This window comes from Canis lupus, chromosome 20 (assembly GCF_011100685.1).
Source record: "Canis lupus familiaris isolate Mischka breed German Shepherd chromosome 20, alternate assembly UU_Cfam_GSD_1.0, whole genome shotgun sequence".
Taxonomy (NCBI): domain Eukaryota; kingdom Metazoa; phylum Chordata; class Mammalia; order Carnivora; family Canidae; genus Canis; species Canis lupus.
In genome coordinates, this window is record NC_049241.1 from 22,889,851 (window position 1) to 24,024,719 (window position 1,134,869).

The 1,134,869-nt window shown below is 38.2% G+C and overlaps 3 protein-coding genes, 2 long non-coding RNA genes and 1 pseudogene across 7 annotated transcripts; 3 read left to right on the forward strand and 3 right to left on the reverse strand.

The window, feature by feature from the left end:
• Nucleotides 1–40,634: 40,634 nt before the first annotated feature.
• TAFA4 (TAFA chemokine like family member 4) lies at nt 40,635–205,739 on the forward strand. 2 transcript variants are annotated; one of them, XM_038565883.1, is made up of 6 exons: nt 40,635–40,878; nt 86,688–86,824; nt 90,519–90,634; nt 186,051–186,206; nt 195,729–195,812; nt 204,347–205,739. In XM_038565883.1, the coding sequence occupies exons 2-6, from the start codon at nt 86,811–86,813 to the stop codon at nt 204,484–204,486; spliced, it is 510 nt and encodes a 169-aa protein (XP_038421811.1). In that variant the 5' UTR covers nt 40,635–40,878; nt 86,688–86,810; the 3' UTR covers nt 204,487–205,739. The 2 variants fall into 2 exon arrangements, with proteins under 2 accessions (XP_038421811.1, XP_038421812.1); XM_038565884.1 differs by having other exon boundaries at nt 40,639–40,878; nt 195,729–195,853.
• On the forward strand, nt 153,524–154,525 carry LOC119877314 (glyceraldehyde-3-phosphate dehydrogenase-like). Its single transcript, XM_038565882.1, has one exon. It carries the CDS (start codon nt 153,524–153,526, stop codon nt 154,523–154,525), a length of 1,002 nt encoding a protein of 333 aa, XP_038421810.1.
• Nucleotides 205,740–364,444: 158,705 nt separating the features above from the next.
• TAFA1 (TAFA chemokine like family member 1) lies at nt 364,445–860,168 on the reverse strand. Its single transcript, XM_038565885.1, has 5 exons — nt 859,731–860,168; nt 857,665–857,785; nt 479,680–479,820; nt 372,691–372,815; nt 364,445–367,113 (listed from the first exon to the last, which is right to left on the reverse strand). Exons 2-5 carry the CDS (start codon nt 857,780–857,782, stop codon nt 367,096–367,098), a joined length of 402 nt encoding a protein of 133 aa, XP_038421813.1. The 5' UTR covers nt 857,783–857,785; nt 859,731–860,168; the 3' UTR covers nt 364,445–367,095.
• Nucleotides 860,169–889,909: 29,741 nt separating this feature from the next.
• Nucleotides 889,910–900,435, forward strand: LOC119864579. Its single transcript, XR_005374428.1, has 3 exons — nt 889,910–889,953; nt 893,365–893,439; nt 900,315–900,435. It is a non-coding gene; the product is annotated as an uncharacterized LOC119864579 (long non-coding RNA).
• Nucleotides 900,436–1,027,977: 127,542 nt separating this feature from the next.
• On the reverse strand, nt 1,027,978–1,028,801 carry LOC111091435 (annotated as a pseudogene).
• Nucleotides 1,028,802–1,039,468: 10,667 nt separating this feature from the next.
• Nucleotides 1,039,469–1,114,234, reverse strand: LOC111091280. 2 transcript variants are annotated; one of them, XR_005374769.1, is made up of 8 exons: nt 1,114,118–1,114,234; nt 1,113,964–1,114,032; nt 1,113,001–1,113,098; nt 1,095,567–1,095,799; nt 1,093,512–1,093,625; nt 1,082,732–1,082,880; nt 1,041,669–1,041,873; nt 1,039,469–1,040,289 (listed from the first exon to the last, which is right to left on the reverse strand). It is a non-coding gene; the product is annotated as an uncharacterized LOC111091280 (long non-coding RNA). The 2 variants fall into 2 exon arrangements; XR_005374770.1 differs by lacking the exons at nt 1,113,964–1,114,032; nt 1,114,118–1,114,234 and adding an exon at nt 1,113,177–1,113,455.
• Nucleotides 1,114,235–1,134,869: the final 20,635 nt, after the last annotated feature.

Below are 1,134,869 nucleotides of genomic sequence, written 5' to 3' on the forward strand. Positions count from 1 at the left end.
CTATTTTTGCACTGAAAACTACTCTTTATAGTTCAAAAATAAGGCATAGGCTCACTTAGTACATTTGAGCTTCTTAGATATACCAAAATTTTCACCTTTCTTGGCTTTAGAATTTGTAAATGCTTTTGTACGATACCATGGGATTATAATTCTAGAGGCTTCCAACTTGTTTGTGTTATATTTGAGTAAATTCACAGAAGCTTTTTTATTTGCCAAAATCTGTTCATAACAGTGTATGTGGTAGGAAAGGAAAATATATAACACATACACGCACACAGTGTTATGATTCTCAGTACCAAGCTATAGGTAGCCTACTCCATGTTAGAGATCAAACAATATTATAAACATCTGTTTTACCCTCTCAGAGTCCAAACTAACTTCCACAGAATTCTCTGCTGTATCTGCTTAGAGAACTCCAGGTTATATGCACCAAGAATCTGTATAAACCATGCTGCTGCATTAATTTATACTAACATATTTCATATGCAAATAGTGTTTTCCGAAAATGTAGCAACCACATATGATAAAAGCAAATCAGAACATCCGTTAGGACTTCTTTGGATACCTTCTAGCTGGTTTCCACTCATTCCGTCTTTGTCCTGGAGAGCATTTATGTTGAACTGATGTACCAAAGGGTCGTTTCCAGTGTGCATGGATACACCTATGTGTATATGCATCTACCTCTTTTAGCATGGAAGTATTCCCCTTTGAGTTTCCCCTTTGAGTTTGCAGGCTTCAAATTAGCTACATGAAGAGAGTTTTCCCCTGTCAAAAATAAAGACCGGAAAAAAAAAAAAAAAAGTAAAGACACCTGTGAATTATCCATTTCAAAATGAAAAAGAAGCCATGAGAAAGTGCCATTGATTACAAAGGATATCTGAAATGCAGACCGACTCTTTAGGATTAATTTCTCACTGTTTATGAACTTTCAATGCAGGGGTCAGAAACCATGGATTTCATTTGCTGCAAAATGTGGAGTTTACATTTTATTAACACTTGAGAAATCTAATTTAGAGATGAATGACTTCTGTTTTTTCAAGTACAGGATTAGCAGAGCTGAGAATTTGAAAAAGAAAAAAACCATTTTAGCATTGCAAGAGAAAGAGAGAGGGAGTGTGTGCAACAGAGAAGGAACCGGAGAAACCTGATCGATTTGTTTTTTGGACTTTTACAGAACAAGTTCACTGACTCCTGCTTTAAAGGATTATGAACAGTCCTCAGAGTTTAGGAATATTTATTAAAATCTCTGTAAAGAAAGTAGTGAATCACTGTAGTAATAGCTTTGATTTGGGTGTTAAAATTGCATAAAAAGAATTACAACATATGAATTTTTAAATGACTGATATGGCTGCTCTTTGTACAAAGTAGTGAGTAACCACTGGGAAACGATTTCACTTGAAAAGCATTGCAAAGGCAGCATTGCACTTTTCGTCAGAGAGGTATAAACATCCCAGGAAAGTATCTGAAAAAACTATTAATGTCTATATTCTTACCTCATCTTAAGAAGTATGTAGAAATGCAATTCTGTAGACAGGAAGAATTTCAGAAATTGAGGACAATTTCATAATACACCTGTTATATTTAAATATTTTGCATTTATAGAAAGAATGCTTTTTATATAAACAAGAGTACATTTGACACTTTGGAATTAACTTTTATCAGACTTTTTATATGGGAGGAAAAGATCTTTAAATGGTTATAAAATTTAAATGTAACGAGTTTTTTTTTATTAAGTCTTGAGATGCATTTCATTGTTTGTACATTTTGGGTATGGCTTTGGAATAAATCTTTTTATATTTTATTTGAATACCAGAACAATTTTTAAGGTTTTTTTTTTTTTTTTGTGTGTGTGTGTGTGTGTGTGTGTGTGTGTCTGATGGTTACATACTTTTTGGCAATCTGGTAGATTTATTTTATTGTTAAGATTTTATTTATTCATGAGAGACACAAAGAGGCAGAGACATAGGCAGAGGAAGAAGCAGGCTCCCTGTGGGGGGCCTGATGCAGGACTTGATCCCAGGACCTCAGAATCACAGCCTTAGCCGAAGGCAGATGCTCAACCACTGAGCCACCCAGATGCCCCTATAGATGATAAAAATGGAGTAGCTCACTGATGAATTTATTTTCAGCAAAAATTATGCCTTGCATTTATTTAGCAGCTTATTATATGGTGCTTTCACATGTAATAGTGTATAATTTTTATAAATGACATAAAAATTATTCTCCTTTTTCATATAAAAAAATCAGATGCTGTTTAAGGGACTTCCTTAAAGGTCACAGTCCTTCTGGTTCCACATCCATAGTCTTCCATTGTGTTACTCACTTGTTCCATAAATATCGAGTAACTACTGTGTACCAGCTACTGTTTCAGGATCTGGGAATACAGCAGTGAAAAGAACAGAAAAATGTTCTTGCCCTCATGGAGCTTGCTTTCTGGAGGAAGAGACAGACACAAAACAATATAAATAAGTAAAATATACTATGTTCCAGGTGCTGGTACATGCTATAGAGACAATGAAAGCAGGAGCAAGGGATGTGGATTCCTGGGGTGAGGTGGAGTCAAGTGCACCTAAGCAGAGGTTGAAGGAATTCCTCCATGATGTAACATTTGAGTTAAGTTTTGGAGTAGGCAACCGAGGAAACAGTGGCAGATAATTGGGCAAAGAACATTCCAAGAAAATAAAACAGTACATGCAAGGCCCTGAGGCAGGAGCATGCCTAACATATTTGAGGAAAAGCAAGGAATTTTTGAACTTTATAGTTTATATAAAGTTCAGTTTATTTTGAACTTTATAGTTTTTATTTTGAACTTTATAGTTCAGTACAGCTGGAGTGATCCAGGGATGGAGGAGTAGGAGATGACAGGATCTGGGAGGGGTGCGGGTGGCAAGACTCTGGCCTTTTGGTTCTGATAAAATGGGAATTGTTGAATTGCAGGAAGGAGTAATGATCTGACATTAAACAGGGGAACTCTAGCTATTGAACAGACCACAGAGGGATCCCTGAAGTGTTCTCTGGGAAACAGACTCTGGGATGGAGAGGTGTATACAGGGTACTTCGTATTGTCAAAGGCTATGTGGACCTTATGTGATCTTTTATTTGTTGGTCCCCACTCAAGCTTTAAAAAATGGAAAAACCATTCTTTAGATGTTTAAACAGAGAGCAAAGAGGTTAAGCAACTTACTCAGAGCTACACGGCTAGGAAGTAACAGATTGGGTACAGGACTTTCTCTGTGAAGGAGTTTATTTTTAAAAAAGATTTTATTTATTCATGAGAGACAGAGAGAGAGAGGCAGAGACACAGGCAGAGGGAGAAGCAGGCTCCCTGCCAGGCGCCCCACATGGGACTCCATCCTGGGACCCCAGGATCAGGCCCTGGGCTGAAGGCGGCGCTAAACTGCTGAGCCACCAGGGCTGCCCCTGTGAAGGAATTTAAACAAGAAAGTTTGCAGGTAATGAAGAAAGGAAGAGAGGGAGGGAGGAAAGGAAGGAGAAGGGAAGAAAAAGAAGAGAAAAAGATTAGTTGGGAAATAGAGAATAGAGAAAACACTCCTGAAGTTAGGCCCCTTCTTGTGGTTACAAAATAGTTTTCTTCAAAACATAGTCCATGGAGAGAGAATTTGGAAAATACGTGCTTTTTCGAAACTAGGAGCATTTAAGCAAATCAACTCAGGTATGGTTGCCTTAGGTTTCAAATAACCTATTCCCAACCAAGGACCATTGCCAGACACTCTAATACCTTTCTTCTCCTTTAGCTTATTGGGGCATGTCAGAAGATGTCGTAAGCATTCTTGTCATAGAAGAAGAGGCTTAGACCAGTGCACAGGTTGCGTGGGCCTCGCCTTGGACGGCGATGCACACTTTGCCCACGAGGTGGCAGTCAAGCCCTTCCAAAGTGGCCTCTTTGTGGCCTGAGGCCCCCTGTCTCCGTCTCTTTGTAGATTCCAGACACCTGAGGGCCAGGAGTTAAGACCTTGCTTCTGCGTAGTGATGGATCTTTGCTCCATTCCTGATTGAGGGAAGTGGGAAAATTTTCACTGCAGTTTCACATGTCAGTGTGAAATTTCTTAGTTGCAGCCAACACCTGAATCCTGTGTGATAACTCCCGATCATCTTGTACAAAAAGCATTTGGCCCCGTGAAGATGATGTCTAGTGACAGAAGCTGTTAGTGGAATGTGTTCTCAATGATGTGCACAGGAGTGTACTTGGGACATGAGCTCTATTTTAGGGTCTAGCACATTAGCTTGTCAATTCTTTTCAGGGGCTAATTTCTTTCTTGTATAGGTTTTATGGGTTATCATATATGTAATTGCTGTTATTTGAGTAGAGCCAGACTGTAAGCAAAGGAGTCCCTTGAAGGCTACACCTAGAAAGCTAGTGGGACATTGATTACACGGGGCTTTCAGCATAAACGAAAAGAGTCTCGACAGTCGTGTCTTGGTGTGGGTGTGACTTAATGGCGATTCTCAAAGTATTGAGTATCCTTTATTTTTTGCAACTTTGGGTTGCAGGTTTCGGGGGGTGCTTTGCCGAGAGGGACCTTGGAGGTCCTTCATGGCATTTGTTCATTCCACAGTGGTCTGTTGACTGCCCACCAGTAAAAAAAGCAGTAGTAGCAGACCTAGAAAGGTGGGTTCCTCAAAGAGGCAAGTTGTGTGCACTGAAGGACTCAGACATAGAAGTCAGAGACACTGACTTCTCAGCCTTGCAACACATAAGCTCCGTGATCATGTCGCCTAGCCACATGGAACTTCAATTTTCTTACTTATGAATTGGTAGTCGTATCTATCAAGCCGAGTAGATTTAAGGATAACATTTTTAATTTATTTATTTATTTATTTTTAAAGATTTTATTTATTTATTTATTCATGAGAGACAGAGAGAGAGAGAGGCAGAGACACAGGCAGAGGGAGAAGCAGGCTCCATGCAGGGAGCCTGACGTGGGACTAGATCCTGGGTCTCCAGGATCAGGCCCTGGGCTGAAGGCAGGTGCTAAACCACTGGGCCACCCGGGCTGCCCAAGGATAACATTTTAAAAATGCAGCCACACTTGTTTAGTCTCTGGCACCATAGGATAAGTTCATTAAATGTGATTATTGTACTATGACATATAAAACTATTATTATTTAGAGCTCTAGCATCTAGGGAAACTTTATATTCTGATCTCCAAGCCTTTCCCCAGACCTAGTATATTGGAATCTGTGGAGGTACAGTTAACTGACCCTATGCAGTCAAATGTCCCCAGGGGGTTTCAATGCACAGATTTGGGGGCTGCAAGTTTAGGCGACAGTGAAAAAGGCTGGTGGCACTATACAGTTCATGAGGTCTAGGCCAGCACTTGTCCAAATGTGTTGCAGTGGGTATCAATAAGATGTTACATAAAAAATAGTCTTCTTGGAAAATGTTGCCACAAGCCACATTAACTAGAATTATTTATTGTGGGGCTACTCCAAACTTTTGATACAGTAATGTGCCTTGTGAATCTCTAAACAGGAAGATATAATACTGCTTCAAATTTATTTGATCACTAGATCTTTTTCTCAGGGAGCATGAAGACCAGCGTTGCAACAATCCCTCTCCAGGCACATGTAAATATTTGCTGTGGCCACAGCTCCCTTCTGGAGAAAGGGTACCAGGCAGTGCTTTGGGGATGAAGTTGCTTTGGTCAGTTGCACCTTGCAGTTGAGTTAAGTCAATGGTGCTACCAGGTCGCAGTTGATTTGACCAGGGATCACTAGCTGAGCAAATCAGCCTGGCCCATGGTGGGGCCTTGGCAAACAGGGACAGGGCAGGTTCCAGAAATCATCTGGAAAGCGAATTGCAAGGACACAATTCTGTTGAAGCATCTACAGCTTTGGGTGGATATCTAAACTGGGCTGAGCCTTAAATCAAGGAAAAACTAAGGAAACAAGCACATATCACAACTTTCAACTCTCCAGGCAGGTGGAAAATGGGAAGAAAAGCAAGGAGGGACTGATGCATGGTAGGAGCAATTCTACGCTGATAGAAAAATGTAAATCCTCTAGAGGAATGTCTTTGTCCACACATATCATTTTTCCAAAGTGCAGGGGGTTATAGGCAACTTCAGGGAGAGAGAATTTGCAGGCAAGTTGCTTTCAGAAGTGTTTATGGTTCACCTTGTGGAAATGGGACCAGTTTTTCCTCTTCTGGTTTACAAGGATGTCACCACATCTTGCTTTTTTTTGTAAAATAAAAGCAAGATGTGGTGATGGAGCATCTCATAGCACCATCCCCAAAGCAAGGCACGCAGCGGAGATGGACACCGCTGCTTCTCCCTGTCAGGTATCTCTGGGCAAATAAATCGCCTTTCGGAAATCGCTTTGTAATACTATCATTTTACTTTTTACTGGATTATATGTTCTTGGATAGTCTTGCTTTTGCAATTCAAACAGCGGTCTATTGAAAAGAAGAGTTTTATGGTGGCGGCGACTGGTGCATGCAATAAATCTGGAGGACAGGGGAGTGAAGATTACTTGGTTACTAGCGAGCAGAAGAGCAAGCAGCCTGTTCCAAGTGCTCACCCGCCAGGGTAAGACAGGTTTTGGACTTACTCGGAGATGGGCCCTGGCCATCTCTTGGAAGAGAACCCAAGGGAGCCTGTGGATAACGTTTATATTACCCAATGTGACTTCCTGGACCCCACGGAGGGTCTCAGCCTCCGTCCTGCCATCTGCAAATGGGAACCCACCCCAAGGCTACTGGGGCGGCATTTCTCCATGGAAGACACTGTGCTGGGCAAGCAAGGGGGAAGGAGAAGGGCAGGCTGGTGTCAATCCGATAGGCACACAGGGGAGCCAATTTAAATGACACTGAGGTTAGGGCCCTCTGGGGCAGGGCCTTGTTCTAACCCAGGGAAATGCTGCAGGTGAAGGGGGATTGGAGGCCGGGAAGGTGACCCCCTGCGAAATGTAAGATTGCAGGGTGCCTGGCCCACAGTGGGGCCTCGTCTGGCAAATAGGGAGAGAGCGGGGAGATGGGGAGGAGGAGGAGGAGGAGGAGGAGGCAGGTGAGGGGGGGACCACACAGAATGCACAGGAAGCCGGGGCCATGGCCCGGGAGCACCAGAGCATTCCTCGTGGGGTGCACCTGGCACCCGAATTGCCCCAGAACAGCAGCCAAGGACCCTGAGGGCCGCAGCCCATCCAGGGAGACAGTGTCAGGGAGGAGGCCAGGGGGGAACCAGACGGCAAAAGAGGTCCCTGGGCATCACAGGGGCTGCGGGCCTCGAACTTGGCTCCCACCGAGCGCCAGCCTGGCCCCACTCCTCGGGCCTCTGCACGTCCAGCTGGAAGTGAGGGGCCTGGGCCCTGGTCGCCCACTTCCTCTGCAGGGTCTGATACCACGGCACGGGGCACGTGGAAATATGCAAATACATGCACAGATGTAAAGCCACAGTTCAGTTCTGGAAGGCGGCCTCATGGGGCCCTGAGAGGAGGGCCTCGTCCTAAAGGCTGGTTTCTGAATGCCTGAGTTTTTCATGGGGGGGGACAGGGACGGGGGGGGGGGGGGGGGGAGGTTGTCATTCACTTGCTGATGTGTTTAGGGATGCGCTGAGACTTCAGGAAATCCTGCTGTGGCTCAGGGTTTTCCAGTATTAGCAGGCACATGACTACCAGGAAGGGGGGAGACCTAAAGCTGTCTTGTTGGGGAAGGGGTGCAGTCGGGGTAAAATAAATAAAATGGATTGCTGTTCAGTGGAGGAGGAGGGAGCGCTTGAAACACCCAATAAGGTGTTCTTATTGATGCTCCTTGCTCAGAGCCTGTGGTAGAGGAGACCACCGACTGGAAGCTAGAGATTTGTCTCAATGAAGGTCCAAGCCTGTTTAAAAAAAGAATACAGGGAAGTGATTTCTTTACGCAAATGGCAAGTGCCTAACTCCATCAGTGCTGCTGTGGTTGGTGATCTTTGGTCAGCATTCAGCATTTTGTTCATCAGGCCCTCAGGAGCCCCTGGCAGGTCTGCTGGGTAGATCTAGGCACCCTAGAGATGCAGTGGTGGCCGAGGGTATCTTAGGGGCAGAATGAACTTGGGAATATGTACACAACCCGTCCTAAAGGACAACCTCTCCGTGCCTTTTGTCTGGGAGCCTTCTATTTTTTTTTTTTTTTTGGAGCCTTCTATTTTTTAAAACAAAATTTATTTGAGTATAGTTGATGCAATGTTACATTAGTTTCAGGTGTGCAACATAGTGATTCAACCTCTCTATACTTACGCTACGCTTGCTCCAGGTGTAGCTACCATCTGTCATCAGACCAGGCTATTACAACATCACTGACTAGAGTCCCTGTGCCCTGCTCTTTATCCTCCTGACTTATTCATTCCATCCCTGGAAGCCTGGGCCTGGAAGCCTGGGCCTCCCTCCTCCCTTCACCCATTTTGCCCCTTCCCCGCCCCCTCCCCTCTGGCAACTGTGAGTTCTCTGTATTTATGGACAGGTCTCTGCTTTTTGTTTGTTTATTCATTTGTTTTGTTTTCCAGATTCCACCTCTGAGTGAAATCATATTCTTTTTTGCCTTTCGTGTCTCTGAGTCAGAGGAGTTGAGTTTCTGAGTTGAATGCAGTAGCCGCAAATAGCTTCCGAGTCACAGAAAGAAAAAAAAAAAAAACACACCCCTCCCAAGCAAGAAAGCAGAACAGTTGGAAGGTGGTGTTTTACTGCGATTGTGTCAAAATGTGCCCTCATTTATATTCTTTGTGGTGAAGTGTGTGACATGTCCCACAGTCATGGAGGACCTTTATAGGACCCCTGACCCTCACCCCATTCTTAGCCCCAACCCCTTTTTCAGCAAGTACCTGTACCTGACCTCACCCTCCTAGTTTTACACACCAGGGAAAGAGCAGCAGCGTTATTCATCACCCTGAAAAATGCTGCACGGAGCCCAAGGGTTGTGTGAGATGGTGATGTCAATGGGAACAATTCATTATTCCATCAAGCCCTTGGCATGTCAGTCAATGAAAAAATATGTGCTTTAGAACTGACAGCTCAAAATAGTCTTTTCAGCAATTGGCATGCCAAGATCTTGATAGTATAATGAATTATCCTTTAAACCTATCATTTCATCCCATCAATTTGGCCATATAGACTTCTTGGAGGGGGGGGAGGGGCAGGACTAAATTATAGAAGTTATCTAAAATAGCAAGCAAAACAACTTTGCAATCTGGGGAGGAAAGACCAGAGCTTTGAGGAGGAGAATTAAAAAGAGTGTTCCTCAGGGAAGATATTGCAATAAGGATACGATTACAATTCACAAAAGTGTAAGAAAAGTTCCCTGATTGTATGTGACTCTCAAGCAGGAAAAATACTTTATTCTCATTGGCCACCTGTAGAACGACACTGAAATTTCATCCTTATTTTCCATTACAATGCACCGGGAAAATAGGAGATAATTTATTATTCTGTTTGTATTGTGATGCAAGCTTGCTGAGCAATATGCTTCCTGATTATTTAGGACACACGGGTGTTTAGAGCAGTCTTGGACTGGCCTTTGAGGCTAGTTGGAAGATCAATTTTTCCCAGTTTATCTCCATATGTAGATTACTTTTCCCACACTCCAAGTATGATTTTTCTTATACTCATGTGGCTAATTAATTCTGTTCATTCTGAAGTCCATCCTCTTCAAAGATCTGTACCCAACTCTTCTCCGAGTGTTTGAAACCAGGGTGAGAAATTGCACAGCTCGCTGGCTTTATGGAGGGTGTGTAGCATGTTGGCATGCATTTTGGGTGACTTCTGAACATGGCACAAAGCATGTTTAGGTTTCAGCTGGTCAAATTGCTTTCATCCTAAAATGTCAGCTTTATTTCTAGGAACAGCAGCTGCCACATACTTTTTTTTTCTCTCTTGAATATCTCCACTGAATCGCTTGATGCAAATGCTTATTTTCTGTTCTGTTAAATAATGCCTTGTTGCTACAGCAATGGTCATTTTAAATACCATCACAAAATAACAGCAACACCAATTTGTTCCCAGGATTGGGTCTTAATTGTCTACCCATTGTTTGAAAGTGGAGAACAGCCTCATTAATCCACTGCAGAATATTACGCATTTCATTAAAATATTGCCTGGAAAGGAGAGTTACTTCAAATCCCCTTCATGTGTCCTTCACGGCCAGCAATATGATCTATTCTGCATTTTAACTATCAACCTGAAGAAAAATCTAGGCATCCGTGACCTTTTAATTTGTGCTTCAAAGAAAACATTTCTTAATGTTATGTAATAAATCAATCATTACTTGCTTAATAATCTTAATGCATGTCTTTGAAGTTAGCAATTCACATGAGAGGCTGGGATTTTTAAAAATTGACAACTCTCTGGTCATTTGATGTAAACTGTGTTTTATTGATCAGCCATAAAACAGTGCTTGATATTAGCTGAATTTAAAGGCATGAGATCATGGGGAACAATGAAAAATAAAGACTGTTTTCTATATGTGTGTATTTATATATAGGCTCTGAAGTCCATAGGAGATAGGACTTTTTAGTACTTTCCTATTTGAAATTTGTGAGATAATACTAAATTCCTTTTAACTCTATCTCATCTTTGCATGTGAACATACTAACATACACAATACTTATATATCTTATAGTTTGTTTAACCTTGATCTTTGCAACTATATTTTCTCTGTATTCTATGGATCCATCATTTAAAATGCAGATTTACCTCTGTTGTCTCTTTGCCCTGATTTCTTTTGTTGTCTGATGAATTTTTCAATTTAGACATTCTCCAACTTAAAAACACTATCCCGGTTACGTATTATTAATGCTCTGTTTATCATACCGAAAAAAAAAAAAAAAGACAATCGCAATCCTGGATTTTTGTGTTATTTTCTAGATGAGCTTCAGATAACAGTTGCAGATTCGCTGCTACTTTAATGACTAACTGCTGAATTATAGGGTTCCTGATTTGTAGCGTATTTAGAAAAAGCAACAAAATGCCATTAATCTGATAGTAATAGGAACGGAAGTTAATATTGGCCTGAAGCTAAGCTGCTCATTGTAAACATCTAGTCTGAATAATTTACAGTCACAAAGGCTCACTTCTGGTTCCTAAAGGAGTCCTCTCTAGTTGCTGCCTTTACAGCTCAGCTTGACCCCATTCCTCTTCAGAGAATTCTCCCCAGACATTACTAAGGTCCTACCCTAGTCTCTAACACTATAGAGACAATGTCTGTCTCTTCATTTTTGAGCGCCCCTCTTCTGGTAATGGAGAGTTCCTGAAGCTTAGTGGTGAAGAACACATCCAAGCCCTAACCTCAGCTCAAGGCTCCAGCTCTGACCTCGGGCAAGGCACTGAACTCCCGGGGCCACCCTCTAGGAAGACATAGCTTGAAGGGTGGCTGTAAGGGTCAGAGAATAATGCCTGGCACAAGAAAGGAATTCCAGAAAGCTCTGGCACTCCAGGAAAGAGAGTATTTCACTGGTTTGGGGAGCCACAGCTCAGAGCTCCCAGCTTCAAGTTGGGACATCGCTACCAATTGCAGATGGACTCTGACCTTCTCTCTGCTCCTTTGCTCTTTACCTTTTCCATCATTTCTATTCAATAATTAATACGGAAAAGCTTTTCTTTATTGAAACAATGCTCCCAAAAGGTTTTTTTTTCTTTTTACGTCTTCCCCAGGTTTTTCCATTTTCCTTTTATCTCAATGCTTGAAACACATTTAGACAAGATAGGTTTTGTCGGTTATTTCTGTTTCTTCTAAAATCTCTTATGTAGGTAAGACATTCACTGGAGAAATACAGAGAGGGGAAAAGAAAGCACTCAAAGGAAACCATAGTATTTATCAAACCAGACATAGGTTGTGCACAAACCCTCAACACTCCCTCCAACATAAACACACAGATTTTTACATACACGCACATATGTATATAGATAAAATTTTTTTCCTGCTAGGCCTTATATATATTCATACTATGCATATTTCTGGGTAACTATTGCTATTTGCTATGAGGACTTAATGGTACCTCCTCATTACCAGAAAAATATTTACACCATATTTGCAATGTTTGTGGGTAATTCCATAAGCCAATCTCATACTGTTGGATAGTTAAACTTTTTGTATCTACTTAGCATTGTTTTTTTTTTTTTTTAATTTTTTTTTATTTATTTTTATTTATTTATGAATAGTCACAGAGAGAGAGAGAGAGAGAGGCAGAGACACAGGCAGAGGGAGAAGCAGGCTCCATGCACCGGGAGCCCGACGTGGGATTCGATCCCGGGTCTCCAGGATCGCGCCCTGGGCCAAAGGCAGGCGCCAAACCGCTGCGCCACCCAGGGATCCCTCTGCTTAGCATTGTTAAAGAAATAATGTCATGCCTTGAAAATCCTTACATACACATCTTTGTGCATCTGTCCAATTAATTCCTTAGGATAAATTCCTCAATATGGCACTACTGGATTCCAGGGCATACACATTTGCAGAGATTTGATTACATACTGATAAACTTTTATCCAGAAATGTGGTACTTTCCACCCAACCCTTTGGAAGATATGTGAGAATCCAGCCGCACCACATACCCACAACCTTGGACATTGTAAGTTGTCAGAAGAGTTTTAAAGTAGAGTTCAGAATACCTTGTGCACAGAAACACCGAGAAAAGAGGACATATTGGATCAAGCTGTGTTTCATATATTGAAACAATTCTAATCAGTCTGGTTAGCAAGACAGGTTGCAGGATTGGTGTCTGTGACAAGGACTGGAGTAGAATAGAAAGTATCATCAGGTCTGCAGAGCTGGACCATACACAGGAAACTATTGTTTTGATTGAAAAGACCCAATAAAGGTGCAGCAGTGAACATTATTTAGACAGCCCAAGTGGCTGTCACTTTTCAAACTAGGTTAAGTAAAAAGGCTACACAGGTTAATTAAAAGATAACACTATGCAGTTGGACACAGTGCCCAGGTAATTGTTTCTTCCATTAAGACAAGTATGCAGTGCATACTACCAGGGTCTAGGAAAAAAATAAACTTGTGTGGCAAAGATGAGACATTTGTATCTAAAACTGGAGTGCTCACCCTGTATCCCCACATTAGGTATTTATAAGCCTGGCTGCATAATGGAACATTTTATAATTATCCATAAACACTGAAAGGCTGTGATGATGCTCAGGAGGCTTGGGCTATTTGTAATTGCCTGTAAAAGATGACATTAAAAAACCCCACTTTTTTATTTGGTAAGTTTCAAACATATACAAAAATAGAATGAATAGTACAATGAACACCTGTGCACTCATAATCCACTTATAAAAATAATCAATTCATGGAGACTTTTGTGTCGTCCACACCCCACCTCCTCCTGCCTCTGGATTATTTTGAAGCAAATTTTGACATCATATCATTTGAGTCAAGATTATTGTAGTGTATAAATAATGATTTTGAGTGATTGATCCTAATCAATTTAAATTTTTGATTCAGCATTATGTGAATATCTTTGTAAAATATAGATTAATTCTATGACCTTAGCAAAATTACTTGACTTCTCTGGGCCTCAGTTTCCTGGTCCGTAGAAGAAATACTAACACTACTTAGGTATTGTAGTGGTACTGTGAGGATTTGAGGAGATAATTCAATCTTAGTACATGTGCTGCCAAAGCGAACACAGGAGATAGTTCAAGATAACATCCAAATGACACAAAAAAAAGTTAACTAATCACTTGCCATTATCATCACTGAAATTTGGATTTTATAAGAAAATGATATATTGGCGCATTGGAGAGCTTAGTGATTAGATATAGGGGCTTAAGAGGCTACTGGGGAAGAAGAAGATAGGAATTGTGACAGGTGTGTCCGAATAAAATGAGTAAAGCAGTTGATATTTGAAGAAGGAGCATCAGCAGAAATATCCAGGAGCCCAGGCACATGGGTGAGTGAGACTGTGAGTGTTTTGGTGGCGGCAGCCACTTGCCAATGTCCATTTCTCAGCAACAGGATAGGAACTTGGAGAAGCAGGATGTCAGTGGAAGATGGACAAGGAGGAGACAGAGAACTTGAGGTTCAAAAATGTTAAAGTCTATTAAAGGTCAATAAATAGTATTACAATGCAGAAGTTGAGCTAAATATGGAAACAATTTTTGAGTTGTTTCCAGAAATGATTGATACTACAAATTCATATGTGACCAATGCATGTAAGCCATCCCTTGGCATTTATTTTTTTGGGGGGGTTGATTGGTTTCCAGCTAGAGTAACCTTATCCAATGAGGACAGTTAACTGATTCACCAGATGATTTTGAAAATTTGGATCTGAAGTGTCTGTCTCCACCATTCCATTCATTGGTCACCTTCTTGCTTTCTTCTTCTTCTTCTTCTTCTTCTTCTTCTTCTTCTTCTTCTTCTTCTTCTTCTTCTTCACTAATATCAATCTTTATCTAATTTTTTAAATATAAAAATGGCATGCAGGATAATTTCACAGTACAGAATATCTCCAGACCCTTGAATATTTTATGGAGTCAGTAAAAGATTTTAATTGTTATGCATCAGAAATGTCTCCAGGCACCTACTTAGACAACCCTTGCTTTTCTTCCCCCAAGACTTATCTATCCTATGACCCAGCCCCAGAAGATCAAGTAGTCACAGTGATACTTTGATGAATGAACACCAGCAAAGAAGTTCATAGCTGATAAGGTGTTAATTGTGGCTATTCCTCCTAGTATCTATTTACAATTAACAGAGACTTCTGATGCCATGACTGAAAGGAATGGATAATATAAATGTTTTATTAGCAATGCCAGAGAAAGAAATCTGTGGAGGCAGGAGGGCATTTATGTCTTCAAATCAAATCACACAAGAAGAAAATTTGTAGATCACATTAAAGAATTTGGGTTTTATTCTCAACAGTGTGCCTCCCAATACAATGGAAAGTGACATAATCATATCTGGAGTTTAGAAATGTCAATCTGGATTGTGTGGAAGCAGGGCAGGAGGCAGAGAAAGTAGGAGAAGAGTGTAGAAGTCCATGAACAAGGATAGTGGGTAGTGAGGATGGAGTGATACAGGTGGATATTAGGAATTAGATTCTATAGGCCCTGATTATCAATTTAATGCAGAATGTGAGGGTGAAGGAGAAGTCAAGGATAATGCTTAGGATGCAGTAGAGGGCTACATCACAGCAACACGAAGGCAGGGAGAGAGTCAGGCTTTAGAGGAAAGGTGGTAAGTTCCATTTTGTGCTAGGATCAAGGTGACTGGGAGGTATCCATGTAGAGGTACCTGGTGGTTGCAGGAATCTGGGAACATAGGAAAATAGTTGCTGCTGACATAGAATGATGGTTGAAGCCCTGGGAATGGATAGAATGAGACAGTGGCCAGTCAACAAAGACTACAGGTGAACACATGGGAGATGAGCCCTTCTTATATCAGCCCTCTCAGGTTTGCAGTTATACCTGATAGAATTAATTTCTTTTTTTTTCTAAAGATTTTATTTATTTATTTATTTGAGAGAGAGAGAGAGAGAGTGAGCAGGAAGAGAGGCAGAAGGAGAGGGAGAGTCTTAAGCAGACTCCACGCTGAGCATGAAGCCCCACATAGGGCTGAAGTGGGGCTCCAACTCATGACCTAGAGATACAACATGAGCCAAAACCAAGAGTTCATCGCTTAAGCAACTGCATCATCCAGGTGTCTCTAGAATTAGTTTCTTTGAGGAGAATAGCTCCTGCTATCAGGGAAGGTGTCAGAGTCATTGAGCCATCTTTAAACATTTAAGTTGGAAGAGATTCTCAAGATCTTATGCAGATTAAAGATGGCCACAGATTTTTTTTTTTTAAATTCTTCCCTTCTAGAGATGGGATTTATTACTCCCTTGTACTCCCCTCACATTGTAAGTCTAGGTGGTCTTTGTGACTGCTTTGAACAATTGATTATGGTGGAAGTAACCTTGCGCCGGTATCTGGGCCCACACACTGCTAGGTACTCTCAGAATACTTGCTCTTGGCCGCCACTAAGAAGTCTGACTATCCTGCTGGAGAGATCACTGGGAGAGGTTCTGAGATTGCATGGAGGAGAGGGACCCAGCTGAGCCCAGCCTTCCAGCTGGCCCCCACCAAGGCACTTGTGAGTGAAACAGTTCTGGATGCTTCAAACCAGCCAGCAGCTCAATACCACAGAGTGACTTCTATGATCTCAGTCAACATTATGGGGAGGAGAAGTTCTCAGCTAAGCTCTGCCTGAATTCCTGTCCCACTAAATTGTGAGATCCAGTGAAATGTTTGTTGTTTTAAGTCACTGCATTTTGGGGTTATCTATTCAGCACTAAAAAACGGAAACAGTTGTCTCTGCTGTATTCCCTCCTAATAGAACTTTGTAAAACATGATATCATCAGGTGAGTGTTCTTTTAAGCCAGAGACCTATATGTTAGACCAAAACCTGTATTTTCATCTGTAAATTGAGCATGAGAAAATCCGCTCTTCCTTCTTTTCAGAGTTATTTTAGAGCTCAAGAAAGATAATATATATGAATGCGTTTCACAAATTATAAAGCACTCTATAAATACAGATGAATTTAAACAGAATCTACAGATACAGTTTAAATATCATTTTATTGTAAAAGAAAAAAAAGTTTTAGGGGCACCTGGCTGGCTCAGTGAGAGGAGCATGCAGCTCTTGATCTCAGGGTTTTGAGTTCGAGCCCCATGTTGGGTGTACAGAACACTTAAATAAATAAATATAAGAAACATTTTAAAATAAAAGAGTTTTAAACTGATATTACAAGTTTTAAGAGTGTTAAATATAAAATGTTAATGAAATGAATGTACTTACAATTTTAAGTTACATTAGATCAATCAGAATTACTTTGACTCTTCATAAATTGATTTGAAAGCTTTTTATCAGTTCTCACTGCTTATTTAGTATTTTGATTCTTTACAAAAAGATGGAAGTTCATTTTTACCTCTTCTTTCACCATGTGTTGCTCTAAAAAGGGCCTTATTTACTTGAAGAAATTGAACAGATTCATTTTGGTTGAGAACAAGGAGTAGAATTGGATCCAAATTGATACACAGCAGGTACTGACTTCCTTGGATGGCTTGGTGCTAGCTACAGATGACTAGCTTTTAAACATTTGTCACATTACCTCTTTAGTAAATTGAATTACCAAATTAGCATCAGTTGCTCAGCAATCTGGTGATCTGGTACCAGTTTTCTTCAGGGTAATTGAATTAATTTGTGTAATTTAAATGAACACCAATCTTGCAATTTTTCCATCACGATGCTTTTGAAAAAGTAGATGGATGTAGAGTTCAAATCAAATTGTGTCCTTTTTTTTTTTAAAGATTTTATTTATTCATTCATGAGAGACAGAAAGAGAGAGAGAGAGAGAGGCAGAGGGAGAAGCAGGCTCCATGCAGGGAGCCCGACATGGGACTCGATCCGGGGACTCCAGGATCACGCCCTGGGCCGAAGGCAGGTGCTAAACTGCTGAGGCACCCAGGGATCCCTGAATTGTGTCCTTAATAGAAACATAGGAAGAGATGCTTTCCAGTGTTTATATTTAGTTTATACACACACCTATAGTGTCCAATGCAAAGCAAAAGCAAGATAAAGTCAGCTGTTAGGTGGGGGGTTAGTTAGGGTTTGGTCCTATATACTAGGCTTTCTCATTCTTGACACTGTTGACCATTTAAGGACAGATAATCCTTTGTTGTATCAGGCTGTGCCGTACATTGTAGAATAGTTAGGAGCATCTCTGGCCTCTACTCACTAGATGCCAGTAGCAAGTCTCAGGCCTCAACTCAGTTGTGACAACCAAAAATGCCTATGGCCATCGCCAGATGTCTCCTCTGGGGCCCAGATTGGCCCCTGCTGGGCATCATTGTTGTAGACAATTCAGTTTGTTTCTCATACTAGAGAGCAAACAAATTTTGCCCCAAACTCCTCCCCACTTGACATCCGAACCTCCCCAACCAACTGCTTTAATGCATCACATACATTTCTATTTAATTAGCTCATCCCTGGTAGCGTTTTCTGGGGCAATGAGCTCGTGTTTATCCCCTTTGATATTTGACAATGGACTGCTCTTCATGAGACTCATTCGGAGGCTGACGTCCATATTTGGAGGTGATTTTTTTTAAAAGAAGTCATCCTTTAAAAGGTCATAAAACACTTGGCATTAGGTTCTTAGAGTGTGTGATGAATATTTTAATAGTTAAAAATGTAGCCAGGCAGCAAGGAAATGATTTAATGTTGTAAATAAATCTCTTTGTGGGATTTAATGTGCAAAAATGGACAGCAATGGCTTTAAAAAATCATTCCCCAAATGATGGGATCTATACAATGGTGCACTCTGTATGTCGGATCCATATCTGGAGTAAATGTTCACTATGTCTTTTTTAGATATTGGAGGAAGACACTAAGATCATTTTCTCTCTGAGGACCTCTATCTTTTTTTCTCAAAACTAGAAGCCCATAAAGTCAACTTTCTGGGAAATAGTACTAATACCAGAACCCTGAAGAGAACAGCATTCATTATCTTCTACTAGATATTATGAATACTTCGTAACATGGATGTGGTGCTTATGATGTGTCAAACACTGATCTAAAAGCCTTACATATGTTGATACTTAACACCATGAGCTAATTTAGTTTATCAACTATGGCCTGTGGGCCAAATTTGACCACTGCCTATTTTTGTACAGCCTGTGAACTACAAATGTCGTTTATAGTTTTTAAGAATTGAAACATAAAATCAAAAGAAGAAAAATATTTCTTGACAACTGAAAATTATATGAGATTCAGCAAAAGACATCTAATAAAGGACTGTTATCCAACATATACAAAGAACTTAAAAAATGGGCCAATGGCCTTAACAGAATGGTCACCAAAGATGTACAGATGGCAAACAAAGCTATGAAAAGATGCTCCACATCAGAGGTCATCAGAAGAATGCAAATTAAGACAGCAGTGAGACCTACCACACACGTTAGATTGGCCAAATCTAGGACACTGACAACACCAAATACTGACAAAGATGTGGATCAAGAGAACTCTCATACTTTGCTGGGGAGAATGCACTTTGGAAGACAGCTGGGGTGCTTCTTACAAAACTAGCCATACTCTTACCGTAAGTTCCAGCAAGTGTGCTACTTGGTATTTACCCAAAGGACTTAGAAACCTATGTCTGCACAAAAAGCTGCAAAAAGATATTTAGACCAGCTTTATGGTTAATTGCCAAAACTTGGAAGCAACCAAGATGTTCTTCAGTAAGTGAGTAGATAAACAAACTGTGGAAGATCTAGACAATGAAATATTATTTGGTGCTAAAATCATTAGCTATCAAGCCACGAAAAGACGTAGAGAAACCTTAAATACATAGTACTAAGAAACCAAGCCGAAAAGCCATGGACTATATGAATCCAACTATATGACATTCTGGAAAAGGTAAAACTATGAAGACAGTAAAAAGATCAGTCATTGCATATTGTTGGAGATGAATAGGTGGAGCACAGAGGATTTTTAGGGCAGTAAAGATACTCAGTATGATATTATAACGATGGGTATATATCATGATATATTTGTCCAAACCCATAGAATGTACACTACCAAGAGTGAGCCTTAAGGTAAATTATGGACTCTGCATGATTATGATGTGCTAATGTAGGTTCATCTTTGGTTAAAAGAAATATTCTGGTGAGTAGTGTTGATAATGGAGGAGGCTATTCATGTGTGGGGGCAGAGGTATATGGGAACTCTCTGTACCTCCCTCTTAATTTTGTTTCAAATGTAAAACTGCTCTAAAAAATGTAAAATTGTTCTTAAAAAAGTCACATGCTCAGTCTTATTTGTTTGATAGTGAGAGCCAGAGAGAGAAAGAGAGCACTAGTGTGGGGAGGAGCGGAGGAAGAAGCAGAATCCTCACTGAGCAGGGAGGCTGATGTGGGACTGGATCCCAGGACTCTGGGATCATGACCTGAGCAGAAGGCAGATACGTAACTGACTGAGCCACCCAAGCAGCCCCCAAAGTAAAATCTTTTAAAAGAGAAAGTCTTTTTTTTTTTTTTTAAGATTTTTAAATTTTTATTTATTTATGAGAGACAGAGAGAGAGAGGCGGAGGGAGAAGCAGGCTCCCTACGGAGAACCCAAAGCGGGACATGATCCCAGGACCCTAGGATCACACTCTGAGCCAAAGGCAGACACTCAACCTCTGAACTACTGAGCCCCTTAAAGGGAAAGACTTACCAAAAAAAAGTCCTATTAAAAAATTATGTGTGATTCAAATCCCAGTGTCCATAAATAAAGTTTTATTGGGACATAGCCACACCCACTATTTTACATAGTGCCTAGGCTGCTTTCATTCTACAACAAAAGCAGAACAGTTGTAACAATGCTTGGACCATGAAGTCTAAAGTATTTAGTATCTGGTTTTTAGAAAAAGTTGGTTGACCCTGAGCAGGGTTTTTTCACTGTCCCCATTTTATAGAGGTGAAGACGGAAGGTACAGAGAGGTAAATGGTTTGTTCAAGTCACACATCAAATATATGGCAGAGTCAGGATCTGAACTTGGATAGACTGACCTCAGAATTTCTTTACTCTTCCGTGGTACCAAAATATGATGACAATAAAACTTGCCAGTACGAACTCCTTGTTTAAAAAACAAACCAACAGAAACAACTCCCCACAACTGAGCTCTTTTTATTATACTATACAGTCCATTCATCCTTTACTTTTGTTCTTAGGTCCCTAAGCAGCAATTACTGAATGAAACGGAGAGCATTTTGCACTCCTTAGGCTGTGTATATATTCCCTTCAAGATCTCCAAGGATGAACGTTTGCAATTCTCCTTTTATTCTGCAGGATTCTCGCTGTACAAGGAATCACCCCTGAGGTGCAGGGTCCCACAGGCTGGGAATACAGGTAGGTAACTGTTTTCCTGCTACATGGGAACAGGTAAGGAAGGAGGAAATGTCAAGGATAGAAGGACAGTTTCTGAGTCTGCTGTAATTGAAATTTTAATGTCTATGTAGAACAGTTAGGATCTTAAAAAAAAAAAAAAAAAAAAAAAAAAGAAAAGAAAAAACAACCCAGAATCTCATCCAACAGTCTGGCCCAGAATTGGCCGTGCTTCATTCAATTTATCCATTTCAGAAGATGAAAGGCTGTGTCGTCTGCCAGGATTTAGCGTCCAGTCCCAGGGAATCATTGTGCTTCTAATCTGATGTTTGGGCCATGACGCCATCCCCCTCTGCCTGCTGGTCAAGATCAGCTCCTTTTTTTGTGATGTTGTTAAAAGGCCCTTGCCATGGACTGGTTTCAAACAGCATTTGGCTCCATAGGGAACCCAGCTAACAGGTCTTCTGTTTTATTTTATTCCTTTTAGAATTTAGAGGGGTATTCATTCCTAGTAGCAGAGGGCTATAATAATTTTCATTTTATTAAAAACAGCCACACCAAAAGAAATTAAGAGTATGGAATGTTGTAGATCTTGATTGGAGTGATGGTTCTATGAGTAGATTGCACTTGTCAAAGCTTATCCAAACAGTATGCTTAAGAACTGAGCACTTTTACCTCAGTTTAAAGGGCATTAGAGGGGGAAAAGTATGGAAACCAGATTTCTTTTTTTTTTTTTTTTAAGAGTAAGAACAGTTAATTATAGCACCTCTCTAAGGCTGGTTAAAGCCAGAATCACTCTCTAGTAATCACTTCTAATTCTTTAGATTTCTTGAATCCCAGATCAAGGTATCTCCTTGCGGGAGGCTTAAATTCATTCCCTCTAATTTGTGTTCTGCATTCCTTTGAAAGCAGTCATTCTAAGGCCACATAAGGATAACTGATATTTATCCCTATAAATAGTCAGTGTCAGAAAGGTAATCTTTATCTTTGAGTCTCTTTATTATGCCACGTTGGATTTACAATTAAATAAAGATAGAAAATCTACCTGGGATAGGGGGCAGTGAATGTATTTAGTGCTTATTTCCTGCAGCATGTGAGGAGAGTGAAGTGTGGAGATAAGAAATATGACTTTAAAATAAAAAATCTTTGGTTGCAATCGTTCATCATGCCTCCGATACAGATTTCCAGTCTTAGATATAAATATTTCAGGATCAAGATGCTTTCATCTTTCTCTGCCTTGCAAGAAGGGAAGATTGGAAACAATCTTCCTTAAAGTAAGCAGCTTTAATCATTGTTTCTAAATCAACTGAACTGTGTTGGAAAAAAAGAAGATGTAAGAATCCTATAATCCCTGGTTTAGTGGTAATGAAATTGTCCAGGCTGAGAAGGGAACAGATGGATTTTGATTAATTTCCACTAAGACCAGCAAGTATCAACCTCAATATTCTTTATAAACTTGTCAGGGTAAATGTTTTATGGTCATAAGAGGATGAAGAAAAAAAAAAGATGTAGAATAAACATGATTTATAACTGGGTTATGAATAGTTAAGGGGGATATACTTAAAAACAAACACTGCCCTCATCAACATGTCAAAATTCAGATTCACTGGATCGGGGCAATTTTTTTCAGAGACCTTTTCAGATTTAATGTCTTAAAGAATGAAAGAGGTTGTTTTTGTTGTTGTTTTTCAGAGAGGATCCGTTGCCCCAGGTATCCTGTAAACAGGGCCATCCCCTATCGGGGGCTTAATGATAAGAATACAAGCAAGACTCAGAGCTGAGAAGCTGTACCTCAGATTCGACATTTATGATTCCAGGATGATAATTGGAAACAAAGATGAACTTTACGAAGACATAATCTGGAATGAACTTAGACGATTCAGTTGCCACAGTTCATTAGTTTTATGGTTGATACTCAGGGTGCTGAGGGGTAGATTCTCAGCTTCTCCTGTCCTTTTAGGGACCTCCCTCCTCCTCCAGTCCGTCAAAGAATTGACCGGCCAAGGGGATCAAGGGATCCAGGGGCTTAGCACTTTAAATTTGGCATTACCTTGAAATTACAACTGAAGATTTGAAAAAGGCAAAGAAGGAATCTGAAGAGCCTTCCGTCCCACGTTGCGGGGCATGAGGCGTGAAACTCCAAAAGAAAATCAATAACTTTGTTTTCGATTTAAAAATACTTTTGCTGCCTCGCCTTTTTCCCCAGCACAGGTTCACATCGTCCACTTCCTTCCTGCCTGGTCCCTGAGAGCTGGCTGAGCCAGGAGAAGCCCAAATATAACCTTTAAGATCATCAATAGTTAACAGATTGCCAATTAAAGGCAGTATTTTAGTCAAAACATTCTCGGTTCTCATTTGAAAACCAGACAAAAAACACCAACTTGCTTTTCTGATACTTGGAGTGAAACTGTGACCCGAGAACAGATAGAAAGTGTTCTCTCCTTTCCAGCTATGGAGTGATATAGTCACATGGGGAAAGTGAGGATTATTCATGAAGTATGTGACTGTTGCACCATCAGCCTCTGGAACGTGGTTGCGTCGTAAAGGAATTAGGCATTAACTCAACACTAGATACTCCAGTTTTCTTCCTTTATTATCTTGGCTTCATCGCTGTGACTTGGAAACAGGATCTGCTGAAGGACAAGGAGGCTGGGTCCACTGTAATGGAAACAGGCTCTTTGGGAAATCTGACCCCAGGATCATGATCTTCAGTTGATAGTAGCCCACCTTCCTGGAAGCTTCTATTTTTTGTCTGTTAGGTATGTAGGTAGAAGGGTTAGCATCTGTCAGAGTCCTGGCAGGAGACAAGCGGGCCTGACTTCTCTATTATGCATAACAGGCACAGTGCCTAGGGCCCAGGACACTTCTAGGAACCCATGAAAATATTCTCCTTTCTTCTAAAATCAGAAGAGAAAAGTAGATGTAATCCAACTGGGATTACATTCATCTTTTTACCAAAGTAGTCACAAAATATCTCTTAATAGTTTTTTTTTTTTAGATTTTATTTATTTATTCATGAGAGACACAGAGAGAGAGAGAGAGAGAGGCAGAGACACAGGCAGAGGGAGAAGCAGGCTCCATGCAGGGAGCCCTGATGTAGGACTCGATCCTGGAGTCCCAGGCAGGTGCTAAACCGCTGAGCCACCCAGGGATCCCCAGTCCCTCTCTTAATAGTTTTTTAGTGGAGGAAGGCGTTCATGAAAATAGAAATGCCATGTAGACCTATGTATAGACTGGTGACAATTTCAAAGATTTTAACCAAAAAGAATGAAGCACAGGGGCCCTTGGTAAAGGTGTTGTTTGGATTTGGTAAATCAGCAAGGGGGTGGTGAAGCACCCAGGGACTAGCAACCATGGGAATTACCACCACCTTTGGGCCTGAATTCACAAGGGTGGGTGACCAGTGGCCAAACCCAACTAGAAGCCAGAGGGAAAGGGGCTCAGAGGTTCGGTTCATGTGGGTCAGCTTTGTAGGGCATGGAGCAGGGAACAGGGCAGGCAGGAGCAGAAAATGTGTTGGGGATGGGACGTGGGGTTGTCAACAAAGGATAATCAGTGCTAGGATCATACTCCAACCATTGCATGTCTCTAGATATTTTAGGTGAGTGTAGCTCCTGCCCTGTGTAGGATTAATAGGATCTATGCCTGGATTATAGAAGGAGGAAGTTTCTTTTTTTCTTCCAAAGATTTATTTATTTGAGAGAGTGTGTGTGAGTGGGGGGTGGGAGAAAGAGAAAGAGAGGAATTAAGCAGACTCTGCACTGAGCAAGGAGCCCAAAACCAGGATTAGATCTCAAGATCCTGAGATCAAAACCTGAGTTGAAACCAAGAGTTGGACACTTAACCGACTGAGCCACTCAGGGGCCCCAGGAACTTATTTTCTGCTTCAGAAGAAAATACACAGATTCTGAAGGATAGTACTCCATCGTGTGACAAGTGACCCAACCTTTCATGCTCCTTTGCTTTATTTCGGAAGCGTCTGTCTTTTAGCTTTTAGGTTTTCTAAATCCCTTCACAATCAGGGCTCAACCTCCTGTTCAAGCCTAATGAGGAGACAGTCGAGAGAAGTGGCCAAGGAAAGCCTTTTGAATCAGACTGCCTGGCCAGCTGGGATATATATCGAATAGCTGTACAACCTCTCTGTGCCTCAGTTTCTTTATCTGTAAAAGTAGGATAATAGAGTACCTGTTTCATAGGATGGGGGGGATTAAATGAAATAATGGTAGCAAAATGTATGTTGTGTTTATTGTGAGATGAGCACTATTCTAAGTGCTTTATGTATATTAGTTAATATACCACATACAGAAAAGCAGAGATTTCAACATGAAGAGAGATGAATTTGGGATGGTATTATTTGGATATCTGCACGCAGCTGTGCTCGAAAGTAAAACTGCCACGGAAGTTTTCATATATGTGAATCAATAAATGTTTCCTAATTTTTGGGGGGTGTTCTAAGACAGCCAAATTGAATTTCTGTCACTTGCAACCAGGACAGTTCCAATAAAGTGGATGCTCTATAGATACGTACGTATGTATATGCACCTATGTATATTGTATGTATTTGTATATACACAAATATATCTTCATTAGCTAAATAAATCAAGGGGAAGGGGCACCTGGGTGGCTCAGAGGTTGAGCATCTGCCTTTAGCTCAGGTCATGATCTGGGGTCCTGGGATTGAGTCCCGCATCAGGCTCCCCGCAGGGAGCCTGCTTCTCCCTCTGCCTATGTCTCTGCCTCTCTCTCTGTGTCTCTCATGAATAAATAAATAAAATCTTTAAAAATAAATCAATCAAGAGGAAGATGGAAGAATGCATAGATAATGTTTCTAAACTTTGAAGAATGCTGCTCTAGAGAGCCTTCCATTAAGGGAACTGGTGAAAATGACCTCGAATTTGTTCAGGACTTACAGCCCAGGTGATTGTGTGTATCTGATTTGGAACAGTCCTCACAACCACCCTGTGAGGGCAGTCAGTACTAATGTTATGCCCACTTTATCGAGGAGGATAGAGGAGCCTCAGAAAGCTAGCATAACTTTCCCAAAGTCAATTAGCTGATGAGTTTGTTGAGCTAGAATTGAACCCAAAGCCCATGCTCTTTTTCTTATAATAGGCTTCCTCCTCCTGTTGCCCTCAAAGTGCAAGGATGGATGGACCATGGCTTTGAGCCGGTGTGGTTTTTGCCATCGTCTTTTGTTGCTCAGAGAAGGCTCGCATAACCGCAAGAGCAAGGCAAAGGATGATGGGGTCAGAATTGTGGCGATGAGCACAGTTCATAATAATAAATGAACTGCATGCATCAGCTTTGAACAGGCAACCATCTCTCCCGCAGAGTGACTGAATGGACAGAGACTTTCCTCTACCTGTTGCCACACACTGTGTGTGCATTAATAGCAAAGCTCTCCGTGTTTACTTCTGCCGCAAACCCAGAGAGCAACTGTCTTATTGTGTTATATGCTTTGGCAACTACAGAAGAGTCTGCAATGGCACCTGCTGGCCCACATCCAGAAGCAAATTCCTTCCTAATGATTCCTATCTGTTGACAATAGTGCTGCCCTCTTTGGAACAAAAGGCAGGTCCTACTGGTGAGTGGAGGTGGGCAGGTAGTGGGGGAGCATTTCTTGGGCTCAGAGCTCCAGCGCTTCAGTTCTCCCAGAGGGCGCCTGAGGTCGAGGTGGGGAGCTGGTGAGTCAGGAGGCTTACTCCAGCGTGGCTGAAGCACTCAGCCTTTACCATATCCTTCAACTCAGGAATGAAGAATGGAAGAAATCCGTAGACCTTTACAAGGTCAAGAGTCCCATCTCTTGGGGCTAATATCAAATGATTGTTAAAGTTCCTGTGATCTCCCTGCCACTCAACTCCTCCTGCTTCCTCTGTGCTTCCAGAGCTTTCTACAGCATTCACTATTTTTCTCCAATGCCCTTTCCTTTTTTAAAAAAAAATTCATTTCCCTCTCTGTCATAAAAAGTCATTATATTATAGAGCACTGGAAAAAGAAATCTCGTAATTCCATACCTGAAAAGAATTATTCTAAACATTTGCACTCTCTTTCTTGTTTTATTTGTTTATTTATTTTTAAAGATTTTAAGTAATCTCTAGACCCAACATGGGGCCCGAACTTACGACTCTGAGATCAAGAGTCACATGCTCTACTGACTGAGTCAGCTGGGACTCTCTTCCTTTACTTTAGAAGATATTTTATTTTCTAGTTAAAAGCTTGTGACTCCAAGAGGGCAGCAATCTCTTTATATTTTAGGTGGCTAGCACGTAGAGGGTATTTGGGAAATGTTTGCTAATCTACTTGGTTGAGGTGAGCACATATGCAGTATTGATTTTCTCTTGCTTGAAAAATTTTGGGGGGGACGCCTGGGTGGCTCAGTGGTTGAGCGTCTGCCTTCTGCTCAGGGCGTGATCTCAGGGTCCTGGGATGGAGTCCTGCATCAGGCTCCCTGTGAGGAGTCTGCTTCTCCCTCTGCCTATGTCTCTGCCTCTCTCTCTGTGTCTCTTATGAATAAATAAATTCTTAGAAAAATTTTTTTCAATTAGTTATATCAAAGTTGCCTAGAAACTTCATCAGTCAATTTACACCAAAGACGAAAGATGTTTCCCTTAGTAACTAAACCTCCTGTACCTCAGGCTCCTGGTTCCTTTCTTCTGACTCCTATCTGTCTCTGCCTATTTTTTAAAGCCTTTTTGAGATGTAATTCACATCCCATAAAATTAACCTATTTAGAGTGCACAGTTCAGTGTTTTTAGTATACTGACAGAGTTGTGCAATCAGCACCACTACCATATTAGACCGTTTTCATCTCCCCAAAAGAAACCCTATACCCATTTAGCAGTCAATCCCTGTTTCCTCCTCCGCAGCCTGTGGCTACTAGTCTACTTTCTCTCTTTATGGATTTGCTCATTCTGGACATTTCAGATAAATGTAATCATGCAGTATGAAGTCTTCTGTGCCTGGATTATTTCATTTAATAATGAAATGAAGCATAATGTTCTCAGAGTTCATCCATATTGTAACAAGTATTCCTTTTTATTGTTGCTCTGTTTTACTGTCTATTGCTTCTTCACATTCTTTGAGAGCTTTTAGTGGCATATTTGTTCAGATGTCTCCTGCTATTCAATATTTGCCTCCTTTACCCAACTGTGTTACATCTAACATATCCCTTCACTCGGGGCCCCAAGGATTAAGTAAACAACCATCTCAGAATTTGCAGATTCTAAGAAACGGTTCTATGTAACGTACATTTACCCAATTGGATATTCAACTATTAGAAAGCAAGTATGTTTGAAGGTAATATTCTTATATACAGAGAAAGACGTGCACATAGAGAATGGCTCCAAAGGTTAGGCAGACAATCAGGAGAAGTATAATAAAATTTCTAGATGAATCTGTCAAATACTTTATTAAGAAAAAGTACTAACCTGCAAAAGAATTTCAGTTAACTGAAGGAGGGATTGGCATCAACTGGGTTCTAGGAAATAGAAAAGTTATATGATGTTCTAAATTGGCTCATTTTTTGGGTATTATTAGAACCAAGTGAAATTGGTTCAAGTTTATCTGGAGCTTTGAAGTCTAGCCCTCAAATCAGTGAGTGTCAATTACCTCAATGTATGCTGCCAAGAAGATCACTTATTATTAATGGATCGTGAAATGGGATGTTAGGATAATTCTTTGTTATGAGTTCTGTCTCTGAGTACAATTGAGTTGTTTTCCTAACTGTATTTCAGAGGTCTAGGATATTTCTGTATCTAATCAACTCATCGCTTTTTCCCCTGCATATTATTAAGGCATTCATTAGCTTTCAGCAGTACTGCAGAAGTTGGCTTTGGTTTAAAATTGTGCCCATGGTAGAGGGAATGCTTCTACAAACCACTTAAAACATTATTAAGCTGTACTCTTTTCCCCCTCAGAATTTATTTAATCTCATTAAACCTAAAAAATGGCTAAGCAGAGGGTAGCATTTTCATTTTTTCTTGGTGAATCAAAACATGAAAAAGAATGCAAACATTAAGAGGTAATGAACATTGGATGCACTCTCTATTCTAACTTTTCAGACTTGAAGCAATATAAAATACTTAGATGTCATTATCTAAAATACTTATGATGGGGTTGTTTTTCCTCGATAAGAAATTAATTGGTAATAAATCTGTGTTAGAGTGTAACTGGAAGTAAAAACAGACTGTACCAACTTAATTTGGCTTCAGGGATAAGATGGAAGCAGATGTTGGAATTAGCATTTTAAAATATTATCCCTCTAAGTCAGCATTTGGAGAGGAGATTGGTTGTGGAATTTTGCACGGGAAGCAGTAGGTTCACTCATCCAAGGTCTCATAGCCTTGAACTATGTTCTGGGGCCTCTGGAATACTCACAAAATAGTACTTAGAGACATAACTCATAACCAAGAATTATCCTAACATCCTCATGCCCACAAATTCACACATCAACCATGAGCATGGGACATACTCGTCTTCTCTGAATTATTTCAATTTTGGCAGCATGTATGCTACCAGTGTGAGCACTATCAGCCAAAAGCCCAGGTGACTCAGATAAGATGGGTTTTAGTCCTCTGTTGCTAGATAATTGTGTTGCCATGGGCAGGTCATTTAACTTCTGGGAACACCTGTTTTCTTATCGATAAAAAAGGACAATTAATAGCTGCCCTACATACTTGACAAAGTGGGAAAGTAAAAAACACTAGAGAAATAGAGGGTATATTTTATTTTATTGTTAGTTTTAAAGATTTTATTTATTTATTTGACAGAGAAAGAGAGAGAGAGAGAGAACAAGCAGGGAGAGCAGCAGTCAGAGGGAGAGGGAGAAGGAGGCTCTCCGCTGAGCAGGGAACCCCATGTGGGGCTCAATCTCAGGACCCTGAGATCATGACCTGAGCCAAAAGCAAATATTTAACTGACTGAGCCACCCAGGTGCCCTTAGAAGGTATATTATAAATCAGCAAACTATGACTTAAACTAATGAAATAGCAAATGTTATAGACACAATTCCCAAATACCCGTTTTCTCTAAGAACATTCCTTTGGAATTCACGCTAAGAAAACAATCAAAGGAATATATGAAGATATTCATCGGAGTATTATTAATACTGGTGAGATATTGGGAGTAACCTAGACTTCCTGCAATAGGGGACTGGCTGATTAAATTATGTTATGGCTATTTCAAGGAATGCCATACCTCTATGAAAATCCAAAACAGGGCAGCCCCAGTGGCTCAGAGGTTTAGCACCGCCTTCAGCCCAGGGTGTGATCCTGGAGACCCAGGATCGAGTCCCACGTCTGGCTCCCTGCATGGAGCCTGCTTTTCCCTCTGCCTGTGTCTCTGTCTTTCTCTCTCTGTGTCTCTCATGAATAAGTAAATAAATAATCTTAAAAAAAAAAGAAAAAAAGAAAATTCACAACATGATGTGAAGTGGGAAAGTTGCAGGTAACAAAACAGTATAACCTGCGGTTACATGGCTCTACTCTTTGGTTTTGTGGAAATAAAAAATATATATAGGAAAAGTTGTGTGTAGGTAAAACTAACAATGATTATTTCTGAGTGAGTAGAGTATGGATTATTTTCTTTTTTTTTGTAGGAGGGTGATGTGTGTTCTTAAGGTTTTCTGTGTAAAGAGCATACAACTTTTTTATAAGAAAGATATGTGTGTGTGTAATCTCTCTTTCAGTCTTTCTCTCCTCCCATGTTATTGATCCTCAACCTGGTCATTTTCTCTCCACCTTCCACCCTCGTGACTATTTGGCAATGTCTGACGTTATTTTGGCTGTCACAACTTGGAGGTACTACTGGCATGGAGTAGGTTGAGGCCACGGATCCTGCTAAGCATTCTGCAATGCCCAGGGTAGCCTCCCCAACAAAGAATTACCTGGCCAAAGTATCAATAGCACCCAGCTTGAGAAGCCCTGTGCACATCCATCCTTTGTCAGACTTCTGTTGGTGGTCTCACAACAACTAAGGAGAGCTGTCCATGGTGGTCTCTGTAGATAAAGCTCACTCTCTTCTTACTTTCTTCTTTTCACTGGATCTTGTCTTCCGTCCAGCCTATGGAATCTTGCCTTGTCTGAAAGTTAGAGGGGAGGCTATTTTTTCCCAATCTATTGTTCAAGATATGCTGTGGCTTTTTGATATTCAAAAACTTGGCTTCTGGGGCTCAGAAGCCCTTTCAAAACTATTATCTCCAGCATGGGTTTCAGCGGCCTATTTTGAAACTCATAAGCCATGGCTTTGTGTCTTTGTTCTCAGAGTTTTGCTTTGGTACATTTTTCCCTAGGGTTGTAAGCATACTGTCTAGCTGCTTGAATTTGTTACAGGCGAGAATGGAAAGTAGGGTCATGGACTAAAAGGAAGTACAAGGGAATATTTTAAAAATCATCTCAGCACATGTATTTACTCCTTAAAATTTATGACAGTGGTGTGCTAATAATCTTTACAAAATAAGGTGCTGACATGATGAATCATACTTTACTTTTTATTTGTGCCTCTTAAAAATCTTATTAAAATGTTGGAATGTTCTGAATTCACCAGGGGCAAAACCAACTCAGTGTGGAACCTAGTTTATCATGACTGGGTGGAAGTGTCGCCTTGGGGATCGCCGTATTCAACCTGACACCCACTCCTTGATATTCTCTATCTCATTCTCTTCTGCCTGGCCCTATATGCCTGTGCCAATTTGCAAGATTTATTTAGAAATTCATGTGTAAAAGGGAGATTCTCTTGAATTTTCCAGGCTGGGTACAATGTGAGGATATGCAGCATAATCGTGGCAGGAAAATTACTAAGTCCTACAAAACAAACTATTTGAAGTTTCTTTCATCTTGTGGCATGTAGAAGCATGATCACTGTTATCTTCACAAATTCTAACTCAACTTCCCCTTTTGCTGAGAGAGTATGTAATGTGTGGAACCTTGCTGAGAGCGAGCACCAATAGGTGAGGCTGTCACAGCTATTCCCTACCTATGATCCTTCACTTGGTAGCCCCCACTCTCTCTTGTGGCTTTAGTGAATACCTCTAGGAGTCCAAGTAGATAGATGATTTCCAAATCTACATTTCCAGCCCAGATATTTTTATACTACTCAAGGTTCTGAGGCATCTCGTAGTAGGTGGAAACACATTTTTTATTTATAGACTTTGTAGCTTGAAAAATCACATTAAGAAAGATCAGATAGGCTCTCTGAACCTCAGTTTATCATCTGTAAAGTGGAGAGAATAAAGGTTCTCTAAGGGAGTTATTACAATAAGGAAAGGAGATAATGTGGATAAAAACATCAAATGCGTTAGCCATGCCCCACTCAGATCACAAAATTTCCAGAGACTGGAACTCCCAGGAAACTGAGTCAGGGACTCCCTGAACCTTTCTTTCAGAGGTGTTATGGTCTCAGAGTCAATGTTTCTCTTTGGTCTCTAGTTCTGTGGGTTGGCTTCTTTGTAACTTCAGTTGCACATTGCCTATAATTATCTGTCACATAATTATCATGTCAATAAATAAAATAAATAAATAAATGGCTCAGTCTCTTGGGCTCCCATTTTTTTAGGGAGGGGAATCTCCTTTTCAAATTCCAGGGGGAAAAGTGTGATTGGTTCATGCTACTTTTCTAACAAGACCACACAAGTCAGAAATATTGGATGGATGCATAGTTCTAGGCTTAGGAGCCCAAACTAATCTAATTAGCTATTGTCATATGAGTTGGTCAATCAGGGCATTGCATAAGGCAGACTCCCGGAATGGACATTAGTTCTTTTTGGAGGAATTCATAACTGTATGATTATAGTGGCGTTGCTATTCACCTCCTACACCCTGCCTGGGCATGGGGATGGGCTTGTAAAACAAGCTGGCCTAGACTACTTTAACTTGAAGCCAGCATTTCTGTTCAATTTAGGGTCATATTGCTGGATATGGCTTGGAGCTGTTGAAGGACATCTTTCCTGCCTTACCTTCTCTTGGTAAGGGAGAATGAAGCCAATCCACACAAAAGAACAGTCAAGAGATGAGGAAGAAATATTTACACAGTCATGCCCTCCCTCAAATACCAATATCTAGTTACATTTCTAGAGCATCTCAATTATGTAAACAGCCTCTTTTTTGCCTCTGTCCATTTGTGTTGAGTTTCTGTCACTTGCAATCAAGGATTCTGGCAAGGATGCTTTCTTAGAAGGGCATGTTTGGCAGGCAGGAAAATGTCTAGTATTGCAACTTGCTTGAAATCCATGGGATTTGAGGCCTACTGATAGATTTGGCCTCCCTGCTGGATAAGTCCCTGATCAAGAGTATTTCAAATGTCAGACGTCCAAGTGAAGCCTCTTAAATCCTACTTTAACATTTATGACCTTTGACTAAATAATGTTGTTTCAAGGTAGAGGCAAAATATTCAAGTCCAAAAATAAAAGTTGAATGGCATGTGGATTTTGTTGTCTGTATTAAAATAGAGCAAATGGAAAGAAAGTTGGAATAAAACCGGTGTTTTTATTTCTGCTTTCTCCAAAACTTTCTTCTAGAAGTCTAGAAGAGTAAATAGGACAGGTAAGGACTGGAAATACTAATATTTTCACCATAAGATTGCCATATTATTAACTTGCATGATATAAGCTCAGCATCCTTGGAATCCAAGTTCCAAAGATACTTGATGACACTCCCCTCTTTGCCATCATCCTCATCTAGACTGAGTCTTTTCAAAGGAAGCTGAGTTGATGAACAGGGCAGGAAGAGATTCCTAGTACATGTCATCACTCAGCACGATGTGGAGGCTGCCCCTGAGAGTGCAGAGTTAGAAAGGAAAGAACAATAGTGGAGCCAAGGGTAGACCCATGGTGGGATAACAAATGTGACTCTAAACTCTGTGTTTCCTCAGAATAGCATTCTTATCAGCTTATCATTGGTCAAGCATTTCTGCATTTCTGCCAATAGTCTCTCCTATGTTTAAAAATTTCAGCCTCCTTCCTGGGCACCTGGGTGGCTCAGTGGTTGAGCATATGCCTTTGGCTCAGGTCATGATCCCGGAGCCCTGGGATCGAGTCCCACATCAGGTTCCCTGCATGGATTCTGCTTCTCCCTCTGCCTATGTCCCTGCCTCTCTGTGTGTATCTCTCATGAATAAATAAAATCTTTTAAAAAATAAAAATAAAATAAATAAAAATTTCAGCCTCCTTCCTGATTTTGTTGGGTCTCACCTCAATTTTGCTATATGCCCAAATTATTATTACTATTATTGTCATGTTTATCTTTAATTGGTGTTACCTTTTAATTTAATCTCATTCTAAATAACAGTATCCATAAAGTCACAAGTTTGGTGTTTTCATTTAGCTTTTCCCTCCCCAATATCCATCACAATAAATTAAATAAATTAAATTATCTATTAAGATAATTCTTCTGTGTATCACTCAAAATAGTTTTGTAAGAAAACTGTGAGATGTAAAGCACATTTTGGGAAAAAAAAAACAACTCTAGGTTAATATACTGTTTCTTGTGTTACTGCATTTACACGTTACAAATACAGGAGAGATCACAGTTAGAAGCTTTATTTCTGGACATCAGTAGTAGACTGCAGAAGGTTATGTTAGAGTCTAGGAGGTGAGAACCAGTAAATTTTGATGGAGCAGAGGGGTTAGAGAAACAATAATTTCTTGCTTACTTTCTTTCTCCCCTGTTAGACTGGCAGCCCTGAGAGGAGTGGCTTTATGGTTATCTTGTGATCAGCGTATCCTAGTAAGAAGTAGAGAGCCTGGCATATAGTAGGGAGTCAATATGTGTTGGAGGAAGAAAGTGTAAACTGAATAAGGATTCCATCTAGGTCATTATGGTATGCTTCTGTTAAGTTCTTTGGGGTCAGGGATTATGAATGCCTTTTACAGCGGAATCTCAAGTGCCTAGTATCATGTCTAGCACAAACGAAATTTAAATATTTTTTTGTTTACATGAAAATATGTTTAGTCTAAGTTTGGTTAACTCTGATACAAATTGAATTACACCTCATCTTTAAAGCTTTACAATTTTGCCATTTTTGATTGATTGATTGTTCAATTTATTTTTTATCCCCCCCCCCCCCAATTTTTGATTGATTTAGAAGAATTTGTTAGTTAAACTATTTTTAGGTTGTGGTAAAATACACATAACAGAAGATTTACCATCTTAACCATTTTTAAGGGTACAGTTCAGAGGCGTTAAGTACATTCATGTTGTGCAACCATCACTACTGTCCATCTCCAGGCCCCTATTCACCTAGCAAAACTGAAACTCTATACCCATTAAACACAAACTGCCATTCTCCCCAATCCATCTACTCTGCAACTACCATTCTACTTTCTGTGTGTACAAATTTGACTACTTTAGGTACCCCCTATAAGAGGGATTATACACTAGATCTCCTTTCTGACTGGCTTATTCCACTTAGCATAATGTCTTCTGTGTTCACCCTTCTAGGAGCATGTATCAGAATATCCTCCCTTTTAAAGGCTAGATAATACTATATTGTATGTGTATACCACATTTTGTTTATCCATTCAAGGACACTTGGGTTGCTTCTCTCTTTTGGCTATGTGTATAACACTGCAATGAACATAGATGCGAAAATCTGTCAAAAATTTTAAATAAATTCATAAAAGAATCAATGAAAACATACATTAATGAATGACAACAGCAGTCTTCTGTGTAGCTGGGGGCAATATGACCACATTGGGAGATGGAGGGGTGGAGGGGACAGAGAAAAAGAGAATACCAAAGGGGTATTGTTTCTCTGATGATTCTACCTGAGGTTGGTCCTGCTTCAAACTAGCTCACATTGCTCCGTGCAACAGCTTTTGTGTGATCTCTAAAAATGCCTTCCCACCGTGGTTTCATAAATCCTTCTTATGCTAATTGGCCCTGAAGTGCTGTTCTTTTGCAAGGCATAAATTATTGAAGCGGTTGTGGTCAGTGAAGGAAAGGATAGTGAAACCCACCTGAGCCTTCCAAAGCGAACGGCCAGATGCCTTGTCTGGGTTCCAGAAGTTTAAAGCAAGCCTGACCACGCCATCCCAGGCAGGAAGTCATTTAACAGCTAAAACTGCTGCCCACTTCCTAAGTGAGGCGCAGGGAATCCGGGATCCGATGAGAGATATCTCACATCTTTTCACCATTGCAAGTTTCCCGGGCTTTTTCCCCCTGAACAAGACTGTAGGGAAGCCACTAGAATAGAAAGTGATTCACAAAGACCGACTGAAGCCATTTTTAGATGTTCATTCTCAGGCAGGAGGACCTATTAGGATCCACGTAAAGAGGGCCAGAGCTGGCTTTGCACATTGTGCTGGGCATCTGGTTTGGCAGGGGGTGTATTTGAGTGAGGGGAGGGACCCCCTTTGTGTTGGGGGAGTGTCAATGTACAAGATACGGATGTCTGACAAGGCAGGGTGAGCTCAGAAGCTTGACTCACATTTCCTCAGAGGATGCTGGAAAAACAAGCTGAAAACAAAAAAAATACATCAGTCATTTCATTTATCAAAGTTCTTGCAGTTCCCAGTTTGAAGTAAGGGGAAGCAAAGCAAATATCTGCCTAGAAAAGTGAACTTGAAAGCTAGAGGGCTGGGGTAAATAAAAAAAAAAAAAGTCAGAAAACAGTGCTTTGAAAATTTCAAAGACAAATGCAAAGGGATATACAAATGCTTTTTGCTTTCTGCTCGCCTGCCCCAGCCTGAGCCTCCAAGCTCAAGAGACTGGCTCAAGGCCCCGGTCTGGCATCAAATAGCAGTTTCAACTGTAGGCATACTACTTTACCTTTTTTCAGCTCCAGTTTTCCCATCTGTGAAATGGATGTTACAAATACAAGAACTTCCATCCCAGGATTGTGAGGATAATACCCCACATGAAGCACTTGGCATAAGGAGCCACACATAAGCCCCCCATTCATGGTAGTTAGTATTCTTGTGAGTCTCCCAAGTAAAAATTATGTTCAAAGTGCAAATTTTAAAACCGAATCTTCGCTTGATCATATAAGGATTTTACAAACGGGCCTCATAGAGTTAGAATGTTAGCTATCAGTGGATTGATTAATCACCAGGACGTGCCCAACAGATGCTACAAATCAGGAAAATAAACACAATGTCTAAGCCATGTGGTATCACCATCTACAAACACAGAGGCGAGTCAGAGGGTGTTTTGTGAGTGTGCGTGTGCATGCAAAACCCTGTTGGCACAACCTTTACTGGTTCTTACGTAAGAAGGTAAATAATTGGACCCCATTTTTATGAAGCAGACATTAATTGATTTTGCACTATCTCAAAGAATGCAAAAGGCAAAATGGATGTTAAAGACAGAAAGGAAGGGTGTTATGGAATGAATGGCAGGGATTTTTTTTTTTTTTTCTTTAAAGAGGGATTGTTTTCTTTGCCTACAACAGTTTTTACCAGCTCTTTGCTTGGATGGCTTTCTGTCACTGAGGTCTTGGCTCATATGTCACTACCTCATGGGGACCTTCCCTGGGCAGCCAACCTAAATTAAACCCATCTAAACCCATCCCCCATTCTTTTAATCCTCTAGCCTTGCTTTCTTTTCTTTTAAGCCCTTACTCTGGTCTGAAATTACCTTGTTCATATAGTTGTTGATTTGCTCACTGTCCAATTCTTCCTGTAACAAGACACACAGGTCACATGAAAGCAATGGCCACATCTGCCTTGTTTTTAACAGTAATCCATTGCCTGGTGCATAGCAGGCATTCAATAAATAGATGATGAAGAAATGGAATAATTGGGGCTTATTTGGCTTAATTTAATTTAATTTAATTTAATTAATTTACTTAGAGAGTGAGTCGGAGTGGGGAGGGGGAGAGGGTGAACGAGAGAGAATCCCAAGTAGACTCCAAACTGAGCAATTTGCTGATGTGGGGCTCAATCTCATGACCCTGAGATCATGACCTAAGTTGAAATCAAGAGTTAGTCACTTTAATGGACTGAGTCACCCAGGTGCCCTTCATTTGGCTTTTCTTTTTAGAAAACATAATTTGCTGGGGCACCTGAATGGCTCAGTTGGTTGGGCATCTGCCTTCGGCTTGGGTCATAACCCTGGGGTTCTAGGATCCAGCCCTGCATTGTGCTTCCTGCTCAGTGGGGTAGCCTGTTTCTCCCTCTCCCCACCCCCTTTGTGCTCTTTCTTGCTTTCTCTCAAAAAAATAAATTCTTGAAAAAAACCATCATAATTTGCTCTTGTGGTGATTTGGTTAGTAAATCTCAATTCATCAGATCCCTTTGGCTTCTTGCCATTGCACAAAAGACACTGGAAAATTATAGATGGGATTTAACTATGTCATCTTCCCTCAGAGTCATATACTTTTATTAGTTTTCTAGGGCTGCTTTAATTAGGGGGCCTAACACCAGAAATTTATCCGGTACTCTGTTCTAGAGGTTAGACATCTGAGAGCAAGAAGTTGGTAAGGTCGGTTCCTTCTGAGGGCTGAGAGACAGTCTCTTCGGTGGCTCTCTCCCCTTCTGGTGGTCTGTCTGTAATCTTCGGTGTTCCTAGCCTTACAGATGCATCACCCCTATCTCTGTCTTCATCTTCACATGATGTTCTCCCGATGTCTTTGTTTTCAAATTTCCTCTTTTTGTAAGGATGCTAGTTACATAGAATGAAGCCCACCCTAAAGACCTTATTTTAACCTGATTACCTCTGTAAAGACCCCATCTCCAAATAAGGTCACATTCCAAGATACTAGGGGTTAAGACATCAATTTATGAATTTGGAGGATACAGTTAAACCCCTAACAATACTGAACACCCAGGATGGGAGAATATGGTATTAGGTAGAGCCACAGAATTGCTTACATTCCCCTCCCTGCCCCTCTCAACACCCCCATAAGTCCAGGGAAACCTGGATTTAGAAAAACCGCAGTGCTTAAGTGAATACTCAGACCTGTGGCAGGACCATGCTTGATACAAAGTGTCCAGTCAAGAAATATTTGGTGAATGAATGAATGTGGAGTTCTAAATGACTTGCTCCCTCCACTCTTCTAAGTCTTTGTTCCAAAGGTCAGGTGACAACTAGCCTGACCACTATATTTAAAATCACCCCCACCCCAGCACTAATCCCTTTACACATTTAATTTCTCCCTACAACACACCTTCTCCTCAACTGTATTTTACTTATTTGTCACGTTATTGCCAGTTTTTGTTCACTAGAGGGTAAGCTCCATAGGAGCAGGAGTTTTTTCTGTTGTGTTTACTTCTGTAGATACTAGCACCTATTTTCAGTGCCTGACCCTCGATTTTTTCGAGTGAATGAATGAATGAATGGTCTCAGGAGAGAGGTCTGACATCTCCTGGCCTGTAGTTTCAGGTTTTCCTTGTTCCTGTCCTTGTTCTCCCCAGAATCTCAGCACAAAGGGACATCTCAAAGATCAAGCCCCTGCTCTGATGCTTGAATTCCGCCTAAGACTGGGGACTAGTTGGTAGCGGTTGTCTGGCTCAGAGCCCCAATTTTGATAATTAGAGAGCAAAGGATAGAAAGTGTTACATGATACACAAGATAATATGGTATGGGATACGTGTGTGCAGAGGATAAAGGTATGGGGAAGAGAGACAGAAAGGCTTCCATACCTTCGTTCCAGCAGCAGGCTCAGAGAAGGGCAAATATACTTTGGAGTGCAGCTGGGGCAGGATGACGCATTATTTCATGTCGCTGCAGAGTAAAAGGATCAGAAGCTTGTGAGGCAAACCGTCCACAGGGAACAGCATAGTGCTGTAGAGCAACGCTCCTCAAACTGTTTGCATAAACTAACCACCTGGGGATCTTGTTCAAATGAAGTTTCCGATTCCAGGGTGGGGTCTCAAAGTCTGCATTTCTAACAAAGTCTCCAGGGGGGCCTCTTCTGGACTACACTGCGAATAGCAAAGAAAGTGGATTCTGCAACCAGCCTTCCCGGGTTCAAATTACACACAGTCGCCCCTGATGAGCTGTGATCTTCAGTAAATTAGCCTCTTTGTGCCTCAGTTTTCCTATCTATAGAATGGACATCAACACGAAGTATTCTCGTGTAAAATGAATACTATTTATATGTCACAGATGAGGGCAGCCCGGGTGGCTCAGCGGTTCAGCGTCAGCCTTCGGCCCAGGGCATGACCCTGGAGACCCGGGATCGAATCCTGCGTCGGGCTCCCTGCGTGGAGCCTGCTTCTCCGTCTGCCTGTGTCTCCGCCTCTCTCAGTGTGTGTGTCTCTCATCAATAAATAAAATCTTAAAAAAAAAAAAAACCGTCACGGATGATTAGCGTCACTTCACTTGGAGAAGGGTTAGCACAGAGTGCGACTCAAACAAGTCTGAGCTGTACTTCCAGAATTTTTAAAATAAGAAAGGATTCCGGTGTTGACGTTGCGCGTGGATTCTCCTCCTCTCCCATGCAGGCAAGTTACGTAAGGGGCCAGGTTAGTGAAGCCCCAGGGCGGCTAAGGACGCCTTGTTTGCAAACTGTTTGGGGCCCTCGGATGGGGACGCCCTGCGTGGGGGTCGCTTCTGGTTGGGAGCCGAGCTCTGAATTCCGCCGGGCTCCCGCGGCTCTCAGGTGTTCCGGGAGGGTACCTTTGCGCAGCACCTGCCGGGCGGCGACCACGGCGGGGCGCTCGGGAGAGGCGCCGGGAGCCGAGCGGGGGCGCGGGGCGGGGCCGGGGGCCGGCCCACGTGGACCTCCGGGGCTCCGGGGCAGGGGCAGGCGCGCCCGGCCAATCAGCGCGGCCCGCGGGGCGCCCGGCCCCTCCCGGCCCCTCCCGGCCCCTCCGGGCCCCTCCCCGCCCGAGCGCCCCAGCGCCCGCCGGCTCCACCGCGCACCGCTCGCCACCCCGCGCGCGCCCGGCTGCGCCCGACCCGGGGCCCGGAGTCCTACCTGCGCTGCTGCGGCCAGCTTCGGAGAGACCTGGGAACTCGCGCCGAGAGCCTGCGGGGGGCGATGGGCCACTCCCGGGGCGCCCGCGGGGAGGTGGCGCGGTGAGCATCCTCCGGCTTCGGAGCGGAGGTCCGTGCCTGCACCTGCGCGCGCCGGCTCCGAGTCCCGGACGCTGCGGCTCTCTCCGGTAAGGAGGGTTGGCAGGGCAGAGGAGGGAGGGGGGCGGGAAGACGGGGTGCGCTTGGCTGAACCCCCCCCCCCAGTGCTCAGGCTGTCTCCAGGGCGCGGCAGCCGCCTCTCAGGCTGATCCCGACTTGGCTCGGGGCAGCCCCCCTCATTCCGACGCTCCGCTGCGGTGGGTGGCTTGCGCCCCGAAGTTGGGAGCGGCGCTCCTAAGTGCAGCTGGGGCGGCTGCCAACTTTGGGGTTTGTGTCTGCCTCTCAGAGATCCCCGGGGTGCCCCTTGGAGGCGCGAGGGGCCGCTTGATGCATCGCTGTGGGGAGGGGGCGCGCCGGCCCGGAGTGAGCAGTGGCTTCGCAGCCTGGGGTTCAGCCCGTGGGTCTGAGCCGGGACCCGCTGGGAGCCCGCTTAGCCTGCGCCTGGGGTCCGGGCTGCGGGGCTCCCGCTGGAAGGACGCTGCGCGCCCCCGGGGCACAGCTTTCGGCCGAAGCGCTAAGCTTCCCGCCCAAGTGGGAAACTCCAGGGGGTCTCGAAGTGCAGCACCTCGCGATTGCCCGCCAGGCCGGAGGGTCTCCGTCGCTTCTTCCCCTCTTTTTCAAACCTTCTGGTGCCTCATTTGCCTTGGCAACCGGCTCCTGCAAGGGAGGGCACCTTTAACCCCCCACTCCTGGCTTGGGAAGGATGGGACGCGGAGAGGGACTGATACCCTCCCGCGCCTGGGGAGGCAGCCCGAGCCAGGTGCGGTGCCGCCGGTGCGTTTTTCTCCTGAATCGGTATCACTGAACGTTTTGGGGGTTCCACGGCTGCCGCTGAGAGCCTCAGCCAAGCTATGATTCAACTCCCAGGAAGGTGTACATGCGCAGGTTCATGCTGGGAAGTACCCAGGTGTCCACATCCCTGCACCCCAACCGGGATTTAAGCCCCCTTGGGGAAGCACTTGCTGAAGCATCTGCATCCCTGTACTCTTTCCCAGTTAACTTTTCTATGGCCGTCCCTCCAAGACTAGCAAGGTTGATGTGATGTGACAGGCGATCCCGGTGTGTGGGGATGGGCGTGTTCAAAGCCCTTAGTCGGCTTCTTTCTCTAATATCCTTGATGTAGGGATTATCCACACCAACCCGAAAATTCCACCTGCAACACCCAGACACCCACACTTGCCCAATCACAATATAATCAGTGTTTTCCACTTGGTCATTCTTGAACAGATGTATGACTTAAAAAATTCTTCAACAGCTCGCTGTGGGTTTTACAGTGACAAGCACTTCTGCTAAGTTTGTAGTCATAAATCTAGTGCATAAGCCTAACACTTGCTTTGGATTGGAAATACAGATCTTAATAAGGCAGCAAGAGAATGGTTTTTCAGAATCATCGTGACTAATGATGACTTAACGTCCTCCCAAACTGACCGCGCCAGTTGGCATTGCTCAGTTGTGCAAAAAGCTTTCTTCATATGTGTGGACATTTCTTGACCAGTAATCTCATAAAGCTGTATTTCAAGGTTTCCTCCGTCAGTTCTGCTCATTGTTCTGCTTTGTGTGACTTTTCTGCCTTCCCTCTGTGCCATTTTAACTACCTTTGACACTTTAAAATTTATTACAAGGTTTTAAGTCACGATTTGACTTGGCCAATTTTCCCTGTTAAAGATAAGAAAGTTGCTATTCCCAGAAAAGCAAGAGCTGCTAGTTCACTTATTTTTCAAGGACTTTAATTTTTTTTTAAACTTGTCTCCCAAACACACACAAAAACCTCACAAATATCTCTACTTAATTACCGAATATTTTTCATTGGAGGCAACATTTCCATATTTCTAGTACTAGAATGTTCTAGGTCACTTGAATTTCAATATTCATTTTTTGCTTTTTTTAGAGATGTGTATTGTTTGATGACCTAGTTCCATTTAGTCTAAAAAAAAAGTCTTTGTCCCCCTAACTCCTTTTCAGTGGCACATAGCCTTTCTCTAATAGCTGCTTTTATCTGCACAGCTCATTTATTGTTACACTTAATATAATACTTTGTTATGTAAATGACATGTTGATGCATATGATATTAAAACTGCATTCACTGGGGATTAACCCATGGGGATGACATCATCACCAGCCAATCCTCTATCTGATTTGAACATGCATTGACAAGAGTCACATTATCATATTGAGCAAGGGTTTCTATATTGCCTGTGATGAATGAGAGAAAGAGGGAAATCATTTTGGCTCTTTCTTACTCTCAATTAGCTTCCCAGTTGGAGAGTTTTGGGGATTTCTATACTAAGAAGCTTAGTTTAATAAATTCTCTGATTGCAATTTATAGATCTCTTTAGAATTTGCAGAAGTATGTTTACCCCCTTATGCCTTCCTCTTCTTAGGGAACTTATACATTTTGGTTCTATTTCTTTACAAATATGGATAGACATCATAGTAAATGGACTAGTCCTTTGACTTTTTTTTTTAATCTCAATATAAATGGAGCATCTAGATGATGGATTCATTTGTGTACATATGTGCATTTCATCAGGTGTTGGATAAATAAATCTGCTAGAATTAGCAAAATGACTTCAAGTCTTGAAGCCAATTGTGGATGACTGGGAGATCATACAGTGTTCTTAATCCTAATTTGTTAGGGAGATACAGGATTGAGGTGAGGGACAGGCATTGGGAAAGAGACATCCACAAACTGGTGAATTGATCTTGGCCACATTAATCACTTCATAAACTATTTGTTTTGAAAATATGACCAAAAAAAGCTCACGTCCTTCCTAGTAGTCCTTACAGACATAGGCTTGAATTACACTTTGTAATAATACCCCACTCAGTTCATGATCTCTGGCAACCCACCTCTCACAAGATAAAATGAGCTTTGATATCTTTTAGAAAAATAAAAGTAACTCTTCGTGTTTTACAGTTGCTAATTCAAGCTAATCCACTTTCTTTCCTAAAGTCTGTGAAAAAGGGCTCCTGTGTGTTTTTTTAAACATAAATTTAATTGCATAATCTGGTTTAAAGAAAGACTCAAAGGCTCACAGAATTTTAAAGCTGGAGAGTACCTCAAGAGTTCAGTATTCTAAAAGATCAAGGGTAGAAGGTGTTAGGACTTAAGTCTTCTGCAGCGTAAAGAGAACGGGGATCCTAACTTCTAGCCCAGTCTCCTTTCCTGACTTTTCCAATAAAGGCCTGCAAGGTCGTGTTGGGATGGTGGAAGGACCCCTCATTTCAGCTGTCCCTGTAGAGGAGGACTGCGTCCACCTCTTTCACTATCAAGGATCAGTTTGTTAGAACATTATGCTGGTTGAACCCAGCTCAGGGATTTGACACCTGTATGTACCAGCTAGCTTGGGCCACTACCTAGTAGTTGTCGTAATATCTGCAGTTACGAAAGGAACATTTAAAGGGGGGGTGGTGGCGGGCACCTGGGTGTCTCAGTTGGTTAAGTCTGCCTTTGGCTCAGGTCAGAATCCCAGGGTCCTGGGTTGAGTCCTGCATCAGACTCCCTGCTCCATGGGGAGCCAGCTTCTCCCTCTGCCTCTGTCTCTCTCTCTGTCTCTCATGAATAAATAAATAAAATCTCTAAAAAAAATAAAGGGTGGTGGCAGTGGAAGAGGATTGGGGTAGGGTAATTTAATTTGGACCTATTTGAGCACGTGAAAAGACACAAATATTAAAATGAAGATGAGGCATGTTACAAGGTTTGAGAGCTCAGAATATTAATTTATCGTGTGATAGCCTCCTCTTTCATACTTTGTACTTTGTAGTTGCTGTAAAACCAAACTGGTAATTTGGAAAAAAACCCTCTATTTTCTGGTATGGTTGTAAGTAATGATAATGGTGCCCTGCATTTGTTGAACACGTAGTGTGTGGCAGGTGTAGAATGTTGATGTTAATGAAACATCCTGGTTAATAAATGGTTTTCTGTATATGGGTGAACTACTGATTTTCAAAGAGTCATGAATCTAAAACCGTATTGAATCCTTTTTTGTCACTCTTTTTAATTCAAAAGATGTCAGGATCTTACAGTAGCAAGTCATTAGCATGAACATAGATAATTTTAATTCAAAAGTATGGTAGTGTCAGATATTAGGGAGTTCTTGTTAATAAAATGGCAAATAAAAATAAGACACTATATTTAGAAAGATAGATAGTAAAGATGTGGCTAATTTGTCTTTCATAAGATTGGTTGTAGTATTGTTAGTGCAGAAGAATAAAATACCTCTTTTAGAAAAATTTCCTTGTATTTCTTATGAAGAGAAAACACTAGGCTTTTTTTTTTAAAATAAAAATGTGGCATTGCCAAAAAAAAAACTATGTGTTTTTTTTTTTCTGTAAGTTGATTTCAAACTAGAAAGCAATTGAACATATCTGCAGCATTTCATTTGTCTTAACTAAAGGTGGAACTGTCCAAAGCCAGTTATTATTAGTTTTTAAATGACGATTGTATCTACTTGAATTTTCTGTTTCATATCTGTGTCACATATCCCAAAGTTTTCTCTGAAAATTCAGTTTATTTTATTCATTGACTTTCATCTTTTGCTTAATGAATAATGAAAATACTGATGAGACTTGGGTATGCCATAGGTGCTTCCCTCTGCATTACTGGACCTAAAACTCAGACTTGAGGCACAGTGTCTAAAATAATCAAAGAAGGTTTCCAGCAAGCAAGATATTTAAAGACCATCTAGGGCAGTGGTTCTCTCTTTTTCTTTATTTTTTTGTGTATTTTTTTATTGGAGATCAATTTGCCAACATATAGCATGACACCCAGTGCTCATCCCGTCAAGTGCACCCCTCAGTGCCCATCATCTAGGCACCCCATCCCCCCCGCCCACCTTAGGGTAGTGGTTCTCAACTGGGGGCAGTTTTGCTCTGTAGGGGACCTTTGCCAACATCTGGAGACAGTTTTGCTTGTTATAACGTGGGATGGAGTTAGGTAGGTCTGTAGTGGGTAGAGGCAAGTGGTGCTGCTAAACTTCCAATAAGGCATAGGGCAGCCCCCAAAACAAAGAACCCCGGAGCCTGAAATATGAATAGTGGGGAGGTGGAGAAACACCGATCCAGAGCAACTTGGGGCCCAGACCAGTGAAATGGCTTATCCAGTGTCCTCAGCTCCCTATTTCTGGCAGAGAGCCTGAGGTCTCTAATGTATAAGCTAAGATTCTTGTCATCACTCCAGGCTTCTGTTTTGAAGATGTCTTTTCTTTTTGATTTAATTTATAAAGATAATACAGGTATGTGGTAGAAAATTCAAAACACTGTAAAACGGTTTGAAAAGGAAAGTGAAAAATGAATCCAGTTCTGCCATTGAGATAATACCTTTCTGTGTTTCAATACGTATATTTCCAATTTCCCCCTTCTGCCTTTATCTTCATGTAGATGGTTAGACCAAATCATTTTAGATAAATGGGGTCACCAATCATATAATCGGTACTGCTTTGTTTACTCGGCAAAGGGCCATGAGAAGCCCTTTGGTGTACTCATGGCTGGGGAAGGAGTCTGACATCCATGGGGTCAGATGAAATCCCCTTGATTGTGAAGACTTTCTCTTCAGTGGTGGCCATTTACCTGCATATATATGAGACTCGGATGCACTGTGGAGCCATTCTGGGAAGGATGATAGTTCAGTGGAAAGAGCTCTAGGTCATTCTTTTTCATGGCTGTATGTTTTTTCTCTTTAAAAATGCATCTTCCTACTGGCCATGAAACACCTGAACTTAAAAAGCAATTTTGAGTTTCTTTATAATGCATTCCCCTCTGCCAAAGACAGCAAGTTTCATAATGTCAGTGCTGGAATACGTCCTTCAGTTCATTTTTTTATTGTTGGTGTCCGGTTTAAGATTTTAAGTAGTTTGAAAGCCAGACGTATTTTATACAGTGGGGCATTTAGTTAAGGCCATCTCAAAATACATAGTTGGGGTGAATTCTCTGTATATGTCAGAAGGGGCAAGAATTCACTGGGGCCTGCAATCTCCGTTACTATTTAAATCATTTGGCAGCTCTTCCAGAAGCAGCCAGATTGTAATGTAAACATCTGTTACCTTTTCTCTGCTTTCAGAACTGATTATGCAACCCGGCTTCACATCCGAGACACAGCTTTCTTCATCTATATTTTTGGATTAATTCCTTCTCAACACACACACACACGCGCACACACACATGCACACATCCACGGACAGAAATCAAAAGAGCCATAAAATTGGTTACCATGGGTCCAGTCCTCCCAGGATAAAACTCGTGTCTTCACACTTTGTTCTGCTCTTTGCAGACCGTTGGATCTGCTCAGGAGCATGGAGTTCCATTAAGCAAGCTGGGCGATGGCTAGGAGTCTGTCCCCTGGTACCAGTCTGGTTCTCCCTGTGTGCTGAATTTTCACTCACCTCAGCTGAGGGGATTTGGGGAATGAACTGGTTAACATTTAAACATCCCCAGTAAGGGCTTGTACTACCAGTGGGGGCTGGAGTGGGCAGGAGTGGGCAAGGAGGCATTTAAATGGAATTGGACATTAGATAGCAAATGTCTCTTTCACTGAAGTTTTCTGCAGGTATTTGCCATTTTCACATTAGGGAATGCTTGTTAAATATTTGCTCTTGGCCTTTCAAAAAATTATAATAGCTATAATAGCTATCATTTATTGAATCACTGTGCTAAGTGTTTTATTTTTTTATTTTTATTTTTTATTTTTTTAAAGATTTTATTTATTTATTCATGATAGTCACACAGAGAGAGAGAGAGAGAGGCAGAGACACAGGCAGAGGGAGAAGCAGGCTCCATGCAGGGAGCCCGATCCTGGGTCTCCAGGATCCCGCCCCGGGGCCAAAGGCAGGCGCCAAACCCCTGAGCCACCCAGGGATCCCTATTTTTTTATTTTTAGAGATTTATTTATTTGATAGAGAAAGTGAGAGAGAGAGAGAGATTGTGGTAGGGGGAGGGGCAGAGGGAGAGAGAGAGAGAAAGTCTCAAGCAGGCTCTGTACTGAGCACAGAGCCCGACATGGGGCTCTATCTCACGGCCCTGAGATCACAACGTGAACAAAAACCAAGAATTGGTTCCCCAACTGACTGTGCCACCCAGGCGTCCCTCCACTAAGTGTTTTAAAACATTGCACTTAAAAAAATTGCACTTAAATACAAATAACATAAGTTTACCTCCTTATTAGCCTTTTTTATTTTTAAAAATTTTTTATTAAGATTTTATTTTTAAGTCATCTCTGCACAACATGGGACTTGAACTCACAACCTCAAGATCAAGAGTCATGTACTCTACTGATTGAGCCAGCTAGGCACCCCACTACTTAACCATTTATAGGTCCGTTTTTAGGTGTGTAATCCAGGGGCTTTAAGTGTTCACAGTGTTGGGACGTCTGGGTGGCTCAGAGGTTTAGTGCCTGCCTTCAGCCCAGAGTGTGATCCTGGGGTCCTGGGATCGAGTCCCACATTGGGCTCCCTGTGTGGAACCTGCTTCTCTCTCTGCCTCTCTCTCTCGGTGTCCCTCATGAATAAATAAATAAAATCTTTAAAAAAAAAAAGTGTTCACATCGTTGTGTAGCCATTACCACTGTCCATCCTCAGAACGCTGTTCATCCTATAAAACTGAAGCTCTGTGCCCATTAAACAGCAGCTCCTCTACTCCCTCCTCTCAGCTCCTAGCAGTGAATTCTTCTTTCTATCTCTAAGAATTTAACTGCTCCAGGTACCTCATTGAAGGAGAATCATATAGTATTTCTCCTTTTGTGACTGGCTTATTTCACTTTGGATAGTGTCTTCAAGGTTCATCCATGTTGCAATGTTCCCTTTTAAGGCTGGGAGCACGTGGGTTGCTGCTACCTTTTTGGCTACAGCAAATAATGCTCCCATGCACATGGGTGTACAGATACCTCTTTGAGTCTCTGCTTTCAATTCTTTTGGGTATGTACTCAGAAATGGAATTGCTGGATCATATGGTAATTCCATTCTTAATTTTTTGAGAACCTGTCATACTGTTTTCCATAGAGGCTATATCGTTTTACCACACTATCATTTAATCCTCCCTTACTAAGTTCCATAAGGTGAAGAGAGTCATCATCTCCTTCCTGTACATCAGGAAAGTGAAGGACATTGGATGGGGCCACAGGTAGCTTGTGGCAGGAGCCACAGTTTGAACCCAGGCAGTGTGATAGAGCCAAAGCTCTTACTTGATCGCTCATTCTTCCAGTTTAAGAAAGATTAACCGAATGCCTCATGTGCACAGCCCAGGTGTGGTGGGGGATAAGAGATAAATAACAAATGTGTTTATTGTGAGGAAAAGCTCTGAAAGTCCTCATCCCGCCACACTAAGGAATTTGATTGAGATGTGGAGCTCCTGTGGGCCCCATCATTGTGAAATTGGTATTTGATCAAAATAATAAGAGACCAATAAATATACACTGTGGTTATTCTGGCTGTTAATTTTAGTGCTGCCTCAAATCCTCTGGCGATTAATAACCATGCAGCTCATGGTTTTTAGAATGCCATGCCAATGTTTGCTTTTCGTTGGAGGTGGGGGGTAGTGGTGGGTGTAGACAGTACAAGGAAATAATAGAGATCAAGATAAGCTTTAGGTAGGATCTGAATGATGATTGTGTTTCTATTTTACAGAGACGGTAGGCAGAGGACGTGGGCATCTTTCCCTCCAAAAACACAGCTTAATGGAGTTATCGCAAAAGAAGGCACGTTTAGTCACTTTATAGAATTAACAATTGATCAGTTTTGTGGTTCCCGAGTCCTTTATAAGCACCCCATGTTTATTCATTATTGTGATTACACAGTGGAAGCGGCTCTGCTTGATGTGATGAGCAAAAGCAAGACGCCAAGGCATTTAAATACACTTGAAATTAACGTTTGCACAAATAGGTGTCTGATGGGGTATTCTAATTTGATTCTAAAGGCCTAGAAATAAGCCCGTAGCTAAGGGTGTCCTCCTGGGAATCCTAAGTCAGATGTGTGTAGTTCATTTGCAAGGATTCTGTGTTATTTAAAATGAAAACTGCAGCGTTTGGAACACATCAGCCCCACGTCCTTCGTGGGCGAGCCGGGGAAGCAGAGGACCAGTAAGCTTGGCTGTTGATACTGGCCTGTATTGGGTCCCCCTCTGGGTGGAGGAGCAAGCGCCGGTGCTCCTGATCGCAGAGGAAAAGTCAGCCTGTCCTGATACATATACTCGAACAAAGTACACTAATCATCCTATGGAAGTATTAATCAGAGAAAGAAAATACTCCTCAAGTCTGAAAGTTAAGGTCACCCTGAGAAAAAGGACTGGCAACAGTCCTAGAAAACTCTTGTTTCTTCAAGACATTTGATTCCAAATTTACTCCCTTCACATTTACAAAAGACTCATGATCCCAAGTGTAAACTCAGTTTCTGGTTTGATGTGCAAATATTTCTGAACCATAGCATAAATAGACATGAACTTACAAGCAGTTGACTACATCCATATACAAGTTTCAAAGTCCTCATTTACTTAGAAGTGAGTAACGAGGAGAGATGAATATAGGGTTTATGCTGATTGCAGATTTTCTTTTGTCCTCTGAACAGTCTGGATTTAAAAAAATCTATTTCATGTTATCAATTCTGTTTGGTATGCCCGTATCCCAATTGTAATTCCTTTTATTGAAGTATAGCTGGCAGACAATGTTACATTGGTGTCAGGCGTGCAACACAGCGATTTGACAAGCCTGCACATGATGCTGTGCTCACCCCAAGTGTAGCTACCCTCTCTTCCTACACAGCACTACTAAAGTAGCATTGACACTATTCCCTATGCTGTATCTTTTATCTTCCTAACTTACTCACTACACAACTGGAAGCCTGTATCATCCATTCCCCTTCACCCACATTGCGCAATCCCCAAGGTGCCACCCCCCCTGCCCGCAATTTTGTTTGTTCTCTGTATTTATGGATCTGTTTCTGCTTTAGGGTAGTTTGTTTCTTTGTTTGTTTTTCAGGTTCCACGTATAAGTGAAATCATATGGTATTTGTCTTTTTCTGTATGATTTGCTTCACTTAGCATAACACCCTCCAGGTCCATCCATGTTGTCACAAATGGCAAAGTCTCATTTTTTTTTTTAAGATTTTATTTATTTATTCATGAGAGACACGCACAGAGAGAGACGCAGAGACATAGGCAGAAGTAGAAGCAGGTGAGCCTGATACGGTGAGCCTGATGTGGGACCTGATCTGCGGGCCCCAGGATCACAACCTGAGCCAAGGGCAGACGCTCGACCAATGAGCAACCCAGGCGTCCCAAGGTCTCATTCTTTTTTATGGCTGAGTAATATTCTACTGTGTGTGTGTATGTACATGCCACATCTTCTTTATTCATCTATTGATGGGCAGTTGGGTTGTTTCATATCTTGTCCACTATAAATAATGTTTCAATAAACATAAAACATAAGGGTGCCTATATATATTTGAATTAGTGCTTTTGTTTTCTTTGGGTAAATACTGCTGTGGAATTACTGGACTGTATGGTATTTATATTTTTAATTTTTTGAGGACTGTTTTCCATAGTAGCTGTACCAGTTTGTATTACTACCATCATCGTGCATTCTTCTCCAATTCTTTTTTTTTTTAAGACTTTATTTATTTATTCATGAGAGACAGAGAGAGAGAGGCAGAGACAGAAGCAGAGACTGGAGCAGGCTCCATGCAGGGAGCCCAGCGTGGGACTCGATCCTGGAACTCCAGGATCACACCCTGGACTGAAGACCGCTGAGCCACACCCTTCTCCAGTTCTTAATATTTTCACTTAGACTGGTGCATAAGAACTTTCTGGAGGATTTTGTTGGAATACAGATTCCCAGGGGTCACCCTCAGAGCTACTGTTTCTATAAGTCTAGGACAGAGCCTAGGAATCTACATTTTTGACAAACTTCCCCTGAGCACTGATGCTGCCAAGCCTGTGCTTCACACTTCTTTTTACAGTTCCGTCTTTCAGTTAAAAAAATTGTAATATGGACATTTTCATACAATGAGGTTGTTTTTTGATTAAGTCGTGAGTTTCTCATTTTGTAATATGCTGGTTGAGTTTGTCTAAATTGTATAATTCTGAAAATCAATTATTTTTTTGTAAAAGATTATATTCATTTGAGAGAGTGGGAGAGAAAGCACAAGCAGGGAGAGGAGCTTCTGGGAGGGAGGGGGAGAAGCAGGCTCCCTGCTGAGCAAGGAGCCTGATGCAAGGCTCTCCCAGAACCCTGAAATCATGACCTGAGAGCTGAAGGCAGACGCTTAACCGACTAAGCTAGCCAGGTGCCCCTGAAGATCAATTTAAATTACTGAGCCCAAAATACAAATTAGATGTTCTTTGGATCAGTGTTATATATGAGAAACTGATTTTGGTAATGTCTGTAAGTTTATTACAGAGTGTAAGGTGTATTTTCTGCAGTTGAGGACTTTTAGAATAAGAATCATATAGTTTAAATGGATATCGAGGCAGTTTTGCTATACATAGCACATAACCAGCATAGCACCTTCTGGCTGATGTCTATATGGATCAGGAAAAAAAATGTGGCTTCTATTTTCCTATAGTCTGAGTCTGATTTAAATTGTAATCCTATCGGCAGGTGACACACAGGAATTTCGTTTTGGTTCCTGTATAGTTAAGACTCAGCAGATGTTAAAAGCTGATGTGGATTTAAGATTTCATCCGTTCTGGGAATAATTGGAGATTTAGTTAGGACCAGAAGATGGAGTTGCAGATAGAGTTATAGGACTTGAGGGGGTATGGGAAGTTTTTTGCGCAGATGCCTGGCTTGTTGCATTCTCTTACCACTTGGAGGAATAAATTATCATCTGTGTTTGCTTAAATGAAAAGCTTGCAGTGGATTTTACTTTGTCTTGCGCTATTAACAAGAACTTGAAGTTTGCAAACCAAGGTCTCTTCTGAATGAAAAACAAATGTCGAAGAACTTGAGTTTTTAAATCATCATTCATTTTTTTAAAAAAATTGCGGTTTTGTGAGAATTTTTAGAGACAGGCCGACTTACAGAAATATGTGGGTGCCCGCAGGAAGGTGACGATTGGCAGCCACCAAGAAGAGTGGATGGGCTGGGTCAGAGCCACTTAACCTCCTCTGTCTCCAGAGCTGTGTTTTAATTACGTGGCTGGTTTGCAGAGCTGTGGTGCTCTCTCGAAGGCTGCGGCGTGTTGCGTATGACTAGGTTTGCGCTAACATTTCCTCGGGACCCATCAGTCACTGCTGTCCCTTTGGCAGGTTTCACTCTGGTCATCTATGCCCGACTGTCAAAATGCTATAGCTCTCCTCCCTGGCTGCTTGCCATTTTGCCCTTTCCCCCCGTCCAGTGCTCAACTCCAGACAGTAAGAAGATGAGGCTTCCAGGCCGAGTGGCGGACTAGGGCACTGCAGAAGCTGTTTACATGGAAGATAAAACAGAAGGATCCAAACAACAAATTTGCCCTAATCTTTTTTTTTTTTTTTTTTTAGAACAAATATGCACTTAAAAAGAAAAAAGTATGGCATTTTATTTACTGTAAAGCCCAGAGCATGGGATGGAATGCTCTGCTGGCGGGGAATGGCTGGTCAGTGTTACTACAGCTCCTATTGTATCAAATGGACAGGGATGCCCGCAGAGATAATAGAGGAGCACAGCAACCAGTGACCTTGTGGAAGCCCCACTGGTAACATGCAAGTTGTAAAAAAATAAAAGTAAAATTGCAGCAAGATTACAAGTAAAGAGCACCCCTAATGACCCCTCCAGCCCATTTCTAAACCTCTCTCCCCAAATCCTATTAAGAGTATGGCTGGTATCTTTCTGCACATATTGAAAATACATTATATCTCAAAGAAATCCCAACATGAGGGGCGAGATTGGCCTTGATGATGTGCTAGTAGACTCTCTAACCATTTGAAGTTCATTTGTCGGTGCTCACTGACCAACAGAAGTAGGAAGCAGATCTGGCATTTTACATTTATTTAAAGGTAACATGTGGAAATATCACAGTCTATTGAACTTTTCTATTTATGTTATTTAAATTGTGTATGTTTCCTAAATATGCAGTACCGTCTGACTTTTCTCACTTAAATAGTAATTTACTACACATCTGGTTCAATGATTTGAATTGTTTGCTTACCTTTGTCTTGGAGATCAGTCCATATCGATACATACATAGCTCTCGTCTGTTTCTTTAGCTGTCTCACTTTCATTAGGAATGTACTACGTTTGATTTAGTTGTTCCCAACAGGTGGGCATTCAGATTTGTCCATTTTTTTTCTATTATAGAGAATATTGTGAGAATTTTTTTTTTGAACGTATAGTTGACATACGATATTATATTAGTTTTGAGTGTACAACATAGTGGTTTAAGAGTTATATACATTATAAAATTAAGTGTAGTTAGCATCTGTTAATACAAAGTTATTATTATTTTTTAAAAAGATTTTATGTATTTATTCATGAGAGACCCAGAGAGTGAGAGAGGCAGAGACACAGGCAGAGGGAGAAGCAGGCTCCACGCAGGGAGCCTGATGCAGGACTCCATCCTGGGACTCCAGGATCACGCCCTGGGCTGAAGGCGGTGCTAACCGCTGAGCCACCTGGGCTGCCCTCAATACAAAGTTATTACAGTCTTATTGACTGTATTCCTATACTGTGCTTTTCATCCCTGTCAATTTTTTGTTTTGTAATTGGAAGTTTGCACCTCTTTTATTTTTAATTTATTTATTTATGATAGAGAGAGAGAGAGAGAGAGAGAGAGAGGCAGAGACATAGGCAGAGGGAGAAGCAGGCTCCATGCACCGGGAGCCCGATATGGGATTCGATCCTGAGTCTCCAGGATCGCGCCCTGGGCCAAAGTCAGGCGCCAAACCGCTGCACCACCCAGGGATCCCGGAAGTTTACACTTCGTAATCCACTTCATCTATTTTGCCCGTACTGTTTTCCATAGTAGTTGCACCAATTTACATTCCTACCAACAGTCCATGAGGATACCCTTTTTTTAAAAAAAGATCGATCCATCTATGTATCTATGTATCTATGTATCTATGTATGTATCTATCTATCTATCTATGAAAGAGAAAGACCATGCATGCAAGAGTGGGGGATGGGGGTGAGAAGGAGGAGGAAGAGGAACAGACTCCACACTGAGCTAGGGCCACTGTGGGCTTGATCCCAGGACCCAGAGGTCATGACCTGAGCTGAAATCAAGAGTCAGACACCTAACTGACTGAGCCACAGGTGCCGCGAGGATTCCCTTTTCTAGAGAATATTCTTGAACAAATTTAAATCTCACACTGAGATGCAGTGTTTACCAGTTAAAGTCCTCTAATAATAACATGTAACTTTGTAGCCATTTGTAGTTTTTTTTTTTTTTTTTTAAGTAGACCTGAAATAGCCTCCTCAGAAGGATGTGTTTTATAGTATCAGGTTGCTTAAGAATGCATCTGGAAGGGGCGCCTGGGTGGGTCAATGGTTGAGCATCTGCCGACTGGTCCTGGGATCCAGTCCCGCATTGAGCTCCCCACGGGGAGCCTGCCTCTCCTTCTGCCTATGTCTCTGCCTCTCTCTCTCTCTCTCTCTCTGTGTCTCCCAGGAATAAATAAATTATATATATATATATATATATATATATATATATATATATATACACACACACACACAAGAATGCATCTGGAAAATGTGGGGACTGCAGAAAGCCTCTTACATTTTCTCGGGAATTAAGATATATAAACTCCAGAACAGATTAGGCTTTGGACTTTGTAGATAAACATTCTTAAAAGTTCCAATAGAACTTTATGCCATGAGGGAGAACATTCTAAAGTCTGTGTAGTCCACTAGCAGAAGCTACCCAGCCACATGGGACTGTAGAGAACTTGAAATGTGGCTGTAGTGACCAAGGAACTGCATTTTAAATTTTATTTTTTACTTGATTTAAAAATTTTTTTAAATTCAATTAAATTTTATTTAAACTAATTTAGCTTTACCTTTAAATAGCCACTTGTGTGTTGTGGCTGACATTTTGGACACTGCAGGTGGAAGGTAAACCCTGTAGGAGATACAGCTACTATTTTACTGTTTGACTCCCAAAATGTTTTAGTAAGTGACTCATCAAGAGAGAGAAATTTAGTCTGTTTTGTTCGACAAGAGACCCAAGACTCTTTAATTGAAAATAGAGAGATAAATAATTTACTGAAAACAGGAGGGAGTCGTTAAGATTTATCAGGTGTTTTCCTTCCCTCGTTCAGACTCCTGTCTGGTCTAACCTGGCCAGGCTGCCTGATGGGAGCCCCATCGTTCTACTGGGGCAGTTCTTTGTAAAGTGAATTGATGGCTATGTAAATACAGCCATTAACCTCAAGCACCTCAGACAGCTCCTTGGGCGCTGCAGTTCTCTTGCCCTTGAAAATGCTGGTTGATGGATGCCATGATATTAAAAAAATTTTTTTCTTCTCTAACTGTTTGGAAACACTGGACCTTCTAAGGTATAGGCCAAAGGGGCCAGTGAAATTGAGGGCCTACTAGGTGTAAATACGCTGGCAAGAGTTTGGAATTCTATTGTTACAGAGGGGTATTTTATAGGTTTGCTCTAGAAAGAGAAGAAATAGGACCCTGTATATTCATAGGTACATCTTTGGAAAAAAAAAACCACACTGGGATATAATTTGAAAGCACTGGTCAAAGGAAGTTTGTGGAGAATTTGGAGTTTCTCCAAATTTGCAAATGGAGTTTTATAATTCTGAAATTTTGTATATATTTTAAAATTAATAGCATATCTTGCTGTTAAAAATACCTTCTCTGACTTTTCTTGGAAGATAGGTGGAGGGGACTGAGTGGGGGTGAAGACAGAAGATTGATAAGATTCCCATGTGGAAAATGCACGTGGTTGGGGCTCCTGGCTGGCTCAGTCAGTAGGACATGCAGCTCTTGAACAAAGTCGTGAGTTTGAGTCCCACGTTGGGCATGGAGCCTATGAGAAAAAAAATAAGAAAAAGAAAAAATGCATCTGGTTGTAGGAGAAGTAGCAGTTGTGTAGAAGTAGGGCCAAAAGATGGCAGTTGCTGCTAGTGTCTTGATTTTCTGATGTCATCTATGATCTGTTCCCCTTGCTTATTCTCCTCTAACCACCGTGGCCATCTCTCATTTCCTAGAATGCCTAAACTCTCTTTCTACAGTGACTCTCTATTTGATGTTCCTTTTTTTTCCTTGGAATGTGCATCCTGCTTGTCTCCTTTTCTTTTTTGGCTGGCTCCTTCTCATTCTTTAAATCTCGAATGTTACCCCAAGTACATAAATCCCTTACCTACTCAGAGCAACAGCAATCTGGCCTCCTATAAAGCATTGGTGGGTGTTTCCAATTGCTGACTATGTGGAAATGCTTTGAAAACTGCAGCTTAGTGTATAAATGCACACTGTCATTATTCCTGAAGTTCTGCCAAAAGCCACATTGCCTGTGCCAAGCCGTAGTGATCTTCCATAAGGCTGGGCACTGGTGTGAAAACGCAGAGGTGTTGAATTCAGAGCCTGGGCTTCTACCTTTCCATCTGATCCTCAGTATATGCCATCACTTCTCTGAGCTCTCCATCTTACCACATTGACACACAGGGGAGGAAGGCTGTGATCTTGTTCTTGGGTTTGGATGAGATAGAAACACACATGATTTTATAAGTAAATTTCACAGAAGACAAAACCTGAAAATTCAAACCGTACAATACCTTAGTCTCATAATAAGTGCAGTTGAGGAAGAGCTAATCTGAGGGCACATCTGAAACTTGTTATTATATTAACACGATGAGGAAGTATGCAACACTGACCAAGTCTTCTGCAAGGTTTCCTGAGGTGATGGTATCGGAGAATTTGCCTTTCTTTCATTTACTTAATTATTGATCATCCGTTTCTACAGAGTGTATATATACAATAGAGGGTTGTGGAAGAGATGTTAGTTGACATGATATCTACTTTTTTTATGCATCTAGAAATAGATACATAACATTTATTTTTCCTTCTTCCTTCCTCACACTTTGATTTCTAACCAGGCATATGCTCTACAGAATCATGACTGTTTCACAACCTCTCTGGCGCTAAGGTGGACATGTGAGATACATGTAGAAAAGTCAGGGGGTTTTCTATTCTGCAGAATCTTGCTAAAATCAAGAGTGGAGCCCTTTGTGGATCTCTTGAGTCCTGGAATGTGATGTGATAGTTGGTGCTCCAGCAGCTATATTGGTCTGTGAGGTGACCTTGAGGATGATAGGCAGGTAGGAAGAAGGCAGAAGAGGAAGACAGAAGCAGTGGGAGGCCTTGATGGTTGTGTGGTGCTAAGGTACCTGCCTTGGCCTGTCGACCACTGGACTTAATTTTCATAGAAGAGCAAGTCATTTTGTGTTGAAATCTTTATTTTCTACATCATTGTTGTAGGCAGTGATGTGAAATGATACAGGTGAAAGGTTAGCACCAACTCCTTAATGAGTTCGTAATGTGGTAGAAGGATTTATGGTTCATAAATCCAGAAGATTCTTTCAAGTTTTGTGTAGACATAGCTTTAGTTCTGAAAAACCTGAGTAATGGGAAAAGGCATGTGATACCACAGATTTGGGTGGTGGGGACTCCTCCTACACAGAGAAATACTGAGGGCCATTTCTGGGGAGGGTTAAACAGAGATATTCTGTGGTTTGGGGGCAAGATATGAAGAGAAAATTGCCAGGGCTATTAAAAGCCATTAGAGAATTCTCCAAATTGCCAATATTGAAGTTAGTTACAACTCATTCTCAAATAAATTGAAGTCTTACCCATTTGATGTGTTTTGACAGAAAATGTGTATTTATTGCCTGAAATGACTCCAATTGCTGAGCTCTGAACCACAGTATATCATAAATGATTAACATTAGACAGAGCCAGAAGGAACCTCACACTTTTTCCTGAGCAGCATTCTATAAGAAACAATTTCTCACAACTGTAAGGTATTTACCCTATTTCTAAAAGTACACATGCATCCTAGTGGGCTTTGGACTTGTCTGTCAAAAAGAGTTACTGCTTTTGTGGACAGAGAAATAGTCACTTAAAATCTAAGGAAATGAACAGTCAGCATATCTTGATCAATACCATATTTATTGAATGGGGATTAGAGCATTCTCTGGGTTTCTTTCGTCTTCCATATATTTCTCGAAGGCCCATTTTGCATAAGATGGGCATGGTACAATTCTTGGTTCTATTATGGCTTTCGTATTCAGGGAGTGGTCAGTCTGGTAAGGGAAGGCAGCGACAATGAAGACTGGAAGAAGGATATTCCATGTGGAGGAGATAGTCTACTGAAAGTGCAGAGGTAGGAAAATTCATCTTCTACAACATTTGACAGTTAAGCTTTCTTTCTTTTTTTTTTTTTTTTTTTACAGTTAAGCTTTCTTATCCTCCAGTTAGCACCCCAATTATTTTCTGCTGGTGCATTTCCAACAACAGCACTAAATGTTGATACTTTAAAAATACACGAGTGCCAGGAGAATGGAAGAGAACTCTAAAGTTGGTTGGTTTTCAAGGAAGAGCTAATCTGAGGGCACAGTAAACACTACAAAGAAAACAGTTTTGCAATGTGCTCAGAAAAACCCATCAGGTTCCCTTGTGATGGTTTGTGACTGCATTGTCTTTTGTGGAAGCATCTTCTGATTGTGCTTTGGTTGCTGTTGGGTCAGAACTCAGAGCTTGCACATGTCCTATGGACTTTATTTTTCTATTATTATTATTATTTTTTTTAAGATTTCTTTCTTTCTTTTAGGGAGACAGAAGGAAGGGGGAAGGGGCAGAACAAGAAGGAGAGAAATCCTCAAGCAGACTCCCTGCTGAGCTCACAGCCCAACACAGGGCTCAGTCTCAGGACCCTAAGATCATGACCTGAGCCAAAATCAAGAGTTAGACACTTAATTGAGCCATCCAGGTGTGTCCTGTGAGCTTTATAAAGTCAGAATTTGGAGCCAAGGAGCTAATCCTGGTGGTTATTGGAGAACACCTCAGTGAAAAAGGATTAGAAGAGTATGTGACTTCATAGGGCAGCCTCAGTGGCAAAGATGGAAGTTATCCACTGAAGCTGAGATCAGCAATCCTTTTCTCAAATGGCCATATAGTAAATATTTTAGGCTTTGTGGTCACATGGTCTTTGTTACAACTACTCAGCTCTGCCGTTGTAGAGGGAAAAGAGCCAGAAAGTATGTAAATGAAATGAGGATGGCTATGATCCAATACCAATCTATTTATGGACTTGGAAATCTGAATTTTATATCATCTTTACAATATCAAGAAATATCCTTTTAATCCCCTGCCCTTCCCCCCCTATTTACAAATGTGAAAACCATTCTTAGTTGACAGGTTGTATAGAAGCAGGTTGATTCAGTCCTTGGGTGGAGTTTGTCCACTATTGCACTAGAATAAAGACCCATTTGACTCCCCTTCATAGCTGCCCTTTAGAAATCTAATGATTTCTAAACTTCTAAATTTTATTCATTTTCACATTGCCTTCATGGTTTCTTCCCCAAATTTTTCCATAGTTCTATTGAAATAGACTTATATTCAGTCTCATCTTAAACAGTAATATTTGTGAAATAATGAGCGTGATGTCCTGATTAATGAAAGGCTAAATGCATCACTTCTTAAAATAATCTCTGAAACTATTGATTACTGAAACAAAAAAACATGACTTTGTTCATGAGATCACACCTACCTTACTGACTTGGCGGCTTTCGTTAATTTTTTAAAACTTGAGGTGTAACTTAAAGTACTCCAATATTAACCATTAGAGCCTTGTGAATATGCACATACACGCAGCCCACCCACAAAACCACCACTCAGAATGCAGAATTTCTAGTACTTGATGGGTCCCTTATGCCTGCTTGTCATACCCACCCCCCAAAGGTGATCACGAGTCTCCATCTGCTTTGGCTTTCACTCTTCTACGGCTTCATAACTGTAGAAGCAGACAGTGTGTATTCTGTCCTGATTTTTTAAAAATTTTATTTACTTATTCATGAGAGACACAGAGAGAGAACACCTCAGTGAAAAAGGATTAGAAGAGTATGTGACTTCATAGGGCAGCCTCAGTGGCAAAGATGGAAGTTATCCACTGAAGCTGAGATCAGCAATCCTTTTCTCAAATGGCCATATAGTAAATATTTTAGGCAGAGACACAGGCAGAGGGAGAAGCAGGCTCCATGCAGGGAGCCAGATGTGGGACTCGATCCTGAGACTTCAGGATCATGCTCTGGCCTGAAGGCAGCGCTAAACCGCTGAGCCGCCCGGCCTGCTAATTAATGTAACAATTTTTCATTTCTGTATTTCATCCTTCTGAATGAGCCCCTCTGTACTTACCCATTCTGGTGTTAAATGTTGTTTTTTCCCCACATTTTGGCTGCAGTGAACATTCTCATGTGTTTTGGGGACACACACACACTCATTTCTGTTGCATACCTTTGTTTTTTTCAGTCTGTTTGAGCCAGGGCTGTTTCTGGCCAGAATTGTTAAATAATGAAAATAAAACATAAAAAACACTCCAGCAGTGCTTGTCATGTGCCAAACACTATTCCAAACTCCTTAAATATATCAACCCTTTTAATTGAGGGGTGAGGAGGACTACTGTCTTCATTCTGCAGGTGAGGAAACTGGAGAAAACAGTGACGTAGCCCCTTGCCAGAGCCACGCAACTAGTTACTTGGAGCTTGCATTTCTCTCCAACTCTCCCTTTCTGCCTTTCTCTGTCTCTGAGAATGTCTTTCCAACATTGATCTGATTAGGAACATTGATCTCTCTGAATAGTTACCCTTCTGCAGGACCTCAGGCCCAGGAGAGAGCCAGCAAGGAACAGCACTGTAAATTGAACTAGCTAGCAGCTCGTGATTTGAGCTGGAATTTGAACCCAGGTGGTCTGGCTTCAAAGGCTCTGCTCATAACCATTCTGCTAAATAAAACAAGCTTTGTCTTCCGCAGTCTTTCCCTGTCCCTTCCAGCACATCTCTCCTCCTCTTCCTGGGCTGTTTGCTGTTCCAGCTGGCTGTGCTGCCTGCCTCCCCTGTGCCCCCTGTTCTGCTCCCCAATGGTTAGTTTTCTTTTGCAACCCTGCCCGGCCGGCCACTAGGTGTGAAACTGGGTAGCCTTCGGAAAATGGGGCTCCGGAGTCACTCACCTGGATTTCAGTCTTGGCTTCGGTCCTGACTGTGCAATCCTGGGCAGATAATGTTAACCCTTTCCGGTATCCTCATCTATAAAAAGGAGAAAAGATCAGGTGTGAGTTGGATGGGAAATGCATGCACAGCACAGTGTTTGACACACAGGAAGTTTTCACTAGATACAGGCAGCCCCTGTATTTGTTATTTATTTTGGCTGGTGTTTTTCAAAAGGAGTGTCATTACGACCATTTCAGTGAAAGACTGAGGAGCTCAGAGTCTTCCGAGTTAATTCCTCTCTCTAAGACAGACAATTCCCTAGTAACCCCAAGTGTTGATCTCTAACAGGATAACCTGGCTGGAGAAGTGTTTTGGGGCAAGATTCCTTCCCCCAGTGCCTTTAATCACACCTTTCCCAGCAGCCACCTGCATTAGGAACCTGGGTAAATGCCTTGAACCCCCAAAGTGAGATCCACAAGTGGTTTAACATGCACTCAGAGGAAAATATTAGAGAACCCAGCCTCTTTTCTTTCCATTTTGTTAATCTCTAGGGGTTTTCCAGAGAGTGCGTTCTTGGGGCTTTCCAATTTCCAGCTATAACAGAAGAAAAACTGAGTTTGATCTTTTGGGGCTTAAGAGAACAGCCATGGATCAGGGAGCACTTGAGTCGAAGCCAGCAGCACCTTGATCCTCCTGGTTTTCAGCTATACCTATTATTATTATTATTATTATTATTATTATTATTATTATTATTTCAGTGTGGGGGGCTTGGACTCAAGACCCTGAGATCAAGACCTGAGCTGAGATCAAGAGCTGGATGCTTAACTGACTGAGCCACCCAGGCGCCCCCAGCTGCCCAGCTACACCCATAATATTAATTCTTTCTGAATGCAGCGGCACACTCAGATGAGTAAGAGTGATTAATGGCATGCAGCTCACTTGCTCATCTGGTCCCTGACGCCTCAAAAATGCAGTGGGTTGGGGGTGGGAGAAACCAGGGGTGTTCACTGTATAGAAAAAAAATAAAAGCCCGATATAGTGTTGCTCATCCCATTTTGCATTAATGTTACTGTTTTGCATTTAATTAGTGGCCAGTAGTTACAGGCATCTAACATTTTGGTCGTGTCCTTGAGCTACAACAGTCTTTTAATCAAGCAGTCCCCCGCTCTCCCCCCCTCTTTTGATGTACTATCTGCAGGCAAATAAAAAGACCCAGCTTCGATGGGACTGGTAAAAGTGGAAGGGAGGTTTTGGTTTGCAGGTCTTTCCTTATGTCTCATGATTAAAGGGGCCCTGGCAGGTATAGAAAAGGAAATTGCTCATATACCCTTTAGGAGTGGGCTTCCCTTTAATGTCTTGGGACGTGGGAAACAGACAAGGGGAAAGTAATAGAATGGAAATAATGGAATAAAGGTGAGGGAAATATTCTGTGAGCCTAGACTCAAAGAATGACGGAGAAGGATCAGTGATTCGCTCGAACGTAGCGGATGAAACATTGATCCAAGGGGGCTTAGGGGGAGGGGTGGTGCCTCGGAGGTGAGGTGCGGAGAATTGAAATGATTTCACACCACTTGGGCTGATGATCTGGGCACTAGAGCCCTCTGCATGGATAAGAAACATATTACTACTAATAAGGGCTTTGAGCCAAGACAGCCCCACCTGCTGACACATACATCACAACATGAACATACCCTTTCCAGGAGGCTTTGTGGCATCTTATTTTTCTGTTTAACCTTTTCTGACATGCTGATATAAATTAACCAATCTTCCCTCCCTTTCCCCTTACCTGCTACCCCAAGATTACAAGTGAACTTATATTTTTGTGTCTTTCCTGTTTATTGGTTCTCTGGCTTATTTATAAGCCATACAGTGGCCAGTGGTGTCCAGCACATATACTTTCAAGTATTTGTTGATTAGCTTTGGGGATTGTGCTATACTGTAGAGATGCTTTATATTAGGCGGTCTTCTTCTGAGAGCCTAGCTTGGGGTGTGTGTGTGTGTGTGTGTGTGTGTGTGTGTGTGCGTGCATGTGCATGTATGTGTGTATGTGGCTTTGGGCAAACAATTTAATGTCTCTCATAGCTTCTGTTTTCTCCATGTGTAAAGTAGAGTCAATCATACTCACTAGCTAGGAGGGACATATGATACAGGTAAACTAGCATGAGGACAGTGCCCAACACCTAACATCTCTGTTAGTGTTCCCTTTCTCTTTCCTCTCTTAATCCACATCCAACAGGGGGATGTAAATCTTTTAGAAAATAACATTTAGCTCTCATTGGAAAGCACCTTTTAATTGTTGATGTTTTGTCCTTGTCTTCTGAGATGATAGAGACGGGGGAGAGGAGAAATAACCACGCACAGTCTTCTATAGGAAAAAAATGGATTATGGAGGATTAATTTTTACAGTTCGTTTTATCGATTGGCTTGACATAATTGCTCTCTTCTGGAACATCAACAGTGTCTTTGCTTTCAGCAGCAAGCTGCTCAGAATGTGACCAGTCCGTTAACATGTTTTGGGGCTACAGTTATTGAAATGTAAATTCCACAGAAGGGAAAGAGACAGAGTTTGACCCTCTTTTTGGGAAAGTGACATCTAAAATGAGCAAGTATTCCAGGCAAAAATCTATCATCAGATCTTTTTTACATGCTTAGTAATTTAATAGGAGATAGGAGCTGATATTTATCAAACACTTAATTAAGTACCAAGCATTGTGTCACCTTTTTAATGGTGTTTTGTTATGACAAGCCTATGAGTTGGGACAATGGAATCTGGCTGCACATGGGGTTTGGTGCTGAATTAAGTGTCTAAAAGAAAAATTGTATATAGTCAGAATTCTTCCCTGAAAAATCCCATATAATATTTTTGAGTATAAACCTGTGGAAGAGTTCTTATTCCTGAAGTTTGAGAATTGCTGATCTAGTCCATAGGAAGGAACAAAGGGAATGCAGAAGTCTGGGCGTTCAAATGTGTTGAATAAATGAATGTTGAATGAATTCTGCTTATAAGTACGAAACTTCTCTAGATGGGTGATGGGTTGAGAATTCTTAAGTATTTCTCTGGCTTAAAGGGTTGGCTTGCTTCTCTTTTAATCTTAAACCTCTTTAACCTAAATCTATCCTATGAGAGTTGTTGTTGTGACGTTTAAATACTGTTGTATGGAGACTAACCTGACACTGCTTACGTGCTAACGTGAGTTTGTGTATTAAGTGTGCCTATAATGACTCCATGGTGCCTTACTGCCTCATTTCTATGGAGGAGAACCTGGAGTGAGCTGACTTGGCAAGGTCACTGTGAGACACTGGGATGGCCGTGCATGATCCCAGCCTCCTAGTGTTCACACCTTCTTGGGCAGGACCTGACTTGCTTCTAACCAATGGAATACAGTAAAGGCAATGGGATGTCATAGCTGTGATTGTTGCATTATGTAAACTCTGCTTGCTCGCAGGCTTGCCCTGGAGAGCATTTTGATAGCTTGGGAGATGTAAGTGGGCATTTTGGGAAGCCCCATGTGGTAAGGAAATGCAGATGACCTCTAGGAGGTAAGCACTGGCAAAAAGCCTTGAAGCTTTCTGGCCTCCAACTGCAAGGATAAAGGACTGACTAGCCACCAACCATGGGAGTGAGGAAGTGGGGTCTTCTCACGTTGAGCCTCCAGGTGAGAAGCTGGCCCTGGCTGACACCTTGACTGCAGCTTCATGAGACCACAAACATTGCACCCAGCTAAGCCATGGTCTGCAGAACGGTGAGATCATAAATGTGTATGGTGTGAAGTCATCAAGTCTGTAGTTAATCTGCTCTGCAGCAAGCGATATACAGTCACACAAATAATGAGTGTCAGGACTTGAACCCAGTCCCATCTGATGGCAGACATGAGGCTCTAAGCAGATCAGGGAGGGCCTTGAAGGCCATCTGGTCCAGCAGCCTTTTGGCAGACGCATGGAGCTTCCACTGTCTCCCTGGCCGAATGGTCAGCCAGCTCTTTCGGGACTCCCGACAGACTGGGGGAATTCATGGTCTCTGGAGGCATTTGCATTCCATGTGGACAGCTTCCTATTTCATTAATTGACTGATTCACTTACTTATTAAATAGAAGTATTTCCTGAGGGTCTTCTCAGTTCCAGGCCCTGTGCTGGGTGATGGGCTGTGGTCTCGCTTTATAGAACTGACATTGTCATAATTATTAAACCCATATTTCTACACAGCCATGACTTTTAAGAAAATTTTACTGTAATTTCTCTAAGTCCTAGTTCTGCTCAGTGGGCTCCAAAGAGTATTTCTAAACCTTTTCCCACAAGATAGCACTTCAGATATTAAATACTGTTGTCATTTTGTCCCCCTGAGACTTTTTGTTTTTCCAGGCTTGCTCTCCTCCCAGCTTTTTCCCACCATTTGGCATATTGCTTAGTCTGGAGCCACGTAGCCCAATATGCTAGCCTTGAGCCATAAGCAGCTACATAAATTTAAATTGATTAGAATGAAATAAAACTAAAAATTCAGTTCCTCAGTCATACTAGCCACATAGCAAGAACCCAGTAGCCATATGTGGGGGTGACGATTGCATTGGAGATAGAGGACGTTTCTTCATGGTGAAAGTACCATGGGGGAGGGCTGAATCTGAAACTGAACCGAATAATATAAAATCTTTCATTCTGGTCTAATTCACCGTATAACCGACTTCTCCCTTCTCTAGTTTTAAGTAATACACTCTTGCTAATGAAACCTAAGGTCAGAATAACATTTTTAGCAGCCATATTGTATTCCTCATTTTAAACTCAAAGTCCTTGGAGGCATTTATGAGCAATTTTCCTCCATGTGCTGTGTGAGAGCAGTTTCTTTCCATCCTCTACTGTCTACTTAGGGTTTTGGACCCAAACTTCATAATTTGCATTTACCTCCAGAGAATTTAATTGTGTTATCTTTCAGTGGATTGGTCACCTTACTGGAATTTTTTTTCAATTGAGCTTTTTTTTTTTTTTTTTTGAGAAAAAGATTTTATTTATTTATTCATGAGAGGCACACAGAGAGAGGCAGAGACATAGGCAGAGGGAGAGGTAGGCTCCCTGTAGGGAGCCTAATGTGGGACTCGGTTCTTGGATGCAGGATCACGACCTGAGCCAAAGACAGATGCTCAATCACTGAGCCACCCAGTGGTAAAGCTACAGTAAAAATAGCTTTTGATGTATCAAAATTGTTTTTTTTTTTCTAGGTTCAGATCATCCCCAAATTTGAGTGAGATACTAGCAGTATTCTTCTTATCAATAATTTGGCATCCAAATTATTGATAGGAAGATGAACAGCACGGGGGCTCTGGATAGAGCCCAGAGGCATACCGCTAGAGAGTATACTCTAAATTGACATAAACGTAATTAATCAGCAGAGAGGAAGACTTTCGATAGGTGATTCAGCCTACCTATTTTCATTATGTCTGGCCTCTATTTCTTGATATTTTTGCATTGGAGTTTTATGAAAAACTGACTCAGAATATCTTGCCGAACTCTGGATTTTAAAACCATAACAGTCTCTTGATCGTCGACTTCACCGAGTATGGAAAAAGGGAATGAGCATCGCCTGGTATGGATTATTCTTAGTGAATCCACGCGGATTCCAAGGAATCATCGCTGCTCCCTGCCACCCGTGTTAATAATGCATTTGAAGTATTTTTTTGTGAGGTTGGCTCATGCTTACTGATTTGTGATTGGCACAATCTCATTCCTTTCCATTTGCTGGTACATCTATTCTCCCAGATTTTTCAGAGTTTGCTGGTGATGTTTTTTGCTACCTCACACCTCATGCCATCGGTAGTGTGGAGTTTAATTCATCAGGGGCAGGAGCCTTGGACTCATTTAGAAAGGCCAGACACTGACAATCCCAACTCCTATTGCGATTCCCTCTCACTCGTGTCCCCTCTACCCTTTATGGAAAGCATCTCATCCTTCTTGACAGAACACAGACACAGACTGGAGGTTGAGTAATTCCACTTGCTGTCACCCGTTAGCATCACACCACCCTCGCCAAGCAGGAGACCTATGTCTTGTTGTTCTCCTTGCCCTGAACGTCACAAAAATAGCCCCTTTGTAGTTCTGTGCGTTTTCTGCTGGGCTCAGCTCATTCCGGCCTTTTGCCTTCTTGACACTCATATCAGAAGCTGGAAGATTTTTCATTTGAGGATCGAGGCATTCTCCGAAGCAGATGACTACCGGAGCCAGCTAGGTAGAAAGCTATTATCTTGAGAATGACAGTTGGTGTGTATCTTTGCCTCTACCTTCTGTTTGGACAATGAGTATTAATTTCTTTGACTACTTTGGGTATTACTGGAGAATCCATTTTTCTAAACCTTCTTTCCCATGCCTTTATCCCCTCTCTCTCTTGGCCAAAATCACTTTATTGAGACCCTTTCATGATGAATGTAACACACCGTGGAAACTGGTTTTCAGATGGCAGTGAGTTCTGTGCAAGATGCAGGGCCTTCTCTCCAGGAAGACTTCCAACCTTCACAACGCTGTCCCCGACGGAGTCAACTGTGCGATTAACACCGACGTAACAAAACCCTTCGAGCTTGTGTTAAGAGAAGGACTCTGGAGCCAGACCCTTGCTGGTTCAAATCCTAGCTTCCCTACCGATCAGCTTTATGACCTTGGCTAAATTATTAACCTTGTTGTGTTTGCATTTCCTCTGAGAAGGTCTGTTTCTCAGAAGACTGTTGCAGGACTCAGATGAGTTAATGCACATAACAAGTTTTCAGCATCATATTTGGCCACTAGTTAGTGCTAAATAAAAGCTTTCTAATAGCAGTGATTATTATTTGCGTACAGAGACTCTCAAGGCCAAGAGGCCCCAAATAATTGAAATTAGAGGGCAGTCAGCTGGCAAGATTTTCAATTCTAATGTCCAGGGAGGGATATATGAAATCGATACCTGATTTTCTGTTGTGCCAATCAATGTATCATCACCCGGGACATGAGAAAGGAGCCGAGAAGCCGAGCTAGCTTTGCCCTCTTGAGGAAGGACGCTGTACCCTTTGACGAGCCCTCAGTCTGCATCCCCGCTCCCTTATCTGGCCTGCTTGTGTACACAGAATGTTCTTCACCGGTACCTGCTCCCACCTGCTCATTATCTTCTCTTCCTCACATGTGAAATTACTTTATGGTTTACTCTTGTTTTCTCCTTTCCAGAAATGCAGTGAACTAGTGGCAGTTAGGGATTGTTACTTTGGGTTCAAGCCTGATTAACACTGTGAAACTTCCAAGTGCAGTGATCTGTGGATGAAAATGTGGAGAGAGAAAAGAAAAAAAAAAAAAAGGGAAAGGGAAAGGGAAAGGAAATCCTTTGGTTTGGTTGGAAATTGGCCTGCAGAGAGGACTGTGTATACTGTACGGAAATCACCCCCATCTGAAAACGGATTTCCGCAGTGCGCTCACTCTCTGACCAGTGAGAACCCCTGCTTGTAATAAATGCTTCCTTCCGCCCACCTGATGGGAGACTGTTCTCACTAGCATTCTGGCTGGCTTCTCTGCACCTCAGGGCCTTTGCATGTGCTGTTATTTCTGTTTAAAAGCACTTCCTCCACATGTCCCTCAGCTGGCTCCTTCTCATCTTTCAGGCTCCAACTCAAAACAACAATTTCCCACTGCCCTTTACTGAATTCTCCTGTCTTTTCCCCTTTCCTTGTCACTCTCTGCTGTCATCTCGTTTTATCAGTGTTAAGTACTCATTTTTCTGATGGCTGATCCCAGAATACGAGGCAGAGACCTCGCCTGTCCCCTGCAAGGTGTGTCCCTGTACCTGGAGGCAGCGCTTAATCGCGTGGTTGGGGCTCAGATATATTTGGTGAGGGACTGAATTTTAAAATTCAGCGCTGGAAAGCTGCTCTAGAAGGAAAAAGCCTACATTCCTCCTTTGCCCTGAGTAGAAGGTACTTCTGGTGTCTTATGACATATCCCTCGGGAGCTGCAAAGGACCATCCCTTGCAAGTTCAGAGGTCAGCTGAGGGCTGGAGCACAAGGTACCAGCACTTATGAGCAGCACGAGCTGCTCCCGTTCTGTCCCTAGTGTTTGCCAGGTATCTTTCTACCGTCCTCACGGGGCCTCCTCTGGTGCAGCGGAAGTGGCCCAAGCAAACGTGGGGGGTAAGGCTCTCCGATGGAAGTCTAGTGGATAAATGCTTCTATCTGCTGTCCTTCTGTGGGCGATCCCAAGAGCCATTCTCTGTGCTTCTCGGGGGGAGGCCCTGTGAATCTGGCAGCGACCTCAATTATGCACCTGTGTGTCCTTGTCCTGGGCTCTTCTTGGGGGCAAACCCGTCCTGAGACTCCATTCATATTGATCACTTACTTCATTGTTGCCTGCCTTTTGTCAGAGCCTGCAAAGACACTTGCAATAATACATCGGGAAAGCTTTTAGGAACCTCCTACTTAATGCTTGCCTGTGTGTGTATTTTCTTTCTTTCAGGATGGCAGGGTCTCTTCGCCCTTGGACTTCTGACACCTGTTACCCTAAGGATCTTTGACACTTCATCTCCCTTCTTACAGCTGTTCACTGAGCAATCTGCTGGCCTCCAGCTCTGCCAGTTTCTTCCTTGAAGATGCAATCATGGAATCCATCCCGCTCTTGCTTTCCCAGGCCATGTGTATTTATAGCGCTGGCTTTTAGATTGCAGGCTAACTTTCAAATGTGCTTGCTTTGAAATAGACTTTCTGAAGGACCTCTGTAGGGATAATGAGGCCATTTCTACACTTGCAAGTTGGAATACATTACAAATAGTGGTTGCAAGAAGCACTTGAAACGATGGTGCTTTCTATACAGAGCAAATTTTTTTTTTTTTTTTTTTTTAACCTTGCAAAAATCATTCTGCAACTCTTTCCTGGTGCTTCTGTGACTGGTTTATGCCTTACACAGATGTCAGTGCATCATCTGTGAGTTTTCCTTCCAACTTTCTGTGTCAGTACTGGCTGAATTGATGGGTGCAGGTTTGGCTTACGTAGGGTGGGAGGGGGAAAGAGGGAGAAGGTAGCTGTGATATTACACTTGGTTTTGCCAACTCCTGGGATGTAGATCCTTTAACCTCTTCTGTGCCATATAGGTCCTTTTGGAGGTTTGGTGAGGCCAGTGGATCCTGGCTCAGAATCTGGTTTCAAACACATAAAACAAAATCCACAGGATTACAAAGGAAGCCAACTGTACTGTAGTGTGGTGATCACAACATTAAGTCAGTTTGAGATAAAGAACCTGGACTTTTGGATTAATGCAATAAGCAACACGCTCTACAGGCAGATCCACGAACTATATAATTATGGAGTGGCCATGGATACATACTTTGAGGTATACGGCACAAACTGTAATGTGACTTGAAAATACCCTAGTTTCTATTCATGACCAAGTCCTGGGAACTGTGACATACTCCTGTCATTTGTTGCTGACTTTTACCATTGAGGGAATGATGGGTTTCAAATAGAGGTTAGTGAAAAGAAAGATGTCATTTTTTTTTCCCTTCATCCCAGTTGATGGATCCCTGAATTCTACTCAGAAGCCCCACTCTCAGGATTGGCGGTTGCTTTGAGTCCTGTGCTAAAGCTCCTATTTGCCGGGTGGTGGCCCTTTGCTCCGGTGTCTGTCTCATGGGAGATACTTGGCAAATGTTGGTTGAAGGAAAGCTTTGTCAGCGAGGTACCTGCTGTTGTTATAAGTCAGACCCATGTTAATGACCAGAGTGAGGACCCTGGGATGTTACCTCTCAGGATTCCTGTGTCTGCCTTTTTTTTTTTGGTTCCTTTCATCTGTTATAGAAATGGCCATTGATTGGGAGAACCAATGATGTCTGAAATTACTTATTAGATTGAAAATACTTTGGAAAGTGATTTTACTAACTTGGTTTGTCAGGTTTTCTCAGGCAGGATCCGTTTGCTGATTACTGCTTTGCATACCACTGTGGCGTGAACAGGGCTGATTTTTGTTTGAACATCAAGTGTTTTCATGTCCAATAAGGTTTCAGACCCATATACAAACATAAATATGCACGCAGTGTGAAAATATTGGAAGAGAGAGACTGAAGACAAGGTTTTAACTAGAACGTGTAGCCACAAAGTGAATGATACAGGTATTTGGCTGAAAAAAGTGGTGGTAGGGGTACAGAAAAGAGAGGGTGTGAACACTCATTTCTAGATATTGGAAAGACAGTGTTGTCTGTGGTTAGGAGGGCAGACTCTGGACCTGGGTCCGTATCCCAGCTTGGCCACTTGGTGGTTGATGTTGGGCAAAGTCGCATCACTTCCCTGAATCCAAATTCCTCCTTTGTAAATGGGGGTAATGACAGCACCTACCTCAAAACATTTGGGGAGGATTAATTGAGTTCGTGCAAAGAAAACCCTCAGGGACATAGCAGGGCACTTATAGGGGTTCTGAAAGTCATCACATTAGAGGGTGCAGTTTACACAACCTTTCTCTGTACTATGCTTCATTTAGCTTCACAGTAGCCCAGGTAGCTAGTTTAAAATCCATTTTCAAGATGAAGAACTTGAGGTTCAAAGCGGTCCAATGATTGCCTGTTGAATGGACATGAATGCAGTGGGAACAGGAACCCAAGTGTTGGGTTGGCAAGACCTGCCCAAGTTCCAGTGTCTTTTGTATTTAGTGTATTGGCTGAAGTGGGCTTCTGTGGTTTCTTTTCTGTTTTTTTATTTTTTTATTTTTATTTTTATTTTTTTAAGTAGGGAATGAAATTTTATTTTGTTTGGACCATGAATTTTTGGGTCTTTTTGTTAAAACAGCTTGCGTTCTCCTGAACACCTGTGTTGAGTATTATGTCTCCGACATCCCACATGGGAAGACTTTCTTAGTTTATTTCTTTATTTTGGTGAGCATTCTCTCCACTTGTTTTCTTAGAAGGTGTGCTTGAGGGATCCCTGGGTGGCGCAGCGGTTTGGCGCCTGCCTTTGGCCCAGGGTGCGATCCTGGAGACCTGGGATCGAGTCCCACGTTGGGCTCCCGGTGCATGGAGTCTGCTTCTCCCTCTGCCTGTGTCTCTGCCTCTCTCTCTCTCTCTCTCTCTGTGACTATCATAAATTAAAAAAAAAAAAAGAAGGTGTGCTTGAGCAGTAAATATTTTGGGAGCTGAATTCCTTTGCAATTTGACTTGTTTTTATCTTTCTGGAACCTTTAAGGATCTTCTGTTTGTCTTCAGTGTTCTGGTGTGCATCTATTTTCAACTATTGTGCCAGGGACTCACCCCTTTCAATCAGAAAACTTGTATCCTTCATTTCTGGGAATAAAAATTTTTTCTTTGATGATTCCATCCTTTGCATTTTCTCTATCTTTTTTCTTAGCAGAACTCTTAATATTCAGGTTCTAGCATTCCTAGCTTGGCATTCTAATTCTTAGTTTCTCTCTTAGCTCCCATCCATTTGTCTTTTTGTCTTACTTTTTGGCAAATTTCCTCATCTTCCTTCTACCTATGTTTTTGTTTGTTCCCTGAATATCTCTTCTTTCTCTCTCTTTTAAAAAAAATATTTAAGTAATCTCTGCATCCAACGTGGGGCTTGAACTCAGAACCCTGAGATCACGAGTTGCATGCTCTTCCAACTGAGCCAGCCAAGTGCCCCTTCTTTTCTGCTTTAAATAACACCTGGATCTTGTTTCTTGCTTACAGACCCTCTTCCCTCTGAGAAAATTATTTTCATTTTCTTGTTTAAAAGATTTATTTATTTGAGAGAAAGAGAGTGAGAGAGCGAGCATGAACAGCAGGGGCAGACGGAGAAGGAGAGAGAATCGCAGGCAGACTCCACACCAAGTGCAGAGCCCTATGTGGGGCTTGATCTCAGGACTCTGAGGTCATGATCTGAGCTGAAACCAAGAGTCAGACACTCAAAGTAGTGCATCACCTAGGTACCCCCCAGTGAGGATATTATGGATAGATTTTTGTCAGTTTTTTCTTCCTGTGTGGGTTGTTTCTTCCTAGATGCCATTTCCTGTTTCTGCAGTTAATTTTCGATTTTTCAAATGAAGGGGACTGACCCTTCATGGATCCAGTGCTGTCCAATAGAACTTTCTGCAGTGGTGGAGATGTTCTCTATAGCTGTGTCTTTAATATACCATTCATCACGTGGAGCTGGTGAGTGCTTGAAAGGTGCCTCGTGCCACTGATGAGCTCAATTAAAATTTTATTTCATGTAAGTTAATTCAAATTTAATGGCTCACATGGCTAGGAGCTACCATTTGGACAGGGCAGATAGACTTGTTCTTGTATCAGGCAGCTTGGGTATGAACCAATTAGCTTTGTAACCTCGGGAAGGTAAGTTCTGGGGTTTCAGTTTACCCATCTATGAAATGGGGGTAATTCTATTTGGATTCAACTAAAAACTCCCTCTAGTTAGGCCAAAGATGAAAATTATTATTTTAAAAATACTTTTAGGAGTTCTTATGGAATACAAGGGGAGGGTTGAAGCTAGGCTAAGGAAAGCCTAAAAATAGAACAATCTTCTGGGACCTGGCTCATGTTCTTCTGTCTCATTTCTGCTCTTTGAACAGCTGTGTCTATTTGTCTCTCTGCAGACTGGCTTTTTTTGGTGCCCCTCTGTGTACTGACAGAAAGATGGGCAACTTACAACTCCCAAATTTGTGCCTCTCTCCTTCAATAGCTTTTTCCTAAATGACTAAGAGACGAGCTGTCTCTCAGTCTCAAATCTAAGTTCCAGGAAGAAGAAACTTCACTTGGTGTGGCTTGACTTTCAGCAACCCATGGCTGAAACCACATAACAAACCATACTGCCCTGCCTCTCTTGAGAGGTTTGGTGGAGGCTGGGATGTTCTCAGGGAAAGTCATAGTTCTGAGATGGGTCCACACTTAAGAAAGTGTCTGTAGTAAACAATTTGCCACAAAGTAAATACTGTGATTGAAAACTCAAATTTGTTAGGGAAAGGGGATCGGACATCCTACTTCGGTTAGGTTTTCAAATTCATTTATTAATTCAATATTTGTTGAATGCTTGGCACATGTCAGGTCCAGCACCAAGTGTTGGAGATGAGATGCAATGCTGAGAGAAGACATCTATTCTGGTCTTCGTGGAACTTTGTATAACAATGCAATTCTGCGTAATCAAGAAGAAAAGGCTAAATAAAATTTGGAGATTTTTACTTAGTAATTAGGAAAGTGCCTCCCTTAGGAGGTGATGAAGATTGAGCAGGAAGTAACTAGGTGGAGAAAGATAGGACAGCGTGTTTGCCTCAGAACCAGAGGAATCACATGGGCCAAGTCCCTGAGGCAGAAAGGCTATGAAGGACTGGAAAGTATTGGAATTTCATTGTTTCAGCTCCTCCCGGCTCCTGTGTACAAAGGTGCTTTGGAATTGATTACACTTGATGGGTTTTCAGGTGATCTGTTATTTTAATTAAAGATTAAAGGTCCTGTCCGGTCGCAAAGATAAATCTACATTTTGTGTTTTTTAATGTTATGCAGCAGATTATGGTTATCTTAGTTTTTACATGCATTTCTTCCTTTTGGGGATGAATAGTGCATTTATTACCTTGAGGGCATAAATTTAGGACTAGAAAGAGAGGTTATTCTTTCTTAGTTTCCTGTGTTTTTCTGCTTTAGAAATCTCAAGTGAGTGGTCTCTTGTGTGTTGGAATTATGGGGTCATGACTCCTTGATTTCCTTATATTTCCTTATATGGGCATACTTGCTGTCAGAATGTCTCCCTGATGCCCAAATGGAGCATGATTAGTGAATTCTTGTGTGAAAATGTGGCCTGGGCATAGAAATTTCTTAAAAGTCAGTTTTTGGTTGTAATGCATTATAAATATAAGCTGGGTTTTTTGTTTTGTTGGGTTTTGTTTTGTTTAAATCTTGAATAAGAGGAATGGTCTCATAGGCCTTTATCTGAGTCAATGAGATCAAATCATAGGAGGAGTTTAAGACAGTTGCTGTGAGCAGCAAAAGGTCTTCTCAAATGAAGAAAAAAAAATAATTCACAGTGAATTATTATCTGTGGATAACACTTGTGGTAACTCCCATAGGCCTGAATTTTGTTTTTCACTTTCATAATATATTTTATTTAGCCCTCATATCTAAACTCCTGTCCTATCAAAGTGTAATTAATATTTAAAATTATTAATGAAATGGTTCTTTCTTTTGTACTGAGTCTTCCAGATCCGATGTGTTTTGTGCACTTACAACCCATCTCAACTCAGATGACAAGTTTTTATTGGAAATATTTGATAGGTTTTTCATAATGTTTGCACATGAAAGAGTAGATATGTGGCTGGAATTTACTTATTTTATTTATTTTATTTTATTTTATTTTATTTTATTTTATTTTATTATTTTATTTTATTTTATTTTATGGCTGGAATTTATGTGATGTATTCCTCAACAGTGTTCATTGTTAAGAGGACTCTATCTTTCCTCCAACTCCCTCCTTGGACTGTGAGGCATTCTGAATGGGACTTTCTGTGTTGCACAAACCCTGGTGATGAGGGAACAGAAGGCTAGGTGAGGACCAAACAGAAACTGACACCCCGAAAATGTGTCGTGTCCCATCCCCCCCCAGGTGTGAAGTGTGTGACCTTCCTTAGGCCCTCCTGGCTGCCCTAAAGCTAAGGGAAGGCAAAACAAATAGTTAATTTATAGAGATTACAATCCTGCAAGATGCAAGTCTCCCGCAGTTTACAAATGTCTTATAATTAAAAGAACAAAGCATTTTTTATCAATAACCTAGCTTCCAGAAGGAAATGTAGATACAATTAAACGTCCTTATAACCTGCAGCCCATTGACAGATACTTAAAGCAGCAGAGTGTAACCATTCTCCAGGAAGCTCCCAACTATCTTGATGTTAATGACTTGCTAGAGGGAAAAACAGCCTTAACTTGATAACAATGGCAAGGCCTCCACTATCTAGCAGGTCCTCTTTAGCATGTGAAAGTTCTTTTGAAAAGTTCCTTTTTCCTTACCCTCAGCCCCCAAGTATATAATCAGCTACCCCTATATTGCCTGCAACTGACTTTGTTCCTCTCCTAAACCAAACCCTACCACTCCTTTGACCCATTACCTCACCTTGTTATCTACCAGGAAACCCTTCTGTGAATCCCAGTGTGAGTCATTGCCTGTTAATTCCCATGTTGTGTAGTGTAGGTAACATTTTTCATTTTATTATTTGGGAATAATTCTTTTATCCTAGGTAGCTGTGTCAAGGTGGGAATTTGGAGTTTTGGTATAATGAGTTGAATGGGTAGACAAAAGAGATATTGACCAAGAGATAGGCCAATCGCACTTTGGATCTGTTTAAGAATATTAAGTAAGGTTGTCTTGTTTATATATTCACGTATTTGTATCTGTCCCCATCAGAACAGATTTGAGAAAGCCTCTAAAAATAGGGAAATGAAAGATAAAGGAAATGAAAGAAAATAGAACAGACTAAGTATAAATTTAGTGTATAAAACACACGGTGAAAGGTTCTATTCACTTACTGAAGGTAGACTATAAATTTGGCTCTGAGCTTCCTAGTAGCTTAAGTGAAGAGTGAAATATGATTGACTCTAGGATGTGCATTGTCCTTAACATAAAAACTAGTGTTCTCGGTATCATGACCTGAGACTTGGATCTTGCAAGTTAGTTCAGTAGTTTTCCTCCACAGAGTATCTAATGTGACCTAGTAATGTAAGTAAGAGGACATCTTCTAAAGCAGTCTGACCTCATGAGTGCTCTACTCTTAAGATAATGAGCAGTGGGTATTACAGAAGAGGGATGAACACTGACCTCCACCTCTGAAACCAGTAATATATTATATATTAATTAATTGAATTTAAATTAAAAAAAAGATAGCTCGCCAAATTAATTCTGTCTCTCTTTTTTAAAATTTGAAGTGTGAGGGTGCCTGGGTGGCTCAGTGGTTAAGCGTCTGCCTTTGGCTCAAGTTGTGATCTGGGGTCTTGGCATCGAGTCCCACATCGGGCTCCCCACAGGGAGCCTGCTTCTCCTTATGCCAAAGTCTCTAACCCTCTCTGTCTCTCATGAATAAATAAATGAAAATCTTAAAAAATAAATAAAATTGAAGTGTGCTTGCCACACAGTGTTAATTAGTTTCAAGCCCAAATTCATGCTCTTACACTTCTAGGTTGAGACCTTATTGTGCATCCAGCAAGGAGTTGATAAAATGTTTTGCTAGTTTTTTTTTTTTTTTTTCTCTTGAGGGCAAAGATAAGGCAGTTAGTAATTTTGTTGTGCTCACTGGTAAGATAGACACCAGCTCTAGAGAGAATTAATGAAGGGAAAAGGGAAGTTTGCTTACTCACTCGCTTGGGCACTCACTCTTCATTCACAAATGTGTATTAGGAATCTGCTGTATGCAAGTGTTATTTAGTCTTTGGAACATGAGTTTTTCCTTGGCTCTTTTGTCACCATCTTGCTTCAAGCCATCACCATTTCTTGCTGGGACACTGCAGTAGTTTCTCCACACCTGCCCCTCAGAGTGCATTCCCCACCCAGCAGCTGGAGGGTACTTTTGAAAACCCATCTTCAATTTTTGTCCTGTTTAAAACTCTCACCTCACAGGTGGAATCAAATCCCAGCTCCACGCTATGATTTGCAAGCTCCCCCTTGGTTGCCCCTGGGACCTCTCTGACATCATCTCGTAACCCACACTCCCCTAGCTCACACCCTGCCCCCCACCCCTCTGCTCTGCCTGCCTCTCTGCTCCTGACTATCCCAGGCTTAGTTGGGGTGGGGGAGGGGTCCTGTAGGCCCATGCTGTTTCTCTACCTGGGATGCACTGCCCCCCCTGGAAGTCCACATTGTGTCATTCACCCTGTGTCAGAGTCCTCTTCTCAAACAGGCCACCCCTGAGCACCCCCTCCGGGTCCAGGTAGCTTCTCATCCACCTTTTCCACCATCTCAAATCAGTCGCTGTTATATTCTTTGCTTTTGTTTCCTTGGTTTCATTGATCTCAGTTCACAGTAACCTTATTCATGCTTGTTTACCTGTCTGTCCATCTCCTCATGCTGGAATGCAAGCTCCAGGATGCGCAGGACCTTATCCATCCTCTGTGCACAGCGCCCAGCCTGGGGCCTGCTGCAGGAGAGTTGACCGAAAAACATATGTTGAAAGAATCACGCAGAGGTGACCCATGAACATGGAGACAGCAGAGAAGACTGTCCAGCCCTTCCGTAGGGCTTCCACGTGTGGTCTGTCCCTGTTACATGCTTCCTCTCCTTTTCCCCTCTCCCCGAGTTTATGGTTTCCTTCAGTGTCCTTTCCACCTCTTCCACCATCTCAAATCAGAACAAAGCAAAACAAACCCACTCGTGTATGCAGACCTTCCCCCATCAAAAGCAAAAACCAAATAAAACCATAGATTTAAAAATCTCCAAACACCTTTTTACTCCTTTCTCCAAGTATTGCTTTATTCCTTTTGCTCTGTGTGGTGTTGCCTCTTCCAGGAAGTTTTCCTGGATTACAGAAGCCTCCCTAAACTTACTTTTCATGATATTGTTAGTCTTTATTTTTATTATTCTGAAAGACAATACCAAATACCCTCTTGGTTGCCCTATGGATTTTGTCTTTTCCAGTTAGATCATCACTTCTGGATGGACAGGAATTAATCTTTCTCTATTTTCCCACAGCACATCTTGATATAAAGCCAGCACCTTGTAGGCTTTGGTATACACAGGCCAGGGTATTTTGAGCTTCTTTAAATAGCTCGGGGACCTTTGATAGATTGTAACATTGACTTGTGTTATGGAAGTAACAGGAATGCAACAAATACAAAACCCCAATATGGTCTTGTGTTTACTATATGTAGTATTCCATATAAATAATTACTATTTCATTTAGAAGCTGTTGGTATATTTTAACTTTTTTTGTGATGTCATTGAGCATGTTATGGTTATCTAAATTATCTGATAGCTTATGTTTATTTAAGGATAGCTTATGTTCTGTTTCTAAATATGGCTTTATTAAAAAATTAAAATGTACTTATCTACCAAAAAGGTAGAACAATTAATGTTAGCACTGTCAAAAGGCTTCCCTTTTTGGCCACAGGAGGGCACTGTTGCCAAACAAAAGATGATTTTCAGGTTGCAATGTAATAAAGGTTTAGATTAAGCTCTTAAGAAGCATTTATCTCACTAATAGATTAAAATGGCCAATATTGTCTGCAGTGGGTGTTGCTTTGCCATGTAATGCTGTCACAGCTGAATTTGCTGTGTATATATGTCCATGAGCTGTATGTTATCAATAGCTGAATCAAACGGTGTTTTCCCTAAAATGCTCTGGGGGTCGTTATTATAGCTGGAAGGCACCTTGGCCGTCTTCCAGTTGAACTATATTAGTTTACAGTTATGGAATTTAGGGTCGTAGAAATAAAGTGACCATTCATTTGGGAGTGAAATGAAAAACTTCACATTTATCCATTTATTTAACCCAGCATACTGAACATCCATGATGTGCAGGACATTATGTTAGAGATTAGGGTGGAAGAGAAATAAGATATCAACCCTCCCCTCAAGAGGTTTAGGTTCTGGTTGTAAGTGAATAGACCCCGACCCCCCCCCCCCCCCCCCCCCCCCCCGCCCCACCATTCCCCAACCCTCTGCCCCAGCCAAGATCATAATGACTAAAGTAGTACAAGTACTGTTACTGGTATTTATGTACAACTTACTTTATGAATCTTTTTTATGTAGAAGTTAGATCACATCACATAAAAACATTTTAGGTAGAAATTCAAGTGCTTGGCAACTTGTGGGTAGCCTTCAAAATATTCTTATGGTGGTTATTTATTATGTTATAATCCTTGGACACTCTGTTTTGATTATTTGAAAAATGAGAAATGAGAGGAAAATTTCCAATTAAAAACTGGGCTAATTAAAAGAAATAAACCCTCTGCAGTAAGGATAATTGGGCCTTGAGAGATTTATGGCTAAATTGCCATTACCGTTCACATTTGTTCAGCCCCAGACTCGGGCGATTTCACTTGGACAACGAGCTGTGGAGTCCTGCTGGGTGTCCCTGAATTTGGTGAGTGCATCTTATTTCATGGAACTTGCCAGTTTGTTTTCTCTATTTTATGTATATAGGCTCTCTATGAACCATTATCACTTAGTGGTGATTGCTTTTGTACTTTGCATGGTCACTGGAAGGCTAGAGGTTTTCTTCATTAACAAAATGTACTGTTTGCCCATAACTCCACTAGAAAGGATTGTGTCACAGCCATTAAATAAAGATGCTGTGTGGATTTAAGGAATTTCTCAGTTCTTAAAATGACAGTGTGCGAACCTTATAAAAACACAGCATGTCTATTTAATTTATTTAAATCATCTCCAACTGGAAGAGCCTTTTTAAAAGAACTCCCCACCACCTAATTTAGATGAGATGGTACTGGTAACACTTGAAATTAAAATGCCATTTATAAAATTCTTTAATATTTAATAGACACAGTTATTGTCTTTAATGGCTCATTTACAACATGCTTTAATATGTTGTAAAATGGCTCAGTAGTAAGTTCTCCATAGATATTTTTAAGCAAGCAATAAAAAAGCAATTTATGACATGCGTATACCACATTTTGGCAGAAAAACGTGCCCACTTTAACATATGATGGTGAACATGCCCTAAATTACAAAGTAATTCCATGCATCATGGGATAACTATAAATGATAACCCAGTGGAGGCATCAGCCATGCATCACTGTTTGAAATATATTCACATAAGCGTCGATAACCTATTAAATACATTTACCTTCATCAGACACTCTTAAATGACAGAAGCTCATTAATACTGGCTTCAGAATAAGTTTGTTAAGAGAGAGGTTACGTGTGGTTTTACATATTTTTGTGGAGAAGCTGTTTGAAAATTTCCAGAAGACAATTCAATGTGGTTTTGTTACTTAAGCAACTGGAAATGGAAACATCTCTCCTCGTTTCTGCCTGAAGAAATGATGAATTATTTTATATAGGAATTCTATATCCAAATGCCCATTGTTTCTCAGACAAGACATCACTGAATGGGATCACCTTTTCACCTGTTTTCCACTCATAACCACCTCCCCCATTTTTTAACTCCCCAAGTCCAGGTTGCTCATTTAGGGTACGTTTCTTACTTATATCATCTTCTGTCTTGAGTGAGTAGAATTTAGTGTGGTAAAATGATTTACCACAATGTCCAAACTTTTAAGGCTGCCACCTTGTCTATCAATAGCTGGAAGAATTATTCCAACTTGCACCCTGGTACCTGGAGGGCTGAGAACTGGAGTCGCCTTGCCATCTCAGGAGATCCCACCCTGGGAGGTCAGATTGGCTGCTGGAAATAGCCAACTATTCATCTGCACCCACTCTGGAGGTGACACAGGGTGGGACCTGGAACCGTCCCCTGCCAGTGGGCAGGCAGGAGAGGGCAATGCTGTTTAGTAGCATGCGGACCATTTCCTTTGTGATTAAGGGAGGACCTTGCCTTGCTGTATTGCCACAGAAATGCTTTCCTATTGGAGTTTGTCAGGAAATGAGTCTGAGTGGATGCATGGGCAAAAATCCATTTTGTTTTGTTTTGTTTTGTTCTGACGCTGAATCCCTTCATCGAAATCAACAAAAGTGATTTAGCCTTCGTGTGCTATGCTCTGGCTCTGGTGGATTTTCTCTGAAATGTTTTAGAAGAGTTCTGATCAGAAGTGTGGTTGTTTCCCATCTGTTTGAAAAATGGCAGCTTAAGTACTCAAGGACTTTAGAATTCTTGCGTGTTTGGTCTTAATTTGGAAAATGACATAAGCCTTTAATAAATCTGCAGCAAATCAGATCCCTGAAGCAATTCTGAATCACTGTTTTTCACCAGCTTTTCAGAGATGAAGCAAAATATATTTAGGGGTTAATAGAAGACCTCCTCGGCTCCAAGTTCCGATCTGCTTGCAAATTCAGTCCAATGGCCTGTATACATTTTTCCATAAATGAAATCCAGAGATTTCATCTTTAGGATGCTGATCAATGTCTTGAATTCCTGAAGAAAGATAGATTTGTTTTCATTCTATTTACTAAAGCATGAAGAGGAACTAACACTTTCTGGAAGTAATTTTACAGGAACTGGAACAGTAGGTGCCTTGATGCCAGATGGCTTGAATTTGAATCCTGGCATAGTTGCTTGCTAGCTGGGTGACCTTGGGCAAGTCATTTATTCTCTCTATGCCCTAAAATCCTCATCTGTATATCAGGTTATAAATAAATCCTACTGTCAAGTGAACTAATATTTTAATGTGCTTAACACAGGGCCTGAGTGCCTTTTAAATAAAAACAAGTAAGCTTGGGTGGATGCTCACAGAGTCGGATTATCTAGAACATTCCAATTATCAACTCTCCTTATTAATTAGGACTGATAATAAATTCTAAATCATTTTTGTGTATCTTATGAGTTGAAGCCTTCTAATTAGTTATTTAATGTCCTATTTTGACATAATTTCTGACATCATGAAAAGTGGAAAGGATAGGACAAAGAATTCCCATAGACCCTTTACCCAGATGCACTAGTTACTCACATGATGCTCATTTGTTTTTCAATTCATTCGTTCATTCTTCTCTTCCTCCCTTCTTTTCCTCTTCCTTCCTTTGTCTGTTTTTTTCCTTATAATCATTTGAAAATAAGGTGGAGCCATTTGCTTCCTTATTCTTAAATATTTTAGGGTGTACTTTTTGGTGATAGGACATTCTCTTATCTACAGTATGATCAAAATCAGGAAACTTAATGTTGATACAACACTTTGATTGATTGATTTTTAAATATTTTATTTACATATTCATGAGAGACACACAGAGAGGCAGAGGGATAGGTAGAGGGAGAAACAGGTTCGATCCCAGGACCCCGGGATCACGACCTGAACCAAAGGCAGACGCTCAACCACTTAACCACCTGGGCGCCCCAAAACAACACTGGGGTTTAATCTGCAGGTTATATTTAGAAATTCTTTGCTGTCCCAATAATGTCCTTTAGAGTTGTGTATGTGTATGCATATATGTGTATGTGTGTGAATGTATGTGTGTATGTGCAGTTTATTCTGAGGTGTGTGTGTGTGTGTGTTTTTTCTAGTCCCGATATCCAGTGTATGATCACAATTGAATTCCATTGCCATGGTCTCTCCTTTATTTGAAACCATTCCTCAGAATTTTTTTTTTTTTTTTTTTTTTTTGGTCTTTCATGACCTTGACACTTTCGAAAGCAATTACGCCTTAGGATGTCCCTGAAATTTGAGTTAGTCTGATTTTTCGTCCTGATTAGATCTAGCTTTAGGGTTGTTGTGTCTTGCAATTCTAAAAGGAACTGTGATATTTCTTCCCTGTAAATTTTGAGACTGAAAAGATGAGGAGGAGCTTGATGCTCTACAGATTGACATGTGTGGGGTGAGGTGGGTGTAGCAAAACCAACATAGATATACCAAGGGTGCTTATCTGCAACAAGTAAATGATTATATTCCAAAAGAATAATCCCCTTAGGGAGTTCACCCTACTAATGGTGAGGGCAAATAGATCAAGAGAAAAGAAAGGTAAAACCTCACTATTTCCTTGATAAAAATATCAAGTGGATGCAGAATTCTTTCCTGCGTACAACAGAAATAAATTAAACATCACAAGACTGGTCTGCTCTGGCTGGGAACCTCAAAATTTCTTGGTACCAGGAAACATAAACAGGCATTCTGCTCTTTGGCTGGAAAAGAGTGACTGTCTGTACAGTACCAACACGTAAGGGGAAAGATGAAAAATGTAGCCCAGCATCTAAATGCTGAGTCTTTGAAATTCATTCTGAGAATGACTGGACACATGAAAACATTTGTGTGTGTGTGTGTGTGTTTGAGTGTGTGTTTGAGAGAGACTTGGGGGGTGGTGGTGGAGTGGGCTGGTGGTAGGGGTGGAAGGAGGGGGAAAGAGAGAATTTCAAGCAGGCTCCATGCCCAGCACGGAGCCAATGTGGGGCTCGATCTCCTGACCCCAAGATCACAACCTGAGCTGAAATCAGGAATCGGATGCTTAACTGACTAAGCCACCCAGCTGCCCCCAGGAATAATTTTTTCTTCAGTCTAGATATGGGCAGTGTCTTTTATCCTGAAAAGCTCTGAGACTCTTTAAAGACAAATGAGTATGGAAGCGGCTGGCTAGAAATCAGTGTGGTATGGCTGGGAAACAAAAGAGAGAGAAATGAAATGACTGGGAGCAAATGCTTTTGGTGCCATGCACAGAATTATGGATGGTCTTGAATGCACTCAAGTTCAGAAGTGACAAGAAAGAGTTAATCCTTTTAAGCCAATGCCTAGGGTATACCCTGGGAAAATCTGACCGAATGAGTTACTGCTCAGCCTAAAATTAAACTCCTGGCTCCTTGTCTGGCGTACGAACTATTAGATCACATTTCTTTTCACTGATGGATCCATTTTTTAATGAATTGAAAAAAGAGTCCCCAGTGGTTCCTTTTGTGTGAAGAAAACAAGATAAATATTAGCTAGGAAAGGTCATTTTGGTTTCCAATATGTGGGAAGTTCATTATGATAGATTCTGAAAAATTATACTGTGTATTTCTTTCCAATAACAGAAGGTCACACTGTGCCCTTGGGTGGACATCAGGACAAACATACTTAATAAAGTTGGAGGAGGTGGGAGATGAACATTTTCCAAGGCCCCCCCCCCCCCCCCACCCCGTTCCTTATATTTTGTACAGTTAGTCAAAGCCACTTCCCTCTTGTTGAGCTATTCACTCAAGGCTTACTCTCTTTTTTTTAACCTCAAAGGGACTGGGTCTGCAAGTCTGTCACCTACAGAATTCTCTGGGCAAACTTGTGTGGTTATCTTCAGGGGAAGAGAACGAAAGAAGAGAAAAATCTCAGTTGTGCTTTGAGGCAGATTTGTAATGGATTCCATGGGATTCCAAAGTAACTAGGCTGTGTCGCAAGGCTCATTTTTATCTCAGATTTGCAATTTTAATATTTACTGATGCACACCATTATTTTTCTCCCATCTCCACCACCGGGAAGGCTATCTTTAACTTAGCAATGTTAAAAACGGTGTCATTTCGTGGTCCATTTTTTTTTCCTTGAGTTGTCTTTGATTGGAAATGTCTGAATCCTTCCTGCAAAAATGTTTTCGCTGAGTTGAAAAGTCCTTTTAGGTCTGTGCATTATAGGAGTGTGTTGAATCTCAATTATGGTATTAACAAGCGTTCTTGGTATTTTGGTGTGATGTTTTCTATTGCAAAGATGTTTTTTCTCTTCCTCCCATTAACATTTTTCAGAAAGGATCCTCACAGATTTGTTTAGCCACATCTTCAGATTTATGTCTCACAAAGCTAATTCAGATCTTCATGCTGGCTTTTCCACTGCTCTGTGAGCTTGGGCAAGTTGCAGAACTCTTGGGAATGGGCCATCTCCAATTTCTGTTTTCATCCCATTGTTAATGAAATGGGGAGAATGAAATTTGGCATCATGAATGGTTTGGGATCCTCTGTCAAGTCTGGAATGCCTTTGCTGCCGAGATAACTTCTACTTTACAACTGTATTCTGTTAACTAATCTGTGACTAGTCGATGAGTCCTGGATTCTCTGTCCTTTCCCCCTCATATATTAGGACCCGTTACAAATGTGGATGCATCTGGTTGCCAACCTCGTCCTGAAAACTGCAGGTTTCATCATAAAAAAACATTATTTTGCTACTAGAAATCTGTATCATTTCAATATTAAAATGCTAATGACTTCCTATCCCTGTTGTTTCTTAAATAGGTCTTCACAAGCTAAGATAATTTTTTGGAACTGCAGACATTTTTGGCCCTCGCTACAAATGGGAATTTGGAGTTGCTCTGAAATCCATCCTGAAATAATTGTGCTTGACTGGAACCAAATCTTATGAAGTCACCAAGGTAAAATGATTTTAACAGACACCTAGAGATATTTTTTTTTATGAAGCAGTGAGAATTTAGCAAAACGGAGACTCCTAGAGTTGATGATCCTTTATAAAAGGTGTCTTTTTATATTGAATTTTTGAGCATTTTGGAAATCCTAGTTCTTCAAGTTTTAGTTCTCATTTTTGAAATCATTTCCATTTGTAAAGAAGCAGTGTTTTGGCTATTCGGTAGGGTGATAGGTGAGATTTTAAAAAATAAGCCAATTTTGTTTTACATTTGAACAAAACATTCAAGGGGGGAAGAAATTGATGTTGAAGTATTATGGTAGATGTCGTAGGTCAGAAGTCATTTCGCTGGGGGTCTGGATTATTGACTAAAATAAAAAATGGTTGCTGAATAGCTATCTACTTGTCCCCTAGCATTTCTCCAGGCAGTAATAGCTACTGTGAAGCAAATATCTGCTCTAGGCATGGGAAGCTTCACCCAGGATCCTGGTACATAGAATTGTCCATGCACGAAGATGGATCAGGGATTATCCATTCAGAATGGAATGGCTGCCCTTGAGACTTCAGGTTTGGGGTTTGTTGGGATCCAGCCAGGAAAACAGATCATTCTGATAATGCAGGACAGAGGGAATTGAATTCAGGGAACATATGTTGTAAAGGGAGAGTCAGAGAAGTCAAGCAGAAGGCATGGAGGCAGCCCACAGGTAAGGAACAGTAGGAAGCTACTACCATCCCCAGAGCTGGTAGCACAAAGGGAAGAAGTACTGTTTTCCCACACCTGGGGGAAGGGACCCTCAGTGGGAGCTAGAACCAGAGTGGGTCTTCTGGCAGGAACTGGCACTATTGAGGAGAGATGGTCGCTCCATAGATCCTGCCCAAGACAGAGAAGGTGGGGAGAAAAAACACCTCTATTTTTTTTTTTGTCATCCATCCTCCAGGCTCTTCCTATCATCTCCTCTTGGTTAAACCCAGTTGATTCAGGAAAATGCAGCCAATGGGAGTGACCTAGAGGAAAGGAAAAGAATGGAACTGAGGGCAAAACAGGCCCAGGCAGGGATGGGCTTCCTATATGAGACCTCTTCCTATGACATTTTAATGAGCATGGCACAATCATTCATACCCGAAGGGATGATTCTCCTCTTGAGGATGACTCCAGAGCCTCACAAAGTAAATTATGCATATTGAATATGCCATCCTCTGTTTTTTTTTTTTTTTTTTTTTTTTGCCATCCTCTGTTTGATGGACACTATGATGCACAGCTCAGAGTCCCCTTTAGGAATGAAGAATTATTTCCCCCCCCCCTTACAGCGTCTTTGAATTATTCATACCTTTCAAAGAGCCCCCTTGCCTGAAATTCCCCATCTTTTAAGGGGTCAACTATAATAATACTAGAAGCTCACATAGACCCACATATTTTCTTTGCCACTTTTTGAACCACTCCTAGGGTTTCTATCTTCTGTGCATGCAAGATGAAGTAGGGGAGACAAAAGATGGTGTTTTGAGAAATTAGAGCAGGTGTAGGACCTTTAAAGTGGAGAGACCCGGTGTCACTTTGGAATGCTCAGGATTTCCAAGGCCAATGGCAAAAAGAAGCCAACACTTTGTGTCTCCTTTAACTTGGAGTTGTTCAAAGGTGATCTTAGAACCTTGCCTTGCCCTGGCTGCTTCAAAGGCAGACTGAGTCTCAGATCCATGAACTGTATGATACCTTTCCAACAAGATCTGTTTGACTAAATTGTGAGAGGCTAAGAGGGAAGGGTGGAGGTAGAACCTGTTCTATTTAGTATGATTTGGGTGCTAGGTCCCCAAGACTATGCTTTTCCTTAAGCACAGACTCAGGATTCTGGTTGAGATGCTGCTGGCAGCCATGGGCTGCTTAGATCCTTCCTTCTAGAACTTCAGGAGCGTTGTCTCTACTGAGCAAAATGGGAGTCCAACCATAAGTGTTTATACATGACATGTATATGTATGTATGTATGTATATTTATGTGAAGGGGGTTCCTTAGCTCCAATGTGGTGAATTATATACAATAGACACCATGATACATATGTCAAGTAGAACCTAATATCACTGAAATTTCAAATACCAAGTTCTCTGATCCACTTTGCTTGAAAAAGTTAATTAAAAAAAACAAACAAAAGTTAATAAGGTTATAATTTCCCTGTAATGTCAAAAAGAGTAGGAAATTAGTAGAGATGTCAACTATTCTTCAATTAAAATAAAAAGAAAATTGAGGAAAGAATGAATACATTTTTAAAAAAGATTTTATATGTTTATTTCTTTGAGAGAGAGAGAGAGAGAAAGAGAGTGGGGCAGAGGGAGAGAGAGAGAGAATCTCAGGCTGACTCTGCACTTAGCATGAAGCGTGATGCAGGGCTCCATTTCCTGACCCTGAGATCATGACCTGAACTGACAAGAGTCGGACACTCAACTGACTGAGCCACCCAGGTGCCCTGAAAATGCACTTTTGATATTTTATTTTTATTTAATTTCTTTTGGGTTTGAGAATAGTAGACTACACACCCACATTTGTGAGCTGAATTGTCTTTGAGCACCTGTTTTGCTACTGTCCATCTGTATGAAGTTAAGTTTATCTATCTTAGCCGTATTGAGATATAATTGACACAAAACATTGTGTACGTTTCAGGTGTGCCATGTGCTGGTTTGATATGTATATGAATCGCAAAATGATGACTAGCATTGTATTGGCTACCACCTCCATCCTGTCACATAAGTACCATTTCTTTTTTGTGGTGAGAACATTTAAGATCTACTCTTAGCAACATTCGAGTATATGATAAAATGTTATTAGCTATAATCACCACACTGTACATTCGATCCCCAAACATTAATCTTATATTATAACTGAAAATTTGTACCTTTTGATCGATTTCTCCTCATTTTTCTCTCCTCCCAACCTTTACTAAGTAACACTCTACTCTGTTTCTCTGAGTTTGTCCTTTTTAGATTCCACAGATAATTGGGATCAAACAGTATTTGTCTTTCTCCTTCATATTTCCCTTAGCATAATGCCCTCAAAGTCCTTCTGAATTGTTGCAAATGACGGTATTTCCTTTTTCTCATGGCTGAATAATATTCCATTATATATATATATATATATACCACATCTTCTTTATGTATTCATCTGTTGACATCCATATGAAGTTAAGCTTATTTTATATTCATCTGTACTTGCCCATATTCTCACCAAACTTTGAGACTGATAATCATTTATTAATACACAGAGAAACCAGGAGAAAACTCTCGGGCTGAGTGTGACAATTTCTGTGATTTCTTTGAGATGCAGACACCATGTATATTTTATTTGAATCCAACTCTAAGTGTGTAGCTTTCTAATTTCATGATATAAAATAGTATGTTACCTCCTTGTTCTATCAGGACAAGTCAAGCTACACAGTGGGGCTTCATAAATAGACTTCTCATCGAAGCATGTTGCTAACTTGGAAAACTTGTAATTATAAAAATTGTTCATTGAAAATTGAGTTAATGCACAGTGGGAATCCGGTTTGATTTGCCTTCATTTTCCTTGGGGGTGGTGGTGTGTGTGTGTGTGTGTGGGGGAAATCCAGCACTGAGCATCTCTCACTGATTTCTTCCAGTTTCCCCCAGATCGTGCTTGTGTGTTTGCCCTAGAACCTTCGTCACTGAGCCCTCACTGACTTGTGTCCTGCTTCCTCTCCAGGATGAGAGTCTCTGCTAAGTCAGTGTTGCTGTCACACTGGCTCCTTCTGGCCTATGTGCTCATGGTGTGCTGCAAGCTGATGTCCGCCTCGAGCCAGCACCCCCGGGGCCACGCGGGTAAGCCCTTTAAGCTCATTATGCGCCCCTGAGATCAATTAATAAAACCCTTTCAAACGTCAGAGTCCACATTTTAGACACAGGTAATTGACAAGGGCTTTTGATGGTGTGTAAATAATCAGAGGAAGCATGAAACACAGCAGAGCAAAGCAGTTCCGTGGTTTGGTGCCGAGTGTTGTTCTAGGCATTTTTAAAAGATGTTTTCCATGCTTTTTTTTTTTCCCCTCCTTTTCTTTTCCTGAGCACATTTTCCTTCTTAGCGTGATTTTTCTCCAAGAATCCTGGAAAACCAGTAGCACTGTCTTGTGTATGTATTACTCCCGTAGCTTTGAAGGTAGAACATCTTTATTGGTAAACTTAAACATTTCCAGGGCGAGAGTGAAGCTTTCAGATCATCTAAGACCTTTTCGACATGTGTGGAGAAAAGTTGGTGAATGATTTAAAAAAATAAAGAAGAAAAGGAAAAAAAAAGGAATGGTAGCTTTTGCAAGGGACCTAAAATAAAATATGTCTAAACTTTTAGGGAATCCTACCCATTTCTCATGAGACCCTTGTCTGTACTTTGCTTATTTCTAAAAAAAAAAAAAGGATGAAAATAATCACTTAAGGATCTGTGTGTGAAGGTGCTTATGTATGTGTGTTTCTGCCCCACCCCACCCCCTTTCCTTGTTATGTCTACATTTAAAGTGCTACAGACTTGGATGGAAACTCCCCAGTAAATTGTGTTTTCCTGAGACATTCAGAGTTGTTTGTGGACTTGCTGCCAAATAGTTAATTCACTGTCATTGCTTCAGTAATTTGAAGTGTGGCAATGCCAGGCTTGCTTTGACTGCTTCGTGAAAAAGTAAATCTCAAACCCTCAACCAGGTATATGTCAAAATCATAAATTCTGTCTCCCACAAGCCTAATGTATGGAGTTTATCAGATAGCCTCACCCTCAGACATAGAGTGTGTTGTGTCTTCCACTCAGTTATTCTGGTATTTTAAGGTAAAGACATAATATTAGGTTTAAGATGATTTAAAAAACCTCTCACGATTCAATTTTCCCTCCTCAAGTGAGAGTTCAGAGAAGACGAGAAAAATAATTGAAATTTTAATGAATCAGCATAAAATCAATACCATTTGGCTGCTGCGAAGTGCCTACAGCTAGTTGGTCATTGCACTGTGTATCTTTTGATGAGCTTGTTCTCAAGGATAGAGCGTTTGAAGTCATTAGTCTTATCTGTTTAATTCATATCTCGGTTCTTGGGTAGAAGTTGAGAGTCAGGGTGGCAATAACGCAGAGCATTTCAGCAGGGCAGGATATCAAGAGCAGATTTCCAGACTTCCAGGAACTCGGCGTGAGAGATTATGTTGAAAAGTGATTAAAAGTTGAAGGAAACAGAAGGCACAACTGGACCTTCAATTTTTATCCACATGGCAATCCTCATTTCTTTGAATTTAGAAAAGGTACAGCCAGAGGGATAAAACTAAATTAAGATTAGAATTACATACACAAGAAATACAGACAATATCTTCTATATAAGCAAAGAATCAGCGGCAGTCCGGACAGCGAGAAGTCAGAGCAAAGCCTTGGCAAATCCTGCTACAGGAATGAAATTTTCAACCTTCAAATTCCTAGATGATTTTTTAAAAAGATTATTTATTTATTTATTCATGAGACAGAGAGAGAGAGAGAGAGAGAGAGAGAGGCAGAGACACAGGCAGAGGGAGAAGCAGGCCCCATGCAGGGAGCCCGACGTGGGACTAGATCCCGGGTCTCCAGGATCAGGCCCTGGGCTGAAGGTGGCGCTAAACCTCTGAGCCACCCAGGCTGCCCCCTAGATGATTTTATTTGGATTCTCAGCACCTGTCCTTTGGTTTTTGGGGGATTCCTCCCGCTTTCTTTCATTTTTGGGATTTAAATCCTCACCCCTTGTCTCAACAACCATCAAAGGAGTCAGGACTGGTTAGTCCCTGCAGGGGGCTCTGTTCTTCCATTTTATTTTATTTTTATTTATTTATTTTTATTTATTTATTTTTTTTGTTCTTCCATTTTCTTATCGTGCATGCTCGTGTGCATGTATATATGTGATATAAAAAGAGATTTATATTGAAGTATTGGCTCACACAACTGTGTAGGCTGAGAAGTCTCATGATCTGCAGTCCGCAAGCTGAAAACTCAGACCCAGGAAAGCCAGTGGTGTGGTTTGAAGTTCTGAGAGCTGATGTGTACTCTAGTCTAGGTCTGAAGGGCTGAGAACCAGAAGATTGATGTCCAGCTCAACAGTGAGCTTTCTCCCAGCTTTTCTTCGTTCCCTTTAAGTACTCAAGGGATTGGATGAGGCTCAGCCACCTTGGGAGGGCCATCTGCTTCACTCAGTCCACTAATTTAAATGCTAATCACTTCCAGAAACACCTTTACAGACACACCCAGAAATAATGTTTAATCAACTATCTGGGCATCCGATGGCCCAGACAAGCTGACACGTAAAATTAATCATCACAGCTCTCCTTCCAGAAAATGTGTATACCAGCATGCGTGTATGCACTTATATATCTCTATGCCTTCTGTTTTGATTTTTTCCCCATTTAACAATAGAGTTTATGAATCCTTTCATTTGAGTGCTTACAGATCTAGCACTCTCTGTAACACTGCATAGTCGTCTCTGGCGTGGATGTGCCGTAAATCATTTGATCACTCCCAATTTTTGTGGACATTTAGCTTGTTAGCATATTTATACAATATGTATGTTCCGCCTTCAGGTGAATTCCTAGTAGCAAGATCTTGAGTTAAGGTGCACATATATGTATTAGTGAGAGTCACCTAATTGCTATAACCAATAGTCCAAATAACACAAAACAGCTCAACAAGTGGGGGTGTGTTTCTTGCTCATGAGTCCCAGAGGTAGGGGGTGGTGAATGTCCACTGGATGATCCTCCTGTACAGCAGTCTTTATGGGACCTACAGTGGATGGAAGTACTGTCATTTTCAACCTGTGGCTTCCAAGGTTGTCGTAGAGTGGCCTCCATTCCAGCCAGCTGGCAGGGGAAATGAGCCTGGAGGGCTCCCCTGGGACATGTTAACGAGCCGGCCTAGTTGTGGGCTGCATCACGTGCACACTGTTGGTGAAAGCCTGGGCCCACAGGCACATCTTACCGCAGGGCAACTGGGAAACACTAGCTGCGGGCACAGGGAGACGAGGAGAACCCGAATTTTGGTGAGTATCCTGCAGCTTCTGACACAGCACATTCATGTTTTAATAGCACCAACGTGCCCTCCAGAACTTTTGGACTTTTTAATACTTGCCCCCCAACAGTAACAGTGTTTCCCTACGTCCTTATCAACTCTGGGCGCCACCAAGTTTTGATTTTCTGCCGATCTAGTAATGAAAACTTGTCAGTTATATGGGCTTATGTCTCTTTTTGACTGACGACTCTCTTAATGTGCTGGCGGACTGTTTGTTTTTATTTGGGCTATTGTATTCCTTATCCACTTTTCTGTTGGCTCTTATTGCTTAGTTTACTTGATGATTGGCAAAAGCTTTTTGTAGATCGAGGACACTGGGGCGCTTTGACCACCCCTTTCCTGCCTCCCTCCCATTCTAGTGAGCTCAGCTCTGTATTCCATCAGGGTGTGTGTGTGAGATGGGGGAGAGGGTTGGGGACTGCTCTAAATGTTCACTAATGACCTTTAGGGGAAGAAAGTCTGTGATCTTTGCAGTGACCATGTGGTGTTCTTCCCAGTAGAGAGCTCAGCTGATGGAAAACTCAGGGTCAGCATCACTGGGGAGGTGGGAGAGGCTCTCTGCTCGGAGACCCTGAGAAACTAGTCAGGTGTTACTCACTTTGCATGCGTCCAAAGCAGCTCCAGAGCCAGGAGCAAGCTGTAGAGGGTTAACTGCAAAAGCCTGTGCATCACTGTCCAGAAGGGCTCCTGACAATGTCTCCCAAGGGCTTTGTGGTTTGTGCTGGCCAATTAAAGGAACTGTGGCCCCAGGAAACCCTAAGTAGGAGTTTATTGGTTGCTTTTAATGGCTCAGATTAGGAGGGTGGCTTGTTGATGGTTGCCTATAAACAAGGAGAGATTTCACAAGGGCTCCCTAGAATAAAGGGGAAGAAGGTGGCATTCACCCCCCAGGTTGAAAGATGGTAGACTAGATGGGGCTTGAAGTTTTCATTTTAGTTCAAGCATTAGGAACCAAACCTAATAAAACCCCATGTAATTTTCTTTTTTTCTTTCTTTCTTTTTTTTTTTCTAAAGATTTTAAAGGGGAGGGGGTGTGCAGAGGCAGAGGGAGAAGCAGACTCCCTGCGGGGAGCCCGATGTGGGACCTGATCCCAGGAACCAGGGATCACTATTTGAGCCAAAGGCAGGTGTTCAACCACTGAGCCACCCAGGGGTCCCCCCACCTAATTTTCATAGGATAGGTGGTGGGAGTCTTTCTTTAAGGCAAATGGCTTTAATAAACTTCTGCAAGAGTACAGAAGCTATATTTTTAAGGAATTAGAAAACACAAAAGACCACCTGTGTTTTTAAAACTCTACTTGGGGTAATGATTGAGTATGAGACCATGGGGACTCTTGTAGCCTCAGGCTATAGGAAAGGTGAGGAGGGGGCCAATTGATAGGTCAGTTTCTATGAAAAGGAAGCCAGGGGTCCCTGGGTAGCTCAGTGGTTTGCCTTCCGCCCAGAGTCCTGGGATCGAGTGCCGCATCGGGCTCCCTGCAGGGAGCCTGCTTCTCCCTCTGCCTGTGTCTCTGCCTCTGTGTCTCTCATGAATAAATAAATAAATACAATCTTAAAAAAAAAGGAAAAGGAAGCCGGAGTTAACTTTTATTTCTTCTCGAGCAATTTGTCCTTTTTTCACCCTTTTGCTGTAAGCACCACCGTTTGCCCACAAGAGGGCAGCAAACTTATCATGGTGGAAAGATGCTGGCAGTTTCAGAGACTTGAGAACCCTGCGGAATTAATCCTGCGGGGAACTTTGCAAAACTTTCATCTGATTGTAGACCTGATGACTTTGGGACAGTAAGCACCCTTCGTCCCTGAGATTCAGTCCTAGGAATAATTGGACACTTCAAAAAAATAACCATTTCCCTGTTGAAGACAGAACCCTCCCTCCTCTTCTGCTGTAACAGAGAGGTGGGAGCTCAAGGTGCTGCTGGTTTGCAAGTTCCTGTCAGTGGTTCTGTTTCCCCAGGAGGCTTGAAGCATGACCTGGGTGGGGGTGTAAATTGCAGCAAATGTTGTGGTGCTTAGCTACTATTTAACATAACCTGTTTCGGCATAAAACCTCCTATGCAGTGTGCTCTGTTCAGGTGTACTATAGGTCCTGAAAAATTGGAGCACACCTGGAAATGAAGCAGTAAAGGGGAGCCAAGTGCTTGGGCTCTGGAGTCAAAAAGAAGCCTGATTTCACACATCTGGCTGTGTGACCTTGTCAAGACCACTTAACCTCTCTGAACCTGCATCTTCCTCTGTGACAATGGAATGGTATGCCTGTTTACCTGATGAGGTTATTGGGGTGACTAAGAAAAAGTAGGCAGGGGGATTAGCACAGGGTTAACGCTCCATAAAGAGTAGCTATTCATATATTTAGAGGCATGCAGAATGAAGGAGAGTCTGGAAGCTTTCATCTTTGAAGAACAGTTGAGGGCTCTGGGTAGGTGAAGGGAGATAGATGAATGCCTTGAGAGGTTGAAGCTTTATCATGTACCAGAGAAAAAGGCTCATTTTTCATTGTTCTAAAAGGCAGACGGTAATGAAGAGCATTGCTTTATGAAGACTGACGTTTCAGCTCAACCCTGAGAAAGGAGGAGAAAAGGAATTTCTAACAAATAAGGCTTCAGCAAGCTAGGGACAGAGTGACCCAAAGATGCCAGCAGCTGACAAGAATTGGGACAGGTCTGAGATTTCACACTACCTGGCAGCTAACGAGCTAGCCAGTCACAGTTTGCGGGGTGCTGGCGGAAGACATGAAATGCGTGGGTCAAGGGATACAAGGGATTTTTTATGGCATATGGTAGGCACAGTGAGCTACAAGAGCTTCACATTTGCTTGGTTCTCCTTTTGTGCTTGGGCTGGTTATCAAACCAGTTTGGGACTCAGTCTCTTGTTCTGTAAAGTGGGGATAATAAAAGGTAAAAAGAGTCCTGTTAGATTCGTAGAGGTCAATCACAGGCATACTCCATTTGGTTGTATTTCATCTTACTTGCTTCACAGGATTGGGTTTTTTTTTTTTAATTTATTTTTATTTTTTTTTAGGATTGGGTTTTTTAACAAACGGAAGGTTTGTGACAGCCTTGTGTCAAGCAAGTGTACCCGTGCCGTTTTTGCAATAGTGTTGGTTCACTTTGTGTCTTTGTGTCCCATTTTGGCAATTTCTGCAATCTTTTTTTTTAAAAGATTTTATTTATTTATTCATCACACACACACACACACACACACACACACACACAGAGGCAGACACACAGGCAGACACACAGGCAGAGGGAGAAGCAGGCTCCATGCAGGGAGCCCGACATGGGATTCTATTCTGGGTCTCCAGGATCACGCCCTGGACTGAGGGGTGGCGCTAAACTGCTGAGCCACCCGGGCTGCCCAATTTTTGCAGTCTTTCAAACTTTCTCATTATTGCATTTGTTATGGTGATCTGTCATTGATTGGTGATTAGACCTTGCTGAAAGCGTGGATGATAGTTAGCTTTTTTTGTAATAGAGTGTTTTTAAATTATGGTATGTAGATTGTTTTTTAGACGTAGGGATTCACACTTAATAGACTGCAATATATTATACACATAAATTTATATGCACTAGAAAACAAAATCCATTTGTCTTCATTGTGATGTGGACTTTATTGCAGCAGTCTGGATGTATCTCAAAGGTGTGCCTGTATTAATGTCTGGAAAGTGCTAAGCATTGTGTTTGCATAGTGAATGCTCAAAGAAAGCTGTCTTTATTGAAACCTGCCTTCTCCTTTGGAATGTATTCTATTTTATAGATATCTGTACTGTTAACATTTATGGCAACTTAGATTTCCTGTCTTCTAGTATTTTGAATGATGATGAAAATGTGAATGTTGTGATTGTGTGCTTTGGCGTCTCAGGGAGCAAGAATATCCTGTCCTCTCTCCCCTAAGTTTAATTCTTAGTCCTTCTAGCTGGACTAAGAATTAAACTGACATGAGACAGATGAACAGGAGAAAAATCAAATTTAATGGGCTGTGTACGGGGAATCCATATAGACATGGAGATTCTGAAGACAGTCGGGCAAAATGAGGTCTATATGTCCTTGTGAACTTAGGAGAAGGGGGTAGGGGTCTGGGTCTTCAAAGGAAAGGAATGTAGTCCTCAGGAAGAATGAAACAGTGAATGGTTAGTAAACAGACATTTGCTGGGCCACTCAGGAACAGTGGGTCAGAAAGGACTTCCATGGAACATGTCTTGCTAATCTTCCTGTGTACCAGACTTAGTTCATATATTATAGTTACCTCTGGTGATAGCTCTCTTCCTGGAGCAGATCTATCAAGATTCTTTATAGACAGTTGTCAGGGGAGGTAAAGAGCTTTCCCTGAATCTGCTGGGTCCTGGGTGCCTTTTTTCTTTTGTTTTTTAAAATTTTATCCATTTATTCATGACAGACCCACAGAGAGAGGCAGAGGGAGGAGCAGGCTCCCTGCGAGGAGCCGGATAAGGGACTCCGGGATCATACACTGAGCCAAAGGCAGATGCTCAACTGCTGAGCCACCCAGGTGCCCTGTCTGTCTTGGTTGCTTTTTTTTTTTTTTTAATTTTATTTATTTATGATAGTCACAGAGAGAGAGAGAGATAGAGGCAGAGACATAGGCAGAGGGAGAAGCAGGCTCCATGCACCGGGAGCCCGACGTGGGATTCGATCCTGGGTCTCCAGGATTGCGCCCTGGGCCAAAGGCAGGCGCCAAACCGCTGCGCCACCCGGGGATCCCATCTTGGTTGCTTTTAACTCAAAATAAGCTTTATGTGAAAGTGGCCCATCTTGGGGAGTGGCCAGCCCTTGGCCCCCGCAGGTGCCTTGTGTTATTTTTAACTTAGGTTACATGAAGAGTAGTTGTTACATCTGAGTTTGGGCTCATGTTTCTGGCCCCTATATGGCTGTCATTTTATAGGAACCCTGCAGATACTTTTGATTGGTTTGGCTATTCTAGCCCTAATTTTCCATAAGAAATCTGTTCTTTGCAAGGTAACAGTTGAGTGGGGAATGTAATTTCTACTACAGGAGCTTTCTGGTGAGGCTCAAGCGCAATATATTATTGGTGAAAACTGCAAATAATGAAGCTGCACATGAAAAATGATTTGCCTGTATTGCCTGAGTTCTGACACTAGGGGGCAGGCAAGGCTCAGAAGAGTCCAATAGCAAAAAGTAAGCCTGGTCTAATGCAGTGTGGCCCGATAGAAATATGAGAGCCACATAGGTGATTTCCAATGTTCTGTAACCACATAAAAAGAAAAAAAAAAAAAAAGAAAAAGGTGAAATTAATTTTATTAATCCAAAATATTATTTCTACCTGTGGCCCTAGCCACATTTCAAGTGCTCAAGGGCCTCACGAGGCTGGAGGCTATTGTAATAAACAGCGCGTGCTAACAAATTGGGTCTTAAGAGTACTTGCTGAAAGATGAGAAATAGAAGTTATTTGCGTTTTCATGGGTCAGTCATAGGGCACAATGTTTCATTTCCCTTTATTTCGGTTAATTTATTTTTATGTTTTATTTAGTTCTTTTTTTTCCCCCGTAAATGACTACTTCTAGATTTAGAGAAAATGCCAGGTAAGTAGGGTGTGTAACCTCAAGTCATAAAGACTGGGGAAGATTGTTCTGTTTCCTACTCACTGCCTGTGTGATTGCTCTTTGTAAGAGTGTTCTTTTTAGGAAGAGAGAATGTCGAAATAATTTGAAATGGAGTATGTGTGTGTGAGTGATTCCTCCAGCCAGTAAGTCTTTTTTTTTAAAGATTTTATTTATTTATGAGAGACAGAGACACAGGCAGAGGGAGAAGCAGGCTCCCCTCTTGGGGAGCCTGATGCAGGACTCGATCCCAGGACCCCGGGATCACGACCTGAGCCTTAGGCAGGCGCTCAACCACCGAGCCACCCAGGCACCCCCAGTCAGTAAGTCTTGAAGTTACTCCCTGGACAGCGTGTTTTGACCAACAATGGGCAGTTACCCACCTGAGTGCAATCCAGTGATACAGTTTTCATACAGGTCTTTCCATAATTGTTCCCATTTTCCTCCGCTCCACCCCCAGTGAATGGCTACTTTATTATTAACCATATGGATTTATCTCTATGTAGACAACTCCATAAGAATATCCTCTATTTTATAAACAAGAAAAAGGATGGTGAAATGGTCAAAAAGCCTCTGTTCTGGTGGTGATTGAAAATGGCATCTATATGATGATGCCTACTTAAAGCCTCTCTGGGGAGCTTTTACACACTAAAACACAGGCTTCTTCACAGCTATGCTGCCTCTGAATCTTGCAAGGTGGAGCCCAGGCAATGGTATTACTCAATAGCTGCCCGGTGAGCCTCCAGGCCTGCGGCCAAAGATGAGAACCACTGAATCAGAAGGAAAAAAAAGAAACTTGATTGTAGCTATTATCAAGCTATAGTTTGATCCGGGGCTGTTGAGTCTCTATGTTAGTGGTGGCGGGCCACAGCTGGGCTGGGGGAGGTCTGTTCCCCCCTATGGAGGCGCTGTCCATCTACACTGTTTGGAAAGAGCGTGAAAATACTCCTTTTGCACTGGCATGGCCATTCCTGGATGCTAAAGCCTCTAGCGTGAGAGATGCCATTGACCTCTCTTGTACCCTACATTATTTTCCTCCAGTGCCATCTTCATGGGCTTTTCATAATCTTGGCGTTTAATAAGAAGGGAAAGGAACAGATTACACGAGGTGTTAATATTCGGCTTCTTATCTCCTGGGCTCTCAGTTCAAGTCCCAGTGCCGTTGGCAAGGTCAGCTTTGCAAAATACCTGACAAATGAACAAGCTTCACATCCTTTTTCCAGGGAAAGAAGGGTTGTTTCACTGACCGGAGAGTAAAGAATTTCAGCTCCTTAAATGAGCTTGTGAGCCATCCTGCTTCACAGAGGGGGCTTTCCTGCTGCTCCTTTCTGAGTCTTTGAGGCAGAGGAGGTAGAGACCCACCTTTGAAGAGTTCTCTGGGTAGTTAGGAAAAGGATTCTCCTTACTCTTGAGAAGAAGTTTCCTCTTTCTTCTTTCAAGCCATATACTTAAACTCATTTAAACAAAGCCTCCAATTTGGGGATCAAAAAGCTACAGGTCAGTATCTCATCTGTCAGTGGTAACTAAGGAAATGAGAATCCTTTGTCCCATATAGCGAAAATGAAATCACAGGTAAGAAGGAGCGGTAGAGATGGGGCAGGAAGATAAAGGAGGTTTTGTGTTTTTCTAGGTGTGGCTTGGATGCTTGAAATATTGTAGCCCACATGGTGGTCTCAGAGTAGCACAGTGGAAATGATGTTATGAAGGGCTGTTCAGAAAGCCACCAGGAAGGATTAGTTGATGGTGACAAGGCTATGTGTGTGTATGTAGAGTCAAAAAACTATTTCACTTCTAATGCCATATGCTGTTAGTGCTTATGTTTTAGGGCATGTCTGAAAGCAGGTGAGAACTATCACCAATATAAACAGGGTGAGGAGAGCCTGAAGGCAGTGGCATCTCCAGCTGGGTTGTGTGGTCCTGTTTCTGACCTGTTGGTGTGAGTTCTGGGGTCCAAAAGAAGGGAAAATAATAGAAAACTTTGCTTCAGGAAAAATATATTATAAGCATGAAATGAAAAAAAAAAAAAAGAATATCCACAGTGTGGTGAGAAGCAGGTTTTTTTTTTTCTGAGACTCCTCACTGATTTTGCATAGGCAGCTGCTAAAGGACTAGAAAAAAATACCTGAAGTGTGGGGGTGGGAGACTCGAACAACCTGAACTTGGTGATGGGTGAAGGAGAACAAAGTTAAGGTGTGTGTCTTCTTCCGCCAAACCCAACCCAGTCACCGACCTGCTAGTTTGGAAAGCATTTGCAAGGGATGGTAGAGGGCACTTCTTTCAAAAGGAGCTTCGAAAACTTGCGTGGATTTGAGCCAGGGATGTGAACATGGTTTTCTTTTCAATGCCCTTTTCCAAATGTCCTGCGGTCTCGTCCTAAAGACTTCCAAGTGAGCGGGGACCAGCAGAGGACAGTGGATTCAAACGCGATACTACACGTGCTTGACTGTTGCTGGCCAGTCCCTATCTGCTAGGAAATAACACCCATATGTAAAGAGAGAGCAGCCATCAACATTTATGATTTTTCTAGTTAGTGTACTTTTAGGGCACCACCTAGGAATTTGAAATATCCATAAAATGGCTAGACCAGCAATTTAGTTGCTCTGTGTGTGTGTGTGTGCGCTGAAAAAAAATTCAGGTGTTTTATCTCTCTGGGTGGGAACCAGAAGGTTATTAGCCTGACTTTTCCAGCCTGTGTTGTGCTGGTGTTGAGTTTGTTTTCCAGTAACCCTCACTTGCAACTTGCAACTCTTGTCAGGACTTGGATTGTTTCTCTTAAGTCACTGAAACCTTAATTTGAACCCTATTAATTTTAGAATTTGTGCTGATCCTGAAATGATAGGGCTGACATTTACCCATGTGCTGTCTATGAAAAGAGATTTGCTAAGCAAATAAATAGTATAAATATATTTGGGATAAAAATCTATTTTCTGTCTATCTTCGCCTGGGAACTGTTTGTTACCTTAAAAAATTGTCAAGTGCTTGGAAGCATTTGTTTAACGTGAAATCAAAATGCTTGGGCCTTTGCTCTGTAAAGTCCTAGCTATAGGAGTTGCTAAATAACAAAGTTATTTATGTTTATATCTGTGAGCCTCACTTTCTTTTTCCTGGAAATGGGTATAACAGCCTCCCAAATTTCAAAGTGTTATTGTGAGGTTTAAATGGAATAGTTCATATAAAGAGTTTTGGTATTCTGTTTAGAACCTAAGGTATTTCTTTTAATTTTACTTATTTTTAGCAGCCTTATTGAGGTGTACCTGACATACAGTGAATGGAACTTATTATTTTTTTTAAAGATTTATTTATTTATTTATGATAGACATAGAGAGAGAGAGAGGCAGAGACACAGGAGGAGGGAGAAGCAGGCTCCATGCCAGGAGCCCGACGTGGGACTCGATCCTGGGACCCCAGGATTGCGCCCTGGGCCAAAGGCAGGCGTGCTAAACCGCTGAGCCACCCAGGGATCCCCTGAATGGAACTTATTTAAAAAGAGTGCATATGTCTCTGCCTCTATCTCTCTGTGACTATCATAAATAAATAAAAATGTTAAAAAAAAAAGAGTGCAATTTGATAAGTTTTAACACACGTGTGTACACCATGAAAGTGTCTCCATGATCAAAATGATGAATATACCCGTCACTCCTGAAAGTTTGCTTGTGCTTCTTAGTACAGAACCTCTTACCTCTCCCCCCACCATCCCTGGTTAAATGCTGATGTTTTTCTCCTTATAGAGGAGTTTGCATTTTCTACAGTTGTGTTGAAGTGGAATCCTACAGTATGTATTTTTTGTTTGATTTCTTTGTGCATAATTTTTTAGTGATTCATCCATGGTATTGTATGTGTCGATAGCTCATTTTTTATTAGATGTTTTTTATATTTTAAAAATTCACTGGGCAGCCCGGGTGGCTCGGTGGTTTAGCGCCACCTTCAGCCCAGGGCCTGATCCTGGAGACCCGGGATCGGGTCCCGCATCGGGCTCCCTGCATGGAGCCTGCTTCTCCCTCTACCTGTGTCTCTCCCTCTCTCTCTCTCTCTCTCTGTGTGTGTCTCTCACAAATAAATAAATAAAATCTTTAAAAAAAATTTACTTATTTGTTTTAGAGAAAGCATGCATGAGTGAGGAGAGGGGCAGGGGGAGACAGTGAGGGAGAATCCTTAAGCAGACTCCCTGCTGACCGTGGAACCCGATGTGGGGCTCCATCCCAGGACCCTGAGATCATGACCTGAGCTGAAGGCAGATGCTTAACCAACTGAGCCATGCAGGTGCCCCATTAGCTCATTTAAAAAATTGCTGAGTAATTCAATTGTCTGCCGCACACTGTTTGTCCATTTACCTGTTGATGGACATTTGGGCTGTTTGCACTTTGGACCATTTCAAATAGAGGTGTTAACATTATATACAAATGGACAAAATAGACATAGGCTTTTATTTCTTTTAAGGAACTACGAGGGAGCAGAATGGCTGGTTCATGTCACAGATGTCTGTTTTACATTTTAAGAAATTGTCAAACTGTCTTCCACAGTGGTTGTACCAACCCCCCACTCGTACCAGCAGTGAGGGAGAGCCCCAGTTCCCTTACGTTCTTGCTAGCCCTTGGTTGGAGCTGTATTTTTAATGTTAGCCTTTTCATTAAGTGTGTAGTAATCTCATATGGTGGTTTTAATTTGTCTTTCCCTAATGACAAAGGATGTTGCGCATCATTTTCCTGGCGTCTGTGGTGAAGTGTGTATTCCAATAATTTGCCCGTTTTTCAAAAGTTGGGTTTTTTTTGAATGTGGAATTTTGAGAGTTCTTTATATATTCTTGATACAGTTCCTTCATCAAATAAATGAATTGCAGATATTTTCTCCCAGTCTGCTCAGTCTCTTCATGGTGCCTTTTGAAGAGCAGAAGTTTTCTGTTTTGGTGAAGCCCGGTTTCCAATGCGTTCTTTTATGTATTGTACTTTTGATGTCTTAGAAATAGTTGCCTCTAACCCAAGGTCGCAGAGGTGGTTTTCTAGAAAATGTTTTAGCTTTAGGCTTTACGTTAAGGTCTGTGATTCATTTCGAGTTAATTTTTGTATATGATCTGCTTAGTGCATTTTTAGTAGGTAAAATAAAAATATTGCTAATTATAAATTCTCCTCTTGTTACCTAGGTGAAGTTGCTGAGAGTACTTGAAAATAATAATATCATAGATTTACTTTTAAATGATTTAGGCATGTTAATAAGCCAGACTGATATTACTACAGCAATTAGTCTGAATTAGAAAGTTAAAATAATGGTGTGCAATAATTTAAACAATACAGCTTTTCAGATAAGAATGTTTTAAGCAGATCACATCTGTGCAGTCTGAACACTGAGGATGCCAACTTGGAAGCCAGGCGACCAGCCTTTCTTCCAGGTTTAGACAATTAACTAGTTGTGTAGACCATGAAAAATTATTATGATAAATTGTTGAATCTCTTGGCCTTGGTTTCTACAGCTGTAAAACACAGAATTTAGATGAATTTTTAAATTGACAATGTGTAGATCTGCTGCCTAGTAGAGGGGGAGGTTTTTAAGAGTCTTTATATCCATCTTGGTAGCAATAATTGACCAAATTGGATAGGTGTCCCTCATCTGTATATATCTCATTTTCAAGTGTGTGGTGATGGCATTTTGATGGAGAAATCTTTTTTTTTTTTTAAATCAAACTGTAACAATCAGATGAAGCGATTTCTTTTCTTTCTTTTTTCTTTTCTTTTCTTTTCTTTTCTTTTCTTTTCTTTTCTTTTCTTTTCTTTTCTTTTTTTTTTAATTTTTTATTGGAGTTCAATTTGCCAACATATAGCATAACACCCAGTGCTCATTCTGCCAAGTGCCCCCCACGGCCTGTAATCTTAAAATGACTTCCTAGTAATGCCGTATCACCTATGCATTTTAAAAAAGATTTATTTGAGAGAGAGCATGAGTGCGGAAAAGGGCAGAGGGAGAGGGAGAAGCAGACTTCCTGCTGAGTGTGGAGCCAATGCAGGTCTCTGAGGACCCTGAGATCATGACCTGAGCCAAAGGTAGATGCTTAACCAACTGAGCCACCCAGGTGCTCCTCATGTATGCATTTTTGTAATCCGAGTACAACAATGCAGCTACTAGCTGATTGGAAGACTGTGAACTTTATTCTTACTAGTAAAATGTATTCTTAGTCATTATAGCTTGAAAACTCCCAGCTAAATCATCTTTTGCTAAGGTTCTTTCAAGCTTTGAGGTATACTGAGGGTATGATGTCTTAAATGGATCAGCAGTTGTGGTTAGTGGGCTTTAGTGTTGCTGAGATGCCAGTTCAGATGGCTCTGGTCCAAGGTGAACAAATGCCTGGATTCTGCTCCCTGGCCCCTGACAATGTTCTTTTTCCTGCTTGGTCTATGTTGCTGATGGTTCAGAAGGTGGCATGGGTGAGAAATAGTGACGCATATTACAATTAGCATATATTTGTAGCTCAGGCTTTCCTGAAGGATAGAGTTAGAATCTATCTGAATATTCTGTAATATGTACTAGTTTGGAAACCCTCAGGAACATGTTAGTCAACAGGTTAATGAGGGTAAAAACATACATCCCTGTAAGGACCGGCATCTGGTGCATATGCTACTCTATGCCTATTTTTACTAACAACTACATGTGTCTACACACACATAAATAGTATTTTAAAATTGCTTGGGTTCTGAACTTAGCACATTTCGATATAACTATTTTCCTTTGCAATCCCATGAATTTTATCTTACACATTTACAATATTTGAGAGGAAGTTAGTAGGCTTCACCATGGCATAAAAGAGATAAAGAATTGCCATGTTTACAGCCACATCTTCACTACCCTGCCCTTGGTAACAAGTCTGCTGTCTTGGTAAGGGGTGCTCCAAACACAGGCATCTAGTGGCATCATCAGAGAATGGTTTCCCTCCATGGTAGGGACTTGATGGTTGTGTGGAAAGCTGCCCTGCCATGCAGGATGTCCGGTGTCAACAAAGATAAGCTAACCTTCAGGCCAGCTGGGAAAGGCCACAGAGGATAAGTTGGTCAGTCGTGGGCAAAAATGGAAGCTCCTGCATCGTATTGTACTCTTGACACGTGGAGCTTGTATGTGACCAGTTGTGGTGACGTGAGTGGAGGTTTTTCGCTGCCCCTGTCGGGTATCCAGTAAGTTGAGTCTTTGTCACTCACATTTGTGTTTTCAATCTGTAGTTCCAGCAGGTAGGAGCCAGGCAGGTCACAGATGGGTTGATTTTTCTGGTGAATCCTAGTGTCTCTTTCTGCCCATGTGTAGAGAGAGAAATAAGGGAATGCTTGAAAACTTCCAGGGCCACAGCATTCTCATGGAGGGTGTAGAACTGGGCCAAGGTGAGGTAGGCTCGTGCCCCTCCATGGTTAGTTAGAGCAGCATGTCCTCCTCCCTCCTGACATCCTCTGGTGGAGCTAACACCTTCAAGTGCTTTCATTATGTGGGTGTGCACGTCTTTTGTGGCCTTTATCATTGAGGATGAAAAGGATTTGTGTCTGTCTCTCTTCCAAGGCAAAGAGTTCCAAAAGGATAAGCATAGGTGTCTTATTTTTGTTTCACAAGGTACCTGGCACAATGTCTTTTTTTTTTTTTAAACTGAGTGAATATTGAATATAATAGGCTATTTTCTCATATAAAATAAAATTTCCCAGGGCTTGTCATCTCAGGTCTTCAGGATATAAGAGGGAAAGATTTTCCTGAGTTAGTCCCTGAGAGTGAATAATGAATAGACCCAAGTTGGAATTGCTGCTGAACATTCCATGGTGAACACCTGCTGCAGGTGACTCCATTCTCTTAGCAGTGGACACTTGGGTTGCTCTAGCTCTTGAGCTCTCCACTCTTTAAAACAAAATCAAAACAAGAAACAGCAGAAGTGCATTGGCGATCCATTTAAGTTTTTCCGTATGGACCTGTTTAGCAATTTCCCTGGGATATGTGGATGGCTGGGAGGAATTGCTGGCTTGTGAGGGAGGGGGTACGTACCTAACACGACAAACTACTAACAGAGGGAGGCCACACTGGTCATTCTCCTTTATAGTCACAGAAGCTGCAGATGAGGTCTTCTTTAAAAGGGAGGAATTTGAAGGCCAGGATTTTGGAAAAATAGTTTTTGCGCTTCACTCCATTAGTTTCAGGATCACAGCCCAGTGATTAGCATATGTGATTAGCATATTGGGCTAAGGACCTCCATGGACTACAACAGTCTTTCAGAAAACTCCTTAATACCATAGGATTTCGACATTCTACATGCATATTAGACATTCAGTTTTAATTATGCAGTATTCTAAGAAAATCTGATGCTAGCAATATCTTAAAAGTGGGCATTTGCCACTTGGGACTGAAATATTAGATTATCTTTTTGTCAGAGTTACAAGGGTCCACACTGGCGAGCGCTCATTGCCAACCCTGCGTGGTAGGCTCCTGTCTCGGGCTGCTTTCACTGCTTGGATATAGTGCAGTTCAAGGTTGGTGCATGGTTGGGAAGTTCTCTGCCTAAATTATTTCCATTATTTCCCGAGTCTCAGCCCATTAACCAATTTGGTCCAAAGGCCAGGAAGAGAAATGGCATTCTCGATATATTATTAGCATTTTGCGGTGAATGCTAACTACTGTACATTTACAGCCGATTAAGTTCTGCTCTCTCTATTTTATTATGGATTATGACAGGGATTTTGAGACGGAGTTCTGTTAAATAATAAATAGAACCAGCAAGGTCATTTTCTACCTGACCAAAGGAAAACTTTGCTGCAAGAAGACATGAATTAAGAAATAGGTTTGGCTAAGTGTCTCAGGAGGAGGAAGGGATTAAAGTTTTTCCGAATCAAACAAATATGGAACAGATATTTGCAATGACATGTGAATATCACCAATTACTTATTGCCAATCATTTGACATATTTTTCCCCACCAAAATTTGATTACATTATCGTTTGAAGTCAATGTCCCAAAGTGGTGGCCCACAGGTAAATTAGGCCCACATACGTGTTGTGTTTGGCCAGATGATGTTTATTTATTTATTTAAAAAGATTTTTAAAATGTATTAATGAGAGACACACACAGAGAGAGACACAGGCAGAGGGAGAAGTAGGCTCCCTGGGGGAGCCTCATCTGGGACTTGATCCCAGACTCCAGGATCATGGCCTGAGCTGAAGGCAGATGCTCAATTGCTGAGCCACCCAGACATCCCTAGACAGATAATGTTTAAGAGTATTTTCAATTTGGTTGGGTTTGAAAATCACAGGATTTGACATAAAAATTCAGATTTGGGGCAACACTAAGTTCTTTCCCCCTGCTTTGTAACAGTTTGCTGTAGATTACTGCTGCCTGGAAACAATTTTTGGTTTCTTCCAGATAAGTTGTGTGACCTCAAGCAGATTACTTAACCTCTCTGAACACTAGATTCCTCAGTTAAATGAAACAGCAACTGTGTTTCCTTGTAAGGTTGCTGTGAGGGATCCATTTGCATCTGTGTTGATGTGTGTTCATTAAACATGGACACACTCAGGCACATCCATACCACTTAGAATAGTGCCTCATTCGTATTAACCCATCAAATATTTTTATATACAAGTTGTTTGAAAAAGAAAATGTAATTGGGGAAAAGAGAAATTATGCTTTTATTTATCAACTGAGGAAGGCACAAAGTCATATTTTTGCTTCACACATGTATTCCTTAAAATGGCAGGTCACTAGGTTTATAGTATTATTAACTTCACTATAACATAACTACAAAAAGGACATTGTGAAAACTGATGGACATTATCCTGTTTTTGGTTTCCTTCCAAGCACTGAGACTTGGGGGATGGCACGTGTATAAAGGATGACAAGCATTCCCATGAAGCATTATCTCAAATGAGTGAGCATTATCTCAAATTGTTCCTCATACTGGCATCAGATGGCTGGATGTGATGGCTTCTTTGCTCCACGAGAGAAGTTAGAGATAATGCCACATTGACTGATAAAGTGAGCGGGGCCCGATAGTCCACAGAGGGGAGGAAAAGCAGGATTGCTCTTGTTGGAGACAGCGTCTTGTGGTGGTATTTGGTGTTTGATAAGCAGATGGAGAAGCAAAAATCAGATTTTAATTAGTGATGGAATGAGATGGAGATGAATTGGTGTGCTCTAGTCCTTACATCCTCTCTTGACAAGAGTCATTGCTTAATATTGTATTTCTTTGGATAATACGGCTTTTTCCTACCCCTCTCCCCTTTGAAAGCAATGATGTTGGCTTCCAGAGCTGTTTGGTGCTAAAACTAAGGGCTGTTTTGGAGTAGTTTTTGTCTTTGGAGCTCTAATAACTCAAGGAAAAATTAAGAACATTTCACTCTATTATATGTGTATATTTATATGTGAATAAGTATATGTTTGTATTTCACAATGTACTTCTACATAACTTATTTTTAGATAATGATGAATTAGTAGAGCAATCATAGTATGTAAAACCCATTTTTAATATCAGTGATTTGCAATCATTTTGATGGCAATTAGGGGCATTATCTAGGTGGTTAAAGGTTGACATCCATGGGTTCTCATTAACTAACATCTAACATTATTTCCTGTTTATCCTCTTTTCAAATTAGTTCCATACCTTAGGGTACAGGCTTTGTTTCTTCCATCCTTGCAACACTCTGCGTATGCTTGATATGCTTAGCAAATTGACAGGCCGTGGTGTTCCTTTATTAAGAGGGACTGTCTTTTAGACGCGCTGTATTATTTAGCAATTGTGCCACCAGTGTATCTTTGAGTTTTCAGAAGTGGCTGTGTGGCAACATTTTGACAGTTTGCATGAATTGGAAGAAATCACTGAATGCCACTGTGACAGGGAATCTGATTGCCCCACTTTGAACATGGAACAGGTGCACGGGAGATGATAATAAGAATGCTCTGGGAATTTAAGTTTAATTCAAGAAGAATGTTATTTACATGATGATGAGTTTAATTGATAGAAGTAATTATTATATTATTAACAGGCACTGATCCAAATCATCTACCTTATGCATGTCCTGTTTGACTTCCTATCTCTGATCCTGGAGGTCTGTGTGTTATCCCCTCATATTTGCACTGAGGCTCAGACCCATTCAGTGACCTGAGGTATAATTATTTCTTCATCTGTGTGAATGCTGAAAACCATATCTTGGGTTGAGTGCATTTCCTAGTACCAGTTAGTCTTAGAAGTAAAAGTGGCACCGTAATACCTGTTTTCCAGCTCAGGATTCCTGCCTGAGTATTAGTTTTAGGAGTTAACTTAAAAATCATGTGAAGGTTACTGCTACATATGGAGCCTGGAAAGTGTGTTAACCCAAGAGGCTACTTGGTGGGTTGAAAATCTAGGTCAAGAGAAGTTTCCATAAGACTCTGGAAGAATGTTCTTAGTAGGAATAGTCAGACAAGTTAGATGGGCTTGGGACATATTTCTCTTCAGAGAGGGACATTGTGTAAGGCAACTTAGTGGCCAATTCCTTTGTGCAGTATTATCCATGGACTCTCAGAATGATCCTGTATTCTATTTTTTGACTAAACAGCATACAAATAATACAGCAAGGTTATTTAAAAACCTTCAGAGAGAAAATTGCCTTAGACCTTCCAGTTGTCTTTGCCCATGTGCCCGTAACCAATTTTGTCCTCAGAGACAAAGCTCCTTGAATTCTGGCTCCTAAGAATTTCACTATCCCTTTTCTAATTTTTATTCTGCTGCAGGTTTGGGACCAAAGGTTAGGATTGTAGGTTACTTAAGAGTGATCTGGTGTGTATTCAGATAGTTCAAAGTAAAATGTAGAGATTTTGTGTTACGAGGTTATAGCTGATTCTTGCAGGGCTCCATAGGATGTTTTGTGTTCTTTCATAGCTGTGTTCCAGATGTTTGAGGTTGTTAGAAAGCAGACTTCTATGGAGGTAAAATTATTGTTCACTTTTCTTTGAAAGATGGTTAGGAAAGGAAACACACAAACCAAAACCTCTCTCTCTCTCTCTTTATCTCTCTCTCTCTCTCTCACACACACACACAAATAGAAAATATTAGAAGATACTTGGTGGGGCGCCTGGGTGGCTCACTTGGTTGAGCATTGGACTCTTGATTTTGGCTCAGGGCATGATCTCAGGGCAGTGAGATTGAGCCCTGCATAGGGCTCCATGCTCAGTGCAGAGTCTGCTGGAGATTCTCTCCCCCTCTGCCCCTCCCCCACATCGCCCCCTGCTCCCCACTGCTTGCATGTACACGTGTGCTTTTCCCCTCTCTCTCAAAAAAAAAAAAAGAAAGATAGAAGAACTTGGTGATTTTTTTTTTTTAACTCAGTCAAATGAGAAGCAAGATCATTCATTCAATCGCTAAGGCTTTAATCACATACCTTTTCCTTGCTCCAAATTAAGTAGGGTGAGATTCCAAGCATCATAGGACTTGGTGCCTGCCCAAGGAGAACTCACAAGAGCAACTGGTGAGTGTGTAGCATTTTGATGATTAGTGAAAATGTATATGATTCTAGTATATTCTCCATGTAGCAAGCCATGTCATTTCCCTCCTTGTAACCCTCTAGTGGCTTTCCATGACCTTAATATAAAGCCTGTAGTCCTTCCCATGACCTCCCAAGGCCTTGTCCCACCCAGGCTCTGATTATATCCCTGATCTCATCTCTTCCTGTTGTCCTCCTTACTCACTTTGTTCTAGCCACGCTGGCCTCCTCTAAGAAGACTTTCATCCCAGGCTTGTATTCCCTCAGCCTTGAACCTTCTTTCATGTTCAGTCTCCTATTTCATTGAGGACTTGGCTTAAATGCTACCTCTTCAGGTGCCCCTTGTCCTGCCATATTACTCTCTTATCCTTTATCCTACTTTGTAATTCTTTATGTAACTCATAATTATCTGACATCCTAGTATATTTTTATTTATTTTTTCGTTGATTGTTTTTTTCTCTCAATGAAGGAGTGTTCACAATTTTATTGCCCAAATAGCACCTAGTACATACTAGGTGCTCAGTAAATATTTATTAAATCAGTGAATAAGTTCTAAAATATGAAACTGTCACTGTACTGTATTTATTTCCATATTCTCTGAGCCCAGAAATATGCTTAGCAATAGTGGTAGCTAACATTTATTGAGGCTTGCTCTGCTCCAGGCACTGTTACATTATTTTTATTTTTATTTTTTAAAATATATTTTGAATACCAGCTCTTTTTTTAAGTATTTTATTTATTTATTCATCAGAGAGAGAGGCAGAGACACAGGCAGAGGGAGAAGCAGGCTCCATGCAGGGAGCCTGACATGGGACTCGATCCCGGGTCTCCAGGATCACGCCCTGGGCTGAAGGCGGCGCTAAACCGCTGAGCCACCTGGGCTGCCCCACTGTTACATTAAACTACTACTAAATCTATTTGTAGAGATAGGGAAAGTGAGGCACAGGAGTTGAGTGGCTAGCCAAAGTCATGCAGGTAGTAAGTAGACGATAAACAGAATGCCTCGGACTTGGCCCTTTTTCCATCCGTTAACCACCTTGCTGTACTGTCTTTGCCTACAGTAGTCATTCAATAAATATTTATTGCGTTGAAATGAACAACTAATAAAGGGCCACATCATGGAAAACAGATGGTAAGAGACTAAAGGAAAATATAGACGAGTGCTGAGTATGTTGTACAAATTAGGGTAGGAATTAGCAAAGAGAGCTACCCAGAAAGGTAGGGGTGGTGGCCCAACCTCACCTTACAGGAGACCTGAGACTTACCCAGGTTTTAAGAGCAAGTTTTTTCTAGTAGGCAGGAGGAAAGGTGGGCATTCCAGGGAAAATTAATAATAAATGATAAATCTTGCATTTAAAATATTACTTAAAATAAACTTGAAGTTAAGGGAAAGAAGATGTTATAGATTCACACTTGTATTAAAAACACAACTGGGGTTATCTGTGTGGCTCAGCTGGTTAAACATCTGACTCTTGGTTTTGGCTCAGGTCATGATCTCAGGGTTGTGGGATTGAGCCCTACATTAGGCTTTGTGCTCAGTGGGGAGTCTGAGGATTCTCTCCTTCTGCCCCTTTCCACACACGTGCTCTATCTCCCTCTCCGCCCCCTCAAATAAATACAATCTTAAAAAGAAGAGAGTGAGAAAGCACAAAGTGGGTGGAGGTGCAGAAGAAGAGGGAGAAGCTGACTCCCTGCTGAGCCAGGAACCTGATTTGGGGCTCCATCCAGGACCCCCGGGATCATGACCTGAGCTGAAGGGAAACACTTAACCAACTGAGCCACCCAGGAGCCCCATAAATAAATAAATCTTTTTTTTAAAAAGAGAGAATGGAGAATGTGCCTTTGGGTCAGCAGCCAAAGGGGTTGCTATTGCTTCTCCTTTTTTTTTTTTTAAAAGATTTTATTTATTTATGAGGGAGAGAGAGAGACAGACAGACAGACAGGCAGAGACACAGCCAGAGGGAGAAGCAGGCTTCATATAGGGCCTGATGTGGGACTCGATCCCATGTCTCCAGGATCAGGCCCTGGGCTGAGGTCGGCGCTAAACTACTGAGCCACCGGGCTGCCCTAAATAAATCTTTTTTTTTTTTTAAAGATTTTATTTATTTATTCATGACAGACACAGAGAGAGAGAGAGAGAGAGGCAGAGACATAGGCAGAGGGAGAAGCAGGCTCCATGCAGGGAGCCTGAGTGGGACTCGATCCCGGGTCTCCAGGATCATGCCCTGGGCCGAAGGCAGGCACTAAACCACTGAGCCACCCAGGGATCCCACCCTAAATAAATCTTAAACTCACAAATAACTCATATCTATTAACACTTGAAAATTTATTTTTAGAACATTTAGCAGGGGAAAATTTTTTTCCCTTTAGTTCTGCAGTAGATAATAATAATAATTAAGGCTAAAAGATCTGTAAACATTTTGACGCTCCAACTTTATATCTATTTGACATTACAAATTAAAGTACAATTTACTTAGAAATCACATTGCTTTGTACATTATTGCCGTGTTCTTGCGAAAGATTCAAGTGAATCACAACTGAACTTTCACATATCTGGTTTAAGAACCCTCAGTTTTCCTTTGAAGGGAGAAGAGTTTATTAAGGAGGAATTATTTTAGAACACTATAGGGGAAACATGTAGAGTTTTTAGATCCAAAAGGATTATCTAGTCTCGTCATGAATATGAGATGAGGGAGGTTATTTTTCCTCCACCCAGAGCTCACAAGAACTGAGGGCTCAGTCTTGTTAGTTCACTTTCTTTTTTTGTAGATGACAGTGCTACACTGAGGGTGGTGTGATAATGTTTGGGAACTTGGTTAGAGAATTTCAATGACTAAGGATTCAGGCTTAGTGAATCTGGAAGGAAATGGATCATGGGTGCATATTGACTTTTAGGCTGAGCATAAGCTTGGCCCATTCAACTCAAAACTTGTGATTGCAGTTTTGGGAGGCTCCCTATTCTAGGTCTGATCTGGTTGAGAGATAGAGGCAGCCAGGCAAGTAGAGATGAGCACATTGCCTTGGGCACTGGAAAAACTGGCTGGAGAATGTGCCTTTGGGTCAGCAGCCAAAGGGGTTGCTATTGCTTCTCCTTCAAATTAGATGGACTTCTGTACCCTGTCACTGGCAGACTTGGACAACCATGGGCCCATTGCATGGAAGTAGCCTTCATGTGGCTCAGAGCTGACCAAATACAAGTATCCTCTGGGAATGGAAGCCCCAAAGGAGAAGGAAGGGATTGGGTTCAATGTATCCTCCTAAACTCACTTGTGCAGTTAGTGGGATGCCTGGTTCTTCCTGATGCTATTACCTGGCTTACAACAGTCACCTCCTTATAAATGAGCCCTTCCTTATATCCCTGTTTCTTTTTTGGTCTTATGCAGTCTTGACACTTAGGAGGCAGTACTGATTCATCATTTGTTCTCCTGTTTCTCACTCACCATGTGCTAAGACCTCAAGTAGGAATTCTTGAAGAGTGGTCTTGGCCGCTTGCATCAGAATCCCTGTGAAACTATTGGAGTACACATTCACGGGCTCCCACTCAGATGTACTGAGTTAGAGTCTCTTGGTCTAAGCTTAGGGATTTGGATTTTTATTTATTGTATTTTATTTTTTAATTATTTTCTATTGGAGTTCAATTTACCAACATATAGCATATCACCCAATGCTCATCTCGTCAAGTGCCCTCCCTCAGTGCCTGTCACCCAGTCACCCCCACCCCCTGACCACTTCCCTTTCCACTACCTCTTGTTCATTTCCCAGAGTTAGGTGTCTCTCATAGGAATCTGGATTTTTAAGATGAGGCATGCTGAAGTTTGCTCAACCCAGTCCTATAAGTTTGGACTTAATCTTACTCTTGAAGCTGTCTCTGTTTCTGCTGTCACCATCCCAGGGTCCAGCCCTGTTTATCTCTCCCAGGTAGCTTTCCCCTGTAGTCTTCCCTACCTTTGATCTTCCATAACTACTAGATCATAAGTAAGTTTTAAAATTAGATAACCCAATTTCTAGCCTACCCCTAGGTATTTAGTGTAAGCGTACTACACTTATTTGAAGGTTTAAAAGCCTTCAGTGATCAGATGGCATTTGAAGAGGAGGGTGTAGATTCCGGTGGTTTTTAAAGCGAAGGAGGCAATTTTGCAGTGCCCATGGGAAATGGCAACCAGCAAGCCAGACACCCTCTAGAAAAACTGATGAGTGGGAAGGCATGCAAATAGATGAACCTGCTGAGGGATGGGAAGAAGCTGTTCAATAGTGGATTCTTTGGGAGGAAGGTGTTGAGTGAAATGATGTGAATGAAAGTTGGGGGTTTTGAGGAAGGACTGGTTTAGTTGATGCTTGTAAGACATGACTCCAAGACTTAACTTATTATGACTTAACATAATTTTATTATGTTATGATTATAGATCAGGAATCTGACACAGTTGGTTAGGGTGTATTTGTTCACGTGGATTGGGTTGCTAGGTGGTATTTAGATGACATCTGGGCTAGCCCAAAAGGTTTTTTTTTTTTTTTTTTTTAAAGATTTCATTTATTTGTTCATGAGAAAGAGAGAGAGGCAGAGACACCAAACAGAGGGAGAAGCTGCCTCCACGCAGGGAGCCTGATGTGGGACTGGATCCCAGGACCCTGGGATCACAACCTGAACCCAAGGCAGATGCTCAACCACTGAGCCACCCAAGTGCCCCTAGTCCAAAGGATTTAAGGTAGCTTTACTCACATTTCCACTACTTGGGCAGGCAGCTGGAAGCTTGAGCTCAGCTGTGTCTTTTTGCATGTAATTTCAAGGTCTCTCCATGTACTTCTTAGTTCTGGCTCAGGGCTCAAGAACAAGCTCTCCAAAAGCCAGAGAGTGGAAGTTGTCAATCTCTTGAGATCTGGGCCCAGAAATTGGCACAGTGTAATTTGTGAATATTCTAGTATTTATTTTTATTTTCCAGGGGAGGGCACACAGACTCCAACTCTTCCTCAGAGGAGTGTCAAAGCATTTGTGACTATCAGTAATATGTCACAATGAGTAACCATCACAGCTTAGATCGATCGATTAACCAATAAGAATTTAAGAAATCTGAGAAGAAGGAAATATGGATTTTTGAGTGAAACTCCTACCAGAATTGCTAAATAAATAGTGGAGAAACTATATTGCAATATAATCATCGGTTTTTAATGCTCCTTTTCCCTAGAAGGATAGTTTGTGCTAGAGGTAAGGAATCCATTTAAGGGACAATTTTTAGGGGAGTGTTCTTATTTTTTTACTCCTAGGTATCTTTTTAAATTTTTTATTAAAAAATTTTATTTCGTTATATTTATACATATATCAGTTCCACAGTTTCAACAGTTTTTTTTTTTTTTCAAAGATTTTATTTATTCATGAGACACACAGGCAGAGGGAGAAGCAGGCTCCATGCAGAATCTCGATGTGGGACTGGATCCTCGTACTCTAGGATCACACCCTGGGCCGAAGGCAGGCGCTAAGCCACTGAGCCATCCAGGGATCCCCGGTATCTTTTTTTAAAGTTGACATTTTCCTTGGCAAACTGTTCCAGGGGATCAAGTTGTTTTTTGTTAGGTGAGCTAATGAAATAGAAAGGAGACAGTCTGCCACACTCCATGCACTATGAACTGTGCACATGTTCTCACTCTAAGATAGTCATGCCTGGGGAAGTGGTACAGGAGGAAGAACCTCTGCTTTAGGGCAGGGAGTGGTGTAGTGCTGGTTTCACTGCCTCTGTAGGTGGCAATATAAATTATTGCCCCAGCTGTTGGCACTGAATGTGGGAGATGTTAAAAGGGTACAGGGAACCATTGAGAGGATGAGGAAGTAGTACAGTTAAATAAGCCTTCCCATTTTTTTTAAAAAAAGATTTTCTTTATTTATTTGAGAGAGAGAGAGGAAGAGAGAGAGCACACCAGTGTAGGGAAGGAGCTGTGGGAGAAAGACAAGCAGACTCTGTGCAGAGCACAGAGCCACACGTGGAGCATGATGTGGGGCTTGATTTCACAACCCTGAGACCACAACCTGAGCGAAAACTAAGAGTTGGAGGCTCAACTGACTAAGGCACACAGGTGCCTCCCATTTTTTTGTTTCTAAAGATTTATTTGAGGGGGAGAGGGGAGAGCAAGCAGGGGGTGAGGCAGAGGGAGAGAATTTTCAAGCAGACTCCCTATTGACCATAGAGCCCTATATGGGGCTTGATCCCACGACCCATGAGATCATGACCCAAGCTGAAACCAAGAGTTGTACGTTCAACCAGTTGAGCCACCCAGGTGCACCAGGCCTCCCCATTTTTTACCTTTAAGCCTGGTTTGTGGGACTATTCCCACCAAGGTGAGTTGACCAACCATGGTCCATGGAAAGGCCAAATAGCAGGATGAAAAGACCATGAAATATTCTACTTTATTGATTGAAAATACCTGCTTCCTAAGGAATAGGCACATAGGTCACAGGAAACTCCGGTTATATCTCATGTCTAAAGGACAAAAATCTACAAGTGGAGACCATGAGTTTTATTTGCTGAGAGATGACGAAGAGCAGAGAGAGGATACTGTCTTATTCATTTTCTCTCATGCCACGTCTGGGTTTGGAGTCTTCTGTAGGGTAAGGACCTTGGAAAATGCTAGGCAGGTTAATTTTGTGTGTGTTCCACTTGCATATAGAGAAGGTAGGCATCCCCAGGTGTTGCAGGGTAGTGCTGTATGGTGGTTAACAGCACAGGCGCTAGAGCCAGACTTACTGTGTTCAAATTTTGGTTCTCCCATGGAATAGCTGTGGCAACTCAGATTTGTTACTTAATTTTGTGTGTCTCAGTTTCCAGAGCTATAAAGTGGGGCCGATAGGGATCCCTGGGTGGTGCAGCGGTTTGGCGCCTGCCTTTGGCCCAGGGCGCGATCCTGGAGACCTGGGATCGAATCCCACGTTGGGCTCCCGGTGCATGGAGCCTGCTTCTCCCTCTGCCTATGTCTCTGCCTCTCTCTCTCTCTGTGTGTGTGACTATCATAAATAAATAAAAAAAATTTAAAAAAAATTTAAAGTGGGGCCTATAACAATGTCCACCTTTTAGTGTACATGTGGAAATGAAATACCTCATTGCCTACAAAGTGGACACAGTGTTATAAAAAGGGATAGCTATTAGCAGCAGTAGTATTTAACTTTTCCAGAGAAATCCCTAGCATTAATTCTTGACACAAAGTAGGGACTTGAAAATACTTGGTGAGTGAATTCCGCGTGTGTTTCACTTAATCTCTGGAGGACAAGTTCAAAGCAGGGACTGCATGCAGCAGTGATTCCCATGTTACATATCTGGGAAATTAATGTGGATTCTATGACCAAGTGATTTCATACCTTATTGTGCTCAAATCTACTAACGTGGAGCTGGTGGCCTTTTGAGAAGCCTGGTTCCTCTCAGACCCCTCCAGTAGATCAATTGGAGGTGACAGTGCATGAATTGTGTAGGGTGATAGTCACGCCTGATGATTTAGCTCAGGGGCTGGTGGCCTTGTGCTGTCAGGGAAGAAAGGCAAGAACAATGCCAGGCAATTGTGGAACTGCAGAATGCAAATTAAAGGTGTTTGTGTGTGTGTTTTATTCTTTAAGATCACCTTCTATTTGGATTTGTAACGGAAGCCTTGTGTTAGATTTTTGCACTTAACATAGTATTATCGTCTTGATAGCAGAGGTGGGGAAAGTGAGACAGGGTGAGTCTAGGGTTAGAAAGCGACCTCACTTGGTTCAGTGTTTTAGGGAATAATAGTACCCAATGCAAGAATGGCAATTGGTGATCAGTCTAGGCATGGTCGGGGCAGTAAGCCAAGTGAGGACTTTGGCAGGCATGGCAGCTCCCAAAGGCAAACCATGAAAAGGCTCCTCATGCAGGAAGTGTTTGCTGCTAAACTGTGGAACTAGAATTTTTCCACATGGAGAAGGGCTAGGGCTTTTTTTTTTCCTCTTGGCCATTACCATATTGGGTTATGTGTCAGTGTCATCAGCTAGCTTCTTAGCTCCTGTTTTTGGGTATTGAAGGAAACAGAATATAAAAGTTTTATTTTGAAAAGCTTCATGTGTTCTATCTCTTGACCATTTCTGGGAGAGACTATTTACCTAGGCTTGCAAATGGTCTTTCTCCAACCACCAAGTGGTGAGAATGATTTCTGGCTACAGACCACTGATGCAGCCCGTCTTTGCCATGGGGTCCTTCTGTCTCACAGTCTCTATCATTTCTTGAGACTTTGATCTGAGGGAACAAAGCATCTCTTTGGAGACAAGACAGTTTCCTGTCACAGTTTCTACTTGAAAACCAAAGGAGGTGAACTGGAGAGTCTAACAAAGCCGTTTTTCTATCAGGCATTCTGCCTGTAGTATAATAAATCTGTAGGCACAGCCATTTTCATGGTGGCCCCGTCAAGAGTCTCTCTCATTGTCCTCACATCGCAGCCCAGCACCTCTGTGATCGAAGCTGATGGTCTCTCTGACCTCTGCAACTTCTAGCCAGTTTACAGAGTTGATGTCCTTAGATTTCCCCCCTTAACTGTAACTCCAAAGACCAGGCACTCCGTGGCAACAAACTACTATAGTGAGGATCTCAAAGTTAATGCTTCTAATGGATTCACATGAGGTTGGAAAGGAGAGTGGTAGGCCATATGTCAAGGAAAGAAGGAATTAAAATGATTTTTTAAGAGGCAGGGGAACATTTCTCAATATGAAAAGGTTGTGAATTGCATCTGAGTGTTAATGAAGCTTGAGTTGGTGCTGACTTTTCCAGGACCTGTTTGAAATATTTGCATGTACATCAGGTAGTAAAATTTTCACTTCTATCTTGACTATTAATATTTGTGGCCTGAAGCCCTTTTTATTATGAGTTACTTCTGTTTGTGTGGACGTTGTTTTCCTATGCTCTCAGGGGTTGTTCATGTTATTCCTCATGAGGATATACAGAATTTTTCTTAAAACCTGTGTTTTATTTATTTTTATTTTTAAAATTCCAGTAAAATTAACCTATGGTGTTATATTAGTTTCAGGTGTAGAATATAGTGATTTCAACAATTCTATACATTTCTCAATGCTCTGCAAGAGAAGTGAATTCTGGATCTCCTTTGTCTATTTCCCCATCCTCCCACCCACCTCCTCTTTGGCAACCACCAGCATGTTCTCTGTATCTAAGAGTCTGTTTTTTGGTCTCTTCTTTGTTTCTTAAATTCAACACGGTGAAATCATATGATATTTTTCTTTCTCTGACTTCCTTCAATTAGTGTTATACTGTCTATACACCCTTGTTTATTACAGCATTATTTACAATAGCCAAGATAGGGAAGAAACCCAGGTGCCCCCGATAGATGAAGAGATACAGAAGATGTGGCATAAATATGCAGTGGAATATTACTCAGTCTTAAAAAGCAATGAGATCTTGCCATTTGCAACAACATGGATGGACTGGTGATGATAATTTAACTTGAACAGGCCTTGCTGTTCTTGCGAGAGGAGTGTTCATTTCCCTATTTTGTACAGATTTCTGCCTAATTATCACTTTCCTTGGCCACACTCTGTTTAAGAGTCTTCTGCTGTCACTATTTATACCCTTATTACTTTTCTTCATAAAACTTACTTGCTATCTACATTTTAATGTATTTATTTGTTTACTGTATATGTCCTTTTGCTTAGAGTATGGTCTTCCAGAGGGTAGGGGCTCTTATCTATTTTTATTCACTACTGTAGCTCCATCACCTAGAGTAGGGATCTGCAAACTACAACCCACAGGCTAAATCTGGCCCATAGCTAGTTTTTTGTATTGCATGAGAACCAAGAATGATTTTTACATTTTTAAAGGGTTAAAAAGGGGTTTAAAAAACTCCTGAAGTAGTAATATGTGGCCCACAAAGCCTAAAATATTTACTCTCTGGTCCTTTAGAGAAGACTTCTGCGACCTCTGACCTAGAACAGTGCCTGGCAATGGAGCAGGCCCTTGGTATTTGTGCTATGGGTGAATGTTATGTGGGTCCCTCTGTGTTGGACTCTTGGTTTGCCTAGAATGATGCCTTACCAACCTCTGGTGTTCAGTAAAGTTCCTTGAATAAGGTCATGAAGATATAAAAATGGATTCTTGTCACAGAAAATGATAATTGTGTTGAAGTAGTTTACGTAGCTCAGACGTACAGTGTTTAACCCATGTCTAGGTATGGAGTCATTACTTTGCAATCAACTACTGCTGACCAATGTTCTGGGAATATTTTCAGTATTTAGAAGAAAAATGTTAGTAGCAATGGACACAAATGATGCTCTTTGAATTTTGCCCCAATTCTACATGATATAAAATACCCTTCAGTGTTCCCAAAGTGATGTTCCAGGATCATTTGTGTCTAAACATCTTCAGAGGGTATTAGTTTAAAAAATTTGGGTTGTTTGACCCTGCCTCGGAGTCATTAAATCAGAATCACTAGAGGGAGGCCTATAAAGTTTACATTTCTAACAAGCTATATATGTGATTCTGAGATTCACGAAGGTATAAAATCATTGTTCTGAATTCATCTATTGTCTGTATTGGTAGGACAGGGAAAGTTGACATTTACCCAATCGTTTTAGAGCAAGAATGCGTTTATCATCTTGGCCACACTCCATGGCACTGTTTCTCAGCCTTCCATGTCAAATGAGTCACACTTGGGGATTTTGCTAAAATATGGATTGATTCAGGTCTGGAGTAAGGCCCCTAGATTCTGCTCTTCAAATCTACTGCTGGGTGATGCTGTTGGTACCTGTTCTTGGATCATTTGGCATCACACCAGGATTATAATGGGAATGGCAATTTTTTTTTTCTCTAAAGGGTGAAAGTATCTCAGAGAGTGAAAGTATTAGGCTTTACGGGTTAAATAGCCTCTGTTACAGTGACTTATATCTGTTGTAGGATGAAAGCAGCCATAGACTATATATAAATGAATGGGTATGTCTATGTCCTAATAAAACTTTGTTTATAAAAACAGGTGGCCAGTTGGATTTGGCTTGAGGGCCATAATTTTCTAGTTCTGGGTTAGAGAGTCATACCGATTATTACTGTTTTATTTGAGAGAGAAAGAGAGAGTGAGGGAGCGCACGCACATGTGAGAGCTAGGGGTGGAAGGAAAGGGAGAAGTAGACTCCTCTCTGAGCAAGGAGCCTGACTCTGGGCTCCATCCCAAGACCCTAAGATCATGACCTGAGTCAAAGGCAGTTGCTTTAACTGATTGAGCCACCCAGGCACCTCTATTATCACTGTTCTTTGTAGAAATATTCAGCACCTTCCATATGATGGTTAATTTGCTAGGTTCTTTCTTTCATCCTTTGTATCCTGGTAAAATACACAAAACTAAAGATCTAGAAAGTTAATTAAGGAACTTTCTCAATGATACAGGGCAATCAGTTGGCAGTCAAGACTTGAACCCTGACTTCTGGATTCCAAACTCAGTGTTTTTTTCTGCTATATAAAGTGGGTTCTATGCCAGCAATCAGTCTTGCATTGGAAATAACTTTTCTTTATGAGGGACTACTAGAATGTAAACTCTGTGAGGATAGGAATTTTTTTTATTCTGGTCTCTCTCCTCGCTGCCTGTAAGAGGAACATATAGGCAGGCAGAGCAACCTGGAACACAGGGGGTACTCAATAAAGATTTGTTGAATGAATGGTTAGTTTATGACTTGGCACTTCTAAGATTAGTGTTTTTATAGAAGGTGATTTTAAAGGTAAAGTAATTCAATCAATGATACAGTGTAAGTCTTCAAAACCAGATGTTTCTGCATACAGGCTTCTTGGTACTCAAGATTCTTGGTCCTCAGGCTACTTTGTATGCAGCAGTTCATTTACATTTGATAAGTACCATTTGCAGGGGCATAAATTATTCCCAGAGGCCTAAATAAATCTGTCCCTCCTTGAATTTTGAGCCTTCAATTCCTTCTCAGTATTGTGTTTTGACAAACATCCTTGCAGATGGAGGAATCAGGATTATTTCTGGGGCAAGAGATTTGAGACAAAAGCCCTATCTTCTTGTAATGGAAAGTTCCTACAGAACACAGCGACAGTGTGTTCTGTTCTGATGCCAACAATTAGAAAAGATAAGGGGCCTGACAGAAGGTAATATGCACTTTTCTTTCTTCTCTGGAATTTCTCATTTTAGAACCCTGAATAAGATTTTGAAAATGAAATTTGCAGATTCTGCTGGAGTGGTTTCTTTTCTTTCCTTCCCCCCCCCCCTTTTTTGTAACAATATTGCATATTATTAGAAAATGCATTGTATTGGCATGGGGTGCTCCTGACGCAAAGGGCCGGGCAATTTTGCAGGTGCTTTTGAAGAATCACAAGTCATTTTAAAGAGGGGTACATGAAGAAGACAAGTAATATGGCTGCCCTGGAATGGAATTTAATGAAGTAAAGATGCTGCTGAGTGGCTGAGAGTCTGACTTTTGATCCTGAGGAGGGGAGGGGAATGGCATGCAGCTGTGGAAGCGATGGGGAGACTGACTTGAGACATAAAGGTCTCTCTATCGTTTCTAAGCATTCCTGCCCCCAGTGACCTAATGATGTCACCTGCAAGCCAACTTTGTACCTATGCAAGGCTGCCACCCGACATCGGGGCTTTGTAGTGAAGCTTCCCACATAATGTTCTCCTCACGCTGTACTTGAGCAGCTAAGTTGACGAGTTTACCTTAGGTGGGGAAATTGCAACTTTGCAATTTTGTGGTTTATTCATTCAAGATACTCATTATTATCAAGCCTTCTAGAAGCAAGGAAGAAAGACATTTGTATCCTGTGCCTCTACCTCATTCATTTGTTTGTTGAGCAAATATTTCGGTGTTATTGACTGTGTATCAGTGTTCTCCTTCTGGGGAAACAAAGTCTTTGCCCTGCAGGAACTTTTAATGCTAGAGAGTGGAGATACACAATGAACAAACAGAAAAAGTAAATATCAGATGGTGATGAGTTCTAAGGAGAAAAATAACAGAGTGGAGGGACTGGGGGAGCCGAGTGGGTGTGGGCAAGGTAGCTGTTTCAAAGAGAGTCATCGGGAAAGGCTTTGCTGGGAGGTGCCATTTAGATAAGGACCTGAGGGTGTCTGGGAGCAAGTGTTCTAGGTGGAGGGCACAGCAAATACAGAGGCCACAAAGGAGGAGGGGAAGGAATAGGTGGTAAACAGAGTTAAGTGGAGTGAATACGGCAGGGAGTGTGGACCATATTGGGCTTTGTAGGCCATGGTGAAGACACTGGCTTCTACCCTGAGGTACAAGATCTTGGTAGGTTTTGAGCAGGGGGAGACATTTTCTGACTTACACTTTAAAAGAATCACTCTGGTAATGTGTTGATATGTAGGAGGGCGTGAGCAGAAGCGTGGAGGCCACTAAGGAGGCTGTTGAAATAATTCTTGGCAAGAAATAGGAATGCTTTGGGTGAAGGTGGTACCAGGAGATGTGGCAAGAATTGAGTAGACTCTAAAAATGTTGTGAAATGGAGCCAGTGCAACTTGGCTGACAGATGGAATGTGGATTGAAAGAGAAAGAGAAGGATCGAGGATAATGCAAATACTTTTTGGCTTGATCAGCCCAAAGGAAGAAGTTGCTGTTTCTGAGATGAGGAAGTATACAGGAAGAACAAGTGTGTGTGGAGTGGATGTGGATATCAGGAGTTGATTTGGGATATGTTGAGTCGAAATGCTTATTAGTTACTCACGTGAAGATATCAAGAAGGGACCTGGATATAAGGTGGTGAAACCCAGGTAGGGGGATTGAGGTGGTGCTGGTAGTGATAGCAGTTAGTATTACGAGCCTAAGAATGGGGTTGTAAAAAAAAAAAAAAATAAGAATGGGGTTGTATAAGCACAACAAAGAACGTTATATACCGTGTGTCTGAATTCAGAACCAAGTGATAAATTAAAACTAGAATTTTACCGGTAGAGAATTAAAATTTCAACGTTACTCCTGTTAATGGCAGGATTAGAGAATGTGGCCTTGGGTTTATGGCAAAATGGACTTGCTCATCTTTTACTTTTAAATCAGATGGGCTTATTTGCCAGTTGGGGAGGTTGGGGTGGGTTCTTTACTGCACAGACCCAAGCAGGTCAGAATGTTAATGTCCATTCATGTAAGCAGATTCTCAAAGGGATCTTACCACTGTTGGACCTTGGAATGTCGGATTCGTTCTCTGTAAACTTGCCAATCAGCCAATTTTGTAGGTCTTTCTTCCTCCTCTAAAGAGGGGTTCTTGAAGTTTGGGGAGAGAAGCCAGGATGAACATTAACTCTAATGAAGTATAAGGAGTGGGGAATACATGTTTCTGCAACCCATCTGAGTGTTAGAAGCTTTACAATAATTGTTTCAAGTAATCTTCATATTCTTATCATCTTTTTATAAATGAGGCACCTCAGACTTGAGGATGCCACTTTAGCTAAGACCTTAAGGCTCAGGATGGGAATGCCTCGGTGTGCATTAAATACTAGTCATTTGGGCAGCTCGAGTGGCTCAGCGGTTTGACGCTGCCTTCGGCCCAGGGTGTGATCCTGGAGACCCGGGATCGAGTCCCACATCAGGCTCCCTGCATGGAGCCTGCTTCTCCCTCTGCCTGTGTCTCTGCCTCTCTCTCTCTCTCTCTGTCTCTCATTAAAAAAAAACAAAAAAAAACTGGTCATTTATTCCTCTGCTGTGTTTTGTAAAGAGAAGAGCTGGTTAGTGGTTTTCATTTCATTTTATTTTTTTAAACAATAGATGTGAAAGTGTTTGATTTCTGTAATTGTTAATGAAGTTTTAAGAGTAGATCTCAGTTAAGGGAAACTTTTATTCAAAGTTTACAAAAGAATTAAGAAAAATAGTTTCTCCAACCAAATTAAATATTTACACACAATTTAAATAAACAAACGTAATTGTAGACTGTTAATTCTTAACAGATTTATTTTTAGGAAAACTTCTTATTTTCACTTCTGTTTTCAAGTACCTGAATGCTTTAGATACTCAAAATAATCTTTACATTGATGGTTTTACTGAAGCTCCTTAGACAGACATGCTCCTGAACCTTGGCTGGTATATTTCAGAGTTAGGTTTCAGTGATGGAAAATTCTAGACTCTGTTTCCGTGTACATATGCTGAATTTGTTATTCTCAAGTCTTTGGAGCACTAGGTAACATCCTTGAAAATGGAAATCTTCTGAAATAATATGTGACCTGCTATTTTATCTTTTATCTGGTTGTTCTCATTACTAGGTAAAAAAAGTTTGAGTAGAAAAGAATTGAATCTTCAGAACAAATGTGTTTTCATTCTTGAGCCTCCTCAGAGTGTTGATAATACTATACAGATCTTTGAGTTACAGTGGGGTTACATCCTGATAAACCCATAATAATTTGAAAATATTATAAGCCAAAAATGTACTTAATACACCTAGCCTTCGGAACATCATAGCTTAGTCTTACCTACCTTAAATGTGCTCAAAACATTTACATTAGCCTACAGTTAAGCCAAATAAGCTTGTAACACCAAGCTTATTTTATAATACAGTTGTCAAATATATCGTGTAATTTATTGAGCACTGTTCTGAAAGTGAAAAACAGAATGACTGCATGGGTATAGAATGGTTGCAAGTGTATTGGTTGTTGGCCCTCATGAATGCATGGCTGACTGGGAGCTGTAGCTGCCACTTGCCAGCCTCATGAGAGAGCATCCTACCATATATTGCTAGCCTGGGAGAAGATCCAGATTCAGTAATTCGATATGGTTTCTTCTGAATGCGTATTACTGTTGCATCATCTCCAAGACACAAAATTGTAAGTAGAACCATCATGAATTGGGGATCATCTGCCTTATGTCTCTTCATCCCCTTCCTTTCCGGGTAATGCTTCTCTACTGTGATTGTCTCCTGAGATGCAGATGAACACGTTTGCAGGTGCATTCACATCATTTTATTTATTTTGCATAACACTCTTCAGGATTAACCTTTGTATTACCCATTTTTTTTAAGTATAAGAAAGCTTGGCATAATCAAGTAACTGTGGTTACACAGAGAGTGGCAGAGCTGGCTCTTCAAAAGTAGGCTCTCTGATTCCAGGTGCTGTGTTCTATTCTTATCTCAATTTTTCTCTGTAGCGCAAATAAAATGCTTCCCTGACATCTGCCGCGGTTTCTAGCTTCTGCATTCTGTTTCTGCCTGGTGGCGCTCTCTCACCCTTCAAAACCCTCTTCATTCTGCCGATCTCCCTGCCTGTTCTGAAGGTCCATCTGGTTTGATTACTTAATAAAAACCTCTTCAGGGATGCCTGGGTGACTCGGCAGTTTGGCATCTGCCTTCAGCCCAGGGCGTGATCCTGGAGACCCGGGATTGAGTCCCATGTCAGGCTCCCTGCGTGGAGCCTGCTTCTCCCTCTGCCTGAGTCTCTGCCTCTCTCTCTCTCTCTCATAAATAAATAAATACAATCTTAAAAAAAAAAAAAAACCTCTTCACAATGTTGACCACCAACCTGGGTCACTGGTGATGTTCCTCCCTGTCTAATGGTCAGGTTTACATGATGGATTTCTGCATACTCCTGCTTCTATCCCTTAGGTGATAAACTGTTTGAGAGCAGGGATGGGCACTTCACTGTGTTCCCAGTGGAGTTCAGAAGAAAGCCTTCCACAGAAGGGCAGAACTGGTCATTGAATGCACCTGAGATATCCCGGAGACGGTCCCACAGATAGTGAAAGGCTTTCCCTTCAAAGTTAGGTTTTCATTCTGAAGTGTTACAGGGAGGGATAAAGAAGCTACTGAGTGAGCCTCTCTTTTTTGCTTCTGCCTACTCTGAAGTGTGTCCATTAAGATAAGGTTAATACTGGATAAATAAAAATAGAATTCTGGACTGCCTGGGGACATGACAGTGAAGGCACTAGGCTCCCCAAAGCCCCAGAAGAGTGCATTAAAGTGAGAGCGGGACTAGAGAATATAGGACAGCAAGTCTGAAGGATAAAGGAGAGGCGAATAATGAACATGTAAAGCAGCTCACACATGGTAGGCATCCCATAGTAGCTCTTGTTAGAGTCTGGTGGCTAAGAGGACCAAATCCTATTTCTGTCCCTTGCTGGCTGTATGACCTTGAACTCTGAACTTAAGACCTCAAAATTCTATTCTGAAGATATTTTCTTTTTTTTCTTTTCTTCCAAGCTTTTATTTAAATTCAAGTTAGATAATATATAGTGTAGTATTGGTTTCAGGAGTAGAATTTAGTGATTCATCACTTACATGTAACACCCAGTACTTATCCCAACAAATGCCCTCCTAAAATGCCCATCATGCATTTAGCCCATCCCCTGCCCACCTCCCCTCTAGCAATCTTCAGTTTGTTCTCTACTGTTAAGCATCTCTTATGTTTTGCCTCTCTCTTTATATGCTGAAGATGATATTTTTTTTTGTTTTTTGAAGATGATATTTTTAAAATCATTGGATTATTTTGCCATGTAAAGCAGAGTTGGAAACAGGGTTAGTATGGTAGGCAGAATGAGGTTTCCCAAAGAGATCCCCATTTGAATCCCTAGATGCTGTGAGGGTGTTATTTTACCTTGCAAGAGGTGACATGGCAGGTGTGATTAAATTAAGGATTTTGAGGTAGAGAGATTGTCTTGGATGAGTCGAGTGGGCCCCAGGTAATCACAAAGTCCTTATGAGTGAAGGTGGGGGGACATAGGAGTGTCAGGGGCAGAAGGAGACATGATAACAGAAGTAGAGTGATGTGGATGCTGGTTGTGGAGCTAGATGGGCCATGCACCAAGCAGCTCGAGCATCTCATAGAAGTTGGAAAAGGTGGGGTGCCTGGGTTGCTCAGTGGTTAAGCACCTGCCTTCGGGAGTGATCCTGGAGTCCCGAGATGGAGTTCCACATCAGGCTCCCTGCATAGAGCCTGCTTCTCTGCCTATGTCTCTGCCTCTCTTGGTGTCTCTCATGAATAAATAAATAAAATCTTAAAAAAAAAAAGTTGGAAAAGATAAGGGAATGGGTTCCCTCTGGAGCCTCCAGAAGGAATGTGGCCCTGTCAATGCTGATTGTAATCCAATTAGACCAATTTTGGACTTCTGACATGCAGAATAATAAAATAATGTTTTGTATTGTTTTGAGCCACCAAATGTGAAGTAGTTTGCTGCAGCAATAATAGGAAACCAATACAGTTGGTATTAAAAAATGATCTGTGTTGTTGCTATTGTTACTATTTTTTGAATAACTTAGAGCAGCCACGCAACCTCTCTGGGCTTCAGTTTCTTCCCTGGTCCTGGGCATTGTCCCTGTACCACATCACCAGTGTTCTTTCTCTGAGTCACGGATTCCTTTTGTAGGGTATTACATATAAATTGTTTTTAATTAACTAATTAAAATTAGTACTACAACATTATCATTTTTTAAAACATGTAACATTTACCATCTGATTTTTTACCATCTGATTTTTCCCAATCTGATTTTATTATTTTTTAAAAATAAGCTCTAAGCCCAGTGTGGGGCTTGAACTCATGACCCTAAGATCAAGAGTTGCATGCTCTACTGACTGAACCAGCCAGGCACCCCAGGAAACCCATTATGTTTTTATTTTTTTTATTTTATTTTTTTGGTAGCCATTATGTTTTTAATTCATAAAATAAAACTAGTACTACAACAAAGAAAACTCATTATATTGAAATACAGTTATCCAATATTTAAAAAAATGTGAGTTAAGGTGATATTTGAACTTTAGTAACACATTTAAAAAGCTCTTGTGGCAGGCCTAATAACTACTGTAATTTTGAAGCAGGAATGCACGTAAGTGATATTTTAGTGCATCTGGTACAGCTGAAATTTGAGATGAAAATATCCATGATTTCTTTTGGTGACAAAAATCGTAGGCACAGCTGTATTCCATTGACTATATTCATTATTGAAGTTGCTGTGAGATTCAGTGTGAGATTAGCGGAATAACTTCTTTGCCTCATTCACGTTCCCTTAACCTGTTTTCACTCCTCTCCGTCCCCCACCAGTTTTGACTGTGGGCCCCTTGGTGTGAATTCAGGTGTGACTCCCTGCCGGGCATTATGAAAAAAATAGTAGAAAGTGTGGTGAAACCCCAAGATCTTAACACTTAAGAGTCAGTGAACATTTTCTATAAATTCTCCGGGGTTAAACGAGAGTGATAGGGTCTCTGAGGACAAGGAAATGACTGTTCTGCTTCATTTGGGAAAGGCCAAAGCCAGTCTTGCAAACCCTGCCAGTTGATGTGGGCCTCATGGCTTGAAACGTTATTTGTAAAACAAGCTTATTAGCAGGAGAGAAGAACTGGCAAATAAATAGTTTCACAGTAGGGTTAGGGAGGTGAGTATGAAATTAATTCCATATTAGCAAAGCATCATAAAGCAACAACAGAAATGAAAAGTGTTACAAGAATTTCAGTGAAGTTGCCTCTCAGAGGTAAATAGCAGCAGCTAGCAGCATTTTCTTGACTGAGAAGGAGTCAGAAGGTCCAGTAAATTCCGCCAACTGTCGTTACTGAGGGGTATACAGAAATGAGCTTCAGTTGGAGTTCAGAAGAGAGTTGCTTATTTGGTAGCATATCAAATAGCTCATTGAGTGAGAATTTTAGGCTTAACTCTGGAGCATGGCTTTGCACATAGTGGGCATGCAGATGTTTGTGATATTGGCTTGATTTAATATTTTATATCCTACTTACCTTCGGGATTACATTTTCTTCAGAAGTCAGTATTTGTTTTCACTGGGTAATTTAGAAAGACAGCTATGGCAGCCGCAGGTAAACAAGTAGCTTTTCAAAGCTTTCCATACCTGCCATATAAATAGAGCGAGCATAATACGTTTTTATTTTGTTAACATGAGGCTCAATAGGATTGCAAAAATTAATACCAGTAGAGGTTTTCATCGCAGATTTACTGAAGGAGCACTCTCAAATATCTCTCTAAGTGATGGATTTGACAGCCGTGTCTTTAAATAGAAGACAGAATGCTGTTAGGTACTTATCATGGTTTAAATGTGTCAATATTTTCTCATTTTTCCTTTGGATAAAAAGTTGTATATGGGCAAAACACCTGAGTGAAGTGTAGTTATCAGGAATGTGCCCTCATGGCCTTACTCTGCGGAAAGATTTAAAATTCAGGGTGGCAGCAGGGTTTATTGTTGGCACAATACGTGAAGAACTCACATAATGCATAATGCACATCATCCAGGACTTGTTTTGTCCTAGGGAAAAAAAATCAAACAAGGTTGACTTCACGGCTCATAAATCTACAGCCGTCATATCTGATTGTTGCTCGGAGGCTATGTTTATTTCTTCCATATTATCTCAAATAGCTCTGAGTTTATACTGAAATTAACAGCGTGGTATATATTTTAGTGGTCATTCAAAAGTGATCGATTTTTGGCCATGTTTTCAGCATCATTGAATGTATGGATGACATCACTATAGAATTAAAAATAATTGTAACTCATCAGTATTGAATGTTAAAACAATAGCATGATAGCAAGTGACACAATTTGTGGACTCGGTTTGTACCATACTAACCAAGTCAGTGGGTGTCCACATACTAAGCTGAATTGGCAGCTTCCTGTGGTGCAGCATGAACTGTTTGTAGTTTCTGTGGCTCACCCACTTTGAAGAGACATTCTTCACATTTTGCTTAACTTGCAAGGGTTTGTGTTGCTCCTAATTTTCAGCATGTAGTGAGATCGTAATATTTCATATCTCACTCTTTTAAATTTGTGGATTTCAAAACTGCAAAATAAAAAAAAAAAAAACACCCAGCCACATATGTATTGGTAACAAATCCTATTTCTAGACCAATAACTACAATCCCTGTACCATTCTGGTACACTTTAAAGTCATGTCCAACTTATCTTGTTGTACTAGAATTTAATTGCCTTGGTAAACTGAATTCACTAACTGGCAGTCCAAACTATTGGTTCTGATTTATACTGACCAACTGTTCTTTCAGGGTTTCGACTTATACTCTAAAATGTTCAGATCCACTGCTGTCGTCATTGTAGAATAAATACCAATAAGTGGATTGTTGCTGACCATGAAACCTGTACCCTAGAGGTATGATGGTATTACGAGGAAGTATTCGCTAGGCAAGTGGATTCATTTATTAAAGATGTTAGTCTTATTTGAAAATATATGTTGTTCCTTCCCTCCCTGCCTCATTGACATCTTGTTTGGTCATATGGTTTGCTTTAGTCAATGAAATTGGAGTGGAAGTGACACGTGTACCTTCTGAGCAAAAGCTTAAGAGTTATCAGGAATCCCCATGTTCTCTTTCTGTCATGAGCAACAATGTTCAAGATAAAGGTGCTCTCTTAATTTGTGTCCTAGAATGAAAATGATATGGAGCCAGAAACATTGTTGATTTGTATTGGACATGTGACGTAAGTGAGAAGTAAGCCCTTGTTGTAAGCCCCTGAGACTTTGGGGCTATTTGCTACTGCAGCATAACCTACCTTATATGGACTGCTGTGTCTCACTTAATGACTCCCTTTAGGTTTTTAGAGGGAGAAATGATTACTTAGGACTTCTGTATAAGGAATTTGTATTGAGCCATAAGGGAAAAATAAAGAGTTTTGAGTTAGAGGTGAGAATGGGCTTTGCCACAAGGAAACCAGAAGTCAAAGGTACAAAGATGGGATTTGGGACAGCTTGTGACCTATTTAGGGAAAAGTCTAGATTTGGCTGACTCATTCAGAGGGCCTGGGTAGGCAATAAATTTATTTTAGGAAAACAGGTTGGATCTAGATTGTGAATACTTTAAGGTAACTTGAGACTTTGGAAGGCTTTTGAGTAAGACAAAGGCATTAGTAATGATCATTTTAGGATGATTATCATGGTAGCTGAATAGATATATGGATTGTGGAACAGGGAACAAGAGGGGTTTGCAATGGTCTGACCTAGGAGGGAGGGATGATGGCCCAGGACCAGCTGGAAGCTGTCACTGATAGGTCCATTTTCAGGGGCTTGTTTATGGATGCGAGTGGTTCTGTGTTGGAATACTCCCCTTCTCCTGTATGTTCCTCCTCCTCCATTCTGTCTGGTTTCAACCCCGTCAGATCCAGTTTTCTTTTATTTTTTTCTAATAAACATATTTCAGCACCTCCTTTACTGTTTTAAGCCAAAATTCACAAGTAATCCCATCTACTTATGCACATAATTAAAGAAAAACCCTCCAGTACAATGTTTTACTCTATTATAAAAGAGAAACAAAAAGAAATAGAATGATCTATAGTTCAATATGTAAATTCTTAGGCATGACAACACCAGAGGGCATTATGTTATCAGATACTTTATGTAGAATCTCTGAATGCAACAGCTTTGGATGCAAATCAGCAGAGATGTGTTAGGTCAGAGAACTTAACACAAAGCAGTCCTATGTAGGTGGAAGGTCTGCCTGAAATGGTGAGCATCTCTTGGTAAAGCTCTGAACATAACAGAACAGTCCTTCCTAGCTTTATATATTAGTGCAGTCCACTTTTATATGCAAAATAGAGTCAGTCGTTAAGTCCTGATAGTTACCAACAGATTTTCACCTATATGAATGTCCCGCAGGGTATTAAAACTCACGTAGATCTTAGGATAATTCTTCTCTATAGAGGACTTCAAGAGTACTGTGAGATATCAAGCATCATTGTCCACTGAATTTCCGAGACAACCTGAAATGCCCAATATATTTCCAAAGTGTCTACCTATGGGCAATCTGTCTCTGAGTTGGGAATTATTGTTGCTCTTCATCATTGCTTCTGCTCACTCACTGTTTCTGCTGTGTTATAACATCAGCTAGCATTTGGCTTTAACAAGATCTCACTGTCTTCCTTACAGAACGACAGCCATCGTAAACTCTCAGCTTCTGCTTCCATTGCTAACTGCCTTACCTCTTGCGAGTCTTCAGTGCAAGTTCAAGGAGTAGAAGAAGATCAGTTCAACTTGGTGTTTTTTTTTAAATGCCAGACCAAAGATCTCCGTCACTAGCCAGCCTATGGATTAGCTCTTCTAGATCAGTCAGTTGTAGGAAATGAGGCACAAGATCGTGGAGAATTGAATGTGAGCTGAGAGAGCAAGTAAGCAGGTGTTGTGATTGACACGTCTGATGCACTCAGCTCTTCCTGTCCATCACTAAAGTAGAAGCACAGAGTGTAGGGACTTGATTTTGTTCACTTTCCTATTCTCAGCTCCCAAATGAGTTTCTGGCACTTGTGAGCATTCCTTAAACAACTATTGAATGACTATTGATGACATTAGTGTATCAGCCATCAGTCTTGTGCATTCTTGGCTGAATCCTGCATGTAAGGCTTATATCCTCTTGTCCAAGTTTTGGGTGGTAAGCTTTTTATAATAAAAGAGTATATAATATATGATTTAGTTGTAGAATACAGAATAACAAATTAAATGGCTGGGGCTTCTTTGTTTTTCCTTAAAATTGTTATTTGAAGTAAAATATTTTTCTTGTTTGATGCCTTTGACAGTTTTTAAAGCAGACAAGTATGGGAACCAGTAGAAGAGTATCTTATACCTGCTAGTGAATTTGAGGAAAACCATTTTTCTCTTTATGTGGAAAGAAAATACCATGTCACAGACTTCAGTGAAAGTGTTTTTCTCTGCCCCTTGATTGCCAGGGCATAACCTATAAAATAAAATGCTGCCCAGGTCATTGGCACACTGCTTTTCTGCAGTGTTCAAAATGTTACCATGTGCTTAAAGTCACCTAAATTCAAGATACTGTGTACCCAATTGGTTGGTTGTGAGTTATTTTCTTATAATTATATATTTTATATGTAATGCCCTTTATATATTGACCTATCCAGAGACCACGTTCTTAGGTGCCTTTGAAATATGGATCAGTAGTTTCTTTAAAGAGTTGTATTGAATTTAGGTTTCTTGAAAAAGTGGGTTAGATGTTTTCTATTCATGGTTTAATTGTATAAATAATGTTTGAAAAAAAAAAAAAAAACAAAATGTGAAGACCCTTGAAGGCTCTGAGCTTCTTGAGAGCAGGAATCTTATCTGTTGGTACAATGAGTCCTATCCTTTTTTTCCCCCTTTTTTTGAGTCCTATCCCTTTTTTCCCCCGCTTACTGATTCTAAGGAAAAACAAACAGATGAGGCAGAGAAACATCAAAACAGCATCTCTACCTCTGGTAAAACAGGATTAGAGTGAGGCCCAGACCTCCTGACCACATAGATTTGTTGATAGTTCCTTCCCCACCATGAGTCTCCTCCTTGGGACTCACCCATGGCCAAATAGTAACTTAGTTATCCACATAAGCCAATATGGCAGATCCTGGCCTTCCTCATACCCCTTGAATGCAGGAAGGCCACATCAACATGGCAGTTGTGAACAGACCAACTGCGCCTGGGACAGCATTAGGGATTAAGGATGTTGGACCTATTCACCTATCAAATGAATTTCTCCTTCCCCCATTTGGAGGAGAGAGGGTAGCAGTTTCAAATCAATTCTGTAGAAACACAGGGAAAGGAGCATTTTTCTCTTGAGGTCATTCATCTCTGTATCTGCAGTTCTCTAGCACAGTAAATAATAGGAATTAACGAGTAGATGGATGGATCTCACATGTAGTTATTTATTGAAACCTGGTAACTACAGAATATTATGACTATAGCTGCAGTTGACAGAAAATGAGCTACCTTTGTAATTCAGCAATGGAGAGAATTTTCAATGAAGATCTCTTTGGATAGCATCTCAGGTATTCAGTTAAGTAGTAGGAACAAGGAAAAAAGTCACAGTATCTAGAGAAGCAGGGGAAAAGTTATACTTAAGCTAAAAGCAAACCATCCCATTAGAGTTGTGCATTGCATTGTTCAGCTCTTCATCTTAACAGTAAGCTGGGATTTTGACAGCAAGTTGCCAAAGAAAGCACTTGAAGTTCTATCTCTAGTTCTGTATTGTGAAAATGTGGTAATTTAATTGAAAGAAAGGCTAACTTCCTTGTCACATAACCCTTAAGAATGAGGTTATCACGTGGTCACTGCTGCATGGAAAAGCTGGCTGATGTCTTGAATGTTCTGCTGTGCTTAGAAATCTGACTCTACGGGAAAAGGATTCTCATTCTTCTGGATGTGTCAGACGATTCTTTCTATGCTCTGTGTTGTTCAACACTGCTGTGTTTTGGCTGCTTTTCAATGCAGAGTACTTCTAGAGCTTACATATTTATGATAACTTCAGGCCATCTGCTGCTCAACTACTATCAGAATGAAGAACAATTTTCAACTTAAACACAGTCATACTTATTGCACCAAGGCTTTTTCCATAGTATTTATTTTCTAATGCACTAGATTTTGTTGTTCTAAACTTACATTGTTATTGCTTGCTGCTTTTTTAAAAAAAGAACTATTTTTCCTGCCAGGAAAAAAATATCACCAGGCTGCCTTTTATTTCTGGGCCAATGTACAGGGCTCTAAACATGACAAAGATTCATTTTGACCTTCTGATTTAGCATGTAAATTAGGATACTTGAAGCAGAAGGCTCCATAGTTTCTTCTAGTTCATGTGTAATGCCAACAGATTGGTATAAATCAAAATGGAACACTTACAAAGCAGATACCATTTATAAAATGTCAATTAGAGAAGGAAAAACTGCATATAAAAGTTAGCTAACTGGTGATATCAATTAGAGTGGTTTTCTCCGTCGCTTACTACCACTATTACCATTTTGCAACAGGGTAAGAAAACAGTGTATTCTCCTCCCTGTTATTTTGAAAAACCTCTTGAATATATGTGTCTATGAATATTCTCTAATTGCATTTACCTGCAAAAAAAACCCTGAAGAAACCAGTGGTTGTTTTGCATCTTGTACCTATAGACACTATAGATTTCTGGAGTCTTGGGGGGCAAACTGCATTAAATTTGTGTGAATAATTTGAATGACTAGAGGAACAGTTCAGAATTCATATTACAGGATTTTCTTGCTACCTGTGAATAGGCTTTCTTAATTATCTGGATCAGAGGTTGGCAATTTATGGCCTTTGGGCCAAATCTGGCCCACTACATCATTTCATAGGGCCCATGAGCTAAAAATCATCTTGAAATTCTTAAATGGTCAATTTAAGTGATTATTCAGGCATTGATGTGATAGCCTTTATTTTGCTGCTTGGCCTTCAAAGCCTAAATATTTACTGTTTGGTCTTCCGAGAAAAAGTTTGCCAACTTCTGATCTGGATTATGGTAGTAAGACTTTGCCTAATTGGATTGCTGTGATAAATATGAGATAGGTAAAAAAATGTCGTTGGGGCCACATTCATGTTGTCAGCAGATACTTGTAGTAAGCAAAACCCCACCATAGCTTGTGCTGTGAATGGAGAGGCTTTAAGAAATAAGAAACTTCTTACATTAAGAAGCTTCTTATTACATTTTTCATGTAAGCCACTGAACAGCCATCAGCGGAAGAGAGATTGGATTGGTTTCCAACCTGGATCTGTATATTCCCCAAAAGGCTGCAGCAAAATTCATAGGGATTCCAGGGCTCATTCATAGCTACATGGTGATGGTCAATCAGATAAAGACAATTAAATAGGGGTGCAGCAGCAAAACAATTAAGAATTCTTAATACTTTGGCCAAGAGGGACATAGGTGTGAGTTTCACTGGAAATCTACATGCCCATGATAGGAGATTTAATAAATATCATTTTCATGTACTATTTGCCTAAAAATAAAATTAAAGACCGTGACATGATGAGTGACCTTTTCGGGAACTTAAATGCAGAATGGGTCTGGACTGTGAAACTCTAGAGTCCTAAAAGAGTGGGCACACAAATCAACGGTGGTCTCTTCCATACCAGGCAGCTGTGCCATTCAACACTTGAAAGCCTAATTAGCTTTGCAGGTGTCAAAAGGTAGATGTCTGTGCTCTTCCCCCTCGGATGCTTGCCACATACCCATGGCTCTGGTGACAAAGCTGATGTCCCATAGTTTTGATCTTATAACTTTGCCTTCTCCTTAGCCTATTTTCAATTCTACATCTCATTAATGATGATTCCAGCACATATTTCATGTGCTCTGGTTCTCATTAAATGTGTGGAAAAGGTACCTGGCAGAAGAACTTGATTTTCTTCTGCTCTTTAAGTTTTGACAAGCTTTCAAACACACCTTAATGAAATTCTTCAAAAGCAGCCTCTCCATTCTGGTGCCAGACCCTGGAGAGCTGAGGAGCAAGTGTGGGGCGAACCTGTTGGAAGTGAGCGTGCACAGTGAGGCAGGAAGTCACTCCTGAGGTTGGGCAGGTTGCCTAGCCACCAAATGGGTCCATCTTTTCATATAAGCAGAACTGCGGGGCTGCATGAGATTTACTCTGTGGTTCCTTGTGTTTTGAAAAGTTTGCGTGATGAAAAAGAAAATTGGCTTTATACCACAAACTTAATTGCTCAAAGCAACACAATTTTATCATTTTACAGTTCGGAAGGTAAGAAGTTAAAATCAAGGTGTTGGAAGGGCTGGTTCTTTTTGGAGGCTCTGGGGCAGGGGGGTGGGTGGGGGGACAAATCTGTGTCTTTTCCAGCTTGTAAGGGCTGCTTTCATTCCTTGCCTATGGCCTCTCATTACTTTGTGTCTTCTCCCTCTTTCTTCCCTTGTCACACTGCCTTCTCTCTCACTCTGAGCCTCCTGCCTCCCTCTCAGAATGATCCTGTGACTCTATCGAGCACCCCAGAATAATCTAGACTATTCTTCCCTTTACAAAGATACTTATTCACATTTGCAGAGTCCTTTTGCTAGGTAAGGTAATACCTAGCAGGTTGTAAGAATTAGGTTGTAGACATTTATTGTGGGGGTGGAGGTGGGGGCAAGGAGCGAGGGAGGGGAAGAGTTGGTTTCATTCTGTCTACTGAGTATTCCTAACGTGTCTCTGTTCAAAAACCCTTCAATGGTTCCCTGTTGCCTAGAACATAAAGTACCTTTAAGATGCATTTTCCTTTTAAAATAAAACAAACAAGGACTGCAATAAAACAGGTGGTAATTTCCTTTCTCACCCTGATTACCAGGAAGCTCAGCTCCTATTTAAACTTGATTACAATAACTTTGCTGATATTTATATATTTTATTTTCTTTGATCCTGTTTTATTTTATATGACTTAATTCTACTGGTTTTGCTATTCTGAAAAAGGCGCTATATGATTTTATTCTGTATATAGATTTTTAAAAATATTATATAGCACCCTTTCTTCCTTTTGAAGGTAGTAAAGTATATGAACTCTATAATCAGAGGTTTTTTTTTTTATTTTTTCTTTGTTTCTTTACAGTTTGGCCATTTTTTTTTCTTTTTTTTTAACTTCATCCGCTAATCAATGACTATAAACCCCAGCACATGATTTATTTAGAGTCTATAGATTTTATAACATTGGTCCTGTAGGTCTTTTTTTTTTTTTTTTTAACCTAAATTTCTTTCCAAGTGGCAGTAACTTATTTAATGTTTCTCAAGCCAAAAAGAGTATGGTGACTCTTGTGAAGGCAGAGCTTGCTCTCATTAAAGCCTGATCGACCTTCCAGCAGTAGCTCCAGGATTCAGTTTGTCTATCTTTTGCCTCTGCTTTCCTCTGGATTTTATTTTTTTGGTTTTGTGTGGTGGCAGGATGACAGCAGAAGCTCAAGCCTTGTACCCTTGTGAGTTTCAGTGTTCTGGGATAGAGCAATAAACTCTTCAGTTGGGTGTAAGACCCAGTTATCTCTAACCTGCTTGTGTGGGATTGAGTCATTAACTCCTTATCACCAAACCAATTATTGTGACCAGAGGCAAATGCAAAGCATTGATATCTTAGATCTGGATCATAGGATTTGTGCACGGAGCTGGAAGGTAGGACCCTACCTGAGCCACAGACCTGAGCATGGGAAAGGAAGGGTCTTGTACTAAAGGAAAATCAGGCTGTTACTAGCATTGAGATAACACATGGTGGGTGGTCCAAAGCTCACAACTGTAGAAGCAGTTCCCATCTACAATGCTTTCTGTCTCCTCTGTTATTTGTATCTACGACTATTCTTTAACGTCTAGTTAAACATTTTAAACCTCTTTTCTGAGTCCTTCCTGCAGGAATCTCAGCACAGAATCATCTTTGATTTATCTGGTTATTTATGGAATCCTGTTCTTTCATTTAACAAACATATATTCGTCTTCAGGCCCTGTGTGCTGAGTACAGAAATGTTGATAATTTGCTCTGAGGGACATATACTATGGAGGGGGAGACTGGCATTTCACAGGTAATTGTAGGCATGATGAATGTTACCACTAAAGAGGTGATGGGAGAGTTTAACAGGAACATTTAGTTGGGGGCTTTGGGAGGTCTTCCATGAGGAGGTGTTTTTTTTTTTTTTTTTGAAGATTTTATTTATTTATTCATGAGCGACAGAGAGAGAGAGAGAGGCAGAGACACAGGCAGAGGGAGAAGCAGGCTTCATGCAGGGAGTCCGATCCCGGGTCCCCAGGGTCATGCCTGGGCTGAAGGCGGTGTTAACCCGCTGAGCCATCTGGGCTGCCCGAGGAGGTGTTATTTAACATGAATCCTGAAATTACCTCAATACAAGTGAGGAGAATTTAAAATAAGCTGAATGGAATATTACAGATTGAAGGAAGTAGACAGGCTCAGAAACTTTTTTTTTTTAAGGAGGAGGGGTTGAGGGAGAGGGAGAGGGATGTTTGGGTGGCTCAGCAGTTGAGCATCTGCCTTGGGCTCAGGGTGTGATCCCGGAGTTCCTAGATCAAGTCCCCATAGGGCTCTCTGCAGGGAGTCTGCTTCTCCCTCTGCCTATGTCTTTGCCTCTCTTATCTGTGTCTCTCATGAATAAATAAATAAAATCTTTTTTTAAAAAAAGAGAGGGAGAATCTTTTTTTTAGAAATATATTTTACTTTATTTTATTTTTCATTTTTGTATATTTTTTTTTATTGGAGTTCGATTTGCCAGCATACAGTGTAACACCCAGTGCTCATCCCATCAAGTGCCTCCTCAGTGCCCATCACACAGTCACCCCGTCCCCCTACCCACCTCCCCTTCCACTACTCCTTGTTCGTTTCCCAGAATTAGGAGTCTCTCATGTTTTGTCACCCTGAGAGAAAGACTCTTAAGCAGGCTCCACACTCTGCTTGGAACGCGAGGCAGGGCTCCATCTCACAACCCTGAGATCATGACCTGAGCTAAAATCAAGAGTTGAATGCTTAACTGACTGAGCCACCCAGGTGCCCCAATGCTCAGAAACTTTTATACACCAGAGTCTCAACTTCTGTGTCTAGGAGGTTGGCCAATAAAAAGAAGTGAGCCAGGATAGGTACCACACATGTGGCAGGATTGTGAATCAAAACATTCAAGCTCATTTCAAGTGGCTTTGTCCTCTGAGCTCCAGTCCAGGATGCTAGATTATCTGATTCTTCAAGAGTTTCTCATTTCACACTTGGCAATTGATTAAAATTTAATTGTATGGGCAAAATAAAATTCTAGCTGAAGTGTTTCTGTGTCTATTTTGTGACTTCTGGTATACACGAATCTGTTTGGGTAGCTAAAAACTAATCTGGAGATTTTGGGTTTTATCCACTAAGAGTTTTAAGGAGGGAAGAGTGAGTGTTGTACTAGATTGCATTGTATACTGGCTTGTGAAAGCTGATGGTTCACTTTGTAAGACTTTGGCAAGCAAGTTGGTAAACCATTGGTAGCTTAAAATCCACCCTGGAGAACTGTTTATACCATGGAAATTGGAAATGCCACAAATCACTCTTCTTGCTTCTGAGATGGTTGTTAAACATTTGCAACATACCACTGAGTCTGTTCATCAAATACATATGTTATATTTGTGTATGTGTGTATATGTATATACATGTGTATATCTATGCATGTATACATATACATATAAAATATATATTTATATACATATATTTTTATTTGATTTTTAAAACTTTTACCTTTTTTAAAGGTTTGTTTTTTTGAGAGAGAGAAAGAGAGTGTGAGTGCACAAGTGGGAAGGGCAGAAGGAGGAGAGAGAATCTCAAGCAGAGTCTGTGCTAAGCATGGAGCCTGATATGGGCCACAATCTTACCACCCTGAGAACATGACCTGAGCCGAAAACAAAAGTTGGATGCTTAACTCACTGTGCACCCAGGGACCCCTTAAGATTTTATTTTTAAGCAATCTCTACACCAATATGGGGCTTGAATTAATAACCCCAAGATCAAGAGTGACAGGTTCCCCCAACTGAGCTAGACAGGTGCCCCACATACATATATTTTTTATATAATATATATATAATATATATTTTTATATAACACATATATAATACATATATAATGTAATACATATATACATATATTTCACATAATACACTTTGATATATATAATTTGAAAGAATGTTCTGGATGCACTGTGGATAGTGGGTTGGAGAGGGCAAAATGGAAAATGTTATAATATTGTAGGTAAGAAATTATGATGGCAGAAGAAGGAGATGAGTAAGTTGATGTAGAAGCTTCTGCTTCAAACATATGACTTAAAACAACAGCCATTTGTTTAGCTTGAAATTCTTGGTAGTTCTGTTGGTTTGTGCCAGGCTCAACAGAGTTTGATTGGGCTTGCTTTGCATTTGCTTGCTTGTGTGTCTTTGGTCATTTAGCAGGTGAGCTAGGGGCTGGATGATCAAGATGGTTCCATTTACATGTCTGAGATTGGTTGGTTTGGTTTGGCTGAGTGAGAGGGTGGCTGGACTTGTTCACACAACAGCAAGAAGCAAGTCCCAATGTACAAAGTGCCTCTCAAATGTTTGCTAATGTCCCACTAGTCAAAGTAAGTCATAGTTGTCCATCCTTGATTCAGGGGGTAGAACGGATAACACCTCTTGCTGAGAGAAGCTACAAAGTCACAATACAAGGACATAGATAAAAGGAGGGGAGAAATCTGTGGCCAGCTGTGTGGCAGTCATGATGGATTTGGGAGGTAGCTAGGAAATTGTATTATCAGGACTGTGGGTGACTACTGAGTGTGAGAGGTGAGGGAGAAGAGGGAAGCATGATTAGTTAACTTGTGTGTGCTTGCAATCTCCCCTCCAGAATATAAATGTAAGACAGAGGGTCACGAAGTACAAGAAGTACAAGAAACTATTGCCTAACACCTTGGACAACTTATTTGTTGTCCCATCCAGTTAAGTAATACTATTCTCTTGTCAATTTTGCCACCTGATTAAGTTTGACTAAGTCACAGCACCAATTTGCTATACATAGAATAGTATTCCATGCTCATTTCCTTTCAAATAAACTTGGCCCCAAACTTCCCTGTTTCAGAAAGTTCCACCTGAAAAATAAAATCTGTACATCCTGGTTCCTTCTGCCATGATGCATTTGATAGTCTTATGTTGAGACTTCACTATTTGGCCTCAGTCCTTGAAATGTGTATGCACATAGGTAAAAATGGTTTGTAATTCTACTGACGATTTACAGTGTTGTGATGTCCCTTGTTGCTCTCAGATTCATCGAGTGAATGGCATAGGAAAGATTGTAGGCTCTGTGGGGAAGGGGGACCATGTCTTTGTTGCTCAGAACTATATCCCTGGTGCTGGAACAGCGTCTGAGGCACAGTAGTTTTCAAGTACCGACTTTTTGAAAAAGGGAGCCTTTGGAATTTATTCTGTAGTTCATGGACTGACATATATGTCTTTATTGTCTAAACAAGAGATGCAAAAGCACATCAGAAAACCAGCCTCCACTGTAAGTTCACTTCCTTCAGCTCCTTGCTATAATTCCTTAGTAACCTCCACATTCAAAGAAACATACTTTTTTTTCTGCCAGAAAAGTAGGTTTGTGCTTACTCTGTTACCTGTAGCTTTGTCCAAATGGCTGTAAAAACCCAAGCATGTTTTTAAATGCCAGTGAAGCAATTACAGCACTAGAAATTTAAGGTTTCAAAATTAATGGTGATTTTGCTAGCGAAGCATAAACATGATTCAAAAGCAAAGGCTTAGTTTAGGCTTTATAACACTTGGAAGAATATGTTCTTTTCAACTGTATCTGCATTTAATTCAGCATTTCAACTGTATTGTTTTTCCTCTTTGATTTCGAGGGAGCCAATTTCTACTACTCTTTGCCTTAGTGGTGGTAAGTAGATGATTTTTTTTAAAGATTTTATTTATTTGCGAGAGACACACAGAGAGAGGCCGAGACATAGGTAGAGGGAGAAGCAGGCTCCCTGGGGGGAGCTTGATGTGGGACCCGATCTTAGGACCCCAGAATCATGACCTGAGCCAAAGGCAAATGCTCAACCACTAAGCCATCCAGGCATCCCAGTAGATGATGATTAATAATGAAGAGAATCAAAAAATTAAAAAAAATAATGAAGAGAATCAGAATTTCAGGGTCACATTCATTAACGGGGTTACCTCGTGCTTTCTGAAGTTTGGAGTATATGTATTTATCTCGCCCCCTCCACCTGCCAAGATTGACAAAGATATTCTTGGCCTTCAGTTGCTGGTGCTGATATCTGCAGATAGGCCTATGCTATTCACTACTGAGATCAATACATACCGTGGAATTTTGAAAGAAGCATGAGGAAAGAAGGGAGCCATGGAAAGTGGAAAGAAGTGATTTGGAAGTGTTAACGAAGTAGGAGAGCACGCTTGTGGTCAACTAGGGGAGAAGGAGACAAAATCATCTTGAGACCGGAGATGCCCCTGTGACTTTCCATTAATTGATAGAGTCCTTAAAGTCATTTTTGGTTGCTTTGTAATAATGAAGCATGTATTTAACATGAGTAAAATTCAGCCATCCTATATACCCACGGCTTTTTAAAATTTTAAGGGAAAGAATGCAGAGAGCCAGGGTTGAAAACAAATAGCTCCTGTTAATGATTAGTTTTCCAGGAAGGGGTAAGTAGTAGAAATCATCTTTCCTTAGCTTGTATTCATGGACAAATGACTCCTTCTAATATGAGTTACATATTCTCACCAATGCAAAATAAATCATCCTATGCCTACGAAAGCTTGGTAAAAGATACTGGAATTTTTAAGAAAACCTTCTATTCCAAAGAGAGGAGTTTGAAAAAACGGGGGGGGGGGGGGGGTAGCACAGGTCAGGATCCTAGCAGCTCCTCAGGGAATGAAAGGTGTTTATGTCCCATCGATTCTGACAACCTGCCCACTTTTAAATGAGTCATCGGGGACAGGGTGTAAAGTGAAGCAGCTTCGCAATTCCAGTGTCTTGACACATTTTTTGATTACGCCATTAAACACAGTAAGGCTACATCTTGAGTTATTTTATAGATCGGCAGGTAAAGAGATGGTGTTTTCTGAATTTCACTTTATCTGATTTGGAATCCCACTTTATGTGCCTGCATTTGATTCATCGTTACAGAGTGAATTAAACTTGCATGCGTGATGCAATTTTTAAAATCCATAACTCAAGCTCAGCAATAAAAATGGCAGCTTCCTTTTTAAAAGAACTGGCTCAAAGTCTCATTCCTTTTGCAAAAGATTGTAATTGTTCCTTTCCATGAAGTTCAGCTAACTGTTACAGGAGAGAGCACTGGTTTATGCTAAATGTTTTTAATGTTCTCTTGCTCAAATATAAGCTTAAAATTAAAATGCCATTTTTGCCATTTAGCTTTATGACTAATTATTGCAGAAGTGGCAGTTGGATTTCCGAATTGGGCTGCCTAGCTGTGAACCACCAAATAGGATTGCTTATCAGATATAGTTTGCTGCAAAACCAAACCCTGAAACGAATTACAAGCAAGCAATTAAAACAGAGAGTGTTTTTCAGTAGACCAATGATCACCTAAGTGTGGTTATTGGCTTTCTGTTCCCTTAATTAGGCAGTCTGCTTAGTGGAATTTAAAAACAATAGTCCATCCTTCTTTTTTTTATTTAGTAAATGTTAGGGTCAGGCCAGTGGACTGGCTTCTTTTTCTGAATTGAATCAGACAATTTCATTCGAAGATCTATCTCCCAGTGTAGGATTTGGATAAGTCGGTTTCTCCTTCCCTGAAATCAGAGCGATTAACTGCCTGTATTTGCCTGCCAAAGTTGAAATGCTTTACGAAGTCAAGAATAATAACAGCAGAGATATAGGAAAAATGTAATCCCACTATTAAGAGACAATATAACCCATTGATCTCACAGAAGTAGTAGTGCAGCTGTACAGGGATAATGAAGAGAATGAGGAGGCTTTTTACCTGTGCGTAGATGGCCATCAATTTAATAGAAATAGGAAAATATCAAACTCATTTCATTTTAGTGTTTGAGATTCTGCTTGAATTTAAGATGAAAGGTCTGAGTTTCATTAGGAAAAGAAGCAAAGCTCTATCTATCATCAGAACACATTTTGTGCATAGTTAAGTGGTATTCTTTTAATCTAGTTAATTTGAAAATACTTAAGATGAAAATTATTGCTGTGTGAAGAAAAATAATTACAAAATAACATGGGTAACTTTAGATGAATCTAGTAACCTAGAAGATTTTCATCAACTAAAACAGGACAAGAGATAGTGTAAATCAATCTGATTGTTTTTCTGAAAATTTGAAAGCTTTGAAGGGATTATTTTTGGGATATAAGTACATTATATTTTGAATTTGAAATAAAAACTACTATCCAAGTGTTAGAAAAAGTCCTTCATTCTACTGTCTGTTGTACAAGTTTGCAAACTTTTTTTATTTCATTTTTTTTAGAAAAGATTTTATTTGAGAGAGAGAGAGAGCGTGAGCAGGGATGAGGGCCAGAGGGAGAAGCAGACTCCCCATGGAGCAGGGAACCCATTGTGGAACTTGATCTTAGCACCTGGGATCATGACCTGAGCCAGAAGCAGACCCTCAGCCTACTGAGCCACCCAGGCGCTCCAAGTTTGTAAACTTTGCTACATGCTAGGATCACCAGGGGAGCCTTAAAAATGTTGATCCACAGGCCATGTCCCAGACCATGAAATTGGGATATGTGGCACCAACTTTGAAATTTCAATTCTGTCTCTCAAAAAAAATTCCCTTGACTCATTGATGGAAAAAATGATTATCAGTGGTTGAGTCCATGTGTGTAATGATAGCTAATGTTCTCAACCAAAAAATTGAGATGACATTGATAATTGATAATTTCCCTCCACTAATGATGAGCTAAGGGTTTTTTGTCCATTGACCTCTTAACGTTGGTAAGTACTATTGAATAATGTGGTATCTGTCCAGCATTTCATTCTATGGGTGAAATGAGCTTGCAAAGATGGATATTGTTGCATGTTTCTAAGAAAAATTAAGATTGTTTAATAACTTCAGAAAATCCAGACAACTGGTGAAATCCACTTGTAGGCTGTATATATTGAAGGTACTATGAGTTTTTTGCCAGTTTTGCCAGCATTTGTTAGAATCTCAATCTCTGCATTGGGGTACAGGGTGTTAATAACAGAAGGGATTTACATTGATAGCTTGTGGGCTGTGCTTGGCCCAACTAGGTGTTGTGTTCAGCCTGCACAGTGTTTCACCATCTGAAAAATATACACATCAAAATCTTAATTTCTTGTTTCTACTAGAAGTTTAGTATTTCCAGAACTAAGAAGTTGCTGCTACACAAAGACAGAGCTTTCATTTGTTTCCCTATTTAGGTTATATGGCTGTGCTTCTTATTTATTCTGTAGCCTTTTAAGCTTGAGATCCCTGCATCAGTTAGGGGTGTGAGGCAGGGAGCCTGCTTCTCCCTCTGCCTGGTCTCTGCCTCTCTCTGTGAATCTCTCATGAATAAATAAATGAAATCTTTTAAAAAAAGAGGGTGTGTGAGGCAGGGAATGGTTTTTTTCTTGGGCGTTCAGTTCTTCTAATGGAAACAAAACTTTATCTTTTCTTCTATTCCTTCTTCAAGTGATCTTACATTCCAAAGAGAAATATTGTCCTTTGCTGTGTTAGTTTCCTGGGACTGCCCTAACAAAGTACCATGAGCTGGGTGGCTTCCAACAACAGAAATTTTTTCTCTCACAGGTGTGGAGGCTAGAAGTCCAAAATCAACATATTGATAGGGCAGTCTCTACCTCCACTGTCAGCCTCTGGGTGTGTGTTTTTACTTGGTGGTTTCTTCTTCTTGCAAGGACACAGGTCATTTAGATTAGACTTCATCTTAACTTGATTACATTTGCAAAGATGTTGTCTCCAGATAAGATCACATTCATTGGTACTGACTTCATTATATCTTTTTGGTGGTTACAGTTCATCCTACAACACTTGCATTGAACAGAGAGCAAGACCAGTGTGACCAGTAGCCGTTGGGCTATGTGTAGTCAGTTCATTAGGGTGGACCAAGATGCTTCCAGCCACACTGATCTGGTTTTGCCATGTTCCTTCCTCTTTGAGTTACATGTGTCTGTTAAGAGTCTCCATCTCTTACACAGCTAAATGACTTGTCCTCCAGCTAAACTACTACACATATTGGGGGTGACCAAAAATACTTCAAAAGTAAATTAGTGTGCTTGTTGGAAGTGAGCATGGATGCCAGAGGCAAAATTTGCCAAAATTTGTCAAAGTAGGTTTCCTGAGTCTTGCTGTTTTCCTTTCTTAATGCTAAGCTGCTACAAAAGGTGGGGGAGATCCTTTAAATTTTTTGCTGCTTCTGGCTTCTAATCTCCCCCATTTTGCCCCAAGTTGCAGATACAATGGTTGCAGCCATTTTACTTTATTATTATGGCGCTGTTTGTTTGTTCCCTGGTGGTGATAACTTCGGGACTCATGTCTAATTTTAGGTCATTTGCACTATTAATTCAGGGAATTCCCCTGTCCATTTGAATGGGACACTGAACTTCTACCTGAGAATTGATTGTGTAATGCAAGTGACCTGACTATAATTAGCATGGTCTTTTCCCTCAACACAGGAAGGGTTCTTTTTTTGTTAAAATTTATAAATACTCTTATTCAGTCTGATAATCTCTGTCTTTGAATTAGTGTGCTTAGGTCATTTACATTTAATGTCTTGTAATATTTGGACTTAAGTTTATCATTTAGTTATTTGGATTTTCTTTTTTTTTTGTTTTTGGTATGTCACCATTGCTTTTTGCTCCTTTGTCCCCTTTCTTGCCTTCCTTTGCCTAAATTTTAACACTTTGTTATCTATTGGGTGTTTGGTTATATTTCTTGGCATTATTTTTTAATGGTTGATCTAGGGCTTAAGAAATACATATCTAATTTTTTAGTCTACTTTAAAGTTAATATTTGGACACACCAAGCAAAACATAGAAGCCTTACAAGCATATAAATCTCTTTATCCTACTTCCTTGATATTATAGTTGTCAAATGTATTAAATATGTGTACATTAAGAACCCCAGTAGATGATGTGATAATTTTTGCTTTCAACGGTCATACATAATTTTCTAAAATGAAAGAGGAGAAAAATAGACTATATGTATCTAGTCATTCACCACTTCGGTTGTTCTTTACTGATAAAGTTCCAAATTTCTCTCTGATAGAAGTTCTCTTCAGCATGAAGAATAAATATTCTTCAGCATTTTTTCTAGGCCTACAATAAATTCTACTCTCATTTTAAAGGTATAAAGTCATCATGGTTTCATAATTGTATATGGGTATGTGTTGTGTATGTGCTTTTATTTTGTTTTCTGATGAGAAAGTTAATTCATTTGATGTCTTTTTTTTCCCAGTGCCTACTGTGTGCCAGGCACTGTTATTCATCAGACAATTGATAATAGAGCAGTAGACAAAAGAAAAAAATATTTGCCCTCTTGAAGGGAGAAAAAGACAATAAATAAGCAATAAATCTGAAAAAAAGTATAGCAGATTTCATGAGTTCTACAGGGAGAACTAAAGTCGAGATCAGAGGTGGACTTTTAAATTGGGTGGTCAAGGATGACTTCTCTAAGAGAATGTGGGAGTAAAGACATGAATCAGGTGAAGGAGACAGCTGTGATGAATTCTGGGGGAAGAATGTTCCAGGTGAGGAAACAGCAAGTGCAGGTGTCCTCAGTCAGAAGGTGACTGGCATATTTGAGGAGGAGCAAGGATGCCAGTGTGGCCAGGTAGTGAGAGAGAAGAGTGGTTAAGGGATGTAGGAACTCGGCCAGATGGGTGAGGCTGGGATCATAGGGAGGCTGTGAAAGAAGAGGGATCATAGGGATCATAGTGAAAGAGAGGCGTGAAAGAAGAGCCATCTGTTACACCATAGTATGAAATTTATATAGAGAAAGTTGTATTTTTAAATTTTTATGCTTTTGGGGATCTAACAGGAGTAAAACCCTCAAATACCTAAGATTTGTCTCTAATAGAAATACGCCATTGCAGGCCTAGCATTGCAATCTTCCAATTTTGTCAGGCAAGCTGGAGATAGACCACTGAGTTAAATATCTTGACTTTTAAATATTGACAACTGAGAAATTAAAATTCTTTTAGGATCCCTGAACCAAACACAACACCTGTGTGCTGAAATCATTTTACAGTCTGCCAGATTTTGAGAATGTACCTAGACGCTTTATTAACAACAAGCAGCTCCATTCCATTCCTCTTTAAGTAAAACAATAGTCTGTGCACAAATTGCTTTAAATCTGATTTGTACTCCCATGCCCTCTTTTGTTTAATTTAATGTTGTAGTCAAGGACTGTGTACCATAGTGAATAGCTTGGTGAAAAATATTTTATTTGCAGGTATTTCTGCTTGTAGTGTAGATTAGATGTGACCTGTTGGGGTGAATCACGGGGTTCTGGTTTGTAAGTGGCTCAAGGACGAGTACTGTGATGCCACTGGGCATCTACCTTCTTGCCCTTCTTTCTTCTTTACATGGCAGACGTTGGACATTCATCTGACTTTATTGCCTGAGAGGTTTATTGTACTTACCACAGCTTTCTCCACAGCCTGGTGAGATAATTATGATTGTTATCTTCTCCTTATCTTCCCCCTCTCTCCTTTTTATGAGATGAAAACCTCTGGTATAAATATGTGACAGCTAGGGCATGCGCTTTTTCTTCTTCTCAGCCTAATGGATGAACAGCTGGGAGTTAATGAGCTTTTAATAGTGAGTGTAGGGGGTTAGTTTGTTGCAATTTCAGTCTCTGCTGAATACTCTGAGGTCTCGTTGTTTTTCTATTTCCTCTTAACATTAGCTTTATTGATACCTGCAAACACCTGTTTAAAATTCACTCAGCATGGAGGGAACATATTTCTCTTTGGATCACCTTGGCCTCAACTGACTCTCCTTTAATTATGAGGCTCCTGTGGAACTTCATGTGATGTTTTTATCTTCATTTTTAAGGACCTCAAAAATGTTATAGATTAAATTTTTATCTAGCACAGAAATTTTTTAAAAAGCCTTTTGTGTGGATTTTTGTATGTTTTCCTTGACCCTTTTAAGTTTTCCTCTCTGACCTTAAAAACAAAACAATACAAAATCCTTCTTTCAGTAATACATTTTATAGCTATGTTCTTAGCATTTATTTCTCATTTATCTTTTCACCTTAAATAATTAAATCTTCTTCAGACCTATCTAATATAAACCCTGGGTCATAAAATGATTACCTATTGCTAAAAAAATCATGATTAGCAATAATATATAACTTTTATGCCGTTTATGCGACATTCTATAACGGTTACAAATCACTTTCATGCATCTGTATTTTCTCATTTAGTATTCACAATTACCTTCTGAGATGAGCTGGACACGTATTACTGTTTTACAAAGTAGAAAACCAAGGTACAGTACGTTATTAGTCAAGGTTAAATGGTTATAAAAGCTAATACATGTACATGGTAAAATTTGAAACACTTCAAAGGATATACAAAAACTTCTCTACCTAGTGTTGTAACACATTTTCTTGTGTTTCTTCTAGTACCTTTCCATGCATGTTCAAACTTGTGTGTACTTTAAAAAAATTTTTTTTTAAACACAGGAGGAGAATGCTCTCCATACTGTCTCGAAACTTGATTTATTTTATTTTATTTTATTTTATTTTATTTTATTTTATTTTATTTTATTTTTTGAAACTTTATTTATTTCATTGTGGATATTGAACACGTATGATAGAAGTTCCTGCAGATCTCCCTCCTACATTGTATGGACTTCACATAGTTTGTTTAACCAGTCCCCTATTGATGGACATTTAATTTGTTTATACTTTTTGGTACTGAAGAGCCTGATACAGGATTCTGTGTATGTATTACAAATATTTCTGTACCTGGACCAATACACGAATTCCTAGAATTAGAATTGCTGAGTTATTGGCTGTGTGCATTCAAAATTTTGATGCATATTTCTAAAAGTGCCCCGATACAATATTGACACAGCATAACAGTTTACACAAAAGATTGTGCCATACCTCACAACTGCTCGAATGTTTTAAATCACAAAACTTCTTTAATTGCCTAAGTGGGTTTCGTTTGCACTTCCTTAGTTACTAGTGAGGTTGACCATCTTTTCATATGGTTATAAGCAATTTGTATTTTATTTCCAGTTCTTGTCTATTTGTGATTTTTTGGATACTTAATAATCTTTTCTTACTGATTTTAAGTACTTTTTTTACATATTGAAGAACATAGATTCATCTGTCCTATTGCAAATATTTTTCCAAATTATCATTTGTGTTCTGACCTTTCTTTCATTAAAAAAACCCATTCTTATTACATGAGCAAACAAGATCATTATAAGAATGAACATGGGAGGCTCTCTGCTCCTCCCCGTCCGACAGACAGCCGCATCTTCTGGTGCAGGGCCAGCCGCATCCCCGAGACACCATGGTGAAGGTCGGAGTGAACGGATTTGGCTGCATTGGGAGCCTGGTCACCAGGGCCGCTTTTAACTCTGGCAAAGTGGATATTGTCGCCATCAATGACCCCTTCATTGATCTCAACTACATGGTGTACATGTTCCAGTATGATTCTACCCACAGCAAATTCCATGGCACAGTCAAGGCTGAGAACAGGAAACTTGTCATCAGTGGGAAGTCCATCTCCATCTTCCAGGAGCGAGATCCCACCAACATCAAATGGGGTGATACTGGTACTGAGTATGTTGTGGAGTCCACTGGGGTCTTCACCACCATGGAGAAGGCTGGGGCTCACTTGAAGGGCGGGGCCCAGAGGGTCATCATCTCTGCTCCTTCTGCTGATGCCCCCATGTTTGTGATGGGTGTGAACCACGAGAAGTATGACAACTCCCTCAAGATTGTCAGCAATGCCTCCTGCACCACCAACTGCTTGGCTCCTCTAGCCAAAGTTATCCATGACCAGTTCGGCATCGTGGAGGGCCTCATGACCACCATCCATGCCATCACTGTCACCCAGAAGACTGTGGATGGCCCCTCTGGGAAGCTGTGGCGTGACGGCCAAGGGGCTGCCCAGAACATCATCCCTGCTTCCACTGGCGCTGCCAAGGCTGTGGGCAAGGTCATCCCTGAGCTGAACGGGAAGCTCACTGGCATGGCCTTCCGTGTCCCCACCCCCAATGTGTCAGTTGTGGATCTGACCTGCCGCCTGGAGAAAGCTGTCAAATATGATGACATCAAGAAGGTAGTGAAGCAGGCATCGGAGGGCCCCCTCAAGGGCATCCTGGGCTACACTGAGGACCAGGTTGTCTCCTGTGACTTTAAGAGTGACACCCACTCTTCCACCTTCGACGCCGGGGCTGGCATTGCCCTCAATGACCACTTTGTCAAGCTCATTTCCTGGTATGACAATGACTGCGGCTACAGCAACCGGGTGGTGGACCTCATGGTCCACATGGCCTCCAAGGAGTAAGAGCCTCCTGGACCACCAACCCCAGCAAGGACAAGAGGAAGAGAGAGGCCCTCAGCTGCTGGGGAGTCCCTGCCCCAACTTAATCCCCCAACACACTGAGAATCTCCTGACCCCCAATTTACATCCTAGACCCCGAGGAAGGGGAGGTAGGGAGCCCTACCTTGTCATGTACCATCAATAAAGTATACTGTACCCAGCCAAAAAAAAAAAAAAAAAAGAATGAACATGGGAAAATCTGAAAAGCAAAACAAGGAAAACGAAAGTCTCCATAGTCTTGTTATTTAGTGCAACCACTTTGGTTATATTTGGTATCTGTTCTTTTCACTTTTTTTCTCTGTGTGAGGGAGAGAGAGAATTGTTTTTCAAAGTTTATTTTATCTTGCAAATTGTGGAACTACCTAGGGTACCAGAAAACCAGGTGGGAAGTTCTGAAACAGATCCATCTACTTTTTGTTTCAGCGGCCCCTTTCCATTTTCTTTTAGAAGAAAAATCCTCAGTGCTAGTAAGGATTTTTTTTTTGTTTGTTTGTTTGTTTATTTAAGATCACTCCTGGGAGATGGTAGGTGGGCCTCTCCTGTTTGGACTTAAGGCACAGCACTGAAGCTCCTAAACTGGACAGAACTTTTTTGTTTATGTTTGTCTGATTCTGTCATTGCCTGCCTCTGTTTTGATTTGTTATTAGGGATATAATTACTGGATTTTGGGACCAGTTACTGTGTTACTCAGCCTGCATTTAAAAAAGTGTCAGGTTTGGGGGTCCCTGGGTGGCTTGGCGGTTTGGCACCTGCCTTCAGCCCAGAGCGTGATCCTGGAGTCCCGGGATCGAGTCCTGCGTTGGGTTCCCTGCATGGAGCCTGCTTCTCCCTCTGCCTGTGTCTCTGTCTCTCTCTGTGTCTCTCATGAATAAATAAAAAATCTTAAAAGATAAAAAAGTATCAGGTTTTTAAAGACATAACTTACATATACAAAATCATCCCTTTTGTAATCTTCATGCACTGTTGATGGGAATACACATTAGTACTGCCTTAATGGAGTATGGTGATTTAAAAAAAAATAAAAATGGAAATACTATGTAACCTAGTAATTTTTCTTTCAGGTATTTCCACAAAGAAAACCAGAATATTAATTCAAAAACATAAATGCACTTTTATCTTTATTGCAGCAATGTTAATAATAGCCAAGATATAGAAGCAACCTAAGTGTACATCAACAGATAAATAAAGAAGATGTGATATATATACATAATGGAATATTACTCAGCCATAAAGAATAATGAAATCTTGTCATTAATGGCAACAGGAATGGACTTAGAGGCTATTATGCTAAGTGAAATAAGCCACACAGATAAAGACAAATGCCTTATGATTTCACTTGTATGTGGAAGCTAAGAAAACATAAAAACCAGAAACAGACTCATGAATAGAGGGAAGAAACTGTTGACTGCCAGAGGGGGAGGGAGTGTGGGGATGGTGAAAATAGGCATAGGGAATTAAGAGGTTAGAACTTCAGTTATAAAATAAAAAACTCATGGGGATGAAATGCACAGCATAGGGAATATAATCAATAATATTGTGATTAACTTTGGTGACAGATTGTAACTACAGTTACTATAGTGATCATTTGGTAATGTATATAATTGTCAAATCACTATGTTGTACACCTGAAACTAATATAATGTATGTCAACTGTATTTCAATAAGAACAATTACCTCTTTTAAGTATATAAGTTTGATTAGTTTTGATAAATATACACAGTAAGTATAATGATCACAATCAAGATAAAATTTCCATCACCCCCTGAAAGTTGCCTTGGGTATGTTTGCATTCCACCTCTCCCTCAGTACCCAGCTCTGGCAACCATTGATCTGATTTCTTTCCTTATAATTTCTCTGTTTTCTGGATTGACATATAAATGCAATGATGGAGTGTGTTGACTTCTTTCAGTTAGTTTAATGCATTCGAGAATCCCCCATATTGTTGTGTGTGTCAGTAATTTCTTCATTTTGACTGTGGAGTGAGTAGTATTCAGTTGTACGGATATACCACAATTTGCTTACCTATTCACCAAGTGATCGACACTGGGATGTTTCCAGTTTCTGACCATTAAGGAAAAAGCTGCTCTAACCACTCACATACAAGTCTTTATGGGGAAATAAGTTTTCATTTCCCTTGGGAATTGTATTGCTGTGTTATATGGTAGTTGCATGGTTAACTTTGTAATGAACTGAAGTTGACTTTCCTAAGTGGTTATAACCATTTTGTGTTTCCACTAACAATGTATGAGAATTCCAGTTTGTTTGCATTCTCATCAGCATTTGTTTTTTTTTTTCAATTTTATGATTATAATTATTTTAATAGGCATGTAGTGGCATCTTATTACATTCCTCTACTACATGTTGATGTTCTTGAATGTTTTTGGAGATGCAGCTATATATCCATTAATTTGTTTTCTTACTGAGTTGTAAGAATTGTTTATATTCTGAATATAAGTTCTTTATCAGGTGAGTTTTACAAATTATTTTTCCTAGATTGTGTCTTAAAATTTCTTCTTTTTAAAAAACAGTATCTTGGGGATTCCTGGGTGGCTCAGCGGTTTAGCGCCTGCCTTTGGCCCAGGGTGCTGTCCTGGAGTCCCGGGATCAAGTCCCGCGTCGGGCTCCCGGCATGGAGCCTGCTTCTCCCTCTGCCTGTGTCTCTGCCTCTCTCTCTTTCTCTCAATGTCTATCATGAATAAATAAATAAAGTCTTTAAAAAAAGTACCTTTTGAGCAGAAGCTTTTAATTCTGATGAAGTCCAGTTTAATTTTGTTTTCTTGATTGCACTTTTAGTGTCTTATACATTATCTAAGTATCCATTGCTATAAATCAAAGGTGTCAAGATTCATCCTGACTCCTTCCTCATTTTATTGAGATATAATTGACATATAATAGTTTCTAGTGTACAACAGAATGATTCAATATTTATATACACTGCAATGATCACCACAATAAGTTTAGTTTTCCCCAAAACCATATAAAGCTACATAATGTGCAAAACAACATTGCTAATCATAGTCACCATGCTGTACATTACATCCTGATGACCCATTCATTTTATGACTGGAAGTTTGTACCTCTCGACCCTCCTCCTCCCTTTAAAAAAATTTTTTTTTTCCTCCTCCCTTTTTATCCACCACCAACCTCCTTCTCCTCTCACAAATCATCACTCTATTCTCTGTATCGATCATCTATGAGTTTTGTTGTTTCTTTGTTTTGCTCTTTAGATTCCACATATAAAATTATAGGTTATTTGTCTTTTTCTCTCTGACTTATTTCACTAATTATAATCCCCTTAAAAGTCCATCTGTGTTGTTACAAATGGCAAGGTTTTTTTCTTTTTTTTTTTTCTGGCTGAGTAATAATCTATTGTATATAAATTCTACAATTTCTTCATCTTTCAGTGGACACTTAGGTTTCTTCCTTATCTTGGCTGTTGTAAATAATACTGCAGTGAACATAGGTGCATATATCTGTTTAAGTAGGCATTTTTAATTTCTGTGGATAAATACTCAGAATTGCTAGATCATATGGCAGTTCTATTTTTACATTTTTGAGGTAACTTCACACTGTTTTGCATAAGGACCGCACCAGTTTGCATTCCTACCAACAATGCACAAGGGTTCCCTTGCCTTCACATTCTTGCCAACACTTGTTACTTCTTGTCTTCTTGAAAAAAGCCATTCCAAGAGGTATAAGGTATCTCATTATGATTTAGGTTTGCACTTCCCTGATCATTAATGATATTGAGTGTCATTCATGTGCCTTTTGGCTAGCCATAGGTCTTCTTTGGAAAAAAATGTTTATTTGGAAGCTCTGCCTGCTTTTTATTCGGTTGTTTTTTGTCAGTGAATTGTATGTGTTCTTGATATATTTTAGATATCAACCTCTTACTGGATATATTATTTGTGACTATCTTCTACTTTTCCAAAATGCCTATTTCGTTGATAGTTTCCTTCACTGTACAAAAAGTTTGTAGTTTGATGCAGCCCTATTTCTTCTTGCTTGTGCCTTTGCCAGAGGAGAAATACTAAAAAAAAAAAAAAAAAAAAAAAAGCCACTTAGGCTGATGTCAAGAAGAATACCTATGTATTCTTCTAGGAGTTCTATAGTTTTAGGTATTACATTAAAGTCTCTTACCGTTTTGAGTTTATTTTTGCATATGGTATAAGAAAATTGTTCGATTTCATTCTTCTGCATGTGGCTGTCCAGTTTTCCCAACACCATTTGTTGAAGAAATTGTTTTTTTCTTTTCCCATTGATTCCTCTTGCCTCCTTTGTTATAGATTGATCACATAAGTATATATATTTTTCTGGGTGCTCTATTCTGTTCCATAGATTTTTGTGTCTGTTTTTGTGCCAGTGTAATACTATTTTGATTACCGTAGTATAGTTTGAAATCAGGGAGCACAATACCTCCAGCTTTGTTATTTCTCAGGACTGGCCTGGCTGTTTAGCGTCTTTTGTGGTTCCACACAAATTTTAGGATTATTTGTTCCAGTTCTGTAAAAATGCTTTTGGTATTTTCATAAGGATTATATTGAATCTGTAAGTTGCTTTGGGTAATATGGACATTTAACAATATTATTTTTTCCAATCCCAGAGTAGAATATATTTTTCTATTTATTTGTGTTATCTTCAATTTCTTTCACCAAAGTGAAATAGTTTTTAGAGAACAGTCTTTCACCTCCTCAAATATATTTCTAGGTATTTTATTATTTTTGTTGCAATTGTAAATGAGGTTGTTTTCTTAATATCTCTGTTATTTTATTATTAGCATATAAAGACATCACAGATTTCCATGTGTGAATGTTGTATCCTGCAACTTGACTGAATTCATTTACTAGTTCTCATAGTGGTGTGTGTGTGTGTATGTGTAGTACTTATGTTTTTCAATATGTAGTATTATGCCATCTGCTAACAGTGACCACTTTGCTGATTCTTTAGTAATTTGGGTGCCTCTCTTATTTATGTGGTTAGCACTTCCAATGCTATATTGACTATAAGTGGTGAGAGTGGGCAACTTTTTGTTCCTGATCTTAGAAGAAAATCTTTCAGCTCTTCAACCTTGAGTGTGATGTTAGCTATGGGTTTGTCATAGGTGTCCTTTATTATGTTGAGGTATGTTCCCTGTAGACCAACTTTGTTTTTGTTATCAGGGCAATGTTGGCCTCATAAAATGAGCTTGGAATTACTCCTTCCTCTTCAATTTTGGGAAATAACTTGGAAAGGATAGGTGTTAAGTCTTCTTCAAATATTTTGTAGACCGCCTGTGAGGTCATTTGACCCTGGACTTTTCTTTATTGGGAGGTTTTTTGTTTTTATGGTTTTTTTTGTTTGTTTTTACTGATTTAATTTCATTTCTAGCAATCGGTTAAGATTTTCTTTTCTTTTGATTCAGTCTTGTAAGGTTATGTGTTTCAAGGAATCCATTTCTTCTAGGCTGTCTAATTTGTTGCCTAGTAATTGTTCCTGTATACACTAATTGTTCATAATATTCTCTTATGACCCTTTGTACTGATCACACTGATTATAATTTCTCCTTTTTTGTTTATTTGGGTTCCTCTTCTCTTTTTCTTGATGAGGTGGGCCAATGGTTTGTCATTTTTGTTTACCTTTTCAGAGTACTGCATGTTTTTTTGTGTGTGTGAGTTTTGTTCATTTCCTGCAGTTGATTTCTAGTTTAATCCTTTTGTAGGCAGAAAAAAATGCTTTGGAAATTTCAGTCTTCTTGAATTTATTGAGACTTGTTTTATGGCTGAACATGTGATCAATCCTGGAGAATGATCCATGTGCACTTAAAAGTAATGTGTATTCTGCTCTTTTGGGATGGAATATTCTGTATGTACTTATTAAGTTCAGCTAGTCTGATGTGTTATTTAAAGGTAGTGTTTCCATATTGATTTTCTGTCTGAATGATCTATTCATTGATGTAAGTGGTATATTAATATCTCATACTATATTGTATTATTGTGTTTCTCTATTTTTGTTAAAATATGGTTTAATAGTTAGGTGCTTCTATGTTGGGTATATAAATAGTGGGAAACGTTATATCCTCTTGTTAAGTTGAACCTCTATCATTTTTGTAATACCCTTCTTTGTCTTTTGTTACAGCGTGCTGTAACAGCGTTCATTTTATCTGATACAAATATTATTCCCCAGTTTTCTTTTTTCTTCCCCAGTTTTCATTTCTATTTGCATGATACATCTTTTTCCCATCCTTCAATTTCAATCTGTGAGCATCTTTAGGTTTGAAGTGAGTCTCTTGTAGGCAGCATATAGAAGAAGCTTTTTGTTTTGTTTTGTTAATCCATTCAACCACCTTGTGTCTTTTGATTGGAGCATTTAGTACATTTACATTTAAAGTAATAATTAATAGGTATGTACTTTCTGCTATTTTGTTTTTGTTATTTTTATAGTTCTCTGTTCCTTTCTTCATTATTTTGTTTAGATTCTTCACTCCTTTACTTTTGTGCCTTTACTGAAAGTTCTTTCTTTGTGGTTACTCTTCAGCTCACATAAAATATCTTATGTATATAAAGTCTCTTTTAAATTGATAATAACTTAAATTTGAACACAGTCCATAGCTTTATTTTTTGATGACACATTTTGCTACTTTTTATTTTATGTATTCTGTACTGATTAGTTATTTTAAATGAATTTTACTACTTTTTTTTCCGGGGATATGCCTTGTTCTTTGGTTTACAGCATACTCCTCTGTCTCCTCATTTTGCCTGTCTCTCTATGTTCACCTATGTGTATTAAACTAAACAAGTACCTCCCTCAGCCTTGCAGAAGTCTATTTCTGTAGGAGGTATTCCATATGGCCCAAAAGTGCAGTCTCCCATCTCCATCAGAGCCAAGCAGTCCGTGGCATTTTCCTGTGGGCTGTGTTGTGATTGGACCTTGGCTTCTGTGTGGGGAAGGCAGGATGCTGGGTACTAGATTGCAAACAGATTGCTGCTTGGCCACTGAGCAGGGGAGTTGGGTTGGAGTGGCTTTCCTGTCCTGGTTGTGGCTCAATCTCTGTGTGGAGGTGGGCAGCACTGGGGCATTCCTGTAGCCTGGTTATGGCTCCTCTGCTGCTTGGGGAGGTCATTACTTGGGGCACTTGTTCTGCTGGTTGCTGCTTGGTTTCTGGTGGGGTTGGTGGGACTTCAGGCACTTCTTTGGCCTTGATGGAGATTGGCTGCTGCACAGGGAGGGTAGATTTCAAGGTGCTCAGCATTCCTGGTTTGGAGTTGATCTCTCTGTGGTATGGGCTATGCTCAGGGCACTTGCTGGGGCCTAGTTGTTGGTTAAATGCAGTGCTGGGATGGCAGGGCTCAGGGCCCTGTTGTGGCTCAGTGTCAGAGCTGGATGAGTAGGGCTCAAGGCATTTCCCGGTCCATTTATGTCCCTATTCATTGCCTGGTGAGGGTGAGACTGGGGCACTTGCCTGACCTGGTTTGGCTTGATTACTGCTGAGTGGGGTGGGGCTCAGGGTGCTTGCTCTTCCCAGTTCTGTGCTATAGGCAGAGTCAAGGTGTTTGCCTGACACAACTGTGGCTATTGCAAGGGTAGGGCAGTCCTGGGATGCTCACCCAGCCCTTTTGCAGCTCTGATGCTGCATGTGGTCGGCAGTGTGTGGTAAGGAGAGGACTCCTATGGTGCTAACAGTTTAGAGGAAGGGCCCCAAAATGGCACCCATCAGATCTGTAACCAGTAAGTTAGGATGATTTTGCAAAAATGGTGTCTATCTGCACTTCCCTGCTAGATGATGTTTCTGTAGGTTCTTGCCTCTCTAATAGCTGCTTTAATATTAGTACGTTATTCTCCATTGCCTGTGGTCTAGGTACTCTCAATCTGTTACTTTTGCCCTGGATATTAGGGTGAATGGGTTTGTGCATGAGCCCTTTGAGGCTGAGATCCCCATTACCCGTAGTTCTCTGATCTTCCCCATCTTACTCCACATTGATCTTCAAAGCCAAACATTTTGAGGGCTTATCTTTCTGGTGCTGGCCCACAGGGTGTATCTGGTGTAAATAAGCTGTAAATACGTTGTGTCCCTGATAGGAGATGAATTCAGTATCTTCCTAGCCAACATCTTGAGTTTTTCTTTTATTTTTCCTTTTAAGTCCCATCATTTTGCTTTATGTGTCTTTATTTATGTAGTGTAATGATTTTATCTTTCTGTTAAACTGAACTTTCTATTCTAATAAAATGTTCATCTCTACCCATGTTAATGCATTTGTTTTGAAATATATTCTATCTACTAATATAGCTATTTTAGCCTTCATGCTTACTTTGCATAGTATATCTTTCTTCCATTCATTTATTTTCCCCCTTTCAGTTTTAAAAAGTATATAGCCTCTAGCTAGGATATATTTGGGCTAAGTTTTTATTTTGTCCATTTTGACAATCTCTGCCTTTCAACCAAATTCTACCATCTATTACTAATAGACTGTATTATTACTATTATTACTAAATACTATTTATTTACTATAATTATTTATATGCTTGGATTTGAGGCTACTTACCTCCCTCCCATACTGCTCTTTTTTCCTTCCTCCTCCTATGCCTTCCATTTTGAATAATTTTTGGAATTCTACTTTAATTTTCCTTGTATTTTGCCTTCATTTTTGAACATAAATTTCTGAGTTAGCAGGTGTTTTTCATTCAATACTTTAAAAGTATGGCTTCGTTGTTTTCTAGGTCATTTTTTTTCTTGATTTATTGTTTGTGTCTCATAATTTGTTATTTAATGCAAGACAGTGTATATAGAGCAGTAAAAAGATAAATATTATTTATGATAAAAAATAGGCTCATCTCTTTCTCCATGAGGCCATGAGTTGAGTCAATCTAGTGTGTAGTTAAGCTGGATTTCTTTTTTTTTTTAGATTATATTTATTTATTTGAGAGAGAGAGACAAAAAGCAGCAGAAAGAGGGATAAGCAGGCTCTGTCCCAGAACCCTGGGATGGTGACCTGAGTAGAAGGCAGATACTTAACTGACAGAGCCACCCAGGCACCCCTGGATTTGTTTTGATGTTGTTCTTGCTCTCATTACCCTCAGTGGCCCAGAGCCTTCCCATCCTGTCAACAATGGACTTTTGCTAACTTGTGGTTAGTGTTGGACCTGTGTGAAGGTGGTCTTCCTGCTTTGTCTTCTCCCCAGTGGTAGACTGATAGTGCTCTTTATTCAGTGCAAGTCTTGTGATGGGAACAGGGATGTTGATGACTCTTCCTCCAGCATCAGTCTTAGGGAGGCCCTGTATGCTTAAGCTTCAAGAGCAGGACTTTTTCTATGTTTTTTCTTGTGCTCCTCCCTCCATACTGGAGTAGGATTCACCATAGTGGCTGAATTTTCCCTTGTATCTATAGAGGGAAGTTGTGTTGGGAGAGGGCAAGTTTGCTACCTATCTCCTCTCTCCCCACCATCAGTGGGTGCAGACCTCTGATTTTTATCATCATAAGATCCCAGGATTGAGTAAGTTTTCATGTTTTTCCTCCAGTGGCCAATGGTTTTTGTCTTGTGGCAGTGTGGGCAACGTCACTCAGGTTTTTTACTTCCTTGATTGTGACATCATCCTTTGGGGCTATATATAACTTTTTCACAGTATGTGAGAAGTTTCTAGGACAGTGAGTCATGTGTTAGTCTCCTGTGACAGCTGGTCACAAATCTCATATCTGTACTGCCTAGAGCCTCTTTCTGTTTTATCTTCTCCCCAGTATTGCTCTAGAGCACCCAATGGAAGACCTTGTATAAGATTGAGAGCAGCTTCTCTTTGGACTTGGGGCTCCCAGCTCACATTTGTCCTTTAAGAAATGATTAAAATTTCCATTGTTTTCTGAAAACAGGCCACGTTTTTCTTCCTTTTTCTGACAAAAGTCAAACAGTTCACATCCTCAAAGAGACATGCCATCCTTTGGAATTCAGTTCACCTGAATTCAGTTCACTTGAATTCTTTGAGACTCAGATGAGCTCAAAAAAAGTTTTTATTGCTTTTGCCAAGGAATTTTTTTCTCACATAGTCAAATATATAATTTTTCTCCCTATGCCTCTGAGTTTTATGGTTTGATTAGAAAGGACTTCCTTACTACAAAATTGAAAAAAGTTTTCTCTTAGTGCATTTACATGTTTCTCTATGTTTATTTTTTTGTATTTATATTTAAATACACCTGGGGTATATATTGGTTTTTAGCATTATATATTAATTCATATATTTTTTTTCCAAGTAGTTTTTGAGTTGACCAAATCCCATTTGCTGATTAATTAATCTTTTCCCTGTTGCTCCTCAGGTACGACTATCAATAGGTAGTAGGCAGGATTCAGGTTGCATGCTTAAGCTTTACTTGCATTCTATTTAATCAGACTGTCTTGGTTTAGTTTCTGATGTTAATGCTTGAGAGTGCAGAACATGGAGAGAGTTATCCTCTCACAAGCAGTGCCTCTGTGGTCATGGTTTTATCTTTTCTTCCTTCTAGTTCAAGAGCCATTTCAAATGAGATAATGTATAATAAATAGCAAATGCATTATCTTCAGAAATATGTGTTAATCACCATCTGTCAAATCCTTGTGGCAGAATGAAGGAATTCTGTAGAATTAACACTACGCTATAAATTTTTGGCATAATATATTATTCCCAGTGTTATGTTACTGATTGAGCTTAGTAGGTATTTCTAGGGGTAAACTCCTCCTTCTAGAGGCTTCCTTTCCAAGTATTGCTACCTGTCCTAGGACTGGAATGTGGTGAGAGGATCCCATGTTTATTGCTAGACTTCGCAGTGCCTACCCATAGACCTAATGTGACCATTCTGATTCATCTCCTAGATGAAAAATCAGAGTCCATCTCTGTTGGGATTCTCCCTCCACATACTTTGTTTCTATATGAAAACTGTTTTTTTTTTTTTTTTTGGCAAACCTGTTGACCACCTTGTTCTGTCCCTAGGCTGTTGTTTACTCCTTGATCTAGTTCCTTTGCTTGCTGTGTGTTCTTTCATCACTGTTCTTAGTTTCCTTGTTCTTCTTAACTCTGCTTAAGCTGCTCTATTCTTGGTGTTCTCTCAACCCAAAATTACATTAAAAATTTAACGAAATCTTCCACCATTTTAATTTACCTATTGCGAAATAAGTAAAGAACATATTTGGTCATTGTGCCTGTTTTCCTGACACAGAGCTTTAAAAACCTTGAAATTTCCTAGGCAATAGGATTGTTTTTGTTATGCGAATGAGGTCACTCCAGGTAGATCCCTAGAAAGTTTCAGAATGGGGGATGGCCACAGAAAGACCTACATGTGATTGGAGGGTGGGAACTTGCAGCCTTCTGATCTCTGGGTGGAAGAGGAGAGTTGGAAGACTGATTTCAGTCGACATGGCCCGTGATTTAATCAATCATGACTATGTAATGATATTTCTGTAAAATCTTTGGGCACAAGTTTGGTTCAGCTTAACATTGGTGAACACCACAATGATGTGCTGGGAGGATGCCATGCACTTAAGGGGAGAGGTCATGGGAGCTCAGTGTCCAGGACCCTTCCAGACCTTACCCTATATGGGTAAGGCAAGCATAGTGCTTCCTTGAGTTCTGTGAGTTGTCCTAGTGAATGATCAAAGCTGATGGGATTGTGGGAACTTCTGAATTTGTAGCCAAGTTGATCAGAAGTACAGGATGACTTGGCATCTGAAGTGGGAGCAGTCATGAGTCCGTGGGGATTGAATGAACCCTTAATCTGTTGAACTGCACTAACTCCACGTAGTGTGAGAATTACATGATAGTATCGCAGTACACCTTATTGGGGTAGAAACGGAAAACCTGATCTTACAGGAGATCCTTCCCTGTAATAGGGGATAATATGTGCTCTTGTAGGAATGACTGAGCTGAAGTTAACTGTGGCTTTTGTTTTAGTAGATGATCTCTTTAGATGACTGAGAGCGGTATGTACCTGGTTAACTGAAAAAGCCATTAGAGAAGGACTTTTTTTTTTAAAGATAAAATATGCCTTTAATATTTTTTATTTGAACTTAGTGTCTTTAAATGTGCACTCATTTGTCAATCATTCAATGTTAGTATAAAGGTTATTTCTTTGAGCGTGGATTTAATGTTCTGAATTCCATATGGTTTTGTTTCCATAAAGCTTGCCCATTCTGTCCCTCTTGAATTTCAGATCCTTTAGAAAAGTAGAGTGTAGAGCTGAGACACTTGTGAAGCTTTTAAGTTAACATCCATAATTCTTCCACATTAGTAAAATTTTACTCGAATTTCATCTCTTAATGAGATGAAAATTGGGGCGGGGGGCCTTCAATGAACTTAAACTTCAAAGTTTCCTTTTGTTAGGTGGTAATCCAGAAATATTTGCTCCTAGTACCAGAGTGAAATATGGATTGTATAAAAGTTATTTTTTATTTGGTGAGAAAAGGTGAGCTAGATCTGGAGAGCAAGCATATGTGTATTTCCATCATAGCATATCCTATATGTTTAGGTAAGAAAAACAGAGTATGGAGGATACTTTGGAAATTATCTTCAGTGTGAGTGTACCTCTTCAAAAGTCTTTGTGTATTTCTAGAAGTTCACATACCCTACTTTGAAAACTGCAGTTTCAGAACATTGTTTAAGAGAGCTTCTGCTTTATTTACTTCCAGTTTCATAGGTGGTTTTATTTTCTTTAATTATAAAATCAATTCTTGTTTATTCCAAATATCGTCTTCCTTGGTGTCATTTTTCAGAGATGATCACTATTATCAGCAGTGGTATATTGTACTAGGTTTTTTTCTGGTATTTCAAAACATGTTATCACCAACTTTTTCCTGGGTGGCCACAAATGTCACTATCCTTACAGCATTTAAATTGCATAACCCACACAAGTAACCCTATCTTTACCCCTATTTGGGCATCATTTTTAAAGCCATCATGTTTTTAGGAGGGAGCCATTTTTGATAGTGTTTATCTCAAGAGTTTTATTAAAAGCAAACAAAATAAAAAATAAAAAATAAAAACTAACAATAATGAAAATGCAGGATATAAAAAGTTTGGCATTTGAATGGGATTATATTTGAACCTTTTTCTTAAATGAGTCTGAGTTCCTGACTAGCCAAGAGGACAAACGCACAGTCTCCTAAAGGGAAATATTTCTTGGGTTTCCATGATATTAAGGTTCTACTGGCTCAGGTTGATAGGCCATTCATACAGCTTTAATGTAGCAACTGTTTTCTGGTATTAATGGGGGCTATATATGAAAAAGAAGACTAAAAGGATTAACTCCTACAAAAAAGAATTTATTGGCAACTTTGGAGATCCAATCATGAATGAGTTGTGTTCTCTGCCTTCTTGAAGCTTATAGTCTAAGAGAAGGTGCTCAGGAAAAAAATAATAAATATCATAAGCCCAACATTCAGTGAGATTTCCACTTCTGTCTTGCAGGTTTTAAGAAGAGTTTTTAGCCAATGTTCTAGTAAGGATTTATTGTGTATATATTGTGATGACTTAAGGATATCTGAAAGTGCTGCACGTAAAGATAGATTTATTTTTTACTTGAAAATAACCTGTGTCATGGAAAAAAACTTACTTAAAATAGCAAACTGACAGATATTTAGACATAGTTATCAACTGTAAGGAGTCACTTCTTATGTGTATATACATCTGTGTGTGTGTATATATGTTGTGTGTGTGTGTATGTATATATATATGCATATAAGGATACAACTAGAAATGTCAGATGCTATGAGATATGGCTCTGGAAATCATTTGGCTGGTTAGGATTTCAAAATATATGATTAAATTTACCAAATTAATATATTGGTATATTATTGAGTCCCAACTGCTTTCCCTCTTTATGTCCCTAGTTCTACTCTCCAGCTGCAATTATTTTCTTTTGTATCTTAGATTTTCTATTAACACCATATTTCTAAACAATACTGTGATTTATTGATTCATCAATTTTATATTTTTTAAAAAGATTTTTTATTTATTTATTCATGAGAGACCTAGGGAGAGGGAGAGAGAAGCAGGTGCCTTGCAGGGAGCCTGATGTGGGACTCAATCCCGGAACTCTAGGATCATGCCCTGAGCCAAAGACCGACCTCAAATGCTGAGCCACCCAGGAGTCCCATCAATTTTAGATCTTATTATTAACCCTCTATTATTATAAGTAAAGATTATATTGCTTTCCTTGGACAGTTTTACTGTTTCTGTTTTGTTTATTGACATGTATAAATGTTTTTAGCTTATGCATCATATCAGATTCTCTCCTGTTCTAGGGGTCTTCTGCATTCTGGCTAGCTGAAAAACTGACCCTGTGGGTTTGTTTAACTAATCTGTTGGATTGAATTTATTTTCCCATGTCTCTCTCTTTCTAACTTTATTCCTTTATTATGTTACAGCATACCCCCTTGTAAATTCTTTTTTTTCCCCTGTAAATTCTTAAATAATAATTGGGTTCGTGAAAATTAAAGTTTGAAGGGATGTCTGGAATACATTTTGTTTCACACTTTATTGATAGTTGTGTTTGATATAGAAATTTTCCTTTATATTTTTGAAAGCATGATTCCTTTGGTTTTTAGCATATACAGTGCTGGTTTTAAGAAGTCTAATAAAATTGTTTCATTTCCTTTTCTGCATGTTAATGTTTCCTATCCTAGCTTCTCAAAGTTCTTACCATTTTTTTAGGTATGTTTTTGTTGTTATCTTAAAAAGTTTGTTTTGTGATAGTGTGTGTCATGGTGTTGGTTTGCTCTTTATTCTGTGTTTCTAGGCACTAACTGGATTCAAGTTATTCATTCTTCTGATCTTGAACACATTTTTTGGGGGAGGTGATATTCTCACTGTGCTTTTTGTTATTGTTGTCCTCTATCTCTAGGATAGGATTTGGGGCCACTGGATTATTTCTCTAAGTATTTCCTGTATGGTTTCATTCTTTCCATCTCTCACTCACTCTCTCTCTCTCTCTCTCTCTCTCTCTCGAATTTTCTGAGAAATTTTCTTTGGGAAAATTATTGATTTTGCTATTTAAAAATTCTTTTTTTAATAGATATTTATTTATTTATTCATGAGAGACACAGAGAGAGAGAGAGGCAGAGACACAGGCAGAGAGAGAAACAGGGTCCATGCAGGGAGCCCAAGATGGGACTTGATCCTGGGTCTCCAGGATCATGCCCTGGGCTGAAGGTGGCACTAAACCACTGAGCCACCCAGGCTGCCCTATTTAAAAATTCTTAAGAGTGTTTCTTATTCCTAACGTTTTATCATACTATTTTTATTATCCTATTACCTGGATTTGAGATGTGGTTTTGTTTTGTTTGGTTATTTTTTGAATATTTGATGGATGACTTTGTGACTTTACTTTTTGTCAAACATTTAATGAGTAGTGTGTATGTGTGTATGTATACTCCATAAATATGGGATTTCATATATATTTATATAAAAACTAATAAGGGAATATGTACAATGGCATATATATACACACACACATAAATATACACATACTGATACATAGTAAATATTCATCTATTCATCTCCTCCTCTTCCTCTTTTTTTTTTTTTTTTTGGTCATACAACTACTATTAGTACTCTTAGGTCTTTGTTCCTTGCATTAATTCTCTGCCCTCTCATTTTATTATTTCACTTTTTTAAGTCTTTTTCATATTAGAAAATTTCTCCAAATCTTGTACACTTACCTCTTGAACTGTGCAAGAGTTAGGGGCACCAACCACTGTGCAGTGTATAACTTTTGATTCCTACAAAAACTTAATTACTAATAGCCTATTGTTTACTGGAAGCTTACTGATAACATAAACAGTCTAATTAACACATATTTTATATGTTACATTGTATTATATAGCATATACTTTGAAGAAAGGAAGCTAGAGAAAAAAATCTTGTTAAAAAATCAAAAGAGAAAACATATTTACTGTACTTTATTTATTTTTAAGATTTTATTTATCTATTCATCAGAGACACAGAGAAAGAGGCAGAGACATAGGCAGAGGGAGACATGGGGTCCCCACAGGGAGCCCAATAGAGGACTTGATCCCAGGGCCCCAGGATCACACCCTGAACCAAAGGCAGATGCTCAACCACTGAGCCACCCAGGTGCCCCTGTACTGTATTTATTAAAAAAAAAAAAAAAAAATCCAGGTGTAAGTGGACCCAGGCTGTTCAAACCTGTGTTGTTCCAAGGTCAGTTGTGCCTCCTTAGGGAATGGTGGAATCTGAATATGGATAGGGTTTAGTGACTAGTGGACTTTGAGTATACTGATGCTTCAGCCCATGCCTTGAAGGATCTTTTTTGAGGCCCTGGGAAATGAATCAGTCTCATCCTCTCAATATCTACTTCTGCCCGTCTGTCACTCACTGCTAATCCACCTGCTTTCCATCTTCCAGAAGACTATTAAATGTCTCTTAGCTGCTGGTACCTCCACTTTCCTTTCTTTGCTTTTGTGAGTTTGGGTCTTTTGTATTCCTTTACTATAGTTTTAGTGGGGTCCTAGGAAAGAGAGATCAACAAAGGCGTTCTTTCACCATCTTTAACTGGAATTAAGAAATTCACGACATCTCCTGAAAATTGGTTCTGCTAAGTGCTGTTAAGAACAGATTGATAGCGCCATGTCAGGGTAATTTTCTACTTTAATTCTAGGCTTAGGTATTTAATGGCATGTATAATATGTCAACAAAAATAATGTCTATAAAAGAGAGTTTAAATAACACCTAAAATATTATTTAGGGTATGATAAAAACACGATGTAATTTCTTGCTGGAGTCTATTTCAGTTAGAAGTAAAAATAGAACAAAATTTCCTAAGGGAAAATGTCAAAAATACGTATGTACATTTTATATGTTATGTGTACAAATAGAAGCTTATCACCAATTTCTACATTATATGTGCATAGACTTATTTTTGTCTACTGAGATGGTTCTGCACACAAATTTAGTTGAACAAATAAGAAATCTATCCACCTGTGTACAAAATGTTATTGAAATCACAAATGCAGAAATTGAAAGGGACTTGCAGGGACTAAAACGAGTCCTTTCATTTTTATCTTTTTCTCATTTGCCTTTAACTTTATTTTATATGTATAGCTTTTTAAACATGTTCTTTGAACACAGCAATTTCACTTGTCCTCCCTTCCTCTTTCTTTCCTTCCTTCCTTCAACCTTAACTTAGCTTCCCCCCTACGTGTGTGTGTGTGTATGTGTGTGTATGTCTGTGCATGTGCATACACACCCATGCTAGGTAAGAGGGAGAGGCTGTCAGGGGCTCAGAGGAGAGACCCAAGTGAAGTGTAATGTGTGCTCTCTGCTTCATCTGTTACCTCTAACTCGAGAGGCTTTTTGCAATCTCTTCTACGTCTCTGCAATTACGTTACCCTTTCAGAAGAAAAGTGTTTGGTCTAATCTACTGGGCACGGGGAGGCACTTCATTTGATTTCCTGTCCCCTAGTGGTCCTGCTGAGTCTGAAACCTGTAAAAGTACTAGGCAGTAGTAAATCCAGAAGCCCAAGAAATAGACACTAGAGCGTCCAGTATAGTCCTATGCAGTAGGGCCTGGAATCATGACTCACATCATTGGGAATACCTGAAGGTGGCTCCAACTGGTTTCTAATGGGAGAACTCAGGGTTTAAGAAGGTGCTGGATGAGTATTTGTGGGGAAATTAAGGGATTCATGTGCCAGGATGGAAAAAAATAAAACAAGGATTGCTATCTCATATCTCAAATTCAATGAATATCAGTTGGGTAAGGGGCCTTGCAATGCTGGTTTTTTGCTCCTAGAAGGCACTTATTTTTTCCTTATTCTGCGAAGTCTAGTTTTCAGAAAATGAATTGCATCCAAATTTTTATATTTCTTTCTAGATCTTCCCAGTTTAATACTTGTTTAGTTTATAATAATAGCAGTAATAATAGTAGCAATGTGGCACTCTCTATATGACCTTTATGGTCACATCAAAACTCTGAAAGTTTGTTATTTTGCAGATATGGAAACAAAGGCAAAGGGAAGTGAAGCCACATGTTGAAAGCCTCACAGAATAGAGAAATGGAAGAGTAGCTATTTAAACAGAGGCACCTGGGGTCTTTATCTCTATAATGCTTTCTAGTTATTTCTTGTAATGTTGGTTTACCTCCATCTATGCCCCAACCCCAACTTCTTCTTTGGAAACCTTTAAAATCTAAAGAAAGGTTGAAAGGAGAGTACACTGAACATCTTTATATCCCTTGCAAGAGTTACCACCTGTTACATCCAATCATATTAGAATTCCCCATTAAAAATCTGCCTATCTTGCCTTTTTTTTTCTGAAGTAAGCAGCAAACTACATGTATTTCCTAAGAACAAGACCATTTTCCAATACGGTCTGGAGTTGTAGTAATCTGTGTTGCTGTAAACTAAGGCAGATGGGGGCCAGAGCCCCAACAGCAGTTGAGGGCAAAGATCATGTCTTTTATCTGACATTTCCCAATGCTCTGGAATGAATTGTAGAAAGCTGTGCCCCATTTTTATGGGACACACACCTGTACACATGCACACATGGAGAGAGACATTTTCAGGAACATGAGTGATCCTGAAAGATTTGTTTTGCCCAGTCATGTTGTTGGTGTAATACCCCTTGGAATGAAGCACATCACCTTTTCTCATTCTGTAAAATTAGAATTAATAAGTTGACTCGGGCCACTATTACAAAATACTGGAGCCTGGGTGGCTTAAACGTCAGAAATTTATTTTCTCATAGTTCTAGGAACCAGAAGTCCAAGATCCACTTATCAGCAAATTTGTTTTCTGGTGAGAACTTTCTTCCTGGTGCGCAGATAGCTACTTTTTCCCTGTCACATCACATAGCCTTATCTCTGTGCCTGGATGGAGAGGGGGGCACCTGTCTGGTAGTTCTTCTTCTTACAAAGACACCAAAGTCTTTCCAGATTAGGTTCCTGCCCTTAAGACTTCATTTAACCTTAATTACCTTGAAAAGGCCTTATCTAGGGATGCCTGGGTAGCACAGCAGTTGAATGTCTGCCTTCAGCTCAGGTTGTGATCCCAGGACCCTGGGATCAAATCCTGCATTGGGCTCCCCACAGTGAGCCTGCTTCTCCCTCTGCCTATGTCTCTGCCTCTCTGTCTGTGTTTCTCATGAATAAATAAATAAAATCTTAAAAGAAGAGAAAATGCCTTATCTACAAATATGGTCACTCAGAGTTTAGGGCTTCCACACTGAATTTTTTTTTTTGTTAAGAGCTACTCTCACAGTTATGAGGTGTTACCTCATTCTGGTTTCAATTTGTTTTTTTGTTTGCTTTTATTTTTTCTTAATTAGTTTTTTTTCATTTGTTTTTATTGAAGTTCAATTTGCCAGCATATAGTATAACACCCAGTGCTCATCCCATCAAGTGCCCTCCTCCGTGCCTGTCATCTAGTTACCCCAACCCCATGCGCACCTCCCCTTGCACAACCCTTTGTTTATTTCCCAGAGTTAGGAGTCTCTCATGGTTTGTCTCCCTCTCTAATTTTTCCCACTCAGTTCCCCTCCTTTCCCTTGTAATCCCTTTCATTATTTTGGTTTCAATTTGCATTTACCTAATGACATTTAACATCTTTTCATGTGTCTGTTTGCCATCTGCATGTCTTCTTAGAAGAAATGTAAACTCAGATCCTCTGCTGATTTTTTTAAGTGTGTGTGTGTGTTTAATTGTTGAGCTGTAGGAGTTCTTTATGTATTTTGCATACTTGCATTTTATCAGATATGTAGTTTGCAAATATCTTTTCCCATTCCATTAGGTTGCCTTATCATTTGATGATGGTTTCCTTTGCTATGCAGAAGCTGTTTATTTGATGTAGTCTCATTTGTTTATTTTTCCCTTGCCTTTGGAGTCACAAAGATGTTCCTGAGATTGATTTTTTTTTTATTTTTTATTTTTTACTTATGATAGTCACACACAGAGAGAGAGGCAGAGACACAGGCAGAGAGAGAAACAGGCTCCATGCACCGGGAGCCCGACGTGGGATTCGATCCCGGGTCTCCAGGATCGCGCCCTGGGCCAAAGGCAGGCGCCAAACCGCTGCGCCACCCAGGGATCCCCTCCTGAGATTGATTTTTAAGGAACTTACTTCCCATTTTTTCTTAGAGGAATTTTATGGTTTCAGGTTTTCCATTGAAGTGTAATCTATTCTAAATTAATTTTGTGTATGGTATAAATAGTAGTCTAGTTTCATTTTTTTTGTATGTGCCAGTTTTTGCAACACCATTTATTGAACAGACTTTTTTCTCTCTTGTATGTTATTGGCTCCTTCTTATAGATTGTCCTTATATATGTTTATGTGTTTATACGTTCTTAGTTATTTTCCATTGATCCATTTGTTTCTATTGCCAGTACCATATTATTTTGATTAGTATAGTTTTGTGGTATAGTTTAAAATCAGGGAGCCTGATACCTCCAATTTTCTTTCTCCAGCCAAATTGGTTTGGCTGTTTGGGGCCTTTTGCAGTTCCATATACATTTTAGAATTATTTGTTTTGCTTCTGTGAAAAGCCATTGATGTTTTGGTTAAGTATTGCATTTAAACTGATTTCTTAGGGCAAAACAGACATTTTAACAATATTTTTCCAGTCCATGAGCAAAGTATATTTTCCCTTTTATTTGTATTGTTTTCAATTTCTTTCATCACCATCTTAAAGTTTTCAGTGTACATGTTTTTCAGCTCCTTGGTTAAATTTATTCCTAGGTATTATATTCTTTTTGATACAATTGTAAATGGTATTGTTTTCTTAATTTTTCTTTCTGCTAGTTTGCTTTTAGTGTATAGGAATGTGCAAATTTTTGTATATTGATTTTATATACTGCAAATTCAGCGAATTCATTTATTAGTTCCAGTAGGTTTTTGGTGTTTTCTAAATATAGTATGTCATTTGCAAATAGTGAGTTGTTATTTTATTTTATTTTTTTTCTGATTTGGATGCCTTTAATTTCTTTTTCTTGCATAATCACTTTGACTAAGACTTAAAATACTGTGTTGAATAAAAATGGAAAAAGTGGTCTTCCTTGTCTTCTAGATCTTAGATGAAAGGCTTTTGTCTTTTCATCACTGAATATGATATTAGCTGTAGGGCTGTTATAAATGACCTTTATTATGTTGATGTATGTTCCCTCTATACTCACTTGGTTGAGACTTTATCATAAATGGATGTTGAATTTTATCAAATGTTTTTCTGTATCTTCTGAGATCATATAGTTTTTATCTCTCATTTTATTAATGTGATATATAGATTGATTTGCAGATGTTGAACCATCCTTGCATCACTGGATTAAATCCCACTTGATTGTGGTGTATGATTCTTTTAATATATTGTTGAATTGGGTATGCTAGTACTTTGCTGAGGTTTCTTGCATCTATAGTCATTAAGAATGTTGACCTGTAATTTTTGTGTGTGTTTGGTATCCTTGTTTGGTTTTGGTATCAGGATTGTGCTGGCCTCATAGAATGTTTTTAGAAGCTTTACCCACTTTTAGTTTTTAGAAGAGTTTGAGAAGAATAGGTATTTTTCTTTGAGTGTTTGGTAGAATTTACCAGTGAAGACATCTGGTCCTGGTCTTTTGTTTGTTAGGAGGTATTTGATTAGTGTTTCAATTTCCTTATTAGTGTATTGGTCTTTTCAGATTTTCTGTTTCTTCCTAAATCAATCTTGGAAGACTGTGTTTTTTGAAACTTATCCATTTCTTCTCGGTTGTCCAGTTTGAAGGCAGTTGTTCATAGTATTCTCTTGATACTTTTTATTTCTGTGGTCTCAGTTATAACTTTGCCTCTTTCATTTCTGATTTTGAGGCCCTTTTTATTTTTAGTTTGGCTGCATGTTTGTCAATGGATCACTCATCTTTTAAATTATATTTTTAGTCTAGATTTCATTTATTTTAACTTTGATTTTTAGTATTTCCATCCCTCTACTAATTTTGGATTTTGCTTGTTTTTGTTTGTTTGTTTTGTTTTTGTCTAGGTCCCTTAGGTGTAAAGTTGGATTTTTTAATTTGAGATTTTTCCCATTTCTTGAGGTAGTCCTACATTGTTATGAACTTCCTTCTTAGAAACCACTTTTGCTGCATCCCAAAGATTTTGGTATGTCATATTTTTGTTTTCATTTGTCTCTAGGTCTTCTTTTCCTATTTCTTTTTGTTCAATGACCCACTGATTGTTCAGTTTTCTTTTTGTAATTAATTTCTAGTTTCATACCATTATGGTCAAATAAGATGCTTGATATTGTTGCAGTTTTCTTGAATTTATTGAGACTTGTTTTGTGGCCTAACATGTGATATATCCTGGAGAATGTTCCATTTGCACTTGAATAGAATGTGTATTCAGCTGCTTTTGGATGGAATGTTCTATTTATTCCACCTGGTCTAATGTGTCATTTAAGGCTAATGTTTCCTTACTGATTTTTTAATCTGGATAATTTATGTATTGATGTAAGTGGAGTGCTCAAGTGCCCTACTATTATTCTATAATTGTCAGTTTTTTCCCCTATGTCTGTTGATATTTGCTGTAAATACTTGGGTGCACTTATGTTGGGTGGATGGGTCTGTCCCCTGGCTCATTGTTGGGGTACATCAGCAACTGCTTCTTTGCATTTGTGGGTGGGGCTTTCAGTGGGTACACCCACTAGTACTAGCAAGTTAGAGGGAGAATTCCAAAATGACACCCATTCAGTGCCAATATTAGGAAAAATAGACTGAGATCACAAAAGTGGCTCCCACCAGTGTCTCAGTTTCTGTAGACAGTCCTTGCTGTCTCCTGCCTCTCCAGCAGATGCTCTAAAATGAGTAAATGGATCTCTTTTATCTAGGGCTTTTCATATTGGTGTTTTTGAGCTGGTTTCTAGGTCAAGTGATTCTGCACATGAGCTCCTTCACACAATTTTTCCATTTTGTAGTTTTATAGCTCTTCTGAACATAATCCCCATCGATTTTCAGAGCCTGGTATTTTGGGGGCTTGTCTATCCTATGCAAGATCTAAGAGTTGGGATGCCTAATGTGAAGCTTGAATCCTGTGCTTCTCAAGGAAAAGTTTCATACCTTTGTAATCCTTCCCAGTTGTGACTCACTGAGGCTGGGATGTTTTTTTTTTCCTGGTGAGTCCATGTCTCTGCCTCTTCCTATCTCATTGCTGTCCTTTTATCCTTTGTTGTGGAGGCTCTCTTCATTAAATTTTTAGGTTCCTTTTAGAGGGAATTATTCCATATGTAGATATAGATTTGTTGTGTCTGTGAGGATGTGGTTCCAGATCTTGCTATGGCACCATCTTGAACCCAGCCCTTTGCCCCCTCACATTCATTTTTGCTTCTTTTTAGGCCACTGGCTACCTTATCTCTTCTTACATACTCAACATGTAAGTGATCCTTTTTTTTTAATAGTCTGGCTACTATTCTTCTTTTGGGGATTTTATCCAGTGTCATGACTTGAAATACTAGTCCATATTACAGTGGTGAGTAACTGTCCACCTTAAAGCCAGACTACAAACTCTCATCTTTTTTTAAGAAAAAACTGGCGTCAACTGCCATGGATTTTTATAAGATCCATTTGCCTTTCTGGGAGCAGAAAGAGCCAGTGCAGCCCCAGGAGGGGCACTGAGTCACACCAGGGCTCTCTGTGGCTGAGAATCCATAGAGCTTTGGCATCCTACCCTGGGGAACCCCACGACCAGCCATCTGTAGCCATCTGCACATACCTCCAAGGCAGTCCAGCACCACCTTCCAGAGCCCTTGGCTGTTTAGCAGAACTTGCTCTATCCACAGTCAGCTCCTTTTCCATTCTGTTCTGCTGGGGGTGGGGTGGGGGTGTCTAAACCTCTTCCTGACAGAAGAGAGGACCAAGACCCCAGAGCCTCCAGCTCAGGCACCAGCATCTACACCGGCTCCGCTGTGGGTTCCCTGCAGTGAGATTGGGAAGCCCCAGGAGGAAGATCCAGAAAGCACTTTTTGGCTGACTTGTGCTGGAGTCTGCTACAGGACAGAGTTCACAGGAGGCCTGTGGGGCAGGCCAAGAGGGGCAGGGGCTCTTTTTCATTTCTTCCTCAGCTGGTTACTCAGGGTTCATCATGGCCTTTCTAATAAACTTGCAGTTGAGTTGAAAAAAAAAAAAAAAAAAAAAAAAAAAAAACTGAACTCCAGACTCAAATGTCTAACTGCCTATTTGACCTTTCCCAGTTAAAATTTAATTGGCATCTAAAATTTAACAACCTAGCTCCTAGTTTTCCTCTCATTTATTTAAGGACAACCCCACCTTTTTCAGTGTTCAAGTCAATAAGTTTAGGGTCAATATTGACTCCTCTCTTCTTCTCACATCCTAAATTTAACCCATCACCAAAACCTGCCACTTCTACCTTCTAAGTAAATCCAGAACCCAACATTTGGAATGTTGTGGCAGATGCTATGTCCCTGCTTTCATCCTTGCTCTTCTTCGGTCTGTTCTGATCATAGTAGGTCTTTTAAAAATGTAGGCCAGATGAGGTCATTCTAAGTTCATCATTTCTAAGGGCTTCCCATACCCTTGTGAGTAAAAGCCCAAGCCCCAACAGTGACCCATGAGGCCCTCTGTAATCTGCCCATTTACCCTCCATTATCTTTCTGGCATCATCTATTCATTTTTTCCTTCTCTCACATAGCTCCAGCTATAAGGGCCTCTTTCCCTCTGATACCTGCAGGACTTATTTTCTTACTGCTTTAATTTCTCACTCAAATGTTACTAGTTTCTTAGGCCCTCCCTATTTTATTTTATTTTTATTTTATTTTTAATTTTTATTTATTTATGATAGTCACAGAGAGAGAGAGAGAGAGGCAGAGACATAGGCAGAGGGAGAAGCAGGCTCCATGCACCGGGAGCCCGACGTGGGATTTGATCCCTGGTCTCCAGGATCTAAACTGCTGCACCACCCAGGGATCCCGGCCCTCCCTATTTTAAATTGTACCTTTCCTTGTATTTCTTTCTTCACTAAAATATGAAAAATCCCCGAGGAAGAGAATTTTTGGGGGCCTGTTTTGTTCAGCATTGTTTCCATGTGCCAGTACAGAGTAAATACTCAACAAATACTTATTGAATAAATATGTCAACAAAAAACTGTCATTTATTCAACATCTTTGGTTTTTCAAGTCATTCACTGTGTTCATTAAGTACTTTAAAATTCATAACCATCATGTGAGGTAGATAATAAACTACTTATATATGAGAAAGAGTGAGAGGCTCAGTGGAATTTCCCAAGTCTGTAAGTTGGCATGCTAGCTCAGCAGTTCTGACTCCAAGGCCGTTGCTCCCTCTTTTGTTAGCAGAAGGTAAGGGAGGCCATTTCCTCTTTGGGAGTACTGTGAGATACTTTGTTTGGTGTCTCTACCTGTTGATACCAAAGGCCATCTCTCTTCTTACTTATTTATTTATTTATTTTGCCATCTCTCTTCTTTACTGCTCTGTCCTCAACTCCAGCAGAGGGCCTGGCACATTGTATGAGCCCAGGAGATATTTGTTTCCACAAGTAAGTTAGTTACCAGAATTGTCCAGCTGGAGGGTCCCATGGCTACCATAGTTTTACATCTATACTGTGACCTATCCCTTTTTGACTGAAAGCCAACTTGGGGCAGGTATAGGGGGAGAAAGTTGAGCATTATAAGAAAACCATAACCAGGAATAGGCCTGTTTTCCAAAAGCAATGACTAGGCACTACCAATTGTCTGCTTTCATTTTGGGAATTATTTTCAGCTTTCTCTTGCCTCTGTTGTGCTGTCAGAGAGAGAAAGGCTGAGAATGCCATAGAGAAAAACCACACTCAAATAAAATAAATGCCTTCTAAGAAGATCACTGGAGTGTGAGGCTTCCTTTTAAGGGTGTATATTCTTGAGCTGAACAGGAGGAGGAAGGGGAGAAGGGATTTGAACAAAAGGGAAAGGATCCAAGGGAAATAATAGCATGAAGTCACCCTAATCTGATGCCTCCCCGACTCTCTATCAGCTTTCAAGTAGTTTCGATGGAAGAACTCCTATTGCAAATGAGGTTTTGTATTTTATCTCTTTAACAATGGAATGACCCTGACCTGCACTGGGACAAATGGGCACTTCCTTTGTTGTTTGCAACTTTTCTTAAAAATATATTTAATCTGAAAAAAAAAAAAGATAAGTGTTTAAACAATTTACTCTCTAGATAAAGTTAATTCATCTTTTATAGCCATCCCAAAGTAATAAATTATTGTTTTGTGAATTATCATCATGCGTTTAATGATGTCCACATTAACTTCAGGTGAGTGAGGAGCTAGGTATCTTACCTTTTATAGTCTTGCCAATATTTTAAGTCACCATTTTTTGAAAAAAAAAAAAAAATGCAACCTGATTGCATGGTCAAAAGTGTAGAAGGGAATCAAAGAACAATTTTAAGTTTCCCCACCTACATGTCTCCAAGAGCACTGATAACTGTGTCTTGTACATAGTACACTGTATCGAATTATTGGTTAAATAAATAGAAGTAAATATCCTCCCTTCTACCTACCCAGACAAAACTGGAAGGGAAATGGCCTAGCAGCTGACAGAGATAAGGAGACGGCATAAAGAGAATAGTGTTTTGTTTTCTGTTTGACCAGTTTTGCTTCAGAGAGCAGCTTTACTTTGGGATAACTTAGTCTTACTATCTCAATTCACACTTTGAAACTGTAAGGTAAATCCCATATGAGAAGTTTGAGCTACAATCTCTCACTCTCAATACTTCTGTGTATTTAGCTTTAGTTTTCAAGATGGATGCCCAACCGAAATGTTTCCTGCTGGGAACATTGAAATAAGAGATGTATCTTTGTTTTAATTGAATTTACTTGCAGTGGCCACTCTTTGGTACTAATCTTATTGAACAAGGATCCCTCCTGTACCTTTCCAGAGAACTAAGTTTACCATGAAAGCCTTTAATTTCTTGTCTCTTTTAAAAGATTTCGTTTTTTCCCCCACCTAGCAGGTAACTATATAGTTCTGTGATGTTTATGGTGGTTAATTTTATATAACAACTTGCCTGGGTCTTGGGGCGCCCAATTTGATTAAACATTATTGTGTGGTTTTTTAAGGTTGTTTTGGATGAGTTTAGCATTTGAATTAATAGATTGAGTAGATTATGTAAAAAAAAAAATAGATTGAGTAGGGAAAATTGCCCTCCTTACTGTGAGTAGGCCTCATCCAATTAGCTGAAGGCCTCAGTAGAACAAAAAGACTGACCTTGCCCTGAATAAGAGAGTATTCATCCTGATTTTGGATTGGGACATTAGTCTTTTCCTGCCTTTGCAAACTGAAATGTCAACTCTTGCTGAGTCTTGCGCCTGCCAGTCTTTGAACTAGTATGACAACATTCGCTCTCATGGGTCTCAAGCCTTTGGACCAGACGGGAACTGAACTCTTGGCTTCCCTGAGTCTCCATCTTGCTGACTCAGTCTTGGGAATTTTCAGCTTCCGTAATCACATGTGCCAGTTTCTTATAATCTCCTTATGTTTATATATCTGCTTTGTGTTGGTTCTTTCTCTTCGGAGAACCCTAATACATGATGAACTGCTCAAGCCAAGTATATATTTTGTGATTTCTGTGTATAGTAGCCCACAATTCCTGTCTTCCGCCATCATTCCTTGAGCAATTTGAAATACTTGTTTCTGAATACTTACCTCCTGGGTCAGGAACTACAGATTACAAAGAAATGAGGCACATTGTTATTCAAAGACCACAGTCCAGTCTCAACAGTCCACAAATGACTAGAAATAGTGCCTGTATGGAGTCCCCTCCACACTGTCATCATGTAGGAAAGTTGTTTTTCTGTGGGAAACTTAGCCATGTCTTGTGATTTGCTGAGAGGTGGGTGGGGAATGCCATTTGGCTCCAGTTAGTGAGATATTGGCTACTGCCTTTCTCTGCATTCTATGACCATATAGACACTGCCTGGGTTTGCATCTATCCTCTTTAGTTTCTAGTTGTGTGACCTTGGGCAAATTAGTGTGTGTACATTTTGTTAAATGTACAAAAGGAAGAAAAATGGTACCTACATTGTAGCATTTTTAAAGATCACATAGGAGAGTATTTGTAAAGGATTTAAAATAGTGCCTGCAACCTACCCTGTTTTATCAAATCTAAGATGCCATCAACTATGAGATACACTGCTATTTTGTGTATTTCTCAGAAAGAAAAGCATTGCCAATTACAATGATAAGATGCTATCAGTTGTGAGACCTGAAATGTTTAAAGATGAGAAAAGCATGTATCTTAAAAATCAATGCGGTCCTATAGTCAGTGTTATATAAGTGAATAAAATCCTAGACCATTGCAGGTTGATTACTCAGAGACAAATTTGAGGAGGAAGAAAATCTGTTTGCATTTGTGGATGGTTATCTAAATAGCAAAATTCTAAGCCAACTATAATATTGGTGAATGTCGCAACCATTTCTCAACTATTCTAAGTTACTAAAATGCATTTCTTTTATTTTCTTAATGAAGTGTAGTGCTGCCTTCATGACCCCCCAGGGTCATTTAAAACCTAATTAATGTACATGGCTGATATATCAACTGAATATGTGTGTGTCCCCCCACCCACCCAATTCATAGGTATGACTATATGACTATATTTGGAGACTGAGTCTGTGAGGAAGAAGTCAAGGTGAAATGAGGTCATAAGGGTGGCACCCTGATCTGGGAGAGCTAGTAATTTTCTGGAGAAAAAAAAGAAAGGAGGAGACAGCAGGGCACTCTGTTCTGCCACGTCATGACAGAGAAGACAGTTTGTTGCAGGCCAAGAAGAGAGCTCTCACCAGGAACTCAATTGGCTGGCACCTTGATCTGCTGTTTAAGCTGCCCAGCCTGTGGTCCTTCATTGTGGCCACTGGGCAAACTGTGACAGTGGCCAACAGGGAGGGGAAGGTGCTTTTGGAGGACTGAGGATGAATTCACTGTGGCCCTCCCCTCCATGGCTAGTCATTCAGGGGACGTTTGACCTGAAGGTGCTCACCTACAACTGTAAACCAGAGACATGGTCTCCTGCTGAACTCTTCCCAGTCCTTGTCGTTCTGCTTACTCAGCACCAAATACCTGTATTACGTTCCCAACATTGTAATTACAATTCATTTTTATTTATTTTTTACAACTGTATGCAACTACCTGTGGGAAATCAGCACTCTGGTTGTGTACATTTATTAAGGGTTATAGTTTTAATCACTTTATGCTTTCTTCTTTAGGAGATTGAAAACTTTCTCTCATGACGGTGGTTTGATTCTCTGGGTACTGGTTCCATGCTTTTATGTGTTTTCACAAATGAAACTTTGCCTTACTGTTTGTTCTTGCCAGTAATTGAATCTTGCTCCCACCCACATTTTAATACAGTATGCAAAGAAAGGGCTAGAAAATTTTCAGAATACAGAGGTGGTTTTGTGGGAGGGCTCGATTTATCGATGAAAATATTCCATAATTCAGATTTTTTAAACTGGTTTTGTGATTTGAAGTACATGCAACAAACAACAGAAACCAAGCAAAGTATTAGCCCCTGGGAATCTTTGGGGAAACCTGTTTTAATGAGTAGATGAGATATTTATTTGTCAATAGTGTATGTGGAAATTGAGGGTGCTCATGGGTGCTTCAAAAGGTTGTGTTTTATTTTTATTTATTTAAGATTTATTAAGATAAGAGAGAGAATTTTATTTAAGATTTTATTTTATTAAGATTTGAGAGAGAGAGCGAGCACAGAGGGAGAGTGAGAGGGAGAAGCAGATTCCCTACTAGCAGGATCCTAATACTTTATGGGACCTTGAGATCCTGACCTGAGCCAAAGGCAGATGTTTAACTGACCGAGCCACACAGGTGCCCCACATTGTATTTTATTAATAATTTCTAAACATTGCCTGCACAATCTTGTTTACATAATTTTTATCAGAGCAGAGGTAAGTCTCTTCAATCCTGATAGAGCCAGATTTGGTTTATTAGTTATCTATTGCTGTGTAACAAATTGGCCCAAACCGTTATTAGAAGCTTAAAACCATCAACATATATTACTTCACACAGTCTGTCAGCATCAGAAATTTGGGAATTTCTTCGCTGGGTGGTCCTGCTTCAGGGTTATCAGATTGCAGTTCAGCAGTTGGCTGGGGTTGGAGTCTTTGAAGACTTGACCAGGGCCGTTGGACCCACTAACAGACATTCTACAAAATAAATGGCATGTATTTTTTTTAAAATGTCAAGAAGGATAAAGGCTGAAAAATGCTTTCTGATTAAAGAAGGCTAAAGAAATGTGACAATGAAATACAATGTGGGTCCTTGAGTTGAATCCTGAAAAAAGGGGAATAATGTCTATAAAGGACATTATTAGGACAACTGGCAAACCTGCAGATTATGTAATAGCTTTATATAATAGCATTGTATCAGTGTTAAATGTCCTGATTTTGATAATTATGTAGGAGAATGCTTTTGATCTTAGGAAATACCCACTGAAGTGTTACCAAAGGGTCAAGGGATATCATATCTGCAAGTTACTCTCGAATGGCTCAGAAAGATACATGAAAGAGAGTGAATGACAAGACAAATAGGGTCACATGTTAACAATAGTGAATCTGGGTAAAAGATGTTATTGCTGCTGTGACAAATCACTGCAAATATAGTGGCTTTTTCTGTAGGTCAGAAGTCTGACACAGTTTGACTGGATTCCCTGCTCAGCATCTGACCTCTGGGTTAAAATCAAGGTGTCAGCAGGCCTGTATTCTTTTACGGAGGGCCTGGGAAAGAATCTGCTTCAACCTGTATTCATTTTGTTGGCTGAACTTGGTTTCTTGTGGTTGTAGGACTGAAGTCCCCATTTCCTTGCCTTCTGACTGCTCTATCTTTAAGCCAGCAGGGTGTTTCAAGTTCCCCTCATGTTTTGTTTTCTTTTAAGATTTTACTTATTTATTCATGAGAGACCCAGAGAGAGGCAGGGACACAGGCAGAGGGAGAAGCAGGCTCCTTGATGTAGGACTCAATCCCGGGACTCTGGGATCACTACCGGAGCCAAAGGCAGATGCTCAACCACTGAGTCACCCAGGTGCCTGCCCCCCCCCCCCCCACCACCATGTTTTCAATCTGACTTTCCCTTCTGTTCCATTTCTCTGCTTTTAAGAGCTCACGGGAGCACATTAGCTCGATCTGGACAATCCAGGATAATTTCCTTTTCTTAAAATTAACCAGTTAGTGATTTAAATTATATCCACAAAATCTCTTTTGCCATATAAGTCACATAACATAGCTGTGGGTGTGATGCCAGGGGTTAAAGGTCCTGGAGGCTGAATTTCTGTCTAACACAGGATCACAGGAATTTTTTGCACTATTCTTAACATCTTTATATACATACATACATATGTGTGTGTGTGTGTGTGTGTATAAAATTATATCTAAACAAAAAGTTACAGAGATTCCTAGGCATGGTACAAGAAGCTGGAAGATATAGTCATGGCATTGTTCACATACTTGGTAGCTTCATTTTTTCCTAACAATACTAGGTCTGTTTCTTTCCCCCTTTATCCCAGGTCACCACCAAATCAAGCAAGGGACCTGTGAGGTGGTCGCTGTGCACAGGTGCTGTAACAAGAACCGCATAGAAGAGCGATCACAAACAGTCAAGTGCTCCTGCTTCCCAGGACAGGTTGCTGGCACAACTCGGGCTCAGCCTTCTTGTGTTGAAGGTAAGACTTTTTCTGGTCAGTTTCTTTAATATTGCAAAAGTACCTCAAACTACCAAGAACCTCCTTGCTTTACTGTCTTTGCAACTCAAAGAAAACTAGGCTGCTTCTGGGTTAGTGTTGTTCCAAAAGCGAACATCATTGTAACTCCGCGCACTGCTTGGTGAATAAGGTAAGTTATTAATGATATTTCTCAAGGGGTCCCAATGGGGAGTTCTATTACTAGACAATCAGGAAGATATGCTTTTGATTCTTTTTTTTTCTTCCCCGGCTGTCTCTCCAAAACTTATCCATCAAAGCAGTTGCTTCCCTAGATATACTTTTCCTCCCTGATTTCAAGCTCTCAGCTCAAAAGCGATTAGCTGCTTATTTTTTTGACCTTTTTTAAGGTTACAGATTAATATTCTCTTTATATCTAATTTGCTATTTTAGCAAGCATTTATAAAACATCTTCTTTGGAGCAATTTCCCTGAGAATAGTTTGGGGATCACATGTCATTTATTTGTGGTCTCCAAAACCCCAAGCTGAGTACTGTGCCTAAAGGATTTTTTTTTTTAATGAATGAATGTTGATGGGTTGTAGGTAGAGGCCTGAGATGGATTTCTTTTGATGCCCTTGGCTTCTTCTAGCACACACCTTGTTAGAAATAAGTTATCAATCCCCAGGAGAACGGGTACATGAGGTTAAGCCCTGTAGCAGTTTCTCTACAGTGGCATGAAAACTCCTGAAAATGAATGCTCCCAGTCTTATTTGATGCATGTCTCAAGGTCAGCCGTTAAAATACACATATACATTTTTAACTCCAGAATTGCACAATCAAGAATAATAATCGACTGACCCATATCCCGCCTCCCCAATCAAACACAGGCACAAATTTATGGTCGGATGGTCACTAGTTAAAGCTGGAAAGTGGATATGGCCAACTTACCATTTACAGTTCCTCACAGAAACCCTGGGGGCCGAATGCATTGCCGAATTCAGATTTTTTAAAGGTAGCCTAGTATGTACAGCATCTATTCCCTAACAAACCTAATGTCTTTTCCAGTTGTATGCTATTGTCACAGATGCTAGTATTCCTACAGTGAAATATGTAGAATATTCTTGCAGAACGAGATAGGGCAAGGTGAAGAAGCTCATGTTAATTCAAATCAGGTTTTGCACCCATCATATAGAACTCCTGTCCATTTTCTGAGCATTTGGGATTTGGGTATAACAGATAAAGGATTGTGGATCTATAAAAGAAGATGAACGTCTTTAACATTTGAAAAAAAAAGATATTTAAAAGAAATTTGCTAAGTTCCTATCTTTCCCACTGAGACAGTTCAGCATGTTTATTTTCTCCATCAACTGAATCCAAACTGTACCTATTTTGCCTCCTTGGTCTGTCTCAAGATTCTCTGTGCCACGGCCACCTGCTGTCTAGGGGCTCACGTTACATTTTGCCAACCTTACTACTCCTGTCTCTCATTTTCTACCCTGCAGCCTTCTACAAAAGCAGAACTCATCATGACACTCTTGTATTTAAAACCACACTTCAGTGACTTCCCACTGTCTTTAAAATAAAATCCAAATTCTTTACCATGGCTTATTAAACTTTGCATAGTCTGACTCTGTCTCCCTCCTCTTTCAGCTACACTCCCGACGTCCAAGGGGGCTCCTTTATGTTCCCTTTTATCTCTGCACTTCTCCTATGTCCTTTGCCTGAATCATTGCCTTCTTCCCCACAACACACATTTTGTCTACTTGATTGCAACTTTCCTTCCATAGCTGCTGTATGCTCCTGTATCTCCCTGTACTTCCAGGTCATGGCATGTATCCCATTCTGTTTTAAGATCTTTTTGAGTGTGTGCCTTCCCATTAGTCTGCAGGTTGCTTGAGGATGGGAACTGGATCTCTCATTTCTCTTAATGCCCCACCTTCCCTTCCTCCCTCGCATTGGCTGGTGCATGAATGACTTTGAGCATGGTAGAGAACCGATTCGTATTCAGTAATCACAGATTGTTTTCAAATTAGTGGTAACAACTGTGTTTCCTTGCTCTATAGATTTTAAACTTCTTCAAGAACTTATGAATTATGACATACTGTATCCAGCATCAAATCTTTAGATCTAAAAAGTCTTACACATTTATCTCAGAGCACTTCTTTCGGTATCTGGAAAGCATAGAGATGGCATGACAATTATATTTAGTATCTTTCTCTTAGTAAAGAAGATATTAATACCTTACTCTCCTGTAGCTTGTTTTTAATTCTTGTATACATTTATTATATGGACCAAATCCCCTTTGTGCACCACTGTCAAAATAACTACAAAAATGTCAATACTTTTTTTTTCGTATATTTGTGTATTTAAGATAGGTCTCCAGAAAATATGGCACATTTCAGTATGAATGTGTTTTACCCAAATGGTATCACATTGAATATTTCTTAATCCAACCTATCAATATTAGGTTGTGGAGATCTTCGTGTGCAGTACATAGTGACCTATTGTTTATTTTTAATTGCTCCACACCATTCCATTGTATGGATAGGCTATAATTTGTTTAGCCATTCCTTTACTGAAGGACATTGCAGTTATGTCTGAGACAAGACAGACTCATAGGCTAACTAAATGATTTCCTCAGTGTTACAGGATCAGTAAGTGATAGAGGTCAATAATTTGGTGTCTGAGCCGAGTCTGTGTAGTGGAAGGTTCCGTGATGATGATCATATTCTTTCTGTATATCTCTTAGCTATGTGTTGATGCACACATGTCCAGTATGATTGGTAACCACTAAACACGTGGCTATTGAGCATTGGAGGAGTGACTGGCATGCATTTAGATTGAAGTGGGAACCTGTGACTAAGCATCCCTGTTGGACAGTGCAGGATCAGCTTCCTATACATATGTAACTTATGAGTACTACATTTGCAGCCAGAGAATACCCAAACTCTGAAGGATAGGATTGTGATTGTATCTTAATAATTGTATCCCCTGCACTTAGCCTGGCAAACAGTAGGTGTCCAATAAATGTTTATTGGGCCGAAGTCACAGAGGAGGTCTAGGAAGTTGTAGTTTAGACTCTAGTTATGATGTGTGCTTTCCTATCCCCCTGATCTTCTATTCCTTATCTGAATGTTTCCATTAGGGCTTTTTAGCTTTATCCCATAATAATCTTTATCCCACAATAATTATGCAGTATCATGCTGCTAGTTGGCTTATGGAAAGACCTAGTCTCTCCTGCTATGTTCCTGTTATCTTATTTGTCAATAAGAATGTGGAGAGGATCTAAAATATAAAATTCACTTAAATTTACATTTAAATTAAAACAAAGGCAAGAAGACATTGGAGCAGGGCACTAATTAATGTTAGCACAGAAAGTGGCATATACTTATGCATTTCTGCTAATCCACAGCAGAGATGCTTATCTAGTGTTTTCATTGCTTTTCTATAAAAATCATAGTTTTTATTAGTTAAAAAGGGAGAAAAATCAGCTGTTTTTTTGTTTTGTTTTTCGTTGTAATTAACTTATAAAATCCTCTTGTGGAGTACAGCCACATTTCAATACTACATTTCAGATTTGGGAGGAGGGGCGGGGATTTACTTGATTAAAGCCATGGTTACTAGGGTCCTAAAACAGACAACTGTGTAGCTGGTAACCATGTTCCCTTTTGAATCTTCGACTGGTATAGATACAAGGCTGTTTAATGACATGAACTGTATTCTACACATTTATCAAAATACCACTCTTCAGAGATAATGCTGAATGGTTTATGATAAAAGGAGATAAATGTGTAATACGACAAGGCTTCATTTATTTCGTTAGAGTGACTGCTTTCTAACTATTGGGTTTAAAAAAGGCTGATAAAGGCTGAGGAATGGGAGGCAGCTGCTTTTTGAAACCATTTGTTTTCTTTTGATGATGGTTGAATTTGTTTTCTGAGATGTTGGAAGCCACTTGGTTAGGGTTGAGGGTTCCTGTGCGTACTGCAGACAACTTACGTGGTTTCACAGGCTGTGTGATGAGGTAGGGAGTCTGTCTTCAAGATGCAGCCTTACAAAGTTGTATAATTGGGTATGTTCTCTGTGCCACTTAAAAGAGCAAGCGGTTTTTTGAGCTTTTCCCTGTGGCGGTCGGGTGAATGACAGAAAGATTACTTTACCAAAGAACTGGGGGAGATGAAAGGACAGGCACCTTTTGCATATGTTGGTTCATTGAGTTTTAATTCAGTGCATTGTGCCTGGAATGTCGTAGATGCTGGGGAATAGGATGCTAATTAGCCTCAGGTCCTACTTTCCAAAAAAGAACTCTAGGAAATGAAGGTACAGGAAGAGAGAGCAGAGAAGGGGTCAGGGATGATATCCTATGAGAACCATTGGGTCTGGTTTTACCAGGCAGGAGGGAACCAAGTGGTAGAGTCGGGTAAAGCGTGTGAGAATGAGTGGGGGCAACTGTGGGAATTAGAAATGTCTCGGTCAGGATCTGAAGTGGTCGAAGATGAGGCTGGAGACTCCTCCAGAGCCTTCACTGTTAGAAATTTTCCATCAGCTCAAACTTGAGGATGTAATTCCTGCATTCTGGGAGAGTGGATGAAAGAGAATATGCCAGTAAGAAAGGGTATTAAGTGAGCAAAGGTCTTATCAAATACCCTACAATTGCTGAAAAGGAAAAATGTGATCTCTGAATTTGACAGGTCAGGTAGGTTGTCAGCATAGGCTTCTGGGTGAGCCCTGGAGTAGCCAGGAGTTGTGTGTGGGAGCGAGAGTAGTGAGACTGAGCCAGAGAAAACGAGATTCAGAGAGAGAATATGCAAATTTTTGACTTGTAGGATTGCCCACAGTGCAGGCTCCAGGAGGGCATATAAGGAATAGAGCTGGCATTGTGTTTACTCTGTAGTAAGGATTACGAGGTCTGCTGAACTAGCTCAGCCTCCCATTTTGAGCTGAGTATATCTCCATGACCATAGATCAATGTTTCTTACCCAGGGGTGATTTTGGCTACTCTGAGGAACATTTGATGATGTCTGGAGCCATTTCGGGTTGTTATACTGGGGGAGAGGGTGCTACTGGCATTTAGTGGCTAGAGGCCTGGAATGCTGGTCACTGTGTTAGAGTGTGCAGTGTATACCCCTACCATCAGGAATTAGCAAGCCTTTAATGTGCTAAGGTCAAGAAACTCTGCCTTTCAGGTAGGTCAGGGCCTGGCAGGGTTGTATTTCTGTGAGCTCACACTTTGTGGAGAAGACAAACCTAGATCTATCTATCCACAGGCTCACTCAGTAGTCTGTATACTTTGTGGAAATAACAATATCTTGTTATGTGTGAAGTGTGTGAACAAGTAAGAATCCTTTAGCAAAAAATCATGTTCTCGGGACTGCTTTTTTCCATGTTACCTGGGTCAGGGTGGAATGGCTTCTTTTCTTGAAATCACAAAATATAAATTAGCAGGTCTTTTCCCCTGCCTATATTTAAAGTTAACATTAAAGAAAGGTTTATTAACTTTAAGCCATTTGTTAATTTGCAAAGAGCATCTTGAAATAACGTTAAGAGCAAAACAGCTAAAGTATATTAAAATCTCAGAGCATATTTTTTTGTGATTGTTTCCATTTTTAAGACAGTGTATATATTCTAGGAAGATGTGTTCTTCATCTTTCTGTCTGTAGTTTCAGTGTAAAAATACACTTTTCTTTAGAAAAGCCTTAACTCTGTAAATGCAACTAAACTGAATCAAAAAATGAAAGACCAGCTCCCAAGAAGTGAGCCTGTTTATTTGTTAGTCTTACTCGAAAGTGGGTTTATAGAAATAGCTATATGAATACACATTGTGTTTTATTTCATGGAGTAATATTTAATTGGGACAAGGGATAGAAAAAAAAATCTCCATCTATTTTATACAACAGAGAGAACAGAAAATGCACCAGGAACAAGATAGCTAATTGGTCCCATTACATTTTCACCTAGAAAACAACATTACAGAAAACACAAGTCACTACCATAAAACCAGAGCTTCACTATTTTTTTTTTCCCTTCCTTTCTGCATAAAACTAGAAATTCATTACAGGTTGGCAGCTTGAAGATAGGGATGTTTTGTATTTTCCCAAGTCAGAAAGGCATGAGGCTTTCTAAAGAATTTTTATTTTAAAAATAGAAGTGACAAGACACTTTCTCATCTCATGTATATTATGGTATTTTGTAACAGGATAAAATAGATACCTCCTACAAACTTATTTTCCTATGGAGACAAGGCTCAGTTAAGTGGGCAGATGTTCTCAAGAGTTATTTTATAAAATCCTACTTCTGGGTCCTTTGTCTCAGCTCAAAGCCTAGCTCAGTAGGCACTCGAAGCTTGAACTCTGGGGCTATTTAATCACCTTATGCACTGGTGGGTGAAACCCTCGATTGGTTCTCACCTTCTCACCTTAGCTGCAAGGTCCTTAGTCAGTCTTTAATGCATAAAGGAATTTGAAACTTTTATTGTGGCTACTATGGTGGCTCTCATTAAGACTTTCTTTTCTGATAGAACATTTGCTGTTAAGTAAGTAAGTTTCTAACACTTGGAGAGACCTTCTTTCCAGTGTCATTCTTCACTAGATATGAAAAATGATTTTTTTTGGCAAATAGAAATATTTTACATTTCAGGGCAGGTGACTTTTAAGGAACCTATAATATCTGTCTTCAGAAGAATCACTCCATATTTCCCAGTTAAATGAAAGAAAAATGATAATTTCACAAGAGCTTGATCATACGTGCTTTCTTCTTTTATTTAAATAAATTTAAAGCCTTAAACAAAATACTGTGAAAACATTTTATTTTTCTGTAGTTAAGAATTGGCATAGTTTTCTGTGACAAATGCCTGAATCCATCTTTTTTTCCCCCTCAAGCTCCTTTTTCGATATTTGGCATCAGAATTATCTTGGGACCCCATGAAGCCAGTAAGGACTTGCATTTCTCTACTGAGAAGCTGACATAGAATGAATCAGATTATTTCCTCTGTAGGGAATCTATTCCCATATTTCTCACCTTAATATTTCAAGGGGTCTCTTTCAGACGCTTTTCTGCCCCCAACTGTTTATTATCACCTGCCAGACCAGCTGTCCTAGGCACACAGGTTCCCCTGGTTTATGGTACGCCCTTGTGCAGAAGCTTTCCATGGCTCCCTGCTGCCTGGGGAATCAAGTCTAATCTGGAGTTGGCCTTGAGAGCCCCCGAAGCTTGCTTCTCAGATCACCTTGCTCAGCAGGGTGTCTTGTGCTGCTTTGCTGACCCCTCACTGAGCCACATGGGTCTTCCGGCTTCCAGGCAGGCCACTCCCCGTCCCAACACACCACGCACTCACACTTCGACAGATCACTTGTCCTCTGCGCTTCTGCAGAATCTTCCATGTAGCCCCAGCCCCTGTCAGGAGTACATAGGTTCCCACTGCTGAGTGGCAGAGAATCTGCCTAAGAGAACTATTTTAAAGATAAAAAAAAAAAAAAAAGTATTTTAAATTCAGCTGTAACTCTGTGTAAATATAACTAAGCTCTGTCAACATTTATATAACTTTTGCAATCCTGCAGATGGAATTTTAAATCGAGGGCTGGGAACCATCTCTTATTTGTCTTTATATCTACTTGGGATCAGCCTAAGGTATTCAGAAGATAATGAATGACTGGTCAGAACTTTGAATCTGGTCAAACTCTAAGTAGCATATGTTAATCTAAGCTATTATTATAAGTTGTGGTACAGTAGAAAGACTTGTAGAGACAGAGGAGGAAGTCTAGATTCTAGTACCTCCTCCCTCATTTTACTCACTCTCTTTTACAGTTGTTTTCCTTTCTGGCCATCTGCCACCCCTTCCTGATTCTGAAGGTGGTTGGGATAATTGAAAGAGGAACAGTATGTAAAAGGGCTTTAAAAATCACAAAGCTCCATACAGTTTTAAGGTGAATTTGTTTAAAATATTTGTGACTGAAAAGAATATGGCTTTCTCAGACTTCACCGCACTGTCTCCAGCCATCCACTAAAGTTCAGTGGCACTCTCTGATAAAATAAATAACCCCTTTAGCTATATTCCTTGCTCAGTGTTGGCACCTTCTGATTTAAATAGCTTACGGTTCTTCTAGATCACAATTCTTCATTTATATATTAGTGGTTTTGATGGGACTGTAATTGGGTAGTAGCACAGTATTTGGCCAGAATCAGAAATGGTGGTCTTCATGTGGAATAGACACAATGTCTAGCCACTTCCGCTGAGAGTGAAATGGTCCGGTGACCTAATCATGCGGTATTGCATATGCCTGATAGAAGAGTTTGTAATGTGAACTTGCTATGTTTCCTACTTTTGTCACTGCCTCTCTACCTCTGGTTGTTTCTACTACAGATCTCTGGTGTGAGGGAGAGAGATTAATTTAATGGCAGATGAAGGGGCTCTAGAATTAGAAATAATGCCTCTGTCAAAGGGCCTCAGTTTTTTCTTCTCTATAAAATGCAGGAAATACATTTAGCAGGGTGCCTGACCCTCAAGAAAACAGCTATTAGGAATTCGCAAGAGTTGCTTGAAATTGAGTTTCAGACTTCCCAGGCAAGGGTATTTTGAGTCAAATCCATTGGCATATTTTTTTTTTATACCAAAGTGCTGCTGTTTCACCAGAAAAACAGGGCCCAATGACCCTTCCCCCTTAATCCATATACCCTACCTGCAGCCTCAGATCTCTGACCTGTACCAGTCCACTGGCTGGGCTCACCATAAACAATGAATCACAGTCCCTTTTGTCCTTTGTAGGAATACCCAGCCAAGTTGATAGTTCCCTTAACTTCTCTTCATCTGCCTCCAAACCCAGAGAATTTTCTGTTTCCTCATCTTATAGGCCGGTGGCAGCAGAGATGATGGGGTAAGGAGGAAAGGGAATTCACAGGTGAGATCACGAGTCTAAAATGTGAGCCTGTGAGGGAGTGCCACGCTCTGCCACCTCATTTGGCTTCCAGTTGGTGAGTTCAAGGGTTTACTCACCACTTGGTTGGAATGGGTTGGAGAGATGAACACCTCTGTGATGGAAATGTTTACTACTTTTAGTCTGTGCCCTTGGCAACAAAGAGCATCAAACATAACAACTTTGCAGTGCCAGCATCCACCATTGGAGCCTACAAAATGATGACCACACCAATAGCTAACATTTTCTGACAACCTAGTGATTGGCCCCTGGTTAGCCAAGATTTTAATTTGGATTAGTTTTATCCTCTTGACAATTGTGGTGAGGTTCTGTTTTTATCCTCATTTTGCAGATAAAGAAACTGAGGCCAAGAGGAGTTAAATAACTAGTTGAAGGTCATTGGAAAAAAAAAAAAAAGTAGCAGTGCCAAAGTCGTACCCAGGCATGCTGCAAAGCTTGGCGTCTTACTGTTTTCTAGAGTGTATGGCTGAAGGCATTCTTTAAATTCACTTACAGTGAAATAGTTCTCATTAACAATCTTTGAAGTCAATATATGGATCCGTATATGAGCTTTATGTTGTCCCTAGTTGGAGGAAGAAATGGTATCACAGACATTATTTGGCCTTTGTTTTACAGCTTCCATCGTGATTCAGAAATGGTGGTGTCACATGAATCCTTGCTTGGAAGGAGAGGATTGCAAGGTGCTGCCAGATTACTCAGGTTGGTCCTGTAGCAGTGGCAATAAAGTCAAAACTACAAAGGCAAGTATAGACAAACACAATTCTCTCTTACAGCCTCCACAGATGATTACCTAAGCGGGTTTCCCTCTTCATTGTATCCCGGCACCACGACGTTATTTTCTGTCTGTAAACTTGCTCGGGCAGTGCCACGCTATTACTCTGGCCCTTTGAACAGCCCATATCCTAAGTGGCACCCGTTATGTCCGATTTTGCAGAGCAGCGTGGTCTGGGGGGATGCACTTGTGGTTTTAGGCAGGCACCGAATGCATCGCAGCTCCTTCGAGAGCCCAATTTCAAATAAAGGGCTCAGCGTCGACAGGCCAGCGTGTCGACAGATGCCACACGCAGAGGATTCGCTGAAGGAGAATGCTCCCTTCCTGTGAGGAGTTTTAGTAGTTGGGGTCCCAAATTCAGAGTCGTCCAAAGTCAGGAGTTGCCTCCCCCAGAGATTCTGTCCAGGTCTCCCGGGCTCAGAAGGACACCTCTGTCCTTCCGGTTCTTGAGCCAGAAATCTCTCTTCCTTACCTCCCCACGTCCAGTCTATTACTGCGTTTTGGGATTGTCCTTCCCAACTCCCTCCTTGAGCCATGTGTCAGCATCCTGATGCCAGGGGTCCCATCCCCACTGGGGCTCCCCTGGAGGACTAAGTGGCTGCCTCACATTCACCATGGCCCTCTTCAGGCCATTCTCCACACGCTGACCACAATCACTTTTGTGAAATGGAGATCTTCTAACCAAGTTCATCTTGCTCCACTAGCTTTGCCTATCTGGCTCTTTATAAATAACCAGGCAAGTCACCTCCCTTCATTCTTTTTTTTTTCCCCCCTGTTTCAGCCTTCTCTTGGTACCTCTTCCCATGTGCCTTAGTGGTTGCCAAGAAAGGTGTTCTTCATGGAATGGGCCTCCCTCCTTTCTTTCCTCTGGAGCCATTTTGTCTTTGGAGTCCTTCACCGAGTGGATTCAGGTCTCCTGTATCTCTGAGCATTTACTCTGCTTCTGCTTTACACAGAAGGGTGTCCTGAGGTGCTTCGTATCCTAGAGCTTTCTCCCTGGGAAGAGGCCTGTGAAGTCAGGGACCATGTTTGCAGTGACTTTGATAGACTCAGTAACTTTCAAATGGAAAGTAATAAACAAGGTCATTATAATATAATAAAACATTACATTTAGAACAAATGAGAACATTTTATAAAAAAGTGCAGATGTAAATTTGAGCTGACCTCAAATTTGTCAGTAGTAGAGTAAGTCAGCTCATTCCTTAGCTAGTTAGAAATCATAATTTCAAACTCAAAACTATTTCACATTAGTTGTAAACTTTTTGTAAGTAATATAAAGATGACTAGGATTAATGACCTGATGAAGAATATCTCATTTTATTGTGCTTTGTACAGGCTATTTTTTTTTTTTAATAACCTGAAGGTTTGTGGCAACCTGAGTCAATCAAGTCTATTGGCATCATTTGCATTGGCTTACTTAGTGTCTCTGTGTCACATTTTGGTAATTCTTGGAATATTTAAAACCTTTTAAATTATTTGTTAATGGTTATCAGTGATGTTTGGGGTACTGTTATAATTTTAGTGTGCCAGCCCTGTAAGAGAGCAAAGTCTGCAAATGTATGTGTTCTGTTCCCCTGCCTCTCTTCCTCTCCTTAGGCCTCCTTATTCCCCAAGACAACAACAATATTGAAATTAGGCCAGTTAATAAACCTACTTGGCCCTCTAAGTGTTCCAGGGAAAGGAAGAATCACGTTTCTCACTTTAAGTCAAAAGCTAGAAATGATTAAGCTTAGTCAGGATGCCTTGTCAAAAGTCAAGGTAGACCAAATCCTGGCCTCTTGCACCAAACGATTAACCAAGCTGTGAATACAAAGGAAGAGCCCATGAAGGAAATTTTAAAAAGTACTCCTGTGAGCACACAAATGATAAGAAAGGGAGACAGCATTAAAGCCCATAGGGAGAAAGTTTTAGTGATCTGGATAAAAGATCAGTCCAGCCATAACATTCCCTTAAACTAGAACCTGATCCTGCGCATGGCCCTAATTCTTTTCTCAAAAGAAAAGTTTGAATCTAGCAGATGTTGGTTCATGGGGGTTAACAGAGAAGCTATGTCCATAAAGTGCAAGTGCAGATATGGAAACCGCAGCAGGTTATCTAGAAGTTCTAGCTAAGATAAAGAAGTTGGTTACTCCAAACAGCAGATTTTCATTTTAGACAAAACAGCCTTCTATTGGAAGAAGACATCCTCCGTGACTTTCATAGGTAGAGAGAAGTCAGTGCCTGGCATCAAAGCTTCAAAGGCTGACTCTTGTAGGGGCTCATGCACCTGTTGGTCTTAGGCTGCAGACAGTGCTCATTCGGAAATCCTAGAGTCCTTAAGAATTAGACTAAACCTACTCTGTCTCTAGAAATGCAACAAACAAAGCCTAGATGACAATATATCTGATTACAACTTGGTTTACTGAATATTTAAGACCTGCTGTTGAGACTTACTGCTTGTAAAGGGAGTCCTTTCAAAATATCACCACCCAGTGACAATGCACCTAGTCACCCAAGGGCTCTGATGGAGACAAGTGTTGATTAACGTCTTTATGCCTGCTAACATGATTCCTTGATCCATGGGCTGCAGAATGGATGTCATTTTGACTTTCAATTCTTATTATTTAAATAGTGCATTTTGTAAGGCTATAGTAGCTGTCATGGAGATAATGATCCCTGTGATGGATCTGGGCATTCTAGATGCCATTAAGAACAATGGGAAGAGGTCAAAGCTAATAGGAGTTTGGAAGAAGTTGTTTTCAATACTTAAGGATAACTCTGAGGGGTTCAAGGCTTTAGTGAAGGAAGTAACTGGAGATGTGGTGGAAATAACAGAACTAGAATTAGAAGCGGAACCTGAATATGGCACTGAATGTCTACACTCACATGCGAAACCATAATAGAGGAGGAGGTGCTTCTCATGCATGAGCAGAGAAAGTGGTTTCTTGAGATGGCATTTACTCTAGGTTGCAGATGCTATGAAGATCATTGACATGACAACCAATGATTTAGAATATTCCATCAACCTGGTTGATAAGCAGCAGCAGGATTGGAGAGGATTGCCTCCCACTTTGAAAGAAGTTCTGTGAGTAAAATGCTATCAACAGCGTGGCATGCTAGAGAGAAATTGTTCATGAAAGCAAGAGTCAGTCAGTTTGGCAGGCTAGATGGTCTTGTTAAAAGAAATTGCCACAGCCACCCCAGCCTGCAGCAACTGCCATCCTGATCAGTCAGCAGCTGTCAACATCGAGGCAAGACCCTCTACCAGGAAAAAGATGATGACGGGCTGGAAGCTCAGGTGATGGTTAGCTTTTTTTTTTAAACAAGGTATTTTTTAAGATAAAGTATTTTTAAATAAGGACACATACATTGGTTTTTTTGTTTTGTTTTCTAGACAAAATGCTATTGAACATTTAACAGACTACAGTACAGTGTAAACATTACTATTATATGTACTGGGAAACGAAGAATTAATTTGGCATGCTTTATTGTGATATTCATTTTATTGTGATATTTGCTTTATGGCATTACTTGCTTTACCAGGGAGGTCTGGACCCAAACCTCCAGAATCTCTAAGGTGTGCCTACTGTATGCTTTTATACCCAGAGCACTGGAAGCTTGTGGAGTTCCTCCTTTGTTCATGGAGGAAGGAGGTTAACACTACCATCATTTCTATCAGCTCTGCTTCTAAGCTACTCCAAATTAACTTCCAATCTGTGTAAACCCAAGTGTGCTTGCTAAGCAAACTCTGCTTTAAAGTAATTCTACTCTCCTTTCCCTATTGGCCCCTTTCAGCCTTTTATCCCCCTATCTCCTTCCTGAATAAAAATCTTGGAGCTGCCAATGAACTGGGGTCCTACATCCATCAATGATAAAAATTTCCTTTTATCCAATTTCTTGTAGACTAAGAAATAACATTTGGAAGATTATACTTGTATTGATTGTTAGATATAAATATAAAACAAGACCATGAACACAAGCCAACTGTGTTCCGGAAAAGAATGTGTCTAAGTAGTCTCTTGCTGGAGCAGCTCCCTCTCTATTTATGTGCAGTAACGAAGAGCATTTGCAGGAAGCAAACCTTTAGGGGCATTTCGGCTCTGTGTGCTGGGAATATAAGTTTGCTCTAGCTAAATCCTCAACGGTAGTGACATTTCATTTGGCACTTCTAAAAGTTGTAGAACCACAATACAGTTCCCTAAGCCATAATGATACTTAGCTGCTTTTTTTTCTTTTTCTTTTTCCTTTTTTTTTTTTTTTTTTTAGTGATAGGCCACTTGAGAATAATCTCGAAGTAGTAAAACTGCTTCCTTTATTAATCCAAGTCATTGTGACTTGAACTGCATAAAACATTTTATGTCTTTTATAGATCTTATGAACATAGAATAAATTCATTTGTGGAGGTGTGACTGGCTTCTGGGAAGAGCTTAGAACCCTAAGAAGCTGTGTCTTTTTCTTAAAATAGACACCAACCTTATACCACAAATGCAACAGAGGTCCTACAGAGGTAAAACCATTGCAGCCCTAGATGGGTTATTAACTATATTACAAAAGAATTTTCATTTTCCTTAAACAGTTCATTGCCAGCAACATGAAAACATGGAAAAGCTGAAAAAAAGAAGATAATCCTGCAGTAAGCCACCTATGTCAGAATTTTATTTTCCATTTAAATGCAAATATGAAAAGAGTGAGCAGTCGAGATATTAACAGACTTAGATGAAGATATGACAATGAGGGGAGACCGTTTCCTAGCCAGTCCTCCTGTCTTTTCCAGTTTTGAAAAGGTGGCCATAAGTTTAGTCTGCCTCTACAGTTTTTAGTGTCCCCAGAGAGTATTCAGCTACTAGTTGTCATGGAGAATTAGAACTCTCTGTCATCCTGGCTCAGTTTTCCTTTACATTTGAGTAGTTCATATTAAAGCTCCTCACAACTGTACAGTGTTGTTTAGGACCAAAGTGAACCATTGGCTGGGGCTGCTTTTTTTTTTTTTCAGAAGTGGAAGTAAATCATATTGAATTTCAAGAAGTTATTTTTCCAACATCTAAGGGTGAAGAGCTAGGTCTTTAGAGCAATAGTTCTCAGTGGGTAATGTTCCCATCAAGGGGACATTTTTAGTTGCCACAGGGTGGGGACGGTGGGGAGTTATACAAGCATCTTGGGGTAGAGGCCAGACACGCTGCTAAAAATCTTAAAATGCACAGGAGGGCCCCCTCTTAGCAAAGAATTGTCTGGATCCAAATGTAAATAATGTTGAAGCTGAAAAAATCTGCTTTAGAGAATTTTTATTTAAATAACTTTTTGTAAGAATTCTACTTGATTCTTTTCATGTGGTTCCTCAAAGTTTCCATTTAATATCTACATGTTCCCAATATTTCATATTAGAAAATAGAGATAGGAGTTAAACAACAGGTTTTCTTGCAACACACCTCACCTTCAAGATCTAAGATGACCCAGTCCTTATGGTATCTGCCTTAGATCACCCCCTAACTGGTAAGAATACCCCCTAACTGGTAACTTTCCCTCTGTTTCTTAGGCTACCCCTATGGATCATCCTCATTCTCTTTTGCCCCAATATTACTAGTAATGGTAACAGTGGCCACAGGAAACTTATCATGGGAACTGGTACCCACTGTTTTGAGCACTACCCCTAGGATATTCTGGTATAGTAAGACTGGGGTGGGGCTTAGCAAACCATTCTCAAAAAGTTGTTCTTATGTTGATTCTTGTTTAACCAGGTTCTGCATCTGCTCTGTTCTTGTATTTATACTGTTCTCTGTGTTTCCAGGGTAATTTCCCTGTCCAGGTTTCTCCTTGGTGAGAGACCACCAGTCGATTCTCAAGGGTAACAGAGTATAAGCACCTGGAGATGAGCCATCAGTGTGATTCACCCAGTAGACCATGTATTTCCATATCCTACTGCTGCCTTCTTCATCTGTTCCCTTTTTAAAAATTCTAGTTATCTTTTAAGGTCCACCTGAGATGTATCCTTTACCCAGAAGTCTTGTCTTTCCTAATCCCTAGAGCCAGAGCTTGAAATACTCAGAGTACCCTGTCATGTGAGAGTGGAGCTAGTATTGGCAGGTTAGCAACCTGTGTCCACCAAATTCCAAAGTGACATTGACCCTTCCATATACAATTAGCAAAATGAAAACTTGGCAGTAAAACAAATCCTAAAGAATCTTATTATTCAACTTTAATATAGATTAAGTCCAAAATGAGCTGGGCATGCGAAGTAAGCTGCCTTAAATAAAATGCTATTGACAATGACATCCTTTTTACAGGTTGGTACTTGGCTCTGAACACTGTGGATGCATGATAGACCCAGAAAGAGCGAGTGGGAAAAGAGCCACCCTCTCCTGAGTGTTAACCACATGGCAAGCCCTGGACCATGCCATCACATGTCACGTACTCCTTACCCAACTGAGGGGGGCAGGTGTTAATTTAATACTTAGCGGCTGAAGAAGCTGAGGCAGTGATAGTCCTCCCCAGCTTAGAAAATTACCAACTCTATCATCTGGGTATTTAAGATCAAGAGTTTGAATCCTCATCCTCTCATGTCCTTTGTCCTGTTTCTCACAAGTCCTTTTGACAACACCTTTATCACTTCTACCAAAATAATCCTGTTAGGTTGACAGTCTGGAATGCATCCCTGGTCTCATCTTTGTGTTTCAGGTGGGAAAAGGCCAAAGTTGTTCTTCCAAGTAGTCAGGGTTCCCTTGCATCCTTTAAGCATCTCCTCATCTGATGATCCTCTAGAAATCAGTTGAGTTCTATCCTTCTGGCCCTCATATATTTTTTTCCATACCACCTATCACTTCTGGCATGTTTCTTTTCCTGTTGGTCCAACTCTTTCTTCTACAATAGGAGTCCCCAAGCTGTGGCTTGCAAGCCAAATCCAACCCTTGGCCTGTATTTTGTGATCTGTGAGCTAAAAATGGGCTATCCATTTTAAACATTCAAAAAGAAAAAAAAAGTTTCATAACATGAAAATTACATGAAACCCCAATTTCAGTATCTACACCAGAGTTTTATTGGAATGAAACAATGCCCATTAGTTTACATGCTGTATTATTTATGCCCCTCTTATGTTAAAAAGGTTGAGTTAAGTAGTGTGGCAGTGACTGTATGGCCTGCAAAGCTGAACATATCTGGTCCTTGACCTAGAATAGGGCTAGTTTACTTGTTCTATAAACCTCATGAGAACAGGGTTTTTGTTGTGTTTGCTATAGCATTCCCAGTACAAACAGAAGAGCAACCAACTATATTGTAGAATATATAAAATAAAGGCTATATGTCGGGGATCCCTGGGTGGCTCAGCAGTTTAGTGCCTGCCTTCAGCTCAGGGCGTGATCCTGGAGTCCCGGGATCAAGTCCTGCATCAGGCTCCCAGCATGGAGCCTGCTTCTCCCTCTGCCTGTGTTTCTGTCTCTGTGTCTGTCTGTCTGTCTGTCTCTCTCAATCTGTGTCTTTCATGAATGAATAAATAAAAAAAAGATCTTTAAAAAAAAGTCTATATGTCAATTAATAGCAAATCTGAGGTTTGAATAAATACTTGATTGGGTCTTAAGGCCAGCAGTGATGACTATGTCATCAAGTATTTTTATGTTGTAGATATGTTAAAGTCTTAAGCTTTGGATTTTTTTCCCCCTCTAGAGTGTATACAGATTATCTAACCTATAAAATACCTTACACCCTACATGACCAAATAAAACTAAAGAAACTGCTACTTTATTTTAAGTATATAAAATAGAGAAAACAACAGTAAACTTCTTAATATCTGTTTTTAGTAATTATGGCAGTTTTCTAAAAGAACCTATTTTTGATTTTTGAAATTTTCAAAAAGATTTATTTATTTGAGAGAGAGAGAGAGCATGCATTTGCATGCAAGTGAGTTGGGGTAGGGGCATAGGGAGCAGGAAAGAGAATCTCAAGCAGATTTCGGTGAGTGAAGAGCCTGACATGGGGCTCAATCTATTGACCCTGGGATCACAACCTGAGCTGAAATCAAGAGTCAGACGCTCAACCAACCAAGCCACCAGACACCCTAAAATAAAATAAAAGTCAACTGCATTAAAAAGTAACAAAGCTAACATTTTCTACATTTTCTCTCTTGACATACACTCATCTAAATTAGCATTCTTTTGAAAAAAATTTAATGCCTTCCAGAAAGCATGCTCAGCATGCATGCATTAACTATGGGCAACAAATATACCTAATCCGATGGGCTCTTTATAACTCTACAAAATACCAAGTTGAGGTACATAATACCATGTTGTGGAAGCCTTTGTGCATGTTTTCTTTGCAACCTGGAAGCAAGAACTGTGAAGAAGGATTTGATTTGAACAGTGATTAGGTGAGGTTGGTTACAAACTGCTAAATGTTGCACAAATGACACAGGCAGGGACTTCTGAATCCAGTAGCAGAAAGAAATGTCTTTGGTGGTGATGAGATACTGACCGGTCACTTATTTAATTTGTTTTAGGTAACACGGTAGCAAAAAGAGTTGTGCTTGATCCTGGAGGAGCGCCAGGATGCAGAGGTCTCTTATTTTGGATTACTGTCCTGGCTGGTTTGTGGGAAATCGTCTTGGATTTCAGCAACATCACATTTGCCTATGTGTGAGTTAAGGAGTGTCATTTACTTAACTGTCTCAGCCCTCTCCGCTTCATGATTTTATTACATTGAATTATAGCCACGGGCTGCCAACAGTTCACATCTGATCTGGATCCCAAGGACCATACCTCCAAGAAACCCTGGAGGAACAAAGCAGAGACTTCAAAATGGATCTCCACTCCGGTCTTCCATGTCTTTCTGCCTTCACAAAGGAATGTGGACAGGTTCACAAGGTCCTTATTCTGTTCCTCTTTTGAGCTTTTCCTTTAGACCTTGCATTGAAGTGGTTTGAAGGGGGGGGGTCTCAGCACCAAAACATTTTGGCAAAACTTATTTGCAGATGTAGATTAATGAACTCTAACTGGTGAAGAAAATTTATTTTATAAATATTGATGAATAGACTTACTGGGGTTACTGTGTGTGTATTTGTATTTTTTGCTTTAGAGGATTTAAATGTTTGCATTTTAATGTTCTATTAATGTTCTATCGTCAGGTTAGCAGAAATAAAATAACATTTTAACTTCTTTGCACCTTTTTATGGAGTGCTAAGGAAGTCTATCTCAACTCCAATATTTTATAAACCAAAGCTTGATCATGACATATTCACAAAAGAAATAAAACCTGTTGGGATTTTTATGGCTTAGGTGTAGTTATAAAGGTAAATCATTTAAAATATAAAACAGTCTCTGTTTAGATCAAGGGTAATTTCTGAGACCCAGTTTATGTCAATTATATTAAAATATTTTGTTAACTCTTAGAAATGTTGTATTTTTAGGGTGTAAATGATTTATTCTTAGCTCTTTTCTCATTTGTTAGTCATTTCTTTAAATGTAAGTAAAATCTGAATCATTTTTTTTCTTGGTTTAATGATTTTGCAGCAGATGTGTGTCCATATAGTCTCAGATGCTGTCATGCAGAAATATATTACAGATGAAAAGTGACTGACCCAGATATTAAATGCATAATGTCATTAAAACACATACTACTGTAATATGGGATAGATTTTATATATTAAGAAATGCCAAAAACATCTTTTCTGCACTGTTAATTATCCCTGTCCTTTCACAATTATTGGGAGGGGGGAAAATATTACTATGACCTTTATAGCAGTAACAATCACATCTACTTGATTTTAGTTTTGCAAAAGGAATGGAAATAGGTGACACCCATTTGTTGGCTTTGTTTGAATTTGATGGGATGCTTACCAGAATTATTACTGTCCTATTAGTAAGTAAAAAATTCATTCTGCTGATGGTACATAAGTTTTTGTGATTATTTTATTGCTTTTAAACTTCATGTTAATACCCCAGGCTTGGAAATTTTAAATGCAAATGTGTAAAATAACTTAAAAATTACATTTAATTTTGGGCATGTGAACTATATGGCAAACTTAAGACCTAAATATATAGCATTAAAGATAATTTAAAATCTAGGGGGATTTAATTTAGGGCCATGCATGATGCCACCTTTACTATAGGACTCTCTATTGTCAGAGAGTTAAAAAAATCAATTTTATGGTACATGAAAGAGTGTCTCAGTCTTTTGCCTACACATCTGATCTAGTACACCAAATAAGCTCAAGTTAAAATGACACTGCTTCACCTTGAAGTACATTTCTAGGGTATAAACTACTTTTGGGGGAATAAGTGGTCCATTAGGGAAAATAGTGGGTATCACAACTGCCATTTCATCCATTATTGCTTCAAAGTATACTTTTTATCAACTTCAAAAGTTAGTCCTAAAATGGAGCTTGCTTGCAGAAGCATTTTAATGTTATCATTCCTATACCTTTCCTGTAGGGAAGTAGATAAGATAGCTTTCTATGCATTCCAGAATTTTTTTTTTTTAATTAACTTATTCTCATGTTTGCAACTATGATCCTTCTTTTTTTTTAATTTTATTTATTTATTTATGATAGTCACAGAGAGAGAGAGAGAGGCAGAGACACAGGCAGAGGGAGAAGCAGGCTCCATGCACCGGGAGCCCGACGTGGGATTCGATCCCGGGTCTCCAGGATCGCGCCCTGGGCCAAAGGCAGGCGCCAAACCGCTGCGCCACCCAGGGATCCCTGCATTCCAGAATTTAAAGCAAAGATACCAAGAGAGTTGTGAGGACATTAGTCATGTCAGCATTAAGCCCTCTAATTGTGGCACTTGTGATCAACACCAAGAGACTGTCAATTCTTATATCTTGAAACCTGATACTGCCTAGCAAGGGTTGTGGACTTAGCCTGGGCCTCTCCAAAGAAACCCAGCAACCTCCTAGATCTTTTAGCTTTATCTCACATCCAGATTTGTTGATTTAAACATATGGAACTCTATTCATATGCTAAATTCAGCAAACAGGTAATGAACCTTCTCAAGACCCCCAAATAATCTACCCTTATACACAAAAATCCATTTTTCTTTTCAACCTGTCAGGTTTTTATGAATATTCCCATTTTATAGGATCGATAGGATTTAGGACACAGTAAAATTAAACTTGCCCAAACTTACACAGTTAGTTACTACTAGAAATTGTATGATGAGGAATCATGAAAAAAGAAAAGATAAACTGTAGAATTACTTTTCCTTGAGAGCTCTTCAGATAACATATACTAATCCTGTGTCTTCGGGTGGCAGGGAGATAGGCTAGCCTTAGAATCTGGCTAGCATCTGACCTACTTTATCAGGGTCCAGCACTTGCACTTTCTGCCACAATCTTATAATGTGCCAATATACTGATGAAAAATCTGACTGCTGACTTTTTAAAATTGGGCAAAGGATATAGTCCCTTCAGCCTAAGAAGTCCCAGAACTCACCTCTTCTCAGAGACACACTGAACCTACAAATCAGTATAGAGTCATTCCTTCTGAAGAAGAACGGAGTGCTGATTGAATGGTTTGGTCACAACTGATGATAGAAAAGGACAAGGACAAAGGGAGACAGGGTAACAATGCGAACTCCAGCCCTGATGTGATGATCTGAACTAGGAAGGGATATCACTGAGGGGCCTATATAAATACTTGCCTGCTCTACGGCACAGCAAAGAGATAGCCATTTAAAAAGCAACTACAGTGTAAGTGAAGGAAAGCCATCTACTAACTGTAGAGCATCTGCCAAAGAGTGTGGGAACTCTTTGAACTCTCTCTGGGGTCTGAGGTGCTACCAGGTACCACTGTTTATCTAACCCTCTACCTTAATAGTGCAGGTGGGAACAGAGTCCAGGCACTCTAGCCAGCCTGCTAGGGCCACCTCAGCAAGCGCCATGCCCTAAACCTATATCAGCTCCAGCCATTCCACCAAGGTGACCTCAGGTCTCCCTTGGACTATGCCCAACCCAGTCATCCTGCCAGGACAGCCCTAGCACATTGCACCTCAGGACCCTGTTAGGCCCGCACCACTCCAGCCATCCTTCCAGGTTGGCAAGTAAAGAGTGCACACTTTCACTTCAGTTCTAGCTATCCCTGCAGGGCAGCCTTGTAGGAGATATGCTCTGAGAAACTCAGTCCATGAATACTCCAGTTCCAACTGTCCTACCAAAAGCTGATCTGGTTCACAGCATCCTGTGACCTTGTGGTCAATTTCTACTCCAGATCTAGCTATTTTGCTAGGGTGACCCTAGTGCAGTACACCTCAGAACCCTCAAGGCTGCACCTGTTTCAGCTCCAGCTGGCCAGCCAAAGCCACCAGGCACATGTAATCTACAAAGAGGATGCTTCAATGCAAAGTGACTCAAGATTGAGAGAGGTAGGTGTCCCAACAAAGAAAGTAAAAAAAAAAAAAAAAAAAAAAAAAGAAAGAAAAAGAAAAAAAGAAAAAATAATGAGACCAAAGGATATGTTATGAACAAAAGAACAAGATACTACCCCACCACCACCAAATACCTAATGAAACTAATAAGTAATTTACCTGATAAGGAGTTCAAACTGATTGCCATAAAGATGCTCATACAACATACTACTCCAGAGAAGATTGGAATAATAAAGTAAAAACTTCAACAAAGAGCTAGAAAATATAAGAAAGTACCAAACAGAAGTCACAATATAACTGAACTGAAAAACACCCCAGAGGGAATCAACCACAGATTAGATGGCATGGAACAGGTTGGTAATCTGGTAGAGAGAATAGTGGAAATAACCCAGCCAGAAGCCAAAAAAGAAAAAATAATAAAAAAGTGAGAATTGTTTAAGAGACTATCTAGGACAACATCGGGCATATTTACATTTGCATCATATGGATCCCAGCAGAAGTAGAAAGAGATAAAGGGGCTAACCTGGGGAAGGAAACAGACATGTGGGTCCAGAAAACACAATCACAAGGAGAATCCAAAGAGATCCAAACCAATACATGTTATAATAAAATGGCAAAAATTAAGATCTTAACACGGGCATCTAGGTGGCTCAGTGGTTGAGCGTCTGCCTTTGACTCAGGTCGTGATCCTGGGCTCCTGGGATTGAGTCCTGCATCAGACTCCCTGCAGGGAGGCTGCTTCTCCCTCTGCCTGTGTATCTGCCTCTTTCTGTGTGTCTTTCATGAATAAATAATAAAATCTTAAAAAAATCAAACCCCAACAGAAGAGACTGAATGAAGAAAAGAAGAACTACAAAAACGATCAGAAAACAATGAACAACATGGCAATAAGAATATACCTTTTAATAACTACTTTAAATGTAAATAGACTAAATGCTCCAATTAGAAGGTATGAAGTGGCAAAATGTATAAAAATGTTGTATATATAATATTTAATAAAAAATATATATAATATAAATATAACAACTAATATAAATATATAACAACTAGAAATATTTAAATATTATATAATACTATAATATATATAGTATATATGCATATATATATGCTTCCTACTCCCTTCAGATCTAAAAACATCCACAGTCTCGAAGAGATGGGAAAAGGGATTCCATGCAAAGGCAAATGGAAAGAAAGCCAATATAGCAGTATTTCTATCAGACAAAAGAGACTTTAGGAAAAAACTAACAAAAGACAAAGAAGGGCATTACATAATGATAAAGGAGGCAATCCAAGAAGAGAGATAACATTTGTATAGTTGATGCATCCATGATAGGAATACCTAAACATAAAAAGCAAATGTTAACCGACAGAAAGGGAGAAACAGTAATACAGTAATAGTAGGAGACTTGAATACCCCACTTACATCAATGGATAGATCATCTAGACAGAATTAAGAAGGAAATATTGGCCTTCAATGATGCATTGGATCAGATAGACTTAATAGATAAATACAGAACATTCCATCCCCAGACAGCAGAAGACACATTCTACTCAAGTGTACATGGGACATTCTCCAGGACAGATCACATGTTACACCAAAAAACAACTCTCAATGAATTTAAGATTAAGATAATCTTTTCTGATCACCATCATATGAAACTAGAAATCAATTACAAGAAAAAAAATGGGGGAAAACCCTACAAACACACGGACACTAAGCAACATATTACTGAACAACCAATGGGTCAATGAAGAAATCAGACGAAATTTTTAAAAAATACCTTAACACCAATGAAAATGGAAATACAGCTTTCCCAACTCCAAAGGATACAGCAAAAGCAATTCTAAAAGGGAAATTTTAGTCATATGGGAGTACCTCAAGAAACAAGGAATATCTCAAAAAAACAAACTGTATACCTAAAACAACTAGAAAAAGAGTAAACAAAGACCAAAGTTAGTATAAGGAAATAATAGTTATCAAAATGAAAATAAGAGAGATAAAAAAAAAAGAAAAAAAGAATCAGATCAAACATGTTCTTTTGAAAAGATAAACAGAATCAGTAAACCAATAGCCAGACTAATCAAGAAAAAAAAGATTGAGGGCCAAAATAAATCCAAAATTAAAGAGAAGTTACAACTAACACCACAGATCCAAAGGATGTTAAGAGATTACTACAATTATTTGCCAATAAATTGGAAGACCTAGAAGAAATAAATTCCTTGAAACACACAACCTTTCAAGACTGAATCATGAAGAAATAAAAAATCTGAACAGACTGAGTAGAAGTAATGAAATCTGATCAGTAATTTAAAAACTCCCCCAAATGAAAAATCCAGTACCAGACATCTTCACAGTTGAATTTAAGAAGACTTAATATTTGTCCTTAAATTATTCAAAAAATCTGAGAGGAAAGATTGTTTCCAAACTCATTTTATGAGGCCAATGTTATACCGAAATCACACAATAACATTACAAAAAAAGAAAGCTATAGGTCAATATCCCTGATGAACATGGATGGAAAAATCCTCAACAAAATATTAGCAAACTCAATTCAAAATACGTTGAAAGGATCATACATCACCATCAAGTGGGATTTATTTCAGGGATGCAAAGATGCTTCAATATCTGCAAATCAGTTAACATGATACACCATGTTAATAAAACAAAGGATACAAATCAAATGATCATCTCAGAATCAAAACGCATTGAATGAAATTCAACAAAGCAGGTAAGGAAAGCCCTTAGCTCAATAATAAAGGCCATATATGACAAATTGATAGCTAACATCATACTCAATGGTGAAAAGCTGAAGCTTTCCCTCTAGGATCAGGAATAAGGATGCTCACTCTTGCTGTTTTTACTCAACATAGTATTAGAAGTTTTGGCCATAGAAATTAGATAAGAGGGATGCCTGGGTAGCTCAGCAGTACAGCGTCTGCCTTTGCCCCAGGGCGTGATCCTGGAGTCCCAGAATCAAGTCCCACATTGGCCTCCCTGCATGGAGCCTGCTTCTCTCACTGCCTATATCTCTGCCTCTCTCTCTCTCTCTGTCTCTCATGAATAAATAAATAAAATCCTTTTTTAAAGAAGAAATTAGATAAGAAAAAAAGGCAATCAAATCAGAAAGATAGTAAAACTCACTATTTGCAGATGACATGAAACTATATACAGAAAACCCTTGGGACACCTGGGTGGCTCAGTGGTTGAGTGTCTGCTTTTGGCTCAGGTCATGATCCTGGGATCCTGGAATTGAGTCCTGCATCAGACTCCCCACGGGGAGCTTGCTTCTCCTTCTGCCTATATCTCTACCTCTCTCCCCCTGTGTCTCTCATGAATAAATACATTTAAAAAAAAAAGAAGAAAGAAAACCTTAAAGACTTCACCTAAAAACTATTAGAGGAAATGAATTTAGTAAAGTCATAATATACAAAATACAGAAATGGATTGTGTTTTTATATGCTAATAATGAAACATGAAGTTTATAAAAACAATACCATTTACAATTGGATCACAAAGAATAAAATACCTAGGAATAAATTTAACCAAAGAAGTGAAATAAATTTAACCAAGGAGGTTCAGAAACTACTCTGAGAACTCTGACGGAGTTAAAATAAATTGAAGATGACAGAAATAAATGGAATGATAATCTGTGCTCATGGATTGGAAGAATTAGTGTTATTAAATGTCCTTACTACCCAATGCAGCCCCTGCCAAAGTACCAATGACATTTTTCATGGAATTAGAACAAAGAATCCTAAAATTTGTATGGAACCACTAAGAACCCTAGTAGCACAGCAAAATGATTTTGAGAAAGAAGTAAGCTGTAGGTTTCATGCTCCCTGATTTCTTAAAAAAGTGTGTGTGTTTGTTTTTTTTTAAGATTTTTATTTATTTATTCATGAGAGACCCAGAGCAATAGAGAGAGGGACAGAGACACAGGCAGAGGGAGAAGCAGGCTCCATGCAGGGAGCCTGACATGGGACTTGATCCCAGGTCTCCAGGATCACACACTGGGCTGAAGGTGGCACTAAACCACTGAGCCACCCGGGCTGCCCCATGCTCCCTGATTTCAAACTGTACTACAAGCTATAGAAATCAAAACAGTATGGTATTGACATAAAAACAGACACCTAGATCAATGGAGTAGAATAGTCTCCCTCTTCCCATCAAAAGACTTCATACATACATGATCAATAATGACAAGGAGGCAAAATATACAACAGGAAAAAGACATTCTCTTCAATAGATGGTGCTGGGAAAATAGGATAGCTACATGCAAAAGAATGAAAGTAGACTACTATTGTATACCATATACAAAAATAAATTCAAAGTGAATTAAAGACTTTAATATAAGACCTGAAACCATGAAAGTCCTAGAAGAAAACATAAGCAGTAAGTTATTTGACATCAGTTTTACGAATATTTTTTTGGACCAGTCTCTTCAGGCAAGGGTAACAAAAACTAAAATATATAAAAATCATCAAACTAAAAAGCTTTTGCAGAGCAAAAGCAGCCATCACCAAATGAAGGATGAGAGAAAAAATTTGCAATCCACACATCTGTTAAAGAGTTAATATCCATACGAGATAAGGAATTCAGACAACTTAATAGCAGAAATGCAAATAATCCAATTAAAAAATGAGTAGAGGACCTGAATATACATTTTCCCAAAGATGACATGCAGAGAGCCAACAGGCACAAGAGAAGTTCAACCTGAATAATCATCAGGGAAATGCAAATGAAAACCATAAGGAGATATCACCTCAGATCTGTCAGAATGGCTATTATCAAAAAGACAAAAAGTAGCAAGTGGTGGTGAAGATGTGGAAAAAAAGGGGACCCTTGTGCACTGTTGGTGGGAATGTGAAGTGGTGCAGCCACTCTGGAAAACATGATGGCAGTTTCTCAAAAAATTAAAAACAGAACTACCGTGTATTCCAGTAATTCCACTTCTGGTTATTCATTCAAAGAAAATGAAAACAATCTGAAGAGATATATGCACCTCATTGTTCATTGCAGCATTATTGACAAAAGCCAAGATATGGGAGCAACCTAACTGTCCACTGATAGAAGAATGGATAAAGAAGATGTGGTATGTAATATACAGTGGAACATTACTCAGCCATTAGAAAATATGAAATCTTGCCATTTGTGACAACATGGATTAACCTAGATGGTATTAGCCTAAGTGAAATAAGTCAGACAATATCATATGATTTCATTTATATGTGGAATCTAAAACACAAAACAAATGAACAAATAAAACAGACTCAACAGATATAGGAAGTAAGCTGTTCATTATCAGAGGGGTGGAGAGATTGAGGGGTTGGCAAAATAGGTAAAGGAGATTAAGTAGTACAAGCTTCCAGTTATAAAGTAAGTTATGGGAAGTAATGTCAGTAAGATTATAATAACTGTATGATAAGAAATGGTAATTAGGCTTCTTGTAAGGATCATTTTGCAATGTCTAAAAATATTGAATTATTTTGGTGCCCACCTGAAACAAATAGGATATTGTATGTCAATTATACCTCAATTAAAAAGATTAAAATAAAGTAAAATATTCTCTATTGAATTTCTACTTGAGTTTAAAAGAGTAATCTCTTTTATTTAAGGGAGCGTATGGGACTGAGGTGATACAGAACAAAAATTGAAAACCACTAACTAGTACTCTGCGGTTGAACTAGGCTATAGGCAACTCCAAGATTCTACATCCCACTGTGTACACTGGCAGAACAGCAGCCGCCTTCTTCTTCCTCTCCTCCCCCTCCCCCTCCTCCTTCTTCTTATTTAATTTATTTATTCCAGAGACAGAGAGGCCAAGACATAGGCAGAGGGTGAAGCAGGCTCCCTGCGGGGAGCCCAATGTGGGACTTGATCCCAGGATCCTGGGATCATGCCCTGAGCCGAAGGCAGACACTCAACCACTGAGCCACGCAGGCGCCCCAACACCAGCCATCCTCATGTAACCTTTAGTCAGAGGTTGCATGCAGGCAGATGCAGCCCCAGCATGTTACATGGCTTCCCAAGATTTTTTTCTGCAGATGTTGCAGTAACACTGAGCTCCCATTCTTCCAAGTCAAGACTGTTGGATGGAAAGGAGACAGTGGCCCCTTTGACTGGTGTGTACTCCCTACCTAGTTCAACCCTTTGACTATTTGGCCTGCTTCCTCCCTTGAATTTTTGCCCATACTATGGAATTTTTGGAAAAAATTTATTGGTGCACAGGTTGGGTATTGACTCCTGAAAGCATCAATGGAAACAACCTCACCAAAGTGCCTAATTCACAGATAAAATTTCCAGGACTAGAAGAAATTTCTGCACATAATTCTTTGTCATGGGCTATCTAGGATTTAATGACCAACGATGAATCCAGCGCTAACTAAGTTTACCATTTAGGGTGTCTCTGAAGTAGGCAAAGCGTTTTTAAGAGTTGTGCCCAAAGCTTTGTCCGCTTCTACAGTAGTGGTTGGCAAACTGTAGCCTGTAGGTGAAATCAGCCTGGTTGTGTTTATAAATAAAAATTTACTGGAACAGAGCCTGGGCATTTGTTTATATATATCATCTCTGGCTGCTTCTGCCCTACAACGGCGAGTCGATTGGTTGCGACAGAGCCCACATTATCCACAAAGCCAAAAGAGTTTGCTCTTTGGACCTTTCCAATAAAATTTGCTAATTCTTGACCCACACAAGGGAAGAACAAGATGTTTCTTAGGGGTTCAGGTTCATTGCAACAGTATAAGATAGTGGCAAAGGGTTCAGGAGCAAAGTTTGATTATCAGCTCTGCTACTTAGTGTCACAGCTTTCTACTATGTATGCCTCAATTTCTTTATCTAAACAATGGTTATAATAATAATAAATACATCTCACAGGAGATTTTAAAAAGAATTTTGTCCCCCAAAATGCTCAGCATGTTGATTAGCAAATAATAAACTCTTGATGAAGTTGTTCCTCCTTTATGAGTAACTTGTAGTCCAAGCATGACTTCGTACAAAGAGAATCAAACAGCAGGCCCTCACCTCAAAATGTGGCATAAAGTTTAAGCAGACACAATTGACAGAAAATTAGGACCATATAAGGATAGATCTAAAAGTGTTTTCTCCTTCTTTCTGAGTCAGTGGGAACCTTGAGAAAGCATAACATGGACAAAGGAAAACAACTCGAGGAGCATTGCTTTCCCTTGACCTTGGCCATCAGTTAGGTAGGAAATTGAAAATGCTTGTGCTTTCTTCATGGACAGGTAAATGTCTTGGACCTGTAATGCCAATCTGGTAGGAGTTGAAGCAGCACTGGACAGAAGGATGTAGTACACAGGTACCTTGATTTGAATCTGCAACCTAAGATGACCAATGCCACCCATACACACAAACACCATTCTTTCAACTTCATCTTCAAGTAATCTTGTAAACAGAAACTTTGAACAAAAGAGCCCTGTAAATAATTGATGAACAGTTACCGAAGCATGTTGGGCAGTCTTTGTCGTATTGATTTTGGACTGTGAACAAAGCAGAGCTCTGCAAGCCCATACTTTAGTCCCTTTCTCTCCTATTTGGTGCCATCAATATTCATAGCCTGCTCACATGTTGGGAATGTGAAATGATACTTCTTTCATGTTTCTCATTTGGGCCTTTGCTCTCTGTGGATAGGGTCTCTGACCCATCCTTTAATTATCAGCTTTGATCCTCTTAATGAGGACTTATCAAAATAGTTCAGGACACTGAATTATTAATTAAATAACTGTAATTAACGATCAAGGAATGGAAGCCAGCAAATGAACTTTGGTCGTCTACTTCCAAATTCGAAATCCTACTCTCGGTAGTTCAGCTAAGGTCTCTGAACTTTCTGCCCTCTTTTTGAATTGTATCTTCACCTTTGCTTTGTTACATATATTAAGCTCAACATTCAGTGTTTTATAGACCATTTACAGATATCATAGGAAATAAAATCATGTCCTTGCAATTTTAGCATTGCAACAACTGAAAAGAAAACATAAAAAATAATTCATCATTTTTCTCTCAAACGCTCCCTCACATACAAATCAATAGAGCAGAATGCTTAGGTCAGCTCAGTGGGGGCATGGGTTGAACTAGAAATCGGGACAATACTTTGGAATATTTAAATATTTATGAGTGCTCTATATCTCACAGAGGACTGAAACTGGTTCTTAATGCCACAATAAAGACACTGGAGTAAAACCACTAAGTCTCAGCCTGAGAAAAAGTTAGTGACAACTCTTGAAACTGTCAAAATCAGAACAATTGGTATTTGATGCTGCCATATGCTAGTTCAATCACTGTCATCCCTGATTCACTAGTAGAGCACAAAGAGTGTGACTAGGGAAGGGGATTGCTGAAAGATGCTGTGACATTCTCAAGGGAAAGGGAATCTGCCTGTGGGAAAATCAGCGCAGATGGCTCTGATTTGGTGATGTAGGCATTTGGGCTGTGGTCAGTGAGAGTAAAGTGGAAAGAGATTTGAATGTGTCTTTGGAAGGCTCTTATTTTATCTCTGATGAGACAAAAAAGTAGTGTCAAAAGTCTTCCTCATTTCTTACACCATTCTTCTGGTGGTTTAAAGAGAGGTAGATTCATTTCTCTTTTTCCCTCCTGATATCTCAAATGCAAAAAGGGTGGGAAATGGGGAAGAAGTTTGTTCAGGCTCAGGGGATAGCCTACTACTACCCAATAGGAAAATATTTGTAAAAATTGATAGATTTGTCTACATAAAAGGCAAAACCTTGCACAGGGCAAAACCACATAAAACAAACTAAAAGATCAGACTGGGAATCCAATTTATAGTTTGGACAGCTGACAAAATATTAGCAGCCATGTATACAAAGCTTTTACAAATCAGTAAGCAAAATATGAACACCTCAATAGTAAAGTTAATAAACGGTATGTAATTCACAAAAGAAGAAATACAAAAATGATAATGGTTTGCAGTTTTTAATGAATAGTGGAGACTAAATAGTGTTTCATGTATCAGTTTGATCAATATTAAAAAGAAAGAGAACACTTAACAAGAGTTGCAAGGTGCAGTGATATACTGTACATACGGCATCTCAAGAACCTTCACACTAATATTTCCTGGCCCAAGATTTCAACTTAAGGGAATTTAAGGAATTAAAAGACAAAATGGCATGAGCAAGAATACAAACCACAGAACTGTTCATAACAGCAAAAATCAGAAATCCTATATAACCATCAAAGGGACTATATTTTTGGTTCTGGGCAAGATGCATTCCATTTTACTTATTCTGCTAATTACAAAACATGTAAATCACCTAGCAGAAGACTCAGAGGGAGGAGAGGCAGACTTACTAAGGACCTTGGGACTCAAAGTTAATAACCTAGCAGTGCAGTCCTGGGTTTCTTTTCTTCCTTTCCTTCCCTTCTTCCTTTCTTTTCCTTTTCCCTCCATTGCTCCCTGTTTCCCTTCCTTCTTTCTTTGTGTCTTATGTATCCTGGGTGAGGCACCAAGGAGCTCACAGCCCAAAAATGTCCAAGAGTGCAGACAAAAACAACCCTCCTAAAAACCTACCTTCTTGGGTGCAAATGTGGGAAGACAGCAATTCCCCAAAGCAGAAATCTTTAATAATATCTGCCTGTCTTGAGTGAATACTATGAAAACCATCTACAGCCATCCCCTATCCCAAGAGGTAGTGTAGCAGGAGGTGTACCCTGTCCTTTATCCCTCTCTTCCACAGTGTTGAGTCTGTCTCTGCTCTGTAGGGCCTATGGACCAACTTGCATAAGAGGGAAGGACTGCCCTCCTGCAGGTCAAGAAGGTGTGTCCATCTCCTTTGTAGCCTGTGGGCAGAGGTCTTTCATATCCCCTATAATAACAAAGCAACATCCCTTCCTCAGGAGGCTATGGGAAGAGCTCCAAATCCTATGTTTCCCATACAAGGTAATGAGACAGTGCCCTTCCCTTGTGTGCAGAACAGTGACTTCTATCCCCCACCCCAACCACAACAGTAATGAGCAAGCATCCCTGCCCTGGGTAGCCTATGGCAGAATTTTGATTCCATGTCTTCTGCAAGAACAAGGTAACCCCTCCTTTTCCCTCAGATGTGTGAGAGCATAAAACCTGGTCTTTGGGCCCCACTCTGAGATAATGAGGCATATCACATATCTCCCTCTCCCCATCCCAAACTGAGAATGCTACAGTGTTGAATCCTGTCATCAGCACACAAGTAAGGTGGAAGAAAATAGCACTGCAGAGGCTTTGTAAACTAAATTGACATTTCAGCTACAACCTATGAGAGTGACCCAGGGCATATATACATTTAGAACCTAATAGGTTGACTATCTGTCAAAATAGATGATTTAAATGGGACCCAGAGTTTAATAATATAATATTCAAATGTTCAGGATACAGTCCCAAATTACTCATCAATAACAGGAAAATCTTAAATAAAATATCTTTGCTGCTGCAAATTTCAGACAAGGATTTTTAAGCAGCTGTCATAAAAATGGTCCAATAGGCAATTATGAGACTCTTGGAACGAATTCAAAAATAGACTATCTCAACAATGAAATAGAAGACATAAAGAACTAAATTGAAATTTTAGAACTGAAAAGGATAGTAAGTGAAATTTTAAAAAGACCTTCAATGGATGGGTTTCATAGCAAAAATGAGATAGGAAAAAAATCAGTAAACTTGAAGATAGACCAATAAAAATTATCTAATCTGAGCCACAGAGAGGAAACCGCTTGAAATAAAATAAAATCAGCCTCAGGGACCTGCGATAAAAGAACAAGAGATTTAATATTCATCTCCTCAGAGTGTCATAAGGAGAGAAGAACGAATATTGTGTTCAAGAAAATGTCTGATAACCTCCCAAATTTGGCAAAAGACATAAGCCTACAGATTCAAAGGTACATGTATAAACTTAAGTTTTCATTTTTCTGTGATAAATACCCAACCCCAAATTACTATTATTGGGTTGTATGGTAAGTGTATGTTTCACTTTGTAAGAAAGGTTGCTAAACTTTTTCAAAATTGTGACATTCCAACCAGCATTCTGTAAGAGATCTAGTTACGCTACATACTCACCAGCATTGAACAGATGATTATTTTTATTCATGGTAATTATTATTGATAAAGTCACCATGAACACTATTAATGAGTAGTAAATCATTATTCCTATAGGATACATAAGTCTATGTTCCTGTGGGCTTCTGGTTGCATTTTCATCAACCAATCAATCAACCAATCAATACAGTACCTTATTTTATATATATTTCTGTTTAAAGACACCTTGTTTAGAGGTGCATGGGTGACTCAGCTGGTCAAGCATCAGACTCCTGATTTTGGCTTAGGTCATGATCTCAGGGTTGTGAGACTGAACCCCATGTTGGGCTCTACACTTAGCGCTGGAGTCTGCTTGGGATTTTCTCTCTTCCTCTCCCTCTGCTTTTCCCTACTCATGCCCAATAAACAAAGTAAAATCGTTAAAAATAAAGACACCTTATTTCTTTTTTTTCACCTTATTTCAATAATAATTTTGATGAACATTGAACTCTTGTCCAAAAGCCCTATAACTCATGCTGTAACAAAGCTTACTTAGCATATGTATTTTCTCCTGTGTAAATCACAGCCTTCTTGTGCTTAGAAGCACTAGCCAGCACTTCGGCAGTATGCTTGGAGTCCATCTCAGTGTAGTAGCCAACAAGAAGCTGAAAAATGCAAGAAAGTGCGGTGTTAAGTAGACTGAATAAAGGACTCTTATTTACTCTATAGGAGCTGAAAAGGCAAAGTATCACTATATTTGACCTCAGCTGTGAACATTTATACTGGATGACCCAATTTTTTTACTGCTCTCTGTAAGCACATGCCCAAATGACTGTGAACAGTCTCTGAATATTGATTTTGGGTTTGAAATTTACAAATAAATTTTAGCAAGTAGACAAATTCACAAATACAGAACCCATGAATAATGAGGACTGATTGTACCACCATCGATTTTCTGGTTTCAACATTGTGAAAAAGGTACACATAAACTCTACTAATTTTTTAAGTCCTTGTGGGTCTTAAAATGTTTCAAAATAAAACATAATTTTAAGGAGGGGTGGCTAAATATACTATTGTATCTCTAAGCAATGAATTATATTTGAACCATCCAAATAGTATTGACTTATTTCTAGTATAAACTCATTCAATGAAAATAAACACGTGTATATCATACATAACATATTAAGAAGCAAGACAATCTGTGGTTTTAACTCCTTCTTTCACAATGTCCTTTTTTGAGACAGATTCACTAACATGTTTAATCTCCAGCTCGGCTCCCTTTGATATTCCCTTGGCTAACCTGGTTGCTCTAACTTAAATCAAATTATTATTTCAGGGCAGGGAAGACAATCTAGATAGCTAAAAATGACACTCTGTTTAAGTGTCAAAACTCTCTGAGGTGACCACTCTTTCAACTTGATCTCTCATATAAGTCCCACCAACTCAGAGATACCAGGTATTGGAATCTTTCCAAAAGAGTGTTGTGTAGCCATCAGAATTCATCTATTGTCTTTCTGTCCGATCACCCACATTCTAAGTTTTGATGCAAGTCTTTGATGAAGAAATCTTTGGCTTCAATGTACAGAAATTGCTAGAAAAAGAAAAGGAACTGATGTTAATGAAAACCAACTATGAGGGAGGCATAGCATGGTCCCTCACTAGTATCTTCCAGAGGAACAGAGTGAGTCTTAGAAAAAAAAGAAAAGCCATCCTGAATACTCATAGATGTTATCAGAGCTTGTCATGTTCCTACCTGGCTTTTTTCAGAAGACTGTAATTTCCTGTGTTAGGAAATAGTAATGTCAGAAACTCCAAGTCATTCTCGTGGCTTTCAGAGGCTTCAAAACCCCCAGAGGAGGCAATGTAAAAATAAAGCTGTATTGGAGTGGTGATATTAAAAAATCAAAAAAGGAAAGAGATTTGGAGCCTAATGTTATACTTAATTTTGTAATTATATATACTATCCAGAACTGGGAATTTGAGTTCTTAGAAAGTAAATAAATTTAGGTGAGAATTACTTAACTAAAAATTTGATAAGACACTAATTGATTTTAGTCAAAAAGACATTACGTGAAGTATAGTCAGCAAGACTGGTAAAATACAGAAGTACGTGTCTTGGAGTTTAATGGAACATCATCCCAATTGCCAAGACGCTGTCTCAGCAGAAAACAGGAGCCCACAGGATGCTATTAGGTAGGAAGAGGTTGTTTTCATGGCTCACAGGAGGAGTGGGCAGGACCTGGGAGGAAATCTCTTCTGGTTCTACAGCTTTGCATGTGATAACCAATTGCCTTCTGTTCTGACTGCAAAAACACAAGATTTCCTTGGCCAGTCCAAGAGTTCTTCAGGTTAGAGAAGGGTATCCCTTAAAGCTTGGCTACTGCTTAGTCCATAAAAACAGTGACAAAATTAAGGCCTGAGAGAAAAAGAAGCATATTTTCATTTGATCTCCAGGGGAGACTTGAAGCCACGTTTATTTTTAAATAAGTATCCTCATTCTACTTTGTCACAATCTTTCTCTAACAAAGGAGAATTCCCTTTATCTTAAGTTTCTGTCTAAAAAGTTCTCCTTGTCAGAAACATAGTAAGTATTGTGTTGTCATGTGCAATATCAAATCAGTGCTAATGACTGCATTTGGAATAAAATGTAGATAGCAGAAAGACAAATTATAAAATCAAGCTTTATTTTATAGCATCCCCATGGAGGGACCATAGTGGATGTTGATTTATTGAATCAAAGTAAAGCCTTTGTTGGTAAAAGTGCCTAATGACATAATTAAACCTTTGATCATGTGTAATGTTTGAGCCCTGCTTTAGTTTTTCACTGAACATGTAAAAGCAATAGGAACTCTTTGGTTCACAGTTTAAAAAGAGGAAAAATCAAGAAATAACAACAAAAAAGCTTACTTTTCCCCCCCGATCATTGGAAGAGTCGTAGTGTGGTATAGATCAATTGCTAGAAATGCCTTTATACATCAGATATATTCACGACATACATTGATTCAATCGCTCAGAATAAATCAGAGCTCATCTAATGGGAGGTTAAGTTACTAAAGCACATCAACTTCAGTTCTCCTGCAGTTTTCATCCTTCAATTCTATCTGAAATTTAGTTGTCCAGGCAGTCCCAAGGTACTGGCGGAGACATGTAGTTAATTTGCCCATTAGAATCTAAGATGCTTTGAAAGCTAGGCAGATCATTCTCCGGAAACTTGACTCTTTGAATAACAGTCAGAGTTGTTAGCAAAATGGCAAGCTGAAAATCTAGGCCCACCAGTGTGAGTGGTTCTCTTCAGATTTGCTTTCTAGGTTTTTAGTTAGAAATAATTATAGGACTCTCAGGGACAATCCAGAGAGATGGGTCTCATGTCTTTTTCACCTAGATCACCCACTGGTTCCATCTTACATAATTCTAGCCCGGTATCAAAACCAGGAATTCGACACTGGTACAATGTGTGTATGCAGTTTCAGATATAAAATTATTCCATTACCACAAAGATCTCCTTCGTATTACCCAAAACTTTTAAGTTGCACCACCACCTCTGTTACTCTCCATTCCTAACCTTTGACAACCACTAGTCGTTCCATCTCTATAAAAAGGCAGCTCAATGCCCTTGAAATCCATCCAGGTTGGTTGTGTCAATACCTTGTTCATATTTTATTGGTGAGTGGTATTCTGCGATATGAATGGACCACAATTTATTTAGCTATTTACCTACTAGAGCATATTTTGATTGTTTTCGGCTTTTGACTATTATAAATAAAGTTGCTATGAATGATTATATACGAGTTTTTTGTGTGAATGTTAGGTTTTCATTTCTCTGTGACAAATGCCCAGGAACGCAATTGCTGGGTCTTATGATAAACTTATGTGCTTGCTTGCATTCTTTTTTCTTTTTCTTTCTTTCTTTCTTTCTTTCTTTCTTTCTTTCTTTCTTTCTTTCTTTCTTTCTTCTTTCTTTATTTCTTTCTTCTTTCTCTCTTTCTCTCTTTCTTCTTTCTTCCTTCCTTCCTTCTTTCTTTCTTCTTTCTTTCTTTCTTTCTTTCTTTCTTTCTTTCTTTCTTTTCTTTCTTTCTTTCTTTTTTTCTTTCTTTCTTCTTTCTTTCTTTCTTTCTTTCTTTCTTTCTTTCTTTCTTTCTTTCTTCTTCATCTCTTTCTCTCTTTCTCTCTTTCTCTCTTTCTCTCTTTCTCTCTTTCTTTCTTTCTTTCTTTCTTTCTTTCTTCTTTTTCTTTCTCTTTCCTTTCTTTTCTTTCTCTTGCCTTCCTGCCTTCTTTCTTTTTAGAAAATGCCAGATTATTTTCCCTGTCTCTTTGTATCTTCTTCAATTTCTTTCATAAATGTTTTGTAGTTTTTAGAGTATAGGACCTTTATTTCTTTGGTTAGTTTTATTTCTAGGTATCTCATGGTTTTTGTTGCAATTGTAATGGGATTGATTCCCTAACTTCTCTTTCTTCAGTCTGATTCTTAGTGTATAGAAATGCAACTGATTTCTTTGCATTGATTTCATATCCTGCCACATTGCTAGAACACATATACATGAATTTGGCAATTTTGGGGAAGAGTCTTTTGGGTTTTCCATATATAGTATCATGTCATCTGCAAAGAGTGAGAGTTTGACTTCCTTGCCAATTTGAATGTCTTTTATTTCTTTTCATTGATTGCTGAGGCTAGGACTTCTTTAGCTGGACACTCTGTAGCCTCCAAGTGTTTAAGTTCATTCCAAATTTCTTCTTGTGATTGAGTATAAGTTTCAAAGCATGGCCTGAAAATATGCAGGGAATAATCCCAATCTTTTGATGTTGGTTGAGACCTGATTTGTGACCTACTATGTAGTCTATTCTGAAGAAAGTTCTATGTGCAATTGAGAAGAATGTGTATTCTATTGAATTTGGATGGAATGTTCTGTATATGTCCATTAAATCCACCTGGTCCAATGTGTCATTCAAAGCCCTTATTTCTTTGTTGATCTGCTTAGATGATCTGACCATTACTGTGAGTGTGGTGTTGAAGTCTATTATTAATGTACTAATACCTAGGTGTTTCTTTACTTTGGTAATTAATTGGTTGATATACTTGGCTGCTCCCAAATTAGGAGCATAAATATTTATAATTGTTAGATCTTCTTGTTGGATAGACTTTTTAAGTATAATACAGTGTCTCTTTTTATCTCTTACTACCATCTTTGGTTTAAAATCTAATTTATCTGATATGAAGATTGTTACTCCAGCTTTCTTTTGAGGTCCATTTTCATGGTAAATTGTTCTCCACCCCTTCACTTTCAGTCTGAAGGTGTCTTTAGGTTTAAAAAATGAGTCTCTTGTAGGCAACATATGGATGTGTCTTGCTTTTTTATCTAGTCTGATACCCTGTGTCTTTTGACTGGAGATTTAGCCCATTCACGTTCAGAGTAACTTTTGAAAGATATGAATTCTGTGCCATTGTATTGCTTATACAGTCCCTGTTTCTCCAGACTGTCTGTTTCTTTGAGCTCCCTTTTCACTTACGGGATCCTCCTTAATATTTCTTTCAGGGCTGGCTTGGTATTCACATATTCTTTCAGTTTCTCTCTGTCCTGGAAGCCCTTTATCTCTCCTTCCATTCTGAATGACAGCCTTGCTGGATAAAGTATTCTTGGCTGCATGTTTTTCTCAGTTAGTATCCCGAATATATCATGCCAGCCCCTTTTGGCCTGCCAGGTCTTTGTGGAGAGGTCTGCTGTTAATCTAAAATTTCTCCCTCTGAATGTTAGGAATCTCTTGTCTTGAGCTGCTTTCAGGATTTTCTTTTTATCTCTAAAATTTGCAGGGTTCATTATTATATGTTGGGGTGTTAATCTATTTTTATTAACATTCAGAGGGGTTCTCTCTACCTCTTGGATATGAATGCCTGTTTCTTTCTCCAGATTAGGAAAGTTCTCAGCTATGATTTGCTCAAATATACCTTCTGCCCCACCCCCACCTCTCTTTACACACTCTCAAGAATTCCAATAATTCTTTTTTTTTTTTTTTCCAGACCATCATTTATCTCTCTGAGCCTCTCCTCATGGGCTATTAGTTGTTTCTCTCTCTTTTTCTTAGGTTCTTTCCTTTCCATCAATTTGTCTTCTATGTCACTTATGCTCTCTTCTGCCTCATTTACCCTAGCTGTTAGAGCATCCACTTTAGACTGCATCTCAGAGTATTTTTAATTTCAGCCCGATTAGATCTTGTTTCTGCACTAAGAGATTCTCTAGAGTCTTTTATGCTTTCTTCAGGCCCACCTAGTAACTTTATAAGTGTTATTCTGCATTCCATCCCCAACATTTTACTTAAATCCATATCCATTAGATCTGTGGTAGAGAATATTACCTCTAGTTCTTTTCTTTTGTTGTGAATTTCTCCTTTTAGTCATTTTGTCCAGTGAAGAATGTATGAGTGAGTAGAGTCAAAAATAACCGTAACTCAAGCAGAATACACACTAGAAAAATCCAAAGAGGTCAGGAGCCAGAAAATGAAAGAAAAAGGACAAAGAAAAAGAAAAGCAAAAAGAGAGAGCGAGGTGGAGGGGGGAAAAGTGGAGAGGGTAGAGGGTAAGAGATTATAATCTTACAAAGTGGACAAAACAGGGTGATTCACTTGGTCCTTAATGTATTTTGGTCTCTGTGTTAGGAAATTCCAAGTTCCAAAATTATAAAGAAAGCAAAACTTATATATATATACAAAAGTAAGATTGAATACAGTGAAAGGAAGCCAAAAATGAAGAATATATCTATAACAATGTAATTGTAAAATATGAAAGTTTAAAAAAAGACTTAAAGAGTTGATAAAATAAGAATCTAGTTGAAATGGGAAAAAAATTGGAAAATTTTAAACTGAAAGATAAACAAATGGTAAGAAAAAAACCTTGAGTTCTATATATTATTTTCCCCTAGTCCTAGAGTTTTCCAGTCCTGTTTGGTCAGTAAACTTGCTGTCCACCTGTTCTCCCAGCTGGTCTTCTGGGGGAGGGCCCTACTGTACTGATTCTCGGGTGTCTGTGCCTGGGTGGAGTTGTATCACCCCTTTCCAGGGGGTCAGGCTCAGTGTAAGCGTTGCTGTATGAGGCTTTCTGCACCTCTTTAGAGGGTGAAAATAAAAATGGTCAGCTTGATCTCCAGCCCCAGAGCTGAGAGATTGTAGTGTGTGCCAAACTCTGCAGGCTTCTATGGTCCCTGCCCACTTAGCTCTTCCCTGGGGGGGAGGTGGAGTGGGGGACACTGATTCGTGCAATTTGCAGAGCAGCTTTCACCTGCTCCTGCGTGCACCCACTCCACCCTTCCCAGAGGAAGTGGAGGGTTACCCCATTTCTGTCCATTGCAGAGCCTTGGCACAGAGATTGTTTGCCCAGTCAAGTGCACACTCACTCCATCTCTCCTAGTTGAAGGTGGAGGATTGTTGTGTTCCAGTCCTTTGCAGAGACCCAGCATGGTAAGGAGTCACCTAATTGACTGAGGTTCACATTTATGTCAAAATAAGCTGAGAGCCTCCTCCTGGGCTCACTAACCTAAACCCATTTCCCCGCTGCAATGCTTGGGAACTCTGCTGGCTCAGGCAATATTCTGTGCCTCCAGTAATATTGAGACCTCACTGTCCCACCCATGATTTTGACTCACTTCACCATGAGCACCTTTCAGGCAGGGAGGTCTCTCACAGGAGCAGATTTCTACAGGTTCTGATTTTGAACGCCAGGGCTGTATCATTTTCCCAGAGCCAGCTTACAAAGGCCTGCTCCCTCAGCCATTTATCTTCTAAAATTTCCCCTCCATTTCTCTTCTCCACCCTCCAAACTTGCAAGAAGTGGTTACTTTTCCATTTGTAGAGCTCTAGCCATTCTTTCCTTACATTTCAGGTTGAAATCATCGGTGTTCAGGATGGTTTGATAGTTATCTAGCTAAATTAAGTGGACCAGATGAAACAAGGACACCTACTCTTCTGCCATCTTGCCTCTGCCTCATGTATGTATTTTTAACCACGAGTCTTCAGAGTTTCTTATATATTCTTGGTGTGAACCCTTTGTCGGATATGTGGTTTGTAAATATTTTCTCCCAGTCTGTAGCTAGGCTGTTTTTAACTGTTTTTTTAAGAGTAAACATTTTTTTTTAATTTTTTTAAAATTTATTTATTTATGATAGTCACAGAGAGAGAAAGAGAGGCAGAGACACAGGCAGAGGGAGAAGCAGGCTCCATGCACCGGGAGCCTGATGTGGGATTCGATCCCGGGTCTCCAGGATCGCGCCCTGGGCCAAAGGCAGGCGCCAAACTGCTGCGCCACCCAGGGATCCCAAGAGTAAACATTTTCAATTATAATGAGGTCCAACTTACCAGTTTGTTTTTTAATGATCACTTTCTTGTGCATCCTAACGACTTTCATTAAGCTGTTGGTCCTAAAGATTTACTCTGATGTTGTCTTTGGTAAGTTTTATAGTTTTACATTTTACAGTTAAATCTATGATCCATTTGAATTATTTTTTCTACAGAGTGAGGTTTAGGTCAGGGTTCATATTTTTTTCTTTCCCTGGTGATTGTCCAATTGCTCTGGCACTATTTGTTGAAAAGACTACTCTTCCTCCACTGAACTGCTCTTGCACTATTGTCAAAAATCAGTTGGCCATACTTGTATGAGTTCTTTCTAGATTCTCTTGTTCCATTTATCTATGTGTCTCTCCCTCCACCATATATACTAGTAGATAATAAATCCTAAAATTGATAGAGTGATTCCTGTGATCTTAGTCTTATTTTTCAGAATTATTTTTAGGTATTCCAGTTCCACTCTTTTTCCATATAAATTTTAGAGTAGTCTTGCCTATGTACAAAAATATGATTGCATTCAACCTCTTTACTAATTTTAGGAGAATTGGTTTTTATTAATTGGAGACTTTCAATCCATGAACATGGAATATCTTTGAATATCTCTTCACTTTTTTAGATGTTCTTTTTTTTTTTTCCATTGACATTGTGTAATTTCAGCATACAAGCCCTATATAGATTTTGATAGAGTTGCAACTAAGTATTTCATATTTTTGGAGTAATTGTAAATAATATTTTATTTTTAAATTAATTTTTTTATTATTTTAAATTTAGTTTTCCATGTGTTCATTGTTGCCACATAGAAATACAATTGATTTTTGAATGTTGATCATGTATCATAAGATCTTATTGAACTCACTTATAAGTTCAAAGTTCTAAGAGGTTTTATTTTATTTTTATATATCCTTTGGGATTTTTTGTACAGAACCTCATGCTATCCATGGAAAGAGTCAGTTTTATTTCTTCCTTTCAGATACATGTGCCATTTCTTTTCTTTCCTTATGGTACTAGCTAAAACTTCCAGTACCATGTTGAATAAGAGTGGTAAGAGCAGTCATCCTTGCTTGTACTTGATTTTAGGGGGCAAGAATTTAGTCTTTTACCATAAAGTAAAATGTGAGCTCCAAGTTTTTTGTAGGTACTCTTTGTCAATTTGAGGTTCACCTCTATTTCTTTTTTTCTTATAATTTTTAATCACAAATAGGTGTTGAATGTTGTCAAATACTTTTTGTGCATCAAATGATATGATTGTATCCTGTTTCTTCTTTAACTTGTAATATAGTGAATTATGTCGATTGATATTTTAATACAACAACCTTGCATCCTTGGAATAAACCTCCCTTGGCCATGGTGTATATTTCTTTTCACTTATTACTCAGTTCTATTTAAAAATATTTTGTTAGTGATTTCTGTACTTATATTCATGAGGGATATTGGTGTATAGTTTTCCTTTGTTGTACTGCCTTTGTCTGGTTTGATATTAGAGTAACACTAGCCATACAGAATGAATTTTGGAAAATGCTCCCTCTTCTTCTGTTTTCTGGGATACATTTTTTAGAGTTGGTGCTAATTCTGCTTTAAACATGAGGTATACTTCTCTAGTAAAACAATGTGAATGTTGAGATTTTCTTGTCTATGCACACTGACTTTCCAGGTTATTTTTTTGTCTTCAGCACCCAGTCAGAGACAGAAATGAGGCAGAAAGAAAACCCAAGGAATTCACTATCATGTTCATTGGATTCCAGGCTTCCTTGCTAGTCTGCCTTCTTGTTTCTACCTTTTAGATGTCTGTTATATTTGTCCAGAGCTTTTGTTTGTACTTAGTGGGAGAAATAAGGAAAGTTACATGTATTCCATCTTCCCAGAAGCGGAAGTTTCCTAAAGGATTTTAACCTGGTGGTTAGCCAAGAGAAAAATATTTAGGGGAAAGAGGAAAAGAGGGCACATTTTAGTGAATATTCTGTCTTGGACATAAATGTATAGTGATGCATTGGGTCCAGTGATAAACAACCAATTGCACCTCTTTGTTTTGCTTTCCTTCCTACAGAGATATAATTTGCATCCCACAAAATTCATCTTTTCAAGTGCACCATTCAGTGGGTTTTTAGTATATTAAAAAAGTTTTATAGCCACTATCCAATTTCAAAACAATTTTGTCACCACAGAACGAATGAAATCCCATACCCATCAATAGTCACTCCACATTCCTTTGTCCCTTGCCCAAAGCCCCTCACTCATCTATTGTCTCTATATATTTGCTTATTTGAATATTTCATATATATGGAATCATACAATATGTGTTCCTTTGTGTCTGGGTTCTCTAACTCAGCATAATTTTTAGGTTCATCCATGTTGAGGCATATATCAACATTTCCTTCTTTTTATGGCTGACTGATAAAATCTGGTATATCTATACAATAGAATATTTATTAAGTCAGCAGTGCATGGGCATTTGGATTGTTCCTACTTTTTTAACTCCTGGGAGTAATGCTGCTACCAACATTAGTTTATGAGTTTTTGTGTGGAAGTATGTTTATAATTCCCTTTGATATAGATCTAATAGTAGAAGTGCTGGGTCATATAGTAACTCTATTTTTAACTTTTTGAGACAGTGCCCAAGTGTTTTCCTAAGTTCCAATTTCTCTACATTCTCATTTTTTCCATTTAAAACAAACTACAGTCACCCTAATGAGTATAAAATGTTATCACCTACTGATTTTATTTTCATCTCTCTATTGATTTTCACTTCTCTATTGACTCATGTTGTGATTACTTTATCATGCACTTATTGGAGTTTTGTATATTTTCTTTGGAGATGCATCTATCCAAATTCTTTGCCCATTTTAGAATTTGAATGCCTTGTATTGTTGAAATGTAGGAGTTCTTTATATATTCTGGATATTGGATCCTAACCAGATGAATGATTTGCAAATATATTCCTCCATTTTGTAGGTTGCCTTTATGTACTCTTGACAGTATCATTTGATGCACAAAATTTTAAATTTTGATCAAGCTTATTTTTTCTTTTGTTCCTTGTCCTTTAGATATCTTACCTAAGAAACCACTATCTGGGATCCCTGGGTGGCGCAGCGGTTTGGCGCCTGCCTTTGGCCCAGGGCACGATCCTGGAGACCCGGGATCGAATCCCACATCAGGCTCCCGGTGCATGGAGCCTGCTTCTCCCTCTGCCTGTGTCTCTGCCTCTCTTTCTCTCTGTGTGACTATCATAAATAAATAAAAAAATTAAAAAAAAAAAAAAAGAAACCACTATCTAATCAAAGGTCACCAAAATTTACAGCTGTATTTTCTTTTAAGTGTTAATAAATAATTTGGATTCTTCCATTTTAGTCTTTGATCCATTCTGAGCTAATTTTAATCTGTGATGTAAAGTAGGCCTATTAGTTTCAAATGGATTTTGTAAAAACAGCACAAACTTAGTGACTTAAAGCAACAGAAATTCATTCTCAGTTTTTAAAACCAGATGTCTGAAATTAGTTTCTCTGTGCCACAAGCAACATGTCAGCAGGGTTGTGTTCCCTTTGGATGGACAAAGGGAAAATCAATTTCTTATCTCTTCCAGTTTCTATAATGCTGCTGACACTCCTTGGCTCAAGACCACATCAGTACAATCTCCACCTTTGTGATATCATGCTTTCTATTCTTCTGACTGTATCAAGTCTCTTTCTGCCTACCCCTTATAAAGGATACTTCTAATTGCATTTTGGGCCCAACTTGATAATCTGGAATAATCTCCACATCTCAAAATTATTAAATTTAATCACATTTGCAGATCCTTTTTCCAAATAAAGTAACACTGGCAGATTCCAGAGACCTGAAACTGATACTTTTGGGAATCATAATTCAGCCCATCACAGTAGGGGTCCAACTTCATTGTTTTTGCTTGTAGATATGCAATTGTCTCATCAGTAGTTTTTGAAAAGATTTCCCAACTGAATTGCCTTGTCCCACTTACTGAAAATTAGTTGACCATCAATATATGTTTTTTTTTTTTCCTGGTTCTTCAGTTCCATTTCATCCATCTATATATCTGTCCTTATGCAGTACCACAAATATCTTGGTTACTGTAGTTTTATACTAAGTTTTGAAATTTGCAAATGTGAGCTTTTCAATTTTGTTCTTTTTCAAGATTGTTTTGATTATTGTGGGTCTTTCCTATTTACTTTTGAGTTTTAGGGTCAGCCTGTAGATTTCTTTAAAACAGTCTGCTGGAATTTTGATAGAGAATGCACAAGATCAGTATATCAATTTGCAGGGCATTAATATGTGTTAACAATATTAAGTCTTCTAATCCATGATCATAGGAGAACTTTTCACCTATTTAGGTATTTTTGAATTTTTTTCAATGCTTTTGTGCAGTTTTCAGTGTAAAAATCTTACACTTCTGTTGTTACATTTATTCTTATTTATTCATTAACTATTAGCTATAATTCTTACACTTCTGTTGTTACATTTATTCCTGTTTATTCATTAACTATTAGCTATAATACATTTTTGATGGATATCTTAGAATTTTCATTATACAAGATCATGTTACCTGCCAATAGAGATAATTTTACTTCATTTTTTTCAGTCTGGACACTTTTTATTTTCTTGCCTAATTACTCTGGCTAAAATTTCCAGGACATTGTTGAATAGAAGTGGCAGGAGTGGCCATGTATATCTTGTTCCTGGTCTCAGGGGAAAATCTTTCATGGTTTCAGCATTGAGTATGATGCCAGCTGTGGATTTTTCATATGTACCCTTAAAACAGATTGAGGCAGTTTCCTTCTATTTCTGGCATATTATTATTTTTTAAATATTGAATTGATGTTGGGCTATATCGAGTGATTTCTCTAGAGTTAGATATCTGATCATGTGTTTTTGTCCATCATTTTATAATGTGGTGAATTATATTGATTCTTGTATGCTAAAACCAACCTTGCATTCCTGGAGTGACTCTTTCTGGGCTATGGTATGTAACTGTTTTTGCATATTGCTGGATTAGGTTGGCTAAAGTTGTATGAAGTTTTTTTCCATCAATATTCTTAAAGATTTTGATCTATAGTTTCAATTTCCTGTGATATTTTTGTTCAATTTTGGTATCAAGATAATTCTGACCTGATAGAATGAATTGGGAAGAATTCCTTCCTTTCTTCTTTCTGGGAGGAATTTGAGATGTTTTAGTATTAATTATTCTTTAATCATTTCATAGTATTTGCCATTTAATAGTATTTTCAAGCTATTTGCAAGTTGGCTTTTTACTGTGTAATGTTTTTCTGAACACTAAATCACTTTACTTATAGGCCTAATGAGGTCTATATTCTATTTCTTTTTGAATTAGTTCCACTAGTATGTTTCTATCTAGGAATTTTTCTATTTAATGTAGGTTAGCTAATATGTTGACATATAATGTTCATAGCATTCTGTTAAAATTCTTTTTATTTATTTCAAGTTCATGTAATGTTCCTTCTTTTATTCATAATTTTAATAATTTTAGTGTTTTTGGTTCTTGGTCAGTTTAAAGATTTGTCAACTTTGCTGACTGTCCAAAGAATCAACTTTAAAAAAAAATTTAAATGTTAAGTAGTTAACATACAGTGCACTATTGGTTTCTGGAGTAGAATCAGTGATCCTTCACTTACAACCAACACACAGCGCTCATCATAACAAATGCCGTCCTTAATACCCATCACTCATCTAGCCCATTCCCCACCTACTATCCCTCCGTCAACTCTCAGTTTGTTCTCTATTGTTAAGAGTTTCTTAGGGCTTGTTTCTCTCTCCCCCCTTTTTTTTCTTCTTTCCCATATGTTCATCTGTTTTGTTCCTTAAATTTCACCTCTGAGATCATATGGTATTTGTCTTTCTCTAACTTACCTATTTCGTTTAGCATAATATGCTCTAACTCCATCCATGTCATTCCAAATGCCAAGTTTTTTGTTTTGATACCTGAGTAATATTACATTCTCTCTCTGTGTATATACACCACATCTTCTTTGTCCATTTATCAGTCGATGGACATTGGGGACTCTCAATAGTCTGGCTGTTGTTGACAATGCTGCTATAAAGATCAGGTACATGTATCCCTTCAAATCTGTATTTTTGTATCCTTTGGGTAAATACCTAATAGTGCAATTCCTAGATCATAGGGCAGTTCTATTTTTAACCTTTTGAGGAACTTCCATACTGCTCTCCAGAGTTGCTGCATCAGTTTGCATTCCCACCAACAGTGCAAGAGGGTTCCCCTTTCTCTGCATCCTTGCCATCACTTGTTGTTTCTTGTTATTTTTAGCCATTCTGACAGGTGTGAGGTGATATCTCATCATGGTTTTGATTTATATTTCCCTGATGAGTGATGTTGAGTATCTTTTTGTGTGTCTGTTAACCATCTGGATGTCTTCTTTGGAAAAGTGTTTGAAGAGTGAACTTTTAGTTTTGACTTCCTCTATGTTTTTTTTCCTACTCTCTATTTCATTTATTTTGACTCTCATCTTTTTTTAAAAAAAACAATTTTATTTCTTTATTCATGAGAGAGAGAGATAGAGAGGGAGAGAGAGAGAGAGGCAGAGACATAGGCAAGGAGAAGCAGGCTCTCTGCGGGGAGCCTGATGCCAGACTCGTTCCCTGGACCCTGGGGTCACACCCTGAGCTGAAAGCAGATGCTCAACTGCTGAGCCACCCAGGTGTCCCTTGACTCTCATCATTATTATTTCCTTCCCTCGTTTGTAGTGGTATTAGTTCATTTTATTTTCTTTAAGGTGTAAGGTTAGCTTACTAATTTGAGATCTTTTTAAAAATATAGGTGTTTACAGCTATAAGTTTTCCCCTGGGGACTGTGTTAGCTATGCCCTGTAAGTTTTTGTATGCTCTATTTTCATTTTTATTCATCTCAAACTACTTTCTAATTTCCCTTGTGATTTCATCTTTGACCACTTGGTTATTCAGAAGTATGCTGTTTAATATCCACATATTTATTCCCCAAATTTCTTTCTGCTAGTAATTTATAATTTAATTCCATTGTGGTTAGGGAACATGGTTTATATTAATTTCAATTCTTTTAACATTTTCAAGATTTGTTTTATTGCCTAACATATAATTTATATAGGTGTTTTCATGTACACTCCTAGTATATTCTACTGTTGTTGGGTAAAGTGTTCTATAGATGTCTATAGTTTAGTTGGTGCATAGTGTTGTTTCAGTCTTCTATTTCCTTGTTCATTTGTTTTATCCATTAGTGAAAATAGGATATGTAAGTCTCCAGCTATTATCATTTAATGATCTATTTATTCCTTTAGTTTTGGCTTCACATATTTTGGGACTCTTTTGTTAGGTGCACCGGTCTCCTGTTGACCCACTTTTTATCTTAATTGACTTTTGCAATTTAAATATGAAGCAATATTCTAAATGTATTTTGTATAAAATTATATTTAACAAAGCAATTGAATAACTAATGTTCTAGATTAAGGTCCAGAAAATTTGGCCAGTAAATGGCCAAATACTGTCTTAGGTTTCTGGAGGACACATGGTCTTTGTTACAACTACTCAATTCTGGGGACGCCTGGGTGGCTCAGAGGTTAAGCATCTGCCTTTGGCCTGGGGCGTGATACTGGAGTCCTGGGATTGAGTCCCACCACATCAGGCTCCCTGCATGGAGCCTGCTTCTCCCTCTGCCTGTGTCTCTGCCTCTCTCTCTCTGTGTCTCTCATGAATAAACAAACATAATCTTAAAAAAAAAAAAAAAACTATTCAGTTCTGCATTTGAATTGAGAAAACAGCTGCAGAAAATATGAAAGCAAGTGAGTGTGACTATATTTCAGTGGAACTTTATATACAAAAACAGTGGGCTGGACCATGTTTACTAACCTCTGGCCTAGATGGTTGTTTTTCGGCAGTGTGATTTATTAAACAGGATATTTTTATCAATATTACTTTCTGTGCACTTTTGGGCTATTTTTTCTGCATAATCCCAGGCAATAATTTGATTTCATGCACTTTACTCATATCGTGAGATTCTAATCGACCAACCTGTAATGAGTTTATTTGCAAGAAACAATTCTTTCTTCTTTAATGTCTTCAGTTCTGAAAGATGGATATGAAAACACATTCCAGTGTTTTGTTTTGCTTTTCTACTAGCCCATGTCTACATTAGCAGAAACTTGAATATTGACATTTGACACATTATCAATCTGAGACAACATAATAATCGCATCCTAAACCAAAACATCCTCATGCATGGATTTGAATGAGTTGCATCTGTGTTCAGAGTAAATCCCTGCAAATCAATTACAAAAAAGCAAACCAAGGTGTGTCATATTTAGCTGAGAACATACGAAATTCTGTGTTAGAAAATATTTGGCAAGTATTGAGACTTCAAGATTCCAAGAATACTCCTGAGGTTCAGAGGTGCAGGGCAGGGAAACTGTGCCCATTCCAACATACAGGTGTGACAACAGGAAAATTGAGTGCTAATTGATTACTTGCTGCTCAGCAGCATGAAGCAGTCTGTAGCAGAGTCCAAATGAATAAATAATCAAATCCCAGCCATAAAGTAATGGAATGATAGATTGCTCAAGGAGGTTCTGTTACCAAGACACGTTAGTCAGACTGCAAGAATACCTTTATGCTCTGGGAGGGAACAACAGACATGATGCAAGGTATTTATCACCATATGATTATCCCATAGCACATTTTTTTTCCCGAGAGCCTTGAATTGCTGCCACAAACTTCATCAGTGAGAGGAGACAGAGGGGAAGTTATCTTGGTTTAACAGACTTGGAAATGATGGCCCACAGTGGCTTAGTGACAGACCAGTGAGCCTGTTCACTTCAGCTCTGGTACCTCTCCTGGGATGAAACCTGGATAACTTCCCAAGCTGCCAGCCTTCAACTGCATTACAGCAACAAGTACTTATCTGGCTTTGGCTGTGTCTGGTGACGAGGATAAGAGGATAATAGCAGCCACTGGCGGTTGCAAGCTTCTCTGGTGCCAGGTCCAGTGTTAAGGTTTGACACGTTATCTCATTTATTCTTCACAAATGATGCTATATAATAATTAAAATGAACCCCATTTTAAAGGTGAAGAAACTAAGTCTAAGAGAAGTTGAACAACTTGACCATATTGAATCTTCTCTGATTCCAAAACTCTCTTAAATACTTTCTGCACGTTCTTCAGACAACACAACTGTTCTGGTTTGCTTGGCAGCTACACAATTGTGCTACATGATACCAATGTCTTTCTGGTTTACTGACCGGTCTCTTGTGAATCTGGGCAGGCCAAATTAGGCTGTCAGAGCTGAATTGGTGATCAAATTAAGTTGCCCCTAAATGATAGTCAGTGGTTTCTTGTGACCCACATAAATGAACTGGTTCTTTGGGTGGGGGGAAATAACTGCCTACTTCTTGCCCATTTCCCTTTAAGTGCAGTCAACTGTTGTGGGAGGTTCTGGAAAGTTAAATGCTATGTGAGTCTGGACAACCACAAGTTGTGGTAGGCTGAATTTTAAGATGGCACCCCCTCACCCCCAACCAGAGATTTCTTCCCTCTGGTATACACACCCTGTGTAATCTCCTCCCTTTGTGTATGAACAGAGCCTATGAATATGACAGGATATTACTCCTGTGATTACATTATATGTCAAAGGTAAAGGGATTTTGCAGATGTAATTAAGACTCAAATTCTATGGGTTTTGAGTTAATCAAAAGGGAGGTTATCCTGGGTGGGCCTGACTTAATTAGGCAAAACAGTGGATTGTTTTGAAGAGATTCCTTCTTATGCTCATGTTGAAGGAATAAGGTGGCACTTTGTAGGAGAACCACATAGCAAGGACAGCAGCCATTTAGAATGACCTCCAGCTGGCACCTATTTAGAAAATAGGGACCTTAGTCCTACAATTAGAACTGAATTCTTCAAACAACCATGTGAGGTTGGTAGAGGATTCTGAGTTCTAGAAAATACAATTTGGCCAACACCTGGATTACAGTCTGGTGAGACCTTGAGCAGAAGACTCTGTTAAGCCATGCAGGGACTCCTGACTCACTAAAAGTGAGATCATAAATGAATGTTGTTTAAAGCCCTATGTGTGCATCTTTTTTGCTGCATAACAACAGATTACTAATATATAATTCTTTCTCACAGAGGGATGGGTTAGTCAGGGTTCTCAATAGAGAAAGTCCCATGATCTGTTGTCTGCAAGCTGGAGAACCAGAAAACCAGTGGTGATATTTAGTCTGTGTCTGAAGGTCCAAAGGCCACACTTGATGTCTCAAGGGTAGGAAAAGGTGGAGGTCTCAGCTCAAATAGAAAGCAATCTGCCCTTCCTCCACTTTTTGGTTCTGTTCAGGTCCTTAACAGATTAGATGACACCCACCCATAGTGGTAAGGGCACTTTCTTCATTCTACTGACTCAAGCATTAATCTATCCTACACACACCCAGAAATAATGTTTTATCTGCTCTCTGGACATCCTTTAGCCCAGTCAGATTGTATAGAATTAACCAATACAGGGGGTATTCCCCACTTTTCTCCTGTCTCTTTCTAAATGCACTGTCCAAAGAGCAGCTTGAATGACCTTTCAAAACTATTTAGCAGATCATGTCTCTCCTTGCAGAAAATTCTGTCATTCCTCCTTACCAGGGTCTACTCTGAACCACCTCAGTGTACAACACTGTAGGACATGGCCCTGCCTCTGTCTACATCCCTGTGCCATTTATCGCCCTAGGCCTTCACTCTAACCTCACAAGCCTTCTTTAGATTTTTTTTTATTTATTCATGAGAGACAGAGAGGCAGAAACATAGGCAGAGGGAGAAGCAGGCTCCCTGCAGGGAGCCTGATGTGGGACTCAATACTCTACCCTGGGATCACTACCTGAGGTGAAGGCAGATGCTCAACTGCTGAACCACTCAGGCATCTGACCTCACAAGCCTTCTGAGAAGGTATCACCAAGCACTTTCCAAATCCAGAGACTTCACCCATGTTTTTTGTCTCAAATACTCTTTACCATGCTTTGAACCACTTCATATTCATCATTCAGGTCACTTGTTCACAGATGACCGTCATCCTTCCCTATATAAATTACAAGTTTTTATTTACAAGCAGTTGTTTTGTCCCAAGGGATGTAACAATGTGTTTTTAATGATCATCTCCATCCTCCCCCCTCATTAGATTCTAAGCTCTATGAGGGCAAGGCACATATTTATTTCATTCTGCACTGAATATCCAGAATGCTAAACAGCAGTGGTATACAATTCATTACTGTTGCTTAGTGATAATTTTTTCTGTCTTCCAACAAGGACAAGATGGAATGGAGCCTCTGGAAGCTGAAAATGAACATAGGACTTACTGTAGCTGATTAAATGCAAGGTGGCTTGATGATCATTACTTCTGGGGAGAAGATTTGAAGGACCAGTGTTTAAGTATCCATGTTTCTCTCTCGCCTAGCAACACATGATGTTCTGGACCTGGATACTATAGCAGCCAGTGGCCAAATGTGGCTATTGAAATTTAAATTAATTAAAATTAAATATAAGCAAAACTTTAGTTCCTTGGTCAGAGTAACCACATTTCAAATATTCAATTGCAACCTGTGACTAGTGGGTACCAGTTTTGGCAGTGTAGATGCTGACCATTTCCTTCATCACATAAAGATTTACTAGACAGAGCTGCTATAGATGCTGGACACTCTGTGCTTCTAAGTGAAGGAACTCTGAAGCCCAGCCTTCAGCCACCTATAATACACATCTTATATGAGTATGAAATAACCTGTGTTATTAGTACCTTATATTTCAGGTTTGTTTGTTTCCACAGCAAAACCCAACCTATCGTCACTAATATAAGTCACCATTAAGTCTTTCCCAAATAACTTAAGGATTGAATTTCATCTGAGGGAATTGGATAAAGAAGGGGGAAGAACTTTTAAGGGCCATGAACAGCATAAGCAAGGGCTTGAATCTGAGAAGTAATAAGATTTTGGGGAGTAATATGATTTATGCAATAAAGATTCAGATAAGGGAGAGACCCGGAGAGTAGAAGTGAAGACTAAGAACTAGTACATAGAAAATGAGAAGGGGTCAGTAGTAGATCTCAAACTTGCATTTGACCTCCAGATCTACTGAAGAATTTGAATGTACAGAACCTATAACTTGAACCCATGACTGATACTGCATTGCCCATTTAACCGCTATGGCATAGACACTATAGTTTGCTACCTTTGCAAACCACCACATCCTTCAAATGGAGATAACAAATCTACCTCAGAAAATTATTATTAATTTGCTGAGGAGAACATATGTAAAGAGAACTTGGATGACTGGGACCCAGGAGGACATCCTTGTGGTTACAGAATTGTGGCTACGGCCGACAGCTAAAGAAAAGTCTGGAAATATACTATGTTCTAAAGCTAGAGTGAAGGGGGCAGCTACCTCCATGTTGCACTTTCTTAAGGGCACCATTGCAGAATAACTAGCCCATCCTCCCCCACTCAGCCTTGCCACTACATTAGTAAGAGAAGGACAGTAGGAAGAGCTACTGCCTCTACTTCTCTCACTGGGTGAGTGGTGAGAGGTACTTACTCTCCTTAGAGTTAACAGTCTTCCAGGAAACTAAGAAGTTTAAAGCTTCTTAGTGACTGAACTGCTCCCCTCATGGGTTGAGGAGAAGTTAGAGACAGGAGATTCTTTCTTAATGTTGGTGAGATTCAGGACTGGACACAATGGGGCAAAAGGGAAAAACAGACCAGAACAACATTTAAGAACAACCAGGATTGAATCTTAGTACAAATCCTAAAGAGACCATTGGAGTAAGGAAAAACAAAACAAAACAAAACAACAACAACAAAACCACCTAAAAATTGTGGAATTGGGCTGAAATGCTAGGGATGGTATTCAGCTGGGCAAGAGTGGGGGTGATTTTATGTTTGCTTCTTGAAGGCTATTATTAGGAAAAAGTTTTTCCCCAAAAGTTACCCTAATAGTTTGAGACTCTTCAATGAGCCAATTACACTAGGATGATGCTGGGGGACAGAGCAAGCCCTTGATGATCTTCCCAGGTGCTACAGCTAGAGAGATGTTTTAAAAATTGGCTCTTGAATGCTCTTCACTTCCATCCCTTAAGCTCTGAGTTGATGAAACATAAAGTTATCATTAAAAGAAAGTATGGGGATACAATCTGATATTCTTAGAGTATTGCTAGCTTTATAATTAATTCATGGATGAGAGAGCCATTATCTGATAGCATCCAGAAATGTGGAAATTATTCGTTTCAGACAAGCACCCCTGGTCCTGTTATAGTTTTTGATTAAAATGAAAACTTACCAAATTTTATTCTTCAAAATGTGATAGCTTCACGGGCAATTGCAATCAGCGAGCTCCATTGTTGGGTTTCTAATTCCAGGGTTTATAATAATATTTTTTTTTAGAGTCAAACATGACATAATGCTAGAACTCCTGGAGCTAGCAAAGATGATAAAATGTTTTTGCCACAGCAGGTGCTCTGCAAAATCCTTTATTAAAAAGGGCTGCCACACACAGGCACAGAGTGTGATGGATTGTAGAGAAATTAAGAGTGACACACTATGAATTTACAACATCAGAATTTTCCCCTAATTAAAGCAATGGGAATGGCCCCCAAACAGAATCTGGCCAGAGCTGGACAAGAATGATTGTATTCCCCAGGACTCCAGAAGAAGGATTCTTGGCCCACTGTTCTCACAACAAGAGTGCTTGAATTAAACTATGAGCTGATGGTAAAAGGTAACTGACATTATTTAATTAAAAGCCTCTCTTTCCTGTTATTCTTTGACTTCTATTTCCAACATGTTATGTGGACATTTTCCTTTAAAAAAAAAGTGTGTAATTAGACTTGGTAATGTAGCTGTCCTGTTGACAGAGTACCCCCCCCTTCCCACCCGACAGTACGAGTGTTCTACTTCCAGACATCAGAAGGGCTCCCAGAGCCATTCAAACTGTGACAGAGTATGTGCTAGCAGTGACTGAGCGAAGCTTGACAAGCAATATCTGCTAACAACTCCATGATTGCTGGGGAAGGTGTCGAATGACTTTTCCTTATCTGCACGTTCATTCTTGCACAGAGGGAAACAGAGGTATGTGTATGTCTTCTGCAGGAGGTATTTAATGAGCCACAACTATGATATGAGAACAGATGAATACTGTGTCTTTCAAAGCCTTTGGAAGAGAAAGGATAGGTGGCCAGGATCATGTCTGGAACAGAGCTTTTCAGAAACCATAATGTACCTGAACAAATAATGGCCTCTGAAGCTAAACAAACTCACATCTCCCTGGATGTTTGTTTATCTCCTAATTGTCAGTTATGTGTTTCCCACACTGATCCAGACAGGGATACCCGAGTGTTTCCTTCATCTAGCAGATTTATGGCTTTTTTCCCCCCTTTTAGAACTCCGAGGGCGACATGAAGAACAACACACACACACACACACACACACACACACACACTCTTACACATTATTCCATATATTCCCATATACATACACAAAAGACTTCAATTTCTCACTGTTCCCTAAATAAATCTGTATTTTTCATCCCAACAAATCATTTATTTTAATAACCTTTCTTTACTAGTGTGAATAGCATTATTATTAATAGCATGGACTCTGAATAGTTTGCTTCAGAGCCAAGCAGCTCTGTAGTTTCTCCAAGTTGGGCTGTTTTGGGCAAGTTACATAACTAAGTCTCTTTTGTAAAAGAAGGATGTTAATACTGTCTATCCTCCAAGAGTCGTTCTGAAGAAGAAAGAAAATTATGCATGTATATCCAGCACATGGGATGCACCCACTAAATGGTAGCTATGAATATTTACCATCATTATAATTATTATCAATGAACTGAGACATGAAATCACTCAAGCTAATAAAAAATTACATTTGCAGAAGCTGAAACTGGTAATAAATTACAAAACTATTTCAGGAAGCCAAGGAGAGGCCTCTGCCTTTATTCATATAGTCCTATTTTCATTATTTGCAGTATTCAGGATGGGTGATGTCAGGAGATGGTAAGAAAAATGCAAGGAAAGGAAAGACGGAAGAAGTGAGAAGATGGAGTGAAGGAGACTTCCAGAAGGTGGAGGATAAGATGTAGAGGCACATAATTCTAAGATGACATTCTTCTCTCTTTTTCCCAAACCAGCAGCTTCTCTGACTGTTCTACTTATTTTAATGAGGCCCCAGATTCCTGCTCACATGTTTTGGAAATCTTCTCCAAATGCTTTCCTGTCACGATGATTTTATTGGTGTCAGGGCTGGACCAGAAATATCCTTCTCACTATCAAAATCGCATCTCTCCATTAGTCTGTTCTATCCAAACCACTGTGACTTCTTCAAATTCATAGTCTCAGCATGGCAAATAGAGTCCATTTCCCATGAGTGGTTATGACCACTTGCGTTGTTATGTTGAAAAGATTTCTGAGGCTCTGTCGGGCTACAGCGGCAAAGAGTGGTACAGTTCATGTTATGTCTGCCTCAAGCACCACAGTGGGGGAAGAGGAGGCAAGATTCTCATGTATCACTGCCCCTCGTGTGACCGTTTGCATCTGTATCATTAACTTAATTGGTTATGAATCCTGTCCTTCCTTGAGTTCACTCTTGTCTGCCATCATTTCACCGAATGCCCCTCTCTCCCCCACCCTTTTTGGGGGAATTCAGATAACTTGAAGGGTGTTTTTTCCCCTCTCTTCTATTAACAGTTGCACTGAATGCCTTGCATGCTGTAAATACTTGGTAATTATATGTTGACTGATTGACACCTGGGAGCAGAAATTAAGGTGTTTGAATGAGTATAGACAGCCACATGACAGCTCTTCCTTTCTACTGCCTTTTTTTCTTTCTAAACAGCCAGACTGTAACACCTCACCAGCTCCCCTGGTGCTTTTCAAAGGAAAATATACATATGCTATACGTGGAGAGGAAGACATATCCTCCACAGTCTGTGGGATTAGTCTCTGCAACACCGAATTCCTGAATCTGTAAAATAAAGTATTTTCTCTGTCCTGCAAGCCATTGGGAATGGCAGGCCAGAAAAAGCATCTCTTGAAAGAGAATGTACATCTCCTCATCTCCACAGGAACCACATTGAAAAGGGTGTTCAAAGCCAGGGCACACAGAGCTTAAGCTTGCCAAGAATCACAGCTAGGTTGGAAAGCAAGTGCCTACTCACAGTGGTGCCATTTAACTTGTCCTTTTCCCCATTGCTCCTCTCAATGGGTTCACTAAACAGCTACAATGAACCAACCACGGCAGGAGCATGCTATCAGCAAGGCAGGATTATGGCAACTTCCAGGCTGCTGAGACGTAGGTACAAGAGACAGGCTTTATATTGGGGTTCATAAAGTGAGTGTGTACGTATACACACACGTATGTACATATACCAGTGAAGGTGTACATGGGATCAGCTCAGCCCATGTACAATTTCTCAGGGCAAGCCAGAGAGGTATGCACTCATCAAATAAGTGAGATGTCATGTGGGTAGCAGCAAAAAGGGCTACCCACTAGCAGAATATGGATGTCCACACTTAAAGGATACCAAAGGGATTTACATCCTTCAGACTACCCCAGGGTTTCTCATCCTTGGCTTTTTCAGTTTGAGCCAAATGATTCTTTGTTAGAGCAGGACTGTCTTGTGCATTGTAGAATGCTGAGTGGCATTCTTGGCCTCTCTGCCCACTGGATTCCAGTAGTGCACACTCCTCAGTTGTGGTACAAGTGTCTCCAGGTATTGCTAAATGTCCCCTAAGATAAAATCCCCCACTGTTGAGAATGACCAGACCTTTCTCTTTCAGTTTCCCGAGGGTGAGAGAGACATCATATACCCACAGGATTTACTGGTGATATAGTTTGACAAATTATATACGTGTACCTTGTATTTTATCACTCAGCATTGTCTTGAAGGAAAGTTGTATCTGTCCCAAGCAGCCATTGTATTAAAAATGTCTTTAGTGTATTAAATACTGGCAAGGAACATGGAATTTTAATTTTGAAACATATCAGCCTACATTAATCAGAGCATATTCATGCAGATAGAAATATATATCCAAACACCAAGAAGTTATAACTACAAATCATGGCAAAGCTGGCACTATAACTAAATTGGAAAATGAGTAGACAAAGAAATGGAAACACAAAACATTATAGAATAAACATATCCCTTACTGCATCCTTTTTGGGAATGTTGTAAATTGAAAAGAAAAGAGAAACATGTACAGTGAGTTAAACACAATACATTCCACCTGTCAAAACACACTAACGCAAATAGATTTCTGAACAGGTGTATCTAAATGCTGTGGTCATTAATCTGGATTTGCAAGCATCTTGAGTTTCCAATGACAAGGTGGAGAAAAGTAAATGAAATCCTCATCAGCATTAATTGAATGACAGAACAATGTTTTTTTTAATTTTTATTAATTTTTATTTTTTTGACAAAACAATGTTAAAGATACACAAACTTTCAATCAAATTTTTATGACTTTTATTACTAGGCATTCCTTCTATTTGTTTCTATTCCTTCTATCTGTAGACTCAGCTACCACTAATTAACTTATTAGATGGTCTTGGTATGGAAACAGGACAAAAAAGGGCAAATGACTTTAAGGAAGCTTTCTAGATATATTTTTTTCTAGGACAAAGACAAGCATTTAGTCAAACTGCTTTCACCTAATAAAACTTAACAAATCCAGTGCTTGAACTGTCGTTCGTATCAGTAGAGAAAACGAGAATTAGAAACACAGAGTCACCTCAACATTATGTTTACACTGGATAATTTAACCAACTAAATAGTAATTCTATCAAACTGACTGGTCACACTGTTTCTTCCTATCCTAAAAGCAAGGGCGTTTCCCATCCAAGTTAAATTTATTCTCTGTCAACAGTTCCCTTGTGCTCACAGATGAAGTCATTTTTTTTTTCATTGTGAGGAAAGGCTTTCTAGTTCATTTGATAAAATTGTGGACTGTTTCATTCTTACTGTATTTAGTATTTTTGCTTGATAATTAGGCATCTGCAATAGAAGAAATTAATTCCTGTGTTAAACTGGTACTCAGTTTCCACTTCTATTATGAAAGCTAATCCCTTTCTTGCTGAAGTATTTCCCCATGCCTCCATTCCAACTATGATTAACTGAAAATACTCTGGGAGCTTGCTTTCTTCCCAAAATGCAGCGAGGGAGTTCCAATCAACCGCTACTGAACTTGTGAAAATGTAAGGTGTTTTATTTTACCAGCTGAAGTTAATATCATCTGTGAATTCATATACGTGGTCAAATGACGGGAATTAAAAAGAAGTCACCCCTCCAGATTGAGCTCAGAGAATACTGCCTCTATAAACCACTAGCATCAGTCTGTCCATTCTTACTTTGTGCTGAAGCATTTTGAACAACATAACTCCTATTATCATTTAGCTAATGGTATTAGGATTATTTATTTGAATGCCTCTCTCCCCTAACAGACTGTGAACTACTTGAGGGCAATGAACACATCTTATTTATTGATTTCTCTCTCAGAGATTGTCCTTTCCTAATGCTTAGCATAATTACACTAACTTGTCTAGTGCCTGTCTTCTCTTCTGGACTCTTAGGTGGCAGACATTGATGACTTATACTTACATGGTACTTAAAATGTGTGAGACATTGTTCAAAATGGTTTATAGTGGGGCACCTGGGTGGCTCAGTAGGTTAGGCATCTGTCTGTCCTTGGCTTTCATTATCCCAGGGTCCTGGGATTGAGCCCTGCATCTGGCTCCCTGTTCAGGGGGGACTTGGCCTCTCCCTCTCCATCTGACCCTCCCCTGCTTGTGCTCTCTCTCACTCTCTTTCTCTCAAATGAATAAAATCTTAAAAAAACCAAACCCAACAAAACCAAAATGGTTTATAGTATTAGTATCCTCAAAACAACATATGAGGTTAATACAGCTATAAACTTCATGTTATAATTGAGAAATCTCATGTCAGAGAAGTAACTTGCCTAAAGTAATCTGCTACTAAGTGGCAGGGCTAGAATTTGACCCTGTGCAGTCTGGCCCAGAGGTGATGAGTCTTAATTCCATTATGCTGCTTATCAGGGACCCAAATGGTATTTAGTAAATCCATACAAGAAGGAAATAGGAAGAAAAAGATTGAGTAAATGAAGCAAGGAACAAATAGGGAACTGGTAGTCACCACATGTTTGCTAAATAACAGAAGAGCAGAATTGAAATGCCACAGCAAGAAAACTGAGCATCACAAGAAGGAAAAAAAAGTTTTTTATGGTATAAAGCAGACTATTCAAATGATAAAATATTGAATGATATTAAACATGATAATCTTGAAGAATTCTTTATGGCATGTGAAAGTGCCTGTGCTACAAAGTTAAATGAAAAAAATAACGGAAATCAAGCCATATCAGCTCTGTCCAAAGGAAATAGGAGACTCAAATATGAATCACATGAGTGCTTTTTAAATGTGCTAGGAGCCATATTTACTAAATGATTTTTTAAAACTAGGTGAGGTATATTTTAACTTTTATTTTATCTAACACAATATAACCAAAATATGATTTCAAACGTGCAATCAACATAAAAATGATAAATGAGGTATTTTCCTTTTTTTTCATAATGAATCTTCTCAATCTGGAATATACATTCCAATTAGAGCACATCTCAAAAAAGTCTGTCCACATTTCAAGTGCTCATAATCACATGTGGCTAGTGACTACCATACTGGGCAGTGAAGGCTTAATTGTATCATTCCTATGAAACATAGTTGGTCACCTCATCTATGTGCAAGAAGAAACGTTGGCAGGAGATTTTTCTAATATTTTCTTTTCTAATATTTCTAATATTAGAAAATTTCTAATTAGTTTCTAATATTTCCATTGCCATGGATTATAAGAGACTGCTATGAAAAATTCCATGCCAACAAAAAGGAAAATTGTAAAGAAATGGATACATTCCTAGAAACATAAAATCTTCCAGAGCTAACATCATGCAGAAACAGAAAATCTAAACAGATTGATTACTAATAACAAAGTTAAACCTGTAATCAAAGAACTCAACAAACAAAATCCAGGAGTAGATGGCTTCGCAGGTGAAGTCTACCAAACATATAAAGAAGAGTTAATACTTTTTCAAACTATCCCTAAAAATACAAAAGAAAGGAATGCTTCCCAGTTCACTTTCTGAGGCCAGCATCATCCTGACATTAAAATCAGACAGATACTTTTGTAGTATTATGGACCAATATCCATGATGAACAAAGATAAAAATTTCTCAACAAAATATCAGCAAGCTGAATTTTAAAATACACGAAAAGTATCATTCACCACAATAAGTGACATTTATTCCAGGGATAAAAGTTTCAAAATATGCACATCAATCAACATGACACATCACATTAATAAAATGAAAGCTAAATATCATGTGATCATCTTGGGCTAACTGGGTGGCTCAGTCGTGTAAGTGTCCAACTTCTGATTTTGGCCCAGGTCATGATCTCAGAGTTGGTGACATTGAGCCCTGTGTGGGACTCTGTGCTGGGTGTGGAGCTTGCTTGAGATGCTCTCTCTCCCTCTCCTTGTGCCCCTCTCCCACCAAAGGGTTATGTGCACTCTCAAAAAAAATCATATGATCATCTCAAACGTTTCATAGAAAGCATTTGACAAAATTCAACATCCATTTATGAAGAAAACTCTGAACAAATAGGTAGAGAGAGAACATACCTCAACATAATAAAGGCCATGTATGACAAACAAATATCATACTCAATGGTGAAAAGCTAAAAGCTTTCCTCCCAAGACTAGGAACGAAACAAGGATGTCTACTCTCACATATATTATTCAATATAGCACTGGAAGTCCTAGCAATATAGTGATAAGAAAAATAAGGAAGAAAAAGAAAGAAAGAAAGAAAGAAAGAAAGAAAGAAAGAAAGAGCATTCAAAATGGTAAGGAATAGATAAAACTATCACTATTTGCTGGTGACATGATACTACATATATAGAAAACATTAAGAACTCCAACTAAACCTATTTGAACCAAAAATGTAGTAAAAGTTGCAGGATACAAATTCAATATACAGAAATCTGTTGTGTTTCTATACACAATAATGAAGTAGCAACAGAAAGATATTAACAGGACAATTCCATTTACAACTATATCAAAAAGAATAAAATACCTAGGAATACATTTAACCTAGAAGGTGAAAGATCTGTACTCTGAAAACCTTAAAATATTGTTGAAAGAAATTGAAGATGACACAAATTACTGGAAAGATACATCATGCTCATAGATAGAATGAATTAATATTAAAATATTTGTACTACCCAATGCAATCTACATATTCTTTTTTTTAAAGATTTATTTATTTGAGCAAGATAGAATGAACATGAGGTGGGGAGTGGCAGAGGGAGAGAAACTCACGCAGACTCTGTGCTAAGTGTGGAACCTGGCCCGGGGCTTGATTCCACAACCATGAGATCATGACCTGAGCTGAAATCAAGAGTTGGATGCTGAACCAACTGAGCTATCCAGGTACCCCAGCAATTTATACATTCAATGCAACCCCTATCAAAACATCAATAGGATTTTTCACAGAATCATAACAAATAGTCCTAAAATTTGTATGGAATTTCACAAGACCTCAAATAACAGAAACATTTGGGAGAAAAAAGAACAACACTGGGTACTATTACAATCCCAGCTTTCAAATCATACTAGAAAGCTACAGTAATCAAAACAGTATAGTACTGGCACAAAAATAGGCATGTAAGTCAATGGAACAAAATAAAAAGTTCAGAAGTAAATCCGTATGTATATAGGCCAATGGATCTATGACAAAGAAGACAAGAATATATAATGGGCAAAAGACAGTCTTCTCAAAAAGTGATGCTGGGAAAACTGGGTAGCTACACGTAAAAGAACGAAGCTGGACCACTTTCTTATACCACACGCACAAATAAAATGGATTCAAGATGAAATGTGATACCTGAAACCACATAACTCCTATAGGAATACATAGGCAGTAAAGTCTTAGACATCACCCTTAGCAACATTTTTGTCATTATGTTTTCCCACACAAGGGAAACAAACAAACGAAAAAAAAAAACAAACCCAAACATGTGGGACTACATCAAAGTAAAAAGCTTTTGCACAGTAAAGGAAACCATCAAAAGGCCACAGAAAAGGCCACCTACTGAATTGGAGAAGATATTTGCAAATGATCTATCTGATAGGGGTTAATGCCCAAAATATATAATTAAGGGGTAGAACATCAAAGCAAATAATCCAATTAAAAATGGGCAGAGGATCTGAATAGACATTTTTTCAAAGAAGACCTACATATAGCCAACAGGCACATGAAAAGCTCAACATCACTAATTATCAGGGAAATGCAGGTGAAAACCATGATGAAATATCACCTCACATCAGTCAGAATGGCTATTATAAAAAAGACAAGAAATAACAAGTGTTGGTGAGGACGCAGAGCAAAAAAGAAAACCCTCACGTACTATTGATGGGAATGTAAAATGTGCACTACATAGCAAACAGTATGGAGGTTGCTCAAAAAGTGTAATTAGAAATACCATACAACCCAGCAATTCCACTTCTGGATATTTACCTGAGAAAAATGAGAACAGTGATGTATGTACTTTTATGTTTACCACAGCATTATTCACTATAGCCAAGATAGGGAAACAATCAAAACATCCATTGATGTGCAATAGAATACTACTCAGCCATTAAAAGGAATTAAATCTTTCTATTTGTGACAACATGGATGGATTACAGGGTATTATGCTAAGTAAAATAAGTCTGACAGAGAAAGACAACATGTGATTTTATTTATCTGTAGAATCTAAAAACCAAAGCAATTAAACAAATAAAAAAAATCCAGAAACAAACTCATAAAAACAGAGAACAAACTAGTATTTGTGGGGTGAGGGTGGCAGCAGCAATAGGTGAAATTGATGAAGGTGATTAAGAGGTACAAGCGTCCAGTTATAAAATAATAAGTCATGGCAATGAAAAGTACAGCAAAGGGAATATAGTCAGTAAGATCTTAATAACATTGTTTGATGACACGAACTACGCTTACCATGCTGAGCATTTCATAATGCATATATTGCATATGCATATAATGCATAATGCATATATCAAGGTGCTCTATACCTTAAGCTAATATATGTCAACTATAATTAAAAATAAGACATAAAAAAAAGATTTGTTAAGTTTAGAATCAAGGAAGCAATTATAGTCTTCACTTACAGTCTCTCAGGAAATACAAATATTATAAAAAGGAGTAAAATGAGAATATGACATGTGGAAGAGTAAATTAATGTAAGTGTCCTGAAAATAAAACAATAATCAAGATTCCAATGGAATATGAAAAAGAAAGAGCCACAGATGCCTTTGAGACAATCACCCTCCACAGTAACATATCTCAACATAATAAAGGCCATATATGAAAAAATCCATAGCTAATATCATCCTCAATGGGGAAAAATGGAAAACTTTTTCTCTGTGGCTAGTAACAAAATAGGGATGTCCACTCTCACCACTGCTCTAGCCACAGCAGTCAGACAACAAAAAGCAAATAAAAAACATGCAAATTGGTAAGGAAGTCAAACTTACACTATTTGCAGATGATGTGATACTATATGTAGAAAACCCCCCAAACACCAAAAAACTGCTAGAAGTGATACACAGATTCACTAAAGCCACACAATACAAAATGAACAAACAGAATTTTTTTGCATTTCTATACACCAATAACGAAGCAGCAGAAAAAGAAATTAAGGAATCAATCCCATTTACAATTGCACCAAAAAACAATAAGATATCCAGGAATAAACCTAACCAAAGAGGTAAAAAGACCTGCATTCTGTTTGTTCTCTATATTTAAGTCTCATGGTTTACCTCTCTTTCTCTTTTTCTCTTTATTTTTCCTTCCCCTCCACTATATTCATCTGTTTTGTTTCTTAAATTCCATATATGAGTGAAATCATATGATGTTTGTCTTTCTCTGGCTGATTTATTTCACTAGTTGCTGGAGGGGAGGTGGATGGGGTGATGGACTAGGTGAGTGATGGGAATTAAGGAGGGCACTTGGGATGAGTACTGGGTATTATGTGTAAGTGATGAATCACTAAATTATACTCCTGAATCAAATACTACACTATGTTAAAAAACTTGAATTTTTTTAAAAAAAAGAATAGGAAGGTAAAAAAAAGATTTGTATTTTGAAAACTATAAAACACTGACAAAAGAAATTAAAGATGACACAAAGAAATGGAAAGCCATTCCATGCTCATGGATTAGAAGAACAAGTATTGATAAATGTATACTATCCAAAGCAAGCTACCCATTTAATGTAATTCCTATTAAAATACCAACAGCATTTCTCACAGAGCTAGAGCAAACAATCCCAAAATTTGTATGGGACCACAAAAGACCCTAAATAGAGCAACCTTGAAAAAGAAAAGCAAAGCCAGAGGCATCACAATTCCAGACTTTAAGTGCTATTAGAAATCTGTAGTGATCAAAACATTATGGTACTTACACAAAAACAGACGCATAGATCAATAAAACAGAAAACTCAGAAATGAACCCACAGCTAGATGGCTAGTAAGACTATCCAATAGAAAAAAGACAGTTTTTTCAACAAATGGTGGTGGGAAAACTGGACAGCAACATGCAAAAGAATAAAACTGGACCACTCTCTTACCCCATACACAAAAATAAATTCAATATGGATTAAAGACCTACATGTGAGACATGAAACCATGAAGATCCTAGAGAAGAGCACAGGCAATAGCTTCTTTAACACTGGCCATCGTAACTTCTTTCCAGGTATGTCTTCAGAAGCAAGGGAAACAAAAGCAAAACTAAATTATTGGGATTTAATCAAAATGAAGAGCTTGTGCCCAGTAAAAGAAACAATTGACCGAATAAAAGGCAACCCACAGAATGGGTATTTGCAAATGACATATCTGATAAAGGGTTAGTATCCAAAGTATATAAAGAACTTCTGAAACTCAACACCCCAAAATGAAAATCCAATCATTATTGTGCAGAAGACATGAATGGACATTTTTCCAAAGAAGATATAGATGGGTATCAGACATGTGAAAAGATGCTCAATATCACTCACTATCAGGGAAAGACAAATCAAAACTATGATGAGATATCACCTCACACAAGAAGCAACAGGTGTTGGAGAGGATGTGGAGAAGGGGGAATCCTCTTGCACTGTTGATGGGAATGCAAGCTGGTGCAGCCACTATGGAAAACAGTATGGAGCTTCCTCAAAAAGTTAAAAATAGAACTACCCTATAATCCAGCAATTACACTATTAAGTATTTACCTAAAGGGTACAAAAATACTAATTTAAAGGGATACGTATACCCTGATGTTTATAGCAGCATTCTATACAATAGCCAAGTTGTAGAAACAGCCTAAGTATCCATTGACTGATGAATAGATAAAGAAGACGTGGTGTGTGTGTATGTGTGTGTGTGTGTGCGTGTGTATAATGGAATATTACTCAGCCATAAAAAGTAATCAAAACTTGCCATTTGCAACAACAGGGATGGAGCTAGAGAATATCATACTAAGTGAAATAAGTCAGAGAAAGACAAATACCATATGATTTCATTCATATGTGGAATTTTAAAAAAATGAGCCAAGGGGAAAAAACAGAGAGGGAGGCAAACCGAGAAACAGACACTTAACTATGGAGAACAAACTGATTCAGGGGAGTGGGTGGGGGATGGGTAAAATAAATGATGGGGATTAAGGAGTGCACTTGGTGTGATGAGCGCAGGGTGTTGTAGGGAAGTATTGAATCATTATATTGTACACCTGAAACTAACATTACATTGTATGTCAACTAAATGGAATTTATATATTTTTAAAAGATTTTATTTATTCATGAGAAACGGAAAGAGAGAGAGAGAAAAAGAGAGAGAGAGAGAGAGAGGCAGAGACATAAGCAGAGGGAGAAGCAGGCTCCCTGTGGAAGCCCAATTTGGCACTCGATCCCAGGACCCCGGGATCCTGCCCTGAGCCAAAGGCAGAAGCTCAACCATTGAGCCACCTAAGTGTTCCACTAACTGGAATTTAAATAAAAACTTAACAAAGCCAAAACTAAGTAGAGAAACTACTTGGGATTGGCATTTCTGTTAATATAAAATGTCACAGCTTTCTCTCCAAGTTGAAGAAGGATGCTGGATTTTGTTATTTTTACGTAGTATAGTGCATGAAGTTCTAGCCAGAATAATTAGGCATGAAAAGAAAAGTTATCCAAATTAGAAAGGAAAAAAATAATTTCTGCTTTCAGATGATATAATTTTAAAAAAGAGAAGACTTTAAGGAATCCACAACAAAGCCTGCTAGATAGACTAACAAATAAATCTAGTACATTTGTAAGATATAGTGAACACACAAAATCTTTATTTATATATACTAGCAAAACCAGTCCAAATAGGATATTAACAATTCCTTTACAATATCAATAAAATAACATAATTAGAAATATATGTAACCAAGAGGATGAAAAAGCATGTGCACTGAAAAGTATAAATCAGGGACCCCTGGGTGGCTCAGCAGTTGAGCATCTGCCTTCAGCTCAGGGCATGATCCCACGGTCCCAGTATTGAGTCCCACATTGGGCTCCTTGCAGGGAGCCTGCTTCTCCCTCTGCCTATGTCTCTGCCTCTCTCCATGTCTTTCATGAATAAATAAAAATCTTTTCAAAAAAGTATAAAACATTACTGAAAAAATTATAGAAGACATCAATAAATGAAAAGACATCATGGTATACCTGGGTAGCTCAGTCAGTTAGGTGTCTAACTCTTGATTTTGGTTCAGGTCATGATCTCAGCAGTGTGCAGTCGAGTCCCACGTCAGGCTCTGCACTCAGTGCAGGGTCTGCTTAAAATTCTTTCACTCCCTCTCCCTCTCCCTCTGCCCCTCTCCCTGCTCTCTCTCTCTCTCTAAGTAATTAATAAATAAGATCTTAAAAAAGGAAAGACATCCCACATTCACAGCTTTGAAGATGTAGTATTGCTAAAATTTACCCCAAACTATCTACCAATACAATGCAATCCTTGTCAAAATCACAATAGAGCTTTTTTGTCTTCATTTTTGCAAGAAAAGAAAAACTCATACTGAAATTCCTGTCGAATCACAAGAGATTCTAAGTACCCAAAGTAATCTTAAAAGGAACAGGTAGAAGCCTTTCACTCTCTGATTTCAAAAACTTACTACAAAGTTATACTTAAAATAGTCTGGTACTGGCATAAGGACAGAGAGAGACAAATGGAAAAGAGTAGAGAACCCATAAATAAATCCTCACATATATAGTCAATTGAATTTTGACAAGGATGCCAACATCATTCAATGGAAGAGGACAGTCTTTTCAACAAATGTTGTGTTCGAAAACTAGATATTCACATGCAAAAGAGTGAAGTTGGACCTTCATCTTACACCATATACAAAAGTTAAGTAAAAATGGATCAAAGACCTAAACATAGATAATAACTAAAGCTATGAAATTCTTAGAAGAATATGCAGTGAAAAGTCTTGATGATTTGGTATTTGGCACTGATTTTTTGGATATGAAACCAAAAGTACAAACAGATAAAAGAAATATCAATAAAAGAATAGATAAATTGGACTTCATCAAAATTAATCATTTCTGTATATCAAAGGTCACTATTGGGGAATGATAAAGAACTCCTATAACTCAACAACAAAAAACCAAATAACCCAATTCTAATCTGGACAAAGGACTTCAGTGGGTCAGATCTCCAAAGAAAGTATGCAAATGGCCAATATGCAAATGAAAATATGTTCAATATCATTAATCATTAATTGTTAAAGAATTATAAATCAAAACCTCAGTGAAATACTGCTTCATATCCATTAGGAAGGCTATTATTTAAAAATTGGAAATAAAAGGGATGCTTGATGGCTCAATGGTTGAGTATCTGCCTTTAGCTCAGGGTGTGATCCTGGGGTCTCCGGATCAAGTCCTGCATCGGGCTCCCTGTGAGGAGTCTGCTTCTCCCTCTGCCTGTGTCTCTGCCTCTCTCTCTGTGTCTCTCATGAATAAATAAATAAAATCTTTACAAAATAATTGGAAAAATGTGAGTAAGGAAGTTGAGAAATTGAAATATTTGTGCATTGCTGGTAGGAATTTAAAATTGTGTGGTTGCTGTAGAAAATAGTTTGGTGGTTCTGAGAAAAGTTAAACATTCTATTCTATTACCATAGGATTACCATATGATCTGGCAATTCCACTCCTTTGCAAACAGAAAAAAGATGTCTCCTCTCAACACTTTATTAAACATTGTACTGGAGTTCTTACAGTTTAATAAAGCTAGAAAATAGGATAAAGGCGATAGATTAAAAAAAAAGTTAATGAGCACTTGGGTGGCTCAGTTGGTTAAGCACTAGACTCTTGATTTCTGCTCAGGTCATGATCTCTGGGTCCTGGGATCCAGCTCTGCATTGGACTCTGCTCAGTGGGGAGTCTGCTTGGCTCTCCCTCTGCTCCCTGCCCCCCCGCCCTCCCTGCTTGTGTGCACACTCTAAAACAGTTAAATCTTTTTAAAAAAACAAGTTAATATATGATATGGGCAGATTACATGATTGAGTATATAGTAAATCTTAAGGAATCTAAATAAAAGCTATTATAACTAGTAAGTAAATTGAACAAGTGCACAAGATCCAGATCCAAGGTTAATGTACATAAATAAATTGTATTTTAACTTAGTAGCTAGAAATACTTTAACATAAAATTTAAAAATACCACTTACTGTAGCACTGAAAAATCATGAAATACATGGAGATATGTTTATTAAAATTTGCAGAAGACCCCTACACTGAAAACAATAAACATTCTTGGGAGAAATTATAGAAGACCTAGATAATCAGAAAGACATAGCATGTTCCTGAGTTATCAGACTTAGAACTTTAAGATATAAATTCTCGAATAAATCAGTAGATCCAGTCAACCTCAATCAAAATATACTTGTTTGAGTCTAGATTATTTTACTCAGAGCAATGTGGTAATGTGGCAATCTTACTCCTCCATGTGGTATCCATGCATTGATATTTTGTACCATTTTGTTGCTGAGCAATATTCCACTATGTATCTGTTTCTTATCCATCCATCCATCCCTCTATCTTTGATCCATTTTTCTGCCATTAGACATGGGGTTATATCAAAGTTTGGGGAGAATAATGAATAAAAATTTTATGAATATTTATGAATGAGCATTTATGTGACCACAGGTCTACATTTTTCTTGGGTAAAATACTAGAAATGGAATTGCCTCTTCATATAGTGTATATTTATCTTTATAAGATACTGCTACCATTTTACAAAATGATTTTATCGTTTTGCCTTTCTATCAGAAATATTTCAGAATTCTAATTGCTCTGTATTTTTGCCAACACTTGATTTAGACAAACATTTTTTGTATGGAAAGTTTTTGAGGAGGTAATTTTAATGGTGACAGAAAATATAAATGTTTGCTTGAGGTGGTGGGGTTGATTGACTACACAAACATTTTGAGGTAAAGGAAATAGCTTTTATCTTGATTGTCTTGGTGGTTATATGGGTTATGCAGTTGTCACATCTCATCAGAGTGTATGCTTAAATGGGTGCATTGAGGCATTGGAAAGACTAAAATCTTTGTGTGACAACCAACCTAGCAACAGAAGGTAGCTAGGTAGGCTCACTGTCTCCTGGTTGAAAAGGAAATCTCTCTGACAACATTGGGAGATTCCAGTACTGTCGGTAAGGTGGAACAATTGGGATCCCATCAACAAGTGGCCAAGAAAATTTCTTTTCTTTCCCAATGGTCTGGAGATTTCCTTTCTCTGTCAAGAGATCCAGGCAGGCTGGCAAGAGGAATTTAGCCACCACAAACATTCAGCTTGGGAAGCATTATCTCCCTGCAGGCAAAGAAGATTCCACTATAATAAGTAACTTGAAAGATTGGCTAAAGAAGTTCTTTAAAAATAAAATTTTAAAATGAAGAATATTACAAAATGAGAAAGGAACAGTAACAATGGGAAAAGCAGAAATAAAGGTACATATAATACATGCTCTTTTTCTAACTAGTTGTATAAATCAAATTTGAAGATTGAAACAAAAGTATAATGCCATCTGATACAACAATGATGATTAAAAATGGGAAGGTAAAGGGACATAAATGGAATTCACTTGAAGTGGTAAAATGTTCATACGAGTAGACTTTGATAGCTCACATAAGGAAATTATAATACTCAACCGCTACAAAAAACACATAGAGATATACTCAGAAGCACCATAAATGAAGTAAGATGAAATTCTAAAAAAAAAAAAAAAAAAATGTCCACATCACCCAGAGGAAGGCAAGAAAGGACAAACAGAGGAATGAAAGTCAGAGGAGACAAATATGAAACAATAGAATGGCAGACTTAAGTACTAGTATATCAATTATTACCTTAAATATAAATGGTCTAAGTAGAACAATGAAAAGACAGAAAAGGGCAGAGCACATTTTAAAACTACATCATTCAACTATATGTTATTAATAAGAAACTCACTTCAAATTAAATGACATAGGTTGAAAATAAAGGGATAGAAAAATATATAACATGCAAGCTTTCACAAAGAGTACTTGTGGCTATATTAATATCTGATAGTTGTAGACATTAGAACAAAGAAAATTACTAGAGACAAACAGGATATTGTGAAATGATAAAAGGATTAATCCATCAGGATGATAGAATGATCCTATGTGTTTAACACCAGACAATAATGCCTCAAAATACCTGAAATAAAAACTGATAGCGCTGAAGGGGAGAAAGACAAATTCATATTATAGTCGAACACTTCAACACTCTCCTCTCCCCAAGTATATAGAAGATCAAACAACATAATCAAGCAACATGATCTAATGACATAGAACATCCAACATCAGCAGAACATATATTTTTTCAAATGCCATGGTGCATTCACCAAGATACACTTTTTCTTGACCCATAAACAAACCTCTACAATTCTGAAAAAGTTGAAATCATATAGAGTGTGCTCTCTGTCCATTATGGGACCATACCAGAAAATCATTAATAAAAAGACAACAGTAAGACCTCTAAATATGTGGAAAGCAATCAATATACTTCTATATAATGTGTGGGTGAAAGAGGAAGTCTCAACATAGAACTGAAGTAATATAGAAATACAACCTATCAAAATATGTGGGATACAACTAAAGCAGTGCTGAGAGGGAAATTTGTAGCACCAAGTACATACACAAGAAATGAGGAAAGATTTCAAATCAAGAATTGTTTAAGACTTGAAAAAATCAATGTAACCTACCATATCAACAAGCTAAAGAAGAAAATTTATATAATCATATCAATTGGTTACAGAAGCAACATTTAACAAAACCCAACAGCCATTGTGATAACTCTCAGCAGGTTAAGTATAGAAAAGATTTGCTTTAATTTATAAAGCACATCCACAAAAAAATTACAAAATTTTTACAAATAGTTTCATACTTAATTCTGTCACTTTGTCTTTCTAATATCAGGAGAAAAGCAAGGTTTTCTGCTATCACCAGTCATTTAACATAGTACTGGAAAGACATATATATAGGAAAGGGACATATAAAATTATTCTTGTTGCTGATGACATGATTATCTATGTAGAAAACCAAGTAATGTCCAACGACAAAATACCAGTGCTATAACTAATAGCCATTGATTTAGCATGGCTAAGGTATAGAAGATCAACATACACAAATCAGTTGCATTTTTCAATACTGAAAGTAAATATGCAGAAAGTGAAATTAATAACGCAATACCATTAACAATTACAAAAAAGAAACAAAAGTAAAGAAAGAAGATATACTTAGCTATAAATCTAACTAAACATGGACAAAATATTGATGAAATAAAGATCTAAATAAATGCAGAGACACATACCATAATGGACTGGGAGCTCAACATTAACAATATCACCTATCCTCAACTGATCTATAAATTTAATGTAATTTCGAGTCAAAATCCCAGAAAGGTTTTTTGTAGACACAGACAACACCATTCTGAAATTTGTAGAGAAAGATAAAGAAACTAGAATTTTAAAACATTGTTTAAAAAGAAGAATAAAGTAGGAGGAATCATTCTGATATTAAAGCCCACTATAAGGTGACAGTAATGAAAACTGTATGGTTTCACAGAGGGCTAAACACATAGATCAATGGAATAAAAAAAGAATCTCCCGATAGCCCCCTATAAGTATAACTGGTTTTCAACATAAGTTTAAAAGTTATTCTGAGGAGGAATGTTAGCTAACAAATACTCCAGTTAGCTGGAGTAACTGGGCATCCATTAAAAAATGGATGAACTTCAATTTAAATTTTATGTTTTATACAAAAATTAACTCAAGATGGACTCAAGACTTATATGTAAATGTAGGACTACAAGACTAAAAAAGCCACAGGAGAAAAATATTTGCAATATAGAGCTACACGAAGAATTCTTTGACTTGACATCAAAAACAGTTTATAAGAGGAAAAATAAATTGGACTTACTTCATCAAAAGTCAAAAAGACCATGTGAAAAGGACAAAACGACAACATATACACTGGGAGAGAGTATTTGTAAACCATACATATAACAAAGGCCTAGACCTTAGAACATATTAAAATTTTTTCTCAAAATTCAACAATGAAAAATGAACATATTTATTAGAAAATGGGCAAAAAATATAGAGACATTTCCCTAAAGAAGATATACAGACAGCAAATATAAGCACATGAAAAGATGTTCAACATCACTGGCCACTGAGGAAATGTAAATTAAAACCACATTAAAGCTATTACTATTGCCTATCAGAATGGATAAAATAAAAAATGGGGATTATACTAAATGTCAGTGAGGATGCAGAGAAACTGGATCACTCATACATGCTGATGAGAATGTAAAGTGGTATAGCCACTTTAGGAAACATTTATGTGGTTTTTAGAGTAAAACCCCACATGCAATTCCTACACAATTCAATAACTGCACTCTTGAAAATTTATACCAGATTTCTCTTGAATGTAGGTTCATACAAAAATCTGTACATTAGTGTTTATAAATTTTTTCACAATAGCTCCAACTAGGATCAGCTCAGATGAACTTCACCAAGAGAATGGTTAAACAAAGCGTGGCACAGAAACACCATAGAATACTACTCAACAACAAAAAGGGACAAATTAGTGATACCCACCACAATTGGATTGAATTATACTGAGCAAAAAAATAAAGCCAATTGCAAAATGTCAAATATTATATAATTATATTAATGTGATATATTTTAATGTCAAAATTTTAGAGTTGGAGAATAGAATCAAGGTTTCCTCTTGTAAGGGTTACTGGAAGTGGGAGACAGATGGTTGTTGTCAATAAAAGGGTAACCTGGCTGAACCTCCAAATGTTTGAACTGTTATTTTGACCATGGTGGTGGACATGCAAACCTATACATTTGATTCATTTGTATAGAACTAAACACGCACACACACACACACACACACACACACACACAAATACAAGTCAAAGTAAGGAAATCTGAATAAATGTCGTAGACTGTATCATTGTTAATATTCTGGTTGTGAAATTATACTATAGTTTTGCCAAATGTTACCATTGGGAGAAACTGACTAAAGGGTACATGAGATCTCTCTATTTATTCTTTTTTTATTTATTTATGATAGTCACAGAGAGAGAGAGAGAGAGGCAGAGACATAGGCAGAGGGAGAAGCAGGCTCCATGCACCGGGAGCCCGACGTGGGATTCGATCCCGGGTCTCCAGGATCGAGCCCTGGGCCAAAGGCAGGCGCTAAACCGCTGCACCACCCAGGGATCCCTCTCTATTAATTCTTATATCTGCGTGTGCATCTACAATTATCTCAATGAAAATTTTAATTAAAATTTTATTAGTTTTGAGAGAAAATAGCTAATGATGTAAAGGATATACAGATTTTTAGAAAAGGAGATATAAAATTTGCAAAATGTATAAAAGATGAAGGGTATTATGTGTGAATGTTGATCAAAAGTGTCAATTTATTGCTCTTTTGGGAGAAGGCCAATTTTTAGTAGAAAAAAATGACTTAAGATGTTACCATTGAGGGAGACGGTAAAGTATACAGAGACCATGTATGACTTTTTATGACTGCATGTGGATCTAGAAGTATTTCCAAAATAAAAGCTTCATTTGAAATTAATGACATATTCCAAAAAGATGAGAGGTCATGGAGGAGAGAAAATGGGTATAATGCCAAGAGAGATGCCATATGTATTTAATAATGGGATAAAGAGAGAAGTCAGGCCCACAGCTGCAACCTGACCAAATAGAGAAAGAGTTTCCATAAAGACTGGATATTTCATTCTATTATATTTGATAGGGCCAGTACTTAATGATAGGGATACATTAAAAAGAAAAGTCATAGGTAAGTTAGCTAGAAAAGAACTAAAAATCAGCATAAATCAGATTATTTCCAGCAGTTGTTGTGCCAGTAATTGAAGGTAGAGGAATCCATGTAATGCCACACCTTGGACTGATTTGGGGAGGCCTGAGGACTGCATACAAAGGAATAATTTGAATTTATAGACAAATTCTATTGAGACCACATGTCCAAACATTTCTAGGTATTTCATATACCTATTTCCCTCACTGGTTCAGCCACTGCCAGAGACAAAAAATTAAGCAGCTATAAAGCCATTCTTTCACGATTCTACTAATGGCCATCACTATAAGAAGATACTTGGACTCTGGGATGGGAAAACTCACCGTCCTGGTGGTCTGTATGGACCTGCATCTTAAGACTGCCTAGAAAAAAGGAGGTGTACTAGAATAAAAATGTCAGCAAAAAAATCTCAAAAGTGTTCCTAAGGTAGAAGCACTACAAGGCACATATAAGTGTAACATAGTAAAAATTTAATGAATTGGAAACTCAACCTTCTAATGCTTTTTAGGTGAAAGAGGAAACCAACAGTGAAATTATAGACTTTTGGAAAGTATTGTATTTATTAAAGTGTAGGGGATGCAGCAAATAAGAAAAACTCAAAATAAGAAAAAATGCCCACTCGTCTGTAGTTCCACTGAGAAGAAAAAAAAATAAGCAGCATTAAATAAAGTTAGTACAAAATATAAAAAGAATAAAATAACCAAAGAGAAATTCGAAAGAGTAAAATTAAAGCAGAAATTAATTTGAAAGAAAGAAGAGATATTTCTAAGAGCTAGATATGTAAAAAGACAAATAAAATAGATCAGTTTTCCTTTTTCTTTTAAAAAATATTTTATTTAAATTCAATTTGTCAACATATAGTATAACACTCAGTGCTCATCCCATCAAGTGCCCTCCTTATAGATCAGTTTTTCACTGGTTCGAATTAAAAAAAGAAAGAAAGAAGGAAAGAAAAAAGAAAGAAAAGAAAGAAAGAAAGAAAGAAAGAAAGAAAGAAAGAAAGAAAGAAAGAAAGGACAATTTTGTAATTAGAAACAGCCAACAGCCACATTTGGAAGAAATTTTTATTTATTTTTATTTTTATTTTTTTAAATTTTTATTTATTTATGATAGTCACAGAGAGAGAGAGAGAGAGAGAGAGGCAGAGACACAGGCAGAGGGAGAAGCAGGCTCCATGCACCGGGAGCCCGACGTGGGATTCGATCCCGGGGTCTCCAGGATCGCGCCCTGGGCCAAAGGCAGGCGCCAAACCGCTGCGCCACCCAGGGATCCCTGGAAGAAATTTTTAAACAACAAAACAATTCTGTGTAAAGTATGTCCATTTAGAAACCTAGGTTAGGGGTCATAAAAAAAAAAAAATCTAGGTTAAATGGTTGACTAAAGAAATACTTAACAAAATGAATTACAAATCAGCATATCCATAAATTAAATTGAAAAGGGTACAAAAGATCTGTCTTTCAAAAAAAAAAAAAGCAGAAGAGAAAAATTTGTTGATGAATCTATAAAATTATTTAATACTTTTCGGAACACCGAGAAACATGGTGTTACAAGCTGAAGTATAACCCCCTCTCAAATTCTTTTTTTTTTTTTTTCACATTTATTTTTTTTTTATTGGTGTTCAATTTACTAACATACAGAATAACACCCAGTGCCCGTCACCTCTCAAATTCTTAAACTGAAGCCCTAATCTCCAAAGTGACATTATTTGGAGATAAGGCATTTAGCAGGTAAATAGTGTTAAATGAGGTCAGTAATGCCTTAATCTGATAGAATTGATGGCTTCAGACACCAGAGCACTTTTTTGTTCTCTCTCTCAGCCATATGAATACACAGCAAGAAGATGGCCATCTCCAAGGTGGGAAGAGACTTCCCAGAAACCCAATTAGCCTACACATTGACCTTGGCCTTCAGAACCTTAAGAAATAAATTTCTGGGGGCAGCATGGGCAGGTGAAAGAATGAAAAAAAAAAGAAAGAAATTTCTGTTGTTTTAGCCATCCAGGCTGTGGTAATTTGTTATGGCAGAGAGTAGCCCAAGCTGATTACAGGCGAAAACCTTCCCACTTTATTTTTACGGGAGTAATATAATACCAATTCCAAAAGCTGACAGACAATAGTACCAAGAACTGATTAACCAACCTCTTAAAGATTTAAAATCCTAAAGAAAATATTACCAAGTGAATTTAGCAAAGTATTCAAAGAATTAACACTATGAAACTCTTGCATTTGGATTAAGTAAGAACAGCTAAACATTGCTAATTTTATTATTCTAATATATGTATGAGTAGGCTAAAACATAAGACAGAAATTGTGTTCTATGTAAGACCAGCAGATCTTCTAGGTTTTGTGGGGAAAATTAGTCTCTAAGTACTCTGCCAATGTCGCACAAAAGCATCCACTGATAATATATAAATGAATGGGTGTAGCTGTGTTCCAGTAAAACTATTTATAAAAACAAGCGGTGGATTTTGCTGACATTTGAGCTAAAGGAGAAAAATAATATTTGATGAAATTTGACATACAACACTGTAAACAGCAGTCCTAGTAAAATAAATAAAATCACTTTCATGAGCATGAATATCAGAAAGCAATCATATTTTATAGGGAAACACAAGAAGTACAGTCATTCAAGTCAGGAAAAAGCTTGCTGATGCCTGCTATTCAGTTATATTGGAGATCTTTGTCAATGCATAAGGCAGAAAAAAAGGGATAAATATTCTAATAAAGAAGATGATTTTTATGCAATATTTTTTTCTATTCTAAAATACAAGATAATCAACTGAAAAATTATTAGAACAAACACAGATTTGAATGTGTGGTTGGAAATAAGATAAATATATTTAAAAAATTAGAAGTGTTCTTCTTTACAAAAATTGACATAAGAAGACTCACCAACAACATCATTCTTCAAAACAAATGATGCACCCTGGACAATTATAATAGGCCCCATTGAAGGGAAACACAGCTACTGTGAGTCACTGTTAGGAACAAAAGTTGGCTGCATTTTTCAGGAGGCCTAAATAAAGAAGCAACTACTGAAAATCACTGAAGAATGTCAAGAAGTCAGTCATCATGAGAAATATATCTAGTTTCCCTGGATGAAATGTTGACCATCGTAAGAATACTTAGTCTCCAATAAAATCACGAAAGAACATTTTTGAACTAGAAAATTTTTTTTCATGCAATTACTCATTCATCAAATGATTACTCCAGCCCTTTTAAGTGCTTGGATTCATAAAAGAATAAAACAGGCAAAGGTTCCTGCCTTTGTGGAGATTACACTCTAGTCAGGCAAGATCAGTCACAAAAAAACCTAGTGAGTAATGTTTAATAGTAGGCAATGAATATAGCAAGGGAAGAGAGATCAATAATTTAGGAGCAGGCAGGGGAGTGGTGGGTTCCAATTTTAAATAGGGGGTTAGATGTGACCTTCTTTTTTTGTGACCTTTTTAAAAAATGTTTTTTTTAAAGATTCTTTTATTAGAAAAAAATAAAATAAATAAAATAAAATAATTCATTTATTTATCTGAGAGTGAGAGAGAGAGAGAGAGAGAGAGATAGCAAGAGAGAGCATGAGTGGAGGGGGGAGAGGGAGAAGCAGGCCCTCCCACTGAACCGGGAGCCTGCTGTGGGCCTCAATCCCAGGACTCTGGGATCATGACCCAAGCTGAAGGCAGACACTTAACAGACTAAGCTAACCAGGCACTCCAGGGAGTGACATTTTTGAAGAGGCACATTTAAGCAAAAATCTGGAGCAGGTTAGGGAGGGAGCCATGGTGATATCTGATGGAAGGAACGTCTGGAGGGGTGAATGTGGGGGAATATCACTTAGTGCCAAGGCTTTAAGGCATGAATGAGACTAAGGAACATGAGGGAGAGCAGGGGTCAGCCTGGAGAGGAATGAGCACATAAGTGGAAGAAAAGTAAGAGATGTTGTTTATGAGGTGACAGAAAGGGATCATGTGGAAGGTTACATCATTCTGTGAAACTAAATAACATGCTAAACTTTAAGTAGCACAATGTTAGAATGGCTGGACATAATTTTTTAAAACATAAGTGAGCCTGTTATGTAACAAGTAAATAAAAGAGCTGTAATAAAACAGAAGAAATTATTTAGGAGAGCCACATATATTTGATAATTTAGTATATGAGAGATGTGATGTTTCAAATTTAGAAGAGCTATTGGGGGAAAATAAAATCTAAGTTAACCATACCATGGAAGAATAGGGAGGAGATTGAAGTGTAAGAGAGAACTGACCTACCATAGCTTGGCTTTGAAGACAGAAACAGTAGGTTCTCACCAAGGCATATGGGTAGACTCTAGAGGCAAAGAATGATCCTGAGCAAAGAAACGGGGACTTCAATCCTACAATTGCAAGGAAATGAACTCTGCCATCAACCTGAATGAGCAAGAAAATAGGTTATCCCATAGAGCCCTGCCAACAACTTGATTCTAGCCTGATGTTTTGTGTTTAGCCTCTTGTCAATTTTTCACCCATAGAGCTTTATGATTAATAAATCTATTTTGCCTTAAGTCAAAAAGAAAAACATTAATTACATCTGAGTAAAAAAAATTAAAGATTAAATAATTTCTAGGAGAAAATACAAGAAAATATGTTTGTAGTGTTGGTAATGGAAGACCCTTCCTGGGGGAGAAATAAACCCAGAAATTTTAAGGAAAGGAGTTTTAGTTGTAGTATATGTTAATTAAAAATTTCCAACATAGGAAATGGCATAATGAACATAAAATTAAAAGAGAAACAGGGACCTAGAGAAACTTTTTGCAATATATTATTACTATTTATTAATATTTTTAACCATGAAAAACTAAATAATCAAGGTAAAGAACAGCCTCCTAATAACAAAATGCACAAAGGAAGGAGACCAAAAATTATAAAAAAGAAATACAAACAGTAACCCATAGAAACATATTTAAACTTACCAATAATGAAAGAAATGCAAATTAAGAGCTAAATGTGTCTTTCTTATCAGATGGAAAAGGACTTGGGCTGGCAATAATGCTCAGGAATGGAGAAGAGATGCGATCTCTCACAAACTGGTAGTCTGGTGGGTATTTAAATTGTTACACCCTTTGAGATCATGATGACAAGGATAGCAAGATTCTAAATGTGGAGTTGATTTAGAAATTTCATCTCTACAAGTTTATCTTAAGGATAAAGTATGTAACTCTGTAAAGATATGTAAAATTATATATACTGTAACACTGTGAATAATAGTAAAAACATATCAAACTGGTAAATATCAATTCATAATGGATAATCAAATTATGGAACATTCATATAATTAGATCAATATGAAGCTATCAATAAGGATGAATTAAGTTTGTATGCATTACAAGGCAGTTTTCTTTCCTCCCTCTGTTGAGTTAAAAAAGGCAGGTAACAAGTAGTATGGGCACACTTATGAAACAAGATGAATGTTTCACATGTGGCTATATACGTACACAAAGTCTGAAAAGGAACATTCCTCAAGTATAAGAAATATTTGGAGTTGGGAAAATTAATAGCAACAATAACAATTATCTCTGTGCATTGTGTTCAGTGTTTTCATTTTTTTTTTCTTGTCTTTTTGGATTATTCCTGAATGAAATATGTAGCATTTATAAAAATTATTTTATACAAAAAATGTGCTAAGCTGTAAGGAAGACAGCAAATAGATGATAAAGTAGCCAGGAAATCAATTATTGCAGTACACAACAGCCTTCTTAATTACATCTAGAATGCAGGCAAAACAAACAGGTAAAAAGTAAAGGAGGAAAGGGTAGAAACACAAAGAAATACATATAAGGAAAGACAACAGAATTGTTGGAACAGAATGAGTAGGAAAGAAAGGTACAGAATGGTCAATTCTTCTGTCCTTAAGAAAAGTCTGAAGAAAAATTAATGAAAAGAGCTAAATGCCTAGGCTTATCTGGTGACATCTTCTGAATTTTATGAACATAGAAAGCATCTCATCAATAACCAGGGAAAATGTCACTTACAAAGGAACAGAATTCCAGCTGTATGTAGGAACTGTAATACTAAACCAAGAAAATAAACAAATCATGTACAACATTTGAGAAAAACATTTAATTCAAGAAAATTACTTCTGGCTAAACAAGTTCTCATCTCTGAAGACAGCAATAAGCAGTTCTTAAACATTTAATGGCTCAGAAAGTATCCTACACGTATATTCTTCCTCAAAACAATTACATGTATATGTGCACATAAATTTTATATATGTATACACATTTAAATTTAGATATATATGTAAAACTTACATATAGATGTAATGGTTTAAAATGAATTATAGTACAAGAGCAATTAGCACTGAAATAAAAGAGGAATTCTACATGACAATTGTGAATGGGATCACAAAACAATGGAAAATTAAAAATAAATCTTGAAAGACTTATAGTGTTTTAAAAATCAATCCAGCCTAAGGTTTAAGATATATCATTAAAACTGAGCAGTGGGTACAGAGAAGATATAAAATAAGTATAAGGACTCATCTACTATAGACCAGATATTTTTTTTCAATATTGAAAAATTCATAACAAGTTGATTTTTTTATGTTAAAAATAATCATTAGTCAGGAGGTGGGGTGGAATAAAGAGTTCACATTTTGCCTTAAGAAAATGTTATTTTCTAGAAGTTTTCTAAACACCTGTTACTACACAACAGATTCAATCTAGCCAAATAGATAATTCATGTTTCTCTTCTGCTGGTAATTAAAATAGATATGTTTTGTGTAGTATTGTTTTTCCAGCAGATTAAGTGCATTGAGAATACAGGGATTTTTGCTGATCACAAATGATGGAAATGATCTTAAACATTTAGTCAGTCATGGTTCAGTCAGTGAAGTGTCCACCAAGAAAAAAGAAGTAGAAGACAGGATAGGGAGATTTGGTTAGCCAACACTGTCTTTTCTTCCCAGGTCAACCCACATAAAAACTGTGTCTTGCGTATACCCATGAAGTATATTGACAGAGAAAGATACATTTAAAACAGCAATAAATAAAGAGGACCTCTGGATGAGGCTTGCTTTCTTAGACTTTTGAGACCAAAGAGCAGGTGTTTCTGAAATGGCTAGATAGAAGATCCAGAGATGGTTTTTGAGATAATCCCTCTCAAATTCTAGTGTTTTTCAAGGAGACAGCTCTTTGAAGGGAAGCAATTTCAGTTTCCATAGATGCAAACTTCTGACAGATATTTTTTAAAAATATAGAGAGCCGTTATGGTGAGTTCATATAGGAAAGAGCATCTCTTAGAAAAGCATGGCTTCAAAAAAAAAAAAAAAAAGAGAAAGAAAAGCATGGCTTCTACTTTTAAAGGGTAAAAATGATTCCTGATTATAGGAATGACAAGTGGTTGAGTAGGCTTACATATATGAGAATGAGCATTTGAAAAATCCTGCACTACGGGTACTGCAAGCTCTAAGACCGGGCAGAGGAGGTCTGGGAACCCCACAGGCAGGAATCCCATGGTTGGCCTCAGCTTCCAAGCGGTCACTGGGAGGTCCTGTGAAAGGTAAGGAGCCTCCCCGGGGCCCTGGTTTTCTCTATCCGTGTCACTGCCTGATTTCCAGACACTCCTAAATAAGCCACTGAGCACACATCAGTGCATGATACTGGATGAGAGCCCAGCGGTTCAGTGTTCAACAACTCTATCGTTCAAATCCTGATTTGACCACACAATCATGGTGAGACCATGGGTAGTCTTGCTTTTAATTGTTCTCATCTGCAGAGGGGCACAACTCCTAATTTTATAGGTACATATAGACTAAACAGATATATATTATGCCTTACACAGTCTGAAAGTGTTCAGTAATTCCTTTATCAGAAGGAGAATATTCTGGAACTAAGAGAATGCTAGTAATCAAAGCCTGCTTCTTCTTTGCCAGGCACTTAATTGCTACCTACAACGACTCCAGAAGAAAGGTTTTATTATTCTCATTTTACTGATCAGGGAACAGATTGACAGGGATCAGAAACTTGCTCAAATAATAAACAGAAGCACAGAGCTTCTAGTATATTTCAGGTCTAACTCCTTCCAGAGCTCAACTTTTAGCCACCACCATTTAATGCCTGAATAATTACCTATATATGTAAGACATTTCACATACATTACACATTTTACCTAAAAATGACTCAATTAAGATCAAGTATCCATTTTCCTTTCCTGATCTTGAATTGAGGTGACTCATTTGGTGGCACGCAAGCTGGTTCCTTAGAGAGTTAGAGCAATTCTAAGCCCCTCAGGAATCAGTAAATGGTGAAGTTTGTCAAAAAGTAAATTATTTCAAAGGCAGTTGCTATTAATTTTTCAATTATTGCTGGATCCTAGTTCCATCAGCAAAAAGCTACATATATATTCTGACTAATTTGATGGGGCTGACCTTCAAAGGCAGATTAAGTCTTTTCAGGTTTTTACCTCAAAGATAATTAGCTTGAAATATAGGAGGTGAGAATACTGTTATTTCAAAGACATTTCCTTTCACTCAATCCTGATTTGCTTGACATCTCAATGCATGAAAAGTAATATTCCATCTGTACAAAAGTTTTTCACATTTTTCACATTTTTATATTTTGTCCCTGGATGGTAATTTGCATGGCTTCCTTTCCTCTTGTGTGACAGTTATTCAGTGATTGCTTGGAACCTTTTGGGTATAAACAGTAAATAAAAAAAAGTGGTAAAAGTGAGAAACATCAGGAAGTTAAAGACGAAGGGAGGGAATTGTACTTTCTAAGCTTGGGAGAAATAGCTCAATTCTCCTTGTTGCCTTGGAAGACCAGGAGCCACTCTGAAGCCCTTCTCCTGTGGCTGGGTTATGTCAGCTTGAGCCCTCACCAGCCAAGAAGGAACCTCAAGATATTTATGCCTGCCTGACAGTTTCGAGCAAGGTTTTACCCAATATAGCAACATTGACATCTGGGCAGTGCTTGGGAAATTGAAATAAGCATTTGTCAACAGAGCCCCAAGTTTGCCTTAAAGGACTTTTTTAAAAAAAGTATTGTCTCATGTTTAGCAAAGCCTCTACATTGGGACCACGTCTAGACAAAGTCCAAGTTGATTTCTCTCTGGTGGCTTTGCCTGATGAGTCATGCATCATGCCCTCTCCCGACTTATGAACTGGGAGTTAACATTTATGTTAGCCTTCTAAAGAATTACTCTTAACACCACTCATGCATCTGATTTCATGGCTCACTATCAATAACAAGATCCCGAGTGGAGTTAATTTCTGTTTGTCATTCCTTCTGGATTCACCAGCCACATCCTGATGACAGTGTTGGTGTTTGGGTGCTATGGTGGCCAAGCAAGGGAAATATTTACTGTGGAAAAAATTATCTGCCCTTTTCCAAATCCCAGACCATGTCAGTCTTTTGATAAAACATTTTAAAACTTGACCAAACTCTGGGAAAAAAATTTGTAATAAATGCTTACCTTTTGTATCACATCCCATTTTTTACCTCATTACCATGAGGAAAAAGTGTATTAGTGACCGAACATCTCATCAGTTCTGAGAACTGTAGCAGTAGGCAGTTCATAAAATGGAAATTGGTAACTGGTTGGATTCTTATTTGCATATGTACCACACCCACAATTGTTTAATTTGCAATGAATGTGTATCCTTTGGGCTCAAATCATGTACATGTGTACTGCACTTGCGCTGGGAGTGGGGGTATTGGTTGATGGTGGTGAAAGAAGTTGTTCTAATAGAGTCTGAGAGACAATTAGGGTTGCTTGTGCAGTAGGTAGGAAACTAAAACATTGTAAAATATTCTATTATTCCAAAATGATACGTTACATGTCCTCTTTTTTAAATTGAGGTGTAATTGAGCAGCCCCGGTGGCCTAGCGGTTTAGTGCCACCTTCAGCCCAGGGCCTGATCCTGGAGACCTGGGATGGAGACCCACGTCGGGCTCCTGGCATGGAGCCTGCTTGTGTCTCTGCCTCTCTGTGTCTCTCATGAATAAATTAAATTGAGGTGTAATTGACATAGAGCATTATATTAGTGTCATGTATGCAACACAGTGGTTCGGTATTTGCATACATTGCAAATGATCACCACAGGAAGTCTAGTTAATGTCTGTCACCATACCTAGTCACAAAACACTTTTTTTTTTCATGTGATGTACATATCCTCTCTTTTTTTAAAAAGAGTTATTTATTTATTCATGAGAGACAGAGAGAGGCAGAGACATCAGCAGAGAGAGAAGCAGGCTCCATGCAGGGAGCCCCATTTGAGGCTCGATCCCAAGACCTCAGGATCACGACCTGAGCCAAAGGCAACCGCTCAACCACTGAGCCACCCAGGTGCCCCACATATTCTCTTCTGATGTCACCGGTATTTATATTTTACCTTCTCAAATTTATTCTAGGGCTGCACCGAGTGGAGTATGCCCCTGTATGGATCAGATAACAGAATCAGTGCCTGTCTTTTGAAGCCTTTGTATGAGACATGAAATTGATCAAGGTGACATTGATCTGCGCAGATCACCCTGGCAACTCCCAACAGCTCAGTTGTTGTTGTTCTTGTTGTTGTTGTTGTTTTCCTTCTGTGTCAAAGCTCTAACCAGACAGGTAGGGGCCAGGAGGACCTGCCTGGGTCTCTCTTAACACGAGCTATTTTCTCGGCATTTTTCTGTAGGATGGTAGATCATTTGGACATCCTCACTATCTGCCATGTGCCACAGGCTTTAGATTGTTACTGTCACACCCATGCACATATCCAAGCATGAGCTTTGGCATTGCTGTTCTGAAGTCGCACCGTGGAGTGAGTGTTCACCCTGACTTATGCCCTAATAAGTGGACCTGTAACTAGTACGATATGTGGTAATTTGGAGCGAGGTTTCAGTACTTGGGTATGTTTCTGTTCCTTGACTTCAAACTCAGGGCACCTCCTTAGGATCTTTATTGATTGTCATGTGGGCCAAGCTTGCAAGGGCTGCAGTCAGGTTCAGCTGCTGCCAATCTCTCATGCTCTCCTTGCAGTTAACGTTGCTTAAAAGTTGAGTGATGAAGACGGTGCATTGCCAGCTTCCAGACCAACCCATCGGAGCAGGTTGGGGGAAAGGTATCCCTGCCAGCTAAGGAGCCATTTTGAAGACCAAAATTAATTCTCCAAACTTGACTTATGCTATGAAACAGATTGCAGTTACTGGGACAGGCACAGGCAGGAATGTATCCCCTGTAGGCAGGTGCCCCTGCTTCTCAGGGGCAGTTCAGGAATGTTCACTATTGGACTGAAGATGACGGTGACAGAGAAGGAGCTCTGAGCAGCTGGGATCTTCACTATGACAGGTGAAGATAAGATTGACAGGTGGTAATAAATCTTCCACTGAAGAACTGGTGATTGGTTCTATTTTTGTGTTGGAAAACCCTCAAAAGAAGAAAAATCCACCCTAATAAAGGGACTTGTTGGGTGCTGGCTGGCTCAGTCAGTGGAGCATGTGACTCTTGACCTCAGGGTTGTGAGTTCAACCCCCACATTGGGTGTAGAGATTACTTAAAAATAAAATCTTAAAAAAAAAAAAAGAATGTAAGTACTAGAATCGGGTTAATCGCCTTGAGGGGATTGGGCAAAGTGGACTCATGTTTTAGATAGACACCAATCTACCATTTATTCTGGTGTTTAGAAAATATATAAATTTTTAAAATTCTATCTTCATTTCTTCCACCTTGTACCTTGACAAAAGCAGAAAACTTACTCTATTCAATAGTCAACTGGCCCACAATTACTGGTTGACTAGTCAGTAGACTAGTATAGTTACTCTGGGAAATATAAAACCATGATCCTCAAAAGGATTTTATCTGATGCAAAAACAAAACAAAACCCTTATACTCAGAAACAATTAGAGAACAGTTGTATTTTATGAAAATTTTAGAAGATCATTACATTCTGGGGCAACCAAAGGTGTTTTATAGAGTGAAAGAAATTGAGCTTTGAAAGCTAAATAGAATTTAGATAGGCATTTTACTTATCCACCTATTTTAACATTTGGCTGGTTACACCGCAATTTACTTGGTTGCATGATCCTCTCTCGTCCAGGAAAAGTGAGTTTCAAACTTTGTGAGTATGAGAATCATGTACAGTTCTGGGCACTTTCTCAGCTGCGTCTGTGCCTTCTCACATTCAGAAGTGGCTCTGAGCCTCTCCTTGGGTTAAACCCTCTTAAGAAGATAGTCAAAAATGATATGTAACAACAATTTCTCCTCTTACAAACATTTAGAGGTATTAATTTGTCTACACTTACAACTGGATTAGAAATCTATTATTCAGATAAAGATCCTGACTTTGGGTTGTTCTTCTTGGGTACCTGGCACAGGGCTAGCGAGGGGTCTGTGGATGGGATGCTGCTGGCAGGTGGATTAAGAGAAAAGGGAGGAGACAGGGGACTCTGGTGGGACAAATTTATGCTGTGAAGTGTGATTATTCTAGTCCCTAGGGGTTTGAATCCTGGCTTTGCCACGTCCCAGCCAAGTGACTATGCTCAAATTTCTCAGCTTACCGGATGTCAGTTCCTTCGATAAGTGGATCTCGGTGCTGCTTATCTGAAATTGGTATTAATATGAGAAACATTTACTCAAAAGGGTTGTTGTGGGTGTTAAATAATTTAACACCTAGGAAGCTTGGTGGGATGAAAGTAAATTAGATTTATCTTGTGTATTTTGTTTATTTTTAAATTTTTAAATGTGCCATATCATTGTTTACATTTCATTGTACCAGTAAAAATGTTTATAGGCATGCAATACATGCATTACATTTTTAAAAAATATTTTATTTATTCATGAGAGACACACACAGAGGGAGAGGCAGAGACACAGGCAGAGGGAGACCAGGCTCCATGAAGGGAGCCTGATGCAGAACTCGATCCCAGGACCTGGGATCACACCCTGAGCCGAAGGCAGATGCTCAACCACTGGACTACCCAGCCATCCCCATGTGTTACATTTTTAATAGCTGAAGCTTTTAAATTTTAAAATGAGGATAGAAATGAGTACAATTTCTTGCATCTTATCCTAAAAGAGCAGGATCTGCAGTGTGGTCCCAAGAACCCTGCATTTTGGAAGTCAATCCAGGTATTTACAACGCAGACGATGTTTGAGCTACCTTTTGAAAATCAGTGCATAAACTCCAAATGTCTTGTTGGGAAGATTGTAGGTCACTTTTCTGGATATCTTCAGCAGCTAGTACAGAGCTACTCAATAGACATTTGATGAATGAGTAAAGGAGTGAACTGTTGGATGAAAAGGAATACTAATCCTGAGTTTCCCAGTCCCAGTGTTGACATTTGGAGCCAAGTAATTCTTTGTCACAGGCACTGTCCAGAGCATGGTAGGATGTTTAGGAACATCCCTGACCCGTACCTACTAGATGCCAGTAGCTCTCCCGCCAGTTGTGATAGCCCCAAATATCACCAGACGTTTATCTCATGGGGGCCAAACCATGTCCAGCTAAAGCTGCTGTCCTAGGCTGAGGCAACAGTATAAGGGGAAAGCCCTAGCACACTGTGTGGCACACAATATGCACTGAACAAACCTTGGTGCTATTGCTTAAAACGACTTGGGATGGTAAATCCCTGCAGATGAATTGGAGGAAGTTCCAAATGAAAGGGTTGCATGATGGTTATATGTGCCTTGATTGAAGATTAGATAATTACTTTCTCCTTCAGAATGGTTGAATATGGTCATAAGAAAAAAAATTAATTTGATTTTGAGCATCTCTACTGAATGTCAGTCCCTTAACTTAAAGAACAATGTTATGTGTTGTAATTTATCAATGTGATTCCTATTAAGTCAGTGGGGAGTCAATGAATAAATCCATATACAAGACTTGAAAATGTAACCTTGGGTGTGATCCACTTGTTATATTCATGAGAATTATAATCGATTGCCTATATATGGACACTTTTTTCTATTCCCTTTGACCTTTAAAAATTTAAAGCCATACACACTTTGTAAAAGGAATTCATTTTGTCATAAGAAAGCAAAAAGAAAAATGAAATATAAAAGATTAGTGTCATAAACATCATTTTCACTTTATTCTTTTAACACATGGCCACTCGTATAGCTTCAACCAAACTTTTGAGTTTCCCTCGGGCAACTGACAGGTACAATTTGAAGTGCAAGCAGGTGAGACTTTGTGCTCTCCTCCATCAAAGGAAAAAGTGAGGATTAATAGCTTTATAGAAAGCACACGTGGATACATATCTCAGGTGTGTTTCACTTGGGGTTCAAAATCATGAATTGGGAACTTTAGTGAGACAGCTAAAATGAAAGAAATAATAGAGAAATCCAGCCCGAATGCTGCTCAGACTTCTCCATGACAGCAGCTATAACAACAACACTGACAACAGACACAGACCACAAGGCCGCACACACCTTTACTACAAGAATTACTACCAGTACTACAAACTTCTGCTTGACAGCTGCTGCTACCACAATCATGGCAAACATGATTCCTACTGCATGTCTGCGCTGGGAACAGCTGTGATGACAACCATGAGTGCTACTGCCACTACCACTCCTCCACCCCTGCCAGAAAATAACTGTATTGACAACTCCCCATATTCCATAAATTTCAAACCATCCTATGAGGTAGGTATTTAACTCCATTTCCCAAATCGAGGCTTCGAGTTTATCTCCTGTGTTCACTAAAGGCTTATCTAATGATAAGGGCTCCAGGGAAACCAGTCAAGCTATGAGTCCTTGCCTCCAGTTCACTGAGGCCACACACCCCAGCCAGATGGCTCCACCTTCCTAGAACTGGGCCACCTTGTTTATGGAATGCCTGCGAGAATAGATGGATAATGTATAAGCAGTTTCCTCCATTTCTTCTCAGACTTACTCTATCACTGTATTATGTAAGCCCAGAGCAGCATGGCACCACACAGTGACATGGGACTGAATGTTCAAATGTGTCCCCGCCCCCCCATTGGGACAGCTGGCTAGAGCTGTGACTCAAGCCAACAGGTGTTAAGTGAATTTGTCCTCTCCTGGCCAACATGACAATGTTGAGATCAGAATCACCTGGCCCGGCCCTCCCCCATGTCCACACCAAGGCTGGCCATCAAGCCATTTTTATTTGAACTTTGAAGTCCAAAAAATGATGACTATGGAAACCCCAAAAGTTAGACATTCATTTTTTTTTAAAGATTTTATTTATTTATTATTTTTTTTTAATTTATTTTTTTTAATATTTTATTTATTTATTCATGAGAGACACAGACTGAGAGAGAAAGGCAGAGACACAGGCAGAGGGAGAAGCAGGCTCCATGCAGGGAGCCCAACGTGGGACTCGATCCCGGGTCTCCAGGATCACACCCTGGACCAAAGGCAGACGCTAAACCGCTGAGCCACCCAGGGATTCCCAGATTTTATTTATTTATTCATGAGAGACACAGAGAGAGAGGCAGAGACATAGGCAGAGGGAGAAGCAGGCTCTCCGTGGGGAGCGCAATGTGGTTCTCAATCCCAGGACCTGGGGATCACGATCTGAGCTGAAGGCAGACACTCAACTACTGAGCCACCCAGGCGTCCTTAGACATCCTTTAAAAACACATTCCTCCAAGAAGAAAACCTGAGAGAGGATTTGAGAGTAGGAAGAACAAGTTCAGGCCTGTTTGTAAATAACAGAGTCGCCAATGGCAGTAATGTTCCTAGTAGTGCTGTTTATAATACCAAAAAATTGGATACCACTTACACGCCCATCAGGAGGGGTCTGGCCACACAAATTACGAGATCTCCCTACAGCACAATGCTGTGAAGCCATTAAAAATGACGCCTAATTCTACATATGACACAGAATGATACACATTTCATGTAAGTGACAGGATAAATTATCATCATAATCCCATTTACAAAAGATAATTCCTCATCTCAAGCTCTATATGAACAAGGAAAGTTAAAAATATACATACACAAAAATATAAATCACCAGTACTTCTTGGCAGCAGATTAAACTTGATCTTTATTTTTGTCTGTATAAATTTGAAATAATAGGCAGAAGAAAAGATATAATGCTATTTCTAATGAGGGAAAATCTAGATGTAGGAGGCTACAATTATATTCTAGTGACGATTTTCTATCTCATCTCCACTTTGCATGCAAATTGTCTGTAGACTTAATTTACATACTGTATTAGGAACTCAGACCTCTTCTCTTTAAAAATCCAAATCTCCTATCTGATCAGTCATGTTATTTGTTAGCTTTGATTCTGAACAACTGGTAGCTTCTCACAAAAGTCAAATCCCTCCAGGAAATGGACTAATATGGCAGGTGCAAAAGGATGCCCTATAGGTTGTGATGGCAGCTCATGTGAACATCACTGGAAAAAATACGAAGCTTCAAAGTCAACTATAGGGAAGGAAACAATGCTTATTTGAACACATACATTATAAGGTGTGAGGTAACAAAAGCCCTCCCCCTTTTTTCAAGCATGTAAGCGAACACAGAGAAAGATAGTTCCCCTTAGCCTAAGTTTTATATGATTTTCAAATTAAGCCTTTTCAATCTCCAGTCTTGCTTCCCAGACCCAGTTTGGTTTGCTGATCTATTTTCATCCGTCAATTTTCTCTTTGAGTACAGTGCATTTTGGGCTCATCTTTTCCTCGAGGCCTGGAGGCATTTTAATAGGATGAGTCAACAAATGAGCTTAATTGATCCTGTTGGGCCTTTGTTTATGCAAGGATGGTGAGGAGCTGCTGGCTCGGTTCTCTTCTGAAAATTTTAACTTGGGAAAAATGCATTTCTGTCTAATTTTACTTGCTGAAAGGATAGTCACCTATCTATTATTCAACGCATATTGACCACTAGATTACAAGCATCCTCACTTTAAAAGACACATTTCCCCAACCCTGCTGGAATGAATGCTAGAACACTATGGTGATTTATAGCAGCTATTCTCCAAAAAGGTTCAGGGCTTTTAAATACATTCTCACAGTTTCCACTGTGCTCCCTGCCCCCTCAAAACCCCTTGGTAGGGTGAAGGAAAGAAGGAAACCTGATTTACCAGAGGATTTAGAACTAGCCCAAGGCCGATATCAAATTTACACAAGGAGCACAGCCAGACATTTTTCTCAGGTGCCTCCCACCTCCCATTCCAACTGCTAGGGTTTGCCTCTCCAGCATTTCTTAGGCTGCCAAGACTCAGTGAATTCCTTGGTTTATCCCGAATGCATTTCTCAAAATAATGCCCAGTGCTGGAGATGTTGTGCTGTCTCCTTCACCCCCCAGCCCAACAGAGAAGAGGATGTTTTGATCATTTTCTCAGGTCAAGAAGCTAGACTTAGAGAATTCTGAATGGTCCTTTGTTAGTAAATCAGGGAGAGGTGGTCACTCAAGTGGCTTGATTAGGTCCATGATTCTGAACCAGGAGTGGTTGTGCTTCCCATTGGACAATGTCTAGATACATTTTTATGTGTCCATACTGAGGGGGAGGGAGAAGGAACACTACTTGTATCTAGTGGATAGAGGCCAGGGATCCTGCTAGACATCCTGCAATGTACAAGAAGGCTCTCAACAATCAATAATTATCTGAGCCAAAAAGGTAATGGTGGTGAGGTTAATCTTGGACTAAGCTAGTTTCATATCCTGGTCTGTTCACTTGCACAGTTTCTGATCCCTGGCTCTAAATAAGAAGCTTGGCAGAGATTTACAGAGAGACCAAAAGGCAATCAGGCAAAGGGAACATTGCTTTAGGAGTAGTTATCCTGCCTTCCAGTCTCAGCCTGCTTTTAAGTATATGATCTTAATGGTCTCACTTATTCATTCTATTTGGATCATGTTAGGGACTGAATTGTGTCCCCCTCAAATATCATATGTTAATATCCTAACTTTTAATGTGGTTGCATTTGCAGATGGGGCTGTCCGGGTAATTCAGGCTAAATGAGGTTGGAAGGGTGGGGCTCTAATCCCATAGGGCTGGTGCCCTTACACAAAGAGGAAGAGACACCAAAAGTGTGTGAAGCCCAAGGAAAGGCCTTGTGTGGACATAGGGAGAAAGTGGCCTTTTGCCAGCCAGGAGGAGAGGACTATCAGAAACCAACCATGCCAGCACTTTGATCTTGGCCTTCCAGCCTCTAGAACTAGGAGAACATAAAAGTAAGTATCTGTTGTTTCAGGCACCTGGTCTGTGGTATTTTGCATGGCAGCTCAAGATGACAAATGCTGATTGCAGATAAGCAGTTTATGTTACCTTGCATACACTCCCCAGCATCTTGATTTTCCCTTAGAGAACCCCCTCGACTTTTATATCAATCTCCATAGTTCAAGTAGGGTTGAGCTCACCCTCTGGTTCCCAGGGCCGACCCATGAACTAGGCTTGGCTATTCGGAGCATTTGATCTCTCGACCACAGCGACTGAAACGAAGCCAATAGAAAGTCTCGGATTTTCGTTGGATTTATTGGAAAATTGGATCTTGCCTTCTGCTGGCTTGAAGCTAGGAATATGGGATACTGCAGCTTCCAGGTATCTTTGCAAGGCTGCCTGCTGGGAAAGCAGAACCAAGAAACAGAGAGAAAGCAAGTTACTAATGACTTATAACCAATTAGGTCCTGCCTCAAATTGCCTTGAATATAAAATTAAGAAGGTGGATTTGCCTTATAGCTAAAAAATGATAAGTTGCAGTAAATCAGACTGAGGAGCCAATTTGGTACAACTTTGATAATTACCAACAATAGTTACCTACAAGGTGAGCTTTGACACCACCCCCAGCCCTCCAAGTGTGAACCGTAAATCAAGTTTGAGGCATAAGGTCGGGATTAGAAGATCGTGGGACTCCTCTCTGGGATGAAGTTTAAATTGGAACCAGGAGAAGGCCTGGTAGCATTTGTGAGGAATTAAAGTTCAAGGAGTACAGCAAGCCAGCTCTGGCCTCATGGAAGACAAGAGAGAGGAGAAGAAATACAACAGTAAATTAGTATTTTAAAGTGTGCAGGCCATGTGGCTTTGCTGCTAAGTCTTCATGTATTACATACATCCCATGATGTACCTAGTGTGGAAACAGGGTTTATCGTCCCTAGGAAAAGACCGTCATAATTCAGAGCTATTAACAAAAATAATAGGGCTGGGGCCCCAAGGAGCTTTTCTTAGAATGCCTACACATATTCAACATAACCTAATTTAAGCAATGTCATGAGTCAGAACAGATCCCCATCAAGTCTGTCATGCTTGTCATAACATGGCATTTGAATAGAAGACATCCCTTCCCAGGAGATATTCCGGCTAAGGAACTGTGTTATTTAATGGGGTTTAAAGATTCCTTTTAAGTTTCAGGGCCTGTTTGTAGGAAATTTGCATTGGAGAAAGCAACTGTTGGCTGAGCTCCACTTAAAGGGCAAGAAGCTTTCTCCAGGCTAGGATTTTGGAGGCCGGTTCCACAGCTGTAATTAGCTAATGATGGCAAAGAAGCCTAGCAGAGAAAGGAAGGGGGTGGTGGGGGCTCTGGCTTGAATTTGGAATGACAGACAAAGTTTTTTTTTAAAAGCTACCATCTGTGATTCTCACTTACTTCCCAAAAAAACCCCTGTGGTTATTCATGATGATGTTTGCATTTCATGGTGTCACCTCTCTGGATGAGGTGACTGGGCCAAAGGTGGACATCTGGCCCAGTTTAGGCCATCATATATCCTCTTGGGATTCGGAAATGAGACGCAGAAGTAGTCTAATCTGTTTTTGAAGAACTTTGTTTTCTGGAACATGGGACGTGTACATTTTAAGAGGAATAGGCTGATGGAGGCCTCAATTTCCATTTAGCTTGCCGGAAGGAAGAGACTTAGCTTTGAAGCCTTTGGAGGAAGCCCTAGAAAAAGCAGAGGGATCTAGAGCAAGAGCAAGATCCAGTGCACTTAGTACCTGCCATCTAGTTTCCAGACACGGGACAGATTCCTCACCAGGATAGTGATTTTAAGGCTAGTAAGTATTAAGAGAAAAGAGAGTATTTAATGATCAAGACCACTTTATAATGTGATTTCAAAAGTGGCATCTCAAGCTCTTTGCATTTCTGCTGCTACAGAAGTGAGAGTAATAATGTCGCTGGAGTTACGTAAGCAGAGAATTATTGAGGCATCTTGTTCTTACCCATCTTAAAATTCTCTCCTTCTTGTAGTCTTCACCTTTTCAGATGATAGTCACCGGTTTGGTACACATTTTTGACTTGAAATGTACAGACGTTAACAAATTTTATACCGAAGGAAGGAACATTGCCAGAACGGCACAGGAGGAGTCACCCAAGGCAATTTGGAGAAGGATATCTGCTCACGAAAAGGGAGACACTGATTGCAGATACAAAAAGGCTGCGTGGGTATGTCACTCACGTTCCCAAATATTGCCAGTTCCTAAATATCTGGACTCATCTTAAGGTCATGGGCTGGGTCAGCATCCAAGTGATTCATTATTCCTCTGGATATGTTTTTCAAGGTTTGTTTGGCAGTGCAGTAGCAAGAAAAAGTTATATTTTTCACATCAGGAAAAATTTGCAAATAAGATGAACCCTCTCGTTAGCGACTCTCCTTTCTAAATGCTATGTTGCCTTACTTACCGCACATCCTGACAGCCCATCACTCGAACCTTACACTTTCTGTGTTTCAGATTCCCTTGCTTTCTTTACTTACCTATTGTTATCTGTCTCTTTTACCTTCCTGATGAGAAAAACCTCGCAAATGCTATTTTAGGACAAGTGCCAGCTGGAAGAGAACAGGGTTGGGGTAGAAAGAAAAGTAGCTCCTAAATGGTTCATGTTTGGGGGACTTTGGGCAGCAAGTCACAGTTGGAACATTTGTTGCTGGGTCAAACTATGTTAGCCCTGCATCCCTTCTCAGCGAGGGTTATAAGGAGAATTCTCCAGGTCTCTCAGAGATGAATGGCTTAGCTTTCATAGTCTCCAGAGGATTGGGGCGGTATAGACAGACATTGAAGTGTCTCCATAACTAGCATCAAATGTTCCGACTCTGGCTGGGGTCAGCCTGCTAAGCATATGGAAGTGGTGCTGGCAGCTTGGCTATCAGTTCGTATTCCCGACCAATTAGTCCTGGGGTGGTCTCAAGAGCATTTGAACTGCAGCTAGACTCTCTGGCTGAGAAAGCTAACTCATGAACATGGGTAATTTCACCCCAAGATGAAATCCTTGTGGGAGAGCATATTTATCAGGAGTTTCTCTGTAGGGATACCAAATTCTCAATTGGCTCAAATCCCTGGGAAGTCAAGGGAACCAAGAGCTTCAGGAACAGCTAGATCCAGGGGACCATTGTGATCAATCTCTCCCCATCTTTCAGCTCTGCTTTCTTCTGTTTTGGTTTTTTAGTTTCACACAGGCCTTCTCAGCATGTGGCCCCTGATAGCTCCATGCTTATACTATACTTAAAGCCAGGAGAAATCCAAAAATTCCAGCAGAAAGACATCATCCTCCTTAATAGTTCTCCCCTCCCCACCCCTCATCATTCAAAGAGTATTCCTGAGATTGGTTCACTCTGATCTGGTGTGGGTAATGAAGCCCCCTGACCAGACCAAAGAAGTGTTCCTTTCTGGAGTCAGGTGTATGTGTGTGTGTGTATGGGAGAGGGTATTGTCAGCTCCCACTAAAACCCATAGATAAAGAGTGAGAAAAAGGTGACTTCCCAAAGAGAACCAGGGTGCAATTGCCAGAAGAATGGAGGCTGGAAAATGGGTTCATAAAACCAGCATTTGCGGATATCTCCCCTAAGGAAAGCCCTACAAGGACTGCCCTTCACCCCTAACTACACAAAGGTTGCTGATTATCCAGACCAGGCATAAATGCTCACATACCTTCATTCACACAGGCTAGTTAACCCTGTTTCAGTTAGGTTTGACCTGTTTTAAATTGACTGGGATGAGCCTAGATGGGAGGGGAGCCCACTTACCTTTACCGAGTGCCTGCCATATACTGAGCACTGCCATATATATGATTTAATTCTCTTCTTATGGTGCTCTTTCAAGGTGGGTTTTATTAGCTGCACTTTAATATGGAAACCAAAAAAGTAAAGCAACAAAGGAGCCTGTCCACAATCATACAGCTAGTGAGAATCTAGCTCTTGTTTTCAACCTAGAACATTATTTTTATGTTTACATAATTCAGAAAACTAATAAGCCAGAGGTCTTATTGATGGGGGTCACTTTTGATGATGGGGATCACTCCCAGAGCCTCAATGTGTTGTTATTTTTCTAGCCCTTTTTAATTTTTTTAATTTAATTTATTATTTTTTTAATTTATGATAGTCACACACACACACACACACACAGAGAGAGAGAGAGAGAGAGAGAGAGAGGCAGAGACATAGGCAGAGGGAGAAACAGGCTCCATGCACCGGGAGCCCGACGTGGGATTCGATCCTGGGTCTCCAGGATCACGCCCTGGGCCAAAGGCAGGTGCCAAACCGCTGCGCCACCCAGGGATCCCCTATTTTTCTAGCTCTTGATGAAATTTCTATGGTTGGCTGCTTGTCTATCTTAGTACTCACAGTGCTGTAACAAGATACTCTAGACTGGGTGGCTTACACAATAGACATTTATTTCTCATAGTCTGGAGTCTGAGAAGTTCAAGATCAGTGTGACAGGGTTCTTGGTAAGGGCTTTCTTCTTAGCTTACAGATAGTCACCTCATTGCTGTGTCCTTGCATTTGGAGAGAGAGAGAGAAAGTGAGAGAGAAAGCTCTGCTCTGTTCTTCTCATAAAGACACTAATCCCATCATGGTGCCCTGCTCTCATGATTCCATCTGAGCTTAATTACCTCCCAAAGTCCTCATCTCTAAAAACCATCACACTGGGGGTTAGGGCTTCAACATATGAATTTGGTGGGGGGGGGGGCACAAATATTCAGTCTGTAACATCATCCTACCTTCCATCACAGCTGAACTTAACTCATAGTCATTTATTCTGGTATTTCTTTTCCCAGTTCTGACTGCCTGCTGTATCTCTCTGCTAAACCTATCTATACCGCAATAAAAATTTCTTTTGGAAAATGAGCTGGAGTCTCTCTTTCTCTCTCTCTCCTTCATCTGATACCAGGCATCCTTCGGCAGGCATCTTAACTCAGAGAAGGGAGAACTGGCTTTGTAGAGGTCACTTTTGCTTCTATGTTCAATAATGCCCACATCTTAGAGCTGAAGGAATCACTTTTACTCTTTCACTCAGGCTTTACCGTATTTCATCCCAATATGTCTTGGGATTTTTGAACCAGTGATAGTTATGAGTTGGATTCCCAATTAGCTTTCCCAAATAAAAAGGAGGGGCACCATATCACCCCATTCATTTTGATAAAACAGTTTATTTGGCACCTACTGAGAATAACAGCCTTAAGGTGTTAGCTGGCTGGGCTGAGTAGATTAATAACTTGCCTTGGGTTATCAGCTGAGTTTTATCCACAAATAAATCCTGTCTGATCTCTTGGTACAAGCCATGAGATTATTCCATCTAGTCCAGAGGCAAGGATTTCTTGCCTTGTAATTGAGCAGCAAAATGACTCTGACTAAAGCATATTTTGTGTGTCTCAGGGTTTGGCTAATTTATGAACTAGGATCATGGGAGAAAGACGGTTTGCTCACTGTCATCAGCAATTTTATAGTCAAAGAGCATATGATTAAGCTACAACAGTGGTTCTCAGCCTGTGGCCAATTTTGCCACTCTTTCTGCCACCTACTCCCCCACCCCCACCCCAGCAGACATTTGGTAACATACGGAGACATTTTTTTATGGTCACAATTGAGAAGAGGTACTATTGGCAACTCACAGGTAGAAGCTAGGGATGTTGCTAAGCATCCTATAATACTTAGGACATTCCCCACAACAAGGGATTATCCAGCCTTGGATTTTATTTTATTTTATTTTATTTTATTTTATTTTATTTTATTTTATTCAATATTCATGTAGCTAAAGATAATACTTGGATTTCTTATTAGATAGAATATTTTTTTAAGCTCAAAGAGGAAACATCTTTCTTTTTTGCAGATGCTGCTGATAAGGAACTTAATCCTTATATTAGTGTCCATTGGCTAATGTAACAAAAGACCACAAGTGAGATGCCTTGAACAATACAAATGTGTTTTGTTACACATTATGGAGGCCAGCAGTCTCAGTATGTCCCTTCTGAAGGCTCTAGGGGAGAATTAGTTCCTTGCCTGTCTCAACTTCTAGAGGATGCCCACATTCCTTGGTTTGTGGCTCTCTCCATCTTCAAGGCAAGCCATCTTATCACTCTGACCCCCTGCTCCAACACCACATCTCCTCTGACTCCCTAAAATACCCTGTCTCCATCTTGGAAGGATCCTTGTGATTACATTGAGGTCACCGAATAATCCAGAAAAATGTTTCCATCTCAAGAGCCTTAACCACATCCTCAAAGCCCCCTTTGCGATATAAAGGTAGCATATTCACAGGTTTGGGGGGATTAGAATATGGGTATCTTTGCAGAGCCATTATTTTGCCTATCATGGTCCCCTTCCTCTACTATAAGAATCTGTAGATGACCCCTGATTTCTGAGACATCTCTGCCTTAAGCTCCTGTACATTATTAGATTCCTGAGACTATAGGAAAATTAAAAAGCAGTTCTAGACAAACAATTCAAAACAACAACATCCCTAACCACACACACAAAAAAAGACAATTCTTTTTTTTTTTTTGAGCTCAATGCAAGTCTTGAACTCACAACCCTGAGATCAAGACCTGAACTGAGGTCGAGTGACGTAACTGACTGAGCCACCCAGACACCCCCTAAAAAGACAATTCTCTTTAAAAAGTTTCTGGCCACTTGCTCAAGCTATGAAGCTAATCCACCTAAGGTTGAATACAATAATTCTAATTTCAAGAAGGTGGGAGAGTTGAACCATTCTTTTGGTCTTCCATCATTTCCTCTTTCCATATAGAGATTTGCAGTAAACAGAGTCTCCTTTTTAAAATTTTAATCTCTAGAGAATTTTTAATTCTCTCAGTCTTGCTCAATCCAAATTTCCAAGAATACAGCTACTATTTTGATCCAGGTGAGAGTCAATATTCAACTCAGTCATCCCGGTCTCCCAAAACGCAGATTCTGAACTTGAAACTCGCCATAACAGAATTCCCCATGGGGTCTGTATTAACTGCACCTATATACTTAGCACGTGCTTTAGAGGGCAAAAATGGAACTGGGGAAATGCAAAATATCCTTCCAGGGTTCAAGGAACTTAAAACATTTTTGGCTCCACTTAAAGGGTTTGGGAACTAGAAGAACAAAATTCAAGCCAACCTAGTAAACATCTATGGAGCATGTACTCTAACACTAGCTTGGCATAGAATGCTAAGATATAAAGATAAATACACAAATGCTGCTCTTGAACTTAGGACTCAAAAGGAATGTATCCCAATCTTTCTCATTAGGCTGTGTTATCAAAGGTATTTCTATGATAGCAAGGCTTTAATTTGTCTCTACCTCTAAAAAAAAATCTCTAAATAAAAGTGACACTGTGCAAAGAAAATCAAGTCATTTCCTCCCATAACTAAGCATTCAGATCCTAGAATTTCTCTTAGGGTCTCTTTTTAGAAAGGCAAAATGACATGGTCAAAAGCACTAGCTCTCAAGTACACAGACATCAGTATGACCCCAGTTTGGTCCCTTACCAGGCAGTAGGACTCTGTGCAAGTCACTTACTATGTCTCAGTTTTGGTTTCTTCATTTGTAAAATTGGGCAAATGAGGGTTCCAACTAAAACACTGTAGGAAGGACCACAAAAATGCTGGAAGGACCTTACACATGAGTGCTGGCTACCCTCCTCACTCTCCTTTTCTGTCTCTGGTCCCTGGACCCACTGCTTACATGCAGTCTTACCAAGTTGAAGTCAGGTTGCACATTCATCCTTTATGGCTCCTTGACTTCCCTCATGGGCTTGGGAAGAACTTAATATGCAGACCAGTTACAATTGCCCACATTCTCTAAGTTCACATTTTTTCAATATCTTTAAATGTAACTCACTTGTCACATAATTGGATGCTATAAAAGCCTGCACTTTTTTTTTTTTATTACACAACTGAGTATCTTCAGAAGTGTGTGTCTGTGTGTGTGTGCGCGCGCACGTGCGTTTTATATAAAACATTATATAAAATGACAGTAAACATTATATAAAATGTTTATATATAAAACATTATATATAAAACATTATATAAAATGACGCGCACGTGCGTTCTAGAAGGTGCTGACTTTACACTTTTTAAAACCAGTTACTAATGGAGTCATTTCTCACTTTGGAAACAATCCCTCATTTTCATGGAGCACACAGGGCTGGCCACACAGCCAACTGGGAACTTTTACAACTCTCCATTCCATTCATCCATCTCCTATTTGGTATATTTTGCCTGGAGAAAAAAATGGTATTGACATTTTTTATCTATCCCACGCTTCTAGAAAATTTGAACATTGACATCTTCATTATATGATGCAATATTTTTGTGGTTTTGAATTGGTGAGCCATTGAGAGCTTGGGATGTGGAGTCAGGGTGGATGTAATTTCAATTCCAACTCTGCTACTTACTAGTTATATGGCTTTGGGAAAGATACTTACCTTTCTGTGTTTCAGTTTACCCATCTGCAGAATAGAGACTATAATAGAACCTCGTTAGAAAGGTTTGGTGAGGACAGCCTGGGTGGCCTAGTGGTGTAGCACCACCTTCAGCCCAGGACCTGATCCTGGAGACCCAAGATCGAGTCCCATGTCGGGCTTCCTGCATGGAGCTTGCTTCTCCCTCTGCCTGTGTCTCTGTGTCTCTCATAAATAAATAAATAAAATCTTTTTAAAAAATCTTTTTTTTTAAAAGAGAAAAGTTTGGTGAGATTAGACAGGGTACTATAGTGTCTAATGCATACACTATTTTTGTTGTCATTACTATTATTATTTATGATTTATTATTACCATCATACTATTATATTTCATTGATTTATGGTTGGGATAAATTTAGATATTAGATATAAAGTACTTATAAAGTCTGGCATATCTTAAGTTCTTAGTAAAAGGCAAATATTATTCATTATTATTTATTTTTACTTACAGAAGGATTTTTATAAACAATAACTTACTTAATCATTGTCCTAATTTCTATTATGCCCATTTCAAAGACAGCCAAACTGAGGTACCAAATGGCTAAAAATCTTCCTTAAAGCCACAGAGACATTAAGTGGTAAAGCTGGGATTTGAACTCAGCAGTTATTAAACAAAGCTCCATTTTATTTGTTTGGCTGTAAGACTCTGCTCCATCTAGAATCTGTCACCAAAATGCCCCTTGTATGTCATTAAAGTCATGGCCATGCTGAAAGGCCAGTTAAATTATCTAGATCTAGGCAAGATAAATGAGACTATAAAAATATTACCGGGCTTAGTGTGGTTTCCCCTCCCTTCCAGGGCAGCACACCATCTGGATGGCCTAGAGAAGGTAGGAAGTCAAAATCGTTAATAAACTGGCTCCCTCAGTGTGGAACGGCCATGAATTCAGCACCCATGACAGCATGTGAGACACCCATGACAGCATGTGAGAATTTCCTTTATCTTAGTCTCTGATTCAAGCAGACTGGCTCTTTAGCAAGAATAAATAAACCTTTTAATTGTTTTGATGGCAATTGAAACAACTTCTAATCAGCAGCTGCCTTGCTCCTTTATGAAGAAAGAAGGTCTTCCAGGGGATGTGGTTTAGGAACACTGCTTCTGATATGAAGCTGAAGGGGGAGATGACATTATAATGCTGACCGGAGCCTATTCTGTTAGGGCGATTGGCTGAGAGAATTCAGAGGGTTCTGGGAAATCAGTGGGTTGGATTACTCAGTGCAAAACAGAGATGCTGCTTCTCTGAGATAACCCTCCTTGGCTCAGGGCAATCTGCTGTGCATATAGCCGCTGCATTTTACAGTGCAGTAGCAATGATGGATTTGACAATATTATTCTTAGCGGCCACCATTTAGTGAGCGTTGATCAAGGGCTTGGCCCTCCCCATACTAATTCTCACTGAATCCTCATACCAGCCACCTGAAGCAAGTAGAACTTTTTTTTTTTTTTTTTTTACCATTTCACAGGTGAGGAAACTTAGACACAAAAGCTTGAATTTTCTCATGTGGCAGAGTCAAAATTCAAAGCCAGGTTGGGCTGACTCCATCACCTACTAGTCTAGTTACTCAGCCACATAAGTCCCTAAAAATGGTAGAAAGAACCAGATCAGAAGAATTTTAGTTAGCAGGAAGTATGAGGATTGTGCATTGTTTTGCACGTTGTTTTCTCATCCTTACAATGAGGAGTTTGTATACAAAACATCCTTGGTGAGTCTCTTTGTCCTTTGGAAAGATAACCTGAAGAACAAATATCATGTAACTTCAATGTTTCAAAAAGGTAAGGAAGGATTCCAATTAAGGCAGCTTGTGATTTTCCACTGTTAAAACAAAACGATTAAAGCTGGGATGAAAAAAGCCAAATTTATAGAGACTTTATTAAGAAGGACTCACTTGTGGTGTTGACAACTCTAGCATAATTGTACTTGTGGACACTGGCTGATTTTCTATCAGCTTTCTGGATCACTCAACAGCATTGCTTCTCAAACTTTAGTGTTCATGGAAACACCCAGAGGACTTATGAAAATGTGAATTGTAGGGCTCCATACACAGAATTCCGATTCAGGAAGTCTGCACTGGGAACACAGCAGTCAGCATTTCTTTTTCTTCCCCCACTAAAGATTTATTTATTTATTTGAGAGGGCTTGTATGCACGTGCATGCAGGGAGGGGCAGAGGGAGAGGGGGAGATAAACCCAGCCGACTCTCCCCTCCCCCTGCCCCCTGCTGAGCTCTGAGCCTGACCTGGGCCCCAGCACCCTGAGATCATGACCTGAGTGGAAACCAAGAGTAGGTCGTGCAACCGATGGAGCTACCCAGGGCCACCCAGGCAGTTTGTATTGCTAAGTTCCAAGCTAATGCTGACTCTGCTGGTCCAGGGATCACACAGGGGAAACCACTGATCTAGAGACAGTAGTATATTTCACAGGACGCTCATTCACAGGTTCACACAATATCATCAACACCCAACCGCTCTCCTCTCTTCTGTCACCTGCAGGATTTCCTTTATCTTAGTCTCTGCATTTGCCTTTAGCAATTCCTCGCTGTAAATAATGCAGCAGTGTTTCTATAGCAGTGCTCGATTCTCTTTCTTCATACCTCACTTTATAGGGGTGAGAGAGCAAGAGTGCCTCTTTCCTGGAGACACCATCTCTTTGTCCAAAATGTTCCATGTATCTTATGGGCTGTCATCTGTTCAGGTGCTCATCCTGAACAGCCAATCCCTTGAGGACTGGGGTTGATTTAGGCCAATCAGAGACCCTGGAAAGAAGTGTCAGGTGAACCCCAATTGAAACACATGGCTGAGAATGACTGATGGATAAATCCCCCAAAGAAAAATCAAAGACCTAAATTTTCGTGAGTTGGAGTGGAGGTAGATACTGGGGAGATAAGCAACATATTCCCACAATTTTATGATCAGATGCGATCCCTTGATGGAGTCAGCGCTGAGGTCAGTGCTAGCTCTTGCCATTCCTATTCTGAATTTCTTCAGGAGACAGCCTGACTCCTCAGAATCCTTAGCTGTGCTCATGTGGGGTTTTGCTCCATTGTCTCTTACTAAGTAGGTATTAGGTGTTCAGGATTAATGTTATCTCTTTCTGCTTTCATGGCTTCCTAGCACTAAGAAAGAGATCTTATGGTCAAAAGATCCCAACTTCCAGTTGTAAGGTAAGTAAGTCTGGGGGATGTAACGCACAACGTGGTGACTGCTAGTAATACTATATTGTACATATGAAAGTTACTGAGAGAGATCTTGAAAGTTCTTATCACAAGAAATAAAAAAAAATCAAAACTATGTGATGGTAGATGTTAATTATACTTAGATTTCACAATATACACATGCATATTGTGATACATGTGATACCCATGTATCAACTCATTCTGTTGTACACCTAAAACTATTACAATATTATATTGGAATAAAAAATAGAGACCCTAAAAACTGACAGTGTGACCAATTTTTAAGCCTGCAAAAAAAAAAAAAAATCTCAAATCACCATCAGCCCTGATGATGACTGGGGTCTCAAGACAACTCATTTCTCAATCCTTGGTAATTATTTAGGCAATAAGCATCTTTACTATGTAGCTTGGGGGGCTCCACAGACATCTAATCCACTGTCTAACCAATGAGGAAGAATGCTCCACTTTCAACAATGTTTTGGTAAAGGAAAGAATTGTAGTCTGTCTTTGTTCATTATACCTGAGGTTAGCCACTTGGAAGGGGGCCTGGGTAGCGACAGCTCAGGTGAGGAAAGCCATATACATATGGCTTCTTATAGAGGGTCAGGTTCCTGTCCATTACTTCACCCAGGCTTTAGGTGTCTCAGGCTAACCTAGGCTGACCTAGAAGTACTTGGAAGTCTTGACACTGTCCCTAATTCCCCAGCCCCTAACATATTGCTTGATAAAAATGAGAGCTCAAAGTATTTGGCCATTTTGGCTGGACTTAAAATCTTATTTTTCATTCATTTCTGTACATAAAGTGTTCAGTCCATCTGTTTTGCTGCTGCCAGGGTCAGTGACCACCAGATCTTAGAAAGTATTCTTTGGACCTTAAAAGGATTGTGGAAGAGAATAGCCACAGGGAGGGAAAAAAATTCTCTCAGTAGGAAGTCTTATGATTGAGTCATTATATTCACAAATTAAAAGTCATGACCTCATATTGGACCACAAACTAGTAAAATTACAAGTCAGTAAAATAAAGATAACAATAACCACAGTAATATTTAGTATATTTTTGAGTGCTTCTTTAAAGGCACTTTACATGTTTTAGCTATTTCAGTGTGTTCATCATAACCATATAAATACTATTCCTAACACCATTTCCCATATGGAGAAATTAAGTCTAAGAGGTTAGGTTATTTGCCTAAAGTCATGTAGCTAGTAAGTGACATATGCTGCTTCTGGTCTTAGATTCTCAAATATTAGTAAGCAGCAAATCCCCCTGGATCATTTGTTAAAACACAGGTGGCTAGCCTACATCCCTAGAGTCCCTGATTGTAGGTCTGGGGTGGGGCCTAAGAATGTATATTTCTAAGTTCATAGGTGGTGCTGATGGTGTTTTCCAAGGGCCACACTTTGAGAACCATGATTGTAGATAGACAGGTTCTGGAGTTTACAAATTTACAAATTTGGGGTGAAAAGGACATTCATTAAAGAATGAATGTGACACTTGTTCCTTTGTCTTTTTCACTCTACATTCCTGGCATGGGATCTCATTTTTACGCTCAAGTATGGGTCATGCCTCTCTCATGTCCAGGACCACAAGCATTCACAATGTGCCCTACCCAAGCCCTTTGTGGAGGGTTCCCACTGCTGTAGTGCAAGGTTGACTTTCCTTCCGCTGATTCTCAGAGTAACCTGCTACACTGGCTTGAGTGACCCCAAGTCTAGTGGCCATCATTTAGTGATTAACTGAATAAAAGTAAATACATTAAACAAAGGAATATTGCCAAGCTGGAAAAGAATGGTGGTCCTCCTAGCATCCATTTCCTGCTTTTTCCTGGCTCTGTGGCTGGTCTCATAGAGAAATAATTTCCCAGATTCCCCTGCAGTTAGAGGCAGCCATGTAATTAAGAGGTCCCCAGATGAGATGGATGCAGCTCTCATTTTATTTCTTTACGGGAAATTTGCTTTTTCTTGTTTTCTCCTTTCTGCAAGGTGGAATATAGACAGGATAGAAATATGGCTTTGATCTTATAGATGATGAAAGTACCCTAAGGAATAACAGAACAACAAGATAGGAGGAAACTGGGTTCCTGAAAGACTACGTTGAGCAGAACTTCCCTATCAGCCTGAGCCTGACATCTCCAAACTACTTTATGGAAAGGAAATGGTCTTATGCTTATTTAAGTCAATGTATTTTAGGATTGTTGTTTCTTTATTAGACTTTGCAGTAACTAGGAAAAATGACATATGATGGTATATATTATCCTCAAATTGAGTGGCTTAAAGAAACAAGTGTTTATTATCTCACAGTATCTGTTGGTCAGGAATTTTGGAACCGGTTATCTTGATCGTTCTCAGTCTCTCATGAAGTTGGAGATAGGATGTTGAAAGAAAGCCTTACTTAGACTGGAAGATTCACTTCCAAAGTGACTTACATTGTTTTGGCAGGATGCCTTGGTTCCTTGACTCCCCAAAGAGCTTCTTGAGTGCCCTTGGCTTCCTCTAGGGTGAGTGATCCAAGAACGAACAAGGAGGAAACCACAACGCTTTTCATGACCTAGTTTTGCAAATCATGCTTCATTCTTTCTGCAGTATCTTATTTGCACATGTCAGCCCTATTGAATATGGGAGAGGACTGTATCAGAGGAAGGGATCACTGGGGTCATCTTAGAAGTGTTCCACCATATGGTATGAAACTATATCTGAGTAGGGAATGAAAGGTAGGCACAGTATGCTGCCATTTGTTTTGATTTTTATGGACATACATAATACCTGTACTCACACACACATATGTGCCTAGAGATTCTTTTAGAGGACCCCTAACAAACTCCTAACAGAGATTGCCTCTGGAGTGGGAGTTAGGGGACTAGGGGTATAGAGTAGAATAATAATATCTTTTATGATATGTCATTTTGTACAGTTGGATTTATATATTTATTTGTAGCCCATGTTTAGTGAAAACACTTTTTGTTAAAAAGCCAAACCAGAAATAAAGAAAACAAAGCAAACAAAAATTGTAATCCAAACTTGATTCTAATATACAATCATTTCTTTCAAAAGCAAGCTAGGGTTAGAATTTGATGCTGTTCCTTTTCTCCCTCAGATTAATAACTCATTATTATCTAAATAGTATGTTTTCCTATGTAAAAAGCAGTTTTCTAAAATATTTTTTTTTGCAGTTAATATCTTTGCTATAATACACAAATATTTGGAAGGTGAAGTTGGAAGTGCCGAAAAACACAAAGCATCCTCAATAGCAAATGTATTCAGTAGGCAGAAATAACAAAGAACCATAATGAACTTCATATTTCACTTTTAGAAGAACAACTTCTTTTATGTCACCAAAGGCATTTAAAATGCTCCTAATTGATATGGTTTATGTCTTGAAACAAAGCAGCCCATGTCTATAGAATTGCAAAATTATTTGCAAACAATGAACAAACTCTGTCCCCTGGAAGGCATTCCAGAATGTTTATTTTAGATTGTGTTCTCTAAAGGAAAAGGGAGATTTTTGAATTAGCTAGAACAATAAGTTGGCAGAAATAATAACAATCTTTTGTTTAGGACCCAAGGGTTGGGACGGTGAATGAGGTTTGCGTAAATAACTGTGGAAAAGTGAAATCTTGTTTTTCTTTCATGACCATTCACAGCCTGTTAGCCACATCAGTGGATATCAAAGGACTTGTAGTGAGCAACATTTTTAAAACCTTCCAGGCCATGGTATGACCAATATATAGCTCATGCCATGTGTGACTTACCAGACAAGTTAGACAGCATTCAAACTGGCCTATTTCCTTTAAAAACAAAACAAAACAAAACAAAACAAAACAAATGCTAAGTTCAGTGAGCACATGCTCGAATGTCACAGTGATGTAAAATTGCTGGAGAAGCATCTGAAACTTACTCTCTATTTCTATATTTACTGTGTCCCAGACCTAGTCAGACAGTTCATGAAAGGGATCAATCACCGGGCTAGACATTAAACAATACTGAGCTATATCACTGTTTACGGATGGGAGATGATTTGGGCCAGAAAAGTATAGTTGGACGTGTTAGTCTCCTATATGCTGTTGTGGGTTGAATTGAGTTTCTTGAAATGATATGCTCAAGTCCTAGCCCCAGGTGCCAATGAATATGACCTTATTTGGAAATGATCTTTGCAAAGGGTGTAGTCGAGTTCAGATGAAGTCATACTAGATTAGGGTGAGCTTGAAATGCAATGACTTGGTGTCCTTACAAAGAGAGAGCCAGCTGAAGACCAGGGAAGCCACAGAAAGAAGCTATGTGAAGAATGAGACAGAGATAAATCATGTGTCCACTGGTCAAAGGGCATGAAGGATCACTGGCAGCCTCTAGAGGACTGGAAGAGACAAGGGGAACTCTTTATCCACTGCCTTCAGAGAGAGAGATAGTCCTGCTGACACCCAGATTTTGGACTTCTGGCTTCCAGAACAATAAGAGTGCAAATATCTGAGTTTTTTTCATACCCAGTTTGTGCTTTTGTTACCACAGCTCTAGCAGATGAATACCCTCACCAGTAGTGAATTCTGTGGGAAAACATATTAATAGGTTCATTAGGTTGAAAAAAGGTTTTTGTGGCAAAATAAGTTTAACAAGAAGAAAGTCAAACAAAGCTGAAGATTTAATCTCTATAACATTTCTCAGGGCTTTGACATAAAATCAGCAGCTCCTATTGACTAAACACTGCCCGGCAGAGGTATCAAAAATGTTAGGCACATTAATGTATTCGATTGACACAACAACTCTATGAAATTGGGAACTGTTGGTCTTTCCATTTTAGAGATGATGGAAGGGAGGCACAGAATGCTAACATGACCTTACATAACTGGTGAAGAAGGGGTAGAGCCAAGATTCAAAGCCTGGAAGTCGGAGTCTCCAGCCTGGGTTCTCCCCAGCATGTAGGAGCAACAGGGATCTCTAAGGTCTCCATGATGACAGCACGTTCCTTTTTTTTTTTTTTTTTTTTTTTAATTTATTTAAACTCAATTTGCCAACATACGGTATAACACCCAGGGCTCATCCCCTCCAGTGCCCTTCTCAGTGCCTGACACCCAGTTACCCCAACTCCCACCCACCTCCCCTCCTGCAACCCTTCGTTTGTTTTCCAGAGTTAGGAGTCTCTCATAATTTGTCTTCCTCTCTAATTTTTCCCCACTCAGTTTCCCTCCTTTCCCTTATTTTTTGATGCAGAGGATTCGCGGGAGGAAGGCCCAATGCACAATGACCACGGGCCTGTTCCAGTGCTGAGATTCTCTCAGGATCCAGGGAGTTTAAAATCTCTGAGAAGCTAACTGAAGTGAATATCCAGGGCTTCCAGTGGTGCAGACATTTTCAAAGAGCTGAACAAATTATTTTTATATCTAAATATTCCCATTTGGAATCAACTTCTTCTTTTTCTTCCACAGGATTTGAGATTTGGACAGGGAGGCACACCTTGGTTAGTGACAAATACAGCCTGACAAAAGCAAAAGAGAAAACCCACGCCGGCCAGTGGAAGAAGGAGCCAAATCAATGAAGGGGCTGTAAGAATTGAAGGGAAACTGACTCAGGTGTGACTTGTGAGTCACATCACGTTGCCAAGAGGGTGAGTTCATTAAAAAAAAAAAAAAAAAAAAGAACAACAGAAAAGGAACCAAGGAGGCCCAGACACAGAACCAGCAGGATGTGGCTATTGGAATGAGAAGTGGCCAGTCACAGGCATTTCAAAGTGCACACACTGAGAGAGGAGTGAAGTTGAGGGATGACCACGAAGGTGTAGATCATGCTATTGGTGTCCAGATAGGTTTTCCCACCGTCAGATAACAGCCTTCCTTCTTATTTCATTGGAAATACAGGATCCACCAGAAAATCATTTTCCCATGTTTCCATCACCTAGTCTACCACCCACCCTCATCTGTACTCTTTTCTTTTCTTTTGCTCCTGATACATGGCATAATCCATCTCTTCTGGTCCTGCCACCATGTGCTGAATGCCATTCCTTCTTCCCCACTCTGAGACTTTCAACTTCAATCTTCCTCCTTCTCTTTTGTGTCATTATTTGTTCACTCTCTCTCTATAGGATCAAATCAATCGGTTTATAGCCATACTGGCGTTATTTCCCTCCTTTCCCCAGCCCTATTTCTCCCTCCAGCCACTACCACATTTCTTCCCTTCTCCTTCATAGCAAAGCTAAGAATTCTTCATACTCCTCTTGTCTACCGCTTTACACTCAATCTGTCTTGAAAACACCCCAATCAGGCTCTTTATCTGGAACACTCCACTGAATCATTCTTGTTGAATTGGCAATGACGCTGTGTTGCCAAATCGAACAGTTACCTCGCTGTCCTCATCTTACTCAGTCTCTCAGCACAACTGACATGGCTAATCACTTCTTTTTAAAAACCCTTTCTTTGTTGGGTTTCCAGAGTACCAAACTCACCTGGGGTTTCTTCTATCTCACTGCCTCCTTCTTTTCAATCTTTTTTTGTTGGATTCTCTTCTTTCTGACCTCTAAGTGTTAGGACCCAGTCCTTGGATCTCTTCTCCATTTAAGCCTGCTCAGCAGGGTTCTCATTTAATCCCATGGCTTTAAATATTGTCTATGAGTGGTTGTCTCCCAAGTTTGCATCTCCATCCCTGACATTCCCTCTGAGCTCTAGGATCATATACAGAATGGCTTCCCTGACATCTTCTCTGAGGCGTCTAATAGATAACTTGCACACACCCTGTTTAAAACAGAATCCCTAATTTTCTTCCTTTTCTGCCCTCAGGCATTCAGGTTGGGATCTCTGGAAGAAAATGTTGAGATGGAATTTGGTGAGCAGATATGTAGTAGGGATCAACCTCTGCGATGGGAAGGTGGAGAGGGGGTGAGTAGCAAGATTGAGAAAAGAAAGAAGTTTTGTTGCGAGGCAGACTCAACAAAGCCTTGGCTTACCCCATGGAGAGTTCTGGAATACTTATGACCCATTAGGGTTGTCCCTGGTTAGACCAGGTATTTATACTCCCACTTCACCAATCACTGAATGTGGGCTTCTCTCAGAACGGTGGACTCTGGGATGGGGGAGCTCTGTGCAGCTGAGCAAACCATGAAGGCACTGACTATTGGAGGTCTGTATCTCTGACTGGGAGTCTCTATCATCACTAGAACCACATTGGGTTACCTAACCATTTTCTAGAGCAGATCACCTCTGAGTTTTAAACAAGCAGTTTTAAACAAGTTTTGAAGCACCTGCATTCAAACAACCATTGTGAATGCAGGTATTTTGCTAATTGTTGACATTTTGTCCCAAGCTGTAAGTATGCTTTGCGTAACATCAGGGCATTGTTTTCCCTACTCATTCTATAATGATTACAATGGTGATCTCCCTACATCACGATGTACTTTATTTTATTTTACTTATTTTTAAAATATTTTATTTATTTATTTGAGAGTGAGAGACAGAGAGCATGTGTGAAAGAGTGAGAACATGAGGGAGTGGGAAAGGGCAGAGGGTGAGGAGGGAGAAGCAGGATCCCCGCTGAGTGAGGAGCCCTATGCAGGGCTCAGGGTTCTACCCCAGCAGGTACTTAACTGACTGAGCCACCCAGGCACCCCTACTTTTTTATTTTAAAGAGATTTTTAAAAGGAACATTTACAACAATGAAGTTTTGGAATTATGAGGGTAATACCTCCAGAAATAATCTGTGTATAAAGACAAGCAGAAGCTAAATGTAAGAAGTTAATTCGGCACAGGAGTCTCTGTAAGAATATCTTAAACTAGAATGGATTGAGGGACTTTCAGGTGAGGATTTTTTTCCAAACTCTACTTAGTTGTGGAAAAGAATTAGAAACGTTGTAAAGGCTTGGGTGTAAGGTGATTCCCTATTTTCTGAATGATGAATTTTGAGGAAAACACCTTGCCTTATATTCAGGCACATATGTTATTTAAGATTACATAAAAACCAGATAGATAAGTCTGTCACAGTGGTTAAAGTAAACCTTAATCTATATACTGAAGTAAATTCCTCACGGGCCCAAACAAAATGACTTTTCTTCAAAGCAACACATCTTGCAAAAATCCTGCATTCCTGTTTCACCTCTATTCAATTTTCTACATAGAGCTCCTCTTGAAAACACAAGCACTTCATAGAACAAGGGACAGGCCCTTAATTCAAGGCACAGACTTAAGAATTCCACAACACATGGACCCAAGAAACCAATTTCATATTCTATAATCTGCTTTTAGAAAACTTGGCCTGTCCTCTTCACTTCTGAGGTTGGTTTCCCCATCCTGGACATTCCTGTTGTCTTCTAGAGTCAAGAAATAATAATGAGAATGCCTGTAGGGACAGGTCCCCGAAGCCCACACTTAGCATGCTGGTGTTCCAAAGAAATTTATGGATATTTCTGCCCCCCTCATCCTGCCACATCACAATTTGTCAAAACCTCAGACACAGATGAATAAAGAATTGAGAAACAAAACAGAGAGTAGACATGTTCCCGAATAATAAGTTTTATTTTCAAAAAGTTCCACAAATAAAGAACTTCTATGCCATTCTCTACTTTTTAAAGCCCGTTATCAAAAGAGATGTTACTGTTTGCTCTATCCCCAACTTCACTCTGCCTGCTATTGCTAAAAACCTAAAGAGTAACATTACTTGGTAATATGTCTTAACTATATTCCATGACCTCCCCAGACTCCTTATTTCTCTCCCACAGCATCTTTTGGCTTAAAAAAAAAAAAAAAATTAACCCCAGGCCTTATTATAAAACAGCCCAAAGAAAACAGCTGTTGTTTATTGACTGTATGTTTCGGGGTGCTTCCTCTAAACTATCTCCTTTTTTTTTATTATTTTTTTTTTATTTTTTTTTATTTTTTATTTTTATTTTTTTTTAAACTATCTCCTTTTGAAGTGAATGTTATTAAGTCCATTTTCTAGATAAGACAAGTGAGACTTAGAGAAGTTAAGAAGCTTCAGAGACAAAGGTATTTAAGTGCGAGGGAGGTTTGGCCTAACTGCTAGAACTTATGCTCTTTTTTTTTTTTTTTTTTTAAGATTTTATTTCTTTATTCATGAGAGACACAAAGAGAGAGAGAGAGGTAGAGACGCAGGCAGAGGGAGAAGCAGGGCCCATGCAGGTAGCCTGACGCGGGACTCGATCCCGGGACTCCAGAATCACACTCTGGGCTGAAGGCAAGTGCTAAGCCACTGAGCCACCCAGGGATCCCCAGAACTTATGCTCTTAACCTCTGTGTATCTCCCTGTGCTCAGAGCTGAAACGCATCCAGTAAATTCTCCATTCCTGTCACCTCATTTTTAGGATGGTAGAATGACTCATTTGAAATTACACAACAGCTAACCCAGATTATAGCCTGGATCTTTTTCATTCAAATCCCATGGTCCAGGTATAATATGGTGGTGCCTCCAACATGATTACAATTCTAGGAAATAGGGGTCTCATTACTCACACAGGTTGCTCAAAGGAAATGGACTTGAAATTGTAATAGAGTTATGTAAGGGCAAATGCTTAGGAGAGAAAGTATTGACTCTTTAGTTACAGTTACTTTTCAGCCTCTTTTTAATCTATGGTCATCATGCTAAATTGACACCCTGCAGTGATACCAATATAAAGTACTCACACTGATTGGGTGTCTATCTGTGTGGATGTTTGGGTATGACTGACAGGAAACCATTTTTGCTCGTCTGACTTTCTAGGACTTTGCTTTAACTTTACTCATTATGCTTGTTTAGAAAGTGAGATCAATATATTCACTAAAATGAATTTTTGAGATATTTCACATGCTCTGTCTTTTTAAGGATAGTTTTTAAAGAATATATAGAACATTTTCTACCTCCAAGATTTATCACTTCTCTGTCCAGCATCTATTATTCTATTATTCTATCTAATCTATTATTCTATCTATCTATCTATCTATCTATCTATCTATCTATCTATCTATCTACTTTACTTGTAATTATATTTTCATTTCTTGAGCAGTCAGATGAGAAAACAGATACACACACCAAACCAACCAACCAACTATGATAATAGAACTGCTCATAGAGTTGATAGTTGACTTTCTATGCACTCTGATTAAACTATGGTTTTGCTAGGATTTTGCAAAAACATTTCATTGAGACTGATGAAGAATTTCAGAACTATTTCTGAGCTGCATGCCAAACCTACAAATTAATAAAATTAACAAGAACAGTGACTCCATGCAGGGGTAGTAACTTCATAAAGGATGGCACAGATTTTGATCTACAAAACTCTTCTAACAGATTCCTAGCTAGAGTTTCAATTCGTGTTTGCCATGGTATTAATGCATACTATTTTTCATGGGTGAAAACAAATTATTGTTTTGACGAATAATTTGCCATCTCTTCTACTGGAGTTTGATAGAACTATTCAAAGCCATTTGATCAATGAATTATTTATAAACTACAGTACTGACGTTTGGTAGAAATGCTATTGTTAGAGCTCTGCCAGCCTTTCCAATAGATCTTGGTCTTTTTTTCTCCCTGACTATGGATCACTTGCCCATTTTAAATTGTAGTAAGTGGAGACTTGGTGGAGAGAATGATACTTTATAACAAAAATCACCAATGGCTCAGTAGATAGCAGGGAAAATTACCTGCTCCTCAGTCACATTTAAACCCCGATGCACACCAACTGTTGAGCTAAGGGGGTTGGAATAAGCATGCATCTTTCTCAAAATAAAACCAAGGTGGTTTATTATCAAGGAAAATGATACAATATGTTTTTATATAAGATTTAAGGTATGGTAAATATACAAATAAAATACTGGGCAAATTCACACTATCCATTCCAGATTTATGGTTATCATTGTCCCCCTGTCACAATTAGACCTACCCCTTACGTTCTCTCAAGGCAGAATTTCCTAACATCTTACACTGCCTGTCATTAGGATGGAGGAAATGTGGCATTCATGGTCATGACAGACATCACTAATCAACTGCAGCGCTGTTAGAGCCCTCTTTGCTGCTGAACCTGGCTTGGCCAAAACATATTTAATCTTTGCTCGCTATGCACCGGTATCCACTGAGAATGCACTGTACTACTCCCATTCTATAGGAAGAGCAAGCAAGTTTTTTAAAGATCTAAATCTTGTTTCCAATCAGTTTAAAACTGTTGTAAGCAGTTTTAAATGAGATGTGATGAGATGTGATGATAATGAGAGAAGAATCAGACGTTACTCCAATGCAGGTCATGTTCATGACCTTAAAGCCACAGATATTCAATGAATAATAAGAATGAAAAGGATTTGCACAGACAGGCCATGCCCTGGTTGTTTGGTTAAAAAAAATAGTCACTACATATTAGAATGAATGTTCCCACCCTCCCTCCCATCAATCCCATCAAGTTTACTATAATTTAAGCCAACATCATCTCCTATTTGGAATAATGCAAAAGCATTGTAAAGCCTTGATTCTTAACCTGAGTTCATGCACAGTTTGGCGGTGGGGGGGCAGGGGGGGGGTGACTGTCCCTGAACTACGATGGAAAAAAAAAGCCTCATTTTCATTCACCTCTAAGTGACATTGAGCATTTCCTTCAATTATGTCTACATGTAGAAATCACAGTTGCTATAGGTAGAATCTGTGACTTGTCAGGAATAAAAATCATAGGAATTTTCATGTTACAGATGTTGAAAAAATCTTGAAATAAGCTTTGTATTATCATATCTTTGAGATAATGGTAGATTCATCACCAGATTCCATTATTTAATGTCTTAATAAAGAGACATATATATTCCTCAGTGACAGTTTTCCTTTAATATTTTGCTGACTTTATTTTGTAGAACAATTTCTTTTGTAATCCTATGTATTTTACAAAAATTTGAAAATTCTTTTTTCTGAGAAGGGGTGAGATGCTGAAGGGCCACAGAAAGTGTATACCCTCATTCTTACTGGCTTTCCTGTTTTCATTTGTAGTTTATTCTCAATGTTGCAATCTCACTAACTCCTGCCAGAGGTTAGCACTATCATGTCTCTGACCTTCTTTTCCCTCCAATGGATTCCCAATACAGGGTGAAATCTAGAATTCCTGCCATGGTCTATATAGAACCTGATGTGACCTACCCACCACCTTCTCCATCTACTCAGGTCCCATCTGCTCTGTCTCTTGCCCTCACTAATCACTCCACTTGAGATCTCCACCCTGGCTTTGCTCTTCTTTTGCACTTACTCATCCCTCTGGCTGGAAACCTTATCCTTATCCTCATGGCTCCCTCCTTACTTCTTCAGGATTCTGTGCAAATATATGTCTTCATAACACACACACACACACACACACACACACACACACACACACAACACCTTTCCCTAACTACTTCATTAAAGCATCCTCAACCCCGCCACTCTCTTTTCTCATTGTTTGATTATCCCTAACATATTATGTACTGGTTTCTCCCCCACATGCTCAAGTTTGTGTCAAAACAACAGACAGGTAAATAATGTAAGGAAAATGAACAGGTAGGTATTGTGCAGGTGAGACAAAGCAATGGGATGCCCAAGGGCCAAGCCAAAGAGTCTCCCTATTTCTCCAGAGTCTCCCCCTGTTAGGGGGATAATTCAGGTGGTCTTCATGGTTGACAAAAGGCCAGGTTATTTTACCTTGGTCCTCAGCAAAGGGAATTCTGGAAAGTCCAAGCAAAATAAGCATGTGGTCTGGGAGAAAAAGGCCTAAAATTCATGAACTGGGGTGCGCAATATAACCTCTCCAAAATCCTTGTTCCTCAGCTGTAAAAGGGGGATAACATTCCTTAATTCCCAGGGAAGTTCAAGAGTAAAATGAGATCAGGCAGATAAGTTTATCCCACTGCCTTTTCAGGTGAGGCCAGTGTTCAGAGAAAGGTTAGTTGTTGCCATTTTTGTTGTATAGAAATGAACCATCTATCTACTCTGCTTAGGATTTAGATCAAGTCTTCTTCACCTGGGAGCATGAAAAAGGGTTCACAGGGGGTTGTAAACACCACATACTTTTGGCATGCACACATCTAGATTTCCCTAGAAAAGAGAGCATCATGAAACTCTCCCCACTTTTCCCCTCACAACCATCAGAGGGGTTCAGCATCAAGGTGAAGCCACAGAAGGACAGCAAGAAATGGCATGGGAAGGGATGCACAAAAGCTGCCTGTTCTTCATAGCATATGACTGTCAATTTATCTAAAAGACTAGAGGAAAATATTTGTGTTCATTGGGTCAAATATATTGGAGTACAGAAGACTAAATTTTCATGAACTTCAGAGAGAAAATACTACAGTTCGAAGACATTTCTACCATGTAGGCTTAGGATGTTGCTCCCGTACCCCCTGAGGGTAGAGGACCACTCACGGCTGTTAATAGGTGGTAGTAATGGATACAATTTAGTACAAGAGTGGGAGAAGAAACAGTAGTGCTTACATTTTACTGTGAATCAAAATTCTCTGCAACATGCATCAAAATGCCCTAGATTCTGATTCAGTGGCTGAGCGGTGAGACCCAAGGATATGCATTTGTCATTAGCACACTAAGGAATTTTGATACATGTGGTCCAAGGCCCACTCTAAAAAAGATGTATCAAAAGGAAAGAAGTTAAAAAGAAGGCCTTTCAGTATATCCCACCCCCCCAGGATCAGAGAGCATAATGCTTTAGGGAAAACTCTATTGGTAACTACTAAAGGATGCATTTGTATGGAGGGTCTTTTGTTATCTAGAGTGTTGGAAATCTGTGTAGTGGTGATTGGGGCTAGTTGAGGCTGAGAGATCTTTACCATCTCCTCCTTGAGGACCTAGTTCATATTCACTGCATTTTCTATGATTCATTCATAGTTTTCTTTATCCTGGAATACCTTTTAGTCTGTTCAGAAGTCTGGAGGTAAGTTCTCAGTTCTCTTCCAGAATCCTAGAATTAGAAGGAAGATCTAGTGTGCAAACACTACCAAAGAAACCAGACAAAGTACAGCAAATCAGGTTATTATTCAGAAAGAAAATCAGTTGCTTTCACTCCTCCCTGAACTCCATGGGAGCAGTATACTTCCCAGCCCTGTTAATTTTGGATTTGGTATGGTGACTTGCTTTGGCTAATGGAAAGTGAGTAGATATGATGGTATATGAATTCCAAGCCTACCCCATAAGATTCTGTATGTTTATACTCATTGCTCTATGGCTTAGTTTTTTGTGGTTGCTGTAACAAATTACCGCAAACTGAGTGGCTTAAAATAAAAAAATTTCCCCACTGTTCTGGAGGCCAGAAGTCTGCAATCAAGGGGTTAGCATGGCTATAGTCTCTCTCAAGATGCTAAGGGAAAATCCTTCCTTGCCTCTTCCAGCCCTAGGCACTTCTTAATTTGTGCTTGCATCACTCCACTCTCTCTCTCTCTTTTTTTAAAAAAATATTTAAATTCAATTTAGTTACCATAGAGTGTATTATTAGTTTCAGGGGTAGGATTCATCAGTTGCATATAATACTCAGTGCTCATTATATCAAGAGCCCTCCTTAATGCCCATCACCCAATTAGCCCATCCCCCCAGCCACCTCCCCCCCAGCAACTATCAGTTTGTTTCCTAGAGGTAAGAATCTCTTATGGTTTGCCTCCCTCCCAATTTTCAGCTTATTTTATTTTTCCTTTCCTTCCTCTATGTTCATCTGCTTTGTTTCTTAAATCTCACATATGAGTGAAATTATATGGTATTTGTCATTCTCTGACTGACTTTGCTTAGCATAATATTCTCTAGTTCATCCATGTTGCAAATGGCAAGATTTCATTCTTTTTGATGGCTGAGTAATATTCTCTCATGTATATGTACCACATCTTCTTCCATCACTCAATGGACATCTGGGCTCTTTCCGTAGTTAGGCTATTGTGGACATTATAAACATAGGGGAGCATGGGCCCCTTAGGATCACAATATTTGTATCTTTGGGGTAAATATATAGTAGTGCAATTGCTAGGTCACATGTAGAGTAGCTCCCTTTTTAACTTTTTGAGAAAACTCTGTACTGTTTTCCAGAGTGGCTGTGCCAGTTTGCGTTCCCACCAATAACATAGAGGGTTCCCCTTATATCCTTGCCAACATCTCTTTTTTCCTGAGTTATTAATTATAGCCATTCTCATCTACCTGAGGTGGTTTTGATTTGTATTTCCCTGATGTGGAGTGATGTTGAATATTTTTTCAGGTGCCTGTTGGCCATTTATATGTCTTCTTTGGGGAAATATCTGCTTATGTCTTCTGCACAATTCTTAACTGAAGTTTTTGCTTTTGGGGGCTGAATTTGATAAGTTCTTTATGGATGTTGGATACCAGCCTTTTATCTGATAAGACATTTGCAAATATCTCCTCCCATTCTGTAGGTTGCCTCTTAGTTTTGTTGATTATTTCTTTTGTTGTGCAGAAACTTTTTATTTTGATGAGGTCCCAATAGTTCATTTTTGCTTTTGTTTCTCTTGCCTTTGGAGACATGTCTAGCAAGAAGTTGCTGTGGCTGAGGTCAAAGAGGTTTCTGGCTGTGTTCTCCTCTAGGATTTTGATGGATTCCTGTCTCACATTTAGATCTTTCATCCATTTTGAGTTTATTTTTGTGTATGGTATAAGAAGAATGGAACCAGACCATTTTCTTATACCATGCACAAAAATAAACTCTACTCTCACATCTTCACATTGCCTTCTCCTCTATGTCTGTGTCTTCTCCTCTTCTGTCTCTTATAAGGATGTTTGGTTTTTGGATTGAAGGTCCACCAGGATTATGAATCATGAACTTATCTTGAGTACCTTAATTATATCAGCAAAGACCCCTTTTTCGAGTAAGTTCACATTCATAGGTTCATGGGGTTAAGACATGGACATGTCATTTTGGAGGCCACCATTCAACTAAATACACTCTGGGAACTTCTGATGTCTACAGTAGAACATGCCTTAGTTCTTCAGTCTGGCCCTTGACAGAATTAAACCCAACCCACTGCCTGAAGTAGAGCATACCAGCTAATTCACCAAAATTTGAATAATTGCTGATTACTGTGTGCCACTGAGACATTTTGGTAGCTTGTAATGTGGCAAAAGCTAACTAATACACCAGGTGTGAAGCATATACTCATTTATTTCTCTCCTGGTTAATGAGAATTTTTAAGCTATGTCAGAGACACAGCAAGAGTAAGCAATAGTTAGAAGTGACTTTGTGACATGGAAGTCATTAGAGAAGCTGGTACGTGGTTCTTGTACCAGATAGTTTACCCCCATGTTGTACTGGAAATATTCACTCTGTGTTGGGACTTACATATAATGATATAAATGCCGATATGGAGAGTGGGGAGAGGAAATTATTTCAGCATTTCTTACTTGCTTACCTCTCAAGAATGCAACCCACAGTTGCAAATAGTGATAAGGCTCCTTTGGGTAATTTGCATTTTTCCTTACAGAAGGAAACTAGCTTTTTGAAATCTGATGAAATGGATCTTACTACAGCATACTTTTGCAGGATATATACCAGTCTTTGGTCAGCTTTAAGAAAGGAGTTATTAGTCAGATTAAAAAAAGTAATGGATGAGACGGTGAAAAATGTGTTTGCCACCAAGCAAACAGAAGGCAATATATCAGAATGGGGGAGGTACTCAGCAGTGGAATAAAATTACAGCCTCACTTACAACCTATGGTCCTTGCCCATGAACAGAATTAAATAAGACATTTATTCATTTTCATAGCAACCTGTATAAATAGCTGCTGCAGAGTCTGTGAATTAAAAGAAGGGACCAAATTTGGCTCAGTCTTGTGTCCCCAATACCTGGCTCCAAGCCTGATACTAAGCATATGCTCACTAAGTATTTGTTAAATGAACACGCAGGAACCAGACTGAACTTCATAAAATATAACACCCATTGTGTTACTCCTTTGCTCAAAACCTTTCAGTGGCTTCTGTCTCACCCAGGAATAACCTCAAAGTCCCCTTGATGACTTTTGAAGCCTTGCATGGTCTGACCCTGAATGCCCAGTCTACCCTCATCTGCCTTCTCATTCTCTGCAATTCACTCATTCTTCCTCAGCAAGACACTCCTCCCCCTGTTTTTTGAACTCCACCAGCACACTTCTACTTCAGGAGTTTTGCATTTCCCAACTGTTCTACCTGTGTTGTTCTTTCCTGGATATCTGCATGTCTTACCTCCCTACTTCCTTGAAGTCATTATTCAAATGTTTCCCTCTCCACCGGGCCATCTATGACCACCACATATATAACTGCAACTCCGAGCCTTACTCCTCGACACTTCCTGCCCTACTCATTTAATTTTTTCTTTGTTCTTAACTCAACATAACAGTGGATACTGATATATTTATTTCTTCCTCTAGCGAGGCTATAAACTCTCCCAAATGAAGAGATTTTTAATATATTTTTTGTCTATTGCAATATCCTAAAATTGTGCTTGGCACAGAGTAGTCACAAATAATTTGTTAAATGAGTGACAGAGTGGCAGTTTGTGCTGCACAGTGGGTGATTCCAAGACCAAAGAAATATACCTTGGCAATGAATGTTGTTGCCCTAGCTTAGGACCACAACTGTCTTTGCAGAACTCAGTTGAAAGGAATGCTAGTCTTCAAACAGGTGGAAGGCGTGTAGGAGGTGATTCTTCAAGTTGTTTGTGATTATCTAACCTTGACAGCTGGAATAATAAGCCAACTTAGTGCTAATGTGCCATGTTGTGGCAGCAAGTATGCTTCAGTTTAGTATTACAAATCAGTCTACAGCTTTGTTCTGGTCAACAGGAAACAGCCAGATGAGTGTTGTCATTTATTAAATGTGTCTCCCTAAATAAACTAAAATAGTTGATGCATTAGTATTTTCCTTGTCTGCTGCCTGAGTCTTAGGAGGAAGAAATCCAGGAAGAGATAAGCCCCTCAGAACCTGATAAATTAAAAAAAAAAAAAAAAGAACCTGATAAATTGCCTTGGGGGAGGGACTTGTGTAAAGCTGTCTTTTTTTTCTGATGCAAAGAAATAGAGAAGAGCACCCTAAAAGTTGTGAGCTCTGAAAAAGATTGTGGCTGCATCTTTGCCATTATAACCATCCATTAGGGTGGGGCTCTAAAAACCAATGCTACCTCTCTGGCTTTGCCTGGGTGGAGACAAGGGGGGCCCAAGTCAACGGTTCAGAAAGTATCATTAACACAGCATTTTTCATAAGCCAAACCAATTCCTAGGTGAAGGAACCCCAGACTTTGTTTACTTGAGTGTGTTCTATCTTGGGGCCAGGGTAGGAGAAGCAAGGAGGGAATTGAGATACCCATTTCAACTTTAGCTTATCCTGCTATACATAAGTGTACACATCTCTTGAGTAGGCTTTCTTGAATACTGGGATTAAAGAATGTTCAAATCTGATAAATCAAATGAGTAGGCTAAAGAGAACTCAAATACACTCCAACCTACTTTTTAAATAATCCAAATGATGGTGTAAAAATGAATAAGGCTGTACTATGGATCTATCAGATCCTAGGGCATAGATAGAGGTTGCTCTGGAATCCAGGGAAGTGAATACCTTGAATGTTGGCAGTGTATAGGCAACGCCCATTAGCCATCTTATCAATCTTATTAACTAATTAATATTAACTATTAATAGTTAGTATTAAATAATTAATCAATCTTATTAAGCTGGTAATATCATCCTGATTTTTGTTAAGCACCAGAAAGTTACTACAACTTGACTAAATAATATAATCTCCTCTCCTTCCCTTCTTTCTCCCTCCCCTCCCCCTTTCTTCTCCTTCTCCTCCTTCTCCTTCTGCTTTCTTCTTTCTTCTTCTAATGAAGTTAGGTGACTTGTCTAAAGTCAAAGAGTTAGAAGCAGCAGTCATGATATGAAGCTGGGTCTTTCTCTTCCCAAGTCCTCATCACTATACCTCATTATTTCTTTCATTTCTTTCTTTCAGATTTGTATCTAAATTCTAGTTAGTTAATGTACAGTGCAACATTGGTTTCAGGAGTAGGATTTAGTGATTCATCACTTATATATAACATCCAGTGCTCATCATATCAAGTGCTCTTCTTAAAACCCATCATCCATCTAGCCCATCCCCCACCCACCTCCCTCCATCACCCCTTATTCTCTATTTTTAAGAGTCTCTTATGGTTTGTTTCTTATATTCCACATATCAGTGAAATCATATGCCATTTGTCTTTCTCTGACTGACTTCTTTCGCTTAGCCTAATAATCTCTAGTTCCCTCTATGTCATTGCAAATAGCAATATTTCATTCTTTTTGATGGCTGAATAATATTGCATTGCGTACATATATCACATCTTCCTTACCCATTCATCAGTCAATGGACATTTGGGCTCTTTCCATAGTTTTGTTATTGTTGATAATGCTGCTATAAACATTGAGGTGCATGTGCCCCTTCAAATCTGTATTTTTGTCTCCTTTGGGTACTAGTGCAATTGCTGGATTGTAGCATAGCCTATTTTTAACTTTTTACTGTTCTCTAGAGTGGTTGCAACAGTTTGCTTCCCCCTCAACAGTGCAAGAGGGTTCCCCTTTTTACACATCTTTTCCAACATATGTAGTTTCCTGTGTTGTTAATTTTAGCCATTCTGACAGGTGTGAGGTGTATACCCCACTATTTCACCAGAAGCATGAGAGGATTGGACTGACAGCACTTCAAAGAAGTAAAATATTACGTAGGAAATAGCTCGGTATAAAACTAGATTCTCCAAATGGCATTCTTAGAAAGCTCAAAGTTTCAAAAGGGCTTTGGATAAATTCAGCTTTTACCCACATTTTTGACTTTGTATCTTATTTAATTTAATTCTTCAGCCTAACATGATCCCATACAAGATTTCTCATCTCCATGTCTTTACATGAACATTGTTCTTTCACACAGGATGCTTTGAACTTCAATATAAATGCCACATATTTTCCAAAACCTACATAAGATGCCTCCTTTCTTTGGAGCCTCCATCTTTGGAACTTAGGTACTTGCCTCTTTATATAGCCCATTGGGAGCCAGGTTGTTCCTGATTTATTGCTATGATGCATAGTTGACACTCAGAACATATTTATAAAATGAATAGATGAAATGAAAATAGATTATAGCTCCATATTCTGTAAGAAATGTAAGTCAGAGCTCCTTTTGCAGACATCACCAAGCATCACAGATTAGTATCCTGAAGAGCAGCCAGGCCTCCTGAAAATCTGGCTGCCAATGGTCCCTTTTGACATCTATGCATGCCCTTCTAAAAACTCTCCCACTTGTTATTAAGGAGGTACAGGTAAAATGTGGAAGATAAGCTGGAATTTTTTATCCATTGCAAAACGCCTCACACATTAAGCAATGTTTTGGTTGTCATGGCTCACATCAACACATGATAGGGAATTCAGAGAAATGCTCTTCTACTAGAAGCAGATGAGGCAATTTTGTAGAAGGAAAATAACACAGGTGTAAGAGTCAGGGGATCTGGGTTATAATCTCAGATATGCGACTTTGGGCGATCACTTAATCTCACTAAACTCAATCTTTTCATTTGCAAGCAAAATTAATCATGTTTTCTATGCCTACTTTGGAGGGAGATTCTAGCAACCTAATAAGAAAATATTTTGGCTGATCACTATTTAAGAATTATTGTATTTTTTCTAAGTCACAAAGGCCCACAGCTCTTGTTAAGGCAATCTTGACCCCATATGGACTGAGCAGCTAGGCCATTAGGTGATGAGGAATGTGTAGGTAGAGGAAATTTAAATCTATTACTAATCATATTTCTTTTAAATAAGCTATTTTCTTATTTCATATGTCACCTATGTATTAGCAATACTATGAGATTAAAAGTTACAAAGTTTCTTTTTTAGGGTTTAAATGTCTCACTGGTTAATTGAGAGGAAAAACAACTTCATGTTTAATGTGGTTACTGCCCCTCAAGGTTCCAAGTCAGCACTTAAGACCCCTCTTGAAAATTTTAAGAGAAGGTAAAACCATGCTAATCAGGATAATGGGAATTTATGTATCTAAGTGCAAGCATCCTTTGGGACAGCTCCTCATTCAGATGGGAGTGAAGAAAACACATTGGAAAAGTGATATATATGTACTACTGTATGAAAATATATTTAGAAGACACTATCTTCCTCTCTGCTTAGGGCAGATTTAACTGTGTGACAAAGACTCAGAAGGAATTCTCCAGTGTCTGAAATTGATAGATACTTCTCCATGCCTCAGTCTCTTGTGTAATTCTTCTTTTACACACACACACACACACACACACACACACACACACACACACCTATGCAATGCCCTTTGGAACTCATTTTCCCCTTTAAGCCTGCCTTTATGATGATACCCTGGCATGGCATCCAGAGCTTATTAGCTCTCTTTATCATCTTTTTTGTTGCCTCTACCAAGAAAAGGGAATACTAATTTTATTGGTCAGATTCTAGGGTACTTTAGGAAAACTTTACTAGTGGATAGAGTCACTGCAAGTTAAGAGGTTATACATATGGAATTTAGGGATAGAATCAAAACTCTTAAGAAAGTTCAGTATTAAATAGATATTGAATGAACTAAAGCACATTTTATATCTAAAATTCTACCCCTAATGTCTGTCTCGCATCTACAAAACTAGATCCCTGTGGATAGTCAGACAAAGGCATAATGAGGTTTTTTTTGTCTTTCTTTCCCTCCCAATAAGTTAGTGTAATTTTCTTCCTCACTCCTACTTTCAGTTCTGAGAACCAGTTACAGCCCAGTGTAAGCAAGGGTATAGGTGTGAAAGGCAAGTAAAAGTAAGTTTTCCTGCCTAGGGATTTATATTTTTACAGTTCTATTATTGGGTTCTAAGGAGTTTATTTTCATATCTTTGAAATATTAAGTGACAAGCTTTCTCCCACCTCTACCTTCTCCCCATTCTGTCTCAGGGACGTGGGCCTTTATGGCCTTTGTCTGAAGGAATTAGTGGGAGCAAGTTTCTTACTGGTTGTCATTTGGAAGTTCATAAAAGCCTTGCGAAAGCTAGTCTCTCTGAGTCAGTCCTGAGTCAGGATTTGACTCTCATGACACATGATATACCACACTGGAAGAACAAATTTCAAGTTTTGCCAACCTAATTGTGTCTTTCGAAGGGATGTTGGCTAGACAGGAGCTGGTGGCATATGCAAACACATTAGACACAGCAGTTGGATGTAGCTCTCTTTCTCTGCTTTTCTCTCTTCTCTAGCTTACTTCTGAGATAAAGGTGCACACAGTCATTGGAGGGAACTTGCTAAAATTCTGATTCTGGTTCAGTAATTTTGGGGGGAGGACAGAGATTCTGCATTTCTAACAGATTTTCCAGTGATGCAGATGTTGCTTGTTTGCAGGCCACACATAAGGATATCCCTATACTCCAGCTCAGCTTGCCAGGGGGTTGCCAAGGGTTGGGTAGCAGGTACAGATCCACGTAACAGTCATTCAGTATTTTGCTTTTTCCTCCTTCTGTCCCTTGTAGGTGCAATTCCCTTAAACTCTTTATGTGGAGGGGTGATTGCGAAGGCAGGTAGGGTCTCCTGGTACAAATACTATGCTGATAATCTCCAGGATATCACCATTATTCCTGTATTCCACTATCCCATTGAAAAGTCTAGATTTAAAACTGTAATAGTTAAAGTATTTGCTATCCAGAGGATGATGGCTGGTGGCCAGAAGAATGTCATTGCCACTTGTATCCTTTTGCCTCAATTTATGTTCAAGTTTCTTAAGACATCTAGTCTCCATGGAAGCTGTCATCAGTTAGATTGCTGATATTTTTGGAGACTCCTGCTCAGGGGCTAGTTAGAGCTTTTCTAAACTAATGACACCTGAATTAAAATAACATTCACAAACACAGCTTTACACATAAATGAAGACTCAGCAAAGCTACAGAGGCACATTAGCCTGCTTAACGAGGCAGGCAGGGAGACGGAGAATTATTCTCATTGGATCAAGGATGTTAGCAGCCTCTGTAGAATAGCTGTTCATGAGTATCAGTAATAATACTGAATTCTATTCCTTTATGGGATGGTTCTTCTATAAACATTACTGAACATTTGCTTTGTGTCAGGGACCGTGTGAGGTACTGTGGGAGAAACAAAGATAAATAAGACAAGTGCCTGCTCTTCAGAGATCTGAATGCAGGCTAAGAGAACACATTAACAGTATGAGATTTTAAAGGATTTAGTAGGCCATTAATGTATACATCTGATAGATATTTATTGGGCTGCTACCATGTGCCAGGACATTGTGGTGAAAAGAATACGTACAGTCTCTCAGTCAGTGGAGCTTATTAAATAGCCAATCACAAGTAAATGTGTGATGGCAAATTGATATGTGTCATGAAGGGTACATGGGCCTTAAAGAAGAGAAAAGAGGGACCTGGGTGAGCACAGAATCAGAGAACTGTTCTGAGGAAAGTGAGTTGCTCTGCTCATTTCTCCAGAGACTGAAGGATGAGGAGTTATCTGCTAGGTGGAGATAGCAAGACCCATCCAGGAAGAAAGAAAGGTGTGTCCTGAGGCCCTGAAGCTTGGAGGCAGGAATGAACTGGTGCATTCCAGAACTAAAAGCAGGCCTGTGTGGCCGGATGGCTATGAGGGAGAAGGGGAGAGTAACATCTGTTACTGCAGGACAAATAAGCAGAGGAGGCTCATGTTACAGCACCTGTAGGACCTTTTACGTAGTCCACATTTTCTTCTATATGCACTGGGACACCTCAGAATCCAATCTGTACTTTGGATTCCAGCTGACTCTGCCCATAGAGAGGAGAGGCAAAAGGCAATGCTGAGGGACCAGAGGGAGTTGCCAACTGGGTCATGCTCATCACCTTCTTCAAGAAGCTTCAACATTGACTCAAGTACCTCAAGTCAACTTGGATACAAGTTTGGTCACAATATTTCATTCATTCATTTGATGTTTGCTTATTTATTTATTTATTTATTTATTTATTTATTTATTATTAAAGATTTTATTTATTTATTCATGAGAGACACAGAGAGGGAGGCAGAGACATAGGCAGAGGGAGAAGCAGGCTTCCTGTGAGGAGCCTGATGTGGGACTCGATCCCAGGACCCCAAGATCATACCCTGAGCTAAAGGCAGATGCTCAACCATTGAGCACCATTGAGCTCCCAGGCATCCCTCATTTGATAATTATTTACTAAGTATCTCTTATATGCTGAGCACTGGGGGAAAAGAACTTAGTGAAACAGAAAAAAAATTCCTAGCTTCTCCCCTTCCTCCTTCCTCCCTCTGTCTTTCCTTCTTTCCCTCCCTCCCTCCATCTCTCCCTCCCTCTGTCTCTCCTTCCTTCCTTCCTTCCTTCCTTCCTTCCTTCCTTCCTTCCTTCCTTCCTTCCTTCCTTCCTTCCTTCCTTCCTTCCCTCCTTCTCTTCCTAAAATGTCAATTAAGCTTCAGTGTGCCAGGCACTTTATAACAACCTTGTGAATAATTCTTTGCACGGAGGTCCTTTAACTACTTATACCCTTGGGTGGATCAAATCCGTTAGTTATTAACATCTACATTGGTATATAATAAGAAAGTACTTCCTATAAATGTTTATCATTACTATTAATTATCATTTATTCCCTTGCCTTCCTCTCTATTCTAAGATTAGGCCCTTTGAGGGGGTGTGAATTGGAGAAAGAATTTTGATAATATACTTCAGTGAAGAGCAAGGGTTTTAGAAATGACCTAAAAATTCACAGTAAATCTTAAATTACCCTTTTGCATAAGAGCAATGTCTTAGGCATTGGGGGACACGAGTTCTCATTCCCATTCAACTATTTGTAAATTGTAACCTTGGGAAGAACACTTACTTTCCTCATGTACAAAGTAAAAAGATTGAATTGTATAATCTCCAAGGCCCCCTCAGCTATAAGTTTCTTCTGTGAAAATCAACATGGGATTTGGAATCAGAGGACCTAATACTTCTGCTCATTAACTTGTGACCTTGGCAATGTCACTTGATATTCCCAAAGCCAGATTCCTCATCTGAAATGAAGAGATAAATGATGCAACTTTAAATTTCAACCCAACATTTTAACACAATGCCTGGCACTTTGGTAGAAACTAAAAAGCCATTTTTCAGTGGATGATGAATACTTTCTACCTTGTAAAAATTAAATGAGATCAGGCATATAAAAGAGGTTTGGAAACTATTTGGCACTGTTTCAATAATAGTTCATATACTTATTATGAACTCAATTTGTGTTTTCTTTTTTTAAAAACCCTTTGCTGTGGTTGGTGGAGCATGATCTTTATCTAGCATTATTTGTTAAATTGAGGGTACATCTCCAAACTCTTCAGTGCACATTAAAACAGCAGAAAGTAAGGCTGGGAGAAATGAGTAGGTATGCATTTAATGAGCTATTAAATTTCTCATCAGAAAGCCAGAAACTCAGAGGCAGTCCAAAATAGCAACTCTGCATAACCAGCCAAATAATAAGCTACATTTAAGAGCCAGCAATCCATTCTTAACACGCCTACAAGATAAACTAAACGGGGGGGAAAAGCCAGCTTTGGCTCAAAGACTTCTCTGTAAGGTAACTTTATTCATCATCGCTAGCACTTCCAATTTCCAGGCGACTGTCTCTTAATATGGGCTTGCAGGTTTCATATGAGAATGACAAGGAGTTTAAAGTGTGAAAAGTTACCTCTGCTCCAGAATTTTTGTCTTAGGTTGGAATTTCTTTGGTTTCAACCTCTCGATGTCATTTAAATGCCAGGGTGTTTGTCACCCCTGGTCCCCACTCCATCTCCCACCACTTCAGTTTGTCTACTGCTGCTTTCTCATTCTGGAAAGAGTTGTAGGGGCACCAGCTGTAGTTTGGTTTGGCTTTGATGTGCAGGAGCCTCCCCATCTTTCCCATGAATGATTTCTCTCATTGAGACTCACGTTGAGTTTGAAGTAGAGTTCAATGTTCACAAAAGACTAAAAAAATTCCCTTTGGTATGTGTTGTAAAGAAAAAACATTGCCTCCTTATTTCTGTTCCAGTTCATCCATCTAGAAGGCAGACCGGTGGGAAGGCTGGAACAAAGGCAAGTGTAAATTAACATGCTGATTCCAACATTCACTAGTGATACATGACACCGTGAAGCCTGCTGGTAGCCTCCTTGAGTGAGCTGGGAAGGGGAGAAGGCAGGGATGGCTGTGGGGATAAAGGGCGTGAGATATAAGAGCTAATGTTTCCTCAGAGGTAATAGGGGTTAGCTATCTTACTAGTAAGAACTGCAGCAAAAAAGAGAAGCAACACAAACTACTGTTTTATTGAATCCCTACTACGTGTCAGATAGCATACCAGGTCCATCATATACACTGACTTGTTTATTCCTTACAAAAACTATGTGAGATTTTCACACATGGGAAAATGGAGGCAAAGAGATTAAGTGATTTACCCAAAGTTACCTAATTTGAGTGATGCAGAGCTGAGATTCAAAGCCAGTTCCATTCCACGGTCTGCAGACCAGGGTCTGTACATTTTGTCATGCTATGGATTACCAGAGAGGGTCTTAGGGAATTTTGAATGGTGGTCTTTTCTTTCTGGCTCTCCTGATTCCCAGGGCTTATATGAGGGAGATGGAGTTGGCTCAGGGCTAACAGAGTGATTCCTTTCCGCTAAGATGAGAACTTTGATGCCTCAGCCCCCACACCCCCGTTTAAAGCTGACAATAATCTGAATTGTGAGATGTTGGCAAAAGGAAAGAGGTGTGGTACAAAAGGTAAAGGGCATCCTGGTGATGTTTGCAAACAAGTAGCAGGTGCATATATGTCCAAAGGCGAAACACAAAACCCAACAGGGCATGAAAGCAGAGGTAAAGTATATCTAGTTGGGTGGAAGTGATAGACTCTCAAAAGACCTCATAGAGGAGGTGACTTCTGAGCTGCACTTTGGAAGAGAGGAAGAATGATGGCAGGCAGAAATGGGTATATTCCAAAATTAAAAATAGAATCCTTATTAATTGCATCCCAGACAAAAATGTGATTTGAGGTAGGAGAAACTCACACCGTGAAGGCAACATCTTCTGGCCAATAAAAATGTTGACCCCAGCGGTTTGCTAGAGTAGATATGAGTACACTCAAGTAGAAAGCATTTGCTTGGACAGAAGTCTGATTTCAAGTTCTAATTCTGGGACCGAGGTAGGAGGTAACCACTCTGAGACTCAATTCCTTCAGCTGGAAAGCTGTAATAGCCTCTGCCTCCCTTTCTCCCAGCTTTTGGAAAGGTTCAGATACGATAAAGTAGATGAAGGGTTGCAAGTGAAAAGAATGATCATTTCCTTTGGAAGATTTTTCCCCCCTAGTACATTCTGGATATTTCTGGGGATAGTGGCTTCCATTGGAAAGTTCTTTTGAGTTTTATTGGCTAAATGACTTGCCCACACCATTTAATCATCTAAGTCAAAGCTTACAAGGTGCTTCAATTTCTCAAACAAACAAATAAATGATCAAGATACATTTTTGACACAACTTCATACACGTCTGAGTAGGTCATAAAGAAATCCATCACATTTGCACACAGAGCACATATATAGGTGCACACACTACCCATCTGTCCTTACCAGCCTTCTATTGAAGAAAGACAATCAGATGCCAAAAATGTAGGAAGGATAGAACCTCAGTAAAATTCTCTTTAAATGGAATAAGTGTAGCATTATGAGAAATTCACTGCACCGTCCCTCTGCTGCAGAAGGTAAAGGCATCATTTTGTGATGACATCAAGTCACATTGGGCCCCCCTTCAAATTTGCCAGATGTTTGCTAGGGAGCAGTTTATTTTATTTATTGATTAATTTTTTTGATAGTCAGTCCATAGACTTGAGGATAGGATTTCTAGGTATTGTTCTTCTGTAGGTTGAGATGAAGTTTAAGACTCTCAAAGTATCCTTTTAGGGTATCTACATTCCTAGCTCCTGTGCAGTACTGGAGATGGAGCACTACTTGAAGACCCTACAGGGGCATAGGGGATAGGAAAGAGAATTCTTTTATTATTTTGACATTTCTATGAGTTTATCAGGTAAAATAGAAATTATGCTGCAGTTGGAGCATTTAATCTACAAACTGAAAATACACTTCACAGTTTCCCAGACCTACCTGTCTCTCACATCCAGATTCTACTCTATCATCTCCTCAAACAGGTTAATATTGGGGAGTCTTAGTGGGAAAGTGGCATCAACTCTGAGCAAGAAGGGACATTTTATAGTTTTCCCACATACCTCATTTATTGCTAACGATTTTCTCATTATGTCAAATGCTGAAATGTTTAAATGTCCAGGTATCTACATAGAGACTTCTCTTTTGTTTCTTCCTTCCAGGCTTCTCAAACTCTGATGGGCATATAATTTGGAAATGTGTACACAAATCACGGGCCTGAACTTTGGGGATAATCTGTAACCTTTTCAGGATTTGTTTTGATCAGTCACAATTTCTCCCTTAAGGCCATGACTAAAATGCTTTGCTGTTCCCTTTGAACTGAATGATGGATCCATACCATGAATCACTGGGCTTAACAGCACAGAACTTGGAACTTGATGCAAGTAGAAGAACTGGTTGCACCGTGGTTAAGTAGCCCAACAAGTTCGGAAGGAGAATACTGACAGGCTGCCAAAGAATTTGCATGGAAACTGAAAAAGACCCCCTACTTTATGTTTGTGATGTTTTATCAGTCAGCTATGACCACAATCATGTCACGTAAAAAATTACTCCCAAGCTCAGTAATTAAAAATAACAATTACATATTCCCCAGGCACCTGGGTCAGTGCTTCAGGCTCCAGGCTGTGTTCATCTGGGCAGCTCTGCCTCCTGCTGTGGGTCAGCTGGACCTGGCTCTAGGCTGGGGGTTGGGCTCAGTTTGTTCTGTAGTCCAGGCAGAAAGGCCAGGAACTATTTAAAGCATACTCTTTTCAACCTTGAAAGGATAGTTCAAGTGTATGCTTATATCATCATTAACTGCCTATTATCAAAACAGGTCACATGATTTGCAATCAGTAATTAATGCTACCCCAGGTGAAGAAGTCCACCTACACCATGGAAGGAGGGCTTTTGGAGGCTAAAAGGACAAAACCTTGCTTGGTGAGTTAAGTTCTCCTTCAACCTGCTATGTAAGCCCTCCTTTCCCAAGGCAGAGACTTGATTTTTTCTATTAGGTTTTATTTTTGTTGCCAGATCCAGGCTCTGATGGCCATGATTGATTTCCCCAGTGCTAGTATATGGCACACCAGTGACTATGGAATAAAGCTTCATCAGTGAAACTATAGAAAAACCCAGTCCTTGGTTTCTGTGATCTACTTTCTAGCTCCAAAATATAGCAGTAATAACTCGAGACAAGTTACTTAACCTCTACCAGTTTTAGTTTCTTTGTTGATAAAACAGATCAAATAATGGTACCTACTTCATAGGACTATTGAGGAGAAATATAAGACAATGCAGATGAAGTACTTGTTATAATAATATCTCAATAAATGCTTTCCTTGTTCCTTATATGAAAACAACTCTCAGGAAGCACATCCTACAGATGGACAAAGAAGGATGTCTTGAAACATGTTATATTAAATTCTTCTCGAGATGACTGGAAAGGGAAAGGGAAGAAATACTTTAATGGCACTTTTAAGTGACATCGTCTGACGACAGAACAAAAATGGATATCACAATATGAGAGCTCTGATCAAGGTGACTGCTAAAAACCAGCAGTTCCTCATTTCTGCACCACCTTGTTATCTTACACGCTGGTTTCGTGGTCACTTCAGGAAACATTTGCTGAACATACTGTCAGGGTTTTCATTGGAAGAACAAAGTGGTGTCTGGAAGCACTGTTCATAGGGCCTCTCAACCTCATACTTTATTTGTCCTGCTCTGGGCACGAGGACCTTGAAATGTGTTCATTAGTCTGAATTTGTAAGAAGTATCATTCTGAGAAATCTTTTCATAACTCACAAACTTGACTAGATACAATGGCTTAGGACACGGACAGCTTTCAGGAAATCACGGAGCTTTATTTGACTTTGCAAAATTTTGATCAAATGCTAAGCAGGGAGTTTTGTGTACTGACAATATCACGGTCTGTGTGATATTATCCCAGGAGCGGTTATTGCTGTTTCAAATAAAAATCAGGAGTCCAGTGACAATCCTTATTTTAGCGATTCTCAAAAAAGAATATCACATTACTAGTGTGCCATTAATCCTTTGCATGTTTGTCTTCTAATTTTGAGCACTGTGTCCAATTAATTTTATGTTTCAACTGAGGGTACATACTATTATAATTTCTGTCAGATACTAAGTTGTGCTGAGTGAGACTTTGGAAGCCTTGTAGAGTCCAGAAAAGCCAACTTTAAGAGCCAAATAGGGGCGCCTAGGTGGCTCAGTGGCTGAGTGTCTGTCTTTGGCTCAGGGCACGATCCTGGGGTCTGGGATCAAGTCCCACATTGGGCTCCTTATGGAGAGCCTGCTTCTCCCTCTTCTTGTGTCTCTCATGAATACAGAATCTTTAAAAAAAAAAAAAGAAAGAAAGAAGAGACCAAAAAAAGAGGCAAATCATGCTATTAAGTCGGCATGAAGAAAGAGTCTTGGGTTTCTTGGAATATTCAAGAACTCTGCCTTGTGGGTATATAAGGGGAACTTAGGGAAGTACATTGTTCTTCTCAAACAGTCTACATTGAAGGACTATCAACAGAGGATAAAGCAATGGTTATTTTCATCAGCACCCATAGCAGCATCCCGTTGTAACAGAATTGGACTATAATTATTATAGACTGATTTATTGTTGTTTTCAGTCTCTTAAATGCTTTCATGTGTGGCCAGAATTTCTGTTATATATAGAAAATCATGAATTTACCACTAGGAAGCCTTATCTTTTAAACGCTGTAGTGAGAGAAGCTCAATATCTACCCAGTGAATGGGAATCTGGGACCTCATGTTCTAAGTTCTCAGTAGGGCTTTGGGATTTGAGGAAGCACAACAATATCTGAGGAATGGCCAGTTTGGAACTTCTGCACATTAAAAAGTGCACTTGAAAATGCAACAATAGAAACTATTCAAAATGAAACCCATGAGAAAAAGAGAATTTTTTTTTTTTTTTTTTTAGAAGAAGAATAGCATAGTGAGCTATGGGACAACTTCAGATAGCCTAATAGATGTGTAATTGGAGGGGCACTTGGGTAGCTCAGTGGTTGAGCATCTGCCTTTGGCTCAGGTCATGATCCTGGGGTTCTGGGATAGAGTCCCAAATCGGGTTCCCCACAGGGAGTCTCCTTCTCCCTTTGCCTATGTTTCTGCCTTTCTCTGTATGTCTCTCATGAATAAATAAAATCTTAAAAAAAAAGAGAGAGTGATGATGGGGAATCAAATGCTCTAAAATTAATAAATAATAAAATGTAGCTGGTAAAAAAAATTGCAGGGCTTTGAAGGAGAATACCATTGATTACATGCATATTGGTTGACTAGACAAACAAATGAATAAATTAGTCAACAAAAAAGTGACCTTTGCCAGATTTTCTATGTATTATACGTGTATATGATCTTATGCAAGAAGGAAGCTATTATTATACCTATTTTGCCTTTAAGGCTTTAATGTGAGAAATTTAATAACTTATCCATGATGAGGTAGTAAATGGTAGAAGTGGGATTTGAACTCAGAACTATCTAATTACCAAAACCTATTCCACTTTTTAAAATCATTTATTTATTTATTTATTTATTCATTCATTCATTCAGATGGGGGGAGGGGCAGAGGGAGAGAGGAGGGGAATCCCAGCAGACTCTGGCATTGAGAGCAGAGCCCAGCTTGGGGCTTGATTTCACAACACTAAAACCATGACCTGAGCCAAGATCAAGAGACAGATGCTTAACCAAATAAGCCACCCAGGTGCCCCTACCAAAACCTATTGGTAAGCTATTATTACTAAGCAAAAAACCGTAGATTGATTCACTACAGATAAGCTCAAATTTAATCATATAAAGGTTAAATGTGATCATATGTTTCTCTTATTAAAATCCTATGATGGTTCTTCAACACTCAGAGAATAAAACCCAAACTCATGACCCAGGTCAGGGAGGTCCCACATCATCTGGCCCCTGCCCACCTATGGGCCCTCATCTCTTTTGCACTGGGCTTCTTCCTGCTGTTCTAATTAACCAGACTTGTTCCTGTGTCCAGGGCCCTGGCTTTACTGTTTCATCTGTCTGGAATATTCTTCCCCCAAATCTTTTTAGATCTCTGCACAAATGCCACCTCTTAGAAAGCCAGTCAGTCAGTGGTCATCCTGTCTACTCAGATGCTCTATTTTGACCTTTCTGTTTAAATCATGATCTGAAATTAGTTATTTTGTTTACTTACTTATTGTCTCTCATTCCCAGTAGTATGTGAGCTCCAAAGATCCCCTCAGTATCATCAACATAGCCTTAGGCCCTAAATTAATGCCTGAAAGCAGCAGTTACTCAGCTAATGTTATTAAGTGAATGCATGAATTCATTCTCTGAAGCAAAGACTGAGTGCTGCTTGCAATCATGAAAACATTTCCCTTGTCTGGAAGACATATAATACCTTGTAGAATTAGGGAGGTGAAAAATAATGTCTGGGTAAAATGTTGTCACTTAAAGAAAGCACAAGATTGATCAAGGGCCATAACCCCCCAGCCTATAAGAACAAGGCAACAAAAAGGTGAAGGTGAAACACAGAATTGGAAGGGTTGAAAATTTGTGGTTACGGTCTCACTGGTTAGGTAAAACTTTACGACCTCAAAACGGTCCAGGTAAAAATGAATTTTGGCCAAAGTTAGCTGATGACAAATTTGGCCTCAGGGTCACAAAGCAGACATAATTTTAACGTAAACCACCTTCTGGAGCGAGGGCAGTGTCCTATTTGTGAGTGAGATTCCAATGTGATATTGTAAAGGGCTGCAGCAATTTTGGCCGGGCACTGAACAGTACAAGTCTCTAGCTAAGTTTAAAGCACTGCAGAAATTCAGAGTATGTCGTCTGAGTGTCAATTTGTGAACTCTTAGCTATAGCAAGTTTTAGAAGGTGACAAATCAATTCCCATTCAGCTACCCTTCCCAAGGTTAAGGTATCTCTGAGGCCTGATCGGCAAGACTCAGATATAGTTTGGAATTTAACAGTTATTGTTTCAGGTTAGAAGTATAATCTAATGAAGTGTGCAGTAATATCCTGTGGTGAGCACTTGAACGTTAATCTGCTTGGAATAAGGCAGTGGATCTCATCCGACCTTGTCATCTATATTGAATTTAACACTCCCAGTGAACGCATTTTGAGCAGCCCATGTCAAATGGATGCGATCTATTTCGATTTTCATTCTTCTCCCTAATAGTTTAATACAGCTGAGTAACTCCTGGGGCCTCGGTACAAATCAGCAGTTGCTCCTGCTGCCAGTTATGGGCTGCGGCATGACGTAGCTAGAAACTGACCTTCACACAACACCTCTCTATTTCCACCACTGATCCTGATTCCAGGAGGTGACTGTGAAACCCAATGGCTGCTCATTTTCACCCAAGGGTCTCCCTTGACTAGCTCTTTGAGAGCCTTGGCAGATGCAGGATGTGTGAGAGATGGGAACATCTGTTTTTGTTTTTGTTGTTGTTGTTGTTTTTCATAATTAGAGCTAAACTACTTTGAGCAGTAATTTGATGGGGTAATATTATGCAGTAGCTGCTAGTTTCTATATTTGGTAGAGAACAGTCAGTTTGGCATAATTCAACACTGATCAATTCCATTTTCCTATGTGAGCTGGTTACTGCCAAAGGAGAAGATCTGGTATTTATGTTTTCAGGATATTTGCATGGATTCTACATGTCTACATGTAGAATAGTCCCTGTCTACAGTGTGAAAAGAATAACCTTTTTCTACACGCCATCCAAGCAAATAATCGATAAGTATTTAACTAACATTATTGTATAGGCAACTGGAGAATCCAGGTGTCAAGGAAGGGGATGCTTATGTAAGCTCAGTTGAGAATGAATGTGTTAGTCTAGAAAATGGAATGGGTAACTTTGGGCAAAATACTCCTTTGGGCTGTAAGGGAATATGATATTTATTCTCTTTATACGATTACATAGTTTTACTCTTCAGGAAAACAACTACAGCTCACATACTCAAAAAGACAACAAAAAATGGGTCAAAAGAACACCTTACTCATTTATGAAGAGTCTACTATGTGCTAGATATTACTGCCGAGTTTCACAAAGTGATGTTATTTTAGAGAGAAAATTAAGGTTAAGGGAGGTGGAGTGCTTTTGCCAAGGTCCCGCAGCTAGTTAGTGGCAGCCCTAGGATTCACAGCCAAGTTCTTTTCTGCTCTAAAGACCAGTGTTCCCCAATCCATTTGCTATCAGGTTTTGAGGTTTACCAGCAATAGGCTGACTCCCTGATGAGATAAGCTATTTCTGAGGTAGGGGTTCTGAAGGATTCTTCTGAACTAGTACTACTCTCTGGTGAGTTGGGCACTGAAATACTTTAAGGATTATATCTGTACACTCAATTTCCATAAGGATGGAGATTATGTCTGCTGCATTCATTAGTTATTCCTAGTGTCTGGCAAGTAGTAGGCGCTTAATAAGTAATTAGATGCACAAGGGACTGAAAGAAGTAAACAAATGGCACTCACGAGAGGAGTCTAAGATACTTTCCTAAGTGGGAAGAGATTAGGTTATTGGATCTGGGTAAGACACACGTGATCAATAGCAAGAAGCCTTGAAGAGTACCCTTAGTTTGGGCTACCAACTCTGCCTGAATAATTCTACAAATTTTTATGCATTTGGCTCATTCTTTTCTTTTAGAGCTCATCTCCAGTATCATCTCCTCAGAGATGGCTTTCCTCAACCCTGGTTGGAGTTTACCTCAAATTTTGTCACTTCTTATTCCCTGATCCTGATTTCTTTCCTTTGTAGAACTCATGATGGAGGCTGTCTTAATTATTCACTTGTTTATTTGTTTGTTTATTTATTTGTTTATTTATTGTTTACTTCCTGTCTTTACAATGCCAGGTGATGCCATGCTTGTTTTCAGGACTATATTCCCAGTGCCTAGGCACACAGCAGGCCCTTTTTAGTTATTTCTGAATGAATGAAACCAAATCCTGGAAAATGGGCTCAAATCAGGATCTCAAAGGTCAAGGTCCAAGAGAAGGGTCATGTTCCAAGAAACTGGATATTAGTTAATCCAACAGTACATAGCTGATCCTCCAAAGACCTACATATTGTCCCTTTTGGAGCTACTCATCCCCAGCATATCTTCCCTATAAAGACCACTTGGACTGAACTATTTCCATATCTTGGCCTTTCAAATATTATTCTTTGTTAACTGAGCACAGGGGTTCAGTGATAGAACAGATTCCATTCTATGACATCAATATTTCTTGACCTCATTTCAAAGGGCATATGAGTCTAACTAGTCCCAGGCTAGAGAGAACTAAGAATCTCTTAGGCAGTACAGTATGTCATCCCTGTGTCCCTGAACTCCAGGGAAGTATCATTCTCTAGGATCAGTCCATCCAGGATTTTCATCTTTTCTATGACCATTGTTACCATCTGGACCTTTTGATTTTCTTTTATAAAAATCCTCCCATTTATGCCTCCCATTTATCCCCATATTATAGAGGAAGAAATGGAGGCTTACGGAGGTAGAGTAGCCTGGCCCACAGTCACCCATCTGGAAAGTGGTGCTGGAGAAATTTGAATACAAGTTAATCTGACTTTAAGGTTTATACTTTTCTTCATCAACATGTATATAGAAAGCTGCATGGCTGTCCAATGCTGAACTTCCCGTTTTAGCTCCAGTGACAAGGGGCTGGAATGGTAGCCTTCGGTCTCCTTCCACGGGTGTCCTATCAAAAGTATAGTTGTATGTATTTCTCCTCTTTGCTTTAGCCTTAAGCTCCCTAATAGCTGAAGTCATGACATCTAACTAGTTTTGAGGCCAGGACATGCAAAGTAAGGCTTAGATGACTTAAAAATCCCCAGTATTGAGCAATCAAAGGATAGTTTGGAAACATTCCACAGGGATAATTCACCTAAACAGATCCAGAATCTGGGGCTGGCTCCTTATGCAGTGTTGCCTTCTCTTCTCACTTCTCCTACCCTTGGTCTCCAGCCAGACAGACGGCTTCATCTTCCTGCCATCATGCTGCGTTTCTCACCCTGGGATTCAATAAATGAGTCTAACCAAAGTAAATCTCATGCAGGCTGCGTGGGCTGCCTCAGTATTAGGGCAGGAAATGCTGCTGTCCATCATCGTTTGGGCCTTTCCTGAGAAAGCCTGCAGGTTCAAGGAAGTCTGTCATTTTCCAAAAGGCACATTCTGTTCCTCAAGGCAAGAAAGGAGATTTGTCTAAACCCAAATTACCCTCAAACTCATTTTTTTTTTCCTGGAGGCTGATAGGCTAGAAACAAATAGGAACATGTTAGTAGTGCATCACTCACACAAGGTGAATTGATAATAATGATTGTCCTTAGCGTTATGATTGCAGACATTTATCAAGTATTTATTAAGTGTCAGTCTGCATGTTACATTACTGCACTTGATCCTCCTATCAATCTTCTGAGGTGAGTACTATGATAATCCTCATTTTCTAGACACTCAGAGATGCTAAGGATTTTTCCCCAGGCCACACAGCTAGAAGGTAGTAGAGGTGGGACCTGAACCCAGGTACTCTATAGCAATGGTTCTCCATTGAAGGTGATTTTGCATCCAAGGGGATATTTGCCAAGATCAGGAGACACTGTTTTAGATTAGCTCTTTATTTTACAATAGTTTTAGGTTTACAGAAAAGATTTGAAAGTACCAAGAGAGTTTCCACATACCTCACATCCAGCTTTTCCTATTAAAAACATCTCTCATGCTAATAACATATATGGTACATTTGTAGTAATTAATAACCAATATCAATGCGTCACTATCAAATAAAATCTATAACTTATTCAGATTTCATGTGCTTTTATCTGATGCCCCTTTCCTGGTCCAGGGTCCCATCCAGGATACTATACTATGTTTAGTCATCTGACTCCTTGGGCTCCTCTTGGCTGTGACATTTTCTTGGACTTTCCTTGTTTTTGATGACCTTGACAATTTTGAGGAGTGCTGGTTAGATATTTTGTAGAACATCCTTCTGTTTGGATGAGTCTGTGCCTGTCTCATGATTAGAGCAGGGTTATAGGTTTTGGAAGGAAGAACACGAAGTAAAGGGTGATTTTCATCATGTCAAGGGTATGTAGTGTCAACATGACTTATCACTATTGATGTTCACCTGGCTGAGTAGTGTTTGTCAGGTTTCTTTCCTATAAAGCTGCTTTTTAAATCACCCTTTCCATACTGTAATCTTCAAAACGAAGTCACTACTTAATGAGTGTGGAGCTACATACCACCTCCTTGGAGGCTGAGTATCTATATAATTACTTCTAATTCTTCTGCAGAGGAGACTTTATTATCCTCATTTATTTAATTGTTCAATAATTTATTTATACCAATACAAACTCATGAATACATATTTTGTAGTTTGAGCAATAACCCAGTGTTACTTTATTCTGTTGCTCACATTGTTTCAGCTTTGGCTGTCCAGAGCTCTTTGTTTGGTTACTGTGTCCCTTTGACATACCCCTGCCACTAATTTTGTATGTGTATGTTTTGATAACTTCCCTTTTATCCTGGTACTACAAAACACACTAGACTCATCTTATATATCCTTCCCCCAGCCACGGAATCAGTCTTCAGAAACACTTGGAGGGAGGGTGCTACTGGTATGTACTATGCAGAGGCCAGAGATGCTGCTAAACATCTTGCAATACACAGGACAAACTCCACAACAAAGAATTATCTGGTTGAAAATGGCATGAGTGTCAAAGCTGAGAAACCCTGGTCGATGTTTCCAGAAGTAAAATTGTGTTTCCTTGACAATTACTGCCTTCCCTTTATCCAAACCTTCTGAGGGAAAATATAGGAAAGGTAGGGACAGGATCTGTGGATGCCATACACTGTTCCAATAAGAATTAAAACATCAGGCTGATTCAGAGTCCTTTTGTATTTGTCCAAATTTTCCTTGCCTTTATGCTTGCCTTGAAGAATGAGATATATTTGACAAAAGGAGGAAGAATTTTTAAAGTAGAGCACACAAAACAGAAGGAGTAATAAGTGAAAACATGAATTTAGCATCTGCTAAATTAAAAATAAAAGTTTGTGTCCTTGGAGAAAGCTCCATTACTTTTCCTTCTTCCCTACTAGCAAATTCTCCTTAGTAAGTAGAAGAATTTTCTAGCCTCTGCTATTGGGGGATTTAGAATTCACCCTGGAAGAAATTATATGGCTGGAAAATATAGCACAGTACATGTACATGGTAGGAGCAGACCCGTGGCTTGTTTGTGCCTTCTGTTGATTTAAGTACAGTTAGTTTGGTGTGGGCAACAATTACTGCCTTATGTTTGGTTGTCACAAGTTCCTAATACTTGGTCACATACTTGTTCACCTCAAACTCATGTTTGTAATTGATTTTTATATTTTTAATACTGGAGCATAGGGGTTGTATATTCTCTCTTATGCACACTCTTCCTCTCTCTCTTTAGAACAGGATAGTTCCAAAAAAAAAAAAAAAAAAAAAAGAACAAGATAGTTCCTTCTTCTTACTACCATTCCCACTTATAGGACATACAAATTCTTGCAAACAAACCAGTCAAAGAACAACACTGTGCGGGAAGACAAAGCTGGGTCATTCAGAGAAAGTCAAGCTTATGAAGCAAGCCAGGTCAATCTCTGGGACACCCAAATGTGTCCTTAGCAGATTGAAACAGAATGAGAGAGAACAAATAACCATTTACTGTGGAACATCCTTACCCCTCACCCTCACCCCAACACATGCAATGATTCATGTTTGAAAGGTAGCTCTGTGCACAGAAAGGCCCAGAACTCAGATAAGTTTCTAGCCCTAACTCCATCACTGCCTAGCTGGGTGAAGAGCCAGTCATTGAACCTCTTTGAGCCTTGTGGATACTCATTTGTAAAACTAGGCTCATTTAACTACTTCATAGAGTTGTGAAGATTCAATGAAATGGTGAATATAAAGACCTTCTCATAATGCTTTTCCATAAAGCTACATGTTACAGATGTTCCATAAATTATGCTAATTATACATATCTCCAGATACACACTATACTGATATGGTGATTAATAGAGGAATAGCTTTCTGAGAAAAAGTGAAGCTCAGACAAATTAGTTCACTGCTATTGATCTTGGTTCCTTCTTTTATAAAAGATAGGATGGGACAAAATGATCTTTGAACTTCCAGATCTGATAAAATTCTAAAATTCTATGATTCTATTAAATTAGCATTGAAATAATGAAAATTAGTCGCTTATGGCCGATAATATATACATACATACATACATACATACATAATCGTTATTGCTATTATTTACCATAGGATGTCCATAGACTTTATTTTCATAGACTCCAAAAAGGATGGATAATTTCCAACCCAAAGACTCTCTTTCTCCACCCACTTTGTAATCCATTCCTTGCCTTTCCCCAGCCAGGAGACCTGAGGATGCAGATCTGATAAAGGGCTGAGAAAGGCAGACCCAGAGGGGCACTGGTGGAGTAAGACCTGGTGAGAGATCAGTAAATCTGCACAGTGAGGCCATGGAGAAGAGGGGAGGCTGAGCATGTACAGGGCAGTTCGGGGGCAGACAGTGGGCAAATGAGAGCTCCAAAGAGTTTCAAGCACGTAAAGAGAAGAGGAAAGGGGATAGAGTAAATGTTGAAACTTTTGAATTGGATCTTTCAAATTATCTCATGAATTCAGGCAAGGATGGAATTGTTTTCCCTTTGACCTGACAAGTACATACAATTGCCTACCCTAGTGTCTTCATTCATTCAGACTGCTCTAACAAGATACTACAGACCAGGTTTCTCATGAAAGCAATAGTTCTTATAGTTCTTGAGGCTAGAAGTCCAAGATCAAGGTGCCAGCATGGTCACTTTCTCCTAAGATACCTCTTCCTGGTTCATAGCTGGTGTTTTCTTGCTGAATCCTCACATGGCAGAAGTAGTGGTCTCTGTGGGTCTCTTATAAGGCACTAATCCCATTCATGAGGACTCCACCCTTATGACCTAAGCACCTCCTAGAAATCCTACCTCCTAATACCATCAAATTTGGGATTCGAATTTCAACACATGAGTTTGGTAGGGGTGGGAGCAGGTGGGACATACATTCAGACCATTGCATCTACTTTGTCACTTGCATACCTAATAAGCATTTAAACATCACCTGTTTAGAACTGAATTCTTAATCTTTTCCCCAAACCAGCTTTTCTTATCATCTTTCTTATCTCAATTGGGGACCATTTGATCCTTTAAATTGCTCAGGGCAAAGTCTTAGAGTCCCCCCTTCTGTAGTCTTTCTCCCTCACTAATATTGCATGATCAGAAAATTCAGTGCCACTGTCAAAAACTAATCTGATTATTTCTCACCACCTACACTGATACCACCTTGTTCAAACCACTATTATCTCTTGCCTAGAATATTGAAATAGTTGGTCGCCCTATGTCTGCCCAGCACACCAGCTAGAGTGATATAGCTAAGGTGTAATCAGGTCATACCATATCACTGCTCCAAATCCTTCTGTAGCTCTTTATTCCATATTAAATGTGGTAGTGATGGTTAATTCTATGTGTCAACTTGACTGGGCCACAGGGTACCAAGATATCTGGTCAAACATAATTCTGAGTGTTTCTGTGAAGGTATTTGTGGATGGGTTTAATGCTTAAATTTATAGACTGGGTAAAGCAGATCTCCTTTCCTAGTGGGGGGAGGGGGCTCATCTAATCAGTTGAAAAGCAGAATTGACCAAAAGGGCTGATCCTCCTCAATAGGAGGGAATGCTTCCCACCTGATTACCTTCAAATCGAATGAGACCTCCTGTTTTTCCCTTGCCTCCAAACTCAAACTGAAATATTGGCTTTTCCTGGAGTTTTGGGTCTGCTGGTCTTCAGAATGGACTATACCATCAACTCTTCTGGGTCTCTTGCTTGGCAACTGCACATCTCAGTACTTGTCAGTCTCTATAATCTTATGAGCCAATTCCTTATAGTCTCTCTCTCTCCCCCTCTGCCTTCCCCAAATACACACACACACACACACACCCTATTGGTTCTGTTTCTCTGGGGAAACCCTGACTAATATATAAAGTAAAATCCAAACTTGTTGCAATGATGTATAAGACCCTACTCATTCAGATATCACTATACCTGCTCATTCTTTTAGACCAGGGATCAGCAAACTATGGCCTGTGGTCTGTAGCAGCTTTCATACCACAATGGCAGAGCTGAGCAGTTGTTATGGACACAGTATGGTGAAATCTTTTACTATATTGTCCTTCACAGAAAAAGCTGGCTGACCCTTGCTGTAGTCTCATACTGGCCTCCTTATAGTTCTATGAAAGGCCCAGTACACTTCCACCTCAGGGCCTTTGCACTTGCTGCTCTCTTCTCTCAGACAACTGCCTATCCCCTTACCTCCTTCACACTTTTAGACAGAAGTCGTTATTGCAAAGTGGCCTTCCCCTCCCAATGCTCCCAGTCCTCTTGTGTTTTCTGCATATCACTTATCATCATCTAACCCATTATACATTTTATTTTGGTTATCATCTGTTTTTCTCCACTCACTGTAAAATCAATGAGAGTATTCTTTTTGCTTAGTTTGTTAACTGTTGAATCACTAGTGGCATGAATAGTGGCTAGCATGGAATATATCCCACAGAAATGGTAAATAAACGAATAGAATCCATCTTAATTCATTTCTGGGCTGTTGAACTGTGCCTCCTGAAAAAGATACCAGAGACTGACCACGTGGGTCACAGATTCAATAGGGTCTCACACACTGATTTAGCTTGTGTAAGTGTGGATTGGCCCAAAATCACGTTGAATGAAATAGCAATCTAAAAAAATACATAATATTCTATTTCCTTCGAGAACACACACTAAAATGGTGAGTGTATGCATTAGGCATTACAAATAATTTCTTTTAATCTTTTTTCTGACCATTCTTATGCACTCATAAGCATGTGTTGTCCTTTGCTTACTCCCTTGACTCTCTGACTTTCCCAGAAAAGACTACATTTGATTTTCCTGGCCTTGTTATCTTCTTATCCTCTTCTATTTGTCCAGACCATCTCAATTCTAATCCTTTAATTCCATTTAGTAAATAAGGGTGGAAAAAAAATGAAAAAGAGAGATAAACCTCTGCACAAAAGTAAGTTATTATGAGGAATAGACATTTGTCTCTTATTATATAACTCCTAAGAGTCTGTGGGGCAATTTGCACATTAGCTTCTCTTCATGGAAGCAGATATTCCTAGGCTTACATGTTGTGGGTGGATGGAAGGGTTGTGAGGATCTGGTGACCTTTCTCTGAGAACCCTCATTATGTTTTTATTTAACCTTTTGTGTACTATTTAAAAACCAACATATTTATGTACCTCTTTCCTGACTGCACTACCACACCACTGCATATAGGTAGAGACACAGATATAGATGATATCATATGATATATGCGATCTATAATAGAGGATTTATAGTATAGGATTTATGTCTATATATCTATGTCTATCATATTTTTAGAATTCTATATACCTCAAAATATTTTTCAGATTTTGTGATGAATCAGTATCAGTAGAAAATAAAATCCAACTTCCCACATGCTTTATTTAGTCCTTGTTGATTCACATGGTAAGAAACTTGACTCAAACTGGTTTGAGCAAAAAGGAAATTTATTGGCTCACATAACTAAAATATCTATGGTGTGATTTCAGGCACAGTATGATTCAGGCTCATACTGAGTCAAAGAAGCCCCCGCTTTCTCCAGAACCCTAATAGGGAGACTAACCCAATTCTGCAGTAGCAAAAGCTCTAGGTGTCCTGTCCTCAGGTCTTGTTTCAGACCACCAGAACTGACTTCCAAATTCTAACATTTGTACCTCTTTGCGTGACATATCCTTTTGTGACTGAAACATCCACTCTGCCGGTGCACAGGACAGGCCAGGTGTAACAGGGATGAACACATCAAGGAAGAGCCCTCTACCAGCGACTAACAGGGATTGATGTGTACCCCTCTGGTGGCTCATATGAAGGTTCCTGTTCTACACTGACTCTGTCCATCACGAGGTAGGTCCAGTTCCCCTCCATTGTAAGTTGCTTGATAACATCAACCAATATTCCCTGAGATCACTTCTCAGATAAACCATTTACACACAGATCTTTATCTTTAGATCTACTTCTGGGGGATTCCTTCTGGTTGAACATATCACAAACCTTGTCCTGACTAGACAATTTGCATCAGTCCCTGTGGCTTGGAGGATTGGTATCCTCATTGGTTAGATTTGGATCATGCTCTCTCCTCATGGAGCCCAAAACCCAGCCAAAGCAAATGCATGTGGATGGAGGATAGGGGTGAGGGTGGTTCCCAAATGACACCAAGGGAAATAAATCCTAAGTAACTGAGAAAATAAAATCAACCATCATCACTATTATTTCTGTTTGCTATATACAACAGGCCATTAGTATGTTCACATTTGAGGCCCCAGGTAGCCAGATCAACTTTCTTTGGTGCTAGATTAGAGGTTGGGCTAAATCCAGCTGCTCACTGTGGTATACAGATAAAGTCTTATTTAAACCTGGCTATACTCCTCTACTTATGTATTTCCTATGGCTGATTTCATGTTGTGACAGTGGGGCTGAGTAGTTGCAACAGAGATCTTATGGGCGCGCAAAGCCTAAAACACGTGCTATCTGGCCTGCTATGGTTTTAATGTTTGTGTTTCCTCAAAACTCATATGTTGAAGTCTTAATTCCCTTAAAAAAGAGGCCCCGGAGAGCTCCAGAGTATAGAAGAATGTATCTGTCACCTTGAAGAGAGCCCTCATTCCACCATGCTGGCACCCTAATCTTAGACTTTCTGCCTCAAAAACTGTGACAAATAAATCTCTGTTGTTTACAAGCCACCAGTCTATGGCATTTTGTTATAGCAGCCCAAGCTAACTAAGGCATGACCTTTGCAGAAAAGAATTTGCCAACCCTTTCAGCCACTCATTGGCTCACATAGTGCTACACAGTAACCACTTGGACTTCAAGATGTTGTCTCTTAGGTTTCAAGATAGCATGTGAAGAAATATTATTTTCAACCCTTGTGGTTCTTTTCTGTTCTTTCACAGAGACCTCCATGTAAGGAGGAGCACCTGAACAAATGGTGATTAACTTAGAGATTCAACTTGTCATACTTCCTTAAGCAAGAATTTGGTATTAAATCACACAATCCTCCAGCAAATCTTGTCAGTAGTTCCATGCCCATGGTACTGCTAATGGAATACACTTAATATATAATACAACCTGAGCTCTTCTAAACACAGTTGTCACGAGTATGATTAATTCAGTGACATTCCCCAGATTCAGCCTAAATGAATGAGTTATTGAAAGGCAAATGTTGGTGGGTTATGAGCCTAAGGTGACAGTCTCAGGTGTGTAAAAATTAACTTTATTTCTATGGAAACTTTTGATTTTATGACTCAAGAATCCCTTAGAAAGGAAAATTAACCTATCTTTTCTAAGAATGTCTCAGCCCAGTCCCGAGATTTTTACTTGTTACTTCTAGGTTAAAACTCAGGCTCATTCAGAAGATCTCACACAATCATCTTGAGGTTTGCTTCTTCCTCCTAATTCATTTCTGATTTTAAATGCTCCAGGGTTAAGACAACTGCTGCAAGATGCCACTGGGGAGATAAGTATAGATTTTGGTCTTATTCTAACTTCATGCAGGGAAATATTTTGGAGTGGGATACGGATTTTTTAATAACTGTACAACTTGTCTTGACTGAGTCTTGAGTGTGTTATCCAATATGGAGCACTTTACCCTTCATGACGTAGGGTCATTGGCCCCTACTACTCTGTCCGTTGAGATGATTAAAATTTTGCTTTAACTTTGATCTTGAGGCCTTTAGGTTATTCCTCATCCTTCATGTTCTTGCTCCCAATTTCATTCAGATTTTTTGGACCAACCTGAGTCCTTCAGATCTCTTCTATAGATCTGAGTGTTATCCTTTATCTTTTCAGGATCCATAGGGAATAAAGAATTACTCTTTTCCATAACACCTTATTTTCAACTCTTTGAGACTACTATGACTACAGTTTGAGAATAAATTGGCAGGGTGCCAATCCTTTCTATTCCTAGATCTTCAAATTAAAATCTGTTGTGAGGTGGTTTCCTTTATCCATCACCTGGGGTTGATTCCAGGAAAAAGAGACAGAGTAAATGGCTCCTGCAACATGTCTTCTCTCTTCTCATTCAAATCCCTTACTCCAGCTACAGCTTAGAATCTGGGGACAAGAAGAAAACATATTTTCCTGCTCACTCTTCCATTTGGGGGCTAAGGATGTCATCTTTGTTCTCAGCAGTGGATTGTCCTCTGCAAGTGGTGTTCATTCATTGAGGAATAGATGGTCAGCTGCTACACTGGGAAGTAGTAAGTAGGACTTCAATTAACACTTTTATTTTGCTACACTGAATAATAGGTTGTTTTTGACATTCAAAAAAAGATAAAGGATTATTCAAAGTGATAATTAAAGTTAGCCTTTCTTGGAAGCAAAGAATATGCTAGACCTTAAGCAAAGCTCTTCATAAAGCTCATCTAATTCTCAAAAATCCCTATGAAATAGGTGGCTCATAATCCCCATTTTTAGGGGGATGACTTTTTTAAAATTCAATTTTCTCTGGCATTTATTGTGCTTAATAAAATATGTAAATGTTAACTAGATTTATAAAAATATATTTGTAGCTTAATAAGTAGTTAAACAGATTATTCATAGATACAATGCAGACCAAAATAATCTATATTAATATGATTTTTGTTTTCCTCTCCATCATAGAAATAATTAGTGCTTGTTTACAAAATGGAAATTTTCTTTCTTTTCCAGCTGTAACAAGATATAATTGACAAAAAATTATATATATTTAGGGTGTACAACTTGATGTTTTGATGTATGTATATATTGTGAAACAATCACCACAATCTAGCTAATTAACACACCTATCTCTTGGATTTTCTTTTTTTCCCCCTCTCCTGTTTCTCCCTCTCTCTCTTTCCCTTTATTTCTTTCTCTTTCCTTCTTCTCCCTGTCTTTTTTCTTTTTTTTCTTTTCTTTTCTTTCTTTTCTTTCTTTCCTTCTTTCCTTTCTTTCTTTCCAGCGACAGCACATAAGATCCTCTCTTTCAGCAAATTACAAGTATACAATATAGTATTGTTAACTATAGTCACAATGCTGTGTATTAAATCTCCAGAATTTATTCATTCTGTGTAAATGAAACTTTGTTCTCTTAACCAATGTGTCCTCATTTCTTCTCCCAGTTCCTGGGAAACACCATTTCTCTCTATTTCTGAGTTTGACTGTTTTAGATTTCACATATAAGTGAGAATATTTGTCTTTCTGTGCCTGACTTATTTCACTTAGCATGATGTTTTCCAGGTGCATCCATGTTGTTACAATACCAGAATTTCCTCCTTTTGTAAGGTTGAATAATGTTCCAATGTGGTTACATATGTTTATATATCTCATATTTTTTATCCATTCATCTGGTGATGAACATTTATGTTGTTTCCGTATCTTAGCTATTGTGAATAATGCTCACATGAGCATGGGAGTGCATGTTCATATCTCCTTGAGATACTGATTTCATTTGCTTTGGATAAGGGGGTAGAAGTTTGAAAAAAATAAATGAGATCATTTAAATAAGATCACATGACCACTATGCAGCAAAGATAAGGCTTAATCCCAAGTCTCTGGCTTTTTAACCAGTGTCCTTAACTCTTACATGATACTACCTCTTCAGCGATGTTAACACCCATATTTCTATTTTTTATGGAAACATGGCTTTGCAAACAGTCTTTTATGGAAACATGGCCTTGCAAACGGTCCAGTAAGATCTGGCAAATGACTCATTCATATGTGAGAAGAACACCTATCAGCATCGATCCACTGTTGGGTTCATATATGTCTGCCTTTAAGACTGTTAGTTCCACAATGGCAAGAATGTAAGTTACCTTCATATCCCTGGGCCTGGCATTTAACAGGTAGGTAGCACTCTAGTGCTACATGGCTAAAGAAATCAAGCATCAAGAGGAAGAGGTTCTATGAACTGAAGGCATCCTCAACTCTCCCAGAATAGTGTTCACTTTTGGTATATATAAACCTTGGATACATCCTTTTAGTCATATTAATTAATGTGTTTGTTTAAAATGGCCATGGATGCCATTATCTATGAATAGGGACATTAATGATTATCAAAAATTTCACCCTTCATCCATCCACCAACTTTTAGTAAAGGCCTGAAATATTCATGATTCTGGGCTACATTCTGGGTACATAAAGCTCTTGAGAAGCTCTCATTCAACTAAGGAAGCCAGAAAGGTAAAGAGCTAATTTTAATGCAATATGATAACAACAAAATGAGAAGTACGGATAGAAAGCTGTGGGAACCCAAGAAAGGAGTAGCTTCTGATCCATGGAAATGTTCATGGAAAAGTTAAAGAGAGCAACTTTTCAGAAAGGTTGACTAGATAATATAGAAATTAAGAGTACTACTATGGTAGCCTTCACAAAGATACCTATTTCTAATGACCAGAAACTGTGACCATGTTTCCTTACATGGCAGGGAGGACTTTGAGGATGTGATAGGTTAAGAACGGAGATGGAGAGATTATCCTGGTGAGCCCAAAGGAATAACAAGAGTCCTTTTAAGAGAAAGACAAGAAGATAAAAGTTAGAGGAGATGTGAATGGGGAAGCAGAGTTCCCCAAAGAGAGGGGAAGAGAGAGAGAGAAAGAAGGAGGGAGGGAAGGAGAAAAGGGAGAGAGAGAGAGACAGACAGAGAAAGAGACAAGGAGACAGAGATAAAGAGTGATTTCAAGGTACAGACATTGTTGGCTCGGAAGATAGAAGAGGGGGCCATGAACCAAGGAATGCAGGCAGCCTCTAGACGCTGAAAATGTCAAGGAAGCAGATTCTCTTCTAGAGCTTCCATCTCATCTGTAGCTTGCTGACAACTTAATTTTAACCCAGTAAAACTCATTTTAAACCTCTGACCTCTATAAATATATGATAATAATTTTTGTTGATCTGTTACAGCAGTAATAGAAGACTGATACAGTTACTTTGGAGTCAGAATGTCCTGATTTGAATTCTCACTCTTCCATCTCCAAGATATGTATCCTTCCTTGGATGGGTGTCACTTCGCTGATGGACATACATCCTTGAAATGGTGTCACTTTGTCGAGCTCCGCTTTGCTCCCCATATTCCTTCTTATGCCTGATAATGATACCACATCATAGGATGTTGACCATCATGGTGCTGGGTATGCAAGATGCACTGAACAAATATGAGCAGGGAGATCCTTGATTAAAGCCTTAAGACCTCCATAAAAACATTACAGGCAATGGGAAGAGAATATGCAAGCTATCGCATCATGAGCAGTTGGGATATAGCGAAAGCTTGTTATGGCTGCAGTAAAACATGAAAAGTGTGAAGAAGCCAGATACGAGGTGGAAGGGGTATGAGAGAAACAGATTGTGAATGCCTTGCATGATACCTTAGAGAGTTTCAGCTTTGCCTGGTTGACTAGGAGTGCTCTTTAAGAGGGGGAGGGTCATGAAGAGCTTGGGTATTTAGAAAGGTAGCTCTTTCATTGGCACAGTAAATGAATAACTAACTAACTAACTAAATAAATAAATATTATATATATGTATATAATATTAATAGAGAAGATTTGTTTGAGAGAAATAATGTAAAATGCCCTGCAGTCTTACCAATAATGATGATTATTACTGTCATTGTCATCATCATCTTCATCATTAAAATGCAATTTCTTGAGTACTTACTTTATGCCAGGCACTATGCTAATTACTTTCCAGAGGTTTTCTAATTTAATGAGCCCAACAAACCTACAACTTGGCACATCATTAACCTCAATATACAGAAAGAAACGTGTATACTTAGAAAGTTAAGTGACTTGCCCAAGTTTACCCAAGGCGTAAGGTAGACAAAGAGGATTCCAGTCCAAGCTACTAAGACACCAAAGGTTATTGTTTTACCTGCTGTGTAGTTTTTCACTTCTACCTCTCTGGGGCCATCTCATAAGGGAAGCCATCATTTGATGAAGTCCTCGGATCCTTACAAACTAACTTAGGGCCCATGAAGGCCCAATCTCTCTATCCAATCTCATTCTTCTGTGATCCATACGAGAGCCAGTTTCCAATATAATAGTTTCTCAACAAGCTCATTCTTCAATCTAGCACTCCTATATGCTAGAAACTGTTTAACCACTGAACGTCTTTATGGCTGTGGATTTATGCCCTTCTCTGTGTTCAGTAGATGAAATAACAGCCATTGATGATTCAGTGAAGCCCTGCTGATACTGCCACTCTCGAAATATAGCTGATGAAATTCATTGTGTAGAAATGAACCCTAGAGTAATTGTTGCTGGTGACAGAGACTGCTGTTTGTCTTGGTAGGGGAAATAAATATAATCCGCTTTTGCTTTCTAAAAGTGTATCAGAGACAGTATCTGCCTTTCTGGGTGCAGAAGATGCTGTGGTAGCATCTTGGTATCTTTCCTTATGTGGAATGGGTGAGAAGGAAATGGATGGAAGGAACTCAGGTTATAGGAGTCATATGATATGTCCTTTGTGAGGCCTTATAAGGGAGAACTTGCCCTACTTGAGTCAGATAGCCTTAAACACAGAATACTCCCAAACCCCAGCTAGTGAGATCCAGAAAGAACAGTATGGAATCTATTCTTGCTATGCCTGGCATGTCAATATCATCTATTGAGAATCTGAGATTGCAAACTTAAGTCTGAAAGAAATTGAAGAGTAGCTTCAAAGGCAAAGGAAACTTGTGGTTCCTATACTGAAACAAGTAAGGTAAATTGAAAAAGGAGAAATGGGAAAAGAAAAAGTGAAAGGAAAAATACGGTTTTAAGAGAGAGGATGTTGTAGCTTATCTAGTTCGGGTTCGCAAACAGGTGACATTTCGTCCATTATATCCCATGCAACCCTGCAGGGCGGGATCTGGGGATGAATCCTTGACTTCAGTTTTCTTCCCTCCTTCCAATTCCCTGCTTGTGTTCTCGGTTGGTTGAACCAAAATGACAGCCAGGAAATATGGAAACCTGTGATGTCATGCATATAAGTTAGCCTGGAGGAAAAAACAGTGAAAGTAGATAAAAAAGGGCACAAGTAGGGGTGCCTGGGTGGCTCAGTCAGTTAAGCGTCTGCCTTTCTCTCAGGTTATGCTCTTGGGGTCCTGGGATTGAGCCCTGCATCGGGCTCCCTGCTCAGCAGAGGCTGCTTCTCCCTCTCCCTCTCTTATGTGCACTCTCTCTCTCTCTCTCAAATAAATAAATAAAATCTTTTAAAAATTTAAAAAATAAAAAGAAGGCAAATGTGAGACATCTACAACACTGTGGGGAAAAATTAATCTTAGTCTAACAATTAGAAAGGAATCATAAGTCCCTAGTGTAATAACAGTGCTGGATGAAGTCATCTGATGACCTGCATATCACACCAGGACAGATACATAGCTCCTTGGTGGCATCTTCCTCTACCTGTAGAGAATCAGGCAGTGATATCTTATGAAAAGACGTAATGAGTCTCTCTTATCTCTTCTTGAGCCAATAGTTCATCCTAATAAATACTTGGTGACAAAGATTTTACTATTGTGCATGAGTTAGACCCAAAGTCAGACCCAGCTGGGGGGAAGACATGCTGCATAAGTTACAGAGCCTGCTTGCCTTCAACAGTTGGCAGTCCTCATCCCTGTCTCCTCTCAGCCCTACCTTCTTGAATATTTCCCCAGCACATTTCTATCATACTATTCATTCCTTAGACTAAACTGTACAGCTGTTTTTGAACATGGGAAACACTCCTCAACCTTATGAGAAGAAATGAAATACTCCCATATAATTCATTAAGCTGGACACTCACAAAAGGCTTACTTTTCTATATATATGTATATATGTTACACTTCAATAAAAAGTTAAAATTCGTTAGCTTGAAAAAGTGATATTTCTGCATAAAATGTATGCATCCATTATCTTTGTTCAAATGTGGTTATTTTAATATAGGTAATCAGAAAGTATGTTTCAGTTAGAATATTAGAATATACAGAATATATGTTTCTGTAGAAAATACATTTTTAGTGGACACATATATCTTTGTCCTCTCTACTCCACTTTCTTTGGGGAATAATTTCTCCTACCATCTATATGACTTTGTGTATGGCTGCCCCTGTTCCCTGAGCCTACAGATGCTCATGTAATTCACTCTTGGGCAATGTACTCCCTTCTTCTGGCTGCATAACTAATGCGAGGATGGATACTCAACTTAAGGAGGCCAATCATAGTCCTCCTTGGACATCTCTGCTGGAAATCTGAAGATGATGCATCCCCTTTGCTTAGATAATAAATCATAAGAAAGACTGCCTATACATGGGACTGCTGGCTGTCATCTATCCAATTGCATGACAGGAGAATGAAAATGAGGCCAATGCATTACTGGAAGTGAAATTAGATATGGGAGAAGAAAGGCAGCCAGACATATCTGAGCCCCTGGAATTTGCTATGCCTGGCATGTCAATATCATCTATGCTTGACTCCACTCCTGAATTTCACACCTCGATGAGCCAATATATTCTCTTTTTGGCTAGTTTGGGTCTTTTTGCCATTTGTTTTATTTATTTTTTAAAGATTTTTATTTATTTATTTGAGAGGGAGAGAGAGAAAGCACAAGCAGAGGGGAGGGGCAGAGGGAAGGGGACAAGCAGACTCCATGCTGAGCATGGAGCTCAACATGCAGCTTGACATGGGGCATGATCTCAGGATCCTGAGATCATGACCTGAACCAAAGTCAGACAACCCAGTGAGCCACCCAGGCACCCTATGTTTCTGTTATTTGTAACCAAAAGAATTCAATCAATATAATGGTGTTAGTAGTGTGGCTGTATTTAATATTATTATTAGATTTCTTTTCTTCCAGAGGTTGAAACATATTATGGGCTTCTCCCTTGGAAACAGAAATTAATTAATTTTCCTGATACTTTCCAATTTAATTGAGCTTCACATTAAGGGGGAAATGGTCTTATATACATCAGCATACATTAAACTCAATTTCCATATCCAAGGATTATTATTTTTTAAGAAGTAGATAAAGTCCTAACAAAATCATAGAAACTTCTGGATTTTAGATTCCCCCCACACAGTGATCTTGAGACTCTTGACTTGGAACATGCCCCTGAGCCTACATTTCTGAGAAAGTATTTCAACTCAGTAGAACTCACCTCAACTTATTGGGATTCGTAAGGAGAAAGAGAAAGGCAACACTCCTTCAGTTGGAGAAACAGAGGAATTCTGGTGTGTTGCCTCCACTGAGAGCTTGAGATAGTCAAGCCCCTAAGAAGAGAAGATTGAGTGACCAGCAGAGCATCTCCGTCTGCTGAAAACTGACCCCTGGAAGGTAGCTAAGAGCCTGTGGGATCACGGTTGGTTGTTTCCTTAGCTCTGCTCTCATCTACCTACTTTCTGGGAACTTCCTTGTGCTTTGGTTTATAGTCAGACTCTTTTTATATTTTTGTTTTAAATAAATTGCACATGTTATTACATTCTCTCTTAGAATAGTTGCAAAGAGAAACATTGCTTCCTTCTCTCAGTTTGACTGGTTTCACAAATGGCCACCAACTAACCTCCTAAGGTGACAGTGAAAACATGGCCTTGATCTTAAAATAACTAATAAACCCTTCCCTTAAGGGTGTTTAGCCCATATAAGACATGATCCCAGAAGTTAAGATATATTTTCTAGGCTGACTCTGGCCTTTCCCTGAGGTCTGAAGATCTATCCTGTAATGCAGTGTCATCATTTTTGGAATGAGGGGTTGTTACCTATTGATCAATATACTGGAGTCTCAAAATTGGTTTTCCCTTCCTCTGGCTTTCTATACCATCCATTTCTTACTACTCTGTCTTAATTAGTTCGGGCTGCTATAACAACTCGTCATAGACTAGGGATCTTAAACAACAAACATGTATTTCTCACAGTTCTGGAGGCTGGGAAGTCCAAGATCAAGGTGCCAGAAGATCTGATGCTTGAGGAAGATCCTTTTTCTAATTTTCATATGGCCATCTTTTCATTGAATCTCTGATGGTGGAGAGCAGAGAAAGATCCTGAATCTCCTTCTCTTTCTACATGGACATTATCCCATCATAAGCCCCTCACCCTCCTGATCTCATTTAACTCTAATTATCTCCCAAAGGCCCTACTGCCAAATAACATTGCATTGGGGGTTAAGATTTCAACATATGACTTTGGGAGGACACAAACATTCACTCCATAACACATCCACAGTTCCACCCCCTACTCTGGGCTGCTATCATATCTCACCTAGATTATGATCAAAGTCTCCTAACTGGTCTCACTGGTTCTAGTTTTGTACTTCTGCCTCTATAATCTGTTTTCAAAGCAGCAACCAGAATTATTTTATTAAAAGAAAATTAGAGCACATCACTCTTGTGCTCAATATCCTACCATGGCTCCCATCTCACTTAGATTAAAAGCCAAAATTCTCATTTTGGCTTTTGTAGCCCATAGGTTGTACATTGTAGAACCATTGGTTCTACATTGTAGCCCATAGGTTCCTACGTAATGTAGGTCCTCCTTACCTTTCTCATTGTAGCCCATAGGTTCCTACATAATGCAGGTCCTCCTTACCTTTCTGATCTCATTCCCACCACTCTCTTCCTCATTCACTTTGCTTCTGCCATACTGATCTTCCTGACATTTTTGAGCTTTCTCAGATTCACCAGGTATGTGCCCACCTCAGGGCCTTTCCACTTGCTGCTCCTTCTGTCCATAATGCTTCCTTTCAGATATTCTCATGGCTAGCACCCTTATTTCCTAAGGGTTTGTTCTCAAGAATCACTTTCTCACTGAGGCCATCTACGACCTCTAATTTCAATTTCAAGCCCAATTTCAAGCCTCATTTCATATTGTCCTTCCTTGTTTCATATTATATTTTACTAATTGGCTCCATACCTTCTTGTAGAATGCAAGCTCTATGAGGCAGGAAGTTTGGTCTGTTTATTTCACTACTGAATCATCAGGGACTGGACAAGTACCCAATACATGCTGTAGGGTTGCTAGAGGGGACTTGGGTGGGAGGATGGGGTACTTGGGTGATGGGCATTAAGGAGGGCATGGGTATGATGAGCACTGGGTATTATACGCAACTGATAAATTATTGAACATTACATCTGAAATTAATGATGTACTCTATGTTGGCTAATTGAATTTAAATTTTAAAAAAAGAAGAAAAAAGATTTGTAGAATAAATAGATGAGTGGATGGATATTTAAAATGGAAGATGGGGACATATGATTGAAGGCTAAAGTGAGGATGTGTGGGGGAGATTTTTCAGAGAAGGGTTGCTCCTAATTGAAGAGAGGCAATGTCTTTATAGAGGCAGGGAACATACAACATGTATGAAATGCTGTTAGGAGTTATAAAAAAAAGTTGAGGTAAATATATTGACATAGAACAATTTTCAAGATATACTATTTAGTAAAAAATCAAGTTATAGAGCAATGAAAAAGTAAAAATACACAAAACTACAGATTTCTCTATTTGTGTGTTTATGTATGTACAAACATAGATGCATACCTAGGAAAGTGTCTGAAGTCTATGCCAGTAGTGAAACTTTTTTTTCTGTAAAAGACCAGACTGGAAACATTTTAGGCTTTGCAGGATCTATAACAGTTGCTGCTGCATATTATTCATGTTTTTATTTTTAAATAACCCTTTCAAAATGTAAAAAGATTCTTAGCTCATTGAATGTACAAAAATAAAATCTAGCCTGTGGGCTCACTGGCTGTTGACTCTTAATCTAGAGCTTGGTTAGTTATGGTGTAGGCACTGGCATTGAGAAGAGTGAAGTGAGATTTTAGGAGTTTTTTTCCTTTATATACTTTCTATTGTTTGAATTTTTTGTTTTCAGGAAACATATTCCTGAAATGTATGGGCAAAAAAATAATGTGTGATAAAATAAATGAATGGGAAAAAGCTTGGCGCATAGTAGGTGTTCAAGATTATCTGCTGAATAACTGAATGAATTTTAAATGAATGAATAACTAAATATTCAAATGAATAACTGAATGAATTTTAAATGAATGAATAACTAAATATTCAAATGAACGAATGCATGGATTCATGTGCTTCCAGTCCTTTTGCTATTGTTTGCATGGAAGCAAGGAAGTTGCTTGTGATTTCCTAGGGCTAACAGAGCATGTCCTAAGAAAAATCACATAGCTACTAATTTTATATTTGCCATCATTATCAATTTCATAATATTAGTACAGGAAAACCTGTTAAAAAGTCAATTCTTTGCAATAAAAACCCCTTTACCTAATGCAATAATCTTTAATTTGTATCAGGTTCTGCTACAATACACGAGAGGAAAGCTTAAAATAATATTTAGTTATTTCACATTTTATTCCAGGCTTAAGTGGGCATTGGGCCACGAATATTTATTCATATTAAACCCACTTGTCTAGGTATGAGATGCTTTGCAGGCTCAACATATCAAACAGTTTTTTAGAATAAACACTTTAAACCTTCTTGGATTTTTGCAAAAACCTATTGTTCAATGGCCTCTTTGCAAAGAAGCCAAATAAAACTTGCATGTCTGTGTCCTTGTGGAGAAAGGAGACTGTCTTTTGCTTTAAAATGCTACTTTTATAATAATAATGGAAATTTCAAATTGCCCTTGAGATTAGTGTCTAATTTGCTCACAATTGTTTAAAACATCTCACCATACTTTAGTACCTATCCCATGTGGTTTCACAAACTAGCATATTTATCATTATCAACATAAATGTCATTAAAAACAAACATTAGGCACCCATCTGTACCATGCTGGTGCCATATCAAAGGATTTTGGGAAAAAGAAAACCAACAGTGTAAATCTGGGAGTCCTTTAAAAGTCACTATCGAGATTGATTTTAATCCTGTAAGCTTTCTGTCTCTTAAATATTTAGAGACAATTGACATATAACATTATGTTAGTTTAAGGTGGATTTGATAATCAAGTATCTAGTCCCCCCCCCCTTTGTTTGTAGGAAGTTTTCACTACACAGTTGATTGCCTAATTTTATGTTCAAAAAAATATTTGACTGAAGTCAACATTTCACTGTTTCAGGCTTAGAGTTACCACTGTCATACAAGAGTTTCCTTCAGCTATAACTGATGCTATCAAATTTACTGCACTGAATGCCATTTAAAATAAACACTAAAATACAGTATTAGCTGTCTGTGAGCAAATATCCTACTACAATATGTGAACTACCTAATATTTTCTTATCATCCTAAAAAGTGTGAATTAAATTATAATATAATGAGAAACTAGTGGTTTGTAGTAATTCCAAATGCGGCAAATCTTCACCAGTGCATAAAAATTTTCAGTGACTGCGAAGAACAGCAGAATGATTTGAGCCTTGAAGCTTTCTCCCAACTACCAAAAAGGACCCGAAACAAACAAGCATAGCTAAGCATTTCATCCTAGAAGCGGCTTATTGAATTAATAAGACAAGTCAATTAATGTAATGCTCTGTTGCTTTGGGATAAAACATGAAAATGGAAAAATGTGGAGCTGTTTACCGTATTAAGATCAAGCAACCAGGAAGGCTCTGAAAAAAAATCCTCCTCTTTCCAAGTCTTAGAGAAGAACTCTACACATGGCTTCTGCTATGGATTGAAACGTGTTCTCCCCAAATTCATTTGTTAAAGGACTACCCTCCCAGTGTGACTACATTTGCAGACAACACTTATAAGGAATAATTAAGTTTATATAAGGTTATAAAGAGTTGGGCCCTGATCCCATGGGATTAGCATCCTTATAAGAAAAGACACCAGACAGCGCACTCTCTCTCTTTACCGTGTGAGAATACAGTCAGAAGGTGGCCATCTACTAGCTATGAGGTGGGCTCTCACCAGGAATCAAATTGGTAGCAGCTTGATCTTAGACTTCTAGCCACCAGAGCTATAAGAAAGTACATTTCTCTTATTTAGACCACTTAGTCTGTGGTGCTTTGTTATGGCAGCTAAAGCAGAGCAATGTAGCTTCCAGGTATTCTGTGAAGGGGTCTGGAGAGGAGGCTGTGGTGAAGAACAGCTGGGGGTTCACAGGTGGGTCTCCTCTCCTTCCTGGGCACATAGCTGGATTACATTTCCCAGCTTCCCTTGCAGGTAGGTGGGGCCATAAACTGGGTTTCTACTTAATGGATCCTGGGCTACTGTATTTAATACTACATCCACCTGTCCCATAACAACTCCAGCATGGTCCTCTGTGCTTGCTCCCTTCCCTGTCTGCTGATGGGAAGTGGAGGCTCAAATGGAATTTTCAATGGGCCCAGAAGTGACAGAGACTTTCAGGCATTTTTAGCCTTGAGTCCATGAACTGTGACCTATGGATAAATTCAGAGTCCATGAGCTTGGTTAGAAAAACACTGTATCTTGGAGATCCCTGGGTGGCTCAGCGGTTTAGCGCCTGCCTTCTCCCGGGATGTGGTCTTGGAGTTCCAGGATTGAGTACTGCATCGGGCTCTCTGCATGGAGCCTGCTTCTCCCTCTGCCTGTGTTTCTGCCTCTCTCTCTCTCTCTCTCTCTCTCTCTCTGTGTGTCTCTCATGTATGAATAAATAAAATCTTAAAAAAAAGAAAAAGAAAAACACTATCTCTAGTTTCATGAAACTGCTTGATTAGAAAAGCATTGTAACTCTATTTCACTTAAATGTAGCGTTTTCTTCTATTATGAATGTAGGCAAATAATTACAGTGGTTGAAGACCTTCCTATGACTTTATTCACCTAAGGAAATCCCAGATATTTTGTATTTACTACAACTGCACATATTTCAAAATATTTTACTCTTAACACTGCTTTAAAATTGTGATAGTTATTAAACCTGTTACTAGATTTATTTATTGAATGCTTTAATAAAGAGGCATATATAGGGATCCCTGGGTGGCGCAGCGGTTTGGCGCCTGCCTTTGGCCCAGGGCGCGATCCTGGAGACCCAGGATCGAATCCCACATCGGGCTCCCGGTGCATGGAGCCTGCTTCTCCCTCTGCCTGTGTCTCTGCCTCTCTCTCTCTCTCTGTGTGACTATCATAAATAAAAATAAAAATTAAAAAAAAAAGAGGCATATATATTACTATATCACATTGAAGAATATTTTGATTACTGAATTTCAATATAATTTTCTTTAAATCCTACATATTTTATTTTATGCATTTGAAAACTATGATCCTGAGAAAGGATTAACAGACTTCACCAGACTTCCCAAAGGGTCCGGGGAACAAAAAGGTTAAGAATCTCAGTACCCCATTGAAGGAGCCTGTGACACAAGGAAGAAATAAACATTTGTTGGGTTAACCCATTGACACTTTGAGATTGCTTGTTATATTTATTACTCTTTGCAAATAAAAGGGTCTATACCTCTAAGACATGGGTTAGCAAAGGTTTTCTGTAAAGGGTGAGACAGTAAATATTTTGGGCTTTGTAGGCCACACAGTCCCTTTGCAAGTATTTAACTCTGCCATAGTAGGGTAAAAGCAACCATAAGCTATATATGAACCAACAGGCATGGGTAGGTTCCAATAAAACTTTATTTATAGGTACTCAAATTTGAATTTCTTATCATTTTGATATATCATTAATATTCTTCTTTAAAATTCTCTTCAACTATTTAACTATGTAAAAATCATTCTTAGTTCACAGGCTATATACAAAAGCAGATAGTGAACTAAGTTTGCCACCACTGATCTAAGACACAAGTCAAGTGGTACTTTTGGAAGGATGGGAGAGGTAATCATGTTAACTGTTCAACTTGCTGGATGACTCAATGCACCATGTATCCCTTATTGGAGACATCACTCAATGGTCATCTGAAGCAATTCTTCACTGTCCACTCTTTGTAGACTTAAATGTCATCCTAATACTACAGAATATCCTTAATGTCAAGACTAGTGGTTCCTCAGCCTGGCTGTGCTCTAGAATAGCATGGAGAGGATTAAAAAATAAAAACCATCAAGACCTTAGGCTTCACACTGGACCCATTAAGTCAGAATCTCTGGGTTCTGAGAGTGTGCACCAGCATTCTTATAAAACTCCCAGATTATTTCATATGCATCGAGGGAGGGAACACTGCTATGGCACTGAAGCTGGAGAGGAGTGTTGCCTGCCTTCCACAATGGGGGGCTTGAATGAAAATCAGGATTTCTTTCTCCAGGGTCTTGGTTTTCACTTTGTTTCATTTCTGCTAGGTTGAAAACAGCACATATCATTTTGGCTACATAAATATAGAACATCTCCTGTCTTCTAGTACATACCTTGTCATCAGAGCAGTGCTGGTGCCAAATATGATTGAATGGACATAGCCTTTTGCTTGGAATTTGAAAATTGGTGGTTTAAGGAATTGTTTTGGTCACATGGTTCTTTTTTATATTTTTCCAACTTTTACCTTTTCTTGTTTTCTCTCTACTTCTCTGCCTCTATTCTTCTTTCTTTCCCTCACTACCTTACCTCTTCCCTTCTAACATATATTTACTGAGAACCTACTACATATCTGATGGGTACTTTTCTGGACACCCTGAGATTTGTTTTTGTTTTCCCATGCATTGTCTTAAGATTTTTCTATTATTTTCCAACACTTTAAAACAGGGAGATTTCACCAAATCATTAGAGGAGATAGAGACACTGGGCATTTCCACATGGAGACGGTCAGGTATGGCTGAGTACCAGGGGGTGGGGGTAGAGGGTAACAGGCTCTTCCTGCCAAACTATATAATCTCACCACTTCCAAACATCTTGAACACATGTATACCTCTCATGTAACTGAAAGTTTTCACTCTGCAGACATTTGAGCTGTGATCTCCTACTGGAGCTAGTGTTCTAGAAAAATATTCCATAATCTATACCTTTGTTCTCACATCTGCTACTAAGTGTTAAAATCTCACATGAAAACAAAATATTGGGCAGCCCAGGTGGCTCAGCGGTTTAGCGCCGTCTTCAGCCCAGGATGTGATCCTGGAGACCCAGGATCGAGTCCCATGTCAGGCTCCCTGCATGGAGCCTGCTTCTCCCTCTGCCTGTGTCTGGCTCTCTCTCTCTCTGTGTCTCTCATAAATTAATAATAAAAAAATAAATAAATAAAAAGAAAACAAAATATTCTTTCCCCATCTATATCAGAGGTATGAAACTATGGCTCATACACCAAATCTAGTCTGCTGCTTACTCTTGTGAATAATTTTGTAAATAAAATATATCAGAATACAGCCCTGTTAATTTGTTTATGTGTTGTCTATACTTTCTTTCAAGTGGTGAAGAGAGAGTTCAGTAGTTGCCTGCAAAGTCTAAAACAATTACTTTCTAACCCTCTACAGAAAAAAGAAGCATGCCAACCCATGATTTAGCTATTTGGCATAAGAAACTTACATACATAGACATCTTTTAAAACCAGACTGATTTTACTTTTCACTTTTCATTCAGAGTTTTCATATTATTATGGCATCTACTTACTTCCACGTAGCCCACTAAACAACCTGGAAGGCCCTGCCTATCTATTTAGAACACAGCAGTTTGAGTAACAGAGAACAAACATGGAGAGACGTTACTAACATCTATGGTTGTTCTTTCACTGAAAGACTTGCCTTCAAATTAATTTGAGTCATGGTCACTTTTTTCTTTCCCAGTCAACTGTTTAAAGAGTCATTAAGAAAATTGTATTTCATCTTATTGTCTAGGAGAACAAAATCATTGCCTGACTTTTCAGCAAATTTCCATTTACTTCCAACCTATGATGGAGGAAAACACTAATGGTTGGGGATCATTAGACCATTTCAAACACCATGATTGCAGCTAATCTACTTGAAACATGTTTAAGATACTATGCTTATGTTAGTTAGGTCTCCAATTGGCAGGAAATGCAGGAAAGCGATCCAGTTTACTGGGTTAGAGCACAATGCACAGTAGTAAGATACCTATCACAGGGTTTTATCCTTTCCCAGGAAAAGCTAGTCCAACCTGAAATTCTTTTTGTTTGTTTGTTTCCTCTTTTTAACTCTAGATTCTCCCTACCCATGCTTGACTAAGAAGGACTTGTTAAAATAAGATCCATTCTCTACAAAATGCTTACTTGGCAACACTTTCTCAATCTTCCTTCATCCTGGGATATGAACTTTCTGATGGATCTCATGGATTGTGATTCTCATCAAGAAAATATGCTATCATCCACCATGTTGGCCCATAGCATGAAAATGTTCTGTGGGAAAGGGTAACTGTTGGTTTAATCACACGTTTGCATCTTTAAGTATCTTAGAAGTTGTCTAAGATTGTTCTTAAGACTGTGACAGGATTAATCCTAATAAGGATAATGCGGTTAACTTTATTAATATATATGTTAAGAGCCCTGAAATCAGAACATCTGATATCTCATCATAGCTCTACGATCAAGAAGCCCTGGTGACCTGGCAGAGCTGCTTCAATTATCTGGGCTGTGTGACCCCTACTATTCAACATAGTTACCCCAGGTACTATCTGAGATACCACCCCCAACATTACTATGACTGTGGATGAGTCCAAATGAGAGAAAGAGTGTAAAGCACTCTATACTTTGTAAAGCACTCTACAAAGAGAAGGAGCTCCTAATCTGCTGCTTAGGAAGCCCTTGGAATTCCTACTAAAATTCCTTTCTGGTTTGCCTTTTTAAGTCCCTGAAAAGACATCAGTAAGTTTCAGATGGCAGAAGAGGGGCACTTTGAGCTTCACTAAGGATAATGCATGCAAAGAATTAAAACATAGCAAATATATTGACTTCCAGAAAGTCATAATGATACCAAAAAAATGCACTGGTAAAACATCTCAATATTTTGAAAGCTGACAAAGAGAATCAACCATTTATCATGCCTTCTTATAAATTCTGTACCTCTAGATTATGCTGAGAAAAAAAATTCCTTTTAGGACAAGTATTCCAGTTAATAAAGAAGGAATGATAGACTTAAAAATATCACTATTTTTAACTGTTAAGAAATTAATGAATGGTGATCATCAACAACTGGAAATCAATCACTGATGATCAATGACATCACAAAAAGAGGCGACCAGACATTATGTGCCTCTTACTGAAGATGTCTTACCTGAGCAAAGAAAGAATATAAAAATACAATGTGAACCTGATCCAGCCTCTTGATCTAATTACTAACTTATAGGAAATTCAAGGGACATGGTCATTTACTTGCCATCAGGAAACTATAGATCAAAACCACAATGAGACACCACCTCACACCAGTGAGAATGGGGAAAATTAACATGACGGGAAACAACAAATGTTGGAGAGGATGTGGAGAAAGGGGAAGCCTCTTGCACTGTTGGTGGCAATGTGAACTGGTGCAGCCATTCTGGAAAACTGTGTGTAGGTTCCTCAAAGAGTTAAAAATAGAACTGTCCTACGACCTAGCTATTGCACTACTGGAGATTTTACCCCAAAGATGCAGATGCAGTGAAACAGCAGGACACCTGCACCCAATGTTTCTAGCAGCAATGTCCACAATAGCCAAACTGTGGAAGGAGCCTTGGTGTCCATCAACAGATGAATGGATAAAGAAGCTGTGGTATATATATATATATATATATATATATATATATATATATATATATGAATATTACTCAGCCATCAGAAATGATAAATACCCACCATTTGCTTTGACATTGATGGAACTGGAGGGTATTATGCTGAGTGAAGTAAGTCAATTGGAGAAGGACAAACATATGGTCTCATTCATTTGGGGAATATAAAAAATAGTGAAAGGGAATAAAGGGGAAAGGAGAGAAAATGAATGGGAAATATCAGAGAGGGAGACAGAACATGAGAGACTCCTAACTCTGGGAAACAAACCAGGGATAGTGGAAGGGGAGGTGGGTGGGGGATGGGGTAACTGGGTGATGGACACTGAAGGGGGCACTTGACAGGATGAGCACTGGGTGTTATGCTATATGTTGGCAAATCAAACTCCAATGAAAATATACAAAAAAATAAACAGCCTATGAAGATGTAATCCATAAAGTAAAGACTTTGGGAAAATTCTACATGATAGAGGCAATCCACTGTTTCAAATTTCTTTTTTTTTAAGTAAAAAAAGCAAGACAAAGGGAAACCTGCAAGACTTAGGAAATATATTAATCTGTTAGTTATGGAATTTGCAGCCATATTTGGATCTTGACTCAAGAAATTTACTGAAAATTATAAGACAAGAGCACAGAGAGCACTGATTTGGTATTTGGTGCTATTAATGATTCATTGTTAATTGTTATTAGTTTTGATATTTGATATAAAGCATATTGTGATTATGCTTTTTAAAAGATGCCTTATCTTTTATAGTCTGATGTATTTATAGTTGAGGTGATATGAGTTGCTTCAAAATAATCTGAGGTGGGGGTGTTGGTGGGCATGTGATTAAAAAAAGATGGACTACATAGTAGTATTTGTTAAAGCTAGGTTATTGGTAAACAAATTTTCAATATACTATTCTATATACTTTTGTTTATACTTGAAATTTTCTATAATACACAGTTAAAAAAGAAAAAAACAATAGTTCCAGGATGGAACAAGTAATGGACCTTCACATCTTCATACATGTTCAGGCATGTTGGCTTTAGAACTGGCAATTCTCAAAGCAGAGAGGGTAGGGAAAGGGCCTCAAAGACTCACTTATCTATCTAATGCTTAAATTAGATTTCTGAGTTGCCAACTCCGAAATCCATAGAACTTCAAAGCCCCCTCTGTACAATCCAAGTCTTACATTCACACACGTCTCAAATGCTACTGAAATCTTTGAAATATCTCAGATGTTATAAAACCAACATAATGACCACTATTTCCTTGCTAATTGGAAGGTGATCTCTAAGACTTCTAGCCTGTCTTGAGTTTTTCTAATAATATGGTTAATCTGACCCAAATCTATTATGATTTTTAGAGATAATCTTGAATAAATGTGAAATGCTGAGGATAAAGATAGATTTCACTTTATTCAAAGAGATCACTAATTTTACCTTCAGATAAAATATTTGACAAAAAGAGTTTTTATTTCCAGTTGTAGAATTTGCAGAGTTTATGTTAGGAGGCCAAAAGGAATGATCCTAAAAAAATACAAGATATGTCTCTACATCCTACTCTGGGATTGAAAAATCCACTATGGCATTTAGGAAGAGAATGACATTTTTGAATAAAATGCCTTCATTTCCCCTCACTTTGGGACTATAGTCAATGTTCGAGCTGAATAATTATTTCATCAAAATTCCAACCCACATGACGCAATGGTTCATGGGAGTCTGCAGAAAGCACGCTCACGGTGATACTGGCCAGGGACCAGCCGACCGGGATACTATTTTTGAGACAGTATGGGTTGCATTTGCCCACCTTTTCTATGTTACTCTGGGGGCATATCTTATTTTGAAAAAGACTGTAAATAAAAAATAAAGTCTTTTGAGAGTTTTTGACTCTCCTCAAAACCATCAGAGATATCCTTGCGTGTTCCAAAACTTGGTTTAGGAATTACTGACTTAGATCCTGGTTTTAAGCCTTCAGCACTTGGAAGGGACCATGAAAAGAAAAACAGTTTATGAACAGAACAACTGAAAAGATTCTTGGCTGCTTGTTGTGATGCCAGCGGCCCACGGTACCGCTTCATCCCTGCAAGCAGTCAGCTACTCAGTTGCACATTTGAAGCCTTTCCCAGGCCTCGAGGCCCTCTTAACTGCTGTTAAATGGAGAAAAGTAAGCAAGAATAAAGAAAACTTTGAGAAACATGAAAAAACTCCTAAATACCTTGATACCTCGGAAGCTGTTTTTTTATTTTTATTTTTATTTTTTTTGCTTTTCACCCTCTACCTCAAAGCACCACTGAACTATAAAGTTGTTAAACTCCTTCTGAGAAACGTATCGTTACTGAATCTTAAGAGACACTGCATAATTCTGAGAAATAACACACACCTGAATAACTTGTATTTAGGAAAAAATCCAACCCGAAACCCACAGATATTTCAGGGGTCACTGGATAGGAATATATTCTGCACTGCTGTCTCAAAAGTTGGGTGGAGTAGGAGGGAGAGGCAAGTGAAAGGACCAACAGATACGGCTAGAACAGGCCTTGAAGTGGTCTCTAAGTGGCGGTAAGTGCTGGCTGTCAGATGGAAATCCAGCAAAGTGTGATGCCAAGTATTTATGCATCTTAATTATTTTTACATGCTATTTCAACTGTCGTTCTCAACAAGAGCAATACCTTACCCTCCTGGGCCATGTGGAGATGTGTGCAGTGATTTCTTGGTTGTTACAGGGGTTGTGGGCTGCTTCTACTATGTGGTGAGCAAGGAGAGATGCTATATGTTGAAATGCATGAGATATTTCTGCTCAAGGCAGAATTATTGTTCCAAAGAATTATTAATGTTGCGGTGAACATTCATGTAAGTGAAAACTGTGATGATCTGAGCCTGAAGTGAACTCAGACTCAAAAGGAGAAATTTTTGCACTTTTGGAAAACTGAGGCATAATTAACATTCTATAAAATTCACCTCTTTAAAGATTTTTTAAAATTAATTAATTAACACATTTGACAGAGAGAGAGAGGAAAGAGTGAGAAAACACAAGCAGGGGACGTGGCAGAGGGAGAAGCAGGCTTCTGGAAGAGCAGGGGGCCCAATGCAGGGCTCATTCCCAAGGACCCCAGGATCATGACCTGAGCCAAAGGCAGATGGTTAACCAATTGAGTCACCAAAGCCCTAAAATTCATCCTTTTAAAGCAGTGTATGGTCAAATGGCTTTGAGTATAGTCAAAAGGTTGTATATCTAAATGGCAGCTACACTTAGGGTGAATGAATGAAGCATAATGTATGGAGATATTGAATCACTATACTGTACAACTACAACTAATGTAACACTCTGTGTCCACTACACCTTAAAAAGAAAAACAGAAATGGACAAAAAAAAAAAAAAAAGAAAAAAAAGAAAAAAGAAAAAGAAAAGAAAAAGATTTTAAATTGCCACTAATTCCAGACAATTTTTATCAGTTCCAAACAACCAATGAACCTCCCTATTTGCCCCTGGAAAACAGCCAATCTCCTTTCTGTCCCGAGACACTGGTCTATTCTGGACATTTCGTATAAGCAGAATCATACAATATGTGATTTTTGGTGTCTGGTTTCGTTCACTCAGCACAGTGTTTTTGAAGTTCATCCATGTTGGAGCATGGATCAGTATGGCATTCCTTTTTATGGTTCAATGATATTCCATTGTATGGATGAATCACATTTTGTCTAATCCATTCATCAATTGATGGACGTTTGTGTGGGCATGATTTTGATATATACTAAAATTACTCAGGAATGTAACTAACATGTACATGGGGAAAGATTGTCCTGGTTTGACCAATAATTAATCATTCTTTTAGAAGAATCACATTAGCAATAGGAACACGGATTGTGGATTCGAGTCAGCAATAAACCTATTTGTTTCAGTTTTTATTTATAGATGTTGCATTCTTGGCTTTATGTAAACACACCTTTTCTGTTACTTCGTCTGTATTTTAAAATATTTGTACACATACATTTTCACTTTGTCTATAATTTAAAATCTAATACGTCGACAGTATCTGAATACTTCCTTTAAAATATTAGACAGTATCTAATACTTTAAATCTAAACTTAGTCTTCATACCTGTGCTCCAATCCTTATTTCATTATGTCTTCTGACAGTTTGTGCCAGAGTACTTACAGATTAAAATAAATATTTTATTATAAGTCAATTTTCTTGCATTTCTCTTTTATATTATACCTGTGAATTACATTAACTTTTTGGAGTTACATGTATAGGGAAGTTATATTATCCATGGATTTCATTTCAGGAGGCTTAGATGATGTCTGAAGGGGGCATTGGACCTTTTGGAGTTGACAATCACTGTATTAGGATAGGATTATAAAGAGAATATTTTGTAGGGTGATGCCCCTCTGACATAGGCCCCACATTTATTTGATGACATTTGCATGCATGGAGCATTGTTCAGCACTTGGAGTATTTGGAACATTTTGTTCTTGGACTCTGGGTAAATGTACTAGAAGGAAAAATTAATTGACATGGATGTGGCACCTCTTGAGTTAGCACTGACTGTTCCCATTTAACAATTTTCTCCCAAAACACAACTTTCTCCCAGAGCAAAGGAATATCTGATGGGTCTTTTATTTAGGCAATCTCAGAAAGAGCACTGAGATCATAAGCATCATGTTGAAATGGGAAAGTAAAATAAGAGTTGAGAGATTTTTGTCCAGATGAATTTTCATTTATTGAATATCCCACTACTCATACATATTAATTGCTTCTAAAAATCTCATATCTAATGAGATGATAAACTATAATCTGATAAACCATTGTAAAGGTGGTGGAGACATCTCTGGCTAAAATATTGAATGACTTGCTTTGTTTTACATATTTGAACCTATTCCTGCCTTGGAATATTTTGGTTTTGACTGATTTGTTTTTGGTCTGCTTCCCTGCTATCAAACTTCTGACTGGTTCATCCTCTCGGTTGAGGTTATACCTGAATGAACTTTTGGCACAGCTCCTTAACAAAGGGATGCTGGTTTCTTAGAAAATTCCTATGACTCCAAGTCACTTCCATCGTCACCTCATTATTGTTGTAACTGGCAGGTTAGCGATGGAGTGGATTTGCTTGTCGACCAACTTGCTTTGAAGAAACAGATGTCCCTGAAACTGGAAAGGAGGACCTGTTTTTGCTGGTGAGCAATACTTCAGGGGCAGTTAAAGGACACCTGGACATCCAAACCAAGTAATCTGTACACAGGCAGAGTTGGTGTTGAGAATTTATGAATTCTTGCATCATAAGAATCTAATATTAAAAATTCGAATTCTATTTCTACTCTCCTGATAAGAAATCAGACTCAGATCATCACAAATTCTGAGAAGTACAAGATTGTTTTAGCATAAATCCTCCTATAGAACTCCTAAGTGTTCTCATCTGTTTGAACACCCTTCACAACAAGAAAATCACTACCTACTGTGAAAGATCTATTGGGTAAATTGTTCTTATTTTTTTTTTTTAATTTTTTTTTAAATTTATTTATGATAGAGAGAGAGAGAGAGGCAGAGACATAGGCAGAGGGAGAAGCAGGCTCCATGCACCGGGAGCCCAATGTGGGATTCGATCTTGGGTCTCCAAGATCCTGCCCTGGGCCAAAGGCAGGCGCCAAACCGCTGCGCCACCCAGGGATCCCAATTGTTCTTATTTTAACTGAAATATATGTAGTTATAAATTCCACACACTCTGGGCACCTGGGTGGCTCAGTTGGTTAAGTATCTGAGTTCAGCTCAGGTCATGATCACAGGGTCCCGGAATCGTGTGCCCCTGGGCAAGGAGTCTGCTTGTCCCTACCCTCCCCCCTATTTGTGTGCACTTTCACTCTCAAATAAATACATAAAATCTTTAAAAACATAAATTCTCTTTAGGAACACTCTTTAGAAACTAATTTAATCCCTTCCCTAAATGACAGAACTTCCAATATTTAAATACAGCTTTTCATTCTTGATCTGCTTATTCTCTCACAAATCTAAACGGCATGTCCTTCAACTGTTTCTGACCATCAAAACTGCTTTCTTCTGCCTGCAAATGAAGAACATTTGCACACTGTTTAAAGTTCTACTGGAAACCATGATACAGAACATGCCTCAGAGTTGTCCCACTTAGGAATGAGAAAGCTGGGAAATTTTTACATTAGGTTCCATATGCCAGTGGTTGATGGTTGCTCTTCTAATTCCCTGAGATATCTGGTCTGCCCTGCTCATGTATAGGACCAAGGAGAGGATATGGATGGACAGCAATAGTGTCTGGTGTAAGTATAAGTTAGATTGTGTCATTCCTTGCTTAAAAACCTTTTCCATCTCTTCCTGCCACAGTTTAGGATAAAACTCAAACTCTTTGTGTACCCCCATGATCTGATTCTAAGTTTATTTCCTCAAATTCATGCCACTGCTTGAACTACTCAGCTTTGACAGCAAACTAAAAGAGACTTTCCCTCAGTCTTGCAAACAAATAGAAGTCTCTGTTGGCTAAGGTCTTGGCATACATTAATCTGTCTACCTGCAACATCCACCCTACTCATGCTCACTCCCCATTTGGCTCTCTGTGTAGCTGTTTCCTGCTACCCTTTAGTTCTTAGACTAAATTCCACCCACCAAGAGACACTGCTTATCCTTTGGCAAGCTCATGTTTCCCTCCCATTATTTACTTTCTTGGCTTCTTTTGCATTTCTTTTATTATGATTTATGATTATTTGTTCACTATTTTTGTCTGTTTCCCTTAGAATAATGTAACATCTGAAGTTATTTCCAGTACCTAGTACTATGCCTGACACATCGTAACTACTCAACAGATACTTGGTAATTGAATGAACGAGTGAATGAATGAATGAGAGCAGTTTTTACTAGTGTGGTAGCTATACGAGTAGACAAGGAAAGGTCATCCTTCTGCAGTAACAAGGGTCGTATGTGAATCTGCTAAGACTATAGCCTGAATGACAAGAGGCCAGATGTGGGGAAAAAATAGCCAGGTAATGGCACTGTGTGTAGTTGCTGAAAATTGTCTTACACAGCAGATGGCTCAGGTCATTAGCAATTCAAGTTCTGAATGAACATTCTGGACACCAGCAAGGTGCCTTCCCCGACATACAATTGCTTGCTTGTGCCAATGACAATGCTTGAATGTAAGTTATATTGATATTTTCCAGTGGCTTAAAAACATTAACAGTGGTAATGGTAAATCCTACAAAGTTGAACAAGATCAGTCTAGTCCTTGAGTTTTCTAGAAAGAGAGTATGAAATCATACTTTGGTTGTTAGTTACCTTTGTCTTTTTGTTTGCCTTGAGTGGGGCTAGCATCTAGGTGACACACAATCATAGGAATCTGAGAAGAGTATAATAACCATAGCTTACCTGCTGCTTCCTATTTCTAAAACATTTCCACTTTCTCTATTTCCCTAGTCCTCCCATAACCTTTAAACTTTGTGTATAATCTCTATTTTATAGACATTAAAATTCAGATAGAGAGGGTACAGGCTTTTCTAGGTTATAAGTGGAGAAAATGGGGGGGGTGGTTCTGGCTTACAATTTTAGGGCTCTTTTCAATGCTTTCAGTGCTTTATCGTCCTGAAATGTGAAAGAGAGAAGAAGAAATGTGTCAATGGGCAAGTAAATGGACAGTGGGGGAAGGGGTGAGAAACCTTGAGAAGTTCTAAATCTGGAGGAGAACCCAGATCAGAAGACAAAGAAATCAAGAATCCGCATGTGTGGGAAGGTGTGTGTGGAACATGGAAGCAGAGAGAAGAGGCCATTGTGATAGGGCAGCCAGTTCATAACATTCTTCATACTAAAAGTATACACTTCTTATATCTCTTAGCACCAAATGGTGGGATCTGCTGACCCTACGCTGCCTCCTTTCAGTCCCTAAATTTTGCTTCCATACCAGCTTGTGACCAAGAAGTTGGAATTTACAGAAGTTCAATCAATTAACTCCATTCTAGTAGTGGTTGACCCCTTTTTGCAACTGTGACATGCCCCCAGTTGAGGACACTTGAGGTCTATTGCTGTACCCACGGTATTCTCAGTGGAAAGTAAGACAGTCTGCAGGTTAAATGCAATGAATTTCAAACAAGCTCTATCTCCATTGCTTTTTCTACCACTGGAGGATATGCACATGCAAATGCATGAGAATAATGTAATTTACACCAGACGTGTAAATTGGTATTTCATAGGACAGAACAGAGTCTTTAGCCCTTTCATTTTAATGCAAATTCAATGGGTTATAAATATCTAAAATTTGGAGAATTCATATAAGCCTCTGAGTTTCTGGATTTTCTCAAAACAACAATAACAAGAACAACAACAAACAAAACAGAAGAACTGGGCCACCCTGGCTCCCTAATGCTACAGGACAACAGTAGTCTGTGACCAAATGCTGGCTCCTGGAACCTCGTCTTGTAGGTTTCCAGCCTCACCACTATATGCTTAGGCTTTAACAAGTGATCCTGGTTAACTAACTTGTGCTACCTGCCAAGTTCCTATTGGCACATAGGCCTCTTAGGACTTGTTTGAGAACTACCCTTGAGCCAATTATAATTCCCTTTAAGATGTATTTGCAGACTTTATTAATAGTAAGAAGCCACTTCTGCTCACTCCATGATGTATGGGCACATGTCCATGTACCATGGCTAAATGGTTGACAACCACTGTCTTAAGGCAAGTCTGGCCTCAGATTTTCCTCAGCACATGCCAGATGTGAGTCTAATCTTGCATTACAGCTTTTCTGAACAGGTGGGAGTTAGGGCTGGATATATACTATCTGGTCTATACATGCAGTCAGTTATAGCTGGGGTCCTGGTTTTCATATTTGATGATTGGTTATTATTATTATTTAAAATAACGCAACTAGCTGCCAAAACAAATACATGAGAGCTTAACACTTTGTTAAAAGTGAAATAAATAAATAAATAAATAAATAAATAAATAAATAAATAAGAGCCATTTGCAGACCAATGACATAAGAGCATGCCACAACATCCACTGATATGCCCCTAAGATCTCTACAAGGAAAAAACCCCACCTATTCAACCTAAAAGTTTTAAATCTTTAACAGGAGGTGTGCATGTGTGTATGTATGTGTGTGTGTGTGTGTGTGTGTGTAGTTAATGCCTTTCTTTTTAATTTACTTTGAAGTGTGAACATGATTCTATTTTATCACTTTGTATGATGCTCATGGGCACTAGGACATCTGATTCTCTCACTGCTGTCACTAGACCAGAGTCCTCATTTTCCTTAGTACGTCTTATATCTTGCTCTCTTATATTTATACACTGGATGGAGGTGGCTTGAGACCTGAAATTTACTAGCCACTAAATCTTTTATTTGGAAAACAGACAGTTCATGAAAAGGGAAATGGTACACTTCTTTGTCAGGCAAACCTTAGTAGATTTTGAAATGGAAGTGTCAAACTTAATTAAAAGAAAAACTCATATTATGACATGTCATTTAACCTTCCAGGACGGAGTGCAAATCCTATGTAGGTGAGGAATGTGTGGATCTCCTCATATAAACAATTTTTATATCCTTCATAACTTATATCAGTGACAATGGCAAGGTGGCATAATATACTGCACTATAAAATCACTGTATTGCTTTGTGAAAGTTACATTGGATTTAAGCAGAAAAAGATGTTGAATTGTGTGTTGGTGAAAACATTCTTCATCATTTCATAATGGAAAAAAGCCTAGTAGTAAAACTTCTCACTGTGCTTGCCAAATCCATTAACAGATAAATCTAATCACGCAAAAAAGAAAAAAAAAAAGCCAACAAATAAGCTTTACCTAACTCAAAAATCTGTCTTACAAAATGAGTCCTGTTTTCCTTCTTACCAAGAGACAGGTTCTGGATGAAACCCTTTCCATTTGCTCTAGTTATGCTACAACATTATTTACCATACTTGATGTACAAGCTCAAAATCATTATTAGTTATACCACACTGAGCTCTTTATTACCAGCAATACATGATAAAAATTTTTAAACAACAAATAGATGTAGGCATGGGGTAGCTACCGAGTCCCCCTAACTGGGGTGGGTCCAGTTTAAATACAACTTGATGGTTCACATATTTGTAGAAAGAGCATGATAAATCCAAATTGAATTTGATGACATTTACAAATATTTGCAGTTTTATTGGATAGTTGCCTGATTCTGATGTGGTCTTTTCCCTCCTTTCTCTGTTCTACGTCTTTCCAAGGGAAAGCAATAATAATGCTTGTAGAGTTTTTAATGGCAAACATCTCATATTAGTTAATATTATTTAAAAGTGTTAGGAGATTTTATATAAAAATTCAGATTTCTGGTTCTGTTGAAAAAAATCAAAGATGTGACAGGGCAGTGAATATATCTCACAGAAATAATTCCTTGTAGCTTTTCATTAGCCAAGGATGTACCATCCATGAGTCAAGTAACCATCGTACATGTCTGAATTCTGGAAGCTCTTTACTTGGCAACCCATGCTTTAGTCTTTCTTGAAGACATACATCACTTTTGGTGTATTAAAGGCTCTGAAAATTTTCTCAGTAAATACTTCTTTTTTATTTTATTTAAAATCTTTTCCTCGATATATTTGATTACGGAGGTTTTTTTTTTTTTCCTCCCCGTTTTGGGAAGTAGTGTTCCAGATAATTCTTTGCATTTATGACCTCAGGTTTTACTCTGAAGTTTACAGGTGAAAGTCAATTGCTAATATATTACTTAGTACATGAATATGGACCATAAATTCAAGAGATTCTGATTTGTTTGTATGAATTTTATGGTTATCTACTGGCAAATATTTGTGAAAGTATTTGGAAAGCCTAGATTTTGCAATTAGGATTCCATGTCCGTTTCTGGATGCTTTTATAGGCGTTCAAGGTACAGAATCAATCTATCTGATTAGACTATTTACATATTCAATCAGACTTCGAGCTATGTTGGTAGACATGAAGGAACCTCTGGATTTTACCTGAGGTTTAACTTTAAAAATCCACACTAGGGGACCAATTGTGCTGGTGATCTAATAAGAGGCCCTAACAACATATATTCCAGAGAGAAAGCTTTGGAGAAAAAATAGATATACTTGCAATATGACAGGTTAGGTAACAGGAATTTATAGTACTATTATACTACCCCAGGTAGATAATAAAGAGATACTTCCTTTCTATAATCATCATCAGAATAAATTTTAAAAAGAGAAGATGGATAAAAATCTCTTTTTTGGGGGGGGAAGTGAGCCCCATGTGTATCATCCAAATGACCAGTACAGAAGCCCAATAATGGGATTTGACATTTCATCTTGAAGGCTAAGAACACAGGAGTTATAGAAATGAATCTCTGATTTTCAAAATACTATGATTAGAAATATTGGTTGTGATGGCAGCAAAGACCTCATGGAAAAAATTCTGGCTGACTACAAATCTCTAAGTGTTCTCTGGATTTGGATAAAACTAACTCAAAAAATAAATGGCAAATAAATAGGACAAGTAGGTTTAGAAAGAAGTTGTTTACCACTTTAATAGGGCTGTCTAGCATTTGGTCACATAGATCATTCTGAAACCTAACTGCTTTAATGGTCTTCCTGTCTCACCAGAAGAGATCTGAATACTCTTGGAAAAAGCAAATCAAACATAGAAAGAGGTGCCATGATAAGACTTGTTGCTACAGCACTATGTACTTAATGATGCCAGACTTTGGATTTAATCAGAGGACATTTCTGCAGTCTAGGACAGCTATACAAAGCCTTAAGACATTGTATTTACAGAACTTATTAATACAGGGATCCATATTATACCATAATTTTGCCAGAGTCTTAATAGCATGGTGGAGTAGCTCCCTCAAGAATCCTCATTGTCTTATCTGTGGAAAAGCTAGTAGTTCTAAAAATACTTTCCTGGAAGAGGTTAGAATGGTTATTATATATCAATTGAATATAAAGTATGGTTATGTAAGCCAGGCTTGCATGCTAATATTGCACAGGGTAGAAAGCAATAAAACAGGACGATGTTCTTCCTTGGGCCATCTAGTAGTAACAGAAGGAAGCTCTTGATTCAGTATTGTTATGATGCCTCAGATTCCAGGAGTCCACCTGTAGCTGACCTTCCAGTGTGAGTGCCATGTTGAAATTTCAAAAGGGCACATGTCTTCTTCCTTGCCAATAAAAAAAGGAAATCGCGACAAAACAAAACAAAACATCCAAACTCAAAGAGGTACACCAGCCGCCTCAAACTGTGGTATTGTTCATTTCTTGAAGAGAATATATAATATTTCAAAATATTATATATATACATATATTTAAAATGGTACAAAGTAACTATAGATCCAAATTAGAAGATAGTTGATCATTCTTCATAATCCCAAAAATTTTCGTTGAGAAAACCCTATTTTTTAAATCCACTTTCCATGGTGTTGCCAAAAGCACAGGTCTTCTCACTATCGGGTACTTCGTGACACACAGTAAAAGCACTGTGATTATCTGGTAACCAGTCAAAGTGCAAATAAGAAATCCATTTGGCTTGTAATGTGTAAGATGTTTTAAATTCTTAAAATGTATTTTCCGCAGAGGTGGTTTTCCTTTGCTACTATAACAAATGCTCCATTAGGTTCTTGGGTGAATCTGAAACCAAAGAAAGAAAGAAATTTCAGGGAGAAAGAACAAAATGAAGGCACAAAGAAAGGTGAATAGGCAGAAAACGAAGACATCTTGAATTTTTAGTATGTTGCTTCTTTCAAGTGATCTTTAGCCAAAAATGTTAGTCTAGAGCCGTAGTTCTCAAATGATGATCAAAGGGCACACTGACAGGCCATCATATTTTTATCAATTCCTTACATTTATTTTGCCACAGCTGAGGAGATAGACTCTTGGAGCAACGAATAACCATGGCTGGCTTCATGGGTATGTGACCTATGCAGTTACACAGAGCCCTGTGCTGAGAAGGGCCCTACACTTCACTTAATAACCCGCTATTGCAGTCTTGAAATTATTACTGATTTTTGAACAAGAGGCCTCTGTTTTCATTTTTTGCACTGGGCTCTTTAGATTATGTAGTTAGTCCTGTGTCTGTTTGATTTGAATTTGAACTGGGTGGGTCATTCTGTGACCTTGTCAAGTTGGCCTGCTGTAACATGTAGAGGGGTGGCATAAGGTAAAGTCACTGCCAAGGTTAGAACTCATTTTCTTAGGAACATAGGAGACCTTTTCTGGGTGAGGAACTCTTCCTCTCAATGACACAGTACTCAAGGGCAACCAAGAGCATGCTCCCACCATTATTGATGCCATTTAATATATTTGAATATGGTCCCAAAGACTCTAATGTTAAAAAGGAGAGTCACCGGTTTGGGGCAGAAATGATGATTGTAATAGAGTTGAAGGTTCTACTTTAGAGTTCTAGGACTTAGGTATTTTTCTTCATCATATATAGTCTCAGGAATTGAGTGTCCTGAGTCCAGGGGTGGAGTCCATGAAAAGTTTTCAAGGTTGGGTAGGAACAGTAGTAAAAGTTTGATTTCAAAAGTTGGTTGTGCCAGGGGCAGCATGTGTGAGAAATCTTCACACATTTATTTTTTTTATCATCTCCATATAAATTAACAGATTCTTCCAAACTTTGGTTTTCTACATTCCAGTAGTGTTTGTCACCTCCTGTTTCCATTGTCTTCTCACCAAAAGGAGGGGAAAGTGACATTCACAAAACTGAATTGTAACTGCCTTTCTTTCGTCTCTATTGACTTGCCATTCTCACCCCTTCACATCCCCAACCTTAGGCCCTATCCTTCATGGAAGAACAGGAGTTCAGTCCTGTTTACTATCACATCCACCAAACTTTAATACCCTAACTTTAAATGGAAGAGGCTTAAATATATTTATGGGTTAAAGAAATGAATGAGTTCACTCTAACCCAAGGGCAATTGTGACAGCATAAATTGATTTATTTTCCTCCTGCAACTTCCAAATCCATCTCCCCTGCACCCACTAACCTGGCTCCATCTTCCTACTCTTCTCTCTAAAAGGTAGTTCATGCAAAGTAGTCTGGAAATCAGGATTGTAAAGGCTTTTGTAACACTTCAGACCTGGTGGAATGCTGAGTGATAAAGTTGGGATATGTCAAAGCTAGTACTTTACCCCTCACAATATAAAAAACATTGACTGATGAGAATCAGTCATCATCCATGAGATGGATGGAGATATGCAAGTTCAGAGTCACCATTAGGAGGATGGGCCCCAGAGGGTGTGGACAAATGACCATAGTGGATTTGCATGAAATATCAACTTGACAAGATAGCCATTTTAGTTAGGTGTGCAGTCTAAAGCTTGCTAATTTGCCCTTTTAGGGAAGGGAACTTGACTCTATGTTGTATAAATCTAACTGTTCATTTTCTCGTTAGTCCAAAAGACACTAACATATTGAGTTGAAGGAGATCCAAAGTTGCTTCATATGTCCCCAGGTATTATACCAGATAACGTTCTACTATTTTAACCTGCTGATTTTTCCTTCCAATTGACTTTGGTTTTCTCCTCACTTTATTCCCTTCCTCATTATGTTCCCAAACAATGAATGTTCACTTTTTACATGTGAATTATTACAGTACTGTCAAACACGTATTTTCTCCAGGGAGAGGTCTGTCTTTCTAAATTAAGGCATCATTCCTGAATACAAAGAGTATTCCCAAATGCTTTGGATATAGTGTCCCCAACTTTCTTTTTTTCAAATACATATTATGCCATATTATACATTAGTATTTCGTATATATTAAGTGTAATATTTACTATAGGGAGTTAGCTTACCTGATTATGGAGATTGGCAAATCCAGAGTCTACAGAGCCAATTTCCCAATACCATCCCCAACTTCCAAACTTATATTTTGGATAAATAAGTTTAAAGAAAAGAAATAAACCAATAGGTTTCTAAAACCATAGGAAAAGTTTTCCTGTCGAAATCTGGATTGGTGAGTCTTGCCACAGACTGCCAAGACAGTAGTTTAATGGAATAACTGAAGCAATGGTCAAGCAGGAATAGGGTTAAAGTTTAGCCATGAGACTTCACCCAAATGTGCCAGGCTTCTCCCAGGAGGATTTCTATCACCAGCTTTCTTGTTCCCCATGCTGGGTTTGGAAAATTTCTCAAGGGTGACTATTTTTTTCTCTGTAAAATGACATACAGGAAGCTTTCTCTTTTCCTAAGATTTATTTTCTCTAATCTTCTGAAAGGGAAGCCTGTGCCTGATTCTACTTATCTTTTCTCCTTCCTTCTGTAGGTCATATTGTCACCTAGATCTAATTTTCCCAAGGTTTTCTTTCAGACTGGCCTGTTACCCTGACTCGTTCCCATTCTGTGGTGTCTGGTCCTTTAAATGAAGCAATGAATTTCTATTCTCTACCCTTCTTAAAAAATGAGCATCATGAAACTTTGAATTAGATCACACTTTGAAATATCTTTTGTTTATCTACATTTCACAGACTGCTGAGAATTTTGACTCGGGATGATTATTTAGGAAGTAATGCATAATAGCAAGGTTTTGGGGAAAAAAACCTATATAAGGAAAAATGATACCTCAAGACTATTTTGAAAATCTCTTCATATTAGAGTCACTTTAAAAAATTAGCAGGATGAAGGAAACTCTCAGTTGTCACTAACAATCTAAGTATTTTTTTTCTTTTATGTTGTTGTTTTTTTTTTTCTGAGAGCACTCTTCATAAATCAGTCTTATACATGAAAACCAAAGAGATGATTTTCTTTATTTTTCCTTTTCCTTAAGAACTCGAACTTTTTACCTTAAGGATTACCTCCTAGATAAGAACAGAACAATGAAAACCTATAACTCAAAATTAAAGTACATCTGTCTATTAAACTGTGTTAAAAGTTAAACTGCCAGAGGCAATATTTGAAGTATGTAGACGTATTTATACTCTGATAGGGAAAAACACATAGAGCATACTAGAAAAATTAATATAAAACCTATTTTGGAGGATATTACATAAGGATTGATATTAGCATGCCATTTATACAGAATGGAAGCTCCTGTATGTATCAGTGGGACTTAGCTCTCACTTAAGTGTGTGTTTCACTGTGAATTTCTTTGTAAGAAAGTGAGGAGAAAATGTAAGTCAGTAGTAGTGTCTGAGTCTTCTCAAGGTGTAAAACGTGCAGCTTTTTTAGTGTTTCCTTTTTTCTTCTCTAAAGACAGAGTTGAGATTTATTAGTTGAGTGATGTGTTGCTCACATAGCTGTAGAGCAATCTCTTATTTCCGCCCTTGAAATGGATACACACATCAGAACAGGTACATCCTCTGCTTTCAAACCAACCGCATGGGCGATTTATTTCTCTTGTATACTCAACTGTCTTGTTGAATTCAGCCCACCCAGGACAGTAGCAAACTCAGTGTGTTCCAACCTCTATTACTGTGATCAGATCTGTGCTGTACTTCCGCGAGGACAGAAAATGTCTAGGAAGTATTTACAACATGTTTTAAAATATACTCTATAGAGACCAAATCAAAGGAAGTTACACAGTCATAAAAAATAGCATTAACATTTTCTGTGTTTTGTTTATTTACATTCTGTCTTCCAAAGAGTTTCCCAGTTGGTACCCTTGGAATTTCAGATATTCAAATCCTGAAATAATTTGACTTGTGTTATTGTTCTTTACTGAGTTTCAGGTCTGGAGGAACCATAAGAGCAGGACTTACATTCAATAAGGGAGATCAGTTATCATTTGGAAGAGGAAATGGAGATTTGGCAGAAAGTATATCAGCAACCTGCTTGAAATAAGGGTGATTGAATTTCAATCATACTAGCCTATGATTCAGAGTAGCTTAAAACTGACTTGTGAGGGCATCTTCAGTATTGCTTGTTAAAATTAATTTCAGACAAAATATAAGCAAAGGGAAACATGAAATCCACTCACCATCAGTTAATGACGATGGTTTCTGGAGGTAAATGGCATGAGCTGGGTTCATTATTGAATAATATCTTCTGAGGGTGTTTCTTTGAATTGAAATATGACAATCATGCTGAGCATCTCAGGTGCATGAAAATTCATGTTAACAAGCTAAGATGTTGAGGAACCTCTCCTGGCCTTGAGCCAAGGAGGTAGAGCCATTTACCACTTATTGTGGTCAATAAGGTCAATTGACCTTATTGTGGTCAATGTGGGCAACTAAATTTGATATACAAAGAGTCTCCACTTATTTATATATGAAATATGTTTTTATAAGGTATCATGTTTTCTGCATCACAAGGCTGCAAGTACCAATTTTATTACTAAAGAAGATAATGCTGAGAAGAAAGATCATCTTAAGACTCATACAGGGGTGGGAATCAGAGATGCTCTTTTAAATTTGAGTCACCCTTGTGGAAGGCTACAAGTTCAACATGTTGGAATTTATAACTGGTCGAGCTAGCTTTCAACAACAGTCAATGCACTAAAATACAAACATGCATAATAGGGCTCACAGTTGCATGATATACATATGTGTAACCATACTAGTTGTTCAAATATTGACATAGTTTTATAGTATATTTGAATAAATACTGTCTTGAGTGCTCTGAGCAACCCTTCCACCATGCCCCCTTTAGAACTTCTACACTTTCCTATTGTTTAGTATCTACTAGGTCAATGGTGGCCTAGCCAGTCCTCTCCAACCTGTTGCAGTATTTCAACATCAATTCTGATGGGTTGGATGGCCTCAATATGCAGGTTGTTATATATTTTGAAGATAACTCATTATTTTACCACAGAAACCAAGGAACGACAATCCACATCACCAAAACCTTTCACTTCTTTAAAAGATCATCAAATAATTCTTTAAATTATTTGTATTAAATACAGTCCTTTTCAGAAAACCATGTGGATGAATTAGGCAAGACCCTTATTTTATAATCTATTTTGAAAGCCATTGTTGTTGGCTGGAATTATTTGAATAATTACTGTTCCTCTTCCCTTTGGCCATGGCAACCTAGCTTTATTTATGAGCCAGTCACAGAAACGATGAACTGGCCAGTATGGAAAAGTCAAGTTCAATCTCTAACTTCTTGTTGATGGATGGACATGGATATGAGTGGTTAAGAATGTTTTCTGTCAGGAAAAAGGCTTTCTTATCTCCTGTTCAAAGTTTCTCTGGGGGCTGTTTGTAGAACACAAAGGCAAACAGTACAGTTGGTCACGTGCATGAGACATTTGAAAGTAATAAACTTACTCTTGTGGTCTTAATTTTATTGCCCGTAGCGCACATCCATCCGGAATTATCGGGTAGTGTCTTACATTCTTCTCCTTCTAGACAAGGCTCCATCTCACACCACCATTTACCAATCACTATGGAAGCTGCATGAAAACAGGAAACAAATTTGTTTGCATTCATCCAAGCAACTTGGGCATGGGGGCTGTGACCCTCCCGAAGTGTCAATTTTCTCCGAAGCCCGCTAGCTTCTCTTTAACTTTCTATGACTGGCTAAGAATTCTCTATGAAGAAGAGTAATATTTTCATGTACCAGTTTTACATCACAAATAAAATTTTATGCAGACTGTTTTGATCAAGTAACATTTTGTCAAAAATCTCCTCATATGATAAAGGATGAAAACATATGGAGTGGGGAGACATACTTTTTGGGGGAACTTTTGTGTTAGTTTTCACAAACCCATGACCTGTACTATTTCTTTTCAGTGAAGGAGACAAAAGTGTTAACTGCTTTTCAGAATGACAGAGCTATTCCTTCAGACAAACCAGTTTATGTACCCAGCATTAGGGTTTATCCCCCACTATAGTGCTTTGAGAAGAAAACCAAAGTGACTGAATGTATAAACAAAACCTGTAAAATAAAAACCATGAGTAATAATAAATAAAAGTATCTGTTTACAATCAAAGGTATGTGATATGGGTTGGGTTTCCTTTTGATGTTTATATGATGTTTATATGATGTGGGTGAAACTTTTGAAAGTTAAGCCTCTGATAAAAAAAAAAAGCCCTACTTTTCAGGGTAATATCAAAGATGAGCACAATAGGAAGCTGGCAGTGAATTTAGTGGATGTGTTTATAGCACACATTTGTTTTGGGTTTTGTTTTGATATTAAGATTTTATAAACAAAATGACTGGACGCACTTTCTGCACAAATCAAGAAGCTCCACATATTCTTTAATTCCTTAATGAGTGAAGAATTATTTCTGCCATCCAAAATTCTCAAAATGTCTACCAGTGTTTCTTTACAGCACTTTTCAATTGGCTATTTTCATACTGGACTGGAACCTTAGTTCTATTGATAATTACCAGCTCTTCACCTCCCAAAGAAGAATTCCCATCATAATGCTTCCTCTTCACAATGACAAAGAGGTCAGATGATATCTGTTAACATCAGAGAAGATTCATATTAAAATGAAATGGATTAATACTGCCCCCCACCAATGAAGCAGGAGCACATTGAAATTCTCCACTCATCAGGAATTAGGCATTTCATAAAAGGATTAGCTTACTAACTTAAAAGCAGAATGGTTTAAACATCCAGCCATCTGCCTGCATTCAAGATTTCCTCTTTCTATACTACCCTTACTTTGGACTTTCCCTCCTTTGGAATCCAGTGTATGAATCGCAAAGATTTGATTTTATATGTAAAATCATGTCTACTCTATTATTCAGCCAATTTAAGGAATTTTTCAAGGGTAATTTTGCCTCTGTTTGATTCATACCTTATGTGTGGACCAGACTGAACGACATAAAATGTATCTTCATTGGAATATAGCACACAAGTATAGGAAGTAAAATCTTGTAAATAGCCTATCCGTATGCAAGATAATGTGATATTTTGGCAAAACAGGGAGTAGTAACAGAAGACGCAAATCCTCTGTAGGGTACAAAATGACTATGAGAGCTAAGAGTGTTTTTTTTTTCTTTTTAGGATTTATTTATTTATTTGAGAGAGAGAGAGAGAGAGCTAGAGCAAGTGCAAATGGGGGGAGGGACAGTGGGAGAGAATCTCAAGCAGACCCTGCTGAGCGTGGAACCTGATGCGGAGCTTGATCTCATAACCTATGAGACCATGATCTGAGCCTAAACCAAAAGTCTGACGCTTAACTGACTGAGCCACCCAGGTGCCCCAAGAATGTCTTCCCTTTCAGTGGCAGGGCTCTGTACAAGGATGTGGAATAGGGCAAGATTCCATTCACAGGTAAAAGAGACCTCATTTGTGTGAATTAACAAGTGACAACAGTAAATAAGAGACGCGTGTATTTTGGCAGCAAAGACACATGTAGTGTCAAAAGGGAACAAAAATAAATTGCAAGGTTTCCGGTAACATGAGATAAAAGTCAGGACTTGGCAGCGTTTATTGAGAGCCTACAATCTGAAGCTTCCTTTCGGCTAGTACTCAGTCAGCAAAAGGCTGGTGGCATTTCCCACACTTGTCCCCTAAAATCCCTCCTAATATCTCACTATTGCTGCCCTGAATCGACACCACAAATGGAAACCCTCTGATCTTAGCTCTGAGGGGAAACTGCCTTTCCCAAAAGTCTTCCATTTAGCGTTTGTGACTTTTTTTTTTCCCAGAAGCACACAAATAATGAACAACTGCCAGTAAGGTCAGCTTTAGCATCTTTACTTCCTTCGGAAGGACCCTGTTCCTTCTTCTTTAGGCTGCTCTCTGCCCTCTCAGAGCTGACCTACTTTGTTGCGAGGTAACAAAGCAGTTTCTCTTTCTCTTAGGCGTTCATATCTTCTAAATGAGAATGTAGACAATACGAAAAAGAAGGCATCTCAAAACCCACAGATCACCTTTAATTCCAGGTAGTAAAAGTCCACTGGCTCACAAGGAAAAACAAAAGGCTTTCTAAGAATAGAAAAGTCCCCCAGACTGGCCTGTAATCTCTAAAAATTCATATTTCACTTGCTTCTTCTAAACAGAGTTTGATGCTTCGATATTACCCTCTGATTTATTAGAATCTAGTACATTCTTCTGGTGTTGCTTTTCTAAAGATGCTATTAGACTGATTTTGCTTCTGATTTATGCATTACATGGGTTATTTTAATATATAACACTTCATGTCCTAGGTCAAGCTACAGTCTTGTTTCCTAATTTTTTCATATACTCATATTTCCTGCAATAACTTTAAGAAAATCACAGAGAGGATTTATAAATTGCTCCCTCTTCTCCCATTAGAGGAAGCTACCTAAAACCTTCAGATTATTGCAGGAGGAATGATTAATTAGATTTAATACAGTGAGCTAATATGAATGCTACTTAACTGCTTTTATAATTTTTCTTACAGAGATACTTATAATAAGAAAAATGTAAACACACATAATTCTAAATATCTTGAATTATAATGGTCAGTGTAGTAATAAAAATGATAATGGAAGCTTTTGATGGCCTCCTCTGTGTCTGTGTTAGACAGAAACTTTAAAAGTATTATCTTAATCTTCATAGCAATCCTAAAGGTGGGTATTACTTTAAACCAATTATATGGATGAAAATACCGAAGGCCAGAGGGGTTAAATCACTTTGCCAAGCTTACCTAGGTAGGAAGCATAGGGATATTAACACTAAAATACAGACCTGCTTCATGATAGAATCCTTGGTTTGCATCATAATAGTCCTAACTCATTCTAGTTTTGTGTTCAGGATTCACAGAACTCTCAAAAAGCATTTACTGACTGCTGAGTGAATGAATCAATTCTCTCTCATGTATTATTGTTGAAAATAAATTTCATGTAAACACAAAACACTTGAAAACACAAAGCATCCAGTTTCTTACAAAATTAAGTTAACTTAAAAAAATATTGTGGGTAAGAGCCAGTTAACATGACGCTTGTTTCTTCCTAGACTGAAGGGCTATATAGATATTGCTTGATTTTACTACTTCTAACATTTTAGTAGAAAACCCCAGTAGTGAACAATTTTTGAAGCCACAAGAAACTTGTGAGGTAGATGCCTAAATTCTATGACAACTTTTTATCCCCTAGAATAACTGAGTTAATTAAATATCAGCTGTAAAACCTAACTCTTTCTTATATGTGGTGATTATGAAAGAGTCTCCCTTTTAACCCTGGGGTTCAGATCAGTGGATCTGATTTGGATTGTCAGGGTGATGGCAGCAGGAAGAGCCCTCATTAAACATAGGTGTGCTTATACCTTTTTTTAAAGATTTTATTTTTATTTATTCATGAGAGACAGAGAGAGACAGAGACAGAGACATAGGCAGAGAATTCTCTCTATGAATGTGCCATATTCAGGAAAATATCTGATCTTCAACTTCTTCAAGAATGTTCACCGTTCTTTGAGAGGTTCTTAAAATCACTAAAACTACTTTAATCATGAGTTTTGATTTCACCCTTATACCAGGTCATGTTGCTACAGAGCAAAAGGGAGACTGTCAAAGGAGAATCAACCCATCTTTCAATGATAAACCTTAAATAGACCAGAAGTCCTATTAGTTGTTGTTATTATTGAGGCATTTTTCCATGTAAACAGAACTTAGGTACTGCTAAGCAAGGGGCTTAATAAATACAGCAAATACAAATTATCTTGTTGAAGAAGTGCAGTCCTTGTTTATCATTTCAATGGATAATATTTGGGTTTCAACTCAGTAAACGTTCTTTGAGCACTTTCTGTAGTCAAAGGACTACCTGATTTAGTAAGATGGATAAAATAATGAACATGACACAGTCCCTGCCCTAATGTAGCTCAGACTTTCTTAATATCAGCACTATTTTGGCATTTTGGCATACATTATGGTAAGGGGGTATAAATAAACAAAGTGCTTCCTTGGTAGTACATTATTGTGCTGGAAGAGCAGGCTCCCACTGGAGAGTGGGAAGAGGAAATCTTGATAAGATTGTGGAAGTTCTTGAAAGCATGAAGCTCAGGCTTTTTTTCTTCTCCCCTTAAAGGAATGATAAGGCACTGAATATTCTAGATTCTGTGTGCAAAGGGAAGATGTGATTAACAAGGTGGTTGGGGAAGATGGATTTGGCAGGGATGTACAAGACGGAAGAAAGAAGAAACAAACAGCTGAAATGCCACATAAGCACAGCTACATTCACACAGAAGGGATAGGTCTTGATTTTGGATGCCTACTCCAGAATTGTGAAGAAGGGCAGAGCTGAAAGTGATGTTAGGAACAACTGAGGAAACCATATGGTCAATAACTCAACTACATCAACTGTAACCCTAACCACACTGGACTCAAATTATTAGCTCATAAGACTGCCTATTCACCAGGCAGTGTGCTCCTGGAGGGCAGGGATCCTGCTGCATTTATCCTCAAATGGCACAGACTAACTCAAGACAGGTTTATAGTTTATGAATGAATGAATAGGAAAAAAAAACAGAGAAAAAGAAAAAAAGAATAGTGTTTATATCAAAGGATTGGGAGGATTTCATGAGAAAGTGCATTCAGAGCACTTAGCAGAGTGTCTGGCATTCAATAAATGTTCAATGAATATTAGCTATTATTATCATTGGCATCATCACTTTTATTACTCCAAAGAATAAAATCACTCCAAAACAGAAAAGGCAATTCTTCACAAAGTGAGAGAGTGAACCATTGTTCTTCAATATTATGCCAAAGTCTCAGCTTGTTTCTATGACTTATGAGAGTTTAAGCATAAATTAAATGGTGGGACATATGATTTCATTCATGTTCCCAGAAGTAGGTTATGAGTACATCAATCAAGACAAATTTCCAGGCTCATTTTTGTGCAAACTGTCATGCAGTTTAGGCAATGGCTGGAACTCCAGGAGAATTGGGGACATAGCTGGGACAGCTCCTGCCTTCCTTTATGCACAGGTTGTTGGAACAGTTGTTACAATGCTTTCCTTCAAAAGACCTGCCATGACTCCCTCTGTGTTATTGTCTTTATCAAAGTAAACAGAAACTTAAAGGCATAGAATACTGTGGCCTGCAGTCATTCCAAATTCCATCTTTCCTGTGAACTATCATTTAAGGATAGGGTCCAGTGTATAGAGGCATTAAGTAATGGTTATGACTCTAAGCTCTTTGATATGGGATAGAGGGACCTGGGTTTGAATCTTTAAGTCTACCACTCACTGGTAGAATGGCTTCAGAAAGTTGTTTATGTCAAGTTTCAGATTCTTGAGTTATAAAGGCAGTCAATAAAAATCACAACTGGTTATACTAAATTTCAGATGAGCTCAACATCTTAGTGTAATACATAATAAATTTTATACTCAACGCGTGGCAATTATTCTCTTCTTTGTCCATGTGTCCTCTAGCCAGCTATGTATGCATCCAACCAATTACTTTCATAGAGAGTTAATGCCTATCGTTAATGGAAGTTTATACTAATTGTGGGATGCATATATTCAGTTTTTGCTAACTAGACTGTATTTATTTGTAGAACCTACAATATATCTCAGAGACAAAAGTGAAACTAATGATGTGATTGCTTAGTATTGCTTTCCTTCTACAAATTCTATTCCAGTGCTTTCAAACTGGGGGAATTTATCTCCCTTGAAGGTATTTGAAGACAAAAGTTATCTTTTATTTATTCAAAGATATTCATTAACTGCTGTTAATGACCTAAATAAATATAAAACAGACATGGTTTCTACCATGAAGTGGCTTATAGTCTATTGTGGGAGGTGTACACTAAGTGTAATGATGTGATAATATATACAGATAAATTATGAGCCAGATACTAGGGAAACAAATGAGTGGATCTGATTTGGATTGTCAGGGTGATGGCAGCAAGAAGAGCCCTCATTAAACATAGGAGTGCTTATACCTTTTTTTTTTAAGATTTTATTTTTATTTATTCATGAGAGACACACACAGAGGGGGGGGGGGGCAGAGACATAGGCAAAGGGAGAAGCAGGCTCTATGCAGGGAGCCCAATGCGGGACTCGATCCTGGGACTGCAGGATCACGCCAAAGGCAGGTGCTAAACCACTGAGCCACCCAGGGATCCCCACTTATACCTTTTCAAATTAATGTTTTCATTTTTTTGGGGGGGGGAAGATACCCAATAGTAGAATTATTGGAACATATGGTATTTCTATTTTTAATTTTTTGAGGAACCTCTATATTTGCCACAGCGGCTGTACCAATTTATATTCCCACCAATAACGCATGATGGTTTGTTTTTCTCCACATTCTCATCAACACTTGTTATTTCTTGAGTGTGTGTGTGTGTGTGTGTGTGTTGTGTTTAAACCATTCTGACAGGTATGAGGTGATATCTTATTTTGGTTTTGATTTGCATTTCCTTGATAATGAGTGATGTTGAGGATCTTTTCATGTGTCTGTTGGCCATAGTTATATCTTTTTTGGAAAAATGTCTATTTAGATCCTCTGCACATATTTTAAATTTATTTTTTTATTTTTTGAGCTTTTTTTAAATTGGAGTTCAATTTGCCAACATATAGCATATCACCCAGTGCTCATCCCGTCAAGTGCCCCCCTCAGTGCTTGTCACCTAGTCACCCCAACCCCCTGCCCACCTCCCTTTCCACTATCCCTTGTTCGTTTCCCAGAGTTAGGTGTTTCTCATGTTCTGTCACCCTCACTGCTCTGCACATTTTTTAATTAGATTTTTTTTGATGTTGAGTTGTATACATTTTTAATACATCTTGGATATTAACCCTTTATGAGATATATCATTTGCAAATATCTTCTCTCATTTAATAGGTTGCCTTTTCATTTTGTTGGTGGCATCATTATTTACAATGGCCAAGATATAGGGGCAACTCAAGTGTCCATCAATAGATGAATAAATAAAGAATATGTGGTATGGGGGCACCTGGGTGGCTCAGTGTTTGAGCATCTGCCTTTGGTTCAGTTTGTGATCCAGGGATCCTGGGATTGAGTCCCGTATTGGGCTCCCAGCAGTAAGCCTGCTTCTCCCTCTGCCTATGTCTCTGCCTCTCTCTCCGTGTCTCTCATGAATAAATGAATAAAATCTTTAAAAAAAAGATGTGGTATATACACACACACACACACACACACACACACACACACACACACAAATACAGGATATAATTATAATACAGCCACAAAAGAGTAAGATCTTGACATTTGCAACAACATGGATGGACCTAGAGGGTATTCAGCTAAGTGAAATAAACCAGACTATGAAACACAAATACCACTTGATTCCACTCATATGTGGCATCTAAAAAACAAAACAAATGAATAAAAAAAAAAGAACAAAGAAGGCAAAAGCAGACCTATAAATACAGAAAACAAACTGATGGTTGCCAAAGAGAAAAGAGGTGGGAGATGGGCAAAAATGGGTGAAGCGAAGTGTGGGAGACACAGGCTTCCAGTTATGGAATGAATGTTATGGGAATAAAAGACACATAGGGAATACAGTCAATGATATTGTAATAGCAGTGTATGAGGACAGGTGGCAGCCACACTTGTGGTGAGTATAGCATAAAGTATGTACAAGTTGAATCACTATGTTGTACACTTAGAACTAATGCAACATTGTGAGTCACCTACACTCAAAAACTAAAAAAGTCTTCATAGCTGAGGTAATTTAATAACTACTTAACCAACAAAATTGTTTTCATAGTAAAGCAAATAAGTATACATATTATGCGGTAGAGTCTAACTTCACATGAGCTTTAAGTTAAAACACAAAACAAATCTTTTGCTTGTCATAGGCTGTTCCAAGCTTTCTTATCAGAATGCAGGGTTACAGTGTCTACTGCTTTGAAAAAAGCTGTCTGCTCTGGTGACAGGGAATATTCAGACTTTTTGTCAACTCAAGGGAGTGCTCCCTATTCCTGCCAATACTAATATTCCTCTTTGTGTGTTCTACACCAAAGCTGGAGTCCCTGGCTTATCCTGTACTCTCAGTCCATGATAACTCTGTCCCTGTGCCCATTTATAAACACTGCATGTTAGTCTTGCTTTCACTAAATCAGTGCTTTTATTTTAGAATTAAATTCAGCTATAGTTTTTCATTTGCGTATGTAATTTTAAATATATGTTTAGGAAGAAACACAAAAAATAATGGTTATTAAATAATTTTCTACTGAACATTCCATATTTTCATTTTAACATTCTATGTTTAAAACACTTAAGAGTTGGGCAGGCTCAGCAGTTTAGCACCTGCCTTCAGACCAGGGTGTGATCCTGGAGACCCGGGATCGAGTCCCGTTTCAGGCTCCCTACATGGGGCCTGCTTTTCCCTCTGCCTGTGTCTCTGCCTCTCTCTCTTTCTCTCTGTGTCTCTCATGAATAAATAATAAAATAATCTTAAAAAAAAAATAAAACACCTAAGAGCAACCCTGAAGTTTATGGTAGAGTGTGATTTGTAATTTTGTCCAAACACATGCCTTATGATGTTATTTTTGCCATCCATAGAAACATTTGTTTTTTATTTTAAAAGTAATATATATTCTTCTCTAAAATTCAAAGCATACAGGTAATTAGCAAAAGGAAAGTAAACACAGTGACATTAAGCAGGGGGCATCTGGGCGGCTCAGTCAGTTAAGTGTCTGCCTTCAACTCCGGGTCATGATCCCCAAATTCTGGGATCAAGCCCCACATCGGGCTCCCTGTTCAGGGGAGCCTGCTTCTCTCTCTCTTCCTCTGCCTCTCCTTCAGTTCATACTCTCTTTCTCTCTCTCTCCCACTCACTCTCTCAAATAAATAAATAAAATCTTTTTTTTTCTTTTTTTTTTTTTTAATTTTTATTTATTTATGATAGTCACAGAGAGAAAATCTTAAAAAAAATAATGACATTAAGAAGAAATAAGCTGCTACATTTGGTTATGTGTTTTCCAGACTTTATCTCTGATTATTCTTAACACAGGGTCCAGAGTGATCTTTCAAAATGTAAGTAATTTCATATCATTCCTTTGCTTAAAACTCTCCAATGGTTCCAGCACACAGAATAAATTCTGTACTCCTTACTATAGCCTTCAATGGTTCTTATCACTTGGCTCTTCCCATTTCTCCATCCATGTTTTTCTATCAGCCCCACCTCCACCTTCCATTTTGGATCAATCTCTCTACCTTTCTAACTCTTCTGCAAACTTACAAGTCTTTTTTCCGATTTGGCTCACTCTCTGTCCAGGGCATGTTTGCCCAGAATTGACATCGACTGAGCCTCAATTCACCTGTTTTGTTCTGTTTTGTCTTAGAGTGGCCTCTCTTGATAATTTATCTAAAATAATCCACGCCCACCTGACCCTAACACTTTCCTTTTTATAGCCTGCTTTATTTTCCTTATAGTATGTGTTATTCCCTGAATTCGCACATTTGTAGTTTTCTGGATGTTTGTCCTTTCCTCCCATTAGACTATAAGTTCCATAAAGATTGGATTTATATTCCCAAGTGGAAGGAATGGTGCTGTCAGGTCATCAATATACATTTTTTTAAACAGTTGAAAAAATGTATACACCAACATATACAATTTTTTTTTCTAAAAGTAAGATCATTCCACACATATTCGTCTGTTACTCTTCTTTAAAATCTAACCATGGAATCATAAATATTTTTCCATGTCTATAAATATAAGAAATGCATTATTATATTAAGGTATAAACAATATGCCTTTTTAGGGTACATCTTATTTAACCAGCCCCCTAATGATTGGAAATTTGTCTTTTTTGTTGCTAGTCGTTTGCTATGAGTAAGGATGCTTATATTAACACCTTTGCACATATGCCTTTGCAAAAAGTAAGTATTTAATTATTTCCTCAGGGTAAATTCCAATAAGTGGTATTTTTGAGTCAAAAGGTTAAAAAAATGTTTAGCATTTGTGATATATAAACTGTCAAGAAACTGTAATAATGCTATTTCTCACCAGACATACTCATTTCTCTGCACAGCTTCAAAAACCCTGGTTAGAATTCTTTTTTTTAATTTTTTTTTTTAATTTATTTATGATAGCCACAGAGAGAGAGAGAGAGAGGCAGAGACACAGGCAGAGGGAGAAGCAGGCTCCATGCACCGGGAGCCCTGACGTGGGATTCGATCCCCGGGTCTCCAGGATCGCGCCCTGGGCCAAAGGCAGGCGCCTAAACCGCTGCGCCACCCAGGGATCCCCCTGGTTAGAATTCTTAATGATTTTAGTAGAGCATGGATTTTGTTTGTCTTTTGGGGGTGCAGAAACATGTTCTTAGCCAGCTAGTAAACCTAGTGAACCGTCAGTCTTCATAGTCCATGGCGACTATCTGTGGAGTAGACCTGACATAGTAAAACATCAACAACAACAACAACAACAACAACAACAGCAGCAGCAGCAAAACCTCAATTTCCTTGTGAATAATTCCTCCTCAAGGAAATCTAACCCAGAGGGTTGTAACACCTGAGGAGAGAATCATGAGGTCAGACAGAACAAAGGCTCTAAGCCAAAACGAAAATGAGGACAAAAAGAATATTACATTCCTTAGTGTAAATTGATACTTCTTGGAAGTCCTTGCTGAATGGAATGTACTTACTACACACATACATTGTAAGTTTAGCATACTCAGCATGGAGAATGGAGAATCTTGCTATTTCAGAATTAAATGTGCTTTTATGTTTGTCCCTTTGAAATTTGGCTTCCTGGTGGTTGTCCCTTCTATTTGATCCATTTACATTTATGGAAACAGAATGGAGGGACTGTTACCTGGATGTGGGCGTAGAGAAAATCTCCAAAATGTCTCTATATTTTAAATCAAAGGGAAAATCAGATTTAAAAAGATATTTATAGGCACTTTGAAAAATAAGGATTTGTTCCTTTATTTGAGAGAAAGAGAAAGAGAGAGAGAGAAGTGGGGGTGGGGGTGACAAAGGGAGAGGGAGAGAGTATCTCATGGAGACTCCATGCTGAGCATGGAGCCTGTTGTGGGGCTCAATCTCATGACCCTGACATCATGACCTGAGCTGAAATCAAGAGTTGGACGTTAAACCTACTGCACAACTCAGGCACCCTTTATAAGAAACTTTTAAGCCACGTGCACATATATATCTTTTGAGTGCTAGCTCTCTGTGTTCTTACAGTTTAGAAATGGCTCACTGGAGGAATATATTTATATACAAGTATTCTCCCAATTTGAAAAAGTACTTTGTGAGGTTATTATTACATTCTATAATACAGTTTTTGCTAAAATTTTGCTAAAATTGCTACAGATTTACCATTACCAAATAACGTCAGTAGTGTAAATTTTCTTCCTTTCATATGTTAACTAATAACTTTTACTGTTATTGATACATTAAAATATCACTTTTGGTTGATTCCACTTTACAGCTAATCCCAAATATTAAATTATTCCCAGAAAATTCTTGGCATCAAGTTCCTTTGCAAAACGAGGGCTTACAATCTTGGCAGTAATGTGAAAGTTGTACACTGATTGTATGATCTTTCATTTTAATCTTGCTCCCACTAGAGAAGATTGATATAAATAAAATTTAAATAGAAAACACATTTCAGATGCCAACAGTGAAAAAGACTTTGTCAGCCTAATGAAAAGGTATCAATTTTCTCTACTTTATTCAATAAATTGTGAGTCATTTTCTAAATGGATTAGATTAAAGGAAAGTTCAAACTCCCAGTGAGATGCTCTTGGCACTGATGGAGACTTTAGACAAGAGAGAAAGAACAGGGCACATAAAACCTCTTAGGCTTCTTCAGATCTATAAAATTGATAGCAAGCAAAAGAGAGGTGTCTCTATCCCTGAACTCACCTATTGCCTCAGAAGCCAAATCCTGGGGAATTGAACAAGACACACTGTTTCTCTTATTTTATTAGGATGTCATGGTGGTTGAGTAAATTACAACTGAGAGCATGGAAATCTTGGGAGGGGTGAGTCCTGGACGAAAAGCCTGTGGCTCTCAATGCTTTATATGCCTGTCTCATAGATGTATGATAAAATAAGAGAACATTATGCTCTAATGCGATTATGCTCAGATAGTCTCTGTGGGAGACTTTGATACCTTCAGGTTTATTATAATTAATTTAACTTCAGAAAAAATAACCTGATTTTCATGTAAGGATGAAATGTGTAAACTTTGATCATAGAACACTCTTGGATCTAATCTGATTCTTGCGTATGTGTTTGAAATGGCAAAATAATTTGATAACTGGCTATTTCTGTAATTTGGAAGAACTGCCCAAAACCTCTTTAGCATATGCATTCTTTCACCAGCCCCCTGAGAAGTGGAAAATAATAATCAACTGCTTTATTTTCCCCTACAGAATACCACACAACTAGCATGGCTATTTTTGTGGAAATGCCTGAATGGTTTGGAAGGGTTTAGCTTCCCTTATCAGAAAATATTTATAGACTATTTGCTCTATGCTTAGCATCACTTAATATAGGCAGTCTGAGTTACATAAAAACATGCCAGAGCTTTCACATGAATTTTAAAGTTGAAGAAATGTTATAAAGTCCTCATTTCTAAATATTTACTTTCAATAGTATGGAACATTTAGAAATTATGTTCAAGGTAGCAATGTAGGAAGACCCTGAACTCACCTCTTCCCATGGGTACACCAACTCTATACATACACATAGAACAATTAGGAGGAGTTTCTACACAACAAATGATAGGGGGACAACATAAAGAAGAGTAGGGTAGGGCAGCCCCGGTGGCTTAGCGGTTTAGCGCCGCCATCAGCCCGGGGTGTGATCCTAGAGACCGGGATGGAGTCCCACATTGGGCTCCCTGCATGGAGCCTGCTTCTCCCTCTGCCTGTGTCTCTGCCTCTCTCTCTCTCTGTCTCTCTCTGTCTCTCATGAATAAATAAATAAATAAAATTTTATATATATAAAAAAAGAAGAGTAGGGTAGACAGAAAGATGTAAATGATGGGAATCCCATCTCCAGTGTGATGATCTCTAGTAGGAAAGTACATCACTGAGGGGCCAGTTCACTGGCTTGCCTGTCCTGGGATACAGTGGAAAAAAAAAAAAAAACAGTATCTTAAAGGGCGACTAGACTATAAGTGAAGGAAATACATTTACTAAGCTTAGATTACTAAAAGGTGAGGAACTGCTAAAACTTTCTCAGGAGGGGGAGGCACTAGCAAGCTCCATTCCCTGTACTCACCCTCAACCTTGATAACAGGAATCCTGGCACCCTAGCCAGGCTTCTAGGGCAACCCAAAGAGCCCTAAGCCATCAGCTCACTCCAGCTCCAGCCATTCCAGCAAGGTGGCACTGATATGGCCAGTTTCAGGAATCCCCTGACCCACACCTGTTCTGGCTCCAAATGTCCCACCAAAGTGGCTCTGTTATAACACGCCCTGGTCCATGACTACATCAACTTCAGCTGTCCTACCAGGATGGCCCTGGTGTGGTACACCTTGGAACTTCCCTGGCCTATACCTGCTCTTGCTCCAGCAGGTCTGTCAAAGCTGCCAGCACATTAAGTCAACACTGGGGAGGTTCCTACACAAGGCGACTCCTTCAAGATAGGGAGATAGTTGTTCCACCTAATTCATAGGAACAGATACAAGTCAAACAAAATGATGAGACAGAGAACTATGTTTTAAATGAAAGGACAAGATAGAACTACAGAAGAAAACCGTAATTAAGCAGAGGTAAAAATTTACCTGATAGAGAGTTCAAAGTAATGGTCATAGAGATGCTCACTGAACTCACCAAAGAATGGGGGTGATGCAGTGAGAACTTCAAGAAAGAGTTAAAAAATATTATGGAGTCTGTCAGAGTTGAAGAATACAATAACTGAAATAAAAAAAATATACCACAGAGAATCAACAGCAGATTAGACGGCAGAGAAGAATGGGTCAGCAATCTGGAAAACAGGGCAATGAAAACTGTCCAATCAGAACAGCAAAAAGAAAAAAAGAGTTTATAAAATTAATATCCACGTTATAGAGATCCCGGATGAAAAGAAAAAGAGAAAGGGGGTAGAAAACTTATTTGAAGAAATGTTCATTGAAATTTCTCTAACCTGGGGAAGGAAACAGACATCCAGCTTCAAGAAGTACAGAGTTCCAAACAAGAAAACCCAAGTAGATCCATACCATGACACATTATAATAAAAATGACATAGCTAAAGATAAAGAAAGAATCTTAAATACAACAAGAGAAAAATGAATAGTCACATAAAAGGGAAACTCTACAAGACCATTAGCTGAGTTTTCAGCAGAAATTTGCAGACCAGAAGAGACTGGCATGGTATATTTAAAGAGCTGAAAGGGAAAAGCTTAGAATTGAGATACTACCTGGCAAAGAATACTACCATGGTCACAGATGGGAAGAATTAATATTGTTAAAAGGTCCACACTAACCAAAGCATTCTACAGACTTAATGCTATTCCCATAAAAAATACCAATGGCATTATTTTCATAGAACTAGAACAAAGAATCCTAAAATTTCTATGGAACCACAAAAAGCCCAGAATAGCCAAAGTCATCTTTAAAAAGAAGAATACAGCTGGAGGCATCATGCACCCTGATTTCAAACTACACTATGAAGTAATAGTAATCAAAACAGTATGGTACTAGCATGCAAGTAGATACATAGGTCAATAGAATAGAGAACCCTTACAGAAACTCACAAATACATGGTCAATTCATCTATGGCCAAGGAGGAAAGAATATATAATGGGGAAAAGGCAGTCTCTTCAACAACTGATGTTGAAAAAAACTGGACAGCTACATGAAAAAGAATGAAACTGGACCACTATCTTATACCACACATAAAAATGATTTAAAAGGGGGACTCCTGGGTGGCTCAGTGGTTGAGCGTCTGCCTTTGGCTCAGGGCATGATCCCGGGATCCCAGGTTAGAGTCTCATGTTGGTCTCCCTGCATGGAGCCTGCTTCTCCCTCTGCCTATGTCTCTGCTTCTCTCTGTGTGTGTGTGTCTCTCAGGAATGAATAAATAAAATCTTTTAAAAATAATTTAAAAGGATTTAAAGCCTTGAATTAAGACCTAAAACTACAAACATCCTGGAAAATAACAGGCAGTAAATCCTTTGACAAGATTCTGAGCAATATTTTTTTTGGACCAGTCTCCTCAGGCAAAGGCAACACAAATTAAAATAAACAAATGGGATTACACTAAACTGTTTTCGCATGGCAAGGAAAACCATCAGCAAAACCAAAAGGTAATCTACTGAATGGGAAAAGATATTTGCAAATTATACACCCAATAGGAGTTAATACCCAAAACTCATAAAGAATGTGCACAACCTACTATAACCACCCACCCCCCGACGCACACACACATACAAAACAAAAAATAGGCAGAGGGCCTGAAGAGACATTTTTCCAAAGAAGACTTCAAAAGCCCACAGGCACATGGAAAGAAGCTCAACATCATTAACCATCAAGGAAAGGCAAATCAAAACCACAGTAAGATATCACCTTACATCAGTAAGAATGACCAGTCTCAAAAGATAAGAAATAACAAGTATTGGCAAGGATGTGGAGAAAAAGTACCCTAGGATACTGTTGGTGAGAATGTAAATTGGTGTAGCCATTATGAAAAACAGTACAGAGATTCCTCAAAAAATTAAAAGTTAGAACTACCATATGATTCCACAGTCCTACTTCTGGGTGTTTATTTAAAAAGAAAAAGAACAATACACCAGTCTGAACAGAGATATGCTCCCCCATGTTCATTGCACCGGTTTACAATAGCCAAGATATAAAAGCAACCTACATGTGCATTGATAGTTAAATGAACAAAGAAGATGTGGTATATATACTATGGAATATTAGTCATAAAGAAGAATGAAATCTTGCCATTGACAATTACATGGATGGACAGAGAGGGTATTATGCTAAGGGAAATAAGTCAGATAGAGAAAGACAAACACTATATGATATCACTTACATCTAAAATCTAAAAAAAAGAATGAATCAACCAACACCACAAAACAGAAACAGACTCCTAGAAACAGGAAACACACTGCTCATTACCAGAGAGGAGAAGAGCGGGGGGCAGTGCAAAATGAGGGAATTAAGCGGTATAAACTTCTAGTTATAGAATAAATAAGTCATGGAGATGTAATGTACAGCATATGAAATGTAGTCAGTAATACTGTCACAATTTTGTATGGTGACAGATGGTAACTAAACTTAATTATGGGGATCATTTTACAATGTATAACAATATTGAATCACTATGATGTACACCTGAGTCTAATAAGGTGTTGTATGTCAATTATATTTCGATTTTAAAAATCAGATACTTTATTTAAACTTTTAGAATAAGCTTTTAGAAACTGCCAACATACATGGGGAAAGAAACTCACAATACTGTCACTTCACAATTTATTTTATTCATGTCAGTGATAGCATCCAGAAAGCTATAAAATCAAAGGAAACCAGTAATATAAATACAGCAATGTTTCAGATGCAGCCATGTGCAAAAAGTTCAGCCTTATAGTTGTACTGCCTTGAGCCACATGTCCCCTCCTCTTCTGACTTGAAAAGCTTTAAGTTTAGTTAAATTGGAAGTAGGATGTAATGTAAACCCAAAGTTCGGTCTGAGGGCTGAGAATCTGGGAAGGGGGTAGGGATGGTTGTATTGGTTGTCGTGGTTTGAAAATCTTACTGTAATAGCGATCTTGATGTAGTGATGCTGGCTCATTTTTAATTTTTGTATTGATCATCTCTTTATGTCAAGTGATACTAATATCCCCTTTTCTGACTGTAGAAATGGCCAAAGAATCTTACTCTCTCTCGTTGTGCAGTCCTTTGCAATGTGACATTTCCTCTCCTCCCATCAAGGGTGGAGGGATGGGTGAACTAGATGGTGGAGATTAAGGAGTGCACTCATCACGATGAGCACTGGGTATGGAAGTGTTCAATCACTATATTGTACACACGAAACTGATATAACACTATATGTTAAGTAACTGGAATTTGAATAAAAGTTTTTTTTTTAAAGAAGTGGTATCTATTTCCCCAACCCTTCTTTTTTTCTTAAATTTAAATTCATTTAATTAACATGTAGTGTATTATTGGTTTCAGAGATAGAGTTTAGTGATTCATCAATCACATATAACACCCAGGGCTTACCACATCAAGTGCCCTCCATAAAGCCCATCATTGAGTTACCTTATCCCCCACCCGCCTCTCTTCTGGTGAACTCAGTTTGTTTCCTAGAGTTAAGAGTCTCTTATGGTTAGTCCCCAGCCCTTCTATCAGAGTTTGGTCATTTAATTTGTTTGGCCAGTTAAAGATTAGCCAATATGACAAATGAAGAGGCTTGAAAGTACTTGTGCTTGGGGCTGTTGAAAATGATGAAAGGTCACATGGAGTAGAGAGCAACCATTCCAGGATTAATTACTCTGCTGACCATCAGGTCATTCTTGACTCCAGCTCCACAAAATCACTGCTGGCTGTCCTCAATCCTCTCACTTCCTGGCAGTTGCAACTTCAGTGTCTATCATATCAGGAAAACTGCTGCAATGCTGGCACTTATGCCACCAAAGAACCAATATCACCAACCAATGCCTCTGGATTTCTTGTTATACAAGAAAAATTCATGTGCATTATTCAAGCTATTCCAATTGGGTATCTGTTACTTGCTTCCTAACATAAACCTAAGTAACACTGAAGGTACTCAATAAATATTTGTGGACTAACTGAATGAATGAATCAAATGGATGGATGGGTAAATGGATGGATGGATGGATGGATGGATGGATGGATGGATAAATGTGGTAGTTTCTTTGCACCAATGCCAGATCACTGACATTTCTATCCATATAGTACTAGATATTTACAACAGCTGAATGATTTTTTGGCATTAAAATTCAGATATTCAATTGACCTATAGACAATCCTGAGAGTGGTTCTCTGTCCTCATTATGTATTTCCCTATTTTGTCTGTACAATCACATCATCCTTCACAATGCACCAGATGCAGAAGATAGAGAGCTGGCATAGCTTTATGTAAATTAGGCATTTTCCCAGAGCACTTCAGTGTCTGTGGCAATGTTGAGTTTTCTTAATTACAATCCAGATACACTCACAATAGAGTAATACTAACTATGATGGTCCAGAGAAGCTATATTCAATTTTACTAAACTATTGAGATTCATTTAGATGTCTCTGCCACTATTTGGGCAAGAAGAAGAGAGCATTTAGAAATTGCTTTCATCGTGGAGTTTTTTTCTGAAGCTTGCTGTAGCACAAGAAAGGAACCGGGAGAGGGCTAAAAATCAGCCATCAGAAAAAGGGGGAAAATAGCACCTAAAAAACTTCTAATATTTATTTATTTGTTGGTTTGAAATCACTTTCCGTCTTATCTGCAGCAAACTTAAATCTATCTCTACCTGAGTCTGAGCCATGGGGACAGAGCCTGAAAATATTTTTGAATTGATATGATTTGAGGAGAAGATAGGTCTAAAGAAATTTTTTTTTTTTTATGTTCTGAGTTTTTTAAGTTGGATCTAGCCCAAGTGCCAAGCTCAAAAACCATTTTCATTTCACTTTCTGAGATGACAACTTTTCTCAAGGAAAAAACAATCACCAGTGCAACAATGGCTTCACATGAAATTCTCAGTAAAGGCATACTGCTTCATATCATAGATTTTTGTTAGGTTGCAAGAGCCTCCTTCTATGGGAAGGAATATACCCAAACTACTTCTTTTCAATTATGAGTCTCACTATGCAAGCTTTCTTGAATAATGTTCCTCTTAGATTCAGAAAGGTAAAGTACACAAAGTATGTAAATGCATAATACACACACATCCTAATATCAATTAATTCTGAGATGCATCATGCTATAGAATGTAGTTGATAGAAAACTGAAAGGCCATCATCAGTAATCTTCTCATTAGCCCCTTTCTAGATTGTAATTTAGATCAAGAACCTAAGCAGCTTGAAAAATGTAGACATGTGTCAACTCATACTATTTGGTAGTTGAAGAAAAATTACTGATATTCAGAAATTAGAATTAAAAAATTAAATTTAGTTTGATTTATACTCACTGCTAAAACTGTTGTCCTATAAAGACTCAAGAAGCAGGTCTCATGGAAAATAAAAATGAATCTGAAACTAATATTGTTCTTGTATGTTATTTTGGCCTCTCCATAAATAATTTCATTTCCCCCCCTAAATTTACCAATTGAGTTTACCTTTGGGGAAACAAGCTTCTCACATTCTCTCAATTCATGTGATCATGGGACCTAGTCACATGTCTTGGCATATTCCTCCCCCTGTGCCCTATGATTGGTTCAGATGTGAATGAAACTACCCAATAACTCAGTTGTGAGGCTTTGGCTCTTAAAGGTATTTTTTGTCATGAGCTCGCTACACTGGTAAATCATAAATCTGAAGTGTTCAGGACTCCCACATAAAGTGGTTCTGTTTAAGAAAAAAGACAACAGGGGATCCCTGGGTGGCGCAGCGGTTTGGCGCCTGCCTTTGGCCCAGGGCGCGATCCTGGAGACCCGGGATCGAATCCCACATCAGGCTCCCGGTGCATGGAGCCTGCTTCTCCCTCGGCCTGTGTCTCTGCCTCTCTCTCTCTCTCTCTCTCTCTGTGACTATCATAAATAAATAAAAATTAAAAAAAAAAAAAGAAAAAAGACAACAACACATAGGAAATAATAGCCAAAGATGGTGACCAAGAGACAGTCTTGAGTACTACTTGATGGTCTGAGTCCAGATATGCCTAATTTGGTATTTGGACTTTTCAGTAGCAAACCGCTGAAATTCCTTGTTTTGCTCAAGTCAGTTTGGTGCTTTTGTAACTGACAAATGGCACGAACCAGATTCATATAATTAGTACGTGGGCTAATGCAACTGGTGGTGATATTATGACTTATACTGAAAAGTTTATCATTTGAAATAAATTAACAACAATATATTACACATACGCATGTAGACTAATATCTATTATGTAAATTTTCTGAGTAGCAAATCATTAAAGTGCAGTTAAAAGAGAAATCTTTGGAGTCTGACTCCCTTGCTTTAAATCCTAACTCTACTGTATGATCTTAGGAAAAGCATGAACTTCTTTCTGCCTCAGTTTTTAATCTCTAAACTAGAGATAGTAATAGGACCTAGCTTAAAAGATTGTAGAATTAAAGAGATTAATACACATAAAGCCTCAGTTTAATGCCTGATACAAACTTTAGCTTTTAATTATTATTTTGCAAAACAGCATCAGCTGACCTCCTCCAGATGTAGTTCAATTAAACGCAAATGTACTGCATTTCTGTACTATATTGGGGATAAGGACGAACTGAATAAATTTCAGCCCATAACCTAAGCCTAAGGAGCTCTCAGTTTAATAAAATGTAATCAATCAATGTGGTCAATGCAGTGATAAAATAAATAATGCTTTGAAATCAAAACACCTATTGAACACTTACTGTAGGCCAGGCAGTGAGCTCATTGAATTGTATTGATTCTATAATTTAATCCTTATAACAATTCTGAAAAGTGAGCACCATTATTAGCCCATTATAGGGAGGAAGAAGTCAAAGCAAAGGAAGGTTACATAACTTGTCCATGCTCACACAGTAAGAGGCAGAAGCATGAATTAGCCAAAGCAACTTTCTTCAGAGCTGGTTAGAGGTCAGGAAAGTGATACCAGAGATAAGTGCTGAAGGATGAACAGTAATTTGCAAAGTAAGCAAAGTGGAGATGAGTAATCTCAGTGCAGGTCACACTGTGCACAACCCAGAGGTATGAGCTAGAATGCTATATTCCCAGAACTATTGGCGATTCAGCATTTCTAGAGCACAAGTGCATGTTTGTGAATGAGGACAGGTGAGGCTGGTATTTTAGGTATTGTGAAATTTGATCACAGTCTTCTTAATTAACTAAGCCTTACACAAATGCAATTGATGTGACAAATCAAAGATGCCACAAGGATAATGGAAACAATCACTTTGGATCTAGCACCAGCTCTCTCATTTCAGGTGATACTATATCTCCATCAGATGGATTTCCCCTCCTGGGCCCTTTTTCTGCATTTGGAAAATACAATTTAGTAGATGGTTCTGGGGATGAATTGATTCATTTGATAGAAGCAAGCAGTCTGGCCTCACTGAATATTCCCTTCTGTTCAGATCTCCATCAGAGGTAGCCTGCAGGATGCTTGTTCAGCATTTGTCTCTCTCCTGCAGACCACTTGACTACAGGCTTGCACAGCTTTCCCTGCACCCAGGCTGCAAGACAAGCTGGTATCCTTGGTTTATAAACAGGAGCCAGGGCAAAAGTAACTATATGAGGCCATGAGCCAAGTAAAGAGCTTTGCCTGAGTTTTAAGTCACAGTGTGTCACTTCTAGGAATATTTTCTTTTACTTAAACAGATTTATATAAAAAGGGAACATTATTATTTCCTTGTTATAAATGGAAAACTGGTATTTGCTGTGAGGTCTAAATAAAACAAAACAAAGTAAGTTTACCAAATCTAGTTGGATACTGCTGTCTTAAGGTGAAATTCTCAGTTTGTTTTAAAAATTTGGTGATAAGTAAATTTTAGAGTGGTGTTAAAGACAGGATAGTACCAAACTGAGATCTTCACTTTAAAGATGTCAGACAAACACAATAAAACAATCTCTCTCTCTCTCTCTTGATCTTTTTTTTTTTTTGCCTCATATAATAGCAGGAGGTAATAAGAACTAGTTCTAACCTTAGATGTCACACAATATCCTGTTTGCTTTGAATCTAAGACCACTTTTAATTGAGATCAAATACAAGAATTAGACACATTAATTGAAGAGATAAGTAAATGAAACCATAAAATATGAAAAAAATCTGCAACATAAGTAGCTTAAGATTTTCAGCTGATGTTTGCACTACAAAATAATGTATAAATCAAGGCTAACATTTCTTGAAGGACAGTTCAGTTTCAGCTGTGTCTTCATGATGAAAAGCACCAGACTGAAAAGTCATCGGTCTGGTATTTTAAGACACATTTAATCACTGGATTTGGAAGACAGTTTCCAAGACCTGAATGTCTGGAAAAAATGTTAAGCAATCAAGTTTTATCAGTGATGACCAATAAAAGAGAAAAGGTAAATTCAGTCCCAAATTTCATTATTAAGATTGGTTGAGCAACCTCCAACATTCCTTACAAGACCAATGGCCTTGAATGCTTAGGATTGTGAGAGAAATGAATTTTGAAGATAAAACAGGAAAAAGATGAATAGAGGCACTCACTCACATGAACAGAGACCAAACTGTATCTGCTTGTATTGATCAAAGTGAACAATGTGAATTGGATTTGGTGAACTGATGGCCAGAGCAGCTTGTAAACAATGCTTGGTTTCTGCACATTCCGAACTCCATAGGCTACTACATTCTATGCCACTCTCAAAGTGGGTATTAATTTCAAGAGGAGCTCATGGCTACAGTGTAAGAGGTTTCATCAGGGAAGAAAAAGAAGGGAAAATATATCTGAACAAACCTCAAATACTTTATATAAAGTACTCCCCTAATGCTAATGGCAACCCTGGGATGGGTTATTATTCTCCACATTTTATAGATCAGGAAGGTTCAGATTTTAAGTAATTAGCCCAAGCTAATTAATGGCTGAGTTAGGATATAACTCAAACTTTTATGAGACTGATGTATTTTTTTAAATTTTGGCATATTTTTTTATTCCACAATGCTATTTAAATCACAGATTTGGTGATGCCAACATCAGTTTGTAACATAGTGTGTTCTTTCTATATACCTAGCATCTGCTTTCTTGTTTCCTGGCCATAATACCCTATTTTTCCTTTGGGGAACTACTCTTCTCAAACTGTCAGTCAGATGCTTTGGATGGAGCTGACTCTAACCTTTAGAAAGAGAGCAACCATATGACCAGGCTTGTCTAAGCAGATCACTCCAGATCTATGTAGATGAATGACTGCTGCAAAAAAATCAGTTGCTCTTCTCACTGGAAAGTGAACTATCATTTCCCTTCTGCTGATACTGGCTTGGCCCTAGTAACTTGCTTGAGCAACAGAAAATAGCAGAAGTAGTGTTCTAGGATTTCATAAAGAGGTCACGAAAAGCCTTGTAGCTTCCACCCAGGCTTCTTAAAATCCTCTCTCTGGGAATGCTGACCCATCTTGCTAGAAGATCAACTACTCTGAGACTACCATGCAGAAAAGGATATAGATAGCACATTGCTAATGTCAGCTAAGTCCTTCCAGCCAGCCACTTGAAGCCTGGGTAAATGAGCCATTTTTTACCTTCCAGACGAGCCCAGCCCAGTTACCAAGTGAACACCATGGAGTGATCTCTGATAATGTCACATGGGACAGAAGAATCACCCTGTGGACATTTACACAAATTACTGACCAATAAAATAATAAATTGTGATAAAATGATTATTGTCTTAAGCCACTGAATGCCATTGGTTGACTCAGGACACAAGCTCATCTCTGAACCAATCATCATGGCCAAAGAGATTGTTCTCCTTTTTCATGGCTGTGTAATAACCCCAAAACTAAGCAGTTTAAGACAATAATCATTTTATTACACATTATTATTTTTTATTATATACATTACCAGAGGTCACTCCCAGAGAGTGTTCCCTTCTGGTAGCATTGTTGGGATGATTATGTATTAAACAGTTAATATAGAAAGAACTTAGAAGAGGGCATGCCATCTATAAGGGATCAATATATGTGTTATTAATGATGATGATGATAGACACCATCATCACTTATATCCCTTGGAAATATTCCTGGTATATAACAAGTGCTCAGTCAAATATTGGAAATCATTTATATATTTATTGTTGTCTACTATAATTCTATATTTGGTTTTAATTTGAATAAGTAAACTATATTGAGAATCATAGTAAAGACAAGTAATTTCAACAAATTATCTATGGCAACTAAGACTACCAGGAAAAGGTTAAGCGGTTATAAGTTTGGTGAATATTAATCTGAATTTAACTATTAGTATTCTTTTAAAATTTGAAAGTATGTATTTCTTTTTACTAAATAGCCTTTGATACTAAGATTTACTTTCTTAGAGTAAGTAAAGGATTCTTCAGAATCATTTTGTAGCATGAAAAACTCATGAAATTTATCCATTTCACACCCATTTCCTCTATTCAGTTAATTCAGGTTGTATTGTTTTGATATAAGAACAATGGTTACCTTTAAGTATATTCCTAAGTTCTAGAAGGAATAAGTTATTTCAACCTGTCTGCCAGTAGAAATATGTGATTAGCAACCTACTGAAGCTACAAAGATAATTATGTTAATAACATTTATGGCAACTGCATTTGCTAATAGTATTATTTTCACATTTGTTTTCATACCTATTCCTTCATGTTTAAATTCATCGTAGCAAGAGGCAGAGCCTGATTTCCATATTTATTGCTAGCCAGATATTTATACTATATGTTTATTTAAAAAACTGTAATGGCTGTAATCTTGAATGTGCAAAGCAAGTGAAATATGATTACGGATGATCTAATGAGGTTTTTTTCCCCCCTTTTCAGGAAATAGCTAACACAGTGGAGAGATGCATTTGCATCTGGATCTTCTTAATATGTGCTCTGGAAAATCAATACAATAGATACTTGACCTTCTTCTTGTTCTTCTGAATAAGCAAGTCCATATTTAAAATCAAAAGGTATGAAATCTTAAGTATCCTAATGAGCTGATTTACATTAGGGAGCAAATTTGTACCTAATATTTACCCGACAGGCAAAGAAGAGTGATAACTTACCTATTACTGCCTTTTACTCTTTTGTAGAACCCAATAAATCTGTCACTTTCCTGCATTTTTATTTTTGTTTTATTCATTTTTTTCTCTATTTATGCAAAATGATACAGTGGAAGGAACATTGCCTTGGGAGTCAGAATTCCCTAGTGTACACCTTTACTCTGTCATTAATGAGCTGCATCACCTTGTTTGACTTACTCAACTTTTGTTAGGTCTCCATTTCCTTACTCTAAGAAGTACAAAAATCTAAATTTTAGACATAATATAAAATCGGATATCTTATGGACAGTTGGGGCATAGAGAGCTGAGGGCTTTTGCCCTGAGATGTATATAACAAGGAAATGTGATGTTGGACCAGTCAACCAGGGGTGGCTCTCTGGGTTAAGAAGTAAGCCAGTTATTCTTCAGAAGACAGGAGGGTTAAACTGTGCTGCCTGTAGCTCAAGGTGGTAAGACTGGATGTCAGCTTTCACTTGGGAATCCTTGAGTGGAAGGGAAAATATCAAAGAGAGTGATATATGTGTGTATCTTGTATATGAGCGTGTGGGGGGCAAGGCAGGGTAGGCGATCCTTTGAGCAGGTGGTAGTCTACTAGTACTGGGCAAAATGCTAAGCACTGAGGAGACAGAGGTGGCCAAAGCACTGTTCTCTTCCCTTGTTGCTCAGAATGTAGTAGAGGTGACAATCAAGTTAGCAGGAGATTATGGTTTAGTGTAATGAGCCCTATTGTAGAGCAAGCAGTGGATACTAAGGCAGTACAGGTGAGAGACTCAGGTCAGGTCAGACTCAGCCTGAGGCGGTAATTAAAGAAGATTTTTGTTAGGAGACAGTGATGCAAAGTAGGGAAGGAAAGAGCACTGGGGGCAGAGGGATCAAATCTTGCAAATGCCTGAACATGATAGGAAACATGAAATTAAAAGATGGGGAGAGGATTACAAATCTTCTAAGGCCTGATAATGGCATTTGGACTTGATCCTAGATAATGGGGACTTGAAGTTACATATAATATGGGTCTTTCCCCCTTAAGTCCAGAAAGGGCATAAATGAGTTGTAACAGCCCTGTGAAGCTAGGTGCCCTGGTAAAATGGTCCAATTCCCTTCAGCCTTATTTTATTCTCCCTTTAAGATCTTATTTCCCTCCAGTTTATCTTCTATTGTCTGCCTCCTTGGCAGTGTTCATATCCTGGGAAACTTCCTTTGCTTTTTCTTGTTACTAGTCTGTCATTCTCTGAAAAGGATTGAACCAATAAATTACTTGGACGTGGTTAATGGCTGAAAATGACTAGATGCAGTGTTATCCTTTCAAGGGGCTTTGGGTTTTAAAAACAATTAGTATTAAAATTGTTTTCTTAAAGTCTCCCAGTTTTCATGATCTCTATTACTCCTTGCCCACAAGCATATCTAAATTTTACATGATTTAAATTGAAATTCAGTTAATTCTCTGAATCCTTTTTTGTTCATATAAAACTGAGAATATATTCATTTTGTCTTGATAATTGCTTTACTTAGAGGAAGAATGGTATGTGGAATTCAAGAGACAGGGTTGCCAGATAAACCTGCATAGGATCTTGAAGGAAATCTGCCCAGTGTCCTTCAGTTAAATGTACAAGTGTCTTTCTCTCTACTTTGTGAAGGGTACAATGAACATGAAATGAACTCTAGCAAGGCCACTTATATTAACTTGTGTTCTTTCTTTTCCCGGCAGACCATACAATACAGATTTTCCCCAGATTCCTTTGGTAATTTGTTTGTGACAGTTATACAGAAGAATATATATATATATATATATATATATATATATATATAGAGAGAGAGAGAGAGAGAGAGAGAGAGAGAGAGAGATATTCAATAAATAGTAGTTCTTTTTTGTACGTAGAGATTTATAGGGACACATTAATACCTAGAGGCCTCTATGACAGTGATTCGGAGGGTAGACAGAGTGCTGTTTGATTCTTGACCTCAGTGCTGATACTCAGACACACCTACCATGCTCCTGCCTTCCTACCTCTGCTCTTGCTCTTTCTGCTGCCTCTCATCCCCATCCCATGGCTTTGCTTGGGCAACTCTGACAGCTCCTTCTAGTGCTTGCTCAACTCTAACTTGCTCTGTGAGCTCTATCTGTACCATTATATTTAATGTTATTAAATACCTCCCTTTCCCCCAGCACTCTGGATCCCATATCAGCTAGCCTGTTTTTTCATGAACATATAATTTCTTATTTTAATAATTACTGCTTTTCTTTCTTCTTTCTTTCTTTCTTTTTCTTTCTTTCTTTCTTTCTTTCTTTCTTTCTTTCTTTCTTCTTTCTTTCTTTCTTTCTTTCTTTCTTTCTTTCTTTCTTTCTTTCTTTCTTTCCTTTTGTCTTCTTTTTCCTTTTTTTCCCTCTTTTTTGTCTAATTCCCACCACTGTAATGCAAACTTTACAAAGGCAGAGATCTTTTTCTGTTTCATTCATGTGTGCATCTCAGGTGTTTAGGATTGTTCCTGGCACAAAAGAACAAAAATATTCTTGAATGAATGGTACTCTCATTAGTCATGTATCACTGGACCAGATTCTTGACTTTTTGAAGCGTTTCAAAAGTGAAGATAATGGCTGTACCTACCACATAGGGTTGCTATGAAGATTAACTGAGATAGTGAAGAGGTAGACACCTAGTGAAAGCTCATGAAATGCTATTTAAAAATATAAAAGCAAATCCAAGATGTCTTTCTGGACAATTCAGATTTTTTCATGTTGTTTTATGCTGAGTATTGGTGTAATCCCAAATTTATTAGTGGGAGCCCTGATGTGGCTGTTTGAAGTAAGGCTAAATGAGGTCATAAGGATGGTGCCCTGATATGATAGGATTAATGTCTTTATAAGAAGTGACACCAAGGGTGCCTGGGTGGCTCAGTTGGTTGAGCATCTGACTCTTGATTTTGGCTCAGGTTATGATCTCAGGGTCCTGGGATCAAGTCCTGCATCAAGCTCCACATCAGGCTCCACGATGAGCAAGGAGTCTGCTTGGAATTCTCTTTCTCCTTCTCTCTTTGCCCCTCCCCCCCCCAATAAATAAATGTCTATAAAAAAAAGTGACACCAGAGAGCTCACTCTCTGCTCCACCCTCTACTTCCTTGTTCACATGGCAAAAAAAAAAAAAAAAAAGACCATGTGAAGACATAATGAGAAGGCAACCATCCACAAGTCAAGAAGAGAGATGTTATCAGAAATATAAACCTTCTTCTTGGACTTCCAGCCTGCAGAACAGTGAGAAATTTTTGTTGTTGCTTTTAAGCTGCCCAGTCTGAGTATTTTTGCCATTTTTCATAGGGATAAATGGGTTCAGGGAGTTAAGAGGTTCCTATGAAGGTCACATAGTAAGATATACTAAGAGTGTGGTATTTGATCTACAGGTATCTTTACCATATCACAATTCTTCTGGACAGCGTTTTCTTATGGAAAATGTATGCTGTTACCTTTCATACATTTATGTTGAATTTAAAAACCTTGTAAGCCCCATAGTCATTTAGTAGGGCAGCTATGTTTCTTATGGATGTTGGATTTCTCAGTACAGCTCAACTGAATTTTAAGTATAGAGGGTATATTGAAGGGCAGAAGAGCTAAAGAATTCTAGCCACTAGTTTGAACTGAACTTGTTTGCTATGATCTGACTACCTAGTAATTATAGATTATAATTTGCAAAGCATACTGACGTATCTCATTTTTTCCATATAAATAATATTTCAACAACACCTCCTTTCTATTTAGTGCCAAGAACAGGTATCTCTTCCCCCACCCCATAACATCATTGTTTTTCATAAGTCTATGGTTGGTACTTGCTTTTAAACAGATTATCTCATCTTTAACTCATTTTGGGGGCCCAAATGTGGCTCTATGGTAAGGTAAGTCAGGTGGCTATCCAGACCAAGGATGGCCAATAGATTTTAACCTGTTCCAATCCAGTTATTGATAGTGGCAGCCTAGGGTACAATGTTTAAGATTCTAAAGCAGGGTCTAGACTTGAGGAGAAAGAGTTCTTTGATCGATTATCAGTGTCTCCCATGAGTGACAGAATGGAAGCATGAAAGCTGTGGATTTGCTGTGTGTGGGCTAGAACTTCAAATATACAAAACCCCTCCTGGAACACAGGCCTTGCATGTGGCCATTATAAATACCCTTCTAGCCCAGAAAAAAAACAATGTAGGATACTTTAATGTCATAGGAACACATGCTTCTGATTTTTTTGCAAGATGGCTGCTTTTGGGAATGATTCAAATGAAATGAAAGAGTAAATTTCAATCATTCCAGAATGAAAGACATTTTTCAGGAATATTTCATCTGTCAAACTCACTGAAATGGTCACCATGAGGTATTAAATTAGAGCAACCTGAAAAATTAACTTCCATGACAAATATTTTAAATTTTAAAACATTGTGTCAATGCAAGGACAGTTATTTCACACTGAATTAATGGGCATCAGTGAACCAATCAGACCATGACCAAACACAGAGCAATGGAGCTCAATATTGCCCTTATTATGCCTGTATAAAGTTTATACCAGCTCTCAGATACTGGAAACTACCCTGGAGTATAAATTGATAAGGCAGATTTTTCATATATATGGTGTATAGGGGGCATACCATAAGGTGACTGCTAATTATTCATGCCCTTGTGCAATCTTTTCTGCTTGTATGTGAGAAAGAAGTGTAACTTGGTTTTAAAATCTAGAATATGACAAAAAGGGATGGGATTGCCATTCCCATGATTATGTTTCATTACATAAAACTCTAACTTGGTAGACCAGAGGGAGATACTTTTACTGGCCTTGAAGAAGCCATCATGTGTGAATGCCAATGGAGAGGACCATGTGATAGGGCATGATAAGCAGCTTCTAGCACCTGAAAATGACTTCCATCTGTCATCCAATAATAAGCTAGGTCTCTCAATCAGACAGTTGCAAGGAAATAACTTAATAAGCTTGAAACTGGATTCTTCTCCAATTGAGCCTCCAGATGAGTGCACATGGGTGGGTCAGTGTTTGAGCATCTGCCTTTGGCTCAGATCATGATCCTGCAGTCCCACATTGGGCTTCCCTCAGGGACACTCTGCCTGTGTCTCTGACTCTCTCTTCGTGCCTCTCATGAATAAATAAATAAAATGAAAACAAAACAAAAACAAACCAGAGCCTCTGGATGAGAACACAGGACCAGCAGATTTTAATTGTAATCTGGCACACACTGAACAGATGACCCAGCTAAACCATGCCTAAACTTCCAACATACAAAAACTCTGAGTTAATATATGTGTGTTTAGTTGCTAGATCTGTAATTTGTTATGCAGAAATAGAAAAATAATATAAAGTGGCAGAGGATTTATAATGAGTACCTTAAACTTGAATAGTGTGATTATAAGATTATCAACATGATTATAAGGTTTTCCCAATGTCATGAGTGTGAGAAAACCTGTTAAAAGACAAAAGCAGACATTGGAAGAATACAGCTTGCATCTGTATGACTATACCCTGTATTGTGGTTCTTAGCTTGTTGTGTGAGCTAAACACTCTTAAACACAGTGGTTAAACCCAGGAAGGGATTAAACTGGTTCTGCCTCTGCAGTTATCTTGTTATGTACCAGGGCACCCTCCAAAGCCTTCACTTTTGAGTAGAAGCATTTGCTGCTATGACTCTGCTGGGCAGGTGTCCTCCCATGTTTCAGTAAACATGCTTGGCCTTTGGTGTCTGGCTTAACAGAATTCGGAACTTCTTACTTTTACTTGCAGCAAGATGTATTACTCTGTTCTTATCATTCCACAGAATCCACAAATTTTATAATCTGGGTCTTTTCTCATAACCTTTGCTTTTGATCAGATTACCTCCATTTCAGCAGGAATAATATCTATTTCTTGACCATATATAAATTCCTTGAAAGGACTGTGGTAGAGCTGTGTACCACAGCACAAGGGTGAAACTACTGTCCTTTGGCTTTTCTATCATTGGAGAGATTTTATGGTCATTGATATTTTTATTAATGCAGATGGGGAACATTTTATAGCTCATTACCTCAAATGTTAAGAGGTTGGGTGGTAAATTTATAGTAGAGGGAAAAGAAAAGGATTGATAACCACAACATAGATTTAATAGAGGATTTCTTTTTTCTTTTAAAGAGATGGAGTCAGATGTGAGGACAGTTGGAATATGTTGACATGGCCGGGATTGCTACAGGACTTTGGGGATTGTGCTCTTCTATGGCTCAGGTGAAACTAATCAAGTCAGCTCAAAGACCCAGTGGCAGAAACCAGAGGAACCACATGGCTGGCATTCTTGGATCCTAGTTTAGTCATAGTTAAGATGTTCTAGGAACACAACCTGAGTCACAGGAGGTCCCTCACAGGGTGGTGGCAGGAAAATCTATACTCTCTGCTCTGAGAACCGTTTGTGCTTAGAGCAACTCAGGTTAGGATGGCAGCAAAGGAGTCTGCTGGTTATCAAAACAGAGGCCTGCAAAGCAGTTTCCCTCTAGCTCCACTTGGTGAGTTGGGCAAGAGAAGCTTGGCTGTATAGGATAGATCCTTACAGTAAAATGCCTATGGTAGACTAAGGGAATGTACAAACTCCACAGCTAGAAAGATCTACTTTTTTCTTTTTCTTTCGTTGTATACAAGTGAGACTAACGTGTTTATCTTTCCCTTGTCCCTTCATCTTGAGTTTATACTTTAAATATATCTCCTTTTATTTAAAAAAAAAGTCAAGTATGCACAAAAAATGAGTTTTCTATACACGGGATTAAATATTCTCCTGTTATTACCAAATTTATCCAGATTATATGATGATGATGGTATAATGATGATGATTGCCATGGCCATGGATCATCATCACCATGAACTATTTATTGTTCTGTCAGCAGTGAGCACTTAATTCAAACACAGAGATAAATTCATCAGGGCTGTTTCCGTGGCTTCCTTTCCAAAATATGTGTTATCAGAAAACGAGGCCTCGTTCTGGGGAAATGCACAAATACTTGATTTTTGCCAGAAAGGCTTTCCTATCAGGAATGATTTTTGGAATAGTTTTTAAAAAGTGACTGAGCCAAAATTCACATAAATAAACCACATCATTTTAACCATTGTAAAGAGTAGAGTTCAGCAGATTTTAGTGCATTCACAATGTATAACCATAACCACTATCCAGTTCCAAAACATTTTATGACCCTAAAAGGAAACCTTATGCCCACTAAGCATCACTCCTCATTCCCTTCTCTCCACAGCCCCTGGCAACCACAAGAATGTTTTCTGTTTCTAAGGATTTGCCTATTCCAGACATTTCATACAAATGGACAATACAATATGTGGCCTTTTATATCTGGCTCTTTCATGTAGTATAATGTTTTCAAAGTTCATCTATGTTGTAGGATGGATTAGCACTTCATTCCTTTTTAATGGCTGAATAATATTCCACCATATAGGTATATCACATTTCTTTTACTTACTCATCCATCATTGGACATCTGATTATTTTGACTTGACTAATATGAATTTGCTACTATTAACATTTATAAGTGATTGGGTTTGAATATAAATCTTCAATTCTTTTGGGTCTTAGAATGATTTTAAGGCTTGATTTTCAGTCTTTTGCTCTCGTCAAGACTGGTTCTAACAACACTATAGATTTCTTCATGTTCTGTTTCTGACAGCACTGAGAAGGAGCTGTTTGGTTTGCAAGGATGAAGGTGAATAAGGCAAATGCAAGTACAAGTGTCAAAGTCAGGGAAGGAGAAGCATGCAGGCAAAGGAAACTGGGTCCTCTCTGAAGTAAATATAATTTTCCATTGTCTTCCATGTATTGGTAGTGGTAGAGATTATATCTACTTGTCTATGATTATTAGTCTGACAGTCTATATTCATCTGTGTTTCCAGGAATATGTTCAGTTTCTATCCAGCTACTCAATGGTTGGTAATCCATCAATTGTCTGAAATGATTAGGACTAATTATCACAAATCCGTATGTTTAGGCACTGTAGCCCAGGTATTTAGTACTTGATGACAGTCTTTGTTTCTGTATATTTTAAAGCACAAGGAGACTCAAATTTATTTTTCCTACCAGACAGTAAAAAAAGTAATTATCATCATTCTCCGTAAAATGAAATTAATAACAGGCTTGCTGTAAGGATTAAGTAACTTAACATATTTAATTGCTTAGAACATTGCCCTTAATGTGAGTCAACTATCATCATCATTATTATTACTCATTCAATATATATCAGCAAAAGTGATATTAAAAAAAATAAATCAAACCATGCCATCCACCTGCTTACTACCCTTCAATATCTTTCACTTTATTACTCAGTAGAGAATTTCTATGTACTAAGGCCCTGCCTGAATGACTTAGTCTCTAACTTTCCAAAAGTTTTTGGACTATTTTTATTCTTGCTTGTTCCATGTCAACCACACTTTCTTCCTACAAGAGATCAAGACTTCCCTGCTGCAGTTGGCACCTGCTTTTCCCTTAGCTGGGAATGTTTGTACATTTATTTCTTTTAGCTGGTTGTTCCTCATTTGTGGAACTTTGCTTCAGTGCTACTTTCTCATAGATGTCTTCCTTGCCAAAGGAGATTCACCGTTATTGATTTCTATCTCCGCTCCTTTTGATAAGGTCAAATGATAGCTTAGGTAAAACCTTAAGTTATTTTATTTAATTACCCACTGACTATATTTGTTCCTCCCTGCAAGTCACTTGAAAAGATCAATCTCTAGCACAGTGTTTAGATATTTGTGGTATATACTTATTAAATATTTTCCAAATAAATATAATCTCCAAATTGTTATTATTTCCATTTCTGGAAATTAGAGTTAAATAGGTATTTTATAAGTATGATCATTTTATAAACTATCATGGTTGGTATGATCAATTCTCTTATTATAGTACCATTTTAAAATTATTTATTTATTCCTTTGCATATTTTATTCCTGTTCATTCCTCAAAGGATTTGAGATGACAAATTCTATCCAGTCCTGGTTATGGTCTGACTTCACCTAAGGCATATTTTGATTTTGCATTCATTTTATATAGTAATTCCATTTTAAGTAGGATCAAGGAAAGAGGAAATGAAAAGTTGAAAGAGCTAAATTCTGTACTTGAAGGTCCTTAGCTTCCACAGATAATTTTCTCTTTCTTTTGGTAGCTGAATTTCAATTTCAATTTTCTTTGGAGAACCATCCCATTCCTATTGTCCATGTGTGTGCTTCATGAGTTGAGCATGTTACTTTTTCTTGTCCAATCATAAACCATGGTATTTTGGTCACAGTGAGTGTTTGCTGTAGGAACTGGCAAATTTGGGATCCCTGGGTGGCACAGCAGTTTAGCGCCTGCCTTTGGCCCAGGGCGCGATCCTGGAGACCCGAGATCGAATCCCACGTCGGGCTCCCGGTGCATGGAGCCTGCTTCTCCCTCTGCCTGTGTCTCTGCCTCTCTCTCTCTCTCTCTCTGTGACTATCATAAAAAAAAAAAAAGGAACTGGCAAACTTTATCCTGTAAAGGGCAAGATAGTAAATACTTTGTCTTTGTAGGCAATAGTCTCTGTCCAACTACTGAACTCTGTTATTAAATGACGAAAGCAACCTAGACAATATATAAACAAATGGGCATGGCTACGTTCTAATAAAACTTTATTAACAACTGGAAGAGGAACAGACTTGGTATGTGGATTATAGTTTCCTGACCCCTGGCTTAGAGCACTTGTCATGGGTCTGCAACAAGGTAAGTACAAGAATAAGAGTAAGTGTTTAGAAAATTTTATACCAATTTAACAGAATGATCTTATGTCTGTGAAATCTAATAATAATTTGGGCTTGTGGTCTATATGTCTATTTTTTGCTTTAGTTTTTATGTTAATTCATTTTTAATTGTATTTCACAAAATTATTGAACCATGACAGATTGGATTTAAAAAAAATTAAAAAGTCCTTCATGATGGAAAGTTTGAGAAGCACTGCCTTAGAACACAACATGACTTAAGCCAAATTCATCAGCTCAAACCACGCTGATCTCAAGATTTTTATGAAGAGACTCATTTCCCCCTTGACACTTAAACCCGGAAAAATGTGAGGGTGGAGCTCTCTGGGGTCACCCCAAAGAGCCTAGGAAAGAAGGCAACACACTGGAAGACACAACCAAGAGGTGGATAGAAATCAAGCATGATGACATCATTTGAGACTATACCTTGTTGAAACTTGAAGTTTACTTGTTACTGTGTCCTTGTGTTTTGTCTGTTCCTCCCAGCTAGTGATTTTTACCACATGACTTTACTTGTATGTGAGCCAGAAAATCCCTTCTGCTTCTTCAAAGAAACAAAGCCAGTTAAAATGAGGCTTTCTGTCACTTGTCACCAAAAGAATCCCGACAAATATAAATTTTCTAATCTTTCACTTCCATTAACTAACTGTGACATAATCACGTCCCTTATTCATATATTCATTTCTCCAACTATGAAAATAATGGGGTTTTACCAAATACTACTTTAGTTCTATGAAAACTTTAAAGTGTATTACTACCACACTGACATTTTTTATGGTAAATTAAAAGTATTTATGTTCTAAATTTAATATATGAATCCAAGAATTTAGTTTGTAGTGTATTCTAAGAAAAAAAGAACTTTCAAACAATAAACAAAAACAAAAAGCAAAAATAGCCTCCCTCCTAAGAATTCAAGTTTCAGTTAAGTCATGTTATTGCCAAAACATATTTAAAATCATCTGAATGCTTCAATAAACAGTAGGGTTTTTTTGAATTAACATATAAAGAGTTTTCATGGAAAATACTGCCTCAGATAATTGTTATTCCTATCAGTTTGGCCCTGACAAATAAAATGAGTTGCTTAGTATAAATAAAAATTCTGCATGGATCTCAAAAGGTATTTTAATACCCAGACTGCTTTATGAGAGTTGAGAGATAATGTATCTGTTCAATAGCTTCTACAGTTCCATTTTAATGACAAGAAGTTGACTATTTTGACTTCTATCAGGATAAGGGGAAAAGTCTGTTGCAAAAGTAGGAGAGGGAAAATTTACTTCTAGGCCCTAGCCAATACATGTCAAAAATCCCGTTTGCTGAAGACAGGCTTTCAAGGCTCTATTTCCAAGTAAGTGTTAAAAAATATCTCCTGTATCCATGAAAGTCCCTGAAGACCGTTTCAAAGTCAATCACCCTGGCAGCCGATCCTCCAGACATAGGCTCTACTTCAAATGTCTCCTTCTACATGGTGGCCACTAAAATAGTTCTCTCTCAGAAAAAAAAAAAAAAAATGCCACCAAAAAACTTCTGGAGACATTTTTATGATCCAAAATAGGCTTTTAAAAATCCTCCAGTTGAATCAGCTTTCAAAAGAAAACGATCTTTGCATCTTCAAGCTGTCTTGCATTTCTAGTGACATCTTGGGCTTTTAAGTACCACATTTTCAATCAGGGGTCACCTTGGCCCATTTTCTTAAAATAATAAACTCTGCTACAGGGAGATGCAGCTACTTGGTCCCACCTAGCCACAATGTGCTTTTCTAATTTGGTATTCTTATTTCGCACGGATGCAGCACTGTTGTTGGCTCACAACACCCATCTACCCATGTGATTTATAAACCAACACTTGCAGATTATAAGATTTATGAGTTTGGAGACATTAGCTAATTTGTCTTTGAATCCCAGTGCCTAGTTCAGTATGTAAGTGTGGAATGGATGACTATAAAATAATAATTATTATTCTTCATAAGGACTCTTTCATTCCAGGTGCTATCATGAATACTTTCCCTAGTTCCAATCTTCACTATAATCCCGTGAAGTAGACAGTACTCTCATCCCCATTTTACAAATGAGAAAAAGAGGCACAGAGAAGTGATTTTTTTTTTTCCCAAGGTTATACAACAACCAGGAAGTGTTGAGCCAGGATTTAAACTCTGATTCAGAATCTCTGAAGTATTTCACAATACCTAGAGCTACATTTTAAGCCATGGTTGGTGAAGAACATACTTAAGTGCCAAGCAAGAAATTAGTAATCATAGTCACTAATAGGTGATGTTTCTTAAAGTATCATCAGACCTAAGTGGATCCTTTGGAAAAATGCAATTCGTTCACCACCAGCTGGGGATAATTATCTAATGGCAGATGACTACAGAGTATTTCTTTACATCCAAGCCACTCCTCCATAGTCCAAACCTCCTGGGCTAGTTATTTTCTCTAACACACATACCCCTCCCATCCTTTCCATACGCAGCAGTTGCAGCTATCTAAACAAACAAACAAACAAACAAACAAACACACCAAACTGATTCTATCATTTCCCTTTTTAAAACCTTCACTACAATTCCACTTACTTCTAGGAAAAAAAGTCAAAATCCTCATCTGAGTGTGAATTAGTGAGTGGCCTGTCTTTTTTCCAGGCTCCTCTCAAGCTTTCACTATATCCAGCCACACTCTGTCTTCTATTTCTGGGGGGAACTGTGCTCTTTCCTAGCTCAGGACACTTGCTCAGGCTGGTCCTTCTGCTGGACATACTACCACCTCACACTTCCACCCACCCAACAGTGTCACTTAGACTTGCTCATGCATCTCCACTCATCCTTTCTGGTGTCATCTTGTTCAGAAAGGACTTTTTTGATACCTCCTAATCCCAGATCACATTTGATCCCTCTAATTTATGCAAGCATTGCCTTATCTTGCCTTTCTTTTTAAACTCTCATTATACCCTTATAATAACTTGTTTAATATCTGTCTGTCTTCCTTGCCAAACTGCCTGTACCCATCATAAGGTCTGTGATATTGTGACACTCCATAAATAGTTGTTGAATGAATTAAAGGACATATGTTAAATCATTAAAATATTGTTACTTCTTGGAACCACTACCTTGGAGACAAAGGGTCTAAGACATAGCTTGAAAGTTTGAGTAGCTGATAGATAATAGTTTACTTAAGAACACTTACAATCAGAAAAAAAAGAGGCATTATAATAATAGCTAATATATGCCAAGTATTTATTATGTAAAAGGCACTGTACAAAGTGGCCATTTTGGTTTTGGTCTTCCATTGGGTTTTTCATGAATACCAAGTTGGAAATCTCTCTCTCTTTCCTCCCAAAAGCTGGTGAGAAACAACAATAATATTAAGAGTTGTGATAGTGTTGATGTTGGTAACAGTAAAGATAATTATGATGATAATGATGATGATGTCTGTGCGTTACTCTATGCCATGTTCTTAATATGCAGCATAATCATATGTGGACTTCAGGACCACCGCATGAGATAGGTAATATTACTACCCATACCACAGAGATGAAGAAATTGAGTCACAGAAGTAATAAATAATTCTCTAAATTTATATAGATAATAAGGGCAAAGTCAGGATACAGATCAACCCAGTCCTAGCACTCAGAATGCATTGCTCTCGACCACTGTGCTTGACAACATCTCTTACATTTATCTATTGCTTAAAATTTAGTAGCTGAAAACAGCAATATGCGATCTCAACTTTGTGGGTTGAATGGGCTCAGATGTGAAGTTCTTGTTTGGGATCCTTCATGAAGTTGCAATCAGTTATCAACTGGGGTCTTTAGTCATCTACAATTTTGATTGGTTTGAATATCCAAGATGGCATACTTGTGGGACCAACAACTGAGGCTGCTGATGGCTAGGAGCTTTTTGAGACTGTTAACTGGAGGAGCACTCCATGAGCCTTGGGTGTTTCACAGCCCTAAAGCTGAATTTTGATAGGATCATCCCAGGAGGGGCATTTCATGATACCAGGGGAAGTTGCAAAACTTCAAGGACCTGGAATTTCCAAACCTGACTTCTCACATTCTATTGGTCAAGCAAACTAAGAATACCCAGGGTTGAAGGGAAAAGAGATTAGACTCACTCAACATGGAGAGAAGCAAATATGCACACACAGAGAAGAAACTGATGGAGGCCATCTTGGAAACTATCTATCTTAACATGCTATCTTTTCTCTTAATTTATTCATACCTGGTACTCTTAACCTTGAACATGTGGACTAAGAAGCTAGGCCTTGCTATATATATTCATCCCAATTCTCACAGGAGAACAACTTCAAGTGTCTTTTAGACAAAACACAGACACAGTGATATCTGATTTGAGAAGATCTGCTGTTTGTCTTTATTTTTTTTAGTTTTTAAAATTTTTTTTTTTTTTTTGCTTGAGGAAAGAAGTTTCACTATCATTCTATTTCAAGAGGCAAGTGGGAAAATCCTACAGAACAAACAGGAGCACTTCAAAGAATGCCTCTTAAATCACTGTCCATAGAGATCACTTTTCCCTTTAAGCCTGTGAGGGAAGTTTGGAGTTGCCTAACTTACTTTGATGTAAATTCCTTCCTCGGTTTCTTTTCTTTCTTGATCCACATGGGAGCCAGGGGAGCATGTATCTTTCTGTTCCTTCACAATCAACCCTGAGTTGCTTTAGATATTTGTCCTCAGGCTATGCCTGCAGCAGTGTAGACTGTAGATGGGAAAATGTGCCCCCTAATCCAAAATCATGGAGAATGGTAGTTTGTAAATTAGTGGAAAATTTCAGTTAAAAAAATAAATGAACAAGAAACCTCCAACAATAAATGACAAGTTGATACATATACTTTATATACATTTCAGTGTAATTAAAAATGGTTAAATGTATACTTATTTGCCAATTTAAAAATTTAAGGCCAAGGAGTTTTCTTAGAGTCTAGATTTTGAAGTTCTAAGTAGTTACCCTTGCATAAACTATATTTATTATGCATCATCTTTATTTTTTTTAAAGATTTCATTTATTTATTCATCACACACACACACACACACACACACACACACACACACAGAAGCAGAGACGCAGGGAGAGGGAGAAACAGGCTCCATGCAGGGAGCCCAATGTGGGACTCGATCCTGGGTTTCCAGGATCATGCCCTGGGCTGAAGGCAATGCTAAACCACTGGGCCATCAGGGCTGCCCTGCATCATCTTTAATATCAGGTTTTGTTTTATTTAAAGTGAGAACTTAACGCAGAGCACAGAATATTTCCCAAGAATACTTTTTAGGTGATTTTTCCCACCTGTGAAGCGTAATTTTACTTTTTTATTTAAACTTTTTAAGGCATTTAACTCTTCTTTTCCATCTCATATTTCATTAGTTTTATATAATATTTAATTGAGTTACACATTTCAATAGAAAATACTATATGCATGAACAAGTTTCGGAAACACTGAATCTTACTAAGTGGTGAGACCATAGTATTCAAATGAAATAGTAGCCTACCATCTATCCAAAAATCTGTTGTTGGCCTCCAATGGGATTTTTACAGAGAGAATGGAGAGTATGAGTTCACCAGTGTGCTGGTTAGAGGTCAGTTAATGGAGTTTCTGCTGTGTTCCTTTGTTTTTCACACTGGCTATCACTTAACCTCATTGAAAACCCCATTGTCCACAGTCAAGAGGAAAATCAGCATGATCCTTTTGGAAAGTCCTATGGATTCCAAGCCCAGTTTAAATAAAAATTATCATTAAAAAAAAGCATATTCTATGTGCCAGGCACTGGTTAAAGTGTTTCATGTGCTCTATCTAATTTTAATCCTTACAGTGACCCTATGAGGCAAAGGATCAATTAGGGATGGCCTTAAAGTGCTAATGTGGTTGCAATAGGACTTAAAAAGTTTAGGCTTCTTGTAAGGAAAATGACTAGAAAGGTAGGAATTCATTCATTGGGAATAACTCCTATTTTCAAGATCATTGCATGATCCAAGATGACCACTGGTGCCTTCACATCTGTTTTCTGGCAGCAAATGGTGGAAGGGAGAAAGGTTCTCTGGAAGACTTTTCTAAGACATAGAACTTACATTGCAAAGGCCACATTTGTCTATGAGGGAGGTTGGGATATATATTTTCTAGTTGTGAAATTTGATACTTAGCATAAAATGTGACTTCTATGAATGAAGAAGAGAATGGATACTGGTCATCAACTAGCAGACCAGGACTCAGGTAATTCTTCCTACTGTCTCTGTTTCACAGAGGAGGGAACTGAAAATTATCAAGATCAACGTCTTGATCACCAAGGCAGTAAGTTATAGGTCTGAAATTTATAGTAGATGTGGTGTTAGAGTGAATTCTTACCACAAATCCTAAAAGGTTTATAATAATCCTAATTTTCAGGAAACTCAATCTTAGAGAGGCTAAACCCACAAATACTTACATGGCAAGTGAAATAAGAGATTGAAATGGAATCTTGGTTCATCAGATTCCCAAATGGGAGCTCTAAACCATGACACCATACTTAACTTGATTGGGTGCTTTTGGGAAAAGTCTCAACATAAATTTCAGATATTGTCTCATCCCCCTGTGCATGATACCCCCAGAGAATGTCACTCAGTTTAGGAAAGTATCATGCTTTACAATATGCAATTAGCAATATGGTTCATTATCCTTAAATCTGTCTTCAAGCTTTTCAATCACTCAGTATCCAAACTTGCCCGATTACCTGATATATTTGTCAAAAACAAAAACAAAAACAAAACCCAAAGAACAAATTCTCAGTCTTCTTTAGAAATTATTTTGAGTGGGTCTGGGATAAAACCAAGAAATCTATGTTCAAAAACTATCCCAGCTCATCCTGAATAGGCTAATATTAAAATGACACCTTTTACATGTTGAATCAAGAGCTTTTCCTTTTTTAAGGTTGAGTTCACACAGAGCTTGAAGGTGGAAATACATTCTCACAATAGTGTTATTTTAAGGCTTTCCCTCTAACAACAACCAAAACCCCAAAATGTTGCCTTTCCTCTCTGATCTTCTGTGTTTTCTACAAAATAAATAAGGAAACAATCCTGATGAAACTATGGTTCAAATTCCAAAGTCACTTATCTTGAAGCATCACAATTAAAAAGTCATCCACAAAAAAAGTCAAGAATGAAAGTCCACAGTGAAACAACAGAGAACTTAAACAAATACTCTTTTCTGATTCATTCATTGGTTTCTTCTTTCATTCATGGAAAGATCAGATGAACTAAAGGAGAGAAGAGGCCATACAGACTCAGAGAAGCAACTCACTCAGAAATTCTCTATATAGTCTGGTTTTCCCAGGCTTTGCTGCCTTAACTTTCACAAAAGAAAGTCTAGTGACATAGAAACCTGCATTGAGTGTTCTGGAAAAGGCTTGATGCAGAAATGGCCATTGTTTGAAATAGAATAGGGCCAGAAAGAGACAATGGTTCTTAATTTATCAAGGCTCAATCACAGGAGCAAAGTGAGTTTTTACAAAGCCTTTAGCCTTTTTCTAGAGCAACACAATTATAACTGGGGACTCATGTGGACCAGTCTCTATGGGTGCAAAATATAGAATAGAAAACATCTCATCCTCTAATAGCATTTGTATATGTGTGTGTGTGTGTGTGTTTGCATGTTTCAGTTTTTTGTCTAGTGTTCACAGTATATTAGCACAGAGGTGCTTATTATATACAGACTAATAAATAATTATGCATAACCTGAGGGTATGCTCTTAATTTCTATCTATCTATCTATCTATCTATCTATCTATCTATCTATCTATCTATCTTCTTTCTTTCTTTCTTTCTTTCTTTCTTTCTTTCTTTCTTCTTTCTTTCTTTCTTTCTTTCTTTCTTTCTTTCTTTCTTTCTTTCTTTCTTCCTTCCTTCCTTCCTTCCTTTCTTTTCTTCTCTTTTCTTTTTTTCTTTCTTTTCTTTTCTAATGAGGTGGAGGATGAACACAGTTTGATATAGAACAATGCTTTATCTTTAGTGAACTTTATAATCATCTGGAAGTCTTGTTGAAATTCAGATTCCTAGTATCCACATTCAGAGATCCTGATTTGGTAGGTCTAGGATGCAGCCCAATAAAATGCATTTTTAAACAATTTCCTAGGTGATGCTAACATAACTCATTCATAAACAACACTTTGAGTAGTACTATTCCAGAGCAGTGGTTAACATACTTATTAGTCCCAGGATCCTTTTATACCCTTAAAAATGGTTGAGAATATCAAATAATTTTATCTGTTGATATCTATTGATACTTACAGAATTAGAAATTAAACTGAGAAATTGAAAAAAATTAACTCATTTAAACCTAACAATAAAAGACTTCACTCTAACATAAGTAGCACAGTTTAACAGAAAATAACTATATTTTGCAACACAAAATAATTAAGAAGTGTCACTTATTATACAGTTTGTAAATCTCTTTAATGTCTGGATTAATAGAAGGAAGTTGGAACTTCATATTTGTTTCTGTTTTCAATCTCTTGCTATATGTTTTCTCTTGAAGTATATGAAAAAATCCAGCCTTTCATTGGTATATGGTAGGAAAGGGGATTATATTATATGATGATATTATAGAATCATCAGACCCTCTTTTGGTAATTGTAGATATTTTGATACTCAAAACTAAAAGGTAGTCATTTCTTAAGTTTAACATCACTGTAGCTCTGAAGCCATATCAATGAACTTTTCATTTTCGTGATCATGGTATCTCCCCTGCCAGGTAAGTATGAACTTTTCATTTTCAATTACAGAAGAATTCATTGATCTATCCTTCACTTTGAATGATCTTATCTCCAAGCAAGATTCTGTAATATCATGAATTGTTCACTGGAAAATATTGGTTCACTGAGTTAAATAAACCTTCCAAATGTTGACATATGTCATTATACTATATAAAAAAAAATTGTATTTGTTAAGATAACTCCCAATCACATCAGAAAGTCTTTAAGTATTGGGGAATCCATCAAGTTAAAGTTTTCCAAAATTTAATTTTTCACTTGAAAGCTTAAGTTTTATCACTAGAAACAAATATTATCAATTGTTTTACTTTGGAAGTGACAGGCTCATTTTTTTTTAAGAAAATGTGTGCCAAATACCAATTCTGAATGAACATAGTTGATCAACTTTTTGTTTAAATAAAAATGATGCTCCATAAAAATGGTGGCTAGTTCAGACTACCATTTGATCAATTATTACATAAACCCTTCTCTTACAGGAAAGGCTTTCACGTGAGTTTGCCATTTTGTTACATGGACTATGAAAATAATGTATGTTCAAAGGTTTGGATGAAATAAATGAATAAATTTTCCTGCTGTATTAGTGACATTCTTAGATAAAATCGAGATTTTATCTGTTAGTGTGTGGCAGTGAATAAAACTGGTACATTTTGGTGAAACTGCCTTAATTCATAGTAAGGCAATAATAGTTTTACGTACCATTGCCTTTGCATCATCAATGCAAATGTCAGCATAATGGAAAGAAAAATGTTTGGTTATTATTGTGAAAATACTTTTGAACATGCAGCCTCCTGAAAGGTGTCTTAGGTACCATCAGAGGTCTATGGATTATACTTTGAAACCCACTGTTCTAGGGAATAATAAAGAGTTAGCATTGCAAATTGAACTTGGCTTACAGATGTGTGTGTATATATGTGTATATATATATATATATATATATGCATATATGTGTATATATATGTGTATATATATGTTTAAAAATAAATTGAATTATCTCTAACCATTTAATAATTAGGAGATTTCATATCAAGATCCAGGTTTCAGACTTTTCCTGATGGATCACAGACCTGATAGGCAATGGATTCTCAATCATTCGTAATAATGAGTGTTGGTTACCCATTTACATGAGCCAGGCTCTTCCCTAGTAGCATAGTCTCCTCTCAGCTTACTTCATTCATTCCATTTACCTTCCTAGGTTCAAAGCAATTTGAGTTTGTAAATTCTGGTATTATGATAAAATGTTGAAAAGAAAAGATTTTGAAGCTGGATATGTGGGAGTCAAAATCTCAACCTTTCTGCTAGTGATGTGACTTGTGAAGTTAGCTCAATCTTTTTAAATTTCAGTTTCCTTATCTTCCAAATGGGGGTAATAATATGAAAGGTATGAGACTTACATGACATTATGAAAGTAAAGGATCATGTTCTGCATCTGTCAAATCCCTAAGTGCACAATATATGTTAGTTCTGTTGGTGGTGTTAATTGGAACAGAGCCATGATTTCACTTAATCTTCACAGTGATGCCACAAGGTATGTGATCCCATTTTAGAGATGAAGAAAATAAGGCAAAGAAAGACAATCAATAAATAGCAACAGCTCTGATGCCACCACTAATAACAGTGAGACAACAAATGGCACATACTGAGCATTACCATATTGTAGGTATCATGCTAATTATCTTATATGTACCTTCTCATTTAATCTTTTTTATTGAACCATAATTGACATGAATATTATGTAAGTTTAAAGTGTACAATGTGCTGAATTAATATCTTTATGTATTGTAATTTGGTCTCTACCATAGGGTTAGTTAGTACCTCCATCACATCACTTATTTCATTATTTTCATTCATTTATTTTTTGTGATGAGAAATCTCTTAGTAGCTTTCAAATATACAATCCAGTATTATTAACCATAATCACGATGTGGTACATTAGATCCTCAGAACTTATTTATCTTCTAACTGCAAGTTTGTACCCACTGACCAACATCTTCCCATTTCCTCCACCTTCTAGTCCCTGGTAACTACCTTTCTATTTTCTGTTTCTGTGAATTCAGCTTTTTAAGATCCACATTTAAATGAAATCATACAATGTTTGTCTTACTCTAACTTATCTCATTTAGCATAATGCCCTTGAGGGCAAATGACAGAATTTCCTCCTTTCTCATGGCTGAATAATATTCTGATTTAAGAAATGGGCAGAGGAACTGAATAGACATTTTTCCAAAAAAGACATCCAGATGGCCAACAGACACATGAAAAGATGCTCACTATCACTCATCATCAGGAAAATGAAAATCTAAACCACAATGAAACATCACCTTACACCCGTTAGAATGGCTATTATCAAAAAGACAAAAACATAACAACAGTGGGTGCAGATGTGGAGAAAAGGGAACCTCTGTGCACGGTTGGTAGTATAGAGCCCAAGTTGGTACAGTGACTATGAAAAACACTATGAAGTTTCCTCAAGAAAATAAAAATAAAGTTACCATATAAACCAGCAATTCTACTTCTGGGAATATATCCAAAGGAAATGAAAACAGGATATTAAGAAGGTATCTGCCCTTTTACGTTCATTGCAGCAATAACGAAGATATAATGGAAATAACCAAAGTGTTTATGAATGAATGAATGAATGAAGAACATCTCATTTAATCTTTACAAAACCCTTTGATGGAGGTATTTTATTGCCATTATACAGATGGAAAAAAATGAGGCTCAGGGAATTCAAGGAATTTGCTCAAGAGTAACTATAGTACTTGGATTTGGGGCTGGATGGGTTCTAAAGTTTTTATGTTTAAAAGCCACAAATAATGGCTTCCATCTATAATACTGGTATGTGCTGAAATATGCTCATATCCATCACTACTGGTCACTGATTATCACTGGGGGGAGGGCGGGTTCCACAAAGAGGACATCTGTACTGCTTCCTCACACTTCTGAATGTTAAAGCACATTTTCCTTTCTATGGAAATTCTCAAATACAAGCCAATGAAGAGAAAAAGAAACATCCACAACATCTAAATGTTTTAATGAGATTAATTTATAATATATTACATTACCCTTTTTGGTAGAGAGAACAGTTTTACCCTGACAGAAGTTTCAACACTTATAGTGATAAATGTACACTTCCACCTTCACAAATATGCCACAATTTGTGGCTCATCTAACAAAGCATAATTAACTGGCTGTGAAAAATTAAAACGCAAACATGGTTATTTTTTCTTTTGTCAAACCAAGAGATTTCAAACAATGAAAGAAATTCATATGATGCTTAACAAAATGTTGCTGGTTTCTGACTGTAATTAGAACCACCTGAACTTTGCTGTAAAGTACCACCCAATTTCCTCAAACCTTTCCTGATATTATAATATTTTGGATTTAGGTCACATTTCTGGGCAATTGACATTCTATCTTATTTGCAATTAAATTCTGAAGTTTTCAAACATTTTCTGACCCCTCATAACATTTTCATCTTTTCCTAACTTTAAGAATGACCTTGCTTGGGTTAATTGATCCCAAAGGGCTATAATTTATTGTATTTTATTTCATTTTGTCCTTGGCTTATTGTCAAAATTTACTGGAAATAAAGGATCACAATAAACTCACATTTAGTGTTAAATGGTTTCAAAAATAAGCACATCAACAACCCACAGGGTGATGCCAGAGTGCCTCTGAAAAGCAGTGTAAGCACAGGTTCTGATGATGAGATGCCAAGCAGACAGATGAGAAATAGGTAACTCAGTTGTCCAAATGCCTAGCTATCAAGACATCTGGGTAATTAACATAACCATTGCTTTTTTATAAGGATGATTGCTACGCTGACAACATCAAACAAAGGTTCTTGTCACAGATTTGAGAGGTCACCATTGCTGAATGCTTTGCTATGTTGTGGGTGAGTATAACGCATCATCTCTTACACTAACTACCGCACTACTACCCTACTAAAAGGATGAGCTGTTATGTTCATTGTATAGATGAAAACTGAGACCTGGAAAGATTAAGACACTTTTTGCAAATTGCTGATCTAGTAAATAGCAAGAGTGATATTTGAATCCATGTCTGATTTCAAAGCCCTGGATCTGCTTATAGCAAAAGCACAGTGTAGATTTGGAACTGCAAAAGGAAATGCTCCAAGGGGTGGGCAAATGGCCTGAATTTGTGAACAGTGTCATGTTTCAGATCACAGGGAGTGGCCAGACCCATAATGAACTGGAAATTGTATGCCCTGCCTGATAGCTTGTAAATCTAAAATTTGAAAAACGAGTTTGGAGGCAAAACAAAACAATCACCTACCTGGTCAGTCTTCCCAATACCTTAGTTCTGATGTAGACAAAACAAAGCAACAATCTCCCAAATACTAGTTTCTATTTTCTTATTTAGCAACTAGTTGTTAGGCAGCTGAAATCCGTTTTAATAACATAGTGATGAAGGAAGGGCTTTCACATTACCCAATTTGATGAGATTACAGGTTAAACTTTTTCAAGTAGTGCCTGGAGTGAAGTCAGTGATTGCAAGCTTACAGTAACTCTTTACTGTAGCAAAATGCTAATTTCAGCATGAAAATTCCCTAAAAATCTTAGTTCAATGTGCTAACCAGTGGTGAACTGCCCTTGGGCAAGTGGCCAGGGAGGGGACTGCATCATCTGAATAAATAAATGTACATTGAATAAAATTCTTTATTAGGTAGACACCAAGCCTGTCACGACGACTATAATTTATGTATTTATTGGAGTGCCAAGAAAAGGAGAAGAGTGAAAATATATTAGAGGGTCCCCATAAATATGTTTAGGATACATTGGGTTTCAATATTGTACGAAGAGTGGTTCAGCAAATTTCTATCAGGTGCACCAGTCTTATCTAAATCTTGACTTTGTCAGTAGGGGGGAAAAAGGATTGACTTTTCCCAATTCTCTAAGGAAGCCAGTGGCAAAGTAGAAAAACATTCAGATTTATTTAGGCCACTCTTCTCTGTGTAGTGTGGTTTGGGGTAGAGCAACTTAATTCAAACAAGTGGTTACTTCAAAAACAACTGGCTGGAATCAGTTAAACATCTGGTAAAGCCAGCTGGCTGGCGAGTTGACAGCGTTCCCCTTTTCCTCCCAGCTGGCTTGTGGATGATAAAGTATTGGCACTGACTACTGGAGAGATTTGGTAGCCTGTAGCTGCGGAAATCGTTAAGAAGAGAAAAGACAGTCATTTGTTCTGGGTGGATTAGAAGCCCTAAAGGCTTGAGGGCTGGGGACTGGAGCCCTTTCACGGCTTCTTCACCTGTGTAGATACAGCCACATCCACCTCTTTGAAATTCCAATAATCCCTCTACCTTTGCAAGAGCATGAGCCACCATAGAAGGTAATCAAGATATAGGTTAAAATATCCCTGGTTTTGATTTTTGCCTTGAAATTAAACCCCAGCAAGCAAATTGTTTCTTTTTTCCCTGAGAAAATTTTAAATCCAATTTATTTGAGGTTTCTATTTAAATGGAAAATACTGTAGCATCTCATGCAAAGTGAAATCAATCTCTTCAGAAATAGGAGGAGGAAAAGGAAAAAGGGGAGAATGTGGGCCAAGCATATGTAGATTAAAACTTGCTTTTCCAAAGAATTTGAAATATGAGAAAATACCTCTGCCTATAAGATTAATGATGGATCCTTGGGACAGAAACATGCTGTTTAACTGCTTTCCTGGATGCCTAATAGGCATCTTGAACTTAATATATCTAAACCCAATTTCTCATTCTGCTTCTGCCTAGGTTAGTTCTCTCCTAGGCTTTGTTTACTCAGAAAATGGAACCAACAACCTAGTTGTTTATGCCCACCCATAGAAATCCTCTTTGATTCATCTCTTCACATCTCTGCTCAAATCCAATTCATTGGGTCTTATCTCCATAACACATTCTAAATTAATCTCTTTCTGCTACTCTTACCTAGAACACTGCTGTGGCCTCTTAGCTTGTCCCCTAGCTTCCATTCTTACTCTGGAGAATCCATTCCCTACACAGCAGAGTGAGCTCTAGAACAACAATATCCAATATGGCAGCCATAAAACATAAGTGGCTATCAAACCCTAGAAATGTGGCTACTTCTGATTGAGATGCACTCTAAATGTGAAATATATTCTACATTTCAGAGATTTAATACAAAGAAAAAAGAATTAAAATATCTCATTAATATTCTTAATATTGGTTACATTTAAAGTTATAATATCCTGGATGCATTTGGATTAAAGAGAAAATATTACTGAAGTTAATTTCACCTGTTTTGTTCTACATTTTTTTTTGCTGTAGCTACTAGACAATTTAAAATGACATGTGTGATTTACATATTTCTACTGAACAGCACTATCATAAAATATCAGATTGTGGTCCTTTAAAATCCTTTAATGATTTCCCGTGACATAAAATCCAAGCTTTATACCAGGATCTATAAAGCCCTAGGGGACCAGCCCTCTGACCTCTTCTTGTGCTCCTCTATAAACTTTAGGTTCCAGGCACACTGATCTTTTGGGTGTTTTTAAAATATGTGAAGGACATTCATCCCTTAAAGTCTTCACTCTTGCTGTTGTTTCTTCTTTGAAGGCTTCTCTCCTGGGCATTCACTTGTCTCAGCCCCAAAGAATCGTTCTTTTATTTTTTTATTTTTTTATTTCTTCAGAGAGATATTTTCCAAACCATTATCTCTCAAATTATCTTGTTGGTCATTTGTTTTCTGTTTTCTTTCCCCACCATATCCTGACTCACATCAACTGGGACAAAAACAGGGTAGGGTGTGCACTAAATGTAGCTTTACAAATAGAGGTTCAACAGAGCCTGTTGTATAACAGGTGCTCAATAAATATTCATTGAGTAGATCAACGGACAATTCTTGAATGCGTTTGTACCCATGAAGCATTATATACATCAGGTGTCGGTAAACCAAGGCCAACAGATCAACCTTCCTGCCATGCCTCTCTATGCCTCCCATTTTGTATAGCCCACAAACACAGCCATGGTAATTTGTTTACATATTGTTTATTGGCTGCTTCCATGCTGCAAGTGTGGAGCTGAATATTTGTGAAAGAGACCATAGGTGGCCTCTTGGTCCACAAAGAAAATATTTACTATCTGGTTTTTATAAAAATGTTTGTCAACCTCTTACATAATTTTTCAAAAGTTATGCAAGATCTTTTATGAGTTGGACCTTATCTGTCTCACCAGTATCTTCTCAAGTCACTTCCTCTGTCCTATTCTATGCTGCAGCCAAGCAAGACTACATGCAGAGGACTGCTCCCACCACCTTCTCTTGGGGGTATATTTTTGTACTTGTTTCCTTGACTGGAAATATCTTTCTTCCCTACATCTGGCAAAACCCTATCTTGGTTGCAGGAGACACCTAGTTTAAGAAAGAAGTTGATTTCAGTGATTCCATTAACTAAATAATCTGGAATAGAATTAACTTTAGTCACCACCAGATCCAGGGGTTTAAATGATGTTCAAGGATCTGGTTCCTTTTTCTTCATTGTTCTGTTCTTCCTTCTCTGTTTTGGCTGTAGTTACAGGTGGGTTTTCCATGTAGATTACAAGAAGGCTTCCAAGAGCTCCCCAAACTGCAAGGTTCCAGAGGTCCAAGGGAGACTGTTACCAAATTGGTTCTACTTGGGCCATATGTTCATGCCTAAAATGTTCACATTGGCTAAAGAATGTGTTGTTGTAATTGGCTCAGAACTAGGTTAATTGTCAGCCTACTGACTGAGGTCTGCAGACAGTTCTACCAGAAGATAGAAAGCAGGGAATGTGATCTTCTGAAGAAAATCAAGACATATTACCAGGAGAGTAAAAAAATGAGAACTGTGATAGAAATCATGGATGTCTGCTGTCCAGTCCTTTATGTCTTGGTGAAAATGCCAACATCTTCTTTTGCGAGTCCTCACTGATCCTTTCACCACTGTTCCTGCTGCGTCTTATACCTATTCTGGTCTTCCATGATCCAGGGCTTTCTTCTGTATCAGCAGTGTTCACACCATATAGTAATAAGTGGTTAACTGGCCTCTCTTCTGCAGAGGCTTCCAGCTTATTGAAACAGGACCCTGCTCTTTGTATGCACAGTATCCAAATACAGTGTTTGGCATACAGGAGGAGCCAACACGTGCTGAACAAATGTTCATGAATATGTGCTCTATTCACTGTTTTCTTGAGTAAGGCATATGTATACAAAGGTTGTATTTTAGGGGGATTACTCTGGTAGTGACTTGTAGAGTAAATTTGGAAACATTGCATGGAAACAGAAAGCCCTTACTGTGTTCTGGAGTGAAATGAAGAGGGATGACAGGAGGGGTGGACCATGGCAGTAGGGAAAGAGATAAAGGAACTTCATGTCTAGAAATTCTTCCCCCCTTCTCTGAATCACTCATCTAAAAACAAATTTCTAAATTACTGATCCGAAACTTAGGCCAATTTAAAATGATACTGTTTATTGATACTTGCTTATGTGTTTAAAAACACTGTGCTATCTACTTTATAGAAATTAACAAGTTGCAGCCTCTCAACACCCCTAAAGGTAAGTGATATTCTATTTTGAGGGCTAAAGGAAGAGTTTCAGCAATGTTAAGTAAGCTGTCCAAGTTAAGCAGCAAGTTAAAACAGAATCTAGATCTGAATAATACCTACCTCTAAAGGTTGCATTACTGGTAGAGTAAGTGGTATATGAAGTTACCCAATTCTTTTAAAACTCTTTTATGTCCCCAAACAAGTGACTTTGGGATAGAGGGTTTATTTTAGTTTTAATAATTTGAGCAAGCCATCACTCATTTATTGTAAAATTCTTCAGAAAACTAATACGTTAAAACATCCACTGTCTATAGACTCTCAAAGGTCTATCATTACAGTAATGTTTCAGATTTCTCTGACAGCACCCAATAAAGTCAGAATTCAGATAATGCTCCTGAGTTGAATAAAGAGCTCATGGCTCTGTTGTTACAGGACCTGAGAGTAAAAATCAAATCTAGTAATCAAAGAGATATTAGAATTCAGCCATTTAGGTTCAAAAGATGATTATTGATAAGGTGGCCAAGTGTACAAGATATTCTTATAAAAACATGCCCTCAGTATTTGTTAAGAGAATCAGCAATTACTGACCAATAGTTGGATTACTGGACTACTTGCTCTCAAAAAGCTCACAATCTAACAGGAAGGAATGAGATACATAGAGTCATGAGAATCTGAAAGTTTCATAGAACATATGAGGTCACTGGTTCTGAAACCTCAGTGTACTTCAGAATGACCTAGAGGATTTTGTTAAAACAGGTTAGTGGGCCCACCTCCAGAGTTGACTCAGTTGGTTCTGAGCAGACCCTGAGAATTTACATTTCTAACAACTTTCCAGATGATGCTGATGCATCCAAACACACTTTGAAAGCCATGTATCTTATTCTGATATAATTTTGAGATAATCTAAGACCAAAGAAGTGAAAGGCTTGTTTCACACCATGTTAGCTATGTCACTGCAGAAAATGGGGCAAATGATAATTTGTTATCTCCTCTCTAAAGTGGAGATATGTGTCTATGAGTTTGTGTATGTGCCTGTGTGTGAATGTCAATATAAGCATGTGCAGATGCATATGCTGTTTGTTGTTGTGGCTGTTGGCCTATGAAGCATCCTTTACTCCTTCTGCTCATGACAATGCCTCCTCTGCTCTTGGTTTCTATTATTTGGGTGGAATTCTTATCATGCTTACCTGCAGAGACAAGCATGTGAAAATTGCCTGGAATTATTTTCAGAATTTATGTAACCACTCATGTAGATTTTTCAGAATCTATTCTACAAATATGATCTCATGTTAAATAAAGATACTAAATATGGCTGTTCATTCCAGCATTGTATTAAAGGGAAAAAAGCAGCAAAGAACCAAAAGGTCCATTAAGAAGAGAGTGTTCAGCTGAATTATGGAATATGCCTGTATTGGTATCTTATGTAGCCATTTCCCAAATAAGAGAAATGTACTGACACTGGTTCCTAAAAGCCTTGTAGAACTCTCATTGAAGACATTGAAAAACTGTAAAATCTAAGAAGTGAGAAAAAGATATAACATAGTGCTTAGAGTTACCATTTTTATAAGGAATATAAACATGTATTCATATCCATATGTATCAGTACACAAGAGTATATGTGTGTAGGGAACTCTCATTTTTAGCATATAGCAATATATATTCTTAAATATGTTTATATACATATATACATTCATATACCACATATTAATGCATAGGTGACTGCTCTGAGAAAATGTTTTTAAATGTTTCATAATATTAATTTCGTTTTTAGAATTTTCTTTTTCTCTTATAATATAGAACTACAGAGCTGGGTATTTGCATACATGACACTTTTATGCATTTTTCAGGAAAATATTCACTAATTTAAATAAAACTTTTTAATCACTGTGCAGTTACATGTTAGAGCTCAGGTTGTCCTTATGTAAATGAAAAAAAAGTGCTGGTTGCTTCAAAGTGGAACAGAAGTTGAGGACCATTTGAAATAATATCTTAGAATTGATGGGTTCAATCTACATAAACATATTTATTCATCATTTCTCATAGCTTATAAACTACCATGGCAAAGATATGATTCCAGAATTTGAGGGAAGAATGATTCTTTCAGCTCTTAGCTTCTTATGAGAGGTAGATAAATATTCATTGAAAAAGAGTTTCATGTCTCTTAGACTCTAAGTCTTACTGAAAATAATTCTTACTTCTCTGTCATAGAAGTCACTAGATGTTGTTTTTTCAAATGGATCTCTGAAAGCCTTGCTGATCTCTCATTTAGGAAGAACCCATCGACTTTCTCACTGAGGAGCATGAGCAGACCACTTATATACACAAGTGTCCCGAGCACAGGATAAGCATCACTGAGAATTCTCCTCAGTTCTTCTGACAGCTTGTCATACCATGTTCTGATTTGTTAAACAAAAAAAGCAGCAAAGTTAGAAGTACCTAATAGGACAACAAATACTGCTGTTGTAACCTGTGAGAATTCAAAGTCACAGGGAATATGTCTGTTCATACCTCCAAGGACCATCCTCAGTCTTGATCCCTAAGATTCCTCCTACCTCTGAAGTTCTGTGATTTAAAAATTGCCCCCCTTTTCTGATGAATAAAACACAAGATCCAAGTCTCCTGTGAATAGATGAATGATCCCCAAGCCATTAGTAGAACTGTTTCCATGTTACTGATGGTCCATACTCCTCATTCTAAGCTAAATTCTAAAACTCGAATTAAAATGAAGTGAGATACATAAACAATATGATTTAACTCCCCTTTCCCCCAAAACTTGATAATACCAATTGTTAGCAAACACGTGGAACAATTTGAACTCTCATATACTGTTGGTAAGAGTCTAAGTTGGTACAACATTTTTGGAAAATCATCTGATAGCATCTTCTAAAGCTGAAAACGTGTATATTCTTTTACTCAGAAATTCTACTCTTAGGTTTATATCCAACAGAGATAGTCACATGTGTTTGCCAAAAAAAGGTGTATATGAATGTCTATAAATGTACTATTGGAAATAGTCCCAAACTGGAAGCTACCTAAATACACATCAAAAGTAGAATAAATCAATAAAGTATGGTATGTTCATTCTGTGAAATACTATATAGCAATGAGAAAAAAGAAGCAATTACTGTACACAAGGATATGGATTAATTTCACCCACAAATTCAGTTTAAAAAGCAGACATAAAAGAGGAAATAGTATATAATTTTCTTTAAAAAAAAGTTCAAACTTTTCCATTCATTCAAAAAAAGTTAAAACCAATATATGGTGTTAGAAATCAGAATAGTTAATATCTGTGAATAGTTAATATCTGTGAGGGAAAGTAGGAGGTAAAAGGAAACAGAAGGTGGCTTCTGGAATGCTGAATGTTCTGTTCCTTCATCTCATGTTAGATTCATGGGTATGTTCAACTTAGTATATATTCCGGCAGCTTTTCAGTATCTTTGTTATATAACAAAAAGGCAACAACAGCAAAAACAATGCTATTGTGATAGAATTCACTTATTTCACTATATCACCAATATTAAAAATTCTAATAACTATAACATTGGTGTCACTTTTTTCAGGTTATTGTGTTTGATATCTTCTTTTTAAAATATTTGGCCCTGGGAAAAATGCCTATGAATTTGAAAAGACGGATATTAGAAGATAATCCACTTGAGGTTAATTTAGGTGAGATCCTAGATGACACCATGTATTGTAGCCTCAACTATTGAATAATCAACAGGTGTCTAGCTATAAAGCCAGCTTAAGCCAATTTGGAAAAATGCTATATCGAGTTTTCTTAATCATGTGAAATATTCATTCTAACTCTGTATTTTCAAATCTGCAGTGAATGGAGAATACTGTAAATTTAAATGATTAAACCCGAATTCTCCAGATTGTATGTCATCTCAAATTCTTCAGTGCCTGGTACCTGTATTTTTAAAGATCAGTTGGGAGTTCCATGCTTCTCTTTCGTAGCCTTTGTGCAAGATAAGACAGGTTCCAACCACTTTCTCAGTGTGTCAAATGGCTGCCAGTTTCTGAAGACTGTGGCTATCTCAGACTTAACAGCTGAAGGTCAAGCTCTTCAAAATGAGAAGCCAACATTTAAAAAGTTTCTCTACAAGTTGGGGACAGTACCTTTTCACATCTGACCTTGAGCAAGATGGGTTTTCGATTTTAACATCGATGGTAAACTCAAAGGAACAGAGCTTCTTTGGTAAGGAAGTAGGACCTTAGCTAATCGGTTCAACAGATCTCATCTCAGCTATGAGAGATTCTCCACATTTCTAATATTCAAGAGGAAAAATATAGTCATAGTGAAGAAACAAAGCTACTGTAATGTGATAGGCAAGAACTTTGTCCCAGGAATCAAAGTTATCTTTGCCACTTTCATCACTTCTCCTTCTTATACTATTTTTTTCCCCCTCTGCTAGAGACCATATCCTAGTGATGATTTATTTGGGTCCCTTTGTCTTAATCTCTTTTATGCCTTTCTATTTATGACCCCTGTCTGAATTTTCTTTCTGTGGAAGAGTGACAGAAATGATTGGGGATATAGTTAGGGAAATAATTTTCAAGGATTTCTGAAGCCAAGATGCCAAGCCCATGATACATCTATGTAAACTTGGTTCTCTTGACAACCATGCTCTGAAAGCTGCATTTAACTATTTGATCACTAGAGACCAAGGGCTGCCTGGTGAGTCCATACCTTACTGAGCTTGACTCTGGTGCCTTTTATCAAACAAGTTCTAAAGCTTCTGGATATAGATAAATTCTGATAGCTAGGTAGCTCTGGCTTGCTCCAGCCAACTCATCACGGTTCTGAGTAATGGCAAATCAACCTTAAGGTAAAGCCTCAGATTCTCATGTGGATGAGTAGACATTTCTTTCCTTTCTTTCTTTCTTTCTTTCTTTCTTTCTTTCTTTCTTTCTTTCTTTCTTTCTTTCTTCTTTCTTTCTTTCTTTCTTTCTTTTTCTTTTTTTTTTTTTTTTTTAGATTTTATTTAGCCTGGAACAGTGGTGAAAATACAAGTTCTAGAAACATGCAGACTTATGTTTTGAATAATTTTAGCAACCTTAGTTTAGTTACTTAATCTCTCTACGCTTTGTTTTGCTATCTATATATGGGAACAATAATAGCATTATATTAGAAAACATCTATCAAATGTGCCTAGGAAATGATTTGGCATCTAAATTGTAGTCAAGACTTACAATGAGAGCTTAGCATTTTACTTATTTAGATGCAAATGCACCATATCATACTAACTGGTAAGCTAATCTACTTTGCCCTTGATGACCTTCTCCATGAAGCCTTTCTTCATTCAAGAAATATCTCCCACGTTCCATTTTTAGTGCTCTTATTCACTGGTGATTTAAAGCAGAACAAATTAGAAAAGGTTATAGCCCTTGTGGAGTTTACATACTAATGGAGAGGAGATAAAAAATAAACAAGCACATGAGTAATGTAATGATCACAGATTATGATAAATTCAAGGAAGATAAACAACAACATTATGACCTATCTGATAGAGTGACTGGGGTCAGGGAAGGACTATGCTACCTTAAAGTCTGGAAGGTCTCTGTAGAGTCTTTTCTGTGCTTGTAGGAAACTGGAAGTCAGTGGCCAAGTCTTAGACTAATGTTTTCTTTGCCTGGGGCTACTTTCTCATGTAGCCTATCACAGCAGACAGACTGCAGGCATGAGGGTCTTTATCTCAAGTAATTATTCTACCTTTGGTCAATTATAGTTGAGAAGGAGGCAAACCAAATAGGTGAGCCTATTGCTACCTGGCAAGTTTCATGGTCGAAATAATGTCACCCACAAATAAGACCACTAGATCTTTTGTGTCTGGTGATATATGTTAAACATGAAAACAGATGAGAAAGTTAAGGAAAAAATCCATTTTGCAATTTATACATTCAGAGAAGACGGAAAATTCTTTTTCTATCTGTCCTGGATTGTCTGTCATAGACTCACAATCATTACAATCATCATCACCATGAGCATCATGATCATCATCATTAACCTTCATCATCCCCTTCTCTATTCCCTTTTTGTCACAGGGAAGAAGCTGAGAATTAGAATTCCATTCCTCATATGTTTTCTGGCTAGATACATTCAATGGGAGGCTTTTGAGTGAGTTTTGGAAGGTAGACAAGAAATAAAAAACATTGTTCTCTGATGGAAGTTTTAGCCAGTTCAGATCAACAGTTTTTCAGGGCTACTGAGGATTCTCAGGTAGCTGACATAATGGACAGTGGCTTACTTTATTGTCTGTGGGATCTCCTGAAAATAAAAAATATTGGTCTCAAAAGCAGCTGGACTCATTGGTTCTGTCTTGTTTGTGATTACTTTGAGATTTCTTCAAAGTGGTCTCCCAGCCATTTCTTTACTACTCCTACCTTATCCCTCTTATTCGTTGTTTAAGCCTGTAGCTCCTGCATTAAACATCTAGAGTGGCTTCAAAATCTCTAGAGTGGCTTTTATTTTTCTGTTGAAAGCTTGACTGATACACCATTCCTCATTTTTCACATTGTGTTCCATACAAGAAGCCAATGTTATTAGTCAAAGTAATTTATTAGATAAATGGGTACTTAGCTTAAAAGTAGCTATTATTCATTGGGGACTTAGGATGTCCCAGGCATTGAGCTAATTGCTTTATATGCATTTTATTATTTCTAAATTGAGGTAACTGTAGAGTCACATGCAGTTATAAAAAATAATATACAGAGATCCCATTACTGGTTTCCTCTGATAGTAACATTTCACCAAACTGTGGTACAGTATCACAACCAGGATATGGCTATTGATACAATCTACTGAACATATTCAGAATTTCCCAGTTTCACTTGTGTGTGTGTGTGTGTGTGTGTGTGTTTGTGTGTAGTTCTAAACAACTTCAACACATGTTACAGGCTCATGTGTCAACCACCATAGTCAAGGTATTGAACAGTAAGTTCCATTATCACAAGAACTTTATACATATTTTTAAAGTTCAATCCCATAAATGCTATTGTTATTTACAGGTGATGTTATTAGTTCTATTTCCCAGGTAAGAAAACTGAAACTTACACAATTGCAAGTCAATGGTCCAAAGTATGCAACTAATAAGTATCAGAACCAGAATTTGAGTCCAAGTTATTTAACATCTGGCCCAGAAGGAAAGTGAAAATGCCTCTGGAAGACAACCAGTGAAGTTCCCAATGTCTGACTGAACTTCTCTCTGACTTTTCAAAAGAGAAAATAAGAGAACCAGTCTTGAAAGCTAGCAAGAAATGATGAATGAATTATGGTTTTCCATTGTTAACATGCATCTTTTCCATTTAAAGAGTAATTAAGTCTCCTGTTTTTGTCAAATTCTTTCTTTAAACATCCAATAAAACTAAAACAAAATATTCTATATGCATTCTTCTCTCCAACTTTTTAAGCCTTTTCCAGCTCTGCTCTAAACACCTGATTGGAAAAGAACTTCAACTTGAGCCATCGTGGCACATTGCTCATCTTATCTCTCCCTCTTTTTTTTTTTTCCTCCTATGACTTTCCAGTGGATCAACCACTTTGACAAGAAATAATTTGACACTGTGGAATTCATTTCTTACTAAAAATGATATAGCTATTGATGAGTTGGCAGTTTTTAAAGTCATGCAGGCAGCAAGCATATGTCTTTCTTAGAAACCAGATTTGAAGATAATGGAAAAGCGCTAATGTGAGCTCCACACTGGATGTAGCTAACCAGTGAAGAAGCATCATAAATCTCAACAATATTGCCAACTCTCAACTATTGATGGTAATAGGGGTCTCGGAGAGTACAAATACTGTAATTGAAATCCACTGATAATCTAAAAACTTCATTTTATCCAATAGTTTCAGTGCCCTCTTGGGCCAAATCCTTGACAGGAATGGATAACAAGTGGTCAATGTGACTGATTTGAGTTTCGTCTCCTTCTTCCTGTCTTGGCACAATCTAGCAGCAGAGGTGCTCAGCCTTGGAAATGCAAAATACAGGAAGCAAAGCTTGTCATTGAGGGACTGGGGGTGGATTTTTGGCTCATGTCTTATAAATACAAAGAACCCCAATTTAGACTTATGAAAATATCTCCAGAGAGGTTTTTTATACATAGTCACAGAGGCACAATGTAGGACTGAAGAAAAATGTATCTGTCATATATAGTTAAACTTTTATGCCATTTCTAAATCATTATCTCCCTGGTTTAGGTACCACGAATTAATAATTTTTATATTTCCTATTATTAAGGTGTGAATAACACAATTATATTATTTTTCTTTCATCTTGCATTAAAAGCTAAAACTTCTTAAATACAAATCTTCAAATGTTTTATAATTTTTGAAACCCTGTTTTAATACTCCTTGACTTATTTATATGTTAGGGTATCAAAAAGTGGAAATGTCCTGTGGCACTGGAAGAAAATTTAGAAGCATTTAAGAGGCACTATTTAATCCTTTCTTGACATTGCAGTAAGGTATATAGTTATCTTTACTTTTCAAAAGACAGAGACTATTTATTAAATCTTTACTATATTATATATAAGGTTTATGAACCTCTTTAATTTTTGGCCTATTTGCCTACTCTTAAACACATTCTTAGTATGACTGTTCAGTGGTCAGTGAGCTAGTGAAACTAGTCAAATCAAGGACTGTGAGGGTCCAGACAGCCTTGAAAAATATAAACATAGTTTGTCCAACAGTATTTATCATTAGGATGAACATTTTAACATTTGTAATGGAGCATGAAGAACGAGAAAGACTCAAGTTATACCTAAGCAAGATCCAGTGTTTCGAGATTGGTATGTTATCGACCTTCTCTGGGCATATGAAAAAGAGAAAGGGTAATGCTTACATTTCCGGGATCTTATAATTGAAGAGAACACACATATGTCAGTCAAGATTCCTGGGTTACACCATGAAAATAATATCCAAGTCTCAGGGCTTAAAACAAAGGCTTATTTTCCCATCTATGTGTCCCCACTGCAGGTTGGCTAATGTGTCTGCTCTATCTCATTGTTTCTCATAGTGTGGGAATTAGACCAACAGAGCAGCCACTCTCTGAGACATGGCCAACTACTGTGGCGAAGGAGAAATTCTGTGTAGTTTTGCATCAGTAGGTAATGCTTTGTTGAGAAGTGAAGTATGTGACTACACTCATGCCTTTCCCAATCTCTAGAGTACCAGGTAGTGTGTGACTCTACCATGTGACCAGACATAGAGCAAAAAGTGGAATATTTGGCAACTAGTTCAAATGCAGAGCTCGACATACTCAATAAATGGTAGCTATGATGATAGGAATACACGATATGATCAGTTCTCAATACAGTTATAACTTCTCGTCTTTAGATACAGCTGTCTGTAGCAGAGAGACTGCATGTAGTCTCTGCCTTCCTCCATATGTTATCTTCTTCCTTTGGCAACTGGTTCTCCAAGTCTTAACTAGATTCAGACCTTCTTAAGCCAAAAGAGATTTTCCAGCCTCCTTTACAGTTAGGAGTATTCATGGGACGAAAGGCAATGTGATGGAGGTGAAAATGATTATCCTTAAAAGGAAAAGCCTTACCCTTCTCTTTTTTCTCTTTTCTTCTGGTAGAAAATGGACTTAAGAGCTGGAGTTGGAGCATGTACTTGTCCTACAAGGTAACTTTGTAATGAGTTCACCAATGGTAACAAAACAAGATTAAAGACCCATTCTAGCCCTGGAATACCTACATCTAGACTTTAACCGAGAATGGACTGCTATATTGTTTAAATCATTGCTATTTTGGGCTTCATTCCTGATTTTAATTATGTCAATTATGAAGAACTGGGAAGGACTTGGCAAATTTATACACAAGTGTGTCAACTAGAATGCATTTGGCTATAAATAGAACACCCAGCTCAAAAGTAGTTTAAGCATAAAAGACAACAAGAAGTAACTAGACATGGATGGTCCTACAGTTCTGATGCTCTATACAGTTCTGAGGCTCTTTCTGATTTGTGATCCTCTGCATGTTAGATTTGGTCTCTACATAGTATAATGTCAGTTAACCCTAACAGTACTTAAGACATAAAGAGGCAGGGGCTTCCCATTATCTCTATTTGTATCAGGAAGCAATAATACTTACAGAAGTTTGAGAAGATCTCTAGTTCTCTCCTGTCCCACCCCACCCCACAAAAAATCTTCTCATCCATTTTCTAGAATAAGCCCACATGCCCTTCTTTAAACCAATCATTAGCAAAAGGGTTCTGGGATTACTACATATGGCTTAGGACATCATAACTCATCTCCTGGGACTGGGGGATGAATTGCCCTTCCCTGAGCAGATTGCTGCCCCAAATCAGGATTCTATAGATTAAGGAAGAAGGGTAAAAACAGTGCCTGCGTCAGCAGTTAAAGGATCTGTCTAGTTTGTCCTTTACTTTTATATTTAGCAAGTCACGTAGCTCCATATTTATTCTAAATATACAGAACTACAACCTGAGGAGGTAGAGAGAAAGGATATGTCATCACTGCTCTACCCTTCATCCATCCCTCTACTTTCAACTCAACTTATTTTTTTTAAAGATTTTATTTATTTGTTCATGAGAGAGAGAGAGAGAGAGATTGGCAGAGACACAGGCAGAGGGAGAAGCAGGTTCCATGCCAGGAGTCCGATGCAGGACTTGATCTCAGGACTCCAGGATCACACCCTGGGCCAAAGGCAGGCGCCGAACCGCTGAGCCACCCAGGGATCCCCAACTCAACTTATTCTTAAACAGTAGGACAGCAGGTGCTGGCAACATTGTTTGTTTGTTTGTTTTTTAAAACAAAGAATATGTTACTGCCCTTGCTTAAAACTCACCAAAACTTCCCACTTCGGGGATGAAAACATCCACACCTCTGACTGTGTCCTACAAGGTCCTATGCTGTGTGATCCTGCTTTTCACAGTCCAACATCTCATGTCACTCTCTCCTCCCAGTGTTCAGTCAGAAGAGTCTTTGGAGTACTCTCCAAATGTTATAAACTCATTCTTATCCTGGAGGTTATGAAGCCACTGTCATGGTTCCCCATGAGACTTTACTTGACTGGCTCCTTCTTGTTCATTCAGGTCTCACTTCAAATGTACTCCCCTGAGAGACTTTCTCTGGCCATTCAGTGGAAAAGAACTCCCTCCCCTTCAACTTTCTGTACCTTTACTTGCTTTTGATTTCATCTTAGTATTTTCCCAATCAGAAATTATCTCATTAATACATTTATATATTTTCCATTTTTATTTACTGTTTTACTCCCACTAGACTGCAAGGTGAATGTGAGCCAGATTGTTATCCATTTTGTTTACCTACATAGACCACAACCTGGTACATGGTGGGTGTTCAACAAATGAACAAAAAGTTGGGTGATGGTAGTTGTATTTGAGATCATCCCCACCTGGCTAATAGAAATGTCATGAAATCAAGTTTCCTTTGCCTATAAAAGTGAAATAACATCCTACCTTATCAAGGGAGTACTGACTCAAATCTATGAAGGGCAAGGCAAAGCTTAGTTGTTATTTATGAAATGAATGGAAAGCATAAGACTATCCACTCACTTAATAAATAGCATCACTTTTAATCCATGTAGCTCATTGAACTTGTCTTAAACCCAGTGTGTGTGTGTGTTTGTGTGTGTGTGTGTGTGTGTACACAGTAACATATGTATTTTATTCATCGGGGCTATTCCAGAGGCTATGAAATTGCCGTTAAGCTATGGTTCATAATTCAGCAGAAATAGCTCAAGGAAAATAAACTAAATGCCAATCTCACCAAAAAACATGTCATCAGATTTTAACCCGGCCCAATATGACTTTCAACATCAAATGGCAGAGCTTGTTCTTGGATATGAAGACATGCTTAGCATTGTGTATTGAGGTGTTCTTTTCTGTATAAATCTGGAACACAGGATACACATTCAATGTTGGAATAGAAAGAGAGTTTACAAGTGACAAATATAAAGACAATAAGTGAGACAATTAAGCAGGCAGGGGTACTTGGGGGGAGATCCAGGGGAAAAAGCTAAACTGATTACACAACTAAAACTCCCATTTGCTTGTCAAGAAAGAGGGCTAATAAAAAAAAAAACAAACTAAAATGAAACCTTTTGATAAAAATCTTTGACTGCATTTGAAATACAAGTTGTTTGTATTAACTTGAAATGAAACTGGTGTTTCCATTATGCTCCAGGAAATAGATGCTTGCTGAATAACTCCTTTAACTTTTTCTGGCATCTATTGATTATATGCATAGAAATTAAGAGAAGAAGCCAATTAAGTTTAAAATCTAATGGTGCTCTGATGCTGTTAATTTACTGGCTGACTCAATCAATGTGTCACTCTGGATGGAAATCTATGCCCTCCTCCATGTGCTAGAAAACTCTTTGATGCCTTTTCAGCCAAAATTATAGTAATCACAAGAAACCAAAGAAGTTAGAAGCAGGTACCATACAAAGAAGTGAGAGAGTGACAACAGTTGCTTACAACAGTTTAATCCATATTTTTATAGAGGCTGCTGAAATTGAAAATAACAAACCTTCTGAGTTGTTTTGTTTACCTTAGTGCTTGTCAATTTTGGAGCTCTGGAAATGGAATATAAGCCACACCCATAACAAAAGGTAAATTTTTCTCTACCAATAAGAGCCTCTTTGTGTGTGTGTGTGTGTGTGTGTGTGTGTGTGTGTGATGGAATTTTAATTTGCTTGTCGGAAAATGGAAAGAAGTTCTGGGCATATGTCATGATTAAGTCTGAAAAAAATGAATGGTTACTTTCAAAGGAGATTATTCCATTTATCATAAGATATTAGCATATTGGATGAGCCCAAAGCTTAAACAGTCACTCTATAACAATGGACTTGCCTCATGATACAATTTAAGATAAACTAGTGAAAATAAGATACAGATAACTAGAATATCTTACTTTCCACAAGACATATCAGTGATCTTTTATCTATCAGGTTAACCCAACTATTATTTCTTTTTAAATTATATTTTATTAAACATTTTTTTGTATATATATATATACATGTATGCATTCATGAATACTTCAAAATACACAAAAATATAAAGAAAAATATCTTCTATTTTGCTAAGTTCCTCTTTATCTACCATTGTAATGAGAATTTTCCCAAAGACTTCAAATGTGTATCTTTAACGGCTAAAATATATCCTATCAATGCCTCACAACCACTGACTTTCTTACTTCTTCATAGTATGATTTCTTTTGCTATCATGGATCCTTGTGGCAACCCAGAAAACGGCTCTAGGAGTCACTAGTTCTTTTCTCCAAAGTTATTAACCCATTGTGTATTATAACCAAAAGTGCCCCCAGAACTCTGCCATGGGAGGAGTAACCAAAACCGGTAGAGAAGGATGCATCTACTGTCCTGCCCTGAGTCCCAGGACAGCACTGCTAAAATTACCCATGATTCCAGTGGAAGAAAGGCAAATGAGACCTCAAGAGTAACTGTATTCTGCTTGAGAATAGATGAACATAATACATGAGATAGGTTTTCATTCTCAATGACATGATGATGATATGTTGTGGCAAGCTTGTGCACTCACACTGGACTATCCACAAAAACCACAGAGACCATTGTTATGGAAGGAGTATGGAAATAAAGTAGGGGAGGTGTATGGATCAAGGCTTCCATCCCTCTTCAGGCTGGTACTCCTACCAGGATCCAGGACTCAGTGAGAATAGCCAGGGAAGCCAAGAGCAGATTAGATGCTGCTAGGAAAAAATAACTGGGTCATGTAGCCAGTTCCAACTAGCTAAAAATCTGTACATGCATATACATGTGAGGTGTAATTGGTGTGGACCCCTTCAGGATACCCTGGCCAGTTTATTTGTATTCTGTCTTGGGCTCTGAGGGCAGATCCTTTTATGTTTTACCTCTTGGGTTTAGGGGAATGATTTCACTTTAAGGTATCTTCCTTTTTAAAAAAACATTTTAAAGTATATATCTTTAAGTTTTTAGTATAGTGCTGTTCAGGGTGTGGTCCTCAGACCAGCAGCATCAGCATCGCCTGGAGACTTGTTAGAAATAGAATTTCTCAGGCCCTGGCCCAGCTCTACAGAATCAGAAACTCTGGCAGTGGGATTCAGCAACCTATGTGTTAGCAAGCCACACAAAGTCCTGCCTCTTCTTTCCCCGGCATCTACGTGGGTGTGTATTCATTCTCTGTGTTTTTAAGCCCCACTTCTGGGAAGGGGCAAGGGATGCTTTGATCCTAGAATGTAGAGAAGAGAAAGATACTCTCACAGAGACCTTGCTTCTGAATGCAGTATCTAAAAATATAGCTCACCTTCTTTTACTGGATGGTTATGTTCATGCTGGCATCTACCCTGCACCTTGTTATGCTAAAAGTCTGTCTCTTCCCTGGATCTAAGTCATGGTATTGAAAAATAAAAATCCTTTATTCGTGGAGGAACCAGACTGCAACAAGTGAGTGGTGAGTGGGAAAATAAAATCATCCTTCCATGGATTCCTTCCACGATGTAAGAAGAGAAAAACTTGATGCATCAGATGGGCTGGGATGGGCAGAATGAGCTAAAATCTCCTTCCAAATTTGGAATTCTGACATTTGAAAACATACACTTTGTTTCTTCCCTTTTTCATTTTAACTAATACCACCCTAACCACTTTCCAGCTAAATTTTTGCTGTAGAATTGCACTACTGGGGATTTACCCCAAAGATACAGATGCAGTGAAACGCCGGGACACCTGCACCCCAATGTTTCTAGCAGCAATGTCCACAATAGCCAAACTGTGGAAGGAGCCTAGGTGTCCATCGAAAGATGAGTGGATAAAGAAGATGTGGTTTATGTATACAATGGAATGTTACTCAGCCATTAGAAATGACAAATACCCACCATTTGCTTCGATGTGGATGGAACTGGAGGGTATTATGCTGAGTGAAATAAGTCAATCGGAGAAGGACAAGCATTATATGGTTTCACTCATATGGGGAATATAAAAAATAGTGAAAGGGATTAAAGGGGAAAGGAGAGAAAATGAGTGGGAAATATCATTGAGGGTGACAGGACATGAGAGACTCCTAACTCTGGGAAATGAATAAGGGGTGGTGGAAAGGGAGGTGGGCAGGGGGTTGGGGTGACTGGGTGATGGGCACTGAGGGGGGCACTTGACGGGATGAGTATTGGGTGATATGCTATACGTTGGCAAATCGAACTCCAATAAAAATAAATAAATACACTATTGTAGAAAGAAGCACTAAAATAACAAAACAAACAATAATAACAACAACAAAAAACAGCTTAATTCCCCCTTTCCTTCTGATATCTAAAAAGGTTGTTTTCAAACCCACTTGGAGACTGGGGGAGAGACCCTAAAGTCATTGTTTCAGAGATGAGGGAGTAATTAGTCTTCTCTCTAGCCCCAGTAAAGGGCCTTACGTGCATTTGTTTACCACAAAACAGTGATTAAGTATTGTGTGAATGTGAACAAATTAATATTGATAATATAGCTCCATGTTAGAGACAATAATCGCAACATAGCCTCACTCTGTTTCCCAAAGCTTCAGGAATCTTGGATTACACATGAGAAGTTTACCTTTATTTATCGTTTTCTTTTATTTCACTGGGGATGATATTACTTCATGGACATTTGACTGGGGCATCTTAAAATGAAAGTTTTATATGGGCAAATAGGGAATTAGGGAAAAAGCAGCAATGAGATTTCTTTGTATTGATCTTATCACTCATTTCAAAGATGAGATAATACCTTCTATCAACTGCAAACACTTTCATTTAGCTCCCATAAAACTAGTATTAGTTCCATTTATTTTGTCCTCAGAACCAGGATTTAGTTATATTTATTCAATTCTCAGAACTTGTATTTTGCAAAAATGAACATTCAACTCTGAATCATTGCTTACTTCTCCTAGTGCATTAAAAGAAAGAGGACAAAAAACCATGTCTGAAATTAGTCCCTGCTTTAAAGAATTTATTTCTAAGATACAGATTCTGAATTCAAGATCAAAGTATATGGATTTTTAAACAGCATTAGGTGTCCTTAGTATTCTAAAACTTGTCTATTATTTTTCTTTTTAAATGCTACTGAAGCTTATTATCTTAAAGATTAGGAATTTATTACTTGCAGAGGATCCCCATTTTGGATCAAGATGCTCATTCTCCCAACTCCTGAGGTAGCTGATGGCTCACTGAGAACTGCCCTCAGCCGAAGAGAGCCTCCTTGACCAAAGTCATATGATCTCCCAGGGGTTAGCCTGCATTCAATGATGTTGGGAGAGAAAGGTCTACTTCCCTGCCTAAGGGACAAAATTCTGAAGAGTTATCCCGATGGGATGGCTGGAGATCTGTGACTGGATCACAGCCCAGCTCCTGCCTCTGTCATCCCTGTTACCCTTCCCACAGGTGCAGATGCTGAGGCCCTTACTCAGTATACCTTTTGCAAGCAAATCTGTCTTAGAATCTATGTTCCAGGGAAAGTATCTAAGATACTACTAAATATAACATGATTTGCCCTTTCCTATAGAAGTAGTGATACACTTTTTAAAAAATAGAACCTCTCCAAAAATATCTATTCCAACCATGTAAGATTCTCATCAAAGCAACTCTTAGTGACCTACGTGTGGAGTATTTTCACATAAGGTATCTGGGGATGTCAATGGTAGTTACCATTATGTGATTTACTCCCTGTTGAGAACCTATAGAGCCTTTTTGGAAGACTGGGGTGAATGATAAACTTAGAATGAAAACCCTATGTCCCAGTATTGAATTGAGTCAATGTCTTTGGGTAGACCATTTAACCTTTCCTGAGGTCCTCCTGGAAGTGATAGAACAGTGAACAAGTGATCCTGGTGAAAACCAAAGCTGTAACCATGGATTATCAAATATCTACATACTAATTCTTACAATAAAACCAGAGATTAAAATGTTTCATGGATTCATTGCTTTACCCAAGATGATATGGTCAGCATGATTCACAGGAAAACTTCATCAGAATGACCCAGGAGGCTTGCTAAAAATGCAGATTTTTGGATCCCCACCCCCATCTACTGAATCACAATCTCTGGGGGTGGTGTTAGGGAGATAGCATTTTAAGTAGACATTCTCACTAACTGTTATGCAACCTGAAGAGTTGTAGGACAGGGGTGGGTGTGGGGGGATCAGGGAAGAAGAAAAAAAAAAAAAAAGCCTGAACCAACAGCTGTTAGGGATTAGCCACAACAGTCACAAAGAATTGCCACTGAGAGCTCAGGTGTGGATGGATGGAATGGTTTTTTGTAATGTTCAAACAGCCCAAGGCTTCTAATACCTCTCAGAAGTTTAGGAATGGGCTTGAAGGTAATGGGCTCCTCCACCAAACCAAAGCCAAGGGCTGTATCAAATAGGATCAGTGAGGGAATGCAGCTATAGGCTGCCAAGTTCACAGTTCTGGTGCAAGGCTGCTCGAAATACCTGACACTGAGATCTAACACTGGGGAGAAAGAACACCAGGACCAACCTGGGGATGACAGACTGGGGAAATAAGGAGGGACCAAGGGGTTCCACTAGGGGCACATAGAATCAAGTTCAGTAGAAGCAACAGAGTGGATGAAGCACACAAAGGTTTAAAGCAGAGAACATTTAAGAGATGAAATACATATGGTGACCCTATTTCTTATAAAGAAAATGCTGGAAGCCTAGAAAAGCTGCCACATAGTTTTGCAATTGGGTCGAATATGGTAGAGCTCATATATGAAGCTGCAGAATGCTCAGGCTCCTGTAACAACACAATTGCAGGAACTGCTATAAATTTACAAATTGCCCTAGGTGCCCCATTGATAACAAACATCTGTTAACCTGCTTCTACTTCCAGAGGGTGTGCAAAGAATTAATTTTTCATTTCAGTCTTTCTCCTTAAGCTTTATTTACTCAGATGTGCCCAAAAGTTAAGTTCAGATTTCCAGCAGAGTGCCAAGGTGAGAAGCCACAGAAGTTGCTGCATCTTTATCGATAAAGAGTAAGTATGTAGGAGATTATAGGGAATGTGAATGCCTCGCCTACAATGAAAGACTTGTATCTAATTGTCATTTAAATCATGGGGTTGATGAATAACATCCCAGGAATAATGAGTATTCGGCTTGACAAATAGTTCCTTAAAAATTATCTAACACAATTTTGGCATATTGCTGTTTGTCAAATTATTCCTATGCCAGATGCTTACACAAAATCTGTTGCCCATTGCCAAATGGCCTAGCTGCACATTTTCTCATTAGATAGCATTGATATTCTGTGCAGAGAATGTATCAAAATATAATTGAAGACAAAGAGATTTGTACTTGTGTTCTGCAGGGACAGTGCCTGTTGCCGCTCCATACATGCACTCACCTGCTGGTTTAGCCTACTCCTCATCCTCTCATTTGGGGCACCTAGCATGCACCAGCCACTGAGGACAGGACCACAGCTTGCATTTTTATCAGAATGGGAGTGAAAAGTGGCTTGAAGAAGAGTTGCATTTATAACATGCGCTATTTCTGTCATTTTTGAAACATGCTGTATTTTCTGATTGGAGACATTTTCACATCCTAATATAAGACCTGTCACTCCCCAGCACAAGTTACATGAGGGTGAGAGGAGTCTGCAATGGCTTTCTTGTCAAGACAGAGGGTTTTGGGCACCACCTCTGACCCACTCAAACCCCATCCTTCTTAAAAAGAATTCGAAAATCTTGAGCGAGTAACTCAAGGTTAGCGAGCGCTTATGTCTCTAGAGATTAATCCGGTTTTTCAATCTTAGTGAAATAAAGCAATGCCAATAGCAGTGAGGGGGAAAAATGAGTATCTAGCTACACATAGTGTTTCAAATGAATTTACATTATCATTCAAAGAGGAGAGTAGATGAGCCCGTGATTGACAACTACAGTATTCAACATTTACAATTCCCTCTTCAGGGATATTCAGAATCGATTGAAAAAGAATGTAGTGTTTAGGAACTACTCAGGGGTACTTTCAGTAAAATGCTTTAAATAATGATGGTCCAAAGCTCGCTAGACACTTTGTAAATGTCAGAAACACATTAAATATGTTAAATGGGCATGTTCAATATGTAGAAAACAGCACAAGTGATTTACAATCAATTTCACACATGCCCACGAATGTCTCCCTGATGGAAGACAACAACATCCTCTCTGACTGGGGCACACCAATCCCAAGTCTTCATTTTGGTACAGGACACAATAAACTCACAAGGCTGATTAACACATAAGGTGGGGCATTATCTTGAGAGTAAAATCTCTGCTTTGGAGCGGAATACAAGTTCTGTGTTTAGTGACTAAGTAAGTGGCTGATAGCAGCAGCTACACTCCGATGAAAAGTAAGGTATAAAAGAGAGTACTTGGCTCCTCAAGGTTAAACTCTGATTCTCTGACCACACCCTGTTGTCCTTTACGCTTTCTCAGGCTCTTCCTCCCACCATCCATACTCTTCCCCAACATCAAGGCGCTCACACACTTGGTCCTTTTATTTTCTCCCAGCCCATCATCCCTTCCCTCTGATGCTCCTTTCTGGGTGATTATCTGCACCACTTTCTTATAAGCCATCTGGATTCCTTCACAGTTGCATGCCTCCATCATACGGGTCCAGAAAAACTTTGATGCAGACACAGCACTAAATGTGTCTTCTCCCCATACAACGGTTGGTCTCCAACCTCAGTCAGGCCATCAGAACTGCCCTTTAATCCTTTTGTTACCAGCTGACCGTCTGCCTCATGGTTATTGACTGTTTTAAACCTCCACCCCTCTCCTCCAGCTTGCACAACTCTCTCTTAGCAAATGGCTCTGACCTTGCCTCAGAGAGCAAGTCTAATTCATCACTTTGGTCTTTCTCAACTTTCCGTCCTGTGTCTTTATTCATTTTACATCTGTTTACATCTGCACCTCTATTTCCCCCATCTTAGAGGCTGAATTTTACTCTCTTTGTGTGTGTGTGTGTGTGTGTGTGTGTGGTCAATCTTCCTGTTTACTTTGTAAAAAAAAAAAAAAGTCTATTCAAGCCTCTGTCTGTTTTTAAATCAGATTGGTTTTTTGGTGCTGTGTAAGTTCTTTATATATTTTGGATATTAACCCCTTATCAGGTATATCATGTGCAAGTATCTTCTCCCATCCAATATATTGCCTTTTTGCTTTGTTGATGGTTTCCTTCTCCATGCAAATGCTTTTTTATTTTGATATAGTCCAAACAGTTTATTTTTGTTTTTGTTTTCCTTGCCTTACAAGACATATTTAGAAAAATGTTGCTATGTATAGTCATGGTGGAAAACAGTATGTGGCCTCTCAAAATATTAAAAATAGAAATACCATATGATCCAATAATTCTGCTACTGGGTATTTACCCAAAGAAAATAAAAACACTATTTCAAAAAAACATATGAACCCCTATATTGATTGCAACATTATTTATAATAGTCAAGATATGAAAGCTACCTACATGCCATGAATAGATGAATGGATAAGGAAGATGTGATGTATGTGTATGTGTGTGTATATACACACATTTCTTATAGATACATATACATTTCATAAAAATATACAACTATCTACATACGTAGATACACACATATATACATATATTCTATATAGATACACACACAGTGGAATATTATGTAATGATAAAAAAGATGAGATTGTGCCATTTGTGACAACATGGATGGACCTAAAGGGTATAATGCTAAGTAAGGCAGAGTGAAAAAGACAAATACTCTATGCTTTCACTCATATGTGGAATCTGAAAAAAAAATCCAATGAATAAAGGAAAAGCAGAATCAGACATAAATACAGAGAACAAACTGATGGTTGCCAGAAAGAAGGGGCATGGGGGATTGGGCAAAATGGGTTAAGGCTTCCAGTAATTCAACGAATGAGTCACAAGAATAAAAGGCACAGCATAAAGAATTTAGTCGATGGTATTATAATAGCATTGTATGGTAGTAGATGGCAGCTAACTTGTGGTGAAAGAAGCATAATGTATAACTTAATTGTGAAATTGCTGTTTACCTGAAATTAATGTAACATTGTCAACTATACTCAAAAAACAAAATAAGCAATAAAACAAGGTCAACCTCTCTGTGCTTAGAACATTATTAGGAGTCAATAAACGTGCCGAATTTACAGATGAATATACAGATGGAGAGAGAGAAATGATAGTAATAGCCTTTATTTTCTTTGTGATGTAGGAGTACCTTATTTTTTTTTATTTTAAAGATTTTATTTATTAATTCATGAGAGAGACACACACACACACACAGAGGCAGAGACACAGGCAGAGGGAGAAGCAGGCTCCATGCAGGGAGCCCGACGTGAGACTTGATCCCGGGTCTCCAGATCACGCCCTGGACTGAAGGTGGCACCAAACTGCTGAGCCACCAGGGCTGCCCATAGAAGTACCTTTAACACCATCTCTTTCTTTTTAAAATTTTTTTTTAATTTTTATTTATTTATGATAGTCACAGAGAGAGAAAGAGAGAGAGGCAGAGACACAGGCAGAGGGAGAAGCAGGCTCCATGCACCGGGAGCCCGATGTGGGATTCGATCCCGGGTCTCCAGGTTTGCGCCCTGGGCCAAAGGCAGGCGCCAAACCGCTGCGCCACCCAGGGATCCCAACACCATCTCTTTCTGCTGCTTTTGAGACATGACTGGAGGATCAGTCATACTGTATTCCTACAACTTTGTCCTCTATTGACAAATCCCTTTAAATCTTATTAACATGTTTGAGTTTTTACCATTCTTGGTAATAATTTCCCTTTACCACTCACATTCAACATTTCTCATACCTTCATTTAACAAATATTTCTTAAGAGCTTATATGAACTGTAACACACACTGTGGTTCAAAGAGATGTCTAGGCCTACAGTATTTCTGGCAGCTTATTCACTGCATGATTGGGGTGATCAGATATCATCTCTATCTAGAGAGCACTTCTTTTTGGACAGGATGTTGCGACAATAGGCATAAACTGGGTCACTCTATTCATTACCCATTGCAGTGTGAAAAAAAGAGCCTAATAGTAATAAAATCAAGAGCCTAGACTCTGGAGCTATACTACCAGAGTTTGAAACTTGGCCTCTATCTGTTACTTGCTGTGTTATCTTGTGAAAATTTTGTGACCTCTCGGTCCCTCATTTTCCTCACTGGAACATTGGGAAAACCACAGTACCCTATAAGATTATTGTTTTGAATAAGTTAAAATTAAAGCACTTAGGACTCTGCCTACAGTGTATTAAGTACTATGTAATTATTATTGTTAGCTGGTATTGTCCTTACAATTTCACTGACGTTGCTTTCACTAAGATGGACAATGAACTCCAAATTTCCACAATGAATGGGCCATCCTCTCTTCACTTCGTATTGCATTTGACACTTCTTAAAAATCTATTCCTTTTGGGTGCCTGGGTGGCTCAATTGGTTCAGTGTCTGACTCCTGATTTTGGCTTAGGTCAAAATCTCAGGGTTGTCAGACCGAGGTCCATGTTTGCCTCTGCTCTGGATGTGGAGCCTGCTTAAGATTCTCTCCCTCTGGACTCCTTCTCTCTAAAAAAACAAAAAACAAACAATAAACAAACAAAAATCTATCCCTTTGGCCTCCATAATACCCTTATGTCTCGATTCTTTTTATTCTTGTCTGGTTGTGTTTTGTCTTATTTGTTTCCCCTTAGGTTGATTTTGTGGGATATGTTCCTTAAATATTCTGTTCCCTGGGCATCTGCCCGTGAGCCATTCTTGAACCTCAGGCTTTCCCTGAGTGATGGAATTTACTCTCATGGCTTCACCTACCAACCATCTGCTGCTGACTAGTTAAATCAAACTTTTCACCCAGATCTCTCTGCTGATTTCATGCTCACATATCCAACTTTCTGCTCAACATTGCTGCTGTGTGTCCCAACTTTACCTCCAACTCAAGATGTTCCAAGCTGATCTCATCCTCCCCCTACATCAGTCTTTTTCTTTCTTATTCCCTAAGTTGACTGAACCACAACCAGCCTCCATATACAAGGTAGAAATAAGAGAAATCACTCTTCTCCTCTCTTAGCCTCCAAGTCAATAATTGTGAACCCTGTGATTATATCACCTATGGATTGCATGATTCCACCCCTCTTTTCCAACCTCAGCACCATAGTTTTAACTCTCACTCATCCTGCCATCCCCATCATGGAAACCTCCCAACTGTTCTCCCTGCCTCCAGTTTGCTCCATGAAATCCATCTCCCAGGAATCCATCAATCCATGCCGTCTCTAGTAAGAGAGGCTGCAAATTCAAATGTCAAGCTTGGGCAGGTATTGTGAAAGTGGAAAGCATGCTAGAATAAGAAAGAAAATATAGTTTTTCTCATTTTTCTTGAAACATGTGGTCCTCTTGGTCTTTTACTTTTTCCCTTTCAACAGAGACATGGGTACAGAGAAATACTTCTTTACTATAGGAAAAAATGCTATGCTCCTGATGATAAATGACCTCACTTATTTGGGGTCAGTGTTAGCTCCTTAAAAAAACAGAGTGGTGGAATCAAGGCCACCTGAAGAAGCCCTGTCCAATCTAGATGGGACAGTTGCTAGTCAGCTGTGGCCAATAAATACCATGCACACTATGAACTCAGAAATACTGTATCTTTTAATTTTTTGGAGGCAGGGTAGTCTCCTGATTTTTAAATATAGGAAGAATTTTTAAAATTCAATATACTGGCCAAACAAGTATGTTGGCTAGATTTCTCCAGAGGGTCATGGATTTGCAATCTCATTCTAAAACATTAATTAGATCATGTAAATCACTTACTCAGAAGACATTAGAGTCTCCCATCTCCTACAGAATACTCTCCAAGAGCCTTAGCACAGCAGGTAAGAGCGTCCATGTTCTGGTCCCTCCTTCTTGCCTCTTATCTATCCAAAAGCTCCCTCCTCTCTAATTCTTCATGCTCTGGAGGTGGTGAAATGAGTCTCATTTCCTGCATTCACAAGCTCTTATTTTATTCTGTACTACCTGTTATGCTGCCCCCTCGAGCTGTGACACCAATACCTCTTTCTATTCAACTTCTAGTCAATCCTTAAGTCTTGGTCATCATTGCCCGCAGTGGTAGGGTCTTCCCTGGCTCTTCTCCCTGCACCACACTCTCACTGCACTTCCCTCACTGTTTTGTGGAGATGTGACTGTCTTTCCCATATATTCCAATCTTCTTGAAGGAAGGTGCCTGTCTCATTCATGTTCATACCCTAGCAGCATGAGCCCTATCCTAGTGTGGACACACAGGAGGCAGTCAATAAAGGTTATTTATTTGTTTGTTTGTTTGTTTGTTTCTTTTTCCCAGTATGAATAAAAGCTGAGTAATGGACATCTCAAATTCTTATACTACCCTGGCAGTGGCTGCCCAAAGAATAATCAGGATCTCTCAGAATTTACTAGTAGAGGCCTTCCCACCTTACAGAGTCATTTCCAACCAAGTTACTGTTTTTTCTTTACATCATTTGTATGATAGAGGTTTATTCCCATTTTTCAGTCAGAAAATGAAATTCAGAGAGGTTGGGAGACTTATTCAGGTTATATAATTACAAAGAAGTTATTTTTTTTTTTTTTTTTTTTTTTTAAATTTATTTTTTTATTGGTGTTCAATTTACTAACATACAGAATAACACCCAGTGCCCGTCACCCATTCACTCCCACCCCCCGCCCTCCTCCCCTTCTACCACCCTTAGTTCGTTTCCCAGAGTTAGCAGTCTTTATGTTCTGTCTCCCTTTCTGATATTTCCCACACGTTTCTTCTCCCTTCCCTTATTTTCCCTTTCACTATTATTTATATTCCCCAAATGAATGAGAACATATAATGTTTGTCCTTCTCTGACTGACTTACTTCACTCAGCATAATACCCTCCAGTTCCATCCACGTTGAAGCAAATGGTGGGTATTTGTCATTTCTAATAGCTGAGTAATATTCCATTGTATACATAAACCACATCTTCTTTATCCATTCATCTTTCGTTGGACACCGAGGCTCCTTCCACAGTTTGGCTATCGTGGCCATTGCTGCTATAAACATCGGGGTGCAGGTGTCCCGGCGTTTCATTGCATTTGTATCTTTGGGGTAAATCCCCAACAGTGCAATTGCTGGGTCGTAGGGCAGGTATATTTTTAACTGTTTGAGGAACCTCCACACAGTTTTCCAGAGTGGCTGCACCAGTTCACATTCCCACCAACAGTGTAAGAGGGTTCCCTTTTCTCCGCATCCTCTCCAACATTTGTTGTTTCCTGCCTTGTTAATTTTCCCCATTCTCACTGGTGTGAGGTGGTATCTCATTGTAGTTTTCATTTGTATTTCCCTGATGGCAAGTGATGCAGAGCATTTTCTCATATGCATGTTGGCCATGTCTATGTCTTCCTCTGTGAGATTTCTGTTCATGTCTTTTGCCCATTTCATGATTGGATTGTTTGTTTCTTTGGTGTTGAGTTTAATAAGTTCTTTATAGATCTTGGAAACTCAAAGAAGTTATTAAATTCTACTTCTTTGGCCTCTCATATCCAGTTTTCCCTTTACAACATCAGAACTAGTCTTAATGTAGTTCCAGGTTTCAGTATATGGAAATAAGAGGGTCTGTGACCTTCAGCAGAATAAAAATGACATCCTTACTTTCATTAACCTTTAACTGAAACTTAGCATCTCCTTCAATTATGGAAGAAGGTAACAAACCACACTAGAATCAGAAGGACCTGAGACTTTGTCACAAATGGAAACCACCAAGATTTTCATATTACAGTACAGTTGTTGCAGATTATTTGAAATATTGTTTATGTCCTTCATTATTTCAAACTACAGCGGCTATTAGACTCACGGGTGGATCTTGTTATTTACTGCATTAATAAAGGAGCATATGTATTATTCTTTCACAAATTCACTTCTAAAAATATTTTAACAAGTAGATTTCAGTATATTTGACTTTCTTAGTTATCTCATGCGTTTTTTTGTTATGCATTTAAAGCATTACTTTGAGAAGGGGTCTGTGGATCTTACAAGACTCTTAAAATCTCCATGGCACAAAACAGATTAAAAAGCTCTGAGACTATCTTCTTATGTTGTCCCTCACTAGGAGAGTACCTTAGGATGCGAGGTCTGTTTTATACACTCCTGCTCTCTCTAGCAGAAATGATCACACCATTCACAGACTCTGATAGCCTTCTTGGGCTCATATCTGGACTCTGCTACTTAATAACACTGAACATGAATTACGTAAATCATTAACCTTGGTGCTTTTGTTCCTTCATGTGTACCAATTTTATAGGATTGTTGTGGGAGTAACCAAGTTAATATTTTTAAAGTGTTCAGTTCTGTATCTGGCAAGTCATGCAATATGTGCTAATTCTTATGATTACTATTTATAATAGTCTTTCCTTCTATAGCAGAACACAGTCTCAAAATTCTTCTCAATATAGCACTGCAGTAGCCACTAACAATTAATTGGAAGTGACTCAAGAAGTGGAAATTGCCAGCCATGGAATTATTCAGTTTATGGGCCTGGGCATATTTCCCCAGGTTTTTGAGTTATACTACTGTATGAAAAACATATACTTAAAAAATTTTCAACTATCAGCTACATTTATCTACATATTGGCTGTGTCTTTGGAATGAACTCTTTTTACTTGCCCACAATCAGACCAGAAGCTAGAGAGTTTGGAAGCTATGGCTGCAGGAATTTGATGCAAGAGTGTTTTCTATAGAGTAGACCAGAGACTTGCTAGTGGAACAGGTGAAGCCAAAGTAAATGAGGCTTATGGATGAATGTGATTATCACATTCAGAAAAGTTAAGGGAGGGAATTTACGGTGGGCAGAGTGAAATAGCAACAATTTGGTTGTTAGTCCACAAACCCTGACTATGGCGTTCACTAGTAAACTTGAGAAAGTCCTTTTTGTCCCTGAAGGCTGTTTTTCATCTATAGGATAGAATAATGTTACCATGAATATCATGAGGCTGCCATGAGGTGTCTTGGAGCTTATAAGCATCAATATAAGAATACTACATGACATAGTTAGGGAGACTCCACAAATGCAAGTTTCTTTTTTTTTTTTTTTGACCTCACTGTTTATGTATACGATGTCATGCCAATATCATATAAATCCTCTTAAAGTTTCTTATCCAAATGGCTAGAAATTACCAAGTACCCCCCAAGAGAATCTGACAGCTTACCCTTTACTGTTGAATAAACTAAAAAATGCAACAGACAGATAAATGATGGCCCTAAGTAAAGCACAGTGATCAGATCCAAGGGGTCGGCAAAATGACACAAACCTTCCCTTCTGACTACTCCACTGAAGACCTCATCTAGTGGCAATAACATTGAGATGATGTACTTCTGTCCAACAGACACCTTGTTTCACTACTTATGCCTTGGGCCCAGATGTCAAATTAAATGGACACGGCAGTGAACCATTCATCACACTCATTGAGCCCCTTTGCCATCTCAAAAGATTAAGCTTCCACTGTGTCTTTTCTAAGAGTGAAGGGTTTAAGATGAAAGTTGACTTTGTGATACCTTTTAGATGTAAGTCTTCTATCCATCTGGCAGAAATTGGGTACTGAAGTGTGTAATTCAATTCCTTTTAATTTTCACTCTTTAATGACAAGCATATATAAATGATTTGTCTTTATAACTGACTGTGCTTTTGGTGAGCACAGACTAATCCTGAACTCCAAGGCAATAAAGGGAACTTACATGAGGTACAGATGGAAGGGAAGGGGCCATTCTCTTATACACTCACCATGTATAAGAGATACACCATGTATAATAGGTACACTTACCTATTCTTCAGCCAGGAGTTAGTGAATTCTTACATAAAGGATCAGATATTAATTTTTTTTTTGCTCTGCATGCCATATGGTCTCTTTACCACTATTCATCTCTTCCCTTGTAGTGTGAAAGCAGCCACAGACAATGAGGAAACAAGTGATCATGGCTGTGTTCCAATAAAACTTTATTTACAAAAACAGATGGTAGGTCAGATTGAAGGTGCAAGATGTAGTTTGCTGAGCTCTGCTTTGGGCTAGTGGGTCCCAGAGTGAGATCTCAAGAGTCAGAGCAGCAACATCACTTCAAGATTTTTTAGAAATGCACATTTCTGAGTCTAGATGTACAGATTCAGAAATATTGAAGATGAGGTCCAAAAATCTGTCTTTTAAAAAGCCCTCTAGGTAATTCTGATGCATGAGAACCACCACTTTAGCCTAAGGGACCATATGTCTGATCCAGATAGAATTCCCTCCTACCCAGTTAACAGCTAGAACTCATTTCAAGAAATTTTTATGCTGAATGCTAATTTTAATGTTTGGAACTGCATCAGTATTTATATATTTGTTCAATATAAATTATCCTTGGAGAATTCCTCTGAGAAAATTAGTTTGCCCATACTTCACTGCATAGATCATTTGTTCATTTGCTGACTGATTAAAACAATAATCTTGTAAAGCAGATAATCCTTCAGTGCTAAATTCTACAAAGGTGCACATCCAACCACCATGCAAACTGGGATCAAATTATGCACTGTTTGGTGCAATCAGAAGACTTTCTTCCAACCGGACTGAAGTGGTTGATATCATTTACCCAAAATGCAAAATTAAAGATGGCAGAAATAGACAATGTACTATACATAATTTGGTAAGCAGGAGTATTGTAAATCAGCAAGTTTTATAGTAAAGGAAATTAAATGCTCCAAGTAAAAAAAAAATATATATATATATAGTATGAAATGCTTTAAGGATATAAATATCAGTATGTCCAAATCTTGTCTAATTACCATTGTATTATGACAAAAACTAAAACAAAGATAATAACTATAATTATCAAGATAACTTTTACACACTTTTATTTTATTTTTTAAAGATTTTATTTATTTATTCATGAGAGACACACAGAGAGAGGCAGAGACATAGGCAGGGGGAGAAGCAGGCTCTCTGTGGGGAGCCTGATGTGGGACTTGATCCCAGGATGCTGGGATCATGTCCTGAGTGGAAGGCAGACGCTCAACCACTGAGCCCCCTAGGAGTCCCTTTTTATTACACATTTTAAATTATTGGGAGGTTATTGGTAAGATTAGATAAATTTATTTTTCAATAACAACCTTGTTCTTTATAGATAATGAAACAGGAGACTCAAAAGTAGTAAAGTAATGTTTGAGATTATAAGGATTATAAATGGTAAAGGTGGGACATGAACACAAATTCATCTTAAAGAAGAACTAGCGGCAGCATCAATTTACATTTCACATACAGAGTACTCATATTCCTGCAAATATTCTTAGGGAGATACAGTTCAATGGTCATCTCTTCACTGAGGAATTGTATCTTGCCATGGTGTCACAACATGACTGGAAAGCCCAAACAAGGACTGTATTTCCCAGATTCCCTTCATTTAGAAAGGGTCTTGTGGCCATTTCTGGTGGAAATAATGCATCACACAAGGGTGAGAGAGCAAAGACATAAAACAGACTTGAGGGACACCTGAGTGGCTCAGAGTGACTCCATGTCTGACTCTTGCTTTTAGCTCAGGTCATGGTGACAGGGTCGTGAGATTGAGCTATGTGCAGAGTTCCCCACTCAGCATGGAGTCTGCTTGAGATTCTCTCTCTCCTGCTCCCTCCCCATCCCTACAACTTGTATACTCTCTCTCTCTGTCTCTCTAAAAAAAAAAAAAAAAAAAGAAGAAGGAAGAGAAAAGAAAGAAAGAAAGAAAGAAAGAAAGAAAGAAAGAAAGAAAGAAAGAAAGAAAGAAAGAAAAGAAAAGAAAAGAAAAGAACACTGGAAATGATTACTGGTAGCTAGAGGTTATGGGGGAAAATAGGTCAGTAGCCTTTTGAATATTTGAAAGAACTATGTTACCCTAAAAAGAAGCTAAGACTTAAAGTATTTAGCCATCTGATCTTGAAACAACCCTTGGGTTCCCAAATGACTATGAATAAGACGTATGCTGTGAATGCTGTGGAGCCCCAAGGAGGAAGCACTGCCTGGCACTTCATTCAGATGAGGCCATGGAGGATAATGGACAAGGAAAACCTGGGGCAGAGCAGGGCCATGGAAGGACCAGGGTGTACTTCACACACTGCCAGAACAGGTGTCCTTACAATACCTGTAGGGCAGGATTTCAGATTGTTAGGAAATGGTGCCTGCTCTTTCCTCCTCTGAAAGGGAGTTTTTCATTGTTTCTATCCCTGCTTCAACACCTATATATTTGGTATGTGGGGTGGGGTGGCATGTTATGGTTTCTAGGAGGCCAGACAATGACTAGTCTCCTCCAGACCTGAAGAAACCACTCATAACCTGGAGACTCTGGACTTTGGGCTAACTCTTCCGATGAGGGGAAGGGTGTATTCTGTGTATGGGGAGATATTTGGTGGCTGGAGATAGGTATTATGGAGGAGACACTTAGCTGCGTTCCAGAGCTCCATGTTCTTCTTTCATGGAGGAAAGACGTGACCAAGAAGAGGTTGCTTTGCCTGGCTAGAAACTCTATTTTTCAGGTTCTTTACAACAAAGTGGGAGCACTCACAATGTGAGTAGAGATGATTGAGATGATGGGCCCCATCTCTGGGCCAAGGGGATAAGAAGTAGGTGGGCCTTCTCTACTGTCCGTCACTTGATGCTTCCAGTAGCCATACATGATAGAGCTACAAGGAAGACTCAAGGTTTCCTGTATCACCACATGGAGGAGAGCTACCTGCCATTCAGGTATCCATGAAAACAGTTTTCATGTGGGTGAGAAGTAAATTTCTGTCACGTTAAGCCACTGAATCAAGCAGCTGGAGTCGCACAGGAGTATAACATGACATTTCTGCCCCTCAATTGTTATGAGATGCCTGGTGGAGAGTAGTCATTAGAAGAGTTTGCCTGTGGGATAGTTAATCTGTTCTCTGTGCTGGGTACTAAAATCAGGCTAGCTGAGTACTGAGGCCTGATCCGGGTCACTGTGCATTACACAACCACTAGAACTACTTTTATTGAATTGTGGGAGGCCATCAGCCCACACTCAGGAATGTTGGCAAAGCATTCCATGAATTTTGGGATATATAGTACACGCCTCTCTCATCCTTTCTTCTTTCTTCCATTCACTCACTAAATATGTATTAGCAGCCACTATGTGGCACAGACTCTATTGGGGTGTTGGGGTATGCAGTATATACTATTATTTTATATGGTACCCTCTTTATTTAAACCTAGAGATGCTTCTCTCTGTTGTTGTGTCAGGGATAGCTCTTCCTCCCCTAAGTAATTGCCTGGAGCAAGCTGGGAGCCTCTGCAATCTTGTAACCAATCTCATTTCCCTCTTTGCATTGCCTACAAGGCTTAGAAGGCTTAAGGCCAATTAGTAGCCCACTGCTGGCATATTTATAGGTCCCTATGACCTTCTCTCCATGTGTTCACTATCCTCTTGGCCTCCTTTCAAGTCTCCTACACTTGCTTTCCCTGGATCCTAACTCCTTTCATGTGTACATTACATTTTATCTTCCCATACTGTGTTGGCTGCATCCCCGTAAGTTACCTTTAATCTTTTCAGAATATTTATAAATGAAAAGTGAAAAGAACAGAAACCATTTTCAGCACCATTTAGAGGTTCCTAATAAAGTGGGCTGAATCTGGACAACAGAAGTGGAGTTGGCTCTATCTGTGAATGAGAGCCAAGGTGTCACAAAAATGAGCATCTGTCTCCCTGAGCACCAGGGATTATTAATACCCAGTAATTTGTTGCTCATTTTTGAAGCTCTATGCTGATTTAATCTCAGCGTTTCACAGAGACATCTGTTGGTTCCACATTTGTGTTAAACTCACATCAGAGCCCAAGTTTTGGAATGGACTCTGAGCAACCTTTAATTAATTCTATTTTGTACAATATACACCTGCTTGCCTCACATTTGGGGACCACGTTATTAGATGATCAATTAATGAACACTTGCTCAAATGTGAACATTAGCCTGGAACTCAAGAAAGCAATTTGGCCCCAACTTGCCTTTCTAAATGTTTTTTCCTATTACTCCCCAAGGCACCAGCCAAACTAATTGGTGACCTTGGAACATGCCTTGTGATTTTTGTCTCTCTGTCCCTGTTTCTCCTATTAACTGCATCTGGGTGAAGAACAGTAGGTCACATTCATCGAGCACTTAACTGCCAGGTATTTGTAGATCACCTTACCTGTTAATTCATTTAATCCTTGCACTGATCCTATCAGGTAGACACTATTATTTTTCCATTTTACAGATAAGGAAACAGCAGAGGAGGAAGAGCTAAATTTCTTTCATGTTAATGTTCTTTTTTTTTTTCTTTCCCTGCTAGTTATATCTACATAAGCCACCTTTAGTGCATTATAGAAAGCTAATAAATGAAAAATTGAAAGTGCAAAAATAATTCCATTTCCAAAAAGAGCTGGAATTCTAACTCACACTACCTTATTCTCCAGCCCATGCTCTTGGCCACTACACCTTTGGTTCTTGAACTTGGTTGCGATTTAGTATCCCTTGTGGAGCTTTAAGAAAATACAAATGCCCAGTGCCCCCCACCCTCACCCCACCCCCAGCCCAATTAAAAGAAATGACTAAGGGTGTGGTCAAGACATTGGTATTTTTAAGAACCTGTGTAGGTGATTCTAATGTGCAGCGAAGTTGCAATGCATAGTATTCTTCAACCTTCCTAGTATGGGGTATCCCTTACATAGTTAAGATAGCATAATCTCAGTCCTTTTCACTTTTTCTCCCACAGTGGAATCAACTCTCACCTTGCCATAGAGGTCCTGATGCACACCAAAAGTTTTCCTGAAGAATGTTGGAATCCCACCTTGGACCTTCTCAATATGCACAATGCAGGGCTTTCCAGCCATATGTCTAATTGAATGCTAGGATTTCCTCTGCAAGTCACTTCCACTTGCATAATCTCCACTCTGAGTTTTTGCCAGCAAAATTGTGATGCACCTTTGCTGACTGAACTTTGACCCAAATATCAGAATTGACCTGCATCCTTTCTGGCATTCCTTTCTTGGGTTTATTCTATCAGTTAGAAATATGAGCCCAAGTCCTATGAAGAGAAATTATAGTAGAAACAACTTCTTTAGTTCCTTTGCTACCTAATGATACACTCTAGGATAAATCTAGCCATGTTATTTATGGGCACAAAATCCTTCAGTGCCTGACTTTGTTTGGGATGGAGTTCCAACACTTCAGTATGGCTACCAGGGTGCTGCATGAGCTCACCCTGGTGACCAGTCTGGTCTCACATCTTTTCATACCTGTCCTATGTTCTTCTCTCCCCAAGCACACCAAACTGCTTTCAGGTCCTTGGATTCATCAGATCCCTTTCTTGACTCCAGACTTGTGCATGTGCAGTTCTTTCTACCTAAGCATTCTTTCACATCATCATACCTAGATAATCAGGGTCTCAGGGTGAATGTCAGTTTTGCTGGGAAACTATCCAGAGCCCTCCCACCATGGATTAACACGCTCACCTCTGCTCTCAGGGTATGCTGGGCTAATCCCCATCACAGCACAAATCACACAATTTTGAAATCGCCTCTTTACTCTTGTCTCCCCTGGATCTCACAGTCATTAAAGCAGGGTCCATGTCCTCTCAGTTATTCTACCTCTTATGCTTAAGATCAGAGAGGATGAGTCGGTTTTTGTGGAATGAGTTTTCCAATTTGGGCATTTTCTTGGGCCATTTTATGTATCATTTTTGGTTTACACAGGAGGTAGTATTAAACACTTTTCTCTTGAATTCTACTGATCCTACAAGATGAAATCATCAAAAATGACAGGTTTTAGACAAATTGTGTTAAATCTAAAAGATATACCAAAATTCTGTGTGTCAGTCAGTCAGCCAGGAGGCTGCAAGGTCATTTGTAGAGTTTACCTGTCTGAATAATCATTGAATACAGAATAATTCTACCTTTGATCAAAAGTTCTGTGTAAACTTAATCCTTATATATGTTTTGTCTCCACTGGAACATAGGGGGAGTCAAAGATGGAATATATTTCTGCTTGAGGTCTTTTTTGTTTGCATTAAAATGGATTGAAAAGTTCTCATCATATAAACACAAGGAAAGGGGTAAGTAATGTCAAGCTCTTTAATTGACTTTAAAACAATCATTGTAAATGCAGAATCTGATGAGTCTCTATGGATGAATCTGTTTATACACAAGCCCTTATAAGTAGCAGAGAATATTTACACCGTCTTCTGAGGAGTGTTGCTTAGAACAAGTGCATAGCTAAAAGAGGCAGCATTTAGACAGAAGTACAGAAGCAAGGGATGGGGTTCTAACTTTCCACAGAACATAGTCCTTTAATTGCTGCAAAAGCAAACAGTGCAAAGCATCCCAAGTCAACACAGCACACAACACAGGCAATGTAATAGTAACAGAGCACACAAACTCAAGTTTATTTCGGGTTGAGTAAACATTTAAAAGAACTAGTTGTCAATTTAGTTTTGTTGATAGTGATTATCTCTTCCATGAAGTTAAAAACTACCTGACTTTTGATTGCCCCCACCCACACAAAGTACAAGGATTCATCTTTCCTCTGCTTTCACCATGGAGAAAAATTAAAGGAGTATAATACTTCAGTTGAATTTGTAGAATATGGAGGCCAGAAGAATGTCCTGTTATGTATAAACTATACATATTCAAGAATAAGTTTGAAAGCCACTGTGTTGGCTTTATTTCTCCATATCAACAGTAGAAAACCCCACAGATGGTCCAGCAGAGGTGGGGGGGGGGATCTTTAATCTATACCAATCTTCTTGATTCTTAGAACCAATAACTATTGAGAACTAGTTCTCTGTTCAGTGCTGTACATGCATTTCCTATATTCATCCTCATGATCACATCATGAAGTTGTCTTCCTATAATTCCTGTTTTCAGGAATGTGGAAACTGAGGTTTAGAATAGTAGCAGAGCTGGGATTGGAACACAAATATGTCTGACCCCACTATACCTGGGAGCAAAAGGCACAAATTATTTGAGTATCCACTCCAGGCATTGTGCTAGGCACTGCAGTAGAACTTGAACAAGACCTTCTTGTAGTGTCTATTGGATAGCAGTGAAGATATATTGAAATATAAGTTTTTAAAAGATTTTATTTATTTATTCATGAGAGACAGAGAGAGAGAGAAAGAGAGAGAGAGAGAAAGAGAGAGAGAGAGGCAGATACAGGTAGAGGGAGAAGCAGGCTCTCCTCAGGAGCCCGATATTGGACTCAATCCCAGACCCCAGAATCACACCCAAGTCGAAGGCAGACACTCAACCTCTGAGCCACCCAGGCGTCCCTTGAAATGTAATTTAAAGTGGGAATTCTGTTACAAAAGGTGAAGAATAGAACTCATTGGTAGCATGCATCAGGAGGAATTATATTAGTTACTGAAGGCCATACATAATAGAGCCTTCAGGCAATAAGAAAGAATACCTTTCAGTAACCAGGGCAAGGGAGGACAATGGCTTGAGCTTGTTTGTTAGAAGTGTGGATGGAGGGACTCCTGGGTGGCTCAGGGGTTGAGTGCCTGCCTTCCACCCAGGGCTTGATCCTGGAGTCCGGGGACCAAGTCCAACATTGGGCTCCCTGCATGGAGCCTGCTTCTCTTTCTGCCTATGTCTCTGCCTCTCTCTCTCTCTCTCTCTCTCTCTCTCTCTCTGTGTGTGTGTGTGTGTGTGTCTCATGAATAAATAAACACAACCTTTTAAAAAAAGAAGTCCAGATGGAAAAAAGAGAAAATAATGGAGAGATGTTTAGGCAGTAGAGTCAAGGAAGTCGGGTGGAATGGAAATGGGCCGTGAGGAAGTAAGGAAAGGCAAACATGTTTCCCAAGAGGCTGGCTTGATTAAGCAGCAGATGTATATCCTACTTCTTACAGGCTGCTATAATAAAATACCATATACTGGATAACTTATAACCAGAAATTGATTTCTCACAGTTCTGGAGGCCAGAAGTCTAAGATCAGGGTGCCAGCATGGTCATGTTCTGGTGAAGGTTCTCTTCCAGGTTGCAGATGGTCAACTTGTATCCTTACATGGTAGATGGAGTTGAGGGTGTCTCTGGGGCCTCTTTTATAAGGACATTAATCCCACTGTGAAGCCTCTACCCTTATGACCTAATTACATCCCCAAAGCCCTACCTCCTAGTACCATCACCTTGTGGCTTATAAATTCTTTTTTTTTTTTTACATTTAAATTCAATTAGTCAATATATATGGTACATCATTAGTGTTACAGAGTTCAGTAATTCATCAATTGCATATAATACCCAGTGCTCGTCACATTGCATGCCCTCCTTAATGTCTATCACCCGGTCACCCCGTCCCCCCACCTACCTCCTGTCCAGCAACTCTGAGTTTCTTTCCCATAGTTAAGAGTCTCTCATTGTTTGCCTCCCTCTCTGATTTCTTCCCATTCCATTTCCCCTCCCTTTCCCTGTGCTGTTTCATATATTCTTCATATGAGGGAAACCATATGAGAATTGTCTTTCTCCAATTGACTTATTTCACTCAGCATAATACCCTCCAGTTCCACCCATGCTGATGTAAATGGTGAGATTTCATCCTTTCTGATGGCTAAGTAATATTCCATTATATGTATATATGACATCTTCTTTATCCATTCATCTGTTGATTGACATCTTGGCTCTTTTCATAGTTTGGCTATCGTGGACATTGCTGTTATAAGCATTGTGGTTCAGGTGCCCCTTTGGATCACTATATGTGTATCTTTGGGGTAAATACCCCATTAGTGCAATTGCACTAAAATTAGGGTAGCCCTATTTTTAACTTCTTGAAGAACCTCCACACTGTTTTCCAGAGTGGCTGCACCAGCTTGCATTCCCACCAAAAGTATAAGAGAGTTCCTCTTTCTCCACAACCTCACCAACATTTGTTGTTTCCTGCCTTGTTAATTTTAGCCATTCTGACCAGTATAAGGTGGTATCCCATTGTATTTTTGATTTGTATTTCTCTGATGCCAAGTGATGTGGAGCATTTTTTTTCATGTGTCTGTTGGCAATTTGTATGCCTTCTCTGGAGAAATGTCTGTTCATGTCTCCTGCCCATTTCTTGACTGGATTATTTGTTTTTTGGATGTTGAGTTTGATAAGTTCTTTATAGATCTTGGATACTAGCCCTTTATCTGATATGTCATTTGCAAATATGTTCTCTCATTCCATAGGTTGGGGCTTAAAATTTCAACATATGAATTTGGGGGGGATGTAAACATTCAGTCCATTTCAATGCAGGTGCTGTTCACTGATGTAGGGATTATGCTTGTGTTACTAGGCTGGTAGAAATGTGTGTTCCATTTTGAGCATATTGAATTTGGGTGTCTTTGAGAAATTCAAATGGTAATGTCTAATAATTGCCTTAACAAAGGGCCTGGAGTTTGGAAGAATGGATTAGGTTAGATAGCAACTATCTAATTCTTTGAAGCCATGAGAGTGAATGAATGAAGTCGCCTAGAGAGGGTGTCTATAGTGAGAAGAGAAAAGGCAGCTCTCCTGTGAATACTGAGAAAAGACGAAAGGCCATGTTTAAGTCCATCTACTTCTAAGGAGCCTTGTCTTTGAGGGAATGCATACTTCTTGCTCCTTTCCAAAACTGATCATGCATATTGAGACCCTTTATGTCAGAGATGCTTATGTGTACCAGCAGGAACTTGGAAAATGATGTTTTTCTCTTACTTGGACTGGGATTAGAAGAGGATTTCTCAGTATCTTCCTTTCTGAATGGAAAACAAGCATCACATTCAACCTTCTCTATATGTTCCTCTGGAGACAGACTTCTATATCATTATCTGACCTGCTTTTCACATTTTTTAGAAGCTCAAAAGCCTTGTTTTATAGTTGGAGGTAATCAAATAAGGAGGTAATCAAACAATAACTATTGGTATTTCAATCAAAACTGTAGTTCTGACTCAGCTTTTATCTCAAAATCTAGATACACACTCATACATGAAAATCTAAATTTAATATTGTGTTCTTAAAATAATCATGAATGGAGCACTTGGGTGGTTTAGTTGGTTTAGCATCAGCCTTTGGCTTGGGTCATGATTCCTGAATCCTGGGATCGAGCGCCACATCGGGCTTCTGGCTCAGTGGAGAGTCTGCTTCTCTTTCTCCCTCTGTGTGCTCTCTCTCTCTCTCTCTAAAATAAATAATGATTAAATAAACCTTTTTCTTTAAATTATAAATTTATTAAAGTTAATATCACTGAGGACTCATGAAATGCCTGGACAACGTATTACAAATTTGTTATTTCTGTGAATTATCTCATTTGATATTCTCAACAACTTTTTGACATTGCACGCTTTAAAAAAAAAATTTATTTATTTATTCATGAGAGACACACACACACACAGAGACAGAGACATAAGCAGAGGGAGAAGCAGGCTCTCTGTGGGAGAGGTTGCAGGACTTCATTCCAGGACCCCAGGATCACCAACTGAGCCAAAGGCAGATGCTCAAACATTGAGCCACCCAGGTGCCCCAACAACTTTCAACTTGCATAGTTATTATTACAATTTTTCTACAAGGGCTGTTAAGTACAGTAAAGAATTTTTATAGTGTACATGTGGCTTTATTACATTGTTTCTCAAAAGCATAAGCTTGGCTCTTTTGAAGGGAGCAGAACTTGGTCACATGAGAAACAGCCATTTCTCCATAATGTTCTTCACAAAATAGATTCATTAATGCCTGCAAGCTCATTTACATTTTTCACACTATCCCAAATTTCAGGACCGGAGTGTGGTCAGGCCTCTTTTGGTGCAGGTATTTCAGAGCCTTTTTTTTTTTTTTTTTTTTTTTCCTACATAGAATATAGCATTTTCAATTCAGAAATGGAGTCAAAGAAGATACAAGTTAGTCAGGAAGAAAATAAACTGACATCAGTCTATAGTTAGCCACCATGTTTAAATATGTTCCAAATAATAAACCCTTTGCCCTAATGCCCCTCCTGGTATAAAGAACCGACTAGTTAAAATGTTATCTCCTGTCAGACAATAGAATTGAAAAGCAGTGACTCGATTTGGTGGTGATTATGAGGATTCTTTCAGCAGTGTGAGTGGTTGGGAACAGAGAGAGTGTCAGACATTCAGGTGAGAGCGACACTGTCAGCATGTGAGGAAGGCGGCAATATCAAAAAGGCTATTTGATTTGCTTTGCTTTGCTATTGTTTGAAGTGTGAGTATCGAGGTTTTGCAATCTGATGTCAGACACTGCAGGAGGGTTTCTTTTTTTTTTCTATCTCAGTAGAGGCCTCTCGGTGCCATCTCCTCATGCACAAAATTCCAGGTTGACTTACCATCCAATTTCCCACAATAGTCACTGCATCGCTGCCTTCTCTGAGAATTTGATTAGTACATATCAGTTTTAAGAACTCTATTAGGATAATGCATAAACTTGTTGAATCACTACATTGTATACCTGAAACTAATGTAACAGTGTGTGTCAACTGCACTCAAATTAAACAAAAAAGAACTATATTAGGAACTGGAGATGCACAGCTCAATTTTAACACTACTGCTTAGCCTCATCTATCTTTTCTGCCTCCTCTCGCATATGATCTTATTGTTCTTTGGGTTTCAGCCACAATGGCTTTCTCTGAAGTTCTTGATCAAAACCCAAGCCTTTTGCCCATGCTGGCTCTCTGCCTGGAAAGCTCTTCACCCAGCTAACTTGAGTCATACCTCACATCTCCAAATTCCTGTCACTTCTTCACAGAAGTCTCAGCTTCCTGGTCTCCTTTACATTCTTTGTTATAATATCCTCTCCAAAGACTGAATTCATTTCCTTCTGAACATGCAGTTTCTACTTGAACATCTTTACGTACGATTAGATTGAGGTATGTTCTCCTGCTGGACTGTAGGCTCCATAAGAACAAGGGCTTTGTTCATCATTATATGACCAAGTGTTTGGCATTCAATGTTCTAAAACTAATTATTGAGTGAATGCATGAGTCTCTCTACCAGAGAAGGTCACAAGTCAACAAAAGCATATAGTACAATATGGTAAGTTACAGTAAATGTTGTTTACAGGATGCTTCAGGGATGCAGAGGAAGCTATATATTAATTTTGGGTGTGGTGGTTTAAGGGAGGACCTGTGGAGTTGGTAGTTCAAATTGGATAACAAAGTCAGCGTTGGACAACACAGGGTATGGGTGTTCAGGGGACACAGTTATGGTCGATGTAAGAGTCTCAATTATGGCAGTTATGAAATTAGGGAATGGTGAGAGATGGAAGGATCTGAGATACATGGGATGTGAAAAATATTGACATATGTGCTGGAGGGGTTGCTTAAGTCAGCACCTAGCATGCCCGAATGGGGGGGTCATTCTCTGAGGAAGGGAATACAGAAGTAAGCAGGTACTCTGAACCTTTGCTCCCCATGCTTCTCAGTAGTAGATCTTCTATCTGTCATTTCTAGCACTTCCTCATTTGGGGTCCCAGATCTCCTGTTAACATGTCTTGGAAGAAATGATTTAACTTCTTTAAGGCATCAGGTGTCTTCTCAATAAACTGAGGATTATAATAGCAACTAGCTCATAAGGCAGCTGTTGTAAGAGTTACATGAATTTATACAGGCATATTTCAGAAATATTGCAGGTGCAGTTCCAGACCACCACAATAAAACAAATATTGCAATAAGGCAGGTCAAATAATTTTTTTGGTTTCCCAGTGTATATAAAAGTTAAGTTTATATTATACTGTAGTCTATTAAATGTGGAATAGCATTTTGTCTAAAAACAATGTGCATGCCTTAATTTAAAAAATACTTTATTGCTAAAGAAAAGCTAGCCATCACCAGAGTTTCCATGAGTTGTAATTTTGTTGTGAGTGGAGGTCTTGGCTCCATGTTGATGGCTGAGGGCTGAAGACTGGGTGATTGTATCAATTTCTCCAAATAAAATGACAAGAAATTTGCTGCATGGATTGACTCTTCCTTTCACAAAAGATTTCTCCATAGCATGTGATGCTATTTGATGACAGTAGAACTTTTTTCAAAATTAGACTCTATTCTCTCAAAATCTGCCTCTAAGTTTAGGTAATATTTTAAATCCTTTGCAACGTGTCAACAGTTTTCACAGCATCTTCACCAGGAGTAGATTCCACCTCAAGAGGCCTATTTTCTTTCTTTCTTTCTTTCTTTCTTTCTTTCTTTCTTTCTTTCTTTCTTTCTTTCTTTCTTTCTTTCTTTCTTTCTTCTTTCTTTCTTTCTTTCTTTCTTTCTTTCTTTCTTTCTTTCTTTCTTTCTTTCTTCTTTCTTTCTTTCTTTTTTCTCATCCATAAGAAGCAACTCCTCATCTATTCAAGTGTTCTCATGGGATTGTAGGAATTCAGTCCCACCTTAGGGCTCTCCTTCTAATTCTAGCTTTCTTACTATTTCTTTTTTTTTTTTTTTTTTTAGATTTTATTTATTTATTCATGAGACAGAGAGAGAGAGAGAGAGAGAGAGAGAGAGAGAGAGGGAGAAGCAGGCTCCAAGGTTCCATGCAGGGAGCCCAACGTGGGACTCAATCCAGGGCCTCCAGGATCACGCCCTTCACTGAAGGTGGCGCTAAACCGCTGAGCCACCAGGGCTGCCCTTTCTTACTATTTCTACCACATCTATAATTACTTTCTTATGAAGCCTTGAACCCCTCAAAGTCTTCCATGAAGATTGGAATCAAACTTTTCCAAAGTCCTGTTAATGTTGGTATTATGACCTCTTCCCATGAATCACAAATGTTCTTTTTTAAAGATTTTATTTATTTATTCATGAGAGACACAGAGAGAGATTGAGGCCGAGACATAGGCAGAGGGAGAAGCAGGCTCCCTGCAGGGAGCCCGATGCAGGACTCAGTCCCAGGACCCCGGGATCATGCCCTGAGCCAACTGGCAGACACTCAACCACTAAGCCACCTAAGTGCCCCACAACTGCTCTTATTGGCATTTTAAGTGCTAAATCATTTCCAGAAGGTTTTCAGTTTACTTTGCCCAGATCTATCTGAGGAATCACTACCTATGGCAGCCACAGCCATATATTTCTTAAACAAGATTGCGAAGTCAAAATTACTCCTTGACCCATGGGCTGCAGAATGGATATTGTGTTAGCAGGTACAAAACCAACATTAATCTCATTCTACACTTCCATCAGAGCTCGGATGATCAGAAGCAATGACAGTGAGCTGTATATTGAAAAAAATATTTTATTATGAAGAGCAGGTCTCAACAGTGAGCTTAAGAAATTCAACAAACTAGGTGGTAAACAGATGTGCTAACATCCAAGCTCTGTTGTTCTATTTCTAGAGCAGAGAGTAGATTTAGCATAGTTTTTTAAAAGTTTTTTTATTTTAATTCCAGTACAGTTAACATACAGTGTCATGTTAGTTGCAGGCATACAATATATTGACTTAGCAATTCTATACATTACTCAGTGCTCATCATGGTAAGCGTACCTTCATCTCTTTCACCTATGTCACCCATCCCCTGACCCACCTCCCTTCTGATAACCATCAGTTTGTTCTCTACAGTTTCAGAGTTTGTTTCTTGTTTTATCTCTTTTTCTTCCCCTTTGTTTTGTTTCTTATGTTTTACATATGAGTGAAATCAAATGGTATTTTGTCTTTCTCCGACTTATTTATTTCACTTAACATTAATCTCTCTAGCTCTATTCATGTCGTTGCAAATAGCAAGATTTTATTCTTTTTTATGGCTGAATAATATTCCATATCTCACACACTCACACACACACACTCACACACACACACACCTTCTTTATCCATTCACCTATAAACGGACATTTGAGCTACTTCCATACTTTGGCTGATTGTAAATGCTACAATAAACATTGGGGTGCATTTATCTTTTTGAATCAGTGTTTTTGTATTCTTTGGGTAAATACCCAGTTTAGAATTACTGGATTGTAGGGAGATTTATCATAATTGTTAAAGGCCCTAGGATTTTCAAAATGGTAAATGAGCATTGGCTTCAAATTGAAGTCACCAGCTACATTAGCTCCTAACAAGACCATCAGCCTGTCTTTTGAAGTATTGAAAGCAGGTATTGACTTCTCTCTCTAGCTATGACAGCCCTAGATAGCATCTTCTTTTACTAGAAGGCTGTTTCATCTTCATTGAAAATCTGTTGTTTAGTGTAGCCACCTTCATTATCCTAGCTAGAACTTCTGGATAACTTGCTGCAGCTTTTACATTAGCACTTCCTGCTCCACCTTGAATTTTTACATTATGGAGGTGGCTTATTTCATTAACTGTCATGAACCAGCCTCCATTAGCTTCAAATTATTCTTCTGTGGCTTCCCCATATCTCTCTCAGCCTTCATAGAATTGAAGAGTTAAGGCCTGGCTCTAGATTAGACTTTGGCTTAAGGGAATGTTAGAGCTGGTTTGATCTTTTACCCAGGCCACTGAAACTTTCTCCAGGTCAGCAATAAGGCTGTTTCCCTTTATTATCATTCATATGTTCACTGGAATAGCACCTTTAATTTCCTTCAAGACCTTTTCCTTTGCATTCACAACTTGGCTAACAATTTCATGAAAGAGGCCTAGCTTTCTGCCTATCCTGGCTTTTGACATGTGTTCCTCACTAAGCTTAATCATTTCTATCTTTTGATTTAAAGTGAGAGGTATATGAAGTTTTCCTTTCACTTATTTAGGGGTCATTAATTGGTCTAATTTCAATATTGTTGTGTTTCAGGGTATAGGGAGGTCTAAGAAGAGGGAGAGGATTAGGGGAATGGAATTGGTCTGTAAAACAGTCAAAACACACACGTTTATAGATTAAGTTCACCATCTTAGAGGAGCATGGTTCATGCTGCCCCCCAAAAATTACAATAGTAACATCTAAGATCACTGGTCCCAGAGCACCATGTCAAATATGAACAATAATGAAAAAGATTGAAATTCTGCAAAAATTACTAAAACATGACACAGAGACATAAAGTGATCAAATGCTATGGGAGAAATGTTACTGATAGACTTGCTCAAGGCAGGGTTGCCACAAACCTTCAATTTGTAAGAAACACAGTTACTGTGGAGTGCAATAAAGTGAGACATGCCTGTCAGTACACAAGGTCTGGCATAGAGAAAGAACTCAATACTTTTAAGCTGGTGCAATTAGCAGTTTTAAACTAGTACTCCAACTAATGTTCCATATAGCTGACAAGACCATTCCTAGCTTACACTGACAGACTGAACCTCCCTAATGACCAGAGGAAAGAGAATGAGGCCGATATCCAGAGAGGGCCCAAGAGGAAAGGGGACATCATCTGTGAGACACAGCTATGATAAACACGCATGGCCTGGCAATCTCTGCTCCTGGATTCCTGTCTACTCTCACAATAACTTCACTTTTCCCTGGAGCCCCTATGGATGAGAACAGATGCCCAGCACGAAGCAAAATTGATGTGTAAGCACCAAAGGAGATGATGAATGATAACTTCTGAGCAGGCACATACAGGCCATTCTAAATTTGAAGAAATGGGACCTTCCTTTCAATGCATGCCTGGTAAACCATGCAATCATTTTACAGCCCTAAGTAATATTAGCTGGTATTGAATGTGAGTCCATTGAATTCTTTAAGTGATGTAATAATGAGGGGCACCTGGCTGGCTTGGTTGGTAGAGCATGGAACTCTCAATCTCTGGATTGTGAGTTTGATCCCCATGTTGGGTATAGAGATTACTTTTAAAAACATTAAAATAAATAAATAAAGGGTGCAATAATGAAAGTACCAAATAATATCAAGGATTAAAAGTGAAATAGGTAGGTTGAGGAAGGTGAGAGTGTTGCACCAATGTCCTAGCTCAGTTAGAAATCTAGTCTTATGTAGTTGGTGCATAAAATTTCCTTCTTTTGTCTAGTCCACCCATTAAGGAGCCCAAGTCTCTCCTCTCACTTCCTGGAATTCATAAGCATCCTGGAGGTCACCTATGTAGCATGAAGGCCTAAGGAGGACTTAGGACATTGGTGGTTATGACTCTGCTGGACATTCAGAGTGCAATATGTTAGCTGCTGTTTGTGGATGTGTTGAGCTATCATGTACAGCGCTCTCTTGGCTGGTGGTTGGATAGGTAGATCTGTAGGTGGTGACATATGTCCTGGTGGTAGTGAGTGACAGATATCTTTTGCTCCTCCAGTGGACCACATTTTTCTTACCCAAGTGTTCCTTCCTTTCTCCCTCCCTAAGGTGACTCATCATTTTACTTTGGGGGCAGGAATAAATGAACTTTTCTATTATATATTTGAGTCTTTGGAATGGCTTTGAACTTAAACACCAAATATCTGGGCATCTATTCTCTGGTTTGTGTGTGTTTTATGCTTTGTTGTTTGGGTTGGGGGTAGGTCCTCAAAAATTCCAGTAGCTTGGGTGGACTGAGGAATACATCATTAATTTTTCAAAATATTATTCATCTGTATAAATTTTTACACAGGCTTCAGAAGGAGACATAAGTTTTACCACATCCTTAGATGAAGTTATCAGAACCTTCCACAAAGAAATGTACCAATATCCTCAGCAGCTTCCAGTGCTGTTGCAGAAGGACAGGGCTATAGATTTTCCTAGAAGTGTGAAATAATTCACAACGCTTGCTCGTTATTCATATGGACAGCGCATTAATAACACAGGACCCTGAAATCTTGCCTTATCTAGGCTGAAGCCCAGCTAGGGGGATGAGGAGCTGACTCCTTAGATTTAGAACAACATTTTTCCACTTTCTGAAAAAAATAAGAATTGATTAAAAGTGCTCTCATATCAGACAAGAACAGGTATTTGAAAACACCGAAGCCTTTTTGGAAATAATGGAAAACAATGGCTTTGGAACTATTTGGGAAATTTTCTTGATGAATTTGGAATTCTCTGTAACTAAGTACAGTCCAACTAGGTAACGGACAGGAATTCGAGGTGTGTTGTACCATGATCACACACACATATGACATGCACACCGCTACAAATATTTGTGCAGAGAATTTTGTACCTCCCAAGTCACTACATTAATGGACTTTAAAATGGGAATTATGGTATTTATGCCCAAGTATATGCACTAAATATACTTTCACATATAGTTTTCCCACAGAAATGAGATCAAGATCCTCAAAAGATTTCTTACATGATATCCTGATGCACGAACCCGATCCTATTGAAGAAATGGAGGGCATTATGTATACAAGAATTGTTGCTAAATAAAGTCACTGTGTGCAGTTATAATGCATGCAATTTGTATTATGTTCCCCAAACATTCAGTCTCATTCCAAAATTTCCTATTTATCTTCTTCTCTTTTGGTGAATAAATAAAGAAAAGTGGCTAACTAATTGAGTTTGTAAGTCGTTTATCACTGAGTATGATTTATATGTAATTTTTCTCTTTCTTCCTTAATATTGGTTATTACCAAACTTTTTATCTCTGCCTATTTGATTGATGAAACATTACATTTCAGTGTTTAATTTACATTTCTTCAATTGAGTGGTGTTGAACATTTTTTCCATGTTACCAGCCATTTTCTTATGCTAAAAAAAAACATTAAATTATATAACACCATTTTATCAGGTTGTATATGAGTGTATCTTGCATGTGCATGGACTTTTTCCCCCAAAGATTTTATTTATTCATGAGAGACACAGAGAGAGAGGCAGAGATATAGGTAGAGGGAGAAGCAGGCTCCCTGTGGGAAGCCTGATTCAGGACTCGATCAGGACCCTGGGATCATGACCTGAGCTGAAGGCAGACACTCAACCACTGAGCCACCCAGGCATCCCATGGATATTTTCTATAAGGATTCACATAAATCTGATGACAGTGGTTGCTTCTGGCGTTGAAGATGTGAAAAAATCAGTGGGAAAGGGGGGAGAAGAATCACTCTTATTTTCCTTTCTTGCTGTTTTGGGGTACACACATTTCTATTTATGTCAGGTTATGTATATTATACCAAAGAGTAAGGTTTTTTCCAGAAAGTTTTTTTTTTTTTTTTTTTTTTTTTTTTTTTTTTTTAACTTGAGCATAATAGGAAAATGACTGAGCAGGAGCAGGGGTTCCTTGAACTTTAAGGATCAGACAGGTCACATGAATGGGCCAGAGCCGGGTGTGTAATAGAAAGGGACGAGGCCTGTACAAACTGGAATATCCCACCCAAAGGCACACAGTCAATTTTTTTCATGACTCTACCAACCTATGGAATAGGTCTGAAGGTACTTTCTGCCGGTGGGCTATGAGTTGGCAACTGCTGCAACTGCTGCTTTAAAAAAAAAAAAAAGACATACACTCCTAGTTTCAAAAGTATGGGACTATCTGAAGACTGAATTCCTGTTCTCTTTATTATGCAAAGGAAGAAACACAGAGACAGACCTTTTATTAGATGGTACAAAAAGCTTTGTCAGTGCTTTTACATCCTTCCTCTCCTTTCTCCTTGCTAATGGAGACTTGGATCTCTCACATACCTGGGCAGGATCAGGTGCCCAGTAAGAGAGCAAAAGAACATTCATATACTTCAGAAATTATCCCTGAATGTACCACAATTTTACTAATGATGCTCAAGTAGACCCTCTTCAAGAACAGAATCTCCCTCCAGAAATGCCTCCTGATCAAGTCAACTGGGCTCACCATCTCGTCTATTAAACAAGCTGGAGTCTGCCTTGAAAGAACAAGGCAGGCTTCAAACAGAGATGGTAATGAAGGGACCATGGACTGCTGCTGGGTCGTGTATCCCTGATCCACCACAGCAATTCATTATTTTGATATTTCCTTGTGTATGGACGACAAGTAACAAATGGTGAAACCAAAATAGGTCATCTTCCCTGTCCTCTAAAACGTTTAATATTTGTGAATAAAAATAAGGGCTTAAGCTTTTTCATACAATGTTTGCTCTGGAAGGTCCCTAGATGATTTCCAAACTGTAGTTGAGCCTGACATGTCACAGAGATATTATAAATCACATTACTACCAAGACCCGTTGTGCAATGTTTGGTTAGCCCGTCTTAGGAAAAACACTGAGCTATTGGCATAGGAATTATCAGCCAGTCTCAAAAGACCTCAAATGCATTCCTGGAAACAAAAAAGAAAACACAGTCTAGATAGTCTATTCCAGCATGGCCCAGAGTCCATTTCATGGAACATTGGGTCTACAGGGCACAAATAAGTGTTACAGAGAAAAAGGTTCTCTGGTCCAAGTAGTCTGGGACGTGATGGGTCAAAGTGCAACAAGTTTTTCATGTGCAGAACTTCTTAGAGCCTTTAATATGCTATCATATTTTGGATGGCTAAGGAGGGGCTATTATATACAGTATTTCTCACATATATCTCATACTACTCTATAGAAAACTATTGCTGGATTTCAAATTTCCTTCAGTTCAGACATTTTTCTCCACTGTGGCTGTCTCTAGGGAATATGATGGTATGTGGTCAAGAAAATTTTATCATGGATTTTCCAAAGGAGCAATCTCCAGAACCAATTCTTAGAGATATTCTGGTTCTGGAATCTCATATAATGCAACTTGAAAAAAAATTCAAAGTCTCAATCTACCAAAGAAATCTTATTTTGTTTAAATTAGTTATAAACTATGGGGGTGAATACGAATGATTGTTTGGGGAAAAAAATGAATGAAGCCATTTTATAGAGAGATGTTTTAATATACCTTTTAAGCATTCATTGTCTCTCATCTCCCTTTGATCACTCTTTTCTATGACCTCTCTTTTCTTTGTCCCTCTTTTTTTTTTTAAGATTTTATTTATTTATTCATGATAGACAGAGAGACAGAGGCAGAGACACAGGCAGAGGGAGAAGCAGGCTCCATGCCAGAAGCCTGACACGGGACTCGATCACAGGACTCCAGGATCATGCCCTGGGCCAAAGGTAGGCACTAAACCGCTGAGCCACCCAGGGATCCCCTCTTTGTATGTCCTACCTCACTGTCTCCTTCCCTGTAAGTCTGTCTCTTTTTCTGGGTCTGAGTCCTTATGTATCTTGCTTGCTCACTCTTACATCATAGGCTATGTATGATGAATCAAGAGCAAAACATTTTCTTATGCCATGGGTTTTTGTCTTCACAGAAATAGGCAGGAGTATGATGATGTTTTCATTGTATTAACACAACTATATGCTAATCCTAATGATGAACAAAAAATGTGGGATTTCCATAGCTGTGAAAGTTAAAAAATTCTGTGATGTAAGCTATTCACTTTTGGCTGGTATCCAGTATAAAAAGACGAGAACACCAGGTAATGTTTGTAGCAATCAGTCAGAGAAATGATCAGAATTTACACTGAATGAAAAGGAAAGGCCTATGAACTTATCATGTAGACTTTTCTTAATTAGATTGGTGCTAAAATCCACAGAGAATTAAAAGATCTTCTCTACAAACCAGTACTTATAATGATGCTTTTCACATATTTGCCTAAGTTACAAATAGACATAAATTAAATGAGAATAGAATCCTAAATAGAGAAAACTGCATGAAAATTTCTCCATAAACCAGTTGTTTTATCGCCTCAAGACTTAAACAATGATGCTTCAGTTATTCAGTATAACAGAAACCATTATTTATAGAAATGCTTCTGATTACTCAGTGGCCATGACCGCTACTGGCTTCATGTTTTTGTGCAAGTCACAACATTTCCGTGCCTCAATTTTCTGGCTGGCAAAATGGAATAATAGACACTTTTGAGAGTTGGGGTTCAAATTAAATGAATGTACAGACTTCAAATAATGGTTACAGGGTAAGCCTTCAAGAAGATTTTGGCCATCATTTTGATTATTGTTAACAAAGATAGTAAGGAAGATGCCCTCCTTTTGGGTTAGAGAATATTTAACAAAACATCAATGTAATGACTTAATATCTGGTCAGAAAAGTACTAGGCACAAGTGCAAGGGTATAACACTTTTCAAAATATGTATAAATAACGTGCAAAATTTAAGCTATTGACTGGTATTTTCACTTATTAGGCAATAGAATATCATTTTTATTTATTTATTTTTTAAGATTTTATTTATTTATTCATAGAGACACACACACACAGAGAGAGAGAGAGAGGCAGAGACACAGGCAGAGGGAGAAGCAGGCTCCATCCATGCAGAGAGCCCGACATGGGACTCAATCCAGGGTCTCCAGGATCACGCCCTGGGCTGCAGGAGGTGCTAAACCATTGAGCCACCAGGGCTGCCCAGAATATCCTTTTTAAACTCAAAGCCCATTCTTTAAAAATGTTTCCCAATATCCTGTGTTCTACTTTTGCATAAGTTGCTAAGATTATACTGCAAAATGGATGTCCCATTTTAAATCATCTGGTCTCTGATTTTGAATCTTAAAATGATAGAATATATGCTTATTTTAAAATCATGGCTGTTCTCCGGGTTTTAAAACACCATGGAAGGCAAGTGAACTGTAATTTCAGAGGCAGGTCAGTAACAGCAGTTGGAGCACTTTACATGGGAAATGCACTACGCACAACAGAATATATTCAGGACAAATATGGTGCATGGACTGTCAACTGCTATCACGGAGAGAAACCGGCTTCTATCCATTTTTAGGCTTCGAAAGGGAAATGTGCAAAACATTGTATATGTGCTCAAGTGGAGGAAATGGTTAGATAAATGGAAATGTATCCACACCTGAAAACCTATATAGCTATCAACAAAAATGTTTTTGAAGAATATGTTTTAATTTGGGGAATGTTTACCATATGTTAAGTGAAACAAGTTGTTGATAAAACTGTGTTATAACATTTTAGTTCAATAAAATACCTACCATGTGAATTTCTTTTTAATGATGGGTTAAGCCTAAATGGACGTGTACATGTTTTCTTACAAAGTAATGATAATCTCTAAGCAATAATATCATGTGCAATTTTAATGTATAAATTATTTCTGTAGTTTTCAAAACTCTTCTAAGAAACATGCATTCCTGAGGATGATTTACCAGCATTAGTGACATCCAGGATAATTAGTTAGAAGCAGTTCCGGGAAAAGATGGTGGGTAAAATGTCACTGTGTTAAATTAAAATGCAAAAAAACTTTGTAAAACAATGTGTATTTCTGTTTTTTAAAGATTTTTAAAATTTATTTATTCATTAGAGAGAGAGAGAGAGAGAGAGGGTGGGGCAGAGACACAGGCAGAGGGAGAAGCAGGCTCCATGCAGGGAGCCCAACATGGGACTAGATCCCAGGTCTCCAGGATCATGCCCTGGGCTGAAGGCGGCGCTAAACCGCTGAGCCACCTGGGCTGCCCACAATGTGTCTTTCTAAGCATTACCCCCACACTTACTAGTAGGATAGGAAATACACATCAACATTTAGTGAATACTGAATGGTACTCACTTACTTAAAGAGATATTACACAAAACACACTGTACACATGACTTCCTTAATCCCCACCACAAGTAGAAATAATTATCATCTCCATTTCACAGCCAAGGAACAAATTAAAAAGCATATGTGACTTGCCCAAGGTAATTCTATTAGTAACTGGTATAGCCGAGTTCTGTTCATGTCTGTCTAATTGCACAGTTTGTGATCTTGATAACTACACTGGAATTATTAATTTATATCTATGCTTCATTTTTCATTTGCATGTAGAGATTTGGGGCATAAAAACAATTTTGATCATAGCAACATACAGACTTTTCTCACGCATACCAATGGATTCAAGGATTTCGGAAGAGTGGAATGCTATAGAATCTATAAACCATCAACATGACACTGTAGAATACTCTATAATTTATTCACTTTTGTTTGGAAGATAGGGACCCAGAGCCCTGTTGATTGAATCTACTGCACTAAAGGATTCACAGTTTCCAAAGTCAAACAAGCTTGTTCTGAGAGATAGAATATTACCATTATGTGGCTTGACTTCTCATAGAAACTTAGGGCCAAATGCCATTTCCCCCCTCTGCCAGCATAAACTTCGTGTCTTACATCCAAATCCTGAAGGCAGTTCTATTTCTAGATCATTAGAGATAAAAATGAACTGGAAACAAAATGGAGATTCATAATTAACAGTCTCAATGCTTTCTTTGGCAGACAACTTGAGAAACTATCATGGTTTCATAATGTTTATTGGCTTCAAAGGCCAGGAGTTTCTTCTTGCAAGTGAACGAAGTGGCATTTCTAGTCTAACTGCTTGCCTTTCCTGTATTGGAGGTGTCTTACCATGTTGACTGTGATCTAGAACAAAAGAAATAATCATAGTGCAAGTTTGCAACCTCAGCTTTATTGATATTTGGTGTTGGATAATACTTTGTTGTGGGTGTTGTCTTGTGCATTATAGGATATTTAGCAGCATCCCTGGCTTCTACCCACCAGGTGTGAATAACATCCCCCTAAAAAAAAAAAAAAAAAAAAAAACATCCCCCTAATTGCAAGAGACGTCTAGACTAAAAATATCTTGAGATAGTGCCAAATGACCCCTGAAATGTGTTAGTTGAGAATTTACTGGTCATAGTATATCCCCAAATTTGGCCTTTTCACGTTCTTTAAGAAAAAAAAAAAAAAAAGAAAACTTGACCTGACATGGTACACAGGGGCTGCTGTACAAGCTACATGTACAGTTCTCTGGCTATGGTTGTTTGGGCAAAGGTTAACTGTGACTTAAGCTGGGCCAGTTATATTTGGTCTTTTTGGAGAATACATTTAAAATACAGAAAGTGAGTCAAATATATTTGGGCTATATTGTGATGCCATATCAGATCAGAGTTGACATCACAGAAATAAAAGCTTCTCACCTGCCACTAAGTTATGGGGATTCAAAAACTAAAATCTTAGAAGAGGGAGCCAGTCCACATGAAGGAGAATGAGGGCAACAGAGATCAGATATAGTGTGTCCCACGAACAAAGAAAATATGATGGATGCTGCTGAAAGAATTAATGAATCTCCTGAGGTTTCTGGTAACTGGACTTCCCAGGATTCTTCTATTTTCTTAAAAAATTTTTTACTTGGTCTAGCTTGACTGTGTTTCTCTTTCTAACCACCATACTTCCTAATGAAAATATGTAACACAAGCCAATCTAGAAGATGTACTGCTCCATCTGTTTCTAGAGGTAGAATGACGGACTCTAAGCCACGAGATTCAGGTTCTACTTGCTACTGTGTGACTCTGAGCAAGTGATTCACTTGAGTACTGATTTCCTTACTTAAAAACAGAGTCTTGATCTTCTTACTGAAGAATTTGAACATCATCTCATACCTGGCTCTAAAATTATGAACGATAAAGATGGGGAGGGATATTGGTCCTTTTGAAACTTGGATTCACTATTTGAACATATAAAGTTGTTTTATTTATTTATTTATTTATTTATTTATTTATTTAAAGATTTTATTTATTTATTCATGAGAGACGCATAGAGAGAGGCAGAGACACAAGCAGAGGGAGAAGCAGGCTCCATGCAGGGAGCCTGACGTGGGACTCGATCCCGGATCTCCAGGATCACGCCCTGGGCTGAAGGCGGCGCTAAACCACTGAGCCACATGGGCTGCCCATAAGGTTGTTTTAAAGATGGTGGTCAAGACTTGGTATTCTAGTCAGTTACTGTGGGCTTAAGAGCCAGCCAAGCTACAACTTGTCAGTCATGAGACCAATTCCATAACCCTTCTAAGCTGCAGTTTCTTCATATTTAAAATGGGAGGAAAAGTGTATCTGCCTCAATGATCCCTGTCCTCTGGCCTGAAAGACCTTCTAGCTCACTCCCATACTGAATGGGGATGACTTAAATAACCAACAGGATATTGTGGAAACAGTGAATTGTAACTTCTGAGGCTAGATTATAAAAAAGAAGGTCACTGTGGCTTTTATGTTGTTCTCTTGGATTATTCACTCTGAGGGAAGCCAGATGTCACACTGTGAGGACACAGAACAACTATGGAGATGTCTCCACAGCAAGGAATTGAGTCCACCTGCCAATAGCCACGTGAGTGAGCCATCTTGAAACCATCCTCCAGCACCAGTCAAGCCCTTAGATCTTGACTGCCACTGCATGAGAGACCTGGAGCCAGACACACTCAGCTAAGTGGAATTCCTGACCCACAGAAGCGATGAGGTAATGTTCGCTGTTTCAAGCTGCATGGTTGTTGGGGGTAATTCATTACAAAGTAATAGGTAACTGTTATCAGATCGTTGGGAGGAGTAAAAAAAAATAATGCATGAAAAGTGTTTAGGACAGTGCTTGGCACTGGACATTGAGAGTGCCTCTGTTAACTTACAAATGTATATGAAGCATCCAGAGCAGTGCCCGCCATAGAGTAAATGCTCATTAAATATGAACTGAATAAATGTTAGGTATTGTTATCCTTAGTACCACTATTTCCATCATCATTATATAAAACCTCAATCCAAAATCACTTCCCAAATGAGCTGGACCCTCAAATTTCTCAACTTGGAAAGCTCTTTTACCTTACTCTTCTCTAGAAAAACATTAAGATAAGTTATGTGTATGTTACAAAACCAGAGAAACAAGATTTCTAACTATGCTGAGGACTGGCATTTGTACAACCTTCTAGCGCTCTGGATGTACTTTGTTCATTATTCTAAACCATTTATAGGTGACACAAACAAACAATGAAATCTATCACAGACAGCAAACAACTAGATAAACACCTAAAGAGGGATGTAAAACCAGCTACTTACCATCGACACAGGAAGGTCTGTTTCTTGTCGTTCCAGCCACTTTTCCAGGTAGACAGGAACACTTTACTGTTTGTGACCGCTCCTCAATGCGATTCTTATTACAACATCTGTGCGCGGCTATCACTTCACATGTCCCTCCTTCTGGCAAGAGGGAAAGAAGAGGGACGCTGATTAGAAATAATTCAGTGGCCATTAAGCCCTGTGGGGGTATGTGTGGAGGGGTTGGGGAAAGGGAGAGAAATTATAGAAATAGTTTCTGAGAAGTATAATTACTGTGGGATTCTCTCCCACCCACTCTGTGTAACATCTATTTACACATGTATACAAGACTCTATGCTAGGGTTGCACAGTCCTGGAGAAGACAGGTGTTACAGCGCTATGTTTCAAATGCAACAAAGAACACCAATGAATAGCCCTCAAGAGGCGATGATTCTAGGTTGTATATACTGAGAAGCAGTGAAGCGATGCCATGCTTGGAGCTAACGCAAAATAAAGAGCCTACCTGATTTAAATGCGTTATATTTTGGGAGCTCATTCCTGTGTTATCTTTCCATTTAGACTTCTCTGAGCTCCCTCCTACTAATAGCAAGCAACTGACACTCCAGCGATACAGGACCTACAGTGGCAGGAAAACTGCCCAAAAATTAGCTCTCCCTCCCACTGCCTGCCCACTCTCAAGGAGGCTGAATAAAAAACTCTAAATCGGGAGTCATTTCCCAAATCCAGATCTCATCCAAAAATGATAGAAGGAATTGCTGGAGAAAATCGGTATGTGCTTTAAATGGCATCTCAAATTACAGAGCTAGGCATATGGCTTCACTTAATTGTTACAGGTCAGCCATGCATTCAACATTTATTGGCAACCTAATGTATGTCACTCTCCACTAGTTCTTAACAGGTGCACTGCTGGATCTGTCGAATGTTGGTGAGCATTCAGGTGGCTCTTGCCAGGTTGTAGGACAGTTCTGCAGGGACAAAAAGATACTCCAAGTGACTAGAAACCAGGAATTAACTTTCCCAATATCAAGTTTTATGTTCAGGAAGAATGTATTTTATTTGACAAGAATGGATCCAGAACATTTAGGACTGAGTTGGCATAAATTCAGCAAGCATTTGTCAAGCAACCATTATATATAAGTTACTATGTTATAAATTGTTAGGGACATGTGTTCAGTCCATACATGGTAGGCCCTTAGGAAACACTGGGAAAAAGGTGAGGAGGAAAAGGAAGAGAGGAGACAGGAAAGACCTAAGACCCAGCTCCATCTTATCCTGAGACATCCCAGTTTAGTGGGAAAGAAACACAAGAGTCTCTGCTTCAAGGTGGACTAATTCGGCCTCCCCTCAGTGGGAGAGGAGAGCTTGGGCTTTCTAGCCAGCCTGTTTTACCCTGAATCTCAGCTCTGCCACTTACTGAGGACTTTAGTTTCCTCATCTGTAAAATGGGAACAATATTAACACCTGCTTCACAGGAGTTAAAACCAAGACAACACATGTATAGGGGTTAGCACTGAGCCTGACACATACTGGAGAGTCCGCATGTGCTACCTATGATCGTATCTGAGCATGTTGATATATTTCCTTGGGAATGTCACCCTCCTTTCTGCCTCAGTAACTGTGCATATATGGTTTGTCCTAGAATATTCCTTCCTACTTCCCATCCTTCCACCCCCCCACCCACAACTCAAATGCATTCACTCCATTAAGTCTTCTTTGAACTCAATGCAAAGATCAGTTCCTTTGAGAACATCTCCTCACTTTTACCACTGCTGGTTTTCTTGGCACTCCACACATATCCTTACACAACTATTTCTACAAGTCTATGACCACAAGCAAGTTGAAAGCTTGGTCAGGGTCAACGTTAGCCTTATTGTCAACAACTGCTGTAGGCACACTATAATTGTTAGTTAAATGAATGAAGAAATAAGTAAATTAACTTAAAATGAACACCATAAGGCAAGTACCAAGTTCTGTAGACATAGGTCGAAGGGGACACCCATTTGTTTCTGAGGAACTCAAAAAGCTTCTTAAGTTGTGAGTTGAAAGGTAGAACTTCAACAGGTCATGATGCAGGAAAACCATTTCACTAACGTGAAAGATTGGGGTATTTTTTAAAACACAACTTTGTAATTAATTATAGAATAGTCTTAGGTTTATAGAAAATTTGTGAGGATAGTACTGTGAGTTCCCACATGCCACACCCTATTATTTCCTATTTTTATTCAGCTAATATTAACATCTTGTATGAGTATGCTAGGTTTGTTACAATATGCATTATTATTAATTAAAGTCTATGCTATATTCAGATCTTCTTAGTTTGTACCTAATGTCTTTTTGTGTTCCTGGGTACCATCCAGGATCCCATATTACACTTAGTTGTTTTATCTCTTTATGCTTCTCTTGGTTATGATAGTTTCTCAGACATTTTTTCCTTTTTGATGACCTTTGAGAAGCGTTGCTCAGGTTATTTTGTAAAATGTTCCTCAAGAGGGATTTATCTGATGCTTTTCTTATGATTAGACTGAGGTTATGTATTTCTAGAGGAAGACTACAGAGGTAAAGTGCCATTTTCATCACATCATATCATATCAGTACACACTAATAGTGACTTGCCACTATTGAAGTTGACCTTGATCACTTGGCTAAGGTACTGCTCGTCAGATCACCCCACTGTAACATCACTCTCCTCCATGTTTTTCTCTATGGTCCTCTTTGTTACTGTGTGACAAAGTCACTATGTGCAGCCTACACTTAGGGAGTAGACAGTTATGCTTCACCTCTCTGAGGTTATAACATCTACTAAAATTACTGGGAATTCGTCTGCATGACAGATGTGTCTCCTCCCTCCCATCCACCTTCTATCATTTATATCAGTATGGATGCACAGATGTTTATTTCACACATTGGGTTATAATCCAATACTACATTATTTATTTTGTTGCTTAGAATGGTCTAGCCCTGGCCACTGTGAGCTCTTTCAGTTGGTTTCTGTGTCCTGTCCCCCTGCACTGCCCCCTCCTCACCTTTTTTGAGCACTTCCTTCCTTTCTTACTCTACAAGATGCCCCAGGCTCATCCTGAATATTTCCTACCCCAGTCCTAGAACCAGATTTCTCTAAGAAGCTGGTCAGGGCATTTAAAAAAATATGCTCAAAAAAAAAAATATGCTCTAGTAGATGGAACTAAAGACCTGAAATGGGATTCAACTGGAGAAAGCTTCCTTCTCCAGAAAGAGTACTCAGTGTGATTCTGTTTCAGTAAGGCACTAATAGGGATTTTGAAGCCAAGAACTGACAGGAACTAGATATGATTCAGAAGTGAACACCCTGGCCACTCTGTTAGGGAGGGGTTGGAGAAGTGCAAGGTGGAAAATCAGAAGAAACAACGCAAAATTATGAGCAGGAAGTAAGGGGCCTGACCTTGGATCATGGGAAGAGTATTACATTGTTGCCTTTATTGGGATTAGAGTTAGTGAAATAATAAGGCTAATCACATTATTCTCCTCAACCCAGATACTGGCAATCAGGTTGCTTTAACTTAAAATTGTCATCTCCGACTACCCTTAGTCAATTCAGTTAATTGCTGGTTTTATACTTCATGAAAATACCACCAATTCTAAAGTTACCACTTGGCTTTAATACAAGACTAGAGCAACTTTATGAGTGAAAATGGCACAAGCTATAGAAAATCTTCTAGGATACATCTTGAGTCTCATTTGATTTACAGTTACATCAATGACAGATGTGCCGGTCATCCAAATTATTGCTCTGAGTTAAATAATGTGGACAATGAGGTGGCCACTGGAGGCCCAAAGCCATTCTCTCCTAGCATCCTTGTAGATGAGCCAAAGCAACTGCTCTGTGTCAGCTCAGTGCTCACTGACATTTACTGAACTTCGATTGGATGCTGGGCACAGTACATGGCACTTTACCTACATTATTTATAAACCTCTCAGCAACTGTAAAGGCTTTTGTCCCCACTTTACAGATGAAAAGCTGAGATTCAGAGAGATTGAATAACATTCCCCAAATTACACAAGTGTGAATTAGTCTGCTGGACTCCAGAGCTTTGCTTTTGTGCATCTTGCCACAAGTAGTCATTCTTTATTGATGAAGAACTTCCAAAAGGAAGTCAACACTTTACTACAAAGATTATCAGAGTTAAATATCCAACTCACACTTCTTCCCCCAATTACATTCTGACCCCATTTGCTACCACCTTTCCTTCCATTGCTCTGCTCTAGGGACACTGGTCTCCTTCTAAGCTATTTCCTGAACATGGCAGGTGTGGTCCCTCTTGAGGGTTACTCTAAAACCAGAAGGTTGCTCTAAATATGAGGCTTCTCTGGCCTTCTTGACAAGTTAAAGTATGCCCTACATGGAATATGGCAAATCTCTGGCTCCCTCCCTCGCTTCCTCTACATCTTTGCCCCAGATATCATTTTTTTCAGCCTCACCTGACTACCCTATTTAAATCATAATTCTCTTAGAAAGCTTTAATGATCTCCCTTATTTTGCTCCATGTCCTTGCCTGTGTCACCTGCAGAATATTTGTAATTTTATTTTATTTTTTTAAAATTTTTATTTATTTATGATAGTCACACACAGAGAGAGAGAGAGAGAGGCAGAGACACAGGTAGAGGGAGAAGCAGGCTCCATGCACTGGGAGCCCGATGTGGGATTCGATCCCGGGTCTTCAGGATCGCGCCCTGGGCCAAAGGCAGGCGCCAAACTGCTGCGCCACCCAGGGATCCCGAATATTTGTAATTTTCAATTACTACATGTAATTTATTTATTATCTTATTGTTTTTATGTGCCCTCTCCCCCCAATATAACCTCCTCAAGGACAGATATTGTTTATTTATTAAACACCGTCTGGCATAATATTATTAGTATTTGATAAGGGTTTAGCAAGTGACACAGCTATATTACTAGTGGTAATAACTCTAGTAATACAGGAGTTAGTCATTTCTTGACTACTTACTATGTTCCTGGCACCATGATAGATACATTATAAACTTTTAATTCATTTTATGGCTACTAAAGCCCAATGAAGTTATGATTATTCCCATTTTACAGGGAAGGGAACTGAGATCGAGATTAGTAAAAAGCTAGCCTATGTGTTAAGAACCCAGGTACCTATTCTCTGGCAGCATGTGGACCAGAGGCCAGATCTTCTGATCCCATACACAGTGCTCTTTCCCCAGTCCCATCCTGGCATATATGTTGAAATTTCTCTGAAAAAGGGAGGATAACTCAGTGACTGGAAATTGACAAGTACTCCATTTTCATTCATACTGTGTGTGTAAAGTCAGTGACCCCAGACCAGGTCTTCCATGGGCTCATGGATTTGCACACAGGAAGCCAGAGAAACGTTGCTCTAAATAACAACCTCATTTGGTCTTGACAGGTTCAGCTACAGCTTCATTTTATACCAACTGCTTAGGTATGTCAATGTGGAATATGCAAGTAGGTCCTGGAACCCAGAGGACCCTAAAATTTAGAATGCCTGATTGGACCAAATCTGAATCCAAAAGTTTATATTTGTGACTGACCTAGCCATAGACAACCAGAGCAAGTTAATCTGGTCCCTGACTTGTACTGATGAAATAAAAATATTAGGTCATTGACAGGAAATAGCTCAGTTCTCTTATAACAACAGGGAGAGAATTTTTCAAGATGTTCTGGAACTATAGTCCTAATTATCTATTGTCTTTGTTAGCTGGTTGCTTGAAAAAGGGGACTGAAAACTAAAACATTCCCCAGCTTTGTCCTGCTGATGAAAGGGAAGGGTAAGTTTTGTCATAACCATTCCTAGAAACTAGAAAATTGTTCCTTCAAATTTTTTTATCTGCATTTTAAATATTACCTAGTGAACTGTCCTTTCAAACCTAACTGCCAAGGTTATTGCAAAAGCATAATGATAATATTTGTCATGTAAATGTCTTTCAGACTTTGCTTTGGCGCCAGTACCAATCCAGTCCTAAATTTTATCTCAATCCAAGTCAAAATGATTTCAAGATGAGCTATGGCCTCTCAAAGCAGTCATTTAAGTGCTGAGAAAATTGAGCTTCCCTTTTTTTGCTTATGGATTATCTGGAAAATAGCTTCTTTTCTGGACTTCACCCAGCATCTGTAGTAAGTAAGGCAAGTAATATGGTGAGGTGACCTATTAGCTAAAGGTGAAGAGTGTGGCATAAAGAACAGGCCAGTATAAATGTTGTCTGTACTACTCAGATTTTCCAGATTATTGCTCATATCATTATTTGACTTTGTCTATGGGAAACATCTGAGGTAAAATATAAGAAATTAGACTCATATCCTAAATCTCATTTTATAAGAGGTCTCATTGTTCTTTTAGAGTAGAAGGTAAATGCAGTAATTACCCAACTAACATAGGTCAGTCTAAAAATGTGGGATCCCTGGGTGGCGCAGTGGTTTGGCGCCTGCCTTTGGCCCAGGGCGCGATCCTGGAGACCCGGGATCGAATCCCACATCGGGCTCCCGGTGCATGGAGCCTGCTTCTCCCTCTGCCTGTGTCTCTGCCTCTCTCTCTCTCTCTCTCTCTGTGGCTATCATAAAAAAAAAAAATGTTATATATGTTAGATGAACATCAATTTCTCAGTCCCCCTCTACCATAAATTTTCTAGATGGTGGCCTTGCTTCTCACTCCCTTTTGTCTATGTTCACCCTAGTGGCAACAGCAAAGTCCCCTGCAGGGAACCTTCATGGAACAGCTCTCTACTTTCTTTCCTGCTTTTTCTCTTGCGTTTGTCAGACCTCTGAGCACATTATCAAAACCTATTTTTAACAGGAAGAGAAAGTTTCTAATATCCAAAAAGGGGGGAAAGACAGCATTTCAAGATTATTTCTGGCAGCAGCAACTCTCTCTGAGCTGGAGTAGTAAAAAAAAAAAAAAAAAAAAAAAAGCCAAGCCCAATATGCTCCAAGCAATGATCCCTCCTTCTCAGCTCAATACATCACTGTCTTGCCCTGCACAAGTGAGGAAACACAGAGATGAATTGCTAAGGGTAATGTTTCTCTTAAAAAGAGTCCCCATTGATGACAATTATATGTCAAGATAGAAAGAGATGATGAGGTTAGAAATGACTGGCAAGCAGATGGCTAAAAACTTGAAGGTTGGCATCATAAAAACCCTGCTTGCTCCCCAAATGGTCATCTAATAGAGCTCATACCAAGCCACTGGATTGCTCTGGGCTACAAACTGGGTCAGCCATTTAAGAATGGGCACTTATGGGAAACTGCTAATGTCCGATCCTTTTTGTCTGCCAAGGAATTTGACATTCAGTCATATAGTTTCGTGTTGATGGCTTCATGTCAATGCTGAAGCATAGCCAAGCAATTCAAAATTATCACAACACCAGGTTTTCTGGGAAAGGAAATGCTAGGGGAGAGTATAAAGTTGGAATAGAAGAGAATAATCTTAAAAATAAAAAGGGAGAGGATAGAAGTCTAAACCCTATACTTTATTTTTATTTTATTTATTTATTTTTGATCCCTGTACTCATCATTCAGGTCTTCCTTAGGTGTCCTTGAACTATACTGGCAGTTAGATTCCCCTGCTATGTGATTCCACAATCTCACATTCTCCCACAATAATATTCACAATGTATTATTTTGACATTTTCAAATAATGTCTTGCTTTTCCTGTAAAGGGTAAAGGCAGTAATTTTTCTTTTTATTATCACTCTATTCCTAGTGCTCAGCTTTGAATCTGATTTATGTTTGGTCTGTAAATATTTGTTGAATGAACCTTTCCCAAAGACTAGCTTTGGATTCCCATGGTATGATCTCTTTGCAAGCCAAACCTCTCTTTTGCAGTGCATCTCCCAATAGCAATGTTTGTCTATCCTGTTGGGCTGGACACTTTCTGATAGCAGGGACCACATCTTGTTTATTTCTTTATCCCTAGTGCCTGGCATAAGGGTAGGAATTGACACATTTGCTAAATGACTGAATGATCAAAGGAAGGAAAGAAGGAAGGAAGGAATCAGAGGAAGAAAGAAGTAAAGAAAGAAGTGAGGGGGAGAAAGACGAGTTAACAAAGAGGAAATAAAAGAAGGGAAAAGAAGAAAGATGGAAAATAAAATAGTCCTCTTTGGGGGAACTTTTCCTATTCAAATATTCATATGTGCTCTTTTAAGAAAACGAACTTGAAAGATAGATGTAGCTTTTGCCAAAAAGTGACCTTCTAATACACCTTCTAGAAAAATTGTCTTGGAACTTTGGTTTGGGGTAGAGCCAAAATGTACAAAGGCAAGTTTTTTATTTTGTGTGAAATGACTAGAACATGAAATAGCAATTAAGAGTAATCATAGGGAAACTTCAGTCCTTATTAATAGTTAAGCCAGGATATATCTGCTTATAGTTGAGGGCAACTTTAAAGGAAATGAATAAAACGTAATCAAGGAATGTTAAGACTGACATCATTATTTGGATCCTTCCATATTCACTTCAGGGCAAATGGTCCCTTTCTTTAAAAGCTGTTATGTCTAAGACAAAGTACAGTTGTTGTTGTTGTTGTTTTTTTAATTCACTCCCATAGGATGTCTTGATCAAGGCCTTATAAATAGTTCTTTTGGAATGTATTGTAGTAGATGTCAGAAATGCATATTTAAGACTGTTAAAAATGCTTTATTGACCCAGTAGACTGGAAGGAAGCTCCAAGCGTCTCGGTCTGTAAATCACTGACAAGAGAGACACTAATGGATCCTTAAGCATGTTTTGGTCAAGGAGGACAAAATGGCTGCTTGAATTGTTTATGCTTCAGATTAAACAAATTACCATCTCCTCCTTCCTAGGGCTCTGGGGTATGTAGAAGACAGATGAATGTAGGAAAAAAGAACAAATTCTGGGCTGGGCATCCCTGTTTGAGGCAATATAGCATAATGAATAAGATCACAGATTCTAGAGTTAGGCTGCCAAGATTCAAGTTCTGGATCTGTTGCTTCTGATCATTTTTCATGCTGTGCCTCAAGGTTCTCATCTATAAAATGTGGATAATAAAATAGCATTAATTTCAGTTGTTTAGAGGATGAAAAGAGTATAAGAATTAAGTAAGTATAGGCAGTTTTAATAATATCTCGTTCAGTGTAAGCTCTGAAAGGCATTCTGCTGTTAGTAATACTTTTGGAATTAGAATTATTATGGAGAAAAAATGATCCTTTCCATTTTTCCCTCATTTCACTAACATGGACCATTCCTCACACCTATATCCCTACTCTCAGTCCAGGCCAATGACTGGAAACATTTAAGCCCCCATTCCCCTAGAACAAGATTGCTAAAAGTAACATATTACCACAATAAACATATCACCTGTCCCCAGACTTCTTTTTTTTTTTTTTTAAGGAAGAAAATGGCTTACACATTGGATACGCTGAAACTCTACTGTAGAAATCACTTTTAAAAACTGCTCTAACAACATGCAAATAAATTTTCCCCAAAGATAACACCAATAAGCTCATAAGAACACCTTTGATTCTTTAGTATTCTTTAAATACTATAGAACTTTGACTCTTTTCCAACAAGGATGACTCGGATAGCATTAGGGAGGATAACCCAAGTGATGGTTTGGATATCAAATGATCTGGAATAAATACGTTGTATTCTACTATTTTGATGAAGGCAAGGGTTAGAATGAAATGAAGTATAGTATAGTATTCTACTATTTTGATGAAGGCAAGGGTTAGAATGAAATGAAGCTTTTAGAGGAATAGCTACGTCCATTTTCCCCCTCTAATGTACAAAGTTCTTCACCTAAATCCCACTTGGATCTCCCCCAACTTTTTGCCTAAACCAAAATCACTGGTCCAGCTGGGTGATAAGTTATCAGGATTTCCTTCTCCACTGCAAGCCTTCCAGGCTGCGAATGATACAAAAACAATTTTTATCAAAGAGGCAGGCAATCCTATTTTACATCAGCAATTTCTCTGGCTATGGTAATTTCCCTAAAATTACATGAAACACTGACCTTAAAGGTTGAATATGATAATTTTGAAATTATATTTCACATAACTTAATTTGGGTTACTGGTTGGGTGACTAGAACAAGTTGTAATTTATAAACTCTGGTCCCTCATAAGGAAAATGCCCAACTCTACAAGATTTTAGGAGAATTAGAAAATTGTGTGTTAATACACCAAATAGCACACAGTAGGCATACTATAAATAAAAGCTAACTTTCTTATGATTAACATAAAAAATTAAACCCCATTTTAAAGATGATACTAGGGATGCCTGGGTGGCTTACTGGTTGATCTGCCTTTGGCTCAGGGCATGATCCCAGAGTCTTGGGATTAAGTCCCGCACCATGCCCACCATGGGGAACCGGCTTCTTCCTCTGCTTATGTTTCTGCCTCTCTGTGCCTCTCATGGACAAATAAATAAAATATTTTTTTAAAAGTTTTTTTAAAAAAATAAAGACAACTTCTAGCATGATTTATTTTCTTTTTTAAAAAATATTTTATTTTTTTATTTATTCTTGAGAGATAGAGAGAGAGTGTGTTAGAGAGAGAGAGGCAGAGACACAGGCAGGGGGAGAAGCAGGCTTCATGCAGGGAGCCCGACTGGGACTCGATCTTGGGTCTCCAGGATCAGGCCCTGAGCCAAAGGCAGGCGCTAAACCGCTGAGTCACCAGGACTGCCCCACTCGCACGGATTTTGATAGAAAGATAGAATTGTGAAAGGCTGAAAGATGGAAGAATTTACCTTTCAGTCTCCAGGACCTCCTGTCAAAGGTCTGGACCATTCATGCAATGGTGGGTCTAATGTGCTCTCTTTATTAAATCCCTGCCTATCTGCTCCTATGTCTTTACTCATTTTTCTCTGTTTCTTTACAGCATTTATTTAATGGCGTACAAGCAGAAATACTCTCTGGGATGGAAGTCCAATAACAATTATAAACTTGTTTTATTCTCTTAAAATGAGATTCTCCTATTATCCTTTGCAGGTGAGTATAATGGATGTTAATAGAAACATAACACTATTAGGAAAACAAAATAATTCCTCCGTTAGGAAAACATAAAAGTACAGCCAACCGAATAAAGCAGGCAATGTGATGACTCCAAATCCATCACCTCTAAACCATAACTGTTCTTTGACATTTTTTCCTCAAGCTAAACAACAACAACGAAAATGCCCTTGGAACAACATTTCTGACTTGGCTGAGAAACAAAGACAAGAAGACTAAGATACACTTTGAGATAATCAAGGAAAAAAGTGGCCATAAAATACTCTCCTTTGAAAGAAGCATTCTCACTTTAGGGTCTGATGCCCACCAGTAGGTCGTCCTGCTGAGTCAGGAACTGATCTTAAATTGCAGGCTCTTCCTTCGGTATCTGCAGGCAAACCACATGAACATCCATATCCATCCGCGAGCTAATTACTCCCAAATTCCTAATTGAACTGTTAAGCATTATGGAAATCTGTTCTACAAACATTAAAATTAGCATTTTGCATCTACCAATTTTTATAATTAAGGGTTTTGTCAGGAAGTGGTCTCTAGAGTAGCAAGAGGTGGGATTTCTGTGAGTCCCAGAGGGTTCACGTGTGGTACCATGGTTAAGAGTACAAAGTTCAGGTTGGATTTTGGAGCTCTGTTGACTGAGCTGTAATACCGCCTTTCTCTCTTTATTAGCTGTATTTACCTCAGGAAAATCATTTAAGCTTTTCATTCTTAGTTTTATCACCTGTAAAATGGGGAAGGTAATAGTACAGTCAGGATGAGCTTGTGAGGCTCTATGAGAGAACACTGGCAAAGCACTTAGAACAGTGCCTGAAGTATAAGAATAATGCAATTTCCTGCTATTAATATTCTTGCTATTATTAGTTTTAGCCGTGGCACCCATCAGAACTGCTAATTGACTGTCTCTGGCTCTCTTCTTCCTGGGCTTACTGGTATTCTTGGTCCCGTTGTGGGAGGTGGGGCCGTGCGACTATTTCTGTGTTCCTGAAGTGACTTATCACTTCCATGTGGAGTTTTTAATTCTCTATGCTAGGTTCTCCCAGGCTCTCTTCCTGCTGGTGTGACAACCCAGAAATATTTTAGAGAGGGGTTGGCAAACTTTCCCTAAAAAGGTTCGGATAGTAAATATTTTTGGCTTTATGGGCCATCTGGTCCCTGTGGTTAACTACCAAACTCTGCAATTTTATTCCAAAAGTAGCCATGAACAATACTTAGACAAGTGAGTGTGGCTGTCTGCTAATAAAATTTCACTTATAGAAACTGAAACTTGAGTTTCAGGTCATTATTATGTGTCCCAAAATATTCTTTTAGGGTTTTTAAAAGGCATTTAAAAAGGTAAAGGCCATTCTTAGCTCATTGGTGGTACAAATAGATGGTGGGCCAGATAGGACCTCTGGACCACAGTTTGTCCACCCATATTCCCTTGTTTTAGATGGTGGCTGCTCCAGCAATTCTAATTGTGAGGGACTTCGGGAAACACAGCTCCACTGTTAAGCCACAATAGGCATGTTGCCCGTTCAAGAAATAAAATTGTCTTAAGCCAACAAGATTTGAGGGTGATTTGTTGGTCAATCTGTTTGCTAGCCTAATCTACCTAATAAATTATTCTTCCAGATGATTAAAGTAAAAGAAGATTTTGCCCCCATAAAAGTGTTTAAATAACTTCCATAAATATGTTTAATAGTAACGAGGATGGCAGTATCTCTAAGGCTTTCATCTGTGAAATACAGTCTTTCAAATCTGTGCCTTCCTTGGAGAACTAGGACGAGATATAGCTGCTTAAGCCTCCTCCATGCATAAACCTCATCTGAGCCAAGAATCTGAGCCCTGTCATCTTTATATTTTATTGGGTTAGCTGAGAGGTAATAATACAAGGATATATTTATTTATATCATGAGATTGTGTCTCACATTCACAGCCAGAGAGAGCAGAAAACACACATTTAGGGGCAAAGAAGACAAACAGAAACTCTGATTTGTGTTACACATTGTAGAAGTCATTAACTATGATTCAGGTAGAAAAACTTACTACTTCTCTTTTTGACAGTGATGACAATTTAATAGTATTTGACTCTACCAAGTTACATACAGCGTCCAGAGGCACTGAAAGGGACTGTTTATCAAGATGATAAACAAGGTTTCATTTTGTCCCTGGCTGTGTGGATGTGATCAGAAGTCTAAGGCCATCCGAAGACCACTTAGTCTGGCCACTGGGCACACGTTAACCTACTTGGGACCATCTGCACTTGAAACAAGCTTCACTTAGCGTACCTTCTCTAAGCAGGTTAGTGCACTAAGGGAGGTATGAACGCATGAGCAGTGGGGCATGCAGTATAGACCTGAGGGCTGAAGGAAGGGTGTTACTCCTACTAAACACCCACTCTCTGGGAATTTCATTCTTAAGAGATTTCAAACCACAGAGTGAGCGAGCTTTGGCTTCTGGGTTGGGTAAAGCAGGTTTCCACATGTCAGCAGTGTAGAACGAGTTTGTATGAGTAGTTATAATTAACATTTAGAAAATAAGTGTTTTTCTTAGTGTTACTACTACTATTTTTGACAGCTGAGGCAGTCATTAAAGCCATAAGTCATTTCTCCTCTGTGGTAGGGCCCTGTTCTTTCTGCCTGCCCAGCAAACATTCCCACCTCTACTGGTGAATGTTTCCTGGTTTTCCATGAGAAGTCAATGGTCTTCTTCCCCATTGCCAGATCATGGAGTTTTGGGGATGCTGGTTCTATCTCCACTTCAGGAGAAGGCACGAGATTTAGGCAACGTGTATCATGTGTTCTCTAGAGACTGAAGGATTGCTATAAGGGCTGGTACCTGGCCTAAGCCATATACAATGAGAGCCAAATGCAAAACATTTATTCTTGGAAAGTAATTTTTTTTTTCTACAGCAGTTTCTGATAAAACAATATAAATCAGGAGCTTGCCACTAGTATCATTATAGAAAGGCCTCAAATGAATGGAGCCAACACAGAGGGAAGCCAAGTGGAAAACTGCAGTGTTCCTGACACCATTGGTGGTGATATTTGATGCAACTGTGCCTGAAGGTGAAGCCGAACTTTAGTCAGTATATGCCTTTTTTTAATAAAAAAAATTGAGTTTAACTTAGATTTTCTGCTACTTGCAATAAACAGATTCATGAAATACTGTTACAATATAGGCATCAAAAGATTGTCAGCAATCATCTTTTCTTCTTTTCTATGAACTTATATATGGAGGACTCTCTGTTAGGTGCTAAAACTGAACCACCTGAAGTGCCACTTCCTCAGGGAAGCCTTCCTAACTTCCCTAATTAGGTGACTCATATCTCTTCCCTTCCATTCCTAACATTCACAGCACTGTGACCTTTTTCACTTCAGCACATTTACAACTGAATTTTACATGTGTTCAACAAATACTTTTCATGACTGTGTCCTCTAATTAGTAAAAAACTGTATGAAAAGGGGCCAAAAATGTTTTCATTGATCATGGTGTCCTGAATGCCCAGCATAATGCCTAACTGGAAAACCACATCGCCAACTCAGTACTTCTTTTTCATAGAACTAGAACAAGTATTTTGATCAGAGTGGCCAAATGACTACACATTCAAAAATATTTTTCTGTTCTCCTTTTATTTATGGGTGGGAACATGACATAGTTGTTATCAATGGGTTACAAATTAAAGTCTAGTGAGGCTATCTAGGAAACCTGGTTTTCCTAACATATCAACTACCCCTCCCTATTTACCATCTTCTACTTCTTCCTCTCTGAAATGCAGGCTTGTGGGCTGATATTACAGTAGCCATCATGTGCCAGTGAGAAAGGAAGGCTAAAACAACAACATAAAACCAAACCAATGTCACCAAAACTCTACTTTAAAAAAAAAAAAAAAAAAGCTCTACTTTCAAATAATTTGTTGCATAAGAAAAAATAAACCACCTGCCAATCTGTTTAATCCACCCATCAGTTGGGGTTTTCTGTTACCTGACACACAATATAGTTCTAATACACTGGTATAAGTTAGGATTTGAATAACTATTTGTAAGATGTGTAAATAATGAAAGGAAGTAATAGTCCTTGGCTTCAGAGATCTAGTTGAAGAGTTTAGACATAGAAAATAATCGGTATTTCAAAATGGAAAGTAATAAATGTCATGAAAGTGTATGGATCATTACTGGATGTTTCTAAGGAACCAGGAAATACTACCTTCGTCCTAATGAGCTAGGTAAGTCTTGGTGGAGTAGAACTATTTGATACAGGTTGTTGGTGCTACAAGGATGACTTGTTTTTGCAGTGATGGGAAACGTATTTTTGGTAGGACAAGTTGAATGAAGATCTACCTAATGATGGAGTCAGTGACAGATTCCAGAGTGGCTGTGTTCATGCCCTGTAGATTCTCTTCCTGTTCAGTGAGGGTGAAACTTTTAAATTTTTAAAAAGACTTATTTATTTATTTGAGAAAGAGAGAGAGAGAGAAAGATATCAAGCAGAGCAAGGGACAGATGAAGAGAGAGAGAATACTCAAGCAGACTCCCCACTGGGTACAGAACTTCACATGGGGCTTGATCCCAGGACCTCGAGATCATGACCTGAGCAGAAATCAAGAGCTGACATTTAATGGACTGAGCCACCCATACACCCCAATGAGGGTGGAACTTTTAAATTACAGACTTTAAAACAGAATACAGCAAATCTGATAGGATGTTACTCTTGTAATTAGGCTACGTTATGTGGCAAGGGTGACATGATGTCACACCATGGTTATCTCTATATAGAATATTGTTAATATTACATTAGGGAGGCTATCGCTAGCTTTAAAAAGAATTTTAGTAATTTTACTTTACTATCTAACTATATCTCTTTGTTCTATTTTAAGTTGTGAGGATTGGATAAAAGGATGTCAAATGACCAGGATAATTTTTCCTGGTTTCTTATCAGAGTTGGAATAATAAGCAGAAGCAACAAACTCCTCTTGAAAATTGTTACTTATAGAGACTTAGTTTCTAGAAATGCACTGTGGTTTTGTGACTACCCTGAGAATTCTTGGCTGGAACACTAACTTTATGTTTTATTAACAGGCAAATTGATATGTCACTCTGAACTTCCTAAACCTTAATTTACTTATCTGCAAAATGGGGATAATGGTGACTATCACTTTCTGTAGCTGAAACCCTCTGTTCTTGCTTGCCTATGACTCACTTCCCTTTCTGCCAATTAACAGCATTAAATCCTTTGGGGAGTGACCACCCCACCTTAGTTTCAGTTCATGCAGTACAGGTGAACAAAGCCTCGAAAGGTGGGACTGTGACCCAGCATAGGCCAAATGGCATAGTCCATCCCAGCCACAAAGATTGGTTTGAGGGTGAACCTGTGATCCAAGTTGGTTCAGCCAGACTAAACCTGAGGGCTGTGTGGAAGTACTGGGTGCAAAGCAGAATTCTTTATGCTGGGCCTGAAGATGTGAGCTGACCTTTGGGGGGATTCAGGGTGAGACCGAGTCAACAGGGAGAAAAGTAGAGAGAAGTGATAGCAAGGGAGCCAGCTCTCATGACACATTTGAGTGGCCAGTGTTGAATCTGAACTTTTTACATGTGCCAATATACCCTCTTCCTTTTATTGTATGTGCTAAGGCCATTGGGGATTCTATGGTTTCTTTCTCATGCCATGTCTCCAACTCTCCAACAGAAACTGATATCCAACAATTCAATGAAGCTCTGACAGTAACCACTTGGAGTTTGCACAGATCCACAGATTGAAGGGCTCAGTCCCACAAGAATGAACTCACCTCAGGCATCAGTCACAAATGCGGTGCCCAAATCACCTGCACCTCTGTCTGACTTGGTGGTAAATTCAGAGATTCCTAAGACCCTGTGTCATGTTCAATAATTTGCAAGAATGGCTCACAGAACTCAAGAAAGCAGTTTACTTACATTTACTGACTTATTATAAAGGGTACAACTCAAGAATAGCTCAATGGAAGAGATGCATAGGAGAAGGTATGGGAGAGGGGTGGAGTGTCTTGGGTGGATCTTTCACCCATTTGCCCAGAATCTTGATGTGTTCAGCAGCCCAGTTCTCCAAACCCTGCCATTTAGGGGTTTATGTGTAATTTTCATTATATACATGTGACTGACTAAGTCATTAGCCATTGGTGATTAACTCTACCTCCAGTCCCTCTTCCCCCAGAAGTAAAGGCATAAGGCTGAAAGTCCCAACCCTCTAATCAGGCATTCAGTCCTTTTGGGAACCAGCCCTCTGGAGCTGAGAGCCCAATGTAGGCTCCATTCCAGGAGCTTGAGATCATGACTTGAGCCAGACAGATGCTTACCCAACTGAGCCACCCAGGTGCCCCAAGAATCAATTTGATACTGATTTTCTGTAACTTCTACTGTAGGTGGAGTCCAAATAACTCAACTGATAGTTCAACAATCAATTGAACTGACTCATAGTCAACTGGATGGTTAAGGCTCTGTCCTTAGGAAATCCCAAATAGCAGAGCCATGAAATGATTGGCAAAATACTACAGCAAAATGTCCTGGGCTCAGTAACTGCCAAGCATGGGTTCAAATCCCAATTCTGCTGCTTATACATCATATAAAACATATCCATTTCTTAATCACTCTGAGCTTTGTAAAATGGGGTTATAAGAACACCTTCTTCATAAGGTAACTGTGAGGAATAAATGGAGTAATAAATATGAAGTGCTCAGTACAGCCTGACTCCAACTGTACAACACCATAGTCATCAGCACTTCCACTGTTTTAATTATGCTGGGTGATATGAATAAAAACTTAATCTAAAGAAATGCAAAGTGAACCTAACACTTTTGGCCAATAACACTTATGGCCACTTTTATGGCCAAACTATTGACTGTCATTTGAGCAATGTAGAAGCAGTATGTAGAAATAGATTAATTTATACTTTTAAGTTATATAGACATGAGAGAGACATTTTCCCACCTAATGTAAAATAATGCAGTCTTTAAAATAATAAACCATTCTTTTAGGTAAGTCATACATAAAGAATACAGTGAGAAGCCTGTAAAAAATGACCATTCTTCTTTGGTTAGGTGTCAGTTTTTCAGCAAAGATTTTATGAGTGATAATTTGAAAAAGCAGAATATGGTTACTAAAGTTTCAAGTTCCTTCTAAAAAACAGTTATGTGAGTTAATGATTATAATGAAATAACATTAGGGAAAAGCTGGCCAAAAAGTACATAAATTTCAACCTAAGGCTAAAGTTTTCTTCTTCATAGCAAATTATATTCAGTTTAATGGGGTCAACATGGGGATTGCAGCTACTGGGAAGGCCTAGTTGGCTCATACCAAGTTTCTGATAGAGTCAATAATGTATGGAGACATTTGGAAGAAAGCGATTTCCGGATGATACTTGTGAACCTACAAAGTCTGTGGGAAGAGCCTTACAGAGAGAATGCCCTCCTCCTCTTTTTCTCTATAGTTTTGTTTAGACATTTGTGTCCATTTAGAATGGTTTCCATCCTGTCCTTCACCTTCTAATTTCTCACCCTGAACCCACCAATTTTTTTCTTTTCTTTCAGCACATCATTTTTGAAAGCTTAGAGAAGCAAGGGGGTAGCCAGGGGCTGCCTGGGTGGCTCAGGTGGTTGAGTCTCTGACTCTTGATTTCAGTTCAGGTCATGATCTCAGGGTTGTGAGATGGAGCCTCATGTCAGGCTCTGCACTCAGTGTGGAGTCTACTTGGGATTCTCTCCCTCTCTTCCCCTGCTCCTCCCACTGCTTGCATGCAATCAATCAATAAACAAACAAACAAACAAAGCAAAACAAAACAACTCAGCAGCCAAGAGAACAGATTCAGATCACTCAGGGTGCAGTTTTATTCCTAGCTCTGGTATTTGACTGTGGAATTCTTGTTCAATCACTCCCACCTTCAGTTTCCATATCTGTTAAAGGATATGGTTGTTAAAGGTTTTTAAAAACCATAAAGAGTAATAGTCAGAAATCACATTGGGTCAAATTGACCTTAGAAAAAATCATTAACTCCTTCATCAGACTGGAGAGATGCCTACAGTGTAGGAGGCAAGAAGATTTAAGAGGAAGTAGAGAAAAGGAAATGCAGGACTCCCAGCTCTGTCCACTCACTCCGGGCAAATCTAAGAAGAAGAGTGAGCATTAGCACCATGTAAACTGTTACTCGTTCACTCTCCCCTTTTCAAGCACAGGAAGCTGCATCTAGGAAGTTCAAAGCATGAGGAAGGGTGCTCGGGCTCTAGGTCTTGGAAGATGAGAGAGAAAAATCCATTTCACTCTGTTATCATTTTATCTTAATTTCGGCAATAAAAAATTTTGTGGAACTTTATTTTCTCTCAACCATTTAAGTATCTGCATAAAACCCTCAATTTTGCCCTCTGGCCCACAAAGTATAAACTATTTCTCTCTTGCCTTTTAGAGAAAAGGTTTGCCAATCCCTGTTGCAGCTGACTTTAAACTCCAACTCTTTTCTTAGGCATCTGATAAGTGGAGTGAGGGACAGAGAGAAATTAACATTTTTGCTGCTAAGTGAAGAGAGGCTGATCTGTCCCACTCTTCATCTCTGAGAGTGTGCCTGAAGTTGTAAGAGTAATAGTGACCATGAACACTGGTAGATCACAGTGGCTTACCTTCCAGACTTTAGGGTTTTTTTCGGTTTTGTTTTGTTTTGTTTTTGATCCTACAATACACTTAAGAATTAGTTTCTATGATTACCCATTTTGTAAATAGGAAAACTGAAACTCAGGAAGACTTACTCCAGGGCAGTTAGTAAGGTTAGGAATGGAGCCTCTCACCCAGTTTTCCATGTACAGATATTTGTGGTAGTGAAGTGATGCAAAGTTATTGTTCTATGGTCTAAAATTGTTAGCACTTATTTTGTGCAGTGTATGTTTGGGAAGTAAGCCATGATGGAGTGGAGAGTAAGTACAGAAAAGACATGTATGGAAGAGTTTCTAGAAATTCAAGTAGAAGGATTAAGATTTCAGGGTCCTGATTTTAGCCAGCAGTTTCAGGTGCTGAGGCATCTGAGTTACTTTCACTGGTTCCTTTACACAATCATTAGTTCATTCAACAAATATTTTGATGACTACCTACAGTTTGCCACCATCCTGCTAGGCAGGAGTATACAGCAACGTAAATATCCTCAATGTATTTACAGTTCAGTGGGAAAGACAGACAAAAAAAATCAACACAGAGATATAAATGCTATGATTATGATAAACACCTGAAAGAAGAAGGTTTTGGTGGGAAAACCCACCAAATTTGGTGGGAAGGGGAAGGTTTCTAAATGTCTTAAGACCTGAAAGATATGCAAGATATTCTTGGCCAACAGTGCAAAGGAGAGCTGAAAAATTTCCAGGTGTATCATTCAAAAAGGTAAGCAAGGGATCCCTGGGTGGCGCAGCGGTTTGGCGCCTGCCTTTGGCCTAGGGCACGATCCTGGAGATCCGGGATCGAATCCCACGTCAGGCTCCCAGTGCATGGAGCCTGCTTCTCCCTCTGCCTGTGTCTCTGCCTCTCTCTCTCTCACTGTGTGCCTATCATAAATAAATAAATAAATAAATAAATAAATAAATAAATAAATAAATAAATAAGAAACAAAAACAAAAAGGTAAGCAAAATGGCATGCAGTTGGCATGGCTGAAGATTCCTGAGGTCACCTTGGGGGAAGGTGCTTTAGAGAGGAGGATAAGGGAAATGGTCAGAAGATAACCTGGTGTAAAATTTTTAAAAATCCATTTTAAAAGTTCTCAGTTGGTCTTAGGGACATGGAGCACAATGACATGGTTGAAGCTGTGTTTTAAAAGGATGTTTAAACTTGTATGAACATTGTCACCCTTCTTCTAGCTATATACGCAAGCATAATGAGTGCATTCATTCAAGAAACATCCAAGAATGCTCAAAGCAGCTTTATTCTTAATAGCCCCAAACTGGCAAGAATTCAGATGTACATCAACAGCAGAACCAGACTGTGGTGTGATTCTGCTGTGGAATACCACATGGCAATGAGAAGGAGCCATCTATACTGCATGCAATGGTCAATAAAGGTAGCCAGACATCAAAGAGGATATGGTATATGCATGAATTTAAATGAAAGTTTTTTTATTTACATGTTTTAGGCCAGAATAACCTGTGGTGTTAGAAGTCAGAGGAGTGGTTACCTTGGGAGAGGGAGCAGTGAGTAGAAGCAGTCTCTAGGGATACTTCTTGATGGCTCGTAATGTTCTCTTCCTTGATGTATACTGTAGTATCATGGATGAGTTCAGGTAAGGAAAACTCATTGAGCTATTCACTCATGATTTGTGTGCTTTTCTCAATGTACATTTCTATTTTAAAAATTATTTAAAAAGAATCAAACACTGAGGGCACCTGGGTGATTCTTTTGGTTAAGCATCTGACTTCAGGTCAGGTCATGATCTCAGGGTCCTGGATTTCCATGTCAGGATCTATGCTGAGCTTGGAGTCTGTTTCTCCCTCTCTGTCTACCCCTCCCCTCTATTCATGCACATATGTGCTCTCTCATAAATAATAAATAAATAAATAAATAAATAAATAAATAAATAAATAAATAAAATCTTTAAAAAAGAGAGAAGCAAACTCTGGAACTTTGACTTTCCCACTTTAAAATCCTCATCTCAGTAAGATTTTTCACTCTAAAGTAAACAAAGAAATAAATTAACAAAACAAAGGCTTTCTCTTAAAACAAGAAAACTAGTTAATCTAGAAATAGTTTTTCCTAAGAAGTCTGGTAAAAATGATGATGACAGATATCCAAAGTGATGAGGGCATGTAGAAACAGACACTCCTGAAAAGCAATTAGGAAATATCAACAGAAAAAAAAGGAAATATCAACAGATACTTTGTTTTTAAAGAAAAGAATTTGGTGGTATTTATCACTATTTAAATGAACATACCTTTTGACCTAGTGATACCAATTCTAGAAGTCTTTTCTACCAGTATCTTTGCAAAAGTTTACAAAGTTCTATGCACAAAGATACTCAGTGCAGTCTTATTCATGATAGAAAAAATATGGTAGTTATTGAAGATGATATAAAAATGAATAAAATATTGTTGGTTACAAAGAGGCCAAGCTGATGAAAGCTTTCTATATGTTTTTGCTGGTTAAAACAAACAAACAAATACCACCAAAAAAAACCAAACAAACATGAGCTTAGAAAGCCCAGTCAAATATCTACTATAGTTAGGTTTAGAAAGAATAATTGAAAAGTCAAGGCAAAGCATATCACAGCCTTACAACTATGCATAAGATCTCCTTGATCATCAAGGAGAGATTGTTCAGGTATATTTTCAAGGATGGCTACTGAAGGGGTTCATAATGAGCCTTGCCAAAATGTGCCACTTTGGCATGTGGATTATTTTGAGCTGATACTTTAGACAAGCATTTTTTTTTTTTTTTACCAAACATCTGCTCTTCTCATCTTCCTGTGAAGTATCTTCTTCTCCTTACAGCCCCAGACTCCTATCCCCTTCTCCTTAGCTCAGGATGCATGCAAGCCTCCATTGCCTGTCTCTCCCATCTTTGTGGGGCTCCTATAGAAACAGAATTCAACTTGTTTTTCTCTGTTAATTATGTAAGTTAATTAATAGATTAGACAAAAATACCCAGAAAGGGAAGAAAGGAAACTGTCTCCTCCCTTGCATTAATTATGATCATGAACTTTGAAAATACAGAATAGTCCTTATCCACACAGATGAGGTGTTAGTTGGGAGAATAGACAATTTTATTTATTTATTAAAGATTTTATCTATTTATTTATTCATGAGAGACACAGAGAGAGAGAGAGGCAGAGACATAGGCCTTTAGAGGGAGAAGCAGGCTGCCCACAGGGGGCCCGATGTGGGACTCAATCCCAGACCCCAGGATTAGGACCTGAGCCAAAGGCAGAAGCTCAACCACTGAGCCAGCCAAGTACCCCAACAATTTTATTTTTAATTAAAAAGTTACTTGAACCTTTTGGTCCATGGTCAGGAATAGTTTTCTTATTTTCCTTGTAGAAAAAGGTCATGCAAAAAGTACGAATAAAGTGACTTGTATTATGGCTTATTAACTCACATAATAAAAAGCCCTTTACCAAACCACCGATGTACAATGATTCTCTTGGGCTGGTTTCCCAGATAAATATCACTTAACAATGCAAACAATTACAACCTAATTTTCTACAAAACAGATTTTTGAAGCAAAGCTAGAGCATCAGTGGCTAATCACATGGAGATCTATATCCCATTGTGATAGAATTGTTGGCTAATTATTAAGCTTTAGAAAGCCCATTCAGAAGGCTTCTTTTTGCTGCTTAAGTTTATATTTTTTCAAAAAAATCAAATGGCCATAAACTTTTTGAAAAGGAGCATGTCTTTATTAAGATAGACTTGGTCTAGTGGAGTTGTTTGCCAGTTTCATAGTGTTGGAATACGGGACCCAAGGGGTCCAGAGCAATATGGTACAATGAAGATCTAGGTGGCATGCTATCTAAATCTGAAGGTGATGGGGACTTATTAAGGGGAGCAAATTAAGATACTGGTGGGAAGATCCAAAAAGAAATTCATAGGTGAGATAATGAGCTGAATACAGAAGAAGGAAGTAATAAACTTTAGGTATGACATATAAGAAAGAAGTCCATAAATATAGATGGAAAAGAGGTTTAGCAACAGCAGTGGTTTCAAAAAGAAAGAGAGGTTTAAATTGATGGTGAATTTAGAATGAGGCCTCTGTGTGATATGGCTACTAAAATTACTAATGTGTTTTTGGATTTTATTAATAAAAGTCCAGTACCTAGTTTAGTGATTCCAACCATTTTTTTCTTTAAATCCATACTACCTCTTTACAAAGCTAAGATTTAAATGTGATTGTAATATGTATTTATGGTGGCATATCCTCCTCTAAGCCCCTTCTAAGAATCTCCCGCCTTCCCCATACCATATCTCTTCCAGTCAATATTCCTTTTGCCCTAACTTTAGGTAATGTAAAGTTAAAAATAATAACATACTGAAATACTGAATATGCCTCTTCAAACTATATCAAGTATGCTTATTATGTGACAAATGATTAATATTCTTTTACAAAATAACACAAATTCCTATAGTGGGATAGGGAAATGTTACCTTGAATCTCAAGAATTATTTTTAATGATATGGTCAGAAAGGATTTAGATACCAAAAGGAATACAATTATTGTTTTGTATGAAAACATAGAGCTGACTGAAGTGCATATTAGAAATAACCTCCCAAGGCTGTGGTCACAGAAAGCAACCATGAGTTACTCTGCTTAAGAGAGAGAGAGAAAGAGAGAGAATGAAAGAGAGAAAATTTTCATGTCACTGTTGGAAGCAGCATGTACTACTGATGACCTTGTATGGGGATCCTTAACTATATGGCAGAGAAATGACGTCCTGGGTGAGAGAAGAAAGAAGACTCACAAAAGAAATAGAAAATCTGAGAAAATAGATTGACCTAATACACCCTTATTATTTTGTTTGTCCAGCATCAGTATAGCGTCAGGCGCAGAGTTATTTCTAAGTAAATGTTTATTGAAGATTGAACACAAGGTAAAATCATACCAGGACTCTTCACTGAAACATAAAATTTCCATGGTATACTAGCACAAATTACCAAACATAAAAGTTATCTGGATGTGACTATTTAATGTAAAAAATCAGAACTAAGTACAAATTAGGCTCTTCCAACCTAATTTTTATTTAATAAATGATCCTAAGAAGATGTTTCTATGTAACTGGAAAATTCCAAAAAAAAAAAAAAAATCACTTGACAATCTAACAAAGTCTTCCTTAATATTTTGGAATAGATGCCCATCACAAAGTGAACTACAGACTTCCATGTGGAGTCTTGCACAGAAGATATTAAATCTGTAAGAAACTAATTATCACTGGAAGTACAATGTCTGGATTTACAGCCACCAGAATTCTTAATCCTGCCTTCAGCCAACAAGAAAGACAGCTTTTTGAAGGTTTAGATTTAAGATTCATTCCATCACAGTCTTCTTTGGCTTAAGGGCTTCGCCCTTAGGAAAGTATCTATATGCAGGCACCAAAAAAGGAACATTAAGGCACAGGGTGTATAGATTTAACTTCTGAATTTACAAAGAAAATTCTAAGCATGCTAGTAATCTAGATGTAGGGCAAGTGTATGTATTTCCATATCAAACCAACATACACACTAGAGAATGATCTTTCTTTCTAAACTAAAGGTTCCTGCAAATTGATCTCCTGGGAAATTTTTCCGAGGACCTAATTCTTATGCATATAATATATTTCAAAAATGAATGAAAGAAAAATGGTACCTTCTTAAACAAAATAAGCTTCTAGCAGGCAAAGCTTCAGACACCCAGCATTTCCATTGGCTCCACACCTATTGGTTACAGAGAAGATATACGAGAGGCTAATAGAAGAAAGAAAGGCACTGTCTGTAACATTAATTCGTCAGCTACACAGCTGGCCTGTGGAGGCAACTCTGTTGGGGAAGGCAAAGCGTCCTCTCCCAAAAGGGGAGGATTGTCTTCAACAAAGGTGAGGGTAGGGAGACATACCTGTCACCAGGCTGGCTTTGTTCAGGCTTGTCTACCTAGATCAAGTGCATATGATCCTGCATGAGTTCTCCATGCAGGTGAAATGCAACTGACTGGCTTGAACATGGACTTTTCAAATATACACCATCCATGTATGACATTAGAGACAGAGTAAAAGAATAGTAGCCACCACAGCACTGTTTATCATCAAAGAATGGCCTACCTTGATCTGAGAAATATGGTCAGAAATGCAAATTGCAAGTCACAGAAAAAAGTGGTTCAAGTTATATCATCTTTACCATTTACTAGTTGTGTGACTGTAGGCAGTTTACATACTAACTCTGAATTTTTGCTTCTCCTTAGGCAAAATAGAATAATAATAGTACCTACCTAGTGTTACTGGAAGAAAATATTTTTCATGCTATGGGGATTAAATTTAGTACAGTGCCTTGTTTATCGCAGAGATCAGCAACCTTCTTCTGTCAAGGGTCAGACAGTAAATATTTTAGGACTCAGGGGCCAAGCAGTCTCTCTCACCACCACTCAGACTGTCACGGTAGCACAAAAGCAGCCTGGCAATATGTAAATGAATATGACTGTGTTCTGAGAGAACTTTATCTACAAAACCAGGGGAGCTCAAGTCGATTTGTAGGCTGGAATTTGCAATGGTTTATGGATATGCTTAATCTCAATATTATAAATAAACTTAATGATACCAAGTATTTGAAATTGTTTAAAATATGTTACACATTGTGCTAAGTGCGTCACATGTATTAACTTGCTCAAGTTGTCATAACGTAGAAACTATTATGTCCATTTTGACAAAATTATATAGGCCCAGAGATGTTAAATAACCCAATCAAAGTTACTTAGCTAATAAGCTGAAAAGTTAGGATTCAAATCCAGGTCCTTAGGTCTTTGAGTCTGTCCTCTTAGCCACTCATTACGGTACTATTACCTACTCACTCCTGTTAGAATTCAACTATATATACGAGGTGTAAGCCATTCTATAACTAAAGTTCAAACAAAACTAATATATTTGAATTTTGAGGAAATACATCAACCATAATTATGATCTAGATTGGGCAGGTCATGAATTTAGAGGAATTTCAATTGGCTTTATCTTTGATTTTTACCATCACTATGTAGTTTCCTTGGAGACATGTTCTTCCTATGAGTTGCAGGTAAATCAATGCTATTAAATTATTGGAAGGAAAATGAACTAATGCTGATAACTGATGAAGATGGATAGGGCTGATCTAAATTATTTAGGTCAAAGAGAACCTTAAGAATGATTTTTTTTTAATTAAGAACGATTTATTATGGAGTGTACCCACTTACAAATCTACATATCATAGTCAAGAATTCATTTAAAAATACATAATAACTTGGGACATCTAGATGGCTGATTTGGTTGAGCACCAGACTCTTGATCTCAGCTCAGGTCAGACATAAGCTCTGGGTCCTGGGATTGAGCCCATGTGCAGTCCTGAGTTGGGCTCAGTGTGGAATCTGCTTGTCCCTTTCCCTCTGCTTCTCCTCCCGCTCAAGTGCGCTCTCTCGTGCTCTCTTTCTCTCTCAATCTCTCTCTCAAATAGATAAATAAAATCTTTTAAAAATCCAAAAAATAAATAAAAACACATAATAACTTGATATATCAAGAACTTTACTCTTTGACCAGGATTTATCCTAAGGAACAGTCACTGGAAATGTTTTAAAAATAACAAGCCAAGGATTTTCCCTTCTACAGGAGACAATGGGAAAGGCAGTTCTTTCCTGGTTCTTTGTAACACATCAGAAGTATGCATTATCTCATTTAGTCCAGTAAGGTAGGCTCTCTCATTAGCATCGATGAGAAAGTTGAGGTTCATAGAGGTTATCTTGCCCAAGCTCACCTAGTTAGTAAATTCTAGTGCCATGATATAACCCCAAGATATTAGATTCCAAGGTAAAATACTGAGGCAATTAAACTCTATACTGAAATGTCCTTTTTCAGCTCAGTACTGTCACACAATTGATGGAGACTGATGACTTGGGGCTCAAAGGTCTATATCCTGCTTAAGACCAGAAGACAAACAAAAGATAAAATTTGAAATGCAGTGAAAGGTCAATGGGAAATATCAACTAATTAAGATACTGGTACTCGAGGTGCCTGAGTGGTGCAGCTGATTAAGCATACAACTTAGATCAGGTCCTGATCTCAGAGTTGTGAGATTAAGCCCCTTTTGGGGCTCCATGCTCAGTGTGGAGTCTGTTTAAGATTCTCCCTCCCTTCCCCCTGCATGCGCATGATTTCTCTCTCTCTTTCTACCCCCCACATATGTGTATGAGCTCTCTCTCTCTAAAATAAATAAATCTTTTAAAAAAAGATACTGGTACTCGAACTCTCACTGGTGAACGTATCTAGTGGTCTTTAAAAATATAGAGTTGCCTGGGCTGCTTGTTTGGAGATTCTCATTAATTTTGGACTGGGATGGAGCTAAACACAAAGGCTTATCCTCAAGTATATACTGGAATAATCTGGTGTATATATATATAGTGGGCTACATTAAGGGTCTCAAACTTGGCCACATATATGAATCACTTGTGTATGTAAACTACTTAGTACAGGGCCTGATATATAGAGAACACTCAAAAAAATTCACTACTGTTAGCTAAGAATGTTAAAAATGAAGGAGCAGTCCTTATATCTGTTTTATTGAATTGAGTTACACAGGGAAAAATGATTCATAGTGGTCCTTGGAAATCATCTATTAATTAATCTGATATCGACTTTTCCCAGATGTGAGAGTTGATTGGGCTTATTTATATACAGAATGTATAGACCATAATTAACTTAAGGTCAGGGATGGCATTTGATTCATCTCCATTCCTTTTGCTCAAGTGAGTTGTACATATCATATGCAATACATACTCACTGAGTTAATTTCAATTATACCTTATGTAGATAAGCCACATCCTTTGATTTTAATGAGCTATATTTTAATCGATACAGGTTTAGAAGTTATTTGCTGGGTAAATAGAAAGTCCTGATAGACATTTTCAAATGATAACATCACTGTCTGGAGTAGGATGCACAATAGAAACCAAGCCTATTTGGAAAAAAAAGGGACGCTTTCGCCTTTGATGACAATGGCTGATCAGCAAACAGATTGAAAAACAGGAGACCAGAGGGCTATTTATGTGTAAGAGGATCAGCATTCAGGTAGGAGCCCTGAAAAAAAGTCTGGTACAGTCATGTCAAAAGAGGACCTTCTTCTACAAAGATTTGGGTTTGATAAGATCAGCACCAGATAAACTCATCCCCAAATACAATCATTTTGAAATGTGATTAGCCTATGGAGAGTCTATGATGCCATCGCCAAGACAGAAAGGTGGTTGGAGATAATGCTTTTCTTTTACTTTTCCACTGGAGGACGATTTTGCAGGCAGGGAGATAAGAGGCGTTGAAAGTAATGTAATCCATAAAGAATGTATAGAGACAGAGCTCCTGAGATCGTTGAGATAATATGAAAAGGCTAAGCTGGAGTTCCTAGCAGGGATGGAGACATTAATCTCACAAGGAAGCATAATAAGTGACTTAACAACTAGGAGACCTGGAAGTAAATGACTTTCATCAGTACAAATCATAAGGTGAATGTTTAACATGATGCTGGCATGTCGTGGTGATCTTTAGAAATAGTCAGGGTGTGGTTATAGAATACAGAATGCTTGTGGAGCTTTCAGTAGTCATTTTACACATCAAGGCATACTGAATTCTAGAGTACTCAAAGAGCCAATTTATCAAAAGTAATACTAATCTATTAAAACCTTTACCATCAGTACACTCTCAGTCCAAATTCTACTCTGTAGGAGATTGTACACAGTAGGGACATTTTTCTTTTTATATGTATATAGAGATAATAGTATGGAGGACAATTAAAAGTTACTGGTTTGCTAAGAACAAAGCCCTTCTTTTTTTATAGAGACCAGCCCCTTACTGCTCTGTTCTATCCATATACTTACAGTGAATACAACCATATTCATAAAATAGAGCTTGTGTCTCCCTAGTTTCAGTTGATTGGTGGGAGAAGCAGAAAGAGCTAGTTTACAGAATAGAGAGACACAGAAAGGCCTTGACTTTGGTCTATTTCTGCATCTTAGATGCATTCCTGCCTTCAGGTTTGAGGAGACACTGTATATCCTTATAATAAATTTCCTTCCCCGTGTTTTATTCTTGCTCAAGTGGGTTTCTATTCCTGTCAGACAAGAGTCTGAACTAATACAGAAATGGGCTCTAGCTGTTTGCAGAATCCATTTGCTTTTACTTATGAAAAAGGGTCCTAACAAAATGAATGTTTGCTAGGCAGAATGACCCAAGTTTTCAGTTTGAATGCTGATAAGCATTTCCCTCACACTGGAGTTAGATTTAAAAATCTGGCCTGAAATTAAGATTGGCATATCTGGTCTTCCAGATGGTGACTCGCGTCTTGATGTGAAATGAAAAGACTTCTGTCTCTTATGGTAGCTCTGACATCAACATTTATTACACAACCAGAGTGTGCTGGTGGCTGCTGAGCAAAACACACTCAAGACGTATTGTTGGCTTCGCTGAGGAAAACAAAGCAGGTACAGGTACTGCGTTATAATAGAAAGAGCAGCCGGGTTAGAGGAGATAACCTGGATTTAAGTCTTCTATTTCCTTGTGTAGCTGGAACACTTCCCCTAAGCCTATCTGTATCAAACTAACAGAAGGCTTACAGAGAAAGGAGTTTGCTTTGAGAATGAACTGGCTACAGGTTCAAATCTTGCTTCTGCCACTTAGCAGTCACATGACTTTAATTCAGTTACTCTCTCTTTGTCAATCTCAGTTTTCTCATCTGTGAAATGAAAACCAGACTATCTCCTGCCCTTACAGAATCCTAACCACTAACACTGTAAAAGTCAGGTACACGGTAATGATTCATCACATAGTAGTTACCAGCTCGAACTACTGAATTCATTTTTTTTACTCTATTATACTTATTCATTCATTCTACAAGTATTTTTTTCTGACGCTACTCTGTTCCAGACACCATGTTAAGGGGGACCACTGCCCCAGTCAGTGAAGAAAGTGATGGCCATGTCTTTATAGGGCTTAAATTGAGAGAGCATTAGAGACATTAAACAAACTTCTTGGTATGTGGAGACCCCATTGAGGGTGAGCTACCCTAACCAGTCCTGCAGTGGTCACTATTTGCCATCATTTTAAATGCAATGTCCATAGACATGCTTTTCCCCCCTCATGCTCATTCTTCAACCACCTGTAAGAGGGGTTGGCCATTTGCGCAATTTTCTGGTGGCGGCAATTTGCAAGGCCATGATCTGTACCTTCTTCATAACCAGCATCCTAGTACTCCATAAATGGTAGTGGAAACTTGCAATTTAAAACTACAAGGTTAGGGGATCCCTGGGTGGCGCAGCGGTTTGGCGCCTGCCTTTGGCCCAGGGCGCGATCCTGGAGACCCGGGATCGAATCCCACGTCGGGCTCCCGGTGCATGGAGCCTGCTTCTCCCTCTGCCTGTGTCTCTGCCTCTCTCTCTCTCTCTGTGTGTGACTGTCATAAATAAATAAAAAAAAAAAAAAAAAAAAAAAAAAAAAAAAAAAACTACAAGGTTATAGTAACTCTGCACTTTACATATGGAGGGGCCAATTTTTCCCCCTCACTGAGAGTGAGTGAAGCCACATAAATCCATTTCCATCTCCAGTGTGAGATTTGCCTGCAGACAGATCAGGGGTCTTGCACATTGGCTTCCTTTATAACCCTCGACAGTTTTGCAAATAACTTCCGTATTTTCCGACAAAGCCCTGGGTTTACTTTCTTGCTGAGGCTATTCCTTTGTATCTTTTAGTTCTGTTTTTTTTTCTATTCACTGATTTCTCCAGTGCTGGATTTCCCCCCCCATCTGATTGGCTGTGCTATTTCATTGTATTAATTCAACCTTTGCTGAATCAGATGTTGGTGGTTCCTTCTCCAAATTGTATTTTTCCAGTTTAGCTTTCATTTTCCTCTGTATGACAATAGGCTGTGCTGTATTACACCCTGAAATTCCTTTACCCCGCATTTTCATATCACCTGCCAGGTCCATAATGTGTATTTGTATGTGTCACATGCTTCGCATTTAGAAAAAAATGTCATTCAAGGACACACCCACAGCAGCACCAAAGATTGGGGGGTGGGGGGAATTCCACATCCAAAGCCACCTGCTGTCTTCAGCAAAGTGGTCATGAACTCAGAGTTTGGGCTTCCATGCTGTTAGTGTCTGGAACTGAGCCTTCTCCATTAGGGTCTGGATTAGCCTCCTAGCAGTCTTACTCTTTACCTGCAAGTACATCTTAGATGATAACAAACTTTTGTGTTCTAAGAGGCTCTAGATGAGCTCCAAATAGTGCAAAGTTCTGCTCTTCTGGGGTTGGCCAGACCACAAAACTATCAGCACCGTTACTGTTGTATTGCAAAAACAAACAAATGATACCTAATTTCTGTGTTTCTTTGATCACTTCTTTCAACCTATGGGGACATCTTAAATAACTGAAATATTTATCCTATAATTTAGATAAAAGTATGAAACATAACGATTAAATACCTCCTATGTGTTAGACTGCAGGTCTCCAACAGCCTACAAAGCATTCCCCATTAAGTGTTGGCCTACCTCAAGTTTTTCAAATGCTTGAATGAGTCACCATCAGATTTCATGTAAGAATCCAGGTTTCCAGTCTCTGCATAGTAGCAGATTGTTTGACAACATTGGGCTTCTGTGCTGCCATGGGAATAATTATCTGGTGCTCAGGCTGACCAGTAACCCCCATTTCAATTAAAAGTGTCATGTGCTCATCTATTTGCCATACTCCCCACCACTCCCTCTGTCTCCAAATTGGACATTTGGATTACTTTTAAATATTCTACATCCTGTATGCAGTTGAAGTTGCAACACCTGCATTAGGTGACTGCAAGCATTTTAGCTTCATAAAACCCTTGAGAAATAATTATTATCTGTAGTTTAGTGATGAAGAAACAAAGGCCCAGAGAGGTATCTGATGAGGAGATGAAAAAAATTATGCTCTTCCCTTAACAGAAGAGTCAAAAAGTCATATAAAATATTTCTGGCTTGCTTGACCTGTTCATGCCTTTTCTTCACTGATTTCTAGATGATTATACTAGTTTACCGTTATAGTTAAAGGAAAAAAATAGGGATCCCTGGGTGGTGCAGCGGTTTAGTGCCTGCCTTTGGCCCAGGGCACGATTCTGGAGACCCAGGGTCAAATCCCACGTTGGGCTCCCGGTGCATGGAGCCTGCTTCTCCCTCTGCCTATGTCTCTGCCTCTCTCTCTCTCTGTGACTATCATAAATAAATTTTTAAAAAATTTAAAAAAAAATAAAGGAGAAAAATAACTAAGGAGTGGGAGAGGGGAGGAAAAAAATCAGTGTGCTAGAAAGTCTATACCCCCAAATACTTTCTTGAAACCAGAAGATTCAATCACATGGTGACAGTCAATTAAGTTGATAGATTTTTTTTGGTCTCCCTCCACTGGACCAGGCTACCCTGTTTGTTCATTCATTGGCTAGAAATTGGAACTGACTGGCAGGTGTCTTAACATGCTAAGTAAGGGGAAATGTGTGAGCATCACTTCTTTTTTTTCTTTTTTTTTTTTTTTTGTGAGCATCACTTCTGACTGCTCTCAGCCTTCTCCCTCACACTCCACAAATTACCAAGTGGTTATGGAGTCCAGACAATTAAAAAACAAAAACAAACAAAAAAGAAGGAGGTGTAGCAAGGATATCAGCTACTCTCCAATTTCCTAAGAGTTTTTCTGTGGCTCTTCCACATGGTTTCATGAAGACAACTTCTAATCCCTATCAGGTTATCTTTTTTTAAGGTTTTATTTATTCATTTATGAAAGACACAGAGAGAAAGGGAGGCAGAGACATAGGCAGAGGGAGAAGCAGGCTCCCTGTGGGGAGCCCAATGTGGGACTCCATCCAGGGATCCTGGGATCATGCCCTGGGCTGAAGGCAGACCACTGAGCTGAACCACTGAGCCTCCCAGGCGTCCTCCCTATAAGGTTTCTGACATCACTTTCCTTCCCCCACACACTTAAAGAAAATTACTATCACATTTGTAACACCTATTTCCTTGAGTAGTCAACAAGTCATTTAGATTTTTTGCAATTAAAGCTCACCTCTTTCTTTCACTTTGGTTAAATTCAGGCTACAAAACTTTTTTCTTCTTTTCCATGAATGTTCTGCAACTTAAAACAAATATTTATTCAACCATTAAATCTCTTGTGTGTTTTAAAAGCCTATGGGTGGTCTTATTTTCTTTTGTATGGTCTTAAGGGAGGATTTCTCCTGTCTTTTGAAGGTATAGCACTTGCAAATATTTTGAGAAGGACATGGGTTTGTTCTTAATAAGAATCCTAGAAAGAGAAGCTCTTGTTTAACAAGAAGAATATTTGTAGGAACAATGCAAGAGGCAGAGCCAATTTATATTGAGATTGAAAACAATGTGAGAGTGAGTGATGGCAAATCCCTAAGAAATTGAGGATTTAAATGGAACAAGCACTATAAAAATAGAATCGGCAAAGGAAGAAAAATCACTCAGAAACCAGATCGGACAATATTGTCTTTGAACTGGGACTGCTGATGCCTCATAACCAATTGGGTAAAGTGGTCGACAGAACTAGTTTTGTATTTGGCTCTCATAAAGGTTCCGCTGATTTAAATTACTTGTTTAAATACATATACCTTCACTACAGGCATGATTTCTTTGCAAAGAATACAAAATTTAAAAATGCACTTTATTTCTCTTCCAATTTCATTGAACTTCACCATTAATGTATTGACATGTAACGCAAGCCAATGCATCACCTCTTTTTTCACATTCATGATAAAAGATATTCTGATTCAAGGATTTGTCCAAAGTTCATCTCAACTGGTACAGTGGTTGCTGCTTTAACAGCCTTCCATTACTAAACAATTTACATATTAGATTCTTCAGTTCTAGTTTTGTTTGGGGGGTATGTTGCGTGTATAGGTTGTATGCACATACACACACTAGACTGATGGCCCAGAATGTTTTCCTCTTGATTAGACAGTATTGGAGCTACAAAAACTGTTTTGGAGAAGCCTCTGCCATAACCAAACACATGCTATATATTCTGATAATATCAGAAGTTTATACCAAGTAGTAAAATAGCTATAGTTACACTATATATATATATATATATATATATATATAGTAACTCCTACACAGTAAGCTTTATTTTCATTCAATGTTTTCTTTAAATGATTTCTTAACTCTCCACCACACATTTGTCCTGGTCCTAATATGAAGTTACTCACAGAGGAAATAAAGGAGAAGAGCAAGAGAGAATAGGCATAAACCAGGAATTCAGAATGCATTCATGTGTGGTGAGGTACTGCTCCTAAATTGTAGCCGATTTCAAGGATCTGTAGTCCCCAATTTCCCTTGGGTCCAGGCGAAGGGATTGTAGGGGGAGACAATGGTGGCACAGATGAGAAGGGTTTGTGTTACCTTTCTCTCTTTGACCTGGTCAAAGAAGGAAACCTAAAAATGTTGCTGAGGAACTGAAGGAGGGAATAGAAGAAACAATTTAGAATCTCAATTTTTCATCACAGAGAACACTAAAAATCTCATAAGTTACTTGTCAGATTGACAAGCCAGCTGTCTTTATGAGACACTTCTGTCAATGTTCTGTATAATGGGGTTTTCTTTCTTTTGATTGTGTTACCTTACTGGGACAGAGAGATGTCAGGGCCCTATGGTCCATCAGAAATAATTTTATGGTATCGTAATGAAGTCACTGGTACTTGTGGCTTCCCACATTATCTCTCATTGGGACCTGGGAAACAGCTATTCTTCTTGAACCAAATTCTATGATGCTCAGTGCTATTCTTGTTTACAAAATTCAAGACAGAAGGTTGGATTGCCGAGAAAACCTATATTAAACTAATGTTAATCTATTAGGTTTGTTTCATCAATAAATTTATTTTAAGAGATTATAAGAGAAAATAGTGAGGTTAGGCACATTTTTCAAAGGCCACCAGGTTATCTGGTACTTGAGTGGGGGGAGGGGAAGACAGGAGGGTGGGGGAAGGGAATGGAGAGAGGAGAGGGGTGAGTGGAATTCCTAGCTTTTTCACTTGGAAATGTGAACAAAATGAAAATCCAGGCAGCTAACTGGCAAAATTGCATGTATATTTATACATAGGATGGTGTATTTTTCATTGTAATTAGCTTTTGGACTATCACTTGGGATTCAAATAAATGTATGGGACTGTGTTCATATAAATAAACTGTTTGGATTTGAATTAATTTGCTTCGCCACCAGGAACAGGCAGCAGCTAAGTGAGCCATTAATGTTGAACATTAGTTTTGCAGACAATAGAGCCACTCCCTTCATCTAGGCAGTTGCCCTTTTTCTGTCGCTATTCTAGAATCTGCCTTATTAGAACTTTATACCTCATTTCATAACCTACCCTTAACATTGGAATTGCTTGGAGAGCTTTAAAACAAACAAAGAAACAAATGCATGCTTCCCACAGCAGGGAGCCTTATATTTTCTCTGGGGTATGGCTGGGCTACAGTGATTTTTAAAGAAGCTTCTCAGGTGATGCTAATGTGTGTCTGAGACAGCAGACCAAGGAATCCTAGCCTGAGTTTCTTCAGATTTTTAGGGGCATCACCTGGAGAACCCAGCTATTCCATCCTTGGCTCCTCCCTTACAGGTGACTTGCAGTGTTCTTGACTTGTTTATCCTTTACCATCTGATGGGGAAAAATCATGGCTTGTGACCTAGTTGCTACTAGACCAGAGGGTTAGGGGGTCATTTGATCTAATTTTTGTATCCTTATGCTCTGTTTTATCCCACCATTACAACATTATTAAAACCCAAAGAGATCTTGCATACTTTCTAAGACAACAGTATCAACTTAAATCCAAGGGGCTGCTGCTCAAGAGTGGCACAGGATGTTTACAAGAATTATAACTTCTGAAGGGGGAAGGAGAGGACATTAGACTCTGGGAGACTTCTGTGCCAGAAACGTCTCTCTTAAAGCTTCAGATGTGACTTAAAAAATAGACAACCTGACCATTTATGCATTGGCATTGCCTGAAGCACTTTAACATTGAACTTCATTCAGCACTTAAAGTAACCTGGGGAGGTAAATTACCCGTATCATTATCCTTGTTTAAGAGGTAAGGAAACTAAGATTAATTTAGAAGAAATGGAAACTGTAAATTCTGAATGCTTTGAATGAGTAATGGTCAATGTCCAGGGTATAGTTTGACGAGAGAGGTCAGATTATAAACATCTTTGAATATGATCTGGCTTTAGAGGCATAGGTAGGTCTCCTGGTTTTTCATTCTGTATCTTGCTTCTAATAATAACAGGTCCTATTTATTGAGCATATACTATTCATTAGGCACTATGTTAAGCAGTTCATATTAATTATTTCATCTAATCCCCACAATCCTAGATAAGTACTCATCTTCTTCTCAATTTATAAAAGAGAAAATCTAGGCTTAGAGATGTTAAGGAACTTGTCTGAAACCCAAGGTTGAGTTTGCACTATCTTGCCTAAAAACTTTGAAACTCTGTCCCTACTGCCTTGCTATAAGGAAGGTATTAAACACATTTGTATTCATTATATTACACTACTTCCTGTGTCCTTACATTTCTGCCCAATTTACATTTGTCCTTACATTTCTCCATTTTAAATCTTTCCACTTAAGAACAATCAACATTACATTATGTAATGATTTGAAAACAGGGGCTCCCCATAAGGAGGTTAAAAGAAGTCTCTGAGCTTCTGTGTTCATAGCAATGTCAGTGCCTCTTGCCCTTTTTGGAAGTCAGGATTCAAACCATTATACTCACTCATCCTGCAGTAGTTCCCTGGTTCAGCTACTACCTCACGAGGGAGATGGGAAAGGATACTTACCCATCTTTACTGGAAATGTCCTACATGATAATTCACATCCTTGACATTACATTCTGCATCCGTGTTCCCTCTTGCCCCTCTGCACCTCTCCCTTGGCCAAAATGTTTCCTACATTCATTCCATCTTTGGAGCATCCAAATTGCTTGCCTTCCTCTATAATTTGGAAGTTCCACAAATACTTTCAAGTGACTTTAGTAGACACAATCCTTGTGTTAGAAATCACGTATAACTCTTGGGTCTGAACTCATGTGAGTACCAATATTGATTCAACAAGAAACAGCAATACAGTGCCCAGAAAATGGGCTTTCTAGTCAGAGAGACCTACGTTAAAAACTTTATCATTCACTGTCTGTGTAATTTTACCAGTTACTGAGGATCTCAGGAAAGAAATTCAGTTTCTCTATCTGCAAAAAGGATCAAAGCATACTTACTCCATTGGGCCATTCATAAGATGGTGCATATGAACAACTAAGCGCAGCACCTGCCTAGTATATATTAGTTGCTACACCAAAAACAAGTATAATAATCATTACTCTTCTACCCTATGGCTCAACAAAAATGTCTTTCAGCTTTATGATCAAGATCAAGGGCACAAGTTTCTTTATAGACAAGATGGTTGTCATGTACCCCACCCCACCCCACCCCCAAAAAGTTTTCTGTAGCAGACTCTCCACAGCTAGAAATCTGGGTTCAAATCCCTGCCTGGCTCTTTCTGTGTGAAGTTTAATAAGTTCCTTAAATTATCTGTGATTCAGTTTCTTCATCTAATAAATGAGAAGAGGGTTGTTGCAAAGATTCAAAAGTTAACATGAAAATTATCATGTAGGAGGAGGTCTTTAGAATAGCACCTTGCACATAGTAAGCAATATGTCAGGGTTAGCTATTTTTGTTATTATTTCAGTTGAGTTCACCCCAAATTCACAATGGCAAAACAGAATTGAAGAATGTGTGGTCTTATGATGATATTCTTAGGTATATGTCTAGGTTTCTAGGGAAACCTGCTTAGATGTTATAATGTTATATGCCTGTAAGTTTATAAGATAAATATATTTTTTCTAGAAATAGGCGTCCCTTAACATTCATCCTTCTCTTAATTATCTTTGACCTCTTTGCCCAAATCCCGTTTAGGTGCTCTTACCATTTTGTATTTTCTTCACGTTTAGAGATGGGCCTTCTGACTCGTGACTCACACACATTATCTAGGCCATGAGATGGGTATCAATTGCCATGAATCATTGTTTCCTAAATTTGTTAGGATCCACTCATAGTGCTTGTGAAGTAGCAAGATTACCTAGCCACTCCCTGGGATATCCAAACTCAGCAACTCTGGGTTGGAATCCAGGAATCCATATTTTAAACAAACACTATTAGGATATGCTTATTGCCAGGTCCTTCTGTCTTAACAGCTAACTTACCTAAAGCTGAGGTAAGAAATGGTAACGAGACCTCCAGTTACATTTCTCATTTCACTTTCTGTTGTTACCCCTCCCATCCCCTTTAGGTATAATTCTCAGCTTGTTCCTATGAGCAATTTTTTCAAGCGTGCGGTGTAATCTTCATTTCCAGGACTCCTAACTTCTGGTAAGTCATGCTTTTGAGCACCCTAAATCCATCAGCTGGAGGCAGTTTTCATGGCATGTTGAATAAGACAGAGGCCATTCCATCCCCAAGACTCTGTGGAGTGGAGGAAATAGGTAAAAACCTTATGTTGGCATTTTTGTACCTTAAAAAATACAGTAATGCCTTCATTTGGGTACCCATATTAAAAAAAAATTATAACTATTGGCTTTCTTTTGGGATGCACTGGAGAATTTCATTGGCTGTTCCAGGCAATAAAATGAGTGAATGCTAAAAAGAACCAAGGTAAGGGCGCCTGGGTGGGTCAGTCAGTTAAGTGTCCAACTCTTGGTTTCTTTCAGGTCATGATCTCAGGGTCATGAGATAGAATCCTACAATGAGCTCTCACTCAGCACAAAATCTGTTTGAGATACTTTCCCCTTGTCTCCTTCTGCCTCTGCTCCCCACTCCCTTCACCTCTCACATATGCATGCACATTCTCTAAAATAAATAAATAAAATCTTAAAAAAAAAAAAAAGAACCAGGATAGATCTTCTAAAGAAAATCAGGCATTTCTAAAATTACAACATTTTTCTTTTTTATGTTTCCTTCTAATTATTATTTCTCAGGAAATGTTTAGAAGACATAAGATTTATTCACCTTACTGTGGGTAGGACAATATAAATATAGCTTAGAAGTCAAGAGTATGCCACACTTCCATGTTCTAGCTATGAGACCTTTGAAAAGTCACTCAGCTTCTCTGAGGATTGGTTTTCTCAGTAGGGTAATACTAGCTACTTCATAATATTTAATCCAAATTGATTTGGGATTATCCATCTCTCCTCGTCAACTTTGTAACTCAGGTAAGTCTGTAACCTTCTGGGAAACCAAGTTTCGTGTGTAAAACAGAATAATAATACATACCTCACAGATTTTTTTTTTTTTTTTGCATCACAAATAAATGAAGTAAAATACAAAATCACCCAACATTAAAGGTTACAGATAGTGCCTGTTCAGACATGTTGAATCTTTCTTAGGTCTTGCCCAAGACAGATGTGCTACAATTTAACCTATTTATTGTTTTGCTCAACACTTATTGGAGGCAGCTAGTGGAGATGGACTACCCACCTACAATTACTCAAATTCTTGAAGAAGACTAACACGAGGTCATTCTTCAGATATTGGTAATTGAGTTTTCAACACAATTGTATCTTATCTAATTACTTCTCTTTTTAAAAATTACTTCTTTAGCATAAAACTGTACCAAACTTTTATCCATCATCATAACAGAAAAGACTGGAAACATTATTTCTTGTGAACATTAAGCTTATTGATTTAAAAGACTCTCGCCAGCTCTAATGTTCAATGAATAATAACTGATATTAATAAATTTTAGTTTTCATTAGAGTATTATAAAGTCTTTTTCATGGCTGCAATATGTTGTCAACATGCTAATGTATAGTACAGTGACTTCTGTTTTAGCATAAAATGTAAGCATTTCCATATGAGTCAGTGATTTTAGCATTGTTGTGTCTTCATATGAGACCAAGCTGTGAATTTAAATAGTAGCATATGTCATACTTATATATACAGGCAGTATTTTAAATGACTAACTATGACAATATTAGTGATACTGATTTGAAATTTTCAGACTGCTGAGTGAACATTTGTGATCTGAAAAATCTACACTAAGTGACATAGCTGCTGAGTAACTAATAATGTGAATTTTGCCCTTTTCCATCCACCCACGGCCTTTTTGTTTGTAAATGTGTGTTGGGTGACAAGTGGAGTTGGCATCCTGCTCTGGGAGAAAAACTTGAATTAGTTATGCCAACAACAGTGCTGGGACCCCATGATGTATATCATGTCACATATTACGGCCATAACTAGGCAAACAACCTTGCACAGAGAATAAGCACCTATGCTCTCCTAAGCATTTAAATTGTTAACCATAAATGCTTTGCATTTGTTAAAGCAGTTGCTCAAAACAGCTGCTATTAGTGGTGCAGTCAGAATCCTCTGGATGTTGTACGCCTCCAAGAGGATGTGATGAATAAATAGTCTCTGCCAAATCACCATGTCATTTAGCATAAGGGGGCATGGAATGGAAGAGCCACTGAAGTTGGTTATTTAATCATATTGTTCAAGAAGGGGTGAAATCTTTACCAATATTGCATGGCTGTAAATACTATGGGGGCATGGACTGAATTCTGATAAATATAAATTGGGGTCCAAAAACATATACAACTACCAACAGGAATGATAAACCCATGAGCCTTCTTGATGTAAAACTTTATAAGGGAGTGAAGACTTGAATTTTCTCCATGTTTATCCATGTTTTGTTAATGTGTATTATATCAAGATCCCCATTAACAGAATCTACAAAATGGCTCATTATTAAAATAGGTGGTTCCTTTGATGGAAAAAAACCCTCTACTTTGACAATGAAATAAAATGCAGCTCCTGACAATGAAATAAAATGCAGCTCCAGCCATGATTTGGTAATCTATGAAAGGGTATTTAGGGGCTGTATGTCTTTCCTATTACTGTGGTAGCAAATTACCACAAATGTGCAGGGTTAAAACTACACAAATTTCTTATCTTACATTCTATCATTCAGAAGTACAACATGGGTCCCTCTGGGCTAAAATCAAGGAGCTGGCTGGGCTGTGTTACTTCCTGGAACCTCTAGGGGAGAATCCATGTCCTTGTCTTTTGCAGCTTCTCAAGCCACATAGCTCCCTTCTTCTGATGTCAAAATCAACAATGTCAGATTGAGTCCATGTCACATCTTACCACTTCAGTCTTCTTTTCTACCTGCCCTTTCCATTTTTAAGGACTTCTGTGATTACATTGGGCCCCCTAGGTAATCCAGGACAATCTCCATAAAGTCAGCAGAATAGCAACCTTAATTCTATCTGCAACCTTAGTCTCCCTTTCTCATTTAAGGCAACATATTCACAGGTTCCAGGGATTAGGAGGTAGAAATTTGGGGGGGACCACTATTCTGTTTACTATGGTGGCTAATCCAAGAATTCCTGGAATCTGTTTGGCAATTTCTGAAAAACATGATTCCAAAAAGATTTGCCTTCTGCCACAGAACATGTAAGAAGAATTTTATGCATGCATCATGTATGAACAATAAAAAAGGAGGTATCTCCTGGAGAAGAGTCTTATAATTGATGTGTATCTGGTTCAAGAGTAGGGAAATTGTGCATTGGGCACAAAGTTTAGCTGCCAACCTGATTGATTGATTTGCCAAATAAAGATTTTATTTATGCATGTATTTATTTAGAGAGAAATCAGGGGGAGGGGCAGAGGGTAAGAGAGAACCTCAAGCAGATTCTGTGCCCAGCACAGAGCCTGATACAGGGCTCCATCTCACAACCCCGAGATCATGACCCAATCTGAAATCAAAAGTCAGACACCCAACTGACTGTACCATCCAGGTGCCCCTATTAAAGTAGCTTCTGCTGTAGGCAGGACTAAAGATAGGTTTAGGTTTGAAATAGAAAATCAATTCAGATCACTCAATGGGGGTCAAGAAGTTAAAATAATAAGTTGTGCGAGGATTATTGTCTTCTCCATAATGCTATGGAGTTTTCTACAACTATATGGAGAAACCCTAACAGTATCACTAATATATGCCAGAGGGGCTTTATATTTGAAGGCTATACAAAGAGGGACAGTGTGCATTCATTCATCAGCATTCACTGTAGCTGAGGGCTGTGGGGAGTGCAGTGATAGGGACAGAGGATTATCTAAAGGTGTGGGGTGGGAATGAGAGCAATCTCAACAGGAATTGGGTGAGTTGAAGTTGTGATGGAGTAATGAGACAACCATATGATGGAATAATATTCAACCATTTAGGAAGTGAGCCCTATTTTCATTGTGTTTGAGAGGGTCCATCAGTCACCAGCTCTGTATCCTTGAGCTAGTTACTGGACCTCTCTAAGTTCCAGGTTCCCTTCTCATAAAATGGAAGTAATGCTAAAACTGGGATAATGCCGCAGGTTAATTGAAATGTTAACGAGATGGTAAATGTAAATATATTAGTACAGAATCTGATATATAGCACGTCCTTTATAATTATTGGCTGTTCTTGGCAATTTAATTATGAATATTATTATTAACTCACTAAGAAAACATGGAACAGTATCTGGGACATAAAAGTAAGGACAATTAAGATATAGAAGTAGAAAGGTTCCATTTTTTTTTTTTTTTTTTGGTAAAAGCAACGCAAAATTATGTATATAGAGAGCTCATATAAGTATAGAAAAACATCAGAATATCTGGGTGGCTCAGTGGTTGAGCATCTGCCTTCGGCTCAGAGCATGATCCTGGGGTACTGGGATCGAGTCCCACATCGTGTTCCCCATGGGGAGCCTGCTTCTCCCTGTGCCTATGTCTCTGCCTCTCTCTGTGTCTCTCATGAATAAATAAATAAAATCTTAAAAAAAAGAGAAAAATGTCTGAAAAGACACCTGTTAATAATAATACTGGGAATAGGGATCCCTGGGTGGCGCAGCGGTTTGGCGCCTGCCTTTGGCCCAGGGCGTGATCCTGGAGACCCGGGATCGAATCCCACGTCGGGCTCCCGGTACATGGAGCCTGCTTCTCCCTCTGCCTGTGTTGCTGCCTCTCTCTCTCTCTCTCTGTGATTATCATGAATAAATAAATAAATAAAATCTTAAAAAAAAAAAAAAAAAAAAAAAATAATACTGGGAATAGGACTGGATACATATCTTTAACTTCCAGCTTTATTACCATGATAAGAATAAACAACTTTGCTGAATGCTGGCTCCCTGAAAATATCGCCAAAACAACCTGCTGATAAGACCGTCTCCTTAATAAATCCGTAATACTTTTGTAAAAACAGCAACGAAGCACAAAAAGCAACATGTAAAGTAAATCTAAGCACTTGCACATAAACTTTGAAGACATTCATAATTTGAAATCATTCCATCATCTCTCAAAGAATAGCCCTGTCTCCAATGTCCAAGATTCAAAAATCTAAAGTGGAACATCTGCCTCATAATTTCTTGGGAACCAGACCAAATATAATTGGAAATCCACAAACTCAAGGATCATTGACATCTCCCACAGGGACATAAAACTGCCTGGTCATTCTACCCTCAAGCTTCCTTTTGCACAATGGAGATTCAGAAAGCTAGGAAACTATGCAATTGCCAACAGCTGCTTTCTCCCTCTGCCTCAGTCTCAGGAACACTTGTTTAACTGGTTATTTCACTGGCCTTTTCTCCATGGCTGGCCTAGCAGAGAAACTTGCAGAGAAACTGACAAGAGTGGGGAGATCTCTTAAAATAGAAGAGGTGAAAACTGTCTTAAAAAATAAATGCCATCATAGCATTTTAAGAATTCAACAACAATAAAACAAAACAAAACAAATTACTGGTGAGTCCTAGATCAGCCAAATGCTTTTTGCCTCCCGTATGGTCCTAGTTACCTTTCTGAGAAAAGAAGGTCTTTTCACCATGACAACAGCCATCTATCCATCATTTGAGAGATAACAAATATATACATAATGAGCATATGTTTTGTTTCATGAAAATGGACAAGTTTCCATTGAAGTAAGTTGCTAAATAAGAATCATTTCTTGGTCAATCTTGTCCTTTTAGAAGATTTAGCTCCATGTAATTGGACAAATACTTATTTAATCCTTGTGTGTTCTGTTCAGTTCTGAGAGACATAGAAGAAACAAATGTTACAGATAAAATTCTTGTCTATTGAGGGATTATAGTATCATTGGGAATGGGACAGAAATATTTGGTATCTTTCTTTGCATGGGCAAGGCCACAGTGACATTGCCCTTAAAGATTCTGCTCATCTGTCTTATAAAGGAGGAGGCTAGGCTGGGAGCACAACAAACATCTAAAATTAGAGACACTTGAGTCCAAATAGGCTGTGTTCATTCCTTTGGGTGAATTGTTAAAAACAAGGCATTTAATTCTTCAAAAACTTTTCACCTATAAAATAGCTATTGGAATTAAATGAGATGATGCATTCATGTTCTTGGCACAGTACTGTCAAATATAATAATATATATTATATATATTAATCACTATAAATTAGAATTATTCTGAGTCACAAGACTCTGCATTTGAATTCTGTATCCACCCCCTTTACTACCATGGGCAGATCACATAATCTCTCTAAACTTCAGATTCCTCAATATGACGATAGTATGAGTACTTACCTCCCAGGATGATGGTGGGAATTAAATGAGGTATTATATGCAAGGTGTCTGACTTGAAGCCTGGTACATGATTCTGTGCTATTGGTTTTTTTGGGGGGAGGCTGACACAAAGTAGATGCTTTGCTATCATTGAGATTGCTGGCTTTACATGAGCCCTTCCCTTCAGCTTAAGAACCTAAGCATATGATTATATGGTCTCATTCATTTGGGGAATATAAAAAATAGTTAAAGGGAATAAAGGGGAAAGGAGAAAAATTGAGTGGGAAAAATATCAAAAAGGGAGACAGAGCATGAGAGACTCCTAACTCTGGGAAATGAACAAGGGGTGGTGGAAAGGGAGGGGGGTGGGCGGTAGGGGTGAATGGGTGACAGGCACTGAGGGGAGCACTTGATGGGATGAGCACTGGGTGTTATGCTATATGTTGGCAAATTGAACTCCAATAATAATAATAAAAAGAACCCAAGCATATGTATGTCATTCTGCTTTTTGCCAGGTGCTAAGCCTGAATTTTATCTATATCTACTAATAATCACCCTCTGAGGCAAGTTTTAATTATAGAGCTAGGGAAACTGAGGCTCAGGAATGGTGGTTTGCCTGGGGCTATGCATGAGTCTGAAATCCAGGAGTCCTTGGGTAAGTAAGCTTTATACTATTCAGTATCTCAGTTCTTTTCTTATATGTGTTCCATGCTTCCTGAATTAACCTTTTCCAAGTAATCAGATTCAGAACTCCAGTGCAAGATCTCTCTCTACAATATACTGCTCACCAGAACTCTCTGTGATGATGGAAATGTTCTAAGGCTGTGCTATCCAATAAGAGAGCCATTGGCCCCTTGTGGCCTTAGTTATTAGCCCTTGAAATGCGGATAGTGTGATACTGGAGCTGTTTCTTAAATTTCATTTAATTTTTTTAAAAAAGATTTTTTTATTTATTCATGAGAGACACACACACACAGAGGCAGAGACATAGGCAGAGGGGGAAGCAGGCTCCATGAAGGGAGCCCAATGTGGGACTTTATCCCAGGACCCCAGGATCATGACCTGGGCCAAAAGTAGATGCTCAACCACTGAGCCACCCAGGTGCCCCAAATTTCATTTAATTTTAAGTAAAAAATTTAAATACTCACACATACCTCATGGCTATGAATTTGGACAACAGGTCTACAGTATCCCTGGCAGATAATCATCTTGTCTTTGCTTGAACGACCTAAGTGTCATCTAGTCAATTGCTTTCTGTCTCTGAACATAAGAGATAGGCCTTCATTCTTTTGGACTAACATCTGTTGCCCTCTAACTTTTACTTACTTGGTCCTAATTTTTCCCTGGAGTTATATAAAGTATGCTTAATCAAGTCCACAAAATAGTATTCTCTAATACTCTTCACCATGTACAAATCTTCATAACTGCAAAGCATTCTGGGGTCAGGGTTTTTTTATGAGGCTACTGTGTGGAGTCAGCATACTGGGATGATGATAATAGAACGATGGTAATAATAATCATTACCGTGTACTAAGCACATACTACATGGCAGGTATTGTTTTGATCCCTTTATGTAAGTTATCTCATTTATCTGTTACAACCACTTTAGAGGTTAGGTCCTATTTATTAGTGCAATTTAAGGAAAAGGAAACGGAGACAAAGGGAAGTTAAGTGCAAGCCATACCCCTTGAAAGTAGTGGAGCCAGATTTTGAAACAGGGTAGCCTGAATTCAAAGCCCATGTTCTTAACCACACTGCAATCTGACTTCACAAGACCCGAATTCAAGGAACTGAGAGAGCATGAAAATCACACCACATGACTGAGGGCTCATCAGGGCTCAGGAATCCTGCATTCAGGAAGACAGGCTTTAAAAGGAAAACATTATGGACCCAGTTTGCAGGAACCTTTTACTTCCCCTAAAATTCTTGCCAGGCTGCAAACACCACTTCCTCAAATGGCTACAATGAAAGGGACCCGAAAAGCTGCTCTTGCCTAGGGTTTCAACCCCAGGTACAGTGGCCCAGAAGCTCATGTAAATGAGTGAAGTGGATTGGTTATTTTAATGTGTCTTGATTTCCTCAAATTTGTTCTTGCCTTTTTGTTTTGTTTTGTTTTGTTTTTAGATGCTGTGCTCTCAGGTTGTCTTTTAGTTTCTCACTCTTCACAGAGATTTGAGTACAGTTGAATAATTCATAGCCTCTTGATCAACCCTACTACCACTGAAGGTGCCAGGTGAGCATAGCTTGTCACCCAGTCCTATTGTCTGGGAAGAAGTGGAGAGAGGAGGAGACACTGATGCAAACTGAGGGGCAAATGTCCTCTCTACAGGGGGCAGTGGTGACTCTGCTGCTTATCACTGCCATGGTCAAGTGTATAAAGCTCCGCACACAGTACTTTTGTCATCAGATCCCCCTGAGCTTTCAAGGGAGGTGTGAAATCCAAATTTTTTATGTAAAATATTTTATAATTTTTAAGTATTGACAATTCAAATAAAAAAAATTCTGTACTAAAGGCACAGTGGTACCCTAAACTGGATCTTGAGATAGAGAAAGGACATTTAAAAAAAAGCAAATGAAATCTGAATAAAGTCTGGAGTTCAGTTTTTTAAAAAATCGCAGTTTAGTTTAAAAAAAAAAAAACCCATGGCCAAAACTAGAGGGTCAGTTAATATGTATGTAGCCCACGGGCTGCTAACATGTCATCGCTAATCCCTCTGATTTCGACATTTAATGATACGGAAGCAGAGGCCCAAAGCTCAAAAACACATTGCTCAAAGTCATATGAATCAGTTACAGTGTTTTGGCTAGAAACCCTATTTCATATTGCTCAGGCCAGGGTTGATTAATTCTTGAATTGTAATAGAACTTTCCATTTTTTAGTCCACACTTGGAATAAAGCAAGCCTTACTGATTTTACTTGTGAAGTTCATCACATGTGGCAAGACATGTGACAGAAATGTGCCGCCTTGCTAGTGATGGAGATGCTTCCTCTTCTTCCTTCCCCACTGGCCTTCTTCCCCGGCTCTGTGCCTCAGGCTTGATTTTTCTCTTCATTGCCTTTTCCTGAATATTTAGAGCTTTCCTCCTATTGTTCCCTACCTCCCTGTAGCCACTGTTGCATGAAAAGCCAGATTATGCCGCAAACAGTGGCTATGAATACAAAACAATGTGCTTACCCATAAACCAAGTTTAGAAACACCCTTCCATTAAAGCATCAAGAAAATTTCACACCACCAAGTAAGAATTATGACTAGAGAGCTGGTGCCACACCAGTCACCTTCTATACTTGTGCAGCCAAGCAGAAAACGATAAGGCTGGGATCACCTGTAAGTGGCCAACAGGATAAACATGTCTTCAGTAAAGAAACAAAGAGATGCTTGCATAGTCTAGCTTGACCATGTGACTTGCAGGGAATAGAGAGGATTTAAGAAAGTAGACTACAGACTTGTTTGTCCAAAAGTGGACCAAAAGGTTTAGGTGAGTTGCATAAAAGCAGGTAGGAGATGAGTGAAAAATCAGAGCCTGGGATAAAGGATCATTCCAGCAAAAGAGGATAACAAACTTATAGAGTGTACTCTTCTCTGCACTGGGTATAATTCAAGGACTGATGAATAAGGGAGTAACCTCTGTGAGAAAAGTTACAATTTTAAGAGGAAAAAAAGCCCCCCCCCCCCTTTTAAGAGATGGAAGGAGAGAGAGAGAGAGAGAGAGAAGAGGAGGGCAGAGAGAGAGAGAGAGAGAGAGAGAGAGAGAATCTTAAGCAGTTTTCATGTCCAGCGTGGAGCCTGATGTGGGGCTCCATCCCACAACCCTGAGATCATGACCGGAGCCAAAATCAAGAGTTAGATGCTTAACCAACTGAGTCACCCAGGCAACCGCAAAGAAGCCATTTTCTAAGTGTTGTGGTTTACTACTGCATCAATTTGGCTAGCATGGAGCTAAGCTTTCCAGATTCTTTGCTTTGTGACTCTGAGCCAATCTTGAACACAACAGAAGTCTGAGATTCCGAAGTCTGTCACAGTTAGAGGTGTCAAGGAAAGCTGCGGACTCCTGGTTGCCCTCCTCTCTCTGAGGCTACTGACCCTGCAGATCAACAGTGACCTCAGAACTAATGAGATTCTGGGACTAGAGCCTTCCATGGGCCTCTCCACCAGTGGTTAGGGTACCTGTTTTTCCATATTCCCGTGCAAGCTACTACTGGTCCACCTTCACCAGAGCTTTGTGAAGGCTGGTTAGGAACTTTCCTCACATCTTCTAGTGCCTTCAGACCCTCACTTCTCCAGCTTCTCTCACAAGCATGTATCCTTATTCCTATTTTACAACCCTTACTCCTTAATACTCTTAGAAATCCTGCCCTTACACTGACGTCTGCTTCATGTACTAAAGCAGTTCTCTGGGTGGTATTTTCCCAAGTTTACCAGATCACAACAATTACCTTGGTTGCTTATTAAAAGCACAGATTCCGGGCAGCCTGGGTGGCTCAGCAGTTTAGCGCTGCCTTCAGCCCAGGGCCTGATCCTGGGGACCCAGGATCGAGTCCCATGTCAGGCTCGCTGCATGGAGCCTGCTTCTCCCTCTGCCTGTGTATCTCCACACCCCCCTCCTCTGTCTCTCATGAATAAATAAAATCTTAAAAAAAAAAAACACCCACAGATTCCTAGGACCTATCTCAAGCTTAATTAATCAGAATATTTGGGACAGCAGTGGCCCAAGAACCCACACTTTCAGGTCACTCTTGAAATCGAGTAATTTTTGGCTACACAGTTGGTAACTTAGGTTGGACATTAGAACCACCTGGGGAGCTTTAATAAGAAATACTGATGCCAGGGTCCCACGTCCAGAGATTTGGATTTCGTTGATCTGAGCACAGCCTGGACATCAGGATTTCAAAGCTTCTATGGGATGCCCACATGCCACGTGCCGCCAAGGGTGAGAAGCCCTGCTCTGGGGGAATAAAGGTGAGTCACCTAATAAGAAGGAATAATTTTCTTCTAACTCAGTAGCAAAATATGATAGGACCATATGCTCCAGCCAAATAATTCTTTTATGGAATTTTAAAGTCAGTGTTCCAGCAAGAAGGGGTCAGTGGTCATTTAGCAATGCCCTCAATTCTGCCCTTAGGTTAGGACACTGTGGCCAGAGAGGTTAAGTGGCTGGTTCAAGGCCACACAGCTAGTTATTAGAAGACCCTGCACAGAGCTCTTTTTGCCACACATAAGCAATCTTTCATCAATGCTTAATTGTGCCTGGAATAAATGTTCTTCCATATAATTGACTCTGTTCTGAAGAGGCACCCTGCTGCTTTTCTGTTAAAAGGGGGTTTAAATTGCAACCAAAAAACAAACAGGAGGTACTAGATCAGTACTTACCTCCTCTTGCAGCAGTCCTACAAATTCCACCACACAAAAGAAACACACTGGGACCTTTTAAATATGCAGATCCTGAGAGGCTGATTGAGGCGATCTGGGGCTGGCCTAAGAATCTGCAGTTCCTACCTAATTATTAATGTACATCCTTCCTACTCCCTGTGATTCTGATGCTGAAAGTCCAGGGGCCAGACTTGGTGCAGCCCTGTCCTGTCATTAGATTCTAAACAGTGGAATAAAACATTTAAATGAGAACAGCATCTAGCTTTCATCATATATAACACTATACTTGACATTTTGTTTTTCCAAATTTGTGCAGAACATTAAGCTCTCAGCTCTTCTAGATCAGAGATTATATTCACAGCTTCTAAAGTAATGCTCTATCAAACAAAGCCAATTTAATCACTGACTGAAAACATACAAATTTCTGCCTAACTGCAGTCTTACCATCCATAGTTTGGCTCACCAGAGTTTGAAAATAATGCATGCTAAATATATACCAATTGGCATATATACCAATATACTTGCATGTGAATAATCCAGTTTATATCCCTTAAACCACTCATAGACTGGATCCTACAGAGATTACAGAAGTATCACTGATGAATCAAACCAACTGGGTTGGGAGTTTCATAGGAGGTAGTGGGATTGTGGCTAATTTATAGCTCATTTTGTGTCTAGAAAGAATAGTTGTTATTTTGGTCTTGCTCCCCCATTCTGGCCCCCAAGAGAAGATGAGAATCGAGATCAAGATTCTACAAACTAAGATCTGAGAGCCAAATCCGACCCCCCGCACCCATCTGCCTTTGCAATGGAACATAGCCACACTCTTATTTAAGTATCGCCTGTGGCTGCCTTCTCCCTACCCTGACAATTAAATATTTGTGACTGAGATCTATGGCCCTCAAAGCCTTAAAATATTGACTCTCTGGCCCTTTACAGTTTAAATCTCCTGATCCCTGATCTAGATTTGTTATGCGTGAAATTTTAAAATGCCAGTTCAAACTCTTAAAAACACTGCATGTCCAAATAGAACAGATATGTGGACGAGCTGAACAGTCATTATTGTTCACCCTGCCCTTCTTCTTGCCTGTATGGGTGAGAATATGACTTGATAGGGCAGACAGAGAGATAGGGCAGTCATTTCTGTAAGGCCTTTTCATAAAACAGTATCATGTCCAAAGAAATGAGCACGTACGAACTCTGATATTTGATGGAGAATTTTGGCAATTAGAAAACATTTTGCTTGTGGCAACAAAATAATAAACAAGCCCAGAGGATTTTGAAGATAATAGAGCCAGATTTAAGAAATAAAAAGGCCTCAAAGAAAAGGTACAGTGGGGGAAATTCTACCTCAAATTTTGTGATGCCCATCACAGCAAAATTTCAGCAAAATTTCCTGAGTACATGGAGAATGTGATTCAGGAAAAGTTTCCAAAAAGAAAAATTCATCAGTTCCTTGTAATGAACAAGAAGCAGTTTGGTATCAGCCTTCTAAGAAGGTCTTAACATCAGAAATCCAGTTTGTTTCAGAAGCAGAGCCTTCTAGAACTTTTATGAACAGTGTTTTAAAATTATCAAAAGCTGTTCCTATTGCTTTCCCCTAACCCTCTATTTTATATGAGTCCTTGATCTTTTCCACTGCACTTTTTCCAACCATTATACTTTTCATGCAGGAACGTGATCCCTGTGGCTGTTGGAGGATTGCAGTAATTCATTCTTACATTTCATGTTGAGTTTTAAAAATTGCTTTCAGAGGTATTGGGGGTAGAAGAGAGAAGGAAGAAAACAAGGGTCATAAAGAAGCTTGGGTTGAAATATTTCAGAAGTGTAGCAAGATGGAAATCCTCTACAATTCACTGGTGTTTTAGGAGCCAAACTTAAATAACAGCTCAGACAAAAGACCTGAGTTGGGTCTTACAGCCTAAATTCCCTTCCTCCACCCTCTCAAATGCAGCCAAGGAATAAAATGTGGAAGACAGGTTTTTTTTTTTTTTTAAGATTTTTATTTATTTATTCATGAGAGACAGAGACAGAGAGAGAGAGAGGCAGAGACACAGGCAGAGGGAGAAGCAGGCTCCACACAAAAGCCCGATGTGGGACTCGATCCTGGGACTCCAGGATCACACCCCGGGCCGAAGGCCAGCGCTAAACCACTGAGCCACCCAGGGATCCCCAAAGACAGGTCTTAAATAGCTTGCAAATGGTGCTCCATCCCCCCAATTTCTAGCTCAAAAAAGCATGTGTGTAATGAAATAAAACTGTTATTCAAGTAGTCAAATACATTTGATGGTAGAAGACAAGCAACTTCAAATATACCATCAAGAAACACAGACGTAATGGTGTCTAAATCTGTGTTCGGGCTTAGAACTCATGAGGCATTCCATCGTAATAAATATGGACAAATAAAAACACTGGTCAGCACAGACTTACTGTGCACAACGCTCTATAATGAGCACTTAACATACATTATCTCTTTGATTCTTATAGGGTATCATCCTACCTTCTATGCAAAGACCCTGAGATCTAGAGAGGTAAAGTAACTCATTCTAGATGATACAAAGCTTGCAAGAAGTACAGGCTAGAATAAAAAACTTTCTGTTTTTTTCTACTTTCAGTTTTCCAGTAACACTGTGGGGTGTGTTTGTTTTATAGAGAGAGTATATATACATGCTCTGAGAAATGAACACCATGGAGTTGGTAAATGGTTGCATCAGGATAGAACCCGGATCTCCTGACTTTGGTGCCCTTTCCATAGTCCACACCATTCCGCACCTGAAAATCTTCTAGCCCACCATTCCTAGTAGAGAGAAATACAGAGAAAGAGTCTCAACAGGAGTGGAGCTATTCAGAGATGTTACCAGTGAACAAGGTGCAGAGGATAAAAGTAGCTACTTCAAAATGGACCCTTTCAAAAGGCAGATCACAGGTGACGGTTGCTAGAATATATACTGTGAATAAAAGCTAAGGCTCTTAAACACACACACACACACACACACACACACGCACAATAACACCAAAGCTAGTGATCTTAAAGTAGAAATCAGCCAACTCTGGTCCTATTGGCCAAATCTATCCCCAAGTTTGTTCATTTGTTTGGTTTTGGGATTCTAAAAGTGAAATCATACAGTATTTGTCTTTTTCTGTCTGAGTCATTTCATTTGGCATAATTCTCTCAAGATCTGTCCACATTGTTGCAAATGGCAAGATTTCATTCTTTTTAATGTCTAATTAGTATTATTTCATATATATCACATTTTCTTTTTCCATTCATCTATTGGTGGGCACTTGGATTACCTCCATATCTCAATGGTTGTACATAATGCCACAAAGAGGGTGGGAGTGCATCTATCTTTTTGAATTGGTAGTTTTTTTGCTTTTATAGGATAAATACTTGGAGTCGAATTGCTTGATCATATGGTCCTTGTGGTTATTTATTTTTTCAGGAGCCTCCATACTGCTTTCCGTAGTGGCTGCACCAGCATATACCACCAGCAACAGTGCAAGAGTATTTACTTTTCTCCATTTTTGCTTGTTATTGAATTATATGAGTTCTTTATATATTTTGGGTATTAACTTCTTATTGAATATATAATTTGCAAATATCTTCTTTCATTAAGCAGGTTGGCTTTTTGTTGATGGTTGCTTTCACTGTGCAGAAGCTTTTCATTTTGGCATAGTTCCATTTGTTCTTTTTGCCTTTTTTTTTTCTTTTTTTTTTTGCCATTGCTTCTCTAATCACATCTGAAAACATATGACTATGATCAGTATCAAGGAGCTTACCACCTGTGTTTTCTTCTAGGAATTTTATGGTTTCTGGTCTTACATTCTTAAAGCAATTTTGAGTTACTTTGTGTGTATGGTATACAATAGTGGTCCAGTTTTCCCAATCACCGATTGAAGAAATGCTCTTGTCTGCATTGTATATTCTTGTCTCCTTTGGAATCAATTAATATGCATATGGCCAAATGTACATGGCTTTACTTGTGGACTTTCTATTCTTTTCTATTGATTTATGTGTCTGTTTTTATGCCAATATCATACTGTTTTGATTACTGTAAGTTTGTAGTAGTTTGAAATCAGGGAGTGTGAACAGCGTCCAGCTTTGTTCTTTCTCAGTAACAGAAACAGAGAGTTTTGAGATCTTTTGTTGTTCCATACAAATTCTCTGATTGTTTTTTCCATTTCTGTGAAAAATGCCACTGGAGTTTTGATAGGGACTGCAGTGAATCTATAGATTGCTTTGAGTAATATGGACACTTTAACAACATTAATTCTTTGAATCAATGAAGAGAGAATATCTGATTTTCAATTAGTTCAATTTCTTTCATCAATGTCATAGTTTTTTATGTGCAAGTCTTTTACATTTTGTTTAAATTTATTTCTAGATATTTTATTCTTTTTGATAGAATTATAAATGAGATTTTTTTCTTAATTACCCTGATACTTCAATGTTAATGAATAAAAGTGCATTTTTTTATATTGATTGTGCACCTTGCAAATTTACTAAATTCGCTTATTATTTCTAAAAAATTTTTTTGTGGAGTCCTTAGAATTTTTTTTATATAAAATAACATCATCTGCAAATAGTGATAGTTTTATTTCTTCCTTTCCAGTTTGAACGACTTTTCTTTTCCCTGCCTAATTGCTCTGGCTAAGACTTCTGATACTGTGTTGAATAAAAGTGGCATCCATGTCTTGTTCCTGATCTCATACAAAAAGCTTTCAGCTTTTAACTGTTAAGTATGATATTAGATATCAGCTTGTCATATATGGCCTTTATTATGTGGAGGTACTCTCCTTCTATAACCACTTGTTTTTATATCATAAATGGATGATGAACTTTGTCAAATGCATCCTGTGCATCTATTGGGATGATGATTTTTATGTTTCATTTCATTAATGTGGTGTATCTCATGGTTGATTTGTAGATGTTGACCATCCTTGACTCTACTTGCTCATGGTGTACGATCCTTTTAACATATTGATGAATTTGGTTTGCTAATACTTTGTTCAGGATTTCTGCATCCATATTCATCAGGAATATTTGCCTGTAATTTGTGTGTGATGCACCTGTATGTGTTTTGTGTTTATATATTTATACATATTTATACATTTTAATATTTATATAGTATTTCATCTATATATTTTATATACATTGTTTATACATAAATAGTATATACAATAATTTTATATAACAAACATAAATATTGAATCACATATAATAAAAACATAAACATAATAAATATATAACTATATTATGTTTATAATAAAATTGATTTAAATTTGGGGTTGTTACTTTGTGGACTGAAACCTCTAACCATGGCTTTGCCATTTAAATGAAAAAACATCTATCAAGCACTGTGTATAACAACAGTCAGACATTAGAGGTTTGAAAAATATTTGATCATTTGCAATCAACTCTTGTGCTGACTTGATAAAAATAAGTTAAGGAGTCCATTCAAGTACTGCTGTTTGGAGCTATTTATGATGGGAGGTCCCTTTGTGAGTAGGATGGTGGTGATTCCAGACTCAGAGAAGGAAAATGCTGGGTAAACAGAAGCCCCTGATGAATATCTACATACAAAGCCTCATTGCATTTTGGTAGATTCCCCATCTTCAAGCACTTTTAAATATTTTTGCTTTTCAATGAGACAAATTCAATCTATATTCAGGTAGTAAGGTCCCAAGGCAACTGAATCAACAAAAGCAACTAAAAAGCCAGCCATTACTTTGTCAAGTCTCTTCAGTGTATATGCTGATTCACCCTTTTCACCTCTACCTCCCCTCCCCCAAAATACTGTATGAATTTCCAGTGGGATACCGTTGGCTTTCCAAAAGTTTCATTGAAAAAAATTCAAAAGCTATCATCTGATAAACACAACACTTTTTGCTGAGGCCTGATTTTTACTTTAGTTTTTCTTTTTGAATTTCTAGCTCTCAGAGTAGTATTTTCTAGGCAAGAGCCAAAACTTGAACAAGATAGTATTCACTGCCTTAACGAAATACTTAAACATGATCTCCTGGGTCTCCTCGTCAAGCTGAAACATCACTCTATGATTTATGTCAATACATTGCCTCTTTCTCACCTTCTTCTCTGACTTCTTACACTCTGAGTACTGCTAATCCCTTTTCTATTTTCCTTGAATCAGAGGATTTTCCTATGTAAAAGAGCAACTTTCTAGCAGCTGAGGTGGTTTAGCGGTTTGGCGCCACCTTCACCCCAGGGTCTAATCTTGAAGACCTGGGATCGGGTCCCACCTCAGGCTCCCTGCATGGAGCCTGCTTCTTCCTCTGCCTGTCTCTCTCTCTGTCTCTGTCTCTGTCTCTCTCTCTCATGAATAAAGAGCAGCTTTCTGTATTTGTCCTGGTGTATAAAGAAAGGCTGCAGTGAGCAGACTAAGGGCAGATGGGAAGTAAAAAGCAGCTGCTGCCTGGTCCCAGGTTCAGGTTTATTCTAGGCCTATTTGCCTGGACTTCCATGGAGATCACTTCTGGCCCTGGTTGTACACTTTGTTTCAATTCCTTGTGGTCCCTTGCCTTGATGAAGGGCCTGTGGAGATTTAACAGCACACAGAGTGTCCAGAGAGGTCACCAGTTGGGTGGGGTCTGAAATGAAGCTCTCTTCCAGACTCGGTGTAGACTGTTAGTGAAGGCTACTATTTTATGAGACTCCCTGTATTATCAGTCTCCTAAAATATACATATGAATGAGGCTAATTTCATATTTTAAAGACTATAATGGAACTTAAAATCAATTTATTTATCTCTCTTATAGTCAGTGATTAAGAGTGCAAGTTTGGGTGGTGAAAAGCCTGTGTCATCTCACCTCCCTGTATCTCAGTGTGGACATCTGTTCAACAGGGATAACAATCTGACTCAGGGACATTTAAAGATTGAATAGAAATAATGACACAACGCAGGGAGCACCTGCAGGGTGAAGGCCCTGTAGGTATTTATTCCTTCTTTCCTTCTTATCTTCATTATTAGCTGTGGTAGAACAAACTAAAACCTAGAAATTCAGAAAAGTTGAGTGATGGAGCCCAAGTCACAGAAATAGTTAGGGGCAAAGTCAGAGTTGAACCAAGGTAATGTGCTGTCCAGCTCACTCTGACCATTGGTCTAGGAGGGGGATGCTTACACTAACAACTCAGACCTGAGAAGCAGATGGCATGAGAGCTGGCTCACATGGACACCTGTGGCTCTGGAGCTCCCAGATGAAATTATGATGCAAAAAACATGGTGAAGAGACCCGGCACATAGAGATAGGCAGATTTGGGTTCCTAACTTATTTCCACAAATTCAGGTCTTAACCCGGGGTTCCGGAACCTTGTCCGGTCACGTGGTATCAACAGTGTCTCTGTGGTTTCTTCATGGTATATGCTAGGCCCAACCAGTACTCCACCTTTCTAGCTATTAAGTGGATAGTATGAACTTTTCATAGATATTTTTGTTCTACAAACTTAGGAGCCATTTGGAAATATGATATACATAACTTGAAAGATTAAACATTATAAAAGATATATTCCATATATAATAAAATGGTATATAAATATTTTACATACTTACATATTTAATATACACAAAATATATAGATTTTTTTTTATTTATGATAGTCACACAGAGAGAGAGAGAGAGAGAGAGAGAGAGAGAGGCAGAGACATAGGCAGAGGGAGAAGCAGGCTCCATGCACCGGGAGCCTGACGTGGGATTTGATCCCAGTTCTCCAGGATCGCGCCCTGGGCCAAAGGCAGGCGCTAAACCGCTGTGCCACCCAGGGATCCCTAGATATTTATTTATAAATATGGAACACATTTAAAATACAAAATGTATTTAAATATGTTTACTGTATTTATATATAAAATAGATATGGAATAGAATATATAAATATTATATATGAAATACAGATTTTTACATTCAGAAGATTCACATAAATATGTATATATTACAGAATATTATAAGATAATATTGCAGCACAACTTTATAGACATCAGAATCAGATCAGATCCCACCACTCTTCTTTCTTTTTTTTTTAATTTATTTTTATTTTTTATCTTTTTTACCCCTCATCTTTCTTGTTCCACATTGATTTTCTCACGGTACATGCTTTTGCTCACAGCAATTGCTGCAAAGTTAGCTATACAAAGATTACAACACCATCAAGAATATGTAGCCCAAAGTACAAACGAAATGAAGTTCGAAAGTGAACTACCTTGAGTTAGTAGCTGGCTCAGTATTCGAGAGATGTTAAACCTCAAGGTATCTTTCACAAAACCTTAAAATATCCTGCAGGGCTCTGCGAGGTCAATGTAGTGCTCACAGTTTGAGGGCATGCACTTAAGCTCCTCCCATCCTCATTATCCTTACCTATAATCTGGGGAGGCTAATATATATAGTAAGGTTTGTGGGGATAAAATTCAGTAGTGCAACCACCAAGCACAGAAACCAGTGGGTCCCAGGCTTTAGTGTGCATAAGAATTGCATGAGTTCTTTTGTTCTGAATATGAATTATTGGTTCTTATCCCCAGATATGCTGATTTATTAGGCATTCCTCAGGAATCTGCATTCTTTTTCTCTCCAAGAGACTTAGATACAAGTGTCTAAAGTCTCTACTTGGAGGGGAAAAAAAAACACAACTGCTCAAGAGGTAACATTTATTTATTTGGGATGCATGAAAATGCCAGCCATTTAGAGCACAGAGTTAACCCATGACATTTTCTTCATTATGGGTAATGAGCAAGCTCAAAATGATGCCAGCAGCTTGCTAAGTAAGTTTCTTTCATCCAATTCCCTGGGTAATCAATCTATAGATTCTCCCTCCAACCCCCCTACATTAGCCACCTGATAGCACTTTGTTAAAACAACTAACCTATAGGAAATTTGATCCATGCATTTTAAAAAAAGGCCCAGAAAGGATAAAAGATATTTGGACTATGTGAAGAATCTGCGATTGAGTCTTAAAGGCTGCACTGCATAAAGTGAAATTATTGTTATTAAATTCTCCACAGATTACAAGGTAGCAGCAGCTCATATTGTAAAGGCCAGATTGGGCCTTTGTGATGTGTAAGGCGCTAAGCACAAGGGAAGTAGACTTTGTCTCTTGAAGGATATTTGCCTACAGCATAATACCAATAATGGAAATAATATCAGATCACATAAAGTTGAGGCTTTTATTCTCAACAGAACTGAGAAATGATGAGAGAAGCACTCTGGGAATATTCTCTTTAGATTAAATATTTGAATCATGACTGTCTGAGACAATCACAGTCAGCTCGAAAATTACTTTGCTATCTCAAGCATGCTGAGAATAAAAGACACTTTCGGTATCACAATTAAGACATGAAAATCTTATTTTCTACGGGATTTGTATAGTTAAGAAAAGAGAAAAAAATATTTGAATGGTACCTAATGTTTTAGTTGCATTTTATTTGCTCCATCTTCCTGCCATGGTGTATGGGAATAAACAAGTTGGCAGCCTTTGGGAGCTGAGTAAAGACCCTCTGCTGAAGCTCTCATCAGTTCTAAGCAGGATCAGAGAAAAGAAACAAAAGGCAACAGGGAGACTGTTTTGTGGTTCTGCATCGAGGTGGCAAACCTTAGGTTTTCCAGCACCTTCTTAGGTCAACTTCCAAGCTGGCTTGGATCTCAAATTTCTCTGATAGATTATCAAGGTGTTGGTGGGCAGGGGCAGCATTTACGTTGTGGGTTTATTCCCTTTATCTTGTTTTTGCCAGGGTCAGTTGTCATGTCTTTTGGAGGCCACCGAGCTTCAGGAAGCCCTGGTTAGAAGGGTGGAAACATTCCATCCATCCATCAACACATGGAATTGGCCTTAGGAGAAGGTGGTAACCACTGGATGATTTCTTTAGCAAGTTCCCATTCCCATAATAGGCCCTCACTCAATTATCCACTCTCAATGAAATTAATTCCCAAACCACCTTGGTACCGGAGGCCTTTTTATCAAGGCTACACTTCTATCGCATGTCTTTTCTTTTCTTACTTTTAGGTTCCAGGCAAACTGAATAACCAGGATTTCTTGGTGTATAATCTCTTTTCCTCTATCTCTGCAACCCTTCCTGTTATGGAACATTATCTAACTCTTTCTCAACTTCTATATGTTAGCATCTTATCAATTTTTTTTTAATTTCAAATTTTTATTTAAAATCTAGTTAGTTGGGTGCCTGGGTGGCTTAGTCGGTTAAGCATCTGTCTTCAGCTCAGGTCATGATCTCAGGGTCCTGGAATCAAGCCCTGGGTTGGACTACCTGTTCAGTGTGGAGTCTGCTTCTCCTTCTCTCTCTGCCCTTCCCCCTGCTCATGTACATGCTCTCTCTCTCTCTTAAATAAATCAATAAAAAAATCTCTAAAAAAATAAAAAATAATAAAATTAATTAGTTAACACATATGGTAACATCTTACCTATTACTGATGCTACCTTTTCTAGAAAGGCTTCTCTGTCTCCCAGCATCCCTGCTGACAAAATCTCTGTTTTAATGGATCTGGACCTATAGCACTGATCTCCATGTGCCCAGCACTCTCCTCCTGATAGTATAGAAACGCAGGTATAGGTCAGATCCGTGTTTTACTCATTACATTACAACTTGTTAAAAGATTTAATTCACCTTTGCATGTTTCCTGGCATATAAGTAGGGCATATAGTCTGCCACTGATGAGTAATAAATGAATTAGTGAATTAGAGAAAATAATGGATATGTAGTTTCCCCTAGAATTTCTTCAAAGACTCTACTGTATCTAAGGTATAAGTGACTGCACTTTCCTATTCATGTGAAGAGAAGACAAGGAGAGTACACAGAATATGAGGTGTAGTTTCATATTCTGTGAGAATCCAGGGTCAGGGGCTATAAAAAAGAGGATATCACAGGGAGACACTTTAAAGGTCTTCACTTAGTTTAATTATTTTGCTTAGTACCTGGCAAGGGAGGGACTACTTTTCTCTATTCAAGTCCATGTCCGTTCACATGAAAGAGGCAAGAAGGCACAGGTATCTCACATATTGACCACATTCTCCTGCCATGGTGTGGTCGTAATCTGCAGTTACTGATTTGGATTTCATGTAGCCCATTGCAGATCGAAATGGCAGATGGAAAAGGAGGGGTCTTCTTTGGTCCACTGAAACTTTGACAATTTAAGTTCAAAGAAAACATTATTTTCTTTCTTCAGCCATAAGGAACATGTAGCAGATGACATGCTACAAAATCATGTAATTCTCTATGTAGAATATGTAATTGGCATGTGCATTAAAAACACAGAGGTCTATTTTCAAGGCTTTGAGCACAATATTTTCATACTGATTATCACTCACACATGATGCATTGCATTGATGGTGTCAGAAAATAAACTCAGGCAATTGGAAAGAATAATCAGAGAAAAATAAGAGAGATAAGAAATTCCTTAATGGAATAAGTAGTATAATTTACTTTGAAAGAGGCTCATGGGAATTGGCTAAGAGTAACATTTTGTGAGCTGGTTCTTAAGCCACTGGCATATTGAAAGGAGCCATGGTAGGAATATTTACATCACAGAAATTAGCAAACATGAGAAATCAAAACTTTTTTTTTTTAGAACTGGTTTTTTCAACATACCAGTGAGTAGACACTAGGGTAGTCATAGTTTGCAAAGAAGAATAAAAAAGTAGATTGAGATATTCTTTTTTTTTTTTAAGAATTTATTTACTTATTCACAGAGACCCAGAGAGAGAGAGAGAGGCAGAGACACAGGCAGAGGGAGAAGCAGGGTCCATGCAGGGAGCCCAACGTGGGACTCGATCCCAGGTCTCCAGGATCAGGCCCTGGGCCGCAGGCGGTGCTAAACCACTGAGCCACCGGGGCTGCCCTGATTGAGGTATTCTTGTTGATGTTTTGTTTCCTTGAAAATCCACATTAAGAGCAATATCAGTAACTACATATTCAAAAATACTGGCAATGTCTAAGTAGAGCTGTGCTCAGCAAAAGTATGATTCTATTTAGAACAAGAGGATTATAAATACTAGCTTCACCAAAATCAAAAGAGCTTTTAATAAGATGTCTTTTTAATACACAAATTTCCTATTTCTCATGTATATATAATATATTCAATAATGATTAGACCTTAAATTACTTTCTTTGTCAAATATAGTTAGCTATTATCCTCCATATTGCCATAATCATCTTTATGCAGTAATCATGATATATGCTAAGCCCCAGTTTCTAAGAATACAATTCTCCACATATTTATGACTAAGTTTTCTGTGATAAAAACACTGTAAAATGATAGAATAGCTTTATTAAGAGTCAAAAATAAAATCATGTTACACTTTGTAGATGAGTACAATTATTTTAATGCTGTGTTCATTAGAATCCAATCCCATATCTTTAACAGTGAGAAGAAAAGAGTTGTTCTGATATATCCAATCACTACTGTAATTCTTTATGCATCTGCTCCTCTTCCAGTATTCACACTCATTTTCCTATACTTCCCATGGCACTGCTAATGGTATTGTACATACAGAATGTGGGTAGAACCCACAGTGTGTCTCTTCTTATCCCAAGTCCTCAAGAATCATTGTTGATTTCTCTTTTGTTCCTGCCACTGACCATGAGAAACCCTAGGAAGCTGCTATCCCTTAGCCTGACCCCCAGAATGAGAAACATAGCACAGAATTGTACCCAATGTATGGACTGATCCACGCTCAGACAAGACTAGCTGAGATCAACCAAACTCCAGGCAAGTCATTGACCCGTGAGTGAACAATAATGCTTACTTTAAGCTAATGAGATTTTTTGTTTTTTTGGTTTTGTTTTTGTTTTTGAGAGAGAGAGAGAGAGAGAGAGAGAGAACATAAGCAGAGGGAGAGGTGGAGTGAGAGGAGAGTCTTAAGCAGATTCCACCTTTAGTGCATAGCCCAATTCAGGGCTCAATCTCATGACTCTAAGATCATGACCTGAGGTGAAATCAAGAGTTAAATGCTTACTGACTGAGCCACCCAAGCACCCCATAAGCTGATGAGTTCTGAAATAACGCAGTATGCGGTAGTGTGGTAGCAATAGCTGACTAATGTACTTACCAGACATTAGGCAGAGAAAGAAATTATGTGAAACTTTGGTTATGACGGTTTGTATAAATCAGCCATGTACAGGTTTGGGGATGAAGAAGCAAAGTTTTGAATCATGGTTCAATTATTTACAACCCCTCTAGCCTCTGTTTTGGTGAAGATGAACTGGGAATCCTCACCATAACATGATCCATTATAAAGGGCTAGACATAGAATCTGTTATATAATAAAAGCTAAAAAATTGATAGGTCTAAGTATCATTTTTATTTAATAGCATTTATTGAACATTTACTGTTGACAAAAATAATAACTGAAGTCTGGAAGAGAAATGAAAAGCATTTTTGGTTTAGAGTCAGAAATCACTAATAAAACAAAATCACCTGCAAGACAACATATTTAATATTGACTGTAGAACACAGCCAAAGGTAATTGCTTGAGAATTAAACACAGGTTTGGAACAGGAATTTATTTTTTGAGCACTGCTAAGCACTGACCACATCAAAAAGTCTCTGTAAAATTTGATGGATGAGTTCCATTACGTGAGTAAAAATTAAGGAATGGCCTTATCCCAGTGTTGTTAACAACAAGCACTAAAGATCCATACCAGGTAACCCAGAGCTCACCAGGGAGGAGAGTTTTCAACATAAGCTTATACAGCAAAAACAAATACTCACATCATTAAATGAACTCCAAGCCAAAGGACCTTAAGCTTTGTACTGGAACACAGGCTAATCTAATTTGACAGAAAACCACTAAGTGGTTAGAAAATTCAACCATATGGTCTTCAGTGAATTAATGAAATTGTTTGGGGACTTAGTGTCTCAGACATACTCTAATGTTCTTTTTCAGGTGCTAGAGAGAAAATAGATAAATAATAAAGAATGTAAAGCTTAGGTGGGTGCATATATCACTTCATATGGTAGTGATTCCTCACAGAAGCCACAATATCTCCAGTCCTTGTGCCTCCCAGATACTGTCTCATAATTACTTAACAAAGGGCAGCAGTTAAACTAATCTATGGTGTCAAACATTACAGGGCACAGAATTGTGTGGAAAACTTCTTTATAAAGCCTATTGTGCACAGCACTCAAATCCTGACTCAGTGGTCTATAGAATTCAGTGGTCTGGATCGACATCTGGGACTTTCCTTCTTTCTGCATTTGTACCAGGTAATAGGCAAGCAGATATGGTGAGGACTGTACCTCGAAGAATACTGAATTAACTTAATAGGAGGTCACAAACTAGTAGTCCATGAGCCAAACATGTGTTTTCTTTGGCTCATAGATTTGTTTTACTTGGTAGTTGCCAAAAAGGAGGAAATTTCACATAAACATATTTCTGGATTTTCATAAAAAAATAAGGGGACATAGCAATTCCTAGGTTTCTGTGGCAAAGCCAGGTTTCTGCATGACAAAAATACATGAGATAGGAGTAGTAACAGGGAGGTCTGTCTGGAGGATCCTGAAAGTATGAGAACAAGAGCTCACATGTGTTGTTCTGGAAGGCAGGATGTCAGAGCTAAGGCTCTCAGGCTGAGAGCCCAGTTCACATGGCATTCTAACAATCATACCCAACATTTTAAGCATACATACAATGAGCTGGACCTTCTTCTGCTAGATGCTTTACATATATTGTTTCTAATCCTCATAATTACCCTGCAAAGTAGATATTATGTTCTTTATTGTAAGATTAGAAAACCAATGATCAGAGAGATAAACTGTTTTACCTAAGGCCACACAGCTGGCAAAGAGTGGTGCTGGGATTCAAGCCCAGGTCTGCCTGGCTGCAAGCTCTCCTTCCTGAATGACCTACTGCTTTTCCAACTTAGTATATTAAGGAGAAAGGGGAACATGCAACAAATGCTGAAAGCAGTGGACTAGGATTCAGGAATGGCCAAGGAGGGTTACAAATCAAAACTTGACAAAGCAACTATGGGATGTTTTCCAGAACTAAACCTTCCATGTTGCCAGCAACATATCATGTGACTTTCTTCCTTTCTAAGGGCATTTTTTGTTGAGCAAATAATTCAAAGACAACCTGGTGTTTGTTCTGATTACTGACATCATCTATTATTTATCCTGTAATTTTTAGAATTAATGGAAATTCTTACAGTAAGTGGACTCAATGACCTACCAAATTTGGAATGTGATTATGTGTCTTTTGGTGCCACTATCTGTATTTGTGTATGTAAAACTATATGTCCTTAAATTTTGTAGGATATTCTCCAATTTAAAAAAATATTGGTCTCATTGTGCCTAAAAACCACTGGGATGGCCTGGAAATTTTAGTTACTTAGCATCTAAGTTCCATTTTAATTCAACTATTTTAAATTGTAAAAAGGTACCAAATGCTTTATAAGATCGTGTGTACTACCCCTGGATTTGGAAAAGTTGCTCTCTGGATAACCCATCCATCACTTGCCATTTATCAGAGTAAGAAATGAGCAGTGGTGCCATAAAAAATTCACAAAGCATATGCCAGAACAACTGAATTCTAGGCTTACTATTCCTTTTCTGGAAAGAAAAGTGATTACCCTTCTTTTTTATGCTTCTACAAATAAAAGGATTAGAAATAACTTCTATAATTCTTTTTGGCTCCAAAACTCTATCAAGTCTAGAAAAATTATTATATCAGCCTATCCTATGAGGAGAAAGAAAAATCACTCCAAAATAGAAAGCATGTAACTAAAGCCTCAAGGCAAATGTATTTCCTCTGAAACTTGTGAATAACTAGTATGTTCACCTGATGAAATCCCATGCACAGTCCCTCAACATGACAAGTTACTAAGATTCACTAATACATGGTTCTGCTTTACTTCTGAGTACACAGAAGGTTACATTTCTCTGCTCCCTTGAACTTCGGCATGTGCATGGGATGAGTTCTAGCTAACCAACTATGATCAAAAGCGACACAGGACACCTTGAGGTCCAAGTGCTTAATTGCTGGAGTTCAATTTTCCAACCCTCTCCTTTCCCATCCATGATGGTTCAACTACAAGATGGCAGATTTTCCTCTGATAGAAGAGCCTGAGTGACTCCATAGAGCTAAGTTTCTCACTAAAACTTCATCAGATATATAACATGAGTAAGACATAGAAGTTTCATAGCGTAAACGTCAAAACCGTGGGATTTCAGAATTAATTTATTCCCATAGCAAAAATCAAAGTGTATGATCTAGCAGAATTGGTATCACTTGGGAGATTAAAAATACAGAATTTCACCCAAAACTACTGAATCAGAGGCTGCATTTTTATAAAATCACCAGGTGATCTGTATGCACAAGCACTGTCAGTCTATCCTGATTTATACAATATACAATGGAATTTTGTCCAATATAGATGCATTTGAAAGAGCTAGCATTCTGCATTCATGACCTTCTGATTAAGGATCTTCCTCAGAATGTTCTAAAGCTGTCTCACAAATCCTACAAATGCAACAAAGAAGTCACTGAAATATAGCACATCAACATTGCATCAAAATATACTCAATATGCTGTCTAACTTAAAGAATCAAGAGGTGAAACACATATGAATGGTTTTACCCATATAAATTTCTTAATGGCATCCTAGAAGATGGCTTCAGTGTATCAAAAAGAGCATATTTCTCTGCAAGATGTGAGCAGAGTCTTCATGACCAAGTTACTCCATAATTTTGTTAAAGGTCTAATATCACATTGGTATCCATTCATTTGTTTATTCAACAAGTATTTTTGGAGGACCTACTATGTGCATGCTTGGACTTTTTTGTGGTAAAATTCATGGAGCAAAAATTCACCAGTTCAACCATTTTAAAGCGCACAATTTAATGGCATTTCACACATTTACAGTGCTGTGCAACCATCAACACAATCTAGTTCAAGAACATATTCATCAGCCCAAAAGAAAACCCCATATCCCAAGTAGTCAGTCTCTTTTCCTTTGTCTCTATAGCCCCTGGCAACCACTAAGCTTTCTATATGAATTTGCCTGTTGTGATTGTTTTTTAGATATGTAATCATACAACCTGTGGCCTTTGTGTTTAGCTTCTTTCACTTAGCACAATGTTTTTAACGTATGTCCTTTGTCATGTGGACTTCATTCATTTTATGGTTGAACCATAAAATGGTTCAACCATTTTATGGTTTCATTGCATAGATACACCATATTGTGTTTATACACTCCTCAGTTGATGGGCCTTCAGATTTCTTCTACCTTTTGGCTATTGTGAACAGTGCTGCTATGAACATTCTGTACAAGTGCTTGAATACCCGTTTTCTTTTTTTTTTAAAGATTGTATTTATTTGAGAGAGAGAGAGAGAACATGTAAGCAGAGAGGTTGTAGAGGGAGAAGAAGAGAGAATCTGAAACCAGCTCCACACCAAGAGCAGAGCCCGACTTGGGGTTCGATCCCACAACTGTGCCAAAACCAAGAGTGGATGCCTAACTGAGTGAGCCACCCAGGTGCCCCCTGAATACCTGTTCTCAATTCTTTTGGGTATGGAACCATTTTTAAACTGAAAAAAAAAAAAAAACAAAAAAACAAAAAACAACCAAAAAAACAAAAAATAAAACAAACAAACAAACAAAAAAACAAACCATCCACGAATGAAATTCTCTATAGCCAAGGGATTTAAATCTGGTAAGGGAAAAAGACATTTAACTATTGAAAGTAGAAAATGTCAGAACCTCTTAGACTAAGATCATTAAGATTGGCTTTCAGTTAAATATCTCAGGGCTAAAAACTCTCCAAAGTTAAATAAAACAAATAAACAAGATTAGAAGGTTACACTTAGTTACCTTAGTTACACTTGATTTCAATCCCATTTCTACTACTTGCTGTTTGTATGACCCTGGACAATTTACTTAATTTCTCCAAGCTTTAGTCTCCTCTTTTGTAAATTGATAACATATCTTATTTCAAAGGGTTGCTTTGGGGATTAAATGTGATAACACATGTAAAGCAGTATAAGCATTCAATAAGTGATCATTACTGTTACATGCGTTTGAAATAAAAATGGGGCTTATTCAAGGCAAAATGAAAACACATAGAGGGGGCCTGGCATATTTCTCTTTCCAGAGTCCCTTCTTTACTTGGTTACCAAAATTCTCTGCATAGTACGTAATGCATTTTTTGTGGTGCAGTGAGGTTGACCTGACTCTCCAATCACAGAAATGAGCACCTGACCCAGCTTGGCCAGTCCAAGGACTCTATCACTTCAAGGAATGACAGGTGACCAAAACTGAACTGGAGTCTAAGGCCCCAGTTTTTGTTGTTGTTGTTGTTGTTGTTTTAATGAGGACTCTGGCAGAAACAAAACAAAATGAAACACATCTAGCATCTAGACTCATAACAAGGGTATAACCTGTAATTTCTTTCAGCCATTTGATCACACTACAAGGACAAAGCCAGTGGTAAGAAGAAAGAATTAGTCTGACACATATAAGTGGTACTGACGGAGTGAGAAAATCCATTGACACATTTTGAGCCTCTGGATCAAGCTCTATTGGCAATTAGGTACTAATGGATACTTTATTTACATGAATTTATATATGCATGTATTTACTTATTTATTTTGCTTAAGCAAGCTTGAATTGGGGTCCTGTCACTTTTAACTTAAGAAGCCAAGACTAATGGAAATTTAACACAGACTAGGTAAATTAACTTGTTTACGTATTCTAAATTTATGGGGCATGGAAATATCTCCATCTCTCTGCATGGAGCATTATCGTAAACACAGTAGGTTGGAGGTTACTTATACTGGCACAAGCTGTCTCTGGTTGTCCTGTTTTCATTTTATACATATAAAATGCTTCCAAAGTATAGAAGAGTTTCCCAGCAGCTAGTTAGTACTGAAGATGTGTGCCAGGGGCTTATAGAAAACCAATGGCCATCATGTGAGATGAGGGCATTTAAACCAAAGCAAATCAGTAACCACATGGGAGTTTTGTTCAAGCAAAGCAGAAAGACTCTGGTAGTCAACAACTATGGCCTCTGAGCTTTAAAACCAGTCTGGAAAGTGTCATTAACCATCGGCACCTAGTACAGATTTATCCTGTGACAGAACTTACTTTGAGTGGCTGTGCTGGCACAGATAATCCAAGATGGACAGACTTTGGAAGCTGAGACACCAAACATAGTAGATTAGTCATTAAGAGTGGCCACAAGGGGCACCTGGGTGGCACAGTCGGCTAAGTGTCTGCCTCTTTGTTTCAGCTCAGGTCATGATCTTACGGTCACAGGATCGAGCCCCGTGTCCTGCTCCGAGCTCAGCATGGAGTCTGCTTCAGATTTTCTCTCCCTCTCCCTCCCACTCTCTCTCAAATAAAATATAAAAAGTCCTTAAAAAAAAGAATGGCCACAAGATGATGTTCTACTTCTCCAAGGTGGTTTGGGAGACATGATGAAAAGACATAGCATCAGAGTACTTAAGCACATCATGACATTATTTTTTCCCTATGTTTCACATAGCTTGGGACCAACCTACCATTCCATGCTTGCCTTCTTATATGGTTTCTATTTCATTACATTCAGTCTCCCCTCTTTGTTTACCAGTAACTCTCTCTTCTTCACTTCCATGCCACTGTTCCCTACCATTAAGCTCTGATTTCTAGTTCAATTTCTCTCCTCTTTGGAGCTGTAATGCTAAGTACACATTCATTATATATAAAGAGCTTATTTTCTGAAATGAAGAAATAAAGAGTGTACAAGAATCAGTGTAATCTGTGTGTTGATGTTCAGACAGAGTGAATTCCAAAGTAAAGTACACAATAAAAACTGGGTAATGTATCCATGCCCCATATAAGCCTTCTGGTTTATACAAGTTCCTGGAAAATGCCCTGAACAATTTGTGATAATCCACAGAAGTTGAAATGTTTGTGGGACGACCACATGGTCTTGTTAATACCTCGCAGGAAATAGCTGAAATGCTTAGACTAGCTTCCTGGCCCAGCAGACACTATCCCCAGCAATTTCAGCTCAAGGGGCTTCAAAGCTGGGTAATAACTACTTTCCCCAAACACAAATCTGAAACTAAATAGGATCATCAAGAAGAAGAGACTATCCTTCTGAAACTGGGGCGGCAATTGCCATGTTCAATAAAAATAGCATCTTACCCAACATCAAAAGCAATTTTATGAAATTGGTAATTTCAACACTCTACACAGCCCTGGACAGACACTGGGGAATGCATTTGTGAGAGCAGCACAAAATCTCTGTTGATCACCAACAAGCTGATTCATGAAAACTAGACATGTATAAAATAGAGAAGTTGAGGATACTTCTCCAGTTGAGCCAGATGAGGAAAATGTAATCCTAGGCAGCAGCAAAGGGGAGTATCTTTTTATAACAACAGATTCACAGGCTGATAACCTATATTAAGTAACTGCCCTTGAAGACACCATATTTTAAGAGTTAATACCCAGTAATCAATTTGTTGTTTCAATATCCAGATGTCTCCATTCAAAACTTTCCTCATATTATAAAAATTATAGTACTACTTCTCAAGAATTTGGAGGATGTCTAGATTGTAGATTGCCTTGGTCCATGTATTTCTCCTGATGGAGACTGATGATGAAGTAACGCAACCCTACATCTTGCTTTGAATGATATCATCCATTTAAAAATATTTCTTCAATGAAAAGTCCTATCATTAATGAGAAGCTGAAGATTTTCACACATTTTAGTTAAATACAAAGAAATGACACTGACCTTTAGACAAAGCAACACCCTAACACAAAAGTACCCTTTTATGACTACTTCTTTTGGGCCTAGCACTGTGCCAAGGATTTATAAGAATTAACCCATTTCGGGATCCCTGGGTGGCGCAGTGGTTTGGCGCCTGCCTTTGGCCCAGGGCGCGATCCTGGAGACCCGGGATCGAATCCCACGTCGGGCTCCCGGTGCATGGAGCCTGCTTCTCCCTCTGCCTGTGTCTCTGCCTCTCTCTCTCTCTCTGTGTGACTATCATAAATAAATAAAGAAAAAAAATATTTTAAAAAAAGAATTAACCCATTTCATATTTTCTCAATAAACTTATCAAGTTAGTGTAGGTATACCAATTTTACTAATAAGAGAATTAAAGTTTAGTGATGTTAAATACTTTGGCCAGATTTCATGCAGCTAATTAGTGGTGAAGCCAGTACTTGAACTCAAGTTGGTTTAGTATCATAGCCAATACTTAACTCAAATTGCCTCTCCTTGATTGTACATCCATTTTAATTTCAAGTTTTTGTAAAATTTATTCTTATTGAAACTCTAAGTTTAAGGCCTAAAATTCCTAAAATAGTTTCCCTGTTTGTATCCAAATACCCTTGGAAAAGGTAGCAGTTTTGGCAACATAGTGTCCAGAAGATGGACACCTGTATTTGAAGTAAGATGTCCCAACTTTGTTTTACAGTTTAGGGTTTGTCACATAACACCTCTCAGTCCCATTTCTTTATCTTTTCAAAGATGTTAATTCCTCCTTCCCAAAGCTGGATTAAATGAGACCATATGTAAATACCTCTGAATTGTTCTATCCCGTAATAACAGCTGTTTAAATTCTAATTTGCTTTCATTTTGCCATGATTACTCTTTTATTCTTCATGGTGAGAGTTTATATATCTTTTCAAATATCAGATTCTCATGATCCACTGGCCATGTAGAGGGGGCAGTTAGCTAAAGGCAGCACAGATAGAGGAGGGTTATTCAGGGCAGCAGCAAGGATGTGGTGAATGCAAATAATCAGGTAATCATACCCAAGACTGATGTGAATAAATGGATTATTCAAATGGGAAATACATGTTACAGATATGATTAGTGAACCCAACAATTTCCCAATGGTTCTTATTCTATTCTGTTACAATCCCTTCCCTTTCCCAGGTTTAATTTCTCAAGATCAGTGTCAGTGACATAAGCCAAAGGTTGCAACAGTCAAAACTCACTGAAAACAATGGCAGATGCTTATCCAAACATGTGATACAAGGGATACTGCATAAGTTGGTTTTATTCAGCACTTTTCATCAGCAAATAGGAAACTCAATATTCTTTACCAGCCTGGAAACTTCAGCTCCTTTTTGGTCTTGTAAAAATTTGAAGAAAAAAACAAAAACAAAAAAGGAGCTTCAGGAAAACAGCATTTGGGATTTGAAAGTTCAGTAAACTCTGCTAGGCCCTTCATATATATATATTTATATGGTATATAAATATACATATTTAGGAATAGCCATCTTCTTGGATTCTCAACACTTTAACTTGTCCTAAGTCTATCTGAAATGATCCCCTTCAACAGCTAAGACCAAAAAAAATCATTATATCTACTGCTCCATAATCAATTGTTTGTGTCTGTTACAGTACCACGATGACAGAGGAGTGGTTGAGAGTTTGGGATCTGTGTTCAAGATAGCTTCATCACCATCAAGGTATGTGTCATTGGGCACATTATTTAGCCTCTTAAGGCTCAGATGACTTACCCAACTTTAGGATCTTCACAGAATTATGAGAAGCAGACAAAGTGATGGAGAAGGCAATAAAAGTCAAATACTACATGTGATTAATATAACAAGAGATCTTAAAACCTCAACTGGTTCATCTCAAAGCTCATTGCCATTGTAGCTCCCAGTGAGGAATTCACTAGCATGCCCGACTCAGCATCTGGAACATTACAGGTTCACAATGAGAGTGGTCTTTCTCATCACCATCATATGGTAGATATAAATACTGAGCACTTATTCAGTGCTGGGCACTGCTCTAAATCTTCACATATGTTGCTGAAATTATCAAAACAATCCTTAGAAATAGATACTAATATCTTCATCAGTTTAGAGATGAGGAAGCAATTGAGTATCCCAAAAGGTCACATAATATGTGGGGGTCAAGATTCAAACTAAACCATGTGGCTCCCCTCCCACACTGTTAACCAGGGGACCTGATATTGAATAATGTATATTTAAGTCCACCTTCCTTTTATAACTCATGACACTGATGTGCTTAGTGCCATTATTTTTCTAGGGTCACACATCTAGAAACTCAAGCCCATGTTTTTCAAGACCAGTCTTCTATCTGTTGCAATGGTTCGCAAACTCAGATTTCATGAACAGTTGTGATATTGAGAAATGAGACAGAGAGATTGGGAAAGGTAGACACAGATGAACACCCTGACTGGTATACTAGTGTCAGCATGGAGCAGACCTGGCTCTAACAGTGAGGCCATGGTATTTTCCTGTTAAATACAAACAATTTCTCAGAACACCAACCAACATCAGATAAGGCTACTCTGTGACTGTGATGAAGAGTAAGAAAAAAAGATCATTTTCTCATCATATCTGAGAACAGAAAAAAATCAAGAACATGAGCCAAGCCACAACAAATAACCAAACCTCCCCTTTGCCTTATAGTGACTTCCCTTTCTTTACTAATTACTGCTTTAGCTCCACTTTGTTCCTCCCACCTACCTACAAGAGTTGTCATGATACCCAATCACAGAAATGTTCCCGTTTTCTGAAAGCACCCCCTCCACAGCAAAACCAATGAAGCTTCCCACGAATACCTAACAAGCCAAATCTAATGCCAAGCCCTTCCTCACAGTTTTGCTACAGCTCCCTACACTTCTTGATCATGGGCCATTCCCAGTAAACAGCCCTGCTTTTATTGTCTTGTGGCTGTTCCTGGTATTCTTGTTGTGTTCCTGATATTCTTTAACACCCTTGGGCTGTACAGACATAGAATTTTCAAATATATATATATTTTTATTACCTGAAGGTAGTTAAAAAAAAATGACCATTTACTCTCTATGGCCAAAATTCCCAAAACAAGGTGCCTTTATCAGCAAAACGTCATAAGAAAATACTTTCTCCCTCTCCCTGCATGAAAAACAAACAAACAAACAAACAAAAAACAAAAACAAAACACCTCACAAAAGAATGATTAATAGAATTAGTTTGGCTTTATGAAAATTCTCTACATTATATTTTTTCCTGTTTTGGCTAGCAACACCTTTCTCTTTCTTTCTTTTTTAAAGATTTTATTTATTCATGAGAGACACAGAGAGAGAGAGAGAGAGAGAGGCAAAGACACAGGCAGAGAGAGAAGCAGGCTCCATGCAGGGAGCCTGATGTGGGACTCGATCCTGGGACTCCAGGATCACGCCCTGGGCCAAAGGCAGGCACTAAAACTGCTGAGCCACCCAGGGATCCCTGTCTAGCAACACCTTTGTCATGGACCAGCACTACCAGGAAGAGATCTAAGTTTTGGGGAGCTGAAAGCTTATACAACTTGGAGGTAAGAAAAACAAAAAATTAGGCAGACAAGCTGTTGTCTACCGAGAACGAGAAAAGAAATAGAAGAATCCCTGGAGACCTAAGAGATGTAGGTGCCCTTCTTCTGCTATCCCTTTAGAGGCTTTATCAGAGATGCTTTGACAGAAATTACTTGTGATTGCAATCTGCCTTCCCCATCCCACTCCAAACACAATATAGGGTTCAGCGCCTGTGGAGGGTTCCAAAGCTAAAGTTTCATTTGCTTCATAGTAAATCCACCAAGGGCTGGCATTTGGTAAACAATGCCTTATGTCATGCTGCTTCTGAGAATCATTTCTCAAGAAATGAATTCCAAATCTTCTCCCAGGCTAAAGGAATAAGCACACTGTATCTCTTGGCTCACCTTCATTTTCTGACGGTTGACATTTCTTCCCCTTTCAAGTTAAGATAACTATGGGCATTGCAGCCTTGAAAAATGATAATTTTTTAAAAGATTTTATTTATTTATTCATGAGAGACACAAAGAGAGAGGCAGAAATATAGGCAGAGGGAGAAGCAGGCTCTCTGCAGAAAGCCCCATGCGGAACTCGATCCCAGGACCCCGGTATCACTACCTGAGCCAAAAGCAGACACTAAACCACTGAGCTACCCAGGTGCCCTAAAAATGATCATTTTGATGGCCCCAATTACCTATTTACACATACAAAGATGGGCAGTTCAATAAATTTTGGCCCAGAAAATTGTCAACTACTGACCTGTGGTTAACTCAGACTTTCTCACTTCCTTTCTTTATAAAACTCAACATTTGATTTTGTTTGGTTTGACTTCTAGCTCTCCCCAGTTTCTCTTTGCAGTTGTGTTGGCTCCTATTTCCTGAATCTTCAGGCGTTTTCCAAGTTCTGGCCACTTAATCTATTCATTTCAGTGAATTTTGCACAGCTGGGTAGGTCTGCAGGTGGCAGCTATGACATTATACAGGTGGCTGCATAAATCCTAATTTCCTTCATCTGAAGGAGGTAGTGCCTCTCCCCAACATACAGTTAGTTCACCTGGATCCCGGACAGAACAGACAGCCCTGGTCACACGGAGGCCAGTGTCGAAGATGAGACAATGCTTGGCAAAATTAAGTGAGGATTTGATGTGCTATTTATTTTTCAAAACATCTTTTAAGATAAGCAATGGCACCACTTTGCAGAGATGATGTTTATGATCCTAGAGCCCAACTGGCCCTGATTGTCCTAGAAGCAGTGAAGCTGTGTGATGTAATGGCAGAAACTTAGACTTAACCTAACTCACTTAACTCTTGTCTGAACTTAGTCTCTATATAAACCTGACTGGGGAAGCTGTAACACTGCTCCAAGCCTGTGGATCTGAATAAACTAGAGACAATTACACTGATGTCTTAGGATTGTGGAAATTAATAAGGATTCTCTGGGTTTCTTGAATAATGTGTGTGTCTAAGAATATATGACAGCACTGAGAGGAAGAGGAAGGACACAAACTCAGCACATATTACTGAAGTATTAATTTTACTTAAAGATTAACCTTTAAGTAATTCAATTAGTATGTTAAACTACTATTTTTACATTATAACAATTATAGTGTGTGAAGCAAAACATGAACGCATTCCATAAACTTTGCTATAATACAAAATCACAGAAAAATTTCCCTTATGTAGGTGATTTTGGCATATTGGCACCAGGTGCATGAAATTAGAAAAGTAGCCTCCTCTGTCCATAGGAATAATTAGTAAAGGTCCTTTGTATTTCTAAAGTACTCTGTGAGGTTCTGGAACAATTGTACACAGGGCTGTGGAAAAAGATCTCTCTGCCTTCAGGAACGGATATAGTTGAAATGCATGGGAATTTATTTTAGGATGGAAATATGTCTGTTATGAATGACATTAGCCACAGAGAGAAGAAAGTGATTGTTCATATTTAGGGTCCTGCAGAAAACCCTGGAGTTGCAGTTGGCTATTCCCTTTAAAATGGTAGACAATGTCTCCCTGTGGTTTTTATGGCTTCTAAGTCCAGATGGATTGTGGAGTGGGCTGACAGAGGTTATAAACATAGAAAGCCAGGTGGGAGGAGGTTATGGGGATGAATAAATACAGGTGGGGTGGGGGAGAGGAGAGGTCAGAGGAGGGGAGGCTCTGGGAAGGAATGGCCCTGGTAGGCAGGCAGGACATGATAGATAATTAAAAGCAACAATGGCTTCCTATTACTCAAATATTTAGAGAGCATGCAGCTTCCTGAAAATCCCTAGCATTTTTAAAATTGCAATCTTTATTTTTACATGCCAGTCTTACCTAAGTCTCATACAAATTTGAGGTTTATTCTTACCTTTCGAGTAAAACAAGTAAAAAGAAACATCTTCAGGATTTGGTTCTTATATATTCAAATGTTTAATTTACTAACATACTTTTACTTCCCTCTTTTTTCGCTCCACCACCAAGGGGAATATTGATTAAAGACACCCCCAAATGAGATAACAATAGTAAAGTTACTAAACATTCATTATGGGCCAGGCACATGCATTAATCCCATTAAATCTTACAACTAACCTATAAAGTAGGGGCTCTTTGTATCTCCATTTCATGGGCAGACCAAGAGGGATAGTACTAGTAGCCAATTGTGTAAGGGGTTTTCCATGTGCCAACAAATGTTCTAATAACTTCTGTGTATTAGACAAAATAGGGTTCAGGATAATCCTATGAAGTAGCCCTTATCTCCTTTTATATGCAGACACCAAGTAAAGAGATTAATTGGCTTCCCTGCATCAAACAGGCAGCAAGAGGCAGGTCAGAAGCTTGAACCCAGACAGGTTTTGAAGCCCATTCTTGTGACTCTGATCTGTATTGTCCCCAGTGTAGAACAAACTTGGAGACCTCTGTTCCATTCTCCAGGGGGAGATAAATGGAGTAGACCTTCTTCAGCTCCTTCTGAGTACCTTCTCTGTCTCTGTGGGAAAGAGGTTCTTATCTGACCAGAGAGCCTGGAGGAAGAAACTGAGCAGGAACACTTGCAGTTCCCACCAGGCAAGAACCTACTTTTAGGGTATGTACTTTCTCTCCTCAGTTTCCTGCCTTGGGGTCCAATCTTGAGTTCTGGGTGGGAGATAAGCATGGAGTTCTAAGTGAGCCCAACTGTGAGAGTCTTTGGAAATGGCTTTGTCAGAAAACTGCATACAAGAAGTGAGAGAAATGGTGAGGAGCCAAAGAGGAGATAGGGCTTGGCAGTATCAGAGAGCCACCTGTGGTCCCAGCTCAGAAGGAGGTACATTTATTAGGATTTAATTCCCAGAGTTTCTCAGTGATATGTGGATCCATGGCAGTCTCTTTGGCAGGATATGGAACCACGGAGGAGACCGAGGACATTGCAGAGGCAAAGGGGGAGAAATACTTGTTTCTCCTTTCCTAATCCCTTCCAACTCCCCATCAACACTCCCACCGTCTGAATCCAGCTGGCACAGGGGCCAAGGACATGCAGCCAGCAATAGCCAGCCTCACTGCACATAGTAGAGCCAGGCAAGGGTGAAGGGGGATGTGAGGGCAGAAAGCCCCAGGCCCACACAGCGGGTGCATTCAACACACAGGGAAAAATAGAAGCCAGATGGTGGCCACTTATCTAAGCCTTGTTCCCAACCTGGCTTTATCATTAATAAAGCTAACGTGTTATTATATTCTTCAGTTAAATCTCTTATATTATCTCTCAACTGATGTGGAATATGAAGAAGAAGAGAAAGAGCTTGATTAATTATTTCCCTCCATCCCCAACCCAAACAGCAAAACTGATGGTTGAATTGTAAGCACCGAAGGATTTGGGTTTTCTTTTTTTTTACATATGTATATATATGTAAAATATATATTATATTTTCTTTTGATAACATATATAAGATATATATATTTTGTCAAAATGGACATGAGGTATTCAGGTGAAATTCAGGTGAAATCATTATTTTTGAAGAAACTCTGCTCTAGTAGTATTCTCATTACTTGCTTTATCAAAGCTAACAACCATTCTAATGTTACTATGAAAATACCAATTATTTTTATGATAATGAAGACTTTAAATAGCTCAGTAGGATAAATTAGATCCAAACCATGGCTTAGCTGGTTCCTTCCATCTTAGGAATACTAAACTAGAATGAAGGATTTAATCCTTCTCATATGGAAACGTCTCTTCTGAACTATAAAGAAAAAAAGATACTTCTCTATTTCAAGGATGATGAATTAATTTTGAGATGGGAATGTGAAAAAAAATGATTTTACCTGAGGGACAAAGCCCAGAATGAGTTTAGCTTCATCAAAATCCTTACTTGTAACAGTGACAGACATTGCTAGTGCGTATCTATGTGATAATATTAGACAAAATGACCACTTTTTTATAAGCCACCCACCCTCCTTGATGCTTTGGATGGAGCAGCCAGGTCAGGACTTCTCAACTTCAGAGAATTCACATTTGGGGCCAGGTGATGTGTTGAAGAGATGGCTGTCCTTTGTAATACCGGAAGCTTCAAAGCATCTCTCGCCTCTACCCACTAGATGCAACAGTATCTCCCTTTGGTCGTGACAATCATGTCTCCAGACATTTTCAAATGTCCCCTGGGGGAGAGGGCAAAACAAACACCGGCTGAAAATTTCTGCTCTAGAGATTTACAGTTATCTCACTTATGCTGTTGCTGGTTGTGACTGTCGCCACTTTTGTTAAGTTAGCTCAACTTCTAGCTTTAAAAACCACGCATGTTGAAATGGATTCTACTAGCGTAGAAGCAATACCCAAGGATCAAATCTCTTTGTGGGATTAAATCTTTTTATAACTTATCTCTCATATGTCCTTAAAGTGAACCTAAACTTCAGTTTCAGCTGGCCTAATGGGACCCAAGACACCTCAAAATAAATGTTTACTGAATGTGCATAAGTAGGGAGGGAAGAGGGGGAGGGGGAGGAGAGGTCTTCAAATAAAATGCTCTCTGCTGAGAAATTTGCATTAGAGTAATTCCTTTAACAAGTGGACATTTATTCATGTTGTGAATTCTATTTTCTACCTATGAATTTAAATACTGTGATCCATGCCTTCTATTAGTGGGTACATTACATGGTGCATCTTTATGGAAGAGGGCATCATTCAAAGGCTTAAATTCAATGAATTCTTAGGTAAATAAGCCTGCTTAGACCAGATTACCTAAGAATCTTTTTTTAAAGATTTTATTTATTTACTTGACACAGAGAGAGAGAGAGAGAGAGAGGGAATGTGAGCACACAAGCAGGGGGAGCGGCAGAGAGAGAGAGAAGCAGGCTTCCTGCTGAGCAAGGAGCCTGATGTGAGACTCAATCCCAGGACCCTGGGATCATGATCTGAGCTGAAAGCAGATGCTTAACCGACTGGCCTATAGTTTTACTTCCTGGGTTCATTCTACATGTATTTACTGAGACCTACTATGTGCCAGACACTTGTAGGCATGGACTCCACCCAGTGCCTAGGGGAGCATCAGGCATGTACAATAGGCAGTAAATAATTCGTTGGAAAAAAAAAATGGGAATTGAATTAATTTAGTTGTACTCTAATCACCTCACCAAAACTATAAGGCTTTTCAATGTTTTCTGTACCTGATATTTTGCCTTGTCTGAAAGAAAATGCCAGCAGGAGTAGAGAGAAAAGACCAGGCCACTGCAAGTTAGCAACCTCAAAGGAGAACATTATGAAAAACGCAAACATTATAAACACATTAATCAGCCAGAGATTTAAATCTAAAGCAACATGAAACAGTACTGGTAAAGAATTAGTTCTGTTCCCTTTCCACTAGAGGGTAAATTCTGAGTTAGTCCAGGGCAGGGGAATTTTCCAGGCCTCTGTAATTTATTTAACTATTTAGTGAGGTTTGAGCCTCCTCCTGACCCCCAAGGTATTGTTCGGTTTTGTCAACTCTACAAGCCAAGCAGTAAAATGCATATTTAAAACACATCATTTCAATATGTGCATTAGCCTGGTGATGGCACAAAATAGTCTTTACTCAGCTTAGATGAGTGAATCCCTCATTTAATTACAACTGGAAAGGTTAGAAACTTCTTTTTATCATACACACATATTCTCTGGGAATTATCTGGCTCTGAAATATAATTACTCATCCTCTGTCATGCTTTCATTATATGCTCTGCTCTCCAGAGCCACTGCTTTCTTCCTTCTTCATTCATATTCCTCTGACCTTCTTCCTCACTGTTCCTGCAGACCTCAGGTGAATTTCGTGGACCGCTCAGAAATGACTGGATATTGTTAAACCCATTTGTCAACCACATTATCAGCTCACAAACATGAGATCTCCGCATATGTTTAGCCTTTTCCATATATAGCAGTCCAAGTATTAACACGGATGGCATCTGTCAATGTTGACAAAAATTAAATTTCGAAACTACTGTAAATAATAAAGCAGTCATATAAAGATTATTTCTCTGGAGCATAAGCTACCAGTAAACACGATTTGCATATTGTGCTTACAGCTGTTTCAACATGAGCTGTTTGCTGTGGTTCATTAAAATGATTTGATTTGTCAGATTCTAGGATAGTTGAAAGTTTGTATGTAAAACTATTTAAGGAAGTTTCAGGAAATTTTTGATTTTTAGAGCTGTGCCCATATGGCATAAGAAGAATAAAGTGAATTGAGTAATGCATCTTCAGAGAGAAATCACTAGGGTTTTAAGACGCAAGAAGTCATCATTAACTCAATTCCAAAGGGCTCTGGGGGAAAATCAAGTTTCCTGTCCTCGCAAAGCTCATGCCCCTTCCATGCACAGCTCAGTGGAATAGGATGGCCCAGTTATACCATTCGCAGCTCCATGGTCTTCCATGGCAACAACTGAACATGACAGAATTAAGATGTGTCCACCAGTCTGGTAAGCATTTAACTTGTTTCTGACACTTTTGTGTGGAATTGACTTAATTCTGTAATTCTACAACTCTCCTATCACTTTCTAATCAGAAATCATAAAATCTAATCGCTCAGTGGAACTGATTAAGGACATGTCGGTTAGCCATTTCTTCCTCCAGGAAGAGTGGAACTAACCCATTTGAGAAAAATAGTTGCAAAATCTAGTTTTCATGATATCCAGGGAGGAACATTCCATGGTGTCTTATTTACTGAAATCCTATAAATAAAGAAGATATATATATATACACACATATATATGGCACTAATATATATTATATAATATTATATATAATATATATTATATATATTATATATATGGCACTAATACAATCACTATCTATATAACTTTCCTGAGAACCAAAAATAACCAGAGTAAGTCGAGTTTTAGCCAACTCTTCCAAATTGTGGACCTGAGTACTCCTTCATGTATTACTGGGATCGTTTCTGTGCTGGGGCTTCCTCCGTTTCATTAACCTGAAGGGGTCAGGCTGCGCTTCTCTCATTATAGGTCATGCATTTAAAAAGAACTTTTAAGATTTGGAATATAAAAGTGCTTGCTAAATGAATTCACAAATGAAGTACTGATACCAGCAGAAAAATGCCTCTAGCACATTTTGTGGCCATTTGTGTGTGTGCGTGTGTGCATGTGCATGTGTGTGACTGTGTGTGTGTGTACGCATGTGTGTGAGTGTGCGTGTGTGTGCACGTATAGGCCCACACTCATGCAGACTGAAGAGTAATGCTCTGTCCTCCAAGAATCAATCTCATCAAAAGAAGAATTTGTCAATCGTTTTAATTTTGTCCCATGATATGTGGTTTTGATGGAGGAAGAATTATTTGTAGACACCAATTTGTGGGACATTAATAGCAGGAGAATCAGAGCATAGGGAACTAGAGAACTGACAGGAAGGATTATGTGTCAGCAGTGTGACTTTGCTGTACCTCGGCTGCAAAAGGCAGATATTAATTTCCTTTGTGGAGAAGTATCCAAATAAAGCTTAGCTCTGAACATATGATCAGCTCCGCTATGAACAGGAACAGGTGTTCCTATTTGAATTTTATAAAGAAGTGTACACTTGCCTACTTACCCACATGTCAACTATCACTATTTAATTGGACCAGGTGTTCAATATGCAGGGCAGTTTTTCCAAAAAGATAGTTCATGGGCTATCACAAGAAAAGCAACCATCAAATACCAAACTGAACAGGACTCTAAAGCCTACAAAAGTAGACAAGAAGGACTGCAGTCATTTTAATCCTATTCAGGGATACTCATTTATAATGGAGTAGAAATTGTGGGTTTGCTTAATGTTGAAAAATGGATTCCTTTTACATTTCTACTTATTTTTGCAGTCAAACATGCAAAGCACATTTGTTATTTCTGCAGGCTGATGCTCATGCCATTTCTCAGAGCAAAACCATCCCTCCACCCCTAGCCTATGGGCTTCCACTAAGAATGATTTTAAACCTAGTCCCTAAGAATAAAAGCAAAGCACTTCAGAATAATCCATGTACCAGCCACCAGAACAGTCTGTGCACCAGGCACACGTGTGGAGTGATAACCTAAGCCTGGCTATTAGGGTCAAATAGAGTGAGTACTGCTCCCCTATATCCCAACTCTTTCCAAGATGGTTAGATACAGTCATCTAGGTTGTACCCTAAGGAAGGACATTAGATCTGAGGGGCCACCATTCATATAGATACACCTTCTTTATTGTGACATTTCGTTTCTTCTTTTATAACTTTGTTAACTTCAGCATAGATGATTTATATATTTATTTTAACAATATTGAGGGAAGATGGTGCCAAGATGTTTTGTTCTAAGAGAAGCAGCCTATTAGGACAATTTTCCAGCAAGTCAAAGTAAAGACTGTTATTTTGAGAGGGTATACATAGATCCTTATGCTTTGACTGGTGAAAGATAAGCAAGTCGGAGAATTGAGAGACTCAGCCAATCCAGCATAATCAAAAATAATTTGCAATTCTAAGCAAGGAGCTTAAAAAGTAGACATATTCTGGAATGCAAAACAATACAATAATCCCCAAACTATTTACTTTCAAATGTATTTGACTAGTATTAATTTGGTATGATGTTATAAACAAAGTTAATATTATAAGCAACATGATAAGCAACCAAAATTCAGCATAAAGCACTTGAAAGTCCTAAAAGAAATACAATATTTGAGGAAAAATGAAGTGATGTTTTAAAAATATATACAATTAAAGATACATAAATATAAAATATTTTAGCATTAACAGAGTTGTCCAGCATAGAAGATATTAGACTAATTTCAAATATGAAAACCATTCTTGTTCACTTTCTGTGATCCAGAACTAAATTTTAAAATACAGTTCTTTTTACACTGTATTTTACATTAACATAATCAGCCTTAAAATACAAGTTTATAATCATTTATGAGACTGCTAGTTGAGACGTAATTTGAAAAATTGCAATGTGAACAAGAACTATTCCAAGAGTGTAAAATATAAACTTGAAATTGGCTGAGGAACATAGTAAGGCATATGATACTGAGGGGACATCGGAGGATGAGGAGCTAAACTTACACATAGGTTTCTAACATTCAGAATGACTCTTGTTGTAGTACCAAGATACTCATGGTAGTAATTCACCAGAAATATTTCCATAGGCTTTCATTTTAAAACTTATAAGATCATTTAACTTAGTACTGGTCTTTAGTCAAGAACTGGGTGTCTCAAAATTAAAATGAAAACTACTTGCAGTCTCCACCTTCACCACAAAGACGGTGAAGTCATGTTTTTTTTTGTTGTTGGCGCAGATCATCTTTGAAACTATCTGTTCTTTTGAAAGGAAGACATGTAATTGTTTTCTACCAATTAATGTATCACAGTGCCTTTGCATTCTCAATTTTTGTGATAAAAAAAGTACCTTTCTATTATTAAATTATTTTTGCAATTATTTTTGCAATTATTTTATATAATTTGCATTGTTTTCTAGAGTGTCTCATATATGTTCTGATAATGATTGATAAATCATACACCAACTTGGGAAATTTCCTCAAGAAAGGGGTACCCTTTTTCTAATTTGTACAAATGTGCCATATGGGCTAGCAGCAGCCTTGCCTTCTGGGGAACAAACTTCCTTCTTCCCACTGACATGAAAGAGAATACATAATGTCTGGTGCTGCCAGAACTACCCACCTGCCATGTTAACACCAAGGAAGTAGAGTGTGGAAATCAAGAAGAAAAAACTGGCTGCTACTGACATAATATGAGCACTAGGTCAAGCCTCTTTTAAAGCCATCCCTCCAATCTGTTCAATTTTGTGGGCTGATACATTTATTTATCTTATTTTGTATATTTTTCTCAAGCAGATTTAAGTGGAGATTTCTCCCACTGCTAACAAAAGTCTAAAGGATATAAATCTCATGGAGTAATCAGCCGCAGATAATCATTTCTGGTGGCCAAAGAGAAAAGTGTTAGGTAAATTTGTCTTTGAGTCCCTCATTTTACATATGCTGGGTCTCTTTCAACATTTGTGCATAATGGTAAATGACACTTCTTTGTTATAAGATAGACATGGGTTCAGATCCATCTTGGCTATTAGTGCTGTGAAATCCTTATTATATGATAGAGTTAAGTGGGATAATTTAAGGATGATACCTTAGCTTTAGTAGGTGCTTAGTACGTGTTAACCTTTCTTCCTTTCCTCTTCAAGATACTAGGTATCTTTGCATGCACTATGATTATTTACTTTACTACTGAATTACACATTATTATATTTGACAAATAATTTTTTGTGTACCACCTATATTCTTGGTATCATATGGACTGAGGATATGATAGACATGGTATATTTTTCCCCTTTCACACAGCTATGGTAGAGTGGAAAAAATGAATAAAAAAAGCAAATTCTTAAAAAAAATTTTATTTATTTATTCATGAGAGACACAGAGAGAGGGGCAGAGACATAGGCAGGCTCCTCACAGGGAGTCTGATGTGAGACTCGATCCCTGGACCAGGGATCACACCCTGAGCCGAAGGCAGACGCTCAACCACTGAGCCACCCAGGCATCCCCGAATAAAAAAAGCAAATTAACAAATAAAGCTCCAAGGTATGATAAGCCGTATGAAGATAGTAAAATAAAATTATGGGATTTAGAGTGGCTGGAGTAAGGGTTAACTTAAATTGGTTAAGACTTTGAGCTTAGGTATAAGTGACGAAGAATTAGCCATGTGAAGATCCGTGACAAGAGAATTCCAGGTCAAGGTCAAAGGCTCTGAAGCAGGCTGAGCATTTCAGGGATAGGAAAAAACTGGTATGACAGTTAACATACTGAGGGATCAAGGTGATAAAAATTAGAGTTGTAGGCAGGAAGAAGATCATTAGAGCCATGTAGGCTAGGGTATTGTTACTAATTTAGATTTTATTTTAGTAGAACCAATGCTTTTCAACCACCTGCTACATCCAGAAGTGTGTGTGTGTGTGTGTGATGGTTTGGGCTACTTAGTATTTTCTGATAGCATTTTTTTTGTGTGAATTTGTGTGTCATTGATGAGCATATGCTCAAAATAAATGAGCATTATCCTCTTGATGGAATCATTTGTTTCCCATGCTAATGTGGGGAGTGATGGAAACAACCCCACCATTTTTTAATTTTAGTGTGTTGATGGGGTTTTTATGAACAAGCTGGCAAAGGAGAAGCTTAAGAGAAGCTTATCTTTTCTGCGTTGTCATGAAAGAATCTACTTACTACTCCATCCATTTTATGCAGCCTGTGTAGGAGATAGCAAATTCACTGGGAAGGTAGGAGGGAGTACAGAGAAAAAATAAAAGTAAAAATGTATTTATTTTTATTACGAAATGAATACAAGTACTTCTATACAAAATAAACCAACAAACAAAAAAGACCAGTAACTGAGTCTGACCACTTATGGAGTGGGAGCATTTTCATGACGACAGAATGGAACAAAATAGGCACAATTTTGAATATCAAGAAGTGTATGTGAGAATCACCTGAGGTATGAAGCCTTCCTGGGGCCTCTGAATTCACACAATATGACTGGTGTGTATATCTTAGGGTTGTTTTTTTGTTTGTATGTTTGTTTTTAGAGAGAGAGAGAGGAGGAGGAAAGGGGCAGAGAGGTAGAGAGAGATCTCAAGCAGTCTCCCCACTGAGCACAGAGCCCATGCAGTGCTTGATCTTATAACCCTGAGATCATGATCTGAGCTGAAATCAAGAGTCAGATATTTAACTGGCTGAACCACCCAGGCGCCCCCTAGGTTTTCAGTAGCTGCATGTTCCAAAATTTTGAGGCTTATTTCCCATTTAGGAAGTGAAATTTCCATTCAGATCACCTAACTTCCTACTATACTTGCTATTTCAGGGAGTGATTTCACGTGTTTAATCAAAAGGGGGCAATATTAAAAGCGAGCACTTTCTTTTGAAGGGAGATAATTATTTTGGAACAGTTAAGAAGGCTAACATAGTCATATTAGAATCCAATGAAGTGATGAGCAATTATGAGTCTCTGGTGCAATGATTATCCATTTCTAATGCATCTTTACATATTTCTAACCCTGACCTCATCCTCACCTTCTTGCATGGAATTCACCACTCACAATGTCTTTCCAGTCTCAGGGAAGCCATTCTCTCATGAATTCTTCAATTCCCTGATAAAATGAACATGCCAAATCAAGAAAGGAGTCTGGTATAGGCTTCAAATCTCCAGCCCTTTCAAATGTTTTGCCCTGCTCAGCGAAACAAAGTAACCATCAGATAATAAGGATAAAATATGAAAATTGTTCCAAGGAAAAGTAGAGGTAAATTCCCAATACAAGCCACAAATGAGAACAGGGCAAAAATCATACATCCAGTAAATCTGAGACAATTAGAATGGTATATTATTTATATGTGTAGTTGAATGTTCCTGCTGAATGTAGTAGGTATTACTTTTCTAAATATCATATTTCTAGAACTGTGGGATTTGCAGCTATTCTGTATTTATAGATACCTGGTCATTGTCTTACCTACAAAACCACCGTAAATTGGCAATGGGGTACTAGAAAAATTATTCAAACTGGGCATTTCCTTTTTCATTGTGAGTTCCAAGATGAGACAGTTATTTCTTACTCACACTAACCCAAATAATTCCCAACTTTTGAATAATGAGGTATAAATAAATATTCTAAATAATTTGCTTGCATCACTATATTATAAAATGTACTCTGGCTTTGGCATATGTGGGATGAGAAATAATAGCTCCAGTTGGCAATGTTGATTAGGCACATTGCTATATGCTGGGGACTGTATTAAACGTTTAACGTACACTATCCTAATTATACTATTGTTATTAGCATTTTACATATGAAGAAATAGAAGCCCATATCAGTCAAATAGCTTTCCCATGTCATACGATAGAACTGGCATTTGACCAGTCCTTGCTGGTCTAAAGATCATGTTCTTAATAGTTACATTACACTGCCTTGAAATGTCACCAAACATTTACAGAAAAAGGCATGCAAATATTTGGCAGAAATTGGTGGAACATATGCAAATTAAGCCATAATTTGTCTCTTGGGGAAACATGGGGGTGAGGCCGGTGCTGGAATGTGGTCACTCCAGTGGAGATCCCTTCTCTTAGGCCCTGAAGGTTCAGCACTAGTGATAGCAACCCAGCTGGTGTAGCTGCTATCTGAGGCACCTGGTCCAGGGGAGCCTGCTCCTCTGTTGAGACGCTGAACACAAACAACTGTAGTTGGGACAGATTTTCCCATAAGAATAGTCCCAGAAACTAGCTGTAGCTCCCCTGAGGTCTAGGTCTATTCAGTAGGGAGACTCAATTAGTTTACATGACACCAAATTTAAACTGTTCAGTCAAAATACATTTTACACATTTGCACATACATACATACACACACACACCAACTAGATGTTTGAGTTAAAGAATGTTTCTACAAGTATGAAAACTAAACTCAGGCAAACTTGGATGGTATTTAAGTCTTGCATGTTTCAAAGTTATAGCACCTGATATTGTTATTTAATTACTTTTTTTTTTTTTGCAAAGTCAAACCCAATAGTTATTTCCCTTTGGCCACTAAGACTCCTGGGGGAAAAACACCCAGGAAGAATGACATACAATGCAATATAACTTCAAAGAAATGCAACCACCAGGTATAAGCCATGATCCAACAGTTGGATCTTTTTTTGGAATCTGAAGTTCACTAGTTTATATTTTTTCTGCAAGAGCAACTTCAGGCCTCTAGTCCTTATATGAAATCACCCTGTTTCTGCTTTCCTCCCTTTCCTTCCTCAACCATCAAAGGGCTTTATTTAGTAGCTACCCTAATTCACTGTTGCCAAATGTATTAAAACCATGCCTCACACAAGGTATGACCCTAGGTGTTCTATTTACTATTTTAATACAACTGCCTTGTGCTATTATTATTCTCATTTTGCATGAGGAAACTGAGGCACGGAGACATTCTATAACATGCCCCAGTTCGCACAGCTTGTACGTGGTGGTGCAAGATGTGAACCAGCCTTTCTGCCTCTTTACTTGTGCTCTTAATCACTCCACTCCCACCTGTCAATGCCCATAATATTACATATGTTCTTCTCCTGGTGATATTTCTAAACTCTGTAGAAGTATGAGGCATCTTCTTTCCACCCTCTTACCACACCCCCTCTCTAGAATCATTGTAATTACGTGCTCTAGCTAGAGAATTTATTAGTATATTCCTACATTTCCCAGGGATCTAAAATGCCTACTACTTCTCTTTTAGAAAAATATGCTCTCAAGGAATTTCCCTTTTCCCTAAGTCTTTGTTATGTGTTGACTGTTATGCATACCCCCTTCCCCCCCAAAAAAAAGATATGCTAAAGGCCTACCTTGATGCAGGTGGTGAGTTTGTGAAGGTGACTTTATTTGGAAATTGGAAATAGTACTTTGGCAGATATAATCAAATTAAGATGTGGTCATTAGAGTGAGCTCTAATCCAATGTGACTGGTGTCCTTACAAAAAAAGGAAAGGGCCAGAAGAAATAGGCAGACAGGAAAAACACCATGTGATGACAGAGGCAGAGAAATGACATGCCAAGCAATGCCAGAAATTGATGGCTACAACTAGAAGCCAGAGAGAGATAAGAATTCTACCCACAGTCTCAGAGGGAGCATGGCCCTGGCCCTGCCAACACAATGAGTTTATATTTCTAGCTTTCAGAACTGTGGGAGAATGAATTTCTGTTGTGCTAAACCACCTAGTTTATGATACTTTGTTTTGGCAGTCCTAGGGAACTCATGGAGTCTTTCCTATTTTATTTTAGCCCTCCTAGCAGTGGGGGGTGGGGGGTGGGTAGGGGTGCAAAATGGACACACCCTGATAGAGATGAGCTACTACTAGTTATGTGATCCACTCCACTGACTCTTTTCTTGGCCAGCTGAAATACACAAAGCAAATGAAAATACCCAACCAACCAATCAACTAAACTTTCCTTAGCCAACTTTTCCCCCAGTAACTTCACTTTTACTTCCTCTTAGGACTAAGCAAATGACTCATTAACATGGAGAGGAATTGTATCTTCTTGGATCTCTATTTTAACACTGTGGGCTTGGCAGGTTTCTCTTCAACTTCTGTACGTAACAAAATTTTTTTTTTCTTACTACATTTCAATGGCTGTTCGAAAAGAATAAATTGAAACAGTGCTTCACAAGTTTTATCTTCCTTCCTGGGTACTACAGGAATGGTTATCACTCCCTTATTAGTACAGATCCTGGGAATAAGGCATTATTCCTCAGACTTTATGGGCATCCCAGCATATGGAGGGGGCATAGGACATGTTGCAGATCCAAGTCCCACCTCTCATTCTTATTATTTAGAAAAAAATTACATATGGAAAAAACCAGCAATAACAGAAAAATAGGATGATAACCAGGAAGACCTTTTAGCTCACTCCACCTATAAAGAAGCTTCAAAAGGTTTCTCACTGTGGTTAGATACTTGCTTATATTGACTTGGGAGTTTAGAAATAAAACAGCAGTATTTGAGTTTTGGATCGTTTATTCTAAATGCAACCTTCTCTTCTACAAATACATCAGGCATATATCACTTAAATCACACAGATATTGGATATTTTCTACTTTAATATGTGACAGGTTAAAAATATGGCAGCATGCTTTCACATGCTTTTATACACCTTCATTTTACCATATTTAAGTATTCCAGTTCAGATTTCTATCATTTTAAAATGGCTCTGCTTACTTTTCCTGGGTAAAACTATTACTGTGCACTTCAATTTTCCACTAATACAATGTCTACCTTTGTTAAACAAGCACTATATTGCAGATACAGACTGAATATTTGAAATTTTAGTGAGTATATACCCAAGGCAACAGGGAAATTAAAAAGTTTTAAATTGTTTTCTTTTGAAGGATTTAAAAAATTTATTTATTTGAGAGAAAGGAAAGAGAACATGAACGGGGGTGGGAGGCAGAGGGAGAGGGAGACTCCCCACTGAGCAGGGAGCCTGATTCAGGGCTTGATCCCAGAACCCAGGGATCCTAGGACTCAGGTCAGAGCAAGACCTGAGCCAAAGGCAGATGTTTAATGAAATGAGCCACTCAGGTGCCCCTAATTTTTTTCTTAAATAAAGTCTTAATAAAGGGAAGGATGGTGGTTTTTAAACTGTTTTTCAAATACATCTCAGCAAACTGGTAGCTTCCTCTAAAAATTTTGCCTGTTTTTTTAAATTAATTTTATTTATTTATTTATTTATTTATTTATTTATTTATTTATTTATTTATTTACTTTTAAATTCTTCCAAAGAATATTCATAACCAGAAGAGTCAGACCAAAAGGCATTTTCTTTGCCATCTCGTTAGAGTAAGGGCAAACTTTCAAGCATCACGTTAGGGTCAATCAAAAGCTCCATTTCCCCAAAGGTGTCATGTGTCTGTGCCAGCACTTGGAAGGATTTTCATTATATCTACAAACTTGGTTAAAAACACTGTGGCTCTAGGAGCTGTGTGTCTCTGAAGGAAGTAACTTGGTAATTTGGAAATCTACACCTGCAGGGGTTTTTTTTGAAGATTTTATTTATTTATTCATGAGAGACAGAGAGAGAGAGGCAGAGACACAGGCAGAGGGAGAAGCAGGCTCCCTGTGGGGAGAAATTCCTTTCCTTCACTATCTTACTTGATTATCACAATAATGCTGGTAACAGCGAGGCTAATATTTATTGAGCATTTATCACATACCAGGTACCTTGCTATATACTGTGAAGGGAATGTGTAGTCCTCCCAAAAATCTGATGAAATAGATCACTCATATTTTCTCTATTTTAAAAATAAGAGAAAATGAGTGAAAATATCAGTGAGGGTGAAAAAACATGAGAGACTCCTAACTCTGGGAAATGAACAAGGGGTCGTGGAAAGGGAGGTTGGCCAGGGGTTGAGGTGATTGGGTGATGGGCACTGAGGGGGGCACTTCGCGGGATGAGCGCTGGGTGTTATGCTATATGTTGGCAAATTGAAAGCCAATAAAAAATAAATTAAAAAATAAAAATAAAAATAAGAAACCTGCAGTACAAAGGCTTAAGTAGCTTGTCCAAAGCATACATGGCTCATAAGGAGTAGAGCTGGGATAGAACTTCAGCACTCTGACTCCATAATCTGAATTTTGGGCCTGAATTGTTATTCCCAGTTTATAAATGGAGAAACCAAAACTTAGAGAAGACTATTTTCCCTGCTGTCTTCTGTAGGGAGGCGATATCAAGGCAGGGATGGGAATCCAGGTCTCCTGATGTTTGGTCAGCTGGTCTTTTCTGCTCTCTCTGTTCCTAGTCATTGAAAAGGGTTTAGGGGCACCCGGGTGGCTCAGCGGTTGAGCATCTGCCTTCCGCTTCCGCTCAGGTCGTGATTCCAGGGTCCTGGGATTGAGTCCCACATCAGGCTCCTTGCAAGGAGCCTGCTTCTCCCTCTGTCTGTGTCTCTGCCTCTCTCTCTCTCATGAATAAATAAATAAAATCTTAAAAAAAAAAAAAAAAGAAAAGAAAAAAAGAGGGCTTAGAGAGTAATTCCTCTGTGCCTGACTTTGTCCTAGATGCGGGGATACAAGAGTGAACAAGACAGACAAGGACTCTGTGCTCTTAGAACTTCCTTTTCCTATGTGGGAGTAAATGATAAGTAAACCAATGAATAAAAAAAAAAAAAAAAAAAAAAAAACTAAGAAGAAAATGAGAAAGGGAGATATAAGTGACAATGAGCACTCCCCCAGCACATAAATGCCACTCATTTTCCAGAGTGGTTAGCTGTTATTTGGAAAGGTTCTGCATGAGGATATCATGATAAAGGTGTCTGTGTTTATATGACATATAAATATATATATATTATTTTTTCAACTAAGCTCTTTGCCCATTGTGGGGTCTGAACTCATGACCCTGAGATCAAGAGTCACAGTGCTCTACCAACTGAACCAGCCTGGCCCCTAAGTCATGGTATATTTTGATGTGAGAGACCAGGGGATTCTTTAAGGAGGAGGTCTCTCTTGGACATGTGTATAGTGCCTGACACAAAAGAGATGCTCAAAAAAATTCTTCAGTGAATTTAATGGTCTTTCTAGGGAACTCTTGGAATCTCTAAAGCAGTAAAAGATCACCGGGCAGGCAGAGAAATAAATACTTCTCTATTTTAGTATTTTTACTGACAAGTGGAAGTCTAATGTAATCAGTACATTGACTACTCAAACTCCTACCAAGGATACTTCTCCTTTCTTTTCAATTATGGTAAAAAACAAAAACAAAAACAAAAACAGCTGATGTCTGGTGGTGATCCCTGAATGTTTCTTAAATGGATGTATCTTTGTGTTTATACACACATGGACATATGCTTAAGAGAAATTCTAGAACAAATTCTGAATACTTTGTGATTATCACATAAGATACAAAAATAATTAAAACTGAAGCAGACTACACTGACCTAAGAATACAATGTTGAATAAACATACCAAAAGAAGTTGGATCTCAGAAATATGTATATTTAATTAATCCTATCATTCTGAAGCCATCGTTCTTTCAACTTGGCCTAGACAGGTAAGTGATGTTCTTTCTTGCTTTCCCACATAAGCACCAACTGCCAGTCATCTGACAGACTTTTGACAGTTTGTACAGAGCTGTTGAGTCTCCAAAGCCAGCTTTTAATTCAGTTATGACCCTGTTATCTCAAATAGCGCAGGTGATGTTCTCTTCGATTTAAAAAAAAAAAAAAATCCATCTTTTCAGTCTTACAGAGGTGTACTCCTGCCCTTAATTCTGCTGTACTTCTCCTGTCCCCAGTCAGGTGGCTACTTTGCCCCTCAACTCTTGAGAGAGGTGTCCCAATCTGCTGTACACATTTGGAAGGCTTCCCTTGAGCTTTTCTGAGACTCTTGTTTTGTGATATATATTGTGGCTTGTTTTTTTGGCAAAGAAAGCCACTCAAACAATGCTTAAGTGAATGAAAGGTGCAATCTTTATACGGTGCAATACTGTGCACTTATAAAAGAATGAGGAAGTCTTCCTGGGAGGATATAAACTGATCTCCAACATACATTAAGTAAAAAGAGCAAAGGGCAGAAGTCTTTACATGAGTGACCTAACTTTTACATAAAGAAGATACACATACTATGTATATTTTGCTTGTATTTTGAAGAAGGGTGAATGGAAGGCAAACACGAAATAGCAAAGGCAACCATTTATAAGGCAGGGAATAACCTGAAACGGGGGTGGAGTTGGGATTTAAATGTTTCACTGAATATGTTTTAACATTATTTTGATTTTTTAATCACATGAATTTATCACCTTTGAAAAAGATGTGACAAATTTCAGTAGTTGTTACACAAATCTATACATGTGATAAAATTCCATTGGCCTATACATCTCAAACCAAACCAAACCAAATCAAACCAATCAGTACATGTAAAAACTGGTGAAATCTAAATAAAATCTATAGTTACTAGTATTGCACCAATATCAATTTCCTGGTTTCGTTAATTGTGCTATGATTCCAGGAGAGGTTATCACTGGGATAAGTTGGGCAAGGGGTCATGGGAACTCTCTGTCCTGTTTCTGCAACTATGTGAGTCTAAAATTCATTCAAAACAAAGTTAAGAAAACAAAACAAATTGCAGTCAGTGGAGCATTTCAAAGAATCAGCATTTTGAAAAAGAGATATAAAATAAAACTTCTAAATAAACTTCTAATGAACTAGAGGAGAAAAGATAAATAATAAACAACATTTGCAAGAAAAAGGGTGGTGGTGGGTCTAACTATCAACCAGATAATGAATTCAGGGGTAGGAAAGAGAGGTGGATGGACTCAGGGCAGGATAAAACTCTTCAGAGTAAAAGCAACTGCTCTGTATCCCCGTCTTCCTGCCCGTCTTCTCTCTGGCCCACTTGTCTCTGTATCGTCACTTCTCCCTCCTTGTGTCTCTCTGCTTCAGCATCTCGTCTACATTCTTCTTTCCTTTAGTCTCCTTTTTTCAATTTTCCATCCATTCTGTGTTTTTTCCCTCTTTCTATCCATTTCACATTAGCTCCTAGTCTGTCCATCGCTGCTGCAATCTCAGTTTCCTCTCTTCTGTGCCTTCCTGTTCTTTCCATTTCATCCCATTCCCCTGACTTCCTTCGTCTAACAGCTTCTCAGCAGATGACATGCCCACTATTTGTTCATTGCCATTATAGCCACATCCAGCCCCATTCCCACATGGCCTCTTATTCCAAGTAGTCCAAACTAATTAGATACATTGGACCCCAGTTTCAAATTTCTACAAGAAGCATTTAAGGGGCTCTGCCAGGACTGCTGTCCATCTCCAGCCGCTGCCACAGTAGCTATATTATTGGCTCAATATTTGTTTATCAGTGACTGTGGGCACGGGCTGTCCAGGGAAGGCTATAGCAAGAGCAGATACCTCGGTCTACATCACAGATGGAAAAGCATCAACGGCTAAGGACAGGCAAAAACCAACCAAACAAAACAAAACAAAAAACAAAACAAAACAAAAATTCCAGATTCAATGAACTAATTTGGTATGAGAGGAAACATCTTTATCTTACTTCTGAAGTATTCAGAAAGTATAAATGATACTGACTGCAAGAAAGTATTTGAATGAGGGACGCCTGGGTGGCTCATCGGTTTAGCATCTGCCTTTGGCTCAGGGTGTGATCTTGGAGTCCTGCGATCAAGTCCCACATCGGGCTTCCTGGCATGGAGCCTGCTGCTCCCTCTGCCTGTGTCTCTGCTTCTCTCTCTCTCTCTCTGTGTCTCATGAATAATTAAATAAAATATTTTTTAAAGTATTTGAATGATAGTAAATTCTTACTGAATGAGAAAAAAATAAAAATAGCACAACCTGAAAAGGTAGACTTACTGAGTTTGTTGTAAGAATGGATTTATTGTGGTTACAAAGTAAATGCAAACTTAAAAAGAATCAACATTTTCCAACGCAAGTGAAAGAAGGGAAATGAATGAATAGAAATATTATTAATATAGAAGGCCTTAGAAAACTCAAAAACTAAAATATCACAAAGCTCATTGGTATCAGTAGAGGAAAATCTTGCTGGAAACTTTCTCCTCTGTTAGCTAATTTCCAGAAGTGTCTGGTAATCTCATCTGTTCCACTGAGGTTGATATTCTCCATAAATAAAAGGGTGATACACAAAACTGAATTTTTCCCAGACATTATTGTCCATCAGAATGGCTAATAGAAAGTTTAAAAGATAAAGATGGCTATGCCCGTCCTAGATCTGTGGGATCAGAATGTCCAGGAATGGGGGAAAGGGATCTTACGATCTAATTTGCTGTAAATCTCACCAGTGGCTCCAGGGAAAGATGAAGAATTGAGTGTCGCTGTTCTCAAGACCTAAGAGGAAGGTACCATCCTAATTCTTGGCTTGCTAAAAAAATTGAAGATAGGGTAGTGACTACGTCTAAGTAGTCCCAACAGTCTCTTGAATGAAAAGGAATACCCTATTACAATTGGTATTAGAAAAAAGATCAGATTATATTTAAAGGCTTAGCATAAACATTAACACTTGTGATAGAGCCTACAAAGTCTGGCAGGGTCTGGCCCCCCACCTAACCCCTTCTGTGTTATATCATGCTTGTTCTCTAAGCTCCAGCAATATGGGCTTTCTTTGGCTTCTTTGAATGTGCCCTGCTACCTTCTACCTCAGGGCTTTAGCACATGCTGTTCCACTGACTTGGGAGATCTACCTTCTTCTTCTCTCCCATGGTCAAGTTAGCACTTTACCATGCTTTGGGTCTTAGTTCAATCATAGAAACTTTCCTGACTTCTCCACTTAGGTTACTTCCTCCCTAAATCCTCTAATTTCACCATTTCTTCCACCTTTGTATGCTATTGGCTATGGTTAAATTTTTCCATTTGGTTATTTGATGAACAGGTCTCCCCAGTGATAACAAGCCTCCTAAGGGCAGCAGCCATGTCTGTTCACCATTAACCAGACCTTCTAACACAGTGTCTACACATGGTAAGTGCTGTAGACAGTATGTTTGTATTTACACGTTGAAGCCTAAATCCCCACTGTGGTACAATCAGAGGTAGGGCCTTTAAGAGGTAATTAAGTCATAGAGCCCTCACTAATAGGATTTGTGCCCTTGTAGGAACAGATGTGAGAGAAAGGACTGCCCTCTCTGCTCTCTGCCATAAGAGGATACAATGAGAACACAGCTATCTACAAAGAGAGAGAAGGCCTTCACCGGGGACCCTACTGTGCTTGTACCCTGTCCTCAGATTTCCAGCCTCCAGAACTGTGAGAAATAAAATTTTGTTGTTTAAGGCATCTAGTCTGTGGTATGCTGTTATAGCCACCCGAACAAATAAAGTAAGCATTCAATAATTATTATTACTTTTTTAAAGATTTATTTATTTATTTATTCATAGAGACACAGAGAGAGAAAGAGAGAGAGAGAGAGAGAGAGGCAGAGACACAGGCAGAAGGAGAAGCAGGCTCCATGCAGGGAGCCCGATGTGGGATTCGATCCCGGATCTTTTGAACCCTTAAAAATCACTTGTTACCTTGTATTCTCTTCAAGAGTAATCTGAATACATAAAGCTGATTCTTTCTGTGGCTTCCTAGCATGGAAACATCTAGATGGATTTTCATCAAATCCAAGGTAATGTTTGGGATTCTGTGGTCTACGTAGAGATTTCAAGGTACATGGTGACAGAAATTTATTTAGGGGGCTTTGGGAACAATTCAACCAAATAGACAATAATCCCCCAGAGATGCTAAGACTGAAATTCAAGAGGATATACACAGAGAGACATGCACATGTTTTACAATGCTTAAGATAGGAACAACAAACATGGATGCCAAATATGTAATCAAGGAAAAAGTTATGAGGGCAAGTGATCCCAATTGCCAGTGCTGATTGTATAGTGGGGAGGCGGCTCATACAGACTCTATGGCACTGAGTTTCACTATGTAAAGCAGCTACAATTTATTGATTTCTCCATATCAATTCCCATAAGTGTTAATAGGGTTCATTCTCCAAAGATAATTAATTTGATCTCTTATGAATGTAGAATCAGAGCCCTCTGCTTTTTATCAGATGAGTTTTTTCATCTGTCCTGATCCTTATTACAGAAATAATATATGTTCTTTGTTTGAAACTGAAATACTAGAGAAGCCTCTGAAATAAAACAGAAAAGCCTCTCTCTGGGGTAGCTTTAATAATGTGATGTGTATCTGTTCCAAACACAGAAACAGACACACACACAGCACTGTGACCACGTCACCACTTAAACTCTTCTTCAAAAACCTCAAGTCCTCTTTTATATTTAAAAACTATATCTTGAGAACTTAAAATCAAGATGAAAGCATTGATTTTTCTAGCAAAAAGCAGGAAAAAGAATTGCTTTCAAAAGGCACCAACCCACAGAATCCTAACTTTAGGATTTATAATCAATCTTAGTAATAAAGAAGATGATTTGTTTCACCCTCACAAATGTAGAATCTGACTTGAAATGCCTAAATAATTAACTCCCTCCATATCATCAAATTTAAAATACCTTATATTTACATTTCATTTTATATCTCTTTCTCTTACATGATCTCGTTCAACTCTCAGAACAAATTAAACAACTTAAGGGGCTGTGTAAAGCCAGAAAGCTGAGGTTTGGAGGAGGTAAGCAAGTTGCACAAAGACACAAAGTGAATAAATAGGAGACAGAATTTGAATCTAGAACTTCTGACTCTCAATTCATATTCTTCCCTATAAGCCTGTGCTTTCTAATATGGCAGCCCCTAGCCACATGTGGCCAGTATGCACTTGAAATGTGGTTGTGTCACTCAGGAAAAGGAGCTGTAATTCTATATAACTTAAAAAATAAAAATAATACACAATGTTTTTCCTCTAAACACAACCTAATTTAAAAAAATAAAAATACACACAACCAATATGTTTTGGCAGACAACCAATATGTTTTGGATTTTACTGTTATCACTGAAAATTTAATATCAGAATATGGAGGTATTATAATAGACACACTGGATTTCAAGACATAGTGTAAAAATAAAAATGCAAGATACCTCATTAACAAATTTTCATATTAACTATATATTGAAATGATATTATGGATGTACTGGATGAAATAAAATACACAAATTTCATTTTACTTTTTTAAGATGTGGCTACATGAAAATTTAAAATTATATACATGACTCACATTTTACCGATCGTAGGTAATGTTGCTCTGGATTACATTGTCCTATCAATCCCTTAATCACTGGGAGAACTGTGTGTAGAAGATAAATATTTGAGGGTTTCTTTTGTTGTTTATTGCATACTTTGACAATTACAGATTTGTAAGGTAGTCTCTAAAAGAAGGGAAGACCTGAGCAAGAATCAAATTAGACACAATTTTCTTAACTGCTGAGAGTACATTTTGGTAATGTTTCTCTGAAAAAATTTCACTGCAAACGAACAAAAAAATCTTAAATCTCAATCGATAGTGTTGCAGAGAGTTTCTCTGCTTTGATCAAGTTCTGTTTCTTTGTGTTTTTGACAAGGTTCGCTTTTCTCCCTGACCTCCTTCATAAGAGGGCTAGAGGGAGCATCCCTTGGCAGGCCTCAAAAATGAAATGAAAGGTTACTTTCTCACCCCAGTTCTCAACCTGGAAATTGCTCTTTAGTTTCCCCAATGGTCTCCAAAGACCAGGTTCTTTGCCCTATCTTCCATTTCCACTGAAAAGCTTTAGACACTAAGTGATACAAAAGTTTTAAGAAGAAAATAATTGCTAACATTGATTGAGCCCATGTTCCAGGCAACAAGCTGTGTCCTGTTCTATGTAATATCTCACTTAATCCTTTATGGAAACCCAAAGAGATAGATGCTTACATTAACCATAGACTAGGAGTGGACAGTTTGCCTGTGATTGTATATTAGAAAAATACAAGGTTGAGGTTTGAGCCCTTATCCATCAATACTAAGTAAATACTGTGAACCTGTAATCTAGTCGATACCAAGGAAAGCACCTTTGGACTATTAAGAATTGAATCTTCCAGTTTTTTAGCTATCAGTTTACAGCTGTTAATGTAAACCTAAGGTTTTTTTTTTTTTTAAAGAAAGCTACTCTTTTATACTAACAGTTTAAAGAAGGTATGAGATTGAACACGTAGCTTTTGGAACCCATGAAGGAAGAGAAGGGAATTAATCAATGAAATGCTTCTTACTATAAACTGTGGATGAGAAAGGGGATGTGATCACTGTTTTTCACAAAATGGGGAAAAAAGAGAGGAGAAAAAGACTGTGAACACATGAAACCTAAACTACACACATATGCAAACCTTAACAGTTTTGAAACATTTCTGGGAAGATGTTTGGTAAACAAGCAAAAGAAGACCAATAAGAAAAGCCAGAGAAGATGGTATGGGAAGTGTGGACAGACATCTGGTCCTTCCTCAAATCTCTAGATAAGCTAACTGTGATCTAAATATGCTTAACTCAACTGTAAGAATATACCACATTGGATGTAATTAGTATAGAAAGGAACTAAAACAGATGTCCAGGTTGACTGTGGCTGGGAAAGAAAATGGCGAGGAAAGAGGGCCTGCTGTCAATTTAAATTGAAACCCTATTTGCGGAATTCCACAAATAATGTTCTGAAGACCTTAAAAGGTAAATTTCTCTGAAATTTCACTCAAATCATTGTTAGGATCTTTACAATGCTACAAGCCAAAGGAATTCTGCAGCTTATTAAAGAATCTTGGAAAGCTTCCTTTCCATCAAATGTAAACTCCTGTCCTGGGAACTTGCTTTTTCACTCACATCCTAGTCAGTCTACTTCCAGAAAGGCTGACTGCCTTGAGTTTCCTCAGAACAAATGATGAGTGCATGCCGTTTTCATCTTCTTGTGTACAAAAGTAGCTAAACTGTCCAATTAATCTATTTTAATCCTATCCAGATGAAGAGCCATCTCTTCTAAAACACTTCCACAAATGTCCATATTCTCCTTGTTCATTTCCCTTAAGAATGGTTTTGCTACCTCATGGTCTACCAGTGGTTATATTCTTTTCTAGTTTTAAATGCCCTGGTTCACGCAGCCACCTCCCATATATTTATGGAAAAAATATTATACACCTGCCACCATATTATCTCCTCACTAGACTATAAGCTTTTTAAAGGCAGGGAATGCATTTTAATTCTGTTATTCCTTATCTAGCAGCTGACCCAGGATTCTCTAAATAAATATGTTTATTTGGAAGGAAGTATTCGATCTAGTGGCATTTGTGGTTTTAGGAAGACAAAACATCATTTCGGGTTATAATACTTTGAAAATTCTTTAAAACATGATCCAGCTTCTTTCTGTAGGGAATGGATATATTCTGTTGATACTCACTACCTACATGTAGATCCTCCTCTGCTTCTGCTCCTTCCTTTGTACAATGATCTATTCTGTAAGATTCTTTCAACAGTAATACTTAGAGTGGCTAAGAGTGTGGGTTCTACAGCCAAAAAAAAGTTAGGTCAAAAATCTACCTCCATCACTTACTAGCTCTTTGTCTTGGAGTCCCTGGGCCTAATTTTGTTTTTCTTCTAAAATGGGATAAAAAATACTGCCTACTTTATAGGGCTGTTATGGAGATTAGCTGAGATCATGCCTATAAAGGGCTAAACACAGCAGTAGGCAGGTTAGGAGTACTGTATATACATGGAAGCTATCACATTGGTCTCAAGAAGTCTGTAGGTCCATTGACTTCATAATTACATTGCCAATTGTGTCTAAGATGAGATGGTATCTTATGGTCTATGACTCTGGTTCTAAATTTCTCTTAGTATACTAATGTAATAAAGGGAAAAATTAGAGAGGGAGACAAACCGGAGAAACTCCTAACTCTGGGAAACAGACAAAGGGTTGTGGAGGAGGAGTTGGGTGGGAAGATGGGATAAATGGGCGATGGGCACCGAGGAGGGCACTTGATGGGATGAATACTGGGTGTTATATGTTGGCAAATTGAATTTAAATGAAAAAAAATGTAAATAAATAAAATTTTAAAACAGGAAACTTCAATTTGAGTTTAATGTTATTTCAATTGAACAAATATATGTTGAGCTCATATTGTTGTCAAACCCAAAAGTCTTTAGAAGTGAGATGGACAGAGCTACTGTTCCTCTAACATTTTATATGGGCCAGATTCTGTGCTAACCCCTTTACATGCATCATTTGTATTTGATGACCCTCAACTCACTATTTTCCCCATTCTACAGGTGAGAAAAACAAAGCTTAGGATGAAATACAACATGCAATTGAAATTGAAATTAAATTGAAAGTGAGTCAGATCTGCAAGAAGAAAGGAGAGTTTGTTTTTTAAAAGTTTCAATTCATTTTGATTTGCAATTTTAGAGTTATCTGCGCTTGACATCCATGTGCTTGATAACGAGTAATTTCTTTTTATAATTATTTCTTACATGCAGATCAAAGGGTACAAATTAATAGTTAAACATACTGGGGAGTATACATTCTTTTAAAAGCAGCAATATAGATATCAATTAAAAAGCAAATTAGATATACCTTTTGACTTACCTGCAAAGAGAAGAATTGCTACAGTATTTAAGTGTTTGTAACTACTGGGTAGTCAGGTAATTAGGAAGCTGTCAAAGCTTGTTATGTTATCTTGTAGCAGTTGGTGTTCAGAATATTTCTTGCTACTGCTGTCTGTATGGGATGTGGTTAATATGCAGCTTCAGTCAACAAAGGTTGAAAGGGGACAATTTAATTATGACTCTGTAACTTCTTAATTTTCAATTATTATGACACAAGGGAGCTGCCCTTCACAAAGGGCAGTTAAAAGACATTTTACCACTTGTATAAGATTGCAGAAATAGACAAATTTGATCAAGCATAATGTTTACCGGTTGCTTATTTTTTGAGTATTGCGGTAAGTCTTCAGTGTGTGTAGATGTGTGTTAACATGATAGCAGACTGATGAATAACTTTTCCTGAAGATTATTTCACAGAATACTAATACTAGTTTTGAGGAAGACTAACAGGTCTTCCTCAAAAAAATACTTTTGTAGAAAAATAAATTTGAAAAATACCAGGTTAAATAAGGTTAAATTAGTATTGTTTTCTTGCAGAATTTCCTTGAGGATTAAATCTTGAGATTTAAGTAATGTGTATAATAAGTTATCAAAGGAATTAGTATAATTACTTGACCAGATATTACTTTGTTTTCCTATAATATTTTGTAATAAGTTCAACAGAGTGTTTTGTGGTTTATGTTCCTATAATGGAGAAGAGTCCTAGATGTAGGGTCGAAACACTTGGGTGTTCTAGTTCTACCACGAACTGACTTACCATGTACAAGTATACTGATTCACTCATTCATTCACTCATTTCCACTAAGATGAATCATCTCAAACTTAACCTGAATAAAACATATTTTCTTAGTTTGCCCTATAGATCTTTTCTTCTTCTTTTTTGTCTACACAGTCATAATCAGTAATACCATCACTTACCCAGTAGCTCAAGTGAAGAACCAAGCAGGCATCCTTAACTTCCTTTTATTCCCTCATTGCCACCTGTGAAATTTGAAGGCTCACCTTCTGAAATATAATTCAAATCCAACCACTACTCTCCATGTTCACGGCTACCACCCAAATCCAAGACATAATCATTGCTTGACTGAACTATTGAAGCAGAATATTCAAAATGTTCTCCCTGCTTCCACTCTTGTCCATCTTCCCTAGGGCAGCCAGAAAGGCCTTTATCAAATATAAACTAGACATGCCAAGCCTCTCCTAAGATTATTCTAGTGGTTTCCCATAGTTCTCATGCTAACACCCAAAATAAATTTTGGGGTGAATATAGATCTGACTATGAAGGACAAGCAGTAAATCTTCTAGGAAGTAGAAGTAGAGACTACCTTCATGTATGGACCATGATTTTATGGATAGGGAGAGATTTTTTAAATAGTATACAAAAAAGCACTAGCCATAGCAAAAAATCTTAATAAATTGGACCACAATACAATTAAGAACTTCTATTCATCAAAAGACTAATCAAACAGTTGAAAATTCAGCCTACATGGTGGGCTTTTATTAGCACATACAGTACACAGAGAATTCATACCTAGTCCTTACAAAGAATGTATATAAACAACAGCTATGAATCACACAAAAACTGGAAATCATCCAAAGAATATGGACTAGAGACATGAACGTCACACCTTAAAAATATACTATTTTGTGACCACAGTAGTGGTTATATACTTAGTGATAATTTACTGAGCTATATGTTTATGGTATGTGGTTTCCATTTCAATAAATGTTACAAAAATTTACATACCCAAATACTTTTAAGACATGAGCTAACTTCCTTGGGGACTCAAATAACTTGGCCTAGTTTAAATGCCTCGTTCTCTCTACAATGGTCTTCACAAAGCAAGTCATTTTTTCTTTGAAAAGATAGACATATTTCATTTTTTTTCCCTACAGGGTAGTACCAGCAGAGCATTTTTGAATAAGAATTGCATGATTATATAAAGCCCCCGCTCTCCATATCATGGAACAGGCATTAATAACTCATTGTATCTACCCATACAGTAGCATTTAATACAGATGGAGACCTCACTGTTGCGTTTTGCATAAGACGAATAAACAAAGAATCAAAGAGCAAGCAGTATTAATATTTTAAATACGATATTTAATTTGAAAAACAGGACAGGGAGACATTAGCATTGAGAGCAGAGAGGGAAAAACGCCTGGATGAGAAATGAGAAGAGACATCATTAAAAATGGGAGCTAGGTAAGAATACAAAATACAAAGAATTCCAGTCTCACTTGACAAACAGCCACACTAACTCTGCAAATGGTGACATAATCTTCCATGGGCCAATTCTCCACTAAGCTGAGCCAACGAAATGGAAGCTTCGCAGAGCCGATCTGCATTTTATTTGCCTCATTTCTGCTTTCACCAACTCCTTTAGATTCAACACAAATATGAGCCCAAGGATAGCTCCATCTTAGCAAAGCTGCTTAAAAAAAAAAAAAAAAAAAAAGGTTCTTTTTGTGCCCGTGGCAATGTCAGGCATCACACGCGGACCTAGAGCCACGTTCTGTTTTACTCTGTGACAGGTGAGCAGCAGCAAATGTGGGAGAATTATTACCTCAAGGAGCATATTTTTCTCTATTTGCTAATTCTGAATTAGAAACAGCCATGAACTCTCAGCCCTGCAAGGAGAGGGTAGATCATCCATGACCAGAGAGAAAAGTAATGGGAAATGAGAGCAAAAGCTTTCAGGACCCAAGGACAGGGCTTCACTAACGGGAGTCTACACTGTCTCCCACAGTGTCCTCTGAAAGTTGGTATTTAAAAAAAATAAATGAATCTAAGGACTCTCATCATCTGGAGGCTCTCAGGAAAATACCCCCCTGCCCAAACAAAACCCAACCAAACCCACCACCAAACAAAAATCCTATAGACATGAGAAATGTGCCTGTTAAAAGATCTAAAAGTGTCCCTTATCTAAGGAAACACACAGGCATAATTAGATTTCACAAATGGGCCTTGCTTCAGGGCACAGTGGAGGGGGGATAATAAATAGTTCTAATTGGAAGTGTATATAGTGTGTGATGTGGGTTAGGAGGCATCCACTATTGCAATCATTTCCTTGGGTATATATCAACACACTTAAAATGCACATAGGAACATTAAGAGGGACCTTTAAAGCTTTAGCAGCGGGGACAATGCGCAGCTGAGGCCCTTCAGTCTGCAAAGTGTGGTGAGGTGGTCCTGCAGGCCTCACCCATTATTAGCCAGGTGTTCCTGTTCTGGACTTCAAGGGAAAGAGAGCAGCGCTCAATGCTCCCTGTCCCATGAAGGCAAAGAAAAAAATCTTGTTGCCCCTAACTGTAATTTTCATGCACAATAACCTCAACTCCAAATGGAACTCATCTGTTTGCTCATGGAGCAGAGTGGGAGACCAGTGCGGGTCAGGGCAGAACAGCTGCCATTAAAACAAAGCGGCTCGATTAGCTTTTCATAGTTTGCAGGTGATGAATGAAGGGCAAAGGGAAGCCTGTTCCCCGTGTAATAGGGCAATAATAGGAGCCTCATTTGGGCCGCTACACTCCACTTTGGCTGGTGTCAGCTTTTCCATTATGCACATGGTTTTTCAGGAGGGCGATAATTCAAGGAATAAGGAAAAATAAAAGGAGAGTAAATTAACTCTGGGCTGAGACGTGGCAAATTAGGGTCTCCACTTGGGCATGCAGAGCCCAAGGAAATATGAAAGCAGGTCACTTTTAATTCTAGGCCAGAGAAATGGCTGTTTCCTGGCATTTTTCTTTGTAGTGCGGTTGACTGCAGGACCCTGTCACTGCTGAGTTTCCCTGCTTGAAATGCAGCAGAGCATGGAGGGCAGAGCTGTTAAAAAGTGTGATGCCCGGGTGCCTGGCTCTCCCAGTAAGATGGTGTCCTCTTGGTCCATCGGCACAAGGGCCAGAGTGCTTCCAATTTCCCTCATGGGCTTACCATTCTTTCTCTCCTACCTACCCTTCTGGTAAGAGTTAATACTCAGCATCTTGATTGCTCGCATTACTGTTTGTCTCCTAGTCCCCTGTCCAGGGGACAGACCCAAGAAGATGTCAACAATGACCTCTCAAAGGTTCAATTCCAATGGTTAGATAGGAGGTGCTCTGAAAGTATTTGCTGAATGAAATTCAAAAGATGCTTTTTTCAATTCCTCCATTTTCCTGGGCTTTCTGCTTTCTCCCCCCTCCCCCCCCCCCTCTCAATTCACCCTCCATCATCCTTGTTAGCCTGGTCTAGGTTCTCCATTCCCTTTCTCTATTCTTGGTATATTAAGGGTCTTCAGCTTCTGCCAGCAATTTGGTTCACTCAAAATATTCCCTTTATCTGATTTCTTTCAAATCCAGAGCTGCAAATGGAAGGAGTGTGGATCCTTACATCTTTCTCTCCAGTCCAGACCTCGGTGATGAGCTCTTGGCCCACATAGTTGGCAATCTCCTCTTTGAAAGGGTCACTGGTACATCAAGTTGTGGTTCAAAAACAGACTCATTAACTCAGCCCTCATCCCATCGTGATACTTTATTATTTTTGTACTAGTTGTTTCAGTCAACTAAGTCATGAAAGTAGACTTCGTTTCCTAAAATTCAACATTTAGGTGTTATTCTTGTTTCATAACTGTTTGCTCTTACCCTATTGGGTGAAATATTTAATCCCAATCCCAGAATTCATCATTTAGGCGTTATTCTTGTTTCATAATTGTTTGCTCTTACTTTATTGTGTGAAATATTTAATCCCAATCCCAGACACCCTATCATTTTATCTTGAGTCATGATACCATTATCCCACTCAAATAAATTATATAAACCCTTAATATCATTTAACAAACAGCTCCTATTCAATTTTCCCCCCAATGTCTCAAAATATGCCTTCAGTTGTTTTTTTTTTTTTTTAAAACCAGGACTTAACATCCACATAAATCGCATTTGTCTGATGGGTCTATTAAATAATTTTAAATCTGCAATAGTTGCCTCTTTACACGCTTTTGTCATGTCACATGTCTGTTGAAGAAACTGGGTATTCAGAAAGTTTTTCATAAAAATCACTAATTTCCTGTGACATATGTTAATAAATCTAAGATAATATATAGGTTATTTGGAGCTTTTTATGCATACTGTGAACATAACAAGATCTACAAATCTTTAAAGCACATATTAATAAGTTTGTGCAAACACACATATGTCAAATATTGGTGCCATCCAAATCCATATTCAGAACATGTTTATCCCCCTGAACATTTCCCTGTGCCCCTTCCAGTCATCAGCTACCTTCTCCCCCAAGAAGCTAACACTATTTTGCCATCAGCATAGATTGGTTTTGCCCATCCTTGTGCTTCATGTTAATGAATTTATACATTATAGACTATTTTGTACCTCACTTCTTTCATGAATCCTAATGATTTTGAGTTTCATCTATGCTTTCAAATGTATTTGTAGTTCATTCTTTTTTATTACTGTGTAGTCTTCTATCGTATGAACATATCATGATTACCCATTCTCCTGTTGATAGACATTTGGATGGTTTTCAGAATCAGCTATTTTAAATAAAGATACGATAAACATGCATGATCTTTTTGAGGACATAAGCATCCATATCATATGAATTTATGCTGAGTCATAGAGCAGGCATAGGTTCTGTTAATGATTGTCAGGGTTTTTTTTACCATTTTATTTATCTATTTATGATTTTATTTATGTATTCATGAGAGACATGTATATATAGAGAGAGGCAGAGACACATGCAGAGAGAGAAGCAGGATCCATGTGGGGATCACGCCCTGGGCTGAAGGCAGGCACTGAACTGCTGAAGCCCCCCCAGGCATCCCTTAATATTTTATTTAAATTCAATTTGCCAATATATAGTATAACACCCAGTGTGATTGTCAGGTTGTTGTTGTTGTTGTTGTTTTTAAGATTTTGTTTGTTTATTCATGAGAGACACCAAGAGAGAGAGGCAGAGACATAGGCAGAGAGAGAGGCAGGCTCCCCAAGGGGAGTCCAATGTGGTACTTGATCCCAGGAGCCCAGGATCATGATCCAAAGGCAGACACTCAACCACTGAGCCACCCAGGTGCCTGACTGCCAGTTTTCTAAAGTGGTTTACCATTGGATGTTCTCACCAGCAAAATATGAAATTTCCGGTTATTCCACATCTTCATCAACACAACAATTTAAAAAATTTTGGCCATTCTGAAAATTTGGGGGCAGTGATTGATGAATGTACAGTGCTAGCACTTATTTTTAATTCTCAAGTGCTGAAAAAAATTAACAATCCAATAACTTTCATAAGTGTTTAGACTTTAGTAGGAACACAGTCTTTCAAGTGATGTCTTCTGAAATCAGTAAATAAGGTTGGTGGGCTGAGAAACATAGAAAGGGAAAGACTCAAAAATCTCATCAAATTCTTCCCTCTTTCAAAATTCTTTGGCTGATATGTTCATCTATAAAAACTCAATATCAAAAGACTAATGTCAACATGGCCAGCTACAGATAACATCACATGGGGCAACAGGTGTTCTCCCAGGGAAATCTCCATCTTGGCTTTTGGTTACAGTTGATATATCCAACCTTTAACTTACAGTATTTACTAACAAGATGTGTGAAAATGTACAACCATTCATCCAAGAGGATTCAACTAATGAATAGTTTTTTGCAAATTGGGCAGCTATACAATGTGTAAAAGTAAGTTAGTGGCAAATGAAAACAGTCGTATGCCTTTGAACCCAGGGAAGAACACTCATTTCTGTTTTATGGTATAAAAAGGTGGTAGGGAGGGGTTTTCTGGAAAGGAAAGTAACACTGGTCAAGTACTTACAATGTGTCAGGTATCATGCAAGACCTTTAATGTAGATACAGTCTTGAATCGAATTCAGTCATTAAAATAGATCAAGCTGGGTTTTGTTACTCCATCTTACTGAAAATAAAACTGAGGCTCAGGAGCATTTAGAAGCTTTCACTGTAAATGCCTGAGCCAGAATGCACCTAGGAATACAGTAATGTCCTGGAGTTTTATCTTACAAGGAGGATAGAGATTAAAGTTATATGCATAAATTACAATAAAAAATCCTTTGCATTTCCCACATAGTAGAGCGAAGTGGCTTGGTGTCTATAACCCTAAATGGTAATACTTGTGTATACTAAAGCTTAAGAATCAGTATGTTAGGCTAAAAGAAAGAACAAAAGATATCATATGCAGATTCAAGGCTCTCTGACCTTTTGCTTTAGTTGTAAAATCTCTAGAGGTAAATGGGTATGGCACAACAGTCTCAAGCATTACTGCTTATGTGCAGGGTTTGTCCATTTGAGTATTACTCCTCTGTCATCATAAAATAGATTATATCTGTCTATTGTCCTGAGGATTTTACGATACAGTGGAATCACAGCTAAAAGGAAGGAGATGATCTTCCAAAATTGACCAAAAGCTAAAATGTATATACAATATGACTTTTTAAAATTCCTATTGGGATCCCTGGGTGGCGCAGTGGTTTAGTGCCTGCCTTTGGCCCAGGACGCGATCCTGGAGACCCGGGATAGAATCCCACGTCGGGCTCCCGATGCATGGAGCCTGCTTCTCCCTCTGCCTGTGTCTCTGCCTCTCTCTCTCTCTCTCTCTCTCTCTCTCTCTCTCTCTCTGTGACTATCATAAATAAATAAAATTCCTATTGGATTATGAGTAAAACTGAGGTTCAGAGAAATTTGACATACATATGCCCAAAGATCTAGTATATGCCAGACAACAAACTGAACCCATTCATCTACTTGCAAGCTCAAAGTTGAAGGCTCTTCCAGCTGACCAATGGTTTAGGCACAGTAGACCTAGAATCAGCTAACCTGGAACTTGGTGTACTTCAGATTGAATCAGTGAAAGAAAAGGTGGTGAAATTGTGTATATAGAGCAAATACTTCACTCACTAGGGAATGAAGGCCAACAGTTCTCCTCTTCAAAGGTGAAATGCTTTGGGACAGTTCCTTCCAGTCATGATGCTGCTGTGATACTCCTAATGGATGGTTTCTCCAGGGAGCAGACTGTGCTCCCTATATGTGTACTCGGTTGTGGATTCCATGAGTTTGCTCTAACTACATTCCTTTCTCTCACACTCAAAATAACACATCAGAATGCAAGGTAGTTAAAATGTCATGACTTAGGGAGGAGCAAGATGGCGGAAGAGCAGGGTCTCCAAATCACCTGTCTCCACCAAACTACCTAGAAAACCTTCAAATTATCCTGAAAATCTATGAATTCGGCCTGAGATTTAAAGAGAGACCAGCTGGAATGCTACAGTGAGGAGAGTTCGCGCATCTATCAAGGTAGGAAGACGGGGAAAAAGAAGTAAAGAAACAAAGGCCTCCAAGGGGGAGGGGCCCGCGAGGAGCCGGGCTAAGGCTGGGGCGAGTGTCCCCAGGACAGGAGAGCCCCGTCCCGGAGGAGCAGGAGCTGCACCGACCTTCCCGGGCGGAAAGGGGCTCGTGGGGAGTTGGAGAAGGACCCAGGAGGGCGGGGATGCCCTCGGGCTCCCGGGGACAGTAACAGCAACTGCGCGCCCAGGAGAGTGCGCCGAGCTCCCTAAGGGCTGCAGCGCGCACGGCGGGACCCGGAGCAGCTCGGAGGGGCTCGGGCGGCGGCTCCGCGGAGGGGGCTGCGCGGCCCCGGGAGCAGCTCGGAGGGGCTCGGGCAGAGGAAGAGGCTCCGTGCGGAGGGGGCTGCGCGGTTCCAGGAGCAGCTCGGAGGGGCTCGGGCGGCAGCTCCGCGGAGGGGGCTGCGCGGCCCGGGAGCGCGAATCCAACAGCGCAGGCTCCGGAGCACAGGGCGCCCGGACACAGCCCAGGATCCGGCCTCCCCCGGGACAGGCAGAGGCCGGGAGGGCCCAGGACAGCGAGGACGCTCCCGCCCCAAGCTGAGCAGATCAGCGGCCCCGCCCCGGAGCCTCCAGGCCCTGCAGACGGAGTTCCTGCCGGAGCTGAACCCAGGTTTCCAGAGCTGCCCCGCCACTGGGGCTGTTCCTCCTGCGGCCTCACGGGGCAAACAACCCCCACCGAGCCCTGCACCAGGCAGGGGCACAGCAGCTCCCCCAACTGCTAACACCTGAAAATCAGCACAACAGGCCCCTCCCCCAGAAGATCAGCTAGACGGACAACTTCCAGGAGAAGCCAAGGGACTTAAAGTACACAGAATCAGAAGATACTCCCCGATGGTTCTTTTTTTGTTTGTTTGTTTTTGTTTTTGTTTTTGTTTTGTTTTGCTTTTTGATTTGTTTCCTTCCCCCACCCCCTTTTTTTTCTCCTTTCTTTTTCTTTCTCTTTTTCTTCTTTTTTTTTTTTTCTTTTCGTTTTTTTTTCTTTTTCTTCCCTTTTTTTTTTCTCTTTCTCTTTTCTTTCCTTCTTTCTCTCCTCTCTTTTTCTCTTTTTCCCAATACAACTTGCTTTTGGCCACTCTGCACTGAGCAAAATGACTAGAAGGAAAACCTCACCTCAAAAGAAAGAATCAGAAACAGTCCTCTCTCCCACAGAGTTACAAAATCTGGATTACAATTCAATGTCAGAAAGCCAATTCAGAAGCACTATTATACACCTACTGGTGGCTCTAGAAAAAAGTATAAAGGACTCAAGAGACTTCATGACTGCAGAATTTAGAGCTAATCAGGCAGAAATTAAAAATCAATTGAATGAGATGCAATCCAAACTAGAAGTCCTAACGACGAGGGTTAACGAGGTGGAAGAACGAGTGAGTGACATAGAAGACAAGTTGATTGCAAAGAGGGAAACTGAGGAAAAAAGAGACAAACAATTAAAAGACCACGAGGATAGATTAAGGGAAATAAACGACAGCCTGAGGAAGAAAAACCTACGTTTAATTGGGGTTCCCGAGGGCGCCGAAAGGGACAGAGGGCCAGAATATGTATTTGAACAAATTCTAGCTGAAAACTTTCCTAATCTGGGAAGGGAAACAGGCATTCAGATCCAGGAAATAGAGAGATCCCCCCCTAAAATCAATAAAAACCGTTCAACACCTCGACATTTAATTGTCAAGCTTGCAAATTCCAAAGATAAAGAGAAGATCCTTAAAGCAGCAAGAGACAAGAAATCCCTGACTTTTATGGGGAGGAGTATTAGGGTAACAGCAGACCTCTCCACAGAGACCTGGCAGGCCAGAAAGGGCTGGCAGGATATATTCAGGGTCCTAAATGAGAAGAACATGCAACCAAGAATACTTTATTCAGCAAGGCTCTCATTCAAAATGGAAGGAGAGATAAAGAGCTTCCAAGACAGGCAGCAACTAAAAGAATATGTGACCTCCAAACCAGCTCTGCAAGAAATTTTAAGGGGGCCTCTTAAAATTCCCCTTTAAGAAGAAGTTCAGTGGAACAGTCCACAAAAACAAAGACTGAATAGATATCATGATGACACTAAACTCATATCTCTCAATAGTAACTCTGAATGTGAACGGGCTTAATGACCCCATCAAAAGGCGCAGGGTTTCAGACTGGATAAAAAAGCAGGACCCATCTATTTGCTGTCTACAAGAGACTCATTTTAGACAGAAGGACACCTACAGCCTGAAAATAAAAGGTTGGAGAACCATTTACCATTCGAATGGTCCTCAAAAGAAAGCAGGGGTAGCCATCCTTATATCAGATAAACTAAAATTCACCCCAAAGACTGTAGTGAGAGATGAAGAGGGACACTATATCATACTTAAAGGATCTATTCAACAAGAGGACTTAACAATCCTCAATATATATGCTCCGAATGTGGGAGCTGCCAAATATATAAATCAATTATTAACCAAAGTGAAGAAATACTTAGATAATAATACACTTATACTTGGTGACTTCAATCTAGCTCTTTCTATACTCGATAGGTCTTCTAAGCAAAACATCTCCAAAGAAACGAGAGCTTTAAATGATACACTGGACCAGATGGATTTCACAGATATCTACAGAACTTTACATCCAAACTCAACTGAATACACATTCTTCTCAAGCGCACATGGAACTTTCTCCAGAATAGACCACATATTGGGTCACAAATCGGGTCTGAACCGATACCAAAAGATTGGGATTGTCCCCTGCATATTCTCGGACCATAATGCCTTGAAATTAGAACTAAATCACAACGAGAAGTTTGGAAGGACCTCAAACACATGGAGGTTAAGGACCATCCTGCTAAAAGATAAAAGGGTCAACCAGGAAATTAAGGAAGAATTAAAAAGATTCATGGAAACTAATGAGAATGAAGATACAACCGTTCAAAATCTTTGGGATGCAGCAAAAGCAGTCCTAAGGGGGAAATACATCGCAATACAAGCATCCATTCAAAAACTGGAAAGAACTCAAATACAAAAGCTAACCTTACACATAAAGGAGCTAGAGAAAAAACAGCAAATAGATCCTACACCCAAGAGAAGAAGGGAGTTAATAAAGATTCGAGCAGAACTCAACGAAATCGAGACCAGAAGAACTGTGGAACAGATCAACAGAACCAGGAGTTGGTTCTTTGAAAGAATTAATAAGATAGATAAACCATTAGCCAGCCTTATTAAAAAGAAGAGAGAGAAGACTCAAATTAATAAAATCATGAATGAGAAAGGAGAGATCACTACCAACACCAAGGAAATACAAACGATTTTAAAAACATATTATGAACAGCTATACGCCAATAAATTAGGCAATCTAGAAGAAATGGACGCATTCCTGGAAAGCCACAAACTACCAAAACTGGAACAGGAAGAAATAGAAAACCTGAACAGGCCAATAACCAGGGAGGAAATTGAAGCAGTCATCAAAAACCTCCCAAGACACAAGAGTCCAGGGCCAGATGGCTTCCCAGGAGAATTTTATCAAACGTTTAAAGAAGAAATCATACCTATTCTCCTAAAGCTGTTTGGAAAGATAGAAAGAGATGGAGTACTTCCAAATTCGTTCTATGAAGCCAGCATCACCTTAATTGCAAAGCCAGACAAAGACCCCGCCAAAAAGGAGAATTACAGACCAATATCCCTGATGAACATGGATGCAAAAATTCTCAACAAGATACTGGCCAATAGGATCCAACAGTACATTAAGAAAATTATTCACCATGACCAAGTAGGATTTATCCCTGGGACACAAGGCTGGTTCAACACCCGTAAAACAATCAATGTGATTCATCATATCAGCAAGAGAAAAACCAAGAACCATATGATCCTCTCATTGGATGCAGAGAAAGCATTTGACAAAATACAGCATCCATTCCTGATCAAAACTCTTCAGAGTGTAGGGATAGAGGGAACATTCCTCGACATCTTAAAAGCCATCTATGAAAAGCCCACAGCAAATATCATTCTCAATGGGGAAGCACTGGGAGCCTTTCCCCTAAGATCAGGAACAAGACAGGGATGTCCACTCTCACCACTGCTGTTCAACATAGTACTGGAAGTCCTAGCCTCAGCAATCAGACAACAAAAAGACATTAAAGGCATTCAAATTGGCAAAGAAGAAGTCAAACTCTCCCTCTTCGCCGATGACATGATACTCTACATAGAAAACCCAAAAGTCTCCACCCCAAGATTGCTAGAACTCATACAGCAATTCGGTAGCGTGGCAGGATACAAAATCAATGCCCAGAAGTCAGTGGCATTTCTATACACTAACAATGAGACTGAAGAAAGAGAAATTAAGGAGTCAATCCCATTTACAATTGCACCCAAAAGCATAAGATACCTAGGAATAAACCTCACCAAAGATGTAAAGGATCTATACCCTCAAAACTATAGAACACTTCTGAAAGAAATTGAGGAAGACACAAAGAGATGGAAAAATATTCCATGCTCATGGATTGGCAGAATTAATATTGTGAAAATGTCAATGTTACCCAGGGCAATATACACGTTTAATGCAATCCCTATCAAAATACCATGGACTTTCTTCAGAGAGTTAGAACAAATCATTTTAAGATTTGTGTGGAATCAGAAAAGACCCCGAATAGCCAGGGGAATTTTAAAAAAGAAAACCATATCTGGGGGCATCACAATGCCAGATTTCAGGTTGTACTACAAAGCTGTGGTCATCAAGACAGTGTGGTACTGGCACAAAAACAGACACATAGATCAGTGGAACAGAATAGAGAATCCAGAAGTGGACCCTGAACTTTATGGGCAACTAATATTCGATAAAGGAGGAAAGACTATCCATTGGAAGAAAGACAGTCTCTTCAATAAATGGTGCTGGGAAAATTGGACATCCACATGCAGAAGAATGAAACTAGACCACTCTCTTTCACCATACATAAAGATAAACTCAAAATGGATGAAAGATCTAAATGTGAGACAAGATTCCATCAAAATCCTAGAGAAGAACACAGGCAACACCCTTTTTGAACTCGGCCATAGTAACTTCTTGTAAGATACATCCACGAAGGCAAAAGAAACAAAAGCAAAAATGAACTATTGGGACTTCATCAAGATAAGAAGCTTTTGCACAGCAAAGGATACAGTCAACAAAACTCAAAGACAACCTACAGAATGGGAGAAGATATTTGCAAATGACATATCAGATAAAGGGCTAGTTTCCAAGATCTATAAAGAACTTATTAAACTCAACACCAAAGAAACAAACAATCCAATCATGAAATGGGCAAAAGACATGAACAGAAATCTCACAGAGGAAGACATAGACATGGCCAACATGCATATGAGAAAATGCTCTGCATCACTTGCCATCAGGGAAATACAAATCAAAACCACAATGAGATACCACCTCACACCAGTGAGAATGGGGAAAATTAACAAGGCAGGAAACAACAAATGTTGGAGAGGATGCGGAGAAAAGGGAACCCTCTTACACTGTTGGTGGGAATGTGAACTGGTGCAGCCACTCTGGAAAACTGTGTGGAGGTTCCTCAAACAGTTAAAAATATACCTGCCCTACGACCCAGCAATTGCACTGTTGGGGATTTACCCCAAAGATACAAATGCAATGAAACGCCGGGACACCTGCACCCCGATGTTTCTAGCAGCAATGGCCACGATAGCCAAACTGTGGAAGGAGCCTCGGTGTCCAACGAAAGATGAGTGGATAAAGAAGATGTGGTTTATGTATACAATGGAATATTACTCAGCTATTAGAAATGACAAATACCCACCATTTGCTTCAACGTGGATGGAACTGGAGGGTATTATGCTGAGTGAAGTAAGTCAGTCGGAGAAGGACAAACATTATATGTTCTCATTCATTTGGGGAATATAAATAATAGTGAAAGGGAAAATAAGGGAAGGGAGAAGAAATGGGTGGGAAATATCAGAAAGGGAGACAGAACGTAAAGACTGCTAACTCTGGGAAACGAACTAGGGGTGTTGGAAGGGGAGGAGGGCGGGGGGTGGGAGTGAATGGGTGACGGGCACTGGGTGTTATTCTGTATGTTAGTAAATTGAACACCAATAAAAAAAAAAATAAAACTGTAAAAAAAAAAATGTCATGACTTAGGGAATGAATGTAGAAAGTTCTCGATTTTGTACTAAGTGACTCATCCACTAATGGCTGTCTTTTAAATACTATTAGAATTTTTTATTTGTCTTATGGCATTCATAACCTAATAGGACACTGAGAACCTCTAGCTTTATAAAATGTGGCGCTGAGGGTACCTGGGTGGCTCAGTGGTTGAGCATTTGCCTTTGGCTCAGCATGATCTTGGAACAAAGTCCCACATCGGGCTCCCACGTGGAGCCTGCTTCTCCCTCTGCCTATGTCTCTGCCTCTCTCTGTGTCTCTCACGGATAGATAAATAAAATCCTTAAAAAATGTGGCACCAATTTCTGTGACAGTGGTACTCCATTACGGACTTTAAATGGGTAAACATGAACGATTCCTTTGAGGATAAGCTAAAGAAGAAAAAATAGAGTCAGATTTCTTAAGTTAAACCCCAGCTTTATTTTGAACCACTTGTTAGAGCTGGGACAACCATGTTTAAGTCAGTTTCGTCAGTTGTAAAATGAGGACACAGTCGTGTCTACTTCATAAGTCTGTGCTGAAGGTTGAATCAGGTAATATACATAAGATGCTTAGAGTGTTTAGCACACTGCGTCGATATGATGCAGACAAAATATTTAGGAAAGGAAGTAGGAAATATGGACACGATCTGCCATCTTATTAAGAAACAGCTATCTTCAGCCTTAAAAAGGTAGCTTACACATTGGAAATGCCCTTGAAATAGTTTTCATTATCCTGATGCACAAAGGGCTGGTTTGAATGATTCTGATGAGAAGGAATCCAAGTAATGTCAGGCATATTATTTTAAATTAGCACAGTATACCAAGGTCAGAAGAGATTTCTTTGGTCAGTGCATGCAGCTGCCCACAGCTTTGCTTCATAACACCAGGAAAGGCAGCATAATTTGGTCTCCAGGAGAGTGGGCGCTGGAACTGGAGAACCAGTGTATGAATTTCAGTTCTACCATTTATCTGCTGTGCAAACATGGGAAAGTCACTGAATTATCCTGATTCTCGATTTCTTCATCTGTAAAACGGGAATAATAACTGGAACTACCCAACAAGGTAGTCGGGAAGGTTATGCATAGGTATACACACAGTACTCAGAATACTGTCTGATGCACAGGAAATTCTCAGTACCTGTCCATGATCATCACCATCAGGAATAGAGAGCAAAGTGAAGTCACTCACTTGGATCGACCAGAAGTATTGATAATTTATTTTAATGGAAATCAAACAGGTAAAATAATGATGCCACACATGCATCCACTCTTTTAAGTATCCCGAGTAAAAACTTCTCATGGAATAAAAAAAAAAAATTGAAATTCATTTACTCCAACAGAACCATCTCATCAAGTATAAGGCCTCCACACTTTTAATTGAATTTTTGAGCTCATGACAGATTCTGTGTAAACAACAGCCCAGATGATTGAAAAATCTGAATATGAACTCTAAATTGGTTGCAATTCACCTATATTCACTATTGTGCTGTAAATAAATAGAATTAAGTATAATTGCATTCTCCTGGTCTTTCTTTTGGAGCAGCAGCTAAATGCTCCATTAGAATGGTTAATGTGGTAATTGGTGCCCCCCTCACAAATCAAAACATTGTGGATAACATGGTTCTAGGGCTTGATGTCACAGCATGTTTTCAGGACTTTTGATTTAAAAAAACATGATAAATCAGATCTTAATGTCATATAAAGATAATGTCAAGGACAAAATGGCATAATGGGAAAAGAACTGAGTCAGAAAATGAAGGTCTTAGGGTCCTAACATCATTTCCTTTTGTGGCACTTTAAGTTTCTTTGTTATGCATAAGGCAGCCAGGCTGTGACCATTCTTGTCTTTAACCTTCCCAAGACTCAATTTACTCATCTGTAAAACCTCAAATAAAACATTTATCGTGCCTATCATATAGACCTGTTGTAAGAATTGGAGGGGACAATGTATATAAACTTGAAAATTCTAACATCTTATAACATATTTTATTAGAAACTGTATGGGTTTCTTAGTCCTTAAGAATACTCCAAATGAATAAGAAGTAAGTTCCACAGCAGCATTGGAATAGTTCTAACCATCCTACCGTGCATCAGGGGATAGATGACCAAATCCAGAGTACCTGCATGGGCAACTCCTTTACAAGCAGAGGTCGGACTCTCTAACAATGATAGGAGGCTGCCAGTTTATATCCATGCATCCTTTTAACCAGTATGATATCCTGCCTCAAAACCATTCTTTACCACCTGTGGAATATCCTAACTCACTTATCCGGCTGCATTCATCAACACACAGAATGTTAAGACTGTCTAACAGTGAACCACAAAACAGGGCAGAAAGAATGCCACTAACTTTGTAACTTACAAAGAGTGATTGCCAGCCAAGGTTGTTAAAGGGATCGATGGTATTGAAAGAATGAGTTGTGGTGAGCAGAGTATTGACCATTGAAAAGAATGATGGACAATTACAGTCTCAGTCCGACATCGGTGTTAGAAAGGTCACTGCTGAAAGATGTCTCTGTTCCCTCTTTGAAAAGTCCTTTTATGCTTGATTACAGTTCTTTTTCCTCTTCATTATTCTGTTTTCTCAAGCGGTTCTTTCAGAATCTTAATGACAGTGAATAGCACCATCCAGCAGATGGTAAACATATCACTTACATTATTAGCATTTTGTAATTTTTACACCCTGTATAGAAAGCCATATAGAATGAGAATTTAGGAAAACAAGACTGCAATTGGCACATTACTTAAAATGCAGAAACTACAGTTGTATATCATTAAGGCTACAAATTGAAATTCCCCCAAGTCAAAGAATGAACAAAGTTATGGTTCTCTAGGTGGTGTTCATTTCCTACTGTCGTATATACTGTGCAATGAACAACATGTTGTGTGATACTTACCGACCTAGCTAATAATCTGCACTACAACCCCTGTGTAAAACCCGTATTATGACTTAGTGTTACATGGAAAACCATCACCTTGGCATTTTTATGCTTTTGTGAGATTTTTTTTATAAAGGGGGGTTTTCTATTGAGTAAATGTTTAAATTTAACTTCTAAAAAGGAGTAACAGAGAAAGGAAAGCAACCTTTTTTTTTCCCTCTGACTTCCTATAGGGGCTGATTGTGTGTTATTATATCTGTATCTTTGACCAGGTTTTCAGATCTAGAGAGATAGGATCATCTCTCGTTCAACACCTGATTCATCTCTGCATGGCCCACAGCATGCAGCATCATCATGTAAAAGGTCAATGCAAATACATGTGTCTTGATAAGATGGATGGTTGGGGAAAAAAGACCAGATGAATCCAAGAAAGAACACCTGTGCATCATCTATGGCATACAAAGTAGTGAGTGTCTCCAAAACTTACCTGTGCCCCCAAATTAACAAAAGAGCTGTCTGAAAAATTAATTCCCAAACCTCACTCCAAATTCAGTGGATCAATTTCTCACTGGGGGAATCTAAGTTTTAAGAAAACTTTCCCAGTTGATTATTTTGTAGCCAGTCTTGGGTTACTCTACACAGTGATATTTAGGACTCTTTGAGGTTAAGAAAGCCCTTATTTCTAGGTCAGGCATAGACAATCAATTCACTTTACAAACCATCTCTGGCAGTGTGGCCATTGAAGATCTACAAACTGAAATTTGGTCCGTGGTCCAGCAATGCACCCGGAAGCTTGTTAGAAAAGTGGAATCTCAGGCTATGCAGCAGACCTACTGACTAAACATCTGCATTTGAATGTGATCTCCAGTGATTCATATGCACAGCAATGGAAGTGCTTGGTCTAGAAAAATGTTCAAGTGTAATATATAGATAGGCATCATCAGCATCGCCTAGCAGGTTATTAGAAATGCAGAATCATAGGTGCTGCCTCAAACCTACTGAATGAAAATCTATGGAGGAGCAATCTAGCAATGTGTTTTTAACAAGCTCTCCAGGTAATGTTATGCATACTAACGTTTGAGAACCACTAATCTAAAGTACTGTGCTGAAGAGTTGTAAGGATACACTTGGGCTTACCGCAAAAAGATGTATTGCTCAATTAATAATATCTACCAAGGTACAGAAGGGGAAAAGTAAGGAGATTCATGCCACATATTTATTATCTCTATTATCTATCTCTTTATTATTCCTATAGATAGATAACTTGACTCATGGATATGATGCTGTAAGAACAAATACATAAGACTGAAGAAGTCAAAGCTGATACTAGGGTAAGAATGAAAAGATGAAGAAGCAAGAAAACAAAGAGAGAGAGAGAAGGGAAAAAAGTGGGAGGAGTGAAATGGGAGGAACAACAAGTAAGGGATTAAACTCTATGCAGATAAAACAAGTGTGGCCATATACTGGTAACTGTTCAATCTGAATGATGGGTAATGAGAATTTATTTTACCATTCATTCCACTTTTGAGTGTATGTGAAATTCTTTATAATAAAAAGTTTCAAAGTAAATTCATCCTGTGATTCATTGTTGCCTATGTAGTTAGAAAACACTAATAATATTGATAACATCCACTGTTGATGCAAATGTGGAAAAGGAAACTTTCCTATGTTGTTGGTGGGAGTATAAACAATTATGACCTTTTGGAAGGCAATTTGATAGGATAGTAAATATTACAATGTTTGAAAATGTTTCATATATATTGACCCAGTAATTCTATCTCTAGAAAGCTTATTTACAAAAGAAGTCATCCATTTGTATATAGATACAGTACAAAGATACACACTGTGGCTTTATTTATTAACAATTTGGAGTAAGTCTATCTACTAAGGACAGTTTAATAGTTGTAATGTTCACTCTATGGACTATGGTACAATTATTATTTCTCAATGGCTAAAGTCTAAACATATTGATCTGGAAGGTTGCCAATGGGAAGAAAAATCGGCCTTTAAGTGTGTGACTTTCCTTGTATACATATGCTAGTATGTGGAAGTCTAATTCTAAACAGTTAACGCTTACCTCAGGGAAAGAGAATGTCTACTTTTGGAAATATGGGTATGACTTTTAACTTTGTACAATTTTGTACAGTTCTTTTCACCTTTTGCATCTTGATCCATGTGACACAGTTCTGGCCAGGAGATAGAGAGGCATCCGTGGGAAAATTCTTAAGTTCCAAGACAGCTTGTTTATGGGATCAGATTCACATGGCCCTTCCTTGGGCTTTTTGCCTTTCACCCTCTTCCAGTTCAAAACCCAGATGAATAGCTAGAATGAGGAGCAGCTGTTTTGTAAGTGCTGCACCAATGGATCCATGCTTAGCAATAGCACAATGGAAAACCAAAGGAGTCTGGGTTCCCAGCAGAAGTGTGGACTCACTGAATGAGCCCAGAGTGGTTCTCTTTCAAATTTCTTAGACAAATAAGATAAAGTTATTAATTTGGTTAAGTTCATATTTTTCAGGTTTCTGGCACTTAAACAGCTCCTGGCCAAAGCCAGGTGTCCAGGTACATCTGGTACGAGTAGAGGGAGAATATACATACTAATATATATGCAAATAGGCTTCCCCTAAAGAGGTACCTTGTACATCTGGTCCACCATGAATCTCTAGCCTTAGCACAGTGTCTGGCACATAATTTAATGAGGGAATAAATGAATCTATTAAAGAGTAATATATATAATTGCCTCTAGATTGTTGGATTATAGATGATTTTAATTTTCTTTTGTATACTTGCCTATATTCTCTGAATATTTAAGATCAGAAAAAAAGCACTTTTTAAAAATTCTTAAAACTAAAAAAAAATTTAAAAAAAATTCTTAAAACTATATAGGAAAACTGTATGGTACAGCTTAATGATAAAGTGGAACTTTGTTATTTCACAGATTACAATACATTGCAAATCGACTTTTTCTCCTATCTCTCTCCCTCCACAAACTACTTAAAAAAATAGAATAAAATCCTGATAAAACTCAATATACAAGATGAGTATTAGTCTGATCCCCCATCAGAATGATAAAGGAGGTTTACTCTACAATTATATTACATATTTATAAAGAAAAATTTTGAAAGTGGTTTCTTTTACATTGATGGATGTCTGAACACTAACCATAAAAAATAATAAAAAATTAAGCATCTTTGTTTAGCTGCTGCTAAGAATGCGTGTTTGATGTACCGTATTTCAATTCAGGGGACGCATTTACACCTCTTGAGAAAACTTTGCACACAAATCAACTGACACTTCTCTGGGTGGTACAACTTCTACAACATTTTAGAAAGTGTCATGGCATTAATACTTTTACACCAGTGGTCTTAACCAGGCCGTGCAGCATTATATAGAGACAGTTTGGGTTGTCACCAATGAAGGGGTGCTACCAGTATCTAGTGGGCAGGGGTTAGCAATGTTGCTAAGCAATGCACAGAACAGAATTGTTCAGTCCAAAATGTTAACGGTACTGAGGTTGAGAAACCCTGATTTATATTATTTTTTCCCCTGCCTTCTTACTTGGGTTGTATCTACCCCCACAAGTAATTTGATTGTTCTGACTTCTAGATTCCTAAAAATTGGGTTATTAGGTTACTAACTGGCTGATTTTCAACATGAGAACTGTTACTTTCTAGTCCTAGAATTGTAATACTAGATATACGGCCATTTTATCTTAGAGATTCTTAAATTTTTATGAGTGCCTAACGAGTCCTAGAAATTTTCCCAGGCACTGAGTGCACAGAAATGAATGAGCAGATATGATCCCCATGCCCAGGTATTTAAAATATAGTGAAAGAGAAAATGGAAAATGCCACTCCACCTCAGGAAGCAGGGAGTCCAGACAGATGATTGCACTGGGGAACAGTGAAATTAATATGGACTTGGTTCCAAATTCCAGTTAACCATTCCCTTCTACCTATTCAGTAAACTAACAGCGCAGTCCTGCTTCCTGGTCTTTGCACTGTTAACTCCTCTGCAGGACAAATATCCTTTGTTCAAATCTCTGGATCTTTTGTGCCACTGAGGTCTTTGTTCCAATGTCGCCCCTTCCTAGAGACATTCCTGATTATCTGAGCTACTATGTCCTCTAAGCTTTCTGTGTCTCATCACCCTGTTTCATATTCTTCCTCTAAAAGGGTCTTGCTTACTTGTGTAGCAGTCACCTCTCCCAACAGTGACTTTTTATGACTTTTGGAAAAGCGTCCCACAATTCTTCAAGGCCTCAGATGTCTTGAAACCTTCCTGTTTTCCTTCTTTCTCCTTTCTAAGCACACTGTTATAGCTCTGCTCCTTCATCAGAACATGCTGCCTCCCATAGGAATAAAAGGCACAGCATAGAGAATAGAGTCAAATGATACTGTAATAGTATCTTACGGTGACTGATGATAATTACACTTGTGGGGGGCATAGCGTGGAGTACAGAGATGCTCAATCACTATGTTGTACACCTTAAACTGATCTAACATTGTGTGTCAACTATACTCAAACAAATAAATTGAAAAAAAGAACAGGCTTGTCTTCCAACTTTTGGATTCTCTTTTCTCTAAAATTCTTCCCATCTCTTCTTGGCTAACAGCTATTCATTCTTGAGCAGTTGTCTTTAAGCATGACTTCTTCCACTGCCCAGCAAGCTGGCCCTCCATGTTTCTCCCCACTTAACTACATTTGAATTACTGGCATCCTTTGCTTGCTTTCTCTTTTGATGGTGAGCCCTATGAAGGAAGGACCCTTGGCTTCCGATTCACTGCTGTCACCCCAGGGCTTGTCATAATTCCTTCCTTATGTTATGTGTTCAGTGAATATATATTGATTAACTTACTCTATCCTGCATCCTAAAATTGGTTTTGAAAAATTAAATCTAATAAAATATGTAATAACACTTACCGGGTCTGCTTTTCTCAAGAAATACCAACTTTAGGATCCCACCTCTATTGCATTTCTACAAATTGCAAGTGGACTAAATATTAATTCTACAACAACAACAAAAATGTAAAACAGGTCCCTTGATAACAGAACCACTTCCAGAGGATAGAACTCAAGAGGAATGAAAGAGGAAAAAACAAAAGGAAAGAAAGAAAAGAGAAAGTGAGCATGTACATATGATCATAATCTCATTAAATTGAAGCAGAAGCACATAATCGAACTTCTGACTAAGGTTGTTGACACACACACAACACAGTTATATGTGGAAAAAAATGCAAATGCTAAAACTCTACTTTTGTGAGGTCCATGATGAAATGATTTATGGATAGCATAACTGTGTAGTCCCCCAAAGTCCTCCAAGTACAAAATATTGCCTCCTGCAGCAAACCAGACAAACTCCTGGAGTAGCCAAAGCAGGCTGGGTCTTGTCCTTGAGGATATTAGTTGCAGAACGATTTTTGCAAATCACACCATGAAGCTCACATTGATCTGCCGGCAGCATTTGAATCTGCAAGCAGAAATGAACTTTGGCTTTTCTTGAATGTATTGGCATCCCACACTGTTTTGTTCTTCTATTAATTTACCATTTTTATCTGAATGCCAGAAAGAAAAAATGTCGGAGGAGGTTGGAGAATTTTCTCTTTCTAATTCCTCATTTAATAACACTTTCATCACGGCTTTTTTTTTTAAAAGTCTTTTGCACTTCTCCAAGAAAACCATCATCCTAAACACTGTGGAGTGAAACTTAATTAATGTATAAGCTGGACTTATGAAATTTATAGTTAGAATTTGGAATTGGAAATTCATCTGTGCACCTGAGTGGACGATTTTGAAGCCATTCCCACTGTAAAAGGAAGAAAATAGCACTGTGTCAAGGCCAGCCCACCCCCACAATTTTCAATAAGATCTTCACCAATTTCTTATTCTTTGGTACATCAATATTCCCACATCTTTGCCTTGGGGAATGTCTGGAAAGCTGGTCAGAGCAAATCACCGCATCCGACCTAAGCCAACAGATTTGATGGAAGAGTTCATCTGGCTTAGAGATATTTATAAACTAGAATAAAATGTTGATCTATGAGAATCCTTAGAGATTGCATTCTGCATGCCCTTGTTATAGTGAAACTGAGTTCCAGAGATGGAAAGCAATGCAAACAAATTACCTAGACACTCATAAGGCTGAAGTGTTTCTTCCTGTGCATGATATGTCATAACCCTTACTCCCCCGACATTCCAGTTAGTCTCCCATTGTGTCTTCCCTGGATTTCTCTAACAGCCTTCTTACTGCCTAAACCTACCCTTGCATCCTCCAATCTCTTTCCCTACAGTAGTAAGAGTGGTTTCAAACAATGACTTAGATCGTTCCAGTCGCTTGTAACAACAAAACAATGCACAAAACATACAAGCTCTTGTCAACACTACAAACCACATATGACCTGGTCCCTTCCTTTCTGCAATCATATATTACTTTCTCTCCCTGACTCACCTTGCTTCAGCCATACTTGTTCAGTTCTTCAAATATATCCAGACCTTACTTAACCCAGGGCCACTTGCTTTTCCCCCAGTTCAGAATGTTCTTTCCCTCCTTTGTATGGTTGTATTCTTTTTACTCTGTAACTTAGCTTAGGTCTTATTTCCTTTAATTAGAAGCCTTGCTATATGAAAATGAGGTTGCCACCATTAGTACTATTTCTGTTCCTCTTGGTCTCTTTCTTTCCTTCATAATATATAGCATAATTTGTTATTATTTCCTGTCATAATAATTTGTTATCTTTACCCCCTTCCCCCAATTAAAATATAACCCCCTGCTGATCACAGAGCAAGGGACAGAGCAGGCATTCAGTTCATCCTTGTAGGACAAAAGCATGAATGTGACTTGAATCCAAAGCTCTGACCTCCACCCAAATGCATATCCAACATAGTAGGATGAAGGTATTAAAATAAATGCAAATTTTAATATGTTAGCAGTTTCAGTCACTACCAAATCATTGCTTAGCTTGATGTAAAGTTTAGTTCTGTTTCAAAACATTCACTGTGTTTTGAAAGTACACGAAAACTAAAGCTACCAACATTTTTTTTTTTTTTTTTTACTGAGAATCTCTGAGTTTTAAGTCTGAGAGGATCCTAAAGAGTCTACTTGGAATCTTGTATTTCATAGATGAGGCATCTACAGCCAAAACACATGAGTTACCATAAGTGTCACCAAAAAAAACCTGCTTATTCTCTTAACCCAGCATATATTTTGTTTTTTAATTTAGTTTCTACAAAAACAGAAAGAAGGTGCCATTTGCCTGACTTGCATGAAATTATATTCCATTTACTATATTCCTGTACACCAAAGGGTCACATACTCACCTATCACCAATTGTTTGTGCCCTTATAATATGCCAAGACTGTGTTATATGTTTAACAGGTTTATTTTATTCTTTTAAAGATTTGAGGGAGAGAGAGAGAGAAAGTGCATGAGTGGTGGAGGGGTAGAGGAAGAAGGAGAAGCTGATTTCCTGCTGAGCAGGGAGCCTGATGAGGGGTTTGATCCCAGGACCCTGGGAGCTGAAGATAGATTCTTTGCCAACTGAGCCACCCAGGTGCCTCATAACAGGTTTAATCTTATTTTGCCCTCACAACTCTCCTGCTTTAGTTTACTTTATTGTAGTTACTAAAGACATGAGAAAGCCGAGGCTTCCTACACAAAGCATGTGCCCAAGCAGGAGAATGACCTGAGGGCATATTGGTGCCAAGTAGATGGTGTGAAGCCCCCTATTCCCTCTCTCCTTGAAGGGCACTCCAGGGGCCCACAGGAGCTGAATGTGGTTTCCAGAGTGATGTGCTTTATTACAAAAAAAAAAAAAAAAAAAAAAAAAAAGGAGCTTATCACCTGGTGAGAATAAGGCTCTTTTTATGTAAAGTGATTTTTATCTTTGGCAGAAAGCAAATGCAATACAAAGCCATATTTCACTGTGCTCAGAGCTTGGATCTCCTCATACATCTCCATAAGTCAATAGGATCGGGGAAAGAGAATTTTCCCCTGAGCATCTACTTATAGTTACAGAGTGCAAATAGCTATATACTTGAAAATCACTTAGCCACATCTCAATCATTTGAGTAAAACTCTCTGGCATCATATCCGCATTTCTGAGGTGAATAAGGTCATTGTATACATTTATACACACACAAAACACAAAAACACACATAAACACGGGAGTAAATACAGGTAGGTATAATTCCCCCATCCCTAAGTTCTGAACTCTTAACCCTTTGGAAGCTGTGGAGTATTTGCCAAGAACACCTTGTTTCTGATAGACACCAGGGAATGCTCATCCTCTTTTTTGCAAAGGCTTGGACTCTCTATTTTCCAAGTTCTTTAAAGGAATATATCACCTTTATTCTTTCTCAGATCTTAGAAATCAATTCCTTTTCCAGCCCACAATTCATTGATTCTTCTTCATAAAATAACACCTTGATTTTACTAGAAACATTATCTTTATCACATTCTTAGAGATGTGGGGTGCATGGCCCAGGCCTGACCAATTAGAAGGACACAGTTCCATTCTCAGGGCTACATAATTGGTTCCTGGACGAGTGTGCGACAAAGCTCTACCTACAAAATTCAATCTCAGGACTTCCATGGGTCTGCTTGGGAAGCAGGACTTCTGTTTCATTGGAATTTTATGCCCTTGTGGAAAGTATACCTGGAATGGCTAGTGGCCATCCTTGCTACCTGTGGAGGGTTCTTTCCTAAGATTTAAACCAGTCCAGAAAAAAAGCAACACCAAGAGATGAAGAGGGAACTGTTTGATCTCCGGCATCCTGCCATCTCTCAAACCAGCTGTGTCCTTGTGAACTGCAGCAATTCAATCCAAAAGATTCTACCTCTTTTTTGGGGGGCAGGTGGGTGTGAAGTTGTTTTGCTTAGGCTTCTGTTATTTTCAACAGGCTCTTGATTAATGTATACCAAAAATCAATGTTTTTAATAAATCTTCAATAAAGACAATAAATACTGTCTTTTCTCATCATTCTGAACTCATTTTCTAAATAGCTCATATTGGCCAAATGGCTGTCATGTGTTTCCCTAATTAATTTTGAACTGAAGGTTGACTTTCCTCTGCTGTTTAATCCATAATATGTCTTGTATCTGCTGGTGGGTGGGGCTATCACACCTCCCAGGAAATAGTTACCTTTTACCTCTCCTCTAGGGATCAACACTAATGTTAGAAACTCCAAGCCAAGTGAGAGTGTACTTTTGGCTGGATCTTTTAGTAGTTCCAGATTATATTTTCATACTTGGCCCACAGATAATCTGGACCACTTGAAAAATCCTTTGTACCTACAGGAATCAAGTTCCAAATGATTGTACTGACAGAGCAATCAGTGCTTCATAAATACAAGACACATGTATAAACCCTGAGAATTGTCCAACTTTCCATGTAAGATCGCACTATTTCCTAACTCCGAGTACAGACAATGCTAAGCAATTTTGGAACGTTCTCTCATCTTACTTACTGAACACAAACACACCAAATGTGACAAGAATCACCTCAAAATATTAACAGGTCACATGTCTAAACTCCCGTGTTCTGATGCTTGCTAACCCTTCACTGAGGCCACCCACAAAACCATTTAGGCTATGATTAGTTTCATCCTTACTTTAAGCCGGGGGCTTAGAGAGGTTACTTTAGAAAACCATAGACATTAGATTCAAGTCTACTTCTACTGGAACCACAAGGGGTTGGAGTCACTTCAATTCTGCATCATATCCGAGGGGAAGAAGAGATTGAGATGTGGCTCCCCACAGACTGCCTTCCAGCACCAGGGAAAGGCCTCGGCTTCCCAGGGTTGACACAAGACTATTTCACCCAAGAAAGATCTGAGCGACAGACTCTGATAGAACCGTTGGCTTGGAAAAAAATCGGTTATCTCTAATAGCATTAGCAAGCAGTGGACCCTTGTCTTGAAACTTCCCCGGGGCGTAATCCTGGAGTCTGCTTCATAATCATCTCCAGGAACACTGATAGAAAAGTGGAATCTCAGGCCTCACTCTAGATTTACTGAATCAGAATCTGCATTTCAGTAAGCAACCCCCACCCCCCGCAACCAAGTGGTGCATATATACACCCAGATTTGCAATAGACTGGTCTGGAACAGGTTATCCAAGTGTGGTCCTTAGACTGGTAGCATGAGCATCAGTGGGAGCTAGCCTGATCGAAGTGGAAGGAAAAGAAGAAAGGAATGGGGGAGAGTAGGAGAGAGGGAGGAAAGTCTAAGGTGAGAAAAGCAAGAGAGGAAGAAATATTCGCATTAGCTGGAAACTTTTATGTGCCTGATGTAATGGGGTATTAGAATTAATGTTAGTTCAGTCAGGCAAGACAGCTTAGGGTAATGAGTTAGTGTCAGCCACTCTGAAAGTTTACATCTTTTTTAATTATCATGATTACCCAACTGACTGGTTTCTTTCTAACAGCAGGAAAGTGCAGGGTGCAAGCCAGTTAAGCAACATTAGCATCCCCTACAGCATATGCATAAGGAAAACAGAGGAGAAATGTCAACTAGGCAAGAGGCGTGTATTTTTAGTTTCCGGAAGAAAACCAAAGGGCTTCCTTTGACCCTCTTCTCTCACTGTCAGGATGTCTAGCCTCTACCTACTATTCATTCATTCTTTTCCTTTCTATCAGTTTCACCTTTTATTTTCTTCATCGTATTTTCTCCCAGTGAGGGGGGGAGATGGAGGGGGGAAATGATGATAATGTCCATTAAAGCCAGGTCAAGTAGCACAGGAAGAAAATATCTCAGGGACTCTAATATTGAGCTGACAATTGAGCTGCCCTCCTACTGCCCTCCACTTCTCGGCACCCACGGTGCATGAGTCACTGGGGCCAGGCGGTTTTGGTCTCTAGTTTGGATCTGCTAAACCTCAAAATGTCAACGTTGAGACAACACCTTAAAATATATCTCTCCTTGTTGAAATGGAAACGGTGCTCTCTCCCCTCTCAGTTTCTTATATCCTGACCTGGCTGTCCTTTTTTTAGAGCATTACCTTTTGGAGCCCAAACTTGGGGCATCTTCTCAGAAGAAGGCGGCCATGTAATGGCCGTCAAATACTTTAGAACTTTATTTTTGGAGCTGGTATCATAAAAGAGAGCAACAAAATGATTCTGAAAATATGTCTCACCTCCTACCTCTTAAACAGCGTCAGAAAATTTCAACACAAAGAACAAGTAAAATGCATTGTCTGGACTGCCAGTGGCAAGGGACTATAGCTCTTCTAATGAGTTCATGACTATGAAAAACTCCAGAACTGAGTTATCTCTGCCAGTTCATATTCACAGTAGCATCTAGCAGCCTTAATAACAGCTGACAATTGTCTAGGAGAGATTTATCACATGCTAGTAGCCTTCCTATTGCAGACTACTTATTTGAAGAAATAAGAAGAGACATGGAAATAGCACTCAGAGGAAAAGAAAAGGCACAATGGAAAAGGTAGGTACAGAAAGAGTAACGTAAGGCTTGGATCTCCCCAACCCCACCCCTTCAGTCCTAAAAAAAAAAAAAAAAGGAAATTCTTCAAATAACCTGATCAGCGTAGAACGAAATTTCCAGGAGTTATCAGAGAAATCTTGCCATAATCAATGAGCCCTTCATGAAGAAAAGTTCCCACGATTTTGCTACACAAATTCGCTTAGATCAAGGCGGCGAGAGAAAGCTTTCCATCTCTAGGGTAGGACAGGTCTTGAGACAGCCAGACAGGTCTTGAGACACAGGCTTTGGGATGCCACGGCTGTACTTGAAGTTCTGCCTTCAGATTCAATTTTTTTTGTAAAACTGGTTGGACTCACTTCAGCTTTTAGAACTCAGATTCTTTGTCTGAAATGACGACCGTATACCCACCGGCCCCCTGACACAGGACTGCTTTGTTTGAATGAAGTAACACATGTAAATATGGGTGTGGTAGGTCTTAATCTGTGTGTCCCAATGCCCAGTGTACACAAATGGGTGGGAATAGATGTTTCCTGTGAGGGTAGACTCAGCTTTCCCTTGTGTTTCTGCATCCCCTGGGAAGGAGCATCATTTGCACAGGGGATGACTATCACTGGGAAATCTGCCTTTACCAGCACGCAATGCTCCCTGCATCTTTGGCAATATTTACAGGAGAAGCCTATGGCTATTAATCCACAGATGCCTCCTTTGCTTGACCAAGCCCAAGAGTGGATGTGCCCCACTAAAAACCAGTCAAGCGGGATGAGGACCTTCAGATAATGGCAATATGCCAATTAAAACCACACGCCTGTCCCTGGGAGCTGGGCTGCACCCCTTGGGGAGGATGGTTGCAGAAGACAGAAAGGTGCTGGCCAGAGGTGGTCAGATTCTTTGGCATTCCTTTCTCACTCTCTGCACGTCTGGAAGCATCTAGAAATTGCATTCCCAGCTCTGGGCACGGTCGCTTACTGTGTCCCCTGTGATGCCCTGTGCTCCCCATCCATACCCAATAGTTGGCAGCCCTGTGTTCTTGAAATGTAGAATTTCACACCTAGAACAAATTTGGTAAAGGAGAATGACAATCCTGTGTACACCACAGAGGTATGAAGATTAAATACGTTGCTGTTCACGAAACCTCTTTGTAAACCCTAAAAAACGAGCCAAATGTCGGGATCATGAACAGTGATATTGGCGGGAGGCAGAGATTTACTTAGGGTCAGCCTATCCGTGCCTCCTCGTTGAGGTGAGGACATGAATTACATTTTTTAGAAAACCTTCAATTTCGTAACACATGTGATACAGATCTCTCCAATTAAAGGCTTTTTCGATCTCCATCTCATTCGGTTAAGCCCCAAATCAAACTTCACTCTCTTCCACCTGCAGGGACACCTTTACTACGTGCTGTAAAGGTGTAGATGGCCCTCCTGGCTGTAAATGAAATTGCGCCACATGAAAAAGATGACGTCCTACTTCTGTCTCAATTCAGCCCCAACAGTGACCACTTTCCCTTAACATTATCCTTATCACGGATGCTTTCTCTTCCTCACAAAGGAAATGTTTTATGTTCTTAAGTGCAGCAGCCTGGCATGTGCAAGAGGAATAGGAACTTGCTGACTGCGTCTGGGGAGACTCATGGAACAGTGCTGGTCAATTTAGAAACTCAGGACATTAGCATTCATTCCACTGACTGTCTAATCTTTTTTCTTCTGAATATTCATAACTTTGACTTGCAGGTTTAAACCTTTAAGATGATATACTAGAGGAGTGAGAGGTGTGAAGTGTCCTGGACAAATGGCCCACTGCTACTCAGACCCAGGGCTTTCATTAGCCACGTCTCACAACCCTACAGTCCAGAACTTTCGAGGGGGCCTGTTTAGTTTCTTTGTCCCTCAGTGGCGCTCACAGACCACAGGAGTGAAGGGACTTGGCTGTCTTGGGCCAGTTCTGTAGCAAGCCTCACATGGACTTCAAACTGGCCGCAAAGCGGCGTTTTTCATGTTCATGTGATCCTTCCAAGGCCTGGAGATGAACTCAGTTAGTTCAGGCTTCACATTGCATCTGTGCCCCAGAAAAGTTCCTCTCCCTAGAGGGATGGATCAAAACATCTTTCCGAGATTTTAGAATTCATAGAAATTCCCACTGGGAACATCAAGTGTGACGTGGCCAAACCTTGCCAGGAGTCAATAGGCTGGTCTTGGTGGGATGCTGTGTGAGTGCGCTAAATCATCTTTAATTAACGAACCAGTTGCCCTTGATGATGGGGAGTCATTTTCACATGAAAAGGCCTCTTAAATTAGGTTGATGCTGGAAGCAGCAGGACCAGGGCCCCTTTGGAATACACAGTGAGAATGCTGTGGTTAGATTTCCTAGCAAGAAATGATTAAGACAAAGAGAATGAAATCAACACATGTTAATAATGGCCAAGAAAAATTAAATAGGATATTGAGATCTAAGTGAACAGAGCCTCAGAAAGGGTTTTTGATGAGATCCTTTTTAAAAAAGCTTTCATATTAAACGGAACCATGATGAGGTGAAAATAAAAATTGGAGTGAGGGAAATTATACTAAATTGAACCTGTTTCTTGCATTGCCAGCTAAACAGCCTGTGAGTCTCTAACTTCCATATTATATAAAATCGACCCCAATTTTTATGTCCATTTTCACAACACATGCTAATTTTATACAAGAGACATATGTTATTATAGCATATCTTAATAATTATTGAAAAAATCTTCACGTCCTTTTTTTAGCTTTATTGAGGCATAACTGACAAAATTGTAAGATATTTAAAATGTCCAACATAATGATTTGGTGTATATATACACTTTGAAAGGACTCCCACACCAGGTTAACATAACCATCCCCTCACATATCTACCTTTATTTTGTTCTTGGTGCAATTATACATGGCAGTGTTATCAACTGTCATCAATGTGCTATACGTTAGATCCTCAGATCTTATTGATAACCTGCAGTTTCTGACTCTGAGTATGGGGTAGGATCTGGGATCCTTAATTTCTAAAAAGCTCCCAGGTGCTGCTGGTATCGATTGCATTTTGCCTGGAATCGTGCTGGGGTATCTTTGATGATATCTGAAGCAAAATATGCCCTAAATGATGTTGGACTAGAAGGCTTCCAACATTAGGCATCAATGCATCAAGTTATTATAAGACTCCATAGTCACACCATTAGTAGGTGGTCTTTCTTGTTCTGTTGGAATTAGCATTATCAGAAATTTTGATGTGGAAATACTGAACACTAGATTCACCATGACAAGCGTTCCATTAAACAAAATGACTAGTCACAAAACAGTTTCTTACTGTTATGAAACAAAATATTTTAAAGAAAGTACTCTAAAACAGAAAGCTTGGTTTGTTTTGTTTTGAATAGAGACAGTATAACATACCCTTAATATTCAAAATAGTCGACAACATGCGATACAGGAGCTCTGACCAATCAGGACCAACACACCACATCAACTTCAATCTTGGCAGCCATAAACAACCAGGGTATACTAGCAAAACATCAGTCCTGATTTCTAACTCAGTTTGGCTACTTAACCTTTTAATTTAGAATTATATTAGTTAACAGAAAGTTTCAAAACTACTCGAGAGAGCTTTCACATAAGCTTTACTAAGTTTGGCCTATTATTAACATCTTATATAACCACAATTCATTTGTTAGAACTGCAAGATTAACATTGGCACATTACTATTAACTAAAGTAGAACTTTGAATGTCACTAGTTTTTTTTTTTTTTCACTTTTTTCCCTTTCCTTCTCCAGCATCACACATTGTATTTAGAATCTATGTCTCCTTTGTCTCCTCTGATACCTATTTCTCCACCTTTCCTTGTTTTTCATGATCTTCAGAGTTGGGAAGAGGTATTTTGTAGAATGTTCCTAAAATTGAGGTTGTGTGATATTTTCTCATGATTGAGTTGGGATTATGAGTTTTGGGGAAGGATATCAACCAGGTGAGGTGTCTTTCTTATCTCATCGTGTCAGGGGTACATGATATCAACGCCTTGCTATTTGTTATATGAACCTTGATCACTTGGTTAAGATGGTGCCTTCCAGATCTATGTACTGGAAATACAGTTATCATTTTTTTACCTGTTTTTCTTCCATTTATACTCTTCCTTGGAAGCAAGTTCCATATTCTAGGGAAGGGTAGCTGATTTTCAGAGGAACCAAACATTCCCTTCTTTGCCCATTCTATGAAGATAGATCATTTCCTTACTTGCAAAATGGCAATTCTAATGGTAATCAACCCAAGAAGTTATTGTGAGGAGGAAATAAAATCATGAGTATTGTGCACTTAACTCACTGCTTGACACACAATGGGTGTCCATTTGCCCATGCATTCACTGATTCAACAACTATTCATTAAGCACCAACCGTGCCCGAGGCATTATCCTGGGTATCCAGATACAGTGTTTAGAAAAAAAAAAAAAAGGAAGAAAAGAAAAACAGACACAGTCCCTGCCCTTATGGAGTTAATTGTCTACTGGGGAAGACAGATGCTTTAAACAAATACATAGAAAAACGTGACACTACAAATTGAAGTAAATTATTCCAAGGAAAAGGTCAGTATGCTTTGTCAGAAAAACAGATTAATGATAGGGGAGACTAATTTAAATTCTGAGTTAGGGTGGCTGGGCTTCAAAGAAATGCTCTCTAGGAAAGTTCTATTTAGCTGAGATTTGAAAGATGAACAGGAATGAGAGGTAGGAAGTGTGAATGGAAGGTATCCCACATAGTAGAACAGCATGTGCACATGTGCCATGGCTAGAAATACTTCATGTGTTCAAGGACCAGGAGAAGGATGGCCTGGTCAGAGACATGGAGTGAGGAGGGGATAGTTGATGAAGCTAGAGAGGCAGACAGGAGCTTGATACTTCCTATTTACCTAAAGACCAACCAGCGAGTATGCTAAGCATTGGAGTGACATGAGGTGGTGGATATCCTAAGTCATCCTGCAGGCTGAGGTGTGGAAAACAGACTGGTGGAGGAAAAATGCAATCATTCAGAAGATGTGACCAGTGTGGCTTGTGCAAAAATTGAGAAGAGAGATGGTGGCAGCCAGGAGAGAGAGGAGTCATTGTACCCACTCGATAAACGTATAAACAAACATCAAAACTCCTCCAGTCTTCTTTTCCCATATTACCCAGCTTGATTTATATTATAACTAACCCTCCAGCTGAATTTACTGTCCTTCTGTCCCAAAGTCTGCAAAAAAACATTCTTCACAACACTAAGGTCTGGTACATTAAATTATATGTAAGACTATCTACATTAAAACATTCAAAACATTATACAAATGCTTTCAATGTCACTTTATCTCTTATGATAGATGCAGAGACTTTGTTTTTAAAAGATTTATTTATTTATTTGAGAGAGAGAGAGAGCATGCATATGAATATGAGTGGGGTTGGGGGGAGAGGGAAAGAGAAAGAGAGAATCTCAAGCAGATTCCAGGCTGAGTGCAGAGCCTGATGCGCGGGCTTGATCTCACAACCCGAGGTCATGACCTGAGCTGAAATCAAGAGTTTCTGCTCAACTGACTAAGCCACCCAGGTGCTCTCAGACACTGCAGACTTTTATCAGCAAGTGTTGCTAATTAACAGAAAGAGACAATATTCTCTTAAAGAGACAGTAACAGCACATAAATAAGATCACATGTCAAGCATTATTTAAAATGTGACTTTAGGGACGCCTGGGTGGCTCAGTGGTTGAGCATCTGCCTTCAGCTCAGGGTATGATCCTGGAATCCTAGGATCGAGTTCCAGGATCGAGTCCCACATCAGGCTCCCTTTGGGGAGCCTGCTTCTCCCTCTGCCTATGTCTCTGCCTCTTTCTCTGTGTCTCTCATGAATAAATATTTAAAAAATAAAATAAAATAACTTTTTACTACAATGTAAGGAGATAGGTACAATTATGTTCCCCACTTTATAGATATGATAACTGAGGTACAAATATTTTAAGTACTTAATCATATCTTGGTCTCACAGCTAATCTACATGCTCTGAACCAGTATGACATACCTCAGGACCAAGGGAGTTTTGGTTTGAGAAAACACTTGGCATTTCCCTCAGGGCTAAAGGAAGAAGTAAAGAAGTATATTTAAAAATGTGGAAACCCTTTAGCAACCAAGCACTAACAACTGCTGCCAGAAATCATCTGTGACCAAGTGAGAATAAAAATTCTTGTATTTTACTCCATAACTGAAAGAGTAGTTATGTCCCAACTTAAAGGTAGCTGGAGTAGCCATCTGGCCTGATACTAGAATCTAATATTCTGTAAATGTTTTAATTCAATTTTCTAGCTTTGATAGATAGTTCATATTGTAGCAATTAAAGTTACTGTTCCAAAGGAAAGAATTATTAGTGAATAGATTCACTAGCAGAATGAATCATCAGTAAATGGATTCATTAACCCCATTTTTCTTAATAAAAATATGTTTGTTAAGGCAGACATCTCAGTTGTGACAGATTTAACTGTCTGTTAGCCAGAGAAGCTGGAGTAGCCTTTCACTTTCTATCAGCCTGCCTCCAATCATCCCTGCTGTAGACATGTAAGACAACAGAAAATCCCAAGCAGCTCTGTGTCCCTTAAGCAAGTAAATTATCATTTCTGACAAAACAGGTAAGTAAACAAGTAAAAAATTATACAGATCTCTAGAATGGGCTTCAGTTTTCCTTTAACCATTCCTTATGTTGCAGCCATTGATCATGGCATCCTCTGAATGGACTTACAGACAATAATTACCTCACACTACCAGAAATAAAGTGGAGTATAAAGATTCCTTCACAATAAATGTCACACTTAAGGAAAAATATTGGTTACGGCTAATTGTACATTAAGCCTTTCAAAAAGGTCCTCAATTCTCAATAGTTCTTTGGTACAACAAAGAGTTGGTCAATGTCTTGCATGACCCAGATTTAATGATTACTTGCAATCAGAACCAAACCAATAAATGTAAATGGATTACATTCTTCTAAATTGGACACAAGCCAAAATTACAATTAGATTTGTAAGACAAAGCTCATAGAACAAAAATAATATTTAATAGGTTACTTGAAAACCACATGGTTTCCTTATTCCTTCTTCACTCGTCACATTTCTCAGATTGAATCGCTTTACTTTCATCTAATAGTTTGGAATTGTAGATGACCTAAAGATCCATGAATATTCTTCAACTATTTTTTTTTTTTACTAGAGCTTATTTGATCTATTGCTTCCTTGTTTTGGCAAAATGTCCGCTTTTTGGAGAAGTTATTATTTCCTATTGTAAAATCAAATATCTTTGAGTGATGAGTAATTCATTACAAAATTCATTTCCTTCTCACCTTCTCAGTGGGGCCAAGTAGTTGCCACTTCCAGGGCGAGTTTTGGTCAGGGTATCAAATTACATTTTCTGTTCATCTCACTGTGTAGGCTGGCATTGTGGGTTTTGGCTTGCTGCCAGCAGAATTAATTTGGTATTCTGTGATCAATCAAATGATCTCACTACTCCCTTCTGCCTGCCTGACAGGCACCATGGTCCTTGGGAGAATCAGACATGAACGTTCTAGAAGGTCATTACATTCAGAAAACTAGGACTTAATTGTGGTAGACCCACAACTAAAACCTGGGATGATTTGTAATATTCCTACTTATCTTTAGTTTTCCTTCACAGCAGTAATAACTATCCATCAAAAGACCTCTTTGGTTCCCATATGGAGGGATTTCAGCAGTAGTATTTAGAAAGTGGCTTCGGTAATTATAGCCCTACTCCCCACCATGATGGCATATGGAATAGTGTTTTATTTCAGAGACTTATGCAAATGATGGCACAAGTATCCTCCTTCCAGGTTTAAAAAAAAATTCTTCTGAGATTTTACTGTATTTTAGGCAGGAATTCACTGACATTTATGAAAAAGTACACTTTGCATCTTCCACCTATTTTCAATAATTCAATCGTGGTATAATTGATTTTCACACTTTCTTAGTAATTATTTTCATTATCTCTATCACATAACCTGTTATTACTTGAATTTTCATATTGTATCTTTTATCCGAGTTGAAGACCAAGGCCTGATACAAACCACTCTCACTTCTCTATGTTATATATATATATATATATATATATATATATATATATATATATATATATACAGTTTCCTTTCAGAACTCCAAAGAAACAGACTCCCTGGTCATTTTTTACAAACTTGACCATTTGGTTTGTAGCTTCAATTTGGACCTACTGTCACACAGTAATGACCTTCAATCCATATCAACCTCTATTAGAAAGGGTGAAAGAAACGATTTCAATGCCACATTTGTGTTATTTGTACCTGGCTACCTATTTTAACATTCCACTGATTAAAGAGAAACATGACCTTCTAACTTGGTATTGTTGGTCAAGAAAAGTATCTTGATAAAATTTCCCTCATGAGAGTTCAGTAGATAAATGTTATACTATAAGCATTGGTGCCAACTATCCATCATCAGGTTGAAACATGACCCAATCCTCACCTGCCATACATCTCCATTAGGATTCTCCAATCTGGTTAGAGAAAATATCAACACGAGACAGTTAGAAAGCAATGCAAAGGAATATATGAGGGTACAATGGGTAGCACACAAAATCAGAGCTAGAGAAATAGGAGGCAGTAAGAGAAGAAACCCAGCAAGGGTGGCCAGTGAAGGCTTCACAAAGGGGTAAGATTTGAAGTAGACCTTAAGAGATGGATAGGCATCAGTGATCCCAGTAGACTGGATAGGCCATTTGGAAATGAGTAAGAAGGTACACAAGAGCAGGGAGATGAGACTCTACAAGGCATGTTCAAAGTGACAACTATACCAACTTAACTGACATAGATTGCTATAAATAGCAATATCAAAAGTCAACCTTTATTGAGTGCTTTCTGTGTCCAGCCATTGTGCTAAATGTTTCTAGATGTGTTAATTCTTTTAATCATCACACCAGGGATGTAAGCTAGGTATCACGATTACCTACATTTTGTAGAACAGCCAAAGAAATGTTAAATAACCAGTGGACATTTTAAGTTTAGTAAGTAGAGCTGGAATTTCAACCCAGTATTTTGTCTCCAGAAAGTATTTAGAGCTACTATTCTTATCTATTGCCAAAATTTATCTCAATGTCTGTAAGGACCAGACAGGTTATGCGTGATGTCTGTGGTTGTGTGACTATAGAGAGCAGTGCAGACTATGGAGAACTGGAGAGGTCATTCCCTTCCACCAAATGGACAGCCACTGTTCTGCTTCAACATGTGGGAACATGGATCTAATGTTTTGAGTTTTGATTTTTCGAAAAGGGAATCTAGTAATTTAATTTGTAAGTAAAAACATTTTTAAAAAGAGCTATGGTCAACATATCACCCATAGATGAAAAAGCTGAAATGTTGAGGAATAAGGAGGGATGAGATTGAAACGATAGGCTCATACTAGATTACTGAGGGGCCAGGAGTCCGGAGAAGAGAGTATACAGAGCTGGAAGCTGGTAGAATGGCAGGACCAATAGAAAAGTAGGGCTATAGCCCGTTAATTTTATAAGGGATAATTCCCTGGATCTGTGACTGGAGGGGAGGATCAGAGGTAAGTTAGGTGAAGGAACAAGATAAGAAACAAGCCAGCTGAAATTTTGAGTGAGGGCATGTCTATAGAAGAAGCAAGTTAGATTCAAAAGTTAGGCTTATCAATAAAGTCAATATATATATATATATATATGTACGTATATATGAAATTATCTTTTGAACAACTAAAAATCTATGCTATGGTTATAAATGATTAAGACTTTGGAATTGCATATAAGCCCTGCCCTGGCTATGGGCTTCCCAGATGTGTTCCATCAGTGAGTTATGTGTCCCATTAGTTAGTTATATATCATCCCTTTAGTTTCAGTTTACTCACAGGTAAAGCATGTCACTCCTCTGCTTCACCCATATATGGCTTCTCATTAATCTCAGAAAGAAATCCAGCGTCTTTGTCTGGCCTAAGAGGCCCTCGCATTCCTACCTCTCTCAGCACATTCCATTCATAGAGGCCATGTGCCATTCTTCACAAACACTGTTTCTTCCTCAGGACCTTTGCTTATGATGGTTTCTGCACATGGAACACTTTCCCCTGAGCTCACTCATACATTGCTTCACTTAGGTCTCTGCTCAGATTTCATCTTCTTGACTCCTTCTCGTCCACTACCAGCTCTTCTCGTTTCACTTAATATCTTTCTCCCCCACAGCATGAAAGCCCTTCTTTTCTTCATCACTACATCCACAGTACTTAGGATATGGCCTGGTCTAGAGTGGGCATTCAGTGAATGAATGGAGTGAAAAACAAAAGAAGAGAATAGCAGAACTGTGAACAGAGAAGTAGTATGTAGATAAAATGAGACGATATGTGTAAAGCACTATTAAAAAAAAAAAAAGTAGGGGATCCCTGGGTGGCGTAGCGGTTTGGCGCCTGCCTTTGGCCCAGGGCGCGATCCTGGAGACCCGGGATCAAATCCCACATCAGGCTCCTGGTGCATGGAGCCTGCTTCTCCCTCTGCCTGTGTCTCTGCCTCTCTCTCTCTCTCTCTCTGTGACTATCATAAATAAATAAAAAAAAAAATTAAAAAAAAAATTAAAAAATAAAAATAAAATAAAATAAAATAAAAAAGTAGCTGAAAAAGATAGTACATATCAAGATGGGCAAGAAACAGGGGTGAGCCCTGGATTGAGTCTGAGATTGTGAACAGGCCTCTGTGCAGCTCAATCTGTATCCACCATCACTACCCAAACTCTTGAGGGTTTATCACCTGAATTCAGTGAGAAGCTGATTGGCCATAGTGGTGTGTTATAAAATAATATTTTGTTTTCTTGCTTAAAGATAATCTATAGACTGCCACTTATTGATTTGCTGATAAATTGGAGATTTGCAGATGGTATGGTATTAAACAAAAAGCAATGAGGAGTCAAAAGAAAGCAAATGCCATTTCTATCTTATGTATTGTGGCTCTTTCATAAATCACCATTCCATTACCATAATAAGAGAAATAGGGTTCTTTTTCTGATTTTTGTGTAATTATGCCCTTTATGAACAGTAATTGACTTGAAAATAGATCCTTGTCCTGCATGGTCAGGCTTCAGGGAATAAGAAAATTGCTAGAAAAATGACTAAAGGATCACTTAAGCTTGCCCAATTTGGCTAGAAAATTCCTTTTCTTCTCTGAATCCCTGTCTCACTCCCCACTCAAGTAATTTTCATTTTGCTTTTGGGGCTGGGCACCTAAAAAAGAAATAAGAGGTGGGAATTTTAAAGTAAGCAAGATAACTTGGAAACAGAGCTAGTCTCTTGACAATAGGAAGTATTAGGGGTTATTCCTAGGGAGCCTAGATAGGCAAAGTAGGGGCCACCCTCTGGATAAAATCTGTGTCAGAGACCAGGCTGAGCTAGGAGTAGTGTAACTCTTGATCTAGTTTCCAGATCCCTAATACTGAGCACTGGTGTGTTATACCTCCTTGGAATATTATAAGCAAAGATGTCCAATTAATTTTGAGGCAAAAAAAAAAGTTTTGAGGCCATTTCCAAATGAGGCCAAAATGCCTGAATAATAATCACAAAGTGTGTTTACTGTCTGTTATGTATTGAGATAATAAACCTCTGCAAAGGGTATTATTATTATCCCCACGAGACAGATAAGCAAACTTAGAGCCACTTTCACTCGGGGTTACACAGCAGGCAGAGAAGTTTGAATTAGAATCGTTATACTGAACAATGAAGCAGGGATAGGACTATATGTAAAGGCCGGGCATGGTTGTTCACTGAAATATTTTTTCTCCAGAATGAATTTATTATATACTTTTGTATTAATGGTCTCACTATATGTTTGGGAGATGAAAAACCTGAAAAAATATTTAGAGGGCCATTTTTCATTGTTTGATGTCAATTCAGCTATGTGTCTTTGGAGGACATGTGACTGAAACACATGTATCATTTTCAAGTGGCCCACAGTGGAGTGGACGTTCTGCGTCTGGCCATAGAGAGAACTCCCAGAACACCAGCATATCTCCTAGATAGGGCTTCATGTCAGGGCAATGGTGTGCCTTCTCTACCTTGGGCAGCCTTAATTTAATTCTACTCTTTATGTCTAGTAGTGAAGTGGATCTCAGGGGCTGGGGGGCTTTCTAATTTTTTTTTTTTCCCAGCTTTGCTTTCCTTTCTGGGCTCGAGTTGTTCAGTTTTACCTTCTCCCATCCCATGCCTTTCAGATCCTGCCTTGGATGGTAGAGGACACCATGTTTTTCTTTCCTAAGCGGCCATTCTACCTTTTCCCCTAACAGAAGCTCAACTTCCCCTGGAGAAACACCTTTATTTTATTCTTCTGCTGTTTGATACAAGGGACAAGCAATGTTGGAAGCGAGCCCTGGCAATTGTTGAATCGCTATGGGATGGTCATGTGACCCAAACCAGGTTAATGCAGACTCAGTCTCAGAGCTATTGCTGAGACACCTGGGAAAGACATTGTCCCCCAGGTGGAAGTGCTGACCTGGGGGACGTGAAGCCTGGAGCTTCTGAAATATCTTGACTTGACAGGAAGGTTCTGTCCCGTAAGTGAAACTTGAGTAAGAAAGGCAGAATCAGGGACTGGGGGAGACCAAGTTCCAATGACATCATTGAGTTCCTGGATCTGGTTTTATTTCTGGATTACTGTACTCACTTGAGCTACTATATTTTTATTTTATTTTATTTTGGTGCTTAAACCAATTTGAATTGGGTTTCGGAAGGCAGCTGGCTTGTGTGTGGGCTATCTTCTAACTAGGCATGCCAACTTTAATCAGGTGTTTACTTTGATGTCTGGTTTCCGTCATTCCGTCATTTACAAACTTTTTTCTCTCCAAGTGATTTATCTCATTCTTAATCTTTTCTCAATAATTTAATTTTATTCCTAGAAACGTCAAGCCTGAAGGCAAATTGAAATCTCCTCCCCACTAATGATCTGCAATTACATAGCTTTATCAAGTGTTTGCACTTAGTGGTTCTTGTTAGGGTTTTGTATTAACCAAACTGAGAATTTCTTGGATTCCTAAAACAAGTAGCCCCACCCTCAGACTTTACAAATAAAGCTTTGTGTGATATTAGCACTGTATAAAGGTATTAGAAATTATGACAATGAATATTTTTAGTGGTTCACAAAGATTATTTTATTTTATTTTATTTTATTATTTTTTAAGATTTTAGTTATTTATTCATGAGAGACACAGAGAGAGGCAGAGGGAGAAGCAGGCTCCCTGCAGGGAGCAGTATGCGAGATTTGATCCCAGGATCCAGAGATCACGACCTGGGCTGGAGGCAGATGCTCAACCACTGAGCCACCCAGTGCCCCACAAGGAGTTTAGATATTCTTTTGACAAGCATGCATTGAAAGTCAGTTATGTTTTCAAGGCTCATGTTCATCCGATTTTGAATGTCCAGGTCTTAAAAGGATCTTAAAATCACATGTTTTTGTCCCCAACAGTTTTCCAACTGCGTACTCCAGATGGGGTCACCCTTAACTCTGCCCTTCAGCCAAGACTAGTTTGATATTCAAATTATCTTCAGTTTTTAAAGACTACAAACCACAGCCTGAGAATTTAAGGCACCTTTCCAAAGTTATACTACATAATTCACCACGACAGAATTTCCACACCTTTCCACACAAATGAAGAGAAAGAGTGATCACGCTAATTGATTTGGGCTCAGTGCAGAAACACTGCAGCAAACTGAGTCCAAGCTGTCCACTGGAGCTTGATTCGGTCATCTAGTGGCAAGAATTTCCCCTTCACGTCCTGGGGCAGAGTCCGAAGCCAAGAGGCAGGGGCTTTTTGCTTTTTTGTTTTTTAAAAAATCAGACATGGTGATATTCCTTTCTCCCATGCAGGGCTGCATTTGGGTCACTGGCTAAAAGGAATTTGCAGGGGGGAAGGGAGGGAATATTCAGAAAATGCAAATTAATATGGTGGAGGCGGGGCTTGGGGAGAGAGTTATCTACTACCCACACCATGCTGGCAGCCCTACAGAACCCTGAGTCCCAGTGTGCAAGGATCCTGCCCAGCCTGTCACCTCCGGGCCCCTCAGCAAAACCTGTAGCCGGATCAACTTGAAGTGGCTTCAGGCAAAAATCACCCTGAAATTGACAAGGTTCCAAATGCAGAGGCATGAGGAGGCCTGCTGGAGTTCACCAGGGCTGGAATTAGGACAGGTGTTAGCTCTGGTGACATGTGAGACAAGAAAAAAAATAATCCTCCCATGTTGTAGCTTTTATTTTTCAGGTTTTTTGTTTTGGGGGCTTTTTTTTTTTTTTTCTTTTTTTTTTTTTTGTCCTTAAAGCAGGAGGAGAAGGAATTAAACAATCTCTCCCAGAGGATGCATGTGAAACAAAGAGATTTCATTAGTATCTAAGGGAATATTCCAGGTGGACTTTCTTCAAGATGATACACAACAAAATTTTCTGTTTTTAATTATACTTGTCTTTCACAATTCAGAAGAGGAAGGAAGGAGAACCAGGTAAGAGGTACATAGGGTAGTTGGAAATTTTAATAATAGCTCATATGCAATGAAGTTCATTATGTGCCAGGCATTTCGCTAATAATTTTATGTAATTCCATTTCATTCTTACATCAACCCCATGAGGTAAGAATCATTGTCATATGCAGTTAGCCAACAGAGAAACCGAGGCAACAAGAAATGCAATGAGCATTTGAACTCAACGGGTATTTGAACTCAAGCGGCCTAATTCCATGGTTTCCTGTTTTCTAATTCCATGTTTTAATCTTTATTATCCTTCAGAATCCCCAGATTTACCCATTATTTCTCTTGTTCTTTTCTCTCATTAGAAAAAATAAAGACTTGCCCATTTTCCAAGTATTTTAATCCTGGCATTATCATTAAGATTTGAACCAATTTGTACAGAAGGAGAACCATGTACCACTCCTTGTTATGCAACAACAATCCTTAGGTCAGGAACAGTGCTCTATCATTTGGAAAGTCCTTTCACTGTATAATCTCATTACATATTTACAACAGTGAGATCTGGAGTTATTACCTCATTCTACAGAGAACATTGAGAACAAGAGAGGGAAAACAGATTGACCAAGATTATCCCAAACTCTTTTTTTCTTGTTCCAATTTCGTTTCCCCAGGAAGGTTGAGACTATTTGGGAGGTTTGTTTGGGCACAATGAAGGCAACAGATGGCTGGGGTTTGGGTGGTTGCCTTAGTATGAATGTGTGAGGTTCCAAGTCACCTCAAATAATTTCACTACCCTACCACCTCCACACAGAGGTACGGAAGCAGGAACTCAAATAGCAGACAGAGGAGAATGCCAGACTGTTGCTGACCCTGGAGATACTGCAGGGAATGAGACACACAGATCCTTTGTCCTCAAAGAGCTTCCATTTCTGGAAACTGTGCCACGTTAACTTTTACCCATGTCTGTGTCTTGCCTACTGCCCTAGCTGGGCCTACTTTGGCTCTTGTAAAAGACTGACATACTTATTTTTGTTTCCAAAAAACCAGCGGATACATCGTAAAAAACAGTAAAACAATGAAAGCTAATTCTCAAGGACAAGCATTTATTTCCTTTGTGATCTGCACCCACCAAGATGGGCAGGTTTAGAATTAGAGGCTGCTCAAGGTCATTTGGTAAGTAATCGGTAGAGGAAGCAAAACAATTCATCTTCTGATTTTTGCTCTACACACAAAATTTCCTATTTACAAAAGGTGACCAAGTACCAAATGTTTATGGAAAAAAAAAGTAGAACTACGATAAAACAAAACAAAAACAAAAAACAAACTCCTACCAATTTCCTCCCGAGCAACATATGGCACTAGGTGACCCTCTCATTCACTTTGCTCTAATAGGCAACATTTAAGCAAGCCTCCATGAAATGAAAAGTAGGACCTTAGAAATATATGTAAATTGAAGGTGTAACATGTAAACCACAAGGAAATGATTACTATAGTTTAATGTCCAGGAAAATAGCCTATCAAGATTTAAAAAAGGAATTAGAGACTCAGTAAATAAGGAAAGTCTAAGAGTAGGCAAAAAGTGGTTAAACTTGATGTCAAAGGAACAATAACTGAAAAGAAAAACTGTGAAATTAGGCCTTGTCAAAATTAAAAACTTTGATTCAGCAAAGAGAGGGTTTTGCTCTGCAAAAGAATATTAAGGAGATAAGGCTGAAAGAAAACATTTGCAAATCACATATAATACACTTATCTACAAAATGATGTTCTCCCCAAACTCAACATTAGAAAACAGTCTAACTAGAGATGAATGAATGACAGATATTTCACCGGAGAGGATATACCTCAGGCAAATAAGCACATGAAAAGATACTTACCATCATTAGCCATTAGGGAAATGCAAATTAAAACCACAACGAGGTATGACTGAACACTAATCAGAATGGCTAAAATAAAAAATAGTAATCAGATCAAATGCTGGTCAGAATCCAGACTAACTGGATCACTCATACATAACTATTGGGAATGCAAAATGGTATAGCCACACTAGGAAATGGCTTCGCAGCTCCTTTAAAAGCTAAAAAAAGGAATTACCATATGATTCAAAAATTGCACTATTGGTTGTTTTTTTCCAGAGAAATGAAAAATTATTCTCCTCAGAACATGCATAGCATCTTTACTCCCAGTAACCAATAACTTAAAACTACCCAGAATGTTCTTCAACAGGTAAATGGTTACCCTGTGGCATATCTCTATCATGGAAGATTACCTGGAAATAAAAAGGAATGAACTATGGACACACCTAATACTCTGAATAAACCTCAAGGAAATTTTACTGAATGGAAATAATTTCTCTTGAAAAGTGGCATACTGCATAATTCCATTTATATAGCATTTGCGGAATTACTAACTACAGAATAGAGAACAGATTAGCAGTTGTGAGCAACTAGGAATGGGAGGAAGAAGTGGGTGTGGCAATAAAGGAGTAACACAAGGCAGCCTTGTGATGACAGTAAAATGAAGCTACACATCTGATAAAACTGGATAGAGGTATACACGCATGCTCACATATGGGTGCATGCTCACACATGCATGTACATATGCACACACACGAATGAGTGCATGTGTAATTGGTGAAAGCTGAATGAGCTCCATGAATTGCATCAGTATCAGTTCCCTGGTATTGCTACTGTACTATAATCATGCACAAGGTTAACACTGGGGAAGCTGCTGGGTGAAGGTTCCCCATAAAATTTGTTACAATTCCCTGTGAATCTGTAATTATTTGAAAATCAAAAGTTAGAAAAGCTATGTTGGTTTTAGCATTCTAGGTAGGCATTTTCATGCTGCCATTTTTTTTTTTTACATTATAAAATGTTTTATTAACAAAAACACAAACTTTGAGGAACATGGTGGATTTTAAAAACAGAAACGCATTCATGAAGCACTGCTTGTGTGCACCACATATTCCAGACTTTTTCCAAGTAACATTCTATATTATCAGTTTAGAAACAGCACTAAATTCAGAGGGGTCTTATGTAAAGTTACAGTGTGACACCTGAAGCTCATGGGTACCCATGCTGTTTGGGAGAGTAATTTAAAATAAGAGATAGGACATGTTGAATGGAGTTTATTTCATCACACTTGTTCCACTGCTCATGCACACACTTCTCCCATAGTTCCTCAAGAGTTACCATATGCTAAGTGTTACATACAACACATACAGCGATATATGTCATGTAGTCCACATCAGAATTACAGTTTATATAACAATATATGCCTGCACTTAATTCTCACCAGGAACACTGAAATAGGAGAAAGAAATCACATTTTCAGTTCTATAACTAAATTTGTGATGTTAGCAAAGCACTTCAACTCTCTAAATAGTTTTTAATATGGTGATTAAACTAGGTGATATTAAAGATTCTAACTATAATTAAATAACACCTAATTACTAGAAGCAAAAATTCATTAGGCACAAGTGCTAGAGATGTACTATACTTAAGGTACAGTAAAACCTCATCAATTTAGATTCCAATAATTTAGAACCTGTAATAACAGAGTGTTGCTTTACATATCTCTATTTTAATATTTAAGAAAAAAGGGATTTGCTATATAAACAAATTGTGCAAAGAAGTTTCTAAGAAGAATATTTGAACAGAGCAAACTTTTTAAAGTACCAGTGAGGACTTTAGAAATTCTTGTGTATATGCAGGAATGAAGGGGTTTATTAGAAACCCTTCTTATCAGGGTGCCTGCTAAGGCTTAACAGTCAGGTAAGCCTCTGACTCTTGATTTTAGCTCAAGTCATGATCTCAGGGTCTTGAGATTGAGCCCCACATAGGGCTCTGCACTGGGTATGGGGTTTGCTTAAGATTTTCTCCCTCCTTTACCACCTTTTTGCCCCCCTCCTCTCTCTCTCTCTAAAAACATACAAACAGAAATGCTTCTTAATCCACTCATTGCTTTATAGGGACACTTAACATAGAGTACAGACAGGGACTAGACCTTAACAAGAGATTCCTCAAAATCATTCATGGCAAAGGGATCTCCTGCCATCCTCCAGTTGCTACCCTAAAAGGCATCCAGTTTGCCAATCTACTGACAAAATTACTGCTGTGTAGTAATTTTTTAAATTTAAAACACAATTAAATGATAGAGTGGCAAAACAAAACCCCTGGATCCAAATTTTTATTTCTAAAATTTAAAAGTGTTATCCAGATTTTCACTACTCAGATAATTTGCAAAGCTGCATGATTTTCCAATCGCCAGTTTTAAAAATGCTTTTCTCACACCCTAGGCTTCCTGTTGGTCTTGCTTTTGGCTTTGGCTCCAAAATTAATTCACCTTTTGGAATCTGGGTTCTGCTGGGGAGGAAAAAAATAAAATGTTTGTATCAAGCATTAAATTGCATGTAATGCACATGTGCCTGCCATACCCTTTCCTTTGCTCATTTATTCACTTGCCCCCCAAAGAGGCATAATGTTGGGTGGGGCTCCTGAATAGAGTCAATAGGGACATTTAATAATCAGCTCAGAGGAAATAAAGACACAGCAATATCCCACCCAACCCATGATGGGAAAAGAATTATTACATCCTTGGAAAGCACATCTATTTGGAGTTAGGGTTGTGTTCTGGGTCTTTTTCTAAAGTTCTATTTCTCTTTGCACTACTTCATTTGTAAGCTTAAAAATATTCTTTAGAAGTCATCGAGAAATGGACTTATCATAGTTTCTTGCATTGAATGTAGAGAGCCATAACAAAATTCCATGGAAATCACAATATTTGCCCAAAAATAATCATGGAAGATAATTGTGTCATCTCAGGGTACACAAAAAAATAACACAGAAGATCACCTAGTAATCACTGTATTCTCTTCCTTCTGCTTAAATCTATAGTAAAGAGAATTGACCAATTTTGTGTTCTAATAGGGTCAAGCAGCGAAACTTTTTATATGAACTGATAGTCTATTTTATGAAAAATACAATTATTGCTTTCAACCCCAACATTTTCCTTACACCTGTCATAACTGACCTAACCATTGTGAAGACATAGAATTTTATACAATAATTTCCAGAAGGCAAGCCAAAAATATTCTGTGATGGTTTATATCTGTGGAGATCTTTTTCTGCCTCTCGAAGAAAGATATGAGAATATCCACAGCAGAGCCTCAAAGCTTTCTTTGGTGGGTAAGTATGGCCAAAACTCAGAAGTCCTTAATACTTTTTACAATTTTCTACTTATGGCTATGTTGCTTTCTGTCTTCACGCAACAAAGCCTAGACTGAGAAATAGAAACATATCTGCTTTTTTTTTTCCCATGGCAGTTCAAATCTATAAGAGATGGTCTATGAATTCTTTGGAAAGAGTTCTTTATAAAATGCAAATCAGGTTCAGAAGGCATGTTCACCCGTAAAGGAGTGATACAACCAAGGTTTTGCCTCTCCTTATTCCCAGACTACCTCGCTCCCTACTAAAGGAGAGTGATACACACTTGATGGGGTCTGATTTCAGGATATATTATGTCTATGTCCCTGTTTACCAGTGTGCAGGGTTGCTGTGTAGTAAAAGGTCACACCAATGTGACACAATGTGAGTATATTATGTCTCTCTGTGGAGCTGGAGTGATAACAAAGAAAGAAGAACTTTGTGATGTTCTTAATCATTTATCTTCTGTCACTCTCTTTGTTTCTCTTTCCTGTGTCCCATGTAGTTGACCAATGACAATCGCCTGAGAATTGCTTTTGTGTTCAAGAGAGAGGGAAAAACCCCTGAGGTGTCCCTGAAATGATAAGACTTCTGACTTACTATTTTGCACATGCTTAGCTGCACATGAAGTGCTTTTGTGTTCTTCAGCAACTCCCCTATTTTTCTGTCTCTTAAAGGGACACCAGAAAGTAGGTTGGACTAGTTGAGGAGAAAATCGGGAGTATTCTTAGATCATTTGGCATAAAATATCCCAGAGCAACCCGTTCCTTCTATTGTTTCTAAAAGTGTAGCAGAGTGAGCACTGGGTTGGCAGTCAAAAGATAGGAAAGTTCTGATCCTGGCCCATATACGAACTTGGGCAATCATTTCACCTCTTTAATTCTTTGTTGTCTCATTTGTAAAATCACTCATTTTACAAAAGAGCTGCTGTGAGCATCAGATTTCAGAATGCATGAGAAAGCCTTTTAGTGGTAAAGCACTATTTATTTATAAGGTGCTATTATATATTTAAAAGGCAAGTTCATTTCCAACAAAACCATCTGTCTTCTCATCTATGAATGTGTCAATGAGGTTGTCATGGGGACATGGGGGCCGCAAATGGTTCTGACTAATTGTCTGAGGGATTTGGTGATCAGTTGGCTGTTTGCTCTAAATGGCACAAAGGAAGCAGATGGACTGCTTCCTTCCCCCTGACTAAACCAGCTAATTGTTTTGGCAACTAAGCCTCTGAGAGATTAGAAGTTACACTCAACACTACTTGAACCCTTCTGTGTGTGCCTTGAGAACTCTGAAAGTCTTGGACCCAACTCCAAATAACAGGAATATCATCATCAAGGTGAATGTTTTTATTTGGAGCTAGGGTGAGGTAGGAGGTATAATTCATACAGAATTTCAGGTGCCTCTCCTGGGTAAAGAGCAACAAATAGGAAAAAAATATCCTCTTACCAAACATTAGGGAAGAACAAATGGTTAACTGTTTTACCATAAATTGGAAATTCAGCACAGCTAACTGAAGAATAGAAACCCAAGCACCTTAATTCTAAGCAACTACTGGAGTTTAGATTCAGGACTCCTGAGTTCCAATAAGTTACTCATAAACTTTCTAATGGGATCCCTGGGTGGCGCAGCGGTTTAGCGCCTGCCTTTGGCCCAGGGCGCGATCCTGGAGACCCGGGATCGAATCCCACGTCGGGCTCCCGGTGCATGGAGCCTGCTTCTCCCTCTGCCTATGTCTCTGCCTCTCTCTCTCTCTCTGTGTGACTATCATAAATAAATAAAAAATTAAAAAAAAAAATTTGCTGACACTGTACTAATTTTTTGGTTCCTATTTTTGTTTTTCTTCATTACACTTATTAATACCATATTCTTGACAAAAGTGGGGTAAAGGGGAGAATGGAACCTGAAGAGCATTTCCTTACTTCTCATGTAACTGAAGTAGCCATAAAAGTTTATTTTGGCCCAAAGAAGTATAAATACACACTCTTACCATGATTCTAATCTGTACCTCATGGAATCAGTCTCCAGTAAAATTTAATATGCAAAAGGCAATATTTAGCTACAGTATTTTCATTTGGGAAAACCTTGGAAATGAGCCTAAATAAACGACACATTTTTTTAAAGTGAGATATGATTTAAAGTTTGACCCCAAAAGAACTCCATATATTTTTCACATGTTTCAAACTAAAGTATCGATTGAGGCAAAATAGCCTTTATCTATGAATTTGAATACTCATTAATAAAGTAATATTTTCTTTCAGAGTGAGATTTCTCTCATAAAATTAGGTAAGCATTGATTGGGGCCATGGAGAGAAGAGAGACTAAAAAAAAAAAAAAATGGATTCAATATCATCGCTGCCTTCAGTGTCCATGTTTCTGTTAAGATATTACAAAATATTTAATCATCAGCCATCAATTTGGCAAAGGAAAGAATTAACAAAACAATTCCACTCTTCCCTTTGGTATTTAGTCACTTTCTGCCAGCATTTGATTAAAGTCTCATTTAACCCCCTACCAAGTTGTCATGGTCAGAAAAATGAAATTTTCAAAAATTAGCTGCATTAATGGATCACAGAAATTTATTATGCATATGGAAATTAAGGCTTTATTCCTGGACAATTCACCTGAAGGAAACACATGACCTGACATTTGGCATCAAGTTGCCAATCCCTCTTCTTAGGGAATCCTGAATTTCTCCTCTATCCAGTGCATGCAACCAACAGGGAAAATTAGCTGGTAAAATTAAGAAGGTCCATGAAACCCAACAAGGTCTGGATCTCAGCCTGCTGGAGGAAGGTTCTCCTAGGGTGAGAGCACTAAAGGTAGTGAATGCTCATTACACCTTCTATTCCATTATTAGCTAGGGTTCTCTTTAAATCTTGGTAGCCAATCCCTTGATACTCCAATCTCATATTATGGGTTGTAAATCTTTATATTAAACCTCCTATTCCAGTTACTGTGTAGTTTCTCTTTTCTGATTGGACCCCTACTAATTCAGCATCTTTGGGTATGCTTTTACTTTTTTCGATGAGTTAGGAATACATTTGTAATTGAATAAAAACCAACAAAGAGAAATTTTAAATTAAAAAAAGAAAAAGATTTCAATGATATGTTTATTATTATGATATAATCTGCCTCAAGGATGTAGCATTCCCAGAAAGTCATGACTTACATTCATGAATACCAGAATTCCTATATACATGCCCAGTTATCTATTTACACTTGTGTGGGTAGTATTTGAAATAAACCAACTGGCAGTCTCTTAGCTACTTGAGGATCAATAGTCTATGTTACATATACTGTCCCACAATGGTAACATATGCTTGTGATATTATTCGATGGTTTACTGTTTAGTGAGCACAGGCTAATTTTTATTAAGAGTAGCTAATTCATCTCTGAGATTCCTGTTGAGGCCACATTAATTCCAACACACATTTTAGGAGCTCCTATTGATGTGCTGCCAATTTTCCTCCACAAACAATATTCCATGATCATGAGCTCATGAGAAGGTGCTACCTCTCAACACAACTCATCTGGGGAGTCCAAGGAAGTGGTTTCAAGTGGTGATGTCGTTTCACGAAGCTGTATTTATGTGACCAGATAGGAATGGTCTAATTGACACTTAGTTTCAGAAATAATTAAAATTCACTGTAAGATGAACAATTTCCAATGAATAATATTAACTCGCTCTGAATATGAGAGACTGCAACTGAAGTATATGATGTAAGAGATGCTTTAAGCAACGCTACTCTGTTATTTTTTTCCCCTATTGTATACCCAGTAAATCAGAACCTCCAAAGTTGGGTCCATGAATATCTCCTGTCAGCACATCTTGATTTTATGGTCATGGTTACAGAGTGCATTATCAAATAATGAAAGGGAATGTATTTAACTGGTCTTAGCCTCACACTTTGGCCTATACAAGAATGCCATTTCTTAATTCCAGGAAGGATAGTAATTCATAATTGCATTCTGGATGATCCAGTTCATGGAAATATATTTTTTGAATTATGAATTATTGAAATCAGCCTATAATCAAGACAATCTTACCAGTATGTATGTGACAAAAAGCTTAGAATATTACTCAGCATGCCTTGAGGAATGAGATGTGAATAATTAGATGGTTCAAAATTCCCATTTCTTTTATGAGGTGATCCTTTCCCTTGGTTCTACTGTACTTAACTATGAGCTTTCAGATATTCAGCCTTTATTGAGCATCAATCTTATATACCAGATTGGCAGAGGAGAGTGATATTATGGTAGTTTTACTATTCATAAACACAGCAGTACATTAATCAAGACTTCCAATTGCGGGTGTAAAGAACCCAACTCATGCCAATTTAAACAAATGAGGGAAATTTATAGTTCCTTTCATAGAAAAGTTCTTTCAGAGGTAGCTAGAAGATAGTCAACCCATGTGGTAAGAACTCCATCTTTCTCTTTGCTACATCTCAGCTCTGCTTTTCTCTGCTCTGAACTTCTCAAGAAGTTTCAGTGAATGTGGTGGTTCTTGGGAGCTCCAGATTTATACTTCCAGCTTTAATTGCAGCTGAAAGGCAATTTCTCTTTACCAATATAGGTATGAACATCCCACGTCTGAGTCTCACTGGACTACTATGGATCACAGGAAGCATTTATTGGTCAGGAATGCTTGATCCACAAAACACAGGTGTGATCAGCACCAACTAAATCATAAGGACTCCCCAGACTCTCTGGGAAAAATGGGAATAGGTATGGGATAGAGAGAAACAAAAGTTCTCCATTCCCATCAGGAGCTACTTATTTTGCGTAAGTACTAACCTTTAAGCCAATATTTAATCTCATGATACACCTATTTCTTTAAGTCATTATACGTGATTTATAAATGAGACAGTTGGTGCTCAAAGAAATTAATTAACATGCCCAGGATTTCATAGGTGGTAGATGTTAGAGTAGCTATCAATATAATGGAGATAAAGTAATTACTCCTAAAGAACCCCAGTCTCTAAGGGCATGATCTCTAAGATGCTTTCCATGACTAATGTGGCAAGATGTAGGAGGGGGAAGTGTTTACCTCAAAAGAATTCACTTATTTGGATTTGAGTAAGATTTCTACCTAAATAGTGGAACTCAAAGTCTCTCTCCAAAATAGCAATATTAGAAGCAGAATACTTATGATCCTCATAGCAATAGCAAACAGCCCCTTCGCCTTGAACTGAAATGAAATGCATATTGCCCTTTGAGAGCAAAACGTTCAAAATTCTGAGGAAGGCAAATATGCACAGTGGGGCATAGAGAAATGACTTAGTTATTTATCAAAGACAATAGAGTATTCACCTGTGCTCTTCATTCATTCATTCAAGGGTGTCTACTGAGCATGAACATTGCGTCTGAAATTCAAAGCAAGTTACCAAAGAGAAGTTATCAGACACTCAAACTACACTGCTTGATGCCCTTGACCATTTGCTTTACAGGTACTAAATCATCAGAGGATCTCTAAGTGCATTTCAAACACCAATTACACTGTTTTTGTTTGTTTTGTGTGTGTGTGTGTGTGTGTGTGTTTAGCTTCCAGAAAATAGAAAATGTGGGAGAAATTAACCTATTGGTGAAGAAGCTAAGCCAAGAAGACTCGATTTTGGAAGGCCAAGCAGAACTTTGGTGGGCCAGGTGAAAACCATGAAAAAGGAACCCAGAACAGTGTCACTTGTGAATGAGTCAGGAGCCAATCTTTTTGGAAATAGAAAAATGGCAACTGTGACGGTACAGCCTGTTGGAAGCACTGGTGCTTTTTTATACCTTAATTGCACTCAGAGTTGACAACTCCCAAATACTCTCTGTTGGGTGAGCATTGACAATTTTATCTCCAAAAGAGAAGATTCTCAACATGTGAGGGTGGCATTCCAATTGCCTGCTCCCCATCCTTATATATCTTTAGGGGATTTTTAATGTCAAAGAAACCTAAATCTGTTTGCTTGGAAACCTGCCACAGAAGCAACTTCCCTCTGCGAACGCCTTCGACTTCCCTCATCACCCACGAAGTCAGCATCTAGCTCCTTTTTGTAGGAGGCCAATTCCAAATGCAGTTTCCAAACACCTGCCACTGCTGTTCTTTGACTGTGCTCTCAAATGCCATAGTGGGGAATCTGTTCAAGCAATTACCACCCCAGCTGATAACCCCCAGAAATATCAGCTGCTGGCTAATCTGTGTCTATTCCCCCACCGGCGACGTTCCATGCAGGTACAGAGATATTCAAGAAAGCCAGCCTCAGAGCAGTCAGCAAAGGGATGAACAGCACGAGTCTCCTATCTTTGGGCCATTTTCTGGCTTTTCCCCTCCTCTTTCTTGCTTCTTTTTTTTTTTTTTTTTGTATCCATAAAATGGGAACAATTTCTTCCTCTAGGTATGAGGAATCAGAGTGAGAAGAAAGATAACAAAAAATTACAGGGAAATATTTTTGTGTATCATATAGCCTCTGCTTCATGAAAAATAAAATAAGGGCACTCTGGTGTTGGACAGTTTCTTCAAATATCTTTGTAATCCTGGGAACCATAGTATAGGAGCACCCCATGAATCCAAACTCTGTTGGCTAAAACTTGTGGCCTTTCAAATTCATTGAGACAGAAAGCAGACTGGTAGTTGTGTGGGGCTGAGGGTTAGGAGAGGGGGTGAAGGTCAATGGGTATGGAGAAATCTTCCTGAAGAAGTGGAAATGTTCTGAAATTGGAGTATGATGATGGTTGTGCACTGTTAATATAGTAAAAATCAATTGTGTGTTTAAAACAAGTGTACTTTATGGTATATGAATTATATCTCAATAAAACTCAGTGAAAATAAAATGGTTTGAAGGACAAATGGATTTGTTGATATATGATAAAGCAAATATAATAAAATGTTAATTGTGCAAGCTGGGTGTTGGTAACAGGTGTTTATCATTAAATTTTCCTGCTTTTCCGGATATTGAAATGCTCATAATAAAATGTAAGATAAAATATATGTGTACAAAAGTTGTTATCTTTGGGTTTGGTGGAAAGCACCAAAGCTTCCACTTAGCGTCTTTCTGTGTAAATATACAAACGCACACAGACACACACACACACACACACACACACGCATATTTCAGTTAAAAATATAAACAAACAACCCCTTATGGTCTTTGAGTAAAATACGCTAAATATGGTAAGATTCTTGTGGTTAGATATGGCACTCTGTAAATAATGAATGAATTATATTTAAACAATTACTTGTGAAGTCACTGCCTTCTCTCCTGTGCTAAACCCTTTACATTTATTATCACATTTAGTTTTCATAAATAGCTGTTTGAGGCATGTACTATAAGTGCTCTATTATACAGATGAAGAAGCTGAGCCCTAACATGTTTTAAAATGCACATGTAAGTAGAGGAGTTCAAACAAGACACAGTTAGATCCAACTTGCAAGAATGAACATTTATTCTGGTTTAATGAATCTACCTTGGGAGCAAGTCACATGACAGTGATCATAATTTTATTAGTCTACTTCCTTCTATGGGGAAAAAAAAAAAAACCTAACTGCCTACGTGACAATTAGTTTGGCCATGCAGTAGTTCTAGCCTATGTTTCTACATTTCCTACAATAGGAAAGTATTTGGTATCATTTTAGGGGAAAAAAAGGGTATTATTTTGTGCTACTGCTTTGGTGACTGTGAGGTATTTGCCCCAACTCAACCATAAACCAGTGAGAATGGCTAAGAGCTATTTCAGACTATAGAGCAGCAGGCACTTTTCCTGTTCTAGAGTGAGATATTCCAGCAAGAACTTACATTTCTTTAGCTAACATATAAGAATTTCTTAGATATGTTTATTTTGCATAGGTCAAACTGTTGCTTTTGAACACTGAAAAAAATCAGAAAGAGCAATAGGAAATCTTAAATATGTGCTTCACTGCCAATGAAGAAAACCAGTGAGGAAATATTCAGTATGACTTTCAAATCTACTCTAACACAAAGTGTTGCCAAGATGATTGTGCTTTATTTGGTTCGAAAATCTAAAACCAGTAGCCAAGATCTCTAGAATGTGATGAATATCGAGTCACCTGTTTTTGAAAAGTTGTATCAGATGCTATATTTGAAGGGCGCAGGAGTGGGTGGGCATGGGAGTAGAGGAGGGAGAGTCTCTTGTTCAAAATTTATTCTTTTGGGGGAATCCGTTTACCTTTATCCTCACAGTGTCCCTTTTCCTTCCTCTTTTCTCCAATTCTCCTCCTTTTTACAACCTTCACTTAACCTTAGATCTGTGAGTAAGACTCAGTGTGGGCGGAGGAGAGGTGCCATCCAGGTCTGTTTCCTTTCAAGTCTGACATCAGATCAGATGGTTTTATTCAAGTTTTGGCTTATTTCCAGCAAGTTTTACTAAGAAGCAAAGAATTGTTGCTTTCAAATTAAGTAAACTTGCGTAAACTGATACAGTTACTTACTACTGGAGCCAGAGAAAAATGAAGTATAGAGCCATATGGTCCTGCTGTATAGGTCAGAAAATATATAAAAATGTATTTTCTATAAAACATTTTGAGTCGAGTTATCAGGCAACCTCGATATAGTACTAGTTAATACTTAGGGAGTTAGTATTAACTTAGTTAATACTAGTTAATACTATTAGGTGATATGATTATACTTTACATCATGATCTTCTTTTATCTTCACAATTATCCAGTCAGGTGATTACTTTTTTTTTTTTCTCCCTTTCTACAGACAAGCCAACCTCAAATATACCTGCTAGATTAGATTGTGTTCTATCTCCCCATCCAGGAGGTCCAGCTGCAAGCTGGATGCTTGCTCACTTGTCAACCTGTCCCCACACTCAACCCTTTGCTGCTTTCTCCACAAGGCAGCATCCAAAATAAAGTATGTGTTCAACCCTAAGTTACAGCTAGTGATAAAAGATTTCCTTTTGGGGAATCACTTTTCACTTATAATGTACAGACCTTGCTCCGTGGAGCATCTGTGGTGAGAAAAAAAGAATCATTTTAATAAAATGAAGAGCCCCAGATGCTCCCAATATTGAGTGATAAATTCACACCCTGTTTGGGAATTCACTAAGGATTTAAGCCAGACCTGCAGAGAGAAAGTTAATATCTCTGACCGAAGTTGGAACAAAACCACAACACTCTCTTCTATAATACAGAAGTGACCACTGTATTTTCCATTTCCATTCAGCCTTTCACTTAATTTCCCCCCCACCTTGTACATAGTGGTCTTCTTTGATGCAATATCTCCCCCAATACCATGGTGTGGAGTCCTGCTATCTGGGAGGTGGCATTCTGAGTTTGAAGTACTCATGCTTCAAGTTCACCTGGAGATAGGTGGTCTCCAACTTGGCAAGGCTTGTTGGCTGAATTCCAGCCCCCGTAATTATGTTCTAATCTGTCTTTATTCCCTCTCCTCATTTTTCATGTAATGTTCTTAACACAGCTTAAACCACAATTTCATTGCTTTCTAGCAGGAAGGGAAATTAATGGATGTATTGTGAGATTATCTAATAACATGTGATTTATTTTTAGTTCTACTCCAGTTAGATGATACCTAAACAGAGATTGCCAGGATACAAGCTAATCTACATCTTAAAAAGTATCTATTTTCTATATGAAATATACAAAATTTGCATATGTCAGATATATTACATGAAGCCATATGAAACATGTAATGTTTGTGTATGAGCTAGACCTACTGGAAATATTTGCCTCCTGCTAAAAAAAAAAAAAAATCTGGTTAAATATTTAAAGGCTGAGTTTCACCAGTAGTGAGAGCTGCTTGACTCCAGGCATACGGCCTCTTGTTCCCTATGTATGTTGGTTCCCCCATCACAATAAATGTTCTCTAAGCAACAGAGACCAGATCAGCTCCTTTTATGTGTCCCGCAGTACCTATGGACAGAGTTGGGTACTGTTCGCTCCTCCAAATGTCTAGCCTGCTTCCTGGGGACACTTGTTAGCAGTCACTGCCTTTCCCAGGGACTGTTTTCCTAAGTGTGTGCAGGGCAGGTGTGCTGGAATGAAGAAGCTCTGCTATCAGGAGTGGCTGAGCTGGAAGGGACCAGTCTGAGAATTACTGGTTCCGTGACTTGGTGTAAAGCATTTTTAAGCTTCAGTTTTTCAGATTTCCAAAAGAAAGATAATGCTTCATGCTATGTTTACATCTCAGGACAGCTGAGAGTCATAAATAACAATACTCCTAAATACCTCCTATAAAACGTACCATACAATGGAACTTCATCGGAAGAAGAAGAAGGCAAGGGGGAGGGGAAGAGATGGTTAAAACTCCTCTCTTGTTTAAATTACAAGCTCCTTGAGGTCAAGGATTATATATCATAGGTTTTATTTTTGTTAAGTAAAACTGGTGTCCCCTATGTTAGATCCTCACAGAAGGGCATGAAAGAGATGGCAATACATGGTGGGGGTACACACACAGAGGCCAAATAAACATTTTGAAATGATAATTCATATGCCCATATAAAATAATGTCCCTCAGAAGCATGAGCATTATTTATCTGAACATGGAGCAGAGGGTCAGAAACCCTGTGGTTGTGATAATAGGGTTTTTCCTCTCCCTTTGTTAATGGGCATGAAAGCGTGTCAAACACTTCTGAACACCTCAGCCTGCCTCTGAGCGAAAAGCATTTGTACACGATGCAAAATCATTTCGTTTTGAGCTATAACCTGACCCTTTGTTTTTAATTGTCTGATCACAAAGTAATAAAAAGTAGTGGGAAAATGTACATCTCTTGAGACCAAAAGGAAAAAAAAATATCACATTTTTCTAACACTCGGTCTTTCTTTGAACCTAAGTAAATTGAACTCTGAAAGTGGGACCTGAATCTCAATTCTCCTAATGACTGCATGCCCAATGAGCACTGGGATATACTTTCTGTAAAACGACTTTTTCAGTCATGTCTCAACTTTATGCCATAAATTTTTACATAACAAACAATATCTTATCCTGCCATATTGTTGTATGGTTTTCATATGGATTGTGTTTATGCAATGCTCACGGCAATTCTGAGACAGAGAAATGGTGCCTCCCTTTCACACATGGGTTATCTGAGGCTCAGAGACATTCTAAAAACTTGCTCAAGATTCTACAAGTTGTCAGTGAGAATAAAGACAAGGAAGACTTCAAGATGTGGAAAATCAGGCTTAGAACTGTTAACTAGATTGCTCAAGTTCTCCCATTAGGAAGAATAGAGGCAGGAGTTGAACCTCGAGAGACTGAGTCCACACCCTACTTCTCTTACCCTGCTGCCGTGTACTCTGCATGCTGGATGCTTGGTGCAGAGCTGGGCACACAGTAAGTGCTTAGGAGTTATGTGCGTCCTGTCACTCTTGGTGTCCATGCCCCAAGGCACAGAGGGCAGACACATTTAAAGAAGATGTGACCTCCTCAAGGTTGCCACTAGCTGGCCCTCCTTCTGTGGCACCATATTGCTACCACAGGCAAGAACTGTAAGGCCATCTAAATTTTAACTGTTGCTCTCAGTGGTTCCTTTGGTGTGGGTAAGTTTATTTTAAATGACCCTGTATTAGTTGCTATATATATATGGACACAGGATCCCACTTAGACATTAAAGTTTGTCGAGAAACTTCCCACTTGTGCCTCCTCTTACATGTGAGACTACAGTAGGTTAAACCCAGAGAAATAAATTCCACCCAAACAATGAATATAGTGCCAGAAGCCAAGGGTTTCTGAAATGCAAAATACCAAGGAAATCATCAAAGCCCCACCCCCACCCCAGCAATGTCTTACACTCCCCTACCCACTACCAATCTGGAATTCCCTCTTTCTATTATTAACTACTCATAGAAGCTGAAAATCTTGCAGAAATCACTGGGTGAAATGCCTCATTTCAAAGAAGGACAAACTGAGGACCAGAACCATGAAGGGAATTGCCAGAAACAAAAGCCTGTAAACTTCATTCAGAAGGGTGACTCTGATGACCATTCTGTCCAATATTGTTTGTTTTACTACTCTGTCACTGTCCCACCTATTAAAAGCTACAGAGGGGCAGCCCGGGTGGCTCAGTGGTTTAGTGCCACCTTCAGTCCAGGGCCTGATCCTGGAGACCCAGCATTGAGTCCCACGTCGGGCTCCCTGCATGGAGCCTGCTTCTCCCTCTGCCTGTGTTTCTGCCCCCCCACCCTCTGTCTTTCATGAATACATAAATAAAATATTTTAAATAAAAGCTACAGAGTTTTCAAGAAAAAAGCTCTCATCTTAAGTTTAACACCTGTCTAGTTCCTGGATTTGTAGAATCCCAAAGGATTTGCCACAGAAACTAAAGTTAAATTAGTAGTCCTTCAGCTTAGATTGCAAACATTTTTAAAACAAGAGGATTAAAATTTATTTGGCTTTTTGGGATCCCCTCTTTCAGAGCCTGGACCCTAAAGAGTGGGTGATCATATAACTTCTGAGGTTTGAAGGAGAGGTAAATTAGCTGGGGGTTCTGACTGCCATGAGGACAGACACCTACCCGAAGGAGGTCAGAGCCAGTGTTAGTCTTCACCCTTAGGTAAAAGCTAGTCTTCAATTTATCTACATCTACCTTCGTTTACTGAAGGTGCTTCAGACATGCATTTAAGCCTTTCTAAATACTTTAGATTTTATGCTGAATGTGAGCAGCAAACCAGAAAACATTGGCCAGGGAGGGAGACATAAAATACCCTAAAATACTAGCAGTTTGCCAAGGCTTGCATGGTTGATGGCGATAAAATTTGTGCTCAATAAATTTTATTCTCATTAACTGCATTCTGGACAAAGAAAACAATGGATTAAGGTTTAGTCAAATTAATATATTTGATGTTGGGGCATTCACATAAACATGGTTGTATGGCCTTGCATTCCATTTTAAATGCCTAAGTTAAAATAAAGCAGGGTGAAGCCCAGTCAGCTTTGATCAATCACCAATTTCAGTCTAAAACCACTAACAACTTCAGGTATGTCATGAATTACATTTGCCCTGCCCAACATTTGTCAGGGCTCTGGGTAAATAACCATTACTGATAAAATATGGCCATTTGTCTAAACTTCTTCATCCCATCAACAGGAAAGGGGAAAACTATTGAATGGCTAAATATTTGGGGCATCACCTAGGGAACCTGGAGGGTCTCTCAAGAGTTGCATGCATCTACCCCTTTGTAGGTAAAATTCTGCAAAGACTTAGATTTTTATTACAGAGCCATGGCAACGATAAGAAAAATGTATAAGAGATTCACGTGCATGGAAGTGCATACATGAGCCCACTCACCAAGGAAAATTAGCAATGGTCTTGAGTGCTTTATTTCTAGGGCTAAGTTATACCTCGGTCGTAAATACCAGATGATACTACTGAATAACACAATATATATAAAATAGCATGGTTTCTAGGACATAATATGTGGTTATTTATTGAAAAAATAAATAAACGACAAACTTTGGGTGGGTACTCCAGATTGCTTATTGGCAGAGATTTCCCTGCAAGTGCATGTGGAAATATTGAGAGGCTTGGTAAGTGATCTCTCCCTTAAGTACTTGGAAATTGCCTTAAAAAATCATTTAATAGGCCCCCAAGGAAATCACACTGATTATCTTGGCCAGAAAGAGAACCATCCATCCTGATCCCCTACTTCGGTCACCAAACTTGGGTTTGAAAGACTTGCTTCCTTTCAAAAGGGAAATGAAGATCTGAAGGATGAAAAAATAGCATAATCAAGGGTGTTCAATAGAAAGTGATTCGTATTTTAAAAAATGATACTCCCTACCCCTCCATAAAAAAAAAAAAAAGTAAAAAAGAATTCTTAAGGCATGACTTAGAACAATGATTCCTCCATTAGAATGAGTGTTTAATCTGCCACCCTGAGAGGGAACAAAGATTCTACACAAATCAACTCTGGGAAGTTAATTCAACCAAATTAATGGATCAAAGATATTGAATACCCTCCAGGTGGAAAAAAAACCAAAAAACAAAAGCTAGGCAAGGCACTGGGAAGGTGAAAAGTATAGAAAAAAAAAAAAAAAGAGGAAAATGGCCCTACTTTTCATAGAACTCAGAAGCTGTCAGAGAGAGAGAGAGAGAGAGAGAGAGAGAGACAATTAGGTAAGAGACCAACTCTAATTGCCTTAAACCCCGCAAATAAAGATACGTCAGAAAAGGAGATGCAAAGGACAATATAGTGCTTTCCTATCTGGTGTGAAATTTATCTTGTGAAAAGAACAATTATCTCAAGACAGACTTCTTTCTCAATGACATCAGATAAAGTTTGCTTTAAAGGGCGAGATAACCCACCTGAGCCTTTATTCCTGAGGCGTGTGGTAGTTCTAAAAACACACGGCACTGCATGTGTTCACTTTCAACCTGCAAATCAGAACCACACACTTTCAAAGAGTCAGACTTTCTTCCACATTCCTCTCACTCTCAATAAAATCCTAAAAGTTAAAATGAAAAAGTTAGAGGATTTTGGATTTACTCAAGACCAGCAGTTATTCATCTTGAGGGAACAGACTCTCCAGAGTTGGCCCCAAAGCACCTCCCAGGTGTTGTTCTCTATTATATTTCAAAGTTCAATAAATACACCGTGAATTTTCCTCCAACTACATAAATAGGTAGCTTTTTTTTGCATTTCAATTGTGTTGCAAATGCTATGATTTTTAATGGTGTATCTGAAGGGATTAAAAGAATCAAAACAGCACAATCATGTCCTGTTTTTGTGTATTATATTCATTGAGAATCTCCCCTCTGTAGATTTGCTCATTCCCTTCTACCTACCTACTCTGCTGGCTGAACTGCCACTTAACCTTCTTTGAAATATGATTTTCAAAAACATTAAGATGCTTTTCTTCTTTTCACTAACTTTTATTTACTTCTACCCCATTGTTCCAGAGCATCCACCTGTTTGGGAAGTAGAAGAGGATGGGTATTAGGAATGTAGGAACAGAAGCAAGACAAGGAGAAAGGTAACTTTTTGCCTCTGACATTAAAAAAAAAAAAAAAAAAAAATCAACCTTGTTGCAAAACAACCGCCTCACAAGCCAGGCTATTTTCTTGAGAAAAATATAATCAAAATTATTTTGTTTCTCATTTAACAATAAAAAGGCAAAAAAAAAAAAAAAAAACAATCAAAAGGCAATCTAGTCTCTCTGTGTTATGGGTTTTTTTGTTTGTTTGTTTTTGTTGTTGTTGTTATGGTTTTTTTCTTTTTTTAAAGATTTATTTATTTATTTATTTATTTAATTTATTTATTTATGATAGACATAGAGAGAGAGAGAGGCAGAGACACAGGAGGAGGGAGAAGCAGGCTCCATGCAGGGAGCCTGACGTGGGACTCGATCCCGGGACTCCAGGATCGCGCCCTGGGCCAAAGGTAGGCGCTAAACCGCTGAGCCACCCAGGGATCCCCTATATAAGGAAGATCCATACAAGTAAAAAAAAAAAAAGAGATAAATCCACCTTTTTTTTTTAAGGCCCAAGGAAATAATGGGAAGGAGGAAAGACAAGAGAAGGAGAACAAAGTTGGGTCCTGATTTTCTTAAATCTAGGCCAAAGCCCAATGAGGAGTTAGCTAGATAGGCAAATGAAAAAGGACATTTGTTGCTGGAACAAGATGGTCTTCTGAGCCATTTCCCATGTCAATTTGTGGACACAGTGTGTCACAAGAACACATAGATGGAAGTCCTGAGGCTTATCCTTCTTGATCCACTCCTGACTCTGGTGTGATAGAGATCAGACTAGAAGCTGCTCAGGAGCTTCCAACAGGGGTGCTACACCAAGAGGAAGGCAGCTCTGTCGCTAGGGCTGAACTTGGGTCTAGATGGAGGTCACAGGCAGTCTGCAGAGGCATCCATGGTACCAGTGGAGATGGCATAAGGCTGAGTCAGCTGGGAGCACCACCAGTTCCAGTCATACCAAAAGAGAGCAAGTCAACAATACTGGCAGTTATCCCCAAAGTGCACAAGCTAAAGAGAGATGAAGGGACCTTATTCAGTAGATAGGAGCCAGAGGACTCCATGACTCAAGGACCTCAACCTCTTCTCTACTAAGAGACTGAGAAAGCCATACCTCTTCACTCATATACCCAGGTGCCATCTTGGAGAATATTTCAGATGTGGTCGTTGAAATGAGAACTGAATGCTTTTTTTTTTTCTAGATTTTTTTTAAAAGATTTTATTGATTCATGAGAGACACACAGAGAGAGGCGGAGACATAGCCAGGGGGAGAAGCAGGATCCCTGTGGGAAGCCTGATGTGGGACTTGATCCCAGGACCTCGGGATCATGACATGAGCCCAAGGCAGATGCTCAACCACTGAGCAACCTCGGTGCCCCCAGATCATTCTTGTACAGGAGACTGAACTTGTCCCAAAGAGACTGTATGAACTAAAAGATGAGACAGACCAGTTATCTCAACCGGAGATTCACCCACAGTTGTTTTTTTTTTTTTCCTTCACTACTGACAAGGTAAAGGACCTGTGTTTATACATTACTTAAAGAAATGACATCCTCTCTGCACCTTCAAGTTGTACCGAGTGTTAAACGTCTTACCCTACTCTGCTCCCAGTCTCAGTGTAAATGCCCCCATTCCTGTGAGAATTAACCTGGTTTGAATTAATCACTTCTTCATCGACCTCCATCAGATCTCACGTTGAGCATGGACTTGATTCAGCCTGGTATTGCAGACAATATTTGAATAACTGTGTCACAAGCATATGAGCTCTTTGAGGGCACCTATTTCTGTGATCATGTAATATTTTGTCTTACAGAGTAAACATTAACTGAATTTAGAAACTAAATAGCATTTTTTTCTAATTAAGAATGTTTTGCTGCTAGGGTCTGGTTTGTGCTCTACTATAGTTCCTATTGTGACTTGGATAATTAAGTGGGGTTCTGTAAAACTTGTAAATGATGATATAAAACCCACAAATGATGGAGGAGGACAAAAACTTTTCAGGCTTTGATGACCTTGATAGCTCTCGTATCTGTTTGCTTCACACGAACAAGGTCTCCTATCTGTCTGGTAACGGGCTATAATCCCCAGACTCATAACTGATGCGAAGCCAAAACCGGTACCCATCTACGACAGGCAGTATTGGAGATGGCCTCCCAGTTGCCCATGCTCTGATACAGGCACCCTGTGGATCTCCTCCTTTCAGTGTGAGCAGGATCCGTGAGCATTCCCGTGATTAGGTTACCTATCACCAGACTTTGAGTTAATCCAAAGGGAGTTTATCCTGGATGAACCTACGCAAATCAGGTGAGCCATTTAAAAGGTGAAGCATAAGACATGTGCTGTCTAGAAGGCCTGGAGAAAGCCAACAGCTATGTGTGAGAAGAGAGGGGCTCCTGAGAGGGACCCCTTGGTGGACAGCCAGCAAGAAAGCTAATGAAACAGACCCATGGTAGAGGCAGGGCTAGAGTGAGACGTTAGGAAGACACCTGTATTTGTGCACAGTTGCTATTGGTAGAGCTGAAAAAGAGGAGTAACAATGCTATAAAGTCACTACTTCCTAAGTATGGTGCATTCCAAACTATGTTTTGATGTTCAATAATGTAGACATTTGTAAACTGCATTCCCAGGTGGATTTAACTCCTCTGGGTTTTATTTTATTTTTTATAGTTCTTGTCAAATTAAAATACTTTTTAAGATGTCTTTGGGTTATAAGGAAACCTGTTCTAGAGAGGAATATAAATTCATTTCTCACTATCAGGCTATGCCTAAGATTTATTTTTTTAAGACATAATAGCTGCAGCCATATTTCCCTAGTGATAAAAAGAAATCCCCTTAGTAATCCCTACAAAATCCTAAAGGGCTAAAATACAATGAAGAGGATTTCTAATGGTAAGTTATAAATCCTTTTAGAGAACATCTTGGTTTAAAATAATTTCAAAAAAAAAAAAAAAGGATGCTTAGGAATTGAATAGTACTATTTAGAAATCCTTGAGTGATATCAAGGACACTCAAAAGGATTTCACATTCAGAGCTGAGAAGATGAAATGAAGTTGTTTTTGTGATGGTCATGGGCAATAAGAAACTCAAGGTACCAGAGGAATACAACTGTACACTCTCAAAGTGTGACAGAAATCCAGGGGCCATTCATTCCATCCACCCCAAATTCAGATACTCCAGCAAAGGATTGCAGGCAGAGATCTAAGCACCTCACAATCAAAATATTCCTCAGGTTAATTAAGGAGAAATTTAGCTCAGTGTAAATGTTAATCTTATAGAAGTTTTACTCTCTGGCACTCCAGAGAATGGGTTCTCTGTCGTCTATCTGGATGTGCTTGCAATATTTGACAGTAGCTGCTACTATTACTAATTTTCACAAATTGGATACCTATAGGGTCAGGCTTGAAATTTAGACAAAGACATAAAGATAGAAGATGTAAAACTTCAGGACAATGGGGTCATAAGCACTGCAGCAAACCTTAAGATCAATGCCCCCACTGACAGGAGCAGCTGCTACTCATTCCCCACCCACTTGTGGTAATTTGGAAAGTAATCACAACTAACCAGAAATCTGGGTCATGGAGAATGAAATCTTCCGCCCTAAAAAAAGGCATGAATTGACCTGTATATTAAGACATCGCATTTGATCCTCTTTTAAGCTGAGACTTTAGAACTCAGTTAATATTTTTTTTTTCAGTTAATATTTTAAAGCTATTTGCCATTCAATGTGGAGAAGATCATCTGAAGTCTACATGTATGTAATTAAATAGAAATGGAAATCTTAAGACCCTTCATTGAGTTTTGACAGTTGGAGCCTGAAAGGCTAGAATGTTTTACATTGAATTAATGCCAGAAAATTGAAACAACAAATCGTGAGGGTTGCAGATTACATCTCCAGGGAACATATTGTATAAAGATCCTTCTGCCCTTAAGCAGACCTGAAGACATGTTGAGCCCTTTGGACACTTCCCAGAAAGCCATGCAATGCAACTATGTAGCATTAGGCATATCATTTCTGAGGTTCACCCTCACCTTTTGCACCACCTACCCTACATCCCCTTGAAGGGGGGGGATGATATCCTTGGGTCCAAATATCCTTCAAAATAAAAACGATAATGATAATAAAGGTTAACACAGGGCAGCCCCCATGGCGCAGCGGTTTAGCGCCGCCTGCAGCCTGGGGTATGATCCTGGAGATCCAGGATCTAGTCCCCACATCGAGGTCCTTGCATGGAGCCTGCTTCTCCCTCTGCCTGTGTCTCTGCCTCTCTCTCTCTCTCTCTCTCTCTCTGTCTCTCATGAATAAATAAATAAAATCTTAAAAAAAAAGGTTAACACATAATAGGCATTGCAAAGGGTTATTGTGAAGATGACAAGAGACAAGTGCACTTATCTCAGGAGTTGTAAGAATGATATAAAATGTTTGAACTATACATTATCTTAACTATCACACCACTTCTCCAGTTTTAAAACAAATTCCTTTTTTTGAGCAGTATTGGACTTACAGAAAAACCATGACAATAGTACAGACCTCCTAAGACTCCACACCCAGTCTCCCCTACTATGAATATCTTACACGAGTATGGTACACTTGTTCTTTTTTTTTTAATTTTTTTTTAATTTTTATTTATTTATGATAGTCACATACAGAGAGAGAGAGAGAGACAGAGACAGAGACATAGGCAGAGGGAGAAGCAGGCTCCATGCACCAGGAGCCCGACGTGGGATTCGATCCCGGGTCTCCAGGATCGCGCCCTGGGTCAAAGGCAGGCACCAAACCGCTGCGCCACCCAGGGATCCCTGGTACACTTGTTCTAATTAATGATTCCATATTGATACATTATTATCAACTAAAACCCACACTTCATTTACATTTCTTTTGGTTTTTTTCCTAATGTCCTTTTTCTGTTCTGCAATACGATCCAGGATACATTACATTTAATCACCTTAACTCCTTATCCTCTTGGCTGTGACAATTTGTCAGACTTTCCTTGTCTTTGATGACCTTGACAGTTTTGAGGAGTACTGGTCATATATTTCGTAGACCATCACTCAGTTTAGATTTATCTGATGTCTTTCTCCTGATTAGACTGCAATTATGGGTTTCAAAAAGGAAGACCACAGAGCCCAAGTATCATTTTCTTATTACATCCAAGGCACATACTATCAACGTGGTATCACTGATGATATTAACCTTAATCACCTGGCTGAGGTACTGTTTTCCCAGATTTACCACCATAAAGTTACTTTTTCCTCCTGTCCCATTTTCACACTGTTCACTTTAGAAGGAAGTCACTGTGCACTACCTACCCTTAAAGAGTGGGGAGTCATGCCTTAGCTCCTTGAAGGTAGAGCATCTAAATAAATTACTTGGAACTCTACATAGATTTGTCTATTTCCATTTATCTCTGTGTTTAATTATTTATATCAGTAAACTCATTTGTTTATATCAGTATGAACTTTTTAAATCTTTGGGTTATAATCCACTGCCATTTTATTTTGTTTTCCCAGTTTTGCTCACTGGGAGCTCTTTCAGTGAATACCTGTGTCCCTCTGACCTCATCAGTGTGGGGTTTACCTCTGGTGTGTGCACTTCCTTGCATTCTGTCACTATAAGATGCCCGAGGCTCATCTTGTCTATTTTCTGCCCCAGTCCTTGAATTAGCCCCTTTTGCAAGGAGCCCTGGGTCCTTTTATTAGATAATACTATTAGAAATCAAGATCTGGATGCTAAGTGTGCTCATTGCTACTGCAAGGACATTTTTATGTGTTTATCAATCCACATACATACACATTTAGCCCATGGTCCTTTGGGATACACCTTTATCAACTGTAGTACATGTTTATGTACAATTTCTTTTACCATCTTTTTTTTTTTTTTTTTTTTTACAAACTCTATGTATTTCCAAGACTATTTGTCAGTGTTATTTTACTCTACCTGTCTCAATTAGGTTGTTTCATATATTTTAATATGATTAGTTTTGTTGTTGTCACAGTCTACATTTATCTGGGATTACTTTGAACTCTGAACTATTTTTTTATATTTGCATATATTCAAGTTTATTCTTTGTTCTATCAGTTTCAACGGGTTTTGACAAATGCGTAGTATCAGACACAGTAGTTTTACTGCATTAAAAAAATCCCCTATGCTTGATTTATTCAACTGTGCCTTATCCTGAATCTCTGGCCCCAAAGATCCGTTCACTCTAAGGTTTTACTTTTTCCAGAATGCCTTACAGTTGGAACCATGCATCACTGTGGCCTTTCCATAATGGTTTCATTCACTTAGTTATATGCATTTAAATTTCCTCCCTGTCTTTTCATGACTAGAAAGCTCACTTCTTTTGATGCCAAGTAATATTCCACTGTATGGATATACCACAGTTTGTTTACGCATTCACATATTGAAGCTGTTATAAACATTTACCTGCGGGCTTCTGTGTGGATATAAACTTTCAAATCTGTTGGGTAAATATCTAGGAGCATGATTGCTGGATCATATGATAAGATTATGTTTAGCTTTGTAAGATATTGTCAAACTGTCTTCCAAAGCGGTTGTACCAGTTTTTATTCCCACCAGCAACAGATGAGACTTCTACTTGCTCCACATCCTTGCTAGCAATTGTTATCAGATCTTAGGATTTAAGCCATTCTAATGGCTTGCTGTCCTTTGCTGGGTGTTTGTTTTGTATCTATTTTCACCCAGTCTTTGGTTTGTCTTTCTATCTTCTTAAAGTCTGTCACAGAGCAAAAGTTCTACTTTTAATAAAGTCTGGTTTATTATTATTTTCTTTGGAGGATCATGCTTTTGGTGTTGTATCTAAAAACTTAGCATCAAACCCAACTCAACCTGGATTTTATCTAACCATCCATTTTTCAAAAATAATATACTCATGTTTTTCTAAATGGCAAAAGTGGGAGGTGAAAAATAACTAGGCCAAGTTCACAAAGCCTGAATTTCAGCTGTTGTCTGACCCCCAGGCCCTATGTTCTAAGCATATTTTTTTCCCAATTTTTGAGTACTATGTCATTTAATGTCAAGATTAAATGAGATAATGCATGGAAAGTATTCTGGGCATGTTAAGTACAGTCTATCTTTCTATTATTGTTATTGTTTTGGTTTTGCTGTTTTTAATATTCTTCTTAGGGATGCTTACTACCTCAGGCTTTGATTTCAGTTATAAGCACACTAATTCATAGTGAAACCTCCCTGGCATACTGGACTAAAGATGTGGGGCTGAATGTAAAGTAGTTTTATGGAGCTTTATATTGATATGATTAAATAATGCAGAAATCTGAGTGCCCTTCATTTCACAGATCAGCAATGATAAATGTAACTTCTAAGCAAAACTATAATTTTCTTCTTTATTAGGACACGAGTTAAGATCATAGAGAAGTCCCCACTTACTCTTTGTGTCTCTTTCTCCTTACCATCTTCAAAAGAAAACATTTGGCATTTATTATTTAAAAGGCAGGTGCAATGGATTCTCTTATGAGTGCAGTAAATCACCTAAAGATGGCTTGTGTATGAGGAGACTATGAACATCCTGTAAGGCATGTTTAAAGGGAAAAGTGAAGCTGTTGCTAGTAATTTAAAACATTTTTTTGATCTCTTGCTGTGTGTTAGACATGGTAACAAGAATTTAACAAATATTATATCACTTAACCTCAGTTATTCTTATTATATTTGAAAACCAGAAACCAGAGGCCCAGAAATATTAACTAAATTGTCTGGAGTCACACAGTGGGGAAGAATGACCTAAGGATTTGAGTTCTGGACTCTCTGAATCCAGAGGCTTTGCTCTGAAGCCCACAGCCCTTCTACTCAATGGAAATCATGTAGTTAGAAGGCAAGAACTTCATCATGCTATATTTCTTGCAAAGACCTCATAGCACCAAAGGCATTGGATGGGAGGATTTTGGAAGACTACCCAAAAAGTTGTACTTATGCCACATGGCCAGGAGAGTGACAAAACATCACAGCTTCTATTCATAGAGTTTGATTCACTAAGCTATATTGCTCCCGGAATGTTTGACTGTATTCTACAAATAACTAGAAGGAATGAGAAGGAAAGACAAAAGCATCTGGACCAAGTTGAATGGTGAGTTGCCAATGTATGCTAAGGAAAGAACCAGTAGCCTAGCAGATCTGTTCTTTCTAACAACTAATCCAATAAATCAATACTAATATGTTTGTATGAGAGAGTCAGAATCCACTGAGAAACAGCTTGAATATATCCCAATGGTATAGTGCAGTAGACACATGCATATACAGCTGATGGTAACAATATGACCTACTTTGAAGTTAACTCATTTTATATGCCATATGTTTTCTGTATAATAATACTCATCTGAGGTAAGAGTGGACAAAAGTCAAAAAGTTTTTTATTAAAGTCAAGGTTGAATTGATTCAATATTGGAAGAATGTGCTAAAGGCTCTTCTAGATTTAAGCAAAACTTTCTGATGGCTCCAATAGTAAGAATATTTAAGGTATCAGACATACCCTCTGGTCTCAAACATTTACCATGGGTATAATTCTTAAACTGGAGATATTACACAGAAAGATGTGGTGTATGACTTTTCACAATTTACTGATCAAATAACCCTGAACATATAAGTTAGGCATCTTCTTGGCTGGGTGTGAGATTGATAGAATCACAGCGTTAATTTCCCCTATGATTTAATATCTCCCATACGGTCAATGTTCTCCTGTGCCTCACCCTGTAGGGAATTTGGAGGTAGGAGAAAGGAAAGTAAAGGCAAGGTATCACTTTTGGTAAGGACACCCTGATGTCCTTCTGGAATATTACTTCTCCTCTGAACTACGTAGCTTCAAGCTACTTTAATGAGATCTCAAGATTTCTACTGTTAAGGAGAATGATGCAAAAAGGAAAACAGCAATAAGTGGCAGAGCCAATTCATTCAAGAAGTGACAGCTTGAAGAAATTGTGAACTAGATCCTAGATCTTAAATCATAGCCAGGTACTGATATCTGTGTGGTTTCTTTCTAAAAGCAGTTTTTCCAACATCCCCTTCAATTTTCCAAGTCTCCTGGTAGTCATCTAGCAAATTCATGTTTTACTTATAATAGCTCGATTTGCCTTTTTAAAGATTTCATTCATTCATTCATTCATTCATTCATTCATTGGAGATACAGAGAGAGAGAGAGAGAGAGAGAGGCCGAGATGACAGGCAGAGGGAGAAGCAGGCTCCATGCAGGGAGCCTGACGTGGGACTTGATCCCGGGTCTCCAGGATCACACCCTGGGCTGAAGGCTGCACTAAACTGCTGAGCCACCGGCTGCCCTGCCTTTTTAATATTAGCTGACAACAAAATACTAAAACTGATCATATCACCCAAAAGAATCAGGTACCAACGTCTACTGAAATGCAAAGAAACTGGTAACCTCACTAGGTTTATGTTAAATTTTTCCTCTGTCTAAAATGTCTTTTTTATAAGTACCACCATTAGAAAGTTATGTTTGTTAAACAATAAGGAAGGTAATTGAAAGAGAATGTGGGATATCCCGCGAGATCCTGAAGATGACAGCTCCCCCTGTGGCTGGAATGGCATGCAGCCAGCCCGTCCTGCAGCTCCATGTTTACCTTCAGCCACAAGGCTGAGCACACACATGCAGAACCAAGGAAAGAAAACAAAAGGAAGAATGAAAGTGACAACAGATGAGATGGACCATCCATTTACTACCTACTGCCAAGACTGATCAAACCAAGACATAAAGAACATCCTGCTGCTTCTCTACTAAAAACTTGTCAATGTCTGAATGGCTGCCATTGCATTTAGAAGTGACCCACAAGGCTCATGCGACTTTTTTTTTTCTCTCTCTCCAGTCTCATCTCTTGTCCCTCTCCTCCCCACTTACTGTGCTTTACCTACTCCAATCTTTTTTCCAGTTCCTTAACTGGCCAAGCTCTTTCCCTAACAGCTCCTGCCTTTGCCCTTTCCTTGGTCTTGTTCCCCCACCCCTCACCTTGACATCACAGTTTCCTTGATCATGCTTTTGGTCTTGGATTAAATACTCTCTCTTCATCTATGGCTACCATATACCATATAGCCACCACTCTCCAGTTATTTCCTATCTCAGTGCTTATTCATTTTCATTATAATGCTCACTGTAATATCTATTTACTAGTTGAGAGTCTGTCCCGCCTAGAATATAAGCTCCATGATGGCTGGCATTCTGTTTACCTCGAATTCCACAGCATCCTTGGTGCTCAGAATGGTGACTAGCAAAGAGTAATATGGAAGTAAATATTTTTAAATACTGAGATTCAGGCAGATTCAGATATAAGCATAATAAAAGTGAAGGCATTAGTCAGTATGTTCAGAATCTGCTCTCTGTCACATCTTGGAAGTCAGGAAAATTACTTAATAGTTGAGAATAACATACAGAAAGTATAGTTTGGAAGCAAAAATTGTGTGGTATACCTGCATCTCATAATCATATTCCAAGATGGCCACATTGATTCTTATGACCTGGTATTCATGTTCTTGTAAATCCTCTCCCACACTGAGTAAATCTAACCTGTACAATCAGTATAATATTGCAGAAATGGTATGCATGATTTCCAAGACTATGTTATAAAGTGTAAAGCTATTAGTGTCTTGCACTCCCTTGGACCCTGTGCTTTAAGGGAAGCTAGCTGCAGGGTTGTGAAAAAACCCCAGCAGTCCCATGGAGAGGGCCAAGTGGTAAGAAACTAAGACTGTCTTCAAATAGCCAGCATCAACTTGCTGGTCAGGTGTGTGAGTTATCTCACAATGAGAGCCTCCAGCCCCAGTCAAGCCTTCAGATGACTATAGCCCCAAGTGTTACTTTGTCTACAACCTCATGAGATACCCTGATCTAGAAATATATAATTTATTCCAACTAACCCGTGGAAATGGAGAAATAACTAATGTTTGTTGTTGCTTTAGCATCTAAGTTTCAGGGTGATTTATTATGCTGCAATAGCTAACCGATATACTATCTCATAGAGTCTGGAAACTAATAAATATAGAAATGATAACTAGCAGCAGCAATAGCAGGGTGGGTACCTGAATGGGATTAGAGAAGAATAAGTACCTGTGCACAGAGAGGAAGTTTTGGGTATTTATTTCCTGCTGAGCCCTGGGAAGCTGTAACATTATATACTGGACATTAAAAATGTCTTTTTTTTTCCTTATGCCAGGTCAAAGGGTAGATAGTTGACATAGTAGAACTTCAAGATGGTTCATTTTATTAGGTAATCTCAAAACGCACAATCACCTTGGGAGCAAGTCAAAGACTAGACCCACTAAATTTCACTAATGGATGAACAGCTAGCAAAGCTGCTGATCACTAAAGTATGTCATTAGTGTGTATTAATGCTGATAATCTTGCTGATTATACCTGAACCCTCAGGATGGCCTCTTGACTTGACATCTATTTGGATCACCTTTCATTTTAGAGGAAAGACCCTAAAATTGAAGGTCTGTGACAAGCCTGGTTTTCCTGACTTAAGTCAAGATACTTGTGACAAAGCCTTCTAAGTTAGTTTCAGTTTCTTCAGGTTCTGATAACAGAATCAATCTTCTAAGGTAAAACAAATGGAAAGTGTTAAATAATAGGCAATTCTTTAAAAATAGGATGTGGTGGTAATAGGAGAGATAATTCCAATTATTTTCTTCCTTTCTTTTTCTCTCAAATGCAAGCTCTTTACAGAACCAGGGCAGCAAAATGAAAAAAAAAAAAAAAATTGGATCTTTGTGATGATGAACTTTCGTGCTTTCAAATCATCTTTAAGTCAATACATAGGGAAACAATTAAAACTGATATATGTGAGTTTAAAGGACAGGCCCAGAATTTCACTTACTAGAGGTTTCATGTCCATTACTTTGGACTATGTATTCCTGAATTTCAATCTGAGACAATAAATTAGATGTTTTAAACTTTTTGCTATAGTTGTTTCTGTATTACAAAACAAAAATATTTGGTTCTTCAACACCACAAAGCAAATGTGAACGACACGGACAAAAAAAAAAAAAAAGAATCTTCATCTTTGGGATAAATGATATAGACTTAAAAAAAAAAAGCCTTCATCTTCTGGATGTTGTGGTACTTATTGATACAATGAAAATATTTCTACAATTCCAGAAACAAAACATACTACCGCAATTCTGAATCAATGTGTAAACACGCTGGAAACCGGGAACTCAGCACTGAGACTGTAGAGAGCAGATGTATGACATACTACTGCACTGGGGAGATGGCAAATAAACTAGTTAAGAAGCAAGAAGGGACAGTGACAATATGATGTGTTACCCCTTGTCTATGAGAATCTCAGCATTTCTGTGTTGCTTTCCCTTTGCTATGAAGCCACATTATCTAGTTTTTGTGTAATTGTCTTGGAAATTGCCGCTACATGATGGAATATTCTGGATGGAGGGCTAAGCATGTTCCAGGCTGTATTCATTTTCTCTTGCTGCATAACAAATCACCAGAAACATGGTGGTTTAAAACACAACTTTATCATCTTGCTATTTCCGTGAAGCTGGCGTGTTTTGGCTGGGCCCTCCACTCAGGTCTCCCACAGCTGAAATCAAGGTACTGGCTATCTGGGTCCTTATTTGGAAGCCTTGCTAGCAAAGACCCGCTGCCAAGCTCCTTCAAGTTGTTAACAGAATTCATTTCCTTAAGCTGTAGGATTTTTTTTCCTACATGCTGGTTGAGGACCTCAGCACCCAGCAATCTCTCTCAGGCCCTATCTAATAAACAGCATAAAAAGGAGGAGATATCTCTGCAGCTTTGAATTTCTCTGATTTTTCTGTCTCTGACCATTAGACCCTCTTTTAAGGGGCTCACCCGATGAGGTAAGTCCCAGGCATATTCAAGTGCAGGGGATTCTTCAGGATATGCGCACCAGGGAGTGGGGACCTTGGAAGCCATCTTTCAACTGCAGTTACAACACAGGCATATAGGTTGGGGGGAGTTTTGCAGAGAAGGGCAGCACAGGTACAGGCATGTGCCTGCAACCAGGAGAGCTGCCTTGGTTCTTGTTTTCCACAGGGAGGTGAGCTTCCTGGGACACTGAAAGATAGGAGTTATGATATTGTTTGGAAGTACTGACACTGCTTTATATATTCTCAAAACAAGAATGTGGCCTTGCTGGGGCAGAGCTCAGCTCAAGAACAAGCCATTCCCTAAATGAAAGGATTCAAATTATTTGAGTAGGTTCATCTGATCAGTGACTTAAGCAGGACAATGAAGGGCAGGGTGCAAGAAGAATTCAGATCTTTCCTCAAATCTGGCATGCCCCCACCTGCACTGAAAATGTTTTCTCAAACCGTGTATCCAGAAAGGACTCAGGGCCAAGAGAAAAAGCGTGCTTAGATATACTGCACTGATTCGGCTTGCTGTTACCACCTTGCCAGCTACACCACTTAGCCAAGCAACATGGTGGGCTCTAACGTTTTAAATACATGATGGGCTCTGCTGATGCTCGAGTTACTGAAATAAAATGACCAGCTTTGTAGAGGTGCACAGGTCCCAAACAGATAGAAGGGATATCTCCCAACCTTTATGTTTCCTACCCAGTGGTGACTGGCAAGTTGTATCTTACTATGGAAAATGTTTTAAAGTGATAAAAATAATAATAATCACGTATTTTCTTTTCCCATACAACTCAAAATAAAAACGGGCAGGGTTTATGTTAAAGTGAATATGAAGTCAGTTGTTATTCCATTGCTACCTGGAGAGAGTACCTCTCCAAGTGCCAAAATCAGAGAACGGAATGGGTGATAAAATGAAGTGTTGCTATTTATTTGCTGTATGACTTTGAATAAGCACCTGTTTTCTCTTAATCTCCTTTTCTATAAAATGGTAATAAGAGTACCTAACTTGAGAGTTGTGATCACCAAATGAAATTTGCATTATGCCTGGCATACGGTAAGAGATTAATAATTACTACTACTACTGCTAGTGCTAATACTAGCAGAATAAAAAATTTTTTAAAAGATCTTATTTATTTATTCATGAGAGAGAGAGAGAGAGGCAGAGGGAGAGAGAGAGGGAGAGGGAGAGGGAAATGGAGAGGAAGAAGCAGGCTCCATGCAGGGAGCCTGACCTGGGACTCATTCTGGGTCTCCAGGATCACACCCTGGGCTGAAGGCGACGCTAAACCACTGAGCTACCCGGGCTGCCCCAGAATAAAATTTTTTATGGAATTGTTATTGTTATAAAACTATGACAACAAATTGCTTATTGGTTCCCAATTGGTAGTTCTTTTTTTTTTTTTAAGATTTAATTTTTTATTTGAGCCAGTGAGCCAACACAAGCAGAGGTGGAGGGTGGGGAGGGGCACAGGGAGAAGGTGGAGTTAGGTTCCCCACTCACAGGGCTCGATCCCAGGACCCTAAGATCATGACCCGAGCTAAAGACAGATGCTTAACTGAATGAGCCAACTAGGCACCCCATAACTGGTGCCACAGTTCTTAAAGCTTAGTGTGTATCAGAATCACCATAGATGGCTTGACCACATATAGACTGCTAGGAGCCTACTTCCACGGTTTTGGATTCAGCAAGTCTGGGGTAGGGCCCCGAGAATTAGCATGACACACTCACGATCACGGTCTACTCTGTGCAGTTTGTCACTTCAGTAGGGCAATAAGAAAAAAAGGCTGTGCAAGTGGCAATGGCATTCTACTGCACAGGCTACCCTGTAGAATGTGATCCTGTTTTTCACTTTTATGAGCTTATCTGATGGTTTATAGAAACAGAACTGGTTTTAATTAACTGTGACATTTTAATGTCATTTAATTTGGAAAACACAAAGAAAGTGTAATGTGTAAGATCTTGGACCCTTCCTTGAAGAATAGGAAAGTTTTAGACAACAGTAAATTTATGGCTCTTGATTACCAAGGAGTCACCTCGTATTAATCATGAGTGGCCAGTATCCTCAATTTTTTGCTAATATGGGGCTGAAAAGTACCTGTTTTTTTTTTTTTTAAACAAAACCATTAATCATGCAGGTTGGTAAGACTCAGGGTGGTCCTTATGTACTTTCATATTAACTTTGACCTTAAACCTTTAATTTATTGTATACTTTGTACACAAAATTTATGGGTTTTATTGATGTTAAATTAGTATTGATGTAGCCAAGTTGGCCCAATAAGATACAAAGCCAGCACTGTGTTTGGAACCACTTGGAAAAAAAAAAAAAAAGGTTCTTCTGCGCTCAAAGCAATTAAGGTGATAAAATGTAAATCAGGAACTGGGAGTAGAGGGTGGGGTAGCTCTTTTGTCTTCACACAGGAAGACCTTGCCAGACAACAGACCAACTCAGAGGACGGCAGAGCTTAGAAATTGGAGCATGATTAATGGTGATGTTGAACAGTTAGATCCAACTATGCCTGAAGACATTTTTTTCATATATAAATCAATAAATCCTCTTTGTTTTTTTGCTTAAACCAATTTAAGCTGATTTTTCGATCTGAGACTGTAAGAGCCCTGAATAATATCATTTGGAAATTGTTATATTTTTATAAAACATGAGTAACTTATCATCAACACATTTTATAGCCTTTCATGATCAGAGGCACAGTAAAGAGAAGAAACCTTAACATTTATTTTATGGTAAGGCTGTCAACTAGCTATTATCTGTCATTGGCTGTCATATTACATTTTTTTCCAGGAAAGTATCATATTCTTTATGTTGACAGAGAAGTAAATTCGAATCAGCCATTATCCTACTCCTTTAACAAACACAGTGCATCTCTTTCTTATCTCATCATGTAAGACATAGTTTAAAATCTACCCCAAATTTCTTTACTACTTACCAAAGATGACTGGTTATGTAGTTTTAAAATAAAACATAGAACAAAAAATGAAAACATGTAAAATCATTCCAACCTCCATGTGCCATGTGGAATGAAAGGGAAATTTTAGACCATGCCCTTAATCATATGGTTGCTGTGTCAAGGTGACCACCTTCTCACTTCCACTGCAAAGGATTCCAAAGCACTGTAACCACAGAATGTTACTGCATGTTTCCAGAAAGTTCTACTTAACTGAAGACAAAATCTGAGCAGGGTTTAATTCTCCCCCTTTCTCCGGGTTAGTATTTTGCCACCTAATATTTTCTCATTCGTGTGAGTGGGACCAATTCTAGGAATAATTGCTCTTTTTTTCTTTACTCATGCTTAGGTAAACATTAATTTTATTTTTTTTTCTGGGGCACAGCTTGTAATAATTTGTATTTCGCTTATAATCTGTTCCTTTGGAAATTCACATCAATTACCAACAAATATAGTGGTTTGAAGAAAAGATTATCTCGGGATACTTTCCAGTCTCCGTGAATCTAATGCAGGGCTAAGTTCACGTTTGCCTGATGATAGCAATATAAACTACCAGTTACTGATGGAACTGCCCAGCATGTGTGCTTTAAGTATCTACTTCTTACAGATGTAGCAAGTGGGACTCAGAGATGATGTGCCTTGCCCAGAGTCACAGAGCCCTGATGGACTCCCAGTCGGATATTCTTTTCCATTTCCTATCCTCCTTCACAGTCATTTACCTCTTCACAAGCTTTGAGGACAAGTCTAGAATATCACAGCAGATACTAGCTGTGTGAAGAGGGGCTGTGAAATGAACACAGCAAGAGCCCCGATCCTTGGAACAATTTCCATTGGGTTTATCGACTAAGAGTTTCAGCTCATAAAGCACAAACCCCTGTTACTGAACTGATTTTAATCATCTCGGGAAGAGGGTGATGTCTAAAAATCACCCGTATCTTACAGAATAAGTTAAAAGAAGTCCTCCGTCACACAATCCTTGCACTGCAATGTTATTAAGTCATGGTTCATTTTCTTGGGCTTACCCAAGTTATGGAATCCCCACACATAACATACAAGGTCAGTTTTATCCTGTATGTGGAAGTGCAATTGGCCAATCTATTTTATAATTCTGTAATAGGATATGATTTACTAAATGGGAATAGTTATGCTTGAAGTGAAGGGAAAAAAAGGAAGTGGGTTTATAGGGCATCTGGGAGCCCAAATGATACAGTGGAAACAGGCTCTCAACCAGGAAACTGTAGATCTTAGTTATCTCATAGATTAGTCATTAACTCACTGGATGACCTTGAGCAAATCACTTCATCCTGAGCATTTCAGTTTGCTCATAAGGGAGTTGGAAAAGTTTACTGCTGAAATCAACCTCTATACAGAGAGCTTGTTAGAGGGAATGCAGTGGACATCTGGACATCTGTCTTGTCCTGTCCTGTGGTTGTTGCTTTTATATTGTCCTCCTTTCTGGGATCTACCTCTTTGTCACTTCATGTTAGTCCCACAGGCTGCCCATCCCAATTACACATTCCCAGCCCCAGTGATGGCACATGATTCAAGCTCATCTATCAGAGAGTCTCTCCTTCTAGACACAAGTATTTGTTCAGAAATGAGTTATGTCATGAAAGAGAGATAACCAGAGTCACTCTTGGAATTCATGTGGATGTGGGGGATGGAGAAATTGACTGATTTTTCTGGAATTGCTACCTGTAATGCCAGGTGAAACTGGGCTTTCCCATGACCTTCTTTGAAACCAGGTGAAGAGACTCCATATAAGAATTAAGCCAACCCAGAGAAAAGTAGAGATGAAAAATGTAAAGAGAGAGACGAAATCCAGCTTATATCATTAGGATCTCTGGATCCAGCTATACCTGAGGACATATTTACTTTTCTGGACTTCCAAAAACATAATCCAGTAAGCTCCCTTTCTCATTAAAGATAATTTCAATAGCTATTGATTGAATTTAGATTCAATCTCCAGAAATTATGTTATTTAATCTCTAGAACAGAATACTATACTAAAATTCAGTAGATGCTTATTAAATATGTGTTGATAAATTGAATATGTGTTATCAATGGTTCTAGGAAATATATGTCCAATATTTAAGTCTACATTGTTAAGAAACATGAGGATTTTAAAAGACTATTCATTCACTGAATATTTATTGGACCATTTCTACATGCTAAACCCTGAGGATGTAGTACTGAACAAAGGAGACAAAAATCCCTGCACCCACTGAGCTAACAGTATAGAAAAACTGAAGTTACATTATATTTAATTACACGCAATTCAAGTTTTGGAAGCATTCAATCCACTATATTCAGGAACAATTAAAGCCAGAATGCAAAATAACAATATGTAACTTATAGATCTTAGTTTTCCAAATACTTTTCTTTAACCAATGAATTTGGAACCAAGTTTACCACCAAAGCCTGAAGGTACAATATTTGTTAAGTTTTTAAACAAGAGCTGTTGCTTGCTGTTTTGACAAAGATATATTTAAGCCTTGTCTGATTGCACATTTCTGTAAAATAATTTTAAGTAGTCCCTGTCAACTAAAGTTAGATTTAATACAACTATCCTGCCAGCAATTATTTTTAAAAAGGTACTGACAATTCCTTCTTTATAATTAGATGTTGCCACTTATATGGAGAATAAAGACACCATGGTCCTGAATTTCGACTGTTTGAATGCTCATTGCATTCCCCCCAACCTCAAAGGAGCTTGTCCTTCTGATTTAACTGTCATAAATTGTACTTAGGTAAAAGTCAGGTAATTTCAAAAGATATACCTGATCTGATGAAAGCATATAATCTACACCATGCCCACTTAGTTCTCCTAAATTTTATCATTTTATTGTTAAGAAAAGCAATACAGTATGCTACGGGAAACATTCTAGCAGTGCATAAATATCCTATTTATGGGTTATGGAATTTTTCATGTACTGTGCTGGCAAATCATTCTAAATAAACTAGAGTGTTGGCAATACCTAACATAGTAAATTATCACACATTTTATTCAGTTGGTGACTATATATATTCACCAATTACTGCTGGGGTATAAAGCTTGACTCTAGGCCTTGTAGAAGAAAGAAGCAACACATGGTGAATCAGTGATAGGATATCTGATATATTGGGCATCCACTATGCTTTCTTGTCTAGCAGTTCTTTCTGCACTTACTCTTAGTGATGAAATACCCTTTCTCCTCTGAAATCCATTCTATACAGTTAGCTGAAGTTCTCCCTAACTCTCTCAGCTAGCGGTTTGGTCCTATGGTTGGCTCTGATCAAATGATCCAACCCATGTGGTCAGAGTGATCGGTTCAGTTACTGATAAATGACCCAAAGTGAAGCAGTTAAAGTTCTTCCTAGAAAGGTTCTAAAGAAAGTACAGGGCATGATTACTCAGCGGGGATTGATGGTGGCTGTCTTGCCCACCAGATTGAGAAAGCCCATCTGTGAGATGGACAGAGACACGAAGTGCTGAAACCAGCAGGTGGAACACCTGGTTCCAATCATACAGGAAATGTAACATAGGAAAACAGGAGGAGGAGGAGGAGGAATGAAAGACAGAAATTTCACTGCATGATTTTTGCTCCCCACATGCAACTACACTTAGGGTCTTTGAAAATATTTGAGGTAATAAATTTCCCCCTTTTTTTCCTTAAATTAACATGACCTGCATTTCTTGAGCTAAAATAACAGTGACTGTACATTGGGAAAAAGATCGGTCAGTACAATTACAGACCCACAGAAGTATCGTCCAAACTGAATGACTGATTTATACATTGACTGTCTGTAAGATTCATTCACCCATTCAAACACATGCCAAGAACATGCCAAGTGTTCCAGGCACTTGGGAGAATTAAGATAAGTAAGACGCAAGCCCTCCAGGAGTTCACTCTTGAGAGGGGAAGGCAGACATACCAAAAAGCTATTCTAATATTGTGTGATGACAGCTTTAATTGCAGTGTGAGAACTGAGGGTCTGATGAGAGTATTCTTGGAGATGGACGCAATTACAGAGTGGTTCCAGAAGGAAAGGAGTGCAGAACAATGAACTAAACTCAAGTTACCCACTGATATGGGAAATTCATTACCATTCTACCCTTTTTGAGGGCCTGGGGGAAAAGTACTAGGTTATGCAGAACAGAGGAATGTTGAGAGCCTGGTGAGAGCTGTTCATACACAGGTGAGAAGGTCAGAACCAGGTCCCTATTCTTGACCAGCTTCCACCTTGTCCTTGGTTGGAGGATCATTTTTTCCCCCAAACCTCAGCTCTCTGATGTATAACCCACCTTCTAAGAGCTATGTTTCTGAAATCCTATCTATTTGTGGGGTTGAGATATATATGTATATATATCTTTGAGTGGTGGAGTGACTTGGGTACAAAACATTTTCATAGCAATAGATTCCATCCATAAACATTTATTGAGCATCTACTACCTCCCAAGATCAGTGCTAAGAGTTAAAGGGAACTGCAAAACACATACAATATGGACCTGTGTGGAGAGACAGAGTTGGAAAAAAAAAATCAAGTATTATGTGATAATGACCTCAATGCAAAGTAGAAATCTCTGTGGCCTGATACAAACACAACATGACCATCATAGGCATGGTTTGGAGCAAAGTTTCTCAAACTTGGCACTACTGACATCTGGGACCAGATAATTTATTACTGTGTGGGGCTGTCTTGTATATTGGAGGATGTTGTACAGCATCTCTGGCTACCCACAAGGGCCAGTAGCATCTTCGGTTATGACAATCAACAATGTCTCCAGTTGTTGTCAAATCTCCCCTAGGGGGTGGGGAGCAAATCACCTCTGGTTGAGAACTGCTGGTCTCTAGGTACTAATGTTTAAAAATGGAAAGATCATATCTGGAATTCCAGCTAAGACACAGTAATAAGCATCTCAAACTCTAATTATTTAACTAAAATGTTAACAAGCCCAGATGTTTGTGGTAGTGTACTGAGACTAGAGGAGTAAATAGGAACAAGAAGCCTTATGTTATATCCTCCTAGGGCATAAACTTTCCCCTTGAGGATTTAGAAGGAAATTAAGCAATTTAGGTAGTAATTCAGAGCACCCGTATTTATATGTAATCAAATGCACATAAATTACAGGGTAAACCCAAATTTAGTAGAAGCTCGAAAGAGCATTTCCAAATGCTTTGGGCTATTTCAGGCTATAATCCCAACCCCTTCAAACACACCCTTGTCCTCCTCTGCCATCAAGAGAACATTGGAGGGATGCCTAGGTGGCTCAGTGGTTAAGCATCTGCCTTCAGCTCAAGGTGTGATCCCAGTCTGGGGAATCCAGTCCTGCATCCGGCTGCCTGTGAGGATCCTACTTCTCCCTCTGCCTATGCCTCTGCCTCTCTGTGTCTCTCATGAATAAATAAATAAAATCTTAAAAAAAAAAAGACACACTGGAAAACCACACAAGGACCCAGACACAGATTAGCACGCAGGGAACACATCCACTTTAAACAGAATTATAGGAAATGAAGTGGCTGGACTCAAAGAGTGAGTATGACAGAGAAATCTGGGAGAAGACAATTACCACTCTTGATGATGATCGTGGTGGTGGTGGTGATGATGTCGATGACAAAGCCACACCTGTAATGAATACTTGATATATGGAAGTCTCTGTAATATGCACTTTATATTTAAGACCTCATGCCCTATGGGACAGCTACTGCTGTCACTGTCGTTTTAAAGCAGAGGACATGAAGTTTTCATACACTGAAGTGCTTTGCCTCTGGTTGCACAGCTAGCATATTTGTTTCCTGGGGTTGCCATAACAAATGACCACAATCTGGGTGACTTAACACAACACATTTATTCTCTCATAGTTCTGGAAGCTAGAAGTCTGAATCAGGTAGTTGGTAGGATCATGCTCCCTTCAGAGGCTCCCACCTATATCACCTCTTTCTAGCTTCTGGTGGTTACCGACAATCCTTGTCATTCCTTGGCTGGCAGCTGCATCACTCCAATGGCTGCCTCTATCTTTACAAGGCCTTCCTCCTCCTGTGTGTTTGTGTGTGTGTGTGTTATAACTCCAACTTTTCTTTTAGTCCATGGATTTAGGAGCCACGTCTAATCCAATGTGACCTCATCTTAATCCAATTGCATCTGCAAAGACTTGGTTTCCTAATAAAATCTCACTCACAGATACTGGGGGTTAGGACTTCAATGTAGCTTTTGAGAGGACAGCAAGTAAAAGACGTAAGCAGGTCTCCCACTCAGGATCCACCTGCATCCTCTACCTTTAAGCTCAATTATTTAACAAGCATTTATTTATTAAAAAAAAAAACACTAACCATGTGCTAGACAATCTTCTAGGTATCTAAGTATTCATTCTTTAATTCTCCTAACAGCCCTGAGACTAAGTGCTATTATTACCCCCATCTTTACATAAAAAATATCCGAGGCATAGAGAATTACAAAACTTAAGTAAAGTCTCCCAAGTCTGGCTCTTACCCACTCTGTCATCCTGACTTCCCCATTTGCACAATGAATTGTAAATTATTAATATCGAAACCTCTGGAACATAACTGGAGGTCAATGCAGGTAAGTAATAGATCTGCAAAATGTAATAAAAGAGCATCTACTTACATGGGATACATAGCTGACACCCAACAAAACATCCATTTTGGGTTTTTCTTTTTAGCTTAGTTAACCATAAGATGACTGTTAGTTCTGACCACCTCATTACCATTTCTTAAAGCAGTATCCCTTTATCAAAGGGAACTTGAAGAGTAAATGTATTGAGTATTATTAGAGTCTACCCCCATGTTTTCCCATTTAAAAATAATACTCCTAACTTGTTTATTATTCTGTTTTATTTCTTTGTTTTTATTACTTTATTATTTCTAACTCAACCTCAATCCTGGTTAAAATAAATTAGCTGTGTTACTAAAAATGACAAACTTGTTTCTTGAAACAGGCTCTTGATGTTGTATCATCTCTGGAAATTATTCATTTTTAATTTTATAATTGTTAACTGATTTACTGCATACAAATATTCTTTATCCCTAAAGAACACCTTAAGTGGATTTATGTGGAAAAAAAATCATACTGCTTGATCATATGATTTAATTTTTTTGAGTGCAATGTATCTTTGATAATGATAGCAAAGGATTTACTGTTTAATCAACTGACATCATGTCTGCCATTAGTGTATCAGTAGAGATAATTCTCTAGTCTTTTTTTTTTTTCCCATAGTGATTGAAATTTGTATAATGGCATAGTCTAACTGGAGAAAGCAAAGGTGATTCCAGTTTAATGATACTTTAGCCACTAAGGTAAACTAGATTATTATTCCCAATGCCTCACTTTCTCCCTGTCATAGAATTGTACATACCCTTTGTCATGTAACTTCGTAGTGAGTCCCTTTATTAGAAGCATCTCTATCCTACTGACTTTGAGCTTGACCACTTAACTTGCCTTACAGTGGGCAGAAGTGATAGTATTTCAATTCTACGCCATGCTTTTAAGAGGTATTGCAAGAACCACCAATTCTCCTGAGCTTTAGCCTTTGCCACAGGAAGAACACACCCCAGAGACAACAATATTTCCTGAGTCTCAGAATGAATACACACAAAGCCAAAGTTAACCTGACACAAAGACTGAAATACAATTTATCACAACCAAATTCGGCATGGGTGAATTTTTTTTCATGAAAAAGGCAAACCAATGAACCTATAAATAAATATTTACAGTCATAAGAAACTGGGATTCAGAGGGTTGCTTGTTACACAGCGTTAGAACAAAAACCTGGCTAATACAGCTACCCTATACAATAGATACAGAGAAGATCTATTCCTCTTTTTGCAACCCAGCTCTAAAGCCTAAGGGTAACCTGAGAAACTTGGGAAAAATATACTTTCTGTAAATAAAATCATATTTTCCTATTGACTCACATAATCATTTCAGAGATGTTTTTGCCTGGGGAAAAAATGTTGTCTTCAAAATCATAATGAAAGCCACATTCTCAAGAATGCAGCAGACTCAACAAACCTAACTCTGCCTAAGTCCTTGTCCTTGACAATGCAAGTAACTATTGAGTATCAATTCATGCTGAGGAAAGAAGTCTCATTGCAAGAAGACATAGTCTGTTTTGTGGTTTTCTTGCTGTTTGGTTATATTTCAAAGGTAACTGTTTTGGGCATGTTTTCTTTACTTAATTCTATTTAACTTGCTGCTCCCTTTCTTGACATTTTTGTTGAAAATGTAGAAGCTAAGACACAATGCTTTATCATCTCTTTAACCTGATATCTTAGAAAAAACCCTTTTTAATATGAAAGTAATTTATATTTAAATGACAGGGAAGTACCTTAAATAAAAATGAGGTATATCTCTCCTAGCAGATCCCACCCCCTAAGCATCATAGTTAATAGCATGATATGTAGAGTTAAGGATGTTCTGGGACGCCTGTGTGACTCAGCAGTTAAGTGCCTCTGCCTCAGCTTGGGGCATGATCCTGGAGTCCTGGGATCGAGTCCCACATCGGGCTCCCTGCATGGAGCCTGCTTCTCCCTCTGTCTGTGTCTCTACCTCTGTCTGTGTCTCTCATGAATAAATAAATAAAACCTTTTAAAAAAAAAAGACTTTTCTGAATCCTCGGTTATCCTGACACATACTAATGTTTATTTTTTATTTAGGAGCAAGAGGTAGGTCCTATGGCTGTTTTCTCATACTTAAAACACTTCAATGGCTTCTCATTCCCTATAGGATAAAGCTCAGTATCTTTAAGGAGGCTCAAGAAGCCCTGAATGGTCTGTTGCCACCTATCACCTGATCTGAAAGATATTTTCTACTATATTTTGTACTATTTGTTTTTCAGCCATCCTGGGCCTCTCTGGGCATATTTCTACACTCTGTTCCTTCTGTTCAGCTATATCATGGGCCCTTCTGTCCCTGAATTAATTCCTTCTCAATCATGAGGTCTCAAATGATCCATCATGCCCTCCCGGACCAAATCTTTTATTTCCTTAGACTAGACAAAGCCCCTGGCTATATGCTTTTAGAGCCTCCTTTGATTCCCTACTAAAATATTCATTATAATTTTAATCACATTTGTTTACTTTTTTCAGCTTTATCAAAGTGTAATTGATAAATAAAACTAATATATTTAAAGTGTACAGTATGATGATTTGATGTGTGTGTATTGTAAAATGATTCCCACAATCAAGTTATTTAATGCATCCATCACCTCACAAAGTTATTTTTCTTTTTTTTCTTTTTGTAAGAATGCTTAAGATAGACTCTTCTGGCAAATTTCAAGTATATTATTAGTGATAGTCATTGTGTTATATATTGGACCCTCAGATTTTACTCATCTTATACCTAAAAGACATTTGTTTACTTTTAATTGTAGTGATCTTCATGAGAATAGAAGGTGTTGAGAATGTTAAGCTGTTGCTTAATCTCTTAAAGCCCCTGTATCTGGCATATAGTAGTCGCTCAGTAAATAGTTGTTGGGCTAGAGTGACACAATTCTCATAGCTCAGAAAACAATTATTTAGGAATTAAAGCTAATGATAAATTTAGGCAGGGCTTTGGAACAAAGTGGAGATCAAAGCAAAGCAGAGAAACCAAGAACATTGAAAGAAGCCTTACAATGAGAATTCACCTAATGGTTGAATGAAAAGGAAGCAAGTAATTAATTCATTGACTATTATGACTGAGGAGATTATTCCAATACCATCAAATCAGGTCCTGGATAATGCTACAGCAATCAGGATCCCTGAATTGGCCATGGTGAAAACAAAGTGCCCATTGTCATTTGGCTTGGGGTCCTATGAGTATTTGCCTCTAACCTGCATGATATAAAGTTTCCCTGTCATGTTGGGACCTTAAGCCAAGTAGTATCCCCATTGCTAAAAAAAAAAAAAAAAAAAAAAAAAAGTCTTCTCTGTCTTTGATTCTACTGTCTTTGCTGTAATAATAATAATAATAATAATACAACCTGTGGCAACTACAGAATTAGGCTGAGCTGATGGGTCAATTTACTAATAGGGAACTTGACTTATCTATAGGATTTCCTCAGAGACCTCACTCTTATCAGTTCTACAGGTAACAACACTAAAGCCAAATGAATAGAGATACAAAGACGAAAATAAGTGAGTACAATTTTGGCTTAACATCTTTAGTGACGCCACAAGTTTAAATTTCAACTTACCTGTGCAGGTGATTCACTTTATTTTGATGATTATCAGGGTTTTGCACTGCTTGAACAGACTAAAAAATGTTTCCAATATAATAGTCCTATGTGTCTTGGGGGAAACACTTTTAAGGTCTAAGGTAATGACACATGCTACCCTGAGTATATACTCTGCTCTTTGCCTGGTTGTTGGGGATCCCATAGGAGGGTTATTAGAAGAGAAAGTACACCATGTAGATAAAGAAAAAAGTATCATAATGTGTTTGCCACTGAATTAAACAAACGACAGAACAAAACAAACTAAAAAACAAGATAGACACACTACACACTAATCATAAAACAACATTTACTAGTCCCTTCTCTAAATGCAGTGTGAGGACCACTCATATGGGACTTTCCCTAGGGCATGTTTGAAGTCCACACCTCACACTGGCTGAAGCTAAGTTTTTGAATTCAACCCACTATGCTGATATGTTTTTAAAGTCTCTAAAACACAAGTACTGCAATATGGGCAGGACCTGAAAGAACTAGGATGTCAATGTGAAGTGAGAGGTATTTGTTAAAACCGTGTCTTGGGATAGATACTTTATTTATTGTATTTGAACTCTGGTCTCGCTCAAAGTTCATATTATTTTGTTTGAGGAAGCCCCAGATACATACTAAATTAGGAATCAATGAAAAATTTATATTTTCCTGGCTCCAAAAGATATATTAAAAATATATATTAACAGCTCCTCTGGTGAATTCCTATTCTGCTCTCACCAACCCCTTCCAACTCATTTAGGGTGACAGACTTTATGAGGGGACTATTCCCAGCTCAATACTTTGTCTTCAGAAAACAAAACTCATAAAAATCAGGTTTAGATGGATGAGTGGCAGCATCTTCAGGAAATATTTGCAAATGCTCTCCTAATGACATGCTGGTAGCACTTAAAGCTTATCCAAAAGTGTGGCCAGCCTCCCCGTATCAGAAAGACTGCCAAGCTGTAATGTAGTGAATCCCAGATAAGCTGTGATCTAATTAATCATTTCTTTCACTACAGTATAATGTAGCCATAAAAGAAGCTTTTGGTGGCTGACAATGAATACTAAGGGAGAAAAAAAGAATGACAAAATGTTAGAATTTGTTAGTATCTCTCCTTCTGACATTATTCAAAGGAAAGAGCAGGCCATTTCCACACAATAGCAGTTCTTTTGATAGAATCTCCTTCAAGTGAAGAAAGAATCCATCCAGCCCCTGGAACCTGATATAAACATCTATGAAGCTCACCAGCTTCCTTTGTTCGAATTCATTCTCACCAAGCAACCTTCTGCTCTGTAAATGGGTCTCCAAAATTCACTCACATGCCAGGAGAAATTCCCAGTGTAGATGACCAAGATCACCAATGATGTCAATAAAAATTACAGAAGTGACAAGAGCAATAGCAATGGCAGCTGCCTTTGTTCCAGACCCTGTCCTGCGCTGTCTCATTTCATATTCAAGACCTCCCTATGAGGGAGGAATAAATTATTACCCTCATTTTAGAGATGAGAAAACTGAGGCTCAGAGAGATTAAATAATTTGAATGAAGGGGATAGTCACATAATAAAGTGGATCAGTCCTCATTCAGTCTATGTTTATCTGAATATAAAATATAGCTTCTATAATTTTATTTTCTTTCTCTTAATAGAGTACCTGTTGTTGGCTCAGTTTGTGGATTTCTAAAGGGCCAGGGTAGAAATGAGAAGCTCTCAATGAGGCCAGGAAATCAGAGTTTTGGACAGGGCTGTGAGTGGGCAGCCATATTTAAATATGCAAAAGGGTCAACTGAAATGGGTTGCCAACCCAGAGTTGATATTTAAACCAGGCTTACAGAGCTGTTTATTTCATAAATAGAGTAGTTAGAACAAGTGGAGGGTTGAAGGTCAATATGAAGCAACACTTAAAAACAAATTTGCTCTCTGGGGCAAGATTTTTTTGTGCCAGAAAACAGTGGCATGTGAGTGAGTATGCTAAATTGAAAGAGCCAAGGATGGGACAGACAGTGCTAATTACTGTGTCTACTACAACTATCTTCCTTTTTCTTGCTTTCTCAGTTTCTTTTTCCTTATTCCTCTCTTTCTTCCTTTCTCACTTCCTTTCTTCCTTTCCTCCTTTCTTTCTCTTTTTCTTTCTCTTTCTCTCTTTCCTTTTATTGAAGCAACTTTTGTTGAGCACCTACTATGTGCCTAACCATTGTGAATATGATGATGAATAAGACATAGATCCCACCTTCATATATAACTTCCATTCTACAATCTTACATTCCAAGATTTTAGATCACTCTTCATGGATTTCAATTGGTATTAATAAGCCCCTGAGAATATAATCACTAGTGAGTGGTGCTCCAACTTGAGAGTCTGTCCAAAATTGATGACTACTATCTAGATATAAAAAATCCTGAGCATGCTCATAAGCCTCCTTATGCCACCTGGCCCCTTATCTATTAAGGAAATAGAAATGACAGTCCACAAAGAATATATGTATTAATAAAAATTAATTAAAAGAACCATCATATAAAATAGTGGTCAGTGTCAAAATATCAACTTTTCTTACCTTCCATGGCTCTATTCTCAGTGCAAAGAAGCATGGAATTCAGAACTAAGAAAATCTACTGTCCTTTCTTTTTAAACCACTTAATGCTTAATGGAAACACAAAGACTGCACTGCAAGAGCCAGCTTTGCTTCTGTAAATATTAATACAGATCTAACAGACACTAGTTTCAAAAGACTTTACAAAAAATATCTAGAGAGATTTCAATCCATTTAAAAACTCCGTATGAAAGCCAAATGACTAAAATAATTGACCAATCTCTGATATGGGAAATCACATTAAAAACTTGCTCTTACCAATGTTCAAAAAAGTTAGTCAGCATGAAATTTGGTGTGCTAATTGAGAATTTCTTAAACAGGATGCAAAAAAGTACTTGGAAACTTGAGTGTGCTCAAGTTAAAAATTTGTTAGGTTTAAAACAAGGAAGCAAACACCCATAAGACAATTAAGTTGCAATGTACAGAATGGAATAGACAACACAGATAGCAAAGGTCTTATATCCAGAATATAAAATAACATATATAAGTTATTTTTTAAGTTATATAAATTTTATATATTATATAAATTTAAATATAAATATGTTTTATATGTAAATATATATTTTATATATGTTAACTTATATATAAGTTATTTTATAACTTAGAGAGACAAAGGTACACAACACAGTAGAAATTGGGCAAGAAATTAAAACAGAAACCTCACAAAACAGAATATTCCAAAGGCCAAGAACTCATGAACAAGTGTTCAACTTCATTAGTGACTAATAAAATGGAAATTAAAGGCAAAATGTCAGTGTGATACTCACCAATGGTAAAAAATAAAAAATAAAAAAATAAAAATACTGGACAATCAAGTGCTACCAAGAATGTCTAGCTCAGAGAAGTATATATTGCTCCGAGCATAAATATAAATGTGTAAAACATGTTGAAAAACTGCCTGGCCGTTTCTATTAAAACTAAACTAATGCTCTGCATATCGTGCTCCCAAATCCCACAAATAAGTATGTATCCAAGAGTAATACATGTTTCCAGAACACATACAATAAAGTTCATGGCATCATTATTTATAATAGCCCCAAAATGAAATTCAGTATTACAGAGGATTTCTAGAAATGGTAATACAATTATCCCATGCAGTAATGAACCATACCAGTTAACATAATTCATTTCATAAACAGACCACAGAACAAATGGGACCACAGTGCATTAGCCTATCATCAAAAGTTCATGACTAGACAAAACCAATCTGTAGGGCGTTAGGTTATGATCATACCTTTGGCTGGGAGTGGAGGCAAATAGGAGGTGCATGAGAAAGGCTTCTGAGTCACTGATCATATCTTCCTTAAGGATCTGGTATGTTCACTTTGTGATGACACATTAAGCTCTACATGTATAATTTGCACACTTCTTTGTGTGTAATACTTGCATAAATAAAAATTTTAAAGATATTTTGAAAGACTGCTTATATACATAAAATGATTTAAAATTATGTGGGGAGTAGACAAAGAAGCAATGCTCATGTTTTATTCTTTATCCACACCAAATAATGATAAGCAAGATGAATTTAGTATGGGATTCAACGCTTCATTATTGCACAGATATTCCTAATTTCCATAAAAGTTTGGCCTGAAACAGAGTGCAGACCTGAAGATGTGGTGGTTATCTAGGAAACTGGCATGATTCATAGTCTGAACAAGTTTCCCATGTTTTCAGAAATCTGCTAATTACCCAGAGGAGAGAAGGACAGATGATTTTTAGGAGCGCATTTTATGGACTAGACATAGTGGTGTGTTTTTAGCAAGGTGGGAAATTGATGTGCTGTCTTCAAAAGTTTGAGCTTCTCAGCAGCCTAAAGAAATTCAATACATCCTGAGCATTTAGTAAAAAGTCTAACATATACTACATTTGATGAATGAATGAATAGGAAACAGGGAGAAAGACAGGGAGGGAAGCAGGAGAAAAGGGAAGGGAAAGAGAGGGAGACGGGGAAGGATTAAAAAAAATAAAGATGGAAGGAAATAGCCCAGGCAGATTAAGTGTCTGCATAAAGAAAGGTTAATAGGAGGTTAGAGACATCTATGGAAGAAGCAACACTCTTTCTAGCTCCAAGTGGAGATGAGACAAGGATTCTTCTCAGCAATGGAAATCTGACACAGAGTCCAACACGTAAAATAGAAAACCTGAATTGCATTTTTTAAATGGAGTAATGGGAATGCAGAGCCCTGCTCCCTTAGTAATTGATGCCACCAAAGACTTCTTAGAATCATATTTGAAATGTAGAAATATCAACCTAGGAAGGCCTGGATGGCTCAGTGGTTGAGGGTCTGCCTTAGGCTCAGGGCAGGATCCTGGGGTCCTGGGATCGAGTCCCACATCAGGCTCCCATAGGGAGCCTGCTTCTCCCTCTGCCTATGTCTCTGCCTCTCTGTCTCTCATGAATAAATAAAATCTTTTAAAGAAAAAAGAAATATCTATTGGTAATTCCAAATAATATTTTCCTTCAGTATGAGAAAGAATTAAATGCATGAAATCTATGATTTTCAACCCTAAAAGTGCATGTGTTAGAGACCACTAAAAGCCATACTATAAACACAGTGAATTTGGCTGCTTACCTACACACGTTTATTGTGCACTACTATGGGAGTGGTGAGGGTAAGATGGAAAGTAAGTAAAGAAAGTAAAGAAATAGAAAACCTGAACAAGCCAATAACCAGGGAGGAAATTGAAGCAGTCATCAAAAACCTCCCAAGACACAAAAGTCCAGGGCCAGATGGCTTCCCAGGGGAATTCTATCAAACGTTTAAAGAAGAAACCATACCTATTCTCCTAAAGCTGTTTGGAAAGATAGAAAGAGATGGAGTACTTCCAAATTCATTCTATGAGGCCAGCATCACCTTAATTCCAAAACCAGACAAAGACCCCACCAAAAAGGAGAATTACAGACCAATATCCCTGATGAACATGGATGCAAAAATTCTCAACAAGATACTAGCCAGTAGGATCCAACAGTACATTAAGAAAATTATTCACCATGACCAAGTAGGATTTATTCCCAGGACAAAAGGCTGGTTCAACACTCGTAAAACAATCAACGTGATTCATCATATCAGCAAGAGAAAAACCAAGAACCATATGATCCTCTCATTAGATGCAGAGAAAGCATTTGACAAAATACAGCATCCATTCCTGATCAAAACTCTTCAGAGTGTAGGGATAAAGGGAATATTCCTCAACATCTTAAAAGCCATCTACGAAAAGCCCACAGCAAATATCATTCTCAATGGGGAAGCACTGGGAGCCTTTCCCCTAAGATCAGGAACAAGACAGGGATGTCCACTCTCACCACTGCTATTCAACATAGTACTGGAAGTCCTACCCTCAGCAATCAGACAACAAAAAGACATTAAAGGCATTCAAATTGGCAAAGAAGAAGTCAAACTCTCCCTCTTCGCCGATGACATGATACTCTACATAGAAAACCCAAAAGCCTCCACCCCAAGATTGCTAGAACTCATACAGCAATTCAGTAGCGTGGCAGGATACAAAATCAATGCCCAGAAGTCAGTGGCATTTCTATACACTAACAATGAGACTGAAGAAAGAGAAATTAAGGAGTCAATCCCATTTACAATTGCACTTAAAAGCATAAGATACCTAGGAATAAACCTAACCAAAGAGGTAAAGGATCTATACCCTCAAAACTATAGAACACTTCTGAAAGAAATTGAGGAAGACACAAAGAGATGGAAAAATATTCCATGCTCATGGATTGGCAGAATTAATACTGTGAAAATGTCAATGTTACCCAGGGCAATTTACATGTTTAATGCAATCCCTATCAAAATACCATGGACTTTCTTCAGAGAGTTAGAACAAATTATTTTAAGATTTGTGTGGAATCAGAAAAGACCCCGAATAGCCAGGGGAATTTTAAAAAAGAAAACCATAGCTGGGGGCATCACAATGCCAGATTTCAGGTTGTACTACAAAGCTGTGGTCATCAAGACAGTGTGGTACTGGCACAAAAACAGACACATAGATCAATGGAACAGAATAGAGAACCCAGAAGTGGACCCTGAACTTTATGGTCAACTAATATTCGATAAAGGAGGAAAGACTATCCATTGGAAGAAAGACAGTCTCTTCAATAAATGGTGCTGGGAAAATTGGACATCCACGTGCAGAAGAATGAAACTAGACCACTCTCTTGCACCATACACAAATATAAACTCAAAATGGATGAAAGATCTAAATGTGAGACAAGATTCCATCAAAATCCTAGAGGAGAACACAGGCAACACCCTTTTTGAACTCGGCCATAGTAACTTCTTGCAAGATACATCCACGAAGGCAAAAGAAACAAAAGCAAAAATGAACTATTGGGACTTCATCAAGATAAGAAGCTTTTGCACAGCAAAGGACACAGTCAACAAAACTAAAAGACAACCTACAGAATGGGAGAAGATTTTTGCAAATGACGTATCAGATAAAGGGCTAGTTTCCAAGATCTATAAAGAACTTATTAAACTCAACACCAAAGAAACAAACAATCCAATCATGAAATGGGCAAAAGACATGAACAGAAATCTCACAGAGGAAGACATAGACATGACCAACAAGCACATGAGAAAATGCTCTGCATCACTTGCCATCAGGGAAATACAAATCAAAACCACAATGAGATACCACCTCACACCAGTCAGAATGGGGAACATTAACAAGGCAGGAAACCACAAATGTTGGAGAGGATGTGGAGAAAAGGGAACCCTCTTATACTGTTGGTGGGAATGTGAACTGGTGCAGCCACTCTGGAAAACTGTGTGGAGGTTCCTCAAAGAGTTAAAAATAGACCTGCCCTACGACCCAGCAATTGCACTGTTGGGGATTTACCCCAAAGATACAGATGCAATGAAATGCCGGGACACCTGCACCCCGATGTTTATAGCAGCAATGTCCACAATAGCCAAACTGTGGAAGGAGCCTCGGTGTCCATCGAAAGATGAATGGATAAAGAAGATGTGGTTTATGTATACAATGGAATATTACTCAGCCATTAGAAACGACAAATACCCACCATTTGCTTCAACGTGGATGGAACTGGAGGGTATTATGCTGAGTGAAGTAAGTCAATCGGAGAAGGACAAACATTATATGTTCTCATTCATTTGGGGAATATAAATAATAGTGAAAGGGAATAGAAGGGAAGGGAGAAGAAATGTGTGGGAAATATCAGAAAGGGAGACAGAACATAAAGACTCCTAACTCTGGGAAATGAACTAGGGGTGGTGGAAGGGGAGGAGGGTGGGGGGTGGGGGTGAATGGGTGACGGGCACTGAGGGGGGCACTTGACGGGATGAGCACTGGGTGTTATTCTGTATGTTGGTAAATTGAACACCAATAAAAAGTAAATTTATTTAAAAAAAAAGAAAGTAAAGAAAAGCCTAGTATCTGCTCTTACTCTTACTGCAATGGTCCATTATGGTCCATCTTACCCAATGGTCCATTATTATTATGAGAGACAGCTGTATTAGGCTATAGAGCACAAAATCACACTTGAATGTTGAAAACAGAGCATGAAAACTCAAAGGTATTTTCAACTTGCTGCTTTGGCTTCAGGCTGTTCTGGGTATTCAGTGGACAAGTTAGGGAAACATACCATGAGCTGTTTAGAGGTCCTCTAATAGTTTCTAATTGCCCTTAGGGCAAAATTTGAAATCTTTGTGATTTAAAATAATTATTCCCAAAGAGTAGGAAATATATTATAGAAGACCTTCAAGATGATAGTAGATCCTACTTGAAAGGGGTGGTCCATGGCTCAGGCACTAAATAACCATGGACTGCATGATGAGAAACTTTTTTTAAATTTTCTTACAAGGAGAGGGTCTCATATTTGTGCTAGGCTAGCTTTATCTTCTTCCTAATACCAGCTCCTCCCTCTTCTTGACAAAGAACAGGCTTCATGCTTACTATCTTCAGATGGCAACAACACTGACTTAGCATTTAATAACCTAACTTTGTTTCAGTTTAATTCATTTAAAAAGTGACCTTCTTCTAATTATGTTAGATGATGCTGCTGCTGCACTCATATAGTGATATGAAGTCTTTCTTTAAAATAGATGCATTCAAGAAATGATTAGATTCAGAGCAACATATTAAGGAAATAACAGTGTAAGTATACTCAGGTAGGGCTAAACCATGAATGTGGTATGAAAGTACAGAAGACTGATAAACACAGGTAGTTCCCACCTCCATCCTGCCCCTTCTGTGCCACAAGCCTTCAGTTTCTTTTCTGGCCCTTAAATCATTCTGTGTTTCAAATCCACCCTGTTTTATTGACTCTGGCCCACAAACAGAATTTTCTTTATTTGCAAATGTCCTTTCTCTGTCTCTTCTCTTCTTTGCCTTCTCTCAACTGGCTCCTATACATCCGTCAAGTCCCTTCAAATTCCACATCTTCAGGGCTTCCCTTCCTGCTGCCCCAACATGGATTAGTTTATGTGCCTGTGTGCTGTGTGTTCTGTTATCTGTCACCCTACCAGTCTGGCAGCTTCACGCAAAAGTGTTTGGGCAAAGTTTCTGTCACATACCCGAGTTAAATATTTAAGAAGTTGATTAATGGGGGGAAAACAGGAAATTGAATTTATACCACTGGTTATTCAAATGAAGAATGCGGAACGATGATTTCCTGGGTGCCTGTATAAAACACACTTCCCCAGGCTTTCACCCTTGAAAAATCTGTTCTATCACACTGGATTCAGGAGCCAACATTTTTTTTTTTTTAAGTGAAAGAGTGGTCCACATGTTACTTTGAGAAAGATTAAGTGTATACACATGCCAGTCAATATCCTTTGGACCTATTATCTTTCTTTTGCTAGAACAATTCCACATGAGTGAGTAGTTAATCTTTGCTCATTTACTCAAATCCAATATTTATTCAGCACCTGCTTTGTTAACAAATGGGAGCTTCCAGTTTCCCAGTACACATAGGAGCTAATCAATAGTACTCATTTGGAGATAGAAGGAATGACATCCCCCCAAATATACTTGCAACATTCAGGTTATTTTATTAAGGTAAAAGATAATTTTCATACCTACAAAAATAAAATCACTCTCATTCTGTTTTTCTTTTACACACACTCACACATACACCCATGTGTGCAGACACAGAACTTATTGTCTTAAATGTGAAAAATATGTTGATACAGCTTCTAAATGCAATGTTTTCAAAATATGAACTCTTAACATTTTTCTAAGCCTCCAGCCCTGCAATGCCCATCAAATCTGTTACTTGCTTTTGTATAGGATTTAGGATTAGATTACTGTCATGTGCCTGGTAGAAGTGATTTATTTCATCACCATATCCATCTTCTGTCAATCATCTGAGTTATAAATGTTAGCATCAACTCAGTCATTTGATTCCTTATTCACAGAAATTCATAGCAAAGTTCAGGGAGAACACTGTATATGAGGCACTTTTGCTGTCTGTCCAGCTCCTCTCTGAGGCATATGAATGTAAAATGTCATATTGACATCCTGGAGACAAGGAGCTTAATGTTAGTGTTTGATAAGATGTTTGAGTTTATTGTTCAGGTTACGGATTAGGAGCAATTACATTAAACTGTGATGAAGGGCAATATCTTTTTGAGTATATTAGCTTTGCATTACCAAAGACCAAGGTTAGCTCATTATCCCTCATTGTGGTTATCTCTGAAGCACATGGAATTACACTACACATTTGTGCATTCATTTTCCCTGACATGTTGACTACAGTATGACCGTTCAGTATGCATGGATTCCCATTCTCTGAGCAAAATGAAAACTACAGAACTGACTCTGATCTAAATAAAATGTGCTTAGGAGCAAATATGCTATCCTAATCCCTTGTATTACCAAAGTGGGTTTGAAATTGCCACACCGGAATGAAGGAATGGACAGTACTTAAATTTAAAAGTGATGCATGATTAAAAAGCTATGCTTCAAGTGGGCTGCACAAGTGGTGGAATGATCAAATAACCTTGTCTCTCACGGTTGAGGGCAGCTAACATATAGGAACAAAATATAAACAGGATCCAATAGAGTCTTCCCAAATCATAACAGTTCACATCTGAAAGTCTTCATTATATTGAAACTATAGTTCACTCTCAAAATGGGAACTTGACCAAGCTATTAATATGCACCTCACTTTATACCTCACTTGAGACAATGTATCTGAAACATAATCAGTTGCTGGAGTGTTCTAATGCATGATAATGCATGTCTTCTAGTTCATTATTTCCTGATGTTATGACATTGCTGTCCAATTCTGGAGCATAATGAGCAGCTCGAGATCTTATATTATCACTTAATGAAGCCCAATTAAGAATCATTAACCTTTGATCTACTTTGCATGCTTAACGGACAATGAGTGGTTCTGGGAAAACTTTAAAAGGTGAACTTGGGCAAGATTAGTCAATGGATTTTTTGAAGAGTGAAAGCTGTCTCAAACCACCATTTTCACCAGAAGCAAGGGCCAGGTGATGCTACTGATTGATAATAAAACTATATACTTATCCCTTAGGTCAAATGTATTGAATACTGCAAGGAATTTATAATGGGATGATTATTTGGAAGAGTTTATTGAAACAAGAGATGATAGAGAAACATGATTTTGATGATTTATGTTTTTAACATTTTATCTAACAACTGCATGAACTTGGATGCAAATTATATTTCTTTTTATTTTCAACTAAATCCAACTGATATTTATCACCATCATATGTATGAAGAGGATACATTTATAAAACATGATATTATTATCCAACAAGAAATTAAGTTCACCAACATTACTAATAAATGTATTTAAAGCATAAAGCACTATGTTTTACATAAGGTATACAGGAATTCAAAGTTTATAAAAATAAATGGTTTGAGGACTGAAAGATATTACATAAAACACACATTGAATTATGTGTATGTGAATATTATTAATCAATTTAAAAAGTTGTTCAGGTTAGTCTGAAAAATTCAGTATTATATAGAAGCAGAAAAATTAAGGACATAACTGAGGTATAAGTTGAAGCAACAACCTAGCACTCATCATTCCTAATTTCCACTTCAGTATTTGAATACATTAACCTGTCAAAGTAGTTTCTAATAAAATACTACTGCACTGTTTACAGCACTTAAAACCTAAATATCACAATCTCAGAAGCTAAAGATACCATGCATAGCACTCTATGTCTTATTAATTTTTATCTCTAAACTGAACACAGTAACAGGTGCCATATGGGGGCTTTTATAAAGCTTCCTGAATAAAGAAATGCACAGTACCCTGTTTTCCAACTAAGAAAGTGATACTGAGTAACGCACTAAGGGTTCTATAGCTTTTCAGCAAAGAATCACAGCCCAATGAGTGAAGACTGTGTCTTAGCCCTGTCCTGCTTCTTTCATAACTTAGATTTCACCCTACTTCACAGATGAAGGAATTGCAACCTCTGCTCTTCACCTGATGCTTACTAAGGGGAACCTGTCCCACAAATCGGCAGTTGCTAATAGTCTCCTGTAGGGGTCTGTTATTCTGAGAACTTGGTGTGGTCAATAGTGTCCAGACTTTTTGAATCTGAAACATACTTTTGATAATCAGAATATTTGAAAGCACATCTAAAGGGGCTTAAAAGAAGATCTACATGAGAAAGTAATATTATATGAACAACATTTCAGTATAAGTCTCTTGTGACAATTCGCCATTGGCAACCTTTTATTTCATAGCAACTGAGTACACCTCCAACGTCAGTCATTATGCTAAAACTACAGTCATGGGAATAGAAAAATTCAGTGCTTTGATTTCTATAATCCCAAGGAAAGTTTTTTTTATACGGGCTCCTCAAAGCACCATCTTTCTCTGAAGTAGTAAGATATATTATTTATCTATTGCTGCTTAACACATTATTCTGAGGTTAGCAGCTTAACACAAGTACAGTTTCTTTAGGTCAGGAATCTGGATACAGCTTATCTGGTTCTCTGCTTCAGGGTCTCTCAGGCTACAACCAAGGGATCAGCCAGGATGGTGGTTTTATCTGAAGGCTCAACCAGCAAAGGATCTGCTTCCACGCTCACTCCTGGTTGTTGTCAGGATTCAATTCCTTGTGGGATGTTGGAGTGAGGGCCTTAGTTCTTGACTGGCTCTTGTCCCCAGGTCACCCTTGCTTCCTTACTTAGTTTGCCTTGTCAGTGTGGCAGCTTGCTTCATGAAAGCAAGCAGGCTAAAAAGACAAAACAGAGAATGCCAGCAAGATGGAAGTCACATCCTCTTATAACCTAATTTCAGAAGATCCTATCCCTTTTGTCGACTTTTTTTTTTTTTTTTTGGAAGACAGTCACAAGTTCCAGCCCACATAAAAAGGGAGGGGATCACACAAGGGCATGCCAACTAGGAGCAGCCAATGGTTGGGGGGTCATTTAGAAGCTGCCTACCACGTAAGTGATGTTAGTGTTCTAATGATCATACACTTAAAAGGCTGCAGAGGTATAGCAAGGACTGCAAAAACCTAAAGCATGTGAGATGCTAAGAGAAATAATGAGGGGAATATGCCTCCTCTTTGAAAGGGCAAGTACTACTTAGTTCCTGCTGATTTAGGCCAAGCAGGAATGAGGGACTACTTTTGCCAAATGACCAATTTTTCAAGGGATACTGTGAATCCCAGTTTCTCTCTAAAATCATCTGAATTTCAAATATTGGGACAACACAGAATGGCCAAACAAAACTCCTTTATAGGTTCTTGTTTGGTATCCTTCATCTTTTATTTACTACAAACTCCTCTGCCATTTCTGCTTACAATTTGCCTAACTCAATAGGAGTCTCACAGTGATAATTAAAATATTTATGTTCTCAGTTCTTTGGCATCTTAATCGGGTGCCAAAATTCGATGTGTACTGGTTGACTTGTCTATAGTGTTTACCCATGGTTGATAATTTATTTGCATTCATATAAACACACAAATGAATGGGTGAGGTAGACAAAGAACATGCAGAAAGCTATCCTTCCACATTTGAAGAGCATGCATTTAAGCAAAGTTGCCTTATTAGACTTCAAACTCAGTGCAAGAGAAACAATTTTCTACTTCACAGATGTTTATCATCCAACTCATTTAGTTGACAACTAATAAATGAAAACTCCAGCATTGTTGGGGCACATCAAGAAGAGACAGATTGGATGATGTTACTTTGGAAACTTTACAGAGGAAACATTTCCAGTGTTCTCCAGGGGCAGAGTTGCAAATAAGTCCTTGAATAGAGCACTAGATAAGTGCTTGTTATTACATTATTATTTAATAATTCAGCAACACATGGAATGCAAAAAAAGAAAACCCTCAATTCAATTTTTACAACTCCAATTTCTCTAGAAATACATGCCAGAGTAAAATGAGCAAAAAGATGGACCAAATAAGCAGAAAAAGCATGGTATAAAACAAAAATCCTAATGAGACTCCCACATTCACTCTGTGATACTTATGCACTCAAATTAAGTTCTGAAGGTCATTTAGTATTACTCTGTTGTAACATGCCTAAAAATATTTTCCACCTAGAGAGGAGAAAAATCAAGAGAAATCTGCTGATCTGGTACATGTCCTTGAATTTTAAATTTAAAAAATACCCAAAGTGGTGTTTTTGTGCAGAGGGTTGTGAGATATAAAATATGGTTTTCCTGGAAGTAAGTTATAACCTAATGAAATTATGAATGATGAGGTGATTTTTAAATCAGCAGTAAATGCAATCTTGAGTGGTTCTACTATAAAAAGCTGCTTTTACTTACCAAGTAAGTGCCTTCTGAGCATCATCTTCCCCAGTCCCTGATGCACGGACAACGAAAACATCTAACGTCCCAGAGTTCATCAGCTACAAAATAGCTCCAGATATGGAAGTTTGGAGATTTTCCCTTTGATCAGTAAGGAGGAAGCTCGGGGAGACACTTGATTTCTTCAAGCCATTCTCCAGAGGGCAGCTTGAAGCCCCTTTTTAAATGTAAGCCTTACAACAGGATCTCTTCTAGGGCTCCTCTCTACATACTAAACTGAATCTACAGTTCTCACCTGGTGACAAAGCCCAGTGCTACCTAGCCCTTGTTTTCTTCTCCAAACTAATTTCATCATTATACCACATCTTCCTTATGGTCTAGCCATTGGCCTTCTTTATGCCTACCAAACTTTTTCTACCTCAAGGCATACACAGCGACTGACTCTTCAATAGGAATGCTTTTCCCTGAGCTCATCTTCCACACACTCTTTGCCCCCCAGTTATCAGCTTTATAGACCCTGTTTGCTGGAAACCTTCTCTGAATACTCTAAATTAATGATCGTGCCCCTCTTCCCATTGCTAATCTCCATCTCAAACTTTCACTTGCTTCTTTCCTAACATCTGTCATAACTAACGATCATTTACCCGACTGCGTCCTTTCCATTAGATTATTAGTTAAATGAGCAAGGGACTCTACCTACCCTGTTCACCACTGTACCCAGTATCTAATTAGATTATCTGGCACACAAAAACAATTAATAAATATGTGGAATATGAGCAAGTGGATCAATAAATAAATGACAAACTGAAAAGCTTTTTTGGTTAGGCCTCTGCGTTACTTAACACAGTAATAGCTACCATGTACCAGACCCTGTGCTTTGCAGGATTATCTTTTTGAATTTTGTAACAATCCTCTGAAGTCACTACTATAATCACTACCACATTTTAGAAAGAGAAACAGAAGCTTCAGAGTATGAAGTTATTTGCCCAAAGCCCAGACATATAGTAAAGGGAGCAGTAACAGTATCTGAACCCAGTTCTATCTTACTCAGGAGTTCCAGCTTGTAACTATTACACACACCATTAATATTAAATCCCTTGTTGAAAATCAGGAGTTCCTAATTATTTATATGAGGACTACATTTTAGATAACTGCCTAAAACCACATTTAAACTTGTACCCAAGATGACAATGTATCTAGTCACAAATTGACTATAATAGGAGCTCACTCCTATTATATTCTTGATTACTACAGCTAGAAGTCTCAGGATGGCAAGTTTCTCTCTTCCAAAGAGCAAAGTGACAGTAAAGGAGCTGAAAGAGCAGAGAGCTCCAGGGTTGTTTTACTTAGTGAGGCTTCCCTTTAGCCACTAGCTCTGCAGCTACATCTAAGAGAAATCAAATGTCAGTATCAGTTTTCTAAAAGAGCTAGATCCAAACTTTTCTGAGCATTAATGTTGATTTACCAATTAAGTAATCCAGAGCAGCTCACAGGAGCGTGCCTTGGTGTCTCCCTGGCAGAAATATACAAGCAACCTAGGAATTCACAATATCCTCCTTCGATGAAATATGTTACCATTTCTGCCTAATTAGAATTACTCCTTTTCCCTTTTAATAGCTTTCCTATGCATATTTGTCCCCATTTATGTAATATAAACAGTAATACCATCTTAGTTACTGTAATCGTTACAGTTGGAGTAAGGCCTATGAAGACATCAGTGAAAACACCAGTTCTCCATGATCACTAGTCCATAAAACATCTTAATTCAAATGCCACCAAGAATCAGATGAGCAGTATAGTGAATCACAAACAATGAAATCAATTTTCCCCCACATTCCTCCCAGACCCGGCAAACAATCTACTCCCAGGTTGAGCTTTTGTGCTGACTTTCATCCCAGAGCACAACTTTACAGCAGAGTTATAAACCTCTAAATTGCTGATACAGCCTTAATTATTGCTACGCCGGTGACATCGTTCTAATGAACTCTTTGCTATTTTATGTGGCCTGGGAATCCCAGAAGGAGCATTGTCTAAATGTACAAACACAGTGGTCAGGGCTTAGTGGGATATTTTTGGAATGGATTATTAGTAGATGTGTGTTTATGTGTGTGTGTGTGTGTGTAGTTTTAGTGCAAATATGAATTATGTAAATTTTAATGTATATGAAATCACAACGGCAATAACATTTGCCATTACAAAGGACACTTGAAATAATATAAATCTTCCCAATTTAAAAACTTATCAAGATTAAAAAGGAGAAAAAGATCACTTATAAACTGTATTTATGTTTACATTATTTCCTCTATTGTCATCCACAGCAATAATTTGACTTTCAAACTGAAATACTAGCCACCACTTTTCAGTTCTGTGAAAACCAGTGCTTCTCAAAATGTAATGTGCTTATGAAGTACAATCCAGTTAAAATTTAGATTTTGATTTGGTATATCTGGAGTAGGGCCTTGGATTATGCATTTCTCACAAGCTGGTGGTCCATATCACTATTTATTCGGAATGGAATTTCTAAAAGAGATTTGGGTTACCACTGTACTGTTTTTATAACATTCAAAATCACTTTGAAAATATGTTGGGTAACAGATTCACACCCAGAAATATGTGTTTTCTTACAAGTTGGATATAGGATTTTTAAAAAATTAAAAATCTTGTAACTTGTTATCTAAACATCCTTTAACTATTCATTCTAGTGCTGTTTAAAAACAAAACAAAACAAAACAAAATGAAACAAAACAAAACAAAATGCCTCTAAAAAAAATCAATGACTTTGGCACTGAATGGGTAGCTTAAAAATACCATGAAGAAAGGCAAACAACCAATAGGACATACCATATTGTTAACTTAGGCAAAGAATACTCAGAAGTAAAGTTAATGCTGAGAAGACAAAAAGCAGCATGAAAACCAACATTGGTAGATTTACATATACCATTCTTTAAATGTTCTCTCAGGAAAAGGAGACTTGAATCCTAAAGTTTCTTAAATGTTTGAGGATTTCAAAGTATACTCTCTGCCTAAATACACAAACCCTATTATGTTTAAAATCTAGGTAAAAATAAAACAAGGAACCTCACAATATGCTATTTCTCTGGTTCTCTTTGTAAACTTGATGTCTTAAGATGACTGACTATGCTCTTTTGGAACATGAGGATATTGCATCCCCTTTCAGGAAAACCTTAGGAGTACAGTTGGCTCAAAAGCAATAATTCTAAAAGCCCATTTTAAGAAGTATCACATAGGAGATATTAGGCCACATCCTGTGACTACAGATTCCAATTTCTACTCTGAAAACAAAAGAAAACCAATAGACACATAAGACCACTATTAAACTTACAGGATTTACTCAAAATACGTATCTTTATTTCATTGTACTGGGAAACTTAAACGTCATTTGGCACAGGAAAGTGAAGAGGCCACTTAAGTGCCCTGTAGAAATGAATATACATTCTGTCATATTTATTAGATGAATTACATCTCTAACTTGAGAAAATACATATATTTCTATGTGTGGACTGCCACTCAAGTATTTGCAAAGTGGCTCTTGAATGACTTGTGTTATTTATAACTTTGACATGATATCAAATGAAATATTCATAATACAACAACACAGAGGGATGGGGAAGATGGCAGAGTAGGGAATCCTAAACTTACCTCATCCCTTGGACATACTGATGCCACCTCAGTGCAACTAATTCAGAAAATAACCCCTGGAATGATGGAAGAGACTTTCCTCTGCTAATCATAGGAAGGAGGACATATCAAAAAGAGTAGAAAGGGCAGAGATGCAGTTGGGCACAAAACTTCCAGGGTAACTAAGGACTGATGGAAGGGACATCACGTTCACAGAGAAGGGAGAGGAGTAGACTCCACACCAAGCATCCCAGACACAGGGGTCCTGTACTGAAAAGACAAGTTCTTCTAATATTTGGTTTGGAAAACCAGTAGAGTTTAACTTCATGAGTTTTTATAGCCAGTGGGGTTTAACTCTAAGTAGTTTAAAAATTGGTGAGCTTGGCTCTGGGAGAGCTGAAGGGCAACAGAAAATGGAGCCACCACCTTAAACATACATAACAATCCCACCAAGATATAGCATAGAAATAGTTTGGAAAGTATTTGGGGTTTACAGAAAGATTTATTTACTCATCTTAGAATATATTCTGGAGGAGCAGGGATCTTTATGAGACTTGTCCAAGAACAAAAGAGCTGGAGGAACCATTTCTCTGCCCAGCTTCCTGGCCTAGATCCTCAAACACCTCGCTTGCTAATACCACGTGCCCAGCCCCTGTGTTCTCCAGTGGACCTTCCCAACCAATCCATTCTGTTTGGTGGCAATCCATCCCAACTGGCTCCTACCTAGTCTCATCATGCAAGTAGCCCTGGCAGGGACTGCCACCACTCCAAAGTGAGTCCTGCCCTGAGGAGAAGATAATATAACCACACATCCCACTATACTTATAGTCCCAGCAGCTAAAAATTATAACTGGCACTACAGAGAGTGTGCCTTCCAATCAGCACATTTGCAGCTCCGGCAGGCATCTGGCCTGATTGCTGTCTCTCCCCACCAACAGAAGCCTCTTGGGACAAGGCAGGAAAAGCACCCTGTTGGTCAGTGTAACTGTAGCCCCAGTGGACAGACGAGGGGCAGACATCTAGTTTCTCTGTGGTTCCCCACCAACAGAAGTCTCTCAGGGGATAATACAGGGAGGACACCCTGCAGTTCAGTGCAACTGGAACATCAGGAAACAGGCTGAGAGTAGGCATCTGGTCTGACTATTGACACCATCCCACTATCACTTTATGATGACCCCAGAATGGCCCTTTAACAACAGAGAAACCACACCTAACCTAGAAAAGGCAAAGGTGCATTGCATTCAACTAGACTGAAGGCAAATGTGGCTCTGCCTAAAGAGCAGGGCACATGCAACCCACAAAGGAGACATCCCTGAAGCACCTGTCCCTGCTAAACAGCAGACATTGTGCCGCACCACAGGATCTCTTCTTCATAAGGCTGCTAGTTTTCATATCAGGAGACATCAATTACTATCCTAATACATAAAAACAAACATGGAGAGTTATTTAGACAAGATGAGGAGACAGAGGAATATGTCTCAAATGAAAGAACAGGACAAAACTACAGCAAAAGACCTAATGAAATGGAGATAAGTGATATACCTCATAAAGGATTCAAGGTAATGATCATAGATACCTACTGGACTTGAGAAAAGAGTGGACTATCTCAGACCTGCAACAAAGTGATAGAAAATATAAAACAACCAATCGGAAATGAGGAACTCAATAAGAAAAATAAAAAGTGCACAAGGGGAATCAATAGTAAATTAGAAGAGGCACAAAAACAGATCAGCAAGATGGATGATAGATTAATGAAAACCAACCAAACCAAAAAGCAAAAAAGGGAAATAAAGGACAAAAATGAGAATAGATGAGGAAACTCAGTAACATCATCAAGCATGACATTATCATTATAGGGATTACAGAAGAAGCAGAAGAGGGGAACAAAGGGACAAAAATTAATTTGAAGGAATAATAACTGAAAACTTCTCTAATCTGAGAAGGAAATATATATCCAGATCCAGGAGGCCCAGAGATTTCCCAACAAAATCAGTCCACACCAAGACACATAATAATTAAAATGGCAAAAAGTGATGATAGAATATTTTTAAAAAAGCAAAAGAACACAAAGGAAACCCCATAAGGCTCTCAGCTGATTTTTCAGCAACAACTTTGCAGGCCAGAAGAGAGTGGCATAATATATTCAAAGTGCTAAAAGAAAAAAAAAAAAACTGCACCCAAGAATACTCTACTCAGCAATGCTATCATTCAGGATAGGTGTAGAGATAAAAAGTTTTTCAGGAAAACAGAAGTTAAAGGAGTTTATCACCATCAAACCAATCTTATAAGAAATGTTCAAAAAAATTCTTTCAGTTAAGAGAAAAGGCCATAAGACAGAGTAAGAACATTAGGAAAGGGGAAAAAAGAGGCACCCAGGTGGTGCAGTCAGTGAAGCAACTGACTCTTGGTTTCAGCTCAGGTAGTGATCTCAGGGTCCTGAGATGGAGCCCCACAATGGGCTCTGCTCTGAGCATAGAATCTGCTCTCTATGGGTTTCTCTCTCCCTCTCCTTCTGCTCCTCCTCCATGCTCTCTCTCTTTCAAAATAATAAATCTTTCCTAAAAAGGAAAGGGAAAAAATTACAGCTACATACAAACATAATTAAAGTGTTAGATTAATCATTTATAAAACCAGTACAGAGGTTAAAGCACAAAAGCAGTAAAATCAATTATATCTATAAAAATCAGTTAAGGGAGTCACAAAAGTATGTAAAATATGGTATAATATACATAAAATGTGGGAGGGGAATAAAAAGTATTGCTTTCATATAGGGCTCAAACTTAAGTGATTATCAACTTAATATAGACTGCTATATGCATAAAATATTACACATGGTATCTGATGATATCCACAAATCAAAAATCTGTAAGAGATATGCAAAAAATAAAGAGGAAGGAATCCAAGGATATCACTAAAGAAAGCAAACAAACTACAAAAGAAGAGAGCAAGAGAAGAAAGGAGCAGAGAATAACTATAAAAGCCACCATAAGCAAATAACACAATGGCAATAATTACATATCTACTAGTCATTACTTTTAAAGTTACTGGACTAAATGCTCCAATCAAAACACATAGGGTGGCTGAATGGATAAAAATGCAAGACCTATTTATATGCTGCCTACAAGGGACTCACATAAGAGCTAAAGTGAAAGATTGAAAGTGAAATAATGGAAAAACATTTATCATGCAAATGGAAAGGAAAAAGGAAGTTGATGTAGCAATACTTTTATTAGACAAAATAGATTTTAAAGCAAAGACTGTAGCAAAAAACAAAGAAGGACACTACCTAATGAAAAAGGGCAACAAACAAGAGAATATAACAACTGCAGATATTCATGCATCCAAAATGGGAGCACCGAATACATAAGCCAACTATTAAGAGACATAAAGGAAGAGACTGACATAATATAATAATAGTAGGGACCTTTACACACTCTACTTACATCCATGGATAGATCATCCAGACAGAAAGTGAACAAGAAAACAGTGGTTTTGAATGACACATAGGAGCAGATGGACCTAACAGATATATTCAGAACATTCCATCCTAAAACAGCAAAATACATATTCAAGTGTACATTGAACATTCTCTAGAATAGATCACATGTTAGAATACAAAACAAGTTCTTGATATATTAAGAATGAAATCATATCACATATAGTTTTTGACTCCAACATTATAAAACTAGAAATTCAATCACCAGAAAAAAATCTGGAAAGCACACAAACACAGGGGGGTCAAATAACATGATGAACTGATCAATTGAGATATCATAGAAACAAATGTAAATGAAAATACAACAGTCCAAAATCTTTGGAATACAGCAAAAGTGGTTCTGAAAGGTGAGATTATAGCAAGATAGGCTTATCTCAAGAAGAAAAATCTTAAATAAAACCCAATCTTATAAACAAAGAAGCTGGAAAAAGAACCAACAAAGCTCAAACCAGTAGAAGTAAAGTCTATGGTAGAAATAAATGAAATAGAGACAGAAAGAAAGAAAGAAAGAAAGAAAGAAAGAAAGAAAGAAAGAAAGAAAGAAAGACAAAGAAACAAGAAAGAAACAAAGAAGGAGAAAAGAAAAGAAACAGATCAATGAAACCAGGACCTGGTTCCTTGAAATATCAACAAAACTGATAAGCCGTTAGCCAAACTCATCATAAAAGAAGATAAAGAACTCAAAATCAGAAGTGAAGGAGGACAAGTAATAACCAACACCACAGAAATTATTTAGAATTATGAGAATATTATAAAAATTATAATATAGACAACCTAGAAGGAATGAATAAATTCCTATAACATATAACCTTATAAAACTAAATGAGGAAGAAATTGAAAATTTGAACAAACTGATTGCTAGCAATGACATTAAATTAGTAATAAAATAACTCCCAACAAACAAGACTACAAGACTAGATGACTTCCCAGGTGAATTCTATCAAACATTTAAGGAAGAGTTAATACTCATTCTTCAACTATTCTAAAAGAAAAAGAGGAAGGAAACTCTCAAATTCATTCTATAAGGTGAGCATTACCCTGATACCAAAACCAGAAAAAGATACTGTGAAAAAGAGAACTACAGGCCAGTATCTCTGATGAACATAGATATAAAAATCCTCAACAAAATATCAGCAAGACAAATCCAACAATATATGTTAAAAAATCACTTACTACAGTCAAACAGGATTTATTCCAGGAATGGAAGGGTGGTTCAATATCCACAAATCTATCAATGTTATGCATCACATTAACTAGAGAAAGGATAAAAGATTTATGATCATTTCAGTAGATTTTTTAAAAAATGAATTTGATAAAGTACATTCATTCATGATAAAAAAGACTCTCAATAATGTGGGGTTAGAGAGAACATACATCAATATAATATAGGCCATATATGAAAAACCCACAGCTAACATAACACTCAATGGCAAATAACTGAGAGTCTTCCTATAAGATCAGGTACAAGATAAGGATGTCCACTCGCGCTGCTTTTATTCAATATAGCACTGGAAGTCCTAGATTTATAATTGAACCAAAAATAATAATGTACCAGGAATAAATTTAACCAAGGAAAGGTCTATACTCTCAAATCTACAAAATGTTGGTGAAAGAAATTGAAGATGATGCAAACAAATGGAAAGATACTCCATGTTCAGGGATTGGAAGAACTGGTTTTGTTAAAACATCCATGCTACCAAAAGCAATGTGCAGATTTAATGTAGTATCTCTACCCAAATGCCAACATTTTCCACAGAACCAGAACAAATAATCCCAAAATTGGTATGGAACCACAAAAGATCACAGATAATCAAAATAATCTTAAGAACAAAGCTGGAGGTATTACAATCCCAGATTTCAAGACATACTACAAAACTCTAATGATCAAAATGGTATGGTACTATTACAAAAATGGGACACATACATCAATGGAACTTAATAGAGTCCAGAAATGAGCCTACATGCTATGGTCAATTAAGGAAGAAAGAGAATAGGAAAAAGACAATCTCTTCAACAAATGGTGCTGGGAAAACTGATTGTTGTATGCAAAAAAAAGGACACTGGCCACAGAAATAAACTCAAAATGGATTTAAAATGAGACCTGAAACCACATAATTCTTAGAAGAACACATAAGGAGTGATCTCTTTGACATCAGCCATAGAAACTTTTTTTAAGGTATATCTCCTTTGACAAGGGAAACAAAAGAAAAATTGAACTATTGGGACTATATTAAAATAAAAAGATTTTGCACAGTGAAGAAAACCACCAAAAAACTCAAAAGGCAATCTATTGAATGGGAGAAGGTATTTATAAATGATATATTCTATAAAGGATTGATATCCAAAATATATGAAAAACTTAAAATTTACATTGATGAGTGAAAAATGTACAGAATTGTTGAATCATTATAATTAAACTAATACAACGCTGCATCTTAACTATACTTGAATAAAACAAATAATACAGCAACATATAGCCTAACTGGAAATATATGCACTCAATGTTTGTGGCACCTCGGATAGAATATTGTCTACCCTCACATTCAGTGTAATTTTATTGGGGAAAGGAGGAATGCAGGGGTTTCAAGGAAAATATTTAAAAGACACAGAGAACTGTATTTAAATGGAAATTCCTATATAGAGCCTTTAAAGTGATACAGCTAAAAACATTTCTGAAACATTTAGTCTGCGGAGTTTTAAACTTTTTAGCCAAGCAAAACATTATACAATATATTTGATCTTGTTGGGGTCCCTCTACTCTCTTGGACTCTCATATTTCTTCCAGCATGAGCTATATTTTACATTCCTGAAGACATTGCCCTGAGGTAGCCTGTTCAACCTATGCTCTAATTTGAACCCTATATATTACTCCAGAACTATAAAATTGTCAAATAGCACACATACACTTGCAGTCAGAACCTGAACTAGAATTTGGCTAGGTTCTCCTTATTCTTGGTCCACAGCAGTGTGCTACCATGATATTGTATTGCCCCAATTGATAGGGCTGTTAGATATCTCTACTGAGAATTTTAAAAAACATTTTATTTATTTATGAGACACACACACACACACAGACAGAGACAGAGAGAGAGGCAGAGATGTAGGCAGAGGAAGAAACAGGTTCCCCATGGGGAACCCGATGTAGGACTCCATCCCAGGACCCTGGGACCATGATCCAAGTCAAAGGCAGAAGCTCAACCACTGAGCCCCCAGGTGCCCCTCCCTACTGAGAGTTTAAGGTGAATATGTTTCTCAATGCACACATCTGGACAATGATTTCCTGGTTTTGTGCCGGTTCATGATTTAAGACTGCTTCCTTTAACCCAAATTACTATAGTTTTAATGACATATTACTTAAGAATTCAAAAGATTTTTCTTTTTTTAAGTATATTATAGCTTTATTAAAATATAATACCATAAATTCACACTTTTAATTTTAAAATTCAGTAGCATTTAGTATATTCACAGAGTTGTACAAACATCACTGCTACCTAATCCTAGAACATATCGCCACCTTGATAAAAAACCCCATAAAAATTAGTGTAGCAGTCATCCCTTATTTCTCCCTACCTCCAAGTCCTGGAAACTACTAATCTATTTTCTTTCTCTATCGGTTTGCCTATTCTAGACATTTCATAAAATTGAAACATACATTATATGGCATTTTTGACAAGCTATGTTCATTTAACATAATGTTTTCAATGTTCAAGCATGTGGCAGCCCTCCATTCCTTTTTATGGTCAAATAATATTTCTTTTTAATATATCAATCACATTATATTTAATTGTCCAGTTGATGGACATTTGTGTTGCTCTTGGCTACTATGAGTAATGGTGCTATAAATAGTTGTGTACTGGATTTGGAGTGGATGTGGTTTCAATCTTCTTGGGCATTAACTAGGAGTTGGGTTACATGGTAACATTACGTGTAGCATTTCAGAGGGCAGTCCAAGAGGGTTGCATAGGAAGACCTGAACTCACTTGCTCCCACAAACAGCTAATTTGAACCTACATATAGAGTGATTCCCCCTGAAGCACAACTGAGAGCTATTTCAACAGTTTCTGCACAATGAGTGATAGAGAGTCCACATAGTGAAGGGTAGGACAGAGTGAAACATGATAATTGGAACTCCATCCCCAGTGCCACAACCTGCAATAGGGAGGGATATCCCTGAGAGGCCTGAATACAGACTTACCTACCCTGGGGGACAGGTGGAAAAAAAGGCAGGTTAAAGGGCAACTAGACTATAAGAAAAGGAAATCTATTTACTCACCCTAGAGAATGTGACAGAGACTAGCTAACTGCTGGAACTCTCTTTGGAGTCAGAGGCACTGAAGAGCACCATTTTACAGCCCTCTCAGCTGTCCCTCCAAAGTAGCCTGGTATGCCACACCCTGGAACCCTCTCATTCATGCCTAAACCAGTTCCAGCTGTCTCACTAGGGCAGCCACAGAAGACACACCTCAGGAAACTCCTCTCTCATGTCCACCTCTAGGCCCAGCCATCCTGCAAAGGCAGCCCTGGTATGGACATCCCAAGGCCTCCTGAGGTCAATGACCACTAGAGTTTCAGCCACCAATTAAGAAAGCCCTGGCACAGTGTGATCCAGTCACCCACCAGGGCAGCCCCAGTGCAGCATGCCAAGAGACCACATCAACTTGTACCCACTTTAGCTCTAGCTTGTCTTGTAAGACAACTTGACCCCAGTGAAGTATGTTTCAGGTTCACCCAGCCCCTGTCCATTCCAGTTCCACCTATCTCATGAGGGTGGATCCAGCAAAAGGAGACCCAGGAACCCCAGCCTTGGCCCATTTCAGCTCTTGCTATCCTGCCAGAATAAGCTCCAGCTGACCCACTAGGTTGTCCTCAATGCAATGCATCCTGGGATTTCCCCAGCCTACACACGCTCTAGCTCTAGCCTGCCCTTAAAACCCCAATGAACATGGTTTATGTGAGGATACTCTTAAACAAGATCTCTCCTTCTAGACTGGGAGAGGTAGACTGGGAGAGGAGAGGAATATGTTCTCCAGAAACAAGATAAAAGCCCAGGAGTGTGGGAAAACTAATGAAATGCAGTTAAGAGTTCAAAGTAATGGTCATAAAGATGCTCACTAAACTTGGAAAAAGAATTAGAGGAACACAGTGAGTGAGAACTCCAACAAAGAGTTAGAAAATATAAAAATGAACCAACCAGAAAACAGTAACTGCAATGAAAAATACACCAGAGGGAATCAACAGATTAGATGACACATAAAAATGTATTGGCAATCTGGAAGACAAAACAGTGGAATTTTCTCAGTTAGGACTACAAAAGGAGCAAAAAAGTATTAAAACTGAGGAAATTTTTAAAAAACCTCCAAGACAACATCTAGCATACGAACATTCACATTGTAAAGGTTCTAGAAAGAGAAGAGAAAGTGAAAGGGGCAGAAAATTTATTTTAAAAATTACTGAAATGTCCCTAACCTTGGGAAGGAAACAGTCATCCAGGTCCAGAAAGCTCAGAATATCTCAAATAAGATGAACCCAAAGAGATTCATACCAAGGTATAATAAAAATGGCTTGGGATCCCTGGGTGGCTCAGTGGTTGAGTACCTGCCTTCCACCCAGGGTGTGATCCTGGAGTCCCAGGATCAAGTCCTGCATCAGGCTCCCTACATGGAGCCTTCTCCCTCTGCCTGTGTCTCTGCCTCTCTGTGTGTGTGTGTCTCTCAAAAAGAAATAAATGAAATCTTTAAAAAAATAAATAAATAAAAATGGCAGAAGTTAAATGAGAATCTGAAAAGCAGCAAGAGAAAAACAGAGTTATGTACAAGGGACACCCTGTAAGATTATCAGCTGATTTTTTTTAGCAAAACTTTGTAGATTAAAAGAGAATGGCAGGATATATTTAAAGTGCTAAAAGAGAAAAACTTATATCAAAGAATATTTTACACAGCAATATAATCATTCACAACTGAAGGACAGATAAAGAGTTTCCCAGGCAAAAACTAAAGGAGCTCATCACCACTAAACAGGCATGGCCAGAAATGTTAAAGGGTCTTCCTGAAGTGAAAAAGAAAAGGCCAAAATTAGAAATAAGAAAATACATTAAAGAAAAAAAAATCTCAATACTAAGGGTCAATATATAGTAAATGCAGTGAATTAGCCACTGTAAAAGTTGATATGAAGGTTAAAAGACAAAAATAGTAAAACAACTCTATTTACATTAAGTAATATGTGAATATACCAAATATAAAGATGCAAAATATAAGATCAATAGCATAAAGATGTGTATGTTTGCATTTGTGTGTATGTGTGTGTAAACAGTAAAGTGTAGTATTTTTAGAATGTATTTGAACTTAAGTGGCTATAAGCTTAAAATAGACTGCTATATATATAGGTCAATATATATGAACCTCATGGTAACCACAAACCAAAAATCTACAACAGATACACACAAAGTAAAGAGAAAGGAACTTAAACATAACACTAAAGAAAACCACCAAAGCACAGAAGAAGAGATCAACAGAAGAGCTGAAAACTCCAAAAACAACCAGAAAACAAGTAACAAAACAGCAATAAGTACATACCTATTAATAGTTACTTTCAATGGAAAAGGAAAAAAATGCCCCAGTTGAAAGTTTGGCTAATCGGAGAAGGTCAATCATCATATGGTTTCACTCATATGGAGAATATAAGAAATAGTGAAAGGGATTATAAGGGAAAGGAGGAGGACCAAGTGGGAAAAATTAGAGAGGGAGACAAACTATGAGAGACTGCTAACTCTGGGAAACAAAGGTTGTAGAAGGGGAGGTGAGTGGGGAGTTGGGGTAACTGGATGACAGCACTGAGGAGGGCACTTGATGGGATGAGCACTGAGTGTTACACTATACGTTGGCAAATCAAACTTCAATAAAGACAGATGGGAAAAAAAGTTTGGCTGAATGGATCAACAAACAAACAAGATCCAACTATATACTGTCTGCTGTTTAAAAGAGACTCATTCCAGATCTAAAGAATATACCGCCTGAGAGTAGAGATGAATAAGTATATTCCATGCAAACAAAAATAAAAGGAAAGCTACAGTTGTAATACTTGTATCAGATGAAATAGACTTTGAAACAAAGACGGGGGACAAAAGACAAAAGAGAACATTACAAATAATAAAGGGACAAGTTCAAGAAAAAGAACACATTTGTAAATATTTTTATATCCAATATATAAGCACCTAAACATAGAAGAAAATATTAACAGACATTAAGGAAAAAAATTACAGTAAGACAAGGATACTATTGGATTTTAATACCCCACTTAATATCAGTGGATAGATTATCCAGTAAGAAAAAAAAAAAACCACTAACCTTTACACATTAGACCAGATGGACTTAATATATACAGAACATTTTATTCCAAAACTGCAGAATACTCATTTCTTTCAGGTACACATGGAACTTTCTCCAGGATAGATCACACGTTAGGCTACAAAACAAATCTCAAGGGCAGCCCGGGTGGCTCAGCGGTTTAGTACCACCTTTAGCCCAGGGCATGATCCTGGAGACCCGGGATTGAGTCCCACGTTGGGCTCCCTGCATGGAGCCTGCTCCATGCCTGCCTGTGCCTGTTCCTCTCTCTCTCTGTCTCTCATGAATAAGTAAATAAAATCTTTTAAAAATCTCAATAAATTCAAGAAGACTGAAATCTCATCAAGCATCTTGTCCAACCACAATGGTTTGAAAATAGACATCAATCACAAGAAGAAAATTAGAAAATGTGTGGAGATGAAATAACACACTACTAAACAACCAAGGGTGAATGAATAAATCACAGAGTAAATCACAAAATACTTTAAGACAAATAAAAATGAAAACACAACTTTCCAAAATCTGTAGGATGCAGCATTCTGAAAACTATAAGACTTTGATGAAAGAAATTAAAAACAACACAAATGGAAAAATAAACCATGCTCATGAACTGGAAGAATATTTTTTTTAAAGATTTTATTTATTTATTTGAGAGAGGGAGAGCACAGAGGGAAAGTCTGAGGGAGAAGCAGACTCCTCACTGAGCAGAGAACCCAAAGTGGGGCTCAATCCAGGGCCCTCATATCATGACCTGAGCTGAGGGGACACATTTAACTGGCCTAAACCACCCAGGTGCCTCTGGAAGAATATTTTTAAAGTGTAGATACTACCCCAAACAATCTATATATTCAGTGCAACTCTTATCAAAATACCAGTGACATATTTAACAAACCTAGAACAAATAATTATAAAATTTATATGGAATCACAAAAGTCCCTGAGCAAGCCAAATCAATCTTGAGAAAGAAGAACAAAGGGGGAGGCATCATGCCCCTTGATTTCAAACTATACTACAAGCTAAAGCAATCAAAATAGTACCATACTGATATGAAAACAAACACAAAGATCAAAGAAATAGAGAGCCCAGAAATAAAGACACTAGATAGCTACATGCAAAAAGAATGAAACTGGACTACTATCATACACTGTATACAAAAATAAATTCAAAAGGGGATAAAAACTTGAATATACAACCTGAAACCATAAACTCCTTAAAGAAAACATATGTAGTAAGCTCTTTGACATTAGCCTTAGCAGTATTTTTTTGGACCTTTCCTCAGGCAGTGGCAACAAAAGCTAATGTAAACAAGTGGGATTATATCTAACTAAAAGGCTACTGCACACAAAAGAAAACCAACAAAAACATACTAAACAGGAAAGATATTTGCAAATCATATATATAATAAGACGTTAATGTCCAAAATACATAAAGAAACTACACAACTTATCAAAATCACAACCTGGATTACAATATGGACAGAGGACTTGAATACACATTTTTCCAAAGACATGCGGATGGCCAACACGTATGTCAGGACACGCTCAACATCACTAATTATCAAGGAAATGCAAATCAAAGCTATGATGTGATATTAGCTCATACCCATCAGATGAACTATTATCAAAAAGACAAATAATATGTTGGTGATGATGTAGAGAAAAGGGAAATCTCATCCACTGTTGGTGAGAATGCAAGTTGGTGCAGGCACTATGGAAAAAAGCAGGGATTGTCTTTAAAAAATTAAAAATAGAACTACAGTATATTCAGCAGTTCCAATTGTGGGTTTTTTACCCAAAGAAAACAAAAATATTAATTTAGAGAGATATATGCACCCCTATGTTCATTACAGCATTATTTATAATAGCCAAAATATGGTAACAACCTGAATGTCCATCAAAAGATGGATGGATAAAGAAGGTGCAGTATACATATATGCAAGGAAATATTACTCAGCCATAAAAAATGCAACCTTGCAGGGCACCTGGGTGACTCAGTCAGTTAAGCATCTGTGTCAGCTCAAGTCATGATCCTAGGATCCTGGGATGGAGCCCTGCATTGGGCTTCCTGCTCATCTGGGAGTCTTCTTCTCCCTCTGCCCCTCCCCTTACTCATGCTCATGTTCATTCTCTTTCTCTTTCTGAAATAAATAGAATCTTTTTAAAAATGCGATCTTGCTATATGCAATAAAATGGATGAACCTAGAGTGTATTATCCTAAGTGAAATAAGTCAGACAAAAATACTATATGATTTCACTTATATATGGAATCTAGCAAAAATAAAACAGAAATAGACTCATAGGTGCAAGATACGAACTTAGTGACCAGAGTGGGGAGGGGTTGGGGAGGTGGGCAAAATAGGTGAGGAGAATTAAGAGGTACATTCTCAGAGTTATAAAATAAATAAGTCATGGGGATGTTAATGTACAACACAGGGAATATAGTCAGTAATATTGTCGTAGCTTTGTATGGTGACAGGTAGTAATTAGAGTCATTTTGGTGATCATTTTATAAAGTATAAAAATACCAAATTATTTTGATGTACACTGGAAAGAATATTGTATGTCAAAAATACTTCAATAATGATAACTTTTTCCAAGGAATTGCCCAATTATTGTCCTAAGTGTCTGTACCATTTTACAATTCAACCAGCAATGTATAGGTGTATAAGGGTTCCTGTTTTTCCATATCCTTTCCAATTCTTTTCTCATTTTTGTAAAGAGCTCATTTATTTATTTGAGAGAGCAAGGGGAGAAGCAGAGGAAGAAAGACAAGCAGACTCCATGCTGAGGATGGGCCCTGATGCAGGGCTTGATCCTATGACCCTGAGATCATGACCTGAGCAGAAGTCAAATACTTAACCAACTAAGCCATCCAGGCTCCCCATTGCTATTGTCATTCTTTTTATTTTAATCAACCTAATGGGTGTGAAATGGCATTTCATTATTACAATCATTTCTATTTCTCGGATTACTAATTATTTTGGCAACTGAAATTTTTTAAAAAGATTTTATTTATTTATGAGAGACATAGAGAAAGAGAGAGAGGCAGAGACACAGGCAGAGGGAGAAGGAGGCTCCATGCAGGGAGCCTGATGTGGGACTCGATCCTGGGACTCCAGGATCATACCCTGGGCCAAAGGCAAGGGCTAAACCACTGAGCCACCCAGGGATCCCCAAATTACTAATTATTTTGAATGTCTTTCTATGTGCTTATTTTCCATTTGTAAATCTTCTTTGGAGAAATGTTTATTCAAATTCTTTGCCCATTTAAAAAAATGTATTGTTGAGTTATGAGAGTTGTTTTTATATAATCTAGACACTAGACATTTATCAAGTATGCAATTTGAAAATACTTTCACCCACTCCAGATTTATATTTTCACTTCTTGATGGTGTCCCTTGAAACACAAGCTTATTGATAACAGTGACACTTGATAAAATCAAATTCAACTTTTCTTCTTTTATTATTTCTGCATTTTGTGTCATATCTGTTAAACTATTGCCTGATACAAGATCACAAATATTTACTTCCATATTCTTCAAACTATTTTATAGTTTTAGCTATTATATTTAGTTCTGTAATCCATTATAAATTATTTTTCACATGTTGTGAGGTAGGGGTCTGACTTCATTTTTTGCGTGAAGCTATCCAGATGGTGAAAAGACCATTGTTTCATCAATGACTTGGGTTGGCACCCCTGTGTCAACCAAAATCAATTAACTGTAATCTTAGAGTTATTTCTGGATTCTCATTACTATTGCATACAGACACACACACACAAGATAGATATATATACATATAGCTTAAGAATTAAAATTACATCTGATATATATGTGTGTATATATATATTATTTATATGTGTGTATGTGTATTATTAATATATATGTGTATATATATTATTAATATATATATATATATAATAATTTCCATCCTTATGCCAGAAACACAGGATCCTGTTTTTGCTATTCTGGGTCCTTTGCACTTCCATATGAATTTTAGAATCAGCTTTTCAAAATGTAAAAAATGTAGCTGGAATTTTGACCAACTACAATGACTCTGTAGATCAATTTGGAAAGTATTTTCATCTTCACATTAGTTCAATCATGACCATATGATTTTTTAAATTAACTTTGACATTTAACTTTTTTCAACAGTTTTATAATTTTCAGTGTACAGGTCTTGCACTTCAAGTTTATTCCTAAGTAAAATAATTATTTTTGTTGCTAATGTAAATTTAATTGCTTTCTTAATTTTGAGAGTTCATTGCTAGTATATAAAAATACAATAGACTTTTTAAAATATTGACCTTGTGTGCTAGAATTTTGTCAAATACAATTATTAGTTCTAACAATATTTTATTAGTTCTAATAGATTTTTATTGTACTCCATAGGATTTTCTATATCAAGATCATGGCATCAGGGATCCCTGGGTGGCGCAGCGGTTTAGCGCCTGCCTTTGGCCCAGGGCGCGATCCTGGAGACCCGGGATCGAATCCCACGTCGGGCTCCCGGTGCATGGAGCCTGCTTCTCCCTCTGCCTGTGTCTCTGCCTCTCTCTCTCTCTCTCTGTGACTATCATAAATAAATAAAAATTAAAAAAAAAAAAAAAAAGATCATGGCATCAGCAGAGATAGTTTTACCTCTTCATGCCCAATCTGGATACATGTATTTCCTTTCCTTGCGTAATTAATGTGTCTAGAACCTCCAGAACAATTGTTGAATAGAAGTAGTAAGAATAGACATCCTTCTCTTATTCCTGATCTTAGAGGAGAAAGCATTCAGTCTTTGACCATTATGTGTGCTATTGGCTGTGGGATTTTTGCAGACATACTTTATTAGGTTTAGAAGGTTGCTTTATGTTCCTACTTTGTTGATTGGTTTTAGAAAGGGTATTGACTTTTGTCATTTATTTTTTCTGCATCTACTGAGATGATCATACATTGTCCTTTAATCTATTAATATGGTATATTTCATATGTTAAATCAAATTTGCATCCTAGGGAAACATTCTACTTTGTGATGGAGTATAATTCTTCCCATATATTTCTGGATTCTGCTTACTAGTATTTTATCTGAGGATATGTCTATATTTGTAAGGGATATTGAGATTTGTGTGGTTTGGGTATCAGAATGCTACTGGATTCTTACAACAAGCTGAGAAACATTATCTACTTTTTAGAAGCCTTCACGAATCACTTTTTTTAATATATTTATTTTTAAGATTTTGTAGATCACCAGTGAAACCATGTAGGCCTGGACTTTTCTTTGGGGAAAATATTTGAGTACTAATTTAAAACATGTACTTGTTATAGGGATATTCATATTTTATAATTCTTCAGTCAGTTTCAGTAGTTTGTGTCTTTCTAGAAATTTGTTCATATTATGCAAATTATCTAATTTGCTTACAATTATTCATATTATTTTCTCATTATTCTTTTCATTTCTATAATATCATTAGTGATATCTCCTCCCTCCCTGTTTCATGATTGTAGCAATTTGAGATTTGAGTCTTCTCTTTTCTCTTGGACAATCTAGGTAAAATTTTGTCACTTTGTTGAGTTTTCAAAGAACAAGGTTTTGTTGATTTTCTTCCATGTCTATTTTCCACTTCATTTATTTCTACTGTAATCTTTCTTTCTTCTACTTACTTGAGGTTTAACTTTCACTCATATTGCTTTTTTTTTTTTTTAATATGGGATGCTTCACAGATTTGCATGTCATTCTAGTACAGGGGTCAAGCCAATCTCTGTATCATTCTAATATATGTGCTGTATTCTAATCTAGTATATGTGATTTAGTATCAGTGTTTTTTTTCCCTTGACCTCTAACTACTCATGAATATGTTGCTTAATTTTCACATATTTGTGGATTTGCCAAATTTCTTTCTGTTACTGATTTCTAACTTTATCATCTTATGGTTGGAGAATAAACTTAGGAATCTGATCCTTTCAAGTTTATCAAGGTTTGTTTTATGGACTTATGTATAGTTTATCCTGGAGAATGTATCACATGTACTTGGGAGAAGAATGTACATTTTATTTGTTGGTTGGAATGTTGTATAAATGCTCATTAAATCTACTTGGTTTACAGCATTTTTTTTAAGTTTTCTATTTCCTTATTGATCTATCCATTATTAATAAAGTGGTATTGAAGATTGAAGTCTCTATTATTATTGAATTATCCATTTCTTCCTTTGATTACATCATCCTACCACTTCCTAGGCTTTGTGATTTCTTTTGTCATTAATTTATTTTGCCTGGGGTGGGGGGTGAGGGGCAGAGGGAATGAGAATCTCAAGCAGACTCCCTGCTGAGTGCAAACCCTGATGAGGGCCTTGATCTCACATCCTTGAGATCATGATTTGAGCCAAAATCAATAGTCAGATTCTCAACCAACTGAGCTACCCAGGAACCCTTAGGTTTCACGGTTTCTGCAAAGTGATGTTAAATGTTATAAGAAGGCTTGTACATGATGAGTTGTTTTCTTTGCTGCTTTCAAGATTTATTCTGTCTTTGGATAATTTGACCACATGTGTAGGTATGTGTCTTTTTCTATTTATCCTCCTTGGAATTCATTGAAGAACTTGAATGTACTAATTGATGTTTTTTAACCAAATTTAAAAATCTTCAGGGCATCATTTTTTTCAAATACTTTTTTTCTCCTTTCCTTTTCTTGACTCATTTATCTGTATATTCGTACATATGATGGGGTACCCACAGACTGAGGCTCTGTTCCCTTTTCTTCATTCTTTTTTAAGCTGTTCAGACTGGACTATTTAAATTGACTTATATTCAAGTTTTGTTTGTTCTTTCTTCTGCCATATCAGTTATGTTGTTGATTCTCTCTAATGAATTTTATTATTATTTTTTTTTGGAGAGGGGAGGGACAGAAGGAGAGAGGAAGGGAGGGACAGAGGAGAGGGAGGGAGGGAAGGATAGAGGAGAGAGGGAGGGAAGGACAGGAGAGAGAGAGAGGGAGGGACAGAAGGAGAGAGGGAAGGAGGGAGGGACAGAAGGAGAGAGGGAGGGAGGGACAGAAGGAGAGAGAGAGAGAGAGAGACAGACAGAGCATCTTAAGCAAACTCCATGTCCAGAGTGGAGCCCAACAAGGGGCTCTATCTCACAATCCTGAGATCATGACCTGAGCCAAAATTAGGAGTCACTCAACCATCTGAGCCACCCAGGAAAGTTCCCCCCTCCCAGTGAATTTTTAATTTCACTTGTTCTACTTTTCAAATGAACAATTTCTGGGATCCCTGGGTGGCGCAGCGGTTTGGCGCCTGCCTTTGGCCCAGGGCGCGATCCTGGAGACCCAGGATCGAATCCCACATCAGGCTCCCGGTGCATGGAGCCTGCTTCTCCCTCTGCCTGTGTCTCTGCCTCTCTCTCTCTCTCTCTGTGACTATCATAAATAAGTAAAAATTAAAAAAAAAAAATTTAAAAAAAAAAAAAAAAACAAATGAACAATTTCTAATTGTATCTTTCTTTTATAAGGTCTCTTTGACAATTCAGTGAAACATTTTTCTCACTTTTCACTAATTCTTTAGACATGATATCATTAAACACTTCTAATTTAGTTCATTAAGTGTTTCTAATGGCTTATTTACAATCTTTGTCTACTAAGCCCAACATTTGTGCTTCCTCTGAGGTAGTTTCTATTGACTGGCTCTCTTCCAGGGTACGGGTTACAATTTCCTATTTTTTGTAACTTGTCATTTTAAATATATAATTTGGCAACTCTGAAAAGCATGTCCTCCCTGACTCCATATTACTTTCCTTTTGCTACTGAAACAAATTACCACAAGTTTAGTGGTTCAAACTATGCAGATTTATTATTTTACAGTGTGCAGGTCATAAGTCCAAAATGGGTCTCACCAGGCTAAAACCAAGGTATTAGAAGGACGACATTCCTTTCTGGAGGCTTTGTGATAGACGGTTTTCTTTCCTTTCATTTTTTTCCAGCTTCTAGAACTGCCTACATTCTTTTACTCATAGGCCTATCACCTCTTCAAGATTATTAGTAGCTCTGAATCTTTTCCACATTTTATCCCTCTGACACTAATTATTCTTCCTCCCTCTTCCACATTCAAAGAACCTTTAAATTGAGACCACCTAGATAATTCAAGATAATCTCTTCAAAGCCAGCTGTTGGCTAATTCAACAATCCTTGCCAGATCTCACAACTTTTGATGATGAGAACATCTATATCTTTGCGGAGGGGGCATTATTCTATCACACATTCATAGCATTTGCTATTGTTATTAATGATGGATTAATAAATTTCCTGGATAATTATGTAAAGTCTGAATTCTGTGTGTGTATGTAGCCATTCACATCTCTGCCTGATTAATTTAGTTGTCAGCTAGCAACAAGATGGAGATTTCCTTAAATAACTTGAACCAGTAAGTCTTCCAGTCTTTGCTGAGTATCTGTGTATGTTTTGGGACATACCTGCAGTGTTTTGGCATTTTATAACTCCAAATTAGTTTCCCCCTCTTGCTCTGTGCTGAGTCTCAACATGAGCCAGAGATTAAACAGAGTTTAGGGCCGTCTCAGTTTATTTCGACATTAGTACAGCCCTGAACCTGTGTGCCATCATCTGGGGCTTTGTTGGAACATTTAAATATTTGGGGACATTTAAAATGCCCCTATGGAAATCTCATTTCTTCCTTTCAAGTTTTTGTTCAGTCACTCATATCCCTGCCTCAGGATTAAACAATCACAGCTGATTGTTTTGACAAATACTCTGGGGATAAGGCTGTTTTCACAGACAAATCTGCATTAGACTATGTAAAAGAAGGCCCTGAGGCCTTCTTTTTTTTTTTTTTTTTTTTTGAATTGCTCCTGGATAAGAAAAATAGTGAAAATACTCTGGGGATATGGTTATTGAGAGAACCCAAACTGCTTTGCCCCATCCAATGCCTGACAGACTATTGGTTTTCATAAATACCATGGTTGTGAGGTTATTGGTTTCCACAGCTACTGCATATCTGGGACAGGGAAGTGGGAATAAGGCAATTTAAGATGTTGCAAAGCTTGACTTTCTTCCTGGTATTCAGCTGCTTTCTTTGAAAAGGTACTACTGAAATTGTTAGAAGCCTTTAATTTATTTCAAGTTTTTATAGAGGTTGATTTAGAGAATTAAACAATTGTTACTGCTTTTATGGAGAAGTAGATTTTTAGAGGTTACTTATTCCACCATTTTGGAAGGGCTCCCTGACAGGTCTTTCTTAACCTTCAAAATATGCCTTTTCTGCAACTAACATACTTTCTCGTTACCAGGATATCAAAACTTCTGACCAACAACTGAAGGTAGCCAGCCTTTAGTCTTTTGAGAATTTACCACAACTGTGAGTTGTTTTCCCCACCTTATCACTATACCCTATTCTTCTAAAATCTAGTTAAAAACTAATTTCTCCCTTAAAATGTTCATATAACCAACAGAATGAGATAAAGATTATGATCATTATGACATCTGGCATACATCCAATAATTTGAATCTTTCATGTCATGCTCTTGCCTTTGGTCATAAAATTTTGTATTTTTTTTCTATTGTTGAGTGACAAATTACTCAAAAGTTATTGGCTTAAGGCAATGACTATTATGTATTAGTCATAAAAATCCTACCTATTAAACAGCTGTTCAGGGCTATGTGATCAAGCAACAATTGCCATGTGATTTCTCTGGTAAAGAAAATTGGAACTGCTTGGGTGGGTGATTCTAGCTCGGATTCCATTATGTTGTAGTCAGATATTGACTAGGTCTAAAGAGTCCTCTGCAAGGTGGTTCAATCACAAAGCTAGTAGCTTTGTGTTGGGTTTTATTCAGGGGCTTCAGTTGCACTCCAAATGGGCAAAGAGTTGTTTGAGTGTCATCATGACATGACAGCTGGTGTCCTCCAGAGTGAATGATCCAAGAAAATAAGGAAGAAACTCCAGTGCCTTTTATGACTCAGCTTTGCAAGTCACACATCACCAAAATTTGACACATTCTGTTGGCCACTCAAGCCAACTCTCATTCAACATAGGAAGAACACAAATACTCAGAGACATGAATCGTTTGAGAACACTGCTGTAATAATACATATTTTACTTAAGACACTGTACAAGATACAAAGTGTTAAAAAATATGACCCTTCCCTTAAAGAAGTACAAATGTATTATAGAGGAAAAGGTAGGCATTCCAGTAACAATACTACTTCAAGTGATACATCATAAATGAAAGAAAGATTATATATTCTGGGAATTAAGAAAAGGTAGAGATTATATCCAACTTCTCCAACAGGGAATCTGAACTGACAGGGACTCTTGCCTATGTCTGAGAAATTAGAACACAATTGTCCACTTATTAGTCCCAATAAATTCCTTCTCTCATATTAAGGGAAATATGCTTATTTCAATTGCTTAGGTCAGAAGCATATTTATATTCCCTGAATTAAGTTTTTTTAAAAAAGACTTTCAACTTCATGGTAGACAAAATTTTAAATCCCATAAATGTTGTTAAATCCTTGATACCAGAATTTATTGGCCATAATTATAATCTGTTACCAGGATTTGAAGAAAAACTAGTGTCTTTTGAATTTAATTCTTATACTAGAATAGAGATTAGCCAGATAGCACTTATAACCAATCAAAATAATTTAAATAGACTGACAACTAGCAAGGAAAGTGAATCAGTAATCAAAATGCTCCCAATCTACTAAAGTCTAAGACCAGATGGCTTTACAGGCAAATTCTACCAAGTATTTTTGAAAGAGTTAATACATAGTCTTCTCAAGGTATTCCAGAATACAGAAAAGGAAGGAAAATTTCCAAATTTTAATGAGGCTAGCATCATCCTGATACCAAAACCAGATAAAGACATTACAAAAAAAGGAGAACTATAGACAATACCTCTGATGAGCATAGATGCAAAAATACTCAACAAAATGCTAGCAACCCAACTCCAGCAATATGTTAAAAAAAATCATTCACCACAATCAAAGGTGATTTATTCAATGTGAAAAAGCAATGTGATATATCACGTTAATAAGAGAAAGGATAAAAAACCCTATGATCATTTCAATACATGCAGAAAAAGCATTTGACAAAGTACAACATCTATTCATGATAAAAACTTTCAACAAAGTAGGTTTAGAAGGAACAAACCTCAACATAATAGGCCATAGATGAAAACCCCAAGAAAACATCACACTCATTGGGGAAAAATGACAGCTTTGCTTTGCCCTTCAGCTTGAGAACAAGACAAGGATATTGGATCTCAGCATTTTTACTCAACATAGTATGAAGTCCTAGCCACAGCAATCAGACAACAAAAACAAATAAAGGCATCCAAATTGCTAAGGAAAAAGTAAAACTTACACCATTTGCAAATGACATGATACTGTATAAAACCTGATTAAAAACTACTAAAACTAATAAAGAAGTTCAGTAAAGTTACAGGATAAAAATCAATGTGCAGAAGTCTGTTGTATTTCTATCCACTAATGATGAAGCAGTACAAAGAGAAATTAAGAAAACAATTTACAATTGCACCAAAAATCATAAGATCCCTGGGGATAAACCTCACAAAAGAGGTGAAAGATTATAAAACACTAATGAAATAAATTGAAGATGACACAAATAAATAGAAAGACATTTCATGCTCATAGATTAGAGGACCAAATATTGTTAAAATGTCTACACTACCAAAGCAATTGACAGATTCAATACAATCCATATCAAAACACCAACAGCATTTTTTACAGAACTAGAACAAACATTAGTAAAATTTGTATGGAACCTCAAAAGACTCCAAATAGCCAGAGTAACCTTGAAAAAGAAAAGTAAGGCTAGAAGCATCACAATTCCAGACTTTAAGGTACACTACAAAGCTATAGTAATCAAAACAGTATGGTACTGGTACAACAAATAGACAGACACATAGATAAATGGAACAGAAAAGAAAACCCAGTGATAAACCCACAATTATATGGTCAATTAACCTTCAACAAAGGGAGAAATAATATGCAATTGGACAAAGACAATCTCTTTAACAAATGGTGTTGAGAAAACTGGACAGCTACATGAAGAATGAAACTGGACCACTTCTATGATACACAAAAATAAAGTCAAGATGGATTAAAAACCTGAATGTGAGACATGAAACTATAAAAAAATTCTAAAAGAGCACACAGACAGTAATTTCTCTGACATTGGCCATAGCAACTTTTTTCTACCTAGATCTCCTGAGCCAAGGGAAATAAAAGCAAAACTAAATATTTAGGACATCAAAATAAAAAGTTTCTACACAGCAAAGGAAACAATCAACAAACTAATGGCAACCTACTGAATGGGAGGAGATATTCACAAAGGACATGTCCAATAAAGAGTTAGTATCCAAAATATATAAAGAAATTAACACATTATAATGGCCAAAAAAACATAATCCAATTAAAAAATGAGAAGACATGAACAGACATTTCTCTAAGGAAGGCATCCAAATTGCAAATAGACACATGAAAAGATACTAAACGTCACTCATCGTCAGGGAAATGCAAATCAAAACTTCAATGAGATAGCATTGCCCACCTGTCAGAATGGCTAAAATAAAAAACACAAGAAACAACAGGTATTGGCAAGGGTGTGGAGAAAAAAGGAATCCCCACACGTTGTTGGAAGGAATGCAAACTGGTACATCCACTGTGGAGGTTTGGAGGTTTCTCAAAAAGTTAAAAATAGAACTATCCTAAAAGCCACCAATTGTACTACTGGCTATTTACCTAAAAAATGCAAAAACACTAATTCAATTAGTGTTAATTTACCCTAAGTTTATAGTGCATTATTTACAATAGCCAAGATTAGGAAGCAGCCCAAGCGTCCATTGATAGATGAATGAATATAGAAGATATGGGGGGGATATATATATTCATCCAATATATATGAATATATATTGAATATTATTATATATATTCTATATAATATATATATGAATATTATTCAGCCATAAAGAAAGAATGAAATTTTGCCATTTGCAAGACATGGAGGGAACTGGAGAGTATAATGCTTGAGTATAATGCTTGTAAGTCAGTCAGAGAGAGACAAATAGCATATGATTTCATTCATATGTAGAATTTATAAAACAAAACAAATGAACAAAGAAATAAAGAGACAAACTGAGAAATAAATTCTTAACTACAGAGAACAAACTGATGGTTACCAGAGGGGAGGTGGGTATGGCATAAGATAAAGGGGATTAAGGAGTGCTCTTGTGATAAGCACCAGGTGTTGTATGGAAGTGTTGAATCACTATATTGTATGCCTGAAACTAATACAACACTGTTTGTTAACTATACTGGAATTAAAACTTAAAAATATTTGAAAGAAACATTGCTTAGTAAATTATAAGTCTTTCTGGAAATGTAAAGTTATACAGTTTTTAACTATTTGTTTTGAAAGTTGGCGAATACATAAATATACAACAGAGGGGCTCCAGGTAACTTAGTTGGTTGAGCTTCTGACTCTTGATTTCGGCTCAGATCATGATCTTGGGGTCTTAGGATTGATCCCCTTGTTGGGTTGTGCACGTAGCATGGAGTCTGCTTGAGGATTCTCTCCCCTTTCTCTCTGCCCCTCCCCCCACTCATGCTCTTTCTTTCTCTTCCTCAAATAAGTCTTTTAAAAAAATACAACTTGGAATGATTATGTGGTTTACTACATTATTTGCTTGAACATTATGAAACTTCAGTCAATGATTTGCTCTAACAATGCTAAATTGATTCATAGGCACACACTTATTCACCAAATTTTGAGATTAAGGAAGTTATAGTTACAATAAATGCCCCCAGGCTAAGAGGAACAGAACCTAAAACAATGTGTAGCGATTCCCACTGAATTAAACAAATCAAACCTATTTTCTTTTGTACTTGAAAAGAAATAAAACTGGGGAAAAAATGAAGATTATGATCAATAAATACACAAAAACTTCTAAATTTATAAGTCATCAATTTTCCCTAAGATGAAAAAATTTGCAGTTAAAAACTGAGAGATAGAGGACTCTGTCCCCTGAACAAGGACACTGAAAGTGACCTTTAGACCTATCTCCAACTTTCATTTTGCAGTTTCTTTAGAAATATTTATGTGGATTCTCCTTTGTTTTTAAGCTTTATCTGAGGAATCATTTAGACTTCTGGAACTTTCATTAAGTTTCTCAGCCTAGGTTAGGTGTTCTTTGGGGCAGTAGTTCTCAAAATCTGAAGCATTATTGTGAAAAACACAGATTCCTGGGATCCTACTTCAAGAGAGGTTGATTGGGGAAGGCCCTCAAATTTGCATTTTAACTCCTAGTAGGTGACTTTGAAGCAGTCATCTAAGACTACACCTTGAGAAGGAGAATGTTATTGTATGGGTTTTATGTGCTCAGAGCATGGAAGGAACATTCTACATTTTGATTCAGTAGACCTGAGTTCAAATCCCAATCACAACACTACCTAGCCATGTGACCTTGAATGGTTTCCTTTACATTGCTAGGATCCCCATGAATCGGGGTGAAAATTGTTGTCTTGTGCTGGATAGTGCTAAAGACAAAACTGGCAGCATTGGTGAAAGCCCTTATAAACTGTCAAACTTCTGCAAAGGATATCGAGAATATTCTTACTGCTGAGGCATCTGCCAGAGGTGGCTAGTTTACATCCGTGATCTTATTTATCATTCAGAAGATATTTACTGCATGTCTACTCTGCATAAGGCTTCGTGGCGGATGTACTTCCCCTGGCCTTTATACAAGCCTATAACGGGATTTCAGGACTCACAAATGGGCAATTAAACCTCCAGCCTCTTCCTGAGAGTTCTGCCCTCGCGTTGATACACAGAACTTTCCTCTGATGATTAAACTGGCACCTCTGTATAAAAATGTTCCCTTCTAATCCTCTGGGGAGGGTGCTTTCTCCCATTATGAGCTTCACAAGGGAAGACTGTGGCAGGCTTTGCTGTATATTGCACATTGTTAATTTTTAATGTGGGAAGTCAGATTCTGTTGGCTTTCTTTATGTGTCGGATCGTGTTGTGAGTCTCTCACCCCTGTGCAATGCATCTCTTTAGCTGCTCCAGAAAGGTGGCGCTTCCTTACTTGTGGTCTCAAGATGCCAAGTTGTTTAATTACTATCTAAATAAGGAGACACAGGATCGAACTCTGTTCATTATAAAGGACTGGTCTGACAAAACCTCAAAGGAATGATAATTCATCTGATTGGCTGACAGGTAAGGGGCAAAATGCACTAACAGAAAGGAAAAAAATACTACCGGTGATGGTGGTAGAGGTGGCTCAGGAAAGGAAGAACTCTGAAATGCACATGGGTTCAAGATCTACTCTGCTTAAAAACCTGTAGATGTCACTAATCCATAAGATAGCCAAACCTTGTTCCTTGCAAGTAAGACCTTCTCAGTCAAGTTCCAATCCACTTGTCTAGTCTTTCAGCTTGGGTCACATTAAATTTCAGGGTCTGGAATGCATAATGGTCTCTTACACCTGCCTCTGCTTGGGGTTTTCCCTCCTCCTTCCGGTATTGCTGCTTCCCTTCTCTCTACTCTTCTACCTTGTACAAACAACTCCAAGTCAGTCTAGACTTCTCTTGCTGCTGCGGACAGAATGAACTAGTCCCTTCTTAGTCCTTTGTGATCACTTTGCCATGCAAAGTGGCACTCATAGCCTCATTTTACTCCTGATTATTTTTATTCAAGTTCCCAAATATTTCCTGAGTACAAACTATGCACCAGGCACTGTACTAGATACTGAGGATATGGCAGTGAGCAATACAAAGCCACTTGCCCTCAAAGTGTGACTACTGGTGCACTCTCTCTTTCCTGGGAGATAGGAGGGTGGGATCTTGTCTTTTTAGTTCATCAGTCTATTCCCTTTGCCTAGAATAGTGCCTGGCACGAAGAAAACACTTAATTCACTGAGTAAATAGACCTTATTTTAATACTAAAATGTACTAGAGGATGCCAGTAAGAAATATGTTTCGCATAACAGACTGTAGGTAATTGGAGAGTAGAAGACACATCCTCTTCACCTTTTGCATCTATAGAACAGAGCGATGTAACTGGCATCGAACAGACACTGTTGAATAAATAAAACTATCTAAGCTTATTGTTCTAGCTACATCCATACATTTTATATTCAAAAGCTAGTTGGCCAACTTGTAGAATTATTTATCCTGAGATAGCTTAAGATCAAAGTGTTGCCTTAAAAGGTCTTTTTCTAAATCTAGGGCTTTTAGACAGACTTGGAAGGGACAGAATCTGTGTGTGGGAGTCTCGTTGCTACTGATTAGGTAGTTTTTCTAATAGCAGAAAGGGTGTTGGGGGCTCCCACCTTATGCCAGGGAGAGTTTGTTGCAAATTTACCAATATTTTCCACTGTTAGCAGTGTTGGTTGATTCGGAGAGTCATCATCAAGTAGAAGGTGAACTTCTAAAATTCTAGCAGTTGATAGTTCTCCATGTACAAAATAGCAGAGACTTCTGGGATCTCGACCATGTTCAAATTCTCTTTCAGGCTGCTGCACTGCGGCCTGAACTTAATCCTTTTCACTATCCATTGTGAACGAGTGTATGAAGAGTTCACGTATGAACAACTAGTCTTTGTTTATTCAAAGAATGAAAGGAAAAGGACCCATATATTTCAAAATAGGGGCATGTGTAGAGCAGTATTTAAATAATTGACTTTAAAGATATTTTATGGAGTTTAGAGAATAAAATACATTCCCAAAATGATATACCTCAGAGAATCTACAAAGGCCTTTACAATCATTAACTATACATTGGAGTCAGGGAGAGGAACCAATCTGTTATAGTTCAATTGAATGGGAAAAGTAGAATTGAAAGAGAAATATAGACAATCTTCAAAGTGGATAAGTCTATGAGAGCTAACCATAAACACTAGATATTAATTTCCCCATGTAGACCCTTGCACCACACACACACACACACACACACACACGCACACGTACACACACTGCAGAACAATGAATGTGGTAGAGGAGATCGTGGTGTGAAAAACTAAGAGCAAAAAGAAATGGAAAGGGGAAAGAGAGTGTAACAATAAAGAAGTGCTACAAGAAGAAGAATTTGAGGAGTTTACAAAAATGGGAAATATTCTACAGGATATACCCAGGGCAATTACTCAAGGCAGGACAAAGGGATCTATTCAAAACTTGCCTGATGACACCTCCATGATGAAGTGTCAACATTCCGAGTAACAACTTAAGTTACAATGCCTCAAAGGCCCTTTGCAGAATTCCATTTGAGTATCTGTAAACTCCACAATAGTTCACATACATCAAACAATGTATTTTAAGATTCTGTTTGAAAAAAGTGGCATTCAGAAGCAGGACTTCCTATGACAAGTTTCTACTCTGAGTGAATTTTTATGACCAAATTAGAAGCCCTGGAAAAGAGAGATTGTACTGGCAGTGCTGACTCAGCAGTAAATTGCATAAAGGCAATGGGATACTAATTTAATGCTGCTAGAGCTGAAATGCATCATTCCTGAGATTAGCATATCTGTTAAAAAATAAAAAAGAAGAACATTCAGCAATCCGGCTAAAACATTTCACCAGCGGTCAGCAGAAAGGAGATTTTCGCATACATGGAAGATTGGGAGATAAGGTCAGAAGATTTAAAAGGGATTATACAGTTTATAGACCTAAGAATTTGAGCTATGGAACTTTAGATTGGATTTAGTCTCTTTACGCCTAACTTGTTCCAGAAGGATTTTCTTTAGTACAGTACCTGGCAGATTTAGACACTGGTTACATGGTCATTCCCATCCTTCTAGTAGATCTTCCAGTTTATTGGCAAGAGTTAAGTCTCTTTAATTAGCTCATCCATCAGAAATTTATTTAGCATCCACCCTATACCAGCTGAAATACCCTGAGGATCAAGATCCAGCTTCTATACTCAAGAATGTCCATGTTTACAAGGGAAATGCAGTCAACACAGCAAGTGATGTCAGCCCAGAGTGAATTATGCAAGATAGAGATAAGTAAGCAGAGAGGACTATGGGAATGCAGGAATGTGATACTCCACCTAGGTTGGGGGAGGTCAATGAATTGAAAGATTTAAGCCTCAGTTTAAGGATCATCAGGTTGACTCAGCCTTTAGCATACTTTTTTAGAATGGTTAACACATTCAAAGTACAGCATCAATTTCAGATATTAAAACCAGCATAATGCCTATATATAGGCAGAACCAGCTGAGGAAGTACAGGGAGATATGGTTTTAGAAGCAGAGCCAGACTTCAACCTGGCTATTTACTAGTTGAGTGGCTTTCTGTAAGTTATTTTGTCTTCGTTTCTATGAAACAGGAATAATAATACCAGTTCATATGAACTCTGAGATTTGAAGGCAATAATGTATGTAATGCATCTGATAGAGAGCACCAAAAGGTTCCCAAGACAATGGGAGCTGCAGTATTTCTTCTGCTGTTATAGCTGCTCTGATTACCAATATTATTAAGACATAAATAATTATAATTTTTCAAGTTGAACTAACCAAGCACAAAATTTTAGTGGCTCTGCATTTATTCCTACATTTCTTAATGTATTATTGAAGAATTCTTGTTCATCAAAATAGTACTAGGAAGAGCTTTCTAATAAACTTTCTACTGTGATGAAAATATTTATATAGTCACTAGCCACATGCGGCTGTTCAACACTTGAGATCTGTCTAGTGTGAAGAATTGAAGTTTAGTTTTTATTTCGTTTTAATTAATTTAAATATTTAAATAATTTGTGGCCTGCAAGTTTATGTTCCTCCCAAATTCATATGGTGAAATCCTAATCCCTAAAGATGATGTTACTAGGAGGTGGGGCCTTTGGGAGGTTCTGAAGGCATGAGGGTGGAGCCTTAGGAAATGGAATTACTGCCTTAGAAAAGAGCTCCAGGGAGATGGGTTAGCTCCCTTCTGTTATGTGAAGCCACAAGATGTCTGTGACCCAGGAGAGGGCCCTCGCCTGACCATGCTTGTCAGACTTCCAGCTCCAGAACTCTAAAAAATAACATTTCTCAGCCATTCAGTTTGTGATACTTTGGCATAGCAGCCTGAATAGACTAACACAAATCATGTGTGTGACTAGTGGCTACTGGATTAGACAGTGCAATTCTAGGGTAACTGTTAAACATAAAGTTACCTAGGTCTCACTGCAGGCCCAGTTAAACAGGATGAATGATAAGAATTTGCACTGATATGAAAAATAACATATGATTCTTATGAATGCAGATGTTGAGAACCACTGCTCTATTCCTCTGAGTGGCTTTGATTTTATGGCTATGTGTTTGCAGGAAGGCCCTGAGGTATTAATTAAATAAAATATATTTTCTTGGAGGGTATCTCTTTGCAAGGCCCCAGCCATTGAACAGAATCTAAGTATAAAGTCTGTTTCCTATTTTAAACAAATTGTGATATTTTGTAGCCTCATTAAGACATACATAGCAATTAGGAAAAAAAAGCTATTTTTAAAGTAGGTGAAAGAGTAATTTACACTAAAGAGGTTGTGAGTAAAGGATCACTGTGATGGAGTTTCCAGGAAACCATCAAAAGGAAGAAAGTGTGGAAACAAACTATAAGAACAAGAGTGAGAGTGGTTAGAATGAAAACTGGTAGACCACTGGAATACTACTAACAACCTTCATTTTCTCATCTAAAAAAAAGGGGGGAGAATATATAATAATGCTGAGTACTTAGTTTATGCTGAGACATTTTACCTGTACCATGTTATTTAATTTTTCCCACGACTTTAAGGGTAGAAACTACTATCACTCTCATTTCACATCTAAGGAAACTAAGTAACTTTCTCAAGATCATGGAGCTTGACTAGTAAGTGGTGTCAATGTGGGCCAGAGAAAATCATAGATCTAGGGGCCAAAGGAAGCCATTAGATTTTAATTGAGCTGAATTGAAATACTCATCTAATATTCATTGCAGAAGATATATTTAAAACACACAAGAAACTGGAAATGATAAAATCACAAGCAAAAGTAACAGGTATCATTTGCTGGGTACTTACTACTTCCAGGTACTCTGCTAGGATCCTACATTCATGACTCACAGAATTTTCCTGACAATCTTCCAAGATAGGCACTGAATAATGAGGGAATCAAGAAAAGTAGCAAGTATGTGCCTCAAGAGCCATGGCGAAAAACCATTTCAGATGAAGAGACTTTTCCCTTTTTGGTTCAAAATATGCTCTTTAATTTAGGTCACCAGTATAAAAAAAAAAAAAAAAAAAAAAAAAAAGAAAGCATGTAACAGCGAAGAAAAGCAATGCAATACTCCTGTAATAGTGCTGATATCATAGCCCAGTACAAGCTTTTGCACTGAAGTGACAAATTTTATGGATTCCTTAAAAATGGAGACTGGGCCTTTCACCTCTGGGTCATAACGGTGAGTTCAGGAAGTTCCAGGGACACCTTCTGATATGTCAACATCTGCTGTGGTTTCCATTGTTTGATATCAAGGGATTTACACAGACACACACACACACACACACACACACCCCTACCTACTCCCCATTATAAAAAAAAAACTGGGACCAGAGAAAAGCAAGATCTATAAAGATCCCAGGTAAAAAAGTTGTTTCTTTTCTAATACAAACAAAAATATTTATCTCAAAATACGGTTTATAAAATAAAAACAATTATACCAAGACACTAATATACCTGGGGATTTATTTCTTTATCTCCACAATCTTTTGAACATTACACAAGGTCGTCTATTATGCACTGGGTTTCAAAAAGAGTATATAGTGTTTAAGTAGAGCTGCTTATAGGACTCACACTTTGACAGTGATCAATGTTAAATGTATTTGAACAATTATAATGGCTCTATCACCTATACCTCCCAAATTTTTTTTCAGGATATGGCAAAGTTAAAACTTTCTTTGTAATTTTATTGTCCCCCCCCAAAGAACCACCAATTCACTATTCTGGATTCTATATATAAAATGTAGGTTTATTACCAGAAGCTTGAAACTACAGAAAATATATAAGAAAAAACATAATTCTACACACCATCGTAGAACACAGAGATCATCCACTTGTTTACTGGCAAATCATTTAAATTTATATAGCAGCTCCTATTTCTTGACACTGGCTGTTCAGAATACTGCATTGAGAAACATTGAGACTGGCTCTTTTGAGAAAGAATGTACAGGGATCGACTAGTGATGTCTGACATAATGAAAGCAACAGAAGTGGCAGTAGAATTGTTTTACATCACTGGTGACTTAATTACTTTTACTTTAGTAATTAAGAAAGTAAGTCCACATGGTTATGTTGTCTACCCAACGTTGTACAGCAAGACCATAACATAACTGGTATGAGGATGCTTATTGGTTAACTCCCACATCAAATGTTTACCCATTCTATCAACCTACAGGCATCCTATGCTTTTTCCCCCTCCAAAATCAACAGTACTTAGTTAAAATCCAACTGAACACACTGGAAAAGGCTGATCAATACATAGATGAGAGCAGTCCTTCAGAAGATTACACAGAAAGAAAAATAAGTTGCTATGCCCTTGAAAGAAAAGCTACTTTTATTTAAGTTAATAAAGCTTTATTTGTTCTCTAGCTGTTAAGTTTATAGAAATTAAAAGTCTTGACTATTTGTCTTTTGCCAACATGAATTTAAAAGTGGCTTTAAAAAATCTCATTAACATTGTGCTTTTTTTTTCTGTCCCAAGCTGATTCAATACAAAACAGATTACCTCCTGTCTGTGCCACTAAAGTGCACATAAATATTTTACAAACCAATTTATCTAAAAATTTTGTCATTCCTCATTCTGAGTCTGGACACAGAGCGCACTATAAAGCACTTTAGGTTTTCCAGATAACATAATCATTCAGGCAAGAGTATATTATATTTCCTTTTTTTGATTCTTGCCTAGTCTCAAAATATTCCACTTGGAGTGTTTTCAGAATTTTACTATGTCAGATTGGTATGTACACAGTTAATGGAACTTTCAGAGAATGACCAGAAAAATACTTAAATGAAGTAATTTAATAACCAGAATACTGATAGCATCCACACTTTTGAGCCATAGGGGAAGGAGAAAATAAACTTAGCTTTTACTGATTCAGGTGGGAAAAATGACAGTCCTAATGTGAATAGACTGATCTAGTTCACTAAGAAACATAGGCAGACAAGAGTTGGGGAATCCTTGGTACTAAATTTATGAAACCAAAGTAATGGCTCTTTCTTCAGCTACTTTATCAATCAAAAGTAATGTGAGATATCTGTTACCTCCAGATCAGTGATTAAGAAACATTTTTTATAAAAGTCCAAATTGTAAAGAATTTCTGTCCTATGGGCTATCTGACCTCTGCAGCGACTCTTCAGCTCTTCTGTAAAAGCAGCTGCTCAAAGGCAACACTTATGCAAATGAGTGTGGCTGTGTGCCAATAAATCTTTATTTACAAGAACAAGTGGTGGGCCAGATATGGTCTCCAGGGCTGTTGTTGGCTGACTTCTACCCTAGAGGATTAAAACCACACTGGTCTCAAGGGGCTCTTCCAACACCCCCAGGCTGCCTACTCTCATCCTCTATTTAGTCCTGCTCCAGATTCCTTCTAGTCATGTGACTTCCACGCTGTCTACCACCCCTTTCCTCCTGCAGACAAGACTGGGAGCTCTTTCGTACCAGTCTGTATCTGTCTCATCTCTGTTCCTAATAAACTGAATAATGCTTTTTGTATGGGATGCACTCAGTAATTGCTCGTTGAATGAATAGGTGATTGAACCAAAAAGTAAAGCCCTTTCCCGGTGTTTGGTTCCTTCAGTCACCATTTGGCTTGGCTGATTTCGGCAGGTGCAGGTATTCCCCATTCCAGTAACTGCAGGATTCTCTCCTTACCTCTCTATATGCAAAATGCCCTGTCCTGATACAAATTCCATACGTGCAGTTTTAGCATATTTATTTAAATTATATAAAATCAACAGTGCTTATTTTGGAAAAAGAAAAGAAAAAGAAAAAGAAAAAAATGAGTGTGCAAATGGAAGAGGAAAAGGAAAAGAATAATTTAATGTGATTGTAAATCCTGGAGGTTGTCTCAAATGTAAGTTATCTCATCACAGCGTACGAGTCCAGGGTTAAACACTACAGTTTTCACACAACATGACCATTTATGCAAGCCAATGACCTCATCATATACTGAATGGAAGAAAAGAGTAAACAAACTTCAATCCTGAAAACTCGGCTGGGTAGGACTTTCTGATTGATGAGCCCTCATAGCCATTTCCAACTGGCATAATTATGGCCACAAAGTATCTAGTATCCATATCGTCAAGATTCACTGAAGATAAATTTGCATCATCCTGATGAGCTATTTATATGATTTACACAGTGTTACAGGTGGAATTTGAAATCAACCCTAGCATAAGATGCCATACCACTATACTGTATACATTACACGTTCAATGACCGCAGAGTTAGCAATAAAAAGTAGGGACTCCCATGGAATGCTGGGAAGCCAGCCTCTTGGATCACACAGTAAAGTGGGCAGGCACTTCTGAGCTGGCAACTGCTGCAGAGTGGCTTCAGGAGGACGCATGCCAATGTAAAGATTCACTGAAACCTGAAGCCTATTTCCTGTCAATCTCGGGCTGTCAGGAGACTAAAGATTCAGCAAAGCTGTTTGTCTGAGATTTCGATATTCAGGTGGTTCTTCGGGGCAGATTTTTAAGAGGGGTTCGGGGAAGGTTCATCACAGATTTCAATTTCAGCTGATTCTCACTGAAAGGTATTGATTGATCTCTGGAACTTGTTAAGTCTAAGGTGGAGAGAATGGATCTCACGGTGGAGAGACCCAATGTGAAAGCTGCCTGGCTCTCAGTGGCTCTCTGTAAGCCAAAAACACAATTCTTCATGATTATAAGCCACGACTTTCAAACTAAAGAGCCTTATTTTTGTTAATAAGGAAACCAAAGGTAATGCCCAGCTATCCACCTAGCAGTGGCTGATGCTAAAGACAGCTCTAAAATGAAATTTGCAGCCAGAGGTATTCTAAAGAGGAGATAAACTAAAAATACCAGCTCTATTTGGAAATGACTAAAGAGAGCACATAAGAGTTTTTATTATCTTGGTTAAATAAATGGGAAACATAAAACCTGGGAGATGAGACCATAGGATTTCTTTGTCATTTCCATTGATTGGAAAAAAGGTCCCAAAGGACTCGAAACTGTTTTATAATAAACAAACTATATTTTTCTCCCGTTAGGGCGCCTTCTAAGCCAGACTTTTCCCCTCCACTCTATCGCAGTTGGCAGAAATTAGTTTAAAAAAAAAAAAAAAAAAGGTTTATCAGATGTTTTTGCGAAAGTGAACATTATTATTGCAGTTATTTTTAATACCTCTTGACAATGTTCTACTTTCTCACTTAAGATCATGGACCTAGGAAAGTTTCCTACCTGCCACTGACCTCTGCATGGTTTTGACAGGATGCTCAAGAAGAGGTTTTAAAGCGCAAAGACCACAAACAAAAATAGAAAAAAGCCAGCAAGATAAATGTAATGAACAAATAATAGCTTTCCCAGGCCCTTTCTGAATATGCTTTGAGTGCATGTTTTCCATACCATACTGATTGCTTCTGAGATAAAGTTGAGTTAAAATGCAAAGGCGAGGCTAACCTAACACTGCAACATAAAAGTTTGTTAACATTGTAAAAAAGAACCTGAGAACATTTCCCTCAGGGTTTATAAAGCCAGAAAAAAACAGTTGTTAATGGTGATAGAATTGTATATTTGAGTTCTAACTCATCTTCCTCACTTACTAGCTAAAATAGGCATAAATCTCCGGAAAGTCACATAATCTCTTTGTGCCTCAGTTTTTCATCCATAAAATGGGTTAGTATCTATCTCGAGGTGAAGGAGGACATAAATCAAAGCTAGCACTAGATGTAATGTTTTCCCTGGCACATTATTCACACTCAAAAGATTATAGCTACTATTATTATAGAAATGAAAATGAGGATAATGTTTATCAATTCAAAGCTTATTCATTGTCAGTCATTCTGATTCAAAATGTACTGAACTGTTTTCTCTTTTGGATGCAATACAGATAAAACAAGCTAACATTAATGAATCAACTCAGTGTACAGCAGACTGTAATAACTGTAATAAACAATGTTTACGCATTTTCTCATTTGGTGGACATGACAGTCATATTATCCATTTTGCAGATAAGGAAACTGAGGCCTAGAAAATCACGTAAATTTCCTGAAACCTCACAATAAGAAATCCAGAGGAAAATAAACAAGCAAGCAAGCAAGCAAGCAAACAAGACACTCCATCTGATTTCAAATCCAGTGATTATGACCATTGGACATTGTTTATAAATGCAGAATGCATGCCTACCTTTGGATCTTGCTCCTTGCTTGCCAGAAACTCTGGTTAGAAAGAGCGAGCCAGACAGTCAAAAACCTCAAAGATACATGGCTGCTGGTCTGACAGTCTTTCCCTTTCTCGAGACTTCATCTGAGGATCCCGGATGTTCTTCTTTGATTCTGTGTAACACCAGTCCGGTGCTTGAGCTTTATGCACCCCATCCTCAGCTACTACCTTATTCCACCACAGCTTAGTTCCTTCAAAAGAACTCAGCATTTGAAATGATAGTCTTGGCCCAAATGCAGCCTGCTTGACCCTGGGGTTTAGACCAAACAAGTACTTAGCAGGGGAAAAAAAAAAAAAAACTATTGCAACTACCTGCCTGCCATCGCTTTTGTGTTCCTGACTGCTGCCAGGTGCTAGGCTGGCAGGCTTGGATCAATTAGTAATTGTATCTGAAGCTGACTGCAGTTAATTATATAACTTTAAGTTGTTCAAGCTTAATAACCCCCCATCATCATTTCATGAAACTGGGATGTGGTGGATTGCAGCAAATAAAGAAAGGTAGCTATGAATAAGGTTCCTGTAAGTATTTTCTTCAGGTTTGGATCATATTTAATCCTCATGTATCGTGTGCATGGCCAACTTGTCCTATTTACCCATTATTAATGAAAGAATTTGTTAATTTCTAAGTTGCGGCCTAAGACTGAAAAGTGTGGCTATCCCTCTCCTGGCTCACGAGGGAGGGGACCTCCTCCTGGGGTCATGGTGTGATGGGTCTTCAGTGAGGTACAGGACAGTGTGGTAGATAGTGGACAATGGGACTGTGGGGATGAGGGTTTGAGTTCTGGCTCCAACCTTAATTAATAGGACAAGTGACAATCTCTACCTCCATGTCCTCATCTGTAAAATGGGGATCATATTAACACTGAAGAAAGGAAGCAAAACAGAATATATGAATTGATTGATGCACTGTCCATGGCACAAAGTTGATCCTTGATAAATGCTAATGTGCTACCACTGTCTGCTAACCTTGACAAAGTTCAGGAGACTGGCTAAGCTTCGACTGAGGCTCTATCACAGAGCTCCCCTATAGTGTGCTATAGTTGTTAAAGACTCAGCATTTGGAGTCTGTGCTCTTGTCATGTGCTATACCTAATGAAATGCGTGTCTGGGAACCAGTAGCATAATAATGTAGCTTCTTCAAATCTCAGTTTCCACATCTTCAAATAAAGAGAAATGTCATCTATTTCATGGGTTGCTTTGATGATTAAATGCAATAAGGCATGGCTCTGATGAACAATATAGCAAGACATTTTAACATGTATTTATGGCAAAAATCATTTAGTGGAATTATAATTTATATATTTTTTCTTTTTTAAAGATTTTATTTATTTATTCATGAGAGACACACAGAAGGAGGCAGAGGGAGAAGCAGGCTCCCCGAGGGGAGACTGATGTGGTACTTACTTGATCCCAGGACCTGGGATCACCACCTGAGCCAAAGGCAGGTGCTCAACCACTGAGCCACCCAGATGCCCCTAATTTATATTTTTTCACTTGGTATTTTCCCCTATCTTCATTCCACAGTGGTAGCCAATCACTTCCATGCTTCTTGCTTCAGAATCTTAATAGGGCTGAAAATGTAAGTGAAACTAAATGTCCCAAGTGCATTGGAGAGCTAATATGGGGAGAGGAGGAAGATGAAGGCTGGTGAAGAGAAGTTATATGAGAATGGCATAAGTCCAAGGCGAGAGAGAGGAGAACCACCCCCAGACCAGAAAAAAGAAAGGATGTCTGCAAGTCTCCAGACTTTTTTTTTTTTTTTGTCTCCAGACTTTTGTATGGAAATCTGTATGTGTTCTCTGGCAAAGCCTCGAATGCTAGTGAGAACATTGGGTAGATAGGTATACACTCCCCTGAGAGAGATGAACCCAGGACATCAGGATTTCCATATTTCCCCATATGGGCATGTGAGAGGAAAAACATGAACCTCAAAGAAATGGCAAGAGTTTGGGTAAGAGGATGGGAAGGTTGGTAGCTGCAATCATAATAAGCTAATGGAGCCCCATTTTGCAATCAGTTACTTAGATTTTACTATAATCTAGAAGCAAAAGGAGGCCCCAGTAAAGATTATATAGTAGGAAGTGGCTGAGTACCATAAAATCTATTTCTTTTTCTTGGACACACAGGGAAATGACCTTCACTAGCCTTCCTTACAGTTATAGTGGATCCTTTGCAGCTCAGTCTAGCCAATGGAAAATGAGCAGACATGATGTACACAGCTCCTAGGCCTCTAAAATCCTTCAGGTGATGCGTCATGGTCTTTCTCTTTGCTGACCCCATGCATAGGACACAGTAGGGGAATCTGAGAACGGATGGAAGGATACAGGATCCCTGAACCACCACATGAGAAGTCATTTGCCAAATATGTAATCAGAATATGAAAAGACTGAGAAATAAATTTATATGATATTAACCCACTAAGAATTGAATGCTGTTTATTAGAATGGCTAATATTAATTACTCTCATTAATAAAATGCTTGACATAGAGTTTTTCATCAGCTCTAATAGGCGGAGGATAGAAAAAGAGATTTCATGATTTGAGACAAAGAATATAATGCAACTCATACCTGAATTCGTGCATGGCTTTACTGCTACAAAAAGCCAGAATTCTCATGTAGCAACCTAGGTAGTAGGTGGGCAAAAGGAGTTACTAAAAGGCAAATACTTTACACCATGGGTTGTTCTGCTAAGTAACTCAAAATTCATATGACAGGGTTCCTCAAGAAGCATGCCACGGTTGGAGTGACTGTCCCTTAGCCATCTCACCATGAGAATTGATCTCACCCACAGATTGGTCAAACCACCATCTGACTCTTAACCACCTCCATGAGGTCCTCACTGCAAATATGAATGATGCTAATACCTGGAGGCTTAAAATAAATAGAATATGAACAAGCAAAACAAACTTGTCTTTGAGAGCTCAGTTTCAAAAACCATCAAAGCTGTAAACAAGATTTTCAAATTATATCTTAAAAAATCCTCATTTCTATCTGTATCTTTCAGCTTTCCCAACAAAGTTTTCATTCTCTCCAGCCTCTATCTTCCCACTTTTTCAGTTTCTTGTCACGACCCTCCTGTTCTCCCCAACCTGCAGTGGTTTCTAATTGGTCCTTGAAAGTGTCCTGTGACCTGTAATAAACCACTTTATCCATTTCAGTGATTTGAAGCACCTGGGAGATAAATTCATTAGAATGTTAATTGATTTTGATGTGAATAGTTCACTATTGATCTGTATAGAGACATACTTGAGCACTGGATCACGCTAGATTTGGTGACATTTAAAAATATTTGCTAAGAAAATTATGCTACATCTAATCACCTGGGAGGAAATGACAGCTGAGCTGTGACTAGAGTATAGCTCATTTTATCCATTTAGGGGTGAGAAGGATATCCATAGATTTTCTGTCTCACCACTTATTCCTCTTTCCTGTAGTATCAAGACCCAATGTTCCTTTAAGAACCAATCCTCCTTCACTCTCAGTTCATGGGGTTCATGAGTGGCTGATTCCCCCTCTCCCTGCCTCTTCTTCTCAGGTTCAGGACTGTGGAAAGGACCCATTTTGACCAAATCTGGGGAGCCTGCCATCCTCCTAGCTTCTGTTTGGTTTAGGGAGGTTATGGTAGTATCTGTACCCAATTCGTAGGGTTTTGGAGGGATTATATTCAAAGATGTATTACTCCCACTAGAAGTTCTAACCTGGTAGAATATATAAGCCTGCAGGTGATGGGGGCCACCTCATCACCACTTGGAAGTGGCTAATAGAATAAAGCCAAAACGAGGAGAGGAGCCTCAAAACATGGAGAGAAGGGGATTCATGGTGATTGTTTTTAAGTACCTGGATCTAACTGTATTGCACATAATCAAATGAATCCCCTTTTATGCTTCATCCTATTTGAACTAGATTTCTCTAAAATCAAGTCTAAAATCATGAGACTGAATTAAAGCAATAGCATCAGGGTCAGATTTTCACAGATGTAGTATTCAGTGATTTACTTTTGGTCGTCCAAAATTGTCTCACTAACTTGTACCTGTGTAACTGTAGTAGCAGTTACTTCTTAAAGGAACTTCCAAAATGTATGATTTTTTTACTTGTGTAAAATTTATATGAATTCCAGGGAGATTTGGGAACATTTTTAAAAATATGGATTCCTAAGCCATGTATGGTTAGATTCTGTTTTAGGAAGTCTTTCAAACATTCCACAATTCAGCATTTTCAACCAGCAGCCTAGATGATTCTGATACAGGTTCTGATACATTTTAAGAAATATTACTATGACAACTGGATCAGAACTGAGGGATTAAAATAATATACAAATGAATTTCAAATCCTGTTTTTGCTGCCTACCAACTATACTTGGACAATGGCTAACGCTTCCTTAGCTTCAGCTTCCTAATTTACAAATGAAGATAATAAAGCCAACATAGAGGGTTTTGAAAGATAATGTTTGTAAAGAATTTAGCTCAGAGTCTATCATATCAGTAAGGCTCCTATAAATGGTATCTGTTGGTAATTCATTTACATGGATTGGCTTCTCAGATAAACCATTTATTACTACTTAGAATCCAACAGCATATAAGACCTTGTAGTAATGAGACATAGGGCATATGAATTTTGGTGTGGAAAAGTGGAAGCAGGTTCTAATTTTCAGCTTGATAAATGTTCTGGTGTACAAAAGAGCAGGAAACTACCAAGAAAATGGAAAAAAAAAAATGTCTCTCCTACCTATTATCTTGCCAAAAACCACTAAGGACATTAAGTTTGCCAATATAGCTTTAGTCTCCACACTGAAAGGTATTTTGTACCTTAAATAACAACTACCCAAACACAGGCCTGAGTAAGGCAATGGAACTAGTAGAGCATCACAAAACATTTTGTACCTCGTATAACAGGTATAGCTATAGAAGGAGAGATGTTAGTAGTGAACATGGCAGAAGAAATACAGAGGATATCCATATAAGGTATAAGTCTGTATGGCATCCTGATGTGGAGGACAGGCTTTGAAGAAGGGCCAACTATCCTGGGTTTAAATTACAGGGACCCTATTTATTAGATGAGCCATCATGTCGTGAGTCACTGAACTTTTGTTCCTAGTGTATAAGTTGAGAAAAAATGAAACCAATCTTTTTTGATTATGTTGAGGGCCCAATGAAATAACTGCCATAAAACGTCTAGTAGAATTCTTGACGAATGATCTATGTTCTAAAATGTAGCCATTATTATTTTTATTTATTGTACTATTATTATTACTACTGCTGTCTCACTGGAGATCCTGATTAAAAAAAACAAAAAACAAAAAACAAAAAAAACCTGGCAAGATGAGGATGTTTTTGCAGAAAAAAAAAAAAAACATACAAAACATTTGAAATTTCCACAAATGTGACAGTGAGGAGAAGTAAAAATCATATACAACTCAACCTATCAATTTTTTTTAACCTATCAAATTTAATACACTGGGGGCAAAAAACAAAACAAGAGGAAGGTTTAAAACAAGTACTTCTCATCAGCCAATATTGCACGCCCTCATTTCACAGGTGAGGACTTGGTTGGCCTTTGCCCAAGAACATGGTGGAGCAACAAGTATCCACCAGTACCAACCAAGGCTCTGATTTGAAGCATCTCCACTGGCTATCTCCAAAATCCATGTTTTAATGATCAGACTATCCTGCCATAACAGTTGCAGAAAAATCAATTCTACAATTTTTTCCCTTTTCTAAAATGCCTGGGTTTCAGCTGATAAAGCAATGATTTAAGTCAATGGCTGAGGTGGGAATTCGAGTACATCCTTAAAGGATAATCACTAGGCTCCTTCTTGTGATGCATCTGTTTTTAACCAATTTCTCAACTCTGAGTGTGGTAATTAAACAGAGAGGTATACAAAACATAAACAGTGGAAACTGGAACCCGGCTTCATTAGTTTCTGTATCTTAGGTAACTACAGGTGTGTGTTAATGAATTACACGACTGGTAAAATAAAATTAAAGGCAGCTGCACGTGTTTACAAAACTGCAGCCACAAATTACAGGTATCTGTAGCATCCATAATTCATCCATAATTGACAATTTTCATATTACTGGAATAGAGAATCAAGTCATGCAGATGATTACAGCATTTGCCTCTCAGCACTAGAGATTTTGCTTCATTTTTAAATAGCATCGCAAGTGAAATAAATTACAGTTTTTCGGTGGAGCTGGACATCAGGGTAAAGAACCAAGGTATTGCAGACAACCTAGCCGCCAGTTCTACCTGTCATGTCTCCAACTGCTGGCTCCCTGTTAATAAGGAAGTGTGCTTACACACAAGCTTTGAGTCCAATTTTGACACTGCTACCTAAATCTAGAAACAGGAGCTAAGTTTTTAGAAACACTGCCTCAGTTTCTTCATCCACTAATGGGATAACAAAAGTGCCAACCTCACAAAGTCATTCTGTTTAATTGAGTTCATTAAGATTGAGTAAACATAGCACTTCCCATAGGTGACCTGAGGTGATCCCTGAAAATAGTTTGCTATTCACTTAACCCAGAAAACCCTACAAAATCATGAAAATCAAGGGGTTCAAATCTTCGTGTTCACTTTAAGAACACAAATCATGAAACTGCCCAGGCCATCGGGGATATGCATGTTTGAAAAGCCACCAAGTATCTGAAGGATGTCACTTTGCAGAAACAATGAATACCATTCTGTTGCTCAATGGTGGAGTTGGTAGGTGTGCTCAAGCGAAACAGTGGGACTGGATGCAGGGTGGATGGCCCCAAAAGAGTGCTAAATTTTTTATTGCACATGCTTAAAAATGCAGACAGTAATGTTGAACTTAAGGGTTTAAAGAGTTTATCTATCTATCTATTGAGAGAAAGAGAAAACTGGGGGGGGGGGGGGGGAGGGGGGAAGGCAGAGCAAAAGGGAGAGAGAGAATCCCAAGCAGACTCCTTGCTGAGCTGTGGAGGGCAGGGCTCAATCTCAGGACCTGATCCAAAATCAAGTCGGATGCTTAAGCCAATGAGCCACTGAGGCACCCCTGAACTGAAAAGTTTAGATGTGAGATTCTCTGGTCATTGATCACATCCAGGTACACAAGGCCTCCAAGATGCAGTGTGGAAATTACAGGGCTCATGGTCAGACTCACCCAGACATGAGCTCTTCCAGCCACACTGAGATGATCCTTACTGAAAAAGAGCAGATTGTTCCTAAACCAGAAGAGGAGGTTGCACAGAAGAAAGAGATATCCCAGAAGAAATTGAAGAAACATAAACATATGGCCCCAGAGTAAATTCTGCATGAAATAAATGCAAATAGAAGTAAAAATAAAAGATTGAGTTAATATATGTATAGTGCATAGAGTAATGGCTGGCATGAAGAGCTTAGTGAATGCTTAATTATTAATTTCTCCAAGCCCCAGTTTCCGGAACCATAAAATGGAGTTGAAAACATCACTTATCACACAAGGTTGGTAGGACAATGAGATAATGCATGTGAAAATGCCTAGTTTACTTCCAGATACACATGAACGCACAACATTCAAGCCAGTAGTAGACATAGTCATAACAGCAACTTGACCTCGAATGGATAAAAGTAATTAATATTGCTAATTTTAAAATATATTTTGTGTAAAAAGTCCCATCTTGGGCTTTTCACTTGCTTAGAAGAATTTTTTTTTTCTCATTTGGATATTCGGGTTCAGATGCTATTGAGGATGAGATTTTTACAAGGCATCTTGGACTCAAATAAATGTAATCTTGATAAAAACCCTTCCTATAAAGAGATGTCCTGTGCATTGCTCTAGCTCTTCCTCCCCGAAGAGGGCTACCCAGAAGGCACACGGAATTCTCTGCCACTTGCTGAGGATGAATAAGGAGGCTGCTTTAAAGGCTACCAGAGTTGGGAGGGACGCAGCAGGAGATGTGATGGAGACCTAGCTGTCAGGCTACAGGGATACAGACCAAATGCTTATCTGAAATCTCTGTAACATTCCCCAGAACCAACTTTCTCAGGTACCCATCATTTCACACATGAGAAGTCGTGGGTCTGCCTTGGTGTGGGTTCCTATCTCTGAAATTTAGGAAGATAGGACAATGCAAATACACAGTAATGACCACATAAAATTTCTTAGACAAACTCATCTGAACTTGTGTCGAAGTTTATTGCCCATTAACGAGGAACCCAGCAGGTAGAAAATGCTCGTTGCAACAACATGGAGGAGGGAGATTAAGTACGTTAGGCTTCCAGCAAGGTACAGACTGCAGTGTTACTTCAAATGGTCATAAAAAGGTCATATTTTTATCAGTTGAGTAAATTTGTAGCACAATATGGGGCCATCTTTGGGGATGATCCGTTCATCAGAAATAATAAGTAATCTATAAGAGAAGGAAGATTAGCAAATTGCTTTGTAGCGATTATTTAGACATACCAGATAATAAAGTTGCTCCTGACTCTTCCGCAGAGAGCCAATTTGCACCCAGGCACTCAGCAGAAGTCAAATACAAGAAGACCGGCAAAAGTGCCGAGTCCTGCTTTTCCCCAAATGGATTTCTGCGGCACATAATCAAAGATACCAAACAGTTTACCTAATTCTCAGAAAGGGAGATGACATTTTTCTTTCACAGTAAGAATATTTTGTAATCTTTTATCTGCAGTTGGTATAATAGTTTACCAAGCGTTTTATCTCCACAAGTTCACATTTAATTTGCACAACAGGTGTCGTGCAGGTGCGAGCCCCATTTGATACCCAAGGAACACGACACCCAGAGGAGCTCACTGTCTTTGCTAATAGTCTATCTTTAAGTGGAAAAAGAGAGCCAGCAGTGGAACTTATGTCCAATGTGGCTGTGAAAAACATTTCTCTCTCAAATATTTCAAGGGCTGCCAGGAAATTCTTAGGTCTGAACCGAAGTAGACACAGACACAGAATGTATCTACAGACATGCATTCAATAGCAGGGAGGCATTTGGGGAGTGTTTAAAAGACCTTGTGCTCTATCCCCACCCAGTGTGTCAGCTCCAGTGTCCCCATGTTCCTAGCCTGATTTAAGCCACATAAGGTCTGTTTCAACAGGAAATCTATTATATGAATGTAGGCCTAAAACTTCAGGAATGACCATGTGTAGTATCTGATCACAAAGTGATGGACTATTTCCACTGCTGACTTTGTGGCCAAGTGTGCCCTGTGAGCAGAATTTCCTTCCTCCTACACTGCTGTCCAAGTGTCCACTCTACATCAAAATCTCCTGGAGAGAGTTTAAAAACTATTGATGCTCAGGTTGTACTCCCAAGTTTCTGATGTAACTGATCTGATCTAAAGACACTTGGAAAATAGGTAAGGGAAATTCTATATTTAACCATGTAAAAGTTGGTTGTTTGTTCTTACAGTAGGGTTTCTCAGGATTTTTAATGCATTCACACGTCATGTGGCTCTCCAAGATGGGGAGCTATAGTTGATCGTGTTTAGCTAATTTATCTTACTCCAGAATGCTTTCGGTGTTGAACGTTTCCTAGGACACTTATTTCACACTGATCTAATGAATTCTGAGAGAGAAGTGAATCTAGCAGGAGCCATAGGCACCTACGAAGGAAAAGGACTGCATTTAAAGAAAGATTTTATTAAGACAAACTTCCTAGTTGAAAGCCTCGCTGCACAGTGTGGTCCCTGCACTAGCCTTGGCTGCATCCTGGGGAGCTTGTTAGAAATGCAGAATCTCAGGGTCCTGGGTGGCTCAGTTGGTGAAGTGTCTGCCTTCAGCTCAGGTCATAGTCTCAGGGTCCTGGGATGGAGCCCTGCATCGGTCTCCCTGCTCAGCAGATGAGTCTTCTTCTCCCTCTTCCTCTCTGTGATCCCTCTTGCTCTCACTCTCTCTCAGATAAATAAAATCTTAAAGAAAAAAAGAAAGAACGAAAGAAAGAAAGAAAGAGAAAGAAAGAAAGAGAAAGAAAAAAAGAAAGAAAGAAAGAAAGAAAGAAAGAAAGAAAGAAAGAAGAAAGAAAGAACAAAAAGAAAGGAAGGAAGGAAGGAAGGAAGCAAGAAAGCAAGAAAGCAAGAAAGCAAGAAAGCAAGAAAGAAAGAAAGAAAGAAAGAAAGAAAGAAAGAAAGAAAAAGAAAAGAAAGAAAAGACAGACTCACAGGGCCCATCCCAGACCTAAAGAAAGAGAATCTGCATTTTTTTTTTTTTTTACAATACTCGCAGGGGAGTCATATGCACATTAAAACTTAAGAAGTCTTGGTCTATTCCACTATTTTTCCCAATCCCTTTCTGGGTTGCATCATTCTGGTGTGGCGGAAAACTTCACCAGTCTGTCAACAGTGGGTCTTCTTGCAGACAGGGAAAGCTCAGACTGCGGCTGTATACCCCCAGGAGGCATCAGTCATGAAGAACATAGAGGAGATGCTGTCCCTTTGGGTTGTGTCAACTAAAGAAATATTTTCAAAACTGACACCATACCATGTCCAATACAGAGACTTCATACATCAACTCTGTCAAAGAGCTCTAATTGATTCAAGCTCATCAATACCAGTTAATACTTTTTGAGAACTTAATGGGGTCTAGCAACTTGATGTCACTTTACAGTCATTATTTTACATTACCAATATGACAACACTCTAAGATATAATCTATTATTATCCTCATTTTTTGATGAAATAGAGGTTGCTATGGGTTTATAAAAAATATCATGCTCAAGGTCAAGGAGTTGAAAATAACAGCATTAGGATTGGACTCTAGATCTAATTCCAAGACCATGCTCTTACTACAGTAAAATGGGGTTTAAAAAAAATCTCTAGGGTAGACTACTGAGTTGGGAAATTACAGGAGAGTTCAGGGATCATACATGAAAGGAGAGATTAATATAAAAAGTATGGCTAAAATGTGTTCTTAGGGGACATGGGCTAGTTTTGCCCAATTTGAAATTAGGAACACTGCCCATGTAGACAATGACTTGCTACATGATTACAATGTCTGATCATAGTAACACATAATTTCCAGAGGCATTATACAGTCTGCAAATAGCTACTCTCTTGTTTTATCCTCATGGTAGTCCAGTGGAGAGTTTTACCACCTACATGTTTAGGGACAAGGTAAGTCCCAGAAATTCAAGAACTTTTCCTGAGATCTTGATGCCTAGAAGTGATAGTGGTAAGATTCAAAACGAGGTCTTAACAATTTCAAAGCCTGAGCTCCTTTCACTGTAGCATAGCCACCTTCCAATCATCAGGTAAATGTCAGGACCTTACGAATAAAAGTTGGTAGGTACACTTCTCAGTTGGCCAGCCTGGCCTGGACAGCCAATAGACAGCAAATGAGAGGGCTCACAAAAATGAATTGATAAAACAACAATAACAAAATTTAGAAAATGCCTTCCAACAATTTTTCACACTTTAGCAGACGCTTGATTCTAACAAATGGTTGATTCTGGTACCTAAGAGTACAGAAAGTTATTTTTCTACAATCCTTAAATTTGATTTTTTTCCCTCTCTCTTTAAAAAAAAAAAAATGTTTCTGCCAAGTTTTCTCAGAAAAAAAAAAAAATAGAAAGAAAGAAAAGAAAGTCTCCTCCAGGCTCCCTGCTGACATAAAGGGCATGGTGGATAGTGGGGCTGCTTAACAAGCACTATCATTAGTACAGGCAAAGGGACAGGGAAAGAGAGGCATCAGGCCAGGTCATAGATGAACACTGTCCTAGAATTCTAGGGTCAGCAGGGATTTTGAGAGGTCAGTTAGTTCACTCCTCCGTCTCCAGGAATGACTCCCCTTTCTCCATTAATATGGACCACGATTGAATAAGTTCATTCTGTTTTAGGGAATATTGGAAAACAGGTATTTCTGTGGATCAACACTTGAAAACATCTCCCCACTTTTACATACCTTCTGTTGGTTTTGGTTCTCAGCTGAAAGTGTTTTACCCTTCCTCCTCCCTAACCACCGATTCACCCAGGGGACATGGTAACAATTTCTGAAGTCTTTTTTGTTTGTTGAAACTGGAGGGGATCCCCGGGGTGGCTCAGCGGTTTAGTGCCTGCCTTCAGCCCAGGGCGTGATCCTGGAGTCCCGGGATCGAGTCCCATGTCGGGCTCCCTGCATGGAGCCTGCTTCTCCCTCTGCCTATGTCTCTGCCTCTCTCTCTCTGTCTCTCAGGAATAAATAGATAAAACCTAAAAAAAAAAAAAAAAGAAAGAAAGAAAGAAAGAAAAAAAGGAAACCGGAGAGTTTACTAGGGGCATCTAGAATGGCGAGCCCCAGGATGCTGCTGAGCGCCCTACAATGAGCATGACAGTCCCAGAACAAAAAATTATCTGCCCTCAAATTGAATATGCTGAAGTTGAGAAACTTATAGAATAGAGAAGGCGAAGGAATCATTTTCTGCATACTGCTGTCAGAGTGTTGATGGGAAGGTAGATAACATGATATTTCTCATTACAGTACCTACGCATTGTGGGACTAAAGGTCTATGCTTCAGAAACACATTTCTTCATAAGGCATATAAAGGATATGTAGAGCTCTTTTTTCTTTTTTTTTTTAAAGTCAGAGTGACCCTTTACTGACTAGCTAGGCTTAGCTATTAGACAGAAAATTCCATGAGGGCAGAAACCATTTATGGTTAATCTCTATTCTCCCAGCATCTACCACAGAAAATGACATGTAGTAGATGCTTAATATATGTTTTGAAAATCTCTATCTAAAAATTTAAATTATTTAGTTTTATAAAAACTGCTAGATGGATTTTCATAAGATTAAGGGCATGTGCTAGAGATAGTCTATCTTGAAGTTGTAGGTTATTTTGTATACTTGATATTTTGGCATTCCCTGGGTGAGGCCTTTCAAAAATACGGATAGTCTTCCAGAATAGTTGAAACCAAGGAATCTTTGTGACTGTAATTGGGGCATGGCATCCATATGTGTGAAGATTTTGTAGAATAAAAAGTAACTGTGATTTCCAAAGTGAATCCCAAAGTGAAAATCATAGGGGCAGATTCTCCAAATTGTAGATGTTGCATTGCTTTCCACAAGGGCAACCCTATTTAGTTATGTAGCAGTCCACTTCTTGGAAATGAGCCACCACTGAAAGAAAGTCTTAAAGAGTATCAGAGCTGAGCAATTCATGGCACAGGGTGTATTTAAAGTGCTCTTGGATAGCTACCAACTACCAATATCACAGACACAACCCATTTCTGTTTTAACAGGAACTGCTTTAGCCCATCCTGTTAGAGTAGGAGGTTTCACCAACTTCCTTTAGACTTTAATTGATAACACACAAATCTGTTGCCACAGATGGTTGGGTGGGCAGCATTTGAAACTGAGGTCTGGAGAAAGACTTCCCACCCCCAGTAAATGCAAGAACATTCAAGAAGTATAGATGCAGGATGCACCATGGAAACAGAATTGAGGAAAGAGCTCTGGGCTGCACATCAAAGCATAAGGGTCTGGATTAAAGGTGGCCCTTCATGAAGAAGGTTACAAGGTTCCAGCTCATATTTCTGTCACATGCAAATAAGATCATCTAGTTTTAAATTCCATATATACTAGCCATTAACCGTGTGACCTTGGGAAACTTATTTAACTTCTCCAAGCTTTACTTGTCCCCATAAGCAGTGGAGATTGATATAATACTTCCCTTTTTAGATTTTGAGAAGCTTGAATGAGATATAAAGACATTTTCTATCAATTATTAGTATTTCCTCATGTATAAAACAGGACTGTCTTGGAAATAATCTCTATTCTCCTTGTCTTAGAAAACTTTTCACCTTTTCCCAATATGATATGCAAGATGTAGGGGAGTCAATTAATCTAGAGGTAGAAAGACAGAACCCAAAAGTTAGTAAGGTCAGTGACCTCAGATTCTTCAGGAACAACTGATGGAATCTCATATAATGCCAAGTGCTCACAAGAAAGTAACAGTGACCTAGGAAGGCAAATAATTCATAATGAAGATAAATATCACCCAACTAGTTTCTTTCAATGGCAGGTGATTGAAAGTCAAATAAAACCGCCTAAAAGAAGAAACAGGAAGACATCTATGGACTGTCATTACAGATGAGAAGCCTCGTGGAAAGCTTCAGGCCAGGTGATCTCCAGCCGATCAAAAGAGGCCATAGGAAATCTGTCTTTCCATCTCTTGGCTTTGTTTCCTTTCATGTTGGCTTTGCTGTCAGCAAGGCCTTCTGCAGGGGTGACTCCCAGGAGCTCCAAACATATATCCTCTCACTATCAAGGCCAAGAGACCAAAATGTATCTTTCCCATCATTCTGGTAAAAGGCTTAGGATTAAATTTGTTTTTGTCAGGCTGGTTGGTTGCCTTCCCCTATGGTTGGCACCACAACTGAACCAGGTAGACTGACAGGGCTGAAGAATAATCAGGAAAAGGCAAAATAGATGCTAGTCAGGCAAAAACAGAAGCATCCACTGCACTTGCTGATCACCTAGGTTATCTTTCTTCATAAAAGGTTTACTTCTCTCCTTCCCTCCTATTATGTTATTGGGGGTCATGAAACTGAGTTAAGCAAGGGTTAAGTGAGAGTTAATTATGTACAGCTAGACTGAAAGAGGTTTTGACAATAAAAAGCTTTTAAGGATGATAGGATTTGGACTCACAGTTGTATAGGGTGGATGCTAGAAAGCAGAGCAATAAGAGAATAAAGGCTAAGATTTTAAAGGTAGGCAGAATGGGCTCTACAACCCTATGCAAATTGTCTTACTGTCCAGACACTATTTCCTCTTCTGTAAAATAGAGATCATAGCAATACTGGCTACTGCCCCCTGTGCACTTTCAATATGCCCCTCACTATTTTAAATATGTACCTTAATGCATGTATATTCCTTTGTATGGAACTCCATGAGGTAAATATCATTATAATCTTCATTTTTCAGATGGTGGCACGAAAGGTTCAGAAACAACCAAGGTGATAATTCTAGTAAGTGGCAGAAAGATAATTCAGCACAGGGCCTCACAAGTAACAGGCAATCAAAACATGTTCATGAGTTGGGGTGGGTGGGGAGGGAGTTGGATGATATATGTCCTTCCCCAAGTAAGAAATGGGCAATCCAAAAGTAGTGGAGAGCATTCACAATGGCTGAAGAGGAAAGGGTATGATTCTTGACTGGAAAAGGCAGTAGTTTAAACTGAAGGAGTTTCTGGAAAAGGAAATTTATTTTGATATTCTAGCAAAAGAACATCATACTCAACCACCTCTGAAAAAGACCCTGTCCTCTTCCTTCAAAGCTTTAGGATCACATCACCTTTCTATATAATGAGCAAAGAAAAGCCCTGGGCACCAGATCAGCTGCTATCTTTTGAATCAATTCAGATGATTAATGTCAAGTGCTATTATCTCCAAATTACCCTGCTCATGTAAGATGTGAATAGACATGATGTGATAGGCTGGAACCTGAGACTGCTTTCACTCATATCTGCTATGTGTTTGTCACTGCAATTTAAGATGCAAGAGTGAAACTGAGTCCAAGGTACCACAGGAAAATAGTGTGGGTTGACACCTAGTATTTAGGGAGGACTTCTTTAGAATTTTACATGCATTACGTCATTTAGGCCTGACAATCACCCCACGGGTTGAGTACCATTATTTTCCCCATTTGCAGATAAGAAAACATGAGCTGTATGTCCAAGATCGCATACAGCTAGTAAGCAGAAGAGCCAGCCACTGATGAGCCAACCACTCTTTACTACATGTTGAGTTTCCCGTGTGGACATGAGTTGAGATAGAAGAGGAGGTGAGTGGAGATAAGATGAGGCTTGTTATTGATTGGGAGGGATTCCTATACCAGATTCCAGGCACTATCAAAATGTAGAAGTTAGGTCTGGCATAACTGTAGGAGCGCAACTTTTTTTTTTTTTTTTTTAGGGTATCCTAGTCATGAAAAAATTGTTGAGGCCCAAGAAATTTTCTAGTTCATCCTATTTTTTTTTTTAAAAAAAAGCAATCTAAATGTCCCAATTACAATTAGCAATTCCATAGATTTAGTTTAAAAAAAAAGAAAAAAGCTGAGAAAAGACCACAAGCTCTGTCTCTATCATAACAAGACTCATTGAGCTTACTGTGAATCAATATTTCCCCATAATGTTACTTGTCTCCCACTGAATTCCTGGCAAATTCTACAGAGAAAAGCAATGCTTACAGTACATTATTGCTTTGGTGTTTCAGGGGGAATTATTCATCCCCACATATTATTGAAACAGTGTTCACTTTACAGAACCAATCCCCAACTCTAATTTCCAATGGTGTGTATTTCTCCTCTTACTGCTATTTAAATGCACAATTAATTTCTAAGGTTAATTGACCTGGTATTTGGTATGTCAATGTTTGCCTGTGTTAACATAAATAAGTATGTATAATGATAGATGTAACAACATAGTAGAAATTCATTTCCCAATGGAACTCATTAACAATTAAAATACATTGGTGGTTTCCAGAATTCTAAAGGTACACCAGTGCAAATCCAAAATATAGGACAAATATAACCCGATTCTATGTGGCCACACTCTAGGGCAGTAATTCACAGAGCAGAGGAGTTTTCACATCCTGGTTCATTCAGAATTTCTCCCTTGGATGATAGCATTTAGAGCTTCAATCCTACCAGTCCTAGCAACTTCCAGTAATGTCAAATCTATCCTAATTGCACCTGAAAAAATTTGCAATGATTCAGTTCCTGACTAAATGCAACTTCATTATTATGGAAACCAACTATTGGTAATAACAGTAGATCAATTACTAATACTACTGATTGTACACCATGGAGTTTGTAGTGTGGACTTTCTACTGGGCAGGATTGGACAGTCCTATGTCCTATTGCTATTGTTGCTTATACACATGCTGCAATGTAGGATATGCTTTCTTGATTTAAAATCAAACTCTTAAAAAAAAATAAAAAATAAATAAAATAAAACCAAACTCTTCTCTGGCTGAATGTAATCTGATGGGACATTCGCTACTTCATTTAATCATAAAGTTGAAGGAACAATGGAAAATCAAGATTTGGAAGAAAATAAGCAAGATATTTATATGAAATCCTTTGAAGTGGCTGTATAAGGATTTTTGTTTATTTTGTTGTTTCTTTCTGCTTATAGGAGTCTCTTAACATATTCCATGTGAAAAGAAAGAGTCCTACAAAGGACTCTTATTTCTAGACCTTGAGAAACAAGTTTAGAAAACAATAAATTCCTGACATAGTGGAAAAATCATTCTGGTGCTTTCACTCTTCTCTTTTGAAAACTTCTATCCTTGAAAACACTATTATGAGATTTTTCCCCTCAGCCAAATCCTCAGGGCCTGAGTGGCTGATGGCAGTCCTTAATGAACAGGTGAAAAGCAGAATGAAAGTACCCTGTGAAATTTCAGCAAACCACTGGGCCAGAACTTAGTATCAACTGAGGTACAAATTAATTGATCCAAACCATAGCTCATCAGGATGCTCACTGATGGAAGAACGAATCCAACATACCAGGTGATTTTTAATTACTCCTTTTTGATTTGTATCCATCCAAGGAAGACAAATTGAGAAAAAGAAAAAAAAAATCTTCTGCTTTTGCCCCAAACTCTTTCTCCATTTAGGAACTCAAAACATATATATTTCATTTCCTTCCCAACATGCTCATTTTAAAAAGAAAGAAGTAACAAATGCACTCTATGAATGGGGTTGCCATGGAGAAGCTGTTCCAGGTAAAGAATAGTCACTACAGAAAAGTGGCATGCAGCTTGTCAGCAGAAATGCTACAGCAGCCCCAGAGCAATCATAATTTCTGCCCCCACTAATTTAAATACAGCAGGATTCTGCTGGTCTCCAGGAAAGGCTCTGTTCTTTTGTGGGTATGCCTTGCTTTACAGAAGAGTTGAGTCCTGGCTATTTGGATTCAAATGAAAGCACACTTCAAAAGCATGTAGACACTGTCACATTTAAGAGAACCCTAATGAAAATCCTTTGTTTAAAGACTTTTGCTCTCATAAGTGAGGTTTCAATGTATTGGATTTACTTATAGCTGGGTAGACCCATAGAATTCTAATGCCTGACCTCTCCCACTGTGAAGAAAATAAACATCCATCATGAGCTGCCTTAGTTTTATATCTTTATATCTTCTCTCATTCTTGAAAAAAAGCATTGGCCCAAATCAGAGGAATATATAGCAGTTCTTCTTTCTGAAGTCCAGGCTTTTTCTCTGCTGATTAAAAATTACTTAAGGACTAAGTAAGTAAATTTAGGTTCCTTAGACTTCAGCATAACAGCCCAGGTTTCAATGAAAGGAAATATATTTATGTGCACATGAGATATACACACATACCCTAAATATGCATGAAACATGCATCTGTCATCATACCTACAGTTATGTAAATGTAAAGTGGAAAGAAAATCTTGATATTTTGAAAGGAACAAAGAAGCAGTGGTTGTGATTCAATAAGACTTGTTTAAATAAATAAATGCTGTTATTCAGCAAGCCCACATGGTCTATCCTTCAAGAATCAGCTTCCAGCTTTGAGCATGCAACAAATACCACTGACATTTCTTAAGTATCTATTATGTTCCAAGCATAAGGCTAGATCCTTTATATTCATAACTGTGTTTGATCCTCGGAGTAATTTCATGGTGGTTTACAAACAAGAAAATAGTGCTTTAGAGTGGTTAAGCCACTTGCCAAAGCCTATTCTTCTATACCATAGCCAAGCTGACGGTTTGAACCTGGGTCTTACAGACTCTTGTAGACTCTGTTTCTTCCTCCATGCTGCCCAAAATTCAGGAAATGCCAAAATTCAAATGCAGGACCTCAGCCATGCAAACCATGTACCCCATCATGGAATACTGGGACAATATCAGAGAAGAAATGATAGGATTTGTTTGGCCAGGGCTAGGTACCCCGGAGATGTATGGCAGACATCGCTCAATGACTAGACAAATCCATTCTCCCTGCCTCTTTACTAACAAGTGGCAACATGCCCAGCTAAACAACAGCACTTGCCAGGCTCCTGTATAGATATGTGTGGCCAGTGAGATGTAATCAAAAGCTTTGGATAGGGCTTTCCACAAAGCTTTTTAAAAGGATCTTATTTGGCTGGCATGTGTCTTTTTGCTTTTCACCAGCTTTGACTTAATGACTAGACACTCATCAGATGGCTGAAAGGCGAGTGACAAGTCATAAGCACAAAGCAGCTTAGAAGATAGAAACCACGGGCTAAGAAACTTCACATACCTGGAAACAACAATTCTTTAAGTCCTAGTTTCCTGTTATGTAAAAGAAAATTACCTTATATCTTATTCCAGCCACTTGCATTTAGGGCTTCTGTTATACAGAGTCAAAACTGGCCCCAATTAAAACCTCCATGGTGTTAAAATAAGAAAGAAAAAGGAGTCAGAATTCGTGCTCTTGTCTTCCCAATAAGATAATAATCTCCTGGAGGTTAGAGGCCTTGCCTCTTACATCTCCTTTTTTAACTCCCTGGACACCCAGAACTTTTCCAGGTAAACAGTGAAGTCTGTTGCTTACTTAAACCATAGATATTTTAGAAGAGCCAAGGAAGGTCTAACTTTTTGGATGCCATTTTTTTTTTTTTAAGCTAAACCCAATTTCAATACTTTAACTATAGGAAAATACCCTTTGGATAGATTCCAGCAGGCCACTGACACTGACTGACAACAAGTACCAACTGTTCCTCAACCTGAAAAAACACCCAGAATTAAATGTATCACTCTAAATGATAGTGGCTAACAAAGGAGTTATGTAGATATTTAAATCACAGTTGGCAAAGAAATTACTTTTTACACATACACGCACGCACACACACACACAAACACACACATCAGAGGTCCTTGCAGAAACTCATTCCATTTAGAGTCTGAATGCAACTTGAGTGTTGATCTTCTGATTTAACTCCCTCCTTCCTCTAAAGCACTCACTTTTAGACTATTGGCTCTATTTGCTTTTGAAATCTCCAAATTCTCCTCCACCCCAGTGCCTAGTTTGCATACTTACTTTTTCCTCTTGTACATGCCATTCTAGAAGTCATTCCTTTACAGCAGTATAATCTTCTCTAAAGCCACAGTACCTCTCTTGGTGAGTAAAAAAAATAAATCTCATCTGGTTGTTGGGTAGATTCTATGAGGTTATAGATTAAAAGCTTAGCATATTATCAGATTCATAAGATGTACTCAATCAGTAAATATTGGTGGCTTTGGTTGTATGACTCAATCAGAAGTCAGTTCCACAGGAACAGTCATTTTAGCTCTCCCTTTACATCAATCAATCAATCAATCAATCAATCAATCAATCGGTGTTTCCTTTCTAGTCATCATCATTGCTCTGGTCATTTCAATACATTTCCATTCCTATTCTGAGGTTCAGTCCCAATATTATTCTCTCCAAAGGTCCAGTCCTACCACAGTGACACCAGAAATGTCTCCCTTGTCATTCCATCTCGAACCGGAACCACAACGCTGCAAAGATACTAAAGCATTAGGTTGAATGCTGAAGGTTTTCTGCAGCCCAGGCCTATGCAGAAAGACTCCCAAACCACTCAACTCAGCCTGCTCAATAGCTGAAAACTGTATTCATTCTTTATGGATTTAACAGCCCACAGTAACAGCTAAAAAGTTTGCTTAATCTACCTCAGAGCAGCACTAATAAGTACAGCAGCAGATTGAAGAAGGGCAGCCGCATGGTGGTGGTGAGAAGTCTAAAAATAAAAATAAAAATGCAAGAAGGGTGAGACGTGAAGGCAATTAACCTACGCTCTTCCTCCAGGGAGAACAGAGGCAACTAATTGGCCAGCTCAAACAGTTCTGACAGTCACCTTCGAGGCAGACTCTCCTTTTTGGGATGAGTGTGTGTCCAGGGATGATTATAGAGAGGTGACATTACACATCATCCAGAATGTGGGAGAATGTGGGATCTCCCAAGAGGAACCAGAACAGTCACTGATGAGAAAAAGAAAGAAAGAAAGAAAGAAAGAAAGAAAGAAAGAAAGAAAGAAAGAAAGAAAGAAAGAAAGAAAGACTACCTCATGATCATTTCAAAGATCACATGTGTGACCAGTCATATATGTTGCAAATAATCATCTTGAACGATCATAATTCACCAATTCATTCATTCCACATGCAGTGATTTCCTAAAATATTGATTTTTTGAAAAGATTTATTTACTTGAGAGAGAGAGAGAGCACATGGAAGGGGGTCAGAGAGAGAGAGAGGGAGAATCCCAAGCAGACTCCCTGCTGAGTGTGGAGACTGATGTGGGGCTTGATCTCATAAGCCTGAGATCAGGATCTGAGCTGAAACTAAGAGTTGGAGGCTTAACCAATTGCACCACCCAGGCGCCTTCTCCTAAAATATTTATTAAGAGCCCATTATGTGCCATGCATAATGCAGATACTAAGGAGAAAATGATGAGCAATTCAAAAAGGTCTCTATCCTTCATGGAACTTGCTTTTTATTGGGAGAGGTTGACATCAAATAAGTCAACCAGTGGATGAACAAGAAAATTACTGTGTTACGAAGGAAAAAGACAGTGAAATGGGCTAGAACTGGTCTGGAGACCAGTTGACAGGGAAGTTTTCATAGGGAGGTAATATTTGGGCTGAGATATTCAGAATGAGAAGAACCATTTCTGCAAAGATCTAGTGTAGAGAGCATTTTAGGCCAAAGAAACAGATGAAAAGGCTCTGAGGCAGAAAAGAACTTGATGTGCTTGAGGAAGAAAACTATGACTAGACAGAGAAACTGAGATAGGAGAGGTTGAAGTGGAAAGGAGCCAAATAAGAAGAGCTTTGGAGACCAGAATACAAACTCGGGGTCTTGCTCTAAGCAAAGGGAAGGTTTTAGAGCATTGTAAGGGAGAGCACCATGCTCTGCTGTGGCTTGTATTTGATGGAACAAGAGAAACAGGGAGAATAGTTAAGAGGCTGCTGTGGAGGCCTACATGGTTCAAATGAATGTGGCAAAACCAGAAATGGAAATAGATGGGAGGATTTGAGCTATCTTGGAGAAAGAAACACTTGTACTTTTTGCTCAAAGGCTTCAATGCCCCAAATGTCAGCAGCAAGCTGTTCAAGTGCCTGAAATTTCTGGAATTAAATAATTTAAAAAGATAATTGGTTATATTCAAAACTAATTCAAGATAGAGCTTTTAGGTAGTTTTGCTTCTAGCTCCAGCTTCCTAAATATGCAGCTGCTTTGCTATAGGCCAAATCTTTAACCAGAGATGCATCCCAGGGTAATGTCTGCCCTGGCTACCTGGCAAAGCTGTTGTGAGAAATTAACTGATTAATGAATAATAAATAAAGCAAAAGTCCTTAAGTCCCCATGCCAATGTTTCCCAAGACAAACATATTTGTTCTAAGAAATATGAAAATAAGCATTGCATAGTCAAATACAGGTATAGGCGTCTATATAGCAGGACTTATCAGAGCCTTTAGTGATTAAGGGGTATGTTAGCTGCCAATATTATACTTTATTTCTCAAAATTGTTTCAAGAAGGATTTTTTTTTTTTTTTCCTTTCGGACCACCTGGTTGCAACTGCCATGGAGCCCAGTCTGGTAAACACTATTACCAAGATCTGAAAGACTATTACTAAAACATTAGAAGACCTTTTAAAACTCAGAAACTGGGGATCCCTGAGTGGCTCAGCGATTTAGCGCCTGCCTTTGGCCCAGGGTGCGATCCTGGAGACCCAGGATCGAATCCCACGTCGGGCTCCCGGTGCATGGAGCCTGCTTCTCCCTCTGCCTGTGTCTCTGCCTCTCTCTCTCTCTCTCTCTCTCTCTCCCCCTCCCTCTATGTCTATCATAAATAAATAAATAATAAATCTTAAAAAAAAAATAAAACTCAGAATCTTATAGCAAGGAGAATATATTGCACACATAATTATCAGTGCTTTGGAGAAGAATTACCAGTTTAGGAAGCCAGCATCTTACCTAGGTACCAAAAATAAAAGGTACTGATCACACAATAAAAAGAAAAAAGATGCTTAGGTAAGACATTTTAGAAATGCAGTTTCCTCTAATCCATAGAAGAGACCTGTGAAGTAGCCATTTTGATCCCTATTTAACTGGTCTTGAAGAAATTGAGTGACCTGCATCCAACTGATGTGACCTGCACCCAACCAATGTGTAACCTACCTGTGCACTTCTAACCATTATACCAACTGCTCACTAAAAAACAAAAAAATCACATATAGTTAACATGTTACAGTAGTTTCAGGTGTACAACATAGTGATTCAACTTCTCTACAGTTTATGCTGTGCTCACCACAAGTAGAGCTGCCATCTGTCATCATATACCTTTATTACAACATCATTGACTATATTTCCCATGCTGTGCCTCTTATTCCCTGTGTTTTTTTCATTGCACAACTGGCTAGTTGGTTGTTATAATTCTAACCACAAGGAGCAGCAGAGAGCAGGGCAGGAGAGTCAAGGGGTTTCAATTCTGGCTTTCCCAATTACCAACAGTGTTATGTTAGGCAAGTCACTTAACCTCTCTGAGCCCTGGCTAACTCACCTGCATTAGACAGATAATAAAACCCCCCACCCACTCTTAGGTTTGTTATGAGGATGAAATGGGACAATACAAGCACTTAGTTCAGCTCCTGGCACTTTGGGAGTCCTTATTAAATGTTTGTCCTTGCTTATTATTTTGTACAGTGTGGTACGTATCATTTGGGATCTTTAAGGGAGCAAAGACCTCCTGAGGAGATGCTGGGTACCAAAAGATAAGGAAAATCTTCACCCTTTTCAGAGTTTTGATAAGCATGATTTATTCTGATGTCAAAGTCAAGGTTTAAGTAACAAAGCACAAGAACTGCACGTTTTCACTTAACCTAGGGAGACTATCTTTTTTTTTTTTTTATAAGTCAGGTTACAGTAAAAGACTTTATTATTTTTTTTCTGGGAGTACTCAAATTGGACTTAACTCACTGAGCCTGAGCAATATGAGGAAAATTGGAATCCTAGTGAGACATAAAGACTTAACTCTGGATGTCTAAATGATTCCCAAGATATTACTCTAAGTATCACAGATTTCCTTTCCATGGAGCATGCCCACATAGTAACAGGTGCGGAACAAGCATGGAGAAAACAGATCATGAGACCACGGTAGATGATCAGGAATGATATTGGTGCATGTGTGTGGAGGGGGTCTGTTCTAATTATGGATAAAGCTGCTGATCTAAAATCATGCCTATTCTTGCCTTAGTTAAATCTATAAGAAACCAGTTTTTGACCTTTAAAATACCATATCATCTTGTTCACAGTCTCTCTGTGAGTTGCTTGTCTACTTAATAAAATTGTTTTCTGGCTGATAAAGTTATGGCTAAAGTTTTGCCTCTTAGCCATTAACTTTAGAGTCTGGGCACAGTTTTCTATTCATTGCATCTTAGCAGTAAGATATAGGGTCTTGCTTAGAATTGAATTTGGATGGTCTCAGATCCTGAGGAATTTAAATTGGGACACAGGATGTTAGATTAGCATAATGACTATGTGGAATAAAGTGTTTGGCCTCTGGAGTCAGCCTGTCTGAGTTTGTGTGTTCTTGATTCTACTACTTTTTGTGAATTGTCTAAGCCTGTTTCTTCAGCTTTAATAACTGTATCACCATCATCATCATATCTATACACATTAGTAAGTGATTATGAGCATTAAGGAAAAATAGAGTACCTGGACCACAAACACTAGCTATCATCATTATCACCACCATCATCACCACAATCACCACCACCTTCAATCACCACCATCATCACTATTAACACCACCACTATCAACAGCACCATCATCATCATCACCATCAGCACTACTAGCGGCACCAACATGATCATCACCACCACCCTCAACGTTAACACCATCATCAATCACCACCATCATCATCACTTCCATTACTATCACTATTAGCAGCACCATCATCATTACATCAGCACCACCACCATCATCACCATCACCAGTAGCAGTAGCAGTAGCAGCAACAATGTCATAGTCCACCCAAAGACATTAGCCCAATTCTTCAAGATCCACTTAATATCTCTTTATCTTCTTCTTAATCCAGACATCTTTCATCTCTTCCAAGTCCATTTTCCCTTTGTTTATGTTGTCTATACTACAAGTAAAGCAGTTTTAAACCTAACAAAAAGTTAAGCAAAAGCCATTGTGACAGCTAGGTGAGGTCTTTAACACCTCTCAGTTTTGCCTCTTTTACATAGTTTAATTCCAATGTTCTGCCCTTTATCCATTTTCTGTCCCTCATATGCTGTCAATGGCCTTAATATTTTCTAATTAATCACTAAATAAGACTCATTGACTTTTAAAAGGGTTATCTGTAAAGGCATCCTTCTCTTTAGTGACCAGGTTTACAGGTCTACTCAGGACCTCCAGAAATCTGATTGCTGAATTTTGCTTGTGGTCTAATCCCATAAAAATCAGCTAATAAAGCTCACTCATGAATTTTCAGTTTATATTAATTGTTCTTGCAATGAAGCCCTGTTGTATACATTTTATATTTTCGGGCTAGGTAACAATATCCTTATTCTAAACCAATATCCTAAAACACTCAGTTCATCAGATTCTGCAGATTAAATCCCTAACACTCAAATATTCCCCTTTTAGAAAGCCAGAAATTATGAGCCTATCAGACTGAAGAGTTCACAAAAAATGCTTTTCTGTGGTGAAACAGGAACACGCCACACAGTGAAGAGCATTCCACATTCTCAAGTCAGTCTGGGAGGACTGCTGGGTCACTATTGTTAGTGAGTGAGGTGTGTGAGTCAAATGAACTCCCCATCTAACATGGTGTGCCTCAGATTATAAACTCCTAGTGTCTAAATATCAACTCATGATGTATTGTTATTGTTGACTACGCATTTGGTCTGTGAGCTCCCTCTTGGAATTCATCTTTCTCTACTATCCCAGCCAGGGGCAAGGCCTGTAACAGAAAAATCAATGAATATTTCCTGATATGTAAAACATATTTATCTTTGAAAATATATATTTTTTTGAAAACAGAGATCACCATCAACTTTATCACTTGTTTTCCTTCAGGATTACAGAGGAGAACTGAATATTTTCCAAGACTAATAAACATGGAAGTAACCAGGCGAGACATGAGAGCCCTCCAAGGAAGGCTCTGACAACCTGTTGCCATGCTGCTGTACAGCATTTAGTAAAGAAAATTGAGCATTGAACAACTGGTCTGCTCATTATCAAGGTCTAAGAAGCATATTTATTTATTTGGTCATTGATTGAATCATTCAATAGGATTGGCTGAGTGCCTATGGTGTACTAGGCACTGAGAGCTTGACAGTGAATAGAATAAATGGAATTTATGGGACATTTGCACAATGACACTGGCTTTGGCATTAGGGTTTTAGAACAGCATATGTGTCTTAGTTTGGGTCCTAGAAATCAGAGCCCGAGACAAGGACTTATTTGTAAGTAGTTTATTGTGAAAGTAATTCTGCAAGACAAGAACAAGGGAACAGAGAAAGTAGTAGAATAAAAGAGCAGGTCAGTTATAAGAGTGTGTTCTGAAGGTCTCTGTTGTAGGCCATAAGGGCTGCTGAGAATCCACTGGGGCCTTTGAGAAGCACACAGAGTGCTTTGTAGAATTGTCCATAAGGAGGGATGGAAGGCTGCAGTGTTTACCTACCAGTCCCTATCCTCATTTGCTACCCTTACCACAGGCTGAGTGGGCTCCCTCAGTGTTGGTAGAAAACCATAAATCAGAAAGCAGGAAGACAATCGAATGCACCAGAGGCATGGGCTGCCATACGTGAAGGGAATCTGAGCCCCAAAGGCACCACCCACTAGAGCTGTGGCTAAAATGACAGGTAATCTGGGGAAGTGCAACATGGGACACCGAAAACCAAATGACTGCCATTTACTTAAGAGGCTTTCAATGAGGGCCTGCTTCACTAACTGGCTCTTTGTTGGGATCCTGAGCTTAAAAAGCCACATGGCTTCCATATCTCAAATTATGCACATCTTCAGGCAGGGACCATGTCTCTCTAGCACATTTAGAACATCTTTAAGACCACAGCCAAGACCAAATAAACTGTTTTGGTGATGAGATTCACTGTTCCTTTTTAAAGCACTTTAAACGGTCATTTCCAAAACAGTAACAAAAAATGGTAGTAGTAGTAATAATAGCAGGAAAAAAAAAAACCACGTAAAAACCAAAAAACTAATAGCAGCACAGATGACTCTCTCTAGGTGCCAGGCTCTAAATGCTTTACATATATCATTTCTTTCAATCTTCACACTAACTCCATGACATGGGATTATTATAATTATTATCCACATTATATAGATGAGGTGACTCAAGTTAGAAGAATTTATAAGGTATGCCCAGGGTGATACAGCCAGTGAGACACAATGTAAAGATTAAAATCCACAGTCAGATATCAGTTTGTTCTCACTACATCATTCTATCCCTCTAAGCCTAATGGAAAACCTGAGCATTTCCCCCTCATTCCAATCAATCATCTACATCCTTTTCATATCTATTACTTCTCTACAGTCAAGTGCATTCAGAGATCATAAGAGCCTCAGTCAATGGCTGTTGGAGGCAGGCTTTGTTTCTATTCTAGAACTGAAAAGAAATACAGAGTTCATCCACTAAGACCCCAACCTCAACCCACCTAACCCCTTGTCCTTATCACCTTACTCATATTTACCAATGCTCCAAGGGAGCAAAAGTCTCATTCCTTTGGGTATTGATATACTATAGATGATATAGCAGATTGATCATAGAGCAGATTCCAGAACCCCTGTTTAGTGAAGTTGCAAGGAGCTCAGGCTCTGAATTCAGACCTGCTGACTTTGAATCTTGACTCTCGTTAAGTTCTCCAAAGCATTGGTTTTTCTTACCTACAATATGGGCATGATAGTGGTGCCTAATGTACTAGATAATATTTGTAAATTCTGTAGCACAGTCTCTTAAACATGGAGAGCATTGGCTATTACCAGTATTTCCTCCGCTGCCATATACCCTTTATGAAAGGAGCCCATGTTCTTAACTTAGAGAGTTGTGGCTCCATTTAAAAGTTCATGAGCCTATGAACAGATTTCCCTCACAAATGCACATCCACATATAATTTTATAGACAGTCTCAGAGACGTCACAACCTACTAAGTATCCCCATGGGCCACATAGGGATATCTCTAAGCAGCCCTGTGAAAGCATCTTCCATATTAGCCAGTCCACAGGAAATCTTACCCAAGGAAATGTTTCAGAAAGCAAAGATGGTCAGAGGCTATATCAACTGCTAAGAGCATAGGAACAGAAAGAAAAATAAATGAAGAAACATGACTCCTTTTTCAGCCCATACTAATTATAAAACCCCTATTACCATTGAGTGGTGAAGCTTATAGCCAGTACAATTAAAATTTTAATTAATTAAGCCAAAGGCAACATTAACTTGTTGTAAGAAAAAAAAAAAACAAAAAAACCTCTATGCATGGTGATTAGCATAGGTCAGCAAATCAGCAAATATTGCAAGCATTCAAGAATCCTGACTCTCACACTTGACTTGTCCAATGGTCTGATGTAAGGAAATTGTGTTAAAGCCCAAGAGAGCTCAAGGATAGCAATCCCTAAAGTTTCTAGTGAATCAAACACACTTAAAGTATTGTTCTTTATCATAGTGTAAAATTGTATAAATATTCTCATAGCACAGCTGGTTAAGAAAGCAAGGGTAACCCATAGTATCAATACAGATAACCACTCTTTATTATTAAATCTACAGCGAAATTTCAGGTGAACAACTATGTGGATTTAGAGATAATTCTAGTGGAAACACAATTATACCAGTTGGTTATTAAACCAACTTCAGACCAAGCCACTGTGCTAATTGTGTAGGGATGAATTCATACTGAATGAAATAAGTTCAACTATTTAATTAAAACTGTTATCAAGAACAGACCTCTGATATTTCAGACAAGTGAAGTAGTCTTACCAGACCTGGAGGTCCCACTGCAGACTTGATCATCCACCATGTTGTCTTGGGGATACAATAGGAAGAGTTCTGTTTTATCTTAGTCAGGACCCCTCTAGAGGGGTCCTAAGCAAATTGTTTTCCCTTTTCACCTTTAGAGTCCTTCATCCATCTCTTCCCATTAGACATCATTCCCCTCAGGCACCCGGGGAAATATTTAAATGAAATAGAGCCTTTGGCAAACCTTTAAATGATATACTAAAGGCAGCAGCCCACTCTTTCTTTGCTTCCTGTCAACCTTATTCCCTGGTGAGTACCTCTTACCTTCTTAACTTTTCTGTACTTAAAATGCATCTTAGCATCTGAGGAGGTGAACCTGAAAATGAGCACGATGGAGAGTTGCCAAGGGAAAGAAATAACATATTTTCCTATGGCAAGAGGAAATTCTTGTGCGAGAGCTGTCTGGGGTGGGGAGAGAAGGAAGGAGGGGAGGAACAGAGGAAGGAAGGAATATACAGAAGTATTTTAGAAAAAGAATCTTCTAAACCTTTTTATTTTCTTTCCTGCTATTTTCAGTGGGTCAGCCCCCACTACCCAGTGAATCATGAAATTTCAATGAGTCATGAAAATACACATACACACACACACACACACACACACACACGCATTTATATATATATATAAATGCCACGAAGTAAGTTAAGGTGAATAAAAGCAACGAAGTCTTAATATAAAAATAAATAACTTTCTCATTTATTTCAAGTTCTGCTTATGGAATTTTAAGCAACTTGCTTTTTTTCCAGGCTTTGCATTTTACAATGGACACATAAAATATGTCAGTGGCAAACTACTAGGTTTATCTTGACATTGGTTTCCATCAGAATATGGTCCTAAATTCATATTTAACTCATTTTCTCTCCTCATACAGGACTAAGTGTTCCTGTCATGTGGCTTGCTTAAGCTGCACATTATGTTTAGCTCCATATAATCTTTTCATTCTATTATTGTCATCTCGTTTATGATTCCATTCCAACCAGCACTTCTCCTGGGACATATGTGATTATTTAATCTTTTATAACTTATATTGCATAGAAGACAGAACTCCCTCCGGGCCAGTGTGTTTATAAATATGATGAAATCTATACATTATAAGGACAACCTCCTCCCTACCTCCAGTTATTGGTGTCATTGCTTTGGAGGAGATGAAAGACTGGCTGCATAATTGAATGAGAAATTTTCAAAACCATTAGGGAAGTTAAATTATACAGAAAGCCTTAGAACTAAATAATATAAAGAATAGTTGTATGGGAGCCCCAAATAGAGTAAAAGCATCATAAAAATTTGACTCTGGAATAGGACGAAATGAACTTTGAAGCCCAGAGACATGACTTATTAGTAGACTTCTGCTTTCTTCTCTGTAAAATGGAGATACAAAGCACATCTACTTCATGAGACAGAGGCGAATACAAAGGGACTGTATACCTAAGGGCTTAGCAGAGTGCTTGCACATGTTGAGTACTCTATAACATTAGCTGGTATTGTAGATACAAAGGACTCAAATATAGTGGTAAGCATCCTGCAATTAATTTTCCTCTATGCTTCCAAATGATGACTGCCTACAAAATTCATATCAAGGATCATACTGAAGCTTCTGAAGGGAAGGAAGGACACTCCATTTTAAAATCATTGTTGTTTGTTGTTAGAAATCACTGTGTATGTATTTTAACTGATCTAGACAACAAAGGTATGATATTGAACAAAGTAATACATTATGTCCATTTATATTAGGATTTTTATATTCAACCATGAGCGCTGCTTCATTCTGGAGAATTGGAAAACAAATGATTATTGCATTAGGAACACCATGGAGAACTTAGTATCCCAGCTGGTTCATTCACACTCCAGACACATACTGTTCCTATTCAATTACAGCCTGTACATTCAGTTCAATAGTGTTCTTCAAAAACCTTGTTAGTGAACTTCAGATTTCTTGGAACACCAAAAATAAGCTTGAATATGTGAAAGATCCACTGACACAGAATAATGAGTTCTGGTAGGGTTTTTAAAAACAGAAGACAGAAGAAAATATTCTTATTTCCTCTCTATCATTTAATAATTATTTAGCTAGAATGTCCTAAGTGAGGGATATATATATATATAATCATTATTCACATTCTGTACATATATTCAGTACATTTGAAAATTCTAAATCAAATTGTGTCCTATGAATAATTAGGATGAAATGCATTATAAAAAGCATTTTTCAGCCCATATTGAAACATTATTAGCAAAGGAACTAAAATATACTTTTTTTATTAAGACTTGGAGAAATTTACACTCTGGCTTGTCATCCCAATACTGCTGACTCAGTAATGGGAAATAGCTAAGACAAAAAAAAAAAAAAAAAAAAAAAACTAGTGGAAGAAAGAAGACACTATTGACTCCATGCAGGGTTTGAATTAGCAATTTAGCTGTCAATCCAAGCCACATATAAAGTTTTTAAAGGGCTTTTAATTAACTTTTTAGAGTTAATTGGGTTTCAGAGTTTCTGGGTGGCTCAGTAGGTTGAGCATCCACTTTTGCTTTTGGCTTGGTTCATGATCTCAATGTCATGGGACCAAGCTCCATCTTGGGCTCCCCGCTGAGCATGCATTTCCCCCCCCCCCCCCCCCCCACGGCTCACATTCACTCTTTATTTCTAAGAAAGAAAAAACAAAATAACTTTTCAGGTATTTGTCAATAAAAAAAATAGAGCCAAATCCTCACATTCCTAAAGTTGATAGGTACTTGAGTGAAGTGTATTAGCCTTTTTAGCACTCCATATAATCCTTTTTATCCTCTTAAGGGAAATGAGTTCCCTGAGGATATCTCTTATCATACATTTTAGAATAATCACCCCCAAAGAGTCACGGAAAAAGCAAGTTTCTTCCATAAATTTTCACAAAAGAGCAAGCCCACAATAAACACCTGCCACACAGAAACATGAAGATGGACAGTGGTATCTTCAAATGTCCTATTAACCAAAAGCTATAAAACTAGCCTCAGGTACAATGAGACCAATATCATCTCTGTAACTCTTAGTAGGGTAAACAGATCTATACACAAATATTACGGCTGTGGAGGCATTATGAAAACTGACTGGCAAAATTTGCAAGCAAAAGGGGCCATTTGAGTGTTCTTCACTCACCCCCCAGGGTTAAGGATATCATAGTTTTCTTAAAAGAAGAATGGACTGAAAACTCCTATCAGACATTTTACATCTAGATCTCCTTTTTTTCTTTCTTTTAACCTCTAACTGTAGTATTCATAAATGTATTTTATAGAATTGCAAGAAACTGTGCATATTAAACTATATGGGTGACCCTGAATAGGCAAAACAATGTTGAAAAAGAAGGACAAAGCTGATGTCTAAAACTTACTGATTTCAAAATGTATTATAAAGCTACAGCAATCAAACGAGTTTGGTACTGGCATGAAGTCAGACACATAGACCAACGGAATAGAATACAGAGCCTAGAAATACTCTTGCATACATAGTCAATTGATTTTGGACAATATTGCCAAGATTTTGCAAGGCACAAAGGACAGTCTTTTCAGCAAACAATGTTGGGAAAACTAAATATCCACATGCAAAATAATGAAGTTTGATACTAACCATAAAGCATATATAAAAATCAACTCAAAGTGTATCAAACCTAAATATACAAGCTAAAAATACAAATTCTTAGAAAAAAACATTAAGGAAAGTCTTCTTGACATTGTATTTGGCAATCATTTCTTGGATATGGCACCAAAAGCACAGGAAATAAAAGTAAAAATAAATAAATTAAACTCCATAAAAATATAAATTGTGCATTAAAGGACACAGTCAACAGAATGAAAAGAAAGCCAACAGAATGGGAGAAAATATTTACAAATTCTATATCAAATAAGGGATTAATATCCAAAATATATAAAGAATTCCTACTACTCAACAACAGGAAAACAATTTGATTTAAAGAATGGGCAAAAGACTTGAATACATATCATCTATTCAGGAGAAGGTGCACCAATGACACATGAAAAAATGCTCAACATCAGTTACTATTCATTAGGAAAATGCAAATCAAAACCACAATGAGATATGATTTCATACCCATTAGAATGGTTACTATCTTTTTTAAAGACAGAATAAAGCAAGTATTGGCAAGAGAAATTAGAACCTTCGTGTACTGTTGCTGGGAAGGCAAAGTGGTATAATAATTATGGAAAATGACATGGCTGTTCTTTGTAAAATTAGAAATAGAATACCATATTATCCAGCAATTCCACTTTTTGAGTATAATATACTGAGAAGAATTGAAAGCAGGATCTCAAAGAGATATTTGTACACACATGTTCATACCAGCATTTTTCATAATAGCAGAAGGTGGAAGCAACCCAAGGATCTATTGACAGATGAATGCATAAACAAATGTGGTATATACCCACATGGAATATTATTCAGCTTAAAAAGAAAGGAATTTCTGATACATGCCACAACGCAAATGAACGTTGAAGACATTATGCTAAGTAAAATAAGCCATTGGCAAAAAGACACCTCATGATTTTACTGATATGAAGTACTTAGAACAAATAGTTCATAGAAACAGAAAGTAGATGATGGTTGCAAGGGGCAGAGGGAGCAAGGGAAATACTGAATTGTTTTGGACAGTATGGATTTCGGTTTGGAAAGATGAAAAAGTTCTGGAGGTTGGTTGCATGGCAGTGTGAATATACTTAACTTGGCTGAATTGCACACTTAAAAATGGTTAGGACAGTACATTTTACGTGATATGCATTTTAGCACTAGTAAAAAAAAAACTAACAAGTAACTTAAAGAAAAAATCAAAGTTAGTTCTGACTATTAAATTTTATTATAAAGTAATGAAAACCATTAAAACCAAACCCTTACACTAAGCAGTGATTCTGCTATAATTCCTGTTCTCAAGTTTTATTATTTATAAAGCAATAGAACAATAAGGAACAATGAACATCAAGTAACCCAGCTTTTTTGAGTTACTAAAGAAGAAACTGAGGAATATTAACTTGGAGAAGAAGCCCACTGCCCAAGTTTATAAATAGCTAATGGAATTACAAACTTAGAAACCAGTCCACTGTACTTTCTGTTAACTATCTGTTCAAAGGTAGTGTACTTCCATGCTTGAATGCTGACAACCTATCATTAAATCCAACTGGGGGTTAAATAAATAATACTATCCACTCTAACACACCACATTCTATCCTTATTAACTTGGCTTCTCATTTAACTCATAATCTGATATATTATTGCCACTTTTCTAAGAATGAGAGAGTTGGAACAAATCTCATATATGTAATTAATGTGCTCCTGAGAAGGTATGTTTAAGTTGATTCATATATTCTCATATCTCATTGTACTTTAGCATAACCCAAACCCCAGACTGGCTCCAAGAGACAATGAAAGTCACTTAATAATGCAATGAGGGAAGTTTCCAAAGACAGACCACAGTATGATAAAACAATTACAAATAACATGTAAAAAGAAACTTATCTGGGCAAAAGAGAGATGCTTAGAGACACTAATAAGTGATTATTTCATTCATTCAATAATCAACAATTATGGAGAACACAGTATATTGTAGCCATCATTCTAGATCAGGGAACAGCCACTGTTTCTGTAAAGGACCAGATAGTAAATATTTCAGGTTTTCAAAGCCTATCTCTGTCTCCAACTCTTCAACCCTTCTACTATAGCATGAAGTAGCTATGGATAATATGTAAATTAATGGGCAATGCTGTATTCCAGTGAAACTTTATTTGTAAAATACACAGGATGGGTTGGGTTTAACCCATACACATAGTTACTAAATTCTGTTCCATATGTTGAAAGGTAATGTTGAAGTAAGCTCAGAGGACTTGTTTTCATGAATCTTATATTCCAGTAGAGAAGCAAGGGGAAAGTATACATACCTATACACATGCACACACACACACACACATACATATATACGTTTCAGATCATATTAGAGTGACAGGAAGTTATGTTCTTTTAATGACGGATTGTTCCAACATCTTCCAAACTAAAGGTTTTCAGATCTGGCAATTCAATAGACTATCAGAAAAACTTGTCAAAAATTCAAACTACCGGGCTTCATTTGGGAAAATTTTAGTTACATAGACCTCTAGGATAGAGATTGAGGAGCATTACTTTTTAAAAAGTTCTTCAGATGAGACCCCTGCCAAACAACCTTTGTTTCTGTAAGTATGATTGATAATAATTAGATTATTGTTAATATCATTGAGAGAAAAAGAGAGAAATAACTAAGCTGAATCAATGTTCTCGTAATGAACTAGGCTCTTCAACACACAAAGGCCAACACATGTTCATAAGTAGCAAAGCTAATTGGGATGCTTACAAGCCTTTTATAGAAGAGAGCTAAATATGTTTGCATTGTATGTATGATATAAATCCCGTGTTATTCTTTAAGAATTTCTCAAACTGATATATTTTCATCAGAGGATAGTTTTATATTATCAATACCAGAGGGTAATTTGTCCCCAAATATTGTTTTCACCAGAAATATTTTGTGGTAACAATAGGACACATGTTACACAGTATTACAAGCAATTCTAAGTCATCCTCAGATATACTCAACAGGCTTTGAATTACATTAATAAACAATCTTCTTGTCATAAAATATGAGATATGGGAACAGCACATAAGAATAAACTGATAAAGTATAGGACCTCCTGATTTGCATCCTGCTGTGTTTTCTGTTGACAAGTCTGTAAAACTGAGGGACAGGTAGCTGAAGCCACCCAGGAACAAGGAGCAAAGCACTCAAAGGGGTGCTTTGGCTAATGTGAGTTGCTACTCAGAGCATATCAAAACTTCAACCTGGTCCATCAAATGTCATTTCTCACTAATTCTGGGGCTCATTATTTGGATTGTCAATATTGCTGCATGGATATTCTACTTTAACACTTAAAATTTTTAAATGCCAAAAGGTGGTACTTACAGCCATCTGGTCAACCAGCCTTTTTCTTCATAATGCCTGTCTCCTTAACATATTCATTGTGAAATATAATATGCTTATAGGAAGTGCATAAAACATATTTGTAATAATAAATATAGCAAACCTTCATATAACCTTCACTCAAGCCAAGAAATAAGATTTTGCCAAGCATTCCAGAAAGCTCCTGGCTGCCCTCTGGCACTTACAATCTCCTCCATCTCTGATAAATGTGACCACGATCCTGACTTTTATACCTTTGGATTCCTTGCTTTTTTTAAATATTTTTATTTCTGGTGAACTATAAGTTATACTATAGTTTATCTTTGACTATTTCTGAGCTTTATAATATTACTATATAATAATATATATTATTTATGTCTTTTTTGTGTAATCAATATATGTGATTCATCATGTTGCTTGTTTTAACCGTAATTTTCTTTTTAATAATTGTATAGTATTCCATTGTCTGAATATATCACTCTTTACCCATTTATAAATTGATGGATATTGGTTGTTTTCACTTTGACTATTATAAATCATGCTGATATGAAAAGTCTTATATATGTCTCATAGAATATAGATGCATATGTTTTTTTTAAATATATGTCTAAAACTGAAATCCCTAATCCATAAAGTACTTATACTTTTAGTTGTATTAACTGATGTCAATCTGTTTATCAAAGTGTATGTATCATTTTACATTTCTACTAGAATCATAGGAATATTACAGTTGCTCCATATCTTTATCAACACTTGGCATTGTTAATTTTAATTTTAGCCATTCTGGCAAGAGTCTTATTGTAGTCATATATTTTTTCTAATGAATAACAAGATTGAGCTCCTTCTCAATGCTTATTGGCCATTTATATGTGCTCTTCCGCAGTACCTGTTTATCTACTGCCTACTTGTATAAGTCAATTGTTGGCTGACAAATTATTCCATAACTTAGTAACTTAAACACAAAGAGGAAATTTTCAGCATTTAATCATTAAGTATAATATCTACCAGTGTTTTTGGTGAGTGGAATGCATTACAGACACTCTCTTAATGTTGTTTCCTAAGAGTTTTTGAACTATGAAATAATTTTGTCACTCCTTTGCATTAACTGAAATACAGTTATTCTGTTAATGTGGTATTTTATACTTAAAATCAATCACTATTAAGCAACTTTGAATTTCTGAATACACTCTACATGGCATGACATTTGGCTGGAATCAGTCTCTAACATCTGTTTCAGATTTCTGCATCTATACTTATACAGGAGACTGCCCTATAATTTTCGTTTTCTTTAATTCCCTTTTTGGGCTTTGGCTGATTATGCATACTTCCTAAAATGAGCTGGGATTGTTGTAACTTTGTATGTTTTAAGATTATTTGTTTAAGATTATTGTTACTTCTTCCTTAAATTGAATTAACAAAACAATCCAATCATCAGGTTTCCTTTTGGGAAGATTTATTTTTTTACAGATTGAATGTCATTCTTTGCTGTAGGGCCATTCATACTTAGTATGAATATTTTGTGTCAGTTTTTAGTAACTGTATTTCTATAGAAATTTTTCCTTTTTATTTGCATTTATTTATTGGCATAAAGCTCATAATACATTCCTTAAATTTATATCTATAGGATGTATTAGAGGTCCCCCATTTTTATTCCTGATATTACTTCTCCCTTTACCTCCCACTGGAGGTTTATTAATTTTATTAATCTTTCCAAAAAAACTGTTGATTACACAAATGTTCATTATTTTGTTTTGTATTTTGTTAATGTCAGTTCTTACCTTTACTGTTTCTTTCCTTCTACTTTCTTTGAATTTATTCTGCTTTCTCTCTCTTTTTTTAAAACTTCTGAAATTTTCTATTCACCAGAAGCCACCAATCGATCATATGCCTCAGGAAAAGTTGCAATAAAAAATATATTTGAAGAGACTTTCTCTTCAAACACATTCATTGAAGACTATTTCTTTCCTATAAGCATCACTATAGCTGCATCTCACAACTTCTGATGCTAGTTTCATTATCATTCAAGTGAAAATATTTTCTAATTTCTATTATGATTTTTTTCTATATCTATGGACTATTCAAGAGTGTACTGCCTAATTTTCAAACATTTGGGCATTTCTTGTTACCTTTATGTTCTCAATTTCTACATTAACTAAACTCTAATTAAACTCTTGTCAGAGGATACATGCTCTGTAAGTTTAATTTTTTGAAACTTGAGACTTATTCTAAAATAATGTAAATTTTTGTAAATACAATATATGTGCTTAAAAATATTTCTTGTGCTTAAATGTTTCCTGCAGGTATTGGATATAGCAGTAAATATATACACTGGATTTTCCATCTTTGGTTGGATTGTTATATTAATTACTGAGCAAGAAGTGTTGAAATTTTCTACTATTCACCAGAAGCCACTGATCAATCATATGCCTCAGGAAAAGTTGCAATAAAAAGTAGATAGCACCATCCAGGAACAAATATAGTCTGAAATAAATGGAATCTGAGTTAAACCAAGTCTCCAGAACTACCTACTAACTTACTGGGTAAAGAGGGATAGAAAAACAATGTAAACAAAATTATGAAGAAGCAATGAGTCAAGTACAGAATATAGGCATGCCACATAACGATGTCTTTATTTACCAGAACAATGGTATGAAAAATAAGTGAAAAGGACATGTATTATGAAAAAAATAAAGTACATTTGCCACAATTTCCTAATCACTACAATTGTATAATTATTTCTGCTCATGACTTGTAACCATTTTTTCTTTTTTTGTAAAGATTTATATTTATTTGAGTGAGAGAGAGAGAGAGAGAGAGAGAGAGAGAGCACTAGCAGGGGGAGGGGAAGAGGGAGAAGTAGACTCCCTGCTGATCAGGGAGCTCGACGTGGGGCTCCACCCCAGGACCCTGAGATTATGACCTAAGCTGAAGGCAGACGTTTAACCTACTGAGCCACCCAGGTGTCCCCATTTTCCTTTCTATATTTTGAGCCATGTTCCTAGGTGCACACAAATTTAGAATTGTTAGATCCTCCTGGTGAATTAAATGTTTTCTTATGATGTCATTTCACTTTCTGTCTCTGGTAATGTTGCCTGATAGCAGTTTTATCTGATATTAACATATCAGATATGTTTGATTAGTGTTTCGTGGAGTTTATTTGCCTTTTTTTTTTTAGAAAAATAACCACCTGAAAAATAATTGGCTTTTAATTGGGGTACCTATTCCAATTATTGATATATTTCTGTTAAAATAATCTACAGTTTTTAAATGTGTTACAATCTTTAAATTTGTCCTGTCCTCTATCTTCTCAGGATGCCATTTATCAAGATTCCGGACCAAGCAAAAAGGTCTGTAATGGACTCCACCCCGGTAGGTTCTGGACTCCAACTTTTATATCTCTCCAGGAGGTGTTGAAAGTCCTTCTCTGTTTGAGAACCTTCTCTTCTAGACTGAAAGGTGGTCACAATCTATCTCTTTGTGTCACACTCCACATTCAATTTATCGGTGAGTCCTGTATTTCACCTTCAAAATATATACTTAATTCATGATTGCTCTCAGGCACCATCACCTCTTACTGGCATGACCTCAATTATAATCCCATCTTGTCTCCTTGTTTCCACCTGTGCCTTCTTTGCCATTTCACCAAACATTTAAAATCAGCCACATATGGGCACCTGGTTGGCTCAGTAGGTAGAGCAATGTGACCCTTAATCTTGGGGTTGTGAGTTCAAGCCCATATTGGGGGTAGAGTTTACTTAAAAATAAGCCACATAATTACATAAATCGGATTATGATGCCCCCAGTTTAATTCTCCAGTAGCTTTCCCACTGAACTTGAACTATCTTGTTTCTCTAACATTCAAACTCCAAGGTATTCCATAGTCTGGCCCCTGCCTTTCTCTCTAGGCATACTAGATTAAATTTTAGTCTATGAATAATCCAAATTTGTTCCTTCCTTAGTTTCTTTGTAGTCGTAGTTTCCTTTATCAGAAACAAAGAAACAAACAAACAAAAACAATTTCCTTGGTATATCTCATGGCTGGCTCCTCTTGGTCATTCAGTTTCTCCCTGAATGTTCTCCCTTCCATGAAGTCTTTATTATTCCAACTAAAGTTCCCCTCCCTCAGTGACTCCCTTCTGCATTACTACATTAATTTTGTTCATAGCATTTACCACTCTTGGAAAGTATTCTTTTTATTTCATGCAACAAATTTCAGTCAGTCAAAGGTAATGTGAAAAGGCTTCTTTTTTTTTATTTAATAGAGGAGACTGCTTGAATGTCACAATCTATAAAAAAAAAAACACACTAAGTCAACAAAAAGAAATTACACATAAAAGCATGTGGCACAATACTGGCACTTAGAAGGTATTTTAAATACGTTTGCTGAAACTGAAAACACAAAGCCCTGGATGTCACACATAAATCATTAATCTAGTCATGGTCTTATGAATTCACCCTTCAGAGAGCAATCTGATTTTGTATCCTTTTATGTTTCATTACAAACCTCTCATGATATCATCCAGGTTCCTTCCCAAGAAAACAGCATTTTTTTCAACTAAAAAAATTCTGTTTCTAGCAACGTATCCAACGAAATAGTCACTTAAGTGAGCAAATAGTTGGGTACAAACATGTGCACTATCATAGGTAAAAAAAAATAGAAAACCTAAATATTCTTTAAGAGAGATTTGGCTAAGTACATTATAATGTATCTTAAAGCCTAATTATATGCTGCCCTGAGGAAGAGCTAGGTATTTTATGGAAAAAGTTCATGACAAATCATCCATTAAAAATGTAGAAATAGAATAAAGTTTTCATTTTTAAATAAATACATAATACAAATACATTTTATATAAATAAATAAATAAATACAAATACATTTTTAAATAAATAAATACAATAAAGTTTTCATTTTTAAAATATCTCTTTAAATATACACATATATACAGAAGTTGCGTCTACAGAGTGAAATTGGCATTGGGAAAAGACTATTATTTCCTATTTCTAATCCCTGCTATGTTCTAATACTTAAGTATTATATTGTTTAAATAATAGGAAAAACCCAACAAAGCTACTCGGGTTTAAAAAATCATATCCTATTTAATTTTGATCATTTCATTTAGCTGTATTTTTACATCTTCATCTAATCAGCAATGACATTATTCTCAAGGTGTCAAAAATTACTAAGGTACTTGTAAAGCTTTATGCTGTCTAGATTAATTTGTTCTTCTCACTTCAAGTCTAGTCTGGCAAGCTCTGTCAGGAAAGTACCACTTACCAAGCAATGCTGTGATATCCGAAGGCCAATAGATAGGCATAGCAGCCAGCAGCTAGAGCATATTGAATGCTTAGCTCTACTGCATAAAAAAAATCTTCAAATCAGACATTTTTCCTATTACCTTTCCTTGGCTTTATTACACTGAACATTCTAGAGAGCAAAGTTACCTAATTTGAAGATATTCTGGTCTGGTGTTTTTTGTTTTGTTTTGTTTTGTTTTGTTTTGTTTTGTTTGGTCTAGGACCTACTGATGCATTTAAAAAATATTACTCATTACAAGTCAGCTCAACTGGTATACCATACTCAAAAACAGCTCTCACAGCCCTTGTTCAAGCAAGTTTACTTTTTATAATATAAAACAAACACTTCAGAGGACAGAAATAATAAGCTATTATACACTATTTGACACATGTATCCTCTACAGTTATACAATAATCATCTACTAAAGCTGATTTTACTTTCAGTGGCACAAAAACCTTGAAAAACTTGCCCAGAAATATTGGAACTTAATATGATTAGAAAAAATCCCACCAGCCTGTTAATCTCTGTATTTCTTCACCCATACATTTTAGCATTGCATCTCCAAAGTGAGGCACGAATAGGTAATTTAGTTCTTAATAAGTGTTTAACAGAATTAGTACCCTAATGGCTAGGACGGAATCATCCAAGGGCTGCTATAAAATCAATAAAAACACAAGAAGTAAATTGGGATAGACATTAAATTATGTGCTAAAAGACTTTAGGCCTTTGAACTTGGATTTAAAACTAGACTGTTTTATTTGATGCTATTGTCTGAGTATTAGAAATTATATGAAAACAAGCCACTCCTGGGAACTTGATCAGGAGGGAAAATCCCAAGTTTAGTATGATATAAGATATGACATGTCCCTGAAAACCCATTTGATGGGTTAATAGCAATTACAGCATGCCTGGTAATTCAGAAGGAAGTCTCATGCTCAAAGAATTGAGGCAATGTGAAGCCTATTGGAATAAAACACTGTGAATTTGGGAAATATTTAGTTTAATTCATGTTTGTAGTTTTATTATTTTTTTTAAGATTTTATTTTAATTATTCATGAATGACACACAGAGAGAGGCCAAGACATAGGCAGAGGGAGAAGCAGGCTCTCCGTGGGGAGCGCAATGTGGTTCTCAATCCCAGGACCTGGGGATCACGATCTGAGCTGAAATGAAGGCAGACACTCAACTGCTGAGCCACCCAGGCCTCCCTGTAGTTTCATTTTTAAATGAGACAGAGACAAGAAAGAGAACCTTTTATCAACCACTCAACTTCTCTTATCTGTTACAGCTGTCCTCTCATTTAAGTTTTCAGAACAATCTCTCTGCAAGAAATCAAAAGTACAGCACAGATACTTTCCCACAGGAAATAGCTTTTTCAAAGTGAGGCTCAGTGAGGTGTAATTAGGTACAATAAAATTCATCTATTTTAAGTGTATAGTTCTATATATTTCGATAGAGGTATACATAGTATAGTTTCATCACCCCCAAACTGTCCTTGCATCCCTCTGTAATTAATCCTCTTCTCCCACTCCCAGCCACTAAAACTTTTAATTTGATTTGTGTTCTTATAATTTTGCCCATTCCAGAATGTAACATGAGTAGAATCACCTACAGTGTCATCTTTTATGTCAAGCTGCTCTCATTTAACCCAATACTTTCACTCTGGCTTATTTCAAGTTTCCAACATGGTATTGGTAACATGGGGGTGGACATACATGTGACATGTCCAGAATTTGGTATTGTTCAGTTTATATATATAAAAAAAACTTTATTCATTTAGGGAATATAAAAAATAGTGAAAGGGAATAAAGGGGAAAGGAGAAAAAATTAGTGGAAAATATTAGAAAGGGAGACAGAACATAAGAGACTCCTAACTCTGGGAAATGAACTAGGGGTGGTGGAAGGGGAGGTGGGTAGGGGGGGTGGGGGTGACAGGCACTGAGTGGGGTACTTGATGGGATGAACACTGGGTGTTATTCTATATGTTGGCAAATTGAACACCAATAAAAAATTATAAAAAAAACACTTTAGCCATTATATTAGGTGTGTGATATTATATATCATTGTGGTTTTGAGTTTCTAATGGTTAATAATGTTGAACATCTCTTGTGCTTATTTACCTTTTGTATCTCTTTGTTGGAGTATTTGTTCAAATGATTTGCCCATTTTGTTTTCTTACTATTGCATTTTGAGGATTTTTTTCCATATTCTGGATACAAGTCCTTTATTGGGTATTTGGCTGTAAATATTTTCTCCCAGTGTATTGTCTTTTCATTCTCTGCCCCCTGTCTTCTAAAAAGCAAGAATTAAAAAAAATTATAAAGTCCAATTTGTCATGTTTTTCTTTTAGTGTTTGTGCTTTTGCATCCTATCTAAGATACCTTTGCCTAACCCCAGTTACAAATATTTGTTCCTGTAATCTCTTCTAAAACTCAGATGTCCAATAGCCACCAGCCAGATATGACTATTTAAATTTAAGTTCGAGTGAATTAAAATTAAATAAAGTTAAAACTTCTGTTCCTCATTCACATGAACATTTCAAATGCTCATTAACTCCATTGGCTAGTGACTATCCTATCCACTAGGGCAGCTACTGGGCATTCTCACCAGTGCACACTTTTCCTTTTGGACAGCACTTTCTTAGAAGTTTTATAGTTATAGGCTTTACTTTTAGTCTCTGATATATTTCAAGTAAATTTTTGTATATGATGTGAGGCATGAGTAGAGTTTTTGGTTTCTTTTGGCTTGAGAATTTCAAATTGTTCCAGCAACATTTTAAAAATACGCTTTCATTTTTATTACCTTGTAATTTTTGCATGTGAAAGTTAATCACAAAGGCATTCCTTTTTGCCATTTTAAAATTCCTTTCAAGGGATCCCTGGGTGGCGCAGCGGTTTGGCGCCTGCCTTTGGCCCAGGGCGTGATCCTGGAGACCCGGGATCGAATCCCACGTCGGGCTCCCGGTGCATGGAGCTTGCTGTCTCTGCCTCTCTCTCTCTCTCTCTCTCTCTGTGACTATCATAAATAAATTAAAAAAAAAAATTAAAAAAAAATAAATAAATAAAATAAAATTCCTTTCAAGGGACGCCTGGTGGCTCAGGGCCTGATCCAGGGTCCCAAGTCAAGTCCCACATGGGGCTCCCTGCAGGGAGCCTGCTTCTCCCTCTGCCTATGTCTCCCTCTGCCTCTCTCTCTGTGTCTCTCATGAATGAATGAATGAATGAATAAATAAATATCTTTTTAAAAATAAATAAATTCCTTTCAAAAAAGGCATGCCTCGTGATAAAATATTACATACCAAACTTGTGATTGAGTTAGGTCCACCAAATTTACCAGGTGACAATTGCATTCCCTACTGCCCTTTGCCTCCTGAACTGACATCCTGTCTAGTAGGCTTTAGGAAATTAATCTGTGAACACCAGGTAGATTAGGCCTGGGTTACATAGGGAGGCAGCTCAAACACAAGGGAAATTCTACCTCTTGCAAAGACACTACCCAACAATCTAATCAAGGTAGGAAAACATCACTTTGTCCCCTTATGAACAAGAGATGGGCTTCTGCAAATGGACCTTTGTTAGTGGAGAACAAGTGTGAGTAGGTTTGTTTGTTTGTTCATTTACTTAAAATAAGTTTACTTAGAAAAAGTATATTTCTCACATGCACTTTGGTATTTATTTTTTCCCATTTTAGTTCTATTGTAGAGAAAAAAGTAAACACTTGATTCTGGGTTTTATCACAAACCCCTCATGGTTTTCTCAGTCTTTCATTTCCAATTAGAAAGTTCATTTGATAAACATTTTTGCTTAAAGAGCAACCATAGGATTGAAATAACCTTACCTTGATTTTTACAAACATTTTCAAAACAATTCAGGTGGAAATAAGATAAAATATGTTTCTTTAATTGGCTGAACATTTTGGAGTCCAAATATTGTTTTGACATAGCTATGCTTTCATCCATTTTGGAAAGTCTCCAATATTAGGGAACTCTAATGTGTTATCGAACTGTATATTAGCCAACATTCCAGTCTGTACAAATTGTTTAGAGCAGGAGTCCTCAAACATTTTTCTATAAAGGACCAGATAGTCAATATTTTACTTTTTGCATGCCAGAGGATCTCTATCACCAGTACTCAACTGTGCTGTTGTAGCACAAAAGCAACCATAGAAATTTGCAAACAAATGAACTTCACTGTCTTTCAATAAAACTTTATTTACAAAAACAAGCAGTGGGCCAGATTTGGCCTGCAGGCCATGGCTTGTGTACCCCAGATTTAGTGTTAAGTTTCTTTACTCCGACTCTTTAAAAATTCAGTGCAATTTGTGTAAAAATAACTGAAATTTAAAGGTAATTCATTTTCTTTAAAGTGATTTCTAGGAATGTGACATTTTAAACCACAGTATAAAAGTGATGAATTTTTTCTGTTAACATATTTCACAATTTTTATATATATTTTTCTCATTAAAAAATTCTGTATTTAGCCATACATTAAAAAAATGAAGACCAAATTGACTGAGGTAATAATTCTTAGGAATTATCCTTGGAATTATTTGATGCAAGTTTATCATATTTGTAGTTATCTAAATGAAAAGTAGATCCATATGAATATGAATCCTGGCAATCTCCTAAGCCTCTTAATGACCAGTATGGTATAATGGTGGCTACTGAGTTCTCTGAGCCTTGCTAGGTGACTGGCTAATCATATGAATGCATACAAAGATATCAATTGCCACTAGTGAAAAATACAGATTATCAGGACCCTCCCAATAATTATTCATATTGTGACTAATATTCAATGTCCAAACTCAAGGAATGAATTGTTAGGTGTGCAATCACTGTGATAGGTAGTTAATAAGCAGATCTGAGAAAAGAGAAAACCTTTAAATATACTCACCCCTTCCTTCCAGTATTTTTTTCTCAAAAATGTTATGCTGTCCTCCTGCAGCTAATTTCCTTGACCTTCTTTTTAAAGAGTGGGCATTGACAGGTCTAACAAAACCTGCCCCAACCTGCAGGGCTTGAGTCAAGAGAACAAATGGAGACCTCCTTCCCAGCCCACCTGCCTCTCCTTGCCAGACTCCAGTCTGCACTACAAAGAGTCAAGCACATGATTCTGGACACCAAAGCCCTCCTTCTCCACCTTAGAAATATCCACTCCTTGGTGCCTCCATATATGCACACCCCTAGCATCCTTTTCAGACTTTGGGATAATGAAGTCATGGGAGAAGGAAACTGAAAATAGATTCAGGGTCACTTGTGCTAAGAATCTGAAAGTTTCACATACCAGAGCATGGTATGTATATGTGTGTTGGGGGTGGAGGGACCATGGGTTCTGACTGATACATCCTTTAGCTCAAAGATTCTCATAGGGAGGGACACATCCAGAAGAAGCTAGAGCTGGACCAAAAAGCCCAAGGCCTAGAGTGAGACCAGTTGTCCTGGGTCTCAGAGTTGTATTGACTATAAATGATGAACCTGATCTAAGAATCAGAGGGATAATGTGACTTCATTCCAGGCAAGTGGTTGAAGTAGATTACTAATTGAGAGTATCTTTAAGTCCAGGCATCTTTCTCCTATGTTTCCAGAAACTGATCAGTAAACTTGTAATGATCATAATACATAACAGCAAGTTGACTGTCTTGTTTTTTAATGAGTACTGACCCAAGAGTCAGCCCCACCTAAAGTTTTATGTGTATATATAGCAATTTCATATGGGAAAAATATCTTAAGAGATTTCTATATGTATTATTAGTTAACTAACATTAATGCCTCTACCTACTTTTCCTAGTAATTAGGGTTGTGTAAAAACCCTGCTTTACACATAATTGAATGATTGGGCAGAGCTACAGGATGTTGCAAAATTGTAATATCACAGTCACCTGAGAAGCAGATAATTAAGTGAGTAAAACAGCAGGCTTTTAAATCCTAAGCAAAGGGTACTTAAAGAATTGGAAAGTGGTTTTAGAAGGTTCATTATGGGAGAGTTTATAGCTTTCTAAACTTTAAGAGATCCCATCAGCCTCACAGTTCAAGCCAATTTTGATGTCTGTACTCTGAATGAATTAGACAGTGGGAAAAAAAGGAAGCATTTCCATCTAAAGCTATGACAACTTCCACACTCAAAATGTCACAAAGTTACTAGCTCTAATGCAAGGGAAACAAAAGCAAAAATAAACTATTGGGACTCCATCAAAATAAAAAGTTTTGGACAGCAAAGGGAACTATCAACAAAACAAAAATCCAGCAGTATACTGAATGGGAGAAGATATTTGCAAATGATATATCTGATAAAGGGTTAATATTCAAAATATTTAACTTATACAACTCAACACCAAAAAAAAAAAAAAACAAAATACCACCAAATAATACAATTAAAAATTGGGCAGAGGACCTGAATAGACATTTTTCCAAAGAAGACATACAGATGGCCAACAGACATGTGAAAAGATGGTCAACATCACTCATCATGAGAGAAATGCAAATCAAAACCATAATGAGATATCACATTACCTATCAGAATGAGATATCACACCTATCAGAATGGCTAGAATAAAAAAGACAAAAAATAACAAGTGTCGGTGACAATGTGAAGAAAAAGGAACCCTTGTACACTTTTTTGTGGGAATAAAAATTGGTGCAGCCACTGTGAAAAACAGGATGGAAGTTCCTCAAAATATTAAAAGTAGAAATACGACATGAACCAGTAATTTTACTACTGGACATTTACTCAAAGAAAATTAAGACATTAATCTGAAAAAATATATACACCTCTATGTTTATTGCAGGACAATTCACAATAGCCAAAATATGGAAGCAACCCAAGTGTTTATTGATAGATGAATGAATAGGATGCGGTATGTTTATATGTGTACACATATGTATACATAATATTACTTAGCCATAAAAAGGATGAGATCTCGCCATTTGCAACAACATGGATGGACCTAGAGGGTATTATGCTAAGTGAAATAAGAGTGAGAAAGACAAAACCCATATGATTTCACCTATATATATAGGATCTAAAAATAAATTTAAAAATAAGGAATAAACAGAAAGCAGAATTAGATCTGTAAATAGAAAGAACAAATTGATGGTTGCCAGAGTGGAGAGATGGAGTAACGAGCAAGTGGATGAAGGTGAGGGGAGATACAGGCTTCCAGGTATGGCAATGAATAAGTCAGGGCAATAAAAGGTACGGCATAGAGAATATAGTCAAAAGAAGAGAAAAAATTACTGGCTACTATGTAACACTTCTATCTCTAGAAAGTAGAACAGAGTCTGTGATGCATCTTTGTCTTTGACAAAGCACTTGATTTTGAAGTTAGTCTGATCCTACCCCTCCCACGACAAAGAAAAAACTGTAGGCCCACTTAGCACTCTTCATGCAAATTTCTCCACTTCAGAGTCATCCACTTTGAGATCTGTGTTACTTGGGTTTCTGGAGGGATACTTTAGGAGTAACTGGCAACATAGGCAGAGCCACATGAGCTGTTCGAAGCTTGGATGTTAGGAGGAGTTGCCGGTGTCTCAAATGGCTCTTCGCTGAAACGTCTGGAATCCCCTAAGAGAAACCACCCCCAGGAAAACTTAGCAGTAACCTCACTTCTCAGTGGTGTTTCTCAGTCTCCACCCTCTCTCAAGACCTGGGCAGTGCTGCTGTGTAGTTCTGTTTATGTTCCCCTTATCTCCCTACTCCAAAAATGTACAGGGAGAGCTCTTCCTACTGGATCACTTCTCTAATCTGGCATCCAAGGCCTTGGAGATCTTACCACCCTTCAGTAACTCACCTGCCTCCTCTCCCTTAGCCAAAACAGTACCTAAACATCCAGTGTCTGATTAGGCAGGTAACTAAACACACGGCACTGGTAAGGTGTGAAAATTCAGGCAGACATTGTTTCCCAGACTTATTTCATGTTTATGATTTTACCATATTCTGACTTAGGCTACAGTGATATGCATTTTCCTACATCATTTCCTAAACTGGAAGTATCTTAAAAAGAGGGATGAAATCTCCCTCATTACTGATTTCAGTACCGGAAACACAGTACACGTTCAGGAAATATCCCCTTATTGATTCATTGAAAGGGATATCAAGAAATATCCCTTTACAGAATAATAGATTGATGTTGGTAAACAGATAGCTGGAATCATGAACGAAGCCCTACAAGGGAATGCTTAGCAATGAATTGAACTTAATGCAGTCTAACCATGCCCTAGGCAGACATAGGTCTCCTAAAAATGCACTGAAATATAGAAGTTAATGCCTTTATAAATTTATTTTTATACTTTTCATTTTATAGCCTTGGGAACTGAAACTCATGGAGTTCCAGTAGCTACTTCCAAGTCACGAGTGAGGAAATTCTACTCTTTGTAAGGTAACACTAGCCATTTGGATGAATGTAAGAGAAACATTTAAAATACAGTCAACACTTTAAAATGTTTAAAGTTGGCAGGTTGTGATATTTTCTTCTTCCTTTTTCTACTTGATACATTCAGTTATTGAAATTCCTCATGATTCTGTTAAGATACTGCAGTTTCCTTTGATAGGAATAACATATTTCTGTGCAGTGAGAACCCAACTGGTCTTTCATGGTCAATGGCAATTACAGCTCTTGGCTGCTTAACATGCACTGGTCACTAAGAGCATCATGTGATTCATTTGCCATTTTACCAAAAAAAAAAAAAAAATTGAGGTTTGAGAGAGACACCTGCCAACATTTCCATGCATAAAAAGTAAGGAAACAGGATATACACCCATACTTACCTGACAGCGGAGGCATGTTCTAGACCATCATGCTGTGAGGGTTTATTCTCAGGGAAGCTGTCAAGAATGGCGGAGAGAGGTTGCACTTCAGCTTTCTATTCCCCTCCTCAGGAGAAACTGGTCTAGTGCCATCCATTTCCACCACTCTCTGGTAACCCCTCTATCATAGCCCCTACTACACTTCCCTGTGAATGTATCCACAGAACAAGTATTTACTGAGCACTTACCAAGTCCTAGACACTGGGCATCGCACCGAAAAAGACAAAAAATAGCCAACCCTAGCTTTTGGTTGGAATGTAAGCCACATAAAGGCAGGAAACACATTTGCCTTCCTCCCTCTCCTGTCCTTACTGAATCAATGAGATAATTAAAACTACTTGAATTCAAGGCACTGAATAATTGTTGTGAGACAACAGAATACAAGCTCTAACTATACACAAAGAGAGATTTCACTCAATGCTTATTTTAGGACAAATGAGAAATACTTAGTTTTGGTATGCCGTGCAGTGAACACAGGATCAAACGTGGATTGTGAGGGAAAACAAACAGAGGCAATAATTTATTTTGTTTACTCAAACATAAGTAGGAACTAATTGCTCTTCAACCTGCACATAATTGTTGTGGCCCTGAGGCTTAAAGGTGTTCATTTCAAATGAGGTTTATTATGGGAATGAAGCATCATATGTAAAAACCTATGTTAATGGAGCTGAGATTCTGTAATTATAATCATGAGAAACCCAACCCTGGGTTATACCCCCATTATGATCTCTACTGTGCTTGCGTATCAGATGATCATTTGTGCTCATGATGAACACAAGAACGGGAAATGCATCTATGGCTACAAAAGACAATGCTTCTGCTTTAATAAGAATAATCTCAGAGCATCTGTTTTTGAATCCCTCAGTTCACACAAGCACAGTGTAGACAGAAAGGCACATTTAGTGAAAGAAGCATTCACTGGGTTCCCCAGACACCATTTTACCTGCTAAGTACGCCTGGGGGCAGACACCTGCTAGATGGTAATGAGGTGTCTTCAAAACCCACCAATCCATCTGATTGCTCTTCACCATTATCTCTCAGGGTAACTTTTCCAAACTCTCACTTCTAAGCTATAGAAAAGTGTTTTGTGATTATAATTCTCTGAAGGTGTAAGGTATATACATATGCTTGTGGATTATTCAGGTATGTTAATGAGAGTGTCTTCCTTGTTAAATATCAGACTCCTAAATAGTTTAGTCTGGAATTTAAGAGTAGAGGCTTTGTTGTTCCAAATCCCTGCTCTGCCATTTACAAACTGGGTGGCCTTAGGGAAGTAACCTAAACTCTCTGAGCTTTAGTTTCCAAAGCTGGAAAATATAGCTAGTGTGCCTACCTCACAGAGTTGCTGGAAGAACTGAAAAAGATAATGTATCCAAAACATGTTCATCACAGTGAGAGGCAGGGAATTCTCTGAAATCTGCTCTAGTCCTTTGGAAGTCATTTAGCCTCTTTGAGCCCAGTTTCTCCATCCATAGAAGGGAGATACTAAAATTACTTAATTCATAGGCAATTTTGCCAGGATTAAATTAATTAATGTACAGAAAGTATTTAACTTCATGTCTAAGACTTAGTAGGTGCTCAATAAATGCTATCTGTTTAGTACTGTTGTTGTAACTATCTCAACATCATCATCATCATTGTTGTCACCATCATTGTCATCACCCGATTATCTGTTATAGGTCAGGGACCATGGTTTACAAATGTTTCCTCAGCCCAGCTGTTGGGGAGCTAAAAATTCTTAATGTTTGTGGATAGCTATCATGAGAATTTTGGGGGGGAAATTCTACAGAGTAAAGACAACCCACTAGGGAAGGAGGGATTTGATATTACATAATAAGAGATTAAACCCACTGATAGGAAAAGCCAGTGAATTCCAAGACTAATATAAAAAAGCTCTTCAAGTGTGAGTGTTAAAAGCTTGGATGACACCAGGCAAAGTTATCTCATTGCAAAAATGTTTGTGAATAGTAAAAACTGTTATTAATGGTAAGGTCACTTAGACTCAGGCAGGTTTCCATTGGAACTGGTATCAAGATCCAGGAATTTTTTCTCATGGGAAGTGAGAAATGAGAGAATGTGTAAGCAGCAGAGTTTAGAACCTAAAAGCTCTATCAAATGCGGGCAGGAGTATCCAGGGAGCTATAAACACACGTTGAAAAACAGCCAGTCCGATCTCCCTGGCTTGATGACAAGGGACCAGAATGCCACTTGCCTGAGGCCAAGCTACGGAAGGGCAAAGGGCCTCTTGAGAGGGTCACAGCCCATTTCTTGTGATAGGTGGCCTTGCACACTCTGCTGTAGGAGTAATTCTCTGGGACTATCGACAGTTATTCTATCAGATGACTCCTCATTAACCAGAGGAAAATGGCCAGCAAGAACTAAAGCAACTTCCAATTACTGTTGAAGACCAGGGCTCAATTTCTTTTTTCCTCCCTTCTTTTCTCTGATTTTTCATATCATCCTATAGGTTGATACCTGAGAAAGTGAAACAGAAGGAACCTAAGAGTCACTGAGGTTCATGGCAGTTAAACAAGGGGCATAGCTAGTAACTGCCAGACACAGGATTAAAATCAATCTTCCTCTTTCTCCTTCCATGACAACTGACACACGTCTGTTTGTTCCACATCGTAACCTCAGTATCTGACATTTTCAAAGCATTCTTCCATGAGTACTATTAAGGCAACATACTTTCTCACTTATGCACAGGACCTGACTCTTTTTAATATTTGTTGCTAATTTGGCAAAAGGGAGTCTGTTTCTTTTATTCATTCATTATTTATCTATTCCACAAACAGTTATGAGACCCTACTAAGTGCCCGGCACTGAAGAAACATCGACTTCCTGCCCTCGTGGATTTTATATTCTAAAGGAGGAAGTGAGATAATAAGTAATAAACTGAATAAATAAACAAATTTTAGGATGTTCAAGAAAGATTCGTTGCTCCAGAGGAGATGAATAATCTGAACACCCCTAAACCAACAAATTTGGAAATCATGACTGAATGGAATTAGAGTTTTGATAAGTATAATACTTTTGAAAATATTAAACTGATATATTTTTTCATTCATCTTAAATCACCATACTTTGGTCTCTCTCCTCTTCCCTAATGGGTTTCAGTACCTCCGAGAAAGGGCAGGCATCATCTAGAATAACAAAATCCATGCTTCATGTTGACTGTCAAATTAGATTTATTTTGAGTCCGTAACAAGATAATAGTCCTGACAGTCAGGCCTTGTCAAAAGAGAAAAAAAAAAATTCTCAATACTCCCTTTCCACATCAAGAGACAAGTTTGATGACCATATGCATAGGGCTTTCCTATTTGCCAAGGAAGACAAAACTCAGAATAGAACATAGGGTAAGTTCACATCTAAGTAGGGAATAGAGAATGCCTCCCAGGGAGGTCAGAAACTAGGGTTCTTATTTCTCATCAAGCCCTTTCCACCTTTGGAGATCAATCCTCAGAGGAAGTTATAAAAACATAAAATATATCAACATAGGATGTTGTAAGTAGCCTTTCACGTGTAACTCAGCAAAGTGCTACTACCAGTGTGTACCCTTCTGATATGAGGCAGCTGCCATACAATATAAATGGCCACATGACATAGTTAGAAAGTGACTCCCTCACACTGACCCATCGCCCCAGAATCCACCATGGTGCTTCATGGATCCCTTATGATTAAAAAAAAATCTGAAAGTATCTCTTGGGTACAACAAATGGTTGCTGAATTTGAGAATCAAGAACCTTCCACAGAAACACCAGGATAATTTGTAAGGTCTTTCTCATAGTTGAAATGAGGGGGATTGATGCAAAAGGATCTCTTGAGCCATCAGGAGCCAGATGAGACCAATTTATAGCATGGGAAATGCGAGGCAGAAAGGACAGCCGCTATGACCCACCAGGGGAAAAGAACACTAATCACCAGCTGTGAACTTGAAAAGACACAAAAAGAAAGATGTTTAGGCACTAGGCTGGACAAAAATGATCTTGAGGGAGCTACATAAGAACCCAGGTGACAGTTCTGACACTCATACTTACACCAGATTTCCTTTCTTCATCACCACGAGTACAGAAAAGCTTTTTTCTATACCTAGTGCCATCTTGGGTTTTGGAGAAAGACAGGGAAGACTTTTGAGAGAAAACAAACATATATGAAAGTGACTTTCAACCATTAATTTGTGAATATCTATCCAAAAGAGACAGAGCTTATTTGAAAAAGACTATTTCAAACTAGCAGTGAATGAAATACCTAAACTTAAGCTATTCCCAGGCAACTTTTTCAGCTAGAGACAATAATGCTGAGTTGTAGTGCATAAATCTTGATCCCTGGGTAAAAGGGCTACTGGCTCAGCAATTAGGATTTATCCCGCTTTATCCTGTATGCACATGGAGCCAGTTGATTTCATATCGGCAAATTTGGGGAGTGCAATTGCTGTTCTGGTAGGTGTCCAGATACTAAGAGTTTCCATTTATGGTTTCTGACAGCTGTTGTTTTGTTTGTTTTGGTCTTTTGTTTGTTTTGGGTGGGGAGGAGCATGAAGTGTTCTTCTCCCTCTTAATATACCTACAAGCTCTTTGAGGAAAACTGCATAATAAGCCCCAAGAAAGATATACCTGAGATGGAAGAATTTACTGGCAGAACATGGCTCAATTTCTTTCTTCCTTTTTTGCCCATTACAAGAGATCACTCATCTGTCTAAAACTCTCCTTTGAATAAATTGAAATCTCTCCCCATGCAGGATCCTAGTCTTCATAGGGTCTACCTAGACACACGCAGTCCTCTTCCCAAGTCATATGCTTATCCTCCCTCTGTCCAGTGCCTTCCTTTCTGATTATCATTTGGGCCTCTGGAACTTTTTTTTTTTTTCTCTGTCACAAGTTACTTATACTAAGCTATTTCTCTTTTCATGATTATTTACATTTTAGTAGGTCTTATTCCAAATCTTGACTCAGCCATGCAATTAGTGATGAAATCTTTAGGCATCAGAAAAATGTTCTGTCTTTCATTCATTTGCCAATGCCTTCAAGCCAAAAAACAAGAGGAACACACTTTTAATTGAACAATGTTGAGTTTATTGACTTATTGCAAAGAGGGAGAGCTCCATGGTGCACACCATGGGTAAGTGGGTTGGGGAAGGAGGGTGTTAGGAAGGCTTGTTAAAGAATTGCGGATTAAAAAAAAAAAAAAAGAATTGCGGATTAGGTGATTTAGATACAGTTCAAAGAAATGGGACTTTGCTCTGCACTGGACGGCAGGAAGCTGGGACAATTTTATGATATGGGTATGTGAATAATTCTTAGCTAGACAATGAGAACACAGTGCAAGCCTAAAACTAATTAGTAAAGCAGTAACAGTCACTCATATTAACTTAGTCATTTTGGTGGTTTGTTCATGTTTTTTGTCTGTGTTCAAAAATAATTACAGTCATTGTCTTGATCAATTATAGTCACAGAAAGGCCTTCCTGATGGTGATGATCTGTGAAATTCTTTATGTCCAATACAGAAAATCTAGTTCTCAGGGCTGCTTTTCCCTTTCTCCATTTGGTCATTTATTCTCTCCTTTGTAGTAGTTTATCAAATTGATAATTATTTAATTAATTGGTCTGCTTGCTTGATATTTCATCTGTTCCTTATATTAGAAATAAGCTCTGTAAAGAAAGATACCATGTCTAGCTGGTTCATCATTTTATCCCAAGTGACTATTCAGTGCCAAGGAACAAAGCACCCAGCAGACTGAGAAATCTTGGAAGGTTTCACTTAAATCAGATGCTGATAATTACATTACATCTTAATAGCTCACAACACTGAAGACACGAGAATTTATAAAAAGTCAGCCAATGAGTCCAGACTCCAAAAAGCAAAACTTTTCATCAAGAAGTTTTTAAGATATACCGCATGTCCATAGATCTAGCCATTAGGGTATACTTTTTTTTTTTTTAAATCAGACTCTTTGTTTCAGATAATCTGCCAAGCTATTTAAAATGTCCGATTATCAAATTAATTAATTAATTAATTAATTAAATAAAATAAAATGCCCGATTATCAATGTTCCATCATCCCTAGAGAGAAGTCTGTGGGTGTCCTGGGTGATCACAGAGAAGGCTTAAAGAAGCATTAACTTATATTGTCATTTAGGAAGGAAAGTCATTCAGCTACAAGTGTCCAGCTGATCAGAACAACATTAGAGAACCAAAAAAGTGTTCATCAGGATAGCTAATCTGGAACAGATTGTTGTTTCAGACTTGATTTTAAGACATTTCAGGAATTTGGCTCATTGATATTTAACTCAGACTGGATTCTTCCACAGAATAATAATTTGTCCCATGTGTTAGAACACATATGTATTTTGGTTATTTGGTGGATGGAAAACTTATAAAAACAGATTTGGGCTCAGAAAAACAAAGGTCTTCCTCACATTGATTTTTGGTATCATCACCACTAATGTCCTAGTTTCCTATGACCTGTTGCTGATTAGATTAATTGATTATCTCATTCAAATAAAATTCATCCAGCCTCTCTTGGTGTCAGACACTTTGCCAGGTGCCATAGAAACAGTAGTGAATAGAAGATGTAATTTTGCCCTGGGAGGCTATAGTCAAAAGGAAAGCTGATACTGAACAAGGATTACTAGTGAGCTGAGTGTTACAAAAGAAGAGGTACACATTACTACCAGAGCACATACAGGAGCCCTATCCAGACCCATAGGGTCACAACTGGGGGAAATAGCATAGGGTAAAAAAAATAGGAAAACAGCATTAGCTAAGATGTCTTTGCATGTCTCAGAGTCGTAGTTTCAAATCTTACATTTATAATTCCAATGACTTAAATCTCAATGTAATCTTAAGAATTCAAATCTTCATGTAAAAATGAATTTTCAATATCCTGGTTGTGATATTAACTACAGTTTTGCAAGATAGTACCACTGGAGGAAACTGGGTAAAGGGTACACAGGATCTCTCTGTATGTGAATCTACAACTACCTCAAAATAAATGTTTAATTTTAAAAAAATGAAACATCTGTCATGCAGGGATTTGTTTGTTTCATGTGTTAAAGAGGACTATTGAGTTGTCAACCAATGACAGATAACTCTACCATCACAACTCCAAAAATACTAAAATTCTCAGCTAGTAGGATGTCTGGTTCACATTAATTGCTCTTCATAGCTTTGGTGATTCAATGATCGAGGGAATTCTTAGTGAGTAGATGGGCCCAGCCTGCTAATCTCAACTGCAAAGTCTTGGTCATTGTGGTGAAATATTCACTTAGTGTTTATGAGGGGTTCTTGAGAGGTCAGCCAGCCAATTTCATTTTCAGACATCACACATATAATAGCTTCTGTGAATCATGAACATGTTTTTTAACTAGAAATTGTAATTCAAGCCAGGATTGTTTATATTTCTCTCTTTAATATTTTATCCTTTATTCCTAACAAGGCCTAGCCCAGACATCGAGGGACCATGTAAATACAGTTGGCTAAATTATTAAAATGATTCTCTCTGAGCATGTCAAGGACTATACAAGGCTTTTCTAGTTAACATTTCCATCTAGGCAAAGGAGGGTCAGGACCACACTTCAACCACAGAGATTAGAGTTGGCACAGTCAACCATGATAATAAGGACCCTGGGATTCATGGCTTGATTTCCCTGAAAAGTGTAATTAATAGCACATATTTATTCAACCTCTAATCTTAATAAATTTTAGGATCTGCTTTTTCTCCTCTATCCTCCATACTCTACATTGAAGATACATGAATATACATTTTCTCCATCTTCTCCAAGATGGGCCAAGCCTCTGACTTGGGTTTTAAAGGTGTTAATATTGGTTAATAAATACATCACCAATCTATCCATCCATGTAACATCATAGTGAAGAGTAAGAGTTAATATTATCATCTACTTACTATACAACAGGCAGTGTGCTGAAAATTTTATAAAATTCATATTACCTCATTTAATCTTTATTAAAAAACATTATATCCATCTTACAAATGATTAAATTGAGGCATGGCAAGATTCATTGCCTTGATTAAGATCATTTAGCCAATGCTCATAATCCCCAAATTTAAATTGCTAGCTCTGGCCTCTCTCTTGAGTTTTAGACACACATAACCAGGTCCTCACTTGAGCATCTCCAGCTATATGTCTAGTAAGCACCTCAAACACAGTATGTACAAAACCCTCCCCTCCACCTCCATGAAAACCTTTTCTTCCTCAATATCCTACGTTTCAGTGACTGACAACTAGCATCCCTCTAGTTGCTCATGCCAAAAACTTTAAGTCATCCAGAACATCTCTTTCCTCTCACCCTACATGCCAGTCATCCTCATATCCAAATAGATCTACCTCCAAAGCAGAGCAAGAATGTGACTATTTCTCACCATCTCCAGTGATATCACTGTTATCTCTCACCTTGTCAACCAGAATTGCTTTTTCCAATTGGTCTTTCCACTTCCATGTGTGACTTTCTATTGTCTATTCAAACACCCATAGTGATAATAATCTTCCAAAACTTTAAATATTAAATCACTTGTTGGCTCAAAGCTCTCATTGTATTTATTATTTTGTCACCCCTATCTCTCAGCATAGCTCAGATTGATGGAACCAGTACTTGTATTAGGATCTCAGACCATTTCAGTGGTAACTTCCAGCAGAAATACTGAAAAACCCACAGGCTAAAGATTGCTAGATTGATAGAAACTGAGAAATTATTTAGTGATATATTCTTATTTTACAGAGCAGGAAACTGAAGCTCAGGAATATCTGATGACCTCCAAAGGTTAAGTAGCTAATAAACAGTTGAGCTCAATATCAACTGGAAATTCTCGGCTCCTGGCCAGTGCTTTATATACATGATGTCACACTGTCCCCACCTACCTGGTGGCTAGGAGTGGAAACCTCTGTATGTGTCAAAACCACAAGTGATCAATAAAACCAAAATCAATGGAAAAATAAATTCTGTGTATTTGCCTGATATTACCATTTGACTCAGGCTGTGGAGACAGTCAGATAATACATTTGCTATATTGTTTTTAGTTAAATTAGTGTAGGCTATGATGCTCTGGGTATATAGTATTTCAAAACCTGTATTACAACGTTATTTACATAAAATCTTTTTTTTTTTAAGATTTTATTTATTTGAGACAAGAGAGAGAGAGATCACAAGCATGGGGGAAGGGCAGAGGAAGAAACAGTCTCTCTGCTGAGCAAGGACCAACCCCCACCCTCTACAGGACTCCATCTCAGGACCCTGGGATCATAACCTGAGCCAAAGGCAGATGCTCAACCACTGAGCTACCCAGGTGCCCTATATAAAATCTTTTAATGACCTTGGAAAATAATAACCAAAAATATTGACCTTCTAACTTACAATAAAAACTGTTCTTGTCAAAATAAATATTGTTACTCCAAACTAAATTAAATAATTTTATTTATCACAGAAGCATAGATAGGGAGACAGAAACATGAGCTGTGTCTAATATCATTGTAGTTCTAGAATCTGGCACATAGTATTAGCACAATAAATACTCATTGAATAAATGATTGAATGAATGCCATTTATCACAGAAATGTTTATAATAGACAAAACTTAGAAACAAGTATCAATGCCCAGTGTAAGAGATTTGACATATAATTTATGGAACGTTTATACAGTGAAATAAAACAACCATGAAGTAGAAATGTATTTACTAGCTTGGAAGACATTCAAAAGATGCGGCTTTATTACAAAAGCAAATTATAAAAAGTTTGTGTTTAATATACTATTATGTTTTAAATACAAAAATGGTTGGTTGAAGAGGAGAAAGGGAGGGAGAACAGGAGGAAGAGGGGGAGGAATGAAAGAGGGAGAAAAGGAAGGAAGCAAGGATGAAAAGGTGATAAGTAAAGAAAGAAAAACAAGACAAAAAGATCCGAAAGGGTATTTTCTAAAATGTTTTCTCTAGGTGAAAGTCATAAATAATTTATTTTTTATGTCTTTGCGTTAATAAAATGCATTGCTTAAATGAACATCAATCCTTGTTTTAAAAAAATGTCTAGCACAGCGAGTTAAATTTTATTGGCAACGTCATATCCTCTAAATGAAATGCAAAATAGTGAGGGTAATTATTTTCCTTTATGACCACAATAACAAAAAGCCCTCCAAACCAAATGAACATCTATTTCCCAGCATTTTCAACTATTGTCTCAAAAGGATTTCTACTGAAGTATCTGGGTATGAAAGCTTTATGGATTTTGCAAATCAGATTGAATTCCTTTCTAAATGCAATTTCTGTACAACAGTAGGTATCCAATGGTAACTAAGCAGGGTTATTTGAACAATGCATAAATATTTCATAGTGTGCGAAAAGCCACAAATGCCAAACTCTAAAATGTCTGCAAACATGCAAGATTTCCAGTTCGAAGGATGTAATTATTGTCTTGGGATTTGTGGGGTATCTTGTTGAAAACCCTTTTTATTTTGATAAAACGATGATCTTGTAAGCAAAATAATGCTCTAACATCTCATGTTAACCTCAATGGTCCTGATCAAGGGGAAAGATTCTTTTTTTTTGTAAATCATTTACGAGAATACTGCCTAAAGCCTTTTGTTATCTGATAACATTAAAGAATTCTCTCCACTGGGCTACTGTCTGGGAAAATGGGTTTACATCACAATAGGCTATGTGACCACAAATCTGACAACTTCAAAATCATTATTATTGGCATCAAGCTGCCACTGCTCTTTAGTAAGACTAAATGAGAAGTAAATAATGATATGTTATCTTCCCTTCTCCACATTCTCATAATATAATTTTTTAAAAAGCCACCAGGTCAGATATAAATTTTGAAATCAGAAGGGGAAATTATAGCCAGAATGCTTTTTTATGCAGCTCCTAAAGAATAAGTGAAAATGAGAAGCAAGAATGCTGTTTTAACAGGCAACGATCAGACACCTACAACAATCAGGCCATGGAGACATAAAATACACAGCTCACATTGCTGAAATGAAACGGCAAAGAGAAAGACAGGAAGCTCTGCCGATTGTGATGAACACTGCCACCCCTCCCACCCCCCTGGCAAAAATAATTCACATTTCCAAGAACTTCCAAGCAGACCTGGAACTCTAAGCAGTAATGGGCATCCTGAAGAGGGAGTCAATCCCCTCCTCTAGATGAAGTCACTGACCAGTGCCCTCAACAACCTGGGTCATATTCTGGAAGTATCTGTGAGCAAAAAACATTTTGGGGCAGGAGAGGAAACGACCTTGTGACCTTCAGAGGTTTTCATCCTGGACTACTAACCAAATCAGAACATCAGGTAATCCTCTGCTTCCAGATGTCTTGGTTAATGACTGGCCATTTTCGTTTTTGCAAATAAATGGGCTGTGCCTCTTGTGAAGAGAGAAAACGGCTTCAGGGCAGTAGGGAGAATTGTGAATTTCATCAAGTATCAGATGTTGGTTTTCTCAAATACCAGAATTATTGCTAGCTTCTGCAATAAAGATCAAGACCTGCGGCTAGAGCTTTCCACGTTGGGCACATCTGTTCAGGCAGGGATGTTTGGTGTGCTGCAGCTTCATCCCCAGGAAGTGTGGAAAGAGATTTGGGGGGAAGCACAGCACCCAGGAGAATGCTTATATCCCATAAGAATATCAAAGTCTTCATATTGGGGGAGTTCATTCAAAACCTAGGAAAACTGGGGATTCCTGGGTGGCTCAGCAGGTTTGACACCTGCCTTCGGCCCAGGGCATGATCCTGGAGACCTGGGATCGAGTCCCACATCCGGCTCCCTGTGTGGAGCCGCTTCTCCCTCTGTTTCTCTCTCTCTCTCTCTCTCTCTCTCTCTCTCTCACTCTCTCTGTCTCTCATGAATGAATAAATAAATAAATTCTAAAAAAAAAAAAAAAACTACTAAAACTACAGAATATCTAAAGTTCTATTAAACCTTTTTCTTCATCCCTGAGTGACTAGGGAGTTCCAGTGAATTGTAAATATGTGACGGAAATACACATGATTAGAATAGATGGATATACTCCTGATAATAGATAATAAAAGCTAAAATAAAAGTCAATTTCACTTGGAAGCTCTGCAGAAAGTAGTATTTTGATCCTTAGTCTCTTACAAGGGTCAGCCATGGTGATAACCTTCCGGGGCCTTATAGGACAACTTACTGAGGTACTCTGTTTTGGTGAGTGAGCTGACTTTGAAAAAGCAGAGACCATGAGAGAGCAAAAGCTGAGAGGGAAAAATATTGAGCAAAGATTGAATGAAGGCTGGCTGAGAAAGGACCAGGTGCAAGAAAATACACCAAGCCCAAACCAACAAAGTCGTTGAGGCCTGTAGTTGCCAGAAGGAAGAGGGAGCTATTTAATGAGGTTTGCGGGACACTATTCCTTCATTTCCATTTCCCATGAGCCTCTGTGGTGTGATGATGTCTGATCACAGGTGCTCTAGGGAGTCCCACTGACCTACTGGCCACGAGCACTGACACAATTGTACCGGTCTGAGTAAGTCTGTTCCGTGCCACCGAAAGAGACTAAATTAAAGCAAGTTTGGAATTAGAGACAGAGAAAACACTTATGATCTCACTCCTCACACAGCATGATCATTTTAGGGTATTCACCACCAGTCCTTTTGACATATAATTTTATTTTAAATGATTTTCACATAAAAACTATAGAAAACAGATAATTAAAGTCCAGATAAGTCAAAAAAAGACAAAGGTATCACCTAAAATATGTAACTGCTTTGAAATTAATAGGTGAAGTTTGGGAGCTTGGTGCAGTTAAGTGCCTCAATTAGGGGATGCCTGGGTGGCTCAGTGGTTTAGCACCTGCCTTTGGCCTAGGGCGTGATCCTGGAGTCCCGGGATCGAGTCCCACATCGGGCTCCCAGCATGGAGCCTGCTTCTCCCTTTGCCTGTGTCTCTGCCTCTCTATGTCTATCATGAATGAATAAATAAATAAATTTTTTTTAAAAAAGTGCCTCAATTAATTTTCTTACTGCTTGCAATGCTTTTTTCTTGCTAGATAGAGCCCTCCTCTGATTCGAGAGGCACTCTCTCATTTCGTATGAGCATAACATAAGGTATCACTTTCAAACCTCTTTCACTTGGGTTCTTTTATGCTGCGGCATTTTGCAACTACAAAAAAAAAAAAAAGTGAAATGGTAGATGATGAATACCATTATGTTAAATATTAATCCCTCACAAATTAAGGTACAATTTGCCATTAAGTGCTAAATGTATTATTACAGTATCTCTGAAGGGCAGGTAGGACACCCCTTTTTTATATATGGAAAAAATGGATAAGCCAAGAGGGGCAGTGATGGCCTCAGTGTCAAACAGCAGCATACATAATCAGTAATGGCAAGCTGGACCTTGGTTGCTCTTAAACTCTAATTCATTCAACTTGGTCCTGTATTTATTAAATGCCTTCAAGATAGCCAAAACTGTCCCTGATGACACACGTAGATATAATTCAGTCCTACCTTCAAGGTGTTCGCTGGGTAGTGGGAAAGGCAGACAGCAACAAATTAGCACATCACACTGCACATCATGATCATCGTCATCGTCATTGTCGCCATCATCAACAATGTGGAGTATGCTTTAAGACTGTTTCATTTTCTTCATTTGAATTCCATCCCTCCGTCCTCAGTCCTCAAGCAACCGAAAGAGTTTAGGCACGATCACTGGCCCTAGCTTACAGATGTGGAAACAAGACTTCAAGAGCTCAGGGGCACCTGGGTGGCTCAGTGGTTGAGCATCTGCCTTCGGCTCAGGTTGTGGTCCCGGCATCCTGGGATTGAGCTCCACATCAGGCTCCCTGCTCAGCGGAGATCTGCTTTTCCTTCTCCCTCTGCCCCTCCCCCATCTCATGCATGCATACTTGCTCTCTCTCTCTCTCTCTCTCTCACATAAATCAAAATCTTTTTTTAAAAATGTAAATTACAGTTATGAATACGTTTGGGAGTCAGGTAAACCTGGACTTGAATTCTAGCTCTACCATAAGTCAGACTTGTGTATTATTTCACTTCCCTGAGCCTCAGTTAGCTTATACATAGAATGGGGATAATAATAAAGCCTCCCCGATAGAGTTAAGATTGTAGCTTTGCCAGATGCTTTATATACTTTTTTTTTCACTTTAGTCTTACCATATCCCTTTCATGTAGGCACTTTTATTTTCCTTATCTTTCTGATGTGGAAATTGAGATGTCAAGAGTTGAAATATTTGCTCAAAGTCGTATAGCTAGGAAATGGTTGCACTAGGATACAATCCTAGGAATTTGAACTTGAATGTTTAAGTTTTCAATTACATTTCTGTATAGCCTCTTATGCATATAGTACCTGGCCTACAGAAAGCACTTAATAAATGTAATATCATCATCCTCACCATCATTATTAATTTCCCTATGACCATTCAACTGTCATTACTACAACCACTCCTGCTACTACTATTACTATAATTAATACACGCTAGGAAAAGAATGAGCATGAGGATGTGACATTTGTCTTTTACATATGGAAACATTTTAATCCAACAGAACTTTCTTTTTTAACATTTTATTTATTTATTTGGTTGTTTATTTATTTATTAAAGAGAGTGAGAGGGAGACAGTGAGAGTGAGCAATAGGAGGGGCAGAGGGAGAGGGAGAGAGAAAGAATTGCAAGCAGACTCCATGCCACGCACAAAGCCCAACACGGAACTCCATCTCACAACCCTGAGATCATGACCTGAGCTGAAATGAAGAGTCAGATGCTTAACCGACTTAGCCACACAGGCACTGCCCCAACAGAATTTCCTATCCAAACCTCATGGGACGGCTTAAAAAGTAGTATACTATGTTTTACTGAGAAGAACTTCCCAAGCCAACATATCGACTCCAATAGTGCTATATTTTTTCATAATTTATGTTCTCCTCAGCTGTAAGGTAAATAGGAAAAAGAGAAGAACAGAATTAAGGGGCACAAAGATATATGCATTTCAATATGGAAAAATAAGAGTCTGTAAGGGAACAAAGGGAACACTGCCCCAGTCCAGGGGACTTTACTCCTAGTGCCTGGTCCTACATGTATTTGCTATGAAATCTGGAGCAAAGCAGGGACCTCTTTTTTTTTTTTTTCACATATAATATGGTATCAGGCTGCTTCTAACTCTAATATTCTATAAATCCATAAACATGCCATCTTCTGATAATAAAGCCATAGGTATAAACAATCCTCCCAGAAACCCACAACAGATGGAAAAGTCTACCCAAAGATTGCTTCTGTTGGTTTATCTACTTATTTTCTAATTAACCAAGAACCAGGATGGCCTGTCTGAAAATTTCCTTTGGAGGTCTTGAATTTAGATGCATGTCACTGAACACAGTGTTTTTTCTTCAGAAATCCTTCTAATGAACTGGGGAAAGAGCATATTGTTTCTTTTCAGAAAAATTTCATTGGACTTCTTTGTATTCTAACATAAACTAATTATTGCTGAAAATGGCAACAATAGGATAGCACTGCTCTGAATGCCTTATATTTGTAGTGGTTTTTTTTTTTTTCACTTTACCAGAGTTTCTGCATATATTAGGCCATGTTTTCCAAGCTTCAGACCAAACCAGTGACTCAAACTTTAGACTCTTAATGTCCACCTGCTATATGCTATGTGCTATATGATAATGCATGTCTTTATGTGGACATCACATGGGTACCACAAACTCCACAGTCCAAAATGGAACTCTACATCTGCAGATACTCGCTTATGCTTTATCTCAGTTAGTGGCATTGCCGTTCATCCAATTCCCAAGACAGAAACTGGACTTTTGTCCCTCTCTTCTTGTTAATCTGTCGCTATAAAATCAAGAACAATATTATCTCCCAAATATTTTAAAAATGTTCTCCCTTCATCTTTTCCTTAGTGTGTGTGTTCATCTCTTCCCATCTGTCACCTGGATCCCTGTAGGTCTTCCTAACTAGTCACCCTGCCTGTCATCTTATTTCCCTCAAATCCAAGCTCTGCAGATCCATCAGAGTGGTATTAAAAATACCGTTCTGTGATGCTCCTGTGAAACTTCTCTATCTCTTCAAAATCCACAATATAAACCGAGGGCCTCTAGGATCTGACTCCCTGCCTACTTCGTTAGCCTCATATTCCAGATTTTCTCCTCTAGCGACATGAGGTTGTTTCTCATCTCTATGCTTCTGTGCATAATGCCTGCTCTGCTGGGAATGCTACCTGCTAATGCACATCTGGTAATTCACGTGGTAGACTTTTCCTCATCCTTTAAGCCTCAGCTCAAGGATTATACCCTTGTATAACAAAACTATAATGAGAGGAAATAATTAAATATCACTTACAATGTGCCAGGCACATTGTGCCAGGTCTTAACACTTTCAATTCATCCAAAGACCACATGAGTCAAGTATGATTTTTATCCCCATTTTGCTGGGGAACTGAGACACAGAAAAACAAAGTAATTTATTTAAGGTAACATAACTAGCAAATGGCAGAGCTGGGATGGGAACTCAGGCTGCCTGACTCCAGAGTTCCACTCCTTATCACTTCACTTTTACCTCTTCCAGAAAGCTTTCCCTGATTTACCAGTTATTACCCCACCTATCCCACTAATAAGATATGGTTACTGGCAGACCCAGGCTCTTATTTTCCATCCTAGTAATTTATCTATTATATTACATATACACCAAAGGGCAGACCTACTAACATCTTCATCAGATGATCCAGCATGTGTGTTAAAAACTGCAGGGTTCAAGTTACTCCTTTTCTTTTCTTTTTTTTTTTTTAAAGATTTTATGTATTTATTCATGAGAGATACAGAGAGAGAGAGAGAGGCAGAGACACAGGCAGGGCGGGAGAAGCAGGGTCCATGCAGGGAGCCCGACGTGGGACTCGATCCTGGGACTTCAGGATCATGCCCTGGGCCAAAGGCAGGCACCAAACCGCTGAGCCACGCAGGCATCCCCAAGTTACTCCTTTTCTTAAAATCATCCAAAAAATGCAGTCTTGCCCCTAACCCCAGACCTACTGATCTAAAATCTCTAAGGGCAGAGCCAGGAATCTGCATTACAGACAACCTCCATAGTTTATTCTTAGGTGAAATAATGTGGGGGATTAAATCAGATAATATGTGTAAGATACTTAGCTTGTGGATTCTCACATGGTAAATGCTCAAAGTGTTAGCTACTATTATCATTATCGTTTGTTATTGTTTGATCCAGAGAGAATACACAAGAATAACTTTTCTATTTACTATGAAATAAGATGGAAAAAGGGAGACATCAAGCATGTTACTAAAACTATAACACATGGGGTCTTTCATGAGCAGACAAAAGAATAATTTTGGAGGAAATAAGAAGTTTGTGGTTTCCAGTTCCATGTTCTTTGGGGTTTGTTTTAGGTAAACCACAGGGGAAGAAAAGACACAGATAATTTTTATTTTAGCAGCTCTATTCCTGAGAATAGTGGCGCCTTCTTAAGTAACATGACCCCAAGTACAGGAATTGGAGTGATTAAAGATTTAAAAGCTTAGAGCCATCAGCATTGTCATACTGTGATGTCTCAAGACTCAGAACAGCAGAACTAGCCAGCTACTATAAACAAGAGGAATCTGTCTGTGCTAGAAGTAGGTGTCTGATTCTAGAAAAGAAGATCTACAATAAAGTTAACCCCGTGAGGAGTGCATTAAAGTTCATGATGGACAAAATGACATCTTGAGCATGAGATTGCATAACCTTGATTCTCATTCCAGATCGTGTTACTTTATATTGCATCACATAGGGAAACCAGTTATTTAACTTACCTGACATTCAGTAGTCAATTTAAACACCCCCCTCCTTTTTTTTAGAGAGAAAACAAGAGAGAGATAGCAAGCACAAGGAGGGGAGGGGCAAAGATAGAGGGAAAGAGAAAGAGAATCCCAAGCAGGCTCCACGCTCAGCGAGGAGCACAACACAGGGCTCAATCCCATGACCCTGAGATCATGACCTGAGCTGAAACCAAGAGTCAGACACTCAACTGACTGAGCCATGCAGGTGCCCCTAAAACTATCTTTTATTCAGAAGTGTTTGCCTAGTATGGGTTAGTTCTCAATCTCTAGTAACCAGTGACCAAAGCCAGGAGACCTGCAATGAGTTGTATCTCCCAACTATCAAAGGCATTGCTGCCATCTGAAAAATCGAGAGGATGGCCACTAAAAGAAGAAGCAACAGGAAGTGTGATGCTGGTCACAAACGTAATCACATCTATCTTCATACCTTTGTTTAACCATTTCCCAATTCCTTTATTAGAAGGATTATGTTCCTAATTATATTAAAATTGTTTATGCATCTTTCTGCCAGTTCTTCAACAGCAGAGCCAGAGTCTCATTCAACTTTGTGTCACTATATGTAGCACAGAACTGTCAATCAATAAATGCTTGTTGAATAAGTGGGAGGAAGACAAGAAGAAAGGAAGGAAGAAAAGTTCATTAATGGATAAACACAATGCTTAGCAATTTATAATTAATATTGATGCAAATTCCAAACTTGCTCTAATAACACAATAAAAACAATTTTATAAAACCATTGTGTCTGCAAATAATGTAAATTCCTAACATGTGCTGGGCAATGCGCTAGTTTCTAAACCTAAGTAATTGTATTACCTGTCAAGCCATGCACTTTATCTTTTTTATTTTAAGGATTTTTATTTATTCATAAGAGACACAAAGAGAAGCAGAGACATAGGCAGACGGAGAAGCAGGCTCCCTGCAGTCAGCCTGATGCAGAACTCCATCCCAGGACCCCAGGATCACTACCTGAGCCAAAAGCAAACTCTCAGCCCCTGAGCCACCCAGGTGCTCCAAGTCATGCACTTTAGTATCCAAATTTAGCCGCACAAGAATGAAACAAGAAACATGGCTCAGAGCAGCCCATTTAAAAGATACTTAAGAACATAGTTTCACCACAAATTCAAGTATAAATTGGCAATAACTAGTGAATGGTAAATTGGCCATAAATTTGAAAACATGATATTAAAAAATAGCAAGTACTTGGGCTGTATTGACAGAACTATAAAATCCCAAATGTAAAATGTTCGTATTTTTCAAAAGGCAGGCCATATCTAAAGAACTGGATCCAATTTTGTGTCCAGAAGACAGTGACAACTTGTTAATTCATTCTTTTGGTGAATATTTTCTGAGCACTCAGCGATGAAAGACATTTTGATCAAATGTTGTCAACGAAGAACAGGATGACCATACTCCTTATGCTCATAGAGCCGGCAGTTTGGGAGAGGGAAAGACATGTAACTCTTCAATGAAAGTCAATTTTTTGTGACAAAGGGAGCAGTGTGTGACGATGATGGGGTAAAAAACAGCAATGTTGGTGAGAGAATATGAATTATGTTACAAAGAATGGATAAGGGGGTGTTGAACCTAGAGAAAATTCAGAGGATCATTAAAATGGTCTACACCAATTGAACATGTAAATCCTAGACGTATTTAGAGTGGTTACAGACTATAAAACAAGGACCTAAATATAGATATCACAAGAAAGTAGATTTGGGGTAAATTTGAAGAAGAATATTCTCACTCTTGATGCTCAAACTTAAATCCTGGCCAGTACAATGAAAGCAATTTGATTCTATTATAAAGCTCTATGCCATTCATTCCAAGTCAAATCTAACCAGAAAGTTTATTTCCTAGTTATTCTATGTGGTATTGACCATCTTTGCCTGGTACCATATTAAAGACTCTGTACCAGTACTATTTTTATATAAATTTCAGTTAAGACCATGTGCCTCCAAGAAACCTGTTACTCGTTCACTGACAGAAATCCAGAATCATGAAAGTCATATGGCTTGTAAACACCCCCAGAGTTCTCCTTTTCTAGTTTCAGTTCTTTCCCTAGTATTTTGCTTCTTTTCTTCTCTGCTCTAAAGCCATCAAATTTTGGTCCCAGGATATCCTGCCTTTAGTATTATCTCGTTATGCCTTTCTATAATCTTACTATAGTTCTGAGAATCATCAGAGGTTTCCTCTTCTGAAACATAGAAGTTAACTCTCTGTGGTCAGCTCCTCTCTTGAAATATTTACCTAATCTTGTCTTTTAACCTACAGCTGGATTCTCCTTCTACCTGTTTATTCTGTGTCGTTGGGGTGCTGCTCAGTTCTTTGTCATCTGGGGTTTTTTGCTTGTTTGTTTGTTTGTTTGTTTTACTTTTTCCAGAGTCATCTGGAAATGTTCCTACTCTATTGAGAGAAAAAGATGATGATAATATTTAGACAATACACATTCAAAAGAAGGAACAGAATATTTATATCTGCTGAGAGGTATATACCCATTTTTTGTATTTTTTTAAACAAATATTTTCTGAGCACTTACTAAATGCCAGAAACAATTCTAGGTGATGGGAATATACCAGTTGGTAAAAGAGAAAATCCTTTGTCTTCATGGAGCTAATATTTTTTTATCTGCAGAAATGGGAACACATGTACACACACATATGCAAATGCATAGACATATATATGGCTTCACTGACATAAAACGAATTGTAAATAGTGTACAATTTGATAGATTTTAACACACACACACACACACACAAATACACATATATGCCTGTGAAACCATTACCACAATCAAGATAGTTTCCTCTTGCCCCTTTAAAAATCTCTCCTTATAACTCCCTCCAAAGTAACCACTGATCCACTTTCTATCACTTTAGATTTGTTTATATTTTCTAGAAGTTTATATAAATGAAATCATAAAATATGTGCTCATTTTTGTCTAGCGCAATTAATTTAAGATTCAGCCATGTTGTTTGGTGCATGTATCAATAGTTCATCCCTTTTCATTGCCAAGTAGTACCCCATTGCATGTATATTAAACCGTCGATTTCTCCATCTCCTTGTTGAGGGACATTTGGGTTGTTTCCAGTTTAGAGAGATAGATGCACAGATACATGTACATCTATATATTTACATATTTATATATGTATATATCTCTATAGCTATCCCCTTACACACAAAAAGAAATACACCCACACGTACATATTATTAATAGATTAGATGGAACACGTACATGTCTCCACTCACAATTTGCATTCTCCAGCACTTTAATTGGCTCTTTTGTGAGTTCTAAGTAAAAGGAAGTCAACAGTCATGATATTGTGGTATAACAACAGATACACATTTGGTCTTCATCCCTGGTTCCTAGCACAAGAGCTCCTTGGACCCTTGAAATATCCAGAGTGATGAGTGTCTTTTTGTGTACTAATAAGATAACTGGTGGCTCAGGGCCCCTAGGTATCTTTAGGATAGAAGCTGGATACCAGAAAGACCAAGACATGTTTAGAGGGCTGAAACTTTTAGCCTCAAATCTTTATTACAAGTTGGGGAGAGGTACTGGAGATTGAATTCAATCACCAATGACCAACAATTTCATTAATCATGCCTAGGTAAATGAAACCTCTATAAAAATCCCTTCTTGTGCCACAAGCATGGGGCACCCCAACTCTCATGGGGATAGAAGCTCCTGTGTTTGTGAAGTTTGTGTACCTCACCCTATGTACCTCTTTTTCTGGTTGTTCATTTGTATACTTTATAATAAACTGGTAATAGGAAATAAAGTATTTCGCTGAGTTCTATGAGCCATTCTAACAGACTGTGGAGCCTGGGAAGGGGGTTGTAGGAAACTTTGATTTGTAGTCTATTCATCAGAAGTACAGGAGGCCTGGAACTTGTGACTAGTATGTGAAGTGGGGGTAGTCCTATGAGACTGAGTCCTTAACTTGTAGGGTCAGTGTTAACTCCAAGTAATTATCGCTGGAAGTAGATTGAACTGTAGGACACCCCAAAATTTGAAGAATTATTTGGTGTGAGGGAAAATATCCAACACAAAAGGGTGGGTAAAACATTTTCAAAAGTAGAGGCACCTGGATGGCTTAGTCAGTTGGGAGTCTGACTCTTGGTTTTGGCTCAGGTCATGATCTCAGGGTCCTGGAATTGAGCCCTATGTCAGGCCCTGCACTCAGTGGAGGCTCTGCTTGAGGATTCATCCTCTCCCCCTCCCTCTCTTCCACCCCCACTCATGCTCTCTTTCTAAAATAAATAAATAAATCTTAAAAATTTCCTTTCAAAAGCAATAGATTTGGGAGACCATGACTATGATTCACGCATTAAGCAGGAATGATTACTCAATTACCACAATGATATCTTTAAACAAACACTATGCACCCTTCTAATGTGCTTCCCAAAGACTCAGGACATTGCCCATCATAGCCATTGCTCTCATTCTATTTGAGAGCCCGAAGACCACATATTCAAATATGATCAGGTAAGAAGACATTTTGCAATCATTCTTAGAAAATCATAAGTAAAACAAACTACAACAAACCAAAACCTCTATAATATGCCAGGAAAACACATCAAAACAAAAACAGCAACCCAACAACAGTCAAAGTTGCAACAGACACGGATACTTGGAGGTGAAAGCACTTCCCCTAACTAATTTCAGGGCTGTTGCAATTGACATAAATGACAACATAAACTAATTGAATATATGACCAACAGGAAGCCACTTGTAAAGTGCTAAATCCATGACCTTATAATCCATTTGCACTAGTGATGGATCTGGTTTTACTCATGACCCCACAGCTCTAGGAGACATCATGAGTATATAATGAACACTTACTATGGCAAGAGGTAACTAGCTAAGAGGTACATAACAAGGCAATTTTTTTTTCTCAAAAATGCAGATATTTCCAGAAAGTAAAGAAAAAAAGAATTTAAACAAAGAAAAAAAAGACACTCAGAGCTTGCATCTTTGTGTCTCTTATTAAATTTACAACATGAAACAATTTTATCATCAAAATTATATAATGGCATAAGCCACAATAGGATACTTCTCAGGCAAAAAAAACGGAAAAAAAAATCCACACAAAATGTTTTCCAAGGAGTTAAGAAGCTTTCTTGGACAAGTTATGTTACAATAAAATATTAATGTGTGCTCATTTGTCATGTGTTAATTAGCAGAATAAGCTGTAGGAAGTCCGGATTACCATGCAAATGTTAATTAGGTCATAATTTATGTTAAGCATTTCTAAGTTTAGGAGCACCGCGTCTCATTTAGCAGCAGTTGAACTTTAGAAATAATTTGCATGTGCAACTGCTCCTTTTCAATTTTAATATGACAGTCACTTCATTTTAATAAATACAAGAAACTGCATTTAAATAATAGCAAATTCAAAGCTAATTTGGTCACAGTCAGTACATTTCCATGGGAGATGGAAACTCTGTCCTTTAATCACCACACAGGTGAAAAAACACGCTTCCAAAGACAGTTTTTCTAAAAGAGCTGAGAGTCCTCCCTGCCCCCCAGCAACTATCCAGAATTCTGATGCTTTACTTCCTTTTTGGAGAAAATGTGCTCTTAAACAGTTTTTACATGATCGAGCTTGACCATCTTTAGGTCTAATGTCATCGTGCTTCTCTCTCTTCACTTTCATTGACTACAGGCAACCACACAGCAACATTCTGTTACTTGTCCCTGGCTCTGTTTTTACATACTGCAATGTAATTGAAACAGAGTAGAGACTGGACTAAGGTCCCCTCAACCACAGAATCCAGCGTTCCTTGGCTAGGTCTACAGAAGAATTTGCTGAGCCACCCGCCTCCTAATAGATCTCATGGAATGTGGAAATAGGATATTCACATAAAAGGTAACCTGAGAGAGCTGGACCAAACCAATCTGTGCCAAGATGGACCCCAGGGCTGACCTTTTGCCTACTTTCTCACTCAGTAGAACACTAAAAATCACACACAAGGGTAGGGACTCAACATGTTGATTAGACGTGTGAGGCATGAAGAAGCTTGGCCTTTTAAGTGCACCAGCACAAAAGAAATCCCCATCCCTACCTGTTTAGATGCACCTTTTTCCTGCCTTAGACTCTCCGACCTCTGAGGACCTCTCCAGACCTGCTATGGAGAGGCAGCCTGAGGGCTTTTCCCTTTGTGCTGCCTCCCCTGTGCTCAAGCACAAGTCCCCGCAAAGCCTTGCCTGGGACTCCCATTATGTCCTCTTGTCAATTTCCATTAACCCAAGGGCCTGATTCAGTATCATAATGTTTTCAAAAATTTTATTTTTAATTCAATTTTTGTTCTGTGTCATAGCGATGAATGATCCCAACTACTCCTGAATTCCTATAAGCATTAGGAAACTCTGATTGGAAGGGCTGTCCTTATCCCAAGTAAGAAAGCTTGTAGCAAGAAAAGCCATCCTAGAGTGACTCATCCTAGGGTGAGTCACCTCTTTATCTCCTGCTACCACTGTTCAGAGTTCGGCTTCTCAACTTTTCTCATGTCAAGAGCCTCTGTGGACACCTTGGTGAAGCCAATGAACTACTGCTCGGAGTAAAGCTTTTAAACTTTAAAATAAAATATGGGATTAAAAATGGAATTAATTAGGGCAGCCCCAGTGACTCCGCGGTTTAGCGCCGCCTTCAGCCCAGGGCGGGATCCTGGAGACCCAGGATTGAGTCCCACGTAGGGCTCCTTACAAGGAGCCTGCTTCTCCCTCTGCCTGTGTCTCTGCCTCTCTCTCTCTATGTCTCTCATGAATAAAAAAAATAAAATATTTTTAAAAATGGAATTAATTATGGTGAAATATTAAATTTTAAACATGTGACTTTGTAGTTTGTATATATGCTTCTTTATGACTGCATGATCCAACCGAGGGTCTGCTAGCAACTGTGATTTCTATGTATCTGTAGTAATAAGCTTCATTTCAAGCCACTTGCATTTCAACACTATGAAAATATCTGGGATCTGGATTGGTGACAAAGTCATAGAGGTACAACTTATGCTTCTGTAGGTTGTTAAACATTTCCTAATGGAAGGAAATGCTGCACTTCAACTAGAGGATAATAGAAGTAAAGATGTAATTATGCCTTTGTTTTCAAGTTCACATATACTCTGAATGCTCTTAGGTTTAAACTACTGATTTGGAGGAAAAAAATTTCTAAACCTCTAAAAAGATTTTTTAATTAATGTTTTCCTAATTTAAATTTTACGCTATAATTAGGAAGCATTTGAAATGAAATCATCTTTTCTACCCGCAAAAACTATTTTCATTTTGTACTTCTTGTCCATGTGCACTTTTTTACATATTTGTAATTATAGGGCATGCCAAGTTTATTATATCTTCAGTGGTCTCCCATTACAGACAGCACTTATATTAAAAAAAAAAAAAGGCTCTAGGTGAGAGACCCACCCCTGGCTCAAGAAGGGAAAGAATGTCAACTCAGACAAGGACATAAGTAACCTTTACCCCCCTCACTCCCACACCTAGTAGCTTTAGGTTTATTTTATATATGAGCTTCCAAATAAGCTTTGATTCACACTTTTTTTAATGGGAATTTGCTGCCAACATTTATAAACCATAACTTTCAAATAAAAACCTAGATTTCAGACTTCTCATGGGCAAGTCTGGCACTACATTTCTACATGGCAGCAATCCACTGGACCTGAGTCTGTTTCTTATCTAGATACAGTGCCCTCCCCACCTCCAAAATAATTTTTTCTTTTTCAATTACCTGCCTGGCTTCTGTGGACATTTGAGTTAGCAACCACCTACTAGAAGATAAAGCTCTTACTCCTTTGCCTCCCATTTAAGACTCTCAACAACTAGTGTCTTCGACTAATTATTTTCATGAGCTTTTTACTCAAATCAACGTGATGCTGCCATTGTCCGAGAAAGACAGTTGGAAAATTTTCATATGATGGAGTTTCCCCTCCCTTCATACAACTCATTAGGACTCCTTTATATATATATATATATACATATATTTACTCTTAACTCATATTTCAAATCATAAGTCAAATATTACCTCCACTATGAATCATCCTTTTCTACTCTAAACTGAAGTATTCTCAATGCGTACCTAGCAGAGAGTACATGTTTTGCTTTCTGGTTTAGATTTTTCAGTGGACAAACCCTATGGTACTACATGTACAGAAAGATGTTAATTACTCGTTGATTTTATTTGAATTGGTTTGGTTAAGAATCTGCCTTTTGTTTTGTTGATGCTTTGCCGTTGCTGTTTATTTATTTGGCATAAACCACCCCCACCCCCAAAATATTATTCTCTAGAAATCACAGCACAGTGTTGTATTTCAGGGACTGAACATTATTTCAAATGGTAAAATTTTTTTTTCTTTGACCATATTTCTGGCATCTTGAAAATATTTGTGTAAAATCATAACTTATGGTCTAAAGCCCCACATGGCAACTATTGGCTCAAAGTGAATAGCAGCAGCCTCTGTTCACAAAGGAATATGACCTCCAGGTTGCCACAGTCCCCAGCATCCCCCTAGTTAGTACCCTTGATTCTTCTCAATATTCCGTATGACTTGTCTACATGGCCCCTTCTGAAGCATCTTGGTTTGAGATTGCTCAATCTACCAAGGACAAAAGTATTAAAAAAAAAAAAAAAAAAAGAAAGAAAGAAAGAAAGAAAATGACCATCAACCAAGGGGTTTTGACTTAACAGGTAGTAACAAAAGATAAATTGACAGCTTCCAAAGTAAAATACCACTTTCTTGTGCCTACTATGTGTTTGCTGGAAGCACTGGAACCCTTACCATGAGTTTGAGAAGAGAAACTATATTGCCTACGATATGATTTTTACCTTTCTCCATAAAGAGGAAAATGCCAAGATGAGAGATAAATGTAGTAAGTCCAGGGAACGTAAAAAGAAAAAAAATCTTATACCAGTGCTTCAACTTCCCGCTTCTTCCCCAAAGGGTGTTTTGTGGAGAAAGATGACCTCATCCTCAAAAATAGAGATGTTTCCTGAATGTTCTTAATGTACCTTTAATCATCAACTACAGTTTTACTCTTCACTTATTTATCTGCTCTTCTTGGGAATCTACTTCTCTTTCAAGCTGCACATGATCAATAGTGCTTATGACCTGTGCAAAATGCATCCGTTATTTAGTCTTAAATCACCACTTTCAAGCTTTGAGCAAAACCCTCAGTTTTCAAGGATGTGATAAACAAGTGCACATTTATGATGCCTGGCCCCCTTCTAATTTTGTGCATGGCTATGCCATTTCTACTCAGAATGAGTATCCCTACGCTGATTCCCACTATGCCTTTTTAGATTCTGCTCCTAAAGAAACAGCCCCATCACATTGAACTTATTCAGTCTCCTTTCTCAGGATTTATCTTGCTTTTTCTACCCTCCTTGAGGCACACAAATTAAATTAAGTGTAGAATTCTTGCTACGGAAAGTCCGTATGAACAGAGAAATTTATCAAGCACCATCTTTTTTTTTTTAAGTTTATTTATGCCATTTTGATGATCAGGTTGCAAAACCTCTTTCAACCTGAGACTAAATAAATGTCCTCAAATTCTGCTCCTGGATATATGCCATCTGCACAGAACAGTGATAAGGATGATGGAGTCACACGTGCTGTGTCACAGAGCTTCCTGCTGGGAAGTTTCCCTGTCTCTTCACTGGCTACTGTCCACTGAGTTGAAACAGATATTTACTTTCTACAACCGTTAGCTCCCTGTCCAAACAAAGCTGAAGAAAACATCCATAGAGAGGAAGAGAGAGAGCACACACGCATGAGCACACACACACACACACACAGAAGAGAAACATGTAGTCAGTACAAATTTGAACCTGTGTCAAAATGCACTAAGGGATCAAGTTGAATCATCCATCCTGACAAGATGGTCTGTGACAGTGAGACCTGAAGAATCCACATTTTCATTATATGGAGCTTTCCTGCTAAGAAGAGCAATCAAAAGCCACCTAATTGAATTATCCATGAGCCCATTTAAAGAAGAAATATTGCTCAATAAAATTATACAGTCTCTCTCCAGCCTGCCCCCCCCCCCAAGTCTTTCATCTTTCCTCTAAGGCATATGTGCCTGACATCCATGACAAAGACCCACCTCTCCAGAGAGAGCTGGCGCAGGAGCAGTCCTGGTGAAAACCTTTCTCCACATTTACAGGGGCCAGGGGAACGCTGGGAGTTTATGCCAGATGGGAGTTTACTACAAAAATACAATCTCTCGATTTCCAATTTCTATGAAAGGCCCATAAGTTCACCTGCTGGTCCAGAATATTCCCCCACCTTCCTGCTTCTCTGTATGAAATTCTACCTACTATTCCAGCTTTAGCCCTTCAAGGTAAGGTGTCTTGGCCTCAAATAATATCTTTTGAAATAAAAATACCCATTCTGGGGGTAACAACAAGATGAAGCTCCATTGGTCTTCTGTACCCCCAATGCCAACACATACTCAGTCCAACCAGCTGGTGTAAGAGGCCTGCTGAAGGCAGGCTGAGGTAATTTGATCTGTTGTACACCCCCCCACACACACACACACACACATTGGTTACAGGACAATACGAAGGCATCAAAGACAAAATTTTCCTTCCCAGTTTTTCTTGGGCAAACCCTGATAATCAGAGGAGCACACCCTCTTGAGTATTCTGAACAAATTCTCTCACTTTAGTCTCCTGAATAGGATGTGAATAGCTGGTTCATCTGGTGCCCAGATGAGGAAGCCAGGAACAAAGCCCACAGAGCCCCCCACTACCGCACAGAAATAGATTTATCTGCACCCAGTAATTTAGGCTCAGGTGCTCTTATGAGTAAAAACAATTACACTCACTCCACCATGGCACTTGAGTTAATAATTCCCAACTGAGTCAGTAAATCAAACAAGCACTTTTCTTTTTTTTTTTTTTCAAAGACCTTATTTCCCCAGAATCTTAATTTATTTAGTTAGGGCTGGCCCTTGGCTAAATTGTGGCATAGATAAAGGTTATCCGGGGGGGGGGGGGGGGGGGGGGGGGGGGGGACATTTTCTTTCAATTTGTTTCCCTACGTCCCAGCCCCCTTCTGTCATTGCACAAACATATATTGAGTGCCCCTTATTTCCACAGTCATTAGGGACACTATGATGATACCTTAACTAGGTCTGTAATCTCTATGCTGCATCCTCTCTTCTTGCTTTCAAAACTCATCTATCCTCAGGGCACTTGGGTGGCTCAGTCGGTTAAGTGTCTGACTCCTGGTTTTAGCTCAGATCATGATCTCAGGGTTCTGAGATCAAGCCCCATGTCGGGGGTGCTCTGTGCTGGGTGTGGAGCCTGCTTGAGATTCTCTCTCTTGCCCTCGCCCTCGGCCCCTGCCCCACTCCTGCTCATGCTTTCTCTGTCTCTAAAACAAAACAAACAAATCCCCCATCTCTTCTCTGTGCTGCTCTCTGAGGTCTCTGAGGTTTGTTCTCTACATTCCAAGGTAGTAGGAATGTAGGCTCTGGTGCTAGGTCACTTGGGTTCAAATCTCACTTCCACCACTTACTAACTCTGTGACCTTAAGCAAGTTATTTAGCCTCTCTGCCTCCATCTCTTCATGTACAAAATCAGACAACTACTGGTCTCCTCTTTGCAGGGTTGCTGTGAGGAGTAAATGTATTTTTATACATAGCAGGATTATATCAGTGCCTGGCACTTTCCAAACACCCAGTGAGCATTAGCTGTTACTGCTATTATTATAAAGGGCATAGAGTACAATATTCCTTATCACATGGTCTTATGCTTCAAGCCATTAGCATGGATTTTCTCCAATACTTTTTCTCAGCTCCTGCAGTAAATATGAAGTTGCAAGAAGAGGTGCTTCAATACGATTCATGCCCCGAAAGTGACAGAAACAATTATGTATTACTCATTTAACATGTGTGGATTTTGTATATAATAGTGAACAGTTCCACAATTTGGTTCCATCTTTGGCAATCACTGGGTGGCCTCTGATCCTGAAACTTCTCAACTGGGGATGTTTTTCTACCACCAGACCTTAGCTCTCTAGGCAGTGACTAAACTCAGAGAGAGAGCAGCAGAGAATATTATATGACCCTTTTCTCCCCTCCCTCCCCCATGGCCTATTCATTTGAAAGTAATCAAACTCTAAAGTTCCTAAAAGATTAAAAGCTAGGTAGTTTTCAACAAACAGAAGCTAATTGTATTCTGAGACACTAAACATGTGGAGTTGCACACACACCACTTTTCAGGCACACCTGTTCATCCTGTACCTCTGGAGTTCAGCACCAATTTCATTATACTTCCAACATCAACTCCAAAGTGAAAAAGACCACTGGTCTAGGAGACATTGTTAACTGCACCTATTAATGCCTCAGAGACCTTGTGAATATCCATTTTCTCTCCCCAGATACTCCGGTCTATATGGAAATGGGTGAGGGAGAGAAGCAGTAAACAATCTCACAGGATTGACTGAAGTCTTATAATACATATGGAACGCTCTGTAAACTGTGAGATCATCACCAGCACTGTTAGTCAATGTTTTTGAGCTCCTAACTACATTCCAGGAACTCTTTTAAATTCATTATATAAATTATCTTGTTCAACATAAGTGACATATCATTACAACACCCATTTTACAGATGAGGGAACCAAGCACAAAGTTGTTACATAACTTTCTGAAGGTCATATTGCAATTAAGTGATGGGGCCGTGGAATGTGAATTCAGTTACTGGATTTTTAACATTTACACTAGACTTCCACTTGAAAAAGACACAGCAGTGCCTCCATTTGAGCTCCAAATATAGGTGCCTCTACTTTATTTAGCTCCATAACTTCAATCTCTTATACCCTGTTTATTAGTTTCCTATTGTGGCGGTAATAAACTCCTACAAACTTAGTGGTTTTAAACAACATACATGTATTACCTTATAGTTCTGGAGGTCAGATGTCTGAAGCAGGTCTTAGAAGGCTAACATCAAGGTGTTAGTGAGGTCGTGTTCCCTCTGGACATTCTTGGGAAAAAATCATTCTTTGCCTTCTCCTGCTGAAGGCAATGGGCCCTCCTGTTGGGCTCATGGCTCCTTTCTCCATCTTTGAAACCACAATCACATAATTCTGACCACTGCTTCTGTCCCTCCTCTCATCTCCTTCCTTAACTCTAACTGGAGCCTCTCTTTCACTTATAAGGACACTTGTGATTACACTGAGCCTGACCAAAAATCCAGGATAATCTCTCCATGTCAAGACTCTTAATTTAATCATATCTGCAACATTCCCTTTGCCATGTAAGGAAACGTATTCATATGTTATGGGGATTAGGACGTGAACATCTTTGGGAAAGCAATTATTTTGCCTTCCACACCTCGCAATGGCTAAGTTATAGCATCACAACTAAAGAACTGTTTCTAATACATAAAAATGGCAAGGAAGCAAATTGACTCCATCCCTACCATCTTTTCTGTGACAAAGTTCCACGTTTAAGTGAGGTGGTAAAATTGATGCTGTTTTCATCAAGCTAGTAAAATGATGTGTGGTCAGCAACAGAATGAGTGAGGAATATACATGGTATCACCTCCTCCAACACTACTGACAGAGGGCTGGCTTTGGGTGGATATAGGAGCTCTTTCAAGGGATGGTATCTGGCCGCATGATATAACTAACTGTAACATCTCTAGCTATAAAACATTAGACATTATTTGAGTAATCACAGTGGCAAATCTGCAAACTATGGACTTCCATCCCTGGTTCCCAAATTACGGTTGTAGACTATACACTGACTGATCCAGGAAATGATGCCCTACCTTCCCTGGGGGAACAATAAAGACTGACAGGATTGCTGGCCAAGGGTGAGGCGATCTAAAATACATGACAGAAGAGATGACAGACTGCAATTGCAATTGTGGCTCAGGTCTAACAGCCAGGACTGTAGCTTTTTTTCATTAAACCTCCTGTTGTGAGTCTTGTCCAGCCACCCCCTCACTATAACAAAGTCAACATAACATGAGTCATAAATGGATCCAAGTACTGCCAGGAGTAGAAAGACCAAATGTGGAATTGCCTCACATATCTTCCAGGTCGTTCAGGGTCTCCAGTCAAATACAAGCTACCCACCGCTGCATTCCTGGGCCTGAGCGTTTTTTTGTTTGTTTGTTTCTGAAACTATGGTAAGAATACCATGACCCTGGTCAGCAGACTAGAAGTGCCCAGAATTTAACATGTTCCAGGAGCAGCCCTTCCCAAAAACTCTGAGGAATTGGTATGTAAACCTCCCAGTGTCCTTACTTCTCTTCTGGGAAATTTCTGATGTGTGTGTTTTGCCCTATTTCTCAGTTTCCTATGAAAGTAAGATCTGACTTCTCACTGTGGTACCTGGATTAACAAGGTTGTTGTGATTGGCTGTCTTCCCTTCAACATATCATATTATTTCCTATACCTCTGAATCAAACCTGAATCGACCTCAGGATCTGCCTCTGGAGTAATAAGACAGTTGGAAATAAGGTGACCAACCATCCTGGTTTGCTCAGGATTTAGGGGTTTCCTAGACGGGATTTCGAATTTTAAAACTAAGGCAGTGCTAAAAAAATAAATAAATAAAATAAAAAAAAAATCCTGCATTTGCCTGAAACAGAGGACTTTTTTGGGACATGGAACTCTTGGTGCTACAACCAGGGACGGTGCTAGGCAAACCGGGATGGACTTGTCACCCTCATTGGAATACAAAGTCATAAATACCCACCATTTGCTTCAAAGTGGATGGAACTGGAGGGTATTATGCTGAGTGAGGTACGTCAATTGGAGAAGGACAAACAGTGTATGTTCTCATTCATTTGGGGAATATAAATAATAGTGAAAGGGAATATAAGGGAAGGGAGAAGAAATGTGTGGGAAATATCAGAAAGGGAGACAGAATGTAAAGACTCCTAACTCTGGGAAACGAACTGGGGGTGGTGGAAGGGGAGGAGGGAGGGGGTTGGGGGTGAGTAGGTGACGGGCACTGAGGGGGACACTTGACGGGATGAGCACTGGGTGTTATTATGTATGTTGGTAAATTGAACACCAATAAAAATTATTTTATTAAAAAACAAAAAAAAAACAAAAAAAAAGGAATACAAAGTCATTCTAGGAAACAAGTCTTTTGAATCGGGTTCTACTGCTACACTGGCAAAATGACAACACAATCACCATTGCTGGTAGTAAGTGGAGTGGTGTGCTATGATATCATAATTATTAAAACTCTCCCTTGAGGTTGAATTGGGATGGGACAGATGGAAGAGGTGGCACCGATTTGTGCAATCTCTCAAACACTTGAGAGAGATGATGGTAATGACCAATGAAGGGCCGTGGGATTGGGTGGTGGTGTCAGGTACCATGAGCAAGCTAAAAAAAGAAAGTGGTAGAGCTTAAGAGAGCTGAACACCAAGCCAGGGCACAGGGGGAAAGACAGCATATCTCTCCAACACCATTTAAAGAAACTCATCTTCTGCAGGCTAAGGGAAGATCACACTGAAAATCAGGGCCAGGGTCTGATGTGAAAGAATCATTATGGGGAATGTTTAAGTCACAGCCCTGACAAGTTTGCTCTGTTACAAGCAGGCACTGATGGAGCAAAGGGGGGGACCATGAGATATAGGATAGGCTGATCTGGGTAAATGTGCCCTAGACACTTGAACTCTCAGATTGTTCTGGACCTCTGGGATGTAGAAGTCATCCACATCCCATGCTTAGAAGATTATATTCTCTCCTTGCCTAGAGACCAAGCAGAGGCCTCTCATAGGAAAAGGCCTTGCAAGATGATACTTTTTTCTTTGAGACCTGCCCCTACCTTCTCACATATGTCAATATTGAGTGCTAAGTTTCACTGAAGAGTACTAACTTTGCTTCAGGAAGAGAAGAATTACTCAGCAACAGAGTTTTAGAATCTGGCTGATAAAGATTTGTAGAAATGGTAAACATGCTTGGTAATGGCTCTTGAGAGTGCTACACTGTGAGATAAGGGAGGGGAGCAAAATAAAACCTTGGATGAGAGAGAGTTTATAGATATAAAGGCACATTCCACAAGAGAAAAACCACAAATGCTAAGAAATTAAAATTCCCTCATCCTACCTCACACACACTTCACACATCTGCAAACACACACACACACACACACACACACACACACACACACAAGTAGACCTCTATTAATGACTCTTGAGAGTTGGTATACAAATACTCCCACTCTCTTGTCTCTTGGGTGGGCCATTTCTGAGGTGTGTGTTTTGCACATTTCCCAGAGTTTCCCCTCGGGATTAAGCTCCAGTCACCCAATGTGGCAGGTGGTTTAGTAATACACCTTCAATGGATTGCTTTCTCTTCCTTTTCTGGGGGTGTGTCCTCAACCACTCAAATAAAATGTTCATACCCAAATCCTTATCTGAGAGTCTGCTTTTGGGAGAATTCAAACCAAAACATGGAGGCAAATACCTCATTACTAAAATTTTGCAGCACATTCTTTAAATGATTATCCTAAAAATTAAAAGAAAAAAATGCATCTAGTAACAGATTAAAAGCTTCTGAATCATAAAACTGTGTTTCCCATTATGCTGTGATTACAGATCTTAGAATACTGTCTGGCATATAGTAACTACTTCATATATTTGTTAAATAAATAAATAAACAAATGAATGGATGAAAAGATTAACTCAGGAGGGGGCAAAACTCTGCCCATAAAGGGCTGGATAATGAGTATTTTAGGGTTTGCAGGTCACACAGTCTCCATCACAATTGGTCACCTCTGTTGTAATGTGAAAGTAGTCACAGGTTTTATGTAAACAAATGAGAGTAGCTGTGACCTAAACACATTTTATTTACAGAAAAGGCAGCAGGCTGTATTTGGCCCATGTTTGTAAACCATACAAACCAGAGTTTGCAAACCCTGGTGTAAATCAGAGTTAAAGGCACACCAAAATGTCAAATAGGTGAAGTCCAGAAAAAGTTCTGATTTATCTAATGGCTACTTTTTAAATAAATATATTTTTTAAAATTCTCATTTTTGGTGGCCCTGTGTTGCTGAAAGCTTAATTTGCCCTCTGGGTAATTCTATGCCACATAAATTATTGTAAAATGAAATTGTGCAAAATGAAGAAAAGAGACAGATTCTTTTGGATAAAAATGAGATAAATACATACATTAAAATATGGACACCAAGTTTGGGAAGGAGGAATGCAAAGAGATGGACGAGTCTAGTAGGTAGATAGAATTTTGTTTTTATTGCTATTGGAAAAAGTACCAGGAGGCTCTACTAGCAGCTTACACTCAGGCCTTAAATGTGGACTTTACCACCTGTAGAATAAGATCTTTATGGAATCTGTTTAAGTTTAAATAGGCAATCTACTGGGAGTACTACTAGAAACAATTCTCACTGAAATTTTCCTTGGCTCTGTGGTCTAAAAAAGGTCCCAACTCCCACCCAAACATCCTCTTTCGCTGCACACTTTATTTCTGTCATTCATTTCTGTCCTCATTATCTGTAATGTTTGTATATTTGAAAGTTGTCTGGGCTAGGGTTAGGAGAAATAGTGAAGACTTTGAAATGAACCAAAACTAACTGCTGTGGAAGGCTAGATGATGGATTATATATCTTTCATTGTCTCGCACCAGTCCCTTTTGCAACTCTGAGAAGAAAAAGTTAAATTATGGATGGTGATAGTGAACTCAATGTTTTCTTTGCAGAGCAAGGCAAAGGAGTCCTGCTTGTGGCAGTGCACATGAATCTGAGGCAATAGAGGTGATACATCTTTGTAAATCCTATTCTCATTTGAACCAGTTGTTAAATATTACTAGTTCCCTCGTTAATTAATAAGTTAAGCAAAATCTTTTGTGTGTACTCATCTTGTGTGTGTGGAAGTCATGGTTTTACCTTTTTGAAAATTGTGTAATGCTAGACACAACTCAGAACCTGATTGGAGACTTTGTCTTGTTCAATGATGTACCAGGCACGTAGAAGGAAATCAATAAATATTTGTTGAATAAATGATCAAATAAAAGAACATATAAAATAAATGGAGATAATCTCACAAGATAGAAAGCCAGGGGACAAGCCTGATTTGAATATAACTTAGGAATGCCCTGTAAAAGTGTATAAGTTGTGCACAGTTTAAGAGCTCCCAGTTAAGGCTCTGTGTCCCGCTTTATGGAGATTATTTCCTCAAAGTAAAAGATGTCTTTCTTTATAACCCAAAGGTTCCACATGCACAGACTAAGGAAGAATGCAAGAAAAGTGTAAGGACTTTGGAAGACACAAGTGGTCATGGAAATATGGAGATATTCAAGTACAAGCTGAGCCCCAAACAAGAGGCTGTCATTGAGAAGGGATGTATTGATGGAGATGGCCTATTTAGAGCTGTGGATTTTTTAAAATAAAAATTCTGTAGCAAATTCATCTGTCAAGTTGAAAGAAGATCTCAACACTTAAAAAGAAGATTTCATGGTGATTTCTCGACAGTGAAGAGCTATTAACAATCACTCCAATGTGGTGAAATTCAGAACAGAAAGCATTTTGAATTGGGTTAGTCCATTTCAAAAATCATGCTGTCATAATATTGAGAATTAAACAGGTATAAATAATAGCCTTGTATACTTCTCATTGCCAGATACCTTGGTAATTTATGGAGAAAAGTCTTCCTTAAATCACAACAAAGATGACGGATTTGGGAGGCTGTCCTTTATCATCTCAAATGCTGTCCTAGATTGATAGAAAGATATAGAATATAAAGAACATCATTTGTATTGTTAAAAAGATTCTTCAACAGTTAAAATTGTTTTAGAAGAAAATGAAGTATGTGGTTTTGTCAACCAGGCACCTGGTGTATTTTTTTTTTAAATGATAGTGTCATTCAAAAAAATAACACTCCGTACCTAAATCTATTTATCTTGACAAAATATTTCCATGCATCTTTTTGAAGCCTATGAACCTGACAAATCATGATGACAATTTAAAAATCATCTGAAATATTGTGACATACACAGTACCAAATGTTAGAGGGTAAAAGTTCAGAAGTGACATATCCAGTTTAAACCAGATTTTTTTTCAATCTCAGCACTAGTGACATTTGGGGCCAGATAAATCTTTGTTGTGCAGAACTATCCTGTGGAATGTTTAGCAGTATCCCTGCCTCTACCTACAAGATGCCAGGAGGCCCCTCTTCCCTAGTTAGGACAAATTAAAAATCTCTACATATTGCCAAATTACCCCTGAGAGACAAATCACCCCTCATTAAAAACTACTGATTTAAGCTCATGCAGTTCTAATAGTTTATTCAAATGTAACAAGTAAATGTTTGTGCCAGATCCAAATCTTAACAAGAATCTTAGGAAATACACTGATATCTTTCCCCAGTAGAATTCCAGTGGATTCTTCCAATGAAAAAGCAGAGTAGTAGTAGAAATTCAAATGAATGTAATGGAAACATTTATTAAGTTCTGGTTATATGTCACACATTATGCTAAAAATAGTATATGGATTAATTCATCTCTTCCCCACAAAAACCCTATGAGGTAGATATTATCATATCCATTATGCAGACAAGAAAACTAAGGATTGGAAAGAATAAATGCTTTGCATAAAGCCGCCAAAGCAGAAAGTACACCAGCTGAGGTCCAAAACCAGGCAGACTGATACAGACTTTACTTTTAATGTCCATGCTCTATCTCTGGTAAAGTGAGGTCTGTTCTTTATCTCACATGAGACAGCTGTGGAAAAAGATACTTTGGTTCATGGCAGAAACAATGGTCTATGGGTCAAATCCAACCCATCACCTGTTTTAGTAAGTAGAGTTTCATTGGGTTAGTAAGTATAGTTTCATTGGAACACAGCCATACTCATCCATTTATGTCTTCTTTAAGGCTGCTTTCACTTTAGAAAGGCAAGCTGAGTAGTCAAGGCAGACACCATAGGGCTCGCCAAGTGAAAAAATTTATCACCTAGTCTTCACACAACAAATTTGTTGATGCCCATCCCTGCTTTAGAGTCTGAGAATATGGGTTCCCGAGTGGTGAGTGATAAAGCCAGAACTCGAATCCAGCCCAATTCCATGCCCTGGCTCTTTCCCATAGGGCTCTTTGGAGCACAACAATAGGAATGGCACCAGTACAGAGCGAGAGCTTCCCATGTGCCAGGCACTCCTCTCAGCACACACATGTAAACTCATCTAATACTCAGAGGATCCCTATGAGGTATGAGGATGTGCCACCACAGATGTTGTTAGTGTCCAGGCCATATCCATATCCTCTGGGCTTTTACACCCATACACTAAGGACTTTTCTTTCCTTGCTTTGGGATCACATTTGGCCCAAGCACAGGGAGAGTGGGAAGTGCCAGGAAATAAATGACACATAAGCAACCATCAAAGCTTAGTCAAATTTCTCAGAGTCCTTTCCCTAGACTGGGATAAATCTGAAGTCTTTTCTACACTCACTCCAAATTCCCAGCTCCCCATAGTAGTTTCATAAAGCATCCTTTATTGACTTTCTCCTTTCCTTCTCTTACCTCCCCATTTCCCAACCCATGTTTCCTGGAAACATTTCCCAAATAAACTATTTGCATTTGAATTCCTATGTCAGAATCTGTGTTTGGGGGAATTAAAATTAAGATATGTCATTTTATTCTTAGCAGAAAACTAAGGCCCAGAGAGGTTATGTGACTACCCTAAATTCACGCAGCTGGTGATTGGCGGTGTCAGGATTTGAACCAGGCCATCTGACTCCAGAGCCCACACTCTTAAACAAAACACTCCCAAGAAATAGCCATTTTGGGAGCATCTTAATATTTCTGTTCTATTTTCTCTAGCAGGAGAAATAAAGAATCATGAACACTGTCTCAGAGTTCATTTGGAGAGAAATAAAAGTAATTTCAGGAAGAATGACTTCTCTCAACTTCTTCCCCTCTTTATCTACGAGGGACAGTCAATTTCTGTGCCAATACGCAAGAGAGAGGGACAGAGGCAAACTTTCCTCCCTCTAGTCTTAGAAAGTAACATCTATATACTCCCTTTGCTTATGCTCCATTACTAGCCCTTACCCAAAATATTCCTTCAAGCTCCAAGTAAACAATCAGAATTATCATTTCCCCAGGCCTTTTAATGGATATGAAAGCTCTGTCCAGATTCCATTTACTGAGATGCAGAATCCTTATGTGCCCACCAACACAAATCATATTTCTATTCCTTGTCAGTGTAAAAACAGACTACCATTCTCTTTTCTCTTAGGGATTAGAAAAACCCACACATTTGATTGATCTACCACTACCAAAATTCCTCATCCACAGCCTACAGTCCTCAAATAATGAGAGGCATTGGAATCTCATGCATACATCCTGTCTAGTGGCAGTAAAGGCTGCTCCCATGGAGAGCAGTAGAGACTCCAGAAGTAGAGACTTCAGTAGAGACACCCACTTGCCCCTACCTTAGGCACTTTAGGCACAGGTTTGGAATTTATTTCCTTTTAACAATCTATGTATTATAAAAAGTACATTTCTGGGAATACAAGTGGTTAGAAAGAGAAAATGAGGACCTAAGCCAGAACCCGTACGTAGAGTTATACATCGTGGACCATGTGATTGGTGCTTTCTAGAACTGCACAGGGAAAAAGCTGTGCAACTGTAAGTGGCAGCTCTGCTTTAAGCCCATCTCCAAGGTTCATAAATCCCATATGTATCTGTCTTGCCCAATATATTCTTATAATCATAACATAATATTATTCAGTATTAATGATTTTCAGAGAGACTACCAGAATGCATTTATTTGGCAGTAACAGAGTATTCAAAAAACAGCAGGTATACTTCATAAAGTGGAAAGAAAAGAAACTAAGCATTCAAAGGTTTGTTACCTTAGTGATTGTATGATATCTAGGCTCTGGGTTAATTTCTCTGCCATTACCTTGGCTTCTGCCTCATGGTCAAAAGATGGCTGCTGCAGCTATAAAAATCATCCCTCATAAACACCTGGCCAATTTATGCATTCACATAATCTGAGTGGCCCTGACAGTAACTGAGTCCCCCTCTCTTGAAATAAGGTATTGGAGTTTAGGTTTCTGAAGTTTGCAGTGCCATTACAAATCTAGAATCAACCAATAACTGGTATCTTCCTGAAGCCTGATAGTTTTATTCCTTGGTTCCTTATATGTAAATTTTTCTAATACATCCCTATCCCCATTACTTAATATAACTTGACTGAGTTTCTGTTCCTTGTAACCAAATTATTTAAACAACTCAGTTGGCTGCTACTAGAAAGGGACGTTTCTCCCACTACAGTTTGAATCCAGTGAAATTACATGGCATTCCAAAAGAAAGAACAGAATCTGTTAATTCTAATGCATTCCAGAGATGAGGGTTTTCAGGCCTCATTAAAAAGTACCTGCTACCCATATAAAAGAAACTCTCCCTTGTGGCCTTCCATGAAAATTCAGTAGACTACTGTGTTGTTTCTTTGTGATGAGTCCCTTCTTGAATTTATTTTTTTCCTCACATTTTCTGTGTGCTTTATTTCAACTGGCAGATTGCTTCAGAATTATTTCATACCTAGGTTCAGATATGTGAACTTATGTTACCACCTGATGAGGGTCATCTTGAATCTGTACACAAGCTTCCTTCCTATACTGAAAAGGGTGATAGTACCTATGTCACACCCTAAAGTTATCTGAAGAATTAAGTTCTGGGATTAAGGAAGCTACAATACTTTCAAGAGTCTATTTAACATGTCTTTGTTTTGAGGATGAATTATTTTACACTTTGCAATCAGTCACTTAAATATAAACTTATTTATCATAGGCGAGAATTCCAAAAAATTATCTAGACCTGTGTTTCCATTTTTCATGTAGAACAGAAACTAACTGAGGATATGGATTTGCTTCAAATCCTGAAAACCACTGCCAAAATAACTGTATGCCATCCAACACTGTGGTTGCAAAAGTGAGTATCTTCCATGGGAATATAGCTTACATAAATAATAGAGAGAAGAGGAAAATGAAAGAATTACTGTAAATCTAAGAGGAACTATAAACTTATTAGGGAAAATTTGCTGCCAGTAGGGCAAGTTAATTAAAACCTGTCACTGAACTAATTCCCAAAACTTTAGTAATTAATTTATGACAATACCACTGGAACACTACCTCAGACTATTTACAGCTTATAATCATCTATGAATGAAATCTTCTCTAGGATACAAGGTGTTCTCACTACAAGAATGCCCCCCTTTGTTAATTACGCACTTCATTTTTGAAATGGAATAAATCCTGGAAAAATAATAAAATGAAAAACTATAGACTTGAAAAAGACTTAAGAGATCGTCAAGGAGCTGAATAATAAATAATATATGATACATAATAAATACAAATCATATGTGCCATCATTCCCCTCTCTTGTGCTCATATTACACATAATAAGTCTGAGCTGGCTGGTCCCACAACTCAGAGCAAAGTCTCCTAGTCAAGATCAGCTGACTCTTAGTTGCATAAGTGAGCCAGCTAAGATCAGCTGTAAGGTGCCCTCAGTCAATCCACAGAAACATGAGGGGGAAAAAAAGCCAATATTTTATACCCTGTGATTATGTGATATTTGTTACACAGCAATAGCTGACTGATAAGATTATGCATATGATAATGATAATTACTATCTCAAAGACTTCTATATGCCAAGTACTTTGCCATTTTATGTTGAATTCTCACAACATTTCTGCAACAACAGTATTTATTCCTATTTTAGAGACTCAGAAATGAGATCCAGAAAGTTTTAAAGACTTAACAAGGTCTAACACCTAGTAAGTGACTGGTCTATGGTTTGAACTTCTGAATTCCAAAACTCCATGTTCTTTCTTAAACACCATACTTACTTTCCCTTTTTGTCTCCTATGTAGCTAGCAATATCAATATATCAATGTAAAATAATGAAATTTCTCTGAAGAGAATATATATGTTTCTTTAACCATAAAAGAACATGGCTCAAAATCTGGAGGAAAGTTTGCAGAGGGAAAATAATAGGACTTTTCAAGGAAAAAACTAAAGGGTGTGCTATCCAGGGCCTCCCAGCTCACTCTAGAAAGTTCAGATTTTATTCTGAGCAAAATGGATGGCCATGAAGTGGGGAGCACAGAATGTGCTCATCCATGTATTCACTCAGTAAATATTTAAGAAGTAGTTCACTAGATGCTAGGGTTTCAATTGTGAACAATAAAAGGCCAAAAGTCCTTACTATTGTTGACTTTACAGTGCACGGTTCAAGAATGAAATGGTAATTGAAGAACAAAAACAAAGGTAAAAAAAATATAGTAGGCATTAGTGCTACAAGGGAGGAGTACATAATTCTTTGAGCACCTGAAGTAGAAATAAATTGAATGAATGATTAAATGAATGGATGAGAAAACTGATAGAAAGGATTCCCATCCAAATCTAAAGGCATGACATGTTTGTAATACATGATGTTCAAAGGGTTGAATCCTAAAATGCAGGGCTGAGTTTTCTCACCTTTATTTAAGAATGAAAAGGGTGGCTGGAAAGATGGGGAAGGGGTTCTAGATTAGAAAAGAGAAATAAGTTTTCCTTGAAGAATCCCCATGTGCATCCCTTAGAAATAACATACTCCAAAATAAATGCCATCAGCAACAATGTGGGCAGCTTTTGACTCTAGCAAGTAGCATAAAAGAGCCTATATATTAGAATGATCCAAGAAGAAAGAAATCTAGGAGAGAAAAAGAAAAGTTTAAATCCTACAAGCAGCCCTAGCTTCTTCTGGGTGGAGAGGGGGGGAAGTAAAACTCTAGCCTTACTTTTAGAGTCCAGTGAAAAAGAACTCATGGAAAATTCTATGAATAATGAACTTGCATTTTTATTTTTCATGTTGTGGATTCAGCTTTTACTTCAGTAGCAAAAGCAAAATCAACTTACTTTGAAGAATTCTGATATTTATTAAAGAAAATGAGTAGGTTTCTAAGATAAACTAATGCTTGTGTATTTTGGCTTGGTTCATCATTTCATTACCTTTCATAAAAACACACATTAAAATAAGTATATGCATATTTCACCAAAAATAAAAATTTATGAGTAATTTCTTAGAAAATCAATATTATTGACTATTCTATCTGGATAGTTCTTAACTTTTGAAGGAAATTCTTTCAGAAAGTTAATCTTCCAATCAATTCTTAAAAACTCTTCTTTGAGGGGATCCCTGGGTGGCTCAGTGGTTTAGCGTCTGCCTTTGGCCCAGGACGCGATCCTGGAGTCCCGGGATCGAGTCCCGGGATCGAGTCCGCCTCGGGCTCCTGGCATGGAGCCTGCTTCTCCCTCCTCCTGTGTCTCTGCCTCTCTCTCTCTCTCTCTCATGAATAAATAAATAAATAAATAAATAAATATTTTAAAAATTCTCCTTTGCTCACCTCAAATAGAAGAATTCAGAGACTCAGGGGAGGTAAATTTGAAATATTTAAAGTGAACATAAATGAGAGATTTTTGAGAAGAAAATTTTTGCAATCCCTTCTTTCCCTCCACCATTATGGACTTCCCTTTCAGCAAGTAGTACCAGAGTCACAGAGTGAATGGTGGCCAAAGTCAGAACCTGCTGGGTGTTTTTACAGAAACACTGCACTCTCCTATTAACACATAAACTCAGAATGCACAAAGAATGGTGGTTAAAATGGAAATTAATGTACACCTAAAGTTTTGGGGAGTTGAACCAGAGTCACCAGCCTCTGTATCTCTCATCTGTAAAACAGGAGAAAAGTAGTTTTCTTCTTAGAGATGTGTTGTGAGGATTAAATGAGTAAACACAAATATCTAGGTTATGCACAAGTTTAGCCATTTAAATATAAATATGTAAAATAAATGTTTCCATAAATCAAAGTTGAAAACAGTATTTGCTAGGCATAACCCAGAGGAATATAATCACTAGACAAATGTAAAGGATTATTATGATCTCAAACAAGTGTGAATAGCATGTGTTGTTTAGGTTCTCAGACGGGAAGTTAAGACTATGAACAGAACATCCTACAAACTCAAGGCAGGTGGCATAAATTGGAATAAGAGAAGAGCTCTCATAAAACTGGCAGATGTGGGGTCTATGGTAAATTTCAGCCAATTATGGGAAAATGAAGGCTCCTTGTAACCAGATCTGCCAATTTTTCTGGAAAGGCTGGAATTCTAGGTTTTTCTGAATTTTTAGAATACTGGCAAATAATTCAAAATCTGTGACTATGATGACAACACTGATGATACCTAGCAAAAGCTCTCTGTGATATATGATTGCAACCACTAGTTAAACCATGTGAAAGACCCAAAGCTAGGTTGGAAGATTCAGAATCATGTCTATATTCAATGGACCATACATTCTTGGGTTTGTTAAACTCCCTTTCACTAAAGTAACTCAAATTTTATCTTCTAGATATTGAACTTCTAGATAAAAAACATTTTATAAAAAACAGGTTCAACTTTTATAAAACACGAAATATGCTGCTCTGTACAGAAGAGAGTACCAAGGAGTTTTTGCCCATGGACTGGAAGCTTGCCTTGTGTCTGTCCTATGTGCACACACAGCCTCAGCACCTATCATAATGCCTAACACAGTAGACACTCGATATATGTTTTTCAAAGACCAAATGATAAAACAAGCAAAATGTTAGCTTCCAAAGCTTTTTTTTCTCTTTTTTCTTTTTTCTTTATTTTATTTATTTATTTATTTTTATAAATTTATTTTTTATTGGTGTTCAATTTACCAACATACAGAATAACACCCAGTGCTCATCCCGTCCAAAGCTTTTCAATCCAGGTTCATTTTCTAAACTTCTCCACATTTAGATTATTTCTGTTGGGAAAATGGGAGACCAAAAAAATGTGTCCTTCACAGGGATAGAACAAAGATGCATGAAATAATCTGTATGAATTATAATAATTTGGCTAAAAAATAATGAATGAAATAAACTGGATTTTGGTAAACCAAATAAACTAGTTCATTATTTTTTAACCAGATTATTTCACAAGCAAGAAAGATATGTTTTATGTCAAAGAACTTCAATAAGGTACTATTGGGAATATGAACAATGACACAGGTTGGAGGGGAAGAAGAGGTATTGGGATAAATTTTGTGGTTTTGAATTACAGATTTCTTCATAGTGAAGCACATGCTTTTGTAATTATTAGCCATAATACTTGCAAATATTATCATGTCATTTTATGAAAATAATTTAAAAGATATAATCATGAAATAATCAATATGTATGGTTGCAGCAATCCTTGATGTATTGGCAGAAGCAGAAGCATTGACTTTATATGACTTTCCAAATAATATTCTGTATTTCCTGAGTTGCATAAGCCATAAATGTGCAGAGATTGAGGGCACTGGCATCTTCATTAATTATGTGTTATTAAAGAAGGAAAGAGTTGTTTAAAAGGGTAGGAATTTGCTATCTTCTTCAAAAAAAGAAATTTTATTTGATATAAATTAATTGGCCACAAACACTTGGACAAATGTAAATTGTAAATAACTACAACTGCAGACCCAGTTTAGTGCTCATCAAAATCTCCAGGAGGGCTTGTTGCACAGATCGCTAAGTCCCAGCCCAGAGATTCCAACTTGGTAGATGTGGAGGAGGGAGAGTCTGAGAATGTGCACCTTGAACAAATTCCCAGGTGATACTGAGGCTGTAGGTTTGATGTCCATGCTTTTTGAGCTACTGAACTAGAGGAAACCATCACACCCTTTCAAGATGAAGTTGTAGTAGCTATGGATAAATCGTTAATCCACCATTGGAGCACCAGCAAAAATACACCCTGCTTAGTGCTAAAAAGAGACGTTTTCTTGGGCACACAGGTTGCATTCAGCTTCAGAGTCTTAAAAGCAGTGACTGGGTTTCTTGACTCAATTCACTTGAAAGCCACCTATAGGAGCAATGAAGCTCCCCTGGGAGAATGTTACAGAGTTGGGTTGTTTATCAGGAAAGCCAGAGAGTGTTTCAAGACAATTAAAGTGAATGGCTGACTCAGCAGGAGAGGAAGCTAAAAAGGAATAAAAATAATTATGCATGGAACCAAACAACAGAGCAGGTGAGTAAGATTGCCTTGAAGATTTTTCATTAAAAAAGGGAGGAACCGCGACGCAAGGTCCAAGTAAAAGTGCTAAAAGAATAATTTGAAACTTTTTCCCCAAAATCTTTATTAAAACATGGACACAAATGCACAAGTAGGTGGTACATGGATGTTGTAGCAGATGTTTTCCAAGAACTGTCTACACTCTCTCAGCAGTCAACGTTCCTGCACACCCGCAGCTTCCTCCTGTGAGCTTCCTAAGGACATGAATGCAGGGGCATGCTCAGCCCAATCACAGGACATGTTGGAAGTGCTACGTAGTCAGTACCCCGGAAATAACCCACAGCCAATGATAACTTGGACTTGGTAGAGTTATACCTCAAATATGACTTCTCTGAGGCATGTTCTACATAAGCCCCCAGAAGGCCGCAGTGGGATTGAGTCCCACTTGTCCCGAGCAGTGATCTGCTATGGAAGCAACACTGTTAGCTTCCCTCTCTTTCCTGTCTTATTACTCCACTCCTCTACTTGTCTTTTCTGAGATGAGATCACCAATCACCTCCAAGTAAACTATTTGCCTCCCAATCCTTATTTCAAGGTGTGCATCTGGAGAAATCCAGCTGTCCATTGAAAACTTGTTTAAAATAATAAGAAAGGGGGGTCACTGGCTGGCTCAGTCAGGAGCATGTGACTCTCAATCTTGGGGTCATGAATTCAAACCCCACATTGAATATAGAGATTATTTTTTTAAAAGTAAGATGAAGGAAGAAAAATGAATCGTCCATTATTGTGTAAGATGAAATCCACGGGTGCCTGAGTGGCTCAGTGGGTTAAGTGTCTGCCTTTGGTTCAGATCATGATTTCAGGGTCCTAGGACCAAAACTCACATAGGGCTCCCTGCTCAGTGAGGAGTCGGCTTGTCCCTCTCCTTTTGCTCCTTCCCCCAACTTGTGCTCTTTCTCTCTCAAAAAAACTAAAAAAAACTTCTTAAAAAAAAGATGAAATCCAATATAATCATTGGGTAGGCAAAAATGTGTAAAATAGTAAGAGTACATCAGTTATATATAAAATACATTAACAAAATGATAGTATATACTTTTATGAATGCATATATGTTATGGAAAGGCTGAGAAAGTGAACTAGAAAGATTCAAATCTATTGATCACTGTGACTCTCCCTGCAAGGAAATGTGGTTGGCAAAGAGTACTTGGGCCTTATTTGTAATGTTTTCAGTTTTACATGGTGAATATATTTATGTATTATTCTGTATGCACAATTCCTAATACTAACATGAGTGAAATCACTCACATATGTTCTTGTGAAAAACACTGAAAGGTAAAAGGCTCAAAAAAAAGTTTAAAACTCTACAAAGAAAGACAAATACCATATGATTTCACTCATTTATGGCATTTAAGAAACAAAAAGAACAAGGAAAGGGAAAAAAATACAGAGAGAGACATCAATCAAGACTCTTTTTTTTTTTTTAAAGATTTTATTTATTTATTCATGAGAGACACAGAGAGAGGCAAAGACACAGGCAGATGGAGAAGCAGGCTCCCACAAGGAGCCCGATGTGGGACTCGATTCCAGCATCCTGGGATCACGCCCTGGGCCAAAGGCAGATGCTCTACCGCTGAGCCACCCAGGTGTCCCAAGAAACAGACTCTTAACTATAGAGAACAAACTGCCTCTAGGGTGATCTTTCTAAAATGCAAATCTCACTGTGTCTCTTCTCCTCTGAAAACCGTTTAAAAGGATCTCTTCTACCTACCAGAGGAAAAGATTAGAATATTTACAGGCTGAATTTTTTTCCCCACTAACACTGAAAATAGTTTTTACTAAATCCAATGCATGTACTATATATTCTTTTAAAAATGGATTACCTCCTTTATTAAATAGAAGAATGTCATTGGGAAAGAGTAAAGCTGTTAACACATAAAAAGTTAATACCTAGACATTTCTGAAAAGCAGGGGGTGGAGGTGGGGGATGGGTGAAATAGGTGATAGGGATGAATTAAGGCATTTATGATGAGCACCAGGTGACATATGGAAGCTTTGAATCAGTGTATTGTACACCAGAAGCTAATATTACGCTGTATGTTAACTATACTGGAATTAACATAAGAATTTTTTAAAAGCTTAAAACTAACAGTAGAAGATTAAACAAATGAATGATGGTATATTCAGAAGATAAGAAACCATGCAAATAATACAAACAAAACAGTAGTCATCAATCAACCATTGCTGATGCAGGCTGTGGTTACAGAAGTGAGGACCACGAGGCATAGGTCCTGCCCACCTAGAGTTTATCGTCTGGTGAAGAAGGAAGACACTAACGCAAACTCTTGTGCACTTCAAGTTATATGTGAGTTTATAAGACAGATATTTGTGATAAATCAGAATTAAAAAATAGACCAAGTACCAGGAGATACCATAGCATCTCATTTTTATTAGAATAAATGCAAAAACAAACATACTGACTCACTGTAAAGAAGATGGGAAGTTACATAACAAAATGGCAATAATAATCTCTGGGTAGTGAGATTCATTCCAAACCATCTTGGCTAAACATCTACAAGGAATTATAGTTATTTATTTTTCCATTTTAACGTAAATGTTTTCCTGCAAGCATCGACCCTTGTGTAGTTGTAAATTTTTTTTAAGAGACGGCCTCTAGTTTAAATGACTTGTAATTCAGAAGGTTTGCACAATTTCCACCTGACCCAGGGAAGTTTCTAGCGGGCCTTTCCTTCATCCCATCAGTGTTCTGAACCACTCAGTGGTGAGTCAATACTGCAGCCATCCTGGCATCATTCATTCCTCCAATGGCCACTTACTGGATTTCTGCTACAGTCCATACTCTATGCCAAATGCTGTGGATTCAGCTAAGTGGAGAGAGACATGCCCCCTAGCCTCCTGCAGCTTCTAGTCCAGAACAGAGGGCTGATAAAGCAAAGCATTACAGAAATTGTCACACTGAGCTCAACAGAGGACTTTACATTGATTTTACTGAAACTAGATCTTCCCAACATTGACTGAAGATCCATGTTACACGAAACTTTGGTTTTCAAAAGCTTTTAATTATTTGCCTCAATTTTCTAAATCCATTCTTTCCCATCACCTTCCCAAAGTGACTCATTAAAAAGTCATAAGGAAGACTTTTCAGACTCCATGATCTATTGTTCTTAAATGTGACAATGACGGTCGTTAAAATTATGATAAAATATGGTAACGTATTCCACGAGGCAAAACAAGAGTACATTAGGCTAAATATACTGTAGGCAAAATTTAGCTTTGCTCTGGAATTTCCTAATGCTGCTTTTGTGGTCTGTTAATGGCACAATCAGTTGACAGTCATGTATAATATAATAATTCAAATGACATCAGGATTTTATGCAATTATATGGAAAGATTTTTTGCGGTTTTCTTTGTGTTTCTTTTCCTTATTCGTCTGTGTCATAGAGAAGGAGAGAGACCACACAATTTTGTGGGGATTGCATTCCCACTTGCATAGAATGGCCTACAGTGATGATATGTTTTCTTCCTCTGTCCTGTCTGGCCATAAGATGTTTAAAAAAGGATTTGCTTAAATTGAGACTCTGGAGCTGTAAAATATATCTTGCTAGAGACCTTCCCTCTCCACATTGCCTCTAGGGTGATCTTTCTAAAATGCAAATCTCACTGTGTCTCTTCTCTGAAAATCATTTAAAAGGATCCCTTCCACCTACTGGAGGAAAAGATTAGAATATTTACAGGCTGAATTTTTTTCCCACTAACACTGAAAATAGTTTTTACCAAATCCCATGCATGTACTATATATTCTTCCAAAAATGGGTTACCTCCTTTATTGAATAGAAGAATGTCATTGGGAAAGAGTAAAGCTGTTTACACATAAAAAGTTAATACCTAGACATTTTTGAAAAGCAGAAGCAAGAGGGCAGCTCCCTGATCTTTCAAACTGAAACTAGACTGTGGGCTTCAGTAGAGTCGCATGGGACCCATGGCTTGTGGGTTACCCATCACAGACTTGTAAGATGAAAGTCTGAATTTTTCAGCATGATGTAAAAGACTGCAAACCTGGTCCTCAAGTCTTCGGCATCATCTCCAGACACAAGTGCCTTTAGATGTCACCTTCTAGCAATTCTGTGCTACTTGCGTTTCCCGGAACACACTCTGCTCGTTCATGCCTCACTGCTTTCTACTTGTTCTCCCCTCTGCCTGGAGTGTCCTTCTCCTACCTTTCTCTGCTCAGAAAAAAAATATATACTTATCTTTTAAAACTTAGTGCAGCTACCATGATTTCTATTAATTCTTCCCTGACCTCCCCCAGCAAGAAATTAATCGCTGCCCCTTGCAGCTCTCTGCAATTGCTGTAATCACTGTGCTGCATCAAATAGTTACACATCTATCTGCTCCATCTGACTAGGGACTCCAGAAGGCAGGGCTTACTTAGTTCCACTTCCTAAGTTCCTGGCCCAGGACTTGGCATCTAGTGGTGCTAGTGCTAGTGAAGTGTTCAATAAATGAATAATTGTGTAAATAAAAAAATAAAAAGGAAATTCAATGTGACAGATGAGTATTCAAAATCCTCCTCATGTTGGAATGACAAAAGACTAGCTTCTTCTCATTTAAGGAAATGGTTTTGTTACATAATTTTCTGGAAACCATACCAGCAAAGGAATGGGAGGCATTGCCCTAGAAGTTAATACCTTTTGGAGGACTCCACCAAGCAGACTTCATGCTCTAACATTTAGTTGGGAGGAAAGGGCTAAGATTTGAAGGGAAGAACAGATAGATGAGGAGAATAAAGGTAAGTGGTCTGTCTTCACCAATACTTGTACAACTAGCCTAACCTTGCAGAAATTTGCCAGGCCCTCCCCATCTGAATGTCAACTACATTCAAAGAGTGTCACACCCTCAAATTGGTAGACTCACAGACTTTTACCTAATTCAAAAGAGAGAAGGTCCAAGTGAAGAGGTGGCAGTCTCCATGACTTTATACAGAACATCCAATCAACTTATAAATATGCCAGGACATCTTCTGGTTTTATATTTTATTCATTATTTTTAAATTTACTTGCAGTAAAAGTCATTCCTTTGAGTGAACTCTTCTGAGTTTTGACAAATCTATACAGTCAAATAACTACTACCACTATCAATAGAACATTTCTATCAGTCCCCCAAATTTCCTTTGCAGTCCAGTCCTACTCCCAACCCTAGCCCTAGACATTACTGACTAGTTTTTGGTCTCTGTAATTTTGTCTTTTCCAGGATGTCCTATAAATGGAATCACACAAGATGGTGCCTATTGTGTCTGACTTCTTTCACTTGGCATGATGAATCATGCTGTTACCATTGTGTAGATGTACCACAGTGTTGTTAATGTGCTCTCATTCATTACTAGGCATTTGGAGTATTTCTCCCTTGTTAATGGTTGTGAAGAGAACTTCTATAAATATTCATGTATGGCTTTTGTGTGAACATAAGTTTCATTTCTCTTGGGCAAATACCTAGAAGTCGGAATCCTGAGTCATATAGAAAGCAAATGTTTAATTTTATAAGAAACTGCTAAACTGTTTTCTGAAGAAATTGTGCCACTTTTTCATTTCCATGTAGTTGCTCCATATCCTTACCAGCACTGAGTATTGCCAGGTTTTTTTGTTTGTCTTTTTTTGTTTGTTTGTTTGTTTGGATTTGGTCATTCTAGTTAGAGAATCTTGGTATGGGATGCTTAGAAAGTGAAGGTGGGACTTTTAAATAGATAAACAAAAACTATGTCTAGTTTGATAAAATAATTTAGTAGTAATGATATAGTTGCAATGGATTACGTTCTTTTTAGCAAATATGTTAAATACTTAGTCAACTTAAGGAAAAATGTGAAGAAATTATATATATAGAGAGAGGCTGGGGTTTAAAAACAAAACTATGTGATTATAAAGGAAATAGAAGCTTTATGTTAAGTGAGAAATGCCCTCATATTGCATGTAAGAAACTGCAGTCATTGGGCTGATAAGACCACAGGCTAGACTGGATTACACATCTCTGGAAAGAAAGGTCTGATTTCAGATGACAAATCCAAGGGATGCTTGTTTTCTGAAAATCTTGTGAGACGTGACAAGAGCTAGGAAGGGAATTATACTTAAAAGACTTAAAAAAAAAAAAAAAACAAGTCAAGTTAGTGTCATTGTGGAATAGAGGGGATACCAAAGTCCACTGTATCAGAAGGCTTACTTGTGACTGTTGGATGGGTGACCCAGAAGCATAATCTTCAGGTAGAAATAAAGACTTTGTGAATAAGCCCTAAGATGCCTCCAACATTGGGGCCACCATACAGATGGATATGTACTCAATAACGAACAGAGCTACCATGCTTGCTTTGGAGTGTAGACTTTTTTTTTTTTATTTCTTCTTTCTGAGATAGTATCAGATAGTTGCCTGCCCATGTGTTCAATTAAGCATTCATCCCAGCATTCTCTTCCTCTTCAACCTATAAGTGTCCGTAGTCTTTCTCTCTTCTAAACAGGGAGAAGTGCACAGGGACAGAAGGGCTTTGGACCTTACTTACATCCTAACACAAAAACTGTCTTTACTCACCAGAGACATGAAAAGATAATAGTGACTTTCTCATTCTCTGGTCCCAGGAACACAAGAACCAAAGGCTGAAAGGAGCAACTTCTGTCAAGAAACTCTTTTAGGCCAGGCTGGAATAGACTCAATTCAAGGTCATCTTTAAAAGCCTGGGCTCTGGAATCAGACTGCTTGGTCTCTGATGCCACTGTTTGCTACGTACTAGGCATGTGATATTGCTGGGTGAGATCTGAAGAATTGTGTTGCAGGATCCTCTTATGTCAAATGGGATTAATAACCGTCAGATCTTGTATGTGCACAGTGAGGATTAAATGAATGTACACAAGTAAGGAGATTAGACTAGGGCCTGAAACACTGGAACATGATCAGTGTTGTTTGCTAGCTATTACTACTCTTAAGTTGATTATCATTATCATTACAATTACCATCGTTATATATCAAGTGACGGAAGTATTTTAGGGCATTTAAGTCTTTTTTTATGTTAAAATCACATGGCCTCATTTTTGCTGTAAGTTCAAGGTATTATTTACTTGGCTCAATTTATAAATTAGGTCATGAGCAATAGAGGTAGGTATGGGTTAGCAAGGAGGCAGTGTGTTACCTACAAAAATCATTGCTGTCTCTAGTTTATAGGTCAAAGGTGGGGGATCCCAAGGACTATGTTTGCTCCTGACTACATCGCTTTGCTCCTCTTTCATCTGGTCATGTTCTTAGTTGTTTCACAGTCATACGGTTACCTGCCCAGCCTGCTATCAAAGGACTGATATGGAAAACACACATAACTCCAAACCTAAAGGAGCTATTGGAAACCCAAATATAATGTCTATTCTAACACCATGGAGATTATCAATTGTATTTCCAGCACTTATACACTAATAAAGATGTCCTCTAATAAAGATTTTTTGACAAGGAAACATATTCTAGTTACTTTCTCTAGAAAAGAATAAATGTGGCCTATATTCAAAAAATTCTTTATATTGGCTTATATGCATAAAAAATTACCATGCCATCAGGAGTATTAAAATTGAATGGAGACTATCCTTGTTTAAAAGAAAAATATCTAACATATTATGCAAAGTCAATACTCATGTCAGAAGCTAAATACTTGCACTGTGAACGCCTTAAAAAAATACACAAGTGGAAAAAAAATTTAAAAATAAGCCACTAGTAATCCAGTGCTCCAAAAAGAGAGATATAAAGATGAATGACTTCAGGATAGATTATTCCAGATATGTCAGGTGTTGAAAGTAAAAGTACAGTCCCCAACTGTGAGGACAGGGAGAAGGTGAAGATTGGAACAGCTGAGCAAGTTGGCAGAAAAGGAAGTGAGTATGAAAGCTCAGACATAGAAAAATGTATGAGTCCCCAATTTCATACAATCAAACAGCAACTAGGTCAATGGAAAAATGTGGAAAATTACAAGAGATGTTATCTATTTTTGCTGAAAATTGAAGGCAATTTAGTCACTTTCTCATTATCATAAAAGTATTTCACAACTAGGCATGACCCTCCTAAATGACTGTTAAGTATATATACTTAGTATTATATACATATATATTTAGTATTTTATATAATTACACATATATAATTATACATATTAGTATATATATTAAGTATATATTTTTATATTAATTCTATATTTTTACTGACCATATAAAGCATACATATAAATGTATTTTCCTCTAAGTTTTGGGAAAAATGAAAAGGTATCACACACAGGAAGGGGAAGGGATAGAATAAAGAATTGGGAGGGGAAGACAGACGGAATAATGTGAAGAAGTAAGGAAGGAAGGGCAACAGAACCAATGATTAACTAACAAGTGTTAACATTCTTCAAGTTTTTGAATATGTGGGTCCTGAGGATGATCCTTTTGCTACATGGGCAGGAGGGTATGAGGGTTAAGCTCCAAAGGAACAGACTTCTATGCCTGAGAAATGGCTTAGGGTTCCCCTGAAGAAAACAGCAGAGGAGTCTGGGATGGAAGAAGCTGAGGCCAAGAGAGGGCCAGGGGGTGTGGGGAGGGGAGCAGGCCAAGTGACTAGGAGAGGAGTGGTCTGGGGTTTAGAAAAACATGGATAAGGACACAGGTGGCTTTGGAGATTGTTTAAAAAAAATATCTAACATATTATACAAAGTCAATACTCATGTCAGAAGCTAAATACTTGCATTGTGAACGCCTTAAAAAATACAAGTGGAAAAAAAATTAGGAGGATTTTAGCAAAGTCTCCCTCTATGTTACAAGTGTAATTACCTTTGTATTATCTCTATGAAGCTATGTCAGCAAAGGCCTATGTTACCTTCTAACACTTTTGTCATCCAGCTGGTGTTTCTTTTGGATGTGCTCATGGGATGAGACCGGCTTTTGGGTGGGAGCTAGATATCGACAACTCACACAGGGTGAGGAAAAGATGAAGAATAAGAGGTCAGGGGATCCCTGGGTGGCACAGCGGTTTAGCGCCTGCCTTTGGCCCAGGGCGCGATCCTGGAGACCCAGGATCGAATCCCACATCGGGATCCCAGTACATGGAGCCTGCTTCTCCCTCTGCCTATGTCTCTGCCTCTGTGTGTGTGTGTGTGTGACTATCATAAATAAATAAAAATTAAAAAAAAAAAGAATAAGAGGTCAAAACAACAGTAGACTAGATCTGCCATCATTTGATAATTTTAGCACATCTTCCTGCATATCTTCTGTCAGTATTTTAGTGAACTTGCTCACGTGGAGAGAGCACTTGTCTACCCTCTAAAGCACTGTAAAAACTCAAAAGAATTTTGAGAGCTTCAACTAATGAACTTCAGGTACAGACCAAACAAGCTCTTGGGTTGTTTTCAAAGGTGAGCCTACCCAAACCCAAAAACAATCTGACAAGATATAAGGGTACCTGCATGAGGCTTAAGATTAGAAACACGCTGAAATCTCAGAGAAAGGAAAAAAATACCAAGACTCAATTTTCAGTGTGTACAATGAGTAAATAAACTCTACAGCTTAGGGAAGGAAAATCTATAAGAAAATACAAATAGGTATAATTTAGAGATTAGGTATGAAAACCATGGCTCCTGGATTCTGGTGCAGTTTATCACAATGGGATATATAACTCAAGCTGTATTTAGATCAGGACTGAAAATAGAGGCCATGGGAAATCTAACAGAAAACACAAGTCATCTAAACTAACCCTCTGACAAAAGTAGCATAGCCTGGCATTATTTGGAATGGATGTTTACACAATGAATCCTAAAATGAATCTTTTTTAAAAAAGATTTATTTCTTTATTTGAGAGAGAGAGCAGGAGTGGGAGGGGCAGAAGAAGAGGGAGAGAGAATCTCAAGCAGACTCCACTCAGGGCCTGATGTAAGGTTCAATCTCATGACCCTGAGATTAGGACCTGAGCTGAAACCAAGAGTTGGAGGTTTAATCAACTGCTACCCAGGTGCCCCCTAAAGTGTTTTGTTAAATAAGACTTGAAATCACACATCTCATGTATTCACTACTCTTTTAAATTATTGGCCCTCATTGCAAGGCTTCAGGATTTATAGCAAGCTCATCCAAACAGGAACAACTTGACACATGGAATTATTATTATTATTTTTCTTCTCGGATCACTCCCTTGCCATCTACTCCACAATTGGGCTCTCCCCCTAAAACAAGGTAGTGTGATTACTCTTTTCTCTTCCTCATTGCTTTATTCAGCACCTACTTCTCCTTGCCTGATGTTATCATTTATTCTTTAGACATCGGCCTTTTAACATAGGTCTTTAGACATTACATCATAAGACCTTTGGTGAGTAGGTTTACTTGTGTTCATCTTCCTTTTTGTTCCTAAAACTCTATCTAGCTCAGTACCATGCAAGTGTTGGAGGAATGAAAGCAGAATTCAAGTAGGACAAGACACAGGCTTACCAGACATCCCATTGGAATATGACTTTGACATCAATTTCTCAATATGGATAATCCCAGGCTATAATCTGTACTGAATATTTATCTTTTTCCCAAAAAATGATTGTATTAAAATATTCCTAATGGAGACCTTCTAGTTTATATTCCTGCATCAGGATTTTTTTTTTTTCTTAAAAATTTCCTGGGACTTGATTCTGGATGGGAACTTCTGAAGTGGGTGAGAAAATAGTTTCAAAGATTTGAATTGACACTTGCTGGCCAAATATCAGCAACATGTTTTAGTAGCCTGACCATCTCAACAGCCACAGTATTTTATGTTGGTACAGTTCTTTCTGGTATTGAATCTAAACTGTTATAATGTAATATATGAGCTGACTTGCGGTCTTTTTAAAACCACTAAAAAGGGGACATCCTTTCCCTTCCTAAGAAGGGTGCATTTCAGCGTAGGATTGCCATTAAGAGCAAACAATCAGCATCTTATTTGGGAAACCTCTCAGGCAAAATGCACTATATAAAAGATATATGGTTTAAAACTCCATTAAGTTACATTCTGGTCAAAAAAAAAAAAAAAAAAAGAGAGAGAGCATGAACTTGTTTTATCTTTATAACTTGTATTACTGATGTGACATTACTGTTTGCCATTATTAATAATGGTATCCATTTTATTTCCAGTTATACTCACTGTCTTGACATTTTAAATATATTCTCTTATTTCTTCATCTTACAAAACACCAAGTAACGTCCTGAAAAGAAGTTAATTAGAGGAACTTAGAAGGGCATTCAGATCAAGCCTGATAAAAGCCGAAATCAAAGTTCTGCTGAGGTTCTGAACACTAAACTTTCAGGTAAACTGGCTTCTTAACCAACTGTCTTCAGATGTATTTTCCCATTGGTTTCCCTATCTATCATCCCATACAAACATCTGACCTGTGGAGCATAGGCAAGGCAAGAAAACCAATGCGAGTTCCTACAGAAACTTGCAGGGGGTGAACAGAGGGTCCTGTCTATCTTGTTTATTACCGTATTCCCAAGTCCTGATGTAGTTTAGGTGCTCAAAAATACTTGCACCAGGGGCAGCCCAGGTGGCTCAGCAGTTTAGCGCCACCTTTGACCCAGGGCATGATCCTGGGACCTGGGATTGAGTACCACATCGGGCTCCCTGCATGGAGCCTGCTTCTCCCTCTACCTGCGTCTCTGCCTCTCTCTCTGTGTGTGTCTCTCATGAATAAATAAATACAATATTTTTAAAAAAATACTTGCACCATAAATGACAACATTTAATACCACTTAATGCTAAGTCAGCATTACCCAACAGAGTACAGCAGCTATTATATATTATCATCAAATCTTAATGATTGAAGTAAGCTCTAGCCCTACATTGTATAACACAGTATAGCCACTAGCTACATTTGGCTACTGAGCTTGAAATGTAACTAGTGAGACCATGGAAATAAATTTTTAACTTAATTTATTTTATTTAAATTTTAAAACTAATATTTGATTTCTTACTGGAAAACTTTTTTTAAAAAAACTTATTTAGGGGCTCCTGGGTGGCTCAGTCAGTTAAACACATGCCTTTCAGCTCAGGTCATAATCCTGGGGTCTTGGGATAGAGCCTCATGTTTGGCTATCTCCTGGGTAGGGAGCCTGCTTCTCCCTCTCCTTCTGCTGATCCCTTTGCTTGTGCTCTGCCTCTCCTTCTGTCAAATAAATAAGAAAAATCTTTTTAAAAAAAAAGATTATTTTTTTATTTGAGAGGCAGAGAGAGAGTGGGGGGATAAGCAGAGGGAGAAAATCTACAAGCAGACTCCCTGCTGAGTACAAATCCCTACCTAGGGGCTCTATCTCAGGATCCATGAGATCATGACCTGAGTTGAAACCAAGAGCCTGACGCTTAATTGATTGAGTCACCTAGGTGACCCTTACTGGAAAACTTAAATATGCCTGGAAGAACTCAAGTATGCCAATCGATTTTTTTCACTGTTAAATTTTATAAAATCTAAATAGAAATCAATTGTATCCAATGAAAATTTTGTGTCTAAATTGGGATGCGCTACAAGTATAAAACACATACCAAATTTCAGAAACTTAGTACAGAAAAAAAGAAAGACAAACATTTCATTAACAAGTCCTTATATTGATTATACATGGGCATGATCATTGGAGTGGGTTGGGTGGCCCTACAAATGATATGCCCTTGTCCTCGTCCACAGAATCTGTAACTATTACCTTATTGGCAAAACAAACATGATTGAGAAGCTTGAGAGGAAAAAAATAAGGGGAAAAAAGGATCTCAAGAGGAGTCACATATCTTGGATTATCCTGGTAGGCCTTATTCCAATGACATGCACCCTTTTAAGAGTGAGGACAAGAGAGACTTAACAGATGGAAAAGGGGACAACGTGAGTAAGGAAACAAAGATTGTAGTGATGTGGCTACTAGCCAAGAGACACCAACAGCCAGGAGAAGCTGGAAGAGGCAAAGAAGGAATTCTCCCCAAGAGCCCCCAGAGCATGGCCATGCCTGGGTTTTGAACATCTGGTTTCCAGAACCGTGTATGAATGAATTTCAATTGTTTCAAGCCACCCAATTTGCAGTAACTTGTTACAGCAACCACAGGAAACCAACGAAATAATATTCTGGATATGTTGTGTTAAAACATATTATTAGAGTTAGTTTTATTTTTTAAAATAAAAATTTTAAAATGTGGCTACTGGAACATTTTAAATTATATACATGGCTCTCATTATATTTCTATGACACTCCACTGCTCTAAAACAAACTATCAGAGCTTGACTATCTCTCTAAATCATATTTTCCCTCAAATTTCCATCTTCCAGCTCACGTGTGGAAGAAGCAGCTTAAAAACCTTCTTAAATTCACAAAATGATGACATGTTATCACACTATCTCCATTCCTGGAATGTGACAGTGCTCAATTCATGTTTAGAAATTAATTTTTTCATATCTAACTTGTAGCTTTTGTTATTCTCTCAAAAACATTAAGCTGGTAAGTCCAATTAATATATCCGATGAGAGAACTGGAATTTTTTAAGTTTCCAATTACGTGAAATGAAGGTTGAAATCTAACAAGATGGAAAGTAACAGGGACAAATTTAAAGGCCACACTTGAGTCCAAGTAGCCAGCTGTGAAAACAGAGACTTGAACAAGATGTGTCTTCACTGTGGCATGTGTGAAAGACACCTAGGGGTTCTTACTGATGATAAATTCAATCTGAGTTGGCAGGGTAGTAGAACTGCTGAAAGAGCTATTGTGACCTTGGGCTGTTTAAATAAAACGGGGTTCCAGAACTGATCGTCCTGTCCCAGCCCACAGCTACATCATTTCATATGACAATCAATTAGCCTGGAAAGAGAATGACCAAAGAGAAATATAATAATAGATATAAGATAACATAAGAGATGAAAAGATATCTTTACATCTGAAAAGCTCTTCTATAGAAGACACAGTGAGCTTGCTGTTTCCATCGTAAAAATTTTTTAAAGATTTTATTTATTTATTCATGAGAGACATAGAGAGAGAGGCAGAGACACAAGCAGAGGGAGAGGCAGGCCCCCTTAAGGGAGCCTGATGCGGAACTTGATCCCAGGACCCGGGGGTCATGCCCTAAGCAGATGCTCAACCACTAAGCCACTTAGGGATCCCTCCCATAATAAAATTTAAAACAATCCAGGTATACTACCCTAACCCCAATTTCCTCAATATTCTACTGAGTATCAGGGGACAGAACTCTAGCTAATAATTTTAGCTTATCCAGTATTGAAACATGCTACCACAAAAGGCAAGAAACTTCCCACATCTTAGGGGAAATTCAGGAAATTGCCTTTCACGGGGTCTGAGAATGTTATTAATTTTCCTTATGAGTGACATCACAACTTAACTGTGTACCTCTTTCCAGAAACAAGGTACACACATGTGCACGAACAGTATAGAACAGTGGTTAGGAGCACAGACTGTAGATTCAGACTGCCTGGGTTTGAATCCCGGCTCTGTCACTTACTAGATGTGGGACATTGGGCAATTTCCATAATCTCTCTGAACTTCTTTTCCCTGATCTGAAAAATGAAGATAATGGAAGTTCCTACTTTCTCAGGTTATTGTCATAAGGTATAGCCATGGGCCGTGAGCTTCAGGCCAATCCCCAGGCTCACTGCCATGGCCAAGAGAGTCATGCAATTCAACAGGCCAGGCCACCAAAACTAAAAAAGAATTTAATTTAATATTTTAATTAATATTTCTTACAAGCCTTCTTGTGCCATGTGATGCATCAGGTAACAGACCTGATGAAAATCTCTGCCGTTATGGAACCCACATCCTAATGGGGAAAGATAAACATGACACTTAATAGTGAAGCAAATGATACAGTTTGTTAAAAGTCAACAAATGCTTTTGCAGAAAGTAGAATGTGGTTAGGGGGCTCTCAATATCTGAGAGAGGGGTGAAATTAAAATATATTAAGTGGTCAGATGAGAGAGGTGATATTTGAGTAGACACGTGAAGGGAGCAAGGATGTGGACCTTGCAGATATCCGAGGAAGCACACAACAGGCAGACAAGAGCCAAAGAACATAGAAATCTGTGTCTTTAAAGGGATAGCAGAGAGGCCAGTGTGGATGCAGGAGAGGAGGCAAAGAAAATAGTAGATGTCACCAAGATATTGGGGGAAGTGTGAGGACACATTGTGTAGGGCCATCGGCTTGCCCTGAGAGAAATATGAAACCACTGAGAGTTTTGGACAGATGAGTGACAAAATCTGATTGCCTTGTCAACCTTACTATTCTGCTTTCCTGTGGAGAATATACTAGGGGGGGCAAAGGTGAAAGCAGGAGAGCAGGACAGCACTCCAGCCCATTTTAAGGGTTAACTTGCTCCAAGCTAACACACTCCTTTCTTGCTGACCTAAGGCTGTTGATGTATAATAGAATTAATTTGCTTTCTTTGAGATTTGTAGACCACTGTCCTTGAGGAGTGAAGGACCAGAACTTTCCCAGGCCAATAAGTCTGTTTGAAGCAGTCTAGGCCTTCTGATTAGCCCAGAATTTTTTTTTCCTTTCTTTTAGATGATACAAATGATTTTACAGACCTCCCTTTGTGTGTCTGTAGACCTTGCCCTCCTTTGCGGGCAGAACACAGTCCTCCTGCACATCGCAAAACAAGAACCAGAAACCCTCGCACAACCTGGAGGCACTGAGATAATGTTTGTAGCTGGTATCATGGGGTCTGCACACAATCCAGAAATGTTGCAGGCCACCACATTCCTTTGTTGATTAACTGCCCTAAACCTCTTTAAAAACTGGGCCAGGCAGAAACCTAACAGTTGGCTTTTGGACAAGAGTCCTCCTTCTCCCCAGGTTACCAGCCCCCCTGAATAAAGCCCAAACTTCTTTCCAGTCAAAACTCATCTCTTGATTGATGATCTTTCGCGTGACAGGTAGCTGAACTCGGATTAGGTGACACCATGGCAGGTTTCTGTAATAATCCACATCAGGAAAACAGTGCCTTGGCCCAGAAACAGCAGTGGAGATGGTGAGAAGTTGGTGTCTAGATATATTCTGAAGTTAGGAGACATAGTTCTGGTGATAGATTAAGTGTGAAATCTGAAGCAAGGGAGTTGAGACAGATTCCAAGATTTTTGATGTGAAGAACAAAAGAAAGGAATGGCTATGCACTGAGATCAAGAAAACTATGAAAGGAAGAGTTTTGGGGCCAGGGGTAGATCAGGTTTATAATTAAAAGAATTTCACCTAGGCCAGAGACCAGACTAGGCCCTGCCCAAGTTCAGCATGCCCCAAATCAATATGGTGGTAAGATTCAACCAGTGGATCAATCACCACTCGGCAGGAAGTATCCTGAGGCAAATAAAGTGTCCGATGACAATTTGGTTTGGATGATTGCTAGGGTAATTTCCAACTCTTAAGATACTTAAGTATGATATTAAAATAACAACATATGAAGGAGTGTGTGTGCGTGCGTGCTTGTGTGTGCGCGCACGCATGTGTACGGCAAAGAGATAATCTAGAAAGTCCTTTAAAATCTTGACAAAATAATTGCTTTAGCCTTATCCCACTTCCGAGAGGTGGAAGGTCAGACATTGAAACCACATTTCACAAAACTAACCCCGCTATGTGACTGTTGTCTTCCTGAACCATCCATGGGAAAGCAACACTTGTTAATGGCATTTGTGACAGATAAAGTGGTGATGGATTAAGCTGGTCTTCCTTTTTCTTTCTTTTCCTCCTCTAGATTCACAATAGTGAATTACAGCTTTTTCTTCCCATCAACACAGTCTTTTCCCCCCTTTCTTTTGGCTAATAAGGAGAAACACTGTACCTTCAAAAACAGCTCTCAGGAAACCTAGCTCACCCTAAAATAATGTTTCTTCAGCTGAGGTCACTATGGATTATGAGAATGCTTTATTAAAGGAAGGGGAAGAGGAATAATATTACTGTATTCCTAGGGTTTGAAAAGAAGTCATTTAGCACCTAGAACTGCAATGTTCCCTGCTATCACTTTTTCCTAGCTTCATTAATTTTTTTTCTTCCAAAGTCAGCATCCACCTTTACAAGCCTTTGTCTTTTGCTGTCATAAAAGCATTTATATGCATTAATCCTTGACAAATGGGTGCATTTGATCCATAACTGATTTCTCTGCCCGACAACTAGAAACAGATACAGTATTAAAATGAAAATAAGAATAAAAAATACCGAGGATAATGTAAAAACATCACCTACTTACTCAATGTGCCCTATAAAAGTTTTATCTGAAGAAAACAGCAGCATCCCAGATAGTGTAGCAGTGAATGCTTTGACCTTTTATTCACAGGCGACCCTTCTTAACAGTGAAAATCAGTTCACAGATTAGATTCATACAAACGAGAGGGTGGAGGGAGGGAAAGAGAGAGATGGAGCAAAGCATGAGCTTTAGGTGTTTGCTGGGGGAAGGAGACTCAGAGGAAGAAAAGGTCAGAAACTCCCAATGTCTCAAAGGTTTGCTTCACATTCACTCAGCTGTGGAGCTGGGCCTGGTAACATCCAGTTATTCTAAAGTCAGCTACGTGCGAAGAAACAAACAAAACTGGGTGCTTGGTGTCACATTGTGTTTTGATTTTTTTTTTTTTTTTGACTCATTAGCTAAATTATCCTCTTGTTTTTAGAACAAGAGACTCAAATTTCTGGACCCTTCCCCAAATACTGAAATAAGCTAAGCTATCTAAACTTGGATATCTGTGGGCTGCCTGGGTGGCTCAGCGGTTGAGCACCTGCCTTCAGCTCAGGGCGTGATCCTGGAGTCCCAGGATCAAATCCCACATCAGGCTCCCTGAATGGAGTCTGCTTCTCCCTCTGCCTATGTCTCTGCCTCTCCCTCTCTGTGTCTCTCACAAATAAATAAATAAAATCTGTAAAAGAAATAAATAAACTTGGATATCTGAGAGTGGAAAAGTACTATGACAAAGAAGATACCATTTCCTAACCACTTAAGCATTTTTCGATTGCCATGAATGCTGCACAGCCAACATTGCCCACTCTTGGCCTTCTGGGCTCGTGATAAGAACACATTTTATGGGGCCTTACCATTGAGTTGAGCCATCTGGCCAAGGGCTGGCCAATGAGTTGTGAGCAGAAGTGACAGGCATCACTTTCAGGCTAAGGGATGTATTTGCTGGTCCTACCTCCCAAACTCTGTTTTTTTCTGCCATGATAACAGTATACTATTTCAAATAGATACTGCTCTTAATTCTGGATTGAAGATAACATGAAATATAGCTTCTAGCAAACCTCAGGGAACAGAGCATGAGTCAGATATAAACTTTGCTAAAATACAAGATTGCCTTGAGCAATGGAGATTTGGAGCCTGATTGGTTGCAATGTATCACCTGACCTATTGTGAGGGGCATTTATTTCCATCTTAATATTGTTCATCACAATGAAAACAATTCAATTGTTTGACAATTTGAATTGACAACAATTCAAAAAAACAATTTTTTTTTATTCAAATCCAGTTTTATTAAAATCACTTGGCAATTTTAGTGGCAGTACAAAGTCTTCCACCATGACCATTGGACATATTAGATAGGAGGAGTTTCTGGTTTTGGTTTGGCATGGGTTTACGGGTGCAGGTACTGTTTCTAATTCTTCCACCCTCCTTTCATTACCAAGTGGCAAAAGTGCCTTAAGTTTCTCTGCCTACAGTATCCTGCTACTTATAGGACAGGAATTTGTCAAGTAAGACTGAAGTAAAGAATACTGGCAGAAGTAAAGAATTTTAGTAGTACAGTCACTTAGAGCTTGGGATCTGGAATCAGATTACCCCAGTGCAAATCCTGGCCTCACACTGATTATCTGCACACTTCGGGCAAGTTATTTAAATTCTCTGAATGTTATTTCCCTCATCAGTGGAAAAAAGAGAATAAGGGTAGCCACCTCCCAGTGGGAAGTGCAAGGATTAATGAAAGAATATGGAAATCTTAGCAATACCAGGCACCTAGTAGCTACTAAATAAAAATCTATATTTAATGTGTAAGTACATCAGACACAATTAAGGAGTTAAGTTAATTTTTTAAGGATAAATTATATTTTTTTCTCCCAAAGTCGGTTTCAACTGGATCTTCTGCCATCTTCAGAATATTTACGTGCATTAATCCATGACAAAGGACTGCCATTTCCCTGATATTGTGATCTTCCTAAGATTATGCATCTGCCTTTATAAACGCTGCTATCTTGGACTCTTTGCTGTCCAAACTTCACCCCTAATTCTTGGTATTCCTATTTCTTCTGGTCTCATCTAAGGTTTTTTTTTTTTTTTTTTTTTTTTTTTTAACCAAAGCCTTGACCCATATCTTAGATTCTTCCCACCAAGAAACAACTCCCCCAAGGAAGGAAGGGGCGGTGGAAAGAGGGTCTTGGAGCCCCTCAGGCAACACAGTAAAAAGACAGGGATGTTTCCCTTGGTCAGAACCCCGGTACACTTACCCAACACCAGGTTTAAGATTATAAACATTATGTGAATCTTCCCTTCCAAATGTTCTATTATAATGACAACTCTCTTTAATTAGCATTTTTATACTGCTTTCTGTTGATGAATAATACCGTACCCAGAAGAAAGAACTTTACACCAGATCTTATTCACACAAACAAGTACATCAATAGAGCTTTCTGCTTACAATAATAATAAACTACCCTTACTTGTTTTCAACAATTTAATTAAATACAATTAACTCTAGTTTGTTTTGGCAACCTATTAATGTCACAATTGAATATAAATAGACTCATGAAAAGATTAAAATTAATAAATCCTTTACACTACTGTAAAATTACTTCAATGCTCTGCTTGCCAGAAATACTTAACGGCGGTTTTGAAGTATGTTAATGAGGACAGTAAAAAAGAGATAATAAAGTTTTATCAAATAACTGAGCAAGGCTTCTGTGAGGCTTTGACCTCTTCAGAAGAGAGCTCTTGCCTATTGGGTATAGTTCTTAAGAGACTATGAAACACTAATTGCAAATTTATCACCATCTTACAATATCTTTAATCCATGTTTCTAACTGTATAGGCTCTTCTCTCATGCTAACTTGAATTCCCTAGTGTCTTAAAACATAAGAAACTAACCATGGTACTTGTTTTTGGTTTTGGTTTTGGTTTTGGTTTGTTTTGTTAAGTCTCAAAATATTAGACCCTGTGATACTTAGGCAATCCTTTGTATACATAGATATAGATTTGTATTCATAGTAGAAAATATGGGGTACACATGTGAGTACACATAAATGGTACCGGATAAAGCCCATGAACATTTACGTATTAATGTGTTTATCAGTATATACCTGGGTTTCTTTCTGTAGTTGATGGGCCCTATGATAAAGAGTGCATAGGTTACCATAAGAACAGAGTTAATGGAAAGAAAAAAACACCTGAGGAAATACAGATAAATACTATCAGATTTCAGTAGACTGGTGGCTCTTTTAATACAGTTATAAGGATATAATCCATTCTGAGAAACACAGAACATCAATGCTGACTTTTGGAATATTTCCCATTAATGAGTTATTGGCCAGATGTTTAAATTAATTAACCAAACCTCACCATTTTTTGTATCACACAGACTCTACCAAACTTATTGATTATAGCACCCTCATCAGTAATTACATATGAAAATGCCGTTAGAAGGAAGGATGCTCTAAGTATTGATCTATTTGTACCAACTTAGAACACATGGTCAAGCATTACATACTAAAATCTAAAATCTATAAGGTACTTATCAAACTCCACACTCAAAGAACAAATAATCCAGTCAAGAAATGGGTGGAAGACACGAACAGACATTTCTCCAAAGAAGACATACAAGTGGCCAACAGACACATGAAAAATGCTCAATATCATTTAGCATCAGGAAATACAAATAAAACCACAATGAGATACCACCTCACACCAGTCAGAATGGCTAAAATGAACAAGACAGGAAATGACAGATGTTGGTGAGGATTCAGAGAAAGGAGAACTCTCATACACTGTTGGTGGGGATGCAAGTTAGTGCAGCCAGTCTGGGAAACTGTATGGAAGTTCCTCAAACAGTTTAAAATAGAGCTACCCTACAACCCAGCAACTGCACTAATATTTACACAAAGGATACAAATGTAGTGATCCGAAGGGGCAGCTGTACCCCAATATTTATAGCAGCAATGTCCACAATAGCCAAACTACGGAAAGAGCCCAGGTGTCCATCGACAGATGAATGGATAAAGACACACATATACACACAATGGAATATTACTTAGCCATCAAAAAATGAAATCTTGCCATTTGCAATGATGTGGATGGAACTATAGGGTATTATGCTAAATGAAATAAGTCAATCAGAGAAAGAAAATCATTGTATGATTTCACTCACATGTGGAATTTAGGAAACAAAACAGGATCATAGGGGAAGGGAGGGAAAATAAAATAAGATGAAATAAGAGACTCTTTTAACTCTAGGAAACAAACTGAAGGTTGCTGGAGGGGAGATTGGTGGGTTATAGGGTAACCTGGTGATGGGCATTAAGGAGAGCATGTGACGTAATGAGCACTGAGTGTTATGTACAACTGACGAATCACTGAGCTTTACCTCTGAAACTAATAATACATTATATGTTAATTCATTGAATTTAAATAAAATTCTGTTTAATTTTATTAATTTTTAAAAATCTATTTATTTATTCATGAGAGACGCAGAGAGAGCAAGAAAGGCAGAGACACAGGCAGTGAGAGAAGCAGGCTCCATGCAGAGAGCCTGATGTGGGACTCGATCCCTGGGATCTGCACCTAGTCCAAGATCCTGCCCTGGACTGAAGGTGGTGCTAAACCACTGAGCCACCCAAGCTGCCCCAATTTAATTTTAAAAATCTGTATCTTTAATCTGTGCTAAGTACCTAGATTTTATTAAACAAAAGACTCAGCTGTAATCATAAAATTAGTAATAAATTCAATTTGTAAAATTTCTATGTGCATCCTTTTTTATAGAATAAAATATTCTGGATGTATGTGTTAGTATCGAGCACTTCTCTACCATCTTTATTTTGACATTCCTATACATACATGATATGATGAGATACCCTAGGCTAGATACCTATTGTATGGCAGGTATAGAACAGACATCAGCTCTACTTTTTATGCAAACCTGCAAAGTGGGGATTTTATAAACATGAATCCCCATTTTATGGGAGAGGCAGAGAGAACTACACTATTCATCCACATTTAGAGCTAATAGTGTAATAATGATAGAGGTAGGAGGTAAGCCCCTGGTTTACCTTATACACAAAGATGCTCCTATCTCTATAGGTTCCTTGTGCCAAAAGTAACTGGTGGCAAAGAGGGTGACATCAGGTAAAACATCTGCAGGCATGTCAACTCTTTACCCAATTCTCAAAGATGCATGTAGATACCACACTTACTCTGAGTTAAAGGGTACTTACCCTGTTGCAGGAACCGTTTCATGTACTCTATATGTATTAACATGCTTAATTATTTAAATCATTATTTTTAAATGAAAACATGGCCTACCTTGAGAGGTGAATTAAATTACATATAAAAGCAGCCTAGACCCCTTAATGGAGAATATGTTTCATCACAAAATTAAACAGATAAGTCCATGTAAGTCACTTTGCACAGTATGCAACATAACAGATGCTAAATGATGTTTGTTTGAGGGGTGGTTGTGGTTGTTTTTGAAATCATCTCTATCTCTTTTAACAACTCAATGATTGTATTATATCCAGAAAGATTCAGAGGTTGAATCTGGGTTAATTAGGAATGTCTGCAGTGGTATAACCATAGAAAGAATGGACTAGGTGTCAGGAATTTGCCATCACTACACACAGGGATATTTTGGGGAAACAGAAAGAGATTTATTTTGATGATGAGAGGAACTCAAAGGGAGACTTCAGATCTGACTATTTAAGCAATTTCTACCTAGCATATTACTGAGCCATGGATCTAGCAAGTTTAATGTGAAAGACAGCAAATTCTGTATTTTAGCAAAAAGACACTACTGTAAATGATCAAACCACTTACTAGAAAGGTCAGCCCACTTTACAATATTCTAGATAATTTATAAAGTCTCAACATGATAAATGTCAAAAAAAAAACTTATCAAAAAGTTAAATTGCAGTTAGGGAGAATTCTTTTCCAGTGTGAATGATTTATAACTTCGTTTGAAGTAAAACAGAAAATCTACACTAAAACTGAATCTAATAAATGTAGATTTATCCTATGTTGTTCCTTTGTCACATGAAGCACAAAAAGAGTCTCCAAAATCTAAAAAAAAAAAAAAAAAATTACCAGGAGACTGTAAAAAATATTTGAATATGAGGTGCTATTACTCCAGTAAGGAAAGAATGTTTTCAGCCAATCCTATTGCACAGTAAAATTAAGACCAAAGCAGTACTCAGCTAGCCACAAGACTCAAAATTATTGCATAATATAGCCAAGCTGAATGCCCAAGACACGGTTGCCTGCTAACTCAGAACATTGCCCCTCAACAGAGAAATTTGTTTTGTAATTTAAATTAACCAGGAGCAGCTTGCTGATATTCCTAAGTGCTAAAGTAGTACTTGGTTGTGATGGCAAGAGCACATGAGTAAGAATCAAGGCCAAACCTAAGTTTTCCTTTCAGCTCTATTACTATTATCCACAATCTTGCAGTGTTTTGTAAATGGAGATAATAGTACCACCCATGTAGGGTTGTGTTATCAATCATATGCCATATTATAAGAATCAGCTCCCATTAGGGCATACCCACAGCTGATACTCGGTAAACAAGCTGTTATTCAGAGACTGGAAAAATTCTCAGTTTGCCCTCCTAAGGTAGATGACTTTGAACAAATTAATTAACTTGGTTTTTTTTAAAAAAGATATTTTTTATTGGCAAAAGGGAAAGATGTTCTATCTCACAAGTTTATCATGAGGATTCAATGAAACATCAAATGCTTAGGGTCCTTCAGTCATTCATTCACTCAGCAGGTATTTATTTGGCCCTCACCATGTGGCAGACTCTGTGTCACACATTGCCAAGACTGCTGGGCTCCCTACCCTCTCTGAGCTGACAATCTATTGGTAAGAGCAGGGTTAAAACAATGATTATAATAAAATGGCATCACTATTCATTAGTGTGGAAGTGTAGTTCTCTGCACCTAGTAAGTCAATACACATTTGTCAAATAACGAATTTTAAATTTGTTGTATGTGATAAATAAAAATGATTATCCTCAGTTTTTGATTTTGAGATATTTAGTTTTCTCTGACATAATAACCAGATTTTAAAAATCAATGGTAGGAACATATTTTGTCTTTTTTTACACAAAGGTAATAACAATTCAAAGGTATGAAAGGCCTTATGGGACTCAGAGAATTGAGCCAGAGAACAGTTGCTGGATTTTTGTTCATTAACTGACTTGCTTTCCATAGAGACTTTAATGGTAGATACTGGGACTCTTTTCTTCCATCTTACCTAGCTCTCCACCTGTGACCATCAGTGTACATTGATAAGGTGATCCTTAGATTACAAAACTGTAACAAAGAAAAAATAAATCTTGCCTTCCCTTTAATTGTAATAATACAAAGTTTCTTCACTTGGTTTAGGGCCAAGAGCCATCCAAGTCACAAGCCTGCCATATCTCCACTACCTGCCTCTAGGTTTACTTGTTTTGTTCCCTTTGGTTGAACCAGCCACCCTCCATCTTCTCCTGCTAGATGACTTCCTATCCAACATTCCAAGCCCAACACAAAATCACTCCCTTCATGAGGGCTTCCCAAATCCACTCTGCTCAGAACAAGTGGCTTCATGCTTTATGATCACAGAGCACCGTTTGGTTAGAGTTCATATTAGAAGCCACTCTGCATCTTAGACAGAAATACAGAAGAATGGAGGAAGGAATAAAACACTTCTAGAGGAAATAAAGAGTTTTAGAACTGTCTCAAGTAGACAGAATTGTCTAAAGCTTCACTATCTTAAACAGTATTTACAAGACACATGCGGCTATTTAAATTTTGATTTAATTGCAATTGGTTATTTTTCTTATTTTTTAACGAAATACTTTATGGCATGTACTTTTTTTTTGGAGAGGAAACAGACTCTGGAGATGGGCAGTCAATGAATCCATGACGGAGATGGTCAAAGACTCCCAACTTGCATGCCAATGTCAATCAACTGATAGGCGGTGACTGAAGAAGGATTGAGAAAGATTCTGAAATCACATCCTAGCTCTATGGGAAAAGTCACTGTGATTGATTACCTCAGCCTGTGATAGATGGAGGGCTGGAGATTGGCAGCTTGTATGCCATAAATCTGCTCTTACTTCCAAACAATCCTGGGAGTAGCTGTCAAAAATGTTGCCCTACAAATGTTCACCCAGTGACCTAGTTTCTCAAGCACATGTCCAGTACATGGCGTCTCGCATTTTCATCAGATAAAGAGATATAAGAAGCTACAAAAACAATTCACCTAATAAGACCTCATCAGAGTAGCTTCCAAAAAGCACCTTCTCCTGTCTTACATCTTATCATTTTATTTCAGAAAAAAGATTTATTTTTATTTTTTGCTATGCCACATATTCTTTAATCCAGAGTTATATGTACTCTCTTGTTACAATTTCATAAAATAGTGATATTCAAACTTTCCTGTCTATAGCATATCAAGGAGATGAAATACCAAATTCCTATCTGTTTCTACTTCCCAGTGGAAAAATACTAGGTTAATAAATACTTGGAAAGATACATTTATGAACTATTAATTTTTTTATGAAATAAGATGAGCCTATTAACATGTTCACATATTATAAAATGATGCCCTATGGATATAAAAATAAACCAAAAATATCATTTACCTTGAGAATTATGTTACATACATTTACAGGCAGTATATAAACAATGTCACTATGTAAGTGTCACCATAGAAATAAGTTTAAGAATGATTACATATACAGGTTTTCCAATATGGATATAGCTAAATAATTTCTGAACCATAATTCAGGAATGTCTTAAAGCCTATTCTTCGGTAAATATAAAATCCAAAATATGCAAATATGCATCATTACAGACTATAGGGTTAATGAAACAGCCCACAGCAAATTTAATTGATACTGATGAAACCAAACCAACACTAATTTATAATTAAAAGGCAAAGACCACAGCAATTCAAAATCACTAACAACTCAAACAACACTCAAGATACACTGGTAACAAATTATCCCTCCCAAAATTGCATGAATTCTAATTATTTGCATGCAGGCTCTTTGCAATGTTTCCAAGAGCTGGCAGCCAATTTTATTAATAGAATACTGAATTAAAGAAGCTCAGTAAACCTTAGTTACATGTCATTCTAATAGAATGGTAATTCAGTTGGTATACTAATAAGTAGATTGTATTCATATACAAAATAAATGCACATGAAATCTTAAAAGAACAAAAACAGAAAAAAAAACCAATGTCGAGTTTCAAGGTAAATTTATAACCCACTAATGGACTGCAGACTAGATTTTGAGAACTTTAATAAAGTATTAAATTAAGGGTTTTATACAAGCAACATTACGCTGCCTGATGCTTCCCTCTGTTTCATTACATTTATAGTTTACTCTTTCTGCCAAACTTTAAAGGAAAATTAATTTGTTTTTAGCTAAGATTCAAATGAGACCTCTGTTCAGGCCATTGGCTTCATTATATAAATGCTCTTTGTTTATCAGACTCCCTTAGTAGCTCTGTTTATAGTTAGTAGCTGTATACAAAATGCCTAGGGACTCAGCACTTTAGCATATTGGGTATAAGTCAGGGTAGGACAAAAACACAGGCACAATTTTAAAGCAAGTCAAGACAGACGTGCATAAAATTCTCCTTTTAGCCCCACTGCCTTCACCTCTCTCTACCCTGCTTGCATAAAAGGATTTGATAAATTCATTAGAAATCAAAAAAATTTGGAGCTGAAGATAATCTTGTCTAAGGTCACACACTAAAAGCCCGCAGGTGGGATATAGCCATGAGTCGAGTTTTGTTTGGCCCACCTGACATTTATTTAAAAGATAAGGAAATTACACCTAAAATTCTAAGTCTCCAGCTTGCTCCAAACCATGGGATGATCTGAGCCCATCTCAGGCATAGCTAAGCATGGGATGTGCCCTCAAAGCGCACATGCTCTTCAGCTGCTACATCGTTCCCGGGCTGGTCCAATCCTTTTGTTAACTGGCTGGTGTACGAAGGTATTTTGCCTTGTCCATCAGTGATGGACAAGAATATACTTCGTGTTCGTGGGATTCATAGATGGCCTCTTTGGACCTTCTCTGCACAGTATGAAAACCATTGCTGGGACACCTGTGTGGCTCAGCAGTTGAGCATCTGCCTTCGGTTCAGGGACTCCGGTTGTGATCCCAGGGTCCTGGGATCTGCCTATGTCTCTGCCTCTCTCTGCATCTCTCATAAATAAGTAAATAAAAGAAAAGAAAAAAGAAAAAGAAAAAAAGAAAGAAAACCACTGCTTCCTTCTACCCTTTTACTGGAGTCTTGCAGTTGACCATTGTGAGACCCTGAATGCTCCAAGTGTCCTACCCCTGCTGTGGTGCTCCTTCCTCATTGTCATTCAATATTAAAAAAAGGCTTAATGCCCCACTTTCCTGCCAGTATTTGCATTTTCAAAGGATGTGAAGTTCTTGCCCTATTGTTGAGAAAATATTTATTGAATACTTACACAACATTTATTCAGTGGGAACTATGACCTACTGGCCTGCTGACCCAGATCTAAGATACATCATCAATTTCAAGAGCATTGAAGTCCTTTTTCCTCTCACTGTGTGGCAGCTCAACTAAACCTGGGAGCTGGCATTCTGTATTCACTTCAAAGCCTATGACTCAATCCATCCATTCTTCACCCACATGAGGGGAAAACAAAAAATCCTTTGGGTGTAGGCAAGCTCAGTTAGCTTGCATTTATTCTTGGGTGAAATGGCAGCATGCCTTAAAGAGAAGGCCTATTAAGGGCACAGCAAAGGGAAATGCAGGTAATATCACCTCAGTAGAATAATGACCTTGGCTGAAGATCTAGGTCTTCCTCCCCTCCAGACTCAGGGTGAGGTTTGGATTAACTCCTTCCCTTCGTGGAGGAAGAACCTGCTTAATGAATGGTCACATCACTCAGGGTATCTATCCATCTTCTGAGAGAACATCCCTGTGATTACATCAATTCTATTTTCTTTCTCTGGACCCTTATTATATAAAGAAGCAGAAGGAGAAAGAAATAGTAGGATAACAGGGTTCTCTCTAAGTGCTTTGAGGACACTAACTTTAGAGAATCTAATTAGTTTACACAAATAGTTAACAAAATAATTCATTTTCTTTTTACCCCAAAGGAAGGAAAAATTGCTGTTATTTCTCCCTGCTACAAAGATGAAGTGAATTTTTCTCTTGATGTCAAAGAATTTGAAAGCAGAAGGCCTTTTCCTATTTGCTAAGGGAAGTTTCTCTTCAGTCCCTTAAGACCACGCTTATAATATTTTTTAAATCTATAGAAAAAAAAACTCATGCTGTGATTGAAAACTTCAGGGATTTAATTTTTTACTACATTTGTAAGCATATTCTTTGGGTTACTTTGGTTAACAGAACTGCTGTCAAATAGTATATAGAGTTAATAACTACACAAAGATATTGCACAAATACACACATCATACGTATGTTATACTAACATTTGAATATTCATAACTCTCTACACTTGAGGTCTCCCTAAATCATAAACACACACACACAGGTACATATGCATCTATCCCACAAGCAGTAATAAACGAGGGAGAGCTTAAGATTTTACCAGAACATTCATTCTTTCTTTCCTTAATGTAACAAATATTTTTTGAATACCTATTCCCTGTCAAGTTCCTTATTAAAAATGAGAGATAAGAAGATGGATAGTGCAGTGGCTCACATTTCTCAATGCATGTGATAAGAATAGGAACTTTAGATATTACCCAAATAAAGAAAAAAATGTTTGGAAAATTTTAGTTAAACACAATCAGGTTTTCTGTCGGCAAATCTTACCAGAACTTGTATACACTTATATGCACTGCAAATCTCCAAGAGTCGAACATATCAGACACTGACACTTAATAGCTTTTTTCCAAGGAACATCTTGAGGGTACAGTATTTTGTGAACTGGAAAATGCTGGCCTAGACATTTTATTGGATTAAGGCTCTTAAAAGGAAAAGGACTTCATGACACCTTCCTACCCATCCCTTCTTCTTTCTCCTTAAACTGAGAACATTGATACATTTCTAATTTTATCATAAAACTCTCTATAGCTAATATTTTAAAATTTTATTTATTTAGTTTGAAAAAGAGAGAGCGCACAAGCAGGGGGAGCAGCAGGCAGAAGGAGAGGGAGAAGCAAGCCCCCTGCTGAGCAGAAAGCCTGATAGGGTGTTTGATCCTAGGACCCTAGGATCACAACCTGAGCCAAAGGCAGACACTTAACCGGCTGAGACACCCAGGTGCCCCTCAAATAAATAAATCTTAGGAAAATAAAAAATATAAACAAAAACCACATAATTTATAAGCAATAAAAAATCATCCTAATCCTACCACCAGGCTTAAGGAATAAGTACATTGAATGTTTTATAGCCTTTCCGACATCTTTTTATGCCTGTGCTAATATTTTTTTTTCTGAAATTATTTTGAAATTGGGTATTCTGTTCCATGGTTTTGTTTTGGGTGTTTGTTTTTGTTTGTTTCACTCAGTAGTATATCATGGGTTATCTTTCGTTAAGAGTACTTATAAACACATCTAGTTCTTTGCAGTGGCTACATTGAATTTCATTGCCCAGTGCACAATGATTTATTTTACCAATCTCTTTCTGATGGAAATAAACCCCTCCCTAATTATTTGCCATTAAATTAACTAAATCTTTACATACATTCTTTTCACACCTGTCCAATCATTTTCTTAGGATAAGCATCTCGAAATGGAATTGTGTAGGATTTGCACATTTTACATTTTGGGAGACACTGCCAAATTGTTTTCAAAAAATGGTGCACCGATTTGCATACTCAAGCTTCGAGATTTTCACACAGTTTAAAACTGGAAGAGTTTTTCAAAAAGTTCAAGTTGTCATCTTAAATGAACTTTAAGAAATTAACAAGTGAAGACTAATGTTCACATGTGCCACTTCCAAATATTTGTTTTCAGGGTGGTATAAGATCTGTTTTCCTTAACTATGAATTGATACCATAGGCTTGAGCTCACATAAGTAACAAGATTTACGTAGCACTATAATAATTTTCTTATAAATTCAGGGGAGTGACAGGAAATATTCATTTATATCTCTACTTGGTTTTGATACTTTGAGGTCTTAGCAAATGTCCATAGCTGCACTCTGACTCTGAGACAAGGTCAATAACATCAATCAGATGATCAATGGATTATCACTAGCACCAGCTTACACCAAATAACAACCTGTCTGCTCTAATCCTTAGGTCAATTCACTACACTTAGCAATCCAGTACTGGTAAGAATTCTTAAAAAGCCAATATGCAACCACCGTTGTTCTGATGATTTCTTTTATACTACAATCGTAAAACAATCCTTTATTGTAATGTGCCTTTGTATTTCAAAGCATATTCCTTAAGCGGCTTTCAATAAATATTGAGTAGTAATGTAGAAATCAGTATAAGATATACAAGAATGCTTTTTAATATTTTAACAAAAAAAATCACACCTTTAAATGGATGATGATATTCACTATGTAATAATTAAGTCATAAATGAATACTTCTAAATACATGGTTTGCTTAATGTAGTTTTAAATCAAGCCAAGTATAACTTACATAGACAATTCTACTCAGAGTCATCTTTCCATATATCATTTCCATACACACCTGTCAATACAATAGCAGTGACTTGAGAATAAATGATTCATTAGGCACTTATAACTTCTTGTCTCATGTAATTTATCTTTATAATTTTAAATTACTAAGGAATCCCAAGGATCTTTTCTTACTAAAGTATTTTGAAATGATCCATATTTTATTAAGTTTCAAGAACAACCCCCCACACACACACATACCCACACACTCGAAATTAAGTAACCATTAAAATTACTGTCATAATTCATATATCCATAAGGGGGAAAAACTAATTCTAAATCAGAAAGTTACAACCAGCAAACCATTCACCCTTTTTCACCTGTTATGCAACAACTGATGCTTATAAAGAGTTGAAGCTGTCTATTTAAATAACCTGAAACAAGGGAACACACCACTTTTGGGTTTTCATTGTTTTGTCTGTCTTTTTAAAATTACGTGTCCCCTTCTAGCTTTAATATATATATTACTAATAATAATATATAAGTCCCGGGTATTCTTCAAGTTGTTAATTTCCTGTATCATCCCCAAAATAAAAACTTGATTTAGCCGAATATGAAATTATTGAAATTACAAATCTGTTAATCTACAGCACATTTTACTCATTTGTGTAATCTGGAATTTCACTGCCATTTGATCGACTGTTTTAATCCTTCTTAACTAGTGAGTAAGTGAAAATAAATGGTGCATTCCTAATACCATAAATATGAAAAATAGAAAGTACTTAGGGACTAGAGGGGAATCTATTAAAATCAGCTCGTTTTCTAGTTAACATATTCTCATTCTGTTTGTGTACTAACCCACTGCATTGAGAAGACGGATCTCAAATTCACGGCCTCACAGAAACTGGTCCCGATTTCTTGTTTTGACAGCAGAAATTGGCCCAAATCTCTCACCATTTCCCCTACAGGACCCTGACTGGCTGGTGCCATCCAGGTGCAGCATAGTCTGGTGAGGGGAACATCGCATCAAATTCCACTCATCTGTCAGTGTAGTGGATTATTTCTTGAGAGACTGAAATTGGATGCTTGGGCCGGGAACACCATCAATCTTACTGTGTAGGGGATGGCGAGGCTGCCCCTAAGAGGCTGGCAAGAGGGGGGCCAGCCGTTCCTAAGCAGGTGAGGAGGCAGCTGTAAAGCCTTCACTCTCGCCCCATTCAGGGCTCTCAGGGAAAGATTTGTCATTTTTCACATTTCCCGGATACTTGGTATGCATACAGTGTCCGGCGGCTCCTGCTTTATGAAAGAGGCGATTTTTCAAGCTTAGGCAAATGTGGCAAAGCTCAGGGTCTGCCCCGTGTCTCATTTTTTCTCATCATGTCACTTGTTTTAACTGATTTGAGAAAATGAGATTATGTTTTTCCTTTTTGCTCATTTATCCAGCTATTTATTTATTTATTTGCTCATTTAGGGGTGGATTGTCACAGATAACTGGCCCTGATTTCTCTCTTGTTTTCATACACATTTCATTAGTGTCCCTGAAGATTGAAGACCCACAAAGGGAAACATCACAACTCTCATCAAAAAAAGCATAAGTTTGCTCTTAAAATCAAAACAGATTGTATTAAAGGAGATTGCATTTCTGACTGAAATAATCTAGGATATTGCTGCGTCCAAGATCTATCGCTTTAATCTTTGCAGCTATTGTTGAAAACCCAAGAAAGTTGAATAAGCCTATTACATAGAACCGTTGGACTTTCAGTTTGATATCATTTTAATCTTTCTGTATCTAGAAAAGAGTATATATGTGTGTGTGTGTGTGTGTGTGTGTGTGTGTAGTTTCTTAATTTAATCAATGAATCTGAAATAGACCTCAAAAGTATAAGCACTTGGGGCTGAAACTGGGTTCTGTGCTACAATTTCTTGGGGTATCTACATACAAATCAAACAGGCCTTGGTGATAAAAAGCAACTTCTACCAGTAGACAGTGGAAAAAACAAATATTGAATTCAATTTTTGTCAGAGCTTAATAATTCGTTTCTCAGTTGAAAGTTATAATATTTTGGTAACCAGCCCCATAAAGTTTGAGTTTACTTATTACAAGTAGCTGAGCCATAACCTCAGATCAAAAAAAAAACCTCCTGTATTAACTGATGAACAGAGATCGTCTAAGTGAAAGCCCAATGCAAAGTGTACTCTGTTTCACAACTACACACCTCGAGCTTAAAAGACATGCAGCATTTGGTGATATAGTCTAGCCCCGGAGCACAGATTTTTTTTAAAAAATCATGAGATGAAAACAAAATTTTTGTCCTATATGGACTATTAGCTCTATGAACAGCAAACCTTGACTCATGCAGCATCTCTGACAGGTACCTTTGTAGTCTACTAAGTGGAGATGTCAGGAGCTACCGCTATTTATGAAGAACCTCCCAGTCTACAAAGCACTGTCACCAGATTATTTTATTTACACCCCACAATACCCCTCAATGGGAAATCAGGCCCAGAGGAGAAAAGTTGACTTCCCCAAGGTCATGCCACTGTATGGTAAGCAACAGGGATGAGGGCCAGTCCCGAGCACTGCTGTCACCTGTCACCACGTGCCACCTCTCACCAGGTCTGCCGTGCCCACCTTTCAGAAGGGGTTTGCAGTTCAAAAGAGTCCATGGATTGACATGACTGGGGAGTCTTCACGAATTACGGGAAACGGTTCGCACCGCCCCCAAAGAGGCTACTTGGTATGATTATTTGGTACCCTGGAAGACAGGATGCCCTCCTTGCAAAACAGGCCAGGGAGGTGCCATCAGGCCGACCTGACTTCCAGTGGCAGTTATTGGCTGTGCGGGCTCACACAAGTCACCCGATCCCTCAGAACTTCAGTCTCCCGGGCAACAGAAAGATTGGGGGCGGTGCACGGGGTGGGGGTGGGGGGCGGCGCCTGCTGGGGGTGCAGGGGGGGCATTACACCTCCTTCTGTGCGCACGGAGAGGAACCACGTGAGAGGTCCCTAAAACACTCCCGATCGTTGTTTTTTTGTTAGGAATTCTTTACTGTTAAGTATTACCATGAAGGCAGATTTCCCGCGTTCCTTGCAGGACTGACACGGATCAGACATTGTCGCCAGCCCAGGCTGGGGGACTAGCCGATTGGAGGTTGAGCCGGAGATTCCCGAACCCACGTTCGCCCTGCCCCCACCTGGGCACCGAAGCCTGGGACTCGGGGCTGAGCACCCCAGAGGCAGAACTGCACCCGCCGGCGGGGGCGGCCGAGCGGGGTCCACGCCCACCTGCGGGGCCAGCAGCGCCCCCTCGCCCTCCCTCGGGGACCCGGGGCGCGGGGAGGGAGGGTGGCCGCGGGCCTGATGCTGCCCGGGGCTCCGGCCGTGCAGACCCTCCCCCTCCTGCTCCTTCATCCTCCCTCCTCCTCCTCCTCCTCCTCCTCCTCCCCCTCCCCCTCCTGGGGGGAGGGTGCCCGGGCTCCCGCCGCTAACCAGCTGGCGCGCTCCCTGCAGCCGGGTGCGGGCGCGCGGGAGGACCCCGGGCTGCACCCTCGCTCTCTCCGTCCTGCCCGGAGCCTGGAAGCAGAGCCCCGGGGAGGCCCCCGGGACCACCCGCGGATCCCCGGGAGGTGTGGCTGGACACGACGCCGACCAGCCCAGCACCGCTGCCCGGGCCGGTTGCGCACCCGGGAAGGCAAAGGCGTGGACGCCGCACCGCGCCGCGGGAGCCGGCCCTGGGACTGGGAGGAGGCCAGGAGGGCATCCGAGAGGGGGTGGAGGGCTGGCAGTGGTTCAGACCTGAAGATCAGGCGCTTGGCGGTGCAACCAGTCCCAAGAGCCCGCACTCGGCGATTTGGGGCGGGGGGGGGGGGTGGGGGGCGCAGGTGCAGGGGGGCGCAGGTGGAGGGGGGCGCAGGTGGGGGGGCGGTGAATGAATCCCAAGGCTGACGCCAAACAGAATATGGAAGGAAACCTTTTCAGAGAACCAGTGAGGGTAAGGACCTTCGAGCTGGAGGGCTGAGAAAGGCAAAAAGAAAGAGAATAAAATCCAGACTGAAGAGTGAGGCCATGGAAGGGTCAGAAACACACTTTAAACAGAAAGACGAAGAAAACCAAATGCGTCCGGAAATCAAAATTCAATATTGGGCTGGGGGGGGGGGGGGGTCAGGCTAAAGGGAACTTGTTCCTGAATGTGCCAAGAAGGAGAGAGAGAGAGAGAGAGAGAGAGAGAGAGAGAGCCACCGAACAAACTGGAAGAACTGGAAGTGAAGGAAGGGAGAAAGGAAAGGAGACAAATTAAACCACACAAGAAATAGTAAGTTATTTTTACATTTCTTTTTTCATCAACAAACTACTTCCAAGGTTAGTTTTGGCAATAACGTTCCCAAAAAATTCTTAGCCATGTACACACCGACATTATTATAGTATGGACACTGGATAGGATATCCCGGGAGTATAGACACATTATTGTACTGGTTGCAAACATCATAAATAGCCTCTCTAAAAAGCCGCCTTGCAAGTTATCCCACCGTCAGCAGACTATTTTGCTATTGGCCAAAGTATCCAAAAACCAATGACTTAGACTTTTTTAAGGTGTGAGGAAGAGTGTAGGGAGGCTCTTAGAGGAAATCTTTTTTTTTTTTTTTAATTACTGAGAAATTTGTAAGAAATACTTCTAAGGCATTTTAGTATCCCCCTCACCTTTTCCCAAAGCATCCAGCCAACAATATGTCTTGGAATTCAGAGGCAAGCTGCCCGCACTCTAGCACTTTCTGTCACTTACATTCAACCATCTGTTAAGGTGACAGCGCCTGAGACTGGAGGCTGCAGTGGAGCTAGCCGGGCACTTACCTGGTCTGTGCAGGTGGTGCTGCTGGAAAGTGTGCTGAAGGGATCCATGGCAGAGGAGCACTGCACAAGCACTTATCCACAAATACAGGACCCAGGACATCGCAGAGACCATTGCCATTCTCTAAAGAGAACATGAGACAGCAACGATTACCCCCAGCTTCAAGCCCCCAGCTCAGTCAGTCCCACTGATGAGGAAGGAGGGTCTCGGACGTCATGTCCCCTTTGCTACTTTGCCGGCTGGAATTAATAACCCAGCAGAGGTCATGCCATGAAGTGGGCTTAAAGGAAAGCCCTCTCCAATAGATCACGAATTCTTTTTGAAATTCTGCAAAACCAAACTCCAAGGACTGCCAAAACACATAAATAAAGTTTTTGACTACCGGTTAGGCGGTTTGAAACACAGTATCCTGACTATACATCCTGTTTTACACGATGATCTTTAAACTATAGTTATTCCAGGCATTGAAAAGCTGCATACTCCTGTTCGTTCTAACTTCATTGTAAGTCTGACATAAGCCTGAAAGGAAAGAGTGGATTCTTTTTTTTTTTTTAATTCTACAGTCATGAATTTTTAATCATTCTGCTGTCTTCTAAACTAAGTAATCATTTCTCAGAGGCATGTTGTAATCTCCTGATAGAGCCGGTCTTTTTGGCTGGACTTAAAATCAGAAGGAATTGTCTTCAGCCAGAATGAGTTTCAAATGCAAGATCTATGCTTCTATCCTAGAGCGAGCCATAATTTACAATATTACTTTGCCTCCCAAGATCCCATTGTGGCATGTGTTGTATAGTGTTGATGAATATGCATACACAGGTGGTGTATGTATTTATGGATGAACATATACCTTTTCTCAGGCGCTGAAACTTTGACAGTCTTATCTGCACCTATAAAGATCTTAGAGCTACAGAGGCTCAACTGCGCTGCATATTGTCCAATTTCTCAAACAACACCTTATGCTGCATTTCATATTGCCAAATTAATCAAACTTGAAGCATCGTCCTTATTCAGCCAGTGATATGGAAGCATTTTCTACACGAGAATCCAGTTAAGTATATTCTTTTTCTCTTAGAGAGCTTTGCAAACCGGATTGTTCCTTTTAAGAATTTTTCCACTGTTAAATTACACACTATAAGTATTTCAACTATACATTCAAAATCTGCTAGTGACCTCCCAGCGTGGTTTCTTTATCCATGGAAATTGGCACTCTTTCAAAAACTGTGATGTTCAGAAAGCAGGAATATACATTGTATGTATGTGTGTATACAGACATAATACAAGATAATTTCTGGGCTTTAGGAGAGAGATGCAGTCTTTAAAAGGGGGTTAAGGACTATAATAGACAAATGGTGACAACCATAATTAAGTGCAAAGTAGGAAAACATTATTTGCAACAGCATGGTGCCTTTCATGCCTCACTCTGTGTTTCAGATGGACCATTCACTTTATAATTAGTTTCGCTGCCCGCTGTTTACTTTTGTACACAACAGATTTAGCCTCATTGTCTTCAGAACAATCAGTATAACATAGATGCATTCTCTTCAAAAGAGATAAATAGCAACACCCCTTCTGCGAATCTTAGGAATGCGTTTAGGGGCCTTTTCAAAATACCCTCCAAATGATAGAAAGACAAAATAGAGGTGACTGTGGCATGCATGGACTACTTGCGAATTTCAGTTAAAATGCACTAGGAATTCATCTAAACTTTAAAAAAAAAAAGCCTACCACAATCAAAACTTAACAGTTTTTCAATGACTCTGCTTTCTCTTGCTCATTTCTTCACCTTCATAGCTTTTAGCACCTAAAAAGATTGCTGTGACTTCACATTTGCAGTATTTTCCTTCTTTTCCCTTTTTTTTAATTTAACTTTCTTCAATTCTCAGTATCACTTCCAAGCAAGGTTCCTGCATATCACTCTCCTTGCTCACTCTCTCACCAAGAGGTTGTCTCTATGTTAATAGGTGTTTTCCACTAAATAATGCATCCAGCCTTACACAGTTCTCTAGATATGACTGAATAGGTTACAAATCTGCTTTCTGAATCTTAAATCCTTAAAGAGGCTTCTTACCTGAAAGATCCAGCCAAGAGCAGAGTACTCTATTAGTGTTCATTGGAAAGCTCTAACACTTTCTAAAATCCATCTGTGCACAACTGGAGATTTTTTTTTTAAGAGCTTCCCAATAATCTTCTTTATCAGGATTTAAAAAAAAATATGTTTTTCTCTTCCAATGCTATTTCCACAGTAAAGAAGACATCAGGTTCATTCAGCCTGTATTGTCAGAAAAGGAGCCAAGGTTTGAGGGGTGGAAACCTTGTCATTTTCACCTTTAAATCATCTCCTGGCGTCACCTCTGCTTGATGAGACCTTTGAAGTGATCCTGATGAGAATCAGTTTATAGTTAATGACGGAACATCCCCAGTCCCATGCATTCGGGGCAGAGTAAGGCAGCAAAATGTAGGAGCAGGGCTGCTATACGGTGCTGTAAGTAGCAGTAGTCTGTTTCAATACATCCCTCCTCTGTAAAGTATCACATGTCTTAAAGTGACATTACCCTCTATTACAGCTACAGTGAATTGTAATGCCTGCCCACTAACTCTTCAGCAACTCAAGCAGCACTTTAACACTATATTGCCTGGTATGTTGTATTAGAGCTTTTCCCGATACCGTTCATTTGCCAAAAGAGTAAAGAGGGAAGGAGAAACAAAAGAAAAGGCATACTGCAAGACTGTGATAGTGTTCATGGGTGTTAGGCTTCCAATAGTAAATGCAAAAGTGAACTACAGGCCATTTCTTACCTCTTCGTGTTCTTTGAACCAGTACTTTAACCAAAAATATTGTTAGGCTTATACAAATTTAAGTCTGTCGATTGTTTTGGCAGCTATATGTGGGAATATGGCATACTTGGAATACAATATAGATGCTTATATGCATAAGCCCAATAAAAACCTTCTGAGGTTTTTGAACATGTTTGATAAATAGAAACATGTCATTTTCAGCATCGAAGACTGGGTTTTGACAAAGAAATATGTTCAAAGCATTTTTTAAAAATTTCCCTCTCCCTCCAATAACGTGCTGGGGTGTGGAGAGGAAACACTCAGAAATTGAGCATTTTGTTCCTAGTACTATGGTTAGGACACTCTCTTCCTCAGAAACAAAAGTGTGATTGTATCTAAACATTAACGATGCATATAAGGTGACCTAGTTTTCACTTATAGACTCCATGAGCACTAATTCTTGAGGTCATTCAGTTACTTTATGAATGGCTTATAAAGTACCTACTATGTGTTAGATGCATGAGGACAAGGCAGAGAACAAGATTGATGTGATCTCCACTGTCATAGATCATACTGTCTAGTCTTTCATACTTTTTGGTACTTTATAGTAGTTCTCATAACTTTCCTTTCTCACAAACCTTTTGAATACCTCAGATTACCTATCCCTGCCTTGCACAAGTGTTATAAAGAAAGGTTGAATGGGCAACCGGGTGGCTCAGTCGGTTGAACCTCTGGCTCTTGGTTTTGACTCAGGTCATGATCTCATAGGTCATGGGATCCAGGCCCACGTCAGGCTACACACTCAATGGAGTCTGCTTGAAAATTCTCTCCCTCTGCACCTCCACCACTATCTTCCTCTCTCTCTCAAAAAAATAAATCTTAAAAAAAAAAAAAAAGTAAAGAATAGTTGATGCTACCATGTGACTTTGGAAACCATCACCTTTCTCATGTTACATAGAGTGAAAGAGTGAGAGATCCTACAGATGTATCAGTCTGCCCTACTAGTCTTTCATACTGCACAACACACACGTTAACAACACCAAAGATCTAGTTAGTCGTGCATGTTTTATTTCTGTGGTTCATTATTGTTGTGTTGGTGATGTATACAGAAATCATACACCAGCTGTGCAGTATCAAGACACAAATAGCAGCAGTGTGGCAGCTAATGTTTATTAGACCTTTACTGTGAGTAGTGCTACTCTATAGTATATTTTTACAAGGTAAAATTTAATCCTTTTTCCTAACCCCATAAGTATTATTATTCTTATCTCCATTTCATGGATGAAGAACCCCAAGAAGAACAGGAAGATTAAGAAACTTGTTCAGGGTAATATAGCTAGTAAGTGATAGAGCAGGTTTCAAACCCCAATGATCTGATGCAAGACCCCATGTCTTAGACACTCATATAAAATACTTCATGGTTGGGGCCCTTGGGTGCCTCAGTTGGTTAATCATCTGTTTTTGGCTTAGGTCATGATCCCAGGGTCCTAGGATTGAGCCCCATGAGGGGCTCCCTGCTCAGTGAGGAGTGTTCTTCTCCTTCTCCTTCTGTACTTCCCCCTGCTTATGCTCTCTTTCTCAAATAAATAAATAAATAAATAAATAAATAAATAAATAAATAAAATCTTTAAAAGAAATGCTTCATGGTTAAAATAATTCCTCAAAATTAACCATTACATTTTCTCATTTTTTACCATTAAGATAATCTCAAAAAAAAAAGTATTATTCATTCAGGTATATATTGAGTACATTCCAGGCTTTTGAAATACAGAAGTGCAGAAGATAGTCTTCACCCCATGACATTTTTTTTGGGGGGTGGGGGGGGTTGTTTTTGCTATGCTAATGGAGTCAAATTAAAAGGAAGTTCACATTTACTAATAAAGGCTACCATTTAAAAGAACTAACCATTATATTCTTCCTTTCTATGAATTAAATTAAGGCTAAACATATTTACTTATCTATAAATTAATTCAATCTAATAAATTTGAAAGATGTACTAAAGGATTATGTTCAAGGCACTCAGATAAGCATTGTTAATTTTTTTTTTTTTAAAGACTAGAAGAAAGGACACCTGGGTGGCTCAGGGCATAATTCCAGGATCCAGGATCAAGTCCCACATCGGGCTCCCTGCGGGGAGCCTGCTTCTCCCTCTACTTATGTCTCTGCTTCTCTTTCTCTCTCTGAGACTCTCATGAATAAATAAATAATTTTTTTTTTTTAAAAAAAGACTAGAAGAAAGTTTGGCTCTTTCAGGCTTAAGTGACTTTCTCTCTCTCTCTCTCTCTCTCTCTCTCTATATATATATGTGTGTGTGTGTGTGTGTGTGTGTGTGTGTGTGTGTGTGTGTGATGGGACAAGAATATTAACATAGCATAGTTCCATTTTTTTCTTCCAAATAACTTGTAGTCCATTGTATTGCAGCCAATGACCCTTTGTCCTAAATAATATAAGCATCAACAAATATTGTCATCTAAGGCAATTAAGTTTATCCTCCAAACTATTTTTTGTTTGTTTTTTCTTTATTTATGAGAGACACAGAGAGAGAGAGAGAGACATGGGCAGAGGGAGAAGCAGGGTCCTTGCAGGGAGCCTGATGTGGGACTCGATCCTAGGACCTCGAGATCATGACCTGAGCCAAAGGTAGATGCTCAACCACTGAGCCACCCAGGTGCCCCCAAACTATTTTGTGAAAGCAAAACTACCATCACACCTTTCAAAGAAGTTGGGCCTTTCCACCATCTGGCCATAGTACGATTGTGTCTCCTGATTCCTTTACAGTTGAGCAAGTCATAAAGTTCTGGCCAATGAAGTATCAGCAGAATTGATGGTGTGTTTTTGAGGCTGGAGCATTGAATTGCTGAACACCACCCTTTGCCTCCAGAACAGGGACTAGCCACTTGGATGTCAGCTTGGATCCTTGAGTGTCCACAAAGGACACAAGCCCTCCTTTTCCTTACCAGCCCATATTGGATATACACAGTGAATAAGAAGTATTTTGTTCTTTAAGCAATTGTGATTTAGTACCTATTTGTTATTGTAGCATAACCTAGTGTATTCTGACGAGGATTCAAGCTTACATTGAATGTATGAATTCAATTTTTATGTTCTATTAGCTGCCCTAAGCTCTGAGGAGACAGCAGTCTGCACATCAAACCAAGTTCCTGCTTTCTTAGAGCCCCTTGTAATAGAAATACATTGGAGTTTTTTTTTTAATAGAACAGTAATAAACCCAAAGCATTATATTATTGCTGCTGGAATCCCTTAGGATTTTTATAAACCAAGAGTTACAAATTGATCACTCATGTGGCTGTATCCTGCTCAACTATTTTGTCATGCAGGCACAATGTTGCAAAAGACAAAGGACTATAGCACTATTTTTTTTGGCTCATCCAGTTGCATTAATTCAAGATAACTAAGCAACTGGGTGTTCAAACCATGATTCAGGCAATACTCCTAAAGATACACATTTCAAATACAGTATCTATGTACATGCACATTTGTTTATGTGAAACAGAGAAAAGTCTATTCATTAGAACCCTGCCCCGTGGAGGAACCCACATTTATTCCAAAGAAAAGCCCAATGAAAATAACTGGAGGTAAAAGCCAAAGCTCTCAGAATGCTTAAATAGCCAAGAATTTTCAGCAAATCACCCTCTATAATAGAAAGTGAGATAGAGAGATAGAGGATATAACAAGGAGAAAACCAGGAGGGAGAAAGAAAGTGGTGGGGGACAGAGAGGCAGAGACACCTATATATTAGAGGTTCAGGAAGAGGACTGAGAACAAATGTCCAAAGGGGATTTCTTGGTAGAAAACTATATCCTATGGAGTGAGACTCCTTATTGTCTCTCTAAATGATCGTAAAAGTCTTCTTAAAAATAAAAAAAAAGAAACCTGACATATATTTTGTGGGTTTCTTTTTAATATTTTTATTATTTATTTATTCATGAGAGACAGAGAGAGAGAGAGGCAAGAGACATAGGCAGAGGGAGAAGCAGGCTCCATGCCCGGAGCCCAACATGGGACTTGATCCCGGGTCCCTAGGATCATGCCCTGGGCCAAAGGTGGTGCCAAACCGCTGAGCCACCCAGGCTGCCCTATACTTTGTGTTATTAAGTTACCTGGGAAACCCACTGAAGGAGTCAACTCTCCTATCCAGGCATAAAGTACCAGGAGAAAATCCCTCATTTTCCTGATTACCACATTTCTCATTTCTTAGCATTAGAAATAAAAGCTCTCCGGGGTGCCTGGGTGGCCCAGTTGGTTAAACATCTGACTTTGGCTTAGGTCATGGTCCTGACCATGGTCCTGAGATGAAGCACACTAGGGGCTCAGAAGGGAGTCTACTTTTCCCTCTGCCTTTCCCCCTACTCATGCTCTCTCTCACTCTCTCTCTCTCAAATAAATGAATAAAATCTTTTTTTTTTTTTTAAGAAAAGACATCTTACTTCAGCTTAAGAACAGTCGACTTAATAATGATTTGGCTAATTTTAATTCACAAATATACAGGACAAAAATTTGAGGCATGCAACACTTTGTCTATGCATATTTCTAAAATGAAAAACAACTAAAGGAATTTAAATATATTACATCTGGACTAAGAAACATGCCAAGTTTCAATCTGATCCAAATTAAAGTGGTTTACATGTACACCATTTAAATCACATTTCTTGAAATAACACATTTTGGTTGTGATTTCCCAACCCTGATGTTTTTTCTTGTTTCATTTCAATTGGCTAATGAAAATGGAGGCATGGATGAAAGGATCATTGTCAGAGCACCTTCTCTCTATATGCCTTCTGTAGCACTGAAGCCCAATTTCTTTTTATCTGTAGTCATTGGGGCTACCTATCAGTTGGCTGAAAACATCTATTTTAAATCGTGATCATGAGAAGGCAATATACCTTTTCCCTTGGCTAAGTAATAATGTTACCCTATCTTTCTCCCATTTGTGTATGTAAATCATTTGTATTATTTTACAATTTTTTTCTAGGACTCACCTGAAATTTTCCAATCTACCAAGCAGTCCTATGTGCCCTATACCAGATAGACAGCAATATGCCTAGCTTGTCAGTCTTATTTTTGGGGCCTAAATGATGTGTATATACTTGCCTTATTTCTCTGTTCTATATCTGCATTGCTTCAAAATATATTGAAGCTAAGAGGAAGAAAAGCATGATGAAGAGAAAGCAGATGAGGTACAATAAGAAAACAGGAGTTATAATAATAGATAAATATCAACCATCAAGGTTATATATAATATATAAATATACCATATAATATATAATAATATCATATGTAATAATATATAATATATGATAAATGATGTAATATATAATATATATAATATATAATAATGATGATGCTATTGTATTAATACCCATTTCGGGGGGGACTCTTTCTATATACCAATCCCTGGCTGAGCCTTTACATTCAGTGCCTCATTTAATACTTACAAAAGTGCTAACAGATCTATATTTCAGTGATCTCTACTTTATGGATAGAAATTCAAATTTCAGAGAAATATTTAAACTAATCTCACACTTCTAATAAGGTTGAAGGACTATGATTCATACTTATCTTTTTGATTCCCAGAACCTAAGCTCTAATCAAACAAATATAGGTAAGCAATATTAGCAAGAAACAATATAATTTACATAATAAAGAGAAAAGACCAAGTAAACAAAGTTGAGCCTGATGTCAAGTTTGAACATGAATTGTAAACCATCAAGTCATACAGAGGAGGCACTATTTTGACTCTAAACTTCCTTTTACTATCTAGTAAAGTTAAGAAGAGAAAAGTTATTTCTTAAAAATCCATAGCATCCATAAGGTAAAAAACAAAACAACAGCAAAGAAACAAATAAAAAAGCCAAGCTACTGCTCAATAGAGAATAAGAATCATTAATAGTAACAGAGAATGAACAGAGGCTAAATCATTTTCTGTAAAACTAGTGATGCTTAGTTCTATATTTGGATCTGGATACATAAGGCAGAATTTTCAGGAACTGAAAGAAAAGGGAAATGGAAGACAAAATTTTTCTCAGGCTGGAAGGAAAGATAACCTTCATGCAGAAGGCTACCCCATTTTTCACCTCTAGCAGCCTATCTTCACAATTACTTTATCAATTATAATTCCTCATTGCTTATCTTGTCTGTCTTCCAGGCAGAAGAAAAAGAAAGAATAAGGTCATTTCTTTTGTTCTTCCACTTCTCATCTCTTTATTCTTCCTTTAGAACAAAGAGAAATTTGAAACAACAGCTTCTTTTTCTTCTCTGTAATCAAAGTAATAAACAAACTGTTATGTTAGAGACCAAGTTGTCTCTTTATTACAAGAAAATGAACATATATTATAAGCACATAAAGGTCATGAGAATGACTGCTTTGATGATAATTATAAAAACAATAATATGAGTTCTAGGGTTCATAAAACTTGTACATCCATAGTTGTTTTCATCATCACTGTTGCCTAATCCCAATGGTTCAAGCCAGAAATGAAGACTGTCTTTCCCCTCTCCCTTTCCAAAAAAATCTCACATCCTATCACTTTCTATTAATTTGACTTCCTGTCTATGCCTGAAATCTGACCATTCTCTCCCTCTTTATTCAAACACCTTGTTTAGGCTGCCATCATCTTCCATCTAAACTATGGTAGTACTTTCCTATGCCTTCAAATGTGCACCGCCCACCCATCTGTCCCCCCTCTGTAGCAACAGGGGATGTGTGTTTGACATGCATGTTGATCATGCCACGCCTGTATTTAAAAACCTCTTTGTGGTTCTCCATTGTGCTTAACATAAAGCCCAAATTTATGACCATGGTTGAGAGGGTTCTGCATCAGCTGGCCCCTGTCTACTCCTCTGGCCTCATCTTTTACAATACTTTTACTCTTGACTCCCACTGCAGCCTTCTCTTAGGTCATTGAATGGGACAGGGAAATTTTTCCAGGTAGTCTTCTGCCTCAAAAGAGATCAAGTCCCCCTGGTACATGCTCTTGCAGCCCTCAGGATATCATCTATACAGTCTTAACCAGCACTCTAAATAACTATTTCTGGAATTGCTTGCTTGATACATGCTTCATCTCCTTACTAGAGTTATCATGAGAACAAGGAAAACTAGTATCTTACTTACTACTGTATCTTCAGAATTGGGTATATACAGTACCTGGCATACAGCACACACTCAAATGTTCGCATAAATAAGTGAATGATAATAGATCAATCAAAAGTAAAATATGAGTTCACTATCAAGATGGCATGTACAATAGCTGTTTTTCTCTAGAAATAAGTAGATGGTGTGCCTTCCCCAGTACCTTTTAAGCTAGTTCTTTTGGTAACCAATAGCATGTTTTTATAAAGTGGTGACATACTCAGGATGACTACCTCGTTCTGTGTAGTCAATTAGTATGAAACTAAGTCAAGGAAATTGGCCCATACATTGTTTAAAATAATACATACCTACATCTAAATTTCTGTCGGACTTTTTTTTTTTTCTCTAAAAGAGAAGAAATGAAACTGTCTTAAATTTTCAGCCCTGGTTCTCAGTATTTGATATCTGAATGTGATCTGATGATAGAACTCACAACTGATCCCTGAAGAATAAAGTCTACAAATGTTAAAAATCAAAAGAAAGCACTTAGAATTTCATTACATTAAACCTAGAAGAGACCCTCCACCAAAACCTGCTAGTTCAACCTCTCTCCTCTAGAGGAAATAAAAGAGACTTAAGAAAGGGAAGAAGCTTACCCAAGGGAATATGTTGAGTTTAGGGGCCTGGGGGACATCAGAACACAAGTCTCCTCATTTAATGGCTCTCTGTCTCTCTGCCTCTCTCTCTCTCTCTCTCTCTCTCTCAGTCAGCACTATCCAGTAGCACTTTCTGTAATCCTGGAAATGTTCTATGTCTATGTCAGCCAAGATGGTAGCCACTATCCACATGTAAGTATTAAGCATTTGAAATGTGGCCAGTACAACCGAGGCAATGAAATTTTAATTTAATTTAATCTTAATTAATTTCAATTTAAGTAGACACATATGGTTTGTAGATACTGTATTGGATAGCACAGTCAGAAAATATGCCAGCTAGGTCCAGGAAAATAAAACCAGTGACATCAAATAATTTCCTGTAAGCCGGAAGAAAGATCTTAAATTACCTGACAGTAACCTTCCAGGACAAGGATAACATAGAAACAAGGACACAGAATAAACTTGGTTTCAGTTAACAGAAACTAACACAAAAACAATAATAAAGAAGATGTATGATTTCTTACAATTGAGAGTTCGCAAGTAGGGTTTACCTCCCAAACTCCATGGGTTTGATTCAGGAACTCCACTAAGCCTTCAAGGACCTAGCTCATTTTCAACTCTCTCTCTCTGCCTTTTAAGCTGTCCATTCTAAGGCAGGCTCCTCTCCATGGATCAAACGTAGCTGCCAACAGCTGTCTGGGCTATGAGCTTCTTCACCAACATAAGGGCAACAGAAAGGAGTGTTTTGAGTTCTGTCAGATGAGCAAGGAAGAGTCTTTCTGAGCTTCCCCAAGCAAACTACTTCTATCTCTTTAGTTTAACTTGGGTCACTTGCTGTTCCTTGTTATCAACTGAGCCAATTACCTTGGCAGGGAGAAAAGACCACATCGTTAGGCTTAGAGCCATACCACATAGCATATGCCCAAATAGAGAAAGAGATCAGCTTCCCCCAGAAGAGATGCATGCAGAAAGGCAGGTGTGGTCCTTAAAGAAAAATTAGGATAATAATGAGAAAAAGGGAGTGAATATTAAAGATTATTATATTTAGTGTTTTTATATTTATTTAGATTATATTTAGTGTTGACTAAAGCTAATAATGTTTTCATATGTGTTTTTTTGGACTGAAGTACTTTGATTTTTTTTCCTACTTATAAAGTTTTAAAGAGCAAAATTCAACCAAGTAAATTTGCTTCATTAAATGATTCATGAATCTGGCAGCATCTCATCTAACAAGTGGAGGGGAACTCCAAGGAGATGTCCAAAATGGAAGGTTTTATAAAAAGGAGGGTGGGGCAAAGAATTTACCAGCAAAAGAAAAGGAAGGATTATATCAAGCAGCAATCACTTTCCCTTAGGGAAAGGGCAGGGGGTCTTTTTAGGTAGATTAACTCATCTTCCTACCGGGTGGGATGGAGAAGGCCTCTATGACAGATTACCTCATTGATGCTGACTGTTAATGCTGACCATTGATTCCTGACTCCGTTAAGACTGCATTTCTGGGAAACGTTGAAACTGCAATTAGATTAGGTATTAAGCCCTGGTTTGATGATTTGGTCTAGCAAAATGACTCCATCCTGGGTCTATGGGGTTTTTTTGTTTTGTTTTGTTTTTTAAATGAACACAATACGTTCATTTTTTTAAGATTTTTTTTTTATTCATTTATTTATGAGAGACAGAGAGAAAGACAGGCAGAGACATAGGCAAAGGGAGAAGCAGACTCTCTGCAGGGAGCCCAATGGGGGACTCAATCCTGGGACCCAGGGATCATCACCTGAGCCAAAGGCAGATGCTCAACCACTGAGCCACACACACATCCCTACGTTCATAGTTTTAAAAGGCAGAAAACTCAAGATCTAAACAGAAAAAATTTAAAGTCATCTATAATCTATCACAAAAGTTACCAGTATTCACATTTAAGTGGACATAAATCCTTTTCCAAACATCCTCATTTCATTTTGTTGTCTTTCTAAAAATTGTACTTTAATATATTATACATTTTATGATTTGCTTTTTTCTTTGAAAATATCACATTTTCTGATGTCAGTAATTATCCCTTTAAAGATGACCTTAATCTACATAACCAATGTAAAGTACTTTCCTTTCTCTAAATATTCCACATCTCTTTGTTGCTTGTAAACTGTGGTTGAATTTACTTTTGTGCCAGTAAATTTCCTGCTATGCAAGACAAAGAATTAACTGTAGGAATGTTTTTCTTTTTCTAAAGGATCCCACCTGATACCATTGGTTAACTACAACAGACAAACATAAATCCTCTTTGCCTGGTGTGGGCTTAAATTCCATTAAGTTTTCTTGACACCCTAAGTTTGCATCTAATTTGTCTTCAACTAAATTTCCTTTCCTGTCTTTGTCTTAGTATCAATATGGTGGCTGATTATCTTTTTTTTTTTTTTGGTTTGAATTTTAATTATGGAAAAGATATCTTCCAGAAATAGGAAAAAAATACAGAAAAATAGAAGTGTATATGTGTATTTCTGTATCTACATATAAAAATAATCCGTATCTCCTTGAGCCTCCTTCCTTCGACTTCTTTATTTTTTGACTTTGTCAGTAAAACAATATAATAGAAATGCTACGATTGGACTCTGGATTTCAGCCACATCACTTACTAATTGTTAGATCATATGCAAATAACTTCCCTTAAATTGCCTCATTGATACCTAATGCAAAAGATTATTATTAGGATTTGTACTAGAGTGCCTGACATTCTAAGTCTATAAACTCTTAAAATTAACTTCGAGTAATCTGTATCACTAAGATTTAGCTCTAAATTTTTAAAAGATTTTATTTTGAGAGAGAGGGAGAGAACATGAACGGAAATGGGGAAAGGGCAAAGGGAGAGGGAAAGAGAATCTCAAGTAGACTCCACACCCAGTGCTGAGGGAAGAGCCCAGTGTGGGGCTCAATCTCATGACCCTGAGATCATGACCTGAGCTGAAATCAAGAGCTGGATGCTTAACCAACTGAGCCACCCAGATGCCCCTAGATCTATATTTCTAGATGTTTCTCTATGCTTTTGGAGATTCAATGTTTTCTGTGTGAAATATTCTGTTCCTCCTTCCAATTCTCCCTGCCTTTCTTCTTCCCCTTCCATCTCCTAAATCAACTCACTTTTTTAGATTTGGTTTTGATATTTCATTCTCCATGGAGTATTTCTTGGCTTCCCAAGTTTACACTTGATCTTAGCCAAAAGGCCAAGAAGCTGTTGGCTTCCCAAATCTAGACTGGACACTCTTCCTCTGCAGTCCTATAAGATTCAATGTCAAGTGCATTTGCTCCAGCATATTTGTCTATTCATATATTTTTTTCATAGTTGTCTATTCATTTGTCTCGCCACTAGACTATCTTTCATCTCTCTATCTTCAAATAAAGCATTTGCCTTTCTGTTTATCAAACATATTATGCCTTTTTTGGCTCCCAGCTTTTGTACATCCCATTCCCTCTTTCTGGAACATTCTTACAATCCTATTCTCTGTCCAAATGACTCTTTTTAATTCCTTTAATTTCCTGTCCTTATCATTTTCTGTTTGAAAATACACAATAGTTTTCCAACGCATAGGATATAATGTCTGATTTTGTTTTGGAACCATAGACTATATGCCCAGCATAACCAATTTATACCCCACATTTCCAACCTAGGTATCATTCTAGTCTTCCCTACCCACTCCTACACTCTCCATACTCCAGTCGTTCTGATCTTCTTTCAGTAACACATTCAGATATTCATTCATCCAACAAGTATTCATTCAATGAACAAGGTTCAAAGAACAGAGCTCAAGAATTGAACAAGATAATCATTACGCCATCTTGCATCCTTCAAATACCTTCCAGATGCAGGGCCTTTGTACATGCTATAGCCTCCTGTTTTATTTATCACTACTCACTCACCATCTGGCAGTGTACCTAGCACATAGTAGGTGCTCAATCAATATTTATAGAATAGATGAGTAAATGAAAATGTGAGTGAATGAATAAACATAGCCATTTCTCATTTATTCATGTTTTAGGTGTTCTATGAATTTGCAGCAATATTCTGAGCAAGCGGTTGGCAGTGGGCTGAGCAGGGAGGAGGCAGGGAAGAATTTCAGATGATGTGTCTGTGTGTGTATGGGTGTTTGTGTGGGAATCTGAGTCTGAGAATGCCTAAATGTGCATCACCAACCACATCCCAGTGCCAGAGAGAAAGGCTTTTTGCACTACTTCTTGTTTTCTCTCATCTACCCTTTTGTCCTTTTCTCCTAACACACCATATTGACAGTAGGCCTTCCCCACTCTTGGTTTCCACCCTCACATTCAGGTTTTTTCATACTGTAATGGGGACCATGTGATATCTCTGGGAGTCCCGGCTTAGAGAGGAGAATCTAGCAGTTACTAGTTTAGAGTAGAAGAGAAGGGAATAAGAAAAAGGAGTTGAAGGGAAACTTGGATGTGACTCTAAGGGGTAGAATGTATTTGAGCATGCCCCACTTGGATGCCCCAAACCAGAGATTCCAGTCTTGACTGTGAACTACAATAAACTGGGGAGTTTTAAAATCTCTAAATGTCAAGACCTCCACTCCAAATCAATCACACCAGGATTGCTGGAGCTGGGACCCAGGCAACAGTATTTTTCAAAGCTTCTTGTGTGTTCCAATTTGCAGCCAACTTTGAAAATGACTGTACTAAAACAAAAACTTACTGCAGTGGGCCTCTGGTCACTATAGCAACTCCAGAAATATGATTTCTGTTAATTAGTTGCCAACTACAAGGCATGTTCTCTGTGTTTAACCAATTTAAGGTTAGCCCAATACATGCATCTTTATTGAATGCTTACTAAGTGCTTGATATGATCATAGTTACCATGTAAACCTCTATTTTATTAATTTGGATTTTATTCCTAGTTCTTATTTAACTGTATAGATTATGTGAAACTTAGGTTTTCTAAGCAAGAAATGGTTAGTAACTTCATGGTTGCCTCCCTTATATATATCACCCATTCCTGATTTTCAGTCATTGAGCCACAATCCCTTGGGCTAACTGGTAGTTTGAGGAATCTCCCATATGGCTCAGGGCAGCCCCATTCCCTGGCCATGATCAGAGATGAGCACAAATGTTAATTTGTGCCAATGATATGTGAGGAGAGATTTGTAAAGACACTTCTCCATTCCTCTAAGACAGATTCAGGAAATGATTTTGTCTTTTTGTTCAGATCTGAACGATGAAGCAGGTCATTGACTCAAAGTCATTAACAGGCACTTGGAGATCCTAAAGGGTTGCCAGCCTAGCACGAGGCTGATACCATAGAGAGCCAAGTGTACACATGGTAAGAAATGTCCTTTACTTAATCAAACCACCTTAAAGTCCATACAATATTAGACTTACCATGTGATTAGTTTCAGGCACTTTGAAGGGCTTTCGTTACTTACAACCAAAAGGATCCCAATTAACAGAGCATTCCTACAATATTGGAGATATAAAACTAATAATATCCCAAAGATTATTTAATCCAATCTCATATTTTAAAGATTTTATTTATTTATCTGAAAGACAGAGAGGGTACAAGCAGTGGGGGGCAGGGGGGAAGGGCAGAGGGAGAAGGAAAACCAGTCTCCCTGCTGTCAGGGAGCCTGACACAGGGCTTGATCCCTGGAGCTTGAGATCATGACCCAAGCTGAAAGCAGACACTTAACTTACTGAGCCACCCAGGTGCTCCCAAACTCATATTTTAAAAATAAGAAGATTAAGACCCAAAGCACTGAAATGACTTCTGCAAGATGACACAATCTACCTTGCCTTATGTTACTTAGAATTGGGTCTCAATCACCAGTGTCCTCATTGCCAATCTGTTGTTCATTCTACTGAACTAGAAAGTTACCTTCATTGTGAACATTCACTTTAATTTTCTAGTGTTGCTAAATTAGTTATGATGACCCTAATTTTTAAAATGTCATCAAATTTCCTCAGAAGGAACTCTCTCTAGAAATAGATATTCTCAGCACTCTCTTAAAAGACATACTCAATGCATGTAGATATCATCTGAGTTTTAAATGTAGACGTCATAAAAAATATGTAAAACTGTTGAAAATATGTATCACACAACCCACCCCCAACCAAAAAAATATTTAAAAGTTCTATCCAGCTAGGCTGCCTCAGTAAATTATGTTGCTGAATATATAAAATACTTGAATCTAAATTTAAAAATGCTCCCCCCTCCCCTTGATTAACCAGATTGTCCCCTCCCCTATATATAGGAACACTATGTGCCTGAGCCCACTTGCCATCTGTCACCACATTTTCCAAACTTCGCTTCCACCCCCTCCTCTTACACAATCTTATCACATAAAAATATTAGATTTCAGGGATTTGTATAATTTCATTAAATTTTCTGAGCCAAGTAAAAATAGAGGAAGTATTGGTATATCAAACTGACTCAGTTTTTGAGAGCCCAACATATATCTGTGGTAGCCAGTGATGCCTTTAAGCAGAATTTATATGGCCAGGAATAATAAGTTTTTTTCCCCTTATTATGACATCTCATATTAGGAATTTGCAGATGTTCCCCATGTTGCAGAGAGGAATTTGGAGAGCTTCCAGAGAATCCTGACTCATATACCATCCTATTGCTTTGTTTATTACCTTTTATAAAGTTTCGTGAGTTTTCTCAGATTAGAAAAATACTTATAGGTCAATTGGGGTTTATCCGTATCACGGCTTCCCCATATCCTGCCCTCCTCCCCACCACAGTTTGAGAAATGATTTTTAACCATCTAAATACAGGGTACTTCTATTCACACAAGTGCTTACAACAGAGACTTAAGAGTCTTCCTTGGTTGCTCTCTTTTCTGCTTCTCACTTACAATCCTTCAGAAACCCCAACCAGTGCTTTTGTTTCCAGACCACACACAAGGTCTTTCAGGAATAACATGGAGACTGGCTATAAAGTATCAAGTGTACTACACAATGAGGAACAGTTAGGGATGGCCCTCTGAACTTGGTTCTTTCCTGCTTCTCTGCATATGTAGGAGAAAAGAGGCTTGTAAGGAGCATCCTGTTATGTCTGCCCAGCACCCCTCTTTCTCCCATCCCTAACCCTGGTGGTACTGAAAGCTTCATCAGCCACAGTGTCCCAAGTATTCTCTGATCACAGGGGTAATCACATGACTCAGGCCTGCCCAATCAGGAATTCCCAGAATCTGTCAACAGAAATTGGTCTAAATGTGGGCATATTACCCAAGAAGAACACTAGGGAGAAAGAGGTTTACTTCCCATATGACACAAACTTGTGGCTACTGGTGGCCATTTCTGTCTGAAATAAGGAAAAAGTCTGCCTGTGGCAGCAGGGAGTACAGGCCCACTCAGATGAGAAAGAGACAAATGAGGAACAAAAGATGGAAAAGCAGAAGGAAGGAGGAGAATAGGAATAGACTAAATCAGGGGTCAGCAAACTAAAGTCTGTCTCCTGTTTTTGTAAATTAAGTTTTATCTCAAGACCAATACACCCATTTTTTAAAATGTATTATCTATAGCTGCTTTTAGGCTACTATATTATATGGTTGAAGCAGATACCATACCTGAGAATGCCCAAACAAGGACACATTAAAGATCTTCATCTTTTCAAAGATTTTATAATTTACTGAATGGCCAGAAATGCAAGTATATATTTATAGCAAAGTAAGATAATGGGAAAAATAAAAATACAGAATTAGAAAGAACACATACAATCTAACCACAATACCAATGGCAACAGTGAGGATAATATTAATGATGAAGACAACTACCATTTATTGCCTGACTATTACCTTGTTACTTAATGTATATTCACTCATCCTCCAGACAACCTTGCAAAGTGAATATATCAGTCAGGATAGGGTACGTTTTGCTGCAGTAATAAACAAGCCCAACATCTCATGCCCCATATCCATGGTGGATCAGGGAAAGACCCTGCTTATTATTGACAGCCAAGACCCCAGCTGATAAAGGTTCCTTCTCAACACATTTCCATATTTGATTCACTTAAGAAGGAGACCATAGCAAATGACACACTGACTAAAAAATATTCACAAATGAAACACATCACTTCCACTCAGATTTTATTAGCCAACACAAGCCATAACTATGCGTAAATTGAAAAAAAAAAAAAACTGGTGAAATGTGTTCAGAGGGAGAAGATCTGGAAATATTTAGAGAATGCCGGGAATGTTTACCCAGATAGGTGTTATGAGTCCTCACCTTTGCAATGAGAGAACTTGGGAGACTTCCTCAAGCCACAGCTAACAAATAATAGTGTTTGAATTGAACCTGAGTCAGTATGACTTCAAATTCCACGTTCTTTTATGTTGTACTTTGTCCATATCTTTACTCATCAGCTTTGAGGTGGAAAATATTAGTTTGGCAATGAAAGGAATAGTAGGTTGCACGATTGAGGACCAAGAAAGATATCTAGGCCTTGATGAGCTTGGAAACAGAAATCACTTGAACTTTTTTGATAAGGACATTTACAATAACCAGTGTTTAAGCAAGATATGGATGGTGGTTTTGACTAGAGAATTGGACTCAGGATGGGATGGTTGAGGGGAGAGAAGGGTGACAGAGAAGCAGGAATGAGATAATACAATTAAAAACGAACAAGGGACCAAGGGAAAAAGAGAGAGAGAGAGAGAATGAGTAGTCATAAGGGAGATTTTAGACAGAGACCATTCCTGTTCTTGAGTACCTGAAGTATAATTCTTTCCTAAAAGGCTCAGGTTCAAATATTTATGAGACAGAGTTACTATTCCTTTTAGAGGCTTGTCAAGTGTAAAAGAGGAGGAAAAATCTGTTTGTGAAGGGAGTTTACAGTATACTTAAAGTTTATTTTAAAAATAAATAGGACTTGATAGATAGGGCAATAAACAACAGGCCCCACCAGTAACCTGCCAGGAGCACTAACAGGAAGCATCTGTAGGCTGCCAAGAGCCAGAAATAAGAATGAACAGTTCTTGCTGTCAGAGAGTCATAGGAACATTCACAAACAAAGAGAGTATTTGGGGTGCAGCATTTCGAAGCCAAGTTACTGTCATGAACACACTCACAGTTTATGTGGAATACACCCACACAGGTAAAGTCACATCTGACTCAGATGTTGCTGGCTCCCTTTGTTATGAATTCCAGGTTTTGTTTCACTTTGAAATTGTGATGGGGCATACAAGAATATGCAGACCTTTAGAAAAACTTAATATCGTAAGGTTATTAAACTTTTATGACCTCAATAATTAGGAACATGTGACCAGAAAAGGGTCTATGTGTTTTACTCAAATATTTATCTTTTTAATTATTTCTGTTTATTTAATATATACAGGTGTGGCTCATTATTTATGTGTGTTCACTATGCTGGGCAGGATTGCAGGACCTGGGGTGAAGAAGAGAAATGATCTTTCTCTTCATGGAAACCTCTATTTTAGTGAAGAAGAAAAATGAGGAAACAAATCAATGAGATGATTAAAGACTGGGGCAGGTGTGCCTGGGTGGGTTAGTTGATTAGGCACCTGCCTTGGGCTCAGGTCACCATCCCAGGGTCCCAGGATTGAGCTCTGAGTTGTACTCTCTGCTCAGTGGGGAATCTGCTTCACCCTCTGCCTCTGCCCCTTCCCCTGCTTGTGCTTTCTCTCTCTCTCTCTTTCTCTCAAATAAATAAATAAACATTAAAAAAAAAAGACTAGGGCAAGTAAAATAAAGCTATGAAAATAATAACACTAGAAACCCTGGGTGACAGAGTGGGACTGACTTTAGGCAGTGGTCAAGTAGACTATTGTGGTGGGACCTTTGAGCTAGAACCAGAAAGGTAATAAGCAAACCATGCAATGACATGGTATGATATATAGTTAGGCCTGTTTAAATTAATAAAGACTTTCTTTGTGGAGACAAAAATATAATAGAACTGGATTATAAAGCTCATTGAATGAGGACTCAAGAGATCTGAGTTTCTTTTCTGTCATTTAATAGCTGTGTGCCCTTAAGCTAGTGATATAGACTTTATGAGTCTGGATTTCTTCATCTATGAAATGTGTGGGTTGGGTCAGAGAATCTGTAAGGTCTCTCTGGGCACTAAAAATTTTTACTACTTCCTCTTCTGTTCCTACTGTATGTGTGTGATATAAGCATATGTGTGCACACATGTGTGTGCACACACACATACACACTGGACATGTGTATTAAGTCTCTTATTTTCTAATTGCTGTAAGGCATAGACTCCCAGCAAAATAAAAAGTGGTTACTCTGTATGCCTTCAGTGAAAACACCCTGCTCACCGTTAGCCTCTTCAAAAAACTCTACTTTTGCTGATATACCACATTAGTCTATTCCATAAAGGTCTCTGGGAATAAATATGACTACCTTACCTTAAAAAATATACACACACCCTTCTCCCAAACTACCTGTCACTGCCCATAGCCTCTGATATTCCAAGAGTATGTGACTCTTCTTCCATATTCTCAGTGTACCTCAATCCAGCTGCATCTGACTGGACCAGAAATAAATACATCACCTCATTCAAAGAAGGATCAACCATAGGCTGGCCACTAATGTGGGAAATAAAGAGAAAAGGTGAGCAGGCCAACAGATTTGCTTCCAAGGAACTTGGATTTGGAGCTGTGAAACATGATATGGGTTGGTGGCAGGGCCCAAAATCGAGAACACAGGAAAGGCTGTCAAAGCATAATAATGACAAAAAACTTGAATGAAGTCTGTCAGCGATGTGACTGCTGAGTCTCCCAAAGCTGTTTAGATCCAGACTCACTCTCCAGTTTTATCTCCCATGAGGCCCTGACATTATACTATTTCCTGTCCCCTAGGTCTATGAAATTTCCATGTCTTATCAACAGTTCCCATTTCTACTTGAACTAGCTTAACTGGATTTTGTTCAGCCACACTGCATTCACTAAAACAAAGCATGACTCATTCAATGATAAGCTGAACTCCATGGAAATGATCATGGTGACCAGGTTTAGAAATAGGAGTAATATTTTCAAATGGAGGAAAGGCTCTGCTTTCAGGAAATTGAGGTCAGAGGGCCATGAGCTACCTGCATGGGGTGTTGTAAAAAGCAACTGCAGCCAGAAATGGATGCTGGGAAACATGCCTTTTGGAGGTGCTCTAAAATTGCTCTGGGGAGGCCTAAAAGAGAAGACTAGAACGGGAATGTGTGACCCACAATTTTGCTAATGAGAAGCACTCAACTTTGTAGGAAATAATAGCTCCCAAAGCTTGCAAACACTTGGCTTCCCATCCTCCTATCTTCCTGGGAGCACAATGCATAATCTATTGTGAAAAATCATCATTCTTATTAGTGGAGGCATGAAATTCTTTTCTTCAGGAACCACACCGGAAGGCAATTTTTCCTAGTCATTCTTTAAAGAACACTCTGTTTTCCACCCCTGCTTAACTCTTCAGAAGTTTTTTCTTAATTCTGTGGCTTATGCTCTTCAACTTAGGGACCACGGGGAGGCAAATCAAGCTTGTTGTTTTTAAGAAGAGGGTGGTATGGAGTGATCGTCCAATAGTCACTTCCAACTGCCATCTGTGACAAGTCTGTAAAACATTTCGTTTGCATAATATATGGGAACGCTATTAAAATACAGCACACTGTTAGAAGAAGGGGGAATATTCTAAGTCAAATTATGTCTCCTCATAAAACAGTCCCCCTGGTACTGGCAGTAAAGCAGAATTCTTCTGTATTGCTTTAAATTAAAAAAAAAAAAATCTGCTCAAAGAATTACCAAATAGATGCCAAATCTGGTTTAATCCAATGCTGTAGACATGTTATAAACTTATAACAAATGTAAGGCTGAGCAAAGGTCATTTAGCAGAAATATGCCTGTTTGGATTGAACATCTTCTGTGCTCTAGGGTAAGCAAGGACAGAACAGCAATCAGTTTATAAAAGCAGGCACTGTGTGCCATCCATAATGTAGACCTATATATCTGACCTAAAAAGGCCACTGCTCATGTTTCCAGAAAGGAAAAATGTATATCAAATGCTTTACCTGTAAGAAAAGATCCCTATGTTTAGTCAGAAATGGGCCAGCAAACTATCCTGACAGAAGGCTAGAGAATTTAGCAAAGGAGGATGGAGGGTCCTTGGGCTTTTCATTCATTCCCTGTCTCCATCTCTAAAATATCAAAGACATAATTGCTCTAAATAAAAAAAGGACACTTTGCTTGTCTAGGTCCAGAATTTTAAAAACAATGTTATTATTCTCAGCTTCAAACTGGACTGTGGCTTCCAATGTGTTTTTTTTTTTTTTAAAGTCACCAGGTTAGCAAAGCAAACACCAGAGTAGTTACTTACTGGCTGATAGGGTCACCTCTACAGCCTATCCAAATTTCAATGATCAATTGAAGGAAACTTGAAGGAAAAACAGGACAGGAGAGAATGGAAGGACAGGTAACTTATCTTCAGTGTTTCAATTAGCCCAATCTAGTAAAGTAACGTGAATTATCATTGAACTGCTTAAACATCACTGTGGAAATGCAATCCCTGGAAATAACCTCCGGAGCCATTTTAATTGTTTGGTTCCCAGTCCTCATGGAGGGCTCAACCCAAGGCTGGAAAAATGTTTAAGTGGTTTTGCTTCATAAACAGTCAGAATGACAGCTATTCCTATGTCATACTTCTTTCAAGACAGATGGTGAGAGCACAGTTTACTGTTCAGTTTCAATTCACTGCTGTCTTTTGTAAGCAACATGGTTAAGCAAGCTGCTAAAGAGAAAGGCTCCAAAGCCATTCTGCTTAATTTTAACAATACCAGGATGAAACCATATTATGGTTCACTTCCCTGTGGTGTGTCATGAAACTTGTCTTAAATTTGTCATCCCAATCTCATATAACTGATCAAATTGAGACGCTCCCCTAAAAGCGAAATGAAAGTGAAGTTTGTCATTTTCTCTGTCATTCCTGACACCTTTGACCATCTCTTGATTTGTGTAGTTGCTTCCCATTTTCAGATCTCTGGATCAATGTGTTTTTATGGATCCATCTCTTTTATTCCCAGATGCCAAAGAAAAAGCAGAGATCCACCAAACTTAAATATTCCACATCTGCATTTGTGTTTTCCTTTAATATTGAGCGCCTGTTGTGGATCAGCCACTGTGTCAAATGTTTATATTCTTTATCTATATTAATCTCACAACTCTGGAAGATTAATGCTAGCTCCTAGATGAGAAAACGGAGACTCAGACAGGTTAGATACCTTTTCTGAAGTTTCATGACTCAAAAGTAGCAGAGCAGAAATGCAAACCTAGGTGTAAGGTGAAAGCCTCACATTTTAACTTACTTCACTAATCGGTTCCTTCACTTAATTCCATTACTCAAGGGGATTCTCTGGCAATGACATTAATAATAAGGCCCAGAATGTGACCTTATTTAGAAATAGTCTTTGCAGGGACATCTGGATGGCTTAGTGGCTGAGCATCTATCTGCCTTTAACTCAGGTTGTGATCCCAGAGTCCTAGAATACAGTTGTGTATCAAGCTCCCCACAGGGAGCCTGCTTCTCCTTCTTCATCTCTCTGTGTCTCTCATGAATAAATAAATAAAATCTTAAAAAGAAATAGTCTTTGCAAATGTCATGAGTTAAGGTGACGTTATGCAGGAGTAGGGTGGGGCTCATAATCCAATAGGACTGGTGTCCTTCTACGAAGATAATGTGAAGACACACAGGGAGAGTGTCATGTGATGACAGAGGTAGAGGTTGGAGTGATGCAGTCACAAGCCAATAGAGCAGCAAAAATTTATGACCACCACCAGAAGCTAGCAAGGGGCGAGAAAGGATTCTACCCAAAGTCTCCAAGGTGACATTACCTGCTGACACCTTGACTTGGAACCTCTAGCCTCCAGAGCCACGGGAGAATAAATATCTGTCCTAAGACACCCAGTTTGTGACATTTTGTAATGGCAGGAAACTAACATAGTGGGGGGCTAAAAGGGTGCCTCAACTATGAGGATGACATCTAAGAAAAGAACTGAGGTTGATGATAGAGCCACCTCTGTCTATCCAGGCCAGAGGGAACAACAAGTACAAAGGCACTGAAGTAGGAGTGGATTTACTATATTCACGTGGCTACAAGAAAGCCAGAGTTGCTGAGGTAGGGTGAGGAGAGGGAGTATAATCAATGTAGTCCAGGGGTAATGAGATCTACGTACCATGGAATCTTGTAGCACAATAGTGCTCAGACTTAGTTGGTTATCATAATTACCTGAAGGACTTGTTAAAACACAGATTGCTGGGCCCATCTCCATCCCCCCAGACTTTCTGATTCAGTAGATCTGGAGTCAGGCTTAATAATATGCATGTCTAACAAGTTTCTGAAGCTGATAATGTTGGTCCAAGGCCCACCCTTTGTGAATCAGGTTTGTAGAGCATCACAGTGACTTAGATCTTTGTTCTGAGTAAGATACAAGCTAATACAAGGTTAGAGCCATAGGGTGACACAATATGACCTCTGTTTTAGCAGGACACTGTGCTCATGAGTTGAGAATAGATTATAAAGAGTGACAAGTGGAAGCAGAGAGACCAGTTATGAGAGTACTGGAAGAATGTGAAACACCTATTTGAAAGTATTTGAAAGTATTTGTATTTGAAAGTAGGTATAAGCTAGTATATGTTACATATGACCCAGGGGATTTTTTTTTTTTTAAGGTAAGAGAAGCATATGGGTTAGTTCACAAAAAAACAAACACATAAAAAAGTGACCTAGGTTATCTGGTTCCTTGAAAGCTTGGCATTCTTAGAGAACAGCTTTTATTTAATATGGATTATATTACCTCTGAGCAGCACTAGCTTCCTCTCCTCTCACCTCCATGCACAGCCAATTCAGCAATCAAGGCCATGTCACATCTTGAAATTTTTAATGGGCTCTACAGGCCAACCACTGGAGTTTTGAATTCTTGGATTGCTTTTGAAAGAGAAAAGGGTCCCTTTCCTCCATCCTAATACCAACTCAGAATTCTTTGAATTTTAAGAGTTTTTGCTTGAGTAGCTAATGAGGACTGTAGTACATATGTCCTGTTAAAGCTCTCAGATCATTCCCAGAGTGACCTTTAAGAAGGTCCTAAAATAGATTAGAATATATATTATCTTTTTATATAAAGCCTACATCTTCTAGTGGAAGAAATTTCAAATGTGAAGGATAAAAAAAAAATACTAGGGTTAATAATGACCAAAAAAAGTAATATTTAGAAGAGAATAATACAGCCAGCCTTTTTAAAGCATTTGATTTCTATTAACACATTCTTTTTTCACTCAATGTGTGCTCTCACCTTCCTATTGATCTATCATCTTGACAAGACACTCATAACATCTACCCAGACTGCTTCAAAACATAATGGTTTCATTTCTTGGCTGTTTGAAAGACATTCTCAGTTTTGTAACTGGGTTTTTAAAAAATACCTTGATTTTAAAAATTTTGGTTTTTTAAAATAACCAAAATCCTGGAGAAAGACATAGTCTATGGTCTTTCTATTGCAAGAGAAAAAAGGAAGCATCTTCCGAGTCTTATCTAGACCACTTGAGTGCGGACATACTGTATCATGAGCTATATAACCCTAAGGTAGAAATTAACCTCTCTGTTTCTCAATTCTCATATTAGTAAGTTAAGGGAATTTGGACCAAATCATGATGGTCCCAGTAAACTCTAGAATTAGCTGATTTAAAGAGCACCATTGTATCCTAGACTTATTTTGGCTTTGAAAAAGGTGTTTTTTAATTTGTGTTCTCCCTGATGTTACAACTTTGACCCAAATTCAAATCTTTCAGGGGGTAGGTTTCATCAATGAATGAAGTAGATGAACAAGGGAAACAGAAGTCAAGGAACAAGAAGTGTCTGGGTGTGCAGGGACCATGGAGACTTCAAACTAAAGGATATCTGATACTAAGCTCCAGCCTATGTTGCATCCTAGAAATAGAGACATGGGTTTGTTAGTTTCCAGTGTTTCAGAAGCTCAGAATATTTATTGTGTTTAAAGCACCTTGATTTTTAAACTGATGTTTAACAGACAAGAGGTTCATGGGGGAGATGGGTGAAATAAGTGAAGGGGAGTAAGAGTACAGTTATCTGGATGAGCACTGAGTGGAAATGTTGGACATGGAAATGTTGAATCTCTGTGTTGTACACTTGAAACTATACAACACTGTATGTTAACCACACTGAAATTAAAATAAAAAAATCAAGTAAAATAGGCATAAGAAGCCCTGCTTTGATCTTTAAATGACAAGTAATTAAAATTAAAATCATCATCATCACTGTGTAGGCCAAACCACCATATCTTCCAGCTAAATCCAGTCGAAAGCTATCAGTTTGTACAAAGAAAGCCATATTGGTTAAGATTCATCCCTTTGGGGATTATTGTTCCAACAAAGTTTCCATAAAGGGAGGATCAGGTTGCAAGAGTCTTATCTTAATTAATTTTCTCATTGAAAAATAACTACTAATCTCATGCATGCCCCCGCCAAGGAAAAAATTAAATAAAGCATTCATAATGCCAAGGAGAGATGGCAAGACAGACACAGGATATGTAGAAATATCTACAGAGCAACACAAACTGATTTTGCAGAGGAGGCGTAGCTAACTGAGATTTGAACTATGTAGCCCTAAATCAAGGCATGCTCTATTACTGGCCAGTTCAATTGGCCACATGGTGAACTGCAGAAGTCATGGTTGGACTTGCCGAGCAATCAACCAGGCCATAGGACAAATATTTATCTTCTTTTCCTTTCCTTCAATTTATATTTCTCCCATAGATTCCATTCATTCACAGCTTCTACATGAAATTACTCATTGGTCATAAATCACAACTGCCTCAATACCCAAATCTAGAAAATAGACAAGTGAGGATGTAATTATAAGTAGCTTTTTCTTTGATTGAGTGATTAATAAGATTAAAAAGTAAGCCTCTTTTGGGTACTTAAGTATTTATTTACTTAGTATGTGGAGATTCATAAAAATATTCAAGAAAAGGTACTTAGGTTTATGGATTTTCTATATAAATAAAATTAGATTTCTCAGTTTGTCTCCTTGTCACTGCAGCACACAAAAAAATAACAGGATGAATTTTCACCAATTTTGGAGACTACAATTGAGATAGCCTGAGTGAAAATATAAGCTGCATTTTGCATGTCAAGTTGGATTCTGCTATAGGAGAGCCTGAGACAAAGTCTTGGTTAATTTATTTGAGAGATGATCCCAGGAAGCAGGAAGAATGGGAGCAGAGAAAGCCAATTAAGCAGAATTATTGAAGTGGATATGACTATAAGAAACTAGGCTCATTCCTACCCGGGACCACCTGAGAACCATGTGGAATGTGTCTCAGAATGGGTGTCTTCAAAAACAAAGGGATTGGAACATTTATATATAGACTCTCATCCTGAGGTCGTTGCGATTTGCCATGGGTGTTACCTTCCCTGAGTACTAAAAACTGGTCATAGTTCTGGAAAAAGCCTTGAGGCAGAAGAGTAGAGAGATCCTGGAGGCATTTTAGGTAGGATGCCATAGCATCATAGGAACCACCCATCACATTTGCAATTACATGTAGACTACCAAAGAACAAAAACAAAAACCTCATGGAAGCATATGTGCAAAATTGGGACTCATCAGAAAGATAGGATGCTATCCTTCAGAGCAACTAGAACTGAACTGAGGTACAGAGAGAAATATGAATTTGCCAATCAAGAGAGAAAGTGTATGGGCCTCATTATTGCTAGCTCTGTTGAGAGCAGTCTATATACAGAGCTGTTCCATGTGTTTTACACACATCAACTGATTTAATCCTTATCACAACTCTGCCACACACACTATTTTTACCACATGTTATACTATGAAAATGAAAGATTGGGAAGACGAAGTCACAACATGTCAATATATCAGGGAACAGAGCATTAACTGTGGCTTGACTGCATGCTTAAATGAACAGTCATAAGGGTAGGCACCTTGAATCTCAGGCACTGTTGCTGCAAGCTGCTTCACATGTGGGCAACCTCAGACAATATTCCCAAGCTAGGAGCTTTTAATGATATATTTATTTGATATACTTTATGGGTTATCTTAAGCAATGATCAGCACACTAGCAAGTCACAAATTAAAAGTTTTTTGAACATGTAGTCAAATTCTCTGTGAAAACAGAGCTCGAATTAGAAATGTCTCACGGGTACTGAACTTTCGAGAAACACTCCCACTGTATATCAAAAGATCCACTTACATAAAACAAAGGCTTATGTAATGTACCTGAAGAGGAATTTACACTAAAGGAAATTATGTTCTTTTAAAAAAAAGTATTTTTCTCTCCTACTGAGTATTACCATGGTGGGCTCTAAAACAGAAGTAGGCATTTACAATTTGTTAACTCGTACCACCACTTGAGTACCAAAGATTTGTGTGCCCCATGCAGAGACCTTACTTCTCTTCCATGGTAACTAATGACTCCTCCACGCTCTGCTTTTTTGGCTTCCAATACAGGTTTTGAATACCAAGGGGAAGAAAATGGAAAAACAAAAGCAATAGAAAATGATCTGCTGAAAAATAATGGGTAAATTTCCATCATGTCACAATGAGCATTTTTTTTCAGATTCATTTAAAATTATTTGAAATCCTCTTAATGATGCCCAACTAAAGTGTTAAAAACCAATGCTTTGCAATTAAGAGATTTATCCATCTGGATTGGTCCTCTTTTCTTCACTGTTATGACAGATCTTTCTGTGATTTGAGTTTCAATTTTGGCTAAACTAGAGGGATTTTGTTAAAGTATATTCCATTCTATTCTATTAGTTAGCTAGTTAATTCAATTTCCTGGGACATGAAATCATACTGACAAGCAGATATCACACTGTCACAGAAATCCTTTCCATGTTGCTTAAAAATATAAAAGTGAATAAAATAGAAAGAAAAAATAGACACCTACACAGTGTAGACATAAATGGCAATGGACTTAGGTGCAATGGGAGAGTTGACTTGTCCAACCTGTTAACAGACTGGCAGAGATGCCAGTGTCTTGCTTCCTTAACTTTTCTTAGAAGATCTTAATTTTCAAAACACATGATTCTATTAATAACTGGCCAAAAAATATTTGCACATGACATTTTTTCTTAAACCAGAGCCTAAAACACTATTTTTCTCCTTTTTTTCTAATATTATATTAAAGGGAAAATGGGTATCTTGGGATTTTTGCTTGGTCTTCAGAAACTCCTTGACACACTGATACTGTGTGCCAAATTATGGGTGGGCATACTCAGGCAACGGAGTCTACAGCTGTCATTAAATTCTCAAAGAGGTCTAAGACATTTCCCCACATCATTCACACACACACACACACACACATACACACATACCCCAAGTCCAAAAAAAAAAAAAAAAAAGAACACTCAGGCTGAGATAATTTGATCTTTAATTACTTTTGTTAAACTGGTCTCAAGTCATCACTACTGGCCTTCTCTGAACCATATCAAAGAGTCATCCTCTCTATGGTACAGCATCCATTCCGTTCCAGAAATCTTTCTAAGTCAGAAAAATGTTTTCACAAATCCCTGGATAGTATTCATGTTTTGGTGATAAGCAATCTAATAAAATGTTTGAATATTTCTCGTTGCTTTAAACAAAAGATTTAGCGCCAAGTTCGTGGCTCCTGTGCAGCCATTGTACCGACTATAAGATCTACATTTCCCCAATCTAATTTAACCCCAGGACGTAATAGTTTTCTTAACCTTATGCCCCACTTCCTCAAATATTTATGTAATTATTCTGTGCCTTGTGTATATTTATAAGCTGTTTTAAATTCCTGTGCAAATAGAACTTGTAACATTCCTTGTGAGAAAAGTTAAACCTGGGGCAATTAGGTGACATTTCTATTTCTATCATTTGGGGCCGTGACCTTGGCTGGCTTTTCCTCATAGCACTTATAGATAACTCCATGACAACATATTACATATCAATTTGTAAGTGAGTTTTTTGTTTGTCACCCCAAAGAAGACAAATGCCAGCAGGCAGAGACATTGCCTACCATGTCCAGCACTGTATCCCCAGTACCCAGAACAAAGTATAGTCCAGATAAGACCTTGGTAGAGATTTGCTGAAGGAACTTAGTTATCTGAATTCATAGAAAAGGTTAGTGACTGATTGTTCTCTAGAGGCCAGCCAGCCAACTCACTCCTCTGCTGTTTGATTTCTCCTGATGAATTCTCCAAAGTGTTCAAATAGAATCATACTTAAGTTTTGCAATCTCCCAAGTTTAGACAGAAATCCATTTGAGATACATGAATGTTCCCTATTTAAATAACAATATAATTCTTATCACTTGTTTTAAGTGATCCTAAAAGGAGAAAATCATTGACTTTACAAGAATTTCATAATTGGATATCTGGGTACATTTTAGCAAAAGCTAATGGATCCATATTTGTTTTCCTGTGAGCTGCTTTTCTATAATGCCTTGAAAGGCACTCTTATTAAACTTTTAAGGATATTCAAAACAAGCTTTCTTTTATGTTTCAAAGCAAAATTAACATAATGTTTGTAGCCTTATACCGACTTCAGTTTGGGCCCTTAAATCATCATTTATATACTCAGTGTTCAGCAAAGAACAAAATATGTGTCCCATAGAATTTGTGGCTTGTTTTAAGGACACATGAGAGTACAATTGCGACCCATGTAATTCATAACAAATTCAATCTAGACAAGACAGCATACTATTAAATGCAGCTCTACCTATTTCTCCTTTCCCACAAGAGACTGGAGAATGGAAGTCATTTACTCAATATGAAATTCATGAAACACTTTAATTCTATGACAACTATACACCACGGACCAGAAAAATCATTTCATCTCATAAAGTTTTAGAGACCCCAGGCAAATGTAAACAGTAGATGCTGTTAGACATTAAGAATTCATTACGAGTACTAAACAGCTAAACTGAAAAATCTACTGATTTATTTGGAATTCCATGGGATTCTGGTAGGAGATTTATCAAATTATTTACCAAATTTCAACATAAGAAAATTACCATTTATTGAATCTGACTATAATGCTTATAGGTTTATTTATTTCACAATGTGATTTATATTAAGTGATTAAGTACATGGTATAAGTACCATTAATTCACCAGTAGTGATTCATTTTAATATAAAGCTACATTGCTTCTATGAACTAACTCACTGGTGATTAAATATTCCTCAGATCTTGTGATAAGATTTAGTTCTGTTAGTGAGGCTTGTCTGGTTCTCAGAGACCAAGGTTTAGTATTTAGAGACTGGTCTCTGTCCACTAATGTCTTTTGAAACAGTTATGTTATCCATGTAATTTCACCACAACTGGTTCCATAAAATTCATCTTCCAGACTGTCTAAACAGACAGTACAATTCTTCCCTTAAGTGTGTGTATCCTTGTCAAATACTTATCTCCATACACTACATATAATTATATATGTGTATTTGTATACACATTCAGAAACTGTGATGTCTGTCCACATACCCAGATATTGTTAGCATATGTATACATCCAGATATTTAATGTATGTGTTGGTATACACACAGACATTGTGAGCAACTGGCAAAATGGAAAAGAGGAAGTAGGATTCAACCAGGTAGCTCTATGAATAATAAAAAATATATGGTATGGGTGGAATGAACACCACCAATGGTGACACATAACCATCATAAAAAGAAAGAATCCAAAGGAATTGTTGCAAGAATGTAGGTTAGCCAAAAGATCCAAGAGGACAGATGACCAAATAAATTGTATCTCAGAAAAATGTTTCCTGGTAGGTAAAGTTTCTTTGGTGATAATGGAGTACAATAAAGTGGTAAGTTCTCTGAAGAGAATAACACTAATTTAAAGCAGTATTTGTGGCTACCAATATTTGATGGTAAGGGATATAGGAAGAGAGGGATGGCAAATGGTTGGTCACAGGGGAGAAATGGACAGCACAAGGCAATTGTGTCTCTGTGGTGAAGACTGGAGCATTAGGGTCCTAATGAATGGCAAAGGGAGGCAGGAGAGAGACAGACAGACAGACAGACAGATAGTGACAGATTTGAAGATGCTTCACCACTGGCCTTCAAGATAAAGGAACAGATCCACAAGCCAAGAAATGCAGATCATCTCTAGAAGCTGAGTAGGCAAGGAAGTGGATTCTGCTCTAAAGCACTCAGAAACACCCCAGTCCAGCAGACACCTTGACTTTTAGTCCAGTAAGAATTCTGGTATACAGAACCGTATGTAAGATAAAAGAATCTTTACCTTTTAGAATCACTAAGTTTGTGGTAATTTGGTCTAAGAGCAATAGGAAACTAATAGACTTACTTTAACCAGGAGTTGCCACTTCTCATGTGACTATTTTTTAGAGCTATCTTATTTTGTACTCATTGTTTCTAGTAAAGCAGAAGAATACTTTTGGTTGAATAAATTTCATCTTCCATTCTTCCTTCCACTCCCTCAGTTTAGGATTGAATGATTTATTTGTGGAGAATTTGTGGTAGCTGGAAGGACCCGAATAATTCATGTCCTCTCCAAAATCAAATTTGTTGAAATCATTAAGCCCAGTAGACCTCATACTACTTCAGATAAATTACTCAAGAAAAATTTTACAACAGTGTAATAATAAAGAGAAAAGTTGATGTTTTCACTTAATAGGTAGTTAATTCATTTGATTGATCTTACCCAATTTTATTTTATTATTTTTTTTTTTTATTTTTTAATTTTTATTTATTTATGATAGTCACAGAGAGAGAGAGAGGCAGAGACACAGGCAGAGGGAGAAGCAGGCTCCATGCACTGGGAGCCCGATGTGGGATTCGATCCCGGGTCTCCAGGATCGCGCCCTAGGCCGAAGGCAGGCGCCAAACCGCTGCGCCACCTAGGGATCCCGATCTTACCCAATTTTAAAATTATTTTTAATCCATTAACGCTGAATCTGTCACACTAAAGATCCAGAGATTTGTTTTATAACTTCCTCATTCTGCTGAAAAATTAAAGTTAAGCTCTTTTGTCTCTAGACAGGGAAGACACAAAAAGTCATTTTTCACAACCCATTTCACATTCTGTCTCTGTTTTCTCCTTAAATCAACTTACATGTCCCTCAAGTAAGTGTGTCTATATATTTTGTCCATCATAACTGTTATCTCCTTGTCTACTGTGTTCATTCCCACTGAAGTGAATGGATCAAGGGGTTCTATGGAGGTGTCTGCTTGGGGTTCCATAACTGTGAAATTTGGGCTTCCTGCTTTCCCTGTTGTCATTTGTTGCCAGTGAGAGTCCAGAGGGGACACATGCCCTAAATTCACCTTCACCCAAGACTGACCAGGGATATTTAGTTAGTAATCCCCCATTTTGCCACTTTGCTTTAAAAACGAACAAATGAAAAAACTAACAAGGAAAGCAACACAACACAAGGTCAAGTTCCTAAGTTTTGGAATCAAACTGGGGTTTGTTCACCGTCAATCTTTCTGATGTGTGACCTTAGACAACTGACTCAATTTCTTCCCAGCTCTCATTTTCAAACTCATGCAATGGAACAAGTAACAATATTTATTTTGCTTGCCATTTACGAGGATTAAATAAGACACTGTCTTCAAAACTTTTACATAGCCCTGGCCTCTGGCAAATGCCTCTTGCATCTCTTAAATTACTATTTGAGTGCAAAACGAATGTCTTAACTTCTTTTGGTGGCATCTTCTTCATTTGTCGGGTAAAGGAGTTTGACTAAATAATAATCCTTTCCTCTTTAGTGGTGAAATTCTTCTTTTTAAGATTTTGTTTATTTATTTGAGACAGAGAATGTGTGTGCTCTAGAGAGATCATAAGCAGGGAGAGGGGCAGAGAGAGAGAGAGATAGAGAGAGAAGCAGACTCCCTCCTGAGCAGAGAGCCCCAATGTCGAGCTCAATCCCAGGAACCTGAGGTCATGACCTGTGTCAAAGGTGGACACTTAACTCAGCCACCCAGGCACCCCTTCAGTAGTGAAATTCTAAGAAGAATAGAAATATAAAGAGTACAGTTCCAAAAGGATAAAAAAGAGTACAGTTCTAAAAGGATATTTAGGTTAAATGGTGTGGAAGGACAATAAGGTATTTCAATATGTTTCTCCAACTCTCTTTTATTAATAATTTCTACCATACTCCCTAGGAATTTCTTTAATGCCATGGATAATTTGGGAATGTATTGATCTGTGGGTTTTCTTAAATAAAATTTGTAAGAAAATAAAAGCTAATATTTATTATTTATGGCATGCACCGTTTTAAGTGTTGTATGTTCACTAATTCATTTGTTCCTTGAAAACCATGTATATGTGCATATATATACACAAGCACACACATTGACAAAGTTATATATATATATATACACATATATATCTTTGTTTTATATATATGCATATATTCTCCCTAATATAAGATTCTAATATATACTATATATATTTAATATAAATTGTACATGTTATATATATCATAATTATAATTAATATAACAACTTTCTATGTATTATACATAATATATATACACATAGGGAAAATATATATATTACATTTACAGTAGAGAATAAATTCAGGCAGAACTTGCCATTGTAATTACTCAGTAAAATTTTACTTTATCATTAAGTTTACTTTATCATTAATTTTAGTTTATTAATCAGTTTTATCCTATGTTTATGGGATAAAATTGATTTGTAATCTAACCCTCTCCCTCTCCCTTCATACTTTTTTTTAGAACACATTAGACTTTTAAAACACAACTGAAATTCTAATTTGAAAGTCCTTTCAAATATTTAGGAAGATTTAATACATTTTTAAATAGCATAACAGGGTCGAGATTAGAGTATAGAGTGCCAAATATAGGAAATAAATGGATGACTATGTTAATATGAGGCTTAAATACACATAAAAGTCTCAATCATTTTAAAAGGGAAAACATACTAAATAAAGAATAAAATCAAGGGAATATACCCAAGAAAAATGAAAACTCTACAATAGAATTGTCTAATAAAAATATAATGTGAAATATGCATAAGAACCATATATATTATTGTATATTTTCTAATAAACACATTGTAAGAATTTTTTTAAATAAGTGAGATTACTTTTAATATGTTAATCATAGTAAATACAAAATATTTTCATTTTGACATATAATCAATACTAAAAATTACTGAGATATTTTACTTTCTTTTTGTCGCAACAGTTCTTTGAAATCTAGTGTTTTTGATACTTAACAACCATTGAGACTCTCTACATTTCAAGTGCTCAACAGTGATGTGTAAGTAGTGACTATCAAGTCAGATTATTTAGGTTTAAGTCTATCCAAAGTGTAGCTAATTGCAAGATGTGACAAGAGATGAATCCATGAAAATCATGTATTTATTTCTATTTTGAGATTCAAGATTTGTGTCAATAAGTTATCTGTAAGTTACATAGAATTCACTGCTTGTTCCAGGTGATTGGTTTGGGTTTCAAAAGTATTGGGATTGCATGGGGGAGGGACACTAGGCAGAGACAGAAAGCCAAGAACCCAGTATTAACTTGATTAAGTCACTTAAAATGCATATAATGCATTGTTCTCATCTCTAAGATGGTGAATATTACATGTTCTATTTACTTCTCTGCATCACATTTTGAGGATTAAATGAAATAATTAAAGTGAATTGGTAGAGAAGAATATGATATAAAGAATAATGACTATGATTGTTGTTGAAATAACATTGGTGATAATGATAATGATAACGGCATTATTATTCTTTTTAAACTAAAATCTATATTAAATAATCCTTCCATAGAATAATAATTCTAACAAAATGAGCTTTAGTTGAATCATTAAACTATAAAATTATTAAAAATAGAATTATGGACCAGTTACATAATGATTGAATTTGCTTAACAGTTGCCCTTACTTTATTTATTCATCAAAATTAAATCTTTAGTTCTAAAAAATACATGAAAAGATCAAGGAAGTAGCATAAAAACATAATGGGGATTGATTTATATTTCCAGGAGCTATATGAAATGGAAGTATATTATAGGCAAGAAAAAAAGCCATTTTGATTATATTATCATAATACATCATTATGCCAACACTTTGTGTCAATAAAAGAGGTAAACTAGAAAGAGATTGTATTTTACTAGGAAACAGGAAATTTTAAGAAGTAACAGCTTAACAATTAATTTAACAATTAATTATTATTGGTAGCCAGATTGATAACAATTCTTCTATTCTAGAATGGTTTATTGCAAACATCAAATCCTCTTGTAAGTAAGAGTACATGACTGTATCATGTAAAAGGAGTTACAGAATTTCAGATGCAGTTAAAAATGTAAATTGTACATAGTCCTCACTTTTGGTGAGAGAAACGTCAGGCATAGATCCATGAGAGAAAAGTCTGCATTAACTCACATTTTTGTAGAAGGTTTTTCAAAAACTTTGTGTTCGTTAGTTAAGATAAAGCAGAGAATATCTACTCTTTATTTACAAAACAACAACAGTATAAAGTTCTACAGCAAAGAATAATAAATAGATAAAGAAACACATGTGTTATGATAAAATCTTTCATTCTTCGGTTTGGTTTAGTTAAACCAATATTCAAATTCAATATTCAAAGGAAATATTTTGTAGAACCTCAATATGCAAAATAAACTAAAGGTGATATTTTATTAGCTTAAGTTAATTTTAGGTTCAAATTTATATTTTCTTATAAAGTTTCGCCAATAAAAAGGCAGTTTGGATCAATTAAAATATAGCAACATAAGTAAGATTATTTCCATTCTTGGGGTTTCATTTTCTCTGCATTTGTATGTCCATATATGAATAACTATAATTTTAGAATAAACCATAAAACTTCTTGATATTGACCAATTTTAATCAGCAAAAATGACACCATATCAACCTAGTGGTGATAATTGTGCTTCTTTTTTTTTTAATTTTTATTTATGATAGTCACAGAGAGAGAGAGAGAGGCAGAGACACAGGCAGAGGGAGAAGCAGGCTCCATGCACCGGGAACCCGATGTGGGATTCGATCCCGGATCTCCGGGATCGCACCCTGGGCCAAAGGCAGGCGCCAAACCGCTGTGCCACCCAGGGATCCCTGCTTCTGTTTCTTAAATGTCTCCACTTGTGTTGTTTCCTTTCCCTTTAATTTACAGAATCCAGAAACTTCAAATAGAAAAACAGTCAAGTTTACTTCAAGGTATAATCACAAATAATATCAAGACTTTGTTCACATACACTAGTCTGAGAGTAAGAGTTGTATCACTAAAGCTTAGTAATTAATTGAAGATTCTGACTCTAAAAGAAACTCGAACAGAGTGTATCAAGCAGAAGGAAAATTATATCACATTGGAAGGACTGAGTTGCAAAAAGAAATATGAGAAAAGATACTGGTACATATGTGGGTAAATAAAAAATCACTAACAGTGAAGAATGTAATAATAATGTCTAATTTAAGAGGAATTAAAACTAAAACATAGAAAATGGTAGTATGTAAGTCTAGAGGAAGATGAACTGAGTAAACTGATCTAAGTTCTTATTATTCAGTAGTGTGATAAAGATACTGATTAACTTCAGATGTCATTAAGATAGGCAGGCAAGTTACAATAATCGATATATGACATAGAAGTTCCAAAAAAAATTAAGGGATAAAATGGAGTAAAAGAAACAAAATTTCATCAATCTAAAATAAGAAAGAAGGGGGGAAAAAAGAAAGAAAAGCAAGACTTACAGTACATAAATAACATGATATCAATAAGTACAAATATATTAGAAATCATATTAATATAAATAGGCTTAATGTTCTAGGAAATTCTCTGGCCTAGTTATTCAAAATTGCCTGTTTTTAAAAACCGCGGCAGTTATCTGCCATTTATAGGTGACAAATCTAAACTTAAAGACTCAGAGGGGTTAAAAGATAAAGGTTATATGAGGTAGACATTAACTGAAAGACAGTGGGTATAGAAGTAATCATAATATACACAATAGACTTTAGGACAAAAATAATAATTTCATACAAATAGTAATCATTCAATACTAAGCACATTAACAATTTGATTCGCTAAGAAGGTATATGATAAACTAAACTCGTAAAACCTAACAATGTAACTTCAAAATACATAAAGTAGAAAATGACAACTGCAAGATGAAAAATAGGCAAGTTCACCATCAGAGAAGATGGATAATGTACGTTTTTTACAAGCAGAAAAAGACTTAGTAGGAATATAGAAAAGTTAACACAGCAAGCTTGATTTCATAGACCCAGTATCATAGATGATCTGGAATTCCTTACCCTCCTTTCCAGAGGAAGGGGGGAAAATCCACAGCACAGCTCTCTGTTTTCATGAATCAGGAACGCATCTAGTCTTCTGCTTACAGATACTGCAGGAGAAGTGTGGAATGATGAAGGCACAGTAGCTTAACAAGCCTCACATGGATACAGTTGGCTGGCTCTCTTTCAGACAAAGGGGTGCATAGTGCCCAATTCCATGACAACAAGTAAGGCCCAATTCTGCATTCTCTTATAGCTTAAAATAATTGTTGAAACTATCCCAAACAGGACAGTGCCAATGCATATTACACACATTGTTGTCACTGTACTGTGGCCTATTCTGTTCTTAGGAGAACTATACCACAGAAACATCAGTGGCATTTCATTGAGCTTGCTCTTACCTGTCTGGTTTTTAAAAGAGCAGAAAACTGCACTTTCAAATTTTAATACAATGACACTTTAGACTTAATCGCAAATCATTAACATGTTCTCAGGATTCTGAACACTGCATACACACAGAAGTAGGATGGGGGTGGGGGTGACATTCCAAAGCCTGAAAAAAAGGAGTTGGCTAACTTGGGGTACAAAAGTCTGGTGTTGGGAATTTTAATGTATTCCCAGAAATTATGAGAATGTATGTTGAGTTTTATTCATTTTTTAGGTAGCTAAAAACACGTTATAAATAAAATCAGCATTAAATGTACTAAGAACACTGTAGCAAGCTCAGCAGAGCAGAAAGAGAAAACCAGAAGCCCATGATACAAAGGATTGCTACATGGAAACTTAGATACACAGGAAAAGGAAAATACACTTACTATGGGCATTTTCTTTTAATGAGTTCATTTCAGCCAACCTATGTTTATTCATCATGCTTGTCACTGTGGAGTTATATCCCTTCCACAAACTAATCCAAGAACAAGCACAAACAACCAACACACAGACACGCACAACACACATGGCCCAGTGTGGTTAAGGAATACACATGGTAAATTTCTGTCAAAATTTATTCAGATTGTTTTAATAATTCAACTAAAACTTTTAAAGCTTCTATCAAGTGTCAGGCATCATAGCATCATAGCAGACACTGGAGATGCAACAATGACCAAGACAGACAAGTTTTCTGCTCTCCTGGATCTTACATCCTAAATCAGGAGATAGGTAAAACCAGAAAAGACAGTTTTCTGAGACAGTTTCAAAGAATGTCAGATTCCTTAAAGAAAATAAAACAAGGCTACATGCTAGATGGAGTTTTGCAACTTTAGCATTACTGGTATATTGTGCCAGATAATTATTTGTTGTGGGGTATTTAGCAGCATCCCTGGCTTCTAAGTACCAATAGCATCTTCTCAGGTATGACAACCAGAAATACCTGCAGGCATTGCCAATCTCCTGGGGGTGCAAAATCACCTCCAGCTGAACCCCTGTGCAAGAGTGACCAGGATGAAGTGGGCTTTTTGTTTTGTTTTTTATTGGATGGCCAGGAAAGTCCTCTTTGAGGGCTTAAAATTAAGGGGGGGTGCAGAGAAAGAGCATAAAATGATTTTGGAGGAAAGTTTTCCAGGCAGATTTGAACAATAAGTACCAAGGCAGTAAATGAACTTGGAATCCTAAAGGAACAGATAGAAGACTTGTGTGACTAAAGCACGGAAGCAGGAGATGGTAATTCAGAGATGCAGACAAGATCAGATCACAAGATCATATAGAATCGTACAGGCTATGATAGAGTTTGGATTTTTTTTTTTTGAAGGGTTGTGAGAAGTTTAGATGCAGGAGAGAACTTATGATTAATTGTGAAGAAAGAAATGTTTCTAGTTAGACCATTAAAGATAGGCCTGGATTTTTACAGGCTGGGATGAAAGACAAAAGTATTCCAGGTACAGATAAGGAATTGGGGATGATAATATGTTTCTGGGCTCAGGCAAGGGATGCACGGAAATGGGATTCCATAATTGTCAGAAATGTAGAATCTAATGCAGGAGGAACGAACTTTTGAGAGGCATCTTCCATCCAAACACCTCTGGAATGACAGCTAAGAGGAACTCTGAAGGAGAATGTGTTCTAAGCAACAGATTGGCAGCAGCTGTGAGCTGTGGGACCCACTGTGTATGTGTGGACTCTGGCTCAGTCCCAAACATGCCCCTTTAGGGAGCAAGGACCCAAAGCCAAGGGCAGGCCAAGCTACTCAGCAGGAGCCAGAGACTGACAACCCAGAGACAGGCAGCTAATAGCACAAAGATGTCAATGGCTTGCTTCAAAAATATTCTCATTAGAGGTTTAGAGAGTCAATTTTTTCAAACCAAGGGAGAAAGGCATAATAAACATTAGCTCTTTATTCCAACTCCCTCACTGTTATATTATCACTCCATTTTTTAAGTATTGGCACATGTAAGGCACTGTTCTAAGTGTTTTCCATTCATTTTATTATTCAATCTCCTGAACAACCCTCTAAGGTAGATTCTCTTGTTTTTAGCATTTAACAACAAAGGGCATCATGAGCCTAGAGATGTTCTGGTACTTTCCCAGGGAATCTGAAACCTAAGCAATCTGACTCAAATCCAATCCCTTACCCACCACATCTCACTCAGTTAAAACAATCTGTATCATATTCTGATCAAATGAAGCAATTGACACAAATGAAGTCACTTGCCAAAGGTCACACCCAATTAATGTCTGTTTGAGAAGCAATTGACAATAAATTGCTAGCATTTGAGCACCTACTAGTTCCAGTTACTTTTCTAAGCACTGTGTATGAATCATCTTGTTTAATCTTCATAGAAACTACAAGGAAGGTCTTATTAGTTGCCTCATTTTATAGATGATAAACCTATGTCTAGAGATCTTGTCACTTGGCCAAAATCACCCAACCAGCAAATTGTGGAAAAAAGACAGCAACTTAGGTGAGCCTTTACCCCTAACACTGAATCATAGAAGCCAGTTCTCTTCCCACAAGAAACTACTTCAGAAACTCTTACAATCTTACTTAGTAAAAATAAGGTGTGTGCAGTCATGCAACATTACTTAAAAGAATTTCACAGACAAGAACATCTGATAATGCTCTGAGGCAATCCCATGGAAAGCCTCCATTACTTTTTTTCTCCTCTTTGTATAGAAGTTTTAAAGAAAATATGTTAAATTCATTTATCAACTCATTTTATGTGATACCTTAATTTACAAATAAGTTTATGAAAAGAGGGCTTGGTGCATTGATTCTGCAGTCTTTCATGCCTAGGATAGTGAATGAGTTCAGGTATTTCTAAGTGATTATAGGTGAGGAGTTGTCCCTAAACCTATCTTGCACCCCCTACCTTCAGATCTTCTAACCAAACACATTTTGAGAAATCAACAAAGACCTACAGTCTCAGAAGGTACTTTTTGGAATCCGTTTGTCTGACTTCCCATGGCTGATGTAAGAATGCCAGGCTGCTGCTACCTCTGCCTTAGCACACTTTTCATGGCACCAGTGTGACATAAGAAAATGACCCATCCGCTGGTGACACAATCTATTGAAAAGTATATATTCTCAAGCAAGAAAATTGCAGGCATTAGAAGGCATCTATGATGTGGCAAAAGAAAGCCAGTATTTGGCCTCAGAAGTTGTAGGTTAGAATTCAGTTGTGCCATTTAAAAGCTCTGTGACCTTGGGCAAGTCACTATAACTGCTCTGAGATTAGGACCCTTTATTACACAGGAGGCAATATAATCCTGACCCTGGCTACCAGACAGGTTGCAATGCAGATCAATAAGACAAATTGTGTATGGGTGTTTTATGAACTATGTGATGCTCTAGCAATAAACAGACATTCATAAGAGAGATGTCAAATAGCTAGTTACAAGGCTGACCGTTTACTGAACTAGGGATGGTGTATCTCCTCTCTTGTCAGGTCTTTTTGACAACGATAGCATGCCGAAGCAAAGCCAATCCAAGTCTATGTGTTCTGGAGCTATGGGAGGGATGAGGTCAATGCTCAAGGCAGCTGCTCAAGAGAGAAACTAAAAATTCCCAGTGTTTTAAGGTACTAAATCTAACCTGTCTAGTTAAAACTTGAGTGAGGTAAACCCTGTAGAAATAGGAACATTTTAAAATGTTCAATACCAATAATAATTATTATTATAGCAGTAGTATCTCAGGTATCCGGGAACTACTTTAATAATTTTTACTATAACAATAATAGCTGGTGGCTCAGCGGTTGAGCACCTACTTTTGGCCCAGGGCATGATCCCACATCGGGCTCCCTGCAAGGAGCCTACTTCTCCCTCTGTCTGTATCTCTGTGTCTCTCATGAATAAATAAATAAATAATCTTAAAAAAGACTTTAAAAAACAAAAAACAATAATAACATCTCATGTATCAATCAACTACTTTTTTGTTAGAGAGAGAGAGCACAGGGAAGAGCAGAGAGAGAGGAAGCAGCAGACTCCTAAGTGGGGCAGCCCGAATTGGGGCTCGATCCCAGGACCCTGAAATCATGACCTGAGCCAAAGTCAGATGCTTAACTGACTGAGCCACACAGGAGCCCCCGGTCAACTACTTTTGCAAACAAAATACTCCAAGACTCCTAGTCTTAAAAACATTTATTCTCAGTTCTCTAACTGCAAATTGAGTGGGCATTGGCCCATCCAAGTTGGGCTGTGACAGGCAACTCTGCAGACCCACTTGACCTGTCTCCTCATTGTGGGTTGGGCTCAGGTGTGTTATTCTGGAGTCCAGGCAAAGAGAAAAGCAGCTACTGACAGGCCAGGCCTAACTCAGGGTGATGGCAGAAGTGTAAGAGAGCACACGGGTGACCACATTTTAGACCTCGGATGTAATCTCCATAGGCCCTATTCACTAGGCACTTACTATGTGTTCAAGCAATTGTGTACTAAGAGCTTTGCCTCATTCTTTCACGTAATCTTCACAACAACTTTGTAAAGCAGAGCTTTTTTTGATTCTCATTCTAAAGACAAGGACATGGAGGTAAAGAGAACTTAAGAAACTTTCCCCCAATCCTATAGCTTATAAATGACAGGGTCAGGTTTCCACTATAGACAGTGGGACTCCAGGAATTTCAAGATTTGCCATGCTAGTACATTCCAAACACTGCTTAAAGCCTGGCCCATCAACACTGCAGTGAATATGGGGCTAGTTTCAAAGTGTTGAATGTGTCTGGGTTCCCATATCATAACACTTAAAAAATATATGAATTTTGTTTTATTTATATCATGAACTATTTGCTATGCACAAAACATATGTAACAGGCATCTGCGCCTAATAGAGTGCCTAATAAAATGAACACGTATGAACCTACCACCCCAAAACTAGAATATTACCAAACTTTGTATGTTCCTTTTCTCTGTTAACATTCTGCCTCTTTCCTGAAGGTTACCATTATTTTGAATTTTATATTTATCATTCCCTTGTTTTTTAAAAAATTATATTGATATTTATATAATATGTCAAATAGTTTTGCTTGAACACTCAGCTGTGCTGTCATGTGTACCTATAGTTAATTCACTTTTTAAACTGTTGTACAATAGTGCATTTAATGAATATATCACTATATAGCTATTATCCCACTGAAGAATATTGGGCTACTTATAATGTTATTCTATTAAAAATAATGCTTTTATGAACAATCTCACACGTAAAGTATGAGACTTTCTATTATGCTACATTATTTTATTGTATGTTTGTTTGTTTATATTTGACAGAGAGAGAGCACAAGCAGGGGGAGCAACAGAGGAAGAGGGAGAAGCAGACTCCCCACCGAGCAGGGAGCCGGATGGGGGCTGGATTCCAGGACCTTGGGATAATGACCTGAGCTGAAGGCAGATACTTAACTGACTGAGCTACACAGATGACCCAAATTTTATTTTTAAACATTCAGTGTTATATTAATTTTAGGTGTACAATTTAGTGATTCAAGAATTCCATGCATCACCCAGTGCCTATCCCAGCAAATGCACTCCTTATCTCTGTCACCCATCTCATCCATCCCTCCACCTACCTTCCTTCTGGTAACCATCAGTTTGCTCTCTATAATTAAGAGTCTATTTCTTGGTTTATGTGTTTCTCTCTCTCTCTCTTTTTTTCCCTTTGTCATTTCTTTTTTTTCTTAAATTCCATATATGAGTGATATCATGGTATTTGTCTTTCTTTAACTGACTTATTTTATATAGGATAATACTCTCTAGCTCTATCCATATTGTTACAAATGGCAAGATTTCATTCTTTTTTATAGCAGAATAATTTTCCATTATATATATTTCATACACACACACACACACACACACACACACACATATCATATTGTCCTTATCCATTCATCTATTGATAGACACAGGCTGTTAACACAGCCATAGTTTGGCTATTATAAACAACGCTGCAATAAACATAGGGATGCATGTATCCCTTTGAATTAATGTTTTTGTATTTTGGGGGTAAATATCCAGTAGTTCAATTGCTAAATCATAGGGTAGTTCTATTTTTAACGTTTTAAGGAAACTCCCTACTGTTTTCCAAAGTGGCTGCACCAGTCGATAATCCTATCAACAGCGCAAGAGAGTTCCTATTTTTCCACATCCTATCCAATACTTACTTTCTCTTATGTTTTTTATTTTAGTCGTTCATCAGAATAGTGTGATTTCTCATTGTTGTCTTGATTTGCATTTCCTTGATGATTAGTGCTATTGAGCATCTTTTTAAGTATTTGTTGGCCATCTGTATGTCTTCTTTGGAAAACTGTCTCTTCATGTCTTCTTCCCATTTATAATTGGATTATTTGCTTTTTACATGAAGAGTTTTCATCAGTCCTTTATATGTTTATACTAATCCTTTATCAGATATGTCAGGTGTACATATCTTCTCCCATTTGGTAGGTTGCCTTTTACTTTTGTTGATTGTTTCCTTCACTGTGCAGAAATTTTTATATTTTGCTGTAATCCCAAATGTTTATTTTTGCTTTTATTTCCCTTGCCTCATGAGATATATCTAGAAAAGTGTTGCTATAGCCTATATCAGCAACATTACTGACTCTATTCTCTTCCAGTATTTTTATGGTTTCAGGTTTCACATTTAGGTCTTTAATCCTTACTTTTGTGTATGGCATAAGAAAGTGGTTCACTTTATTCTTTTGCATGTTGCTGTCAAGTTTTTTTCCAACAATATTTGTTGAAAGACTATCCATTTCCCATTGGATAGTCTTTCCTGCTTTATGGAAGATTAATTGATCATATAATTGTGTGGGGGTTTTTTTCCACTTTTTTTTCCATTCTATCAATCTATGTGTCTATATTATTGTGCCAGTACCATACTGTTTTAATCACTACAGCTTTGCAATATAACTTGAAGTCTGAAATTGTGATACCTCCAGCTTTGTTTTTCTTTTTCAAGATTGTTGTCTACTTGGGGTCTTTTGCACTTCCATACAAATTTTAAGATTGTTTGTTCTAGTTCTCTAAAAAATTCTGTTGGTATTTTGATAGGGATTGCATTAAATCTGTAGATGGCTTTGGGTAATACAGATATTTTAACAATATTTGTTCTTCCAAACCATAAGCATGAAATGTCTTTCCATTTCTTTGTGTTGTCTTCAGATTCTTTCATCAATGTTTTATAGTTTTCAGAGTACAGGTCTTTCACCTCTTTGGTTAAGTTTATTCCTAGATATATTATGCTATATTTTCACCAAGACTTGGTATTGTCAGATCTCACAAGTAAAATAATATTTTATTGTGATGTTAACTTGAATTTCCCTGCTTACTAAGAAGGTTTGGCACATATTCATTAGACAGTCTACCATTTATATTTTCTCTTCTGTGAACTACATATTCATGATCCTAGTCAATTGTCCTATTAGGTTATTTATCTTTCTTATTGATTCATACCAGGTATTTATATGTTATACACAGCATATGTATATAAAGTTGTCCATTATTTATATTACTAACATCTTCTCTATGTTTTTATGTTATCTTTTCATTCTTTTTACACTAAATAGCCAAAAGACTTATCAGTAATTTCCTTCATGGTTTTACTGAATTAAATAGTGTTCTCCCAAATCTTGTCCACTCAGAACCTGTGAATGTGACCTTTTTTGGAAATAGGGTCTTTGTGGATATGACCAAATTAAGATGAGGTCACACTCAATTAGGGTGGGCCCTGAGCCAATCACTGGAATTCTTATAGGAGGAAAAATTAGACACACAGAGAGAGGAGACAACATGACAACAGAGGCAGGAGGTGCAAGTCAAAGAACATCAAGGATTGCCAGCAACCACCAGAAGCTGAAAGGGATGAGAAAGGATTCTTCCCTGGGGGCTTCAGAAGGTACATGGCCCTGCAGATACACTTGATTTCAGAATTGAATTTCCAGAACTGCAAGAGAATAAATTTCTATGTTTTAAGCCACCCAGTTTGTGGTAGTTTGTTACAGTAGCCATGAGAGGCTAATACATGGTTAACAGTTTTTGTGTTAAGAAAATTTTTTAACCTCTAAAGCAATGAAGATACTTTGTTATATTCTAAATTTTTAAAAATTTTATTTATTTATTTATTCATGATAGACACTGAGAGAGAGAGTGAGAGGGGGCAGAGACACAGGCAGAGGGAGAAGCAGGCTCCATGCAGGGAGCCCAGTGCAGGACTCGATCCCAGGACTCCAGGATCATGCCCTGGGCCAAAGGCAGGCGCTAAACCACTGAGCTACCCAGGGATCCCCATATTCTAAAATTTTAAATACTACCTTTACACTTAAGTCTTTAATTCAAGTACTGATTTTGTTTATGGGCATGTGTAGGAATCCCATCTTGTTGAATTGTTTTTTGTTTGTTTATTTGTTTTTCTGTTTGGATAATTAATTGTTCCAGCACCTTTTACTGAAAGTTTCATCTTTTCTCCATTAATTTGCAAGGCTCTAACATATATGAAAGGGCATAAAAGTTTGGGTTTCTTTTAGATCTCTTCTGAGTCTGTGCCATTGGTCAATTTGCCTATCATACTATTCTAGGCTAATCACCATAAATTTATTATCATTCTTCCTATCTGGTAGAGTTAATACTTTCACCATTTTCTTCACAAATCTCTTGGTTATTCTTGGGCAGATGATCTTCCATTAAAATTTAAAAGAAGTTTGTGAAGCTCTTCTTAAAAGAGCTGTTGAGATTCAGCTGTTGAGATCTGTTCAATCTGTTGAGATTCAGACTAAAATTTCATCTAGTCTATCGATCAACTTGGAAGAATTAACATTTTTACAGCATTAACTTTCTATAAAAATAATTATATATTTTAGTTTATATTTTAAATTAAATTAATAAAGTGTTGCAATTTTCTCCACATAAGTCTTGAACATTTATTATTGAATTTATTCCTAAATACCGTATATTCTTTGTTGCTAATATAATGTTTTCCTTTCAAAGTTATGCTTTATGAGTTTTTGGTCGTGTATATAAATGCAAATTTTTATTGTTGGTATTTTACCCACCTTACAAAATTCTATTATTATATTTACATGCCAAAAACGATGAATGTATTTTTTTTTCCTTTGCAGTCCTTATACTCTTTGTATCTCTCTCTCTCTCCTTGCTGCTTAGTCTGGGACCTCCAGGATAGGGTTGTATAGTTTCAGTAAAAGTAGCATCTTTGGCTGTTTCCTAGTTTTAAAGTTAAGGCTTTTACTGTTTTACAATAAGAATTATGTTTGCTCTAAGGTTTTGTAGGGGTTTTTTGGTACTCTTTAAAAGATTAAAGAAAATTATTTCTATTAATAGTTTGCTATAACTGAAATTTCATATCTTTTGACTAATACCTCCCTGTTTCCTCCTTTCTCCAGGTCCTGACAACCACCATGTCACTCTATGCTTGTATGCATTTGACTATTTTAAATTCCTTTTATAAGTGGTATTATGTAGTGTTTGGCCTTCTATGTCTGACTTATTTCACTTAGCATGATGCCCTCCAGGTTCATCCATGCTGTCACAAATGGCAGGATTTCTTTCTAAGGCTGAATAGTACTCCACTGTATGAACATATCACATTTTCTTTACCCATTTATTTGTTAAGACATTTAGGTTGCTCTCATTTCTTGGCTATGGCAAATAATGCTGCATGAATGTGGGAGTGTGAATATTTTTTGAAAATCCCAATTTTAACTCCTTCAGATGTATATCCAGAAGTGGAATTGCTGTATCATATGGCAATTATATTTAATATTTTTAGTAACTTCTATATTGTTTTACATAGCAGTTGCATCAATTTACCTCCTCACCAACACTATATAAAGGTTTCCTTTCTCCTCATCCTTGCCAATACTTGCCTTTTTTGTTGTTGTTGTTTAAATAATAGCCATCCTAACAAGTGTGAGGTGATATCTATTATGGCTTTGATTTGCATTTCCCTGATGATTAGCGATGTTGAACACCTTTTCATGTATTTTTTGGCCACTGGTATATCTCCTTTGAAGAAATGTCTATTCAGTTTCTTTGCACATATTTTATTTGGGTTATTTGGGGGGTTTTACTGTTACTTGTTTGAGTTCTTTATGTATTTTGAATATAACCTTATTAGATATATGGTTTGTATATATTTTTCCCATCCTATAATTTGTCTTTTCACTTTATTGATGTTTTCTTTTGTTATGCAGAAGCTTTTTAGTTTGATGTAGTTTATTTTTCATTCTGTTACTTGTGCTGTAGGTGACCTATCTTAAAAAATCATTACCAAGACCCACGTCAAGGAGTTTTACTCCTGAATTTCCTTCTAGAAATTTCATGGTTTCAAGTCTTATAGTTAAGTCTTTAATCCATGTTTAGTTAATTTTTGTGAATGGTATAAGATGTGGGTACTATTTAATTCTTTTACTTATGAATATCCAATTATTCCAGCACCATCTATTGAAAAGACTGTCTTTTCTTCATTCAGTATTCTTGGCTCCCTTGTCAAATAGTAGTTGACTGTATATGCTTGAGTTTATTTCTGGGTTCTCAATTCTGTTCCATTGGTCTATTTGTTTTTATGATAATACCATACTCTTTTGATGACTATAGCTTTATAGTATAGCCTGAAATCAGAAAGTATGATGCCTCTTGTTTGGTTCTTCTTTCTCAGGATTCCTTTGGCTATTCAGGGTCATTTGTGGTTCTATATAAATTTTAATATATTTTTTCTATTTCTGTAAAAAATGTCATTGGAATCCTAATAGGGCTTGCATTGAATCTCTAGATGGCTTTGGGTATTATTAACGTTTTAACAATATTAATTCTTCTAATCCATGAACACAAGATCCCTTTCCATTTATTTGTATCTTCTTCAGTTTTTTCATCAATGTCTTACTGTTTTCAGAGTAGAAATCTTCCAGCTCCTAAATTAATTTTATTCCTAAACATTTTATTGTTTTTGATACTATTGCAGGTAAGATTGATTTCTTAATTTCTTTTTCAGAAAATTTGTTGCTAATGCATGGAAACACTACTGATTTTTGTATTTACAACTTGACAGAATTCATTGACTAGATCTAACAGTTTTCTGGTTGATTATGATTTTTCTGTTTATAAAATCATGGCATCTGCAAATAGAGAAAATTTTACTATTTCCTTTCCAATTCTGACAAGTTTATTTCTTTTTCTTGCCTTATTGCTGTAGCTAGGACTTCTAGTACTATGTTAAATAAGAGTGGTGTAGGAGGCACACTTGTTTTGCTCCTGATCTTAGAGGGGCCTTCATTATATTGAGGCATGTTTTCTCTAAAGCTGGTAAAGCTCTTTTTTTGCTGTCTTAACTCAGCCCCTCTAGGGCTGGCAAACTTCCTTGGTTGTGGGTCCAAATCATACACATCTGTACTCTGCTGTCTTCCCTGGTTAGATTAAGCTCCCAATTTGGTTCTACAGGTGAACAAAGTTGTCGGCTAGGATATAACTTGGGCACTGCAAGTATGAACTTGATCTGCCAAGATCCATGTACAGTTTCTTGCAAGCCCTGCCCATCTTCTCTGTCACAATCAGATTTCCTGCAGATACCCTTGCAATTCCTGTGGTGTAAGATCAGAGTAGGGACTACTGCAAAGCAACCCATGATGCTGGTTATTGGTTGTACCTCCAGGTTCTCTTTTTGAGTTGCATTTGAGACACTGACGGCTCAGGGAAGATCTCTCCACATGGTGTTGTGCTGGCCTGTGAAAGGGACAATAGGGTCAACGTGTAGCTGCTGCTCTTAACTTTCTAATGCAGTCTGTCTTATTCTCTGTGATGCAAGTTGCTTTAGCCTCACCCCCTGTGTTCCAGGATTTTTTTGGATTTTTTTAATAGTTGTTAGTTGCCCTTCTGGTAAGGAGAAGCAAAGTCAGGAACAACATTGCCATCTTAGTGATATCATTTCCCTAATAGTTTTCCAATTAATTTTTTTCTGTATATATTTATATATAGAAACCATATTTCTTTGTTTTATACAACAGTATCAATGTTAAAAAGCTGGCCATACTGGATGCAAAAGTAGACTTTAACTTATCAAATATCTGGCTATTTTTAATAACTTCAAAAGTTGCTTGCTCATTTTATTAGATCTTTCATTTCTTTAAAGTGTTCATGCAGTAATTTATACTCTATGTCTGATATTCCTATATCAAATAATTAGATATTTAAATCTGATTACTTACTTCCTTTTGCTGACTTGCTTATGGTGGTTTATCAGTTCCTATGGATTGACCTTAATCAAACGGGAATGTGGGTGGCAACCCCGAGGAAACTGAAACTGCATCATGGAGAATCTGCTTTTGCTTTTGCTGAGAGCCAGGGGCTGTGACAAGTCTGGGATGACTTTAGACCTTTCAGGGGCCACAAATTTAATCTAGGAATTTCAGGTTCTGCTCATCTAATCACTGTTGATAGTCATATTCTTAAGAAATCTAGAGATAAATTATATATATTATATATGATTATATTATATATATGATACCTATTTTACAGCACTTTAAATCTTCCTTGTTGGGACTCCTGGATGGCTCATTGGTTGAGCTTCTGCCTTTGGCTCAGGGCATGATCCTGGAGTCCTGGGATGGAGTCCCACATCAGGCTTCCTACATAGATCCCGCTTCTCCCTCTGCCTATGTCTCAGCCTCTCTCACTCTCTCTCTTTCTCTCTCTCTCTCTCTGTGTCTCTCATGAATAAATAAATAAATAAATAAAACATTTAAAAATAAATAAATAAATTCCCCTTGTCCCATCTTTCACTCCAGTGACTGATATGATGCCGGTTTCTTCCAAGTTTTGATGGATGCAAACCCAGTGACTCACTCCTTTCTAAGGGTTGATCCCTTTCTAATATTTTATCCTTTCCTCATTCAATATCATTAAATAGCTTCAAGAATTCTTTCAATGTGATTTTTTTTTTTTTTTTGCCACACTCCATATCCCTCTTGCTTCCTTCTTGAAAACTTATGATGAGACATCATGGCATAAAATTCCTATAAGAAGCTACTTAATTTCTGGAAGGGTGAAGCAGTTAATGTCTATAGGACTACTTCTGACAATGAGAGGCTGGGAATGGATGGACAAATATGTCTCTACCTTTAAAATGAATAACTTAGGTGAGGCCTTAATCTGTTAGTATTGATTAAGATTGCCTCTTAAGGAGAGGAAGAGAGCTATCTCTCTCCTTGTGTGCAATCTCACAAATGAGAATCCATGTGATCACACAGGATATGATGGTCACTTACAAAACAAGAAAAGACGCATCAGAAGTAAGCCTGCCTTGCCAGCACTTTGGTATTACCTTCCAGCATCCAGAACTGTGAAGAATAAATTTCTGTTGTTTAAATCACCCATTTTATTGTATTTTGTTTTGGTAGCCCAAGCTGAGTAAGACAAGATGTTTTATTTATTTATAAAAAAATTATATCAAGGGATCCCTGGGTGGCGCAGCGGTTTAGCGCCTGCCTTTGGCCCAGGGCGCGATCCTGGAGACCCGGGATCGAATCCCACGTCGGGCTCCCGGTGCATGGAGCCTGCTTCTCCCTCTGCCTGTGTCTCTGCCTCTTTCTCTCTCTCTCTCTCTGTGACTATCATAAATAAATAAAAATTTAAAAAAATATATATCAAGAGTAATTTAAGTAGTGCTTATCATTCTTATCTCATCACAGAACTTAGAATCCTGAGCCAACATCTCTTCTGTCCTGGCAAATTCTCATACTCCTTTCTAAGTATGAATCACCTTCCAACATTTGAACCTTAAGCTTTCAATGTCATGAGATATCTCGGAGTCCCTTTAATGCAAAGTTTGTTTGTTGAGGTCATGTCCTCTAGGACCTCTTCCTGCTTTTGTCACAATCCCTTTCTTCTTTTATGTTGATCACTTTGCCTTCACTAAGTTACTCTGCATATCTAGGTCAATTAAAAGGTGGCATTTCTATTGTTTAACAATTTGAATCCTCCATCTGAAAACCACATTACCTGTGTGATTTGGTAAATTATTTTGTCTAACTCCTTTGCATTTCAATATCTTCTTTTGTAAAACAGAACTAATAACAACACTTAACTGTTATTTTCTCTTTTGATTATCATTTATTGGGAACCTAAATGCCACATGGGATGCTAAACATGTTAATATGGTAATACCTAAGAAAAGTTACATTTACTGTTTCCTTCTCTTTAGAAATTTTAATGTTTTCCATATTGTTTGGTATTTATTTTAGGTGATTTTTTTTTTTTTGGTCTTCCCCCAAAGATGGCTTACATGTTTATTTATTTATTCTTAAAGATTTTATTTATTTATTCATGAGACAGAGAGAGAGAGAGAGGCAGAGACACAGGCAGAGGGAGAAACAGGCTCTAGGCAGGGAGCCTGACGTGGGACTTGATCCCGGGTCTCCAGGATCACACCCTGGACTGAAGGCAGCACTAAACCACTGAGCCACCCAGGCTGCCCCACGACACGTTTAAAAGACATTCTGCTCATACTCATTGCTCTTCACCCATAAGATTAAAATACACTGTTCAGAAAAGTCATGACCTGTATATGAATATGAATAGTCTCCTCTTACATGGCTATTTAAAGGAATAATTAAAATAATGAATGGTTAAACTGTACAAGGTACAATATTTCTTGTCACCTTCCCATTAAGGTTATAGAAATGAACCAACTCATACAATCAAAACAAAATTACGAATATAATCTGAAAATGGCTATATTCTTGATTTATAAAGCTCTTTGCAACACAATACTAACAATTGAGAAACACCAACTTTTAAAGCCTTACCACTATTGTTTATGTAGAATAATAAATACTGTCTTCCTAGAACTTGTGTTATTTTAACTTTTTTCCTATCTATTTATAATTTATTGAGCAATTCACAAAAATGCGACTATTGACTTTATAAATCATAACTCCCTAATCAAATATTGACGAAAATTTTACTTCTCCAAAAATCTTACACTCTCTAGAGGCTTGTTATTTGAGAAATGCTTTATTTCTTGAGTTGCAAAAGGGGAACTTGAATACATAGGGAAACTTGAGCATATGCTAAGGAAAGGAAACAACAGGTGTTTCTTCTACATAGAACTGGTGTTAGTATTGTCGTGTACAGACTCTTTTAAAGGATTGTTTTCTAACTTTCATCAGACCGTGATCATATTTAGGAAAGAAAACTAAAAGTCACTGGATACATTGATAAAAAAGGAAAGATTATTGCACTAAAAAGGTTTTTTTTTTTTTTTAATGAATATAAAGCGTGGGGTAGTCATTACTAACCCTTGGATAAGATGAGGAAGAAGGCCAAAAAAATGAACACAAACCAGCTGCCTTCACTTTTAAGTTAAATCTATGACTGTGTGTGTGTGTGTATGTGTGTGTGTGTTTAAAGATTTTATTTATTTGTTTTAGAGAGACACAGAGAAAGAGGCAGAGACACAGGCAGAGGGAGAAGCAGGCTCCCTGCAGGATGCCCGATGCGGGACTCCATCCCCAAACCCCAGGATCATGCCCTGAGCTGAAGGCAGGCACTCAGCCACTGAGCCACCCAGGTGCCCCTAATGTTTTTGTGTTCTGTTTCCATAAAGGTGAGCTGCAGTGTAACTCTGTTAAGAACAACATCTTCCCTGTAATAATCAGAGGGTTGTTGTTGTTGTTGTTGTTGATAATTATGGTCTTGGAATTATTAACTTAATACTTTGCAATTGCTTACACATATTGATCATAGGAAACTTCAATTAGTACAATATTGTAGGTAAGAGGTAATCACAGTGACTAAAAAGAAAGAGGTGGAAAATACCAAGTGTTAGGAACTGTCATATATTTCTGATGTGTATGAAGAAGCAACCACTTTTGAAAACTGACATTTTCTGCCAAAGTTGAAAACATGCTAAATCTATGTCCCAAAAGTTCCATTCCTAGGTGTATTCACAACAGAAATAGGCACATGTTTATATAACAACGTGTATTTACGTATTAATAGCAGCATTATTTCTCATAGTGCCAACATGGACACTATGCAGAAGTTCATCCTAGTGGAATTGATTAATAATGAAGTATTTATTCATCAGCAATGAGAATGGGCCATCTGCAATGACATGAACTTTCATGGATCAACTTACAAAGTCAGTGCTGAGTAGAAGTCATATAGGACAAATAATCCTAAAATTTGTATGAAACCAGAGAATAGCCAAAGCAATCTTGAGGAGGAATAAAGCTGGAAGGAGCACAATACTAGATTTTAAACAATACTAACAAACCTATAATAATCAAAACAGTATATGATACTGGCACAAAAATAGGTACATGAATTAATGAAATAAAACAGAGAGCCCAGAATATGGTCAATTAATCTCTGACAAAGGAACCAGGAATATCCAATGGACAAAAGAGTCTCTTCAGTATATGATATTGGAGAAACTGGACAACTGCATGTAAAGGAAGAAATTGGACTCTTACACTAGACACAAAAGTAAACTCAACATGCATTAAAGATCTAACTATAGTTTAGAGTCTATTTCTTGGTTTGCCTCTCTCACTCTCTTTTCCCCTATGCTCATTTATTTTGTTTCCTAATCTAGAGAACAAATTGGTGGTTATTAGAGGGGAGGAAATGTGTTAAATAGGCAATGGGGATTAAGAAGTATTGAATCACTATATTGTACGTCTGAAACTAATATTATACTGCATGTTAATTAACAGGAATTTAAATAAAAACTTTTAAAAAAGATTTAATATAAGACCTAAAGCCATAAAATTCCTAAAAGAACACAAAGAGTATTCTTGGACATAGGCATTAGCAATCTTTTTCTGAATCTGCCTCCTCTCATAAGAGAAACAAAAGCAAAAATAAACTATTGAGACTATATCAAACTAAAAAAATTCTGCACAGAAAAAAAACCAACAAAATGAAAATGCAACCTAGTGAATAGAGAAGATATTTGCAAATGATCTATTCAATAAGGAGTTCATTTCTAAAATATGTAAAGAACTCATAAAATTCAACAACAACAACAAAACTAACAATATGATGTAAAAATGGGCAGAGGATCTAAATAGATAATTCTCCTAAGAAGACATACAGATGGGTCAACAGACACATGAAGAGATGTTTAATATCACTAATCATAGGGGATTATCAAAGCTACAATGAGACACTATCTCACACCTGTCAGAATGACTAAAATCAAAAGAACAAGAAAAAACAAGTTTTTGTGAGGATATGGAGAAAAGAGAATCACGGTACACTGCTGGTGGCACTGTATATTAATGCAGCCACTATGGAAAACAGTATAGAGATTGTTCAAAAATTTAAAAATAAAATAAAAAGATCATACAATGCAGCAATTCAATTTCTAGGCATTTATCCAAAGAAAACAAAAACACTCATTTGAAAAGACATATATACCTTTACATTCATTTCAGCATTATTCATAATAGCTAAGATATAAAAGCAATATTTATTTGTTACTAGATAAATGGATGAAGATACAGTATATATATATAATGGAATATTACTCAGCCATAAAAAGAATGAAATCTTGCCATTTGTGACAATATAGATAGATTTTGAGGATATTTTGCAAAGTAAAATATGTCAGAGAAAGATACCATATGGCCTCACTTAAATGTGGAATATAAAAATCAAAACAAATGAATAAACAAATAAAACAAATATAAGTATAGAAACAAACTGGTGGTTGCTAGGATGGGGAGATGGGCAAAATAGTTCAGAGGGATTAAGAGGTACAATCTCCATGTTACAAAATAAGTCATGGGGATGTCAAATTTAAGGAATATAGTCAATAGTACTGTAATAGCTTTGTATGGCAACAGATGGTCACTATATATATCATGGTGATCATTATCTAATGTATATAAATGTCAAATCAAATGCAAAATACCAAAAAAAAAATGCAAAATACCTGAAATTAATACATTATTACATGTCAACTATACAACAAAAAAATAATTAAGAAGTCAGACTACAAAAATTACATACCGTATGGTTCCATTATATAAAGTGCAAATTAAAAAAAAAGTACAATGTAGAAAAAATGTATCTATACTGTTCAAAAGTCAGAATTGTGGCTACTCTGAGAGGTGGGAGGAGTCATGGCTGGAAAAGAAGCCCAAGGATCATGTAACGTGCTTGTTATGAATGCCCTTCACACAGGTTTGTTCAATTCGTGAAAATATATTGAGCTGTACATTTCATATGCATGTGTATTTCTCTATGTAAACTGAATTTCAATAAAAATTTAGTAATAAAAAATAAAATGCTGTGATAATTGTATTTCCTCACTTCAATTTATATAATGTTTTTCATATTAACTTTAGCTAAGCATAATTAATAACAGAACTATCACCTTCCCTGCGGAGTACTTTTTTTTTTTTTTTTTTTTTGTAAATTAACTAGTGACTCAGTCTTAAAACACAAAGCAAAATCTAGTTCTTCTACAAAATGAGTTAGTAAGATTTTCATAGCATTTGCATAGCCATAGCAATATGATAGTTCTGTCATTTATTTTGGGGATAGACTTAACTGGATTAACACAACTAAAATTGCAGAATAAATATTCTATATTCCACTTTAGAAATCCATCTTATTACAGAAACATGAAAATCCACTCCTCCAGATAATAAAACAAAGTAAACTGAATTTGCAACCATTTGAGGTTTAATGCCAGAACTTTGTTCTTAGAATGAAAAGTATGTAAACTCAGAATTATCTTTGAAAGGTCCTGAGTAGTGTGTCACACCAAAGATGGAATTACAACCCACAGTCTGTACAGGATATACGGTTTTTCCTCTATCACTAATTCAGTCGTTTTTCCTCTGATTTAACATGAGTTAAAGAAACTAGCTTGCATTTAAAGCCATATTACTAAGAGGAGGCAAAAGTATCAGAAACACATCAGCCTCACATGCATCTGGGAGCTCTTAATGACCTGAGGTGATACAGATTTATGATGCCCACTTCAGGGTTCCTGTAGAATGCATTCTTACTGGATAAAATGGCCGGTTGGATTACTCATATTATTTAAATTATTTTCTCTTTCATTCTCCCTTATCTCCCATCCCTGACCCCAATGCAGTATGCCAATACTGGAATTCACAAAAACTAATCCCAGATACGGGACTGCACTGTACTATGGAAAGATCTGAATTTTATAGTCACACAAATCTGGAATCTGTGGCTGGATTTGCCACTTACTGTCAACTGATGAATCTGAGTGTACTTGTCTGGAAAATGGGAATGATATCTATCTTATTATATTGTAGTGTTAAAAAGGAAAGGTAAATGTATGTAAAGTACCTTATGAGTAGTGGAGTATTTGGCACATAATGTGTGTTCAGTAAATGACATCTATTACTGCTGTGGTATAAGGAGGTGGAAGTAAATAAATGATATGGAATTACTATGATACATTCCCAAAGCAAAGTTTAATGTTACTCTTTTATAAACAGGAGAAACTTTTTTTTTTTTTACTTTAAAAATATATACATTTCACCCAACTCAGGGCCCTTGGCCCAAAGCTCAAAACTATGTGGCTACGGGGGTTTCCTTTTTAGGACCCATATCCCTGGCAAAGTGGCTTTGAAGGCCCTCCACCAAGGAGTGGAGTCTACCCCAGTCTCATGCACCTGAGCTGACTTGTGGCATGCTTGCCCAACAGGATGCAGCAACAGAGGCAGAATGCTATCTCTAGGTTTGGGCCTCACGAGGTCATGCAAGCTATCACTTTGTCTTTGGGGACTACCTCTTGGCCATGAAAACAACTTCGGGAGGAAGACAGACCATATAAGTAAGGGGTCAGTCCAGCTAATTCTAATCACTTGAGGTCCCAGATATGTGCAAGACCCTAAACTCATGAGCAGTCAGCTTGCAGTTTTCTTGTGGCCACTCCCAAAGGACCACAAACACACCAGCACATTAGCACTGTCTAGCTGAATTAGGAGCCAAATAAATGCTTGTTATTTTAAGTCATTGTTATGGGTGGTTTTTACTCAACCATATCTAACTGCTAAAGACCATATGTTTTCTCATCAGTTCTTCAAAATTTTCCTTTAAACTGAGAGCATGAGTTGCCATTGGAGGTTCAAATAAGAGTAGAGTATTCTTGTATATTATTTTATATGCTCAGACATTCCTTAAGATTTCTATGAGCCATACGTATACACAAACTTACAGTTGGTTTTATAAAAATGTCTTATTGACTTCAGAACCCTCTATATTTCTTTTTCAGTGCAGCCCCAGTAGACCTACAGTGACAAAGCCAATACTTAGACCCTAATTACCAATATACTTTGGTCATTTTCTCTATGTCACATTATAAATAAATTATTTAATCTGTTATCTATATATGAGATTCTCGTCAAAGTGTAAGCAATTTATCTTAGACTTGCTGTATAATTAGGAGACATCTAATTGAGAAGATCGGCTTTAAGACCAGCTTAGTATAGTTGTATGAAGGAAGGCACTTTTAAACTTCTTTTTAAATTTAAATAAGTACATACAGTGAAAATTAAATTCATCTTCTTCCCCTGTCTCATTCTAAAGGCAATCTCATTGCCAATTTCTTATGCATCTTTTCAGAGACACTGAATCTGTTTGTATACATAATGTATATGTATACACAAAATTATACATGAGTGCATTTGTGTGTGTGTATGTATACTTGCTCCCTCCTTGCTCCTTTGCATTTTACAGTTTATTTTGGAAATCACTTCATATCACTAAATACAGATTTTAAGACAAACCTGAAACAAGACAAGCCCACTCAAGGTACACAGAGGTTATTGCTATGGAGTAATTGGGAAGGCAAGTCTACTGGTGTCTAGAAGACTGCTATAGCTTCCAAGTTTATATTCAAATTCCAATTCTTTAAAAGAGCTATTTAGTTACTTGACATGGGGGGCAGAGGGAGAATATCAAGCAGACTCCATACTGAGCGTGAAGCCTGAGGCAAGCTGGATCTCATGACCCTGAGATCATGACCTGAGCCAAAATCAAGAAGTCAGGTGTTCAATCAGCTGAGCCACCCAGGCACTGCCTCAACTTTTTTATTCCTTTCATTGAAGAGAGAGACTGGGTATGAGTGCCGGGAAATTAGAGACCATTAAAGACTGTTTACTCTTCTCTTTAAACCAACATTTGATGGACTCATGGCACATGTTTAGCTCTGCCAGTAGTCACTGATTTAAATAAAATCAGCCCCAGAATTTGAAAGGGCAGAGAGGATTCAGCTTCAACTTGAATCAAGTTCTTTTACATGTACAATTCCTTTTTTAAAAACCATTTTATTGACTTAATGATATTGTGAGTCTTATATTTTCTAAGAATGCCTTCATTGGAAATCAGTCTATATCCTTAAAAGAAAATCAGATGCTAAGGAAAGCATCTATGCTACCAAATGTCAGAATGTGTGATTTATACACCCAAAGCTCAGAAATGATTAGATCATACAGGAGGTGATGGCACAGATACAAGTCCTGAGCTCAGAGATAAAGGCCATATTTACTCAGAAGCCAAGTTTATACAATTGAGAACTCTGCATTTTTCAAAAGAATGTCTGTGGCTTGTTTGCCATTTTTAAAATTCCTCTTAAAAATACTGTAATGCACCACAAACACATCTAAATATGTGATCATTAGTAATACAGTTCCTAAAAGCTTTTAAACCTTTCTGTCTGTATTGCATGACATATTGAAGACATATAGGTTGTTTGGTGTTTTCTTTTGTCTGTCAGTCCGTTGATTTTCATATTACCACCTAATTCAAATGACGCTAAGTCCTAAAAATATAAAGTCGATAAAACTTATTACAAGAAGTTGAATCTGCAATTCTTTTTTAAAGAATCAGATTAAATTTCAGATGCATTTTCTATCATAAAAATTTCAAAGTGCTTAAAACTTGGGAAACTTTTTTTAGCAATGTTACAGGAACTAACGTGGGTGGAAGAAGGGGAGAGAAGGTAGAAGTAAAGCAAAGATGGAGGAAGAAGGGGAGAGGGAAGGATGGGGAAGGAAACAGAAAGAGGAAGTGTGGAACAGCACACAGGTAGGAGGGAAAAGAGGAAAAGGAAGAAGGAAGAGAACAAAGATCCCTTACTCCCTAAAGCAGCAATTACATGAAGGAGTAATTTTATTAGAGAAAGACCCTTAACTGACTTCTAAGGACTGGAAGACACTCTTATTTGGACTTTAAATAGGAAGATTACTGTGTACTCTAGCTTTATCATGGATGAAGTGACCCATTCTCTTAGAACACCAACAAATAGGCTTTAGAGAATTATATGCTGAAGACACAGTGACTGCTAACAAAAATAAATAAGAACTTTGGTTTATTTCACATTAGATGAGAGCCTATAAAACACTGGATGTTTCAAAAAAGAAATCTGATATGAAAACTCCATTCAAGAAAACATTAACTTGTACATCCAGAGAGCTAAGGGACGGAAACAGTTCACACTATTTCCCCCCTCTATTATATTTTCTCTTCCTGATAATTTTGGGAATAACATCATGTCCTCTATTCCTCCAGTTACTGTTAATGCTCTGAACTTTCTGTTCTTGCCTGGCAGGGAGCCATCAATCTACAATCTTTCTACTATTAAATCTATTTCTCAATATAGGTCATGTGAGTCAAAATTACTCAGTTATGGATAAAATATAACCCTCCACTAGAGGGACGTATTTTTATATCAATATTCAGAGTTGCCTTCTTAACATTCCCCAGTGTTAATAGAGGTTACACTCATAACTCTTTTAGAAGAGACCATAATTTAGAAATCTACTTTACCCTTGATAATTAGGTATAACTATTATTAATATAAAATGAGAAATATGTGACTTACAAGTGGCAAGATAGGACCCCTTTTGTATAAACTAATGTTGAAAGTTATGACTTCTCCATATTTTGAAAGACTCCTCTGAAGCATACTAGCAATTGCCTCCATTGATGTTTCCTATAACCTAAATGGTGAGAAAAAAAAAATTCAAAGCTCTACATTAAGTCTTTATATTGTTGGTGTCACTTCTCTCATCCTTTATTTTAAATAATGGCTTGCATTTCAAAGCAAAGGAAATTCACTCTGCTAGTATATAGTTGACCACAAGTGATAGATCCATTTTTTTTCTCATTATCACTAATTTCTGATTACAAAAGGTCCTGGTGAAGCCTTTACCCCCAATTCTGCCTTATGTTTAAGTCACTATAAAAGGAGACTCTATTGCACATTTAATAAGAATTAAATGCAAATTTGGGCATATTGAATGTTTAGCAAAGACGATAACACCAAGTCAATCCATATCAAAAACTAATTTTTTACGATATTGAAAAACCCATGGTATATTCAAGTGGCATATTATAGACAGTATTTAGTAATTTGTTAACCTTAAATCCTAATGCTTTCCTGTTAATGTACTATATATTCAAATAAAAGAAAAATGATCCATATCACCTATTTTAGAAACTAATAATAAATATGGTACCCCTAGTTGGGCTCATGGAATAATCAGATGCCTCATGACAATTAGTTCATTCAGATCGAGAACATTTTTTTAAACAAACCCATATGTGGAATTCAACGGGAAAGGTGAGGAGATTGGGATAAATGAGACCCCAAACAGATCCCTGAGACACTAAAATGTATAATATAAACCAACTAATGTGTTTTACCTTAGAAAAGTATACTCACTATGACTTAACTTATTTACTCATATTTTATTTTTTGAAAGATAAATTTATTTGAGAGAGAGTGAGCAAGCAGGGGGAGGAACAGAGGGAGAGAATATCAAGCCGACTTCCAGCTGAGCAAAGAACCTGACACAGAGCTCCATCCCACAATCCTGAGATCACGACCTGAGCCAAAATCAAGAGTTGGATGCTAAACCAACTGAGCCACCCACGTGCCCTATATTTTACTCCTATTTTAGACATACTTGGTATAATTTTAGTTATTTCATTTCTTGGTACATAAGTTATTATAAAAAAAAAACAAGAAAGAAAAGGAAAGCTAAAACACACTTTCAGCAAGTCAGAAAATAATATAGCACCTGATATAAGTATTCAAAAAGCACAGCTTGCTAGGATTAGTAAGGGCATCTCAAGATACCACCATTCAGTAATAGCAAAAGAAGATAACACTAAGATATCTTACACAAAACACAAAATTGTGTTCAAAATACTATTTAAGATGGCAGAGAAAGCTATAATTCATTGTAGAAACGCTTTTATTTTATGGCTAAGATTTTGTTGTTGTTGTCAACATTTTACTCACAGAAGAGATAACTATAATTACCTAAGCAAGACCCCTATGAGGACCCAGACTTCCCAATATCATAAGGTAAATAAGGTTACTATGTGTGCTTTGGTATGTGCAACTGAGAATCAATTTCATTTGACCCACATCCAAGGCAAGATTCATGCTAAGGAAGATGCACTGGGAATGAATAACTTTATGGTATATACTAGTTAAATTTCTCATCTAATTAATTCATTATTCCAGTCACTCACAACAATAGCTCTGAGCAACTTTTAGAGCCTATGTTTTAAATGCCCCTCCTCACCCTATCAAAACAACTTCAATAAGGAAAATAATTGTGACAATGGTGACAGCAAACAATTGGGCCACCCTTGCTAAATTTCAGGCATTCTTCTAAGCCCTTTACAGAGACTACTTCATTTAATCCTTACAAACTTCCTGCAAAATAGGGACAATTATCACCCAGCATTTAGAGATGAGGAAATAGACACAGAGAGGTTAGGAAACATGCTCAGGGTCTCACAGCCAGTAAGCAGCAGAAGCAGGATTCAAATGCCATCATTTCCTAGGAAAAGGAAATTATCAGCACACCCACCAATAAGGATTTTTTAAAGAACATAAGTGAAGTATATTAAATGTGATAAAGGCCAATTATCAGATTCAGAGCTATCAACACATCGAAGTTTAAGTAAGCATTTAAAATTCTCCAAAAAAAATAATAATAAAATAAAATAAAATAAAATAAAATTCTCCAAAATTTGTCATGGTTTGTTCCAAAAGACTGGCCAAGGATGTATGTATGCATTGCTAATATCCAGTTCAAATGCAAACTGTCTCAATGGGCCTGAATGCCTGAAATATCACATAGCCTCGTACACAATGAACTAAAAATATTTTTTTTCAATCTGGTTTATCATGCAACATACAAAATTCATCATTCCTCACTAACAGATTATAAAAATTAACATTTCAAATAAACAAGACAAACAAATAAACCCAAAAAGATAAAAACGATTGTATGCATGAAAAAATGTTCTTGCTAAAACCAAACTTTGAAAGACTGGACTCTTTTGGTTGTAAATGGTTGTAAATTCACATCAAACCAGTGTAGGCAAAAGGGATGTGTAGGAAATATTTTATTCACTCACAGAACAGGAAAGTTAAATATTCAGCTGACTCCAGAAGCATAATGTCTTTAGGGCTCTGCTGTACTTACTTTCTACTCTTCTGCCATGGGGAAGGCTGCTGTTTCTAGCTAACTTTTCCACAGAAAAGGCCCCAAAAACAGCAATGAGCAACCCTAACACTGACTTTCATCCCTGAGTTATTAGGTCCTAGATAAGTTTCTAATTAGCCTGGCTTGGATCAAGGGCTCCTCCCAATCTAATCACTGAAGCACAGAGATCAAATATCATGACTAGCTCTGCCTGAAGCCTGCCTAGAATTAACTGCCTAACCAAGGCCTCTTTCACAGGGAAAAGGGCAGTTACCCAAAAGAAAATACCTGAAGAGAGGGAAGATACGCCGGACAGGCAGAAACAACATTGACTGCTACCATCTTGATGCCTATTTCTCCATGGAAAAAGCACAGGTTTTACGAAGCTAGCAGCTACTTTGTATTGAGGATGAGTTGTGGGTCAAGCACTCTACTCAACATTTCATATGCCTCACTTCATTTAATTCTTGCAACAATCTTGAGGTAGACATTACTGTTATTATTTCCAGGAACAGTATATAATTTACTTGCCAATTCACCTATGTCTGCTGTTTACACCAGGACTCTCCATCACTGGCCTGTGCTCCTTTCAGTTGGTTGGTTCCCATGCACATCAGGTGATGTGTTTTAAATGACCAATCTCGGTTATTTCCAATACTGCCATAAGGAAACAGAGTCTGATAATTAAGAAGAGTAAAATCAGGAAGTGTGAACCCTGAGTAAAGTCAGCAAGTGTTATTCATTATTATTGATTAGTATTAATTTTTTTTTAATTTTTATTTATTTATGATAGCCACACAGAGAGAGAGAGGCAGAGACACAGGCAGAAGGAGAGGCAGAGACACAGGCAGAGGGAGAAGCAGGCTCCATGCACCGGGAGCCTGACGTGGGATTCGATCCCGGGTCTCCAGGATCGCGCTCTGGGCCAAAGGCAGGCGCCAAACCGCTGCGCCACCCAGGGATCCCTGATTAGTATTAATTATATTAGAGCTTAAACATGATAAATACTATAAATTCATTATACTTTAATTGCTTAAGAGCTTCACTGAGGTATAATTTACATATAATAAAATGCACATTTTCAGTATATAGTCTGACAAGTTCACCCCAAAATACCGCCTTGTAACTACCACCTACCTAACACAGAACATTTTCCCCATTTCAGTAACTTTCTTCTTGCCCCTTGCCAATCAATCTACTCCCCTCACCCCTGGCAACCACCAATTCAAACTCTGTTTTGTCACTATAGTTTTTCCTTTTCTAGAATTTCATATGAATGGCATCTGAGTTCTTTCATTTAGCACATAACATCTACATAACTTGTAGATGATGAGTCATCTACATCATTGTATCTATCAGTTTGCTCCTTCTTCTTGCTAAATATTATTCTCTTGTTTGGAGATACCATATTTTGTTTATCCATTCACCAGGTGATGGAAATTTTACTTTACTCTCATTTTTAGAAGTTACAAATAATGCTGGTATAAATATTCATAGGAACACTACAAATCCTAGGATAGACCTATTTTTTCATTTGGTAGGGGGTTAAATAACCAGAAGAAAAGCCGGTAGGTCATAAAAATAAGTATACACCTCACTTTAGAGGGAACCAACAACCTGTTTTCCAAAGTGGCTATAATATTTTTGCATTTCTATCAGCAGTGAATTAGAGTTTCATTAGCTCTACTTTCTTACAAAGACTTAATATCAGTCTTTAATTTTGACCATTCTAATGGGTGTCCAGTGGTTTTTGTTGTTGTTGTTAATTTAATTTTCAAATGCCCGATGACATGGAGCATCTCCAATATGCTTGTTGGTCATCATGTCTCTGCCTCACTAAAGGGTCTGTCCAAAGTTTTGCCCATTTATCATTGGATTGTATGCTTTCTAAGTTCATTATATAGGATACAAGTTCCTGGTCAAATATATGACTTTGCAAATATTTCTACCAATCTGTCAATTACCTTTCTTTTTTTAAAGTCTTTCAAAAAGAAATTGTTTTTAAATTTTAATGAAGTCCAATTTATCAATTTTTCCTCTTATATGGTTTATGCTTTTTGCATCATACTTGAGAAATCTTTGGTTAAACTAAGAATGCAGGGCAGCCCAGGTGGCTCAGCAGTTTAGCACAACCTTCAGCCCGGGGCCTGATCCTGGAGACCTGGGATCAAGTCCTGCAGCAGGCTCCCTGCATGGAGCCTGCTTCTCCCTCCTCCTGTGTCTCTGTCTCTGTCTCTCTCTCATTAATAAATAAATAAAATCTTTAAAAAAAAAACTAAGAATGCAAAAATGAAAATATTTCCCTTGTTTTTGTCCATAGGTCTTATCATTTCAGGTCCTGCATTTAGGTTTATGATTCATTACCATTTAATTTATGAATAAAGTAAGGGTTGAGATTTAATTTAATTTAAGTATAAAGTAAGGATTGAGATTCTCCTCCTCCCCCATACAGATATCCAATTATATTATCTTTCTATGGTTGCAGCACACTGACACAAATGCACTGGTTTAAAAACAATACAAATTTATTATCTCACAGTCCAACATAAATCTCACTGAGTCAAAATCAAGTCGTCAGCAGATCTGTGTCCCTTTCTGGGGGCTTTAAGGGAAAAATCCATTTCCTTGTCCTTTACAGGGATTGTCCACATTCTTTGACTCATGGCTCTCTTCCTCCATCTTTAAATTAGCCAGCAACATCGGGCCCAGTCTCTCTCACCCTGACATCTCTCTGGCTCTCTCTTCTTCCCTCTTCCTCTTTTAAGGATGCTTATAATATTATTGGGCCCACCTGGATAATACTCTTCCTATGTTAATGTCAGCTGATTAACAAATTAATTCCTTCTGTAATCTCCATTCTTCTCTACTCTGTACTCAAGCATATTCACAGGTTCTGAGGATTGGGATGTGGACAACCTTGGGGTGGGGAATATTATTTTGCCTACCACCCAACTGTAACAGGAACATTCATTGAAAAGATTCTTCTTTCCCTCATTGAATTAACTTGGCACCTTTGTAAAAAAATCAGTTGACCATGTAGGTATGTATTCATTTTTAGAAGGTATTCTGTTCTTCCGATTTATCTATTTTTTAACCATGACCATAGCATGTTTTGTTCATTGTAGATTTATACTAAGAATTATACTAGGGCTTATAATCAAGTAGTACAAGTCCTTCAACTTTATCCTTTTCCAAATTATGTAAGCAATTCCAGCCCCTTTTTATTTCCACATAAATTCGGAAACAGTTCGTCACTTTCTACGAAAATTCTGATAGAATTTTGGTAAAAATGGAATTGAATCTACACTGGAGAATTGACATCTTAATAACATTGAGTCTTCAATCTGTGAATATGGTATCTCTCCATTTATTTAGTTCATCTTTAACTTATCTGAGCAACGCTTCGTGATATTTGGTATACAGATCTTACACATCAATCTTTGCTAAAATAATTCCCAATAACTCTACATATTTTAAGTGTCATTGTCAATGCAACTGTACTTTTAATTTCATTTTCCAACTGTTCATTATTTGTATTAGAAATAGAGTTCATATTTGTATATTGCTGCCATGCTGCATAAAGTTACTTAATTTATTAGTCTAATAGCTCTAAAAATATATTTCTTAGGATCCTTACATACATGATAGTGTCATCTGCAAATAAAGATCATTTTCTTTCTTCCTTTTCAATATAGATGCCTCTTGTTTTTTGTTTTGTTTTGTTTTGTTTTTTTTCCTGTCTTGTTGCACTGATTGGACCATCAGTAACAGCATTGTATAGAAGAGGTAAAAGCAAACATTCGTGAGTCATTCCAGATTTTAGGCAAATCATGCTCAGTCTTTAAGTATAATGCTTGCTGTGAATATTTGTAGATGTTCTTTACCAAGGTGAAAAAGCACTTTTCTAATCCTGGTTTTATGAGTTTTTGGTAACACGAATGTATGTTAACTTTTTTCTACTACTATGGAGATGATCAAATAGTCTTTTTTTTTTTTCCCTTTATTTGGTTAATGCGATACATTATATTCATTAATACTTGAATGTTAAACAAATCATGAATTCCTGGTATTATACTCTCTTCTTTGTGATTATCTTTTCTTTTATATAATGCCAAATTTGATTTGCTAAGATTATGTTAAGAATTTTTGCATTTTATGTACGTAGTTTCTTTTCCTTGGATATCTTAATCTGGTTTTGGTATCAGTGTAATACTGGCCTCTCAAGATATGTGGCAAGTGGACTCTCCTATTTTTTTAAAAAGTTTGTGAAAGACTGGTACGCTTCCTTCATTAAATGTAGACTTCACTATTGAAAGCCACATGGTTCTACACTTTTCTTTCTTGAACATTTTAAAATTATTAATTCAATGTCTTTAATGGATATAGGCTTATTCAGATGTTCTATTTCTTCTTGAGACTGTTCTTAGTAAATTGTATTTTTCAAGGTATTTGTCCATTTCATAGAAAGTATGAAACTTTTATTGGCATAAAAGTGTTCACAATATTTCCTTACATCGATTTTTGCTCTTATTTCTATTTTTTAATTACTTCTTACTGAATTTAATTTGCTCTTTTTTGCTAGTTTCCTATGGTGCAAGTTTAGAGTTTGAGTTGACATGTTTCTTCTTTTAAATATAAGCACTTTTAAATCTATAAAAGTGCTGCTGAGCATTGTTTCAGCTACATTCCACAAAGTTGAATGTGATTTATTTTCACTTTTATTACCTGCAAAATAATTTCCATTTCTTCTTATAATTTATTTTTTAACTGTGGTAAATAACACATAACAAATTTTGCCATTTTATATGTACAGTTCAGTGGCATTAAATATGTTCACATGTTGTATAACTATTACTCTTATTCATCTCTAAGGCTTTTTTATCTCCCCAAACTGATATTCTGTACCGTTGTATAAAACCTCTCCATTCTCCTTTTTCCCTCAGATCCTGGACACCACCATTCTACTACTCTCTGTCCCTATGAATTTCACTACTCTAGATACCACATATAAGTGGAATCATAATATTTGTTCTTTTCTGTTTATTCTGTTATAGTTAGAGAACATCCTATGTATGATTTCAATATTTTTGTACTTACTGAGACTTCTTTTATGGCCTTGCATTTGGTGTGTCTTGGTCAATGTTCCAGGTGTTCAAGAGAATACTGTATATTCTGCTGTCACAGTATCATCTTTTTAAAAAATATCAGTTTGGTCAAATTGGTTCTTATTATTCAAGTCTTTTATATCCTTACTGATGTTCTATTTGTCTTATCAATTACTGAGAGAGGAGTGTTGGAGCTTCTAACTATACTTACTAATAATTATTAAATTATCTTTTTAGTTCTGTCATTTTTGCTTTGTATATTGTGAAATTATCTTATTAGGTACATAGACTTCTATACCTGTTTTATCTTCCTATTGTATTGATATTTTTTAAAATTTTTTTAAAGATTTATTTATTCATGAGACACACAGAGGGAGAGAGAGAGAGAGAGAGAAGCAGAGATACAGGCAGAGGGAGAAGCAGGCTCCATGTAGGGAGCCTGACGTGGGACTTGATTCTGGGTCTCCAGGATCACACCCTGAGCTGAAGGTGGCACTAAACTGCTGAGCCACCCGGGCTGCCCATGATCTTTTTTAAATTAAATATCACTGTCTCTACTACTATTCCTTTTCTTAAAGTCTAATATATATGAATATATTCATCCTCTTCCTGTGCTTATTATTTGAATATTGCATTATTTCCCATTCTTTTACTTCTAATTTTTGTCTCTGTGTTTAAAGCACATCTCTTATAGATAGCATATAGTTGATCTTTTTAAATCCAATCGAACAAGCTTTGTCTTTTAATTAGAATAGCTAATCTACTTATATTTAATGTGACTAACAGGACTTTAGTCTGTCATTGTGCTACTGAGTTCCTATTTGTCTCATCTGCTTTTGTTCCTCTCTTCTTCTTCTGCAATCTTCTTTGGCTTTTTGGAAATATTTTAGTATGTCATTATAATCTCTGTCACCTTTTAGCTATATTTCTTGGCATTTATTTTTCTTAGATGCTTGGCAGTAACAACATGCTTTGTTAACTCAAGTCTATTGTATTTAATATTGAATTATTACTTTTTTATTAGAATATCAGAATCTTGAAACAGTGTAATTCCATTTACTCTCTTTCATGCTATTGTTTTCATATATGTTACATCAACTCCACATTGCCTTTTTTTAAAAATTAAGAAGAGAAAAAAGTTACTGGTATAATATTTTATATTCTACTACATATGTATCTTTTCCAGTGCTTCTTACTTCTTTCTGAATATCCATGTTATCATCTGGTGTCATTTCCCTTAGTCTAAAGAGGCTCCTTTAGTATTTCTTGTCTTGCCAGTTTCCTAGCAATGAATTTTCTAGGTTTTTGTCAAGAAACTCTATTTCATGTTTATATTTGCAGAATATTTGCATTAGCTATAGGTTTTCTTGGCCTCCAGTTTTCGGTTTTACTTTAACTATTCAGAAATAAGGGAAGCCCGGGTGGCTCAGAGGTTGAGCGTCTGCCTTTGGCTCAGGGCGTGATCCCAGGATCCAGGATCGAGTCCCACATCGGGCTCTCTGCAAGGACCCTGCTTCTTCCTCTGCCTATCTCTCTGCCTCTCTCTGTGTGTCTCTCATGAATAAATAAATGAGTCTTTAAAAAAAACTATTCAGGAATAAAACATATAACTCTAATGTCTTCTGGCCTGCATCAGTTCTGGTAATGTCAGTTGTTGATCAGATGACTGGTTCGCTGCATGTAATGTGTCTTTTTTCTCTTGCTGCTTTCAAGATTTTGTCTATATCCTTGGTTTGCAGGTGTTTCACTGTGATATACTGAAACTGGATAGCTCTGTGTCTGTGTGTGTTTATCTTATTTGAGCTTCTTGGATCTCTAAATTAAAGGTTTTTTTTTCCACAAATTTCAGAAAAGTTGACCATTATTTTTTCAAATTTTTTTTCTATCACTTTCTCACTCTCTTTGCCTTGTGGGACCCCACTAACACATACATTACACTGATACAGCACCATAGTTCTTTGAAATTTTGTTCATTTTTACTAAATAATTTTCTTCATCTGTTAATATTGGGTAATTTTCAATAATCTAACTTTAATTTCACTGATTTTCTATTGGTATTTCTAATTTTCTATTTTGCTCATATAATGGTATCTTCATATCTAATATCATACTTTATAGTTTTGGAATTTATGTTTTTTTTCTTATTGCTTATACTTCTCCGTTGAGGGATCTCCTATTTGTTTACTCATTAATATTATTTTTCCTTTAATTATTTGAATGTATTTAATATTGCCTCTTTGAAATCTTTGCTCAGTATATCATCAGGGCTTACTCAGAGTCAGTATCTACTAACTGTCATTCATAGGCAAGAAAACATTTTGGATCAAAACTACATGTTGCTTAAAACTACAGTTAAATTTTTGGTTTGAAGCTATGTGATGTAGATCACGTCTTGTAGTGTCTCTGGGATACACTGAAGATTACTGATTTGTTTGTTTTATTTTTTTGTTTTAGTGGGTCATTTACTTTCCTAGATCAAACTGTGAAATGGTCCTCCCTGCTATGTCCAGCAGCTGGCATTTGATCAATTTTCTTTGACTTCCAGATGCTGCTTGTTTGGCTTGACCCCTGGGAGTCCCCTGTGCATACATAGTTTAACTGTCAGCCAAAGATTTGGGATATCTTTTTCACTCAGATTTTAGGGTTCATTCTCTCTGTGGTTCCCTTTTGCTGGGGGCTTTCTCCTAAGTTTACAGTTGTTTTTCCAAACTAAACTTCATACCTCTGATATCTAAGATCAGGAAGGATTCTACTTTGTGCCACTTAAGTTGTATGTGATTTAGAAAATACCTTTGGTCAAAATTGCAGCAAACTCAAAACCTTACCAGCAGCAGTTTTGAACTGCAATGGTAACTGACCCTCTAGTTTATATTTCAGTTCTTTTTGGTCTCCTTTATTTCAAGCATATGTAGTTTTGTGGTAAGCTAGGGATTTAGGGAGAGTTTATACTCAGATTTTGGATTTCAGTACCTCTGCACCTCTTTCACTTTCAGAATTTTTTCTTTAAAGGTCAAATTCACCCATGTTCTGAACTCTACCATCTGCTCCTTCCAACTGGTAAGGAAGGTTGGGGTAATTTTTATTAAGATAGTTATAATTAATATGAAGCTATAAAGAATAATAAAGAGATATCGCAAGCATCTTTTACCCAATTTCCCTCTATGGTAATATTTTGGAAGACTACAATACAATATCATAACCAGGATACTGACACTGATACAATACACTGATATTACTCATATCTCCTCAGTTTTGTTTGTGTGCATACATATTTTATTCTAGAAAATGTTATCATATGTGTAGGTTTGTGTATTCATCACCATAAGCAAGATATCAATGGTTCTATCAGAAGGATATCTTGTGTTGACCACATCGACTTCCCTCCCGCCTTCCTCCCTTCTTAATACCTGGCAACCACTAACCTGCACTCCATTTCCAGAACACTGTCATTTCTAAATGTTACATGAATGGAATCATACAATATGTAGTCTTCTGGGATTGACTTTTTTCACTTAGCAAAATTTCCCAGAGATTCATCCAGATTGTGGCATTTACCAATAGTTATTTCCTTCCTATTGTTGAGTTGTATTCATTAGAATAAATTCATACCCAGTTTGTTTAGTCAGTCACTTGTGGCAGGACATCTGGGATGTTTCCAGCTATTATAAATCAAGCTGCTATGAATATTTGTGTATGACTCGTTGGGTTTGTGGGTATGTGTGTATGCATGTGTGTGTGTGTGAATATAAGTTTTCATTTATCTGGGATAAATACTAAAGAGTATAATTGTTAGGTCATAGGGTAATCGCATATTAGTTTTTTAGAGTGCATATTAGTTTTATTTATTTATTTATTTATTTTGCATATTAGTTACCAAAGTGTTTTCCAGAGTGACTATACCACTTCTCATTCCCATCAGCATCAGTTTTTCCATTCTCACCAACATTTGGTGTTGGTACTATCCTTTATTTTAGCCATACTAATTGGTGTGCAGGGCTATTTCATTGTGGTTTTGCTTGCATTTTCCCAATGAACTCAAATCTAGAATATATAGGTAACCTTAAATAATTGATCAGAAAATGGGCAAAAAACATAAAAAGACATTTCACTGAAGAAGATATACAAATGGCAAATTCTATATATGAATTTTTTAAACTGTTTTCTGTAGGAGGAATTACCTGACATCTTCATGCTACCATTATGGAATTTAAATTACATAGAAAAAAACCTATAAATTAGTACAATGTAGAATGGGATTTTTATATATTTGAACATAGAACTATTAAATAGAAAAACAGGGCCTTTGTAGATAAAAGACTAAAAATAGATATACCAAAGTTACAATGATTATCTTTGATAATACTAACATGAGTAATTTTTGTCTATTTTCCATTTCTTTGTACTAGTGGGTGGTTAGTCATCTTCTATAATTACTAAGTTATTTCAGCATTTTTATTAGCTTACAACTTAATCATCACTGAAAATGTGTTTCTCCAAGAGGTGAATGAAAATTACAAATGGAATATTATGCATAGTCACAGGAATTTCTACACTTTGTGATGGTAATACACTTCCCTAAATCTCCTAAAACCATAAGTAGTTTGTGATAAGGAAAGCATATAGCTTTTCTATTATCAAGCAAGTGATTAGGTAATGATTTCGAATTGATGATCATCCATACAAATAAAATGCATATAACATATTATTAACTATAGTAGCATCTCATGAATAATTTAAGCAAGTTTTAACCATATTTTAAAATAAAGACTTTAAGGCTAGCTTCCTGAATATTGAAATTAGCATGCCAACAATTAAGGTAACATACATCTAATGCATATTATCCAAAGATGGGATGCATTTGGAGTCAAACATTTTTAAAAGTAGTTTCAAATACAATAAATAAAAAATTAAGTAATGAACTAGAACTTTTATGGACATTTTGGCAAAGTCACTTAGGATAAGCTGGGCCCTGGGCAACTCTTTCTAATTTGCTAAAGATGATACATTCAAGTTACAGTGAGTCAATTAGAATTTCCTATAAATGCAGCTGAACATTCTGGATTTGCTTAGACAAATCCGCATAATCCATTTAAAATTTATTTTGGTTCATTTTTCCCCCAGGATCAACAGAGAAATCTGTCTTCCCCAAAATCAGTAAACCCAGCATATTACATTCAGTCTTTTAGACTTAATTATTATATTCAACATCCCAGAAAGTTTTGCTTTCAAATTTAGAAAAGTTTGTAAACATGTATAATTAAGAGAGAAGTAAAAATGACTTATTGGACAATCAAGCCATTTCTACACCAAGATTACAAAATTCTGAAATCCCTCAGTGGAGCACATAAACCTTTCTTTTTCACCATAAGGCCATTAACATTTAAAAATTGGCAAAGTTGGCATTTCATGTAGTAAATAACTTCTAATAATACTACCATCCACACATCAATGCCAGTGGCCCATGTTCCAACTTGACCTGCCTATTTATGGAAGTCAATGAATATTGTTTTTAAGAATATTCCTTTTGCCTGGAATAGTAGAGGGAAAATCCTCAGAGTACAATATTAATAGTTAGTGTGTGATGATTAGTGTACATTTAAGAGCTCATAAATTAGAAGTTCAAGTCGTGAATACTGCAAACACTCCACTAATGCACATGCTTCTAAAAACTCAGTGGACCATAATGAGGGAGTTGAAAAGGGGTAGTTTAAAAAATTTATACATTTTTTTATTTCCCTTTGGTTTTTATAATAAACAACCACTCAAAGGAAATAAGCTGCCAAAGAAAAGTTACAGTGAAGTAATCTGAGGGCTGGGACTATAGCAGGGAATAAGAAAATTTTTTTTGGTGCTGAAATTTCTGCCCCAACAGATAAAGCAGTGGCCTGGACGTGGGAGCTCTGGTTTGCTTCCTAAATCCACAGGGGATAAGATTTAGGGATTTAACTTACTGCCTCTGAAAGGCATTTTAAGCTATTCGACAGGAATGAAATTGGCAATATAGTTATACTGATATTACATACCTCAAGATAGTCTTTCAAAGATTTCTCAGCAGCCAATATCCTCAATTTACTTCATGAAGTACAATGTTAGTGCTTGCTTTAGGGATCTTATTTTAATGTGAAAACATCCCATTGAGTATCAAGCACGTATGATGAATTTATACCTGAGGAGTTTTCCCTCTTGGTGCCATTCCCATCTTGGAAAATGTGGTGGAACAGGTAAATGTTATACCTTGATAGAAATATCCAGTTGACTTCTTGGAAGGTGGTATGCCACAGTATGATGCATTGTTATTTTCTTTTTTTTTTTTTCCCATGATGTATTTTGCAGGGTCAGATGCTAAGGACTGGGAATGCCCAAAGCCCACTTCCATCAGAGAATTTATGTTTTGGTGTCTTGAGCCCTCTCATAAAAACATTTATGTTTTTCCCCCAACAGTGATGCCTACTGACCTAACACTAGCATCTATAACACAGTACTCTAAGAGGCTTCAACCACAGATGGTCTTGAATTCCACCCTTTCTACCCCACTGGCATAGTGAACTTGTATGAAAATTGCTGCCACTAAAGTCTGCTATGGGATCACTGCTAGTTTGAGGTGAAATCTGTTGTTTTTGCAATAACGTTCAAGGAGATGGTCTACAAATTTCTTAGTTATGTTTTCAAAATTAAATAAAGTTCAAAAGTAAGAATTATCTGTAACTATCCAATCATGATCAGTAGGACTTTTTTTTTTAAGATTTTTATTTATGTATTTATTCATGAGAGACACAGAGGGAGAGAGAGAGGCAGAGACACAGGCAGAGGGAGAAGCAGGCTCCATGCAGGGAGCCAGACGTGGGACTTGATCCTGGGTCTCCAGGGTCAGGCCCTGGGCTGAAGGCGGTGCTAAAGGGCTGAGCTACCCAGGCTGCCCAGTAGGACATATTTTTTGAAAATGTGTCCACACTTTATGGAGGGTTGTTTAATTCTAGGAAAGAGTAGGGGAAGGTGGGTGGAGTGTTCAAGGACAGCCTCAGCCTCCCACCAATACAGCACAGCCACTCAAGTCACTCAGAAGCCATGCCACAGTGCTATGCCCCCTCCCTCAAAGGGATGAGTAGCAGCATTTTATCTGCTGGCATGTCTCCCTCTACCATCACTTATTGGCCAAAGTTTTCCCCCATGGCCTATTGTCTTTCCTGTAACTTTGGTTTATGGGTTATTATCTTCCCTGAACCTTCTGGGTAGCTGCTGGGAAAGCCAGAGGTCTGTGGGTACAGAGCTAGGACTGGAACTGCTATGGCTTCTACCATAGCGAGCACAATGCTTTTCACACAGTAACCTGGTTTCTATCCCCAGAGGAGGGAAGTTCATAAAACTTCAGGATCCTAAGAACAGGAGCCTCCATTGGGGCCATTCTAATAGGAAGCTAAGCAAGCAACTGACACCCACAGTGAGAGTACATGTAGGTTGAGCAGGAACAAGGAGACCTAACCTGGATCTCAGATCACCCCCATGGATCCACACGAAGTATGCATGGTTCTTTCTCACAGAGAGGACTCTGGTCAAGGATTCTTTCTTATGTATCTTTGAGCAGCACAATTTCATGATTATATGTCAGCAAAAGCCAACTGCACTATTGTTTAGCTCATTTAAATCTTGGGTATAGAAAATTGCAGTGAGATTTCAAGTCTTCCTAACTTTCAGTATTTTAACTCTCAGCACTTTTCCACCCATCTGCGGAGTCCAAGCCAAACATGTCTGTGATTGTGGAAGGGTGTGGCTGCTTGAAAGCAGGGCATGGATGCAAATGACCTCAGTTACTATTCTCTTTTCTTTGTTCTTTTTTTTTTAAATATTTTTTAAAGTTTTAATTCTAGTATAGTTAACTATAACTAATATAGTTAACTATTTTCTTTTCTTTGTTCTGTTTTTTTAAATATTTTTTAAAGTTTTAATTTTAGTATAGTTAACATACATATAACATATAACTAATGTTATATTAGTTTCAGGTGTACAATACAGTGATTCAACACTTCCATATGTCGCTCAGTGCTCATCACAAGTGCATGCCTTCATTCCCATCACCTATGTCACCCATCCCGCACCTAACTCCCCTTTGGGTTACTATTCTATTTTTAAGAAATATTATAGGCACTGAAATTTAAAGCAACAGGTAACATTCTGCATAAAATATGTTCCACCAGCTGGTACCACTAGTTGGTCCTTTTCTCTTACAAATTTTTTGCTTCAAAATTTCCCTGGGGCTTGGCTAAGCAAATAACTGATTGAGCGGGGCCTCTGATCACTTTCCCAGCTCTCCTCCTCCCAATTAGTTACCAATCCCTACCTTCTTCTGCTAAATTGTACTGTCCTTAATCTCTGATTAATGTGAATGCTCACTACTTAGAGATGTGTATCTGTATTGGCATGTCTGCCTAAGAATTCTAGCTTCCTGCCTAAATCAGTCCTTTGTGTGATTAGGAGCTCAATATCTATTTTTATATAATTGCAAAGAAGCTACTTCAGTGGCAATGGCAGCAATGAAATGACACCGACATTGTTTCTTCATGTGTCTTATGTTGAAAAGCTCCTTGAGGGCAGGAACTATTTCCTGCCTAGAATCTGCCACATTGGAACTGCTTGATAAATACCTATTGAAGAAATGAAAGGCACAGACAAGATGAAGAAGATTGGCTCTGAAAAGCACAAACTTGGTGGGAAGAAAATTTATGACTTTCATGATGATGTTATGTAAATATGCAGGATAGGAACTGATCATCCATGGTAACATGGCAATTTTGTTTGAAAAGCATATGATCACAAACATATGCATGCACATATACAAAAATAATGTGAATGAAAATATTTAAATAAAACCCCAAAAAACACAAATAATTGGCCCCTGTGTCCATTTGGATTATAGGTAATATTTGCTGTATTGCTTCTATCTTTTAAGATTTTCTGAAATGAACTTGTATTATAATTTATAATTTGAAAAATGATGCTATAAAAATCTTACTGAAAATTCAATAGAGGAAAGAGAGTAAATTAGAATAAAGGATAATCATCTTATAATTTATCAAAATATAAGATAACAACTGTACTTATTAGAGTGTTACTAATCATACAAATAAACTTTACAAAATAATGTGCTGAACATCGAGGGGAGGCAAGTAAATTCCCTACATAGAATATGCTTCTGCTACATGACTTTCTAACATCCCAAGACCAGCACCTCAAGATTTATAGGGATTGAAGAATCCTAAAAGAATCACAGAATAAGGATTTGAGGTAATAGTGTGTCCAGCCACTGCTCATGCTACATACCCAGGTAGAAAGTAATTCAGTCTCCGTAAACAGACCCCTACTCTTCCAGGGACAGGAAGCCATGCCATGTTCTTGGCTCCAAATTCTTGTTCTCCGAAACTATTTGAAACCTCCTTTTTTTCCCCTCTCTTTTTTTCAAATCTTATACAATATAGAATGGAACAAGAAAATCAAAAGGGCTGTAGAAAAACAGGATGCATAATTTTAGGTGAGTGGTTCCAACAGGAGGTGATTTTGGTGACCAGTGAACATTTGGCAATGTCTGGAGACATTCTGGGTTATTATAACTGGGGAGGAGGACGGCAAGTGCTATGGGCACCTCATAGATAGAGGTTCATCTCCTCACAATGTAAGGTACAGCCTGCAGAACAAAATTATTTGACCCAAAATGTCAACATTACTGAAGGTTACTCAACACTATTGAAACACGAAACACTACTTTAGACACTACTTTAGAAGAGAAAAGAATGTGTTCAAAATGAGACTTATGGCCTCCATCACTGTCAGGAAGATGGGAATTAGGTAATTACCCGGAAGGGTCAACTCCAGGCCAGAACCAACACAGATACCAGAAAAACACTGCCATTACAACTATTGGTTTCACAGTCAACACCCTGCTTCCTAGATCCACACTGTGCCAAGAAGACAAATGACATGTCCTTGGCCCTAGCCTGAAACCATAATCTGGGATTACTCATTGGAGCATGTCAGCAGAAAACTCAAAGTTTCCTGTCAGGGGGATGCATGTAGATGAAGCTAGAGCCATTAGTGCATCTATACCTTATTTCTGCTTTCTGAAACCTTCCTCTGGATCATCCAGTTGCCACAGTCTAAATCAAGGGATGCTAAGAAAGGAAGGCATCATTTTTACAAACTATACCATAAAACAAGGATAGCAGGGATGTTGACAGAGTTCCTCTTCCATATCTATGACAAGATTAAATTTATATTTAAATCCAATCAAGACCACCCTCTGGACATTTGATCATTTCCAACATTATCATTCCTGAATTCCTAGTCTGATTGGTCTCTCAACTGGCTGGCTTTCGTTTTCAAGACATTTTTTTTTTTCTTCCCAACAAGGGCTTATAGACTCTACTTTCTCCAATTTCTTTGATGTTTCATAATGTCTGTCTGTAACCATTGGAAATAAGAGCAGTCTGGTGGGTAATAATTCCTTGGGTGGTACTCTCTCTCTGTCAAAATCTGCAGACATTCTTTTTGTCTTCTAGCATTGGATATTACTATGGGAAAGTCTGAGGCCAGCCAAATTTCTTCTAATGTGTGATTTTCTTTTTCTGCTTAGAAACCTGAAACACTGAATGTGTTCCTGGATCAACATGTGCTTATTGATCTGCAGATACAGTTCTTTCTTCATGTCAGGGAAATTCTTTTGTGTTATATCTTTGAATGCATTTTTTTGTGTGGGTGCTTTGTTTTGTTTTTGTTTTGAGGGGCATATCCCCCTCAGAGAGATCAGTTATTTGTAGCTGGTTGTTGTAGTCTTCTTTTTTATCTGCTAGCATTTTTCTTGTTTTAATCTCATCAGGATTCACAATGATTATATGTAGTCATCCCTCTATGTCAATAATTCAATTTTCAATGTTGATTCTCTTACTTAGTGTTTCTAATTAGGGTATCTGCTCTATAATGACATTGTTTTAGTACTAGATTTGTTTCGTTGGGTCTACAAATTACTCTGTTGTTTGTGTAACTGATACCAGAGAAAAGCTGGACTAAACAGGATATAATGGTGAAATATTTCCTCCCACTATATCTGTGGACCTATACTGTGTGCTCACCCTTTCTTGTTCTTACCTAAAGAGTTGGAGAAGCATCATAGCTTCTCTTATTCCTTCTAGTTACAAGAACAGGCTCATTACAGTAACTAAAAAGTTCATTTCTAAAGGACATTCTAACTTTAATTTTACATTATTCTTGAAGGTTGAGAAACACTACTTTAGAAGAGAAAAGAATGGGTTCAAAATAAGACTTTGGCCTCCACCACTATCAGGAAGGTGGGGCATTGGGAAACTACCTAGAGGGCCAACTCCAGGCCAGAACCAACACAGATACTAGAAAAAACACTGCCATTACAACTACTGGTTTTCACAGCCAACATCCTGCTTCCTAGATCCACATTGTGCCAAGAAGACAGATGGCATGCCCTTCACCCAAGCCTGAAACCATAATCTCAGGATTACTCACTGGAGCACATCAATGGAAAACTCAAGGCTTCCAGACAGGGGGTGCATGCAGATGGAGCCAGAAGCCAAGTGCACCTATATACCTTATTTCTGCTTTCTGAAACCTTCCTCTGGAGCATCCAGTTGGCACAGTCTATATCCAGGGATGCTGGGAAAGGAAGGCTTTACTTTCACAAAGTGCACTAAAAAATGAAGGTAAAAGGGAAAGTAACTCTCCTTCTCCAGTTCAATCTACTTCTAACAGAGAAGTCTCTAGTGATTAAAGGACTGCGGTTGGGGGGATCCCTGGGTGGCGCAGCGGTTTGGCGCCTGCCTTTGGCCCAGGGCGCGATCCTGGAGATCCGGGATCAAATCCCACGTCAGGCTCCCGGTGCATGGAGCCTGCTTCTCCCTCTGCCTGTGTCTCTGCCTCTCTCTCTCTCTCTCTCTCTCTCTCTATGTGACTATCATAAATAAAATAAATTAAAAAAAAAAAGATTTAAAAAAAATAAAATAAAATAAAATAAAAAAAAATAAAGGACTGCGGTTGGCTTCTCTTGTTCCCCTGCCCATCATCCACAGCATCCTCCCCAGATAGGCCTCTGAAGCATGAAGAATTTAACCCAGAAATATATTGGGGTTTAGTGTCCGAGCTGGGGACACTCTCCCATGAGGAGCTTCTAACTGTAGGTCCCATGATACCAGCAATGCATCTTTTCCATCTAGCTGCTTGCAACTTTCATCCTATTCCTGCACTTACTGCTATCTATTCCTCTCTCAGGTTATATGGCTCATCCTGGGAGTTCTCTTGGGTGGAATCTCTTTCACAATGCTTCTGTGAAAGCATATACCATTTTTTATTCTCCCCCCAACCACCACCACAGGCCTAAGCAAGAAGGGACAGCTGTCCATCCCCCTTAGTAGTCCTCTTGCATCACATCCCACTTGGGTTTAGGTAGAAAGATACACAGTCCTTCCCTCCCCCATGAGGGAATAGTGTGAAAACAAAGGGGTGCACAACACCAACACTTTTCCTTGTATTTCCCTCCAACCTTAACTGCTTATATAAGCCAGAGGTGGGTATTCACAAAACTTGGCAGCATGATGTTTGCCATTCTTCTAAAATTATACACAGGATTTAATGTATAGTGGGCTGGCCAAATGATGACATGGAAAGATCAAAGTTATGGAAAGAAGAATTTATTATTTACATTTCCTAAGAGAAGAGGGACACATAATGCCACACAGCCATAGGAAAAGCATGAGGATGGCCAGGAAGAAGAAGAAAGGAGTGAGGGGAAAGTCTAAGCCCCCGGTTTTATTGGGGTTTCTACAAGAAAGGCAAGGCAGGACAGAATAAATGGTTTAGAATTGGCTAGGTTGAATAATTCGGGCACACAGTTGAGGTACAGGGACTGTCCCTGGCTGTCTGGTACCTAGCCTTGGGATGATTTAGGGCACGGAAATATTGGCTTGGTGTGTTAGGGCTAAAAAAAGGAGGTGGCTGTAGCTATAGACTTGGGAATGATTGGCTTGCATATGAGGGATGTGTTGTTCCTGCTTGAGCTTTCTGCTATCTTTAAGAATTAGCCAGCCTTGGAAGGGACATCTCTTCCACATTCTATAGGGTCCCTAGATGCTAGAACCTCAATAATACAGAAAATAGTTAACTTAATTGGCTCTATGATGAATGAATTTCAAGTAAACAAATATGGAATCTAAAAACAAACACAGAACAACCATCTCTTAGTATATTCTGCTTTCCTGATCTCACTTCTCACTTTCTGATATGAGGATACAAGACAAGACAAGCATGTCTTGTCTTTTTTTAATACAAGCATGTCACATGTAATAATTGGGTCATATTTATATGAATAAAAGTATTATTGTGTTAATTTTCTATTGATGCCATAACAAATCACCACAAATATAGTATCTTAACCCACAACAAATGTATTATCTTACAGCTCTGTAGGTTAGGAATCCAACATTGGTCTCAATGGGCTAAAATCAAGATTTCAGTTGGCAGGACTGTCATCATTTCTGGAAGCTGGTGGAGATATCTCTAACGTGGGGAACACCTCCTCACTGAGAACGCTGTTAAGGTAACTCACCCTCCTCTGGCCAGTAATGAACAATGAGACGTTTTCTTCAAGTATTGAATTTTAAGTGGGGTAATTCAAGACTGGAATCCACTGGAGCTACTTCACCACATCTGAGGGGACCTGAAATAACTGGTCATATGTCCATGCCTCCTCGATCCATGGCATTGATTTTTACCCTTTCTGAGGACTGGATATTTATCTATTATTATCTTGACTCTCTGAATTACACCTTATCTTTCCAAGAAGTTTGGTGTTTTGTTTTGTTTTGTTTTGTTTTTTAAGAAAGAAAGAGAATATGCAGGTGCATGGGTGAATAAGGGGTGGAGGTAGGTAGGGGCAAAGGGAGACGGAGAGAGAGAATCTTGAGCAGACTCCACACCCAGCGCAGACCACAACACAGGGCTCAATCTTACACCCCAGAGATCATGACCTGAGCTGAAATCAAGAGTCGGATGCTTAACTGACTGAGCCACCCTGGTACCCCAAGAAGGTGTTTGTTTGTTTTTAACCCAAGTTAGCCAGAATCCATTTCTGTTGCTTTCTACTGGATAAAAGTGATATCTAGTGTTAATGTTAAACAGAAAAAAGGAGAAAAGTTCTTGAATAGTAATTTTGCACTGTCGATTTCACAGACAAGTTGTTTCTCTGTTTTTGTGACATATTGGATGCTAAGAATCACCAATCGATAATATCTTCATAAACTATAATACTTCATTTTGCCTCACTCCAGGAAGAATTCATTTTGTTTGGGAGAAGTCAATGAAAGAAAGATAACTAATAAAAATTCACTGTTTCCTTATAGTGATTTAGTTTTTTGCTGAATTTGAAATTTTTATGCCAATACTCCATGGGTCACTGATTTAGACAAATTAAAGGCATAAATCATATGAAAGCTGTAATTGCCAGAGTGGTTTGGTTTTCACTTTACATTTATAAAATCTATTTGTTTTGCTCTATTTTATTGTCTCTGCTTTACCTGATTCTGTTGTTATGCTAATATAGTTTCTTCCTTGAGATATCCACTTATCTGGGCCCTGCTTAGAATCTGTGTTGAATCATAGTTGGGGCATACTGGGCTTTACCTGTTTGCCAAATATCATTAGAATCTTTTAAAAGAGCTAGTATTTCTAAGTGCATTCATGATGTTACCCATCCATGGAAAAGTCCACTGGGAGATATCTGGGTTAATAAATACCTAGCCAGTATATCATAATGTAGAATTATTCTTTTAAGAAATCTGTTCCTTACTTAATAGTTAATTATAAATAATAGCTTCTTTATTAATTTATTGGGCATCTATTATATGCTAGATAAAGACAAAGTTAAATTTAGTTTTCTTAGTAACCATATAATTTAGGAATTCATCATGCTTAATTTATAGATAAGGAAACCAGAACTTGCAGACTGGAAGTGGCATGCTTCAGCATCATCCAGAAGCAGAGCTGGGATTTGAAACTAGACCTGGATGAACTCAAAATTCATTGCTTCTAAATACTCCAACATTTGGCTTTCCCTCAACTTTTCATTCACCTCCTAAATGATTCAAAATGTGTTTATATTCATTTCTTTACACTTTCCACAAAATGAAAGCCCAAATATTTCCATGAATTATCATAAAAAACTCACTTGAGTGTTGACTTTCTTGCAACTCTGGGCCATTTAACCTATGTCAGCGTAGTTGTTTGGGTATTTACTGTGGACACCTGGAAACTTCATTAAGTCAGTAAACGAAGTAGGAGTTTGAATAACCCCTTCGAGAACAACTCTTATGAAGGTGTGTTTCCAAGCATCTATAAATTTGAATTTTTGGTCCACTACACTCTCCTATAGGACAAGTGGAAAATTCCAATAAAGGGGATTGATCCTTTTCTTGGCTGAATCATACTATTCATCTTATGGAAGAAAAGCAAATAAAAAATGGCAGAACTTGACATCTGGCAAGAATTTCAATACAGTCCATTCTTCCATTTTCTATATTAAGAAACTAAATCAGATTCAATCATTGATATATATTCTTCTTAGCATTTTAGACTGTCTTTCTACTTGTGTATGCACATTTGTAAATTTATATGTGATACAGGTAGTATAGTGATAAAGTATAGGCTTTGAAATGAGAACACTTGGGCTCAAACCCTGGCTCTTTCATTAATTCTGTGGCATAGGAACGTGTAATCTGACTGCAATAGAGCAGTTTCCCTAGTTTCCTCACCTCTGTAAAGGGTATCATAGTTTCTACCTGTTTTCACAAAGTTTCTGAGGATTACATGGGTTAATACTTAAAAAGCACTTATAAAAGTTCCTAAATTATTATCAATGACAAATACTAGCTCTTACCTTTATTTTGCATATCCTTCCAGGTGTGTGTCTCAAATTGTTACAGGAACATTTGATACTGAAGTAAGGGCCCTCAAAAATAACTTTCAAAAAGAATTGCTATATATACACATGGCTGTATTGGCACTGACATTGGACTAAATATATAAGTTAGCTCCTACTAATTTTACTATTGTGCAAAACAAGCCTAAAATCCCATTGGCTTGCAAAGTTTTATTTCTTGATTGAGCTTCACGTCTAGGTCAGCTGAGGCTAGGTTGCATGTCATCTCATGCATGCTTCTTCTTTGAAGGAACAGCCCATGTCTGGGACTTGTCTGGGCTCGTGACAAAGGGAAAAAGAGAGCATTGAAGAACCACCAATGATTCTCAAAGTTTCTACTCAAAAGTGACATATACCACTTCCACTTGCCAAAGCAAGTCACTAGGGCTAGCCTGACTTTAAACGATCAGGGATAAATAATCATCTCACAGAAAGGAAAGAAAACATTTTGAAGAATACTATTGCTGTCATATGGAATATAACTAGTATTTATTGAACAACTGCTATATGCCAAGCACTGCTCTACATACTATGACACATTTTAGATATATCATATCTATAATGCAATAATACCTAGGTATATCTTCACAAAAGCACTATAACATAGTTCTTTTCTTCTTTCTCTATAAAGGAACAAACTTATACACAGACAATTTTGATATATTCAGCCATGATTTTTGCATTCAGCTCTGTGATGAGCTTTGCATTGCACCTCGCTGCGGAGGTACAATAATGACCAGGAAAGTCATGACCTTTAACGGCAGGGAACCTGAGATTAGCAGAGAAGACTAGTTAACACATAATTATTTGAATGCAATTGTGATAAGTGCTCAGGGAAGAAGTACAGGATGCTATAAGAATACATGCAGAGTGGAGTCAAGGAGAGCTTCTTGGAGAAAATGATCCTTAAATTGAAATATGACAGATGAATAGAAGGTAACAGATGAATGTATGGGTGGACTTTATGCCCTAAAGCTCCAAGGAGGGAAATAACAGCCCTGATATCATAGCAGCACAGTCACATGATCAATGGGACTATATCTGAATCATGGACAGAGGATTCAGATCCTTGTAAAGGAAGTAAAGGACAAGTCATTTAGCCTAGAAGTTAGAAGTACAGGCTCTGAACCCACATCACCTGGATTCAATCCTGGTTTTCTCAGTTATCTGTGTAAGAGAAGGCAATTTAACCCCTTGTTATCTCAGATTAATTACAAAATGGGAATAGAAATGGTCACTACTTTCAAATTTTGTTAAATTAATTTTTGTAAAGCTCTTAAATTACAGTGTCTGGTACTGAATTATTTTTTAGAAAATGTTAGCTTTTCTTAATATTATTTTTCAAGTGTGCAGAACAGGAAACACAGTGGCATGTGTGTTCAGCAATCAGGTGGCGAGGTGGATGATTAGGATACAATGAGCAATAGGACAGTAACAATCAAGCCTTTACACACTTACTGTGACAGAGTAAGACACAAGAGAGGGGCGGTCTCCCTATTGTTTCATTTTCCCCCATGGGAGTGTACTGAGCAAGGGGTGGAGGAGGACAATGCAGATAGAGGATTCGTCTCATGGCTGAGGAGCTCTGAATTTTCATGGGCCCATGGGCTGGCGCAGGAAGAGAGAGAGGAGCAAAGGGTCTAAGGGGAAAGGTAACAAGTCAGGGTAGAGACAAATGCCTTGGCCATGAGCCCTGATCAGGAGATCTCAGCAGGGGTGTCTAGGACAGGAATACAGACATGCATTGGAGCATGGCTGATCCAGGTTCATGAGTCCTTGAAAAGTGCAATGCCCTGCTCTGGCATTGTGTGCACTAGCTCTGGTGTGGGGAGGGCAGCTCCCCATGATCAGGCCTGCTGGGCAAAGCCCAAATTGCCTCTGGGTGGGTCCCAAAGATCATAAATAGGATTTTGGCCTGGAACCAGACTCCTCAACATTCATAGTAAGAGCTATAAAATTTTTTGGCCTAAATTGTGTCTATGAAGTTTCCCAGCTGCTGATCATACTATGATTGGAATAGGAATTGCAGCAGGTCCTCTGGAAGGCTCTCAGACTGCCAGTCTCACTTGTCAGCTTTGTTTGTTTGTTTCAATAACCTTCTACCTCACCTCCATAGATTTGGAGACTGACTTTCTGGCAGGTGGAAGTGACTGCCAATGGCCCATCACCTTGCTCAATGCCCCTCAAGATGAATTTCCCAGGTGAATCAACCTCCTCCCAGTGAGGCTTCAGGCCCACTAGGGGACAATCCCTACATCTTGTTTCAGGAAAATCGTTAGAAGACCAATGTGGTGGAAGTGAGATTAGATAGAAGCTCAAGATGAGGCTGAAGGACCAAAAGTGACCAGATCAAGGTGTCAGTGAACTGACCAAGGTCACATCACTCAATCAGTAGGGAGTCAGAACTCAAAGCCTCGTGTGTCTGGTTCCAAAGCCCTGCTGAGTGCATCGAGCCATACACATGCCATCATCTGTGCACAATGATGGTGGAGGAAAAGGTCTGGGTATTTCTGTCAAGTTGTACCCGGAACAAAGGGAGAATGTGGTGCTATGAAACATTGTTCATTGTTGGGAATGGAGAACATATTTGTGTGATCTTAGAATCAAAGTTTGATCTTTTGCTCTTAACAAGGGAGGATGAAGCTCACAGGGCTAGGAAGCTGGTGAGAACTGACAGACCAGATGAACAACCTGAATCCAATAGTCTCTCCGTGCAGATGCAGCTAATACCCTCTCCAGCAGTTAGCTTTTCCATGCAACATAATGAGGGAAAAAGTAAATCTGAGTCAATGATACATCTGCTCATAAACTTCCATTTGTTAAATATGAAGCAAAATTCTGACAGCCATAAAACAGGGTGAACAGTTGTGTGTTTGTATTAAAATATCATTGAGATAAGCAATAACCAGCTATCCGAGCAAAGGAACATCTGCGATATTATCACGCTATTTCTGGCTGAGTCATCTCATGCTGGGAGAAAACACAGAGAAATGGAGATATCACTTGTGGTGTTCTTAATTGAGTTAAGAAAGGGCTCTGTTTTTTTATCTTCCCAGGGTAGGTCCTAGAAATGCAACAAGTATCATTTAAAAATAAATTTTTAGCTTATTGTTACATTCACTGCAAATCAGTCCTTGCAATCAACTTAAAAAAATTTGCCATTGCCATTCCTGTAATAAAATGTGAGTATTAAAAGTTTTATAATTAATTAATCTGCCGCTAACTTCTTAGTTTGGAAGGAGTTTTTTGCTTGACCTTTGTGGACAGGAGTAGTATATCAGAAACATTCAAAAAACGCTGTTTCCCAGGCTCTTGACACAAGAAAACCTCACTAGTAGGCAACACCCCCCTCTGTAACAGGTCCTAATAAAGTTCTTAGTAATTTATTACCTAAGCCCCTTGAATAGTGATGAGACCAAAAAATTACAGTTATTATACCAAATTACATTCTGTAAAGAGTATTGAAATAATGGAATCAAGATTTTATATTGTTGCAGGAAGCCCTGGAAGTAACTTACTGTGAACTTTTTACTGTATAGATGGCAAAAATGCACCCACAGAAATAACATCACCTGCCAGGTCTACAGAGTTAGTAGGTAGGGTTCATAGGTTATAGAAAAACTTTCTATAGATCCATCATACCTCGATTCAAACATTGAATTTATGGTCTTGAGCAAATTATTTAATCATTCTGAGCTTCAGTTTATTCATCTATAAAAGGAGGAAAACATTGCAGAGTCTTTTCTCCTAGAGTTCTTGCATAGAATAAATCAGATAATATATTTAAATTGCTAGGGCATAGCACTTTACTCATAGTAGATACAGTAAATAGTTCTTAACAGCTTGAGGAGAGCTGGGACCAAAAAAAAAAAAAAAAGGAGAGAAAGAGAACTCACATAGCTAGTTCACTATAGCAAGTTATTTCTGCATATATAGTAAAAAAGAGAAAATCAAAGAAATCTAGATCTTGAAACACTTTGACATTTTTTTCCAGGTGTATCTTCCAAGCCCAAGAGAAGTATACACCCCTAAGGATTACCAGTATACCTAAGAAATCAAAATTTTAAATCACAATTTACTTAAGGGGACCTTTTCCAACACAAGTAATGCTAGGAACAAAGTAAAATTAGCCTGAGGATTGGCTAAGTGCAAAAGACTAACCAGATGAAACGGTTTATCCTGCCACTTGACTTGCTAAGCAGTAGAGAGGAACAAGCACTTTACTGTTGTTCCTGACAGGCAAACCTTGCCAGTTGATTTCGGTACAGCCGTGCTTTGTGTCTAGAAGGTCGGATTCACACATGTCTTCAGCCTTCCCAGATGCCTACTGAAAGCAAAGAGCCCACAGCTCACAAATCATTTACATAGTCAAATTCAGACTGAGACATGACGATACATTATGGACTCAATTTTAAAGACAGTGATCTCTGTGTGCCTCCATTAGATATGTAGATCCCTTTGAAAATTACCTTCAAAGAACAAAATACAAAATAAACAGCTGGTGACTTGAAACAAATTTGCTTTTAAGTAGAACAATCTAGAGTCATCAGCTTAAATTTGTGTTCTTTAATAATATAAGCTGTAACTTTGTACACTACCTTTTATCTGTACTTTATTGATCAATCAGCACATTAAAAGTATAAAAAATTAAATAACTCGTTAGAAATCCTGAAAGCTTAGGAGGGTTGCTATACTTCTAATGCATGGCTCCTATTTAAATATAACTACCTGTACAAAGATCCAATAAATTTATATCTTCCTTCTAAATGCTTAGCCCCTTTATCAACAAATTAATCATCATGACATTCCTATAAGGTCTGAATGCACTGGTGTTTTACCCATTATTTTCTATATTATGTACTATGGGAATAACTACTTCTCAGTGTGAATGATGTTCACTCACTGAAGCACAACAGAACTGGCATTCCTCATCTAGTATGGCATCCCTGTTTACCTCCCAAATGATGGCTTCCTATTAGACATGTTATCTAAAATTATTCCAAGCTTTTGTTGCCTGTTTTTCCTATAAACCCTAGCTTTGAAATGGACAGCATCTATGTTCTCGTTTTGCCTAAGTTCTTACAGGTGCTGACTTCAGAGGACACATGAGAGATGTCCACCGGCCCTTCAAGTTCTAACAGCCCCATAAAACTCAGAGGTCTCCCTCCCTGTCCTACAGAAAAATCTCAGAACCACACGAGCCTATCAATATAACAAAGGAATATCAAGAATTGGCTGAAATGAATCATGTATACATTAAAACCTAAACTCCTTTTAAAATATCACAAAACTAACACTTCCGGCCTTTGCAACCCCAATTAAGGCACTTATAGTCAGTTGCTGGTAACCATAAAAATTCTACAGAAGTTTGTAAGGATGTCACCAGCGTATACCCTCTATACATCAATGGTTTGGTTTGTGTTACTTTGGATTTTTGTTTCTATAAATACACTTAACATTGGACAAGAATCTGTTTGTGATACTTAATTATGATTTACATTAGTGTTTATATTGATTGGTTTTTGATTGGCCCTGAACACTTTGTCCAGAAACAAAAAAGTAATTTCATGAGAAATTGCCGTGAGTTACTTTCTGTGGTGTTTAAAATGTGCTCTTTAAAAATGCATGCTTTTATGATGACTGGGACAATCATCATTTTTAACTACATCTAACCTCTTTTTTTAATTTTTTTTTTTATTTTATGATAGTCACAGAATGAGAGAGAGAGAGACAGAGACACAGGCAGAGGGAGAAGCAGGCTCCATGTACCGGGAGCCCGATGTGGGATTCAATCCCGGGTCTCCAGGATCGCGCCCTGGGCCAAAGGCAGGTGCCAAACCGCTGCACCACCCAGGGATCCCTACATGTAACCTAACTCTTGTTATTGACTTAAAATAATATAAGGTTTGAATGTAATTGCCAATTGGTGTTAATTTACTTACCAAGTGGTGTTAATGTTTTACAAAGTCTGATTTTCCCAACAATGGAATTTTTAGTTTAGATTACCTTAAAGTGTTTGAATTTATATTTACACTGAATTAAAAAGGGACACAGATTAATGCCCCATTTCTCACATATGATTTAGAATTCCCTGAAGGTGCTTGTTATAAATCATGGACTTGCTTCCAGGCCTAATGAACCATCAGAGGTCATTAAGGTTATTGTGGTAGGTGAGTGTTTGGCTCTAAAGCTGAAAGGTAAATATGATGATGCCCATTTTAACTGTAAAGAAATTGAGACTTGGGCCTCCTGTGTGGCTCAGTTGGTTAAGCATCTGCCTTCGGCTGAGGCCATGATTCCGGAGTCCCAGGATCCAGCCTCACATCAGGATATCTGTTCAGCAGGGCAGTCTGCTGCTCCCTTTGCCCCTCACCCTACTCGTGCTCCTTCTCTTTCACTCTCTCAAATAAATAAATAAAATCTTAAAAAAAAGAAAAAAGAAAGAAAGAAAGAAAGAAGAAAGAAAGGAAGAAAGAAAGAAAGAAAGAAAGAAAGAAAGAAAGAAAGAAAGAAAGAAAGAAAGAAAGAAAGAAAGAAAGAAAGAAATTGAAGCCCAGGAAGTTAAGAGACTTTTCCTAAGTCACTTAGATATTTAGTAGCAAGGCTAGGATGTAAAGCCATGTGGGTCTAACATCAAAACCTATATACACCATTCCCCACAGTGCTTCAAGATATACCAAATTCATATGAAATTTATAAATTCATACAAATTTGTATAAAAGATTCACAGATAATATGGATAAGACAAACAAAGGAAACAAGAACAATATAAAACGGCAGGAAGAACAAAAGAGGAAGTTTTTTCAGGAGACAATGAAGAATCCTATTGACCTTGTTGGATCTCAATGTTTAACTAAGGAAGCAAGGTCTATAACGGGAAGCGTCTTGAACACCAAGTTCAGGAAAGTGCTAGTAAGCAATACAGTGGTTTCCCACTAAACATGCTAGTCTGTCTAATTCTCTGGACCCCCATGGTTCAGACCACTGTCACCTCTCAAATGGACCACAACAGCATCCTAAGTACCCTTCCACCTATGGTCTCATTTCCTCAATGTACCTGCCATGCTATATTCACAGTGATCTCTCCAAAATGAAAACTTCATGTCTTTACTCCACTTGAAACCCATCTTGCCTTCCCACTACTCTTCAGAATAATGGGCCTGAAGATATTTACCATGGCTTTCTCAGCCTCTTAAAATCATGCCCCACCAGACTTTGTTACCTCTCTCATCTTCATCTTTAAAGATATTTTATCAGTCTCTGTTTTCACTCAGTCCTCCCAATCACCCATTAAACTCTGACACCGGACACACAGGTCTTTCATTTCTTCACAAGGCCATCATCATTTCTTCCACTTAGCCTTTACACAGCCTGGTCCCTGCTTGGAAGATTTTTATATCATTTTTACACATTTTACTGGCAATTCTTACCTATTCTTCTGCTCTCTCTCTCTTAAGATTCTATTTATTTATTTTTTAGAAAGAGAGTACAAGTGAGAGGAGGAGCAGAGGCAGAGGGAGAGGAGGGAATCTCCAGCAGATTCTCCACTGAGTGGGGAGTCTGACTCAGGGATCAATCTCACAATCCTGAAATCATGACTTGAGCTGAAATCAAGAGTCAGTTGAGTCACCCAGAAGCTCCCTGGTCTCTTTTTATATACCATCCTCCCCCACCCCAAACCCATCTACTTAGGCACATTTACGTATTATCCCCTTACTTATTCTAACTTTATCTCACTGTGTCACAGTAAGTTTTATGCTTGTCTAAAACCCCATTTGAGGTAGTATTCCCTTGGGGTAAGTTCAAGGTCTATCTTATTTGCTAAGGGATCCCTAGCGCTTACTACAGTGCCTGCCAGTAATTGCTCAACAAATATAATTTGTCAAATCGATGAAGAGATGGATGGATGGGTAAATGAATTATGTAGGGTGTGGGATATGACAGGACAGATGAGACAGGATAAGAAAGTATAGATATGAAAAAACGTAACAAAGCAATTTAGTCACCATGGATGTGGGAATCAGAGAATATACTTAATACCACAATGTATCAAAGTACACTTTCAAAGAGAAAATAAATATCTTTTCTTCAAGTTATCTCTATAGGATGTCTACAAAGTCTAGAAACATAGATAATATTTTATTTGTTATAATTTGAAGATTTCTTTGATTACATTATAGTAGTGATACATTTCTCTACATTTCTAGACTTTTTGGGCAGGTACAGATATAAGCATCATACAAATAACTTTTACAATCCCTGCTACCCTAATTTCCATCTGATGTGGAAATAATGACAGCCCTTCCAGTCCGGAACGGGGGGAATCAGTTGATAGGAACAGGTTGAACTAGAATGTCTCATTAATCTGGAGCATGCCACCTATGTCATGGATGGCCTTCTCTCTCAGTGGGCTCTTCCAACCTCCAGCTGCTAGGGAGATGCTGTGACAAGCTGGTAGAGCACACTGGTCCAGAGGATGGTTTTTGGTGTCACATAGACCTAGATTCAAAGCTCCGCAGAGCTAGTGTAACCTTGGAACATTGCAGTTCTCAGTTTCTCACACACAACTTTCCATACGCAAATTATGTTTTTGCAGTGCCACTGTACTAGGAAACGGACTAATTTCCTGATGTTGTAGCCACTACCAAGAAGACTGTCAGCAAGTGAAAACGTCCTCCAAACCTCCTCTGACTTTTAAAAGGCATACTTAGGAGACTCTAAGTTACTCTTGGGTGAAGAATACTATGGAAGAAACAAACTGAATAAGAGGCTTGCCCACCTAGAAATCAGGACAGTTATTGACCATAAAGCAACTGACAAAAAATAAATAAATAAATCTAGAAATTTCCAACAGTGAAGGAAAACATATTGCCCTTGAAAAAAGCTGTCCCTGTATGACTGCTACATATTCAATATACCCTCTAAGATTATAAACAAGTCTCCATTAACTGAGGTCATCCTAGAAAGGAGAACAATTTTCACATTAGCCTCTTGTACTGCTGGCATTTATTACTTATACAATGTTTTACTATTATTTAAAACAAATAGAAAAGTACTATGGTGAGTTGTTCTTATACAAGTAGGAACCTCAATCTATTCTTAGTCCCTTTGCTTCAGGCCTGGAAACCTTTCCAGAGCGTCTTATTTTTGTATTTTTCTGTCAGGATATCATTTTGGGACATTGTGCTATGTATTACTTTCTTTAAAAAATAACATTGCTCTATCAAATATTAAATTCTTCAGCTTTTCATTAATTTTCAGAATATTTCAGGATTGTGGGTTATACTTCTTTTCAGAGGAAAATCACTCTTGGCATCTTTTGCAGTTAGAGCAAGAAACACACTCCTCTTCAAATTGCCTTTTTGTGTTTTTTATTTTTTTTTTATTGTTGTGTTACAGCACAACCTTCTGTGTATAGCATACAAATGATAGGTGGTAAAGATATTGTGGGTTTGCATGCATAATAAATACAGTTTCATTTCAGGAGTTGGTGAGTATTTCATAATGCAAGAGTAGAAAATGGGACAATTTGAATATTTTGGGAGGCTTCAATATATATTCACTGTGTATGCATATACGTATTTACATATCATTTTCAACATTCTTATTTATAAGCAAATAACTAAATAGGCAATTATTTGTATGTGGGCCAATATGACACAGCCAATGGTTTGGAAAATATAGGCTAGTTAACTAACTCATTATTGTAAATAGAAAAAGCAAGTAAGGTGTATCAGCTACTTGAAACATAAGCCACTGAAGACAGAGTAGCTCCCTTAGAATCAAATGTAGGAGGTATATTTAGATAGGAGTCCTCTCCTTTTTGTGATATTTAAGAAAACGTGGAATTATGAGACATTTTGGAAAAGCCTTTTTAGAGTAAAAATGTGTCCCAGTCCCTTTCTATAGAAGAAGCCAGCAAATCAAAACCAATATATTCCCTGTGATTTCATGTGTTAATTCCTAGGAATATTACATTAGTTGGGCTGCAGCTTCTAATGCACTTAGTCACTCGAGTCACAAATGGTAATACCTGCAGAGAGTGGTGAAATAAACCTAATGAGCCCTTACATTAGTGTCAGAGTCCCTGTTGAAGTCAAGTATTTGAAATTACTCAAACGAAGTATAAAGAGGAGGCACACACTGCACGACAGGATGCTGTGGCAAGTTAGGGTGTCGTATGTGTGCGAGGATGCAGCCAGTGCTCCATCAATGCCCATCCTGCTAAAACACTGAATGGAAATGACTGATCTACAATTTGCATCCTCTTTTCAGCCCATCAGCAGAACATTATTAAAACCAGTCAGCCAAAACCCATTAGAACAGCACTCACGTAGGAAACAATGCCCAGGTCTGCTTGTTCTCCATTTTTATGCACTGCTACAGGACTATAAATATTCATCGTAATGTAACTGAAAATTATTGAAGTGAGAAAAAAGAGAAACAGGGAAGCCATTTGCTTCAATTCATAAACAGCATCTGTTGGGAAGTTATTCATAGATTGCTTCAGGGCCTGCTGAGCAGCAAGCCCACGGAAAAGGATGCCATTGCAAGCAAATTGGCGCAAACTGCATGGAGATGCTATTAGACATGATTCACTGACAGCCAGGGAGAATTATCAGGCACTGGGTTGTTTTATGTGTTCTTTTATCACTGGGACACAGAACTACCCTCCAGCCAAAGTCTCACACAGTTCAAATTAGAAGAGCAACCTTCTAAGTGTATTAAGGCCTAACCAATAGCTGGAGAAAGTTAGAAGAAGCAGCCAAACTCCAGGTGATAGAGCTTGTTCATCTGCCCACACCTCAGGCACGCTCGAATCCTGCCCGGACAACCTGGAAGATTTGAACATCCCAGTAATACGATGTCCGTCAAAAATTAAACATTAAAGTGGAAAAGGTTTTAGAAGGTTGAAACTAGACTTCTGGTTGCGTTACCCGGAAAGGAATGAAACTGAATGCTCACTACTTAGCAAACCAATGTTAAGAAGAAAAATTAGCAAGGAATGCTTTCCAATCTGGCATTAGTGGCAAAGTCGTATTTCATCAAAAACCGGATTTATAGCTTCCCAGTCAAAGCCCCAGATTCAGTTCAAAGAAAATAAACACAGCAAGAGCTTTCAAATGTGAAGTGATCATGAATAAAATAGATGGGTTGATTTAGTAAGTGTTTATACTTGTATACTGATTTATGTTTTTGTGGTGAAAAGGCATCTTCAAGACTGAGAAAGAAAATATGTAATTCAGATTTGGGGTGAGGTTTTTTTTTTTTTTTTTTTTTTTTTTTTGGTGTGTTTTGTTTTGTTTTGTTTGTTTTTTTGGCAACATTGAATGTCATCCATTTCAGGCTGAACCCACTGATCAATCTTAATATCACTAAAAGAGAGACAATCAGACACAATGTGTCTCCTGATAGGAGAAATTGGGAAAGTTCCACCCAGCTGCATGAAAGATCCTTGTGGCTACATGTAGTCTCTCCTACCTCCACATATAAAGCAAGAGAGCAAGACAGAGAAACCTAAATCAGATCAAGCCTTTAGATCCAATTATGCTTTATAGAAAAAAAGACAGGGGATAGGAGGACACGTTAGCAACACTATGGAAGTAAAATCAGCAAAATTCAGCCTGTGGAAAACTATAAGACAATTGACCTGGTTTCCCCAATAAATCAATTATAAAGAAAGAGTCGAGAAAGAAAGAGGGAACTTATAGGTTAAAAGAGACTTAAAAGATTGTCAAAAAAATTGTCCCCCCCAAAATATATGAAATCAGGCAAATTTGAATGCCAAGTGTATAGTTGGTGGTTTTAAAGAATTATTGTTAGTATTTTTTGTACCATGGTTGCACTTTTAAAGACTCTGTATCTTTTAGAGACACATTTGAAGTACAAGTTTCAAAATAACCCATTTGGGGATGTAAGTAGCAGGTGGGATACAGATGAAACAAGAATTGTATGGTTTGATAATTACTGAAGCTAGGTAATGAGAACATGCTAGTCTGTTAGCAAATTCTCTCTTCTCTTTAAAATCTTTTATAAAAAGTTTTTATAACTTCGTAGTTACCTTATTCACTATTTTGCCTGAGTTGGCTTATACTGGCTCATGAGAGCTGAGCCAGAAATTTTCAGAAATTTTATGAGCCCGTTGTTAAACCATCAGTTGCTGGAAATCAGCCACAGTGGGTGTGTTTACATCATGGAAATCAGCTAGTACTATAATCTTGGCTTTTTTTTTCCCCTGAAGAATTGTTAAATATTAACCAGCACACCACTGGTTATGACCCCAAAGCCCAATGCACAGAACCCTCTATATCAGTTAGAAATTTTCTCAATTGGTGCAAGAAGCTGCCTTTTCATTTTAAGTTCCTCTCTGCTTTCCCTCCCCTTCCGTAGTACCTTAAAAATTTTTTTTCAAATTTTTTTTTAATTTTGCCTCAGATCATAAGGTATGGCAATCTATGGGCCCATCCTGGAACATGCCACCTGGGTTCCAATCATTCCTTCACATGGCAAGTCCTTCCTGTTTCTCCTTTCATCAAAATTTATCTAATACATGGCCCTTTTCTCTCAGGACTAGTCTGACAGAGCATATAGTGCTCAGATGATGAGATTTACAAATTCTGCTAAGTAGGAAAAAGCCTGAATCCTGCAGAAATAATTTTGGAGATTTCTGACCCTTTGGCAGGCTTCACATTCTTGGGTAATTCTATACCTCCAAAGCTCCTTTATACACATTGGTTCATTTACTTATCTATTTATTCTTGGTATTTATTAAGTGTCTTCTTATTACATAGAAGATAAGCCCTCATTAGTACATTATCTTATTAAATCCTCAGGAAAAAGGTATAAGCTAACAAAAGGAGATAGAATTTTGTTCCTCTCAAATAAGGACATAAAAAGTAATAGAAATCAGGTGTCTTATCAAAAGCCAACTGACTAGAGACAAACTCAAGACCAACCTAAGAATATTTTCTATGATGAATCAAGAATCTTTCTACAAACCATCAACTCACCAAAGCACCTAACTCACTGTTGGAGTGAATGAACAAAGCAGATTTTTCCATCCTCTCCAAAGGCAGATTTGTGTAAACATGTGAACAATAAAGGAAAAGAAGGCATCTTTTTTTCTTTTTCACATACATGAGTGTGAAGGCTACTAGTTACTTAAGTCCCATCTATAAGCATTTAAGAGCCTATGAATGAATGGAACACCTGCTATGTGGTATCAGAAAAGGAAAACATCCTAGATTTTAAAAGAAAGAAATGTTGGCTCCCTCAATTTGTAGTTAGCCTGTATTGCCAAAAGGGTGTGTTTTGTTTGAAATATTGTGATTTGCAAAATTATGTGTTTGTCATTACTGGGTTTCTTCATGCATTTCAACAGAAGCCGTGTCAACCTTGCCCAGAACTATTTAGGAGGCTATGCTTGTTGTCCCATTAACATCTAAATTTACTGCACTTGTATCCTTTTCAAACTAGATGAGTAAGACAAACAACCCCATCAACCCTTGTGGTTTCCTTCTGCTTTTCTATGACTATTAATTCTAACTCAAATCCTGCAACTGAGAAAATAGCTGAGTGTGGGGGACAAAATGTGATCTCTATGCTAACACTAAAGAAGAAATATTCTGTCCCTGTGTGTTCTTGGCAGAAATTTGAGTAGAAATTACGTGTTGCTAACTGCTCGTCAATTTCATTATCTCTTTTTATTTGTATATTTGTCTATTATTGACCAACTTACACAGCCAGAGACTGTGTAAGTACTTGGGATATGATGGTGAAAGTTCTTGGTCCCAAGGAGCTCACAGGGTGTGAAAAACAGGCTTATAAGTAAAGACACAAGACTATTAGAGCATATAGAGTATTAAATACCAAAGAGCTCAAAAGTAACACAAAGGAGGAGCATCAGGATGCCTGGGTGGCTCAGTGGTTGAGTGTCTGCCTTCGGCTCAGGGCTCAAGTCGTGATCCTGGGGTCCTGGGATCGAGTACTGCGTTGGGCTCCCCAAAGGGAACCTGCTTCTCCCTCTGCATATGTCTCTCCTGCTCTGTGTCTCTCATGAATAAATAAATAAAATTTAAAAAGAAAAGGAGGAGCATCTTACCTTTGGCCTTGGGTGAAAATAAACATTCTTAGAGATGGGACATCCAAGCTAACACATGAAACACAAAGAGAATTTTTCCAATGAAGTCATTAAATTGAGAGGAGACACTGCAGACAACAGGAAGAACATATGCTGAACTTGGGAAGAACCCTCTCAGAGATACTCTGATTCAATGAAATCCAGTAAAATGTGTTTTTAACAAGCACCCCCAAGAAATAGTAGCAGAATGATTTAAAACCTTTTGAGAAGTTTGGAAGCAACATGGTAGTTTGAAACAGTTCAGAATGTGGTCATCATGGAAAATTTGGAAAATGTGCTCAGGTACCTACACAGCACCTTCCTTGACACCATTAACTAGTTCAAGCCATGTGGATTAGTACCTGCTATGTGTAAGCATAGAAGGCTAATGAGGTAGCTCTAGAGGTGAACTAGGACTCTGCTGAGGAGAGAGAAGTGCCAGATGAGTGGTACATATAAGGAACACCCCATAAAATTTATGACTTTAGAGAAAGGCTTTCTAGGCTGCAAGATGCTGAATTATGACTTGTGGAAAGGGTGCAATATGTCAGGGGAGGGTGCAAGCATTTCAGGTAAGAGAGATTTTTACTCAAAGTCTGGATTGAATCTACTTTTGACTACTTCCTAGTTGTGACATTCAGCACAAGTTGTACGACTGTACTTGGTTTCAGTTTCTTCATATGTAAAATAGAAATGATAGTTATTTCAACTTGTTATGATAATATAAAAATATATGAAGTGATCTATCAAGTAAAACATGTATGGGCTCTGGTTCAAAGTAAGGGCTTACTGAACAAAAAAATGAAAAGTAGTTGTTATTACTTTTCTCTTTAAGGGTCTTAACCTCAATAAATATTTTTCCAAGCAATGACTTGATAGTTAGCAATGATCTCTAAAAAGCTTAAATGTTGGGATTCCTGGGTGGCACAGCGGTTTATCGCCTGCCTTTGGCCCGGGGCGCGATTTTGGAGACCCGGGATCGAATCCCACGTCAGGCTCCCGGTGCATGGAGCCTGCTTCTCCCTCTGCCTATGTCTGTGCCTCTCTCTCTCTCTCTGTGTGACTATCATAAATAAATAAAAATTAAAAAAAAAAAAAAAGCTTAAATGTTATCAGAGAACCATAGCTCTCAGCTTCAAGGGACTCTATGACATCATTTGATTCCCATTCTATATTTTGTAGTAGGCAGAGTATGGTTTAAAGGACAGATATTTTGGGATTAGATTACCTAAATTTGAATCCAAGTCCACTATTTACTAGCCGTGTAATCTTTGACATGTTTCTTAAACTCTTTTGGGCTTGGTTTATACAATAATAGGATAGGATACAATAAGAAGTCTAATGATTCATTCACTAAAAAAAATATGAACTGAGTACAGCTGACCCTAACAATGCAGGCAGTAGGGATGCTAATACCCCATAAAGTTAAAAATTCTTGTATAACTCTTGATTTCTCCAAAACTTAAGTACTAATAGCCTACTACTGACTGGAAGCCTTACTGATAACCATCAATCGACACATATTTTTAATGTTTTATGTATTATATACTGTATTCTTACCATAAAGGAAGCTAGAAAGAGAGTTATTAAGGAAATCATAAAAGAAGAGAAAATACATTTACTACCCTGAGTCTATTTGAAAAAAAATCCACGGGTAAGTGAACCTGCACAATTTAAACTCAGGTTGTTCTAGGGTCAACTGTATTTGCCAAATGTGAGAAACTGGTCCAGGACCTGAAAATCAGCAGTGAACAAAAATAAGAGATCCCTACCTTCATCTACCTTGCATATAAAAGAAAAGATAGTTGTATTAATTCTCTAGAAATATGTAACAAATTTCTATAAACAAGGTGGCTTAAAATAACCAAAATTTATTTTTTCAGCCTGGAGAATAGAAGACTAAAATGAAGGTGTCATAGGGCCATGCTTTCACCAAAGGCTCTCAAGAAGAATCCTTCCTTGATACTTCTAGCTTCTGGCAATACCTGTGTTGCTTGGCTTACAGAACCATCACTCCAATCTCTGCCTCCATTGTCACATGGCATTCTCATGATGTGTATGAATCCAAATTTACCTCATCTTAAAAGGACAGCAGTCATTAGATTTAGGGCCCATTCTAATCCAGTATGATCTTATCTTAACTTTATTACATTTAGAAACACCCTATTATAAGACCTCATTAATAGGTACCATGGGATAGGATTTCAACATATCTTTTTGGGGGACACAATTCAATCTACAACAACAGACAACCAACAACCTGGCCATGTAATTTCTGGTAGGCCATTCTAAGATTAGTCTTCCAGAAGTCCCTTGGTAAATGAAGGCCTCAGTAGCTAATGTGGGTGACATATTTTGCTCACATTTTTCAAATAAGGTCACTGAATTTTGCATTGTTCATCAAGAATCCCAAAACTAATATAATGAATTAGAAATCTGGCCGAATAAATCCAAAGAAGACTCTCTGTAAACATCAGTGTCTCCCAAACTTGGTTATTCATATGCCTTATGGCTCCTAAAAAAGTTTTAGGTGTTAAGAGTACAATCTTTATTTTTAATAATTATGTATTTAACATGTATTAGGAGAAATATTGCTAACACTTAAAACCCAGGATTTCACAGATAACATTATGTGTTTAATATAGATCAGTCATTTAGAACAATTAGGCATTTGCCTTTAGGCCAGAACCTCCATCTTTTGTAATTTGCCAAATGACCAACACAAAGTATAATAAGCACTTGAAGAGCCAAGACAGCTTCCTGAAGTGTGTAAAGGAAAATGATCAGGAAAATAAGGAAGTCGAAGGGAAAGGTACTTGGGTTTAGCTGAAGCTCCAGCCTGCTCCACTTGGAGAAGCACACTTTGTGAGAACCAAAGGAAAGGAGCCTGAGCTGCTGGAACCCATTCCCTATGAATTCATGGCATGATAAGTATTAAAAAAGATTAAAAACCTCAAGGCTATCAAAATAAGTAAATAAATAAAATAATTAGGCTTTTAAGTGAATCAAGTCATTTAAAAAATGATCAAAAAGTTCTAAGTGTCTAAGTAAAAAAATGCTGCGGTGGTACTTGAGTGATTCAAGTTTTACACACTCCCACATGATGTTTCTCTGTTCATTCCGTCAAACAAATTTGCATTGCTGGCTTTCCATCTCAATATGGATCGATTTGTAAAATGCATTGTGGGAAATTTCCCAGTTGGGGCATCAAACGTAAAGATACAATGTGTGTCTTTGTGTCAGCTTCCTGTTAAACTGATGATCACTTCTCCCAAGTCCGTATCTTAAATACCTCTGAAGCTCAATATCAAAGCTTAATGATTATAATAATCAAGACTGTGTGCTAATGACATAAGGATATACATATAAATTAAGGGGATAGAATTAGAAATCCAGAAATGAACTCATACCTTTATGGCCAGTTGATTTTCAACAAGGGTGTCAATATAATTCCATTGGTAAAGAATAGTCTTTCCAACAAATGGTGCTGGGGCAACTGAATATCCACATGCAAAAGAAGGAAGCTTAACACCACTTCATATCACATACAAAAGCTAACACATAAAAGAAAACAGTATATTATCTGGCGTGTGTATATGTGTGTGTCTGGGTGTCTGGGTGTGTGTGCACAAGATTTTATTCTACTCTGGGGGTTGGTTTTTGGTTTTTGGTTTTTGGTTTTTTTTATGGTATCCTTTGATCTGTTATCTCTTTGGTTGCTTGTCCTTTAGGTGTCATTACTAAGAAAACATTGCCTAGTACAAGGTCATAAAGATTTAGGCCTGGGTTTTCCTCTAAGTTTTAGTTCTTACACTTAGGTTTTTAGTGAATTTTTAAATATAGCAATTCAATTTTTGTTTATCTTGGAGGGCCTTAATTTCTCCTTAATATTTCAAGGATAGTTTTGATGGATTTATTGGTTGACAGTCTTTTTCTCTGGACACATTGAATATACCATCACACTGTTCCTAGCCCACATGCCTTCTGATGAAGTGGCATGAAATCAGTGATTAATCTTATTGATAATCCCTTTAAATAAGCAGTCGCTTCTCTCCTGCTGCTTTTAATATTTCCTGTTGGTGTCTGCCTTCAACTGTTTGAATATGTTCTATCTAGGTATGAATCTTTGAGGGTATCCTTCTTATTGAGTTTCTTGGATGTGCAAATAAATGCTTTTCACTAAATTTGGGAAGCTTTAGCCACTATTTCTTTAGATACTCTTTCTTTTACTCACTTCTTTCCTTCTGGGATTCCCATTGTGTGTCTGTCAATATATGTGAATGTCCATTGTGTCTCTGAAGCTCTGTTGACTTTTCTTTCTTCCTTTTCCTTTCTGTTCCTCAGACTGGAAAATCTCAGTTGTCCTACCTTTAAATTCAATGATTTTTTATTCTATTTACTCAGTTCTTCCACTGAGTCCTTTCAGTGAATTTTTAAATTTCAGTTACACTTTTCAACTTCAGGATTTCTATTTGGTTCTTTACTTATAACCTCTATGTCATTATTGATAGTGTCTATTTGGTGAGAAGTTGTTCTCATATTTTCTTTACCTTCACAAACATGGTTTCTCTCAGTTTTCTGATCTTATTTAAAATAGCCACTTTAAAATGTTTATCTGGGGGATCCCTGGGTGGCGCAGCGGTTTGGCGCCTGCCTTTGGCCCAGGGCGCGATCCTGGAGACCCGGGATCGAATCCCACGTCGGGCTCCCGGTGCATGGAGCCTGCTTCTCCCTCTGCCTATGTCTCTGCCTCTCTCTCTCTCTGTGTGTGTGACTATCATAAATAAATAAATAAAATAAAAAATAAAAAAATAAAATGTTTATCTACTTGGTCCAATATCTGGGATTTCTCAGGGAATTTAATCAATTGCTTCTTTCCTGTGTTTGAGCTCTTCCTTCCTTCCTTCCTTCCTTCCTTTCTTCCTTCTTTTTTTTCTTTCTTTCCAAATGTACTCCTTAATCACTTTCACCAATTTAACCCATTCCCCCACCCATCTCCCCTCTGGTAGTCATCAGTTTGTTCCCTATAGTTAAGAGTCTATTTTTTGGTTTGCCTCTCTCTTTTTTCTCCCATTGTTTGTGTTGTTTCTTAAATTGCACATATAAGTGAAATCACATGGTATTTGTCTTTCTTTGGCTGACTTATTTCACTTAGCATAATATTCTCTAGCTCCATCATGTGTTGCAAATGGCAAGATTTTGTCTTTTTTATGGCCATGTAATATTCTATTGTGTGTATATCTTCTTTATCTGTATATATATATATTCTTTATTTTTGTATATATATCTTCTGTGTGTATATATATATATATATATATATATATATCTTCTTTATCTGTTCATCAGGAGATGGAGCTGAGCTATATATGAGTCAATGAACTATACATTCTGGCTTCTCTGCATGTGTCAATTTTTCAATTTTTGTTGAAAACTGGTCATTTAAATAAATAATGTGGAAACTCTGAAAATCATAGTCTCCACCCCTGGCTTGTTATTGCTGCTTATTATTGTTTGTCTAGTGATGTTTCTGAACTAATTCTGTAAAATCTATATTCTTTGCTTTATCTGATCAATGAAATTTCTGCTCAGTTAGCTTGGTGATTGCTAATTATTATTATTATTATTTTTTTGATTGCTAATTATTAAACAGAGATTTTAAACTCTTGAAACTAATAGGCATCCTAGTCTTTGCTGAGGAGCACCATGTGCATGTTAGGGTACATCTTTTCTTTGTTTAAAGATTTATTTATTTATTTTAGAGAGAGAATGCACAAGTAGGAGGGGCAGAGGTAAAAGGAGAAAGAATCTCAGGCAAAATCCACACTGAGCAGAGAGCCTGAGAGTGGGCTCTTATCCCACGACCCTGAGATCACAACCTGAACCAAAATCAAGAGTCAGACACTTAATCAAGTATGCCCTCCAGACCCCCCCTGCATGTTGAAGTATATCTTAACACTCAGTCAGCCACATGGTAACTTTACCATAGTCTTTACTTCATGCTTGCACAGAATGTCAAGGTCAGCTAGAGGTGAGAGCTTAGGATATGTAATTCAGGTCTTTCCTGAGCATTCATGCAGTCCTGGGAATGTGCACAACCCTACATAAGTGTATGGCTTTCCAAATTCCCAGAAATACGTGAGAGTTTTCCAAAGTTTTTAGAAAATTCTCATTTCCCAGCTCTTTCTGTTAAGCTTTTTTGGTTTAGCTTATTATTTGCCCCAACTGTTGTCCATTGCCTCAGGAAACCACAAGGTTAAACAATCGCCCCTACACATTTTTTGACAGATGTCCCTGGAAAAAGTCTTTCCTCACTAAGGCTTTCTTCAGTGCAAACGCTGTAAGTCAGTTCAAATAAAGACAGCTTTATAACTGGGGTCATCCTAGGAACCATCAGAGGTGAAACAATGACAGTTCTTCAGGAATGTGGCTTTGAAGCAGCTTCAGCCACATTCTGTCCCCTTATTCTTTCACCAAGATTGTGGTCTGTTGGTTTTCATGTTATTGTGGAGCTATAGAGAGGGAGATGGGAATAGAGCAAGTTAAAATGTAACAAAACTCACTCTTCTTGTGAAGATTTACCTTTCTATTCAGAACATTCCCTAGATTGCTGCAAGCCTTTGTTTATTTCCACAGTTCTGAAAAAGTTGATTTGGATAATGTTTTCCAGTTTTCTCATTGCTTTTATGAAGAAGAGACTTTTTGAAAGTCTTTATTCATTTTCAATGATGTCATCTCTGTCTTTATTTCTTTGTCTGTAGGTGCAAGGTTGGCTTCTAACCAGCACTGCGTTGATTCTTTCTTCTTTTTTTCCCTTTTAACTCTCCCTCTAATTTTAATTCTGGAAAATATAAAGTGTCATAGTTGGGTAAAGACACCGGTGACAAGTTTGGTAAGTGTTTAAAAGATGAGGATCATTGAAGGCTAAGTCATTTTTTTATTTATTTTGTCACATCCCAAATGGTGATGAGTCCACTAAGCATATTGTTATTTACACTAAAATAAAACTGTCTACTAAAGCACACACATTAAATGACATCCATGTCCTGATGATGAGAACAAAATACATAATGAGATCATCACAGATGCTCAAGCTAATGAATACAGGGTGACTGCTTCCTTTTTAATCACATCAAGAAACATGGTTCCTCTGAATATCCTCACTTCACCAATTACCCACTTTTCAATCTTTACACCAATTCACCTTCACCTGGGAGCCATTTCCCAAAGAAACAACATTGCTGTTATGGTTTTACCAGTTGGTAAGTATTACTAAATATAAGAAACAGTCAAATATCACAGCCCCATTGTGATCTTGAAGCTGGACAGTTAGCTAGGTTCATTCACTAGCTAAGTGACTCATTCTTCCACCTTATCTGAGAAAGTTGAAGTTGTTATCTGTTACGAACTTTTGAGGCCATCAGCACATGGCTTACAATGTGAATTTTGAATAACAATGCCCAATACTTGTATGGAAACTTCAGAGATTTTTAAAGATGTTTTCTAAAATACGAAGTAGCCAGCGATTCATAGGAGCAAAAGTAGCATTCACCAGCTGCTTCATATGCCCTTTCCCATCAGGCTTGACCTTTTCCTCAATGCTTCCCCAAATTCCAAATTCTTTTCTGCCTGAGGGAAGGAAAAGCATTTTCTCCTGCCAGTGACAGCCAAGATGTTGCAGAAGCAACAGCTGGCCAGAAGTGATTCCACCTTCCTGTGGAGCAAGCCAAGTCATAGAACTTGATTATTATGTTTCTAGGTGAAAATCCCAGACTGGTAGTTCTTTGGGTTTTTTTTTTTAACTTCTTTTATTTGATGAACATTTAGCATACCATCACTATACTCAGAGATCTAACATTTATGTAATATAACTGGAAATATATCTGACCAAATAGAATGATGAAATTATTTCAATTGAGGCTACCGTGTCAATATTAAAACAAAATCCATACCACAGTACCTTATTGCAATTAACCCACAAAAACATAAACAAATTAAGGATGGTTATGGTTCTGAGGTCTCACTGGCAGTTGGGAAATGGGAATTTGTGTTTCAGCATAAGAATTATTTACTAAGTAGAAACCCAGTGTTTCAAATTTGGCCAGTTTACTCTAGGGAATTTATTTACCACTTATTACCTAAATATTTACAATTTAGAAAGTTTGAGTATTTGGGTCTTTTAAATCTTGGGACTAAGGTGTAAACAAAATTTATTTGTTGTTGTTTTTTTTAACCATTGTGTTAAGAGAGGGCCCCTACCCACTATCCCAACAAGAGCACATCCCCAACATTTCCCAACTGCTCAATAAAGCTACTTTGATCTGCCGAAGACAAGGGCATAAGTACAAGTGGTGACTGCTCCTCTGGACACATTTCTCTGCCTCAAAGTATGGCCTGAAACATCTGGCAGGGACAGAAACTCACAGCCACCTTGCTCATAGTTGCAGACAGATCCTGAATGATATGGATCTGGGGAGGAAACACAAACCAATGTCCTAGACTCTTAGTTTAATTCAACAGGGAGATAAGGAAGTAATGACCTTGCTTCTAATGTGGATTCCAAGAAAGAAGGTGAATAAATTGCCTCTACTCTATCCAGACCAATATTAATTCATACAAATACTGGTCAGTTAAATTAGATTACACTTGTAAAGTGCTTGGCACCAGGGCTGACACATAGTAAGGCTTACAGTAAATCTTAGTGGCAATTAATTATAAATCATATTTTGAACTACTTAATGATATTTTGCATGCATTTAAAATTTCAACAGGGAAAATGACCTAAGTGCAAAAACACCAACATAGAATGTTCTTTTTTTTTTTTTTTTTCATAGAATGTTCTTTTAAATACATCAGGCATCATGTAATATTTCACTTGTCTGGAGAGGTTGGGTGTTCTGCTTTTGCACATGTATGAACACCACATGTGTTTGTGTTTGAGAAAGACAGAAAGAATACCAGCATTATGGAAGTGAGGGGTTGAAAGGCATATGATCACTTAGTGAAAATGAAATGTGAGATACCTGTTACTTATATCTGTTGTGGACACTGTATAGCCAAAGAACCAATAACATTTGAATCTTTGAACAGCAATGGATTAAGCAATGGCATACTACTTTGTCTCAATATCTTTTGTGTAAGAACCTTAGGTTAATTTCTGCGTTAAGATTCATTTCAGGAAAATTGTTGTCTTTATAGATTAATATATCTGCTTTCTATTTTCAGAAATCACATTAAGTCACTTGTTATCTTTCTTTTGTTGCTTTAGCAGCTTTATTGTTATACCTAAGTTTATCACCCAGGTGGGTAAAATCTGCTCAACCAATATATGTAGTGCTAAAAACATCAACTCCTTCTGCCTTCTCCAGATGGTTGGAGATGTCTTACCCTACCCAGTGTTTGAAATTGCCTTAGTATATAAAGGTGTAAAGAATGGCATAAAATAGCATTTATAAGAGAGCAATGTGGCATGATGGTAAGTTGAGTTATTTATGTTTAAAAAAATGGGGTTCAAATGCTACTTCCACCAGTTACTTGCCTCTTTGGTTTCTCCATATCCTTTCTTTTTCTTTGCTTCTACAGTTTGCCTGGTTGGGATGCTTTCCCCCCTTCTCTCTTCTTATCTAAGCCAAGTCAGTAGCCAAAGGCTTCAAGTTCCACATCCTTAGCAGGTCTTTTTAGACAGCTCATGTCAATTACTATATTCCTGTACCCCTAATGAGTGAATTGCTTAGAGAACATGTGACTACAGATGGTCTCGTCAAAGTGAAGTGCTTAGGTGCCTGGTACTTGTGGTGGAAATATTGAGGAAAAGAAACTCTCTACTCAGTAAGCCTGTGGCTTTCTGGTTGGCTATGTTGCTACCCAAAAGGAAAAAGTAGCTGGGAATTTAATAGTGACCCTGTCTCATTGAGTCAATGTTCTTGTGAGAGATACCAAGGAGTCAATGAGTCATCATAGCTGCTAACAGTAGATAAATACAAGGAGCTATGGGAACATTCAGCAAGAGCATTGACCCAATTTAGGAAAGACCTTTCAAAGAAGACATCATATGGATTTTCTGTCACTTGTTCTTCAGGAGTTAAATTAAAGATGTTACATTTTTATCCTCAAGCTGAGTGCACAGTGAGTAATAATGTTGACACCTAGCCATAGGTATTATCATTATAACTCTAAAACTATAACTTTTCCTTAAAATTCCCACCCAACAAGATGTCATCCCCCATTCTATTTTAATAGCTAAGTTTGCATTATTCATGATTATTGCCTCAAAAACATAGATTATCACAGCTGTTCAGCCATCATATATATAGTTTCCAACCCCACCACCCACTCTCAATCAGAATTTTGGCCATGGCCCCAGTTGGTACTAAGAGAGAACACATAAACGTTAAATACTATAACAATCTGTGGTAGAAGAGAAAAAAAAAAATTAGCAACCAACAGTACTGCAAAATTGTAACCAGGAAAACAAAAATATCTCATCCAAGCACCTATTTTTAAAAAGTGATATATTCTGACACAGCAATTCTTTGATAAGTTTAGTAAACCCATCAAAAAGCTGATGGAATGGACTCAATAAAACCTTCCCTTTATGACTCTCTTACTGAGAAAATAGTAAAGTTGGTCAGGATTTGAACAGTACATTAAATGTCAGAAGCCAATGAAGGACAATATGAGTTTCATATTCATAAGTATAATTCACTAGTTGGATAACCCATTAATATATCTCTCTATTCTATATATAAAATATATATAAATACCAGAAGTTGCAAGGACTGAAAAACTTTCAACCTTAGTTAAAAATTTCAAACAAAATACCAGTAATAATAGATTGTTCAATATCTTCTTTTAGGAGTTTTTCCCCAACTCATTTGTCTTTTGCTTGTTAATCACAAAAGACTGTATGAGGAATTGCACTCCAAGAGATCCAAGATGGAAGCTGTCAGGCTGTCTTTTGAAATACCCTTATGAGTGACTTGAGAATGAAAAACTCAAACAAACAAACAAAAAACTCCAAAACCCTAACAGAGAGTTGTGATGAAACTTTCCTTGACTAAGATACTTCAAATGTGGATGAATATTTGAGACATAAATCCACAAAAGTGGGGCTGATGAGAGGTAGCAGCCAGCCTCCAACGATAGTCCTTAGTGATTCCTGCTTTCTCTATGACCTTGTGTCCCTCCCACAATGAATAGGACTGGCCTGTAAAACCAATAGGCTATTACAAAACAAAGGAGTGTGACTTCTGAGGTCAATAAAGATGCTGTGGCTTCTGCCTTGCTTTCTTTTAGATCTGTCAGTCTAGGGAAAGTAGTTAATCATTATGAAAACACTGAAACAGACCTGTGTAGAAGGCCAAGTAGAAGGAACCGAGGTTTCTCACTGATAACTAGCACCAACTTGCCAGCCATGTGAGTAAGTCACTTTGGAAGCAAATCTTCCAGACTCAGTCAAGCCTACCAATGCTGAGATGTTGATTATGACCTCATGAGATGCCTTGAATCAGAAGTGCTCAGCCAGGCTACTCAGAGGGTTTTAGAAACACAGAAGTCATGAAATAATAAATGATCATTATTATTGTAAGCCACAATGGTTTAGGGTAATTTGCTATGCTAGGATATATACCTAATTCACTAGACAGATGACCTATTAATTTCTTTTTCTCTAGACTTTAAAGGTGTTCTTTACTTAATAATAGAGTGAATGTGTTTTCTAAATATTCATCAGTACTGATGACAGTTAAGCTATGAGGTACATAATACTTTTCCAGTGGTCTACACATGTCCAACTTGAGATTTGAAAGGTCCCTAACATTGAAGGCATCTGTACCTTCACTCAGTACATGTCCAGTACACACCCATGTCCACTGACATGGCGGACAAAGTGCTCATCTACTCCATCTGTGAAGAATTGTTTGCAAAAAAGATGCTCACACTTATCCATGTACATAGAATGTCTCTCTGCACCTTGACCTTCATGGAATCACTAATTAGAAAAACTGACAAAGATCATAAATATCCTCTATTTCAACCCCTCTTCAACATGCCAGCTGTAAGTTCTTCATGCTAAGTCTTAACACTGTCAGTGACAGGAATTCATTATTCAACAAAATCCATTGCAAAACACAAGCAAATTTATTCAAGCAAAACCTCTCTCTCCCTCTGAGTTCCAGATACTAGCCTTAGACACTAAGTCATATGCCACTCTGGTCTGTCCTTAAGATGTCTGAAGAAAATAGTATCTTCTATCTCAAATATAGAGGGATATCTGAGATAGAAGATACTATTCAATAGTATAGAATTTGAGATCTCACTTACATAGGACAAAGCATCTAGCTCAAGAATTGCCCATTAGATAGGATTAAACCCCTGATATTCATGATACTTTCCTCTAAACTTGCCCCAGTTTCTCTTTAATCAGAGCCCATCAACCAGCAGACTACAAGCCTGTTGGCACTGTTTTGTTCTGTTTTGTTTTGTTTTCAGAGATTTGAATCTGGATACTTTTAGAGGCAGTGTGCCGTCCTTAGTTACCACAAGTCCCACAACTCCTTGCCATCTTATAGCTCAATTCCCATTATCCATTCTTACCTATATGACTCATGTCTCCCAGAACACAGTATTCCCAACTTAGGAGTTAAAACTGCTGCTGCTCCTGTTCCATATGCCACAGGTGTAGATAATTCAGAAATAAATGCTTCATCACCTTCTTGCCTCATTCTTAAGCATATCAATTTAACCAGTGTCTCCTAAACATCTCCTGAATGTCTCAAACCAGGAGTTGTGTTAATAATACGGAAGAATGAATTCTAGTTGGTTCACGCCTCAAGGCCAGGATCTGTGCCTCTTATCCACCCCCGTTCCCCTGCAGGAACCTAGCTCATAATGACTGTTTAACCCATGTGATAAAAGGGAAGAAAGCAGTGAGAGAAACAATGACAACAATCACCAAACCTCAACTGGCAAAATACAAGCAATAATTGCTTAGAAAATCTAAACAGGGATCCCTGGGTGGCGCAGCGGTTTGGCGCCTGCCTTTGGCCCAGGGCGCGATCCTGGAGACCTGGGAGCGAATCCCACGTCGGGCTCCCGGTGCATGGAGCCTGCTTCTCCCTCTGCCTGTGTCTCTGCCTCTCTCTCACTGTGTGCCTATCATAAATAAATAAAAGTTTAATTAAAAAAAAAATCTAAACAGAGGAAAGATGTCTCCCTTGGTATGCCTTGGTATGGCCAAAAGGAGAGGACAAAGAATATATATTCTTTGAGTATATTCCTCATTGGGCAATTGTGAATCTGTTTGGTCTACCCCATGAACCTCTTTGGAGAATGACCATTTTGAGGGTGTTTAATCAGTGCCAGGCAATAGCTAACTCTGATTTTCCTCCCCCATGTTGGCAACCTTAAGGACCAGAAGATATTTTTTTGTTGTTTACTGTGTGATTTAGTGATGATATAAATTTGGGAGAGTTAGATCTAAGGTCTTTTTACCTTTCTATTAAGGAAAAAGTTATAGTGGGTCAACAAACGTAGGCAGTGAGTTGTTCTCAGTTAAGAATATTAAAGGGAAATAAATAATCCATGGCACCCCTCAAGAGGTCTATCTTTATTGTTTGTTTCAGGGTACACACATCCTTGCAACCCTCGAGTAGAATAATTACTTCTCTAAATATCAGCCAAAGGGGGGACAAAACCCAGCACACAATAGCACTCGACTTTTAATTCCAGTGACAGCCAGAACACCATTAAACTGTACTTCACATTTTTTTTTTTTTTTTGTACTTCACATTTTTGAAGTGCTAAAAAGTTCACTCAGAAAATAGAATATGGCCATGTTTCCAACTTAATAGAGAATGCAATTCTCTCTCTCTCTCCAGTTGAGAAGAACATTCAAGGTGTGACAGAGTGTTGTTGGAAGCTTTAAAAACCCAAAGTAAAGCAGTCTGTTGGACCAGCTAGAAAAAATGTGAGAATCATAACCTCTACCCACTCATTGTCTTTATCCAATCATATTAGACACTCTTGAGAAGAAGTGAAGGTTATTGGTTAACACAACATGCTTTCTCTGAGGTCAGAGAGACCTCAACTTGCCACCTAGTCTGAAGCCTACAAACCACTGTCTTGGTTCACTCACCTGACTTCTGTGACACTCAGTTTTCTCATCTGAAGATGGAAGTGATAGTAGTATTTACCTAAGAAGTTATTAAAGGAGTAAATGAAGTGATACATAGTAATCATTATACCTTTAAGCTCTCTACAAAGCTACCTTTACAGAGAGCTTACTATATGCCAGGCTCAAAGCTAAGGGGTACATTATCCCTTTTCATCCCAGCAACTGTGTTTCCCTTTACAACTTCATAGAGGATGCCTAAGAAGAGGCAAGTTTGAGGGAGAATGATATTCAATTCCATTTATAACATATTGAGTTTGAAATATCAGCAGGCTATAGGAGAAGAAAACATGGTCTTTGCATCACTGCAATGTGGAGGACCACATTCCCAGGTCCTCCTTGGATAAAGCCACTCTAGAATTTTAGACTACTCCCAGCTGCCAATACTGCCTTGGGAAAGGAGTTTACGTTCTAAATATAACCTGACAATACTGTATGTAGTGGCTTAAAGCCTGTATCTATGATTGCAATATCTATTTAAGCAATTACATTACATAAGCAGTGCTTGTTGTCACCTAAGACTTCTATTTCTTGTTCTCCCATCCTGAGTAGATTTTAATCCAAATCATCCTGATATCATCATTGGATTGTTTTTATTCCTCTTGACCTCTGTTGTTACCAGAATTAATCTTAAGGGAATCCTCCACCTTTCTGGCTTGTCACATTAGATTTTCATTTTCATTTTGGCATTTTTCACATTAGTTCTCTCTCGACTTTGGTACAACCATTATATCATAAGGGATCTTTTATGACAAACTTGAAGTAAAACAAGACAAAACAAAACCCTTCTCACTCTTTATGTAAAGAATATGGAGAAGCATTTCTAATATTACCTGGAGTCCAGCAGGTTGAACCTGACACATTATATCCATACTATTTCTAACATCCAGTGTACAGCAACTGATAGACTATTTACATCAAGCTGCAGTATGAAACATTTGCACTTCCATCCATCCAATACCTTAGTTCTCAGGTCATAAAAGAAAATGTATGACAGAAAAAATATTAGTAACTTAGAAGTGACAATTTATACCAGTTAGCAAAGACATGTAGTTATGTAACAAGATATCAGGCACTTCCTTATTTTGAAAGTCAGACTTTCACTACAAAGTGACATCCAGTTTCTATAGTTAAATATTGCTAATCAAAAGCAGGTTCACTATCAGGTTTGTAAGTCATTCATTTGCAAGTTTAACCTTGCATAAATAATTAACTATTTTACTTTGGATGTGGCCATATTCTCTTATGATATTAAATACACACCCTTTTCCCCCTATATTCTGACATATGAAATGAAACAGAAAGACATACCAAGAACTGATGAGGAGAAATTTTCTATTCACCAAAAATTTGCATGGGAAATGTGAAAAGCCAATAGCAGTTTATATGTAAAGAATTATTTCCATTTTCTACAGGATCATAAAGTAGTATGTTCATGTCTATTATATAAGGACTAAAATTATTTAAAATAGTTAATTACATAGCCTAGTAGCTATTGAGAAATAAAGCTATGAAGGCATTATAAATGGGTTTTGGTTGCAAAGTTTAATCAGTAAAGTTACATACAGACCATATCAAAAGTCCTTTTTAAACTGAGAACAGAAACAAATTCCTGGGGGTTTGTCTATAAACTACAAATTTCAGAGAACAATGTTCACGATGAAGGACTATTATGCATTGGCTATATACATTTTAGAGATTTACATGGACTTCTAAATGTTGTGTTGGCTCTTTCCCTAACAACCTGTGGAAAAGAGAATCTTTTTGAAAAGCCATTATTTGTAACATTTTTTTAAGATCATTCTCTCAAAATATATCATCTCACTTCCTGAAAGCTCAGTGGATAATAGAAGGATTTGATTCTCAGCATCATCTAGATTTGACTCCATAGCTTCTTAACTCTTTGACTCATTACTTAAATTCTCTGAGCCTCAGTTTCCTAATCTGTAAAATGAGGATTGAAATGGTCTTAGAATAAGAACATGTGTAATATTTTAATAAGGAAAGTCAACTCTTTTTTCTTTTCATTTTTTATGAAATTGGAAGATTAATTCTAAGAATGTCCTTTCACCTTCTCACTTGGGTTCAAGTTTATGTTCTTGATTTTGAAGAAAAGACATCTTGGTTTTTGGTTGCTAATAATTTGTACTGTGAGTTTGACTCTTTCCTGTCAATGTGAAAGAATAAGAAGAGAAAACATTTGTGGAAAGAATAAGAACATGGAGAAGGAGGAGGAAGCAGAGAGATCAAAGGAAAGTGGAAGAATTACTTAAAATTTTTTTAAAAGCTCTGGGAGATTAGAATTTGATCCTAGGGACAGCTGCCTTAAAAGATTGAATATCATTTACCCAGGAAGATCTAGATATGCAAATTGATGGAAGGATCACTTGGAATGTCATTGTCACATAGACTAGTGGATCATATAGATAATCTATCACCTTCATTCCTAATTGCTCAGCCATCACTGAAGGAAGAACCTGTCAGGTGATCTTCCCTTGAAAGCCAAAAGAACACAGCATCACCTATAAACACCCAGGAGGAGTGATATGTATCTGTGGTAAAAGACTTGGGAGATTTCAACTCATTTGGCCCAGTGACACTTCATGAATATACCTCTCAATTTCTTAGGCACCTCTTTGAACACTAATTAGGGTAATGATGGAGAGGCTATCTCTGCTTTCAGGACAGGTGGGATAAAGTTAAACTGAACAAACCCAAGATTCTTATGCTGGATCAATGATTACATATTGCATGTTTATTCCTCCCACACTGGGTTCTTGGAAAGATTAAGGTAAATGGCTTATGTGAAGTTCTTGGTATTGTGAGGATTCAAAATGGTAGCTACTTTCATCATCACCATCATCATCATTATCATCATCATCATCATCATCACCATCACAGTGACAGTGCCTCCTTCTGTTATCATAGCATTAGGAAACTTAAGCAGAGATAAGAGATGGGAGGATGAATGGCAGGGTATATTCTGGAACTTTATAAGAGGTGGCCTTGGTCTCAGAAACTTTCAGCAAATGTAAGAGAAATCATGAGGTCATTACAAGAAAAGCTGTCTCAGAATTTAAAATTTTTGACCTGGAAATAACCTCATGATCATCTATTTCTAGCTATAGATATGCACTTACCTCTAGCTACAGATACACAAACACCAATGAGAAGTTACTTTTCTAAATATGCATTTTCAGTAACTGATTACCTAGAAAAAGGTGTATGATTTATCCTCCTGACTTTCAACTAGCCCAGGTCTGAAGACTTTGCTCTCTAGAGTCATTTCCATTGAAAAGTTTTTTTAAAAATCAAAATATATTAATCAAGACTCTTCTGAATTGCAAATGAACCCCCACTGAAATTCAATGAAGTAGGAACTTCCTGGCTGACCTGACTGAAATGACTAGAAGGGCTTCAAGTAAGAAAGGATTCAGATGCTCAATATCATCAGGATTCAGTTTTTCTCTATTTTCTTCATTTTCTTTGGGTCCTCTTCTTTGGGGCAGCTTCTTTCTCTCTCTCTCTCTCTCTCTTTAGCTCTCGCTCTCGCTCTCTCTCTCTCCGTTTCTTTTTTTTTTAATATTTTATTTATTTATTTATGAGAGACACACAGAGGCAGAGACATAAGCAGAGGGAGAAGCAGGCTCCCTGCGGGAACCCGATGTGGGACTCCATGTGGGACTTGATCCCAGTACCCCAGGACCATGCCCTGAGCTGAATACAGATGCTCAACCATTGAGTCACCCAGGGGTCCCATTTTCTTTCTTTTGAATAACAGTCACTGCAGCAGCCATAGTTGAAGGATGACTTCCCCTTCACAACAATTAGATCCAAAGTCCCAACATTGAGGTTCTTTGCCTATCTCAGGTTTTGTGCTCCATCTCTGAGTCAAGCACTGTGACCAGAAAAATGGTCTATGTTGACTTCCCTGGCCTGTGTCACCCCTGGACCCTGGAATGCTGTGCCTGGAAATAGAAAAGTAGTCCATCCTAACACAAATCAAATGAATGAGACCAGGAAGTTATTTCCCAGAACAAACTGGGATACTGTTAGGAGAGAAAAGAAGAGAGAGAGAGAAAAGAAGAAGAAGAAGAAGAAGAAGAAGAAGAAGAAGAAGAAGAAGAAGAAGAAGAAGAAGAAGAAGAAGAAGAAGAAGGAAGAAGAAAGGAGAAGAAGAAAGGAGAAGAGAGAAGAGAAGAAAAGAAATAGATGCAAGGCAAACAAAACAACAGATGCCCACTAAAGCCCCTTTTATGAGAATACAGAGAATGTTAGGATAGACAGAATCCAAGTATAAATTCAAAGTTCTTCAGGATACATTATTTTTGTTTTCAGAGCATAGGCAACTATCCAACTCTTAAAGCACTTCTGCAAAATGCAAAAGGTCAGAGAGCTGCAGACTTCTGGCTCTCATCTCTCTTCATAGACTTACAAATACTAAATCAAGCATTTACAGTTAAATTGTGGTTCCCTTACCATCTTAACGACAAATTTTATGCAATCAGATTGGTCATTTAATCGATCTTGTTCAGTTTGAAAGACAACCCCAAACATCGAATTGACCTTTTCAGTCTAGGGTTTTCTTACATCCTAGACAATGTCTCCTTCATTCGCATTTACAGTTTTCACATCCATTTTTTTCTTCTACTTTCTTCTTTTCTACTTTTCCCATATACGCTGTCACTCATATATACGTTCTCACAGCAGACTATTAAATTCAACTTTAGAGTTTCCTTTACTTTCTCTGAGTCTACTAAAGATATCCTGATTAAAGTCTACTATACTCCATTTATCCAACAAATATCTGTTCCAGGCGGGATCCCAGGGGCCTGGGTCACAGCCACAAACAAGTCAGACAAGATTCCTATTCTCATAGATTTCAAATTATAGTGCTGGAAACAGGTAAACATACCACCTTCTTGTGATTCCTTGCCTGCTACTATCTACCATGAACTGTGGCTGGCATGAACTGTGGGTAGCTTTTCAAAGCACATGATTTGCTTTAATCTTCACAACTCATTGTGGAAGGTAGAGCAAGTTCAGATATTTTTACAGATATTATTAAACAGAGAGGTAAAGTGAGATCGTTAATTTAATCTTTCTAGGATCTACTAAATATCTACCTTAAAAATGCCAGATATACTAGTTTAGGTTTTAGAACAATATTGTTCTAAAATAATATTTAGAATAATATTGACTTGGGCATTATCCTCATGAATCTAGTGAGGGACATTGATAAATAAAATGACAACTAAAACAAAAACAAAAAGCATATGAAATCAAACAGCAGATTAGTGGTAGACCTAAAATAGTTTATGGCATTTCAGACTTGAGTCTGCTATCCTCACATATAATATGACTACTCCCTGCAAACTATCACTTGACCAAAATCCATATGAGGATATGGTACTAGCAACAAAAGCTATCCTTACTTCAGTGATTGCTAGGGAGAGCAGACCTAAAAAGGAATTCTCTAATTCCCAGTCATGACAGTGCTGCTACTTCACAAAGAACTCCACTGACCCCACCTCTTCCAATCACCTCTACTGTTCAACAATGTATTGAAGGTCTTCGTGAATGATAGGATGGATAGGATAGGAGGTGATAACCCATTTCAGGCAGGCTGGCTCCAGAAACAAAGCTCCTAAACACATTCTGCAATGCTGCCTCTACCAAAGAAGACTTGAATAAAGGAAAAGTACAATTCACAAAAGAAAAAACAAAATTTGCTAAAATGAAAAGCATCAACTTATAGTGTAAGATTAATATAAAGAAGCAAAGGAATACACAGAGATATTTGTAATGCATACATAAATAGGAAACAGTATTCAGAACAGGTAAAATCTTCCACAAATTAGTTAGAAAAAAATAAGCCAGTGATATAAGCAGGTAAAGTAGAAACCCAGTAGTCTCTCATACACACACACACACACACACACACACACACACACAGAGCTCAACTAGCAACCAAATCCTGCAAATTAAAATAGTAATAGCATATCATTTCATATCATACTCTCAAATAGGGGGAAAAATGTCTGACCTCATAAAGGTTGATAACAGTGTATGCTTCTGGAAGGAACTGAGCTGCTATAACCACTTTTGAGTATAATTTGGCAACCTACCAATAACTTCTATGAAGGACATAATCTACAACCCAACAGCTCCATTCCTAGGTATATTCCCTACAAAATTCTTGCGCTTGTTTCCCAGAGGACTGTTTGAGAATGTTTACACCAGCATTCAAGAAATTGTATTGTAAAAAACACCTAAACATCCACCAATAGTGGAATAGATAATTAAGATGGAATGCAGTAGAGTTTATAATGAAAAGGCTATCATGCAACACACCCAGCTATCAAAAATACGACAGGTGAAAAAAATGTAGTACAGCACATTGTAATTTCTGAATATTTTGAATACCAAATATATTGTAAGGAAATATAAAACAGAAAATAGAAAAAAAAAAAGTCCAGAAATAGAAAACAATGACTCGAAGTATGCCTCCCTAACTTAGAAGATGGTGGGAGAGGAAATGGGAATATCGAGTGGTAAAGAGAATGTCAACATTACCTGTAATGTTTTCTTTCTTTTACATTGAAAAAATATGAAGCAAGACTGACAAAAGGAAATCTCTACCTATCTGAAAATTCCAGTGTTTTTTATAGAATATTCTTTATTTTACATTTTAACTCTCTATATTTGCTGCTTGTGGTTCCAGATGCCAAGAACATAATGATAAAGAAATGGGGCTCTGGAATTAGAACCACTTTGATTCCAGTCAGCAGTCTTGCTGTGTATCTGGGTAAACTACTTAACTGCTCTCTGCCACAGCTTTTCCATGTGCAAAAGGGGAAAAGCAGTAGTATCTAGAGTTTAGGGATGTTGAAGGAAACAAGTGAAATGGCACATGTAAAATACTTCTTAGCACCAAGATTGGCACTGGTAGTTAGTTTCGTGATGACTAGCAGTACAGAAAGCTGGCTGGGAGTGAGTGTACTCCAGGAACCTTGTGCTGAGCCAGAGTCCTTGCCTGCCGAACAGTGCCATCCCGGGCTTTCAGCCCAGAAGAGAGGTCACATCTCATTCATGTGTGCATCTTCCATGGTGCCTCATCCATAGCAGGTGCTCAATCAATATTTAACTGAAAAATTACTACTCAAACAACTGTAAATGCAAAGCAAAAATTGGATCTCCAAACAAATAAATCATTAACATACACATCTTTCCTTGAATTATTTCATTCATGGCTTCATTTAATAAATATTCACAGAATTCCTCTCATACACTAGTGCTACTCAAAGTGGGGCCCACAGATCAACAAAATTGGAAGCCAAAAAATCAGAATTTGCATTTTAACAAGATCCCAGGTGACACATAATCAATTTAAAGTTGCCTGAATCAACTCTTTGTTTGTTCTGTGTGTGGAATGCTTGGGTTTAAATCCTTGTTCTACCGTTACTAACTATTGGACCTTTTACCATGTAATTTGGCTTACTCGAGTCTGCTTTCTCATCTGCAAATGGGAATGTAGGCATCTACCTCACAGTCACTGTAAGAACTAAAAAAATTGTCTGCCTAGAAGTGCTTAGCACAGCCATGAGACATAACTTGACAATGGTGTTAATTTTTGTTGTTAAGTTAAAATCTGAAAGAAATAAAAGTTTTCCAAATAAAAACATGGAAAGAAGGAGGGGAAGGATTTTAGTCATTAGGGAAAGAGATGCAGCCAGAGGAAAAATGGTTCATGGTGGTGCAATGGTGAGAAATTAGGGTGGGGTGGACGAATTATTTTTTTTTTAATTGCTATGCATTCATCCTGATATCAATTTATAGCTACATTCTACAAACACTTCTCCTCTCAAACTTAATGCAAATAAACTTTTATCCTTCATTCCATGAAAACAAAAACCATTTTTGTTTTAGAGATAGCTTGTGAGCTAGGGGTGGGGGGCAGAGGAAAAGAGAGAGAGAAAATCCCAAGCAGCCACCACACCCAGCACAGAGCCCACAGGGCTCTATCCGAAAACCCTGAGATCACAACCAGAGCCGAAACCAAAGAGTCAAGAGGATCAACTGACTGAGTCACCCAGGTGTCCCTGTAAAAACAAATTTTTGATGGTCATGGTGGTTTGTTTTGCTATTTTTGTTATTCTGTATTTCATGTTTTGTGTCTAAATGCTTCAACTAGAAAAATCCATGCACTTGCACAGGTTTCCTGCTCATGCCAGAGTGAAGTGTTCTGTCTACTTTTTTTTTAAACATCAGACATAAAATCAAAGACCTGGACAAAGTCTTACAACCTTCTTTGGGGGCTCTCTCCCCTCCACCCCTGCAATTCATGATGTTCTGTTCATGATGCTCTGGTCCCCCACCAGGGTTTAAGCCATGTATTCTCTGCCAGGATCATTTCCCCCTCTTCCCCTGCTGTACTCCCTACTATACAAAGTGGCAAAAGGAGGTTTTAAAATAACTATCCTAATGTTATGACACTGTTTAAAACCCTCAGTAGTTGTCCACTGCTTTTCAGATGTGGATAAAAATCCTGCCTATAAAGATGGAACCTTTAGGAGCTTAGCTTTCCAGCAGGGAACTGCACCGATTTCCCTGTGTTATGCTCCCTGCAGCCACAGTATGGTTTTCCACTCTTCCCATACAACCATGACCACTCTGGCCCACACAACTTTTCAAAGGGTCATCTTTCTGTGAGGACTGCTTACCTGTGGCCTACATTGTACCAGTCCAACTCAGCCTTCACACCCCACTCCAAGCACGGTGTCTCCAGAGAAGCTTCCATAACACATGCTGGCCAACTGTAGCCAGATTATTGAGCTGGATGTTCTCAGAGCACCATCTTGTTTTCCTTCAGAACATTACCTTAGTTGTGGGGCTTAAATTCTACTGTTCTATGTGTCTGCAGATTCACACTCTAGGTGAACTGCTGCCTTTTATGTGCTACCTGTGAGAGGCTTCCCCTCTTGCTCTGCACATGAGCAACCAGAACTGCAGCACATACACTCCTCTCTTGTTTTAAGGGTTTTTTCTTCTAGCTTCTGAGAATTTCCTTGACTTTTTCCCACATTCAAATATTTCTTTATTATATTTAATCCAATGTTTGGAATATTTTACAACTGGAGGATTTCTTGTTATCCTAATACAGAATATTACAAGAAATGTAATTACTCAGCCTCAGAATGTAAATGTGTTCTCATTCCATTATTTAAGAAAATGTGTCCATGTCACTACATTGGATGGCAATGTATGTGTTTGCTTCATCACCATGTTCAGGTTTTTTAAGGGTGCCTGGCACAGAGTAGATTCTCAAAACATTTGTTGAATGAATGAACAGATCAGAGCTTTAGGGTAGGGGGATATTTCTCAGAGCACCTTACTGAATAGCAGGCTGATAAGATTTAACCAAAGGCTATATGACAAATTCCAAGATGTTCAACATTCTTCCAGGCACTTCAGATGAAAGCCTCAGAGTCTTTGATCACCAGAAAATGTGGCTCTCCCACTAGTCTAATGTCATTAATCTTTAATGCATTTTCACTCCATCCATCCTACACTTAAGTTTCCATACTCTTCATTAATTCTGACATCAGCAGGCTGAATTCCTCTGAGGCCCAAGGCACTAGAGCTCTCCCTTCAAATACCAAAGGCACATTTTTTAAAAGACAGGCATAATTTTTGCCCACAAGATTTTGTGTAACAATATTACCAATTAGCCTCTTATACCGTCCAAATAAATTGCCTACTAGTCATCACTTTAAGGGATTAATTGACCATGCAAATACTGAGAGTCATAAAATTCTGCTGCCAAACAGAGACCTGGTTAAGGCCTCTTTAAAGTATTTCTTTTGGGGAGCAAACACCTGTACAATTTGAATAAAACTTACAAAGGCTACTTAAGTGCTTTGTCTCTAGGATTATCCTCAATTTATTTGTTCTTTGCTACCTAGAATTGGCCAGAGTTTCTTCAGGCATTTCACACAAAGGGGGACAAAATGTTAGAAGATAAATGTTAGAACTCCAACTGGTTTTCCATACCTCTCATTGTACCTTAGAGAGATCAACTGGCGAAGAATTCCCCCTGACTTCTCTGAGCTATGTGGATAGAGTCAGAATATTGGTAATGGTAGGTTTCTTAAAGATCGTCTAAGTTCAATGAAAGGTTGGGGAATTAGATAAGGCAAAGCCTATTAGAAGGGTCCCACAGGGGCATCTGGGTGGCTCAATCAGTACAGCATCAGACTCGGTTTGGGCTCAGCTCATGATCTCAGGATCGTGAGATGGAGCCCTCCTTGAGCTCTGCATTCAGCAGAGAGTCTGCTGGAAATTCTCTTTCCCTTTCTGTCTCCCTCTACCTGCACATGTTCTTTCTTTCTTTTTTTCTTTCTCTCTCTCTAAAATAAACGAATAATCTTAAAGGAGAAGAAGAAGAAGGAGAAGGAGAAGGAGAAGAAGAAGAAGAAGAAGAAGAAGAAGAAAGAAGAAGAAGAAGAAGAAGAAATAATAATGGTGTCACCAGAAAATAAATGGCATAGTCAAGTAGAATAAACGGGATAGTTTTAATAACGAAAATGTTTATGAAGGGTGTAAGAAAACTGTAAGAGGTGTGATAGTGCCCTGATCTTAGTGCCAACAGAGCTGTCACACCCCTTTGATGGAAGGGGTCAAAAGAGGGAACAGTTATAAGAACTTGGATAGTAAGATATCCAAAGAGAGCCATCTTTGAAGGAGCTGTGATCTTTGGTCAAAGTGAAAGCCAGTCCAAAGTGATCCCTTAAGGAAGAAGCCAAGGGAATAAACTAGACCAGTCTCTCTCTGCTTGCCTCCTCCTATATCCCACCATGGCTTCCCATTGGCTGCTCCCAGCAGGAAGCCAGAAAGCAAGGGAGTTCACCAAGGTAGTCCACAGAGCTTGGTCTCCTGAGACTAGAGCATGACTTAAAAAAAGTTGCATGCACATCTAGAGGGTAAAATAGGAGATATCCAATATAGCAGATGCATCTAGGGAAGACTCTTAAAACCGCAGATTCCAGGGACACAGCCCACTCTTACTGAATCAGAATCATAGCAAAATTCAAAGGCAAGAATTTTGGGAAAACTGCATAGGCAATGATGATGCATACTTATGATTAAGAATAGCTGGTATTTTTAGTTTAAAACCCTAATTTTAACCTTTATTTCACAGCTCTTAGTAGCCCAGAAAAACAAAAAATTTGGTGCTGCAAATTTGTCTTTGTACCAGGAACATCAATTTTCATGAACTATCCAAGGGAAGGGGGCTATTTAGGGACCCAGGCCTTCAACCTGGGTAGATATCCATACTGTTCATAGTGGTATTGCTATGCCAGTGATTAAACAGTTTAAATACTTGCTGGTAAATAGCCACTGTTCTAAACTCTCAAGTATCCAACCTCTACCCCAGCTGTCCAGAACTTCAGTTCAACAACTAAAGGGTAAACACTTAGGCTAACACCCCAGGATACAGGCTGATTAGATTTTTGAATACTATATCTCAGTTTTCAACAGACTTCTACTTTTCCACCACACTTTACCTCTTAACCAGGAATTTTAATGTATAAAACTGATAAATCTCTGGCAGAATTAATATATTCAATAGCTAAAGACTATTTTCTTTTCTTTTTTTTTTTAAAGATTTTATTTATGTATTCATGGGAGACACACAGAGAGAGGCAGAGACACAGGCAGAGGGAGAAGCAAGCTCCATGCAGGGAGCTCGATGTGGGACTCAATCCCGGGATTCCAGGATCACACCCTGGGCTGAAGGCGGTGCTAAACCACTGAGCCACCCAGGGATCCCCTAAAGACTATTTTCAATGAGATATAGAGACCTACTAATCAGCTGGATGCTTCGCTCCTAAATTAGCAGCAGTGAATTGTATATTTTCCCTGTATCAGTCAGTTTTCAACATTGAAACCTAAGGATTTCCAATCCAAGAACTGGAAGGGCATAAACCCAAGAAAATGGCATTTGCAGTCAAAATTCTGAATTTAAATTCTGATCTGTCACAGCCAGCTGGTTAATCTTGGTCTAGATATTTAAACTCTGGGTCTCAGTTTCCTTGTCATTTCAAATTTAAAAATAAATAAAAAGCTTACAATGGTTCTGGACAAAGTACTCTAATTGAAAACAGGCCTCATGTTTTGATTGTTCAAGTAGGAAGAAAAAAAGGGAGGAGGAAATGTTAAAATGAACAAAAAATAATAATGACAACATGTTCCAGTGTGTTAACATCTAAGTAACAAAACACCTGTCACATATGAAGCTATTATGCTTCATTGAATTCACAGCAGTGACTTTGCACATATTTAATTCTCATGTAAGTCCTAGTAGCTAGCATTCTTCAACCCAGTGCACTAAAACGGAGATGAAACTCTGAAAATAACACGTTTAAGATCACACAACAGCATAAATAATCTCTCAGATGATTTCTTGGACTCCCAAGATATGCACCAACCTACTACCAATGACAATAAAATCATCGACGGTCCTATTATTACAAACAAGACCTTTAAAATTGCTTGCCAACCAATCACTTATATCTCATCTCAGAAAAAAGAGAAAATTAAAATTATTGGTTTTGAATGGGACACCCTTATGAAACTGCCATATAAAAAAAAAAAGTCCATTTTTTCAAGACTTCTCTATTTATCTGAATTGGATAAATTCTAGATCTCTAAAATGCCAGAAAGGGTGAGTCACATAAATACTTTAGGGATCTGTAAAAAAAAATTAAAGCTATTGATTTCTCTTTGTGCAAGACTTTGTTTACATATTTATTAACACAACCAACGAAGCAATTCATGGCTCAGGAATTTTAGCTGTAACAAGAAACACTTTCTTAGGAGAATGAAGGTTTAATCACACAATTTGAGGCCCATTCAACTCTTTTCCATCCCAGACGTATATAGATTTGGTCTCTGAGCTCCAAAACATCTAGGAAAATGGCCTTGTGGGATTTAATAATGTGTGATTCAATAAAGACCACTATGGAGCCAAGAATGAAATATACTTCACTGACTGTCAAGTATAGAATCAGAGGAAAGTTGTTTTAAAATCAATGTTTTTCTGTTTATGAAAATACGTTGACTTTGTTTCATGTTTCACAGGTTGTAGAAAATTCATCACTATAACTCATTTTTACCTAATCCAGGGCTCTAGATCCTCAAGAGCTTTTGCCTCCTGATCTCAGGAAATCCACACTACAGCCACATGAGGAGTACATTACCACTGTCCCTGGTTCACACAGGGCTTTAGGGATTTGTCTAAGGTCGTAGTTCTTAAGAATGGCTGCTTGTTAGAAAAGTGGACTCAGGAGCTCCACCCTTGCCCCTCAAATCAGAAACTTGGAGGGTTTAACAAGTTCTTCAGGTGATTCTGATTCATGCTCAAATGTTGCCTGGTAAAACTTACCTAGGATATTATTCTTCAACCAGCGTTTCTAGCTGGTGAAATTGATGAGTCTCTGAAAACCCCTTCCACAGAAACTCTGTCTCAGGAGTCCCAGATACAGTTAAAGACTAAACGGTGTCCTCCCCAAATTCCTGTGTTGAAGCCCTAACCCCTACTCCCTCAGAATGTGACTTTATTTGGAGATGGGTACTTTAAAGAAATACTTAAGTTAAAACAAGGCTATTAGGGCAGGTCCTAGTCCAATCTGATTGGGTGTCCTTATAAGCGACTAGGACACTCAGAGATCAAGGCCACACAGGTAGAAGAAAAAAATCATGTGAGGAGGCAGAAAGAGGGTGGCCATCTTCAAGTCAAGGAGAAAGTCCTCAGAAGAAACGAAACCTTGCTGTTACCTTGATCTTAAATTTCCAGCTCTTATTTAACACTTATTTAAATCACCCAGTCTGTAGTGTGTTGTTATGGCAGTGTCTATTTTCAATCAGTGGCCAGTGGTGATTCCTCTACTCTCAGCGTTTCAGAGACTCTACCCTTCACTGTTGCCACTCAGCTGTGATTCTCAAAATTGTAGTGTCAACATCTCAACTCCTGAGCCAGCATCTGCATTTTAATAAAATTCTCAGGTGATTTATATGCATAATAAAGATTGAAAAGCACTGTCCTATAGGACATTCTATGGTTGCCCTATTTAGCCAATAAATATTTATAATATGTGGGACATACTTGTCTATATATATATACACATATATATGAAGAGAGAGAGGGAGATTTATACTACAAAGTCATTGTTTACCTGAAACTCAAATTTACCTGGGCAACTTCTATTTTATCTGACAACCCTACCACAGTAGCCCGTCCTAAGGTGCAAGGGAGAAGCTGGATCAGCTCACCACAATGAGTTCACAATAGTACAAAGACTCACCTTTGGTTTCTAAAAGCTCTATGAAAATTCTGTATTTCTTATCCCCAGATTGAATAATATAACAGCGCTCAAAAGGACAGATATTCCCATTAGTTGAAAGAATAGCAAATCTCAATGATCTTGTCTAATCTTCAGATAGTGAAATTTTTCGCTAGAAACATCCATACCCATCCTCACCCCTAAAGCCAACAGCTTGTTTTCTGGAAGGCAGCTCTCAGTCCAGAGCTCCTCATTTCCTAAACAGCCTCAGAAACTTCACATGGCTATTTTTTATGGTGGGTGCCCTATCTCTCAAAGTTAAAATGGCAGGTCATTAATTTTTTCATTTCTTAAAAATCACAGAATGTTAGTGCTGGAAAGTCTTGTAAATCTCTGAATTTAACTTCATGGCATAGCGATAGTAGTCTTAACAATCCCTACTTATGGAGCAGTTAGAGAATATCAGTTATTTACAAATATTCTTTCAAATTCCCAAAAGGGTAGTTATGTTGCCCTAATTTTCATACCAATAACATGGCTAGTATTAGTGCTAACTTATTATATGGTGGAAACTCTGCTAAAATGCTTTACTCTATTGCTTTTTCTATCCTCATGCTAATCTTCTAAAGTAGATTTTATTATTTGTCCCATTTTCCAGATAAGGTAAGTAATTCCTTATCTGGAAAGGTTGGCAGAGAAGCAATTGAGCAGAGCCTCAAACACAGGCACAATATCTCTAAAGCTTTCACTGCTAATTCCTGACAACATTGACCTCACCTGATACAGGTGGCAACTCACAATCAAAGAATTTAACCCATTTCTCTTTTGTCAGAGCTGAAATTTAAATGCAAACCTGTGATTTTAAAGACTATTCTTATGTGAGCAAAGTAGAAGCCTTAAGTGGCTAAGGGACCAGAGTATGGTCTCATAATGACCAGTGACTCAATCAGTATTAGGATTCTGAATGGAAGAGCTCCAATTCAAAGATTTTCCCACCATCTCAACATGGCAGATGGATAGGAGAAACAAAGGCAGCCAGGTCACTTTGCAATGCATGGCTGCCATGATTGATCAGCTGGACCTCCAACTGATAGTATTGTATAGATAGAGCAGAACTGGACCAAGAAGAAAAATCAAGAGAGGACACATAGAAGTATCTGTGTAAGGGCTCAAGGACTAACATTTGCAGGGTATTGGAATATATTAGAACATATTTATTTATTCATTCAACAGGCCAGTATTGAGTGCTATTTGCTAAGTATTCATCCACTCTCTGGAGAGTCGACCTTAGTTTCAATAGAATAACAGATTACCTCAGACATTCTTCTTTAACCATAATGGAAAATATTCTTTGCACACCACGAGATAGTAGTAACCTCTTACTCTAAGAATTTTTGAATTTACACATCAGTTTAGGTTTTATACCATCATATTCTACATGTATGATCATATCCAGGCTATGCTGCCTCGTGGAAATGTGAATACTGGGCAAGTTATTTAACCTTTCTGAGCCTTGATTCCTTCATCTGTAAAAAGTATTTACAAAGGGCACAAAGACTATCTAGTTCATAGGGTAGCTATGAGGATTGATAGTCAATGTGCTTAAAGTCAGCGTGTCTAAAGTATGTCTGGCACATAGCAATTGCTATAAAGTGTTACCTTTCCCTGACAAGTAATCTGAGGCTCCAAGATCAGATTTCTTCGATGATGGTCCCTGGACTGTCTGACTCAAAATCTGGCTGTTAAAAAAAAAAAAAAAAAAAGATTTGATTTCTGGGTCTCAGCTACTGAATCAGAATCTCAAGAGAATTTCTGGTTATTATCAGCTCTCCTTGCTCTTCAGGTGATTCGAATGTACATAAGTATTTGAGAAGCCCTGTCTTGGAGAATAAGAGACCGGCTCACGTCTCAGTGGCAGTTATCTTCATACCCAACAGGTGAAAGACAGGTGAGCCCCCCAAAAAGGACTCAGTCCCTGGCATATATCAGAATGCCGAATAAAATGGGTTTTTAAGTGATTTTTTTTCAAGGTAACAAGTCATCCTACTAACAGGCAGAACCAGAATTTCAATGCTCATCTGTGACAATGCAGCTGTTTCATCCACCCCAGCAGCAGGAATAACAATGTGCCCAGGAGAATCTCACCACCTCTAAATGGAGTGGAATGAAATCTCTCAAAACATCTCTCATGTTGGACATCAGGCCATTGTTTCCATTAAACCAGAGTGTCATTTGTGGCACTAATTTACAGTGGTCCCCCTTACCCTAATGAAGCTTTGTACTAAACAGCAGACCCTTGGGTCCCTACTAAAAGGGTGGGTGGGGTCTGCTAAAGCCAATGTTTCTAATTGAGACATCTGTCTCCTAAGGAAGACTTCACTTTGGAGCTGCAATTAGATGATAGTAGTGTACTTAATTTTGTTATTATTTTAATTTTGTTATGTATGCTAATATGATGATTATATAGGAAAATGTCCACATTTTATGGAAAACATACTATAGGACTAGGGCAAAATGTCATGATGGATGTGTTTTATTTTTCAAGTAACAAAATGTTAATAGACTAAATATAGATGATAATTGTATATTAATATTCACTACACAATCCATTCTAATTTTTTCTTGTTTTGATATTTTACATAATAAAAAATAAATTTTACAACATCCTGAATGGGACAGTTTGATTCCATCAAATCTACTTCTAGAAATTTGTCAACATTCATTTGTTTATTAAACAAATATGCCAAAAAAAGTAAGAAAATAATTAAGCGAATATTAAAGTCGATTTTTACAGTGTTATATATGATACATTAAAACTAAGTTTTTAGAAAGCTGAACAGCCAACAATTAGAAACTGCTAAACAAATTGCAATTCATGTCTAAAATAGAGCAGTGTGCATCTCATAAAGACAATGAATGATATAGATTTCTATTTCCAGAGTCATAAAGATGTTCAAAATAAAATTGTCATATGACAAAAGCAGATACAAAACAGCATGCTTGCTGGTTTTGTGAGACCATTTTTGTAAGAACAATAATACATTTATTTAATAGTGATTTTACAATCTAATCTACATTGAGAACTTACTGTTTTCTAGCTCCTGGGGCACATTATATGATTATTTCATAATTATCAGCATTTTCCATATTAGGAAGTTGATGCACAAGGAAGTTAAGTAACTTGACCAAGATCATTCAACTAAAAGACTTGGAACCTAAGTCTGTGGGATTTCCAGGCCCAAAGCCCTTATCTTCTGTACTGGCCCCCATCCAGGCAGACAACAGGACCTAATGCTAGCACTTTTACACTGGTACTGACTGTAGGGTGGGAAGGTGAGTAATTGTGTTCCAGATATGTTTCCTTATAGCTTTTTTTTTTCTATAACCTTATTATTTGGGGCCCTTTTTTATAAATCTAGGAATAAATCATATAAAAATATAGGAAAAAATGCAACAATGAGCAGAATTTTCCTGATCTGGGCCCAGATATCCATCATCATCTGACTGTGTGATGTTGTCTGCTTACTATGCTGCCACTCTGGGAGGCTGTTTCTAATAATCTGCTCTAATTTTCTCTTTCCATTTATTTGTGCCTACTTTAAACCCAGTGTGTCTAATTTTGTCAAACCTCTTGCCTTGATGAACTTCCCTTACAATATCTTCCACTTCATTGTAGGTCATATTTCCTAAAGATGGTCACAACCATATCTCTCATCCCACATGCTTCTCTTAATATATGACTTGTATGTGACTCTGCTACTCCCCAATCAAGAGGTGTTGTCTATATCCCTTCCTTAGAACCTAGTGGAACCCTGTAACGGCCTTAATCCATACAGTAAGACACAAATGATTCTATGTGACCTCCCAGACTCCATCATAAAAAAGCACTATGGCTTCTACCTGATTTTTCTTCTTAAGGATGTTTGCTCTTGGAATGCAGCCACCATGCTGTGAGGAAGCCCAGGCCACATGAAGAGGCTATGTGTAGTGCTCAAGCCGACAATCCCAAATGAGGCTACCCAGCAGTTAGTATCACCCACCAGCCATGTATGTGCAAACAGCCTTTGAGATGACTCTGAGCCCAGCACTACTGACTGCAAGTACATGACACATCTAAGCAAGAGGCACCAAGTTGATCCCTGTCGACCTCCCAAACCATGAGAGATAATAATAGTTATTTTATATCACAAAGTTTGGAATATTTTGTTATATAGTGATAGCATGCATAATTATATAGAACATTGTAGTTTATGAAGCATATTTATATTTACTTTCATACAACCCTTATAACCTTGTGGATATAGACAAGGATATAACCTTGTCTTAACCTTGTAGTTAAGACAGTAAGAACCTTTTTATAGAAGCTAAAGCTGGGGCTTTGGGAGTTAGGAGTCTGGGATGATAATTATCAGTGATCTGGGTCGAAGTCCTATTTTCAGGTACTTATGGTCTTAACAGTTTACTAAAGTTTTGAAAGACTTGGTTACTTCATTTATAAAATGGGTAGAATGGGATGACCAGCCTTACTGGGGCTGAGCAGTGGGTTGTCTAATGCATGTGCAGTGATTAGTCTGACTCTATCTCAGTAAATGCTTCCAGCTTTGGGGCCCCAAACCTTGGAGGGATCATTGACTCCTTTCCTTCATTTCTCAGATTCAACCACCAGCATATTCTAGCAATCCCAGCTCCAGAATACATGCAGAACTCCATCATTCTCCCAGTCTCCCCTGGCCCAAGCCCCAGTTATCCTTCTTCTGGATTAGGACAGTAGCACCAAGGGCCTCCCAGCTCTGCCCTTGCTTCCACAGGAGTCTGTTTTCAAGACAAATACAGAAGTGATCCTTTGGTCAACAAACCACATCAGGTCACACCTATTCTCAGAATTCCCAGGGGCTCCTCATTCCACTCCAAGCAAATGCCAAAGCCCTTCCACTGGAGAGCCAGCTGACTGCTGTCATCTCTTCCACTTCATCTACTTCAACCCTTCCATCTTGCCTACTCACCTCTGCCTGGCTGGCCTACTTACTCACACTTCAGCCTGCAGCCCCGAGTCCTTTTGCCTTTGACTGCTCCCTCTACCTGGAAAACTCTTTCTCCAGGTGTCTACCAAGCTAACTCTCTTCCCTCCTTCAAGATTTTGCTCACATGGTAGCTTGTATTAAAGCTTTCCTGGACCATCTTGTTTTATCACCTCCCTAGAACTTCCTATTCACCTTCCCTCATTCAATGTCTCTTTAGTGCTTGCCACCATCAGACATATCATACACCTCAGTTTCTTTACTATTGGCTTGTCTGTCTCCACCCACTCCTGCTAGAGTATAGCCTCAATGAGGACAGAGATTTCTGCCAGTGTGGTTTACTACTGAGGTCCCAGAGTCTAGAAGAGTCCCCAGCATACAGTAGATGATCAATAAATGTTTGTTGCTCATGAATGAGTGCCTGACAAATAGTTAAAAAATAGTGTAGTCAGGGATCCCTGGGTGGTTCAGCGGTTTAGCACCTGCCTTTGGCCCAGGGCATGATCCTGGAGTCCCAGGATCAAGTCCCACGTCAGGCTCCCAGCATGGAGCCTGCTTCTCCCTCCTCCTGTGTCTCTGCCTCTCTCTCTCTCTCTCTCTCTCTCTCTCTCTATCACAAATAAATAAATCTTTAAAAAAATTTAAAGTGTAGTTATTGTCTTATTATTAATTAGGATTAGACCCGAGTTTTCCAACTCCATATCTACTATAGTGAGTTGAATAGTGGCCTTTTAAACGATATGACAAAGTCCTAACCCCTGAGTCTATAAAGGTGACTTTACTTGGTAAAAACGTCTTTGAAGATATAATTAAGAATCTCAAGATGAGATCATGCTGAATTTAGGATGGACCCTAAATCCAGTGACAGGTGTACTTATCTGAAGAGGGGAAGATGATTGATGTGAAGAGGGTGGCAGAGATTGGAGTGATATATCCATGAGCCAAGGAACACTAAGGATTTCCATGTAGTCACTAGAAGCTGGAAAAGAGGCATGGACCATCTTCTCCCTCAGAGCCTCCAGAAGAAATCAACACTGCAAACACCTTGATTTCAGACTTCTAGGCTTTGGACTTTGAGAGATTAAATATCTTTTGTTAGCTATCAGGATTCAGGTCATTTGTTATGGCTGACCCAGGAAACTAACATCTCCTTGGACACTAAAGTGTCTCCAGTTTGCCCTAATAATCTGGACTTGACCTTCTTTTGCCAGCTGGCCTCACCCCCTTTTGCATGTGGGCAAGCATGCTGTCACAGCCTGCAACTTAGCCTGCACACAAAACCAAAGTTTTGGCCACTTTCCTCTCCAGCCCAGCCTGGCTTCTAGTCCTGACACTCCCCAGCTTGTCTAGACCAGAGCTTGGTACTGCTGCAAGTTGCTGATAAGGCTCTTTGGTCCTGTCTTTCTGTCTATGTTTCCGATTTCTATCTCCAGACCTAAGTAGACTGGATATGATACAGCATCCAGAGCCAGAACAATTGCCCCCCTGAGCCCCAGCCTGTCTGTGGGGCTGGCTGCAAATCACCCAGGGCTCCATACCTGCTGGTGATCTCACCACCCCTCGGAACCCATGGCCAGACTGCATTAATAAAGTGCTGGAAGTACCTTAGTTTCCTGTAACTTTTTCCAGCCTGATGTCTGCTGTAATGTTTAATTTATGTTGTAAGAAATAAAAGAAGTGTGCTCCTTCCTGCTTAAAATCTTTATATCCACTGAGATCTCTACTCTTGTTCCTTGGCCATGGAGACAAAGTATCAGGAGAAGATGCTGTCTGAGTCCAGGAAGGCTTAACAACACCCTCCTCCCAGCAGGTTGGAGCAGCATCAGTTCAGATGTCCTGAAATCTCTAGATAAATACCTTTTTACGTAGACAGGTAGCTGAATTTCAAAACCCCTTTCTTCCTAACCTAAAAAACAGGAATTGGCAACTGAAGAGATGGATTTCCAAATGCCTTTTGCCTCTTGCTAAACAAGCTGCTGAGCCCTCCTGCCCAACCTACCCTAATTTTTCAAGTCTCCCCCCAAGTCAGGCAAGATAAAGTAGAGACGCCTACCTCTTTCCCATAATTCTTTATACACGTACAGACTGGTAAGCCATCACTTCATAAAAAAAACAAATAAATAAATAAGCAGAGCACTCATCAAAGGGAAATCTTTATCTCTTTGAATAGGTGATGGCTAAGAGAAACAGTTTCTTGTCTGTGTTGAAAATTTGCAGTCCAAAAAACGAATTCAATTTGATGGAACCAAAATGTATTGAGTACTTCTCTGTACTAGGAATATATCAAGAAAGACCAGCTCCCCCTAGCATGTAAACTGCTAAAGGGCAAAGACGTTTACCTACGTTCCATTTAGCCCTAGTGTTGCAAATGATCCCGGCACATAGTAGGCATTCAATAAATACACAATGAATGTTGAATCCTTAGAAAAGAAAGCAACTGGAGACCCAAAGAAACCTCCAGAAGGTATCCTAAAATTCCAAAGTGGCAAGCCTCTTTGGGATCATCTAAACTAGACTTGAATTTTTATTAATGATCAAAACACTTGGCACTTACTGTTGAGTGCCAGGCACAGAACTGAGTATTTTAAATTTATTGCCTTATTTAATCCTATCACTGTCCTCATTATGTATATGAGAAGATGAAAAATCAGACAGGATAAGTAACTAACCTAAGGTCATACAGTTGGGGAATGGCCAAGTCAGGATGCGCACTCGGTTTTCTGAACTCAGCACCTGTATTCTTTAATTCTGTGCTATATTGTCACTTTTTACAGTTCCATAAACTCAAGCCAAGAAAGAAGAAGAGGCCACCCTAATCTGCAGTCCTAAAATGTAACGAAGAGGGCTTAAACTTGGCGTACTGGATCTCTAACTCAGTGTTCCTTGTATAGAACCATACTGCCTCTTATCACTTGTAAAACCTGGATTTAGAAACTTCAGCTCTTTTCAGAAAAAGTGCTTTCTTATCTTGCTACTCTTTCCTCTGGGATTGAGAAAGAAATCTGGTGTCTTTAAAGAAGAAATTTAAAAATCAAAAAATTCTTTTGGGAAAAGGCAACATGTTTGATCATCAAAAGAAAAAAAGACCTTTATTCACATAGAAAAAGTTAACCTGTTTAAAATATTAATATACTGTTTATATACTGCCTTTCTTCCAGGAACTGAAAGAGTTTAATATAGCTCATTAATTCTTAGACTATTTCTGTGAGGGACGAAAGCAAGCATCATTATCTATATTTTAATATGAGGAGGAAACCGAAGTATGGAATCAACTGGAGAGTTGGGAAACACAGCCAATCCAGATTCCAAGCCAACAGTGAAAGACATGATCGTTGTCACACTATAGCTGGAATGTTCATTGGATATGGATCATTTCCGTGTAGTACATTGATATTTGTTCAGTACTAGATGCCTTGAGAAGCCCATGGTGTCATAGCATTCATCAGTGAATCCTGTGACTTATAGCATTTTTTCTCGAAGGAAAAGTTAAAATAAGTGATTCTCAAACTTGAGCATGCATGAGAATCACCAGGAAGGGGAAAACACACATTGCTGGGCCCCACCCTCAGAGTTTTTGATCTAATCGATCTGGAGTGGGATCAAGATTCTGCAATATCACAAGTCCTGGCTCTTGGACCACACTTGAGACCCACCTCCCTAGAATGGTGGCCACTACAGGTGGTCCTACTAGAGTCAAGCACTCAGACCTGGAAGTAAAGCTGTGTGGGTTTGAGTCCCAGCTCTGCAAATTTATACAATTCTTATATATTTCTATGTTTTCTCTTGAAAAACTGGAGATTATGATAATAACTTTAAAAGTGGGTGGTAGAGAGGGAGTGCTCAATAATTGTTGGCTACCCTCATTTTGTCATTACTCAGACTACATATGCTTAGCAATCTTCCTTGATGCTACAGAGCCCTCACTAACAAGGTATCATAAATTAGGAAATATCTCTTCTAAGAAGTTGGGCAGTCCCTAGGGAAATTAACATCAGGCAGAAATCCTAATTATGAGAGTGACCATTAAACTCATAGGTCCTGAAACTTTGATCAACGGGTACATTGCTTTAGGATATGAACTTCCAAGACTTGCTTTACAAGTCCCATTAGCAAGGGTAGAGACCCTAACTTTGATACGTTTCCAGAGACTTAAGTAACAAATTATCAATGTTAATGATGCTGGGGAGGATAACTATGTTTGACGGAAGACTATTTCCCTAATATTTAACTCTGAATTTCAATGACAGAGATCTTCCTCTGTTCCTAGGCTATGGTTGTTCCCCACCTAGAAGAAAGGATGCTGTGCACATCATGCTGAATGATAATGGTGTGCTAAAGTTTTTAGTCAAGTTTCTGCAATCCTTCCAGAGAAATGGAGGACTTAGTATTACGCATTTAAATCAAATCGCCTATAATCTCCATTGCTTGTTCCTTCGAAGGCATGGTGGGGGGGGATTATTCAAATAATTTATGCTAAACACTCATTTCAAGCAGTTAATAGGGCTCATGTTGTTCATGGCACTACATGGATGCAAACAGGTAATGCTATGGATTTCTAAAAACAGTTTGTCAGACACTACTAGTTCAGCGGCTCCTAAATGTCTAATCCTACACTTCTCTCTAAATTGTATCCTCCTTAAACTTACAAGGAAGGGTACACACCTTATCCCTGATAGCTCCGACAGGGCATCAATTTCACATCTTTGCGCACAAATCGAATTCCCAAAGGAAAGTGTAAAACCTGGTCCTCAATTATAATACACAGAGTTAATGTAGTTTACTGGCCCCTAATGAAGGACACTACAAGGATTCATGCCCATTTCTTGCCCCTCTCCTTGAATCTGGACCAGCTCTGTGACGAACAACACGTAGCAGAAATGGTGATGTGCCTGTTTGGTGCTTAAGTTTTAAGAAAGTCTATGGCTTCGCTTTTGTATAGTGGGGGAAGCCTGCTATCTGGTTAGATCTGATCACCCTAAAACTGCCATGCCGTGAGAAGTCCAACCTAGTGATGTAGACAGGCACATGTGGAAGAGAACCAAGGCCCCAGCCAGGAGCCCCAGGAGAGGGCCCCGCTGACAGCCTGCACCAACCTGCCAGCCATGGGAATGACACCGTCTTAAAAGTAGAGCCTCCAGCCCCAGTGGAGCAGCTGAACTGTGACTTGGGAGCACATAAATAAAACAGTTTTTGTATAAGCCTCCAAGTTTGGCATATTTCATTAGGCAACAACAGATAACCAAAAGAGCCAACTCAAAGAATACTGCAGCCCTGCTCAGCATATGTATACTGTGTAAAAATTCACCTTGATGCAGCCTTAATCACCCACAATCTTTTTCTGGTGCTTTGTAAAATACATCGAATCCAGGTGAGCAATTATGTAACGTTATTTGATACCTGTTTCTAATAACGGGGTTCTTTTACCATTGGGCTCTCATCCCTTTTGGGTTGATTTTTATATCAGATAGAACCCCAAGAAGGGTTGGCTTTTTTATGTCGTTCTGACAGTCCAATAATCCAGGCTTGGCATTTAACAACTTCTCATTCACTGTTCTCATAATATCAGACAAAAAGCCCGAATGGTCAAATACACAAAGGTGATGACCTGATTGACCTGATGGTGCATTTAAAACTAAATGCACTTCAGTGCATTCACGGACTGTGACCCATCCCATCCTCCGGCTTTATATTATCTGCCTTGACAGAACTACGCATTTCTGTAGGTTTTAGGGACAACTGTGTAGAGTCAAAATTTCTAATATTCATCTATAATGCCATTCAGAATTCTACCATTAGTCATTTCAAAATGAGAGAAAGTGCACGAAATTCAAATGCATAGATCAGCAAACTGTCACTACCTAAATATTTTGTAAAATCTCATTTTGTTCTCTTTTAAACCCTGAGGGAAAATCCATACACATCCAGCTGCAACAACCAGAGACTTCTTTACAAAGGTTCTTAATTCTCTATGGAACCATTTCTCCAGATTCTCGCGTGCCCTCTAAATCTTTCCTCCCCCCTAGAGGATAGCAGGTGGCTACCTCAACTGTTTGCTAATTCCATCCTGCAACTAGGGAGACTGGAATATGCATTAAGGCTGCGTGTTTACCTTTGCAACAGTGAGGTTTTCCAAAACTTCTGCAAACAGATCCTTTAACCTCAAGATATGTTTCCTGGGAATTGAATAGGAGGAGGCATATACCTACAAGCAAAATGAGCTGCACTGTTTGCATGACACATTCATCTTCTGCCGCCCACGGGGAGGTGGGGAAAGCACGCTAGGTAAAGACTCAACTTGGGCTTGGACTGCACTCAATTACGTGGCTTCCTGGGCAAATGATTGCTCATTGGAGCCTCAGCTTCCCCATCTGTAAAAAGAAAGTAGAGATACCTCCCCATGAATGAAACAAGAGAAACGATGTTTAAGAAAGCACATTGACGTGTGCTCTACAAAGTCAAGGAACTGTCATTATTGTTACTATTATTATAATATTCTTAATCTCCCTATATATGAAGAATAGCAACCACGTGTTGACAATCTGTTGTGCTCTCTTTGCACAAAAGCATCATTACTTGCAATGGTAGCTGTATGATCTCAGACAAGTTATGCTTTTCTCCCTATGACTCTGTTTCCTCCCCAGCTGATATGATGGAATAGTTGTGAGGATTAAGTGGAATGACCTTGGAGTGTGGCACTGATGACTTTCTCACTCTACCCTAGACACCAAACTGACCCTAGACCGTGAGTGCCTCAACCAGGGCTTCACCACCCGGACGGTTCTTCTAGTGTTGTGTTCCTTTTGTATCCAGCTTCCAACATGGAGCAGCAGCTGTTGATGGGTCGCCCTGCCCCATAACTCATCCCCAACCCAGTTCTGAGTTTACCTGCCACTACAGTGGACAGTTCCTGGAGGGCTGGCCATCTTCCACCTCGAATGTCTTTTTTACTTTGCCACGTGGGACTTCCTTTGGTGCCCCAGGAGCTTACTTAGTTCATGCCCTGGGGAACATCTCAACTACTGATGTATAGAAGCTAGTAAACGAATAGCCAAGCACTTCTAACCTGTTTTCTAGATGATTCCTCAGATAGTGGCCAGGAATATTGAGACTCAGCTGTTTATATCTGTAAACTGCTCATCAACACTCCTTTCAATGGCCTTTCCTCTATGCCCTCTCTCACTTCCCCCATTACTTCACTGGAGCTTCTAGGTTTACTTCTCAAATAAATAAGCCAAAAACCATGTCTCAAGGTGTGTTCTTGGGAAATCCCAAACTACAAAACCATACAAACTTTGGGGTGGGTGTGCTGATTCACCAAGCCTGTCATTAGTTTGTGCTTTCACTGTAAGGCAGACTGGAAACCTGCCTTTCATTTTCACCATCTACTGTGACTAATCATGTTCCTTCTGCCTCTGTAGCAGCCCTAGTTTCTGTACTCTCCAAGCAGGTGAAATCTTTTTAGATGCATATACTAAAAAATTAACAAATGTCTCCAATTCAGTATTTCTTTTATCAATAGAAGAAAGTATACCTAGCTTCATAATTCCTCTGGCATGTAAATATCTTGTAAAAATGTGAACATCATCTTCATCTTTACAGCAGTGGTTCTAAAAATGTTTATAAGTCTCATGATATTTCAGCTCCTTCCTGTGTCCTCATGAGATTTCTAAGGCCTTTTTAGTCTGATGTTTGGTTCAACCAGCAGACTTCCTTTATGTTAACTCTAAGCCTAGAAGAACAAATGAGTTGCCACCTTTGGTTCCCAATTTACCTGCAGTCTAGGTAAGGAGGCCATCATATATATACACAGCTCTGATTCAAGGTGGACCCTGGCTAATGCTACCATGTAGGGACCAAAGACAAGAGACTGAAAAAGAAAGGATTTGTTTCCAGTGAGAGCAAAAAGCTTGGGCATTTTGCCATTTGCAGACTCTGGCATCTCTCTCAATGATAGGTGACATGACTAGCAAAAGCCTCAGCACTAATCTAAAAATGTGTAAAAAGTACGTTTAGGCCCTTCAAACAGTCTATAGCTATGAGAGCGTTTATGCGAGGGACACAGTTTGTCATAGATTTACAGGGAGCTCCTGCGGGCAACTGCCAAGCAGTTACCCAAGTGAGTCCCTGATTAACTGCAAGGTCAGGGCTAGCTCGTGTAGGGAAGATGGCCCTGTAAATGACACAGTGTTGAAGCTCTGGCAAGACAGAGAGTTTGTTCAAGAATTTGAACTGATGATTATACTACATGTATTTTCTTCATTCCTGGGGAGAAGCAGCTTTTTGATTCACAAAAGCAGAGCTGGCTCATCTGGATGCAGCAATGTTTTCTCTTCTTCTTAGCCCCAATATACAACCACAGGTCAGGAGCTGCTTTCACATAATCCTTTGCAAACTTCATATACAGATTCCCAATTCTAGCACACCAATTTGTATTCCATTCATTGCAAAATAACAGGGATTCTAAAAGTGGATCTCTACTCATTCTCTTCTATCCATCACTACCTTTACCTCCCTGGTTTTGGAGGTTGGTGGATCATATTTGGACTTTTTGCCATCTTGTCTGTCTGTCTGTCTTCTATTTTTCCTATCCAATCCAGTCATCATTTCTCTGCTGAGAGTGCTTTTCTGAAGCTTGATTTCAAGCAATATAATGGAGTGATTAAGGGAGCAGGCTCTGGCACAGACTTGAGTTGGAGTCTTGGCTCTGCAGATTAGAAGATATTAAATGGGAGTGATGATCTACATCCATGGTTAGCAAATCTGGCCTATCGCCTGTTTGTGTAATAAAGATTTATTGGAATAAAGCCACACCCATTCATTTACATACTGTCAATGATTGTTTTCCTGCTACAATCACAGAGTCGAGTAGTTATGATGGGGATTATATGGTCCACAAAGCCTAAAATATTTGTGATCTGGCCCTTACAGAAAAAAGTTTGCCAGTTCTTGATCTGAATCACAGAAGTGCTGGAAGAATTAAATACAAAAATACATGAAAACACTAATGTACCTGACACATTATAAATGCTCAGTAAATGTGAGCTATTATCATTGTCATTATTTTAGAATTTCTATTCACTGACTTCCATGTGATCAATTTACTCAATTAACCAGTGCTCTCTACTCCTTGTGTATAACATAATGACTGATGATGAGGGCATATCAAAAGTGCTCAGCTAGTCAACCACTTCTTGCCATAAAACTATATTTCCCTAGAGAAAAAGGATTTAAGAACCACACATTTAATCCTTATCTATTCTAGTTCATCCCATATCTCCCGCTCTCTATTAGATAGTTCTGCTCCAGTGTCCAATCTTCAAAAACCATAGGCCCCAAAGCATGTATTTTTATATTCTCCCAAGTGGGCCTTCCTTCCTGAATTCCAAATTTCTATCAAACGCACTACCATTAATGCCATCTGGAACCAAGCTTAAAGATTTATAGAATGTTCGAACTCACAAAACGTTAGAATTCTAGCTTCTTAAACCAAAAGAGAATCACATAATTCAGCTGTCTTGCTTCTTACAAATCAAGAAGTTTTGTTCCTTCATTTAAGGCATATATTTGTAGCCAAGTTGTATTTGCTTTTCTCTGTGTTTCTTTTTCAGACTATTTATCCACTTCCACCAAGTACTGCCCCCTTTCATGCAAACATTCATTCCTTTATTCGCTGACTCCATCATTCATATATCCCTCTGGTATTTATTGAGCATCATTAAGTGGCACATGTTGAGTGAGGCACTGGGGAATGACAGTGAATAAGACCCAGCACCTGCCTTGTAGAGTGATAATAAATATTATGGAACTGAATTTTCATTAGGAACAATGAAAATAATTAAATCCTAATATTGACAGTTAGGCATATTGATCATTCACTTTTCCACCCCTCTAGCTATAGAATTCAGCTTTTTTGGAGTTCCAGATGCTTTACATTGGTTAGGATATATTCATTTTTCTCTATTTAGATGTGAGGAATCATATCTTTTGCTTGTACCATAGCTTCTTCAGTTTATTTCAAAATTTGTCGCTGGTGGTTTGGTTTTATCCAGTGTTTTCTTTTTATAAAAACAAACTGTAGATTTCTTGGCATTCTACACAGCTTCTTTGAGTAACATTTCAGGATGGAAAGGGAATAGGAGCAAGTGGATGGGTTTTTCCCTTCAAATGCAGCAATTTATTAATCATGATATGTTAATCACTCATAGTAGCTTGAAGAATGGGGTTCTGTGATTTTTTTAATGTTTTTAAATTACTAAATGTCTTATTTATAACAAAAATTTCATTTTCATCTTAAATTTCTGAAAGTAATTCAAATTCAATAAGAAAAATAAAGGATCTTTTGTAAGTACTTACTTGCTCTTTAATCTATCAGTAGACACCACAACTACGCCTGTGTGTTCAAGTGAATGAGTTCAGGGTCACAGAGGTAAAGTGACCTTCTCTATATCTCTGTCTGTAGGGAAGAGACAAGAAAAAAATCCCAAGCTGTGTAACTCAACACCATTGCCTTTAACCACTCTGCTCTCTAGTTTATACAGTTGACCTTTGAATAACATGGGTTTGAACTGCATGGGTGCACTTATATGAATATTTTTTATTTTTTTAAGATTTTATTTATTCATTAGAGACACAGAGGCAGAGACACAGGCAGTGGGAGAAGCAGGCTCCATGCAGGGAGCCGGACGCAGGACTGGATCCCGGGTCTCCAGGATCATGCCCTGGGACGAAGGCAGGCTCCAAACCGCTGAGCCACCCAGGGATCCCTGAATATTTTTTCAATAAATACAGTACTATAAATAATTTTCTCTTCCTCATGATTTTCTAAATAACATTTTCTTTTCCCTACTTTATTGTAAGAATACACTATACGTATAACATATTAAATGTGTTAGTCTGCTCTTTATGTTTTCAGTATGGATTCTGGTCAACAGAAGATTATTAATAGCTAAAGTTTTGGGGAATCAAAAGTTATGTGTGAATTTGACTGCAGGAGAAAAGAGGTCAGTGCCCCTAACCCCCATGGTGTTCAGGGGTGAACTGTGTACTGGTTAGCCCTTTCTACCACCACATTCTCTCTCACTCTTTTCCTTTTATTTTTTTTCTTTGTATTTAGTATATGCAACAGTCCCTTGATTTTCATTAATTTTTTTAAATTTTACTGGTTATTTTTGTTTGTTTGTTTGTTTTTAAAGTCTTTTTTTTTTTTTTTTTTTTTTATTCATGATAGTCACAGAGAGAGAGAGAGGGGCAGAGACACAGGCAGAGGGAGAAGCAGGCTCCATGCACCGGGAGCCTGACGTGGGATTCGATCCTGGGCCTCCAGGATCGCGCCCTGGGCCAAAGGCAGGCGCTAAACCGCTGCGTCACCCAGGGATCCCTTGTTTGTTTTTTTAATTAAAGATTCCAAGCGCATTTGCATGTCTCTCTGGTCCCTTCCTTTATTGACCTATTCCATACACTTATCAAATTAATCCACCCCAAACACAATTTTCTTCATTTCTTTACCATATTTTACAATCTTCTAATTCTCCCTACTACCTACAATGGCATTATCCAAAATATGTTCCTTGAGATGTTGGCAGATATTCCAAAAGAAAAAAAAATAGTATTTTAGTTTCTTTTCCTTTGAAGAGAAAGAAGAATGTATATATGTTTTTAAATATTGTAATTCTAGGGGCACCTGAGTGACTCAGTCGGTTAAGCATCTAACACTTCATTTTGGCTCAGGTCATAATCTTGGGGTTATGAGATCAAGCCCCTCATCAGGCTCTGTGCTGGTCGTGATGCTTGCTTAAGATTCTCTCCGTCCCTCTCCTTCTGCCATTACCCCCTGCTCTCTGTCTCTGCCTATTAAAAAAAAAGGGGGGGGGGGGGAATTCTATAAAATAATTGGGAAGGTACTTTTAGGAAAAAATAACTTTTTCTTCTGAAGCAACCAGACACTTTTGTTTTTGTGTCTGATGTTTTGTGAAGAATACTTCCAGAATCACTGAATTAAAAAGTTACCACATTTGTCATTTCAAATACTTAAGAAATTAAGAAGCATAAAAAGTTACATAATTAGTGGTCCGTTATCACCTAAGCATTTTTTGGGGGGGGGAAGTTAGTAATTTAGTAACAGAGTTAAGATTCATTCCATACTATTCAAGTTAAAGTTGTAGTCAGCCACAGAAGGAGAAGGAAGATAGGATGCAAAAACCCTAAAAGCAAAGAACAAGTTTAGTGTCAAAGATAGGTTCCTCACAAGGGCAATGGTGTTAGCCAATAACAAACTTAAATAGTATTAATTTAAAACTATCTCCTAAAGATGGTGGATCCACAAGCCTGGAAAGGCCAGAACCCACTCTTACAAAACACACTTCTTAGACTGAAGTGAGGGAGAAATAAACTTTTATTGTATTAAATCACTGGGCTTTCAAGGTTGTTTGTTATTGCAGCTAGTGTGACTTATCCTGACAAAGACTGAGGCCCAGAAACGTGACAGCACGTCCCAGATTCCATATGAATTAGGGGCACAGAAATGTTGTACTCTTTCTACCTAAAGGTACTGCTTTAGATACAGACTACATTTTTTCATGTCTCTTTTTTAAGAAAAAAAAAATTGTGAAAGGTCCTTGTTTGCAAGTAATCATTGGTTTCCTTTCATAGTTTATATCAGCTAGATGTAAAAACTTCAATGACCATGACATTAAACCAAGTCATTATAAAATTACAGAGGCAACCACTTGAGAACATTTAAAGCCTCTCTATAATACAGCATATTCAGATAAGTGAAGTCATATTGCTTAAACTTTCTACTTTTATCCAGTAATAGAAGAGGGCAGCCTGACATGACACAAAGGGTCCCATCATCTCACAGTAAACACTATATGTACTTTAGACAACTATCCTCCCCCACACCAATTGTTCTGCTCTAAATTTAATTTTATGGGAATTTCTTACTTTAACAATCCCACCATGTAGGGCATAGTGTCTTTAAACACAGTCCTAAATAGAGACCCTAATAAATCACTATGTTTTGGACTAGAGCCATGGCTGCACTATAAATTGGAAGGGAAGATAAACGATTCTGCAGGGGGACATTCACCTAAATAGGTTTATCCTCAGTAACAATGACAATCCCCTCCCTGAGTTATAGGAATATAATAGAATCTCCAAGGAAGTTGGAAAGGTAAAATCTGAATAACATAAAGGCAGGTCCTTCCTATGAACAGATATGCCCATGCAATACTGACCAGGAATCAAGGGTCTCAATAGCAAAAGATTGAGCAATGGAGACATTAGAAGCCTTAAAAAAAAAAAAAAAAAAAAGTAAGGCTGAGGCCCTGGACTATTGTTCCTGCATCCTGTGGCCTTTTGCAATGGATGCTACACTATATGCTTCATGAGGTCAAAAATCTATGTCTCTGGTTCATCACTGTATTTCCACCGTATTCATTAATACCTGACATGTGGGAGGCCATAAAATTTGTGGAAGGAAGGAAGGAGAAGGTGAAGAAGAAAAAAAGGAAGGAAGAAATGAGCATCTTGCTATTCTGAGTGCGTCTCTATTTTTTGGTATGACATGGCCCCAAAGTGAAGCCACCCCACTTTACTAAGTGTAAATGGAAGAAAGAGCAACAAGTTCTAATATGTGGGGGAAACTAGCTGTGCTGGACTTTTTGAAAGAATTCTCAGGGGTAATTTTGACTAGACACAATTTTCTGCTTATGTACTTTAAAACCCAACTGCCAAGTAAGATGCAACTCGACTGTAATAGTAATTGTATACAAGTACTAGTGTGAAAGTAATTGTAACTATACTTGTATAACTTAACTCAGGAGGCTCATACAGAACTCAATAAAATTAAAACATCAAATAGTTTTCTTCATGGTAAGGTGGTAGTTTGCAAATGCCAGGCGAAAGTAGTCTGTGTCATTATCTGACTTCACCCACTAGTCGTATCCTCTCTAGGGAACTCAGTCACATAACACGACTACTGTGTACAGTTTCAGCAGTTACCTGACCAAAGGATTTCTGCAGTTGAACTACTGGCAGTGATGATAACCAAAGAACAGGAAAAGTAGCAAAGAAAGGAAATACCTGCTACTCAATTCCATCAACCAACTTAGCCTTGTAGCACTATTGACATTCCCATCTTGGCTCCGTGAAGCTTGTCAATAGAGATGCTCACAAACAATTAAAAGCTCTTGCTACTATTGTTAAGCTTGTAAGCGTGTATTCATTACTATTTGTAAGGTGTTTTACAACCTAATAACAACTCATTTGGTCAGTCACTGTTAAAATAGTGTAGGTTAATAGTTGCACCTGTATCTTCAGACATACCTGGGATCAAGTTTAGGTTCTCTATTTATTTGTCATATGACTTCAGACAGGGCATTCATGTTCTTTGTGTCTTCTTTCTCAACTGTACAACGTGTCAACTATGCATCTCAAACCTGATGGGTTCTAACTAGCTCTTAATTCTCATCCCAGTGCTCATGCTATAGTCCTCTCTATGTACATGGCATCTCTCTACCCCAGGAAATTTAGGCAAACACTTAATTGACGCCTTCCTTTCCTTTACCCATGCCCAACATCCAAGCATCACCAAGTTCTGTAGGTTCTTCTTTCAAACTACATTTCATTTCAAACCATTTCTCTCCTTCACTACCATCACCTTACCATACACCACAATAACTATTTTCTGAACTTCAATAGCCCCCACATTTGTTTTCTTCTCTTAGACCTTGTCATAATGATTCTTTTTAAACCTCAGATCAGAGAATGCCACTACCTTGCTCAAAGCCTTTTAATAATTTTCCCTCTATTTCTATTAGTATAAAATCCAAATTCCAACCCTATGCACTATAAAAAAACTTTTATAATATTCTAATGATTGCCTACTTCTGTGAATTCATCTTCTACCCTTTCTGCATCACTCACTACCATCTAGGTAAACCATTCTTCTGTTTCTCAAACACATCAAACATCTTCCCAACTGAGGTCTTTGCCGTTATTACTCTTCCTTCCACCTAGAATGCTCCATTGACTACTTCTCAAAATATTAGCTCATTCTTGCTCCTTCAGGGTTCAGTCAGCTCCTCAGAAAACCTTTTCCTGACTACCTTCATAAAAGCCTCTTGCTCCTTGTTAATCTCTACAATCCCAATTTTCTAATAATTACCTCAGTCTATAATTATTTTAACTCACTTAAAAATTGTTTCACCCACCATAAAGTAACTTTCATGATATCAGAGACCTTCTCATCACTCAGTGCCCTGTATGTAGCATACTGAAGGCACTCAATAAATAATTCTGACTGTTGGAATGAATGCTGGAATAGAAAGGGATAGGTGGCTGGCTGGGTTGTACTTATCAAAGGATGGGTTTCCCAAAAATAATTCTGACTATGCACAATTTTCTCCCTGTATATTTAGAACCTCTCTTCTAGGTAAGATGTACCTAGATAAGAAGATCGTCTCTGTGTATCTTAACTTATTAGGCTTCTAAAAACTCAGTGAGATTAAAATGCATAATAGGCACTCTTTTAAATGCTAAGCATTCTGCAAATGTCACAAGTAAGTATTTTTATTATTACCATATTTTGATTCTTGGTGTATCCTCTTATATTAATATTGACACATAGCATGCCAATATTCATGTGAGAGTTAGGATGGTTTTGGAGATAAGGAACAGAAAACCCATCTTAAGTGATACAGGGAATTTAGAGGCTCACATATTTGAAACCTTCCATGGATGGCATAGACTAATCAGGACCCAGGCTTGGCTGCTCCTTGAATTCTCTTACCTCTCTTTTCATGCTTAAGCTGGTAGTGAGAAGGCTGCTATGGTCTGCCAGGACAATGTACACAGCCAAGGGAGGCCATCCTTTTCAGTGGCTTTCTCTTTTATGAATGCCCCCAGCAAACATCCCCTCCTATCCTCTTTACTTGAACTGAGTCATTAGCCATTTCCTGAACCAATTATGTTGTCCAGGAATGGTTGGTCATCTTAGGCCTGAGTTCCTATACCAGTTACTATCAAAGAGATGGGAGACAAATCAGATTCCATCTGGGAGCTGGAGACAAGCCCCTCTTTCACTAAAACATTGGTACTACAAGGAAGAAATGTAAATACCTAAGGGTAAATTAGGCAGGAAGAGGTGATATATTCACTACATTTATGAATATTAAATGGCTTAAAGTCATCCCATACCTGGGATGTGGGAAAAAATGCTTAATAACATTAACTGTTCTTTTATTGGGACTATAACTAATCTATTTTTCTAAATAAAATTCTAAAAGCATGGGCAACAAAGAACTTATGTCAACCCAAGAAAAATCATGGTCACATACAAAATATTTTGTAGATGTTTAAGTTGACATGAGATTAGCTATTATTTTATATTTTCCAGTTGGATTTTGACATTGACATCAATGTTTTTGCATCTACACCATGAAAGACACAAAGTTAAGTGCTATAGAAGACATTAAGTCTAAAATATAGCTTTCTCTAGGAGCTTGGAAGCTAAAACATGACATATATTCTAAATCAACATACAATAACAATGTAAGGCAAGTACTACATAAGTAGAGCTATATCAACATGTAATAACAATATAAGTCAAATCTAATATTTGTACATTACATAAATATGTACATGTAATATATTTACAGAATAATAGAAATACTAACCAAATGGGTTACCTTGACAGTGTTTAAGAGGCTGGGCATTACAGCCATACAATATAGGGTTTAATCCTGGCTCTAGGGTTGGTATCTGGGTGATACTGAATAAGTTATTACTTCTCCCTTATTTTTAGTTTTCTCACCTGTAAAATCTACCTATCTCACTGAGTTGTTGTAAAGTTTAAATTTAATGAGCTAATGCAAATAAGTGCTGTCATTGTGTCCAGCATATCAGAAACGCTCCATAAAGTTAGCTACTCTTAGAATCACCATCTTCGTTGACTCGGTTGTATAGAATTCCAGAAAAAGAAGTTAGTGAAATAGATGAGATTTGGTTCTCAGTATTAAAGGAAGTGTGGATTCAAACAGGAGAGGAGATAGCTGACCAAGTCATCACAAGTCACACTTGGAAACTCAATAAATAGTCCACACATTGTGTCTTTCATGGTGTAGATACAAAAACATTGATGTCAATGTCAAAATCCAACTGGAAAATATAAATTTAATAACAGCATATTTGCATAACATCCTCTGACAATCCTATTAATAATTTAAGTAGCTGTTATCTCCCCTAACCCTCATTTCCAACCCAACTCATATATGTTTTCTGTTTACAAAGAAGGACACTAAGACTCTGCAGGGATGGAAATGGACAAGAACATGGGCTTCCTAGCTCCTGATTTTTAAAAAAATCTTTCCTACAGTATCCACCTCCTTCCATGTAAAGGAATTATGAAAGAAGATGGTTAAGGAGCATCTCTGGAGTGTGCAGTGGTCAGAAACTCAGGTGAACACACAATGAACTGATACATTACATTCCAAATATCCACACAGAATAGAGGGGAAGAGCACAGATCTGGTTACAACTTTTGTTCCTCCTCTTATGTGGCTCTGTGACCTTGGCTGATATTTAACTTCTGTATCCCATTTCCTTCACCCATAAAAAGGGGACAAAATAGTAGTATTCATCTCATTGAGTGGCAATAATTAAAGGAAACAATGCATATAGATCATGTAAAACACTGCTTAGAACATAGAAAGCACTCAGTGAATGCTATCAATGATTACTTAGAAAAATAGAAGAACTTATCTTTTAGAGCATTGCTGTTTTTTATTTGTGCCCACTAACCTCTTGCATCTGGGTGTATGCAGCTCAGAGTTGTGCTGCTCCCTGGTCAGGATTGTACATGTGGCTCTTTCAGCTCTAGGAACAGCACTCTCAAAGAAGGGAAGAGGGTGGTCTCTGCTTTATAGAAATTACTCCAGGAAGCAGTCACCCACCTCATTACACACATGATTCAAACTAGGGAAAATGTCCACTGTTCTATTTCCATGAGTCCGCTACTCAAGATAGCCTACATAATTTGTGGGGACTAGTGCAAAATGAAAACATGGGACTTCTTGTTCAAAATGTACTAAGAGTTTCAAGACAGCAGCATCAGAGGATTAAGCCAAGCATGAGATCCTTCTGAGCACAAACACACATTGCATACCCGTGAGGCCAGTTCTGCTGTTGCTTTAAACATCTCACTTCTCTCCTTCTTTTCTTCCTTTATAGTCATCCTGTTACTTTTGCCCCAAATAGCTGGCAGGAAGTATTCTTTGCTCCCTTGATCTTTGCATTAAACTTGCTTTGAATTCTGGAATCCAACTACCTGGATTCACATTTGGATTCCACCCCTCACTAGTCTGTATGACCATGGGCAGAATGCTTAACTTCTCTTTACCTTTATGCTCTCATCTGAAAATTGAGGATAATGATAATAGCAACCTTATAGACCTATTATGAGGATTGAATAAAAAGCTTTTAAGCAATATTTAACACAGTGGTTCTCGACCTTGGTTTCACATTAAAATCACTTGGGAGCTGTGGAAAACATGCCATCACCTGGGCCACACTCATGACCAATTAGATTAGTCCTGGGGGTAAGGCCAGCACAATAGTAGTTTTATAAAGCTCCCCAGGAGATTCACATGAGCATGAGGATTGGAGACCACTGGTTTTGTGTGTGTTAAGTACTCAATAATAAATCATAATAATAAATAATGAATGTTATGATAAATAATATAACACAAATATAAAGAATTTGATAATAAATAATAAATGCTGGCCAGTTATTATAACATAGTTTAGCTATACAAAGTAAAAAGTTCTATATTTCAGTTCTCCCCTTAGATCTACTCTGCATCTGGCTTCTTTCTCCCATTCTCCTCTGCTTTGATCCAGCATGTACCTGCAACCAATATAAATCAATACCAAAGATGTCTTACGGTGCTCCTGCTGAGACAAAGGTGCCTTTGAATACAGGTCTTTCCATTAACCCAGAGATGAGAGGGGAAATGTCAACTCATCCAACAGGGGTCCTTCCTTTGATATCAGGGTGGTGTATATTCCAAAAGCTCAGCACACTGCAGGTTTGGGGGGCAGGGAGGACTTTAGTCAAGTCACCAGAGATTCCCTAAATAATGCAAAGCAAAGAGAGACAGGGCAGTGGTAAGAATGTTAATTTCTTGAGCTTGTATTTCTCTCCTGCCAGTGTGGATAATCATCTTTTTGAAAATGTCCTTTTGTCATATTTATGATAGTGACACATCCATTATGAATACAGTAGCTCATTTGCACATGATCTGACAAATATTGAATGTTCTAGGCTACATTTAATTTCAAGGTAACTATAATCATTTGTGTTTCTTAGTAACCAGGTTACTAAGAAGGGTTTAAAATAGTAGGGCTTTTTATGACTTGTTCTTCACAATAAATCCACCAATTGGAGCCTGGACTGAAGTTGGGGTAGGAGCCAAGACTAGTCTGTTGAGTTAATGTGGCCTCAAGATCAGGAGGATCTTAATTTTGAGGTGAGGTTCATGGGCACATTGTTGGTGAAAACTAAACAAGCTAGTCACAAATGGTTTCTTTGTGGAAACCCACTGACCATCTCCTCCAGCTAAATCAAGGTAAAGGGTTTCAGACCCAAAGCCATTGAGATTCAGAATATAAAGCTGATTTATGGAGACTTGCAGAGTTCCCAGCCCTAGCATCCCATTGTTGAATAATTGCTATGTTTGCTGAGACTGTGAATCTGAGAAAAAACAGTAGATCCTGACCACAGCTATTTATATTCTATTTGGCTCTCTAAATCCTAAACACCTAAGGAGGCAACTCTTAAGAGATATTACAAAATAACACAGGTTTGGATGGCAAAAGAATCATCATAGTCCGGATGGTGTTTTTAACAAGGTTTGTAAGAAAGTCTTGACTTAATTTAGTAAATCAAGACAAATATTTTTAGAACAGAATAGACTAAACTGAGATAGAATCAGAGTGCTTTCCTTTCAGTTAAGTAGATTAGGATTGGGATTAAGTATTGTTTTCTAAAAGTTTTGCTTCATCTGTATATGTGTATGTGTGTTCATACTAGGGTGCAATATAAAATGGAACTTTTTGCTATGGTTCAAGGTCCAAAAAGAAGGAAGTTCACCAAATTAGAGGACATAGTCTCTTTGGGCAGAATTTACAAACTGGCGAGTGACAGAATAGATACAGCCCATTAGATGGACTAGAAATTACATTATCATTGTTTTTATTTTTGCGGTTCACAAAAAGAAGTTTTGAGAAAAAAAAATATGAGTTGTTGGCTAGCAGTTAAAGTCAGGAAGTTTCATATTTTAGCAAGACCTTTCACCTTCTCTTCAAATACTAGAACATCTGGAAAAAGTGAACCTGCATTCCCAAAAGGTAAGAGAAACTTTTTTTTCAAAAAGGAAAAATTTTGATAGGTAAGTCAAATGGATCCATTCCTATATTATTTTCTATCCCTGTGTCCTTTGTCAAATGATTGTTTTTTAATCTGCTATGTGCTCCTCCCTCCACCTACTTGGCTGGCCTTATCACTCACCTATCTTCTGTTCTAGCCAAACTAGAGCTCAGTTATCTAAGAATAGTTCCCACCAACTTCTGATATGTGGTGCTCTCTCTCTACTCCAACTCTTCTGGCAATTGAATGAAACCTTTATCAAAGCAGAGTTTAAAATACATAGACCTTCCAGAAAGCTTTTCTGCATAATCCTTTATCTCTGGTAGTTCCCATCCCTGAGATCTACTAGTGCATTATGTTTCTTTACTGGCCTTACAGTACTCATAATTGTCTAAATTATATGATCCTTATTTATCATCATCTGTCTCTCTGAATAGGTCATGAGTTCCCAGAATTCAAGAACCATGTCGTATTTGTCTTTGTTTTCCCATCCCATTGTTCAGACCAGTGAATTGCATATAGCAGATATTCAATAGTTGTTTGACGAATTGGATTACAAAAAGACTTCAGTATAAGGTTATTCATTACAGAGTTGTCTGAAATAGCAAAAAATTGAAAACAATCCAGCCGTCCATCAGTTGAGTTTGAATAAATCAGTCATGGCACCTCCATAATATGGAATGCTCTTAAAAACTATTAAAAACTATTTAGATCTGTATTTGGTGATGATGAAAGATATTCAGGATATATTACTAAGTAAGAAAGCAATTACTAGAACCATAGAGAGAGCATTATCCAAACAACCTTTAAGTAGATGTTCTATATGTAGAAAAAAATCTGAGAGCATATTAACTCATTCACCTCACAAATATTTACATAATGCCTACTGTGAGCCAAAAACTATTCTTTTTTTTTTTTTTTTTTTTTTTTTTTTTTGCCAAAAACTATTCTAAGAGCTGCGTATAGAGGATAAAACAAAGCAAAATCTCTATGAACATGGAGTTTACTTGCCAGTGAGGGAAGAGGAGAGAGAAAAACTATATTTAAGATAATAATAAGTGCAACCAAGAAAAATGAAACAGGAAAACTGAATAAAGAGTGATAGGGCCAGTGATAGGGCCAGTGATAGGGTAACATTTCATCGTATAAGGGGGTTAGGAAACCCCTGTCTGACAAGGGATTGTTTCCTTAAAAACCTAAAGTAAGGCAATAAACCATGCAGTTACTTGGGAAAAGTGGATTCCAGACAAAGGAAACTACAGGTGTAAAGGTCCTGAGGTACAAGTATACTTGGTTAGGTGGCATACAGCAAGCAAAAGGAGAGGCCATAGAATATGAAATAAGCAAATTAGTGGGAAATCATGTTATGTAATGCTTAGGAATTTTGATTTTCATTCTCAGTAGAGCAAAAAGATTGGCAGGTTTTAGCATATTTTAGAAAAATACTCAAGAGTTTTGGTAAAGGACATGTTGAGTGTGACATGCCTATTGGAGCTCCAAATGGGAGGCAAACAGTTGGATATATGATCTGGTGTTTGGGACTGAAATCTAGGCTGGTATCATAGATTTGGGATGACATATAAGTGATTTTTTTCAATCCATTTTCTATGTAGCTGAGACTAACTTGAAATTGAATGAAGAAGGCAAAAAGATCTAAGGCCTGAGCCATATGGCATTCCATCATTTAGGGCCCTGGAAGATTAGGAGAGTCCAGTAAAACTTATTCAGAAAAAGGGATCATTGAGGAAAGAGATAAAGGAAATAGCTATGTAAGCAAACCTAGTACAGAAAGCATGATACTCTCAAAAAGGAAGAGGAGATCAATTCTAGCAAATTCTGCTAAAAGGTTGGATAGGGGGAGAACTGAGAATTGACCATTGAATTTCATGACGTGAAGGTCACTGATGACATGAAAAAAAGCAATCTGGAGGAACAGTAGGGACAAAAGTCAGAGTAAATTAGGATCTCAGGAGAAAATGGGAAGACAAGGATGACAGTGAGTTTATACAACTCTTTCCAAGCCCTTTCAAAATTAAGAAATTCAGACAAATTGAGATGCATTTAGAAATCAACTGGCCTCTTCTCCACAAAAACATAAATGTCATGAAAGATAAAGAAAAGCTAAGGAAATGTTTCAAATTTAAAGACCAAAGAGATATAACCAGTAAATTATATACATGATTTTAAATGGAATCTTGGATCAGGGTGGGGGGATTGTTATAAGGAACATTATTGAAAAAGCTGATAAAATTTGAATATGGACTGTATTTTAATTAAGGGTATCTTATTAATGCTAAACTTTCTAAATTTAATCATTGAATTATGGCTATGTAATGGAATGGTTTTTTTCTTAGAAAATATATCAGGGAAAACTCAGAGGTAAAGGGATAGGATAGATGCAACTTACACTCAAATGATTCAGTAAAATAATAATAAATATATGTATAAAAGACAGATTATCTATATAAAATATATGCATGCAGAATATAGAAATATATAATACAAATATTAATATTATGATCTCTATATAATATGAATTTTTGTGTATAGTCTACATATTATTACTTATATATAATTCAGATGGAGAGTATATGGGAATTTCCTGTGTGACTTTTACAACCTTTCTGTAAATTTGAAACTATTTTATAATAAAACATTTTTGAAAGTACTATAGTGGTTCTCTCTGAGTAATGAAATAACAGATTTTTTCCCTATTTCTTTGTCTTTATTTTCTTTTTCAACAGCAAACAAGGATCAATTATGTTAAAATATATTCTTATGCAAAAAAATATCAATTAACTTTTTCAACCACTCAAAGGGGAAGTGTTTTAATGATCTGGGCAGATACTAACTTCATGAGAAATACTTGTTAGATTTTTTGAAATCATAAAACAAGATTTATAACAGATCTCTAATGATGAGGTTATATACCCATATGATACCTGTGAGCCATAATGTTCACTTATCAAGAAAGAGGAAGTTAATAAACTGGGATATTGCTTTAAGTGTTTTAATATTAATTATAAAGATACAGTACCACATATATTGATCATTTTAAATTTTCCTTAATTCAATTGCTGAACTTTAGTAAGAGCTTAAATTATTATCTCTGTTTTGTGTGTTGACTAGACCATCTACAGAGAAATCTCAAGCAATTAACTATACGGTCTAGTCTCCCTCCCTGAGAAATGTTTATAGGGAATCTGTGAAAAGGAGGGCAAAAATAGGATAATCATAGGAGATCTGTTTAGTCAGATTCTCACTCCGGGGAAAATCTGGTTTAATACCCGGTGGCTATCAGAGCAAGCTTTCCATTACCACATAACAGATTTGTGGTAGAAACTTAATAGCCAAGTGTTGATTAAGTGGCAGAAAAAGCAGGAGAGTTTATACCAGAGACAACTTGACTTTGCAAGATCTATCAAGGTTAGCATCAACTCTATCTCAAAATGTACAGTACAAACACCATAGTGTTTGGAGGCTGAGTGAAATTTTTAAAAATGTCAATCTATCTAACAAAGAGGATAAGATAACTTTGTTGACCATAACTCTTAGAGCACTATATTAAATTAACAGCCAAATAAGAAAGAAAAATGGGGGTGGAGGGGTAGTAATCAGTTAAATAAATTTGAATAGCAATAATTTGGCCACAGAGATTTGTGATTCAATTGAACCAAGTCATTTAAATTAATCCTTTAAAAAATTATAGGAGGGGATGCCTGGGTGGCTCAGTTGTTGAGTGTCTGCCTTTGGTTTAAAGCGTAATCCTGGGGTCCTGGGATCAAGTCCCATATCAGGTTCCCCGCAGGGAATCTGATTCTCCCTCTGCCTATGTCTCTGCTTCACTCTCTGTCTCTCATGAATAAATAAATAAAATCCTTTAAAAAAGTATAGGGGATATGTATTTGTATATCTTTCTCAATTTCAGTTCCTGGCAGCATGGCAGATTAAATAAACTAATCCTGTTAACTGAAACTAAATAACAATAAACAAAAACATGAACATCTATTTTATTGCATTAACAAATCATCAAGAAGATAAGGATTCTCCAGAGACCTGCAGTTAAGGGAAAACAAAAGTTCAACATGGTAAGCAGAGGATAGACAGCTCACTTTTACCCCAAGGGCATCTTCTAAGCCCAGATAACTTTGGGCTTCACTTTAGAATGCCTCACAGGGAGTGAAAACTTGAGAACTATCTTTCAGAGTGGGAGGCCTAATAAGAGATCTACACATATACCTAAGCTTAAAAATCACATCCTCAGCAAATAAACCAGAAATAAAAACTGTACCTCTTAGGAACAGAAAATAAAATTATCTATTTAAACCTTGTTTCTGGATGGAAGCCAGGAGGAAATGTCTAAAAATAGAAAAGAGTACATATATAGAAAGGAAATTAAACTCCCTTACATGAAAGCACTTGAAATATGTAATTTTTTAAAAGATAGCATTTGCAGTAATACCGACAAATCAATCAAAACAAAAATGTACAAGACATTACCAACATCAAAAAGCTGTGAAACTTTATTGAAACATACTAAATAAGAGCTAAATAGATTGATGTAGAGATGTACCGTGGTTCATAGACAGGAAGACTCAATATTGTAAAGATATCACTTCTTCCCAAACTGATCTATATATTCACTCCCAATAGGTTTTACTTTGAAACTTGACAAGAAGATTGTGAAATTTAAATAGTGGGGCAAAGACTAAGAATAGTTAAAACAGCCCATCCCATAATGGAGGTAGCTGCCTTACCAGGTATCAAGTATTATAAAAACTTAATATTTAAAATAAGGCAGGGTGCCTGGGTGGCTCAGTCAGTTAAGTGTCCAACTCTTGATTGCAGCTAGGGTCATGATCTCAGGATCATGAGATGGATCCCCCAGAGACCCACTCATGACAGGCTCCGTGCTGGATGTGGAGCTTGCTTGGGATTCTCTCTCTCTTTCTTCCTCTGCTCCTCTCTTTCCCCAACACGTGCATGCTTGGAAGGATTTCTTAAACATTACATAAGTAGAAACCATGAAGAAAGAGACTTAAGTTCCATTACCTTAAAGTGATGATCATCTGTTCATTTAAAACATCCTGAAGCAGAAATTATGAGTACCCTCAAATATCAGCGTGTTTCTCTACACTTCCTACCTTCCCTTCCATTACATCGGGACCTCATGATAGATGTAATTTGAACAATCATGACATAAGCCACTTCCAGGCTTAGCACTCAAAAATAATCTGTGCAGTCCTCCAGCTATACTTCCCTTATCTCAGCAACTCTGAAGGCCAAGTATTTTCTAAGGGACAGCTTCAAGATGGAGGACCTCTGCTAACACTAGACTTTGTTCCTCCACAGAGATTCAAGGTTTATTTGTTACCCCAGCAGACCCTATCCTATACTAACTAATAAATATCACAGAGGAAATGACAGCTACAAAGCAGAGAACACTCTTTCAGTCCCTCTCTGTGGCAAAAGATCAGCATCCAATATATTTTTTAAATTCTCATAAAGAAGAAAAGGATAAACAACCCAACAGAAAAATGGGCATCATATCTGAACAGCTTCTTTCATAATGACCAATTAACACTTAAAAAGATATCTATTCTCTCTAGTAAATGTGAAAATGATACCTCATCATTCCACAAATGTGGAACAATAGGAATTCTTACCCACAGCTAATGGAAGTATAAATCAATATAATACTTGGGAAAACACCTTTAGCTTTACCTAATAAATGCTAAGAATCTTATACTATTCATCTCAGCAACTCTGCTCTTAGGTATGTACTCTAGGCCAGTGCTGCCTGGTAGAGCTTTAATGTTGATGGAAATATTCTATCACCTGGTTGTCCAGTATAGTAGCCACTTACCACATGTGGCTATTGAGCACTTGAAATGTGGCTACTGTGACAAAAATGGTGAAATTTTTATTTTAATTCATTTTAATGGAAATATATACATGTACCTGAGGCTAATGTAATGACACAAGCCTAGATATTAAAAAAAAAAAAAAAAAAAAAAAGAACTGTGTCATTTATGCTTCTGGGAAGAAAGAGTAGAGTAGTTTCCTATTTCTCCCACTAAGTGAAACTAAAACTCTAGGGGGTGAGGTGGAAATCTATAGAACTAAGGGCAATGAAGAGATGACTGGGACCTAAGGATCCTATTAAGAAGATAAAAAGACAAACTAGAAGTTGAGAAAAAATATTTAGCAATCTATACATTCTATACATTCAAAGTAAGCCCTCTGAAAAATACCCTCCAGAGGGAATACAAAATGGAGGTTCCTCAAAAAGTTGAAAATAGGGGTACCCTATTACCCAGCAATTGCACTACTGGGTATTTACCCCAAACATACAGATGTAGTTATCTGAAGGGGCACCTGCACTCCAATGTTTATAACAGCAATGTCCACAATAGCCAAACTATGGAAAGAGCCCAAATGTCCATTGACTGATGACTGTATGAAGAAGATGTGGTACACACACACACACACACACACACACACACACTGGAATACTACTCAGCCATCAAAAATGAAATCTTGCCATTTGCAATGACATGGATGGAACTAAGGGGTATTATGCTAAGTAAAATAAGTCAGAGAAAGACAATTATCATATGATCTCATGCATATGTGGAACTTAAGAAACAAAGCAGAGCTTTTGACTGGATATTCATATAAACTTTTTAAAGAGATGAGTGATAGAGCTAATCCTTATCTGTAAGTTTTGAATTTATATTGTTTCTTCCCATGTACAAAATCATTTTTTCCTACAAATAGTTTTTGGTTTTTTGCATTGGGGGGTGTAAAGGAAAGCAGAATGTTTTATCATGATTTTTGCTTCAGCAACTTTGGGACAAATTAAAAATCCTAAACTCTGGTACCAAAAAAAAAACGAAAGAAAGAAAGAAAGAAAGAAAGAAAGAAAGAAAGAAAGAAAGAAAGAAAGAAAGAAAGAAAGAAAGAAAAGAAAGAAGAAAGAAAGAAAGAAAGAAAGAAAGAAAGAAAGAAAGAAAGAAAGAAAGAAGAAAGAAAGAAAGAAAGAAAGAAGAGAAAGGGTCATAGAGGAAGAGAGGAAAAAATAAAACAAGATGAAATCAGAGAGACAAACCATAAGAGATTTAATCATAGGAAACAAACTGAGGGTTACTGGAAGGGAGGGGGCCGGAGGATGGGGAAACTGAGAGATGGCCATTAAGGAGGCCACGTGATGTAATGAGCACTGGGTGTTATATAAGACTGATGAATCACTGGCCTCTACCTCTGAAACTAATAATACATTACATGTTAATTAACTGAAAATATTTAAATTTTAAAGTTGTTTTCTTTTCTTTTATTTAAGAGTTTATTTATTTATTCATGGGAGACACAGAAAGAGAGAGGCAGAGACATAGGCAGAGGGAGAAGCAGGCTCCCTGTGGGGAGCCCAATGTGGGGCTCGATCCCGAGACCCTGGGATCATGACCTGAGCCGAAGGCAGACATTCAACCCTTGAGCCACCCAGATGCCCTTAAAGTTGTTTTCAAAGTTAAAAACTTTTTATTTTGATCTATTTTTAAAGGATTTTTTCAGTTCACCAATAAACTAGAAATTAAAAAGTCCACACTCCTCAGTATACATGCTGAATAATTCCAGTAAAAAGTAAGTAGCACATTTAGCAATTAAGATTAGGATTTCTATTCTGCCTCTGCACAAACAACACAGAAAAATGATCAGAATGTAGTTCAAGACAGAGCAGCAGTGGGACGGGAGACAAAAGAGGGAAGGAGAACACAGAATTTAGTTAAAATGAAGCGAGCACTTTCTAAAAGCATGTAACAGAATGGTGTTGGGCTGAGTCTTAGAACATCCGTGAGGAAAGGTAAAACCTGCCGACACTCAAAAGCAGATTGGAGACTTAACTATTTTGGAAGGAGAGGACCCAGGAGGCTGTGGCCATCTATCAGACGTGCCAGCACTTCAGTGTATGAGTGGCTTTAAGGAAAAGGAAGAGAGTTTTAGAATATGGCACTCATTAAAGGAAGGGCCTGGAGAATTCTTCGAAGGATATGAAACCAAAACATTAGTGCAGAGGATGCTAAAGACAGAAATTCGGTGGAAATGTCTATCAAATTTTGAACAAAGTCCATCCGAGGGAGCGATGATAAATCCCATAGGTGGCACACTTCTGGAGCTAAATGGAAATTCATAGTAATAGGTAACCCTTTATGGAACACTCACTGTATTTCAGGCATGGTGCTAAATGCTTTACGTGGACTGCCTCATTTCATAATCTCAGAATTCTTCTCCAACGGGACTATTATTTTCCTGATTTCATAGGTGGAGAATCGAATCTAAGACTCAGTGAGGTTAAGGATGCTGTTAACAAGTGGCAGAGCCAAGGCACAGACCCAGATCTGTGTTTCAGATAGAACATGTGCTCTTAACCACTGTGCATGCTGCTTCAGTGGCAGAAATGGGAAGAGCAGAGAAAAATTGCAATTACGGGTGTCCTTCTACTTTGGAAAGGAATGGAAGGCATGGAGAGCAGCCACGTACGTAACTTTATACTGGCCTAGCTTAGTTAACTGCCAGAGAAGTCTGACTGGCATAAGCTTTCAATTTGGGAAGTGATTCCATGGCTAAGACTCCTACCCTTTGCTCTTGGTCTGTCTTTTCATTTGTTCTTTTCTGTACCTTGCTGTAGATGAGGGGGAAACAAACTAGATACTCTTTTGCATGCCTAAGATTGTACCTGCGGCAAGCATAAGATGAGAAAGAAAAAGCTGTCAGAAACTTAGAGTTTCCAATTTTAACATTTTTGCTGACTGCATGAGAGAGGTCTTAACATGAGGAAGGAAATGCTAGCTCTGATGTGGTCAAGGCAAGAAACCGAGGGAATTTCTGAAGCAAAATACTGAACTGACCCATTTACCTGAAAAAAGTCACACATCATTTTTCTGTGTATTTTGAAGGAGGGCTAAAACCCAACTTTTTGTAGTTCAGAAAGTGAAAAGCCATTTTTCCAAGCCACAGCAGCATCCTGAAAAAGTAGTTCTGCCCCCAAAAGGCAAAATGCTTTCTGAGAGCACAAAACTAGCTTGCCCTTGGTGTAATTTAGAAATGCTTCTAGCCACTGGCAGAAATAGCAACACGTTTTCTGCAGATCAAATTTGCAATTTCTTTGGAAAATATCTTGGGTTTTGTATATGCATATTCATAAAATGAAAATAACTTGATTTGCTGGCACTCTGGGGCTGGAAGCAGAGGGGCTTGGGAAAGAATTATCCCTAGGGGTTCAAGAAAGAGCAGAGCCAGAGAAAATAAGAGAGTGGAGGGAAAACACAGGTCAGGTTTCTGGAAAGAAGAGCAATGGACAGATGTTAACAGTGCATATGTACTGGGAAAGAATAGAGCTTTTCTACCCCAGGTACTAGAGGATGAACTTGAAAGCCCTGCTTCCTGACCCAGATGGTAGAGACTCTCACGTCTGCCAGTAGAGAGCTGAAGGTGTGTCTGGATGCAAGCTGGCTGGGACTCCAGCCAGGGAGACAGAAGTGAAGCTGGGAATGAGATGGAGGCATTCTGATCTTTTGCAACAGAGGTGCCCTTCAGAACCGGGTTCCTCTCTACTGCAGTGGCAGCAGCTTGTAGAAAAACAGGAGGAGTAATCTGGATATTCTTTGTGTGCCCCTCCAGTTCCACTGTCTGCCTTTCCCTGTATTGTATTGATGGGTGGATGGGTGGATGGGTGGATCGATGGATGGTCAGATGGATGGATGGTCAGATGGATGGAAGGGAGAGACTTCACTGCATTTATTTTGCAGCTCTTCCCCACTAGACTATGAGGAGGCAGCAGGGGCCGGATTCTTCCAAGACTTCTGGTGCTACTGCGTGGCAGTAGCTGCTCCTTGCTGTTGCTAGCCACAGGGTGCTTCTCCATCTCCTCTGGTTTCTCCTAACACTGCCCTTACTCATGTAATGATCCCCTCATGATACACCACACAGTGGGGATAATTTCCCATTTGAATGTTGTCTGTCTCCTGCCAGGACACTAACTCAGGCCATGAATTTTTTCTGGAGAGTAAACAAGTTCCAAGAAGGCAATTTGAAGAGGTGGAAAGAGCCTAGTAGCAATGATGAGAGAAAAGGCTCCAGGACAGCATGCTGTCTGTGGTCCTTGGCTGTCCTCTAGGAAAGCAGCACTACCACTGAAGCCATCTGGCTTAGGTTATGGTGTTGCAGAAATTAAGCAAATGACATTGGGTGTCATTGGGAGCTTGGAGGTGGGAGGCAGTGTGAGGTTATGAAATAAACACAGGTTTGAAGGTCACACAGACATGGATCTGTGACTTAGTACTTTTGCAGCCCAGAGAAAGTTACTTAAATCTCTGAGTCTCTGTTTTTTTCATCAGTGCCAAAAGTTAATAGTACTTGTGTCTTGGGGATTTCATGTGATGCTTAATTATTACAGTAACAAATAGAACATAGGTAGGACAGGGTCCAGAGTGTTGCAGGTTCTGGGTCAGTGCTATCAGTGTCCTTTTCCTTCTCTGCTTCCAAGCAACAGGACCAGTGAGAGGCCTATGAGCTTCTAGGGGGAGAGGTGGTGATGGTGACGGAGTCTTTGTTAAAAGACTGTGGTGCCCAATGGAAGGTGCACTACGCCAACGTCAGATCTGGATTCAAGGTTTAGATCATCTGCAAAATTAGATGACTCTATATAGGACATTTCTCCTCTCTGAGCCCCAGTATCCTTTCAGGAAAGTGACTAATTTGGGCCAGATCAGCTCTTCTTAAGGTAGGACTACAATCTAGAATTTGGAGGGAGACTGGGGAAAAAAGAGCAGGGCATGTGTTCCCTCAATTTCCAAAAGGAAAGTATAGAAGACAATAGAAATAAAAACAGTACATAAAATTACCTAGAGCATAAATAATGTGTTGGCAGGCCATATGCTTAGATACATTTGCAGATGTGTTTTCTTTGACCTTGTGTGGTGGTGTTTTTAAATCCTATATTATTTGACAACCCTTAGAAGCTAGGGGACATCACCTGAAGATTCAGATGATCAGCTTCTTTTGAAGATTTATACTACGCCCCCCACCACAAAACTTCCTACACAGTATATTGTTGGCTGGAGCACAGCTGCTACACTCAGAGAGAACCTGTACTCCCATTGGGCCACAACCCTCACCAGAACCCCTTCACTCATATGTTACACACCAGCCTCCTAGAGACATTTGTAAGTTCCAATATTAAAGGCTCTGCAATAGCTTAAAAATTTTATTTTCATTAAAATAAAAATAATAATAAATAATAACAGTACATCGCTATAATACAACTAATTGACTCAAGGAACAATTCAGTGACACCATTTTGCCACAAACAGAATGGCTGCGATAACTCTCACACTGTTAGTCACTGCCAGAGAAGCAGTCCCATTATTTTGAAAACTAATAAATCAGGGTAGAACAGTCAAAGATGTATTCTGTTTTTCTTGTATGTTTTTCTTGTATTTCTGTTTTTCCAGGTAACCAATAATTGATGAGGGGAAAATCCTTTTAAAAAAAAAAAAGATTTTAATTGTGTTTTTACTTATTTGAGAGAGAGGTCAATGAGAGGGAGAGGTAGAGAGAATCTGAAGCAGACTCCTCACTGAGCACAGAGCCCGACATAGGGCTCAATTCCACAACCTGAGATCGTGACCTGAGCCAAAACCAAGAGTTGGACACATAACCAAATGAGCCCAGACACCCCAAGAAAGCTCCTTTTATAGAGGTATTTTAGCTAATAATTACAGAAGGAATGATAGAATTAGAGTATCATCATTTTATAACATTTGATGAAATAATGATTTTGATAAGCATCAATGGTCTCTAATGCCACAAAACCAGGCTAGATCTGTGCCTTATGGGCTCCTGATGGGTGCATAGGATACATCTCAAATATTCTTTCCCCTTGACTCAAAACTGAATCTAATCAGATCTATAATTCTAGTAATATCATCACCCACTCAGAAATACAAGGGAACAGAGAAACCAGTCAAATGATAACATGAGGTTACAGTCCACATTATCCAGACCAAGGAAACTTTGCATTAATTAGACAAATAAATACTAAGGAAAATGTAATAGAGGGAGGGAATTATCCATAAGTTAAAAAGAACCAATACAAATTGAATAATGGCAATTATGCAACTCATTTAGAATTCGATTCAAGCAAACTGTAACAATCAAAAATCCAAAAGGCAGTCAGAGACATTGAATGGATGTTTCATGGCATTTAGAAGTATTGCATTTATTTGCCATAAGGCTTACAGTAGCACTTTTAGTTATTAATAAACTTATTTTTAGATCTGCTTTATTTTTTCTTTTTATGCAAATGTCTTATTTCAAGATAGTTGGATAACTTAACCAATATTTTTTATAATTTTATTATAAATTTTAATAATATTTGTATATGTGTAGTTTTATTGGAGTTTGATTTACCAACATATAGCATAACACCCAGTGCTCATCCCATCAAGTGCCCGTCACCCAGTCACCCCAACCCCCCCGCCCACCTCCCCTTCCACTACCCCTTGTTCATTTCCCAGAGTTAAGAATCTCTCACGTTCTGTCTCCGTCACTGATATTTCCCCACTCATTTTCTCTCCTTTCCCCTTTAATCCCTTTCACTATTTTTTATATTCCCCAAATGAATGAGACCATATAATGCTTGTCCTTCTCGGATTGACTTACTTCACTCAGCATAATACCCTCCAGTTCCATCCACGTCGAAGCAGAACTTTAGAGCAGTTTCAGACTTACAATAAAATTGAACAGAAAGGTAGAGAGTTCTCAAATACAGCCACCCTCCCACCCCCAGACACGAACAATTTCCTCTGGTAGCCACATCCCCCACCAGAGTGGCACATTTGTTATAATTGATGAACCGACATTGACACATCATCACCAAAGTCCATAATTTACATTAGAGTTCATTCCTGTTGTTGCACATTCTCTGAGTTTTGGTAAATGTAGAATGTTGTGTATCCACCATTGTACTATCATACAGGATTGTTTCACCACCCTAAAAATTCCCTTGAGCTCCACCTATTCATCTCTTCCTCTTACCTGTCCTCTGGTAGTGTTTTTTAGTGTCCTAAATAATTTTGCCTTCCCCAAAATGTCACACAGTAGGATTCATACTATATGTAGCCTTTTCAGATTTGCTTTTTTGACTTAGGGGTATGAATTTAAGGTTCCTTCATGTCGCATCATGACTGGAGAGGTCATTTTTTAAAATACTGAATAATATTCCATGGTCAGCATTTGCCAGTTTGTCTATTTGCTTACTGAAGGACATCTTGGTTGCTTCTAAGTATTGAGAATTATGAATAAAGCTGCTATAAATATTCACGTGCAGGTTTTTGTGTGGACATAAATGTTTAGTTATTTGGGTAAATTCCAAGGAATACACTGTGGATCATATGGTAAGAGTATGTTTAGCTTTGTAAAATACTGCCAAACTGTCTTCCAAAGTGGCTGTACCATTTTGCATTCCCACCAGCAATAGATGATGGTTCCTGATTCCTCACATCCTCACCAGCACTTGTTGTCAGTGTTTGGAGTTTGGCCATTCTAATCTGTGTGTAGCAGTATTTCATTGTTGTCTTCATTGCATTCTCCCAATGCCATGTGATATGGAGCATCTTTTCATATGTATTGTGTTCCATTGATCTATTTGTCCATCCTTTCATCAATACCACATTTCCATGATTACTACACCTCTACAATAAGTAATGAAATCAGGTAGTGTCAGTCCTCCAACTTTGCTCTTCTCCTTCAATATTGAGTTTGCAATTCTGGATCCTTTCCTTCTCCCTATAAATTTTAGAATGAGTCTGTTGAAATCCACAAAATTATTTGCTGGGATTTTGAATGGGATTATATTGAATGTATAGATTAAATTGGGAAGAACTAGCATCTTGACACTATTTAATCTTCCTGTTCACGAGTATGAAATCTCTCTCCATGCAGTTGGTTCATCTTTGGTATCTTTCATCAAAGTTTTATAGTTTTCTTCATATTGATTCTGTACATATTCTGCTAGATTATATGTATTTTATTGGAGGGTTGTTAATATAAATGCTGGTGTGTTTAATTTCAAATTCCATTTGTTCATTGCTGCTATATAGGAAAGTGATTGACCTCTGTATAACATTTGCTATAATTACTTATCAGTTTCAGGAGCTTTTTACAGATTCCCTCAGATTTTTTACATAGACAATATTGTCATCTGCAAGCAAAGACAGTTTTACTCCTGCCTTCCCAATCTGTATTTCTTTTATTTCCTTTTCTCATGTTACTGCATTAGCTAAGACTTTCAGTACAATCCTCTAGTCCTAGCTTACTGAGATTTTTTATCATGAATAAGTAATGGATTTTGATAAAACGTTTTTCTGCATCTATTAATATGATAATATGATTTTTCTCCTTAGCTTGTTGAGGTGATAGATTACATTCATTGATTTTTGAATACAGAACCAGTCTTGCATACCTGAGATAAATCCTACTTGGTCATGGTGTATAATTCTTTTTATATGTTGTTGGACTCAATTGGCTAATACTTTGTTGAAGATTTCTTATCTGTTCACAAGAGAAATTCGTCCATAGTTTTCTTGTTATATCTTTGTTTAGTTTGGTGTTAGTGCTAGCCTCATAGGATGTTAGGAAGTATTCCACTCTGCTTCTACCTTCTGGAAAAGATTGTAGAGAATTTGTATCATTTCTCTGTTAAATGTTTGGTAGAATTCAGCAACGAACCCAGTTCTTTCTATTTTGGAATGTTACTAGTTATTAATTCAACTTCTTTTGACAGATGTTGGCCTATTCAGATTGCCTGTTTCTCTTGTGTTTTAGTAAATTGTAGTCTCTCAAGGAATTGGTCCACTTCATCCAGATGATCAAATCTATAGGTATAGAGTCATCCATAATACTATTTTATTATCTTTTTAATGTTCATAGGTCTGTACTGATATCTGCCCGCTTTCATTTCTCATATTAGTAATTTGTGTCTTCTGCATTTCTTTCTCAGTTAACATAGCTAGAGGCCTATCAATTTTATCAATCTTTTCAAAGGATCAGCTTTTGGTTTTCTGGGTTTTCCCTATTGATTTCCTATTTCTAATTTTATTGATTTCTGCTCTACTCCTTTATCTCTATTATTTTTTCTTTGAATTTATTATTTTTTAATTATTTTTCTTCTTCTAACTTTGTAAGGGGGAAGCTTGTATTATTGCTTTTAGATCTTTCTTTATTTCTGGTATATGCATTCAATACTAGAAATTTTCTTCTAAGTCCTGCTTTCATAGCATCTCACCAATTTTTATAAAATTGTATTTTTATTTTCATTTAGTTCAAATATTTTAAAATTGCTCTTGAGATTGCCTTTTTGACCCATGTATTATTTAGAAGTGTATTATTTAATATCCAAGTATTTGGGGCTTCACAGCTATCTTTCTACTACAGATTTCTAGTTTAATCCCATTCTGCAGACATTGTATAGTTCCTATTTTTAAAATTTGTTAAGGCATCTTTTCTGGCCTGGAATGTTATCTACCTTGGTGAATGTTTCATATGAGCTTAAGAAGAATGTGTAATCTGCTGTTGTTATGTGAAGTTGTCTATAAATGTCCACTATAACCAGTTGTGTTGTGCTGTTGAGTTCAACTTTTTCTGCCTGCTAGATAATCCATTGATGATATAAGGATGCTAAAGTCTCTAACTATGTTAGTGGATTTATCCATTTCTTCTTGCAGTTCTGAGTGTCTGCTTCATGTATTTTGATGCTCAGATTTTAGATACAGACACATTAAGAATTCTTATATTCTCTTGGAGTATTGACCTTTATATCATTATAGGATGCCCCACTTAATCCCTCTTGATTTTCCTTGCTCTGAAGTCTACTTTATCTGCAATTGACATGGCTACCCTCACTTTTTTAAGTTAGTGTTAGCTTGGTATATCTTTCTCCATCCTTTTACTTTAAATTTATATGTGTCTCTATATTTAAGTTGGGTCTAATATTTTTGAACCATTCTGGTAATATCTGTCTTTTAATTGATGTATTGACATTTATTTTTTTAATTATTTTTTCAAAAGACACATTTATTCAGCGTCATGGTCAGACTATTACATTTAGCAATCAACAGCATGGGTGCAGAAAACATCTACATTAAAACCCTTTGTTGGAATGCTTTACACTTTCCACAGAACAGAAACTAAAATAACCTGTTATACAATTAGTCACAAATACAGTACTCGAGCTTTTTTGCTCATACACATGAGTATTGTCTAAAACATGTCTTCTTTGTTTTAGAAGCAGCTAGGCCCTGCCACCACTGTGCTTGGCTGAGTTCACAAATACGTTGTAATCTGTAGCTTCCCTGTCACTTCTCTGGCTCTCCTCTCCTGCTAAGCTTTGTCTCCTGGCAGTAATTAAAACCTTCTGTTACTGCCATAGCTGCTGCTGCTGCTGCTGGAACCTGCCATAGCCACCTTGGTTTCATGGTTTGGCAAAGAATTGGCCTCCACCACCATAGGGGCCAGAGTTTCTGCCTCCAAAATCTCCTCCTTGCATGGGTCCAAAATTTGAGGATTGATTGTTGTAATTGCCAAAATCCTTATAGCTTCCGCCACCTCCAAAGTTGCTTCCATCTTTACCAAATCCGTTATAGCCATCCACACTGCCACCATACCCACCACCACCTAGACTGCCACCTCGACCACAGAAGTTCCCTCCACAACCAAAGTTGCCATTCCCACCGAAACCACCTCCACAACCACCACCAAAGTTTCCAGAACCACTTCAGCCTCTTTGGCTGAATGAAGCACTAGCCATCTCTTGCTTCGATTAGGACTTTCCTTACTTCACAGTTGTGGCCATTCACAGTATGGTATTTCTGAATGACAATCTTGTCTACAGAGTCATGGTCATCAAATGTCACAAAAGCAGAATCTGTCTTTTTGCTACTGCCTCGGTCAGTCATGATCTCAATCACTTCAATTTTCCCATACTGTTCAAAATAATCTCTTAGATTATGTTCTTCAGTGTCTTCTTTAATGCCACCAACAAAAATCTTTTTCACAGTTAAATGGGCACCAGGTCTTTGAGAATCTTCTCTTGAGCTAGCCCTCTTTGGTTCCACAACTCTTCCATCCACCTTGTGTGGCCTTGCATCCATGGCTGCATCCACCTCTACCACAGTGACATACGTGGCAAACCCAAAGCCTCTGGAGCACTTGGTATTTGGATCTCTCATTACCACACAGTCCGTAAGTGTTCCCCATTGCTCAAAATGGCTCCTTGGACTCTCATCAGTTGTTTCGAAGCTCAAACCTCCGATGAAGAGCTTCTGCAGTTGCTCGGGCTCTTTGGGAGACTCGGACTTAGACATGACAGCGGTGGGAGGGGAGACTTTAACGATGCTTACTCCGTGGTGTCCAGGGTCAGTAAGGAGTAATCTCTAACTGGTGTATTGACATTTAAAGCAAGCATTGAGATAGTTGGTAATATCTACTACATTTGTTACTGATTCCTATGTGTTGCCCTTGTTCTTTGTTATCTATTTTTTATCAACTTTTTTCCTGCCATTTGTCCTTTCTTGGAGATTGTGTATGATTTCATTTTCTCTCCTGTCTAAGCATATCAATTATACTTTTTATTTTAAACATAGTTTAATGGTTGTCTAGACTTATTTGCAAAATACATTTACTGTTATGTATATAGCTCATTTACATAGTTCAAATATATATGTATCTATATTTGAATACATTTGCTATTATTATTTGAATAACTCTTAGTTATAACTCTTCAGTTGAGAAGAATAAAAATAAAAGTTTTAATTTTACCTTCACTTATTCATTCTCTGATATTCTTCCCTTTAGTATGCTGATCCCATTTACTGTTATGTATATAGCTCATTTATATAGTTCAAATATATATGTATCTATATTTGAATACATTTGCTATTATTATTTGAATAACTCTTAGTTATAACTCTTCAGTTGAGAAGAATAAAAATAAAAGTTTTAATTTTACCTTCACTTATTCATTCTCTGATATTCTTCCCTTTAGTATGCAGATCCCAGTTTCTGTCTATATCATTTCCTTTCTGTCTAGAGAACTTCTTTTAGCATTTCTTGCCAGACAGGTCTACTGGCAAAAAATTCCCTCAATTTTTATTTGTTTGACAAAGTCATTATTTCTCTTTCGCTTTTGAAGGATACTTTTATAAGGTACAGAATTCTAGGCTGATGGGTTTTTTTTTTTCTGATAACACTATAAATATTTTACTCTCTCTTTGCTTGCATGGTTTTTGAGAAGTAGGATGAAATTCTTTTGTTTGTTTGCTTGTTTCACTAAAAAATGGGTTTATTCCGAATAACAAAATTGCAATCCTGGACAAGCAAGCTACGGCAAAACCATAGGCTTGTGCCAGGATATAAACTGCTCTTTGCTCTCTGTAGGCAAGTTTTTGTTTTTTATGGTTTTTCCAAGATATTTTTTTTCTCATTCATTTTATGAAGGTTGAATATGACACACCTTGGTATATGTTTTTTTGGCTTTTATCTTGGCTGATTTTCTCTGAATTTCCTAATTTGTGGTCTGATGTGTGACATTACTTGAGGGGAAAAATCTCACTCAGCATTGCTTCAAATATCACTTCTATTCTTTTTTTCTCTTCCTTCTGCTGGTATTCCCATTATGTGTATGTTATACCTTTTATAAATCTTCTATGGTTCTTGGATATTCTGTTTTCTTTCCAGTGATCTTTTTTCTCTTTGCTTTTCAATTTTGGAAGTAACTATTGTCATTTCCTCCTAGTTAAGAGATTATTTCCTTCACCATGTCCAGACTACTAAGGAAGCCATCAAAGGTGTCTTTTATTTCTGTTACAGTATTTAGTATTTCTTTTGGATTCTTTCTTAGAATCTCCATTTCTCTGTTTACATAAGCCACCTATTCTTTCATGTTGTCTATTTTTTCCACTAAGGCACTTAGCATATTAATCATAGATTTAAAATTCCTCAATGACAATTCTAATATTCCTGTTAGATCTGATTGTGGTTCTAATGTTTGCTCTGTCTCTTCAAACTGTCTTTTTTTCTCCTTTTAGTATGCCTTGTAATTTCTTATTGAAGAGTGTACAGGATGTACTGGATAAAAGAGACTGCAGTAAGCAGGCCTTTACTGATGGACAAATAATGGAAGGAGAGGAAGATATTCTATGGTCCTATGAGTAGTCTCAATCTTTTGTTGGGCATGTGCTTCTCAGGGATTTCCCCTTAGGTGATGTAGGATGGCTACAGGGTGCTGGAGTTGGGTATTTCCCTTTCCTTAAATGGAAAACTAGAGCCAGTTGAGGATGGGTATTTCCCTCTGCCTAGATTAGTTAGGCTCTGGTAAAATACAGCCTTTGTTAAGGCTCTTGAGGGCAGGCTTTGTTAAGAACAGAATGCTCTTGTGTATTTCAAAATGGTTCCTTTTCCCTCCCTGTTGCTGAAAGTATGGGGGGATTTTTCTCAAATATTTACTGTGAGAACTTGATAGAGCTATTGGAGGAGGTAAAATTCACAAAATTCCAAATTCCAAAATCACACAAATGTGGGGATTTGACTGTCATCCATAGTCATCCTGGAGTTTTCTTAATTCTCAGAGTCATCCACACTGAGCTTCCAGCAATTCATCAAGAATAGTTCAGGTTTTAATTCCTGGCACTAGTTCCTGAGGAGAGTTTTGCTTGTAGGTTTCTGCTCCAGTAATTATGATTCTCTGTATCTGCTTGTCTGCCTCTCCAATATTGGGGTAGTGGTTTGCCTGTACCCTCACTTCTCTCACAGATAAAATAATTGGTTTTTTCAGTTTATTTGACTTTTTACTTCTTAGGACAGAGTGGCAACTTATAAGTTCCAGACTAGAAACTGGAAGTGTACTTTGCTTTTTAAAATGAGTCCCTATATTTTAAAGATGCTTGTAAACTATTAATAGATGGAATGATATAATATCTTGGATGCTTCAAAATGATCTGAGAGGAGAGAGGATGCAGGTGAAACAAGATTGGCCGTGAGTTGATTATCATTGAGTTGGGTGATGGTATTGTACACTGGTGCTCAGTATATTATACTCTATGCTATTGTACATGTTTTCAATTTTTCACAGTTTTTTAAAAATATTTATTTATTTATTATTTGAGAGAGAGAGAGAGAGAGAGCATGTACATGATGGAGGAGAGGCATAGGGAGAGGGAGAGAGGATCCTAAGCAGACTCCCTGCTGAGTGCAGACCTCAACATGGATCTCAATCCTATGACCCTGGGATTATGACTTGATGTGAAATCAAGAGTCAGACCCTTAACCAATTGAGCCACCCAAATGCCTGTCTTTTTTTCACAATTTTTAATGTGTCCTCTTTTTCACTCCATGAAATTCCACTAGCTCCACCTCTCCAATAGCCAAGCCTTTCTTCCCCTTCCTCCCTTTCTTTCCTCTCATCCTTTTCTCCAAATACCTTATAAATGTTAAACACAGCTAATGGATATCCTAAGAGAAAGAAAAATAATTATGTCTTGCAAGTATTTCCTATCCTTTGGTCCTTTACATTTCTTTATCTTGAGTACACCATTCTACTATTCTCCTTAAAATTTTCTCTTAAATCAGGTTTTTCTTTACTTTGCCTTAAGAATATTATCTATGAAATCAAAATAAAAGAGTTTGTAGCAATATTTTAATACACATAAAAATAAATCTTTAACCTGCTGTAGGTTCACAACCTTCTTGGAAGATTTCCTGGGGTAATCTAAAATCTGCCTCCACATGCAGAGAGCAAAAAAAGGCAAGCCACTCCAGGCTGGTAGGTGGCAATCTCAATAAGAGCAAAAGGAACTTACATAGGAGGCTTGTCTTGTTCAACAGTAAGATGAGTGGATCTCTGCACCCACCCTCCAAATCTTGAGAATTTCTAGAGTGTCTAATTGGGCTCAGTCATGTACACTGTGCAGATGTTTTTGGCCTCACACCACTAATTCAAGGCTATGTCCTTGGAGCAGCTTCTGGGCAGGAAAGGCAAGCAGAACCCACATTCCAAAGTAGCAGTCATTTATGTTTTTTTAATCATGTTCCCCAACACCAGTAAAATAAAATTGGTTCATGTACCCCTTTATTATTTTAAAGATTTTATTTATGTGAGAGAAAGAGAGAGAGAGAGGAAGAACACAGAGAGTTCCACACAACTATGAATATCACCTACTTATTATAATAATTCTTGCTAAAACAGCATTAAGAATTATTATTCAGTATGGCTCGGTGGCTCAGTTAGGTATATGACTCTTGATTTTGGCTCAGATCATGATCTCAGGGTCATGATCAAGCCCCACATTGGGCTCTGATAGAGAGCCGTCTTAAGATTCTCTCTCCCTCTTCCTCTGCCCCTCCCCTGCTCACACTCTAAATAAATAAATTAATTAATTAATTAATTAAATCTTCAAAAGAAAAACAATTGTCTATCTCCCTCTCCCTTTGCCCCTCTTACCCCCTTAAAAAAAAAAAGAATTATTAGCAGTGGGGTGCCTGGCTCAATCCAAAGAGCATACAACTTTTGGTCTCTGGGTCATGAGTTAGAGCCCCAAGCTGGGTGTAGAAGTTACTAAATAAAATAAATAAACTTTATAGAAAATTATTAGGAGTAAAAATAATTAAAAATAATAACAATTGGGGCTTTGCAGAGATAGACCTCCATGGCATTTCTTTCTTTATTTATTTTTAAAAGACTTTATTTGATAGAAATAGAGCTCATACTCGCATGCGTTGGGGTAGGGGCGGAGAGAGAGGAAGAAGGAAACTCTCCACTGAGCAGAAAGCCCAATGCAGGGCTTAATCCCAGGACCCTGAGATCATGATCTGAGCTGAAGGCAGACACTTAACCAACTGAGCCACCCAGGTGCCCCTCATGTACCTCTTTAAATCAATATACATTTGTATATTGTATATTAAATCAATATACATTTAAATCAATATGCAATGCTATGCTCTGGGAAATACTACACTAGCTCAAGTGATGGTCACAATCATGGAGAGAGGTACATGAATACCCCCAGAGCACCCTCAAAAATGTTAGTTATTTGATTCGATACCTCACTATTTCTGCTAACATTTGGAAGATGACTAAGTGGCAGAATTAGAATCTTTCCTTCTTCAATGTGGCAATTTTTCTTAAACCTGAATTTCCATGAGAAATTGCACCCGCTTTATTATTTTTTTTGCACCCACTTTATTATTCAAATTTCCAATAGTTTCAGAGAATTCAACTGTTGTCCCAACCGCCCATCAGATGAAGAAGGTATAAATCCACATTTGTTTCTTGAGAGATGCTTCAGAACTCCAGCTAAAAGAGAGAGCTCCTGTTTTGGATATACTTTATTTTTAATTTATCTGAGTAGGGAACTCTGAATGAATTGATCACAGAAGATGGTATTTTGTTTCTGAATGCAGTCATGTAAAAATCAATGTACATATAAATGTGGCAAACCATTTCAACTGTACCTAGAGTTTGGTTTCTCTTTTATCTCTTAGATTGAGTTTTCTCTCTTTGGATCAGTGCCTTAGAGACCGTGAGTTGGGGGCAGGTCAGATAGAAGAAAGTGTCGTTTCGGCTTTGATTAAATCTTATAGAACTTGAAAAATGACAATTTTTTGTGGGGTTTTTGTTGTTGTTGTTGTTGTTGTTGTTTATAATGTAACAGGACCAGTCACTAAGTGATTTTAAGAAAACAAATGCTCCACTAAATTGATCAGATACTACCACCACCATTAAAATCTGAGCATTATGGCTGGAACCCAGCAAAATCCATAAAATTTGTGTGAGGAAATGCTTTTGAAAATTGAATGACTCTTGAATACTGGAACTTTATAAAAAGCAACCAAGACAACCTCTATAAATGTACCAGGCTTTTAAATTAGCCTTAAAATAATGAATGTCAATTTTCAACGTTTTTAGGGCATTTTATATCGAAGAATGTGATGAATGTTGCAATATCACTTTTTACTCTGGTGCAAAAAAATATTATTCTCAGTAGACATCGCAACATAAAACAAAAATGCTTTTATTACCAGTAGCAATGATGTGACAAGCCTGATAAATGTAAGTTTAAGATTCCTTTGGGTTTTGGCATCCCTTCACACTTATTTTCAAGTTACTAATAGATTCTGTAGGTTTGACTAGCCATCATTTAAGAATGTCATTTAGTCTGAAGTGACAGAAAAGTAAAATGTTCTTAAATGCCCAATTTTTCTCTTTTCCCTGACCAAGTTGCTAATGACTAAAAGTAATATCTTTTATTCATGTTGTCTGAGTGATGAAATGGTCATTGCAAAATGATGAATATCAAACAGAGATGTTTTCATTTAACACTCTTCAGAAAAACTTTAACAGGAACCTGGCTGCCCTGTTTTGCTTGTCTTTGTTTTTGTTTTAAAGAGACTTGGATTGACAGATAAATTCTTCCAAGTGAATAGGGCTTAAATGTCTCTCCTGCAAAACCTAGCTGTTAGAGGAGGTCTGCTTCAAATGGGTTGGCTTACAGGCTAATTAGTGCATTGGAGACCAAACAGGGTTCTACTGTTTTCTCTTATACTATGGAAGTTCCTCAAATGGTGACAGTTGGCTACCTACATGTAAATAGCTAATGACAAAATGATCCATTGCTTTCCAAGCAGCATTTTCTCTGAAAGTTATGTGATCATATTTGAAAAGTCACATAATAGCCACATTAGGGATCTCTGGGCTCGTTACCATGAATTCTGAAATGTAAATAACTAGCTCAGGTCCCCCAGGGTGTCTTAGAGGTTGAAATTTAACTAGCTCTTAATATTTTCACTTGCCATTTGGAAAAATAAAACTTTTTTCTTTACACACAATTCCGAGGGAACATTAAACATCCCCAAACTTTTATAAAACAATGCTTATCAATGCTGAACTTTTCATTTATTCATTTTTTCATTTATTAATATATTCCAAGAAAACAATTTTTTTTTTTTTTTTTTTTTTTTTTAGTTTCAACTGTATGCCAGATACTGCATTATACACAGGAAGAACAATGGTGAACAAGGCAGAGAGATCTCCTCTCTTACAATGACTATACCTAGGGGAATTTAGTGAACAATAAATAAAGCAGATCATATAGTGATAGAGTGGTTAAAAGACATAGAAGGATAGGGTGCTACTTTAAATGGAAGAGTCAGCAAAGGAATCAATGCCCCTGAGCAGTGATACTCAAAATGTGTTCCCTAGATGGGCAGCATCTGCATCATCTGAAATCATGATGGAAAGGCAAGTTCTGGGGCCCCACCCTTGATCTAATGAATCAGAAACTCTAGAGGTCAGCCCAAGTGTTTTGTTTTCACCATCCTGCCCCTCAAGAGATTCTGATGCACTCTTGAAATTTGGGTGGGTCCAGTGATCTCATTTTAACAAACCCTCCAGGAGATTCTGCAGCACCTTTGCACCTTGAACTTCTGATGATTCTGAAGTAACAGTGTACCCTCTCTTCACCACACAACTGCCCCCCATCTCCAAGTTATTTTCCATTTCTTTGCTCTTCAAAGAGAGTTTAATTATTTTTCTCATACCCTTTCTTAATTCTACTTCAATCAAGTTTATATTAATATCACTGCACCAAACCTGCTCATGCCAACATCACAATGACCTCACTTGGCTAAATCCAAGGACTTTCAGTCTTTGTCTTACCTGAATTATTCACAGCATTTGACACAATTAACCAATCTTCCTTTTTGAAGCTGTTCCTTCCCTTGGCAGGCCCCTACCTTACTAATGATTCTTCCTGTTGGCTTCCCTTTATCTACACCACTCATGAATTGCAGTACCTCAGACCTTAGATCTAGGACCTCTTCATAAGTGATCTCATTTAGTTTCATGGATTTAAATAGCATCTACATATTTTCAATTCCCCAAATTAGATCTTTATCTTTGACTTTTTCCATAAAACTAAGAATTCCACTTTCTTATAAATGTCTAATAAACTTCTTAAATGTAGCAAGACCTTAATAGAACTTCTTTTTTTTTTTTAAGATTTTATTTATCCATTCATGAGAGACAGACAGAGAGAGAGAGATGCAGAGACAAGGGCAGAGGGAGAAGCAGGCTCCATGCAGGGAGCCCAATGTGGGACTTGACCCCGGGGTCTCCAGGACCAGGCCCTGGGCCGAAGGCCATGCTAAACCGCTGAGCCACCCAGGCTGCCCCTTAATAGAACTTCTGATTCTCACCCTGAAACTTGCTTCTCCATCTCCATAAATGACAACCCCACCTTCTGAACTGCCCTGGCCTCAAATCTTGGAGACAATCATGAGTCTTCCTTTATTTTTTATACAATACCCAATCTTCCAATATATGCCTCCTGTTGGCCTTCCCCTCAAAATTTATCTAGCATCCCAGTTCTTATCACCACCATCACTACTACCATTCTGGCTCAAGTCACCATCATGTCTCACTTAGATAATTGCTCTAGCATCTGAATGGGTGTTTCTGCTCTCACACTTGCTCCCTACAGTCTATTTTCCATAGGAAGAATCATCCATTTCACTCAAAGAAAAGGTGTTTTTACAATAAACTATAAAGCCACACATGGTCTGAACCCCTGCTTACCTCTCAGAGCTTCTCTTCTACCACCCTCTCTCCTGTTCCCTCTACTCCATTCACTTAGCATCCTAGCTTTCCTTGAACAAAATAGGCATAGCCCTGCCTCGTGGCCTTTGCATTTGCTTTTCCAACTGCTTAGATTGCTCTTCCTCCAAATATTCTCGTGGTTCACCTTTGATTCTTTCAGGGTCTGCTCAAATGTCTTCTTAGCAGTGACATGTACTCTATTTTACTTATCTCTTTACTTTGATAGAATGGAGCACCCTCTGAGATACTATATATATGATTATTGATTATTTAGGTGATTTGTCTATTGTTTATCTCCCCTCACTAGAACTGAGGTCAGAGACTGTCAGTCTTGTTCATTGCTTTATCTCTCGTGTCTCAAACAGCCAAGCACATAGCAAGTCTTTCAGGAAATACTTAAAGAAAGAATTAATTTAATGCTTCAGGTCATAGATCAAATACCCACCACCTCAGGATGGATTAATTCATCTAAAATGCCCTTCTACACTCCTACTCTCTGGCCTATTACTCTGTTTTGTTTTGTTTTTTTCTCTATGTGATTGTACAGATCTGTGCTATCTCACTAATATGTTATTTATTTGTGTATAATGTCATCCTACCAAACACCTTAGATTACACACCCCATGGGAGCCAGGATCTCATCTATCCTTGTGATGCTAACAGACTGAGGCACCTCAAATATTTTTCAAACAAGTGTGGAAAGACATAAGGAGCTTTCTCTATGCCCTCTTAACATTACCCTATTTAGTTAATCCTCCTATCACATCTCTGATATATGATGTCATCTACATTCTATTTATGAGAATACCAGAGCATGGGAGGTCTAATAGTTTGCTCAAAGTCACTTAGAAAGAAATCATAAAACCCAGGTCAAGATCTAAAATCCATCCTCTTTCCAAGCCATTCCTTTATAGTGAAACCAGCCACAGGGACAGTAGGGTCTTTTGACATAATACCCTAATTTAAGGAAGAAGATATTTTGTCTAAGGTATAAATAATCAATAATGTCTTTATGGCTACTCCTCCCTATTACTTTATTGTTACTTTAAAAGAGGATTTCACATTTTAACCCAAGTGAATAATAAAGATATTGAATCCCATAGAGGAAACATTTTGAAAAATAAGGTTTTCATTTTTTTATGACTCCAAAATGGTAGCTAATTTTTTTGGCCTACATCTAGGGGATGGTATAGGAGGAGTATTGAATTTGGAGTCCAGGTCTGCCATAAATTGGACTTTGAGAAGAATCATATCACCTCCCTGAGTGGCAATTTTCTCATCTAAAAAATGAAGATAACACCTACTTTGAAGATCCACAGAGATAAGAGCACCAACAAAGTCCATCAAATTGTCTGTTGTCACTTTGATGTCATTGCCATCCCTTCTGGGATGTCTTCTGCATTGCACAGAAGAAGCCAGAACAATTGCCCAAATCTGTTTCTCAGAACACCTTCCAGTTGGCTTCTGCCAGGAAGAATCAATTATAGAAGATGTGGGGAACAGAAGGGAAAAGCAGTGAATTGCCGTGAAGAGGCCTTATGACAGATGTGATGTTGGTGGCAGCCTCCGAGTAAACTCTCAGCATCACTTACTTCACTGCTGCAGGACTCCGGGGTTCCCCCTTGGTAGGGCAGGCTAAGCAGCTCAGCGGGGCTCTCTGGGGCACCTGGGTGGCTCTGACCGTTAAGCGTCTGCCTTCGGCTCAGGTCATAATCCCAGGGTCCTAGGATGGATTCTGCGGTGGAATCTGCTCAGTGGGGAGTCTGTTTCTCTCTCTCCCTCTGGCCCCAACCCTGTTCATGCACACAGGTGTGCTCACTCTCTGTCTCTATGTCTCTGTCTCTCAAATAAATAAAATCTTTTAAAATCTTAATTTATAAAAAATGGCTTTCCTGACCTTTCCTCCCTCACACTTGCCAAAAATTACACAAACCTGTAATCCTCTGAATTCAGTCTTTTTATGCCAGAATACATGGAATGATTTCTGTTTACCCATTAAAACGCTGAATCCTAAATGTATGCCTATTGAGCAGGTCCTGGTCCAGCAAAGAGCTATGTTTTCAGGTGCACCATCTCCTTGAGCTCCTGCAGTGGCCCTGTGAGGTTGATGCTGTTATTAAATCCTTTTAACCCACGATAAACTGAGGCTTAAAGAGATAAATTGTACTTGATTCATAAGCACCAGAGTGGAGAGGAAGTAAATGTTTTGTCAGTTCAGGCTGCTATAATAAAGAGCCATAGGCTTGGTGGCTTAAACAACATAATTGTATTTCTCATGGTTCTGGAGGCTGACGTCCAAGATCAGAATTGCCAGCATGGTCGGATTCTGATGAGGCTACTCTTCTGGGATGCAGACCACTGACTTCTCATTGTGTCCTCACACGGTGGACAGAGAGCAGGAGCGAGAGCTCTCTGGAGTTCCTTTGATGAGGGCATGAATCCCATTCATGAGGGCTCCACCCTCCTGACCTAATCACTTCCCAAAGCCTCACCTCCTAATATAATCACACTGAGTGTTAAGATTTCAAGAGATTAACTTGGGGGATGGGAGGGGACACAGACATATAATCCATAATAATAAGAGAGCATGTTATGAATGGAAAAGCACTGTGTAGTCAAGATACACGGCTCTATATTCTTCCCCAGCAGGGTTTCCCACAAGCATGAGAACAAACCCCTCCTTTTTCCTTTTGGGTCCAAGGTCCTCAAAGTTCCTCCATGCCAGAGTTTTTCAATCCTGACACTTTTTACATTTTGGGTGGGATAATTCTTTGCCTGTGGGGAGGAGGAGGTTGTCCTGAGCACTGGAGAATGTTTCGCAGCAATCCCTGGCCTCTACCTACTAGACACCAGAAGCACCCCCCACAGTTATGACAACGAAAAATGCCTCCGGGCATTGTCAACTATCCCCTGAGAGGTAAAATACACCCTGGAAGCATCCCCCTTTTCCAACCATGATATTCTGGAGCTGTAATGGGCATATATTTCACCTCCAGTAGAACACCCTCATTAGGTTTCTGTGCTAACAGCAGACAGGCTCTGTAGGCAAGTGCATGCTTTCACAAAACCTGAAAGAGAAGACACAGAGTGTTGTCTTTAGTATACCATTTGGTTTACAAACATTAAAACCTACCTGCAGCAAAATATATGAAAAGATGCTCAGCAACCTGTTCACATTCATTGTATAAGGGATGTAGGTTGGAATAAGAGCAGGAGAGCTGATGAGCACTTTTAAACGTGTTCCTGCTGTGGTGTGACTTATGAGAACGAGTCAAACTTTTCCAAATAGTATTTCAAAATAGTTTTATTGATTACTATTAAACAGGCAGTAAAAATGAGAGCAAGCAGTATGTGCAGAACCTAAGCGAGACACGGTGAAAGAGATCAAGATGAAAGACATAAAGTCCCTGCCCAAAGCCCCCAGTCCTTTCTGGAAAGATCAAGAGAGTGTTCTGGAATGTTCTTGAGTGCTGTTGGATGGGTACTTAAAGCTCTAATACAGAACAGCAAGAGAGAACAACTAGGAAGGCATCATTGCCCTGCATGACAGCAGCCCCCAGTCAACATCTTTGCTTGAATATCTGGTAATGAAGGGAGCCACCTGCAAGTTCCCGTGGCCCCAATAATAGGCAACAGGTCTTTTATTTTCCACATGCAAACTGCCTACGATCCTCTCTCCCTATTCAGTCTCTACTTATTCAGCTCTCTACTCTCCTCCCGCAGAGCAAAGCAAGCTCTGCCCCCCAACAGAAAGCAGAGAGAACTACTGATTGCTGGTGCTCCCTCATTCACTCAACACCAGCCACTACAGTGCTAAGTTCTCTGAGTTAAGGATGTATTACTCAACTCTAGAAGCCAGTAAACACCCAATGTTTCTCAAAGTAACTGAATGAAAGTCACTGGGAGTTACTCGGATCATGAGGGTGGGAGGCGGTGTAGCACAGCAATCTGACTTTTTTTTTTTTTTTTTTTTTTAGCAATCTGACTTTTAACAACTCCTCAGGGAGATATTTTTGCACAGAAAGTGTAACAATTTTATACAGTATGCACTTAATAAATATTTTTTAGTCGTTTTAAATCGATGCAGATGAAACCAAGTGAATCCTTCTTTGAATGCTAAAGTATAAAGAGATGTTGAATTGAAAAGGTATGAGTTTCTCAAGCTTGGCATTTCCTTTCCATAAACCTCTGTGATTTGGGTAAAAGCAGAGTAGCTTTCAAATTAAGGAGCAGTCAAACAGGCCTTTAGAAATGGATATGAAACATCATGGCAAATGGCCCTGAATTCCAGGAGACTTTGCAATTTAAGTCTGATGTCTGGGCACACTATTAGTCAACTGTATTCCTCGGAGAGGTGTTTGAGAGCAAATAATTATTAAAAACATCACTAGAAAGTTATTTCATCACTTTCCTAATTTCATTTCAGAAGATCTAAATTTCCTTTTACCTGGATTTTTGCCTGGAGCAATCAAATCATCGCCGTGCCAGCCAGGTGAAGGGGACTGATATGTGAGCGCACTTCTAAGAGCATCTGCACTTCTAAGTTTCAAGTCATTGAAAGTTTCAAGCCTTGTCTGAACTCAAAAGGGATGTGCTGCCAATTATGATAGGCAAGGGGGGAAATAGCAGTGTCTCCTTACAAAGGAAAACGGCTAAAACAAAGGAAAAGAAGATTTTTGGCACCTAATAAACAGAAGGCAACAGATTTAAAACAGTAAATAAACATTGATTAATCTTTATAGGAAGGTTGTTAAATTACATTTATACTGAAAGGATGAAATTTTTGGAAAATAGTACACTAAAGGCTTCATTTTAGATTATAAATTTTCATCTAAAGAGCAAATTGTCTTAAAGGCCCCATTTTATTACTCAGCACTGTTTCCACTTTATGGAATATTTTGCAGTATATTTTAATTAAAGTTATAATTACAGAACTAAATATAATTAGCTTCTTTCTTCAAAAGAAATTGGAAGTGAACTTACTTTATTAAATTTTCAATTTGTTTCCTGCAGTGTTACATAGTTTATTCTAATTAATTGAAGGAGAGCTCATAAATATTTTATCAACATGGGAATATGATTAAAAACTCAAGAATTTTTCCCTCGATTTTTTTAAAATTTTATAGCCTTAATTTTTGGCTTGTGCTCAGATGTATGCAGATGAAGTCATAGGATAAAGTCCCTTGCTATGTTCCCTCTTGACCTGATGCTTAGCATCTGGGTTGGTTGAGGCATTTATTCCTCCACTTTTTTTTCCCTTTGGGGTCAGGATTTTGAAGTCATTTTGAAGGCTTCCCAAAGGAAGAAAGGAAATTGGCAGGCTTTTTTTCTCCTTACTGAGTGGATACATTAGTGGATACTAGATGTCACTGCCAGATGTGGTATTTCTGTCTGCCTCATCTGAAATATACATTCTACAAGGATGGGTACTTCATTTGTTTTGTTGGCTGTCTATCCACAGCATCAAAAACAGCACCCAGAACAAAGGTAGTGCTCAGTAAATGCTTATAAGATAAGTGAGAATAGACCCACATTTCCCAAAATTTGCTCCCCTGAAGACTACTTCTGAAAGATAAATGAGTGTACTGAATGATGATTTGATATATACATACATCACAAAAGAATCCCCCATGTATGTTTATTTTAATAAACATTAATGATATAATTAATTATATAATTATAATTACATAATATAATTATAATTATAATTAATTATTAATGACCTATAATAATAGGTCATTGACCTATGTGTTCATTAACACATCCATCACCTGACATATTTATTGTATGTGTGTGAGAATATTACATTTCTATTTTCTTAGCAAATTTCAATTATACAGTACAGCATAACCAACTATAGTCAGTATGTTTTGCATTAGCTCTTCAGACCTTATTCATCTGAAAATGTTCACTCTTATCAAGCTCTCCCTGTTCCCCCATCCCTCAGATCCCAGCAACCACTTTTCTACTCTGTTCCTGTGCACCAAACAAAAAAAAGTCAAACTCATAGAAATATAGTTTCTTGAGTGAAAGAATTCCAAGAGAACAGAATGTGTAATGTTACCCATTTTTAAATTGACCAGGAGCTTTTTTTTCCCTAGTGGATGTCTCATGAGACTAGTGTTCTGCAGAACATACATTGGGCAATGCTGCTGCTCTATGTCTTTGGGGCTTTGGAAAAAAAAATTTAACTTTAAGCACTTGACTGCAGTCAGACAGGTCCCTCAGGTCATGTACATCACCATCACCAAGTCATAATACAAGGCCCCATCTTGGTCAATTGATTGATTCACACTTAACTCCATTCAATCTCTTCTGGTTCCTGTATATGATACCATATCAATATGTTAAGTGTGCATATTTTTGTTCATATGCATTATTATGTTGGGCTTGAAAAGGAGTGGAAGAGATATGGAAAGAAGTAATACCTCTGAAATATTCCTTTTTGTATATAGACTATCTGAAGCTTTTAATTTTTTACAAAAAAAAAGAGAGGAAAGAAGGAAGGAAGGAAGGAAAGCAGGAAGAAAGGAAGGAGGAAAGAAAAAGAAAAGAAGAGAAAAGAAGATGGAAGAAGACTAAAACTTAAAGCAAACCTAACCACATAAATTCAATTTTATTTGAAATGAATGTCATAACTACTCTTAAGTGACATAGAGGGTTACAATTATTAAGGAGGGCACAGGATGAGATGAGCACTAGGTGTTATATGACATGTTGGCAAACTGAATTAAAATTTAAAAAAAAATAACATGGAAAGAGAGAAAGGAAGAGAAGAAGTGAAGAAGGAAAGAAGGAAGGAAGGAAGGAAGGAAGGAAGGAAGGAAGGAAGGAAGGAAGGATGGAAGGATGATGGAAGGAAGGAAGAGCTAATCCAAGTAACTATATACTTTCAGTGTGTGTCAGAATAGGGTAGGGTGGAGTGGGCTGAGGGCAAGAATTGCAAACAAATCCTGAGCAGTTTTTAATAAATGTTGTTCTTTGTAATGGTAGGGGCCAAGCAATTATGAAACTCTTTTAGACATATCATAAGATTGAGCAAATGAATAAATTTGGGAGCCAGGTGTTCCAGTGAGGAAGGTACATAAAGACATGAAATGAGGGGCACCTGGGTGGCTCTGACTCTTGGTTTCAGCTTATTCCATGATCTCAGGGTCATCAGATCAAACCCCATGTCAGTGTGGAGCCTGCTTGAGATTCTCTCTCTCCCTCTCCCTCTGTCCCTCCCCACCATTTGCACTCTCTATCTCTCCCTAAAATAAATAAGTAAAATCTTTTTTTAAAAAAATACATGAAATGGGGAAAGACAGAAAGAACCCTGTGGTTTGGAAATTGGCGATATTGATGGAAATTCATGATTTCAAAGATATGTATATGAATGTGTATATGTGTATATGCATGTATATGTGTACATGTTTACATATATATACACACATACATATGTACATATATGAGCACTGGTATATAAACGTGTGGTTACATGCGTATAATTCCTAGCTCTGTACATTGAGAAGGCCAAATGCCACACTCCAGAAGCAATGAGCACGCCTAGTGCTTGGAGCCAGGTAGCTAAATAACTCCCCACTGAAAGGAACCAGGAATTCTTAAAGCAATGACTGATACCAGGGCTTGGATGAGCCTGGCACATCTTATTATGTGAGAAAGTAAGTACTCAAAGAATTGATGGCAAAATTTCTAAGAACATTGAAGCTAGCTTAATGCCCCCACTAGCCAAATATGAGACAATTTCAGCACCAAAATAATTAAATATAGTAATCAATTAAAAACCACTTTGGAAAAAAGAAGGAATTTACTATTCCATATTGATAGCAGATAGGAATGAATGAATGAATGGAAAGAGAAGGTTCTTGCTGATAGCATAATGCCATGTGCTGCTAATAAATCTGGAAGCAGCACTGGGTTAGAAAAACCAGAATTTTTGCACTCATTTACAAATTGGATTTATGAATGTATACTAAAATCTAAAGGGATAATGTGGTGAGGAGAAGAATATATACATGCTCTTGAAGTATCTCCCACAGATTGTTTGCATGCTGCAAGGGTAAAAATATCGGTTGTATAGTGGAGAAATCAGACAGCACCTTGACAAAGTGATAAAAATTAACACTCCCAAACACAGGCAGATGAGTGTCCTGCCTCCCACTGTGATACCTGAGACACCACCTATGCAGTGCTCTGGACAAGAATGTATAGCTTAAATCTAATGATAAGGAAAACTTAGACAAAGTCCAAATGAGGAGCATTCTATTAATGGGATCCCTGGGTGGCTCAGTGGTTTAGCGCCGCCTTCAGCCCAGGGTGTGATCCTGGAGTCCCTGGATCGAGTCCCAATCAGGCTCCGTGCATGGAGCCTGCTTCTCCCTCTGCCTCTCTCTCTCTCTGTCTTTCATGAATAAATAAATAAAATCTTTAAAACACACACATGTTAGAGAAGAGGACTGTAGTTTATGAGGCGATGGGGAGGTTGTTTACTTGTTTGTTTCTTTTTGCCTTTTGAGCCCCCTTCACCCATACCTATCCACCACCACCACCCCAGCTCTGACAACCACCAATCTGTTCTGTGCATCTATGAGCTTGTTTTTTCTTTTCCTTTCTAAATTCCACATGTAAGAGAGATCATACAGTATTTGTATTTCTGTCTGACTTATTTCACTTACCATCACGGGACCCTAAAGTCCCATCCATGTTGAAGCAAGTGACAAGACTTCTTTCTTTTGGGAGGCTAAATAATACTCTGTGTGTGTGTGTGTGTGTGTGTGTGTGTGTGTGTGTATACCACAATTTATCCATTTATCCACCAGTGGATATTTAGTATTTTCCATATCTTAGCTACTATAAATAATGATGCAGTGAATATGGAGGTGTGTATATCTTTTTTGAGTTAATGTTTTCAGTTTTCTTTAGGTAAATAATCAGAAGTGAAATTGCTGGATCCTCTGATAGGTTTGTTTTTAATTTTTTGAGGAACCTCCATACTGTTTTCCATAGTCACCGCACCAATTTACATTCTCACCAACAGTTCACAAGGTTCCCTTTTCTCCACATACTTACAACACTTGTTATGTCTTGGTTTTTTTTATAATAGCCATTCTAACAGATGTGAGCTGTTATCTCATTGTGGTTTTGATTTGCATTTTCCTCATGATTATGATGTTAAGCATCTTTTCATGTACCTGTTGGCCATCTGTATGTCTCCTTTGGGAAAATGTCTATTCAGATCTTCTATGCATGTTACTCAAATTGTTTTTGGGTTTTTGTTTTTGTTTTTGCTATTGAGTTGTATAATTCTTTATTATATGTTTTGCATATTAATGTCTTAGCAGATATACCTCTTGCAAATACTTTATCTCATTCAGTAGCTTGTCTTTTTATTTTGTTGATGGTTTCCTCTGTTGTGATGAAGCTTTTTAATATGAGATTATCCCATTTGTTTATTTTTGCTCTTGTTGCTTTTCCTTTTGGTGTCAAATTCCAAAACTCATTGCTATGACCTATGTCAAGAGGGTTAATGCCTATGTTTTCTTCTAGGAGTTTTAAGTTTTCAGCTCTTACATTCAAATCTTTAACTCATATTGAGTTAATTTTTATGTATAGCATGAGAAGAGCTTCATTCTTTGGCATGTGGCTGTACAGTTTTACCAGCACCATTTCTTGAAGAGACTGTGCTTTCCCCATTGTATATTCTTGACTCCTTTGTTGTAAATTAATTGATCATATATACATGGTTTTATTTCTGGCTATTTTGTTCCCTTAATCCATGCGTCTTTTTGTGTCAATACCATTCTGTTTAAATTACCATAGGTTTGTGGTATGGTTTGAGTCAGGAAGCCTGGTGCCTCTTTCTTCATTCTTCTTTCTCAATGTTACTTTAACTATTTGAGTTTTGCATGTATGTGTGTGGTTCCATGCAAATTTTAGGATTACCTGTTCTATTCCTTTGAAAAATGTCATTGGAATTTTATAGGAATTGCAGTGAATCTGTAAATTGCTTTGGCTAGTATGGACATTTTAATAATACTGAATCTTCCAACACATGAGCATGTAATATCTTTCCATTTATTTATATCATCTTCAATCTCTTTCATCAAGGTCTTAAGTAGGATTCATTGCAGGGATGCAAGGATGGTTCGACACTTGTAAATCAGTCAGTGTGATATGCCACATTAACAAGATGAAGAATAAAAATCATATGATAATCTCAATAGGTGTAGGAAAAACATTTGATCATTTATTCATGACAAAAATTCAACAAAGTGGATATAGAGGGAATGTATCTCAGCATAATAAAGGCCATACATGACAAGCCTGCAGGTAACAGCACACTCAGTGGTGAAAATTTGAAAGCCTTTCTTCTAAGACGAAGAACAAGGCAAGGATGCCCACTTTCACCATTTCTATTCAACATAGTATCAGAAGTCTTGGGCAGAACAATTAGGTAAGTAAAATAAATAAAAACCATCCATATGGGAAGGAAGGAAGAAGTAAAACTGTCAGTATATATATATAGAAAACCCTAAAGATTCCACCAAAAAAGTTAAGACTAATAAGTGAATTTAGTAAAGATGCAGCATAGAAAATCAACACATAAAAATCTGTTGTATTTATATACATTATAATAATTATCAAAAAATTTTAAAAATTCCATTTATAGTTTCAATGAAAAAGAATAAAATATGTAGTAATAACTTGAACCCAGGAGGTGAAAGTCTGGTATATTGAAAATCACAGGACTATAGATTTTTCTTATACTATGAACATTATAAAAGAACAAAGAAAGGCTGTGGAAATGTTCCATATTAAAGAAGGCAAAGAAGGCATCTGGGTGGCTCAGTTGGTTGAATAGCTGACTTCGGCTCAGGTCATGACCTCAGGGTGCTGGGATCCAGGCCCCCATCAGGATCCCTGCTCTGAGGGGAGTCTGCTGTTTCCTCTGCCCCTTCCCCCAACTCATGCTCACACTCTTTTTCTCTCAAATAAATAAATGAAATATTTTTTAAAAACATAAAAATAAAGGAGGTGAAGAGACATGAGAATGAAATGCAATACTTGACTCTAGACTGAGTCCTGTGTGAAAAAGGAAAAATGTGATATATAAGGTAATCTAATATGCTTGGAATATAATAAAATTATATCAATATAAATTTATGAAATTGATAACTTATATAAGAGGTTGTGTAAAGTTATGTAAGAGGATATTTCTATTTTTAGGAAATACATGGTGAAATATTTTTTAGGTAAATGTCCATGACAAGTATAAATTATGCTAAAATTATTGAGAAAAAGAAAAAGAAAATGTTAAAGAAAAAGGAAGAAAGAGAGGCACCTGGTTCAGTTGGTTAAGTGTCTGACTCTTGATTTCTGCTGAGGTCATGATCTCAGGGTTGTGGGGGAGCCCTCATTCCCCCACATCAGGCTCCATGCTCAGTCTGCTAGTCCCTCTCCCTCTTCCTCTTTCCCTGCCCCTCTCGTGTTCTCTCCCAAATAAATAAATAAATAAATAAATAAATAAATAAATAAATATAAATAGGTTTGTTTTTTTTTTAAAGAGAAGGAGCAAGAGAGAGCACGTGTGCCAATGATAGAAGAAAAGAAATAAAATATGAACAGGTGAACCTGGATAAGGGTCTCTGGGTATTCTTTATATTATTCTTATTTAAAAATACTCTATTTATGTTATACTGTTCTATATTAGTCTATCTGTACTGTTCTTATTTTAAATCATTGCCAAGTAAAATTCTTAAGATTAAAAGGAATATATTTCTTTAAGGAATTGTCCTTTTAGAATGGTGATAATATTTAAGCTGGGTGATGGCTGTATTAAAGGTTCAATATTCCATTCTGTTTGTCTATGTTTGAAATTTTTCATAATAAAGAGATTTTTCATTTTTCGGGAATGGTGTGACTTGTTGCTGATTTTTGTTTAAGTGGCTGATTTCATGTGTTGCCCATGGGCTATTTAGAAGGGTAATACTTGTGAGATGTCATAAAAGTGACATCTTTATACAAGACAAGTAAGTGCCCATACCACACCCAACATGCTTTCAAAACTGCACTGTGCACAGTCTCCTGTGCTCATCTAGTCCAACACTGGGACTCTTTTTTTTTTGTTTTTGTCTCATTGAGCCCATTCAAACTTTCTCTCCCTCTCTCCCTCCCTGCCTTCCTGTCTGTCTCTCTCTGAAATTTAAAGACATTTGTTCTTCTTCACAGTGCATGGTGATGTCATAAATTAAGATACCTTCTGATTTTCTCTTTTCCATGTTGTTTTCTCAGTTTTTCTAGGATTTTCCATCTTTTTAAATCACTTGTTAACTATTACCTTACACTACTACAGCATAACTGTGCTTCTCAAAACACCTTCACATACAGAATTTCACATCATTTGTAACCATCTGTATATATATATATAACAGATATACAAACATGTCAATTTGACTAACAGAGAACATGAAGAGGTGGTTGGTAAGTCCAATGTCACCAGGAGAAGAAATTAGAAACCAGCCTGTTTTCCTCTATACTATACACTGGCTGAAGTAAGCTATATCATGGAGTCTGAGACAAATGGCAAAATTATTTATGGTCCATGACTATTAATAATTCTGGTAAGCTTTTAAATAACAACACTAAGGCTTATTTTGGGTTATGGTCCACTCTGACAACCATGTCTTTTTCTGCTGTAACTATGCATAGCCCAGCTTTGCCAGTCTTGGAGCTACATCTTTTGCATTTGTCCATATTGACTTCAATTCCATATGAAATATTTACATATGTTTATCACTTTGTCATCATTTAGCATGGCATCTGTTTGCCAAAAATGAGTCAGGTCTCAGCCACAGCAGCTTGTCAGAGTGGTGTATATAAAAGGAAGACAGAACTGCCTTTTTGGTGGGTTCCCTTAAAAGTGGGTTGTTTTATTAATTATTACCTTACATTTCATTATTTCACAGTCTCAAATATGTTTTTGCATGTTTCTCCTCATTTCCTCATTTCAGACTTATGACAACCCTGGAAATCATATTTTATTATCCTAATCGGTTAATGTGGTGACTGTGAAATCAAAATCTTGGAAAGTGGGGCACCTGTGTGGCTCTCAGGTTGTGATCCCAGGGTCCTGGGATGGAGTCCCACATCAGGCTCCCCAGAGGGAGCCTATTTCTCCCTCTGCCTATGTCTCTGTCTCTCTGTGTGTCTCATGATAAAAAAATAAAATCTTGGGGCAGCCTTTCAGCCCGGGACCTGATCCTTGAGACCCAGGATCGATTGAGTCCCATGTCAGACTCCCTGCATGGATCCTGCTTCTCCCTCTGGCTGTGTCTCTGCCTCTCTCTCTCTCTCTCCCTCTCTCTCTCCTTCTCTGTATCTGTCATGAATAAATAAATAAAATAAAATAAATAAAATAGAATCTTAAAAAAAAATCTTGGAAAGTGAAATGATTTGGGAAAGGTGACAAGGCTGAGAGGAGAATGACCCATGTCTCCTGATTCTTAGATTTGCGGTCTTTTTATCAAACATTCTAAGTCACATCATTAAAATAAATGCTAAGATGTGATGGCTTTTCAAAGATGCTAAAAAAACTGATTTTATAATTAAAATAACTGCTACCATTTAGCATTTAAGTATTAATTTAAATATATAAAAGAATATTACACAGAATGCATTCTGCGGCTTCCTGAAATCAATAAAGTGTCAAAGTCCCAAGAGGCAGTAGGTAACCCCTTATTCAAAAAAAAGGTAGCTGAACTGGTTCTCTGACACTCACTCCCCTACCACCCTATCTTTTCCTGCCTCTATCTCCCAGTATAGGGCTCACTGACAAGATTTTTAAAGGGGTTTCACATATGACCCCTAAATTTGGTAGCATATGTGAAACAAGAAGCTGATATTCAATTCCTATTTGAAGTTTTCTGAAGATGGGAGAGGAGGCTGGCTGGACCCAACCACACAATATGGAGAGGGAAGAGTAGCAGTGGGAATAGCCTGCTCATTTAGCATGGCAAGGTTTCCACGCACCAAATAACTTGGTGACCTGGCTCAAACCATCCTGATGGGGCCACACCAAAGATTGCTCCATGAGTGGAACAGGGAAAGCCATCAAAAAAAAGGCTGTATGTGGGTCACAGAGGCCGCAGCTCATCAGTATCACCAAATCTTCCACCAATGGGAACTGAGCATTTTCACTAATTGCCCTGAATGTCCCTGTCTTAAAGTCAGTTCCCTAAAAGCAGATATTGAGACAAAGATTCAAATACAGGGATGGAGAGGTCCCAAGAGAAACCTATAAAGGAGGAAACAATCGAGAATAGGGACAGGAAAAGAGTCAAGCTAGGCAAGACAGGTAAGTCTAACCTTGGCGTAAACCATCAATGGAGGTGAGCTCTGTAGCATAAACTACCCAGCAGAATTGTTCTCTCATGAGGCAGAGGGCTACCCTTCTTTTATCCCTACATCAATTAGTCAATGACTATTGGCAAATGGAATGAGAAGGCAGGCTTAACCAAGGACATTTCTCAGGAGAAACCGAGATGAGGTTTTGGCAGCAGCTCTGGGCCATTCAGTGCTCAAAGTAACCAGAGGGTGTGTTCACTGCCCCAGTAAAGGGATCCAGGTAGGGAGGCAGCAGTATCCACTACACTCTCCTCTTCCTCCAAAGAGCATGTTCTCAGTATGTTCCAGGAGGTATTTCAGAGACTTTGAACTCCAGTTACTCATTAGAGCCACCTGCTCATAATATACGTTTTTTTTTTCCTTTTCTTTTTTCTTTTCTTTTCTCTTCTTTCTTCTCTCTTTCCCAATTTTTTCACTTGTACTACCTGGAGCCACTTTCCAGATAGACTAACAGCACCGAAATTCTTGTGTCAAGGTCATTTCGTGAGGGAAACTCGAACTCAGATAATTACCAAGGTGAAATTATTCTTATCGCTAACTGTTACTTAAGGTCATGGGCTCCAACTCAGTAGCCTTTAAGTAGCAAGGAATTAAAAACTGTAGTTGGGGGGAAAAAAGAATAAAGCTCTTTCCTGCTTGTACCTCCGTGAAATATAAGTTGTTTAATAAATCAATACCCATGTATTATGTAATCCTCATAGCAACTTTCTGAGGTAAGTGGAATTATCTCCACTTTACAGATGAGAAAACAGGGGTTCATAGGAGGGAGAGAAGTGTGTGGTCCCATGTCTGTCAGCTGAGATTAAAATTCAAGTAATCTTACTGATTCTACAGCCAGTGTTCTTACTGGCTAAATCATATCACCTTCCTTAAGATTTTAGAAACATGACACAGATATTCGTATGCTCATTTCTAAAATTAAATATAGGGCAAAAATAAATTAATTAAATCAAATATAGTGCTCCTAAAGCAACTCTTGAGACAATGGTAGTGGGAAGTACACTTTTTCATATGACAAAGGGGGACATTTTTCCTTTTCTAACATAGCCAGGAGATAAAAAGGCCAGATAGCATGTTCTGTTTTTAAACTGACAACATTATTGATATTTTTCAAATTATTACAAGAAAGACCCAGCATTCACATGTTTTATTTAAGGCACTTCCTGCATTGTTGGAACATTACATTATTTATGTCAAAAATGGTATATTGGATGAACATTTATTCACCCAATAACATTTATTAGTTACAACCAAGCTGTTTTAAGACCAGAATAAAAGACTGGAAAAAAAGCAGAGAAATAAACCAGTGTCTTATTTCCCTGGCACTCGCTCTGACATGTAGAGATCCTGTTCAAGTTATAAACTACATTACCCACGTTTTCTCTATAGGATCAACACTACTCCCTAGGTGGCTGGCTACTAGGAATGACTATTAAATCTGCCAGGTAAGTAAGAAGGTGTTGAGCACAGTTTCATGTAGGACACCATGTTATATGGTTACAAGGGTACAATTGCTGGTATCAGACAGTCTTTGGTGTAAATGAGGCCTCGACACTTACTAGCTATGCAATCTTAAACTCTTTATGTTTCTTAAGACACAGTTTTCCCCAAATGAAAACTGGAGACAATAATAGTTGTTCCTTAATAGGATCTGGGAGGAATTAAATGTATCATGAAGACAAAGAGGTTACATGTATCTGACCACAAAGTGAGTACTCACTAAATGTTTTTCTGATTAGAAGAGAGTAGAAGGAGGGTACTCTGATGAAAACAAATACAGTTCATTTTGCAAAGCTTGGGTCTATGCAGTTCCAGTCCCGGGCATACCATACTTTCCTGGAGGCCAGCGGCTAAATGGCACGCACAAATTCACTGTGCAATGCACATTGGGTTGACTGTATTTCTAACATTGTTTATCTGGAATGATGTCGCTTATAACATCTCCCTATGTGGTGCCTTTTGGGGATTAACCCTCTCCCCTGGAAAAGCAGCAAAGGTAGAAAGAATTACAAATAGTGGAGAAAGAATATATGTCGATTCAAAGTGCTGTAAACCTCCATTACCATGGTTCCAGAATGACAGCATAAGTCACAGGAAGGGAAGCATCAAATGAATTACACAGGCCTTCCCCAAGAAGTGGTAATAAAACAGTGGAGCACCATTTGCCATCCCATATTTCATGTGTGCCCAATAAATTCAACTCAAGAATTTTATCTTCATTTTTCCCCATTTTAAGTCTCATTCTTATTGCCCCTGCCATGTGACTCTGCGTTTTATTTTTTCATTTGAGGTATAATTATTGAGTGCCTTTGTTGTTCCATAGAAGGCCATTGTCAAGCTATAAGTGCAAGCTACGGTTATTTCCACAGACACCTCACAAAATTACATTGTTTCCTATTATAAAAGAAGGATAACAGAAAGCCAGGTTTAAAAAAAAAAAAAAAAGTTTATTAAGCACCATTGGCACTCTCTAGTCAATGCCATTATTTTACGTAAATTAAGAGTAAATGTTAAATGATTTCATGGTTGCACTTGCAAAATGTTAATACTATAACAAAAAGGACATATAGCAGAACTTCAATAAATGATAGCATAATAAGAATATTATTATTATAACTACGATAATTATCTGTGTACCTAGCCACTGTACCTCTACCACCTATTCCCCAACTCTTCTCCTGCCCCCTACAGTCAGTAATGAGTCACCATAGATAGAAAGGTCATTAAGAGTAAGTAAAAATGGCAGTTGAGGGTCCTTAGAGTAATGGCAATGTGGAAATTATTAATATTTCTTGGATCAGTTTCATGGAGTAGTCTAATAAATGCATGTGATTAACTCCCGATGATGACCTAAGCTCCCTCATTTATAAATTAGAAATAAAATAACTCCTTTGCAGGTTTAACTTTGCACATAATGTATATAATTTATCTAGCACAGCTTCTGGCACATAGTAGACACTCAACAATAGTGGCTGTAATTGTAAGTATTATAATTAATAATAAATGCTCACTGTTTCCAGGATGAAAACAATGATTAAAATCTATTTTTATTCCCCAAAGTCCCTCTGATAGGATGTGATGAATGAAGTGTGATACTTTCTTTCTCAATATCCTCACCTCCCTTTGCAACCCATCTCATTCTGTTCACACTAGCTGTCCTAGGACATCAAGGCAGGTCCAGGAAAGCTAACAACCTCAAGGAGAGCATTCAGTAACTCTAGGTGGAGTATGCTATAAGCAGCCATAAGTACACAAGAATCCAGGCATAAAGTGGGCTGTTCAACTCATAGTCAATTAGACCTCTGATTCTTTATATTTCCCCCTTAATCCCCATGGCTTTGGTTTTAAGCAGAGCTGGGTCACCTGGAATTTTAACAAAGCCTTCTGAAAATCCAAAAGAACTATACTCTGTGTTATTATGTAGCCTCTTTTATGACCTTATTATATGAGGGGTTTAGTTAAACAGGATTTTCTTTTCTCCAAATTAGCACAGAACATACTTTACATTTTTTATGTCCCAGCAAGGTTTCTAAAATCCTTCCCACATTGTGATTCATTTAGCCCAATTAAAATTCCATAAACAAAAGGTAAACCACAATTTAAAAGAAAAAAAGAGAGAGAAACCAGGAATGTAAAATGGTACAGCCACTCTGGAAAAGAGCTCGGCAGTTTCTTTAAAAAGCTATCCATGCAACTACCATACATCCAGCAGCCATACTCCCTGTGGAATTTTCCCAGGGAAATGAGAATTTGTATTTACCCACAAAAACCTGTACATGAACATTCACAGTAGTTTTATCTGTAATAGCTAAGTACTGGAATCAGCCCAGATGGCCCTCAGCAGGTGAATGGTTAAACAAACTGTGGCACATCCATGCCATGGAATACGACTCAGCAATAAAAGAGACAAACCACTGATATAAGCAACAATCCAACTGACTCTCAGGGAATTATGTTGAGTAAAACAAGGATACATACAGGTTATTCCATTTTTGTAACATTCTTAAAATGACAGATTTTTAAATGGAGGACAGATTAGTGGTGTCTAGGGTTGGGAGCAGCAATAGGGGTAGGAGGTAGCGGTGGGGAGAGTGGAGTGGTAGGATAACAAGAGGGAGCAGAAATGACTAGAAGAGAGTAACCTAAGAGAACCTTGTGGTGTTGAGACCTTCAGTATGGTGACTGTGATGGTGAATACAAGAACCTAAACCCAGGACAAAATTGCATAGAACACACAAATGAACATAAATAAAATGGGAAATCTGAACAATGCTACAGAATTGTATCAGTGCCAAAATCTTAGTCATCATACCATACTATAATTTTGCAAACTGTTACAATTGGTGCATGGCACGTGCATGAAATCTTCCTGTATTATTTCTTACAATTGAGTCTTAGTCTATAATAACACGTAAAATATTTTTTAATTAGAAAAAAATGAGTGAAAAAAAAACGAAATTAAATGTAGCCTCTAAGAAAAAAAATAAAAACTTGACATAATGTCAGTGTTGAAAGGAAATTATACACTTCAAACCCCTAGAAAAATCTTGAATCATTAGCTAGTGATTGTTTTCCTTCTATTTACTTGAGCCAAGAGAGAACTGGCCACCTTTTGAGGTAATCAGTAGTAGTGTTCCTCAATTTGAAAAATTCTTCCTAAAATTGAAAATGGAATCTCTTTTAAAGAAGCTGTATCCTTTGGTCCAACAGAAAAATTCTAAAACCCCCCAAAACATGGGGTAACCCCTCAAAATTTATAAAAGAGAGGGTTTGCATTTGATTTTCTTTATGATAAATATTCTCAGTCATTTTTTTTCTCATATATCATGCTTCTGTGGGTCTTCCCATTCTATTTAGGTCTTCTCTAAGCACATTCCAATGTCATGGGGTTTTTCTTACAGTGATTGTAGTATTCTAAGTGTGGTATAAACAGCATACAGTAGAGAGACTATGAATGCCAAGGTTGAGGATAGAAAGCAGGAGAAGGGAAATAGGTGTAGTTTTAAAAGGGCACCAAAACTAGGGATCTTCATTGTGCTGGATGCAGTAGCTTGACTGCATCGAAGTTAATATCTCGGTTGTGATACTGGACAGTTTTGCAAGAGTTTACTATTTGGAGAAACAGAGCAAAGGATATACAAGATCTCTCTCTATTGTTTCTTAAAACTATATGTAAATCTAAGGTTATCTAAAAATAAAAAGTTCATCTAAAACAAGAAGGTGGGTGGACAGACCTACCTCAACTTCTAAGTGCTCATAAAAGGCTGAATTCTCATAAAAATGAAATGAAGCAAACCAAAACTAACCAGATTCCAACCAACTCTGGGTGGGTCCCAATAAGATGTTAATATCAGTGAGCAAATATGAATGAAGTGGTTTATGCTTGGCCCCATACTGTATACCAGAAAACAATTAATATATGACCTCTGGTATTTGAATAATTGAAGAAGTACAGATATTTATAGTGTGCATTTGGAGAAATATAGCATTGTTCTCATGCTTTGGCTTTCCAGAATTTACATGCCAAAAATCTTGGTGTTTTCCTTGATTAATCTTTCTTTTACATCTCATGCCCAATCTATCAATAAATTCTGTTGCCTTTGCCTTCAAAAATATCTCCATAACATGACCACTCTTTCATCAACTCTACTGCTACCATCATCTCTCACATAGAGTATGAGCCTTATAGCCTCATAAATGGCTTCTACAGCCTCCCTGTTCCTCTACAGCCTATTTTAACACAGCAGCTAGAGTGATCCTTTAAGACATAAGTCAGATTATGATATCTCTCTCCTTAAAAACCTCTCAACAGCTTCCAAACACAAAGGAGCTCAACCACGGAAGAAGTCAAAACTCTTGACAACACTTTCCATGTCCTGCATGATCTGACTCCTCTTGTACGTCTCTGATCTTGTGTCTGCTACTTTCCCTTCCCTCCATCCATAAGCTCCAACCTTGCTGGTCTCTTTGCTACTGTTCAAATATGCCAGTCAAACCCATGCCATGGGGCCTCTGCACTGGCTTTTCTTCTATCTTAGGGATGCTGTTCCCTAAGATATCCACATGACTAACTCCCACACTACTTAGGGGTTTGCTTAAATATCATCTTACCAGAAATTCCTTGTTCCTTTCCCTACTTATGTTTTCAACAGAACTTATGTCATCTGTAAATTATTTATGTTATTTCATTTGTCAGTCTCCTTCATTAAGTGTGAATTTTGTTCACGACATAATAGGAATATTGCCTATGATATAGAAGGCAGCCTGTATTTATTGAATAAACTAACTAAAAATCTGCAGTGAATGAATACAGCATTTTCATAACAGGAAATATTGGTTAAATTTTTGATAAAATTCTATTCTTTCAGTTCTAAACAACATCCCCCCCCCATCCTGCCTGTTCCTTTTCATAATGTACAACTCCCTCACCAAATTCATAAACTCCTCCACAACACCCACTGCATTATTTTTGTTCTAATTGCTCCATATATGGTTTGTGTTCTCAAGTAAATTAGAAGCTCAAGAGTAAGAGCTGTGTTCTAGTTTTTCAATCCTCCCCCATTACTGGCAGAGAACAAAGCACGCTGAAGGTATTCCAGAGATAAATACTTCTCCACTCATTTCCATCCCTGGATTTCATGATCCCTCCTGTACTGTTCTCACTTTAATATCTATTTTATAATGCATTTTAATCCTAGAATGATTATGTCTTTTTTTCGAATGTAATTGAGTGCCAATAGCCATCTTGCTGGCTCAAGATTTTCCACTGATGTGATTAACCATATAACCTTGTACACACACCCCATTCACATTCCCCAGCAGAAGACTCTATCACCTCGCCCTTGTCATTAGTTGACTTGGGAGGTAAAGCATGTTGCCAAGAATATTTGTCACAAAATAAAAAGAGATTTCAAGGGGAAGTTCATCATCAAAGAAGGGGAAAATATTTTGTAGCTTACAGAAACAAGAAAAGGTTTCGATGAAATCCTCCTGGCTGTGGAGATTTACCTTGGCATGCATAATGACTGAAGCAACCATTTCCACTAGACTTTAGAAATGCAGATTCAGAGAATTCATTTTAGAGCATAACGGAAATTTAGCTTTTTATCTGACTGTTCCTATCCTTAAATGTCACTCTGAGTTTAAAGCTCTTGAATATTGTTTTATGTAGAGTCCTTCGAGATAACTCTGTAGGTTGCAGATTGCAGATTGGGTTTGTACAGCAATGAGTTTGAAGAAAAGGATGAATGCAATAAGCACTGTAGGGAATGAAAATTTATACAGGAGACTATACTAATAGAAAACGGGGCAAGGGAGGAGAAACAAACCACATTTTTGTAAAAGATAATAAGTCACAATAAGTGCTGGGGATGCGGGAACCCTAAAAACCATTCATTTCACCTTCCTCAAGTAATGTAGGCAAGGAAGTCTGCCCAAAATAGTGAAATAAGTCGCTCAAGGTTGCACAGTGGCTAAGGACAGAAATGTTATTAGAATATAGCTCCCTTATCTCTCTCCCAGTTTATTTTCTTTAACATAGGGCTTCTCAGCCTTGGCACTACTAATATTTGGGGCCAGATAATTCTTTGTCATATGGACCTCTCCTGAGCATTTTAAGACATGTAGCAACATCCTCAGTCTCTTTCCAATCATGTCCTCCTCCCTAGTTGTGACAACTAAAAATGTCCCAGAGTTGCCAAACCTTTCCTGGAGGCAAAATCCCTTCCCCACTAATGATTGGTGGTGTCAAACCACTATTGAATATGATCAATGAGTGAGAATCATTGAGAGGTTTCTACTTCCAATGCAATGATCTAAGATTCTATGGCCAATAGGTATTCATGCTGGTCAAGATTCTGGCTGGTGAGACCTTCATCTGAAACTAATTTAAACAATGTGATAATACAAGAACAAAGCACAAAAGCCAGGTACTAGGCTGGAGGGCACTAGATGACAACTAGGATCTCCCTCTTACTCCTTTTCTTGTTTCTCTCTGGCTGGCCTTATTTTCTCAGGCCATTCACCTGGGAGTGCACACAACCCCACAGAGCTGGAGTCACTGCTTTATAACTCAATGTCCATGGGAAAGGAAGAGTGATCCTGCTACACCCAGTCAAGAAAGTCCTGGATAGTGATTGGTCCAGAGTGAGTATTGCAGGTAACCTCTGGTAAGGGAATGGCAGCCCTGTTTTCACCAGAATGGGAGGTGAGGGATATTGATCAGCAGCGTAATAACAGGAATGATAATAAAACGCCCTCAACAGGGCTGTGAAAATCACTGGAAATAACTATTCTAATTTACACTACCATTTCCTTTAAATCCATTATATTTTACTAGCCAGGTTGGAGGTTCATTCAAACCAGATGGAAAGTTCATGTCTCTGGTGCCCAATTTCCTAGCAAGAGTAATTTTGCTTTTAACAAGGCCCATCCCTAGCACTGACAGGGTCCAGAGTAAGATTACAAATCAAGGCCCATAGATCATATAGCTAAATATTTAAATCTCACCTAGCACACTAAATGTAAAACAAATGCATTCTTGCTTCTTACATCGACAAATATATTCTTGTAAAGACCCAGAAGATCAGATTTGACTTTAGAATTCTCAAAGTCCTTCGTGTTCTGAAGCAGAAAGTGGTAGCATGAGGAAGGCCATCCTCCAGCTCCCAAGCCCTAATCAGTATACTCACCCTTCTCTCACCCACGAAGTCCCCTTTCACACCCCGCCCCATCAGCACTGCCTGCAAATAATTGCCTTCAAATACTGTGCAGGTTTAGGTCTGCTCTGCTGGCAGCATGGCCTATCCCGGGCAAGAGAGATTCAGTTAGGAGCTCATGCAGGCTCTGTAAATAGAATAAGGACCATCTGGGGAGGGAGTTCTAGGTGAGGTACCAACAGCTTGTTCTAGACGAAGAGTGCATGACTCCATGGAGACACATCCCTCTAGCCACAAGAACTCTCCCCTTGTGGAGAGCCAGAGGTAGGCCTCTAAAACCTTGGGCCCAGAGGTTTCCTCTTACCAGGACCTAAGGGTGGTACTAGGTGGAACATGATATATGAGTTCTGAACAAAACTTCTGTCTTCTATAAAATAGAAATGAAAAGCAATGTGCTTGTGGGAAAAAAAAATAGTTAAGGGTGCTTCAAATCTATTCAACTTCATAACCAAATTAATAAAACAACAACCACAACAATTGGTACCTTGGAAGAGAATTTGAACAACTTAATAAGGCAGCTCAATGAGACCGATGCTGGCTCGTGGGCAGAATCAGTACCCACAGAGAGTAGGGCTGCTGCTAAGGTGGGCACAGAAGGACGGGCAGCCTGTTACAAGACAAGAGCTCAGCAAGATCGAAGGGGAGGACATTGGATGTAGGCATTTATTTTTCATTTTCTTTAAAATGGAATTGAAAAAAAAGAAATAGAAAAAGAAAAAGAAGTGAGGCAAAATAAAATGAAATTGAGGTCTCTTGTATGCAGAGCATAGAACTGAAGATTTTTCCTGCTGCTGAAAAGGACAGTCCCTCCCATTGTTCTAGCTCCTCTTACGAAAGAAAAAGCACATATGACTCCAGCATTGCTTTCATGTTTAAACTGACCTCATTCCCTGTTTACAACTGCATTTGAACTAATTAGCATTGTGGAAACACATGTAGTAGCAGGATAGACTCTATAGCTCATTTGTCCTTATTATTAAAATAACGATTTCTTTGATAATTATTGGAAGAATGAAATACGGTCTGTCACCCAGTTGAAATCACAATTTCATGCCACACTAATTTCTGTTCTTTGTTCAAAGCTTCATTCAAAGGCCACCTATTCCAGTGTGCTTTCTTACCTGTTACAGGTATAAAGTGAACCCATCTGCTCCTACAACATTTTTACATCTTCTCCCTACATGTCCTTTAAGTTATTTTTTAGAGCTGTGTTATCTCATTGAGGGCAAAGTTTTGGTTGTATTCATCTTTCTGTAGGTCACTGTTACCTCATCCAGAGTCTTGCTATGGAAGGTGTTCAATAAATGCAAAAGCAAATAAATAAAATCTGAGATCTAGAAGCCCCAATCTTCTGCTCAAAATCAGTCTGGCATGATGAAAATTAGATGGTAATCCTGTCTCTATTATCTATTCACTCATGCCCGCCCTTGAGAATCTGAACGTGGTTGTAGAAAAATAGACAACAAAAATATAATACATATTGTATAATATAAATTATATATAATAAATATTAATATTGAGTGAGCTAATGCACATTAAGCACTTAGTTTCATGCTTTACTTTCTAAGATTACTATAATAAAAATAATTATTAATCATTATATAATTATTACATAATATATAGGCAATAGGCAATATTTGTTATATATAATTACTGTGCATTAGCTCACTCAATAACCATCCCAAATGTAAATGGCAATACCTCTATTTTATAATTGAAGAAGCTGATGCACAGAGAGGCTAAGTGACTTGTCCAAGATGGCAGAGTCAAGGCGAGGGGCCACACTGGCAAATCCTGTGAATGTCAATGCTTCATCTACAAGATCAAGACAAATATTTTCCCTGAAGACCTTACAGAACCATTGTGACGTTGATGTGAGCTGCAGAAAGCCTAAGAAAATATTAATTTCTTACCTTTGCAAAGAACATTAGAGGTTTTTAACGTGTTTTCCCATGCATCAAGCATTTAAAGCCCAAAGGGTCTCTGCAAATGTAAAGTATTATAAATCTCTTATGCTGTTTTTAATCCCTTACATGTTTTAGGCACTACAAGGTAATAATAGTATCAACAGCTAATATTAAAAAATGCTAAGCTCGGTGCTATGAGCTTTACACTGATTGTCCTAATTTATACAGAAAAAAAAGAGGTTAGTATTCTTAATAACCCACTTTATAGGTAAGAAAGTATATGAAAATTAAGCAATTTGTATAATTCATTTTTAGTACATTAGCCTATCAAGATTTAAACTTATAACACTACTTAAAAATAACTTATTTCATAACAGAATTCATCCAAGATGTCTTGATTATACCACCATGTAGAATTCAATGTATATGTACTCATCACTGATTACAATAACCTACAAGTACAGAATTTGGGGAGGAGATGCTTAAATTTTTAATAAATTGTGTCCTCTAAGCATCACACACAAAAAGTACTTAGCTGGATTCTCTTGAAAAATTCTGTGTACATCAATCATTTCCATTCAGGAATACCTCAATTTGCCCAACAGCTGTAATACCATAGAATTATATATTTGCAAGTAAAATATTTGTAAATCAAATAACATTATGAATGAGCTGGGTATATCAGTTCATCTTTGAAGCAGTACTTAAATTAAGAATTTTATAAAATAACAACCAAAATGTAAATTACTCTTCTAAGCTGTACCATAAATTAATATTATTACGTATCAAATTTCCTCAATGATAATAAAGGGCTTTTTACTAATAGATTTTTCAACCAGCTTCAGATTTACAGAAACATTGAGCAGATAGTACAGATAATTTCCTATATTCTCCCCAACAAGTCCTATACACAGTTACCCCTACTATTCATATCTTACATTAATATGGTACATTTGTCATAATTAAAAAACTAATACTGATGTGTCATTATTAACTAAATCTCATACTTTTTTTCAGATTTCCTTAATTTTACCTAATGTCCTTTTCAGTTTGAGGATCCCATCTAGACTACTACATTACAGCTAGTTATTTTATCTCTGTGGGCTCCTCTTGGCGGGGAGAGTTTCTCAGACACTCTGTTTTGATGATCATGATAGTTTTGAAGAGTACTAGTGAAGTATTTTGCACAATTTTCCTCTTTTGGGTTTTGTCAGATATTTTTTCACAATTATTCTGAAGTTACAAGTTTTGGGGAGAATGCTATAAACATTTGTATGCTGGTTTTTGTGTGTACATGTTTTCAACTTAACTAGATTTCAACTTAATTAAGAGCACAGTTGCAGATTATATGGTAAGACTACGTTTAGCTGTATAAGAAACGGACAAACTTATCTTAGAAAGTGGCTGTATCCTTTTACCTTATTATCAGTAAAGCATGAGAGCTCCTATTGGTCTGAATTCTTAATGGTATTTGGTATTGCCATTCTTTTGGAATTTAACTATTATAATATATATATTGAAGAAGTATCTCATTATTGCCTTAGTTTACTATTCCCTAATGACATTAGCATTTTTTTAAATGCTTATTTGCCAGTCGTATATCTTATTTGATAAGCTGCCTGTTCAGATCTTTTGCCTATTACATAGAGTTATTTCTATATTTTGGATATATGTTTTAATAAATATATGTTCTAAAAATATCTTACCCCAATCTGTGGCTTTTCATTAACTTAAAAAAAAAAAGTATTTTACAAAGAAGTAGTTTTTAAATCTGATAAGATGCAAGCTAACAAACTTTTCTTTCCTAGATCATGATTTTGATATTACATCTAAAACCTCATTGTGAAACCCATGGTCAACCAGATCTTCTCCTATATTATTTTCTAAAAGTTTTATAGTTTTAGTTTTATATTTAGGCTTATGATCCATTTTGAGCTAATTTTTGTGAGAAGTATAAGGTCTAAATTCATTCTTTTTACAATTTTTTTAGTTGTCCAATTTTTATAGTTGTCCAATTTTTCAGTGAATATTTATTAAAAAGATTATCATGTCTCAATTGAATTTTGCATATGGTACAGGACTAGTAAATTATATTTGTTTGGGTCTATGTCTGGTCTCTTCTGTCCCATTGATCTACTTGTCTACTCTTTTACCAATATCACACTGTCTTTACTATGGTAGCTTTATAGTATCAGTTGAAGTTAGATAGTGTCAGTCCCCAAACTATGCTCTTTTCTGTTTCAGTATTGTGTTGGCTATTCTGTCTTTTATATTTCCGTATAAACTATAGAATCAGTTTGCCGATACCCACAAAATAGCTTGCTGGGCATTGACTGGTATTACCTTGTATCTACAAACAACTTTGGAAGAATTGACTTCTCAATAATATTGAGTCTTCCTATCTAGGAACATAAACTATCTTTCCATTTTTTTAGGTCTTTCTTAATTTCTTGTATTAAGAATTTTATAGTTTTCCATATACAGCATAGACCTCATACATATTTTGTTAGGTTTCTATCTAGTATTTCTGCTTTCTTTTGGTGTAAATATGAATTATATGATATATAATTTTTCAATTTTGATAAATAGTTTTTAAATTTCATAATGTTTTCAATTTTCAACTGTTAATTGCTGGTGTATACAATAGTAATTGACTTCTGTATATTAACCTTATATCCTACACCTTTGCCATATCACTCATTAGTTTTGGAGGGTGGGGTTTGTTGCTGGTGACTCTTGGGACTTTTGTAAATAGACATGTTTATATGTTATTTTGCAAAGACAAAGTTATTTTTTTCTTCCCAATCTTTATACCTTTTATTTCCTTTTCCTTTTCTTGTGCTATAGGATTTCCAGTAGGCTGTTGAATATGAGTGGCAGGAGGGCACATTTTTGCATTGCTGCTGATCATAGAAGGAAAGCATCCAGTTTCTCACAATTAAGTTTGATGATAGCTGTATTTTTTAATATGTTCTACATCAAATAGAAGATGCTCCTCTCTATTCCTAGTTTCCTAAGAGATTTTATCATAAATGGATGCTGAATTTTGTCAAATGCTCTTTCTGCATGAGTCAATATAATTATGGTTTTTCAGTAGTTAAGGTGATGAATCACATTAGTTGATTTTGAATTTTGAATGATGGACCAGTCTTGCATACCTGAAATAAATGCCATTTATCATGATGTATAATTATTTTTATACATTGTTGGATATAATTTGCTAATATATTGTTGAGAACTTTTTGCATCCTATGTTCATAATGTGTAGTTGGTTATAGTTTTCATTACTTGTAACACCTTTCTCTGCTCTTGGTATTAGGATACCAAGGATATGTTTAGGATAGGCTTGCCTCATCAAATAAGTTAGGAAGTATACTCTGTGGTTCTGTTTTTTGGAAGAGATTATAGAGAACTGGTACCATTTCTTCCTTAATTGTTTGGTAGAATTCACTAGGAAGCCACTTGAGCCTGGTGCTTTCTTTTTTGAAAGATACTAATTATTTATACATTTCTTTAATAGATACAGATTTAGATAATCTTATTCTTTCCATGAGTGTTGATGGTTTGTGTCTTCCAAGGAATTAGTTTGTTTTATCTAAATTACCAAATTTGTCAGTATAGATTTGTTTGCAATATTCCTTTATTATCCTTTTAATGCCCATGGTATCGATAGTGATGACCCATCTTTCCTTTATGATATTAGCAACTTGTGTCTTCCCTCTTTTTTTTTTTTCTTGGTTAGTCCAACTATAGGTTTATCAATGTTATTGATCTTTCCAAAGATAAGATTTTTGTCTCATTTATTTTCTCTACTTATTTCCTGTTTTTAACTATATTGATTGCTTATGCCTTTTTATCTGTTTATTTTATGCTTAATTGCTCTTCTTTCTCTACTTTCCTAAGGTATAAGTTTAGATAATTTCTAACTTTCTAACATAGGCTATAATTTTGATGCAATAATTTTTGCTCTAAGCACTGCTTTCACAGTATCCTGCAAATTGGTAAATTATATATTCCATTTCATTTAGTTCAAAATATTCATAAATTTTTCTTGAAATTTCTTTGACCTATGTGTTATTTAAAAGTAGGTGGTTTAGGTTCTAAATATTTTGGGATTTTCCAGCTTTCTTTTACTGATTTCTAATTCATACCTTTGTGGTCTAATCCCACTTCCCCCAGGTCAAATAAGGTTCTGGTAAAGTTGTTTTCTCTCGAAGATTAAACCTTTGTTATGGAGAATGCCCTGGGAGTATTTCAAAAAGAGGAATTTTCCCCTTCCACCTGAGCAAAACCTGAGGGTGTTTTTCCTAGGATCCTCACCATGAAAATCTGGTGAGCTTCCCCAAGGTGAAATCCATGAGAGTTTGAGAACTCCCATAAGATTGGGCCTCCTAAAGATGAATGGATAAAGAAGATGTGGTTTATGTATACAATGGAATATTACTCAGCCATTAGAAATGACAAATACCCACCATTTGCTTCCACGTGGATGGAACTGGAGGGTATTATGCTGAGTGAAGTAAGTCTATTGGAGAAGAACAAACATTATATGGTCTCATTCATTTGGGGAATATAAAAACAGTGAAAGGGAATAAAGGGGAAAGGAGAAAAAATAAGTGGGGAATATCAGAAAGGGAAACAGAACATGAAAGACTCCTAACTCTGGGAAACGAACTAGGGGTGGTGGAAGGGGAGGTGGGGGGTGGGGGTTACTGGGTGACGGGCACTGAGGTGGGCACTTGATGGGATGAGCACTGGGTGTTATTCTATATGTTGACAAATTGAACACCAATAAAAAATAAATTTATATATAAAAAAAAAAGATTGGGCCTCCTAAAGTTTCAATTTAATCCCCACTCAGCCTTTGGCAAATTCATTCCTACCAGTTTATGGCTCCAGTGTCTTCTGTTCCAGGTAAGTCAATCTTGGTTTTGATTCTCTGTATTCCTTTATCTCTACAGATTTTGAGATGATGATTTGCCTTAAATTCAATACTCTGATGAGTCTAAGAAAAGTTATTGATTTTCATTTTGTTCATCTTTTTGTTTTTGTAGAGATGGGAGGGTTGGCAAGTGACTGTCAAGCACCTGGTATATAAGAGCTGAAACTAGAACTCCATACATTACCTTCTTAAAGCATTCATTTTTTAGTTCTTTTTGGAATCATTTTTTGTATATTTCTGGTCCCAATTCACATAGCTCTTGATATTTATAGTAAGGCTTCATGAGAATGCCATGGAATTAAACTCAGGTTTCTTTTAACTCCATTATTCTAAAAGTCAATCATTCACAAGTCTATGAAAAACTACAAATGAGAATGCTGAGGCTAAAGAAGCTAAGTTATTTACCTTTGGTCATACAACTTGTTAACCCAAGAAAAATCTAGAATCTCTAGTGTTCTCTGAACTAATTGTATCTGCATACTTCCAATGTGTAACTTTGTTCCATAATATCCTTTCAAAATAATGTAATTTAATAAGACTGTAAATCTAGTGTAGTTTTTATTTATACTTTATTTTGTTTTTTTAAAAAAAAAGCCATCATTGTAAATCTACATGATCTAATGTCATACACATTTACTTGATCCCCTTCCTTGGAGATGCTATCAACTTTGAATTAATGGGAAAATCATTTTAAGGCCTTAAAAAGTAAAACTTTGCTACAGTTAAAATGAGTATGATTAACAGTATAAAATCCCATTTTTCCATTAAATGATTTTCTCTTTAAATACTCAGGGAGTCTGATTTTATTTTATTTTTTTTTATTTTTATTTATTTATGATAGTCACACAGAGAGAGAGGCAGAGACATAGGCAGAGGGAGAAACAGGCTCTATGCACCGGGAGCCCGACGTAGGATTGGATCCCGGGTCTCCAGGATCGCGCCCTGGGCCAAAGGCAGGAGCTAAACCACTGCGCCACCCAGAGATCCCTGATTTTATTTCATTGGCTTTTAAATAATAGGTACTTCCTAAAATCCCATTGACTGTTTATTTGTTTAGTCTGTCACTAAATAAAATAGGTAACATGATAAAAGTTCATGGTATAAGTGTCCATGCTGGATATGTGTGTAGTTAGTATTTATTTATTTATTTGTTTGTTTGTTTATTTATTTATTTATTTATTTATTTATTTATTTATTTATTTATTTTTTGTAGGTAGTATTTAGACAGAACATCAAAAAAAGCTATTGAGGGACACCTGGGTGGCTCAGTAGTTGAGCATCTGCCTTTGGCTCAGGGCATGATCCAGGGATCCTGGGATCGAGTCCCACATCAGGCTCCCTGCAGAGAGCCGGCTTCTCCCTCTTCCTGTATCTTGCCTCTCTCTGTCTCTCATGAATAAATAAGTAAAATCTTAAAAAATTAAAAAAAAAAAGTATGGAAAAGAGTGTGAATTAAGCTAGCAGTATGTCTTTAAAAAGGAGCCTGTTGATTTTGAGCCTCTCATCTGTGTGTTACCCCATTTCTCTACTGACTATAAAGATGTTCATTTTAAGGCACCTAAAAGTCTGAACTGTTAAAAAGCTGTACTCCAGAATCAATGTTGGTTTTGTCTCCCACTCCTTCATAGACAGCCTTTCTTTGAAATCAATTCCTCTTTGGGGCTAATTGTTTAAAAGCCATGACTTCATTTTCAGGTTAAATACATGTCTGTACCTCTCTGAGAATTAAAAGAAAAAGACTAAAGAGTTAGAAAAGAAAATCAGTTTTTGAGTACTATTCTCAATTTATTACAAAATGTCTAGAATACTAAGGTATTTCCAAAGGAAAATCTTTAGTGTGACAGATGCATAACAATATCCACAGGCTGAAGGGTCTTTCTTAGAAAAGCATCCTGTAGCTACTTTAACAAGAGTACTGGGTATCATCTATAATTCATGCAAGTATATTGAAGCTTTCTGCTGCCATCCAAGAAGGATGGTTTTCAAAGCTACAGGGTGCAATAATCCAATATTCCTTGTAGAGAGTTCCCTACATCTCAGACAGATTTTACACTGGAGATCATTTCCATGTTAAGTCCTCAAGAACACAATGTCATATTTTCAAAAAACAGATTTGTGCTACATGGTTTTTCTGCACACTTGGAGAATAGCCATTAGATCATCAAGTTGAGGATGTATTTCTAGTTTTCCTTCATCAACATTGCAGTGGTCACTATAAAATGAATGGGTGTCTAAGTGCTTCAAGAACTTCATTTTTGTTTTCAATATGTTTTTTGGTGGTAAAATGAGTTTGATGATCAGCATATACTCTTGGTGGAAAGTGACCATGAGAATAATTCAATCATTTCTTTTAAAGTATGGGACTTAAGAAACGAGATCGACTTCTGTTGAGTTATTTTGAAGGCCAAAAAGGTGAGCTTTCTAAAGTGGTTTAATTATTTGCCACTATCAGAATGTGATAATGGCGTAGTCAACCAGTAACAGGTAATCATTGTAAGCTTTGAGTAATATTACAGCGCATTGGAAGACATGTAGTCAAAAAATAATGGTAATAATTAAAACCATTTTTCAATGGATTGATCTATGCAATTTAATCTTATTCAGAACTCAATCATAGGAAATTCTCCAACCATAGTAATCTTCAAGTAGCCACCTACTTCCAATACTTCTCTTATCTCTTTCATGGATTCTACCAAATGGCATCAGTGTACTACACAGTTACTACTTAACATGGAATAAATTTATTCCTAGAGTAGTGCCAGTAAGTGGAAAAAGGAGATGACCACTGTAGAACTGAGGAGTCTTTACAACCTAGGGCTATGCTGCCAAAAAGTATACCTAAAAGAATATTTGTTGAATAATGAAAGATATTGATAAATGAGCAAACCAGTAAATGGATGAATTAACTAGTGAATAAGTGAATTTTCTTCTGACTGGTTTGCTGTTCTCATTTTTTTTCTTTTTTTTTTCTTTTTTTTTTTTTAATTTTTATTTATTTATGATAGTCATCAGAGAGAGAGAGAGAGAGGCAGAGACACAGGCAGAGGGAGAAGCAGGCTCCATGCACCGGGAGCCCGATGTGGGATTCGATCCCGGGTCTCCAGGATCGTGCCCCGGGCCAAAGGCAAGCGCCAAACCGCTGCGCCACCCAGGGATCCCTCTCATTTTTTTTCATTCCAAGGCTATAGGATTTTTGAAATAAACCTTTAAAACTTTTTATAGAATAGATTTAGATAAAAAGAAAAGTTACAAAGATAGTACAGCCATTTCTATGTATTTCATATCATTCCTCTATTGTTAATATCTTACATAAGGATGGTATTTTTTTCACAATTAATGAACCCAAACTGATGTATTATTATTAACTAAATACTACACTTAATTCAGATTTCCTAAGTTTTTACTTAGTATCCTTTTTATATGCTGGGATTCCATCTCAGATGTCACATTCCCTGAAATTGTTGTATCTCTTTAGGCTCCTTATGAGTGGGACAATTTCTCAGCCAAATTTGTAGTGACCTTGAGTATTTCAAGGAGCTCTGGTCACTTGTTTTGTAGACTGTCCCTCCATTGGGTTTTGTCTGATGTTTTTCTCATGATTAAACTGGGGCTATGAGTTTTTGGAATAAAGACCACAGAGGTAAAAAGCCATTCTCATTGCATTATACCAAGGGTACATGCCAGCAACATGACTTATTATTGATAATGTCAAACTTGATCACTTAGCGTAAGGTAGTGCCTGTCAGGTTTCTCCACTGTAAAGTTACTTTCCCTCTTTCCACACTCTTTGGAAGGAAATCACTATGCATGGCCCACAATTAAAGAGTGGTGAGTTATGACCTACCTCACTGAGAGCAAAGTATCTGTGTATAATATTTAGAATCTTCTGCACAGGACATTTATCTATTTCCTCCAATTTATTTATTTATTCAATCATTAATTTGTATCAGTATAGACTCATAGACATTTGTCATGTACTTTGGACTATAACCCAATATTACTTTATTTTGTTGTTCAAATTGTACATTGTGGGCCATTGGGAACTCTTTTAATTAATTTCTATATCTCTTTGACATACCTCTATCATTGTGGGTTTGTTCTTTTGTCAGGGCACTTACTTAACCTGATTCCACAAAATGCTCCAGGCTTATCTTGTTTATTTCCTACCCCCGTGCCTGAATCAGCCATTTTCTAAAAAATGCTTGTTCTTTTGTGTGGACAATAGTATTAGAAACCAAGATCTTGGCACTAGGTTTTACAGGAGCTTTTATTGTTATTAGTTTATGTGTTTGTTCATAGAATATTCATAGAATATTGATAATATTTCCTCTGGTGGTCACCATATGTAACTTTTGACAAATTACCTGGAAAGTGGGAATGATTCCTGCTTCATAGAGAGTCATTAGCACAGTGCATGGTATAAAAACAAAACAAACTTTAGTTCTACGTGATATTACTATCAATTGAGTAAAAATAAAGCAAATAATAATTATTTTGCTTCTCAAAGTTTATTTTAATTTTCTAGAGGTTTTGCTTTTGTTTTGATGTATTTTCAATACCTATTCAAATAGACAATTTAGAGACTTCAATTCTAGGCCTAGCCCTATTATTAAAAATAATTTAGCCAAATCATCTAATATCCCTTTTTCTATAATGGGTATTACACTGTTTGCTCAATCTAATGCCAGAGGATTAGTCTGTAGGTAAATCAACATTTATGCAAATGTATAGGTGGCAGGATTATTATCCTTTTGGTCAGTATTACTAACCTCTGTTTCTTTTGTTGCTCTTTGTCTCTTTACTTCTTTCCCATTCCTCCAAATAAGTAGTAATGATGCCATCTTGAATCCTTCCCTTAATATAAATTTGAATACCAGATTTTTAAAAACTAGTACCTAAATTCAGATGTGGAAATTCCTTTCAAATTTTACTGCAATGAATCCAAATTAGGTAACTATTTTAGATGCTTAAATTTTAATTAACATTTCTCTAATTTGCCCACAGATAGTATTTTAAGCTGATGAGCCCTCTTAGTTCCTTCCTGAGAAACTTTAATTAAAACAAGTGTAACTAAGCCCACTGAGTTACTAGGTCATAATGAATATGGAAAGATAGATATTTGGCACAGCAAGGCATGACAGGAAAGTGTAGCATCTCAAAAATGCTCCCATATTAAATTATTGATGCAAAGCAGTTGACTATGATCCTAAGAAGCAAGGCCATCAACTCTCTAGACATGATCAGATATCAAAGTTGACAGGTTTCACAATCTGATCATCTTGTTTTTCTTTACCAAGGTAAAGGCAAGGCACCTCACCATGCCTGATAAACTATAGGCAGTATCAGCATAACTACATGAATGAAATTGATCTCCTCAGAATGATGCATCAACCCTAAAAGATTGTAATTTTTTACTAGACTGTCTGCTGGGGAGTATGGGTAAGGAAGAGTTAATATTTATCTCTAAATCCTTTGTGCCTCACTTCCTGTAAGATACTAGCCATACCCCACGCGAAAACCCACTTTTAACAGATCTTAAGACTTAATGACAACATGTTCAGAAGGCAAATTAAACTAGGTTCCCATGCTTGATGTATTGAAAGTAATTGTTATCTCATTATTTACTTTTATAAACAGAAAATTCAAATTTAACTCTTTGGAGGCACTGATTAATGTTTTTATGATTGGTATAAAATCTACTTGCAAGTCAGTAAAGTGGTTAATAAAATATTTCCTGTGCATCATCTAATCTCTTAGACCTTCAGTATATCTGAATTCTAAAAAGCCAAATATATTAATAATCCTGTGATGGATGTGGTCTTATTTATCAACAAATGTTTATTTTAGATTTGCCATTTTAACTGATTTGTCATTTTCCATTTCTTCCCAGTATCCTAGCTACTTTTTTTTTTTTTTTAGTTGTTAATGGACTCTCCTACCAGCATGAACTTGAAGGGTGAATTAATAATAAGGCTGTGTAGAGAGAGAAAGCCTCAAAAATCCAACATATACATGTGCTATCTGGAGATGAAGGTAGATTTTTGAAGAGAATAGAAAAGATTTTTTTTCCTCCACTGATTAGAAGTATTGTGCTTGATTTACATCTTGCTGCTAAAATCATGAAAGAAAGGAAGAATTTGAGAGTTTCTGACAAGATTAGGAACTCCCTGAAGAATCTTATACCCTAGAAGCTCCATTGCCTGCTCCATCAGAAATGTAGTTTTTTTCTTGTGGGCTTCTGAAGGACCATTAAGAACCAACATGAAGGCCATCAGAGATTCTGATGGACACAGGAGCAAAGAGCAACAGTGCAGTGCATTCTAGTGCAAATTATTTTTTTTTATTTTTTTGTGCAAATTATTTTAAAATACAAATAGAGAAGATAGGAAATGCAGGGAATTTATCCATGCAGTCTATCTTAAATTAAATATCCCTTCCTCTCTGACTCTCCCATTTTAGCAGAGAAAGAGACATGGGCTGCCACTCTATGTTCATGCGTGATGAAGTTTTAGTTAATAATAAAAATCTACCTAGGAAAGTCAGAATAATTCTTAACTATCATTCAACCAAGCAATCATGTCTGGTCTTTTCCTTTCATGGAACAGAAAAGAGACTATTGTTCTTGTATCCGAACAATGTTTCAGCCACATCATATTCGTAACAAGTCAGTTTTAAGTAATGAAGTCTCAATTCAAGCTTACATTTTAAAATGTACTGGCATATCTATATTTCCTCAAAAAGAATACACAATTTGGAATATATAAAAAGCTCTTATAAATCAATAAGAAAAAGAGAAATCACAATAGAAATATGGGCAAAAGATTTGAACTCTTCATCAAAGAAGATATCAAAATGGTCTATAAACTTACATCTGGGAAATGTAGGTTAAAAACCATAATGTAATATTACACCACCCCCTCAGAATAATAAAAATGAGTAAGACGGAAAATACTCAATGCTGACAAGAAAGTGGAGTAATCAGAACTCTCCGACATTGCTGGAAGAATATCTATTTTGCACAACCATTTGGCATTTCTAATAAAGCCTAACATACGCATTTCCTATAAGCAGTTTCATTATGAGGTACATTCATAGTAGAAATGTGTGCAAATTTCCACTGAAAATCATGTTCAAAGATATTCAGGGCATCACTATTCATGATAGACAAAATACTGGAAATGCCTACCAAACCCAGACTGAATAAATAAGCTGTGTTAATATTCACACAATTGAAAATTATACAGCAATGCAAATGAACAATTTGAATCTATACACTACAGCATGGAGAAATCTCATAGACAGAATATTGAATAAAAGAAGTCAGATGAGGGGATCCCTGGGTGGCTCCGCAGTTTAGCGCCTGCCTTTGGCCCAGGGTGCGATCCTGGAGTCCCGGGATCCAGTTCCGCGTTGGGCTCCCCCCGTGGAGCCTGCTTCTCCCTCCTCCTGTGTCTCTGCCTCTCTCTCTTTCTCTTTCTCTATCATAAATCAATCAATCAATCAATCAATCTTTAAAAAAAAAGTCAGATGAAAAAGAGTATATAGCATCTAATTACATTTGTACAAAGCACTAAAAAAGGAAAAACTATCTATGCTGCCAAAATTCAAGATAGCGATTACCCCTGGGGACTGGGGACTAGTTGAAGGTAGGCAAGAGTCAGGGTTGGGAGAGCTGTGAACTTTGGTTTCTTGATCTTGCTCCCATGGTTGCATCTATTTCTTTAAAAATTCATCAATCTATACATTTATGATATATGAATATATATAATACAACAATTGGCTCTTTTTACTGAGGTATAATTGATATGTACCATTATATTATTTTCCGGTGTATAACATAATGATTTGGTATGTGAATATATATAAATATATTATATATATAATATGTATTGAGAAATGATTATCATATCCATTAATTACCCTATGGAATTACAGAATTTTTTCTTGTGATGAGAGCTTTTGGGATCTACTCTTTTAACAACTTTTCAATATCCAACATAATATCGTTAGCTATAGTTGCCATTCTGTATATTACATTCCCACAACTTACATATTTTATAACTGGAAGTTTGTGCCTTTTGACTCCCTTCACCCATTTCACTTACTCTCCATCCCCCATTCCTGACAACCACCAACAACAGTCGGTTCTTATAACTGAAATTCCCAGGGTTAACCCTCAATAATAGTTCCATACAGGTACTCAAATTATGCCATTTGTGATTCACTCTCTCCCTGCCCTCCCCTGCTGTCTTTTTCATTGGTTATTGTCATGGAGAGATCCTTCCTGTACGGTATCAGAATGTACACTAATATCCCCAGGCTTACATGTCATCCATTTAAGAAGCAAAGCAAAAAGACAGCTCCTCCACCCTTTCTCATTGTAAGGATCAAGAAATTGAGTCCAATTGAATCAAAGTGAGATGCACATCCATCCCTATACAAAGCAATATGAGCAGGGTATGGAAGCATTTGTGTTCCATGTTACAGAGGCAGAGCTGTGTAGTTGTGACAGAGACAATATGGATATGGCCTGAAAAATTAAAAAATATTTACTATCTGGCCCTTTACAGAAAAAGTTCACTGACTTCTGACCTGGTCTCAAATGTTACACTGTGTCATTTCTATCCACTAGAGGTCAATCTCTAAGGCCTGCCCATGCTTGGGCAGGATATCTTTGTGGGTATCTTCTCAACCACCCAGAGGTGGAGCCACCTAATATATACACATTGAGAACACAGAGAGGGTGCTATTGGCTAAAGAAGCCCACAAGGATGCTAAGCGGACCCAAGCACAGAACCCACTCTAGGTGAGACAGAATGTTTCTAAGTCTCTGGGCAGGTTAACTGAATTGAGAAAATTCAGATGGTGCATTCTTTTTCCAAATTAGTTAACACAAGTGCCCACATCAGTGTGGTAAGAGAACTTGTTCCTCTCCAAAATTATACCTATTGCTCAGGGGCACTTATGTTGAAGTCATTCTGACAACTTTTACAATGCTCTAATTGAACTGCCTGGGCACAGAGGAATTGCTTCTTGCTACAGGAAAATAGTGGGGGGAATTACAAAAATGACATATCAGAAAAAATGCAACATATTCTCAGGCTTTTGAAATGTCAGACTTCTGGGCACCAATTTATCTGACTTACATTACAGGGCTACAAATAGTCAACAACTCTTATTTGGCCATTTTTCACAATAAAAAGACATTTCTAAGTGCTATTTTAGCTCCATAATGATTTTACAGATCTATTTATTTTGCATTAAGGGTGTATATGTTGGGGGGGAAGGGGCTGGTTCCCTAAGTAATACCTTGCCTCTGGCAATGTTGGGCAACAGAGGAGAATGTATTATACTAATCACATTGGATCACTTGCTTAGTGAGAAGAATGTAATCTGGATTTTAACAAATACAAAGCATTCAAAATTCACATGTAAAATTAAGCAGCCATTGAGTTCCTCCTGTAACAGAAATATGTCACTATCATCCCTTCAGCTCTAGGGTAATGGAGAAAGTTGAGAGCCATTATCATAATCTTGAAGAGATTTCTTTTTATTGTATCATTCCCAGAAAGTCAGCTTGAAAGGTGCGTTTGAAATGGAAGAGAGTCTTCCACTGCAAAAGAACATCAGATTCCTTTTGACTGACCATACATCCCCACATCAGCGGATGCATACATGGTATCTTCTGAAAGAAATACTGGCCAGCAGAACTTCATGAAAGACAGGCAGATGTTGACAGAAATGGTATTATTATCATCTATATTTGGAGTGTTGGTGTGGAGATTTTTTAAAAAAGTACCTTTTTAAAACAAGCTCTTAAAAAAAAAAGATTTTATTTATTTATTCATGAGAGACAGACAGAGAGAGAGGCAGAGACACAGGCAGATGGAGAAGCAGGCTCCACGCAGGGAGTCCGACATGGGACCCAATCCTAGGACTCCAGGATCACGCCCTGGGCCAAAGGTGGCACTAAACTGCTGAGCCCCCCCTGGGCTGCCCTAAAACAAGCTCTTTAATGAGAGATTCAGGCACTTGCACCACTTATTAGAAGGCAGACACAATGTGAAGAGGATCGATCACAGAGTAGATGCTCTGAAAATACAAGCCAGGTGAGAGTAACCCCTACCTACCTAGGGCCTATACATAGCCAGCAACATGGTAGCTACTGTACCCATATTCAATCTTCACAATACTTTTATCAATTGTATGTTACTATACTTATTTTAGAAGCAAGGAAATTAAGGCTTCATAAAGCCAAGTAAATTGTTTGAGGTTACATAAATTTGATTTGGGAAACTGATTCTAAACTAAGGAAATCTGATTCCAGAGCTCGTTATCTTAACTACTATGTATTACAACCAATGAATAGGTGAATGAATGTGGAGGGGGGAAACCTTCAACAGTTTTTTCTTAATGATGGATAAGAGTTATTGAGGACTTAGCTAGTGCCAGCCATGAAATATTGATAACCTCACAAGAACCCTATCAAAGTTAGGAGTAGCTCTTTTTCCTTTATTTTAGGTAATGGATTTGAAATTTAGAGAGGTTAAACCAGTTTCCTGAAGCCCTAAAATCTAGAACTGTTTGAATGTATATTTGAGCATAGGCAGTCCTCACGAGCTACGGAGCCAAAGAGAGTAAGGGTGTGGCATGGTTTTATCTGTGTTCAAAGAGATAACAGTGGCAACAGTGTGAGAGCAAAACTTAAGATAGAGAAACTAATTAGGAAGCTGTTTATCATTAGACAAAAGAGGTGGAAATGAGCTAAGGCAGACTCCTCAACCTTGCTACTAATAACATCTTGGGCAGGAGAATTCTTTGCTGTGGGTATATTTTAGGATATTTAACAATATCCCTGGCATCTACTCAATAGATGCCAGTAGTATCCCCCTTCAAACTCCAACAACAAAAAAAGACATGCCAGATGTCTCATGGAGGGCAAACTGTCCCTTATTGAAAACAATTAAGACATTGATGGGAAAATGGAAAATGGGATATTTCAGAAATATGATCAACTAGACCAAGTAATCAAAAGGGAGAGAGGCTTAAACATGTGTTCAGATGTGTAACACAGTTATGTAATAGCCAAATCAATACTAGGCTCAGGATTTCAGAGCTCAGGGTCTGGATTTCACAGTCTTGGGTTTGAAACCCAGCTGTGCCACCTACCCCTGGGTGAACTTGGGTGAGTTACTTATACTCTACAGGTTTTAAAAAGAAGATCCTAAGCAAATTACGTATCTGACAAAGAGTTAATACTCAAAATATATAAATAATTCATAAAACTTACAGCAACAAAGTAACCCAACAACCCAATTTAAAAATGCACAGAGAATATGAATAAACATGTTCCCAAAGAAGACACATACCAATAGCCAACAGGCACATGAAAAGATGTTCAACATCACTAAATTATCAGGAAAATGCAAATCAAAACCACAATGAGGTAGCACCTCTCACTGGCTAGACTGACTATCATCAAAAAAACAAGAAATAACAAATGTTGGTAAGGATGTGGAGAAAATGTATGCTGTTCGTAAGAATATAAATTGGTGCAGACACAATGGAAAAGAATATGAAGATTTATCAAAAAGTTAAAAATAGAACAATCATAGAGTCCAGCTATTCTATATCTGGGTATTTATCTTAAGAGTATGTAAGCACTAATTTGGAAAAATATATGCACCTCTATATACATAGCAGTATTATTTACATTAGCCAAGATATGGAAACAACCTAAATGCCATCTATGGAAGAATGGATAAAGCAGAAATAGTACAGAAATACAATAGAATATTCCTCAACCATAAAAAGAATGAAATTTTGTCATTTGTGACAACATGGATGGCCCCAAGGCTATTATGTTAAGTGGAATAAATCAGGAGAAAAATACAAGCAGTATGACTTCACTCGTATGTGGAATCTAAACAAAGCAAGCAAACAAACAAAACAATAAAAGCAAATTTATAGACATTGAGAACAGATAGGTGGATACCAGAAGAGAAGGCAGTGGGGATGGTGCAATGAGTGATAGATGGTAACTCAACTTTTGAGGTGATCACTGTGTAATGAATGAAGATGGAATGAATATAGAATTATTGTATATCTGAAATTTATATAATGTTAATATTAATTTTATTTCAAAAAATACAAATCATAGACAAATAATAGATGATAGATAGAAATAATAGATGATAGATGATAGATAGATAGATAGATAGATAGATAGATAGATAGATAGATAGATGGTACATCCAAATAGGATTTACTTCAAAAAGTTGTGAGGGACGCCTGGGTGGCTCAGCAGTTGAGCATTTGCGTTTTGCTCAGGGCATGATCCCAGGGTGGTGGGATCGAGTCCCACATCAGGCTCCCCCTGGGGAGCCTGCTTCTCCCTCTGCCTATGTCTCTGCCTCTCTCTGTGTGTCTCTCATGCATAGATGAATAGAATCTTAAAAAAAAAAAAGTTGTAAAGATTAAAACAGGATACTGTGAATCAAGAGCTTAGCAGACTTTCTGGCTCTTAGTGGGTGCTCAGTAAGTGTTATTACTAGCTGGTAGGAGAAACAGGGAAGCTTCTTCAACTCCAGTTTGCAAAGTTCATGGTTTGAGAGTTTAGTGAGTGGATCGTATGAACTCTATAAACAATTTTATATTAGATGAAATATTTTCTCAACTCATTAAATTGAGGGCTCCTGGGTGGCTTAGTTGGTTAAGCATCTGTCTTCAGCTCAGGTCATGATCCCGGAGTCCTGGGATGGAGTCCCACATCGGGCTCCCAGCTTAGCAAGGAGTCTGCTTCTCCCTCTGCCCCTCTCCCTGCTTGTACTCTCTCTCTCTCTTTCCCTCTTTCATGTGCCCTTTCTCAAACAAATAAATAAGTAAATAAAATCTTTTAAAACAAACTTACATGGGAGAGAGAATATGTAACCAAATATTTGGTTTGATACCAATTTGAGTGCCTGGTATATATGTATGGATATATGTATGTTATTCTGTGTTTCTGGGTCTATTTGTGTGTGTGCATGTATACAAATACTAATTAGGTAATTGGAATCACACCAAAATATTAACACCAATTAATCCAAATTAGATGGTAAGATTATGAGTGAGTTTTTTTTCTATTTTTCCATTATCGCTTAATTTTTTTTCTATAATGAATAACTATAACTTTTATAAATAGGACACAAAAGTAAGAAGTCTAAATGTCTTCCCTTAAAATACATTGATTAAAAGGCTACTGTGGGCAGGCACTGTGCTAGAAGCTGAGGATATAATAATGAGAACTACACACACACACACACACACACACACACACACACACACACAATACCTATATAAGCAAGGAACAGTGAAAACCTCAATAAACCAAATGTACCTACCAGAAAGTTAGAACTTGAAAAACCAAATTCAAATATAACAGTGATACTCCAACAGAAATGAAAATGGTGGCTTTTGGCAATGCCATCCTAATCATGTTCGCAAGTCTGACAAAAGATCCAAAAGAATTTTCTAATTTTCCTATTTTGCAAGTGGTTCAGTGGAAAACACCATCATCTTGTTTTTAAGCGTTGGCTTCCCTTACTTAGTAATTCCTATCCTCAGGGAATATAATGCAATTTTGCAATGTCCAAACCAGCCGTGAGTCTGATTAGTAGGGATAGCTCCCCGTGAAAACTATAATTTTCCACTGAGAGACTTATTTCAGTAACAAAGGCTTTCTTTAGACAATATGTAAGGGGTTTTCTATTTAAAAATAAAAACCCTTGCCTCCCTGAGCATTTAGGGAAATTCAAAAACAGTATGCATTTTTCTGAACTACCACAGACTTATGCAAACAACAATTTGGGCCTCAGGAAAATTCTTCAACATTCTTACTGTTTAAGATGGAAGTGCTTGCATTCTACTCACTGTAACAAGATTCTGGCTTAACATTGTCACTCTCAGTTTCAACTGGTGTCTGTGTGAAGATAATGGAGATGATCAATTAAGGATGCTCCCTCTATGCTCTGTGTCCTTTTTAACTAAGTACATGCTGAAGTGATGGGCTTTATACAGATGACAGTGTAGCCACAGATACAGATCTGCCCCTCGTCATCCTTTCTCACTGCTGCATTTCTGGAATTCGGCTTCATGTTCTGTCATCTTGAATATTTTAATATTTTACTGATCTTGAACGTGTTTAGCCATAGGAGGACAGCGGTAAAATAAAACTTTATAGCCAACAAAGTCCTTTATACCTAAAGTTTATTGCACATTTTATATTTTGTTTAACAACACATGGCTCCTCGAGACTCTGAAATAAACATAGCTTCCTCAGGTTGCAGTCTCTTTGTGTTCTTTTATTCAGGGAGAGTTGATTCTATTATCAGGATACAAAGAATTTCTGATAATTGGCCAGAGTGGATGAAATTTTATGGGGCAGTTGCTTCTTTCTCCAAAAGTGTTAAGACAACCTTAATGCTGAGAAAAATGGCCCACTCTCATCTTTGCTCTGAAAATATATGTACTTTCCATCCAAAGTGACCATGGACTCCCAATCTTTCTCAATACGGTGAAGATTTCATTCCATTTCAACTAAGTCAGGAAACAGTCAACTGATAAAATTGAAGAACCCCATTGACTCACGGAGTAGTTGATATGTATTTCAGCAACAACTTTTCTTGTTAGCTATGGTCTGAGAAAGTGTTACCTTATAACAGTGATAAAACTATTTTCTGTAGTGAAAAAATTTTAAAGTAATTAACACAATCTTAATTACTTCACTTACCAAGTTGACAGAAGTAATGGAAGAATTTTTAATACAAGGTAAAACAATGGAGTAGTTTCTATTTTTCCCAGATTAAGCCAAATATCCGGTTTAGGGTTTTGGCTATTGTTGTGTATACAAATGAAAAGCAAACAAATGGAAAACCTCTAGATTTTTCCATAAGACAAATTGCAGAGAGAATTGGCTTCCCAAAAGAGTATAATGTAATTTAAACACGTTTGTACTGGCTTTACTTCCCAGCTCTGATACTATTATTCAGATGATCAAAAAAAAAACAAAAAAACAGAAAAAAAACAAAAACAAAAAAAACAAACCATTATTCAGTTGCCCCTTTACTTTTTAAAAATGGATTAAATTTCATTTCTGAGGTCCTTCCTTACTCTGATTTTCTATAGGTCTCAATAAAAATATATTACCCTGATTTGATCCCAACTATACCATTATCAAAATTTCATTTTCATTCTCTCATTCATATCTCTCACCACAATTTATTAAACAACCAACACTCATTTAGACCTCAATACCCTGACTTTATCTTCACTGCTAATATTTCCTCACAGGATATATTTCAGGATATTTTTGGGAGAAAGGGTTAAGGAGAGTGCTAACTGCCATACAGAAATAAACCACTGATCTCCTTGGTCTTACTGAGCTCTTGACCTATTTTCTTGCCTGAATAGCCAGGAAAGAAATTCAAAAGCCTTTAACCCTCTTCATACTTAGAAACAGAATCTAAAAATACCACATCTGATAGAAGTTCCTCATCACCTCTTCTTATCTCCAAGGATGAGCTCACTGAGTCTTAGAATGGGAGCAGTGTTAGAGGGGTCACCATTTCTAGATGCTGACTTCAGATGTGCAAGGCTCTTGGGCCATTGCTGTCAGATGCTGCATCTTCTATAAGGCCATCTTAAGAACTGAAATGTATCAGAAAGAGTGGAGTTTAGTTCTTGGATTTTTTAATGACTTGTTTCCCCAGATATTCTTGTGGTCAGGAAGTTCATTCCATTGTCTACCTTTCTTGGCTTCAATTTAAATGTGTTCTTTTCCACTCAATCTTCCACTGAGATGGAAACGTCTCATATACCTCTTGGAACAGCCTTCTTTACCCTTGAATATGGTTGTTAGGGTGCCCTTCAACTATCATTACTGTAAGCCATGTATCCTCCGCGATAAACGTAATTAAAAACTGCTCCAGGGTCTTCTTAAAGTAATGTGAGATTTTTACATTTTTATGCCTGGTGTGGGTGATGTTAAAATGAGTAGTACTGGGATGAGAAGGCAGGAGGGATGTCAAAAGATACCCTCTATCCTTAGTGCTCCCTTGATGGAAATGACAGCCTTATTTGTTTTGTTAACCAGTGCATAATTAAAAGTCAATATTCAAGATCATAATAAAAATCTGTATAACTACTCATGTTATGAGACTGAGGCTTGGAAGGAAAATCCATTAAAACACAGCCATGTGTAATTTACAAGAAATCAGTAATAAAATGTTTGCTCTCGACATTATCTGCAAAATGGTCTGTATATTACCAGAATAAATCCATATTACTTGGAGGCTGCAGATAAACATCCATAGGCAAAGTTCACGTTGAGGTTATCTGCCTTATGCTCTGAAATGGGGAGTGCTATTTAGAGGAGATAAATTGTGGTTTACTTCTCCAAGTCTCAAGTACATTGTGCAGAAATGAGTTTAGCTCCTGCGAGGGTATCTGTCATATCCAAATAGGAGAGAATGCCATTACAGGGTTGTGCCCATTGCAAAAAGGATATAGTTTTTGTCCTCAGTGGGAAACAAAAGGAAGATTGTCAACAATTAAAAGCCCTGTCAAACCTTGTGCTCACAAAAAAAAAAAAAAAAAAAAAAAAAAAAGGAATGGGGAGATGCCTGATGCTTTGGAAAACATTGATTCATTCAGCAGTAGAATATCTTATTCAAAGTCTCCAGTGAATTCACTGCCATGTATGCAAAACTGTTCATGAGGCTATCCCTGGGATTCTGCAGTTAGAATATTTTTATGCAGAGGGAAAAATCTAATAGTAATAGAATGGAACTCTGAAACACCCTAGCAGAGTTTTTATGAGCAGTCTGACACCTGTCAAGGCAAGAAAGTGGACACCATCTTTGGATAATACTCAATTTCCTCATATTAGGTAATGATTGTTGTTTCATGCCATTTAAATTAGACTCTAAGGTGGTGCTGGGAAAGGGGAGGGTGAGAATATTCCATCTCTTTATTATCATTTTGTCTCCTATCCCAATCCTTTATCACTTTTCTGCATCAGCACCACCATGGCTGGTGGTTTCTACTAATATCTATTTGTGATAAAACTCCAGGTTTGGAGCTCTAGGCTTTGCTTTTGATATGGAAATGAAGGCTCTGAAATTTACAAAACCCCTTTCTCAGTACATTGGACTTTCAAGAACTATGGTCACTTTAGGCCAGTGGTTCTCAAAATTGTGGTCTGAAAATCAACGATAATATCACCTGGGAGCTTATTAGAAATGCAAATTCTGGGGGCCCACCCAACATCCACTGAACCAGAAACTCTGAATGGGTTTCTGTAAAAGGACTCAGTATCTCTTAGCAATCCTTCAATTGCTTCTTATGCTTACTAAAGTTTCCAATTACTGTGTGAACTCCAAAATATTCTCTCTGAGGTACAGAGCCCAGCAATGATGTCTTTGCTCTGATTGGTACCTGTCCTTTCTCTAACCCAACAGATGCTAGGGATTTAATGGGGATCATCGGGCAAGATTTACTTAAATGAGAAAAAAAAAACTACATTATGTTTCAGAAACATTAATCCCTTTCATGCATCCTGTCCTGAAAAAAACAAACAAACAAACTTTGGCAAATCTACTGGGTCTCCATTTTCATGAAAATGTTTTGTTCCCACAAACCTATGTCTCACTCTCTTTCACTGCTGCCAGGAAACACAGTTATTCTAAAGTCATCTGCAGCTCTAGACCAATTTGACGTTACTGGAATTAGAGAAATAATATATTGCACATAGTACAGCTAATATAAAACTGGCATTCTGATAACATAAATCTATAAACTGGGCCCCACTGAACTCACTAAAACCATGTTAATGAATAATCTTGGATCTCAAGACTTGGAGGTGCTTCTGAATCACGAAAACTACAAACACATCAAGTTACGCTGACTCTAAATTTAAGTAGTAAGTGTATTCTGTTATCCTCCTCAGATTTGATATTTCATCACCATGGGTATAGTTCAATTTAACATAACTGATGTTGATTTAGTTTACTGGCAACTCTCTGAGTCCATATTTTTGACTCAGCAGAATGCTCCTTGTTCAGACACAAATATAAGACTTGGGGATTGGAGGACAAGGATATCACTAGGAGAAACAGAGAAAGGATAGGCAAGGTCTGAGTTCTCAGATTGTGCACGGGCCACTAGAGCAAACACAAGAGCACTGCATGGTGTTTCATATTTGTAAAAGGAACAGAGATCCTCAAGATCTGTCACCATTGCATGAATTTATAGCTGTGGTATTTCACAGCTTCAACATTAGTTCCATCTCTTTTTGATGACAGCCTACCTTTGCAAAGCTGAGTTTTCAGCAGCTTCTGTGATAAAAAGCCAATGCCAGGGAAAAAAAAATCACCATCCAACAGGAAATAAGGGTGGCAGTGTTCTATTTAGCACCAAGGTTTGAGAAGTGGTACAGTACCCAACAGGCACACCCATCTATTAGTAAATAGCTGTGACTATTTAAAAATGAAATAGGCATTTTTTTTTGTTCAGTGTATGTGTATTTTTTTCAAACAGCTACTAAATTCTTAGGTCATAAGTACGTTATACATTTTAAATTGTTTGGACCTAACTACTTAATAAAACTCTTGAGCATTTTTTTTTTGGCCTAGAGGTACCATTAACCATTAACCAGTTTGTGAATCTCTGGGCTAAGGGGGTTCTCCTTGTTTAGAATCACACAGAATAAGATATTCACCACAGAGGTGGTAGGAGCCAAAGGCCGTCAAGCTTACAGACAAGGTCAAGAATGCTGGGCATAGCTCTCATGAATCCTCCCTTGGCCCAAAGCTTGTACTTTCGGCATAGCAACTATTTTTCTCTGTCTGGTATTATAATGAAATTTTCCACATCAATCTCCCCCATCGGACTATAGAGTCCTGAGACTCATTCTTACTTGTTTCCATTTTCTCCCACAAAAACATCTATACCACTTCCTGAGAATTTCCCTTGAAATCAAGCAACTTTTAGATTCAGGTTGAGGGTGTTCTTTCAACCTTCTACTTAGCTATTCTAGGACCCCTCAGATTTTAGCTGGGCTCAACATTTTTGATGAGGCCTCATGCTACTCCCATGAATATGTATAGCTTTTCACATCTGTCAAAATTCAAGTTTACTTTAAGCTTAAGGGTTGGGGCCCAATGGCCTGCCTGGCCCCATCTTTCAGAATCCTATACCTGTGTATACTCAGTGGATAGATGGATGGATGGAGTCTCTCCAAAAGGTTGAAATGTAGTTAACATTAGTGCCATCAGTCTTGCAAGTCTGGAAGCCAAAGGTAGCACACGAGAGTGACTAATAACAAACACTGCTTTTCTGAACCCCTGAGAAGTTCTCTTCTGAGAATTATATTCTTTAAAGAGCTCCTCTAAAACCATCAGCTCAAAAATTATGCTTATGTTAAGAGTCATTAAAACCTTTTAATCGGGATCCCTGGGTGGCGCAGTGGTTTAGCGCCTGCCTTTGGCCCACAGCGTGATCCTGGAGACCCAGGATCAAATCCCACGTCAGGCTCCCGGTGCATGGAGCCTGCTTCTCCCTCTGCCTGTGTCTCTGCCTCTCTCTCTCTCACTGTGTGCCTATCATAAATAAATAAAAATTTTTTAAAAATTAAAAAAAAAAAAACCTTTTAATCTGTTTGGAAACAAGATTTTCTGATAAATTCACTAACATGAGATTACCTTCCTAACCTCTTCCTATACTCATCAGGAAGGGAAGTGAGTTCTGTTTAAGGCATGGTTATATCGAGGTCATCTATCCCCAACTCATATATAATATCATATCTGCTTTAACTTTGCTCCAGGAAGATACCTGGTTATTGGAATAGAGGAAGAAGACTAAGTTAATCAAGTGATCCTATGTAATTAAAGTTCATTGATGCATCTGCTAGATTTCTTAGCAGTATGTGCTTGCAAATGGATTGTATTCCAATGGTTCATTTGTAAATTAGTTGTGTGGAACATGAAATTCATTTTTCCATTAAAAAAATACTTGTGAGAGATGGTTACATTTCTAGCCTATCCTCTCAAACTTACCTAGACAGTAACTTTGCTAAAATAAAGTATATTCACAAAGGGTCTATATTGCTTTGATGTACATGACTAACCAAAGTGGAAGAAATAAAATTGGATAATAATTTCTTTTTTAAAAAAATGTGTCTTGAAGGCTCATGCTTTGAAAAAGGATAGGTTTAAAACAAAAAGGGTGTGTGTGCTTGCTTCAACAGTGCATATACTAAAAAAATAAAAATAAAAAAAAAACAGTGCATATACTAAAATTGGGCTGAGACAATTAGCATGGCCTCTGGGCAAAGGTGACACACAAAATCCTAAAACAAAACGGATGTGATAGATGAAAAGTTTAGGAAGATTCTAAAGCAGATTTTGGAAGAAATCTGAATCTTAAGTATCCTATCCCCAACTCAGAAGGGATACTTAAACAAGGGATGGCAAGGAACGTTTTGGTGTTCATGGGATTAATTTTCCCTGACCTCATTCTCTAGCTATATTAAGATCTCCTCTATGGGCAATAGATAAATGTTGATCTACCTTCATAGTATCCCTTCCTTCCTTTGTTGCTGATGGATCTCAATATACTTTTGGAGCAAATATTCCTACCTTACTCTGAATTTATGTAGTTTAAATAGAACGGATTCCATCTCTGGGGTTAAGAAATGCACTAGGAATTTAAGCTAGTCTGAGCATCCCAGTCCTCTGCTGATTGACTGGTCCAGAGTTGAGCATCTGATCTTAGCAGTTCCAGTCAGAAAATGTGCATGATTTTTACCAGGACTATTGGGGAAAAAAAGACCTTAATTCCGCAAGAGTGTCTGAGCTTGTAAGATGCAAGCCTGGTGCTGCTTATTAAAAATATAAATAAATAAATAATATAAATGTTAAAAGTCGAGCTTACTTGGAAATTAAGTCAACACAGCAAGGCAAAGCCAAGGACTATTCAAAGATATATTCCTGACCACAACTTTTAAAAACCTGTGTCTGAAACCTATTTCTTGAATACATGAGCCAGTGATTTTTCCTTTATTTCAAGCATTTTTCAGTTGGCTTTCTGTCACTTTCAAGCAAAAGAGTCGGTTTATTTTACAACAAATGTCAACTAGTAGCTTATGCTTTACTACTTCTTTGGTAATACCAAGGGGAACCTATCCAATCTCTCTCCAGATTCCAACACCAGGTGAATTGGCTTCGAGATAATTCCAAGGGAATTTGAATTACAAGGCTCTAGCTATTTTGCCATATTTTGTTTATCTATGTATGGCTTTCTTTTTCTTGATATGGGTTAATTCTTACCATTGATCACCCATTGTTAGTGATATTTTATTCCCCCCTTCCCTGCCCCTAGGGAGATTATAGAAATTTAATAAAAAGAGAAAGAGGGGGGAATCCCTGGGTGGCTCAGCCGTTTGGCGCCTGCCTTTGGCCCAGGGCATGATCCTGGAGTTCCGGGATCAAGTCCCACATCAAGCTCCCTGCATAGAGCCTGCTTCTCCCTCTGCCTGTGTCCCTGCCTCTCTCTCTCTCTGTCTCCCATGAATACATAAATAAAATCTTAAAGAGAGAGAGAGAGAGAGAGGAAATTCTAGAAATGTAACAAAGATAGAAATATTTTTTGTTATAGAATGGGAGTTCTTATCCTCTGTTTCACTATTAATATGTATGTCTTAACGAAACCACTTTAGTCTCTCGAAATCTTTGCTCCCATATTTGTGAAGAAGTAACTGATTCTAGGAGTTCTGAAGTAACTAGAGGTGGAAGAGAAAAGAATGGTGGACCAGTGCTAAACAAAAGCATGGGGACAGGTAAGAAAGGGATTTCCTGTGATGTAATAAATTGAGGCGAGAGCAGAAGACAGGAAATCTAGGCATGCCTTGGATATAACCCCAGTCAAAGGAAAGACTGGTTGAGAAGAGACAGAGCCAAACAATTCCCTGAAGGAGGCTTCTGGCAGTGGCCCCAGACAGGGGCTAATAGATCAGGCTTTGCAGATCCATAAGGAGTTGTTCATTGATTGAAGGCTGTAATCTTCACTTTCCTGAATGCTCTCAAGAAGTCTATGCTTAATAAATCTGGTCATTTATGTGACTCCTATAGTAAAACCCAGATGAGGAAACACTTAACTTTTTATAACAAGGAGGTGGGAGGGAAAGAGAGAGATTTTATGACACAGGATTTTTTTTTTTCTCTGAAAATGAACATAACCCTGCTTAATATAAGCAAGAATTTTCAACTTACTGGAGTAATTAGTTGACATTTGGTTATAAAATAAACCAATTTTAAAATGCTGATTTCTGCTTTTTCTATAGCTACTTAATGTCTACAGAAAGGTTTTAATTCCAAATGGAATGGGTTGCTGGTAGTATGTTAACAAGCTATTTAAGATATAAAAACTGCATAATACGCACAGATTTAAATGCAGCAGTATAAGGCCAGCCTTGAATTGTATGTGTTACATATCTGTCAACATATTCCTTTTGGAAGAATGTGATGCTAACTTTATTGCCAAAGGTTGCTTGATACATGTTCTAGAGGGCTTTCCTGACTAGGCGATGAACACATGAGAAGAAAATTTGTGTTTGTCTCGTGTCTATTCTAAAAAACCAAAATGCACATTATAATGAATAAAAAATTATTAGCTGTTAAAATGACAGAGTTCAAGGGACTTCCATCACAGGAAAGATGGAGTAGAAATACATTTTCTTATTTCCTCCTGCTAAGTACAACTAAAAATCCTGTGCATTACATAAGGAGGAAACATAAGGAAATTCAGAAAGGTAAAGAGAAGACAGATGAGCTGGGTGGGGGCTCTTGGACCTAAGGAACACACAGTGATAAGTTTTCTGGATTTGTTCTGTTTGGGTATTTTCAAGTTTGGTATGTGTGTGTGTATGTGTGTGAGTTTGGAGGGGAGGTTGTCTTGCTTTATATATTCTAGACTGAAGAAATCAGCAATCCAGAAATTCTAAGAGGCACAGACAAAAGAAATTCCAACTAAATTCTGCTCTCTCCAGACAAAGGCCAGCAAAAGGGCAGCCTTGCAAGACAGAAAGCTTTCAGAAAATAACTACTCTACTCCAGCCACACATCACAAAAAAACCCACCATGGATCCTTCCCAGCCTGCAACAGCAAAAGCAGATGTGGGAACCTAGATATCACCTCTGCCAGGTTGAACAAAACACCCCAAACATTCTGCTAAAGCAGTAACAAAAGGTAGAGTATGTAGCCAAGATTTCATCACCACAAGACTAGTAACAAGCATCCCTGATCCACACTAAAACACTAGTGGACAGCAGGAACTCCCACCTTACCTAATAATGTCAGGAAAAGTCAGCTAAAACAGAAGGCTTAAATAAGATTCGGAAATATTCAAATATTTATAAAACCCCAAATGTCCAGGCTTTAATAAAAAATGCCATGCATCATACTAAGAGCCAAGAATATCCTGAATTTAATTAAAAAATCAATAAATGCCAACACAATGCTGACATAGATGTTAGAATCACATGAGAAAACATTTAAAGCAGCCGCCATAAAAATGTTTTGGTGATCAAGTAACATAAAGTCTCAGCAAAGGAATAAAATATCTTAATGAAGAAATAGAAGATATAAGAAAAACAGAATGGAAAATTTAAACCTGAATACAATAACAACAAATGGAATCTAAACCTAAAACATAATAATCAAAATTTAAAACCTCTGTGGATGGGATGAAAATGGTGAAATAGATGGATCTTGGAGAAGATAGATGAAAGAATATTAAACTTGAAAATAAAGCAACATAAATTACCCAACCTTAATAGGAAGAAAATAGACTTAAAAAATAAATAGGGGGTGGCTCAATGGTTGAGCACTGCCTTCAGCTCAGGTCGTGATCCTGGGGTCCTGGGATCAAGTCCCACATCACCTCTCTCTGTGTGTGTCTCTTATGAATAAATAAATAAAATCTTTTAAATTAATTAATTAATTAATCAATCAATCAATTAAGCCTCGGGAATCCATGGGGCTACAACAAAAGATCTAGTCATTGGATCATGTCATTGGAATCCCAGAAGGATAGGAAAAAAGATGCAGGACTAACAAAATACATGAGAAAATAATGGCTGAACAAGAAGCTCACTTTAAATATAACACTACTGGGATCCCTGGGTGGCTCAGAGGTTTAGTGCCTGCCTTTGGCCCAGGACCTGATCCTGGGGTCACGGGATCGAGTCCCACATCAGGTTCCTGTGTGGAGCCTGCTTCCCCCTCTGCCTGTGTCTCTCCCTCTCTCCCTCTCTCACGAATAAGTAAACAAAATCTTTATAAACACTGCAGACAAATGAAATTAAAATTATGGAAAAATGTATGTCCTAGAAATATTTATCAAAAGAAAGGTATTCACGTGCAAAAAATAAAATTGAACCCTATAACTCACACCACTCATAAGAAACTACTCAAATGGACTAAGATGTAAATGCAAGAGCTGACACTATAGAAGTATTAGAAAAAAACATAAGTGTAAATCTTCATCACTTAAGATTATGCAGTGGTTTCTTAGGTACATCACTTAAAGCACAAACAGTCAAACAAAAAAACAGATGAGTTGGAATTCACCAAAATTGAAAACTTTCGTGCTTCAAAGGACATTAACAAGAAAATGAAAAGACAACCCACAGAATGGAAGACTATATCTGAAAATCACATATCTGATAATGCTGACAAAGAGTAAGACAGAAGGCACAAATTCCGAATAGCAGGAACAAAACAGGGGATAGCCTACAGATCCTGCAGACAGCAAAAGCAAAATAAGGGAATGCTATGAACAACTAAATTTCACAATTTGTATGAAATGGATCAATCCTTAAAAAAAAAAAAAGTACAAGTTGCCACAGCATACCCAATATGAAGTAGACCATTTGAATAGCCCTATAGCTATTGAGGAAATAGAATTTATAATTTTAAAACTCCCAAAAAAGAAATCTCCAGGCCCAGATTATTTCACTGGAGAATTCTATCAAATGTTTAAGGAAGTAACACTAACTATATACAGTCTCTTCCAGATAATAGAAGAGACGAAAATATTTCTCAACTTTTGTTGAGAAAATTTTGTGAAACTAGTATTACCAGGATACCAAGCTAAGCTAAGTGAAAAAGTAAATTCCAAAAGATCACATGCTATATAATGTTATCCATATAACATGCTAGAAATGACAAAATTATAGAAATGGAGAGCAGTTAATGTTTGCCAAGCATTCAGGAGGGAGTAGGAACAGGAGGAAGGTTGGTATGTCTATGCAAGGGTGACATGAATAAATTTGTGGTCATGCAAATGTTTTGTTTTTGATTGTATCAATATCAATATCTTGGCTGTGATATTGTACTATACCTTTGCAATATTTTGCCATTGAGAGAAACTGGGTAAAGGGTATATGATATTTCTTACAACTGCCTGTGAATCTACCTACATTTTGAGATTATCACAATTGTCTCAAAATAAAAAGTTTAATTTAAAAAGACACTTCATTAGTGTGAAAAGATACTGTGAAAGTATCTACAAAATGCTTGGTTCTAGTTAAAAATGAAATAAATCTAAAATATACATATCTATCTGCAAATTAAATCCTGATGGTCCTGGGTATATTTTCAGCTGTTTTAACCACAGATTTAAAATATTTGGAGCCGGGCAACCCCGGTGGCTTAACGGTTTAGCACCGCCTTCCACCCAGGGCATGATCCTGGAAACCCGAGATGGAGTCCCACGTCAGGCTCCCTGCATGGAGCCTGCTTCTCCTTCTGCCTGTTTCTGTGTGTGTGTGTGTGTGTGTGTGTGTGTGTGTGTGTGTGTAATAAATAAGTTAAAAATCTTTAAAAAAAATTTTGGAGCCATAAGTTTTCAGTCAAACATGCACCGAAAATGATTTATTTTTTTTTTAATTTTTTTAAATTTATTTATGATAGTCACACAGAGAGAGAGAGAGAGGCAGAGACACAGGCAGAGGGAGAAGCAGGCTCCATGCCCCGGGAGCCCGACGTGGGACTCGATCCTGGGACTCCAGGATCGCGCCCTGGGCTGAAGGCAGGCGCCAAACCGCTGCGCCACCCAGGGATCCCCCGAAAATGATTTAATCAGTCATTAGACTACCCTTCTCTTCCTTTGTTTAGTTATTAGAAGCTAAGCCTGTTTTAAAAATATATGCATAAATATATATTATATAATTTTCTTTTAATTAGAACAACCATAACAAGGCTGTTCCTTTGACACAAACCTCAAAATCATACATCCTGGTAATAAGTCAAATGAGTAGATTGTTGAGCCCTTGCAAGTCGGAACCCCTGGAGAATGACAGACAGCTTTCTCAAATATTCCCACTGCTTGATTCCTGGAAACCGGGGTAGGGAGAAGCCAGGTTAGTAGAGAAGTGACATTTCCCCCCACCTCACTCTGTCTTGCTTGGTTCCTAAGTGTGCTTCCCCTCTGACCACTAGCAAGCCTACTTCTAACACTGAAACGCTATTAGTAGTTATACTAGCTAATACCTTCTGAGTACTTACTATGTGCTAGACACTGTGCTAAGTATATATTTAATGTTAATAATAGCTGTGCCCGGTGCTCTTATGATCTCTAATTTACAAAAGAAGAGAAAGGGAAGAAAAGAAAAAGAAAGAAAACCAAAAGAGTTGAATAACTTTCCCAAAGTCATGTAGTCTAGTAGTAAAATGGGAATTTGAACTAAGATCTGTTTGAATTCAAAACTTAAGCCTTGAGCTTACTCTGGGTGGTTCTCAAATTTTGCTATATACTAGTAGTGATGGTGACTTTAAAAAAAAAAATCTTGATGCCAGGTTACACTCCACACAGTGGAGTCAGAAGGTCTGGGGTAGAAGCCAGCTTCAGTCTTTTTAAAAAGATCTTCAGGTAATTCCAATGTGCAGCTAATTTGGGAGTCACTGCACTATGATCTGGTCTTTTAATTAAAACTCTGGCTGCCCAGGTGCCTACGGTTACCAACTTTCATTCACAAAACTCTGTCTATTCTAAGGCTGAGTTTCTAAATACATCCTGCCCCCAGGGAATGCCCTCATCCTGAATTTGGCCCCTAAAAAAATTGGTTAGAATTTCTGAATTACTCGGGAGACTCTTAAAACACTAGAATTTAAGCTAATGAAGACTCAACACATTTATTTCCCTTTTGATAGAATGATTCACACTGAGGCTTTGAGGCCTCAGCCCCAGGGCAATATGGGAATACAGACATTTGGGGGTTCGAAGCTTTTCTGAAGGTATTTTATAACAGACTTAGCAACAGCCCATTCATGAAAAATGAATATAACAAATTAGAAAACATCAAAAGGGTCCCCACCATATGAACTATTGGCTTTCATAAATAAAGACCTTAGAAATGACTTGCAAAAGCTCTAGGTGTCAATTATATAATAGTTAAGCTCCCCATGTTGGCAGAAGACACTGCATATAAGGAAAACAAGGCCCAGAAAGTAGAAAAAGCAAGGTTACCCAGGTAGTAAGGGGTGACAGTATTGTCCTGTCCTTTAGCTCTTATGTGGACAAATGGGCTAGTGCATGGCAAAGCTAATTGCATAGTACCTGCTGTATACATATTTATCCTTGGACAGTCGCCCAATGTCATTTGGGCTATTAGTTTCTTTTTCCTTGTTCAACATGTTTACAGACATCGCAAAATCAGGGAGACAGATGGGTAATTGATGGGCACAAATGTTGGTAGACAGAGTAATGAAAAATAAAGATGGAAAAGAGCTTATAAACCCCACAAACCCAAAAGCAAAGAATCAAAATAAGTATGTATGGCCCAAAGTAAGTTGAATATTTGGAAGAAATGGAATTTAGATACTGCTCTGTCTAAATCCAAATTTAAGACAAAGTCAACCGAGAAACATGCAAAACGTCTTCTGACTACTCTTGCCTGCCTCTCTTCCCCGCCAGAAATGGTAGGATTCATTAGCTTATTAAAAGTGGTGAGGAGAAACTTGAGGTCTTGAAACTTTTCAGCATAGTATTGGCAACTGTCCCTTTACAAAGTGCCCCAGAAGTCTTATCTTGTCTGGGTTTCGACTCCAGTTTTCCTTGTCCCAGCTTGTGATCATATGTCCCTTTGTAAATTTCTCAGAACACTCTTTACATGTTTTTCTTTTAAATTGAAACAATGATAAAGTTCTGAAAAAAAATGTCCACCTCCCAAGATCTGAATTTCCCTGGGCAGAGGAGAAAATTGTTCCCTACAAGCCCCTAGTCTGCGTGGTGGTGTGCAGGGCAACCACAGACAGTGAGAGGGGTCAGGACTCACCACAATGCTGCTTTGAAGTGAAGGCTGGGAAACACTGCATCTGAAGCAGGTCCTGGGCATACAGACATGCCTTTCTAAGTAGACTTGAGCCCACCAAGTGCCAGAGACAAAGATGAAGCAGAAACTTCAAGACTCTTTACAAAGCACTAACCCAGCGCTCATCAAGAAAGCATTAATTCTTGCAACTGTCCCTCCATAGGATAGTTACTATCTACTTCAAATATGGCCTGTTACTACAGAGCAGAATGAAGAAAACTTTGTAATGAACATAATATGTGATGCATCTCTCTTAAGTCTCTTGCTTTACAATATAATTAGTGAACATAACCAACATTTGAGCTAATAAATATGCTTATTTTGAAATAAGTGGAAATTTCAGGTGAAAGTATACTCCTGCATCCTGAAAAGTGAAACCAACATGCATTAGTTATCCATTGCTACATAATACATTTCCCCTGAACATAGTAAACTAGACCAGCAAATATTCATTATCTCATGGCTTCTGAAGGTCAGGAATCTGGGCACAGACACCCCTCTCACAGGCTGTGTGTGGTAATCTCACACCTTATTGAAGGATCCGTGGCCAAGCTCATGCACACTGCTGGCAGGACTCCTGTCCTTTATACCTGTTGGCTGGAAACATCCCTTCCTTGCTACATGGGCCTGTCCTTGGGGTTATTTGTAACACATCAGTGTGTTTCCCTCAGACAGAGCAAGCACTGCAAGTGGGAATGAGAGAATGAGTAGGAATACGGAAATCATGGGGTTTTAGAACCTAATCTCAGAAGTAACAACCTGTCATTTTTCTTCTATTCTGTTCATTGGAAGCCACTAAATCCAGACCACACTCAAAGGGGAAGATTATTTTTGAGCATGGACAGTTAACAGGCAGAAATCATTGGGGTCATCTTAGAGGCTGCCTGTCACACAACATATTCCTTCTTCCCAGGTTGAACAGTACTGACGCTATGTTCTTTCCTGACCCCGTGTTAAACAATTCTGGAATGGGCATACTTTCCCTACATCCAAAAATACTAAGAACAAATATTATTTAGAGGCCAGCTCCAGGAAACACCTACCCCTGGAAGAGAAGAGTGTAAAAACTAAGATACTTTATTTAGAGAGACTAACATCTTGCTCATTAAGGCTCAGTGGGCATAGTAAAGCCTCAGTTCACTATGCCCACTCATCCAAAGCTATTACATCATAGGTTCTTCGCTATCACAACCACAATTCACCTTAAAATCACCTGACCCATATGCTAAAACCCATACATGTCCTCCCTGCCACTTCACATATTCAGGCAGCAAAGGTGCTATTCTCTCTTACTGCAATAGTTTTAATAATAGCCTTGCATGATGAACAGATTCTTCTGTGGGTCTTTCAGAGGTCAAATGTTGATGATCTCAAGTATAATTATTGCCATTTTCTATTACCAATGAAATCTTGACCTACTGTCACTATAGAATGGCAAATTATTTTAGTCAAATGCTCCCTAAAATATAAAGGAAATAAAATGATAATTAAGCTTTACAAGAAAAGATACTGGGCATTGTTATACATTCAACTAAATGTGTATGTTATTCACTATTTATACTAAATCATTTTACTTTAAAGTATACATTGAATTAGATTTATCTATAGCAAAAGAACCAAATTAATGTCCATATTTTCTTCACATCATACTGTTTTTTTTTTAAGATTTACTCATTTATTCCAGAGAGAGAAACAGAGAGAAAGAGAGAGCGTATGTGCAAAGAAAGGGACAAAGGAAGAGGGAGGATCCTCAAGCAGACTCCCTGATGTGGGGCTCAGTCCCAGGACCCTGAGATCATGGCCTGAGCCAAAAATCAAGAATCAGTTGCTTAACCCACTGAGCCACCCAGGGGCACCCCATTCTGTTATTTCTTATTCTTTATTGGTGGGTGGGAGCTTTTGATGTCTTTCTCTAATATCTTATGAATAGGGAAGTGCTAGAATTGCTAAGTTCTCTTTTTTCCTACACAGGCAAAAATTTCACCAGACCCATTACTCACAAGATCAAATTCTCTCACATCTCAAAACATTAACTTGGCGTTTCAATCTTTTTAAGTTATTCTTTAATATATTTTGAATCTTTCTTAAAATTTTTTATGAAAATTCAAGAACCAAGTTTTCTTCTCTGTATCCGTCGTCAAAAGCAAACACCACTGTGATTCACAGCACACTATTAAACACTACGGTGCTTAATTAAAATGAAAGTTTGTACAGTGGATGTTTTGTTCACTCATGAAAATTAATGATGTTACTTGTGTGAAGATTATAGCTAATACTTAGAATTTTAACATGATCATGGCATCCAAAACATAAAATAAGGTGCTTCTTTTGGATTGCAATATTTGTAAAATTTGTTTCAGAACATTTACCTTTACTTAGCAGGTTTCCCTGTACCTGTATACACACTTTGAGCTGCAGTGTTCAGTTGTAACGACAGATAAAATATTTTTAGTATGCAAGAAAGTCATTCTTACATGCACTATTTGTCTTCTAATGATGATTAATGCTATTAATTTGATGCTCAATTGAATTTATGAATTTTAAAGTTTGGTTATTGCTTAAATAGCCAAATAGGCCACCATTGTAAAACAGAGAATGAAGAAATATTTATCTATAGATGATCAAGCATTCAGTGGGTTAAAAAAAATACACGTTCCAAAGATTTAACTTTTAAAATGTATGTAAACAGTGCGAACTTGTTATTTATCTCAAACTATATTGAGATACATCTCTCATATAAAAATACACAAAAGAAGGATTTCATTATGTTAGTGTCAATTTAAATCTTCCTAAGATAATTTGTCTTTCATTTTAGATCAAAATCATGTCCTTACAGCTCAAAATAGGAGCCCATTGAGACTTTGGGACCTAGCCAACACTTTTAATGAAAATCACTATATTTTTTCAAGTCCTAGGATATTTTAGTCTTAGCATTCTAATGAGTAATTAGTACCACTACCAACCCATTAATCACACATATGGCTGCTTTAATAAGTAATTTTTCTGTGAATACGGCTTAAAAATTATGATTGAAATGAAAATGCCCCTGCTTTATCAGCTTATTGATATTCTTGATGAATTGATTCAAGCTCTATGTTTTCATGTATTTGCAATTGGTTTCACAAAATAAATTATGTCATTTTTCATAAATGCTCATACTCTTTCTAATGTTCAATATCCAATCTGATCAAGCATTACAATATGAAATATTAAGATCCAGTAAAAAGTCTAGATGTCAACATGTAAGAAGATTAATCATTTTAAAAGTATTTATCTTTATGTTCATGGGGACTCACTTGTTGATTTACAAATGTGTCTCTAGATCCTATGTTACATAGATATTAAATGCCTACATGTGTGTAATTCCCTCAACTACAGAAATTCTGGCCCACTAGCCTTTACTCATCCTGGCCTCCAGCTGAGGAATTTGACAGTCAAAAAGAAAAGAAATAAGTTTTAAACCTGATTTCTTTCCAAAACTGAGGATCTAAAGGCAAAAACTTATTTTCTTAACTCTGTGTGCTAATTATGTATCTGCCTAACCAATAGTCCCAGAAGGAGGAGGAACTGGTTTAGAAATGAAGGACTTTCAGGATGGCTGGGTGGTTCAGTGGTTAAGCATCTGCCTTTGGCTCAGGGAATGATCCTGGAGTCCTGGGATGGAGTCCCACATCGGGCTACCTGCACGAGCCTGCTTCTCCCTCTGCCTATGTTTCTGCCTCTCTCTCTCTCTCTCTCTCTCTCTCTCTCTGTCTCATGAATAAATAAATAAAATCTTTAGAAGGAAAAAAAAAAGGAAATGAAGGACTTTCCGTTACAATTTCCTTTCAGTGCCAACTTCCCAAAGAAGTTTGTCCAGGGGCACCTGGATGGTTCAGTTGACTAAGCGACTGATTCTTAATTGCAGCTCAGGTCATCATCTCAGGGTGATATCTATCCCTGTGTTGGCTCTGTGCTGGGCTTGGGACAGCTTAAGATCCTCTCTGGGGACACCTGCACAACTCAGTGGATTGACCATCTGCCTTTGGCTCAGGTCATGATATCAGGGTCCTGGGACTGAGCCCTGTCTCAGGCTCTCTACTCAGTGGGGAATCTCCTTCTCCCTCTGTACTCCCCCCACCACAACCACTCATTCCCTCTCTCTCTCTCAAATAAACAAAATCTTAAAAAAATAAATAAATAAATAAAAGATTCTCTACCCCTCCCCTCCTCCCTCCCTCTCAACAAAACAAAATAAAAATTTTTTAAAATCCAAATCATGATCCTGAGTCTAAATCACCATCTTTAATCTAATGATTTTTAAATTTATCTTAAAATTCAAAGAAGTAAAATAGAAAAAAAAATGAGGCAATCAGAAAAGTGAATGAAATGAGCAGGAAGTCCTAGCCTCAGCAATCAGACAACAAAAAGACATTAAAGGCATTCAAATTGGCAAAGAAGAAGTCAAACTCTCCCTCTTCGCCGATGACATGATACTCTACATAGAAAACCCAAAAGTCTCCACCCCAAGATTGCTAGAACTCATACAGCAATTCGGTAGCGTGGCAGGATACAAAATCAATGCCCAGAAGTCAGTGGCATTTCTATACACTAACAATGAGACTGAAGAAAGAGAAATTAAGGAGTCAATCCCATTTACAATTGCACCCAAAAGCATAAGATACCTAGGAATAAACCTCACCAAAGATGTAAAGGATCTATACCCTCAAAACTATAGAACACTTCTGAAAGAAATTGAGGAAGACACAAAGAGATGGAAAAATATTCCATGCTCATGGATTGGCAGAATTAATATTGTGAAAATGTCAATGTTACCCAGGGCAATATACACGTTTAATGCAATCCCTATCAAAATACCATGGACTTTCTTCAGAGAGTTAGAACAAATTATTTTAAGATTTGTGTGGAATCAGAAAAGACCCCGAATAGCCAGGGGAATTTTAAAAAAGAAAACCATATCTGGGGGCATCACAATGCCAGATTTCAGGTTGTACTACAAAGCTGTGGTCATCAAGACAGTGTGGTACTGGCACAAAAACAGACACATAGATCAGTGGAACAGAATAGAGAATCCAGAAGTGGACCCTGAACTTTATGGGCAACTAATATTCGATAAAGGAGGAAAGACTATCCATTGGAAGAAAGACAGTCTCTTCAATAAATGGTGCTGGGAAAATTGGACATCCACATGCAGAAGAATGAAACTAGACCACTCTCTTGCACCATACACAAAGATAAACTCAAAATGGATGAAAGATCTAAACGTGAGACAAGATTCCATCAAAATCCTAGAGAAGAACACAGGCAACACCCTTTTTGAACTCGGCCATAGTAACTTCTTGCAAGATACATCCACGAAGGCAAAAGAAACAAAAGCAAAAATGAACTATTGGGACTTCATCAAGATAAGAAGCTTTTGCACAGCAAAGGATACAGTCAACAAAACTCAAAGACAACCTACAGAATGGGAGAAGATATTTGCAAATGACATATCAGATAAAGGGCTAGTTTCCAAGATCTATAAAGAACTTATTAAACTCAACACCAAAGAAACAAACAATCCAATCATGAAATGGGCAAAAGACATGAACAGAAATCTCACAGAAGAAGACATAGACATGGCCAACATGCACATGAGAAAATGCTCTGCATCACTTGCCATCAGGGAAATACAAATCAAAACCACAATGAGATACCACCTCACACCAGTGAGAATGGGAAAAATTAACAAGGCAGGAAACAACAAATGTTGGAGAGGATGCGGAGAAAAGGGAACCCTCTTACACTGTTGGTGGGAATGTGAACTGGTGCAGCCCCTCTGGAAAACTGTGTGGAGGTTCCTCAAACAGTTAAAAATATACCTGCCCTACGACCCAGCAATTGCACTGTTGGGGATTTACCCCAAAGATACAAATGCAATGAAACGCCGGGACACCTGCACCCCGATGTTTCTAGCAGCAATGGCCACGATAGCCAAACTGTGGAAGGAGCCTCGGTGTCCAACGAAAGATGAATGGATAAAGAAGATGTGGTTTATGTATACAATGGAATATTACTCAGCTATTAGAAATGACAAATACCCACCATTTGCTTCAACGTGGATGGAACTGGAGGGTATTATGCTGAGTGAAGTAAGTCAGTCGGAGAAGGACAAACATTATATGTTCTCATTCATTTGGGGAATATAAATAATAGTGAAAGGGAAAATAAGGGAAGGGAGAAGAAATGTGTGGGAAATATCAGAAAGGGAGACAGAACATAAAGACTGCTAACTCTGGGAAACGAACTAGGGGTGGTAGAAGGGGAGGAGGGCGGGGGGTGGGAGTGAATGGGTGACGGGCACTGGGTGTTATTCTGTATGTTAGTAAATTGAACACCAATAAAAAAAAAAAAAAAAGAAATGAGCAGTAAAATCCTCCCTGGCATACTCCCTTCTCTACACTCTCTCCACAGCAATAGTCCTTATTTTTTTTAAAGCTTCCAGATATTTCAATCCATTTTGAAATTCTATAATTAAATATATAAAATATATATGATATTATATGATATGGTGTATACTACTTTATTATGTTACTTTATATATTGTATATAATATATATAAATATAAATATATATACACACATACAGTATATGTACAGCATTTTTAGTACTAGCAAAAGATTAGGAAAAAACTTAGTATCTATTACTAGGAGACTACTAAATGATTCATTCATATAATAGAAATCTCTGAGGCCAAGACAGGGACTCTTCATATATATACATCACAGGTCTCAAATACACTATCAAAGTTATAAAGTAAGTACAGAACATTGTGTATTGCATGCATTCATTTTTTTTCATTTTTATTTTTTTAAATGCAGGGAAACATATCTAAGAAGATTAAAAAGAAAAAACAAACTTGACAATCCCCAGGGAGGGGAATCAAGGGGCTGAGACAGAGGAAGAAGGGAGTTTCAGCACAGGTAATCTTTTGGACATTTTTAATTTAAATAAGTAAATAAAATGTACAATATATTCTATTTTAAATCATTAAATAAACAAATTTTAATTATAAAAACACTAAGTTCTGCCTTATTTTTTTTTTACATTAATGGAATTTTACTGAATGGATTATTCTGCAACATGCTTTTTATCACTTAACAATGTCTCTTACAATTTTTTTCTGTTTAATACATAGGAGACAATTGTATTCTTTTCAAAGCTGCACATTATTCCAACGTAGATAAGCTAAAGTTTATTTTTAAATTCCTCTGTTAATATAGTAAATCATCAGTTGAGGGCCAGTCAATAAGTGCTTCATATCCTAATTTAATAAGTGCTCTACTCTTAATTTACTATTAACTCTTCCTTTGGTCTATTAGTAGACAATAAATATAAAATAGCAAACATGCTCAGCCTTATTAATAATAAGTGAATGTTAAAATAACAATGGGAAAAATCCATTACTTACCAAAAATCCATTACTTGTGGATAATAGAGCATTGTTATATGCTTCAAATAAAGTATAAAATGGGACAATTTGAATGGCAACTAGCAATTTGATTGAGAAACATTAAAATGCATATATTTTTCTTCCATTAATCCCATGTCTATGAATTACTTTCACTTAAGCAATTAGGCAAGTTAGCAAAAAAAAATGTGCAGATGTGTTTTTGTGAAAGTAAAAAAGAAAAATGAAGATAATCAGAATAGCTAATTCTGTTAATTTCCTATGGCACATCCACATAATAAAATACTACAAAACCATTTAAAATAAAACTGTAGAGAATTACTTTTTAAAAAATTGTTAAAAGACAAAGTCAGATTACCAACAATATATAAATCATTATGTGGCTTGGAAAAATAATCTACTTGCATAGAAAAGATCTGGAATATATAACAAAACATTAAATAACAATTTTTGCCAAAAACTGGAAGCATGGGTAATCTTAATCCCTTTACTAGTAAGTATTTAATTTTTTTCTGAAATTAGCATGTATCATTTGTATTATAAAGAAATAACAGAAGGGAGGGCATCTGAGTGGCTCAGTTAGTTGAATGTCAGACACTTGGTTTCAGCTCAGCTCATGATCTTGGAGCCCCATGTCCTACTCTGTACTCAGTGGGGAGTCTGCTTGACATTTTTTCCCTCTCTCTTTGCACCCCCCCCACACTAAAATAAATAAATAAATCTTTTCTTGTTAAAAGACAGATTACTCAACAATTACTAAATCTTGCGGGGGGGGGGGCTTGTTTGTTTTTTAGTTTAGTAAACTAAACCTTAAAAGAATGTGGGCAATATAGAATGACAACGCTATGGCTAAAGGCTGCCCCTAAATAGGTGATATGATATTTTTAAATATATTCTTTGCTGCTCTGTGAAGTATTTATAGGAACTCCCTGAATCCCAACCTCACCTAATAATGCTCAGAACAGAATACTTATGATGACATAGTTCTTGTTGGCATATACACATTTCCTTCTATGGATTGCACGTGAAGTTTGTAAAGAGACCATGTAGCATGGCTTTGTGCTAAGTATTCTCCAAGGGCTTTGGTTTTGCTATATAATTGTTCTGTGTTTGGGGGGGGGGATTTAGATTGGTAAATCATGCTCCCAGTTGGAATCCTCCTTTCCCAATATATTCTTCAGTGAAAAAAAGTAGCTTGGAAGCAACACGGACCATGGGATCAGTAGGATACCAATTTCTTCAGAGAAAAATAACCTATATATAAGTATGCTTACTATTCAAATCGGTTCTTGATTACTGCGAGCTTACACAGCAAATTCAGATGACAAGGGATTCTGTATTACCCAAGTCTATTTGATGGCTGTAGTTGGATAGTGAAGGAATTTTCAGAATATGTATCAAAATCTATTTCTTTTCTGAATTAAAAATGGAAAATTCTAAAGTTAATTAAACATTGGATATTATATCTTAAACAGTCAAGATGAGATTTCAGGAGATCAGGTGATTTTTATTTTCTTCTCTATTTCCTTCTGCATTATAGAAACTTTCTTTTTCTTTTTTTTTACCTACCCCGCCCCACCACCACGTATTAAAGAAATTTTCTAAATCACACTTGAGTGTTTTGTTATGTTTTGTTTTAAGAATTTGAGCAGTGACTTATATTTCAACATTTCTTTCAGAAAATAAAGATCTAAGTCAATTTCAATGTTAGTTGGCCGCTGGAATGTTGCTTAGTCAACATAAAAATCATCACATAATGTCACAAACTTGCTTGATCAGAATAAGCTTCACAATCATCTGAATGAGAAATATTCTAAGAAATGTGTTTTTTAAATGCCCTCAAGCCATTCGGCACAATGCTAAATAAAATTCACTATCTCTTTTACTTACTATATTAAGCCACAAAACCTTTGAAAGAAAAAATAATCTGTAGTGAAATAGGAAGTAAAATTATTTTTCTCATGACAGCTATGTCTTTTAATAAGGTCACTATAAATTCAGTACAACTAATCTACTTTTGCTCTGTCTTGTTGAGATCAATTCTTCAATTGCCAAAGCAATTAAAAAATGTCCAAATTAAAATCAATATAATTTATTCCAGAATCTACTCTCATTTTCTTGAAATGATGTACCTGAGGTCTTTGAAGAATGACTGATATGAGTGTAAAAAGTAAAACTTATCCTAAATACAGCAACATAAATACAGCTGTAGCAGCGAAAACAGTGAAGCTTTTATTCAGTGTCTGTGGCTTGTGGGGTATTATGAGAGGCTGTCAAATGAAAATGTTTAAGGTAAGAATGCCTTTGACATGAATTCTACATCCCTAAAACTTGTACTCACATAGAGGTCAGATGGAGGATTTGCACAAAAATATCCTTTGGTGTTTGGGGCAGTTCATTGTCATAATGACCCCATAATGAATGATGTTCCCTATGCCCACACTCCATTGTCACTCTTCTTATCAAGCCTATCTCTACACTCACTTAAATTTTGTCTGGCCTTGTAACTTTCTTTAACCAACAGAATCTGGCAAAAGTGTGTTGTGTTCTGCACCCTTTGTGCATGTTCCATAGTCAAAGCTTAACAGACTTAGAAGCTTCTGTTCTCATCCTTTTAAAATGCTGAGACCGGGCATCCCTGGGTGGCTCAGCGGTTTGGCGCCTGCCTTTGGCCCAGGGCGCAGTCTTGGAGTCCTGGGATCGAGTCCCGCATTGGGCTTCCGGCGTGGAGCCTGCTTCTTCCTCTTCCTGTGTCTCTGCCTCTCTCTCTCTCTCTCTCTGTCTCTCATGAATAGATAAATAAATCAATCTTAAAAAAAAATAAAATAAAATGCTGAGACCACTGGGACGCCTGGGTGGCTCAGTGGTTGACCGTCTGCCTTAGGCTCAGTGCATGATCCCAGGGTCCTGGGATTGATTGAATCCCACATCGGGCTCCCTGCAGGGAGCCTGCTCTCCCTTTGCCTATGTCTCTGCCCCTCTCTGTCTGTCTCTCATGAATAAATAAATAAGTAAAAATCTTTAAAACCCTGAGACCACCCTGCCTGAAGAAACGAAAGAATATGAAATAAAAGAATATGTGGCAAGAAGCCCCATCAGGTGTGCTTGCCAAATCCACCCAAACCAGAAAGCAGAACTGCCTGACCTCCCAGGGGATCCATAGGTTTTGGTTTCAGCTGCTTAGTTTAGGGGTAGTTTGTTATGTAGCAATAAGTAAAGTACAGCATTAGCTATTTATTCATCAAGAACGGTCTACTGAGTGCCAACTGTGTGTCACTGGCATTGGAAAAACAGAGATAAGCATCAAATGGTCCCCTTTGCATGGAATTTACATTCTACTGTTTGAAGATAGAGAAGGGAAGGACCGAAGATTAAAAACAGTGTGAAAAATAATAATTTCACATGCAGAGAGGTGAGGGCAGTGATAAAAGCAGAGCAAGATAAAGGGATGAAGGGGGACTTAAGTGGGCAGAGTTGGGAGAAGATGGGTAGAGAAGATTTGTCTGGTTTGGTGACATTTCATCAGAAAGCTGAATGTTAAAAGAAAAGAAGCCAGGCAGACAAAGTAAGCTTGCCATGCAAGCTCAGGGGCAGGAGGGCAATGAATGAGGCATAGGTTCCTGAAGAAGAGGGCCAAGGGGCAGGTGCCTGAAAGAGCTTGAAGGACCTTGTGCATCATAGTAAGAAGGTCAGTTATATTTCCATTAGAGAGGATTTACTCCACTTTTAACATTTAGTTATCCCTAAACACAAAAACACATTGTTGTAAATAATTCAAGTGGTGCGGCAATAAACTCTTCTCTCTGCCCTGCTCCCGTAAAGCCAGCAGGCTGCAATGGCCATTTCATCCCTTGATTTAAAAATAAAATCTGCATCATTATGAGCTCTGGAAGGTTTCTGTTGCATGGATCCATACTGGAGGAGCAAAAATTCTCTGCTGGGAGTAATATCTTCAAATTAACTTGTTTTTACCCCAGGAATCCCTGATACTGGAGGGAAGTGTAATTCGAATATGGGTCCAGTGATTTGGAGCTTTGAAAGCAGGCATTAACAGGACAGCTCTGCGATTGAAGATGCCGTCATGGTTACAAATTCAGAAGGAAACTTAGCTAGGCAATGGAGGACTTTTCACTGCTCCTCATACCATGCAGTTGAAATAGTGGTTGATTTTACAGCTAATAAGGCATTAAACTGGATCTCTTAAGCTTTTTATATTGAAAGTAATTGTAAATTGAATTTGCTAAAACAATAACTTAAAGAGGCAAGACTTGAATGTTGTCGGAGCAAATCAAATGATGATGCGGAATGTAAAGAGCCGCTGAAACAAGTGTCTTCAAGTGCTTTATCGATCTGCCAGAAGCAGCTCCCATCCACTGAGCTTTTCTTGGCAAGTGGAATCATTGCACATTGATTATTCATCATGGAGTCAGGCTACAGGGTTCTGGCTCCAGACAGGTCAGTCATTTACATTTCAACGCTTTGATTCTTAAGGAAGATAACCTACCTACCTACCATAGAAAGAGAAGATACAACACATGTATCTTGCCTGGGATCAGAAGCTGGAGCTGGCCCATTTTCAGGAGGGGATAGGAAGGAAAAGGCAACTGTAAAATTTTAAGTTAGCTCTGTGAAAACATTCCAGTTATCAAAATGACTGTATTTGTTTGTGAGGGCTACTGTCACAACATACAGTAGATTGGGGGGTTTAAACAACAGAAATGTATTATTTCACAGTTCTGGAGGCTAAAAGCCCAAGTCAAGGGGTCATCAGGATTAGTTCCCTCTGAGGCTTTGAGGGAGAATCGGTTATATCTCTCCTCTAGCCTCTAAAATGCTGGACATCCTTGGCATTCTGTGGCTTAAAAAAGTATCACCCCCAATCTCTGCCTTTCCTTCACTTGGTATTCCCCTATATGGGTATCTGTCTGTAAATATCTCCTTTTTATAAGGACAGTGGACTTACTGAATTAGAGCCCATCCTAATTATCTCATTTTAACCTGATTACATCTTTAAAGATCCTCTTTCCCAATGAGATCACATTCTAAGGAATTAGGGGTTAGGACTAAAACACATGAATTTTGAGGGAGAAGGGACACAGTTTAATCCATAACAGTGATAACACCAAAAGGTAGAGAGACACTTAAGCATTCTCAATTTTGGCTGTGTGACATAATCTCCTGGAATGCTTTGAAGAGTAGCTATGCTTGGACCCCACCCTCACTGATTTTGATTTAATTGGCCTGGGTTAGGGACCAGGCATTAGCATCTCAGGTGGTTCTAAAGTGCAACGAGGATTGAAAACTATTCATAAAATGCCTCATTCACTAGAACATTTAAGAACAGGGGTAACTATCATTCAGAAGCGAATCTATAAATAGATCAATTATTTTAAGCACCATGAGAGCAAAGACTATCTGGTCTTTGCTCTATTTGGTCTCTATCCGGATATATAGGTCACCAATATATCCCTAGGACTTAAGAGCGTCTGGCCTGAGGTGACTGTCCCATAAATATCAATGCAAGAATGAATACATGAATAAATTCAGTTCAAGTCATATTCACTGAATACCTACTATACACAAAGTATTGCAGAAATGTAAATTTTTTTAGTAAATGAATGAGTGAATGAAAGAATGAACTCATATCTAACATTCCCTGCTGGTCTACTTAGAATATATAATGGTGTATTACAATATACAAATGAGTAGTATGCTGAAACAAATCCACTCTAAAGTACTTATTTTAAATCAACTAAACAGCCAATAATTTGCCTAGAATTTTTTTTTTTGTAATACCTCTTACATAACTAGACCTAAGGGCCATCCTCTCTTACTGAGAGTGGAGATACTTAGATGACACCCAATGGTTGACACACTCTTGGTTGACATGTTTCAGCATTCTTGCAGAATGTCCAAGAGTTGCCACCAATCTGTAGGGGAGAGATGGACAGTGCACACAAAATCATTGTAAACAATACTCGTGTTCAAAATAACATCATTCACATGCCATTGGCAGTGGAGTAATCAGCCTAAGACACAGACATCAGGGTTAATCTTTCACAGAATTGGTTAGAGATTGACTAGAATAAAGAAATAAGCAATCACCTATTCAATCTAATCAGTTTTCATAAGCAGACTAAATAGTTTTAGTCCAGTGAAAAAGCTTCTTTGGTGGCTTCTTTTTCTGCTTCTGCTTCTTCTTTTTAAATAGCTCTAGAAGATTATGGGAAATTTCATTTACTTGTTTGTTTATCCATCTATCCAACCAGGTCTGCTATTAGCACATAGTATGCCCCTATGGAACTTGCAAAAATGGGACCTCCTTGGTAAATAAATTACAAAATAGATGTTCCTCCTTAGGGCTGTTACAGGCTTATGTCAGGGTACACACCATTTCAAGGTGGATTTTAGTGCACTGCCTCTTAGCTAGACATCTCCATGTAGGGTGCTAATCACCATATAAAGAAGCCTTGCATACAGCAAACATTGATGAGGTATCTACTATGTTCCTGGACTGTGCTGGGCTCTGGAGATATGAAAATGAATGAGATACAGTCCTGTCCCTTGTGAAGTCCACAGTCCTTATGGGCAGAACTGAACCAAACGAATAACTGTAGGATAACATAAACAGGAAATGTAACTGTGGAATATAGCCAGGGCCTTAGAGAGGAGGAAATACTAGAGATGGGTCTTAGAGGGTGAGTAGGACTTTATCACATATCAAAACAAAACAAAAACAGAAAGTAAATAGAGAATGCCAAATCGTGATCACAGTAAGATGTGATCAGGGGAAAGCAAGCAGTCCTAAAGAGCCAGAGAGAAGAATGAGTTCAATAGGAATAGCTGCAAAATTAGTCTGGAATGTTGGTGTATGTTGGTGCTAGACTACTCAGATTAGATAAAGATGGATCAATTCTTTTAAAATGGTGGGGTAGGGTGTGGAGATTTGAGTAACCCAGATAATGGAAGGAAGGAAAGAAGGAAGGAAGGAAGGAAGGAAGGAAGGAAGGAAGGAAGGAAGGAAGGAAGGAAGGAAGGAAGGAAGGAGGTTTAACAAACCAGCACTCAGGAAAGATGCACATATTGTTTATCCCTGAAAATAGCAAATTTCCAGCATCATATGGTTTCTGCTCTTTAAACCCCATCTTCACAGGTCATATTTATGAATTACTTGGCTTTCCAGATGAATGGACCTCCAAATGTATCATGAAGTATTTCATTTAAATTTATGTGTTCACTAAAAGGAAACTGAGGCACCAACCCAGATTAGCCAAGCCATTTTGGTTTTGATATTTAAATCCAAGGTACAGAATAATTTTCCAATACTCTTTCTTGTGCAAATAAAGAAATGAAAGCCGTGTGGCTTCTCATATTAACATTGCTGATGAGTAAAGATGCTGTTAATCCTGGGGTATGGACTGCTTTTCCCTGAAGCCAGCAAATATTTTTTTAGTAAAGTTGGCATACACCCCTCTGAGTCTTCAGTTTATGACCATCTTCTTTCTCTTCCCTGTTTGATCTCTGCACAGCAGAAAGAAATTGTAGTAATTAACAAACCCAGTTTATGGTCAGTATTGATTTGAAATTATGTGGTATCATAACACTTTGTGATTGCTCAGTTTCCGTGAAATTTCATATTAGATCACTTTTTAGTGAAGCTGTCAGTCTACATTCTTTCTCTTTTTCAGTTGCTTACATTTTCCTAGCGCCTTGGGGCTCTGTAAGTTCCTACTCAGCTAAAATAACACAGAATCTAATTTGAAAAATCCAGTGGAGTTTAACCATAAATTATTCTGTGTTATATTCAAAGGCTAGAGGTTTTGAAATTGATCACATCAGCAACGATTGGCTCTAATTGCATTAGGTTATTTGATAATGTTCTAACATACAATTTGCACAGTGTTGCTTGAAAGATAATCTTTCAGGATGAATGGAAGCATCAGGAATGGAATGTAAAAGGAAACTGTCAGATTTGCAACCAGTTACAGTTCTACAGAAGACCAAATTAAATGCCTTGTCAAACTACACAATTGACATGTATCAGTACAACTCAATAGATGGGGAGATTTTGAGCAATAATCATTTTTACCATAATTCTGCTTTGCTATGTAAAAATATTTTTATAATCTTCTGTGAACTCCTTGAGGGTAAATTAAATAGAGCTTGCCTTTGCATCTCTACTGGGACTATATCCAGTACATACTAGGTTTTCAAAAAAATATTAAACAAATAAATGAATAATGACAACTTTTTCCTATATACCGAACTCTGCACAAAATACTTTATGGGAATTTTCTCATTAATTCTTTACAATCACACCGTGAAGGCATTACCATTGTTAATTTTACAGATGATAAACATGAGCTTTGAAAGGTCACGCAGCTAGTAAAAGATAAAGAATGGGTATTGGTAGCTCTAAGTTCCTCATTCTTAACTGCTGTGTTATATTAGATGAATGCATAAAAAGTATAAGCGAGTAGTGACTCATGTGTGTGAATCTTTATTTGTGCAGTGTGAACACAGTGTAGACGTGGCCATGGGAGCCTGTGTAGGAAAACAGTCTGGGTGCTTTTCTTCTACTCACACTCACTATACGTCTGACATCAGATGTGTGGAGGTTTTCCCAACACCAAGCAATTATTTGTGACACCAGCTCGGTATGTCCTACAACTCAATTCAATTCAATTCTGACAATAAGCAGAGTACAGACCCCACCGGTTAAGGGCTTAGACCTACAACACTGGCCCTGCCCCCCACCTCAGATGCCAATCATAAATCCCAGGTTGTCACCTGTACTTCTGACCAGCCAGCTATAAATCAGAGGTTCCCATGAACCCCTTCCTGGGTTTGATTATTTGCTAAAACAACTCATAGAACTGAAGGAAATATTTACTTACTTTTATCAACTTATTATGCAATAAAGGATATGATAAAGGATATAGACGAATAGTCAGATGAAGAGAATCATAAAGTGAGGTCCAGAAGGGTCTTTAACATAGGAACTTCTGTCCCCATGGAGTTGGGGGCGGCTCCCTACAGCATGTGGTTATTTTCATCAACCTGGACACTCTTCGAACACAGTACTATAGGGATTTTTATGGATGGATTTATCATGTAGACCTGATCAACTGTTCACTCAATCTCCAGTCACTCTCCCTTCCCAAAAGATGGGAGGTGGGCTGAAATTTCTAGGCTTCCAACTATTGCTTACTCTTTCTGATACCTGCCCTTATCCTGAGACTATCCAGGAGCCCACCAAGAGTTACCACATGGAAGTAAGAAGTTCCAAGGGTTTTAGGAGCACTGTGCCAGGAATCGAGGCAGAAACTGATATATATATATATATATATATATATATATATTATATTATATTATATTATATTATATTATATTATATTATATTGTTTCACAGACCCATACGTCATACATCCTCACAATCCATAGATCAGGAAGAGATGCTACAGGGAGAGATGCTACCTGTTATTGAGCCAAAGGAGATTTGGGTCAGAATCATCCTTTACTCATCCATGAGTAATGAGTTGCCATTACTCATGAAATCATTGGGACATTCTGCAATTCTTAATTGTCTCATTCACTTTTCCTGTAAAAGGCATGAGGAATTCACCTACCCACTCAGGTGAGTAGAAACCATGTGAAATTATGGATTTGTCTCAGCACATTTTTGTATTAAATATTCAAGGTCTTGGAAAAACATTATTTTGAGTTAGACTTTCCAGAAAAGAGACATGTAGCTAAGAGAATTGTATTCAATGATCAAAGTATAACTGATTAGAATCAACTCTTGGAGGGCAGGAACATTACTTATGTCATAAATTAGGAATATAGCTATGACAACATACAATTATTGGGAATTCTGAAACTACTTTCAAAAGAAATCTTGATAGTTGGGTCTAAAACATTAAACAAAGTAATGAAAAAGGCTCTTACCTTGTGATCAAGTTCATTTGTATATTGGGACCCACAAAACAGAGGCCACCCCAGTGGTCCAGCCCATGTCATAAATCCAAACCAAAGGCAGCCAGCTCCTGGGAGAAATATCTTCCAGTCAGGGAAGCTCAAAACACACCAAACACAAACCTCCAACTTAGCTTTAGCTAGCTTACCTTACCCAAGAAAACAGGACCCACTAGCTTTATAAGGAAAAGTAAGACCTGCTAGCTCTATAAGGAGATCTCCAATCTCCTAGCCAACCAAGCCCTATTTCCATGTTGCTGTGTCAAACTCATTCTTGCCCTAAACCCTTCCAGAAAAATGTGCCACTGCTTGTGAAGCAGTGTATTTCCCCGATCCACAGATTATTTTCCCTTGAATAAAAGACATCAAACTCATTGCTAAGTTTAGTTTTGTCATTTGACACTTAAAAACAATCAGGTCTAGGGGCATCTGGGTGGCTCAATGGTTGGTGTCCAACTCTTGATTGTGACTCAAGTCATCATCTTAGCATTGTGAGATCAAGTCTCAAGTTGGGCTCCTCACTGAGCAGACAGTCTGCCTGAGATTTTCTTTCTTCCTCTCCCTCTGACTCCCACCCCATACCCCATTCTCACCCCACTCACTCTCTGTCAAATAAAAATAAATAAATCTTTTAAAAAATCAAGTCTCAGTTAAAACCCTGGTTCTGCCATTTACTACCTTCATGTTTCATTTTTCTCAATAGCTCCATTATAAACACCATGGATGTGGCAATCACATTGGCCATAGTCACTGCGACATTTAAAGAGAGTAATAAGTAACAGTGATAACAATAATAGAAAACAATTTTGATTACTTTACATCTGCCAGCGACTGAGCCCAGTAAACAAACAAGCACTTACCTCACTACTACAATGCACTGTTACTAAGCTCATTTTATGAATGAGCAAATTTAGGCTTAGAGCTCAAGTAACTTACCTGCAGTCACTCAGATAGGATGTGGTTGAATGGGGATTTGAATTCAAGTCATCAAATTTGTAAGCTAATCTGAAAAAAAAAATTGTTGCAATTAAAAAAGGTAGCAAGGAGGGGGAAATGAAGGGAAGAGACAGAGGATTAAGGAAAACCTCACTAAAATATAGTAGGGAGGCTGGCAAGGGAGCTCTCATGCCCACCACTCCTAGTCAATTGCAAATCAAACCAGAAGAGATGGACCTTGCTCAGGATACTACTTTAGGTACTATTTTACTACCCAGCAAGGGAAAGATTTTCCCCTGTTCTTGGCAACAGCCCGGCCAATGAGAGATAGTCACAGGTCAGCCAATGAGAAGCCACTCTACTTCCAGCTCCCAGTTTACTCCAATGTTGTTTTTGTTGTTGTTTAAGTCTCCCAGCTCCCCTTTCCTTTACCCTATATATAAAAAAAAAAATGTTCCTCTCTTTGTTTTGTGGACTGGCTTATGATTTTTGCTCTAGCTTCCTTGTCCTGGATTGCCACTCTCTGCTTTCCCAGAACTCATTTTTTTTCTTGTAAACTAACTAGCAGTTTTATTTTTAAAATTAAAGGATGGACACAAAGAAAAGGAAGAGGGAGGAAGGGGGCAACCAGGAGGAAGGATGTGAGGGAAGGAAAATTGAAGGAAAAAGTTAATGAAAATGGAAAAGAATAGAGAAAACATCACAGGGTTGTGGTAAGGTATAATTGAGACACATAAAGCAAGTTCAATGTGCCTGATACTATTATGTCTTAGGATTGCTACATATCAGTAATCCTTGGGAATTAAATGTCGGTATCAATGGAAGAACCTACTGTAAATAAGGCAGTATAACACAAAGCAAATTTAAAAAAGAATGACTTAGTCTGTTATTTATTGAAATTATAGGCAAAATGCATTCTCCTAACTCAGACACATAGCACTGAAATCCTCCTTTGTCTGTTGAGCAAAGGGGATGGATGTGCTCTAACAGGGGAAGTGTTTCTCCCCGCAGCTTCATTCACAAGTACAAAATGACAGCACTGAGGACCTGGCTTGATTTGTGGGCATCAAATAGATCTAATCATTTCAATGACAAAAATAGCCAAGGAAGTCAGTTTATTCAGTCAGGTTTACCAGGCACTTCATTCCACGTTGGACCACCCTGAAATAGCCCTCCCATTTCCTCTCTACCATTCACAAGAAAGAAAAGAAACAATCATGTCTCAAAGAGTCACTTACAGATGCAGTAGGTGGCCACAGGTGAAAGTATATTTCACACAAAATGATTTACCACCTACAGCAGAGATTCAACACTGGGGAAAATGGGCCATTTGGAAGCAGTAAGTGCTAAAAAGGAATGCAGCCCTAGAAGGACATGGGTGGCAGGCTTTGTATCCAAAGTGCTAAGTAAGATTCCAGAAGCCATCCTGAAACTGTGGGAAGGTACACTCAGGTACGTTAAGTGCCTTGAGACAAAGAGTCTGAAAAATCCATTTTGTCCTTTAAGTCACAGCTTAAAAGCCACTTCATTAGAAAAGTCTTTTTGATCCTCTGCCTAGGCCAAGTTCTCTGCATAGGCTCTCAGAACATTCCATTCTTCTGTCTCAGAACTCTTGCAAAAATGTTAATGTTTTACTTTTTGTTCTAACATTTAAAAGTACATAGAGAACCTATGAGTTCCTATGTATTCCTGGGAACCTCTGAAGAACTACAGGATTTCATTCAACTTGTGTATTAAGTGACTGAAATGGGGAATGTTTGTCCACTGGTTCCCATGTCATGGTCTGGGATGCCCCAATGGGGGGGGGGTGGTGTTAACACTTTTACACTGCCAGGTTTGCAATGGAATGCTTCAGAAGCAGACAGAATAGGTGGAAAGTTTCCCACTGGTGTCCTGCAGGAGGCAACAGAGAAGCCCCAAACAGCCCAGAGCAGAAAGTGAGAGATCTGTGGTGCAGCCTAGGGAAGGTGCCATCAGGTTTCACCTGCAGGACCCTGGGCACCACAGCAACAGCTGGAGTGAACATGGAGCTGGGGTGGGCGGGGTGGGGGGCAGGGGGCACAGCCAGGACCTAAGGAAAACATGCCTGACACAACTATAATGCCATTGCCACAGCTAATCAAATTCATTCCAATGCCTTGAGATCATCTACTACTCAGTCGAAAATCTGATTCTCCCAATTGACTCAAAGAGCTCTTTTTAGAGTTGCTTTGATCTCACTAGAATCCAAATAAGGATCACAAATTATGTCCTTAGTTAAGGTTATGTTCTTAAATCTCTTTTACTCTAGAACAATCCTCCTTCACCTTTTCAAATGCGATTGATTTACACTCAAAAAAACCCCCCAAAGCTGGTGTCCTAAGACTGTTCCACATTTTGGATTTCCTTCATTAGAGAGTCAGTTCATGTTATATCTTTATCTCCAGTATTCCTATAAATGATCATAAATTCCACAGTGTTTATTAAACTCAAATAACTTTGATGGCAAGAAAACATTTTAAGCAATGTCATGTGCTTCAAAGTACATTCCATCTGAAGACTCATGCAGTAGAATCAATGGTGGGTCCCTAAAAGTTATGTCCACATCAAAATGTCAGAACCTGTGAATATTAGTTTGCACAAAGTGGCAAAAGATGTGGTGAATTTAAGGATCTGAGGAAGAACTTACCCTAGATTACCTGGGTGGACTCTAAATGCAAGCATACTTGCAAATATGTATATTTAGAGAGGCAGAGGGGGTTTGGGGACAGCCTCACAGAATCTAGTGAAGATGCAGCAGAGATTGGAGTGATGTGGCCATTCACTCAGGAACCCCAGGCCAGCATCCAGCAGCTGGAAGAGGCATGGAATAGATTATCTCCTAGAGTCCCTGGAATGGAGTGCAGCTTTGCTGGGTTTCAGACATCTGGTCTTAAGAATTCTGAGATGGGAAATTTTAGGTATGATCGCCTCATTGTCAAGTTCCTCACAGACTTTCCTTTAAATAGTTCCACTCATTGATGAGTGTGGCCTGCATTAATTACTATTTCAGGGTAACAGAATTGTGATTTCTGGACTCTTACTCCTTCCCACTTTATTAAGAGTTCTTTATAAACATAGACTTTTCATTATTATCTTGGGCTCTTGCTTACTCTAAAATGCAACTCATGCAGGAAACACTAAGGATAAATATTTCATTTCTCCCTTTTAATTGCTATACTCCCAAGTAAAGAATTGGACCATGGTAGTATTTTTATTTTTAAGCTTAAGATTTTTTTCTAAGAACAGCTTTAGGTTCAAGGCAGAATTGAGCAGAAGGTACAAAAATTTCCTATTACCCTCCCTATGCAACACATGCCTAGCCTGCCCACCGATTAATATTCTCCAGCAGAGTGGTTTATTTGTTACAAATGACACATTTATAAATTGTATATCATACTTGTACATTGACACATGATAGTTGAAATCCCATAACTTGTATTAAGATTCACTCAAGGTATTGTATATTGCATAGGTTTGGACAAATATATAGTGACATGTATCCACCATTATAGTATAATAAAGAGTAGTTTCACTGCCCTAAAAATCCTGTTTTGCCTATTCATGATAGTAATTTAAATCCTTATTTGCATCATTAATATCTATCTCCCCCATTAGACTCCAAGCTCTGTGAGAACAGAAAATCTGTCAACCTTCTTCTGTTTAATCCCTAGTGCCTGCCACAGGGACGGAGCGCCCCTAAGCAGTTTTAATAAACTCTTACTATCCCTAAGAAATCCCAGAGTCCCAAGAGGAATGTAGAACCACCCCACACACTTCTGCCTATCTTTCTCTTCGATCACAAAGCAGTGATCGAAGGTTTCTGGTGGAGTTTTTTGTGTTTTGGGGTGACTTTTGGGAGGGGAGGAGTTGCCAACCCTAAGGAAAGAAAGCAAAATCATTTTAGGCAATTTCAGCAAGAACTTGGGAAAAGCACCAGACATTGACAGGAACAGGTCTCAGGGCTGCTCAGCTGGCATTGTGGCATGATTTTTTTTTTTTTTTTTTTTTTTTTTTTTTTTAACCAGAACTGTCAGCTAGGATGTAGGGGACAGGGAGGGAGGGTACTTTAGCAATCATCTCATCAAGTGCTTTTATTTATTTTTTTTAAGAGAGGGAAAGTGGAGGGAGGGGCAATGGGAGAAGGAGAGAGAAGATCTTAAGTAGGCTCCATGCCCAGCACAGAGCCCAACTCAGGGCTGGATTTCAAGTCCCTGAAATCATGACCTGAGCAGAATCAGGAGTGGGATTCTCAACAACCAAGGCACCAGTCTCCCCTCGTCAAGTACTTTTAGGCAGTCCAATTCAAAACAGCCATCACTATAGTAATAATAATTATTATTATAATTATAGTAATAATAATAATGATGATGGTAATAAAACTAAATACATCATACAAATCCCTAGGCTAACTAAATCCACATCTTCAGGATCAAGCTTGGGAAGGCACAGAGTTTCAGGGCAGAGGCCTCTCTGGAATTCCACTTAGTCCAGCATTTGCATACTGAAGCTGTGTTACCTGAAGAGGCTTTTCAAATTACTGAATCCTAGAATTTTGCTCCTTGTATATTCTTCTTCAGTGGTATGGGAGCGAAGCCTGGGCATAAGTATTTTCTTGAATCTCTTTTGGTGCAAGCAACAAAAACCAACTCTAGCTTACTTAAGGAAAAATAAATATTTTGGAATATTATGATGTGGCTTACAGAATCAAAGGAAAAGCTGAAAACATAGGCCTTTAAACCCATAAGAACGGGGACAGTTCCAAGGGCCTGAGTAGCAACAACTCAAGGGTGGTTTCTCCACTGAGAAACAGAACAAATTGGACCTTACTGTCATCCATGCATGTGCCACTCTACCTGAAATTAAACTCCACTGGGAAAGAGTGTGACTGACCTAACCCGAGTCACATTCGTACTTTTTGGTCAGGGAAGGACAGACCATTCAATTATCAATCCCATCAAAAATGCAAATAGTAGAGTGATAATTTATCAAAGACAAGAATCCATGTACAAAGAATAGAGAATAGGGCAAGGATACAGGTGGAGAGCAGATGTCCACTTCTACTTCCCCAAGGTTCAGCCAGGTTCAAGACCCAGTGGCTTGGTTCAATCCCCAGTTAGGTATTTGAACTCTCCCTGTAACAGACATATCAACATACTTGAACATAACCTCCCCAAATTGACTCAAAGTGCTTTCTTCTTGGAATATGCATACCCATTGCTTTTCCAAAGGACTCTGTCCTCCCTCCTGGTCTTGTTGTATTAACGGGGTATCTCAACTCACCCAAAAGCATCAGCTCTTCTCCCCCCAGCTCAGTCTCCAAGGTCATCCTGGTGTCTTATTATTTCTTAAGCTTTCCAGGCATACACTTCCCTAAGTTTTTTGCACTTGCTGATCTGAGTGGAGCTTGCTTCCTGCAGAAGCCACATGGCTTGCTCTCCTTCTCCCTTCATTTAGCTGTTTCTTTTAACATCACCCATTTGAAAAACAGCTTCATCTCCCTCCCTGCAACACTCTTCCTGCTTTTTATTTTCTCTATTTCACTACCTGACATACTACATATTTTCCTAACATACTTATTCAGAGTCTATCTTTCCTCTTTAGAATATAAGCCCCTTGGGATCCCTGGGTGGCGCAGCGGTTTGGCGCCTGCCTTTGGCCCAGGGCGCGATCCTGGACACCCGGGATCGAATCCCACGTCGGGCTCCCGGTGCATGGAGCCTGCTTCTCCCTCTGCCTGTGTCTCTGCCTTTCTCTCTCTCTCTCTGTGTGACTATCATAAATAAAAATAAATAAATAAATAAATAAATAAATAAATAAATAAATAAATAAATAAAATATAAGCCCCTTGAGGTCAGGAAACTGGTCCATTTTATTCACTGCTGTATCTCCAAACTTATTATAGTGCCTGGTGTATTGTGGATATTCAATGAATCTTTAATGAATAAATGTATAAACAAACCTATGAATAAGTTCCTTGAAATTCATGTATCAGAATCAGCTGTGCAGTTTGTTTAAAATTCAACTTCATGGGACTCCTGGGTGGTTCAGTGATTAAGTGCCTGCCTTTGGCTCAGGGCATGATCCTGGAGTCCCAGGATCGAGTTCTGCATTGGGCTCCCTGCATGGAGCCTGCTTTTCCCTCTGCCTATATATATCTCTCTCTATCTCTATCTCTGTCTGTCTCTGTCTCTCTCTCTCTCTCTCTCTCTCTGTGTCTCTCATGAATAAATAAATAAAATCTTCAAAAAAAAAATAAAATTCAACTTCGTGTCCCTACTTCCCACCTACTGAATTGGAATCTCCTGCAGATGGAGCCTAGGGATCTATCTACATTAAGAATCTTCCCAAGTAGTGCTAATGAAAGCTAGAGTTTAAGGATTGTTGTTTAAGGATTCTCCAAAACCAGCATAAGCCTTCTTCCATGGTACACTCCAATGAATGTTTCAAGATAGCTCTTCTATCTCCTTCCCCCAAAGCTAAGACTGATCCCTGGCTGAAAGCCAGCAAAGAAATAGGATCCTCCATCCTATAACCACATGGAACTGAATTCTCCCAACAATCTGAGTGAGTCAAAAAGGAGATTTCCTACCCCCTCTACCCACCACTCCATACCCTCAGAGACTTCAGCTATGAGCCCAACCAGCTAGCACCTTGATTTCAACCTTGTGAGTCCCTAAGCAGAGGACCCAGCTCAGCTCATGAAACTTCTGACCAGAAGCAGTTTTGAAAGAGCTATGGGATAAAAAGTAGATGGTATCTCAAACTATTACGTTTGTGGAAATTTGTTACAGCAGCAATAGAAAACCAGTACAGCGGCTGATCCTGTTTTGGAGGGGCATATCATGGGAGCAGAACGGACTTTAGGAAACACTGTTGTAAAGAAATGTGCCCATATATTTTCAGTGTTAATCCATCGGAAAGGTTTCAAGAAGGTTATTTTTTTTCTTCTTTATACTTTTCTGTATTTTCTAAATTATCTGTAATGTACATTTGTTACTTTCATAATCATGAAGTCTTATTTTAAATGAAGATTTATTGTGGGAAACTCTGTAAGACAGAGGTTTGCCAAGTTTATTCCACGAATAAATTTTAAGAAAAAAATGAAAGAAAACCTACAGATTAAAAGAGATTTAAGAAGGATGCCTGGGTGGCTCCGTGGTTGAGCATCTGCCTTGGGCTTAGGGCATGATCCCAGAGTCCTGGGATGGAGTTCCACATCGAGCTCCCCATAGAGAGCCTGCTTCTCCCTCTGTCTACATCTCTGCCTCTCTCTCTGTGTCTCTCACGAATAAATAATAAAATCTTAAAAAAAAATAAAAGAGATTTAGGAGATATCAATTGATTATAATTTATGGACCTTACTTAAGCCCCAAATCAAACAAATCGCAAATTAACTAATTATGTGTAACTATATGTAGTTATCTGATATGTTATACAATTATATATAGTTGTATGATATATAGGCATATATAGTGGTGCATAGTTATATAGTTATGATATATACAAGACAATTGGAACCTGAATTATTAATAGTTAAACTTGAGTATGATCTTGGTATTATGTGTATATTTTTTAAAATATGTCCTTATTGCTTAGAGATATATATATAGAAATATGTGTGGAAATATATTACTTTAATTTTTTGGAAAAAATTAATTAGAAAAATATTTAGTGGAGGTTGTGATGTGCTTCCCAGACATAAAACTGAAATATTCATTCCTTAAGATGCTGAGAAGGTTGGCTACTGACTGTTCACTCCTCAAGCCCCTCTAGAAGTTATTCTCTTACCAATCCCACTTCTTTCACTACCTAACAGGTATTGATCCGAAGGGTAGCACCCAATAAACTTCCTGTGTCCTAATCTCTTAGAATCTACTTACCCAGGAAACCAACCTGGATTGGCAATGATGTCAATAATAAAAACAAAGTGAAAAGAGTCTGTCTTTCAGAGCATACCACAAGGGGTTCCAAGCAGGATTTGTGTTTTTCAATAATCTTTGCAGAAACTGACCTAGCCAGTGATAGAGCCTTGGAGCCAAGTTTCTCACCTATTGGACACGATTCACCATGACTGGCAGCCACCTGTGTTTTTGCTGGACTCCACCAGGTGCTTCCAGGACACTAAAGATGTGAGTGGGAAAAGGGCGAATATGGATGTGTGAACAGTAGTGAGCATACGCACCCAGGCACAGACAGGCTCTGAGGTGGGATGATGCACCATGCGCAATGGATTCTGAGGTGCACCAGGCAGCTTTCTCAGCCATGGCAGCCTGCAAACAGATGCAAAGGACCGGATATATCTGTGATAATGAAGTAGAGCATGCATTTTCTTCATCCATGCTTTGAAGCAGAGCTGTTGGCTGTATCAGATTACTTAGACCAGTAACTGAGATAATGAGCTCAGCTGAGTTAAACTCGAAATTGGCTACATAATGTTATGTTTATTGCAGCACTAGATGCCAGTGTCTACAGCAGGCCCAAGGAGAAGAATAAAATGAATTTCTATTTAGGTTTTGCCTTTCTAACTTTTTTTTCCTACCCCTCAGAACTTTTCTCCATCCTAATATCCCTCCCATCTTCTTTTCTAACTCAAGGACTGGCAAAGTACAGCCCCTGAGGCCAAATCCAGCCAGCTGCCCATCTTTCAATGGTCCTCAAACTAAGAATAGTTTTAAAGGATTGCACTTTAAATGCTTGTATAAGTATCTATATAATGGCCTCAATTTTGCCTCTTCGCCTGCAAAGCCTGAAATACTTATGATCTGGTCCTTTAAGAAAAAGTTTGTTGACCCCTGGTCTAGCTCACAAAGCAGCATTCATGGAGAGGAAAATTGCAAGTGGGTGCCCATTTTTTTGCAATAGAGTTGTTCATATATCTGTGAAGGACTTGGGTATACACACCAGATGAGTGTCCAGATGTAATCCAGGTGAAATTTTGTCTTGTGCTCACACCTCAACAAGGCTCTTCCTCCTGAGCAGGTTCCTACTAGATGTCCTTTCTAAGGATTCATCAGTTCCTAATGGTTGTAGAACAGATAGTACCTTTGTACTCAACCATTTGATAAACATGTATTGAGTGCTGGGTAAAGATGAGCCAGGCACTGTGACAGAGGATGAACACACTTCAGTGAATAAAATGCATACATCCAGGGCCTTGTAGAGATCGCAATCCAATCAACCTGTGCACAGTCCACACATGTGTATTCCTTAAATGGTGGTTTGCAAACCAGCAGCATCAACATCACCTGGGGACTTGGTAGAAATGCAAATTCTCAGGCCCCACACTAGATGTATTGAATCAGAAGTCTGGGGGTGCTGGGGCCCAGCCGTCTCAAGGATGAGAACCACTGAGCTAAGTCAATAAGATTTGTGCTGGAAAAGAAATTTCACAAATCAGGTTTTAGGAATGCAATTGGCTCTTTACATAACCCATGTTAGATGGTACTTTGGGTACCTTACTATTCTCTGTATTTATTTTTACTAAAGTTAAAGGAAATTGAAAGTATAAACACACTACAGAATGTATAGGTTGCTTAGTATATGCAGAACACTGAGGAGCAAATGCTGGTTGCTTTGCTGCCTTCCCAGTAAAAAAGAAAGTGAACCTGTAGCATCAGCATCATTTTATACCAGGAATTGGAAAACATTTTCTGTAAGTGCCCAAATATTAAATATTTTAGGTTTTGTGGGTCATATTGTCTCTATCATGACTATTCAACTCTGCCTTGGTAGCACAAAAGCAGTGTAACAATAGATGATATTAAATAAATGGACATAGTTATGTTCCAATAACATAACCCCTTTATTTACAAAGGGGTGCCTAGGTGGCTCAGTTAAGTGTCTGACTCTTGATTTTGGCTCAGGTCATGATCTCTGTGTCATGAGATAGAGCTTCATTTGGGGCTCTGTGCTCAGCAAGGAGTCTGTTTGAGATTCTCTCTCTTCTTCTCCCTCTGCTCCCTGCCTCTGCCTTCATGTTCTCCCTCTCTTTCTTTCTCAAATAAACAAATGAATCTTTAAAAAATAACTTTATTCACAAAAACAGGCAGCAGACTCATGGGTTATAGTTTGCCATGCCCTGTCATGTATCCTCAAATACCATATACTGTAATGTATGACGTCATAAATCAACCTGTATGGTTCCATGATACATTTCGTCCTGTTCACAATTCTTACACAATTCTCCCTACAATTTTGTCATATCTGATCACCTAATTTTCACTTTACAAAGTTCTGTTAGAATCCTGCTTGTACAAAAATTTCTCAGAGCAGTAGCCTTCTAGATATAGCCTTACTCCAATAAGAATTCACATTCTACTTGTTTACTATCATAGTATTAACTGTTGTGACACCTTGAAGTTAATATTATTATTTCAGAGATTAGAAACTAAGACTTAGAGAGATTAAACAAATTTTTGAAATTCATACAAATAAGTTTTGGAGCTAAGGCTCAAACTCTGTTTTTTTCTAGCACTAAAGTTCAGAACGTTAGCCATTACCAGATACTGCCTCCTTTATGCAGTGAACAGCCAGTGTGTGCTTAATGTTTAACCACGAACTGGGGTCAGGGTACAAATATAACATTTATGTTTCATTGGCTATTTCTCTTCTTGACTCTGTTCTATGACTCTCAACCCAGATTCATGTCAATCAATATCCTTAAGTCTCAGGACAATCACACTTATATTGTAGATGGGCCATAACCCAAAACCGTAAGTACGATACTAGTTAAATAATTCTAGAATAACAAACATTTTTAATGGCTCAGTCAATAACAATATCATTTACAACATGATTTTGAGTCATTTTTCCAAAGTCTAACTCTCCATGTGACCAATGGTAAATTTTTCCCATCTTTGGATATTAATTTTCTTACCTGACACTAAGGATCTTAGTCTATATATTATCAAGAAGGCTATTTTTTAGTACAGAATTCTAATTCTATAACAATATGACAGTCTTCCTGCAAGTATTCCACTATTAAGGAGACAATCCCATGTGTTTTTCCATGGTTACAGAATGAACTATTCTGTTGATACATATGCTAAACCGATGGTGCAACTTTGTAGGATTTATTACCTAAAAAATTAAAGGAGAGAATCCTTGCAAAATGTGGAGCAGAAATTAATGCCTGCAGCCACCATCATTTCTAAAAAAAAAATCATAAACAAGCTAAAAATGATAACATTTTCAGGGAGTTCATGTGCAATATTCTGAAAATGAGAAGAGAAAATAAAGTGTGTTGAATCTGAGAATATAAGCCGAGCTGTACAGATGGGAACATCAGTGAACAAGCAACCATATGTGTGTTTTCAGGTCAGATGGAAAGCCACTGAAAATAGATCCAAAAGCACCAAAGCCTGACAGGCACACATTTGAAAGAGGGGAATTTAAACTCAACCTCTATAGAGGAAGAAAAAGCCTCACTGTCATCATATTTCCCTAATAAGACTGACAGGTCGATCTTTCAGAAAACAAGAGGAGCCCAGCCACAGGAGAGAAACATGGCTTACAATAATCAACAAGGAAAGGGGTTCCAGGCTTCCCTAAAGATTCATCAGTTCAAGCAGGGCCTGCTTCAGATGAATTTGTTTACCATTCAAAGTGAAATGAAAAAAGTGAGGACTTTTTTCACGAAGCTGGATTCATTTAATTTAAAGGATGGTTAAAAAAAAAAAATATATATATATATATATACACATATATATGGGATCCCTGGGTAGCACAGCGGTTTGGCGCCTGCCTTTGGCCCAGGGCGCGATCCTGGAGACCCAGGGTCGAGTCCCACGTCGGGCTCCTGGTGCATGGAGCCTGCTTCTCCCTCTGCCTATGTCTCTGCCTCTCTCTCTCTCTCTCTCTGTGTGACTATCATAAATAAATTAAAAAAAAATTTAAAGGATAGTGTTGTTTCTTAGATTATGCTCTTCCTTTTTTATTGTCACAAAATTTATTTCTTCTAAATGAAATGATAAGAGTCAGTGACCATTGGCTTGGCATTCTTCCTCACTGTCTTCACTTAACAAGATGAAAGTTTGTCAGCTTGCTTTCAGCTCCATCAAAACAAAATTTGAAATTTCTTTTAGTTCATGAAATCCAAGACCATGGACCTTGTTTATGTGATGCTTGGATACTGTTGTTTTGTGGATCCTCACAACAGTTTCATTGTTGAGAGACTGGTTGAAATGCTTTACATTTGTTAGGCTGCCCTCCAAATCTAGCAAGACATGTACTGACATTTTTAAAAATGTATTTTATTTATTTACTTATTTTTTTTAATTTCAGGAGTAGGATTTAGTAATTCATCACTTACATACAACACCCAGTGCTCATCATAAGTGCCCTCCTTAATACCCATCCTGTCTTTTGCCCATCCCCCACCCCACTCTCCTTCATCAACCCTCACTTTGCTCTCTATACTTGAGTCTTTTATGATTTGCTTCCTTCTCTCTTTTTTCTTCCTCTATGTTCATCTGTTTTGTTTCTCAAATTCCACATTTGAATGAAATCATATAGTATTCATCTTTCTCTGACTGATTTATTTCACTTAGCATAATACAATCTAGATAATACATGTCATTGCAAATGGCAAGATTTCACTTTTTTGGGTGGATGAGTAATATTCTAATATTACTCATTATATATATATATATATATATATATATATATATATATATATATATATATATACCTCTTCTTTATCCATTCATCAGTTGATGAACATTTGGGCTCTTTTCCATAGTTTGGCTATTGCTGGTAATGCTGCTATAAACATCAGGATGCATGTACCCCTTTAAATCTGTGTTTTTATGTCCTTTGAGTAAATACCTAGTAGTGCAATTGCTGGGTCTTAAGGTAGCTCTATTTTTACCTCTTTGAGGAACCTCCATACTGTTTTCCAGAGTGGGGATAAGGAGTATATGGGAAATCTCAGTGTCTTTCTCTCAATTTTGCTCTGAATAAAACTGCTCTAAAAAAATAAACTGTTAATATTTTTAAATGGCCATCCCTAACATCTCTGTCCTCTCTCATAGGCAATGCAGCCTCTGGTACCTAATCACAATTGACAGAAATCTCAGTGGTGTACTCTGAAAATTCACAAAAGTCATCCGTACCTTCCAAGGAACACAAACAGCAATCAACAGATAGACATTCATCCTCACCCACCACCTCCATGACTCAATATAAAAGTTTCCCCCAAACAGCAAATAAGATGTAAGTGATTTTAAATGTTTATGTATCTTAATGTGGTGTAATCTATCAGAATGCTCCATAGCATTTTGGATATATTCCATTCTGGAAGAGTTGGAAAAACAGTTGGCAGCATTTTACGAATTTCATTTTAATTTAGAGGGGGGACATTTGAGTTCTGCAATCAAGAAGAGGTTTGGCTGTGATGAACTGATGTAATTCACAATTTAAACTCATTTGAGGAAAATAACAGCAGTCATGTTTGCCAAGGAGGCAAATGGAATAAACAACAATGCAGGGGCGGGGAGGTGGGGGGGATCCAGCTTGATGATAGTACTATGCATTAGGAATTAAAAGGGCAAGGCAATCATCTATAGACAATCATTTGACATTTTATGAAATACAATAAAGATTTTTCTTAGCAATATTTTCAAAAGGATTCATCCAGGAAGCTTTAATAATGACAGCCTGTGTGCAGTATAACCTCATGATGAGTGGAGTATTGAATAAAGGAAATATTTCATATTGAATTGTGTTTTGTTTTTCCTTTTAAAATGTTTAAAATATATTTGTACCCTCTTTATGTATTCCTCCCATCCCTCATTCCCTTCCCCTGGCATCTACCAATCTGTTCTCTGCTCTCTATAAGTTTAATTTCTGTTTTTGTTTTGTTTGTTTTGTTCTCTTTTTTCAGATTCGACATACAAGAGAGATCACATATTTCTCTTTGTCTGGCTTATTTCATTTAGCAAAATGTCTTCAAGTTCTATGTTGTTGAAAATGGCAAGATTTCATTCTTTTTTATGGCAGAACCATATTCCATTGTTTATATATACAATATTTTCTTTATCCATTCATCCATTTATGAACACTTAGGTTATTTCCATATCTTGCTATTGGAAATACAGCTACAATGAACAGAGGGGTGCATATATCTTTTTGAGTTATGTTTTAATTTTTTTCAGATAAATATCCTGAAGTTGGAAGAGCTGGATCACATGGCAGTTCTATTTTTAACTTTTTCAGGAACCTCCATACTGTTTTCCATAGTGGCTGCATCAACTTACATTCCCACCCACAGTGTGCAAGGGTTCCCTTTTTTCCACATCCTGCCCAACACTTCTTTCTTTTTTTTTTTTTCATACTAGTCATTCTGACTAGTAATATCTCATTGTGGTTGTGATTTGCATTTCCCTGATGATTAATGGTGTTGAGGATCTTTTCATGTGTCTGTTAGCCATCTGTATGTCTTTGAGAAAATATCTGTTCAAATTTGCCCATTTTTTGGTCAGATTTTTTGTTTTTTTGCTATTGTGTTATATAATTCTTTGTAGTTTTTGGATATTAACCCCTTACAAGATATATAATTAGCAAATATTATCTTCCATTAAGTAAGTCGCCTTTTCATTTTGTTGATGGTTTCCTTCAGTGTGCAGAAGCTTTTCAGTAATGCGGAGTTTCACTTATTTATTTTTGCTTTTGTTGCTTCTGCTTTTGTCAGATTCAAAAAAAATTTCAAGACCTAAATCAAGGAGATTACCACCTGTGTTTTCTTCTGGGAGTTTTAGAATTTCAGGTCTTTCATGTAAGCCCCCAATCTATTTTTAGTTAGTATTTGTATATAATGTAAGACAGTGGTCCAGGTCTTTCTTTTGCATGTGGCTGTGCAGTTTTCCCGGTACAATTTATTGAAGAGAATGTTCTTTCCTCATTGCATATTCTTGGCCTTTGTGTTGTAAATTAATTGAAATATATTTTTAGGCCCTCTTATTCTGTTCCATTTTTCTATATTTTTGTTTTTTATGTCAATACAATAATGTTTTAATTACTATTGTTTTGTATAGTTTGAAATCAGAGAGCATGATGCCTCCATCTTTGCCCTTCTTTCTCAAAATTACTTTGGCTATTTGGGGTTTTTCTGTGGTTCCATATAAATTTTAGGATCTCTTGTCCCATTTCTTTGCAAAATGCAGTTGGGATTTTGATAGGGATTTCACTGAATTTGTTGATTGCTTTGTATAGTGTGGTCATTTTAATGTTATTGGTTCTTCTAATCCATGAGCATAAAATATCTTTCTATTTATTTGTGTGTTGAAATTCTTTCATTAATTTCTTGTAGTTTTCAATATACAGGTCTTTTACTTCCTTGGTTAAATTTATTCCTTGGTATCTTCTTCTTCTTCTTTCTAATGCACTTGCAAATGGGATTGCTTGCTTGCTTTCTCTTTCTGATACTTCACTATTAGTGCATGAAAACACAACGGATTTTTATATATTATTTTGAATCCTGAAAATTTGCTGACTCCATTTATCACTCTTAGTTTTTTCATGGAGTCTTTAGGGTTTTCTCTATATAACGTCACATCATGTGTGAATAGAGACAGTTTTACTTCTTCCTTTTCAATGTGGAAACTTTTATTTCTTTTTCTTGCCTTATTGTCCTGGCTAGGACTTCCAGTGCTATGTTGAATAGAAGTGGCAAGAGTGAGCATCCTTGTTTTTTTCCTGATCTTAGATGAAAGGCCATTGAGTGTGATGTTATCTTGTTATATATGGTCTTCGTTATGCTGAGATATGTTCCCTCGATATCCGCTTTGTCGATAGTTTTTACCATAAATAAATGTTGGATTTTGTCAAATGCTTTTTCTGAATCGATTGAGATGATCATAATTGCTGTCCTTTGTTTTGTTAATGTGGTATTTGACACTGATTTGCAGGTGTTGAACCATACTTCTATCCCTTGAATAAAGACTTTATCTTATTTCACTCAGCATAATAAGTCAATCAGAGAAGGACAAACATATGGTCTCATTTATTTGGAGAATATAAAAAATAGTGAAAGGGAATAAAGGGGAAAGGAGAAAAAACGAGTGGGAAATATCAGAAAGGGAGACAGAACATGACAGACTCCTAACTCTGGGAAACGAACAAGGGGTGGTAGAAAGGGAGGTGGGCGGGGGAGGGGGTGTGACTGGGTGACGGGCACTGAGGGGGGCACTTGATGGGATGAGCATTGGGTGTTATTCTATATGTTGGCAAATTGAACACCAATAAAAAATAAATTTAAAAAAAAGACCACTTTATCATAGTGTATGATCATTTTATTGTGTTGTAGAATTTGGCTTGCTAATACTTTGCTGGGGAGATTTGCTTTTATGTTTATCAGATATATTGGTCTGTAGTTTTCTTTTCTTGTGCATCCTTGTTTGCTTTTAGTATCAGGGTCTCATAAAATAAATTTGGAGAAGTTTCCTCTTTTTTCATTTTTTGGAAGAGTTTGAGAAAGATTGATGTTAAGTCTCCTTTGAATGTTTGGTATAATTCATCAATGAAGCTGTCTGGTCTTGAATGTCGGTTTGCTGGTAGGTTTTTGATTACTGATTCTGTCTTCTTAGTACTAATTAGTTTGTTTAGATTTTCTATTTCATCATGATTCTGTCTTGATAGATTGTATGTTTCTAGGAATTCATCTACTTTTTCTGGCTTGCCCAATTTGCTTAATTGTATAATTGTTCATAGTAGTCTGTTATAATCCTTTGTATTTCTTTAGTATCAGTTGTAACATCTCTTTCATTTCTGATTTTTATTTATTGAGTCCTCTCTTTTCTTGGTGGAGTCTAGATAAAACCTTGTCAATTTTATTTATCTTTTTAAAGAATGTGTTCTTAGTCTCATCAATCTTCCCTTGTCTTTTTAGTTTGTTTTATTTATTTCTGCTCTAATCTTCATTGTGTCTTTCCTTCTACTAACTTTGGGCTTTGTTTTTTCTTTCTCTAGTTCCCTGGCGTATACAGTTAGATTGTTTATTTGAAAATGTTCTTGTTTTTTGAGGTGGTCCTGTTGCTATGAACTTCCCTCTTAGAGCTGCTTTTGCTGCATCTTATATATTTGAGTAAGTTGTATTTCCATTTTGTTTGTGTTGAGGTATTTTGTTTCTCCTTTAATTTCTTCATTGACCCATTTGTTGTTTGACAGCATGTTGCTTGATATCCATATATTTATGATTTTTTCAGGGTTTTTTTTCTTATGATTGACTATTTCATACCATTGTGGTCAGAAAAGATTCTTGATATGACTGAAATCTTCTTAAATTTATTAAGACTTCTTCTGTGGCCTAACACGATTTATCTTGAAAAATGTTCCATGTGCACTTAAGAAGAATGTGCATTCTATTGCTGTTAGATGAAACATTACATATACATCTGTTAATTCCTTCTGGCCAAATGTGTTATTTAAGGCTAGTGTTTCCTTATTGATTTCTTGTCTGAATAATTTATCCTTTGATGTAAGTTGGGTATTAAAATATCCTACAATTATTCTATTGCTGTTTATTTCTCCCTTTAAGTCTATTAATATTTCCTTTAAATGCTTTATATATTTTGGTGCTTCTGTATGGGGTGCATCAATATTGACAAATATCTTCTTGGATTATCTTTTTATTGTTATGTAATGCCTATCTTTATTTCTTATCACAGTATTTGTTTTAAAGTCTATTTTGTCAAAGTAAAGTGACTCCAGATTTCTTTTGATTTCCATTTGCATGGAATATTTTTTTCATCCCTTCACTCTCTGTCTGTATCCTTACTTCTGAGGTTAGTCTCCTATAGGCAACATATAGATGGGCCTTAAGAAAACAAAAAAACAAAAACCAACCAAAAAAACCCTACTTAGCCACTCTATGCCTTTTGATTGGATAGTTTCATCCATTTATATTTAACATAACTATTGATAAGTATGTACATATTGCCATTTTGTTAATTGTTTGCTAGCTGTTACCATAGTTCTTTTATATTCCTTTTTCTCTTGATCTCTTTGTGGTTTGATGACATTCTTTAGTAGTATGCTGATATTCCTTTTTATTTGTTGTTTGTATATTGCTATAGGTTTTTGTTTCGTGGTTACCATGAAACTTATCCATAACAATTTATATCTCTAATAGTCTATTTTAATTTGTAACTTATATTTGATCCCATTGTAAAGCTCAACATTTTTACTTCCCTTCCCATGCTTTGTGTTTTTGATGTCACATTTTGCTTGTATATCCATTAACTAGTTATTGTATTTATAATTCTTTGTGCCACTTTTGCCTTTTAACCTTCATTCTAGCTTTATAAGAGATTAATCTACTACCTTTACTAATATTTACCTTTCCAATAACATTTATTCTTTCATATATTTTCTCATTACCAATTAGTAATTGGTTTTAATTCTTCTTTTCTGCTTAAGGAAGACCCTTTAACATTTCTTGTAAGGCTGATTTAGTGGTGATGAATTCCTTTAGCTCTTGCTTGTCTGGAAAACTATCTCTCCTTCAATTTTCAATGATAACTTTTCTAGGTATTCTTGGCTTGGAGTTTTCCTTTAAGCACCTTGACTATATCATGCTACTTTCTTCTGGCTTGTAAAGTTTCTGCCAAAAAATTTGCTGATAATCTGAGGGGTTTCCTTGTACATAAGAAGTGGTTTGCCTTTTGCTTGTTTTAGTTTTCTCTCCTTGCCTTTAACTTTTTGACATTTTAATTATTATATGTCATATATATGTCTGTATATATATATAGTATATATATATTAAATGATCACATGTCACATAGTTACAAGTTTTTCTTATGATAAGAATTTTTAACATCTACTGTCTTAGCAATTTTCAAATATACAATATAATGTTATTAATTATAGAAACTGTGTTGTACATTATAGCCCCAGGACTTATTTATTTTATAAATTAAAGTTTGTACCTTTTGACCACCCATTTCACTATCAGAATAGAATAGGAAGGCTATTCTTTTTATTTGTTTTATTGTAATGTAATGATACATAGATAGATATAGTATATAAAATTATATATAACCTTTCCTTACTTTTTAGTCTCCAACTCTTTATCATGCTTTAAATTTTAGAGTCAATATTAAATAAAAATTAGCAGTTTATCTTTTTTTTTAATTAGCAGTTCTTCTCAAAAAATTATAAATGTCTTTTTGTGTGAGTCTTTTTAGTTTCATCTTATTTGGAACTCTCTGAGATTCCTGGATCTGGATGTCTGTTTCCTTCCCCAGATCAGACAAGTTTTCATCCATTATTTCTTCAAATAAGATTTCTGATCCCTGCCCCCTCTCTCTTTCTAGGATTCTCATGAGGTGACGATTAATCTGTTTGAGCTGTTGCATAAGCCCCTTAAGCTATCTTTACCTTTGCAAAATTCTTTTTTCTTGTTGCTACTTTGGGTGAGTTCCAGTGCCTTGTCTTCAGGTCAATTAATTCCTTCTTCTGCTTCATCTAGTCTGATGTTGAACCCGTCTAGTATATTTTTAAGTTGAGTTATTGTATTCTTTAGCTCTGTGGCTTCTACCTGGTACTTTCTTATATTTTCCATCTCTTTGTGGAGTTCTTACTATATTCACCCATTCTTCTCCCTAGTTCAGTGATCAACTTTATGACTATTATTTTGAATTCCTTATCAGATAAATTACTTGTCTCCATTCCATTAAGGTTTTTTCTTGAAATTTTTTTCTTATTCTTTCATTTGGAACATAGTTCTCCATTTCTTAATTTTGCTTGACTCTCTGTAGGTCTCTATACAGTAAATAAAACCACCACCTCTCCCAGTCTTGAAGGAATGACCTTACATATGAGGTGATCCTTATCATTTAACCCTGCCCCACTCATCATCTCTCAAATCTTTGTGCTTGTCCAAGTGGCCTATTATATTGTTAATAGCTTTTAATTATGTGGATGTGCCAAGATCTGTTAGTGTCCCTCAGGAAAACTATCTCAGCCCTTAGATTCAGGCTGTTTGGAAGCAGGATCCTCAGGTAGCAACTTTTTAAAGTATGCAAATATATGTACTCCTGTAGGACCACTAGCATAAGTTCCATTGATCAGGTGATCTGGCAGTGTCCCCTTGGGCAGCAGTTGCAAAAACTGGGACACCAGACAAGTATATACTCTCTTTTTTGGGAGACACTGGCATAAAGCAGAGGGAGAGTGCCAAGTTGGACAATGCCAGTCTCCACTCCTGCAGAGTGTTGCATAAGGCTCTTAGATGTGTGTGCTAAATTAGATGCCTGCTCTTCTGGCTGAGACTTCAATATAAGTAGATGAGCTTTCTTCACTTTAAGTCTGGGTGCAATCTGAGGTACTGAGCTGAGTCCTTGGGAGGGCAAGTCCAAGAGCCTAGACCCTTTGGGACCTCTCTCAGATCACTACAATCCTATAGGTCTTAAGACACAAATTCTATTCATTTCCAAAGTAAGATGTTTTAGGGGTCATGTCTCAAGCACAGGTCCTAAAAGCTGAGGTTCTTCATGTGGAAGTCAAACCCTTTGGTCCTTGGAAAGGAAATCCAGGTTTTGAGTTTTCTCCTTGTCTTGGGTTGCAATACCCAGAAGATCTATAATAGAGAAAGTGTGTCCCAACTTCTCCTACTTGCTTCAGTGTGGTTTTCTTCTCATTGACCCAGTGTATATTCATCACTCAGCCAGGTTTAGGTTTTCTTCTGAGGAAATCATCAGGATCTTCCTGTGTCACTGTATTGAGTTGAAACCCCCTGAGAGGCATGAATTATGTGCAACAAGTAATCCTACAGGAGATCCCTTCATTTCGTCTTTTTGCAGGAGAATTTTCATGGCTTGAGATTTTAAATCCTAGGAAAATTATGAATAACTGGGTACTGGGTAAGTCATTCTGGGTCCACAAAACTA

Excerpts from the sequence above, each read along its gene's own strand:
- LOC119877314 (XM_038565882.1), top strand. The coding sequence starts at position 153,524 with ATGGTGAAGGTCGGAGTGAACGGATTTGGCTGCATTGGGAGCCTGGTC.
- TAFA4 (XM_038565883.1), top strand. Across the intron at positions 90,635-186,050 it reads GCACCCCCGGGGCCACGCGG|GTCACCACCAAATCAAGCAA; the intron begins GTAAGCCCTTTA and ends CCTTTATCCCAG. Across the intron at positions 195,813-204,346 it reads GGTGCTGCCAGATTACTCAG|GTAACACGGTAGCAAAAAGA; the intron begins GTTGGTCCTGTA and ends AATTTGTTTTAG.
- TAFA1 (XM_038565885.1), bottom strand. The coding sequence starts at position 857,782 with ATGGCAATGGTCTCTGCGATGTCCTGGGTCCTGTATTTGTGGATAAGT. Across the intron at positions 479,821-857,664 it reads GCACCACCTGCACAGACCAG|AAGGAGGGACATGTGAAGTG; the intron begins GTAAGTGCCCGG and ends CCCTCTTGCCAG. Across the intron at positions 372,816-479,679 it reads CAGACCTTCCTGTGTCGATG|CTTCCATAGTGATTGGTAAA; the intron begins GTAAGTAGCTGG and ends GTTTTCATGCAG.